Raw genomic sequence first — 1,153,433 nt, 5'->3', positions numbered from 1 at the left:
CATTTGCTCCAAACCTGAAAAATTTAGTCACCAAATTAAAATTTTTAGTCGCCAAATTTAAAATATATATAATTACGGTAAAAATACAAAAACAAATGTCTTAGACTACTTTCACACAAGCGGCAGGATGGATCCGACAGGCTGTTCACCCTGTCAGATCCGTCCTGCCGCTATTTTGCCGTGCCGCCGCTCCGTCCCCATGACTATAATGGGGACGGGGCGGAGCTCCGGTGCAGCACGGCAGTTCGAGGTGAGAGGCCGCCAGACTAAAAAGTCGGACATGCAGTACTTTTAGTCCGGCGGCCTTTTGCCGTGCACTGCCGGAGCTCCGCCCCCATCCCTATTATAGTCAATGGCGACGGAGCGGCGGTCTGGCGGCACGGCGAAATAGCGGCGGGACTTTTTCGGGCATGGTGATATGTAACTTTTTTTTATTGTTTATATATTTTATATGTAAAATTGGGCAAGGGGGTGATTTAAACTTAATATTTTGGTGTTTGTTTTAACTTTTTATTTAATAACTATTTCACCCCTTAGGGGCTAGAACCTGGGATCTTTCATCCCTTGTCCTATTTACCCTGATAGAGCTCTATCAGGGTGAATAGGACTTCACACTCTCCCTGTTGCCCTGTGCTTTGTGCACACAGCAGCAGGGAGACGACTATGGCAGCCAGGGCTTCAATAGCGTCCTGGCTGCCATGGTAACCGATCGGAGCCCCAGGGTTACACTGCCGAGGCTCCGATCGGAACTGCCACTGCACCACCAATGATAATACTAAGGGGGAGGGGGGCGCACAGCGCCACCAATGATTCTGCTTTATAACATGAATATGAATATGAGGGGTTAATAGCGGCGGATCGCAGCACGCAGTCATACAGACAGGGATATGGCTGGCACCCGCAGCACAGCCTGCGTTTGTATTAAGCATAAACGATATTCATTGGTGGCGCAGTGGCCACAGCCCTCCGCTCCTCCTTGCTTCTATCAGCACATTGGTGGCAGCGGCAGCAGCGGTGCAGGGGTGAGGGACTGCCTCCTTCTCCCCTGTGCTGCTGAGAAGAACATGGCACGCGCTGACAGCAGCGCATTCCATGTCAGTAATGTGAAAGCGGCAGAGCAGCGGCGAGTCTAGGCGCAAATGGCGACAAGTCTACAAAATCTTGTCGCCATTTAGCAATTTTAAGTCGCATTGGCGACCATTTTGGTCGCCATCTGGAGCCCTGACTATGACCTGATGCTGTGAGACGTCAGTGTAATGTCTAGACACAGTGCTGTGGAGAGAACAGAGGCGCAAGGATGAGAAAAGATTATTTTTATTTTATTTGATCCCATGTAAAATACATCACTCCCCCTGCTTTCATCCCCTTCAGCATACAGTACCATGTAAATTCATCACTCCCTTTGCCTTCTGCCCCTCCAGCATACAGTCCCATATAAATAAATCACTCCCCTGCCTTTAGCTCCATCCAGCATACAGTCCCATATAAGATACATCACAACCCTGCCTTCAACCTCTCCAGCATACAGTTCCATGTAAGATAGCTCACTCCCTCTGCCTTCAGCCCCTCCAGCATACAGTACCATGTAAAATACATCACTGCCCCATGCCTTTAGCCTCTCCAGCACACAATCCCATGTAAATTAATTACTCCGCCTGCCTTCAGCCCCGCCAGCATACAGTCCCATGTAAGATGCATCACAACCCTGCCTTCAGCCTCTCTAGCATACAGTTCTATGTAAATACATCACTTCCTCTGCCTTCAGCCCCTCCAGCATACAGTCTCATGTACATACATCACTCCCCTGCCTTTAGCACCATCCAGCATACAGTCCCATATAAGATACCTCACGCCTAGGGCTGAAACGATTACTCGATTGAATCAAGTAATTCGACACCAAAAAATCCTTGATGCAATTTTTTGCATCGAGGATCCGTTTGTGTCATGTGACCACGGAGCGGGAGTGAAGCGATTGCCATTACTCACCGCTCGGTGGTCACCCACCGGCCTGTACCGTGCTGCACTGGATCCTGACACATCGCGTCAGGTCATATTGCACGTAAGCGCGCACTATGACCCGATGCTGTCTGACACCCGGATCCAGTGTAGAGCGCAGAGAAGAAGAGGAGCTGTGGAGAGGCGCCTCTACAGGAAAACTGTAACGGTCACGTCCACACACACACACACACAGGGGGAGGGATAGTGACCACTGCGCTCCACCCTCACCCCTGGCCCTGCCTACTTGCCTCACGAGTCCTGATGACAGGGGACAACTGGACGACAGTCCCTAACTTAGGATACGTGCAGGGAAGACAGACAAGACAAAATACGGAACATGAACGGACCGGGTCAGAACCAACAGGTCTACGCAGTACAAAGGGTTAAGCAAAGAATGGTCAGGAGAAGCCGGGGTCAAATACCAGGAGAGCAGAGAAGTACAAGAGGAGTCCTAAGAGAGTAGTCAGGTGGGAGCCGAGGTCACAATACCAGGACGGATGCGCAGTACAGGAGGAGTAGGCAAAGGATCGTCAGGGAACGGAATCAGGTGAGTATTCAGTAGTCCAACAAATAGCCAGGAACCTAGAAATTAACAGGCAACCTGTGGCTAGCAGGCTGCCTGTATTTATAGTGGGGAGTGAGGGTCATGTGACGTGGCCAGCGTCACATGACCGACAGACCAACCAGCTGAGCACCGAGTGATCAGCTGAGCACCGAGTGATCAGCTCGGCGCTCAAGGCAGACTTAGGAGCAGGGAGCCACCCAGCAGTAAAGCCGCCCTGGGAATGAGGTCAAACACAGATCCTCATTCCCAAAGCTAAGCAACAGGTCTGCGGGTAATGGGGGACCGAGTGCACCTTCGGAACCCCTTTACAAAAACCAAATTACTTACCGGTAATTCCCTTGTCATGAATCCTCCATGATGGCATACCATGAGAGATGACCCGCCTCCTACCAGGTAGGGACAGGAAGTATAAATTAGACCCTCCTTCAGCTCTTCCTCAGTGTCTTTCTGGACCGACAGCCTAGAAAGTCTTATCCTCACATATAAAGGATTATTATATATCTACAAATATTATTATATATATATTTTTTTGCATTCAGACCCACACACTCCTTCACCTAATTATTGGTCTATATGTGGGCCTGTATGTACATATTCTTACATATATTTATTCATATACGTACTTTAGGGTGGGAAATACATGCCGTCATGGAGGATTCATGAAAAGGGAATTACTGGTAAGTAATTTGGTTTTTCCCTTTCATCCTCCATGACGGCATACCATGAGATATAACAGATTAATACTCTTATTAGGGGGGGGGGGACTATAGCCTGAAGCACCTTCCTGCCGAAAGCGAGCTCCTGACTAGCTGTAGTATCCACTCTATAATGTTTAATAAATGTATGAAGACTTGACCATGTCGCTGCTTTGCATATCTGTTCTAATGAGGCACTTGCCCTCTCTGCCCAGGATGCAGCCACAGATCTTGTGGAATGTGCTGTAAAGGACTTTGGTGGAGGAATATCTGACACTTTATATGACTCCGAAATTGCCATGTTTATCCATCTGGATAAGGAGTTTTTTGTGGCTTTCTGCCCTTTATGTGTTCCACTGAATTGGACAAATAGATAGTCTGTTTTCCTGAACGTTTTTGTAACCTCTAGATAGAGTAATACAGCCCTACGTACATCTAACTTGTGGAAATACATTTCCCCTTCTGTTTTTGGGTTTGAGCAAAATGATGGGACAATAATCTCCTCCTGTCTGTGGAAGTTTGATACCACTTTAGGAAGAAAAGAGTTGTCCAATCTGAATACAATTCTGTCCGGAAATACGATGCAAAAGGGTTCCACTACTTTTAGAGCTTGGATTTCACTCACTCTACACGCTGAGGTGATTGATACCAGGAATAAAGTCTCCTCGGATCCAGTCAGAAAACACACCGATACACAACAATGTCTGCACACTTAGCTGAAGGGGCTGCAGCCGCAGTGAAGACGGATCCAAAGACAGGCTGGCAATATCCGGAGTACTTGCTGCAGCAGAACACAGGTCCAGTGAAAGGATAGCATGCAAGGGAAGATACTCAAGCAAGAGCTACAACCCAAATGAGAAATATAATCCACACCTACAATAGGAGGAGGGGGAATATAAAGGCAGGGAAATCAAACGCAGCTGGGAGGAAGGAAACAGAAAACTCCTCCCAGCTCTAGTAGTGACATCATCACAGGGGTGGAGAAACAGAGCTGTGAGAACGTCCCAAAGCTCTGGTAGTGACAGATAGGCCCTTTGATCTCAAAATCATCCTTTCAGGTTCCAGGCCGTTAGGTGTAACTTTTCTATTTGGGGATGGTAGATCGGGCCCTGGGACAGTAGATCCTGTTGCCAAGGAAGGATACACGGGCTCTGGACTGAAAGAGTCTTCAGTAACGGAAACCATGTTTTTTTTGGCCATAGAGAGGCTATTAGTATCACATGAGCCCTGTCTAATCAAATCTTTTTTAGGACTCTGGGAATTAATTGAAAAGGGGGAAAGGCATAGGCTAGTTGAAAATCCCATTTTTGGGACAGCACGTCTACCCCTATGTTTCCGTCGAACGGATTCAGAAAAAAAAAACTTTTTTAGTTTTGTGTTTGTAGCTGAAGTGAAAAGATCTACTTGTGGAGTTCCCCACAATTCCGTGATTTGAAGAAAGACGTGTCTTTCTAGGCTCCATTCTGTTGTTTTTAAGGAAGTTCTGCTTAAAAAGTCTGCTTCTATGTTTAGGGGTCCTTTTAGATGAATCAATGATGGGGATCTTAAGTGAACCTCCGCCCAGGAGAATATTTAGGTTAAATTCTGAGATGGGCAAGGATTTGACTTTTTCCAATTTATCAGCCACACTGTTTGGTACAGTGTTTGGCAAGTCAGAATTGCCTACAATCAACAGGTCGTCTAAGTAGGGGAATATCAGGATGTTTCGTCTTCTTAAGTGGGCCACTACCTCCAGCATTACCTTGGTAAATACCCTTGGGGCAGAGGTAATTCCAAATGGGAGTACCTGAAATTGGAAATGACAGTCTTTTTCCTAAGAAAACCACTATGCGGAGAAACTTTTGAGATTCTTCGCAAACCGGGATATGGAAATAAGCATCTTTTAGGTCTAGTGATGCTAAAAATTTTCCCTCTTTTAACCACCTCAGGACTGCCGTACGCAGGATTGCGTCCTGGCGGCGGCCCTGTAGTTCTCGGTGGACGCGCCGGCGCGTCCACTCGCGAGAGGCGAGATTTCCTGTGAACGCGCGCACACAGGCGCGCGCGTTCACAGGAACCGAAGGTAAGCGAGTGGATCTACAGCCTGCCAGCGGCGATCGTTCGCTGGCAGGCTGTAGATGCGATTTTTTTAACCCCTAAAAGGTATATTAGACGCTGTTTGATAACAGCATCTAATATACCTGCTACCTGGTCCTCTGGTGGTCCCTTTTGCTTGGATCGACCACCAGAGGACACAGGCAGCTCTGTAATAAGTAGCACCAAACACTACACTACACCCCTCCCCTGACACTTATTAACCCCTGATCACCCCATAATAGACTCCCTGATCACCCCCCTGTCATTGATCACCCCCCCTGTAAGGCTCCATTCAGACGTCCGTATGTGTTTTGCGGATCTGATCCATGGATCCGCAAAACACATACGGACGTCTGAATGGAGCCTTACAGGGGGGTAATCAATGACATATAGCCCATATAGACTCCCTGATCACCCCCCTGTCATTGATCACCCACCTGTAAGGCTCCATTCAGACGTCCGTATGTGTTTTGGGGATCCGATCCATGGATCCGCAAAACACATACGGACGTCTGAATGGAGCCTTACAGGGGGGTGATCAATGACATATACCCCATATAGACTCCCTGATCACCCCATGTCATTGATCACCCCCTTGTAAGGCTGGCTCCATTCAGAGGTCTGTATGTGTTTTGCGGATCCACGGATCCATGGATCGGATCCGCAAAACACATACGGACGTCTGAATGGAGCCTTACAGGGGGGTGATCAATGACATATATCCCATATAGACTCCCTGATCACCCCCTTGTCATTGATCACCCCCCTGTCATTGATCACCCCCCTGTAAGGCTCCATTCAGACGTCCGTATTTGTTTTGCAGATCCGATCCGTGGATCCGCAAAACACATACGGACCTCTGAATGGAGCCTTACAGGGGGGTGATCAATGACAGGGGGGTGATCAATGACAGGGTGGTGATCACCCCATATAGACTCCCTGATCACCCCCCTATCATTGATCACCCCCCTGTAAGGCTCCATTCAGACATTTATTTGGCACAAGTTAGCGGAAATTTATATTTTTTATTTATTTTATTTTTTTCTTACAAAGTCTCATATTCCACTAACTTGTGACAAAAAATAAAATCTCACATGAACTCACCATACCCCTCACGGAATCCAAATGCGTAAATTTTTTTAGACATTTATATTCCAGACTTCTTCTCACGCTTTAGAGCCCATAAAATGCCAGGGCAGTATAAATACCCCACATGTGACCCCATTTTGGAAAGAAGACACCTCAAGGTATTTTGTGAGGGGTATGGCGAGTTCATGTAAAAAAAAAATTTTTGTCACAAGTTAGCGGAAAAGGAAACTTTGTGAGAAAAAACAAAAGAAAATCAATTTCCGCTAACTTGTGCCAAAAAAAAAAAAACTTCCATGAACTCGCCATGCCCCTCACGGAATACCTTGTGGTGTCTTCTTTCCTAAATGGGGTCACATGTGGGGTATTTATACTGCCCTGGCATTTTAGGGGCCCTAATGCGTGAGAAGTAGTTTGAAATCAAAATGTGTAAAAAATGCCCTGTGAAATCCTAAAGGTGCTCTTTGGAATGTGGGCCCCTAGAATTTTATTTTTTGTCAGAAGTTAGCGGAAAATGAGACTTTGTAAGGAAAAAAATAATAATAATAAATCATCATTTTCCGCTAACTTGTGACAAAAAATAAAAAGTTCTATGAACTCACTATGCCCATCAGCGAATACCTTAGGGTGTCTACTTTCCGAAATGGGGTCATTTGTGGGGTTTTTCTACTGTCTGGGCATTGTAGAATCTCAGGAAACATGACAGGTGCTCAGAAAGTCAGAGCTGCTTCAAAAAGCGGAAATTCACATTTTTGTACCATAGTTTGTAAACGCTATAACTTTTACCCAAACCATTTTTTTTTTACCCAAACATTTTTTTTTATCAAAGACATGTAGAACAATAAATTAAGAGAATTTTTTTTATAGAAATGTAGTTTTATTTGAAAAATTTTACAACTGAAAGTGAAAAATGTAATTTTTTTGCAAAAAAACGGTAAATTTCGATTAATAACAAAAAAAAGTTAAAATTTCAGCAGCAATGAAATACCACCAAATGAAAGCTCTATTAGTGAGAAGAAAAGGAGGTAAAATTCATTTGGGTGGTAAGTTGCATGACCGAGCAATAAACCGTGAAAGTAGTGTAGTGCAGAATTGTAAAAAGTGGTCTGGTCATTAAGGGTGTTTAAGCTAGGGGGACTGAGGTGGTTAACAGGTTTATTATAGATCTTATTGTTTCCATTTTGAACCGGACGTATTTTATGAATTTGTTTAATCTTTTAAAATTTATTATTAGTCGAGACTTTCCGTCTGTTTTTTTTACCAGAAAAATGGTCGAATAACCACCTTTCCTCTGTTGAGAGAGAGGAACCGGAATAATGGCCTTTTGGGCCAACAAATCACGAATCCCCTCTTCCAATTTTTTCTGTAGAACAGTCGATCTTTGGATGGGGGTTATTCTGAACACATTTGGGGGAGGAGAAAGGCGAAAGGTAATATTGTAACCTTTTGAAATGATGTTTAATACCCAGGGATTTACTGTGATATCTTTCCATTCTTTTAAGAAAAGCTTCAGTCTTCCTCCTACCTCCCTGGCGTCATTGTTTAGTAGAGTCTGTATTTCTTGGGGTAAATAAGAAACCTCTGTTACCACTTTTTTGATTTTTCCCAAGATGTTCTCTTGGCCTGGAAAGAACTCCCTTTTTTAATCCTGCGAAAAGGAAATTTCCTTTTGTTTGTATCTTTAAGGAATGACTTTTTTGAGTCCGAGGCCTTCACTAAAATGGATTCAAGGTTTTGGCCAAACAGTAGGTACCCATGAAAGGGTAAACTACAAAGTCTTGTTTTTGAACTGGTATCGCCGGACAGGATTTTAACCAGAGAGCTCTCCTAGCTGCTACTGCTAGGCCTGAGGTCTTAGCAGCCATTCTGACCGACTCTGCCGTGGAGTCTGACAGGAAATCGATGGCTTTCACTAGTAGGGGAAATGAGTCTTTTAGAGTATCATAAGAGGCTCCTTCTTTCAGGAGAACCTCTAACTGTAACAGCCACCTTTTTAAAGACCTCAATACGGATGTGGCCGCCAGATTTGGCTTAACTCCTTAAGGACTCAGCCCTATTTCACCTTAAAGCGAACCTGTCACCATGATTTTGCGCATAGAGCTGGGGACATGGGCTGCTAGATGGCCACTAGCTCATCTGCAATACCCAGGTCCCATAGCTCTCTGCGCTTTTATTGTGTTAAAAAACAGTTTTGAGTGATATGCAAATTACCTGATATGAGTCCTGTAGCCGGAGATGAGTCAAGCGTCAAGGAGCCCAGCACCGCCCCGCGTCCTCCGAATCTCCTCCTTGCCGGCTGACGTCACAGAGCTGGAGCGCCGAAATCTCGCGATGCGCGAGATAGCGCATGCGTAGTTCGTTCCCTGTGCTGATGCCAGCACAGGGAATGAACATGATGCCGACACTGCGCATGCGCTAGCTCGCGCAACGCGAGATTTCGGCGCTCCAGCTCTGTGACGTCAGCCGGCAAGGAGGAGATTCGGAGGACGCGGGGCGGTGCTGGGCTCCTTGACGCTTGACTCATCTCCGGCTACAGGACTCATATCAGGTAATTTGCATATCACTCAAAACGTTTTTTTAACACAATAAAAGCGCAGAGAGCTATGGGACCTGGGTATTGCAGATGTGCTAGTGGCCATCTAGCAGCCCATGTCCCCAGCTCTATGCGCAAAATCATGGTGACAGGTTCGCTTTAAGGACTTGGCCATTTTTTGCAAATCTGACCAGTGTCACTTTAAGTGCTCATAACTTTAAAACGCTTTGACTTACCCAGGCCGTTCTGAGATTGTTTTTTCGTCACATATTTTACTTCATGACACTGCTAAAATTGGGTCAAAAAAGTAAATTTTTTTGCATAAAAAATAAAAATTTTACCAAAAATTGTGAAAAATTTGAAAATTTCAGAGTTTTAGTTTCTCTACCGCTGTAATACATAGTAATACCCCCCAAAATTGTGATGACTTTACATTCCCCATATGTCTACTTCATGTTTGTAGCATTTTGGGAATGATATTTTATTTTTGGGGGATGTTACAAGGCTTAGAAGTTTAGAAGCAAATTTAGAAATTTTCAGAAATCTTCAAAATCCCACTTTTTATGGACCAGTTCAGGTTTCAAGTCATATTGTGAGGCTTAGATAATAGAAACCTCCCAAAAATGACCCCATTCTAGAAACTACACCCCTCAAGGTATTCAAAACTGTTTTTTTCAAACTTTATTAACCCTTTAGGTCTTCCACAAGAGTTAATGGCAGATTGAGAAACAATTTCTAAATTTCTATTTTTTTTTTAATTTTCCAATATAATCAATTTTTTCCAGGAGTAAAACAAGGGTTAACTGCCAAACAAAACTCAAAATGGGTTTCCCCGATTCTGTAGTTTGCAGAAACACCCCATATGTGGTCGTAAACTACTGTTTGGCCGAACGGGAGCACATAGAAGGAGGGGAACACCATATGGGTTTTGGAAGGCAGATTTTGCAGGACTGGTTTTGTTTATACCATGTGCCATTTGAAGCCCCCTGTTGCACCCCTAGAATAGAAATTTCAAAAAAGTGACTCCATCTAAGAAAGTACACCCCTCAAGCTATTCAAAACTGGGTTTACAAACTTTGTTAACCCTTTAGGTGTTCCACAAGAATTAATGGCAGATGGAGAAACAATTTTGAAATTTCTATTTTTTGGAAAACTTTCCAATATAATAAATTTTTTCCAGGAGTAAAACAAGGGTTAACTGCCAAACAAAACTCAAAATGGGTTGCCCTGATTCTGTAGTTTGCAGAAACACCCCATATGTGGTCGTAAACTGCTGTTTGGCCGAACGGGAGAACATAGAAGGAGGGGAACACCATATGGGTTTTGGAAGGCAGATTTTGCAGGACTGGTTTTGTTTATACCATGTCCCATTTGAAGCCCCCTGTTGCACCCCTAGAATAGAAATTTCAAAAAAGTGACTCCATCTAAGAAAGTACACCCCTCAAGGTATTCAAAACTGGGTTTACAAACTTTGTTAACCCTTTAGGTGTTCCACAAGAGTTAATGGCAGATGGAGAAACTATTTTGAAATTTCTATTTTTTGGAACATTTTCCAATTTAACCCTTACTTTATTACTGGAAAAAATGGGTTAACAGCCAAACAAAACTCAAAATGGGTTGCCCTGATTCTGTAGTTTTCAGAAACACCCCATATGTGGTCGTAAACTACTATTTGGCTAAACGGCAGGACATAGAAGAAGGGGAACGTCATATGGTTTTTGGAAGGCAGATTTTGCTGGACTGGTTTATTTACACCATGTACCCTTCTAAGCCCCCTGATGCACCCCTAGAGTAGAAACTCCATAAAAGTGACCCCATCTAGGAAACTACGGGATAAGGTGGTTGTTGTTTTGGGACTATTTTAGGGTAAATATGATTTTTGGTTGCTCTATATTACTCTTTTTTGAGGCAATGTAACAAAAAATTTAAATTCTAAAATTGTTTCTACATTCGCTATTTAGTTTTGTGGAACACCTAAAGGGTTAACATAATTTGTAAAGTAACTTTTGAATACCTTGAGGGGTGTAGTTTCTTAGATGGGGTCACTTTTTTGGAGTTTCTAGTCTAGGCTACATCAGGGGGGCTTCTAATGGGACATGGTGTCAAAAAAAAACCTGTCCATCAAAATCTGCCTTCCAGAAACAGTATGGAGTTCCCTTCGTTCTATGCCCTGGTGTGCGGCTATATAGCCATTTACAACCACATATGGGGTGTTTCTGAAAACTAAAGAATCGGGGCAATAAATATTTAGTTTTGTTTGGCTGTTAACCCTTGCTTTATTACCGGCAAAAAGGATTCAAATGGAAATTTTGCCCAAAAATGGGTGTTTTGGCACCGTTTTTATTTTATATTTTTAACACCGTTCATCCGAGGCGTTTGGTCAAAAGTTATTTTTATAGAGACGACTTTTACGCACGCGACGATGCCCAATATGTATGGTTCTCAGACTTTGGAGACACTAAGCAGGCATCCTAAAACTGCGGCCCTCCAGATGTTGTAAAACTACAATTCCCACCATGCCCTGTTGATGGCTGTAGGTTGTCTGGGCATGCTGGGAGTTATAGTTTTACAACATCTGGAGGGCCGCAGTTTGAGGATGCCTGCACTAAAACTAATATTTTTTTGGGAAAAAAAATTGTTTCCGTGTCTCCAAAGTCTGAGAGCCATAGTTTTTTATGTTCTCTAGTGGACTGTTGGGGATTATAAAAATTTAGTACTCCATGGAAGTGTGATACTCTCTGAAGCAATCGATAACGCAGAGGCCCGGATGATCGGGGCACGTGTCGCACTGAGTGGTGGTGTCCTTCCGTATCCCCCTCCTACGACACACTCTGCACTTTTTTTGGGTTCGTCCCTTCTTTCCAGTATGGGGGACCACACCTGGAAAGTGTTGGCCAGGGACGATCCGGGCGCCTCCAATTCCCGAGGTACTCAGACCTGCTCTTTCCCGGTCCGAAAAGATCAGGTCCTTGAGGACTGCCTCGTAGAATTGGAGGAATGTCCCTGTGCTGCCAGCGCTTCTGGATAGTACAAAAGAGTTGTACATGGCAACCTGCACCAAGTAGACTGCAACTTTTTTGTACCATGCCCGGGTTTTGCACATGGCGTTATATGGCGTGAGGACTTAATCAGAGAGATCAACTCCTCCCATATACCGATTGTAGTCGACGATACAATCGGGCTTGAGGACCGTTGCCGCGGTACCTCGCACAGGGACTGGGGTGGTGCTGTTACCGTGGATTGTGGACAGCATAAGGACATCCCTCTTGTCCTTATACCTGACCAGCAACAGGTTTCCACTGGTAAGGGCACGGGTCTCACCCCTGGGGATAGGTACCTGGAGGGGGTAGGCAGGGAGGCCGCGTTGATTTTTCTGCACGGTCCCACAAGCGAACGTGGATCTGGCGGCAAGGGACCTGAACAAGGGAATGCTGGTATAAAAGTTGTCCACGTACAAGTGGTAACCCTTATCCAGCAGTGGTTACATAAGGTCCCACATGAGTTTCCAGGTAACACCCAGAGTGGGGGACATTCTGGGGGTTGAATCCGGCAATCTCGCCCCTCGTACACACGAAATTTGTAAGTGTACCCTGAGGTACTCTCACAAATTTTGTATAGCTTCACGCCATACCTCGCCCGCTTTGTGGGAATATATTGGCGGAAACTGAGTCTCCCCTTGAACGCAACGAGAGACTCATCAACCGCGACCTCCCTCCCAGGTACGTAGGCCTGCTGAAATTTGGCCCCAAAATGATCGATGACTGGCCGTATCTTATACAGCCGGTCATAGGCAGGATCACCTTGGGGTGGACATGCTGTATTATCGGAATAATGCAGACATTTCCGGATGGCCTCAAACCGGGGACGTGTCATGACCATACTGTACAGTGGGGTCTGGTATAGGACGTCCCCACTCCAGTTTTGCCTGACACTGGGTTTTTGGACTAGACCCATATGCAGCACGAGGCCCCAAAATTTCCTCATCTCGGCTGCACTGACCGGCGTCCAGCCACCGGGTCTAGCCAAAAATGAGCCTGGGTTTTGAGCGACGAACTGTTGGGCGTACAGATTCGTCTGCTCCACCATCAGATTCACCAGTGGGTTACTGAAAAAAAAACTAAAATAGTCAATTTCAGTAAACCCCACTGTGGGAATCTGGATTCCAGGATTGCCAGCAAAATCCGGAATCTCAGGCTCAAAGTCCACTGGGGGACACCACCTAAGTTCATCGGCAGGGGGCTCCGGTGGGCTTATTTGGTGGGCCGGGAAACCAGTACGAACCCCAGGGCGGCTCGTACTAGGGTGGGCCACAGGATCCCTAGCATGGTGGGGGGGGGGGGGGGGGGCAAGTGGCAGGGGGGGGGTCTGGGGTTTGATAGATGGATCAAAGAAAGTTTTGAATAAAAGTGCTTTTTTTTTTTTTCCTAACTAACTTTTCCCTTCTTTCCCTGCCTAACGGTGCCTCTCCCTCACTGACCCTAACCTACCTGGGTGGCGACGGGTGCAGGAGGGTGATGGATATCGATTAGGGGGACTCAGGAGCTGGTGCTGGACGATGCTTCCGGGTGCTCGTGCAGAACAGGAAGAGGAGGGGAGAGAGGAGTCCAGGAAGTTTGAATCTCGCGCCTCTCTCCCCTGCACCAATCAGCACCCTGGACAGCAGTGTTCAGCACCAGGGCCAGCACCGCCTCTCCAAATCCTCGGACTGCGATAGGTGGTGTATAATTACGCCACCAATCGCAGTCTTTTTCCGGTTCATCGGGTCACAGGACACCCGAATGGACTGGAAACGCAGAAAACCGCAGGTCTGAATTGACCTGCGGTTTTCTGCGATCGTCGATACGGGGGGGTGGGGGGGTGTCAAATGACCCCCCCTGCATTGTTATGGGATGCCGGCTGAATGATTTCAGCCGGCATCCCGTTCCGATTAACCCCCGCGGCGCCGGAATCCCGATTTCAAGTTAGGACGTACCAGTACGCCCTGAGTCCTTAAGGACTCGGGAAATAGGGCGTACCGATACGCCTTGCATCCTTAAGGGGTTAAATAACGCTGTGCTAGCATCCCAGACCTTTTTAAGAACCTGATCAGCTTTTTGTCCATGGGATCTTTTAAAGTCCCCATATCTTCAAATGGGAGAGCATTAGCCCCTTTAACTAGTTTAGATAGAGATACATCAACTTTGGGGCAGGTTGTTAATAGGGTCTCGTCTTCTTCACAGAAGGAGAGGCGACGTTTCATCGTTTTTGGAATAAACTGTTTTTTATCTGGGGATTTCCATTCTCTTTTAATTAGTTCCATTATGTTTTTATGGACCGGAAACACCCTCTTTTTCTTTGTTCTAGACCACTATAACATTTGGTCCTGGACAGACCTCTGCACTTTTTCGTCTGAAAGCCCCATAGTAGCCCTAATGGCTTTTACTAACTCCTTTGTGTCCTCAGAGGAAAAAAGGAAGTTTTCATATTCTGAGTCAGACCCAGAAGAGATCTCGGAATCCTCATCCTCCGAATCCGACTCTGAGTTCTGAGTCAGAGGATGACGACCTGGAGATGCTCATTTTAGTATCTCTGTGTTTAGAGCTAGATGTCCCAGGGGTAACTACAGGACTTTCTGCCATGGCAGATCTCATTTCTTCCCTTATTACATCTCGCAGCTTCTCTCTAATTGACGGGACTAAGTCCTTCACCATATTAGAGGTACATTTCTTGCAAAGCTTTTTGTTATATGTGTCGGGCAATCTAGCTGAGCATATCACACATTTTTTTAGTTTTTGGACTAGCTTTTTTCTGAGCTACGCCCTTTTCAATCTGCATTCACACAGGGAGAGAAACCATAGAGAGAGAGAGAGATGGGCACATACTGGGGTTAGCAAAGGGTAATGTAACCAGCATTCCCCCCTCCCCAGGACCTTAACTTACGATAGAGGGTCCCTGAGAGCTTTCCATCTGACCAGCTTGCTCAGACATATTTGCACCATCCCCTCTACAAACCCCTCTTAAATACTCTCACCTGCAGACCTCAGATCAGTGGGTGACTTCCGCCATGATCCAGCGCGCCGACTTCTAGCTCTGCCCCCTCAGCGTGCGTTCCATAGAGCGGAAGTTCCGCTTGGAACGCACGTGAGCTGCATACGACTTCCGGTGGCGTTATCGCGATGCATCGTGATGAGGAGCCTTCCAACAGACTGAAGGGACTCACTGAGTGTCCGGTCGCACATGGACTTCCGCGCCCGACGCGCACAGTGGGAGGTAAGGAGCAGCAATCTCAGCCATCTTCACAGCACCTCAATACCCAACTAGGGCACAGGTGCTGTCGCTCCCTCATGTGCAGATAAGGCATGTCTTTCTTCTTACCGCTCTGCCTGCCTGAAACAGAACGGGCTCATAGCATGAGCCAGGAGGATGATCCTTCTCCTACCTGGAGGGACAGGAAGACACTGAGGAAGAGCTGAAGGAGGGTCTAATTTATACTTCCTGTCCCTACCTGATTGAAGGCGGGTCATCTCTCATGCTATGCAGTCATGGAGGATGAAAGGGAAAAGGTAAGTATTTTATTCCACTGGCGCTGGGGACATGGCACTGAAGGGGGACAGCCGGCAATGGATGGCATGGAGGGGCAGATGGGAATAGGGGACATGGAGGGGCTGACTGATGGCAGTGGGGGACATGGAAGGGCTTATCTGATGGCACTGGGGGAGTAGGGGACATGGAGGGGCTGATCTGATGGCACTGGGGTAGTAGGGGCTGATCTGATGGCACTGGGGGACATGGAGGGGCTGATCGTATGGCACTGGGGGACATGGTAATAGATGGCATGGAGGGGCTGATGGCACTGGGGTGGGGGAGAGCTAAAGGCACTGGGGGATAGTGGAGCTGATGGCACTGGGTGAACTGATGCACTTGGGCTGATCACACGGGGGGGGGGGGGGGGGACCAAGGGTGTTCGGGACTGATGGCAGGGGGTCTGATAAGTTTATATAAAGGAAAACAGTCTATTAATTCATTTTTTCTTATTAGATTACTCGATTAATCGTAAAAAATTATCGATAGAATACTAGATTACTGAAATAATCGTTTACTGCAGCCCTACTCATGCCCCCTGCCTTCAGCCCCTCCAGCACACAGTACCATGTAAAATACATCACTCCCACTGCCTTAAGCATACAGTCCCATGTAAATACATCACTCCCTCTGCCTTTAGTCCCACACAGCATACAGTCCCATATAAAATACCTCACGCCCCGTGCTTTCAGCCCCTCCAGCACACAGTACCATGTAAATACATCACTCCCTCTGCCTACAGATCCCTCCAGCATACAGTTCTATTTAAGATACAACATTCCCCTGCCTTCAGCCCCTCCAGCATACAGTACCATGTAAAACACATCACTCCCCCTGCCTTCTGCCCCTTCAGCATACAGTCCTATGTAAATTCATCACTCCGCCTGCCTTAAGCCACTCCAGCATACAGTTCCATGTAACAGTGGCGTAGCTAGAAATGACTGGGCCCCACATCAAATGTTTAAACGGGGCCCCCCCTTCACAACTCCCTCCTTCAATGCAACCCCCAATCTTGTGGCAGTCACAGGAAATCCAGCCATGTTGGATTTCTTGCGAGTGCCTCAGCGATAAAATGCATTTCTAAGGGATCACCACTACTCAGCGATCCTGGCTGTCATGCAATCAGTGTCGCCATGCAACGGGTGCCGCCCAGGGCTCTCTATCGCAATCCAAGTGTAATAGGAAATGCTGAGTGTTGTAACAGTGCGGCCTAAATATCTCTTTATGTTTCACAGTGCTCCTACCTGGATACTGCTGGACCCCAGGCTTTGGCACCGAAGCAATAAAAAGGGGGAATAATTGAGGGATTTGAAAGAGATAGATTGAGTCCAAACCTTGTATGTAGTTGAACAGCTTTACTTGAATAAATGTTCATCAAAACAATCTTCAAGCTTTGTCTTGGTCCCAGCAGGCTTTGGCATAAATTGGAAGGCTTCCTTAATATCTCTGCTTGCTTTCTCTCTCTCTCTCTCTCTCTGCTGTACTGACAGGCTTGGTTAAATAATTTGCTTTCTTTATTTAAGCTGCACTAAATTCTTCTCAAGTCTGGTTACTGTACTTTAGGACTGGTCTGGTGTCCTTGGATGGGGTGCCGTCGACTGTTATTCCCCTCCTGACACTCAGTAAAACTTATCTTCATCCGAAGTACTCTTCCTCTTGCTGATTTCTCTTGTGGCGGCCGAGCAGAGATTAGGGTGCTCACACTCCTCCTGTCTAGAACTAAGGGCTCATTCACACGACCATATATATTTTTTCCGTTTCCATTCTGTTTTTGTTTTTTTGCGGACTGTATACGGAACCATTCATTTCAATGGGTCCGCAAGAAAAACGGAATGTACTCCGTGAGCATTCCGTTTTCGTATGCCCATATTTCCGTTCCGCAAAAAGATAGAACATGTCCTATTATTGTCCGCATTACGGACAAGGATAGTACTGTTCTATGAAGGGCCAGCTGTTCCATTCCACAAAATATGAAATCATCCGTATTTTTTGCTGATCCATTTTTGCAGACCGCAAAAAACGTACGGTCGTGTGAACAAGCCCTAACTGTACCTTCTGCCCCATTCAGCAGGAAGCAGGACTGGCTCACTTTAGCCCTAAGGGGGAGAATGTAATGGTAAGTTCCATTCTATCTAAGTTTAGCTTTGCCACCTGCTGGTGAACCAGGCACATTACATGTAATAAAAAGTTGCATAAAGATATTATTATTGCACCATGTACAGGAGCTGGTCAGAAATTCACAGATGACATTTGGGTTAGACCATTACAGTTAGTAGCTGGTTGTAGGAATGGTAACACCACTCTGGGGTGTTACACTAACACAAACCTCTGTTCTCTCAGTTACCTTGCCCTCATGCCCTGAACCTGCAGGATGCCCTCTCTCTGCAATGAGGCATGGCACATATCTTCACAAGGCTGCCATGCCTTCTTCTCCTTCTGTTTGGTCTATGAAGCACCATATTAATCGGGCTGGTGGGCCCTTCCTTTCATGAATTAAGGAAGCCAGGTACCAATGTTACCACATGTTGAGGGGGCCTGGCAACAAAATAATTTAGTGCTGCTCCCGAGGCCTGTGGCAGGCGCAGCACTATGAAGTGCCTTTTGCTCTGTGGCATTAGAAGAATTTTGATATCTCTGACTTTTAGTCTAACCAGAATGTCTATTACTCTTTAATTCCTCTAGCGACGTTCTATGGAAAAAGTAGGTTTAAAGAGCACACCAAATGCTTAAAAATAACTTCTTTATTAACTTCAACTTTTCTTCATATACAACACTGCCACCTCCATAGCATATAGTCCATGTACAAAACACGTGTTGAAGGGATATCACAAAATGGCGGTATGCATAAGATAAGTTCAACTGTTCAATCTTTTCATTCAACATAAAATAGATATATTTCTCTCTTTAGTATCTGTACTTTTACTTTAAGTTATTTAAAGGGATTCTGTCACCTCGTTTTAGGTTATAGAGATGCGGACATGCACGGCTATATCGCCGCTAGCATGTCCGCAATATACCTGTCCTATAGGGCTGTATCCTTTTATTTGGTTTAAAAAATGATTTTAGAGATATGTAAATGAGCCTTGTAAGGTGCCCAAGGGGCTGTACTAACCTTCTTGATGCCCAGCCATGCCCCCCTGTAAAGGAGCCCAGCACCGCCTGCATCCTCCAAATCTCCTCCTTTCTTCACCGTTAGATTGCCGTAATCTCGCGATACGCAAGCTCGCGCATGAGCAGTGCCGGTATAGTGTTCCCTCCCTGTGCTGGCATCAGCCTCAGGGAAGGAACTGCGCATGCGCGAGCTAGCGCATCGCGAGGTTACGGCAATCTGTGAAGAAAGGAGGAGATTCAGAGGACGCAGGCGGTGCTGGGCTCCTTCACAGGGGGGCGTGGCTGGGCACGAAGAAGGTTAGTACAGCCTCTTTGGCACCTTACAAGGCTTATTTACATATCTCTAAAATAATTTTTTTAACTAATTAAAATGACACAGCTCTATGGGATAGGTATATTGCGGACATGCTAGCGGTGATCTAGCCGTGCATGCCCGCATCTCTATAACCTAAAAAGAGGTGACAGAATCCCTTTAAGCACTATATGATCTCTCTGAGAGGTATATCTGAGGTCTAATAGTTCTACTTGCTCAACTTGGTTTGCAGTTTGCAATTGCTTATGATCTGGTATGAGCAGTTTGCAGTTTGTATGCAATTTGTATGGAATCTGGTTTGTATGCTTGCAATTTGAATTTGCAATTAGTGGAACTGTAAGTAAACACACATATACACTCACCTAAAGAATTATTAGGAACACCATACTAATACGGTGTTGGACCCCCTTTTGCCTTCAGTACTGCCTTAATTCTACGTGGCATTGATTCAACAAGGTGCTGATAGCATTCTTTAGAAATGTTGGCCCATATTCATAGGATAGCATCTTGCAGTTGATGGAGATTTGAGGGATGCACATCCAGGGCACAAAGCTCCCATTCCACCACATCCCAAAGATGCTCTATTGGGTTGAGATCTGGTGACTGTGGGGGCCATTCTAGTACAGTGAACTCATTGTCATGTTCAAGAAACCAATTTGGAATGATTCGAGCTTTGTGACATGGTGCATTATCCTGCTGGAAGTAGCTATCAGAGGATGGATACATGTTCTCATTCTGTTTACGCCAAATTCGGACTCTACCATTTGAATGTCTCAACAGAAATCGAGACTCATCAGACCAGGCAACATTTTTCCAGTCTTCAACAGTCCAATTTTGGTGAGCTCGTGCAAATTGTAGCCTCTTTTTCCTATTTGTAGTGGAGATGAGTGGTACCTGGTGGGGTCTTCTGCTGTTGTAGCTCATCCGCCTCAAGGTTGAGCGTGTTGTGGCTTCACAAATGCTTTGCTGCATACCTCGGTTGTACCGAGTGGTTATTTCAGTCAACGTTGCTCTTCTATCAGCTTGAATCAGTCGGCCCATTCTCCTCTGACCTCTAGCATCAACAAGGCATTTTCGCCCACAGGACTGCCGCATACTGGATGTTTTTCCCTTTTCACACCATTCTTTGTAAACCCTAGAAATGGTTGTGCGTGAAAATCCCAGTAACTGAGCAGATTGTGAAATACTCAGACCGGCCCGTCTGGCACCAACAACCATGCCACGCTCAAAATTGCTTAAATCACCTTTCTTTCCCATTCTGACATTCAGTTTGGAGTTCAGGAGATTGTCTTGACCAGGACCACAACCCTACATGCATTGAAGCAACTGCCATGTGATTGGTTGACTAGATAATCACATTAATGAGAAATAGAACAGGTGTTCCTAATAATTCTTTAGGTGAGTGTATATATATATATATATATATATAGTTCAATATACAGTTCTAAACACAATACTAACAATATGAACTGTTTTAAATACCTATTTTGGCCTCTTGTTCCCATAAAACTCAGCTCTCAGTGGAGTGAATGTCTCTTCAGCTCCCGTCTCAGGTGAATAATGATTCTAGCAGCATGAGCTGGGGGAATTCCCAAACAGGCTGTCTGTGAGGCTGGCTGTGATTGGTCTAGACTTCTGCCCAGCAACAACAGATTAACACTATACTTTCTGTTGTTTCTGCTGGGTCAATGGGTTACATTACAAAATGAATCTTAAAGGCATATTATCTTTATTTGCTTCTGTGAACACAAAATATAACAGTTTCCAAAACATGATGTCACAGTAAATAACTCTGCTTTTGTCTTTAACACATAAACATACGAACTAGCAGGATTATTAGCAGGATTAAGTGTATACACATATAAGATATACTAGCAACCTAGGACAGGTCTTAGCTGGCCAGCTACAGCTGCTTCGCCTGCTTCCATGATAGATACCCCACTGATGCCAGTCTTAGGCCCAGTTCACACAACTGACTTTGAGAAACATGTTTAAAAATTCAGCGTGGAATATACAGTACTTTTTTTTTCAGCTTGAAAAAAAAAAAGCCTATTTTTTTTATGCATCTATTTTTTTTTTTATGGATGTTCACTTCAATACAAAGTTACATTTTCAGCTTGAGGATTTTAAAGATCTGTGCCAAAAACTGCACCAAAAATGCATGGACTGACATGGAATTTTTTTTCTGCTTTCCATTTATTTCAATCGGAGATTTAATGCCGATTCTGCCCCAAGATAGGGTGCTCCGATTCTTTTTTCCACACTTCTTTTTTATATGTGTAAAAAAGTGCTTCACATTGAAGTGAATAAAAGGTTGTTTTGAGATGTTTTCTGGATCTGACTTTGCGGCAGAAATGCTCCGAAATCAGCGCCAAAAATTCAATGTGAACTGACCCATAGGTTGTATTTACATCAGATTTTTACCCCAGGTTAAAGGGAACCTGTCATCTCCTAAATGCATGTAAACCCGCCAGCAGTACCTCAGGGTAGCCCGCAGTGTAATACTAATCATACTTGGGGGGGCGTGGCCTGCACGCTGATAGCGTCGGTCGCATAGCGCTTCTGCTCCGTGCTTAATCACTAACAAGCGGCTCACAGCTACTACTCCTGCACCCTAACACAGCGAATCGAAGCCCTGCATTGTGCTCCAGACATGGGGAAGGTCAGAAGGCGCCCTGCTCCAGCACAATTAACCGAATTCTTCGGTAAAACGACGCAAGCAGAGACTGGCCAGAGAGGGACTCCACCACCAGCGTGCACGTTGGCCTCTCCGGTGGGAACGCCATTACCACCTACGCATAGCTCTGCTGACAGACGCGGGACTGAGAGGGAAACCCTTGAGCCTACTCAGCTTACGGCGGACATTATGCGCTCCATGCTGGACAATCTGCGTACCTCTATGAAAGAGGACATGCTGGGGCTTCTGAAAGACCTCTGGAAAGATATCCAGAGTATCGGAGAACGCACGTCTCACTTGGAGATTAAAATGGCCGAGTTCGCCACCTCCCATAACACCCTTATTGATGCCCATGAGGTTATGGAGGAAGATATTGCTAAAATAACAGCCAAGCTGCAGGACCTGGAGGACAGACACAGACGGAATAACGTCAGAATACATGGGATCCCAGAGCCTGTAGAAGCAAACGGGCTGGAACCCCTCCTTCAACAGCTTATTAAAGCAGCGCTGCCTGAGTCCACAGAGAGAGACTTGATAATAGATCGCATGCATAGAGTGCCTAAACCTAAGGGGCTTGATACTTCTCTTCAATGCGATGTTATTGCCCGGATCCACTTCTATACCATCAAAGAAGCGTTCCTGAGGGTCCTAAGGCAAAATCCGACCCCATCGGAGGAATTTACAAGCATAACGGTCTACACAGACCTTTCCGCAGCAACGCTTGCGAAAAGAAAATAATTCGCTCCGATCACCGCTGCGTTAAGGCAGCAACAAATAAAGTATCGCTGGGGGTTCCCAGTGAAGCTTCTGGTCACTCACAACGGAGGACTGCAGGTCTTCAACTCACCACAAGTGGCGACTCGGCATCTGATCGAATGGAGCCTCATTTCTGAAGATTCTCATTGAGCGAAGGAAGCCGCCCCGTCCCCAGACAAGATTCCTCCAGAATGGGACGTTGCCTGATACGTGAGTCTGCCTCAGCCGGGAGTAGCTGATTGATTGCATTCATTAGTGTCGGTCCGTAGCAGGGAGCTTTTGTTCTCTGTCCCAACTGGACTTTTTTTTCTTTTTGGTCCTTTGACCGTTAATTACTTGGTCGTGCTTGTTACGCCTTGATGACCTTACTGCATTTAACTTTAAATTTCCTTTTTCATGTGTTCAGTTCTCTTTTTAGGTTGGTTCCTATGAATACTATGCGTGTACTAAGTGCTTTGTGTATTTTAGCTTTTAAGGGCTTCTTTATTGAAGTGTGGCGATGCGTATTGCAGGGAGAATCTATGTATAGGAAATGGGGTTAAAAATTCTCTCACTTAATGTTTGTGGGCTAAATTCTCCATATAGGTGCACCCAGCTTTGGTCAGAAGCCCTTAAATCTAAATGTGATGTGCTCTTCATACAAGAATCGCACCTGTTGGAAAAAGATGCTTTTAGATGAAAACATAAGAATTTCCCTGTCATACACCATTCCCACACAAGAAAAAAAGAGAAAGGCAGGGGTATTCATAGGTGTAAAATCTACGATCACCTTTTCCCTAAAAAAATGTATTACGGATTCAGCAGGGAGATATGTTATTTTAATATGCACTCTTGATGGCAAACCATTTACTTTAGTGTCTGTATACGCCCCCAATGTCGGACAGGTGGCCTTCTGTAGGAGGCTGTTCAACAAAGTGGAGAAATTAGCAGAGGGCAAGGTGGTAGTAGGTGGAGACTTTAACATTCCGATCAACTCAGAATTAGATTGTAATTCTGCGCAGGGGTGTCGCCGCACAGAATTGCAAACAACTCTGTATGAGTCCGCCTTTCATGACATCTGGCGTTATCAGCATAGTGATGAGCGAGACTATACGTTCATATCAACTGCACACCTATCTCAGTCTCGAATTGACTACATACTAATATCCAAAAGCCTTCTGCATAGGGTCACAAGGTCCGACATTGGGGGAGCGATGTGGTCAGACCACGCCCCAGTGAGCATTGTCATTGAAGATGATCTTCCTAACCTCCCACGCCCACAATGGAGAATGAATACTTACCTGCTCAAATGCCCTGAAAGAGTTTAGGGGATTACAGCTAAACTGCAAGAATTCCTGCATTTTAATGATCTACCCGACACTAGTGTAAACACACTATGGCTTTACACATAAAGCATTCATGAGAGGGATCCTGTTACAGTCAGCGGCGAGAATGAATAGATGCAGAAAAAAAGCTTTACAAGATGCCCTATCCAGTCTGCAAAATGCGGAAAAGAGTCACAAACTACTTAATAATCCTGTAACGTTAGCCTCTCTCCAAGAATGTAGAACTGCACTCAGAACCATTCTTTTATATCGCCAAGAACTAGGTTTGAAGCGATTGCAGACAAACTTTTACCACACAGGCGATAGAGCAGGTGCATTATTGGCGCGTAGACTGAAAAGCAGGAAAGCTGCAGCTAGAATAACCAGTTTAAAGCACGATAACAAAGTGTTTACACATCCCCAGGAAATAGCCGTTACTCCTCCTTTCACAACTTACGGTTAGATGGTAATACCACTCAGCCATCTGTGGAGGCAATCTCAGCATATCTGGATTCCCTTAAGCTCCCCAAAGTGTCTTCAGACGATTCTGAACAGGCCAATCACACCACAGAAATTCTCACCACCATTAAAGCTACTCCATCTAATAAGGCTCCAGGACCAGACGGCTTTCCAGTGGAATATTATAAAACATTTCACCCTACCTCATTTAACTAAGCTGTATAATACATTCCTGACCTCTGGGAAAATCCCCCCCTGAAATGTTAAAGGCCACTGAAGTTACTTTACCCAAACCTGGGAAAACTCCTGATGCCCCTGAAAATTTCAGGCCAATTTTCCTGTTGAATACTGACCTCAAGCTGTTTGCCAAAATACTAGCCTCCCGCCTTAATAAAGTACTACCTGCCCTGATAAATCCTGATCAAGTAGGCTTCGTGCCAGGAAGACAGTGTAGAGACGGCACAAGAAAGATGATAAACTTAATTCAGATTGCGGGGTGGTCCAGGATCCCCACGATCTTTGTCTCCTTAGACGCTGAAAAGGCGTTTGACAGAGTGCACTGGGGGTTCCTGGAACAGACTCTTAGGAAATTTGGGTTTAATGGGCATATTTTGCAGGCTATCCTAGGATTATACTCAGCACCAAGGGCGAATGGATTCTTGTCAGAACCTTTCTCGATTACTAATGGAACTAGGCAGGGGTGCTCATTATCGCCCCTGATCTTTGCATTGGTGATGGAGCCACTGGCAGAAAAAAAACGCAATTGTACTCAAATATCAGGGATTACGGTATGGAAATGCTCACACTGTATTGGTTTGTACGCTGATGATGTTATCCTGATACTCTATAACCCCTTAACATCACTTAGGGCAGTCAATGAGATACTTGACCAATACTCCTCGATATCGTATTATGAGCTAAATATCAGTAAGACCAATGTACTTCCCATCAATGTACCAGAAAGCTTGCAGCGTGACTTAAGCGAACGCCATCCCTTTAACTGGGCCACTGAATCAATAAGATATTTAGGGGTTGAGTTGACTAGCTCATTGTCTGGCATGATTCCCCTCAACTTTAAAAAATTAAGGGCTGAATTACAAGATGACTACTCTAAGTACAACAAAGCCCAGCTCTCGTGGATAGCAAAAATTAATACAGTTAAGATGCTAATACTCCCAAAAATCCTATATGTATTCAGATGTATACCCCTAAAAATTCCTAGAACTTGTATTAAACAACTACAAAATGACATGCTTAGTTTCATTTGGGGAGGCACCCACCATAGGATTAATAAAAATGTGCTATACCCTTCTCTCCGCAAAGGAGGACTAGGGGCCCCAGACTTATTCAGTTACTACTTGGCCAACTTGTTAGATCAGGCTATGGAGTGGTGGTCCCCAACTTCATCCCATAAGTGGCTCAGCATTGAAGAGAACTATGTTAGAAGAAGATCCCTAAAGTCACTACTGGCAGCTTATTTGTTAAAACCTTTTATTTTTTCCATGCCTCTAAGCACAATGCAAGTCTCCATATTTGCATGGGCACATGTATTCAAAACTAAATCACCTTTTCCCCTGGAGAAGAAGCATTTTCCTATTTCGGCCATAGAATACCATATTCCTACACTTCAAATCACAAAGTGGCTAAATTGTGGGATAGATACGATGGGGAGCCTATTTGAACAATCCACCCTAAAACCTTTTGAGACACTGCATTCCATATATAATCTGCCTAACTCTCTCTTTTACCAGTACTTGCAGATTCGCCACTTTCTTTCCTCCCTCGTATTGGATGTAGCAGTGAATGAGCGTGACACAATCAGCAGGATACTTAAAGCAGACACCTCCCCCCATTCCAGTCTCTCATTTTGGTACTCATCTCTGTTGTCAGCAGACAAAGAATGCAAAAAACCCTTTATGACTAGGTGGGAGGCTGAAATGGGGAAAGAATTCTCAATAGATAAATGGACAGACGCTATGTACTGGTCCATGAAATGTTCAAAATGCATAAACCATACAGAGCAGAACAGGAAAATTCAATTGAGGTGGTACCTAACGCCAAACAGGTTGGCACATACTATCCCGAAATATTCTCCACTGTGTTGGAGGGGATGCGGTCAAATAGGCTCTCCGTATCATATGTGGTGGGCGTGTCCTACACTAACTCGCTTTTGGGCGTCAGTATCGGGGGTATTAGAAGAGATAACTGGGATTAAAGGAATACTAAGCCCGGAGCTAGCAATTCTGAGCATAGGCCTGGTAGAAATTCCCTGCAACAGTAGAGGTATAGTAGCGCATATCCTTTCTGCATCTAAAAAAGTGATTGCTCGCCAATGGAAAGGATTAAAGCCCCCACTAATTTGTGAAGCCTTCAAATTGACGTTCTATTTGCGGAAGTACACTGCCAATGTATGTTGCATATGACTGCTGTAAGTTGTAAATTGCAATTGTTTAGCATATACTGCTTATGATCAATGTAACATCCTCAATTTGCCAAAACTATTGTATTTATGTATGGAACCCTTTATTATTTATTACTTTTCCTTTATGTCTACTATGTCTATTTTGTTAAATTTACTTAAGAACAAAATCCTTTTTCAATAAAAACTGTATTGCTAAAAAAAATAAATACTAATCATACTTTTCATCCTGCAGTCCGATGCTGCATAAGGGCACAAAAAATGATCTTTTATCCTCCGTCCGCGCTAATTTGCATGTCAGCTTGAAGTCAAGGGGGCAGCGGCCTCCTTGCTTCAAGTCAAGGTAACCACGCCCCCTTTTGCCTCTGAGTGACAAACCGCAATTCGGCTTCACTTTGCGAAGTCTTGTGCATGTGCGGTGCCCTCTGCTTTACTGCACAATCTAATGCCATACATGCATTTAGGAGGTGACAGGTTCCCTTTAGGCCTCTTTCACACTACCTTTTTCTTTTTCCGTTTTGCGGGCCGTTTTTGCGTTCCGTGTACGGAACCATTCATTTCAATGGGTCCGCAAAAAAAACTGAATGTACTCCGTATGCATTCCATTTCCGTATCTCCGTTCCATGCAAAGATAGAACATGTCCTATATTTGGCCGCAAATAACGTTCCGTGGCTCCATTAAAGTCAATAGGTCCGCAAAAAAAATTGAATGCATCCGGAAATGCATTCGTATGTCTTCCGTATCCGTTACGATTTTTGCGGAACCATCTATTGAAAATGTTATGCCCAGCCCAATTTGTTCTATGTAATTACTGTATACTGTATATGCCATATGGAAAAATGGAACGGAAACACAACGGAAACAAAAAACGGAACAACAGGTCCATGAAAAATGGACCGCAAAACACTGAAATAGCCATACGGTACTGTGAAAGAGGCCTTAGGCATATTACACATTACTTATACATTACACAGTTGCCTCAGACAGCGTCATACTGTTGCATTCGTCACCATAGGCTTCCATTGTATAAAAAAATATATATATATATATATATTTTAAACAGATCTGTATTTTCTTTCTATGTTTTTAGTGGACTATGCAGGATGGAAAAGGGTAGTATACTAGGCATTTGCATCCTTTTTTTCCACACATACATTGTATGTTACATGTGGGACAAAAATGTAATGTGATCTTGCAGCGCATTGTATAGTTGTTGAAAAAACCATACTTGCCTGCTCCCCGCCGCTCCACTCTGTGATCTTCCAGCCCCCATTCTGTAAATGTTTGGGTGGATGGGGGTCAGATGACCGGCCTCATAACGGTGTGTCCCCAAGATGGGTAGAGGGCCTAGAGCAGCGGTCCCAAACCGCCGGGCTCGGCCCAGGACCGGGCCCTGGAAGATTGTTTGCCGGCCTGCGGCAATCAGGGCAGTCTTTAACACTGTACTAATGAAGCGCTTACATTATGGGGATATGATGGCTGGCTGACATGAGGGATTGATCTGAGGTCTGATTAACATTGGGGGTCTCATTGCTGGTCTGACCTGAGGTGTAATGGAAAATATTTTTTTCTTATTGTTCTCCTCTAAAACCTAGGTGCGTCTTATAGGGCGAAAAATACCATGTGCAGAAGAGATCAGTGCAGAAGAGATCAGTGCAGCAGAGACTTTATATAGTCGTTATATATTTTAATATGCACCTTGTGTTTTGTTATGCACGTGAATCAGTCAGCGCCGACCAGAAGCTGCCACCCTGGGGCCACTTCCACCAATGATTTAATCGTGTGGAGGGGGAAACCGCAATTAATATAATACTTAGAAGAGGGGAAGTAGAAGGGAGGGGCTGAGGGGTTAATTGCGACGGATCAGTAATAGAGGCCAGATATGGGATATGGCCGCCACATGCAGGCTATGTTTGTATTCAGGCATATTAACTATATTCATTGGTGGCGCAGTGGCCACAGTCCCTCCCCTCCTCCTCTCTGTTCTCATTGGTGGTGGAGTGGCCACAGTCCCTCCTCTTAGTCTGTTCTCATTGGTGGTCAGCGGCAGCCGCACACAGTGGGGAGGGACTCCCTCATTCTTCACTGTGCCGGCTCAGGAGAACATGGTGCGTGCCGAGAGCGGCGCATGCCATGTTCTACTGCGATATAAACTAAATCTCTATCGTTGGCCAAATTTATATCGTTTATATTGCATATTGTCTATATCGCCCACCCCTACTACAAGGTAATACCATAATTAGCCTATGTCAAAACTGATGAAAAGTCCTCTTTAAGCAGCCAGTCTCCTCTTTTAATGATCCGTGCTGATGGGCGGGGCTTATCTCCCTGCTCTGCTCTGAGGACATTCTAGAGCAGTGAAGTGAGTGTAGGGGGGGGGGGGGGGGGTGGCCAGTCTGAGAATGTTTACTACTGCTTCGGGCCCATTGTCAGCTCAGATGCGGCATATAGAGAAGATAAAGTATCATGCGGTACTCACCGAAGTAGTGAACATGTATCTCTTTATTCTTCCTTCTTCAGGACATTAGTGGATGGAGTGCTGGGGCGGACAAACTATTGCAGGTGATTAGCGACTACGGCCGTTTCGCGCGTACTATCGCGCTTCTTCATAGTCATACTAACATACTCATATATTGCGTATCACTGTACAATAATATTACTAATTCATGTAGCATATAGAAGCAATTGCTATACAAGCCAGGGTCCATCTCTCAAGGGGTCCAAAAATCTTAACCTGACAAGGCTCAATACATAATACGGACATGTCATTTCTGTCGTTCAGCCCCGCTGGTCCGGTGGCTCTGGTGAGTAAGATCCACCTTGCTTCCCTCTGCAGGAGCAGCCGGTGTCGATCCCCTCCCCTAGGGATGGGTAGAACCTGTTCCACTCCCGCAAAGGAAAGACAACGCGGATGACCACCATGCGCAGCTCTGATATGGTCGATCAAGCGGGGACATCCCTTGCCTGAATGGATAGAGTTGACATGTTCCCGTATTCGCTCAAAAAGTGGACGAATTGTTTTGCCAATATAGAATCTCTTGCATGGACAAAAAACAACATAGGGTGTACGGCAAGTTATAAAATCCCGCACAATGTGTTTAACTCCTCCTATTTGTAGCCACTTGCTACACACATTTAATGCACAAAAAGAGCAATGCCCACACTTATAGTTTCCTCTTGATTTTTTACTCGTGAGCCAAGTCTCCACCTGTGATTTGTGGAGTACACTATTGACCAACTTATCTTTAAGAGTTGGACACTTTCTGAACGTGACCAATGGTCGCTGACTGGTGAGATTGCTCAAAGCTGGATCCCCTTTCAACAGATCCCAATTTTCATTTATGACCCGCTTAATAATATCTGCAGCGGGGCTGTATTTAAATGTGAAGGCAAAACGAGGTTGTTCAATACTCCTGTCCTTCTCAGCCAGCAATGAGTTCCGATCTAGTGCAGCTGCCCTCCGTAGGGCTGCTGAGACCACTCTCGGCGGGTAACCCCGGTCCATCAACCGGCTACTCAGCTCATTCGCCTGCCTATAAAGCTTCTTATTTAATCTCTTGTCAAAGTTGGTGAGTTGGGACTCCATTAATCTTTTCTGCAACTCCTCTCGCCCCTTGCTTAATTAATCTGTTACAGCCGCATATTCCTTTTCATGTCGAGCCAACACAAGATCCATAATTTGCATATTAAAGAGATAGTGCAGTATGATGATGATCTCACGTTCGTTGGAGCATGGAAAGATGTACATCAGCAATTCTCTATGCAAATTATGGATCTTGTGTTGGCTCAAGATGAAAAGGAATATGCGGCTGTAACAGATGAATTAAAGGGCTTCTGTCACCCCACTAAACAGTTTTTTTTTTTTTTTTGGTTACTTATAATGCCTATAATGCGATTTATGCATACATACTGTAATTAATCATTTTCGTTCAGCAGATTCTGTTAAAAACGTACTTTTAAAATATGCAAATTACCTTGCTACCAGCAAGTAGGGCGGCTACTTGCTGGTAGCAGCTGCATCCTCCTATCCTAAAGACGCCCCCTCCGCATGCTGATTGACAGGGCCAGCGGACGGGATCTTTCTCTGCTGGCCCTGTTTGCATTTAAAATCTGGCGCCTGCGCCATACCTGTCTTCAGTCGGCACAGGCGCACTGAGAGGCGGACGCTTGCTCGGTCGCTCCATCCTCAATGCGCCTGCGCCGATGACGTCACATCTACACCCGGCGCAGGCGCATTGAGGAAGGAGCGACCGAGCGAGCGTCCGCCTCTCAGTGCGCCTGCGCCGACTGAAGACAGGTACGGCGCAGGTGCCAGATTTTGAATGCAAACAGGGCCAGCAGAGAAAGATCCCGTCCGCTGGCCCTGTCAATCAGCATGCGGAGAGGGCGTCTTTAGGATAGGAGGATGCGGCTGCTACCAGCAAGTAGCAGCCCTACTTGCTGGTAGCAAGGTAATTTGCATATTTTAAAAGTAAGTTTTTAACAGAATCTGCTGAATGAAAATGATTAATTACAGTATGTATGCATAAATCGCATTATAGGCATTATAAGTAACCAAAAAAAAAAAAAAACTGTTTAGTGGGGTGACAGAAACCCTTTAAGCAAGGCGCGAGAGGAGTTGCAGAAAAGATTAATGGAGTCCCAACTCACCAACTTTGACAAGAGATTAAATAAGAAGCTTTTAGCCACACAAATGGAGATCAAGGAGAGAAAGAGGGACAAATTTATAAGGGACAAAAACGTTTATGAACTTGACAGAGTGTTCGATTGGGGCAAAAAGAGGATGCGCCCTAAACGTATACCACGACGAGGACGCAACGATTTTTGGACAACTGACTCGGATTCGAGCCTGTCAGAGGGAAATGGAGCCAATCCGTAGAATAATCCCACCCCTTTAGAAAAAGAACGAGAAGGGGGCGTGGCAGACGTGCAAGAAAAATCCAAAGAGACTCGCAAGTCGACAAGACGGAGACGCCAGGTCTCGTGGAGACAATAGAAAAAGATGATGAAGTCCCGAACACTAGTGCCATGAACATAGTGGTGAATCTTATGGGATCAGAACTGACCCCGGGCTGCATCCCCCTCCTCAATCGAGGGTTGGGATTCAGCCTAGCTGAGCAGTTCTGCCTAGTTGATTTTGAAATCGATTTATTCCTATCTGTTAACAAATTATTTTTGAAGAAAATGTTTGCTGAATCCCCCTCTAGTGATGTACCTCCGTTGCCAGGGGAAATCCCGGCGACAATTACGGAAACCGATTTTTATTTGAAGGGTCGCTTTAATGAGGAGATAGAATGTATTCAGTTTTTGGCCAATATGGAGGCAGAGGAAACAGTTAGCAGTGATAACCAGGTGGACAAATATGTAGGTGGCATCAGGTCCACCTTCCTTCCTCCCATGCCGGCCGGCTCAGCAATAAACCTGTTCCACAAACGGGTAATGAGGGAGATACGTGCGCTGATGTATCCAGCAGCACCCCCTAACATTACTGGGGAGGAGTATCAAGCACTTTTGTGGTTAAAACAACAGGAAAATATCATTATTAAACCGGCCGACAAGGGAGGGAATGTGGTCCTGATGACCAGGGAGTATTATATGGAGGAGGCAGTCAGACAACTGGGAGACGGCACAGTGTATCATAAGTTGAAGGGGGACCCCATCCAGGGGATAACCTCAAGACTTTGTGCACTAATAGAGAAATATATAGTGGCTGGGTTTTTACCCAGAGGTATGTTTGGAAGGCTCATTCCTGCCCATCCTAAAATTCACAAGTCACTGACCCGACCTCCAGGCCGCCCCATTGTGGCCGGGATCGGGTCAGTGACAGAGCCACTTTCTGGATATGTGGACTGGCTCCTCAGGCCACTTCTTGCTAGTACTCCGACGTATCTCAAGGACACGGGGGACTTCCTCCGGGCACTCCAGTTTTTGGAGTGGCGGAGGGAGTTCAGCCTGGTGTCCTTGGACGTTGAGAGTCTTTATACCAGGATTCCTCATGATTTAGGACTCCGGGCCATCAATCTCGTACTCAGTAAGAGCGATAAGGGAACAATGTTCAATAGCTTCATTCTTGAAGCACTTGACCTAGATCTCACCAGCAATGTGTTTCAGTTCGATGGTCAGTGGTACCGCAAGGTACTAGGTACTGCAATGGGCATGCCCGTGTCGTGCACATTTGCGAACCTGTACCTGGCAGTATTCGAAGAGACATATATATTATCGGTGGGTAACCCCTTCCTGCGGTTCATACATTTATTTTTACGCTATGTCGATGATATTTTCCTGGTCTGGTCGGGCGGCGAGGAGTCGTGTTGCGAATTCGTGGACTACCTTAACGCGCACAACCGAATGAACATGCGATTCACCCTCAATTTTGGGGGTGAGTCGCTTGACTTTCTGGATGTGCGCGTCATAGCTAAGGATGGTGTATTACACACCACAGGCTTTCGTAAGCCCACAGCGACTAACTCGCTGCTCCACCAGACCAGTTTTCATCCGCCATCGGTGAAGGGAGCCGTCCCATACGGAAAATTTGTCCGTTTGCGGAGGATCAACGACACTGACGCAGGGTTTTATAGGCAGGCGAATGAGGTGAGTAGCCGGTTGATGGATCGGGGTTACCCGCCGAGAGTGGTCTCAGCAGCCCTACGGAGGGCAGCTGCACTAGATCGGAACTCATTGCTGGCAGAGAAGGACAGGAGTATTGAACAACCTCGTTTTGCCTTCGCATTTAAATACAGCCCCGCTGCAGATATTATTAAGCAGGTCATAAATGAAAATTGGGATCTGTTGAAAGGGGATCCAGCTTTGAGCAATCTCACCAGTCAGCGACCATTGGTCACGTTCAGAAAGTGTCCAACTCTTAAAGATAAGTTGGTCAATATTGTACTCCACAAATCACAGGTGGAGACTTGGCTCACAAGTAAAAAATCAAGAGGAAACTATAAGTGTGGGCATTGCTCTTTTTGTTCATTAAATGTGTGTAGCAAGTGGCTACAAATAGGAGGAGTTAAACACGTTGTGCGGGATTTTATAACTTGCCGTACACCCTATGTTGTTTTTTGTCCATGCAAGAGATTTTATATTGGCAAAAAAAATTGTCCACTTTTTGAGCGAATACGGGAACATGTCAACTCTATCCGTTCAGGCAAGGGATGTCCCCGCTTGATCGACCATATCATCCGCATGGTGGTCATCCGCGTTGTCTTTCCTTTGCGGGAGTGGAACAGGTTCTACCCATCCCTAGGGGAGGGGATCGACACCGGCTGCTCCTGCAGAGGGAAGCAAGGTGGATCTTACTCACCAGAGCCCCCGGACCAGCGGGGCTGAACGACAGAAATGACATGTCCGTATTCCTTTAAGATTTGAAGTAGGACACCAGGTAACCCATATGTATTGAGCCTTGTCAGGTTAAGATTTTTGGACCCCTTGAGAGATGGACCCTCTCTTGTATAGCAATTGCTTCTATATGCTACATGAATTAGTAATATTATTGTACAGTGATACGCAATATATGAGTATGTTAGTATGACTATGAAGATTGAATTAACTATTGGTATTGATTTGCATGTGTTTGTCGTTTTCACATGTATGGTTTTAACGTCACTAACTTGCGGCGCACAGCTGTTGCTGATGGCTTCGGCTGCGGGGCGTCGCTTCTATAAAGCGCAACACTGCGCGATGACGTCTATAGCGGCCAGAAGAAGCGAGATAGTACGCGCGAAACGGCCGCAGTCGCTAATCATCTGCAATAGTTCGTCCGCCCCAGCACTCCATCCACTAATGTCCTGAAGAAGGAATAATAAAGAGATACATGTTCACTACTTCGGTGAGTGCCGCATGATACTTTGTTATCTTCTCTATATGCCGCATTCGATTTTGCTTGCTCTCTATATGCTGAGCACCACACATGAAGATTTAATTACTGCATTGTCGGCATTAGCCAGAGGACGTTGCTGGACTTGCTACCTGATATAGCAGCAGTGCCGCCGCACTTTGTTCTTATTTAACATTCCATTGTCAGCTCAGGCCACTAAGCAGCTGCTTCCCCTGCTTTCCTGGTAGCTACGCCACTGCCATGTAAGATATACCACAACCCTGCTGTGGCGAAACCAACCTCGCCACTGGGTTTTGGAGGGGCCTGGCTACTAGCCTCTTGCCCCAGGATTATGGGCCCTCTCATCAGCCAGGCCTCATTTGTTCACAAAGGACTTGGACTAACTTGAACTCTCACCCCCACGAATTAGACCAGGGTTCAAGTTAGTCCATTACGTTTGGTAATTGTATTTTGTGGATTGCGTCTCAGACAATGCTCATTGTATTTTGTTTATTGCGTTACAGACAGAGGGAAGGGGATTTTGTGTACAATTGCTGGGTGGTGGCCTTGTTGGAAGATGTGTATAAAATGCTTGTGTGTTAGAATAAAGTGGTGCTTTATACCTTCATGAAGTTTTGGGAATGCGATAACTACACTCTTGGGGATTGCTATATCACAATACTCCCCTGAGTATAAGCTCTTGTAAGAGCTTGTTCATGGTTCCTGCTCTCTGGATGTAGGAGAGGTTCACCCACTGGAGCCTGGAGCCTTGTCGTAGGTCCAGGGTGGGTAGGAGACGGCGAGACCTCCACCAAGCTTTGGCGGTTCTTGGGGTCTGCAGTGCTGACGGTGTCAAGTGGAGTGTTTGGAGTCCTCTGGAAGCACTAGGAGCAACTATCAACGGAGGTACCCAGTCGGGGTGCTAGGCGTTCCGTTACATTGGTGGCAAGCAGTGGGATGGCGTCCTAGTGTGAGGAGAAGCAGCTCAGAGACACCGTTCGTGGAGTATATTGAGGGCAACGCTAGTATCCGTACAGCGCCCCTGGCTACAGCAATATGGATGCCGTTGGTTCCTGCACAGCATTCCATGAGGAAGATCACCCGGATTACAGTGATGCCGAGCAGAAAGGCGTATGGCACCAGGCCCTGGAGGACGTGCAGCGTTGGAGGGGTGAGAGTCTTCCCAGTGAGGAGCAGAGATTGTGAATGCGATTGGAGCTGCGACTACCTCTACTTGGAGAGCAACCATTGATGGAGTGGGTGTCAGAGCTTTAGACACTGGTATGGCAGGAAACCTGGCTGGATGACGCTTACCAAGCACTATGGTGGGACACAGTACAACAGTCTCCATGGATGGAGGAGTACGCCAAGCCCGAAGGTGAGGAATATAATTGCCCTGGGTTATTGTGGGAGTCTTTTGAAGACATTGACTTTGGGAGCACAGAAGAGTCTAGATTTTGGGACATTACTGACTACAGGGGGGACTTGCACAATTGGCCTACAACTAGGGAGGTGAGGGCAGATCTGACCTTTCTGGTCCAAAGGGAGTGGGAGTTGGAGCAAGATTATCAACAGTTGTTTCGCTCCATTCAAGCCCAACGCAAGATACAAGACAGTTGGATACCAGGCCCAGACCTGCAGCCCTTCCCCTGGCAAGTCACAGCTGAGGTATCCCCTACTTCCTCACCAACTGTGGAGGTAGGGGACTTCATAGACTGGTACTGGGAGGAACCCCAGTCGGCAGGTGGAGATGGGACCGTAGTCACTCTACCGGCCCAACAGGGTGGCTGAGCAGGCGGCCCAGATCCCCAACTGCCACTGGGAGTACAGGGAGAGGAGATTGTCGGTCCCTCATCTCTGCAACAACCAGAATCACTGGTAGTGGAGACAGCCGGTTTCACTACCCAGCGGCAGTATACTCTACAGGTAGAGGAGACAGTTGGTCTCTCTGTCCAGCAGCAGATGGGGTATCCAGAGGAGGGGGTAAGTGATAGCCCCCCTCCACAGCTCTCTCCCAGCCCAATACTGAGGGTAGTGGGTAAGGCTTTAAACCCCACTGACCCCTCTCCAGCAGAAGAGCTGGCATCAGAGCAGAGCGCCGCTGGCCTCTGCCCTAACCATTCAGTTACTACCCAGCAGGAGTTGGCACCATGCACCCCAGCGGAAGCGCTGGCATCAGGGCAAAGCGCCACTGGCCTCTGCTCTCCCCTATCCTCTTCTCCAGAGCCGAACTTCCCACAGGCTACCCCAGCGGAAGAGCTGGCATCTGGGAAGAGCGCAGTCGGCCTCTGCCCTCCCCCATCCTCTTCTCCAGAGCCGGACTTCACACAGGCTACCCCAGCGGAAGAGCTGGCATCTGGGCAGAGCGCAGTCGGCCTCTGCCCTCCCCTATTCTCTTGTCCAGAGGCTGACTCCCCACTAGCTACCCCAGCGGAAGAGCTGGCATCTGTCCAGAGCGCAGTCGGCCTCTGCCCACCAAGTACCTACAGCTCCAAGGTAGAGAACCACAAGGAAGCAAGGAGTCGCAGATGCCCACTCAACAGCTGGGGACATACAGAACAGAGCTAGGCCCCAAAATTCAACAGGTCCAGTATTGGGTTGTGGTTGGACTGCCAGACTAACTCAGGTACTGACCCCTGGGAGGGGGAGATGTGTGGCGAAACCAACCTCGCCACTGGGTTTTGGAGGGGCCTGGCTACTAGCCTCTTGCCCCAGGATTATGGGCCCTCTCATCAGCCAGGCCTCATTTGTTCACAAAGGACTTGGACTAACTTGAACTCTCGCCCCTACGAATTAGACCAGGGTTCAAGTTAGTCCATTACGTTTGGTAATTGTATTTTGTGGATTGCGTCTCAGACAATGCTCATTGTATTTTGTTTATTGCGTTACAGACAGAGGGAAGGGGATTTTGTGTACAATTACTGGGGAGGTTTGAATACTGTAAATGCATGTGATTGGCTGTTTTTACAAAACCCTGTGGGTGGTGGCCTTGTTGGAAGATGTGTATAAAATGCTTGTGTGTTAGAATAAAGTGGTGCTTTATACCTTCATGAAGTTTTGGCTCATGTTTGGGGAATGCGATAACTACACTCTTGGGGATTGCTATATCACAATACTCCCCTGAGTATAAGCTCTTGTAAGAGCTTGTTCATGGTTCCTGCTCTCTGGATGTAGGAGAAGTTCACCCACTGGAGCCTGGAGCCTTGTCGTAGGTCCAGGGTGGGTAGGAGACGGCGAGACCTCCACCAAGCTTCGGCGGTTCGTGGGGTCTGCAGTGCTGACGGTGTCAAGTGGAGTGTTTGGAGTCCTCTGGAAGCACTAGGAGCAACTATCAACGGAGGTACCCGGTCGGGGTGCTAGGCGTTCCGTTACACCTGCCTTCAGCCTCTCCAGCATAGAGTCCCAAATAAGATACCTCAAGCCCTGTGCTTTTCAGCCCCTCCAGCATACAGTCCCATGTAAATACATCACTCCTTCTGCCTTCAGATCCCTCCAGCATACAGTCTCATTTTAGATACTTCATTCCCCTGCCTTCAGCCCCTCCAGCATACAGTCCCATGTAAATACATCACTCCCCTGCCTTTAGCTCCATCCAGCATACAGTCCCATATAAGATACCTCACGCCCCCTGCCTTCAGCACACAGTACCATGTAAAATACATCACTCCCTCTGCCTTCAGATCCCACCAGCATACAGTCCCATGTAAGATACATTACAACCCTGCCTTTAGCCTCTCCAGCATACAGTCCCATGTAAATACCTCACTCCCTCTACCTTCAGCCCCTCCAGCATACAGTCCTGTGTAAATACATCACTCCCTCTGCCTTCAGCCCCTCCAGCATACAGTCCTGTGTAAATACATCACTCCCTCTGCCTTCAGCCCCTCCAGCATACAGGCCCATGTAAATACATCACTCCCTCTGCCTTCAGCCCCTCCAGCATACAGGCCCATGTAAATACATCACTCCCTCTGCCTTCAGCCCCTCCAGCATACAGGCCCATGTAAATACCTCACTCCCTCTGCCTTCAGCCCCTCCAGCATACAGTCCCTCGTAAATACATCACTCCCTCTGCCTTCAGCCCCTACAGTATAAAGTACCATGTAAAATACATTACTCCCCCTGCCTTCAGCCCATCCAGCATACAGTCCTATGTAAATTCATCACTCTGCCTGCCTTCAGCATACAGTCCCATGTAAGATGCACCACAACCCTGCCTTCAGCCTCTCCAGCAAACAGTCCCATGTAAATACATCAAACCCTCTGTCTTCAGCCCCTCCAGCATACAGTCCCATGTAAATACATCACTCCCTCTGCCTTCAGCCCCTCCAGCATACAGTCCAGGGCCGGATTAAGAGCATCATGGGCCTGGTGCAGAAGATTTTAATGGGCCTTTTTATAGAAAATGAAAACGCAACGCAGAGCAACTTTTTATAGCACAAATAAAGTGTGAATTTACGCAAAATTACACATGTGAAAATACGCATGCATAAAGTTTGAAGTGTGAACGGGTCTACGTAATCCCATTCAAGTCTATTGGACTAAAGTTCATGCGTAATTTTGAAGCAGATTTACGCACGGGTTTGCGTGTGAAAAATCTGCTGTGTGAACTTAGCCTAAGTGTACATCTCTGGCCACAGTTTAAATATACAGCCATCTATATTATATATAGCCACCCCCCAAGGAGTTAACTAGCGCTGCTGGATATGTCATTCAGGAGCATGAAAAAGCTATTCACGTCTAGCTTTTCCGTGCTCCTGAATGGCATATGTGTTTATAAAAGCTAATCTATTATAAGCAGATCTGCCATTGAGGAGCTTGGAAAAGATAGGTAGGCAAGAAATAGTCACCCAGCTTTTCCATGCTCCTGAATGGCATATCTGCTTATATGCATACATGTTTATAATAGCCAAGCTATTATATGCAGATCTGCCATTCAGGAGCATGGAAAAGCTAGGTGAGAAACAGTCACCTAGCTTTTCCATGCTCCTGAATGGCAGATCTGCCTTTAGGTATATCTGTTTGTAATACCTGATCTATTATAAGCAGATATACCACTCAGGAGCATTGAAGAGCTAGGTGACTATTTCTCCTTAGCTTTTCCATGCTCCTGAATGGCATATCTGTTTATAATAGATCAGGCTCAGCTATTATAAAGATATATATGCCTATAAGCAGATATGCAATTCAGGAGCATGGAAAAGCTAGGTGAAAAAAATCATCACCCAGCTTTTCCATGCTCCTGAATGACATGTATAAATTATACAGTATACAGTATAATAGGTGAGGTGAGCCAATGCTGATTTACTTACCGCCTAGGAGTTGTTTTCTGGGCAGTACACTGAAGGCTGCTGAACGCGACTCACTGCTGGCAGCACCCCTGACTCCACGCAGGAAGAATTTTGAACTTCCAGCGCGCAGCAGCCGTCACGGTCTTTCACTTTACGGCATGGCCTAGGCCCCAGGGGAGGAGTCTGACGTGACAACGCAGCGCGGCGTGCACGGCTGACCTGTCACCTGATCTGTCAGCTGTCACTGTCCTGGTGAGTTCTGTAAAGGGCCGGCCTGGGAGATTTGCGCGCCGGCCCTGTCATCATCTGACAGTCGGCACGGTTCGGTCCTACTAAAGGGTTGCGGGGCGGCCGCCAGGCAACCTCAACGAGGCGGCCTATGCGGGCCTAGCTCCAGTTGGCCTATGCAGGCCTAGCTCCGGTTGGCCTATGCGGGCAGGGCCGGGCTGGGGATAAAAACCAGCCCTGGAAAAAGTTGCACACCAGCCCCACAGCATTGTGTCCTTATTTACTTGTTTATAAAAGGCGAAAGCATTCATTTTAAAACACGTGTTTAAACACGAATATGAATTTTGCCCCACGATAGCTCTTTTGTAGAACCCCCATGGTGGGGGGGGGGAGCATGTAGCAGAGCTAGTATAGCATGTAGCAGAGCTGTGTGTAGCATGTAGCAGAGCTAGTATAGCATGTAGCAGAGCTGTGTGTAGCATGTAGCAGAGCTGTGTGTAGCATGTAGCAGAGCTGTGTGTAGCATGTAGCAGAGCTAGTATAGCATGTAGCAGAGCTAGTATAGCATGTAGCAGAGCTGTGTGTAGCATGTAGCAGAGCTGTGTGTAGCATGTAGCAGAGCTGTGTGTAGCATGTAGCAGAGCTGTGTGTAGCATGTAGCAGAGCTGTGTGTAGCATGTAGCAGAGCTAGTATAGCATGTAGCAGAGCTGTGTGTAGCATGTAGCAGAGCTAGTATAGCATGTAGCAGAGCTAGTATAGCATGTAGCAGAGCTGTGTGTAGCATGTAGCAGAGCTAGTATAGCATGTAGCAGAGCTGTGTGTGTACAGGGTGCATGCAGCAGTGTAGCAGAGCAGGAAGCCTGGTAGGGACTCGGTGACACGATTCTTTTAACTAAAACTCTCAGACAATTATCTGAGTCCCTGCAATAACTATAGCCACTACATCACAGTCTGCTCCACGGCATTCACTGCAGCAGAGCTGTGTTTGCCAGGAGCGAGTCCCTCCTAACCTTCGGTTCACTTGAGAGCCGACTCAGGAAGTGAACCGAAGATTCGATGAGCTGAGCATGCGCTTTGATCTTCGGTTCACTTGCTTCTGCCGGCTCAGGAAGTGAACTGAAGATCCGATTCATGAATCGGTTCTTTTGAGTGAACTGATTCAAATGAACCGATTCATGAAAAAGATCCGAACTTCCCATCTCTAAGAGCAGTGACGCAGCCGCGGTGACAGAGTGGGAAGGGGGGGGGGGGGGGCGTGGTGTAGTGACAGCGTGGGGAAGAAGAAATTACAGAGCTGGAGGGGTGGAGCAATGAAAGGTTCTGGGGGAGGAGCAGTGACAGAGCCGTTACAGAGCCGGGGGCATTGATAGAACTCTCACCTCTGCCAGCATCCCTCAGTGGACCCCCTTTCTGCATGTGTTGTCAAACTGGGAAGGTGAGGGGGTCCTTTCCATGCCACATCAGCAGCTAGTTTGCCTAAACCACCTAGAGGCACGGGTAGTAATGTGCTAAGATTAGCAAGAGTGTGCACTAAACTAATTGCTGTAATCACATTAAGGCCTCGTTCACACCAGGCAGTGCGTTCCGGCCTGATTCTGTCCAGAATGCCCTGCACCGCGGCCGGCTAACTGTATTGTGGGGCAGGAGGGGGCGTAGTGGTCTGTTGAAGTGATTGGCACCATAACCATGCCCAACGGCTGCAATGCGATCGGCTGCACAGGATCGCAAGGCACATTATGCCTGCGGTCCAGTCCAAACAAAATGCTGCAAGCAGCCTTGTGACCGGACCTTAGGCATAATTGTGCCTTGCGATCCCGTGCATCCGATCGCCTGCGCCTGTGGCTACGGTGCCATTCACTTCAATGGATTGTCACGCCCCCTCCTGCCCCACAACATAGTGAGCCGACCGCCATGTAGGCATTCTGGACAGAATCATCTGGTGTGAACGAGGCCTAAACTTAGAGTCATTTCACACCACAAAGGCTGGAACGCAAGCCAGCCACCCATCCCTGCATAAGGAAGCATGGCGGTGCATTGAAATAAGGTTTTGATTTAAAATAATTTTTTGTATCAGGACAAGTAGGTTGTCATGAGGGACAAGTAGATCGAGCCCCTGCTTTAGTCCTTCGACAAGTAGGTTTTTTTTTAATTTCCACACCCCTGCACTGTTATGGGGGATCTGCGGATGGCACTGTTATACAGGATCTGTGGATGGCACGGTTATGAAGGATCTGTGGTTGGCACTGTTATGGGGGATCTGTGGATCACGCTGTTATGGAGGGGATCTATGGATGACACTGTTATGGGGATCTGTGGATGGCACTGTTATGGGGGATCTGTGGATGGCACTGTTATGGGGATCTGTGGTTGGCACTGTTATGGGGGACCTATGGATGATGCACTGTTATAGGGGATGTGTGCTATGACTGTACTCTGTACTCAGCCTCCGAGTCCTACCTGATACACAGCCCTGAACAGCCGGATGACAGCTCAAGCAGCAGCTAGCAGGCTAAAGGACCTTCCGTGATGTCATGATCATGTGATCAGTCACATGTGTGGGAGGAGTCAGGCTCCGGGCAATGTCCGTGCTGGAGCCTGCTGTTGGGGGCGGGGCCGGGGATGGCTCCTCTCTCTGTCAGTCCCTCTGTGTAATATACTGCACCAGCCAAGGAGCCTCCTCACTGTCGGCACGGCCGCGCAGCAGTCAAGGCTACCGGCCTAACGGCCGTGCCAGTCCGGCCCTGTATGCGGGCTGCTGGGCCTATTTTCATGCAGGGGCCTGGAGCTGCAGCTCCATCCGCCCCTACGTTAATCCGGCCCTGATACAGTCCCATGTAAATACATCACTCCCTCTGCCTTCAGCCCCTCCAGCATACAGTCCCATGTAAATACATCACTCCCTCTGCCTTCAGCCCCTCCAGCATACAGTCCCATGTAAATACATCACTCCCCTTTTATGGGTCCATACTTTATTAACTAAGTAGCAGGACATGTAGGGCATACATGGGGGATGTCCCTGCACTTACTATTATTTCTGGACGTCGTGCCGTTCGCCCGCTGTGGCCCTCGTTATGTTCTCCCGCGCTGTATGCTAAGTAATAGCATCAGAACACAGGGGAGGAGACATCAGCTTTTCTCCCTGGGCGTTCCTTCGCCCTGGCTGTAGCGCTGTCCAATAACTGCACAGAGCGTCACAGCCAGGAATAAGGTGATTTTATTTTTCTCCCTGGCTGTGACGCTCTGCGCAGTGATTGGACATACTTCATGTAAATACATCCAGACGTCCCAACCTGCAAAAACTCATTTCAGGGAGGTGCACTTCTCATTTCAGGGAGGTTTTCTTTTTTTTCTTTCACAAACTTTTTATTACATTTTCCAAACATATGCAGTATCTGCACACTTTGCTCTATGGTGTGGAGGACTGGGCTCATTACCCTGCCCCAAATTATCCTATTTATGTATATGATTAAAGGGATTCTGTCACTACCTATAAGCCCTGTGAGCTAAACATATGCTCAAGTCCAGGGCAGCATTCTGATTTCTAAGGTGGCCTTATAAAAGCTATTTGTGGCTTTATTCTGCGGAAAAACAGGTTTTACTAACCTGTCAATCATTGAATTAAGGTGCCCAAGCGGGGGAGGTCTGTGGATGCATGGTGCCCGGCCGTACGCATCGCCGTTCGTGCCCAGCACCACCTTCTACTCCTCAGTGCCGCCTCTCCCTCCCTCCCCCTCCTCCCGCTTTGAGATCCCGTGCGTGCGCACAGGCTCAGCCTGATGCGCCATTGCGGACTGCTGGCATCGGCTTCTTCTTGCACTGTGCGCACGCGCTGAGAAGGGGACACTGCTACAGGTTGCCGGAAAGGTTTACTGCGAGTAAACTAGAGATGGGAAGTTCGGATCTTTCACATGAATCGGTTTATTTGAATCAGTTCATTCAAATGAACCGATTCATGAATCGAATCTTCGGTTCGTTCGCTGAGCTGACAAGAAGCAAGTGAACCGAAGCTTAGGTTGCGCAATGCGCATATGCTTCGATTCACTTGCTGACTCGCTGAGTCAGGAAATTTATTCTTTAAAACCCTGTGTGTAATTATCTACCCCACTGTATGAAAAAAAAATCAAGCATCCAGGGGGTGTGGATTTAACACTGGGGTAAATAATATAATTAAAGTGGAGGGTTAAATGTGTAAATGTATTTAAAAAAAATACATCTCTCTCAATAGTTCTATAGCTACTGAATGAGACAGAAGAAGGGATGCCTTTAACATATATATCTCCTTGAGAAGCCAATTTGACCCTAAAGGGTTAATTCAACCTGTAATCTAATCTCTGTGTCCTGTCACTTCTCTTATCTCTCTACTCTGCTATCAGTAAACCTTTCGGGATATATTGTCTCACATGCGGGAGTCAGGGAGCCTCTATCTAATAGCGGGAGTCTCCCTGAACCTCCGGGAGACTTGAGATCCCTGTACATCACTCCTTCTGCCTTCAGATCCCTCCAGCATACAGTCCCATTTTAGATACTTCATTCCTCTGCCTTCAGCCCCTCCAGCATACAGTCCCATGTAAATACATCACTCCCCTGCCTTTAGCCCCATCCAGCATACAGTCCCATAAAAGATACCTCACGCCCCCTGCCTTCAGCCCCTCCAGCATACAGTCCCATATAAGATACCTCACGCCCCCTGCCTTCAGCCCCTCCAGCACACAGTACCATGTAAAATACATCACTCCCTCTGCCTTCAGATCCCTCCAGCATACAGTCCCATGTAAGATACATTACAACCCTGCCTTTAGCCTCTCCAGCATACAGTCCAATGTAAATACCTCACTCCCTCTGCCTTCAGCCCCCCAGCATACAGTCCTGTGTAAATACATCACTCCCTCTGCCCTCAGCCCCTCCAGCATACAGTCCCTCGTAAATACATCACTCCCTCTGCCTTCAGCCCCTCCAGCATACAGTTCTATGTAAATACATCACTCCCTCTGCCTTCAGCCCCTACAGCATAAAGTACCATGTAAAATACATTACTCCAACTGCCTTCAGCCCATCCAGCATACAGTCCTATGTAAATTCATCACTCTGCCTGCCTTCAGCATACAGTCCTATGTAAGATGCACCACAACCCTGCCTTCGGCCTCTCCAGGAAACAGTCCCAAGTAAATACATCAGTCCCTCTGTCTTCAGCCCCTCCAACATACAGTCCCATGTAAATACATCACTCCCTCTGCCTTCAGCCCCTCCAGCATACAGTCCCATGTAAATACATCACTCCCTCTGCCTTCAGCCCCTCCAGCATACAGTCCCATGTAAATACATCACTCCCCTTTTATGGGTCCATACTTTATTAACTAAGTAGCAGGACATGTAGGGCATAAATAGTAAGTGCAGGGACGTCCCCATGTATGCCCTACATGTCCTGCTACTTAGTTATGTATGGACCCATGAAAGGTCCTCTTACAGATAGAGGAGGCAGGTGCGGCACCTAAGGGGTTAACTGCAGCTGATCACAGCTCCCTGCCAGAGTTCGGGTGCCGGCTATGTGATTCTGCCGCACCCGCCTCCTGTATCTGTATTAACCTCTTGCGGACACAACACGTACGGGTATGTCACGTGTATTTCCGATCACCGCCGCCTGGCGGTGATCGGAACAAGGTGCCTGTTCAATGATTTGGGTCAATGCGCGGGGGGTCCCGTAACCCCCCCCGTGTCGGTGATCGCCGCAAACCACAGGTCAATTCAGACCTGCGGTTTGCGGCTTTTACATGTTGCGGTGGCGGTGCCATCAGGTCCCCATGTGGCTGTAGGGGGGACCGATGGCATGGAAGGCAGCGCGATGCCTTCCTTAGACATCGGCGCTGCCTTCCGGTGATGAGCCTGTGAGATCCAGCCCCCTGGATCTCACAGGCCGGAAGCTGTATGAGTCATACACACTGTATTACTCATACAGCCAATGCATTCAAATACAGAAGTATTGGAATGCATTGTAAAAGGGATTAGACCCCCAAAAGTTGAAGTCCCAAAGTGGGACAAAAAAAAAAAGTGAAAAAAAAAGTGAAAAAAAAAGTGAAAAAAATAAAGTCCCCCCCCAAAATTAAAAGTTTCAAGTAAAAATAAACAAAAACATCATTTCCCCCAAATAAAGTAAAAAAAAATTGGTAAATAATAGGGGAAAAAAAGTTTACATATTAGGTATCGCCGCGTCTGTATCGACCGGCTCTATAAAAATTTCACATGACCTAACCCCTTAGATGAACACCGTAAAAAATAAAAAATTAAAACTGCTAAATAAACTATTTTTCTTGTCACCTTACATCACAAAAAGTACAACGGCAAGCGATCAAAAAGGCGTATGCCCACCAAAATAGTACCAATCTAACCGTCACCTCATCCCGCAAAAAATGAGCCCCTACCTGAGACAATCGCCCAAAAAATTAAAAAATATGGCTCAGAATATGGAGACACTAAAACATAATTTTTTTTGTTTTAAAAAAAGCTGTTATTGAGTAAAACTTACATAAATATAAAAAAATATACATATTAGGTATCGCCGCGTCCGTATCGACCGGCTCTATAAAAATATCACATGACCTAACCCCTCAGATGAACACCGTAAAAAATAAAAAAAATTGCAAAATAAAAATTTTTGGGGTCACCTTACATCACAAAAAGTGTAATAGCAAGCGATCAAAAAGTCATATGCACCCCAAAATAGTGCCAATCAAAACGGCATCTCATCCTGCAAAAATCGTATCCTACCCAAGATAATCGCCCAAAAACTGAAAAAACTATGGCTCCCAGAATATGGAGACACTAAAACATGATTTTTTTTTTGTTTCAAAAATTATATTATTGTGTAAAACTTACATAAATAAAAAGAAATTATACATAGTAGGTATCTCCTTGTCCGTAATAACTTGCTCTATAAAAATATCACATGACCTAACCCCTCAGGTGAATACCGTAAAAAATAAAAATAAATAAAAATGGTGTAAAAAAAGCCATTTTTTGTCACCTTACATCACAAAGAGTGTAATAGCAAGCAATCAAAAAATCATACGCACCCAAAAATAGTGCCAATCAAACCGTCATCTCATCCCGCAAAAATCATACCCTACCCAAGATAATCGCCCAAAAACTAAAAAAAACTATGTCTCTCAGACTATGGAAACACTAAAACATGATTTATTTATTTTTGTTTAAAAAATGAAATCATTGTGTAAAACTTACATAAATAAAAAAAAAGTATACATATTAGGTATCGCCGAGTCCGTGACAACCTAGTCTATAAAAATACAACATGATCTAACCTGTCAGATGAATGTTGTAAATAACAAAAAATAAAAACCGTGCAAAACAGCTATTTCTTGTTACCTTGCCTCACAAAAAGTGTAACATAGAGCAACCAAAAATCATATGTACCCTAAATTAGTAGCAACAAAACTGCCATCCTATCCTGTAGTTTCTAAAATGGGGTCATTTTTTGGAGTTTCTTCTCTAGGGGTGCATCAGGGGGGCTTCAAATGGGACATGGTGTCAAAAAACCAGTCCAGCAAAATCTGCCTTCCAAAAACCGTATGCCATTCCTTTTCTTCTGCGCCCTGCCGTGTGCCCGTACAGTGGTTTACTACCACATATGGGGTGTTTCTGTAAACTACAGAATCAGAGCCATAAATATTGAGTTTTGTTTAGCAGTTAACCCTTGCTTTGTAACTGGAAAAAAATTATTAAAATAGAAAATCTGCCAAAAAAGTGAAAATTTAAAATTGTATCTCTATTTTCCATTAATTCTTGTGGAACACCTAAAGGGTTAAAAAAAGTTTGTAAAATCAGTTTTGAATACCTTGAGTGGTGTAGTTTCTAGAATGGAGTCACTTTTTTGGAGTTTCTACTCTAGGGGTGCATCAGGGGGGCTTCAAATGGGACATGGTGTAAAAAAAAACAGTCCAGCAAAATCTGCCTTCCAAAAAACGTATGGCATTCTTTTCCTTCTGCGCCCTGCCGCGTGCCCGTACAGTGGTTTACGACCACATATTGGGTGTTTCTGTAAACTACAGAATCAGAGCCATAAATATAGAGTTTTGTTTGGCTGTTAACCCTTGCTTTTTAACGGGAAAAAAATTATTAAAATGGAAAATCTGCCAAAAAAGTGAAATTCTGAAATTGTATCTCCATTTGCCATTAAAAAGGACCTTTCACCGATTATTACACTATGAACTAACAATACAGACATGTAGAGCGGCGCCCGGGGATCTCCATGCACTTACTATTATCCCTGGGCACCGCTCCGTTCTCCTGCTATGTCCTCTGGTATCTCCGTTCACTAAGTTATGGTAGGCGGAGTCTGCACTTGTTCTGCTCTAGCGCTGGCCAATCGCATTGCAGAGCTCACAGCCTGGGAGAAAATAACCTCCCAGGCTGTAAACTCTGCGCTGTGATTGGCCAGCGCTAGAGCAGAACAAGGGCAGACTCCGCCTACCATAATTTAGTGACTGGAATCTCCGCCTACTATAACTTAGTGAGCGGAGATACCGGAGGGCATAGCAGGAGAATGGAGCGGCGCCCGGGGATAATAGTAAGTGCAGTGAGATCCCCGGGTGCCGCTCTACATGTCTGTATAGTTAGTTCATAGTGTAATAATCGGTGAAAGGTCCTCTTTAACTCTTGTGGAACACCTAAAGGGTTAACGACGTTTGTAAAAATCAGTTTTGAATACCTTTAGGGGTGTAGCTTCTAGAATGGGGTCATTTTTGGATGGTTTCTATTATGTAAGCCTCACAAAGTGACTTCAGACCTGAACTGGTCCTGAAAAAGTGTGTTTTAGAAATTTTCTGAAAACAATCTCAGAATGGCTTGGATAAGTCAAAGCGTTTTAAAGTTATCATCACATAAAGTGACACTTGTCAGATTTGCAAAAAATGGCCTGGTCCTTAAGGTGAAAATGAGCCCGGTACCTAAGGGGTTAAGAGTATTTTTTGCCAACCCTTTCTGTAAGAATTCCAGGACTTGGGAAATAGGGACCGATGAAGGTTTTTTTTGGGGTTAAGATTACCAAAATCTATAAACTTCTTCCAAGTTGTAGCATAGATTGAAATAGTCACATGCTTTCTACTTTTAAGCAAAGTCGCAATGAGTTCCTGAGAGAACCCCTTCTTGATTAATAGGTTCCTCTCAAATTCCAAGCAGTCAGATGGAGACCACTTACTGCTGGATGAAAAACCGGACCCTGGGACAGCAGATCCGGGATCTCTGGTAGAATCCAGGGGTCTGATACCGACATAGTCTGGAGGAGAGTAAACCATGCCCTCTTGGGCCAAAAAGGGGCAATGAGGATAACCCTTGCTTTGTCCTCCCTGATCTTTTTGAGGACTGCTGGTAGCAACTGGAAGAGGGGAAAGGCATAGGCTAGAGTGAAGTCGCACTTCAGAAGAAAGGTGTCCACCCCATAGGGGAACTCCCTGGGATTTAGCGAGCAAAATTGGTCTACTTTCTTGTTCTGGCTTGAACCAAATAGATCTATCACCGGCATGCCCCAAGACTTTGTTATCATGGCAAATATAGAACTGTTCAGGGACCACTCCCCTTGCTTCAGGGGGTACATGCTTAGGAAGTCTGCCTGAACATTCTCCTTCCCTTTTATATGGAGAGCTGATACATGACTGATCTATTTTTCTAATATTCCTAGCAATCTCCTTGCTTCCCACCCCAGGGTTATCGATATCGTTCCCCCCCTGATGGTTCAAATATGCCACGGTCACCTGATTGTCTGAGAGAATCCTCACATGACCTGACCCTAGAAGGGACTGAGAAGCTTAAACGGCCAGGCCACTAATTCTTTCCGATTGGAAGAGAACATTCTCTGACTTGGGGACCATAGACCCTGAAAGCTGTATCCTTGAATATGGGCTCCCCACCCCCAAGGGCTTGCATCTGTGGTCAGGACAATAGGATATGGATAGGACCATGGAACTCCCTAACTTAGATTGTCCTTGTCCAGCCACCAAAATAGACTCTTTAATGTTGTATTTGAAATCTTTATTCTTACATCCAAAGCCCCCTTGGATTGAAGGCTGCTAAAATCTCTGACTGCAACTGACGGGAATGAAGTTGAGCCCACTCCACCGCAGGGATGCAAGAAACCAGAGACCCCAGAACAGACATTGCTTTCCAAAAAGACAAAGAGGTGGAGGAAAGCGACTTGATTTGACCCCAAATTTTTGAAATCTTCTCTTCTGGAAGATATACTTTCTCTGTTCCTGAATTCAGAACTAGGCCTAGAAACCTCTGTTTCTTTTCCGGTTTTAACCTATCCATCTTAGTTCTTGAAAAGTTTGCACCACCATCTGAACGGCCCTCTCTCAGTTGAACCGGGAATCTACGATGATCAAAAAATCGTCCAGGTATGGTACTATCAACACGTTCTTGATACTTATGAAAGAAACCATCTCTGCTACAACCTTTGTGAATATCCTTGGGGCCATGGACAGGCCAAAGGGCAATGCCTGAAACTGATATTGTTGAATGTGACCCTCCATCGGAATCGTCACCCTGAGGTATTTCTGAAATTCCTGGTGCATAGGAATATGAAAATATGCATCTTTTAAATCTATTACCGCCATGGAACAATGAGGGAAAAGAAGCTGGACTGTATTCCTCATTGTTTCCATTTTGAACTTTTTGTACACCAGAAATGTGTTCAAATTCCTCAGATTAAGGATTGTCCTGTTAGAGCCGTCCGGCTTTGGAACTAGAGATGGGAGAAATAGCCTTCGGATTGTTCTTCTAGGGGAACAGAAATCAGGACATCTTTCTCTATAAGGTGTAATACTTCCTTTATTATGGGAAAAGAGCCTTTTACACAAAAGTTTTTTGAAGTGACGAATCTTTGCGGCTGCAAGGAGAGAAATTCTGGTTTTAGACCTGAATGAATGACATCTAAGACCCAAGGCCCCGCAACCTTTTCCCAGGCTGAGGAAGAATTTTAGTCTTCCTCCCACTTTTGGTCTGGCGTCATTGTTGAGGTTGTTTTTTATTTGTAGAGGAAGAGTTCCCAAATAGGATCCCTCTCCCTCCCAAATTTTTGGCTTTGTATCTCTGACTGCTCTTCTACCTGCGTAATTTCTATAGGGACGAAAGGACTGCCTGTTCCTAGCACTAAATACTCCTGAAGGGTTAGGGGACGGAAATCTTCTTTTCTTATTAGCTGCTTTTTCTAACAGGTCATCTAGCTTGGGACTGAACAAAAACTCTCCCTGACAGGGGATGCCACATAATTTTTGCTTTGAGGCCACATCCCCCCCCCACTCCAACTCTTAAGCCAAAGTGCCCTCCGAGCGGAGTTGGTTAGGGATGCTGACTGATCACTGAGCTTGATCGTATCGACTGAAGCGTCTGTCAAAAAGTCAGCCACTTTTTGTAATGTGGGTAAGGAAGATAAAATCTGTTCCCTAGGGCAGCGGTCCGCAACCACCGGGCCGCGGCCCAGGACCTGGAAGATTGTTTGCCGGGCTGTGGCAATACAGAGGAGGGGAGACGCTAGGACAGGGGCGACAGGGCCCGCGGCCCCGCAAGTGCTTTTTTTCAGTGCGGCGGCCGGGCCCTCCTTATATTTTGAGTGCTTCTGCGCTGCGCTTCATAACCTGTTATAATCCCGCGAGACCCATGACCTCTTGCGGCGGGTCTCGCGTCGCGGGATCACTGCTGGAATGACACGGCGGTGCGCCGCAGGCAGAGCCACGGGATTGCGCACCGAACTGAAGCCCGCCACAGCCTGCAAGTACGGAGGGCAGATGATGATCAGTGCCACTAATGTTTGAATTCAGAAAGGGGTGAGCCCGCACCGGCCATATGAGGGCAGGGCAGGGACAGCAAATAATGAGGGGCAAAAACTGAAATATATAGAGAATGGGGGCAAAATGAAATATAGGTAGAGAGGGGGCCTCTGACAAAACATTGGCAATTATAACTGGGTTGTCAGTGGCCCCTCTCTACCTATATTTCATTTAGCCCCCATTCTTTATATATTTCCTTTTCATTTTGCCCCCTCATTATTTGCTGCCCCTGCCCTAATATCAGATCACATTATAATAACCGGCACTAATGTCTGAATTCAGAAAGGGGGCCCCACGCCGGCCATATGAGGGCAGGGGCAGCAAATAATGAGGGGGCAAAAAGAAAATGAAATATATACAGAGAGGGGCAAAAAATGAAATATATAGGAGTGGGGGCAAAATGAAATATAGTGAGAAAGGGGGCGACTGACAAAACTTTGGCAATAATAACCACGTCGGCCACATGAGGGGCACGGTGGTGCTCATGGTTATTATTGCCACAGGGGGGGCCCAAAATCAAAGGTTGCCCTGGGGCCCATAGAATTCTAGTTACGCCACTGCGCCAGACGCATGCGTGCCCGACGCGCATATCACACACAGCGTGCGGCTGTACAGCAGGTTGGAAGGAGAGTGTTCCTTCCTTCCAACTGTGATGCTGGCCTGCCACTGCCACCAATATGAAAGCTGAAAAGGGCTAGTGAGGGAGGGATTGGTTAGGTCTCATTGCCCCACCAATGGAAATGAACATGAAGGCGCGGGGGGTGGGGGTGATTTTGTTGGCATCCAGATAGTATCTGAGGGAGTGAGTGGGAGAATGACCTGCAGTTCCTTTTCCATGTCACCTTGAAAATATCAGCAGTGCAGCAGAGACCCTAGTCAGTTTTGAGTCACATTTAAATAATAAATGTAATAGTTATCTATTTTAACATGAACCTTGTGTTTTGTTATGCGCGTGAATCAGTCAGCGCCGACCAGCACACACTAAGACCCGCCCACCCCCTAAGCCCCGCCCAAGACCTACCCCCCCCCTCCCCCTGGGAAAATTGTCTGACATGAAACTGGTCCTTGGTGCAAAAAAGGTTGGGGACCACTGCCCTAGGGCATCTATCTTTTAACTGAACCTCCAGTTGCTGCAACCAAAGAGCTAATGTTCTGGCCGTAACCGTAGCCGCTATAGCCGGGCGAAAAGATAACGTGGAAGCCTCCCAAGCTCCCCTAAGGAAAGACTCCACTTTTTTTATCTAAGGGTTCTTTAAGCACACCAGTATTCTCAAAGGAAAGAGATGATCTTTTTGATACTTTAAAAATGGCAACATCAATTTTTGGGACTTTCCCACAAGAGGAAGAATTTTCCTCCTCAAAAGGATACTTGCGCCTAAAAAGCCTAGTGGCAAAGACCTTTCTACCTGGCTTTTTCCACTCCCTTTGAATCAAGGACATGATACTATTGTGTACTGGAAAACGCCCTTTCCTCTCCTGTAAACCTTCAAACAAAGAGTCCGCTACTAATTTGTCCTCTTTAACGTCTTCAATGTTCATGGTAGATCTTATGACCTTTAACCTCTTAACGACACATGACGTACCGGTACGTCATGATGTCCTGGTACTTAAGGACACATGACGTACCGGTACGTCATGTGTTGTTCCGATCACTGCTGCCCGGCCGGCAGTGATCGGAACAAGGTGCCTGCTCAAATCATTGAGCAGGCACCTAGGCTAAATGCGCGGGCCCAGACCCACATGGTGTAAATAAACCAGTCCAGCAAAATCTGTCTTCCAAAAACCAAACGGCGCACCTTTCCCTCTACGCCCCGCTGTGTGGCCGTACAGTAGTTTACGGCCACATATTGGGTGTTTATGTAAACGGCAGAGTCAGGGCAATAAAGATACAGTCTTGTTTGGCTGTTAACCCTTGCTTTGTTAGTGGAAAAAATGGGTTAAAATGGAAAATTAGGCAAAAAAATGAAATTCTCAAATTTCATCCCCATTTGCCAATAACTCTTGTGCAACACCTAAAGGGTTAACGAAGTTTGTAAAATCAGTTTTGAATACCTTGAGGGGTGTAGTTTCTTAGATGGGGTCATTTTTGGGTGGTTTCTATTATGTAAGCCTCGCAAAGTGACTTCAGACCTGAACTGGTCCCTAAAAATTAAGTTTTTGTAAATTTCTGAAAAATTTCAAGATTTGCTTCTAAACTTCTAAGCCTTATAACATCCCCCAAAAATAAAATATCATTCCCAAAACAATTCAAACATGAATTAGACATATGGGGAATGTAAAGTCATCACAATTTTTGGGGGTATTACTATGTATTACAGAAGTAGAGAAACTGAAACTTTGAAATTTGCTAATTTTTCCAATTTTTTGGTAAATTAGGTATTATTTTGTGCAAAAAAAATTTTTTTTTTTACTTCATTTTACCAGTGTCACGAAGTACAATATGTGACGAAAAAACAATCTCAGAACGGCCTGGATAAGTCAAAGCGTTTTAAAGTTATCAGCACTTAAAGTGACAGTGGTCAGATTTTCAAAAAATGGCCTGGTCCTTAAGGTGAAATAAGGCTGTTTCCCTATGGGGTTAATAATCTATCTGTATCCTCCGGGGGAAAAAAGGAACTTATAATTTCATCGTCCGAAGAAGAATCAGACTCTTGGGGGGAATTACTGTTGTCAGACAAGTAATTCTGGGATAGGCTATATCGAGAACTTTTATCCTTCTCCGATGTCTTAGCCCTTTTGCTTGGCTTCAAGTAATTTTTTACCTCCGTCTTAATAAGGGATCTTATATTTTCTAACAATGAAGGCGACTTGTTAAAGCGGCTTTTAATTAAAGCCTTCAAGATACACTCTGGTGCTCCAAATCAAAGTACCCCCCAGGGGTTAATATCCATGTGTGGCTGAGAGACTTGACGCTGACACATAGATGGTCAATGCAATCTCCAATTTATTACAGAAAGTAAGCGGTATGTGTATCTTCAGAAAAGGGCAGTACTTTCTGAGGCCCAGGCATTATTTAATTGGCTCAAAAGGGAGAAGAGATAAGAGAGAGGAGATAATACACTAGCATCTGCGCACTGGGCACTACTTTGGAATGTGAACTAATGTAAACATCTGGTTATCGTCGCCATGTTGTAATGGCGTCTATCCTAACAATAATACTGCACACGTCATATATGACACTTCAAAGAGGCGTTCTTCTATAGGCAGTGAGTAATATGTGTATATCATATTCATCCACCCAAGGGATTGGCTTAGTGTCCTTTCACAGTGCAAACATCTTCTTCAAAGCATCTGTGGGGAGATAGAAGACAAACGCTGCCCACAGGTCTCTGCCCCCCCCTTCTTCTCCTCATAGCATTGCATAGACAGAGCTCGACTAACAGCAGAAAGGGGATGGGGGAGGCTCTTGAAATAAGAAGTTTGTAACAACTTAAGATTAACCAGTTACAGTCCTAGAGATACAAAAAATATAGAATAAAATTCACACATCTCTAACAGACTCGTCCGATGTGGTCTTGTCAATACATCCCTGGTAGGGCTGCACGATATGGGAATTTTGTGCGATTGCGATTAGGGCCCTAAAAATTGCGATAAAGCGGCTGGGTATGACATAGTTATAGGGGATCTGTGGACGGCACTGTTGTGGGGGATCTGTGGATGACGCTGTGTTGTGGGGGATCTGTGGATGACGCTGTGTTGTGGGGGATCTGTGGATGACGCTGTGTTGTGGGGGATCTGTGGATGACGCTGTGTTGTGGGGGATCTGTGGATGACGCTGTGTTGTGGGGGATCTGTGGAGGACGCTGTTATGGGGGATCTGTGGAGGACGCTGTTATGGGGGATCTGTGGAGGACGCTGTTATGGGGGATCTGTGGAGGACGCTGTTATGGGGGATCTGTGGAGGACGCTGTTATAGGGGATGTGTGCTATGACACATAGGGCCATGAGGGGGGGCAGCATAAGACATATAGCATCTTATGCTGGTCCCCCTCATGGCCCTATGTGTCCCCTCATGTGTCCTAAACTGCGCACATAACTGGCTTTGTGTGTAAAGTATTTTACTAGTGTGTAAAACAAGCTCTCTCCTATTGATAACATGGCCAGCCTCTGTACTCACTGTCACTATGAATGCACTACAGCGAGCGGCAGTCAGGAAGCAGGAGCGTTACTAAGTGACGTCAGTCACGCGCCGGCCAGGCCGCTCGCTGCCGTGCATTCATCGTGAAAGTGAGTACAGAGGCTGCCATGTTATCAATAGGAGAGAGATTGTTTCACACACTAGTAAAATACTTTACACACAAAGCCAGTTATGTGCACGGGGCCCCTTCATATATAATCGCGGCATTTTCGGGTCGGCCAAATCGCCATATCGCATTTGCCGATTATCGCGATTCGATTATTTTTTCGATTTATCGTGCAGCCCTAATCGCTGGCATAATTTTTTCTCATAAAAAGAAGATAACGCTGTCTTAGGCCTCTTTCACACTTGCGTTGTTGGGATCCGGCATGCACTTCCGTTGCCGGAGGTGCCTGCCGGATCCGTAACAACGCAAGTGTACTGAAAGCATTTGAAGACGGAACCGTCTTCCAAATGCTTTCAGTGTTACTATGGCACCCAGGACGCTATTAAAGTCCTGGTTGCCATAGTAGTAGCGGGGAGCGGGGGAGCGGTATACTTACAGTCCGTGCGGCTCCCCGGGCGCTCCAGAATGACGTCAGAGCGCCCCATGCGCATGGATGACGTGATCCATGTGATCACGTGATCCATGCGCTTGGGGCGCCCTGACGTCACTCTGGAGCGCCCGGGGAGCCGCACGGACGGTAAGTATGCTGCTCCCCTGCTCCCCGCTACACTTACCATGGCTGTCAGGACTTTAGCGTCCCGGTAGCCATGGTAACTATTCAGAAAAAGCTAAACGTCGGGTCCGGCAATGCGCTGAAACGACGTTTAGCTTAAGGCCGGATCCGGATCAATGCCTTTCAATGGGCATTGATCCCGGATCCGGCCTTGCGGCAAGTCTTCAGGATTTTTGGCCGGAGCAAAAAGCGCAGCATGCTGCGGTATTTTCTCCGGCCAAAAAACGTTCCGTACCGGAACTGAAGACATCCTGATGCATCCTGAACGGATTTCTCTCCATTCAGAATGCATTAGGATAATCCTGATCAGGATTCTTCCGGCATAGAGTCCCGACGACGGAACTCTATGCCGGAAGACAATAACGCAAGTGTGAAAGAGCCCTTACACAATGCACATTTTCAGTTTTTTCTTTTTGCCTGCGTCTTCTTAGGTTTTGACTGGAAAAAAGATAATACAAAGGGCCAGAATGAGACGGAGTACCATATATGAGCCACTTACCCAAAGGAAGATTGCTCAACTACCAGGACTGGAGTCACCATTTCTCCCTCTGCAGATTCTTGTCTTTTTTATTCCTCCATGGTGAACAGAAGAACCAAGGAGCCTACTCTCTGAGAACGAATAGTTAAACATTTATACCCTATCTGTGTATTTCTGATAGGGTCAGGTGAAGAGAGAGAGAGCGGGAAAGGAACGTCCATTTACATCAGCCAAGCACAGACCAGTCTTCCCCAGCGCTAGCAGTAGTAGCCTCAGCGAAATGGTCCGGCTTGCTGCCTTACATACTGCGCTTATGCAGTGTTCTTGCTCACACCTGGAAGTGCGTCACCACGCGCACCGCCTCCCGGAAGACGCCGCTCTCCAGCTCTAAGAAAGGCCACGTGACAGAGCCCTTCCTCTCGGATGTCCACGTGCCCGTCGACCGGATCGACGTCCTCCCACGCACCCAAAAGTGCGTTACCACACGCACTGCCTCCCGGAAGACGCCATACTTCAGTCCACAGAAAACAGCGCGGCAGAGGATGCAAGGATGCCCGAGTGTCCTGCGTCTGGATCGGTACTCAGCTCTGGATCCTGGATGGAGCTTTCATGGGGCAGAGCTTTCCCAGAAAGGTAACCCACATGCCTTCCGCAAGATACGGAGGGCCCCTGGAGTACCTCCGCATTCTAGGGTCCTGTCAGCCTGCCCTGCAGTGCGATGGACCCCGGGAGTATACCGTCAGCCCTCCAGGGGCCCCCTAGGAATAACAGACCGACAGTAAGGAACCTAAAAGGAAAAACTTAAGGAACCTAAAAGGAAAAACTGTAGGTCTCCCACTCCAGGGACAGGAAACCACTGAAGGGGTAGAGAGGCTTCACCTTTTTTATTCTGTAGGTTTCCTGTCCCTGGGGGTGGATCCCTCTCTCTGTGATGCTGTCGTGGGGAGGGGAGGGGCTTTTTTGGTGTTTTATTTTTTTTGAGTGGCATCGAATGGTAGAGTATTGCAATACATTTTTATGGTATCGAGATCGAATCAAAATTTTGGTATCGTGACAACCCTAGTCTGCTACTGCCCATCCTGCTGTGCTCCAAATTAAGATATCATATTGATATTTATTGGGCATTGGGGGCACAGGGGCAGCATAGTGCTATCAGCGTTCATATTGAAATGTATTTTAATATTCAATGTCTGTTTCTCTTTAGAGGGTGTACAGTAAAAACTGAATACTGAGTAGACCTAAGGGATTAAAAAGTAGGGGTATAAGGATTGATTCACATATATCCGCTCTGTAGCGTGTTCTGTCTATTATATTTGGCATCATCTATAACACATGCAGCTTCATTGCCGCGTCTGTTGTGCAAAATGCCACAAGGGGGCCCACTGAGGCTTTATCGCCCAAGGTCCAAGTGAACCTGGAGCCGGCCTGCCACCAATGAAAATGTTGAAAAGGGCTTGTGAGGGAGGGATTGGTTAGGTCTCACTGCCCCACCAATGGAAATAAACATGACAGCCCTAGGGGGAGGGGGGTTGTTGGCATCCATTTTCAGCTAGTATCTGAGGGAGTGAGCCCAGTGCTCCCACTGATTCTGCATTATGGCGAGCTGAGTCATATTTAAATAATAAATGTAATCGTTATATAGTGGTATATATTTTAATATGCACCTTGTGTTTTGTTATGCGCATGAATCAGTCAGCGCCAAGCAGCACCCTGCTAAGCCCCACCCCAACCGGTCCCTGGGAAAATTGTCTTGCATGAAACTGGTCATTGGTGCAAAAAAGGTTGAGGACCACTGCCATATAAGATACCCCATGCCCCCGGCTTTCAGCCCCTCCAGCATACAGTCCCATGTAAATACATAACTCCCTCTGCCTTCAGATACCTCCAGCATACAGTCCCATTTAAGATACATCATTCCACTGCCTTCAGCCCCTCCAGAATACAGTCAGTCCCATGTAAATACATCACACCCCCTCCAGCATACAGTCCCATGTAAATACATCACTCCCCCTGCCTTCACCCCATCCAGCATACAGTCCCAAATACATCAGTCCCCCTGCCTTCAGCATTTCCAGCATACAGTCTCATGTAAATTCATCACTCCCCCTGCCTTCAGACCCTCTAGCATACAGTCCCAAATTCATCACTCCCCCTGCCTTCACCCCATCCAGCATACAGTCCCATGTCAAATACATCACTCCCCTGCCTTCAGACCCTCTAGCATACAGTCCCATGTCAAATACATCACTCCCCTGCCTTCAGACCCTCTAGCATACAGTCCCATGTCAAATACATCACTCCCCTGCCTTCAGACCCTCTAGCATACAGTCCCATGTCAAATACATCACTCCCCTGCCTTCAGACCCTCTAGCATACAGTCCCATGTCAAATACATCACTCCCCTGCCTTCAGACCCTCTAGCATACAGTCCTATGTAAAATTCATCACTCCCCCTGCCTTCACCCCATCCAGCATACAGTCCCAAATACATCACTCCCCTGCCTTTAGCCCATCCAGCATACAGTCCCAAATACATCACTCCCTCTGCCTTCACCCCATCCAGCATACAGTCCCAAATACATCAGTCCCCCTGCCTTCAGCATTTCCAGCATACAGTCTCATGTAAATTCATCACTCCCCCTGCCTTCACCCCATCCAGCATACAGTCCCAAATACATCAGTCCCCCTGCCTTCAGCATTTCCAGCATACAGTCTCATGTAAATTCATCACTCCCCCTGCCTTCAGACCCTCTAGCATACAGTCCCAAATTCATCACTCCCCCTGCCTTCACCCCCTCCAGCATACAGTCCCATGTCAAATACATCACTCCCTCTGCCTTCAGCCCCTCTAGCATACAGTCCCATGTCAAATACATCACTCCCTCTGCCTTCAGCCCCTCTAGCATACAGTCCCATGTCAAATACATCACTCCCTCTGCCTTCAGACCCTCTAGCATACAGTCCCATGTCAAATACATCACTCCCCTGCCTTCAGACCCTCTAGCATACAGTCCCATGTTAATAATATCACTCCCCTCTCTAACATATATTCTCCAGTACAAAGATCACTCATACTCCATTAAGCCCCTGCAAAAATGCCCCCAAGTAAAAAATAACAATGATTGTTCTCATTCACGCAGCGACCTGCAGCACCCGCTCCTCTCTCCAACAATGCGCTCTGTCGAGTCTCCTGCAAATCCTGAGGCCCCGCCCCATGGACGAGGAGACTCCGCCTCTTCCTATGACATCATATCTGCCAGGTGCAACTCCGTTCTAGTAGTCACTGCCGCGCAAGCATGGACTCTGGGCCTGAGGAGCTGATGCCACGGCTCCTTCCAGTAGGGAAGTGCGACCTGATGGAGGATTTCGATCCTGCAGTTCCCCCTCGCACACCGCAGGAATATCTGAGGCGGGTCCAGTAAGTAATAACGTCACGCATTACTGCTCCTACCTCTATGTGGAGTGTAGATTGGGGTTTGGAGTAGCGCTATTTTTTATATGGTAATGTGTGCTTTGCAAACTTTGTCAGCCGTCATTCAGAAGCAGTCTCTAGATTAGGTGTTGATTGGTATGCAGGGGGACAGGGGAAACTGCTGCTGGAAGGGGCCCAGGAGGAGGACAAATGGATTATTCAGGGTGCACTGGTCTTCTTCTCTGCATGCCTGCAGTGCACAGCTAGAGGACATGACATAGTGGTTTAGGTTTATCAACACTGGTGTAAGTGAAAACTGGGTTAGTTGCCCATGGCAACCAATCGGATTGCACCTTTCATTCTTCAGAGTTTATTTGGAAAATGAAAGATGGAATCTGGTTGCTATGGGCAACTAAGCCAGTTTTACTTTAAACCAGTTGGATAAATCTCCCCCAGTGTGCGTCGCAGGCAGCGCACTACTGTATAACCTGACCCTGTGTAATGTCAGCGTAATGCCTAGACATTGTGCTGTGGAAAGAGCAGAGGCGCCTGCAGGAGACGAAAAGTCGTTTTTATTTGGTCCAAAGTCTGCATTTTCGGCTAGTTTCACACTAAGGGTGTACTTTCACACTAGCGTTATTCTTTTCCGGCATTGAGTTCCGTCCTATGGGCTTAATACCGGAAAAGAACTGATCAGTTTTGTGCTAATGCATTCTGAATGGAGAGCAATCCGTTCAGGATGTCTTCAGTTCAGGCCTCCTGCACACGAACATGTGCTTCCTGTTGCCGTATTGCGGACCGCATTTGTGGATCCGCAATACACGGGCGCCATTCCGCATCACGGATGCGGATCTATTCACTTCAATGGGTCTGCAAATCCGGAGATGCGGAACAGAACCCTACGGAAGCACTACAGAGTACTTCCGTGGGGTTTCATCCCGTACTTCCGTTCCGCAAAAGTTAGGACGTGTTCTATCTTTTTGTGGAACTGCAGGATCGCGGACCCATTAAAGTAAAAGGGTCCATGATCTGCTGCGGCTGCCCCATGGATGGTGTTCGTGCATTGCGTCCTGCATATTGCTGGCTGCAACACGACCACGGGGCGCACACGTTCGTGTGCAGGAGGCCCCAGTCTTTTAGACTTTTCAGAACGGAGATAATACCGCAGCATGCTGCTGTTTTATCTCGTCCAAAATTCTGGAACACTTGCTGGAATGCCAGATCCGGCATTTTTTCCCATTGACATGCATTAATGCCGGATCCAGCCCAGAGTGTTCTGGCAAAATGGATCCGGCAAAAAAATGCTGGATTCATTTTTCCGGATGACACCGGAGAGATGGATCCGGCATTTCAATGCATTTGTCAGACTCCTCAGGATCCTGATCCGTCTGACAAATGCCACCAGTTGGCATGCGTTTTGATGGAGATTATCTCAGACAATGGGGGAATATTGCTAGGATATGCCCTCATTGTTTGATAGCCGTGACATATGCACCTATATCGAGAACGGACCCCCCGGAGTGGTGGAGGGTGCATGCGCAGCCGCCCTCCATTAATTTCTATTGGGGAAGGGGGGTGAAAATATGGGAGTGGTCATGCGTGGTGCTTTCCCATTCACTTCTATGGGTAGAGCGCTTGGTGGTGGCCAGACTGGACTCCTCCAGCTACCACTTTGTGTGGCTCTTCTTAGGATATAGGTGTGGGACCCACAACCAGAGGTCGCACTAAATTTATTTAATTTTTGTTCCAGAAGTGTAAAAATACTTCTCTTACCATTTTTGAGGAGTATTTTTAGCCAAGGAGAAGTACGAAAGTTGAAGTAATTTTGAAATACATATACTGCACTTGTTCACATCTGCGTTGAAGGCAGCGTTTGGAGAATCTGTCACAGATTTTGTTAAAAAGACCAGCCAAAAAAATCATTACATGCAGGGCTTTTTTTGTCTGGTAAAAAGACAGGATCCCAAACAGAAACTGAACAGTCATTGGAGTCTGTTCAGCTGTGTTACTGTCAGTTAGGCTGGGGTCACATCATGTTTCTGTCATGTGTTTAACATGCGTGAAAAAACATATAGTTTAACGGACGCCTCAGACAGATGCCATGCTGTGACGTCCATCACCATAGTGTTCCATTTTACATAACGTTTTTTAAAAATGTGCTGATTTAGATAGCATGAATATTGCACAGGTGTGCCTCAGATATGCCACACCTGTGAGTTGGGATGGATTATCTAGGCAAAGGAGAAGTACTCACTAACACAGATTTAGGCCTCTTTCACACTACCGGTTTTTTTTTTTCGTCTTGTGGCCCGTTTTTTGCGTTTGGTATATATATTTGTGAACAATATTTTATAGTAATGGGTCTTTTGTGCAAGTAGAAAATGTTTCAGATCTTTAAAGTTCAGCTCATGCAAAATGGGAGCAAAACTAGAAATGTTGCGTTTTATATATTTATATTTTTGTGACGTGGAACCAGGTACATACTGGGGTCTTGGTTCAACATTTAATTGGTGACATTAATACCCAATATTCTTCTTTCCAATGTGAATTTTTCTGGATTTCCTACATCTAGTCTTCAATGAAATTTTTTTTTTCTAGTGGGGATACCTACTATGCGTAACAGCGGGGGCCGCGATGGTCTCGAATGTGGCCCCACCCTAAGACGCTCCTCTTCAAACAGATTGGGACAGAATATTTTGGCACCTAGGAATAATGGCACTTTCCCGTGCCTCCATTGTATTCAATGTTCGCATATTATATAGGGATCAGAGTTTTATCATCCACATACAGGTAAACCCTTTAACCTGTTGGGGACACATGACGTACTGGTACGTCATGATGCCCTGGTACTTAAGGACGCGGTGATCGGAACAGAGTGCCTGCTGAAATGCCGAGTGGGGTCCTGCAAACCGCAGGTTAATTCAGACCTGCGGTTTTCTGCGTTTCCGGGTTATTCGAGTCTCTGGTGACCCGATAACCCGGAATAGGATGGCGATCGGTGGTGTGATAATACACAGGATCGCTTCCTATTTGCTGCACGGGCGGGCGGGGGTTAACTCCCCCCAGCTCTCCTCTACTCCTCCATTCTGCGTCCGGGAGCGAGGAGAGAGAGAAGCCTGCGTTGGATCTCCTGACCCAGCACCCAGCTTTTTGACCCTCCACAGTGCCAAATGGCACTAAAAGGTACTTTAGGGACAGGTTAGGGAAAGGTTAGGTTAGGCAGGGATATTCAGGGAAAGTTTTAGGGGGAAAAAAAAACAAAAGTTTGACTGTTGCATCACGCTGACTGTGGCCAGCACTCTAAGGCTGGGTTCACACTTGAGCGTTTTACAGCGCGTTCAAACGCGCTGTAAAACGCTCAACACATGAAAACCAATGCTTCCCTATGGCCCTGGTTCTCACTTGGGCGTTTTACAGCGCGTTTTACAGCGCTGAAAAACGCCCTACGCTCAAACAAGTTCTTGAGCTTCTTTGGGGCGTTTTGACGCGCGTTTGTGGCCATAGGACACTGCAGTCAATCACACAAACGCGCGTCAAACGCGCGTTTACTATTGCATAAAAACGTGCGTTAAACGCGCATATAAAATGCGCTCAAGTGTGAACCCAGCCTAAGCGTCTGGCAACTGTTAGCGAATCTCCCACCCCACCGCTGATCAGCTTCGGACGGCAAGTTTAGTGTGTGTGTGTGTGTGTGTGTGTTTTTTTTTTTTTTTTTTTTTTCTGTTCGGTTTATGGCAAAGTCCGCAAACACCCGTGCCCCCACAGACACACGCACACTAAATAAAGTTTTCCACACACGCGCACTCACACTCCCCTATGGCCCGCTAGATGTTCTCGGCCGAGGAGGTATACACCCAGCTTTCCTCCGACTCCGAGAGCCCCAGTAAGGAAGAGGATGACCCCACTTTCCTCTTGTCATCCGCGTCCTCCTTTTCATCTAGCGATGATGATGAGCCCCCAAGGCGGCGGAGCAAGGGGATCGCCATGCCAGCCACCCTGTGGCCCACACTAGTACGAGCAGCTTTGGGGCTCGTACTAGTTTTCCGGCCCACCAGATAAGTCCACCTGAGCCCCCTACCGGTGAACTTGTCTGGTGTACCCCACAGGATTTTGAGCCTGTGATTCCTGATTTTGTTGGCCAACCTGGAATCCAGATTCCCACAGTGGGCTTCACTGAATATTACTATTTGTCTTTTTTTCAGTGACCACTTTGTGAATCTGATGGTGGTGCAAACAAACTTGTACGCCCAATAGTTCATTGCTCAACACCCGGGCTCCTTTTTGGCTAGGGCCGGTGGCTGGACTCCGGTCAGTGCAGCCAAGATGAGGATGTTTTGGGGCCTCGTGCTGCACATGGGTTTAGTAAAAAAAAATACACAGTCAGGCTGTACTGGAGTGGGGATGTCCTCTACCAGGCCCCACTTTACAGTACGGCCATGACACGCTTCTGTTTTTAAAGCCATTCGGAAATGCCTGCATTGTGCAGATAATGCAGCATGTCGTCCCCCCCCCCCCCCCCAAAGTGATGCTGCCTATTACCGTCTGTACAAAATCAGGTCGGCCATCGATCACTTTGGGGTAGGGTTGAACGATATACCGCGATATAAAAAAATGGCGATATCTCAGTTTCCGAATAATCGCGGTATTTAATGACTTCATAGGAGTGGTCGCATGTGTGCTGACCACTTCTAAAATGTCTGATTCCTGCCACCTGCTTACGTTCCCTAGTCACTGGCCTCTGCCTCCTGCATTACTACTAGCACGTGGAGGGCTGAACCTGGCTGCAGGGACGAGCAGTTTTTCTTTTTTTTTTCTTCTTTTTTTTATTTTTCTTCACTTTTTATATAAACCTGTCATATACTGCCGCACAAGTCTTGTGCTTCGCAGCAGCTGCCGCCTTTCACCTTGCTATGCTCCTCCTCCCCCTCTCGTCTTGCTCTGCTCCTCCGCCTCTGGTCAGTGCCGTAGTTTGAGTGACATATGACTAGAACTCGGTGGGATCTAACCAATAGACTTTTCTCTGACCCATGGGGCAGCCAACATATAACGCAGTAAGTGATATTGCTGCCATCTGCTGCAACTTTACCAAGACTTTGTAAAAACATTAATATGTGTCACCTAGGGCTGCACGATAAATCAAAAAAATAATCGAATCGCGATAATCAGCAAATGCGATTTGGCCGACCCAAAAATGCCGCGATTATATATGAAGGGGCCCCGCGCACATAACTGGCTTTGTGTGTAAAGTATTTTACTAGTGTGTGAAACAATCTCTCTCCTATTGATAACAGGTCCAGCCTCTGTACTCACTGTCACTAGGAATGCACGGCAGCGAGCGGCCCGGCCGGCGCGTGACTGACATCACTTAGTAACGCTCCTGCTTCCTGAAGTGGGAGGAGCGTTACTAAGTGATGTCAGTCACGCGCCGGCCAGCTCGCTGCCGCTCGCTGTAGTGCATTCATAGTGACAGTGAGTACAGAGGCTGGACCTGTTATCAATAGGAGAGAGATTGTTTCACACACTAGTAAAATACTTTTCACACAAAGCCAGTTATGTGCGCAGTTTGGGACACATAGGGCCATGAGGGGGACCAGCATAAGATGCTATATGTCTTATGCTGCCCCCCCTCATGGCCCTATATATAATAGCACAGATCCACCCCACAACACGGCGTCCTCCACAGATCCACCCCACAACACGGCGTCCTCCACAGATCCACCCCACAACACGGCGTCCTCCACAGATCCACCCCACAACACGGCGTCCTCCACAGATCCACCCCACAACACGGCGTCCTCCACAGATCCACCCCACAACACGGCGTCCTCCACAGATCCACCCCACAACACGGCGTCATACCCAGCCGCGTCAGCGGCTCATATGGGAAAATCCAAGCAAATAGACCTCTAGCACAATTCCCTTAAAATATTGCATCGCATATCGTTATCGCAATTTTTAGGGCCCTAATCGCAATCGCACAAAATTCCCATATCGTGCAGCCCTAGTGTCACCTACTCATGTGTCTGCACTGTCCATTGGGGTGATTTATAGGGGTAGGAGAACTTCATATTTGAAGTCAGCTTCCTCATGTACTGCTATTTTGGGGGTGGAGTGACATCACCACAGAATGACACCCCCCACCCCCAATACCAGTTGTCAGTTCTAGCCCATGTGGAGCCCTGTCTTCTTTAAAATCTCCCAAAGAAGACTTCCTCCATGAATTATCCTAATAGGATTTCAGCCCAGTTAAATTGATCGTAAGAGACGTCCCTACACTACCACACACCGCCCCATACAGTGTAACGTCTTCTTGTGGCCCACTGCCCCATACAGTGTAACGTCTTCTTGTGGCTCCAAGTGCTAAATGGGTATTTATCGCGATAAATTTCTTATCGTTATCGTGGGAATATTTTTATCGCCCAACCCTACTTTGGGGCAAAATTTTTGGAGGCCTATGTACCTGGAAGGGAGGTCGCGGTTGACGAGTCTCTCATTGCTTTCAAGGGGAGACTGATTTTCTGCCAGTATGTTCCCTCTAAGCAGGCGAGGTATGGCGTGAAGCTGTACAAACTTTGTGAGAGTACCTTGGGGCTTCACTTATAAGTTTCGTGTGTACGAGGGGCGAGATTCCCGTATTCAACCCCCAGAATGTCCCACCACTGTTAGCGGGAAACTTGTGTGGGATCTTATGCACCCACTGCTAGATAAGGGTTACCACCTGTACGTGGATAACTTTTATACTAGTATCCCCCTGTTCCAGTCCCTCGCCGCCAGATCCACGTGCGCTTGTGGGACCGGCCTCCCTACCTACCCTTTCCAGGTACCTATCCCCAGGGGTGAGACCGGTGCCCTTACCAGTGGAAACCTGTTGCTGGTCAGATATAAGGACAAGAGGGATGTCCTTGTACTGTCAACAATTCACGGTAACGGCATCACCCCTGTCCTTGTGCGAGGTACCGCTGCAACGGTCCTCAAGCCCGATTGTATCGTCGACTACAATCGGTATATGGGAGGAGTTCATCTCTCTGATAAAGTCCTCAAGCCATATAACGCCATGCGCAAAACACGGGCATGGTACAAAAAAGTTGCGGTCTACTTGGTACAGGTTGCCTTGTACAACTCTTTTGTGCTGTCCCACAGCGCTGGCAACACAGGGACATTCCTTCAGTTCTCTGAGGCAGTCCTCAAGGACCTGATCTTTTCTGACCGGGAAAGAGCAGGCCGGAGTACCTCGGGAACTGGAGGCGCCCAGATAGTCCCTGGCCAACACTTTCCAGGTGTGGTCCCCCATACTGGAAAGAGGGGACTGACCCAAAAAAGTGCAGTGTGTCACAGGAGGGGGATACGGTAGGACACCACCAATCAGTGACACGTGCCCCGATCATCCGTGTCTCTGCATTATTGGTTGCTTCAGGGAGTACTACACTTCCATGGAGTACTAAATTTATAATCCTTTTGCCCAATTTTAATTCCATTTAGCCACTGTCAACCGAAAAAAAATGTGTGGTTCTAAGACTTGAGACACAAACATATTTTTTTTTTTTTTTTTTAAAAATCATATTTTGTAAAACTAAAATAAATAAAAAAGTTGACCTATTAGTTATCGCTGCGTCCAAAATAATCTGCTCTATAAAAATACCCCATGACCTAACCCCTCAGATGAACACGGTCAAAAAATAAAACCTGTGCCAAAACTGCATTTTTCTTTTTTTTTATTTCTTTTTTTTTTGCAAATTTTCAATTTTAATCTATTTTTTCCAGTAACAAAGCAAGGGTTAACCAGGGTAAGCCAAACAAAACTTTATATTTATTACCCTGATTCTGCAATTTACAGAAACACCCCATATGTGGTCATAAACTGCTGTATGACCAAACGGCAGGGTGCAGAAGGAAAGGAACGCCATATGGTTTCTGGAATGCAGATTTTGATGGCCTTTTTTTTATTTTATTTTTTGACACCATGTCCCATTTGAAGAACCCCTGATGCACCCCTGGAGTAGAAACTCCATAAAAGTGACCCATCTAAGAAACTACACCCCTCAAGGTATTCAAAACTGATTTTACAAACTTTATTAACCCTTTAGGTGTTCCTCAACAGTTTATGGCAAATGGAGAGGAAATTTCAGAATTTCTATTTTTGGTAACCTTGCCTCACAAAAATGTAATATAGAGCGACTAAAAATAGTCCCAACAAAACTGCCACCTTATCCCATAGTTTCCAAAATGGGGTCACTTTTATGGAGTTTCTACTCTAGGGGTGCATCAGGGGGGCTTCAAATGGGACATACAGTAAATAAACCAGTCCAGCAAAATCTGCCTTCTAAAAACCACACAGCGCTCCCTGACGTCAGAAAGCCAGAGCGCCGTAATCTTACGATGCGCGAGTGTCGTCATAGTGTTCCTTGCCTGTGCTGGCATCCGCCTCAGGGAAGGAACTGCGCATGCGCTAGCTTGCGCATCGCAAGATTACGGCGCTCTGGCTTTCTGACGTCGGGGAACAAGGAGGAGATTCTGAGGATGCGGGGCGGTGCTGGGCTCCTTCACGCTGGACTCGTCTCAGGGACAGGACTCATCTCAGGTTAACTTGCATATGTATGAAATCGTATTTTTTTTTTTTTTACACAATAAAAGCACACAGAGCTATGAGGACTGGGTATTGCGCATGTGGTATCGGCCATCTAGCAACCCATGTCTTCAGCTCTATACACAAAATCCCTTTAAGGACAGAGTATGCAAACATAAATCGATTCACACTGAAAATCTCCTGTTGCCCATACCCTATCATTTTCATGCTTCTAAACATTGTATTTCTCTATTGAGGTACCAAATAATTGAGCAGGTTAAATTGCCCAGAAGGGGAGGAGACCTCAAGAAGTTGCTTTTGAAAAGAGAAGCATATTGGATCCATACCCTGGGCACCTTGCATCCATGGTGCCTGAATAGAGATTTTGAGATTGGTTATATCAACGATTGACTAAATTATATTAAAATTAGGGGTGGGCGGTATAGGCGATATGCAATATAAATTTGTGCCATGATATGGATTTTGTGCATATCGCCTATGTCGCCGGAGTGCGATATGACCACGGAGCGGCAGTTCCGATCGGAGTCCCAGCAGTGTAATGCTGGGGCTCCGATCGGTTACCATGGCAGCCAGGATGCTACTGAAGTCCTGGCTGCCATGGTATGTCAGTGAGCAGCATTATACTCACGAGCGCTGTGGCCGCCGGGTGCTCCTTCTCATAGGTCTGTGTGGCGCATTGCTAATGCTAGAAGCATTAGCAATGCGCTGCACAGACCGAAGAAGGAGCGGCCACGGCACACGTGAGTATAATGCTGCTCACTGACATACCATGGCAGCCAGGACTTCAGTAGCATCCTGGCTGCCATGGTAACCGATCGGAGCCCCAGCATTACACTGCTGGGACTCCGATTGGAACTGCTGCTGCCACCAATGATGTGGGGATTAAGCTGTGGATTAATCCCCACAAAGTGAGAGGGCTGGAGCAGGGAACAGGTACCCCGGGGACGCATGGCCTCCCTTACTTGTTCCTCTGGAGTAAGCCCTGCATGCAGGCTTCCCCAGGCGCACGCAATTTCCCACATAAGGAAAACTCGTGGGGGATCCGGCATATGAATTCAACAGGCGAGATTCTCCTTGGGCAAGAGAATCTCGTGAGCATGTGGCGCTTAGTGGCGCGGCATTCCAGTTAAAAGGGAGTGAGGAAATTTCAGTTTCTACCCTCGCTCAATGCTTGCAAACATGCTTGCCCTGGGAGACGCGGACGCTGCAAAAAAGCCTGTGGAGCCCTCAGCCCGGTAAATCTCCACCCATGGGAGAGAGATCTTTTTCTTAACCCCTTAAGGACTTGGGGCGTACCGGTATGCCCTGTTTCCCGAGTCCTTAAGGACCCAGGGCGTACCGGTACGTCCTAAATTTAAATCGTGATTGCGGCGTGGTGGGGGTTAATCCGAACAGGATGTCCGCTGAAATCATTCAGCGGGCATCCTGTCACAACGCCCGGGGGGTGTCATGTGACCCCCCCCACATCGGCGATCGCAGCAAACCGCAGGTCAATTCAGACCTGCGGTTTGCTGCGTTTCTGGTCCATTCGGGTCTCTGGTGACCCGATGAAACGGAAAAAGACTGATCGGATCACAGTCCATGCATTTGGGAGAGGCGGTGCTGGCCGTGGTGCTGAATGCTGCTGTCCAGGGTGCTGATTGGTGCAAGGAGAGACGCGCGAGACTTCAGACTTCAGACTTCAGACTTCAGACTTCAGACTTCAGACTTCAGACTTCAGACTTCAGACTTCAGACTTCAGACTTCAGACTTCAGACTTCAGACTTCAGACTTCAGACTTCAGACTTCAGACTTCAGACTTCAGACTTCAGACTTCAGACTTCAGACTTCAGACTTCAGACTTCAGACTTCAGACTTCAGACTTCAGACTTCAGACTTCAGACTTCAGACTTCAGACTTCAGACTTCAGACTTCAGACTTCAGACTTCAGACTTCAGACTTCAGACTTCAGACTTCAGACTTCAGACTTCAGACTTCAGACTTCAGACTTCAGACTTCAGACTTCAGACTTCAGACTTCAGACTTCAGACTTCATCACCCTCCAGGTAGGTTAGGGTCAGTGAGGGAGAGGCACCGTTAGGCAGGGATAGAAGGGAAAAGTTAGTTAGGGGGAAAAAAAAACAACTTTTATCTAGATTTACAAATTTACTGTTTTCCAGCTTTGAGAACCTAGGAGCCCCACAACACCACTTTATTTATTTTTTTGCGTGCGCTGACTGGCCGGCACTCTTAGCGTCCGGCCACTGTTAGCGCATCGCCCGCCCACCCCACCGCTGATCAACGTTGTACCGCTGATCAGCAAGTTTGAACTTTTTTTTTTTTTTTACTTTTTAGTACGCGAACACCCGTGCCCCCACACACTAGGGACCCTGTGGCCCACCCTAGTACGGGCCGCCCTGGGGCTCGTACTGGTTTCCCGGCCCACCAAATAAGCCCACTGGAGCCCCCTGCCGGTGAACTTAGCTGGTGTCCCCGTTAGGCAGGGATAGAAGGCAAAAGTTAGTTAGGAAAAAAAAAGCACTTTTATTCTAAACTTTTTTTGTTTCAGCTTTCAGACCCTGAGCCCGAGATTCCGGATTTTGTTGGCAATCCAGGAATCCAGATTCCCACCGTGGGGTTTACTGAAATGGACTTTTTTTTTTTTTTTTTTTTTTCAGTGACCCATTTGTGAATCTGATGGTGGAGCAAACAAACCTGTACGCCCAACAGTTCGTTGCTGAGCACCCGGGCTCCTTTTTGGCTAGACCCGGTGGCTGGACGCCGGTCAGTGCAGCTGAGATGAGGACATTTTGGGGCCTCGTGCTGCACATGGGTCTAGTGCAAAAACCCAGTGTCGGGCAATACTGGAGTGGGGATGTCCTCTACCAGACCCCACTCTACAGTATGGCCATGACACGTCCCCGGTTTGATGCCATCCGGAAATGTCTGCATTATTCAGATAATGCAGCATGTCGTCGTCCCCTGAGGTGATCCTGCCCATGACCGTCTGTATAAGATACGGCCGGTCATCGATCACTTTGGTGCCAAATTTGCGCAGGCCTATGTACCTGGAAGGGAGGTCGCGGTTGATGAGTCTCTCGTTGCGTTCAAGAGGATACTCAGTTTCCGCCAATACATTCCCACTAAGCGGGCGAGGTATGGCATGAAAATGTACAAAATTTGTGAGTTCCTCAGGGTACACTTACAAATTTCGTGTGTACGAGGGGCGAGATTCCCGTATTGAACCCCCAGAATGTCACCCCCCCCCCCCCGCCCCACTCTGGGTGTTAGCGGGAAACCCGTGTGGGACCTTATGTACCCACTGCTAGATGAGGGTTACCACTTGTACGTGGATAACTTTTATACTAGCATTCCCTTGTTCAGGTCCCTTGCCGCCAGATCCACGTTCGCTTGTGGGACCGTGCGGGAAAAATCAACGCGGCCTCCCTACGTGCCCTCTCCAGGTACCTATCCCCAGGGGTGAGACCCGTGCCCTTACCAGTGGAAACCTGTTGCTGGTCAGGTATAAGGACAAGAGGGATGTCCTTATACTGTCCACAATCCACGGTAACAGAATCACCCCTGTCCCTGTGCGAGGTACCGCGGCAATGGTCCACAAGCCCGATTGTATCGTCGACTACAATCGGTATATGGGAGGAGTTGATCTCTCTGATCAAGTCCTCAAGCCATATAATGCCATGTGCAAAACCCGGGCATGGTACAAAAAAGTTGCGGTCTACTTGGTGCAGGTTGCCATGTACAACTCTCTTGTACTATCCCGAAGCGCTGGCAGCACAGGGAAATTCCTCCAATTCTATGAGGCAGTCCTCAAGGACCTGACCTTGTCGGACCGGGAAAGAGCAGGCTGGAGTACCTCGGGAACTGGAGGCGCCCGGATCGTCCCTGGCTAACATTTTCCAGGTGTGGTCCCCCTTACTGGAAAGAAGGACGAAACCCCAAAAAAGTGCAGAGTGACACTTGCCCCGATCATCCAGGCCTCTGCGTTATCGATTGCTTCAGGGAGTATCACACTTCCATGGAGTACAAAATTTTTATAATCCCGAACAGTCCCCTAGAGAACATAAAAAACTATGGCTCTCAGACTGTGGAGACACTGAAACAATTGCATGCATCCTCAAACTGCGGCCCTCCAGATGTTGTACAACTAACTCCCAGCATGCCCAGACAACCTACAGCCATCAGCAGGGCATGGTGGGAATTGTAGTTTTACAACATCTGGAGGGCCTCACTTTGAGGACGCCTGCTTAGTGTCTCCAAAGTCTGAGAGCCATACATATTGGGCATCGCCGCGTCCGTGAAAATCTTCTCTATAAAAATAACATTTAACCCAACCCCCCGGATGAACAGTGTTAAAAAAAAAAAAAAAAAGCCATTTTTTGTCACCTAACATCACAAAAAGTGTAATAGCGTGCGATCAAAATGTCATATGCACCCCCAATTAGTGCCAATAAAACCGCCATCTCATCCCGCAAAAAATGAGCCCCTACATTAGTCGCCCAAAAAAAAAAAAAAAAAACTGTAGCTCCCAGGCTATGGAGATACTAAAATAATTATTTTGGGTTCCTAAAATGATAATATAGTGTAAAATCTAAATACATTTTAAAATGTAGACATATTAAGTATCGCCACGTCTATAAGAATCTGCCCCATAAAAATAACATTTGACCAAACCCCTCGGATGAACAGCGTTAAAAATATTAAATAAAAACTGTGCCAAAACTTTTTTTTTTTTTGGGCAAAATTTCCATTTGAATCCTTTATTTTCCCGGTAATAAAGTAAGGGTTAACAGCCAAACAGAACTAAATATTTATTGCCCAGATTCTGTCGTTTTCAGAAACACCCCATATGTGGTCGTAAATGGCTATATAGCCACACGGCAGGGCATAGAACGAAGGGAACGCCGTATGGTTTCTGGAAGGCAGATTTTGATGGACTGGTTTTTTTACACAATGTCCCATTAGAAGCCCCCCTGATGTAGCCTAGACTAGAAACTCCAAAAAAGTGACCCCATCTAAGAAACTACACCCTCAAGGTATTCAAAAGTTGCTGTACAAATTTTGTTAACCCTTTAGGTGTTCCACAAAACTAAATGGCGAATGTAGAAACAATTTTAGAATTTTCATTTTTTTTGTTACCTTGCCTCAAAAAAGTGTAATATAGATCAACCAAAATCATATTTGCCCTAAAATAGTCCCAAAACAACAACCACCTTATCCCGTAGTTTCCTAGATGGGGTCACTTTTATGGAGTTTCTACTCTAGGGGTGCATCAGGGGGGCTTGAAAGGGTACATGGTGTAAATAAACCAGTCCAGCAAAATCTGCCTTCCAAAAACCATATGGCGTTCCGCTTCTATGTCCTGCCGTTTAGCCAGATAGTAGTTTACGACCACATATGGGGTGTTTCTGCACATTACAGAATCAGGGCAACCCATATTGAGTTTTGTTTGGCTGTTAACCCGTTTTTTTTCAAGTAATAAAGTAAGGGTTAAAATGGAAAACTTTCCAAAAAATAGAAATTTCAAAATTGTTTCTCCATCTGCCATTAACTCTTGTGGAACACCTAAAGGGTTAACAAAGTTTGTAAACCCAGTTTTGAATAACTTGAGGGGTGTACTTTCTTAGATGGAGTCACTTTTTTGAAATTTCTATTCTAGGGGTGCAACGGGGGGCTTGAATTGGGACATGGTATAAACAAAACCAGTCCTGCAAAATCTGCCTTTCAAAACATATATGGTGTACCCCTCCTTTATGTCCTCCTGTTTGGCCAAACAGTAGTTTAGGACCACATATGGGGTGTTTTTGCAAACTACAGAATCGGGGCAACCCATATTGAGTTTTGTTTGGCAGTTAACCCTTGCTTTGTCCCTGGAAAAAATTGATTATATTGGAAAATTTTCCCAAAAATCAAAATTCTTAAATTGTATGTCCATTTGCCATGAAGTCTTGTGGAAGACCTAAAGGGTTAACAAAGTTTGTATAATCAGTTTTGAATACCTTGAGGGGTGTAGTTTCTAAAATCGGGTCATTTTTGGGTGGTTTCTATTACGTAAGCCTCTCAAAGTAACTTCAGACCTGAACTGGTCCATAAAAAGTGAGATTTTGAAAATTTCAGAAAAATTTCAAAATTTGCTTCTAAACTTCTAAGCTATGTAACATCCCCAAAAAATAGAATATCATTCCCAAAATGATACAAACATGAAGTAGACATATGGGGAATGTAAAGTCATCACAATTTTTGGGGGTATTACTATGTATTACAGAAGTAGAGAAACTGAAACTTTTAAATTTGCTAATTTTTCCCAATTTTTGGTAAATTTGGTATTTTTTTTCATTCAAAAAAATTTACTTTTTTGACCCAATTTTAGCAGTGTCATGAAGTACAATAAGTGACGAAAAAACAATCTCAGAATGGCCTGGGTAAGTCAGTGCTCCAGACAAAAAAAAATATGAAGGAGCCATTGGCTCCTAACCTGAAAAATTTAGGAGCCAAATGAAATTTTTAGTCGCCAAATTTAAAATATATATAATATAGCTGGGTTGCTTAGGAGCATATAAGCCATCTAAGGCCTCATGCACACGAACGTGTATATTCTTTCCATGTCCATTCCGCTTGTTTTTTTTTTTTTTTTTTTTGCGGGCCGTATACGGAACCATTCATTTCAATGGGTCCGCAAAATAAACGTAAGTTACTCCGTGTGCATTCTGTTTCCGTATGTCCGTACTTCTGTTCCGCAAAAAAAAAATGGAACATGTCCTATTATTGTCCGCATTACGGACAAGGATAGGACTGTTCTATTAGGGGCCAGCTGTTCCGTTCCGCAAAATACAGAATGCACACGGACGTCATCCGTATTTTATGCAGAACCATTTTTTGCAGACCGCAAAATGCATACGGTCGTGTGCAAGAGGCCTAAGTCTGAGAGGACACAATAACCCCTTTAAGCAGTGCATGTTGATGAAGTCAGCTGATACATGCCCAATGAGGCAGGTCTGTGAACAGTACCGTACCATGAGCTTTTAATTTACTTTTTTTACTAGGCCATCAGCACCTGCAATGACTGAAAATAATCTAACACAGCAATCTAACTCCTGTTATAGGTGCCAGAAAAAAAAAAAAAAGTGTCAAGGCTGTCAATAATTAGTGCATGGACAGCTTAAACCAGGAACACACTAGAAATCAGACAGCAACTGTACATATGTCATTTAGTGCTGATTTGGAAAAATATTAAAAGGAGTTGACAGGGGAGGCAAAATTTTTAGTACAGTGCTCAGGGTGGTTTAAAAAGAATCAATACTCACCACCACTGATCCCCTGCCACTCCTATTTCAATGCTTAATGGATCTCCACTGGTCTCGGCAGCTCAGTCAATCACTGGCCGAGAAAAGTATAGCGCCATAGCTAGTGATTGGCTGAGCAGGCGTCTCCTGGCATTTCCTGCTTGTGGAGACTGGACCATTAAGTAGAGACCAGTGACCAGTGGGAACCCAAGGTCTGCTGGGAGCTTGACGGGATTTGCGATGCAGGAGTGCTGAATTCACAAGTCTGTGAGATCCCGGCCCGGAGTCCTGCTGAGTGCAGGAGCGCATGGCGTCATTGGTTGCTATGACGCCGTGCGCTTCCTGCTGCCGCCGCAGTACAGTAATACACTGGTATGATCTATACCAGTGTATCACTGTACTGCGGCGGCAGCAGGAAGCGCATGGCGTCATAGCAACCAATGACGCCGTGCGCTCCTGCACTCAGCAGGACTCCGGGCCGGGATCTCACAGACTTGTGAATTCAGAAGCAGACTGCTGGAAGCGGAAGCACAAGATGCGGGAACCCAAGCCACGCCCACCCTCTATGCCGAGTAGTGTGAGCGAGCGGATCTTCATCCAGCAGACGGCTGCAGCGTATCTCTGCTGGATGAAAGCCTTTTTTTCTTAGAGGCAGAGCAGCGGAGGGTTTAGGCGCAAATGGCGACGAGACTACAAAGTCTTGTCGCCATTTTGCAATTCCAAGTCGCTTTGGCGACCATTTTGGTCGCCATCTGGAGCCCTGTAAGTAAAAGCATTTTAAAGTTATCAGCGCTTAGTGACACTGGTCAGATTTGCAAAAAATGGCTAAGTCCTTATAGGGAACCTGTCACTGGGATTTTGTGTATAGAGCTGAGGACATGAGTTGCTAGATGGCCGCTAGCACATCCACAATACCCAGTCCCCATAGCTCTGTGTGCTTTTATTGTGTAAAAAAACCCGATTTGATACATATGCAAATTAACCTGAGATGAGTCCTGTACGTCAGATGAGTCAGGGACAGGACTCATCTCGGGTTAATTTGCATATGTATCAAATCGATTTTTTTTTTTACACAATAAAAGCACACAGAGCTATGGGGACTGGGTATTGCGGATGTGCTAGCGGCCATCTAGCAACCCATGTCCTCAGCTCTATACACAAAATCCCGGTGACAGGTTCCCTTTAGGGTGAAATAGGGCTGAGTCCTTAAGGGGTTAAATACTGTTTTCGGTTCCCTTCTCCTATCAGTGTTAAGGGGGCCTTTATCTTGGTGTCTCTTTGAAGGGTGTTGATAGTATGTCTCTTTACAAAATCCACACCTGGTGCAGGTGTTGGTCTCTATCTCTCCCTGGCCCTATAAAAAGTTTTTCCCCTCACCCATGACGGCACCCCATGCGACCAGGGACCTCCCATCCGGGACAGGAAACCTGAGAAGATAAAAGGTTCACACCCCCACCAAGCACCAGTTCAGGTTTCCTGTCCTCCGGATAGGAAGTCCCTGGGAAGCTCACGTTGGTTCTCACCTACAGCCGGGGGGAGGCCCAGGTTCTTATCCGGTGGGTGGCCTCCCCCAGGTGGCGTCATGCTCTCCGGGGCTGCTGCCTACAGTCTGGGCTTCTTCCCCCACATTCCGGTGCTGGCCTGAGGGAGCCGCTGTGGCCGTGTTCGGGCGGCTTCCCTCCTTGCTCCCGGGTTGCCCGTCTTCCTGTCGGCGTCGGAAGGGGCGTCTGCGCATGCGTGCGCCCCGACGCGGGGGGGGCAGGGCTTGACCCGGAAGTCGGGTTGAGCGCCGATGTGTGCCCTGGCGCGTCTTTTAAAATATAAATGGGGCAGAGGGGGAGAACCCAGCCGGCTGATGTGGCACACAGTGTGGTGCTGAAGAGGCTCTTTGTGGCAGCAAGATGTCAGAGCCGGCAGACGGACGCGCCGAACCCCTGGAACCCTCAAGGCCCGCGAGTCCGGTACCAGTCCTGAGGAGTGGGGGCTAAAAAAGGTGGTGAGATATATCCTTTTTTTATTAATGGGGTGTTATCTGCTTGATTTGTGTAGGTGGCAAAGCCCCCCAAAAAAGCGGCCTCAAAGACAAAGCAAAAGGAGTGTGCAGGATGTAAGGTCCCCCTAGCTTCCTCCTACTCTAAGCCGTTATGCTCCCCATGTATTGATAAATTGGTGGCGGAGGAGTCACGGAGCCTTTCCAGGAATATGCGATCTTTAATAAGATCTGAAGTGAAAGCCTCCCTAAAATCCTTAACTACGAATCGCCTGCGGTCTCCGGGAAGATCTCCGGATATGAGAGATTCGGATTTAGACCATTCTGACGTGGAGGAAAGAGAAGCAGGCCAGTTACTCTCTGATGATACTAATTCGTCAGCAGAAGAGGAAATAGGGGGATCCCTTTTTTCGCCTGAAGATACCCAAAACCTCCTTAAAGTGGTCAGAGCGACGATGCAGTTAGAAGAGGTGAAACAGGCTAAGTCGACAGCAGACGTTGCCTTTCAGGGGTTAGGTCCCAGAAAGCAGAGAGTTTTTTCCATTCATGAGAATGTGCAGGCATTAATTAAAAAGGTAAAAAAGAGATAGGGGACGGCTCACCTCTGGTTTATGATGGCAAGGTGCACCAGACAGATGTTGTACCCAATCACCAAAAAACAATAGTAGTAAAAATGGAATGGGCACTCTTATACCTAGTACACTATGTAGGCAATGCGACTCAAGCAATATAATATATAAATTTATTGATGGCGATAAATATATGCAGGTATATATCAATATACAGTTGATCATGAAAACCTAATAACTTAACCCTCTAAATAAAATGATAAAAACTCACATAAAATTAATAGATAAAATAAGCATAGATCTATCCACTGTTATGGCTAATGGAAGGCCAGAGGTCCAGTCCTGCGTTAATAGGAGGGACACAATATAGTCCGTTACCTACAACAGTGGCTAACAGCAAATATACCTCCAGGGAAAATCTGTGAGTGAATGAACAATCAAATAAATCAATAAATGATATGTGAAAAATCGGCAATGCGTGATATAACACAGTGACTAAAAGTGGCAAGATATATTGAATCAACAATATGGTGTAAATAAATAAAATTGTGAATATATAAATAAATATCTCTGGAGAGTAAATCCAATTGCTGTCCCCCACTGGTAGTATTGTTCCAAAAAAGTGTCTCTATTTAATGAAAAACGTGTGGCCTGGCTCGCTGCTTAACCCCTTAAGGACTCAGCCCTATTTCACCTTAAGGACTTGGCCATTTTTTGCAAATCTGACCAGTGTCACTTTAAGTACTGATAACTTTAAAACGCTTTGACTTATCCAGGCCGTTCTGAGATTGTTTTTTCGTCACATATTGTACTTCATGACACTGCTAAAATTGGGTCAAAAAAGTTAATTTTTTTGCATAAAAAAATACCATATTTACCAAAAAATTTGAAAAATTTGCAAATTTCAAAGTTTCAGTTTCTCTACTTCTGTAATACATAGTAATACCCCCAAAAATTTTGATGACTTTACATTCCCCATATGTCTACTTCATGTTTGTAGCATTTTGGGATTGATATTTTATTTTTTGGGGATGTTATAAGGCTTAGAATTTAGAAGCAAATCTTGAAATTTTTCAGAAATTTACAAAAACCAAATTTTTAGGGACCACTACAGGTCTGAAGTCACTTTGCGAGGCTTACATAATAGAAACCGCCCAAAAATGACCCCATTCTATAAACTACACTCCTCAAGGTATTCAAAACTGATTTTACAAGCTTTGTTAACCCTTTAGGTATTGCACAAGAGTTATTGGCAAATGGGGATGAAATTTGAGAATTTCATTTTTTTGCCTAATTTTCCATTTTAACCCATTTTTTCCACTAACAAAGCAAGGGTTAACAGCCAAACAAGACTGTATCTTTATTGCCCTGACTCTGCCGTTTACAGAAACACCCCATATGTGGCCGTAAACTACTGTATGGCCACACAGCGGGGCGTAGAGTGAAAGGTGCGCCGTATGGTTTTTGGAAGCCAGATTTTGCTGGACTGTTTTTTTGACACCATGTCCCATTTGAAGCCCCCCTGATGCACCCCTAGAGTAGAAACTCCATAAAAGTGACCCCATCTAAGAAACTACACCCCTCAAGGTATTCAATACTGATTTTACAAACTTTGTTAACCCTTTAGGTGTTGCACAAGATTTAATGGAAAATAGAGATACAATTTCAAAATTTCACTTTTTTGGCAGATTTTCCATTTTAATATTTTTTTTCCAGTAACAAAGCAAGGGTTAACAGCCAAACAAAACTCAGTATTTATTGCCCTGATTCTGTAGTTTACAGAAACACCCCATATGTGGTCGTAAACCGCTGTACGGGCACGCGGCAGGGCGCAGAAGGAAAGGAACGCCATACGGTTTTTGGAAGGCAGGTTTTGCTGGACTGTTTTTTTTGACACCATGTCCCATTTGAAGCCCCCCCTGATGCACCCCTAGAGTAGAAACTCCAAAAAAGTGACCCCATTTTAGAAAGTACGGAATAAGGTGGCAGCTTTGTTGGTACTAGTTTAGGGTACATATGATTTTTGGTTGCTCTATATTACACTTTTTGTGCGGCAAGGTAACAAGAAATAGCTTTTTTGGCACTTTTTTTTTTTTTTTTGTTATTTACAACATTCATCTGACAGGTTAGATCATGTGGTAATTTTATAGAGCAGGTTGTCACGGACGCGGCGATACCTAATATGTATACCTTTTTTTTTATTTATGTAAGTTTTATACAATAACTTCATTTTTAAAACCAAAAAAAGTTTTAGTGTCTCCATAGTCTAAGAGCCATAGTTTTTTCAGTTTTTGGGCGATTATCTTGAGTAGGGTCTCATTTTTTGCGGGATGAGATGACGGTTTAATTGGCACTATTTTGGGGTGCATATGACTTTTTGATCGCTTGTTATTACACTTTTTGTGACGTAAGATGACAAAAAATGGCTTTTTTTTACACCGTTTTTATTTTTTATTTTTTACGGTGGTCACCTGAGGGGTTAGATCATGTGATATTCTTATAGAGCCGGTCGATACGGACGCGGCGATACCTAATATGTATACTTTATTTTTATTTATGTAAGTTTTACACAATGATTTCATTTTTGAAACCAAAAAAATCATGTTTTAGTGTTTCTTTAGTCTGAGAGCCATAGTTTTTTCAGTTTTTGGGCGATTATCTTGGGTAAGGTATGATTTTTGCGGGATGAGATGACGGTTTTATTGGTACTATTTTGGCGTACATGTGACTTTTTTGATCACTTTTATTACCTTTTTTGGGAAGTAAGGTGGGCAAAATTTCAATTTTCTCATAGTTTTTATTTTTTTATTTTTATGGTGTTCACCGTGCGGGGAAAGTAACATGACCGTTTTATAGATCAGGTCGTTACGGACGCAGCGATACCTAATATGTGTAGTGTATTTTTATTTTTTTAATTTTTATTCAGTGATGAATGTGTTTTTTTTTATTATCTTTTTTAACTTTTTTTTAACTTTTTTTGACCCAGACCCACTTGGTTCTGGAAGATCCAGTGGGTCTGATGTCTGTATAATACAGTACAGTACAATATATATTGTTCTGTACTGTATTTTACTTACACTGAACAGATCTATGCTTTCAGCATAGATCTGTTCAGCACCATGGACAGCAGGACGCCTGAGCGGGCGTCCTGTTGCCATGGGAACCTTCCCCGTCTGCTCAGAACTTCGCAGACGGGGAAGGGTAAGCACAGGGCTGAGGGGGGCTCTCTGGGGGCTCTCTCCGTCTCCATCGGGGGGCTGCAAAGGCACAGCAGCCCCCCGATGGAGAGGGAGGGAGCTCCCTGACCGACGACAGTTAACTTTTCCCATACAGCGGTCCGTACGGACCGCGGTATGGAAAGGGTTAAACGGCTGACATCTGCACAGATGTCAGCCGTTTATACCAGGGTGCCAGCAATGTGCTGGCACCCTGGTATAACCACTAGAAGCCAACGATCGTTCATGGGGAGGCGGGCGGGGGATCGCAATCCCGCCTGCCGCACCGCCCGCCTCCCGCACCGCCCCCACCGCATGCGACACCCCCCCCCCCCCCCCGCACCACCCGCCGGCATAAAATCGTGCAGGGGAAGGTGAAAAATATTGATTATAGGCACTCAAAAGTTTCTGATCCCCGCGGTCAGGGACCGCGGGCATCAGAAACTGCAAAAAGCGCAGCAAACCGCAGGTCTGAATTGACCTGCGGTTTGCTGCGATCGCCGACACGGGGGGGTCACATGACCCCCCCTGGCGTTGTCACAGGATGCCGGCTGAAGGATTTCAGCCGAAATCCCGTTCCGTTTAACCCCTCGGGCGCCGGAATAGTCCTTAAGGACTCGGGAAATAGGGCGTACCGATACGCCCTGCGTCCTTAAGGGGTTAATCCACACAATTATCCGCAGGTAGACTCAGTTTGAATACATAGGCTGTATCATTGAACAGCCGCGGCAATAGTATAAGTATGTCCAATACTGTTGCGATTTGGTGAAGCAATAATGTAATTGGAGCAAACAATATATCAGAGTGATTAGGCAGCAGTACGCATATATCCAGCTATATTATGTCAGTTCGCAAATATCGGAGCTAGCAGCTCTTACTCACATACATTCCCACCGTGGCGTCCCACGTGGTGTAAGTTCAAGCGGCCTAGTCTCTCTGTAGCACAGCTACGCTGTATGCTACCGATACTGTCTCACCCCGACTGAACAAAAATGCTGGCTGTGTAACGCTGCTGCTCCGCATCCGGTTTCTTTAGTTAGGATCAATGTTCCTCCTGTTTGGGTCGATGTTGATACTTGAACATTTGAGCTATCAGTCTCTATATAAATCCAGAGTGATCCGTAGTTCGATTCTATTTAGAACCGCAATTCTGACATCCTTTGGAAAAGCGCTTTCTTAATCCAATCTAGTAGAAAATTGTTGCCGGTACGTTGTCAGATCCAATTGCTCCTTACCAGACGCGTTTCAAAGGCTTCCTGCCTTCTTCCTCAGTGGCTAATTTGGAACTGACTAACTAGCCGGCTTTTTATCCTCCATAGGGCTCTTTAATAGACCTGAAATGGACCCAAATGGATCTGGATTTCACAGATGCATTTGATTTGTATTGCGGTAAACTTGCGGTATATATGCGGTTTTTATATACCTATGCGTTTTTGTATATTCTGTATTCCTATGTCCACCAGCATCCTTCTACCTATCAAATTTTTGTTATATCTAATTGCAGTTAGATCTTATATGAATAATACCATCCTATATCATAAATTAATGTCACCATAATATTAACACATTTATCTTACTAAAATACAATACAATAGTTATACATCTTTATTATATTAAAAAAATATTAAATAGTTGAGAGCTTCTATATTAGGTCTAAAAATATTATATAAAAAAAATAAAAAATCTAAATATAAATGTAAATAGTTACTTCGGTAATATATTCAACAAATACATATATAAATATCCTTTTTAATTAATATGCAGCAAGCTTAACTTATGGGGCTCATCCTCTGCAATGGTTCGGGCAGAGTGTTTTTTGAGAGTAAACAAAAGGATGACAAACCCGTTGATGATAACAAATTCCGTATAATACTGCCTTTTAATGCACAACATAAAAAAATAGAGCAAAGCATTAAAAAGAATTGGCATCTTATCCAGAAGGATAAAATTATAGGCCCCCCTAATCCCACCATTACCGGTGATAGTGTACACAAAGGCCCCTAACTTGGGCCTGAAAATAGCACCATCTATTAAAAATCAGACAAGAGAAACTGGTTCTGTCAACAAATGGTTAAAAATGAGTGGGTTCCACAGATGTGGAGGCTGTATAAATTGTAGGAATACGTCATTTCCAAAAAAAACTATGCGAGTGACCTCAACACAAAATAATTTTTCAGTTGAGATAAAAGACCTTCTCACTTGCAATAGCTCAAACGTAATCTACATTATTGAATGCCCATGTGCTAAACAATATATTGGCAGGACTAAGAGACCCCTAAAAGTTAGGATAGCGGAACATATCAACAATATTAAGAAAGGGTACGATAAACATGTACTATCAAAACATTTTAAACTGATACATAATCAAGATCCCAAGTCTCTAACCTTTGCAGCATTCGAACAAATAGAACGCCATTGGAGGGGGGGCAATCATATTGCCCGAATGTCTAGGGCGGAGTCTAGGAAGATATTCGAATTCGGCAGTTTGGCTCCGGATGGACTCAACGCCGAGTTGGAAATATTTGGGTTTTTGTGATGGGTCGGGCGTCTTCGGCTCATGGGGGGTACTAGTCGGGCTGTTTAGCAGCACTATGACCCTCCCTGCGCTGGAGATCTCCGACCCCAGTCCATCCATCTGTACCCCATACACTCTGCCTGAACCATTGCAGAGGATGAGCCCCATAAGTTAAGCTTGCTGCATATTAATTAAAAAGGATATTTATATATGTATTTGTTGAATATATTACCGAAGTAACTATTTACATTTATATTTATATTTTTTATTTTTATTTATATTTTTAGATTATTATTATTTTTTTTTATATAATATTTTTAGACCTAATATAGAAGCTCTCAACTATTTAATATTTTTTTAATATAATAAAGATGTATAAGTATTGTATTTTAGTAAGATAAATGTGTTAATATTATGGTGACATTAATTTATGATATAGGATGGTATTATTCATATAAGATCTAACTGCAATTAGATATAACAAAAATTTGATAGGTAGAAGGATGCTGGTGGACATAGGAATACAGAATATACAAAAACGCATAGGTATATAAAAACCGCATATATAGCGCAAGTTTACCGCAATACAAATCAAATGCATCTGTGAAATCCAGATCCATTTGGGTCCATTTCAGGTCTATTAAAGAGCCCTATGGAGGATAAAAAGCCGGCTAGTTAGTCAGTTCCAAATTAGCCACTGAGGAAGAAGGCAGGAAGCCTTTGAAACGCGTCTGGTAAGGAGCAATTGGATCTGACAACGTACCGGCAACAATTTTCTACTAGATTGGATTAAGAAAGCGCTTTTCCAAAGGATGTCAGAATTGCGGTTCTAAATAGAATCGAACTACGGATCACTCTGGATTTATATAGAGACTGATAGCTCAAATGTTCAAGTATCAACATCGACCCAAACAGGAGGAACATTGATCCTAACTAAAGAAACCGGATGCGGAGCAGCAGCGTTACACAGCCAGCATTTTTGTTCACAGTCGGGGTGAGACAGTATCGGTAGCATACAGCGTAGCTGTGCTACAGAGAGACTAGGCCGCTTGAACTTACACCACGTGGGACGCCACGGTGGGAATGTATGTGAGTAAGAGCTGCTAGCTCCGATATTTGCGAACTGACATAATATAGCTGGATATATGCGTACTGCTGCCTAATCACTCTGATATATTGTTTGCTCCAATTACATTATTGCTTCACCAAATCGCAACAGTATTGGACATACTTATACTATTGCCGCGGCTGTTCAATGATACAGCCTATGTATTCAAACTGAGTCTACCTGCGGATAATTGTGTGGATTAAGCAGCGAGCCAGGCCACACGTTTTTCATTAAATAGAGACACTTTTTTGGAACAATACTACCAGTGGGGGACAGCAATTGGATTTACTCTCCAGAGATATTTATTTATTTATATATTCACAATTTTATTTATTTACACCATATTGTTGATTCAATATATCTTGCCACTTTTAGTCACTGTGTTATATCACGCATTGCCGATTTTTCACATATCATTTATTGATTTATTTGATTGTTCATTCACTCACAGATTTTCCCTGGAGGTATATTTGCTGTTAGCCACTGTTGTAGGTAACGGACTATATTGTGTCCCTCCTATTAACGCAGGACTGGACCTCTGGCCTTCCATTAGCCATAACAGTGGATAGATCTATGCTTATTTTATCTATTAATTTTATGTGAGTTTTTATCATTTTATTTAGAGGGTTAAGTTATTAGGTTTTCATCATCAACTGTATATTGATATATACCTGCATATATTTAGCGCTATCAATAAATTAATATATTATATTGCTTGAGTCGCATTGCCTACATAGTGTACTAGGTATAAGAGTGCCCATTCCATTTTTACTATTAATTAAAAAGGAATGGAAGAATCCTGATAGGAAGTTTTTTGTTCCAAGCTCTGTCAAAAGGAAATATCCCTTTGATGAGAAGGTAGCAGCCTGTTGGGACAAGGCCCCTATTGTTGATGCTCCGGTGGCGAAGATTGCCAAGAAGTCTGCTCTACCGTTCGATGACCTTTGTAACCTATCTGATCCTCTGGATAAAAAAGCGGATTTTTATTTGAAGAAGGCCTGGGAATCATCCTCTACCTGCTTGAGGCCGGCGGTTGCAGCGTCATGGGTCTCTAGGTCACTACATATCTGGCTGGAACAGTTAGAGCAGCATCTCAGTGAGAAGAAACCAAGAGAAGAAGTTTTGGCCTCTCTTCCCACCTTTTTTAAGGCTGTTGATTTTTTAGCCGATGCCTCCACAGATATAGTTAGGTTCTCAGCCAGATCATCCGCCTTATCCAATGCAGCTAGAAGAGCTATTTGGCTAAGGTCCTGGAAGGCGGATCAGGGTTCTAAGGCTAGGTTATGCTCTATCCCCTGTGAGGGTGATAGGCTCTTTGGATCTTTCCTAGATGATATACTTGAAAAGGCCTCAGATAAGCAGGGTTTTCCAGCTCCTCAACGCCCCCCCTTTTTTCGTAGATACCAAGGCAAAAGGCAAAAGGGTAGGCAGTATGATAAAAGGGAAAAGGATAGATTTCCTAAGAAATCCGGAGGTTTCCTCTTTAAACCCCAAGATCAAAAGCCCAAAGATGAGCAATGACGCCAAATCCCAGGTAGGGGGAAGATTATCTCTCTTTCTCCCAGCCTGGAAGAACATAACCAAAAACGGCTGGATCCTGGGTGGGGTTGGAGAAGGGTTCCGGCTGGAGCTTCTGACCCGTCCCCAGGACTCGTTCAGGCTGACAGATTACCCCAAGGATCTAGTCAAGAGACAGGCCTTAGAATCAGAGGTCTTGCTGCTTCTGCGAAAAGGGGTGGTTGTCCCGGTTCCGCAGGCAGAGAGGGGCTTGGGTTTTTACTCTCCTCTTTTTTTAGTAAAAAAACCCAATGGCTCCTTCCGGGTAATCCTAAACCTGAAGAAATTAAACAGATTCCTCAGCTACAAAAAATTTCGCATGGAGACCATAAGGTCGGCCATAGATCTCCTATCAAAGAACTGCTGGATGGCGACTCTGGACTTGGAGGACGCGTACTACCACGTGCCAATTCATGTGTCCTCCCAAAAATATTTGAGGACTGCAGTCTGGGTTCAGGGGGAATGTCTACACCTGCAATACAGAGCCCTCCCCTTTGGGGTTTCTCAAGCCCCCAGAATCTTCACCAAGGTGATTGCGGAAGTAGCCTCCTTCCTAAGGTTGTCATGGGTTCCGTTGCTGCCATACTTGGACGACTTCCTGTTTGTTTCCCAGACCAAGGAAGGCTTGATTCAAAACATCGGGGTTTCCTGCGCCCTGTTAAAGAGCCTGGGCTGGAAAATAAATTGGAAAAAGTCTTGCCTAACACCATCCCAGAGTTGTGTATTTTTAGGCATCCTCTTAGACTCCCGAGTAGAAAAGTCCTTCCTCCTTCCGCCCGCCCGCCAAGATATTTTCCATCAGGGAGCATGTTTTGGATCTTTTCAGATCCTACCTCTGCTCGTTCAGGAGGGCAATGGCAGTGCTAGGCCACCTGACAGCAACCTTTCCAGCGGTCCTATATGCACAGGCTCATACAAGGAAGCTACAGTCATGCATCCTGCGCCAATGGGACTGCTGCAAGCAGTCGTTGGACCGACCCTTCCACTTATCCGCAGAGGCGAGAGTGTTTCTTCTTTGGTGGACTGTGACAGAGAATCTCTCAGGAGGAGTACCATGGGCCTTTCGGGATCCGATGGTAATTACAACAGACGCCAGCCCGTGGGGTTGGGGGGCCCACTCGGAGAACAAGGGTTGGCAAGGGAGGTGGGATTTGAATACCAGGAAAGCCACCTCGAACTTCAAAGAACTGAAAGCAGTAGAGATGGCCTTAAAAGCGATAGCTCCAGACGTATCCTTCAGGAACATAGTCCTATACTCAGACAACTTGACTACAGTGGCATACATCAACCATCAAGGCGGAACAAGAGTACCTTCTCTGGCGATACTCTGTCACCAGATCTTTCAGCTAGCAGAGCAGAAACATCTATCCCTGTCGGCAGTCCACATAAAGGGGAAGGAGAACATAGTAGCCGATTTTCTGAGTCGCACCCAGCTAAAGCAGGGCGACTGGTGCCTAAACTCAGGTCTTCTCCCAGTTAACGCAGAAATTCGGCCTCCCTACGGTCGACCTGTTTGCCTCCAGAAAAAACAGGAAAGTGGAAAGGTTCTTCTCCCTAAGTCGTCTGGACGATCCAACAGCCTTAGACGGACTAGCACAGAACTGGACTCAGGAGGAGGGTTATGCCTTCCCTCCGTTTTCCCTAATTCCGCGGGTCCTGAAAAGTCCAGAGGGAGAAAGCAACGATTACCCTTGTGGCCCCAGTGTGGCCGAAAAGGTCCTGGTACTCCTGCCTCCTAGACCTAGCAATAGCCCCCCCTTGGATTCTGCCCCCTCGGGAGGATCTATTATATCAGGGCCCGATCCTGCATCCCAATCCAGGAATTTTGCATCTGGCAGCATGGAGGCTGAGAGGGAGATTTGGTTAGGTCGGGGTTTGTCCCAATCTGTAGTTTCCACCATTTTGGAAAGTAGGAAAGCCACCACGGCCAGAAAATATAATAAAATCTGGGAAGTCTTTTCCTCCTTTTTAGGGATCAATCCTGACCCCTTCTCTCCTCCAAATGTCTCTAGGGTCCTAGATTTTTTACAAGCTGGCTTGGATAAGGGGCTTAGGGCTTCCATCCTAAGAGTACATGTGGCAGCCTTGAGTTACTACTTCGATTCCCAGCTGGCCCTGCATCCTTGGGTTAAAAGGTTTCTGTCGGCAGCCTCCAGGATCCGCCCTTTGATAAGACCCTTGTCCCCTCCTTGGGACCTTAACACGGTCTTGACGGCTCTGTCACAGAAACCTTTTGAGCCCTTGTCAGACATACCCATAGATATGCTCTCTTTCAAGATGTCCTTTTTACTGGCCATTACTTCAGCTAGGAGGATCTCAGAAATTCAGGCCTTCTCGGCTTTTCCTCCTTATACTCAGGTCTTGGACGACAAAGTTATTATTAGGCCTCTCCCGTCCTTCCAGCCAAAGGTGGTTTCGGACTTCGATAGAAGTCAGGATGTGGTCCTTCCATCTTTTTGCCCTAATCCCTCTAATAGTTTAGAAATGGAGTATCATTGCCTGGACGTCAAAAGATGTCTGCTTGCTTATTCAGAGTCTACCTCTGCCTGGAGGTTGGAAGAAAACCTCCTTATTCAATTTTGGGGTAGAAATAAGGGGCGGAAAGTGTCCACGGCAGTTATTGCTAGATGGGTAAAAAGGGCCATTTCCGAAGCCTATTTAGCGCAGGGTCTCTCGCCCCCTTCAGGGTTTGGAGCCCACTCCACCCGAGCGGTAGCTACGTCCTGGGCCGAGAGGGCGGATGCCTCCCTGGCCCAGATTTGTAGAGCAGCAACTTGGAGCTCTCAACATACCTTTTTAAAACATTACAGGCTCCAACTTCACGCGGATTCCGCCTTTGGTAGGAAGGTGCTTCAGGCGGTTGTCACCCCCTAGTTTCTCATTAATAGTCTATCTCGCATGGGGTGCCGTCATGGGTGAGGGGAAAACAACATTGCTTACCGGTAATTGTTTTTCTCCATACCCATGACGGCACCCCCGAAATTTTCCCTTCCCTATAATAAAAGTATATTAAAAAAAAAAAAAAACTTTAGTTGTCCTTTATTAGGTTATAGGCCGAGTAGCCCGCTACTTCCTTATTGGTTTCTGAGAGTTTTCTCTCAAGTATTGAAGAGATATAATGTACCGTATTGGATCTCTCTCTCTCTCTTTTTCTTACGTGTATTCACCTCCGGAGTACTGTTTATTACTATCACTGGTGCTTGGTGGGGGTGTGAACCTTCTTTTATCTTCTCAGGTTTCCTGTCCCGGATGGGAGGTCCCTGGTCGCATGGGGTGCCGTCATGGGTATCGAGAAAAACAATTACCGGTAAGCAATGTTTTCTTAATCTTCTAGGGCAGGGAGACCTTGATGCCTAAACCAGCAAGTGGAGACCCGGCACGCAAAAAAATGTGCCATGTGTCGAAAGTCTTTTCTCCTCTAAATCCGAAGGTTTTTGTGCTGAAAATGCACTGAGAAGATAGTTACAGATGAGTCGAAACCATGAGGGCTATGATAAAGGAAGAGATTAATGCGGCGGTGGACTTAAAGATTATGCCACAGTCCCCTGGCCCATCTACCTCGCATAGATCCTTTTGCTTCTGATACAGCCTTTCATCTAGATGAAGGGGAATTGTTATCCTACTCAAACTCCTCCTCTGATGATGATGGTTCTGGAAAACCTCTGCTTAACCTCTGTTTCTTCCAGAAGAAACAGAGGGACTTCTATATTCATAGTGGCTCTTATGGTTTTTAGAAGATATTAAATAAACACATTCCATCCAGGGCCATATGTTTTGAAGGGCTGGTGGAAAGAAAGAAAAGAACCTTTCCCATCCATAACCATATTAAAGCCCTTATATCTAGGGAGTGTTGAGATCCGGAAAAGAGGTCGGCTGTATCACATGGGGTTACTGCAATATGATATGAACGGTTTTACAAATTTTTTTTAGAACATCCACTCGAAATCAACACTTCATGACAAAATTTACAGCAAAATATTGCAAGTATCCATGGAGACAAGATAAGGGAATCATTATCCAATAATTCTTATCGCTTGCCCATTGAATATGTTACCATTGAAGTAAATTAATAAGGGGGAAAAATAGAATCATGACCCTGTGAGCCCAAGATATAACACAGAACCCAGACATTGAGGGAAACAGAATAGTGTTTGTAGACAGACATGCTAATTTTTAACCTTTCTACTTTTTTACCTGATTTGTGTCACTAGCGTTTTATTACAGCAGCCCAAACATAATTAAAATACAAAAAAATCCAGTCCGGATTTTCAAGATTATGTAATTAAGCTACTAATTGGACAAATGTACCGCCTACCTCAAGAAAACAGTTTAACCCCCATCAGTTCCAGTACACTACTATAAGCCACTGAGGAAGGGGCAGTAACAGGCTCCGAAATGAATTTGGTAAAAGGAACTTGAGGGTTATACAAGTCAAGATTATTGGACCACCGCCACTAGAATTTACTTTATGCTGGATTCCATACAACACGAGACCTAAACTTAACCACGATCTCATACTCCCCAAGTGAACTTCCACCCTGAAATCAAGGACAAATCACAACTACCTTCGGGAGTGATCATTGGAGCCGGGTGAGTGCAGGAGCTGTGAGGTCTTTCAGAGACCTCGATCAGCCCTGCACAGAGGCTGTACAGCTTTTCTTGGGGGGGGGGGGGGGTGTATTTCTCCTGTAACTAGGGCTACTATGTCAGCCCCAATTACAGGAGGAATCAACAGTGAGGAAAAAATAAATAAAAGTGAAGTTAAATATCCCACATAGGTCTTGTATGACCTTATGGGGGCCGAAAAGTGTAAAATAAATAAAAAGGTTTCACATGTAAAAAAAAAAATAAAAAAAAAAATCCCTAAGTAAGGAATACTTTCTATAAAAAAAAAAGAAATAAAATAGACATATTTGGTATTGCCGCGTCCGTGACTGTCAGGTCTATAAATATATCACATGATCGACCCAGTCCGATAAACGCCATAAAAAACAAAACTGTCAAAAAAAGCTATTTTTGTCACCTAAATCACAAAGTGCAACACCAAGTGATCAATAAGGCGTATGTCACACAAAATGGTACCAATAAAACAGTTGCCTCATCCCGCAAAAAATGAGCCCCTACATAAAAAAAAAAAAACTATAGCTCTCAGAACATGGACACATTAAAACATAGTATTTTTTTGTTTCAAAAAATACTATTATTGTGTAAAACTTAAATAAATGAAAAAAGTATACCTAATATGTATCGCCACGTCCGTAACTTTCTGCACTATAAAAATGTCCCTTGACCGAACCCCTCAGACGAACGCTGTAAAAATAAACTGTGCTAAAACAACACATTTTTTTGGTCACCTTGCCCCATAAAGTGTTATAATGAATGATCAAAAAAATCATATGTACCTAAAAATAGTACCAATAAAACTGGCACCTTATCCCCTAGTTTCCAAAATGGGGTCACTTCTTGGGAGTTTCTACTGTAAGGGTGCATCAGGGGGGCTTTAAATGGGACATGGCATCTAAAAAATGTGGCGTTCCTTTTCTTCTGCGCCCTGCCGTGTGCCCATACAGCAGTTTGACATGTGGGGTTTTTCTGTAAACCGCAGAATCTGAGTGATAAATATTGAGTTTTTTGTTTGGCTGTTAACCATTGATGTGTTAAAGAAGAAAATTGGACTAAAATGGAAAATCTGCCAAAAAAGTGAAATTTAAAATTTTGATCTCCATTTTCCTTTTAATTCTTGTGGAACGCCTAAAGGGTTAGCAAAGTTTGTAAAATCAGTTTTAAGTAACTTGGGTCATTTATGGGGGGTATCCACTATGTAGGCCCCACAAAGTGACTTCAGACATGAACTGGTCCTTAAAAAGTGGGTTTTGGCAATTTTCTTAAAAATTTTAATAATTGCTTCTAAACTTCTAAGCCTTCTAACGTCCTAAAAAATAAAATGACATTTCCAAAATGATGTCAACATAAAGTAGACATATGGGGAATATTAAGTAATAAATATTTTGAGGTATCACTTTCTGTTTTATAAGCAGAGAAATTGAAATTTTGAAAATTGCTAATTTTTCAAAAGTTTTGGTAAATTTGGGATTTTTTCATAAATAAAGGGGAAATATACTGACTCAAATTTATGACTAAAAGCGGTCCAAAGTTATTACCACATAAAGTGATGTCAGATTTGCTAAATTAGGCCTGGTCTGGAAGGGGGGCAAATGGCCCAGATGTGAAGTGGTTAAAGAGGCTCTGTCACTAGGATCAAGCCTATTAAAGCAGGGCTCATGATGCTGATTAAAAATATACCTTTCTTTTGTCTGTTAAATAGCTGTAGAGAAAGCTGTGTTTTTATTCATATGCAAATGAGCGATTGGAGCATTAGGAGGTGGGGTTGAATCATCTGAGCACTGCTATGTAGCACCTAGGGTTGTTTCGGGTATCGAATTTTCGATATCCAATCAATACTTTTGTCTGGTATCAACCTCGATACCGGGATTTGCCTTTTTTCGATACTAGGCTTTGCTATTGTGCAGTCTAGTATCAGAACATGGAGCGCGCTGCTCTCAGTGCGCTCCGTGTTCTCCTCAGCAGCACAGGGGAGAAGGAAGCACTCTCTCCCTCCCCCTGTGCTGCTGCTGCCACCAATGAGGAGAGTGGGGCGGGCGCACTACGCTACCAACCAATGAAAGTAAACGTTTAATACAAATCCAGGAGGCGGGTGCTGGCGGGGAGCTGCGATCAGCAGCAGTTAAACCCTCAGGTGCCTCACCCGCCTCCTGTATTAAATGTTAATTATCATTGGTGGCAGTGGCCACAGCGTTCCCCCCCCCCCCCTCCCTCATTGGTGGTGCAGTGGCAGCTTCTGATCGGAGCCCCAGCTTTGTAATCCTGGGGCTCCAATCAGTTACCATGGCAGCCAGGACGCTACTGAAGCCCTGGCTGCCATGGTGAGCTCCCTGCTGCCATGTGCACAAAGCACAGGGCAGCAGCGAGAGTGTGAGATCCTATTCACCCTAATAGAGCTCTATTAGGGTGAATAGGACAAGGGAATAAAAGATCCCATGTTCTTTAATGGTTATTAAATAAAAAGTAAAAAAAAAACTCCAATATTAAATCACCCCCTTTCCCAATTTTATATATAAACAATAAATAACTAAACCTATTACATATTGCCACGTCTGAAAAGTTCCAACTATTAAAATATAGAAAAAAGTCCTATGCGGTGAACGCCCTAACAGAAGAAGAGTCACCTTGTCCCCCCAAAAAAATAGGATCGGACTGTTGGATTATGGGCCGGACGTTTCATGAAATGCACGTGGCTTTTTTTGGTGTTTTCATTTTTTTCCGCGTGGTAGAGTATCGCAATACTTTTTTTATAGTATCGAAACTGAATCAAAATTTTGGTATCAAAACTAACCTAGTAGCACCCCCTGTGCTCTGCACACGCCCCCTTGATTGACAGTGCTAGACACGCTGAGGGCAAGAGCTGTGTGCTAGCATGTAAATATCATATATTCCATACACTGTAGCTTCACCACACTGATATCTGCTCATAAATATAATCTACATATTACTGTTTTATACATAGGCACAATATATGATCATTATAGACTCCAGCAATGTGTTAGCTTAGGCTACTTTCACACTGGCGTTTCTGGGTCCCCTTGTGAGATCCGTTTCAGGGCTCTCACAAGCGGCCCAAAACAGATCAGTTTAGCCCCAATGCATTCTGAATGGATAAGGATCCGTTCAGAATGCATCAATTTGCCTCCGTTCAGCCTCCATTCCGCTCTGGAGGCGGACACCAAAACGCTGGTGTGAAAGTAGTTTTGATGTCCGCCTGACAATGCGGAGCCAAACTGTAAGTCAATGGGGACGGATCCATTTTCACTGACACAATATGGTGCAATTGAAAACTGATCCGCCTCCCATTGACTTTCAGTGTAAGTCCAAATGGATCCATTTGCATTATGAACAAAAAATAAATATATATATTTTTTTTGTTTATGGTAATTTTGAACGGATACAATCATTGCATTATAGGTGCGGATCCGTCTGTGCAGATACCAGACAGATCTGCACCTAACGCAGGTGTGAAAGTAGCCTTATAAGCATGGGAAAAACCATGCATCTCTGTGGTAATGCTATAGCTTAGTGGTATAGTGGTCTTCACTTTATGTAGAGATCCTAGGTTCTAATCCCAAACATGTTTTCTTTCTGTTCATTATTTAATTGAAATTTTTTTTTTTTCTTATTCCAAACCATTTTAAAAGGCTATACTATTATAAAATATGATCGTATAATAATAATAAGGCCTTGATATATTGAAGTGTTTTTGTTTTTTGCCCTTTTTTATTACCTATTTATTCACAATATGATGATAAAGAAACCAATAATATTAGCTTTCTAAAAAAAACAAAAACAAAAAAAACATTCTCAATATAATAAGGATATAGACTTTTCTTATGGGACAAATGTGGAAGAAAACATTTTTTTTGTCTCTCCGAATATTCAAACCTACATGTAAACTAATTCCTTAAAGGGTAACAGATTGATAGAGATAGATTGATATCATCTATCCTATCATCTATCCTATGCGTTAGGGTGCAAAATCAGGCCAACACGAACCGGCACAAAGGTCGCAAAATCAGGCCAACACGAACCGGCACAAAGGTCCAATTCAATAGAGAAAAGTACAAAAAGCCAGCAGCACTCCGATATAATCAAAAAGTGAACGTGGTTTATTCACCCAGTATCAAATAGCAGCGACGTTTCAACCGCTTGTTGCGGTCTTTCTCAAGCTTCACGTTCACTTTTTGATTATATCGGAGTGCTGCTGGCTTTTTTTACATATATATTATATTATTGGTGTGACTAAGTTTACCTTAGTTCCCTAGTTAATACTTTTGAATAGGTATTGAATTAACTAGTAATTGCTGCATATTTCCTGTCAGAAAAGTTACTGGTATGCTGTCTCCGATTAACAGTCTATATTATTTATGTGACTAAATTAGAATCTGTAAAGGAGGAGATTCTAACCCATTAGAAATACCAAGCCAAAGAGAGCTCGTGATCTGCGCTAAGACAACAAAAAGAAAGCAGTGGTAAATCAAAATATATATTTATTAAATAACAATAATACAGTGCAAACTAATATAAGAAAATTGGTGACAAATGAAATTCAATCAATGATATGCAAATTTTCAAGAAAGTAATCCAAAAAAAAAAAAAAAATATATATATATATATATATATATATATATATATATATATACATACACATACACTGCTCAAAAAAATAAAGGGAACACAAAAATAACACATCCTAGATCTGAATTAATTAAATATTCTTCTGAAATACTTTGTTCTTTACATAGTTGAATGTGCTGACAACAAAATCACACAAAAATAAAAAAATGGAAATCAAATTTTTCAACCCATGGAGGTCTGGATTTGGAGTCACACTCAAAATGAAAGTGGAAAAACACACTACAGGCTGATCCAACTTTGATGTAATGTCCTTAAAACAAGTCAAAATGAGGCTCAGTAGTGTGTGTGGCCTCCACGTGCCTGTATAGAAACATAGAAACATAGAATGTGTCGGCAGATAAGAACCATTTGGCCCATCTAGTCTGCCCAATATACTGAGTACTATGGATAGCCCCTGGCCCTATCTTATATGAAGGTTGGCCTTATGCCTATCCCATGCATGCTTAAACTCCGTATGACCTCCCTACAACGCCTGTGCATGATCCTGATGAGGTGGCGGATGGTCTCCTGAGGGATCTCCTCCCAGACCTGGACTAAAGCATCTGCCAACTCCTGGACAGTCTGTGGTGCAACATGACGTTGGTGGATAAAGTGAGACTTGATGTCCCAGATGTGCTCAATTGGATTTAGGTCTGGGGAACGGGCGGGCCAGTCCATAGCATCAATGCCTTCGTCTTGCAGGAACTGCTGACACACTCCAGCCACATGAGGTCTAGCATTGTCTTGCATTAGGAGGAAACCAGGGCCAACCGCACCAGCATATGGTCTCACAAGGGGTCTGAGGATCTCATCTCGGTACCTAATGGCAGTCAGGCTACCTCTGGCGAGCACATGGAGGGCTGTGCGGCCCTCCAAAGAAATGCCACCCCACACCATTACTGACCCAATGCCAAACCGGTCATGCTGGAGGATGTAGCAGGCAGCAGAACGTTCTACACGGCTTCTCCAGACTCTGTCACGTCTGTCACATGTGCTCAGTGTGAACCTGCTTTCATCTGTGAAGAGCACAGGGCGCCAGTGGCGAATTTGCCAATCTTGGTGTTCTTTGGCAAATGCCAAACGTCCTGCACGGTGTTGGGCTGTAAGCACAACCCCCAGCTGTGGACGTCGGGCCCCCATATCGCCCTCATGGAGTCTGTTTCTGACCGTTTGAGCAGACACATGCACATTTGTAGCCTGCTGGAGGTCATTTTGCAGGGCTCTGGCAGTGCTCCTCCTGTTCCTCCTTGCACAAATGCGGAGGTAGCGGTCCTGCTGCTGGGTTGTTGCCCTCCTACGGCCTCCTTCACATCTCCTGATGTACTGGCCTGTCTCCTGGTAGCGCCTCCATGCTCTGGACACTACGCTGACAGACACAGCAAACCTTCTTGCCACAGCTCGCATTGATGTGCCATCCTGGATAAGCTGCACTACCTGAGCCACTTGTGTGGGTTGTAGACTCCGTCTCATGCTACCACTAGAGTGAAAGCACCGCCAGCATTCAAAAGTGACCAAAACATCAGCCAGGAAGCATAGGAACTGAGAAGTGGTCTGTGGTCACCACTTGCAGAACCACTCCTTTATTGGGGGTGTCTTGCTAATTGCCTATAATTTCCACCTGTTGTCTATCCCCTTTGCACAACAGCATGTGAAATTGATTGTCACTCAGTGTTGCTTCCTAAGTGGACAGTTTGATTTCACAGAAGTGTGATTGACTTGGAGTTACATTGTGTTGTTTAAGTGTTCCCTTTATCCTTTATTTTTTTTAACAGTGTATGTGTATGTATATGTGTGTGTGTGTGTGTGTGTGTATATATGTATATATATATATATATATATTAGGACTGCACTCCTGAGTTAAAGTGAAATCGATAAAACCTTTATTCACCCATAATATGGCAAACTTGCGACGTTTCGGCTCACAAGAGCCTTCCTCAAGCATAGAAACAGTGAAACTGAGAGCATATAAAGGCATATCATAAGTGACCAACCAATCACAATGTGATTCCAATCATCATTAGATTAAATACATGTGCAAAAAGTAAACAAAGTGCATGTGCCAAAAGATCAACAATACATGAACTATATCTTTGTGCATAGATCAAATAACCATATAATATACAATACATCAGGTATATATGAACGTCTTTTTTAAGACTGTAATAGACAAAGTGACTTAATATCCCGGATGAAGATCATAAAGATCATACTTTTATAAGTCATGGGGCACGCAGAGACCATCGCGCTCCATTGAGCGTCTCCGATAACTCATTGCGCATGTCCAGACTAACGTCATCATGTGTGGCATAGCACATCGATGTAGCTCATACGCTTCTCACAATTATGCTAAAGCCACCATGTTGCTTGAAGGCAAACTGCCCCACCGTTCCATTAGTGTTTGTTATAGGTATATTCAATGTGCAGTGTGCCTCCTCGACAATTTATCAGGCCGCAGTAGGTAAATCCTACTTTATCCAGCGCGTAGGGAGAGCTCCAAATATACCGAGATGGACCCCAACCAAATAGGTTGACTATGTCAGAAGGGGACACATCAATGTACTCCGCTGGCACTGTCAACCTCACTGCCGGTAATAGCGCAGCCAAAAGGGGGATTCTCCCTCAGATTTTAAGGAAAGCACTACACATAAATTAAATATCTGGAATTGCGCAACAATTGAAGAAGTGGGTACTATTGCTGGGCGTCATCACTTTCAAAGAGGTTTAGTCCAAGGATCCTCATCCGGTCATGTGAAAAATTAAAGTTTCTAAAAGGCAAGAAAAAATTACAAATTAGTTTCAAATAAGGTAATCAGTTTTATGTAAGTTACAAATTGTACTTTCACCATTCCTTGGCACTATTATATGAAGCAGGACGACCACCAAAGCAAGGAAAATAAGGATCAACCCCAAATCGACATGAATAGGGGGTGGAACAATCAATCAACATGATTATAGTAAAAAATATATAAAAAGTGAATACAATTTGATGTGACATGATGGTGTACAGCAGTAATAATACAGGGTGGGCCATTTATATGGATACACCTTAATAAAATGGGAATAATTGGTGATATTAACTTCCTGTTTGTGGCACATTAGTATATGTGAGTGGGGAAACTTTTCAAGATGGGTGGTGACCATGGCGGCCATTTTGAATCCAACTTTTGTTTTTTAAATAGGAAGAGGGTCATGTGACACATCAAACTTATTGGGAATTTCACAAGAAAAACAATGGTGTGCTTGGTTTTAACATAACTTTATTCTTTCATGAGTTATTTACAAGTTTCTGACCACTTATAAAATGTGTTCAATGTGCTGCCCACTGTGTTGGATTGTCAATGCAACCCTCTTCTCCCACTCTTCACACACTGATAGCAACACCGCAGGAGAAATGCTAGCACAGGCTTCCTGTATCCGTAGTTTCAGGTGCTGCACATCTCGTATCTTCACAGCATAGACAATTGCCTTCAGATGACCCCAAAGATAAAAGTCTAAGGGGTCAGATCGGGAGACCTTGGGGGCCATTCAACTGGCCCACGACGACCAATCCACTTTCCAGGAAACTGTTCATCTAGGAATGCTCGGACCTGACACCCATAATGTGATGGTGCACCACCACATTATGGGTGTCCGGTCCGAGCATTCCTAGATGAACAGTTTAATGATACGTTCCGCATCCTCTGCGTGAAGACACAACCACCGGGTGTATCCAATTGCGACATGTTGGTGTAGCAAAACCAACCAAAAAAGTATAGAAAAAAACTAAAGTACAAGCTTGCAGGTGTGCTCAGCCAATATCACACAAGATAAAGGAAAAAAAAAACACTGGCAGCACCACCCTAGGAGAGTATAAGGAAAAACGGGTGCAATATCCAAGTATGGTAACAGGTGCTTACTCACTTATAGAAAGTAAAAAAATTGGACTGCACTCCAAGCGTATCTTCAATCAAAAAGTATGTTTTTTAATCACCCATATGGTGGCAAAAGCGACGTTTCGGCTCAAGCATGAGCCTTTTTCAAGCATTTGTGAACAGGTATATAAAGGTGTTCCAATACATACAATTAATCAAACAACCTAATTGATACTTTGAAAATGATCCATGTGTACAATATACAAATATGTGCAAAAACCGCATGATCATAATTAGTAGAGTGACGTGTGCATTACATAAAATAAACTCCATAATATAGCAAATTACATATAGAAACACCATAAGATATAAAATTGGTTACATCTGCAACACATCAATATATCATTAGTGCATCAACTGTAATAGTGCACATGTGCAAATAGGGAAGACTAATGAATTGCTACCTGGGGGAATGATGTCTCCCGCATATATCGGCGCGTCCTCAGGAAACCAGAGCGCATGTCCCGGTCGCGTCACGTCATCACTGGGGGACAGGCTGATGCATAACGGTGCCGCCCACTGATGACATCAACGGCGCACCTAATAGTGTGTCACCGCCTCCTCCCATCGATGACTGCACACAGCGGCGCATGCGCAATAGCAGCATCACGCTATTGGCCGCCATGTTAGAAGAGGGAATCTGATCAGAGAAGTAATCATTATCTCTGTAGCCAGCTGCCTTCTTCGTTCTACAAAATCAGTTACTGTGGTTAAATACCACTATATCGCAGGTTGGATGAGTAACCATCTTTTCCATTACGCCCCATGACAGCACCTGTGAGAGATCCTCCCCCTTCCGGACAGGAAACAGGAACTTCCCAGATCTTTAAATTGGTCCCATGCCTTCCACCGTTCAGTTCTTTCCTGTTTCCTGTCCAGGGACAGGAGGATTTCTTTCCAGGTCTATTTTTCGGCTGCAGGACCTCTAGGGTTAAAGAGAAACCTAGTGGAGGTACCTGTCAGCGTAAGTCTCCACTAGGAGCCGCTGAGAAGCCCGGCGTCTATTTTTTTTCCCCTTCTTCGGGAGCCATGGGGGGATGCCTGAGGCTGCCTTGTGTCCCTGCCTGCCGGCGAAGTCGCGGCATGAGGGGGGAGGTGCGTCTTCTCTCATTGAGGCTGGCTGTGCTGGACGTGCGCGTCGCACCGGAAGTGACGCGTGCGTTCCACCGGCCGGAAGGGGGAGGAGCTTAACATGGCGGGCGCTGCGCAGCCCATTTGAAAAAGGGAACGCCGGCCAGCCAGCGTGGAGGGAGTAGCAGCAGGCAGACATTGACCGGACGCCAAGAAGAAGGGGAAGTACAACAGCGCACCAACAGACAGGAGCAGCTTTCGGAATCCAGCATGGTACTCCTGGGGGTAAGAGGGGTTAACCCCCACCATCTCCCTTTGGGGAGTTATTATTATGGTCTGGTTAGACTGATTAGGCTGTTTTATTAAATGCAGGTTAAAGAAGCCCCAAGAAAAGCTTCCCACAAAAGAGCTAAGGAGTGTGGAATTTGCAAGCGGAAGTTGGATCAGTCTTACTCCAAAACATGTTGTCAACCATGTCTGGATAAGTTAGTGGCAGAGTCGTCGCCATCTTTATTGCAAAGTATCCAAAATTTAGTAAAAAATGAAGTCCGTTCATCTGTAGAGGAGCTTAAAAAATCCCTGTCTAGCTTCTCCAGACATAAGAGGGCCCAGGTGATAGTGGAGGATACTATGGACTCTGGGTCTGAGGAGGGCGCTATTGCAGACTCAGATTCCTCTTCTGAGGATTTGACAGGGAAGCCGTTGTTTAGAGCGGAAGATACGGACCTATTATTGAAGGCGGTTAGATCCACGATGGAGCTTGAGGAGGAAAAGGAGTCCAGGTCTAGACCAGAGCTAATGTTTGAGAGCCTAAAGCCTAAAAAGTCTAGGGTTTTCCCCATTCAGGACTGTATCAAGGACCTGATTAAACGTGAATGGGAGAAGCCCGATAAAAAATTCTTTATCCCTAGAGCTCTCAAGAGAAAGTACCCCTTTGACGATCAAGAAGTATCAGCTTGGCAGGAGGTACCGAGGGTAGACGCTCCCGTAGCTAAGATAAATAAGAAGTCAGCTCTCCCGTTTGAGGATTTAGGGTCCCTTAAAGATCCCATGGACAAAAGGGCTGATGCATACTTAAGGAAGAATTGGGAAGTTTCCACTTCTGCCTTTAAACCAAATATAGCGACTACCTCGGTGGTAAGGTCATTAAAGCTCTGGTTGGAGGAATTAGAGTCTCATATAGAGAACAAGACTCCTAGGGATCAGCTGCTGGAGGCTATACCAACTATGTCCAGTGCAGTGGACTTTATCTCTGATGCCTCCGCTGACGCATTGAGGCTTTCCGCTAGGGCGGCTGCACTGTACAATTCAGCCAGAAGGTTGTTATGGTTGAAGGGGTGGAAGGGCGATGTAGCTTCAAAATCAAAGCTTTGTGCCCTCTCTTGCCAAGGAGATTTTTTGTTTGGATCAGCCTTAGATGATATTTTAGATAAGGCATCTGATAAGAAAAAAGGATTTCCAGCACCGTCCTTTCCTAAACAGGGGAAGCCATTTCGGAGTAATGAAAGAAGGAAAGCTTTTGGGGATCAAAAGAAAAGGAGGGAGTGGAGATCTGATAAATCAAAGTGTGCTGTTTAAATCCAGACCTCAAACATCAAGTTCCACTCAACAATGACTCCAGACCCCAAGTGGGCGGTCGTCTTTCTTTATTTTTTCCAGCCTGGCGAAATATTACCGCAAGCGCCTGGGTAAAGGATATTATAAAGGAAGGCTATCGCCTAGACTTCAAGAGACTACCACCCAGGACATTCAAAATTGCTTCATTAAGCCAAAATTCTCCAAAACAGGTGGCACTTTCGGAGGAAATAAACAACCTCCTGGAAAAGGCAGTCCTTGTTCCAGTCCCAAAAGACTAACAAGGAGAGGGTTTTTATTCAACCCAATTTCTGGTCCCCAAGCCCAATCAGGCTGATTATAAATCTGAAGGGTCTCAACCAGTATCTGTCCTACCAGAAATTCAGGATGGAATCAATCTCCTCCACGGTCCTCCATCTGTTCCCCAACTGCGTGATGGCCTCAATAGACATAAAAGATGCCTACTATCACGTGCCCATTCATCCTTTGTCCCAAAGATACCTGAGGGTAGCAGTGAGGATGGGGGAATCAATCGTCCATTTGCAGTTCAGAGCACTTCCTTTTGGGATATCACAGGCGCCGAGGCTCTTCACAAAGCTGATGGCGGAAGTAATGGCAGAAGTAAGAAGGTCGGACATTATTATAGTCTCATACCTGGACGATCTTCTCTTGGTAGGGCAGTCCCCAGAGCAGTTGAAATCTCAGATACAGAAGGTCCTGATGAGCCTGGGCTGGTTAATAAATTGGGACAAATCATCCCTGATTCCAACATCCAAATGCGTTTTTCTAGGCATCCTATTGGACTCTCAGACTCAGAAATCTTATCTTCCGGCAGACAAGGAGGGTATTCAGCAGAAGATCAGGTCTTTCAGCAAAACCAAGGAAGTCTCCTTAAGGAAAGCTATGTCTATTCTGGGTCTGGTGACAGCTTGTATTCCGGCTGTGAGGTGGGCCCAATTCAGGTCCAGAATACTGCAGTGGCTCATTTTGTCCAAATGGGACGGGAGGTCGCTATCCCTGGATCACAAGATTGTGGTCCCGGGGTCAGTAACCCGGTCCCTAGCTTGGTGACTAAAAGCTTCAAACCTCGGTCAGGGGGTAGAGTGGGTGAGACACGACCCCTTGATGATAACCACCGACGCAAGCCCTTGGGGATGGGGGGCCCATTCAGTTTTGGGTTTTTTCCAAGGTCTTGTTAATACAGGGGAAAGCTCTTTCTCTCTCTCAGCGGTTCACTTGAAAGCCTCAGAGAATCACCAGGCGGACTATCTCAGCAGACACAGATTTGGTGAGGCGAATTGGTGTCTGAATCAGGAAGTGTTTCACCAAATACAGGCCCTATGGGGATCCCCTACGATAGATCTATTCGCCTCGGTGGAAAACAAAGTGCGAAAAGTTCTTTTCTCTCAGCAGGGAGGATCAGTCGATAGGCACGGATGCGCTCTCACAGACATGGGGGAAGGGCCTAGTCTATGCTTTCCCTCCCATCAGCCTATTGCCCAGAGTGATACAGAAGATCAGGGGGGAACAGGCAACAGTGATACTAATAGCACCATTCTGGCCAAGAAGAGTCTGGTTTGCTTGGTTGAGGAGACTATCAATAGCCGATCCCTGGGTGCTTCCAGAAAGACAGGACCTATTATATCAGGGCCCTCTACATCATCCGGAAGTCAAGAACCTCCACCTGACAGCTTGGATTTTGAGATGACATTCTTCAGGTCTAGAGGCCTATCAGAACAAGTCATCGGGACTCTCCTAGCTAGTAGGAAAAAAGTCACCTCTGAAGGTATGGAAAACCTTCCTTCGGTTTGCAGGTCCAGGCTTAGACTTGAACTCGCCCAACATCCCGTTAATTTTGAACTTTTTACAGGAAGGCCTTAACAAAAAGCTTAAACCCAGCACTCTCAAAGTACAGGTCTCGGCACTGAGTGTCCTGTTTGACTTTCGATTGGCTACTCATCCTTGGGTCAAAAGGTTCATTAAGGGATCCTCTAGACTATGTCCTATAGTTAAATCTAAGTCAGCCCCATGGGACCTTTAACCTGGTTCTTTCTGCTCTAACCAAGGCTCCGTTTGAGCCTCTGGGGGACATCCCCTTAAAGATGTTGTCCTATAAGACTGTATTTTTAGTGGCCATTACATCTGCCAGACGAGTAGGAGAGCTGTCCGCTTTGTCCTCTTCCCCACCATATACTCAGATTCTGGAGGATAGGATTGTTTTCAAATCGGATCCTGCATTCCTGCCCAAAGTAGTGTCGGTATTCCATAAGTCTCAGGAAATAGTTCTCCCTTCCTTTTGTCAGGACCCAAAGAATGGAGAAAGATCCTTTCATACTTTAGATGTTAGAAGGTGTGTCTGTGCATATTTAGAGTCTACGAAGGGCTTTAGAAAAACCCGGCAGCTCTTTGTTCAGTTTCAGGGTCAGAACAGGGGCTCAAAAGTTACAAGCCGTACCTTAGCCAGATGGATCAAGAGAGCAATGGGTTTGGCATATTCACTATCAGATTGTCAGGTCCCTTCAGATTTTTCAGCCCATTCCACTAGGGCAGTAGCCTCATCCTGGGCAGAAAAAGGGTGCGCTACCATCGAACAAATCTGTAGGGCTGCAGCGTGGAGTTCCCCCTCTACGTTTTACAAGCACTACAGGTTGGACCTTTCATCTGTGCACGATATGTCTTTTGGGAGAAAGGTGCTGCAGGCTGTAGTCCCTCCCTAATAGTTATCTACTCTAGTCTCTCTCACAGGTGCTGTCATGGGGCGTAATGGAAATACTTCAATTACTCTTACCGGTAATATGTTTTCCATGAGCCCATGACAGCACCTACATAATTCCCTCCCTAAATAAAAATCAATATAATACTCATAATTTTATGTTTACATTTTTTTTTGTCTTTTTTAACCAATAAATCTGTCATCTGCAGGAAGGCATATGGAACGCACATCAATGGAACACGGGGGGGGGGGGGGGGGGCAAACTAGCCTCCTCACATACCTCCACCATATCTATAATCAATATTTAAACCTCTAGGGTGCAGACTTTGTAACGTCTGGATCCAATGCATTTCTCTTTTTTTAAGTAGAGATACCCGATCTCCACCTCTCCGTGGCATTGGAACTTGATCTATGATCCAACATCTAAGGTCTTTTTCCTTTGTGCTTTAATGACCCAAAATGTCTCGGGACTGGCAGATCTTTGCGTCCCTTTCTGATAGTGTGGCGATGGTTATTAAGCCTAGTCTTCAAGTCCGTGCAAGTTTCGCCTACATATAGCAATTGGCATGGACAGGATAGGACATAGACTACAAATGAGGAGTCACATGTTAAATGAAACTTAATGGGATATATTTGTCCGGTACCAGAATGTGTAAATGTCCTAGACCTACGGATCAGGCTGCAGTTAACACAATGCAGACACTGGAAACAACCAGTGCCCGATGGTGCCAACGTTGTTTGTCTGGCAATGGATTTAGGTCCCACATCCGCTCTCACTAGTTGGTCTCTGATATTTTTACATCTACGGTAGGCACATAGGGGAGATGTTCTAAATTCTGGTACCGTTTTCAGGCAACTTTGTTTAAGTCGAAGAGGACAGGTTGTTACCCATGTCTGCGGTGTGTGAATTGCAAGTATCTGCAGAAGGGCAGGGAATTCACACATCCGCAGACTGGGGAACGTTTTGAGATTAAATAATATTTGACTTGTGATTCGTCGTGGGTAGTATTCGTTTTATGGTGCCCATGTCACTTACTCTATGTAGGGGAGACTACGTGTGATATCAAGGCGAATAAATAACCATCGACAGTCTATTAGAGATAAAAGGAAAGATCTGCCTGTGGCTAAACATTTTTCGGATAAACAGCATAAGGAAAAAGATCTGAAATTTTCAATCCTAGAAAGAATTAATGTGTTAAAAAGAGGGGGGGATAGAACTACTCTTTTTTTGAAAAAATGTCAATTAAAATGGATACATCGCCTTGGTACATTGAAACCGCACGGTTTAAATATAGATTATCGTGTTACAGTGGGTATGAGATAGGGGGTATTGGCTCCCGATTGCAGGATTTCCGGACACATTATTACATTGAATGTATAGACCAGTTATGAATTTTTGGCAAAAAAATGATATTTTTTTTTCTGTATTACAGATATGGAGTTTCATGGGATGAGAGAGGCATCCTGCAGGATGATGAATATGGGCAAAAAAATTTTTTATGCGACACTTGATTTAGACGGGATGTATATACAATGCCAGCATGCGGGTATTGACTGTAATTCACACCGACTCTCAAGCATGCGTTTGTTTGTGGGGAAGTGTTGTCTATGTGATGTCGATGAGTGACTGCACATGTATTAGTGCGTTGAGGTGTAGTGCAATAGAAAGATATAATTTATTAGAATATGAGAATAGAAGATGATTCCATATAACAATTTTTTTCCTGGGGGGAAATGGTCATTTAATGCGCCACGACTGATCCGCACCTCAAGAGATAACCTCGGCATGAGCGTTGATATAAAAAAAATAAAGATTATTTTTTTTTTTTTTTTTTTTTTTTGTACCCTGCAGTTGGGTGGTGTTTTTCAAAAAAACAAGTTGGATGAATTGCATTCAATTGCAGCACGCGTCTCTCTATCCTGATGAATTGATGAATTTATTATAGCCAAGGTGATTTTATTGTGATTTTAATGTGAGGCTACACCTTATTGGCAAAAGCACTTTAGGCTACTTTCACACCTGCGTTCAGGTGTCCGCTCGTGAGCTCCGTTTGAAGGGGCTCACAAGCAGCCCTGAACGCAGCCGTCCGGCCCTAATGCATTCTCAGTGGAGGCGGATCCACTCAGAATGCATCCGCCTGCCAGCGCTCAGCCTCCGCTCCGCTCAGTGAGCGGACACCTGAACGCTGCTTGCAGCGTTCGGGTGTCCGCCTGGCCGTGCGGAGGCGAGCGGATCCGTCCAGACTTACAATGTAAGTCAATGGGGACGGATCCGTTTGTAGATGACACTATATGGCTCAATCTTCAAACGGATCCGTCCCCCATTGACTTTCAATGTAAAGTCTGGACGGATCCGCTCAGGCTACTTTCACACTTAGAGATTTTTCTAAGTTATAATGGAGACGGATCCGTTCTGAACGGATGCAAACGTCTGCATTATAGGAGCGGATCCGTCTGATGAAACATCAGACGGACCCGCTCCGAACACTAGTGTGAAAGTAGCCATAGATAGATGTATGAGAATATATACCAAGATCACAATACAAGACGACACTGGAAATAGTGGAATGGATCGATTTTAAAAAATAAAATCAATTTTTAAAAATAAAATTTTTTATCAGCTGTCACTAATTGTAATCACTTGATTAAATGATGTTGTACACATGTATTGAAAAGCTGGATATGTATTTAGATGCCAGCATGTTGTTGGTCTGTGCACTTGGCTTGAGAAGGATCCCGGAAGGGGATTGAAACGTTGCCTATTTTGTGTCACATGTGTGAATAAAGACACTGCGTTTTTTACAAGAAGAGTGCTGCGTAGAGATAGATAGATAGATAAAATTATATATATATATATATATATATATATATATATATATATATATATATATATATATAATATAATTTTATCTTTTTATTTTCAAAAGTTCTGACACCTCGAACAGCGTTGCTAGGTGTCCTCCGTCTCCTATCTTCTATATACAGAAGACGGAGGACATAGTAGTGGGCAGTACCGAATGCTACGTGCATGCACCCGTCGGACCGGGATGGTGCCGATATTCGCGATTTAAAAATTCTAGATTAGAATATTCTCAATAAAATTTGCGATTACTCAGGAGGAAGAGGGCATGTTTAAGTTTGAGAGAGCCGATTGGTTGGGCTGAGGCTGCGTGTTCCCGAGATGAGCCGAATGAATTCTGGGTAGTTAGGTAGGGAGATCTTGGCCTCAGGTTAAGGGCATTGGCAGCCATCTTGAGAAAATGAAAGGTTCTCTTTAAACACGTGGTATGTGAACACAATAACTAGTGATTATGGATGATCACCACAGCAGCAACAACATATATGAAAATAGGATTTTGAGTGAAAATATGACAGTTATCCTTTAAAGGGGTTGTCTGGGTTCAGAGCTGAACCCAGACATATGCCCATTTTCACCCAGGCAATCCCCCTGACTTGAGCATCGGAGCAGTTCATGCTCCGATGCTCTCCTTTGCCCTGCACTAAATCGCGCAGGGCAAAGGCATTTTCTGGAGTTTCGGTGACTTAACGGGCTCTCCATTGGGGCTGCCAGGCGGAGGCTTCCACACAGCAGTGAGCCCAGTGACGTCACCGGCACTAATGGGCGGGCTTTAGCGGTACCCTAGCCTGTAAAACTGCTAGGGCAGAGCTAAAGCCTGCCCATCAGAGCCGGGGGCTGCCTTCGTGAAATTATGGGTGTGTCTGCATTCAGCTCTGAACCCGGACAACCCCTTTAACCAACAAACTATAGCATTAAGCTAACACATGTTACTGGTGTGTGTCTGTGTAATCATACATTGTCCCTGTGAATAAAGCAGTAATATGTAGATACATTTTTTACTGGGTAGATCTCTGGGTGGAAAAGCTATAGTTCAGTATATATGTAGATGCTAGGACACAGGTCTTGGACAGGGCTCTGCCCTCAGCCTAATGTCTAGCCAATCAATGGGAGGGGGGGGGGGCGGCGGGTGCACAGCACAGGGGGTGTTACAAAGCAGTACTCAGCAGATTCAGCCTCACCTCCGAGTGCTCGAAATCCTTAGATTTCGCTACAGACAAAAGAAAGAGGAGCTCTACCAGCCAGTATGTCTGGTTTTAATAGGGTTGATCCTAGTGACAGAGCCTCTTTAACCACCTCCGGACCGCCTAACGCAGATTCGCGTTCCGGAGGTGGCAGCGCTGCGCACAGTCACGCATATACGCGTCATCTCGCGAGACGCGAGATTTCGCTCCAAGCCGGCCCGCGCATGCGCATCGCGGGCCGGCAAAAGTTAAAGAACAAGTTAGTCACCAGCCTGCCAGCAACGATCATTGGCTGGCAGGCTGGCGATTTTTAAAAAATCCAATCACAAGCCATATAACAGATCATATTAGTAAATATGATCTGTTATATGACTTGTCTGCTCCTCTGCTGGTCCTTTTCATCGGTTGGATCCAGCAGAGGAGCAGACTGAACTGTGAGTAGAACCAACACTACACTGTAGCCCCAGATCACCCCCTGCACCCCAATTAACCCTTTGATCACCCCTTTGATCGCCCCTGTCAATCACCAGTGAAAGGAAAAAAAGTGATCAGTGTAAACTGTCACTTTTTTTTTTTCACTAGTATTGGCTGTTAGGTTTTAGGGATAGTTTAGGCCCCTTGGTTAGGTAGTTAGCGTCAGTTAGCGCCCACCCCACCGCACCGCAGTCACTTTTATTCGCTGAATAGCGTATCGCTAATCAGCATTTGTACTTTTATAGTATCTGTAAGTGATCAAAACTGATCACGGTCAGATCTATAATAGTATTAGTGTCACTTTAGTTCGCCCTCCACCCAAAACGCAGTGTTTGCCCGATCAGGCCTGATCGGTCGCCCACACGTGCGTTCACCCACGCCCGCCCCACCGCAGTGACAAAAAATATATATTTTTTGATCACTGCACATTCATTTTACACGCACTGCGGCGATAAAAAAATCAGTTTTGATATTTTTTATCAACCGCAGCGGCCTCCGGTACTTCGCTAGCCTCCCCTTTGTAAGACAGGTTTGCTTTTTTTCTTGGGTAGTCTCAGGGAATACCCCTAAATTTAGTAGTCCAAAATGTCAAACAGGGGGTATTCTTCTGAAGAGGCCTACAGGATTCTGACCCAGTCGGATGAGGAGTGGGAACCCTCATCTGATGAATCTAGCGGGTCAGAATATGAACCTGTGGAAAGCAGTGGCTCTCTGACCCAAAGTTCGGACGAGGAGGTGGAGGTCCCTGGCAGCACCAGGCGTACCCGGCCCCATGTCGCTAGACCACAGGTTATGCAGGATCCGCTTCAAGAGCAGCAGAGTGGGGCTGTCGCTGCCGGATCACGTGGTGAGGCATACACCAGCAGCGCAGCCCTCCCTGGACCTAGTACCAGCACTGCCGTACAACATGGTGACGTGGCGAGCACCAGAAGGGCAGTTGAAGCTGGTACGGTGGCACGTGCACTAGTTACCCCGTCGCAGCCACCGCAAAGACAGGCCCGTAGAGCCCCTAGAATCCCTGAGGTGCTGGCAAACCCTGATTGGCAGTCACCAACTTCAGCCGCACCTGTAGTTCCCCCTTTCACCGCCCAGTCTGGAGTTCGGGTTGAGACGGCTCAAATCGTTTCGGCCCTGGGATTTTTTGAGCTGTTCTTGACTGCGGAGCTCTTGGACTTAGTCGTGGCAGAGACCAACCAGTATGCCACACAATTTATATCCGCCAACCCGGGAAGCTTTTATGCCCAGCCTTTCCGGTGGAAACCAGTCCAAGTTTCCGAAATTAAAATTTTTTTGGGCCTTCTCCTCAACATGGGCCTGACAAAAAAGCATGAATTGCGGTCATATTGGTCAACGCACCCGATTCATCACATGCCCATGTTCTCTGCTGCTATGTCCAGGGCACGATTTGAGGCCATCCTCCGTTTCCTGCATTTTAGCGACAACACCACCTCCCGTCCCAGAGGCCACCCAGCTTTTGACCGGCTCCACAAAATTCGGCCCCTCATAGACCATTTCAACCAGAAATTTGCAGATTTGTATACCCCCGAGCAAAACATCTGCGTAGACGAGTCCCTAATACATTTTACCGGGCGCCTTGGCTTCAAACAGTACATCCCAAGCAAGCGTGCCCGGTATGGGGTCAAATTGTATAAGCTCTGTGAAAGGGCCACAGGCTATACCCACAAATTTCGTGTCTATGAGGGAAAAGATCAGACCCTGGAGCCGGTCGGTTGCCCTGACTACCTGGGGAGCAGTGGGAAGACAGTCTGGGACTTGGTGTCACCCTTATTCGGCAAGGGGTACCATCTTTATGTGGACAATTTTTACACAAGTGTGGCCCTCTTTAGGCATTTGTTTCTAGAACGGATTTGCGCCTGTGGCACCGCGCGAACTAGTCGCGTGGGCTTCCCCCAACGGCTTGTAACCACCCGTCTTGCAAGGGGGCAGAGGGCTGCCTTGTGTAACGAAGAACTGCTCGCGGTGAAATGGAGAGACAAGCGTGACGTTTACATGCTCTCCTCCATTCACGCAGACACGACAATCCAAATTGAGCGAGCAACCCGTGTCATTGAAAAGCCCCTCTGTGTCCACGACTATAATGCGCTCATGGGAGGGGTGGACTTCAATGACCAGATGTTGTCTCCGTATTTAGTTTCCCGCAGAACCAGACGCTGGTATAAGAAGGTGTCTGTATATTTAATTCAATTGGCGCTGTACAATAGTTTTGTTCTCTACAGTAAGGCTGGGAGAACACGATCTTTCCTCAAATTCCAGGAAGAGATCATCGAGAACCTCCTTTACCCAGGAGGTTCCGTGGCCCCATCCCCCAGTGTAGTTAGCCGTCTACACGAGCGACATTTCCCCAGTGTCGTTTCTGGTACCTCAACCCAACCGTCACCCCGAAAAAGATGTCGTGTCTGTAGCAGGAGTGGAATAAGGCGTGACACCCGCTATTTCTGTCCTGACTGTGCTGACCACCCTGCCCTATGCTATGGAGAGTGTTTCCGGAAGTACCACACACAGGTACACCTAGCATAGGGATTGCATCTCACAGGACAGGCACACAGGGCTATTAGGGCCCTTTTACTCTCAGCTGCTGCAAACCTCTCCTTTCACCTGGGATAAAGTGCATAACGTACTTCGCCACATCTTTGGGCGATTTGCGCTTTGCACATTGTCCCATGGGGAAGGAGAGGTTTGTTCTATAAAGGTAAAAAAAACTAAACAAAAAAAAAATTACCGGTAAGTAAAAAAGTTTAAAAAGTTTAAAAAAGTTAATATGTTCTGTTCTAAAGTTAATAAAGTTATTGCTTTGCGGCCTGGTTTTTTCTTTTTTGTTTTGTTTTTTTTACCTTCCAGGTGGACCAACCGATCGACCAGCTGCAGCACTGATGTGCATTCGGACAGAAGCATTGCGCTGCTGTCAGATTACACGCAAGTCGGTGTATGCGGCGCTGCAAGACGAGATTTCTCCTCTGCAGTAAAAGATATGTTTGCCGAGGCATATGAGCTGAGGAGGTGGCGGTGTTCATATACTTTGGCAAACACTTTGTATATATAAAAAAAAAAATCCCGGCAATGATTTATTCATCCACATCGATTGATGTGAATGGAGAAATCTGGTTTGCCAGGGCATACGAGCTAAGTGGGTATGGATGTTGGGCGGAGCTCCTATGTCCTGGCAGACGCCTTTCCCCTCCTTTTTCTTTTTTTGGCAGAGATTTTTTCATCCACATTGATCGATGCGAATGAAGAAATCTGTGCCGTTCATTTTTTTCTTTCAGCCCAGAGGCTGAACGGAAAAAAAAAATCTCATTACCCGTATGCTCAATATAAGGAGAATAGCAGAAACTCCTAATGCTGGGCATACATGTAATGATTGCGGAGACCCTCAAATGCCAGGGCAGTACAAACACCCCACAAATAACACCATTTTGGAAAGAAGACACCCCAAGGTATTTGCTGAGGGGCATATTGAGTCCATGAAAGATTGAAATTTTTGTCCCAAGTTAGCGGAAAGGGAGACTTTGTGAGAACAAAATCCAAAAAATCAATTTCCGCTAACTTGTGCCAAAATTTTTTTTTTTCAATGAACTCGCCATGCCCCTCATTGAATACCTTGGGGTGTCTTCTTTCCAAAATGGGGTCACATGTGGGGTATTTATACTGCCCTGGCATTTTAGGGGCCCCAAAGCGTGAGAAGAAGTCTGGTATCCAAATGTCTAAAAATGCCCTCCTAAAAGGAATTTGGGCCCCTTTGCCCACCTAGGCTGCAAAAGTGTCACACATGTGGTATCTCCGTATTCAGCAGAAGTTGGGGAATATGTTTTGGGGTGTCATTTTACATATACCCATGCTGGGTGAGATAAATATCTTGGTCAAATGCCAACTTTGTATAAAAAAAATGGGAAAAGTTGTCTTTTGCCAAGATATTTCTCTCACCCAGCATGGGTATATGTAAAATGACACCCCAAAACACATTCCTTACCTTCTTCTGAGTACGGAGATACCAGATGTGTGACACTTTTTTGCAGCCTAGCTGGGCAAAGGGGCCCACATTCCAAAGAGCACCTTTCAGATTTCACAGGTCATTTACCTACTTACCAGACATTAGGGCCCCTGGAAAATGCCAGGGCAGTATAACTGCCCCACAAGTGACCCCATTTTGGAAAGAAGACACCCCAAGGTATTCCGTGAGGGGCATGGCAAGTTCCTAGAATTTTTTATTTTTTGTCACAAGTTAGTGGAAAATGATGATTTTTTTTTTTTTTTTTTTTTTTTCATACAAAGTCTCCTATTCCACTAACTTGTGACAAAAAAAAAAAATTTCCATGAACTCACTATGCCCATCAGCGAATACCTTGGGGTCTCTTCTTTCCAAAATGGGGTCACTTGTGGGGTAGTTATACTGCCCTGGCATTCTAGGGGCCCAAATGTGTGGTAAGGAGTTTGAAATCAAATTCAGTAAAAAATGACCTGTGAAATCCAAAAGGTGCTCTTTGGAATATGGGCCCCTTTGCCCACCTAGGCTGCAAAAAAGTGTCACACATCTGGTATCTCCGTACTCAGGAGAAGGTGGGGAATGTGTTTTGGGGTGTCATTTTACATATACCCATGCTGGGTGAGAGAAATATCTTGGCAAAAGACAACTTTTCCCATTTTTTTATACAAAGTTGTCATTTGACCAAGATATTTATCTCACCCAGCATGGGTATATGTAAAAAGACACCCCAAAACACATTCCTCAACTTCTCCTGAGTACGGGGATACCAGATGTGTGACACTTTTTTGCAGCCTAGGTGGGCAAAGGGGCCCATATTCCAAAGAGCACCTTTCGGATTTCACTCGTCATTTTTTACAGAATTTGATTTCAAACTCCTTACCACACATTTGGGCCCCTAGAATGCCAGGGCAGTATAACTACCCCACAAGTGACCCCATTTTGGAAAGAAGAGACCCCAAGGTATTCGCTGATGGGCATAGTGAGTTCATGGAAGTTTTTATTTTTTGTCACAAGTTAGTGGAATATGAGACTTTTGTATGAAAAAAAAAAAAAATCATCATTTTCCACTAACTTGTGACAAAAAATAAAAAATTCTAGGAACTCGCCATGCCCCTCACGGAATAGCTTGGGGTGTCTTCTTTCCAAAATGGGGTCACTTGTGGGGTAGTTATACTGCCCTGGCATTCTAGGGGCCCAAATGTGTGGTAAGGAGTTAGAAATCAAATTCTGTAAAAAATGATGAGTGAAATCCGAAAGGTGCTCTTTGGAATATGGGCCCCTTTGCCCACCTAGGCTGCAAAAAAGTGTCACACATCTGGTATCTCCGTACTCAGGAGAAGGTGGGGAATGTGTTTTGGGGTGTCATTTTATATATACCCATGCTGGGTGAGAGAAATATCTTGGCAAAAGACAACTTTTCCCATTTTTTTATACAAAGTTGTCATTTGACCAAGATATTTATCTCACCCAGCATGGGTATATGTAAAAAGACACCCCAAAACACATTCCTCAACTTCTCCTGAGTACGGGGATACCAGATGTGTGACACTTTTTTGCAGCCTAGGTGGGCAAAGGGGCCCATATTCCAAAGAGCACCTTTCGGATTTCACTCGTCATTTTTTACTGAATTTGATTTCAAACTCCTTACCACACATTTGGGCCCCTAGAATGCCAGGGCAGTATAACTACCCCACAAGTGACCCCATTTTGGAAAGAAGAGACCCCAAGGTATTCGCTGATGGGCATAGTGAGTTCATAGAACTTTTTATTTTTTGTCACAAGTTAGTGGAATATGAGACTTTGTAAGAAAAAAAAAAAAAAAAAAAAAAATCATCATTTTCCGCTAACTTGTGACAAAAAATAAAAAGTTCTATGAACTCACTATGCCCATCAGCGAATACCTTAGGGTGTGTACTTTCAGAAATGGGGTCATTTGTGGGGTGTTTGTACTGTCTGGGCATTGTAGAACCTCAGGAAACATGACAGGTGCTCAGAAAGTCAGAGCTGCTTCAAAAAGCGGAAATTCACATTTTTGTACCATAGTTTGTAAACGCTATAACTTTTACCCAAACCATTTTTTTTTTACCCAAACATTTTTTTTTTATCAAAGACATGTAGAACTATAAACTTAGAGCAAAATTTCTATATGGATGTCGTTTTTTTTGCAAAATTTTACAACTGAAAGTGAAAAATGTCATTTTTTTGCAAAAAAATCGTTAAATTTCGATTAATAAAAAAAAAAGTAAAAATGTCAGCAGCAATGAAATACCACCAAATGAAAGCTTTATTAGTGAGAAGAAAAGGAGGTAAAATTCATTCGGGTGGTAAGTTGCATGACCGAGCAATAAATGGTGAAAGTAGTGTAGGTCAGAAGTGTAAAAAGTGGCCTGGTCTTTCAGGGTGTTTAAGCACTGGGGGCTGAGGTGGTTAATGGGAAAGAAAATGTTGCCTTCAGTAGAGACACAACCATTCTGATTGTCTTTATCTTGTTTTAGGATTGAGGCTGCACGATGTCCTGATGTAGTCATTGCTCAGATTGATCCTAAAAAACTGAGAAAGAAGCAAACAGTCGGTATTGCTGTAAGTAAAATGTTTTTTGTTTTTGAGAGCCCATTTGCGGACAGGAAATGGGAACCAGCAATATCTTTAAAAGGATGTGTGAATGGACCCTTACCCGCGGGGGATATCTCGGGAGTCCCCTTATAATTTATGTTGCAGCTGGGCGGTGTTCTCCTGGAAGAGTAGGTTTTCTCTTCCTTCTTGCAAAAACATGGCAGAGTGTCTGCAGCGTGAGGAAGCAGAGGTTCTGGGACGCAGCATCAAGGCCTGGTGGTGATGCACCGGAAGTGATTGTGTGCGTTCCACCGGATATGGGAAGGAGTGCGCGCCTTACAAAGAGAGGACACTGGCCACCCACCATGGGAAGTGGTGTTTTTCCTTGCCTAAACTTTTATCTCCTCAGCGAATCATGCAGGAAGAGGGTGAGAAGGGTCAGCACACTGAATGACAAACATGGCTCTAAATCCAGCACGGTATTCCTGGTGGGGTAAGAGGAGGTTATACACCAGTATCTCTCTTATGGGAGAGTTTTCCTTTTTAAAACAAATTCTGATGTATTGGGGATTATGTGTGTTTTAGGTAACTAGGGATATCCTCAGAAAAGCCACGCACAAGACAAAGGGCAGAGGATGGGGCATTCTATATAATAAAATCTATGTGTGCCGATTTTAAGTGTGCTGGCCAATCGGCACACATGCACTGACACCGCCTGCAGCGCCCATACAGTTGCGCCCGGCGGCAGTCTCTGTGAGTGGAGGTGAGAGGCCACAGCCATCCTCTGTCATCCCGAGCTTCAGGCAGCTGACGTGGGGAAACTTCCCCGCCCCCTTCCTCCCCCTATTACTCTGACTACATCTGCACACTCCGGCCATGACATTAGAGAGAGCTAGGGAGGGGGCTACAGGGGCTATATTATAGAGATGGAGGGGGATACAGGAGGAAATACATTGTACTGTATACATATTACACTCCAACCTCCATCATATTATCATTGTACACGTATTACACTCCAACCCCCATCGTTACACTACAGCCCTCATTGGAGTGTAATATCTCTATAATGATGGGGGTTGAAGTGTATAGTGATGGGGGTATAATGATGCTGATGGGTCCCTGCACCACGCATGCCCAGTATAACAAACGGCACACGGACGCAGGGCACTCGCACAGGGATTTTATGTGATGGGGGCTGAAGTGTAATCCTACATAATAAAATCTGTGTGAGTGCCCTGTGTCCGTGTGTGTATGCCGTTTGTTATACTGGGCATGCGTGGCGCGGGGACCCATCAACACACAGCGCTCCACACGCCCGCTTGCACCTGCACGCCGGCCCACTGCTGTGCCCAGCTCCACCATGCCTCCCTCTCCCCCTCCAGCATCCTCTGCAGCCTCCTCACACTCCAGGATCCCCATCATTATACACATATTACACTCCAATGAGGGCTGTAGTGTAATGATGGGGGTTGGAGTGTAATACATGTGTAATGCTCTCTGCCTGTGATAGCTTCCCTCACTTGCTACTGTGCGGCCATTTCCTGACTTTGGTGGGCGAAATAAGAGCGAGGAGGATGCGGACGCTGCAGGGACTAACATATGCCCTCTGTGCTGACAGATACCCGGATCGGAGGTCCCCAGTGCTCCCAGCTTTGTCCTCCCAGGCTCTTTTGGAGTTCTATGAACTCCAGGATGCGATGCTGCAGCAGGTACAGGGCCACTTTCTGCCCGGTGCGCAGGTGTGGGATGTGCGTAAGGGTGTCTGGTGAAGGATACGTTGTGGCAGGCAGCGGTTGCAGTGCCTGCATCCCGTGGTGTCAGTTGGCTATAGAGGAAGCTGGAGGGGGAGGCACGGTGGAGCTGGGCACAGCAGCGGGCCAATGCGCAGGGGTGGGTGGTGAGTGCGGAGCGCCGTGTGTTGATTGGCCGCCGTGCATGCGCACTTAACTAATTGGCAGACACACACGGACGCACACTGGGATTTTATTATTATATAGGATATATATCTACTATAATAAAAGCCCTGTGTGCGCGTGCTCAGGGCTGCGTGTCCGTGCTTGTGTGGCAATAATTGAACTGCGCATGTGCGGCGCTCCCTCCAGTCAACACACGATGCCCAATTCAGCGCTACACTCAATCAACACCGCCCCACACGCAACCGCGCCGCCCACACCAACGCGCACGGCGCCCCGACCAATCGTCACACAAAGCTCTGCACGCCAGCCAATCGCAGGTTATGGTGTGTTCTCCACATTGGAGCGCCGCCATTACTGTTCGTGCATCACACAGCCGCACAGTTCCAGCACACTCAGCCACAAACGACAGCCGCTGCCGGCAGTCCCAGTCACCAGTTGCTGCCAGCAGTCTCAGCCAGCAGTAATGGTGACACCAACCACAGCCACCGGCCACAGTGCCAGCAGTCTCTGCCACCAGCCACAGTGCCATTTAATATGGACTGTTCCTACTAATGTTATGCACTAATGTTCTAGCGCCTGTTATTGTAACAGGCTTAATGTCTAGTATGTGTGAATTTTTTTTATAAAATTGAGCCCATTATAACCTAAAGTGTGTTGTTAGACGTGTCTGGATAAAGTGGTTGTGAAGGAGTCCCCTTTATTCCAGAATAGACAGTATTTGATTAAATTCGAGGTTCGGTCACCTATGGAGCAGTTTAACCACCTCCGGACCGCTGTACGCAGATTCGCGTTCCGGAGGTGGCAGCCCTGCGCTCAGCGACGCATATACGCGTCATCTCGCGTGAGCCGGGATTTCCTGTGAACGCGCGCACACAGGCGCGCGCGCTCACAGGAACGGAAGGTAAGAGAGTTGATCTCCAGCCTGCCAGCGGCGATCGTTCGCTGGCAGGCTGGAGATGTGTTTTTTTTAACCCCTAACAGGTATATTAGACGCTGTTTTGATAACAGCGTCTAATATACCTGGTCCTCTGGTGGTCCCCTTTGTTTGGATCGACCACCAGAGGACACAGGTAGCTCAGTAAAGTCCCACCAAGCACCACTACACTACACTACACCCCCCCCCCGTCACTTATTAACCCCTTATTAGCCCCTGATCACCCCTGATCACCCCATATAGACTCCCTGATCACCCCCCTGTCATTGATTACACCCCTGTCATTGATCAACCCCCTGTAAAGCTCCATTCAGATGTCCGCATGATTTTTACGGATCCACTGATAGATGGATCGGATCCGCAAAACGCATCCGGACGTCTGAATGAAGCCTTACAGGGGCGTGATCAATGACTGTGGTTATCACCCCATATAGACTCCCTGATCACACCCCTGTCATTGATTACCCCCCTGTCATTGATCAACCCCCTGTAAAGCTCCATTCAGATGTCCGCATGATTTTTACGGATCCACTGATAGATGGATCGGATCCGCAAAACGCATCCGGACGTCTGAATGAAGCCTTACAGGGGCGTGATCAATGACTGTGGTGATCACCCCATATAGACTCCCTGATCACCCCCCTGTCATTGATTACCCCCCCTGTCATTGATTACCCCCCTGTAAAGCTCCATTCAGATGTCCGCATGATTTTTACGGATCCACTGATAGATGGATCGGATCCGCAAAACGCATCCGGACGTCTGAATGAAGCCTTACAGGGGCGTGATCAATGACTGTGGTTATCACCCCATATAGACTCCCTGATCACACCCCTGTCATTGATCAACCCCCTGTAAAGCTCCATTCAGATGTCCGCATGATTTTTACGGATCCACTGATAGATGGATCGGATCCGCAAAACGCATCCGGACGTCTGAATGAAGCCTTACAGGGGCATGATCAATGACTGTGGTTATCACCCCATATAGACTCCCTGATCACCCCCCTGTCATTGATTACACCCCTGTCATTGATTACCCCCCTGTAAAGCTCCATTCAGATGTCCGCATGATTTTTACGGATGCACTGATAGATGGATCGGATCCACAAAACGCATCCGGACGTCTGAATGAAGCCTTACAGGGGCGTGATCAATGACTGTGGTGATCACCCCATATAGACTCCCTGATCACCCCCCTGTCATTGATCAACCCCCCTGTCATTGATCACCCCCCCTGTCATTGATCACCCCCCCTGTCATTGATCACCCCCCCTGTCATTGATCACCCCCCCTGTCATTGATCACCCCCCCTGTCATTGATCACCCCCCCTGTCATTGATCACCCCCCCTGTCATTGATCACCCCCCCTGTCATTGATCACCCCCCCTGTCATTGATCACCCCCCCCTGTCATTGATCACCCCCCCCTGTCATTGATCACCCCCCCCCTGTCATTGATCACCCCCCCCTGTCATTGATCACCCCCCCCTGTCATTGATCACCCCCCCCTGTCATTGATCACCCCCCCTGTCATTGATCACCCCCCCTGTCATTGATCACCCCCCCTGTCATTGATCACCCCCCCTGTCATTGATCACCCCCCTGTCATTGATCACCCCCCTGTCATTGATCACCCCCCTGTCATTGATCACCCCCCCTGTCATTGATCACCCCCCTGTAAGGCTCCATTCAGACATTTTTTTGGCCCAAGTTAGCGGAATTTTTTTTTTTTTTTTCTTACAAAGTCTCATATTCCACTAACTTGTGTCAAAAAATAAAATCTCACATGAACTCACCATACCCCTCACGGAATCCAAATGCGTAAAATTTTTTAGACATTTATATTCCAGACTTCTTCTCACGCTTTAGGGCCCCTAGAATGCCAGGGCAGTATAAATACCCCACATGTGACCCCATTTCGGAAAGAAGACACCCCAAGGTATTCCGTGAGGGGCATATTGAGTCCATGAAAGATTGAAATTTTTGTCCAAAGTTAGCGGAACAGGAGACTTTGTGAGAAAAAAAATAAAAAATATCAATTTCCGCTAACTTGTGCCCAAAAAAAAAAATTTCTATGAACTCGCCATGCCCCTCATTGAATACCTTGGGGTGTCTTCTTTCCAAAATGGGGTCACATGTGGGGTATTTATACTGCCCTGGCATTCTAGGGGCCCCAAAGCGTGAGAAGAAGTCTGGTATCCAAATGTCTAAAAATGCCCTCCTAAAATGAATTTGGGCCCCTTTGCGCATCTAGGCTGCAAAAAAGTGTCACACATGTGGTATCGCCGTACTCAGGAGAAGTTGGGGAATGTGTTTTGGGGTGTCATTTTACATATACCCATGCTGGGTGAGATAAATATCTTGGTCAAATGCCAACTTTGTATAAAAAAATGGGAAAAGTTGTCTTTTGCCAAGATATTTCTCTCACCCAGCATGGGTATATGTAAAATGACACCCCAAAACACATTCCCCACCTTCTCCTGAGTACGGAGATACCAGATGTGTGACACTTTTTTGCAGCCTAGGTGGGCAAAGGGGCCCACATTCCAAAGAGCACCTTTAGGATTTCACAGGTCATTTACCTACTTACCACACATTAGGGCCCCTGGAAAATGCCAGGGCAGTATAACTACCCCACAAGTGACCCTATTTTGGAAAGAAGACACCCCAAGGTATTCCGTGAGGGGCATGGCGAGTTCCTAGAATTTTTTATTTTTTGTCACAAGTTAGTGGAAAATGATGATGATTTTTTTTTTTTTTTTTTCATACAAAGTCTCATATTCCACTAACTTGTGACAAAAAATAAAAACTTCCATGAACTCACTATGCCCATCAGCGAATACCTTGGGGTCTCTTCTTTCCAAAATGGGGTCACTTATGGGGTAGTTATACTGCCCTGGCATTCTAGGGGCCCAAATGTGTGGTAAGGAGTTTGAAATCAAATTCTGTAAAAATTGACCTGTGAAATCCGAAAGGTGCTCTTTGGAATATGGGCCCCTTTGCCCACCTAGGCTGCAAAAAAGTGTCACACATCTGGTATCTCCGTACTCAGGAGAAGGTGGGGAATGTGTTTTGGGGTGTCTTTTTACATATACCCATGCTGGGTGAGATAAATATCTTGGTCAAATGCCAACTTTGTATAAAAAAAATGGGAAAAGTTGTCTTTTGCCAAGATATTTCTCTCACCCAGCATGGGTATATGTAAAATGACACCCCAAAACACATTCCCCACCTTCTCCTGAGTACGGCAATACCAGATGTGTGACACTTTTTTGCAGCCTAGGTGGGCAAAGGGGCCCATATTCCAAAGAGCACCTTTCGGATTTCACAGGTCATTTTTTTACAGAATTTGATTTCAAACTCCTTACCACACATTTGGGCCCCTAGAATGCCAGGGCAGTATAACTACCCCACAAGTGACCCCATTTTGGAAAGAAGAGACCCCAAGGTATTCGCTGATGGGCATAGTGAGTTCATAGAACTTTTTATTTTTTGTCACAAGTTAGTGGAATATGAGACTTTGTAAGAAAAAAAAAAAAAAAAAAATCATCATTTTCCGCTAACTTGTGACAAAAAATAAAAAGTTCTATGAACTCACTATGCCCATCAGCGAATACCTTAGGGTGTGTACTTTCCGAAATGGGGTCATTTGTGGGGTGTTTGTACTGTCTGGCCATTGTAGAACCTCAGGAAACATGACAGGTGCTCAGAAAGTCAGAGCTGCTTCAAAAAGCGGAAATTCACATTTTTGTACCATAGTTTGTAAACGCTATAACTTTTACCCAAACCATTTTTTTTTTACCCAAACATTTTTTTTTTTTATCAAAGACATGTAGAACAATAAATTTAGAGCAAAATTTATATATGGATGTCGTTTTTTTTGCAAAATTTTACAACTGAAAGTGAAAAATGTCATTTTTTTGCAAAAAAAATCGTTAAATTTCGATTAATAACAAAAAAAGTAAAAATGTCAGCAGCAATGAAATACCACCAAATGAAAGCTCTATTAGTGAGAAGAAAAGGAGGTAAAATTCATTTGGGTGGTAAGTTGCATGACCGAGCAATAAACGGTGAAAGTAGTGTAGGTCAGAAGTGTAAAAAGTGGCCTGGTCTTTCAGGGTGTTTAAGCACTGGGGGCTGAGGTGGTTAAAAAAGAATTACCCTGTTCGTCTAAGCAGAAAATGTCCAGTTCATGGAAATGAGCTCCAGTGACTCCGACCCAAAGGAGAAAAGGCAAGTGGAGGACTCTGATTCATCCTCAGGTGACCAAACAGGGAGAACATTGTTTTGTGTGGACATTTGTACATGTGGGCTAGAGAGAATGCAAATCAAGAATGCAGCCATTTGCATAGGAAATATCTTACTAAGCCCTTCAGGACCTTGAAGTTTTTTCATTTCTGTTTTATTCCCTGCCTTCCCAGAGCCATAACTTTTAACTGTTTGTAGTTTTAATACCATTTTGGAGTTTGGCTTTTGGTTCGCTTTTTATAAAATTTTTGGAATTTGACTAGAATGGGGCTGAGCTGCAGCTAAGCCATGTGACCGATGTACAATGGTGTCACATGACCTAGGAAGAGGCTGCAGCACTTAGAGTGCCCAGCCTCTTCTAATAGCTGATTGGTGGGGGTCCTGGGTGTCTGACCCACGCCGATCCAATATTAAGGACCTCTCCCGAGGGTAGGTGTGAGAAATGGACAACCTTTGTCGTAACTTTTATCTGTGTGTGTTTTTATATCTGTCGTGTTACTCTGTTTTCATGCTATTTTGTATGATGCCGTTTAGTCAGAATTGGTAGGAGCTAAAACACATTCACCTTTGATGGGATTTAATTTAGCATCCTCCTGCTAACAAAGGTAGTGGTAACAAAGTTTCCTGGACCGGACACTAGAGCCTCATGGTAATGCCTGAGACATCAGACATATTGGCACCGGTGCACAGCAGACATCCAGAAGCTTTCAAATAGAGTACCAGAAGATGAAGAAAATATCTCATAAGCGATAACTAATCTCTGGTACAACTCGCATAATATTGTAATCATTTCATTCTGTATAATGTGGGTATTGTAGGGAGTCCAAACATCTCACCCCTGACAGCCAGCATTACTACATAACCAGTATCTCACCTTCTGGCACCCCTACACCGGTCATCGGCCTAATGTTTTAATAAAACATGTCGCGGCCGAATATTCATTAGTGTGGATGGGAAGCCATGTTTTATTTAATATTTCATGTCTGTCAGCGGAGTAAGAGGTCGAGCCTGCACAGCTAATGAGGAGCTTCCCAGAAGGCTGGGACTAGAATAGGAGGGAGACCCTCTGCCAAAAGGGGATAAAAATGAGATGATTGAGAGCATTTCATTGACACAATTTGGGGATCCGATCAACATTTGGTTGTGTTCCTCGTCCTCCTGTCTCCGGAACCAGAACGGACTCTGATCATGCAATCCGTTGAGTAGTAAGAACCTTTTTGTTTTTATCCTTTTTTATTTTTCTAACAGTTTTGTGAACGTTTATGTATGTCTCTTATTTGTTTTAATTTTTATAACTAAGTACTGTACATTTTTTAGTACAATAAAGCACAACTTTAATGGTTTTGCCTTGTGCCCAGAATGAGCCCAGTAACCTTCATTTTTAACTGTATAAGTGTGGTTTGCATTACCGTGTATTTTGCTATAGTGTGGCCAGTGATCCTGTGAGCCTGCTTGCTCTCTGTGGGCCCCTAATTAATTGGTGTATTAATTTTAAATGTCATAGATGGTGGTAGCGTGTTGAGGTGCATTAAAGGCTGTGTCGAGGTGTGATCTAGGTTCAATCTGAGGCCTGTGTGTAGGAGTGAGATTGAGCACATGAAATAGATCGACCTTTGGCAGTCTTCTCCAGGTCACGTGACAGGGCGGTTCCCGTACGTGACAATACGTCATCAGTATTTATTCCCAGATAACCACGTTAAATATATTCCAATGCAGTGCTGCTACCTGCAGGCCATCAATATACTGAAATCCTTGTACAGGCTCAAGCCCATAACTAGTGCAGACTGCCTTCCCCGATTTCAGCCAGGGAAAAGCGTCACAGGCCGGCAAGCTTTTGGTTATGGTGCTCTCAGATGTCATGGTCACATTTTACCACAGCATCTGAGGGGTTAAATGTCTTTGGCATGATCACTGATTGAAGACCTTAGCCATTGTTCTCTGCTTTGTATACAGCAGAAACTCAGAGGTTATGGCGTTGGCTGCACTCACGAACAGGTGCTGTCTTTAATGACCAGATTTTCCGACCTACGTGTATGGCAAAGGTACAGGAAAAATCTAAGAAACAACTGATTCAACTCTCATATAAAATAAGTTTTTTACTGAACAGACTGTTCTGGATCGTGTTTTTTTTTTTTTTTTTTGTTTTTGTGTGATGAGGCCTACTTTTCCGTGCGCCCTTCTTCTTCTTTTTTTTTTTTTATTTTTTTTTTTTTAGCTCACTTTGTTCCATTTTATCACGCCGTAGTAGTTTTTGTCACTGTTTTTTTCTTTATTTTATTCATTCGTTCATTTTCAGAACAGAAGCAGACATCTTTATTTTTTATTTTTTATTTTTTTTTATACAGTCCTTTACACCCTCCCTATGACAGAACCTAATAGGCCATTGTATCCCTTCTCCTGTCACTGATGTCATATGTGCAGTGACTGCACTCTCAAAATCGCCATGGTGAAAATGTATATCACTGTGTGAAAGTAGTCCTCAACTGCATCACACATTTTTTTTGTCATAAATTGGGAAGGGGTTAAATACTGGTGCAAAGTAGAACTGGCTTAGTTGCCCATAACAACCAGTCACATTCCTCCTTTCATTTTCCAAAAGGAGCTGTCCAAAAAGAAAGGTAGAATCTGGATGCCATGAGCAACAAAGCCACTTCTACTATACACCAACTTCAATAACCCCCATTGTAACTGCTGTAAACAGCCTCTTTAGTCAACAGCCTGTTTTGAGCCTTAATAACCAAGCGTTTTTCCCCCCTCTCCTATGACCGCACCCATGGAGAGACCGCGTCCTACTCCTCAGGACAGGAAACGGGAACCAGAAGCCGCTTTAAAAGAGAGACCACCCTCTCCACCTCCAGTTCTGTTTCCTGTCCTAAGGGGACAGGAGGGAATTTGGAAACCATCAGGATACAAAGAGCTGCGGGCACCCCAGCTGTTTTAATGTGTGTATGGAGGGCTTACCCGTGCGGCGTAAGTCTCTGTTAGGAGCGGCTGCTAAGTCTGGGCCTATTTCTCCCTCCTTCCCAGTCGAGGTTTGTGTGTGTTGGATGGGCGGCTGTTGGCACCTCGCCTGTTACCAGGGGGAGGGGCGTCTCAGCACGCAGAAGCCACTGAAACCACCAATGATACGCCGGTACCGCAGTGGGGTAAGAGGGGTTATCCCCCCCCTATGTGCAATATTGCTGATTTACTCATGGGGGTCATCTTCTGTTTCGAGTCTAGAAAGCTCTCCAGATCCAAAGACAAGGGTTGTGCAAGTTGCCAAGCAAGTTAATGGAGGATGAAGCTCCGTCCCTAATGGGCAGCATCAAGCAGATGATCCGGGAGGAGGCGGTCTGCTAAAGAACCGCCCTAGTACCTCTGCAGCTGCATCAAATCCCCCCTCTAGCGACAGTGATGTGCTTTCTGGATTGGAGGAAGAGGGAGAATGTATGGGCCCTAAATCATTGTGGTATTGTCACAACCAGACAGTTGAGAAGCTCTGACAGGAGCTTTCCAGATCCTCCTCCTTGAGTTTCTTTGTTTTGGTTAAGTTCCTCATCTCGTTAGTCTATCTCAGCTGTCATGCAGTTGGACTGATTGCTGCCCTTTAAGTTCTTCCCCAGAATGCAGTAGTGTGCGGCTTATACAACTTCCTGGAGTGTGTGTGCATGCTGTTCCTAGTTCTCAGTCCACAGTCCCCAGTCGTCTGCAAGATAAGTTCTGTTTATGTATTTATGATTTTCTGGATCCAGGTGACCCTGACTCCCTCCGTGTCTGTGTAGGGAGCCGGTGGTCGTGTCCCCTCACTATTGTAGGGTCATCAGGTGTAAGATAGTCGAGGTACGTGGATATGCGCCCATCCACCTTTGGGGTGGTCGCATAGGCTGAGCAATAAGGGAGAGCGGCAGGTCTCTTGCAGGGGTCTCCCTTTTGTTCCTTAGTTGTGGATCCAGTGAGTCATTGTTCATATTGTATTGTCTTGTTTCCTGTACACCATCCGTGACAGGTATACAAGAAGGGAACACATGGTGGCTTGGTTCCGTTCATTGTATTATGTGTTAATAAAGTTCTTACCTGGTAATAGGTGTCATCCATGAAGATTAACAGCAACTTCTTGTCGGTTAACTTGATATTCACAATCATTGGATGGCAGCCTAACGGTAAAGGCAGGTGGACACCTATAAAAGAAGAGAAATAACATTAAGTGCACGTTCTCTGCGCTGAAAATAAGCGGAAGTAGGTTAAGTTATTAATAGTATGAGTAAATAATGGAACATCGCGGCCTGTATAATACACTAATCTTATTTCATGAAGCAAAATAAAAGTTTTCAAATATTTTAATTCTTAATTAGTTAATTCTTAGTCTCAAGTTATTTTAAAGAAAAACTGGAACATATTCCACTATGTATTTCATCAAATGACTCCTCTGACGAGGGTGGGAAGCAGCTTTTTCATACAGAGGACATTAATTCCCTAGTAAAAGTAGTAAGAGCTACAATTGATTTAGATGACCAAAAGCCACCACAGTCTGTTCCGGACTCTGAAGGGCTGGGCCCTAAGAGAAGAAAAGTATTTGTGCATAAAAATATTCAGGCTGTTATTGATAAAGAATGGAAAAAGCCTGATAGGAAGTTTTTTTTTATACCCTCCTCTGTTAAGTGAAAATACCACTTTGAGGAAGTATCTACCTCTTAAGATAGAGCCCCAAAGCTAGATGCCCCGGTGGCCAAAATGGCTAAAAAAACAAAAACAAAGCTCCCCTTTTGAGGATATGGGTTCTCTAAAGAACCCAATGGATAGAAGGGCGGGCAGACATTTATTTAAAGACAAATTGGGAAGCCTCGGCGGCGGCCTATAAGCCGGCTATTGCCGCTACTTCAGTAGCTAGATCCCTTAAGGCATGGATGAAGGAGTTGGAGGATCACATTAAAGGTGGTACCCCTAGGAAGCAATTGTTATCTTCTTTCCCTACTTTTTATAATGCCCTAGATTTTATGGCTATGCTTCGGCGGACTCCCTAACATTATCGGCCAGGGCTTCTGCCTTATCCAACTCTGCTCGTAGAGCTATCTGGTTAAAAAACTGGAACGGGGATGCTAGCTCTAAAGCTAAGCTTTGTGGCATTCTTATTTGGCCCGGTCCTCGACTATCTTCTTGAGAAGGCCTCTGATAAGAAAAGGGTCTTTCTTTCCACCAGTCAGCAGCCCCCTAAAAAAAAATCTTACCACCCCAGGTTTAACAGAGATGTTTTTAGGGGAAGAGAAAGGTCTAGACAATATACAGGAGATAAACATAGAAAAGTCCAGTTTGCACCCAAGTCAAAAGTGCAGTTTTTTTGGGGGGATGATCCTAGATTCAAGATCCCAGAGGTGTCTGTTGCACTTACACAAGGCTCTGCTGATCTCTTCAAGGATTCAGAACCTTCTTTCTCGGCAGGTAGTTTCCCTGAGGGAGGCTATGTTGGTGCTGGGGCTCATGACTGCCGCAATTCCCGGAGTGGGCCCAGTACAACTCAAGGCCCCTACAGCTCAGTCTCTCTCTTTTCAGCTATCATCCCAGACGTTTTCTTCTCTGGAGTGGTGGATGAATCTACAGAGGTGTGTTCCCTGGCACAGAGATGCTGTCCTCTTTGACCATGGATGCCAGCCTCTTCCGTTGGGGAGCCCATGTAGAGTCTTTGCAGGGGACCCGGGACTTCGATTCCCGTGCCCAGTCTCAAAATTCCAGAGACCTGAATGCTATCAGATTTAGCTTTGACTCTTCTGATGATCAGGAGCAGAAATGTCAGGATCTATTCAGACAACATGACAGCAGTTCCCCATATCAACAAACAGGGTGGTACCAGAGCTCAGAGTCTGATGGCCCTGAGCCACCAGATTTTCAGACTAGCGGAAGATTCTCTTATCTTTCTGCTGTGCATCTAAAAGGGGTAAACAACGTAGAAGCAGATTTCCTCAGCCGTCATCTATGCCAGGGCGAATGGTCCCTAGATCAGGGGGTTTTCAACAAAATTTCGGCCTCGTGGGGCGTCCCGAAAATAGACCTCTTTGCCACCAGGTCAAACAGAAAGAGAAAAGAACCCGCCACCTTTCTCCAAAGGAACAGCCGAGGGCTGTAGACGCGTTAGCTCAGTCCTGGGAAGGGGTCTTCTTGATGCCTTCCCCCTTCTGAAGCGGTTGCCAAGAGTCCTCAAAAAGATCAGGGAGCATTGTTTTACGGTTATAGTGATAGCCCCCTTTTGGCCAAAAACGGTGTGGTTTTCAGAGCTCTGCAGAATATCAATTACCACTCCCTTGGTTCTTCCAGTGTTCTGGGGACTTCTAGCTCAGGGACCAATCTTTCACCCAGAAATGGAGTCTTCATATGACTGCCTGGCTATTGACAGGGAAATTTAAAAAAGGGGTCTCTCTGAGGAGGTTATCACTACTTTGTTGGCGAGTCGTAAGAAGGTCACTTGAGATTTTATTAGAGAATTTGGAGAGCTTTCTGCAGATTTGCCAATAGATCAGTGGATGTTTGAGGCTCCAGATATTCCTCTTGTGTTAGATTTCTTGCAGGAAGGTTGGAGGAAGAAACTTGGGCCTGGCACTTTAAAGGTGCAGATATCAGCCTTAAGTGGCTTATTTGAATTTAAATTGGTGGGGAATCCCTGGGTGAAGAGATTCATCACTGCAGTTTCTAAGTTCTCCCCAGTTTGCAGAAATGGGTTCCCTCCTTGGGACTTAAACTTTTGGTTCTTTCAGCCCCGACGTCAGATCCTTTTCAGCCGATAGCCAGCATTTCCTCTAAGATGCTGGCTTTTCTCCTAGTGATTACCTCTGCTATAAGAGTTAGTGAGATTGCTGCTCTTTCCATTGACCAACCGTACGTAACAATCTTAGAGGATAGGGTGGTCCTGATCCTTCTTTTTTTTTTTTTCCCCTAAGGAGTCTTCCTCTTTTCACCGTTCCCAGGAGAGAGTTCTTCCTTCCTTCTGTGCTTCTCCAAAAAAAATAGAGAATTGGAGTTCCATTGTTTAGATGTGAGGAGATGTTTAATTCAGTATCTGCAGGTCACACAGCCCTGGAGGTCGTCCTCCCGTTTGTTGATTTCCTTTCAGGGTGCTAAGAAGGGCTCTGCTGCATCTTCCCAGACTATTGCTAGATGAATAAGGCAAGCTATTTACTTAGCATACTCATCCAAGGGAGCTATTCCACAATCTGGGTTCAGGGCTCACTCTACCAGATCAGTCTCTAATTCCTGGGCAGAGAGGGCCTTCACTTCTATAGAGCAGATTCCTAGGGCTTCCACCTGGAGTTCCCCCACATACATACTTCTTTCCCCTCAAGCACTATAGGCTTCAGCTACCTTCTAATGAAGGCCTGAGTTTTGGCTGTAAGATACTTCAGGCTATTGTTCCACTTTAAATAAATCTCGTCTAAATCTCCATGGGTGCTGTCATGGGCAAGGGGGAAAAATGAGATTACACTTATCGGTAATCTGTTTTCTTTGAGCCTATGACAGCACCTGGCTAATTCCCTTCCCCCAAAAGAGGATTATGATATATAAAAAAAAAAAGTTATCTATCTTATGTGTCTCCACTGGAAGTGGAGAGGGTGGGTCATCTTAAGCGGTTTCTGAGTCTCAGTCTCTTTCCAAGAGCTATAACTTTATTTTTCCATCTGTGTAGCAGTTTTTTTTTTTTTATTCTTTTGTGGGAAAAGCTGTCGTTTTTAATGGTGCCATTTTGGGGTACACATATCAACTCTTTATGGGAGAGAGATGGGGGGGGGGGGGGGGGGGAACAAAAGTACCGCCACTGAGTTTTTATGTTATAACTTTTGCAGCCTTCGTTTTTTGGCATAAATAACATGATTATCCTATTCTCTGGGTCAATATGTTCACAGCAATACTTAATACACATAGGGAGTCATTTATTAAGACCGAGGTCTAAAAACCTTTTTATAGCTGGCAGTGTAGCCGGCCTCTGCATATCCAGCACCAGTCTAAATGTAAGACTGCTTCCTTGCGGTCTTCTATTTAGACTGTTTTCCACGCTTAAAACAGGCGTAGAAAATGACAGACAGGCCTACCGGGCCTTCCCCGCCTATGCCACACTCTGTTTTTTTTTTTTTTTTTTTTTCCATGTAGCAGGATTACAATGGGGCGCAAACTGGGTGGATTTAATTTAAATCAATGTAAAAACACCAAGTTGGAGCTAACCTCACCATACACCACCGAGGAGCACGGACACAGAACCGGAACCAAGGATGAGAAGTAGCAAAAAAATATTGTCCAGCTTCACCTCGCAGTGCGTGTTTTATTAGGAAACGTGCTTAAAAACCAAACATCAGGCTCATATCATCAACATGTTTCGGATCAACATATATTACAGATCCTTCCTCATGATACAGAGAATAAGACTGACAAATCTTATATACAGAGTAAAAGCAGTGATTCAGCTGTGAATTATTGATTGGCAATTGGACTGCTTTCACCCCACCCACAGCATATACCACTGAGACACAGGAACAGAACTGCATGAGAAGAAGGGGAAAAAAAAAAAAAAAAATTTTTATTTTCACCCCTCTCTTCCTCCCACGCAAGAACCGCCCCTAAAGGACAAGAGAAGAAGATACATCTAATAATGCAATATTAAATCTTGTCTTTGATTAAGGCCCAAAGGCATACAGGACTGAAATCTAAAAATCCAATAGGCTTCTCTATTGAGAAGAGCTTTCCTATGGTCTCCGCCCCGTTTAGGAAAATTAACTCGTTCAATGCCCTGAACTTTCATGCCAGCAATATTGCCCTGGTGGCAGGAGGCAAAATGCTGGCTGACTGCTGACACATTTTTTACAAAAGCATGAGATATATCTGAGATATGTCTGCATATCCGAACTTTGAGGGCATTGGACGTGCATCCCACATATTGCAATTGACATGTAGAACAAGACACACAATACACCACATGTGTGGTATTGCAGTTAATGTATTGTTGTATCTCAAATAACTGCTGGGCTGCAACAGAGGCCACATTCCGTCCTGTTTGTACGACACTGCAACACGTACAAATGCGGTGCCCGCATTTGAACATCCCTTTAGACCTAAGCCAACATTGTTATGGTACCGTACCATCTGAAAACCGACTCGGACTGAGTTTTTGAGAAAGTGTTGGCGCCTTGCGGGCAACACATTTTATTCCCTTGTCCACAATCGGCTTCCAGGCGGCATCTGTGCGCAAAACTGTCAGATTCTTTCTGACAATCTTGCAGACATCCAGATATTCAAGACTATAGTTAGTTATAAAGAATGGCATTGCAGTCTGGCCTCCTTGTTTTAAACCTTTGTTTTTTTTATATTTAGGAAAAACCAGGTCTCGCCTGGGTAATGCAAGAGCTGTTTTTTTAGCTGTGTCTATTAAAGACTGGCCGTAACCTCTGGTCTGCAGCCGAGCAGTCAACTTTTCTGCCTCTCTGAGGAAGCACGTTTCCTAATAAAACACGCACTGCGAGGTGAAGCTGGACAATATTTTTTTGCTAATTTAAATCAATAGTCAGTAAGGCTTGATTTAAATCCTAGTTTTCTACATAAAGACTAATTCTTGCTGGAATAACTTATAATATGCAAGTAGATGAAGATTTTTTAGAATAACAACTTTTCATATTAGTTTGATTTAGGTTGATTCTGCATTCATAGGTTTGTAGAAGTTAGGATTAAGGTATTTTTCTCTACTCTGTTCATGTTATAACATTTTTGCTGTGAAGAAGAGGCATGTGATCTCTGCTGAGTCAAATTCAGTTTTGAGAACTGCAAAAGTAAACCAAGCATCTGTGATAATATCTTGTAGGCAGAGAAACTGCCCAATAATCTTACGAAAACCTCTGGAAGAGCATGACATTGTGAATGGATTAATGGAATTTATTTACCAAAAAAATTACACAATTAGAAACATAGAATGTGTGATAAGAACCATTTGGCCCATCTAGTCTGCCCAATATACAGAATACTATGGATAGCCCCTGGCCCTATCTTATATGAAGGATGGTCTTATTCCTATCCCATGCATGCTTAAACTCCTCCACTGTATTTGCAGCTACCACTTCTGCAGGAAGGCTATTCCATGCATCCACTACTCTCTCAGTAAAGTAATACTTCCTGATATTACTTTTAAACCTTTGCCCCTCTAATTTAAAACTGTCCTCTTGTAGCAGTTTTTCTTCTTTTAAATATTCTCTCCTCTTTTACCTTGTTGATTCCCTTTATGTATTTAAAAGTTTCTATCATATCCCCTCTGTCTCGTCTTTCTTCCAAGCTATACATGTTAAGGTCCTTTAATCTTTCCTGGTAAGTTTTATCCTGCAATCCATGTACCAGTTTAGTAGCTCTTCTCTGAACTCTCTCCAAAGTATCAATATCCTTCTGGAGATATGGTCTCCAGTACTGCGCACAATACTCCAAATGAGGTCTCACTAGTGCTCTGTAGAGCGGCATGAGCACCTCCCTCTTTCTACTGGTAATGCCTCTCCCTATACACCCAAGCATTCTGCTAGCATTTCCTGCTGCTCTATGACATTGTCTGCCTACCTTTAAGTCTTCTGAAATAATGATCCCTAAATCCCTTTCCTCAGATACAGAGGTTAGGACTGTATCACTGATTTTTATATTCTGCTCTTGGGTTTTTACGCCCCAGGTGCATGATCTTGCACTTGCTTATCAACATTAAATTTTAGTTGCCAGATTTTTGACCATTCCTCTAGTTTTCCTAAATCCTTTTCCATTTTGGTGTATCCCTCCAGGAACATCAACCCTGTTACAAATCTGTGTCATCAGCAAAAAGACACACCTTACCATCAAGGCCTTCTGCAATTTCGCTGATAAAGATATTAAACAATATGGGTCCCAGAACAGATCCCTGAGGTACCTCACTGGTAACAAGACCATGGTCTGAATATACTCCATTGACTACAACCCTCTGTCCTGCAGCCACTGCCTAATCCATTCAACAATATGGGAGTCCACGTACAGCCTTAGGGCTCTTTCACACCTGCGTTGTCCGGATACGTTGCCGGAATTACACGCCGGATCCGGAAAAATGCAAGTGAACTGAAAGCATTTGAAGACGGATCCGTCTTCAAAATGCGTTCAGTGTTACTATGGCACCCAGGACGCTATTAAAGTCCTGGTTGCCATAGTAGAAGTGGGGAGCGGGGGAGCAGTATACTTACCGTCCGTGCGCCTCCCGGGGCGCTCCAGAATGACGTCAGAGCGCCCCATGCGCATGGATGACGTGTCCATGCGACACGTCATCCATGAGCGTGGGGCGCCCTGACGTCACTCTGGAGCGCCCGGGGAGCCGCACGGACGGTAAGTATACTGCTCCCCCGCTCTCCACTACACTTTACCATGGCTGCCAGGACTTTAGCGTCCTGGAAGCCATGCTAACCATTCAGAAAAAGCTAAACGTCGGATCCGTCAATGCGCCGAAACGACGTTTAGCTTGAGGCCGGATCCGGATTAATGCCTTTCAATGGGCATTAATTCCGGATCCGGCCTTGCGGCAAGTGTTCCGGATTTTTGGCCGGAGCAAAAAGCGCAGCATGCTGCGGTATTTTCTCCGGCCAAAAAACGTTCCGTTCCGGAACTGAAGGCATCCTGATGCATCCTGAACGGATTTCTCTCCATTCAGAATGCATGGGGATAATCCTGATCAGGATTCTTCCGGCATAGAGCCCCGGCGACGGAACTCTATGCCGGAAGAAAAGAACGCAAGTGTGAAAGAGCCCTTATTCTACATAACTAAAAAACTAATCTTTATTTCATGATGGATTAACCTTTGGATGGTAATATATTTTCCTCAAAAAGCATTTTATATAAAAAAATCCCCATTTATTTTATTTATTTTTAAATAAAAATCTTATTATTATTATTTATTTATTTTATTTATATATATATATATTTTTTTATCATTGGTTTTTATCCACCCTGGGCACAAACACCAACCAAGACACTTGTATAGATAAATGGATTCTACTTAATTTTAGGTGTTGGTGTTCATCAGATAAAACAACGTGTTTTGGGGACTCGGGCCCCCTTCATCAGGTTAGCAGTTTGATGTTAAAATGAGAGAGGTTCTGGATATTTCTACATAATAAAATAATCATATTTAAGACACCTGGGTCAGCCGCAGGGGAGTGGCAACATCCCCCAGATTCCAAATATGCATATTGGGGTTCAACCATGTAGTGTGTTAAAACCATAGTTATAATAAAATAGTGGCTAGATACATATTCAATCTCCCCATGGTTGTTTAATAGATAATGAAATAAAATAAGCTTTGAGAATAAAAAGATAAGAGCTCGTAAAGATTTGGGCTGTGTGGATCACGTGATTGCAACCTCAGCGATCACGTGACCTGTTGCTAGGAGACGGACATGTTCAGTGTCTTTCACTACTGAGGAAGGGCCGGCCGGTGTTTGCTGGGCTGTCACGTGACTGTCGCGTCACATGACCCATAATGGGAGGGGTAGTGTTTGCTGTTGTATTTTAGACCGGGAATAGCAAAGGCCACCAATTGGAATTGATAGGGAAAATTTAGATGAATAGAGTGGTGTGTGTGTGTGTGGTGAACTGTGTGTGACCAATCCGCTCAGTGCTTGAAATCACAATCCACATAGCATATGTGAACGAGCAGAGTATACAATCAGTGCGCATGAAACGGCACACTTAGCGGTGAATACCGCAGTAGCATTATACTGTGAGTCTCTCACCCCCATAGCACAACGTGTCAAACATTGCAAGTCTAAACAGGCTGCAAATGACAATACATTTAAAAGGCTGTATGTGCGGGTGTTGATATCACATAATAGTAACACATTGTTCATCCCTTGAAAACAGTGTTTATTAAAATGGTTCTATAAAATAAAGCACTGAACGGACTACTGTTATACTATCATAGTAGTGGATTACAAATGTGTAGCTGATAGTACATTAAACGATCAATATCGCAGGTGAATTACACTACTAATAACCACCCCCATAATAACCACCCCCAGAACGGTTATATATGGAGGTGTTGATATTTTAATATAAAAAAACTACACACCACTCAATTTTCAACAAGCAGCCTTTATTATCAAACAGTGTTACAACAAAAAGCACATATCTTAGTACTGCCATATACTGGTGTTTAAAACTGATACCCTCTGCTTAGTCCTGATAGTTTTAATCATACACATTTTTTCTTTTCTATAATAGCAGTTTTAAGTGAATATAATAAAAGATGTAGTTTTAGATACATATTAAGCTAGGACCCCTAATAGGATTTTTTTTGGTCAGAGGACTGTTTTGTTTGTGGTCATGACACATGATGGCTGCGTCATGGAGAGATGCTGGACTGGAATTGGGTAATGTCATGTGATCGCAAGTGGCGCGGTCACATGACTGGTTGCCTAGGAGAGAGAAAACATGTGTTCTGTGATCGTTGGCAGTGCGACCAGATGACCAAGTGTCCTCAGCGGACCATGTATTGCAGATGCAGGAACCCGATTGGGAGACGAGATCTTTTAAACAAAGGCAGAATGTGATTTTATATAAAGGGGTTTACGTTATATGGACTATATAGAATTAATAAGCCTACAACAATTAAAGAAAGGCAGGATAAAAATGGAATCACTCCGATCATAAAATTATAAATTATACATAGGTTATTGCAAAGTGAATGACAAACACATATGGCTTCATGACTTCAAGAATACACATGGGTTATTAAAAGGTAGAAAACTTTAGTATACTTATGTTATTGTGGAATTAGTGACATACCATATATAGTTTTAAAAAGAGGGGGGGGAGTAATATTAAAATATATATATATATATATATATATATATATATATATATATATATATATATATATATATATATATATTATATTTTATCTCTATCTATATATCCCTTAATTATGTCCTAAAAAGTCTTCAGAGTGTTTTAGAGAGTAATTTAAAATTCCTTGTTTAGACCATATGGATTAAGAGTATTTAGTTTGTACTCAATACCCACTGATAAAGTTGATGCATAAGATATGGTGGAAAACTAGGGAAAAAATGAATGTTACAGGATATAGCACTCACACATCTATATGGCCTAATTGCTTATATCCGGAAGTGAATAAGGTCAATGGTGTGCAGCAGTGGGAGCAATATGGGTTGGGGAGGATGGCTCAACTATTTTCGGATGGGTCCTTGAAGAGCTTTGAGGTATTAAGACAAGAATTTAATATTCCACATAAATATTTCTATGTGTATTTGCAATTAAGACATGCTATCCATACTCAAGAGAAGAAGGGGAAGATTCAACAGGCAGCTAGTTACATTATCATTGACTACACAGCAAGGTCAGGGATCACTAGTGGGGTGATATCCATTTATTACAACACACTTAGAGAGGAAATTGAGAAAGCCAACCCACTGAAATTATATGAGAAATGGAGTAAGGATATTGAGGATCTGACTGAGGAGAAGTGGAAGGAAATTCTCACTGATGTACCGAAGCTGTCAATGAGTGAGTCGTATAGGCTCTCACAGATATATCTCTTACACAAGGTTTACAGGACACCTACATTACTGTTTAAAATGGGTTACAGGGAGAATGATGTATGCCCACGTTGTAACATGAGTAGCGCAGATTTGATCCATCTGATGTGGAACTGCCCAAGGTTACGAAGGTATTGGGTTGAAATAGTGGAACTTATAAGTAAGATCTTTAAAATCAATCTGGAAATTAAACCGTTGACATGTTTGCTGGGTTATGTGACAGTGCCTAGAAACATGCTTAAAAAAAAGGTTGCTGTCATGAGGGTATTGTACCAAGCAAGAAAGTGTATAGCATTCCACTGGATTGATGAAACAGCTCCTACGATTCAGGAAGTGGTAGGGAGGGTGCATACATTGGTTAAATTAGAAGAATATGTTTACTTGAAAAGAAATTCGGGGAAAAATTTGAGGAAATATGGTCTTCGTGGATTATGCATTACAATCTGTCAGAAGATTTGTCAATAGGGTGTGCGAGAAATGGTAGGGGTGGATGAGGTGTGAATGGTCAGATATGTGTAAGTGAACTGTGATAGGATGTCGGTACTGATATAATACATGGCGGCTTATTTGGCAGTGCAGAAGCTCTGTGAAGCAACGGATTCGTTTAGAAGAGAACGGAATAAGACGTATCCAGATGGACTTTTCAATTGCAATTAGAGACTGGATACTGTTGCCTGCTGCTGGTCGTGCACTTGGGGGGGGGGGGGGGGTTGGGTGGGAATGGAGGGTTATATTGTAATTGTATTACAATTTTTCTTGAAAAATCAATAAAAATTATCTGAAATAAAAAAAAAAGCGTATTTAGTTTGTAGATCCAGTACATTTCACAGCGTCTTATTTAGGGTTCTTGCGTTGGTGGACTGGTATTTGTTCAATGGGGGTGATTTTAAACCCTGTAAACTCACCCCCCTGCTAGTTCGCAGTGTGCCTTGACAGTGTTTCTGAAATTCTATTTTTTATATTTGACCAATGTTTATTTAATCTATTTCACAGAGTTTGTATAGTGCGATCCACATATTGTAGGCCGCAGGGACATTCTAAAACATACATTACATGTGTGGAATTAGTCCAGTGTGCCAAGTATTTGGAATGATTCTCCGTCCCTTTATGTTTTCAGAAAGTTTTTTTTGGCAAATGGTCCCACAGCATAGACATCTCGGTTGGCCGGATTTTTTGCTGCCTTGTTTTTGAGAGATGGCATTATGTTTATATTGCGATATAATTTGAACTATGTGCGATAATGATAGATCGCAATATATTATTTTCTTCTGTATGTATACTTGCAATCATCCATGTCCCCCAGCCAGCGCCATCAGCCCCATGCCATAGCCATCCTCCAACCCAACCGCCCCCCTTCCTTTGGGTAGATTCGGGCCCCTGCTAATATACTTACCTTTCTTGCAGGGTGCACGGCTGGCTGATGGAGTCCGCAGGAGACGGACTGCGTCTTCCCAGCATGCACTGGGAGGGTTCTGACATGACACACAGCGTCAGCCAGTGCAGTGTGGTGCTGAGTCGGGAGGCCACAGAGCGGTGAGTCAGAAGCTTCTTCAATTCACTACCGCTCCGTGGTCCTCTATCACGATAGGGCGATTATAGACTAAATGTATATTGTTCTACAAATTTATATTGTTTATATCGCCTACTCCTATTTGTAATGGTGGGATTTTTTTTTTAGGTTGCTCGGGGCTAGAATCTTTTTTTTTTTTTTAAAGTACGAGCTCTTCTGTAAGTAAGAATAATTTGGCTTAAAACAGGGTCTTTTTTATTTTTTTTTTTTAGAAGGTGCCAATGTTCAAAGTTCAAAGAGTAGTTCCTTTCCCTGGTAGAAGTTCTTGATTTTAGGCAACAAGCATTCTGATTGCGAGTTCTGACGCTCGTTTTTTTGTTTCGGGCACGATTTGATTAGGGTATCCTTTTTCGCTGAACCGTGATGATAGGATCTTTGTCGTTCAAAGTCTTTCGCTAGGGTACAATTTCGTCTCACTGTACGGGATATTACATTTCCATTTTTTTGTAGTGGCTACTTCTAAAGTCAAGATAGCTGTTGCTATCTACTTAAAGAGTCTGTCAGGATTTAATTCCCCTGGGTAAATATTTCTAGATCAAGGTATTCTGTTCTAGTTTTATGGTAGGACCCTGTAAACGATACCCCCCCCCCCCCCCACTTGTTTTAGATGTGCGATGAAGTCTTCTATGCTAGTGCTTTCCCCTTTCCAGATAATGATCAAATCATTAAAATCATTAATATACCTTTTGAAAAAGATAATGTTGTTTGTCCAGAAAGTGGTGTGATAAATGTGAGCTTCTTCAAACATACCCATAAAAAGGTTGGCAAAACGAGTGCCCCGTACCTGTCTGTAAATCAGATTTTGAAATTGGAATGTGTTAGGCCTCTTTCACACAAGCGTGACCGATTTAGGTACGGATGCATTCAGGGTGCATTCAGTGAAACTCGCACCGTTTTGAAAGCAAGTTCAGTCAGTTTTGTCTGCGATTGCGTTCAGTTTTTTCTGCACGGGTGCAATGCGTTTTGATGCGTTTTTCACGCACGTTATAAAAAAAGGAAGGTTTACAAACAACATTTCTTAGCAACCATCAGTGAAAAATGCATTGCATCCGCACTTCCGGATGCAATGCGTTTTTCACTGAAGCTCAATTCACTTCTATGGGGCCAGGGCTGCGTGAAAAAACGCAGAATATAGAACATGCTGCGTTTTGCACGCAACGCAAAACTGTACACAGACCCATTGAAATGAATTGGTCAGGATTCAGTGCGGGTGCTATGTGTTCACATCACGCATTGCACCCGCGCGGAAAACTCGCTTGTGTGAAAGGGGCCTTAGTATGAATTTGATGCTTTTGATAATGAACTTTTTCTGTTGTGTTGGCATTTGCGAATCTTTGGTCAAAAAATCGGATACGCATTTTATCCCTAGTTAATGTGAAATATTGGAGTATAGAGCTGATACACCTAGAGTCAGCCAATAGTACGAGTCTTCCCATTTCATACCTTTTAGTTACATTATAAGGGAGTCTTTGATGTATAATTTCAAGTTAATTACGTATTTTTGTTAAAAAAAAAAAAATCAATAGAAGGGTCCATTCACACGTTCGTTTTTTCTTTCCTGATCTGTTCCGTTTTTTGCGGAACAGATCTGGACCCATTCATTTTCAATGGCTCCTGAAAAAAATCGGACAGCTCAATGTCTGATTTTTCTTTTTTCTTTTCAGGACCCATTGAAAATGAATGGGTCCAGATCTGTTCCGCAAAAAACGGAACAGATCAGGAAAGAAACAACGGACGTGTGAATGGACCCTAATGGGAAAGATTTCTAGTAAGTGATAATACCGTGGAAATGATTTATCTACCCGGGGGATTATCAAGACTCTTGAGTATTTTGAGAAGATGATAAAAGCTGGCAAGGAAGGATTCTGTAACCATAATGTATTCCTTTTTTGGTCTGCTGATTCGATTCTAATAGTAGTTGGAAATCCTCACTGTCCTGTTGGGAAGGATCATCTATGAGAGCAATGTAATATTCGGTATCGGAAAGTATCTTTAAAGGGACACTGACAGGCCAAATCAGCATATATAGTTAGATATATGACATTGCAGGTCTTATACAGTCTTTTAAAAGCATATAACTATCCCCCCTGTCCACCTTATAAAGAGCGAAATATAAAGTTTTATAACCTGCTTGTCCGGTCACTAATCTGCCCAAGGGGCGGCGTTTCATGTGAAAATGCGCCCAGCCAGCCTTCCCAACTGCCGTTCTGAAGCCCCCCCCAGCTCATCAATATTCACTTCGCTGGGCGGCGGCTAGAACTCTCCCCAGTCCCGATCCTGCGCATGGGCAATTCAATTGTCCGGGCATCGTTCATGCCCAATCTTCTGCGCCCCGCCGTGGTTAGATCGCGCCTGCGTACACACACAGCCTGCCTGCGTCTTCGAGGCAGCTGCAGCCTCAGCCTCAGCCATGCACTGTTCAGAGCAGTGCTTCAGAGCGCTGCTCACTCACATCGTCAAAGGGGTTAATTATAGACAATTGAATTGCCCATGCGCAGGATCGGGACTGGGGAGAGTTCTAGCCGCCGCCCAGCGAAGTAAATATTGATGAGCTAGGCGGGGCTTCAGAACGGCAGTTGGGAAGGCTGGCTGGGCGCATTTTCACATGAAACGCCGCCCCTTGGGCAGATTGGTGACCGGACAAGCAGGTTATAAAACTTTATATTTCGCTCTTTATAAGGTGGACAGGGGGGATACTTATATGCTTTTAAAAGACTGTATAAGACCTGTAATGTCATATATCTAACTATATATGCTGATTTGGCCTGTCAGTGTCCCTTTAATGCTTCTTTAATGTAGTCTTCTTGTTCTATATAACAATGCCTCCCCCCTTGTCCGCATTCTGAATAATTATAATTCTGTTAGTTTGAAGTTTCTTTAAAGCTGATTTTTCATGTGGTCCAAGATTGTTTTGACGCAGAATTTATATTTATTCGCTGGAATTCGTCTGATACGACTGCATAAAAAATTGGAAGTTGGCTTTAGACCAGATGGCAGACCAGTGGGGGAGATCTGGTTCTTTGTCATTTGACTGTAGCTTGTGTTTCCCTTATTGAGTGTTCCTGGATTTTAAGGTGTCTTTATTGTTTAGTTTTCTAATAAATTTACTTGGGCCCAAAAATAGATCAAATTAAGTTTATTTTGGATGTAGGGCAAAAAGATGATAAACTTCTTTCCTTGTAAGTTTTTATACGTGGATAAATTAAAGTGTAACTGCTGGTTCATTTTTTATTCTCTAATGGTATAGTACACCCTGCTGTATAAGGGTACTTTCACACTTGAGGCAGAGTGATCCGGCAAGCAGTTCCTTTGCCGGAACTGCCTGCCGGATCTGTCAAAATGTATGCCAACCGATGGCATTTGTAAGACTGATCAGGATCCTGATCGGTCTTACAAATGCATTGAAATCCCGGATCAGTTTTTCCGGTGTCATCCGGAAAAACGGATCCGGCACTTTTTTCCCCCACATTTTTTTTCGGTCTGTGCATGCTCGGGGCGGATCCGGTATTTTGAGTGCTAATACATTTCTATGGGAAAAAAATTCAGGTAAGGCCTCTTTCACACTTGCGTTGTCCGGATCCGGCGTGTACTCCACTTGCCGGAATTACACGCCGGATCCGGAAAAACGCAAGTGTACTGAAAGCATTTGAAGACGGAACCGTCTTCCAAATGCGTTCAGTGTTACTATGGCACCCAGGACGCTATTAAAGTCCTGGTTGCCATAGTAGGAGCGGGGAGCGGGGGAGCGGTATACTTACAGTCCGTGCGGCTCCCGGGGCGCTCCAGAATGACGTCAGAGCGCCCCATGCGCATGGATGATGTGATCACATGATCCATGCGCTTGGGGCGCCCTGACGTCACTCTGGAGCGCCCGGGGAGCCGCACGGACGGTAAGTACACTGCTCCCCCGCTCCCCGCTACACTTTACCATGGCTGCCAGGACTTTAGCGTCCCGGCAGCCATGGTAACCACTCTGAAAAAGCTAAATGTCGGCTCCAGCAATGCGCCGAAACGACGTTTAGCTTAAGGCCGGATCCGGATCAATGCCTTTCAATGGGCATTAATTCCGGATCCGGCCTTGCGGCAAGTGTTCCGGATTTTTAGCCGGAGCAAAAAGCGCAGCATGCTGCGGTATTTTCTCCGGCCAAAAAACGTTCCGTTCCGGAACTGAAGACATCCTGATGCATCCTGAACGGATTTCTCTCCATTCAGAATGCATTAGGATAATCCTGATCAGGATTCTTCCGGCATAGAGCCCCGACGACGGAACTCTATGCCGGAAGACAAGAACGCAAGTGTGAAAGAGCCCTAAGTGTTCAGTTTTTTTGGCCAGAGATAAAACCGTAGCATGCTGCGGTTTTATCGCTGTCCTGATCAGTCAAAAAGACTGAACTGAAGACATCCTGATGTATCCTGAACAGATTGGTCTCAATTCAGAATGCATGAGGATAAACCCGATCAGTTCTTTTCCGGTATAGAGCCCCTAGGACGGAACTCTATGCCAGAAAAGAAAAACGCTAGTGTGAAAGTACCCCAAGTGCTTTAAAATTTGATCATTTTCAGTTTTACCTGCTAATAACTCCCACAGATGCATGCTACTTTCCTATTCAGCAGCTCTTATCTCAGAGCGTTGCTATGTGCAGCCCGTCTTCTCAGTATTATAACAAGAGATGGAGTTGCTCAGCCCTGACAGCCTGGAGCTGTGCTGAGGCAGAAAGTGGAGAGGGTGGGCTGCTTTAGATGGTGATATCTTCTCAATGGTAGCTACAAAATATGCACTTGGTCTGGTTTGAAAGCTAAGCCCAGCTCTAGTCCAAGCAACGGAGGAGAAATCATTGTTAACCACCTCAGCCCCTATAGCTTAAACACCCTTAATGACCAGGCCACTGCTTACACTTCTGACCTACAGTACTTTCACCGTTTATTGCTCGGTCATACACCCAAATGAATTTTACCTCCTTTTCTTCTCACTAATAGAGCTTTCATTTGGTGGTATTTCATTGCTGCTGACATTTTTACTTTTTTTGTTATTAATCGAAATTTAACGATTTTCTTTGCAAAAAAATGACATTTTTCACTTTCAGTTGTAAAATTTAGCAAAAAAACGACATCCATATATAAATTTTTCTCTAAATTTATTGTTCTACATGTCTTTGATAAAAAAAAAATGTTTGGGTAAAAGTTATAGCGTTTACAAACTATGGTACAAAAATGTGAATTTCTGCTTTTTGAAGCAGCTCTGACTTTCTGAGCACCTGTCATGTTTCCTGAGGTTCTACAATGCCCAGACAGTACAAACACCCCACAAATGACCCCATTTCGGAAAGTAGACACCTTAAGGTATTCGCTGATGGGCGTAGTGAGTTCATAGAACTTTTTATTTTTTGTCACAAGTTAGTGAAAAATGATGATTGTAAGAAAAAACAAAAATAATTCATCATTTTCCACTAACTTGTGACAAAAAATAAAAAGTTCTATGAACTCACTATGCCCATCAGCGAATACCTTGGGGTGTCTTCTTTCCAAAATGGGGTCACTTGTGGGGTAGTTATACTTCCCTGGCATTCTAGGGGCCCAAATGTGTGGTAAGTAGTTTGAAATCAAAATCTGTAAAAAATGGCCGGTGAAATCCGAAAGGTGCTCTTTGGAATGTGGGCCCCTTTGCCCACCTAGGCTGCAAAAAAGTGTCACACATGTGGTATCTCCATACTCAGGAGAAGTTGGGCAATGTGTTTTGAGGTGTCATTTTACATATACCCATGCTGGGTGAGAGAAATATCTTGGCAAAGGACAACTTTTCCCCTTTGTATATAAAAAAAAAAAAAAAAAAAAAAAGGGGAAAAGTTGTCCTTTGCCAAGATATTTCTCTCACCCAGCATGGGTATATGTAAAATGACACCCCAAAACACATTGCCCAACTTCTCCTGAGTACGGAGATACCACATGTGTGACACTTTTTTGCAGCCTAGATGCGCAAAGGGGCCCACATTCCTTTTAGGAGGGCATTTTTAGACATTTGGATACCAGACTTCTTCTCACGCTTTGGGGCCCCTAAAATACCAAGGCAGTATAAATACCTCACATGTGACCCCATTTTGGAAAGAAGACACCCCAAGGTATTCAATGAGGGGCATGGCGAGTTCATAGAATTTTTTTAATTTTTTTTGGCACAAGTTAGCGGAAATTTATATTTTTTTGTTTTTTCTCACAAAGTCTCCCTTTCCGCTAACTTGGGACAAAAATTTCAATCTTTCATGGACTCAATATGCCCCTCAGTGAATACCTTGGGGTGTCTTCTTTCCAAAATGGGGTCATTTGTGGGGTGTTTGTACTGCCCTGGCATTTGAGGGTCTCCGCAATCATTACATGTATGGCCAGCATTAGGAGTTTCTGCTATTCTCCTTATATTGAGCATACAAGTAATGAGATTTTTTTTTTTCGTTCAGCCTCTGGGCTGAAAGAAAAAATGAACGGCACAGATTTCTTCATTCGCATCGATCAATGTGGATGAAAAAATCTCTGCCCAAAAAAAGAGGGGAAAGGCGTCTGCCAGGACATAGGAGCTCCGCCCAACATCCATACCCACTTAGCTCGTATGCCCTGGCAAACCAGATTTATCCATTCACATCAATCGATGTGGATGAATAAATCATTGCCGGGATTTATTTTTATTTTTTTTATATACAAAGTGTTTGCCAAAGCATATGAACACCGCCACCACCTCAGCTCATATGCCTCGGCAAACGTATCTTTTACTGCAGAGGAGAAATCTCGTCTTGCAGCGCCGCATACACCGACTTTTGTGTGATCTGACAGCAGCGCAATGCTTCTGTCAGAATGCACATCAGTGCTGCAGCTAGTCGATCGGTTGGTCCACCTGGAAGGTAAAAAAACAAACAAAAAAAAAACAGGCCGCAACGCAATAAATTTATTAACTTTATAATAAAATTTGAACGGAACATATAAACTTTAACTTTTTCAACTGAACGTTAACTTTTTACTTACCGGTAATTTTTTTTTTTTTTTTTTAACCTTTTTATAGAACAAACCTCTCCTTCCCCATGGGACAATGTGCAAAGCGCAAATCGCCCAAAGATGTGGCGAAGTACATTATGCACTTTATCCCAGGTGAAAGGAGAGGTTTGCAGCAGCTGTGAGAGAAAGGGCCCTAATAGCACTGTGTGCCTGTCCTGTGAGATGTGATCCCTATGCTAGGTGTACCTGTGTGTGGTACTTCCGGAAACACTCCCCTAAGCATAGGGCAGGGTGGTCAGGGCAGTCAGGACAGAAATAGCGGGTGTCACGCCTTATTCCACTCGTGCTACAGACACAACATTTTTTTCGGGGTGGCGGTTGGTTTGAGGTACCAGGAACGACACTGGGGAAATGTCGTTCGTGTAGACGGCTAACTACACTGGTGGTTGGGGCCGCGGAACCTCCTGGATACAGAAGGTTCTCGATCTCTTCCTGAAATTTGAGGAAGGATCGTGTTCTCCCAGCCTTACTGTAGAGAACAAAACTATTATAGGCAGCCAATTGAATTAAATATACAGACACCTTCTTATACCAGCGTCTGGAAACTAAATGGGGAGCCAACATCTGGTCATTGAAGTCCACCCCTCCCATGAGCGCATTATAGTCGTGGACACACAGGGGCTTTTCAATGACACGGGTTGCCCTTTCAATTTGGATTGTCGTGTCTGCGTGAATGGAGGAGAGCATGTAAACGTCACGCTTGTCTCTCCATTTCACCGCGAGCAGTTCTTCTTTACACAAGGCAGCCCTCTCCCCCCTTTCAAGACGGGTGGTAACGAGCCGTTGGGGGAAAGCCCCGGCGACTAGGTCACACGGTGCCACAGCAGCCAATCTGTTCTAGGAACAAATGCCTGAAGAGGGGCACACTTGTGTAGAAATTGTCCACAAAAAGATGGTACCCCTTGCCAAATAAGGGTGACACCAAGTCCCAGACTGTCTTCCCACTGCTCCCCAGGTAGTCAGGGCAACCGACCGGCTCCAGGGTCTGATCTTTTCCCTCATAGATCCGAAATTTGTGGGTATAGCCTGTGGCCCTTTCACAGAGCTTATACAATTTGACCCCATACCGGGCACGCTTGCTTGGGATGTATTGTTTGAAGCCAAGGCGCCCGGTAAAATGTATTAGGGACTCGTCTATGCAGATGTTTTGCTCGGGGGTATACAAATCTGCAAATTTCTGGTTGAAGTGGTCTATGAGGGGCCGAATTTTGTGGAGCCGGTCAAAAGCTGGGTGGCCTCTGGGACGAGAGGTGCTGTTGTCGCTAAAGTGCAGGAAACGCAGGATGGTCTCAAAACGTGTCCTGGACTTAGCAGCAGAGAACATGGGCATGTGATGAATCTGGTTCGTGGACCAATATGACCGCAATTCATGCTTTTTTTGTCAGGCCCATGTTGAGGAGAAGGCCCAGAAAAATTTTAATTTCGGAAACTTGGACTGGTTTCCACCGGAAAGGCTGGGCATAAAAGCTTCCCGGGTTGGCGGATATAAATTGAGTAGCATGTGTGAAAGATGAGGGGGCACACACACACGGGAAACACTGGATGGTTAGGTGAATATGATTTCATATTCTAAAAACAAACCCCTAAAATATACATAAAACATATACTGTAACAACCTATATATTTACATATATGTCAATACTGATGGCAAAATCATATAAGCGCTGGCGTGAACACTGCTGTGGGTATTGTGAAATCACAAACAGTCCATACAGGCAATATCCCAATTCAAATGGTAGTGCGTACACCCTCCAGTATGTAGATTCGTATATGCGCAGGCGTGCAAACTACTGTAGGTGTGGTAAAGTCACATATAGTCCATACACGCAATAGGGAAATAACCGCACAGTGTGTTCCAATAGCTATGGTGGTGTTGGATATCCAGAGAACACACCAGTGGTTCTATGGACTATGTCCAATTAACACACTGACGTCCAATGTTCATAGGTCAGTGGAGCGCAGTTGGATAAACTTCCCAGTTACTTACAGTATCCAGCCGCTTGCGCTCACCCGGTCTCTCCCCTCCTTGCTGCCTGGCCGCAGCGCTGATTTCCCAGGTGGCCGTACCTGGCCGACTGTGGCGTCCCACGTGACCTGGTGATCTGGGGTTCCGGGCGGACGCTTCGATGACGTCACTGCTATGCGGCGGCAATTTCAAATTCGGAAGTGAATCTCATGCGCTTACAGCTTGGTATCCAGTTTCTTTAATCTTTAGCTTGAATCCACGCTCACTCTGTAATGCCAGACGCGTTTCAGGGTCTTACACCCCTTCCTCAGTGGCCACCGAGTGAGTGGATTCTCACTCCTTTTAAATGGTATTGACCCTCCCACAATTGTGCTTTTTTTCAGCTTGTTTCAATATGTGGAGTGGATTTGGTTGCTATTTGCATCACTTTTGCAATTTATACTTAAAACATAAAACATAATTAAAAAGACATGGTAATAAATATTGTTCCCCACATAGTAACTACAATGTTAAAACATTAAAACAATGTGCTCAGAGTGGAGCTGCAAGGTCAGGGATACATTTCGTGGAAAAAACGCATCAAAACCGCAGCCATGTGAACTGCGTTTTACATGCGGTTTTTGTAATCCAATGTTCTATAGGGCAAAGTGATCCCTCCCAAGGGACTTGGACCAAAACCGCATCAATATATTTCAATCTTATCTGTGGCTACATGATTTGTTGATTTGTTCCTCAAAATTCATGTGTTGATGGGGTAATTGATAGTTGTGTAAGAGGAGCCGTCCCGTGGGGAGGGGAATCACGGTGTCAAATTATTGATCAAACTGTGATATCTCATCCCCACCGGACAGCCCCCCGCAATCACAGGAAACCGAAAACCTCCATCTCAGCATTTAGACCCTTCGGTATAATAGTATCATACTCGAAGATTCTGCGGGATTCCTGTCGTGACATGTGTGCAATATGGTTGCCTCCTCTCCACATTTTTTTGACCCTCTCTATGGCAGTGAATTTTAAGCCAGTTGGGTCACAATTGTGTTGAATTTTAAAATGTTTCGATAGGGAGTGTGTTTCTAAACCTTTCTTGATGTTTGCCACATGTTCAGCTACCCTTTTTTTGAGTGTCCTTTTGGACCTGCCTATATATTGTTTCCTACACCCACATTCCAACAGATATATAACATCGGTAGAATCACAGGTGAGGCATTCCTGTATCTCTACACTGAAGGAATTTGTTGTGGACTTTACGCAAGTTGTTTTTTTAGGGAAACTTGTAATCTTGCAATTTGTGCATCTGCCACATTTAAAAAATCCATTGGTCGTTAGCCAGTTGTTCTTTTGTTGCTGTTGCCTATCCTTTTTGCCTTTCACAGTTGGGGCTATCTTACCTGCCAAATTGATTGCCCTTGTGTACGTTATTTTTGGTACATCGCTCAAAAGTGGGCCAATTAGTTTATCATTTAGCAGATGTCCCCAATGTTTGCGAATGCTTCTTTCCATCACTCTATATTGTGAGCTAAATGGAAGAATAATTCTTAGTGTTTCGTCTCGTGGTTGTGATGCCCCTATCTCAAAGAACCCCTCTCGTTCCATCTTCTTGACTTTTTCCAATGATTTATCTATCAACTGGACTGGGTAGTCCCTTTCTAGCAATTGTTTCTTCAAGCTAGCAGCCTCTTCATCAAACTTGCTATCAACTGTACAGTTCCGCTTGAGTCTGCGGAACTGACTAGTTGGTATGTTGGTCAGCCACCGCGGAAGGTGGCAGCTAGCAAATCTGATGAAGCTGTTTTTGGCTACGGGCTTGAAAAACGTACTGCATTGCAGTCTGCAATCCCTAATCCATATCTCTAAGTCCAAGAACTCTACTTTTTCTTGACTGATAGTCGGACTAAATACAAGATTCTTGTCATTTTTGTTGATGTCACTAAGGAATACATCAAGAGATTCCACAGTGTTACACCAAATGAACAAGATATCATCAATGTACCGCCGCCACAGCACCAGATCCGTCCCCAGCCTGGGTAGGATGATCTCTCTCTCCCATTGAGCCAAAAAGAGGTTGGCATAGCTGGGGGCGAATCTGGTGCCCATGGCGGTACCGGTACACTGCAGATAAAACTCCTGCTCAAAGGAGAAATAATTATGGGCTAAAATGTATCTCACTCCATCTAATAGGAATTCTAACTGTTCCACAGGGAGCCCAGCATCTCCTGACAATTGCTCATATAGTGCCTGTGTCCCCCTGGTATGTTCAATGACTGTGTAGAGGGATCCAACATCCAATGTCCCCAAGATCCACCCATCTACCCAATTGACTTCTTCCAATGTTTTAATGTCAGTGGTGTCACGGATGTATGATGGCACCCGCTTGACATAAGGTTGAAGCCATTGATCAATGTACTTGGATAGATTACATGATATCGATTGAATCCCCGACACTATCGGGCGACCTGGAGGTGCTTCCAGGTTCTTGTGGATCTTGGGGACACAGTAGAACATTGGGATTCTCCTCTCAGTGTCCAGGATGAATTTGGCTTCCTGGTCAGAAAGAAACTCAGCTTTTACCCCCTTTGCACAGTACTCTTTCAAAATATTATAATATTCCTGTGTGGGGTCCCCCTTCAGTTTTTTGTAGGTATTTTCTGATCTTAGCTGTCTATAGCATTCCTCTACATAATCTGTCGTATTGAGAATGACTACGGCCCCACCTTTATCAGCTGGTCTGATTACAATATTGTTTTCTTCCTGTAAGGATTTGATAGCCCTAATCTCTTCTCTGCTTAAATTTGTGTTGATCTTGCGGCTTTTTATTCTTCTCAGGTCACGTTTAACATTGTTCCTGAAGGTGGCCATTTCACTGCTGATCTCCTGCCTCGGGAATTTTTTAGATCTAACTTTAAGATCTGTATGTGCGTATCTGTGTGTATTCCCTCCCATATCAATCTCCCTATTAATGGGGTTTTTGAGGAAGTATTTTTTGAGACATAGGCGTCTGATAAATTTCTCCACTCCTATGTATGTGGCGAATTTATCCATAGCATTAGTGGGAGCAAACTTGAGGCCCTTATTAAGAAGTTGCACCTGGATTTCTGTAAGTGCAACATCACTGATATTTATCACATTGGTGGTTGGTGTTTTTAATTCTTGTGTTTTCTCCTTTTGTGCATGTCGTCCTCTCCGAATTCTTCGTTGTGATCGTGCCTTTGTGATCTGCTGGTTGTTGGTGTGTGATGGTGTGCTGTGTTGTGATAGTGTCTGTGTTCCTGTCTGTGTGTCTGGTAGTGCCCCCTGCCCTGTGCATATTCCCTCGGACGTTCCCTCAAATTGTAATCGTGGACATACCCTTGTGCTTTGTGACTGTGTATTCTGGTCTCTTGACGTGGTGGAGTGGGAGTGCGTGTGTTCCTTATTCGTGCTTTGTGGTGTGGCGGTGTAAAATCGAAAAAATGTGGTGTTGCCAATGTTTCGTATCTGTTTGAGATTTTGACATTCTCAAACTGTGTATTTATGTGTTCAACCTCCCTTTGTCCATATGTCTCAGTGATCTCTTTTCTTTCCATGTGTTGTAATTTTCTGGATTTTTTGCCTATTATTTCCCTTTCTAATGTGTCTAGGTTTTTGCAGATTCTCTCATGCCATTTGTGGACTACATCGGTATTTGGGAAAGTTTCCATTTCCCTTTTCAGGGTATCAATTTGCCCTGTCATTTCCTCTGTCATTTGTATCCTCCTTTTAATAATCATTTGGACAAGGGCCTCCGACTGTGTTTTCAGAAAGCCATCCCATTCCTTTTTAAATTTGTCACTCACCAAATCAGACGCAGGTGTCTTGGCGAGTGTCAAACCTTTAGGGATGAAGCCCTTGTCCAAATATTGCGTAAGTGATCTTATCTCCCATTTATTACGCAATTGACGTTGCAGAGTCCTCTCTAGAGCTTTAAAAACATCATCCACTGATCTTGTACTTTCTGTTGATGCTTCTCCTTCCATATTGAAGGTAAAAGCCTCAATTTTTTTATATTATCTAAGTGTTCCCAGATGTCCATCTCGAGATGGGGGGAGCTCAGCTGTTGAGGGTAATTGGTAAAAAATCGTATATGAAATACAGCGGCTCACCCCTATCACGTATGGATAGGTGCTCACCCTCTGGTCCTACCCTCAAGACCTGAGAGAAAAGAAAAGTAAAATCAATTACCCCATCAACACATGAATTTTGAGGAACAAATCAACAAATCATATAGCCACAGATAAGATTGAAATATATTGATGCGGTTTTGGTCCAAGTCCCTTGGGAGGGATCACTTTGCCCTATAGAACATTGGATTACAAAAACCGCATGTAAAACGCAGTTCACATGGCTGCGGTTTTGATGCGTTTTTTCCACGAAATGTATCCCTGACCTTGCAGCTCCACTCTGAGCACATTGTTTTAATGTTTTAACATTGTAGTTACTATGTGGGGAACAATATTTATTACCATGTCTTTTTAATTATGTTTTATGTTTTAAGTATAAATTGCAAAAGTGATGCAAATAGCAACCAAATCCACTCCACATATTGAAACAAGCTGAAAAAAAGCACAATTGTGGGAGGGTCAATACCATTTAAAAGGAGTGAGAATCCACTCACTCGGTGGCCACTGAGGAAGGGGTGTAAGACCCTGAAACGCGTCTGGCATTACAGAGTGAGCGTGGATTCAAGCTAAAGATTAAAGAAACTGGATACCAAGCTGTAAGCGCATGAGATTCACTTCCGAATTTGAAATTGCCGCCGCATAGCAGTGACGTCATCGAAGCGTCCGCCCGGAACCCCAGATCACCAGGTCACGTGGGACGCCACAGTCGGCCAGGTACGGCCACCTGGGAAATCAGCGCTGCGGCCAGGCAGCAAGGAGGGGAGAGACCGGGTGAGCGCAAGCGGCTGGATACTGTAAGTAACTGGGAAGTTTATCCAACTGCGCTCCACTGACCTATGAACATTGGACGTCAGTGTGTTAATTGGACATAGTCCATAGAACCACTGGTGTGTTCTCTGGATATCCAACACCACCATAGCTATTGGAACACACTGTGCGGTTATTTCCCTATTGCGTGTATGGACTATATGTGACTTTACCACACCTACAGTAGTTTGCACGCCTGCGCATATACGAATCTACATACTGGAGGGTGTACGCACTACCATTTGAATTGGGATATTGCCTGTATGGACTGTTTGTGATTTCACAATACCCACAGCAGTGTTCACGCCAGCGCTTATATGATTTTGCCATCAGTATTGACATATATGTAAATATATAGGTTGTTACAGTATATGTTTTATGTATATTTTAGGGGTTTGTTTTTAGAATATTAAATCATATTCACCTAACCATCCAGTGTTTCCCGTGTGTGCCCCCTCATCTTTCACACATTTTATTTTTCTCTCAGGTCCTGAGGGTAGGACCAGAGGGTGAGCACCTATCCATACGTGATAGGGGTGAGCCGCTGTATTTCATATACGAAATTGAGTAGCATACCAATTTGTTTCTGCTACGACTAAGTCCAAGAGCTCCGCAGTCAAGAACAGCTCAAAAAATCCCAGGGCCGAACCGATCTGAGCTGTCTCAACCCGAACTCCAGACTGGGCGGTGAAAGGGGGAACTACAGGTGCGGCTGAAGTTGGTGACTGCCAATCAGGGTTTGCCAGCACCTCAGGGACTCTAGGGGCTCTACGGGCCTGTCTTTGCAATGGCTGCGACGGGGTAACTATTGCACGTGCCACCGTACCAGCTTCAACTGCCCTTCTGGTGCTCGCCACTTCACCATGTTGTACGGCAGTGCTGGTACTAGGTCCAGGATGGGCTGCGCTGCTGGTGTATGCCTCACCACGTAATCAGACAGCGCCAGCCCCACTCTGCTGCTCTTGAAACTGATCCTGCACAACCTGTGGTCTAGCGACACGGGGCCTGGTACGCCTGGTGCTATCAGGGACCTCAACCTCCTCGTCCGAACTTTGGGTCAGAGAGCCACTGCTTTCTACAGGTTCATATTCTGACCCGTTAGATTCGTCAGATGAGGGTTCCCATTCCTCATCCGACTGGGTCAGAATCCTGTAGGCCTCTTCAGAAGAATACCCCCTGTTTGCCATTTGGACTACAAAATTTAGGGGTATTCCCTGAGACTACCCAAGAAAAGGTAGGCCGCTGCGGTTGATAAAAAATATCAAAACTGATTTTTTTTTATCGCCGGAGTGCTTGTAAAGTGATTGTGCAGTGATTAAAAAATAATAATTTTTTTGTCACTGCGGTGGGGCGGGCGTGGGTGAACGTACGCGTGGGTGACTGATCGGGCAAACACTGCGTTTTGGGTGGAGGGCGAGCTAAGGTGACACTAATACAATTATAGATCTGACTGTGATCAGTTTTGATCACTTACAGATACTATAAAAGTACAAATGCTGATTAGCGATACGCTAATCAGCGAATAAGTGAGTGCGGTGGGCTGGGCGCTAACTGACGCTAACTACCTAACCAAGGGACCTAAACTATCCTAAAACTATAAGTCAATACCAGTGAAAAAAAGTGACAGTTTACACATCACTTTTTTCCCTTTCACTAGTTGATTGACAGGGGGCGATCAAGGGGTTAATTCGGGTGATGGAGGGTGATCTGGGGCTAAGTGTAGTGTTTGGTGGGTACTCACAGTTTTGTCTGCTCCTCTGCTGGAACCAACCGACGAAAAGGACCAGCAGAGGAGCAGACAAGCCATTTAACACCTTATATTTATAAATATAAGGTGTTAGATGGCTTCTCATTCGATTTTTATTTTTTTATTTTTTATTTTTTTTAAATCAGCAACCTGCCAGCAACGATCATTGGCTGGCAGGTTGCTGATGAAATACTCCTCCAACTTTTGCCGGCCCGCGATGCGCGGGCCGGCTGTGACCGAAATCTCGCGTCTCGCGAGAGGACGCATATATGCGTCCAGGTGGAAACAATCAACCACCTCCAGGACGCGCCGCTGCGTTCGGCGGTCCGGAAGGTGGTTAAAGGGCTTCTGTCAGCCCACTAAACCGTTTTGTTTATTTTTTATTTACTAATAATCCCTATACTGCGAGCTCTGCATACATAAGTTAAATAATCATTTTGGTTCAGTAGAATTTGATAAAAAGCTATTTTTAAAATATGCAAATTAAATGCTAACAGGCAGGGCCAGCATAGAACGATTCTGTTTCCTGGCCCTGTCGATCACAATGCGGAGGGGCCGTCATTGAGGGAAATACAGGATGGCCTCAAGGAAGGGCAAAGATCATCACAGTAGGAGCAGCAGAGGAAGTTGGTGAAATAGAGGCACAGAAATATGGTTGCTAAGGGCTAAATACAGACATCAGAAAGGTTAAATTAGCTGAAAAATGCAGCTTCATGAATATCTTCCCTTCAGCATCACATATATGTTAGGATTTTCATTTTTGGTAGTGAAATGGCAGTTACACTTTAAAGATACCTAGGGTTTGAAGAATTGAAAAATCTATTTCACAGAAAGTATTTACGTTTTTCTTTTTGTTCCTCCCCTCTTCTGTATTTTTCTCTTTTCATTTGTTTGTGTTCTAATGGTTGGAAGTAGTTGGTGATGGTTGTCGTGTTGGGGCTTTTCTTAATTGGGTATATTGCAGTTGGAGTGATCAAAGGAGGTAGGGGTAAAAAAGATAGGGATGTTGATGAACCCACTGTTGGAAACTGTTCTGAATTATAATTGGCTGTTTTATAATCTTCCAGATTAGTGATACCCGATCGATACTTTTCTCCCAGTATAGGCTCAGTATCGGGGTTTGCCTTTTTATCGATACTAGGCTACATTACTGCCAAAAAAAACTAAATATTAAGTATAAATCACCCCTTTTCCCAATTTTACATACAAAATATATAAACAATAAATAAACATATCACATATTGCCACTTCCGAAAAGTCCAAACTATTAAAATTTTTAAAAAAAACTTTTATGTGGTGAACGCTGTAACAGGAAAAAAAATAGGATGGGACTGTTCTATTATGTGCTGGACATTCCATAAAATGCGTAATGCACGCAGCTTTTTTTTTTTCACATGGTATCGAGTATCGGAATACTTTTTTTTTTTTTTATGGTATTGAAACCGAATCAAAATTTTAGCATCGCAACAAACCTATTCCAGATATGGATTCTTTGCTAGAGTGTACGTGTTCAGCTTGAAGTTGCTCAGAAACTGTTGGTCTGGCTTTCAGGACATGATGCGGGTACGAAAGGAGAGTATGGTTGTGTGTTATCACAAGTGAATCTGCTTCAAGATCTGATGATCTAGATGGAACTGGAAAGGTCAGTGTGGACTCTGATGGAGAGTTCAGGTAGATGGAGAACTGTGTCGGTGGTAGATTTAGTGGTGCACAGCCTGCCATAATATCTTCACCATAATATCTTCACTTTCTAAAGAGAGTAGAGGGAGTATTGGTTGAATGAATCTGTTGTGCAGTAGTACTGGTAGCGTTGGTGTTGTCAGGAGAAAATAGTGGAGTGTGACGTTCTAAGTTAGATGCTTCTGTTATGTTTTCTTTGGAATTTAGAGGTGTACGTGTTTTGTTGTTGAGTAATATTTTTATGAGCTTGTATTGGTGTCTGGTTGATATTGTCATTTGTACGCTGGGTACGAGAGTGTGTAGATGTGCTGTGTTTATATTTCTGGTAGTGTTGTTTTTGTTTTGTTTTTGTGGTCTTTGTGACCGTTGTTCTTGTGGGTTCCTTGATCTGTTGCCATTGATGTACACACAACCCCCTTTTCTGTGTTTGTAAAGTTCATTGTTGGTATTGGTGTTTGATTTGAATGGATGATGAGGTAATGAAATTGTAATGGTTTGTCCAGAGGTCTTCATTACCATTTGGTTGTTCAGTTTTGAGCCAATATTTGATATAATTTGGTCAGATTTTGCTACTATCTCTTGCTAGTTTGGCTTCTACTCCTGATGTTTTGGAACACTACGGCTGCACACCTGGTGACGGACTACTTATTTTCTACAAACCTACAATAGCGTTGTGCCTATCTCTAGCACAACCATCCAAGGTGAGCCTCCACTTCTTGTTCTATCAACTAGGTTTGAAATTTAGAACATACTACCCTATGGTGCGCTTTTCTTTTGTATGATTTCTCAGCTACTGAATGCCCAACTATACATACGCTCACTTTTTTAGACCTGGCGTGAGCGAGAAAAAGTCGCAGAGTGCGGCGCATATAAGGCTACTTTTACACTGCTGTTTCTGCGTCCGCTTGTGAGATCCGTTTCAGGGCTCTCACAAGCGGCCCAAAACGGATCAGTTTAGCCCCAATGCATTCTGAATGGATAAGGATCCGTTCAGAATGCACCAGTTTGGCTCCGTTCCGCCTCCATTCCGCTCTGGAGGCGATCACCAAATCACTGCTTGCAGAGTTTTGGTGTCCGCCTGACGATGCGGAGCCAAACTGATCCGTCTTGGCTTACAATGTAAATCAATTAGGACAGATCCATTTTTACTGACACCATATGGTGCAATAAAAAAACTGATACGTCCCCCATTGACTTTCAGTGGGGTATAGGACGGATCCGTTTTGACTTTGTTCATGCTAATGCACACGGATCTGTTCTTAACGGATACAAGCATTTGCATTATCGGTGCAGATCCGTCTGTGCAGATACAAGACGAATCCGCACCAAACGCATATGTGAAAGTAGCCTATCTATACCAGAAATATGCCTACTATAGGCATATTTCTGGATAGTAAATGACCCCCATATATATTTTTTTTCCTTTGGATTTTGCTCATAAAAAGGTTTTAAAGGTTTATGAGCAAAATTTGTAAAATCTTTTTCATCACTGCATCCCAAGACCCATAACTTTTTTTTATTTTACGGAGCAAAATGTGGGTGTATTTTTCATTGGTATAATTTTGTGGTACAACACTTTTTGATTGCTTTTTATTGGTTTCTTTTGGTGGCGGCTATGCAAAAAACATTTCTTAGTGTTCACTGTATGGAATAATTTACATGATATTTTGTACTTCGGATTGGTATTGACACAGCAATACCAAACGTGTGGAGAACATTTTATTTTTGCAATGGAAAATGTGTATTTTTATTGGAATCTGGTTTTTAATTATTTTTTAACCATTTAATAGTCCCACAAGGGATTATAACAGTTTATCTTTTGATCACTTCTAAAATACAATATGCTGTTCCTATAGTGCATTTTATTTTTAATTTCAGTGCTATACTGACAGTGACCAGCAGGCTGTGCCAAAGAGATGCAACAAGCTGCAAAATTCTAGATTTAGGCCTCAGGCCTGAACTATGTGTCAGCCTGCCTTTGCTGACATCAGCACCCCACAATCTCATTTGCGGGGTGCTGATGGGACACAGAGAGTCTGCTCCCTCTGTAACTGCTTACATGCGGCAGGCCCCATTACCTGCAGCATGTAAGAGGTTAAACAGTCGGGATTGGCGCTCCTGCGGGTTTGGGCTGTTAGAGCAGGAGCACTGTTCTCCACTGTACAGGAGACCGCGGTGAAAAGGCGGCAACCCAAGGCACCTTTGTGACTGCCGTAAAAAGGCATTTGGGTGTTTACCAAAAGGTTAACCCAGGTCCACATTTACCGTCGTGGCTGCATCTGAATTCTGGCATAACATACACACAAAAATTTGCACCTGATTTTCACATATTTACAGAGAATGTGAGCCAAAAAGAAAAATCCACTGTGCCTCGCCCACCAAGGGAGTGTGGCTTCATGGAAAAGGGTACATGGCTTAAAAAACACAATTATGAACTAATGTTTTGGCACGAAATTCTGTGGCGGAGTAAGTCAACTAATAGGTGATATAAACAGTCTAACGGAGCACCAGATTTATCATCAAGCTTCAATCACTATGATAAATCTGATTGTTATAAATTTATATTGTCTACATAAATCTGCCCCATAGTTTATACAAAGTTTTACTGCACAAAACAGTTTGTGTTGGCCCGATAGAAGGTTCAGACTATATTCGCCTTTTTTCTAAATGTACACTTTTGCTTTTGTCTCAGCTGTCTGGATGCCAGCCTGCTCCTGAAGGATATTCACCAAGTCTCCTATGGCAGCAACAGCAGGTAGCTCAATTTTCAGCTGTACGTCAGGTAAGCAAATGCCAAAGGCAATATGGAAGAAGTACTTTGTATCCCTGTGAAGGTTCTTATTTTTTCAGGTCATGGTACAGTCCTGATCAAAAGTTTAAGACCACTTGAAAAGTGGCAAAAAATCATATTTAGCATGGCTGGATCTTAACAAGGTTCCAAGTAGAGCTTCAACATGCAACAAGAAGAAATCAGAGTGAGACAAAACATTTTTTGAGAATTCAATTTAATGAAAACAACGAATAAACTGAAACCAGCAGTTTAGGACCACATGCCTTTAAAAGGCCAAATCTGTGCAAAGATGTGGATTCATTGTCATTTTCTGTCAGGTAGTCACGCGTTGTGATGGCAAAAGCAAAAAAACTCTCCCTTTTTGAACGTGGTCGGGTTGTTGAACTGCATAAGCAGGGTCTCTCACAGCGCGTCATCGCTGCTGAGGTGGGAAGCAGTAAGTCATTTGGAATTTCTTAAATGATCCTGAGGGTTATGGAACAAAAAAGTCAAGTGGAAGACCGAAAGAAATTTCATCAGCACTGAACCGGAGGATCCAATTTGCTGTCCATCAAGACACTGGACGATCCTCGACCCAAATTAAGGCCCTTACTGGTGTTGACTGCAGCCCCATAACCATCAGACGGCATCTGAGACTGAAAGGCTTCAAAAACAAAAAACGTCTTCAAAGACCTCGTCTCCTTGAACGCCAAAGAACTGCTCGTTTGGACTTGGCAAGAGAGCACCAAACATGGGACATTCAAAGGTGGAAGAAAGTTTTATTCTCTGATGAGAAAAAATGTAACCTTGATGGTTTCCAACGTTACTAGCATGACAAGCAGATCCCACCTGAGATGTTTTCTACGCGCCACAGTGGAGGGGGCGCCGTAATGGTCTGGGGTGCTTTTTCCTTCAGTGGAACAATGGAGCTTCAGGAAGTGCAGGGGCCAGATGTTGCAGAGAGCATTCCTCATGACTGAAGGCCCTCATCTGTGTGATAACGACTGGGATTTTCAAGAGGACAATGCTACAGTACACAATGCCCGCAGGATAAAGGACTTCTTCCAGGAGAATAACATCACTCTTTTGGCCCATCCTGCGTGTTCCCCTGATCTAAATCCAATTGAGAACCTTTGAATATGAATGGCAAGGGAAGTTTACAAAAATGGACAACAGTTCCAGTAGATGGCCTTCGTGCGGCAGTCTTCACCACTTGGAGAAATGTTCCCACTCACCTCATGGAAACGTTTGCATCAAGCATGCCGAAACTAATTTTGGATGTGATTTAAACAATAACGGTGGAGCTACTCATTACGGAACGGAGTTCATGTTCGGAAGCTGGATTTCTGTTTTGTGGGGGGGGGGGGGGGGGTGTTAGTTTTTTTTTTTTTTTTTTTTTTTGGAGGTGCGGTCCTAAACTTTTGTCTCGCTCCCATTTCTTCTTGTTGCATGTTGAAGCTCTACTTGGAACCTTTTGTTAAGATCCAGCCATGCTCAATATGATTTTCTTTGCCATTTTTCAAGTGGTTTTAAACTTTTGATCAGGACTGTATATCAGTAGCAATAAGTCGGTGTAGCTGGACTTGTATTTTTCTCTTTCTAGTTTCTTAATTACATTAACTTGTAGAAGAAATCTCTGGCATTAAATACTGGTTACTCATTCTAAGATCAGCATAATTTGTTAATCATAACCCCATACCTTACACTTTTTGCACTCCTCAAGACACTACATTGGGGAAACAAAACAGCAGCTAAACCAGTGTTTGGGCCAACACAGAAGCCTGCTAGTGGGCGCTGGTGTAGCTCTTATATTTTACAGGATTAATTGTAAATGGAGAGCATGTTGGTGTTCTAGATTCAGTGTGAGGGGTCCGGGCATATTGGGGGGGGGGGGGGGGTTACTCTCGGATAACCATTTTTAAGGAATAAGTTATGAACTTGAAATTTAAATGAGGCAACAGAATCTGATCACAAAAATTTTCACAGGAACCAGATTTCTTTGTTAAAGAAAAACAGATCACTATAGAAAGATTCCAATGCTGTTTGAAAGTTTGTACATTCATGACTAAATGTTTGAGATTAACTGCCTGAACAATAAATGTTTAAAAATACCTTTAGTTCTATTAAAAAAAACTTGTGGCTCCCCACATGTAATCAAATATCATGCTGGGCAGAGGACACTAAGGTTCTGTGGTAGCAAACATTTCAGATCCTAAGTATTGCTCTGCCCACAGATTGCAGATATCCTGCTTAATTTGTAATGTGTGTGAATTTATATGCAACTGTTTTGTACCAGAGCATTAGATTATACAGTCGTGGCCAAAAGTTTTGAGAATTACATAAATATTGGAAATTGGAGAAGTTGCTGCTTAAGTTTTTATAATAGCAATTTGCATATACTCCAGAATGTTATGAAGAGTGATCAGATGAATTGCATAGTCCTTCTTTGCCATGAAAATTAACTTAATCCCAAAAAAACCTTTCCACTGCATTTCATTGCGGTCATTAAAGGACCTGCTGAGATCATTTCAGTAATCGTCTTGTTAACTCAGGTAAGAATGTTGACGAGCACAAGGCTGGAGATCATTATGTCAGGCTGATTGTGTTAAAATGGCAGACTTGACATGTTAAAAGGAGGGTGATGCTTGAAATCATTGTTCTTGTGCCAGGATCGTCTCCTAAAGAGGATTCAGCTGCGGGATCGGAGTGCCACTAGTGCAGAGCTTGCTCAGGAATGGCAGCAGGCAGGTGTGAGCGTATCTGCACGCACAGTGAGGCGAAGACTTTTGGAAGATGACCTGGTGTCAAGAAGGGCAGCAAAGAAGCCACTTCTCTCCAAAAAAAACATCAGGGACAGATTGATCTTCTGCAGAAAGTATGGTGAATGGACTGCTGAGGACTGGGGCAAAGTCATATTCTCTGATGAAGCCTCTTTCCGATTGTTTGGGGCATCTGGAAAAAGGCTTGTCCGGAGAAGAAAAGGTGAACGCTACCATCAGTCCTGTGTCATGCCAACAGTAAAGCATCCTGAGACCATTCATGTGTGGGGTCGCTTCTCATCCAAGGGAGTGGGCTCACTCACAATTTTGCCCAAAAACACAGCCATGAATAAAGAATGGTACCAAAACACCCTCCAACAGCAACTTCTTCCAACAATCCAACAACAGGTTGGTGAAGAACAATGCATTTTCCAGCATAATGGAGCACCGTGCCATAAGGCAAAAGTGATAACTAAGTGGCTCGGGGACCAAAACGTTGACATTTTGGGTCCATGGCCTGGAGACTCCCCAGATCTTAATCCCATTGAGAACTTGTGGTCAATCCTCAAGAGGCGGGTGGACAAACAAAAACCCACAAATCCTGACAAACTCCAAGAAGTGATTATGAAAGAATGGGTTGCTATCAGTCAGGAATTGGCCCAGAAGTTGATTGAGAGCATGCCCAGTCGAATTGCAGAGGTCCTGAAAAAGAAGGGCCAACACTGCAAATACTGACTCTTTGCATAGATGTCATGTAATTGTCGATAAAAGCCTTTGAAACGTATGAAGTGCGTGTAATTATATTTCACTACATCACAGAAACAACTGAAACAAAGATCTAAAAGCAGTTTAGCAGCAAACTTTGTGAAAACTAATATTTGTGTCATCCTCAAAACTTTTGGCCACGACTGTATACTCCTAGAGGTTTGGTAGCACTTGCAAATCCCCCTTGTGCATACGTGGTAAGTACTGTCTTAACATACAGTTTACTAATATGCTGTGCCTGGGGTACATTCGGTACTAGAGTGTTTTCCATTACTAGGCTACGCAGTATCTTTTAGAGAACATGGCACGCCCTGCTCTCGGCGTGCACCATGCTCTCGTCAGCTGGCACAGTGGAGGAGGAAGTCCCCCCCACTGTGGCGCAGCTGCCACTGCCACCATTGAAAAGATTAAAGGGAGGGGCTTTGAATATGGAACTGGGCACCACTAAATATAATACTGGGGGGGCTGCTGTTGGCCACTGCGCCACCAATGAATATAATTAACCCCTAAATACAAATTTCTGCGGCGAGTGCCGGCTGTATCAAGCAGCCATTACCTGGCCTCAATGATGGGGAATGGCGATCCTGCCAAACTCCGTCGATTGTGGGATTCCGCAGCTTCGCAGTTTACGGTCCTTGAGGCCGGGTGACGTCTGTGTGATGCAGTCGGCATCCGCCACAGACATTTGTATTCAGGGGTTAATTATACTTATTGGTGGCGCAATGGTCAACAGGCTCCCCCTCCCAGTATTATATTCATTGGTGCTTCAGTGGCCACAGGCCCCCCCCCCTAAAGTATTTTTATTGGTGGCAGTGGCAGCTTTTGATCGGAGCCCCAGCAGTGAAATTGCGGGGCTCTGATCAGTTACCATAGCAGCCAGGACGCTACGAAAGCCATCCATGGCTGCCATAGTATTTCATTTAATGTTTGTGCGAGGTTAAAATATATCCACAGTGTTGCCCATAACTGTGATCTCTACAGCATCCCTTCCACTTAACTTTGACCTCTACAGCAGCCTGCCAATTTAACAGTGACCTGCACAGTGCCCCACCCTGTTGAGACCTTCACATCCCCCTGCCCACATAAGTGTTCTCCACAGTGGCCTACTCCTTTAACACTGACCCTTCACAGCACTCTTCCCCTTAACATTGACCTCCACAGCAGCCTGCCCCCTTAATGTTGGCCTCCACAGAACCCCGTCCCTTAACTGTTACCTCCACGGTGTTTCAAACCAGCAGTTCAGTATAACAAGATCTTTAGAGGTCTAGTATAAGCAAACGACTTCCAGCAAATTATTTAACCCATTAAAATTAATATATTTTAATAATATTCCTTAAAAATTTATACCGGACGATACTTACTGAGGGTACACTCGGATATATTGCTGCACAAAGCACCTGCAAGATATATAGGGAATGAGGGAAAGCTGTCCCTATCGTCTCACCCTAGTCTTGCTCAGCCCAGGGACAACCCCTGATGGTGGGGACTCCCTGTCCTCGAACCTAGGCTGATCTGCACCTCACGTAACCCTGATACAGTGATCCTGAGAGGGTAGAGAGGTAGGAAATTGTGCTGAAGTGTGGGCAGATACAAAAAGAAAGGACATAAAAAACAATACCACATACAGCTACCCTAATGGTATATAGGGCCTATTAATGGACTGTGTATACAACCCTTATGCTGCTGGTTAATGCAGCCAGCTAGGTACACAGTACATTATAGTTGTACAAAAACAAACATCAATCATACTCCAACGCGTTTCCCCCACTTTGTGGGATCATCAGGGGGTCAGTACATCAGAGATGCCTAGTATCCATCTAGTATTATGGTGTCATATATAATACAATTATTGTGGATGCGCGATATCCTTTAAATATTATGAAATCCTAGGTTTTGGATATCCATCCACCATTACAATATCCTATATTCAGATATAGAAAAAATGATAGGAGGACCACAAATTGATAGTGGAGGGAGAGAAGCTATAAGATATAAACAGATGGACCAGGTAAGGCATACAATAAGGCCATAAGTCAGTTTTGGATTCCCGTGTAGACACCTGTGGAGAAAAAGTATGTATGATGTAGGACAGAATATATATCAATGCCGCAACCTCCACCAAAATCTGCGATAAAGAGATTAAACTCGGTCACAGGACCAGCTCCAAATATCCAACAATCTCTTGAATGGCCCCATAGAAAAACAATTGCCTAGCCTGTAAAGGGTAAAGATTCCTGGTGACCAAATACAAAAAAGATGGTAAAAGCTAGACAGGGAAAGGATATCCTTACTCAGTTGTCAGCCTCCGGATATGGTTGCCCCCTTTCCTCCAAAGGCCCATGCATATCTGTGCCAGGTGCCCCAATATAAATACCCACGCTCATCAAAATTTCCCACCTGAATTATCCAGGTACGGTCGCGTCCGCTTGATTTAGCCACTTCCGGTCTGTGGATACATCCACTTCCGGCCGGTGGAACGCAAGACTGCGCTCCGCCCTGAACGTGCAGTTCCGTTCACGCGCTTCCGGTCCATGAAGCTCAGTGGAGCGCAAATAGCGCGGGATAGAGCCTACGTGCTTCTGATCACGTGCTTCCGGTCCATGAAGCGCAGTGGAACGCAACAGGCCAATAGAGTCAATGAGCTCAGCTCGGTCCCCCTCTGGTCGGCCCTATTGAGTCAGTCCGCTCAGGTCGATCCCCCACATATGGAGATCATTCAAGGGAGTACCGGAGGCAAACCTATGTTAATGAAAATACCTTAACCAAATAATTCAGCACAGTGGGAAAAAATAAGATATATTTATAAAATGAGGTGTTTTTAGTTCATGACACCCAGATACCATATCGCCCATCACATCCTGTAAATTATATACAGGGTGTGTTAAGTAATCCAATGAGAAGAAAATGCTCATTGACTGACTTGATGGTATTAGATTTGGATGCTTCCCGCACCCTGGCCAGTAAGAACCTAAAATTATTATTCCCGGCCCAGCAATTCCAGACAAGGGAAAAAGACAGGCATAACAGCGACAAAGAAAAGATCAGAGGAAAAAGAGGAAGGGGCATAAATTATATTCCTCATAGCAGCTAAAGAAAACAGGAGAATGTCAGTCTCTCGTTTATCCCGAGGGGGGACTGGGACTGGAACCGGTGGATCCATACACATTCCTTCTGAAGGATCTTCCTGTCCCAGTCACCCCCTGGGGCGATGGTGGTATCAATTCGAGAACTGAGAATCTCAGGCACTTAGGGTCCCCCCCATGACATTCATTGATATGTGAAACCACAGGTGTGACATTTTTCTTGACTGTCATTCACGTGTTCGCAGATCCTTCTCCTGAGTTCTCTAACCGTTTTGCTTATATAGTCCATAGGGCAAGGACAGTGGCAAACGTATATAGCCCCTTTGCTTCTACAATTGAAAAAGTCCCTGACCCTAAAGGTCTGCTTGGTTATGGAACACGTAACGGTCTTGGCGGTCGAGAGATATTCACATGCTTTTACAGGAGCCACATCGGAAAACCCCTATCTGTTTACGATCTAACCATGTCCCTTTCTTAGCCGGAGGTGTAAAGTGGCTGTGGACAAGACTGTCTTTAATGCTCCTTCCTCTACGGTATGTAACTGAGGGATGTTCCGTAAGGATGTCAGGTCGGAATCCATCTGTAAAATGGGCCAGTATCTCTTCAGGACAGCCATCACTTCATGATTGGCTACGTCAAAGGTGGAAATAATACGCAGTGGTTGATGTTTGTCTGTGGTCCTAGGTTTGGGGACCAAGAGGTCTGTTCAGTTTTTCTGTTGTGCATTTTTAAACGCCTCTTTTTAAGATAGTCTGTGGATACCCCATCCCCCTGAACCTGTCCTGAAGTTTCCTTGCCTCACTGAAAAAGGCACCACCCTCTGAGTAATTTCTTCTTACTCAGAGATATTGACACCTTGGGATACCCCGTTTAAGGGGGGTCGGGTGGTGGCTCTTCCAGTGAAGCAAGGAATTAGTGGCTGTGGCTTTTCTAAACAGGTCAGTCACGAGTCTATCATCCTCCTTAGTTACCCGTATATCTAAGAAAGTAATCGTATACGGGTCTGATTCATAGGTAAAGCGAAGGCCGATCTCGTTATCATTAAGTACAGCAATGAACCTTTTCAGCTCAACCGGCCCGCCCTTACATACCAAAAAGATGTCGTCAATATATTGTGTCCAAAATTTGACGTTTTCAACCCACCAGACTGGTCGATCGGGGAATACATGAGTATCCTCCCACCAGCCCAGGAGGAGGTTAGCGTATGTGGGGCCACAGGGGCTGCCCATTGCTGTCCCCCTGAGCTGGTGGTAGAAACGTGCATTAAAGAGAAAAAAGTTAATCGTCAGAGTAAATTCTAACAGCTGTAGAATAAACATAAGACGCTACGCCAGGACGCTACGGAAGCCATCCATGGCTGCCATAGTAAAGTCCTGATCAAAAGTTTAAGACCACTTAAAATGGCAAATTATCATATTTTACATTGTTGGATCTTAACAAGGTTCCAAGTAGAGCTTCAACATGCAACAAGAAGAAATGAGAGTGAGACAAAACATTTTTTGAGAATTCAATTTAATGAAAACGAATAAACCTGAAACCAGCAGTTTAGGACCACATGCCTTTAAAAGGCCAAATCTGTGCAAAGATGTGGATTCATTGTCATTTTCTGTCAGGTAGTCACGCGTTGTGATGGCAAAAGCAAAAAAACTCTCCCTTTTTGAACGTGGTCGGGTTGTTGAACTGCATAAGCAGGGTCTCTCACAGCGCGTCATCGCTGCTGAGGTGGGAAGCAGTAAGTCATTTGGAATTTCTTAAATGATCCTGAGGGTTATGGAACAAAAAAGTCAAGTGGAAGACCGAAAGAATTTTCATCAGCACTGAGCCGGAGGATCCAACATTTTTTGAGCATTAAATTAATTGAAAATATCGATTAAACTGAAACGGGCTGTTTTTCAGCTGATCTAAAGTTTAGGACCACATGCCTTTTTAAAAGGCCAAATCTGTGCAAAGATGTGGATTCATTGTCATTTTCTGTCAGGTAGTCGCACGTTGTGATGGCAAAGGCAAAAAAGTCAAGTGGAAGACCCCAAAAAATGTCATCAGCACTAAATCGGAGGATCCATTTGGCAGTCCGTCAAGACACTGGACGATCCTCGACCCAAATTAAGGCCCTTACAGGTGCTGACTGCAGCCTCATAACAATCAGACGGCATCTGAGACTAAAGGGCTTCAAAAACAAAAAAACGTCTTCAAAGACCTCATCTCCTTGAATGCCACAGAACTGCTCGTTTGGACTTTGCAAGAGAGCACCAAACATGGGACATTGAAAGGTGGAAGAAAGTTTTATTCTCTATAACGGATCTTCTTCCGTTAATGGACGCTTCCTTGCGCCGAGGACCACCAGCACCGCACTGGACACAGCAACCACCGCAGACTCCACAACTGCCGTAGCTTAACTGGAGCCGCGCCGTCTTCCTTCCACCCTGAATGAACCTCCAGCATTCAGGACCTTGTGGGATAGATCTCTCCTCCAGGGAATATGCAGAGCATAGCAATCCCCAGCGTGATACAGCAATTCCCTCCAATAACGAGACAAGGCTACGTTTGAGGGATCAAGAAGAACATGAACACTTTATTGAGGGCTACCCGCCCGTATTTATGCAAGTCCCCATCTGGTGTACACGCCCCTAGGGGACCAGAAGGAGGACTGTGACACAGGACAGACACGTAGCACTCAGGATACATAGACACAACACATCCCCACAATGCATCATGGTTTCCTCCTCTCTGCCCTGGAGACACCCGAAGAGCAATTCAATTATCTCAGGACAAAGGGAAATCACCAATACACATGTGGGAACAGGACAGGAATCACCACCCAACACACAATGTCACACAGTCACAGCAAACACAGACATTAAACCTATTCCCAGATAGCTCAAGTCTGAGGGCATATCATTAGGTGAATGCCACTCAGAGTACACAAATACAATAAAATTAGCTATCTGGGTGCCATTTTGTTTAATCCATACGGATGGGTCTGTCACAAATTCCAACCGCGTTCGGTCCTATTAACAGTCCAGACATGCGGCATAGTTCTGTTACACTGTTCGTGAAGGGTAATATGTCTCGGGGCCATAGTCGTAGGGCAGGAGGCTAGCCATAAGTTTTCTACAATGCCCAGTGGCAAATGGCAGTTTGTCACACATCTCCCCTTTGGGGGAAAAGACTAACCAGGCACCTGACCTTCTGTCGGTCAGTGCCTCCTTTAGTCGATCCACCAACCCACGGTAACCAAATGCCCGAGTAGCCCACCCACAACAAACAGGTACAAGGGTGACCCACCCACAAGAAACAGTTACTGCACCTGGGTATTTTGCTGTGGGGACTTGAGGGAGGGCAGAGGCCGACTGCACTCTGCCCAGCTGCCAGCTCTTCTGCTGGGGTGCGGAGACCATAGTCCGGCTCAGTAGCCAGAGGAACATGGGAGTCAGTAGGGGTTAACATCGCCTCTGTTAACCCTGAGGCCACGTTAGGAGTTAACTGGGGAGGGATATTTGTACTTACCCCCTCCTCCTGTTGTCCTGGTGAGGGTAGTGGGGGATCTGGACAGGCTGTCCAGCATCCCGGTAGGTCAGGCGCAGAGACCAGGTCCCATCTGCTCCGTCTGGGCGATTGGTGTCTCCCCTTGTTATGGTAAGCTGCAGCTGGGGAGAGAGGGTGCTGCGCTCCTCTCCCTGAAACACAGGCTGCCGCTGGGGAGGAAGAACGACACCTTCAGCTCCCTGGGGTACACACTGCCGCTGGGGGGGGAAGGAGGGCACCTTCAGCTCCCTGGGGTACACACTGCCGCTGGGGGGGGAAGGAGGGCACCTTCAGCTCCCTGTAACACACACTGCCGCTGGGGAGGAAGGACGACACCTTCTGCTCCCTGGGGTACACACTGCCGCTGGGAAGGAAGGAGGGCACCTTCAGCTCCCTGGGGTTCACACTGCCGCTGGGGGGGGGGAAGGACGACACCTTCGGCCCCCTGGGGTACACACTGCCGCTGGGGGGGGGGAAGGACGACACCTTCGGCCCCCTGGGGTACACACTGCCGCTGGGGGGGGGGAAGGACGACACCTTCGGCCCCCTGGGGTACACACTGCCGCTGGGGGGGGGGGAAGGACGACACCTTCGGCCCCCTGGGGTACACACTGCCGCTGGGGGGGGGGAAGGACGACACCTTCGGCCCCCTGGGGTACACACTGCCGCTGGGGGGGAAGGACGACACCTTCGGCCCCCTGGGGTACACACTGCCGCTGGGGGGGGAAGGACGACACCTTCGGCCCCCTGTAACTCACGCTTTTGCTGGGGCGCAGGGACGGAATACTTCGCTATCTCTGCCCGATATTCTGCTTCCTTCTGCAAATACTCCGCCAGTTCTCTCCTCACTTTCGGTACAAGTTCCTCTGTTAGGTGGGGCCCGTAGATAGCCAACCGCCTCTTCAGTATAACGTCAAACCGTACGTGACTATACCAATATTCCAGTTTTGCTTGGTGTTCCCAGGATGCTGCTCCTCGCACTAGGGAAGCCATCCCACCGCTTGCCACCAATGTAACGGATCTTCTTCCGTTAATGGACGCTTCCTTGCTTGCGCCGAGGACCACCAGCACCGCACTGGACACCGCAACCACCGCAGACTCAACAACCGCCGTAGCTTAACTGGAGCCGCGCCGTCTTCCTTCCACCCTGAATGAACCTCCAGCATTCAGGACCGTGTGGGAAAGATCTCTCCTCCAGGGAATATGCAGAGCATAGCAATCCCCAGCGTGATACAGCAATTTCCTCCAATAACGAGACAAGGCTACGTTTGAGGGCTCAAGAAGAACATGAACACTTTATTGAGTGCTACCCGCCCGTATTTATGCAGGTCCCCATCTGGTGTACACGCCCCTAGGGGACCAGAAGGACTTTGACACAGGACAGACACGTAGCACTCAGGATACATAGACACAACACATCCCCACAATGCAGCATGGTTTCCTCCTCTCTGCCCTGGAGACACCCGAAGAGCAATTCAATTATCTCTCAGGACAAAGGGAAATCACCAATACACATTTGGGAACAACAGGACAGGAATCGCCACCCAACACACAATGTCACACCCTCACACCAAACACAGACATTTAACCTATTCCCGGATAGCTCAAGTCTGAGGACATATGATTAGGTGAATGCCGCTCAGAGTACACAAATACAATAAAATTAGCTATCTGGGTGCCATTTTGTTTAATCCATACGGATGGGTCTGTCACAAATTCCAACCGCGTTCGGTCCTATTAACAGTCCAGACATGCGGCATAGTTCTGTTACACTGTTCGTGAAGGGTAATGTCCCGGGGCCGTAGTCGTAGGGCAGGAGGCTAGCCATAAGTTTTCTACAATGCCCAGTGGCAAATGGCAGTTTGTCACATTCTCTGATGAGAAAAAATGTAACCTTGATGGTTTTCAACGTTACTGGCATGACAGCAGATCCCACCTGAGTGTTTTTTAAGCGCCACAGTGGAGGGGGCGCCATAATGGTCTGGGGTGCTTTTTCCTTTAGTGGAACAATGGAGCTTCAGGAAGTGCAGGGGCGTCAAACGGCCGCTGGCTATGGCCAGATGTTGCAGAGAGCATTCCTCATGACTGAAGGCCCTCATCTGTGTGATAACGACTGGGATTTTCAAGAGGACAATGCTACAGTACACAATGCCCGCAGGATAAAGGACTTCTTCCAGGAGACTAACATCACTCTTTTGGCCCATCCTGCGTGTTCCCCTGATTTTAAATCCAATTGAGAACCTTTTGGGGATGGATGGCAAGGGAAGTTTACAAAAATGGACAACAGTTCCAGACAGTAGATGGCCTTCGTGCGGCCGTCTTCACCACTTGGAGAAATGTTCCCACTCACATCATGGAAACGCTTGCATCAAGCATGCCGAAACAAATTTTTGAAGTGATAAACAATAACTGCAGAGCTACTCATTACGGAGTTCATGTTTGGAAGTTGGATTTCTGTTTTGGGGGGGGGGGGGGGGGGGGGTTTGGGAGGTGTGGTTCTAAACTTTTGATCAGCTGAAAAACAGCCTGTTTCAGTTTGATTGTTTTTCATTAAATTGAATGCTCAAAAAAATGTTTTGTCTCACTCCCATTTCTTCTTGTTGCATGTTGAAGCTCTACTTGGAACCTTGTTGAGACCCAGCCATGATAAATATGATTTTTTTGCCATTTTTCAAGTGGTCTTAAACTTTTGATCAGGACTGTATTTCATTTAATGTTTGTGTGTGAGGTTAAAATATATATCCAGTGTTGCCCATAACGGTGATCTCTACAGCATCCCTTCCACTTAACTTTGACCTTCACAGCAGCCTGCCAATTTAACCGTGACCTGCACAGTGCCCCACCCTGTTAACTGAGACCTTCACATCCCCCTGCCCACATAAGTGTTCTCCACAGTGGCCTACTCCTTTAACACTCACCCTTCACAGCACTCTTCCCCTTAACATTGACCTCCACAGCAGCCTGCCCCCTTAATGGTGACCTCCACAGAACCCTGTCCCTTAACTGTGACCTCCACGGTGCCCTGCCCCTTTACACTGACAGTGGTCCACCCCTTAACAATCACGCCACATTGCCCTGCCCTCTTAAAAGTAACCTAGAGTGCCTCGCCCCCATTAAAGGGGTTGTCCAAGTTATGAAAAAAATTATATATACCACTGTAAATCTGATGGGCAGCAATATATAACTGAGCTAAGCAAGTTTTAGGTAAAATAAATTCTATTTCCTCATTTCCCTTGTTCTCTTCTGGCCCTTTGTTTACATGCAATAACAACAATCTCTACCCCTCCCTCTGCTCTGCAAAGGGAGTGAATAAGTCTGCCCTGAGTGACATGTCTGACTGCTGGGATACTCAGCAGCATGTTGTATGTGTAGGACTACAAGTCCCAGCTGTACAATGACACTGCTGATACACACAGGATCTTCTCCCTACCTGTTCTTGTGTAATGCTCTGCAGAACTTTTTTGTCAGCTTCTATGCCCAGCATTTGTCTCCCTATTGCCTGCAGCTACTCAGTAAAGGCTTCAGCCCTGAGTCTGTGCTCCTGAAGTATCCAGTGGGAGGGAGACACAGGGCAGACAGCAGCAGCTCAGCCACTGCAGGGGGCGTGGCCACCACTGTGACGTTTTGTGTACAGACTTATATCTGCTCTCAGGCTTGTGCACGAAACATTTTCAGAGCAGGAAGAGAAGCTGACATCACAGGTCATGTGACCCTCTGAAATCTGAGAGAGGAGCAACTACAGATGCAGTAAGTGCATGGTAAAGCTGTTACAATTGATTAGTTAGAAACATACAAAGAACAAAAAAATAACTCGGAAAACCCCTTTAACATTGACCTCTACAGTACCCCACCCCCTTAGCACTGACTTCCACAGTGTCCCGCACCCTAACAGTGACCCTCAACAGCGATCATCCCCTTAGTAGTGACCTCCACAGGGCTCCACCTCCTTAACATTGACCACCACAGCAGCCCATCTAGTGTTTGGCAATATACCGGTATGCGATTTAAAAAAAAGAGATATGGCAATATTGCAGATTCTTAATTACCGCAGTACTTTTGACACGCATGAGGCAGGGGTATAGCAGTTTGCTGCAGGGAGTGGGAGCTTCACGCTCCCGTCCCCACCTTCCATCCCTATAGGCCCCAGGCTAGGCCTGAAGCCTATGTGTCAGTAGAATGGTGCAGGCAGTCGCAATGACATCATTGCGACCTCTTGTGCCGGGTCACAAGCTGCATCACGTCTTGTTCATTTGCCTACGTCATTGCGCTGCCTGTGATCTCGCACAGTTAGTTGCGGTGATGTCATCGCGACCACCTGCATCGGGAAGAGGCAAATCAGACCCTGTGGCCTGCATTACAAACGGACACATGTGAGTATAATGTGTTTTTTTGTGTTTTAAATATATCCATGGCACTACCGGGGGAAGTACCAGGGAAGGGGGGGCTGCATTACATATTTGGCATATTATACAATTTTATATGAGGCCATTCTGCAGGAGGAGAGTTTTATATGTGGGGCCATCATTCTACAGGAGGAGAGCATTATATGTGGGGCCATTATTCTGCGTGGGGGGGAGCATTATATTTGGAGGTATTATACTAGGGGTGGAGCACATTATATAAATGGGGACACTAATGCCTTATGGGGGCATTAATAATATTGGGGGTACTGTGTGTGCATTATTATTGGGCACAATATGGAGGTCATTACTATTTTTGGGGGTACTGTAAGGGGCACTATTACTATTGAGGGCAGTCTTAGTCCCCCCCCCCCCCAATAGCTATCTGTGTGGCACTATTATCGCTACACTATAGAGGGTACCAGCAGGATTACAGTGTTGGGGCACCAGGAGGGGTAGGATGATGGGAAAAGTGAAGAATGTAAGATGTCTTTGTCAAACTCTGCAAAGATGATACACGGCTGGAAGAAATCATCATGGTGGTCTGATCTGAATGGATAATATGAGAAAGAACATCTGCATAAGAGGAGACATCATTTGATGTAACAGGTATGTGGCACTGTGTCACCCTGTATGTTTAGCCTATTCATTTATAAATCCCCGTACCCAGGCCTCACTACATGGTGTGGGACAGTCGGGCCACAAGGAGACTTATTGCAATGTATGGGGTCATCACAGAGATATTTTACTGTATGAGCCCCATACATATACTTATAAATTTCTCCTTGTTGTACCCATAAAATATCACCTTGTGGACCCCATACTATAGGGGCAACAAGGAGACATAATGCTGTTTGGGGACTATAAGTTGTAGCCCCCAAACAGTATAATGTCTCCTTGTGGCCAACCCCCCTATAGATTATAATGTCTTCCTGTGGTCCCATGTGGTTTTTCTTCTAAATAGGTATTTATCGCGATATACACTACTCACAAAAAGTTTGGGATATTTGGTTTCTTGGTGAAATTTTAGGATGAACCTAAATGCACTCTAACCTTTACAGATAACTTAATGTGACCTTCTCTAAACTTTTTAATGAGCATGTCCAATGTTTCAGTAATCTTTGCACAACTTGCAACAGGTTCAATTAGAATTGGTATTTAAGCAGTTCTCCTCATGCTGTTCACATTTTGACATCATGAGACCAAGATGACACCTAACAATTGATCAACAGTACTTAGCCATTGCAAGACTTCAAGTAGGATGTTCTCAGACGGAAGTGGCGACTGAGCTTTGCGTCTCAGAATGTCAGTAGGTTGCAACAGAGATGCAGAGACTGGAAGTTTCAGGCATAGAAGTGGACGTCGTTTGGCCACATCCCACACAGATTACCACTTTATTGTAAACAATGCCCTTCACATTTAAGGTAGGTGAGAGGCACCTAAGTGTCACATCAGATCCAAAACTGTTTACATCAGTGTGGTCTGCTTGCTCGACTACCTGCAAGAATACCTGACCAAACCTATGGGATCAGTTAAGTCGCCGTGTAGAGGCTCGTATCTTTGTACCCCAGAATCTCAATGACCTGAGAGCCGTCCTTCAAGAAGAGATGTCATGCCTCAGCAGACAATCAGTCGACTTGTGAACAGCATGAGATGTTGTCAAACTGTAATTGATGCTCAAGGCCATATGACAAGTTATTGAGACACGCTGCCCAAATCCCCTGAAGACGCCAGATTAGCTGTCAGTGTTTGGCACTTATTTTTAACCTTTACATGTACGGAGCTGGGCGGATGTTTAAGGATGGCGCCCACTGCGGGCATCATAGCCACGGGTGGCCGCCTGCTTCTTTGAGCAGACACCTGGGGCTCATGTCCACAACCGACATTTAACCCCTCAGATGCTGTGGTCAATCCTGACCACTGCATCTGAGCGCGCTGAAACCGAAAGTGCGCACCTTCAGTTGCTCTCCGGCTCCCCCGTGTGGCGATCGGAGGAGCCGGAGAGTGTATGCAGCAGCCCCTGTCTTTATGAATGACAGGAGGCTGCTGCATAGTATTTTCTATGGAGCCCTTGCCTGTAATAGGGCTACATAGGAAACTAGTAAAAGAATCATGGATTCCAATGCAAGTGCAAAAAAAATTAAAAAAAAAAAAATACAAAAAAAAAAAATTCTAATCACCCCCCTTTTTCCCCAAATAAAAACTAAAAAAATACACATCGATGTCGCAATGTGGGAAAACGCCCATATAATAAAAATTCCCCATACGGCAAACGGAAAAAAGTGTCCGATCCAAATGGGGATGTTGGGGGGGGAGATCTGTGGATGGCGCTGTTGGGGGAGGGGGGGGAGATCTGTGGATGGCGCTGTTGGGGGGAGGAGGGAGGAGATCTGTGGATGGCGCTGTTGGGGGGAGGAGGGAGGAGATCTGTGGATGGCGCTTTTGGAGGGAGGAGATCTGTGGATGGCGCTGTTGGGGGGAGGAGGGAGGAGATCTGTGGATGGCGCTGTTGGGGGGAGGAGGGATGAGATCTGTGGATGGCGCTGTTGGGGGGGGAGGAGGGAGGAGATCTGTGGATGGCGCTGTTGGGGGGAGGAGGGAGGAGATCTGTGGATGGCGCTGTTGGGGGGAGGAGGGAGGAGATCTGTGGATGGCGCTGTTGGGGGGAGGAGGGAGGAGATCTGTGGATGGCGCTGTTGGGGGGAGGAGGGAGGAGATCTGTGGATGGCGCTGTTGGGGGGGGGGGGAGGAGGGAGGAGATCTGTGGATGGTGCTGTTAGGGGGGGGGGGAATCTGAGGATGGCGCTGTTGGGGGGGGGGATCTGTGGATGGCGCTGTTGGGGGGGGGGGGGGGGAATCTGTGGATGGCACTATATAGCCTCCTTATGCTATACGTGCCATCCACAGATCTCCCCATCCCCATAACAGTGCCATCCACAGATCTCCCCCTCCCCATAACAGTGCCATCCACAGATCTCCCCCTCCCCATAACAGTGCCATCCCCAGATCTCCCAATACACCGGCCACATCAGTATTCAGACTATTCCTTAACTAGCAGTAACTTTTACTTGAACTTTAAATCGGCTCTATGATCTTTATTACCTTACAAATACAATGAAGCTCTGGTAACGGGCAGAGCGGGCAGCGGCGTAACGTCACTCACTCGCGTGACACGCCTGCTCCACCCACTTTATGAATGGAGCAGGCGCATCACGTGAGTGATGTACCTGCTCCACCCACTTTATGAATGGAGCAGGCGCATCACGTGAGTGATGTAAATCCGCCGCCCGCTCTGCCCGTTACGGAGCTTCATTGTAAGTTAAAGGGAACCTGTCATCAGTATTATGGTGTCCTAACTAAGGGCAACCTAAATAAGTGACTGGTTCTCTTAGCACAATGCTGGGTCACTTTCTTTAATTGACCCAGTCAATCTGCCAACATCTTGTATTGAAAAGCTCCAGCTGATAATGATGAGTCATGAATATTTGAGCTCCTGACTCTCCCCGCCCACCTGCTGCTGAGTGACAGTTTGTTTCCATAGGAATCAGCAGCAGGTGGGCAGGGGAGTGGCTATAGCTCTGAATTAAATATACACTGGACTGGTGAATAAAGCCTAATTTTATTTTACGCAGTGGAATTTTTATATATATATATATATATATATATATATATATATATATATATATATATATATATATATATATGTATGTATGTACAGACCAAAAGTTTGGACACACCTTCTCATTCAAAGAGTTTGCTTTATTTTCATGACTATGAAAATTGTAGATTCACACTGAAGGCATCAAAACTATGAATTAACACATGTTGAATTATATACATAACAAACAAGTGTGAAAAAACTTAAAATATGTCATATTCTAGGTTCTTCAAAGTAGCCACCTTTTGCTTTGATTACTGCTTTGCACACTCTTGGCATTCCCTTAATGAGCTTCAAGAGGTAGTCCCCTGAAATGGTCTTCCAACAGTCTTGAAGGAGTTCCCAGAGATGCTTAGCACTTGTTACCCCAAACAATCTCGATTGGGTTCATGTCCGGTGACTGTGGAGGCCAGGTCATCTGGCGCAGCACCCCATCACTCTTTCATGGTCAAATAGCCCTTACTTTCAAAGTTTTCCCAATTTTTCGGCTGACTGATTGACCTTAATTTCTTAAAGTAATGATGGCCACTTGTTTTTCTTTACTTAGCTGCTTTTTTTCTTGCCATAATACAAATTCAAACAGTCTATTCAGTAGGACTATCAGCTGTGTATCCACCTGACTTCTCCTCAACGCCACTGATGGTTTAATCCCACTTATTAAACCTGACAGGGCACACCTGTGAAGTGAAAACCATTTCAGGGGACTACCTCTTGAAGCTCATCAAGAGAATGCCAAGAGTGTGCAAAGCAGTTGTTTCACACTTGTTATGTATATAATTCCACATGTGTTAATTCATAGTTTTGATGCCTTCAGTGTGAATCTACAATTTTCATAGTCATGAAAATAAAGAAAACTCTTTGAATGAGAAGGTGTGTCCAAACTTTTGGTCTGTACTGTGTGTATGTGTGTGTGTGTGTGTATATATGTATGTGTGTGTGTGTATATATATATATATATATATATATATATATATATATATATATATATATATAATTTTAGCAGAAGGACCCTTTGCACGGGTATATTTCATTTTAGTATTTGTGTACTGTATGTCATTAAGATATCGACCGTATCCACCTTAAAGGGAGTCTTTCACCTAAAATCACCATTATAGAACACTAACATCAGGATCTCAATTAAGATTGCTGTCCATCGCCGATTTTCTCAGAAAAACACTTTTATACAATGTTAATTGGCTTCTGAAGGTGCTCATGGGCGGTGTTAATGCGGCCGGTGCCCAGGCCCCTCGGCGCTTTTCATACGAAACCCCTTTTAGGTGAGACTCCTTTTAACAGTGACCTCTACAGCACCCCGCCCCTTAACACTGACCTCCCTAGTAGTGACCTCCACAGTACCCCATCTACTTAACAGTGATTTCCACAACACCCCGTTCCCTTAACAGTGGTCTCTACAGCAATCTGCCCCTTAACCCTGACCTCCACAGCAGCCTGCCCCTAGGGTGGCCAGAGCTCCGGTTTTAGGCCAGACAGTCCGGCTTTCAGACTCACTGTCCTCCATCCGGCGCAGGGCCTGGACGGACACAGGAATGTCCTTTTGAACAGCTCACTCTCAGACAGCAGCACTGTGCTGTCTGAGCGTGAGCTGCAGGGAGAAAGTCACCATCCCTCCCACCCCTGCAGCTGACAGAAGTTGATTTTTACCTTTCATTTTTTTAAATCCCTGTCGGCTGCGGAGTGGGAGGGGGCAAGGCTAACTGGATTGGTGCGTGGACCTGGGTGTGGGGTTTTTAAGTTAGTCTTGTGAGGGTGGCCTGAATGGCCACCCTACCTGCTCCCTGAACTGTCACCTCCACAGCACTCTGCTCCCTTAACAGTGTCATCCACAGCTCTCTGCCCCTTTAAAGCTGCCCTGCAACAGTGAAGAAAAATGGCTGCGTTGTAATGGAAACCTGGTGTAAAACTGTATGTGTAGACAAAGGACCTGCAAGCTGCTATTGGCTGATAAGGGTCATTTGACCGTGTGTATGGCAGTTGGAGTATCTCAGGAACGGTATGTGCTAGAGAGCTGTGACACCCCCCCCCCCCCCCCCCCCCCCACAAGATTTATTTCCAGGTAGCAAGGGATGTGTATACCAAGTTTGAAATCGATGGTTGCGTTTCTTAAAGGGAACCTGTCACCAGTTTTATGGTGTCCTAACTAAGGGCAACATAAATAAGTGACTGATTCTCTTAGCAAAATGCTGGGTCACTTTCTTTAATTGACCAAGTCAATCTGCCAACATCTTGTATTGAAAAGCTCCAGCTGATAATGAGGAGTTATGTATATTCTTGAGCTCCTTACACTCCCCGCCCACCTGCTGCTGAATGACAGTTTTTTTCCATATGAATCAGCAGCAGGTGGGCAGGGGAGTGGCTATAGCTCTGAATTAAATATACGCTGGACTCAATGACATCACGTTGGACTCAAATCAGCTCATTAGCATGCAGCATCTTTGTGTGTATATTATGAGGTAACCATCTGTCACACCAGTAAGTGAATACATCTAAGGTACTTTCCCTTTTAATAGTGACCGTCACAGTGGCCGCACCTTTTATTAGTGACCTCCACAGTGCTGTCTGAACGTGAGCTGCAGGGAGAAAGTCACCCTTCCTCCAACCACTGCCGCTGACAGAAGTTTATTTTTACCTTCATTTTTTCAATCCCCTTTGACTGCGGAGTGGGGAGGAAGGGTGGCATAACCAGGTCATAGGCGTGGCTTACCGGGACCTGGGGGTGGGGGTTTTTAAGTCTATCTTAATGGCCACCCTATCTGAATGGCCACCCTATTTGTCCCCTTAACTGTGACCTCCACAGCACTCTGCTTCCTTAACAGTGTCATCCACAGTGCCCTGCCCCTTTAAAGCTAACCTACAGCAGTGAAGAAAAATGGCTGGGTTGTTATGGAAACCTCATGTAAAACTGTGTATGAAGACTAAGTGTCACGGTGGACAGGATCTCAGATACACGGATAAACCAACCAACAAGTTTCTAGGCGAGAAGCTGGGGATAAGGTCACCTCCTAGCAAATCCCTAACAGCTCTCCCTATACTGCTAAGCCCACATTCAGACCCTAAAGGTGGGAATAATGTGTCCTCGTGCCTGGGCTGCAAATACCATAGAATCCCTGAGATGGTGAAAGGGGAATAGGGGCAGCCTGCTCCCTCAGAACCTGGAGGGGACAGACGTCACACAAACAGCCTAGACAGCAATCCACAAAAAACAGAAACCAAACTTATCTTATCTGAGCCGGAACAGACAATCCTTCTCTCCTTGCTTCCAAGGCCAGACTGATTCTATAACCTGCACGGAAGACTGGGATTGAGTGTAATTTAAACCAATGACCCCACCCAGTGCACCTGAAGGAAGGTTGATCTAGCACGACTCCAAAACAAAAAACTAAACACGTGCTGCTAATCTGGCAGACCTCCGTACATAGTCTGAGCAGGGCATGACAGTACCCCCCCTTCTACGGGTGACCTCCGGACACCCCGGACCAACCTTATCCGGGTGGGATCTGTGAAAAGCCCTCACCAGTCGGCTGGCACTGACATCCAGCACTGGAACCCACATCCTCTCCTCAGGGCTGTATCCCCTCCAGTGTACCAGGTACTGAAAGGAACACCGAAGAACTCTAGAGTCGAGAACCCTGGAGATCTCGAACTCTAAATTTCCATTGACCAGAACAGGAGGAGGGGTCAATGGCGATGGTTCCACCGGTTTCACGTATTTTTCAGTAAAGACCTGTGGAACACATCATGGATCCTCCAAGTCTACGGAAGATCCAGCCGAAACGCTACTGGATTGATCACCGCAGATATTTTGTACGGACCAATAAATCTTGGACCCAGTTTCCAAGATGGCACTCTCGGTTTAATATTTTTAGTGGACAACCACACCAGATCACCCACACACAGGTCCGGACCAGTCACACGTCTCTTGTCAGCCATTCGCTTATACCTCTCACCCATCTTCTCCAAATTCACTTGGATCCTTCGCCAGATAGAAGACAAGGCAGAAGAAAATCTCTCCTCCTCTGGCATCCCAGAGGAACTAGTCCCAGAAAAGGTACCAAACTGAGGATGAAAACCGTATGCGCCAAAAAATGGCAACTTACCCGTGGACTCCTGCCTACGGTTATTCAAAGCAAATTCTGCTAGGGACAAGAATGAGGACCATGATTCTCAGCCACAAAGCACCTCAAGTAGGTCTCCAGGTTTTGATTAGTACGCTCTGTCTGTCCATTCGACTGTGGATGAAAAGCCGAAGAGAACGAAAGTTGAATGCCAAGCCGAGAGCAGAACGCCCTCCAAAACCTGGAGACAAACTGCGTACCCCTATCAGAGACTACATTCGAAGGAATACCATGCAACTTCACAATATTATCAACAAAAATCTGCGCAAGTCTTAGCGTTAGGCAGACTAGCTAATGATATAAAGTGAGCCATTTTACTAAAACGGTCAACTACCACCAAAATTGCTGTTCTCCCGGAGGAACTCTGCAGATCCGTAATAAAGTCCATAGACAAGTGCGTCCGAGGACGAGACGGAATAGACAAAGGAAGAAGTGAACTAGCCGGTCGAGTATAAGCAACCTTTGACCGTGCACAGGTTTCACAAGCTGCCACGTAATCCTCAATGCTCTTACGTAACCCTGGCCACCAGAACCTCCGGGACACCAGGTCACAGGTGGACTTACCACCAGGATGTCCAGTAAGGACAGTATCGTGATGTTCCTTGAATACCTTGTTTCGCCGACCTTCAGGAACAAACAACCTCCCTGGGGGACAAGAACCAGGAGCCCCCTCCTGGGCTCCCAACGCCTCTATCTCCAATTCGGGGTACAGAGCGGAGACCACCACCCCATCAGCCAAAATCGGAGCAGGATCCTCTGAATCACATCCCCCAGGAAAGCTGCGAGACAAGGCATCTGCCTTGACGTTCTTAACCCTCGGGCGAAAGGTGACCACAAAATTGAACCTGGTAAAAAACAGTGACCATCTGGCCTGTCTAGGGTTCAGACGCTTGGCAGATTGCAGGTAAGCCAAATTCTTATGATCTGTATATACTGTAACGGGGTGTGATGCCCCCTCCAACCAGTGACGCCATTCCTCAAAGGCCAACTTGATGGCCTGCAACTCTCTATCGCCTACATCATAATTCTTCTCGGCGACCGAGAGCTTCTTGGAGAAAAAAAGCACACGGGACCCATTTGCCAGGAGATGAACCCTGCGACAGCACCGCTCCAACCCCCACTTCTGATACATCAACCTCCACCACGAATGGCTGAGACACATCGGGCTGCACCAGAATGGGAGCAGACGCAAAACACTCCTTAATAGCCGAAAAGGCCTGCAATCCCTCATCCGACCAGACAGACGTCGGCGCCCTTCTTAGTCATATCAGTGAGGGGTCTTCCAATGGTAGAATAGTTAGAAATAAATTTTCTATAATAATTAGTAAACCCCAAAAACCTCAAAGCTTTCTGATTCTCTGGTCGGTCCCATTCCAGAACCGCCCGGACCTTTTCGGGGTCCATATGAATACCAGAACCAGAAAGCAGATATCCCAAAAACGGAAGCTCCTGCACCGAAAACACACATTTCTCCAATTTGGAATATAATTAATTCTCCCGAAGGATCGTCAAAACCTGTCACACATGATCCTGATGGGTCTTCAGATCAGGAGAGTAAATTAAAATGTCATCCAAGTAAACCACCACGAACCTCCCCATCAAATGATGGAAAATGTCATTGACGAATCGCTGAAATACCGCTGGTGCGTTCGTCAACCCAAAAGGCATAACCAGATTCTCAAAATGACCCTCGTGCGTATTGAAGGCCGTTTTCCACTCATCCCCTTCCTTGATTCTGATCAGATTGTAGGCCCCTCTCAAATCCAACTTGGAGAACACCTTGGCTCCAACAATCTGATCAAAAAGGTCAGAGATCAAAGGTAGGGGATACGGATCCCGGACTGTAATACGGTTCAATTCCTGGAAATCCAAACAAGGTGTCAGCGATCCATCCTTCTTTTTTACAAAGAACAAACCTACTGCCACCGGAGACTTAGATGGCCTAATATGACCTTTTGCCAAACTCTCGGCGATATACTTCCGCATGACCTCTCTTTCGGGTTGAGAAAGATTGTAAAGCCGAGACTTTGGCAACTTGGCCCCTGGGATGAGATTAACTGGACAATCATAGTCATGATGAGGGGGCAATTCCTGAGCCCCACCCTCCGAAAAGACATCCGCAAAATCGGAGAGATACTGAGGTAAAGCTGTAGTGGACACACCAGAGATAGATGTGCCAAGACAATTATCTGAACAAAATTCACTCCAACCAATGATTTGTCTTGCTTGCCAATCTATAATTGGGTTATGTTTAGTCAACCATGGTAACCCCAAAACTATAGGAGCCGGCAAATCCTTCATGACAAAACAAGACATAATCTCAACATGTGAATCACCCACCCTTAAGTGAATACCATGAGCAATATGAGTGAGACTCCTTTTGAGAAAGAGGGGAAGAATCAATTGCAAAAACCGGGATCTCTTTATAAAGTGCAAGTACTTAGACCCAGATTTTGAAGAAAAAGAAAGTCAATAAGGTTTACCCCAGCACCACAGTCAAGGAATACTTCAGCAAAAAATTCTCTCGAGTCTAGCGCCACCATAGCTGGAAGGAGAAAACGGTTATTACAGGGAGCTTGCATACCTGCTTGCTCCACCACACCATTCACGCTATCAAGAGTCAGGAAAGTTATTATTTTTTATTTTTCTCATCAACATTCGGTTTAACAAAAGGACAAGCAAAAACAAAATGACCACTTTTCCCACAGTAGTAACCTAGTTTATGCAATTTCCTAAAGTCTCTACTACCAGAACGGAAAGAAACCTGACCCAGCTGCATGGGTTCCTCCCCTACCCCAGAGTTACCTGTAACATCACCCAGGGAAGCAGTAGAGACGAAACCACTCACAGAAGGGATCCCTTGCGCGGAGGGAGCCTTACACCTCTCTCTAATACGTCTATCTAACCGTACTGCCAAAGACATTGCATTCTCCAAAGAATCAAGGGCATCTTTCAATCTCTCAGATAACCCCTGACAAAACTGACTACGTAACGCGGGGTCATTCCACTTTGACTCGGTAGCCCATCTCCTAAACTCAACACAGTAAGCCTCCTGCAGAATGTTCACCCTGTAATAAATTACGTAATTTCGATTCCGCCATCGAGACCCGATCTGGGTCATCGTAGATTAATCCCAGGGCCTTAAAAAATTCTTCCACCGACAGGACGGCTGGGCGGCAGAGAAAAGGCCCAGGATTGCGCGTCCCCTTTTAAGCAGAGAAATGATTATACCAATCCTCTGACTTTCATCACCTGATGACGATGGACGCAGCAGAAAATACAATTTGCATGACTCTCTAAAACGGACAAAGTCATCCGTACCCCCTGCAAATCTATCAGGAAGAGCGACTTTAGGCTCCCCACAAATTTGACCTGCACCTGATGCCAGAGCATTCTGACACCGTGTGACTGAATTACGCAGATCCGCAACCTCTAGGGATAATCCCTGCATGCGGTCAACTAGCGCATCAATTGACCCAATCACAAAACCGCTGAGCAATGACAGTCAAAGTATTGGCGTGTTATAATGTCACGGCGGACAGGATCTCAGATACACAGATAAACCAACCAACAAGTTTCTAGGCGAGAACCTGGGGATAAGGTCACCTCCTATCAAATCCCTAACAGCTCTCCCTATACTGCTAAGCCCACATTCAGACCCTAAAGGTGGAAATAATGTGTCCTCATGCCTGGGCTGCAAATACCCTAGAATCCTTGAGATGGTGAAAGGGGAATAGGGGCAGCCTGCTCCCTCAGAACCTGGAGGGGACAGATGTCACACAAACAGCCTAGACAGCAAACCACAAAAAACAGAAACCAAACTTATCTTATCTGAGCCGGAACAGACAATCCTTCTCTCCTTGCTTCCAAGGCCAGACTGATTCTATAACCCGCACGGAACACTGGGATTGAGTTTAATTTAAACCAATGACCCCACCCAGTGCACCTGAAGGGAGGCGGATCTAGCACGACTCCAAAACAAAATAAAAAACTAAACACTTGCTGCTAATCTGGCCGACCTCCGCACATAGTCAGAGCAGGGCATGACACTAAGGGCCTGCGAGATTCAATTGGCTGATAATGGTCATGTGACCAGGCTTCTATTGACTAAAGCATTTTTTGGGAATATCTCTGGAACGGTATGTGCTAGAGAGGCGGTCTAAAACCTTCCCGAACACCTCGTACCTGTGTACCAAATTTCGTGATTGTAAATGTAACTTTGCAGATTCCTTTAGTAGACATACACACATATGCTCAGCTTTATATATTAGATAAGAGAGAGAACCCAATTCTATATGTATTACAATTAAACAGTTGTTGGGGGAGGAGCTTTTGTGGGAGTGTGTGTGTATATATAGCCACGTAGTATTAGCTTGCCTAATTATAGCTTGCTTCTTTTTCCAAGTGCTGATTTTTATAAGTGCATTGGAGATACTCAGGGGGTAATCTGGAGGTGGATACAATCTAAACAAGTAAGATTTGTTTGTTTCTAATCTTTCGCCTCTTTAAAATAGCAGACCTGGTTATGTGCAGGAATTGTTGTGCTTTTATTTCAGGTTCCACTCTTCAGAGGTTTGGATGCTGTCTGATCTGTAGACAGCTCTCCATAATGCAGCAGGAAATCGCATTTTTGAAATCTGAGATTTGTAAATTAACCGTTAAACAAACTCTGGCTGAGAACGTTGCATTGCCACTGCCACAGAGGCCCCCTAGAAATGGAAGATGGGTTACTGCAGGTTCTGGTAGACTGAGTTGTTGATAGACATGTCCCACAGTCTGTGGTTCTCCATAATTCATTTGCAGCACTTTCAGAGTGTAAGAGCATCATAGAGGATGGCTCGAGCACAGTGGGTGAGAAACTATCATCTCCCATACCTAAAGTATGCAAGACTGCAGCCAAAGACAAAAAGGAGAAGGTGAGGACTGATGGTAAGCAGCTGTTGGTGGGTGATTCCATTATTAGAGGTGTGAAGTTTGAGGAAAATGGTGTGAGACGTCTCCCTGGTGCTACCGCTAGCAGGGATAGATGACGGATCCTTAATATTGTTAGGCAAGCAAAGCAGGAAAGGGAGATGGGTGTTATTGTCCATCTTGGGACAAATGATCTGGCTTGCAATGAGGTTTCAAAGGTGAAGGAAGCTTTTCACACACTTGGAAATGATATACGGGAGGTTGCATCAACTGTTTCATTCTCTGCAGTTTTGCCTGTGCATAACCTTCAGCATGACAGGAAGATGCACATTAAGGAATTAAATGTATGGCTTGGTGAATGGTGTCTGAACCAAGGGTTTGGCTTTGTGTCTCATGTTAGCTCTCGTTGGAATGGAAAAGAACTGTACAAGAAAGATGGTTTGCATCTTTCTCTCAAGGGAACGAATGTCCTCGGTGAACGGTTGCAAGTATTTGCTAAGGACCATTTAAACTAGGAAAGGGGGGCAAAAGAGTGATAATCCAGCAGTCCGACTGCCCCCCGGAACAATGCCAGAAGATGCCAGTAGCACAAAGGTTAAAAAATGGCAAGATCAGATCCTTGTCTACAAATGCTCGCAGTTTAGGGACTAAGATCAATGAACTTGAGGCTATAATGGCATCTGAGAATATAGATTTAGTGGCTTTTACTGAGACGTGATTCAATGGGAGTATTGACTAGGATATAACAATACCAGGGTTCTCTCTATACAGGAAAGACGGAGAGTTAGCGAGACCAATTTAGAGTCAGTTTGGGTCACCTTGCAGCTTGATAATCATAAGGTAACTTGTGTAGGTGTGATATATAGACCACCTAGCCAAGTCAAACATTTAGAGATCTACTAGTTGAGGAAATAACTTCCCCCTTCAATGTCATTTTAGTTATTATGTGAGACTTTAATCTTCCTGATGTAAACTGAATAACCAAAATAGCTAGTTCTGCCAGGAGTACAGATATTCTAAATTCCCTACTGGGATTACCACTACAGCAAGTAGTTGAGGAGCCACCCCGGTAGGAGGCCATTTTAGATTTGGTATTCACAAATGGGAATTTGGCATCTGATATTACTGTAGCAGAAAGCTTGGCATCTAGTGATCACGAGTCAGTGTGGTTTACTAGAAGTACAGTGACTGAGTCACACCACACAAAAAATAAAGTTTCTAGAGTTTAGAAAAACTGACTTTTCTAAAATTAGATTAGTGGTATAAGAGTCCCTATCAGATTGGAACAGTTTCAGTGGAGTCCAGGAGAAATGGGACTACTTAAAAGTGGCACTATTTAAGGCAACAGAAAATTGCATTAGGCTTGTCAGTAAAAGCAAAAAAAAGGAAGAGACCACTGTGGTACTCAGCAGAAGTTGCCAAAATCATTAAAAACAATAAGATGGCATTTAGTAATTATGAAAAAAAACAAAAAACAAGGATTACAGGCAAATTTATAAGATTAGGCAGAGAGGCCAAACAAGTTTATAAGAGCTTCTAAAGTACAGGCAGAAGAGAAATTAGCTCAGTCAGTGAAAAAAGGCGATAAGACATTCTTCAGATACATAAATGAAAAAAGGAAACTAAAACAATGAATTGCCAAATTAAAAACAAAAGGAAGGTATATGGAAGAAGATAAAGAACTAGCTGACTGCCTCAATGAATACTTCTGTTCAGTTTTTACAAAGGAAAATGAAGGAAAAGGACCTCAGGAAGGAAGACTAATGAATCTTTTGATGCATGTGTCTTTACAGAGGAAGAGGTTCTAAGTCAGCTGTCTAAAATTAATACAAATAAGTCACAGGGGCCTGATGGGATACACCCAAAGCTATTAAGAGCTCAGCGGTGAACTAGCAAAACCATTAACAGATTTATTTAACCGATCGCTGGTAACAGGAGTCGTCCCAGAAGATTGGAAATTAGCAAATGTTGTGCCCATTCACAAGAAAGGTAGTAGGGAGGAAGCGGGCAACTATAGGCCAGTAAGCCTGACATCAATAGTGGGGAAATTAATGGAAACCATACTTAAGGAGAGGATTGTGGAACATCTAAAATCCCATAGATTGAAAGATGAAAAACATCATGGGTTTACTTCAGGGAGATCATGTCAAACTAATCTTATTGATTTTTTTTTTTTGATTGGGTGACTAAAATAATAGATGGCGGAGGTGTAGTAGACATTGCTTATCTGGACCTTAGTAAGGCTTTTGATACTGTCCCACATAGAAGGCTTATCAATAAATTGCAGTCTTTGTGCGTGGACTCCCCATGTTGAATGGATTAGGCAGTGGCTGCGTGACAGACAACAGAGGGTTGTAGTCAATGGAGTATATTCAGACCATGGTCTTGTTACCAGTGGGGTACCTCAGGGATCTGTTCTGGGGCCCATATTGTTTAATATCTTTATCAGCGAAATTGCAGAAGGCCTCGATGGTAAGGTGTGTCTTTTTGCTGATGACACAAAGATTTGTAACAGGGTTGATGTTCCTGGAGGGATACACCAAATGGAAAAGGCTTTAGGAAAACTAAAGGAATGGTCAAAAATCTGGCAACTAAAATTTAATATTGATACGTGCAAGATCATGCACCTGGGTTGTAATAAACCCAAGAGCAGAATATAAAATCAGTGATACAGTCCTAACCTCAGTATCTGAGGAAAGGGATTTAGGGGTCATTTATTTCAGAAGACTTAAAGGTAGGCAGACAATGTCATAGATCAGCAGGAAATGCTAGCAGAATGCTTGGGTGTATAAGGAGAGGCATTACCAGTAGAAAGAGGGAGGTGCTCATGCCGCCCTACAGATCACTAGTGAGACCTCATTTGGAGTATTGTGCTCAGTGCTTGAGACCATATCTCCAGAAGGATATTGATACTTTGGAGAGAATTCAGAGAAGAGCTTCTAAACTAGTACATGGATTGCAGGATAAAACTTACCAGGAAAGATTTAAAGGACCTTAACTTGTATAGCTTGGAAGAAAGACGAGACAGAGGGGACATGATGGAAACCTTTAAATACATAAAGGGAATCGACAAGGTAAAAGAGAGAATATTTAAAAGAAGAGGACATACTTTTAAACCTTTGCCCCTCTCATTTAAAACTAATATCGGGAAGTATTACTTTACTGAGAGAGTAGTGGATGCATGGAATAGCCTTCCTGCAGAAGTGGTAGATGCAAATGCAGTGAAGGAGTTTAAGCATGCAGGGGATAGGCATAAGGCCATCCTTCATATAAGATAGGGCCAAGGGCTATTCATAGTATTCAGTATATTGGGCAGACTAGATGGGCCAAATGGTTCTTATCTGCCGACACATTCTATGTTTCTATATAACTTCAGAATGCAAGCCAGTGATGAAACAAGAATCAAATCAAATCCACCTTTTATTATAGCGATGTCACACTAATATACCCCAGATCATTTGAGGTTCAAAAAACAAACCTACCCCAAAATATCAGGATGTGTGACCATAGTGGTATATGGGCATCACCCCTGCCACCTTATGACAAGAGAATTGTATCATATTTACCACTGTACAGAAAACCAAGCGGGAGTTTAGGAGAAGAATAGGTGAACATCTAGCAGATATAAAGAAAAAATAAGATACTCCGGTCTTGCAGCATGTATGGACACGGCACCAAGAAAATGTGGCATGTATTCAGTTCCAAGGAACCTGCAGAAAGAGGCACAATGGACTTTTACCTTGCAGACGGTGAAGCTGCGAAGTTTGAATGATGTCATGTCATATATACATGCTTTAGTCTACTTTCACACTGGCATTTTGAATTCCGTTTGTGAGATCCGTTTCAGGGATCTCACAAACTGTTCAAAACGGATCTGTTCAGCCCCAATGCATTCTGAATGGATAAGGATCCGTTCAGAATGCATCAGTTTGGCTTCGTTCCTCCTCCATTCTGCTCTGGCGATGCGGAGCCAAACGGATCGTCCTGACTTACAATGTAAGTCAATGGGGGCGGATCCGTTTTCACTGACACAATATGGTGCAATTGAAAACTGATCTGATCTGTCCCCGTTGACTTTCAATGTAAGGACTGATCCGTTTTGACTTTGTTCTGAACGGATACAATCGTTTGCATTATAGTTGTGGATCCGTCTGTCCAGATACCAGACGGATCCGCACCTAACGCAGGTGTGAAAGTAGCCTTAGGCTTTGTCTACACGACGACACGCGACAGGGCGCAACTACACTGCAACATTTGTCGCGCAACATTTTGTTGCACCAATGTCGCGCAAATTTTTTTATAATGGTAGTCTATGGTGTCTCACTGCAACATGCAACATACTGCGACGCAACAGTTGTAGAAATATCTATCTCGAATGGATTTATTGCGACAGTCGCAGCTTGTCGCATGTTGCAGTGAGACACCATAGACTACCATTATAAAAATTGTCGTGCGACAAAATGTCGCCTGACAAATGTCGTCGTGTAGACCTAGCCTTATACTTGCAGGATAACAGGCTGAACTAGATGGATAGAGGTGTTTTTTGTTCAGCCTTGTAAACTGTTAGTATGTTTCTGTATGTTTCTATATGATTCATTCAATGGAGGATGTGAATAAGTATGGTTGGTAGCACATGGATGAAGGACGTTCTCCCACGTTACATATGTTATAATTTCTCCAAATTTAATCACAGGGCTGACCCTATTGTCCTCTCCCAGCCTGATATTTGATTTGATTACATGTTGGGAGCCACAAGTTTAACCCTTAGGAAAGAAAATAAAAACAAAAAAAAACTCCTGGTATCCTATCTTCATTGAGCCATAACTTTTAATATATTTCCGTTCACATAGCTGTATGAGGGCTTATTTTCTGCAAGACAAGTTGTACTTTCTAATGCCACCATTTATTAAGACATACAATGTAATGAGAAGCGGTAAAAAAAAAGTCCAAAGGGGGTGGAATTGGGGGGGGGGGGGGACGCAATTCATCCACCGTTTTACAGGTTTTGTTCCCACAGCTTTCAGTTTGCGGCAAAAACGACCCATGCCCTTCATTCTCTGGGTCAGTACGATTACAACTTTACCCCAAATGTATATATATATATTTTTTTTTGTGTGTAAATAGTGTAAAAATAAATTTTTCAACTTTTTTTTTTTTAACATCACCATATTCTGACCCCCATAACTTAGAACTTATTTTATAGTTATATCTATTGTGATGTGTGGGACAATCTGTAGTTTTTATTGATTCCATTTTGGAGTGTGTTTGTGTGACTTTTTGAACACATTTTATTACTTTTTTTTGGGTAAGAGAAGCAATGAAAAAAAATGGCTAATTGGCCATTTTGACCCTTGTTTCAGTTACGCTGCTCGCTGTATTGGAAAATTATTTTTATATTTTAATAGTTCGGGCGTTTTCTGTCGCGGTGATGCCCATGATGTTTATAATTTAATAATAATAATAATATCGAAAGGGTGGTGATTTAAACTTTTGCCCATTTCTCCTGCGCTGTACATGGTTAAAGGGTTAATAGAAATTATTATTAAAGGTATTTAATTAATTTAATTATTTTACTCTTTGACATCTGACTTTTGTTAACCTAAAAGTTTTAGTTTTTCACAAAGTTTGCTGCTTCTGTGTTTTTACATCCTTTTTGTCAGTAGTTTCTGTGGTATACTGAATTGCAGTTATAAGCATTTCACAAGTTAAAGGGGTTGTCCGGGTTCAGAGCTGAACCCGGACATGCCCTTATTTTCACCCAGGCAGCACCTCTGAGGCTAGCATCAGAGCATCTCATGCTCCGATGCACTCCCTTGCCCTGCGCTAGATTGCGCAGGGAACTGGCTCTTTTGTCTATCATAACACACTGCCGGGCAGAAGCTTCCGCCCGGCAGTGTGTTCGGTGAGGTCAACGGCTCTGATGGGCGAACATTACTGCTGCCCTAGCCGTTTTACTGGCTAGGGCAGCGCTAAAGCCCGCCCATCAGTGCCGGTGAGGTCACCGGGCTTCCTGGCAGCTTCATGGAAAGCCTGGTACGTCACCGGAACTCCAAAAAATGCGCTATTTGGCTCAGGGCAAAGGAGAGCATCGGAGCATGGGAGGCTGCCTGGGTGAAAATAGAGGTATTTTTCGGGTTCAGCTCTGAACCCAGACAACCCCCTTAAGTATAATCTATATGAGTGGCCCAGGCATTGGGTGGGGGGGGGCATTATAGGGGTTGGATAACTCCTTTAACTTTTATTGGCAAATAAATCAGTTTTATGGAAAGACTTAATATTTACAATGTTGACCCTAGTTTTTCAGTCATTTAGCCTTGCATGCTGGATATCGGTTTTCTGGGCCAAATTCTGACTGATGCAACCCATTTTTGCCTAATTAGTCCTATGTGTTTATTACAATTTGTGTTTTTGTCTTTGCATCTGCTTTTTGAGGATTGACCACATATTCTAAATAGGATTGAGATCTGAGCCATGAGTCCAACATTTTAATGTTTTTTTTTTCACAAAGCTATTTAGTTATCACTCTTGCCTTGTGACATTATGCTCCATCATGCTGGAAATTCATAATTAAATGCCACCTGGATAGTTGGGAGAAGTTGCTCTTGAAGAATGCTTTGATAACCTTCTTTATTCATGAAGTGTTCTTAGGCAAAATTGGGAGTGAGCCCACCCCCTTGGATAAGTAGCAACCCCACACATGAATGATTTTGGGATGCTTTACTGTTGGCATTACACAAGGCTCATGGTCTATTCTTCTACAGACAATAATTTTTCCAGATGTCCCACATGGTTTAAACAGAAAAAATAACTTTACTCTTCTGCAGTCCAATCCCTGTACCATACTTCCTGCAGCATGTCAGTTTGTCTTTAATGTTATTCTTGGCGAGATGTGACTTTTTTGCTGCCCTTCTTGACACCAGGCCTTTCTCCAAAAGCCTTTGATTCGCTGTGCATGCAGATGTACTCCCCACTGACTGCTGCCATTCCTGAACAAACGATCCGATCCCGTAGCTGAATTCAGCCAATCATTTGCCATTATGCTTAAACAGGGAGTCCGTTTAGTATGGCATGTTCAGAGTGTGATCATACATACGATTGATCCCATGGACAACTGCAGCTGATCATTGTCCCAAATATATGGCTAGCTTTTTGCTTCAAAATACTAATTATTCCTAAGCATTATGCATGCCATCAAGGGAGTCCACTAGTGGGACTAAAAAAGAAATCCAGTGTAGCACACTATGGTGGTTATTTATCAAGTCTCATTACCAGAAATCTGGCATAAAAGTAAAAAATTTGGCGTTTTTATGTCACTTCTACCACTTTCTAAAAAGGATGTGGTGTGGGTGGGGCCATCAGCTCCAGCAGATTTCATTTATGCCAGTAGTAAACTGGTCTCTGTGTCAAATTTTATTTCTCGCTCGTATCATTGGGGGACACAGGACCCTGGGGTATAGCTGCTGCTGCCACTAGGAGGTGACACTAGGCTAAAAAGTGTTAGCTCCTCGTCTGCCGGCTATACCCCCTCCAGCCAGGAGAGAGCATATAAGTTTTAAGCTTAGTGTTGTAAGAGGCAGACCTATCTGCACCCTTCATACCCCCCATGTTGTGCTCGGACACGTCCTCCCTACCAGAGGAAGTTTTGTCAGATGGGGAGATTGGTGATTCAGACTCTGATATGGATCTGGAACAATCTTCCAAGGTTGCTTCCATGGTGGACATCTTAGTTTCGGCTATCTGTGACCTTTCAGGTGCAGGATGACTCCCCCTCCACTAGTCACCAGGGAGTGTCCTTTCTTCGTACTAGGCAAACTCCTAAAGCCTTCCCCTTGCATAATGACCTTTCAGTTGTCATGGCTAAAGCGTGGGATCATCGGGGTTGTCTCTTTAGCAGGTCCAAGCGGCTTGATCTGCTTTATCCCTTTCCGGCAGACTGAGTGGCTAAATGGTCTTCACCCCCCTAAGGTGGATGCTCCAGTAGCACGCCTGGCCAAACACACACCGCCATTCCGGTGGCTGATGGCTCCAGCCCTTCAGGATCCGGTGGATCGCTGCATGGAATCTTGGACGAAGTCCATCTTCGCGGCTAGTGGCGCAGCGCTCCGACCCATTTTCGCCTCTGCTTGGGTGGCTAAGGCGGTCTCTGAGTGGCCACTCTGGTTAAACCAGGATTTTAAGGCAGCTATTCCATTCTCTGAGCTCCAGTCCTTGGCTCTGCAGATCTCACAGGAGGGGAAGTACCTCTGTGAAGCGTCCTTAGACGCAGGCTCTCTTGTCGCCCGCTCATCAGCTCTCGCGGTTACCTTGAGACGCGAGCTCTGGCTGAAAGTTTGGGCAGCGGACGCCTCGTCAAAGCGTTCCCTTACCAGTCTTCCGTTTGCCGGCTCCCGGTTGTTTGGGGCCCGGTTAGATGAAATTATCTCAGATGCTACGGGCGGTAAGAGTACCCACCTTCCACAGGGCAAATCCAGACGCACGTTTCACGCTAAGCGGACAAATGCCCGGGCGCAGTCCTTTCGTCGCTTCACCGGCACTCATCACGCAGCAGCAGCTCCCCCCAGATCCTCCACACAGGACTAGCGGAAAAGCCATTCTTCAGGCCTCAACCTGCCTGGTGTCTGCGAACACAGCCTGCCCATCCTTTTGTCTGGCAAGCAGTTCTCCGCATGAAGATGCGCCCCCACCCTCTCAGGTGGGGGGGTCACCTACTCCTTTTTCAGTAAGTTTGGCGGGCCCACATCTCAGACGTGTGGGCGCTCGAAATCGTAACCTCGGGTTACAAGATCAGGTTTGTGTCCCCTTTGCACCGTTTTGTCTCCTCCCAACCGCCCAGGGATCCGGGTCGGACGGCAGCCTTTTTCCATGCGATCCAGTCTTTCCTCGTGTGATTTCCACGGTTCTTCTGGTGGAGCAATTCACTGGGTTCTATTCCAATCTGTTTGTCGTCCCCAAAAAAGAAGGGTCAGTTCGCTTGGTTCTGGACCTCAAGTTGCTGAATCGGTTCCTCCGGGTACAGCACTTCAGAATGGAGTGCTCCGTGATTGCTTCACTGGACCGAGGCGAATTTCTCTCGCCTATAGACATTCGGGACGCCTACTCACACGCCCCACTTGCCTCAGCACTTCAGCGGTTCCTCCACTTTGCAGTGGGGCATCACCACTATCAGTTCATCGCCCTTCCTTTTGGCCTGGCGATGGTGCCGCAAGTTTTTACAAAGGTACTCGCTCCTCTCATGGCGCTTATTTGAACCAGGGGCATCACCCTGATCCCCTATCTGGACGGCGACCTTTGGACAGAACAACGACAGCCTGCGTATCACTCTGGATACCATGGCGCGGTTCGGGTGGTTGGTGAACTTTCAAAACTCTTTACTGCGTCCCGCCAGACGGATCACTGTTTTAGGAATGATCCTCGACACTGCGGTGGTGCACCTCCCTCTGGACAAGCGGCTGCCCCTTCGTCGGTCAATCTGTCTTCTCCTTCAACGCAGGGACCCTTCCATTCGGTTCTGCATGAAAGTCTTGGTGCAATGGTCGCTTCTTTCGAAGCAATTCCGTTTGCTCAATTTCACACCTGTACACTTCAGTGGACAATCTTGTAGTTTTGGGAAGAGTCGCCGGATTTCCTGGGCCGTCACTTTGGGGGTACGACAAAGGTGCGGTCGGCACTCGGGTGGTGGCTTTTGACCCCAACCCTGAAGTCGGGGAAATCCTTTCTCCCGATCTCATGGACAGTCATCACCACCGACGCCAGTCTCCAAGGTTGGGCTGAGTCTTCCCGCCCAGGACCGTCCAAGGTGTATGGTCTCGGTCTGAGTCCAAGCTACCCACCAACATACTGGAGCTTTGGGCCATTCACCTGTCCCTTCTATATTGGACCCCTCTCCTCCAGGGCCGGCCGATCAGGGTACAGTCCGACAACGCCACGGCTGTGGCCTATATCGACTATCAGGGAGGAACTAGCAGTCGAGCAGCGATGGCAGTGTCAGCCAAGATGCTGCGGTGGGCGGAGAAGCATGTGCCAGCTCTTTCGGTGGTCCACATTCCAGGAGTGGAAAACCTGGACAGCGGATTTCCTCAGTCTGACGACAGTGGACCCAGGGGAATGGTCTCTACACCCGGAGGTGTTTCAAGCGATCTGTCTTCGGTGGGTTCAACCAGAGGTGAACCTGATGGCTTCCGGACTCAATCACAAGCTCCCCGTTTTTTTCTCGAACAAGGGATCAAAGAGCACATTCGGTAGACTCACTGGTGGCTCCATGGGACGGGTTCTCACTAGTGTATGTGTCCAGGATTTATTACAGCACCTGAAAGTTTGCATTTGTGAGGAGCGTAGCCTCCCCCCGCTAATCTTCTCTCTCCCCGTCCTCCTTTCCTTTCTGCAATCAGGGCTGGATTTGGGTCTTGCCCTGAGTTCCTTGAAGGGGCAGGTAGCAGCGCTTTCAATTTTTTTCCAGCGCCCTCTGGTTCTACAGGCTCCAGTTAAGACCATCCTGCAAGGGGTGGCCCACACCGTCCCTCCTTATCGTTCCCCCTTGCCTTCTTGGGACTTGAACCTGGTGCTGGGTTCCCTCCATTCGGCTCCATTTGAGCCTTTAGACCCAGTTCCTCTCCGTATTCTCTCCTGGAAGGTGGCCTTCCTGGTAGCCATCACTTCCATCAGGTGGTCTCTGAGTTGACAGCGCTGTCCTGTAAGGAGCCCTTCCTTATTCTGCACCAAGACAAGGCAGTACTCCGTTCCATACCTTCTTTTCAGCCGAAGGTAGTCTGTCTTTCATGTCAACGAAGACATCGTTCTTCTGTCTTTCTGCCCTTCTCCTTCACATCCTAGGGAGTGGGCTCTAAGGATCTACTTAACTATCTCAAACATTCCGCTGTACGGAGTCTCTGTTCATTATTTCGCAAGGTCCTCGCCAAGATTTGCCAGCCTCCAAGTTGACAATTGCCAGGTGAATCCGTTTGGCAATTGCCGAGGCATACCGCTCCCGGGGCAAGGCACCGCCCCTCGGTGTCATGGCCCACTTGACCAGGGCGGTGGGCGCATCTTGGGCTCACTTCCACCAAGCTTCAGCTTCTCAGCTGTGCAAGGCAGCGAAATGGTCATCCTTGCACACTTTCACCAGGTGCATACTTTTGCATAGGCGGATGCTGCGCTGGGTCGCAAAGTATTGCAGACAGCAGTGTCTTGAACTTCCGCGAGGCAGTTTCATGGGGGTGTGTTTCCCCCCCCCCCCCCGCCCTGTGGACTGCTTTTGAAACGTCCCACAGTCCTGTATCCCCCCTATGATACGAGCAAGAAAACAAGATTTTTGTGAACTCAATCTTTTCTCGCTTATTTCATTGGGGGACACAGCACCCACCCATTATTTTCCATTATGGCCGCAGGTGTTAACGGTTTGTTGGCCGGTGGTGTCCTCAGTTCGGTTCGGCCCTTTGGACATTGCTGGTTTTCTGGTTGCTTTTATATATCTTTCTCCTACTGCTTGGGCACAAACTGATAGCTCCTCCTCTACCTGCTATACCCCTTCTAGCCAGGAGAGGGCATAACACTTTTTAGCCTAGTGTCGCCTCCTAGTGGCAACAGCAGCTATACCACATTACCCCACGGTCCTGTGTCCCCCAATGAACTAAGCGAGAGAGAGACTTTACAGGTGAGTTCACAAAAGTCTTGTTTTCGTTTTATGAAGACTTAACAGCAAAATTAATGTACTACATGAAGTAGATGTTGAAGTTTTCCTTGCTCAAATTGCATATTTTGGTTTTAACTTGTGTAAAAGTTTTTTCATGCATATATTTATTTTAAGAGTCTCAACAAGCACAGAAGCCATTGGAAAACGCAACCCCTTGACAGTAATGTAATGATGGTGAGTGTATTCCAGTTTGAATTAAAACGTTAATAATTGGTGATAGAAACATACCTTCTATAATAGAGGGCCAGCCAGCCAGCACCTACGATAATGGCAGCTTGGGAGCAGTATATTTGTTGCTGATTATTTACACGTTCTGCATTGATTAAACCTCTGCCATTTAACCCGTAGGATACCAGCAACACTGTAGCTGTACGGCACTGCAGACTGTGCCTTAAATCCCAGGAAAAAAAGAAAAGTAGACCTTATTGGGTATCGCCCAGCTCTATAAAAATATCACATGATCTACCCCATTAGGTGAACGCCGTTAGCCATTTTCTGGTCACCTTGCCTCACCAAAAGTGTAATACCAAGAGATCAAAAAGGGTGTATATACCCCCAAATGGTACCAATCAAACAGTCATCTCATCCCGCAAAACATGAGACCCTTTCAAAGACCATTGCTCAAAAAATAAAAATAAAATGGCTCTCAGACTATAGCAACACAAAAACAAGATTTTATTCTATTCAAAATGACATATTGCCGTGTCTGTAACAACCTGCTCTATAAAAATATCACATGATATACTCAGGTGAACGCTGTAAAAATTAAATAAAAACTATGCCAGAATAGTAGGTTGTTTTTTTTTGTCACCTCGCCTTATAAAATGCATAATATAAAGTGTCAAAAAGTCATAGATACCCCAAAATGTCACCTTATCCCACAAAAAATGAACCCCCACATAAGACAATCACTCAAAAAATAAAAATGGCACCAATCCATCAAAATCTGCTCTGCAAAAGCCATATGGCGCTCCTTCCTTTCGGAGTCCTACCATGTGCCCCTACAGCAGTTTACCACCACATATTGGATGTTGCCATATTCAGGAGAAAATGGGCAACAAATTATGGGGTCCATTTTCTCCTATTACTACTTGTGAAAATGAAAAATTTGGGGCTAAAGCAACATTTTATTGGACGAAATGAAACTTAATTTTCACAGCCATGTGTTTCCAAATTCCGTAAACCGCTTATGGGGTCAAAGTGCTCAGTATACATACCCCTTAATATATTCTTTGAGGGGTGTAGTTTCCAAAACTGGGTCACCTTTTGAGGGTTTCCACTGTAGGGCTCCAGGTTCAAAATGCTGCCCAAAAAACATTCCTGCAAAATCTGCCTCCAAAAAAAAAAGGCGCTCCTTTCCTTCTGACCACTGCCATGGGGACCCCCCCACCAACCAACACCAGAACTCAGTGGGGGAGAAAATGTGACATGGAGGGGGGGGGGGGGGGAAATAAATGTGACACAAAGGGGGTTATGTAAAACGGAGGGGGAGAAATGTCACTTTTCTCCCCCGCCATTAATTAAAGATACCAGGACCACACAGAGGAGAACAGCCTAACTCCAAGCATCTCTGCTATTCAGTTACGCAGATACAGCACCAGACATTAGGAGGCATGGTATCTATTGATAAGCGGAGGTGCTGGAAGTCGGAGCTCCACCAATTAAAGTTGATGGTCTAATTTGAGAGTAGGCTATGAAGATGTGAACTTTTACAAAACCCCTTTAGGTAGCTCCTTAGAGAACCAGACGTGATGTGGTATATTACTGCAGGTAATCTGCTTATTATATTTGAATACAGTCTAAAACTCTCTATAAAGATCTCCAGTTCAAGTATAATATTAATATGGCTTATACTGTACATTGAAAGCAATGCATCTTTATATCTGCAGCCAAGCACAGAGGATGAGGAAAGTTGGAAGAAGTTCTGTTTGGGTGAGAGGTTATATTCTGATCTGGCAGCCGCACTCAACACTGAAAATCTAAACACTGGGATTGATTATATAAAGGTAAAATCTCATAAAAGCTTCAGTTTCTCCGGACTTGAAAGTTGACATCGTGTCATGTTCTGTGCCATAAGAAATGTATTACACTAGGTATTGTTTACCCTGATAATCCTGCACTTCTAGCGAGTCTGAAAATAAATCTAGATTCTAAATAGAGGCTCTAACTTTATAAAAAGCAACCAGTTGCAACTACTAGTTAAAGGCTATGAATTCAGAAATGAAATAATTTTTTTTAATTTTTTTTTTTTAACAAATATTAGTGCAATCTTTATTAACTCTTGGTAACTGCTAAGTTTCAGGTTGCAATTTTAATGCCCAATCATTAATTTTTTAGACACACCATGCCCCCAAGTTTGCAGCCTGCTCCTTATTTCAAACTTCATTTGAAAAAGTGTTCTTCTCAGTAATAATGCTGGACAGCAGTCCTGTAGGTGGGACTGACCACAAATGGGAAGGGGAAAGTTGTACAAATGTGCAAAGTAGATGGAATATATATATATATATATATATATATATATATATATTGTGTGCCTTAGGGTGGTCTTGGGGGTATGGAGGGTATTCCCAGGTTGGGGCTTAAATGTCCCGGATCGGGTGGCAACTTCCTGTGTTGGTTTCTCCAAGCATAGTTCATGAGGTATCTCTTCTCCTTTGTGCTGATAGACACTGGAGAGGAGTATGTCATTTCTCCTTACATTTGTCCCCTAGACAGTTTGCCAGTGCTCTGCTTTGTATCTAAGCTTGTACACAGCCTGTGTGATTCACCACATCTCTCTACAAACGTCCATGTATGTGCACTGTCCTCCCTATCTATCTACAGCATGTGTGAAATGCATGTATATACGAGCCTTACAACTGCACATGTCAAAAGAGAAGTTCAACATGCCCAGTCTCTCACCTCTCCTGACATGTCTGTTTCAGTAACTGCTTGCATTCTGCATGTAATAGCAATTCTGGAACTAGTATTCTTGTTACTCTGTTGTGCAATTTCCATATTCTATCTGCTAGAAGTTTACAAATACATTACGGAAGAAAACGCTTCCGTTTTGTCCCCATTCATTGTCAATGGGGATAAAACTGAACGAAACGTCGTGCACCAGAATGCGTTCCGTTCCGCTTGGTTGTGTTCCCATCGTGTACAGAATAACGCTGCAAGCAGCATTTTTCTGTCCGCAATGTGGTGCGGAGCAAGATGGGATCAGTCATGACACGCAATGTAAGTCAGTGGGGACAGATCAGTTTTCTGACACAATAAAAAACAAATCCGTCCCCCATTGACTTTCAATGGGGTTTATGACGGATCCGTAAAGGCTATATAAAACATAATACAAGCGGATCCGTTCATGACCGATACATGCAGTTGTATTATTGTAACAGAAGCGTTTTTGCAGATCCATGACTGATCCGCAAAAATGCTAGTGTGAAAGTAGCCTTAGGGATGCGGGTTCGTCTCATAAATACATTGCAATACCTGAAAAAAAATAAAAAATACCGCATCCGAATGACAACCGGAAAGACGGATCCGGTATTTTTTATTTTTTTTCAGAGATTTAATTGTCTGCGCATGCGTGGACGAAAAGAACGGATACGTTTTGCTGGAACACTTGGGGTTGGATCCAGCATTAATGCATTTCAATGGAAGTATTCAGGATTTTTGGCCGGAGAGAGAACTGCAGGATGCTGCGGTATTTTCTCCGACCAAAAAACGTAAGAGGGACTGAACTGATGCATAATGAACGGAATGCTCTCCTTACAGAATGCATTAGGTTAAAACTGATCAGTTTTTTTCCGGTACTTAGCCCCTAGGACATACCTCGATGCCGGGAAACAAAACCGCTAGTGTGAAAGTACCCTTAACGGTTTTAACCACCTCAGCCCCCATAGCTTAAACACCCTTAATGACCAGGCCACTTTTTACACTTCTGCACTACACTACTTTCACCGTTTATTGCTCGGTCATGCAACTTACCACCCAAATGAATTTTACCTCCTTTTCTTCTCACTAATAGAGCTTTCATTTGGTGGTATTTCATTGCTGCTGACATTTTTCCTTTTTTTGTTATTAATCGAAATTTAACGATTTTTTTGCAAAAAAATGTCATTTTTCACTTTCAGTTGTAAAATTTTGCAAAAAAAACGACATCCATATATACATTTTTCTCTAAATTTATTGTTCTACATGTCTTTGATAAAAAAAAAAATGTTTGTGTAAAAAAAAAAATGGTTTGGGTAAAAGTTATAGCGTTTACAATCTATGGTACAAAAATGTGAATTTCCGCTTTTTGAAGCAGCTCTGACTTTCTGAGCACCTGTCATGTTTCCTGAGGTTCTACAATGCCCAGACAGTACAAACACCCCACAAATGACCCCATTTCGGAAAGTAGACACCCTAAGGTATTCGCTGATGGGCATAGTGAGTTCATAGAACTTTTTATTTTTTGTCACAAGTTAGCGGAAAATGATGATTTTTTTTTTTTCTTACAAAGTCTCATATTCCACTAACTTGTGACAAAAAATAAAAACTTCCATGAACTCACTATGCCCATCACGAAATACCTTGGGGTTTCTTCTTTCCAAAATGGGGTCACTTGTGGGGTAGTTATACTGCCCTGGCATTTTAGGGGCCCAAATGCGTGCGAAGTAGTTTGAAATCAAAATCTTTTTACATATACTCATGCTGGGTGAGAAATATCTCGGCAAAAGACAACTTTTCCCATTTTTTATACAAAGTTGGCATTTGACAAAGATATTTTTCTCACCCAGCATGGGTATATGTAAAATGTGTGACACTTTTTTGCAGCCTAGATGTGCAAAGGGGCCCACATTCCTTTTAGGAGGGCATTTTTAGACATTTGGATCCCAGACTTCTTCTCACACTTTAGGGCCCCTAAAATGCATGTGACCCCATTTTGGAAAGAAGACACCCCAAGGTATTCAATGAGGGGCATGGCGAGTTCATAGAATTATTTTTTTTTTTTTGGCACAAGTTAGCGGAAATAGATTTTTATTTTTTTTTCTCACAAAGTCTCCCTTTCCACTAACTTGGGACAAAAATTTCAATCTTTCATGGACTCAATATGCCCCTCACGGAATACCTTGGGGTGTCTTCTTTCCGAAATGGGGTCACATGTGGGGTATTTATACTGCCCTGGCATTCTAGGGGCCCTAAAGCGTGAGAAGAAGTCTGGAATATAAATGTCTAAAAAATTTTACGCATTTGGATTCCGTGAGGGGTATGGTGAGTTCATGTGAGATTTTATTTTTTGACACAAGTTAGTGGAATATGAGACTTTGTAAGAAAAAAAAAAAAAAATTCTGCTAACTTGGGCCAAAAAAATGTCTGAATGGAGCCTTACAGGGGGGTGATCAATGACAGGGGGGTGATCAGGGAGTCTATATGGGGTGATCAGGGGTTAATAAGGGGTTAATAAGTGACAGGGGGGGGTTTAGTGTAGTGGTGTTTGGTGCTACATATTACTGAGCTACCTGTGTCCAGGTAGCAGGTATATTAGATGCTGTTATCAAAACAGCGTCTAATATACCTGTTAGGGGTTAAAAAAAATCACATTTCCAGCCTGCCAGCGAATGACCGCCGCTGGCAGGCTGGAGATCCACTTACGCTTACCTTCCGATCCTGTGAACGCGTGCGCCTGTGTGCCGCCTCCGGAACGCGATCCTGCGTTAGGCGGTCTGGAGGCGGTTAAATAGGATTTTTGCTACTTAGCTACACTTGATACTGCAATGTATCCATGTTGTTGGGGGTCACTCACAGTACCAGTAATAGATCCTCTCATAACTTCTATTTTAAAGGGGATGTGTCATCAGAAAATGACCTGCTGTTTAAAACTCTTTTTCCATTACGCCCCATGACAGCACCTGTGAGAGATCCTCCCCCTTCCGGACAGGTAACAGGAACTTCCCAGATCTTTAAATTGGTCGATTGCCTTCCACCACTCAGTTCTTTCCTGTTTCCTGTCCAGAGACAGGAGGATTTCTTTCCAGGTCTATCTTTGGGCTGCAGGACCTCTAGGGTTAAAACGATCGAAACCTAGTGGAGGTACCTGTCGGCGTAAGTCTCCACTAGGAGCCTCTGGGAAGTCCGGCGTTTTTCTCTTCTTCAGAGCCATGGGGGGATGCCTGTAGCTGCCTCGTGATCCCTGCCTAGCCGCGAAGTTGCGGCGTGAGGGGGGAGGTGGATCTTCTCATCTCATTGAGGCAGGCCGAATCTGGGCGTGCGCGTCGCACCGGAAGTGACGCGTGCGTTCCAGCGGCCGGAAGGGGAGGAGCTTAACATGGCGGGCGTTGCGTGGCCCATTTGAAAAAGGGAACGCTGGCCAGCCAGCGTGGAGGGAGCAGCAGCAAGCAGATACCGACCGACGGCAGGCGGCACTTACGCCCCTCCATTTGCCCACTTGAAGCAGCATCATCATGCAGGAAGAAGGGAAAGTACAACCGCGCACTGACAGACAGGAGCAGCTTTCTGAATCCAGCATGGTACTCCTGGGGGTAAGAGGGGTTAACCCCCACAATCTCCCTTTGGGGAGCTGTTATGGTCAGTTTTAGGCTGATTTATTAAATGGAGGTTAAAGAAGCCCCAAGAAAAGCTTCCCACAAAACAAGAGCTAAGAAGTGTGGAATTTGCAAGCGAAAGTTGGACCCGTCTTACCCCAAAACATGTTGCCAACCATGTCTAGATAAGTTAGTGGCAGATGAGTCGCCATCTTTATTACAAAGTATCCAAGACTTAGTTAAAAATGAAGTCCATTCTTCTGTGGAAGATCTTAACCCCTTAAGGACACAGCCCTATTTCACCTTAAGGATCAGGCCATTTTTGGCAAATCTGACCAGTGTCACTTTAAGTGCTGATAACTTTAAAACGCTTTGACTTACCCAGGCAGTTCTGAGATTGTTTTTTAGTCACTGTTTTTGTACTTCTTCAAAGAAGAAGACCGGCACTTCGCAGATGTAGATCACAATGTAGATTTATTCAGTCACATATATTCAAGTGGCATAGTGACGCGTTTCAGACAGTCTGATGAAAGCACACTTGTGCTGAAACGCGTCACTATGCCACTTGAATATGTGACTGAATAAATCTACATTGTGATCTACATCTGCGAAGTGCCGGTCTTCTTCTTTGAAACGTTTGTCTGGACGCCATTCCACGGACACGTGCACCGCGAATTCAAGAAGGTAGTGCCGCCCTGCTTTTACTAGATGTTATTGTACTTCATGACACTGCTAAAATTGGGTCAAAAAAGTTAATTTTTTTGCATAAAAAAAACCATATTTACCAAAAACATTGAAAAATTAGCAAATTTCAAAGTTTGTTTCTCTACTTCTGTAATACATAGTAATACCCCCAAAAATTGTGATGACTTCACATTTCCCATATGTCTACTTCATGTTTGTAGCATTTTGGGAATGATATTTTATTTTTTGGGGATGTTACAAGGCTTAGAAGTTTAGAAGCAAATCTTGAAATTTTTAAGAAATCTTCAAAATCCCACTTTTTATGGACAAGTTCAGGTTTGAAGTCACTTTGTGAGGCTTACATAATACAAACCACCCAAAAATGACCCCATTCTAGAAACTACTAGTTTTTACAAACTTTGTTAACCCTTTAGGTCTTCCACAAGACTTCATGGCAAATGGACATAAATTTAAAGAATTTAGATTTTCTGGAAAATTTTCCAATATAATCAATTTTTTCCTGGGAAAAAAACAAGGGTTAACTGCCAAACAAAACTCAAAATGGGTTGCCCTGATTCTGTAGTTTGCAAAAACACCCCATATGTGGTCGTAAACTACTGTTTGGCCAAACGGGAGGACATAGGAGGGGAACACCATATGGGTTTTGGAAGGCAGATTTTGCAGGACTGGTTTTGTTTATACCATGTCCCATTGTAGCCCCCCCTTGCACCCCTAGAATAGAAATTCCAAAAAAGTGACTCCATCTAAGGCTACTTTCACACTTGCGTTAGGAGCGGATCCGTCTGGTGTCTGCACAGACGGATCCGCTCCTATAATGCAAACGCTTGCATCCGTTCAGAACGGATCCGTCTGCATAACTGTTTATTTCAGATCTGATTTTTCACTTCGGAAAACTCAGATCCGACAGTATATTCTAAACACAGAAGCGTTCCCATGGTGATGGGGATGCTTCAAGTTAGAATATACTGAGAGCTGTGTACATGACTGCCCCCTGCTGCCAGGCAGCAGGGGGCAGACCCCCCCCCCCCTCCTGTATTTAACTTATTGGTGGCCAGTGCGGCCCCCCCCCTCCCTCCCCAGTATTAATTGTAACCAGTGCGGCCCCCCTCCCTCTATATTCATCTGTGGCCAGTGCGGATCCCCAGTATTAAATATGACCAGTGCAGCCTCCCCCTCCCTCTATATTCATTGGTGGCCAGTGCGGATTCCAAGTATTGTAACCAGTGCGGCCTCCCCTCTTCCCCCCCCCCCCCCCCTAATTAAAATCACCCCCCCCCCCCCATCATTGGTGGCAGCGGAGAGTACCGATCGGAGTCCCAGTTTAAATCGCTGGGGCTCCGATCGGTTACCATGGCAGCCAAGACGCTATTGCAGTCTTGGCTGCCATGGTTACTTAGCAATAATTAGAAGCATTATACTTACCTGAAGAGCTGCGATGTCTGTGTCCGGCCGGGAGCTCCTCCTACTGGTAAGTGACAGGTCTGTGCTATAGGCAATGCGCCGCACAGACCTTTCACTTACCAGTTTTATTGGCACTTACCCAATATGTCTACATTTTAGATTTTACACTATCATTTTAGGAACCAAAAAAAAATCTTTTAGTATCCATAGCCTGGGAGCTAAATTTTTTAGTTTTTTTAGTCGGGCGCCTATCTAATGTGGGGGCACATTTTTTGCGGGATGAGATGGCGGTTTTATTGGCACTAATTGGGCGTGCAAATGACATTTTGTTTGCTCGCTATTACACTTTTTGTGATGTTCAGCATTATTTTTTTAACGCTGTTTATCCGGGGGGGTTGGGTTACATGTTACTTTTATAGAGAAGATTTTTACGGACGCAGCGATACCCAATATGTATAGCTCTCAGACTTTGGAAACAATAAGCAGTCATCCTAAAACTGCGGCCCTCCAGATGTTGTAAAACTACAATTCCCACCATGCCCTGCTGATGGCTGTAGGTTGTCTGGGCATGCTGGGAGTTATAGTTTTACAACATCTGGAGGGCCGCAGTTTGAGGATGCCTGCACTAAAACTAATTTTTTTGGGGAAAAAAAATTGTTTGTTTCTAAAGTCTGAGACAGTTTTTTATGTTCTCTAGGGGACTGTTGGGGATTATAAAAATGTAGTACTCCATGGAAGTGTGATACTCCCTGAAGCAATCGATAACGCAGAGGCCCGGATGATGGGGCAAGTGTCACATTGAGTAGTGGTGTCCTTCCGTATCCCCCTCTTGTGACACACTCTGCAACTTTTTGGGGTTCGTCCCTTCTTCCCAGTATGGGGGACCACACCTGAAAAATGTTGGCCAGGGACGATCCGGGCGCCTCCAGTTCCCGAGGTACTCTGGCCTGCTCTTTCCCGGTCTGAAAAGATCAGGTCCTTGAGGACTGCCTCATAGAATTGGAGGAATGTCCCTGTGCTGGGATAGTACAAAAGAGTTGTACTAGGCAACCTGTACCAAGTAGACCGCAACTTTTTTGTACCATGCCCGGGTTTTGCGCATGGCATTATATGGCTTGAGGACTTGATCAGAGAGATCAACTCCTCCCATATACCGATTGTAGTCGACGATACAATCGGGCTTGAGGACCGTTGCCGCGGTACCTCGCACAGAGACGGGGGTGGTGCCATTACTGTGGATTGTGGACAGCATAAGGACATCCCTCTTGTCCTTATACCTGACCAGCAACAGGTTTCCACTGGTAAGTGCACGGGTCTCACCCCTGGGGATAGGTACCTGGAGGGGGTGGGCAGGGAGGCCGCGCTGATTTTTTTGCACGGTCCCACAAGCGAATGTGGATCTGGCGGCAAGGGAATGCTAGTATAAAAGTTGTCCACGTACAAGTGGTAACCCTTATCTAGCAGTGGGTATATAAGGTCCCACACGAGTTTCCTGCTAACACCCAGAGTGGGGGGACATTCTGGGGGTTGAATACAGGAATCTCGCCCCTCGTACACACAAAATTTGTAAGTGTACCCTGAGGTACTCTCCCAAATTTTGTATAGCTTTACGCCATACCTCGCCCGCTTTGTGGGAATGTATTGGCGGAAACGGAGTCTCCCCTTGAACGCAACGAGAGACTCATCAACCCGCGACCTCCCTTCCAGGCACGTAGGCCTGCTCAAATTTGGCCCCAAAGTGATCGATGACCGGCCATATCTTATACAGACGGTCATAGGCAGGATCACCTCGGGGGGGGGGAAGGACATGCTGCATTATCAGAATAATGCAGACATTTCCGGATGGCATCAAACCGGGAGCGTGTCATGGCCATACTGTAGAGTGGGGTCTGGTAGAGGATGTCCCCACTCCAGTACAGCCTGACACTGGGTTTTTGCACTAGACCCATATGCAGCACGAGGCCCCAAAATGTCCTCATCTCGGCTGCACTGACTGGCGTCCAGCCACCGGGTCTAGCCAAAAATGAGTCCGGGTGCTGAGCAACGAACTGTTGGGCGTACAGGTTAGTCTGCTCCACCATCAGATTCACAAATGGGCTACTGGAAAAAAAAAGTCCATTTCAGTAAACCCCACTGTGGGAATCTGGATTCCTGGATTGCCAGCAAAATCCGGAATCTCGGGCTCAAAGTCCACTGTGGCAGGAGGGGGTCTAGGGTCTGAAAGCTGAAACAAAAAAGTTTAGAATAAAAGTGTTTTTTTTTATTTTTTTTGTTTTTTCCTAACTAACTTTTCCCTTCTATCCCTGCCTAACGGTGCCTCTCCCTCACTGACCCTAACTTACCTGGAGGGCAATGGGTGCAGGAGGGTGATGGATGATGATTAGGGGGACTCAGGAGCTGGTGCTGCAGGGTGCTCGTGCAGAACAGGAAGAGGAGGGGAGAGAGGAGCGCAGGAAGTTTGAATCTCGCGCCTCTCTCCCCTGCACCAATCCGCACCCTGGACAGCAGCAGCCAGCACCGCCTCTCCAAATCTTTGGACTGTGATTGGTAGTATATAATCACGCCACCGATCGCAGTCTTTTTCCGGTTCATCGGGTCACAGGAGACCCGAATGGACCGGAAACACAGCAAACCGCAGGTCTGAATTGACCTGCGGTTTTCTGCGATCGCCGATACGGGCGGGTCAAATGACCCCCCGGCGTTGTTACAGGATGGCGGCTGAAATCATCCTGTTCCGATTAACCCCCGCGGCGCCGGAATCCCGATTTAAAGCCATGACGTACCGGTACGTCATGTGTCCTTAAGGACTCGGGAAACATGCCGTACCGGTATGTCATGTCCTTAAGGGGTTAAAAAATCCCTGCCTAGCTCATCCAGACATGGGAAGGCTCAGACGGTAGTGAAGGATACTATGGATTCTGAGTCTGAGGAGGGCGCTATTGCAGACTCAGATTCCTCCTCTGAGGATTTGACAGGGAAGCCGTTATTCAGAGCGGAAGATACGGATCTACTATTAAAGGCGGTTAGAGCCACGATGGAGCTGGAGGAAGAAAAGGAGTCCAGGTCTAGGCCAGAACTTATGTTTGAGAGCCTAAAGCCTAAAAAGTCTAGGGTGTTCCTCATTCAGGACTGTATCAAAGACTTGATTAAACGTGAATGGGAGAAACCTGATAAATTCTTTATCCCTAGACAGGGCTCCAGATGGCGACCAAAACGGTTGCCAATGCGCCTTAAAATTTGCAGATGGCGACAAGACTTTTTAGTCTTGTCGCCATTTGCGACTGTACCGCCGCGATCCTGCGCAGCCTAAGTTCTCTTCAGTAGCACACTGCACAGTGGAGAAGGGAGGAGTCCCTCCCTCTCCACTGTGACGCGGCCGCCACTACCACCAATGGGGATAGAGCAGGGAGGAGGAGGGGAGGAGCTGTCGCCACTGCGCCACCAATGAATGTAAAACACAAGTATAGGCAGCGGTATCACAGACCCGGCACCCAGCCTCAATAACAGGGCATGCGATCTGCGGCAATTAACCCCTCAGGTGCCCCAGATCGCATGCCCTGTTATTGAGGCCGGGTCTGTGATACCGCTGCAGACAATTGTATGAAGGAGTTAAAGAGGACCTTTCGTGGGTCCAAAGAATATGAACTTATCAGCAGGCTGCATAGAGCGGCGCCCAGGGATCTAAATGCACTTACTATTATTCCTGGGCGCCGCTCCGTTCGTCCGCTGTGGCCCCCGGTATTTTCAGCATTCAGAGGAAGGAGGAGGAGACGCCAGTGTCTGTCGTCCTCCCTGACAGCAGCGCTGTCCAATCACAGCGCAGAGCTCAGAGCCAGGGAGAAAAAAAACCTCCCTGGCTCTGCGCTGTGATTGGACAGCGCTGCTGTCATGGAGACGGAGAGACACTGGCGTCTCCTCCTCCTTCCTCTGAATGCTGAAAATACCGGGGGCCACAGCGGACGTACGGAGCGGCGCCCAGGAATAATAGTAAGTGCACTTAGATCCCTGGGCGCCGCTCTATACAGCCTGCTGATAAGTTCATATTCTTTGGACCCACGAAAGGTCCTCTTTAAACATTCATTGGTGGTGCAGTGCGCTCTCCCAAAGCCTCCCCCCCCCCCCCCCCATTGTTATATGGTGGCCACAGGGTCCCATCCCCTTCATAAGTGGCAGTGGCAGATTACACTGCTGGGGCTCAGATCGTTACCATGGCAGCCAGGACGCTACTGAAGTCCTGGCTGCCATGTTCAGCTCCCTGCTGCTGTGTGCACAGAGCCCAGGGCAGCAGGGAGATGTGTGAGGTCCTTTTCACCCTGATAGAGCTCTATCAGGGTGAATAGGACAAGGGATGAAAAGATCCAGGTTCTAGTCCCTAAGGGAAGAAATGGTTATTAAATAAAAAGTAAAAAAAAACACTGAAATACTAAAAGTTTAAATGGCCCCCTTCCCAGTTTTACATATAAAATTTACAAACAATAAAGAATAAACATATTACATATCGCCACGTCCCAAAAAGTGTGAGCTATTAAAATATTAAATATTTCCGCTCGGTGAAGGCCGTAACAGAAAAAAAAACTCTAAACCACGCAATTCGCCATTTTTAGTCACCTTGTCCCCCAGAAAATGTCCCTGGATGTGAGAGGTATGTGGTGCTGTTTTATCCTATATGTAGTGCTGGCTCACTACTGGAACCTGCGTCTCATCTTCTCAAAGTCCTTTTTTTTTTTTATTTATATGCATTTTAAATTTGGCGACTAAAAAATTTAATTTGGCTCCTAAATTTTTCAGTTTAGGAGCCAATGGCTCCTGGTCATTTTTTTTGGTCTGGAGCACTGCTAGAGCGGTCAAGAGAAAGTACCCCTTCGACGATATAGAAGTATCAGCTTGGCAGGAGGTACCGAGGGTAGACGCTCCCGTAGCTAAGATAAATAAAAAATCAGCTCTCCGTTTGAGGATTTAGGGTCCCTTAAAGATCCCATGGACAAAAGGGCTGATGCCTACTTAAGGAAGAATTGGGACACATCCACTTCTGCCTTTTAAACCAAATATAGCGACTACTTCGGTGGCAAGGTCATTAAAGCTTTGGTTGGGGGAATTAGAGTCTCATATAGAGAACAAGACTCCCAGGGATCAGCTTCTGGAGGCTATGCCAACTATGTCCAGTGCAGTGGACTTTATCTCTGATGCCTCCGCTGATGCATTGAGGCTTTCCGCTAGAGCGGCCGCACGGTCTAATTCAGCCAGAAGGTCCTTGTGGTTGAAGGGGTGGAAGGGTGATGTGGCTTCAAAGTCTAAGCTTTGTGCCTTCTCTTGCCAAGGAGATTTTTTGTTTGGGTCGGCCTTAGATGATATTTTAGATAAGGCATCTGATAAGAAAAAAGGATTTCCAGCACCGTCCTTCTTTACACAGGGGAAGCCATTTCGGAGTAATGGGAGAAGGAAAGGTTTCAGGGATCAGAAGAAAAGAAGGGAATGGAAAAAAAGTGTGCTGTTTAAATCCAGACCTCAAACTTCTTCAAGTTCCACTCAACAATGATGCCAGACCCCAAGTAGGCGGTCGTCTTTCTTTGTTTTCTCCAGCCTGGCGAAATATTGCCGCAAGCGCCTGGGTAAGGGGTATTATAGAGGAAGGGTACCGCCTAGACTTCAAAAGGCTACCACCCAGGACATTCAAAATTACTAACTTAAACCAAAATTCTCCAAAACAGGCGGCACTTACAGAGGAAATAAACAACCTCCTGGAAAAGGCAGTCCTTGTTCCATTCCCAAAGAACAAACAAGGAGAGGGTTTTTATTCAACCCTATTTCTGGTTCCCAAGCCCAGGCTGATAATAAATTTGAAGGGTCTTAACCAATATCTGTCCTACCAGGAATTCAGGATGGAATCCATCTCCTCCACGGTCCTCCATCTGTTCCCCAACTGCGTGATGGCCTCAATAGATATAAAAGATGCCTACTATCACGTGCCCATTCATCCTTTGTCTCAGAGATACCTGAGGGTAGCAGTGAAGATGGGAGAATCAATCGTCCATTTGCAGTTCAGAGCACTTCCTTTTGGGGTATCACAGGCGCCGAGGCTCTTCACAAAGCTAATGGCGGAGGTAATGGCAGAAATAAGAAGGTCAGACATCATTATAATCTCATACCTGGACGACCTTCTCTTGGTAGGGCAGTCCCCAGAGCTGTTGAGATCTCAAATACAGAAGGTCCTGGGGATCCTGATGAGCCTGGGCTGGTTAATAAATTGGGACAAATCATCCCTGATTCCAACCTCCCATATTGCGTTTTCTTAGGCATCCTATTAGATTCACAGACACAGAAATCTTATCTTCCGGCAGACAAGAAGAAAGTTATTCAGCAGAAAATCAGGTCTTTCAGCAAAACCAAGAAAGTTTCCCTAAGAAAAGCTATGTCTATTCTGGGTCTGATGACGGCTTGCATTCCTGCTGTGAGGTGGGCCCAATTCAGGTCCAGAATACTTCAATGGCACATTTTGTCCAAATGGGACAGGAGGGTGCTATCCCTGGATCACAAGATTGTAGTCCCGGGGTCAGTAACCCGGTCCCTAGCCTGGTGGCTAAAAATTCAGAACCTCAGTCAGGGAGTAGAGTGGTTGAGACACGACCCCTTAATAATCAGACGCAAGCCCATTCAGTTTTGGGGTTTTTCCAAAATGCCAGGGAGTTAAGAGCAGTCCTGTGCGCATTAAAGGAAAGTCTCCCATCTTTGCCTCAAAAACATGTCAGGATCCTATCCGACAACGCCTCGGCGGTAGCTTATATAAACAAGCAAGGGGGAACAAGAGCTCCTCAACGAATGCAGCTAGCATCCCGGACTTCTTGCTCATTCGGGGGAAAGCTCTTTCTCTCTCAGCGGTTCATTTGAAAGGCTCAGAGGATCACCAGGCGGACTTTCTCAGCAGACACAGATTCAGTCAGGCGAATTGGTGTCTGAATCAGGAAGTATTTCACCAAATAGAGGCCCTATGGGGATCTCCCACGATATATCTATTCGCCTCGGTGGAGAACAAAAAGTGTGAAAGTTTCTTTTCTCTGAGCAGGGAGGATCAGTCGATAGGCACAGATGCGCTCTCACAGACATGGGGGAAGGGCCTAGTCTATGCTTTCCCTCCCATCAGCTTGTTGCCCAGAGTGATCCAGAAGATCAGGGGGGAGCAGGCAACAGTGATACTAATAGCACCGTTTTGGCCAAGAAGAGTCTGGTTTGCTTGGTTGAGGAGACTATCAATAGCCGATCCCTGGATACTTCCAGAAAGACAGGACCTAATTATATCAGGGCCCTCTACATCATCCGGAAGTCAAGAACCTCCACCTGACAGCCTGGATTTTGAGAGGACATTCTTCAGGTCTAGAGGTCTATCAGAACAAGTCATTGGGACTCTTCTAGCTAGTAGGAAAAAAGTCACCTCCGAAATCTGAGGGTATGGAAGACCTTCCTTCGGTTTGCAGGGCCAGGCCTAGACTTGAGCTCACCCAACATTCCGTTAATTTAAAAATTTTTTACAGGAAGGCCTTAACAAAAAGCTTTAAGCCCAGCACTCTCAAGGTCCAGGTCTCAGCACGAAGTGCCCTATTTGACTTTAGATTGGCTACTCATCCTTGGGTCAAAAGGTTCATTAAGGGAAAAGGTTCATTAATCCTCTAGACTATGTCCTATAGTTAAATCTAAATCAGCCCCATGGGACCTTAACCTGGTTCTATCTGCTCTAACCAAGCCTCCGTTCGAGCCTCTTGGGGACATCCCCTTAAAGATGCTGTCCTATAAGACTGTATTTTTAGTGGCCATTACATCCGTCAGACGAGTAGGAGAACTATCCGCTTTGTCCTCTTCCCCACCATATACTCAGATTCTGGAGGATAGAATTGTATTCAAACCGGATCCTGCATTCCTGCCCAAAGTAGTGTCCATAAATCTCAGGAAATAGTTCTCCCTTCTTTTTGTCAGGACCCAAAGAACGAAGGGGAAAAATCCTTTCATACTTTAGACGTCAGAAGGTGTGTCTGTGCATATTTAGAGTCTACGAAGGGCTTTAGAAAAACCCTGCAACTCTTTGTTCAGTTTCAGGGTCAGAACAGGGGCTCGAAAGTTACAAGCCGTACCTTGGCCAAATGGATCAAGAGAGCGATAGGTCTGGCATATTCACAATCTGTGTCGGGTCCCTTCAGATTTTTCAGCTCATTCCACCAGGGCAGTAGCCTCTTCCTGGGCAGAAAAAGGGTGTGCTACCATTGAACAAATCTGTAGGGCAGCAACGTGGAGTTCCCCCTCTACGTTTTACAAGCACTATAGGTTGGACCTTTCATCTGTGCAGGATATGTCTTTTGGGAGAAAGGTGCTGCAGGCTGTAGTCCCTCCCTAATAGTTATCTAGTCTAGTCTCTCACAGGTGCTGTCATGGGGCATAATGGAAATACTTAAATTACTCTTACCGGTAATGTTTTCCATGAGCCCATGACAGCACCTACATAATTCCCTCCCTAAAAAAAAAGAGTATGTGTGTATATATATATATATTCTCAGTACAGACCAAAAGTTTGGACACACCTTCTCATTCAGAGTTTTCTTTATTATCATGACTATGAAGGCATCAAAACTATGAATTAACACATGTGGAATTATATACATAACAAACAAGTGTGAAACAACTGAAAATATGTCATATTCTAGGTTCTTCAAAGTAGCCACCTTTTGCTTGGATTACTGCTTTGCACACTCTTGGCGTTCTCTTGATGAGCTTCAAGAGGTAGTCCCCTGAAATGGTCTTCCAACAGTCTTGAAGGAGTTCCCAGAGATGCTTAGCACTTGTTGGCCCTTTTGCCTTCACTCTGCGGTCCAGCTCACCCCAAACCATCTCGATTGGGTTCAGGTCCGGTGACTGTGGAGGCCAGGTCATCTGGTGCAGCACCCCATCACTCTCCTTCATGGTCAAATAGCCCTTACTTTCAAAGTTTTCCCAATTTTTCGGCTGACTGACTGACCTTCATTTCTTAAAGTAATGATGGCCACTCATTTTTCTATACTTAGCTGCTTTTTTCTTGCCATAATACAAATTCTTAGTCTATTCAGTAGGACTATCAGCTGTGTATCCACCTAACTTCTCCTCAACGCAACTGATGGTCCCAACCCCATTTATAAGGCAAGAAATCCCACTTATTAAACCTGACAGGGCACACCTGTGAAGTGAAAACCATTTCAGGGGACTACCTCTTGAAGCTCATCAAGAGAATGCCAAGAGTGTGCAAAGCAGTAATCCAAGCAAAAGGTGGCTACTTTGAAGAACCTAGAATATGACAGATTTTCAGTTGTTTCACATTCGTTTATGTATATAATTCCAGATGTGTTAATTCATAGTTTTGATGCCTTCAGTGTGAATCTACAATTTTCATAGTCATGAAAATAAAGAAAACTCTTTGATTGAGAAGGTGTCCAAGCTTTTGGTCTGTACTGTGTATATGTGTGTGTATATATGTATATGTGTGTGTGTGTGTATGTGTATATATATATATATATATATATATATATATATATATATATATATATATATATATATATATATATTAATGAAAAAAGAGAAATCTATATTTCAGTATTGTGCCAAAGAGATGCCTGGCATATATTTGGTGCAGTGTTTTTTTCTGGTTTGTTTTTTTGCTTTTTTTTTTTTTTTATGTACATTGATTGTTCCTCTCTTGCCGCCAATAGGTATCTAAGGTGGCTCAGAAAAGGCCAAAAAAGAGTTTCAAATGCATCTCATGTTTTAAGAAACTCCATGAGCAATAAACAAAAAAAAACTATGCAAGGAATGCATTTCAAGTATTGAGAGGGGAACAACAGTCTGTCATGTATGATGTTCCTTAATTCCTCCATCATAAAGTTAAATCCTCTCTGGCTTCATTAAAATAAATCAGTCTGGGTCCTCTTCCCCTTGAAAGGCAAAAAATGGCGGCCCCTTTCCTCTTCTGATTCTGAGGACGTAATTGATGAGGCAGTGCATTTTAAGCAATGGGAAGATGATGATCCTCTTTCGGAAGGAGAGATTGAGGATGCAAAAAAATTATATTTTTCCACTGAAGAAATGGGAGATCTCTTAAAAGCGGCTAGAGCCACTATGGGCATTGAAGAGGTCCAGAAACCGCACTCTATACCGAAGGAAATGTTTGGAGGTTTAAGAACCAAGCGTTCCAAAGTGTTTCCTATAAACAAAAATATTATTAAAGAGATGGTCCTTGATGAGTGGTCTGATCCAGAAAAACGTCTCGGTATATCAAGGGAGTTTAAAAATCAACCTTTTGTTTGATCCCTCTGAATCTCAAATGTTCAACAATATACCTAAAATTGATGTACCGGTAGCAAAGTTAAATAAAAATAAACCTCCTTTTCCATTTGAAGACTCTTCCCAGTTGTGAAATCCAATGTAAAGGATGACAGATGGTCTCCTGCACAAATCCTGGGAAGCTGCCATGTATAGTGTAATAACTAACATAGCTGCAACCAGTGATGGTCAGTTCGCAGTGTTCGCCCACGAACACATGCGGGCTGCCATCTTAAATAACAAGTCCAGCGATGCACAGGTAAGTCCTTAGCTGTGCCTGCGCCGCGAGCCGGTCTAAAATAAATGCGGTCACCGGAAGCAGGCAATTCTGAGAATTGTTGGAAAAAGTTGCTGTTGGAGGGTGTTTTGGTACCATTCTTTATTCATGGCTGTGTTTTTGGGCAAAATTGTTAGTGAGCCCACTCCCTTGGATGAGAAGCAACCCCACACATGAATGGTCTCAGGATGCTTTACTGTTGGCATGACACAGGACTGATGGTAGCGCTCACCTTTTCTTCTCTGGACAAGCCTTTTTCCAGATGCCCCAAACAATCGGAAAGAGGCTTCATCGGAGAATATGACTTTGCCCCAGTCCTCAGCAGTCCATTCACCAAACTTTCTGCAGAAGATCAATCTGTCCCTGATGTTTTTTTTGGAGAGAAGTGGCTTCTTTGCTGCCCTTCTTGACACCAGGCCATCTTCCAAAAGTCTTTGCCTCACTGTGCGCGCAGATGCGCTCACACCTGCCTGCTGCCATTCCTGAGCAAGCTCTGCACTGGTGGCACTCCGATCCCGCAGCTGAATCCTCTTTAGGAGACGATCCTGGTGCTTGCTGGACTTTTTTGGACGCCCTGAAGCCTTCTTAACAACAATTGAACCTCGTTCCTTGAAGTTCTTGATGATCCTATAAATTGTTGATTGAGGTGCAATCTTAGTAGCCACAATATCCTCTCCTGCGAAGCCATTTTTATGCAACGCAATGATGGCTGCACGCGTTTCTTTGCAGGTCACCATGGTTAACAATGGAAGAACAATGATTTCAAGCATCACCCTCCTTTTAACACGTCAAGTCTGCCATTTTAACCCAATCAGCCTGACTATGATCTCCAGCCTTGTGCTCGTCAACATTCTCACCTGAGTTAACAAGACGATTACTGAAATGATCTCAGCAGATCCTTTTAATGACAGCAATGAAATGCAGTGGAAAGGTTTTTTGGGATTAAGTTAATTTTCATGGCAAAGAAGGACTATGCAATTCATCTGATCACTCTTCATAACATTCTGGAGTATATGCAAATTGCTATTATAAAAACTTAAGCAGCAACTTTTCCAACTTCCAATATTTATGTAATTCTCTAAACTTTTGGCCACGACTGTAGATTTGTTACCCCTTCTCAGATAAGCCACCGCTTTCCTGGCTGATGCTTCAACGGAAACAGTAAGATTCTCTGCCAAGGATGCAGCCCTCTCTAATACTGCTAGGAGGGCTTTTTGGAAGAAGTCATGGTCAGAAGACAAAGCCCCATTGCTTTTTCAGGGGAGTATGTCTTTGGTCCGGTTTTGAACAAAATTCTGGAAAAAGCGATGTTTAAAAAAGGAGACCCCAGAGAAGGAGTTTTTCCTTTCATCCCTATGACGGGGCGAGATAGATCCTATAGAGGTAAAGTAAAAACAGGCCGTGGAGCTACCCAAAGTGCGGCCGAGGTAGGGGGTTCCTCCTTAATCCCCCAAAACAAAGCTAGTGATAAGCAATGATGCCAGGATCGGGGGAAGACTGAGAGGTTTCTCTTCTCAGTGGAAGGGAATTACATCAAATCCCTGAGTGCTAAACATAGTGGATAAAGGATATAAAATAGAGTTCTCCTCTCTTCCCCCAAACAAATACATGGTCACATCCCCCTCTTCAAAACAGTTGAGAGTTAGACTCTGGAAGGGTTTTCTAGATACGGTATGTTAAAACTAGGTGCAATTATGAAGGTTTCCCCAGCTCAAGAAAAGGAGTGGTTCTTGACTCTTTTAGTGGCCAAACCAGACGATCCATTCTGAACAATAATAAATCTAAAGCAACTAAACAAAAATATCCTATACAGGAAATTCCAGATGGAATCCCTCTAATAAAAAAGAGTGCACAATCGATTTGAAGGACGCGTATTACCACGTTCTGATTCAAACCTCAGAAGGTCCAGAGATTTGCTCTAAAAGATCAAAAAGGGAAACTATGTCCAGTTTACAGCCCTCCATTTTGGCATTTCTTCGGCCACCAGAGTTTTTACCAAGATCGTAGTTATTTAGACTATTTTTTTTTATTTTGGCAGATTCCAAAAAGAGTATAGGTTATTTTTTATATGCCTTTCTAGTCCTCCTAGAAGAATTAAGATGGATAGTAAACTTAAAGAAATCCTGTCTTCTTCCTCAGACAAGAATAAGGTTTTTAAAAAAACTTTCTAGACTCAGAGGTACAGTCTTCATTCCTTCCAGAGGGAAAAGTAACCGGCCTATGACAAAGGGTTTTTATCAGAGAGGCGATGAGCTTTTTGGGAGTGCTAATGTCATGCATAACATCAGTCCCTTGGTCCCAAATCCACTTCAGAACTTTTCAATTATGGCTACTGAGGTGTTGGGACAGAAAACAGGTGTCATTGGACCGGAAAGTTCTGATTCCAGAGCATGTAAAGTCAACACTCACATGGTGGACCCTGTCCTCAAATCTCGACAAGGGTGTGGTTTGGCAGAAGGCTCCATTTATCTAAATTCAGACAGAGGCGAGCAAATCAGGCTGGGGAGCAAACCTAAACAGGGTCTTTGGCCAAAGGCCATATCAGAACATACAGCTCTTCATTTTTTGTAATTTGATGTATGGGAGACTCTAAAAGCTGCATCAGATTTTTATAGAAGATCATCATATAAAAATACTATCTGACAACGTAACAACAGTATCTTATCTGAGACGCCAAGGTGGAACGAGATTGCAGGAGCTGATAAAGCTGTCAGACAATGTTCTTATGGGCCGAAAAAAATTTGAAATTTGTATTGGCAGTTCCCCTAAAAGGTTCCCAGAATCTAGTAGCGGATTTTCTGAGCAGGAAAAAGTCTGGACCAAGGCGAATGGTCTCTAAATCGAGAAACATTCAGCCTGATAGAAAAGAGATGGAGCTCTCCAGCTATAGATCTGTTTGCCTCAAAAGTAAACTCAAAGTTCAAAGATTCTGCTCCCTAAATCCAAGAAACAACCCTTAGGCAATAGATGCTTTCTCTCAAACTTGGAATTGGACCTAGGCTTACGCGTTACCTCCATTTCAATTGATCCCAAAAGTGATTCAGAAGATCATTCAGGAAAGACCAAATCTTTAACACCGTTTTGGCCAAAAAGAAGCTGGTTTTCGATTCTCAAAAAACTGTCTATACTGGATCCTTCGATCTTTCCTAACACGGGGTCCGTTGATACCCCGCCATCCAGAGTTCTTTAGGCGAACAGCCTGGATCCTTAGTTGGAAATCCTAAGACGACAAGGTCTGTCAGACAAAGTGATCTCCCCACTTAAAGCTTGTAAGAAGAAGGTCACATACGCAATCAACTTAAAAATCTGGAAGAAATTCTGCTCCTGGTGGAGAGAAACGGATATCCCAATCAGTCAGTTCCAAATATACAGAAAATCTTGGATTTCCCTTCAACAGGGGTTAGACATGGGTCTCTGCCCCTCGACCCTAAAGGTGAAGATTGCAGCCCTGAGTGTCTTACCATTTGAAACCCTTTATTACTTTATTAGACCTAGAATCCCGATCTGGGACTTAAACATAGTCCTACAAGGTCTAACAGGGAGCCCCATTCAGCCTCTGGGGGAGGCCTCAGTTAAAATTCTATCCCTTTAAGACTGCTTTCCTTATAGCAATTTCTTCTGCTAGGAGATTAGGGGAAATTCAGGCCTTATCTATCAGACATCCCTATTTAACTATTTTGGACGACAGAATTATTTTTTAACCGGATATGAGGTTTCCTTCCAAAAGTAGTTTCCGACTTCCATAAAAACCAGGAGATAGTGCTTCTTTCTTTCTGTAATAACCCGAAAAATCGAAAAGCAGAGTAATTCCATTCCTTTAGTTGTCAGGCGTGTGGTACTAAGGTACCTTGAAGTTTCCAACGGTTTCAGGAAGGTTGACAATCTTCTAGTCCAGTTTGGGGGGGGGGGGGATAGAGCGAAAGCTGCCTCTAAGGCCTCCAATGCTAGGTGGATAAAATAACTATCTGTGATTGTTACAGTGTTCAGAATCTTCCATGCCCAGTAATTATTAAGGCACATGCCACCAGGGCAGTCTCCTCCTCTTATCCAGAAAAAGCAGGTGCATCTTTGGAACAGATCTGCAAAGCTGCAACCTGGTCCAATGTGCATACCTTCATTAAAGGGGTTGTTCAGAGCTGAACCCGGACATACCCTTATTTTCACCCAGGTAGCACCCCTGAGGCTAGCATTGGAACATCTCATGCTCCGCTGCGCTCCCTTGCCCTGCGCTAGATCGCACAGGGCACAGGCTTTTTTGTTTATCATAACACACTGCCGTGCAGAACCTTCCGCCCGGCAGTGTGTTGAGTGACATTACTGGCTCTGATGGGCAGGCTTTAGCGCTGCCCTAGCCGTTTTATTGGCAGCCCTATGGAGAGCCCGGTTTGTCAGCTGAACTCCTAAAAATGGCTTTGCCTTAGAGTAGGACAAAGGAGAGCATCGGAGCATGAACTGCTCCGATGTTCAAGTCAGGGGGGCTGTCTGGGTAAAAATGGTGATATGTCCGGGTTCAGCTCTGAACCTGGACAACCCCTTTAAGCATTATAGGCTCGACTTGTCAGGATCTTCCGATCTATCCTTTGGTAGCAAGGTCCTCTAAGCCATAGCCCCCCCCCCCTTAATTGGTGATCTGGTAGGTCTCCTATATTATGCCGTCATGGTGATGAAAGGTGAAAATATAAATTGGGCTTACCGGTAATTCCTTTATTCCTTTTCCATGAATCTACCATGACGGCACGGAATTCCCACCCTATAATAAAAAAAGGAACCATATAGTTATATACTGCTTGAGATATCGTATTACTATTTCATTAGTATGGAGAAATAAATAAAAAAAAGCAATTTTTTTTTTTTACGGGCACTATAATAATCTGATAAACACTAAGTGGTGGGCGGGGGCAATTTAATCTTTCTCTGTTTTCCTGCCCCTACAGAGGTCAGGGGTCAATCTCCTGTATTATGCCGTCATGGCGGATTCATAGAAAAGGAATTACCGGTAAGCCTTTTTCAGATTATTTTATTTTTTTCATGTTTTTAATATATTTTTTACGATTTCTTTTTTTTTTTCCCCCTGTATTCCATATATTTAGGGGGGGAAAAAATTCCTGCAGTTTTTGCACTGGCCTCTGTTTGATAATTGGTGCCACTTCTTGGTTTATACAGATCCTTAATTCACAATAGGTGATTATCAAAGCTCATCTATTCTTCCCTTGTACAATGACCTCTGCACAGGTCACAGAGCATGCCTAGAAAACTCTCCAATGTAAGTCAACAGGGTCACTTCCTGACCATTGTTTCTATGGTCCATGGGGCTGCCGTAAAGCATTTTTTATTTAAGTATTTTTTATTTTTTTTGCCTTCCTCTGGATCAACTTACAGGACAATAGGCCGAACTGGAAGGACAAATGTCTTTTTTCAGCCTTATGTACTATGTTATTATGTAATGCTGGTTAAATGCCGCTAAGATCAGCTCAGGCAAGATGGCAGCCCCCATAGTCATGTTCAGGGAAGAGAATAGAAAAATCTACAGAAAATAAAAACAGATTAGATAAAATCAGATAGTAACACACCTTTTTCAACTGGCAGTTGACACATTTCCTTTAATTTAAACCTGTATTATTGTACTCAATCACACACACTCTGTTCCCTTTTTATTTTCCTTGTTTATTCCTTGCTGCTGCACTAACCCTTATTTGAACTTCCCATCCATACCTCTCTTTCTGTGGCATTACACATGTACTCTTGGCTGATTGTTATAGGGTTGATTAATTGAACATTGTTGTTTACCTTTTCTTGCATTATTCCAGGTGGGTTTCCCTCCTTTGCTGAGCATTGTCAGTCGAATGAGTCAGGTGAGATTACCAAAATGATAAACATTCCAAATTAACTGTAAGAGTGCATTCACATGACCATGAGGTGGCCATGCCCTTGTTGCGGACCACAGATCCGCTAGACATGGGAATCGGCCGAGTGCACCCTGCATCACAATGTGGATTTGTGGACCTCAATAGGTCCACAATCCGGAAGATAGGACTTGTTTTATCTTTTGCAGCATAGAGACACAGAGAAGGGCTTCTATGCTGCAAAAGATCAGACTGTTCCTGTCTTTTGATGCATCTTGCGGATCGTGGACCTATTGAAGTTAGTGGGTCTACACTTCGATGCTGGGTGCACACAACCATTCCACAGGAATGCACCCTAAGGCCTCTTTCAGTCGAGCCAATCCGCACTGAATCCTGACCCATTCATTTCAATGGGTCTGTGTACATGAGCGTGTTTTTTTCATGCATCAGTTCTGTGTTGAGTGAAAAATGCAGCATGTTCTATATTCTACGATTTTCACACTGCCCTGGCCCCATAGAAGTGAAAGGGGTTTCAGCGAAAAATGCATTGCATCCGCAAGCAAGTGCGGGTGCAATGCATTTTTCACTGATGGTTACTAAGAGATGTTTGTAAACCTTCAGTTTTTTTTATCACGCGCGTTAAAAACTCATCAAAACGCATTGCACCCGTGTGGAAAAAAAACTGAACGCAATGGCAGACAAAACTGACTGAACTTGCTTGCAAAACAGAGCCAATCCACCATGCTAGTGTGAAAGAGGCCTAAGGGTGCTTTACCATAACCATGACAACGATGTGTCTCTTGCAACCCCCATCCAACCATGGCAACTAATGGCCACATGATTTTGAAGGAAATGCCTTTTTTTTTTTTTTTATATCGCCATCACCTGCATTAATTTGTTGGTTAACTATTATGGTCTATGGGATTTTAATTATCTGCCTGCTAAGACATGCCTCATGTACGGCTTTACAGGCAGTTAACTAGGACAGCTATGACAACTTTAAGATGATCCCAGGCTGTCATGGTAACCGAATCTGAGCCCCGCAATTTCACTGCGGAGGCTCCAATTTAAAGGCCTCCTCCCTTCGCTTAAAGGGGTTGTCCACTTAAGTTACTGAATGAAACAGGGAAAGTAAAGTAGCTATCACCCACCGTCCACCTGCCTGGAGCACGGATGGCAACCTCCGGACTTGATTGCTGTGAAATATTTAAGACCAAGAAAAATCCAGCTTCCAAGATGCAAAAGGTGGAATCTTTATTGTGCGTTTAAAGGAAACCTGTCACCATGATTTTGCGCATAGAGCTGGGGACATGGGCTGCTAGATGGCCACTAGCTCATCTGCAATACCCAGGTCCCATAGCTCTCTGCGCTTTTATTGTGTTAAAAAACCGTTTTGAGTGATATGCAAATTACCTGATATGAGTCCTGTAGCCGGAGATGAGTCAAGCGGAAAGGAGCCCAGCACCGCCCCGCGTCCTCCGAATCTCCTCCTTGCCGGCTGATGTCACAGAGCTGGAGCGCCGAAATCTCGCAATGCGCGAGCTAGCGCATGCGTAGTTCGTTCCCTGTGCTGATGCCAGCACAGGGAATGAACATGATGCCGACACTGCGCAGGCGCTACCTCGCGCATCGCGAGATTTCGGCGCTCCAGCTCTGTGACATCAGCCGGCAAGGAGGAGATTCGGAGGACGCGGGGCGGTGCTGGGCTCCTTTCCGCTTGACTCATCTCCGGCTACAGGACTCATATCAGGTAATTTGCATATCACTCAAAACGGTTTTTTAACACAATAAAAGCGCAGAGAGCTATGGGACCTGGGTATTGCAGATGTGCTAGTGGTCATCTAGCAGCCCATGTCCCCAGCTCTATGCGCAAAATCATGGTGACAGGTTTCCTTTAAAATCCAATGCAAGACATCACAGGTTACAGTAACGCGTTTCAGACCGCAAGTAAATCAGGGTCCTTCATCATGACAAAAAAACTTGTGTACAAAACTCAGTTTAAAAAGGCTAATCCACACCTGACACCCCAATCATTGAGTCACGTGTCCTGATTAAACTGACTCAGAGCATGTGTCAACCAAGAAGGGAGGGGAGAGAGGAAAAGACACACTTGAAATACACATGAAAAGATACACATGAAATATATAGAAAAACATAATGGCAATGTTTAAAATTGGCAATGTGTAAAAAACATCAATGGCAGGCAAACATGAAATTAATATTGTAATATGAGATCATGTCTCTTGTTCAGACCTTCAGGATAGCGCATGGCTAGTAAAAAGCCTCTCTATTAAGCAGCTTTCTCCTCAGGTCGCCATCTCTGGCTGGAATAAAGACACTTTCTATACCTTGGGCTCTCGGATGGGTCACTTCACCACCATGTATAACTGCAAAATGTTCACTAACTGCAGATACGTTACCATTTCTGTAATGGGGAATATCCGATATATGCTTACGGATTCGTGATTTTATTTGGTTGGAAGTGCAACCTACATATTGCAACTTGCACATTTGGCAGATCACTAAGTAGATGCCATTTTTTGTGTTGCAATTCAAGTAGCTATTAATACAGAATTTTTTGCCATTAGCCATAGAAAAAAAAAACTGGTTTACTTAAAAATAATCACAACAAATGCACCTACTGTGCCCGCACTTATAGCTGCCCTTCGTTGAAAGCCAGGTCGGTGTCATATTGCTTTTCTCTTTGTATAAACTGGGACTGATGAGACTGCCTAATGTGGGAGCTTTTTTTGCAGCACATCTAATGCCTCCCGCTATTATTTCTGACCACTTTTCATCAAAGCTGAGGACTGGTAGATGTTTTTAATAATTTTGCATATTTCCCTGTATTCGCCACTGTACTGGGTGACAAACGTAATGGGACTGTGGCTATTCACTTTGCTGTTGCCCGCTGTATCCGTGGGGTTTGTATCAGGAAAGATCAAAGATTTGCGGTCCAAACTCTGAACCGTTTTTTTTGCTATTTAGCATATGATTCCGTGAATGGGCTCTAAGAGCCAATCTATTCACAATCTTAATACTTTCCTGTTCAAAGGACGGAATGTCCGAACAGTTACCCCTGGTACGGATCAGCTCGCCTTTTGGAATGTTGTATATTACATGTGGCGGGTGACATGATGATGCATGCAAAATAGTATTGCCAGCTAGCTCTTTTCTAAAAGTGGAGGTGTTCACACTAGAACTACCAGAATCACCGCTCAATTTTAGATCCAAAAAGGAAACCGACCTGGTGTCAAAATGCAACGTGAAAGAAATAGAGGGCCCCGCAATTTCACTGCGGAGGCTCCGATTTAAAGGCAGAGGGAGCCTCCTCCCTTCGCTTAAAGGGGTTTTCCACTTTAAAGTTACTGTAGACTAGTGTGTTTGCGGGTTGATTTATATGGTATCTACTAATATAGTCTCTGTTGAAATTCTGCACCATTTTCTATATTTTGTAAGATATGGCCCTTTGTTTACAAAGTCTTTTGTGCTGTCCTGTCCATGAGATGGCGGCTGATGGAGGGTCATGTGACCAGGCAGATTACCTCCATGTGACGTCTCCTCCGTTCAAAAAGACTTGCCATTCACTTATTCTGTTGGGAGTTTAGTGCAGGTGCAGTGTATGGAGAAGGCATTCACTGGTCAACAGTAAGTGGAAAGTGGACAACCCCTTTAAGCTCATGGAATGCCGCGATTGCTATTGACTGTGACATGTGGGGGGTTAAATGACTGGTTTCAGTGTCATCGGTGGTGTGATAATACACCACCAATCACCATCCTGCGATCCTGAGAGGTGATGGTGACATCACCTCTCACGATCGCTTCTGATTGGCTGCAGGATGGGCGGGCGGTTAAAATTATTGCAGCGCTCCTCTACCCCTCTTTTCTTTGTCGAGAAGAGGAGGAGGCTACATAAATCTCCAGAGCCAGCACCCCCATTTCTGCCCAGCACCCCCCTTCTGACCCTCCACAGTGCCCTCTGGCACTAAAAGGTATTTAGGGAAAGGTTAGGTTAGGCAGGGATACACGGGGAACGTTTAGTGGGGGGGGGGGTTTAACTGTTGCATCACCCTAATCGGGTGTCTGGGGTCCACAGCACAGCTGTGTGACCCTAGACCCCCCCAGGGGTGCTGCAGCTTGCCCCTAAGCTTCGGACGGCTGATCAGCGAGTTAAAAATGTTATTTTTTTTTACATTTTTTTTGGCCCTGGACACCCGTACCCCCACACACACACGCACACTAAATAAATATTTCCGCACACACACACTCCCCTATGGCCCGCGGGATGTTCTCAGCCGAGGTGGTATACGCCCAGCTTGACTCCGACTCCGAGTCCCAGTGAGGACGAGGATGACCCTACTTTCCTTTTGTCATCTGCATCCTCCTCATCTAGCGATGATGAGCCCCCAAGGCGGCGCAAGGGGACAGCCATGCCAGGGACCCTGTGGCCCACACTAGTACGAGCAGCTCTGGGGCTCGTACTAGTTTTACGGCCCAACAGATAAGTCCACCGGATGCCCCTATGCCAAAAAATCTGAACTTTTTTCTCCATTTGCCATTAATTCTTGTGGAACACCTAAAGTGTTAACGGCGTTTGTAAAATCGGTTTTGAATACCTTCAGTGGTGTAGTTTTTAGAATGGTTTAATTTTTGGGCGGTTTCTATTATGTAAGCTTCACAAAGTGACTATAGACCTGAACTGGTCCTTAAAAAGTGGGTTTTTGAAAATTTCTGAACAATTTCAAGATTTGCTTCTAAACTTTAAGCCTTGTAACGTAACGTCCCCAGAAAAAAGTAATTCCCAAAAAGAGCCAAACATAAAGTAGACATATGGGGAATGTAAAGTAATAACTATTTTTGGAGGTAGTAGTAGAAATTGAAAATTTTTTGTAAATTTGGTATTTTGTTTTATAAAAAAGTATAATTTTTTTTTTACTCCTTTTTACCAGTGTCATGAAGTACAATATGTGACGAAAAACAGGCTCCGAATAGCCTGGATAAGTAAAAGCGTTTTAACCTCTTGGGGACACATGACGTACCTGTACGTCATGATGTCCCGGTACTTAAGGACACCTGACTTACCGGTACCTCATGTGTAGTTCCCATCACCGCTGCGTGGCGGGGGGTGATCGGAACTGGGTGCCTGCTGAAATCAATCAGCAGGCACCCTGGGACAATGCGAGGTTTGCGGCGTTTACGGGTCTTTCCGGCTGGCGGTTGGCTGTGCCCTCAGGTCCCCGTGCTGCTGTAATGGAATCCCGATGGCATGGAAGGCAGCGCGATGCCTTCCTTAGGCATCGGCGATGCCTATCGGTGAAGAGCCTGTGAGATCCAGCCCCCTGGATCTCACAGGCAGGAAGCTGTATGAGTAATACACGCTGTATTACTCATACAGCCAATGCATTCCTATACAGACGTATTGCAATGCATTGTAAAGGGGATCAGACCCCCAAAAGTTTAAGTCCCAAAGTGGGACAAAAAATAAAGTCAAGTAAAAAAGAAAAGTTTACATATTGGGTATCGCAGTGTCTGTATCGACCGGCTCTATAAACTTATCACAAAACCTAACCCCTCATATGTGGCAAATGAACCATTTTTTGTTCACCTTAAATCTCAAAGTACAACAAGCAAGCGGTCAAAACTGCGTATGCCAACCAAAATAGTGCCAGTCTAACAGTCTCCTCATCCCGCAAAAAATTAGCCCCTACCTAAGACAATCACCCCGAAAATAAAAAAAACTAAGGCTCAGAATATGGAAACACTAAAACATCATTTTTTTTTTGTTGTTTTAAAAAAGCTGTTATTGTGTAAAACTTGCATAAATAAATAAAAAGTATACATATTGGGTATCGCTGCATCCGTAATAACCTGCTCTAAAAATATTACATGATCTAACACCTCAGGTGAATACCGTAAAAAAAAGCCATTTTTTTTGTCACCTTACATCTCAAAAAGTGTAATAGCAAGCGATCAAAAAGTCATACGCCCCCCAAAATAGTGCCAATCAAACCGTCATCTCATCCCGAAAAAAAAAATTAACCCCTACACAAGGCAGTCGCCCAAAAAAGAAATAAATCTATGTATAAAGAGATTCTAGATAAAAACAGGCACTCACCATCTGGTATAGTATGTAAATGGATACTTTACTCAATAATATTTTGCAGTTCACCACAAATTGATACAATATCTCACGATCTACATAGAAATATACATAAAATTATACACTATACTAAAACATTTAAAATGTCAGATAGGAAATACCCTATATTAGCCGATTCCTACTTGCTGGTTGGTATAGGTTTTTGGGATAGATATCTTGTAGTACACTCGTGTCTGAATAGTGCTATATTTCTTATTCACATACAACTACACATTTGTTAGTGTTTTTCCACCCCAATTGCGGTGTCACGTGAAATGAGTGGAGTGTCCGTAATAATCATACGAAAAAAAGTGACAGGTACAGTTTAAAAAGATTGGTACAAAAATTAGGTGAAATATGGTAAACGTCTCCTATAGTGTTCAGTCTCAAAAAAAAAATGTGTCATATAATTGTACCACAATTCTCCCAATGATATTCGGTACTTGTTTTGATGTTCACAAGCAGTAAGATTTTTCCTGAGGGTTAGGTATCAATTTCTAGGGTTTGCGTCTGGGGCGTCCCCCTGATGCGCTCCCTCTTACCTTGCCTTTAGCGGTGCACTTCTTATAGTGCTGTTCGTCTTCCACAGGATCGGTTTTCACTTTGGTGCCCGATGCCCCGTGCCGTATGGAGTCTCCACCCCGATTCGGTGTTACGTTTTCTTTACTCCAGGTTGTATATTACGGCTTCTCGGCGTCCCACGAGACCTTCCTCTGAGATCGTCCGGTCTTGCTTCGTTAGCGTGTCACCGTCCCGGCAACTCTTGCGGTGTTTCGCAATAGGGCAAATCAGGTACAAGTCAGGTGATCCTGCTTGCGCTTCAGTATATGTACTGATATGGAGAAGTCAGTCTTTGTAAAAAGCAATGTTATTCAAACATACTCTTTGTATGGGTTTAGGTGGGTAGTTTTGTCCTCTCCAACCAGCCAGATGCGTTTCGAGGGGTCGCCCTCTTCCTCAGTGGTTAGCCACTCCACTCATTTCATGTGACACCGCAATTGCGGTGGAAAAACACTAACAAATGTGTATTGTTGTATGTGAATAAGAAATACAGGGAGTGCAGAATTATTAGGCAAGTTGTATTTTTGAGGATTAATTTTATTATTGAACAACAACCATGTTCTCAATGAACCCAAAAAACTCATTAATATCAAAGCTGAATATTTTTGGAAGTAGTTTTTAGTTTGTCTTTAGTTTTAGCTATTTTAGGGGGATATCTGTGTGTGCAGGTGACTATTACTGTGCATAATTATTAGGCAACTTAACAAAAAACCAATATATACCCATTTCAATTATTTATTTTTACCAGTGAGACCAATATAACATCTCAACATTCACAAATATACATTTCTGACATTCAAAAACAAAACAAAAACAAATCAGTGACCAATATAGCCACCTTTCTTTGCAAGGACACTCAAAAGCCTGCCATCCATGGATTCTGTCAGTGTTTTGATCTGTTCACCATCAACATTGCGTGCAGCAGCAACCACAGCCTCCCAGACACTGTTCAGAGAGGTGTACTGTTTTCCCTCCTTGTAAATCTCACATTTGATGATGGACCACAGGTTCTCAATGGGGTTCAGATCAGGTGAACAAGGAGGCCATGTCATTAGATTTTCTTCTTTTATACCCTTTCTTGCCAGCCACGCTGTGGAGTACTTGGACGCGTGTGATGGAGCATTGTCCTGCATGAAAATCATGTTTTTCTTGAAGGATGCAGACTTCTTCCTGTACCACTGCTTGAAGAAGGTGTCTTCCAGAAACTGGCAGTAGGACTGGGAGTTGAGCTTGACTCCATCCTCAATTCGAAAAGGCCCCACAAGCTCATCTTTGATACCAGCCCAAACCAGTACTCCACCTCCACCTTGCTGGCGTCTGAGTCGGACTGGAGCTCTCTGCCCTTTACCAATCCAGCCACGGGCCCATCCATCTGGCCCATCAAGACTCACTCTCATTTCATCAGTCCATAAAACCTTAGAAAAATCAGTCTTGAGATATTTCTTGGCCCAGTCTTGACGTTTCAGCTTGTGTGTCTTGTTCAGTGGTGGTCGTCTTTCAGCCTTTCTTACCTTGGCCATGTCTCTGAGTATTGCACACCTTGTGCTTTTGGGCACTCCAGTGATGTTGCAGCTCTGAAATATGGCCAAACTGGTGGCAAGTGGCATCTTGGCAGCTGCACGCTTGACTTTTCTCAGTTCATTGGCAGTTATTTTGCGCCTTGGTTTTTCCACACGCTTCTTGCGACCCTGTTGACTATTTTGAATGAAACGCTTGATTGTTCGATGATCACGCTTCAGAAGCTTTGCAATTTTAAGAGTGCTGCATCCCTCTGCAAGATATCTCACTATTTTTGACTTTTCTGAGCCTGTCAAGTCCTTCTTTTGACCCATTTTGCCAAAGGAAAGGAAGTTGCCTAATAATTATGCACACCTAATATAGGGTGTTGATGTCATTAGACCACACCCCTTCTCATTACAGAGATGCACATCACCTAATATGCTTAATTGGTAGTAGGCTTTCGAGCCTATACAGCTTGGAGTAAGACAACATGCATAAAGAGGATGATGTGGTCAAAATACTAATTTGCCTAATAATTCTGCACTCCCTGTATAGCACTATTCAGACACGAGTGTACTACAAAATATCTATCCCAAAAACCTATACCAACCAGCAAGTAGGAATCGGCTAATATAGGGTATTTCCTATCTGACATTTTAATTGTTTTAGTATAGTGTATAATTTTATGTATATCGTGAGATATTGTATCAATTTGTGGTGAACTGCAATATATTATTAAGTAAAGTATCCATTTACATACTATACCAGATGGTGAGTGCCTGTTTTTATCTAGAATCTCTTTATACATATACCTTATATTGGATGAACAGGTGAATCATCCTAAAAACAGAGCACCTTAATCATAAATCAGATATATCTTAAATAAAACTATGGCTTTCAAAATTTGGAGCCACTAAAGAATCCTTAAAAAAATGTCATATTTGGTTTTGTCGCGTCTGTGACAACCTGCTCTATAAAAATACCACATGATCTAACCTGTCAGATGAATGTTGTAAATAAAAAAAAAACTGTGCCAAAACAGCTATTTCTTGTTACCTTGCCTCACAAAAAGTGTAATATAGAGCAACTAAAAATCATATGTACACTAAAATAGTACCAACAAAACTGCCACCCTATCCTGTAGTTTCTAAAATGGGGTCACTTTTTTGGAGTTTCTACTCTAGGGGTGCATCAGGGGGGCTTCAAATGGGACATGGTGTCAAAAAACCAGTCCAGCAAAATCTGCCTTCCAAAAACCGTATGGCATTCCTTTCCTTTTGCACCCTGCCGTGTGCCCATACAGCGGTTTACGACCACATATGATTTTGTGAACTACAGAATCAGAACCATAAATACTGAGTTTTGTTTGGCTGTTAACCCTTACTTTGTAACTGGAAAAAAAAATCTAAAATGGAAAATCTGCCAAAACAGTGAAATTTTGAAATTGTATAATTTTCCATTAATTCTTGTGGAACACCTAAAGGGTTAACTACGTTTGTAAAGTTTTGAATACCTAGAGGGGTTTAGTTTCCAGAATAGGGTAATTTGTGGGTGCTTTCTATTATGTAAGCCTCACAAAGTGACTTCAGACCTGAACTGGTCCCTGAAAAGTGGGTTTTTGAAAATTTCAGAAAAATTTTAAGATTTGCTTCTAAACTTCTAAGCCTTGTAACATCCCCAAAAAATAAAATGTCATTCCCAAAATGTTCCAAATATGAAGTAGACATATGGGGAATGTAAATTTTTAACTATTTTTGTAGGTTACCGTATTTTTCGCCCTATAAGATGCATCGGCCCATAAGACACACCTACCTTTTTGGGCAGGAAAATAAGAAAAAAAAATATTTTTAACCAAAAGGTGTGCTTTTGGTGGGTTTGGAACTAATGGTGGTCTGTCGATGGCACTATTAAAATAAAATAGACATATTTAGTATTGCCGCGTCCGTAAAAACCAGCTCTATAAAAATATCACATGACCTAACCCCTCGGGTGAACACCGTAAAAAAAAAAAAAAAAAAAACTGTGTCAAAACAAGCAATTTTTGTCACCTTGCATCACAAAAGGTGCAACACCAAGTGATCAAAAATGTGTATGTCCCACAAAATGGTACCAATAAAACCGTCACCTCATCCCGCAAAAAATGAGCCCCTACATAAGAAAATCTCTCAAAAAATAAAAAAACTATAGCTCTCAGAACATGGACACATTAAAACATAATTTTTTGGTTTCAAAAATGCTATTATTGTGTAAAACTTTAATAAATGAGAAAAAGTATACATATTGGGTATCGCCACGTCCGTAACAATCTGCTCTATAAAAATGTCACTTGACTGAACCCCTCAGGTGAACGCTGTAAAAATAAATAAATAGAAACTGTGCTAAAACAACCAATTTTTTGGTCACCTTGCCCCATAAAGTGTTATAATGAATGATCAAAAAATCATATGTACCCAAAAATAGTACTAATAAAACTGGCACCTTATCCCCTAGTTTCCAAAATGGGGTCACTTCTTGGGAGTTTCTACTGTAAGGGTGCATCAGGGGGCTTCAAATGGGACATGGCATCTAAAAACCATGTGGAGTTCCTTTCCTTCTGCGCCCTGCCGTGTGCCCATACAGCAGTTTACGACCACATGTGGGGTGTTTCTGTAAACCGCAGAATCTGGGTAATATATATTGAGTTTTGTTTGGCTGTTAACCATCGATGTGTTAAAGAAAAAAATTGATTAAAATGGAAAATCTGCCAAAAAAGTGAAATTTAAAAATTTGATCTCCATTTTCCTTTAATTCTTGTGGAACGCCTAAAGGGTTAACAAAGTTTGTAAAATCGGTTTTGAATACCTTGAGGGGTGTAGTTTCTACAATGGGGTCATTTATGGGGGTATCCACTATGTAGGCCCCACAAAGTGACTTCAGACCTGAACTGGTCCTTATAAAGTGGGTTTTGGCAATTTTCTTAAAAATTTGAAGAATTGCTTCTAAACTTCTAAGCCTTCTAACGTCCTAAAAAAATAAAATGACATTTCCAAAATGATGCCAACATAAAGTAGACATATGGGGAATGTTAAATAATAAATATTTTATGAGGTATCACTTTCTGTTTTAAAAGCAGAGAAATTGAAATTTAGAAAATTGCAAATTTTTCAAATTTTTGGGTAAATTTGGGATTTTTTCATAAAGGTGAAATATTTTGACTCAAATTTATGACTATCATGAAGTACAATGTGTCACGAGAAAACAATCTCTGAATGACTTGGATAAATAAAGGCGTTCCAAAGTTATTACCACATAAAGTGAGATATGTCAGTTTTGCAAAATTTGGCCTGGTCAGGAAGGGGGCAAAGGGCCCAGATGGGAAGTGGTTAATATAGAGCAATTAAAAATCATATGTACACCAAAATAGTACTAATAAAACTGGCACCTTATCCCCTAGTTTCCAAAATAAGGTCACTTTTTGGGAGTTTCTACTGTAAGGGTGCATCAGGGGGGCTTTAAATGGGACAAGGCATCTAAAACCAGTCCAGCAAAATCTGCCTTCCAAAAACCATACGGCGTTCCTTTCCTTCTGCGGCCTGCCGTGCGCACTTGCATCAGTTTACGACCACATGTGGGGTGTTTCTGTAAACCGCAGATTTGGGGTAATAAATATTGAGTTTTGTTTGGCTGTTAACCCTCAATGTGTTAAAGAAAAAAAAAAATGGAAAATCTGCCAAAAAAGTGAAATTTAGAAATGTCATCTCCATTTTCCTTTAGTTCTTGTGGAACACCTAAAGGGTTAACAAAGTTTGTAAAATCAGTTTTGAGTTACTTGAGGTGTGTAGTTTCTACAATGGGGTCATTTATGGGGGGTTTCCACTTTGTAAGCCTCACAAAGTGACTTTAGACCTGAACTGGTCCTTAATAAGTGGGTTTTGGACATTTTCTTAAAAATTTTAAGAACTGCTTCTAAACTTTTAAGCCTTCCAACGCCCTTAAAAAATAAAATAACATTTCCAAAATGATGCCAACATATAGTAGACATATGGGAAATGTTAAGTAATAAATATTTTTTTAGGTATGACTTTCTGTTTTAGAAGCAGAGAAATGTAAATTTAGAAAATTGTGAATTTTTCAAAATTTTGGGTAAATTTGGGATTTTTTTCCTAAATAAAGGTGAAATATATTGACTCAAATTTTTGACTATCATGAAGTACAATATGTCACGAGAAAACAATCTCAGAATGGCTTGGATAAATAAGTGTTCCAAAGCTATTACAACATAAAGTGACGCATGTCAGATTTGTAAATTTTGACCTGGACACTGGGGCATCAATGACCCTTGGTCATGAAAGGGTTAAGGAGTTAAATAATGCTATTATTTTCCATTATAACCATGTTATAATGGAAAATAATAAAGTAATTGTGGTCCCGGGTCACTCATCCCTTCTCTCCTTGGCAACCTTGCGTGAAAATCTCACCGCATCCGCATTTGCTTGCTGATACGATGTGATTTTCACGCTGCCCCATTCATTTCTATGGGGCTGCGTTGCGTGAAAAACGCCGAATATAGAACATGCTGCGATTTTCACGCAACGCACAAGTGATGCGAGAAAACATCGCTTATGTACACAGTCCCATTGAAATGAATGGGTCAGGATTAATTGCGGGTGCAATGCGTTCACCTCCCGCATTGCACCTGCACGGAATACTCGCCCGTGTGAAATGGGCCTTTCTCTTCCTTTCTTCCTCCCTCCTTTCTCTCTCTCCCTCCTTACGGGCATGAGTCGGGTCCCAGGGGAGAGAGGAGGGTTGTATACTTTGAGGGCTGTATAAAGAGTTTCATCCGAAACTAAGGCATCAGGAGATATGAGAACACATCCCAAAAAAAGTGGGGAAGAGGAAAAAGTCAGTCCACACAAATTCAGGGATTTTAGACAGGGCAGTGTTACTGGGGCAGCCATATTGCCTGTGCTGCTGCCTGTGAGATGGCTGCTGAAAAATGATCAGTGTATCATGAGGCTCAGTGGTTGCCGTGAAAACGGCAAGAGTTTTTAACAGTGATTTGGAAAAAACATCACCAACGATATAATAATAACTTGATAAAAAAAACAAATAGGTCACTGTACCCTAGATTCAATAATTTCAAATGAATGAATACATTTATCTTTTCTGTTTTATAAAGGCTACTGTTACAAGTGTATTGGAGTACCTGGTGAATTGGTTTGAAGAAACAGATTTTACTCCAGAACTGGTAAAGATTGATAAGTTTTATGTAGTTTGTCATAGTCTGCCCATCAGAAATCAAACTGTTTCTCTCTTTATTGCTAACAGGGTCGGTGGCTGTATGCCTTGCTTGCCAGTTTGGAGAAACCCTTGCTGCCAGAGGCCCATTCACTTATTAGACAGTTGGCACGCAGATGTTCGCAAGTCAGATCTGGAGTGGTATGGAGACTTTTTGGTGCAAATTCTGAAAACTAAAAAGCTGCATTTTGACTTTTCAGATCATTAGTATATAGTCCTATATAGCAATGTATTTTTGGTATTGCTTGTATTTTCATATTTATATTTTGCATATTTTCAGAAACACAGAGAAGATGAGCGAGTGTCTGCTTTAAACCTGTTAATATGTCTAGTTGGAAGGTAATGTTTCCTTCCTCCTATAAAGCAATCTGTGTATTAGCACAAGTGCAGTATTTACTTGTATGAAAAGATCTAATGAGTTCTTGTACTTGTAGGTTTATGGTGTAGCAAGCTTATATTTAGAGTTTTATACTTTAATAGTGATGATTTCGCTGAAAATATAGCTGCTTTTATAGGCTATGGGGAAATTTATATTAAAAAATTTTCCCCCCCCCTCGCCTATGACAGCACCCTTGGATAGTGTCCGCCCCCTCCTCAGGACAGGAAACAGGAAACACAACCACTTGATAAGGAGGTTCCGACCCCCTTCATACCAGTTCTGTTTCCTGTCCTAAGGGACAAGTCTTGGATTCACACCACACCACAAAGGAGAGCTGCGGGCGCCCCATGTGAGTAACTTAAGAGGAGGGCCTACCCGGCGGTGTAAGTCTTCTTTAAGAAGCCGCTGCAGAAGTCTGGACCTCTGTCTCTTCCCCCCTGCTCCGGTCCCTTCTCCGTCAAGAGGCTTGTTTCAGGTCTCCGGAGTGGTGAACCTCTGTGGCCGTGTTCCACATGTTCGGCTGCCAGCGTCTGACGTCACTTCTGGTTTCGGTGGTTTGCGCTGATGTCACATCCGGTTTCGGTGGTTGGTGCTGAAGTCCCTTTCGGACGCTGATATTGCTCAGGACAGTGGAAGGAAGCATGTGCTGCTGAAGACCGGAAGTGGGAGGAGCCGGTGCGCGCCCGGCAGAGTTAAAGTTCAGCCAGCTCACACTGCTAGCTGGAGAAGAAGCTAGCAGCATTTTGTCTCCATACTCTGCTATTCAAGCGTAAACATGGAACAGTCACAGCGCGCAGAACCCACTGAAACCACCAATGAGTCTTCGGTACCACGGTGGGGTAACAGGGGTTAATACCCCAGATTTCTAGAATTCTTATTTCTTATGGGGCTATTTTTATGTTTAGGTGTCCAAAGAGAGTAGAAGGGTCTCCAGATCTAGAGATAAGGGGTGTGCTATTTGTAAGAAAAAGCTACCCTCCGGCTGCGGGAAGCCTATTTGCCAAGTCTGCGTTGCCAAGCTATTCGAGGATGAGGCCCCATCTCTTATGACAAGTCTTAAACAGATGATCTGGGACAAAGTAAAAGAGTCAGTAAAGGAGTCTGTTAATAGCTTCCTGCAGAACCGCCCCAGCACCTCTGCAGCCGCGTCTATTCCCCCCTCCAGCGACCATGAATTATTATCAGGATTGGAGGAAGAGGGAGAAGGACCATCTTCGGATGAATCCTTTGATCATATAGCGGGAAGATCACTGTTTTAGACAGAAAATATTAGCTCCTTACTTAGAGTAGTTCGAGCTACCATATGAGGCTAGATGATTATAAAGAACCACAGCCTGTTAAAGACTCCATGTTTGAAGGTCTGGGCCCAAAAAAGATAAAAGGGTTTGACGTCCACGAAAATATTTCTGCAGTTATTAAAAAGAAGTGGAGCAGACCAGATAGAAAGTGTTTTATTCCCTCGGCCTTGAAACGTAAATACCCGTTTAATGAGGAAGTTTCGGCGGCGAGGGATAGAGCCCCAAAATTAGACGCCCCTGTGGCTAAAATTTCTAGAAAGGCAGCCCTTCCCTTTGAAGACTCTGGGAGTTTAAAGGATCCTATGGATAGAAGGGCTGAGATTTACTTAAAAAAGAGCTGGGAGGCAACGGTGGGTGCCTTTTAGACCTGCTATTGCTGCCACCTCTGTGGCTAGGTCACTTAAGATTTGGATAAAGGAGCTAGAGGAGCATATTAAAGAGGGAACCCCAAGGGAAGAGTTGCTTTCCTCCTTTCCAACCATATTTAACGCAATAGATTTCCTTGCGGATGCTTCTGCGGACTCTTTGAAGTTCTCGGCTAGAGCTTCCACCCGCTCTAATTCAGCTCGGAGAGCCATATGGTTGAAGGACTGGAGGGTGACTCTTCCTCTAAGGCTACATTATGCGCAATACCATGCCAGGGTGAATTCCTATTTGGCCCTGTGTTAGGTGACCTGCTTGAGAAGGCTTTAGATAAAAAGAAGGGCTTCCCATCAGGGAACAGGCCAGCAGTCTCATAAAAGACCTTTTTCGCCCTCAACCAAATAAAAATACCTATAGAAGGTGGGAGAAAAGGAGAAAAAAACAGGAGGCAGCGCCTCGTGTGTAGAACCATATGATAATATTAAAAACAATAATGCACTGATTGTGCTTACCGTATTGGGTTGTGATGAGTCACAACTCCTATGAATCGCTTGTGCTGGTAAAAGCCCGTCCAGCTTGCGGGGATGACTGCTGCTGCTGCCCAGGTTCTTACCCGTTTTCGTGGAGCACGATATCCGGGGTATGGAGAATAGTGGATAGGTATAAAAAATGAACCTTATAAAAAGCGGCGCTGCTGCAGAAGACAGGACTCAAATAGATAAAATAAAGTGGGTCTTTATTTATATAGGTCTACGCGTTTCAGGGGCGGACTGCCCCCTTCATCAGGACAATATGTCATTACATCTATGTAATGACATATTGTCCTGATGAAGGGGGCAGTCCGCCCCTTAAACGCGTAGACCTATATAAATAAAGACCCACTTTATTTTATCTATTTGAGTCCTGTCTTCTGCAGCAGCGCCATTTTTTATACCTATCCACTATAGAAGGTGGGAGGTATCCAAGCAGGTGCTGCCAGAAAGTCCAAGGGATATCTTTTTTTCTGGTGCAGAAGCCTCCAAAAAGCAGCAGCAATGACGCCAGAGCCCCGGTAGGAGGTCGGCTTTTACTTTTCGCAGAACATTGGAGGAGAATATCAAACAGCCCTTGGATAATCTCTATCCTTTCAGAAGGCTAAAAGATAAATTTTCTGAGACTGCCGCCAGAAAGATATGTTGTAACAGACTATCGTTCCAGTCCCCAAAAGTAAGTGGCCTTGGTTTCAGAAGTATCTTCCCTTCTAGCAAAAAATGTTCTGTCAGAAGTCCCAGTTCAGGAAAAAAAAGGGGGTTTTATGCAACTTTTTTTTTTTTGGTAAAAAAAAAAAACAAATGGCTCCTACCGTACAATTATAAACCTAAAATTGCTGAACAAGTTCCTAGTGTACGAGAAATTTTGTATGGAAACAATCAAGTCTATGTTACTAAATCTGTTTCCAGAGTGTTTCATGGCATCCCTAGATCTCAGGGATGCATACTACCACGTCCCCATACATCCTAGTCATCCGATACCTGAGAGTAGCAGTTCAGTTGGAGGACAGAATACTTCACTTACAATTTCGGGCTCTGCCCTTTTGACTATCTCAAGCCCCCAGGGTATTCACGAAAATTGTGGCGGAAATGATGCCCCATCTGAGAGAGGGAGATCTGGTGGTCATTCCATACATAGACGACTTCCTCCTTCTCTCTCAGACGTCGGAATAGCTAATGGGGCAGATTTCATGGTTCAGAGATGCATTAGACAGATTGGGTTGGGACCTGAACCTAGAGAAGTCCAATCTTGTGCCGAGTCAGTTGTGCACCTTTTTAGGGATGACCCTAGACTCAAGGCAGCAGATTTGTTCTCTTCCCCTTCACAAGGCTCGCCTAATCATATCCCAGGTTCAGGGACTTGCCTTTCGACAGTCAGTATCCCTAAGGAAAGCCATGTCAGTCTTGGGTCTCATGACGGCGGCTATCCCAGGAGTAGAGTGGGCGCAATTCCATTGCAGACCTCTACAGCTACAAATTCTGGAAGTCTGGGACAAAGATCCCTTATCCCTAGACTCTATTATCCATCTATCACCTCATACCCTGTCCTCCCTAGATTGGTGGACCAACCGGTCAAATCTTCAGGGAGGTGTCCCGTGGCAGAGACAGGAGGTCTTATTTCTCACCACGGATGCAAGCCCCTTCGGTTGGGGGGCTCATATACAGTCTCTTCTGCTACAGGGTCAGTGGGATCGAAAGAGTCGAGATCAGTCTCACAATTTCAGAGAATATAAAAAGCTATATTGATGGCCCTGAAGGGGAGTCTTCACTTAATAAGAGGCAGAAATGTTCAGATTTATTCAGACAACATGACAGCTGTGGCATACATCAACAGGCAGGGAGGTACCAGATCGCAGAGTCTTACAGAGTCCCTCAGTCAGGAAATATTTCAATTGGCAGAAGATTCTCATCAATTTCTGCAGTTCACTTGAGAGGAAAGTAGAATGTGACAGCAGACTTCCTAAGCTGACATCTAATCCAACAGGGAGAATGGTCTCTAGACCAGCAGATATTCGACAAGATAACTTCATTATGGGGCCGCCCTGTCATCAATCTTTTTGCCACAAGGGAAAACAGAAGGGTAAAGAGGTTCTTCTCTCCTTTTCTGGAGGAGCGTCCATCTGCTGTGGATGCCCTAGCCCAGTCTTGGAGAGAGGGACTTCTTTACGCCTTTCTCCCGTTAAAGCTACTGCCAAGGGTATTGAGAAAGAGAAGGGAAGAGAATGCCTTGGTTATTACAATAGCTCCCTTTTGGCCAAGGAGGGTTTGGTTCTCTTAGCTACGCAAAATGTCAATAGCCTCCCCGTGGGTCCTACCAGTCTTCCCAGGACGTCTAACTCAGGGGCCCCTCCTTCATCCAGAAGTGGAGAACATGCATTTGACTGCTTGGATGTTTTGCAGATTTTGAGGAATAAGGGGATTTCAGAAGAAGTAGTTAATACCCTTTTAGCCAGCTGTAAAACAGTCACATCAAAGATCTACTTGCGAGTTTGGAAAGCCTTTTGTGCCTTTGCAAACAGGCCGGTCAATATATTTGAAATATTTTAGATTTTCTACAGGAAGGGTGGAGAAAAAAGCTTAGACCCAGTACTCTAAAGGTGCAGGTCTCAGCCTTGAATGCTTTATTCGAGTTCAGGCTAGCCGACCATCCATGGATAAAAAGGTTTATTACAGCAGTCTCTAAATTAGCCCCAGTGCAGAAAATTAAAATTCCTCCTTGGGATCTAAATCTTGTCCTGTCTGCCCTTACGTCAGATCCCTTCGAGCCCATTGAACAGATCTCCATAAAAGTCCTAACATTGAAGTTGGCCTTTTTATTAGCTATTACATCGGCCAGGAGAGTTAGTGAGATCTCTGCCTTCTCTATGGAAAGACCATATTTGAATATTTTGGACGATAGAGTAATTATTTCACCGAACCTTTCCTTCCTTCCAAAAGTGTCCTCTTCCTTCCATCGCTCTCAGGAAGTCATCTTACCTTCTTTTTGCGCCTCTCCAAAAAATTAAAAATCTGAATTTCACTGTTTAGATGTGAGGCGGTGTCTTTTACAGTACTTAGAAGTCACCCAAGCTTGGAGAGCTTCCTCAAAGCTCCTTATTTCCTTTCAGGGCCGGACGAAGGGGTCAGCTGCTTCCTCACAAACTATAGCTAGATGGATAAGGCAGGCTATCCTTTTAGCCTATTCCTCTAAGGTGGCTCCCCCGCACTCCACCAGAGCTGTCTCTACCTCCTGGGCAAAGAGAGCCTCTGCCTCCATTGACAAAATATGTAGGGCAGCTACCTGGAGGCATTACAAATATAAGTTACCTTCTCAGGAGGGCCTGGTATTTGGAAGGGAAGTCCTTCAGGCAGTTGTCCCTCTGTAAAATCTTATTTCGCTGATAAATCCAAGGGTGCTGTCATAGGCGAGAGGGGAAATATGGGATTACACACGGTAATCTTTTTTCCTTAAGCCTATGACAGCACCTGCTTACTCCCCCCCCCCCCCCCCCCCCCCCCAAAAAAAAGTGTGTGTGTGTATATATATATATATATATATATAAGTTTGGACACACCTTCTCATTCAAAGAGTTTTCTTTATTTTCATGACTGAAAATTGTAGATTCACACTGAAGGCATCAAAACTATGAATTAACACATGTGGAATTATATACATAACAAACAAGTGTGAAACAACTGAAAATGTCCTATTCTAGGTTCTTCAAAGTAGCCACCTTTTGCTTTGATTACTGCTTTGCACACTCTTGGCATTCTCTTGATGAGCTTCAAGAGGTAGTCCACTGAAATGGTTTTCACAGGTGTGCCCTGTCAGGTTTAATAAGTGGGATTTCTTGCCTTATAAATGGGGTTGGGACCATCAGTTGCGTTGAGGAGAAGTCAGGTGGATACACAGCTGATAGTCCTACTGAATAGACTGTTAGAATTTGTATTATGGCAAGAAAAAAGCAGCTAAGTAAAGAAAAACGAGTGGTCATCGTTACTTTAAGAAATGAAGGTCAGTCAGTCAGCTGAAAAATTGGGAAAACTTTGAAAGTAAGGGCTATTTGACCATGAAGGAGAGTGATGGGGTGCTGCGCCAGATGACCTGGCCTCCACAGTCACCGGACCTGAACCCAATCGAGATGGTTTGGGGTGAGCTGGACCGCAGAGTGAAGGCAAAAGGGCCAACAAGTGCTAAGCATCTCTGGGAACTCCTTCAAGACTGTTGGAAGACCATTTCAGGTGACTACCTCTTGAAGCTCATCAAGAGAATGCCAAGAGTGTGCAAAGCAGTAATCGAAGCAAAAGGTGGCTACTTTGAAGAACCTAGAATATAACATATTTTCAGTTGTTTCACACTTGTTTGTTATGTATATAATTCCACATGTGTTAATTCATAGTTTTGATGCCTTCAGTGTGAATCTACAATTTTCATAGTCATGAAAATAAAGAAAACTCTTTAAATGAGAAGGTGTTGTTAGATAGAAAATTTCACTGATACAACTGGTATGAGGTATACGTTCCACCTATCAAAATTATATCACTGTCGTTTGGAACGCTATATTACTGTTAAAACTAATATTTTATTGATTCAACACAAGAAAAGGGAAAGGGAACTACCTATATTAAAATACTAGAGCACCATCTAACCAGTGTACGGTCGATGATATGGACCTATGGAGCCGCAGATTGTGGTACATGCGGCTATAGATGGGGTCACTAGAAGTGCCGCAACTAATGCTATACTACAAGCTGGATCATAAGGCCATGGGGCCGTGCTAGATCCAATCCACCAGAAGTAGGCACTGTGGCGCGGTCAAAAGTGCTCTGAACCAATCCCAGCTAATAGTGCCCTAAACTAAATTTAAGATGGACTAATCCATTGATAAACATCTGCCTGCAGAAGCCGACCTCACTGGAACCATCCGTTCAGAGTGAATCAGATGTCTGAGTGTCGGCTCTGCAGGCACGAATCAAGGGACACTAGGCTAAGCTGGGTGGAACAGAAAGCTTGATTGCATTTGCTCATCAGCTGCAGAGGGCTGAGAACCGCAGACCTCAACTGCAGTGTGAGCACAAACAAGCAGTAAGATCATTGATTTATCCCCACACCACGCTCGACGCGTTTCACCATATTTGGCTCGTCAGGAGCATAATTCTGTGGTTACATGGACAAATGGTCAAAGCTGCTAAGCCTCCGTGACAGAGGCTGCAGCTGTCAGTACGAGGTGGCCGAACGCGGCCGCTCAAGTGCACGGAATATAAGGAGAGTCCTCCTCCCCTCTGCTGAGTCACGCCTTCAGGGCGGCCAATGAGATTGCAGGAGGCGCGGCACCGCCGCATCATCCGTCCCGCCCCCATTGTACCGCCCCCTCTATGAGGCGGGCCCAGATGAATGTCACAACATTCATACATTAAAGATAGAGCTGATGCATACGGCGGCTCACTGATCCAGCGGCACAGTACAGCAGCGATCGGGATGAGGACTGCTGAGTGGTCATCAGTTCCTCCTGTTGAGGACATCAATCGGTAACGGACAACACAATGGCACAGGGTCACCTCTTAAAGGGACCATGCAGTCTTATTGATCTCAGTCAAATATTAATTTATTAATGATAAGCTGTCCAATGCATAATACTCCTGAGACACAGGGATCTACTTATACCCCTGCTGCACTCTCTTGTCATGTAGGTTATAGAAAACACGCAAAGGAGTTATATTCATTCAATCCATGAGGTTGGAGCGCATATAGGCGGTAGATCCACTGTGTCTCTTTTTGCAACAGACGCCTATCAAAGTCGCCTCCTCTTGGCGATCTTCTAACCACCTCCACAGCCTGAAATTTAATGGCATCCGCATCACCGTTATGTACAGTTGACATATGTCTGGCGATAGGGGTATCAGCCCCATTGCGGATGTCATTTAGGTGTTCTGCTACTCTTCTGCGGAATTCCCTTGTGGTTTTACCCACATATTGTTTTCCGCATACACAGGTGGCCAAGTATACCAGGCCTCTCGTCTTACAATTTACAAAAGATCTAATATTAAATCTCCGTTCAGTGACGCTGCAAATAAATGTCGCGCCAGTCCGAATTGCAGGGCAAGCCACGCACCCGCCACAACGGAAGGTCCCTTTGAGGCTGGTACTCAGCCAAGTAGATGTAATAGGACCCTGAAAGAAGCTGTGGACCAAGCGATCTCTCAAACTGCGTCCACGCCTGTATGTAATCAATGGCGCGTCGCCTATCATATCTCCAATATCTGGGTCTGATTTTAAAATACCCCAATAGGTCTTCAACAGCTCTCTCACTGTGTTATGTGCTTCATCATATGTGGCTATGATGCGCAACTGCTCTGTTCCCAATGATCCTGGCCTAGGGGTAAGAAGGGCATCCCCAAACATCCCCAGATCCCTTGCTTCTATGGGTTACCCAAGGTGCACAAGGGACTTTCCCCATTAAAGGGACGTCCCATTGTTTCAGGGACTGGGAGCTTGACGCATCCAATCAGTACATACGTGGACAGGATTTTACGACCCTTTGCGGTGTCCCTGTCCTCGTATGTACGTGATTCGATGGATGTGATCAAAAAACTGGAGGGAATTCATCTTGGTGAGAACGTTATGCTGGCCAGCTTGGATGTTGAGGCCCTCTACAGTTCCATACCCCATGATAGGGGGTGTGGAGTTGTGGCCTCATTTCTCAGTCAACGTGGCACCCATTGCTGGCAGCATAACGAATTTGTTCTTGAGCTAATGAAGTTTATCCTCGAACACAACTGTTTCATTTTTGACCATCGCATGTACCACCAGCTCAGGGGAGTGGCGATGGGGAGCCCTTGTGCACCGACCTTCGCCAATCTCTACCTGGGCTGGTGGGAACGGGAGGTTGTGTTCGCGGATAATCAGAGATGGGCTGACCACATTAATTTGTGGTTACGCTTTTTAGATGATGTGCTGATTTTATGGTCGGGGACTGTGGAGGACTTCAATCGGTTCGTTTCAGACCTGAATGTATATTCTATAGGACTATTCTTCACATCAGAAATCCAGGAATCGCAAATCAATTTTTTGGATTTGACCATCTTCAGGGACAGGATGGGTAATATTGGCACACGATTGTTCCGCAAGGAGACTGCGACCAACAGCCTCCTTAGATGGGACAGTTGCCACCCCCTGCCCCTGAGGAGGGGAATTCCAAAAGGGCAATACCTTCGGGTACGGCGCAACTGCTCTAGTATGTCGGATTTCAGAACGGCATCTAGTGAGCTACGAACCAGGTTTAGGAGTAGGGGGTACCCGCAACATGTATTAGCCAAGGCGTACCATCACTCGCTGGCCCAAAATCGGGATGCCCTTCTTACCCCTAGGCCAGGATCATTGGGAACAGAGCAGTTGCGCATCATAGCCACATATGATGAAGCACATAACACAGTGAGAGAGCTGTTGAAGACCTATTGGGGTATTTTAAAATCAGACCCAGATATTGGAGATATGATAGGCGACGCGCCATTGATTACATACAGGCGTGGACGCAGTTTGAGAGATCGCTTGGTCCACAGCTTCTTTCAGGGTCCTATTACATCTACTTGGCTGAGTACCAGCCTCAAAGGGACCTTCCGTTGTGGCGGGTGCGTGGCTTGCCCTGCAATTCGGACTGGCGCGACATTTATTTGCAGCGTCACTGAACGGAGATTTAATATTAGATCTTTTGTAAATTGTAAGACGAGAGGCCTGGTATACTTGGCCACCTGTGTATGCGGAAAACAATATGTGGGTAAAACCACAAGGGAATTCCGCAGAAGAGTAGCAGAACACCTAAATGACATCCGCAATGGGGCTGATACCCCTATCGCCAGACATATGTCAACTGTACATAACGGTGATGCGGATGCCATTAAATTTCAGGCTGTGGAGGTGGTTAGAAGATCGCCAAGAGGAGGCGACTTTGGGCGTCTGTTGCAAAAAGAGACACAGTGGATCTACCGCCTATATGCGCTCCAACCTCATGGATTGAATGAATATAACTCCTTTGCGTGTTTTCTATAACCTACATGACAAGAGAGTGCAGCAGGGGTATAAGTAGATCCCTGTGTCTCAGGAGTATTATGCATTGGACAGCTTATCATTAATAAATTAATATTTGACTCGCTTTTGTGTCACCACCTGAGATCAATAAGACTGCATGGTCCCTTTAAGAGGTGACCCTGTGCCATTGTGTTGTCCGTTACCGATTGATGTCCTCAACAGGAGGAACTGATGACCACTCAGCAGTCCTCATCCCGATCGCTGCTGTACTGTGCCGCTGGATCAGTGAGCCGCCGTATGCATCAGCTCTATCTTTAATGTATGAATGTTGTGACATTCATCTGGGCCCGCCTCATAGAGGGGGCGGTACAATGGGGGCGGGACGGATGATGCGGCGGTGCCGCGCCTCCTGCAATCTCATTGGCCGCCCTGAAGGCGTGACTCAGCAGAGGGGAGGAGGACTCCTTATATTCCGTGCACTTGAGCGGCCGCGTTCGGCCACCTCGTACTGACAGCTGCAGCCTCTGTCACGGAGGCTTAGCAGCTTTGACCATTTGTCCATGTAACCACAGAATTATGCTCCTGACGAGCCAAATATGGTGAAACGCGTCGAGCGTGGTGTGGGGATAAATCAATGATCTTACTGCTTGTTTGTGCTCACACTGCAGTTGAGGTCTGCGGTTCTCAGCCCTCTGCAGCTGATGAGCAAATGCAATCAAGCTTTCTGTTCCACCCAGCTTAGCCTAGTGTCCCTTGATTCGTGCCTGCAGAGCCGACACTCAGACATCTGATTCACCCTGAACGGATGGTTCCAGTGAGGTCGGCTTCTGCAGGCAGATGTTTATCAATGGATTAGTCCATCTTAAATTTAGTTTAGGGCACTATTAGCTGGGATTGGTTCAGAGCACTTTTGACCGCGCCACAGTGCCTACTTCTGGTGGATTGGATCTAGCACGGCCCCATGGCCTTATGATCCAGCTTGTAGTATAGCATTAGTTGCGGCACTTCTAGTGACCCCATCTATAGCCGCATGTACCACAATCTGCGGCTCCATAGGTCCATATCATCGACCGTACACTGGTTAGATGGTGCTCTAGTATTTTAATATAGGTAGTTCCCTTTCCCTTTTCTTGTGTTGAATCAATAAAATATTAGTTTTAACAGTAATATAGCGTTCCAAACGACAGTGATATAATATAAATGAGAAGGTGTCCAAACTTTTGGTCTGTACTGTGTGTATGTGTGTATGTATGTGTGTATATATGTATATGTATGTGTGTATATATATATATATATATATATATATATATATATATATATATATATATATATATATATATATATATATATATATATATATATATATATATTATATATAATTATAGGAATGGTTCAAGTTCAGCCATTCATATAATTTCACAGATAGCCGTTCTTGTGGTGGACAAATCTCTGCACCTCAGTGGTGTCCTGTCCCTGCAGCTGGGAACCTGCAGTTTTCTTTCAGGTACCACTAGTCTGCAAGTCCCAGAGGTTCTGGGGGGCTACTTGGTAACTAACCTCCTGGGGTCTTACGCCCATAGGTTGGGTTTGGCAGGAACCTAGGTGCCAGTGGAGGTCCGGGGCTTCTATCGAGCGCTTGCGTCAGGTGCGTGTGCCCCTCCAGGTTGGAGTAAGGCCACGCAACATCAATGGAGAAGGAATCAGCCCCATGCACAGGGCCGGATGACCCTTTCCGGCGTGTGGAATTTGAGGGCTTGACAGGAGACTCTTCTGAAGGACTTCTGGTAAGCACATGTGTTCCATGTGACGCACTTCCTGTGGCGTGCGTTCCACTGGGATGCCACCGGAAGGCGTGTGCGTTCCAGGTGACGCACTTCAGGTGGCGTGCATTCCACTGCCTTGCTTCCGGCTGGGATTGCGCCTGTGGGCCGGTCTTCCTGGTGGGACTTGTTTTAAATTAGGCAGTCCTAGTCTGCTTCCTCATGTAAGCTGTCTGCCCTCCTGCCAGGTACTTCTGTGCTTCTGGTAAAAATCTGAGTGTCGGGTTCTTCTTGTCTGGATGTTCGCTGCATGTACTCTATCATTTACTCTATCCAAAGAATTGGAGGGGAGGAGACCTGTCATCAAAACAACTCTTATGTGGTATCCCTTGTCAGGGAGAATTTGTTTGGTCCAGATTTAGACTCCTTTCTAGAAAAAGCAGTAGACTATAAAAAAAAATTCCAGGTGTCTTTACGGGTTTGTCCTCTAATTCCTTTTCCAGATCCAGGCGTTCCTTTTGCTCATCTGGTTTTAAAGGAAGAAGCCGTGGTAGCGAGAAAACCCAGAACTCTAGATCTAGAGGGTTTGGGAGCAGGGGTTTCCTCTTCGGAAATGCCTCATCTCAGCCTAAAAAGCCATCCCAACAACGACTACGCCAGAAGCTCTGTGTGAGGAAGACTAAGATTCTTCTTTTCTGCATGGGTAGAAGTTGGGGGAGGTTGGGTTCAGAGAATAATTAACGAAGGCCTGAAACTAGAATTTTGCTCTACTCCCTCAGAGATTCATAATCGCAAGTCCTCAGGCCTTGTCTTCGGGTCTATCTGCAATGGAAACAGAGGTTTTCAGAGGAAAAGCAAGTCCTAATACCGTTACCATTGGCGGAACAAGGAAAGGGGTACTATTCCCCCCTCTTATTGGTAAAGAATCCAGACAGAACCTTTTGCACGATTAGAAACCTCAAACAATTAAACAAGCACCTTGTCCTGAGAAAATTCAAGATGGAAACAGTAAAGTCCGCAATTCAACTACTATTCGCAGGTTGTTACATGGCTGTCCTCGACTTGAAAGACTCATATTATCACGTCCCGATTCACCTATCTCACCAGCAGTTCCCCAAAGTGGCTGTAAGAATCAGGTGTCAGATTCGCCATTTCCAATATCGGGCACTCCCATTTGGTCCTTCCATGGCCCCGAGAATTTTCACGAAGAATTTTCATGCATCCTTTATAAGTAAAGAGGACATTTTATTCCTGCTATACCTAGACGATTTCCTGATCATTGCAGACTCATCTAAATTGTGTAACAGCCGTACAGAAAGTGTCAGACATCTTGAAACGTTTAGGCTGGATGATAAATCTGGAAAAGTCCCGGTTAATACAAACGGATCCATTCCGAACGTATGCAGAGGTTTGTATTAACTGAACGGATCAGTCTGTGTAGGTCCATGACTGATCCGAACCAAATGCGAGTGTGAAAGTAGCCTTACAAGATGGCACCCCCTTTCATTGGTTCTTATGAGGTGTTGAGACAGTTGAATCTGGTCTGTTATAGGTTGCTCCTTCCTACCTCCTTTATTTTGGAGGTTCTGTACCTGTTAGTATTGATGATGTATATGAAGTCAAGAATATTGTAGACATGAAGAGAATCTGGTAAAATTCTGCTCTACTGGAAGGGTTATGGCCCAGAAGAAAGATCTTGGGAACCAGCTGGAAACATTTTAAAGGGCTTTTTTTGAGCCTTTTTAACTGATTGTGGTGGTCTGAGACCCAGGAAACCCACTGATTTGAGAAGGCACCAGTGCTACTGTAAGAGGATAGTTCATCAGTTAAAGTCTTGGAAAACCTCTTTTTGCCTCTTCTTCAGCCAATCGCTGGAAACCCTGTTGTGTTGAAGGTGTCTGAGCAATTAGTTTCCTAGCTTGCTAGCTTCTGCAAAGGTATGCTATATTCATTTGCCCGCTGCTTGGCCTGATCTAAGCCTGCTCTGATTACTCAACTTTTCTGGTAGCATACGATGTTCTTGACTGTCGCTGCCTGTCTTCCTTGCTCCTATAACAAGTCTTCAAATAAAAAACCTGCAGGACTCTTAACCCCTTAGTGACCAAGCCTTTATGACCAAGCGTTTTTCTTCCTTTTTTCATGGTCTCGTTCCAAGAGCTATAACTTTTTTTTTTTTTTTTCGTCCTATATAGCTTTATGAGGGCTTGTTTTTTACGGGACAAGTTGTAGTTTTTAATGGTGCCATTTTGGGGTACACATAACTTTCTGATTAACTTTTATTAACTCTTTCTGGGAGGAAGATGGGGAAAAATAGCAATACTGCCACTGCGTTTTTACATTATAAGATAGGCTCAGGGCCCTGATCGGAAGCGAGGTAAGCTTCCCAACACATCAGCACCCCGCAATCGCATTTTCGGGTGCTGATGGGACACAGATGAAGTCCGCTCCCTCTGTCACCACTTTACATGCAGCGGGCGCCATTGCGCCCGGCATGTGAAGGGTTAAACAGCCCGGATCGGCACTCCTGCCGGTCCGGGCTGTTAGAGCAGGGCCCCGCCTCTCATGTGAGAGCCAGGTCCGCGCTCCCCGCTGCACGGGGGAGCCGTAAAAACGCGCCGGCCCAGCCTAAGGCCCCTTAGTGACCGCCGTAAAAACACGTATGGGTGGTCACTAAGGGGTTAATACCCTTGCCTGTGTCCAATATCCCATTGCAACATATTGCTTAGGGCATGTGGTAATCTGAGGGGTACCTGACTGATTTTCAAAAAAGGATCACTTTGTACATCTGCCCGATATGCCAGTTTGCTGCCTGCCCTGACCTCAGACTGTTTATTTGATTACTTGTACTCTGCCTGCCCTGACCTCAACCTCTCCCTGACTACACTTTTGCCTGATCCCTCTGTGCTCCAGGATAATGCCGATAGTAATGGCCCAAAGCATAATCTGTTGGTTCAAAGAGGTTCCACATCCATTGGTGTTAAGAATCTCTACTTTCTCGCCCATATTCATTGGGGGACACAGAAACCGTTGTATAGCTATGTCCTCTAGGAGGCGTTGACACTAGTAAAAGCTGTTAGCTCCTCCCCTGGCAGCTATACCCCCTCCAGCCTGGATAGAGAGCTTCAGTTTTTTCTAGTGTCAATAGGAGGCAAGGGTAGCTCCAGAAGATTTTTTATTTTATTTTATTTTTTTTCTTCTTTCAGGTGGGAAACAGTGGTCGCCTCGCCTCCCTGTTCTCCCGGGGGGAGCACGCCAGTGTTGGTCTGCCACGCTTCCTCCTCCCCCCACAAGAAGACAAGGTGGACCAGGGCAGCCTCGCTCCCCTGCATCCCGCCAGCCAAGGGGTCACCTAGGTCCACCAAAGCGGAGACCCTCCCGCCATACCAGACTCCTGCCACTTCGGTGTGCCAGCTACTGAGGTGACACTGTTGGAAAAGGTACCTTATGGGCCCACTTAGGGGTGGGTAAAGAGAAGAGGATGAAGATAGGTGAGTAAGGGACTAGGTGAGTATGTTAACCCTCTCCTTCCCTCCCTCCTCCCTCCCTATTTGGCAAAGCACCGGGCTCTCTGCTTCCCCCTCCCTCCCCACGATTCCCTCCCTTTCCCTCTGTGCCGACACTACACGGGCACATAGGGGGTTAACGGCCCGGTATGGCGGTCTCCTGCAGGCACAGTTAGGCACAGCGGCCGGCCGAGCGCACTGCTGTGCTCTGAGTTTTTACCTCGCTACAGGAAGGGAGCGGAGGAGGCTCCCGCTCCCCATCGCCATAATCCCCTTCTAGGGAGGGGACGCCAAGCGCGCTTCTCCAGAGGAGAACCGCCAGCTCTGTGTCCGGGCGCTGTTAAATTTATTACAAGAAATAGTTGTTATAAGGTTTCCTACAGGATTCTTTCTACAGGACATCTTCAAAGGATATTTATTTCCTTCACAGGACATTGATTTTTTTTTTTTACAGGATATTTATTTTAGATATTTTTCACAGGACATTTATTTGCACATAATAACTTGCACTTTTGAATAAGTTTTTTCCGCACAGGATATATATTTTTATTTTTATTACTTTTATGCAAATTGGTTATATACACTCATTTTTGCACAGGACACTTGAAATGGGTTATTTAGGAATCCAGTAAGAAATACATCATATGATCCATCCTGATATTACAATATGCAGTGAGTGGGAATCGGCTAACATATATGTATCAATATTAGATATTACAGTGCAGTGTATTTTATCTTTTATTTTTACCTTTATTGTATTTTATGTATATTTTATGTGTAATTTTACCATTATATTGAGTAAAGATACCAACCACAAAAATACCAGGTGGTGAGTGCCTGTTTTTATTTAGAATTGGATTACATTTGTTATATAGGATGAATAGGTGAATCATCCGAAAAACAGAGCACCTTAACCATATTAGAGATACGGGTGAGCCGCAATACATATTTTAGCTGTTAAATTTAGGCCCCGGCTTCACTTTGGGCCTACTTCTTCCTCCGGCTCACGCGGGGTATTGATAGGGGCGCTTGCTCCATATGCCTTGCCCTTTCCGTAAGAGGTGTACTCTCTCTACTTGGATTCAGTTCCTGCTAGATGCATTACCACCCTTCATGGTGAAGTACTTGCACTACCATGGAGTGCAGTGCTTGCCGTAAGCATTACCCCCTTTCATTGGTGGGATAATTGCAACATTGCCCCTTCCACAAGTGATCCACTACAATGGGGAATGAGTACACATTTGGATGTTGCACTTCAACTACGCCACGGCTATAGATGACTTAGCTTGGTATTTCGGTGCCGCCAGTAGATACTGTGGCTGTTTCCATGTTGTGTCATTTTCCTTCGGTGCCAGTTTGGGGCATGAATATGACAACCTCTATCCTCACAGGGTTGCCTAGCGTCACTCATGTGTCCTAGCGTCCCCTATCTCCATGGTCCTCCACTGTTCCTCCACTGTTCCAATATGTGTCTTTAACAATATGTAGTGCGTACACCATGGCACGTAATATTGTGATTACGTTCCAGCAAGTCGAGTGTTACACTGACTCTATATTCTCTATCCACCATTCCTGATGTGGAAAGTGGTTGTGCTGACACTCTGGTTTAGCTTTGCAGCGTGTTCTCCTCCGCTGGTACTAGCGTTCTCAGTCGCTGCAGTGGGGCATTCCCTCAGGTAGGGGTTCTACCCTGATGCTGGCTTGGCGGTTGTTCCTGTTCAACGCCCTTCCCAGGTGGAGTTTTTAAGGTTAGCTCTCCTCCCCTTGGGCAGTATGGTACCATGGCCTCTACCGGATTCCTCTAGTCTGCCCCTCAGTTTGTGCTGGCGGGGCACGCTGTGGCTCCTACGGTACGGGGGTCCTGGAGCCATTACATACTCTGGCTTCTCCTGCACGGCTCCTTCGTCAGGTGACGGATTCTTCTAACGCCGAATTCAGTGGCGTACGCTGCATGGCCTCCTCCTTAGGCGGAGTATGGCGCCGCCACTATCATCCGGTGGCTACTTCTGTGTAGTGCCAGTCTCAGATGGGGAATGGGTGTCGCCCTGCCCCTTTTTTTCCTTCCATTTTTTCCTTCTCTGGCTCAGGGTTCACCGCCACTCCGCAAACCTTGGTAGCTCCTACGTTACTACTTCCTCTCATCTATGTTGATGCAGGGTATTGGTTCTGTGTTTTTGTTTTCTTCAGTCTCGTTCCAGACCGACTGTTGGGCTGTGACGTTTCCATATTCTCTTTCTACAGGTGAATCCTATCCGTTGGTCCTGGGTGTACTACCCGTATCCACAACTACCTTATCCAGACTTTACTAATGACTGCCATGTCAGTCCAATGGTAGTTCATGCCTTTTCACTGCACATTCCGTGGCTAGACTACAAGACTCGCCACGCCAGGCGGAGCTGGGGTGCTGTCACGACTCACCACCATTGATGGAGTTTCGTTCCTGAACGGAACACCCCTTCTATTCTTCCTCCTTGAGGCAGGAGTTTTTCTCTCATCTTGGTCTGGTCGACATTTCCGTCGAGCAGCGTTGCTACACAGTCACTACACGGTCGCTGACGGAACTCCACCGCCGGTGATTCTCATATCGTCTCTACTTCTACCTATCCAATGTATTGATTCCTTGGCTTGCGGTTGGCCATGCCTCATTCAGGCGTTTTTTTCTTGGTAGTTTATCAGCCAGCTTCTCAGTCTCCCCACAAGCCTCTTCGGCTCAGGGGACATCGGTGGACCACTTACCGTTTCCGTGGAGCGCTTCCCTTTAGCAGGGGTGGATCCTGCGGTCCTTGGTTTTTGGTTTAGCCCTTGGTTTCTTGATGGGTCAGGTTCGGCGCTTTCTAGTCTTTTCCAGCGTCCTCTGACTCACCCAGGGCCCATAATATCCTTCCTTCAGGGATTGGCACCTATGGTTCCTCCATACCGTCCTCCTTTACCGCCTTGGGATCTGAACTTGGTCCTTTCAGCGCTCCGGAATTCTCCCCTTGAACCCTTGCAGGAGATGTCACTCCAACTCCGGAGTTTTTTCTTGTGGCTATTACATCCATCAGACGGGTGTCCGGGTTGGGGTGCTCTCTTGCAGAGAACCTTCTTGGTTCTTAACAGGGATGAGCGGTTCTCCGGCCCGTTTATTCCTTTCTCCTGACTGTCTCTGATTTCCATTTCAATTAAGAAATTGTCCTTCCATCACTGTGTCCCTCCCCTTCACACCCTAGGGAAAGGGAGTTACACCATTTGAGCGTTGTCAGGGCTCTGACGATTTATTTGCCAGCCTCTAGTTCCTTCCGGTGTACGGACTCCTCATTTTTATTTTTATTTTTTTATTCCGGGTGGTCCTCGCAAGGCTTTGCCGGCCTCCAGGGTGGCAATTGCACATCTGCAATTGCTGAAGCATACTGCACCCGGGGCAGGGTTCCGCCCTTCGGTTTCACGACTCACTCCACCAGAGCGGTGGGCGCTCTTGGGCTCGGAGGATTCAAGGTTCAGCTGCGCAGTTGTGCAAGGTGGCTACTGTCCTCCTTACGCACATTCACAAAATTTTGCCAGGTGCATACTTATGCATCGGCGGGCGCTTCCTTGGGCTGCATGTTCTTGCAGGCGGCAGTTCTTAGTTGCCTGCAGGGACGCTTGCTCCATGGGTCTGTGGTTTTCCCCTCCCTGTGGACTGCTCTTGGACGTCCCACGGTTTCTGCGTCCCCCAATAAATATGGGCGAGAAAATTATATTTTTGTAAAACTTACCAGTAAAATCTTTTTCTCGCTCTTCATTGGGGGACACAGCACCCACCCAGTAATGTTGTTCGGCCACAGTTGTGGCTGTTGCTGGTTAGAACCTAGTTGGGTTCTTGGCATTGTTGGTGTTACACGTTATTTCGTTGGTTTACTTGCTTCTCCTACTGCTTCTACACAAACTGAAGCTCTCTCTCCAGGCTGGAGGGGGTATAGCTTCAAGGGGAGGAGCTAACAGCTTTTACTAGTGTCAACGCCTCCAAGAGGACATAGCAATGAAGAGCGAGTATTTTACTGGTAAGTTTTACAAAAATCTCGTTTTTACAGTGGGACAACAGATCAGTAATTTGTACACTGACCTGTCACAACAAATGCCCATGAGGGACATGGAGGATCGGTCATTCGGTGTAAGCCAGTGTTGGGCAGTTGTCCAGGACAGCTGCCATTACTGCTGTAATGCTGTGTGTCCAAACACTGTAAGCTTTTAATACAATGGTAATAGTGTATCATTTCACGTTAAGTCCTCCAACTTTGTGTGTGCCTTGGCAAGGCCTGGACCGTCATGGATATCGGTCATCCATTAAGGCTCGGGCCTCATTCCCTGGCCATACTGTCTGCAGCCAGCGCGATGCTGTTAAATCATCATGCCTGCTGGGTAGAAGAGGGCAGGGGCCAAGTGCTGAGGATTATTCGTTGGTTTATACACTTATCTACTCAGCAGTCAATATGACTGCATTGTGTCTGCTTGGGTGAGTGCGATGTGCTCTGTATATGGGAGGAAAGAGGCTAGGTGAGTATTAATGTTTTTTATTTTATTACAACGTCCACAGGGTCACTAAGGGGCATAACTACTGTGCAGGGAAACAGTTATTGAGTGGGTGGGAAGTGCTATAGCAAGCATGCGTGGTCTTGGTTGGAGGGGCATTCAAAAATTTGCTTTGGGGCCCAGCCTTTTTTGTTACACCCCTGCTCTCTCCCATGATGTAGTACATAATGGGGTACGAAGGGTAAAAGAGTCTATCAGCAGTTTTCACCATGCTAAACTGCTGAAACTAGGCTTGAGAGAGCAGTGTAAACATACTTTTTTTGTAAAGAGCTTATTATTGAGAATAGTGTGAATATGAAGTTTTATTCTGCCACATTCTACTTCAAGGAGCTTCACTGTGAAGTGCTCTACATTGAGTTGCTACACAACTCTGCTCTAAGGAACAACTGTAGCATGCAACCAGGAGACCGCTACATCTGTCATCCAGAGCGGAGAGGCTGTGAAGCAGTTCAGTGCATGGTGTACTTTCTAGTGAAGCCCCAAAAGGTACGTATCGCAACAGTTCAGTCCAAACACAGAAGCCTTTGAAAAACCTAGAATAAAATGAATGCATAAAGTATATCTCAAAAAGTCTTCATTGGGAGTTTCAAAGGCCAATACCACAATATGAGATACTAGTAACTAGAGTTGTTGTGATACCAAATTTTTGATTCGATTTTGAAACCATAAAAAAGTATTGCGATATTTGATACCACGCGAAAAAATAAAACAAAAAAGCCACATGCATTCCGCATTTAAAAAAATGACTAATCGCGCAGTTTTTATTTATTTTTTCTTTTCCGGCGTTAACCGCATAGATTTTTTAAAATATTTTAATAGTTTGGACTTTTCTGACTTGGCGATATGTTTATTTATTGTTTATATATTTTATGTGAAATTGGGGAAAGGGGGTGATTTATATGTAATATTTTGGTGTTTTAAAAAAAAAAAAACTTTATATATTTTTTTATTTAATAACTATTTCCCCCCTTAGGGGCCAGTACCTGAGATCTTTTAATCCCTTGTCCTATTCACCCTAATATAGCTCTATCAGGGTGAATAGGACTTTACACTCTCCCTGCTGCCCTGTGCATAGTACACACAGCAGCAGGGAGCCGACTATGGCAGCCAGGACTTCAGTAGTGTCCCGGCTGCCATGGTAACCGATCAGAGACCCAGGATTACACTGCTGGGGCTCCGATCAGAAGCTGCCACTGCACCACCAATGAAGAGGAGGGGACCCTGCGGCCACTGCCACCAATGATTTTAATACTGGGGGGTTGAGAGGGGCGGGCGCACTATGTCACCAATGATTTTAACTGGGGGGGGGGGGGCGCACTGCGCCACCAATGATAATTACCCCTTAATACAGGAGGCGGGTACTGGCAGCAGATCAGCGGCGTTTAACCCCGCAGGTGCCGCACCTGAGGGGTTAACGGCCGCTGATCGCAGTTCCCTGACAGTGGCAGGGTGCCAGCTATGCGATTCTGTTGCCGGCACCTGCCTCCTGTATTATGTGTTAACCACCTCAGCCCCCAGTGCTTAAACACCCTGAAAGACCAGGCCACTTTTTACACTTCTGACCTACACTACTTTCACCGTTTATTGCTCGGTCATGCAACTTACCACCCAAATGAATTTTACCTCCTTTTCTTCTCACTAATAGAGCTTTCATTTGGTGGTATTTCATTGCTGCTGACATTTTTACTTTTTTTTGTTATTAATCGAAAGTTAACGATTTTTTTGCAAAAAAATGACATTTTTCACTTTCAGTTGTAAAATTTTGCAAAAAAAACGACATCCATATAGAAATTTTGCTCTAAATTTATAGTTCTACATGTCTTTGATAAAAAAAAAAATGTTTGGGTAAAAAAAAAAATGGTTTGGGTAAAAGTTATAGCGTTTACAAACTATGGTACAAAAATGTGAATTTCCGCTTTTTGAAGCAGCTCTGACTTTCTGAGCACCTGTCATGTTTCCTGAGGTTCTACAATGCCCAGACAGTACAAACACCCCACAAATGACCCCATTTCTGAAAGTACACACCCTAAGGTATTCGCTGATGGGCATAGTGAGTTCATAGAACTTTTTATTTTTTGTCACAAGTTAGCGGAAAATGATGATTTTTTTTTTTTTTTTTTTTTCTTACAAAGTCTCATATTCCACTAACTTGTGACAAAAAATAAAAAGTTCTATGAACTCACTATGCCCATCAGCGAATACCTTGGGGTCTCTTCTTTCCAAAATGGGGTCACTTGTGGGGTAGTTATACTGCCCTGGCATTCTAGGGGCCCAAATGTGTGGTAAGGAGTTTGAAATCAAATTCTGTAAAAAATGACCTGTGAAATCCGAAAGGTGCTCTTTGGAATATGGGCCCCTTTGCCCACCTAGGCTGCAAAAAAGTGTCACACATCTGGTATCTCCGTACTCAGGAGAAGGTGGGGAATGTGTTTTGGGGTGTCATTTTATATATACCCATGCTGGGTGAGAGAAATATCTTGGCAAAAGACAACTTTTCCCATTTTTTTTATACAAAGTTGTCATTTGACCAAGATATTTATCTCACCCAGCATGGGTATATGTAAAAAGACACCCCAAAACACATTCCTCAACTTCTCCTGAGTACGGGGATACCAGATGTGTGACACTTTTTTGCAGCCTAGGTGGGCAAAGGGGCCCATATTCCAAAGAGCACCTTTCGGATTTCACTCCTCATTTTTTCCTGAATTTGATTTCAAACTCCTTACCACACATTTGGGCCCCTAGAATACCAGGGCAGTATAACTACCCCACAAGTGACCCCATTTTGGAAAGAAGACACCCCAAGGTATTCCGTGAGGGGCATGGCGAGTTCCTAGAATTTTTTATTTTTTGTCACAAGTTAGTGGAAAATGATGATTTTTTTTTTTTTTTTTTTTTTCATACAAAGTCTCATATTCCACAAACTTGTGACAAAAAATAAAAACTTCCATGAACTCACTATGCCCATCAGCGAATACCTTGGGGTCTCTTCTTTCCAAAATGGGGTCACTTGTGGGGTAGTTATACTGCCCTGGCATTCTAGGGGCCCAAATGTGTGGTAAGTAGGTAAATGACCTGTGAAATCCGAAAGGTGCTCTTTGGAATGTGGGCCCCTTTGCCCACCTAGTCTGCAAAAAAGTGTCACACATCTGGTATCTCTGTATTCGGGAGAAGTTGAGGAATGTGTTTTGGGGTGTCTTTTTACATATACCCATGCTGGGTGAGATAAATATCTTGGTCAAATGCCAACTTTGTATAAAAAAATGGGAAAAGTTGTCTTTTGCCAAGATATTTCTCTCACCCAGCATGGGTATATGTAAAATGACACCCCAAAACACATTCCCCAACTTCTCCCGATTACGGAGATACCAGATGTGTGACACTTTTTTGCAGCCGAGGTGGGCAAAGGGGCCCATATTCAAAAGAGCACCTTTCGGATTTCACAGGTCATTTTTTACAGAATTTGATTTCAAACTCCTTACCACACATTTGGGCCCCTAGAATGCCAGGGCAGTATAACTACCCCACAAGTGACCCCATTTTGGAAAGAAGAGACCCCAAGGTATTCGCTGATGGGCATAGGGAGTTCATGGAAGTTTTTATTTTTTGTCACAAGTTAGTGGAATATGAGACTTTGTATGAAAAAAAAAAAAAAAATAAGCATTTTCCACTAACTTGTGACAAAAAATAAAAAATTCTAGGAACTCGCCATGCCCCTCACGGAATACCTTGGGGTGTCTTCTTTCCAAAATGGGGTCACTTGTGGGGTAGTTATACTGCCCTGGCATTTTCCAGGGGCCCTAATGTGTGGTAAGTAGGTAAATGACCTGTGAAATCCTAAAGGTGCTCTTTGGAATATGGGCCCCTTTGCCCACCTAGGCTGCAAAAAAGTGTCACACATGTGATATCGCCGTATTCAGGAGAAGTTGGGGAATGTGTTTTGGGGTGTCATTTTACATATACCCATGCTGGGTGAGAGAAATATCTTGGCAAAAGACAACTTTTCCCATTTTTTTATACAAAGTTGGCATTTGACCAAGATATTTCTCTCACCCAGCATGGGTATATGTAAAATGACACCCCAAAACACATTCCCCAACTTCTCCTGAGTACGGCGATACCAGATGTGTGACACTTTTTTGCAGCCTAGATGCGCAAAGGGGCCCAAATTCCTTTTAGGAGGGCATTTTTAGACATTTGGATACCAGACTTCTTCTCACGCTTTGGGGCCCCTAGAATGCCAGGGCAGTATAAATACCCCACATGTGACCCCATTTTGGAAAGAAGACACCCCAAGGTATTCAATGAGGGGCATGGCGAGTTCATAGAAATTTTTTTTTTTTTGGCACAAGTTAGCGGAAATTGATATTTTTAATTTTTTTCTCACAAAGTCTCCCGTTCCGCTAACTTGGGACAAAAATTTCAATCTTTCATGGACTCAATATGCCCCTCACGGAATACCTGGGGGTGTCTTCTTTCCGAAATGGGGTCACATGTGGGGTATTTATACTGCCCTGGCATTCTAGGGGCCCTAAAGCGTGAGAAGAAGTCTGGAATATAAATGTCTAAAAAATTTTACGCATTTGGATTCCGTGAGGGGTATGGTGAGTTCATGTGAGATTTTATTTTTTGACACAAGTTAGTGGAATATGAGACTTTGTAAGAAAAAAAAATAAAAATTCCGCTAACTTGGGCCAAAAAAATATCTGAATGGAGCCTTACAGAGGGGTGATCAATGACAGGGGGGTGATCAATGACAGGGGTGGTGATCAATGACAGGGGTGGTGATCAATGACAGGGGGGTGATCAATGACAGGGGGGTGATCAATGACAGGGGGGGTGATCAATGACAGGGGGGGTGATCAATGACAGGGGGGGTGATCAATGACAGGTGTGGTGATCAATGACAGGGGGGTGATCAGGGAGTCTATATGGGGTGATAACCACAGTCATTGATCACGCCCGTGTAAGGCTTCATTCAGACGTCCGGATGCGTTTTGCGGATCCGATCCATCTATCAGTGCATCCGTAAAAATCATGCGGACATCTGAATGGAGCTTTACAGGGGGGTAATCAATGACAGGGGGGTGATCACCACAGTCATTGATCATGCCCCTGTAAGGCTTCATTCAGACGTCCGGATGCGTTTTGCGGATCCGATCCATCTATCAGTGCATCCGTAAAAATCATGCGGACATCTGAATGGAGCTTTACAGGGGGGTAATCAATGACAGGGGGGTAATCAATGACAGGGGGGTGATCAGGGAGTCTATATGGGGTGATCACCACAGTCATTGATCATGCCCCTGTAAGGCTTCATTCAGACGTCCGGATGCGTTTTGCGGATCCGATCCATCTATCAGTGCATCCGTAAAAATCATGCGGACATCTGAATGGAGCTTTACAGGGGGGTAATCAATGACAGGGGGGTGATCACCACAGTCATTGATCATGCCCCTGTAAGGCTTCATTCAGACGTCCGGATGCGTTTTGCGGATCCGATCCATCTATCAGTGCATCCGTAAAAATCATGCGGACATCTGAATGGAGCTTTACAGGGGGGTAATCAATGACAGGGGGGTGATCACCACAGTCATTGATCATGCCCCTGTAAGGCTTCATTCAGACGACCGGATGCGTTTTGCGGATCCGATCCATGTATCAGTGCATCCGTAAAAATCATGCGGACATCTGAATGGAGCTTTACAGGGGGGTAATCAATGACAGGGGGGTAATCAATGACAGGGGGGTGATCAGGGAGTCTATATGGGGTGATCACCACAGTCATTGATCACGCCCCTGTAAGGCTTCATTCAGACGTCCGGATGCGTTTTGCGGATCCGATCCATCTATCAGTGGATCCGTAAAAATCATGCGGACGTCTGAATGGAGCTTGACAGGGGGGTAATCAATGACAGGGGGGTGATCAGGGAGTCTATATGGGGTGATCAGGGGTGATTAGGGGTGATCAGGGGCTAATAAGGGGTTAATAAGTGACGGGGGGGGGGGGGGTGTAGTGTAGTGTAGTGGTGCTTGGTGCTACTTTACTGAGCTACCTGTGTCCTCTGGTGGTCGATCCAAACAAAGGGGACCACCAGAGGACCAGGTAGCAGGTATATTAGACGCTGTTATCAAAACAGCGTCTAATATACCTGTTAGGGGTTAAAAAAAACACATCTCCAGCCTGCCAGCGAACGATCGCCGCTGGCAGGCTGGAGATCAACTCTCTTACCTTCCGTTCCTGTGTGCGCGCGTTCACAGGAAGTCTCGCGTCTCGCAAGATGACGCGTATATGCGTGACTGTGCGCAGCGCTGCCACCTCCGGAACGCGATCCTGCGTTAGGCGGTCCGGAGGTGGTTAAAGACCACCTTATATGGGTCTGGACTTTAAGTAGCAGGCTACACAGAGCGGCTCCGTTCGCCCGCTGTGCCCCATTACTGTCTCCTGCTCCATATGCTAATTACTATCGGAGCAATGGGGAGGAGACATCAGCTTCTCTAGTGGGCGTTCCTTCTCCCTGGCTGTAGTGCTGTCCAATCGCAGCGCAGGGAGAAGGAATGCCCAGGAGAGAAGCTGATGTCTCCTCCCCATTGCTCCGATAGTAATTAGCATATGGGGCACAGCAGGCGACTGGAGCGGCGCCCAGGAATAATAGTAAGTGCTGGGACAACTCTGGGTGCCGCTATATGTAGCCTGCTACTTAAAGTCTGGACCCAGGAAAAGTCCTATCATTGGTGGCGCAGTGCGCCCGCCCCTCTCTCCGTTCATTGGTGGCAGCGGCAGCAGGGACAGACTGCTTCCTTCTCCCCTGTGCTGCTGAGGGATCCAGTTCGCTCATGTTCAGAGATACTAGACTGCGCAGCTCAGTATCGGGAAAAAATGGAAATCTCGGTATCGTATCGATACGGGACAAAAGTATTGATTTGGGTATCAAAATTTCGATACATAGTAACATAGTACATAAGGCCGAAAAAAGACATTTGTCCATCCAGTTCGGCCTGTCATCCTGCAAGTTGATCCAGAGAAGGGCAAAAAAAAACTGTGAGGTAGAAGCCAATTTTCCTCACTTTAGGGGAATACAAAATTCCTTCCCGACTCCAATCAGGCAATCGGAATAACTCCCTGGATCAACGACCCCTCTCTAGTAGCTATATCCTGTAATATTATTACACTCCAGAAATACATCCAGGCCCCTCTTGAACACTTTTATTGTACTCATATACCCGCAGCAACCCTACTAGTAACACATTTCCAAACAGGAAAGCTATTGATAAAAATGCTAAAATGTATGAAATGAACTGTAGGAGCGATAGGCCGATGGTTTTGGATTATGTGAAGTCTGGAAAAGTAGTATTGCAAGAAAATCATCTTGAATATGGATTGGATAGATTGTTGCTCTTTGATTTAATGTAAGAGATTAAAAGTGTATGCCAGGATTTTAATGCTGATGGCCTATTCTCAGGAAACACCATCAATATCTCAGGATAGGCCATCAATATCACAATCCTGAATAATAAAACTTGTGCTGATCATGAAATCACAAAGATGATTCCAAAAAGGATAAAACCAAGTCACTTTCCAATCCTGGATTTCACTTCCAAAGTTATTTAATCTCTTAATGCTGTCAATGCATCCACTTGGTTGCCAACGGTTATTTCACCTCCGTTTGATATCCTCAAGTCCTGCAGCAATTCCTTTGGTGGAAAACCCACAACACAAGACTAAGGGCTCATGCACACAAACCTATTTTTTATCCTGTGTCCGTTCCTATTTTTTGCATCTCATATGGGGAACTATTCACTTCAGTGGGGCCTTAAAAAAAAGATAAAATTTACTCCATGTGCATTCCATGTCCTCCTGACCAGCGCTGTACTGCTGATTGGGTGAGTGTAGGAGCTGCGCCCACCCCATCAGCAGGAGGGGTCTGGCAGTCACTGATAGCCTGGCCCCTGCTGTATGTGCCGGCATCAGGGAAACCACCAATGCTGACACATTACCCCTTGCTATGCCGTGGTCAGCGTTGACCGCGAGGTGTGTGGAGGGAACTCCCTCCCTTTTCCCATAGGTTCCCTTTGCTGCGGTGATGGGGACCTGATGGCTAGGAAGACAGCCTGATGCCTTCCATGAAAGCCTGTGAGACCTAGCCCCCTGGGTCTCAGACCAGCAGACTGTAAGTGTATTACACTGTGTAATACACTTACAGCCAATGCATTACAATACAGATGTATTGTAATTATCACATGATCTACCCCGTCAGGTGAACACCATAAAAAAAAAAGCTAAAACAACCATTTTTTGGTCACCTTGCCTCACAAAAAGTGTAATACCAAGCGATCATAAAGTCTTATATACCCCAAGACAATACTATAGGACAATCGCTCAAAAAATTAAAAAATATATGGCTCTTACTGTGTAAAACTTAAAGGATAACTGTCACACTTAGACCATAATTTCCATTTTCATATATGTAGTTACTAATAACATGATATTCCAGAATCAGTTACTATTAGACTGACTTACCCCATATTTAATAAGATTCAGCCCTTAGCAACCAGTTTGCATAAAACTGCAATTTCACTATTCAGTTAAGATGGCCGCCACTGCCCTCCCCCTGAGGCTAATCCTGCCTGCCCTCACTAGCCAGTAACAATAGCCCCCCAAAAGTGTCAGTAACCAGAGCCCTCCCCCTAAAGGGTTAATCTCCTGCAGCACAAAGGGGTCCTCTTACCACATGTTGCTTTCATTTATACACTGAGCAGATGGCAGATCTCCCTTCCCTGTTGTGCGCTGCTTCAACTCTGCATTCTCCAGCTCTGCTGAGTGAGGGAGCGTCTGCCAAGCGCAGGGACAGGGAGAAGTGCACACAGCCCAGGCACTGTTATCAGCTGCTGGGGAGGACCTGGCTTTAATCCTTTACTTACAGTCCCTGGCTGTCTGTAATCTGACCTTGCACGCTGCCTGCTTCTGCGTCCTCCGTCCTTCAACACGGACCATGCCTAGCAACCTGATTTTAAGCACAGGTAAAAGTAGGCAGTACAGGGAACAAAACTGTGGAATTAAGGGGTAATTGAATACACAGTGAAAAGTTGAAATAGGGCCACCAAGGAGATATTAATCACCACAATCCAATACTCCAAAAAAAAATGACAGTTATACTTTAATAAAAATAGAGATATTAGTTATTGCTGCATCTGGAGTAGACAGATGGGAATGATGACTGATAATTATTTTTTTGAGGCATTACTATCTGTCTTAAAAATAGAAATTAAAATTTAGAAATTTGTGAAAAATATCGACTCAAATTTACCAATGGTTTGGATAAGTAAAAGCGTTCCAAAGTTATTACCACATAAAGTGACACATGTCAGATTTGTGAAAACTGGCCTGGGGTAGAAGGGGTTAAAAACAGGCAGAATTTATTGTCATGAAATAAAAGCAATATCGAGCTAATGTCTGTAAAGTACTGCGGAACATAGTAATGGCCAGCATGCCAACAAACAATATAATGTCCCTTTAAAGGGGTTGTCTCACTTCAGCAAATGGCATTTATGATGTAGAGAAAGTTAATACAAGGCACTTACTAATGTATTGTGATTGTACATATTGCTTCCTTTACTTACTAGATTCCCTTTTTCATCACATTTCACTGTTTCCATGGTTATGACCATCCTGTAGTCCTGCACTTTTTTTCTACAGTGTGCAAGCACGGCACCCCTGCTGGATTGCAGGGTGGTCATAACCATGGAAACGAACATATTGCAAAGGAGGCAATATGGACAATCACAATACATTAGAAAGTGCCTTTATGAACTTTATCTACGTGATAAACGCTGAAGACTAAAGTGAGACAACCCCTTTAAAGAGTAATTCAACTTTTATAACAATTTTTAATATGATGACCCTAATAAAACTATTTCTAATGTACTTTATTAATCAATTTTGTATTTTTCTAACTCTTCGTCAAAGGGCACCATTCACTGTGCGCTTAAAACTCAGTTCTCCATATACCGCTGACAGCTCAGCGGTGTATGGAGTGAAATTTATGAATAGGCAGCAGCAGTGCTGTGAGTACGTGCAGGAGCGCACATTGCTGCTCCTGCCCGTGCTCCCCGGAGGATTACTAACTCCTGGCATAGCACATGGGTACTCTGTACCCATGCACTATGCCAGAATTAGCTGAGCGGAGCGGGCTTCTGCCTGCTCCACTAAGCTTCTTATGCATGTCCGCTCTCAGCGCAACTCGTTCATAAATTTCACACTCTGTATTCGGCTACTTTCACACTAGCGTTTTTGCTGGATCTGGCAGGGTTCACTAAAAACGCTACCGTTACTCAACCATCTGCATCCGTTCTAAACGGATCCGGTTGTATTATCTGTAATATTGCCAATACGGATCCATCATGAACTCCATTGAAAGTCAATGGGGGGGGGGGGGGGCGGATCCGTTTTCTATTGTCAGATTGTGTCAGAGAAAACTGATCCGTCACCATTGACTTGCATTGTGGGTCATGACAGATCAGTCTTGCTCCGCATCTCCGGTATGGGAATGCAACCGAACGGAATGCATTTTGGAGGCTTCTGTTGTGTTCAGTTACGTTTTGTCCCTATTGACAATCAATGGGGATAAAACGGAAGCGTTTTTTACGGTGTTGAGACCCTATGACGGAAAATATTAACTCTAGTGTGAAAGTAGTCTTGGGGACATCATATTAAAAATTGTTATAAAGGTTTAGTTAGTCTTTAAGGTTGAATAATAGATTTTTGGAGGCCTGAAATCCATAGATTAAAACATTTACTCAAATATATGTATATTGTGTTTTTATTTTTAATTTTTTTAAGTATATTAGTGGGTGAGGTAAGAAATTATCATGGTTTTTGTGTGTAAACGGATGAGTCTGTATGTACTGTATATGCATTGTAGTATTCTAGATCTATTGATTTTATGGATATATGTACATATATGAACTGTTGCTTATTCCTGATCCTTCCAGTGCCCTCCCACCAATGATTGATAGTTTTTTTTTTCCTGTGTAGTAAGTAATACAGGTCACTTCAGGATTAAGATTAGTTTCCAGACTCTTTTGTCAGAATAAAATAAAAAAATAACACCTACATTAAAGAAAAACTGTCACCACTCCTGACATGTCTGTTTCACATGAAATCATAATTCAGAGTCCTATTTTCTCTTATTCCTACTAGATGTTTATGAATGGATTGCCAGCTAGGTGTTATCAATTGTGGTGGTGGTCCCCTGCACAGTTGCAATCATTTACCAGTGTCGGACTATGCAAAGACATGTCAGATAACCACTAACATTCACTAAACCGTTCCCGGCTACACTTCTAGTAGGAATAAGAGGAATTGCACAACATAGTTATATGAAAAGATGCTCCAGAATTGTTATTGCATGGGGAATTCAAGCAGTTACTAAAACGGACATGTCAGAATAAGAGACTAGTTAATTTAATATTTTTTCCTTCTTTCCTCACACAGGTATTTTGAGCAACGAGATCTAGCTGATCCTAGTGACCCATCTTGATGTTATCCAACTACCCGACCCCCATTTTTTCCCTACACAGCAATACCTAAACCCAAGGATTAAATTGTGCACCAACGATCTTTTCTTTTGCAAATTTTGAGAGAAAAGTATTATCATAATCAATGTTTGCATGTTAATATCTTCCAAATCAGTAGTAATAATGAACTTGGCATCAAAGACTCAAAAAAATAAATCAATGCTGATCTACACTTTAATCATTATTGGCCAATAATAGAGAGTGTAAGTGCCTAAAAGGTTTTGGAAAACTTATGTTCATACCGTTTAACTCCCCTGCATCGAACCCAGTTCCTGCTAGAAGGACCTGCATGAATTCCTTGCTGGGACTGATGCGGTTGAAGCCGTTTGTAGCATGTAAAACTGTGAAACTTACAGATCCTTATTTGTATTGCTTCATTTTCTTACTGTTTGGTGCATGTGGATATTTGCCTCTGCCTTTTTTCATGAGATCTAAACATATATTTTGTATACATAAAATGACACAAATTACTATGTTATTGAATAACATACTGTTATGCAGAGGTCAGTCTTCCTCCCCTTTAAATGTTTAAGAAAATTTTACCGTATGTAATTTTATGTGCTAACTATACAGATAAATACTTTAAAGGGGTTCTCTGGAAATGACCATCAGCAACTTGTCCTAGCGTGGAGTAGGATTGGTTGCCTCTATTAGCAGAGCTGACTATGGGGGAGGGGGTTAGGGGATGAGGCCTCACTACAGTTCTCTACAATAGGTGGTGCAATTCTGCCTTTTGATATGCCATCATGGCTGAGCAACCTGACAGGAAAACTCACCAATATGTAGTATATGCAAGTGCTAGAGCAGTGATGGCGAACCTTTAAGAGACAGAGTGCCCAAACTGCAACCCAAAACCCATTTATTGATCGCAAAGTGCCAACACTGCAATTTAACCTTTATACCAATATAGTATATCTTCCATGTACTTTATCATTTAGCTATAGCCTGCCTACATTCAGTGCGCTGCTTTTGCTGTTCATAGTGCGCCCTGCGCTGATGAATGGCAGGAAAAGTCTAAGGCATTTTGGTATACCATAGACTTTTTCCAGGGTGCGGGTGCCCACAGAGAGGGCTCTGAGTGCCACCTGTCACCCGTGCCATAGGTTCGCCACCAGTGTGCTAGAGTTTAGTGAGGCCCCGCCCGCTAACCCATCTAGGCAGCAATGCAAGTAGAAGCAACCAGTCCTGCTCACATTCTAGGACAGGTTGTTGGCTACCATTTTAAATTATTCTCAGAGAACCCCTTTAAGATAACTTTCTTATTTGCATTAACCTTTTGTGAAGTAGTGGCAACTAACAATTGCCTTAAGTGTGATTAAAATTCATGTTTCCAAATACATTTGTTGCAGAAGCAATTGCAGAATTAATGTCAGTTTTATCATTTGTATTTTCAATTGTCAGTTTCTTTACATAAAAGTTGTTTTTTTACTATATGATTGCGTTTGATGCTATTAATACCTCTATTTTAATAATGCCGAAATCCATAGGAGAGAATTACTCAACTTGGTTTTGCTTGTGCATACTTTACCATTTCAAATTCTATCGTCTGGACTACAGATGAGCAAATGTCTTGAAATTCACCTTGTGTCCAATTCTGCACATTTTAAAAACAAGTTCAGTTCAGATCAATTCATCGACCTAAGCTGTAAGAGTGTGAAAATCCTCATGGATCCCTGCCTTGTTCATTTTCCAAAGAAGTGATGTGTTGTACACTGTTGGAGGACACCTGGGTGTTGCAACTATCCCTTCTGCACTGAAAACACTCTGAGATGACACTGGAGGCTGAGCAAGAGAGAACATACTCATACTGGGCCAGTGTGAGCCACTGTTCAGTACGTCTTCCCACAGGTCCTTGGGGTCAGGGAACACAATATATGCTGAAGAGTCCAGGTGGGACTGAACCAGGGTGTTGAAGCAGTACATGTCAGTTTGCTGATTTGCCTCAGCCTGGTATGGCGCATCAACAAATTGATCCATCATGTTGATGATACTGAACTGGCTGCTTGTGGTAGCAAAGACTGCATGAAGTGGGTGACTTTGTGGGGGGGTCAGAGAAGAAACCCAGATGGGCGTAGCAAATGTCTGCTTGCTGAAAGCTGTGGCAAGCTGCATACACTGTGTTTCCTGGTAATAAAGTCCTCCCATTCGGCAAGTAAAAAACATTCCCTATTTTGCTTTGATGGCAAAGATCTCATAGCATGGCTATCCAGTAATCAACAGACTTCTTCATGTGAATAATACGGCTGTCATTACACAAACGAGCATACAGCTTGCCATTATGGCCAGCGTGCCAGAGGACCCGGTTCTTTCTGGCACCGCCCCCCACTGAGATGCTTGGGTGTTTTGGCCGGTATTGGCATCATCCACCATCAACTCCTGTTCCTGGGGCAGCTTCTCATCCTCTTCCATGGGACTTTCTCCATGTGGGTCCCCAACAGCCACAGAGCGGCTAGCAAAATGTTTAAGCGTTCCGTTGATCAGCGTGATCATCTGCTCTGAGATAAATTTGAGGGGATGACCATTTATGCCATAGTTGTCCCTACTGGCAAATTTTGTGGCCTCTTCGAAGGGCTTTAGTGCATTTAGATGTCTGAGCTGCCACTGCCTGATTTTGAAACACATGCTCCCTGCTAAGGTGGTCTTGTGCATGCCAAAATCATTCCAGGGTTTACTAATATAGATGCTCTAGCATCTGCAGAGTCGAATTACAGAGAGTTGTAACATCGACGATTAAGCAGTCTAACAGACCTTTCTGTTGCTACAAGTCCAGGAGGGTGTTCCTTTCCACAAAATGTCTGAAGGGGTTAATAGTGAGCATATGCAGCAGTTTCAGGCATGGTAACTAAGGGCTTTGGAGCAGCATAAAGATGCCTAGTATAAGGGCCCTTGCACACGACCGTATGCTCTCCAAGATATACGGTCCGTGAGCGGCATTGATCGTGCGCACGGGAGTACACAGCATCATAGATTACAATGATGCTGTGGACGTTGGGACGCCCACGGGGCTATTTTCCAACACTCATATTATCTTATGAGTGCAGGACAATAGCACCGCGCGCAGCCCGACGTGCACAGAATCAATGCCGCTCCGGGACATATGGTCCGCTCACGGACCGTATATCTCGAAAGGCATATGGTTGTGTGCAAGGGCCCTAAGGGACAGGAGAGGTGAGAACTGATTATCACCGCTACAACACCCTGCTCTTTTTGATAAAAACAACCTTAGATTGATAGAACATGAAATATATTTGATTAACATTTCTAAATTTATGTGAAAGTTAATAAATTCATTTTTTTTTAAGCTAGAGATGGAACAATTCTGCCATCTCCGCCCAAAACTAGCACAGACTACACAGCCCCATCTAACATTGCATTGCAACACTTCACTTTGAAAGAAATATCAACAAAAAATGGCTATTGCATTTGTATTTTGCGTTTGTATATGTATTTCGCCATAGTGATGTGCACCTGCATACAGGGTTGTGCTGATTGAATCACCCACATTTTTTCTTTGTAGTATATATTGGAGGCGTGGCGATCTCCATGCAGTCATGCACACCTGACCAGTTAGTCTGCCCTGGAGGCTGGTTTTAAAGTCAGTATAAAACTGAGTCTGCTTATATAGCACCTACCAGTAGCCATTTGGCTCCAGGAGAAGTATATAGTGGGCTCAGCATGCATGTTGGTACTTTCATCCCTGGATCCGATGAAAGCTGTAATGGCACCGGACGGGGTTAAAAGCAGAGTGTGCTTGGCGTGCATGCTGCACCTGCATTCCCTGGACTTTGTGTGGCTGTCATGGCCCATAAACAGGTAGGAACTAGTGTTAGGGACCACTCCCTAGAGGCGACCTTGACGTGGTGAGTGGCTTATTACGCTTTGGCCAAAATGTACACCAATGCCTCATCCAGCATAGAGGCAGGGCAGAATGCTGGTTGCAGAGTGCTATTGCATTTGTATTTTGCGTTTGTATATGTATTTCGCCATAGCGATGTGCACCTGCATACAGGGTTGTGCTGATTGAATCACCCACAGAAAATGGCTATTGTTTAAATCAAGTTTTATCTTTAACATTTTTAATTCATTTTAATTTTTTAATTTTTCAATATCTATATTTAAACAGAAAATCCTACAGTTTTCACACTAGCCACTAAGCCTAATAATAGGTGCCACTTCTTGATCTGTACAGATCACTTTACTGCTGTTACTTGGTTATCTATATACAGAGGTGATATTTGTCATTCTAATCCTGCCTGTAATGATAGAAACATAGAATGTGTCAGCAGATAAGAACCATTTGGCCCATCTAGTCTGCCCAATATACTGAATACTATGAATAGCCCCCTGGCCCTATCTTATATGAAGGATGCCTATCCCATGCATGCTTAAACTCCTTCACTGTATTTGCAGCTACCACTTCTGCAGGAAGGCTATTCCATGCATCCACTACTCTCTCGGTAAAGTAATACTTCCTGATATTACTTTTAAACCTTTGCCCCTCTAATTCAAAACTATGTCCTCTTCTTTTAAATATTCTCTCTTTTACCTTGATTCCCTTTATGTATTTAAAAGTTTCTATCATATCCCCTCTGTCTCGTCTTAATTCCAAGCTATACATGTTAAGGTCCTTTAATCTTTCCTGGTAAGTTTTATCCTGCAATCCATGTACTAGTTTAGTAGATCTTCTCTGAACTCTCTCCAAAGTATCAATATCCTTCTGGAGATATGGTCTCCAGTACTGAGCACAATACTCCAAATGAGGTCTCACTAGTGCTTTGTAGAGCGGCATGAGCACCTCCCTCTTTCTACTGGTATTTCCTCTCCCTATACACCAAAGCAGTCTGCTAGCATTTCCTGCTGCTCTATGACAGTCTGCCTACCTTTAAGTCTTCTAAAATAATGACCCCTAAATCCCTTTCCTCAGATACGGAGGTTAGGACTGTATTGCTGATTTTATGATGAGACTGGATTTGCAATAGGTGATTGCCAGAGCTTAGCTGTTCTTTCCTTCTACAATGACCTCTGCACAGGTCACAATGTGTGCCCCAAACTCTCCCATAGAAGTCAATGAGGTCCCCTCCTGACCATTGTATCTGTGGCCCATGGGGCTGCTGTAAAGTTTTTTTTTTTTTTTTTTTTTTTTTTTTTTTTTACGGTGCCCTCAGGGAAGATGTTCAAGAAACAGAATTTAAAAAAATCTGCAATCTGAAAATAAAAATTAGTAAAAAGGATATGTTACTTCTGGCTGTAACAGGCAGATTTTTTTTTTTTTTTTTTAAAGGGAACCTGTTACATTTGAATATAGTCTGAGCTGCAGGCAGCATGGTATAGAGCACGAAGAGCTGAGCAGTTTGAGATATACTGAATCTTTTCCCATAAAACTATAACAAGTAATGTATACATTTCATGTCATGCTCATTCTGGCCTTTAAAGTCAATGAGGCGGACCTATCAGAAATTTGAGAATCGCAGTGAAGAGAAAGGAAATAGTAGCGGCACTCACCAGTGTGTTATTGCAAACAGGTTACTTTATTCCAAATAGGATACGGCAGTGGGCAGACAATTCTTAGACACTCATGTCTAAGAAAGCGCTTCCTCAGGCTCTGCGTCGGCGCATGTATTGCGCGTCACCCTTTTAAATAGTGGCATCGGTGGTTGTCAAAGCAATCAACCACACAGCTGTGATTTCATTAAAAGGTTAGTAAAAAATAAATAAAAATACAAACGATACATGCAACAAAAGGACAAATGTATGATACATGTCACAGTTGTTCACATATTATGTGGCTACAAAAAGGAACTTAAATCGTTCCCATCATTTAACCCTAGCTCACCCAGAGCCTGGGTCTGCAGAATCCATCTTGCTTCCCTTTGCAGGAGGAGACTGTGTCTATCTCCCCCCTGCACAGGAATGGGCACAGTTTACAGACCCGTGAAGGAAACACAATCAGTGTTACCTCCATGAGCACTTCTAATGTGTTCTATAAACCTCGGGCAACCTTTGCCTGTTTTTATAGAATAAAAGTGTTCCCTCACTCTCTCGAACATACACCTGATTGTTTTCCCAACATAGAATCGCCCGCAACTGCAGAGTAGCAAATATACTACGTATGTACTTCTGCAGTTGATAAAGCTGTCGATTCTATGTTGGGTGCCACCGAACTCGATGTATTTCTTCTGGGAATTGTGTGAACATAGAGAGCAGGTGCCACAACGAAAAGTGGGAGGGTGCCTAGAGGCCTCAGGGTTTACAAATACCCAATGCAGTACGGACATGATGAATTGTTCCTTAAGGAGTGGCAACAACTGCATGCAGATTTTTCCTTGCAAATTCTTGACACCGTTTTACAAAGAGTACAATATAGTGAAGGAGGAACTCGGCAAAGCTAAAGCTGAGTTAGACTCAAGGCTATCTGATAGCCTTTTGGAGGCGTTTGATAAAAAATTTAATAAAAAGCTCACTATCGTACAGGCTGAAGTGAAAGAAAGAAAGAAGGATAAGTTTGTGAGGGACAAACAAGATTATGAGTTGGGTCATATCTTTGATTGGAACATAGGAAAGAAGTTCAGGAAACAAAAGAAAAGACCCATCCGATACCAGAATAATGATTACTGGACCACACATTCCGACTCCAGCATATCAGATGAGACCAGCCAAATAACAGCGGGCACTGAAGGAGAGACTAGTGACCCTTTAGGAAAAAGATCAGATGGGGCTGCAGAAAGACCAAGAAAAAAAGGAGTAAGGAAATCTGAGGGGGAGAAGAAACAAGTTTCCTGGAGAAAATAACTACCTCCCCATCACCTGATGAGAACTTGGGGATTAACCTCACGGACCATGTGTTACCTCCTGGCTGTATCAAGGTCCTCAGCAAAGGACTGGGTTACAGCCTAACCGAGCAGTTTGATGTTGTCACATTTGAGTTAGACCTGTTTAACCACCTCCGGACCGCCTAACGCAGGATCGCGTTCCGGAGGTGGCAGCCCTGCGCACAGTCACGCATATACGCGTCATCTCGCGAGACTTCCTGTGAACGCGCGCACACAGGCGCGCGTGCTCACAGGAACGGAAGGTAAGAGAGTTGATCTCCAGCCTGCCAGCGGCGATCGTTCGCTGGCAGGCTGGAGATGTGTTTTTTTTAACCCCTAACAGGTATATTAGACGCTGTTTTGATAACAGCGTCTAATATACCTGCTACCTGGTCCTCTGGTGGTCCCCTTTGTTTGGATCGACCACCAGAGGACACAGGTAGCTCAGTAAAGTAGCACCAAGCACCACTACACTACACTACCCCCCCCCCCCCGTCACTTATTAACCCCTTATTAGCCCCTGATCACCCCATATAGACTCCCTGATCACCCCCCTGTCATTGATCAACCCCCTGTAAAGCTCCATTCAGACGTCCGCATGATTTTTACGGATCCACTGATAGATGGATCGGATCCGCAAAACGCATCCGGACGTCTGAATGAAGCCTTACAGGGGCGTGATCAATGACTGTGGTGATCACCCCATATAGACTCCCTGATCACCCCCCTGTCATTGATTACCCCCCTGTAAAGCTCCATTCAGACGTCCGCATGATTTTTACGGATCCACTGATAGATGGATCGGATCCGCAAAACGCATCCGGACGTCTGAATGAAGCCTTACAGGGGCATGATCAATGACTGTGGTGATCACCCCATATAGACCCCCTGATCACCCCCCTGTAAAGCTCCATTCAGATGTCCGCATGATTTTTACGGATGCACTGATACATGGATCGGATCCGCAAAACGCATCCGGTCGTCTGAATGAAGCCTTACAGGGGCATGATCAATGACTGTGGTGATCACCCCCCTGTCATTGATTACCCCCCTGTAAAGCTCCATTCAGATGTCCGCATGATTTTTACGGATGCACTGATAGATGGATCGGATCCGCAAAACGCATCCGGACGTCTGAATGAAGCCTTACAGGGGCATGATCAATGACTGTGGTGATCACCCCATATAGACTCCCTGATCACCCCCCTGTCATTGATTACCCCCCTGTAAAGCTCCATTCAGACGTCCGCATGATTTTTACGGATGCACTGATAGATGGATCGGATCCGCAAAACGCATCCGGACGTCTGAATGAAGCCTTACAGGGGCGTGATCAATGACTGTGGTGATCACCCCATATAGACTCCCTGATCACCCCCCTGTCATTGATTACCCCCCTGTAAAGCTCCATTCAGACGTCCGCATGATTTTTACGGATGCACTGATAGATGGATCGGATCCGCAAAACGCATCCGGACGTCTGAATGAAGCCTTACAGGGGCATGATCAATGACTGTGGTGATCACCCCATATAGACTCCCTGATCACCCCCCTGTCATTGATTACCCCCCTGTAAAGCTCCATTCAGATGTCCGCATGATTTTTACGGATGCACTGATAGATGGATCGGATCCGCAAAACGCATCCGGACGTCTGAATGAAGCCTTACACGGGCGTGATCAATGACTGTGGTTATCACCCCATATAGACTCCCTGATCACCCCCCTGTCATTGATCAACCCCCCTGTCATTGATCAACCCCCCTGTCATTGATCAACCCCCCTGTCATTGATCAACCCCCCTGTCATTGATCAACCCCCCTGTCATTGATCAACCCCCCTGTCATTGATCAACCCCCCTGTCATTGATCACCCCCCTGTCATTGATCACCCCTCTGTAAGGCTCCATTCAGATATTTCTTTGGCCCAAGTTAGCGGAATTTTTATTTTTTTTTCTTACAAAGTCTCATATTCCACTAACTTGTGTCAAAAAATAAAATCTCACATGAACTCACCATACCCCTCACGGAATCCAAATGCGTAAAATTTTTTAGACATTTATATTCCAGACTTCTTCTCACGCTTTAGGGCCCCTAGAATGCCAGGGCAGTATAAATACCCCACATGTGACCCCATTTCGGAAAGAAGACACCCCCAGGTATTCCGTGAGGGGCATATTGAGTCCATGAAAGATTGAAATTTTTGTCCCAAGTTAGCGGAACGGGAGACTTTGTGAGAAAAAAATTAAAAATATCAATTTCCGCTAACTTGTGCCAAAAAAAAAAAATTTCTATGAACTCGCCATGCCCCTCATTGAATACCTTGGGGTGTCTTCTTTCCAAAATGGGGTCACATGTGGGGTATTTATACTGCCCTGGCATTCTAGGGGCCCCAATGCGTGAGAAGAAGTCTGGTATCCAAATGTCTAAAAATGCCCTCCTAAAAGGAATTTGGGCACCTTTGCGCATCTAGGCTGCATAAGTGTCACACATCTGGTATCGCCGTACTCAGGAGAAGTTGGGGAATGTGTTTTGGGCTGTCATTTTACATATACCCATGCTGGGTGAGAGAAATATCTTGGTCAAATGCCAACTTTGTATAAAAAAAATGGGAAAAGTTGTCTTTTGCCAAGATATTTCTCTCACCCAGCATGGGTATATGTAAAATGACACCCCAAAACACATTCCCCAACTTCTCCTTAATACGGCGATACCACATGTGTGACACTTTTTTGCAGCCTAGGTGGGCAAAGGGGCCCATATTCCAAAGAGCACCTTTAGGATTTCACAGGTCATTTACCTACTTACCACACATTAGGGCCCCCTGGAAAATGCCAGGGCAGTATAACTACCCCACAAGTGACCCCATTTTGGAAAGAAGACACCCCAAGGTATTCCGTGAGGGGCATGGCGAGTTCCTAGAATTTTTTATTTTTTGTCACAAGTTAGTGGAAAATGCTTATTTTTTTTTTTATTTTTTTTTTTCACACAAAGTCTCATATTCCACTAACTTGTGACAAAAAATAAAAAGTTCCATGAACTCACTATGCCCATCAGCGAATACCTTGGGGTCTCTTCTTTCCAAAATGGGGTCACTTGTGGGGTAGTTATACTGCCCTGGCATTCTAGGGGCCCAAATGTGTGGTAAGGAGTTTGAAATCAAATTCTGTAAAAAATGACCTGTGAAATCAGAAAGGTGCTCTTTTGAATATGGGCCCCTTTGCCCACCTAGGCTGCAAAAAAGTGTCACACATCTGGTATCTCCGTAATCGGGAGAAGTTGGGGAATGTGTTTTGGGGTGTCATTTTACATATACCCATGCTGAGTGAGAGAAATATCTTGGCAAAAGACAACTTTTCCCATTTTTTTATACAAAGTTGGCATTTGACCAAGATATTTATCTCACCCAGCATGGGTATATGTAAAAAGACACCCCAAAACACATTCCTCAACTCCTCCTGAATACAGAGATACCAGATGTGTGACACTTTTTTGCAGCCTAGGTGGGCAAAGGGGCCCACATTCCAAAGAGCACCTTTCGGATTTCACAGGTCATTTACCTACTTACCACACATTTGGGCCCCTAGAATGCCAGGGCAGTATAACTACCCCACAAGTGACCCCATTTTGGAAAGAAGAGACCCCAAGGTATTCGCTGATGGGCATAGTGAGTTCATGGAAGTTTTTATTTTTTGTCACAAGTTTGTGGAATATGAGACTTTGTATGAAGAAAAAAAAAAAAAAAAAAATCATCATTTTCCACTAACTTGTGACAAAAAATAAAAAATTCTAGGAACTCGCCATGCCCCTCACGGAATACCTTGGGGTGTCTTCTTTCCAAAATGGGGTCACTTGTGGGGTAGTTATACTGCCCTGGTATTCTAGGGGCCCAAATGTGTGGTAAGGAGTTTGAAATCAAATTCAGGAAAAAATGAGGAGTGAAATCCGAAAGGTGCTCTTTGGAATATGGGCCCCTTTGCCCACCTAGGCTGCAAAAAAGTGTCACACATCTGGTATCCCCGTACTCAGGAGAAGTTGAGGAATGTGTTTTGGGGTGTCTTTTTACATATACCCATGCTGGGTGAGATAAATATCTTGGTCAAATGACAACTTTGTATAAAAAAATGGGAAAAGTTGTCTTTTGCCAAGATATTTCTCTCACCCAGCATGGGTATATATAAAATGACACCCCAAAACACATTCCCCACCTTCTCCTGAGTACGGAGATACCAGATGTGTGACACTTTTTTGCAGCCTAGGTGGGCAAAGGGGCCCATATTCCAAAGAGCACCTTTCGGATTTCACAGGTCATTTTTTACAGAATTTGATTTCAAACTCCTTACCACACATTTGGGCCCCTAGAATGCCAGGGCAGTATAACTACCCCACAAGTGACCCCATTTTGGAAAGAAGAGACCCCAAGGTATTCGCTGATGGGCATAGTGAGTTCATAGAACTTTTTATTTTTTGTCACAAGTTAGTGGAATATGAGACTTTGTAAGAAAAAAAAAAAATAAATCATCATTTTCCGCTAACTTGTGACAAAAAATAAAAAGTTCTATGAGCTCACTATGCCCATCAGCGAATACCTTAGGGTGTGTACTTTCAGAAATGGGGTCATTTGTGGGGTGTTTGTACTGTCTGGGCATTGTAGAACCTCAGGAAACATGACAGGTGCTCAGAAAGTCAGAGCTGCTTCAAAAAGCGGAAATTCACATTTTTGTACCATAGTTTGTAAACGCTATAACTTTTACCCAAACCATTTTTTTTTTACCCAAACATTTTTTTTTTATCAAAGACATGTAGAACTATAAATCTAGAGCAAAATTTCTATATGGATGTCGTTTTTTTTTGCAAAATTTTACAACTGAAAGTGAAAAATGTCATTTTTTTGCAAAAAAATCGTTAAATTTCGATTAATAACAAAAAAAGTAAAAATGTCAGCAGCAATGAAATACCACCAAATGAAAGCTCTATTAGTGAGAAGAAAAGGAGGTAAAATTCATTTGGGTGGTAAGTTGCATGACCGAGCAATAAACGGTGAAAGTAGTGTAGGTCAGAAGTGTAAAAAGTGGCCTGGTCTTTCAGGGTGTTTAAGCACTGGGGGCTGAGGTGGTTAAGGCCATCCGCAATCCCTATTTACATAAATTATTCAGGGACATACCACAGCAAGTAGTCCACAGACAGGGAGAGATCCCTCTTTCCCCCGATCCCTTAGGATTTCACATATCTACCAGATTTGATACAGATGAGGTAGCTTGCCTTGATTTTCTCGTGGGTAGGGATATTGCCCAGGCCCCTTTGGGTGATACCCCTCTGGATCCTTTCAAAGGTGGAGTCCAATCCACTTTTTGCCCCCCTATGCCCGCCGGCAGTAGCATCGACATATTTCAACATCAAGTCATGAGAGATATTCGAGCTGTCATATACCCTACAGCATAACTTAACATGAGTTCTGAGGAGAATAAAGCCCTTCAGTGGCTACGTTCAAGAAATGATGTGGTGGTAAAGCCGGCGGACAAGGGGGGGCAATGTAGTTCTCATGTCTAGAGTATTATATAGGGGAAGCCCTGAGACAATTAGGGGATTCTCTTGTTTATGAGAGGTTGCGGGGGGACCCAGTGCCCAGTGTCTGCTTAGGTCCCTTATTACCAAATATGTGGAGACTGATTTTTCTCCCTAAAAAAATGTTGGACAAGCTTGTCCCCTCATCTCCAGCAAAACCGTCTTGGTATTTTCTTCCCAAGGTCCACAAGTCACTGAGCCAGCCCCCTGGACGTCCCATTGTCGCGGGGATTGGCTCAGTGACTGAACCTTTGTCCAAATATGTGGATTGGCTGTTGAGGCTGGCCTTGGCAAGTGCTCCTGCCTATCTCAGAGACACCAATGACTTCTTATTGGCCCTAAAGGAACTGTATTGGCAGGAAGGGTACCAATTGGTATCCCTCTGTGGAAAGCCTCTACACCCGCATCCCACATGGTATGGGTGTGGAGGCGGTCCTTGACATCATAACTAATCTGGGTAAAAGTCCAATTTTTTTTGTGAATTCATTGGTGAGACACTTGAGTTCATTTTAACCAATAACGTGTTTCAGTTTGGAGGTGACTGGTACAAGCAAAGGCTGGGCACGGCTATGGGGACCCCCGTATCCTGTACGTTCGCAAACTTATATCTTGCTAGATTGGAGGATAGGTATGTCTACTCCACTATGAATCCATTTTTACCTAAGTTAAAATCGTATTTACGCTTTGTAGATGACGTATTCATAGTGTGGGAGGGTACTGAAACCCAATGCAAGGAGTTTGTTAAATATCTTAACACAAATGACATGGGAATGACCTTTACCCTCAACTTTGGTGGCGTGAGATTAGAATTCCTGGACGTGGCTGTCGTGGTTGAGGGCGACGAGTTGGTCACGGAGGGCTTCCGCAAGCCCACGGCGACCAACTCCTTGCTCCACTACGGCAGCTTCCATTCATGGAATGTAAAAAAGGCCATACCATATGGCCAGTTTATTAGACTAGGGCGCATAAATAGTAGGGACAGTGGATACTGTAAACAAGGATTAGATTTGAAACAACAACTATTAGACAGAGGGTACCCAGAGGATCTGCTCAATAGAGATATGAATAGGGTGGAGGAGTCGTTTTCCCAGGAGAACTTACTAAAAGGTAGTGTCAGTAAAAAAAGAGGTTGGTGACATCAGAGGGGATTCAAGATTTGCACTCTTTCAAATATAGCCCTATGGCGGAGCGCATTCGCTCAGTGATATATAAAAATTGGGACATTTTGAGGAGAGATGCAACATTGAGTGAACTCACAGAACAGAAGCCACTCATATCCTTTAGAAGAAGCCATAGTATCAATGATAGACTTGTGAGGAGTAGATTCCAGAATGTTAAAGGCAGCAATTGGCTTAGGAATAATATTCCAAAAGGCAATTTCCGTTGTGGCACCTGCTCTCTATGTTCACACAATTCCCAGAAGAAATACATCGAGTTCGGTGGCACCCAACATAGAATCGACAGCTTTATCAACTGCAGGAGTACATACGTAGTATATTTGCTACTCTGTTTTCCCAACATAGAATCGACAGCTTTATCAACTGCAGGAGTACATACGTAGTATATTTGCTACTCTGCAGTTGCGGGCGATTCTATGTTGGGAAAACAATCAGGTGTATGTTCGAGAGAGTGAGGGAACACTTTTATTCTGTAAAAACAGGCAAAGGTTGCCCGAGGTTTATAGAACACATTAGAAGTGCTCATGGAGGTAACACTGATTGTGTTTCCTTCACGGGTCTGTAAACTGTACCCATTCCTGTGCAGGGGGGAGATAGACACCGTCTCCTCCTGCAAAGGGAAGCAAGATGTATTCTGCGGACCCAGGCTCTGGGTGAGCTAGGGTTAAATGATGGGAACGATTTAAGTTCCTTTTTGTAGCCACATAATATGTGAACAACTGTGACATGTATCGTACATTTGTCCTTTTGTTGCATGTATCGTTTGTATTTTTTGTTTTTTACTAAACTTTTAATGAAGGCACAGCTGTGTGGTTGATTGCTTTGACAACCACCGGTGCCGCTATTTAAAAGGGTGACGCGCAATACATACGCAGAGCCTGAGGAAGCGCTTACTAGCGCGAAACGGCCGTCGCTCTTCTCAACATGCGTGTCTAAGAATTGTCTGCCCACTGCCGTATCTTATTTGGAATAAAGTAACCTGTTTGCAATAACACACTGGTGAGTGCCGCTACTATTTCCTTTCTCTTCACTGCGATTGTGACTACCTCCTCACTGTTTGTAGCCGTGCACCACCACGAGTGTGTAGATCCGCATCAGCCTACTACGAGTGTCAAGCTGTGTTACACTATTTCAGGTGGAATGCCCATGTAACTGTGCCGCCCTGGTTTCTACTATTGTTATAGAAATTTGAGAATGATTGACTGCCAGGCGCAAAAGGACCACATCAACTGTCATGCGATCAATGAATTCTTTTTATTGCGGAAAACATGTTTCAGAGATATAATTCTTCTCCTTTTTAAAGGAGAAGGGTGACACAATTTAAGGTGACTGATATTGTATTAGTTATCACAGGGATATGGACTGGTGGGTTGAGTGAAAACAGTCTAATAACAAGGACAGGTGCACTCTGCATTCTTCCTAAGTCCTCAAACTGATGTTAAAATTAAGAGATTAGCAAACCTGTCCTACGAGGAGGACATGTTTGAGCCCGAGCACCGCGCCAAGGTTTCTCAAGTAGCTCAGGTCCTAACACTCTCCTACCTGAGCCGTATGGACAATACCAGAGGCCAGTGGGCGAATTACAGGAGTGTGAGGACTGACTCACAGACAGCTCACCAGTTAACTCCAGAATCTACCATGCTAGAGATGGGAGGAGGGAGGAGTCTGCGAGTCCCACTCAAGACTGGCTGGCATGGCCCAGGCTTCCCAGAGAAACTTGAGAAACCTTGGCGCGGTGCTCGGGCTCAGACATGTCCTCCTGGTAGGACATGTTTGCTAATCTCTCAATTTTAACATCAGTTTGAGGGCTTAGGAAGATCGCAGAGTTTACCTGTCCTTGTTATTAGATTGTTATATTGGTTATCACATCCACATAATTGCTATCTTGTGTAGGATGTCGTTTGTGGTCCGCTGTGGGCATCCTTCACTGTATACATTTTTGTTGGGGATTGCCATTAGCAACGTTCCACAAGTGCAGGATTTTCTCATATGTATGTGTGTGTGTGTGTATATATAATGCACAACTGCATATGGGTTTGAGCACTTCCTGCTTGTTTAACACCACGCTATTCTTGTTAGTTTGAGTGAAAACGGGTAACTGTTTAACAGTGGACAGCATGACAGGAGGTTTATACAAGTATAAAATCATTTCAGGAATAAAAGCAGATAAATGTGGTAGATAAATATTGTTCACTTTGAAACAAGCAGCGTAATGGGGGTCTATTGGGTGCTACTGAGGCATATGTCATAATAAATGACATCAATGATGAAAACATAAAACTATAAATAGTACATGGGGCTATATTATAAAAGATATGTTAAAATATATAAATAGGAGAAGGTAAAATGTTGGTTAGTGGGTATACACATGATTTATAACGATAAAACTAATGGTCAGTCATATAGAGAAGTGTTGCATAAAACATAAACCATGACTGCAAATAAACAGTCAAGGTAAATGGTGATTCTGAATGGCCTCATTTAGGCTGTGTGGAATCAAGGTATTCAGTTTAAAAATCCAGAACATCACTCGTCTCTTGAGAGTAAGTATTCGATAGCAGAGATGTTCCCGTGTAGCTTCAATAGGTGCAATTCTAAAGCCATCGTAGCTGCATCCATGGTATTTCGCTGCATGGCGGGATACATTGTGTTTTATGTTTTTTTTTTTTCCTTATGTTATTTCATCTAGTTGTGTGGCCCACATATTGGAGTCCGCATGGGCATTTTAAAATGTATACTATGAAAGAGGACCCACCGTCCAGATGGCTAGTAATGGGAAAAACCTCACCAGACTGGTTATTACAAAAAGACTTGTGGAGTCATTTATCCAACTGTTGTAAGGTAGAACTGGCTTACATGCCCATAGCAACCAATCAGATTCCACCTTTCATTTTTGACAGCTCCTTTGGAAAATGAAAGGTGGAATCTGGTTGCTATGGGCAACTAAGCCAGTTCTACTTTACACCAGTTTGATAAATCTCCCCCTTAGTTTCCATGAGGGAGTTGTAGCATAAACATCTGGTATGTTTCCATTTGAATGTGCTGACACCAGTTCCAGAAAAAGAATATGATTTATCATTATGCCTGGAGAGTGGTTTTAATTTATTCAAAGTAACATAGTTTATAAAGCTGGAAAAAAAAAAGACATCTGTTATCCTGCAAGTTGATCCAGAGGAAGGCAACAAAAAAAATATTGTGAGGTAGAAGCCAATTTTCCTAACTTCAGGGGGAAAAAAATTCCTTCCCGACTCCAATCAGGCAGTCAGAGTAACTCCCTGGATCAATAACCCCTCTCTAGTAGGGATGAGCGAACCCGAACTGTATAGTTCGGGTTCGTACCGAATTTTGGGGTGTTCGTGACACGGACCCGAACCCAAACATTTTTGTAAAAGTTCGGGTTCGGCGCTTTCTTGGCGCCTTTTTGAAAGGCTGCAAAGCAGCCAATCAACAAGCGTCATACTACTTGCCCCAAGAGGCCATCACAGTCATGCCTACTATTGGCATGGCTGTGATTGGCCAGTGCAGCATGTGACCCAGCCTCTAATTAAGCTGGAGTCCCGTAGCGCCGCACGTCACTCTGCTCTGATCAGTGTAGGGATAGGATGCAGCTGCTACTGTTAGGGTGAGATTAGGCACTGATTTAGTCTTCAAAAACAATTACTGAAGTGATCGATGTACAGCTGTGTATCATTCAACCTCTGCTATTTAATTGCTCACTGTTTTAAGGCTGCCCAGAGCGTTTTTCTGTCACTTTTTTCTGGGGTGATCGGCGGCCATTTTGTGTCTTGTGGTGCGCAAGCACAAGTTGCCACCAAGTACATTTAACCATCAATAGTGTGTTTGTTTGTTTTTTGCTATATCCTACATCAGGGGCTTGGCTGTGCTTGCTATTTTATTGAGGGGTGAAATACAATTGCCAAAATAGCAGTACCCTAAATCTGGTGTTTCAGCTGTGGCTAGCCAATTGTAATACGGTCTGCTGTCTGGCAAAAGATATATATTTTTTTCTGGGTTGAAATACAATTCCCAACATCAGTGGTTTCTGCTGTATCAGGCTAAGTTTAAATCTATCCATAAAAGGGTATATTAGATTGAAGGTGTGGATAGGGTCATTCTCAATAACTTCAAATGCTACCGTGCATCTCCAAGTCTTATTCTGTCCGTAAACGTATACCTGTCATCCACCGCCTAAATACTAGGCCTACAATTTATATTCAGCTAAATCTGTGGTTACTGCTGTGCCTGTATTAGTGTAATACGGTACCTAAGTAGATAGCCAGATAGTGTTAGGTGGCTGTAAAAAAACGCCTGAATTTGAATGCAATACATTGGGCCAAATATTTTTTTTTCTTATTGTGGTGAACGGTAACAATGAGGAAAACATCTAGTAGCGGACGCAGACATGGTCGTGGTGGTGTTAGTGGACCCTCTGGTGCTGGGAGAGGACGTGGCCGTTCTGCCACAGCCACACGTCCTAGTGTACCAACTACCTCAGGTCCCAGTAGACGCCAGAATTTACAGCGATATTTGGTGGGGCCCAATGCCGTTCTAAGGATGGTAAGGCCTGAGTAGGTACAGGCATTAGTCAATTGGGTGGCCGACAGTGGATCCAGCACGTTCACATTATCTCCCACCCAGTCTTCTGCAGAAAGCGCACAGATGGCGCCTGAAAACCAAGCCCATCAGTCTGTCACATCACCCCCATGCATATCAGGGAAACTGTCTGAGCCTCAACTTATGCAGCAGTCTCTTATGCTGTTTGAAGACTCTGCTGGCAGGGTTTCCCAAGGGCATCCACCTAGCCCTTCCCCAGCGGTGGAAGACATAGAATGCACTGACGCACGACCACTTATGTTTCCTGATGATGAGGACATGGGAATACCACCTCAGCACGTCTCTGATGATGAAACACAGGTGCCAACTGCTGCGTCTTTCTGCAGTGTGCATACTGAACAGGAGGTCAGGGAGGAAGACGATGCAGGGGACGATGAGGTCCTAGACCCCACATGGAATGAAGGTCGTGCCACTGACTTTCAGAGTTCGGAGGAAGAGGCAGTGGTGAGACCGAGGAAAAGAGGGAGCAGTGGGCAAAAGCAGAACACCCGCCGCCAAGAGAGTCCGCCTGCTACTGGCCATCGCCATCTGGGACCGAGCACCCCAAAGGCAGCTTCAAGGAGTTCCCTGGCGTGGCAGTTCTTCAAACAATGTGCTGATGACAAGACCCGAGTGGTTTGCACGCTGTGCCATCAGAGCCTGAAGCGAGGCATTAATGTTCTGAACCTTAGCACAACCTGCATGACCAGGCACCTGCATGCAAAGCATGAACTGCAGTGGAGTAAACCCCTTAAAAACAAGGAACTCACTCAGGCTCCCCCTGCTACCTCTTCTGCTGCTGCTGCCTCGGCCTCTGCCTCTGGAGGAACGTTGGCACCTGCCGCCCAGCAAACAGAGGATGTACTACCAACAGCACCACCTCCGTCACCAAGCATCTCAACCATGTCACACGGCAGCGTTCAGCTCTCCATCTCACAAACATTTGAGAGAAAGCGTAAATTCCCACCTAGCCACCCTCGATCCCTGGCCCTGAATGCCAGCATTTCTAAACTACTGGCCTATGACATGCTGTCAAACAGCTCATGTCGCTTGCTGTCCCACAGTATGTTTTTCCCAGCCGCCACTACTTCTCCAAGAGAGCCGTGCCTTCCCTGCACAACCAAGTATCCGATAAAATCAAGTGTGCACTGCGGAACGCCATCTGTGGCAAGGTCCACCTAACCACAGATACGTGGACCCGTAAGCACGGCCAGGGACGCTATATCTCCCTAACTGCACACTGGGTAAATGTAGCGGCGGCTGGGCCCCAGGCGGAGAGCTGTTTGGCGCACGTCCTTCCGCTGCCAAGGATCGCAGGGCAACATTCTTTGCCTCCTCCTCCTACTCTGCTTCCACCTGCTCATCCAGTCAGCCACACACCTTCACCACCAACTTCAGCACAGCCCGGGGTAAACGTCAGCAGGCCATTCTGAAACTCATATGTTTGGGGGACAGGCCCCACACCGCGCAGGAGTTGTGGCGGGGTATTGAACAACAGACCGACGAGTGGTTGCTGCCAGTGAGCCTCAAGCCCGGCCTGGTGGTGTGCGATAATGGGCGAAATCTCGTCGCAGCTCTGGGACTAGCCAGTTTGACGCACATCCCTTGCCTGGCGCATGTGCTGAATTTGGTGGTGCAGAAGTTCATTCACAACTACCCTGCCATGTCAGAGCTGCTGCATAAAGTGCGGTCCGTCTGTGCGCGCTTCCGGCGTTCACATCCTGCCGCTGCTCGCCTGTCTGCGCTATAGTGTAACTTCGGCCTTCCCGCTCACCGCCTCATATGCGACGTGCCCACCAGGTGGAACTCCACCTCTCACATGCTGGACAGAGTGTGCGAGCATAGTGGAGTTTCAGCTGCAGCACGCATGGGTCAGTTGCACCACTTCACCACCAATGACTGGGCCTCCATGCGAGACCTGTGTGCCCTGTTGCGCTGTTTCGAGTACTCCACCAACATGGCCAGTAACGATGACGCCGTTATCAGCGTTACAATATCACTTCTATGTCTCCTTGAGAAAACACTTAGGGCGATGATGGAGGAGGAGGAAGAGGGGTCATTTTTAGCACTTTCAGGCCAGTCTCTTCGAAGTGACTCAGAGGGAGGTTTTTTGCAACAGCAGAGGCCAGGTACAAATGTGGCCAGACAGGGCCCACTACTGGAGGAGGAGGATGAGGATGAGGATGAAGCATGTTCACAGCGGGGTGGCATCCAACGCAGCTCGGGCATATCACTGGTGTGTGGCTGGGGGGGAAACGCAGGACGATGACGATATGCCTCCCACAGAGGACAGCTTGTCCTTACCTCTGGGCAGCCTGGCACACATGAGCGACTACATGCTGCAGTGCCTGCGCAACGACAGCATTGTTGCCCACATTTTAACGTGTGCGGACTACTGGGTTGCCACCCTGCTGGATCCCCGGTACAAAGACAATGTGCCACCTTACTTCCTGCACTGGAGCGTGATAGGAAGATGCGCGAGTACAAGCGCACATTGGTAGACGCGCTACTGAGAGCATTCCCAAATGTCACAGGGGAACAAATGGAAGCCCAAGGCAGAGGAGGAGCAAGAGGTCGCCAACGCAGCTGTGTCACGGCCAGCTCCCCTGAGGGCAGGGTTAGCATGGCAGAGATGTGGAAAAGTTTTGTCAACACGCCACAGCTAGCTGCACCACCACCTGATACGGAACGTGTTAGCAGGAGGCAACATTTCACTAACATGGTGGAACAGTACGTATGCACACCCCTCCACGTACTGACTGATGGTTCGGCCCCATTCAACTTCTGGGTCTCCAAATTGTCCACGTGGCCAGAGCTAGCCTTTCATGCCTTGGAGGTGCTGGCCTGCCCGGCAGCCAGCGTTTTGTCTGAACGTGTATTCAGCACGGCAGGGGGCGTCATTACAGACAAACGCAGCCGCCTGTCTACAGCCAATGTGGACAAGCTGACGTTCATAAAAATTAACCAGGCATGGATCCCACAGGACCTGTCCATCCCTTGTGCAGATTAGACATTTATAACTACCTCCCCTTAACCATATACACTGCTCAAAAAAATAAAGGGAACACTTAAACAACACAATGTAACTCCAAGTCAATCACACTTCTGTGAAATCAAACTGTCCACTTAGGAAGCAACACTGAGTGACAATCAATTTCACATGCTGTTGTGCAAATGGGATAGACAACAGGTGGAAATTATAGGCAATCAGCAAGACCCCCCCCCCCCCAATAAAGGAGTGGTTCTGCAGGTGGTGCCCACTGGCCACTTCTCAGTTCCTATGCTTCCTGGCTGATGTTTTGGTCACTTTTGAATGCTGGCGGTGCTTTCACTCTAGTGGTAGCATGAGACGGAGTCTACAACCCACACAAGTGGCTCAGGTAGTGCAGCTTATCCAGGATGGCACATCAATGCGAGCTGTGGCAAGAAGGTTTGCTGTGTCTGTCAGCGTAGTGTCCAGAGCATTGAGGCGCTACCAGGAGACAGGCCAGTACATCAGGAGACGTGGAGGAGGCCGTAGGAGGGCAACAACCCAGCAGCAGGACCGCTACCTCCTCCTTTGTGCAAGGAGGAGCACTGCCAGAGCCCTGCAAAATGACCTCCAGCAGGCCACAAATGTGCATGTGTCTGCTCAAACGGTCAGAAACAGACTCCATGAGGGTGATATGAGGGCCCGACGTCCACAGGTGGGGGTTCTGCTTACAGCCCAACACCGTGCAGGACGTTTGGCATTTGCCAGAGAACACCAAGATTGGCAAATTCGCCACTGGCGCCCTGTGCTCTTCACAGATGAAAGCAGGTTCACACTGAGCACATGTGACAGAGTCTGGAGACGCCGTGGAGAACGTTCTGCTGCCTGCAACATCCTCCAGCATGACCGGTTTGGCATTGGGTCAGTAATGGTGTGGGGTGGCATTTCTTTGGAGGGCCGCACAGCCCTCCATGTGCTCGCCAGAGGTAGCCTGACTGTCATTAGGTACCGAGATGAGATCCTCAGACCCCTTGTGAGACCATATGCTGGTGCGGTTGGCCCTGGGTTCCTCCTAATGCAAGACAATGCTAGACCTCATGTGGCTGGAGTGTGTCAGCAGTTCCTGCAAGACGAAGGCATTGATGCTATGGACTGGCCCGCCCGTTCCCCAGACCTGAATCCAATTGAGCACATCTGGGACATCATGTCTCGCTCTATCCACCAACGTCACGTTGCACCACAGACTGTCCAGGAGTTGGCAGATGCTTTAGTCCAGGTCTGGGAGGAGATCCCTCAGGAGACCGTCCGCCACCTCATCAGGAGCATGCACAGGCGTTGTAGGGAGGTCATACAGGCACGTGGAGGCCACACACTACTGAGCCTCATTTTGACTTGTTTTAAGGACATTACATCAAAGTTGGATCAGCCTGTAGTGTGTTTTTCCACTTTCATTTTGAGTGTGACTCCAAATCCAGACTTCCATGGGTTGAAAAATTTGATTTCCATTTTTTTATTTTTGTGTGATTTTGTTGTCAGCACATTCAACTATGTAAAGAACAAAGTATTTCAGAAGAATATTTAATTATCTCAGATCTAGGATGTGTTATTTTTGTGTTCCCTTTATTTTTTTGAGCAGTGTATTATTGTACTCCAGGGCACTTCCTCATTCAATCCTCTTTTTATTTTCATTTTACCATTATATTGCGGGGCAACCCAAAGTTGAATGAACCTCTCCTCTGTCTGGGTGCCTGGGCCTAAAAATATCTGACAGTGGCCTGTTCCAGTGTTGGGTGACATGAAGCCTGATTCTCTGCTATGGGACCTCTCTCCTCTGTCTGGGTGTCGGGGCCTAAAAATATCTGACAATGGCCTGTTCCAGTGGTGGGTGACATGAAGCCTGAATCTCTGCTATGGGAACTCTTTTTATTATAAAAATACAAAACTTTGCAGACAAAATTTCAAAACACCAAAACATCAAAATATAAAAACAGAACAGCATTCCAGCTGACCCAGACTCACTCATACTCACATTCATACCTATACTCTATAAAAACGATATACAAACTATATACAAAACTATATACAAATGCTAAAAAGAAATGAAAGAAAACTTAGCCGGTTTAGCTGTAAAACCCAAAACAAAAAGAAAACTTGACTACTCGTCAATAAAACGAAAACGCAAATAAGACTATTCTTGCCTATAAAACAAAATCAATAATAATAATAACAATAATAACAATTTTTTATTTTTTTTATATATATATATATTTTTTTTATACTAATATAACACATAAAGCAAAACCTATTTACCTCCCTAATCTAGCCCTAACCCCCACTACCTACTCCATCACCCATCACCCAAGGGTCCAGGGCTAGATGCAGGCCTCCCACTTCAATACACACATAAAACACATAAGACCCCTTCCCTCACCCACCCAACCTATCTAGCCCCAACTTATTCTATCCTAATAAATAACATAAACAACATAACTATTTAACACACACTGCAAACTATTCTAAAATACAGAACTACCCGAAGGCCCAAGCTCGGTCTCTGTAAGCCTTTCTTCAAAGCTCAACATCTCACAAAACAAAAATCTACGGTGAAAGCATCAGCCCACCACCAGGAAACGTATGACTAGGCTAGGGTACGCTAAAAGCAAAGCCTCTCCAGAGGAGAGAGGCCCTACTGGTACCCAGTCTCTCATACTCCAAAGAACGCACCTTCACCAGGTCACCCAGAATGTTCCTACATACCTCGTCCACTGAGAGGACTTTCTGCTGCGTTGAAACTAAGCACCGTGCATTCCATGTGTAGAACCTAACCACTATACTGACTAAAAAACATGTGCACAGGTCCCTTCTACCAATGTCTCTGAGCACTCCATAAGCCCACTCCGCGTAAGAGAGGCTGGCTAGCCTAGGCCAGCCAATGGAAGCTCCCACCCGTTGGTATACCTCTGTATTAAAGGGACACTGAAGCAGGAAGTGATCCATACTTTCCAGTATGGAGCCACACTCCTCCCGGGGACAACCCCTTTCATCAGAGTTCCTGTACTTCAAGTTGTCCCTCACATACAGCCTCCCGTGAAAGCAGCGCCAAGTCCCAAAACTTCAAGGGGATCCTTGCAGAATTTAGCAACTGTAACCCCCTGTCTAGATCCCGGCTTGGGCAATCCCTGAGGGCCAGGGGCTTCTGAAAGTGGGACAACAAGACCCTCTCGTCAAGGGACCTCCTTGACAGAGTCCTGATCTCCCTCACCCCCAAACCCCACCGGCGGATCACCTTCAGAATCGGGGTGACGTAAGTCGGAAGATATCCGTGAGGCGTACGCAAGTCCTTCACTTGCCCTCCTGTCTCCCATTCCTGGAAGAAAGGCCGAAACCACCCCCGGCAGGAGACTACCCACGGAGAAGCCCTCTCCATCCAGAGGTTTGCCAGATTCATTTTAAACAAAGGTGTTTACAAGAAACACCACGGGGTTGACCATAGATAACCCACCTAGTCTCCTCGTGCGGTAAGTCACTTCTCTCTTGATCAGGTTCAGTCTATTCCCCCATAAGAGCTGGAAGAACAGACTATAAGTCCGAGTCCAGAGAGGCTCTGGCAAGATACACACGCTACCCAAATAGATAAGCAAAGGGAGTAAGTAGGTCTTGATCAGGTTTACCCTTTCCCTAAGGGTCAAAGACCAACCCTTCCACTGGTTGACCTTCTGAGCGGCGATCTTAAGCCTGTCGTCCCAATTTTGAGTGGGATAATCCCCATGGCCAAAATAGATGCCTAGGACTTTGGCTGACGACTTGGGCCCTGGGAGGCAGCCAGAGACTCTCACACTTATCCCGATTGATCATGGACCCGGATGCCTCCGAGTAGCGATCCACTTCAGACATCACGTACTCCGCCTCCCCTCTCGAGGATACGAAAATGGTGACATCGTCAGCGTACGCTACTACCCTCAGAGTGGCTTCCGGCGCTGCCCGATCCATCCCGACTCCCGCCAACGGTCCACGATCGATCCGCTTAAGAAAGGGATCAATCGCGAACACGTATAAAAGCGGGCTCAAAGGACAACCCTGGCGGACGCCAGACCCAACCTCAAAAGAGCAGCCAGACCAACCGTTCACAAGCGGGAAACTCTCTGCCCCTGCATACAAGATCTTTAACCAATCGACAAACCCCCCCGGCAGGCCATACTTCAGAAGGACCGACCAGAGGTACTCATGGTTCACCCGATCAAACACCTTTGCTTGATCTACGGACAGCATGTACCCCCTCCAGTAGCCTGCTCTACTCTGCTCCACTGCCTCTCAGACACCGAGTACAGCACTAAAAGTGCTGCGGCCTGGAACCGAGCAATGCTGAGCCACTGAAAGGAGTTGGGGTGCAAATTTTACCAGCCTATTGAAAAGTATCTTGGCCAGAATCTTTCTGTCCGTATTAAGAAGTGCTATGGGACGCCAGTTTACCCTTTGATAGAAGGATCAGAGCTGACCTCATTGACAGAGGCAGAGTGCCCGAGGATAAACACTCATTGAATACCTCAGTCAAGAGGGGACATAAAGAGTCCTTAAAGGTCTTCTAAAACTCGGATGTTAAGCCATCCGGGCCTGGCGACTTCTTCAGAGCTAACCCTTCCACCGCCAGGATAACTTCCTCCTTCCTGATCTCTTCTACCAAACCGTCAAAAGAGAGGTGAGCTCCTGACTCAGGGGTGAGCCCAGCCAGGAAAGCCGACATCCTGTCCCGATCCAGATCCCTCCTCCCCAAGAGGCACGAGTAAAAGGATCTAACGACTTCCAGGATCCCTGATCTGGACCTGCTCAGAGATCCCATACTATCGACCAGTCCTGTTATTAACTTACTCTTTACTGACATCTTACAATTTCTGTAGGGGTCGGGCGAGCGGTACCTCCCGAAGTCCCTCTCAAAAACTAAAGATGTGTGCCTATCATACTAACACCTCTTGAGCAAAGATTTCACCCTGATACAGGTGGTACCTGTCCAGGGACCTGAGGCTCGAGAGCTGGCGGAAGAACTTTGGAGCCCGATCTTTGAATATCTCCCACCACTCTGACTTAGTATCACAGAGATCCAGTAAAGGTACCTGACTCTGAAGGAAGTCCTCAAAGGATTGTCTCACCTCTGCTTCCTCCAAGACACCCGAATTCAGCTTCCAATAACCCCTTCCCATTTGGGGGGATTCTGAAATATTCAGAGAAAACATAATCAAACAGTGATCGGAGAATTCCACCTCCACAACCCTTAAGGGTGAAAAGGTAGCCTCCTCCTTCAAATAAAACCTATCTATTCTAGACCTGATCTGACTACCTCTATAGAAAGCGAAACCCCGGTGGTCTGGGGTATGCCTAATGTGGACATCCTCCAGACGAGCCTCACTAGCTACTCTATTCAGAAAAATACTATCATAAGTCAGCCGGTTTCTGGTGCCTCCCCTGTCTTGGGGCCTTGTGACAGTATTAAAGTCCCCACCAAAAACCACCTGCCGGCCTGTAAAAAGGAAAGGCTTAATCCTCATAAAGAGACATTTCCTGTCCCACCTGGACTGGGGCCCGTAGATATTAATCAGGCGCAGTTCCTGTCTCTTCATGAGGACATCCAAGATCAAACACCTCCCCATTTCTAATTCAATTACTCGTCGGCATTCTACCAGTGCGGTAAAAAGGACCGCCACTCCGCTATACGGCTCAGCCGCCAGAGACCAGTAGGAGGGCCCTGGTCTCCACTCCCTCTTGGCTTTATAAATCGCTGCCAAATCTGGCAGCCTGGTCTCTTGCAAAAACAAAATGTCAGCTTCAACACGGCTGAGAAAATCGAAGGCTGTGAAACGAGCCGCATCCGACTTAATGTCGCCAGAGTCAGCAGAGCGGGTACCGCCATAAAGAGAAGTTAAATTAGACGGCCTTCTTCCCATCCTTCTCCCCCCTGCCGGGGCTGCCTTCTAGAGCAGCACAACCTCTCTTGAGGGAGATAGTGGTATCCATCTCTGTCACCACCACCTCCCTCTGCACACCACTCCTGGCTTTCTCAGTCTCAGGGCCCGGTTTTGCCACCCCTCCTGAGGACCTTGCATCCCCACCAGAGGGGGGCGCGGGGCCCCCTGAAGGCTCTCCCTCCTTCGCCCCCGGCCCCTCACCTTCAACCCCCTCCTCAGCAGAGGAGGCAGAGGTCTCATCCAAGATGAGGTACCGGTTGGAGAGCAGAGGGGAGCCGGTTACACCTTCCCTGGCAACTTTGGTCGGGCTAGATCTTTTTTTTAGTACGCCGTTTCCGTCTACTTTGGGACTCTGCCCCACTACCCTCTGCAGAACTTTCGTAGTGCGAGGACAGAGTCTCTTCGGCCCCATCCAGTCTCTCAATCTCCTCCTCCAGCTCGCTGCCCCCTAGGGTCTCGGATTCAGGAGGGGCAGTCGTTTGGGAAGGAGCGGGCATCACCCCCAGGACGGGATTCCTCCCCCTCCCTCTCCGCCTGACGCCTCTCTCTCCGCCTCTGCCGGGACGGGTTGTTCCGGTTCCTCACTGACCCCTTAACTCCACTGCCTTTGCCAGTACCCGCCTCAGCCGAAGGGACCTCCCGGCCCGCTCCTGCATGAGCTCGGGCCGCATTGGCCTCAGAGACAGGACAGCGACTGAAGGGGTGCCTGAGTTCCCCACACAGGTTGCATCTAATCTCCTCACAAGATGCAGCAAGATGACCTGTCCCCCCACACAACGCGCACTTCTGCACTTGGCAGCTGGCGCTGAAGTGTGTGGGGCTGCCGCACTTGTGACAGAGCTTAGGCTGCCCCCTGTAGAAAACCAAGATCCTGTCTCGGCCAATAAAGGCAGATGATGGAATGTGGGAAACTGTACTACCCAGACGCTTAAGCTTGATATTAAACGTCCAGGCACCCGACCAAATTCCAAACTCGTCCAGGTTTTTAGCTGGTATTCCCTGGACCTCTCCGTACCTTCCCAGCCAGGTCATGATGTCAATACAAGAGAGCGACTCGTTACAGGTCAGCACGGTCACTCTCTTGACCTCACTCTGGCGGGTTATCGCTTTTGCAACGAAACCACGCCAGTCCGGCATGTTCTTCACCAGCTCATATCCGGACCAGAAGAGCTCAAGCCCCTCCGGCCGGACAAAGCTGATGTCAAACTCCTTGGAGCCAAAAGGATGGATCAAGGCAAAGATGTCAGTTGCCCTGAAACCCATCCCAAGCAGGAGCTCCACTACAAACTTTCTAGTAGGGCAGGCTTCATCGCTACTCCACTTGAGACAGACTACATTCCGTCTGGCTCCAGGGCCGGTTGTGGGTGAAGACCAGGTGGTCTCGCCCCCGTTCTGTTCTCGGAAGGTCCGAACGCCATGTCTGTTGAACCAGAATGACAAGTCCACCTTCTTCCCCTCTACGGAAAAGGAGCTCTCCCCCTTTTTGAGGGCCTCCAGCAGTCGCCGCTGCAAGTCACCATTACCAGACCCTGAGAGCGAGGAAGCCAAAGAAGTCAGCCCCTCCCCCCCTACAGCCGCAGCCACACTGGCATAACTTCTGCCAGGCGCCACGGACGCAGGAGGGGCAGCAGAATCGGCTCCCCCCCCTACCTGTCACAAGTGTTGCACCAGATCCCCCCGAGGGGGGCACGCAGGGGGGAAGGGGCGCCACTTTTCCAGCAGCAGGACCAACCCCCGCATCCACCCCCCCCCACCAGGACCCCGAACGACCCCTGAATTTTCACCTGCCCCCAAACACACAGCTGGGGCAATGACATTAAGATTTCTCTTTTTATACACATGCGCCTCCGCCTCAATGGTCCCTACCACCACATCTTCGGCTTCATAGGCGTTTTCATGGTGGACCGCAACCTCTGCCACTATCCTCCCCATCCCCCCCTCTTCTGAGGAGGACAGAGAGGACGCGGCGACATCCATCGCCCTGTACACCCTATGTACAGTCTTTGCAACTTTTTTTGCTTTATTTACTTTAATGTCCACACAACGTCCTTCTGCATTGCTTGTATCTATAACAACTTCACTGGGGCTCCCTCTCCCCAGAGGATTTGGCTGGAGCAGGCGCCCTGTGGCACTACTGCCCCCAGCCATGCCAGCCCAACACAAGGTAGCAGCCATGGCCGCAGGAGCCTTGCCCCCCCCATCCCCGCCCATGGACACGCCCCCAGGCACTCCCAGGGGCATGTCCGCAGAATCCCCCACTGCCCAGGCCCCCGCCCCCCCCCCCCCGCCGCCGGCAAAATGACACCAGCAGGGGAAAGAGCAAAGAGCGCATGAGCAGCAGAAGAGGCAGGGGCAAAGAAGGAAGCAGCAGGACCCCCGGCACCCATCACCCCGCACATGGTGACGGACGTATGGACCCCGCCCCCCCGCCCACAGACACGCCTCCAGGTACACCCAGAGGCGCGACCGCAGATGTCCCCCCCCAGCCAGGAAAGCCGACATCCTGTCCCGATCCAGATCCCTCCTCCCCAAGAGGCACGAGTAAAAGGATCTAACGACTTCCAGGATCCCTGATCTGGACCTGCTCAGAGATCCCATACTATCGACCAGTCCTGTTATTAACTTACTCTTTACTGACATCTTACAATTTCTGTAGGGGTCGGGCGAGCGGTACCTCCCGAAGTCCCTCTCAAAAACTAAAGATGTGTGCCTATCATACTGGCACCTCTTGAGCAAAGATTTCATCCTGGAGATATCCTCGCGGCTACCACCAGTCGAGACCAGATGCTCGAGTTTCCTCCTCAGACCCTGATACAGGTGGTACCTGTCCAGGGACCTGAGGCTCGAGAGCTGGCGGAAGAACTTTGGAGCCCGATCTTTGAATATCTCCCACCACTCTGACTTAGTATCACAGAGATCCAGTAAAGGTACCTGACTCTGAAGGAAGTCCTCAAAGGATTGTCCAACCTCTGCTTCCTCCAAGACACCCGAATTCAGCTTCCAATAACCCCTTCCCATTTGGGGGGATTCTGAAATATTCAGAGAAAACATAATCAAACAGTGATCGGAGAATTCCACCTCCACAACCCTTAAGGGTGAAAAGGTAGCCTCCTCCTTCAAATAAAACCTATCTATTCTAGACCTGATCTGACTACCTCTATAGAAAGCGAAACCCCCGTGGTCTGGGGTATGCCTAATGTGGACATCCTCCAGACGAGCCTCACTAGCTACTCTATTCAGAAAAATACTATCATAAGTCAGCCGGTTTCTGGTGCCTCCCCTGTCTTGGGGCCTTGTGACAGTATTAAAGTCCCCACCAAAAACCACCTGCCGGCTTGTAAAAAGGAAAGGCTTAATCCTCATAAAGAGACATTTCCTGTCCCACCTGGACTGGGGCCCGTAGATATTAATCAGGCGCAGTTCCTGTCCCTTCATGAGGACATCCAAGATCAAACACCTCCCCATTTCTAATTCAATTACTCGTCGGCATTCTACCAGTGCGGTAAAAAGGACCGCCACTCCGCTATACGGCTCAGCCGCCAGAGACCAGTAGGAGGGCCCTGGTCTCCACTCCCTCTTGGCTTTATAAATCGCTGCCAAATCTGGCAGCCTGGTCTCTTGCAAAAACAAAATGTCAGCTTCAACACGGCTGAGAAAATCGAAGGCTGTGAAACGAGCCGCATCCGACTTAATGTCGCCAGAGTCAGCAGAGCGGGTACCGCCATAAAGAGAAGTTAAATTAGACGGCCTTCTTCCCATCCTTCTCCCCCCTGCCGGGGCTGCCTTCTAGAGCAGCACAACCTCTCTTGAGGGAGATAGTGGTATCCATCTCTGTCACCACCACCTCCCTCTGCACACCACTCCTGGCTTTCTCAGTCTCAGGGCCCGGTTTTGCCACCCCTCCTGAGGACCTTGCATCCCCACCAGAGGGGGGCGCGGGGCCCCCTGAAGGCTCTCCCTCCTTCTCCCCCGGCCCCTCACCTTCAACCCCCTCCTCAGCAGAGGAGGCAGAGGTCTCATCCAAGATGAGGTACCGGTTGGAGAGCAGAGGGGAGCCGGTTACACCTTCCCTGGCAACTTTGGTCGGGCTAGATCTTTTATTTAGTACGCCGTTTCCGTCTACTTTGGGACTCTGCCCCACTACCCTCTGCAGAACTTTCGTAGTGCGAGGACAGAGTCTCTTCGGCCCGATCCAGTCTCTCAATCTCCTCCTCCAGCTCGCTGCCCCCTAGGGTCTCGGATTCAGGAGGGGCAGTCGTTTGGGAAGGAGCGGGCATCACCCCCAAGACGGGATTCCTCCCCCTCCCTCTCCGCCTGACGCCTCTCTCTCCGCCTCTGCCGGGACGGGTAGTTCCGGTTCCTCACTGACCCCTTAACTCCACTGCCTTTGCCAGTACCCACCTCAGCCGAAGGGACCTCCCAGCCCGCTCCTGCATGAGCTCGGGCCGCATTGGCCTCAGAGAGAGGACAGCGACTGAAGGGGTGCCTGAGTTCCCCACACAGGTTGCATCTAATCTCCTCACAAGATGCAGCAAGATGACCTGTCCCCCCACACAACGCGCACTTCTGCACTTGGCAGCTGGCGCTGAAGTGTGTGGGGCTGCCGCACTTGTGACAGAGCTTAGGCTGCCCCCTGTAGAAAACCAAGATCCTGTCTCGGCCAATAAAGGCAGATGATGGAATGTGGGAAACTGTACTACCCAGACGCTTAAGCTTGATATTAAACGTCCAGGCACCCGACCAAATGCCAAACTCGTCCAGGTTTTTAGCTGGTATTCCCTGGACCTCTCCGTACCTTCCAAGCCAGGTCATGATGTCAATACAAGAGAGCGACTCGTTACAGGTCAGCACGGTCACTCTCTTGACCTCACTCTGGCGGGTTATCGCTTTTGCAACGAAACCACGCCAGTCCGGCATGTTCTTCACCAGCTCATATCCGGACCAGAAGAGCTCAAGCCCCTCCGGCCGGACAAAGCTGATGTCAAACTCCTTGGAGCCAAAAGGATGGATCAAGGCAAAGATGTCAGTTGCCCTAAAACCCATCCCAAGCAGGAGCTCCACTACCCTCTTTCTAGTAGGGCAGGCTTCATCGCTACTCCACTTGAGACAGACTACATTCCGTCTGGCTCCAGGGCCGGTTGTGGGTGAAGACCAGGTGGTCTCGCCCCCGTTCTGTTCTCGGAAGGTCCGAACGCCATGTCTGTTGAACCAGAATGACAAGTCCACCTTCTTCCCCTCTACGGAAAAGGAGCTCTCCCCCTTTTTGAGGGCCTCCAGCAGTCGCCGCTGCAAGTCACCATTACCAGACCCTGAGAGCGAGGAAGCCAAAGAAGTCAGCCCCTCCCCCCCTACAGCCGCAGCCACACTGGCATAACTTCTGCCAGGCGCCACGGACGCAGGAGGGGCAGCAGAACCGGCTCCCCCCCCCTACCTGTCACAAGTGTTCCACCAGATCCCCCCGAAGGGGGGCACGCAGGGGGGGGCCCGCCACTTTTCCAGCAGCAGGACCAACCCCCGCATCCACCCCCCCACCAGGACCCCGAACGACCCCTGAATTTTCACCTGCCCCCAAACACACAGCTGGGGCAATGACATTAAGATTTCTCTTTTTATACACATGCGCCTCCGCCTCAATGGTCCCTACCACCACATCTTCGGCTTCATAGGCGTTTTCATGGTGGACCGCAACCTCTGCCACTATCCTCCCCATCCCCCCCTCTTCTGAGGAGGACAGAGAGGACGCGGCGACATCCATCGCCCTGTACACCCTTTGTACAGTCTTTGCAACTTTTTTTGCTTTATTTACTTTAATGTCCACACAACGTCCTTCTGCATTGCTTGTATCTATAACAACTTCACTGGGGCTCCCTCTCCCCAGAGGATTTGGCTGGAGCAGGCGCCCTGTGGCACTACTGCCCCCAGCCATGACAGCCCAACACAAGGTAGCAGCCATGGCCGCAGGAGCCTTGCCCCCCCCATCCCCGCCCATGGACACGCCCCCAGGCACTCCCAGGGGCATGTCCGCAGAATCCCCCACTGCCCAGGCCCCGCCCCCCCCCCCCGCCGCCGGCAAAATGACACCAGCAGGGGAAAGAGCAAAGAGCGCATGAGCAGCAGAAGAGGCAGGGGCAGAGAAGGAAGCAGCAGGACCCCCGGCACCCATCACCCCGCACATGGTGACGGACGTATGGACCCCGCCCCCCCGCCCACAGACACGCCTCCAGGTACACCCAGAGGCGCGACCGCAGATGTCCCCCCCGCCCTGGCCCCACCCCCCTCCACCGCCGATGCACTAACACAGGCTGAGGGGGCGGCGGGAGACACAGGCGTACGGGGTCCAACGGGGGCAGAGGAAGCAAGGACCACACCACCATCCAAGGCAGGAGGGGCGGCGACCAAATCGTCACACCGCCGCACCCCCACCAAACATTTATCTAGCGTCCCGGTGGAGGCAGCGGCGGCGGGCGGGGCCACACCCGATGCAGCCACGCCCCCCCTTCACTCGCTATCGGCACCAGCTTGTGCGGCTTTTCAGCCACTCCCACCTTGCCGCCCCTGCTACTGCAAACAGGGTCGGCGTCCGACGCAATCTTTTTCTCACGGATTAAATTGCTTTTTGCTACATTCTCTCTATTCTCCCCACTCCCACACTCTGGTTCCACTGTAGAAACCAGGCTAGGGGGGATGGTGGGGTTAGCCCCCTGAGCCGACTTTGCAGCCGGTCCAGAGGGCAGTGGATAGGACACATACACCCAGTTCACTTTTTTGCTTGCCTCTTTTTGTTTCATCTTTGCTTCTTTTTGTTTCTGTCTATTTTTCTTTTTTGCAGGTTCATCCTCCAACAATTCATCCCCGAAAACAAGCCCGTCTACATGAGCCCAGGGGGACTCTAGGTAACGTATCTGTTCCATCAACTGTCCCCCTACCCCACTGCTCTCGCCGTTCTCTTCCTCATCTGAGCTAGTGGGGGGGAGACGGACCTGCTCGGGCCGGATCCCAGAATCCGCTGGCCCCGCAGACTGTCCCCCCAGGCTCACTATGGTCTCATCCTCATCTGAAGAAACCTTTTTCAGGTTCATCTCTGCGAATCTCTTTTCATTCTTCAATTTTTCCTCAAATGGGCCACTATTTCTCAGTATGTCAGCCCTCTTATCCTCCATCTCCCTTATGTCAACCTTCAGGGTCCTTATTTTCGCCGCTATTTCAGGCCTTTTCGCCTTAGAGGCCTTGTTAGCTTTTTGCCTTTCCTCCTTTATATCATGCTGGAGTTTGTTTAAGGCCTTACCAGCCTCTTCGTACTCCCTTAGGTGGGCTGCAATACGGGAGCTATACTGGACCACCGACTCCCTGGGCCTCATAGTACCCCAGTCAGCCTCCACCAAACCCGACCCACCTCCAGGAGCACTTCACATACCTTTAGGAGGGTTATCGTCCACCCTCCTGGACTTGCCGGCGATGTTCACGGCTTCACCCCTGGGGGCCACAGGGGACACTTCCACATGACCCCTGCTTGATCTTCTGACCCCCGGAGCGGAAGATGGAGCAGTGGCCAGTAACTCGCCTCCCCTACCTCCCGCCGGCCTACCCCGGGAAGCAGAATCCTGGGCCTTGCCTGAGCGCATAGCCCAGGCCCCTACCAGCTCCCTAGGGAGAGGCAGGGCCTGGGCTGGGGAGAAAGGTGGAAAATCTCCCCACAAGCCTGGTCCCTCCCAGGGGATTAAGGTGTTGAAAAATCTCCCTGGGGCCTTAACGAGGTGGAAGTTCTCAGGAGCTGCTGCACACACACCTTTCCGCTTCAGCTGCAGGAAACAGACACGCCCATGCCTGATTCTCTGCTATGGGACCTCTCTTCTCTGTCTGGGTGCCGGGGCCTAAACATATCTGACAATGGCCTGTTCCAGTGGTGGGTGACATGAAGCCTGATTCTCTGCTATGACATGAAGCCTGAATCTCTGCTATGGGACCTCTCTCCTCTGTCTGGGTGCCGGGGCCTAAACATATCTGACAATGGCCTGTTCCAGTGGTGGGTGACATGAAGCCTGATTCTCTGCTATGGGACCTCTCTCCAATTGATATTGGTTAATTTTTATTTATTTTATTTTTATTCATTTCCCTATCCACATTTGTTTGCAGGGGATTTACCTACATTTTGCTGCCTTTTGCAGCCCTCTAGCCCTTTCCTGGGCTGTTTTACAGCCTTTTTAGTGCCGAAAAGTTCGGGTCCCCATTGACTTCAATGGGGTTCGGATCCCGAACCTGAACATTTCTGGGAAGTTCGGGTGAACTTCTCGAACCCGAACATCCAGGTGTTCGCTCAACTCTACTCTCTAGTAACTATAACATGTCATATTATTATACTCCAGAAATACATCCAGGCCCCTCTTAAACTCTTTTAGTAAATCCACCAGCACCACCTCCTCAGGCAGAGAGTTCCATAGTCTCAATGCTCTTACCGTAAATAATCCTCTTCTACAGTTGCAAGAAAAAGTATGTGAACCCTTTGAAATTATATGGATTTCTGCACAAATTGGTCATAAGATATGATCTGATCTTCATATAAGTCACAACAATAGACAATCACAGTCTGCTTAAACTAATAACACACAAAGAATTAAATGTTAACATGTTTTTATTGAACACACCATGTAAACATTCACAGTGCAGGTGGAAAAAGTATGTGAACCCTTGGATTTAATAACTGGTTGAACCTCCTTTGGCAGCAATAACTTCAAACAAACGTTTCCTGTAGTTGCAGATCAGACGTGCACAACGGTCATGAGTAATTCTTGACCATTCCTCTTTACAGAACTGTTTCAGTTCAGCAATATTCTTGGGATGTCTGGTGTGAATCGCTTTCTTGAGGTCATGCCACAGCATCTCAATCGGGTTGAGGTCAGGACTCTGACTGGGCCACTCCAGAAGGCGCATTTTCTTCTGTTTAAGCCATTCTGTTGATTTACTTATATGCTTTGGGTCGTTGTCCTGTTGCAACACCCATCTTCTGTTGAGCTTCAGCTGGTGGACAGATGGCCTTAAGTTCTCCTGCAAAATGTCTTGATAAACTTGGGAATTAATTTTTCCTTCGATGATCGCAATCTGTCCAGGCCCTGATGCAGCAAAGTAGACCCAAACCATGATGCCCCCACCACAATACTTCACAGTTGGGATGAGGTTTTGATGTTGGCTGTGCCTCTTTTTCTCCACACATAGGTTTGTGTGCTTTTTCCCAACAACTCAACTTTGGTTTTATCTGTCCGCAGAATATTTTGCCAGTAATGCTGTGTAACATCCAGGTGCTCTTGTGAAACTGTAAACATGCAGCAATGTTTTTTTTGGACAACAGTGGCTTCCTCTGTGGTATCCTCCCATGAAATCCATTCTTGTTTAGTGTTTTACGTATCGTAGATTCGCTAACAGGGATGTTAGCATATGCCAGAAACTTTTGTAAATCTTTAGCTGACACTCTAGGATTCTTCTTCACCTCACTGAGCAGTCTGCGCTGTGCACTTGCAGTCATCTTTACAGGACGGCCACTCCTAGGGAGAGTAGCAGCAGTGCTGAACTTTTTCCATTTATAGACAATTTGTCTTACCGTGGACTGATAAACAGCAAGGCTTTTGGAGATACTTTTATAACCCTTTCCAGCTTTATGCAAGTCACCAATTCTTAATTGTAGGTCTTCTGAGAGCTCTCTTGTGTGAGGCATCATTCACATCAGGCAATGCTTCTTGTGAAAAGCAAACCCAGAAGTGGTGTGTTTCTTATAGGGCAGGGCAGCTGTAACCAACACCTCTGATCTCATCTCATTGATTGGACTCCAGTTGACTCCAATTAGCTCTTGGAGATGTCATTATTCTAGGGTTTCACATACTTTTTCCACCTGCACTGTGAATGTTTACATGGTGTGTTCAATAAAAACATGGTAACAAATTCTTTGTGTGTTATTAGTTTAAGCAGACTGTGATTGTCTATTGTTGTGACTTAGATGAAGATCAGATCACATTTTATGACCAATTTGTGCATAAATCCATATCATTCCAAAGGGTTCTCATATTTTTTTCTTGCAACTGTATGTTTGTGTACAAACCTTCTTTCCTCCAGATGCAGAGGATGTCCCCTCATCACAGTCCTGGGAATAAATAAATGATGGGAGTATTTCTGTATTGATATACCCTGCTCAAAAAAATAAAGGGAACACAAAAATAACACATCCTAGATCTGAATTAATTAAATATTTTTCTGAAATACTTTGTTCTTTACATACAGTAGTTGAATGTGCTGACAACAAAATCACACAAAAATAAAAAAAAGGGAAATCAAATTTTTTAACCCATGGAGGTCTGGATTTGGAGTCACACTCAAAATTAAAGTGGAAAAACACACTACAGGCTGATCCAACTTTGATGTAATGTCCTTAAAACAAGTCAAAATGAGGCTCAGTAGTGTGTGTGGCCTCCATGTGCCTGTATGACCTCCCTACAACGCCTGTGCATGCTCCTGATGAGGTGGCGGACGGTCTCCTGAGGGATCTCCTCCCAGACCTGGACTAAAGCATCTGCCAACTCCTGGACAGTCTGTGGTGCAACGTGACGTTGGTGGATAGAGCGAGACATGATGTCCCAGATGTGCTCAATTGGATTCAGGTCTGGGGAACGGGCGGGCCAGTCCATAGCATCAATGCCTTCGTCTTGCAGGAACTGCTGACACACTCCAGCCACATGAGGTCTAGCATTGTCTTGCATTAGGAGGAACCCAGGGCCAACCGCACCAGCATATGGTCTCACAAGGGGTCTGAGGATCTCATCTCGGTACCTAATGGCAGCCAGGCTACCTCTGGCGAGCACATGGAGGGCTGTGCGGCCCTCCAAAGAAATGCCACCCCACACCATTACTGACCCAATGCCAAACCGGTCATGCTGGAGGATGTTGCAGGCAGCAGAACGTTCTCCACGGCGTCTCCAGACTCTGTCACATCTGTCACATGTGCTCAGTGTGAACCTGCTTTCATCTGTGAAGAGCACAGGGCGCCAGTGGCGAATTTGCCAATCTTGGTGTTCTCTGGCAAATGCCAAACGTCCTGCACGGTGTTGGGCTGTAAGCAGAACCCCCACCTGTGGACGTCGGGCCCTCATATCACCCTCATGGACATTTGTGGCCTGCTGGAGGTCATTTTGCAGGGCTCTGGCAGTGCTCCTCCTGTTCCTCCTTGCACAAAGGCGGAGGTAGCGGTCCTGCTGCTGGGTTGTTGCCCTCCTACGGCCTCCTCCACGTCTCCTGATGTACTGGCCTGTCTCCTGGTAGCGCCTCAATGCTCTGGACACTATGCTGACAGACACAGCAAACCTTCTTGCCACAGCTCGCATTGATGTGCCATCCTGGATAAGCTGCACTACCTGAGCCACTTGTGTGGGTTGTAGACTCCGTCTCATGCTACCACTAGAGTGAAAGCACCGCCAGCATTCAAAAGTGACCAAAACATCAGCCAGGAAGCATAGGAATTGAGAAGTGGTCTGTGGTTACCACCTGCAGAACCACTCCTTTATTGGGGGTGTATTGCTAATTGCCTATAATTTCCACCTGTTGTCTATCCCATTTGCACAACAGCATGTGAAATTGATTGTCACTCAGTGTTGCTTCCTAAGTGGATAGTTTGATTTCACAGAAGTGTGATTGACTTGGAGTTACAGTGTGTTGTTTAAGTGTTCCCTTTATTTTTTTGAGCAGTGTATTTATACATAGTTATTAGAATTGCCCCTTAGTTGTGTTTTTTTCTAAAATGAATAACCCTAATTTTGATAATCTTTTAGGGTAGTGTAGTCCACCCATTCCAGTTATTACGTTAGTTGCCTATCTCTGAACCCTCTCCAGCTCTTCTATGTCTGCCTTGCTCATAGGAGCCCAGATCTGTACAAAATACTCCTTATGTGATCTGACTAGTGATTTGTAACGTATCGGGGTTAGCAAAAAAAAAAGAAGAGGGTTAATCCTGTACTCCTATGGAGGGAAATATAGGATATAGACGCAGGGCGCCAAGCGTAAAGGCCAGAGTGGATATAAATGTAATTAAAATAAGAGAACATGTCCTATAGTAGGGCATATAATAAAAGAATAGAAGCCGAAGAAGAGTAAGGCAGCCGAAAGTGTTAAACTACAGGGTGGGCCATTTATATGGATACACCTTAATAAAATGGGAATGGTTGGTGATATTAACTTCCTGTTTGTGGCACATTAGTATATGTGAGGGGGTAAACTTTTCAAGATGGGTGGTGACCATGGCGGCCATTTTGAAGTCGGCCATTTTGAATCCAACTGTGGATCTTGACTAGCCGACTGCAGGTTCCTTCCCTCCCAGGAAACTTGGGGGAGGGCAATGAGGCCCGTATGAAAACCCCTTTCGAATCCGGCGAGAAGGAACTGGACTGCTTGGAGATCGGGGTGGTTTTGCAACAGGACGCCCAGGAGTTCGATGTTAACGTCGGTCAGTCATAAGTTCTTGCGCTGTCTCTTCAGGGCCCATCCCCGCCCCAGCTGCCCGAAGCAGAGGGAGCAGATGTGCAATGCTCGGCAGCTATTAAAACCGCAACCCCCCGCGTTGAAGTTATTGCACACCTGACCCTGCCCCAGATATGTGATGGGCCTACCCAGCTTATCGGTAGAACCCTGGAACCGCTGGGCGCCAGAGGGGCCTGGCAAGGAACCCTCCCGGGCCGGGGAGGTTGGGACACCAGTCGGCCATATGCTGAATCGATTGGCATGCCGCGCACGTTGGAGCCTGTAACCCCGCGAAATGGCGACAAAACAGCTCCATGTCCAGATTTGCCCAGTCCGTGCTGAATTGAAATTGGGCGAGGGCCTTGGCTGCATTGGCCGAGAATGACCGGTGGTAGTCGTAGAAGTTGGTCCCGCCGTACTTGTACCCCAAGTCGGTGACCTGGTACAAGTACGAGTCCAACTCCTCACGCCTATGTGGCTGGACGCCGCAGATGGTGTCCCTATAGAGGCTAAATGCCAGGACGAACTCCGGGATCGATAGTTTTCGGTTCAGTCGGGCGTCCTTGGCCCTAAGAACTACCGAGACCTCCCCGCAACTGATCACCTTATTTTCTGACACGTCCTGAGACGCGATGAGAATGGACGCCAGGTTGACGTCCTTCCCTGCCAGAATGTCCCTCTTCAGATTTTCGGGGATGAAGTGCGAGGGGGCAATCTGGAGGCTGGCACGGACCGTACCTGGAGCCGCGTCCTGGGAAGTAGAAGGCAAGGCAGGAGGGGCTGGGGAAGGTGGTGCCGCCGGAGGCCGGGACTCCAATTCCCCCACCCTGGTCTGGATGTTCGCTACCGAACCTGCCAGGCTGCCAATGGTAGCCTGCAACTGCAGCATGGCCAGCTGTATTGATGACAGAGAGGGCTGGTGACGAGGGGCCCTCCGGTTCTGACATCAGGAGGCGGTACAGCTCCGCCTTCCTTGCAGAAGCGGGATGACGGATTCCCCTCCTGTTGAGCTCCGCGACGAGCTTCGGGATGGTCCAGCTTCGCAGAGAGGGGTTGCTAGCGCGCCCTGACACGGAAGTCCCGGGTAAAGACAGGCTATCGTCAGATTCTGGAGCCTGAGACATCTTTACACTGCCTGGAGAAGGTATGACAATGACAGATGAGTAAAATTACCCCCCTTCCCCCGGACGACAAGAGACGACACCCGCCAGAGGACGGGTTAGTACAGAAATGATTTTTAATCGCTTCTTACCCGAACGACTCACGCTACTAATTTCTGAGGTGAGCAGAAAACCTATGAACGGAAGCTCGTGAGGAAGCATACTTGATGCCGGGACAGGGTGCAACAGCAGCCTCTGGCTGGACCTACCTGCACAAGGAGGAGCCTGGCGACACGATAGAGGCTTGCTTGAAGCTCTGGAGGCCTGAGGCCCTGTTTACGTGGAGACATAAGCTGTGTTGGAACGAGACCCGGCGATGAGTGTGAATGACCGGCCCCTATGGCGCGAAGGGAACCTGCGAGACTCAGAAAAACTATCTTGTGGAAGACACTCTTATTGATTTTAGTAAAAGACGGTATCTGAGCGATCCAGGGGATACACTATACCTGAGTGATCCAGGGAACACATGGCACCTGAGCGAACCAGGGGCCTGAATCCTGAGCGAAACGGGGAATACATGCTACCCAAGCGGATCAAGGAACACGCGACCCTGAATGAATCAGGGAACACATGACCCCCGAGCGAATCCGTGAGAACATGACACCCGAGCGAATCAGGGAGCACATGACCCCTGAGTGAATCAGTGACCATATGATACCCGGCGGATCAGGGACAGATGATGCCTGCACGATTCAGGGGATCCACTAGTCTGAGCGATTCAGGGAACACACCATACCTGAGCGATTCAGGGAACACACAATACCTGAGCGATTCAGGGAACACGCAATACCTGAGCGATTCAGGGAACACGCAATACCTGAGCGATTCAGGGAACACGCAAGACCTGAGCGATTCAGGGAACACACAAGACCTGAGCGATTCAGGGAAGACATGACGCCTGAGCAATTCAGGGAACATACCACCTGAGCGATTCAGGGAACACCTAACACCTGAGTGATTCGGGGAAGCCAAAACCCCTGAGTAAATCAGGGAGGACATGACACATGCGATAACGGGAACATGACACCTGCGATTTGGAGAAAACATAACCCTGAGCGATTCAGGGAAGACATGACACATGCGATTTTGGGAACAATACACCTGTGATTTGGAGAAAACATAACCCTGAGCGATTCAGGGAAGACATGGCACATGCGTTTCCGGGAACATGACACCTGCGATTTGGAGAAAACATAACACCTGAGCGATTCAGGGGAGACAAAACCTGAGCGATTCAGGGAAACATGACACCTGCGACTCGGGGAAAACAAAACTACCTGAGCGATTCAGGGAAGACATGGCACATGAGTGCTTCAGGAAATACTACCAAACGCCTGAGCGATTCAGGGAACATATGACCCCTGAATGATTTCAGGAACCCACACACTGAATATAACCCTGGAATAAAAACATCACATTGCATAACATTTGACAGATTTGGCGAACCCATGGTGCCTTAGCGATGCCGGGAACAATTTGACCCGTGGATAACCGGCACCTGGCTGAACAGGGGATGACTGCCGTAAGCGGCAGACTCCAGCCTCCCCTGGTGAGGAACCCGGTATATCTATTTGTAATAATAAAAAAAAAAATTTATTTTTTTTAGTGCTGGGGTTAAGGGCAGCAGCACGGCATAACCCACCCACCGACCTGCAGGGGACAGGGAAGCTGCGCCCGCCGCGGGGGCGGCTGCCAGAGGTCCGTCGCTGGCCGCGCAGCCTGCCTGCCGCCCCAGGCTCCCCGGGGACAGCCCGACCCCCCATGCTGACCCCCGATGACAGGGACAGCTGGGGGGCGTGCAGGAGGTCCAGGAATGGCCGGCAGAAGATGCGCAAGCCCCAGGAACCCAGGGGGTGACCGGGACCCCGCCAGCCTGGACCGGTAAGCAAGGAGCCCAGATACGTGCCTAAAGCCACCAGGCCGTACGGGGAATTCAGTTCCCTACCTGAGGTCCCTGGTGCCGGAGCCGCCCCAGACTGCCGAACCGCCCCCCCCGGCAGCGCCACCCCCGTCAGTGGTGCCCAGCACCCGATGGTGGGGGAAAATGACTGGAGACGCTGCGCGGGCCTCGTGACCGGAACCGCTGTGCCAGGGCCGGGAGCCTGCCTTGGCTGCAGGGCGCGTCCGGACTGGAGGAAGCGAGGCGGGGGAGAAGCGTCCGCGCCGCCGGTAGGCATCGTCTACCCAGCCGTGCCCAAGCAGCAACTTACCGGAGGCGCCGCAGTCTGGGATCCACCAGAACGCGAAACCGGAAGTGGCGTCACGGAAGGTTATGAACCGGAAGTGGCGTCACGAACCAGCAGAAAACAGCAAAGAACGGGCGCCCTCCTGCTTGTAGCCGGGGGTTTAAATAGGGGAGGGCGCTCCCCCCACAATTACAGGCTGCACGCAGCCTTAACTATATATATATATATATATATATATATATATATATACACACATTTCCCTTCTCTTTTCTAGCCTTCTCCTTTCCCTCCTTTCTCTTTCCGCATACATTTTGTTATAGAGATAAATCTATATATATATATATATATATATATATATATAAAAAAAATAATACACAAATTTTTGGTGATTTAAAATATGAACTAAAATGGATACTGGGGGATCGTATACTCAATAGTATATGTATATAAAAGACAAAAAAAAGTATATAAAAAAAATATGTAAAGAGACTTCATGGGAACGGTTGTTTTAATACTTGGTGTACTCCAAACTTTCATTTAAGCCAAAGGGTGTCAGCGTGTTTAAACAATAAATCCAGTACATTTCCTTTCTGGCCAGGTTTTGATACGAAGACGGGACCCATTCCAGTGGGGTCACCCTCAGGGTATACGGATTTTGGGTTTCTGCAAAATGTCTGGATACACTATGGGTTAGTACCTTTTTTTTAATGTTTGACCGGTGTTCATTCATGCATTCTCTAAGCATCTGTGTTGTTCTGCCCACATATTTGAGTTGGCAGGGGCATCCTAAAAGATAAATGACATCTTTCGAGTTGCAACTCCAAAAATGTTTCAAAACAAAAGGTTCTTGTGCGTCGGGGATATTTACTTCCCATGTTCTATCATCCTACAACACTTGCACCTTTTATTATTACATTTGAAGACACCCAGGGGATCAACCTCTACTGTCATAGGTACCGACAGATGTTTAAGAATTTTTGTTTTGGGGGTTTTTATCTTTCAATTTTGGACATGAAGGAGCTAGCATGTTTTTTAAGGTTGGGGCTCTTCTGAATGTTAATGATGGAATGGAAGGAAGGATTTTACATAGTATCGGATCTTTCTGTAGGATAGTGGCAGTAAAGTGGCAGGACTATGCTCTCATCAATGGCAGCAGCTGTCTGACACTGGTTTCTGCAAATTAGTTTGCTGTCCACTAAGATTCCTAACTCCTTTTCCATGTTCAGTGTTACCCAGTGTTTTACCATTTAGTATGTACTGATGATATGCATGTTTCCTTCCCATATGTGCATAACCTTACATTTGCCAGTGTTAAACCTCATCTGCCACTTCTCTACCAAAGCCTTCAATCTATTCATACCCCTCTGTAGCAGTAAAATGTCCTTTTCTGTGTTAATTACTTTACACAGTTTAGTGTCATCTGCAAAAATTTATATTTTACTGTGCATGCCTTCTACAAGATCATTAATACATATATTGAAGAGACCAATAGAGCCCAATACTGACCCCTGTGGTACCAGTTACAGTGACCCAATCTGTGTACCTGTTAATACACACCCTCTGTTTTCTATCACTGAGCCAGTTACCCACATACAGACATTTTCTCCCAGTCCAAGCATTCTCATTTTATATACAAATTTTTATGTGGTACAGTGTCAAATGTTTTGGAGAAGTCCACATATACGACATCGATTGATTCACCACGGTCAAGTCTAGAACTTACCTCCTCATAGAGACGGATTAAATTTAGTTTGACATGACCGATCCCTCATGAAGCCATGCTAATATGGCGTTATTTGCTTATTTTCATTGAGGTACTCCAAGATGGCATCTCTTAGAAAACCTTTAAACAGTTTACCCACGACAGATATTAAACTTACCGGCCTATAGTTTCCTGGCTCTGTTTTTGGATCTTGTTTGAATATTGGCCCCACATTTGCTATGCGCCAATCCTGTGGAACACTCCTTATCATTATAGAGTTCTTAAATATCAGAAATAAGGGTCTGGCTATGACATTACTTAATTCTCTTAGGATACGGGGGGTGTATGCCATCTGGTCCCGGCGATTTGTCCATTTTCAACTTTTTAAGACGGAGCTCCACTTCTTCCTGGGTCAGACAGGGCACTTTTAATGGGGAATTTACTTTTACATTCTGCATTTCATCTGACAGTTATTTTCCTTAGTGACTACAGTGGAGAAAAAATATTTAATAGCTTTGCTTTCTCCTCATCACTCTGTAAAGGGCCGACACATTCAGATTTATACTTTTTACCATTTGTATAATTGAAGAACATTTTAGAGTTAGTTAGTTCTTTGGCAATGAATCTTCTCTGTCTCTAGTTTGGCTGCTTTTATTTGTCTTTTACATATTCAATTTTTTTCCTTATAGTTTTTCGATGCTTCCTCGCTACCCTCCTGTTTTAGTGATTTAAATGCTTTCTTTTTGTCATTTATTGCTTTCTTTACAATTCTATTTAGGCACAGTTTTTATTTTTTTTCTTCCTTACCCTTTTATTTCCATAAGGTATGTACCTCTCACAATTAGAGTTTAGGATGCCTTTTAAAAATATCCCAGTTTGTGGCTGTGTTTTTTTTTTTGGAGGACTTTGTCCCAGTTAGTTAGGCCAATGGCCTCTCTTAGTTGGCTAAATTTAACTTTATTGAAGTTTGGTATTTTTGTTCCTCCCTGAAGAAACACTCTTTTGAATGACCATTTGAAGGTTATTATTTTATGGTCACTGTTTCCAAGGTGTCCCTGAACCTGTTGTTCGGTCAGGTCTATTGGTTAGTACTAAGTCCAGTAAGGCCGCCCCTCTAGTCAGGTCCTGAACCAGTTGGGAAAGGTAATTTGTCTTTGGTTACTGTCAAGAACTTGTTTCCTTTATGAGATTTACAGGTTTCAGTTTCCAAGTCTATATCTGGGTAGTTGAAGTCCTTCATAATAACAACCTCCTGATTTGCAGCCTCATCTATCTCGTTTAGAAGTAGATTTTCTGTGGACTCTGGTATATTAGGTGGCTTATAATAAACTCCTCTTAGCAGGGGAGGACTGGACACTTAGTGACACTGATAAAAATACTGAAAGCGGCCCGTTTTGTAGTCGGGTCCAAATTGATGGAAGGCAGGACCAGAAATACCCTATTGTGGCACATTATACAACCCCAACAGAGCCAAATACCACAGTCCATCACAAAATACTGCCAGCAATACAAAATACATCCCCAAAAACTCCTTCGGCCATGAGGAGGGCCCAGGCAGGCCACTGGGCATTGGCCTACCAGGAAGTTACCCTGTAAGGTCTATGGCCAATCCAGCCCTGCCTATTAGTATTTTATTATTGTTTTTGGCTCCATGTATTTCTACACACAGTGACTCCACATGTTCATGTCCCTCACTTATATCTTCCTGGAGCGTGGGCTTTAGACTGGACTTTACATAAAGGTAAACCCCTCCCCCTCTCTGGATTTGACGATCCTTTCTAAACAGACTGTAAGCCTGTACATTAACTACCTAGTCATAGCTATTATTCAGCCATGTATGTTATTCATAGTCCTCCTCACACATAACTTATTCCAGTTCACCAGTTTTATTAGTCAGCCTTCTGGCATTGATAGGTTTATGTATTTTTTTTTACCCTATACCTTTCCTTATGAACTGTTCTAGTTCCTCTTTACATTCCTTCCCCAGTTCCATTACCTGGCCCCAGGTCTCTATCTGCACTATATTCCCTCCTATAATGTAATTAACCCCCCCCCCCCAGTCCCTAATTTAAACACTCCTCTAAGCTTCTAGCCATCTTTTTCCCTAAAATAGCTGCACCTTCCCCATTGAGGTGCAGCCCATCCCTACGATAGAGCCTGTAGTCAACAGTGAAGTTGGCCCAGTTCTCCAGGAACCCAAACCCTGCCTTCCTACACCAGTTCTTGAGCCATTTGTTAACCAGCCTATACTCCCACAGCCTTTCTTTAGTGGCTCGTGATGCATGTAGTATTTTGGAAAACATTACCTTTGAGGTCCTTGCCCTAAGCTTGTTATCTAAATCCCTAAAATAATTTTTATAATTTTGATAATACTTCCAATTGTGGCATAGACCTAATAATGGTTGTCAAAACAACAACATTAGTGTGAGCTTAAAAGGCTTCTGTCACCCCCCCAAACAGCAATTTTCAGTATTGGACTTAATATAATTGCTAATGTACGCAGAGTCCATATATACCCCTCTTACCTCTGACTGTGCTTTAAATTCTTTAAAAATAGTACTTTTGTGATATGCAAATTTCCTCACTACCAGCAAGTTGGGCGGTTACTTGCTGGTAGCCGCCGCATCCTCTGTCTAAAAAAAAACGCCCCCTCCTCCACTTGATTGACAGGGCCAGCGAGCGCCCTCCTCCTTCCGCTGGCCCTGTCTGCAGCTGAAATCCTGCGCCTGCGCCGGAGAAGGACGCTCGCTTGGCTGCTCCTTCCTCAGTGTGCCTAAGCCGATGACGTCAGCCCTACACCCGGAAGAGAAGACGCCGGCATTGCTGGTAAGGAGGCGGAGAGTCCAGTGATGTTGCTGGATGCTTGATTCAGGTAGATATTTGCCTAATAAGCATGCAGCCACTACAACCACCAACGAAATGGGGTGCCATTATTTTACAAAAAATATATTTAGACACACTATACCACCAACGCTTATAAATAATATACCCATAATTAATAAATATGTATGCCGCACATGCATTGCTGTGCTGCACTGCATCTGGCATTTATGGTATATGTATGCCGCACACGCATATTACACCGATATGGAAAATAGTAATAGTATATTAATTCTCATATACTGTAAGAGTGCTAGATATAGTTGTTAATTTCCCAGCTCAAAAGGGGGGGAAAGGGGGTTTTGTTATTCAGTATAGGTAACAAATGTCTCTGTGTTTGAAATCATTGAGAAACCATGATCTTTTGCTGCTGCCAGCCAGTAGCAATTTATTGACTAAACATGAGCTAACATGACCCTCTAATGATCTGCTATATTTTAGTGACCTATAATCAATTATTCACTCTGTTGCCAAATCTTAAAGGGAACCTCTCAACATGAAAATGCAATGTAAACTATAGTCAGCATGTTATAGAGCAGGAGGAGCTGTGCAGATTGATATACAGTTTGTGGGAAAAGATTCAATAAAACTTGTAATTCATAGATTTAAATGCCTGCACATTCTGGGCTTTGATGTCAAGGACGATGTCCTATCAGTGATTGACAGCCTTCAATCTATGACTGTGTATACAGAGATAGCTGTCCATCATGAATAAAATCGCCTCCTGGAGTTCAAAGCCCTGAATGAGCAGGAATTTACGTGACCGGTTACCTTTAAACGGCAATACATTTTTCTGCTGCAGCTCCCTATAACTGGCACAGCACTTAACAGTAGATAGGGATGTTGCCAGTTGAAGAATGGAACTGAGCATGTGCATCCACCTCAGCGATGTTACAGAAGTCAATGTAAAAACAAGGAAAAAAACTAACAGCAAGTGGGTCTATACAGATACATTTTATTCAATAACCCTTGATTAATCAAGGTGGAATACATTAGACAGGTCAGATCCCAAAGGCCAGACCCCAATGAATAGACAATCACAGTAGGTCTTGACTTTTCCAGGGAATGCTGATTCATCCTACTGCAAACTAAAATGGAGTTCATGACAGATATTGCAGAGCAGGAGTATAGTTTGCTTTTTCAAATGTTTACTTTTTTTTCTTTTTTTAATCTACTATTGGTCATTTTATTCCTTCGATCCAGGGCTACCTTGAGGACACTTTTAATCATTTTTTCATTGTTTAACACATTGTAACGATTCACTTCCACTAGTCTATTAAAATCATTTGGCTCATAGGTAAAACATTTTGTCCTGTAAGGAGAATCTTTGTCTTGAAGCAGAAAGTTCCCAAAAGCCTTCTCTTCATCTGTTTCGCGTAAAATTCCTGTAACATTTTGAAAAAAAAAAATGGTTAGCACTTCCCTGCCACAAAAAAAAAATGCTTTTTTTTAAAGAGTTTAATCATTTTAAAATTTCTGAAATAACATATGAAAGAGGGTTTCAAAAATATGGGGACACTGTCATATTCCGGGAACATATGAACATATTGTTAAAGATGTTCTCAATTAGAGCCAAATCCATTTGCTCTACTGTTCCAAATTGTCTTAATCCTAGGATTTTACATGCATGGAAGAACCACATACCTGAACCCAATGTGGAACTGGGTGCATGTCGGTCACAGATGAACATACAAAACATGAAGACATAGTAACATGCCTGGACCCCATGCGTAACTGGGTGCATGGCGATCACAAGCAGACATACCAAATACTAAGACAAAGTAACACAGTGCATACTCCCAGACAGACTAAGGACCTGGTGACATTGATGAAATATCAGGCTGACCACAGAAGTCCAGGTAGAATCACAAACACACTGATCAGTAGAATGCACCCTACACACAGGATTCCTGGAGACAAACTGATTTCAGGCACACATCTCACAGGTATAAATAGCAGGGTGATTACCTAACAACGACACCCAACGACCTGATATTCAGACACACAAATCATGGAAACATTAACACTACATGGACACAGACAGCATACAAGTCACAGGACACAGTTCACACACTAGAAGACTGCAGCCAGCATGCACCACCCAAACAACCAGCATACACTGGTAACGGCCCACAGCCAGCCTGCCCAGCAATAAGTGTCACAGTAAACTGCACTGTGATACAGACAAAGGAAGTAAACAACTTCACAGAACACAGTTCACATACTAGAAGGCCGGAGCCAGCATACACGGGTAACTGCCCCAGTCAGTACGCAACAGCGCATGCAGACAGCCTGCACGACAAGTGTCACAGTGAACCGTACTGTGGCACAAACCTTTTCACTCCCAAGTCTTTTATTACATTATATAGTAATATTCCATTTACAATATGTGTTATAAGTGGAGTACCCTAAGGTTCAATGCTGGGTCCTCTATTATTTATTTATTAATGATATTGACTTGAGGATGGGATTAATAGCACTGTTTCTATTTTTGTAGATGACACCAAGCTATGTAGTACTTTGCAGTCTATGGAAGATGTCCAAAAACTACAAGCTAACTTTGGACACAGTGTTTGGACATAAACTTGGCAAATGAAGTTCAATGTGAATAAATGTAAAGTAATAATAATCTACGGTCGTGGCCAAAAGTTTTGAGAATTACATAAATATTGGAAATTGGAAAAGTTGCTGCTTAAGTTTTTATAATGCAATTTGCATATACTCCAGAATGTTATGAAGAGTGATCAGATGAATTGCATAGTCCTTCTTTGCCATGAAAATTAACTTAATCCCCCCAAAAACTTTTCCACTGCATTTCATTGCTGTCATTAAAGGACCTGCTGAGATCATTTCAGTAATCGTCTTGTTAACTCAGGTGAGAATGTTGACGAGCACAAGGCTGGAGATCATTATGTCAGGCTGATTGGGTTAAAATGGCAGACTTGACATGTTAAAAGGAGGGTGATGCTTGAAATCATTGTTCTTCCATTGTTAACCATGGTGACCTGCAAAGAAACGCGTGCAGCCATCATTGCGTTGCATAAAAATGGCTTCACAGGCAATGATATTGTGGCTACTAAGATTACACCTCAATCAACAATTTATAGGATCATCAAGAACTTCAAGGAAAGAGGTTCAATTCTTGTTAAGAAGGCTTCAGGGCATCCAAGAAAGTCCAGCAAGCGCCAGGATAGTCTCCTAAAGAGGATTCAGCTGTGGGATCGGAGTGCCACCAGTGCAGAGCTTGCACAGGAATGGCAGCAGGCAGGTGTGAGCGCATCTGCACGTACAGTGAGGCGAAGACTTTTGGAAGATGGCCTGGTGTCAAGAAGGGCAGCAAAGAAGCCACTTCTCTCCAAAAAAAAACATCAGGGACAGATTGATCTGCAGAAAATATGATGAATGGACTGCTGAGGACTGGGGCAAAGTCATATTCTCAGATGAAGCCTCTTTCCGATTGTTTGGGGCATCAGGAAAAAGGCTTGTCCGGAGAAGTGAAAGGTGAGCGCTACCATCAGTCCTGTGTCATGCCAACAGTAAAGCATCCTGAGACCATTCATGTGTGGGGTTGCTTCTCATCCAAGGGAGTGGGCTCACTCACAATTTTGCCCCAAAACACAGCCATGAATAAAGAATGGTACCAAAACACCCTCCAACAGCAACTTCTTCCAACAATCCAACAACAGTTTGGTGAAGAACAATGCATTTTCCAGCACGATGGAGCACCGTGCCATAAGGCAAAAGTGATAACTAAGTGGCTCGGGGATAATATATAAATTCCCATTCTATAATCCTCTTTCATAGAACATTATAACTTTATGTTAGTTTGTATATCCGTGTGCGTTCTGTGTGTAAAATTATAATGTTCTATTAAAGAGGATATATAATGGGAATTATATACAGTACAGACCAAAAGTGTGGACACACCTTCTCATTCAAAGAGTTTTCTTTATTTTCATGATTATGAAAATTGTAGATTCACAATGAAGGCATCAAAACTATGAATTAACACATGTGGAATTATATACATAACAAACAAGTGTGAAACAACTGAAAATATGTCATATTGTAGGTTCTTCAAAGTAGCCACCTCTTGCTTTGATCACTGCTTTGCACACTCTTGGCATTTTCTTGATGAGCTTCAAGAGGTAGTCCCCTGAAATGGTTTTCACTTCACAGGTGTGCCCTGTCAGGTTTAATAAGTGGGATTTTTTGCCTTATAAATGGGGTTGGGACCATCAGTTGCATTGAGGAGAAGTCAGGTGGATACACAGTCCTACTGAATAGACTGTTAGAATTTGTATTATGGCAAGAAAAAAGCAGCTAAGTAAAGAAAAACGAGTGGCCATCATTACTTTAAGAAATGAAGGTCAGTCAGTCAGCCGAAAAATTGGGAAAACTTTGAAAGTAAGGGCTATTTGACCATGAAGGAGAGTGATGGGGTGCTGCGCCAGATGACCTGGCCTCCACAGTCACCGGACCTGAACCCAATCGAGATGGTTTGGGGTGAGCTGGACCGCAGAGTGAAGGCAAAAGGGCCAACAAGTGCTAAGCATCTCTGGGAACTCCTTCAAGACTGTTGGAAGACCATTTCAGGGGACTACCTCTTGAAGCTCATCAAGAGTGTGCAAAGCAGTAATCAAAGCAAAAAATGGCTACTTTGAAGAACCTAGCATATTACATATTTTCAGTTGTTTCACACTTGTTTGTTATGTATATAATTCCACATGTGTTAATTCATAGTTTTGATGCCTTCATAGTCATGAAAATAAAGAAAACTCTTTGAATGAGAAGGTGTGTCCAAACTTTTGGTCTGTACTGTATATAAAAAAAACAATTCTTATAGTGGAGCTATTGGAGAGCAGCGCGGTTTTAATATTGTGAAGAGTTGAACTAGGTGTGAACAGGACCCACCACACCCGTAACCTGGAGCGCTCAAAGTAGGATTGACAATTCGGAATCGACTTTTGGCTTCTAAAGCTAGCAGGATATTGTCATGTATTAAATGAGGCATAAACTAGCAGGACCGGGATCTCATATTACCACTTTACAAAGCTATGCTGCAGTCTCATCTGCAGTATGCAGTTCAGTTCTGGGCACCAGTCCATAGAGAGTATACCCTGGAGCTGGAAAAAGTATAAAGGAAAGTAACTAAACTGGTTAGTGGCATGAAGGGTCTTGGTTATCAGTAAAGATTAAAAGAATTACATTAATTTAGTCTTGAGAAGATACATTTAAAAAGGGGACATGATTAACCAATACAAATATATACAGTTGCAAGAAAAAGTATGTGAACCCTTTGGAATGATATGGATTTCTGCACAAATTGGTCATAAAATGTGATCTGATCTTCATCTAAGTCACAACAATAGACAATCACAGTCTGCTTAAACTAATAACACACAAATAATTAAATTCTACCATGTTTTTATTGAACACACCATGTAAACATTCAAAATTCAGGTGGAAAAAGTATGTGAACCCTTAGACTAATGACATCTCCAAGAGCTAATTGGAGTGAGGTGTCAGCCAACTGGAGTCCAATCAATGAGATGAGATTGGAGATGTTGCTTACAGCTGCCCTGCCCTATAAAAAACACATACCAGTTCTGGGTTTGCTTTTCACAAGAAGCATTGCCTGATGTGAATGATGCCTCGCACAAAAGAGCTCCCAGAAGACCTACGATTAAGAATTGTTGAATTGCATAAAGCTGGAAAGGGTTATAAAAGTATCTCCAAAAAGCCTTGCTGTTCATCAGTCCACGGTAAGACAAATTGTCTATAAATGGAGAAAGTTCAGCACTGCTGCTACTCTCCCTAGGAGTGGCCATCCTGTAAAGATGACTGCAAGAGCACAGCACAGACTGCTCAATGAGGTGAAGAAGAATCCTAGAGTGTCAGCTAAAGACTTACAAAAGTCTCTGGCATATGCTAAAATCCCTGTTAGCGAATCTACGATACGTAAAACACTAAACAAGAATGGATTTCATGGGAGGATACCACAGAGGAAGCCACTGCTGTCCAAAAAAAACATTGCTGCACATTTACAGTTTGCACAAGAGCACCTGGATGTTCCATAGCAGTACTGGCAAAATATTCTGTGGACAGATGAAACCAAAGTTGAGTTGTTTGGAAGAAACACACAACACTATGTGTGGAGAAAAAGAGGCACAGCACACCAACATCAAAACCTCATCCCAACTGTGAAGTATGGTGGTGGGGGCATCATGGTTTGGGGCTGCTTTGCTGCGTCAGGGCCTGGACGGATTGCTATCATCGAAGGAAAAATGAATTCCCAAGTTTATCAAGACATATTGCAGGAGAACTTAATGCCATCTGTCCACCAGCTGAAGATCAACAGAAGATGGGTGTTGCAACAGGACAACGACCCAAAGCATAGAAGTAAATCAACAATAGAATGGCTTAAACAGAAGGAAATACGCCTTCTGGAGTGGCCCAGTCAGAGTCCTGACCTGAACCCGATTGAGATGCTGTGGCATGACCTCAAGAAAGCGATTCACACCAGACATCCCAAGAATATTGCTGAACTGAAACAGTTCTGTAAAGAGGAATGGTCAAGAATTACTCCTGACCGTTGTGCACGTCTGATCAGCAACTACAGGAAACATTTGGGTTGAAGTTATTGCTGCCAAAGGAGGTTCAACCAGTTATTAAATCCAAGGGTTCACATACTTTTTCCACCTGCACTGTGAATATTTATATGGTGTGTTCAATAAAAACATGGTAACATTTAATTCTTTGTGTGTAATTAGTTTAAGCAGACTGTGATAGTCTATTGTTGTGACTTAGATGAAGATCAGATCACATTTTATGACCAATTTGTGCAGAGATCCATATCATTCCAAAGGGTTCACATACTTTTTCTTGCAACTGTATATACTCTTCTGAACACCAGATATTGATTTAATTGATTAGGTTAGGGGGTGGTTTGCAAAACTACATGGAAAGCCACATGGAAAGCTTGGACTGGATGTATTACAATACACCTATACCGTTTCAAAAGCCTACATAAAATGCAGTGATTTACATGGATACAATGTAAAAGCCACAAAAAAAATGAAATAAAATAAACGTGCTGACAAAATTGCATATATAGTCTGCACTCTAGTCTACATAAAGTGCAGTGTGCTAGAATCACAATATAAGAGTAGACTATAACATAGATGTAAAAATAAAAATCCTGATGTAGCAGTGTCCGGTGAGCGCAAAGGTTACTAGTAGGTAAAACATACATGTACTTGATATAGACTCAGGTTCAAAGTGTTCTATACCTCCTTGTGTGAGCAAAGGAGTCACATGGATACAAATGGTAATATCTCATAGAAATGAATGGGAGCGCACCACGTTCCCATTCATTTAGACGACTTCTGATTTGCTGAGTAGTGCGTCCGACATACTGGATGTAAATAAAAAACGCACTACTAAGCAAATCAGAAGTAGTCTAAAAAAGTATTGTTATAATATCAGGAAGGGACTATCCACACATATTGTATCAAGACATTTTGCCCAAATGCATGACAAAAACCCAGGCCCCTCGGGGTACTGGTAATGGATCACATTCCAGACACACAACAATCTAGGCCACGGGTCAGCAACTTTCAGCACTCCAGCTGCTGTGTTCTTCAAACTCCCACAGAAGTTAACTCATTAAGGACTGGGCTCATTTTCACCTTAAGGACCAGGCCATTTTTTGCAAATCTGACCAGTGTCACTTTATGTGGTGATAACTTTAAAACGCTTTGACTTATCCAGGCCATTCTGAGACTGTTTTTTCGTCACATATTGTACTTGGAAGGCCTTGTAGTCGGAGGGAACATTTTTCAGGACCAGTTCCTGGCTACCCACTGCCATGAGTCTCTTGGCGTCTGCATCCACTTCAGCAGAAACATATTCCATCTTCTCTGCCTCGGTCGGCACCGCAGCGCCACCATCTCCAGACCCCTTCTTAACAAGCTCTGGCTTAGACTTCTGGGCATCTTTTAGAGGACTCTTCTCTTCAGGTTTCTCATTTTCCTTTGATTGAGCCAACCTGTCATTTCGATAAGCTATTGCCTCTAACTCTTCAAGCTTAGTCCTCATTTCTTCAACCTGCTGCTTGAGAGCACGCTTAGAAGTCTCCAACTCACAGACGTTCTTCCCGCAGTCATCCTTTAAGCTCATGAGATCCTCCATCTCTGCTCTAAGTTGCTTGTTCAGCCTTGCCAATTCATCTCGAGCATCAAACGCTTCTTCAAGGGCCCTAGCCAGAGAAAGGACCTTGGTCTCCTTTTCCCGAGCATTAGCCTCCGCTCGGTCACGTTCTTCGGCATATCGGGCCGAGATGCATTTCTCTTAGCCAGGAGCCAGTCAAAATGTTTCTTCTCAGATTTTCACACCAGCTTGTTGGAAGCGCTCCGCTCTTTGGCCTCCTGTTCCAGCTGCTCCTCTCTCTGCTCTGTTGCAGCAGACGTAGGAGTACCCCCATTCTCTTTTGGACACCCTGTGGGGGTACCACCCATGGTCCCTTTAAGCACTTTGTCTGTGTCTACTGTAGTCTTTGGTGTCTTTCTGGAGTTTTTACTCTTCTCCTGAACATTAAGCAGTAGACCCTTCAGTTCACTCGTCTCTTTCTGGGTCTCCTCCTTTGACCCTTCTATAGCCTTCTTCAGTGGCTCTGTGAAGACCGTTAGTCCCTTCTCTAATGCATCCAGGGATGGCGTGGAGTAAGCAGAACCATCTTTAAGTTTGCAGCTGTACTGAACTTCCGGGTCAACTATAACTCTCTGAACGCCAGAAGTCACCATCCTTTACACACTATAAAAGCGATCGCCGTAGGAGAATATATCCGGGCCGCGAGAAATTGCAGTTTATCAATGTATCTAGAAGAGGAATTCAGTATAGTAGATAGGAGGTTAAAAGCGAGAAACTACCCTGACTGGCTGTTGTTGAGGGGTAGGAAAATTGCGCTGCAAAAAAACTGATTTGATATGCTCTTTGCACCGGGAAAGGAAGGGAGCAAATTTAAAAATCCAGGAAAGAAGGTGGGGATACATGGGGACGAAGACCAGGACGGGTTTCCGACTTTATCCATTAAATACAGTAAGGAATTTAATAAAATCTGTTCTGTAGTCAAAGGATGCTTGCCGATATTGTATGATGATGACATCCTTTATAATGCACTGAAATATGGCTGCAGAATAGTTCCTAGGAGGGCTGCGACCCTGTCCTGCTCTCTGTCCCCATCTCTCTTCACTTCTAATAGTCGACATATAAACAAAAAGCAAAACTGGCTCACCTATAAGGGGTTCACTAGGTGCGGAGGCAATCCATGCAAAACCTGCAACTATGTGACTCCCTCACAATCCTTTGAGAATTCTGATCACTCCTGTAGTTTTCCAATTAAAAGTTATATTAATTGTAACACTACAGGGGTAGTTTATATCATCTGCTGCACTGAATGTGACTTGCTGTATGTTGGGAGTACAGTGCGAAAATAAAAAAAATCGGCTGTTGGAACATCTGAATTATATCAGCAATCCAAACGCATTGAATGTCTCCAATGCAGCAAGACACTTTGTGCAGATGCACTCCCGCAGGGTTAAAAGCTTTAATGCATTTGCAATCGAAAAGGTAATTGCACCCCCAAGAGGTGGAGACCACCGCAAAAAACTGCTTCTGCGGGAGGCATTCTGGATATTTAGACTAAATACTCTAGTCTTGGCTGGATTAAACTTAAAAAGGGAGCTAATGTACATTAACAAAATTGCTGAAAGGAAGTAATGTTCTTATGTTTATATGTATCATTATTTGTATGTATATATATCTTCCCTCTAGAGACGATTAATAGATCCCTATGTTGAGAATCCATTGGCATGAATGTGGCCATTCTAGTAATGTCATTATATGTGTTTATATGTTTTTATATGTAGGACATCATTCAAATTGTGCGGCTTTTCTCCTTTCCACAGTCTAGCCAAATTCAACTAGGCACAACCCATAAGGGGTTAATGGGCTTGGGAGCTTCAGCACAATGTGAATGATATCTACTCTGTGATTAGCAGTGTGGAAGATGGGTGTTCACCACAGTGAAACCCAATGAAAAGGTGCTCTCCTCTCCAGATAGTTGGACTCTTGCACACATCCTCCACCATTTGTGGGGGATTAGCTCTTCTCCAGGGGTCATTCACACAAGTATCTTTGCCAGACACCAAGTTTAAGGTTCAAACATCACTTTTATTTGGCACCTCAGCAAAACAAACATAATACAAAACACACACCTGCCCGGCTGGGCTCTAACTAAACATATGGTAGAATCCCTGACTCACTTATAGATTGCTGTTCAGATACAGTGGCAGGTCCGGCTTTCTCAGCCAAGCGTATACCAGCCCCCCAGGCTGTAACATGCTCAGTCCAGGCTATGTCCCAGCCTGGTGGTTTCTCAGCCTAGCCCGGCTGGAACCACACACCCAGAGCCTCACCCGGCCTCTGTTTGCAACCACACCTCCGACTGACAGTCTGGGATGGTCTTTTACTCCCCAGTAATGATCCAAGGTGATTACACCTGTTGATCCCCCATGCTAGGGAAAATCTGCCCTGGAATGGGAGGGGTGGATTGGCAGCTCCCTCTACCAACCTAGCTCCCAATCCAAGTAAAATGTAGCCCTTAAATACTAAACAAAATAGCTCTAGCAACTACAGCCAGGTCCATAAATATTGGGACATCGACACAATTCTAACATTTTTGGCTCTATACACCACCACAATGGATTTGACATGAAATGAACAAGATGTGCTTTAACTGCAGACTGTCAGCTTTAATTTGAGGGTATTTACATCCAAATCAGGTGAACGGTGTAGGAATTACAACAGTTTGCATATGTGCCTCCCACTTGTTAAAGAACCAAAAGTAATGGGACAATTGGCTTCTCAGCTGTTCCATGGCCAGGTGTGTGTTATCCCCTCATTATCCCAATTAAAATGAGCAGATAAAATGTCCAGAGTTCATTTCAGAGTGCTTTTTGTATTTAGAATCTGTTGCTGTCAACTCTCAAGATGAGATCCAAAGAGCTGTCACTATCAGTGAAGCAAGCCATCATTAGGCTGAGAAATCAAAACAAACCCATCAGAGAGATAGCAAAAACATTAGGTGTGGCCAAAACAACTGTTTGGAACATTCTTAAAAAGAAGGAACCACCAAAAGACCCGGAAGACCACAGAAAACAACTGTGGTGGATGACTGGAGAATTCTTTCCCTGGTGAAGTAAACACCCTTCACAACAGTTGGCCAGATCATGAACACTCTCCAGTAGGTAGGTGTATGTGTGTCAAAGTCAACAATCAAGAGAAGACTTCACCAGAGTGAATACAGAGGGTTCACCACAAGATGTAAACCATTGTTGAGCCTCAAAAACAGGAAGGCCAGATTAGAGTTTGCCAAACGACATCTAAAAAAGCCTTCACAGTTCTGGAACAACATCCTATGGACAGATGAGACCAAGATCAACTTGTACCAGAGTGATGGGAAGAGAAGAGTATGGAGAAGGAAAGGAACTGCTCATGATCCTAAGCATACCACCCCATCAGTGAAGCATGATGGTGGTATCATGGCGTGGGCATGTATGGCTGCCAATGGAACTGGTTCTCTTGTATTTATTGATGATGTGACTGCTGACAAAACCAGCAGGATGAATTCTGAAGTGTTTTGGGCAATATTATCTGCTCATATTCAGCCAAATGCTTCAGAACTCATTGGACGGTGCTTCACAGTGCAGATGGACAATGACCCAAAGCATACTGCAAAAGCAACCAAAGAGTTTTTTAAGGGAAAGAAGTGGAATGTTATGCAATGGCCAAGTCAATCACCTGATTGAGCATGCATTTCACTTGCTGAAGACAAAACTGAAGGGAAAATGCCCCAAGAACAAGCAGGAACTGAAGACAGTTGCAGTAGAGGCTTGGAAGAGCCTCACCAGGGATGAAACCCAGCGTCTGGTGATGTCTATGCGTTCCAGACTTCAGGCTGTAATTGACTGCAAAGGATTTGCAAACAAGTATTAAAAAGTGAAAGTTTGATTTATGATTATTATTCTGTCCCATTACTTTTGGCCCCTTAACAAGTGGGAGGCACATATACAAATTGCTGTAATTCCTACACCGTTTACCTGATTTGGATGTAAATACCCTCAAATTAAAGCCGACAGTCTGCAGGTAAAGCACATCTTGTTCGTTTCATTTCAAATCCATTGTGGTGGTGTATAGAGCCAAAAATGTTAGAATTGTGTCAATGTTGTGTTTAGGAATCTGTGTGAGATATACCCCTCTTCAGGGATCCTTATTCACTTTAGCATTCACATCACCACACAAGTAAAATGTCCACTGTCACTTATTTTTTTATCACCCCTCAGCAAATGAATGGGCTGAGAGGGAATTCTATTCCATTCTGGCCCATGCCTCTGAAAAGGAACTTAATTGCTCATGTTAGCCACACCACTTCATCCAACTGGCAGATTTCACCCCTGTACTTAAAGGTGTTCAGGCCCAGATATGCTTTCATAATTAACGTTTCATCATACCAACTGTTTAGATACCAAATATGAAATATGTACAGTATGTATCCCAGAATGCCGTCAGGTATCGGGTATTTGGTCTTTCTGCGATACCCATGATATACCAAATTTGATTATGAAAATTATTAATTCTGGATTGGTAGTGGAAGGGAGGTATATCTCCTCAAGATTCCTCTCCTATGTAAGTAGCAGGTGAAAGACTCTCACCTGTGAGGTAATTAATGAAGCAGCACTGAGGGTGGGGATATAACAGAGCCAGGAGGTCAGTCTCTCTCTCTCTCTGCCTGGGGACACAGAAAGCATGTCTGTGTGAGTGAGCAAACTGCGAGTACTAGGTTGCTGAAGCCTTGTTTTGTGAGCTGGCTGGGAGAAGCCCTCCAGCGGATAGATAGGACCCTTTAATGTTTAGTAAGTGCCGAACAGGCAAGACTTTTCTTTTTGTAGTTTTATTTTATTTATGCAACCTGCTCAATAAACCTGGCTCCAGGCCAGCTGAAAACGTATACCTTGGTGGCTGGTCGGAATTGTGTGAAACAGACAAGTGTCTTTTGACCCCAGCAAAGGCGATCCCGAGCTTATCCCCCCAAAAGTGGTGGAGGATGCGGGCAACACGTTTAAAGTCTGAAAATGGATGACGTGGTAAAGGCCCTGATACAGTCTGCAGCAGCCCAGCAGGAGGCAACCAGAGAACAACAGCGTACAAATGCAGCCCAGCAAGAAGCAAACCGCTTACTGTCTGCACAGCTAACCACCCTGATAGAGGCCGCGAATAAAGACCGCCAAATCTTGCAGGAAGTGGTGTAGCGTGTGGCAAGTCTTCCAGTGGTACAGCCAGGAAAAGAGCAGACAACTTTCCATGTGGGTCATTTTTTGCAAAAGATGACAGCAGAGGATGATGTGGAAGCTTACCTGGCTACATTTGAGAGGACAGCAGTGCGGGAAGCATGGCCAAAGCCACGGTGGGCAGGACTGCTAGCCCCGTTTCTTGCAGGTGTAGCGCAAAAAGCTTATTTTGACCTGGAACCTGAGGCTGCCCAGGACTATGATAAACTTAAATCGGAGATCCTGGCTCGGCTAGGTGTTACCCTAGCAGTTAGAGCACAACGAGTACATCAGTGGACATATAAAATGGATAAACCTCCACGCTCGCAGATGTTCGATCTCATCCATTTGGCCCAAAAATGGCTACAACCCGAGATGCTATCAGCACCTGACGTCGTGCAGCGGGTGGTCCTCGACAAGTTCCTGAGGTCGCTACCCCCAACCCTAAGGAAGTGGGTGAGCCACGGGGACCCTAATACAGCAGACCAGCTTATTGACATGGTGGAGCGATTCTCTGCGGCTGAGGATCTTCTAAATAACTCTCAGCTCTCAACCCCACGGAGTCAAAGGGTTCCGGGTAAGACTGTTCCAGGGTTTAAGGGAACTGGGAGAAATGTAAAGACTTTAAGTGAAGAAGATAATGAGACTGTGGGCTCAGAAAAGCCCAAAGGGTATAATGTTGGACTAAACAAAGGTCCCATAAGATGTTTTTGGTGTAATGGGTTGGGACACATTGCAGTGAACTGTCCTATGACTACTGAACCTATGCAATGTGATGTTGCCTTTATGAAAAAACACATGTCTATGTTTGCGCAAGTGGTGTGTGCTGCGGCAGGTTCAGACAGTGCGGAAAAACATTTGTGTGAATTAAAAGTGGATAATAAGAGTGTGACTGCGCTGCTAGACTCAAGGAGTGTAGTAACACTGGTGAAAGCAGGCCTTATAGCCCCCTCTGACAGTCCATCAGACACGTTCACTGTGACTTGTGTGCATGGGGATACATGTGAATACCAGACTACTCTTGCTTATATTACCACCCCCTATGGGTCTGTGTGTCATAAAGTTGGAGTAGTCCCAGCACTACTGCATGAGGTTATTCTTGGGAGAGATTTTCCACATTTTTGGAAATCATGGGAATCCAAGTTGGAAACAAAAAAAAGTACACCGCAGATATTGACAGCATCTGATATAGGCCCAGAACTATTAGAGGATTCCCCACTAGGGGATGTAGTTGAGCTATCAGCAGATAGCTCCACCCCTTTTCCATTCTCTGTTATGGCAGGGGACCTAGATGAGTCCACATTAGAGACTGAGACTGAAGGGGTAACACTTCAGGGTATGCCTGACCTAGACGTTAGGAAAGACGACTTTCAAAGTGAGCAAATGAGGGACCCCACCCTTACACGAGCCAGAGAGAATATAAAAGTGATAAATGGGAATCCTGTGGAGTCCGGTGCTAGGCTGGCTTTTCCCTACATGGCTCTAGAGAATGAATTGTTGTATCAGATAGACAAGAAGGGAGAGGAGGTGGTACAGCAGTTAGTGGTCCCAAAGCCCTACCGGAGAACTGTTCTGGATCTGGCACATGGATACATTATGGGTGGCCATTTGGGGATCCATAAAACTACTGAAAGGATTTTAGAGAGGTTTTTCTGGCCTGGAATGCATGGAGACATTAAAGCATATTGTGAATCCTGCCCTCAGTGTCAGATTACAGCCCCTATGCCCCATTTCCGTAGCCCTTTGGTGCACCTGCTGATTATTGAAATACCCTTTGAGCGCATTGGGATGGATTTGGTGGGTCCCCTAATAAAGTCAGCTCGGGGTCACCAGCATATCTTAGTTACAATGGACTATGCTACCAGTTACCCCGAGGCCATACCTTTGCGCAATACCTCGTCAAAGACCATCGCAAAAGAACTGGTCCAGGTGTTTAGTCGGGTTGGTATTCCAAAAGAAATACTCACAGACCAAGGGACGCCCTTTATGTCTAATGTCATGAAGGAACTTTGCAGGCTTTTTAAAGTTACCCAGCTACGTACGTCAGTCTATCACCCCCAAACTGACGGATTGGTGGAAAGATTTAATAAAACCCTAAAACAAATGCTGAAAAAGGTGGTAGATAAAGATGGCAAAAATTGGGACTTTTTGCTCCCATATCTGCTGTTTGCTATAAGGGAGGTACCGCAGTCATCCACAGGGTTTTCACCTTTCGAACTTGTATATGGTAGACATCCACGTGGTTTATTAGATGTGGCTAAAGAAACGTGGGAAGGACAAGTCACATCGTACAAAAGTGTAATAGAGCATGTGTCCCAGATGCAGGACAGGATTTCATCAGTCATGCCAATTGTTAAGGAACATATGGAACGGGCTCAAGGAGTACAGAAAATGATTTATGATAGAGGAGCCAAGATTCGAACATTTGCACCAGGGGATCGAGTACTAGTTCTCGTCCCCACTGTGGAAAGTAAATTCATGGCTAAATGGCAAGGTCCGTTTGAAATAATTGAAAGAGTAGGTGAGGTGAACTACAAAGTATACCAACCAGGTAAAAGGAAGCCAGAACAGATTTACCATATAAATCTGTTAAAACCTTGGAAGGACCGGCCAGTCCTGGCAGCAGCACTTGCTCCACCCATCAATAATGGGCCAGCAATACCTGCTGTCAGAATAGCCGAAACTCTGTCCGATGTCCAAAAGAAGGAAGCTAGACAGTTGGTCGCTCAGAACAGAGAATTTTTTTCAGAGAAGCCGGGGCAAACATCACTCATAAAACATGAAATCATAACTGAACCTGGGGTTAAGGTCCATGTAAAACCTTATAGGATTCCTGACGCCAGACGAGAAGCAGTCTCAAAAGAAGTAAAAGATATGCTGGAGTTGGGAGTAATTGAGGAGTCTCATAGTGAATGGTCAAGCCCGATTGTGTTAATTCCAAAGCCTGATGGTACCATAAGGTTCTGTAATGATTTTAGGAGGTTAAATACTGTGTCCAAATTCGATGCATACCCTATGCCACGAGTGGACGAACTTATAGACCGACTTGGTACAGCCCTTTACATTACGACCTTAGACCTGACAAAGGGTTATTGGCAAATACCCCTGACGGACGCTGCCAAAGAGAAGACAGCATTTTCCACACCTGACGGCCTATTCCAATATGTAACTATGCCTTTTGGACTACATGGGGCTCCTGCAACATTTCAGTGGCTAATGGACAGAGTGTTGAGACCACATAGACAGTACGCGTCTGCTTATCTTGATGATATAGTGATACACAGTGCAGACTGGGAAACACACCTACTCAAAGTACAGGCAATGATTGATGATTTGAGGAGAGCAGGGTTGACTGCAAACCCCAAGAAATGTAGCATTGGCCTAGAAGAAGCCAGGTACTTGGGTTACATTATTGGTAGAGGGGTAGTCAAGCCCCAAGTTGACAAGATTGAAGCTATACAGAACTGGCCCCGGCCTGTAAATAAAAAACAAGTGAAGGCATTTCTGGGGATTACTGGCTATTATAGGCGGTTCATACCCAATTTTGCATCTATAGCAGTTCCCTTAACTGATCTAACCAAGGGAAACGGGTCGGTGATGGTAAAATGGAATTATGAGGCAGAAGAAGCGTTTCAGACTCTAAAACAGGCTCTTTGTTCCCAACCAGTATTGATGACCCCTGACTTTAGAAATGAATTTGTGGTACAGACAGATGCTTCCAGCTCAGGAATAGGGCCAGTGTTGTCACAGACTGTTAATGGAGAGGAGCATCCTAAATAAGTCGCAAACTAAATAAGCATGAGAAGAACTATGCAGTTGTAGATAAAGAGTGTTTGGCCATCAAGTGGGCCTTAGAATCACTCAAATACTACTTGCTGGGTCGGAAGTTTCGCCTGGTCACTGATCATGCCCTTCTGAAGTGGATGAACCTGAACAGAGAGAAAAATAGCAGAGTGACAAGATGGTTTTTGGCCCTGCAGGCTTACAGTTTTACAGTAGAGCACAGGCCAGGAAAGTGGCAAGGAAATGCGGATGCGTTGTCACGTGTGCATTGTCTGCTGGTTTCAGTTGCTCAGACCCACTTGCCTGAGCAGGGGGGGGGGGGGCTTTGTGATACCAATGCTGGATTGGTAGTGGAAGGGAGGTATATTTCCCCAAGATTCCTCTCCTATGTAAGTAGCAGGTGAAAGACTCTCACCTGTGAGGTAATTAATGAAGCAGCACTGAGGGTGGGGATATAACAGAGCCAGGAGGTCAGTCTCTCTCTCTCTCTGCCTGGGGACACAGAAAGCATGTCTGTGTGAGTGAGCAAACTGTGAGTACTAGGTTGCTGAAGCCTTGTTTTGCGAGCTGGCTGGGAGAAGCCCTCCAGCGGATAGATAGGACCCTTTAATGTTTAGTAAGTGCCGAACAGGCAAGACTTTTCTTTTTGTAGTTTTATTTTATTTATGCAACCTGCTCAATAAACCTGGCTCCAGGCCAGCTGAAAACTTATACCTTGGTGGCTGGTCGGAATTGTGTGAAACAGACAAGTGTCCTTTGACCCCAGCAAAGGCGATCCCGAGCTTATCCCCCCACAATATGTAGGTATTAACAGGAATGATTTACAGCTTATGATACATTTACTCATATTTCTGTATGCAGTCTAACAGCTTCTTGACCATATGCTGGGAATGGGGCTGCTGTATCTTGGGGCTTCATGCATTTCTATGGACTTGAATGTAAAGAACAGGGCACAACTCATTAACAGTTCTAAAAACCACATTCACTCACCACAAGGAAATAGCTTCTGACATGCAGATGCTAATTAGATTACAACAGGGGAAATATATCCCACTACAGACTTCTCGGAACCATAAGGGCTTCGTTATCATACCTAGTACTGCTAAGGTCAATATTATACATTGAGGTATAAGACATAAAACGTACAACATATTCATATCAACACATAACCGAGTATACGCTACTCAATGGGTCATCTATTCATCACGATTGTCTATGTAAATACAATTCTGAACAATTACCTGGTGCTTTGTATGTATGAAACGTGTCATTTACAAGAGGAAAGTGAAGCACTATGGGAACTCTTGCATTATCATCATCCATGAACACATAACATTCCTTAGGCTGTTTCTCATCTGCTTCTGACACTGTAATATTGGGAAATGGGATGCCTCTTTCCTTGCAGTATTTTGAGGTTAGGTGAAGGACCTTTTAAGACAAGAAAAGACAATGTTATTATTCAAATAAATAATGGTTTTCTACTTACAGAACTTTAAAGAATAGTAAAGATCTTCATTGTACATCTAATGAAACCAAATTGATTGTCACGCCAGCACTCCGTGAACGATGTTGTCTTGTTGTCCTAAGCAGGCTCCTCTCTCCTTGTGTCGATTCCTGAACTTCCTTTCAGCACTATGAGAGTTGATCCTTTCCTCCTGCCCCAGTTCCGCGGCTAAGTTGTTGATCAGTATCCCTATTTAGATGGGCTGTGGTTCCACCTCCTCACCTGAGATTTGAAGTTTTCTAGTCTCTAGTAACCAGCAAAGGTGTGATCTCTTGTCTGAATACCCCTGTACTGTACCTTGCCTATCGATTCTAGTCCTTGCTGCTTGCCCCCACCTTGAAATTGCTTCCTTGAATTGCTTTCTACGCATGACCCAACCTTGGAATTGCTATCTGGAATATGCATGTATTCAGGATGCTGATCTTGGACGGTGTTCAGACTGTGCCTTTTGCCTGAGTCCTTGGTGTTTAAAGGGCTATTTAACCGCCTCCGGACCGCCTAACGCAGGATCGCGTTCCAGAGGCGGCAGCTCCAGGCAGAGTCACGCATATACGCGTCATCTCGCGAGACGCGAGATTACGCTCAAAGCTGGCCCGCGCATCGCGGGACGGCAAAAGTTACAGGACAAGTTCGTCATCAACCTGCCAGCCAATGATCGTCGCTGGCAGGTTGATGATTTTCAAAAAATCAAATCACAAGCCATATAACACCTTATATTTATAAATATAAGGTGTTAAATGGCTTCTCTGCTCCTCTGCTGGTCCTTTTGGTCGGTTGGTTCCAGCAGAGGAGCAGACATCACAGTGAGTACACACCAAACAGCACACTTAGCCCCCAGATCACCCCCCATCACCCCAATTAACCACTTGATCACCCCTGTCAATCACTAGTGAAAGGGAAAAAAGTGATCAGTGTAAACTGTCACTTTTTTTTCCCACTGGTATTGACTGTTAGGTTTTAGGATAGTTTAGGCCCCTTGGTTAGGTAGTTAGCGATCGTTTAGCGCCCAGCCCACCGCAGTCACTGATTCGCTGATTAGCGTATCGCTAATCAGCATTTGTACTTTTATAGTATCTGTAAGTGATCAAAACTGATCACAGTCAGATCTATAATAGTATTAGTGTCACCTTAGTTCGCCCTCCACCCAAAACGCTGTGTTTGCCTGATCGGTCGCCCACACGTGCTTTCACCCACGCCCGCCCCGCCGCAGTGACAAAAAATAATTATTTTTTTGATCAGTGCACAATCACTTTACAAGCGCTGCGGCGATAAAAAAAATCAGTTTTGATATTTTTTATCAATCGCAGTGGCCTCCGGTACTTTGCTAGCCTCCCATTTGTAAGACAGGCTTGCTTTTTTTCTTGGGTAGTCTCAGGGAATACCCCCTAAATTTAGTAGTCCAAATGTCAAATGGGGTATTCTTCTGAAGAGGCCTACAGGATTCTGACCCAGTCGGATGAGGAATGGGAACCCTCATCTGACGACGATAACGGGCCAGAATATGAACCTGTAGAAAGCAGTGGCAGTCTGACCCAAAGTTCGGACGAGGAGGTTGAGGTCCCTGATAGCACCAGGCGTACCCGGCCCTGTGTTGCTAGACCACAGGTTGCGCAGGATCCGCTTCAAGGGCAGCAGAGTGGGGCTGGCGCTGTCGGATTACGTGGTGAGGCATACACCAGCAGCGCAGCCCACCCTGGACCTAGTACCAGCACTGCCGTACAACATGGTGAAGTGGCGAGCACCAGAAGGGCAGTTGAAGCTGGTACGGTGGCACGTGCAATAGTTACCCTGTCGCAGCCGCCGCACAGACAGGCCCTTAGAGCCCCTAGAGTAACTGAGGTGCTGGCAAACCCTGATTGGCAGTCCCCAACTTCAGCCGCACCATTAGTTCCCCCTTTCACCGCCCAGTCTGGAGTTCGGGTTGAGACAGCTCAGATCGGTTCGGCACTGGGATTTTTTGAGCTGTTCTTGACTGCGGAGCTCTTGGACTTAGTCATGGCAGAAACAAATCGGTATGCCACTCAATTTATAGCCGCCAACCCGAGAAGCTATTATGCCCAGCCTTTCCGGTGGAAACCCGTCCAAGTTTCCGAATTAAAAAAAATTCTGGGCCTTCTCAACATGGGTCTAACCAAAAAGCATGAATTGCGGTCATATTGGTCCACGAACCCAATTCATCACATGCCCATGTTCTCTGCTGCTATGTCCAGGGCACGATTTGAGGCCATCCCGCGTTTCCTGCACTTTAGCGACAACAGTACCTCTCGTCCCAGAGGCCACCCAGCTTTTGACCGGCTCCACAAAATTCGGCCCCACATAGACCACTTCAACAACAAATTTGCAGATTTGTATACCCCTGAGCAAAACATCTGCGTAGACGAGTCCCTTATACATTTTACCGGGCGCCTTGGCTTCAAACAATACATCCCAAGCAAGCGCGCCCGGTATGGGGTCAAATTGTATAAGCTCTGTGAAAGGGCCACAGGCTATACCCACAAATTTCGGATCTATGAGGGTAAAGATCAGACCCTGGAGCCGGTCGGTTGCCCTGACTACCTGGGGAGCATTGGGAAGACAGTCTGGGACTTGGTGTCACCCTTATTTGGCAAGGGGTACCATCTTTATGTGGACAATTTTTACACAAGTGTGCCCCTCTTCAGGCATTTGTTCCTAGAACAGATTGGCAGCTGTGGCACAGTGCGACCTAGTCGCCGGGGCTTCCCCCAAAGGCTCGTTACCACCCGTCTTGCAAGGGGGGAGAGGGCTGCCTTGTGTAACGAAGAACTGCTCGCGGTGAAATGGAGAGACAAGCGTGACGTTTACATGCTCTCCTCCATTCACGCAGACACGACAATACAAATAGAACGGGCAACCAGTGTCATTGAAAAGCCCCTCTCAGTCCACCACCATAACCTTCACATGGGAGAAGTGGACTTCAATGACCAGATGTTGGCTCCTTATTTAGTTTCCCGACGCACCAGACACTGGTATAAGAAGGTGTCTGTATATTTGATTCAATTGGCTGCATATAATAGTTTTGTTCTCTACAGTAAGGCTGGGAGAACAGGATCCTTCCTCAAATTTCAGGAAGAGATTATCGAGAACCTCCTGTATCCAGGAGGTTCTGTGGCCCCATCCACCAGTGTAGTGAGCCGTCTACACGAGCGAAATTTCCCCAATGTCGTTGCTGGTACCTCAACCCAACCGTCACCCCGAAAAAGATGTTGTGTCTGTAGCAGGAATGGAATAAGGCGTGACACCCGCTATTTCTGTCCTGACTGCCCTGACCACCCTGCCCTATGCTTTGGGGAGTGTTTCCCGGAAGTACCACACACAGGTACACTTAGCATAGGGATTGCATCTCACAGGACAGGCACACAGGGCTATTAGGGCCCTTTCACTCACAGCTGCTGCAAACCTCTCCTTTCATCTGGGACAAAGTGCATCGCCCACATCTCTGGGCGATTTGCGCTTTGCACATTGTCCCATGGGGAAGGAGAGGTTTGTCCTATAAAAGGTAAAAAAAAAAAAAATCACCGGTAAGCAAAAAAGTTAACTTTCTGTTCAAAAAATAAAATAAAGTTTATATGTTCCGTTCAAATGTTATTATAAAGTTAATAAATTAATTGCGTTGCGGCCTGTTTTTTTTTTTTTACCTTCCAGGTGGACCAACCGATCGACTAGCTGCAGCACTGATGTGCATTCTGACAGAAGCATTGCGCTGCTGTCAGATTACACAAAAGTCGGTGTATGCGGTGCTGAAAGACGAGATTTCTCCCCTGCAGTAAAAGATACGTTTGCCGAGGCATATGAGCTGAGGGGGTGGCGGTGTTCATATGCTTTGGCAAACACTTTGTATATATAAAAAAAAAAAAATCCTGGCAATGATTTATTCATCCACATCGATTGATGTGAATGGAGAAATCGGGTTTGCCAGGGCATACGGGCTAAGTGGGTTTGGATGTTGGGCGGAGCTCCTATGTCCTGGCAGACGCCTTTCCCCTCCTTTTTTCTTTTTGGCAGAGATTTTTTCATCCACATTGATCAATGCGAATGAAGAAATCTGTGCCGTTCATTTTTTCTTTCAGCCCAGAGGCTGAACGGAAAAAAAATCTCATTACCCGTATGCTCAATATAAGGAGAATAGCAGAAACTCCTAATGCTGGGCATACATGTAATGATTGCGTAGACCCTCAAATGCCAGTGCAGTACAAAGACCCCACAAATGACCCCATTTTGGAAAGAAGACACCCCAAGGTTCGCTGAGGGGCATATTGAGTCCATGAAAGATTGAAATTTTTGTCCCAAGTTAGCGGAAAGGGAGACTTTGTGAGAAAAAAAAAAAAAATCAATTTCCGCTAACTTGTGCTAAAAAAATTTTTTTATATGAACTCGCCATGCCCCTTATTGAATACCTTGGGGTGTCTTCTTTCCAAAATGGGGTCACATGTGGGGTATTTATACTGCCCTGGCATTTTAGGGGCCCTAAAGCGTGAGAAGAAGTCTGGGATCCAAATGTCTAAAAATGCCCTCCTAAGTCTGGGTTCACACGAGCGTGAACGGATTAGTTCCGGATGCGTCCCGGTGTGTTGCGGCAAACCCACGCGAGTAGGAATGCAATTGCAGTCAGTTTTGACTGCGATTGCGTTCCGATGTTCAGTTTTTATCGCGCGGGTGCAATGTGTTTTGCACGCGCGTGATAAAAAACCGACTGTGGTACCCAGACCCGAACTTCTTCACAGAAGTTCAGGTTTGGGTTCGGTGTTCTGTAGCTGTTATCATTTTCCCTTATAACATGGTTATAAGGGAAAATAATAGCATTCTGAAAACAGAATGCATAGTAAGTGATCAGTTGAGGGTTAAAAAAAATAAAAAAAATTAACTCACCTTCTCCGTTTGTTCGCGTAAGTCCCGGTCTCTTCTTTACTTCTCAAAAGATGAACTATGGGCTAAAGGACCTTTGGTGACGTCAGATCACATGCTCCAATCACATGGTCCATCACAGCGGTGATGGACCCTGTGATTGGAGCATGTGATCTGACGTCACCAAAGGTCCTTTAGCCCATAGTTCATCTTTTTAAAGAACTAAAGACCGGGAGAACTACGCGAACAAGAGGACAAGGTGAGTTAATTTTTTTTATTTTTTTAACCCTCAATTGATCACCTACTAAGCATTCTGTATTCAGAATGCTATTATTTTCCCTTATAACCATGTTATAAGGGAAAATATTACAGTGTATAGACAGTCACCTAGCAACCGTGCGTGAAAATCGCACCGCATCCGCACTTGCTTGCGGATGCATGCGATTTTCACGCAACCCCATTCACTTCTATGGGGCCTGCGTTGCGTGAAAAACGCAGAATATAGAGCATGCTGCGATTTTCACGCAACGCATAAGTGATGCGTGAAAATCATCGCTCATATGAACAGCCCCATTGAAATGAATGGGTCCAGATTCAGTGCGGGTGCAATGCGTTCACCTACCGCATTGCACCCGCGCGGAAATCTCGCCCGTGTGAACGCAGCCTAAAAGGGATTTGGGCCCCTTTGCGCATCTAGGCTGCAAAAAAGTGTCACACGTGGTATCGCCGTACTCAGGAGAAATTGGGGAATGTGTTTTGGGGTGTCATTTTACATATACCCATGCTGGGTGAGATAAATATCTTGGTCAAATGCCAACTTTGTATAAAAAAAAGGGAAAAGTTGTCATTTGCCGAGATATTTCTCTCACCCAGCATGGGTATATGTAAAAAGACACCCCAAAACACATTGCCCTACTTCTTCTGAGTACGGCGATACCAGATGTGTGACCCTTTTTTGCAGCCTAGGTGGGCAAATGGGCCCACATTCCAAAGAGCACCTTTCGGATTTCACAGGGCATTTTTTACACATTTTGATTTCAAACTACTTCTCACGCGTTAGGGCCCCTAAAATGCCAGGGCAGTATAACTACCCCACAAGTGACCCCATTTTGGAAAGAAGACACCCCAAGGTATTTCGTGATGGGCATAGTGAGTTCATGGAAGTTTTTATTTTTTGTCACAAGTTAGTGGAATATGAGACTTTGTAAGAAAAAAAAAAAATCATCATTTTCTGCTAACTTGTGACAAAAAATAAAAAGTTCTATTAACTCACTATGCCCATCAGCGAATACCTTAGGGTGTCTACTTTCCGAAATGGGGTTATTTGTGGGGTTTTTCTACTGTCTGGGCATTGTAGAACCTCAGGAAACATGACAGGTGCTCAGAAAGTCAGAGCTGCTTCAAAAAGCGGAAATTCACATTTTTGTACCATAGTTTGTAAACGCTATAACTTTTTTTTTTTTTATCAAAGACATGTAGAACAATAAATTTAGAGAAAAATTTATATATAGATGTCGTCTTTTTAAAAAAAAAATTACAACTGAAAATGAAAAAATTTCATTTTTTTGCAACAATTTCGTTAAATTTCGATTAATAACAAAAAAAAGTAAAAATGTCAGCAGCAATGAAATACCACCAAATGAAAGCTCTATTAGTGAGAAGAAAATTAGGTAAAATTCATTTGGGTGGTAAGTTGCATGACCGAGCAATAAACGGTGAAAGTAGTGTAGGTCAGAAGTGTAAAAAGTGGTCTGGTCATTAAGGGTGTTTAAGGTAGGGGGGCTGATGTAGTTAAAGGGCTTCTGTCACCCCCCAAAAGTCATATATTTTTTTTAGGCTAATTAAAATCCTTATACTGCGATTTTTCAATATATAGTGCTCTTACCCTTTTCTGTTGGCTAGTTTCTTTAAAAACCGCACTTATAATATGTAAATTACCTCTCTACCAGCAAGTAGGGCGGTTACTTGCTGGTAGCCGCGGCATCCTCCTTTAAAAAAAAAACGCCCCCTCCTCCTGCTGATTAACAGGGCCAGCGAGTGCTCTCCTCCTCCGGCTGGCCCTGTCTGCAATTCAAATCCCGCACCTGCACCTCATTCGGCTTAGCCGATGACGTCTTCTCTTTCGGGTTTAAAGGTGACGTCATCGGCGCAGGCGCACTGAGGAAGTGCTGAGGAAGCGAGCGTCCTTCTCTCAGAGCGCCTGCGCCGAATGAGGTGCAGGCGCGGGATTTGAATTGCAGACAGGGCCAGTCGGAGGAGGAGAGCACTCGCTGGCCCTGTCAATCAGCAGGAGGAGGGGGCGTTTTTTTGAAAGGAGGATGCGGCGGCTACCAGCAAGTAACCGCCCTACTTGCTGGAAGAGAGGTAATTTACATATTAGAAAAATGCGGTTTTTAAAGAAACTAGCCAACAGAAAAGGGTAAGAGCACTATATATTGAAAAATCGCAGTAAAAGGATTTTAATTAGCCTAAAAAAAAAAAGACTTTTGGGGGGTGACAGAAGCCCTTTAAGGCTCTATTCACACGTCCGCAAAATTGCGGAACGGGTGCGGACCCATTCATTCTCTATCGGGACGGAATGGATGCAACACAGTGTGCTGTCCGCATCCGCATTTGCGGTGCGCGGCCCCGATCTTTGGGTCCGCAACTCCGCAAAAAGATAGAGCATGTCCTATTCTTATCAGCAGCTTCCGGACAAGAATAGGCATTTCTATGGGGGTGCCGGGCTGGTGTATTGCGGACCCGCAATTTGCGGGTCCGCAACACACCACGGACATGTGAATGGAGCCTAACACTCACCTGCAGGCAGCTCAGCATTCACTTCCTGCTTCCCAGCTTCTAAGGCTGGGCGGGCTTAGCCAGTTCAAGTGAAGGCCAGCCACGCCTCCTTATGACATCACACTGAGAGCTCAGTCCTATGGGCTCGTTCATGTGAAATGTATGAGTCATCAGTGTAGCAGCCTGCAGAGTGTGAGGCCCCTCCCCCTGCTGGGGAATCGTCACTCAGAGAGCACTGGTCAGTTTATTTACACAGTAAAAGGTCACTGTCCTGCAGTCTAATACAGTTTTACACATAGAACCTGTCTTATCTTTTACAAACCTATTCTGTGCAGCAAAACAATAATTCACTACTATACATTAGCCCACAAGCATGTCAGCCAGTAGCGCTATGATCTGTTCTTTTGACTCCCATAAAACATGACCATACCCCACCGACCAGCACTGATGCAGATTTTTTCCAATGTGTATAAACCATAGACCTTTTATCAGTATAGATGCATATATAGCTCTGCTACATCTATCTTCTCCTCCCCAACCAGCACTGTGTCAGATCTGCGGCATATACAGCTCTTCTACATCAGTGTGTTTCTCTATTCCATCCAGCACTGTGTCAGATCTGTGGCATATTCAGCTCTGCTACATCAGTTGTGTTTCTCTATTCCAACAACACTTTGTCTGAACTGCCGCATATTCAGCTCTGCTACATCAGTGTGTTTCTCTATTCCATCCAGCATGTGTCAGATCTGCGGCATATTCAGCACTGCTACATCAGTTGTGTTTCTCTATTCCAACAACACTTTGTCTGAACTGCTGCATATTCAGCTCTGCTACATCTGTCTATTTATCTCTCCCCCAAGCACATACAGTTCTGCTACATCTGTCTTCCCCCTCCCCCCACAAGCACTGTCGCTGACCAGCTTTCAATACAGCTCTGCCACTAAATAAAATGTCCCCGTGTCCCTGCACTCTCCTCCGATCGCTCCAATGCACACCGCCTCTATGCGCAGCTGGATCCAGATTCCGCCCTGCATAAATTTTTCCCAGTATGGGATAACTGTTTGATTGGTACTAATTTGGGGGCATACGCCAATCGCTTGGTATTTTTTGTGATGTAAGGTGACAAAAAATGGCTTTTTTGGCACAGTTTTTTTTTTATGGTGTTCACCTGAGGGGTTAGGTCATGTGATATTTTTATAGAGCAGGTTGTTTTGGACACGGTGATACCTAATATGTATACTTTTTTTTTTTATTTCACTTTAACACAATAATAGCATTTTTGAAACAAAAAAATAAAATTTTAATATCTCCATGTTCTTTTTTTTTTTTTTTTTTTTAAGCGATTTTCTTATGTAGGGGCTAATTTTTTGCGGGATGAAGTGACTGCTTTATTGGTACCAAATTGTGGGACATACGCCTTTTTGATCACTTGGCGTTGCACTTTTTGTGATGTAAGGTGACAAAAATGTTTTTTTTTGGCATTGCTTTTATCTTTATTTTTTACAGTGTTCACCTGAGGGGTTAGTTCATGGGATATTTTTATAGAGCTTATTTTTACAGACGCGGTGATACCTAATATGTCTATTTTATTTATTTGTTTCTATTTTTTTTTACATTTTTAGTACTTGGGATTTTTTATTTTACAATGTGAAACTTTTTTTTTATTTTTTATAAAACACTTTATTTTTTATTTAATACTTTTTTCATAATTTTTTTTTTACTCAGACCAACTTGGTTCTTGAAGATCCAGTATAGTGTACTGCAGTGTATTTTCTATTACACTTAGCCTGGTCAGGCTCCTTTCTTCCCAGCAAGAGCCGGATCAGGCTTAGGCACATGGCCGTGTTCCGCGGCCGAGAGCGGTTCGTGGTATGCCGGGCTGGATTCCTGTTCAGAGCAGGAGCGCACAGCGTCATTGGTTGTGGGGGCGGGGAGGGGGCGGAGCTCCGGCGCAGTACGGCAGTGCGCTGTGAGAGGCTCTGCCCCCGTCCCCATTATAGTCAATACAGAAGGAGCGGTGGTCCGGCGAAACGAATCCGTCCTGCCGCAAGTGTGAAACTACGTTTTATGCCATGGCAAGCCGGATGCCTGTGAAGGCGTCCGGTTGCCATGGTAACCATCGGGGCTGACACAGCGCCCGGGAGGCAGCTCCATCCCTGTAAGGGGTTAACAGCTGACATCAGCTGCCAGCATGGGGTTCCACTCAGCCAACCATGAAACTGAAAGAGGGAAGGGGGGGGAGGTCGGCACAGTAACACAGAGCAGCGCAGCCCGTTCTCACCATTCACTGACCCTGGCTGCGCTGCTGAACGATGGCAGCTCCCCTCCTCTTCCTCCACCTGAAAGGGGGGGGGGGGGGGGCCCGGCACAGTTACACACAGTAGCGCAGCCCCGTTCTCCTCACTATTCACTGATCGGGGCTGCACTGCTGAAGGCTGACAGCTCACCTCCTCCACCATTCTCTGCCTCTACGACCGCTGCATACAGAGCATGCTCTGTTTGTGAAGCGGCAACACTCTGGGCATGCGTGGCATTGGGCGGTGTGCGCGCTCATGTGATGACTGAGCGGCAGGCAAGAAGAAAGAAGAGGAGCTTATGCGCAAGCGCGGCCCAGGGACTCGCTCCAGAGGAGGTGGACGTTTCTAGGGGAGACGAAATCAAACACTGGGGTACAATCCATAATATTTGACCTAGAAAGGTAGAAATGTAATAATAGTTTATATTGGCAAAAATGATCATTGGCACATACTTAATGAAATAAGGTATGAATACCCCTTTAATTCAGGTGTTTCTGACACCAGTGGGTCAGCTGTAAACTACACCAGGACTACTCCAGGAGGTAGCGGCCTGGTTGGTTCTCTGCGGCGAAGTCCAGATGCCTGTATAGGAGTTAAAGGAACCACCAACACCCTTAAGTTTAGCCTAAAGTCAAACTGGTTAGTTGGCACAGTGGCTCTACAACAACTTTTCTTTACAGTAAGCTCAGGCCATGGACCCCGCTGACCTATGGAAATGGCTCAGCAATGGGAATGGCAAGAGAAAATACTATCATACTTATACAATTTTAATGCTTGTCTGAATACAACTACAGCAGCGGTACCGCAGCCCTCTACAAAAGCTGCAGCACTACAGTACCACCAACACATACTGCCTCTGTCACAGGCTCTAGTCCTCATTTATTGGCTCCTTCTCGATATGATGGAGATCTGACGCAATGCCGTGGGTTCAAAAACCGATGTACCCTGCACTTCCAGCTGCTGTTTTATCAGTTCCTGCCTTTTGTGATGCTCACTCTATGGGAAGAAGCACAGGCCTGAATAAACCCGCTGTGGGAGATGATTGATCCCATCACTAACAACTTGAGAGACTTCTTGGACTCTTTCTGAAAAGTTTTTGATGAGCCCAGATGCACTACTTCTGCTGCTTCTTCTCTACTGCGACTACATCAAGGTAGTCTCTCTGTCGGTCAATATGTCATCCAGTTCTGAACACTGGCATCAGAAGTGAGCTGAAATAATGAGGTTCTGGCGGCAGCTTTTTGGGAGGGTTTGACAGGCAGAATTAGCTGGTTATTGATGTCCTAACTTCATTGGATGCTATGATATCCCTTGCTGCCCATATACAGTCAGGTCCATAAATATTGGGACAGGGACACGATTCTAACATTTTTGGCTCTATACACCACCACAATGGATTTAAAATGAAACAAACAAGATGTGCTTTAACTGCAGACTGTCAGCTTTAACCACCTCAGCCCCCAGTGCTTAAACACCCTGAAAGACCAGGCCACTTTTTACACTTCTGACCTACACTACTTTCACCATTTATTGCTCGGTCATGCAACTTACCACCCAAATGAATTTTACCTCCTTTTCTTCTCACTAATAGAGCTTTCATTTGGTGGTATTTCATTGCTGCTGACATTTTTACTTTTTTTGTTATTAATCGAAATTTAACAATTTTTTTGCAAAAAAATGACATTTTTCACTTTCAGTTGTAAAATTTTGCAAAAAAAACCGACATCCATATATAAATTTTGCTCTAAATTTATTGTTCTACATGTCTTTGATAAAAAAAAAATGTTTGGGTAAAAAAAAAATGGTTTGGGTAAAAGTTATAGCGTTTACAAACTATGGTACAAAAATGTGAATTTCCGCTTTTTGAAGCAGCTCTGACTTTCTGAGCACCTGTCATGTTTCCTGAGGTTCTACAATGCCCAGACAGTACAAACACCCCACAAATGACCCCATTTCGGAAAGTACACACCCTAAGGTATTCGCTGATGGGCATAGTGAGTTCATAGAACTTTTTATTTTTTGTCACAAGTTAGCGGAAAATGATGATTTTTTTTCTTTTTCTTACAAAGTCTCATATTCCACTAACTTGTGACAAAAAATAAAAAGTTCTATGAACTCACTATGCCCATCAGCGAATACGTTGGGGTCTCTTCTTTCCAAAATGGGGTCACTTGTGGGGTGGTTATACTGCCCTGGCATTCTAGGGGCCCAAATGTGTGGTAAGGAGTTTGAAATCAAATTCTGTAAAAAATGACCTGTGAAATCCGAAAGGTGCTCTTTGGAATATGGGCCCCTTTGCCCACCTAGGCTGCAAAAAAGTGTCACACATCTGGTATCTCCGTACTCAGGAGAAGGTGGTCAAAACATGGTTATACACAGATATAGATTATCAAAAATATTGAACAATATGTTAAAAAATTCTAATATACAAGACATTCTAAAATACAATTCAGGTGATCAATAATTTATAAATAAATAGGAGCTAGATGAAAGTTTGTAGTATACAATAATTCATAGAAACTTCTATATAACCAAGGGCCTCATCCTCTACATCTTATATTCTTATCCATCTTCCAATGATAATGTTTAAGATGGAGAATGGTGTATCTGGCGGCGTGCAATTTATAAATAAATAGGAGCTAGATGAAAGTTTGTAGTATACAATAATTCATAGAAACTTCTATATAACCAAGGGCCTCATCCTCTACATCTTATATTCTTATCCATCTTCCAATGATAATGTTTAAGATGGAAGATGGATAAGAATATAAGATGTAGAGGATGAGGCCCTTGGTTATATAGAAGTTTCTATGAATTATTGTATACTACAAACTTTCATCTAGCTCCTATTTATTTATAAATTATTGATCACCTGAATTGTATTTTAGAATGTCTTGTATATTAGAATTTTTTAACATATTGTTCAATATTTTTGATAATCTATATCTGTGTATAACCATGTTTTGACATATTAACACTAAGTAAGCGGTTGCGGTCTTGATGCCATAAAAAACGCACATGCGTTTTTCAAAACCGCACCAAAAACGCATCAAAAAAATCGCATTATAAGAAAAAGTGATTCCAGCCCAGATTTTGTGGACTGCACATGACGGTATAAAAGGAGGGGATTCAACACCAGGGGTATAGCTACTGAGGAAGAGGATTGAAGTCCTCGAAACGCGTTTAGCGTTATATCCCTGCCAACAACCAAGCTTCTGGATATGATGGATGTAATTTGAATTATTTCTTACAAAGTGGAGCGCTCCATTTCTTCATCTGACCTGCAGCTCTCATAAGAATATCGGACCAAGATTACCGGACTGAAATCCCCAAATCCCGCGATATCTCTGGTACATCACGTGGGACACGCCAGAGAGCGGGGAGTGTGAGAGCGAGCAGTGGAACAAGCGGCTGAATTAGACGGCCGGAGATCCGTTCATGTGGGTGAGCTAAAACTTCCCTGTGAATCTGTGGCATATCTTATTGTTGAAAGTCTTAATATCCAACAGTGCAAGAACTGCTGAAGATAATTATAAAGAGGGAGATTTTATCCCCCAGCAGCAACTAACACAGCTTGTGGACTTGGCTACATTTGTCTTATTTAAAGAGACAGGTTCCCTGTTTGATTGAATTGGATTCTCATTGTCAAACAGGTACAGGACTATCTCACTTTTCCAAGAGACCCTAATTGGGTGCATTGCGTTACCCTATCAGTGCAGTATATATTGAATTTTACTATTTATTTTTTAGGGGTTCTTTTAACAATGATGTTTTAATGTTCAAGTGTATGTATTTCTGCTTTTATTCGATTATTGAACTAGCGGTTTATTATTAATAAATGATTGTTTGATGTGCAACCACATAGTGAGTGCCAGCCGTTTTTTTTCCAGTTTTTGCACATTCCTTGGACTGATTGAGTGAGCAGTCCCTCGGCTAGAGCACCCCTACCGTATTGAGGCGGGTGGTGAGCTATCCACATACTTTCCAAGTTTTCATTTTATTTATACCCATGCTGGGTGAGAGAAATATCTTGGTCAAATGCCAACTTTGTATAACAAAATGGGAAAAGTTGTCTTTTGCCAAGATATTTCTCTCACCCAGCATGGGTATATGTAAAATGACACCCCAAAACACATTCCCCACCTTCTCCTGAGTACGGCGATACCAGATGTGTGACACTTTTTTGCAGCCTAGGTGGGCAAAGGGGCCCATATTCCAAAGAGCACCTTTCGGATTTCACAGGTCATTTTTTACAGAATTTGATTTCAAACTCCTTACCACACATTTGGGCCCCTAGAATGCCAGGGCAGTATAACTACCCCACAAGTGACCCCATTTTGGAAAGAAGAGACCCCAAGGTATTCGCTGATGGGCATAGTGAGTATAGGAAGTTTTTATTTTTTGTCACAAGTTAGTGGAATATGAGACTTTGTATGAAAAAAAAAAAAAAATCAGCATTTTCCACTAACTTGTGACAAAAAATAAAAAATTCTAGGAACTCGCCATGCCCCTCACGGAATACCTTGGGGTGTCTTTTTTCCAAAATGGGGTCACTTGTGGGGTAGTTATACTGCCCTGGCATTTTCCAGGGGCCCTAATGTGTGGTAAGTAGGTAAATGACCTGTGAAATCCTAAAGGTGCTCTTTGGAATATGGGCCCCTTTGCCCACCTAGGCTGCAAAAAAGTGTCACACATGTGGTATCGCCGTATTCAGGAGAAGTTGGGGAATGTGTTTTGGGGTGTCATTTTACATATACCCTTGCTGGGTGAGAGAAATATCTTGACAAAAGACAACTTTTCCCATTTTTTTATACAAAGTTGGCATTTGACCAAGATATTTCTCTCACCCAGCATGGGTGGTTGATTCATTCCGCCTGGACGCATATACGCGGACGTCTGAATGGAGCTTTACAGGGGGTAATCAATGACAGGGGGGTAATCAATGACAGGGGGGTGATCAGGGAGTCTATATGGGGTGATCACCACAGTCATTGATCACGCCCCTGTAAGGCTTCATTCAGACGTCCGGATGCGTTTTGCGGATCCGATCCATCTATCAGTGGATCCGTAAAAATCATGCGGACGTCTGAATGGAGCTTTACAGGGGGGTGATCAATGACAGGGGGGGTGATCAATGACAGGGGGGGTGATCAATGACAGGGGGGAGATCAGGGAGTCTATAAGGGGTGATCAGGGGCCTAATAAGGGGTTAATAAGTGACGGGGGGGGGGGGTGTAGTGTAGTGGTGCTTGGTGCTACTTTACTGAGCTACCTGTGTCCTCTGGTGGTCGATCCAAACAAAGGGGACCACCAGAGGACCAGGTAGCAGGTATATTAGACGCTGTTATCAAAACAGCGTCTAATATACCTGTTAGGGGTTAAAAAAAACACATCTCCAGCCTGCCAGCGAACGATCGCCGCTGGCAGGCTGGAGATCAACTCTCTTACCTTCCGTTCCTGTGAGCGCGCGCGCCTGTGTGCGCGCGTTCACAGGAAATCTCGCGTCTCGCGAGATGACGCGTATATGCGTCCAGGCGGAATGAATCAACCACCTCCAGGACGCGTCTGTGCGTACAGCGGTCCGGAGGTGGTTAATTTGAGGGTATTTACATCCAAATCAGGTGAACGGTGTATGAATTACAACAGTTTGCATATGTGCCTCCCACTTGTTAATAGACCAAAAGTAATGGGACGGAATAATAATCATAAATCAAACTTTCACTTTTTAATACTTGGTTGCAAATCCTTTGCAGTCAACTAAAGCCTGAAGTCTGGAACGCATAGACATCACCAGACGCTGGGTTTCATCCCTGGTGATGCTCTGCCAGGCCTCTACTGCAACTGTCTTCAGTTTCTGCTTGTTCTTGGGGCATTTTCCCTTCAGTTTTGTCTTCAGCAAGTGAAATGCATGCTCAATCGGATTCAGGTCAGGTGAATGACTTGGCCATTGCATAACATTCCACTTCTTTCCCTTAAAAAACTCTTTGGTTGCTTTTGCAGTATGCTTTGGGTCATTGTTCATCTGCACTGTGAATCGCCGTCCAATGAGTTCTGAAGCATTTGGCTGAATATGAGCAGATAATATTGCCCGAAACACTTCAGAATTCATCCTGCTGCTTTTGTCAGCAGTCACATCATCCATAAATACAAGAGAAGCATTTCCATTGGCAGCCATACATGTCCACGCCATGACACTACCACCACCATGCTTCACTGATGAAGTGGTATGCTTAGGATCATGAGCAGTTCCTTTCCTTCTCCATACTCTTCTCTTCCCATCACTCTGGTACGAGTTGATCTTGGTCTCATCTGTCCATAGGATGTTGTTCCAGAACTGTGAAGGCTTTTTTAGATGTCGTTTGGCAAACTCTAATCTGGCCTTCCTGTTTTTGAGGCTCACCAATGGTTTACATCTTGTGGTGAACCCTCTGTATTCACTCTGGTGAAGTCTTCTCTTGATTGTTGACTTTGACACACATACACCTACCTCCTGGAGAGTGTTCTTGATCTGGGCAACTGTTGTGAAGGGTGTTTTCTTCACCAGGGAAAGAATTCTTCGGTCATCCACCACAGTTGTTTTCCGTGGTCTTCTGGGTCTTTTGGTGTTGCTGAGCTCACCGGTGCGTTCCTTCTTTTTAAGAATGTTCCAAACAGTTGTTTTGGCCGCGCCTAATGTTTTTGCTATCTCTCTGATGGGTTTGTTCTGTTTTTTCAGGCTTGCTTCACTGATAGTGACAGCTCTTTGGATCTCATCTTGAGAGTGGACAGCAACAGATTCCAAATGCAAATAGCACACTTGAAATTAACTCTGGACCTTTTATCTGCTCATTGTAATTGGGATAATGAGGGAATAACACACACCTGGCCATGGAACAGCTGAGAAGCCAATTGTCCCATTACTTTTGGTTCCTTAACAAGTGGGAGGCACATGTGTTAAGGCTGGCCGCAGGCTAGCCTGGATTTGTGGGAGGGGCCGGTACCTGTCTTAAGCAGTCTGGCTCTCCCAGGCAGCACGTCGGCATTCGGACGTCTGCTACTTCCGGGTGTGACGTCATCAGCAAGCGTCCTGCACGAGTCGGATCTCAGAGAAGCCGGGTGTACCTTTCACTTCAATCTGCAAGCTGTTTAGATCGTTTTCCAAGATAACTGGTTTGTTTGGGGAGCGTGGCAACGTGGAGGAGGGTAGGAGGGTGTGTAGAGAGGGGGAAGTGTGCCGGAGGATCGCTTCTCCTCACTGCGTTCAGGCACATGCAATTCAAGTTTTGGCACCAATGGGCAGCATTGTCACATAGTTGGAGCTCATTGCCTGTCTCAGCATAACCTGTATCTAAGTTCATACAGGAGCTGCGAGTTATCTGGGCTCAGCAGGTTAAACTCTGGCAGCTGGGTCCTGGTGCCATTACTGAGTTGATTACTTACAAGGTTGCTGCTTGTGCACATGTTTGACACTCATCACATACACTACATACATACCTTAGACACATAGTTCGCACATCAGGCAGTTTGACGAAAAAAAAAAAAAAAAAAAAGGGTACAAGTGGATTGTTAAATAAAGTAAAAAAAAGAAAAAAAAAAGAAAAAAAAAAAAAAGAGTGGGTTGTTCAAATAAAGAAAAAAAAAAAAAAAAGGGTACAAGTGGATTGTTAAATAAAGTAAAAAAAAAAAGAGTGGGTTGTTCAAATAAAAAAAATAAAAATAAAAAAAAAAAGAATTTTTTGGGATTTAAAAAAACAAAAAACCTTTATCCACCAAGCTTCATCCATACACCTCTAGCATAGGTACATCCGCCAATACAGCTACACGCTCGCACGACATACACACCCCGTTTCATCTCGTAGACTAGTGTCATACGTCATACGGTCTGTTTTCCACAAATCCTATACTTACATACATCACCTACCACGTCTGTAGGTTCTTTAGCCCGCAGTATTCGTTTTTAATTAATCTGCCACATCACAGATTCACACAAACTCGGGCTCGCTTCATACGTCAGTGGAAACGACTATCATACTCCCTGTCAGCCTCGAAGGCTTTTCGTTCAATCGTTTCACGCTGCTGGGAAGGGGAAGGGGCTTAGATTCCGTCATCTTGTTTGTCAGCTTACGGGCAGCAGGGTAACAGGTTGTTTTTTTTTTCTCTTTTTTTCTTTCTTCGTTTATTTTTTTTGTTGTTGTTTTGTGGTGTTTGTTGTGTTGTTTGCAGTGGTCTACGCCATCAACAACTTCAGCCAGTGCCGGTCACGGTCTGCACATTGAAGCCGGCGTGACTGAGCCGGGTGAATGTGGAGGCACTAGACCAGCTGCTGCGGCTTCATCCGGTTCAGCCGTTCCGTACATTCCTGGTGGAAGGGTTTTCACGGGGGTTTCACACTGGGCTCATCACCTTGCCCCAGCAGACTCATGAATGCCCCAACTTGCAGTCGGCTTCTAAACATGCTGGTCTGGTGGATTCACTCTTGGCAGTTGAGCTGGACAAGGGTTTCATCATTGTCCTTTCCAGTCCTCTCCTTTCTGCACTTGGAGGGTGAGCCCGGTGGGGGTGGTGCAGGGAAAATATTCCAATAAATTTCGTTTGATTTATGATTTGTCTGCTCCACATTCTTCCCATGTTCCTAGTCTCAACTCGTTGATTCTGTCCGAGGAATTTCCTTGAAGTATACTTCCGTAGACCAGGCTATCCAGGTCGTTCTTCAGACAGGCATGGGGGCTTGGCTGTCCAAAGCAGATGTCTCTGATGCGTTCAAACTGCTGCCCATTAGCCCATCTCTCTGGCAGTGGCATGGCATCAAATGGAGAGAGGCATACTATTTTGCCACCAAGTTGACGTTTGGTTCCTAGAGCAGCCCCAGTCTGTTTGACAGGTTAGCGCAGGCACTGGAATGGATTTTGTTGGAACAGGGTTGCCAGAATGTCATTCACTACCTGGATGATTTTCTGTTGAACCCTCACAGGCACCTGTTGACTTGCAGGTTCTCTTGCAGGTCTTCAAGGAGTTAAACATTCCAGTGGCCGAACACAAAGCAGAAGGGCCTGCGCAGGTTGTCACGTTCTTGGGGATCTCTCTGGATTCACGTGCCATGTCAGCCAGTCTGCCACAAGACAAACTCGACAGAATCAAGTCAGGTGTCCGTTCCTTGCTCATGTCTCAGGTTTGCACCAAGAGAGAATTGCAGTCTCTGTTGGGCATGTTAAACTTTGCCATGAGGATCATTCCTCAGGGTAGATCATTCATTTCAAGATTGCTAGTCTTATTACAACAGACCAGTGATTTGGACGCATCAGTGCATCTTAATGCGAACGCCCGGGCAGATCTGTTCATGGGGGACAGATTTCTCAGTGGGTGGAACGGCATTTCCATGTTTATTCCGAGGGCCACTTCTGATTCTCCACACGTATTTTCAGACGCGGCTGCCTCGGTAGGTTTCGCGGCCATATTTGGCTCACATTGGTTCGCCGGCTCATGGCCCACACACGTGCTACAGTTGCCGGGGTTTTCTCAGACGTCGGCATTGTTCGAGATCTATCCTATCGTAGCAGCTGCTATAGTCTGGGGGCATAGGTGGTCGGGTCACACGGTGGTTTTCCACACTGACAACATGGCGACCGCAGAGATCATTAACAAGGGCAGATCTAAATCGTTACTCATCATGTCTTTCATGCGTAGATTGACCTGGATAGCTCTGAAACAGGGGTTTCATTTTCATGCCCTGTTTTTGGATGGGGTCAGCAACGTTGCAGCTGATGCTTTATCTAGTTTTGATTTTTCTCGCTTTTTCTTACAGAACCCAGAAGCAGACTCAGTGGGCACCCCGGTACCGGACTGGCGGCTGCTGGTCTTGGATTAGACTCTCTGATGGTGGTCGCCAGTTCACTCATTACCAAGTCTTTGTCGGCCAGTACGTTGCGGTCGTACCGCCGAGTGTGGGTGGTTTTTTCGAACTTTAAGTTGGCATATCCTAGAGGTGACACAGGTCAGGTCAAGTATATGGTGGCTTTCGTGTCTTATTGTCATTCGGTATTGGCTTTATCCTACAACACCATTAGGCTATATTTGGCTGGGGTGCAGCATTTTTTGGCACTTCAAGAGCCAGACAGACCCTCTATATTTTCAGCTCACCCGATCAAGGCCATCCTCAGAGGCATTCAAAAAAGCCAGGTCACGGTCAAGTCGGTCCGTCGACCTATTAAGGGGGACACGTTTCGTAGCCTGTCGGAAGTTCTCACATTGTCACCATTCGGAGTCCTTTCCAGCCTGGTGATCAAGGCGGCGATGTACTTGGCGTTTTACGGGTTTTTAAGACCAGGTGAAGTGACACAGGCCAGACAAGGGGCGGTGGCTCTCCACAAGGGAGATTTAGTCAGGATGGGCAGTAACTCATTTGCAGTTGCCTCACAACAAAACAAGGCAGGTAGGTCCCGGCCATGTAGTTAAGTTCTTCCAGACCACAAACGCATGGTGTCCAGTGACAGTCTTGGACAACCTCTTGCTGGCCCTTAGTCTTCACAGCCCCACGACCCATTACTTCCATTCCCTGTTGGTCCACTGACGTCCAGCCAGTTCATCAAACATATTCGCATCCTGTTGACCAGTGTAGGATTGAATCCGGCTCAATTCTCGGGGCATTCTTTCCGCATCGGTGCGGCATCCGCAGCGTCCAAGCATGGAGTCCCTGTGCATATCATTAAACACTTGGGGCGCTGGCGCTCGGGGGTGCTTTGTACGGTATATCCCGGAGCCACAAGCGGAGCTGGTCCAAGCATTCAGTACATTGGCAGAGTAGCACCTCAGGCCAATCCTTCCCTCACTGGTGGGTTTTGCCCCCTTTTTCAGGCATACCGACCTAGTGAGGCCAAGGCACACCTCAGGCCAATTAGGTAGGGGGGTGGTGGTTGGGCATCTTCCACTCGTTTAGGTCCTGACCACAAGTGTTAAGGCTGGCCGCAGGATTTGTGGGAGGGGCCGGTACCTGTCTTAAGCAGTCTGGCTCTCCCAGGCAGCACGTCGGCATTCGGACGTCCCCTGCCCACCCATTCCCATTCTTCATTCAGTCATTCAACCATCACATTCAGGGTATGCCCCCTTTTTCAGGCATACCGACCTAGTGAGGCACAAATGCAAACTGTTGTAATTCCTACACCGTTCACCTGATTTGGATGTAAATACCCTCAAATTAAAGCTGACAGTCTGCAGTTAAAGCACATCTTGTTCGTTTCATTTCAAATCCATTGCGGTGGTGTATAGAGCCAAAAATTTTAGAATTGTTTCAATGTCCCAATATTTATGGACCTGACTGTAGATCTGCAGTTCTGTAAGTGTGCCAAGGAGGTGGCATGTAAAAGAAGATCTCTTCACCTAGCACCGACTTTCCAGAGACCTCTGTCTCCTTTGCCTCCAACTCCCTCATCTACAACTTCTGAACCAATGTAGGTGGGCAGGCTTTGGTTGTCTGCTGAGGAGAAACCTTGAAAAGGTTCACCGTAGACTCTGGTTCGGCAGGTCATTTCCTGCATCGGGCCTTGATGGACTGATACCGAATTCTTGTTCAACATCTAGAGAAACCCTTAAAGGGGTTGTCCGGGTTCAGAGCTGAACCCGGACATACCCATAATTTCACCCAAGCATCCCCCCTGACTTGAGCATCGGAGTAATTCATGCTCTTTTATTTATCATAACACACTGCTGGGCAGAGGCTTATGCTCAGCAGTGTGTTCAGTGACGTCACCGGCTCTGATGGGCCTGGTTTAGCGCTGCCCTAGCCGTTTTACAGGCTAGGGCAGTGCTAAAGTCTGCCCATCAGTGCCGGTGATGTCACCGGGCTCACTGCTGGGTGGAAGCCTTTGCCTGGCAGTCCTAAGGAGAGCCTGCTTTGTCACCGGAACTCCACAAAATGCCTTTGCCCAGGGGAACTGCCTGGGTGACAATGAGGAGATGTCCGGGTTCAGCTCTGAACCCAGACAACCCCTTTAACTGTAACTTCCATTAAATTACCGAGACTGTAGAGTATGTCACATAACCTTTGTGTAGGTTTTCTCCATACGGAGAAAGTGATCCTTAATGCCCTGCCTGTCTCCACTAGTTTGTTGCTTCTGGGCCTTCCTTGGCTTCGTCAACACTGTCTTGTGCTGGATTGGAACTCTGAATAGGTGCTGCACTGGGGGGAGGCTTGCCATACCTGATGTCTAATGTGCTGTATTATTCCACCAAGTTTGCATGGGTTACCAACTGTGTACCATAGTTAAGTGCACATCTTTGATAAAAAGGAAGGAGAGATTTTGCCACTTCATGGACCTTATGACTGTCTGATTGATATGTTACCTGGAATCTCTCTGCCAAGAGGTCTAGTATAGCCCCTTTCAGTTGCAGAGACTCAAGATATGTCAAACTATATTAAGGGGGATGTTAAAAAAAAAGTACCTACAAAGAGACTTGTGTTTAATTTCTGTGTGCACCATAAGAAGATGACAATGGTGTGTAAGCTAAAACTATAGAAGGTATGTGTTAAGATAAGATAAGCTTTATACTGCTAAGTAGCCAGTATGCATTTCTTGCTAAAGAAGCATGGTCTCAGCAATTAACCCTTTAGTAGATTTGTGTACCAATCAGACGTCATTGTTGGAATATTTGTAAACCAATCATGTCAATATTTTAGGAGGTTACACCCTTGGAATGGGTATACATAAAGGGCCTAGGACACTCGCAATTTGGGATCCTGGCAGAGTTTTAACCTGTGTGCTGGCTTCTGTCATTTTCCTCCGTTGACATCATTCACCTTGAACACGTGGCTCGATCCTCACATGACTGACCCTAGGTCTGCCACAACAGGGATAAGGAGAAGGGTTTTATTCCCAAGTCTTCATCACCTGCAGGAGCCAGGTTCTTGATTATGAAGAAAAAAGATAGATCCCTCAGCTCATGTATTGACTACAAAGGATTAAATAAAATCATAGTAAAGAATAGATACCCTCTACCATTGATTACTCTATTATATCTACACAGTGCTTACAATATTATATGGATCCAGTATGGCAGTATGGTCATTATGAATATCTGATTATGGCATTGGGGATCAGCAAAGCCCCTGCGGACGTCCAGAAATTTGCAAATGAAATTTTCTGGGACCTCCTGTATTCTTGTGTCATCATCTATCTGGTTGATATTTTAATATACTCATCTGATCTAGAAAGTAGAAAACATATCTGCATGGTGATCCAGAGAAAAACTGTTGTATGCCAAATTATAGGAGTGCTTCTTTGAAAAAAACCTTCCTTCTGTTTCTGGGGTATGTTATTTCCAACCAAGTGGTACAGATGGAGCCTGAAAAATGATCTGCAGTACTGAATTGGCCACGACACACTGGCCTACGGGCTATTCAACGCTTTCTTGGATTTCCTACAGACAATTTATTCCACACTTCTCTACTTTAACTGCAACAACTTCAGCATTGACCCTGAAGAGAATGGACTACTGAAGCTGAAACCGCATTTTAGAATCTTAAACAGGCTATCGGTACAGCTCCTGGCCTTCATTGCCCTGTTGTGTCAAAATAATTATTCTTAGGCCTCTTTCACACGCATACGGTGGGTCCGCAATACACGAGGCACCGGCCATGTGCATTCCGCATCACGGATGCGGACCCATTCACTTGAATGGGTCTGCAAATCCGGAGATGCGGTGCGGAATGGAACCCCGGACCAGAAGAACTACGGAGTGCTTCTGTGGGGTTCTAATCCAAGCTTCTGCTCCGCAAGAAGATAGAACTTGTTTTTATCTTTTTGGGGAATGGACGGATCGCGGATGCCATTCAAGTGAATGGGTCCGCGATCCGCATGCAGCTTCCCCGCGGTCGGTGCCCGTGCATTGCAGACCGCAATTTGCAGTCCACAGAACGGCGGGGGACACACGTTCGTGTGAAAGAGGCCTTAGAAGTGGATGAGTCCTCCATTGGAGCCAGAGCTATTCCCGCTCAGCCACTACTGGCAAAATGGTCACTTGTGGTTTGTTCTCCAAGTCCTTCTCCACAGTCAAATTAACCACTTCAGCCCCCAGTGCTTAAACACCCTGAAAGACCAGGCCACTTTTTACACTTCTGACCTACACTACTTTCACCATTTATTGCTCGGTCATGCAACTTACCACCCAAATGAATTTTACCTCCTTTTCTTCTCACTAATAGAGCTTTCATTTGGTGGTATTTCATTGCTGCTGACATTTTTACTTTTTTTGTTATTAATCGAAATTTAACGTTTTTTTTGCAAAAAAATGACATTTTTCACTTTCAGTTGTAAAATTTTGCAAAAAAAACGACATCCATATATAAATTTTGCTCTAAATTTATTGTTCTACATGTCTTTGATAAAAAAAAAATGTTTGGGTAAAAAAAAAATGGTTTGGGTAAAAGTTATAGCGTTTACAAACTATGGTACAAAAATGTGAATTTCCGCTTTTTGAAGCAGCTCTGACTTTCTGAGCACCTGTCATGTTTCCTGAGGTTCTACAATGCCCAGAAAGTACAAACACCCCACAAATGACCCCATTTCGGAAAGTACACACCCTAAGGTATTCGCTGATGGGCATAGTGAGTTCATAGAACTTTTTATTTTTTGTCACAAGTTAGCGGAAAATGATGATTTTTTTTCTTTTTTTTTTTTCCTTACAAAGTCTCATATTCCACTAACTTGTGACAAAAAATAAAAACTTCTATGAACTCACTATGCCCATCACGAAATACCTTGGGGTCTCTTCTTTCCAAAATGGGGTGACTTGTGGGGTGGTTATACTGCCCTGGCATTCTAGGGGCCCAAATGTGTGGTAAGGAGTTCTGTAAAAAATGACGAGTGAAATCCAAAAGGTGCTCTTTGGAATATGGGCCCCTTTGCCCACCTAGGCTGCAAAAAAGTGTCACACATGTGGTATCGCCGTATTCAGGAGAAGTTGGGGAATGTGTTTTGGGGTGTCATTTTACATATACCCTTGCTGGGTGAGAGAAATATCTTGACAAAAGACAACTTTTCCCATTTTTTTATACAAAGTTAATGCCAGGGCAGTATAAATACCCCACATGTGACCCCATTTTGGAAAGAAGACACCCCAAGGTATTCAATGAGGGGCATGGCGAGTTCATCGAATTTTTTTTTTTTGGCACAAGTTAGCGGAAATTGATATTTTTAATTTTTTCTCACAAAGTCTCCCGTTCCGCTAACTTGGGACAAAAATTTCAATCTTTCATGGACTCAATATGCCCCTCACGGAATACCTGGGGGTGTCTTCTTTCCGAAATGGGGTCACATGTGGGGTATTTATACTGCCCTGGCATTCTAGGGGCCCTAAAGCGTGAGAAGTCGTCTGGAATATAAATGTCTAAAAATTTTTACGCATTTGGATTCCGTGAGGGGTATGGGGAGTTCATGTGAGATTTTATTTTTTGACACAAGTTAGTGGAATATGAGACTTTGTAAGAAAAAAAAAATAATAATTCCGCTAACTTGGGCCAAAAAAATGTCTGGAGCCTTACAGAGGGGTGATCAATGACAGGGGGGGTGATCAATGACAGGGGGGGTGATCAATGACAGGGGGGGTGATCAATGACAGGGGGGGTGATCAATGACAGGGGGGTGATCAGAGAGTCTATATGGGGTGATCACCACAGTCATTGATCACGCCCGTGTAAGGCTTCATTCAGACGTCCGGATGCGTTTTGCGGATCCGATCCATCTATCAGTGCATCCGTAAAAATCATGCGGACGTCTGAATGGAGCTTTACAGGGGGGTAATCAATGACAGGGGGGTAATCAATGACAGGGGGGTGATCAGGGAGTATATATGGGGTGATCACCACAGGCATTGATCATGCCCCTGTAAGGCTTCATTCAGACGTCCGGATGCAGTTTGCGGATCCGATCCATCTATCAGTGGATCCGTAAAAATCATGCGGACGTCTGAATGGAGCTTTACAGGGGGGTAATCAATGACAGGGGGGGTAATCAATGACAGGGGGGTGATCAGGGAGTCTATATGGGATGATCACCACAGTCATTGATCATGCCCCTGTAAGGCTTCATTCAGACGTCCGGATGCGTTTTGCGGATCCGATCCATCTATCAGTGCATCCGTAAAAATCATGCAGACATCTGAATGGAGCTTTACAGGGGGGTGATCAATGACAGGGGTGTAATCAATGACAGGGGGGTGATCAGGGAGTCTATATGGGGTGATGACCACAGTCATTGATCACGCCCCTGTAAGGCTTCATTCAGACGTCCGTATGCGTTTTGCGGATCCGATCCATCTATCAGTGGATCCATAAAAATCATGCGGACGTCTGAATGGAGCTTTACAGGGGGTTGATCAATGACAGGGGGGGGTAATCAATGACAGGGGGGTGATCAGGGAGTCTATATGGGGTGATCACCACAGTCATTGATCACGCCTCTGTAATGCTTCATTCAGACGTCCGGATGCGTTTTGCGGATCCGATCCATCTATCAGTGCATCCGTAAAAATCATGCAGACATCTGAATGGAGCTTTACAGGGGGGTAATCAATGACAGGGGGGTGATCAGGGAGTCTATATGGGGTGATAACCACAGTCATTGATCATGCCCCTGTAAGGCTTCATTCAGACGTCCGGATGCGTTTTGCGGATCCGATCCATCTATCAGTGCATCCGTAAAAATCATGCGGACATCTGAATGGAGCTTTACAGGGGGGTGATCAGGGAGTCTATATGGGGTGATCACCACAGTCATTGATCATGCCCCTGTAAGGCTTCATTCAGACGTCCGGATGCGTTTTGCGGATCGGATCCATCTATCAGTGCATCCGTAAAAATCATGCGGACATCTGAATGGAGCTTTACAGGGGGGTGATCAGGGAGTCTATATGGGGTGATCACCACAGTCATTGATCACGCCCCTGTAAGGCTTCATTCAGACGTCCGGATGCGTTTTGCGGATCCGATCCATCTATCAGTGGATCCGTAAAAATCATGCGGACGTCTGAATGGAGCTTTACAGGGGGGTGATCAATGACAGGGGGGTGATCAATGACAGGGGGGAAATCAATGACAGGGGGGTGATCAGGGAGTCTATATGGGGTGATCAGGGGCTAATAAGGGGTTAATAAGTGACGGGGGGGGGGGTGTAGTGTAGTGTAGTGGTGCTTGGTGCTACTTTACTGAGCTACCTGTGTCCTCTGGTGGTCGATCCAAACAAAGGGGACCACCAGAGGACCAGGTAGCAGGTATATTAGACGCTGTTATCAAAACAGCGTCTAATATACCTGTTAGGGGTTAAAAAAAACACATCTCCAGCCTGCCAGCGAACGATCGCCGCTGGCAGGCTGGAGATCAACTCTCTTACCTTCCGTTCCTGTGAGCGCGCGCGCCTGTGTGCGCGCGTTCACAGGAAATCTCGCGTCTCGCGAGAGGACGCGTATATGCGTCCAGGCGGAATGAATCAACCACCTCCAGGACGCGTCTGTGCGTACAGCGGTCCGGAGGTGGTTAATCTACTCTATAGGAGACAGAGAGCTGCTGGCCATAAAGCTTGCTTTGGAGGAGAGGCATCATCTACTTGAAGGTGCCAATCAACCAGGGCTGGTTTTAGACATAGTGTGCCCTGGGAAAAATTGAAAGTGGGGCCCCAAATCCTGAAATATTGGACTAGCAGTCTGACAGAACTTTGTAGCAACGGACAGGGTAGAATGCCACATCATCTCTCTTTAGTCTTTCCACTGTAAGGCCTTGTTTACACCTCAGTTATTTGGTCAGTTATTTCCATCAGTTATTGTGAGCCAAAACCAGGTGCGAGTCAAAAACACAGAACAGGTGCAGATCTTTTCATTATACCTTATGTATGTGTAGTGTCACGAACCAGCACCTGTTAGTGATGGACGAACATCGGCTGGGACATTTCGTGAACACGCGTTCGCGACGGGCCCCATTCACTTTAATTGCATGCGAACCTGAAAAACCTTCAGGTCATATTTGCAGCCAACAAATATTTACTAGAAGTGCACAAATAGTTCCACAACATGGACAGTGACATACCAGAGAGGGATCAATGGCAAAAATTCCCACAAAAATAAATGTATTTTAACAGGGACCATTTTTATGCGTCTTTTACTGTAGTCCAGTACAGGCACCCAAAGATCAGGCATTCACCTGACAGAAAAGAACAAGTGATTATGTGGCTGGAGGTACATTAGGCGGTCACTGGATAAGATTTTTACTGCAGGCTACTGGAGTAGAGGCCCCAAAAATTAGGCATTCACCCGAGAGAAAAGGCCTTTTATGCCGGTGTATATACATAAGACAAGGACCATCCTTTGTTCTGGGTAGTGGCGGATATGTGTGGGCTAGCATGAAGAAATTGAATTACACGTGGTCGTCACAGGTGTTGAATTCCTCCGAGATCCATGCCTCATTAATTTTTGGAAATGTGAGGTAGTCGTGAGCTAGGCGAGTGCGCTTATCAGTCATGATCCCCCCCCCCCTGCTGCGCTGAACGTCCTTTCGGACAGGACACCTTGACGAGGGGTAAGCCAAGAGTTCCATGGCATATTGTGCCAGCTCTGGCCACAGGTTAAGCCTGCACACCCAGTACTCCAAGGGTTCCTCACTTCTCAGAGCGTCCACATCGGCCGTTAACCCAATGTAGTCGGACACCTGTTGGTCTAGGTATTCCCTGAGGCTGGATCCGGAGGGAGGCTGTCGATGGGTTGGCTGCAAGAATGATCTCCTATCCGAAGTGACCAACACATCTTCAAACCGCCCTCTTCTTGCAGGCGCAGTAGGATTGGTAGCCGCACCTGTTTCGCTGTGGGTGGAAATTCCTCTGCCAGTGCCCGCAACAGCAGAATGCAGCATCTCTCGCATAGAAATGCTGCATTCTGCCAGCCCTCTGTGATGCTGGTAACATGTCTGCCATTTTCTGTTTATACCGGCGGTCTAAGTACTTGCCACCCAGTACTGGTCCTTGCCATTTATGCTTTTTATACGGGGGTCCCTCTTCAAACACTGGAGCATGAAGGCCCCCATCTGCATTAAATTGGAAGCGGTGGAGCGCCCTGGCTCCTGCTCATCGCCCAGGAAAATGTCGTTCTCGGTCTCCTCCCCCCAGCCACGGACAACATCAGGGATCCCCGAAAAGTTTAAAGTCCGCCTCAAAGCGTGCTCTTCTTGCTCCTCCTCCTCCCCCCAGCCACCATCCTCCTCTGACTCCTCTTCACACTTCTGCTGACTTGTCTCCCCTGGGAATTCATTCAGCTCCTCGACGGCTTGATCAATGACACGACACAATGCACGCTCCAGAAAAAAGGCGTAAGGTACACATCCCCGGCTGCGACTGACCAGTTTGGTGATCTCATCAAATAGCCGCAGAAGTCTGCATACGTCGCGCATGAGCACCCACTGGTACGGTGAAAAGAAACCAAGCTCCCCAGAACCTGTCCTGCTGCAGAGTTCGTACAGGTAGTCGTTAACGGCACATTGCTGCTGGAGCAGCCTATCAAGTATATACAAGATGGAGTTCCAGCGCGTCGGGCTGTCACAAATCAGATGTCTGACGGGCAGGTGGTGTTGCCGCTGAACGTCAGCAAGGCGAGCCATGGCCGTGTAAGATCTTCTAAAATAGCCCAAAACATGTAGGGATGCAGGCAAAGTTTTTTTTAGTGCATTTTATTAACAGTTTAACAAGTTTTTTTAGTGCATTGTATTAACAGTTTAACAAAATAAGTTATACATGTATAAAACTAAGTTTTCAACAATGAGTAAAAGTGCAGGAAATAGTGCAAATATATTTGTCTTAACCCCTTTAGGACACAGCCTTATTTCAACTTAAGGACCAGGCCATTTTTTGGGAATCTGACCAGTGTCACTTTAGGTGGTGACAACTTTAAAACGCTTTGACTTATCCAGGCTATTCTGAGAACGTGTTTTCGTCACATATTGTACTTCATGACAAAAAAAACAAACATTTTTATTTATAAAAAAAATACCAAATTTACCAAAAATGAAGTAAAAAATTGCACATTTCCAAGTTTCAATTTCTCTACTTCTACACTGCTCAAAAAAATAAAGGGAACACAAAAATAACACATCCTAGATCTGAGTTAATTAAATATTCTTCTGAAATACTTTGTTCTTTACATGTGCTGACAACAAAATCACACAAAAATAAAAAAATGGAAATCAAATTTTTCAACCCATGGAGGTCTGGATTTGAAGTCACACTCAAAATTAAAGTGGAAAAACACACTACAGGCTGATCCAACTTTGATGTAATGTCCTTAAAACAAGTCAAAATGAGGCTCAGTAGTGTGTGTGGCCTCCACGTGCCTGTATGACCTCCCTACAACGCCTGTGCATGCTCCTGATGAGGTGGCGGACGGTCTCCTGAGGGATCTCCTCCCAGACCTGGACTAAAGCATCTGCCAACTCCTGGACAGTCTGTGGTGCAACGTGACGTTGGTGGATAGAGCGAGACATGATGTCCCAGATGTGCTCAATTGGATTCAGGTCTGGGGAACGGGCGGGCCAGTCCATAGCATCAATGCCTTCGTCTTGCAGGAACTGCTGACACACTCCAGCCACATGAGGTCTAGCATTGTCTTGCATTAGGAGGAACCCAGGGCCAACCGCACCAGCATATGGTCTCACAAGGGGTCTGAGGATCTCATCTCGGTACCTAATGGCAGTCAGGCTACCTCTGGCGAGCACATGGAGGGCTGTGCGGCCCTCCAAAGAAATGCCACCCCACACCATTACTGACCCAATGCCAAACCGGTCATGCTAGAGGATGTTGCAGGCAGCAGAATGTTCTCCACGGCGTCTCCAGACTCTGTCACGTCTGCTCAGTGTGAACCTGCTTTCATCTGTGAAGAGCACAGGGCGCCAGTGGCGAATTTGCCAATCTTGGTGTTCTCTGGCAAATGCCAAACGTCCTGCACGGTGTTGGGCTGTAAGCACAACCCCCACCTGTGGACATCGGGCCCTCATATCACCCTCATGGAGTCTGTTTCTGACCGTTTGAGCAGACACGTGCACATTTGTGGCCTGCTGGAGCTCATTTTGCAGGGCTCTGGCAGTGCTCCTCCTGTTCCTCCTTGCACAAAGGCAGAGGTAGCGGTCCTGCTGCTGGGTTGTTGCCCTCCTACGGCCTTCTCCGCGTCTCCTGATGTGCTGGCCTGTCTCCTGGTAGCGCCTCCATGCTCTGGACACTACGCTGACAGACACAGCAAACCTTCTTGCCACAGCTGCACTACCTGAGCCACTTGTGTGGGTTGTAGACTCCGTCTCATGCTACCACTAGAGTGAAAGCACCGCCAGCATTCAAAAGTGACCAAAACATCAGCCAGGAAGCATAGGAACTGAGAAGTGGTCTGTTGTCACCACCTGCAGAACCACTCCTTTATTGGGGGGTGTCTTGCTAATTGCCTATAATTTCCACCTGTTGTCTATCCCATTTGCACAACAGCATGTGAAATTGATTGTCACTCAGTGTTGCTTCCTAAGTGGACAGTTTGATTTCACAGAAGTGTGATTGACTTGGAGTTACATTGTGTTGTTTAAGTGTTCCCTTTATTTTTTTGAGCAGTGTATAATACATAGTAATACCTCCAAAAATAGTTATTACTTTACATTCCCCATATGTCTACTTCATGTTTGGATCATTTTGGGAATGATATTACATTTTTTGGGGATGTTACAAGGCTTAGAAGTTTAGAAGCAAATCTTGAAATTTTTCAGAAATTTTCAAAAACCCAATTTTTAGGGATCAGTTCAGGTCTGAAGTCACTTAGCGAGGCTTACATAATAAAAACCACCCAAAAAACAAACGCCGTTAACCCTTTAGGTGTTCCACAAGAATTAATGGAAAATAGAGATATAATTAAAAAATTTCACTTTTTTGGCAGATTTTCCATTTTAATATTTTTTTTCCAGTTACAAAGCAAGGGTTAACAGACAAACAAAACAAAATATTTATGGCCCTGATTCTGTAGTTTACAGAAACACCCCATATGTGGTCGTAAACTACTGTACGGGCACACGGCAGGGCGCAGAAGCATTTAGCCAAGGTGCCTGCTCAATGATTTGAGCAGGCACCGGGTTCCGATCACCGCCCCGCCGGGGGGCGGTGATCGGAACTATACATGATGTACCGGTACGTCATGTGTCCTTAAGTACCAGGACAACATGTCGTACCGGTACGTCATGTGTCCTGAAGAGGTTAAAACAGAGTAAACACTACACACAAACAGTGCTACACTAAAACTGCCTGTTCAAGGCAAAATATTACCAGTTATTTGTCAAAAAGAAGTGCAATAAGGATCAGCGAGGTTTTAAACCAACACATTAATCCCATTTTTCCTTTCACATTATAAACATATTTTCAAACTATAACATAAGGGCTTAAGTTTCCTTCGAGTTACCCGAGTACAATTCAACTAAAGTGCTAGATAATACACACATTCAAAGTGAGCTCTATAAAATTTTAACTTTTCTTGCTTTTGCGCTCACAAAATCATAAAGCAAAGTCTAAAAATAAATGTCCTGTGCAATACGGTTTTCAATAGAAATCATTGCAAGTCCCACCAATCTCTCTTGTGACATTGTTGAACATAGATATTTTTTTATTAATTTGAGCTATGAAAAGCTTCGTTCACCAGATGCGACAGATATTGGCAATGTCAATAATATCCGCAGTGCTATGGAGACATTGGGAGCAAAGTCATTTTTAATTGCATATAAAATCTGTGTAGGGGTCATTGTCGGTTTCAAGATAGGAGCCAATATAGTGAGCTCTTCACACAGCTGTGCTCCACCCAGATCAGTATCTTCTGAGTTTTTATCAGTCAATACAGTTTGCAAATCTAAACAATACTTCATAAGTGTTTAATATGGTACGTTTTTAAGTTTCTGGATATCGTGAAAGTGCCTGCTGTGATGCTTAATTTGCTCAAATCTCTTATCAAGAGAATTAATACAAACATCCAAAATGCTAAAAAAAAGCACTCAACAAATTTTTGTTGTTGCAGGATCATCAATTGGATCATCCTGCGCTTCATAAGAAAACAGCCTTTTTCTTTATTTGCCGCACTAATGCGGGAAACACAGGCTCAATCTCCATTTCTGTGGCTAGCTCTTTAGCCTTGATCTGAACAATAATCAAATCCTTGTTCTTAACAATAATCCTTCAAAAAAGTTGTTGTAGATTCCAACATATCAATTACATCTGGAAGGTACATACTTTTACTTTGAAGCAGCTTGCTGACAAAGTTAATTCTGTTTAGAATGTTGTACTACATTACCATGAAACACAAAAATTTTAAGTTGTTTAGTTCTTTTGCAAGGGATTCCGCATCAGATTGCGCCATTGCTGTCTGTGACCTTGAAATATCAGACAAGGCATCATATATTTCTCCAACCTGGAAACTGAATGATCGAACAGCATCTATTCTGGAAGACCATCTGGTGTCAAAGGTTTCACTGTAAGTCTCCCAAAGTGCTTCTTCAAGATATTCCAACGAAGTGTGACCTGATCCTGACAAAAAAAAAAAACATATATTTTCTGCACAACAGAAAAGAAGGTTGCTCCTTCCCTGTATGACATGGCTGCATCATTCACCACAAGATTTAGGCCGTATAGTGTATTACTGTAGTGCAGCGGCGGCATGAAGCACACGGCGTCATAGCAACCAATGACGCCATGCACTCCTGCTCTCATCAGGAATCCAGGCCGTGTTACCATGGACCGCTCTAGGCCGCGGATCACGGCCGTGTGCATGAGGCCTTAAAGTATGAGCGCTATAGGCAACATAAAAGGCACACAAGTTTAAATCAAGGATCCTCTTCTGTACACCATGGTGTTTGCCCTTCATGTTGGAACCATTATCGTAGCCTTGACCTCTCATATCACAAAGGGGAATCTTTTGTTTTTCGAATTCAGTCAAAATTGCCTCGGTCAGACCTTCTCCAGTAGAGCTTTGGATTTGGAGAGAGCAAAAAAATATTTCTTCTATACACACCTCTGGTTCAGCAGTAGGAAGACCCCCCTTCTTTGATTAACACAAATCAAACAATTATAGTCAATCAAATATGATAGAATAATATTTTGCCGCTTTCAGTGCGTGCAGAATCTGTTTTGTAATTTCTTTGGTTATAAGGCCAATTAGCCTCCACTTGTCAAATTTGTTGTTATTTTAATTAGGGTTGTCCCGATACCACTTTTTTAGGACCGAGTACAAGTACCGATACTTTTTTTCAAGTAGTCACCGATACCGAATACCGATACTTTTTTTAAATGTCATGTGACCGTTTTGGGGGATCTGTGGATCTGTGGATGACGCACTGTCATGTGGGGGATCTGTGGATGGCACTGTTATGGGGGACCTGTGGATGGCACTGTTATGGGGGATCTGTGGATGGCACTGTTATGGGGGATCTGTGGATGGCACTGTTATGGGGGATCTGTGGATGGCGCTGTTATGGGGGATCTGTGGATGGCACTGTTATGGGGGATCTGTGGATGGCACTGTTATGGGGGATCTGTGGATGGCACTGTTATGGGGGATCTGTGGATGGCACTGTTATGGGGGATCTGTGGATGGCACTGTTATGGGGATCTGTGGATGGTGCTGTTATGGGGGATCTGTGGATGGCACTGTTATGGGGATCTGTGGATGGCACTGTTATGGGGGATCTGTGGATGGCACTGTTATGGGGGATCTGTGGATGGCACTGTTATGGGGATCTGTGGATGGCACTGTTATGGGGGATCTGTGGATGGCACTGTTATGGGGGATCTGTGGATGGCACTGTTATGGGGGATCTGTGGATGGCACTGTTATGGGGGATCTGTGGATGGCACTGTTATGGGGGATCTGTGGATGGCACTGTTATGGGGGATCTGTGGATGGCACTGTTATGGGGATCTGTGGATGGCGCTGTTATGGGAATCTGTGGATGGTGCTGTTATGGGGGATCTGTGGATGGCACTGTTATGGGGATCTGTGGATGGCACTGTTATGGGGATCTGTGGATGGCACTGTTATGGGGGATCTGTGGATGGCACTGTTATGGGGGATCTGTGGATGGCACTGTTATGGGGATTTGTGGATGGCACTGTTATGGGGATCTGTGGATGGTACTGCTATGGGGTGGGATATCTGTGGATGGCATTGTTATGGGGTGGGGGGATCTGAGGATGGCATTGTTATTTGGTGGGGGATCTGTGGATGGTGCTGTTATAGGGGATCTGTGGATGGAACTGTTATGGGGAGGATCTGTGGATGACACTGCTATATGTCATCCACAGATCCCCCTCATAACAGTGTCCCCCAATACACCGGGCCCCGCCGCTCACCGAAGTATTTATAAACGTGAATCCTTATCCTGTTATTAAGTTGAACTAACGCTGCCCTCTCCCATGTTCCCCTGTATCCCCCTGTATCCCCACAGCACTTACTTAAGCTTCCATAGCAGGCAGAGCGGACGGCACCAGTAACGTCACTCACTGACGTCGCGCGTCTGCTCCGCCTGCTTCATTCATAAAGTGGGCGGAGCAGGCGCTCTACGTCAGTGAGTGACGTTACTGCTGCCGTCTGCTCTGCCTGCTATTGAAGCTTACAGGGGGATACAGGGGAACATGGGAACATGGGAGAGGGCAGCGTTAGTTCAACTTAATAACAGGATAAGGATTCACGTTTATAAATACTTTGGTGAGCGGCGGGGCCCGGTGTAAGAGTACAGTGACTGCACCGGGCCCCGCCCCTAGTTACGGACTCCAGCCCCTCCTCTCTCCCGATGCTGCATCTTTGCCGGGCCGCAAAAATATTCATTGCGGGCCGCATGACACCCATGCAGTAAGTAATACCCAGTCACATACCAGCAATAATTATCGTTGCCGGCTCTCTCCACCCCTTCTCAGCTGCCGTTCACTGCCCCCTCTATGCACCGCTCACCAGCCCGCTTGATGTAAAAAAAAAAAAAAAAAGTATTCTATTTATGTATCGGGGCGGGGTATCGGCGGCTGAGTACCGCCGAGAAAACTCGGAATCGGTCCCGATACCGATACTAGTATCGGTATCGGGACAACCCTAATTTTAATTGCAAATAGCTTACAACAAAAACAAAACACTTTGTCCAGCTTAACAGAATAAACCAGCCAGTTTCTTTAGGTTTCTTCTCCGTTTGGAAATCGTCTCTAGTGAAACATCTATTAGATGCATATTTGGGAAAAACTAAATTAGCTTTTTGCTTTGCAGGACCTTTCCTGATAATAGCATCCCTTAGCCAGAATAGCGGGCCAATTAGCTAGATCAGACAAATCAAGAGTCTCCAAAGTAGAACACTGTTCCCTCTTGCATCATTTCTACATCACATGATCCTTCTGTATCAGTAGTCTTTTCAAGGTGAGGAGATGGTACATATGATGACATAGAAGGTTGATCGTCACCTACTTCTTGTCTTTCCTCCTCGCTTGAATCATCCACATTAGCAGCCTCTTAAGCTGTGATGGGCTGTTGGTCTGATGTTAAAGATTCCTCATCCATAGCTACGTGAACTGGATCATCTTCCACATTTGAAACTGGTTCTGATGCAGGAGCATCTTCCTTTCTGGTTTTGTGAGAGGTCAGGTACTTCTTTAAATCTCTAGACATCTGCTTCCCAGCTTTTTCTTTTTCTGCTCGCCTTTTTCTGCAACTTGCTCCTGATTATTTTCTTTAAATAGTTTCGGCATTTTGATCGTAGTTTTACAGCTATGTGAATAATAAAATATTTGTTGGATTTTTTATAAACAGGCTCCTTACTAACACCCGCTGTGTAGTGTGTTGCAGAAAATTATATCTACTATAATAATCAAATACACCAATTGCCAAGTAAGGGGAAAGCGCTAAAGAAGTTTTGACTATGTGAAACTACAGCTCCCAGTATCATATAAGCTGTGGTAAGGGTATGCTGGGAGTTGTAGTTTTACTAATCATAACTACAGAAGTGTGACTACAGCACTGCATAGTGAAGCAGAATACAAAATGATATCAGTAACTTACCAGTCACATCTTCTCTGTAGTCTTTATTTTTCTTCTTCATCTGGTCCAGACCACCATGACTTCTTCCAGCATTCACACTGTACCCTCTGAATATAATAATGCCACATACTGCACCTCCTAAATGCAATACCGGCACATACCATAGCCCCTAAAACCCTTCCACCCCAGATTTTCCTTATGATAGACACCATACTCCTAAAATTCAAAACATAATGTGCCCCACAAATAAACTAATTATACAGCAAAAGAGGCCAGAAGCGTGTTGTAGTACAAAACAGCCATTGTCTTGTATTGCCCCTGTGTAGTTCGTAATAACCCACCACTGTATGAAACCTTTGCATAATAAAGAAAGAAAATATTTGTCAACATATGGTGAGTGCCACAGCTTTATATTGAATTATACACTGTACTCCCATATTTTAATTATATACTGCTGTTCTCCCATGTTATATACTGTGCCCCGTATATTATATCCTGTGTCACCGTATATCATATACTGTGCATCTGTGACTGCCACATCAGACACCAATAGATGTACCTATGATAAAAATTACAGGCCTATACATTCTTTGTAAGTAGGAAAACCTGAAAATCGGCAGTGTATCAAATACTTGTTCTCCCCACTGTATAGGACAGTGCTACAGGTACATCTATGAAGGTAGTATATTGCTACAAATAATCTACTACGGTAATATATTGCTACAGGTACATATATGTTGTGCTCATATAAAAGATATATGACATATAGTACAGTGGTATATTGCTACAGGTACATATAGGATGGTAGTATATTGCTACAGGTACATAAAGTACAGTAGTATATTGCTACAGGTACATAAAGTACAGTAGTATATTGCTACAGGTACATATAGGATGGTAGTATATTGCTACAGGTACCTATATGAGGGTAGAATACTATATATTGCTATGGGCACCTCTAGGATGGTACTACTGTTATGAGCCATAACAATATACAGTACTGAGGTGCCCATAGCAATATACAGTACTGAATGGTAGCGTGTACTGTACTGTCTATTGCTTTCGGCACGCCTAACTGCAGTCCACAACAAATGCCAGGTAACAGGTCGCCATGGCGACCAACAATTTGGTACTAGTGACTGCGATCTCTTCAGCCTGTTTTTAAAGGAAACCTGTAATGTCCCCTACGTGCTATCGGCCCTTTCCAGTACCTTTTAGATCATTTGTGCGCTGTGCCCATAAGCTTCTCTGGATGTCGTAAGTTGTTAAAAAGAAATTTAATAGCTGCTGCTCACCGCAAGGTAAGTAGTCCCTTAGGTGGGGCCGCAGTGCATGTAGTCATGCTGCCTCCGCTCTCCTCCCAGATTCTCCAGCTTGATTGACACTCTGAGTGTCGGGAACTTCATGCAAAGCCCATCACTCAGAGTGTCAATTAAGCATGAGAGGCTGGGATGAGAGCGTAGGCAGCATGACTACATGCACTGCGGCCCCACCTAAGGGACTACTTACCTTGTGGTGAGCAGCGGCTATTAAAGTTGTTTTTAACAACTTGCAACATCTGAAACCGATTAATGGCACAGTGTCCAAACGCTGTGTCCTTTATCTAAAAGGTACTGGGGATGGCCAATAGCACTTAGGGGATGTCACAGTCCCGAATTCCGCCAACTACCAATTGGGATTGTCCCTTACGGTGTATGGCTGCTGATCTGCCATTCAGGAGTCTGGGAAAGCTGAATGACACACATGGTGATAGCCATATTGGTTGTCATCCAGCTTTCCTAGGAACAGATAGAACCAAAATATCTTTTGAAGAAACACTAATAACTGTGACACATGGACAAATGAATAAACTGTAAAAAATTATCATAGAATGTCATATAACCTCACATTGACCACATAACCTTAAGTTTTGTGACATGTAACATCCTGGCCACTAACTTATTTAGCTGTCTCCTAGATTCATAACAAATTTGTGAAGCTCTGCCTCACTGTTCCCCAATACAAATATTCTCCCGGGGGGAAGGGGAGGGACAGGCTGGACAGTGACTCACCATGCACCACGATGCAGCCACTGACCCACACGCGCCTCTCTCCTCTGTTGCTCCTCAGTCTGCAGTGCACTGAAGCAAAGTCATATTTATCAGATCTGTGTCACCAATATATACAGGGCCCCCATATAGTACCTGTACGGCTGCCCTCCTATATACAGCGCCCTCATATAGTGCCTGTGCCCCCATATAGTGCTCAATATATACAGTCCCCCATATATACAGTGCCCCACCCTACATATAGTGCCCAAATATACTAGGGCTGCACGATTTGGGAAAATGTGCAATCACGATTAGGGAGTAAATATTGCGATTTTGATATATGATTGCGATATAATAAACAAATGGTGAAATTCCACAATTTTGTCAACACCCCCCTTTTCACGTCAATCCCCCAATGTTACATTTCTCCCCCCCATGTCACATCAGCCCCCATGTCACATTTCTCCCCCTCCATGTCAAATCACCCCCCTATGTCACATCATCCCTCCATGTTACATTTCTCCCCCTCCTTTTTACATAATCCCCTCTGTCACATCACTCCCCACGTCAGATTTCTCCCCCTCCATGTCAGATTTCTCCCCCTCAATGTCACATCACATCACCCCATTTGTGTCACATTTCTCCACGTCACATAACCCCCATGTCACATTTCTCCCCCTCAATGTCACATTTCTACCCCTCAATAACACATCACATCACCCCATTTGTGTCACATTTCTTCCCCCCCCATGGCACATCATCCCCCCATGTCAGATTCCGCCCCCCATGTCAGATCACCCCCCCCCCCCCATGCACCATTTCTCCCACTCCATGGCACATTTTCCCACTCCCATGTCACCCCCCCTCCCAATTAATGTTATGCTCACCTACGGCAGTCCATCTGGCCATGTGAGTCACCAACTCCCTGCTGCCGCAGCACCAGTCACACACCCCCTGACGCCGTGCTGCTCTGTGAGTGAGGGCTGGGGTCGCATGACACACGCAGCACACAACACAGCTGTCAGAGCGCCCGCCCGCAGCTGGGCGGCAGAGAAAGTGATTTATAAAAAATATATAAATAAAATTTAAAATTTTTCCGCCCCTCCCCCTTGGCTCGGCGTCTCTGCACCCTAAGGCAGCCGCTTGGTCTGCCTTATTATAGCGCCGGGTCTGTACCTGCGGTATTTCAGCAGAACCGCACACAACTGCTGCACAATACAAGTGCACTATATACTTTCTATGTTAGAAAGTATTTTATAGGTATATCACAGCCCTCAATCAGTTTTTTGGGGGGCAACAGGTATATCACACCAGTTGCAATTAGTTGTTCCAATAGCGTTTGTCCCTCTATATAGCTGCGGTATCTCAGCAGAACTGCACACAACTGCTGCGCAATATAAATGCACTATAATATACTTTCTATGTTAGAAAGTATACCTCAGTATATTACACCTATTGATAGAACACCTATACCAGTCCTTAAAAGGACTTTTGTGGCCCTATTAGCTAGCGTTTGGTGTCTCTAACTGCCTGTTCCTGCTCCACAAAGCAACTTCTCCCTACACTGGCAAAACACAGAATGTAAAATGGCTGCCAGATCGGGTTCTGTTATAGGGTGGGGGTGTGTCCATGTGCTGAAACGTCTCAATTGGCTTCCCTGTCCCACCTGATGGATGTGTCATGGGTAAAAGTTTGGCGCAATGCAAAAGAATATGGCACATGCGAACATTGCACGTGCGAATATTGCGCATGGTGCATGGGAATATGGTGCATGCAAATCGCAAACGAGCAAAGTTCGCCACAAAACGACCGCTGGGCGAACCGCAAGGCCATCTCAACCCACTGTGCCACGTGTCCTACCTCCTCTAAGGGCGTTATCTATGTGAACCCCTCGATTTTCACAGTACCCCTGATGGTGGGGATAGACTTTCCCGAGGGGAACATCAGGTTGCTACCTCGTGAGGAGGATAGGCACACGAGGCAGCTGGACCTGGTGGACCAGGAGGTGTCTGAGAAAGGTACCAGAGGTGCAGGCGTTGTGAGCAGGCTGAGTCGTAACCAGGAGCAACAGTGCAGGACCGAAGGATGAGGCAGAGGCGAAGTCAGACAGGCAAAAGGTCAGGGCAGGTGGCACAGGTCAGGCAATCTGGGTCGGCAACAGGAGAGTCAAGGCAAGCAGGCAGGTATCTAACAGGTAGCAGAGTCCAGGAATACAGGTACGAGTCAGGAACACAAGAACCTTGACACTGAGGCATCTGGGAAGGTGGCTAAGCCAGTTATATATGCACAGGAGGGCTAGGATTGGTCAGCAAGGTCACATGACCTAACCCATAAAGCCCAGGAAGTGACGCTAAGGAAGTGCTGCAGGAAACAAGCAGCAAGCATGCTGTGGCCACGGCTGAGAGGAAACTGTGGGATGGATCCCAGAACAACAGTACCTACACAGACAGAGCCCCGTACTGCAGCGGTGACTGGGAAGCACTGGCCGCAGATCACCGCTGAACACGGCGCCTGGGACCGTGGTGGTAAGCAGGGGAACAGCAGCCGCTGTTACATGTAGCCTCCACTATTGGCTCACAATCACTGATGGAAATAACTGATCAAATAACTGACGTGTGAACAAACCCTAAGCTGCTGATCCTGCAGCCTCTTTGGATATGTTTACACAGAGTATTTTCTGTGCTTATAAAAACCTAATGCAGTATCCGCATCAGTTTTCTTTGGGGATGTGTTTTTTTTCTGACGCATTTTATAAAACAGTTTTTGATGCAATTTTGGCATGGATTTTCACTCCTTCCCATTTTCAATGAAAATTCTGGCCATGGACCCCGCATTATGAATGGCCAGGGCACTTCTTTCTTTTTTTCATGGTGCAGTTTATAAAAGCACAAGCTGAAAAAAAGGGCTGTCCCATTCGGGACCCTGAAGTGAAGGGAGAGCACAATGTGCATGCATGGTCATCCTCCATTATGCTATGAGTGCTCTTAAAATATAGCTGATCACTGGCAATTCCATAGCAGTGAAGTGAGATAATGCTGTGGATGACACTGTTATGAAGGATCTGTGGATGACACACTGTCATGAGGCACCCGTGGATGACACACTGTCATGGGGCACCCGTGGATGACACACTGTCATGGGGCACCCGTGGATGACACACTGTCATGGGGCACCCGTGGATGACACACTGTCATGGGGCACCCGTGGATGACACACTGTCATGGGGCACCCGTGGATGACACACTGTCATGGGGCACCCGTGGATGACACACTGTCATGGGGCACCCGTGGATGACACACTGTCATGGGGCACCCGTGGATGACACACTGTCATGGGGCACCCGTGGATGACACACTGTCATGGGGGACCCGTGGATGACACACTGTCATGGGGGACCCGTGGATGACACACTGTCATGGGGGACCCGTGGATGACACACTGTCATGGGGGACCCGTGGATGACACACTGTCATGGGGGACCCGTGGATGACACACTGTCATGGGGGACCCGTGGATGACACACTGTCATGAGATGCCTTTATTAGCAGCCCTGGTCTGCTCCCCCCAAGTACTGAAAAAAAATACGCTGCTAATTTGGGCTCAGATCCTTAATCTATACTCCAGTGCCCCCATAACAGTGTGTCATCCATGAGGGGGGGCACAGGAAGTACACACAGTGGGCACAGGGATAACACAGGGAGCACACAGAGAGGACAAAGGGAGCTTACACAGTGGGCACAGGGAGCGCACACTGGGAGCAACACAGTAGGGGGCACAGGGAGCAACACAGGAGGGGGCACATGGAGCATACAGGAGGGCCACAGGGTAAACACAGAGCCGACAGTGGGAATTCACAGGTCAGTGACCATCAGTACTTGAGGGCAGTGCAGGGCTGTTACAATGAGAGTGTGACCCCAGCGGCCCTGCAAGTGCAGACAAAGGACATCCTGATGCCAGTCTGTGGCATCACTCAGGATTGTTGATAATGCAGCATGCTGGGCTGTCACTGAGGTCTGGTGACCGCTGCATCATGGTAAAGAGACACTGGGGACCATGTGGAGTCGGAAAATAAAGGAATTGAATACAAAAAAAAACTCCCACACTCGGCGCACTTAAGTATCTAACAGCAGGGGGGAACCCTGGGCAATTGCCTGTCTGCCCTCCCCCCCCCCCAATGTTGGCCTTGCAATCAACCGATCATCATTTACACCGATCATAAAAACTTGATGTATCTTCAGTCAGCTCTTAGACTCAATCCCCACTAGGCACGTTGATCTTTGTTTTTCCCTTTCATCCTCCATGACGGCATACCATGAGAGAGATGATCCACCTCCATCCAGGTAGGGACAGGAAGAATAAATTAGACCCTCCTCCGGCTCCTCCTCAATGTCTTCCTGTCCCTCCAGGTGGGAGATGCGTTATTCCTCATGGCAGTTGCTATGGGTCCGCGTCTGTGAAGGAAGACAGAGGCGGCTGTTTTTTATTTTACTTATGCCTTAACCACGTGAGGGAAGCAGGCAGCACCCATTCCCTATTTGGGTTTCTAAAGGTGCTGGGGATTCTGTTGGGCGTGGAGGTCCATGTGGTGACCGGACACTTAGTGAGTTCCTCCGGTCTTGTGAGCGCTCCCCGTCGCTACCCGATACTTTCCGCGCTTGCGATGACGTCACAGGAAGTTGAATGCGTTCCACATGCATTCCAGCAAGAACGTCCGGCATGCGTGAAACGCTTAGAGGGGGCGGAGCTTAATTTGATGCGTGGATCAAGGCGGAAATCAATAATAGATATTTAAAGGGGACTGAGGTTACAGGGCCGGACAGTATGTCTGAACAGGGTACAAGCCAGATGGAGACCTTTCTGGGCCCTATTGTTGTAAGTTACTTTCGCTTGGGGGGGATGGTTACAACAGTTGGAATCCCTTATGAAAGAAGGTTCCTCTTATAACTCATTAAAAGACTCTTTCCCTCTTTTACTGAAGGCAGTGGATTTCTTTGAGAGGAAAAGAAATCCAGCACCTCGTTGTTCTTGCTTGACGGTGTTTTATTCCACAAACCAAATATACAGCGGTGAAAGAATCCTCAAAATACAAGCCCCAATACGGTCTACGCATTTCGAACCAGATGGTTCTTAATCATGACCTCCACAATAAATTTCTAACACAGTATATATATATACACTCACCTAAAGAATTATTAGGAACACCATACTAATACGGTGTTGGACCCCCTTTTGCCTTCAGAACTGCCTTTATTCTACGTGGCACTGATTCAACAAGGTGCTGATAGCATTCTTTAGAAATGTTGGCCCATATTGATAGGATAGCATCTTGCAGTTGATGGAGATTTGAGGGATGCACATCCAGGGCACGAAGCTCCCGTTCCACCACATCCCAAAGATGCTCTATTGGTTTGAGATCTGGTGACTGTGGGGGCCATTTTAGTACAGTGAACTCATTGTCATGTTCAAGAAACCAATTTGAAATGATTCGAGCTTTGTGACATGGTGCATTAACCTGCTGGAAGTAGCCATCAGAGGATGGATACATGTTCTCATTCTGTTTACGCCAAATTAGGACTCTACCATTTGAATGTCTCAACAGAAATCGAGACTCATCAGACCAGGCAACATTTTTCCAGTCTTCAACAGTCCAATTTTGGTGAGCTCGTGCAAATTGTAGCCTCTTTTTCCTATCTGTAGTGGAGATGAGTGGTACCCGGTGGGGTCTTCTGCTGTTGTAGCCCATCGGCCTCAAGGTTGTGCGTGTTGTGGCTTCACAAATGCTTTGCTGCATACCTCGATTGTAACGAGTGGTTATTTCAGTCAACGTTGCTCTTCTATCAGCTTGAATCAGTCGGCCCATTCTCCTCTGACCTCTAGCATCCACAAGGCATTTTTGCCCACAGGACTGCCGCATACTGGATGTTTTTCCCTTTTCACACCATTCTTTGTAAACCCTAGAAATGGTTGTGCGTGAAAATCCCAGTAACTGAGCAGATTGTGAAATACTCAGACCGGCCCGTCTGGCACCAACAACCATGCCACGCTCAAAATTGCTTAAATCACCTTTCTTTCCCATTCTGACATTCAGTTTGGAGTTCAGGATATTGTCTTGACCAGGACCACACCCCTAAATGCATTAAAGCAACTGCCATGTGATTGGTTGACTAGATAATTGCATTAATGAGAAATAGAACAGGTGTTCCTAATAATTCTTAAGGTGAGTGTATAGAGGTGAACACAGAAATCCCTCCCCCATTAAACTAGCAGGGCGGTGCTAATCATCCCAGGTGTTGTAATCAGAAGTGCTGACAGAAATTTGAGTGCACAGAAACACATTTAAATTTAAAATCCAAAATGAGCCATTATGAACAGACATCCCATACATTTAATCCAGCAGGTAGGGAGGAGAGAAAAGACAGTTGCGGGACATGAATAAATAAATGAATATAAATATAAAGAAACATCCAAAAAACCGCTCCGTCTGAACACTCCTCTGTACTCGCTGGCTGCAATCTAATCCAGTTCATTCAGGCCATGTAATATTTTTCTTCAAAGTTGCAACAAGGTGTAGTTGTTAATGCTATTAGTAGATATACATAAGTTCTTTTCTCAGATTTAATCCTGCAGGGCTTCTGGAATTTAGTTTTAGAGTCCAAAAAGCTTCTCTTTGGTATACAAGTTTTTTGAGATCTCCACCTCTTGTGGGCAAAAACTAACTCGTTCTATGGCATAAGCTGTAAATGAAGATAAGCTTCTATTATGAGCCATAATAAAATGTTTTGCCGCACTTGAGATATTTACATATGCAGGATTTAATATATAATTAATATGCTCCAATAACCTCACTTTAAATTTTCTGGTTGAACAACCCACATATATTAACAGACATTCTTCACATTCAATGATGTATACAATTCCCGATGTATTGCAATTAATGTAGGTTTTAATCTGATATTTATTATTGCCCTCGGGAACCTTGGAATTGTTTTTTTGGAGTTACATAATTGCAGGCTCTACATGGGGAACTGCCACATCGTGTAAAGCCTGTATATCGCAACCAGCATGTCCGTGATTGTCCCACTGTTTTTTGACTGAAAAGAGAAGGAGACAGAGAGGCGGCCAAAGACGCAGGTCTCTTGGATACCACCCTGTGTCCTCCCCTCAGTATTTTGTATAGCTGTGGATCCTCATACAAGATGGGAATACACTTGGAGACTGCTTTCTCTATTGTAGAAAACTGATTACTGAAAGTCAGTACGAGTGTTGGGATATTAGAGGATTTATCTTCATAATCTAGTTTAATTCTGTTTTCCCTCACCTGTCTATTTTTAGTAAATTTTTCTTTGTTACTTTCTTTTCTATTAGATTTTTTGGGGTTCAAGGGAGTTCCAAACAATAAATCTTGCCGTTCCTTTTTCTTTTAGCTATATTAGTTGCCCTTTTGGTCATCCACAGTGGGTATCCTCTATCCTGCAATCTATTGGCAATTATTTGTATCTCCTCATAAAAGTCAGGGTCTCTCCTGCAGTTGCGCCTGGCTCTGATCATCTCCCCCACTGGGATAGCTTTTATCGTATGGAGCGGATGATGGCTGTCAGCTCGCAGTACTGTATTTCCCGCTATGGGTTTACGGTAGGTCCGGGTGCATAGTGTCGGGCCCGGAATAACCATCAAAGTTACATCCAGAGAATTGATTTTGCAGCCATCATGTGCTCCAACAAATCGCAAACCATAAAGGTTACCATTCAGATATTCCAAGAAAGAGGGTATGGCAGATACATCGGCAGACCAAATAAATAACAGGTCATCGATGTATCTGCCATACCACTCTATACAATCACCAAAGGGATTGTCAGTGTCATAAATATAGCGCTCCTCCCAGTATGCCATGGTGACGTTTGCAAGTGACAGGGAAAATTTTGCTCCCATGCTCACACCCTGTATTTGTAAATACAATTTGTTATCAAAACGAAAGTAATTATGTGTGAGCAAAAAATCAGTTATCATGAAAACGTCACCATGCACACTGTAGCGATGTAAATGGTATTCTAACGCCATGAGCGCTATCTGATGGGGAATAGACGGATAGAGGCTGACTACATCTGTTGTCAACCATGTATAGTTTTGGGACCATTTTTTATCATAAAAGTTTCTAAGTATATCTCCTGTATCCTTAATATATCCCGGTGTTCTCTTGACTAGAGGCTGTAAGATTGTATCCAGCCATTGACCTAATTTCTCTGTCAGAGAACCGATTCCCGAGACTATAGGGCGGAGCGGTGGTGGGAAAAGACCTTTGTGAACCTTGGGTAAGGCATGTATAATAGGAGTGATCGGACATTGCACATTTAAATATTGAAAATCACTAGGGAAAGGATTCCCAAATTTCTACCTTCCTGTAGAATGTCCGTTAACTCCTTGCGGTAGGATTCCAAAGGATTGGAATCTAACCTACAATATGTAGTTGTATCCATCAAAATCTGTAACATTTGTTGTTGATACACTATTTTGTCTAGAACCACCACCGCGCCGCCCTTGTCCGCCATTTTGATGCTTGTCAGATTCCACTGCGGAGTCGGTAAAGATGGCGGCAAGAGCCACTGGGTTACTGGTTGTGGCCAGAAGGGCTCTATGGTTAAAATCTTGGTCAGGTGACATCAGTTCAAAGATGAAACTATGTAGTCTTCCTTTTCACAGTAACCTAATGTTTGGTCAGGATTTGAAGAGAATTTTAGAAAAAGTGTCGGATTCTAAAAAAATCCTTTCCCCGTGAAACAAATAAACGGAAGTTTCCCTTTCGGAGAGTTAAAAAAGGAGGTTCCTTCCAATCCAAAAGATCTGACAGAGAGGGACAGTGGTCCAGAGGAAATGGTTAGAAGATTGGTAGAGGCAGAGGGTTCTTGTTTAACCTCAAAATTTCTGAATCTTCAGAGCAATGATGCCAGGCTTCAGGTGGGAGGAAGACTAAAACTCTTTATAAAAGAATGGGAAGAAATTACCATGAACCCTTGGCTTCTAAATATTATATCAAAAGGTTACGATTAGGGTTGAGCGGACCCGAACTGTAAAGTTCGGGTTCGTACCGAACTTTAGGATTTTTGGACCCCGAACATTTTAGTAAAAGTTCGGGTTCGGGGTTCGGCGCTTTCTTGGTGCTTTTTGAAAGGCTGCAGAGCAGCCAATCAACAAGCGTTTACCTGTCTGTAACAGTGCCATCCACAGATCCCCCCTGTAACAGTGCAAGCCACAGATCCCCCCCCCGTAACAGTGTCAGTCATCCACAGATCCCCCCCCCCGTAACAGTGTCAGTCATCCACAGATCTCCCCATAACAGTGTCAGTCATCCACAGATCCCCCCATAACAGTGTCCGTCATCCACAGATCCCCCCATAACAGTGTCCGTCATCCACAGATCCCCCCATAACAGTGTCTGTCATCCACAGATCTCTCCAGTAATAGTGCCATCCACAGACCACCATTAGGTCCAAACCCACCAAACACACAGCCCATCTTTTGGTTAAAAATATTTTTTTTCTTATTTTCCTCCCCAAAAACCTAGGTGCGTCTTATGGGCCGGTGCGTCTTATAGGGCGAAAAATACGGTAGTCAGTGTGCAATTTAAGCTAGAAATACAGCCATCATTTTCTGGGTTTTTAAAAACACCCTTTTTTTTTGCCAAAATCCACTATTTTACAGATCTGCACGTGTGAAATTCAAGTTTAATATATACAGCTTTCATATTTGGTTACTAAAAAAACACACTTTTTTGGCAATATACAACATCTGGATTAGTCAGTGTACAATTTAAACTAGAAATACAGCCATAATTTTCTGGGTTTTTGAAAACACCCTTTTTTGGCAAAATCCACTATTTTACAGCCCTTGCAGCATCAGCACGTGTAAAAAAAATCAAGGGTTATATACTGCTGTCATATTCAGTTATTAAACAAACCCCCGTTTGGGGGGAAAAAATGTTTTTTGCAGCCTTTGCTGCATATGTCATTCTGAGATACAGCCTTTACATAGTGTGGTTCTATTCAGTTATTCGAAATACAGCAATTTTGGGCACAAATCTTTAATTGCGGCCTAGTGTGGGTCACGGCGTGTGATACACCCTTTTATATACTGGGGTTATATTCTTCTACTAATAAAACACCCTTTTTTGGGCAAAATACACAATTTTTCTGGCCTTGCACCATCAGCACATGTGAAATTCAAGGGTTATATACTGCTGTCATAATAAGCTTTTAAACAAACCCCCGTTCGGGGGGAAAAAAGTTTATTTTGCAGCCTTTACTGCATATATCATTGTGAGATACCACCTTTACATACTGTGGTTCTATTCAGTTATTTGAAAAACAGACATTTTTGGCCAAAAACTTTAATTGCGGCCTAGTCTGGATCAGGGTGTGTGAGATACACCCTTTAGATACTGTGGTTATATTCAGTAATTTGAAAAACATCCATTTTGGGCACAAATCTTTAATTGCGGCCTAGTCTGCATCTGTACATGTGAGATACACCCTTTAGATACTGTGATTATATTCTTCTATTAATAAAACACCCTGTCAAATTCAAGGGTTATATACTGCTGTCATATTCAGTTATTAAACAAAAACCAGTTTTGGGCAAAAAGTTAATTTTGCAGCCTTTGCTGCATATGTCATTGTGAGATACACACTTTAGATACTGTGGTTCTATTGAGGTATTTGAAATACAGCCATTTTGGGCAAACAAATTTAATTGCGGCCTAGTCTGGATCAGGGCGTGTGAGATACACCCTGTACATACTGTCGTTCTATTCTGCTATTAAACATCCATTTAGGACAAGATCCTAAATTTGAGAAATTTGAGAAATATGAGAGCGTCAAAAAAGGGACGTGGCCCAGGTCGTAGTGCTGCTGGTGGAGCTCCTGTTGCAGGGAGAGGACGTGGTCGATCTGTGCCAGCTACACGCACAAGTGAAACCCCTTCCTCAGGTGCGAGTAGGCGACAGAACCTGCAGCGGTATTTGGTCGGGCCTAATGCAGCTCTACGAATGGTGAGGCCTGAACAAGTACAGGCGATAGTAGATTGGGTTGCTGACAGTGCCTCCAGTTCCTTCACATTGTCTCCCACCCAGTCTCATGCTGAAAGATCAGAGTTGGCACCTGCAGCCGATGTCCATCAGTCTTTCACCTCACCCCCTTGCAAATCAGCCAAGCAGTCTGAGCCCCAAGTCATGCAGCAGTCTCTTCTGCTTTTTGATGACTCTGGCCATCCACCTATCCCTGCCCCAGAAGTGGAATAGATTCACCGCATCCCAGAGGCAACATGCTGTTTATAACTAAGGCCGTGAACAAGGTCCCGTGTTAGGACCGAAACGTTGGCCAGTTTTGCATTTACTATTCCTGGATGCTGATAAAAATGAAATGATAAATGAAAAATAATGATAAATGAAATTAAAATATAAAATTTCCAAAAACTACAAATACGAGTGCCGAGGTTTACTTCTTACTACATTACCTCCATTACCATTGAGCACCATTCCGAACGACACAAGAGGAGTGCCGTCCAACCCAAGCCATATCAAGAATAGATTCAGTGCACCGATGCCTAACCACTTATCTTTCAAGATGAGTACATGGGAGGACCATCGCAGCACGTCTCGGATGATGACAAAACACAGGTGCCAACTGCTGGGGCTTTCGAAAGTGTGCAGATCGACATGGAGGGCAGGGGTGAAGACTGGGTGGAAGATGATGTGGAGGACGATGAGGTCCTCGACCCCACATGGAATCAAGGTCATGCGAGTGACTTATGTAGTTCGGAGGAAGAGGTGGTGGTCGCACAGAGCCACCAGCACAGCAGAAGAGGGAGCAGGGTGCAAAAGCGGAGCGGCCGTCCTCTAGACAGTACGCCTGCTACTGCCCACCGCAGCAAGGGACCGAGCACACCAAAGCCAGCTCCAAGGAGTTCCCTGGCATGGCAGTTCTTCAGACAATGTGCTGATGACAAGACACGAGTGGTTTGCACGCAGTGCAATCAGAGCCTGAAGTGAGGCATAAACGTTCTCAACCTGAGCACAACCTGCATGATCAGGCATTTAAGTGCTAAGCACGAGCTGCAGTGGAGTAGACCCCTCAAAAACCAAGAAAGGTCTCTGGCTCCTCCTTGCTTCCTCTTCTGCTGCAGTCTCGGCCTCTTCATCCACCTCTGGAGTGACAGTGCCACCTGCCACCCCACAAACAGAGGATCTGCCAGCAACACCACCACCTGGGTCACCAAGCATCTCCACAATGTCTCACAGAAGCTTTCAGCTCTCCATCTCCCCTACACTAGAAAGGAAGAGGAAGTACCCCCCTACTCACCCACAATCCCTAGCCCAGAATTGCCAGCATTTTAAAATTACTGGCCTTTGAAATGCTGTCATTCCGTCTGGTGGAGACGGATAGTTTTAAAGGCCTTATGGCGGTGGCTGTCCCACAGTACGTCATTCCCAGTCGCCACTACTTTTCCAGGCGAGCCATCCCTTCCCTGGCCAACCAAGTAGGGGACAAAATCAGGTGTGCACTGCACAACACCATCTGTGCAAGGTGCACCTCACTACGGATACGTGGACCAGTAAGCACGGTCAGGGACGTTATATCTACTTAACAGCACACTGGGTAAATGCAGTGGTGACTGGGCCTGAGGCGGATAGCAGTTTGGCGCATGTCCTTCCACCACGAGAATTGCAGGGCGCTTCAGTTTGCCTCCTGTTGCTTCCTCCTCCTTCTCCGCTTCCTCATCCTCTACCGACTCCTCATCCGGTCAGCGTAACACCTTCACCACCAACTTCAGCACAGCCAGGGGTAAACGACAGCAGGCAGTTTTAAAACTCATCTGTTTGGGGGACAAACCCCACACCGCGCAGGAGCTGTGGACGGGCCTTGGACAACAGACCGATGAGTGGTTGGTGCCAGCGAGCCTTAAGCCTGGCCTGGTGGTGTGCGATAATGGGCGAAATCTCGTAGCAGCTCTGGGACTAGCCGGTTTGATGCACATCCCTTGCCTGGCGCATGTGCTGAATTTGGTGGTGCAGAGATTCCTTAAAAATTACCCCGATATGTCAGAACTGCTGCATAAAGTGTGGGCCGTCTGTGCGCGCTTTCAGCGTTCTCACCCTGCTGCTGCTCGCCTGTCATCGCTGCAGTGTAACTTTGGCCTTCCCGCTCACCGCCTCTTATACGACATGCCCACAAGGTGGAACTCCACCTTGCACATGCTGGCCCGACTGTGCGAGCAGCAGCAGGCGATAGTGGAGTTTCAGCTGCAGCACACACGGGTGAGTCGCTCTGCAGAAAAGCACCACTTCCCCACCAATGACTGGGCCTCCATGCGAGACTTGTGTTCCTTGTTGCGCTGTTTCGAGTACTCCACCAACATGGCCAGTGTCGATAACGCCGTTCTCAGCGTTACTATCCCACTTCTATGCCTCCTTGAAAAAACTGTACTGTCGATGATGGAAGAGGATGTGGCACAGGAGGAGTAGGAGGAAGAGGGATCTTTTCGTAGGGCTTCCGGCCAGTCATTCACAAGTGGCTCCGAGGGTGGGTTCCTGCACCCACAAATGCCAGGTACACTATTGTCCAGCCAGGGCACAGTTCTGGAGGATGACGAGGAGGAGATGGAGGAGGACGAACCATGTTCACAGCAGGGTGTCACCCAGACCAGCTCATGGCCATCACTGGTGCATGGCTGGGGGGATACAGAGGACACAGACGATACACCTCCCACAGAGGACAGCTTTTCGTTGCCTCTGGGCAGCCTGGCACACATGAGCAATTACATGCTGCAGTGTCTCCGCAATGACCGCCGAGTTGCCCACATTCTAACTTGTGCTGATTACTGGGTGGCCACGCTGCTGGATCCCCATTACAAGGACAACGTACCGTCCTTAATTCCGTCACTGGAGCATGATCGTAAGATGTGCAGGTACAAGCGCACACTGGTAGAGGCGCTGCTGGTGCCATTCCCAGCTGACTGCGGGGGCACAGTGGAAGCACAAGGCGAAGGAAGAGGTCGCCAACGCAGATGGTGCACCGCCAGCACCTCAGAAGGCAGGGTTAGCATGGCCGAAATGTGGAAAAGCTTTGTCAGCACGCCACAACAACCAGCACCACCAGCTGATATGGAATGTCTTAGCAGGAGGCAGCATTTCACCAACATGGTGGAGCAGTATATGTGCACACGCCTACACTTACTGAATGACGGGTCTGCCCCCTTCAACTTCTGGGTCTCCAAATTGGGCACATGGCCTGAGCTTGCCCTTTACACTTTGGAGGTGCTGGCCTGCCCTGCAGCCAGTGTATTATCTGAACGTGTGTTTAGCACGGCAGGGGGCGTCATCACAGACAAGCGCAGCCGCCTGTCCACAGCCAATGTGGACAAGCTCACGTTCATTAAAATGAACTAGGCATAGATCCCACAGGACTTGTCCGTACCTTGTGCTGAATAGATAATTATACCGGCCTTAACCAGCCATTGTTATACTGCAGCGCAATTGCTCATTCTTGTATTTTGGATATTTCACACTCTTTTGGAGTGTACCCTGTGGTAATGTGAACAGTGCTGGAAGGTGTGTTGTCCCACTTCAGGTAACTCAGATGGGTGAGACAGATAAAATCGAGAGAGTGGCAGTAGTCTCAGCAAAGCATAGTTTGCTGAGACATTTCTGTATACATTTTCTGGGCTGGATTTTACTTGGACTGGTGGCTAGGCTTGGTAGAAGGAGTTCCCAGTCCACACCCTTCCAGTATGGGTTTTTCTTTCTACCTGAGGTGATCGCAGGTGAGGCCTGCTGTAATCAGGCTTGCATAAAGCGCCTCAGAGTAGGTCAGTCTGAGGAGGGAGAGCGAGACTGTTTTGTGAAGCAGAGGCTCTGTGTGTGGTCTCAGTCAGGAGGACTGAGGGGCCACAAGGCTTTGAATAGCCTGAGGTTTGGAGGACCTAGTGACACCTAGAGAACGAGGGTTGCACGCCCAGCGTCTGGAGGACTACTGGGCCACACTTCCCCAAAAGGTACTGGAGTTGCCACAGCCTTGAGGCTGCAGTATTGATGTTGGCTGAGGAAAGCTGCATATGTTGTCCATGTGTGAACTGAGCTCTATGAGTGAGGTAGGGACGTATTTTGTTTAGGTAGCACCTAGACGGGCAGGAGTTTATTTGTGTTTTAAGTGTTGGCGGTGCAGGAACCTCACCCCACCCAGTGATGTATAATTGGACTATCTTTTATAAGAAGACTGCCAAAATAAATGCAGTTTGGACATGAAAATCCATTGTCTGGTGAGATATCTGTGAGTGTGACCCCCTGAAAAGAGACAATCCCTTACAACCCTAATAAAATAAAAATAATTAAAATTAAAGCCAAAAACCAGTGTTGGCTACCTCGTCCTCCTCCACCGCCGCTTTCACCTACACCGCTACATCCACCGCCTCCTCAAACTCCTACTCCATATGGAACTCCACCTCATAAATCAAATTTTATTTTTTATTTGTATGTATTTTATGTCATTTCACTACTTTGTCAGTAACATTTTTCGGGTGAAATTCACCAATTTTTAGGTGTGCTGTATCACTGCTATGCCTAGTAGACAGGTAAAAAAAAAAAATAAATTGTCAGTTCTGTAATTTTTCTGTTTCATTCTTGGGTTGACATTTTACAAATTTGGAAGTGAATAAACCCCTGCTCTGCATAGGTGAAAGGGAATAAAATTTCAGACACTCTTCTTTAATTGATGCGCGCCACCTTTCATTCAATGCTTAAACTTTAACAAGTTGTCCTACATTTGCACTTCAGTAATTTGTCCCACATTTGCGCCACAATAACTTTTCCCATATTTCCGCCCGATCCCCAAAAAAATGAATACATTTATCTCCCTTGGATGTGGTCACTCTTTCTCACGCTCCCTCTCCGGCGTGGAACCCTGATTCGCTGATAACCGTGATCAACATGGTAGGCTCAGAAAAGAACATCGAAAGTTGATAGAGAAGATATCCAAATGGATGGTGGATGTCACTGGGGCACCTCTGCATAGGTGACAGGAACATAAATTTAAAAAAATCGTCAGTTACATTGTCAGGTGACATTTTTCTAATTTTGACGGATAGAAATCCCTGCTCTGCATAGTTGACAGGGAATACAATTTTAGAAATTCTTCATTAATTGATTTGCAACACATCCTTTCATTCGGGTATTCATAATTAGGACCTAACCTGGGTAAGGTTATTTAACATATTTATTAGCAGATGCCTAAACAGGCGGTGAAACCTATCTTGACCCAGGTTGAAATTAATACTTCACTTTTATTACATAAACTAAAATTTTAATGTGAGCGAGTACAATTTTTTATTTTTTATTTATGAACCAAAAAGAATTAAAAATAGTCGCCACTCCACAGGTGGATATGAGTGTTGATCAGTGAGGGGGGTAAGGAGGTGTGCACCACCCTTTCACTTTAAATGCAAAGTGCTGCCGTGTCACGGTTTGCAGAGCTGTTGCTGTCTAAATGGAGTTGACAAAACAACTGTATTATGCAGTGGGAATCTGTGTGCGTTCAACCCACTGTCAGATTAGCACACCTAGCAATCGCATGTGCTTACAGACTAACATTGAGCCTGATGGCAATTAGCCCTGCAAACAGAGATAGCCACAGTATTGGTGCCATGTCTATCTTATGCACATTGACGATCTAAGCATTTGAGTATAGTCCAGCCGGACTATTAGTAATTAATTCGTAGTGGAGTGGAGAGCTGCGTTTAAAAGCTAAAACTGCCCCCCAAATTTTAGTTTATGTAATAATAAAAGTGAAGTATTAATTTCAACCTGGGTCAAGATAGGTTTCACCGCCTGTTTAGGCATCTGCTAATAAACATCCTTTCATTCAATGCGTAAACTTTAAAAAGTTGTCTCACATTTACACTTTAATACTTTGTCCCATATTTCAGATCTATCATTTTTAATCTGAGACAATTAATCCTCCCTTGGATGTGGTCTCTCTTTCTCATGCTCCCTCTCTGGCGTGGATCCCTGATTCGCCGATGACTGTGATCAACATGGTAGGCTCAGAAAAGAACATCGAAAGTTGATAGAGAAGATATCCAAATGGATGGTGGACGTCACAGGGACGTGCGATCAGGCAGAAGTTAGCTAGAGTCAACAAAGTGGCAGCAGGGCCTCTCCTGGCTAATGTTTACAAATCAAAAATACCACAGTGACATTCCCTATAATTTTTTATTAATCATTCCAATAACAGGGCATCTTAAGAGTCCTATATTGTTATTTATCGTCACTACCTCTCCGAGTCGGGAGTGGGTAATTGCCGCGTGCCCCCTCCTTAACTTGGAAGCTTATGTTTCAATACTTTGTCCCACATTTCTGCTCGATTACATTTAATTTCATCCATTGACCTCCCTTGCATGTGGTATCCTTTTCTCAGGCTCCCTCATCTAATAATCCCCTACCTAGATAATCTCCTAATTGTAGGAAACTCAAAAGAAGGTCTAGAAAGCAATCTGTTCCAAATCTGTCAGACTTTTTATCGAACAGGCTGGGTGATAAATTGGAAAGAAATTAAACCCCTGTCCATTCCAAAGTTTAACCTTTTTAGGGGTTTGCATAGATTTCACTCTTCAAAAATCCTTTCTTCCCGCTCAAAAAGTGGCAGGGGTAATGGAAAAAGTTTTAAGCTTCCAGGGGCATTCAGCTTGTACGATCAGGGAAGCTATGAAACAGCAGGGCACGCTAACATCATGCATCCCGGCGGTAAAATGGACCCAGTTCCATACTCGGGTACTTCAGCAGTGGTTACTAGGGAGTTGGAACAAGAGTCAGGACTCGTTAGAGCAAACAATTCAAATTCCCTTATTGGTAAATCAGTCTCTGCAGTGGTGGCTAAATCCAGATCATCTGAGGAGAGGGGTTTCCTGGAGTCCTAGGCACCTACAGATTGTCACAACAGATGCAAGCCTTTGGGGATTGGGAGCTCATTGCTCTTATCTCTCATTCCAAGGGCAATGGTCCAGGGATAAGATGACTATCTTCAAACCTGAGGGAATTATCAGCGGTTTGGGAATCTCTAAAAGTGCTATCTCAAAATATAGAGGGGAAAGACATTTTAACCCCTTCACGACTGCAATACGTTTATATACGTGATATTTGCACATGCCCCGTGCAGCTATCACGTCTATAAACGTCAAACCAGCTCTTTAATCCAAGCGCTGCAAAGCGCTTGGATTAAAGCTTCTGCCCAAGCACTGCTGCTGTCACGGACCAATCAGAGTGGCCCCTTGCCGGCAATAGATCCGATTGGTTAGTCTGTGCAGACTAACCAATCGGATCGCGGCAGTGAAAAAATGCCGGTTTCAGGCTCTGATTTGCGCTCTGCAGATCAGAGCCTGAAATCAGGTAGTGTCTCTGTGCCCCCCGATCTGTGCCCCCCAATCTGTGCACCTCCAACACCACCCTGTCCGCGCCTGCCCCTGATGCAGTTTCCCCGCCCCATCCATATTCATGTAGTCTGCCCCTGATGCGGTCCGCCCCCTCCCCGCCCCATACATTCATCCTGCCCCCATTTGCTCCTGCCCCTCAATGTTGGCCGTACCCTCCCCCCCGCCTTTCCAGCGCTGCCCCCTTTGCCCCCTTGCCGTGCGGTTCCCCTGCTGTGTGTGATGGCGGCGGCTCCATTCCTGAGCCGCCGCCATCAGCAGCGAGTGTCAGCTCTATGCTGACACGCTGCTGTAACCCCATAGATGCCGCGGTTGCGGAATCCATGGGGTTAATAGAGGGAGGGGGCTGCCTCTCTCAACCATCGGGGCTGCTGCCATGGCAACCGGACGCTTTGCAGGGCATCTAATAGTATTATAGTACAGCCATCAGCCCCACTGGATCTTCATGATCCAAGAGGGACTTGATAAAAAAAGAAAGTGAAAATAATAAAAAATTAAAAATAAAAAAATAAATAAAAATGTAAATTAAAAAAATAAATTGCCTTTTCCTATAAAAAAATGAAAAAATATAATAAAATACACATATTAGGTGTCACCGCGTCCGTAACGACCGTCTCTACAAATATATCACATGATAGACCCCGTCCGATAAACACCATTAAAAAAAAACCTTACAACCTCACCTTACCTCACAAAAAGTGCAACAGCAAGCGATCAAAAAGGCTTATGACCCCCAAAATAGTACCAATCAAACCGTCACCTCATCCCGCAAAGAATAATACCCTATTTAAGACAATCGCCCAAAAAATAAAAATGCTATGGCTCTCAGACTATGGAGACACTAAAACATCATTTTTTTTGTTTCAGAAATGCTATTATTGTGTAAAACTTAAATAAATAAGAAAAAGTATACATGTTAGGTGTTGCCACATCTGTAACGGTCTGCTCTATAAAACTATCACATGACCTAACTCCTCAGATGAACGCTGTAAAAATAAATAAATGAAAACTGTTCCAAAACAGCCAATTTTTTTGTCACCTTGCCCCATAACGTGTAATAACGAATGATCAAAAAATTCTATGTACCCAAAAATGGTACCAATAAAAACCTCAACACTTTCTGCAAAAAACGAGCCCCTGCACAAGATGATCGGCAGAAAAATAAAAAACATATGGCGTTCAGAAAACCAATCTAGCAAAATCTGCCTTCCAAAAACCGTATGGCATTCCTTTCCTTCTGCGCCCTGCCGTGTGCCCGTACAGCAGTTTACGACCACATGTGGGGTGTTTCTGTAAACCGCGGAATCAGGGTAATAGAGTTTTGTTTGGCTGTTAACCCTCAATGTGTTAAAGAAAAAAATTTAATAAAATGGAAAATCTGCCAAAAAAGTGAAATTTTGACATTTCATCTCCATTTTCCTTTAATTCTTGTGGAACACCTAATGGGTTAACAAAGTTTGTAAAATCAGTTTTTAATACCTTGAGGGGTGTAGTTTCTACAATGGGGTCATTTATGGGGATATCCACTATGTAGGCCCCACAAAGTGACTTCAGACCTGAACTGGTCCTTAAAAAGTGGGTTTTGGAAATTTTCTTAAGAATTTTAAGAATTGCTTCTAAACTTCTAAGCGTTCTAACGTCCTAAAAAATAAAATGACATTTCCAAAATGATGCCAACATAAAGTATACATATGGGAAATGTTAAGTAATAAATATTTTATTAGGTATCACTTTCTGTTTTAGAAGCAGAGAAATAGAAATTTGGAAAATTGAGAATTTTTCTAAATTTTAGGTACATTTTGAATTTTTTCATAAATAAAGGTGAAATATATTGACTCAAATTTATGACTATCATGAAGTACAATGTGTCACGAGAAAACAACCTCAGAATGGCTTGGATAAGTAAAAGTGTTCCAAAGTTATTACCACATAAAGTGACGCATGTCAGATTTGTAAATTTTGACCTGGACACTAGGGCATCAATGACCCTTGGTCATGAAAGGGTTAAATAAGATCAGACAACACAAAAGGTAGTAGCCTATCTAAACCGTCAAGAGGGAACAAGAAGTGTAAGCCTAAATCTGATGACAGAAAAAATATTTTCCTGGGCAGAGGTTCATCGGAAGTCCCTGTCGGCAGTACGCCTAAAAGGGTCCTTAAATACAAAGGCAGATTTCTTAAGCAGGGTATCTCTAAGGTCAACAGAATGGAGCCAAGAAGAACAAGTTTTTCTCCAGATAGCAGACTTATGGGGTACTCCCCAGGTGGATCTGTTCGCTTCCGCAAAAAACACGAAGTTCAAGAAGTTCTTTTCCCTAAACCCCTACATAGGGGTGCTATCCTAAAAATGGGACTTTCATCTGGCATATGCTTTTTCTCCCCTTCCGCTGATTCCCAGGGTGCTAAAAAAGATTTGTCAGGACAGAGCTAATGTTTTCTTAATAGCTCTGTTTTGGCTGAAAAATTTGTGATTCCCTCTTCTAAATCTTCTTTCAGTTCAGAGCCCATGGATTCTTCCCTGGAGGCAAGATCTGTTGTCCCAGGGACTGGTTCAGCATCCCAAGGTGGAAAAATTACATCTGGCTGCTTGGAACTTGAGAGGGTGACCTTGAGATACAATGGCTTATCGGACGCCATAATTAATACCATGGTGGCCAGCAGGAAAGAGGTTACCTCAAAGATTTATGCTAAAAGTCTGGAAAATGTTCTGCCCGAAAATGTACTCAAATCAGAAAATTCCTCACAGAAGTTTTCCATTCAAGCTATTTAAGGGTTTTTACAATCAGGATTTGAGAAAGGGTTGCGTCCAAATACCTTAAGAGTCCATATGTCGGCATTAAGTTCACTATTTGATTAAAAAAATTACGGATCACCCGTGGGTCATCCGTTTTTTGAAAAGGGCAAATAGATTAAGGCCTTTCCTAAGACCGAGGGTTCCTCCCTGGAATCTTAACTTCATCCTATCTGGTTTGACTGTAGCCCCCTTTGAACCTCGGAAGCCTCTCTAAAATACATTTAGTTAAAAACCTTATTTTTAGTGGCCATTACCTCGGCACGCAGGGTAGGCGAGATTCAGGCTCTAAAAATGATTGAACTATTTATTATGGTGTTTCCTTACAGAAGTCGTATCCAATTTCCACAGGCAAGAGGAAATTATAGTCCCCTCATTCTGTTCAGATCCAAAATCAGAGGGAGAAGAAAGTTTTCACAAGTTAGACGTGCATAGGGCCATCTTGTTCTATCTAGAGGCCACTAAATCTTTCAGGAAGTCAAATTACTTGTTTGTGCAATTTCTAGGGGCATATAAAGGTCATAAAGCCACAAAGAATTCCCTGTCTAGATGGATAAGAATGGCTATTTCTGAGACATATAAATCATTGGGAGTACCTCCACCAAAGACTCTGATGGCCCACTTTATGAGATCTGTCTCAACATCCTGGGCTGAGACCAAACACATCCATAGAACAAATCTGTAGGGCAGCAACATGGTCAAGCCCTCAAACGTTTACCAAACATTACAGGGTGAATACTAGGGCAAGTCAGGATCTTTCCTTTGGTAGAAAGGTCTTGCAGGCCATAGTCCCTCCCTAAAAAAATGTATCTGATATATCTCATGGTATTCCATCATGGAGAATGAAAGGGAAAAACCATATTACTTATTTCTAGTGTTAATCGAGCATGCTCGGCCGAACGACAGTTCAGCTCGAGCATCGCGATGTTCAGCCGAATACCGCGTGTGCTCGAGCGCAATGTTCGAGTCTCCTCCTCGCACGTTTGTTGGCTACTATGCAGCCAATAAACGTGCAGGTGACTACTGCCAATTACTGTAATGTCGTAGCCATGTTGGTTACTGACATTACAGTGATTGGCTGGCCGGAACACGTCATCGGGTGCTATAAAGCACCCGATAACAAGTGGTTCGGCTCAGTGTTAGTCAGCGAGGGCTGTGCTGAACAAGAGACAGGTAGTGTAGGGAATTGATTCAATTGAATTTTATTTTTTTGTTAGGCAGGGTTGGTGTTAGAGACCCAAAAGTCATTTTAAGGACTATTGTTGTGTCTGGCAGCAATATATATTTTTAGCGCAACCTGCGCTAAATTGCGTGCAATTGTAGAGACCCAAAAGTCCTTTTAAGGACTATTGTTGTATTTAGTAACAATATATATTTTTAGCGCAACTTGCACTAAATTGCGTGCAATTGTTTGGCCGCTGCATTACTGCCGTGACATTACCTGCGCTACATCTCCAGTATAACGGTAGCGCATCCGAAATATCAGTGACATTCAGTGTAATTTTTTCGCTGCTTGGTGGCATCCTAAATATCAGCGACATTCTAAATATCAGTAAAATATTAGTGAAATATTAGCGAATCCTAAATATCTGTGACATTCAGTCTAATTTATTTGCGCATACACTTACAAAACCTGCGCTACTGTACGTGTGACATACTTGCAAGCATATATACCATTTAATATGCAGAAGGCGAGCAGTAAGGGATGGAGAAGTGGTCTTGCTGCTGATGGTGCACGCAGAGGCCGTGGCCCTGTGCGCGGTGAAACTGTGCCTGCTGCCAGTGCAAAAGAAACACACTCATCCATGATACCTACACACAGCAGTTCCAACAGAGGCAGGGCAACACTCTCCAAGGCCTAGGACAGTTTCATGATACCCGCCAGCACCCTCACCCTGATGCACGGCCTAATGTCACAAGGAGGGAAACATTTTGGAAGATGGCGAAGGAGTAAGTAGCAGATCGTGTCTGCGTCCTCAATGATCCCTCTGTGCCTTACAACTACTGGGTGTCCAAGCTGGACATATGGCACGAGCTGGTTCTCTACGCCTTGGAGTTGCTGGCCTGCCCTGCCGCTAGCGGTTTGTCAGAGCGGGTATTTAGTGCTGCTGGGGGCATAATAACTGAGAAGCCCATCTGCCTGTCAACTGAAAATGCTGACCGGTTGACTCTTATCAAAATGAAAAAGGCCTGGATTGCCCCTGACTTCTCTACTCCACCAGAGGAAAGCGGCTGAATATAAACGCACTTTAAATGTAGCTTTTATGGTGTATTAAATACACCGTATTCCCATGCACCCCTTCCACCACAAAAAGGGTATATGGTTCAATCTTCCTTTTCTCGTACTCCATCATATTAACATGCTTATTAGGCTGCCCTCGCTCCTAATGTTTTAGAGGGTCAACTCAGCAGCAGGCCCTCGTCCATAATTTTTTCCATGGTCAGATCAGCAGCAGGCACTCGCCACTAAAGTTGCTGTATTTCTGGATAGTAAATGACCCCATAGTTTCTGATAGAGTACAGTTCACCTCTAAGTTCTGAATGTCTCTGTATATTGTTGGAGGTGAATTTGGATTTCTCGTCTGCATATCATCTGCAGTCTAATGGACAGGTAGAGAGAACTAACCAAATTCTTGAAAACTGTCTAAAGAAGTCACATTTCATTGTTTATGGTCAACATGCTAGTGTTCCTGTACCAATGAATTGACCACTGATGTGCCAGCTACAGATAGAGATGGCCCAGCGGTCGTTTTGCGGTGAACTTTGCGATTCACAGAACATGAAAACATATGGCGATGTCCACCGGCGCCATATTCTTTTGCATTGTGCCGAACTTTGATCCATGACACATCCATCAGGTGGGACAGGACAGCCAATTGAAAGATTTCAGCACATGGACACACCCCCACCCTATAACAGAACCCGATCTGGCAGTCATTTTACATTCTGTGTTTTGCCAGTGTAGGGAGAGGTTGCCTTGTGGAGCAGGGACAGGCTGTTAGAGACACCAAACGCTATCTAATAGGGCCACAGAAGTTCTTTCAAGGACTGGTGTAAGTGTTCTATCGATAAGTGTGATATACTGAGGGGTGTAATATACTTATAATATACTTTCTAACATAGAAAGTATATTATTGTGCAGCAGTTGTGTGCTGTTCTGCTGCAATGCCGCAGCTATATAGAGGGACAAGCACTATTGGAACAACTTTTTGCAATGGATGTGATATACCTGTTGCCCCCCAAAAAAAATGATTGAGGGGTGTGATATATCTGCTTCCACAAAATACTGATTGATGGCTGCGATATACCTGTTGCCCTAAATAAACAGGGTGGTCTGATATAACTGTTGTGGCAAAAAACATTGAGGGGTGTGATATACCTGCCTCGTACCTGCCTCCACAAAATACTGATTAAGGGGTTTGATATACCTGCTTCCACAAAATTGTCACGGACGTATTGTTGTTTGACCGTGACGCGGTTGCTGTGCCGTTTTTGGTTTGCAAGCGCTCTTCCCCTTTAAGGTGTATCTCCCTGCTGTTTGGTGAACGAGGGGTTAGTCTTCTTGCTGGTGGGGATTTAGGTGTGTCCTGGGTGTGGCCACTTTGTGGATATTTACCTGTGGCTCCCTGGCTGGAATTAGTGGTACTCCAGCCTTGTTTGGCGATTGAGCTCTGCTGCTTTCCTGGGTGAACCTGCCCAGTCCTTGAGGGCCACCTTGTTGGACATAGATTGTATCCCATATTTATTTAATCAGACATGCTAAAATACATAGCTAAAACTATTACTTTAAAATTCATAAAACACTTAAGATACAGTAGTATAATTTAGTATAATTTAGTAATTCTCTGTATTTTGACCAGAGCTTCAAGGTCTTTTATATGGAAAAAATATCGTCTCTCCAAAGGGTTAATTAACCCAATTGATGTCCCAATAAATGGAGTTTAAATAATGAAGATCGATCTAGTAGTCAGATACACTCTTTTAAAAGTCACTTGTATCTTTTGTAACTTACAAGTGACTTTTAAAAGAGTGTATCTGATTACTAGATCGATCTTCATTATTTAAACTCCAATTATTGGGACATCAATTGGGTTAATTAACGCTTTGGAGAGACTATATTTTTTCCATATAAAAGACCTTGAAGCTCTGGTCAAAATACAGAGAATTACTAAATTATACTAAATTATACTACTGTATCTTAAGTGTTTTATGAATTTTAAAGTAATAGTTTTAGCTATGTATTTTAGCATGTCTGATTAAATAAATATTGTATATCACAACTAATAAATATATTGTTATACTAACTCTCCTTGTGGAACCAAGTGGTGGTGTGCCCTACTACTCTATATTTTTGTTTTTAATAATCTTTAGAGGATTGGGTGAATCCTTTTTGTAAGAGCCCTCTCTAATATTTATTATAGATTGTATCCCATTTATCCTCTATGTACCCTCACCTCTTTTGTTGTATGTCTGGTGTGGGTTTATGTTCAGGGTGTGGTGTATGTCTAGTGCTTTGTTACATGTCTGGTCTGTTTATGTTTTGTCCAGCGTGTCTGCTAGACATTTCCCCTGTCTGTTGTTTCCTCCGAAAGGGGATCCCATTGGTTTCCCGGAGGGGTGAAGCAGAAGTCTAGGATGTGCAGTTGCTGGAGTGCTGGTTTCTGTGTGTCTGTACGTACTGCATCCTTATGTTGTTGGATTGCAGTGTGTTTGTATCCCCACTGTGATTACTAAAAGTGGATACAAAAGGGATCCGATCCATATTTTTATTAGTCAGTGTACTATGTAGCGTGGTCTCTCTGTCAACCAAAGAGACCCTATCACTCACACTACTCCGCGGATATCCTCTTCTAGCAAATTTATAACACATCTCATCTACCATATCCTGAAATCTGTCATCATCTGAAACCACTCTCCTCACCCTTAGTAGTTGTTGCCTCCAGGGGAGTGAGTTCAGCATGCATCGTGGATGGTTACTATCATGTCTCAACAAAAAAAAATTCTACAGTACTGTAGCGGTGTTTCTTGATAGGTTGCTTAGGGTCCATGCGTTCAATGCTCCCTCCTATATCAGGGATACAGGTCACTTCCTGATTAAACAGAGATTGATTTACCCACACAATTTTGGTTGGTCAGCTTTGATGTTACATTGCTATATACATCTATTGAGCACTATTATGGTTTAGGTGTTGTTGATGTGAATCTCACTGGCACAGGGCTCTCTCCTGATGCATGCCGGTTTGTTCTTCAACTATTGGAAGTGGTTCTGGGGAGGAATTAGAGCAGGGTGTGGCCATGGGGTCCAATGTGTCCCCAACCTACGCTAACTTCTTCATGGCGGACGTTGAGGACAAGCTGGTGTATGCATCTGCTTTCATGGAGGGAGTTCTGTGCTGGTGCGCTACATCAACAACATTTTTATGATTTGGAGGGGTACGAAAGATGAGTTGGATGATTTTCACCAACATTTGAATAGGGGAATGCCGCGCCTTCAGTTCACGATCACCACGTCACAAGAGGAAATGCAGTTCCTGGACGTTAGGATTTATGATGAGCAAGGGGAGATTAAGACGGACCTTTATCAAAAGCCTACTGATAGAAACAACTTGTTGAGACATGATAGTAACCATCCACGATGCATGCGGAACTCACTCCCCTGGAGCCAACTATTAAGGGTGAGGAGAGTGGTTTCAGATGATGAAAGATTTCAGGATAGGGTAGATGAGATGTGTTATAAATTTGCTAGAAGAGGATATTCGCGGCGATTGCTACGTAGTGTGAGTGATAGGGTCTCGTTGGTTGACAGAGAGACCACGCTACATAGTACACCGATTAATAAAAATATGGATCGGATCCCTTTTGTATCCACTTTTGGTAATCACAGTGGGGATATAGCCTGTATATTGAGAAATAAATGGCATATCTTACACAAGGGAGTTTAGTAATCCACCACTGATGTCTTACAAGAGAAATCAAAATTTGAGGGACAGGTTGGTGAAGACAGATATAGGAGGTACAGCCGATGAGAGATGGAGGTATTTAGCACCGAGGAAGAAGGGCAACTTTCCTTACCTTGGATGTTGCAATTGCGGTAATAGGCTAAAAGGAGATACTTTTGTCCATCCATACAGTGGAAGGAAATATGACATTAGGGATTTCTACACATGTAGATCTAGGCACGTTGTGTTTGATCTACATTAGGGAAACAACCATGGAAATTAGGGAGAGGATCAATAAACACGAGCACAATCTGTGAGAAAATGATGGATAAGCCAGTGGCGAAACACTTTGTGGAGTGTGGTCACTCTGTCACCAACTGAGATTCTGTGTGATTGACTCGGTGGGGATCTTGAGAAGAGGAGGGGATAGAGGATGTATCCTTAGAAAAAAGGAACTAAATTGGATTTTTACTTTGAGGTCATTACAACCCTTTGGCCTCAATATTGAATTCAATGTGAGTGGTATTGAGTGATATACACTCACCTAAAGAATTATTAGGAACACCTGTTCTATTTCTCATGAATGCAATTATCTAGTCAACCAATCACATGGCAGTTGCTTCAATGCATTTAGGGGTGTGGTCCTGGTCAAGACAATCTCCTGAACTCCAAAATGAATGTCAGAATGGGAAAGAAAGGTGATTTAAGCAATTTTGAGCGTGGCATGGTTGTTTGTGCCAGACGGGCCGGTCTGAGTATTTCACAATCTGCTCAGTTACTGGGATTTTCACGCACAACCATTTCTAAGGTTTACAAAGAATGGTGTGAAAAGAGAAAAACATCCAGTATGCGGCAGTCCTGTGGGCAAAAATGCCTTGTGGATGCTAGAGGTCAGAGGAGAATGGGCCGACTGATTCAAGCTGATAGAAGAGCAATGTTGACTGAAATAACCACTCGTTACAACCGAGGTATGCAGCAAAGCATTTGTGAAGCCACAACACGCACAACCTTGAGGCGGATGGGCTACAACAGCAGAAGACCCCACCGGGTACCACTCATCTCCACTACAAATAGGAAAAAGAGGCTACAATTTGCACGAGCTCACCAAAATTGGACTGTTGAAGACTGAAAAAAATGTTGCCTGGTCTGATGAGTCTCGATTTCTGTTGAGACATTCAAATGGTAGAGTCCGAATTTGGCGTAAACAGAATGAGAACATGTATCCATCCTCTGATGGCTACTTCCAGCAGGATAATGCACCATGCCACAAAGCTCAAATCATTTCAAATTGGTTTCTTGAACATGACAATAAGTTCACTGTACTAAAATGGCCCCCACAGTCACTAGATCTCAACCCAATAGAGCATCTTTGGGATGTGGTGGAACAGGAGCTTCAGGCCCTGGATGTGCATCCCTCAGATCTCCATCAACTGCAAGATGCTATCCTATCAATATGGGCCAACATTTCTAAAGAATGCTATCAGCACCTTGTTGAATCAATGCCACGTAGAATTAAGGCAGTTCTGAAGGCAAAAGGGGGTCCAACACAGTATTAGTATGGTGTTCCTAATAATTTTTTAGGTGAGTGTAGAGTCATATATTTAAAGTGTCCGATTCAGTATAGTATATATAACATGATTTTAATCAGTTTTTTACATGTCACTTTTTTATTACCGTATATCACTTTTTACAGATGGTGGATGACATCTGTTGATTGGTATATAGGTGGTAGGAATGATATATACATATATATGATAGTTTGTGATATGTCCTATATGCTCTAAGATATGTGTGTCGTTCCCATGGCTAAAATTGTTTGTGGGATTGTGCCCCTACACTAAGTAAGTGCCGGTGTACCTGCCCCGCATATTGAAGTGCGTTCCCATGGTGAGGCAGACGCATGAGAGCTGCTATCGCTGCAAGAGGGCCGGAGCTGGTATGCGATCATGTGATGCTCACATGATCGCAATGTGATGGTGTAGGACAAGCATGTCAAACTCAAAGGCTAACATGGGCCAAAAAAAATAAAATTTAAGTTTATGTGGGCCGCATCAAAAAAAAAAAAAATTTTTTACAATATAATGCAGACGGATCCGTTCTGAACGGATCCACCGTCTGCATTATATGAGCGGATCCGTCTCAGACGGATCCGCTCTGAACGCAAGTGTGAAAGTAGCCTTAGGGGCGAGAACCTGGGATCTTTCATCCCTTGTCCTATTCAGCTTTATTAGGGTGAATAGGACTTCACACTGTCCCTGCTGCTCTGTGCCTTGTGCACACAGCATCAGGGATGTTACCATGGCAACCAGGGCTTCTGTAGCGTCCTGGCTGCCATGGTAACTGATCGGAGCCCCAGGCTTACACAGCTGGGGCTCCGATCAGAAGCTGCCACTGCACCACCAATGAGGGGGAGGGGAGAGGTCCCTGTGGCCACTGCCACCAATGATTTTAATACTGGGGGGGTTGAGAGGGGCTGGCGCACTGTGCCACCAATGATTTTAATGGGATGGGGGGTTGAGGGGGGCACACTGCACCACCAATGATAAATTTCCCCTTTATACAGGAGGCTGGTACTGGCAGATCAGCAGTTAACCCCTCAGGTGCGGCACCTAAGGGGTTAACTGCCTCTGATCGCAGCTCCCTGTCAGCGGCAGGGTGCCGGCAATGCGATTCTGCTGCCGGCACCCGCCTCCTGTATTGTGTTAAAGACTGACTCTTACTATCAGGCCACACAGAGCGGCGCCCAGCGATGTCTCAGCACTCACCATTAGTTCTGTTCGCCGCTCCGTTCGCCTGCAGTGCTCCATTACTGTCTCCTCTCCTGCTCCACATGCTGCAGATTACTATCGGAGCGATGGGAGGAGACATCAGCTTCACTAGTGGGCGTTCCTTCTTCCTGGCTGTAGCGCTGTCCAATCGCAGCGCAGGGAGAAGGAACGCCCACTAGTGAAGCTGATGTCTCCTCCCATCACTCCGATAGTAATCAGCAGCATGTGGAGCAGGAGAGGAGACAGTAATGGGGCACTGCGGGCGAACGGAGCGGCGTCCAGGACTAATGGTGAGTGCTGAGACATCGCTGGGCGCCGCTCTGTGTGGGAAATGGGAATAGTCCTATCATTGGTGGCTCAGTGCGCCCGCCCCTCCTCCGCCCCTCTCTCCTCATTGGTGGCGCAGTGCGCCCGCCCCTCCCCCCCCCCCTCTCTTCTCATTGGTGGCAGCGGCAGCAGCACAGGGGGAGGGAGGACAGCTTCCTTCTCCCCGTGCTGCGGAGAGAACATGAGCGCGCCGATAGCAGCGCTCATGTTCAGAGATACTAGACTGCCGGGCCGCAAAGATATTCATTGCGGGCCGCATGCGGCCCGCGGGCCGCATGTTTGACACCCATGGTGTAGGATGACGTGAGCGGCGGGCGACTGTGGAGCGGTGCACACAGTGATGACCTACCAGACATGCGCAGTTGGGAGCAAAGAACGCCATGCTGCAGACTGGCTTGACTCACCCGTGCGTGCAGCAGCTGAAACTCCACTATCACCTGCTGCTGCTTGCACAGTCTCTCCAGCATGTGCAAGGGGGAGTCCCACCTTGTGGGTACGTCACATATGAAGCGGTGAGTGGGAAGCCATAAGTTACGCTGCAGATTAGACAGGCGAGCAGCAGCAGGGTGAGAACGCCGAAAGTGCGCACAGATGGCCAGCATTTTCTGCAGCAATTCTGACACTTCAGGGTAAATTTTCAGGAATCTCTGCACCACCAAATTCAGCAGCACATGTGCCAGGCAAGGGATGTGCTTCAAACCAGTTAGGATCATAGCTGCTACGAGATTTTGCCCATTGTCACACACCACCAGGCCGGGCTTGGGGCTCAGGGGCAACAACCACTCATCAGTCTGTTCTTCGATGCCCGTCCACAGCTCCTGCACAGTGTAAGGTTTCCCCCCCAAACATATGAGTTTCAGAACAGCCTGCTGTCGCTTCCCACTGGCTGTGCTTAAGTTGGTGATGCAAGTGTTGCGCTGACCAGATGAGGAGGCGGAAGAGGAGGAGCAGAAGGAGGAAGCGAAGTAGGAGGCAACAGAAGACACTGAGAAACATCCTGCAATCCTCGGTGGCGGTAGGACATGCGCCAAACTGCTTTCCGCCTCAGGCCCAGCCGCCACTTCATTTACCCAGTGGCCAGTAAGGGAGATATAACGTCCCTGCCCATGCTTACTGGTCAACGTATCGGTGGTTATGTGGACCTTGCCACTGATGGCGTTGCACAATGCAGATCAGATTTTTTTTCGCCACTTGTTCATGCAGGGCAGGGTTGGCCTGCCTGGAAAAGTAGTAGTGGCTGGGAACCACGTACCCTGGGACAGCCATCGTCATTACATTTTTGAAACTGTCCGTCTCCACCAGACAGAATGGCAGCATTTTAACCTCTTAAGGACACATGACGTACCGGTACGTCATGATGTCCTGGTACTTAAGGACACATGACGTACCGGTACGTCATGAATGGTTCCGATCACTGCCGCTCGGCCGGCGGTGATCGGAACCCGGTGCCTGCTCAAATCATCGAGCAGGCACCTGGGGCAAATGCGTCGGGGGGTCCTGTGACCCCCCCATGTCGGCGATCGCAGAAAACCGCAGGTCAATTCAGACCTGCGGTTTTCTGCGTTTCCGGGATATTCGGGTCTCTGAAGACCCGATAACCCGGAACAGGATGGTGATGGTGGTGTGATTTCACTCCACCAATCACCATCCAGCGATCCTGAGTGGTGATGGTGACATCACCACTCAGGATCGCTTTCTGATTGGTCTGTGGGCGGTCCGGCGGCAAATTCAAAAGAGGCAGGCGCTCCTCTCCTCCTCCTTTTGTGTTCCGGAGCCGGAGGAGAGAGGAGCTGCCTGCACGTGTCTCTGCCAGCACCCCAGGACCCGATCTGTGCCCCCAGGACCCGATCTGTGCCCCAGCACCCCCGATCAGGTACATAGGGACAGCACAGGGAAAGTTTGGTTTAGGCAGGGAAAAAAAAGGGAAAGTTAGTTTGTGAACTTTTATTGCATCACCCTAGTTAGGGTGTCTGGGGTCCACAGCACAGCTGTGTGACCCTAGACCCCCCAGGGGTGCTGCCACTTCCCCCCCCCACTCCCTGCCCCCCCCCCCCCCCCCCTTTTTGGGGTGCATTTTTTTCTTTTTTTTTTTCTTTTTTGGTGTACGCTGACTGTGGCCGGCACTTAGTGTCCGGCCGCTGTTAGCGCATCGCACACCTCACCGCTGATCAACTTCGGACGGTTGATCAGCGGTTTTGAATTTTTTTTTCCACATTTTTTGGCCTTTTTTTAGTTAGTTGTTTTTTTTTTTTTTCTGTTAGTTTTAGGGTTAAGTCCGCGAACACCCGTGCCCCCACACACACGCACACAAAATAAAGAGTTACACACACGCACATATACACGCAGACACACACTCCCCTATGGCCCGCCGGACGTTCTCGGCCGAGGAGGCATACGCCCAGCTTGCCTCTGACTCCGAGAGTCCCAGTGAGGATGAGGATGACCCCACATTCCTGTTGTCATCCGCGTCCTCCTCATCATCTAGCGATGATGATGAGCCCCCAAGGCGGCGGAGACGCCGCCAGGCGGAGCAAGGGGACCGCCATGTTAGGGACCCTGTGGCCCAGCCTGGTACGAGCAGCTCTGGGGCTCGTACTGGTTTCCCGGCCCACCAGTTAAATCCACCGGAGCCCCCTGCCGGTGAACTTGTCTGGTGTAGCCCAGAGCGATACGAGCCTGTGATTCCTGATTTTGTAGGCCAATCAGGAATCCAGATTTCCACAGTGGGCTACACTGAATATGACTTTTTTTGTCATTTTTTCAGTGACCCACTGGTAAATCTGATGGTGGAGCAGACGAATCTGTACGCCCAACAGTTCGTCGCTCAACACCCGGGCTCCTTTTTGGCCAGGCCCGGTGGCTGGACGCCGGTCAGTGCAGCCGAAATGAGGACATTTTGGGGCCTCGTGCTGCATATGGGCCTGGTCAAGAAACCCAGTGTCAGGCTGTACTGGAGTGGGGACGTCCTATACCAGACCCCACTTTACAGTACAGCCATGACACGCTCCCGGTTTGAGGCCATCCGGAAATGTCTGCATTATTCCGATAATGCAGCATGTCCACCCCGAGGTGATCCTGCCCATGACCGTCTGTATAAGATACGGCCGGTCATCGATCACTTTGGGGCCAAATTCATGGAGGCCTATGTACCTGGAAGGGAGGTCGCAGTTGATGAGTCTCTCATTGCGTTCAAGGGGAGACTCATTTTCCGCCAGTATGTGCCCTCCAAGCGGGCGAGGTATGGCGTAAAGCTATACAAAATTTGTGAGAGTACCTCAGGGTACACTTACAAATTTCGTATATACGAGGGGCGAGATTCCCGGATTCAACCACCAGAATGTCCCCCCACTCTGGGTGTTACCGGGAAACTTGTGTGGGACCTTATGTACCCACTGCTGGATAAGGGTTACCACCTGTACGTGGATAACTTTTATACCAGTATCCCCTTGTTCCAGTCCCTTGCCGCCAGATCCACGTTCGCTTGTGGGACCGTGCGGAAAAATCAACGCGGCCTCCCTGCCCTCCCCCTCCAGGTACCTATCCCCAGGGGTGAGACCCGTGCCCTTACCACTGGAAACCTGTTGCTGGTCAGGTATAAGGACAAGAGGGATGTCCTTATGCTGTCCACAATTCATGGTAACGGCATCACCCCTGTCCCTGTGCGAGGTACCGCGGCAACGGTCCTCAAGCCCGATTGTATCGTCGCCTACAATCGGTATATGGGAGGAGTTGATCTCTCGGATCAAGTCCTCAAGCCATATAACGCCATGCGCAAAACCCGGACATGGTACAAAAAAGTTGCGGTCTACTTGGTGCAGGTTGCCATGTACAACTCTTTTGTACTATCCCGAAGCGCTGGCAGCACAGGGACATTCCTGCAGTTCTATGAGGCAGTCCTCATGGCCCTGATCTTTTCGGACCGGGAAAGAGCAGGCCGGAGTACCTCGGGAACTGTAGGTGCCCGGATCGTCCCTGGCCAACACTTTCCAGGTGTGGTCCCCCATACTGGAAAGAAGGGACGAACCCAAAAAAGGTGCAGAGTGTGTCACAGGAGGGGGATACGGAAGGACACCACTACTCAATGTGACACGTGCCCCGATCATCCGGGCCTCTGCATTATTGGTTGCTTCAGGGAGTATCACACTTCCATGGAGTACTAAATTTATATCCCAATTTAGCACTGACATCGGAAAAAAAAACTGGTTCTCAAACTTGAGACACCCAAAAAAATGAAAATAATTTATTAAAAGTAGACATGTTAGGTATTGCCGCGTCGGTAATAATCTCCTCTATAAAAATACCCCATTACCTAACCCCCCAGATTAACACGGTCAAGAAAAAAAAAAAATAAAGGTGCAAAAAAAGATTTTTTTTTGTCACCTTACATAACAAAAAGTTTAATAGCAAGCGATCATAAAGTCATATAGCCCCCAAAATAGTGCCAATAAAACCGTCCGCTCGTCCCGCAAAAAATGAGCCCCCACATAAGATAATCAGATAAAAAAAAAAAAAAAAAATGACACCTAGACTTTAGAGATACAAAAATTTTTTTTTTGTATCAATAAGGATAATATAGTCTAAAACCTAAATAAATGTAAAAAAAGTTGACTTATTAGGTATCGCCGCGTTCGTAAGAATCTCCTCGATAAAAATACCCCATGATCCCACCCCCCAGATTAACACGGTCAAAAAAAAAAAAAAAAAGTGCAAAAAACGATTATTTTTTGTCACCAAACATAACAAAAAATTTAATAGCAAGCGATAAAAAAGTCATATAGCCCCCAAAATAGTGCCAATAAAACCGTCCGCTCGTCCTGCAAAAAATGAGCCCCCACATAAGATAATCGGATAAAAAATAAATAAAAAAATGACACCTAGACTTTAGAGATCCAAAAATTTTCTTTTTGTATCAAAAAGGATAATATAGTCAAAAACCTAAATAATTGTAAAAAAAAGTAGACTTATTAGGTATCGCCGCGTCCGTAAGAATCTCCTCTATAAAAATATCCCATGACCTAACCCCCCAGATTAACACGGTAAAAAAAAATTAAAAAAACGGTGCCAAAAACGCAATTTTTGGCACTTTTCCATTTCAATCCGTTTTTTCCGGTAACAAAACGAGGGTTAACAACCAAACAAAAGTTAAAATTTATTACCCTGATACTGCAGTTTACAGAAATGCCACATTTGTGGTCGTAAACTGCTGTATCAGTAAAAGGGAGGCCGCAAAAGGAAAGGACCGACATGGTTTCTGGAAGGCCGATTTTGATGGCCTTTTTTATTGACACCATGTCCCTTTTGAAGACCCCCTGATGCCCCCCTAGAGTAAAAACTCCCTAAAAGTGACCCCATCTAAGAAACTATACCCCTCAAGGTATTCAAAACTGATTATACAAACTTTATTAACCCTTTAGGTGTTTCTCAACAGTTAATGGCAAATGGAGATGAAATTTCAGAATTTCAATTTTTGGTAACCTTGCCTCACAAAAATGTAATATAGAGCAACCAAAAATCATATGTACCCTAAAAATAGTCCCCCAAAAAATGCCACCTTATCCCCTAGTTTCCAAAATGGGGTCACTTTTAGGGAGTTTCTACTCCAGGGGGGCATCAGGGGGGTTGAAACAGGACACGGTGTAAATAAACCGGTCCATAAAAATCAGCCCTCCAAAAACCAAACGGCGCACCTTTCACTCTACACCCCGCTGTGTGGCCGTACAGTAGTTTACGGCCACATATTGGGTGTTTCTGTAAACGGCAGAGTCAGGGCAATAAAGATACAGTCTTGTTTGGCTGTTAACCCTTGCTTTGTTAGTGGAAAAAATGGGTTAAAATGGAAAATTAGACAAAAAAATGAAATTCTCAAATTTCATCCCCATTTGCCAATAACTCTTGTGCAACACCTAAAGGGTTAACGACGTATGTAAAATCAGTTTTGAATACCTTGAGGGGTGTACTTTCTTAGATGGGGTCACTTTTAGGGAGTTTTTACTCCAGGGGGGCATCAGGGGGGTTGAAACAGGACACGGTGTAAATAAACCGGTCCATAAAAATCAGCCCTCCAAAAACCAAACGGCGCACCTTTCACTCTACGCCCCGCTGTGTGGCCGTACAGTAGTTTACGGCCACATATTGGGTGTTTCTGTAAACGGCAGAGTCAGGGCAATAAAGATACAGTCTTGTTTGGCTGTTAACCCTTGCTTTGTTAGTGGAAAAAATGGGTTAAAATGGAAAATTAGACAAAAAAATGAAATTCTCAAATTTCATCCCCATTTGCCAATAACTCTTGTGCAACACCTAAAGGGTTAACGACGTATGTAAAATCAGTTTTGAATACCTTGAGGGGTGTACTTTCTTAGATGGGGTTACTTTTAGGAAGTTTCTACTCCAGGGGGGCATCAGGGGGGTTGAAACAGGACACGGTGTAAATAAACCGGTCCATAAAAATCAGCCCTCCAAAAACCAAACGGCGCACCTTTCACTCTACGCCCTGCTGTGTGGCCGTACAGTAGTTTACGGCCACATATTGGGTGTTTCTGTAAACGGCAGAGTCAGGGCAATAAAGATACAGTCTTGTTTGGCTGTTAACCCTTGCTTTGTTAGTGGAAAAAATGGGTTAAAATGGAAAATTAGACAAAAAAATGAAATTCTCAAATTTCATCCCCATTTGCCAATAACTCTTGTGCAACACCTAAAGGGTTAACGACGTATGTAAAATCAGTTTTGAATACCTTGAGGGGTGTACTTTCTTAGATGGGGTCACTTTTAGGGAGTTTTTACTCTAGGGGTGCATCAGGGGGCTTCAAATGGGACATGGTGTAAATAAACCAGTCCATAAAAATCAGCCCTCCAAAAACCAAACGGCGCACCTTTCACTCTACGCCCCGCTGTGTGGCCGTACAGTAGTTTACGGCCACATATTGGGTGTTTCTGTAAACGGCAGAGTCAGGGCAATAAAGATACAGTCTTGTTTGGCTGTTAACCCTTGCTTTGTTAGTGGAAAAAATGGGTTAAAATGGAAATTTAGACAAAAAAATGAAATTCTCAAATTTCATCCCCATTTGCCAATAACTCTTGTGCAACACCTAAAGGGTTAACGACGTATGTAAAATCAGTTTTGAATACCTTGAGGGGTGTAGTTTCTTAGATGGGGTCACTTTTAGGGAGTTTCTACTTTAGGGGTGCATCAGGGGGCTTCAAATGGGACATGGTGTAAATAAACCAGTCCATAAAAATCAGCCCTCCAAAAACCAAACGGCGCACCTTTCACTCTACGCCCCGCTGTGTGGCCGTACAGTAGTTTACGGCCACATATTGGGTGTTTCTGTAAACGGCAGAGTAAGGGCAATAAAGATACAGTCTTGTTTGGCTGTTAACCCTTGCTTTGTTAGTGGAAAAAATGGGTTAAAATGGAAAATTAGACAAAAAAATGAAATTCACAAATTTCATCCCCATTTGCCAATAACTCTTGTGCAACACCTAAAGGGTTAACGACGTATGTAAAATCAGTTTTGAATACCTTGAGGGGTGTAGTTTCTTAGATGGGGTCATTTTTGGGTGGTTTCTATTATGTAAGCCTCGCAAAGTGACTTCAGACCTGAACTGGTCCCTAAAAATTTAGTTTTTGTAAATTTCTGAAAAATTTCAAGATTTGCTTCTAAACTTCTAAGCCTTATAACATCCCCAAAAAATAAAATATCATTCCCAAAACAATTCACACATGAAGTAGACATATGGGGAATGTAAAGTCATCACAATTTTTGGGGGTATTACTATGTATTACAGAAGTAGAGAAACTGAAACTTTGAAATTTGCTAAATTTTTCCAAATTTTTGTTAAATTAGGTATTTTTTGGTGCAAAAAAAAAATAATTTTTTGACTTCATTTTACCAGTGTCATGAAGTACAATATGTGACGAAAAAACAATCTCAGAACGGCCTGGATAAGTCAAAGCGTTTTAAAGTTATCAGCACTTAAAGGGACTCTGGTCAGATTTGCAAAAAATGGCCTGGTCCTAAGGTGTAAAAAGGCTGTGTCCTTAAGGGGTTAAAGATCAGGAATTTTGAAACGCTGGCATTCAGGGACAGGGCTCACGGTTGGGTAGGTGCGTACTTCCTCTTTCTCTCCAGAGTTTGGGGAATGGACAGCTGAACGCATCCACGGGACAGTGTGAAGATGGTCGCTGACACTTCTAGTGGTGTTGCTGTCACTTCCTCTCTTTGAGGGGTGTCAGGTCGCCTTGTTGCTCCAGAGGAAGAGGCCAAGATTGCAGAAGTAGAGGAAGCAGGAGGAGCCTCAGATCTTGCTTCAGGCTCTGACTGTACAGCGTGTAAACCACCCGTGTCTTGTCGTCAGCACACTGCCTGAATAACTGCCACTCCAAGGAACTCCTTCGAGATGGTTTTGGTGTGCTCTGTCCCTTGGTACGGTGGGCAGTTGCAGGAGTACTGGCAAGGGGCCGGCCGCTCTGCTTTTGTAACCTGCTCCCTCTTTTTTTTTATATTTTTTATTCAGGAAAACATTAATTAACAGCAGACATATATAAAAAGAAAGACACTTAGCAGATACATATGTCATTTCCAGATACACGTACAATAGAGTGTCATATTGCATAAGGTAACAATATTTTCCAATTTTCCATTTTCTCCCACCCACCTCCCCCCTCCCGTAAACTTTTATCACCCCAACTATGTGCCCCAACTTTCGGTCAAGTAAAAGAACTCTCCATCAAAGATGTCTGCCTCACGGTCTCTTGCCGGCCTCTATAACTATATCCTGAAGGAATCATGTCTACACCTCTAGTTAGCGGAAGCTACCATCACGGGGTATCTATCTCCAGTGCACCTAACGTCCCCTTTATCTGTTCTTCCAGATACCATTTAGTGTGGCAAAAGGGCTTCATAACCTCCTGAATTTCAATAGGAGTTAGAACATGGCTGATAAATTTCCTCCACTTACTGAAAAAGGATTTCGTGGACTTATCTTTATTGTTCTCAGCCTCCAGCCTATCCATATAAAGAATACGATTCATAATGCCCACTGTTTCATCTAAAGTTGGAATGGTGGGGAATATCCAGCGTCTCAATATCGTTTTTTTTACTGCTAATAAAAACAGATGAATACCTTGGACATGTGTGGAGTGAGTTATTTCCCCCTTAGTGTCCCAAGGTATATAGTGAAAAATACAATGTAGTGGATTCAATTGTACTTCCACTCCCCAAATCTGTTTCATGAGTTCTAGCGCACCCTTCCACAGGGGAGTTAAAGACGGGCAGTTCCACAACCCATGCAATAGATTGGCTTTCTGGAGTTGACATTTTGGGCACCATCTAAGATAGTGTGCTGGAGCATCCCTATAAGACAAGTCAAACGCATATGTTGCTTTGTGCAAAATCCTAAAATGCATTTCCCTCCAGGTCTCATTTCCTGTCGCCTGCCTCACACGTTCCAAGCCTTCCCTTAACTTTGGGGTCAATTCTTCTTCTTCCAGCTCAACTTCCCATTTCTGGAAAACTTTTGCTTCTATAGGAATCGAATGAGTATTTTGAATTTTCCGATACAGATCTGAAAGAGACTTGTTCTGAGTTCCCATTAGAGCATCGAACCAAACTCTCCTTTCCTGGTCACCCATGTCTAGTGACTGAGACCGGCAATAAGAATTCACTTGACTATATGGGAGAAAGTGTGAGGGAGGCAACCCGAACTGGGACCTGATATTCTGCCACGACAGTAACTCACTTTCCATAGGGTTAAGCAACTGTTTCAGGGTAGTAATTCCCTTCCCTTTCCAGAGTGTAAACATTACTGATTGTCTCCCTGCTGGGAAGGCTGGGAGGGTCCATAGTGGCATGTATGGGGATAGATACATAGGTAATCGAAAACGTTTACAATCCCTCTCCACGTAGCCAAAGTGTCCTTCAGAAGCGTATATTTCCTCAAAGCCAGAGGAATGTCTCGGATTCTGGTGTGTAGAATAGCACTCAATTCCCATGGAGCGGCTAATTCCTTCTCCAAGGGGGTATTAGAAAAGTTTGAGGAACCAGATATCCAATCTTTAATATGTCTCCAGAGAGAAGCTAGGTTATAATTCCTGATATTAGGCATCTGTATGCCCCCCCCCCCCCACTTCAATAGACATAACTTCGCGTATGCGATCCTCGGTCTCCTACCTCGCCATAAAAAGCGTGAGAAAGCCTTTTGGATCCTGGCAACATCCGTATGTGTTATCAGGAGAGGAATTGTTTGCATGGGATGAAGTAATCTAGCAAAGCTGACCATCTTCACTAGATGGGCTCTCCCGAATAAAGACAATGGCAAATTCATCCACTTATCAAGTTCTTCCTCTATTTTTCTGATTAGTGGACTATAGTTTAATTTATAAAGGGACAGCGCACTTCTACCTATTTTAATCCCCAGATAGGTCAAATATTGGGGGACTACCTCCACCTCCTGGAGTATAATTGGTGCGGTGCGATCTCTAGTAAATCCTTTTAAATATAGCAGTTGACTTTTGCTCACGTTCACCCGATAGCCTGTCACCTCCCCAAAATATTGTAGGGAATCTAATACTTTATTAAGATCTGTTTCTGGAGAGTTTAGGAAGACAAGTATGTCGTCTGCGAAACATATAAGTTTAGTTTCTTTAGTTCCCACCTTTATCCCTTGATACACATCAGAATGTATCAGGAATCTAACTAAAGGTTCCAGGGCTAAGTTAAAGAGGAGCGGGGACAGGGGGCAACCCTGTCTCGTGCCCCTGTGGAGGCGGAAAGGCGTCGACAGAAAGCCAGGTAGATGGACCTGGGCCATTGGGCCAGCATATAATTTATCTAGGAACGTCCGGAAAGGTCCTGTAAAGCCAAAGGCCTCCAGCGTTTTCCCAAGCCAGTTCCAATTAACATTGTCGAAAGCCTTTTCCGCGTCCACAGACAGCAGAGCAGGGCAACCATCTGGACTCTGATTATAGAAAAGGTGATCTTGTATCGTTAAGACTGTTCTGATATTGGTGACTGCTGCTCTCCCCTTTGTAAACCCGACCTGGTGTGGTCCGATCAGGGATGGCATGAGATCCGCTAGTCTATTGGTCATTAGCTTAGTCATAATTTTAAGGTCCTGGTTAATTAGCGATATTGGGCGGTAAGATCCCATCTGAGCAATATCTTTACCTGATTTAGGAATCAGTTTGATATGGGCCAGCTTACCTGTAGACATAATGTCCCCCCCATGTAGACATGAGTCAAAAAGCTCCTGTAGAACTGGTGAGACATCTGCCGCAAGGGCCTTGAAGAACTCCGCCGGGAATCCATCCGGACCCGGAGCTTTCCCGTTACCAAGTGATTTAATGGTACCCTGGACCTCCTCTACTGTAATTGGCTTATTAAGGCTATTTAACATATCTTCTGAAAGTTTGGGGAGAGAGACATTAGCTAGGAGTTCTTCCGCTCGTGTCTGGTCAAACTCGTCTTGGGAATAGAGTGCCTCATAATATTTTCTAAAACATTCAATTATGTCTTTCGGGTTAGTGAGCTTTTTCCCTTCTTCATCTAAAATTGATTTAATGGCAGGGTTATAGCGTTGTGTGTTAATTAAATTAGCTAGCATTTTACCTGCCTTATTGCCATATTTAAACAACTTGGCCGAGTGATAATCCATATGGAGTTTGACTTGTTGCTCTAGCTTGTAATCGTAATTGTGTTTTGCTGTCACCCACTTAGTCCTATTTATGTCGGTTGGACTCGCTAAGTATGAAGTGTAAGCAGAGCGGACCTCATCGGTGGCATGCTGGAGCCCTAGCCATATTTTCCTTTTTTTCGCTGCTGTATATGAAATGATATTACCGCGAATAACTGCTTTAGCCGTATCCCACAGGAGGCAAGGATTATCACGATGGCCCGAATTATTGTCCAGGAATTTCCACCACCATCCTTTCAATCTATCTAAAAAATCATCATCAGACATAAGGTAGCTAGGTAAACGCCAAACCCTATCAGTGCCTCTGGGGGTGCTTTCTGCAATAGTGATGCATACCGGGGCGTGGTCAGATATCACCATGTCCGTGATCTCAGCCTGAAGGGCTTTTTTCGAAAGTTGTGGCGAGGTCAAGGCAGATTCGATCCTGGACCACGACCGGTGAACATGCGAAAAATGGGTGAATTCCCTTTCTACTGGGTTTAGGAATCTCCAAATATCTATCAAACCTGTGGATTTAATAAGAGGTTCTAGAGAAAATCTTCCACCCCTGATAGGTTGCGTAGATTGGAGCGAAGAGTGCGTCTGTTTCCTATCTTCCTCTAGATTATGCACTGCGTTCAGATCTCCCATAACTAAAATCTGGTTTCCTGCCTCCTGTAGAATTTGGCTTTCCAAGACCCTAAAAAAAGGGGCCTGACCAGTGTTAGGTCCATATACATTGAATAGGTCTATAGGACCTGCGTCCGTGGACAGTTTAAGATGTATAATCCTGCCCTCTTCATCACATTCAGTAGCGATAACATTATGGCTTACTCGCTTATGTATGAGAATTATCACCCCCGCTTTCCTACCACATGATGGGGATCCCATGACATGTCCTACCCAAAGACGTTTCATGCGCCATAGGTCAGCCTCCCCCAGGTGCGTTTCCTGCAGTAATGCAATATCCGCTTTCAATTTCTTAAGGTGTTTTAGAACCATCATTCTTTTCTGCGGGGCCCTAAGGCCCTTTACGTTCCAAGTGACTATTTTCATACTTGATTCCGAATAAAGGGTTTGCAAAGGGTATCACCTGGTGGAGGCCGCCCCCAGTCGCTTATGCTAAATAAAGACAGTGCAGAACATCCATGGAGCATGACCGTAAAAATGGCAAAAAACATTTCCCCCAACCTGTAAACAACAGCATTAACAAAAAAAAAAACATTGAGTGAGTATAACCCACATAAATCCGCCATAAGGCACTTTAGACTTCACTTTTTTCGCACTGAACTGGCGAGTACATTCGGACTCTGTCCCGCCAGATTCCCTTCTGTGAAAATACATTTTACAAATAACTCCACAACCCATAGATGAATAACCGACAAGACCCTCCACTCTGTTCTCCCCTCCCTCCTCCACTCTGCTTTCACTTGAAGGTATACATCTAAATGACCATCTAGAAGGTAGCGGCATGGGAATAAACATAGTACCGGCAATATCAGGTTAATAACTCACAAATTATGCATATTCATTTTTCCGCCATAGCTGTTTGTTACAGCAGATATCAATCCCAGTCTGATCGGGATACCTGGCTAAAGGCTTCGCCAGGCCTATTCTGAGACATGTCACCAGGTCTCGGTGATAATTGATCCCCAGAGCGTCTTCCCCTGGGCCTCGTGCCGTCCGAGAAGTCGCCGTCTTCTAAGGCCTCTGTCGCATCTCTCGGCGTTAAGTAGGTGTCAGTTCCTCCATTTTGTTTAAATACACGCAATACAGCCGGATAAATGAGGGCAAAGCGGATTTTCCTCTTTACCAACTGTGTGCATATCTGGGAAAACGCTCTCCTTCTTTTAGCTACTTCCATAGAATAATCGCAGAATAAAAGGAGCTTATTCCCTTTAACTCTGAGAGGTTGAGTCAGGCGTCTGTATTTCCCCAGGATGGCCTCCTTGTCGGCATAGTTGAGAAATTTAACAATGACCGGTCTCGGCCTGGATGGCTGGTTATCAACGCGTGGTTCTCTGGGGGGGCCAATTCTGTGGGCCCTCTCTACAGTAAGCGGCGACTCAAATCCCAGCGCCTGTGGGAGTTCAGAGGAGCAAAAGCGCGCCAAATGATGTGCTGGGATATCCTCAGGGAGACCCACTATGCGAATATTGCTCCTGCGGGAGCGATTCTCCAGGTCCTCCACTTTATCTTGCAGGGCCTGGTTAATACGAACTATGTCTCTTACTTGAGACTGAGTTTTGCAAAGCTCGTCTTCCAGGGTGCCTGTCCTCTGCTCTAATTCCCTAATATGGGAAGAGTTCTGCGCAATGTCCAGCTGTAACTGTTTCATAGTCCCAGCAATAGTGGACTCCAAAGTGGCCTTAATATCTGGGGCCAGTATTTGCGCCACCGCCAATGCAATTTCCTTGCTGGGGAGCTCCAGCTCCTGAAGTTGCAGCGACTGCTGCGATTGCGGTGGCAATTCCCCTCTAGATGATTCATCTGCATCGGGGGGTAGGGGTGGCTGTGAAGAGGAGCGGGTTGTTCTCCGCTTACCCTCCGCCATCTTGTCGGATCGCGTCAGTGCCGATTCCAGCTGCAGGAGTGAAGAGGTCGTCAGTGGGGGGCCGTTGCAGACCAGGTATCTGTCCATGAGCCACCTGGTGCAAGGTAGGTAGCTGCGGTCCCGCTTCTGGTCCCGGCAAACCCCCGATATATAGCAGGGTGTACGGAGCTCCTCCACCGCACGTCCTTACATGTGCGTGCCGGAACCGGAAGTCGACCCTCCCTCTTTTATTGTGCGGCTGTCACTGCGTGTCCCCCACCTCTTTATCCGAACTGCACATGTCACTTGGATGACCTGGATGCCATGTAAGGTCTAGGACCTCATCATCCTCAACATTATCTTGCATCCACTTCTCACCCCTGCCCTCCTTGCAGGTCTGCATAGTGCAGAAAGCTGCAGCAGTTGACACCTGTGTTTTGTCATCATCATCAGAGAAGCACTGCGGTGGTCCTCCCACATCCTCATCCTCAAACATAAGTGGATGGGCATCAGTGCACTCCATGTTTTCCACTTCTGGGGCAGGGATAGCTGGATGACCGATGTAAACCCCGCCAGCAGAGCCATCAAAAAGTATAAGTGACTGTTGCATGACTTGGGGTTCAGACTGCTTGGCTGATGTGCAAAAGGTTGAGGTGGAAGACAGATGCCCATGGGCCACCGGTGCCAACTCTGTGCTTTCAGCAGGGGACCAGGTGGAAGACAATGTTAAGGAACTATAGGTACTGTCAGACATCCAATCTACCGCCTCTACTTGTTTTTGGCTACACCATTCGTACATCGGTATTTGGGCCTCCAAAATGACGCAGAATGTCCTGTTGCCTGCATGCACCAAAGGAAGGTGTTTCATTTGGGTATGTAGCTGGCACAGATCAATCTCTCCCTGCACCAGGAGCTCCACCAACACCAGCAGCACCATGACCATGGCCATGTCCCCTATTTGATGCTCTCCTCATTTTTTTACGCTCAACTAAAAAATTGGCTGACAGATGAATGATTGTATTTCTGTGTCACAGGTGCAAATGAGGTGTTTTGCACCCCAAAAATTGGCTATAGGTCACTGACAGAATAACTATTGTATTTTCATGTCACAGAAGCAAATGATGGGTATTTCCCCACCAAAAATGAATTTATGTCACCGACAGAAATAACAGATAGATTAGCTTTCGTATTTCCGTATCACGGATGCAAATGATGGTCATTTCCCCCACAAAAATGGCTTTATATCACCGACAGAAATAACAGACAGATTAGCTTTTGTATTTCCATGTCATGAATGCAAATGATGTTTATCTCCCCCCCCCCCCCAAAAAAAAAAGGTTTGACACCGACAGAATTAACAGAAAGATTAACTATTGTATTTCTGTGTCACGGATGCAAATGAGGGGTATCTCCCCCCAACAAATGGGCTTATGTAACCGATAGAATTAACAGAATGATTAACTCTCCTATTACAGTAAGACTGATGCAAATGCAGTGTTATGAATACCCAAAAATGGCCTTGTCAGAGACACAATTAACAGACTGATTAACTGTCCTATTACAGTAAGACAGATGCAAATGCAGGAGTTTGGAACCCCTAAAAATGGCTTTATGTCACCGACACAATTAACAGACTGATTAACTCTCCTATTACAGTAAAAGACTGATGCAAATGGAACCCCAAAAATGGCTATAGGTCACCCACAGAATTAACAGCCCGATTAAGTATTATATTTATGTGTATTGCACAAAAAAAAAATGCCTACTGGTCACCCACAGACTGAACAGCCACATTAAACGCCTAACACTGTCCCTCATTGCAGCAGTGTACTGTCCCTACACTAATTAGACGGTTATAAAACAAGTATGTGGGGCGCCACAATGTATTTTAAGAGATAGTAAAATATAGAGCACAATTCATATAAAATAGAACAATATTATCTCTCAACTAGGGATGAGCGAATAGACTTCGGGTGAAACATCTGAAGTCGATTTGCATAAAATTATGTTCTAATATTGTACGAAGCAGGAGCTCCATACAGTATTAGAATGTATTGGCTCCGATGTGCCGAATTATTGCTTATTTACTTCATAAATTAATTTGTACTGTAAAAAAACATTTTCCGAACTCCGGTTCGGTTCCAAGGTACCACTTGGAACCGAACCAGAGTTCGGGAAATGTTTTTTTACAGTACAAATTAATTTATGAAGTTATTGCGAGAAGTCCTTATTTCCTGAAGTCCTTTGGGTCATCATCTCTCTGGACGCTGTGCTTTTAACAGGCAATTTTGGAGATCTGCTAACACTTCTTATGAGTTGAGAGTAGGAATGAGCAAATAAAATAAAACCTAGTTCTAATACTGTATGGAACAGGAGCTTCGTACAGTATTAAAATGTATTGGCTCCGATGAGCCAAAGTTATTGCTTCACGAAGGGGAAGCAATAACTTCGGCTCATCGGAGCCAATACATTCTAAAACTGTACGAAGCTCCTGCTCCGTACAGTATTAGAACTAAGTTTTATGCAAATTGACTTCGGATGTTTCATCCGAAGTCGATTCGCTCATCCCTACTCTCAACTCATAAGAAGTGTTAGCAGATCGCCGAAATTGCCTGTTAAAAGCATAGCGTCCAGAGAGATGATGACCCAAAGGACTTCAGGAAATAAGGTACTTTATTAGAAAAAGCTCAACGTGTTTCGGGGAGAAACATAAAATCCCCTTTTTTTGGAGCATAGACAATAGACAAACACTGTGAAACACACGTTTAAATAGATGTGCAAGAGTAGCACATGGCAAGTCACATGACATTCACGTTTGTTTCCAGTCATGTTACCTCTAAACCGGAAGTGCGCTCCATTTCATTGGTGGAACGCATAATAAATATAAATATAACATGTAGAATAAATAGACATACACTCTAAAATATTAATCAGTAATATTGTGCCCAACCTATTATGCTATATTGCGCTGGCAGCATTAATAAATAGTTTCAATGTCATGCGGGAGACCAAGAGGTCCGATCCAGAAGGAAACAACCCTTTACTTCCAGCACTAAAATATATTGTACATCCTGAGGTGCAGCGCTCCACCGTGGAATGCACCGCCATGTTGAGGGCGACGCATGTTAGAGTGTAACGCGCCACCCCGTTGAGGAGCCCATTAATTTCAGGTGATGCGTGTCAGATTGGAACGCACCGCCCGGTTAAAGGGCGAAAAAAAACAGAATTATTATAGCAGTTATGGACAGCAATTATATCTTAAAAAGACCTGCTACCATAAACGAGGGGCACTACTAGTTGTCTTTTTTTTTTTTATAAATACTTAGTACTAAAAGAAATGATGTTTCTCATCTGGTTTACAATAAAAAAAAAAAATAAAAAAAAAAGGGTCAATAAATATCAAGGAGAGAATAAGAGTTATATCAGAAAAAAGAATAATATAAATATAAGAAAAATATAAATTCATAAAATCTACATTAAAAGATACATTTATAGAAAGTCATAAAGAGTCATTTTAATGAAGTCCATAGGGGGTTAATGTGTTAAAATGAAAAATCCAATACATCTCTTTTCTACATAGTTGTACATAGGAGTGTGGTATCCAGTCTATAGGATCACTGGGATCACAATTATGGTTATCCAAAAAGTGTTTAGATACTGTGTTTAGGCTACTGGCGGTTAATATTTGAACAATGTTGGTTTAGGCTACTTTCACACTCACGTTTTGGGTAGATCTGTCATGGATCTGCAAAAACGGATCCGTTAAAATAATACAACTGCATGCATCCATCATGAACGGATCCGTCTGTATTATCTGTAACATAGCCAAGACGGATCCGTCATGAACTCCATTGAAAGTCAATGGAAGACGGATCCGTTTTCTATTGTGCCAGATTGTGTCAGAAAAAAATGTTCCATCCCCATTGACTTACATTGTGTGCCAGGACGGATCAGTTTGGCTCAGTTTCGCTCAGTTTCGTCAAGCGGACAGCAAAATGCTGCAGGCAGTGTTTTAGTGTCCGCCTCTAGAGAGGAATGGAGACTGATCTGAGGCAAACTGATGATCCTTTTCCATTCAAAATTCATTAGGACAAAACTGATCCGTTTTGGACCACTTGTGAGAACCCATGATGGATCTCACAAACGGAAAGCCAAAACGCGAATGTGAAAGTAGCCTTAATCATTCTCTTAGTGTTTGGGTCATGCGGCAAATATATTAGAGACCGCAGGGGCATTGTAACATTTATATGATGTTACTTGAACCACAATTCATATGATGTTTCAATCCGATAGTTTCATCCGATATTTCTGACAACCAATGTTGTGAGAAATAGTTTCACAGCACTTGCAGCGTCTGGAGCCACAGCTATATGAACATTTTTTTTTTTAGGTCATTGCATTCATTAGAGGGGTTTGAAATTGATGCGTGCTCCATCTGCGTCCCTAAAATTCTTGGACATGATGGGGCTAACAGATTCTTTAATGTGCCAGTTCTATGGAAAGTAACAGTCGGTTGGTTTGGTAGATCTTTACCTATAATGGGATCCTTATGGAGGATGGGACAATGTTTTCTTAGGATTTCTTTGATTGAACTATGAACGGAGTTGTTTCTGGTAATGAAATTGGAGCGGTATGCTCCATTGTTTTCTTTATGTGCCCGTGGTTTTAGACATTCAGTCTAACTTTGCTGCATAATCTTGGATAAGGCCAGATGGATAGCCTTTATCCAAAAATCTATTTTGTATAGTGATGAGTTGGTTTTTAAGTGTATTATTGTAGAGGTTCAATGTGAATACAATTTTTTTCAGTCCCATACACCAGGGGACTCCTTGAAAACAAAAGACAGCTGTGTCTACACTTGCCGGAGAAGATGTTCACCACCAAGCGTTTGCTGGAAAAGATGTTTGCCAGCAAGTACAAAAGCCACTGGGAAAAATAGCCCCCAGTGGAACAAAGTGCACCGGTAGGTGCCAAAAAGAAAGGGAAGAAGGAAGGGGGACAGATGGAATACCCTCTCCCCTAGTTGCGGTACACAATTGGGGCCGCTGGCATAGATGTTACCTGGCTGTCTGCAAGGGCCCGCCGATATTTGAAGTGTCGTGTCCACCTGTGCGCACAGCGCGCGGTGTGAGGACGTCAACAATCGCGAGATATCGCGGGCGCATGCGCATTGTACGGCGCTCACTGCGCCTGCGGCAACAAACGAAAGTAAGTCACCATGCAGGCGCGCCACCTCCAGTACACACACTCTAACTTTTAGATACACTGCTGACATTGCTGGACATAACAGCCATAGTGTACAGAGTACAGACATAGAGATGCCCATATACAAACTGTGGAGGCATATTATGCATGAGGAGGACAAAGTATAGTTAGATAGATTGTCCATAGATATGGGCATCGATATGAAAGCACCATATGGGTGTGTCCTAATGGGCATCGGGATATATGCCCATATAGTCTACACCTAAACAGACCCTGATATGGGTATGTAATAAATGAAAGATGGTATTTGTGGTGGTTTGATGTTGCAATTTCCTGACTATGGCTAAAGATAGGACTCAAAGAGGATGGTGGGCACCATAAGAGGGAGAGTCTAGTGATGACATATGCAGGCTCGTCCCCGTCCCAGCTTGCCATTGGCTGCTCCCACCCGACACCAGATGTTTTCATCCTTGTACAGGGAGAAGCAGCAGCGGCCGTGCGGGGACCAGGAGCAGCGCCGAGAGCGGGGTAAATAACCTGTGAGCAGCCAGGCACATGGGGGGGGGGGGGGGGGGGCTGTTGGAGAACTTGGATAACCCCTTTAACAAATATACTTATGTATATCAAAAGGTGAGTACCCTAAAATCTGTTGTATCCAGCTACAATTTCACCTCAATTACACAATGAAGGATTAACGGATTAAATTATATATAAAAGAATGTGAACCCCTTCCCCAAATTCTGTAGTATCAGTCTGCAGTTTCACCCCAATAACAGAATCAAGGATTAACAGAATTACTTAGGGCTCTTTCACACTTGCGTTATTGTCTTCCGGCATAGAGTTCCGTCGTCGGGACTCTATGCCGGAAGAATACTGATCAGGATTATCCTAATGCATTCTGAATGGAGAGTAATCCGTTCAGGATGCATCAGGATGTCTTCAGTTCCGGTACGGAACGTTTTTTGGCCGGAGAAAATACCGCAGCATGCTGCGCTTTTTGCTCCGGCCAAAAATCCTGAAGACTTGCCGCAAGGCCGGATCCGGGATCAATGCCCATTGAAAGGCATTGATCCGGATCCGGCCTTAAGCTAAACGTCGTTTCGGCGCATTGCCGGACCCGACGTTTAGCTTTTTCTGAATAGTTACCATGGCTGCCGGGACGCTAAAGTCCTGACAGCCATGGTAAAGTGTAGTGGGGAGCGGGGAGCAGCATACTTACCGTCCGTGCGGCTCCCCGGGCGCTCCAGAGTGACGTCAGGGCGCCCCAAGCGCATGGATCACGTGATCACATGGATCACGTCATCCATGCGCATGGGGCGCTCTGACGTCATTCTGGAGCGCCCGGGGAGCCGCACGGACTGTAAGTATACCGCTCCCCCGCTCCCCGCTCCTACTATGGCAACCAGGACTTTAATAGCGTCCTGGGTGCCATAGTAACACTGAAAGCATTTGGAAGACGGTTCCGTCTTCAAATGCTTTCAGTACACTTGCGTTGTTACGGATCCGGCAGGCACCTCCGGCAACGGAAGTGCATGCCGGATCCCAACAACGCAAGTGTGAAAGAGGCCTTATGTATCAAATAATACAAACAACCTAAAATCTGTAGTATTAAAACACTTAATACTTCACGACTGAACTAGCGCCGAAGCTGTCACCACGCTGGTGAGACAGCCGATTCTCTCTATATTTTTAAGCAGCCAATATAGCTCCTGATGAATCTTGATTAGAGGAAACGTGTTGACCCAGGACGCGCTGCTGTAGTCAGTGGAAGATAAGATAAGATGCCTTTATTGTCACTGTACAATACAATGTAATACAATGTACAATACAATGAAGTGTTGTATGGAGCAATCCTAGATGCCATGGACAGAGGAACAAGAACTGACATTTAAACTAAAGTATTACACTAGAAAAAAAAACAGTATATATAGAAAGAGCAAAGTAGGAAGTGCTTATGAGTATATATACACACTGATCAGACACCACTGCAGACAAGAGATCATCATGGGTTCATGAATGCAGCAGTCACTTTCAGTCTGTGGTAGTTTCTATCCTTAGAAGGGGCAATAGTCTCTGAGCATTTAGGAGACTGATTGCTTTGGGGTAAAAGCTGTTCTTCAGCCTAGTGGTGCGGGCATGTAGGGCTCTAAGACTCCTACCAGAGGGTAGGGGAATGAAAAGGCTGTGGCCGGGGTGAGTTGGATCCCCGCAGATAATTTTTGCCCTGTTGCTGCAGCGAGCAGTGAAGATGTCCTCCAGTGATGGTAGCTGAGTACCAGTGATTCTGCCAGCCATTCTGATGATGCGCTTGAGGGTCTTCTTGTCCTCAGAAGAGCAGCCGGAGGACCACACTGTAATGCAGTATGTGATAACAGATTCTATGGTGCTCCTGTAAAAATTGACTAGCAGCTGTTTTGGGAGTTGTGCTTTCTTCAGACTCCTCAGAAAATAAAGCCTCTGAAGGCCTTTTTTGGTAATTTCTGTTGTGTTTTTTATCCATGACAGGTCCTGACTAATATGAACTCCCAAGAATCTGAAACTTTGAACTATCTCCACATTTCCACCATTAATGCTAATGGGATGGTGTCCATTTCGTTTCTTCTTCCTAAAATCCAGAATTAGCTCCTTTGTTTTCTTAGTATTGAGTATGAGGTTGTTGTTCTTACTCCATCTCTCTAGGTTCTCAACCTCTTTCCTATAGGCTGTTTCATCATTGTTGGAGATCAGGCCTATCACGGTCGTGTCATCTGCAAATTTTATAATGGTATTGGTATTGTGAATAGGTTTACAGTCATTTGTGAAGAGGGAGTAAAGGAGAGGGCTCAACACACAGCCTTGCGGTACCCCAGTGTTTAGTGTTAAGGATGAAGAGAAGTGCTTGCCCATGCGTACAACTTGTGGTCTTTTTGTAAGAAAGTCCAGTATCCAGTTGCACAGGTGTGAGCTGAGACCCAAGTTGTTCAGTTTCGTTGCCAACTTGTTGGGAGGGATGGTGTTGAAGGCCGAGCTGTAATCAATAAACAGCATCCGCACATAGCTGTCTCTCTGCTCCAGGTGTGACAGCACAGTGTGAAGGGTAAGTGAGACAGCATCCTCAGTTGACCTATGTGCTCTGTAAGCAAACTGGTATGGGTCCATGGAGGTGCAGATCTTGCTCTTCATGTGCCTGAGGACAAGTTGTTCAAAGCACTTCATAGCAATAGGAGTGAGAGCCACCGGGCGATAATCACTTAAGGTCTTCACCCCTGCCTGTTTTGGAATTGGGACAATTGTGGAGGACTTCAGGCAAGTGAGGACAATGGCCTGCTCTAGTGAGCTGTTAAACATACTGTTAAACACTGTTTTCAGCTGTTTAGCACAGTTTTTTAGGACTTTTCCAGGAACTTCATCAGGGCCAGCTGCTTTGTGGGGATTAATGTGGTTTAAGGCCCATTCTACCTCATGTGCTCTCAGCATCAGGGAACATGATGGAGCCTCTTGCTGGGCTAATTTGATGATAGGCAGCTCATTGTCTTTGTCAAATCGTGCAAAAAAATAATTTAGGTCATCAGGAGAGAAAGAATTTCCGGTGTTGATAGAACAGGTGTTGCTCTTGACTTGATACCCTGCCACATGCGTCGGGAATCAGAGCTTGTAAAATGATGTTGTATTTTTGTTTTGTAGCAGTGCTTTGCCTCCTTAATGCCCCTCTTCAGATTGGACCTGGCTGTTTTGTACTCCTCTGGGTCTCCCTTTCGGAAAGCAATGTCACGTGCCTTCAAAAGGTTTTGGACATTTCTGTTTATCCATGGTTTCCTATTTGGGAAGGTCAAAATGATTATGGTATCAGTGACATTGTCCATGCAAAATGTAATATCCTTTGTAGCTGCCTGTTTAAACAAATCCCAATCTGTGTCCTCAAAACATTCCTGTAGTCTCATTGTGGCTCCTTCAGGCCAAACTCTGATTGTATGCAAAGTAGGCTTAATCCTGGTGATAAGAGGTTTGTATGCTGGAGCTAAAAACAACGAAATGTGACCCGACCTGCCAAGATGGGGGGCAGGTGATGCTGTATAAGCATTTGCTATGTTGCAACAAACACGGTCCAATGTATTTCTCCCCCTAGTTGGAAATTTAACAAACTGGTAGAATTTGGGGAGCACAGTTTTGAGATTGGCTTGGTTAAAATCACCCGCTAAGATGAACACTCCATCTGGATGGATATTTTGCAGACTGTTCGTAATAATATGCAATTTGGACAGTGCCAGCTTAACAAGCAGAGCTTATCAAGTAGTTGTCAGCCCTGTTAGTACAGCAGAGTATTCCCTGTACAGATGAATTGGGGTCTCCTCTGCAATTTCCATATTTGGGGTCTGGGCAAATCCCCTAGTGGATACCCCTGTGGATTTAGACTAATAGGCTTGTGTCTCTCTTTGCACTGAAACCATAGGTGTGTGTTTGCATTTACACACCGTTGTTTGCCTCTCCTCCCCTGTATCTAAGGCCCCTTTCACACGGGCGAGTATTCCGCGCGGATGCGATGCGTGAGTTGAACGCATTGCACCCGCACTGAATCCCGACCTAATTTAACTCGCCTTAGTCCACTTGATCGCGCAGCCCGGCATCTCCTTCTGTCTCCTTTGCTGAACATGACCTGTGGTGACGTCACTCCGGTCATCACATGATCTTTTACAATGGTGATGGATCATGTGATGACTGGAGTGACGTCACCACAGGTCCTGTTCCTGTAATGAATGCTCACCACAGGTTCTGTTCAGCAGGAGACAGAAGGAGATGCCGGGCTGCGCGATCAAGTGGACTAAGGTGAGTTAAATTATTTTTTATTTTTTTTAACCCCTCCAGCGCTATTTTACTATGCATTCTGTATTCAGAATGCTATTATTTTCCCTTATAACTATGTTATAAGGGAAAATAATACAATCTACAGAACACCGATCCCAAGCCCGAACTTCTGTGAAGAAGTTCGGGTTTGGGTACCAAACATGCGCGATTTTCTCACGCGAGTGCAAAACGCATTACAATGTTTTGCACTCGCGCAGAAAAATCGCGGGTGTTCCGGTAACGCACCCGCACATTTTCCCGCAACGCCCGTGTGAAAGAGGCCTAAGGGGCTGTAATTGGCTTTGGTTTCAGCAAAGTGTGGCATCTGGCTGTCTATCATTTGACTCACTGGACCGGTATGTGGAGTGTTTTAAGTTTATAATACACTCCAGGCTCAATGTTTGGAAACATTAATAGCCCAAAATATATGTTCCCTCTGTGGTACCAACAGGAGGGTGGTGACGTAATAGGCACACATAGTTCACCTGATACACTCAAGACCTATGTATTAAAGTCCTCTGAGTGCGGTTTCTGTGTGCTCACCACACATGGGAATTTTTAAAGGATTCACAAATTCCCTTCTGTCCTTTTTTAGTGCAAAAACGTTTTTGTTTTCTTTTTTTTAAATATCCATTTTATTTCATTTTCTTCTCTATACAAAACAACACATATTGTGATAGAAAAAACAGGCAACACAGGATAGTTAGTATAAAACAGTAGCAAACTACCCTATCACATAACACAAAATCCTACAGAGATTATAAATATGACTGTAAATTCACCAATATTATAAAAAACAAACCTATATCCTCCCACCCGACCCTCCCAATTGGCCGTCGTCACTGCAGCTCTAGTACACGCAGACATAATTACACTAGTAACTATGTCTGAACAGTCAAACGTTCCGCTCTCCGTTTCCTTTCCATATCCTCATAGAGTTTAATTTGTTGGAGGTACAAAATGCATTAGTTTAACGAGGGTGGGGAGACAGAGCCCCAATATTTGACCAGAATAACTTTTGCCACCATTAGACCCCTCATCCAACACACATTAACAACCCCCCTACGTATCCAATATTCATAATCTGTGATTTTGAAGAATTCCACCAGATTCCTATTCTCCCACAGAGGGGTAAAAGCCAAAGGGTAGGAGACTTTCAGAATCCTCTTAAGCTTATTCCAAACCCTCTGTAAAGTCCAAGGGATCAACAGGGACTTCCTCTCTCCCAAATAACCCGATTCCAAACATGTAAAAATATTATCAATTGGTTTTTCCATAACGTACGACAAATATTGTGCTAATAGACTCTCTTTAAATTTACAACACCGTTGAACCTGTGCACATAAATAATAACCTTGAAAAAAAGTGATAATCCACCATCTGAGTCTGACAGCCATAAATAACTCTGTTTAATCCTCACCCTCTTCCTTCCCCATATTAGATTGTTAATGAGCGACTCCAATCTGTAAAAAAAAAAATATCATTGATCCAAACAGGGGAGGCACACATTAGGTACATCACAATAGGCAGAATAATCATTTTGACCAGCTCTATTCGATCCGTCTGAGCCAATATCAGTTTCTGCCAAGCGCATATTTTAGACTTAACTTTATTCAACACCGGGGCCAAATTAGGCTCATAAAACCTATTTATGGGAACCCCAATCTTCACCCCTAAGTAGTCCAAGGTTTCATTGGGGGCCAGGACCCGTACTCCACTCCCCTCATCTACGGCCTTGCGGTTCAGCGGGAGGAGCGATGACTTGGTCCAATTAATCAGATAACCCGATAGTTTACCAAAGTCCTCTATTGCTGCCATCACATAGGGGAGGATTTTCCATCCCTGGTCCAAAAACTAAATATCATCATCGGCATAGAGACTTATTTTATCGCTCACTCCTGCCACCCCAAAGCCGTCTATGCAGTTATCTGAACGGATCTTACAGGCCAGTGGTTCAATAAATAAAGCAAAAAGAAGGGGAGAGAGGACATCCCTGTCTCATCCCCCGCCGCATCATAATGGAAGAAGAGCCAATACCATTAATACTGATACGTGCTATAAATACCGTCCCCAAACCAAAATGAGACATAGTGGACCACAGAAAAGACCACTCCATCCTGTCAAACGCCTTTGCGGCATCTAAAGACAGGATGGAGTGGTCGATGCTACCCCCAACAGAAAGATTCAAATACACCCTAAAGAGACTCAACTGTATTTGCCGGCCCGGGATGAATCCCGTCTGATTGGAATGTACCAGAGAGGCAATGACCCTTTTCAAGCAATTAGCCCAAATTTTTGCAAAAATTTAGTAATCTGTATTTAAGAGCGATATGGGTCTATAAGATCCCATATCACATCTATCTTTATCCTTTTTCAACACCAAGATAATCATTTTTTTACCTCTCTGAATGATGGAGGCAAAGAACCAGATACACAGGATTCGTTCAAAACCCGCAAAAAGATTGGAAGAAGCGATTTAGCATGGTACCTATAGAGTTCAAACGGCAAACCATCAGGGCCAGGGGATGAATCATATTTCAGAAGTGGAAGTATCGATCGCAACTCCTCCAACCCAATAGGACGATCCAACATTCCCCTATCCTTTACATCTAACTGGGGAAGCCCCAGTTGTTGTAAGTATTGCTCCATATCATCCCATCTAGGAGTAGGGTCAGACTGATAAAGCGCATAGTAGTATTTCACAAATTCCTCCCTAATCATCTCCGGGGACCACAGCCTATTGCCTTTTGAATTCCTAATCTCACTTATAGTAGCAACCTCTCTTTGATTAGAAATCAACCGTGCCAAGAACTTACCTGTTTTACCCAATTCACAGAAGCGATTTTGACCTTGGAAAAGAAGCTTATGTTGAGCTTTACTGTACAAAAGTATCTTGAGCTGTAAGTTGGCCTCTTTTAACTGGGTTATATATTGCTCATTATAGTGAGTAACTAATACACCTTGTAATCTCCTAATTGTCTCTGTCAGCTGTTGTTCCCTTTGGCGGAGTTCAAATCTATAACGGTTGATCTTAGTAAAATATAAGCCCCTTATATGGGCCTTCAATGCGTCCCACACATAATGAATATGTGTCGAGCCTACATTAAAGCCCCAGAATTCCTGTATGTCCTGGTCAATTCGGCCTTGCTCCCCTATCACATCCAACCAGTGCGGGTTTAATTTGAAGGTTCTACCTGGTGGTGGGTCTATCTCTCTGAACGAGATCAGGACTGGGGAATGGTCCGAGATTCCATGAGGTTCATACTTCATTCTCACGATTTGATGACTCAAATCACGGCTTGCAAAAGCCAGATCAATAAGGGACATTGACCCGTAAGACTGGCTAAAGCAAGAATACATTTTTTTATTGCCACAGAGGTGGCGCCAGATATCGACCTGTGCCAGCTCCCGGCAAATAATACTCAAAAGAGATCCAGACCGACCCCGCCCAGGAGAGGCAGAGAAGCGATCCAACTCAGGGTCAGGAACAGCATTAAAATCTCCGGCTACTAATAATGGGCATTGATTTTTTGTGGCTAGGTATTTCGATAATAGGGAAAAGACAGTTGATTTATATGGTGGAGGGATATAAATGAACGCCAATATAATCTCCTGCCCTTTCCAAAACCCGTGCAGGAAGACAAATCTCCCTTCTTTATCAATCATGTTGTCTACCGGTAGAAATTCCATCCCTCTGTGAATATATACACTAACCCCTCTTGCATAAGCATGATATTTCAAGGAAGCCCATTTTCTTTTCAATGTGTACAGCCTATCTACTGTTACATGGGTTTCTAATAATACCACAATTGCCGGCAAATGACGAGCCACCAGATCAAATACCACCGTCCTCTTTACTCTGTCTCCCAACCCTCTCACGTTCCAGAATAGAATATTACGTAGCAAAAGCAGTATGTAAGTGACATTCCCAGTCCCCCATCTCGGAGAGAGAGAGAGACGTAGACCTAGAAAGCAAGTGACGACAGCCAATCCCACCCTTATAGCCACCCCCAAAACACCCCCTCCATGGTTGATAAGGAATATCGCATTACCCATCAACCTCTTCCAATCCACCAAACCTCCCCCCCGACCACTTCCCCCTTAACCTCCCACCTCCCCACATTTTAATTTTGTTTATAGCCCCATCGAGTCCAGCCATTGAACAACATCCACCTGTGTAGAAAAGAAGCGTACAGAATCATTATGTATCACCCTCAATTTGGCTGGGTATAACATTGAGTACTTAATGTTTGCTGCAGCCAATCTTTTTTTAACCTCAACATAGGATCTTCTTTTAATTTGGGTCTCTCGCGAAAAATCTGGGTATATTGATATCAGGTTACCATCAAAATATGTATTCAATACTTCTCTTTTACGTCTAAGTACCCAGTCCCGATCTTTTGAGCAAACTAGTTTCGCCAAGAATGCTCTAGGCGGGGCCCCTGGAGAAAGATTTTAGAGGGGATTCTGTGGGCCCTTTCCACGCAAAAGGTAGCTGCATAGTGATCTGGCCCTAAATTTTCAACCAGCCATTTTTGAACAAAGTTAGCAGGATTATCCTGTTCTGCCCCTTATGGGAAGCCTACCAGTCGCAGGTTGTATCTACGTGACCTATCCTCCAGATCTATCACTTTCCTTCTGAGCCAAGAGCGATATTCAGTCTCTTTTTTAATAGACTGTTCTCTAACGTAGCAGAGTTAACTGCAGATTCCAGTTCCTTCACCTTCAGTCTCAATTTAGTCATCTCATCTCTAATTATGTTGACATCTCCTTGCACTAATGAAAGGGACGAGGCCAACTCTGCCAAAGAAGTACTGGTAGAATTTACTACTCACAGTATATCCGAAAGTTTTTTATTAATACTCTCAAAACCTTCACTCTGGGACATGGTATCTTTTAAAGTACCGAGCTCTGGACGGTCCATATTGACCACTCCCTGCTCAACCTGTGGGGCAGATCTTTGCACACCTCCCCGGGTTTTGGGTGGTGGTGACTTCAGAAATTTATCTAATCGAGCCTGGGGGCTTCCACCCAGGCCACCTTTCGGCGAAGAGATCCCTCCTGATTTACGGTATTTAGGCGGCATTTTTAAGGAGCCTAATAGGAGACCATGGTATATAAAATTCACACAAAAAAAAAATCGTAATATTAGAACCGGGCAATATGCAACACAGGAGGGTTTCCAGTACCAGATACACTAGCAATCCGGATCTACATGGGAAGTACCCCGCGTTAACTGTAAGACCCCAACGGCCTATTTCGTGAGCATAGAGGCGTAAATGTTGCATTTATAGCGTATGTAGCATATGTAAATATAATCGCCTGTAACTATCAACGCTAAATACAGAAAGAACATAGAAGCTAGGTACATATAGAACGCAGAGAAAACAAAAGAAGAAAATATAAATATAAATATTCAGCTGTGCGCAAAATCATGCCCACATCTACATCAACTTAAGATCACAATATATAGGTGGAGGGCTCCTTTAACCCTGAATGTCACTCTGGGTTGAATAGCAATATGCCAAAAATGTCAATCTAGATCGGATAACAGAAGGGGATAGAAACAAAAGCCACTATATATCTGAGGGTCTTGCTAGATGCGCATGTCATATAGTTCACCAGTGCTATATCAGGCAAGAGCCTTCTCGGACATCACGGTCCTGCCCTCCAAATGGAGCCCCCAATATGCCCTTTCCACCCGATTTTGTCAAATCGCCCGGTTAAATGCCTCCCGGCACCTGATATTAATCCAACGGGCAAGTGCATCCAGACACGTGGACAGAGGCAGACAGAGGCACCTTCAATCACCGGTGGCACTGGACCTCCACTGGCATCCACAACCAAACGGGCTCTCCACCGATATCCCAGGGGAGAAACAAGCGCAGCAGCACCCCCACAAGGCCTCCACCGTCTCCCGTCACCCACCCGAAAATTATCTGAGCTTCGGCCGCACCAGGCCCCGGACTCCATCACCCTCCGGTCAGGCAAAAAAGCGGTCATACCGGTTAGGGCAGCGTCTCAGGGCACCTACTCCAGCCTACGAATCAGCGCTTCTACGCTTCACAAACGGCAGATCACGTCTCAGGCGCTAGGCTTCCGACAGGTCACAGCTGGGCTCAGCGTTCCACATCGCAGCCGAAGGCGGGGAGAGGGGGACGGGACGAAAGGAGGAGGAACGCGGCACGCACCCCTACGTCATGCCGCTTCGACCAACGTTTTTGTTTTAGCGTCTCCATTTATCCATCCGTGATTATTTTTTAAACACTTTTTAACCCTAATTGGTGCAGTAAGGTGTAATAGAATAGGTGTAATAGAATAGCTCCTATTAGCCAGACTTGGTTCAATTGTCCCTGCTCGCTCCCTATAGTGTGGATTCCTATTATATCTCTACATTTTCTCTTAGCTGTCCCTGAACTGCTTATGGGTCCATTCACACGTCCGCAATTTCGATCCGCAATTCCGATCCCGAAAAAATAGAACATGTCCTATTCTTGTCCACAATTGCGGACAAGAATAGGCATTTTCTATTAAGTGCGATGTCCGTGTTTTGCGGATCGGACATGTGAATGGACCCTAATAGTAATTTTTGATGAATAAAGGCTTTCCTAAACACTGTGCCTAGTGTCTGTAACGACTCTCCCTGCACTAAGTTCACTGGAAAATGGTGGAGACCAGGCAGGAGACTTTATAGGGCTGTGACATCACAGGGGCTGGCTATTTGCTGATTGGCTGTCTGCATGGCATTATGGGTGATCCCTCATTTCTGGGCTTCTTACTTCCTATTTCTAACATATGCAGCAACCATTTTAGAAAAAATACGATTTGTTACCACAAAGCGCTAGGAAATTCGACTTCGGGATGAATAAAATTTTTCCACTTCGATTCGCTGATCACTATTTATGTCTTTATGTCATTTTTTGGAACAAGTTACTATACATGTAAATAAATATACTAGAATGGAATTTGCAAAAAATAAAAATATATTTCTACTAACACTTCAGATCTGATTTACCTCAAAAGGAGCTTGCCAAGAGTAGTTGAAGGAGAATATGATATCAACATTCCTCTCTGACTCCAGCACCAGTGGAAAGGGAGAGTTTATAGAGAATCCTCCATCCACAAGATATAAATTCTCCTCCATTGGTGTTAAATGGTTGGGGAAAGCATCCAAGTGATTTCCTAAGAATGGTACAGTACATACATGCATGAAATGTACAGACACATAGAATGAGTATACAGTGTCTTGAGAAAGTATTGATACCACTTGAATTTTAAATGTATTTTATTGGGATTTTATGTGATAGACCAGGGATTCTCAACCTGCGGCCCTCCAGCTGTTGTAAAACTACAACTCCCACCATGCCCTTCTGTAGGCTGATAGCTGTAAGCTGTCCGGGAATGATGGGATTTGTAGTTTTGCAACAGCTAGAGGGCCGCAGGTTGAGCATGCCTGTGATAGACTAACACAAAGTAGCAAGTATGTGTGAAGGGAAAAAGATGCATGGTTTTCAAAATGCTTAATAAATAAAAATCTTACAAAGTGTGGCATGCATTTGTACTCAGCCCCCTGAATCAATACTTTGTAGGACCACTTTTCGCTGCAATTACAGCTAAAAGTATTTTGGGGGTATGTCTCTACAATCTAGAGGCTGACATTTTTGCCCTATCTGCAAAATAGCTCAAGTTCAGTCAAATTGGATGGAGAGCATCTGTAAACAGCAATTTTTAAGTTGTGCAACAGATTCTCAATGGGACTGTGACTGGACCATTCTAACACATGAATATGCTTTGATCTAAACCATTCCATTAGAGATATGGCTGTAATGGAATGCTGAAAGTTGAACCTCAGCCCCAGTCTCAAGTCTTTTGCAGCCTCTACTAGGTTTTTCTCCAGGATTGCCCTGTAATTAGCTGCATCCATCTTCCCATAAACTTCCCTCCTGTCTCTGCTGAATAAAAGCATCTCCACAACATGATGCTGCCATCACAATGCTTCACAGTGGGGATGGTGTGTTCAGGGTGATATTCAGTGTTAGCTTTCCACCACACATAACGTTTAGCATTTAGGCCAAAAAGTTCACCTTTGGTCTCATCTGATCAGTGCACCTTCTTCCACATATTTGCTGTGTCCTCTATATGGCTTATGGCAAAGTGCAAATGAGACTTGTTATGGCTTTCTTTCAAAAATGGCTTTCTTCTGTCCTTTATGGAAGAGAGGCAAGATTTGTGGCGTACACGACTAATGTGGATAGATTCCCACACCTGAACTGTGGATATCTGTGGCTCCTCCAGGGTGACCATGGGCCTCTTGTCTGCTTCTCTAATTAGTGCTCTCCTTACATGAGCTGTCAGTTTAGGTGGCTGGCCATGTCTTAGGCTACTTTCACACTCGCGTTTGGTGCGGATCTGCACAGACAGATCCGTTCAGATAATACAACCATCTGCATCCGTTCAGAACGGATCAGTTTGTATTATCTTTAACATATCCAAGACTGATCAGTTTTCTATTGTGCCAGATTGTGTAATAGAAAACGGATCCATCCCCATTGACTTACATTGTGTGTCAGAACGGATCAGTTTGGCTCAGTTTCGTCACACGGACACCTAAACGCTGCAAGCAGCATTTTGGTGTCTGCCTCCAAAGTGGAATGGAGACGGAACTGAGGCAAACTGATGCATTCTGAGCAGATCCTTTTTCATTCAGAATGCATTAGGGCATTAGGGTTTACAAACGGAAAGCCAAAACGCCAGTGTGAAAGTAGCCTAGTGGGTTTGCAGTTGTGCATTACCCCTTCCTTTTCAGATGATGGATTGAACTGCGCTCTATGACATGTTCAAAGCTTGGGATATATTTTTTTAGAACCTAACCCTGCTTTACATTTCTCTACAACTTTATCCCTGATCAGTCTGGTGTGTTCCTTGGTTTTCATGAAGCTATTTGATCACTAATGTTCTGTAACAAACCTCTGAGGCCTTCACAGAACAGGTGGACTCTATTTAATAATTAGGTGACTTCTGAAGGCAATTGGTCACACTGGATTTTATTTTGGGGCATCAGAGTTCAGGGGGCTGAATACAAATGCACACCACACTTTTCAGATTTTTATTTATTAAAAATCTTAAAAACCATGTATAATTTTCTTTTCACTTCACATAATTGATACTTTGTGTGGGTCTACCACATAAAATTCCAATAAAATATTTTTAAGTTTATGGGTGTAACATGAAAAAATGTGGAAAAGTTCAAGGGGTATGAATACTTTTTCAAGACACTGCAAGTGAGTACAACCATTTAATGTAATACCTTTCCATGCCACAAACTCCCTTTCTTCCATGTAGTCTTTGTAGAGGTAAAGGCCTCTGGTAAAGTTATATAGTTCTCCAGCAGTAAACCTTGACTTAAAGAAATCCTGGAAGATGTTTGAAACAATCCCTCCTGGCATGACCAAACGAGTCTGCAGTTGGGTCGGATCAGGAAAGTGTAATTTTCTGCAATCATCTAGAATGAAAGAGGAGGGAAAATAAATGTGTTTATGGGTGTATTTTTGTAACAGCTTTTATTTACACAGCCCAATTTAAGTTCCCAGGTGCACCTGGAATTTAAAGGTAATCTGTCATCATAAAATTACTTACTAAGGTGAAGCATGTAAGGCGTCTGACTTAAGACACTGCTGGGGCTGTCTCTCCTGACTGTTTGCTGATTTGACCCAATCTAAAATATGGAATGTAAAGGCACTTTTGTTGTTCATGCTGACATATCTTCACCCCTAACTAACTGCGCCTGGTGAACTTGCTATTCCGCTGTTGCCACTGAAGTGGATCCTATGGTGCAGTCTAGCAGTGGAAACTGTCTGCACGTTTCCGGCACTTCTGGGTCTCTGCTGACTGTAAGGTGAATGGAGCATTTTGGGGAGTTGGCGCTGATTGCCTGCCTGGCTGGTAATCACCAGATAAGAGAAAGGGATGTTATTTTCGGCTTCTAATATCCATCCCTATTGGTATTCACTTTGCGCTTCAGTGAGGAGATATGATTAATCCCTGCTCAACTCTTCTATGGCTACTGCTTGACTGATGGACAACAGGTCTCCTGCCCTTTTTCTCCTCAGACCACCACATTGTTTCAATGAAAAAACTCAAATTTAATTTTTGCACAAGAATGCACAATAACCAGTGAGGATATTACAAGTCATATCCAAGAGATACAGACTCCTAGGTATTTACATGTCACATATATTTCAAGTTTGATAGAATAGTCCATACACTTCATGTTCGCATCCTTGGATGATCCATTATGTCCAAATTGTCCACTCTTGCATTAATATGTAATAGAGTCCTAAATTAGTATGTAATGGAGTCCTCAATTTCACGTTCCTATACTTGCAATATTCCTCTCTTCCGTGAGATCCACCGAACAAGCAATCATTCGATTAGGACCCATATTGGGGCCCCCAGACATATGGCCAGAATATAAAGAAAATAAAAATAAAACAAAACGAAATAAGTAATCCCCCTTTTGCCCCCCCATCCCTCCCTTTGCAATCCCTACAAAACCCAATGCAGCTTCTCCCTCCAACTAAAAACTAGCACTCACACTCCCTGTTAATGTGTTTCTGATTTTTTCCTCCTGCCACGTATGATACTTTAATCTTCACTCTTATATAAGAAAACTGGAAGTACAATTAAAAAATTCTTGTGTAGCTGACATTATAAAAAAAAATGTGGCTAAACTGTGAATTATATAAAGCCAAAGTGTGTATAGCTGCACAAAGGTGATTAAATGTAAAGTAAAGCGGCAGTTAAAGAGGCTTTTGGGTCCTGTTGTATTGTTGGCTTATTGTCTTTCACAAAATATTTACTGTGTCTAATGTGCGAGCTATACAGATAAGGCTACCTTCACACTTGCGTTCGGGGTTCCGCTTACGAGTTCCGTTTGAAGGCTCTCACAAGCGGCCCCGAACGCATCCGTACAGCCCCAATGTATTCTGAGTGGATAAGGATCCGCTCAGAATGCATCAGTCTGGCTCCGTTTCGCCTCCGTTCCGCTCAGCAGGCAGCTTGCAGCGTTCGGGTGTCCGCCTGGCCGTGCGGAGCCAAACGGATCCGTCCAGACTTACAATGTAAGTCAATGGGGACAGATCCGTTTGATGTTGACACAATATGGTACAATTTCAAACGGATCCATCCCCTATTGACTTTCAATGCAAAGTCAGGAAGGATCCGTCTGAACAACTTTTAGACTTAGATTTTTTTCTGAAATATAATGCAGACGGATCCGTTCTGAACGGATACCATCGTTTGCATTATAGGAGCTGATCCGTCTGTGCAGATACCAGACGGATCCGCTCCGAACGCAAGTGTGAAAGTTACAGCAAATCCTAACAGCTATATTAAACTTAATATAGAGCCGCTCTTAATCACAATGTTGGATAAAATTAAGGCTTGGTGCAAGTTGCCGTTATCTGAAATTGGGAGGAGCAATCTTCTTAAAATGATTCTCATGCCCAAGCTCATGTATCTATTGCATAATTCCCCAGTATGGATTCCTCGTAGGGTATTCATAAAAATTGATAGGTTATTTAGGGATCTAATTTGGCGCCATAAAAAAGCACGGATTAAACTAGACACTCTGCAAAGAGGAAAAGAGGAGGGAGGGCTAGCAGTACCGAATGCATGGCTCTACTACATTTCATCACAGTTGCAACAGTTGAGGGGATGGGGGAGGACTCCTGGAGACGTTGCCTCAGCCAGATTGGTGGCGCACATTATCAGTCACAATTCTCCGGTGGTCTTGTTGGAAAATAGCGGAATTGTTGGTAAGCTGCCAGGGCATCCCACACTTTCCATGATATACAAAGTTTGGCAGAAATGTCGGGCGCTGTTATCAGTAAAAGGATTTACACAGTTTTCCCCTATCTGGAGGAATCCGCATCTTCCTGAACTATTCCAATTAGATGGCTTCTCACCCTGGGAGCGCAAAGGAGTGAGGTATCTACGTCAACTACAGAGTGCTGATGTTTTTAAGTCCTTTGAGCAGTTGAGAACTGAATTTGGTCTCCCACATACGGCCTTCTATCAATTTTTGCAACTACGGCATGCCTTTCAGAAACAGGCTAGCTCTATCTCATTGAAATGTACTACGGTCCCATTGTTTCAGCAACTTCTTACTAACAGTTCCTCGAGCGGTCTAATATCATCTACCTACAGGAACCTATATGTGAAGTCAATTAAACAAGAGGTTCTAGCAGTTAAATCTAAATGGGAAAGCGAGGTTGGGCCGAATTCAGAAGAGCAGTGGAAGATGATCCTAGCACTCACCCCGCAACTGTCAGTTTGTGAGGGGCAGCATATGTCCCAGTTGTTTTTATTGCACCGGGTGTATAGGACGCCAGAGTTTTTATGTCGGATAGGTGTTCGGGAGGATGCAGATTGTCCTAGATGTGGCATGAGCCCTGCTTCCTTGATACACATGTTCTGGGATTGTGCAGAGCTCCGGAATTTCTGGTCCTCAGTTCTGGCCTTAATAAAAGACGCATTTAATATCACGGTTCCGCCTGGTCCGAGAACATGTATAGTAGGAATATTAGACATCAAAAATCGCCATCACCTTTTGGGAGTGCAGCGTCTGTTATTCCAGGCTAGGAAATTGATAGCCAGATTCTGGCTTAGACCTCAACCACGATCTAGGGGAGAATTCCTTAATAGGATGTCAGATATAATACGCCTAGAAAAAGGTGTATATGTTAAAAGGCAATGTGTAACGAAATTTACCAAAATATGGGATAAGTGGGAGAAATTTAGGATACAGTGTCCGGATTAGCCTCTCTTCATAGTTGGACTATGGGAAGGTAGAGGCACAGTCCCTGATTTCTTTTGTTCTTCAGCTTAATCAGCTATAGACGTACGATGTATGAAAGTGTTCAGCACTACACAGGATGGGTGTGAAGAAGAATGTTAAACAGATAGGAGAAGTACACCAAAGGCTATGCTTAAGATACATTAATAAAATAACTGATGTTGGAGATCGGATCCGTTCCATCGCTCGGGTAAGGGGGGGGGAATTGGGTTATAGTTGGGCAGGGAGGGTTGGTCCTATGTTCATTAATTACAATGGATGGAAAGGTGGTTTGTACATGGTATACTGTGTAACTAGTTTACTTGATCTTAGGTGCATCTTATGATATGCCTGTTGACATATTTCATACTCATGGAAGTAACTCTTTGGTCGATCATGTAATACTATGATACTATTGTTATCAACTGATGCATGTATAATGTGCAGGCTATTTTCTTTCTTTGTATTTTTGTAATTTTCAAAAAATGTCAAATAAAAATTATCTGATTTAAAAAACAAAACAAAGGTAGAGGCTTATGTTTTTAGGTGATGTGCACACACTCACCGGATATTGTAGTAAGTTGATATACGATAGGTAAATGGTAGTTGAAGTAAAATCACAGTAGCGATAATAGACAAAATATAAAATTTTGGTATAAAATCAAAATTTTGGTATAAAATCAAAATTTTTGTGACTCACTTCACCCAGCATCTATATTATTCACTTTTTTGGAGTTTCTACTCTAGGGGTGCATCAGGGGGTGTTCAAATGTGACATGGCAACTTAAAATTATCCCAGTGAAATCTGCCCTTCAAAAACCACATGGCACTCCTTTCCTTCTGCGCCCTGCTCTGGGCCCGTACAGCAGTTATTTCTATATTTGCTTCTAAACTTCTAAGCCTTCTAACGTCGCCAAAAAATAAAATGGCATTCACAAAATCAAAACATTAAGTAGACATATGGAAAATGTAAAGTAATAACTATTATATGAGGTATCACTACCTGTTTTAAAAACAGAGAAATTGAAATTTGGAAAATTGCATATTTTTCTAATTTAGTAGTAAATTTGGGATTTTGCAAAAAAAAAAAAAAGAGAAATATTGACTAAAATTTCATACTATCATGAAGTACAATGTGTCACGAGAAAACAGTCTCAGAATGGCTTGGATAAGTAAAAGCGTTCCAAACTTATTACCACATAAAGTGACATGTCAAATTTCCAAAAAAAACAGCTGGGTCCTGAAGGGGTTAAAATATTGTTCACTAAAGGAAACGCAAGTGACAGGACAATTAATCATCCCTTACCTATTACCCTGATAACATCAGTCAAAGAATTAAGCCACCGTATGCCTGTGCCAGATGTACGAGCCCAAATCTCATCAAGGTTGGCTGCAAAAGCACTGCCCCAGACTCCTAAAAATATAAGAAAAGACATATAACCAGTAAGGCAGATGGTGATAGGCAAGTCTGTAACTATATATATATATATATATATGTTAAAGGGGTTGTCTGGGTTCAGAGCTGAACCCGGACATACCTTTATTTTCACCCAGGCAGCCACCCTGAGGCTAGCATCGGAGCATCTCATGCTCCGATGGGCTCCCTTGGCCTGCGCTAAATCGCGCAGGGCACGGGTTCTTTTGCTTTCAATAACACACTGCCGGGCGGAAACTTCTGCCCGGCAGTGTGTACGGTGACGTCACCGGCTCTGATGGGCGGGCTTTAGCGCTGCCCTAACCGTTTTACTTGCTAAGACAGCACTAAATTCCGCCCATCAGTGCCGGTGACGTCACCGGGCTTCCTGGCAGCCCCATGGAGAGCCTCGGTATGTCACCGGATCTCCAATAAATTGCGCAGGGCAAAGGAGAGCATCGGAGCAAGAACTGCTCCAATGCTCCTGTCAGGGGGATGCCGGGGTGAAAATAGAGTTATGTCCGGGTTCAGCTCTGAACCCGGACAACCCCTTTAAGTTCATGAGAACATGTTCGAATACAAAATTCTATATTTTACCAAAGATGCCAATGGGCAGTGGATAAGTAATCCATAGATTCTGTAATCATATAAACTATTCCCCAAACCTCAAGATTTGTGTACAATCTTTATTCATACAACTAGCAGAAAGACCCAGCTTCACAAGGGTATATTTCATCTATTTAATTTAAAGTTTGTGTGTGTCGTTAAAAGATATCAACAGTATCCCCATAACAGTGACCTCTACAGCACTCCATCCCTTTAACAGTGAACTCCACAGTCCCCCAGCCCTTAACACTGACCCGCCACAGTGCCCCGCCACTTTAAAATGGGACCTCCACAGCACCCCATCCCCTTAACTTTGACCTTCACAGCAGCTCGCCCCTTTAACAGTGAGTTTCACAGCACCCCACTCCCTTGAAAGTGACCTCCTCAGTGGCCCGCCCCCTTAACAGTGACCTCCACAGTACCCCGCTACCTTAACAGTGACCTCAAACTACCCTGCTACCTTAAAAGTGACCTCCACAGCAGTTGCCCCTTTAATAGTGGCCCCTGCCCCCTTAACAGTGACCTTCACAGTGGTCTGCCCCTAACAGAAACATCCACCGTGAACGCCTCTTTAACAGTGACCTCCACAGCGCCCAGCCCCTCTAATACTAGGGCTACACGATGACCTGTGTCGCGCGACATTTTGTCTCAACAATTTTTATAATGATAGGCTATGGTGTTATGCTGCGACTGCGACACAACAGTCGTGTCGCAGCATGTCACATGTGGGAGTGCAACACCATAGACTATCATTATAAAAATTGTCGCGTGACATTGGTGCAACATCAATGTCGTGCGACACATGTAGCAGTGTAGTTATGCCCTATGTGTTGTGCAACTTATTGTCAAACGACACATGTCGTCGTGTAGCCCTAGCCCAGTGATAGGCAAACTGCGGCTCTCCAGCTGTTGCAAAACTACAACTCCCACCATGCCCTGCTGTAGGCTGAAAGCTGTAGGCAGTCTTTGCATGCTGGGAGTTGTAGTTCTGCAACCGCTGGAGAGCCGCAGTTTGCCTATCACTGCCCTAGCCTAAAGCTGACCTACAGCAGTGAAGAAGAATGGCTGGGTTGTTATGGAAACCTGGAGAAAAACTGTGTGTATGAGGAGACTAAGGGCCTGCAAGCTTCTATTGGCTGATGTGACTATGTGTATGGCAGTTAGGATATGAAGAGAAAGACTTGCAAGGCTTGTATCGGCTAATGCAGGTCATTTTTTGGGAATATCTCAGGAACGGTCCTAGAGAGCTGTGACCAACACAAGATTTCTTTCCAGGTAGCAAGGGATGTGTATACCAAGTTTTGTTGAAATCGATGGTTGCGTTTTTGAGTGATCTCGGAACATACACACACACACACATATATATATACACTGCTCAAAAAAATAAAGGGAACACAAAAATAACACATCCTAGATCTGAATTAATTAAATATTCTTCTGAAATACTTTGTTCTTTACATAGTTGAATGTGCTGACAACAAAATCACACAAAAATTAAAAATGGAAATCAAATGTTTCAACCCATGGAGGTCTGGATTTGGAGTCACACTCAAAATTAAAGTGGAAAAACACACTACAGGCTGATCCAACTTTGATGTAATGTCCTTAAAACAAGTCAAAATGAGGCTCAGTAGTGTGTGTGGCCTCCACGTGCCTGTATGACCTCCCTACAACGCCTGTGCATGCTCCTGATGAGGTGGCGGACGGTCTCCTGAGGGATCTCCTCCCAGACCTGGACTAAAGCATCTGCCAACTCCTGGACAGTCTGTGGTGCAACGTGACGTTGGTGGATAGAGCGAGACATGATGTCCCAGATATGCTCAATTGTATTCAGGTCTGGGGAACGGGCGGGCCAGTCCATAGAATCAATGCCTTCGTCTTGCAGGAACTGCTGACACACTTCAGCCACATGAGGTCTAGCATTGTCTTGCATTAGGAGGAACCCAGGGCCAACCGCACCTCATATGGTCTCACAAGGGGTCTGAGGATCTCATCTCGGTACTTAATGGCAGTCAGGCTACCTCTGGCGAGCACATGGAGGGCTGTGCGGCCCTCCAAAGAAATGCCACCCCACACCATTACTGACCCAATGCCAAACCGGTCATGCTGGAGGATGTTGCAGGCAGCAGAACGTTCTCCACGGCGTCTCCAGACTCTGTCACGTCTGTCACATGTGCTCAGTGTGAACCTGCTTTCATCTGTGAAGAGCACAGGGCGCCAGTAGCGAATTTGCCAATCTTGGTGTTCTCTGTCAAATGCCAAACGTCCTGCACGGTGTTGGGCTGTAAGCACAACCCCCACCTGTGGACGTCGGGCCCTCATATCACCCTCATGGAGTCTGTTTCTGACCGTTTGAGCAGACACATGCACATTTGTGGCCTGCTGGAGGTCATTTTGCAGGGCTCTGGCAGTGCTCCTCCTGTTCCTCCTTGCACAAAGGCGGAGGTAGCGGTCCTGCTGCTGGGTTGTTGCCCTCCTACGGCCTCCTCCACGTCTTCTGATGTACTGGCCTGTCTCCTGGTAGCGCCTTCATGCTCTGGACACTACGCTGACAGACACAGCGAACCTTCTTGCCACAGCTCGCATTGATGTGCCATCCTGGATAAGCTGCACTACCTGAGCCACTTGTGTGGGTTGTAGACTCCGTCTCATGCTACCACTAGAGTGAAAGCACCGCCAGCATTCAAAAGTGACCAAAACATCAGCCAGGAAGCATAGGAACTGAGAAGTGGTCTGTGATTACCACCTGCAGAACCACTTCTTTATTAGGGGTGTCTTGCTAATTGCCTATAATTTCCACCTGTTGTCTATCCCATTTTCACAACAGCATGTGAAATTGATTGTCACTCAGTGTTGCTTCCTAAGTGGACAGTTTGATTTCACAGAAGTGTGATTGACTTGGAGTTACATTGTGTTGTTTAAGTGTTCCCTTTATTTTTTTGAGCAGTGTATGTATATATATATATATATATATATATATATATACACTGCTCAAAAAAATGCGGACGTGCACTCAGTATAAACAATAACACACCAACCAGGCTCTGGACGAGAGACAGGGGAAGGGTCACCTCCTAGTAAATCCCTGACCTCTTTCCCTGCACTGCTCAGCCCACAGGCAGACCTTGAAGGTAGGTGTGCTGTGTCCTCCAGCCTGGACTGACCAAACCCTGAACTCCCTGGGATGGTGAAGTGGGGAGAAAGGAGCAGCCTGCTCGCACAGAACCTGGATGGGCTAGATGACACAAACAACCAAACTAGAAATGCCACTTATCTCTGAGAGCAGGAACTGAAAGCCAACCTTTCCTCCAAACTTCCCAGACCAAAATGATCAGTATAATCCGCTCAGAGCACTTAGCTGGAGGCCATTTAAACTAATGACTGCACCCAGTGCACCTGATGAGAGGCGGATCCAGCACGACACAAAAACAAATACTAAACTCGTGCTGGCCGACCTCCGCACATCGTCAGAGTGGGGCATGACACCCACCCACAGAGATGGTCACACTCTGGATCTTATCTTTACCTGCCTCTCCCCCTATCTGACCACAACCTACTCACCTTCTCTTCACACCCCCCCCCCCCCCCCCCCGCAGGAACCTTAAACATCTGGACTTTCACTTGCTTTCTGACTCTCTTCTCCCGTGCATCCCCCATTCTCTGGAACTCGTTACCCCAACATATCAGACTCTTACCTACAGTGAAATCCTTCAAAAGAAACCTAAAAACCCACCTCTTCAGACAAGCCTACAACCAGTGACCCTGCTGCCACTATACCGTCTTGACCAGCTTCACCCTCACCTACTGTGTCCTTCTCCCATACCATGTAGATTATAAGCCCTCACGGGCAGGGCTCTCTCTTCTTCTGTACCAGTTTGTAACTCGTCTGGTTTATGCTTAGTGCAATTGTCTGTATTATGTATGTATACCCCTTTTCATATGTACAGCGCTATGGAATTAATGGCGCTTTAATAATAAATAATCATTTTTTTCATGATTGCATTTTACGGATTTCAATCTACAAGTCATTTTTTAATTAGTCTTTATTAAAATGTTCAGTGTTTTTTGAGATACAAGGGTTAAAAAAAATCTGTCTCTTTGCAGATAATCACTTCTCAGTTATTTCAGCCAATGGCTCATGTGAAGCTTTTGCTCTAATCTCTTGACCTCATGATAACTCATCTAAGCTATATTCTTACCAGTTTGATAAAAGTTTAGCTATATTGAGTGTTTATAAGGTCAGGAGACTGAGAATAAAACTCTACAAACGGACTAATTTTTAACCCTAGTGGCTGAACATTTTTAATAAAAAACAAATAAAAAAATAATTTTTAGCCCAAAATGAGTAAAAAGTCTTCAGCATTTAAATATTAAGGGCGTTTGATATTGTCCCACATAATGGGTAAATTGAGGTCTATTGGTTTAGAAAATATAATTTGGATTTGGATTGAAAGTTGGCTTCATGATCGTGTCTAAAAAGTTGTGGTCAATGATTCATACTCTGATTGGTCCCCGGTTATAAGTGGTGTACTCCAAGGTTCTGTGCTGGGTCAGCTATTATTTAAACTTATTCATTAATGACACAGAGGATGGGATTAATAGTCCGGTTTCTATTTTTGCAGATGACACCAAACTGTGTAATACGGTACAGTCTATGGAAGATGTTAATAAGTTACAAGCTGTCTTGGACAAACTTACTGTTTGGGCCTCCACTTGGCAAATGAGGTTCAATATAGATACTGTAAATATAAAGTTATGCACTTGGGGCTAATAATCTGCATGCAGCATATGTCCTAGGGGGAGTAAAACTGGGAGAGTCATTTGTTGAGAAGGATCTAGGTCAGGTATGCTCAACCTGCGGCCCTCCAGCTGTTTTAAAACTACAACTCCCAGCATGCTTGAAAAGCCTACAGCAGGGCATTGTGGGAGATCTAGTTTTACAACAGCTGGAGGGCCGCAGGTTGGCCATGCCTGATCTAGGTGTATTAGGGTACTTTCACACTTGCAGCAGAGGATTCCGGCAGGCAGTTCCGGATTTGTCAAAATGTATGCAAACTGATGGCATTTGTCAGTCGGATCAGGATCCTGATCCGTATGACAAATGCATTGAAATGCCGGATCAGGTGGCATTTTTTTTTACATTTTTTGCGGTCTGAGCATGCGCAGACCACAATGCCGGATCCATTTTGCCGAAACACTCGGGGCTGTATCCGGCATTTAATGCATTTCAATGGGATAAAATTCCAGATCAGTTATTCCAGCAAGTGTTCCGGAATTTTTGACAGAGATAAAACCGCAGCATGCTGCGGTATTATCTCCGTCCTGAAAAGGCAAAAAGACTGAACTGAAGACATCCTGATGCATCCTGAACGGATTGCTCTCCATTCAGAATGCATTAGGATAAAACTGATCAGTTATTTTCCGGTATTGAGCCCCTAGGACAGAACTCCATGCCGGAAAAGAATAACGCTAGTGTGAAAGTACCCTAAGTAGATCATAGACTAAATAACAGCATGCAATGCCCGTCAGCTGCCTGTAAGGCCAACATAATTTTGTCCTCTATTAAAAGAGGTATGGACTCGGGGGACAGGGATGTAATATTGACATTGCCTTTGTATAGACAAAGCGTTGCGGCCTCAACTGGAATAAGAAGTTCAGTTCTGGGCACCAGTCCATCAAAAGGATGCCCTGAGTTAGAAAAAGTACAGAGGAGATCATCTAAACTCATAAAGGGCCTCGAAGATATTAATTGTGAGCAAAGATTAAATAAACTGAATAAAGCTATTCTGTGTTAAACCCCCTCAAAAAACAAGGGACCACCCCCTACGACTGGAGAAAAAAAGATTCAGTCATAAGAGGCGACAAGCATTCTTTACAGTAAGATCTGTAAATCTCTGGAATAGTCTGCCGCAGAAGCTGGTGACAGCAAACAGTAGATGGCTTCAAAAAAGGTTTAGATGATTTTTTTAATTCAAAATAACATTGAGGCTTATGACAATGTATAGAAATCTTGTTCTACACACCCGTTTCCTTTGGCCCAACCCCTTTTTAAAAGGAAGATGGACATTGATCCAGGGATCGATCCGTGGATCGATATAGCAGGATTAGGCTACTTTCACACTCAGGTTTTGGCTTTCTGTTTGTGAGATCAGTTCAGGGCTCTCACAAGCAGTCCAAAACGGATCAGGTTTTGCCCTAATGCATTCTGAATAAAAAAGGATCTTCTCAGAATGCATCAGTTTGCCTCTGATCAGTCTCCATTCCGCTCTGGTGGCGGACACCAAAACGCTGGCTGCAGGGTTTTGCTGTCCGCTTGACGAAACTGAGCCAAACGGATCCATCCTGGCACACAATGTAAGTCAATGGGGACAGATCCATTTTCTCTGACACAATCTTGCACAATATGCATTGACTTTCAATCGAGTTCATGACGGATCCGTCTTGGCTATGTTACAGATAATACAAGCGGTTGTATTATTGTAACGGATCCGTTTTTGCAGATCCATAACCGATCCGCCAAAAACGCGAGCGTGAAAGTAGCCTTACAGGTTGGACTTGATGGGCTTTTGTCTTTTTCCAACTATGTAATTAATGCACATTATATCTGTATATGAACTGTAAAGGGGAACGTACATTCACACAGGCTTAAGCCCTTACCTTGCAAAAAGCAAATCTTGGGTTCTTTTCTCCTGTAAATGAGGTGTCCCATAAAGAACTCGCTGCCAAAATCTTCTGTGCGAATAAATGCTCCATATTTTGGAAATCCAACTTCATGGGGGGTAAATTCGCACCATTCTAACAAAGTACAAAACAGTGAATTACCGCTGCAGAAAATTTTATTTCAAAAAGGCAACAAATGATTATATCCTAGAGATGTGTAAATGGATTCTAATCTGACTTGTTCCAAATTTAATAAAAACTCTGCTTGCAAACAAATCCAAAATGTTGGCAATTAATTTCGGATAAATTGCGCAAAACAGTACCTGCCATTTTACATTTGAATTTCAGCACTCTAGTGGGGAAACCAGGGCAGGGAACATGAATATGGAGGATGACATGACCCTGGACAAGGCCCTGTCTGGTAGTTTTGGACACAATACTTTGAAGACAGCCTGACAGCCAATCAGGAGGGAGGATATTGGCTGGTCCAGAGATGCAATTCTGAGCTCAGCCACTGATGTGATAGTATTAGAGATAGAGAAGATTTATTTTGTTCGGTAGATTGAATAACTTCATTGAAAGGTTTTATCATTGGAGACAGGATAGGGGCAGTTATTGTAGGTCTGCAGGGCTAGAGTTGTTTATAACTGCATATGTGTTGCACTGCACAAGACAAATGCATACACTTTTAAACAGACCGTACTCTATTTTTAGGTGTAGAAGCTAGCCTTTTTTTGCAAAACCCTGTTGGAAAGCTTCTACAGTTAATAAGTGTGCACTAAAGTGTGCTGCTTACTATCAGGTGAGGACTGATAGTAAGCAGCTGTTGGTGGGCGATTCCATCATAAGAGGTGTGAAGTTTGAGGAGAATGGTGTTTGGTGCTACCGCTAGCAGGGATAGACGATGGATCCTTAATATTGTTAGGCAAGCAAAGCAGGAAAGGGAACTGGATGTTATTGTCCATCTTGGGACAAACGATCTGGCTTGCAATGAGGTTTCAAAGGTGAAAGAAGCTTTTCACACACTTGGAAAGGATATACGGGAGGTTGCATCAACTGTATCATTCTCTGCAGTTTTGCCTGTGCATAACGTTCAGCATGACAGGAAGATGCGCATTAAGGAATTCAATGTATGGCTTGGTGAATGGTGTCTGAACCAAGGGTTTGGCTTTGTGTCTCATGTTAGCTCTTGTTGGAATGGAAAAGAACTGTACAAGAAAGATGGTTTGCATCTTTCTCTCAAGGGAACGAATGTCCTCGGTGAACAGTTCCAAGTATTTGCTAAGGAGCATTTCAACTAGGAAAGGGGGGCAAAAGAGTGATAATCCAGCAGTCCCACTGCCCCCCGGAACAATGCCAGAAGATGCCAGTAGCACAAAGGTTAAGAAATGACAAGCTCAGATTCTTGTCTACAAATGCTCGCAGTTTAGGGAATAAGATCAATGAACTTGAGGCTATAATGGCATCTGAGAATATAGATGTAGTGGCTGTTACTGAGACGTGGTTCAAGGGGAGTAATGACCAATATATCAATACCAGGGTTCTCTCTATACAGGAAAGACAGAGAAGGCAAGAAGGGAAGAGGGGTGGCCCTGTATGTGAAAGATAACATAAAATCTAATTTGATACAAGTTAGCGAGAATTTAGAGTCATTTTCAGTTACCTTGCAGCTTGATAATCATAAGGTAACTCGTGTAGGTGTGATATATAGACCACCTAGCCAAGTCAAAGAATTAGATGATCTACTAGTTGAGGAAATAGCTAAAATGACAGTGAAGGGTGAAGTTATCATTATGGGAGACTTCAATCTTCCAGATGTAAAGTGGAAAACCAAAATAGCTAGTTCTGCCAGGAGTACAGATATTCTAAATTCCCTACTGGGATTATCTCTACAGCAAGTAGTTGAGGAGCCAAACCGGAAGGAGGCCATTTTAGATTTAGTATTCACAAATGGGAATTTGGTATATGATATTACTGTAGGGGAAAGCTTGGGATCTAGTGATCACCAGTCAGTGTGGTTTACTATAAGTACAGAGTCACACCACACGAAAACAAAAGTTTTAGATTTTAGAAAAACAGACTTTTCTAAAATTAGATTAATGGTATACGAGTCCCTATCAGATTGGAACAGTTTCATTGGAGTCCAGGAGAAATGGGACTACTTAAAAGTGGCACTATTGATGGCAACAGAAAATTGCATTAGGCTTGTCAGTAAAAGCAAAAAAAGGAAGAGACCACTGTGGTACTCAGCAGAAGTGGCCAAAATCATTAAAAACAAAAAGATAGCATTTAGGAATTATAAAAAAAACTCTGAGGATGACAGGCAAATTTATAAGATTAGGCAGAGAGAGGCCAAACCAGTTATAAGAGCTTCTAAAGCACAGGCAGAAGAGAAATTAGCTCAGTCAGGGAAAAAAGGTGAAGGAGTTTAAGCATGCATGGGATAGGCATAAGGCCATCCTTCATATAAGATAGGGCCAGGGGCTATCCATAGTATTCAGTATATTGGGCAGACTAGATGGGCCAAATGGTTCTTATCTGCCGACACATTCTATGTTTCTATATCATAGTGTCACCAGAAGCACATATTATGGCCACAGTGGCTCAACAGTTGTGCGTTTTCCCCCCAAAAAACCCTGTTGTAAAAATTCCATAGTTTATAAGTGTAGAAATAAGCATATTTTAGTACATAATCAGCCAGCAGCCCATAGTTTGGTTACAGAAATTGCACAGTTGTGAATTTCTTTTCCCAAGAACCTATTGCAAATTTCCACAGTTTATACCGTAAGTGCAGAAAAATGCAAATATTTTTGTCTCAGGGGTAGCACGACTGTGCCTTTTCCCCAATTTGTTGCATATTTTGTACAATTGTGTTCATTTAAGCATATTTTAATGCATCACTGACCATCAGCATATAAAACTACTCACAAAAAGTTATGGATATTTGGCTCTCGATTGAAATTTATGAAAATGTAAAAAGTTCACTCTACAGTGATGAAAGTAGGGCATTTAAGTAAAAACATGCAATGGTGATTTCCTCATCTCAAACAATTTATTCAAACAAAAGCCAACAACAGTGTTAGGCATACCCCTACAAAAAATCTCAATGTCCCAATAACTGATCATGTGCCCTTGAGCATCAATTACAGCTTGACAACAACGTCTTATGCTGTTCAGAAGTCGACTTATTGCCTACTGAGGCATGGCATCCCACTCTTCTTGAAGGGAGGCCCTGAAGTCATTCTGGTTCCGGGTAGAGATTAGCAAATTTAAAAAAATAAATAAAAGCCTTTCCCAAAAAGATTTGATTCGATCCAAATTTGTTTGTGACAAATTAAAAACAGTGTGACAGGACCAGGGGGAAAGTAGTAGAAGGATTCTACATTTCACCTAGGTTCCTGTCTTATATGTTCTAAATAGCAGTCAGGGAATAAAAGCAGCAAGGAAAACTAGGTTTTCTTTGTGTGATAGGTTTTTATCAAAAACCTGGTTAGAAAAGCCTGGCTGCTTTGAGCAGGGAGAGTTGGGTGGGTCCTTGCTCCAATTAGCCACTCTAGGTATTCATGGTGACTGTGGTTAATCACCTGAGCACCTGGGTGGACTATAAAAGGGCAGACAGCTCACTAGCTGAGGTCTCTGCTCCAGGGAAAAAGCTCTGATATGAGTACAAAGCAACCGTGTGTTTTGGTTTATGGTGCTGAGCATAAGGCTCAGTTTCCTGTAGTTAGGAACTGCTGTATGTATAGACGTAGCGGCCAGACGGCTAGGTATTTCTTTTATGTTGTACTATTTTGTTTAATATTTTTGCTGGCAAAAGCCAAATAAAACTGGCTGCGTCAGTTTCACCATACTTGCTTGGACTGGACTGTGTTTTGTGTGCCTACAGCACCCGTCTATCCCAGGAGACAGTGATCCCGTGAGGTAATCCCGTTACAACAGATTTTTCCTGACTGCTGAGAGCCTGTATATTGGTGTAGAACACTGTGCATTGCAGAAACATGCATAGTGAGTCCGCTTTGGTAGTGAAATAGTGTCAGTATAAGGCTACTTTCACACAAGCGTTTTTGATAGATCCGTCATGGATCAGCAAAAACGCTTACATCATGATAATACAACCGTCTGCATTCGTTTTGAACAGATCCGGTTGTATTATCTTTAACATAGAAAAGAAGGATTCGGCACTAAAACCATTGAAAGTCAATGGGGGATGGATCAGTTTTCTATTGTGTCCGAGAAAACAGATCTGTCCCCACTAACTTACATTGTGAGTCATGATGGATCCGTCTTGCTCCGCACGACATTATGGACAGAAAAACACTGCTTGCAGCGTTATTCTGTCCGCAATTGGGACGCAACCAAACGGAACGGAATGCATTCTGGTGCATTCTGTTTCACTCAGTTCAGTTTTATCCCCATTGACAATGAATGGGGACAAAACGAAAGGGAAAACGCAGATGCAAAAGTAGCCTAACACCCAGATGACAGGCATCACTCTTAGAATCACTTCACACTTCACTTATTTGGTCAATTACGGGGCCAAAACTGACCAAATAACTCAAGGGTGAACTTATCCTTACAGGTCAATGTTAGCACCAGGTATGAAGAACCGTGCAGAGGCCCAAGATTCTACTATAGAGTGAAAGAGTGCACTCCTTTTACACTGTCGTTAGCTAATTCTGTAATTTCTCCAGAAACTGTTCTGTTACACACGGAGAAAAGTAGTGTCCCACTGAAGGAGTAGAGAAGGTGTCAGCAGTAAGTTTGTGTTGACGTCACTGTTTATTTTGCCCTTCTCATCCGTCATAAGAACAACCCCAAAAAAATGGATCCTGTCTTTTGAGCATCCCCCTTCACACAGTCAGCATTTGCTCAGTAATCCATCAGTATTGCTAAGGCCAAAAGAAAACTGGAGTGGATCCAAAACAGAGATGACACGTGATTACAAAGTTTGCATGTTTTGTACCCAATCCTGCTTTTGGCTTCCAAATCATGAGCAAATCCTGATGCAAAATAGGGACTGTGTTATACAGGCCTTACGGATGCTCCAAAGCATTCATTGTGTTTCTCATTTTTCCATCCTACTGAAAGATCAGAAGAATGGTAAAATAAATATTGATCTCAACAAGGCCAAACAGGGACAATAGTGGCCCCACAAAGTAGTGAGGTGGCAACAGCATGAGGAGTCAACACAAAGGCCCAGTTACAGAGTGGTGATGGTGGCAAAGGCAATAGGAGTCAACACAGTGGCCAAGTCACAGAGTGGTGAGGGTGGGAACATAGGATGTCTCGATAGTAGTTCAGTTTATCCTCTCTCTCAGTGGGTGGAAAGACGGCCCCCATTTTGGAACAGTAGCGAGGGCCTAACATGGTGGAGAGCCAGTAGTCATCCCTCTCCTGAATGGTGATAATATGTCTGTCACTATGCAAAAAACTCAGCATGCACCTGGCCATTTGCACAAGGGACTCCGAGGGACTCCCCGCCTCCATCTCCAGACTGCCACAGTGTGTAGGGGGTCATCTTCCTGGTCTTCCTCATCTCCCTCTAGCTCCTCATGCTCCTCTCCTGTCACTTGTGCAGAAATACTGGCCATTTCTGTATACATTGCTTGTGCATGAATGTCCTCCTCCTCCAGTTCAGCCTCCACGGGTGGCAGTGAGATGTAGTGGCCACATCTCCTGTCTCCTGGTGACTGACAAATAAAATGGCCTCCTCAAAGGGCTTGAGCAAACGGCAGGTGTCACGCATGAGCTGCCGCTGGTTAACGTCAAAGTTACACGGGGAAGTGCTCCTGTCCGCCTGCATCATCAAGAAATCATATATGGCCTTCCTCTGCTCATATAGTTGGTCCAAAATGTGGATGAGGTGATGTGTTGGGGAATGCCATTCTGCCTTTGCGGCTCAAGAAGGGTGTGCTTTGCAGTGTATAAGTGGCTGAAGTGCATGCACAGTTTCCTGGCCATTTTCAGGATCTCTTGCAGATGGTTGGAAGACTTCAGGAACCGCTTTACAACCAGATTAAACAAGTGCGCTATGCAGGATGCATGGCTCAGCCCTCCTTGACGCAGCACCGACACAATGTTCTTCCCTGTGTCGGTGACCATGGTTCCGATTTTCAGTTGACGAGGAGACAGCCAGGATTCAATTTCTTGATGGAGGACGCGGAGCAGTTCTTCCTCTGTGTGACTCGGTTCGCCCAGGCAACCTAGGTGCAGAACAGCTATCTACGCTGTGCCCTGCACATGTGGTATGCTGAAACAGCACTCCGAATTGTGCCTATAGTGGAGGCTGAGGACAAGATGGTGGATGAGGAGGCAGTGGAAGACATTGGCGTAAGACCCACAGCTTGAGAATGTGAAGGTTGCAGTGCCTTCACTTGGCGAGGTGCTGGTGTGGCTGGGCAGGAACCACATTTACCCAGTGGGCCGAAAAGGACATATATTGTCCATAACCGTAGTGAATGACCCATCTTCTGTTTAAAATCGTGTGCAGGGCTTGTACTGCCTTTCTTAAGCAGTAATGACGGCTTGGGACTCTCCACCTTGGCTCGGCACTAGCCATCAGTTCTATGAAATGTGCAGAGTCCACCACATGGAAAGGGAGGGACTGTAGTACAAGCAGCTTGGCCAGGAGCATGTTCAGCTTCTGAGCCGTTGGATAAGTGTACGCATACTGTTGTCTTTTTGCAATTACCTCTATGATCGATTGCTGACTAAATGAGTGATGATGAGGAGCAGGAGCATCAGGACCAGTAGATGATGGGAAGGAAACAAAGCTCCCTTCTGCTGAGGTGGTGGAGCCTTGACTGCAAGAAAATAAGTGCAGGCCACCAGGTAATGCATTGGTTGCTAAAGCCCCTCTTCAACCGGCTCCCACGTGCGATCGGCCACATCATCGTCCATTGATGTCTGCACGTCACTGATGTCACCCTCACCAGTCTCAGGGCCACGTGCCCGACCACTCGCAACACTAGCTCCCACGCAACTCATCATCACTACTTGCCTTCCTACAAGAAGAAGCAGCAGATCTCACATCCAAGTCTGTGCTGGGCAGTAGCTGCTGACTGTCCTTAATAATATCTTCTTCGCTAAAAAGCGGAGCAGAGACGGAGGCATACATCACTTGCCTGGCAGAAGGACCAAAAAAGGAAAGAGGCAGGTTCAGGACAGGGGAGGACACAGAACTTGTTCCCGGGCCACGCCAGCTAAGTGTTGTGTCTAATGTCACTTGCGAAGAAGTAGAAGACAGAGTCAACCATTCAAGAACCGCTGGGTTGCTAGTCAGGACATGACCGCTAGATGACACTGGCAGCTCAGGCCTGTCGCTGCAACTGCTGCTGCTACTTCTGCCTGCTCCAAAAAATTGGGCCACTGCCTGTTCCCTTAGAAGGAAGGGCCTGTCACATGTCTGTCCGACATACTGTAAATTAACAGAAACTGCAAGGGTAAAAGAGCAATACTATCAGATTGAAATTTCACCACAGAAGCAAAGATGAATGGAAGCACTTATATATTTGAAATGAATACACCCCAAAACTGTTTTATCAGACTGCACTTTCAGTACAGAAGCAAGGGTGAATGGGAGTAGTGACCAAAGTTGCCGCACTCCCAGTCTGGAATTCAGGACTGGTGACGACTCTTCCCGCTTGTGACGAACCGCTCCGCCTCCGTCACGTGGGACGCCACGTTGAGGTGTGTTGACCACATGGGAAGCCACATAGGTCCCTTACAGGTTAGAGGAGCAACATACAACGCGGACGACTGCAGCTGCGTGGAGTGGTAAAGTACCGAACCTCCAGTTGTCATACAGTTTGATTTTATGTACCCAGCTTACTGATTTATGTACTCAGCACCGCATGATTGATTGCGTACTATAATAATACAAGTATGGGAGAGTTATAGTCTGATATGTGGAATGGCAAAGCATTGAACTATTGACTTTTGTGTATCCAGCTTGTGTCCAGCACGTCTATGCACTCAGCACTCAGCACCTTTTTTGCATCCAGCGCATTGATGTATTCAGCATATAAATCCCGCAACTTGCTGATTGTTACAACCATCTAAAATTAAAGGAGCACAATAGCCAGGTTAGGCTTCTGGTGACATAGGTCATATGTGATTAGTTTGGGACATATTGGATCATATTGGATCATCATATTGGATTATCTCATCTGGACCTTTGAATAGGTCCTCTCTCAAATCAAGAAACAAAAAAGTTCTAATTGCAGGAGTGGATGACTGAGCTTATTATATACTCTGCAATAATCAATTACATACAACTAGGATCAACTACCCAAGTAAAGGGGGCAATTGAACAATTACGGATATCATGCAAAATGGACCGCCGGTTTTTAGTATGATATTTTGATATTGCTATTCAAGGAATAAAGGTGTATTTTATTATTTATAAATTCAATACATCTCTGGGTGTAGGGTGCCCCTCACCTTTATTATATTTTGCTGGTATTAGGATACCAAGAGGTGAGCACCAGTCCATCTATTAGGATACAGGTTGAGCCACCTACTCCAACACGTATTTAAAAAAAAAACATATTCACCTTATCTATTTGATCACAGGTAGGTCGTCGTGGCCATCTTGATTGAAGAAAACGCTGTGTGGTGATGTCATCAGTGATGAGGTCACTGCACCTAGCCAGTATGACGTCCTCACATCAGCTTGAGAGAGATTTGGCGCGTTTTCTTCAATCAAGATGGCTGAGACGGCCTTGCCGCGATCAAAGGGATGAGGTGAATATGTATTTTTTTAACCCCTGATTAAACCTGAAAAGCCTCCATGTGACTCTCAGTTGTTGCGATCAGTGAGGGGTCAATGACGGAATGGTGCGATCACAGTTCCTCCTCATTGTGCCTGCTACATAGAATGGAATGCGATTTGGAACAAGTACTTAGTAACTAATCTGAATTTCTTGTCCAAGTTCGGTGAAGCAGCCGAATAGAATTTTTAAAACTTCACCCATCACTATTATTAGGTTACGCTCTATGCACAGCTTGCCACAGCTTTCGCTGGCAGATGCCTGCGCCCACATCTCTCACAACAAGGCTCCTCTCTATACCTTGCTTAGTCACCTAACTGCTGTTGTCTTGCTATGACAAGCAGCAGAAGTTACAGCAGCACCAGCAGTAGCCAATTCAATTGATGAACATGATGGAACAGTATTTACAACTGCTACACAAGCTGACGCACATCAGCAAAGACATATACACCACTTGAACAATCAGGTTCAGTCCTACCTGGACTGTGGCTTTTTCTCCTTTACATACCCCTGTTCCCTGGCCTCATGGACCTCAGGGAGGCACCCTGAAAGAGTAGCTGGGACTGGCCCAGGTTTTCTATTGATGTACTGCCATGACCAGCCTCCAATTACTGTCAGAAAAAGTATTCAGCGCTGTCACACCGAATCAGACCTACTGTGTGATAGAGGCCCACTTCTGCATATGATTTTCTGTATACAGTTGCAAGAAAAAGTATGTGAACCCTTTGGAATGATATGGATTTTTGCACAAATTGGTCATTAAATGTGATCTGATCTTCATCTAAGTCACAACAATAGACAATCACAGTCTGCTTAAACCAATAACACAAATAATTAAATGTTACCATGTTTTTATTGAACACACCATGTAAACATTCACAGTGCAGGTGGAAAAAGTATGTGAACCCTAGACTAATGACATCTCCAAGAGCTAATTGGAGTGAGGTGTCAGCCAACTGGAGTCCAATCAATGAGATGAGATTGGAGGTGTTGGTTACAGCTGCCCTATAAAAAACACACACAGATCTGGGTTTGCTTTTCACAAGAAGCATTGCTGATGTGAATGATGCCTCGCACAAATGAGCTCTTAGGCGACTACGATTAAGAATTTTTGGCTTGCATAAAGCTGAAAAGGGTTATAAAAGTATCTCCAAAAGCCTTGCTGTTCATCAGTCCACGGTAAGACAAATTGTCTATAAATGGAGAAAGTTCAGCACTGCTGCTACTCTCCCTAGGAGTGGCCGTCCTGTAAAGATGACTGCAAGAGCATAGCTCAATGAAGTGAAGAAGAATCATAGAGTGTCAGCTAAAGACTTACAAAAGTCTCTGGCATATGCTAACATTCCTGTTAGCGAATCTACGATACTATAGCACTAAACAAGAATGGATTAATGGGAGGATACCACAGAGGAAGCACTGCTGTCAAAAAACATTGCTGCACGTTTAGAGTTTGCACATAGCACCTAGATGTTCCACAGCAGTACTGGCAAAATATTCTGTGGACAGATGAAACAAAGTTGAGTTGTTTGGAAGAAACACACAACACAATGTGTTGAGAAAAAGATGCACAGCACACCAACATCAAAACCTCATCCCAACTGTGAAGTATGGTGGTGGGGGCATCATGGTTTGGGGCTGCCTCGCTGCGTCAGGGCCTGGACAGATTGCTATCATCGAAGGAAAATTGAATTCCCAAGTTTATCAAGACATTTTGCAGGAGAACTTAAGGCCATCTGTCCACCAGCTGAAGCTCAACAGAAGATGGATGTTGCAACAGGACAACGACCAAAGCATAGAAGTAAATCAACAACAGAATGCATAAACAGATGAAAATACACATTTCTGAAGTGGTCAGTCAGAGTCCTGATCTCAACCCGATTGAGATGCTGTGGCATGAACTCAAGAAAGCGATTCACACCAGACATCCTAAGAATATTGCTGAACTGAAACAGTTTCTGTAAAGAGGAAGGGTCAAGAATTACTCCTGACGTTGTGCACGTCTGATCTGCAACTACAGGAAACGTTTTGTTTGAAGTTATTGCTGCCAAAGGAGGTTCAACCAGTTATTAAATCCAAGGGTTCACATACTTTTTCCACCTGCACTGTGAATGTTTACATGGTGTGTTCAATAAAAACCATGGTAACATATAATTATTTGTGTGTTATTAATTTAAGCAGACTGTGATTGTCTATTGTTGTGACTTAGATGAAGATCAGATCACATTTTATGACCAATTGAGCAGAAATCCATATCATTCCAAAGGGTTCCAAACTTTTTCTTGCAACTGTATATTGTGTGATTCTGTATACTTTATGCCACATTCTCAATATCTTTTGCACATAGCCACTCAGTCTGGGCCTGTATGTGGAATATGCATTCCCTTGAAGGAAATAAGATTATCACTTGCTACTAGAAACTGGCCCTTTGCATGTGGTAATGAAGATGTTTCCTGGATTTTAAACCTTTCGGGGATCCGATCAACACTGGGTTGTGTTCCCATTCTCTATCCCCCGGAACCAGAATGGACCCTTCTCAAGCAATTTGTTAAGTATTAAGAACCTTTCTATTTTTATCCTTTTATTTTTGTAACTGTTTTTGCATGTCTATGTATGTCTGTTTTTTCCCTTTAATTTCTGTAAGTTTAGTACTGTACATTTCTAATACATTAAAGCACATATTTAATGGTTTTGCCTTGTGCCCTGAACAAGTTACTGTGTAACTTCTATTAGTGTGGCTAGTGCTACTGTGTGCCTTTCTATGAGCCCCTAATTAATTAGTATATTAATTTAAATATCATAGATGGTGGCAGCATGTTGGGGTGCATGAAAGGCTTGTCGGGGTGTGATCTATGCTTAATCTGTGGCCTGTGTAGGGGCGTGAACGGGGGTGCACCTAGCCTTTTTGCTGCCTGAGGTGAAAACTAAAATGCCCCCTTCCAATGCCAAATTCTTAAAGGGGTTCTTGCACTTTGTTTAAAGTGATGATCTATCCTCTGGATAGATCATCAGCTTCTGATCGGCGGGGGTCCGACACCCGGGACCCCCGCCGATCAGCTGTTTGAGAAGGCAGCGGCGCTCCAGCAGCACCGCGGCCTTCTCACTGTTTACAGCAGGCCCAGTGACGTCACGAATAGTATTACTGGCCTGGGCTAAGGACCCCCGCCGATCAAATGCTGATGATCTATCCAGAGGATAGATCATCACTTTAAACAAAGTGCAGAACCCTTTAATCTAACCCCTTCCCTCCATCCCTACTGTTAAAGACTTACTTGGAAAACATTACATACAGCTCTTCAAAACATACAGAGTAATACAGTGCAACATCTTACATCCAGTGAGGTCTCCTCTGATGTAGACATTTTCTTTCCTTATCTTCTCCATTCAGAGATGATTTCATGATGCTCACTGTGCTCCCCAATACTATACTGCAAAAACAGTCCCTGGAAAATACTAGTAACCACACAGATAGTGCCCTAAAAAATAACTGTGCTCGGGGACGTGGCCTGATGAGCAATGGAGTAGGATACTGTGCCCGCAGCTCCTAGTGCACATGATCCTGAACGCATCCTGATGTGCTGCACGCACCTGTAACATCACACAAAAGAACCCTAACTGGTACTACAACCCGGCTATACCTCGGCGACAGCAGACTCTCTGTCCACATGCCCAAAAAAAGGAAAGACGTCCCTTCGGCCTGAGAGGGAGGCCTCTTCCCAAGATGGCGCCAGTGAAGAGGGAGCCATGGAAAGCGCGCGGCGCGACATCACGGCATGGCTGGAGAAGGTTGGCCGGAAGGCTGAGGAACCAAGCACCATTTACATTGAGGAAGACCGCGATCAGGACGGCAGTAGTATGGACCCTAATGGGGACTCGTCTGAAGAGGAGGCTACACCCTCCCAAAACCGATCCTCACTGCAGCCACAGAGTCCCCAGTGCCACGTTTCTGTTAAAAGAACTGGTAAGGAGCCCACGCTTAAAGAGGTAATGGTGGCGCTGACTACATGTAATACCTCCTTGTCACTACTCACTACACAGATGGAGGTCTGAAGGCGGACTTGTCTTTTATCAGACAATATTTGCACAAGGTGGCAGAGCGCACCAAGGAGGTGGAGAAAAGGGTCTCAGACATGGAAGATGCGATTGCCCCACTAACTTACAAACCCGATTCCAAAAAAGTTGGGACACTATACAAATCGTGAATAAAAACTGAATGCAATGATGTGGAGGTGCCAACTTCTAATATTTTATTCAGAATAGAACATAAATCATGGAACAAAAGTTTAAACTGAGAAAATGTACCATTTTAAGGGAGAAATATGTTGAATCAGAATTTCATGGTGTCAACAAATCCCCAAAAAGTTGGGACAAGGCCATTTTCACCACTGTGTGGAATCTCCCCTTCTTCTTACAACACTCAACAGACGTCTGGGGACCAAGGAGACCAGTTTCTCAAGTTTAGAAATAGGAATGCTCTCCCATTCTTGTCTAATACAGGCCTCTAACTGTTCAATCGTCTTGGGCCTTCTTTGTTGCACCTTCCTCTTTATGATGCGCCAAATGTTCTCTATAGGTAAAAGATCTGGACTGCAGACTGGCCATTTCAGTACCCGGATCCTTCTCCTACGCAGCCATGATGTTGTGATTGATGCAGAATGTGGTCTGGCATTATCTTGTTGAAAAATGCAGGGTCTTCCCTGAAAGAGATGACGTCTGGATGGGAGCATATGTTGTTCTAGAACCTGAATATATTTTTCTGCATTGATGGCGCCTTTCCAGACATGCAAGCTGCCCATGCCACACGCACTCATGCAACCCCATACCATCAGAGATGCAGGCTTCTGAACTGAACATTGATAACAACTTGGGTTGTCCTTGTCCTCTTTGGTCCGGATGACATGGCGTCCTAGATTTCCAAAAAGAACTTCGAATCGTGACTCGTCTGACCACAGAACAGTCTTCCATTTTGCCACACTCCATTTTAAATGATCCCTGGTCCAGTGAAAACGCCTGAGCTTGTGGATCTTGCTTAGAAATGGCTTCTTCTTTGCACTGTAGAGTTTCAGCTGGCAACGGCGGATGGCACGGTGGATTGTGTTCACTGACAATGGTTTCTGGAAGTATTCCTGAGCCCATTCTGTGATTTCCTTTACAGTAGCATTCCTGTTTGTGGTGCAGTGTCGTTTAAGGGCCCGGAGATCACGGGCATCCAGTATGGTTTTACGGCCTTGACCCTTACGCACAGAGATTGTTCCAGATTCTCTGAATCTTCGGATGATGTTATGCACAGTTGATGATGATAGATGCAAAGTCTTTGCAATTTTTCGCTGGGTAACACCTTTCTGATATTGCTCCACTATCTTTCTGTGCAACATTGTGGGAATTGGTGATCCTCTACCCATCTTGGCTTCTGAGAGACACTGCCACTCTGAGAAGCTCTTTTTATACCCAATCATGTTGCCAATTGACCTAATTAGTGTTAATTGGTCTTCCAGCTCTTCAAATTTACTTTTTCCAGCCTCTTATTGCTACTTGTCCCAACTTTTTTGGGGTTTGTTGACACCGTGAAAATTGGAATCAACGTATTTTTCCTTTAAAATGATACATTTACTCGGATTAAACGTTTGATCTGTCATCTACGTTCTATTACAAATAAAATATTGACATTTGCCATCTCCACATCATTGCATTCAGTTTTTATTCACAATTTGTTTAGTGTCCCAACTTTTTTGGAATCCGGTTTGTACATAACAAAGAGAGCAGAGCAGGATATAGAGGCCTTATTCCTTAAAGTGGATGATTTAGAGAACCGCTAGTGCCATAACAATGTGTGCCTGGTGGGGCTACCAGAGCAAACTGAGGAGAATAATCCCACAGAGTTTATTGAAAAATGTTGAAGATAAATAGGTGGTTGGCTCTCACCTAGTGGCTATGACGGGTGCTGCAAACTCACGAATCGGGTGCCCGACCCCAAAGTAATTATAATAGTTAAAAAAGAAGGGGGTTGAGCACTCACAACATTTGGACCATAAGATGTAAGGATATATTTATTATGATAGGACCTGCTACATCCAATAAATAAATCGATAACAGTCACACACAATTCCTACACTAAAATACAATAACAGATACAATTGGTACACAATGCCCTATAAAATATACTGATATCGGGGTGAAAACCCTGTTGCCACAATCCTTAAATAATTAGTGTCTGAAAGTCTCTTTTGAGCACCTAATTTCTTACAGTGAGTAATCCACTATTGGTGCTTTCAGTACCGCAAACCGCCAAATCAAATGAAGGCGTCCCAAAGGTTCCTATAACAGGTCACCTATAGCACATAATTTGTCTCCAGTGCATACACGTACTGTAGTACAAAAGTCCCTCCAAAGTTGTCTTCCCTCTTCCAGCTATTAATGTAACCGCCCAGGAAGATAAGTTTTTAAAACACGCTGTATCGCGTCTTACGGTCCTTCCACGAGAGGCGAGCGGTGCCGGCTGCTTCGGCGTCTCGTGTCGCACGTCCTCGGGCGATGACGTCACAGTATCGCGGGACTCAAACAGGCAGGAGTGATGCCTTTTCAGCGGTGTCCGTTGCTGTCGCTGGAACAGTAGTTTTAGCTGGAGGTTTCGATCGCATGGCCATGCAATATTTTAATGGAGGTCCAATAAGTTAGGTGTGCGCCTTGTTCCCTTTCTTTTACCAGACGCGTTTCGGGGCGTCTACACCCCTTCCTCAGTGGTAAAAGCGCCAATCATCCCTCTCCCAACCATTTTATAGTCCATTTAGTAACTCCCAGAAATCTGGATTCTGGATTGTTTGAATGTAATTCCTCAATGCGGTTTTGGTGCGGTATAATTGCAGTTTCTTCAATTTTAATGCGTTTTTTCTAAAAATAGATCTATCACATTGCAGGATTGTGCCAATCTGAATACTTAAGTTAAAAGAACACTTTAATAAATATATGAAATATAAAAAGTATAAAAATCACAATATGCACATGCTAAAAATATAATACATAAACATACATCTCTGTCATACAGATCAACCCATTTCAAAATTCCTTTTAGTCCATAGGCTGAAAGACCTCTATTTTGTTGGGGGACACGTTCACATAGTTGCAAACTACCGAGGAGAGTCGGGAAGTAAATGGAAATCATGACAATAGATCGAGGTTCTGCCATAGAATAAATAAATTAATGGGGTTCAGAGGTTAGGGGTGGTGGTCCCTACTCCGAGGGGGGGTCCCAGTGCCGATAAACGGCCAACTATGGGACCCCCCCATCAGAGACGGGACCCCCACCCTACAGAAACGAAGATCTCCAGATCCTGTAGGGTTAGGGTGGGGTACCGTCTCTGATGGAGGGTCCCATAGTTGGCCTATATCGGCACTGGGACCCCCCCTCGGAGTAGGGACCACCACCCCTAACCTCTGAACCTCGATCTATTGTCATGATTTCCATTTACTTCCCGACTTTCATCATGTAGTTTGCAACTATGTGAAACGGTTGTCCCCCAACAAATAGAGATCTTTCAGCCTATGGACTATAAGGAATTTTGAAATGGGTTGATCTGTATGACAGAGATGTATGTTTATGTATTATATTTTTAGCATGTGCATATTGTGATTTTTATACTTTTTATATTTCTTATATTTATTAAAGTGTTATTTTTAACTTAAGTATTCAGTATGGCACAATCCTGCAATGTGATAGATCTATTTTTAGAAAAAAACGCTATAAAATTGAAGAAAACGCAATTATCCGCACCAAAACGCATTGGAAGGAATTACATTCAAACAATCCAGAATCCAGAATTTCTGGATTACTGAAAGGACTATAAATGGTGGATGAGGGATGATTGGCGCTTTTACCACTGAGGAAGGGGTGTAGACGCCCGAAACGCGTCTTGTGAAAGAAAAGGAAAAAGCGCCCACCTAACTTATTGGACATCCATATAAAATATTGCATGGCCATGCGATAGGAAACCTCAAGCTAACTACTGTTCCAGCGTACCAGCAACGGACACCGCTGATAGGGCATCACTCCTGCCTGTTGAGTCCCACGATACTGTGACGTCATCGGCCCGAGACGTGCGACGCGAGACGCCGAAGCAGCCGGCACCGCTCATCTCTCGTGGAAAGGACCGTAAGACTCGATACAGCGGGACGCGATACAGGAACCAGGTAGGAACCTGAATTGTCAGCCCGAACACGGAGTGTTTTAAAAACTTATCTTCCTGGGCGGTTACATTAATAGCTGGAAGAGGGAAGACAACTTTGGAGGGACTTTTGTACTACAGTAGTGTATGCACTGGAGACAAATTACTGCTATAGGTGACCTGTTATAGGAACCTTTGGGATGCATTCATTTGCTTTTCGCGGTACTGAAAGCACCACTAGTGATTATCACTGTAAGAAATTAGGTGCTCAAAAAGAGCTTTCAGAACACTAATTATTTAAGGATTGTGGCAACAGGGTTTTCACCCCGATATCAGTATATTTTTAGGCCATTGGTACCAATTGTATCTGTTATTGTATTTTAGTGTATGAATTGTGTGTGACTGTTATCGATTTATTTATTGGACGTAGCAGGTCCTATCATAATAAATATATCCTTACATCTTATGGTCCAAATGTTGTGAGTGCTCACTCCTCTTCTTTATTGAAAAATGGTTGGCACAAAGTTTAAGGACTGCGGCCTATCGGTCTTGTATGTGGTAGAAAGGGCCCACTGTATGCATATGTGCCCCCCCTACCGCCCTGGAAGGCCACATGGCCTATACATTACCGAGAACGGGACACTATCCTGCAGAAAGCCATGATCACCCTGATCTCACTAACAACGGCAGTAAAACGTGTATCCTTTTGGTGCTCACTGCTATATTTGAAACATGTTATCACATAGTTTGGGTTAGGGTTAACATATTAGTTTTAGTGTTGGCCTCACTTGAATTTTGTCTTTTCTATATATATATATATCTATATATATATATTTAATAATTTTAAGATTACAGTATGGTTTATCATGCATCTCACTTTTTTAGCACATTTTCATTGTCATTGCACTTGCATTTTTCACGTGTGTTGCACTTTATGACACTTTGTAGGATTTTTTTTTTTGAGATATGGTTTTTTTGCACAAGGGGGGTAGGTATTAATAACTATGTTTATTAAACCCCTGGGTATATAATTATGCAATGTAATTAATAATATTAGTTTGATGATGGCAATGTGATTATATATTAATTTGTATTCTCTTTTCACCTATGTTTTTATGATTATCATTTATTATTAATTGGGAGGAATGGTTATTCATTCACATAAAGGATAATAAGGTTACTGTATATGAAATCCATAGAGCCTGGCTTGTGTTATTGCAATTTAAGTTGAGGAGCGAGCGATGGCTCCAAAGTGGAACGCACGCAGGATATCCGGGAGTGCTGAGGTGCGTTACATGATGATAGCACAGTGCGCCTCCCTGTATTTGAGAGGCGGCGATGAGGTACGCTCCAGGCTGGAACGCATGCCGGATATCCGGGAGTGCTATGTGAGTCCCATAGAGAAGAACAACTGCTCCTAGTTTTACATATTTTAAAGGGAAGAAATATTTTCCTTTTTCTTTCATTATTTGGTTTTAGGTCTTCCCTTATTTGTAGGATAGATTAATATGTGGAGAAACCCAGCAGGGTTGTAGGTGGGAGGTCCCTAGTAAAGAATCAGGATGTGGAACGCATGCCATGAACATCTAGGAAGCACATATACTGGCACTTTGATAAGGTATTCCTCAGATTTTTTAATTTACATTAATGGCTAGGGTATATAAGGTTAGGGAGCACTCTGTGCATACAACCCCTGAGGAAGCGACATGCGGTAAACGCATATCGGGGTCAGAACCACACTGGTCGGTAATTACTTATTTCATTATGCACTAGGCAATTTTGTATATGATTTATGCACTAGGCCCTTTGCTTTGATATATTTAATGTAGGAATGTGACTTTCCTGTTAAATGTACTTGAGTTTTTTGCATGAAAGAGTTGCGCTTTGCAATTTTGGGCATTTTTTCCAACCCCTTTTAATGATGGTAATGGACACCCTGTAACAGGATTAGCTCACGGGATCACTGTCTCCTGGGATAGAAGGGCACTGTAGGCACCACAAAACACAGTCCAGTCCAAGCAAGGTATGGTGCAGCTGACGCAGTAAAATTAAGGAATAGTACATTATAAAAGAAATACCTAGCTGCCTGGCCGCTACGTCTATACATACAGCAACCACACACTCACGTTTTCCTTGCTGCTTTAATTCCCCTGGCTGCTATTTACAACATATAAGACAGGAACCTAGGTGAAATCTAAACTCCTTCTACTACTTTCCCCCTGGTCTTACAGATACAATACGCCACTCTTTGTCCCGCCAGCTAAGGATAGTGGATTGGGAGGAACACATTTTTTCGAGGATCCAGTGTTGGCGCTGCAATTGTTGGATCAATGAAAGGACAGAAACATATCCTTTTATGTTACTTTTGATGTTTTACATTATTGCTGGGGAGGTGTGCATGCACTACAACACCTATCGTTGCTAGCCCATTTAGTTTTGGAAGAGAATAGCCATGAGGAAGGAGCGGGGGGAGTGACAGTGCCTTATATAGTTCACTCTTGCAGTTTATTTTGGACTTCTAGGTTCCAGTTTATGGACTTGTGTTGCGCTACGAGTTAGGTATTTAGTACTCGCACATTGATGGATGGCGCATATCTAATTTTGTATGTTCTGTGAGTTGTTGGGGAGGGTGGGTGGGTGGGATTCTCATTCTGGTCTCGGGTTGTTGCGCTGGCTATGGGGAGGTGTGGGGTTGGGGCGAAACACTACATGGTACTGTTACTACATTATAGGACGTTATGGTACCTCAGGTATCGATTGTTAGTTGGAATGTCCAAGGGATGGCTTACCCAAGCAAGTGGATGGGAATTTTTCAATTCCTGCTGTGCTGCATTCCTGCAATATATTGTCTTCAGGAGACTCATATGCAACAGAGAGGGTACACTTAATGCACTAAAAACTGGCAGGGCTTTGCCCTTCATGCTATAAACACAAGTCATTCTAGAGGAGTCAGTGTGCTGGTGCACAAGATCTATACTGTTTAAAATGCTTGAGGGCAGAGGTCGTCTGGTGGGTCAGTTTATATGTATGCTATGTATTGTACAGGATGTGCAGATGATACTAGGCACATTTATATATTCCCCCATCGTATACTAGTGTGCTCTCATAGGGTGCTGGCATTCATAGGTCAATATTCAGAGGTACCCTGGTGTTTGTAGGAGACTTTAATAAATGTGATTAGTACCTCCTTGGATAGAAATGGCGGTATAGCGCAGTGGGGTCGGCATCGGGGCTAAACCTCATTTGGACACTTGGTAGCTGAAGTGGGTTTAATAGATGTCTGGAGAGCTAAGCATGGTGACAAACGCCAGTAGTCCTGTTGTTCATCTACATATTCTTCCTTGTCCCGCATCGACCTTGCCTTGTCCAATCAGCGCTTTCTACCTATGGTGCAGACTATGGAATACTTACCTGGGTCCCTGTCGGATCATACTCCTATGAGCTTGAGACTGTCGGCGGGAGAGCAGGGGCCCTGTGGTCCGTCAATATGGGGGCTGCATTCTTTATGGATAAAGGTGGTGCGGGGTGAGCATCGAATTAGGGAGGGCCTGGTGGAGTTTTTCCAAACCACAAGGGAACTGCCTCACCACATATGGTGTGGGATGCCATGAAGGCATATCTCAAGGGCTGTATATAGGCGCCATACATAAAGTAAAGTCCAGAGAAAAGATAGAGTGAGGCAGAAGAGGCCTTTGTTAAGCTCCCATCGTCTGATAATGAAAGATTAAAGGTGGCTCAAGATGACTGGAATGATCATTTACTTGAAATGGCAAATAGGAAGCGGCAGTTCTATAGGCAACAACAATTTGAAGAGGGAGAAAGGCGGGAATATGCTTGCTATGGTGGTAAGGGCGCAGCAGGAATCGAACTATATAACCTCGCTCCGGAGTCGGTATGGTGGTTCTAATCAGAAGGGCCTTGACAGTACTGGCAGATTTCTACTCCACACTATACACCTCTAAAGTTTCGCCCTCTCATGTGGAGATGTCTGTTTTTTTTTTTACTAAGGCACAACTTCCTACTCTCTCGATGGAAAGCAGAGATATGCTGGATGCCCCTAATACTATCGAAGAGGTAGAATTGGCAATACAAGGGATGGTTAATGATAAGGCTCCGGGGTTAGATGGGTTGCCCATAGAGCTCTACAAAACATATAGGGATTCTCTATCCTCTCATCTCCTGAAGTATTTAACTATTCTGGAGGTGGGCTCTTTGCCATCCTCAATGCAGGAGGCACTGATAGTGGTTCTCTCTAAGACAGGGAAAGACCCTCAGTTAGCAGACTCCTATAGGCCTATTCTCTCCTAACCACTTATATCAAGATCCTGGCCAATACCGCCAATAGATTCGCTAGAGTGATCCTGTCCATTATCCATGAAGACCAAATGGGCTTCATGCCCGGCAAATCTACCTCCATAAATATTAGACGGGTATTTATGAGTTTGCAAGTACAGTCGGATAATGTGGGGGACAGGGCAATCTTATCACTAGACGCCGCCAAGGCATTTGATAGTGTGGAGTGGAGGTACTTGTGGCAAGTGATGGGGTCTTTTGGCTTTGGAGACCGCTTTGTATCCTAAGGTTCTCTATTTTAGACCCTCGGCCCGAGTGAGAGCAAATGCAGGGATTTCAAGACTTTTTTTCTGGAAAGGGGAACGAGACAGGGATGCCCCCTGTCTCCCCTGTTGTTTGCCTTAGCCATAGAGCCTCTGGCTGCATATATCTGATGCTCTCAGAGTGTACAGGGGTTTTTATATAAGGGGGCTGGAGAGTAAGACAGCGCTGTATGCAGATGATACCCTGCTATTTCTGGGGGATACGGCGACTTCCTTGACATAATTAGGGAATTTGGTAACCTGTCTGGCCTCGACATTAACTGGGGTAAGTTCACCTTGATGTTCATAAATGGGCAGTCCACTGTCTCCACTCACCGAGAAGTGTCCATTCCATGCGTGCCCCAATTCAAATACCTCGGGATAGAGGTCCCTTTATCGGTATATGATTATGAAAAACTGAACCTTCTCCCTTTACTAACTACTGTTAAGGAGAATTTATCTGCCTGGTGTAAACTTTTTCTCTCTGTCATAGGCAGGGCAAACCTGGTAAAGATGCCCCAGCTACTTTATGTGCTGCACAATGCCCCCATATGGATTCCCCTGGATAGATTTCATAAGATTAATGCCATCTTTAGAGACTTAGTGTGGAAAAAGGGACAAGCCAGAATTTAACTGGAAACTTTGCAGTATAACAAGACAGAGGGGGGTGTAGCCCTGCCAAACCCCAGAATTTATATTTGGCAGCACAAAATCAACAAATGTAATATTGGAACAACCCCAGTAGACAAGATGTTTCCACTCAGATACTGTGTCATATCTTGGGATGCAAGGATCTAGTGGCGTGGCTGGAAGGGTGGGGGAAGGGGTTAGTTACTGGAGGTAGAAGTCCTGCAATTGTTGAGTTGTTAGGTAAGGTATGGGGGAAAATACGACAGCTTCAAGATATATAAATTGTAATAACCTAGAGGGGAGAATCGTGGATGGTCGGTACGTCTCAGTGAAGATGTATTCCTCAGTGATATAATACCCGGGAAGTAGTACGCTAGTAACAATAGGTTGCTGGGAGGTTTTGATTAAAGTGGATTTTGGGTCCAGGTTTTAGGAGTGACCAGAGAGTTTGGGTGGGACAGGTCACTCCCGTACTCCATCCAGTTTTTTCCCCCTAAAGGTGTGGTTAAAGAGGCTGGCGAGATCTCACCTAGGGAGATTAAGTGTGGATGGGCTATCTGAAAGCTGAACAAGCTGGGCTGGGAGTTGGTCTCAGAAAGATCCCAAAGAGTGGTGAGATTCTACTGTTTTGTTACCCTGCTTGGACAGAACCCAGAGTGTGGGACTTTATGGTATCAAATATGTGTGGGCTGAAAAAAGCTTAAAGCTAAAGCTTGGACATGTTTATTATTGTTTGCTGGAATAAACTCTGCCTGTGGTGAAGACTAAATTTACGCCTGTGTGTGTGAACAGTGACTGAGTTAAAACCCCCACACAATGTATACTACAGTATTTTCTCTCCTTTATGGAGGAATGATAAGCTCCCAGAATTTAAGGTACTGGAGTGGAGAGATTTGAGGCGTGGGAGAAAAGTGGAATAACTAGACTGGGCCACGTATTGGAGAATAATGTCCTTAAAGGGAGTCTGTACAGGATTGTAACGGTACCTATGTTCTTTTCTTTAGACTTGCACAAGCAGGAAAAACGAAGTTTAATTCATATGCAAATGAGCACTCGCAAGTGCCCAGGTGCGGCATTCAGTGTGTAGGAGCCCAGGCTGCTCTGCCTTCTTTTCACTTTACTCCTCCCCAGTCTCTGCCTTTGCCCTATCGATGAGGCATGAGACTTGGAGGGCGGGCAAAGGAAGAGGCTGGGGAGGAGTAAAGTGAAAAGAAGGCAGAGCAGTCTGGGCACCTACACACCTACACACTGAAGTGCTCATTTGCATATGAATTAAACTTCGTTTTTCCTGCTTGTGCAAGTCTAAAGAAAAGAACAAAGGTACCGTTACAATCCTGTATAGGTGTGCTACAGAGCCATGTACTTTTTTCAGATTTTTCCATTAACATATGTTGAGACACAATGCTGCGATTATTTACAATAAATAAATAGGTAAGATGTCGCACTAAGAACACCTAAACGACACCAAGTGCTCCTGTAAATTGAGACCACTCACTCAATATAAAGGAACATATAATATATAGGTGAACAGGGCACTCAAGGATAACCGTGACCATGTATTGGAAGCAATAATGAGCTTTATTAATAAAATAAATATAATTGATAAATAAAACAATGATTCACAATTATAAATGCAATGCAGTAAATTGCAGATAAAAAATAATCGACAGATAAAAAATATTCGATTGATCAAACCAGCAAATATTCGATAGTCCAATCTCAGATAGTCCAACGATTATGGACATCCGAAAAAAGGGAAATATGTAACAGGATTATAATATAACCAAATGACTACTTATAATAATAAATAAGTTAAGATGCACAAATACAATAAAAGCTGACAATTAAATATATGTCAATAAAATCTGTGTTGATAAAATGTATGTTGATTCGAGGGTTGTATTATGGTGGGCATGTATTATTATTATAAGTAGTCATTTGGTTATATTATAATCCTGTTACATATTTCCCTTTCAAAGTTGTAACACAGACTTTTTAGTGGTATTTCTTACTGTTTATTGTTTTAATTATAATATATATTGTTAGTGAGTAAAAATGGGCAATTTGTGCCTCTGTTTAAGCGAAAAAGCAAAAAACGCATGGATACCGCATCAAAAACGCAGAGTGCCTATATGCGTTTTTTGCACTAATGGATGCAGGTATTTGCAATATATAACTGGATGAAATTGCAGAAATATGATGAATTGCTAAAGATATAAAAAGCACTTTTTAGTTTCTTCATATAACATTTTTTTCCTGTGACTGAGTTATAATGAAGAACACCTGAGTAAATCGACAAACAGGATATGACGATCAAATTGGGACCAATCTAAGCATGGAACATTTAGTATAAAAGAGGGGTTTTGAATGGGGTGAAGCATGCCACTGAGGAAGGGGTTGGACCCCGAAACGCGTCTGGTGCTACACCCTATCTTTGTACCGAGAGACTTACCTTACCAACAAATCGACCATAACCGAACAGAGAGCCGTCTTTAACCTCCTGATTGAATATTGCTACAAACACCAAAGGGCATATCCTGGGAGTGAGTACATCTGAAGGCTTTTGTGATTATTTCGGACGAATATTTGGTCGACATAAAGGTAATGGACTCTTTTCGCTTGCAAGCTATTTAGTAGCGAGTTGCCGCTACCTACGTCGCTTTGGCGGGACGCCGCCGCGACAAATTGAACAATTGTAAAGTATATGACTGTGGTCTCGATAAAAACGAGTAGTTTTTTCGGATGTCCATAATCGTTGGACCGAAGATATATGAGATTGGACTATCGAATATTTGCTGGTTTGATCAATCGAATATTTTTTATCTGTCGATTATTTTTTATCTGCAATTTACTGCATTGCATTTATAATTGTGAATCATTGTTTTATTTATCAATTATATTTATTTTATTAATAAAGCTCATTATTGCTTCCAATACATGGTCACGGTTATCCTTGAGTGCCCTGTTCACCTATAGATTATTTACAATAGGTCACTAGGACCACAAATTGTCTCTGGGTTTACATATGTTACTAATTGACTATATAAAATATAACATTTATTCCTTGTCTCTAAAATTACTATCTGAAACTGACACTTAAAATTATCAGCTAGGTCTGCACTACTGTTAATGCCTAGCTATATCGAGCGGTGGTGCTGGCTAGGGGGCTGTACTTCATACTACTTTGCATACTAATTATGCGGTCCTCTCATGCTATGTTCATGTAGGTCTGTTTGTCTCACAGTGCGCTACTAAGGAGTGGATCAGTCCCCTACTAGCACTCTCTATTTAATTCTACTTTGCATACTGTTTATTTTACATGCGGTCCTCTCATGCTATGTTCATGTAGCTCTGTTTGTCTCACAGTACGCTACTTAGGAGTAAATTAGTCCCCTGCTAGCGCTCTCTATTCGCTCTATATTGTATCATACTCTTGGCTGATGCAGACATAAGCTGGTTAAAAAACATAGACGTTCACACTCTGCCCCCCGACATGTTTCGCCAAGCTCTTGGCGTCTTCAGGGGTTTGGGCAGTTTGCTCGTGAACGGGGGCGGAACCAAGCTTTTAATACCTCCCTCACAGCGTCATAGTTACGGCAGCTACTATGTAGCACTCTTGTTTTCAAGTGGCTTTCTTGGCCTATCAGTGATAGTATTGTAGCAATCACTACCATAGGGTGCCTCCCACAGGGCCCTTGTCCAATCCGGATTGGCCTCAGTTTGCGCATGTATCAGGACTTAGCTCCTGTTGGACCTGACAGGTTCCAATGCGCATGTCTTGATACATGCGCAAACCGAGGCCAATCCGGATTGTGGAACATTATGGTATAGTTACATAGTTAATACGGTTAAAAAAAGACATACGTCCATCAAGTTTAACCAAGGGATAGGTGCGAATCCCAAAAGGAATTGAGACTCAGATTTCTACACGTTTTCATAAGCATTAATGTTTTTTATTTTTAAGAATTCGTCTAAACCCTTTTTTAAACTGTCTACTGTTCCTGCTGTGACCACATCCTGAGAAAGCAAAGAAGCTTTGACGCTTCCGGAGAACAGAAGTTAAACTAACTGGTCTATAATTACTTGTGGAGGACCTAGATCCTTTTTTGAATATGGGCACCACGTTTGCCTTGCGCCAATCACTTGGCACTGCACCAGTACCTACAGAATCTTTAAAAATTATAAACAGGGGGACAGCAATGACTGCACTGTGCTCTTTAAAGGGAACCTGTCACCGGGATTTTGTGTATAGAGCTGAGGACATAAGTTGCTAGATCGCCACTAGCACATCCGCAATACCCAGTCCCCATAGCTCTGTGTGCTTTTATTGTGTAAAAAGAACGATTTGATACATATGCAAATTAACCTGAGATGAGTCAGAGCTAGAAAATATGACTCTTCTCTGGTCACACAAGTAAGATATGACTCTTTTATGATAATTTGCATAAAAGGCGGGAAGTACAAAAATGCATAATACTTATTGAATTCTCTGCAAATGAAATAAAAAATGTAATTTATATGTTTAGGGTAACACAATGAACATTTAGAAACGCTCAGTGAGGGTAGCATAGTAGAGGTGACAGGTTCCCTTTAAGCACTCTGGGGTGTAATCCATCTGGACCCGATTCACTTTTACCCTATTTAACTTCTCTTGGACCATATCTACAGTTAGCTAATTGAGTATATCACTGGATGTACTAACAGCCGCGGCGCCTCAAATATTAGCTCCTTTTTCTTTTTTTGTATATACAGAGCTAAAAAACCTGTTTAGGAACTCTGCCTTTTCCTTATCTTCAGTGACTACACCCCCCCCCCCCCCTTTACCTTTATTTAGGGGACATACCTGCTCAGACCTAGTTTTTTTTAGGATTTATATATTAAAAAACATTTTGGGATTTGTTTTGCTTTCTTTTGCTACCTGCTGTTCATTTTGTATGTTTACTCATTTTATCTCCTTTTTTTAGATTTTATTAAGCCCTTTGTAATCTTCAAACGCTACAGCTGACCCCTCAGATTAGTATTTTTTAAATGCCTTCTTTTTTTGTCTTTTATTGCCCTTTTTACAGTAGCTGTAAGCCATGGGGGGCTTAATTTTAGCCGGTTATACTTGTTACCTAAAGGGATACATTTTTTAGTGCAATTACTCAATGTGGATTTGAAGCTCTCCCATTTATCCTCAGTATTATTATGTGACAGTAGCTGCTCCCAGTCTATCCCCTTAAATGCTCCCCTTAACCCAGGGAAATTAACCTTTTTGAAATTCAGTGTCTTTGCTCTGCCTGACAGAGTTTGCTTTTTATAGTTTAGGGGGAATATAATATAATATCACTATTACCTAGTATTTCTCGAACAGTAAAATTGCTAGGAATCTCATTGCATACCACTGTATAGAAACACTTCCACCATTAACAGTTGAGTTTGTGAGGAAGGTGAACTCTATGCTCATACAAGAAAGGGTGGTATTCCAGAAGAGGGGAGTGGTGTCTAAATTTGACAAATGATGGTTGCCATGGATAACCAATAGCATTCTAACTACTCGTACTCTGAGAGTTACTTAGCTGTGGGACAGAGGAGACAGGGATGGACGCTTGCTCCTAAAACCAGAATGAGAAGGGGTGGGATATAAGTTGGAAAATATCTCTGATTGTGACTAATGGATATATGTCTGTATACTTTTGATTTGTATCTTGGTTGTACAATGGAAACACTCTGTATATAAGCAGATGTCACAATAGAAAAATCTGTTTTAAAAAAATAAAATAAAAATAACTGTGCTCTCCAAGTACTGGCCCTGAAGCTTATAGTGCCGTAAACAGAATCCTCCAAATATAATTGTGCCAAGCTGATACTGTGCCAGGCTCTTCCCACTGTAACAGTTCTCCCAAAAGTCTCACCAATAGAAATAATTCTCTGCCAGAGTGTACAAAGTGGTAACAGTGCCCCAATAGTAATAATGTCCCTCATTTTACTCCAGAAGTAATAATGCCTCTATAGTGCTAGTACTAGTGCCATACTAAAAATCAAGCCCCCCAGTGGAAATTAAGCCTTCTATAATAGTAGTAATATTTCCCCCTATAAAGTGAGACAGTACAAAAATGATCCCTTATAATGCCCCTAATTTCCCCATAGTGCTTACCATAGTTACAAAATAATTATCCCCTCTATTGTGGCCCAACAGCATGCTGCCACATAAAAATAATAAACTAAAATACTTACCTCCATTCTGCTGCCTGTAATGTGGTGCAGGACACAGACCTCTTCCAGCCCGTGCCCTGAGCTGTATGCTGCCCAGATCAGGCAATGCGATGATGACACAGCTAACAGGCACTAGGACTAAAGCCTAGAAGGGAGAATGGCAGGGCAGGGAGACATTGCTCCTATGCCTCACCACAGCATTCAATTGTTTTGCTGTCCTGAGAACGGCGATACAGCTGAATATGCAGAGATGAGCCTTTTCGCAGTGGAAGCCACTACCTGGTGCCGCCTGAAGCAATTGCCTCACCTCGCCTCATTGGCGGTGCACATCTCGGAGTGAGAGATTGAGTGCATTAAATAGATCTACGCTTGGCAGTTGCACCCGGGTCATGTGACAGGGCAGTCTCCGTACATGACAAAGTATTGCTGCTACCACTACTACTACCACCCCTACACAGCTCCTATCTATCCGTACTGTACTGCTGATACTGTGCTATTGCTGCCATTACTATCATCCCTACACAGCCAAACATCTCCTGTCTTGACTGTTAAGTTTTTGACTGTGCTTCTACTGCTGCCCCTACTATTACTTCTACACAGCTGTATGTCTCCTGCCTTGTCCATGAGATTCCATATCCACACTGTATTGCTGCGGTTTCCAAAAAAATAAAAAATTATTGCATTCTGGTTCAGAACATGTAACTGCTTTCGATACAGCCATGATTGTGTATAAGGTCTCGCGCCCAGGGCCGGTCATTCGCTTGCCACCATGTCTTCAGGTACGTCCAGTACTTAGCGCGGTTCCATGCTACGTGCGGGGTACCCCTGTATGTATCCACGCTGGGTCCCTTGTACTTAGGCGCACGTTAGTTATGGTTTGATTTCAGCCTAAGTGACTTTATATTTATCATATTATTGTTTTGGGCTGATTGTGATATCTACATCATACCGTGTATGCTAGCTACGACTCTGGGGTTACTATACCTGGCCTGTGGTACTTGTGTACCATACCCCTATTGGGGAGACCATATATGTGATATTCATTTGGTTTCCCAGAGTCTTAGCTTTTGCTTTATTGGTCGTACCTATTTGTGCTTTACATTGCGCACGAACTGTGCTTTATCTTGCGCAGTTCTACGGTGGCTCCTTTGAATTTACCTACCCTGTGCTTCTCCGTGTACTGTATTACATCCTGTTGCTCTCCATTATTTATATTTTATAATAAATGATACCTTTTGATATAAACATTCCACTTGTTTGGCTTTTAGTTTACTTTGGATGTGGTACAAGTGGTCATTATAGCTGTCTAAGTTGACAGAGCTGCCTTTTTGTAGGTTAATATGATTGTGTATAAACATGGGCAAGCATCTGTCAGCAGTTTTGTACCTATGACACTGGCTGACCTGTTACATGTGCGCTTGGCAGCTGAAGGCATCTCTGTTGGTCCCATGTTCATATGTGCCTGCAATAATGAGAAATATGATGTTTTGATATATGCTTTCAAACATGCAGACTTGTGTGTTCTTTTTACCTCATTGTGCCAATATTATATGTGAGTGAGCAATAGAAGTCATACTCACAAGTTGCTGGTAAAAAACCTTTTGTTTCTTTTTCTTTCTTTAATTCATTCCACTATAAAATGGTACATCATGAGGTATGCTGAGACAGACATAGTTCACACCTCCTTCCCTCCAAGTGATGTTTTCAGGAGAACACGGCCCCTTACTCACGCGTGCAGGTAGAGGAGGAGGTGAGACATACAAAATACATAGCCATCAGGGATGAGTGAACTTCAAGTTTTGAAGTTCAAGTTTGGGTTTGGTTAGATGCTGAATTGCGTTATGGATTCAGTTTCCACTGACCATAACGCAATTCCATGACAGAATGCATAACGGAATGCCTTTAGAGCCATTCCGTCATGATAGAAGTCTATGGCCAGCATTACGGATCCATCCAGTTTCCGCTATGCAAGAGAGAACTATCCTGCATAATGGAAACCGGACAGATCCATTATGTTGGCTATAGACCTCTATTATGAGGGAATGCATAATGGAATGCCTCTAAAAGACTTCTATGACTTCTAAGTCTGCATGTTTGAAAAACTATCACTGCTGGGTTAGGTAGAGCTCCCGGTGTAGACTTGCATTTGCTACAGGTGACTGAAGTGCTACATATTATACAGGTTTTCATATATGCAACTGCCACACCCTCTCTACTCTGACTAACAGGGGCAGGTGTGATGATGTTTTTGCTGGCTAACCCTGTCAATCAAAGTGATGAGGGCATGGCATTTGCACAGAGAGTTGAGCCTGTATGAGTAATGGAAAGGCCCCTGTTGAGCCAAGAGGCTCATATATATCAAAATATAATTTTTCTTCGCAATGTGGGCACATATGAACAAGGTATCAACACAGGATGCCTGCCAAGCACACAGGTACAAATCTACGACAGATGCCCTATAAGGTATACATTTTGGACCTCTTCAAACTAAGGCCCCATTCAGACGTCCGCACTTTGGGTCCAGATCCGTTCCGCAAAAATGCGGGACGGGTACATACGCATACATTTTCAATGGGGACGGAAAAGATGCGGACAGCACACAGTGTGCTGTCTGCATCCGCATTTCCGTTCCGCGGCTCCGCAAAAACATAGAACATTTCCTATTCTTGTCCGCAGCTGCAGACAAGAATAGGTATTTCTATTGTGGTGCCGACCCGGTGTTTTGCAGATCCACAAAACACTGCGGATGTGTGAATGAATGATATAAGCCACTGTTTTTTCAATACCACAATGTGTGTTTAAATGCCATCAGGTGTCTGCCTCCAATAAGAGGAAATATTTGGAGCATTTTTTTAATCTTAAAAAGCATAACAAATCCAACAGTGCAGTATGTTTTTAAACAGGTTGTCTGTTCACACCATCAACCATGTGTTTACTATTGCTGCCTTTGAAAGTTTGCATTTAGCCGCTTGCCGCACATGTAACGCCGAAAGGCGTCATTGTGGCGGCTCTCCCAGGCTACGCTAACACCGATTGGCGTCATCTCGCATGAGCCGAGATTTCCTGTGAACGGGCGCACACAGGCGCGCGCGTTCACAGGATCGGAGGGTAAGCGAGTGGATCTCCAGCCTGCCAGCGGCGATCGTTCGCTGGCAGGCTGGAGATGTGATTTTTTTTAACCCCTAACAGGTATATTAGACGCTGTTTTGATAACAGCGTCTAATATACCTGCTACCTGGTCCTCTGGTGGTCCCCTTTGTTTGGATCGACCACCAGAGGACACAGGTAGCTCAGTAAAGTAGCACCAAGCACCACTACACTACACTACACCCCCCCCCGTCACTTATTAACCCCTTATTAGCCCCTGATCACCCCATATAGACTCCCTGATCACCCCCCTGTCATTGATCACCCCCTGTCATTGATCACCCCCCTGTAAAGCTCCATTCAGACGTCCGCATGATTTTTACGGATCCACTGATAGATGGATCGGATCCGCAAAACGCATACGGACGTCTGAATGGAGCCTTACAGGGGCGTGATCAATGACGGGGGTGATCACCCCATATAGACTCCCTGATCACCCCCCTGTCATTGATCACCCCCCTGTCATTGATCACCCCCCTGTAAGGCTGCAATCAGATGTCCGTATGTTTTTTACTGATCCACGGATACATGGATCGGATCCGCAAAACACATACAGACGTCTGAATGGAGCCTTACAGGGGGGTGATCAATGACAGGGGGGTGATCACCCCATATAGACTCCCTGATCACCCCCCTGTCATTGATCACCCCCCTGTCATTGATCACCCCCTTGTAAGGCTCCATTCAGACGTCCGTATGATTTTTACGGATCCACGGATACATGGATCGGATCCGCAAAACACATACGGACATCTGAATGGAGCCTGACAGGGGGGTGATCAATGACAGGGGGGTGATCACCCCATATAGACTCCCTGATCACCCCCCTGTCATTGATCACCCCCCTGTCATTGATCACCCCCCTGTAAGGCTGCATTCAGATGTCTGTATATTTTTTACGGATCCACGGATACATGGATCTGATCCGCAAAACACATACGGACATCTGAATGGAGCCTGACAGGGGGGTGATCAATGACAGGGGGGTGATCACCCCATATAGACTTCCTGATCATCCCCCTGTCATTGATCACCCCCCTGTCATTGATCACCCCCCTGTCATTGATCACTCCCCTGTAAGGCTCCATTCAGACATTTTTTTGGCCCAAGTTAGCGGAAATTTATTAATTTTTCTTACAAAGTCTCATATTCCACTAACTTGTGTCAAAAAATAAAATCTCACATGAACTCACCATACCCCTCACGGAATCCAAATGCGTAAAATTTTTTAGACATTTATATTCCAGACTTCTTCTCACGCTTTAGGGCCCCTAGAATGCCAGGGCAGTATAAATACCCCACATGTGACCCCATTTCGGAAAGAAGACACCCCAAGGTATTCGCTGACGGGCATATTGAGTCCATGAAAGATTAAAATTTTTGTCCCAAGCTAGCGGAAAGGGAGACTTTGTGAGAAAAAAATAAATAAATCAATTTCCGCTAACTTGTGCCAAAAAAAAAAAAAAATTCTATAAACTCGCCGTGCCCCTCATTGAATACCTTGGGGTGTCTTCTTTCCAAAATGGGGTCACATGTGGGGTATTTATACTGCCCTGAAATTTTAGGGGCCCTAAAGCGTGAGAAGAAGTCTGGGATCCAAATGTCTAAAAATGCCCTCATAAAAGGAATGTGGGCCCCTTTGCGCATCTAGGCTGCTAAAAAGTGTCACACATCTGGTATCGCCGTACTCAGGAGAAGTTGGGCAATGTGTTTTGGGGTGCCATTTTACATATACCCATGCTGGGTGAGATAAATATCTTGGTCAAATGCCAACTTTGTATAAAAAATGGGAAAAGTTGTCTTTTGCCGAGATATTTATCTCACCCAGCATGGGTATATGTAAAAGGACACCCCAAAACACATTGCCCAACTTCTCCTGAATACGGAGATACCAGATGTGTGACACTTTTTTGCAGCCTAGGTGAGCAAAGGGGCCCACATTCCAAAGAGCACCTTTCGGATTTCACAGGTCATTTACCTACTTACCACACATTAGGGCCCCTAGAATGCCAGGGCAGTATAACTACCCCACAAGTGACCCCATTTTGAAAAGAAGACACCCCAAGGTATTCCGCGAGGGGCATGGCAAGTTCCTAGAATTTTTTATTTTTTGTCACAAGTTAGCGGAAAATGATGATTTTTATTTATTTTTTCTTACAAAGTCTCATATTCCACTAACTTGTGACAAAAAATAAAAACTTCCATGAACTCACTATGCCCATCACGAAATACCTGGGGGTGTCTTCTTTCCAAAATGGGGTCACTTGTGGGGTAGTTATACTGCCCTGGAATTTTAGGGGCCGAATGCGTGAGAAGTGGTTTGAAATCAAAATCTGTAAAAAATTGCCGGTGAAATCTGAAAGGTGCTCTTTGGAATGTGGGCCCCTTTGCCCACCTAGGCTGAAAAAAAGTGTCACACATCTGGTATCCCCGTACTCAGGAGAAGTTGGGCAATGTGTTTTGGGGTGTCTTTTTACATATACCCATGCTGGGTGAGAGAAATATCTTGGCAAAAGACAACTTTTCCCATTTTTTTTATACAAAGTTGGCATTTGACCGAGATATTTATCTCACCCAGCATGGGTTTATGTAAAATGACACCCCAAAACACATTGCCCAACTTCTCCTGAGTACGGCAATACCAGATGTGTGACACTTTTTTGCAGCCTAGGTGGGCAAAGGGGCCCACATTCCAAAGAGCACCTTTCGGATTTCACCGGCCATTTTTTACAGATTTTGATTTCAAACTACTTTGCACGCATTTGGGCCCCTAAAATGCCAGGGCAGTATAACTACCCCACAAGTGACCCCATTTTGGAAAGAAGACACCCCAAGGTATTTCGTGATGGGCATAGTGAGTTCATGGAAGTTTTTATTTTTTGTCACAAGTTAGTGGAATATGAGAATCTGTAAGAAAAAAAAAAAAATCATCATTTTCCGCTAACTTGTGACAAAAATAAAAAGTTCTTTGAACTCACTATGCCCATCAGCGAATACCTTAGGGTGTCTACTTTCCGAAATGGGGTCATTTGTGGGGTGTTTGTACTGTCTGGCCATTGTAGAACCTCAGGAAACATGACAGGTGCTCAGAAAGTCAGAGCTGCTTCAAAAAGCGGAAATTCACATTTTTGTACCATAGTTTGTAAACGCTATAACTTTTATCCAAACCATTTTTTTTTTACCCAAACATTTTTTTTTTTAGCAGACATGTAGAACAATAAATTTTGAGAAAAATGTATATATGGATGTCATTTTTTTTTGCAAAATTTTACAACTGAAAGTGAAAAATGTCTTTTTTTTGCAAAAAAAATCGTTAAATTTCGATTAATAACAAAAAAAGTAAAAATGTCAGCAGCAATGAAATACCACCTAATGAAAGCTCTATTAGTGAGAAGAAAAGGAGGTAAAATTCATTTGGGTGGTAAGTTGCATGACCGAGCAATAAACCGCTAAAGTTGTGGAGAGCCGATTTTCTAAAAAAGGGCCTGGTCACTAGGGGGGTATAAACCTGTGGTCCTTAAGTGGTTAAAGAGCTTGATAAGGGAGAACATTTTTTTAAATATTAAAAAGAAAGAAAGAAAAATACAATCCAATTTAGTAAATAAATGCATCCTCTATAAAATACCTATGCTGGAGTATCTTTTCTTAGAACTCTAAATATAAAGTATTATAAAAATGCTGATGATTTCTAAATACTTTAAGAAATAAACACTCTTTTGTATTCTTAATTAGGAAGAATGTGTAAGTAACTGAAAAATCCCATACCTGCAAAGTCTCCTCCATTAATATTCACTCTGACATTAACACCAGCATAGATGGGATAAGGATTTTGACCCCTTAACACAGAGTTTTGTTGGTCTGAAAGTCTAGCTGGATTATCCTGCAATACAATTGTGTATCTGGATATATTATTTCAAGCCTATTAATGTGAATTTTGCAAGACCTTTGCAGCAATAATTACTAAGCTATACCATGAGCCCTTGGAAACCCCTCTTTCATTTCACACAAAGTTGTAATTTGCCCATGTGCACAGAGCCTTATTTTAAAGGGGTTGTCCAAGATTAGAAAAACATGCCTTCTTCCAAAAACAGCACCACACCTGTCCATAGGTTGTGAATGGTATTGCAGCTAAGCCCTATTCAATTTAATGAAGCTATGATGCAATACTAGAAACAACCTATGGACAAGTTGGGCACAGTATTTGGAAGAAGGCAGTCGTGTTTTTTCTAACCCTGGACGACCCCTTTAAAGTAAAATTTAATCATCTTCCCTTTTGTATTAATCCTATACAGCCTCAATAGCTATCGACTAAACCTGCAGACACCTTCCAACACTTATGGTGGGGACATCTCCTGGGCTCAGGTAAAAAAAAATTGTTTTCCAGTGCTCACACATTAGACTCGCTGAACCCGCTGTTCTCGCCTTTTGGCCACAATATTCCATCAAAACAAATGAAGGAAACCTTCCCTAAAGGATTTGTTTGGGAAAAGCTCCCATAAGTTGCCATATTACATCCTAGTAAAGACTGAACAAAATAAGAGTTATTGTAGAGGAATGTTTATTAACATAAAACACTTATATTGTCGGCCAAACTCGCCAAGAACAGCAGGTTTAGCTGTCAATTTAATGTGTATATGGAGCTCCCAACTCTCCCGTTACAGATGATGTTACAGGAAAGAATAATAAGGCCTCTTTCACACGGGCGAGATTTCCACGCGGGTGCAATGCGTCAGGTGATCGCATTGCACCCGAACTGAATCCGGACCCTTTTATTTCTATGGGGCTGTGCACATGAGCAGTGATTTTCACGCATCACTTGTGCGTTGCGTGAAAATTGCAGCATTGCTCTATTTTGTGCGTTTTTCATGTGACGGACCATGTGATGAGCGCAATGATGTCACCACAGGTCCTTCTCCTCAAAGAAGAAGAAAGAAGAGAAGCCGGGCTGCGCGAACAAGTGGATTAAGGTGAGGTAAATTATAGAATTTTTTTTTTAACCCCTCCATCACTATTTTACTTAGGATTCTGTATTAAAGGGCTTCTGTCACCCCACTAAACAGTTTTTTGTTTTTTTGGTTACTTATAATGCCTATAATGCGATTTATGCATACATACTGTAATTAATCATTTTCGTTCAGCAGATTCTGTTAAAAACTTACTTTTAAAATATGCTAATTACCTTGCTACTAGCAAGTAGGGCGGCTACTTGCTGGTAGCAGCCGCATCCTCCTATCATAATGACGCCCCCTCCGCATGCTGATTGACAGGGCCAGCGAACGGGATCTTTCTCTGCTGGCCCTGTTTGCATTCAAAATCTGGCGCCTGCACTGTACCTGTCTTCAGTCGGCGCAGGCGCACTGAGAGGAGGACGCTCGCTCCATCCTCAATGCACCTGCGCCGATGACGTCACATCTACACCCGGCGCAGGCGCATTGAGGAAGGAGCGACCGAGCGAGCGTCCTCCTCTCAGTGCGCCTGCGCCAACTGAAGAAAGGTACGGCGCAGGCGCCAGATTTTGAATGCAAACAGGGCCAGCAGAGAAAGATCCTGTCCGCTGGCCCTGTCAATCAGCATGCGGAGGGGACGTCATTATGATAGGAGGATGCGGCTGCTACCAGCAAGTAGCCGCCCTACTTGCTAGTAGCAAGGTAATTAGCATATTTTAAAAGTAAGTTTTTAACAGAATCTGCTGAACGAAAATGATTAATTACAGTATGTATGCATAAATCGCTTTATAGGCATTATAAGTAATCAAAAAAAAAAAAAAACTGTTTAGTGGGGGGACAGAAGCCCTTAAAGAATGCTATTATTTTCCCTTATAACCATGTTATAACAGAAAATAATAAAATCTACACAACACCTAACCCAAACCCGAACTTCTGTGAAGAACTCCGGGTTCGGGTACCAAACATGCCAATTTTTCTCACGCATGTGCAAAACGCATTCAAATGTTTTGCACTCGTGCGGAAAAATCGTGCATTTTCCCGCGTCGCACCCGCATCTTATCCCGCCCAAATCCGTGACGCCCGTGTGAAAGAGTCCTAAGGTGAAGTGAATACTTTGCCTGATCCTTTTGTTCTCCCAGTGACAGCGATTTTTTCCTCTCTCCCCATCGACAAGACATAAACATTTACCTGAACTGAATGTGCATGTGAAGGGATATGGAATAGAAAGTTGTCTACAGAACAATTGTTCAACCAACAGCTACTGAATATGTATGTCCAAATTAAAGGACATCTGTTAGCCGATTTGTACCTATGAAACTGGCTAACCTGTTGCATGTACACTTGGCAGCTGAAGGCATCTGTGTTGGTCCCATGTTCATATGTGCCCACATTGCTGAGAAAATTGATGTTTTAATATATGTAAAGAAGCCTATATGAGCAAGGGGGCATTGCTGTTACACCTAGAGGCTCTGCTCTCTCTGCAACTGCCACACTGTATCCACTTTGATTGACAGGACCAGGCAATGTAAACGTCATCACACCTGGTACTGTCAAAGTACAGAGGGTGCGGTAGTTGCAGAGAGAGCTGAGCCTCTAGGTGTAATGACAACGCCCCCTTTGCTCCTAGAGGCTCATTTGCATATATTACAACATCATTTTTCTCAGCAATGCGGCACATATGAACATGGGACCAACACAGTTGTCTTCAGTTGCCAAGTGCACATGTAACAGGTCAGCCAGTTTTCGCATCCCCATCTATCTCTTGGTATAACTTGAAGGACTTACATCTTTTTTTTTCAACCGTATTAACTATGTAACTATAAGTAAAAATCTGCTGACTGATTTCCTTTAAAAACCAATTCACGTTGCTGCCTGTTTTCCAACATCTGTTAAATGTCTTTGAAGCACAATAGAAATAGCGAATTATATTTGATAAAATATTTCACATAATATTTCAGCAGCTTATCTTACCAGAAACTTTTTCTTTTAAGGGAACACACCGCTAAGGGGTCAGCCTTTTTTGACTTTTAAGGACCAAGCAATTTTTTTCAAGTTTTTATCAATATATAAATTGAAGCACGTTTATCAACCACCTTATGCCAGTTTTCTGGCATAAAAAATGTGTACATTTTGATAAACACTTCTAGTTAGTGTACATTTCAGAACTGGTGCACAGGCCTGCCAAGATGCACTACAATTATAAGGAGGGCGCCTCTTAAAGGGGTTTGCAATATTTTTGGCTTACTTACTGGTTTCCAGTCCCTACTCCTGTTATCTTCAATAAATTTCTACCATAGTGTTTTTAACCTGTTAGTTTAGGACAGGGATGCTGTTTCTGTAATCAGTGCCTGTCCACTGTTTTGGCAGCACAAGCCCCTCTAGATGATGTAATAGAAAATGGCTCAATTCATAAACCTCAACTTGCTGCCCATGTATGCTTCCCTTCTGCTTTCTACTGCACATCTACTGCAACTCCACATCCAGTGTTCAGCTTTTGTGAAGTAGAAAACAGTCATCAGCTCAGCCACTTGAGCAGACAACGCTAGTGTGCAAAGTTTCTATATATAACAAAAAAAATAAAAAATGTATATATATATATATATATAGAATCCAGAAGAAGGACGGCACTCCAGTAAGGTGAAAAAAATGACGATGTCTTTATTCAACCATCCGGTGCTCCGGATGGTTGAATAAAGACATCATCATTTTTTTCACCTTACTGGAGTGCCGTCCTTCTTCTGGATTCTATTTGTGGGGTGAGAAGTCTATACCCTAGGATCGTGCACCCTATTTTTTATGTATTTATAGCCAGTGCCGCCATTTTTCCTTTGCATATATATATATATATATATATATATATATATATATATATGTCAAAAAAGTGGGCAGCACTCCATGAGATAAAAATCTTTATTTACCCAAACAGGACATGCGACGTTTCGGCTCTATGCTGGAGCCTTTCTCAAGCAGTGCATACGGACAAAGTGCTAAGTATATATAGCAGTGTGCCAATTCATAGCAATTTACAAACAATCATATAATAATACAGTCAAACAAAAAATTTATAAAATGTGACCAATACTACCAATATCTCATGATCATATCATACATAACTGTTAGTGTCACAGTGCGCTTCCCTAGGATTAGTCAGTGCCCTCCTAGCGCTCCCTAGTGTTTGGCGAAACATATCGGGGGGCAGAGTGTGATCTATGCATGTTTTTTAGCCAGCTAGTGTACTGCAAAAGCAAGGGCCATGCAAAAACAATGAGCGAATAGGGAGCGCTTGGAGGGCACTGACTAATCCTAGGGAGCGCACTGTGACATTAACAGTGTGCACCGAACATAGCACGGTGGACACCGTGTGGAAACAGAGGAGTAAGCTAGGTAGCTAAAAATGAAGTGCAGTCCCCCACTGCTAAATTTAGGCCATTAATAGCAGTAGTGCAGACACAGCTGATAATTTTAATACACTGCTCAAAAAAATAAAGGGAACACTTAAACAACACAATGTAACTCCAAGTCAATCACACTTCTGTGAAATCAAACTGTCCACTTAGGAAGCAACACTGAGTGACAATCAATTTCACATGCTGTTGTGCAAATGGGATAGACAACAGGTGGAAATTATAGGCAATTAGCAAGACACCCCCAATAAAGGAGTGGTTCTGCAGGTGGTAACCACAGACCCCTTCTCAGTTCCTATGCTTCCTGGCTGATGTTTTGGTCACTTTTGAATGCTGCCGGTGCTTTCACTCTAGTGGTAGCATGAGACGGAGTCTACAACCCACACAAGTGGCTCAGGTAGTGCAGCTTATCCAGGATGGCACATCAATGCGAGCTGTGCCAAGAAGGTTTGCTGTGTCTGTCAGCGTAGTGTCCAGAGCATGGAGGCGCTACCAGGAGACAGGCCAGTACATCAGGAGACGTGGAGGAGGCCGTAGGAGGGCAACAACCCAGCAGCAGGACCGCTACCTCCACCTTTGTGCAAGGAGGAACAGGAGGAGCACTGCCAGAGCCCTGCAAAATGACCTCCAGCAGGCCACAAATGTGCATGTGTCTGCTCAAACGGTCAGAAACAGACTCCATGAGGGTGATATGAGGGCCCGACGTCCACAGGTGGAGGTTGTGCTTACAGCCCAACACCGTGCAGGACGTTTGGCATTTGCCAGAGAACACCAAGATTGGCAAATTCGCCACTGGCGCCCTGTGCTCTTCACAGATGAAAGCAGGTTCACACTGAGCACATGTGACAGAGTCTGGAGACGCCATGGAGAATGTTCTGCTGCCTGCAACATCCTCCAGCATGACCGGTTTGGCATTGGGTCAGTAATGGTGTGGGGTGGCATTTCTTTGGAGGGCCGCACAGCCCTCCATGTGCTCGCCAGAGTTAGCCTGACTGCCATTAGGTACCGAGATGAGATCCTCAGACCCCTTGTGAGACCATATGCTGGTGCGGTTGGCCCTGGGTTCCTCCTAATGCAAGACAATGCTAGACCTCATGTGGCTGGAGTGTGTCAGCAGTTCCTGCAAGACAAAGGCATTGATGCTATGGACTGGCCCGCCCGTTCCCCAGACCTGAATCCAATTGAGCACATCTGGGACATCATGTCTCGCTCTATCCACCAAAGTCACGTTGCACCACAGACTGTCCAGGAGTTGGCAGATGCTTTAGTCCAGGTCTGGGAGGAGATCCCTCAGGAGACCGTCCGCCACCTCATCAGGAGCATACACAGGCGTTGTAGGGAGGTCATACAGGCACGTGGAGGCCACACACACTACTGAGCCTCATTTTGACTTGTTTTAAGGACATTACATCAAAGTTGGATCAGCCTGTAGTGTGTTTTTCCACTTTAATTTTGAGGGTGACTCTAAATCCAGACCTCCATGGGTTGAAAAATTTGATTTCCATTTTTTTATTTTTGTGTGATTTTGTTGTCAGCACATTCAACTATGTAAAGAACAAAGTATTTCAGAAAAATATTTAATTAATTCAGACCTAGGATGTGTTATTTTTGTGTTCCCTTTATTTTTTTGAGCAGTGTATGTTAATTCTAGGTAGTAAGTTTTAGTGACAAGAAATAAATGTTATATTTTAGATATAAGGCAAAGTAACACGTAACATAGTAACATAGTACATAAGGCCGAAAAAAGACATTTGTCCATCCAGTTCGGCCTGTCATCCTACAAGTTGATCCAGAGGAAGGCAAAAAAACCCTGTGAGGTAGAAGCCAATTTTCCTCACTTTAGGGGAATAAAAAATTCCTTCCCGACTCCAATCAGGCAATCAGAATAACTCCCTGGATCAACGACCCCTCTCTAGTAGCTATAGCCTGTAATATTATTACACTCCAGAAATACATCCAGGCCCCTCTTGAATTCCTTTATTGTACTCACCATCACCACCTCCTCAGGCAGAGAGTTCCATAGTCTCACTGCTCTTACCGTAAAGAACCCTTTTCTATGTTTGTGTACAAACCTTCTTTCCTCCAAACGCAGAGGATGTCCCCTCGTCACAGTCACAGTCCTGGGGATAAATAGATGATGGGATAGATCTCTGTACTGCCCCCTGATATATTTATACATAGTAATTAGATCTCCCCTCAGTCGTCTTTTTTCTAACGTGAATAACCCTAATTTTGATAATCTTTCAGGGTACTGTAGTTGCCCCATTCCAGTTATTACTTTAGTTGCCCTCCTCTGGACCCTCTCCAGCTCTGCTATGTCTGCCTTGTTTACAGGAGCCCAGAACTGTACACAGTACTCCATGTGTGGTCTGACCAGTGATTTGTAAAGTAGTAGGAATATGTTCTCATCACGGGCATCTATGCCCCTTTTGATGCAACCCATTATCTTATTGGCCTTGGCAGCCGCTGCCTGACACTGTTTTTTGCAGCTTAGTTTGCTGTTTATTAAAATTCCTAGATCCTTTTCCATGTCAGTGTTACCGAGTGTTTTACCATTTAGTATGTACGGGTGACTTGCATTATTCCTTCCCATGTGCATAACTTTACATTTCTCAGTGTTAAACCTAGAGACAACCACTGGTCCTAGTTTCCAACTGTAAATAATGTGAAATCAGTGGTCGTCTCACCAACATACACCAGATTACATGGACATATAAGCACATAGATAACATAGCTGGAATCGCAAGTCAGATAATGTCATATCTGATATGCGATACCAGTCTGAGGGTGTACAAAAGTTTTGCCTTTAATGATGTATTTGCAATTGACACATGTCAGGCAAGGGAAACATCCTACACTAGTTGTGGTCAATGTTGTCTGCCTAGTTGTTTTCAGTGTCCCCACATCAGCCTTAATCAATTGGTCCCTTATGCTCCTGGACCTGCGATAAGACATCAATGGAGGAGAATGGAATTCCTCAATTGTATTGTGAAAACCTCCCAATATATTCCAATGGCGTCGAATAATATTATCTATATCTAAGAGTGCGTCGAGATAAAAGGAATCCTGACCGCTTTGGAATATGATGTCTTACTTATGAGAGTTTTATTCCTGTTTAGTTTTATAGTCATTTCCTTTTTTTCTTGTAATAATTTGGTTGGATAACCCCGCCTGTGGAATTTTTTTACAAGTGTGTCCAAAGTTTTATCGAACACACTAGGGTCTGAGACTATACATCTAGCCCTTAGAAACTGCGAATACGGTAAAGATCTGACCATTGGTCTGGGGTGATTACTACTGTATGTCAATAACGTGTTCCTATCAGTGGGCTTGGTAAAAAGCTCAGTCTGCAACCTGCCCTCTCTCAAGATCATGTTGGTATCTAGGAATTGCATTTCAGTATGGGAATGTACCAATGTGAATTGAAGAGCACTGTCAATCCCATTGAGAAACATATGAAAGCTGCAAAGTTGTTTAACTGTACCTGTCCAGATGAGGAAGATGACATCTATGTACCGCCACCACGCCCTGACATGCTGGAAATGGTGGCTTCTATAGACGACATCCTCCTCAAATCCACGCATAAAAATATTGGCGTAAGTTGGGGCCACATTGGACCCCATGGCCATGCCCTGTTTTTGCATGCAGTAGGAATCCTGAAATAGGAAGTAATTAAACCTCAAAATAAACTCCAAGAGGGATAATATAAATTGTTGAGCCTCACCAGTGAGTGATGATTTCTCCAACATGCACGAAACAGCAAGTAGCCCCTTTTTGATGATCAATCGAGGTATGAAGGGAGGTGACATCGAAAGATGCCAGTGTCACCCCCTGCATACCTTCCAAATCGATCCTCTGCAATATAAGCAAAAAATCTGTTGTGTCCTGTATGTAGGAGCTGCCTCCACATGAAAAACTTCGCAGTAATTTATCAAGGAAAATGGCAATGTGGCTAAAGATTGAGTCAGAGCCCGATACAATGGGACGTCCGGGTGGATCGATGAGGGACTTGTTGATCTTAGGCAACACATAGATCACCGGGGTGATCGGATGCATTACAGTAAGGTAATCCACAAGTCCCTCATCTATGACCCCAGCCCGCAAAGCCCCAACTAAAACATCCTTGATAAGCCTAGCAATCTTGAACTTAGGGTCAGAGTCAATGTGTCTGTAGATGGTGTTGTCACCCAATTGCCTTAAAATTTCGGCAATGTATTTATGGGTATCCAACACTACCACCGCGCCGCCTTTATCAGCGGCTTTAATTGTAAGTTCGGGGGTCGTGTTTTAATTCATTAAGGGCCACCATCTCATCAGCAGTCACATTGGGATGACCAAAAGGTTGTTCAGAGTATGTCGCTCTAAGTGTCTGAATATCAGACTTTACAGCAGCCATATATGCCTCAATTGCAGGTTCATTCATAACAGGATTGAAGTTACGTTTAAGGGAGAGATCGAACATGCCAAGAGACAACTCACTAGTCTTTCATGGTCGATCCGTTCCCTATTGTGAAACCAGACTTTCAACTTAATGGCTCGAAAAAAAGCATGTAAATCAAATTCAAGTTCAAACCAGTTAGCAGTTGTTTTAGGGCAAAAAGAAAGTCCTTTACTGAGCACACTAACTTGTGAATCGGATAAGTCCTTTGATGAAAGATGAATAACGGTCATTTCTTCCTGGACAGTACATTCCTGCTCGCAGGTAGTCGTGGCTTGTTGTTGCATAGCTTTTTGACCCCTTCTGTGTCTACGACCTCCACGCCTGATGCGTTGTTTTCTGATGACTCCACTTCCTTCACCCCTAAAAAAGACTGTTCAGTGGATGAAGTAACTTGAGTGGTTCTTTTCCTCCATTTCCATGTATCTTTATTGATCTGAGTGTTTTTGTCTTCAGATTACCAGGAATATATGTTGCTTTTTTATAGTCCTCTAGATCACGATTCCACTTAAAGTGTTTACCCTCCTCCATATCAATGCGAAAACTTTGCAGTTGGATAGAAAATGTGTCATGAAATTTCCCATACTCATTAGCTGGTGACAAATTTATCAATTGTTGCTCAACACTCGCCAGCTCCAATGTTACATTAGATAATTTACCATGTAGATATTCCACATTCAAGAGTATGAAGTCCAATGCATAACGATTTGATAGGTTCCTAAACCTCTTGCAGAAAATTTATTAGGACGCAAATTAGACCTCAACCCTCTCGGGATACGTTGTGCCTTGTAATATTCTCCTAAGGTGGTCATGTGTAAACGTAAAGAAATAGATCTTTTAGATAAAAATTCATATTTCCTTTTCAGCTCCTTAGCCGTTGGAGTAGTAAGGAAAGTGGCATCTCCCTCTATTCCATGCAGGATTCTGTCGGCTGCCTCCTGTGTATATGTGAAGCCTCCGGGTATGACTTGTTCATCAGTAGACATGGTAAAAAATTATAAAATATAGGAAGACGTGCAAAAAAGCCACATATGCTGTATGTAGAAAAAAAGAAAAAAGTGGCAGCACCGTCTCTAATGCAAACAAGGGGGTGCAACTAGCCCAATATGGATATAAGCAAATCCAATGCATAAAAGTCAAAAAAGTGGGCAGCACTCCATGAGATAAAAAAGTACAAAAAATCTTTATTTACCCAAACAGGACATGTAACGTTTCGGCTCTATGCTGGAGCCTTTCTCAAGCAGTGCATACAGACAAAGTGCTAAGTATATATAGCAGTGTGCCAATTCATAGCAATTTACATAACATGTGAAAACAATTGATATCAATTTACAAACAATCATATAATAATACAGTGAAACAAAAAAATAATAAAATGTGACCAAGACTACCAATATCTCATGATCATATCATACATAACAGTGATTGAAGTGCAATGAAGGAGTACATCCTATGTGCAAAAACTCCATATGTATATATAATTAATATCAATGCCATTATCAGTGCCATATGCAATCAATAATGTAAAGTGCTGAGTGCTTACTGGATGATATTGCAAACGGAGGGTGAAGGAGTGTAGCGTGCAGTCCAGCGTACCTAAAGCGCAACTGCGCATGTCAGGATGACGTATGTTTCTTATTTCCAAATTCCACCGCCCTCGTGCAGTTGCGCACTGTGACCCTGACGTAGAGTCAAAAATTTGGAAATGAGAAACATACGTCATCCTGAAACATACGTCAATGTATGATATGATCATGAGATATTGGTAGTCTTGGTCACATTTTATTATTTTTTTGTTTCACTGTATTATTATGATTGTTTGTAAATTGCTATGAATTGTTTTCACATGTTATGTAAATTGCTATGAATTGTCACACTGCTATATATACTTATCACTTTGTCTGTATGCACTGCTTGAGAAAGGCTCCAGCATAGAGCCGAAACGTTGCATGTCCTGTTTGGGTAAATAAAGATTTTTTGTACTTTTTTATCTCATGGAGTGCTGCCCACTTTTTTTTACTTTTATGCATTGGATTTGCTTATATCCATATTGGGCTAGTTGCACCAATGATGAACAAGTCATACCCGGAGGCTTCACATATACACAGGAGGCAGCCGACAGAATCTTGCGTGGAATAGAGGGAGATGCCACTTTCCTTACTACTCCAACAGCTAAGGAGCTGAAAAGGAAATATGAATTTTTATCTAAAAGATCTATTTCTTTGCGTTTACACATGACCACCTTGGGAGAATATTACAAGGCACAACGTATCCCGAGAAGGATTGCGTCCTAATTTATTTTCTGGTTGTCCGTCTTTTTGCAAAAGGTTTGAGAACCTACAGTTGCAAGAAGAAGTATGTGAACCCTTTCGAATGATATGGATTTCTGCTCAAATTGGTCATAAAATGTGATCCTATCTTCATCTAAGTCACAACAATAGATAATCACAGTCTGCCTAAACTTATAAACACACAAAGAATTAAATGTTACCATGTTTTTATTGATCACACCATGTAAACATTCACAGTGCAGGTGTAAAAAGTATGTGAACCCCTAGACTAATGCCATCTCCAAGAGCTAATTGGAGTGAGGTGTCAGCCAACTGGAGTCCAATCAATGAGATGAGATTGGAGGTGTTGGTTACAGCTACCCTGCCCTATAAAAAAACACACACCAGTTCTGGGTTTGCTTTTCACAAGAAGCATTGCCTGATGTGAATGATGCCTCGCACAAAAGAGGTCTCAGAAGACCTACAATTAAGAATTGTTGACTTGCATAAAGCTGGAAAGGTATCTCCAAAAGCCTTGCTGTTCATCAGTCCACGTTAAGACAAATTGTCTATAAATGGAGAAATTTCAGCACTGCTGCTACTCTCCCTAGGAGTGGTCGTCCTGTAAAGATGACTGCAAGACCACAGCGCAGACTGCTCAATGAGGTGAAGAAGAATCCTAGAGTGTCAGCTAAAGACTTACAAAAGTCTCTGGCATATGCTAACATCCCTGTTAGCGAATCTACGATACGTAAAACACTAAACAAGAATAGATTTCTCGGGAGGATACCACAGAGGAAGCCACTGCTGTCTAAAAAAAAACATTGCTGCACATTTACAGTTTGCACAAGAGCACCTGGATGTTCCACAGCAGTACTGGCAAAATATTCAGTGGACAGATGAAACCAAAGTTGAGTTGTTTGGAAGAAACACACAACACTATGTGTAGAGAAAAAGAGGCACAACACACCAACATCAAAACCTCATCCCAACCGTGAAGTATGGTGGTGGGGGCATCATGGTTTGGGGCTGCTTTGCTACGTCAGGGCCTGGACGGATTGCTACCATCGAAGGAAAAATGAATTCCTAATTTTATCAAGACATTTTGCAGGAGAACTTAAGGCCATCTGTTCACCAGCTGAAGCTCAACAGAAGATGGGAGTTGAAACAGGACAACGACCCAAAGCATAGAAGTAAATCAACAACAGAATGGCTTAAACAGAAGAAAATACGCCTTCTGGAGTGGCCCAGTCAGAGTCCTGATCAACCCGATTGAGATGCTGTGGCATGACCTCAAGAAAGCAATTCACACCAGACATCACAAGAATATTGCTGAACTGAAACAGTTCTGTAAAGAGGAATGGTCAAGAATTACTCCTGACCGTTGTGCACGTCTGATCTGCAACTACAGGAAACGTTTGGCAGAAATTATTGTTGCCAAAGGAGGTTCAACCAGTTATAAAATCTAAGGGTTCACATACTTTTTCCACCTGCACTGTGAATGTTTACATGGTGTGTTCAATAAAAACATGGTTACATTTAATTCTTTGTGGGTTATTAGTTTCAGCAAACTGTGATTGTCTATTGTTGTGACTTGGATGAAGATCAGATCACATTTTATCACAAATTTGTGCAGAAATCCATATCATTCCAAAGGGTTCACATACTTTTTCTTGCAACTGTATCAAATCGTTATGCATTGGACTTCATACTCTTGAATGTGGAATATCTACAGGGTGAATTATCTAATGAAACATTGGAGCTGGCGAGTGTTGAGCAACAATTGATCAATTTGTCACCAGCTGATGAGTATGGGAAATTTCATGACACATTTTCTATCCAACTGCAAAGTTTTCGCATTGATATGGAGGAGGGTAAACGCTTTAAGTGGAATCGTGATCTAGAGGACTATAAAAAAGGCAACATATATTCCTGGCAATCTGAAGACAAAAACACTCAGATCAATAAAGATACATGGAAACGGAGGAAAAGAACCACTCAAGTTACTTCATCCACTGAACAGTCTTTTTTAGGGGTGAAGGAAGTGGAGTCATCAGAAAACAACGCATCAGGCGTGGAGGTCGTAGACACAGAAGGGGTCAAAAAGCTACGCAACAACAAGCCGTGACTACCTGCGTGCAGGAATGTACCGTCCAGGAAGAAATGACCGTCATTAATCTTTCATCAAAGGACTTATCCGATTCACAAGTGAGTATGCTCAGTAAAGGACTTTCTTTTTGCCCTAAAACAACTGCTAACTGGTTTGAACTTGAATTTGATTTACATGCTTTTTTTCGAGCCATTAAGTTGAAAGTCTGGTTTCACAATAGGGAAAGGATCGACCATGCTAAGACTAGTGAGTTGTCTCTTGGCAAGTTCGATCTCTCCCTTGAAAGTAACTTCAATCCTGTTATGAATGAACCTGCAATTGAGGCATATATGGCTGCTGTAAAGTCTGATATTCAGACACTTAGAGTGACACACTCTGAACAACCTTTTGGTCATCCCAATGTGACTGCTGATGAGATGGTGGCCCTTAATGAATTAAAACACGACCCCGAGCTTACAATTAAAGCCGCTGATAAAGGCGGAGCGGTGGTCATGTTGGATACCCATAAATATATTGCCAAAATTTTAAGGCAATTGGGTGAAAACACCATCTACAGACACATTGACTCTGACCCTAAGTTCAAGATTGCTGGGCTTATCAAAGATGTTTTAGTTGGGGCTTTGAGGGCTGGGGTCATAGATGAGGGACTTGTGGATTACCTTGCTGTATCGCATCCGATCACCCCGGTGATCTATGTGTTGCCTAAGAGCCACAAGTCTCTCATTGACCCACCCGGACGCCCCATTGTATCGGGCTCTGACTTTTCCTTGATAAATTACTGCAAAGTTTTTCATGTGGAGGTAGCTCCTACATACAGGACACAACGGATTTTTTGCTTAAATTGCAGAGGATCGATTTGGACGGTATGCAGGGGGTGACACTGGCATCTTTCAATATCATCTACCTTTATACCTCGATTGATCATTAAAAGGGGCTACTTGCTGTTTCGTGCATGTTGGAGAAATCATCACTCACTGGTGAGGCTCAACAATTTATATTATCCCTCTTGGAGATTGTTTTGAGGTTGAATTACTTCCTATTTCAGGATTCCTACTACATGCAAAAACAGGGCGTAGCCATGGGGTCCAATGTGGCCCCAACTTACGCCAATATTTTTATGCGTCGATTTAAGGAGGATGTCGTCTATGGAAGCCACCATTTCTAGCATGTCAGGGATTGGTGGCGGTACATACAGGACATCTTCCTCATCTGGACAAGTACAGTTGAACAACTTTGCAGCTTTGATATGTTTCTCAATGGGATTGACAGTGCTCTTCAATTCACATTGGTACATTCCCATACTGAAATGCAATTCCTAGATACCAACATGATCTTGTTGCAGACTGAGCTGTTTACCAAGCCCACTGACAGGAACACGTTATTGACATACAGTAGTAATTACACCAGACCAATGGTCAGATCTTTACCGTATTCGCAGTTTCTAAGGGCTAGATCTATAGTCTCAGACCCTAGTGTGTTCGATAAAACTTTGGACACACCTGTGAATAAATTCCACAGGCGGGGTTATCCAACCAAATTATTACAAGAAAAAAAGGAAATGGCTATGAAACTAAACAGGAATGATACTCTCATAAGTAAGACATCATATTCCAAAGCGGTCAGGATTCCATTTATCTCGACGCACTCTGAACAGAGCGTAGATATAGGGAATATTATTTGACGCCATTGGAATATATTGGGAGGTTGTCACAATACAATTGAGGAATTCCATTCTCCTCCATTGATGTCTTATTGCAGGTCCAGGAGCATAAGGGACCAATTGATTAAGGCTGATGTGGGGACACTGAAAACAACTAGGCAGACAACATTGACCACAACTAGTGTAGGATGTTTCCCTTACCAGACATGTGTCAATTGCAAATACATCATTATAGGCAAAACTTTTGTACACCCTCAGACTGGTATCGCATATCAGATACGACATTATCTGACTTGCGATTCCAGCTATGTTATCTATGTGCTTATATGTCCATGTAATCTGGTGTATGTTGGTGAGACGACCACTGATTTCAAATTATTTACAGTTGGAAACAACAATCATCGATACACCATAAGGAAAAAATGAGTTTCAAAGCATTTTGTTGAGCTCAAACACACAGAGAGAGATATGAAGTGCTGCATTATCGATTTTGTACCAATGCCCAGGAGAGGTGGTAATAGAACCAATCTATTAAAAAAAGGGGAATTACAGTGGATTCATACACTGAATTCTCTAAAACCGCATGGTCTAAATGTTGACTACAAAATTGGAGTGACACAGGATTGTGGCTTGCCCTCGTTCCATCTTTGATTTGTTGTACTGTCCCTGTGTATTTTTGTGATTTTTTGTATTGGACAAAGTATATGTTTTTTTATGAATTTTCACTTTTTTAATACTTTTTATTTTTTATCACAGATGATATACCATGGAGTATGGAGAGAGGAAGTTCGAGGCTACACCAAGGGATGGCGTGCAGTCATTATTTACAATCTGTATAGGATGCTTGTCATTCAACGTTTATAATTTTTTTGGGGTCACATTCTGTTATACACATGGACGGTGGTTTTGAGTTGAGGAGAACCCTCTGTAAAGGTGGTGACAAGTGGGCTAGGATCATGAATACAGTGTGACCCTGCATTGACGTGTGGGCTCGCAACTGATCCGTGGTCACGGATGGAGGCTCCATCTCTAACATGTTGTGGTAGCCTACATCTGATCCCGCAGAGCCACCTGTTTCAATTTATTGCACGGATTTGTGTAACATTACCTTGATCCTGTGTCTATCAGATGGGACCGGCATTAAAGCGCATGCGCCCGGCATTAATGCGCATGCGCCCGATACTCTATGTGTTATTCCCGCACTCAAAATGGTTGACTCTACGTCAGGGTCACAGTGCGCAACTGCATGGTAACGAGGGCGGTGGAATTTGGAAATGAGAAACATATGTCATCCTGACATGCGCAGTTGCGCATTAGGTACGCCTGACTGCACGCTACACTACTGATGGCAGCCATTCGCCTCATTACTCCTCCTTCACCCTCCGTTTGCAATATCATCCAGTAAGCACTCAGCACTTATATGACTGATATTAATTATATATACATATGGAGTTTTTGCACATAGGATGTACTCCTTGATTGCACTTCAATCACTGTTATGTATGATATGATCATGAGATATTGGTAGTAGAGTTGAGCGAACACCTGGATGTTCGGGTTCGAGAAGTTCGGCCGAACTTCACAGAAATGTTCGGGTTCGGGATCCGAACCCGAACCGAACTTCGTCCCGAACCCGAACCCCATTGAAGTCAATGGGGACCCGAACTTTTGGGCACTAAAAAGGCTGTAAAACAGCCCAGGAAAGAGCTAGAGGGCTGCAAAAGGCAGCAACATGTAGGTAAATCCCCTGCAAACAAATGTGGATAGGGAAATGAATTAAAATAAAAATTAAAAAAATAAAAATTAACCAATATCAATTGGACAGAGGTCCCATAGCAGAGAATCTGGCTTCACGTCAGCAGAGAATCAGTCTCTTCATGCCATAGCACAGAATCTGGCTTCATGTCAGCACAGAATCAGTCTTCATGTCATAGCAGAGAATCAGGCTTCACGTCACCCACCACTGGAACAGGCCACTGTCACACATTTAGGCCCAGGCACCCAGGCAGAGGAGAGAGGTCCCGTAACAGAGAATCTGGCCTGATGTCAGCGCAGAATCTGTCTTCATGTCATAGCAGAGAATCAGGCTTCACGTCACCCACCACTGGAACAGGCCACTGTCACACATTTAGGCCCAGGCACCCAGGCAGAGGAGAGAGGTCCCGTAACAGAGAATCTGGCCTGATGTCAGCGCAGAATATGTCTTCATGTCATAGCAGAGAATCAGGCTTCACGTCACCCACCACTGGAACAGGCCACTGTCACACATTTAGGCCCAGGCACCCAGGCAGAGGAGAGAGGTCCCGTAACAGAGAATCTGGCCTTATGTCAGCGCAGAATCAGTCTTCATGTCATAGCAGAGAATCAGGCTTCACGTCACCCACCACTGGAACAGGCCACTGTCACACATTTAGGCCCAGGCACCGAGACAGAGGAGAGCGGTCCCGTAACAGAGAATCTGGCCTTATGTCAGCGCAGAATCTGTCTTCATGTCATAGCAGAGAATCAGGCTTCACGTCACCCACCACTGGAACAGGACACTGTCACACATTTAGGCCCCGGCACCCAGACAGAGTAGAGAGGTCCTGTAACAGAGAATCTGGCCTTATGTCAGCGCAGAATCAGTCTTCATGTCATAGCAGAGAATCAGGCTTCACGTCACCCACCACTGGAACAGGCCACTGTCACACATTTAGGCCCCGGCACCCAGACAGAGGAGAGCGGTCCCGTAACAGAGAATCTGGCCTTATGTCAGCGCAGAATCTGTCTTCATGTCATAGCAGAGAATCAGGCTTCACGTCACCCACCACTGGAACAGGCCACTGTCACACATTTAGGCCCCGGCACCCAGACAGAGGAGAGAGGTCCTGTAACAGAGAATCTGGCCTTATGTCAGTGCAGAATCAGTCTTCATGTCATAGCAGAGAATCAGGCTTCACGTCACCCACCACTGGAACAGGCCACTGTCACATATTTAGGCCCAGGCGCCCAGGCACCCAGGCAGAGGAGAGAGAGCGCGTAACAGAGAATCTGGCTTCATGTCAGCACAGAATAAGTCTTCATGTCATAGCAGAGAATCAGGCTTCACGTCACCCACCACTGGAACAGGCCACTGTCACACATTTAGGCCCTGGCACCCAGACAGAGGAGAGGTTTATTCAACTTTGGGTTGCCCCGCAATATAATGGTAAAATGAAATTAAAAATAGTATTGAATGCGGAAGTGCCCTGGAGTAGAATAATATATTGTTAAGGGGAGGTAGTTAATATCTAATCTGCACAAGGGATGGACAGGTCCCGTGGGATCCATGCCTGGTTCATTTTTATGAACGTCAGCTTGTCCACATTGGCTGTAGACAGGCGGCTGCGTTTGTCTGTAATGACGCCCCCTGCCGAGCTGCTTTGGGTGCCACCCCGCTGTGAACATGCTTCATCCTCATCCTCCTCCACCTCCTCCTCATCCTCATCCTCCTGTAGTGGGCTCTGTCTGGCCACATTTGTACCTGGCCTCTGGTGTTGCAAAAAACCTCCCTCTGAGTCACTTCGAAGAGACTGGCCTGAAAGTGCTCAAAATGACCCCTCTTCCACCTCGGCCACCTCCTCTTCCATCATCGCCCTAAGTGTTTTCTCAAGGAGACATAGAAGTGGTATTGTAACGCTGATAACGGCGTCATCGCCACTGGCCATGTTGGTGGAGTACTCGAAACAGCGCAACAGGGCACACAGGTCTCGCATGGAGGCCCAGTCATTGGTGGTGAAGTGTGTCTGATCCACAGTGCGACTGACCCGTGCGTGCTGCAGCTGAAACTCCACTATGGCCTGCTGCTGCTCGCACAGTCTGTCCAGCATATGCAAGGTGGCGTTCCACCTGGTGGGTACGTCGCATATGAGGCGGTGAGCGGGAAGGCCGAAGTTACGCTGTAGCGCAGACAGGCGAGCAGCGGCAGGGTGTGAACGCCGGAAGCGCGAACAGACGGCCCGCACTTTATGCAGCAGCTCTGACATGTCGGGGTAGTTGCGAATGAACTTCTGCACCACCAAATTCAGCACATGCGCCAGGCAAGGGATGTGCGTCAAACCGGCTAGTCCCAGAGCTGCAACGAGATTTCGCCCATTATCGCACACCACCAGGCCGGGCTTGAGGCTCACCGGCAGCAACCACTCGTCAGTCTGTTGTTCTATACCCCGCCACAACTCCTGTGCGGTGTGGGGCCTGTCCCCCAAACATATGAGTTTCAGAATGGCCTGCTGACGTTTAAACCGGGCTGTGCTGAAGTTGGTGGTGAAGGTGTGTGGCTGACTGGATGAGCAGGTGGAAGAAGAGGAGGAGGAAGCTGAGTAGGAGGAGGAGACAGGAGGCAAAGAATGTTGCCCTGCGATCCTTGGCGGCGGAAGGACGTGCGCCAAACAGCTCTCCGCCTGGGGCCCAGCCGCCACTACATTTACCCAGTGTGCAGTTAGGGAGATATAGCGTCCCTGGCCGTGCTTACTGGTCCACGTATCTGTGGTTAGGTGGACCTTGCCACAGATGGCGTTGCGCAGTGCACACTTGATTTTATCGGACACTTGTTTGTGCAGGGAAGGCACGGCTCTCTGTGGGACAGCAAGTGACATGAGCTGTTTGAAGCTGTGTGTGTCCACCAGCCTAAATGACAGCATTTCATAGGCCAGTAGTTTAGAAATGCTGGCATTCAGGGCCAGGGATCGAGGGTGGCTAGGTGGGAATTTACGCTTTCTCTCAAATGTTTGTGAGATGGAGAGCTGAACGCTGCCGTGTGACATGGTTGAGATGCTTGGTGACGCAGGTGGTGGTGTTGGTGGTACATCCCATGTTTGCTGGGCGGCAGGTGCCAACGTTCCTCCAGAGGCAGAGGAAGAGGCCGAGGCGGCGGCAGCAGCAGCAGAAGAGTCCGAGGCGGCGGCAGCAGCAGCAGAAGAGGCCGAGGCGGCGGCAGCAGCAGAAGAGGCCGAGGCGGCAGCAGCAGAAGAGGCAGCAGGGGGAGCCTGAGTGACTTCCTTGTTTTTAAGGTGTTTACTCCACTGCAGTTCATGCTTTGCATGCAGGTGCCTGGTCATGCAGGTTGTGCTAAGGTTCAGAACGTTAATGCCTCGCTTCAGGCTCTGATTGCACAGCGTGCAAACCACTCGGGTCTTGTCGTCAGCACATTGTTTGAAGAAGTGCCATGCCAGGGAACTCCTTGAACCTGCCTTTGGGGTGCTCGGTCCCAGATGGCAGCGGTCAGTAGCAGGCGGAGTCTCTTGGCGGCGGGTGTTCTGATTTTGCCCACTGCTCCCTCTTTTGCTACGCTGTTGGCTCGGTCTCACCACTGCCTCTTCCTCCGAACTCTGAAAGTCAGTGGCACGACCTACATTCCATGTGGGGTCTAGGACCTCATCATCCCCTGCATCGTCTTCCACCCAGTCTTGACCCCTGACCTCCTGTTCAGTCTGCACACTGCAGAAAGACGCAGCAGTTGGCACCTGTGTTTCGTCATCATCAGAGACGTGCTGAGGTGGTATTCCCATGTCCTCATCATCAGGAAACATAAGTGGTTGTGCGTTAGTGCATTCTATCTCTTCCACCCCTGGTGAAGGGCTAGGTGGATGGCCTTGGGAAACCCTGGCAGCCGAGTCTTCAAACAGCATAAGAGACTGCTGCATAACTTGAGGCTCAGACAGTTTCCCTGATATGCATGGGGGTGATGTGACAGACTGATGGGCTTGGTTTTCATGCGCCATCTGTGCGCTTTCTGCAGAAGACTGGGTGGGAGATAATGTGAACGTGCTGGATGCACTGTCGGCCACCCAATTGACTAATGCCTGTACCTGCTCAGGCCTTACCATCCTTAGAACGGCATTGGGCCCCACCAAATATCCCTGTAAATTCTGGCGGCTACTGGGACCTGAGGTAGTTGGTACACTAGGACGTGTGGATGTGGCAGAACGGCCACGTCCTCTCCCAGCACCAGAGGGTCCACTAACACCACCACGACCATGTCCACGTCCGCGTCCCTTATTAGATGTTTTCCTCATTGTTCCCGTTCACCACAATTTTGAGAATGGCAAATTTGGGAATAGTTTTTCAACCCAGAACAAAAAGTGTGCTTTTACGGTCACTACAAATAACTTGACCAGCTAAAACAGTACAGATTTGGTTGAATAGAAATGTGAGGCCTGTTTTTTTTTGCGCTGTGTGACAGGTATAGGTTTAATCACAGAATCAGACTTCTATCTGCACGCTAGCGTGTGTCTTAGGTTTTTCTGAATGACACTATCAGTACCTTCAATGTAAGATATCCTTTTTGGGATAAATTTCAAGTAGGCCTCAAATACCAGAAACTAGTTATTTTGAGAATGGCAAATTTGGGAATAGTTTTTCAATCCAGAAAATAAAAAGTGCTTTTACGGTCACTACAAATAACTTGACCAGCTAAAACAGTACAGATTTGGTTGAATAGAGATGTGAGGCCTGTTTTTTTTGCGCTGTGTGACAGGTATAGGTTTAATCACAGAATTAGACTTCTATCTGCACGGTAGCGTGTGTCTTAGGTTTTTCTGAATGACACTATCAGTACCTTCAATGTAAGATATCCTTTTTGGGATAGATTTCAAGTAGGCCTCAAATACCAGAAACTAGTTATTTTGAGAATGGCAAATTTGGGAATAGTTTTTCAATCCAGAAAATAAAAAGTGCTTTTACGGTCACTACAAATAACTTGACCAGCTAAAACAGTACAGATTTGGTTGAATAGAAATGTCAGGTCTATTTTTTAGGCGCTGGGTGACAGGCTCAACTTGCCCCTGATGTAGTATATGGCCAAAAAATAACCACACTGTTGATGGTTAAATGCACTTGGGTGACACAGGCTCAGCCTGCACCAGATGTAGTATATGGCCAAAAAATAATCAGACTGTTGATGGTTAAATGCACTTCGGTGACACAGGCTCAGCCTGCAGCTGATGTAGTATACGGCCAAAAAATAACCAGACTGTTGATGGTTAAATGCACTTCGGTGACACAGGCTCAGCCTGCAGCTGATGTAGGATATAGCACAAAACAACCACACTATTGATGGTTAAATACACTTGGTGATAGCTTGTGCTGGCGCACCACAAGTCACAAAATGGCCGCCGATCACCCCAGAAAAAAAGTGATCTAAAAACGCTCTGGGCAGCCTCAAAAAAGTGAGCAAGTCAATATTAGCACTTCAATGATCCACAGCTGCAGATCGATCACAGAATGAAGTCTTTTGGAGGAGTTAATCTGCCTAATCTCGCCCTAACGTCGCAGCTGCAACCTCTCCCTATGCTTGAATCAGCAGAGTGACGTGCAGCGCTACTTGACCCAAGCTTATATAGAGGCTGGGTCACATGCTGCACTGGCCAATCACAGCCATGCCAATAGAAGGCAAGGCTGTGATGGCCTCTTGGGGCAAGTAGTATGACGCTTGTTGATTGGCTGCTTTGCAGCCTTTCAAAAAGCGCCAAGAAAGCGCCAAACACCGAACCCGAACACGGACTTTTACGAAAAATGTTCGGGTTCGGGTCCGTGTCACGGACACCCCAAAATTCGGTACGAACCCGAACTATACAGTTCGGGTTCGCTCATCCCTAATTGGTAGTCTTGGTCACATTTTATTATTTTTTTGTTTCACTGTATTATTATATGATTGTTTGTAAATTGATATTAATTGTTTTCACATGTTATGTAAATTGCTATGAATTGGCACACTGCTATATATACTTAGCACTTTGTCTGTATGCACTGCTTGAGAAAGTCTCCAGCATAGAGCCGAAACGTTGCATGTCCTGTTTGGTTAAAGATTTTTTGTACTTTTTTATCTCATGGAGTGCTGCCCACTTTTTTGACTTTTATGCATTGGATTTGCTTATATCCATATTGGGCTAGTTGCACCCCCTTGTTTGCATTAGAGACGGTGCTGCAACTTTTTTATTTTTTATATATATATATATATATATATATATATATATATATATATATATAAAAAGAAAGTCCAGCGGGAGCACCAACCAGGATATGGGTGCAAGGTCCAACGTAGGGCGACGGCAATACCCGATAATATGGAGACGAAAAAAGTAGGACTGCACTCCAGAATAGTGGTGAAGTGAAGGATTTTATTCACCCATAATATGGCAAACTTGCGACGTTTCGGCTCACAAGAGCCTTCCTCAGGCATGGAGACAGTGAAAGTGAATGCATATAAAGGCGTATCATAAGTGACCAACCAATCACAATGTGGTTACAATCAAAGTTAAATTAGATACATCTGTTACAAATAAATAAACAAAGTGCATGTGCATAAAGTGACATGTGCCGTGCGATCCACAATCCCAGGATGATATCCCTTTATGTAGATCAAACAACATATACAAAACATCAAATTCATATAAATTTGCATCATAATTGAAATTATAATAAAGGTGATAAAGTATAAAAGATGCAGATCATAGAAACTAAACCTTAGGAAGCCATGGCGCCCACATAGACCATCGCGTTCATTGAGCGTCTCAATCTCTTCATTGCGCATGTCCAGATGAGCGTCATCATGTGTGTCATAGTATTTCGATGCGAAGCATGCGCTCTGCAGAACCAAACTGAAACCGCCATTTTGCTTAGAGGCAAATTGCCCTACGGTTCCATTCGTGTTTGTTACATAAATGTTGGCTGTACAGGATGTCTCCTGAACAAAGTACATAGCCGCGGTAGGGGTCTCCTACGTGGACCAGCATATGGATCGGGATCCCGCCCTGCCGAGATGGACACCAAACCATAGGGCCGTATGTGTCAGAGGGGGACACCTCAATGAACCCCGCTGGCACCAACAGCCCAATTGCTGGCAATAATGCAGCCATAGAGGGGTTCTCCCTCAAGATTACAGAGACAGCATCACACAAAAGAATAATTACATGTCTGGAATTGCGCATAAAAGAGAGAACGCTGATGCCACCGCCGGGCCGCATCGCTTTCAAAAAGGCACAGTTCAGGGGTCCACATCCAATATTGTGCAGGTTTAAAATTTCTAAAAGGCAAAGAGAAATTCATACGTTAGTTTCTAAATAAATGTTATATTATATATGAGTTACAAGTTGTACTTTCACAATTCTCCTGCACTATCATACATGTATGAGAAAGGTAAAAACCACATATACAAAGGAAATCAAAGTCAACCCCAGATCTAGGGACTCTCACCTAAACTCAACATTGAGACCTCTAGGGTGAAAGCTATCCAGAACATATATCCATCGCAATTCTCTTTTCTTTAAGGTTGCTAAACGGTCGCCACCTGGGAAGTGTAATCTGGTTAATGATCCAGCATTTTAGATCCCGTTCAGTATGTTGAAGGGATCTAAAGTGTCTGGAAACTGGTAAATCCGTACGCTTTTTCCTTATTGAGTTTCTATGATTATTCAACCTCAATTTCAGTTCTGTTGACGTTTCTCCAACATATATTAAATTGCAGGGACAAGCCAACACATAAATTACATATGATGAAGAACAGGTTAAATGAAATTTAATGGGATATTCTTTTCCTGTAGATAGATGTATGAAAGACCTGGATTTACAAATGTGGCGACAATTGACGCATGGAAAACATCCCAGCCCCGAGTGCGTCAATGTTCGCTGTATACTGCTTTTTTTAGGACCTACATCTGCTCTGACCAGATGGTCTTTGATGTTTCTATTTTTCCGATATGATAGAAGAGGAGGAAGTCTAAACTCAGGAACATCTTTAATGGATCTGCTCAAAATGCTCCAGTTATCTTTCAAGATCTGTCCTATCGCCATACTACAATCAGAGTATGTAGACATGAACTTTATCCTTTGGGTCTTTTGAGGAGCAGTTTGTACTTTTTCTATGTTTGTATGTAAGATTTAACTTTTTTCTTCATCTAACAATCTGCGAGGATACCCCCGTTCTTTGAATTTACCTGCCATCATCTCTAATGTAGTTACTAACTCAGCCTGATCTCATACAATGCGCTTTGTCCGCAAAAATTGCGAATGAGGGAGATGTTTAACCAAGCTGCGAGGGTGGTTGCTTTCGAACCGTAAAATCGTGTTCCTGTCTGTCGACTTGACAAACAAACCCGTACAAATTGAACCATCAACCAGTTTGACATTGGTATCCAAAAATGACAATTGTGTTTTGGAATAAGATACTGTATATTGAAGATCCGGATCAATACCATTAAGATATCCATGAAATTCACTTAGTTGCATTTCCATACCAGTCCACAGGAGGAAGACGTCATCTATGTATCTCCACCACCTAAGCACATGTTGAAAGTGGTGGGATACATAGATAAAGTCCTCCTCCATGTGGCGCATATATATATTTGCGTACGTTGGGGCCACATTTGACCCCATCGCAACGCCGCGTTTCTGATTAAAGAAAGTGTCTTGGAACAAGAAATAATTGTTCTCAAGAATCAATCTCAACAGGGTATTAATGAAATACTTTGTATTCTGAGTTATAGGTGAATCATCCAAATATTTGTTGACTGCAGCAATACCCTTCTCATGTCCTATTGATGTGTATAAAGATACAACATCAAAGGACACAAGAGTTAAAGACTGCACATCACTGACATCAACTGCTCTCAATTGTTGCAGAAAATCCCCTGTGTCTTTGATATATGATTTTCCAGCTGTCAAAAAATCACTGAGTATCTTGTCAAGGAAAATAGCTATTCTGCTAAAAACAGAGTCTGTGCCAGATACGATGGGGCGGCCGGGGGGTCCACAAGGCTTTTGTGGACTTTAGGCAATATGTATATAACTGGAGTAATGGGGGATGGTAACATCAAGTATTCCCTTAACCCCTCATCTATAATACCCCCGACCACCGCATCGGATAGGCTCTCTTTAATAGTATTCATGATATGAAATTTTGGATCACTATGTAACATACCATACACATTTGTATCACTCAATTGGCGTTCGATTTCCCTAACATAGTTGTGTGTATCAAGTACAACTACCCCTCCGCCCTTATCGGCCGGTTTGATCGTCAAATGGGGGTTATTCTTGAGTTGGGATAGCGCCTCAATTTCTGCAGTGGTCAAGTTAGGATTTCTTAATATATCTATATCCCCTGAAAGGGATTTTAACTCTCTTACATCTCTTTTGACTGCAGAAATATAGGCCTCTATCGCAGGCTCATCCACAATAGGAAAAAAAGCACTTTTGTTAGTTAAACCTAATTTTTTAAGTGATAATTCACTCGAATATATATGTGTATTAGCAGTGCGTCCCCTAAAAAACATCTTTAACTTAATAGAACGAAAAAAATCATTTAAATCCATTTCAAAATTAAACCAATTTACCTTGGAACTCGGGCAGAATGTAAGTCCCTTAGACAAGACACTATATTGGGCTTCAGTCAGTTCAACTAAGGACAAATTAAAAACTATGGTCTCTTTCTCTGTGATGACCCCTTCATCGACTGTAATCTGGTTCTGTTGTATCGCTGTTTTCCCTTTTCTTCTATACCTGTGGCCTCCTCTTCTGGTTCTTGTTCTTTTCTTTATGTCCGAGTTGTTCCCTAAAAAAGTTTTGTCTTCATCTGTAGATGACTGCGTATTTTTTCTTTTTTTTCTTGTTATCACGATTAAAGCCCATATATTGCGGATCTGATTGCCACGTGTAAATGTCGCCTCTTTTATAATCTTCCGCATCACGCACCCATTTGTTCCTTTTCCCCTCTTCCAAATCCGTCTGTAATTTACATAGCTGGTTTTTCATTTCATCTTTATAATGTGTAAATTCATCATCAGATAGTTGTGTCTGTAATATACGTTCCACCTCCATCAAATCATCAGTAAGTGCAACCACTTCCAATTGCAGGAATTCAATGTTAAGCAAGATGTAGTCCAATGAGTATCTATTGGATAATTTTTCAAAACGCTTGCAAAATAAATCATTATTAGGAAAAAGGTTTGGACGTAAGTTAGAACGCATTCCTCTAGGGATCTTTTTTTCTGTCCCCCTCTGACACATACAGCCCTATGGTTTGGTGTCCATCTCGGCAGGGCGGGATCCCGATCCATATGCTGATCCACGTAGAAGACCCCTACCGCGGCTATGTACTTTGTTCAGGAGACATCCTGTACAGCCAACATTTATGTAACAAACACGAATGGAACCGTAGGGCAATTTGCCTCTAAGCAAAATGGCGGTTTCAGTTTGGTTCTGCAGAGCGCATGCGTCGCATCGAAATACTATGACACACATGATGACGCTCGTCTGGACATGCGCAATGAAGAGATTGAGACGCTCAATGAACGCGATGGTCTATGTGGGCGCCATGGCTTCCTAAGGTTTAGTTTCTATGATCCGCATCTTTTAAACTTTATCATCTTTATTATAATTTCAATTATGATGCAAATTTATATGAATTTGATGTTTTGTATATGTTGTTTTATCTACATAAAGGGATATCATCCTGGGATTGTGGATCGCACGGCACATGTCACTTTATGCACATGCACTTTGTTTATTTATTTGTAACAGATGTATCTAATTTAACTTTGATTGTAACCACATTGTGATTGGTTGGTCACTTATGATACGCCTTTATATGCATTCACTTTCACTGTCTCCATGCCTGAGGAAGGCTCTTGTGAGCCGAAACGTCGCAAGTTTGCCATATTATGGGTGAATAAAATCCTTCACTTCACCACTATTCCGGAGTGCAGTCCTACTTTTTTCGTCTCTCTCTCTCTCTCTCTCTCTCTCTCTCTCTCTCTCTCTCTCTATATATATATATATATATATATATATATATATATATATATATATATAATTTTTTTTTAATGGGGTTGGGACTTTACACACAAGTCTTAATTATAGCACATTAGATGTACCACAATTATTGAGAGGTGCACGGCTCTTAATGTGGCGCATCTGTGGAGGTTTGTGCCCCGGAAAAGAAATCTGCACCAGCAAGGTTGCTGGTATAGATTTTAGGTATAATCCACAACCGTTTCCTGCCACAGAGTGCAATAAATGTGCTGATCTAGCTATATGTGGCCCCACATGACCTACTCACCTTTCCACTCCCCCCACTTTTTGGGAAATTAGCAAGCGGGGTTCCAAACAAAAATTTTGTACAAGTGGATGTGCACCAAATTTTGCGACTTTTTGACGTCAGTCTTCTGGCAAAAAGGTTTTCATAAATGCCCCTTATAATATTGACCACAGTACACTCACCTAAAGAATTATTAGGAACACCATACTAATACGATGTTGGACCCCCTTTTGCCTTCAGAACTGCCTTAATTCTACGTGGCATTGATTCAACAAGCTGCTGATAGCATTCTTTAGAAATGTTGGCCCATATTGATAGGATAGGATCTTGCAGTTGATGGAGATTTGAGGGATGCACATCCAGGGCATGAAGCTCCCGTTCCACCACATCCCAAAGATGCTCTATTGGGTTGAGATCTGGTGACTGTGGGGGCCATTTTAGTACAGTGAACTCATTGTCATGTTCAAGAAACCAATTTGAAATGATTCAAGCTTTGTGACATGGTGCATTATCCTGCTGGAAGTAGCCATCAGAGGATGGATACATGTTCTCATTCTGTTTACGCCAAATTCGGACTCTACCATTTAAATTTCTCAACAGAAATCGAGACTCATCAGACCAGGCAACATTTTTCCAGTCTTCAACAGTCCAATTTTGGTGAGCTCGTGCAAATTGTAGCCTCTTTTTCCTATTTGTAGTGGAGATGAGTGGTACCCGGTGGGGTCTTCTGCTGTTGTAGCCCATCCGCCTCAAGGTTGTGCGTGTTGTGGCTTCACAAATGCTTTGCTGCATACCTCGGTTGTAACGAGTGGTTATTTCAGTTAACGTTGCTCTTCTATCAGCTTGAATCAGTCGGCTCATTCTCCTCTGACCTCTAGCATCCACAAGGCATTTTTGCCCACAGGACTGCCGCATACTGGATGTTTTTCCTTTTTCTCACCATTCTTTGTAAACGCTAGAAATGGTTGTGCGTGAAAATCCCAGTAACTGAGCAGATTGTGAAATACTCAGACCGGCCCGTCTGGCACCAACAACCATGCCACGCTCAAAATTGCTTAAATCACCTTTCTTTCCCATTCTGACATTCAGTTTGGAGTTCAGGAGATTTTCTTGACCAGGACCACCCCCCTAAATGCTTGAAGCAACTGCCATGTGATTGGTTGACTAGATAATTGCATTAATGAGAAATAGAACAGGTGTTCCTAATAATTCTTTAGGTGAGTGTATATAAAGGGTTAACCAAACAGATCAGGTACTGTACAACCACCCGACTCACTCCCTTCCGCCCTTGCTACAGGAAGTGAGCTGGGTGAGATGAGTAGAGTGGCATTTTCTATCAGGTCATGAAAAGGCAGTGCTGTGAAGGAAAGCAGGAAGCAAGAATATTTAAAATATTTAAAACCAATGGAGATTTAAGTAGTGCAATTTGTTCCACATAAGCTTCTTAATTATGTTCAGAGTTATTTGCATTAAGTCAAATTATATGTCCAATAATTAAATTCAGCATACTGTACCTTCTGGTGTAGAAAATATTCTAACACAAGACCCCACAAATCACTGAAATTGACTTTGTATCCGTCCTGCTCCAAGGCCATTAGCTCTTGTGTGCAATGTTTTATCCTTTCTGCAGAAAATGCCCCAGACTTGCTGGATGTCATAGATATTTCTGCCCTGTTTATTTGCTCCTTAAGATCTTTATTTGACCAATCAGGATCTTCATAAAGCATAGACATACACCTAATGTAAACAGTGCCATTAAAGATTAGTAAAACACAACCAGCATAATAAAGTGCAATAACAAATATTCCACAGATTACATGTTCCAACTGTATAGCTTAAAGTTGTTTAATAAATAAATGGGGATCATTTATTATACTAAAATAAGCCTATATTAGGCGTATTTCAGGTGCAATCTATGACTTTTCCCTGTTCATGCCAGGTCTAAAATTGTGGGCATGGTATCGGCAGTGAAGGGGACGGACCAGAAAGCCCGTCTCATTCATCATTTTCTATGCCTGTTTTAGGCGTAGAAAAAAGTCCAAATGTAAGACAATAAGGAAGCTGTCTTACATTTAGAACTGGCGGAGGATTCTCAGAAGTTATGAAGTGGCCGGTGCCTCTACATAACTACGGCTGATCGAAGGCCAACTACAAGGCTTTATTAAGACCAGTGTCTAAAACGCCGGTCTTAATAAATGTGCCTCAATGTGTCAAAATTTTGTATTAAATCATTTGTGGTGGGGGAAGGGGACTTGGTAGGTGTTGATGCATTTGAGTGCAACCCCAATTCCCAAAAAGTTGGGATGCTTTGTAAACTTTAAGTACGTACAAATAAAAGAATGTGATGATGTGCAAATCTCATATAATCATATTTTATTCACAAAAGATCACAAAACACAGATTAGATGTTGAAAGTGAGACATTTTACCATTTCATAGAAGAAGAAAAAAACTCATATAGGGGCAGAGACAGGCCACTGTGTCAGATGGCCACACATTTCACCTGCTGTATATTGGGCTCCATAGCTGCTCTTTGTACCCCTGCAGAGTCCTACCCATATACCTGACATGGTAGAGGACACCCTGACATTACCGGACCTGATAGTGAAGTGAAAATCACAGAGAAGTCTTCTGGCCCAGCTCTTTCTCCATAGTCCACAGCCAACATTCAGACAGATCTTCTGCTCCATCCATGCGTGTATAGAGTACATCCTCCAGGGAGTCCCTTTCTCTGCAACCATCTCCAAACAGCAAATGACCAGCTAACAAGAAAAACCTGAGCCCGAATACAGCAAATTATCCCCACAGCGGGCATCTACCTCTCAAGTAGGCTACTTTTACATCTGTGCTTTCCCTTTTTGCTATTGAGATCCATCATAGATGCCTATGGACATTTTATTATTTTGGTCTGTCATATTAGCAATATTATGAATGCCTTTGTGAACATATACGGTACTTCCTGCATAAACGACAATATAGTTCTTCTCCGAAGTACTGAGACTCCAGCACAAATTTAAGAAAATTATGTTAATTCTGGGAAGGGATTTTAACTTGGTTCTAGACCTATCATTAGGCTCTTTGACTATAATTAGGTCCACCTCAGCTGTTCTCCCTCTATTACATAACAAGGAATTGCTTGATGTCTGGAGCGGCCTTCATGTTTTAAGACTAATTTAACTTTTTTTTCCCTCATTTATCTCATTCTAGGATAGATATGTTTTTGGTAGATCAGGGTGGGTTGTAAATGTGTCGAGAACAGAGATCGGAACCATAACATGGTCGGCTCATGTCCCTAAACTGATTGAAAAGACAGATTGGCATTCTCCTCTATCCCTGGGGTGACTAAATGGATATATATTGTCTAATCCTGAATATCAGTATGCCTTGGAGACGGAACTGAGACAAGATTTTGATATTAACCATCATTCTGTCTGTTATGTCTGCCTGGGTTACCCTGTGTCCAGGCCAAAAAGAAATGTGACAAAGAATTCACAGTTCTCATAATGAGTATTTAGACTCTAGAGGCTAATAACAAAGCAAATCCCTCCTCAAGTTTGGAATCCATCCTGTTTAAAGCTCAGACCTGAGATTTCATTTTGCTCAGAAATACGATTTTGTTTACAAGAACTTGCATATGAACTTTTATGCACATGATAATTATGCAGGGGCCCTACTGGCCGTGCAACTGTAGGGCTATAAGTCTAAAAGGAGGATACATTTTTACTTGGCAGGGAAGGGAACAAAATCTACCATCCTCAGAAAGTTGTAGCGGAATTTCAATTGTACTACTCCTCCCTCTACAATTTATGGACTGACTGTTCTATTTACCAACCAACGGACACAGATATTTTGGTCTCTCTCAAAAACGTCAGGTTGACATGGTTGAATTAGTGCAATCTGGAGTCTTTATGGCTCTCTATTTCTACTGATGAAGTCTCCCGAGCATCGTTGGCTTTGAAGCCCTTTAAATCCCCTGGCCCAGAATGATTTTCAAATAGATATTATTAAAAATAATTCTTAGGGCTCTTTCATATGATTGTGTCCCCTTGCAGGAAGCCTGCTCCGTGTGAGAGAGGGATCATGCATTCTGGACTCTGCGTGACCTTTCTATAATGGAATCATACTGACAGCATGCAAAGGCATTATCAATCATGATAATGCCATGTGCTTCCTAAGTCCAGAACGCACAATCCCTCTCTCACATGGAGACCGATTTCCGCAAGGCACACGCTTGTGTGAAAGATCCCTTATACAGCCCTTGACTTCCATGTTCAACAAGGCTATGGAATTGGGCTCATTTCCTCCAGAAATGTTAGAAGCTCTTATAGTTACCTTACCTAAGCCTGGTACATATGCGGCCAATTTTTGTCCTCTCTCACATTTGAACATAGACATCAAATTGTACATCAAAGTGTTATCTAACCTTATCTATAAAATACCCGTACTGTAATATCTCCTGAACAAGTATTATTTGTATCACAGATACATGCCCCTGATGGCACCAGGAGATTCTTAGACATCATCTGAATCATTGAGGCCAGTTGGACACCTTCTTTGCTGCTTTCTTTGTATGTGGTGAAGGCGTTTGACTGGGTTCATGGGGGAGGGGGGAGGTTACATGCAGGCAATTCTAGATAAATTTGGCTTCCAGGGCCCCATAAAGTCAGCTATCTTAGCTCTCTAATTGTCTCCCTTGGTGAGGGTATGTACCCCTGATTGTTACTTATTACCCTTTAAAATCACAAATGGGACTTACCAGGGGTGTGCTCTGTCACCCCTTATGTTCACCCTGGTAATGGAGCCTTTGGCAAAGATGATTTTGGCAGGTCCGCAAGACTACAGGATTGGCTTAATTATAGCACTGTTCCTCCCGCTAAACTCTTTACTAGCTGTACAAAAGAATCTTACAGATTTTGGGAAGGTCTCTTATTATAAAATAAACTGCTCAAAGTCCCAAACATTGAGGACAAATACAGACTGCTCCACCAGAATAAATATTGAAAGATTGTTTCAATTCCACTTGAATTCATTGTTTAGCAATTACTTTGTTAAAGGGTTTCTACCACCAGAAATACTGTTATGTAGCTGGCTGACATTAGCGATGCGCTAATGTCAGCACTACATAACAGTATGTTTTTTACCTTTCTCCCTGCAGCAGTTTTGATAAAATAAGCACTTTTATAATATGCTAATGAGCCTCTAGGTGCTATGTGGGCATAAAATCAGCACCTAGAGGCTCCATCTACACACCCTTTATCCCGTCCAGGTCCCCTGTTCTGCCCACCCCGCTCCTCTTGATTGATGCCACGGTTCGTAGCATCGCTTACGAAATCCTGCGCCTTTCACTTCTGTATTCGGCGCAGGCACAGTGAGTGAAGGCCGCTCTCCTGATGCCAGCTTCCTCACTGTGACGTAGTCGGTACAGGCGCAGTGAGGAATCCGGCACCAGGAGCGCATCATTTACTCACTGCGCCTGCGCCGAATACAGAAGTTAACGGCGTGGGATTTCGTCAGCGATGCTGCGAACCGTGGCATCAATCAAGCGGGGCGGGCAGAACAGAGGACCTGGGCGGGATAAAGGGTGAGTAGACGGAGCCTCTAGGTGCTGATTTTACGCCCACATAGCACCTAGAGGCTCATTAGCATATTATAAAAGTGCTTATTTTATCAAAACGGCTGCAGGGACAAAGGTAAAAAACATACTGTTATGTAGTTGCGCAGTAAGTAGAAGAAATAACGATAGCAGCACTCACCCAAATGTTGCAAGTTGTGTCGTTTATTCTATAAAGACGAATACAGAGTTCAACAGGCTAGGGCGGACAGATGCGTGTGTTTGCTGAGTGATACGCATATGTCCGCCCCAGCCTGTTGAACTCTGTATTCGTCTTTATAGAATAAACGACACAACTTGCAACATTTGGGTGAGTGCCGCTATCGTTATTTCTTCTACTTACTGCATGATTATTGTGGACCTTCTTGTGATAGCAGAGCACCACTGAATAATGTCGATAGACTGAGCCGCACAGTTCCCCGTCTCTGAGAGTGCTGGACGGATCGGCAGTGCCGCCTCATACCCCTACGTATCCTGATACTGTTATGTAGTGCTGACATGAGTGCATCGCTAATGTCAGTCAGCTACATAACAGTATTTCTGGTGGTAGAAACCCTTTAAGCCTGAGCTCTCAAACCTTTTAAAAAAAATGTAGCTCCACTACTTAGCTCTATCCCAAAACTACTTTATAGCTTTTGCAAACCTTTCACTTCATAGGCGGATCATATAGCCACTATGAAAATGATGGTCTACTATGTACACTGCTCAAAAAAATAAAGGGAACACTTAAACAACACAATGTAACTCCAAGTCAATCACACTTCTGTGAAATCAAACTTAGGAAGCAACACTAAGTGATAATGAATTTCACATGCTGTTGTGCAAATGGGATAGACAACAGGTGGAAATTATAGGCAATTAGCAAGACACCCCCAATAAAGGAGTGGTTCTGCAGGTGGTGACCTGACCACTTCTCAGTTCCTATGCTTCCTGGCTGATGTTTTGGTCACTTTTGAATGCTGCCGGTGCTTTCACTCTAGTGGTAGCATGAGACTGAGTCTACAACCCACACAAGTGGCTCAGGTAGTGCAGCTTATCCAGGATGGCACATCAATGCGAGCTGTGGCAAGAAGGTTTGCTGTGTCTGTCAGCGTAGTGTCCAGAGCATGAAGGCGCTACCAGGAGACAGGCCAGTACATCAGGAGACGTGGAGGAGGCCGTAGGAGGGCAACAACCCAGCAGCAGGACCGCTACCTCCGCCTTTGTGCAAGGAGGAACAGGAGGAGCACTGCCAGAGCCCTGCAAAATGACCTCCAGCAGGCCACAAATGTGCATGTGTCTGCTCAAACGGTCAGAAACAGACTCCATGAGGGTGATATGAGGGCCCGACGTGCACAGGTGGGAGTTGTGCTTACAGCCCAACACCGTGAAGGACGTTTGGCATTTGCCAGAAAACACAAAGATTGGCAAGTTCGCCACTGGCGCCCTGTGCTCTTCACAGATGAAAGCAGGTTCACACTGAGCACATGTGACAGCCGTGACAGAGTCTGGAGACGCCGTGGAGAACGTTCTGCTGCCTGCAACATCCTCCAGCATGACCGGTTTGGGGTGGCTTTTCTTTGGAGGGCCGCACAGCCCTCCATGTGCTCGCCAGAGGTAGCCTGACTGCCATTAGGTACCGAGATGAGATCCTCAGACCCCTTGTGAGACCAGATGCTGGTGCGGTTGGCCCTGGGTTCCTCCTAATGCAAGACAATGCTAGACCTCATGTGGCTGGAGTGTGTCAGCAGTTCCTGCAAGACGAAGGCATTGATGCTATGGACTGGCCCGCCCATTCCCCAGACCTAAATCCAATTGAGCACATCTGGGACATCACGTCTCGCTCTATCCACCAACGTCACGTTGCACCACAGACTGTCCAGGAGTTGGCAGATGCTTTAGTCCAGGTCTAGGAGGAGATCCCTCAGGAGACCGTCCGCCACCTCATCAGGAGCATGCACAGGCATTGTAGGGAGGTCATACAGGCACGTGGAGGCCACACACACTACTGAGCCTCATTTTGACTTGTTTTAAGGACATTACATCAAAGTTGGATCAGCCTGTAGTGTGTTTTTCCACTTTAATTTTGAGGCTGACTCCAAATCCAGACCTCCATGGGTTAAAAAATTTGATTTCCATATTTTTTTTGGTGTGAATTTGTTGTCAGCACATTCAACTATGTAAAGAACAAAGTATTTCAGAAGAATATTTAATTAATTCAGATCTAGGATGTGTTATTTTTGTGTTCCCTTTATTTTTTTGAGCAGTGTATATTTGATCTTTTCTGGGCTATCATCACTATCAATCCCTAAAACATTACTTAATAAACTCCAAGCTCTCATCAATCGATATATTTGGGGAGACTTCAGCACCAGAATTTACTTCTCACATTGACTAAGCCGGTCGAGCCTAGGGGAATGGGAATCCTAAACCTTATATATTATGACCATGTGACCATAGTAGATTCCATTCGATAATGATGGACAGCCACACATAAAAAAAATATACTGCCATAGAACAGGTCAATTATAGATTTCCACTTATATCTCTGCTTCATTTGCTCAGCAATAAATCTACTCCATCTCCAACAAAATTGCCTAGCATTAAAGCTTCCATGCAGACCTTGGCCAGAATTTCCATCACATATGTTCAACGATGCTACTAATTTGGTTCCAATCTTGGCTCTACCTACGAGATAAACTCATTCATCTCTGAAGTCAACGTGTCCCTGTGAGAATCTCAGGGTATCATAGAAGTGGTAGACTTGTTTAATGGTAAGGTGCTGAGGGAATTTTCAGATCTTCAGTGTCAATATTATATTCCAGATAATTATTTTTTCAAATATATTAGGCTGCAACATTCCCTTAGATCTATAGGCATTCATGCTACCTCTTTCCCGAAGGTGGCATATAATTTTTACTCTCTGTCTCTTGGGGTGATGGGGGTATCTCTGTCTTCTTCATACATTATCCCAAAATCTCCACTAGGAGACTTCAAGAAAAGATCTTTCTGCAGTGGTACTCGCTGCCCATCTAGCCATTAGCAGAAAATGGAAACTATCATTCCCCCAACCTTTCAGAATGTTATACAGTCCTTATCTACACACACGTTGGAACTTCTTTACTCTGCCAGGTAAAGCAGGAAATGAGTCACATCAACATGGCTCCCATGGGCTCTTTTTAAAGGTCTTGCCTGTCCTTGACATGGACTAAAACACTACATTATAGCGATCTGATAAGGCTCTTCTCTGTAGGCTTTGAGCCTACAGATTCTGAGTAGTACAGTGGCTATACATTTAAAGGATACCTACCTACATGTCTTCTGTTTGTTTTCATTTCTACTAGTTACTAGTAACCTGATATGTATCTTAATTAAGATGTATCAATTGTACTTCTATAGTAATTACCTTGTTTCGGCTGTCGTGTTGTATTTCTAGCTATTGATATTTTGCATTGAAATTAATAAAAATCTATTTAAAAAAAACTTAAGAAAAAACTTGGGTGGCAGCAATGCATCAAAACAAAGTTGGGACAGGGCCATGACTACCATTATGTAGCATCCTCTCATCTTTTAACAACAGTCTGTTAACATCTGCTAAGTGAGGAGACCAATTGCTGGAGAGTGTTTTCCCATTCTTGTCTGATGTAGGATTCTAGTGGGTCAATAGTCCTGGGTCTTCTTTCACAGATTTTTCCATTGACATGGACAGCACATGGACATGAATCACTAGTGTGAATAAGTCGTTTTTGCAACTCTTTCACTGATTCTATAAACTATATTTAGAGAGCACCCATTTAAATAAAAATATGTTCAGAATTACCAAGTTGATCCAGACACCCCAGATAAGTAAGTGATGCTATCCAGTAACTTCAGATCTTGAAGGCCTTGTAGACTACCGTAGAATGAAGTCATTGCTCTCGCTCCTCCACCAGAACCTAGAACTGCAGCTACAGGAACCTGTCAAAAAAAAAGCAAAATTGTTTATGAATGATTCTGCTCTATACGCTCTCCTGCAGTTTTGCATGTGTGGATTGTAAAAGTAAATTAATATAATAAAATATTTTAAGATTATGTGAACTAATTTCTGTGTTGGCCAATAGTTAGTACTGTAGTTGTATTTTAATTGCAGCCACAGAAAGTAGTGTTTTTAAAAACCTAATATTCATGGAAACCATATTTTTTTTTAAAAATTGGCTGTTCAGTAGTACAAATTAAATACAAAATATTGTCCTTCAGGAGGCAGCACACAAGATTAAAATGCTTGAATGAGGGGATAGGCTAATCTGATAGGTGAGCTCATATCAAAAGTGTGTAAATGGTTGACAAGACAGAATGGCAGCTCTGTACTTTGCTGGATTGGACTAAATAAAGATGGGACAGGCAGATGGGGCAAGAACAAAAAACCCATATAACTGATTAAAATATCTGCAGGGTTAAATAGCAGTGCATTGCTGATAAAGCAGTGCATAATTCGGCAGATATTTGGGAGAGCTAGGTGTAAAACAATGTAGCCACTTTCCTCTTTGTCTTTTCTTCCTCAATCTCCACTTTAGGACCACCCACCTAGTATCACTGTTTAATTTTGTCCCTATTCATTAACAAATTGCTTAGACACCTTAGCTACCGTAGTTTTCTATTTTATTTTATTTTGTTTTTTTACATTCCATAGGAGGGTTTCCTATTAAAATTCAAGAAGTCAACCAGGTGTCCCTGGTGAAGGTATGAGTATTGAACACTTCTTTGGAGGTGTGGAGTATATGACATATTTATATACATCATGTTATAAAGGTAGGCGTCCCTCTTTTTCATGCAAGCCATTTAGTTCTAGTAGGAAGTGTCCCTGTTCTAGTAACAGTCAAGGTATATTGTATAGTTGTTTATATATAATACTTGTTCTGCAGATGACCTACATTCTTTCATGGTGTTCAGAATACTGCTGCTGGTTTGGCATGACAGGAAGTTATTCTGTTATGGATTGTGCATCACATCCTGTCTCGCTTGCTACAATTTTTTTTTCAAAGATAACCGCAGATAAACAAGGTATTCTCTGTGTTTTTCTTTTCTTTTGTTTTCAAATAGAAGCAAAGTAAAATACGGCAGTACGTGTGAACGTTTTCGGCTATGCAAAGCCTTCCTCAGACACTGTGCCTAAGTAGATGTAGTTGTAGTAAAGAAGGTAGTGATAATGCATTTTATATCACTTTGAACTATCTTGGATCCCTATTTTTGACATTGATGACACCATCTGCATCTCTTCTGAATCAGATTATGGTACTCTTTGTTTATGTGAAAAAATTTCATCCTCTTGAGAGATGAGGGAATCCATTCTAAACAAATTGGATTAGTCACAAAGTTTACAAAAATTCTTCTTCCCTACAAATCCAAAGCTCGCCCATTTCCTTCAGACAAATTGTGCAAAATGGTGCTCGCCATTTTACATTTAAAATTCAGCGCACTAGCGAGAGAAACAGGGCAGAGAGGATGAAGATAGAAGACAGGTGCGCAAATATTGTATTACAGTGCGTCAATAGAAGTGTACAGTTCAGTCGCACTCAGTTGACATCCAATTAGAGTAGGCCTCTAACCCCCCCCCCAAAAAAATAAATAAAAATTGATTGCAATTTTTCTACCTCTTACAAGGGAGAAATAAGGGTATTTTAGTCAATAGCAGTGTATAGTTTGGTCGTACTCCGGAAACGTCAAATTGGGCCTTCAAAATTTTGAACATTTTCAAAATTAACTTTAAAAAGTGTAAACTTTGTAATAGTTTTAAAAATAGTTGTAATAAAACTAATAGTTTTAAAAATTTTAAATGTCTATTGCTATCAAAAATAAAAGTAGTCATATGCAGACATACATTCCATAACACAATAGTTACATGTACATAAATGTATGATATATTCATGCTAAAAATGGGAAAAATTATTTATTTTTTAAATATGTTTTGTATTTTTCATTAAAGGGAATGTTTCACTTCAGCAAGTGGCATTATCATGTAGAGAACAATAATATAAGTCATTTACTAATAAAAAGTAATCGTCCATATTGCCTCCTTTGCTGGAATGATTCATTTTTCCATCACGTAATACACTGCTCCTTTCCATGGTTAGGACTACCCTGCAATCCAGCAGTGGTGGTCGTTGTGAGAGATGGATTTATTATTCTATGCATATATAATGCAAACATTCTGTAGTACACATTTCTGTCCACTAGATGGCTGAAAACCATATGTATGAGAAGGTCAATAAGGGAGGGGGAAGAGGGGATTACATTACAGTTTTCAAATACACCTATAAACTCAGTTGAAGTTGCAGAAACCACTCCTATCAGGTTAAGGAGCGAATAGTCTCTTCTTAAGGAACACCCCTTTTGTGATGTCATGTCTGCTATTTAAGTCAAATGTACTGTGAATAAAGGCTCTCTTCTACCATGGCTCAGGGAAGATGAGAAGATGCTTTCATGAAACCACCTAGTGTGTCTGGTCTCATTATAAAGCTGTATTGCATGCACATACTTATACTTCTAATTAATTTGGCACCACACAAAGAAGAAGGAGAAGCGCATGAATTGCGCTAAAAAATGGCGCCCATGAGTGGGGCAGACAGCTTGCGTAACTTCCGATTCAAGCGCCACGAGAGCGACTTAAACGGAACCATCAGACGAGATCACATGCCGGCAAGGTAAGAAAGCTTTATTTCTCACGAATCTCCTCTGAAACTTCCGCTTTTGTGGGTTCTCAAGAGTTGAATTGGTGTTATCGCGATAGAAGGGTTCAAATTATAGCTGATCTGTCCGTTAGAAAGAACCTGTTGAAATATTCCTTCTTTGTGTGGTAGAACATGCTGGAACTAAACGGAAGTTGTTAGACAGCTGAGTCGGATATCCTGTGACGTAGAATTGGATCCCAGCCAAGTTTCTGACGAGAATCTTGAGGAAAGGGTTAACACCAATTGTCATAGGCAATTGGAAGTTATTAAGATTTTGTATCCCGGTGAATTGACTAGGGGTCTTCACCAAGAGAGATTGTGGGCTCAATACTATTATATTGTTTGATCTTTGTGCAACTGCGCTTGAGTTTGTGGGATTCGATAGCGATTACTAATAGTAATCGGATACCGTTTGATCTTTGTGCAACTACGCTTAAGTTAGCGGGCTCGATAAATAGCAATTGTTTGATCTTTGTGTAACTACAATAATGGGAAATTCTAATGTTACAGGACAGAGTGAAGAGATGTTAACAGCAGCTCAGTTAATGCAAGAAAAAGAAAGGAAAAGTTTCAGTTAGGAATAAAAGTTGAAAGCATTCTGTCATACTAAGTAGCAGCGATTTCCGGTATTATCCAGAAATATGCAGTTTTGTGTAAAAGTTCCCCCTAGAGGTTGCAAATGCAGTAGGAGATAGATTAAATTAAAGTTTGTGGAAAGGTGTATATGGAAGTGACTGAGAAGAATGGACAATATTGGTATAGTAAAATGGAGGATTTGGGTGTGGTAGGGAACAAAGAACAGGAGAGTTTGCCATGTGGCATCCCTTCCCCCACCACATCTGTTGTAACTTTAAAAAAGTAATCCTCTGTCTTGTGGTCCATCAAACAATACTATTGCTTTTTCTGTCAGCCCCTCCTCTACACCATGTACTGGAATGTGCTAATCAGCACCACCCACTGTGCCTTCTGCTCCCTCTAGCCCTTCCCCACCCCCCAAAACCTCTTTCCTTAGAACATCAACCCCCTCCTTATGGGGGATGGGAGTGTGTGTGCAGGCACAGAAATGCTGTTGTTTGTGGATCTCAAAGACAGGACACAATTACTATCATAATTCCCAACACTGGATTATATCCAGTGATGTCTGCAAATAACCCTTTCCAATTGTATGTCCCATCAGTTAAAAATGTACTTGCAGTAATTGCGCCTATGATGCCTACTAGAAATATTCCAGACCAGTCTACTCAATCTAAGGTTGCACCCATTCTAAGTCCTTATTCAGATATGAGTGGAAGTGTAGGGATATCTGCATCATTATATGATGTATGACATATACTACACCCAGTAGTAACATCAATTTTGCCATGATGAATAGAATTCCCAATTCAGAGAACTTACTTATGCTGCTTTATAGAAAATTAGTTAAAATATGGAGAGTTTTCTCATATTCAAATGAGATTTGGAAAATTTAGTCCAATGTAGAGCTGGGGATTTAATGCATAGTGAAGATCATTGAGTCTGGGAGGAAGTGTTTAGATCATCAGTCAGTCACATTGTCATCAGGACACAGAGTGTGGATAAAGTTTTCACTAGACTCCAGGAAAGTTGGGTGGATTTAGATTTTTGAGATTACCTTAGCTATGCATGAGAAAATCCTAAGTGCTGCCTTTGTGGATGGTCTTAAGGATCATCTGCGGCCGTCTAGTGTTGGCTAGGCTTTGTATGTACTTGCCCACTTCCTCGCCCGTGGGAGGAGCTACAAATGTTCAGCCCCTTCAAATGAAACACCCATAGGGAATTAACAACCAAGAATCAAATACTGGATCCCTATTATTTATATAATCCTTAGGATCTAATTCCATTGCCTCATAGCAAACATGTTCCATGATCTCTCATGGCTGAGGGTAGTATCACATGTGTAGGAGCATATAGTAATGCAATTCCTACTCCTCTCACCAATTAATCACCGTCTTAAGGGTGTGCAAAATTAGATCCAATTAATCTGCTGCATCTGGAGGGGGGGGAGGCTGGGAGTAGTAAATACAAATACTTTTTCCCACCTCTGAAAATAAAAAGTGCTTTCTGGGAGTAGTAAATAAAAATATAAAAATTCTAATTCTAATTTACATGAATGTCTCCAATTAATAACCACATTTTTGAGTTTCTGGTAGATCATTTCAGGTTCCTGGAAGATGGATCATTTCGGACAGGATATGCTGTTCCTACTTAATCTGATGTTGTCAAGAAAGAACCACTCCGTCCAGCAATGGTAGTGCAGGAGACAGAGCTGAAGACACTCGCTGAGGTTGGTAAGATGGCTGAGGTTAAGACTACTAACATCCAGGTATGCCTTTGGTATCACTCATTATTATGGTCTAATCTAGTGAAGCAGAGATTTAGTTTGATCCATGGGTAAGCCCATCAATAATGAATGCTGAGTGTATGAAAGATGTTTGATGCCCTGATGCTGCCTGAGAAGGTAGAGGCTAACCTATTACCTGAAGTCTATGTGATATAGGATAGCTTAGGGCCAGTGGACTTCCAAAAAGTTTGCCTTTTTCAGATACAGGCTACAGAGGCTGAAAGTAAACACCAAAGGATAAAGGTAGAAGTGATGATAGGACTCTGGAGAGTTGGTAATAAACTCTTCCTTCAGAGGGCACTCTACCTAAAGAGGATGGATTTAGAACATGGGCAAATCGAGAGAGAGAAGGTGTGATTGGGTTCTGTGGTGGATGGCTCCTGGGTTCAACAATGCTGCCACTAGGTTAGTTGAAGGTGAATGCTGTAATAATGATGGGAGAACTATGGGAGTTCCAGGAAGGCATATTGCCAGGTCATCTTACCCATTTCAGAGACTGCGGATTGACTACATTCAGAACAAAGGTGGAACAGTGTGAATATGTCTGTGTCTATATTGATCTCTTTCCAGGATATTCAGAGATTTGGCCTGTAGCAAAGGCTACAGCTAAAAGATACTGACTGAGGTGAGAGTACCTATCCCTGGGGTTTTTCTCCCTCCGATATACATCTAACCGGAAGATAGGTCTAAGTCCTTATGAAGTACTCTTTGGGAATGCTCCTGGATTAGGTGTCTATTTCCCCAATAGTTCCAGATGCAGCATAGTAGTTTTCCAAATTATGTTGTCTGTTGCACAAGTTATTGTCTAATTTGTATTTCCAAGTTTTAGTTGTTTCCAAGAATCCAGACTGTATAGAAGCAATTCATTCTTTACAATCAGGAGATTGGGTAGTGGTGAAACGAGAGACGTGTGGAAAGTCCTAGAGCTACGGTTTGAAGATCTACATCAAGTCCTGATAACCACCGCCACTGCTGTCGAATTGGAAGGAGAGTCTGATCGTATTGCAATCAAGTGCCCGGACTATAAGAGCCATAATGTTGTTTCATGCCTTATTGTTTGTTCCATATTGTACAAAGGGGAAATCACAGTCAAATCAAATTCCAACGGTGATATATTATCAAGATGAGTCAGGAACAACTAAGTTGACTTTTGCAGTATAGTGGACTGTAAGACAGATGACAGGACACTTGGTTTTGGTCTGAGAAGTACATCTGTGTGACTGGAAGTGACCCAGTCTATGGTAATTGTGTTTAAATATGACCATACCAACTGTGGATATTGGAGATTAACAGAATGGAGTACTAGTCTAAAGTGTTGGGAATATAAACCAGTGGAAACCACCTCTAGAGTCAGTAAAGCTGAAGGTTTGTCGCAAAGGATGACTATTCTGAAGGGAACCCCACCAAACAGCTGTAAACATGATGAATGTAATCCTCTGTTCCTGTCCATTAGAAATCCTATCCAACAGGATTCGGGGATATATGTTTTAGGAGCATGTGTAAAGTGACAAAGATCCCCTAGGCAAATCTAGAATGTTGGTAAGAGAGAAACCTCAAAGTTCAGTAGCATCTGTGGCTCCTACATCCTTACCTACAGTTGGCATTAAATATTTGGCCAGTTTAAAAAAATAATATGACAAACTGGCCTTAGAGACAGGATTTATACAGGAAAGCCCTTTGGTGTTTTCCCTCCAGGATATTGTTCTTACATAATTCAGCTGAAGAAGACAAGTAGTGACTCTAACGTTTACTCTGACAGTTGGTTTATCAACCAAAATTATCAAAACGCAGATATCTGGTGATTGTGTGGAGATTTGAAACTCCGACCCATGATGCAGGTGGAATGAAGTGGTCAATGTACCCTGATCAAGTCCTGATCGGGTACTGATGCCATTTGTTCTATTCTCACCTCCTGAGTGGGATCAAATCAAAAAACAATGTCCGGTCACGACTAAGGAGGTCACTGCCTACATCCTTTGACTCACATGTATACATTGATGCCATAGGAGTCTGTAGAAGAGTTTCTGATTAATTTAAAGCTAAAAGTCAGATAGTTGCAGGATTCGAGTCATTAACTCCCATGAGTAGTAAAAATAAAAAATATATTTTTTTTTGATTGGATTAACATATCTATTGTCATCAACAGAGATTTGTGAATTATATCTGTGATGCTGTGCAGGGAATGGTGGAACAACTGAGCTCTTTTCCAGTGATGACTCTACAGAACCGACTGGTCCTTGACAGCAGAAAAAGGAGGGGTCTACAGGAACTGCTGCATCTACATTCCGGACAACACTGCCCCTGATGGAAGGATCACCAAGGATCTGAAGAAACTGATGGACTTTATCAAATGAACTGATGGGAAAAATTCTGAAATTAATATCATGGCCAGAATAATGTTTTGGGAACTGGTTCAGCGACTACAATGTTATTAGAATTTGGTTTTAACAGGCTGTCATATAGTTCTACATTTTAGGAAAATTGTTTTGGAAAATGTATAATACATCCATGCCCACACTATGTATATGTGCTGTGCCCCTGTCAAAGACAAAGATTATTCCATCCTTAAGTAAATAAAACCTTGTTGATGGTTGCGGGGTAAATAGGACAAGGTGAAGGCAAACCCGAAAGGGAGTTGAGGGGACCTGGTGAAGCAATAAGGAAAGTCCAGCTCTTCGCTGTTTAGGGCGTTGGGAGAGTACCTCACTTTGCCTGTTCACCTCTGGTCTATTTCCGGCAAAAGGAGGGATTTGTACTTCTAATTGGAAAACTCACGGACGGTGTCCTGGTACTAGGGGGGACCTTAACCTTACTTTAGATTCCGCTATTGACTCCTCTAAGGATCAATCATAACTACCTCATTCCACACAGTCCAGACTAAGGGAACTCCTTCATGCCCACCAAATAGTGGATTCATGGCATATTTTACATCCGACGGACCGAGACTACACATTTTACTCTAAACCCCATAACTCATATTCCAGATTGGATTACGTCCTCGTATACCACTCAAGGTTGGAACAGCTAACTGGGGCACAGATTGATCCCATTACCTTTTCCGATCATGCCTTAATATCAATGACCAACCTTTCACGCCAGAGCGTGGCACTGCCATTTGAATGACTCACTATTGTAGGACTCGCAGGTCACAACGGAGATTCGGAAAGACTTGACTGACGACTTCTCACTCAACACCACTCCAGACTATGATCCCCTTACCATATGGGAGGCACAAAAATTTTATATTAGGGGCACATGCATTAGGCTAGAAACCCGAATTAAAAAAAGAGTGGGCAGCAGTGTTAACTGGACTCATCTGCAGAATACACAACCTGGAAAAACTCCACAAGTCTACCCTGGACAGACACCTGGGAGCTGAACTGACAATTAAGAGAACAGGTCCGCTTCTTGTGCATGTCTAGAGTGAAAGCGACCTTAGTTAAATGCTGCTGACACTTATGAATACGGGAATAAACCTGTCAGGACCCTAGCAAGGGCACTGCGTAAGACCAGGGTACACGTGTAACATTGCCCCAAAAGATAACTGAAGCCTTTAGATCGTATAGGGCCTTGCAAAAGTATTCACCCCCTTGACTTTTTTCGTATTTTGGTGCCTCACAACCTGGAATTAACATGGATTGTTTGAGGATTTTCCTCATTTAACTTATAGAACATACCCACAACTTTGAAGATTTTTTTTTATTTTTTATTGTGAAGCAAATAACAAATAGGACAAAATAACAGAAAATGTCAATATGCATAATTATTCACCCCACCTTAAGTCAATACTTTGTAGAGCCACCTTTTGCGGCAATTACAGCTCCAAGTCGCTTTGGATAAGTCTCTATGAGCTTGCCACATCTTACCACTGGGATTTTTGCCCATTCCTCCTTGCAAAACTGCTCCAGCAGCTTCAAGTTGGATGGGTTGAGCTTGTGAACAGCAATCTTTACGTCTGACCACAGATTTTCTATTGGATTGAGATATGGGCTTTGACTAGGCCATTCCAACACATCTACATGTTTCCTCTTAAAGAGGACCTTTCACCGATTCTTACCCTATGAACTAACTATACAGATATGTAGAGCGGCGCCCGGGGATCTCACTGCACTTACTGTTATCCCCGGGCGCCGCTCCGTTCTGCCGTTATGCCCTCCGGTATCTCCGCTCAGTAAGTTATAGTAGACGGAGATACCAGTCCCTAAGTTATGGTAGGCGGAGTCTGCCCTAGCGCTGGCCAATCGCAGCGCAGAGCTCACAGCCTGGGAGGTTATTTTCTCCCAGGCTGTGAGCTCTGCAATGCGATTGGCCAGCACTACAGAAGAACAAGGGCAGACTCCGCCTACCATAACTTAAGGAACGGAGATACCGGAGGGCATAGCAGGAGAACGGAGCGGCGCCCGGGGATAATAGTAAGTGCAGTGAGATCCCCGGGCGCCGCTCCACATGTCTGTATACTTAGTTCATAGGGTAAGAATCAGTGAAAGGTCCTCTTTAAACCAGTCAAGTGTTGCTTTAGCAGTGTTTTGGGTCATTGTCCTGCTGGAAGGTGAACCTGCATCCTAGCCTCAAATCACGCACAGAGTGCTACAGGTTTTGCTCAAGAATATCCCTGTATTTAGCACCATCCATTTTTCCCTCAATTCTGACCAGTTTCCCAGTCCCGGCTGCTGAAAAACATCCTCACAGTATGATGCTGCCACCACCATGTTTCACTGTGGGGATGGTGTTCTTTGGGTGATGTGATGTGTTGGGTTTGCTCCAGACATAGCATCTTCTTTGATGGCTGAAAAGTTTAATTTTATTCCCATCAGACCAGAGCACCTTCCTCCATACATTTTGGGAGTCTCCCACATGCCTTTTTGCAAACTCACAACGTGCCTTTTTGTTTTTAGCAGAAAGTAATGGCTTTCTTCTGGCCACTCTGCCATAAAGCCCAACTCTATGGAGCATACGGCTTATTGTCGTCCTATGTACAGATACTCCAGTCTCTGCTATGGAACTCTGCAGCTCCTCCAGGGTTATGTTAGGTCTTTGTGCTGCCTCTCTGATTAATGCCCTCCTTGCTCGGTCCATGAGTTTTGGTGGGCAGCCGTCTTTTGGCAGGTTTGCTGTTGTGCCATGTTCTTTCCATTTGGTTATGATAGATTTGATGGTGATCCTGGGCATCATCAAAGATTTGGCTGTTTCTTTATAACCTAACTCTGACTTGTACTTCTCAACAAAATTGTCCCTTACTTGTTTGGAGAGTTCTTTGGTCTTCATGGCAGTGTTTTGTTAGTGATGCCTCTTGCTTATGTGTTGCAGCCTATGGGGCCTTTCATAAAAGGTGTGTATATGTAATGACAGATCATGTAACACTTAGATTGCACACAGGTGGACATCATTTCACTAATTATGTGACTAATTGGTGGTAACTGGTTGAGCCAGAGCTTTTTATGGTCTTCCTAACAAAGGGGGTGAATATATACGCACGTGTCAATTTTCTGGTTTCTTTTTCTAAACAATAGTTTTATTTAGATATTTTTCTTATTTCACTTCACCAAATTAGACTATTGTGTTCTGATCCATCACATAAAATTCAGATTTAAAAAAACATTGACCTTAAGGTAATGTAATGTAACAAAACACAAAAAAAGTCAAGGGGGTGAATACTTTTGCAAGGCACTGTACTATCAATTATTGTATAACTTACAATCCCGCCCCCGACCCAGAACTCTCCATCTATCCGCTCATATCTGTCATCCTCGGGCCTTGGCTGCTTGTTGGCATAGGCAATCACCGCATTAGAATGCCCCCCGTCTCTTGCTGAACTAGCCCTAGCTATCAAGAACTCAAAGATGGGCAAAGCCCCTGGACTGGATGGCCTGCCCTTAACCTATTATAAAACATTTGCCGACATCCTGTCCTCGCAGTTTCTGTCCACCTTCAACTCCTTCGCCTCAGTCCGCTCCTTACCCCCCCGATACACTCCGTGCCCACATCACAGTTATCCCCAAGGAAGGAAAGGACCCATTTCAATGTCAAAGCTACCGACCTATTTCTCTTATAGATGTCGATTGAAAACTATTCTCCAAGATTCTAGCTACCCGCCTCATCCCACACATGCAACAACTCATTCACTTAGACCAGACTGGCTTCATGCCCTTGAGGGAGGCATGGGACAATACCACAGGGGCTATAAATATGATATACCATGTGATTATATCCAAAACCTCCAAGTTCCTTCTCTCCACCGACACCAACAAGGCGTTTGACAGAGTTGACTGGGCCTTTATGTTTGAAGCACTGGGTCATGAGGGACTGGGGAAGGCAATGATGACCCGTATTCACAACTTATACTCAAACCCCTCAGCATCAGTCAAGTAGAACGGTCAATTTTCAGCACCCTTTTCTATACAAAACGAGACAGAGTTGCCCCCTCTCCCCGTTGATTTTAATTCTTTGTAGAACCACTACTAGGTCACATCAGAGCCAATCACGACATAACTGGGATCCAGGTCGTCTCTTATAAGCTGCCTATGAGGACAACCTTCTTTTCTTTCTAATATGGCCCCGCATATCCCTACCAAATCTTCTGAAAGAACTCAAAAACTAATCATTATTATCTAATTTTAAAATAAACTTCCAAAAATCTAAAGCCATGAACATCACTCTCTTATCATGCCTAGTTGCAGAGTTGGCACATAACTTCCTCACTAAAATATTTAAGCATACAATTCTCCACAAACCTATCAGTGAATTACCCCCCCCCCCCTTAAGGGCAATAAAAGGTATTGATCAATTTTCAAAATGAATATCCTCCCCAGAATATTATATTCTTACAAGCCATGCCCATACATATCCCCAGATAGTTTTTTCATACTTTATTATCCATCCTCACACATGGGCAGGAAAACCCCACGAATAACCCGTTCAGTACTGTTCCGACCCAAACATTGTGGAGGGCTAAGAACACCGGATAGAATTTCTTACCACCGAGCCACACACCTGTTTAGGCTGGTAGATTGGTGTCGACATCACCCAAATAAACAATGGATAGCGGTGGAAAAATCCTTTCTGCCCGCTCCATTGGCCACAACGCCCTGGTTGGGATCCCATATACCACTGGCGTGTTGTGCCTTTTTAATGAGTGTAAACAGTTATAACTACTTATTCTAAATATAATGGGTATTCATTGCCTTTAAGAGCAATGTTGATTTATATTCACTATTTTGTATGGATTTTTGTGTAGGCCAAAGTCAGTCCATGGGAAGATTACTGTGCCGTTTAAAGAGCTATTGTTATTGTAACAATATATTATACATTTAGACAGTTAGAAGATACACGACACCTGCAGATTTAGAGCCTTCATTGTATTTTTTATCTGAACATGAATTCCACAGTGTGATAATTGTCTAGAATGATGTTATCAAAGTATACATTCATGTATCAAAGTTTGTCCCTCGGCTCTAAGACAAGGCCTCCAGATGTCAGAGGTGTGTAATATAAAAAATATCAGGCATGTATGAGTTAACCCTTAATGGTATGATGCTTATAGCTTATACAACAGTGTCACCTAGATATGAGAAGTTAATACTACACCAGCAGCAAAAGTGCATTCTGGGTAGTATTATGATATCACATTCCTTATCAATGCACACGCCCATCCAACAAGGATTGGAAAGTTCCAAACTAGGAAAGTGTGTTCCTCCTGATAAGTTTTGGGTTAAGAAACCAGATTCCAAAAAGAAAAAAAAAAGAAAGACAGACAGAAAGAAAGAAAGAAAGAAAGAAAGAAAGAAAGAAAGAAAAAAAACAAGGAAATGGAGATCTCTAGAGAAAGATTTGGATTATCGGAAAAACTCTTGAGAGCTGACTGCCCCAAGACTCTGCACATCACTTGACCCTTGGGTAACGTATATTTTTGTTATATTGTATATTGATATAAATTAATTGGCTTGATACTTAGCCAAACCCCGCTTATTGCGGATGTATAGTGCTAATATTACATCAGTATGAACGGCATTCAGTGAAAATGCATATCACTGAATACAAGATCTGATAGTGATAACAAGATAGCTTCTCTGTTGGGAATCTTTATATTCCCTAGTTTGATATACAGCCAATAATTTATAAGCTTTGTTGCAATACTACCTTCATCAGAGATTGGTCATCATTTTGGGCAGAGCAAGGGCTCGTATCTGTCATTTCCTTGATTGAGTTTTTGCGCATAATCCATTGATTTTATATCTCTCACAATTTTAAAGCCATATTGCATAATATTCTAGTGTTGGTTGAGTAGTGTTTTTTGGCACCATATAGTGGCGAATTCTGGGTATTGCATATCATTGTATATTATTGAAATTTACGTTGATTAATTTTTGAGTGTATTTTAAACTATTGTATAATAAACCATTTATATTTTTGCATAGACGATTGTACCCTGTTCTACTGATTGCACAAAATATTCAGGTAACATAGTAACATAGTTTGTCCATCCAGTTCGGCCCGTCATCCTGCAAGTTGATCCAGAGGAAGGCAAAAAAAAAAACTATGAGGTAGAAGCTAATTTTCCTCACTTTAGGGGAATAAAAAATTCCTTCCCGACTACAATCAGGCAATCAGAATATCTCCCTGGATCAACGACCCCTCTCTAGTAGCTATATCCTGTAATATTATTACACTCCAGAAATACATCCAGACCCCTCTTGAATTCCTTTATTGTACTCACCATCACCACCTCCTCAGGCAGAGAGTTCCAGTCTCACTGCTCTTACCGTAAAGAATCCTTTTCTATGTTTGTGTACAAACCTTCTTTCCTCCAAACGCAGAGGATGTCCCCTCGTCACAGTGACAGTCCTGGGGATAAATAGATGATGGAATAGATCTCTATACTGACCCCTGATATATTTATACATAGTAATTAAATCTCCCCTCAGTCGTCTTTTTTCTAACGTGAATAACCCTAATTTTGATAATCTTTCAGGGTACTGTAGTTGCCCCATTCCAGTTATTACTTTAGTTGCCCTCCTCTGGACCCTCTCCAGCTATGCTATGTCTGCCTTGCTCACTGGAGCCCAGAACTGTACACAGTACTCCCTGTGTGGTCTGACTAATGATTTGTAAAGTAGTAGGAATAGGTTCTCATCACGGGCATCTATGCCCCTTTTGATGCAACCCATTATCTTATTGGCCTTGGCAGCAGCTGCCTGACACTGTTTTTTGCAGCTTAGTTTGCTGTTTATTAAAATTCCTAGATCCTTTTCCATGTCAGTGTTACCGAGTGTTTTACCATTTAGTATGTACGGGTGACTTGCATTATTCCTTCCCATGTGCATAAGTTTACATTTGTCAGTGTTAAACCTCACCTGCCACTTATCTGCCCAAGCCTGCAATCTATCCAGATCCCTCTGTAGCAGTATACTGTCCTCTTCAGTGTTAATTACTTTACACAGTTTAGTGTCATCTGCGAAAATTAATATTTTACTATGCAAGCCTTCTACAAGATCATTAATAAATATATTGAAGAGAATAGGGCCCAATACTGACCCCTGAGGTACTCCACTAGTGACAGTGACCCAATCTGAGTATGTACCGTTAATAACCACCCTCTGTTTTCTATCATTGAGCCAGTTACTTACCCACTTACAGACGTTTTATCCCAGTCCGAGCATTCTCATTTTATATACTAACCTTTTATGTGGTACAGTTTCAAATGCTTTGGAGAAGTCCAGATACATGACATCCATTGATTTGCCGCTGTCAAGTCTAGAACTTACCTGCTCATAGAAACTGATTAAATTAGTTTGGCATGACCGATCCCTCATGAAGCCATGCTGATATGGCGTTATTTGCTTATTTCCGTTGAGGTACTCCAAGATAGCATCTCTCAGAAAACCTTCAAACAGTTTACCCACAACAGATGTTAAACTTACCGGCCTATAGTTTCCAGGCTCTGTTTTTGGACCCTTTTTGAATATTGGCACCACATTTGCCATGCGCCAATCCTGTGGGACATTCCCTGTCAGTATAGAGTCCGCAAATATCAGAAATAAGGGTCTAGCTATGACATTACTTAATTCCCTTAGGATACGGGGGTGTATGCCATCCGGTCCTGGCAATTTGTCTATTTTAATCTTTTTAAGTCGCTGTTGTACTTCTTCCTAAGTCAGACAGGACACTTTTAATGAGGAATTTATTTCAACATTCAGCATTTTATCTGACAGTTTATTTTCCTCAGTGAATACATTGGAGAAAAAAATATTTAACAGCTTTGCTTTCTCCTCGTCGCTCTCTGCGACTCCCCCCTCATTACTCTTTAAAGGGCCGACACCGATTTATACTTTTTAACATTTATATAATTGAAGAACATTTTAGGGTTAGTTTTACTCTCTTTGGCAATTAATCTCTCGGTCTCTAGTTTGGCCGCTTTTATTTGTTTTTTACATGTTCTATTTTTTTCCTTATAGTTTTTCAGTGCTTCTATGCTACCCTCCTGTTTTATTGTTTTATATGCTTCCTTTTTCTCATTTATTGCTTTCTTTACAGTTCTGTTTATCCACATTGGTTTCTTTTTGTTCCTTAACCTTTTATTCCCATACGGTATGTACCTCTCACAATGAGCTTTTAGGATGCTTTTAAAGATATCCCATTTTGTGGCTGTATTTTTATTTGTGAGGACTTTATCCCATTTAGTTGGCTAAATTTAGCTTTTTTGAAGTTTGGTATTTTTGTTCCTCCCTGTAGAAACGCTCTTTTGAATGATTATTGGAAGGTTATTACTTTATGGTCACTATTTCCCAGGTGTCCCCCAACCTGCACGTCTGTTGTTCTGTCAGGTCTATTGGTTAATATTAAGTCCAGTATGGCCGTCCCTCTAGTCGGGTCCTGAACCAGTTGGGAGAGCTAATTGTCTTTGGTTATTGCCAAGAACCTGTTTCCTTTATGAGATATACAAGTTTCATAATAACCACCTCATTATGATTTGCTGCCTTGTCTATCTCATTTAGTAGTAGATTTTCTGTGGACTCTGGTATATTAGGTGGTTTATAGTAAACTCCTATTAGTAATTTATTGTTCTTTTTAGCTCCATATATCTCTACCCACAGTGACTCCACATGTTCATGTCCCTCACTTATATCTTCACAGAGTGTGGGCTTTAGACAGGACTTTACATAAAGGCAGACCCCTACCCCTCTCCAGTTTTGACGATCCTTTCTAAACAGACTGTAACCTTGTACATTAACTGCCCAGTCATAGCTATCATCCAGCCATGTCTCAGTTATTCCCACTATGTCATAGTCCTCCTCACACATCACTAATTCCAGTTCACCAGTTTTATTAGTCAGGCTTCTGGCATTAGTATGCATACATTTGAGAGCTTTATGTATATTTTTTACCCTACACCTTTCCTTCTGAACTGTTCTAGTCCCTCCTTCCATTCCTCCCCCGGTCCCACTACCTTGCCCCCGGTCTCTATCTGGACTATCTTCCCATCCTGTAACGTAATTACCCTCCCCCCAGTCCCTAGTTTAAACACTCCTCCAACCTTCTAGCCATCTTCTTACCCAACACAGCTGCCCCTTCCCCATTGAGGTGCAGCCCGTCCCTACGATAGAGCCTGTAGCCAATAGAGAAGTCGGCCCAGTTCTCCAGGAACCCAAACCCCTCCTTCCTACACCAGTTCTTGAGCCACTTGTTAATCTCCCTAATCTCCCGCTGCCTTTCTTGTGTGGCCCGTGGTACAGGTAGTATTTCGGAAAATACTACCTTTGAGGTCCTTGCCCTAAGCTTTTGACCTAAATCCCTGAAATCATTTTTAAGGACTCTCCACCTACTCCTAACTTTGTCATTGGTTCCGATATGGACCATGACCGCTGGATCTTCTCCAGCCCCTCCCAGTAATCTGTCAACCCGATCCGCGATGTGTCGAACTCTAGCGCCAGGAAGACAGCACACTGTTCGGCGATCACGGTTTTTGTGACAGATTTCCCTATCTGTTCCCCTAATAATTGAGTCTCCCACTACCAGCACCTGTCTGGCCTGCCCTGCTCTCCTGGTCCCCTGCTTACCGGAGCTGACATTCCCCTGACTGGCAGAGGAAGTGTCCGGCTGCGGCAGTGCCGTCCCTGGACTGATATCCCCCTCATCTGCCAAACGTGCAAATTTGTTGGGGTGTGTCAGATCAGGGCTAGCCTCCCTGGCACTCTTCCCTCTACCCCGCTTTATAACTGTTACCCAGCTAGCTACCTCACTTTCCTCAGCCTCCTCTCTGTCACCCTCCCCCTCATCTACCCCATAGAGTGCTTGCTCGGTGAGAAGCAAACTCTTTTGAAAATTGTCAATGCCTCTCAGTGTTGCAACTTGCCCATTTAGAGACTCGATTTGCGATTCCAAACGGGTAATTTGCTCACATCTTGAACAAAGATATACACCCTTGAACGGCTGTTCCAGGACTGCATACATCATGCAAGAGGTGCACTGGACTGCGTTGTCAATTGTGCAACACATACTAAATGGGGATTACACCACAAAAGCGAAAAATATAATATAATGTAGTACTAAGAAACTGCCTAATTGCAGTCTCCCACTGAAGTCCCTGAATCTAAAGTCACTTAATCTTAAGTCACACACTTACGCAACCACACTTAATCAACCACGCGTCGCGGTTAAACTCACGTTATATATCTCCTTATATAAATATAAATGCAGCTCACTACACCAGCCTGGTTTGTTTCCCCTCTGGACTCAAAAAGGCTGTGCTGCTCTCACTGCTGAGTTTTTATAGTCTCCTAATTAGACAGCCACACCCTAATTAGACAGATACACACTAATTGCTCACCTGTGCAACCCCTAAAGAAGGGGAAAAAAAAAAAGTGTTATCACAGCACACAATACAGTCAAACACAGCCACTCATCAATGTCCACAAATAATTTAGCTCTCAGATACTCCCTCACTTAATCTTAAGTCACACACTTACGCAACCACACTTAATCAACCACGCATCGCGGTCAAACTCGCGTTATATATCTCCTTATATAAATACACTGCTCAAAAAAATAAAGGGAACACAAAAATAACACATCCTAGATCTGAGTTAACCACTTAAGGACCACAGGTTTATACCCCCCTAAAGACCAGGCCCTTTTTTACAAATCGGCACTCCACAACTTTAGCGGTTTATTGCTCGGTCATGCAACTTACCACCCAAATGGATTTTACCTCCTTTTCTTCTCACTAATAGAGCTTTCATTTGGTGGTATTTCATTGCTGCTGACGTTTTTACTTTTTTTGTTATTAATCGAAATTTAACGATTTTTTTGCAAAAAAATGACATTTTTCACTTTCAGTTGTAAAATTTTGCAAAAAAAACGAGATCCATATATAAATTTTGCTCTAAATTTATTGTTCTACATGTCTTTGATAAAAAAAAAGTTTGGGTAAAAAAAAAAATGGTTTGGGTAAAAGTTATAGCGTTTACAAACTATGGTACAAAAATGTGAATTTCCGCTTTTTGAAGCAGCTCTGACTTTCTGAGCACCTGTCATGATTCCTGAGGTTCTACAATGGCCAGACAGTACAAACACCCCACAAATGACCCCATTTCGGAAAGTAGACACTCTAAGGTATTCGCTGATGGGCATAGTGAGTTCATAGAACTTTTTATTTTTTGTCACAAGTTAGCGGAAAATGATGATTTTTTTTTTTCTTACAAAGTCTCATATTCCACTAACTTCTGACAAAAAATAAAAGCTTCCATGAACTCACTATGCCCATCAGCGAATACCTTGGGATGTCTTCTTTCCAAAATGGGGTCACTTGTGGGGTAGTTATACTGCCCTGGCATTCCAGGGGCCCAAATGTGTGGTAAGGAGTTTGAAATCAAATTCTGTAAAAAATGGCTGGTGAAATCCGAAAGGTGCTCTTTGGAATGTGGGCCCCTTTGCCCACCTAGGCTGCAAAAAAGTGTCACACATGTGGTATCTCCGTATTCAGGAGAAGTTGGGGAATGTGTTTTGGGGTGTCATTTTACATACAGGGAGTGCAGAATTATTAGGCAAGTTGTATTTTTGAGGATTAATTTTATTATTGAACAACAACCATGTTCTCAATGAACCCAAAAAACTCATTAATATCAAAGCTGAATATTTTTGGAAGTAGCTTTTAGTTTGTTTTTAGTTTTAGCTATTTTAGGGGGATATCTGTGTGTGCAGGTGACTATTACTGTGCATAATTATTAGGCAACTTAACAAAAAACAAATATATACCCATTTCAATTATTTATTTTTACCAGTGAAACCAATATAACATCTCAACATTCACAAATATGCATTTCTGACATTCAAAAACAAAACAAAAACAAATCAGTGACCAATATAGCCACCTTTCTTTGCAAGGACACTCAAAAGCCTGCCATCCATGGATTCTGTCAGTGTTTTGATCTGTTCACCATCAACATTGCGTGCAGCAGCAACCACAGCCTCCCAGACACTGTTCAGAGAGGTGTACTGTTTTCCCTCCTTGTAAATCTCACATTTGACGATGGACCACAGGTTCTCAATGGGGTTCAGATCAGGTGAACAAGGAGGCCATGTCATTAGATTTTCTTCTTTTATACCCTTTCTTGCCAGCCACGCTGTGGAGTACTTGGACGCGTGTGATGGAGCATTGTCCTGCATGAAAATCATGTTTTTCTTGAAGGATGCAGACTTCTTCCTGTACCACTGCTTGAAGAAGGTGTCTTCCAGAAACTGGCAGTAGGACTAGGAGTTGAGCTTGACTCCATCCTCAACCCGAAAAGGCCCCACAAGCTCATCTTTGATGATACCAGCCCAAACCAGTACTCCACCTCCACCTTGCTGGCGTCTGAGTCGGACTGGAGCTCTCTGCCCTTTACCAATCCAGCCACGGGCCCATCCATCTGGCCCATCAAGACTCACTCTCATTTCATCAGTCCATAAAACCTTAGAAAAATCAGTCTTGAGATATTTCTTGGCCCAGTCTTGACGTTTCAGCTTGTGTGTCTTGTTCAGTGGTGGTCGTCTTTCAGCCTTTCTTACCTTGGCCATGTCTCTGAGTATTGCACACCTTGTGCTTTTGGGCACTCCAGTGATGTTGCAGCTCTGAAATATGGCCAAACTGGTGGCAAGTGGCATCTTGGCAGCTGTACGCTTGACTTTTCTCAGTTCATGGGCAGTTATTTTGCGCCTTGGTTTTTCCACACGCTTCTTGCGACCCTTTTGACTATTTTGAATGAAACGCTTGATTGTTCGATGATCACGCTTCAGAAGCTTTGCAATTTTAAGAGTGCTGCATCCCTCTGCAAGATATCTCACTATTTTTGACTTTTCTGAGCCTGTCAAGTCCTTCTTTTGACCCATTTTGCCAAAGGAAAGGAAGTTGCCTAATAATTATGCACACCTAATATAGGGTGTTGATGTCATTAGACCACACCCCTTCTCATTACAGAGATGCACATCACCTAATATGCTTAATTGGTAGTAGGCTTTCGAGCCTATACAGCTTGGAGTAAGACAACATGCATAAAGAGGATGATGCGGTCAAAATACTCATTTGCCTAATAATTCTGCACGCAGTGTATACCCATGCTGGGTGAGAGAAATATCTTGGCAAAAGACAACTTTGTATAAAAAAATGGTAAAAGTTGTCTTTTGCCAAGATATTTCTCTCACCCAGCATGGGAATATGTAAAATGACACCCCAAAACACATTCCCCAACTTCTCCTGAATACGGAGATACCACATGTGTGACACTTTTTTGCAGCCTAGGTGGGCAAAGGGGCCCATATTCCAAAGAGCACCTTTCGGATTTCACTGGTCATTTTTTACAGAATTTGATTTCAAACTCCTTACCACACATTTGGGCCCCTAGAATGCCAGGGCAGTATAACTACCCCACAAGTGACCCCATTTTGGAAAGAAGACACCCCAAGGTATTCGCTGATGGGCATAGTGAGTTCATGGAAGTTTTTATTTTTTGTCACAAGTTAGTGAATATGAGACTTTGTAAGAAAAAAATAAAATAAAAAAAAATCATCATTTTCCACTAACTTGTGACAAAAAATAAAAACTTCCATGAACTCACTATGCCCATCAGCGAATACCTTGGGATGTCTTCTTTCCAAAATGGGGTCACTTGTGGGGTAGTTATACTGCCCTGGCATTCTAGGGGCCCAAATGTGTGGTAAGGAGTTTGAAATCAAATTCTGTAAAAAATGGCCAGTGAAATCTGAAAGGTGCTCTTTGGAATATGGGCCCCTTTGCCCACCTAGGCTGCAAAAAAGTGTCACACATGTGGTATCTCCGTATTCAGGAGAAGTTGGGGAATGTGTTTTGAGGTGTCATTTTATATATACCCATGCTGGGTGAGAGAAATATCTTGGCAAAAGACAACTTTGTATAAAAAAATGGTAAAAGTTGTCTTTTGCCAAGATATTTCTCTCACCCAGCATGGGTATATGTAAAATGACACCCCAAAACACATTCCCCAACTTCTCCTGAGTACGGCGATACCAGATGTGTGACACTTTTTTTGCAGCCTAGATGCGCAAAGGTGCCCAAATTCCTTTTAGGAGGGCATTTTGAGACATTTGGATACCAGACTTCTTCTCACGCTTTGGGGCCCCTAGAATGCCAGGGCAGTATAAATACCCCACATGTGACCCCATTTTGGAAAGAAGACACCCCAAGGTATTCAATGAGGGGCATGGCGAGTTCATAGAAATTTTTTTTTTTTGGCACAAGTTAGCGGAAATTGATATTTTTTATTTTTTTCTCACAAAGTCTCCCTTTCCGCTAACTTGGGACAAAAATTTCAATCTTTCATGGACTCAATATGCCCCTCACGGAATACCTGGGGGTGTCTTCTTTCCGAAATGGGGTCACATGTGGGGTATTTATACTGCCCTGGCATTCTAGGGGCCCTAAAGCGTGAGAAGAAGTCTGGAATATAAATGTCTAAAAATTTTTACGCATTTGGATTCCGTGAGGGGTATGGTGAGTTCATGTGAGATTTAATTTTTTGACACAATATAGTGGAATATGAGACTTTGTAAGAAAAAAATAATAATTTACGCTAACTTGGGCCAAAAAAATATCTGAATGGAGCCTGACAGGGGGGTCATCAATGACCTGGGGGGTGATCAATGACAGGGGGGTGATCAGGGAGTCTATATCGGGTGATCACCCCCCTGTCATTGATCACCCCCCTATAAGGCTCCATTCAGATGTCCGTATGTGTTTTGCGGATCCGATCCATGTATCCGTGGATCCGTAAAAATCATACGGACATCTGAATGCAGCCTGACAGGGGGGGTGATCAATGACAAGGGGGTAATCAATGACAGGGGGGTGATCAGGGAGTCTATATGGGGTGATCACCACAGTGATTGATCATGCCCCTGTAAGGCTCCATTCAGACGTCCGTATGCGTTTTGCGGATCCGATCCATCTCTCAGTGGATCCGTAAAAATCATGCGGACGTCTGAATGGAGCTTTACAGGGGGTTATCAATGACAGGGGGGTAATCAATGACAGGGGGGTGATCAGGGAGTCTATATGGGGTGATCACCACAGTCATTGATCACGCCCCTGTAAGGCTCCATTCAGACGTCCGTATGCGTTTTGCGGATCTGATCCATCTATCAGTGGATCCGTAAAAATCATGCGGACGTCTGAATGGAGCTTTACAGGGGTGTGATCAATGACAGGGGGGGTGATCAATGACAGGGGGGGTGATCAATGACAGGGGGGGTGATCAATGACAGGGGGGTGATCAGGGAGTCTATATGGGGTGATCACCCCCCTGTCATTGATCACCCCCCTATAAGGCTCTATTCAGATGTCCGTATGTGTTTTGCGGATCCGATCCATCTATCAGTGGATCCGTAAAAATCATGCGGACGTCTGAATGGAGCTTTACAGGGGTGTGATCAATGACAGGGGGGTGATGAGGGAGTCTATTTGGGGTGATCACCACAGTCATTGATCACGCCCCTGTAAGGCTCCATTCAGACGTCCGTGTGCGTTTTGCGGATCCGATCCATCTATCAGTGGATCCGTAAAAATCATGCGGACGTCTGAATGGAGCTTTACAGGGGTGTGATCAATGACAGGGGGGTAATCAATGACAGGGGGTGATCAGGGAGTCTATATGGGGTGATCAGGGCTGATCAGGGGCTAATAAGGGGTTAATAAGTGATGGGGGGGGGTGTAGTGTAGTGTAGTGGTGCTTGGTGCTACTTTACTGAGCTACCTGTGTCCTCTGGTGGTCGATCCAAACAAAGGGGACCACCAGAGGACCAGGTAGCAGGTATATTAGACGCTGTTATCAAAACAGCGTCTAATATACCTGTTAGGGGTTAAAAAAATCACATCTCCAGCCTGCCAGCGAACGATCGCCGCTGGCAGGCTGGAGATCAACTCTCTTACCTTCCGTTCCTGTGAACGCGCGCGCCTGTGTGCACGCGTTCACAGGAAATCTCGGCTCACGCGAGATGACGCCAATTGGCGTTAGCGTAGCCTGGGGGAGCCGCCGCAATGACGCCTTTCGGCATTAGCGCGGCGGCAAGTGGTTAATTAAATATTCTTCTGAAATACTTTGTTCTTTACATAGTTGAATGTGCTGACAACAAAATCACACAAAAATAAAAAAAAATGGAAATCCAATTTTTCAACCCATGGAGGTCTGGATTTGGAGTCACACTCAAAATTAAAGTGGAAAAACACACTACAGGCTGATCCAACTTTGATGTAATGTCCTTAAAACAAGTCAAAATGAGGCTCAGTAGTGTGTGTGGCCTCTACGTGCCTGTATGACCTCCCTACAACGCCTGTGCATGCTCCTGATGAGGTGGCGGACGATCTCCTGAGGGATCTCCTCCCAGACCTGGACTAAAGCATCTGCCAACTCCTGGACAGTCTGTGGTGCAACGTGACGTTGGTGGATAGAGCGAGACATGATGTCCCAGATGTGCTCAATAGGATTCAGATCTGGGGAATGCCTTCGTCTTGCAGGAACTGCTGACACACTCCAGCCACATGAGGTCTAGCATTGTCTTGGATTAGGAGGAACCCAGGGCCAACCGCACCAGCATATGGTCTCACAAGGGGTCTGAGGATCTCATCTTGGTACCTAATGGCAGTCAGGCTACCTCTGGCGAGCACATGGAGGGCTGTGCGGCCCTCCAAAGAAATGCCTCCCCACACGATTACTGACCCAATGCCAAACCGGTCATGCTGGAGGATGTTGCAGACAGCAGAACATTCTCCACGGCGTCTCCAGACTCTGTCACGTCTGTCACATGTGCTCAGTGTGAACCTGCTTTCATCTGTGAAGAGCACAGGGCGCCAGTGGCGAATTTGCCAATCTTGGTGTTCTCTGGCAAATGCCAAACGTCCTGCACGGTGTTGGGCTGTAAGCACAACCCCCACCTGTGGACGTCGGGCCCTCATATCACCCTCATGGAGTCTGTTTCTGACCATTTGAGCAGACACATGCACATTTGTGGCCTGCTGGAGGTCATTTTGCAGGGCTCTGGCAGTGCTCCTCCTGTTCCTACTTGCACAAAGGCGGAGGTAGCGGTCCTGCTGCTGGGTTGTTGCCCTCCTACGGCCTCCTCCACGTCTCCTGATGTACTGACCTGTCTCCTGGTAGCGCCTCCATGCTTTGGACACTAAGCTGACAGACACAGCAAACCTTCTTGCCACAGCTCGCATTGATGTGCCATCCTGGATAAGCTGCACTACCTGAGCCACTTGTGTGGGTTGTAGACTCCGTCTCATGCTACCACTAGAGTGAAAGCACCGCCAGCATTCAAAAGTGACCAAAGCATCAGCCAGGAAGCGCAGGAACTGAGAAGTGGTCTGTGGTAACCACCTGCAGAACCACTCCTTTATTGGGGGTGTCTTGCTAATTGCCTATAATTTCCACCTGTTGTCTATCCCATTTGCACAACAGCATGTGAAATTGATTGTCACTCAGTGTTGCTTGTTAAGTGGACAGTTTGATTTCACAGAAGTGTGATTGACTTGGAGTTACATTGTGTTGTTTAAGTGTTCCCTTTATTTTTTTGAGCAGTGTATAAATGCAGCTCACTACACCAGCCTACCCGATTGAACTTTTTTTGAGATGTTTATGTCCATCTTGCGGATCAATATCATTTGCTAAATTTTTCTTTTGATCCGTAAATATATATATTACCTTTTCACACGAACAGAAAAAACGCCTATATACATTAAGACATAAGACCTCCATTGGCAGCAACATCCAGGAAACAGGTTTTAAGGTCCTCTCTACATGGTACAGTCCAAGCTGCATTCTCTTTTCCCTATAGTCTTCCCGCTTTTTTGGCGTTGCGGGAGAACTAGAGGATCGATTTTACATGTCTTTTGGGAGTGTCCCGTGCTAGCTGGCTTTTGGCATGAGGTATGGCGCATCACAACTAAGTTTACTTCTCACGCTCTTCCTAAGACACCTGTATTCTTCCTGTTCCATCATAGCGAGATTCCCTTGTGTACATATAGGAGGTCGGTGGTGCGACATATGGTTAACATCTGCTCCCACAATAGCAATGTGAATTAACAATATTCAGGAGGTCATGAGAATGGGGGACCTGAAAGCATCTTTGAGAGGTACATATACGAAATTCTATAAAATGTGGCGACATTGGATCATGTTTCAAAGCTCCCAGGAATATAAACTGTTGTTGACAGCATAGCTAGGATATAGACCCATGAATAGGAATAACGTCCCCTTTTTTTAAAAAATTTCTCTCACTTTCCCTTCCACTTTTCCCTCCTCTCTCCTCAGATTCCATATTTTCCCACCTACACTTTATGTTTTTGTTTAAGAACATTGTTTTATATTTCGAACATTAGACATTATCTGATTGTCTGTGCCTTTTGTTCATCTATTGAGTCCAGATGTTTATCTATGCAACATTTACAAAAAAGAACATCTCTCATATTCGCGCCTTCCTCAACTCTCACTGGATGACTGTCCATTCAGAGGATCGAATCGCGGCAACAGGTTCTGATCCCCACAGTTTGTGACTGTGGGGATCGGAGCCTTGTAAAATGTTTAAATTACGAAGTCCGCCCCCCCCAAAATCCACAATCTGTCGCCTGTTCCCCCCTCCCCATTCAGGATGGCCGGCAGCACTCATCTCCCTCCCGCCTTTCCTACCCCGCAATCTTTTTCAGGATAGGCGAGCAGTGAAGAGTGTCAGCTGTAACAGGAGCCTTATCAGGCTGTGTAAATGAAAATACACTGCAGTGCAGTATACTGCAGTGTATTGAAGAGCCATCAGGCCCACTGGATCTTCAAGAACCAAGTGGGCCTGAGTCCAAAAAGTAAACAAACAAAAAAAATACAACTTCTTCATATATCTGCATATTTATAATTGGTTAAAAAAGTTAAAAATAAAAAAACGACATGTCTGGTATCACCACGTCTATAACAACCATGTTACTTTTACCACATGGTGAACGCCATAAAAAAAAAAGAAAAACTGTGATAGAATTGCAATTTTTGCCCACCTCAGCTCCCCAAAAAAAAAGGTATAAAGAGTGATCAAAAAAGTACACAAAATTAGTACCAGACACTTCATCCTGCAAAAAATGAGCCCCTACATGAGAATCACCCCCAAAAAATAAGGCTTTCACAAAACATCATTATTCTTTTTCAAAAATGCTTTTATTGCTTTTATTGTGTAAAACCGAAAAAAAAAAGAAAAAGAAACATGTTAGGTAACGCCGCATCTGTAACAATTTGCTGTTTAAAAATATCACATGATCTAACCTGTCAGGTAAACATAGTAAAAAAAAACAAAACAGCCATTTTGTGGTTACCTTGCCTCACAAAAAGTGTAATATTGAGCGTTCAAAAATCATATGTACTAAAAATAGTAACAATAAAACTTCTTATTCATCTTATTCCATGGTTTCTAAAAGGAGGTCACTTTTTGGGAGTTTTCCACTGTAGGGGTCCATCAAATGGGACATGATGTCTAAAAACCAGTTCACCAAAATCTGCCCTCCAAAAACCATTTGGCGCTCCTTTCCTTCTGCGTCCTGCTGTGCACCTAATCTGCAGAATGAGGGTAATTAAGTTTTGTTTCAGGAAACAATGGACTAAAAAGGAAAATCTGCCAAAAATTTTAAATTTTGAATTTTCATCTCCATATTCCTTTATTTCTTGTGGAACACCTAAAAGATTAACAAAGTTTGTAACATCAGTTTTGAATAACTTGAGGGGTTTATACCAAGGGCAATGCTAGGCTAAAACATTTGGGGCCTGGGCCCCGAGTGTTTTGCCCCAGGCCCCAAATGTACTGCCTGCCTGCTAGATACAACTGTATTGCCATCCTCAGGACAGCAATAGAATTAAATCTAATGCACTGCAAGAGCTGAAGGACCTGTGATGACATCACAGGTCATGTGATCGGGTTGAGAAGGACGTGTGATGATGTCACCATCATGTGACTAGTGCAGGAGAGAAGGGCTTTCAGCAGTGAGGAATAAAAGGCCTGGAGAAGAAGCTGTGGTGATGTCTGCTACATGAGGAGAGTCAGGGATAAAAAAAAATATCAAAAAAGGGTTAATCAGAGACCCTCCTGGATTGGACTTCGGAGGGGTCAAGGAGTAACTGCAGAGCGCCAAAGGATGGACGGATAAAATTGAGAGGAAAAGAGAAAGGCTGCCAGTGGTGGTCATGTATGTAAGGATAACCATTACATAGATAATGGTAAAGTAAGAAGGGGGAGGGGGGGAGAAAATGTATATAACCACAGGGGTGGCGCCAATCTACTAGTTGTGAATGTGGATGGTTAGGGTGTTTATAAGAGGATTAAGAAGGTAAGTATTGAAAAGTATGAAGCCTAGCTGTTGGGCCCCTAGCTGCTTTTTTCTACCCACCTGTAAGTGCCACGGCTATCAAAGTAAAGAGCATAAAAAATCATAACATCCATATAGAGAAGGATAGAAATAACATAAGGAAATGTGACCCAGAAAAAGACTCACTTCACCAGGTAGGTGTTTTGTGGGATAAAGCTCAGTACACCCACTAAACTAACCTCCCTCGCCTGGATCGCTCGTAGAATCTTTGGAAGAAACTGCAGTTCCACAGTAGGTACTTGTCACGATACTAGTGGAATACTGCTGAAATCCAATGGCAGGGACAAGGCCTAAACACAGGAGCCACTGGAGTCTTGAACAGGAGGTAGCAGAAATGCAGATGAAGGCAGGGTCCCAGACGAGAGGTCAGGGGGAAACCCAGTGAGCAGTCGGCAGGTGTCCAGGAGTAGCAGGGTAAACCGCAAGGAGAATGAACAAACCAGAGAGCAAGTTCCAGTTGAGAGCACTGCACAAGTAGGAGCTAAAACACAATACTCAAGCAATGAGTAACAGGCTTGACAGGTTTATATATGAAACAGGAAGTAAGATGGCACCCAGCTGAGACACAATCCACCATCTTAACTGAGGGCAAGACAGTCTGAACTAAACAGACATAACAGGATGACTCCTGACATTACTCCCACCTCAACAGCGGCCTCTGGACGAGACCTGGCTTGGTCTCCCAGGATGTCTTTGATGAAACTGTTTGATCAGTCGGGAAGCATTAATATTACGGTTCCCAAGAATTCTCTTCAGACCCATAACCTTTCCACTTAATCAGGTATTGTAGATGGTTCCTGAAAATTCTGGAGTCCAATATTTTCTCTACAACAAACTGTTCTTGCCCATCTATCTCCACAGCATCGGGAGGAGGAGGGACACGTTCCGGAAAAGGGTTGGGCATGGCAGGCTTTAGTAGAGACACATGATAAACAGGATGAATCTTCATAGATCGTGGAAGCTTAAGCCGAACAGCTACTGGACAAATTATCCCGTTAATGTTATAAGGCCCAAAAAACTTCTGTCCTAGTTTTGGTGAAGGAACCTTAAATTTCAAATTTCTAGTGGAAAGCCATACTTTATCCCCCATTTTAAATATTGGTGCTGGTCTACGAAATTTATCTGCGCCTTCTTGCAATTTTCTTGAGCCCTTTCTAATGTTCCTTTTAGTAGCTCTAAATTTTGCTGTAATGCAGAGATCCTTTCCGCAACTGCTGGAATAGGTGAAACAGCAGGGAATTTGGGAAGAATATTTGGATGATACCCCAAATTTGCAAAAAAAGGAGTTTGCTTGGTGGAGGCATTTTGGGAGTCATTGTAAGAGAACTCAGCCACAGGAAGCAGATCGACCCAATCATCTTGTAAATGACAGATATAGCATTGAAGATACTGTTCCAGAGTCTGATTTGTGCGTTTAGTTTGTCCATTAGATTGTGGGTGGAAGGCGGTTGATAGATAATATCAATCTCAAGTACTGTGCAAAAACTACGCCAAAATTTTGATGTAAACTGCACCCCACAATCCGAGATAACTTCTTCAGAAACTCCATGAAAATGAAACACATTCTAAACTACAAGGTCAGTGGTATCTTTGGCAGAAGGTAGGCCGGTACATGGAATGAAATGTGCAGCCTTCATGAGCCGGTCAACTACTACCAAAATTGTATTTTTTCCCTTAGAGATAGGTAGATTTATGATAAAGTCCATGGAAATATAACCCCAGGGACGAGAGGAGACCGACAAAGGCTGTAATAAACCCATGGGTGAAGAACGTGAAGTCTTGCATTTAGCACAAACGTCACATGACATGACATATTTCCTTACATCCTGTTGATAATTGGGCCACCAAAAGAAATGGGATAAAATTCCTGTGTCTTCTGCACTCCTTTGTGAACCGCAATCTTAGAATCATGGACTAACTTTAGAATTTTCAGTCTTATTGTTTCGGGTATATATAGCTGCTGCCCATGCGTCCACACTTTGTTCTTAAAGGGACACCGACAGGCCAAAACAGCATATATAGTTAGATATATCACATTACAGGTCTTATACAGTCTTTTAAAAGCATATAAGTATCCCCCCTGTCCACCTTATATAGAGCGAAATATAAAGTTTTATAACCTGCTTCTCCGGTCAGCAATCTGCCCAAGGGGCGGCGTTTCATGTGAAAATGCGCCCAGCCAGCCTTCCCAACTGCCGTTTGAAGCCCCGCCCAGCTCATCAATATTCACTTCACTGGGCGGCGGCTAGAACTCTCCCCAGTCCCGATCCTGCGCCTGCGCAATTCAATCCTCCGGGCATCGTTCATGCCCAATCTTCTGCGCCTGCGCCCCGCCGTTAAACGGCAGTTGGGAAGGCTGGCTGGGCGCATTTTCACATGAAACGCCGCCCCTTGGGCAGATTGCTGACCGGAGAAGCAGGTTATAAAACTTTATATTTCGCTCTTTATAAGGTGGACAGGGGGGATACTTATATGCTTTTAAAAGACTGTATAAGACCTGTAATGTGATATATCTAACTATATATGCTGTTTTGGCCTGTCAGTGTCCCTTTAAGCATTAAATGCACATCATCAGGTGGTCGAGACAGCAAGGAGTCAGTGTCATAGGTCTTTTTCATCTCTTCAAGCAAGTCCTTATTATGGATTAATCCCACAAAATTCGACTCAGGAACAATAGTCTTGAGCGGAATCGTAGAAGTGGAATCATTGGAAATTATTCTAGATAGAGCATCTGCCTTGCCGTTACGGGAACTGGGCCTGTACGAGATTACAAAGTTGAATTGATTGACGAAGAGCTTCCAACGAGCTTGGCGAGGAGATAAACATTTGGCAGATCTAACGAATTCCAAATTACGGTGATCAGTCAGAACTATTATTTGCTGTGAGGTTCCTTGAAGATGATGTCTCTATTTCTTAAAAGCTGCAATGATAGCTAACAGTTCTTTATTCCCCACATCATAATTCTTCTCAGCAGGGGATAAACGTTGGGAGAAAAATGCACAAGGATGCAATAAACCCTTGTCTCCTGTTCTCTGAGACAGAATAGGCCCTACAGCACAGTCTGAAGCATCTACTTCCACAATGAAGGCGAGTTCTGGACGGGATGAACTAATACAGGGGCTGTAGTGAACTTGGACTTTAGGAGACAAAAGGATTCCTGTGCTTGGGGAGACCAGGCAAAAATTTTTTTTTTTCTTAGTCAACTGTGTAATAGGAGTAATTATTTCAGAGAAATTATTAATGAAGAGTCTATAAAAATTGGCAAAACCTATGAAACGTTGAACATCTTTTATGCTCCTGGGAGTAGGCCAGTCTAGTATTGCTTTAATCTTGCTAGAGTCCATGTGTAGACCATGAGGTGAAATTATATAGCCAAGGAATTGGATCTCAGTTTGGTGAAATTCACATTTTTCAATCTTAATGTAAAGTTGATTCTTTCTTAGACATTCCAAAATGAGTCTCACATGTCTCTGATGTTCTTCAATAAAGTTGGAGAAGATCAAGATATCGTCCAAATGGATGACTACGAACTGGTCCAGAAGATCTATGAAGACATAATTGACAAGATGTTGAAAGGTGGCCTGGGCATTGCAAAGACCAAAAGGCTTAACAAGATATTCAAAATGTCCGTAACGTGACCTAAAATCTGTCTTCCATTTGTCTCCAGATCCGATACGGACCAGGTTATAGGCGCCTCGCAGGTCTAACTTGGTAAAAAAAATGTGCAGGTCGCACTCTCTCCAAAAGCTCGGGGATCAATGGTAGAGGATAACGTTTTTTGATTGAAATTTTGTTACGTTCTCGGTAATCAATGCAAGGTCTTAGAGAACCGTTCTTCTTCTCAACAAAGAATATAGGAGTCCCCACCAGTGAGAAAGATGGGCGGATAAACCGCTTAGCCCGATTTTCTTCTATGTAGTCCTTGAGGGCTTTTAGTTCAGGGCCTGCCAAAGGTTAAATGTTTCCAAAAGGTATAGATGCACCAGGAAGCAATTCTATAGGACAATCATAGGGTCGGTGTGGGGGGAGCTTGTCTGCATTTTGTTTATCGCAAACGTCTGCAAATTCCTTATATACAGAGGGTAACTATTACCTTATTATTTTGAGCCGGATTTTCTGAACCTTGTTCAGACTGAGTTGTCGAAAGAACATCCTCCGCTGGGAAGCTTATTTCTTTGGTTTCCCAGTTGATAACAGGGTTCTGTGCTTGCAACCAGGGTAGGCCTAGAATAACAGGGAAATATGGAGAAGAAATCAATAGAAACAATAGGACTTCATGGTGATAATGATTTCAAGTGGTTCCGTCTCTTGATCCACTGGCCCTGAGCTCAGTGGAGATCCATCTACGGTCTCCATTACAACGGGTGAGAGTTTTTTCTGAACTTTAACACCATGCCTTTGAGAAAAAGAAAGGTCCATGTAATTGCCACTAGCCCCGGAGTCCACCATAGCAGAGGTGGATATCCACTGAGAGATAATCAAGAACTTAATGGGAAGGTAGCAATGGGAGTATTTGTTCTCTTTCTTAATATGAGGGGCCACCGATGGAAAAGATGATTGCTGTCTCAGATAATTCTGTTTCCGAAGCAAATGATTCTCCATTTGAAAAGTTAAGATCTGTAATAGCTGCCACCAACCTCCACGGACGGCTAGGGCAGTTGATAAGGAAGTGGTCAGACTTTCCACAGTAAAAGCATAGACTTTCCCGGAGCCTGTGCTCCCTTCGATCAACGCTTTCATGTCTTAGTATGGAATCTACTTGCATAGGCTCACTTCCTAATTCTCTGTAAATCTTTCCTTGGGGTTCCTTGGAAATGGAGACAGGAAAAGAGGGGGACTGCTTAGTATCATAATTCAGTCGGGTATAGATTCGAATGCAATGGTTAATAAAAGCATCCAAACCTAAAGGAGCCTCCGCACGGGCAAGTTCATCTTTTAATGCGCTGCATAGTCCTTTCCTAAAAAAAGACAATTTCGCTGCGTCGTTCCAATCAGTGTCGACAGCCCACCTCTTGAACTCCATTGCATACTCTGTGACAGGGCGTCTGCCCTGGTGCAATGCTAGTAATGCTGCTTTAGCTGTAGCACCTCGATTGGGGTCGTCAAACATTTGACTCATGGCATCGATAAAGTCCTCTAAATGATTTAGCTGGGCGTCTTGAGTCTCAATCAATGGACTAGCTCAGGCAATGGCTTTATGTGTCAGCAGCATAATAATACATAATAATACATAAGACTTTAGATCTATAAGTAGGAAACTGAGTTGAATTCGCATCAAAGTATAGCCTACATTGATTGAGGAATCCCGCGGTCTCCGCCAAATCTGAATGGTGGCAACTTAGGGGTCATTACAGGCACTGTAGCGTGTGGTACAGAAACTCGATTCTCCAAGTGGACTATCAGATAATGTCTGCACGGTACCACGTATCTCTTGAATCGCTTGTCCATAAATTTGGATGTTGTTGGAAGTCTGTCCTTCAAAGGCGTCATATTTATTTTTTAACCCCTTCAACCCCGGGCTTGTTTTGACCTTCCTGAAAAGGCCATTTTTTGCAAATCTGTCATGTCACTTTATGTGTTTATAACTTTTACTTATCCAAGCCATTCTGAGATTGTTTTCTCGTGACACATTGTACTTCATGATAGTCATAAATTTGAGTCAATATATTTCACTTTTATTTTTGAAAAAATCCCAAATTTACCCAAAATTTTGAAAAATTCACAAAATTTTCAAATTTTAATGACTCCACTTTTATAATAGTGATACCTCATATAATAGTTATTACTTTACATTTCCCATATGTCTACTTCATGTTTGGATCATTTTGAAAGTTACATTTTATTTTTTGGGGACATTTTTCAGAAAATTTCCAAAACCAACTTTTTAACCCCTTAAGGACTCAGCCCTATTTCACCTAAGGACTTGGCCATTTTTTGCAAATCTGACCAGTGTCACTTTAAGTGCTGATAACTTTAAAATGCTTTGACTTATCCAGGCCGTTCTGAGATTGTTTTTTCGTCACATATTGTACTTCATGACACTGCTAAAATTGGGTCAAAAAAGTAAATTTTTTTGCATAAAAAATACCATATTTACCAAAAATTTAGAAAAATTTGCAAATTTCAAAGTTTCAGTTTCTCTACTTTTTTTTATTTATTTTTTATTCTTTATTTATAAGTTTCAAGAATATAACAAAGCTTGTAACATGTTAAATCACATATCACAAAATAGCACAGCCGAAACCAGTCCGGCATACAGACATGAGTAACATATTGATATTCAGACAATAGAATCCGAATATATATAGCATATGATAACCATGATATTGACTGAGCAAAATAATAATGTTCATTACAGACATAAAGAAAAGCTATTCTCTAATAGTGGCCAATCACAAAAAATCTTATCAAGAAACTTGATAACAATAATAAAACTGACAGGGGAAAAAGAAACATCACAGAGGGGGAGGGGGACAAATCCAGTTAGCAAAGACTTATTAGGAAGGTTAGGCGCAAGGGACACTTCAGGTAAGCAAGGATTGATACTCTGTTGAATCTTGGAAGGTGAACCAAGGGGTCCAAGTCGTGACAAAAGTTTTGTTGTTGCACTTCAAAGATGCCGTTAGTTCCTCCATTCTCCGGATCTCTTCCACTTTTTGAATCCACAATTCAGTGGATGGTGGAACAGGGGATTTCCACTTCATAGGAATGCAAGACCTAGCCGCAATGACCAGATGACACAAACAGGAGCGTCGGAGTAGGCCCTTGGGCAAATCCGAGTGAAGCAATAAGAAAAAACCTGGCGAATTTGGAAAAGGCGAAAGGGAAAATGGACGATAAAGCCCTATGAATTGAGTCCCAAAAATGCCTGATTTTGTCACATTGCCAGAAAATATGGAGAAGCGAACCCTGAGACGATTCACATCGCCAGCACAGAGGGGACGCTGTCGGAAACATTCTCTAGAGACGGGTTGGAACATAGTACCATCTGGACAATATTTTGTAACTAGCCTCCTGATACTTACTGGCAATGGAAGACTTATGGACTAATTGGAATATATTAAGCCATTGGTCAGAGGAGATATCCAGTCGTAGATCCTGAGTCCACTTGCTTACGTAAGAAGGGTAAAAATCTTTGTCAGGTGTTACCAGTGTTTTATATAGCTCTGAGAGAGAATGGCGATATACACCTGAACCTATGCACATTTTTTCAAAGGGAGTGAGGGCTCTATCAAAACCTGGGGAAGAGGGAATAGAGGAAAGGAAGTGATGCAGTTGACTAGTTCTCCATGGACCGAAAGTACAGGGCTCAGACTGCTCTAGTAGTTCGGCGTGAGTAAGACACCGTCCTGCTGTTCTAAAGAGTTTCTCTACTTCTGTAATACATAGTAATACCCCCAAAAATTGTGATGACTTTACATTCCCCATATGTCTACTTCATGTTTGTAGCATTTTGGGAATGATATTTTATTTTTTGGGGATGTTACAAGGCTTAGAAGTTTAGAAGCAAATCTTGAAAATTTTCAGAAATTTACAAAAAAACTATTTTTAGGGACCACTACAGGTCTGAAGTCACTTTGCGAGGCTTACATAATAGAAACCGCTCAAAAATGACCCCATTCTATAAACTACACCCCTCAAGGTATTCAAAACTGATTTTACAAACTTTGTTAACCCTTTAGGTGTTGCACAAGGATTATTGGCAAATGGGGATGAAATTTGAGAATTTCATTTTTTTGCCTAATTTTCAATTTTAACCCATTTTTTCCACTAACAAAGCAAGGGTTAACAGCCAAACAAGACTGTATCTTTATTGCCCTGACTCTGCCGTTTACAGAAACACCCCATATGTGGCCGTAAACTACTGTACAGGCACACAGTAGGGCGTAGAGGGAAAGGAATGCCGTATGGTTTTTGGAAGCCAGATTTTGCTGGACTGGTTTTTTGACACTATGTCCCATTTGAAGCCCCCCTGATGCACCCCTAGAGTAGAAACTCCATAAAAGTGACCCCATCTAAGAAACTACAACCCTCAAGGTATTCAAAACTGATTTTACAAACTTTGTTAACCGTTCAGGTGTTGCACAAGATTTAATGGAAAATAGAGATACAATTTCAAAATTTCACTTTTTTGGCAGATTTTCCATTTTAATATTTTTTTTCCAGTTACAAAGCAAGGGTTAACAGCCAAACAAAACTCATTATTTATGGCCCTGATTCTGTAGTTTACAGAAACACCCCATATGTGGTCGTAAACTGCTGTACGGGCACACGGCAGGGCACAGAAGGAAAGGAATGCCATACGGTTTTTGGAAGGCAGATTTTGCTGGACTGGTTTTTTTGACACCATGTCCCATTTGAAGCCCCCCTGATGCACCCCTAGAGTAGAAACTCCAAAACAGTGACCCCATTTTAGAAACTACGGGATAGGGTGGCAGTTTTGTTGGTACTAGTTTAGGGTACATATGATTTTTGGTTGCTCTATAATACACTTTTTTGTGCGGCAAGGTAACAAGAAATAGATTTTTTGGCACGTTTTTTGTTATTTACAACATTCATCTGACAGGTTAGATCATGTGGTAATTTTATAGAGCAGGTTGTCATGGACGCAGCGATACCTAATATGTATACAATTTTTTTTATTTATGTAAGTTTTACACAATGATTTCATTTTTAACACAAAAAAAATGTTTTAGTGTCTCCATAGTCTAAGAGCCATAGTTTTTTCAGTTTTTAGGCGATTGTCTTAAGTAGGGTCTCATTTTTTGCGGGATGAGATGACGGTTTGATTGGCACTATTTTGGGGTGCATATGACTTTTTGATCGCTTGCTATTACACTTTTTGTGACGTAAGATGACAAAAAATTGCTTTTTTTACACCGTTTTTATTTTTTTACGGTGGGCACCTGAGGGGTTAGGTCATGTGATATTTTTATAGAGCCGATCAATACGGACGCGTCGATACCTAATATGTATACTTTTTTTTTATTTATTTAAGTTTTACACAATGATTTCATTTTTGAAACAAAAAAAATCATGTTTTAGTGTTTCCATAGTCTAAGAGCCATAGTTTTTTCAGTTTTTGGGCGATTATCTTGGGTAGGGTATGATTTTCGCGGGATGAGATGACGGTTTGATTGGTACTATTTTGGCGTACATGCAACTTTTTTGATCACTTTTATTACCTTTTTTGGGAAGTAAGGTGGGCAAAATTTCAATTTTCTCATAGTTTTTATTTTTTTATTTTTATGGCGTTCACCGTGCGGGGAAAGTAACATGACTGTTTTATAGATCAGGTCTTTACGGACGCGGCGATACCTAATATGTGTAGTGTATTTTTATTTTTATTTTTTTATTCAGTGATAAGTGTTTTTTTTAATCTTAACTTTTTTCAATTTTTTTTGACCCAGACCCACTTGGTTCTTGAAGATCCAGTGGGTCTGATGTCTGTTTAATACAGTACAGTACAATATATATTGTACTGTACTGTATTTTACTTACACTTTGTCTGAACAGATCTCTGCCTTTAGCACAGATCTGTTCAGCACCATGGACAGCAGGATGCCTGAGACGGCGTCCTGTTGCCATGGGAACCTTCCCCGTCTGCTCAGTACTGGTCAGAACTTCGCAGACGGGGAAGGGTAAGGACGGGGCTGTCGGGGGGCTGTCTGGGGGCTCTCTCCCTCTCCCATCGGGGGGCTGCAAAGGCACAGCAGCCCCCTAATGGGAGAGGGAGCTCCCTGAGCTGTTAACCTTTTCCATACAGCGGTCCGTACGGACCGCGGTATGGAAAGGGTTAAACGGCTGACATCGCATCACCGATGTCAGCCGTTTATACCAGGGTGTCAGCAATGTGCTGACACCCTGGTATAACCACTTACCACCAACGATTATTCAAGGGGAGGCGGGCGGGGGATCACGATGATTTCAGCCGGCATCCCGTTCCGATTAACCCCCGCGGCGCCGGAATCTCGAATTAAAGCCATGACGTACCGGTACGTCATGGGTCCTTAAGGATTCGGGACCCATGCCGTACCGATACGTCCTAAGTCCTTAAGGGGTTAAGGACCAGTTCAGGTCTGAAGTCACTTTGTGAGGCTTAAAGAATAGAAACTACCCAAAAATGACCCCATTTTAGAAATTACACCCCTCAAGGTATACAAAACTGATTTAACAAACTTTGTTAACCCTTTAGGTGTTCCACAAGAATTTATGGAAAATTTCACTTTTTTGGTAGATTTTACATTTTAATCAATTTTTTCGCAAAGCAAGGGTTAACAGCCAAATAAAACTTAATATTTATTACCCTGATTCTGCGGTTTATAGAAACACCCAACATGTGATTGTAAACTGCTGTACGGGCACATGGCAGGGCGCAGTAGGAAAGGAACGCCATATGGTTTTTGGAAGGCAGATTTAGCTGAACTGGTTTTTAGATGCCATGTCCCATTTGAAGCCCCCTGATGCACCCCTTAGTAGAAACTCAAAAAAGTGACCACATTTTGGAAACTACAAGATAAGGTGCCAGTTTTATTTGTACTATTTTGGGGTACATATGATTTTTAATTGCTCTATATTCAATTTTTTTGTGTGGCAAGGTAACCAAAAAATTGATGTTTTGGCACCGTTTTAATATATATTTTTTAACAACATTCATCCTGACAGGTTAGATCATGCGCTTTTTTTATAGAGCAGGTTGTTGTTGGACGCAATGATATTGTCACCGCCAGTTCTGTGAGAAGATCTGGCAGACGTTTTTCTCTACCTCTTGTATGATGTTCTTTGTTTTGGTTTCACTTTCTCATCTCATTTCCTTCTGCCAGGTGTCACTTATTTCGACTAATCGTCTTCCTTTATAATCCCTCCCATACTGCCTCACTTTGCGGTTTATACTACTTCCTGGATGAGGTGTTCACTGCTGGAGGCTGCTTCTGCTGTTTGTACAGATAAGTCTTTTACTTTATTGTGTTTCCTTGCTGGCTTGAATCTAGGTGACCCTGACTCCGTCCGGTATTAAGTGCAGGGAGCTGGTGGTCGTGTCCCCTCACTATTATAGGGTTTTCAGGTGTTGCACAGTATTAGGTACGCGGGCATGCAATCGTCTACCATACAGACCCTTGCATGTGCATAGCAGTCAGGGAGAGCTCTTAGGGTTTTATAGGGCTCACCTATAAGCTCCTTAGTTTGGGATCAAGCCAGTCGCTCGTTTATTTATATGTTCCAGCTTTCTGCTAACTTCATCCGTGACATTATAAACCGCCATAACAGTCTTAAGCATGGATCCGGTTTCAGCCTTGATTGACCGCATGCAAGGTCTTTCGCTGGAGGTAGCAGATCTCCGTAAAACTGTGTCTCAGTTTCAGGTGACCGATTCTGCTGGCGTTCATGGAGTTTGTTCCGAGCCTAAGATCTCGCTCCCGGATACATTCTCCAGGGGTAGTGAGAATTTTGTTCGCTTTAGAGAGGCTTGCAAACTCCATTTTTGCCTACTTCCCCATTCCTCTGGTGATGAGGAACAAGGTGTGGGGATCATCATCTCGAAGCTCAGGGATAACGCTCAGTCTTGGGCCTTTTCGCTGCCGGTGGGGGCACGGCCCCTCCAATCGGTGGATTAATTTTTTGTAGCCCTGGGACAGATATATGATGACCCGGATCGTATTGCTCTGGCTGAATCTAAACTGCGTCTTTTATGCCAGGTTAAACAGTCCGCAGAGATATATTGTTCTGAATTTCGGAGATGGGCAGCTGATACTGGTTGGAATGATGCTGCACTCCGATGTCAATTTTACCATGGTCTTTCGGAAAGATTGAAAGATGCATTCGCTTTTCATGAGAGACCAGCGTCGTTAGAGTCAGCCATGTCTCTAGCTGTTCGTATTGACAGGCGTCTTAGAGAGAGAGAGGAGACTACCCTTTCCTGTCATATTCAGCCCAAGGACAGTGGGGCTGTCTCATTCAGTGCGCAGGGGTCTCACTCTGTCTCAATCCCCTCTGAGGAGGAGGCCATGCAGCTGGGTTTGCTTGCCTCTGATAGTAGAGGATTCAGCTCTCAGAGGAGGGTTTGTTTCTGTTGTGGGGGTATAAATTATTTGGTTAAGGTTTGCCCCTCTAGGAGATTCATGGCGTTTTCTGAGGGTAATAAAAACAAAACAAAAAAAACCTCTAAAAACTTTCCATTTGTTACTATTGGCAAGGTTGATGCGGAAATTGAAGGTTTGCCGTTTGCTTGTAGTTCCCATTTTCTCCTACCTGCCAGGGTGGCGCTAGACAGCAAGAACATTGTTTGTGAGATTTTTGTAGATCGTGGAGCAGCTGTCAATCTCATTGATAATCAATTTGCAACAACACATGGTTTCCAGGTATGCACTTTGGAAAAGGATATACCTGTTTTTGCCATCGATTCCACTCCACTTTCTCAAAGATCGTTAAAGGGCATAGTTCACAATATCCGTTTGACTGAGGGTTACGCTCATGTTGAGGATATGTCATGTTTCGTCTTAAGCGGATTACCTACTCCTCTAGTGTTGGGGCTACCCTGGCTCACTAAACATAACCCCACCATTGATTGGCAAGTAAGGCAAATAAATGGTTGGAGTGAGTTTTGCAGAGAGAATTGCCTCACGGCGTCTCTTTCAGAGGTTTCTACCAAGACTGTGCCATCTTTTCTCTCTGAATTTTCGGATGTGTTTTCCGAGAGTGGTGTCCAGGAGTTGCCCCCTCACCGGGAGTACGACTGCCCTATTAATCTGATCCCAGGCACCAAGCTGCCAAAATCACGACTATACAATCTCTCCCAACCTGAAAGAGTCGCTATGCGCACTTATATCTCTGAGTGCTGTTCTTTGTTTTGGTTTCACTTATTTCGACTAATCGTCTTCCTTTATAATCCCTCCCATACTGCCTCACTTTGCGGTTTATACTACTTCCTGGATGAGGTGTTCACTGCTGGAGGCTGCTTCTGCTGTTTGTACAGATAAGTCTTTTACTTTATTGTGTTTCCTTGCTGGCTTGATTCTAGGTGACCGGGCTGCGTCCGTATTAAGTGCAGGGAGCCGGTGGTCGTGTCCCCTCACTATTATAGGGTTTTCAGGTGTCACACAGTATTAAGTACGCGGGCATGCAATCGTCTACCATACAGACCCTTGCATGTGCATAGCAGTCAGGGAGAGCTATTAGGGTTTTATAGGGCTCACCTATAATCTCCTTAGTTTGGGATAAAGCCAGTCGCTCGTTTATTTATATGTTCCAGCTATCTGCTAACTTAATCTGTGACAGATATCAAATATGTCTACTTTCTATGTTGTTTGTTTCAGTTTTACATAATAAAGCATTTTTGAAAACAAAAATTTGGTTTCTGTATCTCCATTTTCTGAACGCCCTATTTTTTAAATTCTTCTGCCGATCGTCCTGTGCAGGGGCTTGTTTTTTTGTAGGAAGAGTTGAAATTTTTATTGGTACCATTTTTGGGTACATATGATTTTTTTTGATTATTCATTATTACACTTTATGGGGCAAGGTGACCAAAAAATTGGTTGTTTTGGCACAGTTTTTATTCATTTATTTTTACAGTGTTTACCTGAGGGATTAGGTTGTGTCACTTTTTTATAGAGAAGATCGTTACAGACGTGGCAATACCCAATATGTCTACTTTTTCTTATTTAAGATTTACATAATAGCATTTTTGAAACCGAAATAATGATATTTTAGTGTATCCATAGTCTGAGAGCCATAGCTTTTTTATTTTTTGACCGATTCTTTTAGGTAGGGTCTCATTTTTTGCGGGATGTGGTGAACGTCTGGTTGGTATTATTTTGGGGGGCATAAGCCTTTTTGATCACTTGCTGTTGCAATTTTTGTGATTTAATGTGCCAAAAATGGCTTTTTTTACACTTATTTTTTTTAATGGTATTCACCTGAGGGGTTAGGTCATGTGATATATTTATAGAGCTGGTTGTTACGGATGTGGCGATACCTAATATGTATATTACTTTTTATGTATTTCACTTTAGCACAATAATAGCAGTTTTGAAACATAAAAATTATGTTTTAGTGTCTCCATGTTCTGAGAGCTTATGTTTTTTTATTTTTTGGTAGGAGCGGCGATACCTAATATGTGTGGTTTTTTTTTCAGTTTTTTATTATAAAATAAGGGGAAAGGGGCGTTTTTTTTCTTTTTTAGTTTATTAATTTTATTACTTTATAACTTTTATTAAAAACACTTTTTTTTTACTTTTTTTTCTTTACTTTATTTCTGATGTTCACTTTTGGGGGTCTGATCCCTTCTGCAATGCATTACAATACATCTGTATTGTAATGCATTGCCTGTTAGTGTATGACATTGAGTCATACACTAACAGGTTGCCTAGGAGACCCAGCCTGAGACTGGATCTCCTCGGCACCCGTGTAAAGCATTGGGCAGCCTCTGCACGGCATCGGGCTGCCTTGTCACGCATCGGGTCCAGGCCACAGCAGCGCGGGGACTCGATGCGCTCACTCACCCGACACAAACCCCTACTATGTCGCGGTCAGACCAAACCACGGCATAGAAGGGGTTAATCCGCCGGCATCGGCTTTTACAGCGATGACGGCGCATACAGCAGGGGCCCGGCTACCAGGGACTGCCGGGCCCCTGCAGTGATCACAACGGCACCGCTACGGTGCCCGCGCGATCACCATGACATACTATTACGTCAAATTGCAGGAACGTAGTAGTACATCATGTGTCGGGAAGGGGTTAAAGTGTGCATCTCGGTGAGCATATTAGCCATAGCAGTCTGCAGTTGATTAATGCGAACCTCTGAACTCCCAGTCCCGGCGGACTCCATTTTAGGCTTGAGTATTCTGTCACAATACTAGTGGAATACTGCTGGAAAACAATGGCAGGGACAAGGCCTAAACACAGGAGGCATCGGGGTCTTGAACAGGAGGTAGCAGGAATGCAGATGAAGGCAGGGATCCAGACGAGAGGTCAGGGGGAAACCTAGCTAGCGGTGGAGAAAATTGGAAAATAAATCATTCCCCGGAGTCGGTGGAACGCATAGTGGCCAAGTGAGTTCCACAGTGGAACGCACCACTTTCTGGACACCCGGAACCAGAAATGACGCCAAATGTCACCTACCTGGCGGTACTTGTATACCTCTATATATACCCTGTGCTCTTTGTCATTCATGTATGATTGTTTCATAACTGTTCCTGTTGAAGGGAACTAATGTGACCCCAAAACGCATTGAGCCAGACCGGTTTTTACCATTAAAAGGAATTAACAAGAAGTACCTAGAGTGGAACTGCCGTTTCTTCCAAAGATTCTACGAGCGATCCAGGCGATGGTGGTTAGTTTTGTGGGCGTCTTGAGCTTTATCCTACAAAACACCTCCCTGGTGAAGTAAGTCTTTTTCTGGGTCACATTTCCTTTTGTCATTTCTATCCTTCTCTATATGGATGTTATGATTTCATGCTCTTTACTTTGATAGCTGTGGCACTTACAGGTGGGTAGAAAAAAAGCAGCTAGGGGCCCAACAGCTAGACTTCATAATTTCCAATGCTTACCATCTTGATCCACTTATAAACACCCTAACCATCCACATAAGGAGAGATAAGTGAAGGGAGAGGCAGAGCAATGCTGGGAGTTGTGGTTATTTAACTGGAACTGTATGTTAGGGCTGAAGGGAGGGATGTTATAATGGGACTAAATGTTCTGGGGTGATGCTATTTACATGGGACTGTATGTTGGAGGTGGCTGTGGGAGGGAGTGATGTTTACATGCGACTATGTTGATGGCGGCTGTGGGAGGGAGTGATGTTATTTACACGAGGCTGCATGTTGGAGGAGGCTGGGAACAGATGTTTACATGGGACTGAATATTGATGGCAGCTGTGGGAGGGAGGGATGTTATTTACATGGGACTGTATTTTGGAGGAGGTGATGTTATTTACATGGGACTGTATGTTGGAGGAAGCTGAGGAGGGGGCGATATTATTTACATGAGGCCACATGTTGGAGAAAGCTGGAGAGGGGGTGATGTTGCTTACATGGGACTGTTTGTTGGAGGAGGCTGGGGAGGGGGCAAATTTATTTACATGGGACTGTATGTTGATGGCAGCTGTGGGAGAGAGTGGTGTTATTTACATGGGACTGTATGTTGGAGGAGGCTGGGGAGGGGGTGATGTTATTTACATGAGGCTGCATGTTGAAGGCGGCTGTTGGAGGGAGTTATGTTATTTACATGGGACTGTACACTGCGTGCAGAATTATTAGGCAAATGAGTATTTTGACCACATCATCCTCCTTATGCATGTTGTCTTACTCCAAGCTGTATAGGCTCGAAAGCCTACTACCAATTAAGCATATTAGGTGATGTGCATCTCTGTAATGAGAAGGGGTGTGGTCTAATGACATCAACACCCTATATCAGGTGTGCATAATTATTAGGCAACTTCCTTTCCTTTGGCAAAATGGGTCAAAAGAAGGACTTGACAGGCTCAGAAAAGTCAAAAATAGTGAGATATCTTGCAGAGGGATGCAGCACTCTTAAAATTGCAAAGCTTCTGAAGCGTGATCATCGAACAATCAAGCGTTTCATTCAAAATAGTCAACAGGGTCGCAAGAAGCGTGTGGAAAAACCAAGGCGCAAAATAACTGCCCATGAACTGAGAAAAGTCAAGCGTGCAGCTGCCAAGATGCCACTTGCCACCAGTTTGGCCATATTTCAGAGCTGCAACATCACTGGAGTGCCCAAAAGCACAAGGTGTGCAATACTCAGAGACATGGCCAAGGTAAGAAAGGCTGAAAGACGACCACCACTGAACAAGACACACAAGCTGAAATGTCAAGACTGGGCCAAGAAATATCTCAAGACTGATTTTTCTAAGGTTTGATGGACTGATGAAATGAGAGTGAGTCTTGATGGGCCAGATGGATGGGCCGGTGGCTGGATTGGTAAAGGGCAGAGAGCTCCAGTCCGACTCTGACGCCAGCAAGGTGGAGGTGGAGTAATGGTTTGGGCTGGTATCATCAAAGATGAGCTTGTGGGGCCTTTTCGGGTTGAGGATGGAGTCAAGCTCAACTCCCAGTCCTACTGCCAGTTTCTGGAAGACACCTTCTTCAAGCAGTGGTACAGGAAGAAGTCTGCATCCTTCAAGAAAAACATGATTTTCATGCAGGACAATGCTCCATCACACACGTCCAAGTACTCCACAGCGTGGCTGGCAAGAAAGGGTATAAAAGAAGAAAATCTAATGACATGGCCTCCTTGTTCACCTGATCTGAACCCTATTGAGAACCTGTGGTCCATCATCAAATGTGAGATTTACAAGGAGGGAAAACAGTACACCTCTCTGAACAGTGTCTGGGAGGCTGTGGTTGCTGCTGCACGCAATGTTGATGGTGAACAGATCAAAACACTGACAGAATCCATGGATGGCAGGCTTTTGAGTGTCCTTGCAAAGAAAGGTGGCTATATTGGTCACTGATTTGTTTTTGTTTTGTTTTTGAATGTCAGAAATGTATATTTGTGAATGTTGAGATGTTATATTGGTTTCACTGGTAAAAATAAATAATTGAAATGGGTATATATTTGTTTTTTGTTAAGTTGCCTAATAATTATGCACAGTAATAGTCACCTGCACACACAGATATCCCCCTAAAATAGCTAAAACTAAAAACAAACTAAAAACTACTTCCAAAAATATTCAGCTTTGATATTAATGAGTTTTTTGGGTTCATTGAGAACATGGTTGTTGTTCAATAATAAAATTAATCCTCAAAAATACAACTTGCCTAATAATTCTGCACTCCCTGTATATTGATGGTGGCTGGGGGAGGGAGTGATGTTATTTACATGGGACTAAATGTTGAGGGGGTGATATTGTTTACATGGGACTGCATGTTGGAGGCGGCTGGGGAGTTGGCAATATTATTTACATGGGACTGTATATTGGATGGGGCTGGAGAGATGGTGTGATGTTATTTACATGGGACTGTATATTGGATGGGGCTGGAGAGATGGTGTGATGTTATTTACATGGGACTCTAAGTGGAAGAGAGGGAAATAGTGTTATTTACATGGGACAGTATGGTGGAGGGGCTGAGGAATTATAATTTGTGAGGACATAAATGGGATAAATATAACTACAGGGGGCACTGCAGGGGAGAGCATTATAACAGGAGGGGCAATATAAATACTGGGGCCACTGCGGGGGCATTTTAAATCCAGGGGACATTAGGCATTCTTATTACTACTGGGGGCTCTATAGGAGGGTCTTATAGATCCACATTTCTACTAAGAGCACTATGTGGGTCCTTATTACTACTGAGGGGTCTGTAGAGAGCTTTATTACCACTGGGGGAACAATAGGGGGTCCTTATTTCTACTGGGGGCTCTGTGAGGGAATTATTAATAAAGGAGGGTTCTTGTACTAATGGATTTAAATTTACTAACTGGTGGTCACTCAGGACCTATTTACGTTTTTGGATCATGTACTGTTTATTAAATTAAAACTTCACTTTTATTTCATATTTTTAATATATATGTAGTATTTTTACACTTAGAACATAACTACTAAACTATAGACCAGGGCTGGCCAACGTGTGGCTCTCCAGCTGTTGTAAAACTACAATTCCCATCATGCCCTGCTGTAGGCTGATAGCTGTAGGCGGTCTGGGAATACTGGGAGTTGCAGTTTTGCAACATCTGGAGAGCCTCAGGTTGGCCATCCCTGCTATAGACGTTAAAACTCTCAGTGATGCGGTCTTACTCAATTTATTCCTACCTATATGCTCAATGATTCGCTGTTGTAGCTGGCTTGTATCAATGGACTAGACAGCAGAGGGGAAGGTAAGTGGAAACAGGGGGGGAGGGGAGGGAGAGGGTGAGGGGTAGGGATATGTGACGGATAGTGAAGATAAGTGAGGTACTTTCTGAATAGGTTAGAGGTGGTGTTGCTGTGTACATGCCAGAGTGAACTCCGGCGGAATGGTGTGCTAGCGGTAGCACGGATCCGGACAGGCTGTTCTCCCGCCGGAACAGCCTGTCGGAAAAGGCTACCGCTAATGTGAAAGTAGTCTTAGAGGACTGGGCGATATTCATTGGGACTTGGGACCCAGACCTTTTGGGACCCTAGCAAAGCCCCTGGTTTATACTATGTACCTGTATTTTTCGCCCTATAAGACGCGTCAGTCTATAAGACGTTTTAGAGGAGGACAGTAAGAAAAATATATTTTTCATTAGACCTCAGGTCAGACCAGCAATCAGACCTCCAATGTTAATCAGACCTCAGATGACAGCCCCAATCAGACTCCAATGTTAATAAGACTCCAATAACACCTCATATCAAACCCCCAATCAGATCCCAGCTCAGACCCCAAAGTGAATGACCCCCAGACCTCAGATCCCCAATATAAATGAGACCCCCATTTAGAACTCATATCAGCCCCCATGCCTCTCATCAGCCCCCAGCCTCTTATCAGCCCCCTAGCCTCTCATCAGTCCTGCTTTGTACATAGGAGCAGGCATGTGTGTCAGGAAAGCCTGCTCCGCCCCTCATCTGCCTGCTCCTGCGCTCCCACCAACCTTCTCACTGCGAATCTGCGAGTCGGCCCCATCAACCAGCACAAGACAGGGCCGGATGGTCTCTATCACGCTGCACTAGCCGCAGCAGACCTGACCCCACCACCCAGCTCCTGCCGCAGCAGACCTTTCTCTACCACCCAGCACACGGTGCGGCCGGTTCCCATGAATAAGCACGCAATGTGGCCGCTGGGCTCTTCCTCTTCAGGTAACACGGATGTCTGGTACATCGCAGGCTGCTGTTCCTATGCAGCGCAGCATGCGATGTACTGAGCATAAGCAGTGCGCTGCACATTTTACATTTCTTTGCCCTGTATTCACCCCATAAGACGCACTAGCGTTTTCCCCCCATTTAGGCCCCACAAAGTGACTTCAGAACTGAACTGGTCTATAAAAAAAAGTGGGTTTTGGAAATTTTCTTAAACTGTTTAAGAATTGCTTCTAAAATTCTAAGCCTTCTAATGTCTTTAAAAAAATGTTTTTGTGAGGTATCAAAAGCAGAGAATTTATTTTTTGGGGAAAATTGAGAAGTATTCCAAATTATCAGGAAATTTTGTATTTTTTTTATAAATAAAAGGTGATTTATATTAACAAAAATTTACCAGTACTATGTGTCACAAGAAAACAATCTCAGAATGGCTTGGATAAGTAAAAGTTTTCAAGTGACATTCCAAAATTTGGCCTGGTACTCGGTACTGAAAGGGTTAAAGTTGGCACCTGCTCACAAGTGCAGAAGGGTGCATAGCCACCAGGTTTCTGTTTTTTCTGTTTTTTTAAACATAAGACACCTGGGGCTAATATCTGCAATTGGCGATAATGCCAATTGCAGAAGTTTAACGCCTCAGATTATGACCACGGCAGCTTAGGTAGCTTTCCCTAGGAGCACTGTGCTCCCGGGGCCTGAATGGCTTCCCCGTGCTGAGATTGGATATGCTGTTAGTTGATGTTGGGGTCTTAAAGGCCTGCAGGTGACTGTACTCCATAGGAATATATTAAATTTCACATAGACTGCCTTCTTAAATGGGTTATCCAGGAATTAAAGTTGTCCAGCGCTTAATATTTATGACCTATCCTCAGGATAGGTAATCAATATCTGATTGGAGGGATTCCGACACCCAACACCACTGCTGATCAGCTGAGAGAGGAGGAGGTCGTGCGTCATGTGAGCACCGCTTCCGCTTCATTACACTACGTCTCGTCTCAGTGGAGCGGCGGCATTGGTAATTACAAGCACTCGCTCCATTCACTTGAATGGACCAGCTGCTTGTATTACAGTGCACTTCCAAGACAAAGTGCAGTGTAATGAAGAGGAAGCGTCGCTCACATATAGAGGCAGCGCCATCTCCTCTTCAAACAGCTGATCGGCAGGAGTGCAGGGTGTCGGACCACTGCAGATCTGATATTGATGACCTATCCTGAGATTAGATCATTAATATTAAGCCCTGGACAACCCCTTTAATATTGATGACCTATCCTCTGATTGGCAAGAAATCTGGCTCCCGGGACCCCCAACGAATAGCTGTTAGAACGGGCCAGACATTCTGGGAGTGCAGCAGCCTCTTCCTAGGCCATGTAATGTCACTGTACATCAGTCACATGGCCAAGTTGCAGCTCAGCTCCTTTAACCCCTTAAGGACTCAGCCCTATTTCACCTTAAGGACTTGGCCATTTTTTGCAAATGTGACCAGTGTCACTTTAAGTGCTGATAACTTTAAAACGCTTTGACTTACCCAGGCCGTTCTGAGATTGTTTTTTCGTCACATATTGTACTTCATGACACTGCTAAAATTGGGTCAAAAAAGTAAATTTTTTTGCATACAAAAATACCATATTTACCAAATATTTTGAAAAATTGTGATGACTTTACATTCCCCATATATCTATTTCATGTTTGTAGCATTTTGGGAATGATATTTTATTTTTTGGGGATGTTACAAGGCTTAGAAGTTTAGAAGCAAATCTTGAAAATTTTCAGAAATTTACAAAAAAACTATTTTTAGGGACCACTACAGGTCTGAAGTCACTTTGCGAGGCTTACATAATAGAAACCGCTCAAAAATGACCCCATTCTATAAACTACACCCCTCAAGGTATTCAAAACTGATTTTACAAACTTTGTTAACCCTTTAGGTGTTGCACAAGGATTATTGGCAAATGGGGATGAAATTTAAGAATTTCATTTTTTTGCCTAATTTTCCATTTTAACCCATTTTTTCCACTAACAAAGCAAGGGTTAACAGCCAAACAAGACTGTATCTTTATTGCCCTGACTCTGCCGTTTACAGAAACACCCCATATGTGGCCGTAAACTACTGTACAGGCACACAGTAGGGCGTAGAGGGAAAGGAATACCGTATGGTTTTTGGAAGCCAGATTTTGCTGGACTGGTTTTTTGACACCATGTCCCATTTGAAGCCCCCCTGATGCACCCCTAGAGTAGAAACTCCATAAAAGTGACCCCATCTAAGAAACTACAACCCTCAAGGTATTCAAAACTGATTTTACAAACTTTGTTAACCCTTCAGGTGTTGCACAAGATTTAATGGAAAATAGAGATACAATTTCAAAATTTCCCTTTTTTGGCAGATTTTCCATTTTAATATTTTTTTTCCAGTTACAAAGCAAGGGTTAACAGCCAAACAAAACTCATTATTTATGGCCCTGATTCTTTAGTTTACAGAAACATCCCATATGTGGTCGTAAACTGCTGTACGGGCACACGGCAGGGCGCAGAAGGAAAGGAATGCCATACGGTTTTTGGAAGGCAGATTTTGCTGGACTGGTTTTTTTGACACCATGTCCCATTTGAAGCCCCCCTGATGCACCCCTAGAGTAGAAACTCCAAAACAGTGACCCCATTTTAGAAACTACGGGATAGGGTGGCAGTTTTGTTGGTACTAGTTTAGGGTACATATGATTTTTGGTTGCTCTATATTACACTTTTTTGTGCGGCAAGGTAACAAGAAATAGATTTTTTGGCACTTTCTTTGTTATTTACAACATTCATCTGACAGGTTAGATCATGTGGTAATTTTATAGAGCAGGTTGTCACGAACGCGGTGATACCTAATATGTATACAATTTTTTTTATTTATGTAAGTTTTACACAATAAATGTTTTAGTGTCTCCATAGTCTAAGAGCCATAGTTTTTTCAGTTTTTAGGCGATTGTCTTAAGTAGGGTCTCATTTTTTGCGGGATGAGATGACGGTTTGATTGGCACTATTTTGGGGTGCATATGACTTTTTGATCGCTTGCTATTACACTCTTTGTGACATAAGATGACAAAAAATGGCTTTTTTTACACCGTTTTTATTTTTATTTTTTTACGGTGATCACCTGAGGGGTTAGGTCATGTGATATTTTTATAGAGCCAGTCGATACGGACGCTGCGATACCTAATATGTATACTTTTTTTAAAATCATGTTTTAGTGTTTCCATAGTCTAAGAGCCATAGTTTTTTCAGTTTTTGGGCGATTATCTTGGGTAGGGTATGATTTTTGCGGGATGAGATGACGGTTTGATTGGTACTATTTTGGCGTACATGCGACTTTTTTTGATCACTTTTATTACCTTTTTTGGGAAGTAAGGTGGGCAAAATTTTAATTTCCTAATAGTTTTTATTTTTTTATTTTTTTTTGGCGTTCACCGTGCGGGGAAAGTAACATGACCGTTTTATAGATCAGGTCGTTACGGACGTGGCGATACCAAACATGTGTAGGGAATTTTTTTTTTTTCATTTTTAATCAGTGATAAATGTGTTTTTTGATTTTTTCTTTTTTTTTTCACTTTTTTTCACTTTTTTTTTTTGACCCAGACCCACTTGGTTCTTTAAGATCCAGTGGGTCTGATGTCTGTATAATACAGTACAGTACACTATATAGTGTTTTGTACTGTATTTTACTTACACTTTGTCTGAACAGATCTCTGCCTTTAGCACAGATCTGTTCAGCACCATGGACAGCAGGATGCCTGAGACGGCGTCCTGTTGCCATGGGAACCTTCCCTGTCTGCTCAGTAGCGGTCAGAACTTCGCAGACAGGAAGGGTAAGGAGGGGAGCTGTCTGGGGGCTCTCTCCCTATCCATCGGGGGGCTGTAAAGGCACAGCAGCCCCCCGATGGGGGAGGGAGCTCCCTCTTACTGTTAACTTTTTCCATACAGCGGTCCGTACGGACCGCGGTATGGAAAGGGTTAAACGGCTGACATCTGCACATTGCTAACACCCTGGTATACCCACTGAACACCAACGAATTTTCAAGAGGAGGCGGGCGGGGGATCGCGATCCCGCCTGCCGCACCGCCCCCACAACTCCCCCCCCTGCACCACCCGCCGGCAAAAAAACATGCAGGGGGGGTGCAAAATCTTTATTTTAGGGACAGTAAAATGCAGCAATTGAATTGAATTGACCTGCGGTTTGTGGCGATCGCCGATACAGGGGGGTCACATGACCCCCTCTGGCGTTGTGACAGGATGGCGGCTGAATGATTTCAGCCGGCATCCTGTTCCGATTAACCCCCGGGGTGCCGGAATCGCGATTTAAAGTTAGGACGTACCGGTACGTCCTAAGTCCTTAAGGAATCGGGATATAGAGCGTACCGGTACGCCCGGCGTCCTTAAGGGGTTAAAGTGAATAGGGCTGAGCTCCATTACCAAGTACAACTGCTATAAAATGTACGGCACTGTGCGTTGTAAGCATCGGAGGCTGCTGCACTCCGCTGCAGCTTCTCAAAACAGCCTTCCTGTGGATAGGTCATCAATATTATTACCCGGTAACCACTTTTTAAAGAAAATGCAGTCTATGGCAGAAGCAATCTAATGAGCCCTAGGAAGACTTAAAAAAAAAAAAAAAAAATGATAAAAAATTTTAAAAAACAAACCAAAAAATATAAAAAATATAAAAATTCTAATCAATCCCCTTTCCCTATAATAAAAAAAATAAAAAAAATTATCATTTGAAAAAATACCTGTGATAATAAAATATGAATGCTGTAACGGAAATAGAAAAATTGGATGATTTGATATTTTTTGTTGCTTCACCGTCCCCAAAAAAATAGACTACAAAGTGATCAAAAAAGTCAAACACACTCCAAAATGGTATTAATAAAAAGTACAAATACCTAAGACCTTACACAGCATCGTAAAAGTGAAAGAAAAAAGAAAAATGTTATAGCTCCAGAAAGGCAGGGAGTGAAAAACCAAAAGGCAGAAAGGGTTAAACCACTGTTTACCCATATATCAATGCATAACTAGAAATATCTTAGAACATTCCTGCACCAAAAGGCAATTTGCAAGTTGGAAGTGAAAAATTATACTTTTCATTGCCTGAATGGCAACTCTTCATACTACTACAGCAATAGTGATTGGCATGAGGGACATCTTTGGACATTGGTGCTCAGGCTGCAGTTTTCAGCATGCAGTGTACTGTCAGAAGACCCTCCCAGACCAAGTCTGGGTGGCTGAAATTGCTTTATAAAGGTGGTAAATTAACATTATTTCCAACTATTTTGTATAGCACAATGAATGTTGTGATTTTTTTTACAATCATTATGAGGGGAAGTAAACCCTGTCATCAAATACTAGTCACATTCCAAAATGCCAGCTGGAGAACTCCTATTAACAGTGCTAGGAGAGTGCACTCAAATAGTGCCAGCCAACAGTGCAATTCCTAGAGTGTCTGTGCTGTGGTCACTCATCTTGTTTTTGCTCCGGATGCTGCACACAGCCACATCCATGCAGCCTTTGGGCTCATGAATACGGCCTTATTTTGCATCCATGTCCAATCCACATTTTTTTGATTGCATATGGACTTATTTAATTTCCATGGGTCCGCAAAAACAAAGGACAAGCTGGGCCATTAACATGAATTCCGGGCTGATTTTCATTCCCCATTTTCTTTTTCTACTTTTAATCATATCATACATATTTTTGGGTAGTTCGCCCAAATCAAAACTGAAGCTGATGATCAGAGTGACGATGAAAGCCAAAATATGTGCATAGCTGCTCATTTCTCATTCATATAAATTATTTTTATGTACTAAATATCTCACCTCATCAGGGACTGTATTCAGATCAAGGGCATTTTTGAGAGATTGTGCAATAATGTCCTTTCGCTTCTTCAGGAAGTCTCTCTCCCCATGAGACAGTTCAAATTCAAGTCGGATGTCCAGTTCCTGATAGCTAATTTCAGATAAATTAAGTGCAAAGAATGAAAAATACATACATTTTGTACATGAATAATAGTTCGATTTTCTGAGCAAATATGTCAATCTGTACACAGTTTACAATTTGCAAGCCAAACTAAAGATTTGTCATGGTGATCACACTTTATGTAATATTCCCAGGCAAAGGTACTAGGGCACCTAGAATCCAACTTGCTACAGCCATCAGCTGTAATCTGTGAGGGAAGCAGCAAGAATTATATTTTACTGCAGCACCAGCACAGTAGAAATGGTGCATTACAATGGTGCTTATATTTCTGTGTCATGTCATGTCATCTAGAGCAGTGCTCATCAAACTGTGAGTGTGTCATCATTGGAGAAGAGCCCCCTAGATGCTGGTGAGGCACACAAGCGAGCATGTATGCCACAGAGATTTCAATGGTTGCCTCAATCTCTTTTTTAGTAACATAGTTGACTTCTAGCATGCTTATTTTAAATTCTACTGGGTTCATGAGACACATTTTAAGATAAACAGATAATTTTAACAAATTTGGGTATAGACTAGGCATCACCATATTCTACCTGGTAAGGCTGCACCCACTAAATTTGATCACCGGGTTATAATGAATATATAGTGCTGACAGCAGCCCAAACAATTTAATGTACTAAACACACCAAAAATTAGCACCAAACACATGTATATATAAACATGAAAGAGTCTTTATTTAACATACATTAATTTAACATGTATAAAAATATACTTTGTAAAAAACAGCAGCAAGGAAGGGGGAACCTTCAGTGAGGAAAAAACAACCCTAGAGGAGGCTGAGGGGTCCACACACAAGGGTATATAGATTGCAGAGAGAGGCCACACACAAGCAGGCCAATAAGACAATAGAAGCCATCAGACATAAAAATCCTAAGTAAGGCATAAACAGACCTATGTGTTGAAAGGATAAGCAAATAACTACCCAGGAGTGCGTGTGGAACCCTCAGCTGCCTCCTCCCAACGTCGTTTAGCCAGTAACACCAGGCTTCTTCCGGTAGCAGAGTGCTGATTAAACCTGTTTTAGGACTCTGATTAGGATAATCGGTGGCAGTATTACACTGCCAGATCATCACTAACGAGCATTCATATAAACACTTGTTAGCAATGATCTTAGCGATTATCTGTAGGTGTACCTTAAGAATAAAAGCTCTTTGTTGCCACACACTGCTGTTTAATAGCATATTTGAAAATGGATTTCCCGTCACATACCACCATTTTGTGGTTCTGTTAGCTACTCTGATTTGTCTGTTTTTGTGAATTAAATTCTAGTGTTTTCCATTTTTTTGGAACTTATGTTGTGCCATTTTGACAACAGAGCATTGTCTTACACATTTTGACAGTGGCAAACCAGTGTTCACAGTTATTTAGCATGGTCTTTTAAAGGGCAATATACGTAGGTATTCAATTGAATACCCATCAGGAGAGCCGAGAGGCCGTTTATCATTTTTAAGAGGGGATAAGAAGGATGATCATTGTTGGAGCAAAATGCAAGATTACTTTGGTGAACCTCAATAGCAGCAGGTTTTGTTGGTCCAGAGTGACAATATTCTTAATGGAAAACAAAAAGGAAGAAGAGACCTGTACCTAATACAGTATTGTACACATGGCTGTCCAAAAATAGTGATTGCACCTAGAAAATCCAGTACAGAAACAGGCACATCACAAGTAGGGGGTCACTTGGAAGCCTTGAAGTCTCTTTGAAATGAGATGGTCCACGGATCCCAAGATAAAATTGACAACTTTTTTTTTATATTGTCTCATGGGTGTTTTTACTTCTACTTTACATATTTAACATTAAAAACAAGTATAAAATGAACTCAACATTTTTCAATATTACTTATTGCTTCCTCAGTAGATCTTCGGATCTGTGGAGCTACTCATTTGAAAAAAAGATATGATGCACATTCACACCTCTTGTCTGTTTGTGGTACATATGAATCAATGCTGTGTATAGAGACAATCTGTATAGTTCTCTATTTCATTGCACCTATGTCTTTCCAGTTTAGGCCTAAAGTTCCTCCCCGCTTTTGTTCACACCTGGCATCATTCATTAGCATTCCTTAGTTCTATATAGTTCTAGATATTTGAGATATATGATCATTTGTGAACTTGGTAAAGTCTGTGTATAGAATACATTTTATCAGAAATTGAAGTGCGAAGAAGGTAACCCACTTTTCCTTACACATTCTGTCCTCTACATATATAACAACTAAACAGGTTTCCTTTTGTAGTCACCATTGTCGCTTCCATATCCCACTAAATATTTCATTAGCTCATTATTCCTACACCAGGCAAGGAGCTATTTATCTCATTGTCCCTTTTATCCTCTCACTTGGCTACCTCCACTGAGCTCCTCCTAAGGATGCTGGCCAGGGCCGGCGCCACCTGTAAGGCGAACCTAGGCAGCCGTGCGGTCTAAAAAAAAAAAAACGTTGCCGCAAGTTTTTTTTTTTTTTTTAAGTACGACGGCGGGCCCTCCCCTGCACCGGGCAGCTTCTACACTGCCCAGGCTGGTGCGTCTATGATTGTGCACCGCCAGGGAGCAGCATGAAGAGAGGGACTCACAGTCGGGAAGCGCCTCTAATGTAGCGTGGCCGAGCTCTGTTTGGTCCACGGTACAGTAGCTTTTGTTTCCTGTTCCCGGCCGGACTGACAGGAAGTGCTCACTTAGTGTGCACTTCCTGTCAGTCCGGCCGGGTACAGGAAACAAATGCTCCTGTACCGCGGACCGAACAGAGCTCGGCGACGCTACACTAGAGGTGGGGGGAGTAAATGAGAGTGACAAGGGAGGGGGGATTAAATGAGAGTGACAAGGGGGGGGTGTAAATGAGAGTGACAAGGGGGGGGAGTAAATGAGAGTGAAAAGGGGGGGGAGTAAATGAGAGTGACAACGGAGGGGGGGGGAGTAAATGAGAGTGACAAGGGAGTGGGGGAATAAATGAGAGTGACAAGGGGGGGAATAAATGAGAGTGACAAGGGAGGGGGAGTAAATGAGAGTGACAAGGGAGGGGGAGTAAATGAGAGTGACAAGAGAGGGGGGGGAGTAAATGAGAGTGACAAGGAAGGGGGGGAGTAAATGAGAGTGACAAGGGAGGGGGGGAGTAAATGAGAGTGACAAGGGAGGGGGGGAGTAAATGAGAGTGACAAGGGAGGGGGGGAGTAAATGAGAGTGACAAGGGAGGGGGGGAGTAAATGAGAGTGACAAGGGAGGGGGGGAGTAAATGAGAGTGACAAGGGGGGAGTAAATGAGAGTGACAATGGAGGGGGGGAGTAAATGAGAGTGACAAGAGAGGGGGGGGGGAGTAAATGAGAGTGACAAGGAAGGGGGGGAGTAAATGAGAGTGACAAGGGAGGGGGGGAGTAAATGAGAGTGACAAGGGAGGGGGGGAGTAAATGAGAGAGACAAGGGAGGGGGGGAGTAAATGAGAGTGACAAGGGAGGGGGGGGGAGTAAATGAGAGTGACAAGGGGGGAGTAAATGAGAGTGACAAGGGGGGAGTAAATGAGAGTGACAATGGAGGGGGGGAGTAAATGAGAGTGACAATGGAGGGGGGGAGTAAATGAGAGTGACAAGGGAGGGGGAGAGTAATATGAGAGTGACAAGGGAGTGGGGGGGATGAGAGTGACAAGGGAGTGGGGGGGGAATGAGAGTGACAAGGGAGTGGGGGGGGGATGAGAGTGACAAGGGAGGGGGGGAGTAAATGAGAGTGACAAGGGAGGGGGGAGTAAATAAGAGTGACAAGGGGGGGGAGTAAATGAGAGTGACAAGGGGGGGAGTAAATGAGAGTGACAATGGAGGGGGAGAGTAATATGAGAGTGACAAGGGAGTGGGGGGGGAATGAGAGTGACAAGGGAGGGGGGGAGTAAATGAGAGTGACAAGGGAGGGGGGAGTAAATGAGAGTGACAAGGGGGGGGAGTAAATGAGAGTGACAAGGGGGGGAGTAAATGAGAGTGACAATGGAGGGGGAGAGTAATATGAGAGTGACAAGGGAGTGGGGGGGGGGGTGAGAGTGACAAGGGAGAGGGGGAGTAAATGAGAGTGACAAGGGAGGGGGGAGTAAATGAGAGTGACAAGGGGGGGAGTAAATGAGAGTGACAAGGGAGTGGGAGGAGTAAATGAGAGTGACAAGGGAGTGGGGGGGAAATGAGAGTGACAAGGGAGGGGGGGAGATGAGAGTGACCAGGGAGGGGGGGGAGAAGAGAGTGACAAGGGAGGGAGGGGGGAGAAGAGAGTGACAAGGGAGGGAGGGGGGAGAAGAGAGTGACAAGGGAGTCCCCAGAGCCAGACTGCAGCCAGAGACCAGATCATCTTATTGTCCTAGTTGTAAGTAGACAATGCAATATGTTTATTATGTAATTGTTTAGTTATTAATACTATATTGGAAACTAATTTACCTCACATTAAGGCTCCATTCACACGTCCGCAACGTGTTTTGTGGATACACGGAGCCGCGGATCCGCAAAACACGGAAAGCGGCAATGTGAGTTCCGCATTTTGCGGACCGCACATTGCCGGCACTAATAGAATATGCCTGTTCTTGTCCGCAATTGCGGACAAGAATAGGACATGTTCTATTTTTTTGCGGAATGGAAGTGCGGACCCGGAAATGCACATCATGCTGCCCCATAGGAATGAATGGGTCCGCAATTCCGTTCCGCAAAATGCAGAACGAAATTGCGGACGTGTGAATGGAGCCTAAAAGGACACTATAGTCCCAGAACCACTACAGTTTAATGTAGTGGTACTGGTGCCTATAGCCTGTTCCTGCAGAAAAAAGACACTGTGTAGTACTGGTGTTAAAGGAGCACTATAGTGCCAGGAAAACAAACTCATTTTCCTGGCACTATATAGTTGTTAGGAGTGGGGCACCCTCGTGTCCCCCTCCCACTGGGCTGAAGGGGTTAAAACCCCTTCAGCCACTTAACTTTCTCCAGCGCCGGCACTGGGAACTCTTCTCCCCGATCCTCCTCTCAGCTGCGAATGCACACGCATTCAAAACTATGCTCCGCGTCTTCCCACTGTAATTTTCACTGTGAGAATCGCAGAAGCACCTCTAGCTGCTGTCAGGGAGACAGCTACAAGAAGCTTGATTAACCACAAGGGAAACATAGCAGTTCTTTTAATTTAAATGCTGAGAAAGGGGTGGAACATACAGTACAGACCAAAAGTTTGGACACACCTTCTCATTCAAAGAGTTTTCTTTCTTTTCATGACTATGAAGGCATCAAAACTATGAATTAACACATGTGGAATTATATACATAACAAACAAGTGTGAAACAACTGAAAATATGTCATATTCTAGGTTCTTCAAAGTAGCCACCTTTTGATTTGATTACTGCTTTGCACACTCTTGGCATTCTCTTGATGAGCTTCAAGAGGTAGTCCCCTGAAATGGTCTTCCAACAGTCTTGAAGGAGTTCCCAGAGATACTTAGCACTTGTTGGCCCTTTTGCCTTCACTCTGCGGTCCAGCTCACCCCAAACCATCTCGATTGGGTTCAGGTCTGGTGACTGTGGAGGCCAGGTCATCTGGCGCAGCACCCCATCACTCTTCTTCATGGTCAAATAGCCCTTACTTTCAAAGTTTTCCCAATTTTTCGGCTGACTGACTGACCTTCATTTCTTAAAGTAATGATGGCCACTCGTTTTTTTTTACTTAGCTGCTTTTTTCTTGCCATAATACAAATTCTAACAGTCTATTCAGTAGGACTATCAGCTGTGTATCCACCTGACTTCTCCTCAATGCAACTGATGGTCCCAACCCCATTTATAAGGCAAGAAATCCCACTTATTAAACCTGACAGGGCACACCTGTGAAGTGAAAACCATTTCAGGGGACTACCTCTTGAAGCTCATCAAGAGAATGCCAAGAGTGTGCAAAGCAGTAATCAAAGCAAAAGGTGGCTAATTTGAAGAACCTAGAATATGACATATTTTCCGTTGTTTCACACTTGTTTGTTATGAATATAATTCCACATGTGTTAATTCATAGTTTTGATGCCTTCAGTGTGAATCTACAATTTTCATAGTCATGAAAATAAAGAAAACTCTTTGAATGAGAAGGTGTGTCCAAACTTTTGGTCTGTACTGTATGTGATGTCATGATATGGGCAGATCATCTGATAAGGAAGGGGGGGGGGCGGCAATTTTTATCTTGCCTAGGGCGGCAAAAATCCTTGCACCGGCCCTGATGCTGGCACACAGTGCAGTTCTGACATGCATTCAGGATGCAGTTTTTTATTGTAGCTAGCTGAAATTGATTCAATCATTTCCACTATGCAGAACAACAAGGTTTAATTAGGCTGCTAAACTGGCTAAATTGAAAACTGCATCCTGAAAGCATGTCAGAATTGCATTATGCGCCATCACTCTAAGGCTAGGGATACATGGTGAAACGTCGTAGCTAGGATTGCAAAGTAGCCGTGATCCTATCGAAAGTATTGTGATTTTTTGCGACTTAATTTCTATGAGATCACTGCTACTCTGAGATCCTGGCCGTGACATCTGTCACACGACCAGTGTCTCCATGTAGCCATAGCCTAAAACCTTCTCCTCCAACATACATATCCCATGCCCTATCCTACTTTCACCTGCTATCATTCCCTCTACTACTTCTGACTGCTGGAGACATATCTCCTAAACGTGGGGCTCCTTGTCTAATTCCCACTATTCAACCTTCTATTGCCAACCCCCTACCACTAACTGATCTCACTCCTCTAACCTCATATCCATTCACTTGGCCCTGCTCCTCCAGTGTCTCTATCCAGAGATTTATGGAAATAGAAGTTTGCAATAAACTTTCCTACAGCCACAACATCGTAATTTCCCATAAATTGACCTTCCTTGGCCAAACAGAAATATGGCTGAGGTTGACTTGCACCAACACCGCCTCCCTTGCCGCATTATCCTATAAAAAAAACTCCAGTTTACCTACACTTCCTGCCCAGTCAGACATGGTGATGTTGTTGGCCTCCTCCTATCAGCTAATTGAGCCTTCAACTCATCACCACCATTTCTCTACTTCCCCTATTTCTAAATTCACTCTGCCTGCAGCTTCTCTCCCTCCAACCTCCAAATAGCCATTGCCTACTATCCACCAGGCCCTGCTACAACCTTTTTTGATCGCTTCAGTACCTGACTACACTTCCTCTCCGCTGAAATCCCCACCATCATTATCAGGGATTTCAACATCCTTATTAACACGTGCCACTCAGTTGCCTCCCTATTTCCCATCTCTTACTTTCTCCTTTGGCCTCATAAACTGGTCCTCCACTGCCACCCACAGAAATGGACACACACTAGACCTGGTCTTCATCCACCTCTGCTCCCAATCTGACCTCTCAAACTCTCCTCTCTTTTTTAACCAATCTTTTTACATTCTCAACCACTCTCTCTTAAACGGTCCCTCCAGTCGATACACTAGGATACCCTCATAGAAACCTCAAACATCTATCTAGTCACAAACTCTGACTCTCTAAATCGCTGTCCATCCTTCCCTTCACAATGGTGACACAGCCGCTTTATACAACACCACAATTAAATCAGCCTTGACTCAGTAGCCCCCTCACACACCAGAACCCGGCAAATCAATCGACAGCCTTGGCACACTCATGAGACAAAAAAAATGAAAAACATCTCCACAACTGCTCAGTGCACATCCTACATAACTCAGTTTACCACCATCAATGAAGAAAAGCTCTCCACTTTAATCTCCAAATCACACTTCACCACCTGTGTCCTTGACCCAATCCAATTCCATCTCATCTCTAACCTCTGTACCACTATAGTAATCCCTACCCTAACCCACCTCTTCAACCTATCACTAACCATTGGTGTCTTTCCTTCCTTTTTTTTGCAACCATCACGCTCATACTCAAAAAGCCTTCCTTGGAACCCATCCTCTTTATCCAGCTATCGCCACATCTCACTACTCCCATTCGCTTCAAAACTCCTAGAACATGTCCATCTTGAACTGAATTATCTTCTCACCTCTAATCTAATTCACTTTTTGATCCACTACCTCAGACCTAATCACTTCACTGAAACAGTCCTAACCAAAGTCGCCAACGATCTGCTAACTGCCAAAGCTAAACGTCATTACTCTGTGCTCTTCCTTCTTTACCTGCCCTCTGCCTTTGACGTTGTTGGGCACTCTCTCCTTTTACGAAGCATCAAATACCTGACCCTCTCTAGGATCTCCTCTTACCTCACCAACAGAACCTTCAGTATTTCCTATTCATACACCATCTCCTCATCACGTCCCCTCTCTGTTGATGTCCCTAAAGGCTCTGCCCTGGGTCCCCTACTCTTCTACATTTATACATTTGGCCTGGGACAGCTCCGTATCTCATGGCTTCCAATACCACCTCTATACTGATGACACTCCACTCTGCTGCCTCGCTAATCCACCACTCCCCTTGTCTCTACTGGGTCTCTCCCCTCTCTGTCAATCCCTTCACTGGCTTCCCATTTTAAACTCAGTTTAAAATAGTAACTACATATAAGCTCGTCCACAATCTGTGCGATTCTTACAGTTCTGACCTGTTTTCCAGATACATCCCCACACAATATTTGATTCTCACAGGACTTCCTTCTTTGTTTTACTTTCATCTGTTCTTCACACAATGATCTACAACATTTCTCAGGTGCCTCTCCTCTACTGTGGAAGTCGCTACCCCAGCACATCATATTCCCCCCCCCCCACATCCAAACTTTCAAAAGCAACCTAAAAACTAACCTCTTTAGGAAAGTCTACCACCTGCAATGAGCATGCTGCCACCACATAGCCAAATGAGCAGCTTTTACTATCACTTACTGGGTCCTTTGCCCTTTCCCTGTAGACTGTAAACTCTTGTAGGCCATTAAATTTATGGCATGTATAAATAAATAATATGATGAGACTTCCAGATGCCTGGAAAGTGCCTGTTTCCAGCCTGATTTTTGTAGGTGCAATCCATATATTTGATTAGGGAGGCTAACAAGTGGCTCAAGAACTGATGTAGGAAGGATAGGTTTAAGTTTCTGGAGAACTCGGTCGGCTTCTCTGTCAGTAACAGGCTCTATTGTAGGTATGGGCTGCACCTCAATGGGACAGATGTAGCTGTTTTGAGGGAGAAGATAGCTTGAAGGTTGGAGGAGGAGTGTTTACACTAGGGACTGGGGGGTAATTACATTATAGGATAGTGCAGATAGAGACTTGGGGTGAGGTAATGAAGCTGGAGAAGGAATAGAGGGAGGGACTGGAACAGTTCATAAGGAAAGGTGTAGGGTAAAAAATATCCAAAAACCTTTTAATTGTATGTATTACTGGTGAACTGTAGGAGTACGATATAGCAGTAATAACAGATACTGTATCTCTGCATGATAGCTATGACTGGGTGGTTAACGTACAGGGTTACAGTCTGTTAAAAAAGGATCCTGAAAACCAGAGAGGAGGAGGGGTTTGCCTTTATGTAAAGTCATGTCTAAAGCTCACACTTCCGAAAGATATAAGTGAGGAAAATGAACGTGTGGAATTTAATCAGTTTCTATGAGGAGTTAAAGAGGTATTCCCATCACAGACAATGGGGGCATATTGCTAGGATATGCCCCCATTGTCTGATAGGTGCGGGTCTCACCTCTTTCTATGGGGCAGACGCAAATAGCCAAGCCAGCGTTTGGCTATTTTTGGCGGCCCCATAGAAATGAATGGAGGGCGGCAGCGCATGTGCAGTGCGCCCTCCATTCATTTCCCCGCTCCGTTCTCATTGTAGGTGCGAGTCCCAGAGGTGGGACCCACATCTATCAGACAATGGGGGCACATCCTAGCGATATGCCCCCATTGTCTGTGATGGAAATACCGCTTTAAGTTCTAGGCATGACCAACCTCAATCAATGAATGTCAGATATCTAATATATAAAGCTGAGTGTATGTATGTACAGTGCTGCCCATAATTATTCATACCCCTGGCAAATTTTGACTTAAAGTTACTTTTATTCAACCAGCAAGTAATTTTTTGACGGGAAATGACATAGGTGTCTCACAAAAGATAATAAGACGATGTACGAGAGGCATTATTGTGGGAAAAAAAACATTTCTCAGCTTTTATTTACATTTGAGCAAAAAGTGCCCAGTCCAAAATTATTCATACCCTTCTCAATAATCAATAGAAAAGCCTTTATTGGCTATTACAGCAATCAAACACTTCCTATAATTGCAGACCAGCTTTTTGCATGTCTCCACAGGTATTTTTGCCCATTCATCTTTAGCAATGAGCTCCAATTCTTCTTGCCATCACCCTGATCTTTAACTCCCTCCACAGATTCTCAATTGGATTCAAGTCTGGACTCTGGCTGGGCCACTAAAACGTTAATGTTGTTGTCTGCTAACCATTTCTTCACCACTTTTGCTGTGTGTTTTGGGTCATTGTCATGCTGAAATGTCCACTGGTGCTCTTTTTTCATGGTGCCGTTTACTGTGATTAGGTTTCCTGGTCCATTGGCTGAAAAACACCCCCAAAGCATTAGGTTCCCACCACCATGTTTGATAGTGGGGATGGTGTTCTCCTTTTTTACACCAAATGAAGGAAACATCATTGTGACTAAACAATTCAATTTTTGTTTCATCTGACCATAACACAGAAGACCAGAAGTCTTCTTCTTTGTCCAGATGAGCTTTTGCAAAGGCCAAGCGAGCTTTTGTATGCCTTTGGAAAAAATTGTATTACAGATTGCTGAAACCACATCAGGAAACATTGTATTGCAGATTTCAATGCTCTGGGCCCTCTATAGTGTCTTTAATCTGTGGTGTTCTGTAGACAGCAGTGTGCTAAGTCAGAAAATAGTGTGTGTATGGCAGATTCCAGCAATCTGGGCCTAAGATAGTGTCTAGACACTATCTTAGGCCCAGATTGCTGGAATCTGAAGAAGTGGCATCCTCCTTGGTCTGCATTGTGCAGTGTCTGTTGGATTGTCTGCTTTGAGACATTGCCACCAGCAGAGCCCAGATTCACCAGGATGGCCTTGGTGGTGATCCTTGGATTCTTTTCACCTCTCTATCCTCCTAGCCAGCACAGTTGTCACTTTTGGCTTCCGACCATGTCCTCTGAGATTTTCCACAGTGCGGAACGTATTTTTTGCTCAAATGTAAATAAAAGCTGAGAAATGTTTTTTTTTCCACAATAATGCCTCTTGTACATTGTCTTATTATCTTTTGGGAGACACCTACATCATTTCCCGTCAAAAAATTACTTGCTGTTTGAATAAAAGTAACTAAGTCAAAATTTGGGTATGTTCGCTAAAGGAATCCACACCATTGCATTTACAATCACAACATTTTGCACAGCCACCTCCTGTGACTCGGGGAACGTCATAGACTATGTTTTGAGTGGAAATTTTCACCCCACGCTTTCCAATCATTTGCCAAAAAATACGCTTAGTAACCTAACCTCCAAACTACAGGAGCCATTTTCTGTTGGCTGTTGTGGCAGTTATCCTGGATATTCATCAGGTTGCATATAGCAACCAATCACAGCTCATCTTCTATTTTGCTACAAGTCATTAATATGAGCTCTGATTGGTTGCTATAGGCAACGTAAGACATTCTTAGTATAAGACAGCTTATGTGTGAGTTAATATGATTTTGATTGCGATGCTTAGCCAACGTTGTTGTAGAGGCTGATGTAACTCAAGTGACCTTAAGTGTATACTAATTCTGTGGGGTTTTATATACTGTCAATTAAAGACAATAATGCCCCGTAAGAAAAGGAATTTGATTGGACAATTGTCGTCAGGCGCTAAGAGAAAAGCCATATTACGGTCCAATGATCAATTTGAAGAAAGGGAAGCAAGGCTGACAGACATGAGAACAAGAGCCGCTTCCTCAAGGGCCACTGAAACATCTCAGCAGAGAGAAGCAAGACTCACAGACAAGAGAACAAGAGCTGCTTCCTCAAGGGCCACTGAAACATCTCAGCAGAAAGAAGACTGACTTATCAACATGAGAGTCGGAATTGCTTCCACCAGGACACAGGAAAAGGTTGGAAATTTAAAACACACTGTCTTTTGCTACCACTCAGACATCAACTATCAGGATAATAAAATAGTTAACATAGGAAAAAATGGATGTGGTCTGCATGTACTGCAATTCCCTGAAGTGGAAAGATGAACCACCAGGTTTATGCTGTGCAAATGGCAAAGTTAAACTTCCACCTCTCCTGTCACCACCAGATCCCCTGAAGTATCTGATGACAGGCACCACTGCAACATCAAAGCATTTCCTGTACAACATCAGGAAGTACAACTCATGCTTCCAAATGACATCATTTGGAGCAACAAGAGACATTTTTACAACAGGATTTATACCAACGTTCAAGGACAGATTTACCGCTCATTTGGCTCACTGCTTCCATTACAAGGAGAAGAACCTAAAATTTCTTCAAATCTACTTCATGGGAAATGCAGAAGCAGAGGCTCAACAGAGATGCTCTTTAAATTCCAAACACTTGCCTTGATATTGTCACTAACTTGCAACAGTTCCTTCACTTAAACAATCCATATGTTCAACTTTTCAATACTGTACTTCAATGCATGCCAAGTGACGATTACAAAGTTGTAATTAGAGCTGGCAAAACACCACAAGGTGAGCATCAGCAGTGTTTCAATGCCCCCACATTTGATGAGCTAGCTATTTTGATTGTGGGTAATGAGTTTCAAAGCCGTGACATTTTGCTTCAGAAAAGGAACAACACTTTGCAACGGGTGGCAGAAACTCACAGGTCCTTTGATGCACTGCAATACCCAATTATCGTTTTCCAGGGACAGGATGACTATCACTTTGAAATACCTCAGACAGATCCTACAACAGGCAACCCTTCAGGGAAAAAAGTGTCTGCCATGGACTTCTATGCCTATAGGATCATGACCAGAGTTGCTGAAGAAAATCACATCCTAAAAGGCAGACACATCTTCCACCAATTCATCATTAACATGTATGCAAAGATCGAGAGTGAGCATCTTCTGTATATCCGACTAAATCAAAAGACGCTCAGAGCCGAGAAATACATTCACCTTAGAGATGCTGTGGCAAATGATGCTGATCCAAACGAGTTGGGTAAAATGGTCATTCTTCCATGAACTGTCACTGGAAGCTCACGACACATGCATGAATACACGCAGGATGCAATAACTTACGTGAGGAAGTATGGCCATCCAGATCTTTTTAATACCTTCACTTGCAATCGTGCTTGGGAGTAAATCAGAGGGCATATATTGGGAGGCCAGAAAACAGTCAATCGCCATGACATCATTGCTCGGGTTTTCAAAAGGAAACTAACAAAAATTATTCATGTGATCACAAAAGCACATATTTATGGTGAGACACAGTGCTCGATTTATTCAGTCAAATGGCAAAAAAGAGACCTTCCTCATGCCCATATCTTGATCTGGCTGAAGCAAAAAATACAAACCACCGGAACTGACAATATAATCAGTGCCAAATTGCCAGACCCGCAGAATGACCTGTTGCTGTTTGACACAATTACCAAGAACATGATCCATGGTCCCTGCGGGAACCTCAACAAAAATTCTTCCTGCATGGTTTATGGCAGGTGTTCAAAGAATTACCCACGAAACCTGGTCCAAGAAACACAAACAGGACAAGATGGATATCCAGTAAACCGAAGAAGAAAGGCAGGGGATGGTGGTTTCACAGCAAAGCTCATTATGCGTATTAGAACATTACTCCAAGAGATAGAAATTGACAACAAGTGGGTGGTGCCTTGCAACCCTTTGCTCTCAAAAATTTTCCAGGCCCACATCCATGTCGAATCTTGCCACACTGTAGTGATCAAGTAGTTTTTGAACTCCAGAAAAATGAAGTGCAGGCATTCCAGGCAAGTACATCAGCAGCAATGAAGCTGTTTGGAGAATACTAGGGTTCTCCATTCACAAGAGCTACCCACCAGTTGTGTATCTCAGTGTTCACTTGGAAAATGGACAGAGGATTTACTTTGAGACAGCAAACCTGCGCCAGCAGCTCCTAACACCATTTAAGACCAACCTCTTGGCATTTTTCGAACCGTGTCAACAAGATCCATTTGCAAAAACAATTCTCTACTGTGATCTACCGAAGTACTACACTTGGAACACATCGAGAAAAACACTGGAATAGAGGAAACAGGGGCATGATGTTGAAGGCCATCCAGGGGTCAAAGCAAATGATACTCTTGGTCGTGTCTACACTGTTCGTCTGGCAATGCAGAGTGCTTCTCCCTGCACATGTTACTTTATGTTGTCAAGGGCCCAACATTATTTTCTCACCTGAATATTGTCGGAGGCCATGTCTGTGAAACACTCCGGAAAGCTTGCCAAAGACAAGGACGGACACTGGGACATGAACCTCAGTAAAGCAGCAGCCACACAAACCCCAAATGAACTAAGACACATCTTTGCTATTCTTCTAAAAACCTGTAACATTTCAAATCCCCTTGAGATTATGACAAAGTACAAAACTGATCTCAGTGAGGACATCCTCATGCAGGATAGAAGGGAAAGTCCTCAGCAACTTATCAACTTCACTGAAGAAATTTTTCAAAAAGCCTTAATTCTCCTTGAAGACCAGAGCATGGCAATGTCCGGAAAAAGATTACAGCTTCTTGGATTGCCTACTCCATCAAGAGATCATGAAGCTAACCAAATGTGCAGGGGGTTTTACATAGAAACAAACTACACTGCTCAAAAAAATAAAGGGAACACAAAAATAACACATCCTAGATCTGAATTAATTAAATATTTTTCTGAAATACTTTGTTCTTTACATAGTTGAATGTGCTGACAACAAAATCACACAAAAATAAAAAAATGGAAATCAAATTTTTTAACCCGTGGAGGTCTGGATTTGGAGTCACACTCAAAATTAAAGTGGAAAAACACACTACAGGCTGATCCAACTTTGATGTAATGTCCTTAAAACAAGTCAAAATGAGGCTCAGTAGTGTGTGTGGCCTCCACGTGCCTGTATGACCTCCCTACAACGCCTGTGCATGCTCCTGATGAGGTGGCGGACGGTCTCCTGAGGGATCTCCTCCCAGACCTGGACTAAAGCATCTGCCAACTCCTGGACAGTCTGTGGTGCAACGTGACGTTGGTGGATAGAGCGAGACATGATGTCCCAGATGTGCTCAATTGGATTCAGGTCTGGGGAACGAGCGGGCCAGTCCATAGCATCAATGCCTTCGTCTTGCAGGAACTGCTGACACACTCCAGCCACATGAGGTCTAGCATTGTCTTGCATTAGGAGGAACCCAGGGCCAACCGCACCAGCATATGGTCTCACAAGGGGTCTGAGGATCTCATCTCGGTACCTAATGGCAGTCAGGCTACCTCTGGCGAGCACATGGTGGGCTGTGCGGCCCTCCAAAGAAATGCCACCCCACACCATTACTGACCCAATGCCAAACCGGTCATGCTGGAGGATGTTGCAGGCAGCAGAACGTTCTCCACGGCGTCTCCAGACTCTGTCACATCTGTCACATGTGTTCAGTGTGAACCTGCTTTCATCTGTGAAGAGTACAGGGCGCCAGTGGCGAATTTGCCAATCTTGGTGTTCTCTGGCAAATGCCAAACGTCCTGCACGGTGTTGGGCTGTAAGCACAACCCCCACCTGTGGACGTCGGGCCCTCATATCACCCTTATGGAGTCTGTTTCTGACTGTTTGAGTAGACACATGCACATTTGTGGCCTGCTGGAGGTCATTTTGCAGGGCTCTGGCAGTGCTCCTCCTGTTCCTCCTTGCACAAAGGCGGACGTAGCGGTCCTGCTGCTGGGTTGTTGCCCTCCTACGGCCTCCTCCTCGTCTCCTGATGTACTGGCCTGTCACCTGGTAGCGCCTCCATGCTCTGGACACTACGCTGACAGACACAGCAAACCTTCTTGCCACAGCTCGCATTGATGTGCCATCCTGGATAAGCTGCACTACCTGAGACACTTGTGTGGGTTGTAGACTCCGTCTCATGCTACCACTAGAGTGAAAGCACCGCCAGCATTCAAAAGTGACCAAAACATCAGCCAGGAAGCATAGGAACTGAGAAGTGGTCTGTGGTTACCACCTGCAGAACCACTCCTTTATTGGGGGTGTCTTGCTAATTGCCTATAATTTCCACCTGTTGTCTATCCCATTTGCACAGCAGCATGTGAAATTGATTGTCACTCAGTGTTGCTTCCTAAGTGGACAGTTTGATTTCACAGAAGTGTGATTGACTTGGAGTTACATTGTGTTGTTTAAGTGTTCCCTTTATTTTTTTGAGCAGTGTACAATTGATGAATTGACAGCATTTGTCTCTTACAACGAGCCACTGTTGGTACCAGACCAAAGAAGCCTACAACCAAATTTAAAGTTTCAATGGAACCAACAAAGGTGGCATTGTCTTCCTTGAAGCTCCAGGTGGAACAGGAAAAACATTTGTAAACAATTTGCCCCTGGCAAAATCTTGGCAACAACAGAAGATTGCACTTGCAGGGGCATCTTCTGGAGTTGCAGCTACACTTTTAACTGGTGGCAGGATAGCACATTCCACATTCAAACTACTGCTTAACCTGGCTCACAGTGACAGCCCAGTGTGTAACATTGCCAAGGGATCAGGACAGGCCAAACTGCTTCAAAAGTGCAGTGCCATCATATGGGTTGAATGCACCATGTCACACAAGAGGGCTCTGGAAGCAGTGTACAAACTGCTACAAGATATGCGTGGCAACACAGTCCAGGGAGTGATGCGCTCCGCCCTTAGGGCAGTGAAACCAGACACCAGCAACAAGCATACTGTGGCCAGGGCTGAAAGGAACCCATGGAGCGGAACCCTCAGCACCACAGCACACTGAGCATGGCGCCCAGGTCCGCGGCGGCAAGCGGGGGGACAGCGGCGCACAGCAGATGCTGTTACAGTACCCCCTTCCCCTTATGCTCCCTCTTCTTGAGGCCCTGAGCGTGAATATTCTCCTCCGGCTCCCAAGACCTCTCTTGCGGACCGAAGCCCTTCCAATCCACCAGGTAATAGGTCTTCTTACCACGTTTCCTGAAGTCCAAGATGTCTTTGACCTCGAAGGTCTCCTCAAAAGGTCTCTTCCGAGTTTGCAGATACCGGAGCCGCCGTAGATGGAGCTGTAGAGAAGCGATTAAGGACTACCGGTTTGAGCAGGGATACATGGAAGGCATTGGGGACAGGAAGGGAGAGAGGCAGTCAAAGCTTATAGGTCACCTCATTGACCCTCTTCAAGAATACGAAGGGTCCGAGGAACCTAGGGGCAAACTTGAAGCTAGGAACCCTTAATCGGATGTTTCTGGAGGAGAGCCATACCATATCTCCTGGCGAGAACTGAGCCGGTTTTCTTCTTTTCTTGCCCTACCGATGCAAGTCTTGGTATCTTGCTGGGGATTGTCGTCGTCTGCGGACAGCATGCAGAGGAATTGCTCCCCCAGTTATAGACACGCTACAGCGTCTGGGTTTGGAGCATTTTCACCCGTTGAGGCCACTTTTTTCTGTGAGTTTTTGTCTTTATGTGTATGGAATGTTCCACTTTATTTTGTTAGTAACATTCTTTTGCACCTGGTAGCTTCTGTGTCACATGGTCTGTTGTGGGTGCGGCTCACAGCTTTATCCTACCTCACAGTGCATTGGTGATACCACTATGGAGGCATGTGAGAGTCTGGCTGTGAGTTGGTTTCTAGCACTGATTCAGACTAGTGATGGGAAGTTCGGATCTTTTAGGTGAATCGGTTCATTTGAATCAGCTCATTCAAATGAACCGATTCATGAATCGGATCTTCGGTTCATTTGGTGAGTCAGACTGCTGAGCTGACTCGCAAGTGCTAGTCCCACCCCTCCCCGCCCACCAACCAATCACAGACCAGAGGGGGCAAGGCAAGCACAGCACAGTCTAGCAGCTCTGACTCGAGTCCTCTTAGTAGTACAGTCTCACAAGTGCCAGCCCCACCCCTCCCCGCCCACCAACCAATCACCGACCAGAGCTGAGGGGGCGAGGCCAGCACAGCACACTAGCAGCTCTGACTCGAGTCCTCGGAGTAGTGCAGGGTCAGGGAGTCTAAATGAATCGAATGAGTCACAAGAATCTAAAGATCCGACTCAGTTAGTGACTCATTCGATTCATTGAGTTGAAAGAGCCGTGAGTCAGACTGTAGAACAGGTTACACTGAGGCTGTCGGCTCTTGTTGCAGCAGAGAGATAAGAGAAGGGACAGGAGCAGAGAGATAAGAGAAGGGACAGATGAGACAGAGTTTAGATTACAGGTTAGATTAGAATCAAATTGGCTTCTCATGAGATACTGTATATATGACATATATATCTCCTGAGAAGCCAATTTGATTCTAAAGGGTTAATTTAATTCAACCTGTAATCTAACTCTGTGTGTCACCTGTCCTTTCTCTTATCTCTCTGCTGCAACAAGAGCCACAGCCTCAGTGTAACCTGTTCTACAGTCTGACTCCCGGCTCTTTCAACTCAATGAATCGAATGAGTCACTAACTGAGTCGGATCTTTAGATTCTTTTGACTCATTCGATTCATTTAGACTCCCTGACCCTGTACTACCCCGAGGACTCGAGTCAGAGCTGCTAGTGTGCTGTGCTGGCCTCGCCCCCTCAGCTCTGGTCGGTGATTGGTTGGTGGGCGGGGAGGGGAGGGGCTGGCAGAACCAGCTTCCACTCTAAGATCATATTACTGACTCCTCCCGAGTCCCTCCCTCAGGCTCCTGCTGCCAGCGTGAGCTGAGCTGTATTGTCTGTGCTGGGACTGAGAAGAGCCGTTTCAAACGGATCGGATCATTCAAGTGAATCGACTCCTCCGGTTCACTGAACTGAATCGATTCAAATGAACGATTCGTTCATGAACCGGACATCACTAATTCAGACCCTGTTCACACACCACGGGCAGTTGAGTGGTAGGACCCCATGCGTGCTGAGACACAGTGACGTGGTGCATGAGGGGCTCCGATATGTTACCGATTGGAAGATATTAGCAAAGTTCTCAGCTTTTAACATCGGCCTGATATTGTCAGTTGCGTATCATTTTGGTGCATTTTTTGCAGTGATTTTTGTATGTATATTTTTTCATCTGCACAATGTATTATTTTGTGTAAGATGTTCTTGTGGTGCATGCAGTGCGTCCCGGCAACCTCCACTGTACGCATTTTTTGCTGGGGATTGCCGTTGTCTGCGGACCGCATGCGGAGGAATTGCTCCCCCGGTTATAGACACGCTACAGTGTCTGGGTTTGGAGCATTTTCACCCGTTTAGGCCACTTTTTTCGGTGAGTTTAAGTCTTGGTATCTTGATAGATCTTCAAAAAATCCCTGAAAGAGGAACACGCCACAGGTACCACCAAAGACACAGGAAATGGAAGAGGGGTACGAGGATGCTGTCCAAAAACGACAAAGAAAGGAGATGACCCTGTAGACTCACTAGCATGATTATTGTAGGAGAACTCCGCCAAAGGTAACAGTTGTATCCAGTTGTCGTGTTGGGCCGAAAAAAGTGCTGAAGGTAATTCTCCAATATCTGATAGACCCTTGTCCATTGGTTTGGGGGTGATAACCGGAGGAGAAGTCCAGGTCAACCTCTAGTAGTCGGCAAAGAGCTCTCCAGAGCTTGGGAGTAAACTGAACTCCCCAATCAGAAACAATATGCCCAGGTAAGGCTACTTTCACACTTGCGTTCAGAGCGGATCCGTCTGGGGTCTGCCCAGACTGATCCGCTCATATAATGCAGACTTGGGATCCGTTCAGAACGGATCCGTCTGCATTATATTGTAGAAAAAATTCTAAGTGTGAAAGTAGCTTCAGACGGATCCATCCAGACTTTACATTGAAAGTCAATGGGGGACGGATCCGTTTGAAAATTGAGCCATATAGTGTCAAATTCAAACGGATCCGTCCCCATTGACTTACATTGTAAGTCTGGACGGATCCGTTTGCCTCCGCGCGGCCAGGCGGACACCCGAACGATGCAAGCAGCGTTCAGGTGTCCGCCTGCTGAGCGGAGCGGAGGCTGAACGCTGCCAGACTGATGCATTCTGAGTGGATCCGCATCCACTCAGAATGCATTGGTAGCTGGACGGATGTGTTCGGGGCCGCTTGTGAGACTCTTCAAACGGAGCTCACAAGCGGAACCCCGACGCTAGTGTGAAAGTAGCCTAAGCCGTGCAAACAAAATACACTGCTCAAAAAAATAAAGGGAACACAAAAATAACACATCCTAGATCTGAGTTAATTAAATATTCTTCTGAAATACTTTGTTCTTTACATAGTTGTATGTGCTGACAACAAAATCACACAAAAATAAAAAAATGGAAATCAAATTTTTCAACCCATGGAGGTCTGGATTTGGAGTCACACTCAAAATTAAAGTGGAAAAACACACTACAGGTTGATCCAACTTTGATGTAATGTCCTTAAAACAAGTCAAAATGAGGCTCAGTAGTGTGTGTGGCCTCCACGTGCCTGTATGACCTCCCTACAACGCCTGTGCATGCTCCTGATGAGGTGGCGGACGGTCTCCTGAGGGATCTCCTCCCAGACCTTGACTAAAGCATCTGCCAACTCCTGGACAGTCTGTGGTGCAACGTGACGGTGGATAGAGCGAGACATGATGTCCCAGATGTGCTCAATTGGATTCAGGTCTGGGGAACGGGCGGGCTAGTCCATAGCATCAATGCCTTCGTCTTGCAGGAACTGCTGACACACTCCAGCCACATGAGGTCTAGCATTATCTTGCCTTAGGAAGAACCCAGGGCCAACCGCACCAGCATATGGTCTCACAAGGGGTCTGAGGATCTCATCTCGGTACCTAATGGCAGTCAGGCTACCTCTGGCGAGCACATGGAGGGCTGTGCGGCCCTCCAAAGAAATGCCACCCCACACCATTACTGACCCAATGCCAAACCGGTCATGCTGGAGGATGTTGCAGGCAGCAGAACGTTCTCCATGGCGTCTCCAGACTCTGTCACGTCTGTCACATGTGCTCAGTGTGAACCTGCTTTCATCTGTGAAGAGCACAGGGCGCAAGTGGCGAATTTGCCAATCTTGGTGTTCTCTGGCAAATGCCAAACGTCCTGCACGGTGTTGGGCTGTAAGCACAACCCCCACCTGTGGACGTCGGGCCCTCATATCACCCTCATGGAGTCTATTTCTGACCGTTTGAGCAGACACATGCACACTTGTGGCCTGCTAGAGGTCATTTTGCAGGGCTCTGGCATTGCTCCTCCTGTTCCTCCTTGCACAAAGGCGGAGGTAGCGGTCCTGCTGCTGGGTTGTTGCCCTCCTACGGCCTCCTCCACGTCTCCTGATGTACTGGCCTGTCTCCTGTTAGCGCCTTCATGCTCTGGACACTACGCTGACAGACACAGCAAACCTTCTTGCCACAGCTCGCATTGATGTGCCATCCTGGATAAGCTGCACTACCTGAGACACTTGTGTGGGTTGTAGACTCCGTATCATGCTACCACTAGAGTGAAAGCACCGCCAGCATTCAAAAGTGACCAAAACATCAGCCAGGAAGCATAGGAACTGCGAAGTGGTCTGTGTCACCACCTGCAGAACCACTCCTTTATTGGGGGTGTCTTGCTAATTGCCTATAATTTCCACCTGTTGTCTATCCCATTTGCACAACAGCATGTGAAATTGATTGTCACTCAGTGTTGCTTCCTAAGTGGACAGTTTGATTTCACAGAAGTGTGATTGACTTGGAGTTACATTGTGTTGTTTAAGTGTTCCCTTTATTTTTTTGAGTAGTGTATATGTTGTACAAACAATTTGGCAAGCTGAGCTGCCAAGGGCAGTCCAGTCAAAGGGACGAAGTGCGCCATCTTGAAGAAGCGGTCCACAACTACCCAAATCACGGTACATCAAGCCGTTGAGGGTAGATCTGTAATAAAGTCCATAGCAATGTGTTGCCATGGAGCATCAGGAACAGATAGCGGTAGCAACAGACCAGGTGGTTTGCTCATGGAGATTTTATTTTGAGCACAGACAGTGCAGGCAGAGACATAATCATACAAGTCTTTGGACAATGTGGGCCACCAGTAGTAGCGAGACATTAGTTCTATGGTCTTGCGAATACCTGGATGACCGGCCAGTTTGGAGTTGTAGCCCCAGGTTAGGCTACATCTTCTTTTGGCCAAAGGCACAAACGTCCTCACGGAAGGAATGTCTCTTACCAGGACAGGAGCCACTGTGATCACGCGAGCAGGATCTATAATGAATTGGGGCTCCTTCTGCTGGTCTGCAAAGTCAAAAGACCTAGACAGAGCATCCGCCTTGATGTTTTTCTCCGCTGGGCCAAAGTGCAACTCGAAATTAAAGCGAGAGTAGCAGAAAGCCCACCTGGCTTGGCAAGGGTTCAAATGCTAAGCTGTCTGCATATAAGTGAGATTTTTGTAATTCGTGAATATTATCACCGGATGCTGAGCCCCCTCCAGCAGATATCGCCATTCCTACAAGTCAAGTTTTACGGCTAAAAGTTCTCTGTCTCCAATACGGTAGTTCCTCTCAGCCAGTAAGAAGAATTTGGAAGAGAACCCACAGGTAACTATCTTACCCTTGGAAACTCTCTGAAGGAGAACGGCACAGGCTCCAGTGGAAGAGGCATCCACCTCTAAGAAGAATTAACAGGATACATCGGGGTGACTCAAAACTGGTGCGGAATCAAAAGGACTCATTTAATTGAACGAAGGCAGCCTCTGCCTCAGAGGAGTCCAGTCCTTGGCATCACCCCCATCATAGGAGATGGAAATTCTGAATCAATTGGCAATAGAAATTAGCGAATCCCAGGAAGTGCTGTATGACTGTATGGCCCGAAGGCCCTGTGGACGGGGCAAGTTCATTACCGCCTTTAGCTTTTCGGGATCCATCTGCAATCCGGCATCCATGACGACGTATCTGAGAAACAGTACAGTATTTTTCCCGAAGAGGCACTTCTCAGGTTTGGCGAAAAGGCTATTTTCTCTCAACCGTTGTAATATTAAACGTACATGTCTCCGGTGAGTGGTTAAATCCAGGAAGAAAAATCTGGATATTGTCCAGGTACACAATTACACAGACATAAAGCAGATCCCGGAAGATGTCGTTAACTAACTCTTGGAATACCGCGGGAGCATTACACAGACCGAAGGGCATGACGAGATACTCGAAGTGTCCGTCACGAGTGTTAAAAGCAGTCTTCCACTCATCGCCCTTTCGAATGCGGATAACATTATATGCGCCATGTAGGTCCAACTTGGTGAACACCTTACGTCCCCGGATCCTGTCGAAGAGCTCTGAGATCAGCGGTAGAAGGTATTGGTTCTTTATTGTGACCTTATTCAGACCACGATAGTCGATACAGGGCCGCAAGGATCCATCTTTTTTTTGCACAAAGAAGAAACCAGGAACGGCAGGTGACACCGATTTTCGGATAAACCCTCTCTCAAGATTTTCCTTAATGTTTTCAGACATTGCTTGGGTCTCGGAAAGTCAGAGAGGTAGACTCGACCACGAGGAGGAGTGGCACCAGGCAGAAGATAAATCGGACAGTCATATGGACGATGAGGAGGCAGGGTGTCCACCTCCTTCTTGCTGAAAACATCAACATCAACAACTAGCGTACTGCTGCGGGAGTCCAGGCAGCTCTACTGATACAGGAGGCGAGGAAGCCAGTCGGACAGGTGGAATGATAGGATGATCCCCAATGAAGAATGTGACCGGAGTCCCAGTCCAGAACTGGGGAGTGCTGACGCAGCCACGGAAGACCGAGGATCACCGGATTCACAGACACTGGCAGCACGTAAAAGGAAATCATCTCGGAATGCAGAACCCCAATTTGCAGCTTAAGGGGCTTAGTCACAGAGATCACTAGTTCAGGAAGTGGCAGTCCATTAACGGAAGCCACTGACAGAGGCCTTTCGAGACAGCAGGTAGGAAGCTGGAATTGCAGGACCAGAGCTTGCTGGATGAAGTTACCGGCTGACCCAAAGTCCAGGAATGCAGGCACAGTGTGACTCAATTGTGTGAGAGTCACCGGAACTAAAAGTTTCGGAGAGGACTTCTCCTTGTCTAGGACCACCTCTCCAACTGATCCTAGACATTGGTGTTTCCCGGCTTCTGTGGGAAATTACGCACAAAGTGAGCCTTGCCTCCACAATACAAACACAGGTTCTCTGCCTTACGGCGTAAACATTCCTGTTCAGACAATCGAAGGTGCTCAATCTGCAAGGGCTCTTTAAGAGGAACGGATGCTTTTGGAAGGACCGGCCTCTTAAATGAAGGAGCCAGATGAGGTGCATGCGACCTGCTTAGAGCGTTCCCCGAAACGCACATCAATCCGTGTAGCCAATGTAATTAGGTCATTCAATGACGACATGCGGTCGCGCCCAGCCAACTCGTCCTTAATACAGTCAGAAAGACGCTCCCAGAACACTGCCAGTTGAGCCACATCATTCCACGCAAGTTCGGCCACCATGGTACGGAACTGGATGGCGTACTGACCCACAGACGCAGAACCTTGACGTAGATGTAGCAGGGCTGAGGGAGCGGAGGACTCAAAGACTATCCGGAAGGAGTCAGGAAGGACTGCAGATTAGTCGTCTCTGGACCTTCACGTTCCCAAATAGGGTTTGCACAGGCAAGGGCCTCATCAGACAGCAGGGATATGATGAAGGCAACCTTGGACTACTCCGTAGGGAACCTCTGCCCATGTAACTCGAAGTGGATCAGGCACTGATTAAGGAATCTTCAACATTTTTTTGAATTACCACAATACCGGATTGGCAGCAAAAGTTGCACTGCGGCGGCACTCTGTTACGGAATCACCAGTGGCATCATAGCAGGTGGAGGAGTGACTGGCAACCCTGCTGTGCCCGGAGGAGAGACTGTATCCAAGCGAGCAGCAACATTTTGCATGAACTACATCAATACGTCTAGTCGTTCACTCTGGCACTTTAATTCCTGTAAAAGATCATGAACGGTGGTCTTGGGATGACCAGCAGAGTCCATGGCCTCAGAGTACTGTCACGGATCAGTGGATGTGAACCCACTGTGCCACTGACTAGCAATTTTACTATGTTAATGATAAATGTAAGGTTATAAACATGGGAAGGAATAATGCAAATCACCTGTACATAGTAAATGGTAAAACACTAGGTAACACTGACATGGAAAAGGACTTAATAATTTTAGTGGACAGCAAACTAAACTGTAGAAACCATTGTCAGTCAGCCGCTGCCAAGGCCAGTAAGAATATGGGGTGTATTTTGGTACATTACAGCCTTAAGTTCAATGTTTTGTGAATCTGAATTTTATGTGATGGATCAGAACACAATAGTCTAAGTTGGTGAAGTGAAATGAGAAAAATATATAAATAAAACTATTGTTTAGAAATAGAAAACAGAAAATTGGCATGTGAGTATGTATTCAAGCCCTTTGTTAGGAAGCACATAAAAAGCCCTGGTGCAACAAATTACCTTCAGAAGTCACAGAATTAGTGAAATGATGTCCACCTGTGTGCAATCTAAGTGTCACATGATCTGTCATTACATATACACACCTTTTTTGAAAGGCCCCAGAGGCTGCAACACCTAAGCAAGAGACATCACTAACCAAACACTGCTATGAAGACCAAGGAAAACTCCAAACAAGTAAGGGACAATGTTGTTGGGAAGTCAGGGTTAGGTTATAAAAAAATATCCAAATATTTGATGATCCCTAGAAGCACCATAAAATCTATCATAACCAAATGGAAAGAACATGGCACAACAGCAAACCTGCCAAGAGACAGCCGCCCACCAAAACTCACGGACCGGGCAATGAGTGCATTAATCAGAGAGGCAGCACAGAGACCTAAGGTAACCCTGGAGAAGCTACAGAGTTCCACAGCAGAGATTGGAGTCTGGATCTGTACATAGGACGACAATAAGCCGTACTCTCTATTGAGTTGGGCTTTCTGGCAGAGTGACCAGAAGAAAGTCATTACTTTCAGCTAAAAACAAAAAGGCACGTTGTGAGTTTGCGAAAAGGCATGTGGGAGACTCCCAAAATGTATGGAGGAAGGTGCTCAGGTCTGAGGGGACTAAAATTGAACTTTTCGGCCAAAGAAAACGCTATGTTTGGTGCAAACCCAACACATCACATAACCCAAAGAACACCATGTTTTTCAGCAGCCGGGACTGGGGAACTGGTCAGAGTTGAGGGAAAGATGGATGGTGCTAAATACAGGGATATTCTTGAGATAAACCTGTAGCACTCTGTACGTGATTTGAGGCTAGGATGCAGGTTCACCTTCCAGCAGGACAATGACCCCAAAGACACTGCTAAAGCAACACTTGACTTGTTTAAGGGGAAACATGTAGATGTGTTGGAATGGCCTAGTCAAAGCCCAGATCTCAATCCAATAGAAAATCTTTGGTCAGACTTAAAGATTGCTGTTCACAAGCGCAAACCATCCAACTGAGCTGGAGCAGTTTTGCAAGGAGGAATGGGCAAAAAGTGATAAGATTTGGCAAGCTCATAGAGACTTATCCAAAGCGACTTGGAGCTGTGATTGCCGCAAAAGGTGGCTCTACAAAGTATTGACTTTAGGGGGGGTGAATCGTTATGCACATTGACTTTTTCTGTTATTTTGTCCTATTTGTTGTTTGCTTCACAATAAAAAAATAAAAAAACATCTTCAAAGTTGTGGGCATGTTCTGTAAATTAAATGATGCAAATCCTGAAATAATCCATGTTAATTCCAGGTTGTGAGGCACCAAAATTCGAAAAAAGTCAATACTTTTGAACACAGTCCTGCCACTTTACAAATTACTAGTCAGACACACATGGGAGTATTGTGTACAGTTCTGGGCTCCTGTGAACAAGACTGGAATGGGTGGACTACAGTACCCTGAAAGATTATCAAAATTAGGGTTGTTCAGTTTAGAAAAAGACAACTGAGGGGAAATCTAATGACCATGTAAATATATCAGGTGTCATTACATAGATCTCTCCCATGATCTATTTATACCCAGGACAGGACTGTGATGAGGGGACATCCTCTGCGTCTGGAGGAAAGAAGGTTTGTACACAAACATAGAAGGGGATTCTTTATGGTAAGAGCAGTGAGACTATGGAACTCTCTGCCTGAGGAGGTGGTGATGGTGAATTCATTAAAAGAGTTTCTGGAGTGTAATAATATTACAGGTTATAGTTACTAGATTTCTGCAAAAGGGTCTTTAATCCAGGGAGTTATTCGGATTCCCTGATTGGATTTGGGGAGGATTTTTCCCCCTAAAATTAGGAAAATAGGCTTCTAACAGTTTTTTTTTTTTGCTTTCCTCTGGATCAACTTGGAGGATAAGGGTACTTTCACATTAGCAGCAGGGGAGTCCGGCAGGCTGTTCCAGCGGGTAAACAGCCTGTCAGATCCGTCCTGCCGCTAGTTCACATGTGCCCCCGTGTGACGGCAGTGCACGGCGAGAAGCAGCTGGACTAAAAGTACTGCATTAATGGGGACGGAGCGGGGGTCCGGGGGCACACGTGAACTAGCGGCAAGACGGATCCGACAGGCTGTTCACCCGCCGAAACAGCCTGCTGGACTCCCCTGCCGCTAGTGTGAAACTAGCCTAACACACTAAACTGAATGGACAGATGACTTTTTTCAGCCTTGCAAACTATAATACTATGTACTTTTTGTATGTTTAAAATACTACACTATTAAGTGTGGGGGTCTCTTTTTGTTTCTCTTGAAAGGGGCTTTACAAAATTTGTAAAAACTTAACCCAGAGCATGGAGCTGTGTAAAGTTAATAAAACAAAAAAAAGTAATCATCTTTTAAATGTCCTTTGCTGCTGCTCTGATCCTTGCTGGACTTGCTGGACCTGCTTTCATCAATTCCATGACCACTGTCCTTACTAGTCATATTCCATTCATGCACACATGATCAGTAGGCCATTGACTAACTGCAGGAATTATGTAAACAGTGACGACAAACACTGCAGACCAAGTGGTAATGGAGTGAAGACATATTTAAAAGAAAAGTTGTTTAATTAATTGTTTAATTAAGTTGCTTTTCATCAGTGATTGTTAGAAAAAAAACAGCTGTTCTACAGCTGGTTTTGGCTCACAATCACTGATGAAACACTGACCAAATCACTGAAGTGTGAACTAGGCCTTAACTAAGTTTTTACAAAATTTAGAAAACCCCTTTAATTTTTGCATGATGTCACACATTAATGGAGGTATATAAATGTGCTGCTATGCTGCATAATTGTATGAATCTGCTGCTAATAAAAATACTACTATGATTGTGGATTATTTTTTGTTGTTCTTTTAGTAAAATTATTTTTTTAATTATTATTTCGTGACCAGACTGATCTGGGTCTTACTGACCAAGCTATTTTTTTCATTGTCACCTTCAAAGAGCTATACGTTTTTTCATTCTTCCATCTATGTAGCCGTCTGAGGGCAAGTTGTAGTTTTCAATGTTGTCATTTTGGGGTACACATAACTTACTGATTAACTTTTACAAACTCTTTATGGCAGGGGAATAGGAAAAAACAACAATACTGCCACTGAGTTTTTAAAGTTATACATTTTGTGGCGTTCTTTTTTCGACATAAATAACAAGATAACTTTATTCTCTGAGTCAGTACGATTCAAATACATATAAGTTTTACTACATTTGCACAATAAAAACCCTTTCAAAAATGTGAACGAATGTGAGGGCTTTTATTTTTGTGGGACATAATACTTTTTGATCGCTTTCATTCTGTTTTTTTTTTTGCTGGCGACTAAGCAAAAAGACAAAAAAACTCACTGAAAAAAAGTGGCCTAAATGGGTGAAAATGCTCCAAACCCAGACACTGTAGCGTGTCTATAACCGGGGGAGCAATTCCTCCACAGACAACAACATGCGTGACGTGGTGCATGAGGGGCTCCGATATGTTCCTGACTGGAAGATATTGGCAAAGTTCTCAGCTTTTAACATCGGCCTGAGGAATTAGCTAGTATTGTCAGTTGCGTATCATTTTGGTGCATTTTTTGCATTGATTTTCGACTAAGCAAAAAGAAACAATTCTGTGTAGATTTTATTTTTGCAATTCTATTCAATTGGAAAGTATTTTTTCATCTGAAAAAAGCATATTTTCATTGCAATTTTGAGGCCTAAACTAGGCTCTGGCCTGCTGCAGAGGCATCGGCACCCAGCTATCTCATTTGCGGGGTGCCGATGTAAGTCCACTCCCTCTGTAACTGCTTACATGCGGCTGGCACCATTAATCGTAGCATGTAAAGGGTTAAAGGGATTCTGTCACCAGGTTTCACCCCTGTCAGCTAAACATATGCTGATGTTCAGGGCCTCATCAGGATTCCTAATGTGGGTTTCTAAATGTGATCCGTAGCCTTATTTTGCTAAAAAACAGGTTTTACTAACCTGTCACTCAAAGAAATAAGGTGCCCAAGGGATGCAAGGTGCCGGCCGCACACACCGCCGTTCGTGCCCAGCGCCACCTTTCCAGACTTCTGCACCGCCTCCTAATCCTCTGTGCCGCCTCTCGCTCTCCCTCCATCCATCCCCCCTCCTCCCTCTGTAAGATCTCGCGCGTGCGCACAGGGCTCTGCCTGGTGCGCCCGTGCGGACTTCTCGATTTGGCTTCTTAAAGCGAAGTGTGCATGCGCCGGCACTTTGCTCAACCCAGGTATGACCTGCACTCTGGCGCCAGCCTCTCAGAGCCCTGTGCGCACGCGCTATATCTTACAGCAGGAGGAGGGGGGATGGAGGGAGAGCGAGAGGCGGCACAGAGGATTAGGAGGCGGTGCAGAAATCTGGAAAGGCGGCGCTGGGCACGAACGGCGGTGGGTGCGGCCGGCACCTTGCATCCCTTGACATCCCCTTGGGCACCTTATTTCTTTGAGCGACAGGTTAGTAAAACCTGTTTTTTAGCAAAATAAGGCTACGGATCACATTTAGAAGCCCACATTAGGAATCCTGATGAGGCCCTGAACATCAGCATATGTTTAGCTGACAGGGGTGAAACCTGGTGACAGAATCCCTTTAAACAGTTTAGATCGGTGCTACTGCTGCACCAAGCTGTTACAGTAGGAGAGCGGCTCTAACGTCAGAGCTGAGCTCCCGCTCTCCGCTGCACAGGAGACCCGTGCAGTGCTTTCACTGGGCTGCCATTAATAGGCGGTGGTGCAGCCTAAGGCCCCTTATTGACCGATTTAAAAAGGAGTATTGGTGGTCACTAAGAGGTTAAATAAATTAAGTCATAACAAAATGTAATCATTTTGGTAGAAGCATTCTGTTCAGGAATTTAAAGAACTGACCATTCTTCTTTTGTCATACTCATATTGACGATGTGATTCTAGAAAAAAAATAAACAGAATAATAGTGCCATGCATTTATGATACATAAACATATTGAAGATAGAAAATATTTTAAAAAATGATCTCACCTTGGACAAAAGTAGATCAATGTCAGTCTCCGGCCCGTTAGGAAGTGATGACAACTGAACAGATCCTTTACCCAAAAATAGTGTCTGCTTGTCAAGTTCAGGTGCCATGTCATTCTTAACAAAATGTGACATACACATATGGAACATAAATACATATTCATTGTAAAAAATAAACTTTAATAGAAGTTAGACAGCACTTTTTATGAGTAACATACCTGTGCTATTCTCATAGTCTTTAAAAGGGAGACATCTAGATGTGGACTCATATAACTGTCAGCATGGAAAACAAATTTGCCCACTTCTTCAGTTTGAAATTGATTTAATGGAGCACTTATCTGTTTTTCATAAGACCCAGGTACAGACAATTTTAATATGCAGTTCCCTGAACAATGAAAAATGTTAAAATTTAGGCTTCATTTGCAGTGTATTAATAATACCACCACATACAATCACTCTTGTCTCCGTCACAGTTTTTTGGAAAGTAAATTAGATGATAGTATGGCCCATACTATTTTTGTTTGTGTGATATATATATATATATATAAAAAAAGAAAAACAATGGCGGCACCGGAAGAACAACACAAAAGGGTGCTATGTCCAGGGATGTAGCAGCTTACCCCGTCAATAGTAGATGAAAAACGGACAGCACTCCAAGTAAAAGTAGATGGTGTTTATTCACCCATGTGGATGGCAACGTTTCAGCTCATACAAGAGCCTTTGTCAAGCAATGAACACAATACAAAAGGGGGTATATATAGGCCAACCCCTATGACATCACAATGTGATCAATTATCAGCCAAATACAATAAAGTGCAAATAGTGCATATGTGATACATAAAAACATAAGTATATCAGTGTACAATATATCAATAAATCAGTGGTGTATGTCAAATACATTATAAAATCAATGCGTAATCGCAATAAAGTGCATAAAGGTAAATTGATGAATCAATAAACAACAGGTGTATCCTGGAATATATAATAAGTGGGAAGGACAAAACGATGCTGCCAAAGGGAGGAGGAGCAATGACATACCCGATGTCGCTCGATGCCACACATGTCGATAGCCGCCACGTCCAGCGTTCAGGTGGATGCAATGCGCAGGCGCCAAGTCGCGTGAGGAATAAGATGTAACTTCCTCAAATGACGTAGCCGGCGCATGCGCATGAGTATCAAAAGCTGTGTCGGCCATCTTGAAAGTGGTAAAAACCTCACATGGGAAGAAACGCAGACAATAGACCGCAACAAGAACGCGATATAGTGTGATCTCCCCACAAGTCACAGTGGGGGTATGCACAGAATAACACTACTTAAATCAAACAGAAAAAAGGTTACTAATGATGATCACTGTGTGTGCGCATAGCCTGACAATGAACAGAGTAGCGCAAAACGGAAACAGTGCCGTTCACCTAATTGTGTATCCATAAGGAACAAAGAGAAACAAGTGCATGAGAAAATGCAACATGCTTCCCCAAGTGAGCCATCTGAAGCAATACACCCAGCAGCAATCATGCTGCGGGCATGCCACAAAAAAGCCCACGGTTCCCCATGGACACACATGTCATATAGGACACACAGTAAACAACGCAATATACCAATTATATAAAAATCTGAAAAAAGTATGACCACAGCAAAAAACAACAAAAACTCTATATGGAAACATGTAGGCAAATACAGAGCATCTCGAGTACGTCTCACTTCTCCAACCTGCAGCATCATTCTTGTCTGTGTAAAAGAAAAAAGAAGAATAGAAATAAGAAACTGGCTTAATGGTGTTCAAAATACACTAAATACCCTCAAAAAATAGACACATATCGCATATATAACAATTGTGGGGGCAAACTACTCCACTAAACATATAACCCCGGGTTGTAATCTGCATTGAGACCATTTGATTTAAGTAGTGTTATTCTGTGCATACCCCCACTGTGACTTGTGGGGAGATCACACTATATCGCGTTCTTGTTGCGGTCTATTATCTGCGTTTCTTCCCATGTGAGGTTTTTACCACTTTCAAGATGGCCGACACAGCTTTTGATACTCATGCGCATGCGCCGGCTACGTCATTTGAGGAAGTTACATCTTATTCCTCACGCGACTTGGCGCCTGCGCATTGCATCCACCTGAACGCCGGACGTGGCGGCTATCGACATGTGTGGCATCGAGCGACATCGGGTATGTCATTGCTCCTCCTCCCTTTGGCAGCATCGTTTTGTCCTTCCCACTTATTATATATTCCAGGATACACCTGTTGTTTATTGATTCATCAATTTACCTTTATGCACTTTATTGCGATTACGCATTGATTTTATAATGTATTTGACATACACCACTGATTTATTGATATATTGTACACTGATATACTTATGTTTTTATGTATCACATATGCACTATTTGCACTTTATTGTATTTGGCTGATAATTGATCACATTGTGATGTCATAGGGGTTGGCCTATATATACCCCCTTTTGTATTGTGTTCATTGCTTGACAAAGGCTCTTGTATGAGCTGAAACGTTGCCATCCACATGGGTGAATAAATACCATCTACTTTTACTTGGAGTGCTGTCCGTTTTTCATCTACTATTGACGGGGTAAGCTGCTACATCCCTGGACATAGCACCCTTTTGTGTTGTTCTTCCGGTGCCGCCATTGTTTTTCTTTTTTTCATATCGCTTGGGTGGCTGAGCACGGATTTTTTATTCATATGTTGTGATTATTGTCCGTTGACATTTCACTATGACGGACATTGATTTCCCATGTGGCTCTATGTACTCCCAGGAGGAGACCGATCGCATATTGCATGACATTGGGGGAGATGCTGCTTTTTTGAACACCCCCTCTATTCATGAGCTCAAAAAGAAGTTCGAGTTCCTGTCCAAAAAGACGGCTTCACTACGGCTACACATGACCACGCTTGGTGAATATTTCAAAATGCAGAGAATTCCACGTGGCATGCGGTCCAATCTGAGACCTAATTTATTCTCACACAATGCATCATTTTGCAAGAAGTTTAAAATGCTATCCAATCGGTATTCACTTGATTTTATCCTGCTAAATATCCAGTATTTGCAACAGGAATTATCCACCATTGCCAATGATACGGCTGAGATTGACCTCACATTACGGTCATCCTTGTCCAGTGAGGAATATGCATTGTTCAGCGACAACGTATTGGCTCATGTGGCACGTGCTAAAACCGAATTGGAGGAAGGCAAAAGATCTAAATGGAATCGTGACTCCGATGACTATAAAAAGGATGCGGTGTATACTTGGCAGGCTGACACCATGAATTCCAATTTTAAAGATCCAAGAAAGAGAAAAAGGAATACACCAGCTACTGTTGCAGCGTCTACTCTTTTTTTAGGGAACAATGTGGACACACAAAGGAAAAACGTGGTCGGACCAGGAGAGGAGGTCGTAGACACCGTAGAACCAACTGTGTCCAGAATCAACAAAACCAGAGCTCAGACCAGCAAATCTCTGGTGAACAAGAGGAAGTGACTGTCATCAACTTATCCAGTAGGATGCTCACCCCAGCACAAGTGAGTGTTCTTAATAGAGGACTTTCTTTCTGTCCCATTTCTTCCCCTAACTGGTTTGATCTGGACTCTGATCTATCTGCATTTTTTCGCAGAATCAAGTTAAAAGTATGGTTCAACACTAGGGCACGGATCGCGGCGCCTCAGGCTAGCGAGTTCTCCCTGAGACGCCTCGATCTGTCCATTAAGAGCCATTTTTCCCCCATTGTCAATGAGGCCTCTGTTGATGCATTTATTTCTGCTGTCACTGCTGACATAAACGTGTATAAATTGAGTTGTAAGGATCATGTTTTTAAACATCCTAATGTTTCTAAGGTGGAGATTGAAGCACTTGACCAACTCAGACAGGACCCTTCTTTGACAATTAAACCTGCGGATAAGGGTGGCGCTGTCGTCGTCATGGACACCAGTAAATATATCAGTGAGATTCTACGTCAGCTGGATGACAAGGATGTTTATTCGGTCCTTCAGGCTGACCCCAAATTTGGCATAGCTAGACTTATCAAGGAATGTTTGGCTGAGGCCAGATTGGCTGGCACTATTGATGAGGACTTGTGCACTTTTCTTACTGTTGACCATCCGGTCACACCTGTTTTATATATTCTTCCTAAAGTGCACAAGTCGCTTGTTGATCCACCCGGACGCCCGATTGTGTCCGGTTCGGACTCCATCTTTAGTTGCATTGCCAACTTCCTTGATAAGGTCTTGCATGATTTTGCTACAGGGGCGGAGTCGTATATACAGGATACGACTGATTTCCTGTGTAGGCTGGATAAGATTGATCTTACTGGTGTCCATGAGGTCCACCTGGCATCTTTCGATGTCACCTCATTATATACCTCGATTGATCATGATTTGGGTATTGGTGCCATTGAACGTATGTTAGGTTCTTCATCTTATTCCACGGCGGCTAGACAGTTTATCATTGATCTACTACAGATCATCTTAAGATACAACTATTTCCTTTTCCAGGACACGTTTTTTCAACAACAAAGGGGCGTGGCTATGGGATCTAACGTAGCACCTACGTATGCTAATATCTTTATGAGGTGCTTTGAGGAGGATGTCGTCCTTGTATCACACCACCGCAGCCATTTGCTGCGGTGGTGGAGATACATCGACGACATTTTCCTCATATGGACAGGTAGTGTTGCCCAACTTGATGATTTTCATCTATTTCTCAATAGTGTCAATAGGGACCTTCAATTCACCTTGGTACATTCTGAGACTGAATTGCAGTTCCTGGATACCACGGTCATTTTCAATCAGGGCAAGCTGCATACACGGTTATACACCAAGCCCACAGATAAAAACACCCTTCTTTGTTTTAACAGTGGGCATCCCCGGAGTATGCTTAAAAGTTTGCCTTTTTCTCAATTTCTTAGAGTTAAACGCATTGTCTCTGAACCTGAACAGGTTGATCTGGCCTTGGACAACATGTCCAAGAAATTTCAGAATAGGGGATATCCCACCCAGCTCCTGGAGTCTCACATACAAAAAGTCTGTGGTGTAGACAGGAGCAGCACTTTGGAGAGGAGGGTGTCCGATAGGTCCGTCTGTCGGATACCCTTCATCTCCAAATATACAGAGCAAAGTGAGGCCATCAATCGCATTATCAAGCGTCATTGGGGTATTCTGGGTGGGTGTCACAGTGAGATCTTAGAATTTAGATCCCCTCCCCTCTTCTCTTTCTGTCGATCTAGGAATCTACGTGATCAACTTGTCAGAGCGGACATTGGGCCTAGGTCCAAGTCTGTTCAAACTTCTTTAACTACACATGGCAAGGGTAGTTTCCCTTGCTTGTGTTGCATTGATTGCAAATACATGGGTAGGGGTTCTACCTTTGTCCATCCTACCACTGGAGTTTCTTACCCTATCCGATTCCACCTTACATGCAATTCAAACTATGTAATTTACGTTTTAATCTGTCCGTGTAAATTATTATATGTGGGTGAAACGTCGACGGATCTCAGAACGCGGTTGAACAATCATCGATTGTCAATACGCAAAAAAAGAAAGGACCTCCCTGTTGCCAAACATTTTACGGAGCTTCAACACTCCGAAAGAGATCTTAAATGTTGGGTCATTGACCATATTCCCATGCCCAGACGTGGGGGTAACAGGGTGTTGATCCTGAGAAAAAGAGAGCTTTTTTGGATTTATACCCTCAACAGCTTGAGACCCAATGGTCTCAATGCAGATTACAACCCGGGGTTATATGTTTAGTGGAGTAGTTTGCCCCCACAATTGTTATATATGCGATATGTGTCTATTTTTTGAGGGTATTTAGTGTATTTTGAACACCATTAAGCCAGTTTCTTATTTCTATTCTTCTTTTTTCTTTTACACAGACAAGAATGATGCTGCAGGTTGGAGAAGTGAGACGTACTCGAGATGCTCTGTATTTGCCTACATGTTTCCATATAGAGTTTTTGTTGTTTTTTGCTGTGGTCATACTTTTTTCAGATTTTTATATAATTGGTATATTGCATTGTTTACTGCGTGTCCTATATGACATGTGTGTCCATGGGGAACCGTGGGCTTTTTTGTGGCATGCCCGCAGCATGATTGCTGCTGGGTGTATTGCTTCAGATGGCTCACTTGGGGAAGCATGTTGCATTTTCTCATGCACTTGTTTCTCTTTGTTCCTTATGGATACACAATTAGGTGAACGGCACTGTTTCCGTTTTGCGCTACTCTGTTCATTGTCAGGCTATGCGCACACACAGTGATCATCATTAGTAACCTTTTTTCTGTTTGATTTAAGTAGTGTTATTCTGTGCATACCCCCACTGTGACTTGTGGGGAGATCACACTATATCGCGTTCTTGTTGCGGTCTATTGTCTGCGTTTCTTCCCATGTGAGGTTTTTACCACTTTCAAGATGGCCGACACAGCTTTTGATACTCATGCGCATGCGCCGGCTACGTCATTTGAGGAAGTTACATCTTATTCCTCACGCGACTTGGCGCCTGCGCATTGCATCCACCTGAACGCTGGACGTGGCGGCTATCGACATGTGTGGCATCGAGCGACATCGGGTATGTCATTGCTCCTCCTCCCTTTGGCAGCATCGTTTTGTCCTTCCCACTTATTATATATTCCAGGATACACCTGTTGTTTATTGATTCATCAATTTACCTTTATGCACTTTATTGCGATTACGCATTGATTTTATAATGTATTTGACATACACCACTGATTTATTGATATATTGTACACTGATATACTTATGTTTTTATGTATCACATATGCACTATTTGCACTTTATTGTATTTGGCTGATAATTGATCACATTGTGATGTCATAGGGGTTGGCCTATATATACCCCCTTTTGTATTGTGTTCATTGCTTGACAAAGGCTCTTGTATGAGCTGAAACGTTGCCATCCACATGGGTGAATAAACACCATCTACTTTTACTTGGAGTGCTGTCCGTTTTTCATCTACTATATATATATATATATATATATATATATATATATATATAAACTTCAAGAATGGGGATAACATAGGATGGGCCATCCTATGTTATCCCCATTCCTGAAGTTTATATATATATATATATCACACAAACAAAAATTCAAACAGCAGCACTAGTCCAATAGACCACAGGTGCAAAATCCTCCAAGCCGCTGGCTCAACAGCTAAATAGATGATATATATCCAAAAGATGAGGCAGCACTCCAATAGATAAAGTCAAAAACGGTGGACCCTTTATTGACCCCTCTGCAACGTTTCAACTGCTCAATGCAGTCTTTATCAAGACTATACAGTCAGGTCCATAAATATTGGGATATCGACACATCTCTAACATTTTTGGCTCTATACACCACCACAATGGATTTGAAATGAAACAAACAGACTGTCAGCTTTAATTTGAGGGTATTTACATCCAAATCAGGTGAACGGTGTAGGAATTACAACAGTTTGCATATGTGCCTACCACTTGTTAAGGGTCCAAAAGTAATGGGACAAATGGCTTCTCAGCTGTTCCATGGCCAGGTGTGTGTTATTCCCTCATTATACCAATTACAATGAGTAGATAAAAGGTCCAGAGCTCATTTCAAGTGTGCTGTTTGCATTTGGAATCTGTTGCTGTCAACTCTCAAGATGAGATCCAAAGAGCTGTCACTATCAGCATTGCAAGCCATCATTAGGCTGAAAATACAAAACAAACCCATCAGAGAGATAGCAAAAACATTAGGCATGGCCAAAACAACTGTTTAGAACTTTCCTAAAAAGAAGGAACGCACCGGTGAGCTCAGCAACACCAAAAGACGGTGGATGACCGAAGAATTCTTTCCCTGGTGAAGAAAACACCCTTCTCAACAGTTGGCCAGATCAAGAACACTCTCCAGGAGGTAGGTGTATGTGTGTCAAAGTCAACAATCAAGAGAAGACTTCACCAGAGTAAATACAGAGGGTTCACCACAAGATGTAAACCATTGGTGAGCCTCAAAAACAGGAAGGCCAGATTACAGTTTGCCAAACGACATCTAAAAAAGCCTTCACAGTTCTGGAACAACATCCTATAGACAGATGAGACCAAGATCAACTTGTACCAGAGTGATGGGAAGAGAAGAGTATGGAGAAGGAAATGAGCTGCTCATGATCCTAAGCATGCCACCTCATCAGCGAAGCATGGTGGTGGTAGTGTCATGGCATGGGCATGAATGGCTGCCAATAGAACTGGTTCTTTTGTATTTATGGATGATGTGACTGCTGATGAAAGAATCAGGATGAATTCTGAAGTGTTTCGGGCAATATTATCTGCTCATATTTCAGCCAAATGCTTCAGAACTCATTGAACAGCGCTTCACAGTGCAGATGGACAATGACGAAAGCATACTGCAAAAGCAACCAAAGAGGGAAAGAAGTGAAAAGTTATACAATGGCCAAGTCAATCACCTGACCTGAATCCGATTGAGCATGCATTTCACTTGCTGAAGACAAAACTGAAGGGAAAATGCCCCAATAACAAGCAATGGCAGTAGAGGCCTGGCAGAGCATCACCAGGGATGAAACCCAGCGTCTGGTGATGTCTATGCGTTCCAGACTTCAGGCTGTAATTCACTGCAAAGAATTTGCAACCAAGTATTAAAAAGTGAAAGTTTGATTTATGATTATTATTCTGTCCCATTACTTTTGGTTCCTTAACAAGTGGGAGGCACATATGCAAACTGTTGTCATTCCTACACCGTTCACCTGATTTGGATGTAAATACCCTAAAATTAAAGCTGACAGTCTGCAGTTGAAGCACATCTTGTTAGTTTCATTTCAAATTCATTGTGGTGGTGTATAGAGCCAAAAATGTTAGAATTGTTTCAATGTCCCAATATTTATAGACCTGACTGTATATATCTCATATATATAAAAATGAGTTTCTGTCTGTCTGTCTAGACGTTCTTTATGCGCGACCAAACAACTGGGCCGATCTTCACCAAATTTGGCACACAGGTACATCAGGTGTCCGGGAAGATTTTAGACCGGGTCTTAGCTCTCTAGGACGTACCGTTCCTGAGATAGTCCCCAAAAATAACCCACATTAGCCAATACAAGCCTGCAAGTCTTTCTCTTAAAAGCCCAACTGTTACAAACACAGTTTTACTCCAGGTTTCCATAACAACCCAGCCATTTTTCTTTACTGCTTAAAGGGGCGGGCAATATGGAGGTCACTGTTATTAAAGGGGTGGGCACAGTGGAGGTCACTTATTAAATGGGCGGGTGCTATGAAGGTCCCTGTTAAAGGGGCGGTCACTGTAAAAGTCACTGTTAAAGGGGCGGTCACTGTGAAAGTCACTGTTAAAGGGGCGGTCACAGGGAAAGTCACTTTTAAATGGCGCGGTCACTGTGGAGGTCTCCGTTAAAGGGGCGGCCACTATGAAGGTCACTGTTAAAGGGGTGGTCAATGCTAAAGGGGCGGGCACTGTGGAGGTAACTGTTAAAGGTGCATGCACTGTTAAAGGGTGGCCACTCTGAAGGTCATTGTTAAAAGGGAGCACTGTGGAGGTCAATGTTAAAGGGGTGGCCACTGTGGAAGTCAATGTTAAAGGGGCAGGCACTTTGGAGGTCATTGTTAAAGTGGCGGGTACTGTAGAGGTAGGATAGAAAAATAGCCAGGACCGGATGGCATACACCCCGTATCCTAAGGGAATTAAGTAATGTCATAGCCAGACCCTTATTTCTGATATTTGCAGACTCTATACTGACAGGGAATGTCCCACAGGATTGGCGCATGTCAAATGTGGTGCAAATATTCAAAAAGGGTCCAAAAACAGAGCCTGGAAACGATAGGCCGGTAAGTTTAACATCTGTTGTGGGTAAACTGTTTGAAGGTTTTCTGAAAGATGCTATCTTAGAGCATCTCAACGAAAATAAGCAAATAACGCCATATCAGCATGGCTTCATGAGGGATCGGTCATGCCAAACTAATTTAACCAGTTTCTATGAGGAGGAAAGTTCTAGACTTGACAGCGGCGAATCAATGGATGTCGTATATCTGGACTTCTCCAAAGCATTTGACACTGTACCACATAAAAGGTTAGTATATAAAATGAGAATGCTCGGACTGGGAGAAAACGTCTGTATGTGGGTAAGTAACTGGATCAATGATAGAAAACAGAGGGTGGTTATTAACGGTACACACTCAGATTGGGTCACTGTCACTAGTGGGGTACCTCAGGGGGCAGTATTGGGCCCTATTCTCTTCAATATATTTATTAATGATCTTGTAGAAGGCTTGAATAGTAAAGTATAAATTTCAACAGATGACACTAAACTGTGTAAAGTAATTAACACTAAAGAGGACAGTATACTGCTACAGAGGGATCTGGATAGATTGGAGGCTTGGGCAGATAAGTGGCAGATGAGGTTTAACACTGACAAATGTAAAGTTATGCACATGGGAAGGAATAATGCAAGTCACCCGTACATACTAAATGGTAAAACACTCGGTAACACTGACATGGAAAAGGATCTAGGAATTTTAATAAACAGCAAACTAAGCTGCAAAAACCAGTGTCAGGCAGCTGCTGCCAAGGCCAATAAGATAATGGGTTGCATCAGAAGGGGCATAGATGCCCGTGATAAGAACATAGTCCTACCACTTTACAAATCGCTAGTCAGACCACACATGGAGTACTGTGTATAGTTCTGGGCTCCTGTAAACAAGGCAGACATAGCAGAGCTGGAGAAGGTCCAGAGGAGGGCAACTAAAGTAATAACTGGAATGGGGCAACTACAGTACCCTGAAAGATTATCAAAATTAGGGTTATTCACTTTAGAAAAAAGATGACTGAGGGGAGATCTAATTAATATGTATAAATATATCAGGGGTCAGTACAGAGATCTATCCCATCATCTATTTATCCCCAGGACTGTGACTGTGACGAGGGGACATCCTCTGCATCTGGAGGAAAGAAGGTTTGTACACAAACATAGAAAAGGATTCTTTACGGTAAGAGCAGTGAGACTATGGAACTCTCTGCCTGAGGAGGTGGTGATGGTGAGTACAATAAAGGAATTCAAGAGGGGCCTGGATATATTTCTGGAGCGTAATATTACAGACTATAGCTTCTAGAGAGGGGTAGTTGATCCAGGGAGTTATTCTGATTGCCTGATTGGAGTCGGGAAGGAATTTTTTATTCCCCTAAAGTGGGGAAAATTGGCTTCTACCTAACAGTTTTTTTTTTGCCTTCCTCTGGATCAACTTGCAGGATAACAGGCCAAACTGGATGGACAAATGTTTTTTTTTTTTGACTCATGTACTATGTTACCATGTTATAGGGGAAACTGTTGATATCTTTTTACGACACACGGAAACCTAAAATGAAATAGATTAAATATACCCGTGCGTAGCTGGGTCCTTCTGCTATATATATATATATATATATATATATATATATATATATATAAAAAGGAAAAAAATTACCAGCAGCACCACCAAGCCAGAAAACAAGTAAAGAGGGTGCACTGTCCGAGTATGGTAACTGGTGCTTACCCACTGATACGGAACAAAGAAATCGGACTGCACTCCAGTTGTATCTTCAATGAAAAAAGGTTTATTCACCCATAGGTGGCACAAGCGACGTTTCGGCTCACAAGCGACGTTTCGGCTTGAGAAAGGCATATTGCGAGCCGAAACGTCGCTTGTGCCACCTATGGGTGAATAAACCTTTTTTCATTGAAGATACAACTGGAGTGCAGTCCGATTTCTTTGTTCTATATATATATATATATATATATATATATATATATATAGACAACGTAGGATCAGGGCAGCACACCTGGTGGTAGATCAATGGGTGCCAGCGGTGAAAACACCTTACCAAGGTGTATAATGCAGAAAAAGTAAAGACACCGCAGCACATCCGTAGGTGAAAAAATGTGGATCTTTATTCACCCTTGCGACGTTTCAGTCCACTTGCTGGGACTATTATCAAGCAATGCATCATATAAAACTGTGGGTATTTATGTGGTCATATCGAATTAACATACATAAGTGACAATTGATAAATTATACAAGAAAATGTGCAAAAAAATATCTCATATATAAATGAGAAAAACACTGTGCCTGGAAGACAGTATAATCAGTACAGATATTCATGTAAAAAACATCCAGGTATTGTGGTTATTCAATAACATAGTATAATATACAAGTGGCAATCAACTATATATAATAATCATCACCTGTGTCAGTGCAAGTGTAAACAGAGAGAGAATTATTAGGAACACCTGTTCTATTTCTCAATAATGCAATTATCTAGTCAACCAATCACATGGCAGTTGCTTCAATGCATGTAGGGTTGTGGTCCTGGTCAAGACAATCTCCTGAACTCCAAACTGAATGGCAGAATGGGAAAGAAAGGTGATTTAAGAAATTTTGAGCGTGGCATGGTTGTTGGTGCCAGACGGGCCGGTCTGAGTATTTCACAATCTGCTCAGTTACTGGGATTTTCACGCACAACCATTTCTAGGGTTTACAAAGAATGGTGTGAAAAGGGAAAAACATCCAGTATGCGGCAGTCCTGTGGGCGAAAATGCCTTGTGGATGCTAGAGGTCAGAGGAGAATGGGCCGACTGATTCAAGCTGATAGAAGAGCAACGTTGACTGAAATAACCACTCGTTACAACCGAGGTATGCAGCAAAGCATTTGTGAAGCCATAACACGCACAACCTTGAGGCGGATGGGCTACAACAGCAGAAGACCCCACCGGGTACCACTCATCTCCACTACAAATAGAAAAAAGAGGCTACAATTTGCACGAGCTCAACAAAATTGGACTGTTGAAGACTGGAAAAATGTTGCCTGGTCTGATGAGTCTCGATTTCTGTTGAGACATTCAAATGGTAGAGTTCCGAATTTGGCGTAAACAGAATGAGAACATGTATCCATCATGCCTTGTTACCACTGTGCAGGCTGGTGGTGGTGGTGTAATGGTGTGGGGGATGTTTTCTGGGCACACTTTAGGCCCCTTCGTGCGAATTGGGCATCGTTTAAATGCCACGGGCTACCTGAGCATTGTTTCTGACCATGTCCATCCCTTCATGACCACCATGTACCCATCCTCTGATGGCTACTTCCAGCAGGATAATGCACCATGTCACAAAGCTCGAATCATTTCAAATTGGTTTCTTGAACATGACAATGAGTTCACTCTACTAAAATGGCCCCCACAGTCACTAGATCTCAACCCAATAGAGCATCTTTGGGATGTGGTGGAACGGGAGCTTCGTGCCCTGGATGTGCATCCCTCAAATCTCCATCAACTGCAAGATGCTATCCTATCAATATGGGCCAACATTTCTAAAGAATGCTATCAGCACCTTGTTGAATCAATGCCACGTAGAATTAAGGCAGTTCTGAAGGCAAAAGGGGGTCCAACACCGTATTAGTATGGTGTTCCTAATAATTCTTTAGGTGAGTGTGTATATACATATATATATATATATATATATATAGTGGGGATTTGCTCTGGTAGTAAGGACTAGCGGATGCAGTATAGAGTGGAGCTCAGGAGTCTGTGTAATGTGAACTGAGGGTTGGGCTGGGATTTGAGATTTGAGCCGGGCTGGAGGACTCAGGCTCCTCTAAAGGCGAACAGGCCGCCTTTGGACTTGATGAGGCTGAACTGCTAACAGGGTGTGAATTAACACCCAGGAGAAAAGGTGACTTTTATTGTTTATGGACTTCCCTTGTGTGTGAACAAACACCAAGCCACCTGTGTTTTGTGATACACCTTATCTGCATTTTATTATACACCAATGTGTGAATAAACACCGCTGTTTGATTCAAGAACCAAACCAAAGTACACAGTGGTGACAGGTCAGGGCCAATTTCTTATCGCCTCTATTTTGTTTACTTGGGGTTTGATCACTCCGCGCCCAATGACATACCCCAGGTATTTTGTCTCTAACCCTATTGCACATTTTTTTGGTTAGCGGTTAGTCCAGCTTTTCGAAGGGAGTCTTCTACAGCCTGCACTCTGGGCAGGTGACTTTCCCAGTCGGTAATGTGGATAACAATATCGTAAGGTAAGCCGAAGCATACCGACGATGTGGTCGCAGCACAATGCACAATGTCTATTAGTCTTTGGAAAGTGGGGGGGGGGGCATGCAGGCCAAAGGGATATCACCTTATACTGTTACAACCCCTCCAGTGTGATTAAGGCCGTTTTCTCTTTGGCAGCCTCCGTTAAGGGTACCTGCCAGTACCCTTTGGTGAGGTCCAAAACAGAAAATACCGGGCTTGTCCTTACCTCTCAATCAGCTCGTCTACCCAGGGCATGGGATACCCATCAAACATACATACCCTGTTTAATTTTTGAAAATTTTTACAAAACCACAACGTCCCGTCCGGTCAGTACTATAGGGCTGGCCCACTCACTTCTACACTCCTCGATGACGTCTAGTGGCAGCATTAGTGGTACTTCCTCAGAGATGGCCTGTAGCCGAGCCTCGGGTACTCGGTATGGTTTCAACTGGATTTAGGCATGAGGCTCAGTGACAATGTCATGCTGGATTATGGAAGTGTGTCCAGGGAGGTCTGAGAACACATTTGTGTTCCTGCTGATGAACTCCCTGGCCTCCTGGGTCTGCATAGAGTAGTGGCTGTCAGCAATATTTACTGTGGCAACCGCTTCCCTTACATCAGACTTAGGGGACGGAACCTCTCCCCCTAGAAATCTCGGCCACGGGCTATCGTCAGTACTGGTCTCCCTATCCTTCCACGGTTTGAGTAAATTCACATGGTACACCTGCTCCGGCTTCCGTCGCCCTGGCTGGTGTACCTTGTAGTTTACTTCTCCAACCTTTTTGAGTACCTTGTAGGGTCCCTGCCACATAGCCAGTAACTTACTGTCCACTGTCGGTACCAGAACCAAAACCCGATCTCCCGGGTTAAAGATCCGGACCCGAGCCTGCCGATTATACACCCGACTTTGAGCTCACTGAGCTGCCGCCATATCTTTCTTTACCAGCGGCAACACGGTTTCCATATGTTCCTGCATCTGGGTAACGTATTCAACAACACTTTTATATGGTGTGGGTTGTTGCTCCGTCTCTTTGGCTATGTCCAACAGACCACGTGGATGTCTGCCATATAGTAGTTCGAAGGGAGAGAACCCAGTAGTGGCCTTGGGCACTTCTAGCACTGCGAACATAAGATAGGGCAGAAGGAGGTCCCAGTCCTTTCCATCCTTAGCTACTACTCATTTTAACATTTGATTAAACCTTTCTACTAGGTCGTCAGTTTGCGGGTGATAGACAGATGTCCGTATCCATTTGATATTCAGCAACTTACAGAGCTCCCGCATGACCTTGGACATAAAAGGAGTCCCTTGGTCAGTCAGAACCTCTTTGGGTATCCCCACTTGGGAAAACATCTCCATTAACTCTTTTGCTATGAGTTTAGCCAATGTATGTTGCAGTGGCACAGCCTCCAGGTACCGAGTGGCGTAGTCCAGGACAACCAAGATGTGTTGGTGCCCCCTAGCGGACTTCGGTACTGGGCCTAGGAGATCCATAGCGATTCTCTCAAATGGTACCTCGATAATCAGGAGGGGCACTAAGGGACTGCGGAACAGGTGCTGGGGGCTAGTGGTTTGGCAGGTCGGTCAAGTTATCCTACTCTCTAAAGACACTGGGCCAGTAAAACCATTGTAGTATCCGGTTCTGTGTCTTCTGCAGTCCCAGATGACCCCTGAGAACATGTTGGTGCGCTAACTCGAACACGAGTTTTCAATAGGCCCCGGGCACCACCAACTGTTCAACAAATTCACCCCACAGCTGGTTTACCAGATATAGCATATTCTGGTGGACCACAAAATGGGGAAACATCGACTCGGCCCCAGGTTTTTGGGGTACACCATCAAGTATTACCACATTCTCCTAGACCTGGGATAAGGTTGGGTCTGGGCGTTGGGCTGTACCGAAATTAAACCCAGAGACGTTGAGGTCTGCCAACCCAGGACCCGGTGGCAACTCCTCCACATCTAACACCATTTCCAGGAGATACATGGCCAATTCAGTGATGTGGAGGGGTTGGCAGCGCCCTCCAGAATAGGTCAGCCAATAGTCTGTCCAGCATAGCCGTGGGACTCCGCACATCAGGCTGTAGCCACTTTTTCAAAAGGTGGAGTAAGTCATAATACTAGGGTCTCGCGGGCTCAGCCGGCTTAAACCCCCACTGATGTACCCGCTGGGCCCGGACCAACACATTCACCCCCAGTTTTGCCAAAATCTCACCCTTTACCTTCGGGTAGTCGACTGCTTAATCGTCCGGCAACTCGAAATACACCTGCTGGGACTCTGATGCCAGGAAAGGAGTGACAACCTCAGCCCACTGGTCTTGGGGCAGTTTTTCCCTGGTGGCCACTTTCTCGTACATCGCCAGGTAGGTTTCGATGTCGTCTGCGGGTGTCATCTTAGGGATCGCTGCACGGACTGCTTTCCGGGCATCGTGGACGCTTGGGGTTGCTCCTGCTGTCTGCAAAGCCATCACGTGTAGTAGTAGCAACTGGTTGGTCTCTTGCTGCTGCATATTAGTCTCCCGATGGTGCAGGTTGGTCTCCCGCTGCTGAAAATTAGCCTCCATGATGGCCTTCACAACAGCCTCCATTTTGTCGTGCAGCAAGGGTTGAAATACAGCTGGTTTGATGTACGACATACAACTGTGCCCAAAAATGCAAACCCAAAAATATATCGGCATTCACGCCAGCCTCACTGCGTTTGCGTTCATCCTCCACCAATTGTGGGGATTCGCTCTGGTAGTTAGGACTAGCGGATGCAGCATAGAGGCAAAGTAGACAGTTCTTGAATCAAACAGTGGTGTTTATTCACACAGTGTATAACAAAATGCAGATAGGGTGTAGGGATCGACCGATATTTATTTTTTTAGAACCAATACTGATAATCTGAACTTTCAGGCCGATAGCCGATAGATTATACCAATATTCTGTACATTTGTATTTTTGGAAAAAATTAATGTAATTCCTACACAAATCTGCTGAAAATAAACATGTTTATTGTTAACGTTTAGCTTTTTTTGCAAATCTTTCTTTTTTATTTATACTTTAATATATATATATATTTTGGTAACCGATCAGAGCCGCAGACTTACACTGCTGGGGCTCCGATCAGAAGCTGCCACTGCACCACCAATGAGGAGGAGGGGAGGGGGCCACTGCCATTAATGACTAATACAGGGCGGTGCAATGCGCCCTTAATGTTTTTAATACTGGGGTTGGGGAGGGGGCGCACTGCACCACCAATGATAATAACTCGCCCATTAATTCAAATACAGGAGGCGGGTTCTGGCTGCAGAATCATATAGCCGCACCCAACCTCTATGAGTGGTAGCTGCGATCAGGGGCAGTTAACCCCTCAGCTGCGGATCACAGCTACATGTCATAGAGATCGGGTGCGGCTATATGATTCTGCAGCCAGCTCCCGCCTCCTGTTGAATTTGAATGAATGAGTGAGTTAACATCATTGGTGACGCAGTGGCCACAGCCCCTCCCCTCCTCTTCTCCTCTCATTGGTGGCAGCAGCGGCACAGGGGGGAGGAGGACACTGCTTCTTTCTCCCGTGTGCTGCTGAGGGAACATTGATGGCACTGACAGCAGCGCGATCCATGTTCGAGATTCGTTATCGGCATATCGGCAAGGTTAGATGCCGATAACTTTGAAAATCCTGAATATCGGCCGATAATATCGGTAAAACCGATAATCAGTTGATCCCTAATAAGTTGTATCACAAAACGGAGGTGGCTTAGTGTTTGTTCACACACAAGGAAAGTCCATAAACAATAAAAGTCACCTTTTCTCCTGGGTGTTAATTCACACCGTGTTAGCAGTTCAGCCTAATCAAGTCCATAGGCGGCCTGTTCACCTTTAGAGGGGACTGAGTCTTCCAGCCCGGCTCAATCCCAGCACAGCCCTCAGTTCACAGCACACAGACTCCAGAGCTTCGCTGTCAGAGGGAGGTACGCAAATCCACGACACCTGGCAGTGCTGGCTGGTTTTTATGCCTAGCAAAACCCGGCATGGAACATGGGGAGTAGTCACCCACCCAGCACTTTGACTACTCCCAGTAAGAGGCGTCCCGGATCAGCTATGACAGCCATGTTAAATCTCACGGTGTCAATTAGCAATAGCTGCTGCTGACACATAAAATACTGGCTCTTACTTTACCAGGCCAGGAACCTCGGTGACACATACCTTCCACCACAATTATTCCAGGAACCTTCTTACAATATATACATATATATATATATACATACACAGTACAGACCAAAAGTTTGGACACACCTTCTCATTCAAAGAGTTTTCTTTATTTTCATGACTATGAAAATTGTAGATTCACACTGAAGGCATCAAAACTATGAATTAACACATGTGGAATTATATACATAACAAAAAAGTGTGAAACAACTGAAAATATGTTGTATTCTAGGTTCTTCAAAGTAGCCACCTTTTGCTTTGATTACTGCTTTGCACACTCTTGGTATTCTCTTGATGAGCTTCAAGAGGTAGTCACCTGAAATGGTTTTCACTTCACAGGTGTGCCCTGTCAGGTTTAATAAGTGGGATTTCTTGCCTTATAAATGGGGTTGGGACCATCAGTTGCGTTGAGGAGAAGTCAGGTGGATACACAGCTGACTTTGTTTTATGGCAAGAAAAAAGCAGCTAAGTAAAGAAAAACAAGTGGCCATCATTACTTTAAGAAATGAAGGTCAGTCAGTCAGCCGGAAAATTGGGAAAACTTTGAAAGTAAGGGCTATTTGACCATGAAGGAGAGTGATGGGGTGCTGTGCCAGATGACCTGGCCTCCACAGTCACCGGACCTGAACCCAATCGAGATGGTTTGGGGTGAGCTGGACCGCAGAGTGAAGGCAAAAGGACCAACAAGTGCTAAGCATCTCTGGGAACTCCTTCAAGACTGTTGGAAGACCATTTCAGGTGACTACCTCTTGAAGCTCATCAAGAGAATGCCAAGAGTGTGCAAAGCAGTAATCAAAGCAAAAGGTGGCTACTTTGAAGAACCTAGAATATGACATATTTTCAGTTGTTTCACACTTGTTTGTTATGTATATAATTCCACATGTGTTAATTCATAGTTTTGATGCCTTCATAGTCATGAAAATAAAGAAAACTCTTTGAATGAGAAGGTGTGTCCAAACTTTTGGTCTGTACTGTATATATATATATATATATATATATATATATAGATTCATAGATAAATGGTGTGCCTGCAGATACGATCAAATATCCAGAAAAATGAGGAAAAAATTCCATGGCACTCCCAGATAAAATTCTTAGCCAATATTGTCATGGCTTCCAGAACCAGTGCTTGTTCCACTTCGAGTGGCTCAGGCAGACATTTCCTACTGAATGGTCTAAGGTCGTCTTCTGTCATGTTCCGGTGGCCCTGTCAGACCACGGGAACGCCTTGCAAACAGGACACAGGCAGATACAGACCAAGAACCAACAGAATACTTTATTGCACATGTAATAAATGAACATGACAATAATGGATAAGCAGGTTAAGCAATAGTGGTAGCACTACCACTGTATCACTGAATTCTGCCCTCTGGAAGGCTAGACCCAGAGGGCGGAGATCCAGTGAGCCCCGTTCTTTACAGAGCCCTTGGTGGTGGTTATGAACTTGGCCGAGGGCTCACTGGTCGCACCTCCAGGCAGGTCCCGGTACACTTGGCCGCTATCTGCAGAGAACTACAGACAACAACAGGAATGGAACCCCGCACAAAATGGATCAAACGACAAACGGGAACCAGCACAGAAGCAGATGCCTGGACCCCATGCAGAACGGAAGCTTGGTGGTCACAGGCAGAGCTGCAGACAGACTACATATCCTCCATTTGGAGAACCCAGGAACCCTCTTACGAATGCAGGACACCCCCTTGACTTTTTTCGTATTTTGGTACATTACAGCCTTAAGTTTAATGTATTGCTAATCTGAATTTTATGTGATGGAACGGAAAAAAGAGAAGTTGAGGCTTAATAAGATCTTATGGAAATATGGTCCAGAAGATGAGATAAATCTAGAGGCGCCAATGGATTAGGATCAGCTTCACGTGGTACTTTATTGGATCCGGATGAACCACTATATGTGACTGATCTACCTCTACTCTTTCTAATGGGAATCCATTATCAACCCCTTATCTCAAAAGACCACCTTTTATCAATTACCACCTATATTTATACTTATATTTACATAATCTTTGTATCTTATAACACATACAACTTATGCTTTATTTTCCAATTTTAACTTTTTAGAAGATATGTATATATATATATATATACACTGCTAAAAAAAAATAAAGGGAACACTTAAACAACACAATGTAACTCCAAGTCAATCACACTTCTGTGAAATCAAACTGTCCACTTAGGAAGCAACACTGAGTGACAATCAATTTCACATGCTGTTATGCAAATGGTATAGACAACAGGTGGAAATTATAGGCAATTAGCAAGACACCCCCAATAAAGGAGTGGTTCTGCAGCTGATGTTTTGGTCACTTTTGAATGCTGGCGGTGCTTTTACTCTAGTGGTAGCATGAGACGGAGTCTACAACCCACACAAGTGGCTCAGGTAGTGCAGCTTATCCAGGATGGCACATCAATGCGAGCTGTGGCAAGAAAGTTTGCTGTGTCTGTCAGCGTAGTGTCCAGAGCATGGAGGCGCTACCAGGAGACAGGCCAGTACATCAGGAGACGTGGAGGAGGCCGTAGGAGGGCAACAACCCAGCAGCAGGACCGCTACCTCCGCCTTTGTGCAAGGAGGAACAGGAGGAGCACTGCCAGAGCCCTGCAAAATTACCTCCAGCAGGCCACAAATGTGCATGTGTCTGCTCAAACGGTCAGAAACAGACTCCATGAGGGTGATATGAGGGCCCGACGTCCACAGGTGGGGGTTGTGCTTACAGCTTACAGAGAACACCAAGATTGGCAAATTCGCCACTGGCGCCCTGTGCTCTTCACAGATGAAAGCAGGTTCACACTGAGCACATGTGACAGAGTCTGGAGACGCCGTGGAGAACGTTCTGCTGCCTGCAACATCCTCCAGCATGACCGGTTTGGCATTGGGACAGTAATGGTGTGGGGTGGCATTTCTTTGAAGGGCCGCACAGCCCTCCATGTGCTCGCCAGAGGTAGCCTGACTGCCATTAGGTACAGAGATGAGATCCTCAGACCCCTTGTGAGACCATATGCTGGTGGGGTCCTCCTAATGCAAGACAATGCTAGACCTCATGTGGCTGGAGTTTGTCAGCAGTTCCTGCAAGACGAAGGCACTGATGCTATGGACTGGCCCGCCCGTTCCCCAGACCTGAATCCAATTGAGCACATCTGGGACATCATGTCTCGCTCTATCCACCAACGTCACGTTGCACCACAGACTGTCCAGAAGTTGGCAGATGCTTTAGTCCAGGTCTGGGAGGAGATCCCTCAGGAGACCGTCCGCCACCTCATCAGGAGCATGCACAGGCAGTGTAGGGAGGTTATACAGGCACGTGGAGGCCACACACACTACTGAGCCTCATTTTGACTTGTTTTAAGGACATTACATCAAAGTAGGATCAGCCTGTAGTGTGTTTTTCCACTTTAATTTTGAGTGTGACTCCAAATCCAGACCGCCATGGGTTGAAAAATTTGATTTCCATTTTTTTATTTTTGTGTGATTTTGTTGTCAGCACATTCAACTATGTAAAGGATAAAGTATTTCAGCAGAATATTTAATTAACTCAGATCTAGGATGTGTTATTTTTGTGTTCCCTTTATTTTTTTGAGCAGTGTATATAAATATATATACAGTCAGGTCCATAAATATTGGAACATCGACACAATTCTAACATTGTTGGCTCTATACACCACAACAATGGATTTGAAATGAAACGAACAAGATGTCCTTTAACTGCAGACTGTCAGCTTTAATTTGAGGGTATTTACATCCAAATCAGGTGAACGGTGTAGGAATTACAACAGTTTGCATATGTGCCTCCCACTTGTTAAGGGACCAAAAGTAATGGGAAAGAATAATAATCATAAATCAAACTTTCACTTTTTAATACTTGCTTGCAAATCCTTTGCAGTCAATTACAGCCTGAAGTCTGGAACGCATAGACATCACCAGACGCTGGGTTTCATCCCTGGTGATGCTCTGTCATGCCTCTACTGCAACTCTCTTCAGTTCCTGCTTGTTCTTGGGGGCATTTTCCCTTCAGTTTTGTCTTCAGAAAGTGAAATGCATGCTCAATGGGATTCAGGTCAGGTGATTGATTTGGCCAATGCATAACATTCCACTTCTTTCCCTTAAAAAACTCTTTGGTTGCTTTTGCAGTATGCTTTTGGTCATTGTCCATCTGCACTGTGAAGCGCCGTCCAATGAGTTCTAAAGCATTTGGCTGAATATGAGCAGATAATATTGCCCGAAACACTTCAGAATTCATCCTGCTGCTTTTGTCAGCAGTCACATCATCAATAAATACAAGAGAACCAGTTCCATTGGCAGCCATACATGCCCACGCCATGACACTACCACCACCATGCTTCACTGATGAGGTGGTATGCTTAGCATACTCTTCTTTTCCCATCACTCTTGTACAAGTTGATCTTGGTCTCATCTGTCCATAGGATGTTGTTCCAGAACTGTGAAGGCTTTTTTAGATGTCGTTTGGCAAACTGTAATCTGGCCTTCCTGTTTTTGAGGCTCACCAATGGTTTACATCTTGTAATGAACCCTCTGTATTTACTCTGGTGAAGTCTTCTCTTGATTGTTGACTTTGACACACATACACCTACCTCCTGGAGAGTGTTCTTGATCTGGCCAACTGTTGTGAAGGGTGTTTTCTTCACCAGGGAAAGAATTCTTTGGTCATCCACCACAGTTGTTTTCCGTGGTCTTCTGGGTCTTTTGGTGTTGCTGAGCTCACCGGTGTGTTCCTACTTTTTAAGAATGTTCCAAACAGTTGTTTTGGCCACGCCTAATGTTTTTGCTATCTCTCTGATGGGTTTTTTTTTTTTTTTTTCAGCCTAATGATGGCTTGCTTCACTGATAGTGACAGCTCTTTGGATCTCATCTTGAGAGTTGCAAATGCAAATAGCACACTTGAAATGAACTCTGGACCTGTTATCTGCTCATTGTAATTGGGATAATGAGAGAAAAACACACACCTGGCCATGGAATAGCTGAGAAGCCAGTTGTCCCATTACTTTTGGTCCCCTAACAAGTGGGAGGCACATATGCAAACTGTTGTAATTCCTACACCGTTCACCTGATTTGGATGTAAATACCCTCAAATTAAACCGGACAGTCTGCAGTTAAAGCACATCTTATTCGTTTCATTTCAAATCCATTGTGGTGGTGTATAGAGCCAAAAATGTTAGAATTGTGTCAATGTCCCAATATTTATGGACCTGACTGTATATATATATATATATATATATATATATATATATATATATATACACACACACACATACATACATAAGTCTATAAATATCATTTTTACCCCTTTTGGCATACACCATTCCTTTTATAGATATAGAATATTGCTTTTATGTTTTGTGTAGTGAGTTTTGTCATTTTTCTATATTTATATACACCAGTGAATCTATTTATCATTATTACTACTATCAATATTTATTATTTTATATATCTTAGGATGTTCCCCATCGAGCATCACCTTGTTTAGGGATATCTTTTTAAAATTATCCAACCATACCTCTAATTTTACTTGGGATATACCATTGCCACGGTTATGTGACAATTGATTTTAGATACCATATTTTATATTATATCAGACTTATATATTTGTCGGTATCTGTCCATATAGGCAAATGTATGTATGTATGTATGTATATCTGCTCATCCCTGGTTTTAGACAAACATACAACCAACAATAGGAACTATTCTCATACCTTGACAGGTCCCTATATATATTGTAATACGGAGGAAGATCGCTCCAATAAACCAGGTGCATGAGCCAGCCCAGGGTTAAAGAAAACAGTGCCATGAAGACCAAGGAACTCTCCAAACAAGTAAGGGACAATGTTGTTGAGAAGTATAAGTCAGGGTTAGGTTATAAAAAAATATCCAAATCTTTGATGAACCCCAGGAGCACCATGAAATCTATCATAACCAAATGGAAAGAACATGGCACAACAGCAAACCTGCCAAGAGACGGCCACCCACCAAAACTCACGGACCGGGCAAGGAGGGCATTAATCAGAGATGCAGCACAGAGACCTAAGGTATCAATGGAGGACCTGCAGAGTTCCACAGCAGAAACTGGAGTATCTGTACATAGGATGACAATAAGCTGTACGCGCCATAGAGTTAAGCAATATGGCAGAGTGGCCAGAAGAAAGCCATTACTTTCAGCTAAAAACAAAAAAGGCACGTTGTGAGTTTGCAAAAAGGCATGTGGGAGACTCCCAAAATGTATGGAGGAAGGTGCTCTGGTCTGATGAGACTAAAATTGAACTTTTCAGCCATCAAAGAAAATGCTGTGTCTGGCACAAACTGAAGACATCACATCACCCAAAGAACACCATCCCAGAGTGAAACATGGTGGTGGCAGCATTATGCTGTAGGGGTGTTTTTCAGCAGCTGGGACTGGGAAACTAGTCAGAGTTGAGGGAAAGATGGATGGTGCTAAATACAGGGATATTCTTGAGCAAAACCTGTACCACTCTGTGCGTGATTTGAGGCTTGAGTGGTTTGAGGGGAAACATGTAGATGTGTTGGAATGGCCTAGTCAAAGTCCAGATCTCAATCCAATAGAAAATCTGTGGTCAGACTAGGGGTGGGCGATATAGGCGATATGCGATATAAATTTGTGCCACGATATGGATTTTGTGCATATCACCTATATCGCCGGACCGCGATATGACCACGGAGTGGTAGTGAAGATCGGTTACCATGGCAGCCAGGAGTCACGCTACTGAAGTCCTGGCTGCCATGGTATGTTAGTGAGCAGCATTATACTCACGTGCGCCGTGGCCGCTGGTCGCTCCTACGTCTGTCTGTGCGGCGCATTGCTAATGCTTACAGCATTAGCAATGCGCCGCACAGACCTATGAGAAGTAGCGCCCGGCGGCCACGGCGCACGTGAGTATAATGCTGCTCACTAACATACCACGGCAGCCAGGACTTCAGTAGTGTCCTGGCTACCATGGTAACCGATCGGAGCCCCAGCATTACACTGCTGGGACTCCGATCGGAACTGTCCACTGCCATCAATGATGGGGAGGAGGAGGGGGACCCTGTGGCCACTGCCACCAATGATTAATACAGGGGAGGGAGGGGGGTGAGTTTGAGTTACCAGAGGGAGAGGCTGGGGGGCACATGAGAGGCTGGGGGCGGATCAGGGGCTGGGGGGCTGATCAGAGCCTGGGGGGCACATGAGAGGCTGGGGGCTGATCCGAGGCTGGGGGGGCACATGAGAGGCTGGGGGGCGGATCAGGGGAAGCGGGCACATGAGAGGCTGGGGGCGGATCAGGGGCTGGGGGGCACATGAGAGGCTGGGGGGCTGATCAGAGGCTGGGGGGCTGATCAGAGGCTGGGGGGCACATGAGAAGCTGGCTGCCATGGTCAGCTCCTTGCACAAAGCACAGGGCAGCAGGGAGAGTGTAAAGTCCTATTCACCCTAATAGAGCTCTATTAGGGTGAATATGACAAGGGTTCTAGCCCTTAAGGAGGCTAATAGTTATTAAATAAAAAGTAAAAAAAATAAAAAAGTTCAACCCCCCCAAATATAGAAAACAATATATCACAATATATATCGCATATCGCACATGCTTAAAATTATATTGCAATATAGATTTCAGGCCATATCGCCCACCCCTAGGTCAGACTTAAAGGGAGCCTGTCACCTGGATTTTGGGTATAGAGCTGAGGACATGGGCTGCACATCCACAATATCCAGTCCCCATAGCTCTCCCCGCTTTTTTTGTGTCAAAAAAACGATTTTATAGATATGTAAATTAACCTTAGATGAGTCCTGTCTCCTCCATGCTTGAGAGAGGAGTCCAGCGTTCTCTAACTCTGAGCCCAGCCACGCCCACTGTGAAGGAGCCCAGCACCGCCCCGCATCCTCTGAATCTCCTCCTTGCTCCCTTACGTCACAAAGCTAGAGCGCCATAATCTCGCGATGCGCGAGCTATCGCATGTGCAGTTCTTTCCCTGAGGCTGATGCCAGCACAGAGAAGGAACATTATGCCGACACTGCGCATGCGCTAGCTTGCACATAGCGAGATTACGGCGCTCTAGCTTTGTGACGTCGGGGAGCAAGGACGAGATTCGGAGGATGCGGTCCTGGGCTCCTTCACAGTCGGCGTGGCTGGGCTCCGGAAACATTTACATATATATATATATATATATAATCGTTTTTTTTGACACAATAAAAGCACAGAGAGCTATGGGGAATGGATATTGCGGATGTGCTAGCGGCAATCTAGCAGCCCATGTCCTCATCTCAATACCTAAAATCCAGGTGACAGGTTCCCTTTAAAGATTGCTGTTCACAAGCACAAACCATCCAGCTTAAAGAAGCTGGAGTAGTTTTGCAAGGAGGAATGGGCAAAAATCCCAGTGGTAAGATGTGGCAAGCTCATAGAGACTTATCCAAAGCGACTTGGAGCTGTGATTGCCGCAAAAGGTGGCTCTACAAAGTATTGACTTTAGGGGGTTGAGTAGTTATGCACATTGACTTTTTCTGTTATTTTGTCCTATTTGTTGTTTGCATCTCAATAAAAAACAAAAACAAACATCTTCAAAGTTGTGGGCATGTTCTATAAATTAAATGATGCAAATCCTCAAACAATCTATGTTAATTCCAGGTTGTGAGGCACCAAAATACAAAAAAGTCAAGAGGGGTGAATACTTTTGCAAGGCACTGTACACATGACAGGAACAGAAGCAGTAAGGCACTGCAGGCTAGACATGGAACAGACAAGATCAAAAGCAGTTTAGCACTGCCAAGCTATACATGGAACAGACAGGATCAGAAGCAGTTGAGCACTGCCAAGCTATACATGGAACAGACAGGATCAGAAGCAGTTGAGCACTGCCAGGCTATACATGGAACAGACAGGATCAGAAGCAGTTGAGCACTGCCAGGCTATACATGGAACAGACAGGATCAGAAGCAGTTGAGCACTGCCAGGCTATACATGGAACAGACAGGATCAGAAGGAGTTGAGCTCTGCAAAGCTATACATGGAACAGACAGGATCAAAAGCAGTAGCACTGCCAGACAAAACTTGGAACAGACAGGATAAAATGACACAGAACAGGTACAGAAAATCAGGCAAGGCATGGACAAGGATACAACATCAACAACACTTTACCACGCGACACCACACAGAAGGGAAGATGGCAAAATCCCATGGGTCAACAGCAAGGGGCTACACCCAGCAAGGCACAAGACAGACTGACCCCAAGCCCCACAGCACACAGATAGAAAATGATTGGCACCTGATAAGTCACACCCAGAAACAGACCAGGGAATGTTAACCCCACCAGAACCATGAGTACAAAGAACCATAGAAAAAAACAATCACAAGTGTCAGTTGAAATAGTCACAGAATGCTGCAGCAAGCATGCCCAAACAACAACCAGTATACAGAGAATAACTGTAGTAAAAGGTTACAGGCAGCCAGACTGAACCGCACACTGCATCCATACTCAGACCTTGTTCACACTCAAGGCCACAGCCAGCATACATAGGAATGCCACAGCCAGTACACAAAGTGCATGCAGCCAGTCTGCAGGGCACCAGAGACAGGAGCCACAGAGATATGGAAGTGGAGAGACACAAACACAAGAGACAGTTCACACACAACACCGCAGCCAGCACGCAGCCCCAAGCAACCAGCATACACAGGAGTCAGCCTGCAGCCAGTACGCAAGATAGCATGCAGCCAGCCTGCATGGCCACAACTGTCACAGGGAACCGCAATGTGACACCTTCATTGTATCCCTGCTGTCTAAAGCTTGCTTGGGCAAATACTATTTAGGAACACTAATCTGCAGTCTTTACTGGCTAGCTTCCAGCTGGTCTTTGAACAGCCTGGCTGCACATTATCATCTGCTTCCATTCTGCTGTGTCTATGTCAAGGTTCTCTGACTGTGGGTTGATGTATCGATTATCAAGGGCTAATCAAGAACAGTTACCCTCTACCGCTGATTTCTGAACTTTTTGACAGGATCCCGGGAGCTAAGGTCTTCACCAAATCGGAACTGTGTGGGGCATACAATATGATCCATATTCATGAGGGTGATGAGTGGAAAACTGCTTTCAACACCCGTGATGGACATTACGAGTATCTCGTCATGCCTTTTGTACTATGCAATGGTCCTGCAGTGTTCCAAGAGTTCTTCCTCATAGAAACTGCCTTAAATGTATTTTATTGGAATTTTAAGTGATAGACCAACACAAAGTAGCAACTAGGTGTGAAGTAGAAAGAAAATGATAAATGGTTTCAAGATGTAAAAAAATAAAAAATCAGAAAAGTGTGGCGTGCATTTGTATTCAGCCCCCTGTACCCTGATAACCTTAAATAATATCCAGTGTGATCAAGTGCCTTCAGAAGTCACCTAATTAGTAAATAGAGTCCACCTGTATATACTTTATTCTCAGTATAACTACAGAGGTTCTGTGAAGGCCTCAGAGGTTTGTTGGAGAACATTAGTGATCAAAACAGAAGCATAAAAACCAAGGGACAAACGAGACTGGTCAAGGATAAAGTTGTGGAGAAATCTAAAGCAGGGTCAAGTTATAAAAAATATCCCAAGCTCTAAACATCAATCCATCATCCAAAAATGGAAGGAGTATGGCACAACTGCAAACCTACCAAGACATGGCTGTCCACCTAAATGGACAGCCCAGGCAAGGAGAGCACTAATTAGAGAAGCAGCCAAGAGGCCCATGGTCACTCTGGAGGAGCTGTGGAGAATATATTGCATCACCCAATGTCTTCAATGCAAGTCTAAGTTTATTAAATAAACTTGCATTGAATACATCGGGTGATTCAGTATTTTCTCCACATTTTCTGTCTACTAGGGCTGGGCTAGGGCCTGACACCACTGGCACAGCCACTGCATGGACTGTCTGACTAGGACCTAATAGTAGGGTGGTTTTAATCTGAATACCACTCTGGAGGAGCTGCAAAGATCCACAGCTCAGGTGGGAGAATCTGTCCACAGGACAACTATTAGTCATATAGTCCACAAATCTGGTTACAAGAGTGGCAAGAAGAAAGCAGTTTTTGAAAGCAAGCCATAAGAAGTCCTATTTGCAGTTTGCCACAAGCCATATAGGTGACACAGCAAACATGTGGAAGAAGGTGCTCTGGTCAGATGAGACCAAAGTTGAACTTTTTAGCTTAAATGCAAAGCACTATGTGTGGTGGAAAACTAACATTGAACATCACCCTGAACACACCATCTCCCCTGTGAAACATGGTGGTGGCAGCATCATGCTGTAGGGATGCTTTTCTTCAGAAGGGACATAGAAGCTGGTCAGAGTTGATGGGAAGATGAAAGGAGCTAAATACAGGTTAATCAAGGAGGAAAACCTGCTACAGGCCGCAAAAGACTTGAGACTAGGGCGAGGGTTCACCTTACAGCAGGACAACGACCCTAGACATACAGCCAGAGCTACAATGGAATGGTTTAGAACAAAACATATTCATGTGTTAGAATGGTTTGTGGGTGTAACGTGAAAAAATTTGTAAAAGTTCAAGGGGTTTTTTGAATACTTTTTCAAGGCACTGTATATGCTTATTTTCATTGAGATACTCCAAGGCAGCATCTCTTAGAAAACCTTCAAACAGTTTACCCACAACAGATGTTAGACTTACCAGTCTATAGTCTCGGGGCTCAGTTTTTGACCCCTTTTTGAATATTGGCACCCCATTTGCTAAGTACCAATCGTGGGGAATGCTCCCTGTCAATATAGAGTCTTTAAATGTCAGAAATAAGGTTCTGTCTATGACATTACTTAATTCACTTAGAACACGCGGGTATATGTTATGTGAACCCAGTGATTTGTCTATTTTAATATTTTTAAGACGCTGCTGCACTTCTACAGGCCACTTTTAATGGGAATTTACTTTACACTTGGCATTTCATTTGACAGTTTATTTTCCTCAGTGAATACAGTGATGAAAAAATACTTAATAGATTAGCTTTCTCCTCGTTGCTCTCTATAGTGCCTCCTCATTACTCTGTAAAGGGCCAAACTTTTTATCATTTATACAATTGAAGAACATTTTAGGATTAATTTTACTCTCTTTGGCAATAAGTCTGTCTCCAGCTTGACTGCTTTTATCTGTCTTTTACATATTCTATTTTCCTTTTTAATACTTTTTTAATGCTTACACGCTACATTCCTGTTTTAGTGATTTAAATGCTTTATTTTTGTCATTTATTGCTCCCTTTACATTTCTTGTTCCTTACCCTCTTATTCTCATAAGCTATGTACCTCTCACAATTAGGATGCTTTTAAAGATATCTCATTTTGTGGCTGCATTTTTATTTTTAAGGAAATTGTCCCAAGTAGTGAGGCTAATGATCTCTCATAGCTGGTCAAATTTTGTCTGGTACTTCTGTGCCTTTCTGAAGAAATACACTTTTAAATGACAATTGTAATTATTACTTTATGGTCACAATTTCCTAGGTGTTCCCCAACCTGCACATCTGTTGTTCTTTCAGGTCTATTGGTTAGTACTAAGTCCAGTATGGTCATCCTTCTAGTTGAATCGTGAACCAGTTGGGAAATGTAATTGTCAAAAACCTGTTTCCTTTATGAGATCCACAGGTTTCAGTCTATATTTGGGTAGTTGACGTCCCCCAAAATAATGACTTCATTATTATCATTATCTTCCGCCTCATCTGTTTCCGTTAGTAGTAGATGATCTTCTGTGGACTCTGTTATGCTAGGTGGCTTACCTTATAACAAACGTCTATCATAATTTTTTGTTTTTGCCTCCATTTATTTCTACCCACAGTGACTCCATGTGTGCATTTCCCTCACTTATATCTTTCTGAAGTGTTGGCTTTAGACAGGACTTAATATAAAGGCAAACCCCTCCCCCTCTCTGGTTTTCACAATCCTTTATAAACAGAGTGTAACCCTGTAAGTTAACTGCCCAGTCATAGCTATCATCCAGCCATGTCTCAGTTATTCCAGCTATGTAATAGTTCTCCTCACATATTACTAATTATAGTTCACCAGTTTTATTAGTCAGGCTTCTGCACTTCCCACTAAGATGTGGCGCATCCCTATGATGGATCTTGTAGCCGACAGAGAAGTTTGCCCAGTTCCCCAGTTCTTTTTTTTTATTTTTTTTTATGCATTTGGGTGTAAAAGGAGGAGGTGTTGACTGTGGTTCCTTATCCCTGGAAGAAGCCTTAGGGCGAAACAGCGTTGGGAAGAGGACGCTGCAGAGTCGGTCTGTAATCCTTATGTATCTGTTATATACTATGTAAGGACATTATCCCTATATCACTATTTTCAAGTTAACTAATTGGCTCCTTTTGAGCTTTCTTATATGATTTTTGTTAGTATTGGATGCACAGTAATTTTACTTGATCTTTGATTTATGTGGATTTGTGGTGACTGACCCTGCAGCGCCCTTTATGTCCTCTTTTGGAGTATCGACTGCTGCTATATTTATGTCTATGTATTTCTTTGTATTGAATAAAGCTTATTTTTGGTAAATTTATGTAGAGGTATTTTTATATTGGGGGCAATTTAAGGCAGTAGGTATACGTACCTCCTTAATATTCATAATAGTATATCCCGGTTAGTGGATTAGGTGTGTACTGACAGTTCTCCAGGAGCCCAAACCTATCCAGCCGAAAGTTGGCATATATGCCGGAAAGTGGCCGGATCACCACCGAATCCTATTATAATGAATGGGGATTTAACGGTGCACGGTGGTATCTGGAACAGACTTCCAGAGTTCATAGCGCAGATGTAAACCCAGCATTAGTCTGTTTATATAAAGCTGCTGCTTCCAGACAACTTCAAACGAGACTGCTGATTTTTTTTCCCCTCTGGATGCAAATGTTCTGTTATAGCATCTTACCATTCTCCTTATGTTCATCATGCTTAATTCTTCCTTCCACACATATACAAGGATGAACCTGAGTAAAACACCACATAAAATAAATTAAATGCTTTCAGTCACCATGTAACAGAATAAAAATTACAGCAATAAAATCCAATGGACATTTATAAAGAGTGAAACTGAAATTAGAGAAAAAATACACATGGCGATCTCATAGCACATCAAAGTGGCAACACGCTGGGATGAAAGGAGACAAATGGTGCTCACCTATTGGCGAGGTCCAAATCGGACACAAATCTGCACATTGGATCTGCATTTGTTAATCCTATTGCGTAGTCGCTACATGGTATATTCCACATATTGAAGACCACACTGGCACTGTAATAAGTAGATCACACGGCAAGCATAGCTTTCTGTAGCTCTCATGCATAGCAATGTGAGCCACTGAGACAGTGAGGGCCGGAGTGGTCTGCTTTTTTCACGGTCTGCTGGTGGTTGCGACTGTATCTCATCTCGCCTTAGTAGCAGAGAGATGAGACAACCCCTTTAATCTCACGTTAAAATTGGAAAAACCCTTCCAAAAATGTCACAATTTTTATTGTAGATTTTTAGTGTGTCTGCATTAAATGTTGTTGGCGCAGAACTCAGGGGACACTATTGCATTTTTAAACCCTCAGTGACAATTAATTTCAGCCTTAATTACCAATAATATTTCCCCCCTTTGTGTTCTAGAAGTCATAACACATTTTTTCTTCAATTTTTTATTTTTATTTTGCAGGATTAGTTGTAGGTTTTTTTAGGAACCATTTTAGGGTATATATAGTATGTTAAATAACGTTTATTATTTTATTTGTAGGTTGAAAGATTAAAAAACTGCAATTTTTACATTTGCATGCCAGCTTTCAAACAACTTGCAGGCTTCTAGCTGCTACCATTCAGGGGATATCAGTAGCTAAAGCAGCCCTCCCCCTTCCAAAGTTCTGCCCGAGCTCAGCTTGGGCAGAACAGTTAGGCCTCTTTCAGACGGGCAAAATTTCCGCGCGGGTGCAATGCGTGAGGTGAACGCATTGCACCCGCAGTGAATCCTGACCTATTCATTTCTATGGGGCTGTTCACACGAGCGGTAATTTTCATGCATCACTTGTGCGTTGCGTGAAAATCGCAGCATGCTCTATTTTGTGCGTTTTTCACGCAACACAGGCCCCATAGAAGTGAATGGGGCTGCGTGAAAATCGCAAGCATCCGCAAGCAAGTGCGGATGCGGTGTGATATTCACACATGGCTGCTAGGAGATGATCGGGATGGGAACCCAATCATTATATTATTTTCCCTTATAATATGGGTTAAATCTTTTTTTTAAATTTAACTCACCTTAATCCACTTGTTCGCGCAGCCCTGCTTCTCTTCTGCCTTCATCTGTGAGGAAAAGGACCTGTGGTGACGTCACTGCGCTCATCACATGATCCATCACCATGGTGGATTAAGGTGAGTTAAGTTATATATATATTTTTTTAACCCCTCCAGCCCTATTTTACTAAGCATTCTGTTTTAAGAATGCTATTATTTTCCCTTATATCCATGTTATAAGGGAAAATAATTACATCTACACAACCATGAACCCAAACCTGAACTTCAGTGAAGAAGTTTGGGTCTGGGTACCACATTCAGTTTTTTATCACACGCATGCAAAACGCATTGCACCCGCACGATAAAAACTGAACGATGGAATGCAAATCGCAGTCAAAACTAACTGCAATTGCGTACCTACTCGCGCAGGTTTGCCGCAATGCACCCGGGACGCACCCTGAGCCAAAACCTGTGTGAAAGAGGCCTTAAGTACTTTTTCCACAGCCCGAGCAGAGCTCAGGCAGAACAGTTGGGTGGTTAAGGAAACCAATAATGTCAAAGTTCTCTTTTGTTACTGTAGATGAGAAAGAGCTGCTTCTCTGGGAAATATTATTACAACAAACACAGTTTGAGTTCCTACATTTAAAGGAACCTTTTATATGGGGAGAAAAGATCACAGGTGTCACCTGAGGTTTCTTGAGCCTACTAGGGGCCAAAATATAACGCAGCACGGTAGGTCTCCTAAAAGTGATGCTAGTTTTGCAGGGCAGCCTATCCTTTAAAAGGGGGTCATTCAACAGAAGGTGCCAATGCGTTGGAGAATTTTCATGATCTTCCTATGTCCTCGATAAAAGGTGGTAATGAAGCTATGTCCAAAGGGTGTATTAGATCGCCAGATTTTCTGGCAGATGATCGCTAACAAGCGTTCCTATGAACGTTTGTTAGTGATCATCTGGCAGTCTAATACTGCCTCCAAATGCCCCAGGCAATTGTGATTTTAAAGCATGCTTCCCTCCTGACAATCATCTGTGGCATTGGGGTGTCTAATGCACCCTTAAACCAGTCTTGTTGTGGGACTGGCTTCTTGGAGGGTTGAAGGCAATTGGCTTGGGTCAGACCGGAGACCCGCCTGAGGGCCTCTGATATTAATTCCCTGGGGTAATACTTGGCAGGAAAATCTCCATCTAAGGACTCATCTACACAACTGTATCTTTATTTATTTTTGTGTTTCTGTTCCACTAAAATGGGTCTGCAAAAAAAACGGAAATTACTCCATGTGCATTCCATTTCTATATGTCTGTTCCAGAAAAAATACAGAACGTGTCCCATTTTTGTCTGTTTTGCAGACAGGATATGATAGGCCATTCACTCACTTGAATATGCAACTAGCCTGATGAAGGGCATGCTTTTTGCCCGAAACGTTGCCTCAGTTCTAAAAAGGACCACTATGTCCGGCTAATAAAAAGCATTTAATCAAATACTGGTGTGCTGTCTAAATTGTTAAAGGCATTGTTACAATGGATCCGCCAAAAGGAATTGACACAATACGGATGGCACACAGACGTCATCTGTATTTTTTGCGGATCCATGTTTTGCAGGCCTCAAAATACACACAGTTGTATGCATAAGCCCTAAGAACAATTGCTTGTTGGGAAATTCCCCTGGATCAGAGCAATTATTTCTGACCCTTTTAAATTGCCAGAATGTAATGTTTTTCAGCCATGGTGCATAACAGGTACAAGTAAACTCCAGATATCTATTAATGTCCACCGACTTGAAATGGGTCTTAGTCTGAATCTGCCCATTAGAATTGTTATAGAGAAGGCATGCTCAACCTGCAGCTCTCCAGCTATTGTAAAAATACAACTCCCACTATGCCATGCTGTAGGCTGATAGCAGTAAGCTGTCTGGGCATGCTGGGAGTTATAGTTTTGCAACAGCTGGGGGGCCGTAGGTTGGGCATCCCTGTTACACAGGGTTAAATCAAGGAAATCAAGAGAAAGGTCAGGAAACTGATGGAACAGCTATACTCCAAAGCCATTATCATTGAGACTCTTGATAAACAAATCAGTGCTTGTAGCATCACCACTCCACAGGAAAAACAAAATCATCTATAAATCTCCTGTAGAGAACAATGTTGGCACTGTAGGGATGAGATGATAAAATGTGTGTCTGCTCGAATATGACCATATAAAGGCTGGCATATGAATGTGTGAAACACACATATAAACTGTATGGACCGTTCGCTGGAAAGATATTTCTGTATTGCCCTAATGACTTCTGAATGTTGTAGTACAGGGATAAAATTAGCAGTAATAAAAGAAATTTGTTAAGATCAAGTAATGAATTTAGCTGTAACAGTTCATATATGAGTGTGCTGTAGCTGTATGATGTGCCTAGGCATTTTGGGGGGGCATTAGAGGGGTTAGATAACCCCTTTTAAAGAGGACCTGTCAACACTCCTGACATGCCTGTTTTATTAGCTACTTACCCTTTGTGATAACAATTCTGGAGCATCTTTTCTTTTAACTCTATAATGTGCCATTCCTTTATTATTTTTTACTAGACGTTATGAATTGAATGAATTGCTATCAGTCTGTATGAGTGTAGAGAGGGGTGTTAACCAGTTGGGGCGGTGTACCTGCAGTCTGAGAATGGAAGCACTGACTGAATAAAGTGAGACTGTGCAGGGACACATCGCCAACTGGTTAACACCCCTCTGTACCCTTACTGCAGACTGGTAGCAATTCAGTCATAACTTCTAGTAGAAATAATAAAGAAACTGCACATCATAGAGTCATAAGAATAGATGCTCCAGAATTGTTATCACAGGGGGAATGCAAGTAGATATTAAAACAGGCATGTCAGGAGTGGTGACAGGTCCTCTTCAACACCCCATCCTTTATAACTCCCTCAATTAACTTAGTACTGTTTGCTGTAATCAGTGGATGGGCTGGATGATAATACTTCATGAAATCCCCTATCCGACAGAATTTTATTAGCTTCATCAATATAGTCCTGGCAGTTTGGCACCAAATTTTCACCCCTCCCTTATTAGTGGACCTAATAACTAAATCATTATTAGGAGGACAAACCCCTCAAGGCATTTCTTAAGCAGGTAGTTAAATTGTGCTTGGATTTGCCAGGACATGGTAGTGTCCTAAATTCATTATTTAAGATGGTGAAAAAAGTGTCAACAAAAGGTCCCCTATGATGCAGGGGGTAAAAGTCTGATTTGGGGTGTACTTCGACTGTGATAGGTTCCATGGGTGATGACACCATCTGTCATACCTCACAAGTGGGATTATAAACAATAACGGAAGATGGTGAAAACAAAACAAGGACAAATGGCAAAATGTCTAGTGAGGGTGAGTTTGTGAATAAAAGTGTTTAGGTTTAGAAAAAGTTGAAAACCAGAAGGATTAGCTGTTGGACAAAATGACAGACCTTTGGACAATAATTCCATCTCATCACTAGTAAGAATGCAGGTCTATAGATTGAAAAGGTTTATTGTTTTTCCCTCAACATCCCTGCACTCCTTTATGGAAGGCTTTCTTCATTTTCCTCCTTTTGCACCCTCTTAGTCGATTTTTCTTTTTGTTCATTTCCTTACTGTACTTTTTTCTAACGGTGGGAAGAGGCAGTGATCATCTGGCCCTTGGGACTGGTCCCAAGGTGTGACAGCTGCCGTCCGAGGGTTCAACCTTCCACCGAACCTACGATGCAGGATATGTATCAGTGGGTAAAGACCTATGTTGATGGATCCATCAAAGGGGTCATAAGCCTGCTGGATGAGAGGCTTCCTACTCAGACTCCTATGGAGTCTTCGGCTCCAGTAGAGAGACCGTCCGTAGTCTCCTTGAGTTCCTCCTCCTCGGATGAGGAGGAGGAAAAGTTACTTAACCTCTTGCCGCACACCTAACGCCGAAAGGCGTCATTGCGGCGGCTCTCCCAGGCTACACTAACGCCGATTGGCGTCATCTCGCGTGAGCCGAGATTTCCTGTGAACGCGCGCACACAGGCGCGCGCGTTCACAGGATCGGAAGGTAAGTGAGTGGATCTTCAGCCTACCAGCGGCGATCGTTCGCTGGCAGGCTGGAGATGCGATTTTTTTAACCCCTAACAGGTATATTAGATGCTGTTTTGATAACAGCGTCTAATATACCTGCTACCTGGTCCTCTGGTGGTCCCTTTTGTTTGGATCGACCACCAGAGGACACAGGTAGCTCAGTAATATGTAGCACCAAACACCACACTACACTACACCCCCCCCTGTCACTTATTAACCCCTTATTCACCCCTGATCACCCCATATAGACTCCCTGATCACCCCCCTGTCATTGATCACCCCCCTGTCATTGATCACCCAATTGTAAGGCTCCATTCAGACGTCCGTATGATTTTTACGGATCCACTGATATATGGATCGGATCCGCAAAACACATACGGACGTCTGAATGGAGCCTTACAGGGGGGTGATCAATGATGGGGGTGATCACCCCATATAGACTCCCTGATCACCCCCCTGTAAGGCTCCATTCAGACGTCCGTATGATTTTTACGGATCCACTGATACATGGATCGGATCCGCAAAACACATACGGACGTCTGAATGGAGCCTTACAGGGGGGTGATCACCCCATATAGACTTCCTGATCACCCCCCTGTCATTGATCACCCCCCTGTAAGGCTGCATTCAGACGTCCGTATGTTTTTTACGGATCCGATCCATGTATCAGTGGATCCGTAAAAATCATACGGACGTCTGAATGGAGCCTTACAGGGGAGTGATCAATGACAGGGGGGTGATCAATGACAGGGGGGTGATCACCCCATATAGACTCCCTGATCACCCCCCTGTCATTGATCACCCCCCTGTCATTGATCACCCCCCTGTAAGGCTCCATTCAGATGTCCGTATGTGTTTTGCGGATCCGATCCATGTACCCGTGGATCCGTAAAAAACATACGGACGTCTGAATGGAGCCTTACAGGGGGGTGATCAATGACAGGGGGGTGATCACCCCATATAGACTCCCTGATCACCCCCCTGTCATTGATCACCCCCCTGTCATTGATCACCCCATATAGACTCCCTGATCACCCCCCTGTCATTGATCACCCCCCTGTAAGGCTCCATTCAGAATTTTTTTTGTCCCAAGTTAGCGAAAAAAAATTCTTTATTTTTTTTCTTACAAAGTCTCATATTCCACTAACTTGTGTCAAAAAATAAAATCTCACATGAACTCACCATACCCCTTAGACATTTATATTCCAGACTTCTTCTCACGCTTTAGGGCCCCTAAAATGCCAGGGCAGTATAACTACCCCACAAGTGACCCCATTTTGGAAAGAAGACACCCCCAGGTATTTCGTGATGGGCATAGTGAGTTCATGGAAGTTTTAATTTTTTGTCACAAGTTAGTGGAATATGAGACTTTGTAAGGAAAAAAAAATAAAAAATAAATCATCATTTTCCGCTAACTTGTGACAAAAAATAAAAAGTTCTATGAACTCACTATGCCTATCAGCGAATACCTTAGGGTGTCTACTTTCCGAAAGGGGGTCATTTGTGGGGTGTTTGTTCTGTCTGGCCATTGTAGAACCTCAGGAAACATGACAGGTGCTCAGAAAGTCAGAACTGCTTCAAAAAGCGGAAATTCACATTTTTGTACCATAGTTTGTAAACGCTATAGCTTTTACCCAAACCATTTTTTTTTTACCCAAACTTTATTTTTTTATCAAAGACATGTAGAACAATAAATTTAGAGAAAAATTTATATATGGATGTCGCTTTTTTTGCAAAATTTTACAACTGAAAGTGAAAAATGTCATTTTTTTGCAAAAAAAATCGTTAAATTTCGATTAATAACAAAAAAAGTAAAAATGTCAGCAGCAATGAAATACCACCAAATGAAAGCTCTATTAGTGAGAAGAAAAGGAGGTAAAATTCATTTGGGTGGTAAGTTGCATGACCGAGCAATAAACCGCTAAAGTTGTGGAGTGCGGATTTGTAAAAAAGGGCCTGGTCACTAGGGGGGTATAAACCTGTGGTCCTTAAGTGGTTAAGTCCATCAGGTCGGGGGACCATAATGTTGACCTGGGGGAGCCCTCTGATCCCGTTAGTCGGGCACTTTATGTCTTTAAAGCGGATGAGACTCTCCTCTCTGTCATGCGCACAGAGTGGAAGAAACCCGAAAGGGGTCCGATTCTAACTAAAGATTCAGAACCATGTTTCCGATGGCTAAACCCTTGGTGGAATCGTGGGGTTCCATTCCCAAGGTGGACATGGCGATTGCCAAACTGTCCAAGCGCACTCTGGTTCCCGTCGGACGATGGGTCGAGTCTGCAGGATCCAGTTGACAGGAGAGCAGAGTGCACACTCAGGAGAGGTTATACGGCAGCTGCAGCTTCCGCGTCTACGGCCATCGCTGCTACAGAAGTTTCTACCTTCCTCCGGTCTCGATTAAACCAGATCCAGATGGATGTGGATCAGAAGGTGTCTCGTGACGACATTCTGGCGGCTTTCAAGACTGTCAACCTGGCGATGAATTTACTGTCTGATACAGCGCAACAACAGCTGAAGTTGGCGGCCAAAACCATAACCCTGGTGTCAGCGGCCCGCAAGCCTTTGTGGCTTAAGCCTTGGGTCGCTGACAATTCCATGTAGCCTTCCCTTTGAGCCCAACTGTTTGTTCGACTCAGAGTTGGATAAGATTATAGAAGACCTGTCAGATTAAAAGGGGAAGAGTCTTCCCCAACAGTCCTTTCAGGGGCGGGGCAGACAAAACCGTGGTGGTAGGTCTGACCAGCAGTCAAGAGCCCGGAGGGACTGGGGAGCGCAGCGAAGAGGTTCGAGGCGCTCTTGTGAAGGAGCCAAGGATAAAAAATCCACCTCCTGACTACGGGCCTCCTCAAGGCTCTTGGATGACTCCCGTGACTCCTGCCATCCTGCCAGAAGACTTCCCCACTCCTCTGCCTCATCTTCCCATCGGAGGTCACTTCAAGGACATCTGGATCCGAGAGATTTCGGATCCCCTGGTCCTGAATGTCATATATTAGAGGGGTACTCAATCAATCTTCTTTCTCTGTCTCCAGACAGGTTCATCAGAACCAAACTTCCCCAGGCCGCATGGCAGTCGGTTCTGGAGGCTTACATTCAGGATTACATCCACAAGGGGGCTCTGGAGGAGGTTCCGGCAGGGGAACGGGGCTTAGGGATTTACTCACCAGTGTTTCTGGTTCCCAAGGCGTCAGGGAATCTCCGGATGATTATCGATTTGAGATTCTTCAATCGATACGTAAGGAAAGTAAGGTTCCGTATGGAAACCATCAGGTCAGTGGTTCACGTTCTCAATCCTGTTTGCCGGTAAGTTTAAAGGCCGTAAGGCGTCTAAACCATCCATCAGTCGATGGATTAAGGAGGCTAATGGGGAATCCTTTTGTTTCCCAATCTCTAGACCCTCCGGGGTTTGTAAAAGCCCATTCTACGAGGGCTGTAGCTACTTCTTTTGCCGAGAGGAGTCTTCTTCCGCTCTACATGATTTGTAAATCTGCCTCCTGGAGCTATGAATCAACATTAATCTCCCATCATAGACTAGATGCTGGTAGGACGTAAGGGAATCGTTAATTTCTAACGATAATTTGTTTTCCCTTAGTCCTAACAGCAGCACACAAATTTCCCACCCTAGTAAGACTAGTTTTTTCTTGCTATAACACAATGGGCTGGAGGTGATTCCCTCCTATATAGGGGAGGTTTAAGTGTTTAATTATTACTTGGGCTCATTAAAATTCCGCCGGTCCTACCAGTCCATGGGGGGTGGTTAACCCCATCTGTGCTGCTGTTAGGACTAATAGTGGATAGGTTTAAAAAAGTGAACCTTATAAAAAGCGGCGCTGCTGCAGAAGACAGGACTCAGGTAGATAAAATAAAGTGGGTCTTTATTTATATTGGTCTACGCGTTTCAGGGGCGGACTGCCCCCTTCATCAGGACAATATGTCATTACAGTTAGGACTAAGGGAAAACAAATTATCGTTAGAAATTAACAATACAAAAACATTTTTTTTGTATCAAAAAGGATAATATAGTCTAAAGCCTAAATAATTGTAAAAAAGTAGACTTATTAGGTATCGCCGCGTCCGTAAGAATCTCCTCTATAAAAATACCCCATGACCTAACCCCCCAGATTAACACGGTCAAAAAAAAAAAAAAAACGGTGCCAAAACAGCTATTTTTGGCACTTTTCCATTTCAATCCGTTTTTTCCAGTAACAAAGCAAGGGTTAACAACCAAACAAAACTTAATATTTATTACCCTGATACTGCAGTTTACAGAAACGCCACATTTGTGGTCGTAAACTGCTGTATCAGTAAAAGTGAGACCGACATAGTTTCTGGAAGGCCGATTTTGATGGCCGTTTTTATTGACACCATGTCCCTTTTGAAGCCCCCCTAGAGTAAAAATTCCATAAAAGTGATCCCATCTAAGAAACTACACCCCTCAAGGTATTCAAAACTGATTTTACAAACTTTATTATCCCTTTAGGTGTTCCTTAACAGTTAATGGCAAATGGAGATGAAATTTCAGAATTTCAATTTTTGGTAACCTTGCCTCACAAAAATGTAATATAGAGCAACCAAAAATCTTATGTACCCTAAAAATAATTCCAACAAAACTGCCACCTTATCCTGTAGTTTCCAAAATGGGGTCACTTTTAGGGAGTTTCTACTCCAGGGGTGCATCAGGGGGGTTGAAACAGGACACGGTGTAAATAAACCGGTCCATAAAAATCAGCCCTCCAAAAACCAAACGGCGCACCTTTCCCTCTACGCCCCGCTGTGTGGCCGTACAGTAGTGTACGGCCACATATGGGGTGTTTCTGTAAACGGCAGAGTCAGGGCAATATAGATACAGTCTTGTTTGGCTGTTAACCCTTGCTTTGTTAGTGGAAAAAATGGGTTAAAATGGAAAATTAGGCAAAAAAAAGAAATTTTCAAATTTCATCCCCATTTGCCAATAACTCTTGTGGAACACCTAAAGGGTTAAAAAAGTTAGTAAAATCAGTTTTAAATACCTTGAGGGGACGTAGTTTCTAGAATGGGGTTATTTTTGGGTGGTTTCTATTATGTAAGCCTCACAAAGGGACTTCAGATCTGAACTGGTCCTTGAAAAGTGGGTTTTTGAAAATATCTGAAAAATTTCAAGATTTGCTTCTAAACTTCTAAGCCTTGTAACATCCCCAAAAAATAAAATGTCATTCCCAAAATTATCCAAACATGAAGAAGACATATGGGGAATGTAAAGTAATAACTATTTTGTAGGTATTACTATGTATTTTAGAAGTAGAGAAATTGAAACTTGGAAATTTGCTAATTTTTCCAAATTTTTGGCAAATTTGGTATTTTTTTTATAAATAAATCCATTTTGTTTACTCCATTTTACCAGTGTCATGAAGTACAATATGTGACGAAAAAACAATTTCAGAATGGCCTGAATAAGTCAAAGCGTTTTAAAGTTATCACCACATAAAGTGACACTGGTCAGATTTGCAAAAAATGGCCTGGTCCTTAAGGTGAAATATGGCTATGTCCTTAAGGAGTTAACAGTGACCTCCACAGTGCCTGCCCCTTTAACACTGACCGCCCCTTTAACACTGACCACCCCTTTAACACTTACCATCATAGTGGCTGCCCCTTTACAGTGAACTCCACAGCGCCCGTCCTTTTAATAGTGGCCCCTGCTGCCCATGCATGTAGCAGTGTAGTTGTGCCGTCATACGACTACATTTTTAAGGACCTGCTGAAACCTGTGATCAATTGTTATGGCAACCTGGAGTGGGACATGTGACCGTGTGTATGGCAGTTGGGATATGAGTGAAAGACTTGCAGGCTTCTATTGGCTAATGCAGGTTGTTTTTTGGGAATATCTCAGGAACGGTAAGTCCTAGAGGGCTGAGACCCTGTTTAGACACTCCCCGGACACCTGATGTACCTGTGTGCCAAATTTAGTGAAAATCGGTCCAGTTGTTTGGTAGCACATAAAGAACATCCAGACAGACGTCTAGACAGACAGAAACTAATATATATATATATATATATATATATATATATATATATATATATATATATATATAGTGGGATGCGAAAGTTTGGGCAACCTTGTTAATCGTCATGATTTTCTTGTATAAATCCTTGGTTGTTACGATAAAAAATGTCAGTTAAATATATCATATAGGATATTTGAGAAGTGAAATTAAGTTTATTGAATTTACAGAAAGTGTGCTATAATTGTTTAAACAAAATTAGGCAGGTGCATAAATTTGGGCACCACAAAAAAGAAATGAAATCAATATTTAGTAGATCCTCCTTTTGCAGAAATTACAGCCTCTAAACGCTTCCTGTAGGTTCCAATGAGAGTCTGGATTCTGGTTGAATGTATTTTGGACCATTCCTCTTTACAAAACATCTTTAGTTCATTTAGGTTTGATGGCTTCCGAGCATGGACAGCTCTCTTTGAGCACTGTTTAGGGTCGTTGTCTTGTTGAAAGATCCAGCCCCGGCGCAGCTTCAGCTTTGTCACTGATTCCTGGACATTGGTCTCCAGAATCTGCTGATACTGAGTAGAATCCATGCGTCCCTCAACTTTGACAAGATTCCCAGTCCCTGCACTGGCCACACAGCCCCACAGCATGATGGAACCACCACCATATTTTACTGTAGGTAGAAGGTGTTTTTCTTGGAATGCTGTGTTCTTTTTCCTCCATGCATAACGCCCCTTGTTATGGCCAAATAACTCAATTTTAGTTTCATCAATCCACAGCACCTTATTCCAAAATGAAGCTGGCTTGTCCAAATGTGCTTTAGCCCACCTCAAGCGGCACTTTTTGTGCTGTGGGCGAAGAAAAGGCTTCCTCTGCATCACTCTCGCATACAGCATCTCCTTGTGTAAAGTGCGCCGAATGGTTGAATGATGCACAGTGACTCCATCTGCAGCAAGATGATGTTGTAGGTCTTTGGTGCTGGTCTGTGGGTTGACTCTGACTGTTCTCACCATTCGTCGCTTCTGTCTATCCAAGATTTTTCTTGGTCTGCCACTTCGAGCCTTAACTTGAACTGAGCCTGTGGTCTTCCATTTCCTCAATATGTTCCTAACTGTGGAAACAGACAGCTGAAATCTCTGAGACAGCTTTCTGTATCCTTCCCCTAAACCATGATGGTGAACAATCTTTGTCTTCAGGTCATTTGAGAGTTGTTTTGAGACCCCCATGTTGCTACTCTTCAGAGAAAATTAAAAGAGGAGGGAAACTTACAATTGACCCCCTTAAATACTCTTTCTCATAATTGGATTCACCTGTGTATGTAGGTCAGGGGTCACTGAGCTTACCAAGCCAATTTGAGTTCCAATAATTAGTTCTAAAGGTTTTGGAATCAATAAAATGACAACAGTTCCCAAATTTATGCACCTGCCTAATTTTGTTTAAACAATTATAGCACACTTTCTGTAAATCCAATAAACTTCATTTCACTTCTCAAATATTACTGTGTGTGTCTCCTATATGATATATTTAACTGACATTTTTTATCGTAACAACCAACGATTTATACAGGAAAATCATGACGATTAACAAGGTTGCCCAAACTTTCGCATCCCACTGTGTATATATATATATATATATATATATATGAATTATGTTTCGCTTTATAAGATGCACCCTAGATTTAGAGTAGGAAAATAAGAAAAAAATATTTTTCATCAGACCTCATATCAGCCCACTCAGACCCCCACCAGACCTCATATCAGCCCACTCAGAGCCTTATTAGACCTCAGATTAGCCCATCAGACTTCAGGTTAGCCCATCAGACCCCTATCAGGCCTCAGATTAGCCCATCGGTCCTCAGATTAGTCCATCAGACCCCAGATTAGCCCATTAGACCCCAGATTAGCCCATCAGTACCCCTAATCAGACCTCATATTAGCCCATCAGTACCCCAATCAGACTTCATATTAGCCCATCAGTACCCCCAATCAGACCTCAGATTAGCCCATCAGTACTCCCAATCAGACCTAAGATTAGCCCATCAGGACCCCCAGACCTCACATTAGCCCATCAGTACCCCCAGACCTCAGATTATCCCATCAGTACCCCCAGACCTCAAATTAGCCCATCAGTATCCCCAGACCTCAAATTAGCCCATCAGTATCCCCAGACCTCAGAATAGCCCATCATTACTCCATCAGATTAAAATAAAAAATCAATTTACCTGTCCTGCGCCGCAGCTCCTCTTCAGCTGTCGCGCTCCCATCTTCCCGGCCTGCGCTGCACTGTCACATGACTGCGTGAAGAGTCAGGTCATATTGCACGCACTACGTCCTGACTCTGTACGGCGTCAGGAAAGTGCAGCACAGGCCGGGAGGATGGGAGCGTGATAGCTAAAGAGGAGCTGCGGCGCAGGACAGGTAAGATGATTTTTTATTTTAATCTGATGGGGTAATGATGGGCTATTCTGAGGTCTGGGGATACTGATGGGCTAATCTGAGGTCTGGGGATACTGATGGGCTAATCTGAGGTCTGGGGGTCCTGATGGGCTAATCTGAGATCTGATTGGGGGTACTATATGTTTTACCTTTATTATTATTTTTTTACATCGCAAATCTACAGAAAATTTAGAAAAATTAGGAATTTTCTAAACTAGAATTTCATTGTTCTTTTAAGGCAGATCGTTATACCTCACACAAAAGTTATTAATTAACATTCCTTATATGTCTACTATATGTAGGCATCATTTTGTAAATGCCATTTTATTTTTTAGGACGTTACAAGGCTTACAATTTTAGAAGCACTTTTAAAATTTGCAAGAAAATTTCCATAACCCCAACTTTTTAAAGACCATCGTTTTACTTTCCGGTATTGAGATCCTTCAGTTTTGTCCCCATTCATTGTCAATGGGGACAAAACTGAACGGAATGGAGTGCACCAGAATGAATTCCATTCTGTTTGGTTGCGTTCTCATGCCGGACAAAAAAATGCTGCAAGCAGATTTTTTGTGTGCATCATGGGATACTTTTAGGGCTGGATCAGTTTTATTCATTTTAGAGATAAGACAACCGGATTCGTTCAGAACGGATGTAGTCGGTTGTATTATCATAAACGTTTTTGCTGACCCCTGCTGCATCCAACAAAAACAATGATGTCAAAGTAGCCCAATTCTGCTGAAGTTACTTTCAAGGGCTTACATAATAGAAATAACCATTAAATGACTCAATTTTAGAAACTGCAGCCCTCATTTTATTCAAAACAGATTTTGATATTTTTTTTACAAGAATTAAAGGAAAATGGAGGTGAAATTTCAAAAGACAGCTGAGCATCCAACCTACATTCCCTACTGCCTGGCCATACTGTTCACTTATTTTGTTGTTAGAAATCAGAACCACTAAGGCTAATTTCAGACGAGCTTGTCCAGTGTGGAATACACACTCCATGTGGGAGTGTGATTTCCCATTATGGACACTGCTCCGCATGACAATGATCTATAATGTTATGTGTCTCTGCCAGACCTTGCATCTACTATATTATACTGACAGCACTATGTCATCACCCATCATTTATTCCGGTGGATGACTACATTAATTAAAAATGCAAATGTAGATAGAGATTTTAACAGTCATGGTTCAGTGCAAGTTCCAAAATTTACTCTAAATAAAACATATTAACAAGTTGCCATCAATAACTCTTACAATATATTAATATATATAGTGCACTCACCACTAAGACACCATTAGTGATTATTTCACTGGGAGGATCCTGGCTGATGAAAGAGATTGAATTTCACATGCACAGCCTCTATAATTTGTGTAAAAACCTTTACAAATATCATACAGTACCTTTCCTCAATGTGAAATTCAACTTCCAAGACTGCCTTATCCTAAAGAAAAAAAAGGAAGAATACTCATATAATTTATTATGTTAAGTGTCAGCTTTTAAAAAGGGCTAGATGTTTGGCACTGATGGTAATAATTAATCTAACAATAAATTTATAATTGATCAAAGAAAGATATCATACTGTGCCAAGAAATATCTAATATGTTTGATTCTGTTACTATTCCAAAAATTATTACCCAATATTACCCACAAAAATAATAATTGTTCGTATTTCTGAAAAAGGTTTCCATCTTTTTTTTTGAATAGGAGTTAAAAGGGTTTTCCAAGATTTTTATATTGATGACCTATCCTCTGGATAGGTCTTCAGTATGTGATCAGTGGGAGTCCGACATGGGGGACTGCTGCCGATCAGCTATTTGAGAAGGCACTGGCGCTCCTGTAAGAGTCGCGGCCTTGTCATAGGTTAACAAGCGTATATTGTATAGCGGCTGTCCTTGGTATTTGCCTCAGACCCATTTACTTCTATGGGGCTGAGCTGCTCCTAGGCCACGTGACTGATGATAGTGTCGTCACTGGCCTAGGAAAAGCTGAGAGAAGGCCACAGTGCTCACAAGAGCACTGGTGACTTCTCAAACAGCTGATGGGCAGGTGTCCTAATCAGATACTGAAGACCCATCCAGAGAATAGGTCATCAGTATGAAAATCTCGGAAAACCCCAATAATGATGTTCAATAAACATACCTTTGGGTTGATAAAATATGAGGATGAAAGACGGCACTCACCTTTTACTGGTGAGTGCCGTCTTTCATCTTCATATTTTATATTCGTTTGATCTAACCGAGACTGAGCACCATTAAAGTCTGCTGTGAGCCCCGGTGTCACCATTGCAGAGAATGTTCCCTTAATGTAAAAACCGTGGAGGAGAGTTGGAGTTGTGCCGTTCTGTCGATCTACCTGTGTGCATACCTTTGGGTTGAGTTTAAAGACTCGCTTAGTAGTTTGCCCAGGTTTAATGTTTTCTATATCAAATACAACAGAAGAAAGCTTGTCATCCAGCATTAGGTCTCTGTCATAGAGGGTAAGCTCCAGAATGTTCTACAAGACAGGAGAAATAATATTGACACACCATTATCAGTTATTTTGCATATAATATATTAACAAAAATGTAATTGACTTGAGTACACATTAAACTAATTTTGCACTTTTTGTATTCCATGCACTGATTTACTCATGTGCCACCATTGTGCTAGTTCACAGCAGCCAACAACTGCTTCAGACCTGCAATTTGAAACACTGAGCGGTATGGAGATAGGGACTCAGAGGACAGTACTCTAAGCATAATATGGGGGGTGCCATCTCTCCTTGGGGAAAGAGTGCCTTAATCAGCATGAGGAGACTTACAGGCCATACATGCTCCTCATTTGCAGACAGCTGTTTCAGGGTGATTGCCCTTCATCAGTGCAGATCAGAGAGTACTGGCTTAACTAAGCCTAAGTTAGGATTTTCCTTGTGGAGAGAGCACCTTAATTGGCTTCAAGAGACTTACAGGACATTCATGCACCTCTGGAATACTGATAAAAAAAGGGATGCAAATGAGCTCTTAACTCCCATCATGCCCTGCTGTAGGCTGCTAGCTGTAGGCTGTCTGGGCATGCTGGGAGTTGTAGTTTTGCAACAGCTGGAGGGCCACAGGTTGGGCATCCCTGCTATGAGTCAATGTTTACCGCTTTAGATAAGCCAGCACCTCATCTGCAGACAGCTGTTTGCCCGAGTCATGTCTCAAGGCCTATTTAAAGGGTCAACCACTGACTTATAGGATAGCTGCCTTACATCTGGTGGGATTAGAGGGAGAGCTTGTTAAGAGCTCATCTGCATCCCTTTTTTTAATCAGAATTCCAGAGGTGCATGAATGACTTGTAAGTCTCTTCAAGCCAATTAAGGCGCTCTCTCCACAAGGAAAGATAGTACCCCCCCCAAATCCTGACTTAGACCTAGTTAAGCCAGTACTCTCTGATCTGCACTGATGAAGGGCAATCACCCTGAAAAAGCTGTCTGTAGATGAGGAGCTGGCTTATTTAAAATCCAAGTCATGTCTCAAGACCTATTTAAAGGGTTGAGCATTGACTTATAGGACAGCTGATTTACTTTTCGTGGCATTAAGGGTACTTTCACACTTGCGGCAGAAGATTCCGGCAGGCAGTTCCGACGCCGGAACTGCCTGCTGGATCCGGCAATCCGGACGCAAACTGATGTGGATCTGTTTGATAAATGCATTGAAATACCGGATCTGTCTCTCCAGTGTCATCTGGAAAAACAGATAAGATATTATATATATTGTTTAGCATTTTTAAAGGTCTGCGCATGTGCAGACCGGAAAGCTGGATCCGTTTTGATGGAACACTTAATGCCGTATCCGGCACTAATACACTTCAATGTAAATTAATGCCGGTTCCGGAATTCCGGCAAATGTTCAGTATTTTTGGCAGCATGCTGCGGTATTTTCTCCGTCCAAAAACGTAAGAGGGACTGAACTGATGCATCCTGAACGGAATGCTCTCCATTCAGAATACATTAGGAAAAAACTGATCAGTTTTTTTCTGGTATTGAGCTCCTGTGATGGAACTCAATACCGGAAAACAAAAACACTAGTGTGAAAGTACGCTAAAGGCATAGATTATTAAAAGCTCATTTGAGGCCCTTTCTTCTAAGCATAATAGAAATGGAACAGGTGAAGGATCCTACTTAAAAACACCATAGTGAACAATGTAGCCAAAATAGACTTACTCACTAATACAGCAAATATAAAGTAACATGGGGATTCGCTCTGGTAGTTAGTAGAGTTGAGCGAACACCTGGATGTTCGGGTTCGAGAAGTTCGGCCGAACTTCCCAGAAATGTTCGGGTTCGGGATCCGAACCCGACCCGAACTTCGTCCCGAACCCCATTGAAGTCAATGGGGACCCGAACTTTTCGGCACTAAAAAGGCTGTAAAACAGCCCAGGAAAGAGCTAGAGGGCTGCAAAATGCAGCAACATGTAGGTAAATCCCCTGCAAACAAATGTGGATAGGGAAATGAATAAAAATAAAAAAAAATAAAAAAAAAATTAACCAATATCAATTGGACAGAGGTCCCATAGCAGAGAATCGGGCTTCACGTCAGCAGAGAATCAGTCTCTTCATGCCATAGCAGAGAATCTGGCTTCATGTCAGCAGAGAATAAGTCTCTTCAAGCCATAGCAGAGAATCTGGCTTCATATCAGCAGAGAATCAGTCTTCATGTCATAGCAGAGAATCAGGCTTCACGTCACCCACCACTGGAACAGGCCACTGTCACACATTTAGGCCCTGGCACCCAGACAGAGGAGAGAGGTCACGTAACAGAGAATCTGGCTTCATGTCAGCACAGAATCAGTCTTCATGTCATAGCAGAGAATCAGGCTTCACGTCACCCACCACTGGAACAGGCCACTGTCACACATTTAGGCCCTGGCACCCAGACAGAGGAGAGAGGTCACGTAACAGAGAATCTGGCTTCATGTCAGCACAGAATCAGTCTTCATGTTCTAGCAGAGAATCAGGCTTCACGTCACCCACCACTGGAACAGGCCACTGTCACATATTTAGGCCCCGGCACCCAGACAGAGGAGAGAGGTCCCGTAACAGAAAATCTGGCTTCATGTCAGCACAGAATCAGTCTTCATGTCATAGCAGAGAATCAGGCTTCACGTCACCCACCACTGGAACAGGCCACTGTCACATATTTAGGCCCCGGCACCCAGACAGAGGAGAGAGGTCCCGTAACAGAGAATCTGGCTTCATGTCAGCACAGAATTAGTCTTCATGTCATAGCAGAGAATCAGGCTTCACGTCACCCACCACTGGAAGAGGCCACTGTCACACATTTAGGCCCTGGCACCCAGACAGAGGAGAGAGGTCCCGTAACAGAGAATCTGGCTTCATGTCAGCACAGAATCAGTCTTCATGTCATAGCAGAGAATCAGGCTTCACGTCACCCACCACTGGAACAGGCCACTGTCACATATTTAGGCCCAGGCAGCCAGGCAGAGGAGAGAGGTCCCGTAACAGAGAATCTGGCTTCATGTCAGCACAGAATCAGTCTTCATGTTATAGCAGAGAATCAGGCTTCACGTCACCCACCACTGAAACAGGCCACTGTCACATATTTAGGCCCCGGCACCCAGACAGAGGAGAGGTTCATTCAACTTTGGGTTGCCCCGCAATATAATGGTAAAATGAAAATAAAAATAGGATTGAATGAGGAAGTGCCCTGGAGTACAATAATATATGGTTAAGGGGAGGTAGTTAATGTCTAATCTGCACAAGGGATGGACAGGTCCTGTGGGATCCATGCCTGGTTCATTTTTATGAACGTCAGCTTGTCCACATTGGCTGTAGACAGGCGGCTGCGTTTGTCTGTAATGACGCCCCCTGCCGTGCTGAATACACGTTCAGACAAAACGCTGGCCACCGGGCAGGCCAGCACCTCCAAGGCATAAAAGGCTAGCTCTGGCCACGTGGACAATTTGGAGACCCAGAAGTTGAATGGGGCCGAACCATCAGTCAGTACGTGGAGGGGTGTGCACAGGTACTGTTCCACCATGTTAGTGAAATGTTGCCTCCTGCTAACACGTTCCGTATCAGGTGGTGGTGCAGTTAGCTGTGGCGTGGTGACAAAGCTTTTCCACATCTCTGCCATGCTAACCCTGCCCTCAGAGGAGCTGGCCGTGACACAGCTGCGTTGGCGACCTCTTGCTCCTCCTCTGCCTTCGCCTTGGGCTTCCACTGGTTCCCCTGTGACATTTGGGAATGCTCTCAGTAGCGCGTCTACCAACGTGCGCTTGTACTCGCGCATCTTCCTATCACGCTCCAGTGTAGGAAGTAAGGTGGGCACATTGTCTTTGTACCGGGGATCCAGCAGGGTGGCAACCCAGTAGTCCGCACACGTTAAAATGTGGGCAACTCTGCTGTCGTTGCGCAGGCACTGCAGCATGTAGTCGATCATGTGTGCCAGGCTGCCCAGAGGTAAGGACAAGCTGTCCTCTGTGGGAGGCGTATCGTCATCGTCCTGTGTTTCCCCCCAGCCACGCACCAGTGATGGGCCCGAGCTGCTTTGGGTGCCACCCCGCTGTGAACATGCTTCATCCTCATCCTCCTCCACCTCCTCCTCATCCTCGTCCTCCAGTAGTGGGCCCTGTCTGGCCACATTTGTACCTGGCCTCTGCTGTTGCAAAAAACCTCCCTCTGAGTCACTTCAAAGAGACTGGCCTGAAAGTGCTAAAAATGACCCCTCTTCCTCCTGGGCCACCTCCTCTTCCATCATCGCCCTAAGTGTTTTCTCAAGGAGACATAGAAGTGGTATTGTAACGCTGATAACGGCGTCATCGCCACTGGCCATGTTGGTGGAGTACTCGAAACAGCGCAACAGGGCACACAGGTCTCGCATGGAGGCCCAGTCATTGGTGGTGAAGTGGTGCTGTTCCGCAGTGCGACTGACCCGTGCGTGCTGCAGCTGAAACTCCACTATGGCCTGCTGCTGCTCGCACAGTCTGTCCAGCATGTGCAAGGTGGAGTTCCACCTGGTGGGCACGTCGCATATGAGGCGGTGACTGGGAAGGCCGAAGTTACGCTGTAGCGCAGACAGGCGAGCAGCGGCAGGGTGTGAACGCCGGAAGCGCGAACAGACAGCCCGCACTTTATGCAGCAGCTCTGACATGTCGGGGTAGTTGCAAATGAACTTCTGCACCACCAAATTCATGCGCCAGGCAAGGGATGTGCGTCAAACCGGCTAGTCCCAGAGCTGCAACGAGATTTCGCCCATTATCACACACCACCAGGCCGGGCTTGAGGCTCACCGGCAGCAACCACTCGTCGGTCTGTTGTTCTATACCCCGCCACAACTCCTGTGCGGTGTGGGGCCTGTCCCCCAAACATATGAGTTTCAGAACGGCCTGCTGAAGTTGGTGGTGAAGGTGTGTGGCTGACTGGATGAGCAGGTGGAAGAAGAGGAGGAGGAAGCTGAGTAGGAGAAGGAGACAGGAGGCAAAGAATGTTGCCCTGCGATCCTTGGCGGCGGAAGGACGTGCGCCAAACAGCTCTCCGCCTGGGGCCCAGCCGCCACTACATTTACCCAGTGTGCAGTTAGGGAGATATAGCGTCCCTGGCCGTGCTTACTGGTCCACGTATCTGTGGTTAGGTGGATCTTGCCACAGATGGCGTTGCGCAGTGCACACTTGATTTTATCAGACACTTGGTTGTGCAGGGAAGGCACGGCTCTCTAAATGACAGCTCCCTCTTTTGCTACGCTGTTGGCTCGGTCTCACCACTGCCTCTTCCTCCGAACTGTGAAAGTCAGTGGCACGACCTTCATTCCATGTGGGGTCTAGGACCTCATCGTCCCCTGCATCGTCTTCCACCCAGTCTTGATCCCTGACCTCCTGTTCAGTCTGCACACTGCAGAAAGACGCAGCATTTGGCACCTGTGTTTCGTCATCATCAGAGAAGTGCTGAGGTGGTATTCCCATGTCCTCATCATCAGGAAACATAAGTGGTTATGCGTTAGTGCATTCTATCTCTTCCACCCCTGGGGAAGGGCTAGGTGGATGCCCTTGGGAAACCCTGGCAGCAGAGTCTTCAAACAGCATAAGAGACTGCTGCATAACTTGAGGCTCAGACAGTTTCCCTGATATGCATGGGGGTGATGTGACAGACTGATGGGCTTGGTTTTCATGCGCCATCTGTGCGCTTTCTGCAGAAGACTGGGTGGGAGATAATGTGAACGTGCTGGATGCACTGTCGGCCACCCAATTGACTAATGCCTGTACCTGCTCAGGCCTTACCATCCTTAGAACGGCATTGGGCCCCACCAAATATCTCTGTAAATTCTGACGGCTACTGGGACCTGAGGTAGTTGGTACACTAGGACGTGTGGCTGTGGCAGAACGGCCACGTCCTCTCCCAGCACCAGAGGGTCCACTAACACCACCACGACCATGTCCACGTCCGCGTCCCTTACTAGATGTTTTCCTCATTGTTCCCGTTCACCACAATAAGAAAAATATTATTCGGGCCAATGTATTGAATTAAAATTCAGGCCTTTTTTTACAGACACCTAACACTGTCTGGCTATCTATTTAGGTACCGTATTACACTAATACAGGCACACCAGTAATGACAGATTTAGCTGAATAGAAATGTCAGGCCTATTTTTTAGGCGCTGTGTGACAGGTATACCTTTAATCACAGAATTAGACTTGTATCTGCACTTGTACCCTTTTTGGGATAGATTTAAAGTAGGCCTGATATAGCAGCAACTACTAATTTTGAGAATGGCAAATTTGGGAATAGTTTTTCAACCCAGAACAAAAACTGTGCTTTTACGGTCACTACAAATAATTTGACCAGCTAAAACAGTACTGATTTGGAGGAATATAAATGTCAGGCCTATTTTTTAGGCGCTGTGTGACAGGTATACCTTTTATCACAGAATTAGACTTGTATCTGCACTGTAGCGTGTGTGTTAAGTTTTTCAGAATGACACTATCAGCACCTTGAATCTAATATACCCTTTTTGGGATAGATTTAAAGTAGGCCTGATATAGCAGAAACTACTAATTTTGAGAATGGCAAATTTGGGAATTGTTTTTCAACCCAGAACAAAAACTGTGCTTTTACAGTCACTAAAAATAACTTGACCAGCTAAAACAGTACTGATTTGGAGGAATAGAAATGTCAGGCCTATTTTTTAGGCGCTGGGTGACAGGCTCAACTTGCCCCTGATGTAGTATATGGCCAAAAAATAACCACACTATTGATGGTTAAATGCACTTGGGTGACACAGGGTCAGCCTGCACCTGATGTAGTATATGGCCAAAAAATAACCACACTATTGATGGTTAAATGCACTTGGTGGTAGCTTGTGCTGGTGCACCACAAGCCACAAAATGGCCGCCGATCACCCCAGAAAAAAGTGATATAAAAACGCTCTGGGCAGCCTAAAAAAAGTGAGCAATTCAATATCAGCACTTCAATGATCCACAGCTGGAGATCGATCACTGAATTAAGTCTTTTGGAGGAGTTAATCTGCCTAATCTCGCCCCAACGTCGCAGCAGCAACCTCTCCCTACGCTTGTATCAGCAGAGTGACGTGCAGCGCTACGTGACCCAAGCTTATATAGAGGCTGGGTCACATGCTGCACTGGCCAATCACAGCCATGCCAATAGTAGGCAAGGCTGTGATGGCCTCTTGGGGCCGAACACCGAACCCGGACTTTTACGAAAATGTTCGGGTTCGGGTCCGTGTCACGGACACCCCAAAATTCGGTACGAACCCGAACTATACAGTTCGGGTTCGCTCATCCCTAGTAGTTAGGACTAGCGGATGCAGTATAGAGACAAAGTACACAGTTCTTGAATCAAACAGCGGTGTTTATTCACACATTGGTGTATAACAAAATGCAGATAAGGTGTATCACAAAACGCAGGAGGCTTGGTGTTTGTTCACACACAAGGAAAGTCCATAAACAATAAAAGTCACCTTTTCTCCTGGGTGTTAATTCACACCCTGTTAGCAGTTCAGCCTCATCAAGTCCATAGGTGGCCTGTTAGCCGTTAGAGGGGCCTGAGTCCTTCAGACCGGCTCAAACCTTGTCACGACCGCTATCCCAGCAGCAGTCGTGTCGCACCAGACGGAGGGGAAGGGGGACCCTTATCTACGGATGGGAATAGTATGGCCACCCCTGACTAACCCTAAGCTGGCACCTGTCTGCCCTGATACCCTAGACGGGGTGTGAACCCGTGCGGCGAGCAGGATGCCTAAACCCTCAGTCACCCTGACAAGCCTAGAGTGGGGAAAGGCCGATGGGAGCACTAGTCACCATCATTTATGTCTAGGAGAACAGCAGGGGAAGACAGCAACAAACAAACTATAGCAGAGATAGACTTATCCAGTCACGAGCAGAGAAGGCGATCCCAATCACGACAGTCCACGCCGGACAAGAGCTCCACAGCAACACCATCAAACGATCTCCTTCAAAGGTCAGAAAAGAACTGGAAGTAAGGACTATATCTGGCAATGACTGCAAGTGAAACTGAAACTAATATAGTAGCTGGGAGTGTCAGACAGGACTCACCTGAGAAGGATGCCTACAAACTCCCAGTCAGGACAAAAAGGTTCACAAGGCAAAACCCGGATGACATACCCTGAACCATGGAGCAAACTCACAAGCTATCGCGAGTAGCAAGTCGCTGCGACCTTCTCCTCCCAGACCTGTCTGGATCAGTCACAGTCGTGACAGTACCCCCCTTTCTACGAGGGGCCCCCGGACCCTCAAGACCAGGCCTATCCGGATGGGAGCTATGAAAAGCCCGAATGAGTCTGTCTGCTTTTATCTCTGAAGCTGGAACCCACATTCTCTCTTCGGAACCATAACCTCTCCAGTGCACCAGGTACCGAAGAGAGCGGCGAACATATCGTGAGTCAACAATCTTTTCTACCTGAAACTCAAGACTGCCATCAACAACCACCGGTGGAGGCGGTAGTGGCAATGGTTCAGGAGGTTCTACATATCTCTTAAGCAGAGATCTGTGGAAGACATTATGGATCCTTAGAGTCTGAGGTAGCTCCAGACGAAAAGCCACCGGGTTAATGATCTTAATTACCCTATAAAGGACCAATAAATCTCGGACCTAATTTCCATGAGGTAACCTTCAACTTGATATTTCTGGTAGACAACCACACCAAGTCATTCACCCCAAGGTCCGGACCTTCAGAGCGCCTCCTATCAGCCACACGTTTGTATCTACCACCCATTCTCTTCAAACTTTCTTGCACACTCTGCCACACTGAAGAAAGTGAAGACGCAAATCGTTCCTCCTCGGGAATCCCAGACGGCCCAACCTCACTAAACGTACAAAACTGAGGATGGAAACCATACGCACCAAAAAATGGTGACTTATCGGTGGATTCTTGACGACGATTATTAATGGCAAATTCGGCTAACGGTAAATAAGATGACCATTCCTCCTGATTTTCGGAAACAAAGCATCTCAAATAGGTCTCTAGGTTTTGATTGGTACGTTCGGTCTGACCGTTGGACTGTGGATGGAAAGATGAAGAAAACGACAGATTAACCCCTAAACTAGAACAAAAAGCTTTCCAAAATTTAGAAACGAATTGGGTACCACGATCCGAAACAATATCGGAAGGGACCCCGTGAAACTTCACGATGTGGTCAATAAAAACCTGAGCCAGTGTGTTAGCATTAGGCAATGCGGCAAGAGCAATAAAGTGCACCATTTTACTGAATCTGTCAACAACTACAAGAATAACAGTTTTCCCCGCTGATACTGGTAGATCCGTAATGAAATCCATTGATAGGTGCGTCCAAGGCCTGTTGGGGATGGCTAGAGGTAAAAGACGCCCTGCCGGACGAGTATGATCTACCTTAGAACGAGCACAGGTAGTACATGCAGACACAAAATTCAACACCTCCTGGCGCCACTTAGGCCACCAGAACCGACGAGACACTAATTCAGAGGTTGCCCTACTACCTGGGTGTCCTGCCAGTGTGGAGTTATGGTGTTCTTTTAGTATCTCCAGGCGTAAATTTTCTGGCACAAACAGTTCACCCGAGGGGCAGGAGGCCGGGGCGTCCCCCTGAGCTTCCAACACCCTCCCCTCTAAACCTGAGTGTAATGCAGAGACCACCACCCCCTTTTGCAAAATGGGCTCTGGTACCTCAACATCACCCCCTCCAGGAAAACTTAGAGACAATGCATCCGCCTTAGTATTTTTTGCCCCCGGGTGATAGGTTATTACAAAATTAAACCTAGTAAAAAATAACGACAACCGAGCCTGTCTAGGGGTGAGACGTTTAGCAGACTCCAGATATAATAAGTTTTTGTGATCAGTAATCACCGTGACGGGATGAACCGCCCCCTCCAAAAAATGACGCCACTCCTCAAAAGCCAACTTAATAGCCAAAAGTTCCCTGTTGCCAATATCATAGTTCCTTTCTGCAGTAGACAATTTCTTTGAAAAGAAAGCACACGGACGCCATTCACCAGGGGACGGGCCCTGAGATAGTACCGCTCCCACCCCCACCTCTGATGCGTCAACCTCTACAATAAAAGGAAGCGAGACATCTGGCTGTACGAGAATAGGGGCCGAGGTGAATCTCTCCTTCAGAGATGCAAAGGCAGTTTTGGCTGCATGTGACCATTTGGAAAAATCGGATCCCTTTCGGGTCATGTCAGTCAGTGGTTTGACCACCAAGGAATAGTTCTTTATAAATTTTCTATAAAAATTGGCAAACCCCAGGAAGCGTTGCAATTCCTTCAGGTTCTCAGGCAGATCCCAGTCTATAATCGCCCGGACTTTCTCTGGATCCATGCGGAAACCTGAATCTGACAACACATACCCCAGAAATGGCAGTTCTTTTACGGCGAACACACATTTTTCTAACTTAGCAAACAATTTGTTGGCCCTTAATATCTGCAGCACTTGTCTCACATGGATCTTATGTGTATCCAGATCCGGGGAATAGACCAGGATGTCATCAAGATATATCACAACAAATCTCCCGATAAGGTGACTAAAAATATCGTTGACAAAATGTTGGAATACCGCAGGCGCATTAGTAAGACCAAATGGCATGACCAGATTTTCATAATGCCCTTCCGGAGTATTAAAAGCCGTCTTCCACTCATCCCCCTCTTTGATGCGAACCAGGTTATAGGCTCCTCTGAGATCCATTTTGGAGAACCATTTAGCACCAGCAACCTGATTAAAGAGGTCGGGAATGAGAGGAAGAGGATAGGGATCTCGGATAGTTATCCGGTTTAATTCCCAGAAATCCAGGCAAGGACGTAGGCCCCCATCTTTCTTTTTAACGAAAAAGAACCCTGCAGCCACAGGTGAAGAAGAGGGTCTGATGTGTCCCTTAGCCAAACTCTCCGAAATATAATCTTTCATAGCCTTCCTCTCCGGGCCGGAAAGATTGTATAACCGGGTTTTAGGTAGTTTGGCCCCAGGTAGTAGATTAATCGGGCAATCATATGGACGATGAGGTGGTAACCCCTGACAACCCTTCTCAGAGAACACATCCATAAAATCTGACAGAAAGGCAGGTAAAGATGTTACAGAGAGTGTAGAGCACCTACTACTCAAGCAGTTGTCCTTACAATGTTCACTCCACTCCACAATCTCCCCGGCCTGCCAATCCACCACTGGATTGTGAGTCACCAGCAAGGGAAGCCCCAATACCATAGGAGCCAGAAGACCGTCCAGGACATAACAAGAGATATGCTCTTTATGGAGGTCCCCTACCTGCAGATGGATATTATGGATGATCTGAGTTAACTCTTTCTGAGTAAGAGGGGAGGAGTCGATGGCAAAAACAGGAATAGTTCTGCGTATCGGTTCCGGAGTAAAACCCAGAGCCTGAGCAAACCGTGAATCCACCAAGTTGACCCCCGCCCCACTGTCCAAAAAGTCTTATTGCCCGCCTCAACGGTAGCGGACAACAAAAACTGAGACATGCGTATGGAGGAAACGAATACGCCCAGACTGTTATCCTCCGCACAATCTGGGGACTCTAGTTTTCCGGCGGCTCCTTTGTTTGTGGTCTCTTGGGTTCTGAGGGACAAACCTTTACAAAATGACCCCTCCCCCCACAACGAAAACAAACCTCTGACCTACGGCGGAACTTAGGAGGATTCACCCGTCTAGTGGCCCCCCCTATTTGCATTGGTTCGACTGGATCATAACAAACCGATCCCTGCCCTATAGAGGCCTCCATAAAATGTAATAGTCTCTCCCTGAGTCATCTGTCGATTCTTATGGACAGAGACATAGCAGTCTCCAGAGACCCAGGGACCTCGTATACCGCCAGCGCGTCTTTTAATTTTTCAGACAACCCCTGGCAGAACTGACTCCTAAGGGCCGAGTCGTTCCATAACGTATCAGTAGCCCACCTACGGAATTCGGAACAATATAGTTCAGCAGACCGGTTCTCTTGCCGAAGTCTACGTAGCTTAGACTCAGCCAGTGAGACCCTGTCCGGGTCATCATATACGAGACCCAGGGCTTCAAAAAACTCCTCCACTGATCGTAAGGCCAGAGAGTCTGATGGCAGGGAGAAAGCCCAAGCCTGCGGATCTCTTTGCAGGAGAGAAATTACAATGCCCACCCTTTGTTCCTCACCGCCGGAGGATCTAGGGCGTAACCTGAAGAACAATTTGCAAGCTTCTCTGAAGGTTACAAATTGGTCTCTCCCTCCTGAGAACCTATCAGGTAAAGCCACTTTTGGCTCAGGAGTACATTGGTTTCCCGTAGCAACGGTGGAACCCAAGGATGGCTGCTGCTGCTGCAGCACTGTTGCTTTTAATCCTGCCACTTCAAGGGATAATCCCTGAAATTGTTTCGCCAAAACCGTAACCGGATCCATAGTGGAACAGAAAAATACAAAGCAAAACAGCAAGCAAAAAAAAAGAAATGTCATTTTTTTTTTTAAAAGGCCAGATATACTGTCACGACCGCTATCCCAGCAGCAGTCGTGTCGCACCAGACGGAGGGGAAGGGGGACCCTTATCTACGGATGGGAATAGTATGGCCACCCCTGACTAACCCTAAGCTGGCACCTGTCTGCCCTGATACCCTAGATGGGGTGTGAACCCGTGCGGCGAGCAGGATGCCTAAACCCTCAGTCACCCTGACAAGCCTAGAGTGGGGAAAGGCCGATGGGAGCACTAGTCACCATCACTCATGTCTAGGAGAACAGCAGGGGAAGACAGCAACAAACAAACTATAGCAGAGATAGACTTATCCAGTCACGAGCAGAGAAGGCGATCCCAATCACGACAGTCCACGCCGGACAAGAGCTCCACAGCAACACCATCAAACGATCTCCTTCAAAGGTCAGAATAGAACTGGAAGTAAGGACTATATCTGGCAATGACTGCAAGTGAAACTGAAACTAATATAGTAGCTGGGAGTGGCAGACAGGACTCACCTGAGAAGGATGCCTACAAACTCCCAGTCAGGACAAAAAGGTTCACAAGGCAAAACCCGGATGACATACCCTGAACCATGGAGCAAACTCACAAGCTATCGCGAGTAGCAAGTCGCTGCGACCTTCTCCTCCCAGACCTGTCTGGATCAGTCACAGTCGTGACAAACCTCAAATCCAAGCACAGCCCTCAGTTCACAGCACACAGAAAGACTCCTGAGATCCACTGTCAGAGGGAGGTAAATTCACACCTGGCAGTGCTGGCTGGTTTTCATGCCTGGCAAAACCAGGCCTGGAACATGGGGAGTAGTCACCCACACAGCACTTTGACTACTCCCAGTAAGAGCCGTCCCGGATTAGCTACGACAGCCATGCTAAATCTCAAGGTGTCAATTAGCAATAGCTTCTGCTAACACATAAAATACTGTCTCTTACTTCACCGAGGCCAGGAACCTCGGTGACACATACCTTCCATCCACGATGATTCCAGGTACCTTCTTACTGTAACAGTCGCGTACACACCACACACAGGGGAAGGGTAGTGACCACTGTGCCCCACCGTCACCCCTGGCCCTGCCTACTTGCCTCCTGACAGGGGACAACTGGACGGCAATCCCTAGCTTGGAATAAGTGCAGGGAGGACAGACCAGACAAACAGAACTTGAACGGACCGAGTCAATACCAGGAGAGCAACGAAGTACAAATGGAGCAAGCAGAGAATAGTCAGGAGAAGCCGGAGTCATAAATACCAGGAGAGTCGTGAAGTACCAAAGGAGTCAGCAGAAACTCGTCAGGAGAAAGCCGGGTCAGAATACCAGGAGAGCAGCAAAAGCACACAAGGGGCAGGCAGAGGATCGTCAGGAATTCAGCAGAAGGTATGTACGCCAGGTAAGACAAAAATCGCAGGTAGAACCTAAACAGGCAACCTGTGACCAGCAGGCTGCCTATTTAAATACTGACTAGCAGGGGTCATGTGAAGTGGCCAGGTTCACATGACTCACCCTGCTGCATAGGGCTGAGCACGGAGTACCCAACTCGGTGCTCAGGCTTATCCTGGTTTCTGGGGGAACCGAGGACGCTGGCCGCGCTGAGGAGACAGCGCGGCCGAGTCCGTCCCGCCCCCTATCACCTAGGAGATGAGGACGCTGCACGCGTCCTCACTCCTGCACAAAGGTGGGGCGCCGTCGGCTCTGCGAGGAGCGAGCACATCGCCGGCGCCCTGTGACACTTACAGTAAGTAATACCCGTGTAAGTATTTGCACATCCACTTCAGCACTTTACCACAGCAGTCAAATTTGACCATGATATGTGTTAACTTTGGAATGCTTTCACTTATTCAAGTGATTGTGAGACTGCTAGGTTGTGACACAGTACATTGTGTTAGTGGTAAATTATGGTAGTTATATTTTGCATTTATGAAAAAATCCAAAATGTGCATAAAAAGTGTAAAAATTAGCAATTTTCAAAATTTTTATCTTTATGCTTCTAATCAAAACACAAAACAATTAATAATTAATTTCTTCAATCCTGGAGGATTTTTCATTTTTGCGACTTTTTCTTTTTTTTTCCCTGGCCTTCCCAAAGCCACTTGAACAATTAGGCTAGGGCTACATGTGTCTATCTATATGACTTTAACCCCTGTACAGGAATCTGGACTTCGCCTCAAGGATCCAACCAGGCCGCTACCTCCTGGAGTAGTCTTGGTGTAGTTCGGTGCTCGCCCATGGGGGTCAGAGACACCGATGCGAAGCACCAAGGACACAGGCAAAAGTGTAGTCTGAATACAGCCCTATAGTCAGTGTGGACTAAGTGTTTGTGTATTCCAAATAGCGATTCCAAGGTCAAGGCAGGCTGAGTACGAGCATAATCCAGGTCACAGTTCCAAATTCAGGGCAGGGAGCAAGGAGCGGAATTAGCAGACAATGTCACATTCACTGGTTACTAGCAAGAATAACACAAAAAAAAAAAAGAGTTCACAGAGCACTAGTCCCAGTACAGACAGGGAGAATGGAGCGGTGCCTGCACTTACCCAGAACAGCAGGACAACGGCAGACATGAGCCGCCAGCCTAACACTAACCCCTATATCTTTATTACTTTTGCGAGAGTGCTCATTTTTTGTGGGGTGATTGGTACTTTTCAATAATATCATTTTGGGGTGTGCATAACATTTTGATCATCTTTTATTTAATTATTTTTTGGAGTTGAAGCAACGAAAAAATTGTGAATCAGCCTTTTTATGTTTTTTCCATTATACTGTTTGATCTATGGGCTAAATACTTTTTTATTTTAATAGTACCAACGTTTTCATACAAGGTTATGCCCATGATGTTTATTTTTTATATTGCTAATTTATTTTTGAAGGAAAGGGGGTGATATGAATTTTTAGATACTTTTTAAAACTTTCCCTTTTTTTACTTGTTTTAAGTCACCCAAGGAGACTAATATTTAATCATTAGATTTACATCTGCAAGTCAGCATCAGAATATACCAATTATAGGTGTGGAAGTCTTGTACAGACACAGGCCTATTACTACTATAGAACAACTTCCCCAATCACAGTCTGGGAAAGGCATCCTGGCCTGGGAAGTGCTCAGCTTTTGGTTTTAGTGCTCTCAGATACCATGGCCACCTTTGACCACAGCATCTTTGGGGTATAATCGCAGATTGCAGGCAATAGACCCAGGTGTCTGCTGTCTAAAACAGAAGGCACCCAGTTGCTATTGTTCCCACTGCGGTCAGGAGCGGGCGCCATCTTTAAACACCACATTTCCACTATAAATGTAAAGCGCTGCTAGTGAAAGGGTTAACATTTATCTTGTGTTTACTTTATTTTGGTATCATATATAATCTATGCACACAATACTGAGCAGAGGTTTTAGGCAGGTGTGGAAAAAAAATATCCTTTCAAAAATAGAAACGCTACTAGTTTATTTTTATCTATAAAAAAAGGCAAAGTGGATTAACACAATTCTAACTCAAATATTTCGTATGTTCACCATTTATCTTTAACCCCTTCAGGAACCTGCAATTTTTAACCTTAACCACCTCAGCCCCCATAGCTTAAACACCCTTAATGACCAGGCCACTTTTTACACTTCTGCACTACACTACTTTCACCGTTTATTGCTCGGTCATGCAACTTACCACCCAAATGAATTTTACCTCCTTTTCTTCTCACTAATAGAGCTTTCATTTGGTGGTATTTCATTGCTGCTGACATTTTTACTTTTTTTGTTATTAATCGAAATTTAACGATTTTCTTGCAAAAAAATGCAATTTTTCACTTTCAGTTGTACAATTTAAAAAAAAAACGACATCCATATATAAAAAATTTTCAATTTATTGTTCTACATGTCTTTGATAAAAAAAAAATGGTTTGGGTAAAAGTTATAGCGTTTACAAACTATGGTACAAAAATGTGAATTTCCGCTTTTTGAAGCAGCTCTGACTTTCTGAGCACCTGTCATGTTTCCTGAGGTTCTACAATGCCCAGACAGTAGAAAAACCCCACAAATAACCCCATTTCGGAAAGTAGACGCCCTTTGCCCACCTAGACTGCAAAAAAGTGTCACACATGTGGTATTGCCGTACTCAGGAGAAGTTGGGCAATGTGTTTTGGGGTGTCATTTTACATATACCCATGCTGGGTGAGATAAATATCTCGGTCAAATGCAAACTTTGTATAAAAAAAATGGGAAAAGTTGTCTTTTGCCAAGATATTTCTCTCACCCAGCATGGGTATATGTAAAAAGACACCCCAAAACACATTGCCCAACTTTTCCTGAGTACGGTGATACCAGATGTGTGACACTTTTTTGCAGCCTAGGTGGGCAAAGGGGCCCATATTCCAAAGAGCATCTTTCGGATTTCACCGGCCATTTTTTACAGATTTTGATTTCAAACCACTTCTCACGCATTCGGGCCCTTAAAATGCCAGGGCAGTATAACTACCCCACAAGTGACCCCATTTTGGAAAGAAGACACCCCAAGGTATTTCGTGATGGGCATAGTGAGTTCATGGAAGTTTTTATTTTTTGTCACAAGTTAGTGGAATATGAGACTTTGTAAGAAAAAATAAATAAAATCATCATTTTCCGCTAACTTGTAACAAAAAATAAAAAATTCTAGGAACTCGCCATGCCCCTCACGGAATACCTTGGGGTGTCTTCTTTCCAAAATGGGGTCACTTGTGGGGTAGTTATACTGCCCTGGCATTCTAGGGGCCCTAATGTGTAGTAAGTAGTTTGAAATCAAAATGTGTAAAAAATGACCTGTGAAATCCTAAAGGTGCTCTTTGGAATGTGGGCCCCTTTGCCCACCTAGGCTGAAAAAAAGTGTCACACATCTGGTATCGCCGTACTCAGAAGTTGGGCAATGTGTTTTGGGGTGTCTTTTTACATATACTCATGCTGGGTGAGAGAAATATCTCGGCAAAAGACAACTTTTCCCATTTTTTATACAAAGTTGGCATTTGACCAAGATATTTATCTCACCCAGCATGGGTATATGTAAAAAGACACCCCAAAACACATTGCCCAACTTCTCCTGAGTACGGCAATACCAGATGTGTGACACTTTTTTGCAGCCTAGATGCGCAAAGGGGCCCACATTCCTTTTATTAGGGCATTTTTAGACATTTGGATCCAAGACTTCTTCTCACGCTTTAGGGCCCCTAAAATGCCAGGGCAGTATAAATACCCCACATGTGACCCCATTTTGGAAAGAAGACACCCCAAGGTATTCAATGAGGGGCATGGCGAGTTCCTAGAATTTTTTATTTTTTGTCACAAGTTAGTGGAAAATGATGATTTTTTTTTTTTTTTTTTTTTTCATAGTCTCATATTCCACTAACTTGTGACAAAAAATAAAAACTTCCATGAACTCACTATGCCCATCAGCGAATACCTTGGGGTCTCTTCTTTCCAAAATGGGGTCACTTGTGGGGTAGTTATACTGCCCTGGCATTCTAGGGGCCCAAATGTGTGGTAAGGAGTTTGAAATCAAATTCTGTAAAAAATGACGAGTAAAATCCGAAAGGTGCTCTTTGGAATATGGGCCCCTTTGCCCACCTAGGCTGCAAAAAAGTGTCACACATGTGGTATTGCCGTACTCAGGAGAAGTTGAGGAATGTGTTTTGGGGTGTCTTTTTACATATACCCATGCTGGGTGAGATAAATATCTTGGTCAAATGACAACTTTGTATAAAAAAATGGGAAAAGTTGTCTTTTGCCAAGATATTTCTCTCACCCAGCATGGGTATATATAAAATGACACCCCAAAACACATTCCCCACCTTCTCCTGAGTACGGAGATACCAGATGTGTGACACTTTTTTGCAGCCTAGGTGGGCAAAGGGGCCCATATTCCAAAGAGCACCTTTTGGATTTCACAGGTCATTTTTTACTGAATTTGATTTCAAACTCCTTACCACACATTTGGGCCCCTAGAATGCCAGGGCAGTATAACTACCCCACAAGTGACCCCATTTTGGAAAGAAGAGACCCCAAGGTATTCGCTGATGGGCATAGTGAGTTCATGGAAATTTTTTTTTTTTGTCACAAGTTAGTGGAATAGGAGACTTTGTATGAAAAAAAAAAAAAAAAAAAAAATCATCATTTTCCACTAACTTGTGACAAAAAATAAAAAATTCTAGGAACTTGCCATGCCCCTCACGGAATACCTTGGGGTGTCTTCTTTCCAAAATGGGGTCACTTGTGGGGCAGTTATACTGCCCTGGCATTTTCCAGGGGCCCTAATGTCTGGTAAGTAGGTAAATGACCTGTGAAATCTGAAAGGTGCTCTTTGGAATGTGGGCCCCTTTGCCCAGCTAGGCTGCAAAAAAGTGTCACACATCTGGTATCTCCGTACTCAGAAGAAGGTAAGGAATGTGTTTTGGGGTGTCATTTTACATATACCCATGCTGGGTGAGAGAAATATCTTGGCAAAAGACAACTTTTCCCATTTTTTTATACAAAGTTGGCATTTGACCAAGATATTTATCTCACCCAGCATGGGTATATGTAAAATGACACCCCAAAACATATTCCCCAACTTCTGCTGAATACGGAGATACCACATGTGTGACACTTTTTTGCAGCCTAGGTGGGCAAAGGGGCCCAAATTCCTTTTAGGAGGGCATTTTTAGACATTTGGATACCAGACTTCTTCTCACGCTTTGGGGCCCCTAAAATGCCAGGGCAGTATAAATACCCCACATGTGACCCCATTTTGGAAAGAAGACACCCCAAGGTATTCAATGAGGGGCATGGCGAGTTCATTGAAAAAAAAAAATTTTGGCACAAGTTAGCGGAAATTGATTTTTTGGATTTTGTTCTCACAAGTCTCCCTTTCCGCTAACTTGGGACAAAAATTTCAATCTTTCATGGACTCAATATGCCCCTCAGCAAATACCTTGGGGTGTCTTCTTTCCAAAATGGTGTTATTTGTGGGGTGTTTGTACTGCCCTGGCATTTGAGGGTCTCCGCAATCATTACATGTATGCCCAGCATTAGGAGTTTCTGCTATTCTCCTTATATTGAGCATACGGGTAATGAGATTTTTTTTTTCCGTTCAGCCTCTGGGCTGAAAGAAAAAAATGAACGGCACAGATTTCTTCATTCGCATCGATCAATGTGGATGAAAAAATCTCTGCCAAAAAAAGAAAAAGGAGGGGAAAGGCGTCTGCCAGGACATAGGAGCTCCGCCCAACATCCATACCCACTTCAGCTCGTATGCCCTGGCAAACCAGATTTCTCCATTCACATCAATCGATGTGGATGAATAAATCATTGCCGGGATTTTTTTTTTTTATATATACAAAGTGTTTGCCAAAGTATATGAACACCGCCACCTCCTCAGCTCATATGCCTCGGCAAACATATCTTTTACTGCAGAGGAGAAATCTCGTCTTGCAGCGCCGCATACACCGACTTGCGTGTAATCTGACAGCAGCACAATGCTTCTGTCCGAATGCACATCAGTGCTGCAGCTGGTCGATCGGTTGGTCCACCTGGAAGGTAAAAAAAACAAAACAAAAAAGAAAAAACCAGGCCGCAAAGCAATAACTTTATTAACTTTAGAACAGAACATATTAACTTTTTTAAACTTTTTTAACTTTTTTACTTACCGGTAATTTTTTTTTTGTTTAGTTTTTTTTACCTTTATAGAACAAACCTCTCCTTCCCCATGGGACAATGTGCAAAGCGCAAATCGCCCAAAGATGTGGCGAAGTACGTTATGCACTTTATCCCAGGTGAAAGGAGAGGTTTGCAGCAGCTGAGAGTAAAAGGGCCCTAATAGCCCTGTGTGCCTGTCCTGTGAGATGCAATCCCTATGCTAGGTGTACCTGTGTGTGGTACTTCCGGAAACACTCTCCATAGCATAGGGCAGGGTGGTCAGCACAGTCAGGACAGAAATAGCGGGTGTCACGCCTTATTCCACTCCTGCTACAGACACGACATCTTTTTCGGGGTGACGGTTGGGTTGAGGTACCAGGAACGACACTGGGGAAATGTCGCTCGTGTAGACGGCTAACTACACTGGGGGATGGGGCCACGGAACCTCCTGGGTAAAGGAGGTTCTCGATGATCTCTTCCTGGAATTTGAGGAAAGATCGTGTTCTCCCAGCCTTACTGTAGAGAACAAAACTATTGTACAGCGCCAATTGAATTAAATATACAGACACCTTCTTATACCAGCGTCTGGTTCTGCGGGAAACTAAATACGGAGACAACATCTGGTCATTGAAGTCCACCCCTCCCATGAGCGCATTATAGTCGTGGACACAGAGGGGCTTTTCAATGACACGGGTTGCTCGCTCAATTTGGATTGTCGTGTCTGCGTGAATGGAGGAGAGCATGTAAACGTCACGCTTGTCTCTCCATTTCACCGCGAGCAGTTCTTCGTTACACAAGGCAGCCCTCTGCCCCCTTGCAAGACGGGTGGTTACAAGCCGTTGGGGGAAGCCCACGCGACTAGTTCGCGCGGTGCCACAGGCGCAAATCCGTTCTAGAAACAAATGCCTAAAGAGGGCCACACTTGTGTAAAAATTGTCCACATAAAGATGGTACCCCTTGCCGAATAAGGGTGACACCAAGTCCCAGACTGTCTTCCCACTGCTCCCCAGGTAGTCAGGGCAACCGACCGGCTCCAGGGTCTGATCTTTTCCCTCATAGACACGAAATTTGTGGGTATAGCCTGTGGCCCTTTCACAGAGCTTATACAATTTGACCCCATACCGGGCACGCTTGCTTGGGATGTACTGTTTGAAGCCAAGGCGCCCGGTAAAATGTATTAGGGACTCGTCTACGCAGATGTTTTGCTCGGGGGTATACAAATCTGCAAATTTCTGGTTGAAATGGTCTATGAGGGGCCGAATTTTGTGGAGCCGGTCAAAAGCTGGGTGGCCTCTGGGACGGGAGGTGGTGTTGTCGCTAAAATGCAGGAAACGGAGGATGGCCTCAAATCGTGCCCTGGACATAGCAGCAGAGAACATGGGCATGTGATGAATCGGGTGCGTTGACCAATATGACCGCAATTCATGCTTTTTTGTCAGGCCCATGTTGAGGAGAAGGCCCAAAAAAATTTTAATTTCGGAAACTTGGACTGGTTTCCACCGGAAAGGCTGGGCATAAAAGCTTCCCGGGTTGGCGGATATAAATTGTGTGGCATACTGGTTGGTCTCTGCCACGACTAAGTCCAAGAGCTCCGCAGTCAAGAACAGCTCAAAAAATCCCAGGGCCGAACCGATTTGAGCCGTCTCAACCCGAACTCCAGACTGGGCGGTGAAAGGGGGAACTACAGGTGCGGCTGAAGTTGGTGACTGCCAATCAGGGTTTGCCAGCACCTCAGGGATTCTAGGGGCTCTACGGGCCTGTCTTTGCGGTGGCTGCGACGGGGTAACTAGTGCACGTGCCACCGTACCAGCTTCAACTGCCCTTCTGGTGCTCGCCACGTCACCATGTTGTACGGCAGTGCTGGTACTAGGTCCAGGGAGGGCTGCGCTGCTGGTGTATGCCTCACCACGTGATCCGGCAGCGACAGCCCCACTCTGCTGCTCTTGAAGCGGATCCTGCATAACCTGTGGTCTAGCGACATGGGGCCGGGTACGCCTGGTGCTGCCAGGGACCTCCACCTCCTCGTCCGAACTTTGGGTCAGAGAGCCACTGCTTTCCACAGGTTCATATTCTGACCCGCTAGATTCATCAGATGAGGGTTCCCACTCCTCATCCGACTGGGTCAGAATCCTGTAGGCCTCTTCAGAAGAATACCCCCTGTTTGACATTTTGGACTACTAAATTTAGGGGTATTCCCTGAGACTACCCAAGAAAAAAAGCAAACCTGTCTTACAAAGGGGAGGCTAGCGAAGTACCGGAGGCCGCTGCGGTTGATAAAAAATATCAAAACTGATTTTTTTATCGCCGCAGTGCGTGTAAAATGAATGTGCAGTGATCAAAAAATATATATTTTTTGTCACTGCGGTGGGGCGGGCGTGGGTGAACGCACGTGTGGGCGACCGATCAGGCCTGATCGGGCAAACACTGCGTTTTGGGTGGAGGGCGAACTAAAGTGACACTAATACTATTATAGATCTGACCGTGATCAGTTTTGATCACTTACAGATACTATAAAAGTACAAATGCTGATTAGCGATACGCTATTCAGCGAATAAAAGTGACTGCGGTGCGGTGGGGTGGGCGCTAACTGACGCTAACTACCTAACCAAGGGGCCTAAACTATCCCTAAAACCTAACAGCCAATACTAGTGAAAAAAAAAAAGTGACAGTTTACACTGATCACTTTTTTTCCTTTCACTGGTGATTGACAGGGGCGATCAAAGGGGTGATCAAAGGGTTAATTGGGGTGCAGGGGGGTGATCTGGGGCTAAGGTGTAGTGTTGGTGCTACTCACTGTGAAGTCTGCTCCTGTGCTGGATCCAACCGACGAAAAGGACCAGCACAGGAGCAGACAAGCCATATAACAGATCATATTTACTAATATGATCTGTTATATGGCTTGTGATTGGATTTTTTAAAAATCGCCAGCCTGCCAGCCAATGATCGTTGCTGGCAGGCTGGTGACTAACTTGTTCTTTAACTTTTGCCGGCCCGCGATGCGCATGCGCGGGCCGGCTTGGAGCGAAATCTCGCGTCTCGCGAGATGACGCGTATATGCGTGACTGTGCGCAGCGCTGCCACCTCCGGAACGCGAATCTGCGTTAGGCGGTCCGGAGGTGGTTAAAAAAAAAACGACATCCATATATAAAAATTTTTCTAAATTTATTGTTCTACATGTCTTTGATAAAAAAAAAATGGTTTGGGTAAAAGTTATAGCGTTTACAAACTATGGTACAAAAATGTGAATTTCCGCTTTTTGAAGCAGCTCTGACTTTCTGAGCACCTGTCATGTTTCCTGAGGTTCTACAATGCCCAGACAGTAGAAAAACCCCACAAATAACCCCATTTCGGAAAGTAGACACCCTTTGCCCACCTAGACTGCAAAAAAGTGTCACACATGTGGTATTGCCGTACTCAGGAGAAGTTGGGCAATGTGTTTTGGGGTGTCATTTTACATATACCCATGCTGGGTGAGATAAATATCTCGGTCAAATGCAAACTTTGTATAAAAAAAATGGGAAAAGTTGTCTTTTGCCAAGATATTTCTCTCACCCAGCATGGGTATATGTAAAAAGACACCCCAAAACACATTGCCCAACTTTTCCTGAGTACGGTGATACCAGATGTGTGACACTTTTTTGCAGCCTAGGTGGGCAAAGGGGCCCATATTCCAAAGAGCATCTTTCGGATTTCACCGGCCATTTTTTACAGATTTTGATTTCAAACCACTTCTCACGCATTCGGGCCCTTAAAATGCCAGGGCAGTATAACTACCCCACAAGTGACCCCATTTTGGAAAGAAGACACCCCAAGGTATTTCGTGATGGGCATAGTGAGTTCATGGAAGTTTTTATTTTTTGTCACAAGTTAGTGGAATATGAGACTTTGTAAGAAAAAATAAATAAAATCATCATTTTCCGCTAACTTGTAACAAAAAATAAAAAATTCTAGGAACTCGCCATGCCCCTCACGGAATACCTTGGGGTGTCTTCTTTCCAAAATGGGGTCACTTGTGGGGTAGTTATACTGCCCTGGCATTCTAGGGGCCCTAATGTGTAGTAAGTAGTTTGAAATCAAAATGTGTAAAAAATGACCTGTGAAATCCTAAAGGTGCTCTTTGGAATGTGGGCCCCTTTGCCCACCTAGGCTGAAAAAAAGTGTCACACATCTGGTATCGCCGTACTCAGAAGTTGGGCAATGTGTTTTGGGGTGTCTTTTTACATATACTCATGCTGGGTGAGAGAAATATCTCGGCAAAAGACAACTTTTCCCATTTTTTATACAAAGTTGGCATTTGACCAAGATATTTATCTCACCCAGCATGGGTATATGTAAAATGACACCCCAAAACACATTGCCCAACTTCTCCTGAGTACGGCAATACCAGATGTGTGACACTTTTTTGCAGCCTAGATGCGCAAAGGGGCCCACATTCCTTTTATTAGGGCATTTTTAGACATTTGGATCCAAGACTTCTTCTCACGCTTTAGGGCCCCTAAAATGCCAGGGCAGTATAAATACCCCACATGTGACCCAATTTTGGAAAGAAGACACCCCAAGGTATTCAATGAGGGGCATGGCGAGTTCATAGAATTTTTTTTTTTTGGCACAAGTTAGCGGAAATTGATTTTTTTTTGTTTTTTCTCACAAAGTCTCCCTTTCCGCTAACTTGGGACAAAAATTTCAATCTTTCATGGACTCAATATGCCCCTCACGGAATACCTTGGGGTGTCTTCTTTCCGAAATGGGGTCACATGTGGGGTATTTATACTGCCCTGGCATTTTAGGGGCCCTAAAGCGTGATAAGAAGTCTGGAATATAAATGTCTAAAAAATTTTACGCATTTGGATTCCGTGAGGGGTATGGTGAGTTCATGTGAGATTTGATTTTTTGACACAAGTTAGTGGAATATGAGACTTTGTAAGAAAAAAAGAAAAAGAAAAAGTTTCTGCTAACTTGGGCCAAAAAAATGTCTGAATGGAGCCTTACAGGGGGGTGATCAATGACAGGGGGGTGATCAATGACAGGGGGGTGATCAGGGAGTCTATATGGGGTGATCACCCCCCCTGTCATTGATCACCCCCCTATAAGGCTCCATTCAGACGTCCGTATGTGTTTTGCGGATCCGATCCATGTATCCGTGGATCCGTAAAAAACATACGGACGTCTGAATGGAGCCTTACAGGGGGGTGATCAACGACAGGGGGTGATCAGGGAGTCTATATGGGGTGATCACCCCCCTGTAAGGCTCCATTCAGACGTCTGTATGTGTTTTGCGGATCCGATCCATGTATCCGTGGATCCGTAAAAAACATACGAACGTCTGAATTGAGCCTTACAAGGGGGTGATCAATGACAGGGGGGTGATCAATGACAGGGGGGTGATCAGGGAGTCTATATGGGGTGATCAGGGGTTTATAAGTGACAGGGGGGGTGTAGTGTAGTGTGGTGCTTGGTGCTACTTATTACAGAGCTGCCTGTGTCCTCTGGTGGTCGATCCAAGCAAAAGGGACCACCAGAGGACCAGGTAGCAGGTATATTAGACGCTATTATCAAAACAGCGTCTAATATACCTGTTAGGGGTTAAAAAAATCGCATCTCCAGCCTGCCAGCGAACGATCGCCGCTGGCAGGCTGGAGATCCACTCGCTTACCTTCCGATCCTGTGAACGCACGCACCTGTGTGCGCGCGTTCACAGGAAATCTCGCGTCTCGCAAGATGACGCATAGATGTGTGACTCTGCGCTGAGCTGCCGCCTCCGGAACGCGATCCTGCGTTAGGCGGTCCGGAGGCGGTTAAGGACCAGGCCATTTTTAGCAAATCTGACGTGCCACTTTATGTGGTGATAACTTTAAAACGCTTATTCTTATCCAGGCCATTCTGAGATCGTTTTCTCGTCACATATTGTACTTCATGAGAGTGGTAAATTTGAGTCAAAATATTTTATGTTTATTTATATTTGCAAAGACAGGTGCACTCTGCGGTCTTACTAAACCCTCAATCTGATGTTAAAATTGAAAGATTAGCCAACATATCCTACTATGGAGGACATGTCTGGGCCCGAGCACTGTGCCAAGGTTTCTCAAGTAGCTCGGGTCCTAATACTCACCTACCTGTGCCGTATGGGCAATACCAGGGGCCAGTGGGCAAATTACAGGAGCATGAGGTCCGACTCACAGACAACTCACCAGTTACCTCCAGCATGTAGCCATGCTAGCAATGGGAGGAAGGAGGAGTCTGCGAGTCCCACTCAAGACTGGCTGATATGGCCCAGCCTTCGCAGCTGCACCTAAATGTAGCCTGTGGATGGAAAACAGGCCCATTTAAATTGGAGTTTATACACCTTCAGGCATCTCTATATGCAAACAAACTGAAAAAATTGCATGGTGTTAAACAGGCAGGAAGTGCTAAAACCCACACACCTACACACCTCAAGCTATTCGAAACAGATTTTACAAACTTTGTTAATGCTTTAGGTGTCCCATGAGAATTAAAGGAAAATGTGAAAGAAATTTCTAAATTTCCCTTTTTTTAGCAGATTTTAAATTTTAATCCATTTTTTCTGCAACACATCAAGGGTTAACAGCCAAGCAAAAAACTCAAAATCTATTACTCTGATTCTGGAGTTCACAGAAACACCCCATATGTGCTCAAAAACTGATGTATGGGCGCACAGCAGGCTTCAGAGTGGAAGAAGCACCATATGGCTTTTGGAGAGCGGATTTAGCTGGAATGGTAATTGGGAGCTATGTCGCATATGAAGACACCGTGAGGTAGCCCTACAGTGGAAACCCCCCAAAAGTGACCACATTTTGGAAACTACACCCCTCAAGGAATCTTTCAAGGAATGTAGTGAGCACTTTCTATCTAAGTTAAACGTGCTCAGTTAAATACCTTTAATTTCATAGATGAGTAATAGGCTGAAACAGCCCTAGTGAGATTCACTTACACAGACTAATACGGTGCCAGATACTTCCACAGAAAAACAAAAAATACTGACGTTTTTTCAAGGGCCAAAATGCAAAGGGAGGTATCTAGGCAATTCTGGTGGGGGTATATGGGTCATTGATGTAAAAGGGGTCAAGAATATGTCTCTAGTTATGACCCTATGGCTTACTCAGCCCAGGGACACCTCCTAATGGTGGGGGTGCCCTGTCCCCGTACCTAAACCTATTGCACCCCTAAAATTGCCCTATATCCAATGTAGTGAGCACTTTGACTTCAAAGGTGTTTACTAGAATTAGGAAACACTTGGCAGTGAAAATGAAAAATTTTATTTTTTTCTAGAAAAAGTTGCTTTACACATTTTTTACTTTCCTAAAGGGTAACAGGACAAAATGCGCCCCACATTTTGTTCCCCATTTACCCCCGAATACGGCAACACCCAACATGTGCTCAAAAAATGATGTATGGGCGCACAGCAGGTCTCTAGAGTCAAACAGCAAAATATGGATTTTGCTGACCTGAATTGGCAGACATTGATTTTAGGTGCCATATCGCATTTAAAAAATTTGAGGTCCCCAGAAATTAAAAACCCAGAGAAGTGACCCCATTGTGGGAAGTGCACCCCCGTACGAACATTTTAAGGGGTGGAAAGGGTACTTTTGACCTAAAAGTGTCACGAGTTGGAGGTCCCAGGAGAGACCACCGCGTCGTCAAGCAATAAACGGAAATCAGGTACAGACACATAAGAGTTTATTGCACAAACAAAAACATGAAAGGCAGCACAGAGAAAACATGAGCTCTATGTACCGTCAGCACAGTGGGAGAAAACCCCCACTGCACCACTGTCTAGTAATACTCCAGAGGGGCGTGACTAAGCAACTCCTGGTATTCACTAGAGCCCTAGATGGTAGGGTTAGACTTTGCCGCAGGAAGTTGCCAGGGTCCACTCTGGAGCGTGAACTAGACAGTGCCAGCAGGAACAAATGGACAACAGGTACCAGAAGGTACCGACGGCACATAGGCAAACATAACATACAGGCAAATACAAAACAGGGGAACTAATAATACAAGCAGGAGTTCACGCAAGGGAGCAGGAGTGGCAATGAGCAGAGAAGGACTTGCTCCACCAGTAGTAAACTGCATGGCCTTGTCATGCCACTCTGCTGCAAAGGCTTGCTGAACACAGACATCAGAATAAACACAAAGTAACTAAAACATAACTGGCAGAAAAGATAACAGAAAGACAGGAAAGAGGACATCAAAGAAGACGGGAGAGAACGTAAATTAACAAGTAGGGAAACCCCCAGAGCACAGGCAGACAGACACGGATCCCATGGGTCAGCAGCATGGGAGAGAGAGTACAAACCAGGAGCAGGACAAGACAACACACACCAGGAGAGCTGACCCAGAACTGAGGAAACCTCCGCCTTATATACAGGTTCCATGGGTGCAGCAGAGAGACAACACCCATGGAGCAGACAGAGGATTAACTCCTAATAGGCACACAGGGGAGTTAACCCCTAAAGAACCACAAATGACACAGGAACGGAACTTCAGCGAGGAGCGCCGAACAAGCAATGACGGAAGGTCACAGCCAGAGATAGTGGCTGTGACAAAAAGGTGTTTCACAGAAATAATTATGTAGTGGTTGGTGAAAAGTGGATATGTAAGCTATGTGAACTAAGGCCTCATGCACACCAACGTATTTTGTTTCCGTGTCAGTTCCGTTTTTTTTTTTTGCGGATAGGATGCAGACCCATTCATTTCAAAGGGTCGGCAAAAAATGCGGATAGCACACCGTGTGCTATCCGCATCAGTATGTCCGTTCAGTAGCCCCACAATAAAAATAGAACATGTCCTATTCTTGAGTTGAAAGTTATAGTGGCTCACCCCACTTATCACCGTGGTAATGGTGCCCTGCTGTAAGTGATTCACCTGGTCTCTTAGTTTAAACAAATATAAATTAATCAGCAGGCACTCACCATCTGAATTTCACATATATAACACATTTATTTAAAAAATTCATTGATAAAATTTGTTATGGATAATACTGTAAAATATATATCTTAAAACTTAACTATACATATAACATATCAAATTATGCACTATAACCATATAACCAATTACAAAGGGATAAGAATATCGGATGTTATATAGAATCTAATGAAAAAAATCGGATAAAAAAAAAAAAACGAATAAAATATACCATGGAATTTTTGATGGGATTTTTTCGAATAGAATTTCAAGCATCCATTAATCATCCAAGGTATGTTTGTCTATATGTCCTTGTTGAGGATTCATATTAAGTCAATACAGAATTGAGTCAATACAAAATTCCTTACAGAAAGTACGTAATTGCAATGTATAATAGACCAAAATTGGATTAGTCTTTTATCGCTGATATCTTTGGTTGGTGCACTGAAGTATTATTTTCAATTGAGACACTAAGACTGTGCAGTTATAATCAATGAGTAACTTTCGAATTAATAATACGATTTGTCTTGCATAAGATCAAATAGTCAATTGTTCGTATAAAATTCGATAGTGCTTACTGTAGAGGCGTCCCTCTCACAGTTCAGCTACTCACCCAAACCCAGAACTTTTGTCTTTTCTTTTCATATGGCGTAATTATAGCGCTCAGCTGTCGGCGCCCCACGTGGTAGTATGTAGATACGTGGTGTTCTTCTATGGATCACTAAAGAAAAGACGAAGTTGTGGACTTTGTCTTGGATGGTTCCAGCTTTTTCGAATGTGCACTTCTTGGTCCTGCAGGATATATTTGTTTGATAGTTTGGTTCCTTTAGTCCGCCAGGCGCATTTTGAGGTGACCTCACCTCTTCCTCAGTGGCTTAAATGGAAACCAAACTATTTTTTCTTTATATATAGTGTCAATGGTTACATCGAAGACCTGGATTTTCGGGATGTTGGAAACTTTGATAGGAATATATCCTTTTACATATATAAAAGATGAATTGCCAAATGTATAATATATAACTTAAGTAACATTCAACTTTATATTCAGTAGTTTTTTCAAAGAGAGAAAAAGAAGAAATTAAAATAACCATAAAACGCATATGTGTTTATATTGCGTTTTTTGGCTTGTTTCATTCCTAAGTATACCATGACTCCATTCAATGCATTTCTATATTGTTTTATATATAAAATGTACAATATATGGCTTGAATAGCGTTCAACTTTATACACAATAGTTATTTCAAAGAAAAGAATGAAATTATCCGAAAAACGCATATGCGTTTGTATTACGTTTTTCTTGCGGTTTTTCTCCAAATTGCGTTTTTTGGCTTATTTCATTCCTAAATATATGATGACTCCATTCTATACATTTCTATATTGTTTTATATATGCATGTCGATTACATATGACCTAATTAAATGGTCATTCATCAAATACAATAGTATAGTCATTTTCTATATTTCACAATAATATAATAAAATAATCTAAACATATATTAAATAAGGATAAAATACTTCTTTATTATTTAAAATTCTTTGTTTTCATTCTTTTCTTTGAAATAACTATTGTGTATAAAGTTGAACGCTATTCAAGCCATATATTGTACATTTTATATATAAAACAATATAGAAATGCATTGAATGGAGTCATGGTATACTTAGGAATGAAACAAGGCAAAAAACTACTGAATATAAAGTTGAATGTTACTTAAGTTATATATTCTACATTTGGCAATTCATCTTTTATATATGTAAAAGGATATATTCCTACCAGAGTTTCCAACATCCCGAAAATCCAGGTCTTCGATGTAACCATCGACACTATATATATATATATATATATTTATATATATATATATATATATATATATATAAATAAATAAATAAAGAGAAAATAGTTTGGTTTCCATTTAAGCCACTGAGGAAGAGGTGAGGTCACCTCGAAACGCGTCTGGCGGACTAAAGGAACCAAACTATCAAACAAATATATCCTGCAGGACCAAGAAGTGCACATTCGAAAAAGCTGGAAGCATCCAAGACAAACTCCACAACTTCGTCTTTTCTCTAGCCATTCATCCATAGAAGAACACCACATATATACATACTACCACTTGGGACGCCGACAGCTGAGCGCTATAATTACGCCATATGAAAAGAAAAGACAAAAGTTCTGGGTTTGGGTGAGTAGCTGAACTGTGAGAGGGACGCATCTACAGTAAGCACTATCGAATTTTATACAAACAATTGACTATTTGATCTTATGCAAGACAAATCGTATTATGAATTTGAATGTTACTCATTGATTATAACTGCACAGTCTTAGTGTCTCAATTGAAAATAATAGACACTTCAGTGCACCAACCAAAGATATCAGCGATAAAAGACTAATCCAATCTTGGTCTATTATACATTGCAATTACGTACTTTCTGTAAGGAATTTTGTATTGACTCAATTCTGTATTGACTTAATAAGAATCCTCAACAAGGACATATAGACAAACATACCTTGGATAATTAATGGACGCTTGAAATTCTATTTGAATTCTATTCGAAAAAATCCCATCAAAAAATTCCATGCAATATTTTATTTGATTTTTTACATTCGATTCTATATAACATCCGATATTCTTATCCATTTGTAATTGGTTATATGGTTATAGTGCATAATTTGATATGTTATATGTATAGTTAAGTTTTACGATAAATATTTTACAGTATTATCCATAACTAATTTTACCAATTAATTATTTTAATAAATGTGTTATATATGTGAAATTCAGATGGTGAGTGCCTGCTGATTAATTTATATTTGTTTAAACTAAGAGACCAGGTGAATCACTTACAGCAGGGCACCATTACCACGGTGATAAGTGGGGTGAGCCACTATAACTTACAACTCTAGTACACATTATTTCACCTATATATAGTTGAGCTCCTCTTATCTTATCACTATGGACATCTGGAATTTCATTGACAAAGAAAAGTCAAGGGTTGAATTATATACTTTTGATGAACCAAATCAACCAACTATAGAAACTAAGTCTATAACTGAGACTTTTAGAGAGCTGGAGACACTCCTAACTAAACAACTAAAACAACAATGGGAAATTAAATCCCTTAATAGGTATCTTAAAAAAGGCAATATACCAAAAGGTCTCCAGTTAACTAAAGTCCCGGCATATGACTTATGTGATGAAGCGTTCAAACAGGAGTGGGACAATTTACTAATGGTACAATCAATAGCATTAGTCCAACTAATCATTAAAAAAAGAATACAAATGTTGGAAACAATTACAGAGCAAATTAATCAAATTAAAGAAACAGTTAATCAATTTCCAAACAATAAAGAAACAAAAAAATGGCATGAAAGAATTTGTAAAAGTAGAAGAGATCATCTTGAATAAAAGTATTATTATATATTCTTGTCCGTTTTAGGCGTTACAATAGATCCGTAAAAAAAAAAAACGGATGGCATACGGATGTCATCCGTTTTTTTTTTTTGCGGACCGCAAAACACATACGGTCTTGTGCATGTAGCCTTAATCAGAGATAAAATGGGTAAAACTAAAGGGTACATCAAGGATGAAATTAAATTAATACTCCATGGATGAGTGGTAGATTTTAAAACACTCATGCATGCACAGGCCAGGTTTTTCAGGGCAGGTTTCGCAGTGGTAAATGGTGTCTTACCTTATCCCCCTTTTGGAACACACCCTAAATCTTTTTTGGGTCCTTCCCTTCCTTGCTGTCTGGGGGACTTGACCTGGAAAATGTTGCCCTGCTACAACATGGGCACCATGACTTCCTGAAGTACTGGGACCCTCCCCGGCCTAGTTTTGAAAAATTAGGGCTTTGATAACCTCCTCTTGGTACTGAAGAAAAGTTCCTGTGTGGCCTGTGGATTAAAATAGCAAGTACGAATTGCACATTGGCTTCTGTACAATGTGTACAGCCAGCTTTTTGTACCACACTTTGGTTTTTCGTGTGGCACTGTAGAGCTTCAAAAGTTGATCTGAAAGATCCACTCCTCCCATGTACCTCATATAGGAGCAGGGGAGCTGGTGTTAGTGTGAATGGTGGTCAGTACAAGGACGTGCCTCTTGTATTTAACCACCAGCATGTTCTCATGGAGGAGAGCCCTACTTTCACCCATTCTCAGTAGTTGACCTACCAGGGATCTAGGGAGGCCTCTCTGATTTTTGCACACTGTGCCGCAATACACGGTACCTCTGGCAGTTAGGGACATGGATAGGGGTATGCTGGTATAATAGTTATCCACATAGAGGTGGTAACACTTATCCAGCAGTGGGTGCAGTAAGTCCCACTATCTTCCCACTAACTCCTAAGACGGGGGGACGGGGGGGGGGGGGATTTCTATCCCGGAATCTTTCCCTTCATAAATGTGGAACTTGTGGGTGTACCCGGAGCTAGTCTCACAAAGTTTGTAAATCTTTATGCCATACCTTGACAGTTTGTTGAATCTAATCCTCCCTTTGAAAAGTAATAGTAATAGGGACTCATCTACTAAGACATTTTTATTAGGGTGGTACACCTCAGCAAACTTGATGTTAACGTGGTCATTGACTGGCCTAACCTTGAACAGACAGTCAAATGTCAATGTCGGTTTGTTTTGTAGTGGGCACTGTGCATTGTCGTTGTAGTGTAGGAATTTTCGAATTGACTCAAATCGCTTCCGGGTCATGGTCTTACTGTAAATTGGAGTCTGGTAAAAAATGTCCAAACTCCAATATTGTCTAACGTTTGTTTTGTATTTTACAATGCCCATATGCAGCACGAGTCCCCAAAACTTCATCATCTTTGCTGCACTTACTGGGGTCCAACCTAGGGGTCTAGCGTATGCCAATGTAGGGTTCTGAGCAATGAATTTTTGGGCATATAAATTGGTTTGGGCCACCAAAAAATCTATTTCATTGAAGCCCACACAGTCTATCTGTATTCCGGAGCTGCCCTTAAAATCCGGAATTTGGCGCTGATAATCATCAGGGGGTGGGGTCCGTATGGGCTTACTCTGCAGGGCTGCCTCAGCTGATGTTCTGGGGTGCCTTCTAGAGGGTCCATCATCAGTAGAGGATGATGATGAGGGGGTAGAGGAGTAGAGGAAAGTGGCATCCTCTTCTCCTTCACTGGCAGACTCAGTATCAGAGGCAAGATAGGCATATGCCTCTTTAGCTGAGACTAAATGTATTTTTTACACAAAAACAAAAACAAAAAAGAAAACTTTGGCAATAACTAAAGACAATTACCTCTCCTAACTAGTTCAGGACCCGACTAGACGGACGGCCATACTAGACTTAGTATTTACCAATAGGCCTGACAGAACAACAGAGGTGGAGGTTGGGGGACACCTGGAAAATAGTGACCATAAAGTAATAACCTTCGAATTATCATTCAAAAGAGTGTTTCCACAGGAGGAACAAAAATACCAAACTTCAAAAAAGCTAAATTTAGCCAACTAAGAGAGCCCATAGGCCTAACTAACTGGGACAAAGTCCTCAAAAATAAAAAAAAGAGCCACAAAATGGGATATCTTTAAAAGCATCCTAAAATCTAATTGTGAGAGGTACATACCGTATGGAAATAAAAGGTTAAGGAACAAAAAGAAACCAATGTGGATAAATAGAACTGTAAAGAAAGCAATAAATGACAAAAAGAAAGCATATTAAATCCCTAAAACAGGAGGGTAGCACGGAAGCACTGAAAAACTATAAGGAAAAAATAGAACATGTAAAAAAACAAATAAAAGCGGCCAAACTAGAGACCGAGAGATTAATTGCCAAAGAGAGTAAAACTAACCCTAAAATGTTCTTCAAATATATAAATGTTAAAAAGTATAAATCTGAAAGTGTCGGGTCTTTAAAGAGTAATGAGGGGGAGTCGCAGAGAGCAAAGAGGAGAAAGCAAAGCTGTTACCGTATTTTTCTTGGTTAAAAAATATTTTTAACCAAAAGGTGTGCTTTTGGTGGGTTTTGAATTAATGGTGGTCTGTGCATTACACTATTATGGGGAACTGTGGATGACGTACTGTCATGTGGGGGATCTGTGGATGGCACTGTTATGGGGGATCTGTGGATGGCACTGTTATGGGGGACCTGTGGATGGCACTGTTATGGGGGATCTCTGGATGGCACTGTTATGGGGGATCTCTGGATGGCACTGTTATGGGGATCTGTGGATGGCGCTGTTATGGGGGATCTGTGGATGGTACTGCTATGGGGTGGGAGATCTGTGGGTGGCATTGTTATGGGGTGGGGGATCTGTGGATGGCATTGTTATGGGGTGGGGGATCTGTGGATGGCATTGAATGGGGTGGGGGATCTGTGGATGGCATTGTTATGGGGTGGGGGGTCTGTGGATGGCATTGTTATGGGGTGGGGGGATCTGTGGATGGCATTGTTATGGGGTGGGGGATCTGTGGATGGCATTGAATGGGGTGGGGGATCTGTGGATGGCATTGTTATGGAGTGGGGGATCTGTGGATGGAACTGTTATGGGGGGATCTGTGGATGACACTGCTATATGTCATCCACAGATCCCCCTCATAACAGTGTACCCCAAAATACACCGGCCCTCTGCTCACCGAATTATTTATAAACATGAATCCTCATCCTGTTATTAAGTTGAACTAATGCTGTGCTCTCCCATGTTCCCATGTCCCCTGTGTCCCCACAGCACTTACGAACAAGCTCCTATAGCAGGCAGAGCGGACGGCAGCAGTAACGTCACTCACTGACCTCGCACGCCTGCTCCGCCTGCTTCATTCATAAAGTGGGCGGAGCAGGCGCTCAACGTCAGTGAGTGACGTTACTGCTGCCGTCCGCTCTGCCTGCTATGGGAGCTTGTTCGTAAGTGCTGTGGGGATACAGGGGACATGGGAACATGGGAGAGCGCAGCGTTAGTTACAGGATAAGGATTCATGTTTATAAATACTGCGGTGAGCGGCGGGGCCCGGTGTAAGAGTACAGTGACTGCACCGGGCCCCGCCCCTAGTTCCGGACTCCAGCCCCTCCTCTCTCCCCACTCATACATTGCAGTCCGCGATGCTGCAGCGTCGCAGACTGCGATGTAAAATGGAAGCATTCGCCCCATAAGACGCAGGGGCATTTTCCCCCCACTTTTGGGGGGGGGAAAGTGCGTCTTATGGGGCGAAAAATACGGTAAATTTTTTTTCTCCAATGTATTGACTGAAGAAAATAAACTGTCAGATGAAATGCTGAATGTAAAAATAAATTACCCATTAAAAGTGTCCTGTCTGACCCAGGAAGAAGTACAACAGCGACTTAAAAAGATTAAAATAGACAAATCGCCAGGACCGGATGGCATACATCCCTGTATCCTAAGGGAATTAAGTAATGTCAGAGCCAGACCCTTATTTCTGATATTTGCAGACTCTATACTGACAGGGAATGTCCCACAGGATTGGCGCATAGCAAATGTGGTGCCAATATTCAAAAAGGGTCCAAAAACAGAGCCTGGAAACTATAGGCTGGTAAGTTTAACATCTGTTATGGTTTTCTAAGAGATGCTATCTTAGAGCATCTCAACGGAAATAAGCAAATAGCGCCATATCAGCATGGCTTCATGAGGGATCGGTCATGCCAAACTAATTGAATCCGTTTTATATGAGGAGGTAAGTTCTAGACTTGACAGCGGCGAATCAATGAATGTCGTATATATGGACTTCTCCAAAGCATTTGACAATGTACCACATAAAAGGTTAGTATATAAAATGAGAATGCTCGGACTGGGAGAAAATGTAACTGGCTGAGTGATAGAAAACAGAGGGTGGTTATTAATGGTACACACTCCGATTGGGTCACTGTCACTAGTGGGGTACCTCAGGGGTCAGTATTGTGCCTTATTCTCTTCAATATATTTATTAATGATCTTGTAGAAGGCTTGCATAGTAAAATATCAATTTTCGCAGATGACACTAAACTGTGTAAAGTAATTAACACTGAAGAGGACAGTATACTACTACAGAGGGATCTGGATAGATTGGAGGCTTGGGCAGATAAGTGGCAGATGAGGTTTAACACTGACAAATGTAAAGTTATGCACATGGGAAGGAATAATGCAAGTCACCCATACATACTAAATCGTAAAACGGTAACATTGACATGGAAAAGGATCTAGGACTAAGCTGCAAAAAACAGGGTCAGGCACCTGCTGCCAAGGCCAATAAGATAATAGGTTGCATCAAAAGAGGCATAGATGCCCGTGATAAGAACATAGTCCTACCACTTTACAAATCGCTAGTCAGACCACACATGGAGTACTGTGTACAGTTCTGGGCTCCTGTGAACAAGGCAGACATAGCAGAGCTGGAGAGGGTCTAGTGGAGGGCAACTAAAGTAATAACTGGAATGGGGCAACTACAGTACCCTGAAAGATTATCAAAATTAGGGTTATTCACTTTAGAAAAAAGACGACTGAGGGGAGATCTAGTTACTATGTATAAATATATCAGGGGTCAGTACAGAGATCTATCCCATCATCTATTTATCCCCAGGACTGTGACTGTGACGAGGGGACATCCTCTGCGTCTGGAGGAAAGAAGATTTGTACACACACATAGAAGGGGATTCTTTACGGCAAGAGCAGTGAAACTATGGAACTTTGTGCCTGAGGAGGTGGTGATGGTGAGTACAATAAAGGAATTCAAGAGGGGCCTGGATGTATTTCTATAGCTACTAGCTACTAGAGAGGGGTCGTTGATCCAGGGAGTTATTCTGATTGCCTGAATGGAGTCGGGAAGGAATCTTTTATTCCCCTAAAGTGGGGAAAATTGGCTTCTACCTCAGTTTTTTTTTGCCTTCCTCTGGATCAACTTGCAGGATGACAGGCCGAACTGGATGGACAAATGTCTTTTTTCGGCCTTATGTACTATGTTACTATAAGCACAAAAGCAACAAGTAAAAATAATTTTACTTATTGGTGCTCAGGGCTGCAGAATGCACGCAAGCTGACGTTTGGTGCATCCGTGCAGACACTGCAGAATAAAAATTTACTGCAGATACAAAAAAAGAACACTACCTAAAAATGAACACACATATACAGTACAGACCAAAAGTTTGGACACACCTTCTCATTCAAAGAGTTTTCTTTATTTTCATGGCTATGAAGGCATCAAAACTATGAATTAACACATGTGGAATTATATACATAACAAACAAGTGTGAAACAACTGAAAATATGTCATATTCTAGGTTCTTCAAAGTAGCCACCTTTTGCTTTGATTACTGCTTTGCACACTCTTGGCTTTCTCTTGATGAGCTTCAAGAGGTAGTCCCCTGAAATGGTCTTCCAACAGTCTTGAAGGAGTTCCCAGAGATGCTTAGCACTTGTTGGCCCTTTTGCCTTACTCTGCGGTCCTGCTCACCCCAAACCATCTCGATTGGGTTCAGGTCCGGTGACTGTGGAGGCCAGGTCATTTGGCGCAGCACCCCATCACTCTCCTTCATGGTCAAATAGCCCTTACTTTCAAAGTTTTCCCAATTTTTCGGGCTGACTGACTGACCTTCATTTCTTAAAGTAATGATGGCCACTCGTTTTTCTTTACTTAGCTGCTTTTTTCTTGCCATAATACAAATTCTAACAGTCTATTCAGTAGGACTATCAGCTGTGTATCCACCTGACTTCTCCTCAACGCAACTGATGGTCCCAACCCCATTTATAAGGCAAGAAATCCCACTTATTAAACCTGACAGGGCACACCTGTGAAGTGAAAACCATTTCAGGGGACTACCTCTTGAAGCTCATCAAGAGAATGCCAAGAGTGTGCAAAGCAGTAATCAAAGCAAAAGGTGGCTACTTTGAAGAACCTAGAATATGACATATTTTCAGTTGTTTCACACTTGTTTGTTATGTATATAATTCCACATGTGTTAATTCATAGTTTTGATGCCTTCAGTGTGAATCTACAATTTTCATAGTCATGAAAATAAAGAAAACTCTTTGAATGAGAAGGTGTGTCCAAACTTTTGGTCTGTACTGTGCATATATATATATATATATATATATATATATTAGCAGAAGGACCCGACTTCGCATGGGTATATTTCATGTATTTAATTTAATGTTTGTGTGTCATTAAAAGATAGACAGTATCCACCATAACAGTGAACTCTACAGCACCCCGCCTCTTTAGCAGTAAACTCCACAGTTCCCCACCCCTTAACACCGACCCCCCGTCACTTTAAAATGGGACCTCCACAGCAGCTCATGCCCTTAAAGAGGACCTTTCACCGATCCTGACATTGTGAACTAAGTATACAGACATGGAGAGCGGCACCCGGGGATCTCACTGCACTTACTATTATCACTGGGCGCCGCTCCGTTCTCTCGCTATGCCCTCCGGTATCTTTGGTCACTAAGTTATGGTAGGCGGAGATTTCGGTCACTAAGTTATGGTAGGCGGAGTCTGCCCTTGTTCTGCTGAAGCGCTGGCCAATCGCAGCGCAGAGCTCGCAGCCTGGGAGAAAATAACTCCGCCTACCATAACTTAGTGACCGAAATCTCCGCCTACCATAACTTAGTGACCGAAGGTACCGGAGGGCATAGCGAGAGAACGGAGCAGTGCCCAGGGATAATAGTAGGTGCAGTGAGATCCCCGGGCGCCGCTCTCCATGTCTGTATACTTCGTTCACAATGTCAGGATCGGTGAAAGGTCCTCTTTAACTTCCAACTTTACAGCAGCCCGTCTCTTTAAGGCTACTTTCACACTTGCGGCAGAGTGATTCGGAAAGCAGCTCCGTCGTCGGAATTGCCTGACGGATCTGGCAAAACGCATGCCAACAGTCTTAAAAATGCCTGATCAGTCAGAAAAATGCATTGAAATGCTGGATCCGTCTTTCCGGCAAAACGGATCCGGCATTTATTTTTTTCCGGCAAAACGGATCCGGCATTCCGGTATTTTGAATGCCGGATCCGGCACCAATATATTTTTATTTTATGGAAAAAAATTGCGGCATTCAGGCAAGTCTTCAGTTTTTTTGGCTGGAGATAAGGGTACTTTCACACTAGCGGCAGGACGGATCCGACAGGCTGTTCACCCTGTCGGATCCGTCCTGCCGCTATTTCGCCGTGCTGCCGGACCGCCGCTCCGTCCCCACTGACTATAATGGGGACGTGGTTGGAGCTCCGGCGCAGCACGGCAGTTCACGGTGAGAGGCCGCCGGACTAAAAAGTCGGACATGCAGTACTTTTAGTCCGGCGGCGTTTCGCCGTGCACTGCCGTGCTGCACCGGAGCTCCGCCCCTGTCCCCATTATAGTCAACGGGGATAGAGCGGCGATTTGGCGGCAGGGCGAAATAGCGGCAGGAAGGATCCGACAGGGTGAACAGCCTGTCGGATCCGTCCTGCCGCTAGTGTGAAAGTATCCTAGAACTGTAGCATGCTGCGGTTTTATCTTTTGCCTGATCAGTCAAAATGACTGAACTGAAGACATCCTGATGCATCCTGAACGGATTACTCTCCATTCAGAATGCATGGGGATATACCTGATCAGTTATTTTTCAGCATTGGGCCCTTTTGACGGAACTCAGTGCTGGAAAAGAAAATTGCAAGTATGAAAGTACCCTAATAATTAGTTTCACAGCACACTACTCCCTTGACAGTTAAACTCCTCAGGGGCCCGCTCCCTTAACAGTGACCTCTACAGTACCCTGCTGCCTTAACAGTGACCTCCACAGCAGTTTCTCCTTGAATAGTGGCCCCTGTCCCCTTAACAGTGACCTCCACAGTGCCCGCCCCTTTAACAGTGAACTCCACAGTGTCGGCCATTTTAACAGTGACCTCCACAGTGCCCGCCCCTTTAACAGTGACCTGCACAGTGCCCGCCCCTTTAACAGTGACACAGCACCGCAATGCCTTAACAGTGACCTCACAGTACCCTGCTGCCTTAACAGTGACCTCCACAGCAGTTGCCCCTGTAATAGTGGCCCCTGCCCCCTTAGCAGTGACCTCCACAGTGCTTTCCCCTTTAACAGTGACCTCCACAGCGCCCACCTCTTCAATACTATGGCTACACGACGACATGTGTCGCGCAACAATTTTTATAATGATAGTCTATGGTGTTGCACTGCGACATGTGACATGCTGTGACTGCGACACTACAGTTACAAAAAAATCCTTTCAAGATGGATGCATGTAGCAGCATAGGTGTGTAGTGCGACATATTGTCGTCCTGTAGCCCTAGCCTAAAGCTGATCTATAGCAGTGAAGAAAAATGGCTGGGTTGTTATGGAAACCTGGAGTAAAAAACTGTGTGTATGTGGAGACTTCTATTGGCTGATAAGGGACATGCGACTGTTGGGATTTGAAGAGAAAGACTTGCAGGCTTGTATTGGTTAATGCAGGTAATTTTTTGGGGAATATCTCAGGAACGGTACATCCTAGAGAGCTTAAACTCGGTCTAAAACCTTCCCGGACACCTGATGTACTGTCACGGAGTAGGTATAGGAGGAAACACCAAACTGACAACCAGGAGGGAAAGGGAAAGCCACTAGGCTTCAAGGCTGGGGACAGGAAAAGGTCACCTCCTAGTAACCCTACTCCTGGCCCTGACTCCTAACCGTATGGGCACCCCTTGAATATAGAAATGCCCATATCCTGGAACCTCGGACCCTGGAGACCCTAGAGATCCCTAAGAATATTGTCAGGGCTGAGGCAACACGTTCCTTCCCCGATGAAGGGACAGGCGTCTCCCTGAGGCCTAGTAACAACAAGCATGGAAGGGAAAATAAAACACAAACAAATGCGACACTTAACTTCTGTAGTGATGGATGAGCGGAACACCATAGACAACCTCACACCAGCTCAGCCAAACCCAAATGAAGCTATCTACCACCCAGTCAGAAGGGTGGGGCAACAGTAAATAGGGTACAGTAATGAGTACTAAGCTACACCTGAAACAGGAGATGAGGTCACAAACAAACACTGAATAAAGAGTAATCAAAGAGGCTGTTAGATTCCTCCATGCTCTGCCAGTCTCCTTGATCCCCTGACATCTGTTACAGAAGGGACCGTGACAGTACCCCCCCCCCCCCTTCTACGGGTGACCTCCGGGTACCCAGGACCGACCTCATCAGGATGAGCTCTGTGAAAGGCATTCACAAGACGATTAGCATTAACATCGGCCGCTGGAACCCACATCCACTCCTCTGGTCCGTACCCTTTCCAGTGGACGAGATACTGGAGGGATCTAAGGAGAACTCGGGAGTCCACAATCCTGTTGATCTGAAATTCTAAAATACCGTCCACCATGACAGGAGCGGGAGGCAAGGAGGATGGCTCAACAGGTTCGACACATTTTTTCAAAAATTACATGAAATACAGTATGAATTTTCAAAGCCTGAGGAAGTTCAAGACGGAAGGCTACAGGGCTAACCATGGCAATGATCTAATATGGACCAATAAATCTTGGACCCAACTTCCAAGAAAGTACCTTAAGCTTAATGTTTCTTGTGGACAGCCAAACAGAATCACCCACTCTCAGCTCCGGACCATTCACAGATCTCCTGTCAGCCACACACTTATACTTGTTGCCCATCTTTTTCAGGTTATTTTGAATTTTCCTTCAAATAGAAGACAAAGAAGAGGAAAATCTTTCCTCCACAGGAATACCGGAAGTTTGGGAACCCAAATTTTTACCAAACTGCTGATGGAACCCATATGCCCCAAAAAACAGCGACTTATCAGTGGACTCCTGTCTATGGTTATTAATGGCGAACTCAGCTAACGACAAGAATGAAGACCACTCCTACTGATTCTCAAACATCTCAAGTAAGTCTTCAGATTCTGATTAGTGCGCTCAGTCTGTCCATTCGACTGAGGATGAAAAGCAGAAGAAAAGGATAATTGTACCTCCAGTCGAGTACAGAACGCCTTCCAGAAATCTGGACACAAACTGAGTCCCCCGATCAGACACCACATCAGAGGGAATGCCATGTAGTTTCACAATGTTATCAATGAACACCTGTGCAACAGTTTTGGCATTAGGTAGAGCAGATAATGCTATAAAATGCGCCATCTTACTAAAACGATCAACTACCACCAGAATCACGTTTTTTCCTGCAGAATTCTGTAAATCCATGATAAAATTCATGGACAAATGAGTCCAAGGTTTGGACGGGATGGGTAACGGAAGAAGGGATCCGGAAGGCCGAGTATGTGTCACCTTAGCATGAGCACAGATACAACAGGCTGACACATAGTCCTTAACACACTTAAGCAGCCCCGACCACCAAAATATACAAGAGATGAGATCGACAGTGGATCTGCTCCCAGGGTGTTGTAACAATGGCAGTTGGCAGCCGCCAGCGTGCAGCGCATCCTGCTACGTACCTCAGTCGAACTGCACACAAGGCTCCTCCTCTCTGCTGCAGGATCCGGACCAGCTTTCCTGCACTGTCGCAGGCGCCGACAGCTTCAGTTGCACCATGTAGGAGCCGCATGTGTCCTGTTTCTTTAAGGGTTCATGCACGCCCTTGATTTTGCCTTCTCTCCAATCCCGGCCAGGCACCACCTTTATAAGCGTGCTTCCCTTTCCTGTGATGCCTGAGCAATATTGTAGTTTTGTACAGCGAAGGTTCCAGCTCGTAGTTCCTGTGTTGTTATCCTGCTTCCAACCTTAGCCTGTATCCTGACCTAGTCTCTGCCCGATCCTCCTGTACCTCGCTGCTCTAAAGTGTATGATTGGGATTGTCGACCACGCCTCTGTCTGCTGTTCAGCTTGTTGCACCCTGCTGCACCTGAGCTAACTGAGCTCTGCTGTTCTAACAGCTCTGCTTCATCTGACTCTGCTGCTGGGCTTCTTCCATCCAGCGACAGCTTGCTCCACCTGCCTGTATCCCCAGTGCTTGCACCAGGGCGTTCTGGCCTGCTCAGCCAGCTGCCACTTAACCGGGACCACTCTTGCGGTAGCGACCTGGTGTCTCCCCTGCAGCTAAGACCAGCTTCCGCATCTTGGAGCCAGGGAAACACTTAGATTCCGCTCCCAAGTTTGGCCCAAAGCCAAACCGGTAAGTGGCACAGCGGGTCCACACCCGTTAGAGGGCTACAGGTGTCCAGCAAGCACCGTACAGTGAAGTTCCTCAAACACATTGCGACATAATTCGGAGGGAACAAACAATTTCCCCAGAGGACAAGAGTCTAATACATCCTCCTGGACACCTTTGCCTCAAGATCAGGATATAGGGCAGAAATGACTACCCCTTCAGACAAAATAGGACTATGATCTTTAGAATCACCCCCCCCCCCCCACCCACCCCCAGAAAAGCTGCGTGACAAAGCATCCGCCTTGACATTCTTAACCCCAGGGCGGTAAGTGACAATGAAGTTAAATCTGGTGATAAACAATGACCATCTGGCCTGCCTTAGTTTCAGTCGTTTAGCTTACTCCAGGTAAGCCAGATTCTTATGATCAGTAATCACCGTAATAGGATGAATTGCTCCTTCTAACCAATGACGCCATTCCTCAAAAGCCAACTTAATGGCCAGAAATTCTTTATTACCCACATCATAATTTATTTCAGCAGTCAACAGTTTTTTGGAGAAAAAAGCACATGGGCGCCATTTACTAGGTGATGGACCCTGCGATAAAACTGCTCCCACCCCTAACTCGCACGCATCAACCTCTACAATGAATGGCTTTGACACGTCCGGTTGCACCAGAATAGGGACTGAAGCAAAACATTTCTTCACTGCAGAAAAGGCTTGTAATGCCGCATCAGACCAAACAGCAACATCGGCACCTTTCCTAATCATGTCTGTTAAAGGTTTAACCACAGTCGAATAGTTCAAGATGAGTTTACGGTAGTAGTTGGTGAACCCCAAAAACCACATAAGCGCTTTCAGATTTTCGGGTCAATCCCAGTCCAACACGGCATAGACTTTCTCGGGATCCATAAGAAAACCTGAGGATGAAAGCAGGTAACGCAGGAATTGCACTTCCTGCACTACAAATACACACTTTTCCATCTTAGCATACAACTTATTCTCCCTTAGTATCTGTAACACCTGTCTCATAGATCCTGACGAGTCTCCATGTCGAGAATAAATTAGTATGTCATCCAGATATACAACAACGAACCTCCCCACCAGATGATGAAAGATGTAATTGAAAAAGTGTTGAAAAACTGCTGGAGCATTGGTTAACCTAAAGGGCATGACCAGATTCTCAAAATGACCCTAAGGGGTATTAAAAGCCGTCTTCCATTCATCCCCCTCCTAGACCCTTACCAAATTATATGCCCCCCCTCATATCCAATTTAGAGAACACCTTGGCACCGACAATCTGATTAAAGGGTTTCTGTCACCTTAAAAATGGGCATTAAGCTGGCTGACATTAGCGATGTGCTAATGTCAGCTGGACATAACTATATTTAGTGCCATCTCCCTGCCTGCCGCCGTTATTGAGAAAAATGAACTTTTATAATATGCTAATTAGCCTCTAGGAGCAGGGGGGCGTTGCCCCTGCTCATAGAGGCTTCATTCTCCCACCTCTGGCCACGCCCTGCTACACTAGATTGACAGGGCCAGGCAGCGTTTGTCTCCTACCTTCGGCCCTGTCTGCAGTGTAAATCTCGCGCCTGCGCTGTCCCTTTCAGTTTATGGCTCAGGCGCAGTGAGTGAAGGGCGCTCGCCGGCTGCCCGTTTCCTCACTTCGCCTGCGCCAAATACTGAATGATGCGAGGTCTCCCCAGCGCACGGGGCCGGCAGGAGGAGGTGAACGCTGCCTGGCCCTGTCAATCTAGTGTAGCAGCACGTACACAGGCTTTGTTTACTGTATGAATAAAAAAAAAGAGAGGCGCACCATAGCGTGAAAGACAAACATACAAGGTTCCAAATAATACTCCAATTGGAGGCTCATCTTAGGGTGTTGTGCAAAAACATAGGCACAACACTATTGTAGGTGTGTCGGGAATAGCTTTACGTTCCCCGGATGCGGTTGGAATGCAGCCACGGATGTGAATATCCTCAAGTGGGGTTGCCTGAAGTCTCACAAAGGATTATTATGCGAATACAGAAAGGATCATTCCTCGGGGCAAAACGGACCGGCCAGTTGGAGTTAGTAGCAATCTTCAAGGTTTATTGATTATAAAATCACTCCACAACGCGTTTCGGGGAAACAACTCCGCTTCAGGTGAAAAAAGGTTGCTTAAAATAACATTATAAGGGCTAGTTTGATACATACACACACACACATATACAAATGGAAAAAAACACCTAAAACGAAAGGTCAAAGGGGAGGGAGGAGGGGGTGATCCCTGGGTTCAGGGGTGATCAGAAAAATCCCTATAAAAATACATAAAAAACTTTCTCAATGAAAAGATTTGGGCATATTTAATCTGAGGCTTCTCATATATTGTAAAAGTATGCTTATTTATAAAGGAAATCATGCTGGTAGCCTGATTAAATCGAACTGCAAAGGTCACATGACCGCAACTAGCAGGTCACGTGCCATATTTCCATGGGAGCCAGAAGCCCAGGTGCTGAGTGTCTACCCCCAGCAAACCACGTGTCTGCCGCACTGCTGCCTAGGTAACCAGATCCCGGAAGAACCGAGTTCTCCGGTGTCTGGGCGGGGTGAAGGTCCATGGCCACCAACGCCGGTCACGTGTGCCGATCACGTGTCGGAAAAATGGACCACGACGCTGGTGTTGCCAGGAAACAGACGGCTGCCGATTATAATTCATAATGAGAACGCTACAGGCTGGTTAGGAAAGGAATGTTGGGGGAATTTAGAATGCTAAAATATAACATTACTAAAATGGAATTTTTAAAAAGGTATAAATAGAAATAAATCTATAGTTGTATAAAACCATCAATTGTGTAGTATTACCATATATAAAAGAACATTGTACACAAAATATGGGTTTCATTTTCGGACCCAATATTGCAATACATAAAATTATTTCTGTTAGTTAAACCAATTATACAGTGGATGTGAAATAGGGGGCCATCAGGACCAGAGGTGCGGGCCTTATTATAAAATGGGCTATTTCACAATGCCTCCTTTGGAACTGTAATTATAGTCTTAGGCTAGATATTACTCTATACCAGATTATAAATTCAATTCAGGGATCAAATGACACGGTCGAAACTATGGGATAGAAAGTGCCGGTGCTTAATAAGAGCGCCCAGAAATAGTCCTTATCCCCATTCTCAATATGCCTGAAGGGTCTTTTTAATATAGCTATAGAAAAAAAATGGGGATCTTATTGTTCATGGGCTTTATTTGAATCATCAGCCTGGAATCAGTATTTGTGATATAGAGCTTTTTCGAGGCCAGTTTTCATTTTCACAGATTTATTTCAAAGGCTTTGTTTAGACCGTTTGGATTCAAGCATGTTTTGAGATCCGCAGTCTAGGTGGTCCTTGATCAGAAAGCAGTCCCGTGTGGAATTGCTACAGAAAGTGGGGAAACCCTTATGGTGGAGCAGCAAAGGCATCTAGATAGATTACACCTAAAACTGCTAAAGGCAGTCCTAAATATATTATATATATATATATATATATATATATATATATATATTTATATAGTTTTTTTTCCAATGGGGATCTTTTTGCAATATGTGCCAGTGTTTAGTCAGTATATTTCTGATCATATTATGATTATCACCATATGTAATTAGTGCTAAAACTTTTTTTGTTGGTATTTTGTTGGTTTTTTGGGCTCTTTTTAAGACACTCTTCTGGAGATAGACAGCCGGCTTTCTTATATGCAGCCTCTATTAACCATCCCTTTTGAAGAAACCTAGTACGAATAATTTCGCTTTGGGATACAAAGTCCATATCTGAAGTGCAATTACGCCTAATCCTTTTAAACTGACTAGACTGAATATTTATCTTCCATTTCTTGTAGTGTGTACTAGAATAGGCCAAGTAGCTATTGCTGTCTACTTTTTTGAAAAAGGTCAGTGTTGTTATTTTCTGGCCCACTGAACTCCGTTCTAGATCAAGATATTCTATTGCTTGTATATTATAAGTACCAGATAGTTTGATGCCCAAATTCATTTTGTTCAGCTCTTCAATAAAGGAGGTGGACGCATCATCACCCTTCCATATAAATATCAAATCATCGATGTATCTTCGGTAAAAGATAATATTTTCTGTCCAACACTTTGATCCGTACATACATTCCTCCCCATAAACAGATTCGCCAGGCTAAGTGAAATTTCGTCCCCATAGAGGTGCCCTTCTTTTGTATATACAGTGTGTTCTCGGGCCAGTACATCAGGAGACGTGGAGGAGGCCGTAGGAGGGCAACAACCCAGCAGCAGGACCGCTACCTCCACCTTTGTGCAAGGAGGAACAGGAGGAGCACTGCCAGAGCCCTGCAAAATTACCTCCAGCAGGCCACAAATGTGCATGTGTCTGCTCAAACGGTCAGAAACAGACTCCATGAGGGTGATATGAGGGCCCGACGTCCACAGGTGGGGGTTGTGCTTACAGCCCAACACCGTGCAGGACGTTTGGAATTTGCCAGAGAACACCAAGATTGGCAAATTCGCCACTGGCGCTCTGTGCTCTTCACAGATGAAAGCAGGTTCACACTGAGCACATGTGACAGACGTGACAGAGTCTGGAGACGCCATGGAGAACGTTCTGCTGCCTGCAACATCCTCCAGCATGACCGGTTTGGCATTGGGTCAGTAATGGTGTGGGGTGGCATTTCTTTGGAGGGCCGCACAGCCCTCCATGTGCTCGCCAGAGGTAGCCTGACTGCCATTAGGTACCGAGATGAGATCCTCAGACCCCTTGCTGTTGGCCCTGGGTTCCTCCTAATGCAAGACAATGCTAGACCTCATGTGGCTGGAGTGTGTCAGCAGTTCCTGCAAGACGAAGGCATTGATGCTATGGACTGGCCCGCCCGTTCCCCAGGCCTGAATCCAATTGAGCACATCTGGGACATCATGTCTCGCTCTATCCACCAACGTCACGTTGCACCACAGACTGTCCAGGAGTTGGCAGATGCTTTAGTCCAGGTCTGGGAGGAGATCCCTCAGGAGACCGTCCGCCACCTCATCAGGAGCATGCACAGGTGTTGTAGGGAGGTCATACAGGCACGTGGAGGCTACACACACTACTGAGCCTCATTTTGACTTGTTTTAAGGACATTACATCAAAGTTGGATCAGCCTGTAGTGCGTTTTTCCACTTTAATTTTGAGTGTGACTCCAAATCCAGACCTCCATGGGTTGAAAAATTTGATTTCCATTTTTTTATTTTTGTGTGATTTTGTTGTCAGCACATTCAACTATGTAAAGAACAAAGTATTTCAGAAGAATATTTAATTAATTCAGATCTAGTATGTGTTATTTTTGTGTTCCCTTTATTTTTTGAGCAGTGTATAATGCTCTTACTTACTTTCCTTCAGCAGTTTCTTCTAAAAACGAACTTTTACAATATGTAAATGAGGTCTCTACCAGCAAGTAGGGCGTCTACTTGCTGATAGCCGCCGCAAAAAAACCGCCCCCTCATCCTGTTGATTGACAGGGCCAGCAGTGCTCTCCTCCTCCGGCTGGCCCTGTCAGCATTTAAAAAATTGCGCGCCTGTCTTCATTCGGCGCTGGCGCTCTGAGATAAGGAGGCTCGCCTCCTCAGCACTCCCTCAGTGCGCCTGCGCAGATGACGTCTTCTCTTTCGGTGATGTCATCCGGAGGAGGAGAGCACTGCTGGCCCTGTCAATCAACAGGACGAGGGGGCGGTTTTTTGCGGCGGCTAACAGCAAGTAGACGCCCTACTTGCTGGTAGAGACCTCATTTACATATTATAAAAGTTCGTTTTTAGAAGAAACTGCTGAAGGAAAGTAAGTAAGAGCATTATATATTCATAAATCGCAGTATAAGGAATTTGACTAGCCCCCCCCAAAAAAATGACTTTAGTGGGGTGACAGAAGCCCTTTAAGGATGTGACAGAGGAAAACTTAAGCCAGTTATCCATCCACAGACAGCTGTTTCGGGGTGTTGCCTTTCATCAGTGTTGAGTAGGATTCTGTTGCCAACCAGGAGCAACAGGGTTATTATCACACTGGTGACAGGTTTTAGAAGGTCTGAAAGATCATCTGCAGCCGATTTTGGTTTTGGTTTCACTTTGTCTGTGTGTTTCTTGTATGTCCACACCTCCTGTTCAGGTGTGGATCATGTGACCTTTACCTCCCCCTATTTAGTCTGACTCTACCCATCACTCCTTGCTATGGATAGCTTCATTTGGTTTTTGGAAGAGCTGGAGTGTGGTTCTAGTTGAAGTCCTGTTCATTCATCATCCTCAGAAGTTAAGTGTTCAGTTTGTTGTATTTTGTATTTCCCCCCACCTTTGTTGTTTACTAGGCCTCAACGAGACGCTGGTTCCTTCACCAGGGAAGGAGGAGGTAGTCTCTGCCCTGTCATCAACATTGGGGCATCCGAGGGCCACCAGGGTTTTCTAGGTTCCTGTGTATGGGCATCTCTACAATCGAGAGGTGCCCATACGGATAGGAGTTAGGGCCAGGAGCAGGGTTTTATAGGTGGTGACCCTTTTCCTTCTTTAGCGGTGAGGCCTAGTGTCTTTTCTCTTCCTTCTTGTTGTCTTTTGGTGTTCTCCCCTACTACATCTGTGACATTATCCAGAGCCCATAGCACCATTTTTTGTTCTGATCTGTGCAGCTATGGATGCTATGACTGCACTGGTCGAACAGCTAAAGAATCTGTCTTTGGAGGTGGCAGGATTGAAGGCGTCGGTCCTCCAGCAACAGAAGCAATTGCTACAGACCGCAAGCCCAGCGGTTGCTACAGGTAACCAGGTTGTTGCGGAACCCAAGGTTGCTCTTCCTGCCAGATTTTCTGGGGGAATGGACAAATTTGTGACGTTCCGTGAGGCCTGTAAATTATATTTTAAACTGCGCCCTTACTCCTCTGGTAATGAAGAACAGCGGGTGGGGGTTGTTATTTCCCTGCTTCAGGGGGACCCGCAATCCTGGGCGTTCTCTTTACCCACTGATTCCCAGGCTCTCCGGTCAGTGGATGAATTTTTTGGGGCCTTGGGTCTCATATGATGACCCTGACCGAGTCGCACTGGCTGAATCAAAATTACGGAGACTCCTACAGGGAAAGCGGCCAGTAGAGGAGTATTGCTCAGAGTTCCGTAGGTGGGCTACGGATACCCAGTGGAACGACCCGGCTCTCAGGAGTCAGTTCTGCTCTGGGTTATCCGAAAGGATTAAGGATGTGCTTGCGCTGTATGAGACTCCCTTTTCCCTTGATGCGGTTATGTCCCTTTCTATCAGAATAGATAGACGTCTTAGGGACAGATTGAAAAATCCGGAGCAATTGGTAACCCCTCCCAAGCAGCAGTTAATCTGTACGGACTTAGACGAGCCTATGCAGCTAGGAGGAACTACTCGTCAGGTCCGTCCTCCTGAGGCTCGCCGTAGGCGTGGGGTTTGTTTTTTCTGTGGGGAGAGGGGTCATTTTATTAATGTCTGTCCTTCCTTTCTCAAAAACAAAAGACCGTCGGAAAACTACTAACCCCAGGCTGTGTGGAGGATGTCAGCCGGGGGGTATACGTTTCCTCCATACGAACATCGCAATTTGTGTTGCCAGCGGTTGTTGTTTTTGGAGTTAAGACGGAGACTATTTCTTTTTTTCTAGACAGTGGAGCAGGAGTAAATTTGATAGATGCTCATTTTGCCCACACTATGGGTTTGTCTCTGTGTACGCTACAGAGACCTATTCCCTTATTCGCTATTGATTCTGCTCCTCTGTCTCAGAGAAACCTCACTCATATTGTCCATAACTTTCACCTTCGGGTAGGGGACCACCATAACGAGTGGCTTTCATGTTATGTTCTGGAGGGGCTTCCCACTCCTGTGGTGTTGGGTCTTCCCTGGTTGGTAGCGCACAATCCAGTGGTGGATTGGCAGGCCAGGGAGATATTGGAGTGGAGTGAGCATTGCAGAGAAAATTGCTTAAATAGCAATTGCTTAGTCGCCTCCATAGCTACCCTACCTACATTTGTTTCGGACTTTGAGGACGTTTTTTCTGAAAAGGGTTGCCAGAAGTTACCACCTCACCGTCCTTATGATTGCCCGGTTAACCTGATTCCTGGTGCAAAATTACCCAAGACCAGGTTATATAATCTTTCGGGTCCGGAGAGACAAGCCATGAAAGATTATATCTCCGAGAGCTTGGCTAAGGGACACATCAGACCCTCTTCTTCACCCGTGGCTGCAGGGTTTTTCTTCATTAAAAAGAAAGATGGGGGCCTGCGTCCTTGCCTAGATTTTCGCGAATTAAACCGGATAACCATCCGAGACCCATACCCTCTTCCTCTCATTCCTGACCTGTTTAATCAGATTGCGGGTGCTAGGTGGTTCTCCAAACTTGATCTTAGGGGGGCCTACAATCTGATTCGCATCAAGGAAGGGGATGAGTGGAAGACAGCTTTTAACACCTGTGAGGGGCATTATGAAAATCTAGTCATGCCTTTCGGTCTGACCAATGCTCCTGCTGTCTTCCAACATTTCGTTAATTACATTTTTAGTCATCTTATCGGCAGGTTTGTGGTGATATACCTAGATGATATTTTAATTTATTCGTCTGATCTGAAAACACATGAGGTGCATGTCAGACAGGTACTGCAGGTCCTACGGACGAATAAATTACATGCTAAAATTGAAAAGTGTGTCTTCGCCGTTTAGGAAATACACTGCGTGCAGAATTATTAGGCAAATGAGTATTTTGACCACATCATCCTCTTTATGCATGTTGTCTTACTCCAAGCTGTATAGGCTCGAAAGCCTACTACCAATTAAGCATATTAGGTGATGTGCATCTCTGTAATGAGAAGGGGTGTGGTCTAATGACATCAACACCCTATATTAGGTCTGCATAATTATTAGGCAACTTCCTTTCCTTTGGCAAAATGGGTCAAAAGAAGGACTTGACAGGCTCAGAAAAGTCAAAAATAGTGAGATATCTTGCAGAGGGATGCAGCACTCTTAAAATTGCAAAGCTTCTGAAGCATGATCATCGAACAATCAAGCGTTTCATTCAAAATAGTCAACAGGGTCGCAAGAAGTGCGTGGAAAAACCAAGGCGCAAAATAACTGCCCATGAACTGAGAAAAGTCAAGAGTGCAGCTGCCAAGATGCCACTTGCCACCAGTTTGGCCATATTTCAGAGCTGCAACATCACTGGAGTGCCCAAAAGCACAAGGTGTGCAATACTCAGAGACATGGCCAAGGTAAGAAAGGCTGAAAGACGACCACCACTGAACAAGACACACAAGCTGAAACGTCAAGACTGGGCCAAGAAATATCTCAAGACTGATTTTTCTAAGGTTTTATGGACTGATGAAATGAGAGTGAGTCTTGATGGGCCAGATGGATGGGCCCGTGGCTGGATTGGTAAAGGGCAGAGAGCTCCAGTCCGACTCAGACGCCAGCAAGGTACACCTCTCTGAACAGTGTCTGGGAGGCTGTGGTTGCTGCTGCACGCAATGTTGATGGTGAACAGATGAAAACACTGACGGAATCCATGGATGGCAGGCTTTTGAGTGTCCTTGCAAAGAAAGGTGGCTATATTGGTCACTGATTTGTTTTTGTTTTGTTTTTGAATGTCAGAAATGTATATTTGTGAATGTTGAGATGTTATATTGGTTTCACTGGTAAAAATAAATAATTGAAATGGGTATATATTTGTTTTTTGTTAAGTTGCCTAATAATTATGCACAGTAATAGTCACCTGCACACACAGATATCCCCCTAAAATAGCTAAAACTAAAAACAAACTAAAAACTACTTCCAAAAATATTCAGCTTTGATATTAATGAGTTTTTTGGGTTCATTGAGAACATGGTTGTTGTTCAATAATAAAATTAATCCTCAAAAATACAACTTGCCTAATAATTCTGCACTCCCTGTACAGTTCCTAGGTTATTTATTATCTGCTTCAGGTTTCCGTATGGATCCTAGGAAGGTCCAGGCAATTTTAGATTGGGATCTTCCTGAGAACCTCAAAGCACTGCAACGGTTCTTGGGCTTCGCAAATTTCTATAGAAAGTTCATAAAAAATTATTCAGTGATTGTAAAACCCCTTACTGACATGACTAGGAAAGGGACTGATTTTTCTAAATGGTCCGACGCCGCTAAAATTGCTTTTTCCTCTCTAAAAGAGAGGTTTACCTCGGCACCTGTACTAATCCAACCTGATGTCTCCCAGCCTTTTATTGTTGAAGTAGATGCGTCAGAGGTGGGAGTGGGGGCTGTGCTGTCTCAGGGTCCGTCTCCTGGCAAATGGCGTCCTTGTGCTTTCTTTTCTAAAAAACTATCTGCAGCAGAGAAGAACTATGATATTGGCAATAGGGAACTATTAGCTATTAAACTAGCGTTTGAAGAATGGCGTCACTTTTTAGAGGGGGCAATCCACCCCGTCACTGTGATTACGGACCACAAAAACCTTCTGTACCTCGAATCAGCTAAGCGTCTCACCCCTAGACAAGCTAGGTGGTCGCTAGGTTTAACTTTGTTATTACCTATCGCACCTACCTGGGGCAAAAAATACCAAGGCAGATGCATTATCTCGTTGTTTCCCTGGAGGGGGTAATGTGAGTGATCCAGTACCCATTCTACAAAGAGGAGTGGTTGTCTCTGCGGTACACTCTGTTCTGGAGGGGAAGGTGTTAGAGGGCCAGGGGGACGCCGTGGTCTCTTGCCCCTCAGAGAAATTGTGTGTACCGTTAAACCTGCGTCTCGAATTATTAAAGGAACATCATAATTCGGCACTTGCTGGGCACCCGGGTAGTAAAGCAACCTTGGAGCTATTGTCTCGTCGTTTTTGGTGGCCAAGGTTGCGTCAGGATGTAATGGAATTTGTATCTTCCTGTTCTACTTGTGCGCGCGCGAAAGTCTCTCATACATGTCCTGCAGGGTCTTTATTGCCACTTGTCATCCCCAATAGGCCATGGACACATCTGTCAATGGATTTTATCACTGACTTACCCTTGTCTGCGGGTAAAACAGTTATCTTGGTAGTAGTGGACAGGTTTAGCAAAATGGTACACTTCATTGCGTTACCCGCACTACCTAATGCTAAGACTCTTGCTCAGGTATTCATCAGTGAAATCGTGAAGGGGTCCCTTCCGATGTTGTTTCGGATCGGGGAACCCAGTTTATTTCTAAATTTTGGAAAGCTTTTTGTTCCCGTTTGGGGGTACACTTGTCCTTTTCCTCAGCTTTCCATCCTCAGTCGAATGGACAGACTGAGCGTACCAACCAAAACCTTGAGACATATCTAAGATGTTTTGTGTCTGAAAAGTTTGCCATAAATAATCGCCGTCAGGAATCTACTGGCAAGTCACCATTTCTTGGTGCATATGGTTTTCATCCCCAATTCTGTACTTTCAAAGAGGGGGGGGGGGGGGGGGGGTCTTCTGGGGTTCCCGAAGAGGAACGGTTTTCGTCATCTCTTTCATCTGTATGGCAGAAAGTGCAAGCTAATTTGAAAAATATGGGAGGTAAATATAAATGCATGGCTGATAAAAAACGGTCGCTAGGTCCGGACCTAGGAGTGAATGACTATGTGTGGTTATCTACTAGGAATATTAAATTAAAGGTTCCCTCTTGGAAACTGGGTCCTAGGTTTATTGGTCCTTACAAAATAGTAGCCATCATTAACCCCGTGGCTTTTCACCTGGAGCTACCTCAGACTTTTAAAATTCATAACGTCTTCCATAAGTCGTTACTCAAAAAGTATGTTCCACCTCTAGAACCATCACCGCTGCCACCCCCTCCTGTTATTGTGGATGGTAATCTAGAGTTTCAAATATCCAAAATTGTTGATTCTCGTCGGGTCCGCCGCTCTCTTCAATATCTGGTGCATTGCAGGGGTTACGGTCCTGAGGAAAGAATGTGGGTTCCAGCGTCTGAGGTAAACGCTGACCGGTTAGTTCGGGTTTTTCATGCCTCTCATCCTGAGAGACCTAGTCCTGAGGCCCCTCGTGGAAGGGGGGTACTGTCACAAGGGTGTCAAGAGCCACGTCTGACTCAGTTATACCCGGGGTCAGGAAGTCGCAGCGGGTGGCTGCGCGCTCTATGTCTAAAGACAGTGCTGTTTCTTAATGGTAGCTTTTTGGGTTTGCCTTGCAATCCTTTTTGGCTCACTCAGGGATCCGTAGCTTCTCCTCCTCAGCTGTTTCTTGTCCAGCAATCCCAACCTCCTTATATTCCCATCTCTCACTTCTCTGGTTGCCAGATATAGAGCTTCCTGCCTGGACTTCTATACTGACCCACTGGAGCTGTGTAGCTGTATTCCCTGGTTGTTGTTCCAGAACGTTACCCTCCGGATCCCTGTTGGGCTTTTGTTGTCTGCTGTGGTCGCCCACCTGGGATTATATGTTTTGTCTGTGGAAACGCCTTGTTAAAGGAAAGCGCAGTTTAAATCGTATCCCACGCTGAAACTTCCCACAGGCACAAGCCACACTGCCGACCGAAACTTCACAGGACAGCGGTAACCCTTCAAAAGATCAGCAACATAGTGCAGTACCCGTGAATATGTCAAAGAATAAAGGCTTTATTATACTCACAACAGCACCGCTAGAAATCAGCATATAAAATCATCTGAAATATCGCTGCCCGACCCGGGTTTCGCCCAAAGGCTTCGTCAGGGTCTGTACATAGGTAAGTGCTGGTGTCTATTTAGGCATCCAGGCAAGTGCTTCCTTGTCAGGAATTAACCCTATCATGTCCAGCAAAGCACCTTATCAGGTCATTAACATCAGCAGTGATCCCATATTATTTCAAAGTATCCCACATAACAATGAAGGTACATACATATATAAAATACATATAAAAAAACACATCTATATAAAAGTTCATAAATACATTCATAATAATACATCACTTCTATAAAAACCTTAACATATAAAATTCCATATCCAGGATAAAACGAGTATAATAATCCTGCAAAAAAGACATTCTCATGGTAATCACAAACATAGAAAGTCACAAACATAGAAAAATCACAAGCACAAGAAAAAGAACCAGGATATCTAATATATAAAAAAAAAAAATCGCATAAATTTACAAAAATAAATAAATAAATCCCTGAAATATTCTCATAGAGACCAAAAAAGGCTACATTGCTGCCCTAATATCCCACTCTATATTAAGCCCCTTGGGCTGGAGACAATCAATGTCAAAAATCCATTGCGTCCTCTTTTTTTTAAATCTGTTTGACTGGGTCGCCTCCTCTCCAGAATCTTGTCACTTTTTCCACCCCTAAAAATTTTAGACCTGTCGGGTTCTTTTGGTGAACATTTTAAAAATGTGCAGAAACACTATGGGTTTCTAAACCTTTTTTAATATTTCTAATGTGTTCACCAATCCTAATTTTTAATTTACGCAGTGTCCTCCCCACATAATATAAGCCACAGGGACACTCCAGAACATATATGACCCCTGCTGTTTCACAGGACATATTCCCTTTGATTCTGAACTCATTTTTATCTGTCCCCACTATAACTTTATTGGCATTCCTGGTCTTTTTGTCCGCACTACTGTAGTTCTATTCTTACACCCACTGCAAAAACCGCACCATGTGAACCGGTCTGTAACAACATTGGGTTTGGACCATTTTCCAATATAGCTGTGCACCATTTTATTCCTCAAACTAGGTGCGGTTTTTGCAGTTGGTGTAAGAATAGAACTACAGTAGTGCGGACAAAAAGACCAGGAATGCCAATAAAGTTATAGTGGGGACAGATAAAAATGAGTTCAGAATCAAAGGGAATATGTCCTGTGAAACAGCGGGGGTCATATATGTTCTGGAGTGTCCCTGTGGCTATTATGTGGGGAGGACCCTGCGTAAATAAAAAAATTAGTATTGGTGAACACATTAGAAATATTAAAAAAGGTTTAGAAACCCATAGTGTCTCATTTTAAAAATGTTCACCAAAAGAACCCAACAGGTCTAAAATTTTTAGGGGTGGAAAAAGTGACAAGATTCTGGAGAGGAGGCGACCCAGTCAAACAGATTAATAAAAAAGAGGCGCAATGGATTCTTGACATTGATTGTCTCCAGCCCAAGGGGCTTAATATAGAGTGGGATATAAGGGCAGCAATATAGCCTTTTTTAGTCTCTATGAGAATATTTCAGGGATTTTTTTTATTTTTTTTAATTTATGCGATTTTTTATATATTAGATATCCTGGTTTTTTTTCTTGTGCTTGTGATTTTTCTATGTTTGTGATTTTCTATGTTTGTGATTACCATGAGAATGTCTTTTTTGCAGGATTATTATACTCGTTTTATCCAGGATATGGAATTTTATATGTTAAGGTTTTTATAGAAGTGATGTATTATTATGAATTTATTTATGAACTTTTATATAAATGTGTTTTTTTATATGTATTTTATATATGTATGTACCTTCATTGTTATGTGGGATACTTTGAAATAATATGGGATCACTGCTGATGTTAATGACCTGATAAGGTGCTTTGCTGGACATGATAGGGTTAATTCCTGACAAGGAAGCACTTGCCTGGATGCCTAAATAGACACCAGCACTTACCTATGTACAGACCCTGACGAAGCCTTTGGGCGAAACCCGGGTCGGGCAGAGATATTTCAGATGGTTTTATATGCTGATTTCTAGCCAGAGGCGTAACTAGAAGTGACTGGGCCCCACAGCAAATTTTTGTACGGGGCCCCCCACACACACTTACACGCTTCTTCACAAACCGCCTCCTCCTGTGCAAACCCCTCTTATATGGCTATTTTGTGACTTTTTATTTACTGTATTTACTGTCATTTTTAGCACGAATTTGAATTTTAACATTTCCAGTTGCTGACAGAGTTTATATTCAACTCAACCCCTTTAAAACCTGCGCTGCAATTGTAATAGACCCGTCTGATTTACCTCTACATATCCACAAGTATTTCAGCCTCTGTACCTTTCATACTGCAGCCATGGATGCAGTCATACACGCACTCTCCACATACATGGACGCAGTCATGCACACACTCTACACATACATGAACGCAGTCATACACGCACTCTCCACATACATGGACGCAGTCATACACGCACTCTCCACATACATGAACGCATGTCATACACACACTCTCCACATACATGGACGCAGTCATACACGCACTCTCCACATACATGGACGCAGTCATACACGCACTCTCCACATACATGGACGCAGTCATACACGCACTCTCCACATACATGAACGCAGTCATACACGCACTCTCCACATACATGGACGCAGTCATGCACACACTCTCCACATACATGGACGCAGTCATGCACGCATTCTCCACATATATGGACGCACTCTCCACATACATGAACGCAGTCTCCACATACATGGACACACTCATACACACACTCACCATATACATAGATGCATTCATACATGCACTCACCATATGCATGGACGCAGTCATACACACACTCTCCACATATACATGGACGCAGTCATACACACACTCTCCACATATACATGGACGCAGTCATACACACACTCTCCACATACATGGACGCAGTCATACACACACTCTCCACATATACATGGACGCACTCATACACACACTCTCCACATATACATGGACGCACTCATACACACACTCTCCACATATACATGGACGCAGTCATACACGCACTCTCCACATACACGGACGCAGTCATACACACACTCTCCACATACATGGACGCAGTCATGCACGCATTCTCCACATATATGGACGCACTCTCCACATACATGAACGCAGTCTCCACATACATGGACGCAGTCATACACACACTCTCCACATACATGAACGCAGTCTCCACATACATGGACGCAGTCATACACACACTCTCCACACTCATACACACACTCAACATATACATGGACACACTCATACACACACTCACCATATACATAGATGCATTCATACATGCACTCACCATATGCATGGACGCAGTCATACACACACTCTCCACATACATGGACGCAGTCATACACGCACTCTCCACATACATGGACGCAGTCATACACACACTCTCCACATACATGGACGCAGTCATACACGCACTCTCCACATACATGGACGCAGTCATACACGCACTCTCCACATACATGGAGGCAGTCATACACGCACTCTCCACATACATGGACGCAGTCATGCACACCATCTCCACATACATGAACGCAGTCATACACGCACTCTCTACATACATGAACGCAGTCATACACACACTCTCCACATACATGGACGCAGTCATGCACGCATTCTCCACATATATGGACGCACTCTCCACATACATGAACGCAGTCTCCACATACATGGACGCAGTCATACACACACTCTCCACATACATGAACTCAGTCTCCACATACATGGACGCAGTCATACACACACTCTCCACACACTCAACATATACATGGACACACTCATACACACACTCACCATATACATAGATGCATTCATACATGCACTCACCATATGCATGGACGCAGTCATACACACACTCTCCACATATACATGGACGCAGTCATACACACACTCTCCACATATACATGGACGCAGTCATACACACACTCTCCACATATACATGGACGCAGTCATACACACACTCTCCACATATACATGGACGCAGTCATACACACACTCTCCACATATACATGGACGCAGTCATACACACACTCTCCACATACATGGACGCAGTCATACACACACTCTCCACATACATGGACGCAGTCATACACACACTCTCCACATATACATGGATGCACTCATACACACACTCTCCACATATACATAGATGCAGTCATACACGCACTCTCCACATACACGGACGCAGTCATACACACACTCTCCACATACATGGACGCACTCATACACATACTCTTCACATACAGGGGCGCACTCATACACACAGTCACCACATACATGGACGCACACATATACAATACACATATATAGACACCCAGCTTTCCTGCTGTGCCTCTCCCCCATACTCTAATGCCTCTGCACTTGTGCCATGCAGGATAGCAGGGAAGCTGGATGACATTTTATGATACAATTCACCCAGCTTTCCCACTGTACTGCATGTCACATGTGCACAGTCTGGGAAAGCTGAATATAACCCCAGTTCCCCTGCCACTTACATCACTGGTGCAGTTGTGGCAATGCAACTGATGTTCAGCTTGCCGGGCATGGAAGGTTCAAGCTGCAGGAATCGTGGGTAGATAAGGGGGCGTGGCTATTATAGCTCCGCCCACATCAGGCTGTTGCTGGTCAGTGTCCATCAAAAGAACTGAGGAGCGGGAGAGGCGGAGCGATGTCCCTGATGTCAGGTCAGAGGTGCAAGTGCAGGAGAAGTCAGCTGCTCTGACAGGGGCCCGGGGTGACGAAGTACAGTGACTGCTCCCGGGCCCCTTCTGAGCTCGGGCCCCGAAGCAGCTGCTTCCCCTGCTTCCCTGATAGTTACGCCACTGTTTCTAGCGGTGCTGTTGTGAGTATAATAAAGCCTTTATTCTTTGACATATTCACGGGTACTGCACTATGTTGCTGATCTTTTGAAGGGTTACCGCTGTCCTGTGAAGTTTCGGTCGGCAGTGTGGCTTGTGCCTGTGGGAAGTTTCAGCGTGGGATATGATTTAAACTGCGCTTTCCTTTAACAAGGCGTTTCCAAACTATATCTCCTTTGAAGCGCGAACCTGGACTCTGGTTTATTGATTACCTGAAGGACAAACACCACGCTGCTGCTCCCGCTCACGTGGGACGCCACGTCACGGGCAGGTAGAGCTCGGCCGGCCAGTACTTCACCTTCCCACAGACATCAGGATGGGTAACGTAATTGACAGCCTGTTATCTGCATAAGTTACTTGCTCTAATCAACTAAATACAAGTTCTTGCCCCTGGAGAGGCATATCGCTATCACAGTGGACATTATTAATTACTTTTATTATACATAAGATAGCACTAGAAATATCTTTTCAATACAACTGAATTATAGGACAAGGAGTACATCTAACGTGTCACTGTTATTATTTAACAACAAGATATATCGAAACATTCTCTCTCCTGTCATAGAGAGATGCATATAGCCATCATTTAGTAATCATTTTTTTTAAATCGAAGGTAGGCTCTCTGTTGTACCAGCACATACAGAGCCCATGCACTGCAGGGGAGACTTTTACAACATCGTACTGCCTCTTACTAGGCTATTCATTTATAAATTACATGAATGAATCTGGATTACTAACAACTTCAATGTAACTGTTCCCCCTACTGGACATTAACGAGAATTACTCCTTTGAAGACTTACTAACGGTGAATAATAATTTTTATATACGGTGACTTTATTTTATCATTTTTAAACTTTTTTCTTTCTTTTTTAGTGTCTTCTCTATACATTTTTGTAAATTTTTGTTGATCAACTACAATAATTTATATATTTTTTACATTTTTATTAATAGTATCAATAAATTGTTAATAATATTATATATATTGTGGTTATTAAGCAAATAATGTGGGAATAGGCGCTAAAACAAAATAATAATAACTTTATTATATGTACGGTTAAAATAAAGGGTATCACCCGTCAGTGTAACAGTCAGCACTGACTAATACTAAGTATGTGAGAAGGAAATAATGTCTCCAAACAGCGCCACCATCTGGAGCACTAGAACAGTCTCACAGACTAACCAACACGTCAAGGGGCTCGATACACCACAGGGTACAAGGTATGTAACCCAGGGTGAGGACTATAATCAAGGGGATGTCTGGTGTCAGGAATTCACCAAACAACACTCCAAACAGCGAGAGCCAGCGGGCAGACTCTCACTGCACTAAGATAGTCCCAGGTGCAGGACTATGGCAGAGCATAAGCCGTCACTCCAATGTTGAATTACGGAGCAAGGATTGCCCTGACATACCCCTAAATGGTAACAGCTCAACGCGTTTCTATGCATTGGGAATGCATTTCATCAGGAGCTATGTGCACCAAACTTAAAACAGAGCCCAAAGCCTCAGCTATGATTTTTAGACCGAGGTAATGGACGGACAGGCAGCAGTAGAATAACCTGCCTAACACCGCATTCCTCTAGTATGAGGTACGGAGCTGTAACTAACAGACTACTGTCTTGCCTGAGCTAGCAGCCTCTAGTTTGAGGCGCAGTGTGCTAGTATGCATATGAATCGGCGCTGTAATGGCCGCAAAGCGGCCCACAGAACGCCGAAATTTACAGGGTGAAACCCCGCCCTGCTAGACACGCCTCCGTCTCACAGCCAATACGGCCAGGAGGCTCGGTCCAAGGAAAACCAATAGCTAACAGAAGGAGGAACTCAGTGGGTCTTAGGGGAAGCGCAGAAGCGCCGCATTTATATGTAAGGGAATTAACAAGGCGGCTTAAAATACCATCACCGCAGCATGGAAACCTTTTCATTAGTATACAGTGGGGTAAGATCAAAAAGGAGAGATGTATGTGAACGAGCAGCCGCATATGCTCACATGCATAAATGGATCAATATGAATCTCTTAATTCAATACAGTGCACGAAATGGTAAAACAGTCTTGTCATTATATAAAGGGGACAAATGAGATCGCATCATTGAGGTCAGATGGTTTAATGGTGTTTAAAGAAAAAATCCATCTCGCCTCTTTTTGTAACAACATGCGATCACAGTCGCCACCCCTAGGTGACAGCTTCACAGAGTCGATCACTTGAAACTTGACCGACGATGTGTTCCCTCTGTGATGATCAAGAACATGGCGTGCAATTGGAGTGTCTTTGAGATTCGTGATGTGAAGAATATGCTCCCCGATCTGTCTTCTTAGCTCTCTGATGGTTTTGCCAACGTATTTGATGTTGCATACACATGTCATTAGATAAACAACACCAACCGACTTGCAATTATGGAAAGACTTGGTGAAAAACGTTTTATCTGCAGTACTGTTGGTAAAGCTTTTGGACTTGTTAATGAAACCACAAAATTTACAGGATCCACAAGGAAATGTCCCTGTAAGCGGGTTTCGTAACCATGATTGCGGTCGGGGGCTAGTGTATAAGCTATGCGTCAACATGTCCCGCAAATTGTTGCTGCGCCGATATGTGACTGAGGGTTTGGCTGGAATCAAACACCCAATATCTGGGTCAGATTTGAGTATGTCCCAGTGTTCAGCAAGAACATGGCGCACCCTCTCATGGGCACTATCAAACGTCCCGATAATCCTCACGATGTTGTCACCAGTGTCTCTCTTTTTGGGAGACAACAAGAGATCCCTGTTGGTGCTCATTGAGTGCTGATAGGCCTGTTTTAAACACTGCTGAGGATAACCACGACGCTGAAACCTCTGCTGAAGATCTTTCGCAGCCACCCTAAAGTCACTGAGATGGGAACAATTCCTCCTCACCCTTAAATATTGGCCCTTCGGAATTCCTCTCTTAAGGGCCAAAGGGTGCCCACTCTCCCATTTCAACAGATTATTAGTGGCTGTGGGCTTTCTAAAAACGTTGATACTAATACGCCCATCAGCAGACAGTGAAATGGCGAGGTCCAGGAAGGAAATAGTGTTCAGATCAATTTCTGACGTGAAGAACAATCCCAGAGTATTCCTATTAAGGACTGCAACAAATTCTAGGAACAGCTCACTGTCGCCCCCCCACAGGATCAGCACATCATCGATGTATCTGATCCAGAGGGGGACCACATCCGTGAACCGCTCCATATCCTCACAAAACACCACCTCTCTTTCCCACCAGCCCAGGTAAAGGTTCGCAAAAGTCGGGGCACAGGGACTGCCCATTGCGACCCCCCTGAGCTGGTGGAAAATGCAGCCATCAAACAAAAACACATTGTGTCTGAGTATGAAACTCAACAGTTCCATGACAAAGGTGTTATGATCCCTGTATTGTTCACCTCTCTGCTGGAGGAACGTGAGGATCGCTCCACAGCCCAACTCATGAGGAATCGAGCTGTAGAGCGCCTCCACGTCCAAGCTGGCCAAAAAAGGACCCTTGTCACATTGGACACCATCCAAACGTCCCAACACATCCATAGTATCCCTAACATGTGAGGGCAAACTATTGACAAATGGACGCAGGATGGTGTCCACATAGGTGCTGATATTGGCTGTAAGGCTACTTTCACACTAGCGTTCGGGTGTCCGCTCGTGCGCTCCGTTTGAAGGGGCTCACGAGCGGTCCCGAACGCATCCGTCTGGCCCTAATGCATTCTCAGTGGAGGCGGATCCACTGAGAATGCATCCGCCTGCCAGCGTTCAGCCTCCGCTCCGCTCAGTGAGCGGACACCTGAACGCTGCTTGCAGCGTTCGGGTGTCCGCCTGGCCGTGCGGAGGCGAGCGGATCCGTCCAGACTTACAATGTAAGTCAATGGGGGCGGATCCGCTTAAAGATGACACCATATGGCTCAATCTTCAAGCAGATCCGTTCCCCATTGACTTACAATGTAAAGTCTGAACGGATCCGCTCAGACAACTTTCACACTTAGAAAATTTTCTAAGTTTTAATGCAGACGGATCCGTTCTGAACGGATGCGAACGTCTGCATTATCGGAGCGGATCCGTCTGATGAAACATCAGACGGATCCGCTCCGAACGCAAGTGTGAAAGTAGCCTAAGACAGTTATTCCCAGACACTATCGGCCTCCCCTTTAAAGGCTCATACCCCTTGTGAACTTTGGGGAGACAGTAGAAGGCCGCAGTGACTGGGTGTGCAGGTAAAAGAAAGACCAATTCAGTCTTGTCGATGAGTTTCTTCTCTAGGGCTTGGTTCAGGATACAGGACAATTCCATCCATAGACTGGAGTGGGGTCAGACGGGAGCTGTTTGGAGACATTATTTCCTTCTCACATACTTAGTATTAGTCAGTGCTGACTGTTACACTGATGGGTGATACCCTTTATTTTAACCGTACATATAATAAAGTTATTATTATTTTGTTTTAGCGCCTATTCCCACATTATTTGCTTATATATAGGCGTATATCCAGTACACCACTCTAGTTTTTGATTTTATATTTAGTTTAATTGCATTACAGGGAATGGCAGGCTTTTTGTCTAGCAGCATTGACACCGCTCAGTGGATGGGAGATCCTAGTGAGGTGTTCTCTGAACGAGACATATCCTTTTCCTCCCAGACTATTACCATCTCATCTGCTTTCAAACAAGTTACCAAGATCTATAAAAATTTTGTTAGATCCTGGTGGGAGGTGCAGTCTTTGGAAACTTACATTGGGAATAAAATTGTCCCACGTGGTCTGAGGAATCCCATTACACCAGCAGTCCGACTGAGATCTACGGATTTTCTCAAAAAGTGGGAGAGGGAATCCGTAGATTCATCTCTGAGATTAATGAAACTCCTACTAGAGGAGGAAAAGAGTGTTGTGGCATCTCTGGAGAGTGAATTGAAGGAAGCGATTGAGGCAACCAAAAAATTCAGTAGTCATACTGACTTCAATAAAAAAGAATCGCTCCTTCAAATCTCCGTAGAAAAATATACTGCCCAGTTGAAAGAAAAGAAACACTCCCTCTTCAATAGGGACATTAGAGACTTCAAAGAGGGCAAAATCTTTGACTATAGTATTAAACACTCAGATGCCCTTGAGTTAGATACTGAAGTTTCTTCCTCAGAGGGTGAACCAGACTCAGAGGCTATTGGTGGGAAGCGAACAGGGCCCCAATCTGCCAGAAGACCTTATGGTGGTAGAAATAGGGGTCAGGGCAGCAGAAGAGGACGAGGGGGTAGAGGTCAATACGGTAGGGGGGGGTTTTTAGACGATACCCCGCCGATGTCCCAATACTTACTGAGGAACAAACAATGACATCCCCCCTTGTTTCCCAGACAGCATCTCAATTCTCACCCAGATCAGCGAGGGATGAGTTACAAGTTATTAACTTGTCCCCTCGTATTCTCACTACCATGGAGACTCAAGTTTTACAAAAGGGCCTCTCATTTGTCCCGATGCGTAGATTTGATTGTTTTGGATGGGTGAAGGATTTAAATCTATTTGCGCGCAAACTCAAATGGCGCAAATTTTTTGTCACCCATGACCGCAGGAAATGCGAGGAATTGGGAATTGAGATGTCAGATCTGCCAGATGTCCAAATTTTGTCAGATCTGTTTGCTGAAGGACAAAGAAATCCAGGTGATGGTCCATTTACCAAGCTCAGATCACCATCAACCAAAATGCCTCCCATTGGTGACTGCACCCCTATTGACACTTTTGTGTCTATAGTGTCCAGTAAGCTGAGTCAAATTGATTCGCATGGACTTAGCAGTGATGATCTGAATGAACAAGAAAGAGGGTCTCTTTGGTTGTTGCAGCAGGATAAGGAGTTGGTGATTAAATCGTCAGATAAGGGCGGGAATATTGTTATTCTTGGGCACGAACAATACCGGAATATGTGTATGAGTGTGCTCAAGGATAAACTCACATACGAACAATGGAATTGTCCTGTATCCTGAACCAAGCCCTAGAGAAGAAACTCATCGACAAGACTGAATTGGCCTTTCTTTTACCTGCACACCCAGTCACTGCGGCCTTCTACTGTCTCCCCAAAGTTCACAAGGGGTATGAGCCTTTAAAGGGGAGGCCGATAGTGTCTGGGAATAACTGTCTTACAGCCAATATCAGCACCTATGTGGACACCATCCTGCGTCCATTTGTCAATAGTTTGCCCTCACATGTTAGGGATACTATGGATGTGTTGGGACGTTTGGATGGTGTCCAATGTGACAAGGGTACCTTTTTGGCCAGCTTGGACGTGGAGGCGCTCTACAGCTCGATTCCTCATGAGTTGGGCTGTGGAGCGATCCTCACGTTCCTCCAGCAGAGAGGTGAACAATACAGGGATCATAACACCTTTGTCATGGAACTGTTGAGTTTCATACTCAGACACAATGTGTTTTTGTTTGATGGCTGCATTTTCCACCAGCTCAGGGGGGGTCGCAATGGGCAGTCCCTGTGCCCCGACTTTTGCGAACCTTTACCTGGGCTGGTGGGAAAGAGAGGTGGTGTTTTGTGAGGATATGGAGCGGTTCACGGATGTGGTCCCCCACTGGATCAGATACATCGATGATGTGCTGATCCTGTGGGGGGGCGACAGTGAGCTGTTCCTAGAATTTGTTGCAGTCCTTAATAGGAATACTCTGGGATTGTTCTTCACGTCAGAAATTGATCTGAACACTATTTCCTTCCTGGACCTCGCCATTTCACTGTCTGCTGATGGGCGTATTAGTACCAACGTTTTTAGAAAGCCCACAGCCACTAATAATCTGTTGAAATGGGAGAGTGGGCACCCTTTGGCCCTTAAGAGAGGAATTCCGAAGGGCCAATATTTAAGGGTGAGGAGGAATTGTTCCCATCTCAGTGACTTTAGGGTGGCTGCGAAAGATCTTCAGCAGAGGTTTCAGCGTCGTGGTTATCCTCAGCAGTATTTAAAACAGGCCTATCAGCACTCAATGAGCACCAACAGGGATCTCTTGTTGTCTCCCAAAAAGAGAGACATTGGTGACCACATCGTGAGGATTATCGGGACGTTTGATAGTGCCCATGAGAGGGTGCGCCATGTTCTTGCTGAACACTGGGACATACTCAAATCTGACCCAGATATTGGGTGTTTGATTCCAGCCAAACCCTCAGTCACATATCGGCACAGCAACAATTTGCGGGACATGTTGACGCATAGCTTATACACTAGCCCCCGACCGCAATCATGGTTACGAAACCCGCTTACAGGGACATTTCCTTGTGGATCCTGTAAATTTTGTGGTTTCATTAACAAGTCCAAAAGCTTTACCAACAGTACTGCAGATAAAACGTTTTTCACCAAGTCTTTCCATAATTGCAAGTCGGTTGGTGTTGTTTATCTAATGACATGTGTATGCAACATCAAATACGTTGGCAAAACCATCAGAGAGCTAAGAAGACGGATCGGGGAGCATATTCTTCACATCACGAATCTCAAAGACACTCCAATTGCACGCCATGTTCTTGATCATCACAGAGGGAACACATCGTCGGTCAAGTTTCAAGTGATCGACTCTGTGAAGCTGTCACCTAGGGGTGGCGACTGTGATCGCATGTTGTTACAAAAAGAGGCGAGATGGATTTTTTCTTTAAACACCATTAAACCATCTGGCCTCAATGATGCGATCTCATTTGTCCCCTTTATATAATGACAAGACTGTTTTACCATTTCGTGCACTGTATTGAATTAAGAGATTCATATTGATCCATTTATGCATGTGAGCATATGCGGCTGCTCGTTCACATACATCTCTCCTTTTTGATCTTACCCCACTGTATACTAATGAAAAGGTTTCCATGCTGCGGTGATGGTATTTTAAGCCGCCTTGTTAATTCCCTTACATATAAATGCGGCGCTTCTGCGCTTCCCCTAAGACCCACTGAGTTCCTCCTTCTGTTAGCTATTGGTTTACCTTGGACCGAGCCTCCTGGCCGGATTGGCTGTGAGACGGAGGCGTGTCTAGCAGGGCGGGGTTTCACCCTGTAAATTTCGGCGTTCTGTGGGCCGCTTTGCGGCCATTACAGCGCCGATTCATATGCATACTAGCACACTGCGCCTCAAACTAGAGGCTGCTAGCTCAGGCAGGACAGTAGTCTGTTAGTTACAGCTCCGTACCTCATACTAGAGGAATGCGGTGTTAGGCAGGTTATTCTACTGCTGCCTGTCCGTCCATTACCTCGGTCTAAAAATCATAGCTGAGGCTTTGGGCTCTGTTTTAAGTTTGGTGCACATAGCTCCTGATGAAATGCATTCCCAATGCATAGAAACGCGTTGAGCTGTTACCATTTAGGGGTATGTCAGGGCAATCCTTGCTCCGTAATTCAACATTGGAGTGACGGCTTATGCTCTGCCATAGTCCTGCACCTGTGACTATCTTAGTGCAGTGAGAGTCTGCCCGCTGGCTCTCGCTGTTTGGAGTGTTGTTTGGTGAATTCCTGACACCAGACATCCCCTTGATTATAGTCCTCACCCTGGGTTACATACCTTGTACCCTGTGGTGTATCGAGCCCCTTGACGTGTTGGTTAGTCTATGAGACTGTTCTAGTGCTCCAGATGGTGGCGCTGTTTGGAGACATTATTTCCTTCTCACATACTTAGTATTAGTCAGTGCTGACTGTTACACTGACGGGTGATACCCTTTATTTTAACCGTACATATAATAAAGTTATTATTATTTTGTTTTAGCGCCTATTCCCACATTATTTGCTTGATTGTATATATAGGCGTTTATCCAGTACACCACTCTAGTTTTTTATTTCATATTGTGGTTATTATACACAACCCTGCCTCCCACATTTATAATTTACTATATTTCTTTTGCGACAGGGGTGAGTAGCTGGGTAGAGCACCTATCCAGAGGTCTCTTAGTTTGGTGTAGCCACTGATTCAGTTCCAATTTTTTTTTCATAGTAACATAGTTTATAAGGCCGAAAAAAATCTGTCCACCCAGTTATCCTGCAAGTTGATCCAGAGCAGGAGCTCCGTACAGTATTAGAATGCATTGGCTCCAATGAGCCGAAGTTATTGCTTCACGAAGTCTCGCGAGATTTCGCGCAATAACTTCATTAATTAATTTGTACTGTAAAAAAAACATTTCCCGAACTCGGGTTCGGTTCCAAGGAAGCAATAACTTTGGCTCATCTGAGCCAATACATTCTAATACTGTACGGAGCTCATCCCTAGTTGCGACCACCAGGAAAAAGAACTAGCCTATGTGTGTTCCTATGGTGCAGACATGCCGGCCCTTATTCCTATACTGTGCAAGCACCACCACCACTGATGGGTGCCTGATGGTCGTAACCATGGAAACAAGCAGTGTATAATGTGATGGAAAAGAGAATCCAGGCAGCCAAGGAAGCAATATGGACAATAACAAGTGGCACAGCGGACTAAGAAGGTGGAGGGGAGGGGTCTACGTTGGAAGAGGACATTAGCTCTCTAAGGACTGCGGTTAAAAACATGCAGCAGGACATTGCTGTATTACATGCAAAGGCAAACAGCCTGGACTATCAGTTGTGCTGTAATAACATTTGGATAGTGGGGGGATACCATAAAACGTGGAAGGGGCTAACCCCACTGACTTTATATAGCATTGGCTGATGCAGAAATTCAAGGATAAAGTTTTATCCTTGTTATATGCAGTGTAAAGAGCTCATCGTGTGTCCACAAGAACTCTACCACATGTTAGACCGCCTAGACCCATCCTGGCTAAGATCTTACACTTTAGGCTACTTCGACATCTGCATTTTTTGCTGGATCGATCATGGATGAGCAAAAACTCTTCTGTCATGATAATACAACCATCTGCATCCGTTCAGAAAGGATTCGGTTGTATTATGTCTAAAATAGCCATGACGGATCAGTCTTTTGTGTCGGAGACAACGGATCTGTCTCCTGTAGGAAGTGCAGGCATGCAGGCCGCCTGGAAGCCTACCAGTGAACTATTCTGTGGCTGAGCATTCAGCCAGGTGTGAACCAACACCTAGGATTCCAGGTGAACATTGCTTTGTTTTTGCTGTGTGTGAACAAGCACAAAGACTGATTTGTTTTGCAGAGTGTGAATAAAACACTGAAGTTTGATTTACAACCTGGTTCCTTGCCTCTATACTGCGTCCGCTAACCTGTCTACCAGAGCCAATCCCCACAATTGGTGGCTTGGAGCAGACACACACAGTGAGGCTGGCCTGAAGGCCGAAAAGTTTTCAGGTTTTTTTCTGGGCACGTGTGTATGTCCTATATCAAGCCAGCAAGGTTACGACTAGTGTCCCCTCATGGAGGCTAACTTGCAGCAGCGGGAGGCTAACAAGCAGCAGCAGGAAACTAACAAGCTGCTATTACAGCATGTGATGACGTTGCAAGCAGCAGGAGCGTCCCAGAACGTTCACGATGCCCGGAAAGCTGTCCATGCGGCGATCCCTAAGATGACCCCCTCGGACAACGCCGAGGCCTATCTGGCGGTATTCGGAAAGGTGGCTGTGAGGGAGAAGTTACCCCGAGACCAATGGGCTGAGGTCGTCGCTCCGTTCCTGGCATCTGGACCCCAGCAGGTGTTTTTCGACTTACCAGATGGTCAAGCGGCTGACTACCCAACCGTAAAGGATGAGATTCTGGCCAGACTGAAGGTCAATGTATTGGTCCGGGCCTAGCAGGTGCGTCAGTGGGAATTTAACCCGGCTGAACCCGCCAGACCGCAGTATTAGGATCTGCTAGACCCAGTTGCAAAAATGGCTGCAGCCTGACGTACTGAGTCCCACTGCTATGCTAGACTGTCTGTTGGCTGATATGCTCTGGAGGGCTTTGCCGTACCCTCTCCAGCACTGGATAGGCCAGGTGTCTCCTGGTAATGCCCTAGAGATGGTCAACCTGGTGGAGTGCTATGAAGCCACCAGAAATCTACAAGGGGGTTCTGTTGGGGAGGGGCCAGTTAAACCCCAGAAATCTCCACCCTCGACCAGACGGCTGGTGCCAGCAAGGCCCGCTCGAGATGTACTCCCTGCAGATCTAGCTCCGGTGGTCTGTTGGCGGTGTCAAGAGCCTGGTCACATAAGGGCTGACTGTCCCCATCGGGGAGAACCCATGAACACTAACTATGGCTACCAGCCCTCGATGTATGCCAGGAGGCTGTGTGCAACCGGTACCCCCGAGACAATAGACAATAGTCACCTGTGCCAGGTGAAAGTGGGAGATACCCTGGCGGTGGCGATGCTGGACTCAGGGAGCCTGGTGTCCCTGGTAAAAGCTGCCCTGGTGTGGCCCGCCGAGTATACTGGCCAAAAAGTCGGCATCGTGTACATCCATGGAGACTATCCCACCGCTCTGGTGTCTCTATCCACGGTGGCCGGCATTTGGACTCATGAGGTGGCCGTCGCCACAAAGTTACATTATAAACTAATAATTGGGAAAGACTTCCCCGTTTTTCCTGTCACTGTGGCCTGAGGTGAGATTCACCGATACCCATGGGGCAGGAGCAGCCCCAATAGAATGGCCTTGCTCAGGGGGGAAACCGAAACCTGGGAACCTGAGACCGAAGGGCCAGCAGTAGGGGTGGCCGCCACTGCAGGGGAAGGGGGGAGCCAACCCCACTGAATGTAATGGTGGGAGACGTGGAGGATTTGCCGCCGGGTCCGGAATTGGCAGACCTCAACGTCTCTGGAGACCATTTTGGTACAGCACAGCACCAGGACCCGACTCTATCTCGGTCCTGGGAAAATGTGATAGTAGTTGAGCGTGAGCCGCAACAACCAGGGGCTGAGGCCATGTTTTCCCGTTTTGTGGTTCAACAAGAGATGCTGTAAATCAACTACGGGATGAGCATATTGAACAGTTGGCAGTGCCCATGGTGTATCGCAAGCTTGTGTTGGAATTAGCCCACCAATATGTTCTTGGGGGACACCTGGGCCAGCAGAGAATGCAGGACCGGATACTACAGCAGTTTTACTGGCCCAGTGTGTTCAGAGAGGTGGAAAACCAAGTCTTGCAAGTCTTGCCCAACCTGCCAGATAACCAGCCCCCAGCCACATTTTCGTAGGCCCCTGGTCCCTCTCCCGATTATTGAGGTTCCATTCGAGCGGATCGCTATGGATCTCATAGGCCCAGTACCGAAGTCTGCTAGAGGGCACCAACACATCTTGGTAGTCCTGGACTATGCCACTCTGTACCCAGAGGCGGTGCCGCTGCGACATACCTCGGCCAAACTCATAGCCAAAGAGTTAGTGGAGATGTTTTCCCGAGTGGGCCTACCGAGAGAGATTCTGACCGACCAGGGGACCCCTTTTATGTCAAAAGTCATAAGGGAACTACTACAGATTAAACAGTTACGGACGTCCATCTATCACCGACAAACGGACGGCCTAGTAGAAAGGTTTAATCAAACCTTGAAAAACACGTTAAAGCAGGTGGTGTCTAAGGATGGGAGGGATTGGGATCTTCTACTTCCCTATCTCATGTTTGCAGTGCGAGAGGTACCCTAGGCCTCTACTGGGTTCTCGCCCTTCGAACTGCTGTATGGCCGACATCCATGTGGTTTGTTGGACATAGCCAAAGAGGCGTAAAAGTGTGATTGAGTATGTCACTCGAATGCTAGAGCGGATAAGACAGTATTGCCGCTGGTTAAGAAACATATGGAGCCTGTCTTTAATAGACAGGCTCGGGTTTGGAATTTTAACCCGGGAGATTGGGTTTTGGTTCTGGTGCAGACGGTGGACTGTAAGTTCCTGGCTAGGTGGCAGGGTCCCTATGAAGTGCTTGAAAAAGTTAGGGAGGTAACCTACAAGGTACTCCAGCCCAGGCGGGGAAAGCCAGAGCAGGTGTACCATGTAAACTTACTGAAACCGTGGAAAAATAGGGAGATCACCACAGCCTGAGATGAGGGATGCAGTTGCCACAGTAAAGATCGCTGACAACCTTTCCTCTAAACAGACTCAGGAGGCCAGGGAGTTCGTCAGCAGGAACACGGATGTGTTTTCGGACCTCCCTGGACGCACTTCTATCATCTGACATGACATTGTCACTGAGCCTCAGGCCAGAATCTGGTTGAAACCATACCGGGTACCCGAGTTCCGGCGACAAGTCATCTTGGAAGAAGTTACAGCTGGGTGTCATCGGAGTCAAAAAATGAATGGGCCAGTCAGATAGTCTTAATACCCAAGCCGGATGGGACGTTACGATTCTGTAACGACTTATGCAAACTTAATGAGGTTTCCAAGTTTGACGCATATCCCATGCCCCGAGTGGATGAGCTTATTGATAAGTTAGGCCAAGCCCGGTATTTTTCGGTTTTGGACCTCACCAAACGGTACTGGCAGGTACCCTTGATGGAGGCTGCCAAGGAGAAAACAGATTTCATCACACCAGAAGGGCTGTATCAGTACAAGGTATTACCCTTTGGTCTACATGGACCTCCCTACCATGTTTCAAAGGCTAATGGACATTGTACTCCGTCCACATCATCGATACGCTTTGACGTACCTGGATGATATCATTATACACAGTACCGACTGGGAAAGTCACCTACCTAAAGTACAGAATGTAGTGGACTCCCTTAGGGAGGCTGGCTAAACAGCTAACCCAAAAAAGTGCGCTATAAGGTTAGAACAGACCAAGTACCTAGGGTATGTAATTGGGCGCAGAGTTATTAAACCTCAGGTGAACAAAATTGAGGCAATTCGGAATTGGCCCCGACCTGTCACTACTCGGCAAGTAAAGTCATTCCTGGGAATGGTGGGATACTATATGAGGTTTGTCCCCCACTTTGCCACAATGGCCGCACCATTGACAGGCCTTTTGAAGGGACGCAAGTCAGTGACGGTCCACTGGAATGAGCAGGCGGAAAAGGCTTTCTCAGCTTTGAAGTCGGCCCTGTGTGGGTCCACGGTTTTGGTGATGCCCGACTTCAAAAGGGAGTTTATAGTACAGACCGATGCCACCGAGGTGGGTCTCAGTGCTGTACTGTCTCAGAAGGTCAACGGGGAGGAGCATCCAGTTGTCTTCCTCAGCCGGAAGCTTACCCCAGCCGAGACCAGGTACAGTATAGTGGAGAGAGAGTGCCTGGCTATCAAGTGGGCACTCAAGTCTCTCCGCTATTCTTTGTTGGGGAAAATATTAGATTACACTTACCGGTAATCGTTTTTCTTTGAGCCTATGACAGTACCCCTGGAGAGACCGCCTCCTCCTCTGGACAGGAACCAGAACGCCTTTTAAAAAGAGGGGTCCTCCCCTCCACTTCCAGTCCTTTCTCAAGAACTAAGAAACATAACATCTTAACTTTTTTTTTTTTGTGTAAATACTTGATCCAGGGATGAACTGCTAGTCTAAACTCAAACAAGGCACTTTAAGGGGTTGTCCAAGTTATATTTATTGATGAACTATCCTCAGGATAGGTCATCAATATCAGATCGGCTGGGGTCCGACACCCGGCAACACCGCCGATCAGCTGTTTGAAGAGAAGGCGCGTGCCAGCGCTTCCTCCTCTTCATTGTTTACCTGCTCGCCATTGCATCTGCAGCGTTGAGCAGGTGTAATTACACCCAAGCCATCCCATTCATTTCAATGGTACGGATCGTTTCTATACACTTGTATAGGAGCGATCCGTACCATTGAAATGAATGGGATGTCTTGGGTGTAATTACACCTGCTCACCGCTGCAGATGCAACGGCGAGCAGGTAAACAATGAAGAGGAGGCAGCGCTGGCACATCGCGCTCCTTCTCTTCAAACAGCTGATCGGCGGTGTTGCCGGCTGTCGGACCCCAGCCGATCTGATATTGATGACCTATCCTGAGGATATTTCAATAAGAAACAAAACCGTTACTCCTTGCAATGCAATGATATGTTCTTTATTCGCCACTCATGAAAAAAGTGACGCTAATTTCGGCACGTGCAAGTGCCTTTATCAAACACAATATATGTGAGCAGCTAAGTACATGAATATGAACATAGGCGTGTGTTTTAAATAGCCCGCCGTCGGTCACATGACCAGAACCATTCTGGTCATGTGATTATGACATGGTGGCAAGGTAACTGGGATAGTTTGCAAACGCTATCACCAGTCTTGCTCGAAAAATACAAGTCATGGCCATGATCCTCGCATCTCCTCGATGATCGCGGTAAGTGAATTCTCAATTACACTGCAGAAACACATTTGCAGAGTATGTATTACATAAGTCAAGCAGCTAGGATAAATACATGAAGCAATGATGCAATTACAAAAAACTGGTCACCGCATACTGTCGATTTAACCCTTTGGGTGTCATCGTCTGTAAGCGGTGAATCCAGTAAGCCTCACGTTTAAGCAACATCTCAACTCTATTGCCTCCCTTTCTAGGTGGCAAGACCTCTTCCATAATTTGAAAACGAAGTTGAGACATGTTGTGTCTCTGTTGATGGAAGTGTAGTGGGATGGGCAATAGAAGGTTTTCATTGCAAATTGTTGATTTGTGCTTTGCAAAGCGGTCTTTCATGCGCATCGTAGTCTCACCTACATAGCAGAGGCCGCATGGACACTTCAACAAGTATACAATGAATGTACTGTTACAAGTAAAATACCCCTTAATTGGGATTTGTTCCCCAGTGTGTGGATGTGAAATTATTGAAGAGGTCTTACCACCTAGAAGGGGAGGCAATAGAGTTTAGATGTTGCTTAAACGTGAGGCTTACTGGATTCACCACTTACAGACGATGACACCAAAAGGGTTAAATCGAGAGTATGCGGTGACCAATTTTTTGTAATTGTATCATTGCTTCATGTATTTATCCCAGCTGCCTGACTTATGTAATACATACTCTGTAAATGTGTTTCCGCAGCGTAATTGAGAATTCACTTACCGCGATCATCGAGGAGATGCGAGGATCATGCCCATGACTTGTATTTTTCGAGCAAGACTGGTGATAGCGTTTGCAAACTATCCCAGTTACCTTGCCAACATGATGTCATAATCACATGACCCGAATGGTTCTGGTCACGTGACTGACGGCGGGCTATTTAAACACACGCCTATGTTCATATTCATGTAATTAGCTGCTCACATACAGTACAGACCAAAAGTTTGGACACACCTTCTCATTCAAAGAGTTTTCTTTATTTTCATGACTATGAAGGCATCAAAACTATGAATTAACACATGTGGAATTATATACATAAGAAACAAGTGTGAAACAACTGAAAATATGTCATATTCTAGGTTCTTCAAAGTAGCCACCTTTTGCTTTGATTACTGCTTTGCACACTCTTGATGAGCTTCAAGAGGTAGTCCCCTGAAATGGTTTTCACTTCACAGGTGTGCCCCGTCAGGTTTAATAAGTGGGATTTCTTGCCTTATAAATGGGTTTGGGACCATCAGTTGCGTTGAGGAGAAGTCAGGTGGATACACAGATGATAGTCCTACTGAATAGACTGTTAGAATTTGTATTATGGCAAGAAAAAAGCAGCTAAGTAAAGAAAAACGAGTGGCCATCATTACTGTAAGAAATTAAGGTCAGTCAGTCAGCTGAAAAATTGGGAAAACTTTGAAAGTAAGGGCTATTTGACCATGAAGGAGAGTGATGGGGTGCTGCGCCAGATGACCTGGCCTCCACAGTCACCGGACCTGAACCCAATCGAGATGGTTTGGGGTGAGCTGGACCGCAGAGTAAGGCAAAAGGGCCAACAAGTGCTAAGCATCTCTGGGAACTCCTTCAAGACTGTTGGAAGACCATTTCAGGGGACTACCTCTTGAAGCTCATCAAGAGAATGCCAAGAGTGTGAGAATACCTAGAATATGACATATTTTCAGTTGTTTCACACCTGTTTGTTATGTATATAATTCCACATGTGTTAATTCATAGTTTTGATGCCTTCATAGTCATGAAAATAAAGAAAACTCTTTGAATGAGAAGGTGTGTCCAAACTTTTGGTCTGTACTGTATATTGTGTTTGATAAAGGCACTTGCACGTGCCGAAACGAGCGTCACTTTTTTCATGATTGGCGAATAAAGAACATATCATTGCATCGCAAGGAGTGCCGGTTTTGTTTCTTATTGAAGTATCTGGGGGCGACGCCCGTTGACCGTGCACCCATATCTCCGTGCAGTGCCGCCCGATTATCTACAACAAACTATCCTGAGGATATGTCAGCAATAAATATAACTTGGACAACCCCTTTAATGCAGATATCTGGACTTTTAAAGTACTAGGCCTGAGTTTTTTCTTCCAAACTTCCTGCAAGAATTCTAGCACTAGCGGAATGTGAGGAACCTTAGACAGTGGTAGTGGAGGTTGTAACCTGTACAAGTATATAAATGGGCCATACAAAAAATACGGCGAAAAGATGTTCCATGTAAAATTTGCTCAAAAGACAAGGGGGCACTGCCTCTGACTGAAGAAGAAAAAGTTCAGTCTCCAGAAGCGTCAAGGCTTCTTTACTGTAAGAACTGTGAATCTGTGGAATAGACTTCCTCAGGACACGGTGACAGCAGGAACAGTGGACAGTTTCAAAAAGGGTTTAGATGAATTCTTAAAAGTAAAAAACATAAATGCTTATGAAAACTGAGTCTCACTTGCTTCTGGGATTCGCATCCCCACCTATCCCTTGGTTGAACTTAATGGACGTTTGTCTTTTTTCAACCGTATTAACTATGTAACTATTAAATATGTAACTATACACAGTCAGTAGCAGAATAATCAGTTCCATTTAGTGAATTACAGGTGACGTCTCCTCCTGAGTTCTTCCTAATCTGGTTCAAGCCACCATGATGACATCTCCCGGCCACAATTCAGCTCTGCTGATTTTTCCGAGAAGATGTCTTCAGCTTCCCATTTTACGAACACATTGGCACCCTGCATATTAATACAAACTCCTCTTAGTGCCACATGCTGTGTCCTGAATATAACAGAAGCATTAGCGCTACACAGAGCTCCCAATGGTAGTGCCACATACTGTGTGCCCTCTGGATGTAGTGCCATATGCTCTGCGCCCTCTGTATATAGTACCACACACTCTGTGGCTTTTGTTTATAGTACCACACGCAGTGCCCCTAATGCTAGGGCCACATGCTCTGTGCCCCCTGCATATAGTGCCACATGCTTGGGGCCCCTTATAAATAGTGCCACTAATATGTGACCCTTTTATGTATAGCACCTCTTTTATGTGCCCCCTGTATGTATATGTGCCAGGTTTATGTAGAGCACCTCTTTTATGTGTCCCCTGTATGTATAGTGCCTCTTATATGTGCCTGCTATATGTATAGTACCTCTTTTATGTATAGTGCCTATTATATATGCCTACTTTATGTATAGTGCCTCTTATATTCGCCCATTTTATGTACAGTGCCTCTTATATTTGCCACCATAATGCATAGTGCCTCTTATATGTGCCCCCTTTATGTATAGTGTCTATTTGTTGTGCCCCTCGAATACAGTGTACACAAACTGTATTATAATACTCGGTAGAAGTATTACAGTATATACAGCAGTGTTCCGATATGTGCGGTACAAGGTATAAATTACACCTTGTATATCACATATAAGTACACTGCTGTATTTACCATGCATACTATGTACAGACATAGTACATCTATTATACCTCATATCAGTACACTTCAGTGTACACTATACATCTGTAACCACAGCATCTATCATACATGCAGTGTACAGATATATAGTATATACAGCAGTGTACTGATGTGAGGTAAGAGGTATAAAGTACACCTCGTATCTCACATAATTACACTGCTTTGTATACTATATATCTATACACACTGCATCTATTATACCTCGTATCTCACATACAGCTGTATACACAATTTTTATTTTTTTTTTTTTTTTTTTTATTTTAAACAATTTTTATTGTTTTTTCATATATATATAAACAATAGGGTGACAATCACAGTACATCGCTGAGAGTAAGTCTAAACCTCTGACGCAGCAGAGGAATGAAGCCAAAAAGAAACATCAAAAAGTACAAGCGAAATAGCTTACATGGAGGTCAATATATATAGGAGTTATATATAAATGGTCAAACCACTAAATTAACGCTCGCGTATAATAAAGCTGAAAAATTACTATCTGAAAGCTTCAGCTTAATAGCAAAACAACGAACCCACAAAGGGAAGGGCCTATAAACATAAAAAGGAAAAGCAGATCTGATAGGACTACGAAAAACCTCTATAACTCCTCCAAGCGGACCAAGTTGCAAGAAATTTCTTTCTTGTCCTTAGTTCCCAGTTAGACAATTCTTCCAGACGGTATATTTGAACAACCCTAGATGTCCATTGGTCCAGGGAAGGGACTTCAGAAGTACGCCACATGGCGGGAACCAGTAGGCGAGCAGCCGCGAGCAAAAACTTTAATAAACCATGACCTTTATCAAACCTAAATAGGCCTAAAGATAGCAGAGCAAGTTCAGGAGAACAGGGCACGCTCGAGTCGCAGATAGTGTTACAGGTTCGGAAGATTTGGTTCCACCATATTGAAATATGGGAGCATTCCCACCATATGTGAAAGAAGGTGCCTTTTTCTGATCCGCACCGCCAACACCTATCTGAGACGTCAGGGTAAAGGATAGAAATTTTGTCAGGGGTTTTGTACCATCTCGACAGGATTTTGTAACCGTTCTCCTGAACTCGAACACATCTAGAGACCTTATGAGGAGCGATGAGTAATGAATCGATCTCTTTCTCCGAGAATTGCTTATCTAGGTCCTTCTCCCAATAACCTATAAAGGAGGGTTTGACCTTAGTAGGTGGGTCAATAATCTTTTTGTAGAGGAGAGAAATCAATTTGGGAGGGTATTTGACAGAGGAAAGTAAACTCTCAAACCAAGAGGGAGAGTGATCCTTGGGTAGGGAACGGGAGAGGTTAAGTAGTTCTTTTTTGAAATATTGAAGAGTAAGGAAATTAGGAGAGGCATCCAGAGCAGATATCAGGGCCGGCTCCGGGAGGACACACCCATCTTTATCTATTAAATCTGATATGGGAGTGTTTGAGTTCCTGAGCTGGGAGGGAGTGGAGGATCTTATCACAGATGGAGCCAAGGAAAAAAGATCTTTAGTTTCAAGGAGGGCCGTCAAGGGGAGTTGGTCACTATATTTGGACGAAAACCAGTTCCATACTTTAATAGATGAGCGAGTACAGCTGTATACACTATTGTCACGGTGGGGAGTGGGGGGGGGAAACTCCCCACTGAACACCGATAGGAAGCGGGAATAAAGACTAAGCCAGGACACCGAGGTAAGGGAGCAGGTCACCTCCTAATGCCACCCTAATCCTAGCCCTGACTCCTAACCGTATGAGCGAACCCAGATGGTAGGAGGGCTCATACACAGGAACCTCGGGCCCTACTAACCCTAATGATCCCTGGAAGTAATGTCAGGACTAGGGATGACCTTTTCCTTCCCAGGAGAACGAACAAGTATCTCCCTAAGGCCTAGTTACTAGCAACAATGGGAAAACAACAAAACTTACTGTTATGTCCTAGAGCGGGACCTCCTGACCCCTAGAACATTACACCACAACAGTAAGAAACCACACTCACATAGAAAGATGACAATGAGAAGCAAACTGGATCAGCAGGTAAGAGTCCAGTGGCAAGAATAACCACTGACCCAAGAACACCAGAATATTTGATCACTTACCTGCCGCAGTTGCTGGAAGGCACATGAGCAGTCTACACCACAACAAACTGGAACCCATGCATACGTAATTGGTACCGGAACACCGTACCGGACTCAGTACAAAACAACAAACATAGGAACCAACTCACAAGCAACTGCCTGAACCCCCAAGCGGACAGGGTGCCTGGCGGTCCCAGGTGGAGCTGCTCACTGACTCGTTGCTCGCCCTCCGGGGAACCCAGGAGCCCTCTTACTGAAGGCACAGACAAACAGGGGGATGTCTAGCATCCATGAGGGACTATACACACCATAGACAGACCTGACATGCAACAACAACTAGACATACAACACCAACCCTGAACATAACCCACACCACACATAGAATAGGGAAGGTAGGGTGGAAGACAGAGGAGGCCCTCAATGACTGGGCAGGTGGAATACCCAGGACAGGAGCATAGCTCCAGCACCAACAGAAGCTGGAGTACAGCTAACTCCAGGATACCAGCCACAGGCGAAATAGCACCAAGAGACCACACCCGGCCAGGTAGTTAACCCCCCACACACCACAGAAGAGAAACAAACCTTAAAAGGAGAAAAGTACACACATGCTGACAACTACACATTGCCCCAGGCAACCAACATGCACGGCAAAGTGTAACAACAAAACTGTGACGCAGCTGTGACAACTATATATCTGTACACACTGCATCTATTATACCTCGTACCTCACATGTCAGTACACTGCTGTTTATACTATATACCTGTACAAACTGCATGTATTACAATATAATACATGCAGTGTGTACAGATATATAGTATACACAGAAGCGTACTGATATACCTGTACCCACTTCATCTTTTATACCTTGTACCTGGTATATTTATACACTGCTTTATATGCTATATTGATTAAATGGCCAAAAAGAAAAGGGGAGAAGGCGCTCATAGGTGGTGGTGAACAAGATATGTTGTTACTTACTCCTAACCAGGGTGAGTGATTGCTACTCCCTTGGTTTAGTTGCACTGTGTGCAGTGCATTTCCGGTAGAGATAAAATAGTAGGGGTAATCTGGGTTGTGCAGCCGAATATCGTCCAAGTTGACCATGGGTGGGAGCCAAGCCGCCGCTTTGGTGCGTATTGTGATATATAAAGGGGAGCTCGTCTGCACTTGGTTCGTGCGGTGAGCGGATGGACACATGGCGCAATTCACAACCGAATTGAGGATACAAAGTATTTTTTATTTTTTGTTTAGCAAAGACGACGCGTTTCGGGGTACGCAGGACCCCTTTATCAAGTAAAAAACAACACAAAGGTCGATAATATAATTTATATACAAATAAACAAATCCATGAGTAAAAATCTGTGTATCTGTGTGTATGACAAAATGAATAAAAATGTGTTATCTTTTGGAGGAGTCTTGGTTCTGAGAAGTTTCACAAATGTGAGCAGGTATATGTATATGTATACGTAATAGCAGGTCAATATACATAATTTAATTTAAAGAGATATAATTGTTTGGTCTGGATGAGACAGGAACTAACCGAATAAATGCATAAAAAATAGTAATAATAATAAATAATAAAAATAAATATAAAAGATACGTGCATGTATAGTTTTGTCGGAGGGTGCTGTCACCTCTTGGGTAAACAGACGGTTAATATCATTATCCAAGAGATACTGTATACAGGTAACTTAGTAAGAGGGTGCATTGTTGGTACCTGTATCCTTGTCACCGTAGGCTTAATGGGGGGCACTCCTGTTGAAATCCCTTTTAAAGGGTATTGGATGGTTTGTGTGCTGGCACACGGTAGGGTACTTCTTTGGCGCACAAAAGACGACCTCAATCGGGGAATGTTTGGTTTAATAGCTGTTTATTGTGCAGTAGACAACGCGTTTCAGAGTTTATAACTCCTTTCTCAAGTCTTAGGGGCGTCGGCAGCAAGAGTGGCCAGAAGGCTGGGAGCCTCTTCTGGTGCGTGCTTGCTGTGCAGGGCTCCCAGCCTTCTGGCCACTCTTGCTGCCGACGCCCCTAAGACTTGAGAAAGGAGTTATAAACTCCGAAACGCGTTGTCTACTGCACAATAAACAGCTATTAAACCAAACGTTCCCCGATTGAGGAGCGCCAAAGAAGTACCCTACCGTGTGCCAGCACACAAACCACCCACTACTTCCTCCACAGTCCCTAGGAGTTTTTGGCAACTCCATCCAAAGGGACCGAACGGGTACTGGCGGCACCGACCCCCCCCCCCCCTCCCTCTCTCTGTGGACCTGCCCCTACGGACGTTGTGCGCACACACGCACAACACCAAAAGGTGAGCACACGCCATCCATTTCTTTAAACCGTATTATCAATACCCACCACCCTATGAGCGCCTCTCCCCATTTTTTGTCTCTCGCCACAACTGCTGTTTTAAAGGGTATGGCAGTCTGCACAGCTGTGGTAAACGATGAAGTGATATTTAAAGGGATTCTGTCACCTGCTTTTACCATTTTAAGCTGGCACCATCGCTATGTTGACTAAAGTACCTTATTTCCAGCAGTCTTCTTTTTACTTTATTTCATTTTGTAGTTTTGATATAAAAGTTTTTTTCCCTCTCCGGAGCACAGTGACGCCCCCCTGCAGTGCCCAAGAACGCCTCCTGATCATCAAATAACCTCCCACAGCCCCGGCAAACGGTTCCGCCCCCTCCCCACGTCATAGTCTACCTTATAGAAATGCCCCATCCTTCTTCCTGTCTGCCAGCGGCCTGCGCGATCATCAACGTCCTGAGGGCAACAGCCTCAAAAGTCTCACTGGGCATGCGCCGAGCCCAGTGATGTGACCTGAGCGCTGTTGCCCTCAGGAGGTTGATGATCGCGCAGGCGCAGGCCGCTGGCAGTACTGTGCCTGCGCGAGTTTTCTGGCCGCAGACAGGAAGAAGGACGGGCATTTCTATAAGGTAGACTATGACGTGGGGAGGGGGCGGAACCGTTTGCCGGGGCTGTGGGAGGTTATTTGATGATCAGGAGGCGTTCTTGGGCACTGCAGGGGGGCGTCACTGGGCTCCGGAGAGTGAAAAAAACGCCCCTCTGGGCACCATGGACCCTAATTAGCATAACAGAAAAAGCGCTTTTTATATCAAAACTACAAAACGAAATAAAGTAAAAAGAAGACTGCTGGAAATAAAGTACTTTAGTCAACATAGCAATGGTGCCAGCTTAAAATGGTAAAAGCAGGTGACAGAATCCCTTTAATTGGGTGTTTGGGGTATGAGTATTGTATGGTTGTATAAAAGCATCATGAGATTTATCCAATCAAAAGTGATGGGTGGATGCTAATCCACTGGTTAAATTGTGCCTAATGGTGGATGTGGGAGTTTTGGTGGGTGCTGTTTGCTGGGGGGCTGATCAGGTAGATGGTGTAGAGGACGCAATAGTTTGTAATGCTGAGGATAGATCCGGGCATGTGGCAATAGACAGTGGTTGTTTATCTGGGCTGGATCCGGGCATGTAGGAATGGTGGTTATTACCTTGAAGATGCGGCCGGTGGGTGTCCTCATATGGTAGCGCTTCTGCACGTGCAGCCTGCGGTGTGCAGAAGCGTGCTCAATCCAGCCACTATTTGTCAAAAAGCCATCCCTGTTCTAATAGTAGGGGACAGTGAAGTCCTGTACTCCACCTGTACTACTGTCCCTACATACGATCCATCCTAAGTGTTGGCTCAGAACTGGATAACAGTCCGTTTTTAGTCAAATAGAAAGAAGTCAGAACCAGTCAGGCAAACCAGGACTGGATCAGAATCCAAAAGCAAAGTCGAAGAAGTCAGGCCACAGTCCAAATTAGAGATATATCAGAACCAAGACAAAATACTAATACAGAGGCAAATACCAGATCGGGTCAGTGCCAGGTGATCACTTCAGGAGCAAGGTCAAGAACAATCTAAAAGTCAGAATACCAGAGATCCAAACAACAGTACAATACACTCTAGTGAGGCTAAGGAAACCAATCACAGGCACATGTTGTCAGCAGATGCTTGTTTAAATCTCCCTCTGGCAGAGAGCATGTGATGCCAGAGCTGCAACTGATTTGCCAGACGCTAAAGTTTCGATAGGCCGAGCAGCTCCCATGACAGCAGGCAGGGGTGTAGCTAAAGTCTCATGGGCCCTGGTGCAACAGTTCAGCTTGGGTCCCCTTCCATCAGTGCTTTGTGGCAAGGGTCAGTGGAACATATAGCCTTCCTGCTACTTGAGTCAAAATTGAAACGGCACCCTCTCATGCTAAAATATTGACCTAACCCCTTCCCTCCAGCCAGAAGTGTAACTTGAAGATTGTGGGCCACAGTGCAAAATCTATGACAGAGCCCTCCCAGTGTGCACTTTCTATAATTCAGGCGTCTTCTTATATGGAACAAGGGTCTTTGGGCCCCCCTCCCCCCCGGGGTTCCTGGGCCTGGTAGTGACTGCTACCTCTGCCATGGCAACAGAACAATGCTGGCAGCGCTGTCATGAAGGTGCGGGACCTGCCATGGGAACGCTGCCATGTGAATCCATGACGCCTGCCTTGTACTCTCAAGTGGTGGAGAATGTGGTCCACTCCTTGGAATTGTTGCTGTGCCGCAGGGTGCATGTCGAGAGAGCGATTTTGACTAGTCACAGGAGTGGGGGTTACAAAGAAGCTGCTTTGGGGGCTCACTCAAAACTTTGCTATGGGGCCCAGTCATTTCTAGTCACACCAATGTGTAAACTGAAACGTTGCCACAACTGTTGATCCTGGTCGAAAGAACCCACACAGTGGATCAATTGCCAACTTCCACTGGTTGTCTCCCTACTAAGTAGAACTGTGCAATATTGTCAGCAACAATGGCAGGAACACCGATTCCTCTGCATTTGGGGAGTATAACACCTACTCCCTGCATGGCAAGTCATAAATTTGGCGGTGCAAAACTTTTTAACCACCTCTCGTCCGCCCATAGACTAAAAACGTCCGGGAGGTGGTTCTCTATTTCTGAATGGACGTTCCAGAACGTCCATTCAGAAACTGCAGCTGCATGCTGGGCAACCCAGGAAGAAGGCAGGGACAGTGCCCAGGTGTCCCTGCCTTCTGGATCGCTGCATACACAGCACTCACCGAGCTATGCGCTTCCTGTTCCGGCCCGGCGGTCATGTGATCGCCGGGACCGGAGAGTGCAGGAGCTGTGTGAGGTCTTTCAGAGACCTCGATCAGCCCTGCACTGAGGCTGTACAGCGCTGTATTGCTGCTGTACAGCCTCTCTGGGGGGGTGTATTTCTCCTGTAACTGGGGCTACTATGTCAGCCCCAGTTACAGGAGAAATCAACAATGGAAAAAAAAAAAAAAAAGTGAAGTAAATGTCCCCCAGAGGTCTTGTATGACCTTATGGGGGACGAAAAGTGTAAAATAAAAAATAAAGTGTTAAAAAAAAATAAAAAAAAAATAAAAAAAGGTTTCACATGTAAAAAAAAATTCCCCAAGTAAGGAATAAAAAAAAAGTTAAAAATAGAAAAAATAAAATAAAATAGACATATTTGGTATTGCCGCGTCCGTGACGGTCGGCTCTATAAATATATCACATGATCGACCCAGTCCGATAAACACCATAAAAAAATAAAAATAAATAACTGTCAAAAAAGCCATTTTTGTCACCTTACATCACAAAAAGTGCAACACCAAGTGATTAAAAAGGCGTATGTCCCACAAAATGGTACTAATAAAACCTCACCTCATCCCGCAAAAAATGAGCCCCTACATAAGAAAATCTCTCAAAAAAATATATATATAACTCTGAGAACATGGACACATTAAAACATAATTTTTTTGTTTCAAAAATGCTATTATTGTGTAAAACTTAAATAAATAAGAAAAAGTATACATATTAGGCTACTTTCACACTTGCGTTGTTCTTTTCCGGCATAGAGTTCCGTCACAGGGGCTCTATACCGGAAAATAACTGATCAGGTATGTCCCCATGCATTCTGAATGGAGAGTAATCCGTTCAGTTTGCATCAGGATGTCTTCAGTTCAGTCGTTTTGACTGATCAGGCAAAAGAGAAAACCGTAGCATGCTACGGTTTTATCTCCGGCTAAAAAAACTGAAGACTTGCCTGAATGCCTGATCAGGCATTTTTTCCCATAGGAATGTATTAGTGCCGGATCCGGCATTCAGAATACCGGAATGCCGGATCCGTCCTTCCGGTATGCGCATGCGCAGACTGAAAAAAAGGTGAAAAAATAAATGCCGGATCCGTTTTTGCCGGATGCCACCGGAAAGACGGATCCGGCATTTCAATGCATTTTTTCGACTGATCAGGCATTTTTAAGACTGATCAGGATCCTGATCAGTCTTACTAATGCCATCAGTTAGCATACATTTTGCCTGATCCGGCAGGCAGTTCCGGCGACGGAACTGCTTGCCGGATCTCTCTGCCGCAAGTGTGAAAGTAGCCTTAGATATATTGCCACATCCGTAACAATCTGCTCTATAAACTTGACTGAACCCCTCAGGTGAACGCTGTAAAAATAAATAAATAAAAACTGTGCTAAAATAACCATTTTTTTGGTCACCTTGCCCCATAAAGTGTTATAATGAATGATCAAAAAATCATATGTACCCAAAAATAGTACCAATAAAACTGGCACCTCATCCCCTAGTTTCCAAAATGGGGTCAATTCTTGGGAGTTTCTACTGTAAGGGTGCATCAGGGGGCTTCAAATGGGACATGGCATCTAAAAACCATGTGGAGTTCCTTTTCTTCTGTGCCCTGCCGTGTGCCCATACAGCAGTTTATAACCACATGTGGGGTGTTTCTGTAAACCGCAGAATCTGGGTAATAAATATTGAGTTTTGTTTGGCTGTTAACCATCGATGAAAAAAAATGGATTAAAATGGAAAATCTGCCAAAAAAGTGAAATTTAAAAATTTGATCTTTATTTTCCTTTAATTCTTGTGGAACGCCTAAAGGGTTAACAAAGTTTGTAAAATCGGTTTTGAGTAACTTGAGGGGTGTAGTTTCTACAATGGGGACATTTATGGGGGTATCCACTATGTAGGCCCCACAAAGTGACTTCAGAGCTGAACTGGTCGTAAAAAAGTGGGTTTTGGCAATTTTCTTAAAACTTCTAAGCCTTCTAACGTCCTAAAAAAATAAAATGACATTTCCAAAATGATGCCAACATAAAGTAGACATAAAAAGCAGAGAAATTGAAATTTAGAAAATTGTCCATGCCCTCTTAGACTTGTAGCGACCGTTATAGATTTTGCGCCACCTGGTCCGCTGTATTGCAATCCCACTTTGGATATGCTGGATCGTTTGCACAAGCAGTGTGAAGCAGTTAATGATTATATCCTTCAACAGGCCATCATGGCAGACAGCATGTTATAGGTAGTGTCAGCTCATCAGGTACGCATGTCATGTACTCAAGCCCTATGAAAAGGCCACCAGATTTGTGAAAAGGGACGACAACGGCATCATTGATGGCATCCCTGATATTTATATTGGATCAAATGCTCACGCTAATGCAACAAAAGGATCATATAAGAAAAACAGCTTCCACATCTTTCTCACCGTCCTGTGGCTGTTGGTGACCTGCAAGGACAAAGTGGAGGACGATAAGGAGCTATGACTCGAGGTGGAGGAAGACTTGGGGCTGCAGGGGCACATGTAGTTTTCCCAGGCACAGCTAGGGGAGGAAGCTGGTACTCCTTATGGCAGACAGGCTGATGATGACAACACTGGCTGTGACCAAACATCACAGTGTGGAGCAGAGCCTGAGGCCCCTTTCAGACTAGCGAGTGTCTCACATAATGCTGTCAGTGTCATCTAATACATTCCAGAACTGTAAGGGTTACATAGCATCATAAATCAATGTAATGCTATGTTACTCCGGCAGTGTTGGGAATTCAGTCCGGGTGCCTCGCTTGTCTGAAAGGGGCCTGAAACAACTGGGTCCTTGGAAACTCTAGTGCTAATGGCAAGCTGCACACTTGGTTGTTTATGTGCTGACAAGTATATCGTTGGCATCAAGAAAAGTGACTAGTGGATAGCCATGCTTTTAGACCCTTGCTATAAAAGCAAAATGTGGAATGTTTTCCATATACTGAAAATTGGCAAAAATTGCACACTCTATCCTGCTTGGCACAACTTTCGCCAGGCAGATGCCTGCTGCCCACATGTCTGACCATGAGACCCCTCTCCACTCACCACTGACTTGCCACTCTCCCACCATCTCTGCCAGCATTACCACTACAAAATGTAGCAGAAGACACAGCAGCACTGTTCCATCTGAACATGATGGAACTGTTTGTTTTTTTTTCAAATTCTGTGCCAGTTTCAAGCACATCAGCAAACAGATATGAGCTCCCTGAACAGCCAGGTTCAATTGTACCTGGACTGTGCTCTTAGTGGAGCATGTGTACAATATAAAGCAGAGATATGTAAGTGTAATGGGCATGTAGCAGAGCTGTGTGTGCAATGGACATGTAACAGAGCTGTGTGTACAATGGACACGTAGCAGGGCTGTGTGCAATGAACATGTAGTCAATTTGGGTGGGCTGCTGGGCCATTTGCTGCACTCTGGAGGACGCCTGTACAGTGGCACCACCATCTTCACCAATACTGCTAGTGGAGTGGCGGCTTGGTGTGGTAAGCAGCCTCTTGGTAAGAGGCGCTGTGGGCAATGTGGGCACTAGTAGATCTATAAGCCCTTAGGTGGGGTGACTGGGTCACAGGTGAATACACAGTAGGAACTGGGCAGTTACATAGTAACATAGTTTATAAGCCTGAAAAAAGACATTTGTCCATCCAGTTCAGTTATAGCCAAATAATTACAAAACAGTCTTGGGAGTGCCGTTTATGGCTACGTTATGGGGGCACTACATACAGAACAACATCTGACTCTGTAATGGGGCAACTGCATGTGGAAGCACTGTGTCTGGCAGTGTTATGTGGGCACTGTGTATTTAGCTCTGTTTAGTGTACGATGTTGGATACATTTAAAATGGTCTACATTTCCTATTTCTGCATGTAAGACATCATAGAGGAGACTAGTAATGGTTTCCCTGCAGAAATAGCAAAGGCATAATCATATGTATAAGAATTACTTCAAATTTTGTATTACGCTTTGAATAGAAATACTCCACAAAATTGCTAAGAGGAGTATTTTTACTCTTCTTGAAAAAATGTAGTGCGACCTCTGCCTACAAATTATTAGAGGTGGGACGACGAATCCCTCGAATCTTGCTGGATTTGTGGACTCGATTCCCGACGTAATTTACCTGATACGAATCCGATGAATCCCGGTGGGGCCCAGACTGGTGGTGGCGGCGGTGGCATGGCACAGCAGGAGATCAGCGCTTCACTGCTACGGCAGGGGAGGGAGAGGCGTCTCCCTTCCCTGTTACTCTGATAGGTGCAGGTGGCGCAATGACATCATCGCGCCGCCTGAGCCGTACAGTGCGGGACTCAGGCCGGAAGAGGCCTGCACCGCAGCGGAGGTAAGTAAAAGTGTTTTTTTTTGTTTGTTTTTTTTTTTTTTATCTGTTACTGGCACATTGTGGGGGGGGGGCACTATGATACTGGCACATTGGGGGGGAGATGGCACTATGATACTGGCACATTGGGGGAGAGATGGCACTATGATACTGGCACATTGGGGGGAGATGGCACTATGATACTGGCACATTGGGGGGAGATGGCACTATGATACTGGCAAATTATAGGGGGAGATGGCACTATGATACTGGCACATTGGGGGGGATGGCACTATGATACTGGCACATTGGGGGGGGAGATGGCACTATGATACTGGCACATTGGGGGGGAGATGGCACTATGATACTGGCACATTATAGGGGGAGATGGCACTATGATACTGGCACATTGGGGGGGGAGATGACACTGATACTGGCACATTGGGGGGGAGATGGCACTATGATACTGGCACATTATAGGGGGAGATGGCACTATGATACTGGCACATTGGGGGGGAGATGGCACTATGATACTGGCACATTGGGGGGAGATGGCACTATGATACTGGCACTATAGGGGGAGATGGCACTATGATACTGGCACATTGGGGGGAGATGGCACTATGATACTGGCACATTATAGGGGGAGATGGCACTATGATACTGGCACATTATGGGGGGAGATGGCACTATGATACTGGCACATTGGGGAGGAAATAGCACTATGATACTGGCACATGGGGGGAGGAAAGAGGCACTTGATACTGGCACATTGGGGGGATGGCACTATGATACTGGCACATTGGGGGAGAGATGGCACTATGATACTGGCACATTGGGGGGAGATAGCACTATGATACTGGCACATTGGGGGGGAGATGGCACTATGATACTGGCACATTGGGGGGGGGGGGAGATGGCACTATGATACTGGCACATTATGGGAGGAGATGGCACTATGATACTGGCACATTATGGGGGGAGATGGCACTATGATACTGGCACACTGGGGGGGAAATAGCACTATGAGACTGGCACATGGGGGGGAGAGAGGCACTTGATCCTGGCACATGATTGGGGGGACATCTATGGGGACACTTACTGGCACATTATTGGGGGGCACTATGGGGGTCCTTTTTTACTGGCACATTATTGGGTGGCACTGTGGGGCCACTTCTTACTGGCACATTATTGGGGGGCATTATGGTGGTCTTTTTTTACTGGCACATTATTGGGTGGCACTGTGGAGCCACTTTTTATTGGCACATTATTGGGGGGCACTTTGGGGGCATCTACTGACGCCATAAAGAAGGGGTATTTTATATGGGGGGGCTCTGTGTGGTACTATTATTATCAGGGGTATTATCTGTTTCTGCAGTATAGCATTGGGGAGTACAGCCGTAAAGTATTGGGGGTGGTAGGATGATTTGTCCATAAGATGCGAGGATGATGGAAAAGTAGTAAACTAAGATTTTTTTTTTGTCAAACTGCAGAGACGAAAAATGGCTGAAAAATGGTGGTCTGGTCTTAAGGTCTGAAAGGAGAAGATGAGGAACATCTACATCAAAGGAGACGTCACTGGATGTAAGAGGTATGTTTGCTGTATTACCCTGTATTTCTGTAGTGATAGGAGCAGGGGCGTAACGATCACGGTCAGAGGGTGCGACAGTGACTGGGGGGTGGAGGCGGAGGTTCAGACAAAGTGACGCGGTCTGACTGTTTCTTACAACGTTCACACAATTCTTATGTACAGGATTCGTCGGATTCGAGATTCGAAAGATTCAATATATTCGAGAACCTTTTTGGATTCGTCCCACCTCTACAAATTATATATCAGGTCAATAACACAAAAATAAGGAACACCAAGTATACTTTATTAAGTCCTATAATAATTAGATACAAATAACCATCTCAGTAAAAAGTTAAAAAATATTAAAAATTAACTCACGTAAGTGGTCATTGAGATGAAAAAGTATCTGAACAAAATATTAGGACAGTATGCCCCCAACTTGTTTAGATTAAAGGGACACTGACAGGCCCAATAATCATATTTAGGTATATATATGACAGTACAGGTCTTATCAAGTGTATTAAAATCATCTAAGTATCCCCCCTGTCCACCTTATAAATACTGAAAACTAAAGTTTTATAACCTGCTTGTCTCGTCTCCAATCTGCCTGAGGGGCGGTGTTTCATCTCAAAATGCGCCCAGCCAGCCGCTCCCAACTGCCGTTCTGAAGCCCCGCCCAGCTCATCAATATTCACTTCGCTGGGCGGCGGCTACAACTCTGCCCGACTCAAGTGCACGGCGCATGCGCATAAAGCAGAGGCTGCAGCGGCCTCTAAGACGCAGACTGTCTGTACGCAGGCGCGATGTGACCCCGGCCAGGCGCATGCGCTGAAGATTAGACGGAGGACAAGCCCAGAGGATTGAATTGGCCATGCGCAGGATCTTGAGTCTGGGAGAGTTGTAGCCGCCGCCCAGCGAAGTGAATATTGATGAGCCTGCGGGGCTTCAGAACGGCAGTTGGGAGCGGCTGGCTGGGCGCATTTTGAGATGAAACACCGCCCCTCGGGCAGATTGGAGACGAGACAAGCAGGTTATAAAACTTTAGTTTTCAGTATTTATAAGGTGGACAGGGGGGATACTTAGATTACTTTAATACACTTGATAAGACCTGTGCAGTCTTATATATACTTAAATATGCTTATTGGGCCTGTCAGTGTCCCTTTAAGTTAAATTTAAAATAAAAAATAAAAATGAGAATCCAGGGCACTCACTGGATGGACTAAAGTTTTAAAGACAATAAAATACAAGGGAACAAGGTAACGCATTTCAAAGAGGGTCTCCCTTCTTCATCAGACCCATTTGGACTATTTCCTGGGTAATCCCAATGACATTCTTGTAGCCAAGGTTTCCACAATGGTGAGCAGCCTCTCATTGGTAAAGTAAGTGCTAGGGCCTATCAAAGTCATTTGGCAAATTAACAAAGTTTGTTATAAGCTATGTTTGCCTCCATATTTCTGCATTCCCAACTCCTTCCACATGTCCCTCCTTAGACCTACAGTAGTATGCTGAACCGCTGCTCCAAATCCTCTGTATCCAAATTTGTTCCTGCTGATGTTGAGACAATAAATGGGTGTGGGAAGAAAATGGGGTCCACAGTTTTCAATACCTTCTGGTGCAATAACACGACCTCAAGCTGTTGAAGATGATTACTTTTATTTAAATATAGATGACAACGCGTTTCATAGTTGAAAACACTCCTTTTTCAAGTCTGTGCTGGGGATCTGTGCCTCCTGGTCCACAGGTACTTTAGGAACCTTACCCAGTGGGAGAGAAGGCCTGAGCAATAGGTCTGTTTAGCTTGTTAGTACTGCAGGGTTGTGTGCTCTTCAATTTGTCTACCCATGCACTGACCCTTGCCCCTTGACTGATTTTCCACTGCCTAACCAGACCTATTTTTTATTGTCATATTGATGCCTTGCTATCTGCCTTCACCTCAGACTGTTTCATGGTTTTGCGAGTAGTCTGCCTGCTCTGCCCTTGTCCTGTTACTGACTGCTAGTTTTGCCCATCTCAGTGCTACTACGCACCTGTTTATTTTGACCTCTATGGGTCAGCACACAGATATTACACCAAGCAGTAGTGAACTGGTGTGTTCCCTGCAGCAAAGTCCAATACCCTGGATAAGGATTAAAGCATGAAAACCAGGGAACCACCAGAATAACTCCCTTAGGTTTAGCCCCAAGTCAAATCTGTTGGTTGCCACAATGGTTACCACACCCAGTTCCACAACAATAGCGAAAAGGAACTAAACCCGTCCCGTTCACCCAAACTGCTGGGTTTGTAATCTCATGCTGGTGCACACAGCCCGTCTCTAGCCAAAGATGATGGTGACAGGGAGAAAAGATTTCCTCTCTGCCTTCAAAATTTCAGAAAAAACGGCTTGCTATGGCAGCTTGCTGGAAGTCTTGGAGGCATTGACTTGGACATTTTTACACATGTATTTGGTTATTCTTTATGTGTTTAGAGGTTTAGTGTCCTTTTAAGGAATAATTTTAGGACTATTTGTTTCAGAACATGCCACTGCTTTTTCCAGTACTACTGTGTGTGTTTAAAATGGACTTCTGCCCCCATTAAGGAAACATTTTTGGACCACTTGTTCTGAAAAAGCCCTTGCTCCTTTCAATACAGGAAGGCATCTGTCCTATTACAGAATCATTTTTGGACCAATTTTTTCAGAAAAAGCCATTGCTTTTTTAAATACTAATATATATATATATATATTAGGGATCGACCAATATTGATTTTTTAGGGCCGATACCGATAATTTGTGAACTTTCAGGCCGATAGCCGATAATTTATACCGATATTCTGTGAATATCGGTATAAAAAAAATTCCTACACAAATCTGTTGAAAATTAATATGTTTATTGTTAATGTGTATTTTTCTTGTTTATTGTTAATGTGTATTTTTTTTATAAATCTTTTTCATTTATACTTAATATTTTTGTGGGTTTTTTTTACTAACTTTTAGCCCCCTTAGGGACTAGAACCCTTGTCCTATTCCCCCTGATAGATCTCTATCAGGGTGAATAGGAGCTCACACTGTCCCTGCTGCCCTGTGCTTTGTGCACACAGCAGCATGGAGCTTACCATGGCAGCCAGGGTTTCAATAGCGTCCTGGCTGCCATGGTAACCGATTGGAGCCCCAGGCTTACACAGCTGGGGCTCCGATCGGAGGAGCAGGGGAGAGGGGATCCTGTGGCCACTGCCACCAATGAGTAATACTGTGTGGGGGGGGGGGGCGCACTGCGCCACCAATGTTTTTTCTATTGGCCGGGATGGGGGTGGGGGGCGTATTGCGCCACCAATGATTAATACTGGGGGGCTTGGGGGGGGGCGCACTGCGCCACCAATGAAGATAAGTCTCTCAATCATTCATATACAGGAGGCGGGAGCTGGCTGCAGAATCACATAGCCGGCTCCCGACCTCTATGAGCGGTAGCTGCGGTCCGCGGCACCTGAGGAGTTAACTACCGCAGATCGCAGCTACCGCTCATAGAGGTCGGGAGCTGGCTATGTGATTCTGCAGCCAGCTCTCGCCTCCTGTATATGAATGAAAGGCTTATCTTCATTGGTGGCGCAGTGGCCACAGCCCCTCCCCTCCTCTTATCTTCTCTCCTCTCATTGGCGGTAGCGGCAGCAGCAGCACAGGGGGAGGAGACACTGCTTCCTTCTCCCCTGTGCTGCGGAGGGAACACAGAGAGCGCTGAGAGCAGCGCGTTCTGTGTTCCCAATACGTTATCGGTATATCGGCAAAATAGATGCCGATACCGATAACTGTCAAAATCCTCAATATCGGCCAAACCGATAATCGGTCGATCCCTAATATATATGGGGATCGGTCCTGAAATGAATTTCAAGAAATTTGCTCATCTCTATCACTGATTGGTGGCTGCAAAAGTTTTTACAAACCAGTATGTGAACACTTTGCCACAATTAGATTGGTACTAGCTGAGCTTCATCCTTTAACCTCTGTATGTCTCTAAAGTTGTTGCCTGTATGCACCCAAAACTTTCAATCAGTAGAGGCTGCACAGGCAAAGGTATTATTGGGCAGTCACAGAATTCAGCACAGAGACTCTAGGCTGTAACAAGGATGACTAGCAGACAAGCATTTCATTTTCAACCCATATCTGTAAAATGCATGCCAAAATTAAAAGTGAAACACAATTACTCCATTTGAATTTTCATTTCCAACTCCAGTGTGGGTAATATGTGCCAAAAAATATTAAATTAAATAGCCTTTTGTCAACTTTGTCAATTAATTATCATCTCCCCATAGTGGTATTTTCCTGTCAACATTATAAATGAAATGAAAAAAACTAAAATAAAACCTTAAAAGGTAGTTTGAGATTTCAATTTAATCTCTTGTAGGCATTTTCCCTGCCAAAATTCAAATCAAAATGAAAAATGCTACTTACCAAATAACATTTTAATACTGTCCAACATTCAAATTCATACAAATGAGTAGTAGTGAGCATGGCTCAAGAACCAAATTATGTTATTTAATTCTTGACTGAACAGACAGTGACTCTGTATGTCCAAAAGAAGGCGCTCTGCTTCTACACAATTCTAACAGGTCACCCACAGCTGCAGATCAGAACGAGTTTAGACTTCCAATAGATGACGCTGTGCATGAGAGGAAAATTATGCTAGTCTGCAGAATGTATGACATAAGACCAGGGGCGGATTAAGTGCATGATAGGCCCGGGGCTGTCTACCCAACTCAGCCCCCTCACTCCATTTTAATTTATTTTCTGTATGAAGAGGATTCGGTGCTTCATGAGTGCCACAGTCTTTTCCTAGGCCATATGACATGATATTCATCGTTCACATGCCCTAGGTGCAGCTCTGTCTCATCTGAGTGATTGGGGCTGAGCTGCAATACCAAGCACAGTGCTATCAAATGGACAGAGCTGTGCTTGGTAAGGCGCAAAAAGGCTGTGGCGCTCCCTGGAACAACGCAGTCTCCTCAAACAGCTGATTGGTGGGGGTGCCAGGAGTCGGAACCCCACCATCTCATAACTCTGAGTACAGATGTCATAGATGTTACCTGCAGTCCTATGTAACACCCCACATAACACACATTTATTAATTATTGTGTTATGTGGGGTGTTACATAGGACTGTAGGGAACATCTACTACATTATCTGCACACAGAAAGTTATCACTGTTATCTGGGATGTTACATAGGACTGCAGGTGATATCTACAAATTACATCTTTAGTTGCCATATTTAAAACACATATGATTACAATAAAAAAGACTTGGAGGAGAAGATGAGACGCAGGTCACAGTAGTGAGCCAGCTCTACATATAGGAGAATACAGCACCACATATCTCTTACTTCCAGTGACATCTCCTGTTATGTAGCTCTCTCTCCCCTTCTCCTCTGTTTGATCCAGACCACCATGACTAATTCTTTCAGCCACATCTCGTCTCTGCAGAGTTTGTTACACAGACACGTTAGATTTCTAAATTTTTCTATCAACCTCCCCATCCCGGTGTCCCGACAATGTCATCCTGCTGCCACTCCAATACTGTGCCCGTGGTGCTCCCCAATGCCCCAGGTACTGTACTGCTGAAAAAATATTAACCCCAGTAGACATAATTGAGGTCATTTATCAAATTAGTTCAAAGTAGATATAAAAATGAAAGAAGCACTCCAGTACGTTGCCTGTATTATCAGCGTCGCTGGTCCAAAATGTGAAGTGGGCAATGTTCACACAGACAGTCAATGCGTTTTCAGGGTAGGACCGCACTGCTATCTCAGCAATGCAGGATTCTTCACTCTAGCGGATGGTTCTGTGCTAGAGTGAAGAATCCTGCATTGCTAAAATAGCAACCAATCAGATTCCACCTTTCATTTTCCAAAGGAGCTGTCAAAAATGAAAGGTGGAATCTGATTCGTTGCTATGGGCAACTAAGCCAGTTCTACTTTTTCACCAGTTTGATAAATTATCCCTTAGAGTGCCCCCCGTAAAAATAAAAACCTATATTGTGCTCCAGGTAATAATGCCTGTATAGTGTCCCCCAAAACAATGTCCCCTAATATGTCCCTGTAATAGCAACATCCCCCACACTGCCCCCATATAGTAATTTCCCCCCAGTAGTAATTTTCCCCCACATTGCCCACACATAGTAATGCCTCCCAAAGTAATTTACCCCCACACTGCCCCCCATTTATTAGTTTGCCCCCACACTGCCCCCATGTAGTAGTTTGCCCCATGTAAGTTTACCCCCACACTGCCTCCCATGTAGTAGTTTACCCCCACACTGCCCCCCATGTAGTAGTTTACCCCCACCCTCCCCCCCATTTATTAGTTTGCCCCCACACTGCCCCCCATGTAGTAGTTTACCCCCACACTGCCCCCCCATGTAGTAGTTTACCCCCACACTGCCCCCCCATGTAGTAGTTTACCCCCACACTGCCCCCCCATGTAGTAGTTTACCCCCACACTGCCCCCCCATGTAGTAGTTTACCCCCACACTGCCCCCATGAATTAATTTGCCCCCACACTGCCCCCATGAAGTAATTTTCCCCACACAGCCACCTATGAAGTAATTTTCCTCCACACTGCCCCCCTGGAAGTAATTTGCCCCCACACTGCCCCCCCTGGAAGTAATTTGCCCCCACACTGCCCGCCCCATGAAGTACAGTAGTTTGCCCCATGTAATCATTTGCCCCCACTGTCCCTGCAGTAATATGTCCTCCTGTGCCCCCAAAAGTTGGCAAAAATAAATAAAAAGCAACTAAAAACTAATACTTACTTGTGTCCAGGATAGTGAGGCAGGCGCGCATACATCACTGCCCTGCGCCCCGCCACATATGGCCAGCTTCTTGACAGTTAGGCTCCATTCACACGTCTGCAATTCCGTTCCGCGGAATTGCGGACTCATTCATTTCTAAGGGGGCCGCACGATGTGCGACCCGAATCCGGACCCGCACTTCTGGGTCCGCAATTCCAATCCCGAAAAAAATAGAACTTGTCCTATTGTCCGCAATTGCGGATACGAATAGGCATTTTCTATTAAGTGCCGGCAATGTGCGGTTTGCAAAATGCAGAACGCACTCTGCCGGTGTCCGAACGTCTGAATGGAGTCTTAGTCTATGTAGCTTACTTAGTAGAGCTACAGACATCAAAGTGAAAAGCAAAGGCCCCGTTGCTTTTTCTTTTTTTGTCTCATTTTTTAAAAAAAATTGTTTTTCTTTTTAACCCCGTCCCGCATTTGGACGTAACTGTACGTTCAGATTGAATGTAATTTCAGTAGCCAACTGTGGCATCCTGAGTATCTTCTGTATATAATTATATATGTACAGCTGGTATAAGTTATACACCTTCTTGTACATAGTGATATAGTCCATGCTGGTATAACCTAGGTATCTTCTCTATATGCACAGCTGGTATAAGATATACATCTTTTTGTATATAGTGAATAATATGGATGACCATAACCTGGGCATCTCCTGTATAACAAAGGAGATACCCAGGTTATACCAGCATGCTCCATATTACTATAAGAAGATGTATAACTTATAACAGATGCCCAGGTTATACCAGCATGGTCGACCATATCATTATATACAAGAGGATGCGCAGCATAACTTAGACCAGTGCTGTGCTCACGGTCTAAGATGGCTCTGCCGTCTCCTTGTTCTTACTGCGCTGCTGCAGTGTCCTCTTCCGGAAGGAAAAAAAGAGAAGGCAGCAGCAGCATGGCATTATGGAGTAGCTGGCGCCCGCTTTGAGCCCTGCACATAACATTTTGACACAAGCGTCAGGACATTCTGAAGTGTAGTTGTCTGAAGCCTGGATGTCTTTGTGAGGTGTCTGGCTGCCATGGGATTCTGTCATCACAGCATGGTGGCGGGGAGGGAGCCACCTCCCTCTGTTAACCCGATGGATGCCGCAGGAGTCTACTGACTGTGGCAAGGGATCAAATGGTCAGGATCAGTGCAAGCAGCAATGTCAGCCGTTGCAGCAGAGCGTCAGCTGTATGTTATAGCTGACATTTGTTGCTGATGGCAGCAGATCCATTTCAGAGCCGCCGCCATCACATACAATACCGGGGGGACTGCTACGAAGGGCTGGAGGTGGCCATAGTGGGCAGAATTGGTGCTCAGGGGCATAAAGGGGGCAATGCCTGATTTCAGGCTCTGAGCTCCAGAGTGGAGATCAGAGCCTGAAACTAGCATTTTTACACTGCCTACGCTCCAATTGGTCATTCTGTACAGACTAACCAATCAGAGCGATTGCCAGCAAGGGACCACTCTTATCGGTCCCTTACCGGCGTCTCCGTGTATCTGCTCTTGATGAGAGCAGAGACTCAGGGGCTGTGATACTTTATAGTGTCACAGCCCCAGTTAACAGTTCGGGTGTAACTGTATGCCTAATTGCATTAAATTACATGCAATCTAGATGTTCAGTTGGCTTCAAATGCAAGAAGATATTAAAAAGAAAAAATTGAAAAAGCAACCTGGGGCCTTGAACCCTTGAGTTTCACTTTGATGCCTGTAGCTCTACTAAGTAAGCTACATAGGCTAACCATATCATAGTGTTATTTAATGTGTTGTGTCCCTTTGTGCCATTTTCCTCTCATGCACAGCTCTATCTATTGGAATTATAATCTTATGCCATACATTCTGCAGTCTAGCGTAATTTTTATCTCATGCACAGCGCCATCTATTGGATTCATAGTCTTATGCCATACATTCTGAGGACTAGCATCATTTTCCTCTCATGCACAGCGCCATCTAGTGGAAATCTAAACTCGTTCTGATCTGCAACTGTGTGGGAGCTGTTAGAATTGTGAAGAAGCAGAGCGCCCTCTTTAGAACTGTCTGTTCAGTTAAGAATTAAAAGATAAAAGAAAGACAGGAGGCAGCGCCTCATGTGTGGTGTTGTACAATAAATTGATAAGAGATATGTAGAAACTCTCACCAGATTGTGTTGTGAAAAGTCACAACACCATTAGAAGCTTCTGCCGATTTGCCCGATCGGCATGCGGGGTGCCTGCGCTGCTGCCTAGGTTCCAGCCCGTGCTTGTGATAGCATTCGTCGGGTAGAGGTATCCGTGCAGAAGGAAAAAATAAATGAACCCTTTCGATGGCGCTGTCAGCAGGAATCAGATAACAGGTAGGTATTGATAAACACAATACTTTTTATTTTCAGTCTACGCGTTTCAGGGGCGGAGAGCCCCCTTCATCAGGACAATATACAGCATAAAGAGGCATTCACATGTAGCGATTATTTAAACACAGAAATGGCGCGTAAGAGACAACAGAGGTGGAGAATGGGGAGGGGAGGGGGCGGGCGGTGGGCATGTGTGCCAGGCAATGGGGAACACATCTTCTAGTGTTTAATTCCATACAGACCTATTTGCTAGTAGAATATGTTACTTTTTCCTATACAGCAAATGTGTGGTTATATTCTAGTATACATTGGAAAATGACAGGGCTGGAGTGGTCGGAATGACAATGTTGTTGGATGTTTTCGGGTGGATGGATCCCATACTCCTGCTTTATTGTCAGGGACCGGCAGCAGGTAGTGTAAAGCATGGTGGTTTATTTGGTTTTGTATTCAGAATGGTACAGGAGGTTGGCAAGAGGAATATTAAATTGTTGACAACTAGTATATAAGGGATAATCGATGATCACAATAAATACTAAAATAGGGATAAAGATAATAATAATAATAATAATAGTAGATAAGACCAAAAAATAGGGGGTAGGAGTGTATATAATTATACAGTGTAAAATTACTGTGTAGTCTTTTTATTATCATTATTAGGTGCATTCCTTGCCTCATTGCACATCTTTGGAGTACCCCAAAATGACGGGTGCAGTGGGAGTTTGCAGATGTTATTTTGTTTTACTTTGTATTATTTTATATGTAGATGTTATTTTATTTTATTTTATAGTTTCTCATATTGATAGGGGATGGGGGTAGAGGAAATACCAAGACAAATATCCTCCTGAGATCGAAAGATCAAGAGTATTCATATAATGTGATGGTGTATTGTAACTTTTATTGAAACTGTATCCATTTTTATCATGGACACAGTTTCATGTGTGTAAACTAGCAGAGATATTTAAGCAGTGTTGTTGACCTGCCAGCATATATTGCATAAAGATAGTGTTTGTACTTGCACAGTAGGGCAAGACAAAACAAAAAAAGGGGAGGAAGGAAGGGGTTAAGCTAAAAAATGGTCTCATTTATTTCATTTAATCCTTGTGGATCAAGGGTATCTAATTGGTACATCCAGTAGACTTCTCGTCGCTGCAGGGTACTAAACCGATTGTATGGGTTTTCTGGTATGTAGTCTATTAGTGTAATCTTGATTGGGTGATTTTTTCCTTCTGGTGTAGAGGCACAATGTCTGGAGAGGCTATGTTTTTGGTAGAGTTTTTGGATATTGTGCCTATGCTGGTTTAGCCTACAGTGTAGCTCCTGAGTTGTGCGGCCTACATATTGAAGGCCGCAGCTACACTCGATTAGATAGATTACATAGCTGGATTGGCACGTTAGGTAATGCTTTATCGCAAAGGTGGGAAAAGTCAGTGCCTATGTTGTAAGGTAATAACCAATAAATGTGCACATTTCTCGTCAAATAAAAATGGGACCACCTTTGCGATAAAGCATTACCTAACGTGCCAATCCAGCTATGTAATCTATCTAATCGAGTGTAGCTGCGGCCTTCAATATGTAGGCCGCACAACTCAGGAGCTACACTGTAGGCTAAACCAGCATAGGCACAATATCCAAAAACTCTACCAAAAACATAGCCTCTCCAGACATTGTGCCTCTACACCAGAAGGAAAAAATCACCCAATCAAGATTACACTAATAGACTACATACCAGAAAACCCATACAATCGGTTTAGTACCCTGCAGCGACGAGAAGTCTACTGGATGTACCAATTAGATACCCTTGATCCACAAGGATTAAATGAAATAAATGAGACCATTTTTTAGCTTAACCCCTTCCTTCCTCCCCTTTTTTTGTTTTGTCTTGCCCTACTGTGCAAGTACAAACACTATCTTTATGCAATATATGCTGGCAGGTCAACAACACTGCTTAAATATCTCTGCTAGTTTACACACATGAAACTGTGTCCATGATAAAAATGGATACAGTTTCAATAAAAGTAACAATACACCATCACATTATATGAATACTCTTGATCTTTCGATCTCAGGAGGATATTTGTCTTGGTATTTCCTCTACCCCCATCCCCTATCAATATGAGAAACTATAAAATAAAATAAAATAACATCTACATATAAAATAATACAAAGTAAAACAAAATAACATCTGCAAACTCCCACTGCACCCGTCATTTTGGGGTACTCCAAAGATGTGCAATGAGGCAAGGAATGCACCTAATAATGATAATAAAAAGACTACACAGTAATTTTACACTGTATAATTATATACACTCCTACCCCCTATTTTTTGGTCTTATCTACTATTATTATTATTATTATTATCTTTATCCCTATTTTAGTATTTATTGTGATCATCGATTATCCCTTATATACTAGTTGTCAACAATTTAATATTCCTCTTGCCAACCTCCTGTACCATTCTGAATACAAAACAAAATAAACCACCATGCTTTACACTACCTGCTGCCGGTCCCTGACAATAAAGCAGGAGTATGAGATCCATCCACCCGAAAACATCCAACAACATTGTCATTCCGACCACTCCAGCCCTGTCATTTTCCAATGTATACTAGAATATAACCACACATTTGCTGTATAGGAAAAAGTAACATATTCTACTAGCAAATAGGTCTGTATGGAATTAAACACTAGAAGACGTGTTCCCCATTGCCTGGCACACACGCCCACCGCCCGCCCCCTCCCCTCCCCATTCTCCACCTCTGTTGTCTCTTACGCGCCATTTCTGTGTTTAAATAATCGCTACATGTGAATGCCTCTTTATGCTGTATATTGTCCTGATGAAGGGGGCTCTCCGCCCCTGAAACGCGTAGACTGAAAATAAAAAAGTATTGTGTTTATCAATACCTACCTGTTATCTGATTCCTGCTGACAGCGCCATCGAAAAGGTTCATTTATTTTTTCCTTCTGCACAGTTAAGATTTAAACAACATAATTTTGTATACTGACCCAGTCCCACTACTGCTCATTTGCATGAATTTGAATGTTGGACAATTTTAAAATGAAAATGCTATACGGCAAGTGCTGTTTTTCATTTTGATTAGAATTTTGGCAAACTACCTTTTTAAGTTTCATTTTAGTTTTTTCATTTGATTTATATTTTGACAGTAAAATACCACTATGGGGAGATGATAATTGACAAAGTTGAAATTTAAAAGGCAAAGGCTATTTAATTTTACATTTATTTTTGGCATATATTACCCACGCTGGAGTTGGGAATGAAAATTCAAAAGGAGGAATTGCATTTTACTTTTAATTTTGGTATGCATTTTGCAGACATAGGTTGAAAATGAAATGTCAAATTGGGATTTGCATTTGAAGTTTTTCTTTTTTCATTTTATATTTGGCAGGTTTCACCTCCTATGCATGTGTTACAAAGCAACAGAGAAGAGCAACTGGAAATAAGGATACATTACTTGGCTACATCAACAGGGTGTGATTGTGCAGCAGGGGAGAGAATGTATGATGCTGGGTAGCCATGTAACACAAGTTTGTGTAAGAGGAGCCGGTTATCGGAAAATAACCTACTGCTCAAATCAAGTTTTAATGTAAGACATATACGTTTTATTAAGACCTTACGGACCTTGTTATTTTTCACCTTAAGTACCACGCCGTTTTTTGGAAACTTGACATGTGTCACTTTAAGTGGTGATAACTTTGGAATGCTTTTACTTATCCAAGCCATTCTGAGACAGTTTTCTCGCAACACGTACTTCATAATAGTGAAAAATTTTCGATATATTTCACCAATACAAAAAAAATCCAAAATTTACAGAAAATTTTGAAAAATGTGCAATTTTATTTCTCTGCTTTTAAGGCAGATAGTGATACATCATAAGAGAGTTATTAGCTTACATTACCCATATGTCCACTTTCATGTTTGCATCATTTTGTAAATGTCCTTTTATTTTTTTGAATCTTATAAGGCTTAGAATTTTTGAAGGAAATTTTTTTCATTATTCTTTTTAAAAATAGAATAAATAAAAATAAAAGAGACATATTTAGTATTGCCGCGTCCGTAATGACCGGCTCTATAAATATATCACACGATCCACCCCGTCCGATAAACACAATAATTTTATTTTTTTTAAAGTGTAAAAAAAAAGCAATTTTTGTCACCTTCTTACATCACAAAAAGTGCAACCCCAAGGGATCAAAAAAGTGTATGTCCCACAAAATGGTACCAATAAAACGTCATCTTACGCCCCCAAAAAATGAGCCCCTACATAGGAAAATCACTTAAAAAAAAAAAAAATATGTAGCTCTGGGAACATGGAGACATTAAAATTTTTGGTCACCTAGCATCACATAAAGTGCAACACCAAGCGATCAAAAAGGCGTATGCCCCCCAAAATAGAAGCAATCAAACAGTCACCTAATCCTGCAAAAAATTAGACCCTAAGACAATCGGTCAAAAAATTAAAAAGCTATGGCTCTCAGACTATGTAGACACTAAAACATCATTTTTGTGTTTCAAAAATGCTATTATTGTGTAAAACTTAAATAAATAAGAAAACGTATACATATTAGGTATTGCCATGTCCGTAACGATCTGCTCTATAAAAAGGTCACATGACCTAACCCCTCAGGTGAACGCTATAAAAATAAATAAAATAAAAAACTGTGCTAAAACAACCAATTTTTTGGTCACCTTGCCCCATAAAGTGAAATAATGAACAAAAAAAAAATCATTTGTACCCAAAAATGGTACCAATAAAAACATCAACTCATCCTGCAAAAAACGAGCCCCTTCACCAGACGATTGACAGAAAAATAAAATAAATATGGCGTTCAGAAAATGGAGACACAAAAACATTTTTTTTTTCAAAAATGCTTTATTATGTAAAACTGAAACAAACAAAGAAAGTAGACATATTTGATATCATTGCGTCCGTAACTACTTGGTCTATAAAAATAGCACATGATCTACCCTGTCAGATGAATGTTGTAAAAAATAAAAAACAGTGCCAAAACCTTGCCTCACATAAAATGTAATATAGAGCAATTAAGGGAAGGGGTCGTTCCTGATTATCTGGACGATTATTGGTGCGACTAAATGCACCTTATAAATAGGAGTTATCACCTGAATACAGTTAGGTGAAAAGAGTAACACAATGAAAGCAACCCACAACAGATCCTGATCTCATGGAAATCCCACAAAAATTTCAGTTGCGAACAATTAAATTGACATTTTGTGAGTGCGAGAGGGGCAGTTGTGAGAAATCCAGGTCTATATATAGACAGGGTTCTCCCACAGACATTACCGTAAATGAACATCTTCAGTTTTCAGGTTGCTATAAAGCATCTCCCTGGATGCTGTTAACATCGGCTAAAACAAGACTGCAGCCCCCAAATCAGGTACAAAATATAAAAATGTGAAAAATAAATCTAGCATCAGGAAAAAAAAAAAAAGCTGTGTTTTTATTATTAAAGAAATATGGGGGATACCTTCCTTTACATAATATGATCTTACCTTGACAGCACTATGAATTCGATAATGAAATGATTCATTCCATTCAGGGTCTCTGGAGTTATATACAACTTTTGTCCTGGAAGGTAGTGGGGATGCAGTAGGAAGGCTTAATTGAACATAGCAATCTGCTTGGGACACTATGAACAGTGAAAAGGAATGAAAAAAAATTAATAAAAGATTCAGAAGTAAAAATAAAAGTTGTTATCATCAACATTTGAATAATTGAATATGTGTAGCTATGTTTATCCGAAGAAAGCCTTGTGTTTGATACAGGCAGAGAAAGCATGGATGAAGGATTAAGGCCTCATGCACGCGACCGTTGTGTGTTTTGCGGTCATCAAACCACGGATGGCGTCCGTGTGCGTTCCGCAATTTTGCGGAACGGCACAGACGGTCTTTAATATAACTGCCTACTCTTGTCCGCAAAGTGCGGACAAGAATAGGACATGTTATATATTTTTTGCGGGGCCACAGAACGGAGCAACGGATGCGGACAGCACACGGAGTGCTGTCCGCATCTTTTGTGGCCCCATTGAAGTGAATGGGTCTGCATCCGAGCCACAAAAAATGTGGCTCGGATGCGGACCAGAACAACGGTCGTGTGCATGAGGCCTAAAGGAGACAATTTTGACTGGACATGTAGAATGGTGCTCAGTTTTTGCAGGGCAATCTTTACTTTTCATTGATACCATCTTGGGGTGTGTATAACCTTTTGATCACTTTTATAGAATTTTTTTGTGGGAGGTGAAGGTGACCATTTTCCTTTTTCCCATTTTCCTTTTTCCCATTTTCCTTTTTTTTTTTTTTTTAACAGTTCCCCAAAGGAACTTGAGCAAGCAATGATTGCTTCTCTCATAGACCCCAATGCATTAGCATTGGTGTCTATAAGACTTACACTATGTTTCTATGTAGCGTACATGTGCGCCGGCCTCAGATCATTCAGAAGAACCAAGGCTGCCGCACACACAATCTGGCTCCCCTGACCCCCACTAGGATAGCCACATGTGAGCTTATTTTTGCGGGACAAGTTTTACTTTCTAATAGTACCATTTAATATTGCATACAGTATAAAGGGAAGCTAAAAAAAATAATTGTTTTGTTTTTTTACGGCATTCCCTGTGTGGTAAAACTGACCTGTTTTCTTCATTCTCTAGCTCAATACAATTACAGCGATACCACACTTATATAGTTTTTCTTGTGTTTTAACCCCTTCCCGACCAGTGCCTTACATGCCGTACGGCGCTGGCCGGGACTTTAACCACCTCAGCCCCCAGTGCTTAAACACCCTGAAAGACCAGGCCACTTTTTACACTTCTGACCTACACTACTTTCACCGTTTATTGCTCGGTCATGCAACTTACCACCCAAATGAATTTTACCTCCTTTTCTTCTCACTAATAGAGCTTTCATTTGGTGGTATTTCATTGCTGCTGACATTTTTACTTTTTTTGTTATTAATCGAAATTTAACGATTTTTTTTGCAAAAAAATGACATTTTTCACTTTCAGTTGTAAAATTTTGCAAAAAAAACGAGATCCATATATAAATTTTGCTCTAAATTTATTGTTCTACATGTCTTTGATAAAAAAAAAATGTTTGGGTAAAAAAAAAATGCTTTGGGTAAAAGTTATAGCGTTTACAAACTATGGTACAAAAATGTGAATTTCCGCTTTTTGAAGCAGCTCTGACTTTCTGAGCACCTGTCATGTTTCCTGAGGTTCTACAATGGCCAGACAGTACAAACACCCCACAAATGACCCCATTTCGGAAAGTACACACCCTAAGGTATTCGCTGATGGGCATAGTGAGTTCATAGAACTTTTTATTTTTTGTCACAAGTTAGCGGAAAATGATGATTTTTTTTTTTTTTTTTCTTACAAAGTCTCATATTCCACTAACTTGTGACAAAAAAAAAAAACTTCTATGAACTCACTATGCCCATCACGAAATACCTTGGGGTCTCTTCTTTCCAAAATGGGGTCACTTGTGGGGTAGTTATACTGCCCTGGCATTCTAGGGGCCCAAATGTGTGGTAAGGAGTTTGAAATCAAATTCTGTAAAAAATGACCTGTGAAATCCGAAAGGTGCTCTTTGGAATATGGGCCCCTTTGCCCACCTAGGCTGCAAAAAAGTGTCACACATCTGGTATCTCTGTATTCAGGAGAAGTTGAGGAATGTGTTTTGGGGTGTCATTTTACATATACCCATGCTGGGTGAGATAAATATCTTGGTCAAATGCCAACTTTGTATAAAAAAAAATGGGAAAAGTTGTCTTTTGCCAAGATATTTCTCTCACCCAGCATGGGTATATGTAAAATGACACCCCAAAACACATTCCCCAACTTCTCCTGAGTACGGGGATACCAGATGTGTGACACTTTTTTGCAGCCTAGGTGGGCAAAGGGGCCCACATTCCAAAGAGCACCTTTCGGATTTCACAGGTCATTTTTTACAGAATTTGATTTCAAACTCCTTACCACACATTTGGGCCCCTAGAATGCCAGGGCAGTATAACTACCCCACAAGTGACCCCATTTTGGAAAGAAGAGACCCCAAGGTATTCGCTGATGGGCATAGTGAGTTCATGGAAGTTTTTATTTTTTGTCACAAGTTAGTGGAATATGAGACTTTGTATGAAAAAAAAAATAATAATAATAATAAGCATTTTCCACTAACTTGTGACAAAAAATAAAAGATTCTAGGAACTCGCCATGCCCCTCACGGAATACCTTGGGGTGTCTTCTTTCCAAAATGGGGTCACTTGTGGGGTAGTTATACTGCCCTGGCATTTTCCAGGGGCCCTAATGTGTGGTAAGTAGGTAAATGACCTGTGAAATCCTAAAAGGTGCTCTTTGGAATATGGGCCCCTTTGCCCACCTAGGCTGCAAAAAAAGTGTCACACATGTGGTATCGCCGTATTCAGGAGAAGTTGGGGAATGTGTTTTGGGGTGTCATTTTTCATATACCCTTGCTGGGTGAGAGAAATATCTTGGCAAAAGACAACTTTTCCCATTTTTTTATACAAAGTTGGCATTTGACCAAGATATTTCGCTCACCCAGCATGGGTATATGTAAAATGACACCCCAAAACACATTCCCCAACTTCTCCTGAGTACAGCGATACCAGATGTGTGACACTTTTTTGCAGCCTAGATGCGCAAAGGTGCCCAAATTCCTTTTAGGAGGGCATTTTTAGACATTTGGATACCAGACTTCTTCTCACGCTTTGGGGCCCCTAGAATGCCAGGGCAGTATAAATACCCCACATGTGACCCCATTTTGGAAAGAAGACACCCCAAGGTATTCAATGAGGGGCATGGCGAGTTCATAGATTTTATTTTTTTTTGGCACAAGTTAGCGGAAATTTATATTTTTAATTTTTTTCTCACAAAGTCTCCCGTTCCGCTAACTTGGGACAAAAATTTCAATCTTTCATGGACTCAATATGCCCCTCATGGAATACCTGGGGGTGTCTTCTTTCCGAAATTGGGTCACATGTGGGGTATTTATACTGCCCTGGCATTCTAGGGGCCCTAAAGCGTGAGAAGAAGTCTGGAATATAAATGTCTAAAAAATTTTACGCATTTGGATTCCGTGAGGGGTATGGTGAGTTCATGTGAGATTTTATTTTTTGACACAAGTTAGTGGAATATGAGACTTTGTAAGAAAAAATAATAATAATTCCGCTAACTTGGGCCCAAAAAATGTCTGAATGGAGCATTACAGAGGGTGATCAATGACAGGGGGGTGATCAATGACAGGGGGAGTGATCAATGACAGGGGGGTGATCAATGACAGGGGGGGTAATCAGGGAGTCTGAATGGGGTGATCACCCCCCCTGGAAGGCTCCAGGGAGACGCCTGTATGTGTTTTGCGGATCCGATCCATCTATCAGTGGATCCGTAAAAATCATGCAGACTTCTGAATGGAGCTTTACAGGGGGTTGATCAATGACAGGGGTGTAATCAATGACAGGGGGGTGATCAGGGAGTCTATATGGGGTGATAACCACAGTCATTGATCATGCCCCTGTAAGGCTTCATTCAGACGTCCGTATGCGTTTTGCGGATCCAATCCATCTATCAGTGGATCCGTAAAAATCATGCGGACATCTGAATGGAGCTTTACAGGGGGTTGATCAATGACAGGGGGTGATCAGGGAGTCTATATGGGGTGATAACCACAGTCATTGATCACGCCCCTGTAAGGCTTCATTCAGACGTCCGTATGCGTTTTGCGGATCCGATCCATCTATCAGTGCATCCGTAAAAATCATGCGGACATCTGAATGGAGCTTTACAGGGGGGTAATCAATGACAGGGGGGTGATCAGGGAGTCTATATGGGGTGATAACCACAGTCATTGATCACGCCCCTGTAAGGCTTCATTCAGACGTCCGGATGCGTTTTGCGGATCCGATCCATCTATCAGTGGATCCGTAAAAATCATGCGGACGTCTGAATGGAGCTTTACAGGGGGTTGATCAATGACAGGGGGGTAATCAATGACAGGGGGGTGATCAGGGAGTCTATATGGGGTGATCAGGGGTGATCAGGGGCTAATAAGGGGTTAATAAGTGACGGGGGGGGGGGTGTAGTGTAGTGTAGTGGTGCTTGGTGCTACTTTACTGAGCTACCTGTGTCCTCTGGTGGTCGATCCAAACAAAGGGGACCACCAGAGGACCAGGTAGCAGGTATATTAGACGCTGTTATCAAAACAGCGTCTAATATACCTGTTAGGGGTTAAAAAAAACACATCTCCAGCCTGCCAGCGAACGATCGCCGCTGGCAGGCTGGAGATCAACTCTCCTACCTTCCGTTCCTGTGAGCGCGCGCGCCTGTGTGCGCGCGTTCACAGGAAGTCTCGCGTCTCGCGAGATGACGCATATATGCGTGACTGTGCGCAGCGCTGCCACATCCGGAACGCGATCCTGCGTTAGGCGGTCCGGAGGTGGTTAAAGACTGGACGCCATAGTTGCAGGGTGCCTGCTGTTTTTAAACTGAACAAGCAAAAACAAAGCGCTCACTTCTGAGTGTACTTTCGCTCTTCACGGCAAGGATCAGGGGAGCCGGATGCAATGTGTGGCAGCTTCTGTCCTCCTGAATGAACAGATGCTGCCTTACGTAAGTTCTGTGGCAGGGCTCTATAGGAACATAGTGTATTTTTCATACATTCCAATGCTAATGCATTTGAGTGTATGAGAGAAGCAATAATATGTAAACGATAAAAAAATACACATCATACACACCATACACATGCGAAAAGGCCTGTACTATTAAAATATAAAAATATTTATCCCATATGGCAAACGGCAAAACAAAGTAAAAATGGCCAATACATCATTTTTGGTCGCTTCACAAACCTCAAAAAATTTAATTAAAAGTGATCGAAAAGTCATACACATACATTTTTGTTTAGTCTGTAGTATATACTTGAAGGAGTGGCACCTTCAAGTGTAAACATGCACAGGCGACCTTGATATAGCTGTGCGTGCTCTTCCTCTCATTGGTTGCTTGATGCATACAGAGGTAACCAGGAGCAGCACAATATATGTGTAGGGTTTGCTTTCCTGAATGTAGATGGCATTGATAGGTTTAGAGTAGGTTTCTAGGATTCACGTCCCCACCTATCTCTTGGTTGAACTTGATGGGCTAATGTCTTTTTTCAACCGTATTAACTATGTAACTATGTAAGAGTAGGTCCTGAATGACTGAGATCACCTTGGGGCTGGTAGAAAGGCACAGATGTGTTTTGATTTAAATATATTGGCTGAGAGTCTCAAATTTTATCATATCAGAGTAAGGGCTTACTCTATAAATAATGTTTGCACCTATTGTGTTAGTGCATTATTTTCTGCAATTTTTCTATTAAAAAGGCCTTTACACTTCAAAATGGTATCACTGAAAAGAACAGATCGCCCCACAAAAAATGAGCTCTCATACAGCTCTGTATATATAACTACAAAAAAGTTCTAGGCAATGAAATAAAAAAAAATCTTTTTTTTCAAGGTTTTTATTTTTTTTCAGTATTAAAACGCAAGAAAACCATACATACAGTATGTGGTATCAATGTAATCCTACTGACCTGGAGAATGAAAATAACAGGTCAGCTTTACCATATAGGGAACGTCGTAAAAACAAAACCCATAAAATTGTGGTGGAATTGCATTTTTTCCAATTTCATCCCATTAGGAATTTTTTTCAGCTCCTCACTACGTATGCAATATTAAAAGGTGGAATTGGAAAGTGCAACTTGTCCCGCAAAAAAAGAAGCCCTCATATGGCTATGTGAACGGAAAAATAAAATACATCATGGCCCCTAGAAAGGCAGGGAGTGAAAACAAAAAACCCTCCGGGGCTGAAAGGATTAAAAGTTTTGGCCAATAACTGCGCCACTTGAAGTGAATATTCTCCTGCAGATGATACAATGTAGTAAAACAGTCTAAGAACAAACCAGAGTCCTTTGACAGAGGATTCTGGAGAAAAATTATGATATACAGGTCCTTCTCAAAAAATTAGCATATTGTGATAAAGTTCATTATTTTCTGTAATGTACTGATAAACATTAGACTTCATATATTTTAGATTCATTACACACAACTGAAGTAGTTCAAGCCTTTTCTTGTTTTAATATTGATGATTTTGGCATACAGCTCATGAAAACCCAAAATTCCTATCTCCAAAAAATAGCATATTTCATCCGACCAATAAAAGAAAAGTGTTTTTAATACAAAAAAAGTCAACCTTCAAATAATTAAGTTCAGTTATGCACTCAATACTTGGTCGGGAATCGTTTTGCAGAAATGACTGCTTCAATGCGGCGTGGCATGGAGGCAATCAGCCTGTGGCACTGCTGAGGTGTTATGGAGGCCCAGGATGCTTCGATAGCGGCCTTAAGCTCATCCAGAGTGTTGGGTCTTGCGTCTCTCAATTTTCTCTTCCCAATATCCCACAGATTCTCTATGGGGTTCAGGTCAGGAGAGTTGGCAGGCCAATTGAGCACAGTAATACCATGGTCAGTAAACCATTTACCAGTGGTTTTGGCACTGTGAGCAGGTGCCAGGTCGTGCTGAAAAATGAAATCTTCATCTCCATGACACTGGGTTCAGACCTGAGCGTATTTGATATGCGCGTTTAAAATGCGCGTTTTTGTTGCACGTTTTTGTGCGCGTTTTTGTCCATAGTCAACGCGCGTATTACGCGTGTTTGTGTGATTGACAGCAGTGTCCTATGGCCGTAAACGCGCGACAAAACGCCCCAAAGAAGCTCAAGAACTTGTTTATGCGTCGGGCGTTTTTCAGCGCGTTCGAAAGCGCTGTAAAACACAAAAATGTGAACCAGTCCCATAGGGAAGCATTGGTTTGCATCGGTTATGCGTTTTACAGCGCGTTCGAACGCGCTGTAAAACGCGCAAGTGTGAACTTAGGGTAAAGCTTTTCAGCAGATGGAAGCATGAAGTGCTCCAAAATCTCCTGATAGCTAGCTGCATTGACCCTGCCCTTGATAAAACACAGTGGACCAACACCAGCAGCTGACATGGCACCCAAGACCATCACTGACTGTGGGTACTTGACACTGGACTTCAGGCATTTTGGCATTTCCCTCTCCCCAGTCTTCCTCCAGACTCAGTCCAATGCTTCCGCAGGTCCCCCAAGGTCTGGAATCGGTCCTTCTCCACAATCTTCCTCAGGGTCCGGTCACCTCTTCTCGTTGTGCAGCGTTTTCTGCCACACTTTTTCCTTCCAACAGACTTCCCACTGAGGTGCCTTGATACAGAACTCTGGGAACAGCCTATTCGTTCAGAAATTTCTTTCTGTGTCTTATCCTCTTGCTTGAGGGTGTCAATGATGGCCTTCTGGACAGCAGTCAGGTCGGCAGTCTTACCCATGATTGTGGTTTTGAGTAATGAACCAGGCTGGGAGTTTTTAAAAGCCTCAGGAATCTTTTGCAGGTGTTTAGAGTTAATTAGTTGATTCAGATGATTAGGTTAATAGCTCGTTTAGAGAACCTTTTCATGATATGCTAATTTTTGGAGATAGGAATTTGGGGTTTTCATGAGCTGTATGCCAAAATCATCAATATTAAAACAAGAAAAGGCTTGAACTACTTCAGTTGTGTGTAATGAATCTAAAATATATGAAAGTCTAATGTTTATCAGTACATTACAGAAAATAATGAACTTTATCACAATATGCTAATTTTTTGAGAAGGACCTGTAACTGACCATCAATTATCCAAATGCCAAGCACGTTCGAACTGTCTCGGTTCCATCCTCTGTGGCTACAGCAATTAAGTGTGACACTTCCGAAACTCATTTGGCATGTGACTAAGACCTCATGCACATGGTCGTTGTGCGGTCGTTCCGTGAATTGGCGACCACAATTTGGTGGTCTCCAATGCACAGGCAACATCCGTGTGGCGGGCCAGGATGGATCGAGACCCATTCAACTTGAACATGTTCTATTTTTTTGGGGTGCAGGGTCATGGACAGAAACACCACGGAAGCACTCCGTAGTAACATATACATAGTAACATAGTATATAAGGCCGAAAAAAGACATTTGTCCATCCAGTTCGGCCTGTTATCCTGCAAGTTGATCCAGAGGAAGGCAAAAAAAACAAACTGAGGTAGAATTCCTTCCCGACTCCATTCAGGCAACCAGATAACTCCCTGGATCAACGACCCCTCTCTAGTAGCTATAGCTTATAATACTATTACACTACAGAAATACATCCAGGCCCCTCGAACTCTTTTAGTGAACTCACCATCACCACTTCCTCATAGAGTTCCATAGGCTCACTGCTCTTACCGTAAAGAATCCTCTTCTATGTTTGTGTACTAACCTTCTTTCCTCCAGGCGCAGAGTATGTCCCTTTGTCACAGTCACAGTTCTGGAGATAAATAGATGATGGGAGATATATCTGTACTGACCCCTGATATATTTATACACAGTAATTAAATCTCCACTCAGATGTCTTTTTTCTAAAGTGAATAACCCTAATTTTGATAATCTTTCAGGGTACTGTAGTTCCCTCATTCCAGTTATTACTTTAGTTGCCCTCCTCCGAACCCTCTCCAGCTCTGCCATGTCTGTCTTGTTAACATCAGACCAGAACTGTACACAGTACTCCATGTGTGGTCTGACCAGTGATTTGTAAAGTGGTAGGACTATGTTCTCATCACGGGCATCTATACCTCTTTTGATGCAACCCATTGTCTTATTGGCCTTGGCAGCAGCTGCCTGACACTGGTTTTTACAGCTCAGTTTGCTGTTCACTAAAATTCCTAGGTCCTTTTCCATGTCAGGGTTACCCAGTGTTTTACCATTTAGTATGTACGGGCGATTTGCATTATTCCTACCCATGTGCATAACCTTACATTTGTTAGTTTTAAACCTCATCTGCCACTTGTCTGCCCAAGCCTCCAATCTATCCAGATCCATCTGTAGCAGTATACTGTCCTCTTCTGTGTCAATTACTTTACACAGTTTAGTGTAATCTGCAAAAATAGATATTTTACTGTGTAAGCCTTCTACAAGATCATTAATAAATATATTGAAGAGGGTAGGGCCCAGTACTGACCCCTGAGGTACTCCACTAGGGACAGTGACCCAATCTGAGTGTGTACCATTAATAACCACCCTGTTTTCTATTACTGAGCGAGTTACTTATCCGCATACAGACATTTTATCTCAGTCCGAGCATTCTCATTTTATATAATAACCTTTTATGCAGTACAGTGTCCAATGCTTTGGAGAAGTTCAGATATACGACATCCATTTATTCGCCACTGTCAAGTCTAGCTGATTAAATTAGTTTGACATGACCGATCCCTCATGAAGCCATGCTGTTTGGCGTTATTTGCTTATTTCATTGAGGTACTCCAAGATAGCATCTCTTAGAAAAGCTTCAAACAGTTTACCAACGACTGATGTTAAACTTACCGGCCTATAGTTTCCTGTCTCTGTTTTTAGACCCTTTTTGAATATTGGCACCACATTTTCTATGCGCCAACCCTGAGGAACAATCCTGTCAGTATAGAGTCCGTAAATATCAGAAATAAGGATCTGGCTATGACATTACAGAATTTTCTTAGAATATGGGGGTGTATGCCATCTGGTCCTGGTGATTTGTCTATTGTAATCGTTTTAAGATGCTACTGTACTTCTTCCTTGGTAAGACAGGGCACTTTTAATGGGGAATTTACTTTTACATTCTGCATTTCATTTGACAGTTTATTTTCTTCAGTGAATACAGTGGAGAAAAAAATATTTAATAGCTTTGCTTTCTCCTCATCACTCTCTGCAACTCCCCCCTCATCACTCTGTAAAGGGCCAACACCTTATGATTTATACTTTTTACCATTTATATAATTGAAGAACATTTTAGGGTTAGTTTTGCTCTCTTTGGCAATTCATCTCTCGGCCTCTAGTTTGGCCGCTTTTATTAGTTTTTTACATAGTCTATTTTTTTCCTTATAGTTTTTCAGTGCTTCCGTGCTACCCTCCTGTTTTAGTGTTTTAAATGCTTTCTTTTTGTCATTTATTGCTTTCTTTACAGTTCTATTTATCTACATTGGTTTCTTCTTGTTTCTTAGCCTTTTATTCCCATAACGTATGAGAGCGATGAGGAGAAAGCAAAGCTATTAAATATTTTTTTCTCCAATGTATTCACTGAGGAAAATAAACTGTCAGATGACATGCAGAATGTAAAAATAAATTCCCCATTAAAAGTGTCCTGTCTGACCCAGGAAGAAGTACATCAGCGACTTAAAAAGATTAAAATAGACAAATCGCCAGGACCGGATGGCATACACCCCCGTATCCTAAAGGGAATTAAGTAATGTCAGAGCCAGACCCTTATTTCTGATATTTGCGGACTCTATACTGACAGGGAATGTCCCACAGGATTGGCGCATAGCAAATGTGGTGCCAATATTCAAAAAGGGTCCAAAAACAGAGCCTGGAAACTATAGGCCGGTAAGTTTAACATCTGTTGTGGGTAAACTGTTTGAAGGTTTTCTGAGAGATGCTATCTTAGAGCATCTCAACGGAAATAAGCAAATAAAGCCATATCAGCATGGCTTCATGAGGGATCGGTCATGCCAAACTAATTTAATCAGTTTCTATGAGGAGGTAAGTTCTAGACTTAACAGCGTCGTATATATGGACTTCTCCAAAGCATTTGACACTGTACGACATAAAAGGTTAGTATATAAAAATGTGATTGCTCGGACTGGGAGAAAATGTCTGTATGCGGGTAAGTAACTGGCTGAGGGATAGAAAACAGAGGGTGGTATTAACACACTCAGATTGGGTCACTGTCCCTAGTGGAGTACCTCAGGGGTCAGTATTGGGCCCTATACTCTTCAATATATTTATTAATGATCTTGTAGAAGGCTTGCATAGTAAAGTATAAATTTTCGCAGATGACACTTAACTGTGTAAAGTAATTAACACTGAAGAGGACAGTATACTACTACAGAGGGATCTGGATAGATTGGAGGCTTGGGCAGATAAGTGGCAGATGAGGTTTAACACTGACAAATGTAAAGTTATGTACATGGGAAGGAATAATGCAAGTCACCCGTACATACTAAATAGTAAAACACTCGGTAAGGGCTCTTTCACACTTGCGTTGTCCGGATCCGGCGTGTACTCCATTTGCCGGAATTACACGCTGGATCCGGAAAAACGCAAGTGAACTGAAAGCATTTGAAGACGGATCCGTCTTCAAAATGCGTTCAGTGTTACTATGGCAGCCAGGACGCTATTAAAGTCCTGGTTGCCATAGTAGTAGTGGGAAGCGGGGGAGCAGTATACTTACAGTCCGTGCGGCTCCCGGGGCGCTCCAGAATGACGTCAGAGCGCCCCATGCGCATGGATGACGTGTCCATGCGATCATGTCATCCATGCGCGTGGGGCGCCCTGACGTCACTCTGGAGCGCCCGGGGAGCCGCACGGACGGTAAGTATACTGCTCCCCCGCTCCCCACTACACTTTACCATGGCTGCCAGGACTTTAGCGTCTTGGCAGCCATGGTAACCATTCAGAAAAAGCTAAACGTCGGATCCGGCATGGCGCCAAAACAACGTTTAGCTTAAGGCCGGATCCGGATTAATGCCTTTCAATGGGCATTAATTCCGGATCCGGCCTTGCGGCAAGTGTTCAGGATTTTTGGCCGGAGCAAAAAGTGCAGCATGCTGCGGTATTTTCTCCGGCCAAAAAACGTTCCGGTCCGGAACTGAAGACATCTTGATGCATCCTGAATGGATTTCTCTCCATTCAGAATGCATTAGGATAAAACTGATCAGGATTCTTCCGGCATAGAGCCCCGACGACGGAACTCTATGCCGAAAGAAAAGAACGCAAGTGTGAAAGAGCCCTAACACGGACATGGAAAAGGATCTAGGAATTTTAATAAACAGCAAACTAAGCTGAAAAAAAAACAGTGTCAGGCAGCTGCTGCCAAGGCCAATAAGATAATGGGTTGCATCAAAAGGGGTATAGATGCCCGTGATAAGAACATAGTCCTACCACTTTACAAATCGCTAGTCAGACCACACATGGAGTACTGTGTACAGTTCTGGGCTCCTGTAAACAACAAAGACATAGCAAAGCTGGAGAGGGTCCAGAGGAGGGCAACTAAATTAATACCTGGAATGGGGCAACTACAGTACCCTGAAAGATTATCAAAATTAGGGTTATTCACCTTAGAAAAAAGACAACTGAGGGGAGATCTAATTAATATGTATAAATATATCAGGGGTCAGTACAGAGATCTAGACCATCATCTATTTATCCCCAGGAGTGTGACGAGGGGACATCCTCTGCGTCTGGAGGAAAGAAGGTTTGTACACAAACATAGAAAAGGATTCTTTATGGTAGGAGCAGTGAGACTATGGAACTCTCTGCCTGAGGAGGTCGTGATGCTGAGTACAATAAAAGGAATTCAAGAGGGGCCTGGATGTATTTCTGGAGTGTAATAATATTACAGGCTATAGCTACTAGAGAGGGGTCGTTGATCCAGAGAGTTAGTCTGATTGCCTGATTGGAGTCGGGAAGTTTTATTTTTGCCTTCCTCTGGATCAACTTGCAGGATAACAGGCCAAACTGGATGGACAAATGTCTTTCTTCGGCCTTATGTACTATGTTACTATGTTACTAAGGTATGTACCTCTCACAATTATATTTTAGGATGCTTTTAAAAATATCTAATTTTGTGGCTGTATTTTTATTTTTGAGGACTTTGTCCCAGTTAGTTAGGCCTACGGCCTCTCTTAGTTGGCTAAATTTAGCTTTTTTGAAGTTTGGTATTTTTGTTCCTCCCTGAAGAAACACTCTTTTTAATGATAATTGGAAGGTTATTACTTTATGGTCACTATTTCCCAGGTGTCCCCCAACCTGCACATCTGTTGTTCTGTCAGGTTTATTGGTTAATATTAAGTCTAGTATGGCCGTCCCTCTAGTCGGGTCCTGAACCAGTTGGGAGAGCTAATTGTCTTTTGTTATTGCCAAGAACCTGTTTCCTTTATGAGATATACAGGTTTCAGTTTCCCAGTCTATATCTGGGTAGTTGAAGTCCCCCATAATAACGACCTCATTATGATTTGCCGCCTCGTCAATCTCGTTAAGTAGTAGATTTTCTGTGGACTCTGGTATATTAGGTGGTTTATAGTAAACTCCTAGTAGTAATTTATTATTGTTTTTGCCTCCATGTATTTCTACCCACAGTGACTTCACATGTTCATGTCCCTCACTTATATCTTCCGTGGGCTTTAGACAGGACTTTACATAAAGGCAGACCCCTCCCCCTCTCAAGTTTTGGCAATCCTTTCTAAACAGACTGCAACCCTGTACATTAACTGCCCAGTCATAGCTATCATCCAGCCATGTCTCAGTTATTCCCACTATGTCATAGTCCTCCTCACACATCACTAATTCCAGTTCCCCAGTTTTATTAGTCAGGCTTCTGGCATTAGTGTACATACATTTAAGAGGTTTATGTATATTTTTTACCCTACAACTTTCCTTCTGAACTGTTCTTGCGCTAGGTCTCTATCTGCACTATCTTCCCCTCCTATAACGTAATTACTTTCCCCCCCCCCCCCACCCCAAGTCCCTAGTTTAAAGAGGACCTTTCACTACTGTACAAACTAAAAACTAAACTATATCAGTGGGCAGAGCGGCGCCCAGGGGTCCCCCTGCACTTACTAGTATGTCATATACCGTTCGCCCGGTATATGAGCTGTGCGCTGCGATTGGCCAACGCTGCAGCAAGGGACACGCCTCATACAAAAAAATCAGTCCAGTACAACAGAGGGAGCGCAGACACCGGAGCCTATACCGGGCGAACGGAGCGGCGCCCAGACATACTAGTAAGTACAGGGGGACCCCTGGGCACCGCTCTGCCCACTGATATAGTTTAGTTTTTAGTTTGTACAGTAGTGAAAGGTCCTCTTTAAACACTCCTCCAACCTTCTAGCCATCCTCTGCCCCAACACAGCTGCCCCTTCCCCATTGAGGTGCAGCCCATCCCTACGATAGAGCCTGTAGCCGAAAGAGAAGTCGGACCAGTTCTCCAGGAACCCAAACCCCTCCTTCCTACACCAGTTCTTGAGCCACTTGTTAACCTCCCTAATCCTCCGCTGCCTTTCTTGGGTGGCTCGTGGTACAGGCAGTATTTTGGAAAAAAATACCTTTGACGTCCTTGCCATAAGCTTTTGACCTAAATCCTACCTCTAAGTTTGTCATTGGTTCCGATATGGACCATGGCCGCTGGATCTTCTCCAGCCCCTCCCAGTAATCTGTCATCCAGATCCGCGATGTGTCGAACTCGAGCGCCAGGAAGACAACACACCATTCGACGATCCCGATCTTTGTGACAGATCCCCCTATCTGTAGCCCTAATAATGGAGTCTCCCACTACCAGCACCTGTCTGGCCTGCCCTGCTCTCCTGGTTCCCTGCTTACTGGAGCTGACATTCCCCTGACTGGCAGAGGAAGTGTTCGGCTGCAGCAGTGCTCTCCCTTCACTGACATCCCCTCATCTGCCAAACGTGCAAACTTGTTGTGGTGTGTCAGATCAGGGCTAGCCTCCCTGGCACTCTTCCCTCTACCCCGCTTTCTAACTGTTACCCAGCTAGCTACCTCACTTTCCTCAGCCTCCTCGCTACCACCTCTACCCCATAGAGTGCTTGCTCAGTGAGCAGTAAACTCTTTTCCAAATTGTCAACTCCTCTCAGTGTTGAAACTCGCCCTTTTAGATACTCAATGTGCGATTCCAAACGAGCAATTTGATCACATTTTGAACAAAGATATGCACCCTCAAACGGCTGTTCCAGGACTGCATACATTAGACAAGATGTGCACTGGACTGCGCTGTTAATAATGGAACACATACTAAGTGGGGATTACGCAAGAAAAGAGAAAAATACAATATAAGGACTCATGCACACGATCGTTGTTTCATTCCGTGTCCGTTGTTCCGTTTTTCGTGATTTTCTGCGCACCTATTGACTTTCAATGGGTTCGTTGAAAACTCGGCTAATGCACCGTTTGTCATCCACGTCTGTGATCCGTGGTTCCAGTCAGTCAAAAAAATATAACCTGTCCTATTTTTAAACGGTTCGCGGACCCTTTCAAGTCAATGGGTCCGTGAAAAAACGCAGAAGCACACAAGATTGTCGTCCGCGTCCGTTTTTTTTCCTATCATTTGCATGGCAAACTTGACTTAGACTTTTTTTTACTTTCCTTCATGTCTGGTGATCCTCCAAAAATAAAGGAAGACACACGGAAACAAAAACGGAAACGGATCACGGAACAACGGAACCCCATTTTGCGGAACGGAACAGGCCTAATGCAGTGATAAGAAACTGATTTACTGCAGACCCCCACTAAAGTCCTTGAATCTAAAGTCACACACTTAATACAAACACACAATAAAAATGAAACACGCGAACGCTAACAAACTCGCGTTATTTGCCTGCTTGTATAAATGGAGCTCTCAAAACAGCCTGCTTTTTTTCCTCTGGATTTAAAGGACCGAGCTGCCCTTAGACAGCCACACCCTAATTACTCCCCTGTGCAAGACCCTCTGGATTCAGAGTGCTTCTGTGGGGTTCCATAACGCATCTCCGGATTGCGGACCCATTCAAGTAAATGGGTCCGCCTCCATGATGCGGGGAGCACACAACCGGTGCCCGCATATTGCAGACCCGCTGTTTGCGGGCCGCAATACGGCCACGGCCGGGCAATGGCCGTGTGCATGAGGCCTAATAGGTGGTCTTTTATATCATTTTTCTCCAGAATCCTCGTTCAATTTTCTACACACCTGCAGAAGGCCAGTGGTTTATATTAACCAAGACACTGTCGAACTACAGGGCACAGCGCATCAGGAGAATTGTGATGGAAGTGAGCACAAAGTCTAAGCGTTGCAGACAGCGGCCACATCTGCAAAGCCTGCTGGGCATACTAACCTGGAGACTGTTGGACTATGGGAAGCAGCGCATTCAGAACATTTGTGAAAAAGGTTAAGATGTGCTATTAGCGCAGTCACTCCTGTTTAGGGGAGATGTTAGGCCTCTAAATAGTACCTCCTTGAATATGCATATGTGGATTCACAGTTAGTGGAGTATAAGAGGAAAGTATTTAGTCTCCTATGCCAATTTAATACAGTATTTATATGGTTACATGTGAGAAAGATTTAGAATAAGCATTTATTCATTTGCATTCTTGTCATTCTGGGCTCTGGAGCCAAGGACGATTTCTTAGTGCTGTAAGAACTTCAGGTTTTAAGTTCAAACAGCAGAGTTTTATAGTAGTTTCAGAAAAACTGACATTTTGGAGTGGAGGTACCATAAAAATCAGAAGAGAATTAAAAATGTCACTCCTATAAAAATTGTGCACTCTGTAAACTTATATTCTCTACCAGATTTCTTCCAGAATAGCAAATCTTTACTACTTACACATGTCCGCGCCGTCAATGTTCCTAGCTCTTAACACAGTCACATTTAGATTATAATATGGATGAATTTCTTTCTGCAAATATAAATGTATCAAGAGTCAGTGATACTGTAAATGTACAACATGTCACAGCCTTGGATAGAGAGAACATGATTACACAATCCATGTCAAATTTTCTAACTCTCAGATCCTTGTATCAAGGACTTACGCTACTTTAATTCACATCTGTGTTTTTGCTGGATCTGTCAGGGGATCAGCAAATACGAATCCGTTCAATAATACAGCCGACTGCATCAGTTCAGAACGGATCAGGTTGAATTATCAGAGATCTATCAGGGTGAATAGGACAAGGGTTCTAGTCCCTAAGGGGGCTAAAAGTTAGTAAAAAAAAAAAAACACCACAAAAATATTAAGTATAAATGAAAAAGAAAGATTTACAAAAAAATAAAAATACACGTTAACAATAAACATATTAATTTTCAGCAGATTTGTGTAGGAATTTTTTTTTTCCAAAAATGAAAATTCCCAGAATATCGGTATAAATTATCGGCTATCGGCCTGAAAGTTCACAAATTATCGGTATCGGCCCTAAAAAATCAATATCGGTCGATCCCTAGTATTATCTCAAAAATGAACAAGACGGACCCTGCACTAAAACCATTTTAAGTCAATGGGTGCCAGATCAATTTTTCTCATGTCCAAAAAGAACAGATCTGGCACCATTGACTTACATTGTGTTTAACGCCAGATCCGTCTTGATCAGTAGCCCAGCGTTTTTGTGTCCGGCATGGGAACCCAACCAAACGGAACGGAATGCTTTCTTTTTGACAATAAATGGGGACAAAACTGAAGTGTTTTTACCTCTGGTTTTAAGATCCTATCACAGATCTCAATACCGGAAAGGAAAAGGAAGATGGTAGCCTTATAGAAGGAAAACTGCTCATTAGATCCTTATTTTTTTTTTACATTACTCAGTTGTCATGCAGCACCATTTTCATCGTACAATATAGTATTACATGGAGCCCATTCAAATGAATGCATGGATGCAATTTCTTCACAGCTTTACGGGTTTTATTTTTATGGAGTTCACTATGAGGTAAAACTAACTTATGCTCCAAATTCTCCAAGTCAGTATGATTACGGCAATATCACATATGCATAGTCTTTCTCCCGATTTAATACTGGAAAAAAAAAACTTTTGAAATTTTTTTTTTTTTTTCTAGTTATTGCCATATTTTGACTCCCATAACTTTTTTGTAATTAATTCTACAGAGATGTGTAAGGGCTCTTTTTTTGCGGGATGATTTGTAGTTTTTCCTAATACCATTTTGGGGTGTGTATGACCTTTTGACCAGTTTTTATTCCAATTTTCTGTGAAGTAAAGTGATGAAAAAAGGGCGAACCTGCCACTCCCCGTATGGGATTTTTAAAAATATTTTAATAGTATGGGAGTTTTCACACGCAGCAATGCCCATGATGTTATTTTTTTTTAATTGTTCATTTGTTTTGATTTTGGGGAAAGGGGAGTGATTTGAATTTTTATATTTTTCAAAACTTTTTTTTTTTACATTTTTTTTTATGTCCCCAAGTGGACCACAATTTGCAATCATCAGATTGCAACTTGTATAGAATAATGGAATTTGCTCCAATATGCTGTACAAAAATCGCTATATCCCAGTTCAGTGCTTCCACCTGCTGTCCTGAACTAAAATATACTAATAATGAGCCTGGAAGTCTAGTACAAGCTGCCGGAGAAGAGTGCTCCTGACCTGGAGTGTGCACTTCTCGGTTTTAGCACTCTCAGACGCTGTGATCGCGGACCTTAGCTGCAGGTGTCTGCTGTATGAAACAGGAAGCACCCGGCTATGGTGCCCACTACACTCCAGAGAGGCACCATCTTTAAAGACCCAATATCCACTATAAATGTACTAATCTTGTGCCTAGACATACACCAGGGCTCAGGAGTAAATGAGCACTATGCACATTTGAGGCCCAGTGTGCCGATTTACACATCTTCCGCCGACAACTGTAGGGGCTCTGAAGCTAAATAAAAAATAGAATCTCCAAGAAGTGAACCCATTTTGAAAAGTGCCCCTCAAGGTATTTATTAAAAGGTGGAATGAGCATTTTGACGCCAAGGGTACAGAAATACCATAAATGCGGAGGTAAACTACTTTATGGTTACACTGCAGGGTGCGGGAAAGGGATGCAGCAAACTTTAATACTAAGCGACGCCTCTAACTCCGCCCCAATGCATAATTATACTCATTTAATCCCACCCAGTCTCCTTAGGGTTATGGATGAATAGCTTAAAACGTAACTAATATTTACTAATATTCTTATGAAAAATGTTATACGCTTGCTTTAGGTGTAAAAATCGTCACATTCCCCCTTTTTGCACCTATTTAGGAGTGTCGAGTGCCTGATATTGGCCGGCCCCAACACAATTACTATCTTTTACGCCTGAAAACAGGGGTAAGAAAAGGAATATAAACTACTCCAGTCATGGCCCCAAGTAATTTTGAATCCAGGTGCACGGGCTGCCAGAGGTGCACCTATTTCATAAATTAGGCTAATTCTCCTGAAGTGCAGAGGGGGAACAAAGACTGGCGCAAAAAGCCAGTCTTTGTAAATGACCCCCAATATGTACACCTGATCTTTCATAGGGTACATGGCGCTACCAATACACCTTGCAATAAATTAAAGAACCAACTTGTCCTACCCCATCCAGGGTTTCGCTGATGTCTGCTAGAACCAAGAATAACCACATACACAAGGGATTGTAACTGTCAGTGTTAACCACTTGCCTACAGCCGCACGACTTTATATGTTGCAGTGGTAGGCTCCTATCTGTAACCTGATGCATAAAAGTGTCAGGTTACATCGTGATCTGCCAGTGGCCCGTGCTGCCACAGATCGCTGTGACTGCACTGTCATTAGACAGCTATGGTCACAGGGAAAAGTGACATGCAGGAGCGTTCAGGCAGTAATAGACGCTTGTAGCTCTGTGCTACAAGAGTCTATCAAATTGTAAACTCTAAAAGCTGGCAGAGAGCGCTTTTTGTTATGCAAGAGCACCACCTGCTGGCTATAAAATGATTTGTCAGCAGACTGGTAATTACCGTAAATAAAAAAAATAATAATGAGAAATATAGAAAATTAATAAACGCACGCATATTTTTTCATTTATAAACAAATGTAAAAAGAAAAAGCCTCAAAATGTCCAGATTTCACCAATATTAATACCTTTGGGGAAATAACATAAAAAAGTAACTTTGAAAGGGCTTGTAACATTTAGCAAAAAATGTTTATGGCAGTATGGTGCCATAGAACCAGCAATAGAAAAATAGGCCACCAAAATCCAAAACGCGCTACAGTCTTTTGAAGTCTTGCGGCGGGCCCAGCCAGTAGATAAATTACATAAATAAGAAGTGAATAGGCACTCTTATAGATGGAATCACATAGACTGGATCTAAGATATAAAAATCAATGAGGTTTTTAATAGATAAAATACTTTACAGTAATCTGGAATAAAGATATAAAAAAAGGTGTATAGAAAATATATGAAAAACTAAATCTAAAAAAGCTGAGCCGTAAATACTCAAAATGTTCCAAAAGGATGGAGTTAATATTCTTGATCGATGCAATGCTGTACAAATATCAAGTCAGCTGATAAACTGTAGAAGAACCTACAGTATGATGATGTTAGTCCAGGTATTATATCACACCTCTAATGGTATATAGGGAGATCCATACAGCAAATTGCTGTAATATTACAACCGGCTTTCCTGGTAAAGTTGGTGAGTAAGGCTACTTTCACACTAGCGTTCGGGGCTCCGCTTGTGAGTTCCGTTTGAAGGGGCTCATAAGCGGCCCCGAACTGATCCGTCCAGCCCTAATGCATTTTGAATGGATGCGGATCCGCTCAGAATGCATCAGTCTGGCACAGTTTGTCCTCCGCTCCGCTCAGCAGGCGGACACCCGAACGCAGCTTGCAGCGTTCAGGTGTCCGCCTGGCCGTGCGGAGGCAAACGGATCCGTCCAGACTTACAATGTAAGTCAATGGGGACGGATCCGTTTGAAGTTGACACAGTATGGCTCAATTTTTAAACGGATCCGTCTCCCATTGACTTTCAATGTAAAGTCAAAACGGATCCGTTTGCATTATCATGAACAAAAAAAAAAAAAAGTTTTTTTTTTTTTTGTTCATGGTAATGCAAACGGATCCGTTCTGAACGGATCTAAGCATTTGCATTATAGGTGCGGATCCGTCTGGGCACATACCAGACGGATCCGACCTAAACGCAGGTGTGAAAGTAGCCTAAGTTGGATGATACACAAGTCAAGTATGTATTCTTTAAAAGGTGGTAAGTAAAATTGATATATTCAAAAAGCAAGTGCAAAAAAAGGAAAAAATGAGGAAAAAATGCAAAAGAAAAAAGAAAACAGGTGAAAAAGGATATATATCTCTATAAAAAGTGAACTGGTTATGACGTATGAAATAATCAGAACATGGGTGATCAAAAAAAAGGTAGCGATATACAGGACACCACCACTTGTATAAATTGTATCCACAGTGATGATATCATTTCAGTTAAAGTCTCTCTGGAGAGTGTAGCTTTTTGATTAAGTGTTACTAATTGCCGCATAACATACTGAACTATTCTTGATGACTGATATTCATATACTTCTGCAATATTAATTCATAGATCAGAGTTCAATATCAAAAGTGCAGTTGCAGAAAGAGTCTCTGGTACTCACATTTTCAAGGAGAGTATCCGTTCGTGGCGTCCCACATGGAGTGAGTGGACGGTAAGCCTTACCTAGAAGGCCTCATGCACACGACAGTTGTTTTTCTCGGCCTCCGTTCCGTTTTTTTTGCAGATAGGATGGGGACCCATTGATTTCAATGGGTCAGCAAAAAAATGCTGATAGTTCATCAGTTTGTGTTCTGCGTCCGTTGTCAGTGTTTCCCTTCAGCAAAAAAAATAGTGCATGTCCTACTTTTTTCACATTTGCGGACAAGGATAGGCATGTATTACAAGGGATCTGTGTAAAAAAATGGATCCTCCAAAAAAAAAAAACGGATGCCGCATCCATTTTTTTTAGCGGACGCACAATTTGCGGAGCGAAAAAAAAATGTCTTGTGCATGAGGCCTAACTTGTATCTTCAGTGGTATCAGAAGAAGGGCTGCGATGGTACCTTGCTTAAATTAAATGTAGAGCAGATGCAGTCCGCTGTGACTTTTGATCGGAGCACTGCTGTACCTCACTGTTTCTCTTTAGCGATCTCAGACTCTGGGCTTGTAGTGCTGGCCTCTCTGTGTCTTTGGCGTCCCTCATGTCTCCGGTAGCGCCTGCACAGGTAGTAAAGCTGGGCTGGCTTACTGCTATTTCCTGTAGCGTGCCGATCGCTGCAATTCTTACTGTGTGTCTTTCTTGGAAGCGCTTCACTTAGTATCAACTTGAGCGATATTAAATATCGTATTGCCGGTTATTGTGACATCAGATCAAATGTATCCTCTACGCCAAACGATATTTGTACAGCATTGCACCGATCAAGAATATTATTAACTCCATCCTTTTGGAACATTTTATTGAGTATTTACTGCTCCGATTTTTTAAATTTTTTTATATATTTTCTATACACCTTTTTTTATATCTTTTTTCCAGATTACTGTACAGTATTTTATCTATTAAAAACCTCATTGATTTTTATATCTTAGATCCAGTCTATGTGATTCTATCTATAAGAGTGCCCATTCACTTCTTCTTCATTGACTTTACTTGGTGAACAGGGTGCAACATCAGTTTGGAGCACCTTGCCATCACCAATCAGAGGGAGAGCCGTCCTTTACATTCCTTACTAAATTACATAAATATCTTCTATTTTCATTGTTTTTATCCTTACTACTACCTCACAGTAGTTATGCCCACGCTGTGCCCCCCTCACAGTAGTTATGCCCACGCTGTGCCCCCCTCACAGTAGTTATGCCCACGCTGTGCCCCCCTCACAGTAGTTATGCCCACGCTGTGCCCGCCTCACAGTAGTTATGCCCACGCTGTGCCCGCCTCACAGTAGTTATGCCCACGCTGTGCCCCCCTCACAGTAGTTATGCCCACGCTGTGCCCCCCTCACAGTAGTTATGCCCACTCTGTGCCCCCTCACAGTAGTTATGCCCACACTGTGCCCCCCTCACAGTAGTTATGCCCACATTGTGCCCCCCACAATAGTTATGCCAACATTGTCCCCAGTCAAAGTAGTAATATCCACATTGTGCCCCGTCACAGTAGTAATATCCACATTGTGCGAGAAAAACGCAGAATATAGAACATGCTGCGATTTTCACGCAACGCACAAATGATACGTGAAAAAACAACGCTCATATACACAAACCTATTGAAATGAATGGGTCCGGATTCCAGGCGGGCGCAATGTGCTGGCCCAATCAGCACCTCATATTTGTACGGCACTTTGCGGGAAGTCACTTCCATTGGTAAAGGTTTAATACTTAAATTTTTTCTTAACTTTTTATATTTATGTCTACGGAGCTGTGTGAGGGCAAATTTTTTGTGCGACGATATGCAGTTTTCAGCGATTACATTTTGGGTGGTGTATGACAATTTGATCACTTTTTATTAAATTTTTTTTAGGGATTTAAAGCGTCGTTTAGGATATTATTTTTTTATTTATATAGAATATTATTTTTATAGTGTTATGATTTATTATTATTTATGATATATTATAATAATATTAATACATCTATATTTGTCATTATCAATTATAATTTATATTAATGTATTATTTATATATAATTTTTTTCCGTATAGGATAAATATATATATATATATATATATATATATATATATATATATATATATATATAAAATGAAAAGAGGCCAGCAGCACACCAAGAAAAAGGTTTCAAAGGAAAAACGTGCGGTTTATTCACCCAAAGTCAGTAGCAGCGACGTTTCAACCGATTGTTGCGGTCTTTCACAAGCTGTGTGCACATGTGTTACTATCACATAATATATAGGTGTGTCAATAAATAGTGTGATCAAAACAATTTGTACATAAAAGTAGCAAAATTCATAGTAACAGCAGTTGAAGCATATAGGCAAATATATAGGCAAACCCTGTACTATATACCTTGCCTAAAATTCACAAGAAACTGGATTCCCCCCCCCCCCGGGGACGACCCATTGTGTCCGGGAGGGGGTCTCTATTTTGCAATGTGGCTATCTTTTTGGACAAAGTGTTGCGTCAATATGCTATATCCTCGAAATCTTACATCAGAGACACAGGTGATTTTTTTGTCCAAAATAGATGACCTTGACATCCCTGCGGGTGCGACTCTGGTATCATTCGACGTGTGTAGCCTATACACGTCGATTGACCATGAGCTGGGGCTCCAGGCGGTAGAAGCTTGTTTAAAATGTTCGGAGTATACTGAAGGTTGCCAAACTTTCTTGTTGACATTGTTGAGATTTGTCTTAACCAAAAACAATTTTTTGTTCCAGGACAATTTCTATGTGCAGATGCGTGGGACAGTGATGGGGTCCAACGTGGCGCCCACTTACGCAAACATCTACATAGCCCACCTCGAGGAGTCGTTCGTGTATGGCAGCCGCCACTTCAGACATGTTCTGGGGTGGTGCCGCTATATAGACGATATCTTCTTGGTGTGGACGGGCGACACGTTGGGCCTCCTCGCGTTCCACGCATTTCTCAATAGCATCGATCCAACGGTAAAATTCACTGTGGTCCACTCCACCGATAAGTTGCAGTTTCTGGACACGGAGGTCCGGATCATGGGACGGGGATTGATGACTGATCCGTTTGTGAAGACCACCGACAAAAACACGCTGTTGCGTTACGATAGCCATCATCCCCGGTCCATGATTCGATCACTGCCATTTAGTCAATTCCTGCGAGTACAGAGGATCGTGAGGGATAAACAGACCAGAGATATACGGTTTCATGAAATGGGTCAGAAATTTGCTACCCGAGGATACCCCAAGAAATTGATTAGGGGAAGTATCTCGCGAGTGGACAGTAATTCCACTACAGTCAGTCCCAAAGAGGGCTCTCATAAAAAACCCTGTATTCCCTTTGTCTCCCAATTTTCTGCTGACAGTCCGCAAATAGCGGCTGTCATCAGGAAACATTGAAAGATGATAGGGAGTAGTTTCCCTCAGGTTGAGGAGTTCCATGCACCCCCTTTATTTTCCTACCGAAGAGGACGCAATTTGGGAGATAGGCTGGTGAGGTCCGATGTGGGTAGCGCCAAGACTAGCGTAAGAGCACTATGTGGCTCCACGCGGACTGGCTGCTACCCCTGTTACCATTGTGTAAATTGTAACCTTATGTTGAAGGAGGATACATTTCTCAATCCGACCACCAATAAAATGATCAAAATTACCCAGTATTTGACGTGTGATTCGTCCTACTTGGTCTACCAGCTGTCATGTCCCTGTGGGAAGTGGTATGTTGGTGAGACCATGTGGGACGTTAAGACACAGTTAAATCAACACCGATACTCCATTAGAAAAGAGAAAATGGATTTGCCCATGTCCAAGCACTTCAAAGAGGCAGGACACACACAAAAAGATCTGAGGTTCCGCATACTAGAACAGATACAAATGGGAAGGCGGGGGGGGGGTAGATAGACAAGCTCTCCTCAAAAAGCGAGAGCTATTCTGGATTTTTACTTTGAAAACCTTGAGGCCCAATGGGCTGAATGTTGACTTCAGAGTGGATTAGTGGTGTCTCTCTCCAGATACCGTGCTGTCCGTATTCCCTACTTTGGGTTTAGTGAAACATGTGTACATGATAATCAAGTTGAACTGTTTTTAAAAAATTCTAAAAAATCTTTTTTTGTTCTTTTAGATTTGTTTATCTATCACAGTCATGACTGACATCCTGCACAGGGAGAAGAGCATCTTGAGTCTTGCCAGCTACCCAAGTTTTTTTTATTGTATTACATGCAAGCAAGATGGCCCGGTCAGAGTTCTGTCTCAGATGTGGAGTGTGATCCATGACAGTTGGGAGCCTACCCACACAGTATATATCTTTAATATTTTAATAAGAAGCTGTTGATGCAGTTAGAGTTATATCCAGGTCTGACACTAGCCATTCAGTGCACCAGGTGGACGGTGAGGTCACTCACTGGGGACAGGGGGCGGTTCGCAGCGATGACCCGCGGCGGCGTCGCCGTCTCCTTATCCCGGCGGTGACTTGATCGTAGACACGGTTGGTCCCCGCTGTGGGACACCAGCCTTCCCTGTTTAGTGCACGTCAGAGTGGATTTAGATTCAGACCACAGGGTTGACAGGATGTTGGAGCCTAGATCCCCTTATGTGCGTGACCCGCATACTTTTGGGAGTCCTGGTGTCTATGCGATCCAGACCCATACTTTAACATTAATTACTTAAACCTATTTGTTTATCTGCCGTTGTTTGATCATGTGGCAATGATCACATGACTACTGGTGGGAGGCCAATGCTTCTGCATGGACATGCGCACACTTGTGAGTGAACGGACCGAGCCATCTTTGATATGGGTTCTACTCAGTCTCTCTGCGTCAGAGGGATCGCGGGATTTGGTGTTCCCGCGCATGCGCAGAGACTGAATGGGGACGCAGCCGAGACCGCGATGCTCCATATGTGCAGCTTATCAGCTGAGTGTGAGTTTAAGTTTATGTTTAGTAATGGGATACACCTGCACTGAATTATAAGTAATTACAGTACATTATGTATGTTTAGGACACATCATTTAATTAATTATGACACTTTGTAAATGCACTGTATCTATGAATTTTTGGACACTGTTTATGATATTTGCCTATATGCTTCAACTGCTGTTACTATGAATTTTGCTACTTTTATGTATAATTTTTTTTATCACACTATTTATTGACACACCTATATATTATGTGATAGTAACACATGTGCACACAGCTTGTGAAAGACCGCAACAAGCGGTTGAAACGTCGCTGCTACTGACTTTGGGTGAATAAAGAGCACGTTTTTCCTTTGAAACCCTTGGTGTGCTGCTGGCCTCTTCATTTCTACTGAATTGGACCGCGGTGCTGGTCCACACCGGCTTGACTTGCACCCGAACAAGATAGTGTGCTGCATCCTCGCTTTCCAAGTGTATGTATATATATATATATATATATATATATATATACACATACACACATATACATACATACATATACATACATATACACACACACACACACACTGCTCAAAAAAATAAAGGGAACACAAAAATAACACATCCTAGATCTGAATTAATTAAATATTTTTCTGAAATTCTTTGTTCTTTACATAGTTGAATGTGCTGACAACAAAATCACACAAAAATTAAAAAATGGAAATCAATTTTTTTAACCCATGGAGGTCTGGATTTGGAGTCACACTCAAAATTAAAGTGGAAAAACACACTACAGGCTGATCCAACTTTGATGTACTGTCCTTAAAACAAGTCAAAATGAGGCTCAGTAGTGTTTGTGGCCTCCACGTGCCTGTATGACCTCCCTACAACACCTGTGCATGCTCCTGATGAGGTGGCGGATGGTCTCCTGAGGGATCTCCTCCCAGACCTGGACTAAAGCATCTGCCAACTCCTGGACAGTCTGTGGTGCAACGTGACGTTGGTGGATAGAGCGAGACATGATGTCCCAGATGTGCTCAATTGGATTCAGGTCTGGGGAACGGGCGGGCCAGTCCATAGCATCAATGCCTTCGTCTTGCAGGAACTGCTGACACACTCCAGCCACATGAGGTCTAGCATTGTCTTGCATTAGGAGGAACCCAGGGCCAACCGCACCAGCATATGGTCTCACAAGGGGTCTGAGGATCTCATCTCGGTACCTAATGGCAGTCAGGCTACCTCTGGCGAGCACATGGAGGGCTGTGCGGCCCTCCAAAGAAATGCCTCCCGACACCATTACTGACCCAATGCCAAACCGGTCATGCTGGAGGAAGTTGCAGGCAGCAGAACGTTCTCCATGGCGTCTCCAGACTCTGTCACGTCTGTCACATGTGCTCAGTGTGAACCTGCTTTCATCTGTGAAGAGCACAGGGCGCCAGTGGCGAATTTGCCAATCTTGGTGTTCTCTGGCAAATGCCAAACGTCCTGCACGGTGTTGGGCTGTAAGCACAACCCCCACCTGTGGACGTCGGGCCCTCATATCACCCTCATGGAGTCTGTTTCTGACCGTTTGAGCAGACACGTGCACATTTGTGGCCTGCTGGAGGTCATTTTGCAGGGCTCTGGCAGTGCTCCTCCTGTTCCTCCTTGCACAAAGGCGGACGTAGAGGTCCTGCTGCTGGGTTGTTGCCCTCCTACGGCCTACTCCACGTCTCCTGATGTACTAGCCTGTCTCCTGGTAGCGCCTCCATGCTCTGGACACTACGCTGACAGACACGGCAAACCTTCTTGCCACAGCTCGCACTGATGTGCCATCCTGGATAAGCTGCACTACCTGAACCACTTGTGTGGGTTGTAGACTCCGTCTCATGCTATGACTAGAGTGAAAGCACCGCCAGCATTCAAAAGTGACCAAAACATCATCCAGGAAGCATAGGAACTGAGAAGTGGTCTGTGGTTACCACCTGCAGAACCACTCCTTTATTGTCGGTGTCTTGCTAATTGTCTATAATTTCCACCTGTTGTCTATCCCATTTGCACAACAGCATGTGAAATTGATTGTCACTCAGTGTTGCTTCCTAAGTGGACAGTTTGATTTCACAGAAGTGTGATTGACTTAGAGTTACATTGTGTTGTTTAAGTGTATTTTTTTGAGCAGTGTATATATGAAAAAAGAATGGCGGCACCGTCCTAAAATAAACAGATGGGTGCAAAAAGCCCAATTGGGGATGAAACAACCCCGTATATTTTTTTTAAAACCTTTTTTTTTCTTTTTTCATCAGATCCCTTCTGTCTAAGACCCCAATGCATTAGCATTGAATTGTATGAGAAATTTCCTATGGGAACATAACTCTGGTAGGACTTGGGTCCTACAGAGGGACCAAGTCTACCACTGGGAATGAAGGTCTCTGCTGATCACTGCTAGGGGAGGCTATTCCAGCCCCAGGAGCAGGGCCGTTTCTACAGCCGGGCGAGGGGTGCGACCGCACGGGGAGTAAATTGCCCCCCCTTCCCCCAAGAATATAGTGAGAGTCAGGGCAGAGAGCAGATCGGGGGAGATGAGCGCTTCCATTGTGGAAGCGCTCATCTCCATAGTCATCTGTATCGCCGTCCTCAGGACAAAGATACAGATGGCAGTGCTGCGGCGGGGCAGGGGAGGGAGAGGCGTCTCCCTTACTTGTTCCTGTGATAGGCTTCCGACCACAAGGCCTGCAGCCTATCAGAGGCCGTCGCCGTACAGCGTGGGACACAGGCCGGAAGAGGCCTGCATCACATCACTGCCATGGAGGTAAGTATAAGTGTTTTTTTTTTATACGGGACAATACTGGTGGCACATCATTTGGGGGGGTATGGAGACGCACTTGTTACTGGCACATGATTGTGGGGGGGGGCATGGAGAGGCACTTGTTACTGGCACATGATGGGGGGGCATGGAGAGGCACTTGTTACTGGCACATGATGGGGGGGCATGGAGAGGCACTTGTTACTGGCACATGATGGGGGGGCATGGAGAGGCACTTGTTACTGGCACATGATGGGGGGCATAGAGAGGCACTTGTTACTGGCACATGATGGGGGGCATGGAGAGGCACTTTTTACTGGCACATTATTGGGGGGAATCTATGGGGGCACTTTTTACTGGCACATTATTGGGGGCACTATGGGGGCATTACTGGGGCAACAAAGAAGGGGTATTTTATATGGGGGAAGGGGGAGAGGAACACTATGGGGGCTTCTACTGAGGCCACAAAGAAGTGGTATTTTTGATGGGGTGGTACTAGTACAAACCGGATTCCAAAAAAGTTGGGACACTATACAAATCGTGAATAAAAACTGAATGCAATGATGTGGAGGTGCCAACTTCTAATATTTTATTCAGAATAGAACATAAATCACGGAACAAAAGTTTAAACTGAGAAAATGTACCATTCTAAGGGAAAAATATGTTGAATCAGAATTTCATGGTGTCAACAAATCCCCAAAAAGTTGGGACAAGGCCATTTTCACCACTGTGTGGCATCTCCCATTCTTCTTACAACACTCAACAGACGTCTGGGGACCGAGGAGACCAGTTTCTCAAGTTTAGATATAGGAATGCTCTCCCATTCTTGTCTAATACAGGCCTCTAACTGTTCAATCGTCTTGGGCCTTCTTTGTTGCACCTTCCTCTTTATGATGCGCCAAATGTTCTCTATAGGTGAAAGATCTGGACTGCAGACTGGCCATTTCAGTACCCGGATCCTTCTCCTACGCAGCCATAATGTTGTGATTGATGCAGAATGTGGTCTGGCATTATCTTGTTGAAAAATGCAGGGTCTTCCCTGAAAGAGATGACGTCTGGATGGGAGCATATGTTGTTCTAGAACCTGAATATATTTTTCTGCATTGATGGTGCCTTTCCAGACATGCAAGCTGCCCATGCCACACGCACTCATGCAACCCCATACCATCAGAGATGCAGGCTTCTGAACTGAGCGTTGATAACAACTTGGGTTGTCCTTGTCCTCTTTGGTCCGGATGACATGGCGTCGCAGATTTCCAAAAAGAACTTCGAATCGTGACTCGTCTGACCACAGAACAGTCTTCCGTTTTGCCACACTCCATTTTAAATGATCCCTGGCCCAGTGAAAACGCCCGAGCTTGTGGATCTTGCTTAGAAATGGCTTCTTCTTTGCACTGTAGAGTTTCAGCTGGCAACGGCGGATGGTGTTCCCTGACAATGGTTTCTGGAAGTATTGCTGAGCCCATTCTGTGATTTCCTTTACAGTAGCATTCCTGTTTGTGGTGCAGTGTCGTTTAAGGGCCCGGAGATCACGGGCATCCAGTATGGTTTTACGGCCTTGACCCTTACGCACAGAGATTGTTCCAGATTCTCTGAATCTTCGGATGATGTTATGCACAGTTGATGATGATAGATGCAAAGTCTTTGCAATTTTTCGCTGGGTAACACCTTTCTGATATTGCTCCACTATCTTTCTGCGCAACATTGTGGGAATTGGTGATCCTCTACCCATCTTGGCTTCTGAGAGACACTGCCACTCTGAGAAGCTCTTTTTATACCCAATCATGTTGCCAATTGACCTAATTAGTGTTAATTGGTCTTCCAGCTCTTCGTTATGCTCAAATTTACTTTTTCCAGCCTCTTATTGCTACTTGTCCCAACTTTTTGGGGATTTGTTGACACCGTGAAAATTGGAATCAACGTATTTTTCCTTTAAAATGATACATTTACTCGGATTAAACGTTTGATCTGTCATCTACGTTCTATTACAAATAAAATATTGACATTTGCCATCTCCACATCATTGCATTCAGTTTTTATTCACAATTTGTTTAGTGTCCCAACTTTTTTGGAATCCGGTTTGTATTATCCGGGGCTTTATCGGTTTCTACAGTATAATATTGGGGAGCACAGCGGCACAGTATTGGGGGTAATAGGATGATTTGTCCAGAAAATGGAAGGATGATGAAAAAGTAGTAAACTAAGATTTCTTTTGTCAAACTGCAGAGACGAAAAATGGCAGAAAAATTATGGTCTGGTCTGAAAGGAGAAGATGAGGAAAGAGAACATCTACATCAAAGGAGACGTCACTGGATGTAAGAGGTATGTGGGGCTGTATAACAAGTACAGCAAAATGCTGTGTGGGTGGAGGGGGCAGACTTAGAGAATTGGGCATATTCATTGGGGCTTGGGTCCCGGATCTTTTTCAACCCTAGCAACACCGCTGACCTCCACCCATTTCACTACGCCCCGCCCACGTCGTGACTGGCATCTCATGTTCTAGGTGGTTGATAGACACTCGCCTTTTGGCTTTCCATTTGCGAGATCCATTCAGGGCTCTAACAAGCGGTCGAAAACCGACCAGTTTTGCCCTAATGCATTCTGAATGGAAAAAGGATCCGCTAAGAATGCATCAGTTTGCCTCCGTTCCATCTCCATTCCGCTTTGGAGGCGGACACCAAAACGCTGCTTGCAGGGTGGATACAAATCAATGATTTAAAAATAAAAATAAATTTTTTTTTTTGTTTTAAATCTGATTTTTTTAATTTAAATCAGATTTTTTTTACATAAAATGCTTTTTGAGGAAAATATATTACCATCCAAAGGTTATTCCATCATGAAATAAAGATTTGTTTTTTAACCCTTTCATGACCAAGGGTCATTGATGCCCCAGTGTCCAGGTCAAAATTTACAAATCTGACATGCGTCACTTTATGTTGTAATAGCTTTGGAACACTTATTTATCCAAGCCATTCTGAGATTGTTTTCTCGTGACATATTGTACTTTATGATAGTCAAAAATTTGAGTCAATATATTTCACCTTTATTTATGAAAAAAAATCCCAAATTTACCAAAAATTTAGAAAAATTCTCAATTTTCTAAATCAGAAAGTCATAACTAATAAAATATTTATTACTTAACATTTCCCATATGTCTACTTTATGTTGGCATCATCTTGGAAATGTCATTTAATTTTTTTAGGACATTAGAAGGCTTAGAAGCAGTTCTTCAAATTTTTAAGAAAATTTCCAAAACCCACTTTTTAAAGGACCAGTTCAGGTCTAAAGTCACTTTTTTCTGGGGCTTACAAAGTGGAAACCCCCCATAAATGACCCCATTGTAGAAACTACACCCCTCAAGTAACTTAAAACTGATTTTACAAACTTTGTTAACCCTTTAGGTGTTCCACAAGAATTAAAGGAAAATGGAGATGAAATTTCTAAATTTCACTTTTTTGGCAGATTTTCCATTTTATTACATTTTTTTCTTTAACACATTGAGAGTTAACAGCCAAACAAAACTCAATATTTATTACCCCGATTCTGCGATTTACAGAAACATCCCACATGTGGTCGTAAACTGATGTAAGGGCGCACTGCAGGGCGCAGAAGGAAAGGAACGGTTTTTGGAAGGCAGATTTTGCTGGACTGGTTTTAGATGCCTTGTCCCATTTAAAGCCCCCCTGATGCACCCATACAGTAGAAACTCCTAAAAAGTGACTGTATTTTGGAAACTAGGGGATAAGGTGCCAGTTTTATTGGTACTATTTGGGGGTACATATGATTTTTAATTGCTCTATGTATGGCTGTTTTGGCTGACTCCTGGCAGCGGCTTCGTTGAGCGAAGTGCGCATGCGCCGGATCTAGCAGAGGGACGGGAGGATTGCGGAGGCGGCGCTGGGCACCAGACGGCAAGGGGTGCGGGCGGGCACCCTAGGTTAATGTAAAACCCCTTGGGCACCTTAGGTAGGTGAGTGACAGCTTATAAAAAACAGTTTTTTGGGCTAATAAGAGCCACAAGCAGGTTTAATAAGGGCAGTTTAGGATTCATGTTATTAGTACGGACCTGGCCATATGTTTAGCTTATAGGGCTCAAATCTCATGACAGAATCCCTTTAAATAGGGTATCATTTTTTGCGGGATGAGATGACGGTTTGATTGGCACTATTTTGGGGTGCATATGACTTTTTTATCACTTGCTATTACACTTTTTGTGACGTAAGATGACAAAAAAAATGGCTTTTTTTACACCGTTTTTATTTTTATTTATTTACGGTGGTCACCTGAGGGGTTAGGTCATGTGATATTTTTATAGAGCCGGTCGATACGGACGCGGCGATACCTAATATGTATACTTTTTTTTATTGATGTAAGTTTTACACAATGATTTCATTTTTGAAACCAAAAAAATCATGTTTTAGTGTTTCCATAGTCTAAGAGCCATAGTTTTTTCAGTTTTTGGGCGATTATCTTGGTTAGGGTATGATTTTTGCGGGATGAGATGACGGTTTGATTGTTACAATTTTGGCGTACATGCGACTTTTTTGATCACTTTTATTACCTTTTTTGGGAAGTAAGGTGGGCAAAATTTCAATTTCATCATAGTTTTTTATTTTTTATTTTTATAGCGTTCACCGTTCGGGTAAAGTAACATGACCGTTTTATAGATCAGGTCGTTACGAACGCGGCGATACCAAACATGTGTAGGGAATTTTTTTTTGTTTCATTTTTAATCAGTGATAAATGTGTTTTTTGATTTTTACTTTTTTTTTCACTTTAACTTTTTTTTTTTTTACACAGACCCCCTTGGTTCTTGAAGATCTAGTGGGTCTGATGTCTGTATAATACAGTACAGTACACCATATAGTGTTTTGTACTGTATTTTACTTACACTTTGTCTGAACAGATCTATGCCTTTAGCACAAATCTGTTCAGCACCATGGACAGCAGGATGCCTGAGAAGGCGTCCTGTTGCCATGGGAACCTTCCCCGTCTGCTCAGTTGTGGCCACAACTGCGCAGACGGGGAAGGGTAAGGAGGGGGGCTGTCTGGGGGCTCTCTCCCTCTCCATCGGGGGGCTGCAAAGGCACAGCAGCCCCCCGATGGGAGAGGGAGGGAGCTCCCTGAGCTGTTAACCTTTTCCATACAGCGGTCCGTACGGACCGCGGTATGGAAAGGGTTAAACGACTGACATCGCATCACAGATGTCAGCCGTTTATACCAGGGTGTCAGCAATGTGCTGACACCCTGGTATACCCACTGTACACCAACGATTATTCAAGGGGAGGCGGGCTGCCGCACCGCCCGCCTCCCGCAACACCCCCCCTGCACCTCCCATCGGGATAAAATCATTCAGGGGTGAAACATATGTATTTTAGGAATACTAAAGTTTCTGATCTCCGCGGTCAGGGACCGCGGGGATCAGAAACTACAGAAAGCGCAGCAAACCGCAGGTCTGAATTGACCTGCGGTTTGTTGCGATCGCCGACATGGGGGGGGGGCTCACGGGACCCCCCCGCGCATTTAGCCGAGGTGCCTGCTCAATGATTTGAGCAGGCACCTTGTTCCGATCAGAGCCGGCCGGGCGGCAGTGATCGGAACAACACATGACGTACCGGTATGTCATGGGTCCTTAAGGGTTTAAATCAAATCCACCCTGGATGAAACTGAGCCAAACGGATCTGTTCTGACACACAATGTAAGTCATTGGGGACGGATTCGTTTTCACTGACACAATCTGGCACAATAGAAAACGGATCCGCATCGACTTTCAATGATGTTTAAGACGGATCTGTCTTGGCTATGTTAAAGATAATACAAACGTATCCATTCATGACGGATGTAGACGGATGTATTATCTGAACGGATCTGTCCATGACAGATCCGCACAAAACGCGAGTGTGAAAGTAGCCTTAGCGGCTACTTCCTGCCAAGCTAAACTTCTCTGCAAAGATCCTCCATGATGAGAAGGTCAAAATAGCATATCTGTGTGATGTCATTGTGTCCTGGGAAGGCCGTTACTGGAAATGCAGTGGTAGATTAAAAGGAAAATATTACTGATAACAGCCAAAAGCTGTGTATGATACCGCCGGCTGAACCACTGTATCTTAGCTTATCATGTGTAATACTGATACATGATAAATGCAACTTACTTAACCACCTCCCGACCGCCTAACGCACGGATGCGTCCTGGAGGCGGTCGATTCATTCCTCCTGGACGCATCCGTGCGTCATCTCGCGAGACGCGAGATTTCGGTCAGAGCCGGCCCGCGCATGCGCATCGCGGGCCGGCAAAAGTTCAAGGAGTATTTCGTCAGCAACCTGCCAGCCAATGATAGTCGCTGGCAGGTTGCTGATTTTTTTAAAAAATTGAATCAGAAGCCATCTAACACCTTATATTTATAAATATAAGGTGTTAAATGGCTTCTCTGCTCCTCTGCTGGTCCTTTTCGTCGGTTGGGTCCAGCAGAGGAGCAGACATCACAGTGAGTAGCACCAAACACTTCACTTAGCCCCCAGATCCCCCCCCCCCCCATCACCCCAATTAACCCCTTGATCACCCCTTGCTCGCCCCTGTCAATCATCTAGTGAAATTTTTTTTTCACTAGTATTGGCTGTTAGGTTTTAGGGATAGTTTAGGCCCCTTGGTTAGGTAGTTAGCGTCGGTTAGCGCCCAGCCCACCGCACCGCAGTCTCTAATTCGCTGATTAGCGTATCGTTAATCAGCATTTGTACTTTTATAGTATCTGTAAGTGATCAGAACTGATCACAGTCAGATCTATAATTGTATTAGTGTCACCTTAGTTCGCCTTCCACCCAAAAAGCAGTGTTTACCCGATCAGGCCTGATCGGTCGCCCACACGTGCGTTCATCCACGCCCGCCCCGCCGCAGTGACAAAAAAAATATATAATTTTTATCACTGCACAATCACTTTACAAGCGCTGCGGCGATAAAAAAATCAGTTTTGATGTTTTTTATCAATCGCAGCGGCCTCCGGTACTTCCGCTAGCCTCCCATTTGTAAGACAGGCTTGCTTTTTTTCTTGGGTAGTCTCAGGGAATACCCCTAAATTTAGTAGTAAAAATGTCAAACAGGGGGTATTCTTCTGAAGAGGCCTACAGGCTTCTGACCCAGTCGGATGAGGAATGGGAACCCTCATCTGACGAATCTAGCGGGTCAGAATATGAACCTGTAGAGAGCAGTGGCAGTCTGACCCAAAGTTCGGACGAGGAGGTTGAGGTCCCTGATAGCACCAGGCGTACCCTGCCCCGTGTCACTAGACCACAGGTTGTGCAGGATCCGTTTCAAGGGCAGCAGAGTGGGGCTGGCGCTGTCGGATTACGTGGTGAGGCATACACCAGCAACGCAGCCCATCCTGGACCTAGTACCAGCACTGCCGTACAACATGGTGAAGTGGCGAGCACCAGAAGGGCAGTTGAAGCTGGTACGGTGGCACGTGCAATAGTATTAGTTACCCTGTCTCAGCCACCGCACAGACAGGCCCGTAGAGCCCCTAGAGTCCCTGAGGTGCTGGCAAACCCTGATTGGCAGTCACCAACTTCAGCCGCACCTGTAGTTCCCCCTTTCACCGCCCAGTCTGGAGTTCGGGTTGAGACAGCTCAGATCGGTTCGGCCCTGGGATTTTTTGAGCTGTTCTTGACTGCGGAGTTCTTGGACTTAGTCGTGGCAGAAACAAATCGGTATGCCACTCAATTTATAGCCGCCAACCCGGGAAGCTTTTATGCCCAGCCTTTCCGGTGGAAACCAGTCCAAGTTTCCGAAATTAAAATTTTTCTGAGCCTTCTCCTGAACATGGGTCTAACCAAAAAGCATGAATTGCGGTCATATTGGTCCACGAACCCGATTCATTACATGCCCATGTTCTCTGCTGCTATGTCCAGGACACGTTTTGAGACCATCCTGCGTTTCCTGCACTTTAGCGACACCACCACCTCCCGTCCCAGAGGCCACCCAGCTTTTGACCGGCTCCACAAAATTCGGCCCCTCATAGACGACTTCTGCAAATTTCTGGTTTATTTGTATACCCCTGAGCAAAACATCTGCATAGACGAGTCCCTTATACATTTTACCGGGCGCCTTGGCTTCAAACAATACATCCCAAGCAAGCGCGCCCGGTATGGGGTCAAATTGTATAAGCTCTGTGAAAGGGCCACAGGCTATACCCACAAATTTCGGATCTATGAGGGAAAAGATCAGACCCTGGAGCCGGTCGGTTGCCCTGACTACCTGGGGAGCAGTGGGAAGACAGTCTGGGACTTGGTGTCACCCTTATTTGGCAAGGGGTACCATCTTTATGTGGACAATTTTTACACAAGTGTGCCTCTCTTCAGGAATTTGTTCCTAGAACAGATTGGCTGCTGTGGCACCGTGCGACCTCGTCGCCGGGGCTTCCCCCAACGGCTCGTTACCACCCGTCTTGCAAGGGGGAGAGGGCTGCCTTGTGTAACGAAGAACTGCTTGCGGTGAAATGGAGAGACAAGCGTGACGTTTACATGTTCTCCTCCATTCACACAGACACGACAATACAAATAGAACGGGCAACCCGTGTCATTGAAAAGCCCCTCTCAGTCCACGACTATAATGCGCTCATGGGAGGGGTGGACTTCAATGACCAGATGTTGGCTACTTATTTAGTTTCCCGACACACCAGACGCTGGTATAAGAAGGTGTCTGTATATTTGATTCAATTGGTTGCCTATAATAGTTTTGTTCTCTACAATAAGGCTGGGAGAACAGGATCCTTCCTCAAATTTCAGGAAGAGATCATCAAGAACCTCCTGTATCCAGAAGGTTCCGTGGCCCCATCCACCAGTGTAGTGAGCCGTCTACACGAGCGACATTTCCCCAATGTCGTTGCTGGTACTTCAACCCAACCGTCACCCCGAAAAAGATGTTGTGTCTGTAGCAGGAGTGGAATAAGGCGTGACACCCGCTATTTCTGTCCTGACTGCCCTGACCACCCTGCCCTATGCTTAGGGGAGTGTTTCCGGAAGTACCACACACAGGTACACTTAGTATAGGGATTAGGGTTGTTGCGGGTATCGAAATTTCGATACCCAATCGATACTTTTGTCCCGGTATCGATACGATACCGGGATTTCCGTTTTTTCGATACTGGGCTGCGCTTCTGCGCAGTCTAGTATCTCTGAACATGAGCGCGCTGCTATCGGCGCGCTCATGTTCTCTCTCAGCAGCACGGGGAGAAGGAAGCTGTCCTCCCTCCCCCTGTGCTGCTGCCGCTGCCACCAATGAGAAGAGAGGGGCGGAGGAGGGGCGGCAATGAGAAGAGAGGGGGTGGAGGAGGGGCGGCAATGAGAAGAGAGGGGCGGAGGAGGGGCGGGCGCACTGCGCCACCAATGATAGGATTACTATCGGAGCGATGGGAGGAGACATCAGCTTCACTAGTGGGCGTTCCTTTTCCCTGCGCTGCGATTGGACAGCGCTACAGCCAGGGAGAAGGAACGCCCACTAGTGAAGCTGATGTCTCCTCCCATCGCTCCGATAGTAATCAGCAGCATGTGGAGCAGGAGAGGAGACAGTAATGGGGCACTGCGGGCGAACGGAGCGGCGCCCAGGACTAAATGGTGAGTGCTGAGACATCGCTGGGCGCCGCTCTGTGTGGCCTAATAGTGAAAGTCTGGACTCATATACAGTAGTCAGTCTTTAACACATACAGGAGGCGGGTGCCGGCAGCAGAATCGCATTGCCGGCACCCTGCCCCTGACAGGGAGCTGCGATCAGCGGCAGTTAACTGCCGCTGATCTGCTAGTACCCGCCTCCTGTATAAAGGGGTAAAATCATTGGTGGTGCAGTGTGCCCCCCCCTCAATCCCCCCATCCCATTAAAATCATTGGTGGCACAGTGCGCCGGCCCCTCTCAACCCTCCAGTATTAAAATCATTGGTGGCAGTGGCCACAGGGACCTCTCCACTCCCCCTCATTGGTGGTGCAGTGGCAGCTTCTGATCGGAGCCCCAGCTGTGTAAGCCTGGGGCTCCGATCGGTTACCATGGCAGCCAGGACGCTACAGAAGACCTGGTTGCCATGGTAACATCCCTGATGCTGTGTGCACAAAGCACAGAGCAGCAGGGACAGTGTGGAGTCCTATTCACCCTGATAGAGATCTATCAGGGTGAATAGGAAAAGGGATGAAAGATCCCAGGTTCTAGCCCCTAAGGGGGGAAATAGTTATTAAATAAAAAGTGAAAAAAAAACAAAACACTAAAATATGAAGTATAAATCACCCCCCTTTTCCCAATTTCACATATAAAATATATAAATAAACATATTACATCGCCACGTCAGAAAAGTCCAAACTATTAAAATATAAAAAAAAAATCTAGGTGGTGAATGCCGGAACAGAAAAAATAAAATAAAAACTGCGCGATTCGCCATTTTTAAAAATGAGGAATGCACGTGGCTTTTTTTGTTTATTTTTTTCGCGTGGTATCGAATGGTATCGAGTATCGCAATACTTTTTCATGGTATCGAAACCGAATCAAAAATTTGGTATCGCAACAACTCTAATAGGGATTGCATCTCACAGGACAGGCACACAGGGCTATTAGGGCCCTTACACTCACAGCTACTGCAAACCTCTCCTTTCACCTGGGATAAAGTGCATAATGTACTTCGCCACATCTTTGGGCGATTTGCGCTTTGCACATTGTCCCATGGGGACGGAGAGGTTTGTCCTATAAAAGGTAAAAAAATAAAAATAAAAAATCACCGGTAAGCAAAAAAGTTAAATAAAGTTTATATGTTCCGTTCAAATTTTATTATAAAGTTAATAAATTTATTGCGTTGCGGCCTGTTTTTTTCTTTTTTTTTTTACCTTCCAGGTGGACCAACCGATGAACCAGCTGCAGCACTGATGTGCATTCTGACAGAAGCATTGCGCTGCTGTCAGATTACACAAAAGTCGGTGTATGCGGCGCTGCAAGGCGAGATTTCTCCTCTGCAGTAAAAGATACGTTTGCCGAGGCATATGAGCTGAGGAGGCGGCGGTGTTCATATACTTTGGCAAACACTTTGTATATATAAAAAAAAAAATCCCGGCAATGATTTATTCATCCACATCGATTGATGTGAATGGAGAAATCTGGTTTGCCAGGGCATACGAGCTAAGTGGGTATGGATGTTGGGCGGAGCTCCTATGTCCTGGCAGACGCCTTTCCCCTCCTTTTTTTTTTTTGGCAGAGATTTTTTCATCCACATTGATCGATGCGAATGAAGAAATCTGTGCCGTTCATTTTTTCTTTCAGCCCATATACCCGTATGCTCAATATAAGGAGAATAGCAGAAACTCCTAATGCTGGGCATACATGTAATGATTGCGGAGACCCTCAAATGCCAGGGCAGTACAAACACCCCACAAATGACCCCATTTTGGAAAGAAGACACCCCAAGGTATTCGCTGAGGGGCATATTGAGTCCATGAAAGATAGAAATTTTTGTCCCAAGTTAGCGGAAAGGGAGACTTTGTGAGAAAAAAAATAAAATTTCCGCTAACTTGTGGCAAAAAAAATACAATTCTATGAACTCGCCATGCCCCTCATTGAATACCTTGGGGTGTCTTCTTTCCAAAATGGGGTCACATGTGGGGTATTTATACTGCCCTGGCATTTTAGGGGCCCTAAAGCGTCAGAAGAAGTCTGGGATCCAAATGTCTAAAAATGCCCTCCTAAAAGGAATTTGGGCCCCTTTGCGCATCTAGGCTGCAAAAAAGTGTCACACATGTGGTATTGCCGTACTCAGGAGAAGTTGGGCAATGTGTTTTGGGGTGTCATTTTACATATACCCATGCTGGGTGAGATAAATATCTCGGTCAAATGCCAACTTTGTATAAAAAAATGGGAAAAGTTGTCGTTTGCCAAGATATTTCTCTCACCCAGCATGGGTATATGTAAAAAGACACCCCAAAACACATTGCCCAACTTCTCCTGAGTACGGCAATACCACATGTGTGACACTTTTTTGCAGCCTAGGTGGGCAAAGGGGCCCACATTCCAAAGAGCACCTTTCGGATTTCACCGGGCATTTTTTACAGATTTTGATTCCAGACTTCTTCTCACGCATTCGGGCCCCTAAAATGCCAGGGCAGTATAACTACCCCACAAGTGACCCCATTTTGGAAAGAAGACACCCCAAGGTATTTTGTGATGGGCATAGTGAGTTCATGGAAGTTTTTATTTTTTGTCACAAGTTAGCGGAATATGAGACTTTGTAAGAAAAAAAAAAGAAAAGATCATCATTTTCCGCTAACTTGTGACAAAAAAATAAAAAAATTCTAGGAACTCGCAATGCCCCTCACGGAATACCTTGGGGTGTCTTCTTTCCAAAATGGGGTCACTTGTGGGGTAGTTATACTGCCCTGGCAATTTAGGGGCCCTAATGTGTGGTAAGTAGTTTGAAATCAAAATCTGTAAAAAATGGCCGGTGAAATCCTAAAGGTCCTCTTTGGAATGTGGGCCCCTTTGCCCACCTAGGCTGCAAAAAAGTGTCACACATGTGATATTGTCGTACTCAGGAGAAGTTGGGCAATGTGTTTTGGGGTGTCATTTTACATATACCCATGCTGGGTGAGAGAAATATCTTGGCAAAAGACAACTTTTCCCATTTTTTTATACAAAGTTGGCATTTGACCAATATATTTATCTCACCCAGCATGGGTATATGTAAAATGACACCCCAAAACACATTCCCCAACTTCTCCCGAATACGAAGATACCAGATGTGTGACACTTTTTTGCAGCCTAGGTGGGCAAAGGGGCCCACATTCCAAAGAGCACCTTTCGGATTTCACTGGCCATTTTTTACAGAATTTGATTTCAAACTCCTTACCACACATTTGGGCCCCTAGAATGCCAGGGCAGTATAACTACCCCAAAAGTGACCCCATTTTGGAAAGAAGACACCCCAAGGTATTTCGTGATGGGCATAGTGAGTTCATGGAAGTTTTTATTTTTTGTCACAAGTTAGTGGAATATGAGACTTTGTAAGGAAAAAAAAATAAAAAATCATCATTTTCCGCTAACTTGTGACAAAAAATAAAAAGTTCTATGAACTCACTATGCCCATCAGCGAATACCTTAGGGCAGTGATGGTGAACCTTTTACAGACCGAGTGCCCAAACTGCAACATAAACCCACTTATTTATCGCAAAGTGCCAACACAGCAATTTACCTGAATACTACAGTCCAATATAGAATATCTTCCATGTACTTTATCATTTATTTACAATAGCTTGCCTACATTCAGTGCGCTGCCTGTGCTGTTCATAGTGCTCCCTGCGCTGCTGAATGGCAGGAAAAGTCTAAGGCATATTGGTACACCATAGACTTTTTCCAGGGTGTGGGTGCCCACAGAGAGGGCTCTGAGTGCCGCCTCTTGCACCCGTGCCATAGGTTCGCCATCACTGCCTTAGGGTGTCTACTTTCCGAAATGGGGTCATTTGTGGGGTGTTTGTACTGTCTGGGCATTGTAGAACCTCAGGAAACATGACAGGTGCTCAGAAAGTCAGAGCTGCTTCAAAAAGCGGAAATTCACATTTTTGTACCATAGTTTGTAAACGCTATAACTTTTACCCAAACCATTTTTTTTTTTTACCCAAACATTTTTTTTTATCAAAGGCATGTAGAACAATAAATTTAGAGAAAAATTTATATATGGATGTCGTTTTTTTGCAAAATTTTACAACTGAAAGTGAAAAATGTCATTTTTTTGCAAAAAAATCGTTAAATTTCGATTAATAACAAAAAAAAAAGTAAAAATGTCAGCAGCAATGAAATACCACCAAATGAAAGCTCTATTAGTGAGAAGAAAAGGAGGTACAATTCATTTGGGTGGTAAGTTACATGACTGAGCAATAAACGGTGAAAAAAGTGTAGGTCAGAAGTGTAAAAAGTGGCCTGGTCATTAAGGGTGTTTAATGTAGGGGAGACAACCCCTTTAAAGGAAGGGGGGGGGGGGTCTTTTTTGATGTTCGCCCTGTTGGTAAAGTTGGTCCTGGAGCACAGTGTTTCTGGCTTCTCTGCTCTCAGGGGTGAAATATCTGCGATTGGCGTTATGGACGATCCCAGACATGAGCACTAGGGGTCTGCTGTTGAGCCCGAGTGGGCACCGTTTGTAAGGCCTGTACTTTCATTGTGTATGTACAGCAACACTGCTGAAGAGGTTAAATAAGTTTATGTGACGAAACATTTAGATGACAAAAAAAAAGAAGGGACATTTAACGATCAAAGAGGGACTTGGGTCAAAAAGAGGGACTGTCCCTCCAAATGAGGGACACTTGGAAGTTGGGAGGCATGCCACAGAACAGTCACCTTCAGAAACAATGGCTGCACAATATCAGAGATCGCCCAGAATTAATGAAATCCAGTAAAGTGAAAGTGAAAGCTGCTGGTTACGTTACCCTGCAGCTTCTGGACCTCGGTCTCTCTCTCTGCTGCTTGTCTTTCTTCCACAGGAATGCGGCGGCCAGGGCTGGCAGCATCCGGCCAGGTAGTCTCACCACCGCTGCTTGAAACATCGTCCGCCTTCTCCAAGAAGGCCGCTTGCTGAGAGTAGACCGAACCAGGGAGAGGGGAAGGAAGCCTGGGTGAGACGAGGGCGTCGTCTGCTAAAAAGTCACTGAACAGGTACAGGAGAAGAAGGGCGCGACCCGCAGCCACTCAGCAAGAAAATGGGCGTTCCCTCTACTCATTCTTCACTGCCACCAGCCCAGGGGAAGAGGTATTAGAAAACCTCCACTACTGCAAATCATACCCATGACACTGGCTGTATGGCGTAGAGTTATGGTTTATGTAAAGTACTACCTTCACATCTTTGGGACCTCCCTCCCAGCATTCCTTAAAGGGCTTCTGTCACCCCCCAAATGTCATATTTATTTTTAGGCTAATTAAAATCCTTATACTGCGATTTTTCAATATATAGTGCTCTTACCCTTTTCTGTTGGCTAGTTTCTTTAAAAAACACACTTTTATAATATGTAAATTACCTCTCTACCAGCAAGTAGGGCGGTTACTTGCTGGTAGCCGCGGCATCCTCCTTTAAAAAAAAAACGCCCCCTCCTCCTGCTGATTGACAGGGCCAGCGAGTGCTCTCCTCCTCCGGCTGGCCCTGTCTGCAATTCAGATCCCGCGCCTGCACCTCATTCGGCGCAGGCGCTCTGAGAGAAGGACTCTCGCTTCCTCAGCACTTCCTCAGTGCGCCTGCGCCGATGACGTCACCTCTAAACCCGAAAGAGAAGACGTCATCGGCGCAGGCGCATTGTGGAAGCGAACGTCCTTCTCTCAGAGCGCCTGCGCCGAATGAGGTGCAGGCGCGGGATCTGAATTGCAGACAGGGCCAGCCGGAGGAGGAGAGCACTCGCTGGCCCTGTCAATCAGCAGGAGGAGGGGGCGTTTTTTTGAAAGGAGGATGCGGCGGCTACCAGCAAGTAACCGCCCTACTTGCTGGAAGAGAGGTAATTTACATATTATAAAAGTGTGGTTTTTAAAGAAACTAGCCAACAGAAAAGGGTAAGAGCACTATATATTGAAAAATCGTAGTATAAGGATTTTAATTAGCCTAAAAAAATATATATATGACTTTTGGGGGGTGACAGAAGCCCTTTAATAATAGAGAAGAAAAAAGTCCTGTCAAAGTCCTGCCTGCACAAAGTCCGTTTGCTTCAATTTTAATGGAGCAGAATAAGGCCTCATGCAGACAACCAAATTTATTTTGCCATCTGAAAATTGTGGATAATGTCTGTGTTGGGCCTGCATTTTTTGCAAACCCATTGGCTTCAATGTGCCCATGGTCCGCAATTTCCGGCCAAGTAATGTTATGTCTTTTAGCGTAACAAACGGACTGATTCAGAAAGCAATCGGATCATCCAGTACATTTCACAAAAAAATATAAAACATGCCCTATACATTGCCTGGAAAATATGGACCGCATAAAGTCCGCATAAAAAAATCGGATGCAACACAAACATCATCCATATTTTCCATATTGTATAGGGCACATTTCTGCAGTAGTGTTTGCTGCATTTCCGTATCAAAAACCCAAGCAAAAATGCCTGTATTTCATGCAGTTTTTGCCTCAGAAATGGCTGTGGATTTTACACTCTTCATTGGAAAGGATGAAAGCCATTGTAGAGATCCACATCATAAATGGACACGTTGAATATTTGTCAATTAAGGCTATTATCACACTAGCGGCAGGGGAGTCCGGCAGGCTGTTCTGGCGGGTGAACGGCCTGTCAGATCGGCCCTGCCGCTAGCTCACGTGTGCCCCCGGACTGCCGCTGCATGCAGTACTTTTAGGCCTCTTTCACACGGGCGTTGCGGGAACACGCACGATTTTTCAGCGCGAGTGCAAAACATTGTAATGCGTTTTGCACTCACATGAGAAAAATCACGCATGTTTGTTCTGTAGATTGTATTACTTTCCCTTATAACATGGTTATAAGGGAAAAATAATAGCATTCTGAATACAGAATTCATAGTAAAATAGCGCTGGAGGGGTTAAAAAAAATAAAAAAATTTAACTCACCTTAATCCACTTGATCGCGCAGTCGACATCACCTTCTGTCTTCATCTTAGCTCTGTGCAGCAACAGGACCTGTGGTGACGTCACTTCGGTCATCACATGATCCATCACATGATCTTTTACTATGGTGATGGATCATGTGATGACCGAAGTGACGTCACCACAGGTCCTGTTGCTGCACACAGCTAAGATGAAGACAGAAGGAGATGCCGACTGCGCGATCAAGTGGATTAAGGTGAGTTAAATTATTTTTAATTTTTTTTTAACCCCTCCAGCCCTATTCTACTATGCATTCTGTATTCAGAATGCTATTATTTTCCCTTATAACCATGTTATAAGGGAAAATTATAATGATCGGGTCTCCTAGCAACCGTGTGTGAAAATCGCACCGCATCCGCACTTGCTTGCGGATGCTTGCGATTTTCACGCAACCCCATTCATTTCTATGGGGCCTGCGTTACGTGAAAAACGCAGAATATAGAGCATGCTGCGATTTTCACGCAACGCACAAGTGATGCGTAAAAATCAGCGCTCATGTGAACAGCCCCATAATTATGAATGGGTCGGTATTCAGTGCGGGTGCAATGCGTTCAACTCACGCATCGCATCCGCTCGGAATACTCGCCCGTGTGAAAGGGGCCTTAGTCCGGCTGCCTCTAGGCGTGTGCAGCTGTGCTGCCGCCGGAACTCCGCCCCCACTCCCATTATAGTCAATAGGGACGGAGCAGCATTCCGGGGGCACACGTGAACTAGCGGCAGGACCCATCCGACACCCACCGGAACAGCCTACCGGAGTCCCCTGCCGCTGGTGTGAAAGTACCCTTACACTGAGGTCTTCTTTATGCAGCACATGGATAGATTTGTTGCAGTGGAGTTGCTGCTAGGAACAAGCGAACTTCAAGTTTTGAAGTTCGAGTTTGGGTATATGCTGAATTGCGTTATGGATTCCGTTACCTCTCCTGCATAACATAAATTGGACAGGTCCGTTATGCTGGCCATAGACTTCTATTATGATATAATGCCTCTAAAGGCGTTCCGTTATGCATTCTTCATGGAATTGCGTTATGGTCCATGGTAACGGAATCCATAACGCAATTCAGCATATACCCAAACTGAAACTTCAAAACTTGAAGGTCACTCATCTCTAGTTGCTGCACAAAAATCCATGGCATTAAATCTGCAGCATTTCAGTGAAATTAGATGGGGACTTTTTTTTATATTTCCTTCCATATTTTTTTTGGCATCAAAATGTTACAAAATTTTGTGCAAGGGGGGCTTGCTCAAAAAATGTATTAATTTTTTGCTGGGTTTGTGCCGAGTTTGCCACATGTGCCACAACCATTAAAAGGTGTGTCCCTCTTAATAAGGACTCGTGCACACAACCATTGGCTGTTTTGAGGTCTGCAAATTATGGATCCGCAAAACACAGCTACCGGCCGTGTGCATTTCATGTTTTGCGGAATGGCCAGCCCCTAATAGAACAGTCCTATCCTTGTCCGTAATGTGGCCAAGTATAGAACATATTATATAATTTTGTGATAGAAAAGAAATTCAAATGCGGACACCACACAGTGTGTTGTCTGCATCTTTTGCGGCCCCATTGAAGTCAATGGGTCCACATCCGATCCGCAAAAAATGCAGACCAAAAATATGTTCATGTGCATGAGCCCTAATTGTGATGCATGTGAAGCCATCAAGGAAGAGATTCATATAAAATGTCAGTCACAATAAGAGTACCTTTACACGTGGCAGATTCTTGCATAAACATATGTAACATAAAATCAGTTCCATTCATCTAATGGGGTCTGCAGAAATCAATGTGTATGACACCAAGACAGAAAATCTGCCATGTGTAAAGGCACCCTTAGGCCTCTTTCACACGGGCGTCATGGATTTGGGCCTGATAAGATGCGGGTGCGTCGCAGGAAAATGTATGATTTTTCCGCGCAAGTGCAAAACATATTAATGCGTTTTGCAATGCAGTACAGTACCAGCAAAGTGTATGAGGTTACACAAATCTCATGTACCCTTTACAGATTTTTTTCTATGTGGTAATTGACGTGCTGTGTGGTTTTGATCATCCACAGCATAATTTGCAGTTTTAACACTTTTCCAAGGAACGGTGATCTGCATCAAAACTGCATCTAATCTGCACCAAAAAAAACACTGTTAGAAATTGCAGATTTTCGTGCGGATATGGTGCAGAAACGCACAGAAATCTGCACAGAAATTCATGCGGCTCTTACAGTGCCTTGAAAAAGTTTTCATGCCCATTGGGCTTTTATGTCACAGATCAACACAAAGTAGTATGTGTGAAGTGAAAAGAAATTGATACATGTTTTTTTTTAATTTTTAATAAATAAAAATCTGGAAGTGTGGCGTGAATTTTATTTAGCCCCTCTGAGTTTATACTTTGTAGGATTACCTAGTTTTTGGGGTAAGTCACTACCAGCTTTGCACATCTGGAAGCTAAAATTTTTGCCACTTTTTCTTTCCAAAATAGCTCAAGCTCAGTCAGATTGGATGGAGAGCATCTGTGAATAGCAATTTTCAAGCCTTGCCACAGAGTCTCGATGGGATTTAGGTCTGGACTGTGACTGGGCCATTCTAACACATGAATATGCTTTGATCTAAACCATTACATTGTAGCTCTGGCTGTATGTTTAGGGTAGTTGTCCTTCTGGGAGGTAATCCTCCACCCCAGTCTCAACTATTTTACAGCTTCTACCAGGTTTTCCTCCAGGATTGCACTGTATCTACCAGGATTTCCTCCAGGATTGCATCAACTCTGACCAGCTTCCTCCCTGCCCCTGCTGAAGTAATGCATCCCCACAGCATGATTCTGCCACTACCATGTTTCTCAGTGGGGACGGTGTGTCCAGGGTGATGTGCCGTGTTAGTTTTCCGCACACATAAGGGCACATTTACTAATGTTCTGTCTTCATACACGTTCCCACAGTGTGCAGTGTGACATTCAGCATAAACCATTCCAGTCTTCCAAATAAGAGGACTGTTCTTTGTAGTCTAACTTGTTTATTGGTGAACACGTTGTACTCTTTGCGCGATGCGCGTAAATGAGAGATTGTACAAGTGTGATTGATTGGTAAAACAGGATTGTTTGGTAAGGCTCCTTTCACACTTGCGGCAGAGTGATCCGGCAAGCAGTTCCGTCGCCGGAATTGCCTGCCGGATCCGTCAAAATCAACATTACCGGACATTTTTCATGCAACGGATCTGTCGTTCCGTCGACAGAAATTCAAGCCGCATCCGTCAATCCGTTGCATACCGTAGACACTTTTTGACGGATCCGTCGTAATAGCGGATCCGTCTGTTCCGTTTTCTTCAGTTTTTAAACGGAAACACGGATCCGGTATTCAAATTTTTGAGATAAAAAGATGCAATCTGTTTAAGCAAATACTACAAGTGGCTATAAAAGAAAACCGAAGGTCACTTACCACTCAGAAGTTCCTTCTGCAGATTGCAAAGATGATGCCGGACCATATTCGTTTTGGATTTCAGGCTCTAATTCTTGTTTTGCGCTGTAGAAGACGTCTTCGAGCCAGACGGCGTAGAAAACGTCGCTATTGGGTGCATCCAATAACCTCTGCAAGAATAAGAAGGGGAGTTTTTGAAACTCTGTTTCCCGAATTGAGGAATTATCCAGAAAAATTCTTTAACTACTTACGGATGACGGTAGAAAGTTTTGATGATCTTTTACAACAGGTGTCACCTCACATTCAAAGACAAGACACCACTTTCCGCCGCTGTGCTTCCCCAGCAGAACGCCTATTGTTGACCATAAGGTAAAGTACATACTTATTATATATAGTACCAATTAATTTCTGTCTAAATTTTTTAAAGCTGCTCTTTGGTAGTGTGAAACTATAAAAGTTTTTGAACCAAAATTTTTTACATTTTTATGTGATCACTGTACAAAGTGTCTAATTTTGGCCACAATTGATGCTCAGCGTTATTATTTTTAATTCTACATCTTGTATGTTAAAGTTTTATTCCATATAATGGTCAAACCATGTAGAATGAACTGTGATCAATATCAGTCACCATGGAGAAGAAACCTTTATCATTATTTATTTACAAAGAAATTTATTGGCCACATTTAAAATCTTGTCCAAAGAAAAATATTGATAAAAGTTCCCATAGAATTGTGTCTGATTGATATACCTTGTATATTATGTTTTTTTTTAATCTGATACCAAAATATATATATTTTTTTTTAGGTTTCTTGCAAGTGGAGAAAGTTTCAGCTCACTCCATTTTCAATTTTGCCTTGGTATATCGACTGTTTCCATAATTGTGAAGGAGACATGCCGTGTTTTTTGGGATCAACTTCATGATGAATTTATTCCACATCCAACTAGACATCATTGGACAGAAATTGCTGAAAATTTTTGGGACATTTGTCAGTTTCCCAACTGCATAGGTGCGGTAGACGGGAAACATATTAGAATAATCAAGCCCCAAGGAACCGGATCAGAGTTCTACAACTACAAGAAATATTTTTCAATAATCCTAATGGCCATCGCAGATGCCATCGACGTAGGGGCCTATGGACGCACCAACGATTCCATGGTATTTAAAAATTCTTATATGGGCCGTAGTCTATATAACAGACAATTTGATTTCCCTCTGCCTCAACCACTGCCAGGTACTGATGCCCCACCCATGCCATTTGTATTGGTTGGTGATGAGGCCTTCCACATGTGTGGAAATCTTCTGAAACCGTATTCAAGCCGCGGATTAGATTTTAAAAAACGCACATACAACTACCGCTTGACCAGGGCTCGAAGAATGGTTGAATGTACATTTGGAATTTTGGTCGCAAAATAGAGGATTTTTACCAAACCAATTCATATGAATGTTGAATCGGTGGACGAGGTTGTAAAGTCTGCTGTTGTGCTGTTGTGTTACACAACTACCGCCTTAATAAAGAACCACTCAATTTGGAACAGATACCGGAGGACAGCGAGATGCCAAGCATTGAAAGTTTTGGACCTCGGTCAAGTGTTGCGGTTTCACGGATGAGAGACTGTTTTGCGGATTATTTTTGCTCAGAAGCAGGAAGTGTGGACTGGCAGGACCGATTTGTATAAACATTTTGAGATTAATTTTCAAATAACCGTTAATTTCTGTTTATTTGGTGGTTTATACAGTTTGTTGTATTTGTTTTCAATTGGATTTGTGGTTCAATAAATATTGTTTTTCAACGTACTTGAAATTTTTATTAAATATATTTTTTTCCCACGATAGAGGAGAAACACATTATTGCGTTGCTACACTGACGATGTTATATTCTGTGAGGCATGTTTTTAGATACTCATTTTCAATCTTCCCACGAGAGAAGCGACACATACTTGTGTCGCTTCACTGGCGCAGGTAAATTTTATCAGGCCTGTTATGTAGTGAGGTTTAATCTGCCCACGCTAGAAGAGCGACACATACTTGTGTCGCTCCACTGGCGCAGGTAGATTTTATCAGGCCTGTTATGTAGTAATCTGCCCACGCTAGAGGAGCGACACATACTTGTGTCGCTCCACTGTCACAGGTAGATTATATCAGGCCTGTTATGTAGTAATAATCTGCCCACGCTAGAGGAGCGACACATACTTGTGTCGCTCCACTGCCGCAGGTAGATTTAATCAGGCCTGTTATGTAGTAATAATCTGCCCACGCTAGAGGAGCGACACATACTTGTGTCGTTCCATTGGCGCAGGTAGATTTTATCAGGCCTGTTATGTAGTAATCTGCCCACGCTAGAGGAGCGACACATACTTGTGTCGCTCCACTGGCGATCGGACAGTTTTAAAGACCTGTTCTACATACACTAAAGTAATCTCACATCGCTGGTGGAGCGAACCAAGTATAGTTCGCTTCAAAAGCGATGTGAGATGTTCACTTTTATTTAAAAAAAAATTAAATAAATGCAAAACGAATCAAATTTTGAAACAAAAAATATTTTATTTTAAAAATAAATATTTTTAAATAATATAAATAATTTTTTTTAAATAACAAAAAAAAGGCTACAAATGCCTGTAGGTAGGACCGGTGGGAGTAGAAGGTTGGGTGGTGGAGGGGCGAACACTGGTTGGTCCCCCTCGTTCCTGTTCCTGTGCCCCTGTGGACATATAAGTGTGTGTTGGGGCAAGCACAACAGAAGGAGTATTCAATCTGGATGGGGGAGCAGGAGAAGGAGTTGACCGAGCAATAGTAGAAGGAGTGGTGAAACTGTTAGCAGGGAAGTAATGAGGAGGAGAAGGAGAAAAGTGTTGAGAAAAGTGCTCGGTGGATTGGGAATGGGGATGGGGAGGTTGGAAAGGGGGGTAGGTAGTTTGGGAAGGGGGTTGTTGAGGTTGTGATGGGGGATAGGGCATGGACGGGGGATAGGATGTGGGGTGGTGCTGAACTTGCCACAAGACACTGTCCACCTGTCTTCGCGCCTCAAACAGCCGGTCGGGCGTGAATCGTTCCATCACGGGGAGCAACGATAACCAATAGTGATGCACAGGACCCAATTGCGACGTATGCACCGCCCCCTCCTGCAGACGTCACACTGTGTCCTCCAAAGCGGCAACTCTATTGGTGAATCCCATCAAGGACTCGTAAACGAGCCTTGTGAGATCCTCGTAGTCCGCCTGACGGCTCCTACTGGTCCTCTGGCGACGCATCAATGCCTCAAAAAGTGGTGCCATTGTGGCCATTGTTGAGTCGCCAGAGGGCACAGGAAGGGGAACATTGAGGTCCCGACCAGCTGTTGGAGTAGAACGAGAGGGACCCGCGGTGGGCGGCTCTTCGGGGACCGCCTCTGGTGCTCTAGCCTCTGGAAGGACTTCACGAGGAGGTTCGTGCGCCCGAGTACTGCTAGATGTGCTGTAAAGGAAACAAAAAAAAAATTTATGAAGAAATAGGGAACTATATGTGGATGTCCCAGACAGAGTGTCAAATCACAGTCTGCCTGGGCCACACACATAGATTGAAGATTAACATTCATAATTATTTTAAACATTAGAGCTTACCTTCGCAGCTGTAGAGTTCGACGCAGAAAACCTAGTGCGGCCGCATACCAGTACGGACGCTTTTGGCTCGATCTTGAACCGCTTTGGCGCTTGACCTCCTCGTTATAGTCCTTCTTATAGCGGTCCCTCATTGACCGCCACCGCACCAGGATAGTCGTCCCTGTCCACAAAAAATAAATAAATAAATAAAATTCATATTATAATTTTTTTCTAACATACATCAAAAATGGTTTAGTATTTGATTGAACCTGCCACAACAACAATAAAAAAAATATTGATGTTCACTATAGGTAGCTGTGACCAACTTCAACCAGACACAAAACCAATTTTGAATGAAAAGTACACATGTGCATTATACTACTGTATACTTTCGGCACTCCTCCCGTTGACTGTCATTGAGGTCGTATCACGGTCGGCGTGACTATCACATACGTGACGCAGAGGGAGGGAACAAGGAAGGCCCTGCCCAAGTGAGAGGGAAGGTGGTGACCCCTGACTCACCTAGCGGCTGGCACCTGGCTGCCCTGATGTCCCTAGACGGGTTCCTCACCCGTACGCCGATCACGTGCCTAAAGCCCTGGCTTTCCCTAAGCTGAGCCCTAGATAGTGAACAGGGCGGTGGGAACACTAGTCCGCACCACTAGCTCTAAAGGAAAACACCAAGGGAAGGACAGACAATACAAACTCAACATATAATCCCAGGTGGGCGACAACAGGAGACAACAAGAAGCCCAACAGGGATCCGGAGGGTAGCACTCTGGAACGACAACCAGGATTCACAACTCCAGTGGGTCAGTATAGATGTCCAGGCAGGAAGCTCTATAACTGGCAACTAGAGAAGTGTGAGGGGAGAATATAAGGAGGTTGGGAGTGGCAGACAAGAAACAGCTGAGGAGGAGAAGCTACGGATCCCTGATTGAGACAAAAAGGATAGCAAGGCAAACACAGAAAACAATCACTAAGAAACAACGTGATCTTTAGATATAGAGCGCGCAGCCACCCGCTGCGACCTCCTGACCCCGGGTATAACGGAGTCAGACGTGGCTCTTGATACCCTCGTGACAGTACCCCCCCTTTCACGAGGGGCCTCCGGACACTCAGGACCAGGTCTCTCCGGATGAGAGGTATGGAAAGCCTGAATTAACCTGTTGGCGTTTACCTCTGACGCTGGAACCCACATTCTTTCCTCGGGACCGTAACCCCTCCAATGCACCAGATACTGAAGAGAGCGGCGGACCCGACGAGAATCAACAATTCTGGCTATTTGAAACTCCAGATTACCATCCACAATAACAGGAGGAGGTGGCAGTGGTGATGGTTCTAGAGGTGGAACATACTTCTTGAGTAACGATTTATGGAAGACGTTATGGATCTTAAAAGTCTGAGGTAGCTCCAGGCGAAAAGCCACAGGGTTAATAACGGCTACTATTTTATAAGGACCAATGAACCTAGGGCCCAGTTTCCAAGAGGGAACCTTCAACTTAATATTCCTAGTAGACAACCACACATAGTCATTCACTCCTAGGTCCGGACCTGGCGACCGTTTCTTATCGGCCATGCATTTATATTTACCACTCATCTTTTTCAAGTTAACTTGCACCTTCTGCCATACCGATGAAAGAGATGAAGAAAACCTTTCCTCTTCGGGAACCCCAGAAGACCCCCCCTCTTTGAAAGTACAAAATTGGGGATGAAAACCGTATGCACCAAGGAATGGTGACTTGCCAGTGGACTCCTGATAATGATTATTTATGGCAAACTCAGCTAACGGTAAATATGATGACCACAACTCTTTGTTTTCAGACACAAAACACCTTAAATATGTTTCTAGGTTTTGGTTGGTACGCTCAGTCTGTCCATTCGACTGAGGATGGAAAGCTGAGGAAAAGGACAAGTGTACCCCCAAACGGGAACAAAAAGCTTTCCAAAACTTAGAAATAAACTGGGTTCCCCGATCCGAAACCACGAGTTCACTGATAAACACCTGAGCAAGAGTTTTAGCATTAGGAAGTGCGGGTAGCGCAATAAAGTGTACCATTTTGCTAAACCTGTCTACTACTACCAAAATAACTGTTTTACCCGCAGACAACGGTAAGTCAGTGATGAAATCCATTGACAGATGTGTCCATGGCCTATTGGGGATAAAAAGTGGCAATAAAGACCCTGCTGGACGTGTATGAGAGACTTTCGCGCGTGCACAAGTAGAGCAAGTAGACACGAAATCCATTACATCCTGACGCAACCTTGGCCACCAAAAACGACGAGATAATAGCTCCAAGGTTGCTTTACTACCCGGGTGCCCAGCAAGTGCCGAATTATGATGTTCTTTTAATAATTCAAGACGCAGGTTTAACGGTACAAACTATTTCTCTGAGGGGCAAGAGGCCGGGGCGTCCCCCTGGGCCTCTAACACCTTTCCCTCTAGAACAGAGTGTACAGCAGAGACAACCACTCCTCTTTGTAAAATAGGTACCAGATCACTAACATTACCCCCTCCAGGGAAACTACGAGATAACGCGTCTGCCTTGGTATTTTTTGCCCCAGGACGATAGGTGATTACAAAGTTAAATCTGTTAAAGAATAGCAACCACCTAGCTTGTCTAGGGGTGAGACGCTTAGCCAATTCTAGGTACAGAAGGTTTTTGTGATCCGTAATCACCGTGACGGGGTGGATTGCTCCCTCTAAGAAGTGACGCCACTCTTCAAGCGCCAGTTTAATCGCCAACAGTTCCCTATTTCCAACATCATAGTTCTTCTCTGCAGAAGATAATTTTTTGGAAAAGAAAGCGCAAGGGCGCCATTTGCTAGGAGACGGACCCTGAGACAATACAGCCCCCACTCCCACCTCTGACGCATCTACCTCAACAATAAAAGGCTGGGAGACATCAGGTTGAATTAGAACAGGTGCCGAGGTAAACCTCTCTTTTAGAGAGGAAAATGCATTTTTAGCGGCGTCAGACCATTTGGAAAAATCAGTCCCCTTCCTAGTCATGTCGGTAAGGGGTTTAACGATCACTGAATAATTTTTAATGAACTTTCTATAGAAATTTGCGAAACCCAAAAACCGTTGTAGGGCTTTAAGGTTCTCAGGAAGATCCCAATCTAAAATTGCCTGGACCTTCCCAGGATCCATACGGAAACCTGAAGCAGATAATAGATATCCCAGGAACTGTATTTCCTGAACGGCGAAGACACATTTTTCAATTTTCGCATATAATTTATTCGTCCGTAGGACCTGCAGTACTTGCCTGACATGCACCTCATGTGTTTTCAGATCAGCCGAATAAATTAAGATATCATCTAGGTATATGACTACAAACCTGCCGATGAGATGACTAAAAATATCATTAACGAAATGTTGGAAGACAGCGGGGGCATTGGTCAGACCGAAAGGCATAACTAGATTTTCATAATGCCCCTCAGGGGTGTTAAAAGCTGTCTTTCACTCATCCCCTTCCCTGATACGAATCAGATTGTAGGCCCCCCTAAGATCAAGTTTGGAGAACCACCTAGCACCCGCAATCTGATTAAAAAGGTCAGGAATGAGAGGAAGAGGGTATGGGTCTCGGATGGTTATCTGGTTTAGCTCATGGAAATCTAGGCAAGGACGCAGGCCCCCATCTTTCTTTTTAACAAAGAAAAACCCTGCAGCCACGGGTGAAGAAGAGGGTCTGATGTGTCCCTTAGCCAGACTCTCGGAGATATAATCTTTCATGGCTTGTCTCTCGGGACCCGAAAGATTATACAACCTGGACTTGGGTAATTTTGCACCGGGAATCAGGTTAACCGGGCAATCATAAGGACGATGAGGTGGTAGCTTCTGACAACCCTTTTCAGAAAAAACATCCTCAAAGTCCGAAATAAATGTAGGTAGGGAAGCTATGGAGGCGATTGAGCAATTGTTATTTAAGCAATTCTCTCTGCAATGCTCACTCCACTCCAATATCTCCCTGGCCTGCCAATCCACCACTGGATTGTGCGCTACCAACCAGGGAAGACCCAATACCACAGGAGAGGGAAGGCCCTCCAGAACGTAACATGAAAGACACTCATTATGGTGGTCCCCTACCCGAAGGTGTAAATTATGAACAATGTGGGTGAGGTTTCTCTGAGACAGAGGAGCCGAATCTATAGCGAATACGGGAATAGGTCTCTGCAGCGTGCAGAGAGACAAACCCATAGTGCGGGCAAAATGGGCATCTATCAAATTTACCCCTGCTCCACTGTCTAGAAAAAAAGAAATAGACTCCGTCTTAACACCAAAAACAATAACCGCTGGTAACACAAATTGAGATGTTCGTATGGAGGAAACGTATACCCCCCGGCTGACATCCTCCTCACAGCCTGGGGTTAGTAGTTTTCCGACGGTCTTTTGTTTTTGAGAAAGGAGGGACAGACATTAATGAAATGACCCTTCCCCCCACAGAAAAAACAAGCCCCCCCCCCCTGCGGCGAACCTCAGGAGGACGGACCTGACGAGAATTTCCGCCTAGCTGCATAGGCTCATCTAAGTCAGTACAGACTAATTGTTGTTTGGGAGAGGTAACCAATTGCTCATGAATTTTCGATCTCTCCCTAAGACGCCTATCTATTCTGATAGAGAGGGACATAACAGCATCAAGGGAAAGGGGGGTCTCATACAGCGCCAGTGCATCCTTAACCCTTTCAGATAACCCAGAGCAGAACTGACTCCTGAGAGCCGGGTCGTTCCACTGAGTATCCGTAGCCCACCTACGGAACTCTGAGCAATATTCCTCTGCTGACCGATCTCCCTGTAGGAGTCTCCGTAACTTCGACTCAGCCAGGGCGACTCGGTCAGGATCATCATATATGAGACCCAAAGCCCCAAAAAATCCCTCCACTGACCGGAGAGCCTGGGAACCAGGGGGTAACGAGAACGCCCAGGATTGTGGGTCCCCCTGAAGCAGGGAAATGACAATCCCTACCCGCTGTTCTTCATTACCTGAGAAGTAAGGGCGCAACTTAAAGTATAATTTGCAGGCCTCACGGAACGTCGCAAATTTGTCCCTTCCCCCAGAAAATCTGTCAGGAAGAACAACCTTGGGTTCTGTAACTACCTGGTTACCCATAGCAACCGCAGGGGGTGCGGTCTGCTGCATTTGCTGCTGTTGTTGGAGGACAGACGACTTTAATCCTGCCACCTCCAAAGACAGGCCTTGAAGCTGTTTTGCCAAGGCAGCAATAGGATCATTATTGGATTCTAAGTAGAGAAAAAAAAACAAAAAAAATTTTTTTATTTATTTATTTTCTCAAAAAGTAAAGGCCAGTTATAATATCACGGTCGGCGTGACTATCACATACGTGACGCAGAGGGAGGGAACAAGGAAGGCCCTGCCCAAGTGAGAGGGAAGGTGGTGACCCCTGACTCACCTAGCGGCTGGCACCTGGCTGCCCTGACGTCCCTAGACGGGTTCCTCACCCGTACGCCGATCACGTGCCTAAAGCCCTGGCTTTCCCTAAGCTGAGCCCTAGATAGTGAACAGGGCGGTGGGAACACTAGTCCGCACCACTAGCTCTAAAGGAAAACACCAAGGGAAGGACAGACAATACAAACTCAACATATAATCCCAGGTGGGCGACAACAGGAGACAACAAGAAGCCCAACAGGGATCCGGAGGGTAGCACTCTGGAACGACAACCAGGATTCACAACTCCAGTGGGTCAGTATAGATGTCCAGGCAGGAAGCTCTATAACTGGCAACTAGAGAAGTGTGAGGGGAGAATATAAGGAGGTTGGGAGTGGCAGACAAGAAACAGCTGAGGAGGAGAAGCTACGGATCCCTGATTGAGACAAAAAGGATAGCAAGGCAAACACAGAAAACAATCACTAAGAAACAACTTGATCTTTAGATATAGAGCGCGCAGCCACCCGCTGCGACCTCCTGACCCCAGGTATAACGGAGTCAGACGTGGCTCTTGATACCCTCGTGACAGGTCGTCCCAATTAGGCACTAAAACTTTGCATATCTCAAGCCAGAGGAGCCGGGTAGCATGATGGTCTGCGTGGCGGCGGTCCGTGTGGTCCCACAGTGGTGGTCTGTCCTCCACCATCTGGATGAGGAGTTCATTATCGATAATACAACCGCCAAATTCCTCCTCATCCGTTCTGGTGGAGCCTCTGGAACCCTAAAAATAGAAAAAATAAATAAATTATAACCTCATGTTTGACCGATTTGCAATTAAAAAGACTCATTGAGGAAATGCTCACACGAACACGACCGCCGCGTGCTCCCTGACTTCCTCTGGCTTTTGATTGACGACCTCTATTGGAGTCAACGGGACGAGCGGCCTGTAATAGAAATAACAATAATAAAAAAATTCTAATATACAGATCATAATATTGACCCTAAAAAAATAAATAATATATATATAAAAAATTTACCGCTTGCTGTCCTCCACCACCGACTTCCTCCTCTCCAGCGGTCTCTGGGCCAGGAGGCCTCTCCTCCGCAGATGATGACTGTGAAATAAAAAAATGTAATATTTATAATGCGTTCATAATGTTATAATGCTGAATGCTTCCAAAAATTTTTTACTGTATCATGTCTACGACGACGTCTTGGAGGAGAGGTCCTGGCCTCAGTAGAAGATGATGAGCCTGTAGAAAAAAAAATATTAAATTAGATTTGAACTTTTATTAATACAAAAAACCCACACAAATAATACTTACTTGACATTCTAGTTGAATTTTTTTTTATTTGAACTTCTGGCTGGCCTGTTTCTGTTTCCCTTTCCCTGATCTTGCGAGCAAGGCAAATTATTTCTCTTTTTTTTTTTTCTTCCACAAAAAAATATTTGTCTATATTTTTGGGATTACATGAGAAAAAAAATAAAATAAGAGAGTTAAAATGTTGTAGGACTACCACCCCTAGCATCCACTATGTACTTGCTCCACATGCATTGCCTATGCAAAACTACATAGGCACTGCATGTGGAGCAAGTACATAGTGGATGCTAGGGGTGGTAGTCATCAGGACTACCACCCCTAGCATCCACTATGTACTTGCACCACATGCATTGCCTATGCAAAACTACATAGGCACCGCATGTGGATGCTAGGGGTGGTAATCATCAGGACTACTACCCCTAGCATCCACTATGTACTTGCACCACATGCATTGCCATGCAAAACTACATAGGCACTGCATGTGGAGCAAGTACATAGTGGATGCTAGGGGTGGTAGTCAACAGGACTACCACCCCTAGCATCCACTATGTACTTGCACCACATGCATTGCCTATGCAAAACTACATAGGCACTGCATGTGGAGCAAGTACAGTACAGACCAAAAGTTTGGACACACCTTCTCATTCAAAGAGTTTTCTTTATTTTCATGACTATGAAAATTGTAGATTCACACTGAAGGCATCAAAACTATTTTTTAACACATGTGGAATTATATACATAACAAACAAGTGTGAAACAACTGAAAATATGTCATATTCTAGGTTCTTCAAAGTAGCCACCTTTTGCTTTGATTACTTCTTTGCACACTCTTGGCATTCTCTTGATGAGCTTCAAGAGGTAGTCCCCTGAAATGGTTTTCACTTCACAGATGTGCCCTGTCAGGTTTAATAAGTGGGACTTCTTGCCTTATAAATGGGGTTGGGACCATCAGTTGCGTTGAGGAGAAGTCAGGTGGATACACAGCTGATAGTCCTACTGAATAGACTGTTAGAATTTGTATTATGGCAAGAAAAAAGCAGCTAAGTAAAGAAAAACCAGTGGCCATCATTACTTTAAGAAATGAAGGTCAGTCAGTCAGCCGAAAAATTGGGAAAACTTTGAAAGTAAGGGCTATTTGACCATGAAGGAGAGTGATGGGGTGCTGCGCCAGATAACCTGGCCTCCACAGTCACCGGACCTGAACCCAGTCGAGATGGTTTGGGGTGAGCTGGACCGCAGAGTGAAGGCAAAAGGGTCAACAAGTGCTAAGCATCTCTGGGAACTCATTCAAGACTGTTGGAAGACCATTTCAGGGGACTACCTCTTGAAGCTCATCAAGAGAATGCCAAGAGTGTGCAAAGCAGTAATCAAAGCAAAAGGTGGCTACTTTGAAGAACCTAGAATATGACATATTTTCAGTTGTTTCACACTTGTTTGTTATGTATATAATTCCACATGTGTTAATTAATAGTTTTGATGCCTTCATAGTCATGAAAATAAAGAAAACTCTTTGAATGAGAAGGTGTGTCCAAACTTTTGGTCTGTACTGTACATAGTGGATGCTAGGGGTGGTAGTCAACAGGACTACCACCCCTAGCATCCACTATGTACTTGCACCACATGCATTGCCTATGCAAAACTACAGGGATCTGGAGCGACGCTAGTGCTGGGGAGCACGTAAGTATAATCCATACAAGGAATCCGGGCATTGGGGGGTATATTTTAGATATCGGATAGCCCCTTTAAGTACTTTTCCAACAGCTGGAGCTGAGCTGTGGCAAAACAGTTAGGTGGTTAAAGATGCCCATGCGCAGCGGGTGACATAACTGGCAGGTTTCTGCTGTTTTACACAGCAGAGACCCAGGGGTAATGTCTGCAATTGGCAGTAAGGCCGATTGCAAACATTTAACCCTTCAGATTCCGTGGTCAAATGTGACCACTCATCTGGGAGCACTAAAACTGAAAGCCGCATACTTCCCGGCCCAGGCCGCCTTACCTTGACTGAGTTCAGGGAAGGTGGCCTATGCTAGTAATTGGCCTAAGCCAGCACAAGGCTTACAGGTTGATTACTAGTATATTCCAATGCAGGCCTGTAGATGGCAGCACTGCATTGCAATATAGTGAATTCAGTATTCTGTATTGAATAGATATGAAATGCAGAATACAAGATGCAATCCAATGATTGCATGTTATAGTCACCTAGGGTGACAAAAAGTTTTTAAAAAGTATAAAAAAAAGTTTCAAAAATATAAACATTTAAATCAACCCCCTTTCCCTAGAATAAAAAATAAAATAAATAAACAATTTTAAAAAACTAAACATCAGGGGGCATCACCGCGTCTGCGTACTATTAAAATATAAAAATATTTATCCCTTACTGTGAGCAGTGTAAAAGAAAAAAACATATCAAAATGGCCGAATGACTTTTTTTGTCACTTCTTCTCGCCAACAAAAGTTGAATAAAAAGTGTCTTACACACTCTAAAACGGTATTAATGAAAAGTAAAGATTGTCCCGCAAAACATGAGCCCTCATACAGCTCCGTAAACATAACTATAAAAAAAATTACAGTCAGAATATGGCAAATAGAGAGGAGTGAATCGAAGCTGACAAAGTGGAATTTGTTCAGAATTTCAGGAAAAATTCGATTCGCACTGAATGAGAATTTCCTTGCGCTTCATGGTAACAAATCTTTTTTTTTTTACTAAAATGGCTGTTGCACATGTAAGAACATGGGGCAAGGAACTCTGGGAAGGCAGGATCACCCACAATGCCATGCATGCAGCCAATCAGCAGCCAGCCCTGTGATGTCACAGCCTTATAAATAGCGGCAGCCATCTTAGATTCTGCCATTTACCAGTGTACTTAGTACAGAGAGAGAGGTCTGCAGGTGATAGAAAAAAGTCACTGTGCTTAAAAATACGATTTACAAGTGCAGGGAAAGATTATTCAAGGTGTAGGGAAAGATAGGGAGGAATCAATACAGAGCATTTCTGTTGAACAGGGTTCATTCGGGGAGGTGACAGCCTGGGTAATAGGAACATTCCTATTACACCTTGCAGCACTGATTGGGAATCTAAATTGACATTATACAGCTCTGTATTTCCATCAAACCATTCTTATTAGGGTGCATGTGCTGTTTGATACAGGCATTAACAGTGGTTATTACAAGAAAATATTTATAGGTTTTATTTGCCCTAGTGCGGTGCAGTTATATGTTCTAAAGCATTGTTTGGCTTATATTAGTGGGAAAAAAGGTCTTATTAGCCGTTGTGTGGTGAAGTGCGAAAATTACAGCCCTATTTGTCGTGTATTAGTGGAAAAAGAAAAAATATATTTGCCGCTCAGCGGTGCAGTTATCTGTTTTCAAGCTCTTTTGTGCGTGTATTAGTGGAAAAAGGAAAAATATTGTTGCCGCTCAGCGGTGCAGTTATTTGTTTTAAATCCCTTTTTTGCGTGTATTAGTGGAAAAAGGAAAAATATATTTGCCGCTCAGCGGTACAGTTATCTGTTTTAGGGCTCATGCACACGACTGTATGCCCCATATGTCCCGGAGCGGCATACATCGTGCGCACGGAAGCGCACAGCATCATAGTTACTATGATACTGTGCACATCGGGCCGCCTGCGGGACTACTGTCCTGCACTCATATGAGCATATGAGTGCAGGACAATAGTCCCGCAGGCTGCCCGATGCACACTGTATCATAGTAACCAATGATGCTGTGTGCTCCCGTGCGCACGATGTATGCCACTCCAGGACATATGGCCGCTCACAGACCTTATGTCTCGGAGGGCATACGGTCGTGTGCATGAGCCCTTAATGCCCCTTTGTTGCATGTATTAGTGGAAAAAGGAAAAATATCTTTGCCGCTCAACTGTGCAGTGATATATTCTAAAGCCCAGTTTGCCATGTATTATTGGCAAAATAAAAATATATTCACCGTTCAGCACTGCACTTATCTGTTGAAAAGCCTTTTGTTTAAAAGTAGAAAAAACTTAGGGCGCAATTGCTGTTCAGCGATGCAGTAAGATATTTTACAGCCCAGTTTGCCGTGTATTACTGGCGAAATAAAAATATATTTGCCGTTCACCGTTGCACTTATCTGTTGAAAAAGCCTTTTGTGTAAAAATGGAAAAAAAAATTGTACCTAATTGCCCTAGTGCGGTGTAGTGAGATATTTTACAGCCCAGTTTGCCGTGTATTACTTGTGAAATAAAAATATATTCACTGTTCATCGTTGCACTTATCTGTTGAACAGCCTTTTGTGTAAAACTAGAAAAAAAACTAGGGCCTAATTGCCGTTCTGCAGTGCAGTGATACATTTTAAAGCCCAGTTTGCCATGTTAGGCGTAGAAAAGCTGTGAGAATATGCGAAAGAAAGCGCACAAGAGGATAGTACGTCCTTAAAAGTAAAATTGGTTCGCAGAACACAAAATTGGAGGCTCACCTTAAGCGGTTGTGCTTTGGGCGTTTCATCCGGTCTCAAGCCACCCTCCAACTTCTACCCTCTGCACCACAAGGGCAATTTTATCGATACCTTCTATTCAGAGTTAGCAGTCGAGCTTCGCCAGATAAACTCAATCACCGTCCCGAAACATAACCTTAAGGCCTCATGCACGCGACCGTTGTGTGCATCCGTAGCCGTTGTTCAGTTTTCCGTGATTTTCTGCGGACCCATGGACTTTCAATGGGTCCTTTGAAAACTCGGAAAATGCACCGTTGTTCATCCGCGGCCGTGATCCGTGTTTCCTGTTCGTCAAAAAAATAGGACCTGTCCTATTTTTTTGACGGACAATGGTTCACGGACCCATTCAAGTCAATGGGTCCGTGAAAAAACACGGATGCACACAAGATTGGCATCCGCGTCCGTGATCCGTGGCCGTAGACTACTTTCACACAGACGGATCCGCAGATCCGTCTGCATAAAAGCTTTTTCAGAGCTGAGTTTTCACAAAGTGTCTGTGCTCTAAGCAATGCGCCGCACAGACCTTTCACTTACCAGTAGGAGGAGCGCCCGGCCGGTCACAGACATCAAAGGTAAGTATAATGCTTCTAAAAATTCCTAAGTAACCATGGCAACCAGGACTGCAGTAGCATCCTGGTTGCCATGGTTACCGACCAGGGCCCCAGCGATTAAACTGGGACTCCGATCGGAACTCTCCGCTGCCACCAATGATGGGGGAGGGTGATTTTAATTAGGGGGGGGAGAGGGGAGGCCGCACTGGCCACCAATGATGGGGGGTGATTTTAATTAGGGGGGGAGAGGGGAGGCCGCACTGGCCACCAATGATGGGGGGGGTGATTTTAATTAGGGGGAGAGAGGGGAGGCCGCACTGGCCACCAATGATGGGGGGCTGATTTTTAATTAGGGGGGGAGAGGGGAGGCCGCACTGGCCACCAATGATGGGGGGGGGTGATTTTAATTGGGGGGGAGGGGAGGCCGCACTGGCCACCAATGATGGAGGGGTGATTTTAATTAGGGAGGGGGGGAGAGGGGAGGCCGCACTCGCCACCAATGATGGAGGGGTGATTTTAATTAGGGAGGGGGGAAGAGGGGAGGCCGCACTGGCCACCAATGAGTTAAATACAGGGGAGAGGGATCTGCCCCCTGCTGCCTGGCAGCACCTGATCTCTTACAGGGGGCTATGATACGCACAATTAACCCCTCAGGTGCGGCACCTGAGGGGTTAATTGTGCTGATCACAGCCCCCTGTAAGAGATCGGGTGCTGCCAGGCAGCAGGGGGCAGTCATGTACACAGTCCGTAGTATATTCTAACTTGAAGCGTCCCCATCACTATGGGAACGCCTCTGTGTTAGAATATACTGTCGGATCTGAGTTTTGACGATCTAACTCAAATCCGATGGTATATTCTAACATAGAGGCGTTCCCATGGTGATGGGGACGCTTCAAGTTAAAATATACCATCGGATTGGAGAAAACTCCGATCCTATGGTATATTAACTCCTGACTTTACATTGAAAGTCAATGGGGGACGGATCCGTTTGCAATTGCACCATATTGTGTCAACGTCAAACGGATCCGTCCCCATTGACTTGCATTGTAAGTCAGGACGGATCCGTTTGGCTCCGCACGGCCAGGTGGACACCAAAACGACTTTTTCTTCATGTCCGTGGATCCTTCAAAAATCAAGGAAGACCCATGGAAGAAAAAACAGACACGGATCACGGACCTACAAACCCCGTTTTTGCGGACCTTAAAAAAAAAAACGGTCGTGTGCATGAGGCCTAAACCTCACGAAAAATCAGCTCCGAAGAAACTTCAGTCTAATCTAGATATAATAATCCGAAATGCGGACAAAAAGGGAGGCATAGTCATACAAAACAGAGATGATTATATTAATGAAGCACTCAGGATTCTATCTGATACTGACTATTACATACCCCTGAAAGAAGACCCATCCAACAGGATAAAGAAGAATTTCAGACATGAATTAAGTCAGCAGATGAGATCCTAGACAAAAAGGAAAGAGAAAATCTAATGCTCACAGACTCAAACCTAGCCACTTTTTATTACCTTCCTAAAATACACAAGAACCTCCAAAACCCACCAGGAAGACCTATTATTTCTGAAGTACTCTCACTCACGAGGAACCTGTCACAATACATTGATATATTTTTACAGAAACACATAGTGAACCTGAAATCACGTATAAAATATTCCACTTCCCTCATAACAGAACAGAAAAATATCAAATGGGAGGATGAATTCCAATGGCTAACCTTAGATGTGTCAGCCCTATATTCTAATATTCCCCATGGGCTAGGGATAAAATGCACAGAAGACTTTTTAAGAAATGACGAATCGAAGCCAACACAACAAAAGGTATTAATCACTAAAAGTATAGAATTCATTATGAAAGACAACACATTCAATTTTCAAGATCAAATCTATAAACAAATACGGGGGACCGCTATGGGTACTAGATTTGCGCCGAGTTTCGCAAATCTGATTATGGGCAAATTCGAGGAAACCCACATTTATCAAACGAAATGTTGGATCGACAATATTATCTTTTTTAAAAGGCACATAACGACCTAATCATCATATGGAAGGGAGACGGCGAAACAATCAAGGAATTCATCACACACCTGAAAGACATTGAGTGGGGGATTTAATTTACGGGGTCTCATCACAATACCAAAACAGAGTTCTTAGACTTGGAAATTTTTATACAAGGGGGCGAGATTTTATCGAGAACATTTTTTAACCCCTTATGGACCGGGCTCATCTTCAACTTAAGGACCAGGCCATTTTTTGCAAATCTGACCAGTGTCGCTTTATGTGTGAATAACTTTAAAACGCTTTTACTTATCCAGGCCAAAATTAGGAAAAATTAGCTAATTTACAAATTTTTATTTCTCTACTTTTATAATAAATAGTAATACCTCCAAAAATAGTTATTATTTTACATTCCCCATATGTCTTCCTGTTTGGATCATTTTGTGAATGCCATTTAAATTTTTTTGGGGCGTTAGAAGGCTTAGAAGTTTAGAAGCAAATCTTGAAATTTTTCAGTAAATTTCTAAAACCCACTTTTTTAGGACCAGTTCAGGTCTGAAGTCACTTTGTGAGGCTTACATAATAGAAACCACCCTAAAATGACCCAATTTTACAAACTACACTCCTCAAGGTATTCAAAACTGATTTTACAAACTTTGTTAACCCTTTGGGTGTTCCACAAGAATTAATGGAAAATAGAGATAAAATTTCACTTTTTTGGCAGATTTTCCATTTGAATCCATTTTTTCCAGTTACAAAGCAAGGGTTAACAGCCAAACAAAACTCAATATTTATGGCCCCGATTCTGTAGTTTACAGAAACACCCCATATGTGGTCGTAAACTACTGTACGGGCACATGGCAGGGCGCAGAAGGAAAGGAATGCCATACGGTTTTTGGAAGGCAGATTTTGCTGGACTGGTTTGTGACACCATGTCCATTTGAAGCCCTCCTGATGCACACCTAGAGTAGAAACTCCAAAAAAGTGACCCTATTTTAGAAACTACGGGATAGGGTGCCAGTTTTTTTGGTACTATTTTAGGGTACATATGATTTTTGGTTGCTCTATATTACACTTTTTGTGAGGCAAGGTAACAATAAATAGCTGTTTTGGCACAGTTTTTATTTTTTTGTTATTTACAACATTCATCTGACAGGTTAGGTCATGTGGTATTTTTATAGAGCAGATTGTCACAGACGCGACAATACCAAATATGACCTTTTTTTGGTTGCTTGTTTCAGTTTTATATAACAAGGCATAAAAAAACGATTCTTTAGTGTCTCCACATTCTCAAAGCCATAGTTTTATTTATTTTTTGAGCGACTGTCCTGTGTAGGAGCTCATTTTTTTCGGGATGAGATGACAGTTTGATTGGCACTATTTTGGGGTGCGTATGACTTTTTGATCGCTTGCTGTTACACTTTTTGTGATGTAAGTTGACAAAAAATAGCTTTTTTTACACCGTTTAGGGGTTAGGTCATGTTATATCTTTATAGAGCATGTTATTACGAATAGGGCGATACCTAAAATGTCAGCTTTTTTTTTATTTATGTACGTTTTACACAATGATTTCATTTTTGAAACCAAAACAATCATGTTTTAGTGTCTCTATAGTCTGAGAGCCATAGTTTTTTCAGTTTTTGGGCGATTATCTTGGGTAGGGTATGATTTTTGATGAGATGGATTGATTGGCACTATTTTGGGGTGTGCATGACTTTTTGATTGCTTGCTATTACACTTTTTGTGATGTAAGGTGACAAAAAATTTCTTTTTTTAAACCGTTTTTTTTTTTTTTTTACGGTATTCACCCGAGGGGTTAGGTCATGTGATAATTTTATAGAGCAGGTTATTACGGATGCGGCGATACCTAATATGAATATGAATAGTTTGTTTTAATTTATTTTACTTTAAAGCAATAACAGCATTTAAGAAAAAAATAATCATGTTTTAGTGTCTCCATAGTCTGAGAGCCATATGTTTTTTACTTTTTGGGCGATTATCTCATGTTGGGGCTCATTTTTTGCGGGATGAGATGCCGATTTGATTGGTACCATTTTGGCGTACATATATTACCTTTTTTGTGAAGTAAGGTAGGCAAAATTTTTATTTCATCATAGTTTTTACTTAATTTTTTTTATGGCGTTCCCCGTGCGGGGAAAGTAACATGACCTTTTTATAGATCAGGTCATTGACGGACGCGGTAATATCAAACATGTGTAGTGCATTTTATTTTTAAAATTTTTAATCAGTTATAAATGTCTTTTTTTTTTACATTTTTAAAAAAAAAAATTGACCCATACCCCTTTGGTTCTTGAAGATCCAGTGGGTCTGATGTCTGTATAATACAATACAGTACACTATATAGTGTACTGTACTGTATTTTCACTTTACACTTAGTCTGATCAGACTTCGCCTTACCATGGCAAGACGGAAGCCTGTGAAGGCGTCCGGTTGCCATGGTAACCACAACAGAGCAGCGGGTGATGGGGGGGCTCCCTCTGTGATCCCATCAAGAATAGGGGGCTGAAACGGCACAGCAGCCCCCGATGGGAGCTCCCTCCCTGTTAACCCCTAACATACAGCGGTCCCTACTTACCGCAGCATCAGAGGGGTTAAGCGTCTGACATCTGTGTGCACAGATGTCAGCCGTTTCAAGCAGAGTGTCAGCAATGACACTCTGCTAACCGCTCGGCCATCCTGAGAGAGGGGGCGGGCGGATGACCGCGCGCCCGCCCGCACCCTTTCTTCCCCCCCGCACAGCCTGCCGGCACATAAGAATGAGGGCTGCAGGGGGGGGGTTAAAAATGAAAAGTTCTGTCATTTTGAAGTTTCTGATCCCCACGGTCTTGGACCGCGGGGATCAGAAACTTCCGAAAGCGCTGCAAACCGCAGGTCTGAAAATATTAACACTATCCACTATAACAGTGACATCTTCAGCACCCCGCCCTCAAAACAGTGACCTCCACAGACCCCCACTCCTTAAGGCCTCCTGCACACGACCGTTGTGTGCACCCGTGGCCGTTGTGCCGTTTTCCGTTTTTTTTCGCGGACCCATTGACTTTCAATGGGTCCGTGGAAAAAACGGAAAATGCACCGTTTTGCAGCCGCATCCGTGATCCGTGCTTCCTGGCCGTGAAAAAAATATGACCTGTCCTATTTTTTTCACGGCCAACGGTTCACGGACCCATTCAAGTCAATGGGTCCGTGAAAGAACACGGATGCACACAAGATTGGCATCCGTGTCCGTGATCCGTGGCCGTAGGTTACTTTTTATACAGACGGATCCGAAGATCCGTCTGCATAAAAGCTTTTTCATAGCTGAGTTTTCACTTCGTGAAAACTCAGAACCGACAGTATATTCTAACACAGAGGCGTCCCCATGGTGATGGGGACGCTTCAGGTTAGAATATACTAAAAGAACTGTGTACATGACTGCCCCCTGCTGCCTGGCAGGTGCTGCCAGGCAGCAGGGGGCAGCCCCCCCCTGTAGTTAACACATTAGTGGCCAGTGGGCCCCCCCCTGTAGTTATTGGTGGCCAGTGCGGCCGGCCCCCCCCTCCCTCCCTTGTAGTTAACACATTAGTGGCCAGTGGGCCCCCCCCCGTAGTTAACACATTGGTGGCCAGTGCGACCGCCCCCCCCCCCTCCCCTGTAGTTAACTCGTTGGTGGCCAGTGGGCCCCCTCTCCCTCCCCTGTAGTTAACTCGTTGGTGGCCAGTGGGCCCCCCTCCCTCCCCTGTAGTTAACTCGTTGGTGGCCAGTGGGCCCTCTCCCCTCCCTCCCCCTCCTAATTAAAATCTCCCCCCTATCATTGGTGGCAGCGGAGAGTACCGATCGGAGTCCCAGTTTAATCGCTGGGGCTCCGATCGGTAACCATGGCAACCAGGACGCTACTGCTGTCCCGGTTGCCATGGTTACTTAGCAATTTGTAGAACCATTATACTTACCTGCGAGCTGCGATCTCTGCGTCCGGCCGGGAGCTCCTCCTACTGGTAAGTGACAGGTCATGTCACTTACCAGTAGGAGGAGCTCCCGGCCGGATGCAGACATCGCAGACTTTTAGTATATTCTAACCTGAAGCGTCCCCATCACCATGGGAACGCCTCTGTGTTAGAATATACTGTCGGATTTGAGTTCCACAATGTAACTCAAATCCGACGGTATATTCTAACATAGAGGCGTTCCCATGGTGATGGGGACGCTTCAAGTTAAAATATACCATCGGATTGGAGAAAACTCTGATCCTATGGTATATTAACTCCTGACTTTACATTGAAAGTCAATGGGGGACGGATCCGTTTGAAATTGCACCATATTGTGTCAACGTCAAACGGATCCGTCCCCATTGACTTGCATTGTAATTCAGGACGGATCCGTTTGGCTCCGCACGGCCAGGCGGACACCAAAACGACTTTTTTTTCATGTCCGTGGATCCTCCAAAAATCAAGGAAGACCCACGGATGAAAAAACGGTCACGGATCACGGAAAAACGGGACCCGTTTTTGCGGACCCCAAAAAAATAAGTTTGTGTGCAGGAGGCCTAACACTGACCCCCCCACCCAACAGTGCCCCGTCACTTAACTCCTCAGCAGCCCACCCTCTTAACTTTTACCTTTACAGCAGCCTTCCCCTTTAACAGTTACTTTCACAGCATACCACCCACTTGACAGTGACCTCCACAGGGGCCCATCCATTCCCTAACTGTGGCCTTTACTGGATCGGGGCATGTCCTTTTGAACAGCTCACTCTAAGACAGCTGCACTGTGCTGTCTGAGTGTGAGCTGCAGGAAGAAAGTCACCGTCCCACCTCTGCAGCTGACAGAAGTTGATTTTTGCCTTAATTTTTCAATCCCTGTCGGCTAAGGAGTGGAGGGGGCGTGGCCTAATCAGATCAGGGCGTGGCTTAGCGGACCTAAAAGTTGATTTTTAACTTCATTTTTTCAATCTCAGTCGGCTGAGGAGTGGTTAGGGGCGTGGGCTAACATGATCGGGGGCGTGTCCTTTTGAACAGCTCACTCTAAGACAGCAGCACTGTGCTGCCTGAGTGTAAGCTGCAGGGAGAAAGTCAACCTCCCTCACACCCCTGCAGCTGACAGAAGTTTATTTTTACTTCATTTATTCAATTCCCCTTCAGCTCAGGAGTGGGAGGGGGCGTGACTTAACCAGATAAGGGGCGTTGATTAGCGGGACCTGGTTTTAAGTCTTTTGATGGTGGACACATTGTGGCAGGGGGCGTGTCTGGGCTCCTTCCTGCAAGAGTGACGCCCCTCTGGGCACCTTACTAGCTCATTTGCATACCAAATAAACTGGATTTTCAGAGGATAAAAACATCTATTGCTTAGTATTGAAATTCTTTATGTGACACTGGCTTTTTTTTTTGGAAAATGTATGGGTGAATGTACACCTCATTTTGCGGTATGGACCGACTTACTTAGTGGTCAAATTTTTTATGTGACACTCGCTTTTTTTCGGAAAATATATGGGTGAATGTACACCTCCATTTGCAGCATGGAACGACTTACTTAGTGGTGAAATTCTTTATGTGACACAGGTTTTTTTAATTTTTATTTATGGGTGATTGTACACCTCCTTTTGCGGTATGGGTCGAATTACGTAGTGATGAAATGTGTTATGTGAAACTGGCTTTTTTTTTTTGAAAATTGATTGGTGACTGTACACTTCCTTTTGCTGTATGGGCTGAATTGTGTTGAAATTTTTAATTTCAAAGTAAACTCAGCTGCTTTGTATCTCTTGTGAAGTCAATGTCTCTAAATTCGCGATTTACACCAAATACATTATTTTCATGTAGAGATCCAAGAATTATGTTGGAGGCATGTAGTTTATGCAAGCCATGTGCGACCCCTCTCATCACTCTCACGCTGTTCTGCACCTGGTTTGCCTGGGTCCAGAGACTGGTCTCGGGAGGGGCACTTCCAGATTATTTTCTGTCCGCCGCCACAAAACAACGGTGCTTATAGAACAGACTACACAGTGTAGAGGTATACTGTATATTGTGTGGCACAGTGTATGCTATATGTGTATAACAAACATATTTCACATGAAAACTTACAATTACTTGGCTTGGCCCTTGGAGATCTCGGGCACTACTTCAACACTTGGCTGGGGGGCTCGGTGGAGCTGATGTTGTGTTTTATCCTCATGAGAAAGATTTCATAATAAGGATTTGGATTTCAAAGGATTTGGATTTCAAAGGAAAACTATATAAATGTAGTATCACTGTAATTATGCTGACCTGGAGAATGAAGGTAAGAGGTCATTTTTACCAGAGCGTTGTAAAAACGAAACCTATAAAACTGTGGCAGAATTGTGTGTTTTTTTACCTATTCCACCCCTTTGAAATTTTTTTCCAGCTTCCCATTACATTGTATGTAGTAGTAAATAGTGCCATTAGAAAGTACAACTTGTCCCACAAAAACAAGCCCTTATATGGCTATGTGTTTTAATTTAATTAAAACGTAACTTTTACTTATTACGAATAAAAATGGAAAAGAACATACCAGAACGTGTTCAAATAATGCAGTGATAAAAACACTAAAAATATACAATATAATCTCTTATACACCTGGATCCCTGGAAAGTAATTGTAAAGGTCTTACCCAACCCAGGAGAGCAAATAGCAGTTCCCTTACGTCCTACCAGCAGCACAGATGGGGTTAACTGCCCCTGTGGACTGGTAGGACCGTGTAATTTTAATGAGCCCAAGAACCAATAAACGATCTTCAGCTCCCTGAAAGGGAGGAGATCACCCCCCAGCCCACCGTGTTTTTTTCTGTCCTCTGGACAGGTGGACTGGCGTGTCGCTCCCCCTCAGGGAGCTGAAGAGTGCTTGTGGGGCTCTTTTTTTCCTTAAGCTAAAGCATCGCTTTTTCTTGGTCCCAGTGCCTTTATTTTAGGCCTGTTCGCAGCGATTTTTGTCTCTGGGGTACCGTCGGGGAGGGGGGTATCCCCTCCCCTCTTCTTTCATCTCAGTATGCGGTGTCCGTCTCTCTACTACCGCATGTGTGCGGCGCTATGGGCGCCGCCATCTTCCGGAAGTGACGCGCACTAGGTGCGCTACGTCACTTCCGGTTTTCCGGAGCGATGCGGTGAGGTTTAAAAACTCACCATTTCTATTAAACTGTCTCCCTATAAAGACATCCTGGGATCCAGGATTAATCTGGGGAGACATTTAGGACAAGCTGAGCCAGTATAGGCTCTGTTATCTCTCTGGGCCAATTACGATTAAGGACCCGCCCAGGGGGCGGGGCTTCCTCCTTTTAAGCGCCCAGAGCCTATCAGTTAGTGCTCTGGTTGCGTCGCTTTCACAAGTTAGCTCCAGAGTTCCCTGTGCCTTGAGATATTCTTGTAGTATTGCTTGGCTTGGGTTTTGTTGTTCCTCTTTCACAGCTCTAATTTCTTCTAGTGCTGGTGGGCCCCCTTAAGGTCTTGTTTCTCCACCTCCAGGTATTGTAGGTGTTATGACCTGTTTTTTTTTCTTTCCAATTACAGACTATGGCTTCCCCTAAGGATCCGGATCAGCGGAAGGCTGGGGCCAAGAGGAAGCATTTGGCATGTTACGAATGTAACACACCCTTAGACGACAGCTGTCCTTACTCCAGATGTGAGAGTTGTCGCCCGGCATCCACGGAACCCACGATGCAGGAAATGTTCCAGTGGACAAAGACATACGTGGATGATTCCATTAAGGGAGTGGTACGGCTGCTTAATGAGAGGCTACCAGGTCCCTCTCAGACTCCCATGGAGGTGGTCGCACCGGTCGAAAGACCTACCCCCTGTTCTGTGGGGTCTTCTTCCGAGGAAGAAGTTCTTGCTTTTTCCCTCCAGAAAAGACGCAGAAGTTACTCAAGTCCATCAGGTCGGGGGACCAGGATGTTGACATGGGAGAGTCTTCCGATCCCGCCGGACGGACACAGGGTGTCTTTAGAGCGGATGAGACCCTCCTCTCTGTGATGCGCACAGAGTGGAGAAAGCCTGAGAAAGGTCCAGTGCTCACCAGAAAATTCAAACTCATGTACCTGATGGCTAAACCCTTGGTGGAATCGTGGGGTTCCGTTCCCAAGGTGGACATGGCTATAGCCAAGTTGTCCCGGCGCACTCTAGTCCCTGCAGACGATGGGTCTAGTCTGCAGGACCCTCTAGACCGGAGGGCAGAGTGCACCCTTAGAAGGAGTTACGCGGCGGCTGCTGCCTCCGCATCAACTTCAATTGCGGCCACGGAGGTAGCCGCCTATTTACGCTCCAAGCTCAACCAAATCCAGACGGACGTGGATCAGAGCGTATCAAGAGATGACATCCTGGCAGCCTTCAAGTCAGCCAATCTGGCTATGGACTTTCTGGTCGATTCCACCCAGATGCAGCTGAAGCTGGCCGCCAAAACTATGGCCCTAGTGGATCGCGGACAACGCGTCCAAGTTCAACCTTTGTGGGCTCCCCTTCGAACCGGATAGGCTATTCGGGTCCGAATTGGACAAGATAATGGAGGGGCTCTCTGATAAAAAGGGGAAGAGCCTCCCCCAGCAGCCCTTTCGGGGACGCCCCAGACAGGAGAAGAAAGGCGGAGGTCGACCAGGGCAGCAATCTAGGCGCAGAGATTGGGGGGGGCCGTCTCGTAAATATTCGAGACACTCCCGCAAACCCACCAGGGAGGCAAAACCCTCCTGACTATGGGCCTCCTCGAGGCTCTTGGATAAGCCCTGCTGCCCCTGCAGTGTCTCCTCTAGATTTTCCCATACCCCTCCCCCAGATTCCCGTGGGGGGCCGTCTTACCCATTTCAAAGACTCTTGGAGCCGGTTGATTGCAGACCCCTGGGTCCAGGACATAGTTTCCGTCGGGTACCGGGTAGATCTTATCTCTCTCCCCCCAGAGAGATTCATCGCCACACGAAACTTCGGGTCTGCCAAACAAGTGGTCCTAGAATCTTACATTCAGGACTACATCTCCAAGGGAGCCCTAGAGGAGGTGCCGGCAGGGGAGAAGGGCCTAGGGATTTATTCACCAGTGTTCCTGGTTCCCAAAAAGACGGGAGATCTCCGGATGATCATCGACTTGAGATTTCTCAATCGATTTATAAGGAAAACAAGGTTTCGCATGGAAACCATAAGGTCAGTCAGCCATATCCTCAACCTCGGGGATGTCATGGCTACTCTGGACCTCAAGGATGCGTATCTTCACATTCCGATCCATTCCGCGTCCCGGAAACTCCTCAGGATCGCGGTCCAGATTTCAGGGGTTCGCAGGCACTTTCAGTTCGCCGCGCTTCCCTTCGGAATCTCTTCTGCCCCCCTTATCTTCACCAAGGTGGTGGTGTCGGTGGTGGCAGCTTTGAGACTTCAAGGACTGACTATTATTCCTTATCTGGACGATTGGCTTTTCATAGCCTCTTCAGTTCCGATCCTTACCCACCATCTTCAGATCGCAATTTCCTTTCTCCTCCGCCTGGGCTGGATTATCAACTGGCAGAAGTCGAATGTGAGCCCATCGACTTCAATCCATTATTTAGGATTCGTGGTCGACTCTGTGGAGATGTCCCTCTGGTTAACTCTAGAAAGGAAAGCGCGGATTCAGGACCTGGCAAAGGTCCTTTATGTCCCTCGTCGAGTCTCTATCCGGACTCTCATGAAGATGCTGGGGCTCATGTCAGCGGCTGCGGACGCAGTCCCTTGGGCACTATGGCACCTCCGTCCTCTTCAGTCGGAGGTCTTACACTTATGGAACGGCAGCCCTGCGGGGCTAGATTCCCTATGCTCCCTGTCCGGTCAAACCCGGAATTCCCTCAGATGGTGGTTTCAGCTACCAGCAGGGAAGTCTATGACCCAACCTATATTGACTACAGACGCGTCCCTTGTAGGCTGGGGCGCTCACCTGGACGGATCCCCAGTACAGGGATCTTGGTCCCCCCTGGAGCGGCGTCTTTCTTCCAATCTTCGCGAGATGCGAGCTATCCGGCTAGCACTCCTTCACTTCGCCCCTCAGATTCGGGGCAAAGCAGTGAAAGTCCAGTCAGACAATATGACTGCGGTTCTCTATATAAACAAACAGGGAGGCACAAGATCATTGCCCCTTCTGTCAGATATCGGGGTGATTCTCCGGTGGGCAGAGACGAACCTTTCCCATCTATCTGCCGTTCATATTCGAGGCTCCCTCAATATGATAGCGGACCGCTTAAGTCGAGGATTACCGACCATGGAGTGGTCTCTGCATCCGGAGATCTTCAGGCAGCTAGTTCACAGATGGGGTATGCCAGAGGTGGATCTCATGGCGACCAGGTTCAACGCCAAGGTGCTGAGGTTCTGTTCCCTGTACAGGGAAGACAACCCCCTGGCGATAGAAGCTCTGTCGATACCGTGGAGGTTCAGGCTGGCTTACATCTTCCCTCCGTTTTCCATGATACCGAGGGTATTGATGAAAATCCGTCAGGATCAGGCCTCGGTAATAGCCATCATACCGTTCTGGCCCAGGAGATCCTGGTTTACCCAGCTCATTCAGATGAGTCGGGGACAATACTGGAGACTCCCCCCGGAGCAGACCCTGGTGTCGTGGGACACTCACCTCTGCCCAGATCTGCACAGGTTCAACCTGACAGCCTGGAGGTTGATCAGTCCCTTCCCAACATAGAGTCGGTCCTGAGAACTTTATTGCATTCCCGAGCAGAGTCTACAAAGAAGGCCTACTCCAGGATCATGAGAATCTTCGTGGCATGGTGTGATTCCAGACAGGTGGCGTCCGCAGATCCGCCCCTTCCTGCGATACTTCAATTTCTTCAAGATGGCATAGATAGAGGCCTATCTCCAGCTACCTTGAAGGTACAGGTTTGTGCCATCTCGGCCTGTCTCAACAGACCACATTCTCGGGACCCACTTATTAAACGCTTCCTGAAGGGAGCTGAAAGACTAAAGCCTACTATACTGAAATCTATCCCCCAGTGGGATCTTTCAGTAGTGCTCAGGGGGCTAGCATCTCCCCCCTTCGAGCCCTTGGAGGAGGTAAATTTCAAATTTTTGACTTTAAAGATGGTCTTTCTTCTGGCTATAGCTTCAGCCAAAAGAATTTCTGAATTGCAGGCTTTCTCTGCAGTTCACCCGTACATTATTTTCCTACAGGATAGAGTACTCCTGAAGTTTTTACCATACTTCAGGCCTAAGGTGCCTACTTTCCAGAATATCAATCAGGTAATCTCTTTACCAGTTTTGTTTACAGCCTCCTCCTCTGATACTCCAGCTAGAGACCCGCTGGATATTTCAAGATGCCTCCAGATCTATGTGGATAGATCTAGAGAGTTCAGGATAGATTAGAATCTCCTTATCCTGTTTGCCGGTAAGTCTAAAGGCGTAAAGCGTCTAAAGCTACCATTAGTCGCTGGATCAAGGAGGCCATTATGGAAGCTTTCGTCTCCCAATCCTTAGATCCTCCTGAGTTTGTGAGAGCCCATTCTACCAGGGCGGTCTCCACCTCGGTTGCGGAGAGAAAACTTCTCCCCTTAGAGTTGATCTGTAAGGCGGCCTCCTGGAGCTCTGAGTCAACCTTCATCTCCCATTATAGGATAGATGCTAGGATGGCAGAGTTTTCGGCTTTTGGGCAGACTGTTCTTAGTTCTGCCAGGCATGAGGTCCCTCCCTAGGGGATTCTTCTTGCTATCTCCCCATCTGTGCTGCTGGTAGGACGTAAGGGAATCGTTAATTTCAAACGATAATTTGTTTTCCCTTAGTCCTAACAGCAGCACACAAATATCCCACCCTAGATACATTATGCTTGTTAAAAACACGGTGGGCTGGGGGGTGATCTCCTCCCTTTAAGGGAGCGGAAGATCGTTAATTGGTTCTTGGGCTCATTAAAATTCCGCCGGTCCTACCAGTCCACAGTGGCAGTTAACCCCATCTGTGCTGCTGTTAGGACTAAGGGAAAACAAATTATCGTTAGAAATTAACGATTTTTCTTCCAGGTGCCCGTCCTTCAATTTGGTGACTGTAAATTTGAGGCAGCTGGAGCCCGTGATGCAACTGGCAGTATAGGGACTAGAAACTAGCTTACCCTAAACCTGTGTCCCTACCTGAAGGAGGGATGGGGGCTAGTTGCCCCTGAATAACGCACATAGAGCACCCTCGCCGATAGGGGCGACCCTGTCAGGAACCTGTCCCTGATTGGGGCCTATTACCTAATGCCGCGAGGATTTAAAAAGGGAGGTATACTGTGGATTTACCATTATTGCCAAGTCTGGCTTGTGTAATTCACATATTGTTTGTATAATCACATCCACAGTCGAGTTATATCTGGCCAGTTTACCTGTATGTGAGTTTTTTCCTGTCATGGCACTTTATGTATTTGCTGCTATATTTTAATATGATGTTTAATTTGTGTTGTGTGTATTTCTACCAATACAATTTTATCATATCATATGTGTGTTTTTGTTCTGTTGATGATTTCTTGTATAGTACCACACATATTTAATAATTTGCAACTTGTCAGTATCGGATGTTCTAATTTTTACTGTATTTTTACAGAAATTCTGATTATATCAAATAATATGGATTTTCAGTCAAGGGACCAGTCCTGGCTTTCCCAGGTGGATGCAGTTTTTGCAGGAGGTGCTATGGCAGGTGAGGATCCAGGTCAGAGAAGCACCATGGAGCTACAGTTGTGTTCAAAATTATTCAACCCCCACTGAAATTGAGTGTTTTGGCCAGTTTGACATTGATTTTGATCATTTCAGTCATCTTGTTTACAATTAAATCAAAGAGGCACTTGTAAGTCAGACAAATATAACATAACATTTATAATGAAATAACCACAAATGTCTTTTCTGTGCTCACATCATTATCAGTTTTATTCAACCCCCAAGTGACATTCAATCTTAGTACTTAGTACAACATCCTTTTCCAGTTATAACAGCTTTTAAATGTGAAGCATAGCTTGACACAAGTGTCTTGCAGCGATCTACGGGTATCTTCGCCCATTCTTCATGGGCAAAAGCCTCCAGTTCAGTCACATTCTTAGGCTTGCGCGCTGCAACTGCTTTCTTTAAGTCCCACCAGAGGTTCTCAATCGGATTTAAGTCTGGTGACTGCGATGGCCACTTCAAAATGTTCCAGCCTTTAATCTGCAACCATGCTCTAGTGGACTTGGAGGTATGCTTGGGATCATTGTCCTGTTGAAAGGTCCAACGTCTCCCAAGCCTCAGGTTTGTGACGGACTGCATCACATTTTCATCCAATATCTCCTGGTACTGAAGAGAATTCATGGTACCTTGCACACGCTGAAGCTTCCCTGTACCTGTAGAAGCAAAACAGCCCCAAAGCATGATTGACCCCCCGCCATGATTCACAGTAGGCAAGGTGTTCTTTTCTTCATAGGCCTTGTTCTTCCTCCTCCAAACATAGCGTTGATCCATGGGCCCAAACAGTTCTAATTTTGTTTCATCAGTCCACAGAACACTATCCCAAAACTTTTGTGGTTTGTCCACATGACTTTTGGCATACTGCAGTCGACTCTTCTTATTCTTTGGAGACAGCAAGGGGGTGCGCCTGGGAGTTCTGACATGGAGGCCTTCATTACGCAGTGTGCGCCTTATTGTCTGAGCTGAAACTTCAGTACCCACATCTGACAAATCTTTTTTCAGTTCCTCAGCAGTCACACGGGGACTTTTCTCCACTTTGCACTTCAGGTAGCGCACAGCAGTCGAAGTCAGCATCTTCTTTCTGCCACGACCAGGTAGCGTTTCAACAGTGCCCTTTGCCTTGAATTTGCGAATGATGCTTCCTACGGTGTCTCTTGGTATGTTTAACATCTTTGCAATCTTCTTATAGCCATTGCCCTTCCTGTGAAGAGAAATCACCTCTTCTCTTGTCTTCCTGGACCATTCTCTTGACTTCACCATGTTTGTAAACACACCAGTAAATGTCTAGAAGGAGCTGAGTATCACAGTCCTTTTAAATCTGCCTAATTGCTGCTTATTATGCTTGATTGCTGCTCCTTGACATCCACAGGCGTTTTCAATACCTGATCGAAAACACTTGAATGAACCTCTGTTCTTAAGAGTGGTAGTCTTTAAGGGGTTGAATAATTGTGTCAATGAAGAAATCACAAAAAAAAACATTTAATACTGTATTACAAAAACAATTGATGTCATTTTAGTTGCATTTGGTTCTTTAAAAAGTCCTTGTAAGATTTCATTCTGAACACAATTACAAATGTACCCTAAATTCCTTAAAACCCTTTACAGCATTGGGGGTTTAATAATTTTGAACACAACTGTAAGAGCACAATTAAAAAATGCATTGCATATGAGGATGAAATTATTGTGGAATAAAGCGACCTTAGAAAAATACATTGCAAAAATCTGATACCAAGAGAATTACGTGTGCAGATGTTCCCATCCTATAAGAGGGAGGATGAAGACTTTTGTAAAAAATGGGAGGCTGTCTGTAGAACTTGCTCGGCTGCCCTCATGCGTCTTACAATTAAGTTAAATACAAAGTCCGTGACGCAATTGGAATCGTTAATTTCTAATGATAATTTGTTTTCCCTTAGTTCTAACAGCAGCACAACTGGGGGGTATTACTGCCCCTGTGGACAATCAGGACAGGTAACTCTTTTATTAATTAAATCAAAATAAAGTAATAATTTACCAATTAGGCCCCTATAAAGATCTCCCCAAACACACAACCCGTGGAAATATTAAGTAATAAACCCACAAAAAATTAGAGGGAGGGATATACTGTATGTGTGCTGCTGTTAGGACTAAGGGAAAATAAATTATCGTTAGAAATTAACGATTCCCTTACATCCCAACAGCAGCACAACTGGGAACTTAGCAAGAAGAGAACCTATGAGAGAGGGTCTTCCAGCTGAACTGAATTCAAGACAGACCTGCCTTAAGTCAAGCCTATAATGGCTTACAAATGTAGAGTGGGCACTCCATGAGGCAGCAACACAAATGTTCTCCAAAGGTACTAGGCTCCTCTCAGCCGTAGATGCAGCTACTGCTCGGGTAAAATAAGCGTGGATAAAAGCAGGGGGCGCCAATCCCTGAGCGACAAAAGCTTCTCTGATGGCTTCTTTGATCTAACGGCTTAATGTCGGTTTAGAAGTTTTAAGACCTTTGTTCCTTCCGGCAAAAAGAATGAAAAAATTCTCGGATCTACGAAAGTCTTTAGTTTTTTCTAGGTATATTCTCATACTTCTGGCAACATCTAGGGTCTGTAAGACCTGCTCTTCTTCCGACACTGGAGACGGATAAAAAACAGGTAAAGAAATTACCTGGTTTAAATTGCGGAAGGAAGGTACCTTAGGAACAAAGGTAGGGAGAAACCGCAGGGGGACTCTATCTGGTAAAAAATACAGTATATGGCTCCACAGCAGCGAAGGCTTGCAATTCACTGATTCTCTTTGCTGAAGTAATGGCGAGCAAAAACTGGTTTTACAAAATAAGAATTTTAAAACCACGCTCTGAAGGGACTCAAAGGGGTGAGAGCATAACCCCCTGAGCACGACTAACAGATCCCACTGAGGTATAGGGCTCAGGATCCTAGGTTGCAGTCTTTCAGCTCCTTTAAGAAACCTTTTGATTAGAGGGTCCTGAGAAAAGGGCTTGCCCAAAACTGCAGACAAAGCTGAGGTATGTACCCTTAAGGTTCCCCAGCACACCCAGCTCTGCTACATCTAATACACATGACAGCTGCACCAGCACACTCAGCTCTACTATATCTCTATATATGACAGCTGCCCCAGCAAACCCAGCCCTGCTACATCTATACACATGACAGCTGCCCAAACACACCCAGCTCTGCTACATCTATACACATGACAGCTGCCCCAGCACACTCAGCTTTGCTATATCTCTATATATCTATCTACTGTATAGCAATACTTAGAGATATATAGATGTAGCAGAGCTGGGTTTGCTGGGGCAGCTGTCATATATAGAGATATAGTAGAGCTGAGTGTGCTGGTGCAGCTGTCATGTGTATTAGATGTAGCAGAGCTGGGTGTGCTGGGGCAGCTATCATATATAGAGATATAGCAGAGCTGAGTGTGCTGGGACAGCTGTCATATAGAGATATAGCAGTGCTGGGTGTGTTGGGGCAGCTGTCATGTGTATAGATGTACACTTAGCCTGCTATAACAGTAGAAGTCTCATATTTTTTCAGTCAGCAGCAAGGCAGCTCTTATGGCTGTGTGGTTAGGTGCTTTGCCTCTGATACAGAAGGTCGTGGGTTCGAATCCCAGCAGAAACTTTTCTGAAATACAAGCACTGACTCCATATATGGACATACAGGGTGGGACACAGGAAGAGGCTGCATCGCATCGCTAACATGGAGGTAAGTATAAGTGTTTATTATTATTTTTTAATACCCGACTGTTACTGCCATGGGGGGAGCGGGAGGCACTTGATACTGGCACATGGGAGGGGGATTGGCACCTGATACTGGCACATGGGGGGGGAGCGGGGTTGGCACTTGATACTGGCACATGGGGGGAGAGAGGCACCTAATACTGGCACATGGGGGGGAGGGGTTGGCACCTGATACTGGCACATAGGGGGGGAGAGAGGCACTTGATACTGTCACTTTTTTTTGGGGGGGAGATGGCACTATGATACTGGGACATGGGGGGGGAGGAGAGAGGCACTTGATACTGGCACGTGGGGGGGGTTTGGCACTTGATACTGGCACATGGGTTGGTTTGGCACTATGATACTGGCACATGGGGAGGAGAGAGGCACTTGATACTGGCACTTTTTTTGGGGGGAGATGGCACTATGATACTGGGACATGGGGGGGAAGAGAGAGGCACTTGATACTGGCACGTGGGAGGGGGGTTTGGCACTTGATACTGGCACATGGGTGGGTTTGGCACTATGATACTGGCACATGGGGGGGAGAGGCACTTGACACTGCCACTTTTTTGGGGGGGGAGATGGCACTATGATACTGGGACATGGGGGAGAGAGAGGCACTTGATACTGGCACATTGGGGGGTTTGGCACTATGATACTGGCACATGGGTGGGAAGGAGAGAGGCACTTGATACTGGCACATTGGGGGGGGAGATGGCACTATGATACTAAGACATGTGGGGGAGAGGAGAGAGGCACTTGATACTGGCACATGATGGGGGGCATCTATGGGGACACTTACTGGCACATTATTGGGGGGCATTATGGGGGGACACTAGGCCGGCAGCCTATCAGAGGCCGGACACTGAGGGGCATCTACTGGGGCACTATATATGGGGCATTTTATACTGGTACATTATGGGGGGCACCAGCAGGAAGGGGGAGAGGAGCACTATGGGGGAATTTACTGGGGGCACTATATAGGGGTATTTTATACTGGGACATTATGGGGGCACTATGGGGACATTAGCTCAACTGGGGGCATTACAAGGGGGTATTTTTGCACTGTCACATTATAAGGAGAATTATTTCTACTGGGGGGGCATTATGGTGGGCTTTATTACTCCCCCATGGTATGACCCCCTAGTAGCAGCACCAGCCTCTCCCTGCTCTGCTATCCCTCTGCCCCTTCTCCAAATCCTTATTATGAAATCTTTCTCATTAGGATAAAACACAACATTAGCTCCGCCGAGCCGACCGGCCAAAGTGTGGAAGTGGCGTCCGAGATCCCAAGGGCCAAGCCAAGTAACTGTAAGTTTTCATATGAAATATGTTTATGTTATACACATATAGCATACACTGTGCCACACAATATACAGTATACCGCTACACTGTGCCAAAGGAGTGGGGTTTACACAGGAGGAGGGAGGTGCGAAGCGTGCTGGGGGGCCCTTGCACTTCTAGTTACCCCCCTGGAGAGGATGCTGCTGGACTGGTGATTTCAGGGAGAGAATAGGAAAGAATCTAACTCAGCGATCTACATAGAAATAGTTGTGTGGGTGCAGGGCACAATTATTTTTACCCGGCCCAGAGCCCATAACCTTTATCCATCTGTTAGTTAGGTGGGCGGTGGCGGCCATTTTATGCAAGCTCAGTGCACCAGCACTGCATCTGAGCTTTTGGGACATTGAAAATCACAATTTTTTTGGCAATATACAACATCTGGATTAGTCAGTGTGCAATTTAAGCTAGAAATACAGCCATCATTTTCTGGGGTTTTAAAAACACACTTTTTTGCCAAAAACCACTATTTTTAGGCATTGCAGCATCAGCACGTGTGAAATTACAGGCTTACAGTATATACTGCTGTCAAATTCAGTTGTTAAACAAACACTCGTTTGGGCAAAAAATTTTTAGTTGGCAGCCTTTGATGCAGATGTGTGATACACCCTTAATACCTTTGGGTTAGATTCAGAGATTTGAAATACCGCCATTTGGTGCACCAATATTTAATTCAGGCCTACAGTGGTTCAGGCCGTGTGAGATGCACCCTTTAAATACAGGGGTTTGATTCAGGCATTTGAAATACAGCCATTTTGGGCAAACAAATCTTTAATTCAGGCCTACACTGGTTCAGGCCGTGTGAGATACACCCTTTGATTCAGGCATTTGAAATACAGCCATTTTGGGCAAATAAATCTTTAATTCAGGCCTACACTGGTTTAGGCCGTGTGAGATACACCCTCTACATACAGGGGTTTGATTCAGGCATTTTAAATACAGCCATTTTGGGCAAAGAAATCTATAATTCAGGCCTACACTGGTTCAGGCCGTGTGAGATACACCCTTTACATACAGGGATTTGATTCAGTCATTTGAAATACAGCCATTTTGGGCAAAGAAATCTTTAATTCAGGCCTACAGTGGGTCAGGCCGTGTGAGATACACCCTTTACATACAGGGGTTTGATTCAGGCATTTGAAATACAGCCATTTTGGGCAAAGAAATCTTTAATTCAGGCCTACACTGGGTCAGGCAGTGTGAGATACACCCTCTACATACAGAGGTTTGATTCAGGCATTTGAAATACAGCCATTTTGGGCAAAGAAATCTTTAATTCAGGCCTTGACTGGTTCAGGCTGTGTGAGATACACCCTTTACATACAGGGGTTTGATTCAGGTATTTGAAATACAGCCATTTTGGGCAAAGAAATCTTTAATTCAGGCCTACACTGGTTCAGGCCGTGTGAGATACACCCTCTACATACAGGGGTTTGATTCAGGCTTTTTAAATACAGCCATTTTGGGCATAGAAATCATTAATTCAGGCCTACACTGGTTCAGGCCGTGTGAGATACACCCTTTGCATACAGGGGTTTGATTCAGGTATTTGAAATACAGCCATTTTGGCCAAACAAATCATTAATTGAGGCCTAGTCTGGTTCAGGCCGTGTGAGATACACCCTTTAAAAACAGGGCTTTGATTCAGGTATTTGAAATACAGCCATTTTGGGCAAACAAATCTTTAATTGAGGCCTACACTGGTTCAGGCCGTGTGAGATACACTCTTTACATACTGTCGTTCTATTCTACTATTAATTAAACACCCATTTAGGGCAAGATCCTAAATTCGAGAAATATGAAAGCAGCGTCGTGGTGCTGCTGGTGGAGCTGCTGTTACAGGGAGAGGACTTGGTCGATCTGTGCCAGCTACATGCACAAGTGAAAGACCTTCCTCAGGTGCGAGTAGGTGACAGAACCTGCAGCGGTATTTGGTCGGGCCTAATGCGGCTCTACGAATGGTGAGGCCTGAACAAGTACAGGCGATAGTAGATTGGGTTGCTGACAGTGGATCCAGTTCCTTCACATTGTCTCCCACCCAGTCTCCTGCTGAAAGACCACAGTTGGCACCTGCAGCAGATGTCCATCAGTCTTTCACCTCACCCCCTTGCAAATCAGCCAAGCAGTCTGAGCCCCAAGTCATGCAGCAGTCCCTTCTGCTTTTTGATGACTCTGTTAGCAGGGTTTCCCAGGGCTAGCCCTGCCCCAAAAGTGGAAGAGATTGAGTGCACAGATGCCCAACCACTTATCTTTCAAGATGAGTACATGGGAGGACCATCGCAGCACATCTCGGATGATGACGAAACACAGGTTCTGGGGCTTTTAAAAGTGTGCAGACCGACAAGGAAGGCAGGGGTGAAGACTGGGTGGAAGATGATGTGAAGGACGATGAGGTCCTCAACCCCACATGGAATCAAGGTCATGCGAGTGACCTATGTAGTTCGGAGGAAGAGACGATGGTCGCACAGAGCCACCAGCACAGCAGAAGAGGGAGCAGGGTGCAAAAGCGGAGCGGCCGTCCTCTAGACAGTACGCCTGCTACTGCCCACTGCAGCAAGGGACCGAGCACACCAAAGCCAGCTCCAAGGAGTTCCCTGGCGTGGCAGTTCTTCAGACAATGTGCTGACGACAAGACACGAGTGGTTTGCACGCTGTGCAATCAGAGCCTGAAGCGAGGCATAAACGTTCTCAACCTGAGCACAACCTGCATGACCAGGCATTTAAGTGCAAAGCACGAGCTGCAGTGGAGTAGACACCTCAAAAACCAAGAAAGGTCTCTGGCTCCTCCTGCTTCCTCTTCTGCTGCAGTCTTGGCCTCTTCATCCACCTCTGGAGTGACAGTGCCACCTGCCACCCTGCAAACAGAGGATCTGCCAGCAACACCAACACCTGGGTTACCAAGCATCTCCACAAGGTCCCACGGAAGCGTTCAGCTCTCCATCTCCCAAACGCTGGAGAGGAAGTACCCCCCTACCCACCTGCGATCCCTAGCCCTGAATGCCAGCATTTCAAAATTACTGGCTTTTGAAATGTTGTCATTCCGTCTGGTGGAGACGGATAGTTTTAAAGGCCATATGGCGGTGGCTGTCCCACAGTACGTCGTGCACAACCAAGTAAGGGACAAAATCAGGTGTGCACTGCGCAACGCCATCTGTGGCAAGGTGCACCTAACTACGGATACGTGGACCAGTAAGCACGGTCAGGGCCGTTATATCTCCATCACAGCACACTGGGTAAATGCAGTGGCGGCTGCGCCTGAGGCGGATAGCAGTTTGGCGCATGTCCTTCCACCACCGAGGATTGCAGGGCACTTCAGTTTGCCTCCTGTTGCTTCCTCCTCCTACTCTGCTTCCTCATCCTCTACCAGCTCCTCATCCGGTCAGCGTAACACCTTCACCACCAACTTCAGCTCAGCCAGGGGTAAACGACAGCAGGCAGTTTTAAAACGTATCTGTTTGGGGGACAAACCGCACACCGCGCAGGAGCTGTGGACAGGCCTTGAACAACAGACCGATGAGTGGTTTGTGCCAGTCAGCCTCAAGCCCGGCCTGGTGGTGTGCGATAATGGGCGAAATCTCGTAGCACTGGGACTAGCCGATTTGACGCACATCCCGTGCTTGGCGCATGTGCTGAATTTGGTGGTGCAGAGATTCCTTAAAACTTACCCCGATATGTCAGGGTTGCATCATGAAGTGCGGGCCGTCTGTTTGCGCTTTCGGCGTTCTCACCCTACTGCTGCTCGCCTGTCAGCACTGCAGCGTAACTTCGGCCTTCCCGCTCACCGCCTTATATGTGACGTGCCCACAAGGTGGAACTCCACCTTGCACATGCTGTTCAGACTGTGCGAGCAGCAGCAGGCGATAGTGGAGTTTCAGCTGCAGCACGCACGGGTGAGTCGCTCGGCGGAACAGCACCACTTCACCACCAATGACCGGGCCTACATGCAAGACCTGTGTTCCTTGTTGCGCTGTTTCGAGTACTCCACCAACATGACCAGTGCCGATAACGCTGTTCTCAGCGTTACTATCCCACTTCTATGCCTCCTTGAAAAAACGCTTGTGGCGATGATGGAAGAGGATGTGGCACAGGAGGAGGAGGAGGAAGAGGGATCATTTCGTCGGGTTTCCGGCCAGTCATTCCCAAGTGACAACTTTTCAAAGTTTAAGCATTGAATCTTCATTCAATGCTTAAACTTTGAAAAGTTGTCACTTGGGAATGACTGGCCGGAAACCCGACGAAATGATTCCTATTCCTCCTCCTCCTCCATTAATTACAGAATAATTTATTAAATTTTATTCCCTGTCACCTATGCATAGCAGGTGTTTATTCACGTCTGAAATTGTATAATGTCAACCCAAGAATGTAACAGAAAAATTATTGAATTTGAATTTTACCAAAAAATGTAACTGACAATTTTTTTTTTTAAACCTGTCTACTAGGTATAGCAGTGGTACATCACACCCAAAAATTTGTGAATTTCACCAGTGCAACATGCTGGGCTTGCAAATGCTGACCTCAAATGTATGCACAAGTTTGGCCAGTATCTGAAGCCGTTTGGTTGCCTTGTTCAATACTGTCCGTTTGTTAACAGAGTTTGTCATAACTACAATCCTGTGCTAACAAATCAGACCACAGCATTTCTGCTGACTTGTAAGTGGTGGGGAGAATGGGGTTAAATGTGCTGTATTTAGGTAAGTGTAGTAGTGTTGAGAAGTCCATACTCATGTTTTGTTGAGAAACCATCTTCTCTGGTGCTGTCTTTTCCTGTCCTTAGTTTGCTGCTTGGAGGAGGTCCTCTAGTACCCGAACACCTTCTCCCATCCAGCCGGACTTCTTTTAACCACCTCCGGACCGCCTAACGCAGGATTGCGTTCCGGAGGTGGCAGCGCTGCGCAGAGTCACGCATATACGCGTCATCTCGCGAGACGCGAGATTTCGCTCAAAGCCGGCCCGCGCATGCGCATCGCGGGCCGGCAAAATTAAAAGAAGTATTTCGTCACCAGCCTGCCAGCAACGATCATTGGCTGGCAGGCTGGCGATTTTCAAAAAATCCAATCCAAAGTCATATAACAGATCATATTAGTAAATATGATCTGTTATATGGCTTGTCTGCTCCTGTGCTGGTCCTTTTCGTCGGTTGGATCCAGCACAGGAGCAGACTGAACTGTGAGTAGCACCAACACTACACCTTAGCCCCAGATCACCCACCTGCACCCCAATTAACCCTTTGATCACCCCTTTGATCGCCCCTGTCAATCACTAGTGAAAGAAAAAAAAGTGATCAGTGTAAACTGTCACTTTTTTTTTTTCACTGGTATTGGCTGTTAGGTTTTAGGGATAGTTTAGGCCCCTTGGTTAGGTAGTTAGCGTCAGTTAGCGCCCACCCCACCGCACCGCAGTCACTTTTATTCGCTGTTTAGCGTATCGCTAATCAGCATTTGTACTTTTATAGTATCTGTAAGTGATCAAAACTGATCACGGTCAGATCTATAATAGTATTAGTGTCACCTTAGCTCGCCCTCCACCCAAAACGCAGTGTTTGCCCGATCAGGCCTGATCGGTCGCCCACACGTGCGTTCACCCACGCCCGCCCCACCGCAGTGACAAAAAATATATATTTTTTGATCACTGCACATTCATTTTACACGCACTGCGGCGATAAAAAAATCAGTTTTGATATTTTTTATCAACCGCAGCAGCCTCCGGTACTTCGCTAGCCTCCCCTTTGTAAGACAGGTTTGCTTTTTTTCTTGGGTAGTCTCAGGGAATACCCCTAAATTTAGTAGTCCAAAATGTCAAACAGGGGGTATTCTTCTGAAGAGGCCTACAGGATTCTGACCCAGTCGGATGAGGAGTGGGAACCCTCATCTGACGAATCTAGCGGGTCAGAATATGAACCTGTGGAAAGCAGTGGCTCTCTGACCCAAAGTTCGGACGAGGAGGTGGAGGTCCCTGGCAGCACCAGGCGTACCCGGCCCCATGTCGCTAGACCACAGGTTACGCAGGATCCGCTTCAAGAGCAGCAGAGTGGGGCTGTCGCTGCCGGATCACGTGGTGAGGCATACACCAGCAGCGCAGCCCTTCCTGGACCTAGTACCAGCACTGCCGTACAACATGGTGAAGTAGCGAGCACCAGAAGGGCAGTTGAAGCTGGTACGGTGGCACGTGCAATAGTTACCCCGTCGCAGCCACCGCAAAGACAGGCCCGTAGAGCCCCTAGAGTCCCTGAGGTGCTGGCAAATCCTGATTGGCAGTCACCAACTTCAGCCGCACCAGTAGTTCCCCCTTTCACCGCCCAGTCTGGAGTTCGGGTTGAGACGGCTCAAATCGGTTCGGCCCTGGGATTTTTTGAGCTGTTCTTGACTGCGGAGCTCTTGGACTTAGTCGTGGCAGAGACCAACCAGTATGCCACACAATTTATAACCGCTAACCCGGGAAGCTATTATGCCCAGCCTTTCCGGTGGAAACCAGTCCAAGTTTCCGAACTTAAAATTTTTTTGGGCCTTCTCCTCAACATGGGCCTGACAAAAAAGCATGAATTGCGGTCATATTGGTCAACGCACCCAATTCATCACATGCCCATGTTCTCTGCTGCTATGTCCAGGATACGATTTGAGACCATCCTACGTTTTCTGCATTTTAGCGACAATACCACCTCCCGTCCCAGAGGCCACCCTGCTTTTGACCGGCTCCACAAAATTCGGCCCCTCATAGACCATTTCAACCTGAAATTTGCAGATTTGTATACCCCTGAGCAAAACATCTGCGTAGACGAGTCCCTAATACATTTTACCGGGCGCCTTGGCTTCAAACAATACATCCCAAGCAAGCGTGCCCGGTATGGGGTCAAATTGTATAAGCTCTGTGAAAGGGCCACAGGCTATACCCACAAATTTCGGATCTATGAGGGAAAAGATCAGACCCTGGAGCCGGTCGGTTGCCCTGACTACCTGGGGAGCAGTGGGAAGACAGTCTGGGACTTGGTGTCACCCTTATTCGGCAAGGGGTACCATCTTTATGTGGACAATTTCTACACAAGTGTGGCCCTCTTTAGGCATTTGTTTCTAGAACGGATTTGCGCCTGTGGCACCGCGCGAACTAGTCGCGTGGGCTTCCCCCAACGGCTTGTAACCACCCGTCTTGCAAGGGGGCAGAGGGCTGCCTTGTGTAACGAAGAACTGCTCGCGGTGAAATGGAGAGACAAGCGTGACGTTTACATGCTCTCCTCCATTCACGCAGACACGACAATCCAAATTGAGCGAGCAACCCGTGTCATTGAAAAGCCCCTCTGTGTCCACGACTATAATGCGCTCATGGGAGGGGTGGACTTCAATGACCAGATGTTGTCTCCGTATTTAGTTTCCCGCAGAACCAGACGCTGGTATAAGAAGGTGTCTGTATATTTAATTCAATTGGCGCTCTACAATAGTTTTGTTCTCTACAGTAAGGCTGGGAGAACAGGATCCTTCCTCAAATTCCAGGAAGAGATCATCGAGAACCTCCTTTACCCAGGAGGTTCCGTGGCCCCATCCACCAGTGTAGTTAGCCGTCTACACGAGCGACATTTCCCCAGTGTCGTTCCTGGTACCTCAACCCAACTGTCACCCCGAAAAAGATGTCGTGTCTGTAGCAGGAGTGGAATAAGGCGTGACACCCGCTATTTCTGTCCTGACTGTGCTGACCACCCTGCCCTATGCTATGGAGAGTGTTTCCGGAAGTACCACACACAGGTACACCTAGCATAGGGATCACATCTCACCAGGACAGGCACACAGGGCTATTAGGGCCCATTCACTCACAGCTGCTGCAAACCTCTCCTTTCACCTGGGATAAAGTGCATAACGTACTTCGCCACATCTTTGGGCGATTTGCGCTTTGCACATTGTCCCATGGGGAAGGAGAGGTTTGTTCTATAAAAGGTAAAAAAAACTAAACAAAAAAAAAAATACCGGTAAGTAAAAAAGTTAAATGTTCAGTTAAAAAAGTTTAAAAAAAGTTTCTATGTTCTGTTCAACAGTTAATAAAGTTATTGCTTTGCGGCCTGGTTTTTTCTTTTTTGTTTTGTTTTTTTTACCTTTCAGGTGGACCAACCGATCGACTAGCTGCAGCACTGATGTGCATTCGGACAGAAGCATTGCGCTGCTGTCAGATTACACGCAAGTCGGTGTATGCGGCGCTGCAAGACGAGATTTCTCCTCTGCAGTAAAAGATACGTTTGCCGAGGCATATGAGCTGAGGAGGTGGCGGTGTTCATATACTTTGGCAAACACTTTGTATATATAAAAAAAAAAATCCCGGCAATGATTTATTCATCCACATCGATTGATGTGAATGGAGAAATCTGGTTTGCCAGGGCATACGAGCTGAAGTGGGTATGGATGTTGGGCGGAGCTCCTATGTCCTGGCAGACGCCTTTCCCCTCCTTTTTCTTTTTTTGGCAGAGATTTTTTCATCCACATTGATCGATGCGAATGAAGAAATCTGTGCCGTTCATTTTTTTCTTTCAGCCCAGAGGCTGAACGGAAAAAAAAAATCTCATTACCCGTATGCTCAATATAAGGAGAATAGCAGAAACTCCTAATGCTGGGCATACATGTAATGATTGCGGAGACCCTCAAATGCCAGGGCAGTACAAACACCCCACAAATAACACCATTTTGGAAAGAAGACACCCCAAGGTATTCGCTGAGGGGCATATTGAGTCCATGAAAGATTGAAATTTTTGTCCCAAGTTAGCGGAAAGAGAGACTTTGTGAGAACAAAATCAAAAAAATCTATTTCCGCTAACTTGTGCCAAAAATTTTTTTTTCAATGAACTCGCCATGCCCCTCATTGAATACCTTGGGGTGTCTTCTTTCCAAAATGGGGTCACATGTGGGGTATTTATACTGCCCTGGCATTTTAGGGGCCCCAAAGCGTGAGAAGAAGTCTGGTATCCAAATGTCTAAAAATGCCCTCCTAAAAGGAATTTGGGCACCTTTGCCCACCTAGGCTGCAAAAAAGTGTCACACATGTGGTATCTCCGTATTCAGCAGAAGTTGGGGAATATGTTTTGGGGTGTCATTTTACATATACCCATGCTGGGTGAGATAAATATCTTGGTCAAATGCCAACTTTGTATAAAAAAAATGGGAAAAGTTGTCTTTTGCCAAGATATTTATCTCACCCAGCATGGGTATATGTAAAATGACACCCCAAAACACATTCCCCACCTTCTCCTGAGTACGGAGATACCAGATGTGTGACACTTTTTTGCAGCCTAGGTGGGCAAAGGGGCCCACATTCCAAAGAGCACCTTTCGGATTTCACAGGTCATTTACCTACTTACCAGACATTAGGGCCCCTGGAAAATGCCAGGGCAGTATAACTACCCCACAAGTGACCCCATTTTGGAAAGAAGACACCCCAAGGTATTCCGTGAGGGGCATGGCAAGTTCCTAGAATTTTTTCTTTTTTGTCACAAGTTAGTGGAAAATGATGATTTTTTTTTTTTTTTTTTTTTGTGACAAAAAATAAAAATTTCCATGAACTCACTATGCCCATCAGCGAATACCTTGGGGTCTCTTCTTTCCAAAATGGGGTCACTTGTGGGTTAGTTATACTGCCCTGGCATTCTAGGGGCCCAAATTATCAGTTAAATTGTTTGGTGAAATTCATTGGTGTAATATACCCCTCCTCTACCTAGTTGACAGCTTAATAAATTTAAATAATTTTTATGTTACATTCTTGGGTTGACATTATACAATTTTAGACATGAATAAACACCTGCTATGCATAGGTGACAGGGAATAAAATTTTATAAATTATTCAGTAATTAATGCGCGCCACATCCTTTCACTCAATGCTTAAACTTTGAAAAGTTGTCACACTTTTATGCATATTTCTCCCATATTTCAACTCTATAATTTTAAATTTGATAAAATGAATCCTCCCTTGGATGTGGTCTCTCTTTCTCACACTCCCTCTCTAGCCTGGAACCCTGATTCCCCGCCACCCATTATCACCATGGTAGGTGCATAAAATAACATCGAAAGTTGATAGCGCAGATATTAAATTAGATCGTGAACATCACGGGGACGTGCGACATGGTGGGGCAGTAAGTGTGCACACGCCTACACGAACTGACTGACAGGGGTCAGCCCTTGCAATTTCTGGGTCTCCAAATTGGGCACATGGCCTGAGCTTGCCCTTTAACCTTTGGAGGTGCTGGCCTGCCCTGCAGCCAGTGTATTGTCTGAACGTGTGTTTAGCATGACTGGAGGGGGTTATCACAGGGTATATTTCCCAATGTTTTGGGGTGTACCCTAATTTTAAAAATAAAATTTAAAACCAAAAAGCAGTGTAGGCTACCTCCTCCTCCTCCACCGCCACTGCCACGTACACCGCCACATCCACCGCCTCCTCAACCTCCTACTCCATATTGACCTCGTCCTCCTAGATCAAGATTATTATTTTTAATTTTTACCTATTTTATGTTATTTAAAGTCATTTCCCTATCCACATTTGTTTGCAGAGCACTTGCCATGCTCTTAACCACATTTTGATGCCATTTGCAGCCCTCTAGCCCTTTCCATGACATTTTTACAGCCATTTTAGTGCTCAAAAGTTCGGGTCCCCATTGACTTTAATGGGGTTCGGGTTCGGGGTCAAGTTCGGATTCCGAACTCAAACTTTTTTCTCAAGTTCAGCCGAACCCGTTGAACTCAAACATCCAGATGTCCACTCAACTCTAGTAATAATCCATCGCACGTAGTTCAGGAAAGAATAGAGCAACAAGGTAGTTAGTATTTATAGTATAAATAGGCAGAGTCATCAATAGACGACTCACGCCTATTTATGATTCATTGTTGATATCAACCAAAATATTAATTATTAATATTTCCTTTTACATTGGCAAGGCAGGCCCACTGCTAGAAAGTTGTTTTAGTGTTTGGCTTTGGTGAAGAAAACAGAGCAATATCTACAGAAAAGAACCTAAAATCCTTTTGATTTTTGTATTTTAACGATTTGTCGTTGCCTTACACAAACCCTAAATACGTGCGAGCGTCTACGGAAGAAGTCACATACCGTCGCTTTGAGAAAACCATCACCGTTGGAGCTGCTCAAAAGAAGTCCGGCTGGATGGGAGAAGGCGTTCCGGATACTAGAGGACCTCCTCCAAGCAGCAAACCAAGGACAGGAAAAGACAGCACCAGAGAAGATGGTTTCTCAACAAAACGTAAGTATGGACTTCTCAACACTACTACACTTACCTAAACACAGCACATTTAACCCCATTCTCCCCACCACTTACAAGTCAGCAGAAATGCTGTGGTCCGATTTGTTAGCACAGGCTTGTAGTTATGACAAACTCTGCTAACAAACAGACAGTATTGAACAAGGCAACCAAACGGCTTCAGATACTGGCCAAACTTGTGCATAAATTTGAGGTCAGCATTTGCAAGCCCAGAGTGTTGCACTGGTGTCTTGGTCAACAGAGACAATTCCTCTGACCTTTCATTGCCAGTGCTGTGCCAGTAATTCGAACCACATTTCGGCATTGCAGGCACAGCTGGTGGAGAATGTACAGTCTACGGTTGACCGAGACACGCAGGTGGCTAGAATAGAGTCACAGAAAGTAGAGCTGCAGAGGCAGAAGGAGGTAATAGAGGCTCAGTTGACTCAGTCGTACGCTGAGATCAAGACCTTCAAGGAACGGGCTGCCTCTACTGACGTGATAGTAGCCAAACTGAATGATGAGGTTGCTGTAAGATCCCAGCTAATGACTGGCATCCAACAGGTCATCAAAATTTTTCCAAAATGGTGCCGGCCCTTTCTTTTTCCTTAAAGTCAGGGCCAGAATCTCTAAAAATGTTGCCCTGTCCAGGGCAAAAAGGGTGGAGATCAGTCTGTGATAGGCCAAATCTCCCAAAATTTGAGCCTGTCCAGAATAACAGAGATTGTTCCCCGACTTTGGGAAAAAGAAATATTGCGAAGAGTGCATCCCTGAGGGTAGAATAATTCAGGAGAAGGAAGCATGACGGCAGTGTAGACAGACATAAGCCATGCAGGGCAAACATCAGATGTTTTGCATGTGCTGGCTTAGGTCATATAGCAAAACATTGCGAATGAGGTAAGCACAAAACACACAGGACAGGAAGCCAAGTCAGTAGGGTTGAGAGTGGCAATTTCGGGCCCCATCAGAGCGCTCCATGCCTCCATTACATGTATAATATGGGGGGGGGGGGGTGGGGGGTCAAGGGGGGGCGGAGCGCACACTCACTCACACCCGGCTAGGCAGTTCCGTTTCTATAGTGAAGCAGGGAAACCTCTCTGCTCCCTGCTTCACTGATCTTCAGAGCTCAGCCCCCTGCTGGCCCCAGACCGCGCTGCTGGCTGTGGGAGGAGAGCTGAAAGCCCGGCAATCTGCCTCCTCTCATCAGGGAAGAAGGTAAGTATGTGTATTTTTTTTTTTTAACGCTGCAGACTGGGGGCAGGGGGGGGGGGTGTTTGATGGGCACAACTAGAGTGAGGGGGCACAAAAGTTGGCATCTCTACTGAGGGGCACGTAATCTACCATAACTAATTTGAGGGGGCACCTAATCTGCCATGACTAATTTGAGGGGGCACCTAATCTGGCGTAACTACTGTGAGGGGGCAAATATAAAGGCATAACTATGAGAGGGCACATATGAAGGCATAACTACTGTGACAGGGCATGTAATCTGGCATAACCACTGTGAGGGGCACATATGTGGGCATATCTAATGTGAGGGGCACATAATCTGGCATAACCACTTTGAGGGGGCACATATCTGGGCATATTTACTTTGAGGGGGCACATAACCGGGCATAAATACTGTGAAGGGGTACATAATCTGGCATTATTACTGTGAGGGGACAGATAATCTGGCATAACCACTCTGAGGGGGCACATATTTGGGCATATCTACTTTGAGGGGGCACATAACTGGGCATTAATACTGTGAAGGGGCACATAATCTGCCATAATTACTGTGAGGGGCACATAATCTGCCATAACTACTGTGAGGGGCACATAATCTGGCATTACTACTGTTAGGGGCACATAATCTGGCGTTACTAGGTGAGGGGCACATAGTCTGGCATTACTACTGTGAGGGGGCACATAATCTGGCATTACTACTGTGAGGGGACACATAATCTGGCATAACCACTCTGAGGGGACACATATATGGGCATAACTACTGTAAGGGGACACATATTTGGCATAACTACTATGAGGGGGCACATATCTGGGCACAACTTCTGTGACAGGAACAAAGGTGGGCATAACTACTGTGAGGGGCCACAAGGTGGGCATTAGTACTGTGTGGTTGCACTTAGGGGAAATGTCCTAGATTACCCTGCTATACATTGGCATGGCTCAGTCTTACAGGCCAGCACAGCGCCCCCTGCTGGTGATTTCACAGGGGCAGTCACTATCCCTTCCTTATGTGATTATTCTTTTTTTCTCACCACAGGGACCTTGGTCTGGATCCAGTGGACACCCTGGATGAGGTAGGACCAGATTTTATTAGGACTGGGTGAGTGTAGTCATGCATTGGGCTTAGGGCTCTTTAACACGAACGGATCCCGTGTGGGTAATCCGCTGTGTGAAAGACAGCCAAGCCCCGTTCTGGACAGCAGAGACACGGAGCATTAACATGATTGGTAATGCTCTGTGCCTCTCTGTGATCTTTTTACTACAAAATCACAGAGACATAAAGTTGTCACCGTGATTTTGTAGTAAAAAGATCACAGTCAATCATGTTACTGCTCCATGTCCCTGCTGTCCAGAATGGGGCTTGGCACTCAGTCACGCCGCAGATTACCCGCACGGAAAGAGCCCTTAGTAAGAAAATCTGCCGGTTCTTTGTAAAAATGTTTGCACTGTGGCCCATAACACTATAGTTACAACACTAGTAGGGGAGGTAGTGGGGGGGGCTTGGAAGCAGGTTGGGGGGGGGGGGCGACGGGGAGGGGGCCCCATAGATCAGTTTCGCACCGGGGCCCCATGGATTGTGTGTACGCCACTGATTTTCGGCAAAAATATTAATTTTGCAGCCTTTGCTGCATCTGTCAGTGTGATATACACGCATTAGATACTGGTGTTCTATTCCGTTATAAAAAAAACACACATTTTGGGCACAAAACTAAATTTGCGGCCTTTGCTGCATCTGTCAGTGTAATATACACGCATTAGATACTGCTGTTCTATTCTGCTATTAAAAAAAACACCCATTTGGGCAAGATCCTAAATTTGAGAAATATGAGGAGAGCCCCGGTCGTGGTGCTACTTGTGGAGCTCCTGTTGCAGGGAGAGGATGTGGTCGATCTGTGCCAGCTACACTGCGCAACGCCACCTAACTACGGATATGTGGACCAGTAAGCACGGTCGGGGATGTTATATCTCCATAACAGCACACTGGGTAAATGCAGTGGCGGCTGGGCCTGAGGCGGATAGCAATTTGGCGCATGTCCTTCATCCACCGAGGATTGCAGGGCGCTTCAGTTTGCCTTCTGTTGCTTCCTCCTCCTACTCCACTTCCTCATCCTCTACCGGCTCCTCATGCGGTCAGCATAACACCTTCCCTACCAACTTCAGCACAGCCAGGGATAAATGACAGCAGGCAGTTTTAAAACTTATCTGTTTGGGGGACAAATCCCACACCGCGCGGGAGCTGTGAATGGGCCTTGAACAACAAACCGATTAGTGGTTGGTGCCAGTGAGCCTTAAGCCCGTCCTAGTGGTGTGTGATAATGGGCGAAATCTCGTAGCAGGTCTGGGACTAGCCGGTTTGATGTACATGCCTTGCCTGGTGCATGTTCTGAATTTGGTGGTGCAGATGTTTCTTAAAAATGACCTCGATATGTCCGAGCTGCTGCATAGAGTGCGGGCCGTCTGTGCGCGCTTTCAGCATTCTCACCCAGCTGCTGCTCGCCTGTGGCCTGCAGCGTAACTTCGGCCTTCCCGTTAACCGCCTCATATGCAACGTGCCTACAAGCTGGAACACCACCTTGCACATGCTGGCCAGACTGTGCGAGCAGATGCAGGTGATAGTGGCGTTTCAGCTGCAGCACAAATGGATGAGTCGCTCTGCGGAACAGCACTACTTCACCACCAATGACTGGGCCTTCATGCGAGAACTGTGTTCCTTTTTGGGCTGTTCCGAGTACTCCACCAACATGGCGAGTGCCGATAACGCCGTTCTCAGCGTTACTATCCCACTTCTATGCCTCCTTGAAAAAACGCCTCTGGCGATGATGGAAGATGATGTGGCACAGGAGGAGGAAGAGGGATCATTTCATAGGGTTTCCGGCCAGTCATTCACAAGTGGCTCCGAGGGTGCCTGCACCCACAAACCCAAGGTACATAATTGTCCAGCCAGGGCACAGTTCTGGAGGATGACGAGGTGGATGATGAGGAGGAGGAGATGGAGGAGGAGGAACCGTGTTCACAGCAGGGTGGCACCCATACCAGCTCATGGTCATCACTGGTGCGTGGCTGGGGGGATACAGAGGACACAGACGACACACCTCCCACAGAGGACAGCTTTTCGTTGCCTCTGGGCAGCCTGACACACATGAGCGATTACATGCTGCAGTGTAACGACCGCCGAGTTGCCCACATTCTAACTTGTGCTGATTACTGGGTGGCCACACTGCTGGATCTCCGTTACAAGGACAACATACCGTCCTTAATTCCGTCACTGGAGTGTGATCGTAAGATGCGGGAGTACAAGCGCACGCTGGTAGATGCGCTGCTGGTGGCATTCCCTCCTGACAGCGGGGGCACAGTGGAAGCACAAGGCGAAGGCAGAGGAGGAGGAAGAGGTCGCCAACGCAGCTGGGGCACAGCCAGCACCTGAGAAGTCAAGGGTTAGCATGGCCGAAATGTGGAAAAGCTTTGTCAGCACGCCACAACAACCAGCACCACCAGCTGATATGAAACGTCTTAGCCGGAGGCAGCATTTCAGCAACATGGTGGAGCAGTAAGTGTGCACATGCCTACATGTACTGAATAACGGGTCTGCCTCCTTCAAATTCTGGGTCTCCAAATTGGGCACATAGCCTGAACTTGCCCTTTACGCCTTGGAGCTGCTGGCCTGCCCTGCAGCCAGTGTATTATCTGAACGTGTGTTTAGCACTGCAGGGGGTGTTATCACAGACAAGCGTAGCCGCCTGTCCACAGCCAATGTGGACAAGCTTACGTTCATTAAAATGAACCAGGCATGCATCCCACAGGACTTGTCCGTACCTTGTGCAGAATAGACATGTATACCGGCCTTACCCAGCCATTGTTATACTACAGCGCAATTGCTCGTTGTTGTATTTTGGATATTTCCCACTCTTTTGGAGTGTACCCTAATTTAAAAAATAAAAATTAAAACCAAAAACCAGTGTTGGCTACCTCATCCTCCTCCACCGCCGCTTCCACCTACACCGCTACGTCCACCGCCTCCTCAAACTCCTACTCCATATGGACCTCCACCTTATAAATCAAGTTAATTTTTTTTTAATTTGTACGTATTTTATTTTATGTCATTTCACTAATTTGTCAGTTACATTTTCGGGTGAAATTCACCAGTTTTTGGCTTTGATATGCTACACCTAGTAGACAGGTAAAAACATTTCACTTGGAACCCTGATTCGTCGCTAACCGTGATCAACATGGTAGGCGCTGAAAAAAACATTGAAAGTTGATAGAGAAGATAACCAATTGGATCGTGGACATCACGGGGACGTGCGACATGGTGGAGCAGTATATGTGCACACGCCTACATGTACTGACTGATGGGTCTGCCCCCTTCAACTTCTGGGTCGACAAATTGGGCACATGGCCTGAGCTTGCCCTTTACGCCTTGGAGGTGCTGGCCTGCCCTGCAGCCAGTGTATTGTCTGAACGTTTGTTTAGCACGGCTGGAGGGGGTTATCACAGGTTACATTTCCCAATGTTTTGGGGTGTACCCTAATAAAAATAAAAAAAACTGTGTAGGCTACCTCCTCCTCCTCCTCCACCGCCGCTTCCAACTACACTGCCACATCCACTGCCTCCTCAACCTTCTACTCCATATGGACCTTGTCCTCCTAGATCAAGATTATTATTATTTTTTTTTTACGTATTTGAAGTCATTTCCCTATCCACATTTGTTTGCAGAGCACTTGCCATGCTCTTAACCACATTATGCTGGCATTTGCAGCCCTCTAGCCTTTTCCCTGACATTTTTAGAGCCATTTTAGTGCTCAAAAGTTCGGGTCCCCATTGACTTCAATGGGGTTCGGGGTCAAGTTCAGGTCCTGAACTCGAACTTTTTTGTGAAGTTCGGCCGAGCCTGTCGAACCTGAACATCCAGGTGTCCGCTCAACTCTACAAGTCAGGTGTTTCAGGTGTGGGAACAAAGGACACATTGTTCAAGTAACTGCAATGTGTCCAGTAGCAGTAGCCAGGTAACAAATCGTACAGTGGGGTTTAGTCAGCTTGGCCATAAATAGGTTACCTCTCAGCAGCATACACCACACCAGGTGCTAAGGGGTCAGAATGGCGAATCTAGGCTAGGAAAGAATATTTGACACCCCTTACTATTTGTTACACCGTTTGTTCTCCGTGTATGTCTATGATATGTGTTTTTGTTATCTGTTTGTATGTTGATGGCGGTAGTCCTTGTTTACGAATGTGTTTCGCCCTGCTGATGTTTGTAGTTTGCATTCCCCACTGTGAGTCCAGTCGCTGCTGTTTTTTATTTATTCTTGTATCCCCTTTGAGTAAGAACGGTGTTATACTGTGGACAGAGGAAGGTGTTGGTTTGCGGACGGGTGACATTGGTACACGGTATAGTGGAATGTTACATATTTCAACCAAGGTCTCAGATCGATACGGGTTAGGCTACTTTCACACCTGCGTTTAGGTGCGGATCCGTCTGGTATGAACAGACGGATCCGCACCTATAATGCAAACGCTTGTATCCATTCAGAACGGATCCGTTTGCATTACCATGAACATGATAATGCAAACGGATCCGTTTTGACTTACATTGAAAGTCAATGGGAGGCGGATCCGTTTTCAATTGCACCATATTGTGTAAACACAAAGATGGTGCTTTGTCCACAGCTCCCCTCGGATATCTTAACCTATTAGGGTGGCCATCCTTATTTGTTAGTGCAGAGGGATGTAAAGAAGAGGACGCGGCCCTCTGATAGTCAGGTGTTCACACACCAGTTCTCTTCACTAGGGTCAAAGGTATTGGCTCTGGGATTCAGCAACCAATTGCAATGTGAGGGTAGAATTCCCCCCCCCCCCCCCCCAGGAGCGCAGGGTATTTTCTTTTGTTCTAGGAATGGGTACAATAAAGCAGAAGGAAAAATCCCGATGACGCCAGAGAAGAGACCTGATAGCTGCCCTGACACTCCCGTGAGACTTCAGAAGATTCCCCTTGGTTTTGGTAAAGAAGTCAAGCATCTCCTGCTAGACTTCAGCAAAGAAGACAAAATACTTCTGAATCTTTGAGAGACTGAGAATCGGGACACCAATCAACTAACCCATGACAAGACCAAAATCCAAGGTTTCATGGTGGGAGTGTCTATTCGGCTACAGTTCAATGATAGTTCTTCTAGTTCTGGTTATACATGGGACTGTGCCTAAATTACTGGAGGGTCAAGGGACTTGCTGACCTGCTGAAGAACCAGACAGAACTTCACAAAGCTAACTGGAGAAGGAGGCTCAGGACATAACTCCAGTAAAATCTTGAAGCTATGTGCCTCATAGACATGAGAAAAAAAAACAGTGCCGTGGTTTATCTATATTATATTTCATAGACATGAGAGACAGCAAAGGAGAAGGTTCAGGGTCTAACTTCTAAGAAGTCTGGACATCTTAGGACTTATATGTATGGTTATGGGTGTAACGGATCTCCTGGCACCCCGACCGGGTACCTCCGTCGATGGATGCTCCTATCGCTTCCCGAGGACTCCAATCACTCCACTCGACACCGTAAGCACTGCAGACCACACGAACCGCCGAAGCTTGGTTGAGGTCTCGCCGTCTCCTACCCACCCTGGACCTACGACAAGGCTCCAGGCTCCAGTGGGTGAACCTCTCTTCCTCCAGAGAGCGATACAGGAACAAGTAACTGGAACAAGCTGTTACAAGAGCTAGTAGTTATAACCAGGGGAGTATAGCAAATCTTCAGCGTATAGCAATCCCCAGTGTCAATCAGTTACCCAAACACCAGCCTCAACATGATGAAGGGTAAAAAAGGAACCCTCTTTATTGAAGATCAACTCAGTATATATACAGTTCAAGAAGTCTAAAAACATAACGCAATCAACCATTAACAACATGCAGACAGACATCTTCACCCCCTCCATAATGAATGAATAGGAAGAGAAGAGACACATGTGATGGGATTACCTCCGGAGTGTATCATACATCTTCACCCCCTCCATAATGAATGAAAAGGGACAGTGGAGACACATGTGATGGGATTATCTCCTGAGTGTATCATATGGTGATCTACTCATCTAGGAGTCGGCTGCTATTATAATCAACTATCTTAATCCCATCACTAATACAATCAGTGGGAGTCTCAGTGCAGAGTTAACCCTTTTTGTGTTGCTGAATCCACACCATGCCTTTTTAATGGGCAATAGGAAATATGTGGTATATAAATTACACACATAAATCAGGGTTCATAGTTCCTTGTAACCCCAAAAGGTCTTAGGGGGGTCTCCATAGTTCTCGGTCCATAGTCTGTAGGAAGGAGGCTGGCCCTTAGGCTTCTCCAGCAGCCCCAGTGACGGCTCAGTCCGTCACATTGGGTGTCCGGGACAGGATTTCAAACTAGTCCTGAAACCCCATAATGTTGTATTTGTATTGATTATATCACTGTCATATTGGTTTGGCAGTGTTGGGTGGGGGAGGGATGAGTATCTGTTTTTGTGTGAATTGGGAAAAAGAGTAGATCCCCTAGGGACAGGATATTTTCCACTTTAACCCCAAGAACAGTCAAGTTCGTAAGGGAGGGACTGAAGGTCAGTAAGTGCGGTGTTCTTTCCCGCAATTAGAATTTAGGTACTATGACATCACCTTTTACTCAATAAATTCTGACCTGCCTTGTAAAGACCTACGTATCTGTGCATGGGAGAACCTCCTCAGCGATAGATTCATCAATCAAGATAAAAGAAGAAGTGTCAGAAGAAAGCCGTGCCTTTGCTGAAAGGAGGCCAGTCCACGGTTGGCAGAGACTAGGAGGGTGAAGCCATTCCAGAGTCAGACCAGTAAAAGACAACAGTGGGAGCGGCTTATACCTGAAGATTGACACTAACAGATGAAAGGAGAAGTGTTGGATGAAAGTCGTGCCTATGCTACGTGGATCGACCTAAAGACTGTGAGGGTGAAGCCATTCCAGAGTCAGAAAAAGACTACATTGGGAGTGGCTGATACCTGAAGATCAACACTGACAGACCGCAGAAATGAAAGAAACCTAGAAAGCTCCAGAGAAAAAGACTGTGTATTCTGTGGATGGAGACGTTTGGTTACGTTGAAGGGCACGTCGGATGGGCACGTCGGATGGGCAATGTCTAAGTACCTAAGGGCCAGATTTAAACTTCAGTCCTTCCTGAACTGTTGCCAACGGTGAATGGGTTGAGGAAGCAAATATATCCCAACCCTTCCATCTAACTTTATTGTTGTGTACTCGACAACAGGAGGATTGTAGAGGGACGGGGTAGATTTAAATATATACAGTACAGACCAAAAGTTTGGACACACCTTCTCATTCAAAGAGTTTTCTTTATTTTCCTGACTATGAAGACATCAAAACTATGAATTAACACATGTGGAATTATATACATAACAAACAAGTGTGAAACAACTGAAAATATGTCATATTCTAGGTTCTTCAAAGTAGCCACCTTTTGCTTTGATTACTGCTTTGCACACTCTTGGCATTCTCTTGATGAGCTTCAAGAGGTAGTCCCCTGAAAAGGTCTTCCAACAGTCTTGAAGGAGTTCCCAGAGATGCTTAGCACTTGTTGGCCCTTTTGCCTTCACTCTGTGGTCCAGCTCACCCCAAACCATCTCGATTGGGTTCAGGTCCGGTGACTATGGAGGCCAGTTCATCTGGCGCAGCACCCCATCACTCTCCTTCATGGTCAAATAGCCCTTACTTTCAAAGTTTTCCCAATTTTTCAGCTGACTGACTGACCTTCATTTCTTAAAGTAATGATGGCCACTCGTTTTACTTTACTTAGCTGCTTTTTTCTTGCCATAATACAAATTCTAACAGTCTATTCAGTAGGACTATCAGCTGTGTATCCACCTGACTTCTCCTCAACGCCACTGATGGTCCCAACCCCATTTATAAGGCAATGAATCCCACTTATTAAACCTGACAGGGCACACCTGTGAAGTGAAAACCATTTCAGGGGACTACCTCTTGAAGCTCATCAAGAGAATGCCAAGAGTGTGCAAAGCAGTAATCAAAGCAAAAGTTGGCTACTTTGAAGAACCTAGAATATGACATATTTTCAGTTGTTTCACACTTGTTTGTTATGTATATAATTCCACATGTGTTAATTCATAATTTTGATGCCTTCAGTGTGAATCTACAATTTTCATAGTCATGAAAAAAAAGAAAACTCTTTGAATGAGAAGGTATGTCCAAACTTTTGGTCTGTACTGTATATATAATGAATAAAATATTGGGCAGCACTGCAGACAAAATTGAAAGACGGAGTGCCAGTGGCCACGGAAGCGATCCAGATCAAATATAAAAATAAGAAAATCCACGGCACTTCCAAAAAAACAGTTGATGTGTTTATTACACCAGGTGCGACGTTTTGGTCCTCTCAATTGCTTGAAAAAGGTTCCATTGAGAGGACCGAAACGTCGCACCTGGTGTAATAAACACATAAACAGTTTTTCAGAAGTGCCGTGGATTTCCTTATTTATATATACAGTACAGACCAAAAGTTTGGACACACCTCATTCAAAGAGTTTTCTTTTTTTTCATGACTATGAAAATTGTAGATTCACACTGAAGGCATCAAAACTATGAATTAACACATGTGGAATTATATACATAACAAACAAGTGTGAAACAACTGAAAATATGTCATCTTCTAGGTTCTTCAAGGTAGCCACCTTTTGCTTTGATTACTGCTTTGCACACTCTTGGCATTCTCTTGATGAGCTTCAAGAGGTAGTCCTCTGAAATGGTTTTCACTTCACAGGTGTGCCCTGTCAGGTTTAATAAGTGGGATTTCTTGTCTTATAAATGGGGTTGGGACCATCAGTGGAGTTGAGGAGAAGTCAGGTGGATACACAGCTGATAGTCCTACTGAATAGACTGTTAGAATTTGTATTATGGCAAGGAAAAAGCAGCTAAGTAAAGAAAAACGAGTGGCCATCATTACTTTAAGAAATGAAGGTCAGTCAGTCAGCCGAAAAATTGGGAAAACTTTGAAAGTAAGGGCTATTTGACCATGAAGGAGAGTGATGGGGTGCTGCGCCAGATGACCTGGCCTCCACAGTCACCGGACCTGAACCCAATCGAGATGGTTTGGGGTGAGCTGGACCACAGAGTGAAGGCAAAAGGGCCAACAAGTGCTAAGCATCTCTGGGAACTCCTTCAAGACTGTTGGAAGACCATTTCAGGGGACTACCTCTTGAAGCTCATCAAGAGAATGCCAAGAGTGTGCAAAGCAGTAATCAAAGCAAAAGGTGGCTACTTTGAAGAACCTAGAATATGACATATTTTCAGTTGTTTCACACTTGTTTTTTATGTATATAATTCCACATGTGTTAATTCATAGTTTTGATGCCTTCATAGTCATGAAAATAAAGAAAACTCTTTGAATGAGAAGGTGTGTCCAAACCTTTGGTCTGTACTGTATATATATATATATATATATATATATAAATATCTATATACTCACCTACAGAATTATTAGGAACACCATACTAATACGGTGTTGGACACCCTTTTGCCTTCAGAACTGCCTTAATTCTACGTGGCATTATTTCAACAAGGTGCTGATAGCATTCTTTAGAAATGTTGGCCCATATTGATAGGATAGCATCTTGCAGTTAATGGAGATTTGAGGGATGCACATCCAGGGCACGAAGCTCCCATTACACCACATCCCAAAGATGCTCTATTGGGTTGAGATCTGGTGACTGTGGGGGCCATTTAGTACAGTGAACTCATTGTCATGTTCAAGAAACCAATTTGAAATTATTCGAGCTTTGTGACATGGTGCATTATCCTGCTGGAAGTTGCCATCAGAGGATGGATACATGTTCTCATTCTGTTTACGGCAAATTCGGACTCTACCATTTGAATGTCTCAACAGAAATCGAGACTCATCAGACCAGGCAACATTTTTCCAGTCTTCAACAGTCCAATTTTGGTGAGCTCGTGCAAATTGTAGCCTCTTTTTCCAATTTGTACTGGAGATGAGTGGTACCCGGTGGGGTCTTCTGTGTTGTAGCCCATCCGCCTCAAGGTTGTGCGTGTTGTGGCTTCACAAATGCTTTGCTGCATACCTCGGTTGTAACGAGTGGTTATTTCAGTCAACATTGCTCTTCTATCAGCTTGAATCAGTCGGCCCATTATCCTCTGACCTCTAGCATCCACAAGGCATTTTTGCCCACAGGACTGCCGCATACTGGATATTTTTCCCTTTTCACACCCTTCTTTGTAAACCCTAGAAATGGTTGTGCGTGAAAATCCCAGTAACTGAGCAGATTGTGAAATACTCAGACCGGCCCGTCTGGCACCAACAACCATGCCACGCTCAAAATTGCTTAAATCACCTTTCTTTCCCATTCTGACATTCAGTTTGGAGTTCAGGAGATTGTCTTGACCAGGACCACACCCCTAAATGCATTAAAGCAACTGCCATGTGATTGGTTGACTAGATAATTGCATTAATGAGAAATAGAACAGGTGTTCCTAATAATTCTTTAGGTGAGTGTATATATATAGTGGCGATGTGAGCTGTAAAATGCAGGAGAAAGTCCCGGAAGGGAGGTATATGTCTCCCAGGTTCCTCAACTGGCTGAGGTGGGTGAAATCCAGAATGACGCTGGCTTTAGTAAATATAGTTGCTGAAGCTATTTTCTTTATTTATTCAGGGCTGGATTTTACTTGAATTGGGATGGTAGGTTTTGGCAGTGGGACCTCCCAATACTACCCCCCCCCCCCCAGTCCAGGGCAGATTTTTACTAGCAGGAAGGGATCCCCAGGTGAGGCCTGCTCTAATCAGGCTGGGATAAAGCACCTCCCAGTGTGTCAGTCTGGGGAGAGAGAGAGAAGACTTTTGAACAGAGTGATGCTGAGGATCTGTGAGTGTAGTCTCAGCTGGGCTAGGCTAAGGGGCCACGAGGCTGGTAGATAGCCTGGAATTTGGGGGACTCGTATTTGCTACAGCCTGGAGGCTGCTGGACTATTGGGCTGAAGTGAGAAAGCCGCTCCTGAAACAGTGTGTGAACTGTGGTGTATAGGTGAGTCAGAGAGACACGTCATATTTGTTTAGTTAGTGCCTAGACAGGCAGGTGTTTCTTTTGCTTTGTTTGTGCTACTGTGTGAAGACTGCCAAATAAATGCACCATTTGGACCTTAAACCTGGTGTCCATGAAGAAGTCTGAGTACGACCCCCTGAGAGAAAGCGATCCCTGACAATTGGTGGAGGATGTGGGCACCAGCAAGTGTTGTCCATGCTGAAGACTGCTGAATTGCTGGGCAGTGTCCATGTTAAAAGGGCACAAAATGTTGCTAGGGGCAATGGAAGATGAAAAAGACAGAGTGTTGCTAGGAGAAACGACAAGGCAGAAATAGAAGGTGCTGCTGACTACTGCTGAATTGCTGTGTGGAGTTTTAGGGGGCGGAACCCCAAGTAAAAGACTGACCTGATTTTTATTTTTTTTACTGTGTTTCTAGAGGACTGTTTGTTTTGACGGGCTGAACCGTCACTGGTGCTGCTGGAGAGGCCTGATGGCTAGACTCCTTCCTATGGACTATGGACTCCCCCCCCCCCCCCCCTTTCCCGGCTCATTCTACAAATGGAAAAATGGGTAGTTTCTGCCTGTGAGTGATTACATTATGCCAGTGTGTTGATTAATTGTATCACATGTGTGTGTTTTCTTCCTGTAACTGCATGTGATTGGTTTATGTAAAAACTGTCTCAGCCTTCCACTAGGTCCCCAAGAGTGTCTCTTGCTGGAAGACCTGCACAAAAGGCTGGCATGTAGCCTCATTAAATGTCCTGTTCTACCCTTCATGAAGTCTGGGCTCATGTTTGGGGGATTGGAGAACTACACTCTGGGGATTGCTATAATCATTATACTCTCCAGAGTATAATCCCTAGCTCTAGTAAGAGCTTTTTCCTGCATCGTTCTCTGAAGGAAGAGAGGGTCACCCACTGAAACCTGGAAACCTTGTCGTAGGTCCAGGGTTGGTAGAAGACATCGAGATCCCAACCAAGCTGCGGTGGTTTGTGGGGTCGGCAGTGCTTACGGTGTCAAGTGGAGTGCTTGGAGTCCTCGGGAAGCACTAGGAGCAACTATCAATGGAGGTACCCAGTCAGGGTGCTAGGAGATCCATTACACTGTTGCTATGGGGTGGATGGAGGATTTCACCAAGAAGCTTATGCAGGCCAATCTGAAAGCTAGCCAAAGGCAAGTGATGTGGCAACAGGAGCAGGAAAAGCTCATGGGCGGGTTGGACAGATAAAGACGTCCTAACCCAAGGTGTTTTCCATGGTAACCACTGTGCTTAGGAACTGGACAGTGACCTCGTGACCAGGAACCAAGAACTGTAGGTTCTCAGGATCCAGAGGGGGAAGCTTTGAGGACGCAACTGCAGTTGGCCCTGGAGACTAAATCTTCAACGCTGAGGGGACACTTTGTAAAATTCCAAGGTGTCGGTGATGTACCTGGAGTTCCAGAGAAGGTGGTGCGTGCCGTTGCCAAGGGCAACCGACGGTAGGAGAGTGAGCTGGATACGGCCAGTGTGTAAAGAGTCCTAGAGAGGAAGTGCGGAGGTGCCATAAGGCTGTTGCAGCTGTCCCGCACAGAGAGTGCTGCTGGAGATGTCGTCAAGTCAAAAAGTGTGCACCTGATTGTCCTATGCCATCCCAACCATCGAAAACTCATTTCAGGGAGGTGCACTTATCATTTCAGGGAGGTTTTCATTTTTTTTTCTTTCACAAACTTTTTATTACATTTTTCAAACATATGCAGTATCTGCACACTTTGCTCTATGGTGTGGAGGACTGGGTTCATTACCCTGCCCCAAATTATCATATTTATGTATATGATTAAAGGGATTCTGTCACCACCTATAAGCCCTGTGAGCTAAACATATGCTCATGTCCAGGGTAGCATTCTGATTTCTAAGGTGACCTTATAAAAGCTATTTGTGGCTTTATTCTGCAGAAAAACAGGTTTTACTAACCTGTCAATCATTGAATTAAGGTGCCCAATCAGGGGAGGTCTGTGGATGCATGGTGCCCGGCCGCACGCATCGCCGTTCGTGCCCAGCGCCGCCTTCTACTCCTCAGCGCCGCCTCTCCCTTCCTCTCCCTCCTCCTGCTTTGAGATCCCGCGTGTGCGCACAGGCTTAGCCTGATGCGCCGTTGCGGACTGCTGGCATCGGCTTCTTCTTGCACTGTGTGCACACGCCGAGAAGGGGACACTGCTACAGGTTGCCGGAAAGGTTTACTGCGAGTAAACTAGAGATGGGAAGTTCGGATCTTTCACATGAATCGGTTTATTTGAATCAGTTCATTGAAATTAACCGATTCATGAATCGAATCTTCGGTTTATTCGCTGAGCTGACAAGAAGAAAGTGAACCGAAGCTTAGGTTGCACAATGCGCATGATTCGATTTACTTGCTGACTCGCTGAGTCGGCTCTTGGTCTGAGTCAGGAAGTTTATTCTTTAAAACCCTGTGTGTAATAATATAATTAAAATGGAAGGTTAAATGTGTAAATGTATTTAAAAAAAATACATCTCTCTCAATAGTTATATAGCTACTGAATGAGACAGAAGAAGGGATGCCTTTAACATATATATCTCCTTGAGAAGCCAATTTGACCCTAAAGGGTTAATTCAACCTGTAATCTAAACTCTGTCCTGTCACTTCTCTTATCTCTCTGCTCTGCTATCTGACTGAGCTAAACCTTTCAGGGATATATTGTCTCACATGCGGGCGTCAGGGAGCCGCTATCTAATAGCGGGAGACTCCCTAAACGTCCAGGAGACTTGAGATTCCTGCTATGGCCAAGAGTCAGGTGACCAGGAGTCAAAGATGGGAGGTTCCTAGTGTCAGGAAGAAGGATGGTGACCTCAAGGGAGATGTTCCTGGAGCTCCCTCATCGCCTGGGACTGATGAAAACGTGACGTCTGTGGGTAAGACTGTTCCTATTATTGCTTGTGTAGCTGGGGACTATGTGTAGGACGTTCATACGGGTAGCAAGGTCTATCCTGTGGCTCTCACTGAGGGTGAGACGCCAGTGAGAACTGGGACTTGTGAACTTGATGTTGGAAAAGGGCTCTTGCATGAGGGAATGTTTGGCCGGGATCTCCCCTTGTTTTGGGACTTGTGGCAAAATGGAAACACTGCTGCAGAAAGTGACGTTACTTCTGCACAATCTGTACCTATCCATTTAAATTAGAGTGTAAGTGAAAAACACATTGAAAACAATGGTGTTGATAAGGTAAAAAGTGGTTGTAACAAGTTTGCGGAAATGCATAATGAAAATGTGATATCATGTGAAATATGTGATGATGATGACATGCCTCTTCCATTGTAGGTTGTGGTCAGGGGAGAAGCACCCCCTGGGGGGTAAAAATGTAAATTATGCAGAATTGCTGATAAATGTGGAGAGAACGCAGCTGGGGGAACCCACTGTGAAAAATGTGCAGGAAAATGTGATAGGGCCAGAGGGTGTACCACACGTACCAGAGGTGAATGTGCAGTCTCCATGGTGTTCTATGGTTAATAAAGAAATGTCCAAGCTGGGGATTAGCTCAAGTGTGGACCCAGAGGTCAAAATTAATAATGACATGAGTGGTATATGTGAGATATGTGCTGTGACTAATAGCAACTCAGAGAGTGAGGCTGCCATATCAAGGTCCGCTGAAACTAAGGTGGTTACTAGTAGCGACCAGACGACAGTTATACCTGACGAGACAAGAGTTAAGTGGGGAGACGTCAGCCTAGTGTCTGAGACCCATGCCCAGGCAGTGATAGATGACCTGGCAGGTCAGTAGGGCTGCAAATTTGAAGATGTTTTCGCCCGCTCTGCACAGTCCCTAGACACACTAGAGAATCGACTAGCTGTTCTCGCAGAGCAACTGGAGAAAGCTCCAGAAGAGTCAAAGGAGGAGACTCAGAAAGAGATGAATGAACTAAAGGTTCTAGAGTCACAAATAGAAGTGGAAATTCTCCAACTTCAAGAGGAACTCCTGAGCTCCTGAGCGATCCAGACGTCATGCGGAACAGGAAAGAGATGAGCTGGCTGATGAGGTCTCAAATAGAGACAAATGGAGACAAGAACAAGCTATTCTAACAGCTCCAGCTCTGCTTAATCACTAACTCAGCTCTGCTTTATCTGACTCTGCTGCTGCGCTTCTTCCATTCAGCGACAGCTCGCTCCACCTGCCTGTATCCCCAGTGCTTGCACCACGGTGTTCTGGCCTGCTCGGCCAGCTGCCACTTAACCGGGACCACTCTTGCAGTAGCCACCTGGTGTCTCCCCTGCAGCTAAGACCAGCTTCCGCATCTTGGAGCGGGATAAAGGGTGAAGACCAGGGGAACACTTAGATTCTGCACCCAAGTTTGGCCCAAAGCCAAACCGGTAAGTGGCACAGCGGGTCCACACCCATTGGAGAGTTACATAAGGTATGAACATATACAATATATATTAGAGTATAAAATGCCACTCAGTGAGTGTATTAGATGCAGGTCAAGGCTGGTGTGCGCCAACACGGTTTGTATAAGGGGATCTGAAATTTGTCCCCATTTTCAGAATATGAGGTTAAATCAAAGTTTAAGAGCATAAAAAAGCTATGTACAGGCTCTGTTAACTTACTTCATAAGGGGGGTGGTTACCAGGATAAGCCTAAGACACCAGGGAACCTGAAACCCCCCCCAGCCTGGATGGCCTGTAGAGTATCAGAAGATGAAAGCCTCTTTTCAAGTTCTTTATTAGGAGTAAAACATCCAACTCAACACATTTCGGGACTATACACAGTCCCTTCCTCAGGAGCACTACAAGAAAATAATATACAGGCTTAGCATACAGATCCCTACCTTAATATAGTCAAAAAGCCAGCCAAAAATGGTGGGAGGGTGTTGATTGTCTCGTTCCTAACGCTGAGCGCACTGTGGTGCGCATGTTTGGAAGTGTGAGAGTCCGGTATGTGAGAATCCGATGCGAATGTTATGCGCCCCAGCGTGGAACGCACCAGGGCGACATCACCTCTCTGCGCATGTCACTAGAATAGGGGTGCGCTAATGTCTGGAAGTCATCAATATCAGATCGACTGGGGTCCGACACCCGGCACCCCCACCGATCAGCTGTTTAAAGAGGAGGCGCGAGCGCCATGCCAGCGCTGCCTCCCCTTCACTGTTTACCTTCTAGCCGTTGCATCTTCAACGGTGAGCAGATGTAATTACACCCAAGTGTCGGACCCCAGCCGATCTGATATTGATGACCTATCCTGAGGATAGGTCATCAATAATTATAACTCTGACAGCCCCTTTAAATAGGGGATGTAGCATGGATGTTCAACAGAAAGCTTTAACGGAAAGTCCTCTCCTAGAACACATCTCCTCGTTCAACAAGTTAGGACACCGGGGGACCTCAACTTTTTCTTCACAACCCCCACCTCGTCTAAATCTCTCCAGCACACAAATCCTCAACACATTAATCTCGACACCAGAACCCATCCATCTGACCACTCCAAAACCAACACAACCATTGAAAATCACCAATTTCTACAGCCCGATCATAAACCCCCAAAAGGAGGCCCAAGGAGGCCGTAAACGAAACACCAATAAACAAAAAACACAAATTAGCCCCTTCAACCCCGTGCCTGTTTTCACCTTCCTGCCCAGGCCATTTTTTGCAAATCTGACATGTCACTTTATGTGGTAATAACTTTAAAACGCTTTTACTTATACAGGCTATTCTGAGATTGTTTTCTTGTCACATATCGTACTTCATGACAGTGGTAGAAATGAGTAAAAAAAACTATTTTTATTCATAAAAAATTCCAAATTTACCAAACATTTTGAAAAATTAGCAAATTTCCAAATTTCAATTTCTCTACTTTTATAATAAATAGTAATACCTCCAAAAAATAGTAATTACTTCCCTATATGTCTACTTCTTTTCTTCTCTATACATTGTGAATCGTTTTTGGTCTAACTTCTTTCACGCTGAGCACCACAAAACGAAATTTACTATACCACAGATCCGGCTTCCTGCAATCCAGGGCTGCAAATCAAGTGTGGGCAGTGCCGCCGCATTCATCTTCTCACTCCCATTATATTCTTCCCTATATGTCTACTTCATGTTTGGATCATTTTGAAAATTACATTTTATTTTTTTGGGGATTTTTTAAACCGAAAAAATGATATTTTAGTGTATCCATAGTCTGAGAGCCATAGATTTTTTATTTTTTGACCGATTCTCTTAGGTAGAGTCTCTTTTTTTGCGGGATGAGGTGACGGTCTGATTGGTACTATTTTGAGGGGCATACGCCTTTTTGATCACTTGCTGTTGTAATTTTTGTTATGTAATGTGACAAAAATGTCTTTTTTTTTAACTTTTTTTTTTTACGGTGTTCATCTGAGTGGTTAGGTCATGTGATATTTTTATAGAGCTGGTTGTTACGGACGTGGCAATACCTAATACGTATTTATTTTATTTTTTTCACTTTGGCACAATAATAATTTTACAGTTTTTATTTTTTTTACGGTGTTCACCTGAGTGGTTAGGTCATGTAATATTTTTATAGAGCTGGTTGTTACTGACGTGGCTATACCTAATATGTATACTTTTTTTTAATTTTTTTTCACTTTAGCACAATAATAGCAGTTTTGAAGCAAAAAATAATCATATTTTAGTGTCTCCATTGTCTGAGAGTGAAAGCTTTTTTTATTTTTAACCGATTCTCTTAGATAGGATCTCATTTTTTCCAGGATACACCTTTTTGATCACTTGCTGTTGCAGGTAATGTGACAAAAATTGCTTATTTTTTTTTTTTTTTATGTGAGGTGTTAGGTCATGTGATATTTTTATAGAGCTGGTTGTTACGGATGTGGCGATACCTAATATGTATATTTTTTTTATGTATTTCACTTTAGCACAATAATAGCAGTTTTGAAACCAAAAAAATGATGTTTTAGTGTCTCTATGTTCTGAGAGCTATGTTTTTTTTATTTTTTGGGCGATTGTCTTAGGTAGTAACTCATTTTTTATGGGATGAGGTGACGGTTTTATTGATACCATTTTGTGGGACATATGACTTTTTGATCGCTTGGTGTTGCACTTTTTGTGATGTAAGGTGACAAAAATGGCTTTTTTTTACACCCTATTATTTTATTTTATTTTTTTATGGTGTTTATCGGACAGGGTGTATATTTATAGAGACGGCCATTATGGATGCGGCGATACCTAATATGTGTGGGTTTTGTTTGTTTTTTCTGTTTTTTATTATAAAATAAGGTGATAGGTGATTTTTTTTTCTTTTTTACTTTATTAATTTTATTAAAAACACTTTTTTTTACTTTTTTTTCTTTACTTTATTTATGATGTTCACTTTTGGTGGTCTGATCCCCTCTGCAATGCATTACAATACATCTGTATTGTATTGCATTGCCTGTTAGTGTATGACACTGAGTCATACTGTCACGGATTTAGTAGGGGAGAACACCAAAAGACAACAAGAATAAAGGGGAAAGACACTAGGCCTCACCGCTAGGGAAGGAAAAGGGTCACCACCTATAAAACCCTCCTCCTGGCCCTAACTCCTATCCGTATGGGCACCTCTCGATGGTAGAGATACCCATACACAGGAACCTAGAAAACCCTGGTGACCCTCAGATACCCTAAAGATAATGACAGAGCAGAGACCACCCGTTCCTTCCCTGGTGAAGGAACTAGCGTCTCACTGAGGCCTAGTAAACAACCAAGGGGGGGGGGGAATACAAAACACAACAAGCAGAACACTTAACTTCAGAGGATGATGGATGAACAGGACTTCGACACGAACCACACTCCAGCTCTTCCAAGACCAAATGAAGCTATCCCAAGCAGGGAGTGATGGGAAAAGTCAGACTAAATAGGGCGAGGTAAAGGTCACATGAGCCACACCTGAACAGGAGGTGTGGACATTCCAGCAACACACAGACAAAGTAAAACCGAAAGAGGCTGTCATATCACTAATGCGTAGATAATCTTTCAGACCTTCTGAGACCTGTCATAGATGTGACAGTACCCCCCCCCCCCATCCTTCTACGGGTGACCTTCAGGCACCCAGGACCGACCTTATCAGGAGGAGCTCTGTAGAATGCTCTCACCAGACGACTAGCATTAACATCGGTCGCTGGAACCCACATCCTCTCCTCTGGTCCGTACCCTCTCCAATGAACGAGATACTGGAGGTATCTCCGGAGAACTCGGGAGTCCACAATCCTGCTGATCTGAAATTCTAAATTGCCGTCCACCATGACAGGCAAGGAGGATGGCTCAACAGGTTCGACACATTTCTTTAGCAACGATTTATGAAATATTTTATGGATTTTCAATGCTTGAGGAAGTTCAAGACGGAAGGCTACAGGGTTAACAATGGCAGTGATCTTATATGGACCAATAAATCTTGGGCCCAACTTCCAAGAAGGTACCTTAAGTTTAATGTTTCTTGTAGACAACCACACAGAATCACCCACTCTCAGGTCCGGACCACTTATACGTCTCCTGTCAGCCACACACATATACCTGTTGCCCATCTTTTTCAGGTTATTTTGGATTTTCCGCCAAATAGAAGACAAAGAAGAGGAAAATCGTTCCTCCTCAGGAATGCCGGAATTTTGAGCACCAGAAAATGTACCAAACTGTGGATGGAACCCATATGCCCCAAAAAATGGCGACTTATCAGTGGATTCCTGTCTATAGTTACTTATAGCAAACTCCGCTAACGACAAAAATGAAGACCACTCTTCCTGATTCTCTGAAACAAAACATCTCAAATAAGTCTCCAGATTCTGATTAGTACGCTCCGTCTGTCCGTTCGACTGAGGATGAAAAGCCGAAGAGAAGGACAATTGTACACCCAGACGAGTACAGAACGCTTTCCAGAATCTGGAAACAAACTGAGTCCCTCTATCAGACACCACATCAGAGGGAATGCCATGTAGTTTCACGATGTTGTCGACAAACACCTGTGCAAGAGTTTTAGCATTGGGTAGACTAGGTAATGCAATAAAGTGTGCCATTTTACTAAAACGATCTACAACCACCAGAATCACAGTTTTTCCAAAAGAATTCGGTAAATCCGTGATAAAATCCATGGACAAATGGGTCCAAGGTCTGGACAGGATGGGCAATGGAAGCAGAGATGTGTCACCTTAGCACGTGCACAGGTACCACAGGCTGACACATAGTCCTCAACACACTTACGCAACCCCGGCCACCAAAATCTGCGGGGGAAGAGATTGACAGTCGATCTGCTCCCAGGGTGCCCAGCAAGCACCGTACAGTGATGTTCCTCAAACACCTTGTGACGTAATTCGGAGGGAACAAACAACTTCCCCGGAGGACAAGAGTCCGGAGCATCCTCCTGTGCCTCCAACACCCTGGCCCCATGATCAGGATAAAGAGCGGATATGATTACCCCTTCAGATAAAATGGGACTAGGGTCATTAGACTCACCCCCCTTCCAGGAAAGCTACGCGACAAAGCGGCCGCCTTGATGTTCTTAACCCCAGGGCGGTAAGTGACGATGAAGTTAAATCTGGTGAAAAACAATGACCATCTGGCATGCCTTGGGTTCAGTCGCTTAGCCGACTCCACTTTCAGATTTTCGGGTCGATCCCAGTCCAACACGGCACGGACCTCTCGGGATCCATACGAAAACCTGAGGATGAGAGCAGGTAATCCAGAAATTGCACTTCCTGTACAGCAAATACACACTTTTCCATCTTAGCATACAACTTATTCTCTCTTAGGATCTGTAACACCTGTCTCACATGATCCTGATAAGTCTTCATATTAGTCGAATAAATTAGTATGTCATCAAGGTATACAACGACAAACCTCCCCACCAGATGATGAAAGATGTCATTGACAAAGTGTTGAAAAACCGCAGGAGCATTGGTTAACCCAAAGGGCATGATCAGGTTTTCAAAATAATCCTCAGGGGTATTAAATGCAGTCTTCCACTCATCCCCCTCAGATCCAATTTAGAGAACACCTTGGCACCGACAATCTGACTAAACAAATCCGGAATCAAAGGAAGGGGGTAAGGATCACGGACGGTAATATGATTGAGCTCACTGAAGTCCAGACATGGTCTCAGGGTACGATCTTTTTTCTTTACAAAGAAAAACCCAGCAGCCACTGGGGACTTGGATGGTCTAATATGTCCCTTTGCCAAACTCTCGGTAATAGACTCTCGCATGGCCTTTCTTTCGGGTTCCGAAAGATTATACAACTGAGATTTGGGCAATTTAGCTTCGGGAATAAGATTGACGGGACAGTCATACTCCGGATGCGGAGGCAACTCCTGATTACCACTCTCAGAGAAAACATCAGAAAATTCTGAAATGAACGAGGGTAAAGTTTTAGTGGTCACCATAGAGAATGATGCATTAAGACAGTTGTCAATGCAAAAATCACTCCAATCCAGAATCTGTCTCGCTTGCCAGTCGATGTTAGGGTTATGTTTGCTTAACCATGGTAAGCCCAACACCAACGGAGCAGGCAGACCCTCCAATACATAACAGGAGATAGATTCCTGATGCAAATCACCCACTCTTAAAGGGGTTATCCAAGTTATATTTATTGATGACCTATCCTCAGGATAGGTCATCAATATCAGATCGGCGGGGGTCCGACACCCGGCACCCCCTCCGATCAGCTGTTTGAAGAGAAGGCATGTGCGGTGTCAGCGCTGCCTCCTCCTCACTGTTTACCTTCTAGCCGTTGCATCTGCAGTGGTGAGCAGGTGTAATTACACCCAAGCCGTCCCATTCATTTCAATAGGAAGGCTTGGGTGTAATTACACCTGCTCACCACTGCAGATGCAACGGCTAGAAGGTAAACAGTGAAGAGGAGGCAGCGCTGACACCGCACATGCCTTCTCTTCAAACAGCTGATCGGAGGGGGTGCCGGGTGTCGGACCCCCGCCGATCTGATATTGATGACCTATCCTGAGGATAGGTCATCAATAAATATAACTTGGATAACCCCTTTAAATGAATGTCATTCACTACCTGCGACAGGCATTTTTGGGTGAGAGGTGCTGAGTCAATTGCAAAGACAGAAATACTTTTCTCTAATGCATTAGTAATCAAGTTAACTCCTGCCCCACTGTCGATAAATGCTACGATTTTCACAGTTTTGGACTCTAGCGCCACCTCGGCAGACAAGAGAAAACGGGTATTACCAGTAAAAGACAAAAGTAGGTTTTCTTGCTCCCCATCCACACCACCAATAGTAATTTAAGGATTAAAAGTTTTTTCCTTTTTGTTTACACCTTGATGCTGCAAGTACGGACAAATGTTCACAAAATGTCCCTTTTTGCCACAATAAAAGCAGACTCCTTTCACATAACCCAAGCTTTTGCCAGGAGTAGCCCCTCCTAACTGCATAGGCTCATCACAAGGCGCAACTACCAGTGTCTCTCCACCATAAGTGTCAAAGGAAGCAGTACTCTTATTGGACAGTACGTCCTGAAGGTGTGGACCCCTAGATCTCTCCCTCAGGCGTCTATCTAGACGTACAGCAAGGGACATAGCTGCCTCCAATGACACAGGATTTTCATGAAAAGCCAACCCGTTCTGCAGTCTCTCAGAGAGACCCTGACAGAATTGGCTACGGAGAGCAGGATCATTCCACTCAGTATCGGCAGCCTATCTCCTAAATTCAGAGCAATAGGTCTCAGCGGAAGGTTCTCCCTGCCGCAAACTCCGTAACTTGGTCTCGGCCTGAGAGATCTGTTCCGTGTCATCGTAGATGAGACCCAAGGCTCTAAAGAATTTATCTACCGACCGGAGGGACGGAGATCAGGTCGGCAGAGAAAAAGCTAAGATTTGGCGTCCTCTTTAAGCAATGAAATAATCATAACTACACATTGACACTCATCCCCAGAAGAGTATGGACGCAGCTTAAAGTATAATTTACATGACTCCCTGAACCGGATGAAATTGTCACTACTCCCGGAAAACCTGTCCGGGAGAGCCACCTTCGGTTCAGGACAGGCCTGGGACCCACCACCGGAACCAGCAGGCTGTGGACTCTGAATCTGCAAGACAGTTGCACGGAGGTCTGCTACCTCCAAAGTCAGATTCTGCAGCAGTTTGACCAGTGCAGACATAGTATCCATAGCTGCACAGATCAGAACAAAAATGATGGTAATGGCTTGGGATAATGTCACGGATGTAGTAGGGGATAACACCAAAAGACAACAAGAATGAAGGGTGAAAGACACTAGGCCTCACTGCTAGGGAAGGAAAAGGGTTACCACCTATAAAAGCCTCCTTCTGGCCCTAACTCCTATCCGTATGGGCACCTCTCGATGGTTGAGATACCCATACACAGGAACCTAGAAAACCCTGGTGACCCTCAGATGCCGTAAAGATAATGACAGGGCAGAGACCACCCGTTCCTTCCCTGGTGAAGGAACTAGCGTCTCACTGAGGCCTAGTAAACAACCAAGGGGGGGGGGGGATACAAAACACAACAAGCGGAACACTTAACTTCAGAGGATAATGGATGAACAGGACTTCAACACGAACCACACTCCAGCTCTTCCAAGACAAAATGAAGCTATCCTAAGCAAGGAGTGATGGGAAAAGTCAGACTAAATACAGGGAGTGCAGAATTATTAGGCAAGTTGTATTTTTGAGGATTAATTTTATTATTGAACAACAACCATGTTCTCAATGAACCCCAAAAACTCATTAATATCAAAGCTGAATATTTTTGGAAGTAGTTTTTAGTTTGGGGGGGATATCTGTGTGTGCAGGTGACTATTACTGTGCATAATTATTAGGCAACTTAACAAAAAACAAATATATACCCATTTCAATTATTTATTTTTACCAGTGAAACCAATATAACATCTCAACATTCACAAATATACATTTCTGACATTCAAAAACAAAACAAAAACAAATCAGTGACCAATATAGCCACCTTTCTTTGCAAGGACACTCAAAAGCCTGCCATCCATGGATTCCGTCAGTGTTTTCATCTGTTCACCATCAACATTGCGTGCAGCAGCAACCACAGCCTCCCAGACACTGTTCAGAGAGGTGTACTGTTTTCCCTCCTTGTAAATATCACATTTGATGATGGACCACAGGTTCTCAATGGGGTTCAGATCAGGTGAACAAGGAGGCCATGTCATTAGATTTTCTTCTTTTATACCCTTTCTTGCCAGCCACGCTGTGGAGTACTTGGACGCGTGTGATGGAGCATTGTCCTGCATGAAAATCATGTTTTTCTTGAAGGATGCAGACTTCTTCCTGTACCACTGCTTGAAGAAGGTGTCTTCCAGAAACTGGCAGTAGGACTGGGAGTTGAGCTTGACTCCATCCTCAACCCGAAAAGGCCCCACAAGCTCATCTTTGATGATACCAGCCCAAACCAGTACTCCACCTCCACCTTGCTGGCGTCTGAGTCGGACTGGAGCTCTCTGCCCTTTACCAATCCAGCCACGGGCCCATCCATCTGGCCCATCAAGACTCACTCTCATTTCATCAGTCCATAAAACCTTAGAAAAATCAGTCTTGAGATATTTCTTGGCCCAGTCTTGACGTTTCAGCTTGTGTGTCTTGTTCAGTGGTGGTCGTCTTTCAGCCTTTCTTACCTTGGCCATGTCTCTGAGTATTGCACACCTTGTGCTTTTGGGCACTCCAGTGATGTTGCAGCTCTGAAATATGGCCAAACTGGTGGCAAGTGGCATCTTGCCAGCTGCACGCTTGACTTTTCTCAGTTCATGGGCAGTTATTTTGCGCCTTGGTTTTTCCACACGCTTCTTGCGACCCTGTTGACTATTTTGAATGAAACGCTTGATTGTTCGATGATCACGCTTCAGAAGCTTTGCCATTTTAAAAGTGCTGCATCCCTCTGCAAGATATCTCACTATTTTTGACTTTTCTGAGCCTGTCAAGTCCTTCTTTTGACCCATTTTGCCAAAGGAAAGGAAGTTGCCTAATAATTATGCACACCTAATATAGGGTGTTGATGTCATTAGACCACACCCCTTCTCATTACAGAGATGCACATCACCTAATATGCTTAATTGGTAGTAGGCTTTCGAGCCTATACAGCTTGGAGTAAGACAACATGCATAAAGAGGATGATGTGGTCAAAATACTCATTTGCCTAATAATTCTGCACTCCCTGTAGGGCGAGGTAAAGGTCACATGATCCACACCTGAACAGGAGGTGTGGACATACCAGCAACACACAGACAAAGTAAAACCGAAAGAGGCTGTCAGATCACTAATGCGTAGATAATCTTTCAGACCTTCTGAGACCTGTCACAGTTGTGGCACATACACTAACAGGTTGCCTAGGAGACCCAGCCTCAGGCTGGATCTCCTCGGCATCCGTAGAAGGCAGTTCCCGATGCCGTGCATCGTGCTGCCTTGTGATGCATTGGGTCCCCGCCACAGCAGCGCGGGGACTCGATGCGATCACTCACCCGACACAAACCCCTTCTATGTTGCGGTCAGTGCGGACTGCGGCATAGAAGGGGTTAATCCACCGGCATCGGCTTTTACAGCGATGCCGGCGGATACCGCAGGGGCCTAGCTACCATGGACTGCCGGGCCCCTGCAGTGATCGCGCATGCGTGCACCGCTCCGGTGCCCGCGCGATCACTATGATGTACTATTACATCAAATTGTGGGAACGCAGTGGTTCCCATGACATAGTAGTACGTCATAGGCAGGGAAGGGGTTAAAGGTAACTTCATCCCGGAATCAGAAACAGACGGATTAAGAGAGAAAGGCATATTTAATCTATCCAGCTATATTCTGAAGCATAACAATATTGAATTATTGAGTAAGGGTCTATCCTTCTGTCCCATCAATGAACCAGATCTATTTGAGCTTTTTGTAGATGTAAACCAATTTATGAGAAGACTCACATTGCAGCGCCATTTTAGTATTAAAAATGCTCTGGTAAATAAGAACCCCCTACCCAAAATCCTGCCACCAGATGTTCCTACCGACTCTATCTCATCTACACCAATTTCCAGTATTCCAACTACCATAGACCCACCCAATATCATAAAGCCACCGATTAATAACAAATTATCCTTCTACTCCCTTGAAAGTAGGGGCCCCCATATTGAAAGCTACTACAATATGGTAATGGGGGGACCTCGAAGAGGCCTTTTCCACTATGAATCAGCATAACTACTCCCTAGATAACAAAAAAAGGCCTATAATTTACAAAGCAGAAACAAATAATCTTAACTGGAACCTAACAAAAGCACTAAAGAATCTCAAAAAAACAAAAGCATAGTTATAAAAAAATGCGGACAAAGGAGGTGGGATAGTGTTAATGGACGCTAGCTATTATGAAACTGAAGCTTTAAGAATCCTTTCCGATACTGACTATTATAGATTACTCACCAATGACCCCACAAAGTCCATTAAGAAACAGCTCCACGACCTAATAGACTATGGGTCCAGTACAGGGATTTTGGACAAAAAAAACTACATTAAAATACCACATCCCACAACTACACGATTTTATTTTCTCCCTAAAATTCACAAGTCTTTAGTCAACCCCCCTGGATGACTGATATTTTCAGGAATAGACTCACTTACTTCAAATCTGTCAGAACATATCAATGGTATCCTTCAAAGATACATTAATACATTACCATGTTGCTTAAGGGACTCAGCACATTTGATCCAACAAGTGGAGGATGTAGCTTGGCAAGACAACTACATATGGGCAACTTTGGATGTTACATCACTATACAGTAACATAGTTCATGCATTAGGTTTGAAAGCCACCCAAGATTTTTTAGAGACTGACACAACTATGCCGTTAACACAAAGAAAATTTGTTCTTAAATCGATTGATTACATTTTAACACATAATTATTTTGCTTATAATGTGAGATTTTATATTCAGGTCAAGGGAACAGCAATGGGCACCGAATTCGCTCCATCTTATGCCAATCTTTTAATGGGTGCATTTGAAAAACACATCGGTCTATTTGCCCATCCCAATATTGTCTTTTATAAGAGATATATTGATGATGTGATTCTGATCTGGCACGAGAAGAACAGAAAAAATAGAATAGGACAGCACTACTTACTAGAACAAATAGTCCATGATATGGCGGCGGTGCTCGTGGCGTCAGGTCCCGGCCTCAGGGACCCCTCAAACATAGAAAAAACTTCAGGAAAGTCACGGCACTCTTAGTCTTGAATCAAAACTTAATGTTTAAACACACCGAAAAAATACAGCTGTATTTTTTCGGTGTGTTTAAACACTAAGTTTGAAATTCAAGACTAAGAGTGCCGTGACTTTCCTGAAGTTTTTTCTGATCTGGCACGGGCACACTGACGAACTAGAATTGCACATTAAACTATTAATGACAACAATTGGAACCTACACTTCACATTAGAATCTCACCCCAGGGAAGCAATTTTCCTGGACCTCCATCTCAATAGTAATAACAATCTAATTTCCACTAGTACACATTTCAAAAGTGTAGATGCAAACAGCTTTCTGGACTTCAAGAGTTTCCATTATCATAAATGGAAAACTAATGTACTGTTTAGCCAAATGAAAAGGATCAGACGCAATTTCACAGACGATGATACCATGAGAAAACAGATAGATATCCTTCGGTCAAGATTTAGAGATAAAGGATATCCCTCACAACTTATTATCACAAAACAGAACCTTTCTAATGAGTCAGAAACAAAGTCTTCAACCAAAAACTAACAATAACAAAAAAACTGTACCAAACCCTTTTAGACCAGGCCTTATAATGAGATTTAACTGTAATCATGAACTGATCCCACACATTCTCATCAAATATTGGTCAGTCCTGTTGAAGGACCCCATTTTAGGCAAAGACTTACCCAAACAGCCTAAACTTACTTTCCGTAGGGACAAAACTCTTAAAAACATGTTAGCCCCATCCTGTCCGAAGATAACAAATCCCCAAATATCAAAACAAATCCATAAAAAACCAATGGAGATTAAGGGCTCCTTCAAATGTGGTGCACGTAAGTGCAAGTGCTGTGAAATGATAACCATAGCCAAGGGAGAAGTTCAACTATCACATCCGAAAGGCAAAATCCAGTTCCAACAACATATGACTAGAGTTGAGCGAACACCTGGATGTTCGGGTTCGAGAAGTTCGGCCGAACTTCACGGAAATGTTCGGGTTCGGGATCCGAACCCGAACCGAACTTCGTCCCAAACCCGAACCCCATTGAAGTCAATAGGGACCCGAACTTTTGGGCACTAAAAAGGCTGTAAAACAGCCCAGGAAAGAGCTAGAGGGCTGCAAAAGGAAGCAACATGTAGGTAAATCCCCTGCAAACAAATGTGGATAGGGAAATGAATTAAAATAAAAATTAAAAAAATAAAAATGACCCAATATCAATTGGACAGAGGTCCCATAGCAGAGAATCTGGCTTCACGTCAGCAGAGAATCAGTCTCTTCATGCCATAGCAAAGAATCTGGCTTCATGTCAGCACAGAATCAGTCTCTTCATGCCATAGCAGAGAATCTGGCTTCATGTCAGCACAGAATCAGTCTTCATGTCATAGCAGAGAATCAGGCTTCACGTCACCCACCACTGGAACAGGCCACTGTCACACATTTAGGCCCAGGCACCCAGGCAGAGGAGAGCGGTCCGTAACAGAGAATCTGGCCTGATGTCAGCGCAGAATCAGTCTTCATGTCATAGCAGAGAATCAGGCTTCACGTCACCCACCACTGGAACAGGCCACTGTCACACATTTAGGCCCAGGCACCCAGGCAGAGGAGAGAGGTCCCGTAACAGAGAATCTGGCCTGATGTCAGCGCAGAATCAGTCTTCATGTCATAGCAGAGAATCAGGCTTCACGTCACCCACCACTGGAACAGGCCACTGTCACACATTTAGGCCCAGGCACCCAGACAGCGGAGAGTGGTCCCGTAACAGAGAATCTGGCCTTATGTCAGCGCAGAATCTGTCTTCATGTCATAGCAGAGAATCAGGCTTCACGTCACCCACCACTGGAACAGGCCACTGTCACACATTTAGGCCCCGGCACCCAGACAGAGGAGAGAGGTCCTGTAACAGAGAATCTGGCCTTATGTCAGCACAGAATCTGTCTTAATGTCATAGCAGAGAATCAGGCATCACGTCACCCACCACTGGAACAGGCCACTGTCACACATTTAGGCCCAGGCACCCAGGCAGAGGAGAGAGGTCCCGTAACAGAGAATCTGGCCTTATGTCAGCGCAGAATCAGTCTTCATGTTATAGCAGAGAATCAGTCTTCACGTCACCCACCACTGGAACAGGCCACTGTCACACATTTAGGCCCAAGCACCCAGACAGAGGAGAGCGGTCCCGTAACAGAGAATCTGGCCTTATGTCAGCGCAGAATCTGTCTTCATGTCATAGCAGAGAATCAGGCTTCACGTCACCCACCACTGGAACAGGCCACTGTCACACATTTAGGCCCCGGCACCCAGGCAGAGGAGAGAGGTCCCGTAACAGAGAATCTGGCCTTATGTCAGCGCAGAATCAGTCTTCATGTCATAGCAGAGAATCAGGCTTCACGTCACCCACCACTGGAACAGGCCACTGTCACACATTTAGGCCCCGGCACCCAGACAGAGGAGAGCGGTCCCGTAACTGAGAATCTGACCTTATGTCAGCACAGAATCTGTCTTCATGTCATAGCAGAGAATCAGGCTTCACGTCACCCACCACTGGAACAGGCCACTGTCACACATTTAGGCCCCGGCACCCAGACAGAGGAGAGAGGTCCTGTAACAGAGAATCTGGCCTTATGTCAGCACAGAATCTGTCTTCATGTCATAGCAGAGAATCAGGCATCACGTCAACCACCACTGGAAAAGGCCACTGTCACACATTTAGGCCCCGGCACCCAGACAGAGGAGAGAGGTCCTGTAACAGAGAATCTGGCCTTATGTCAGCACAGAATCTGTCTTCATGTCATAGCAGAGAATCAGGCATCACGTCACCCACCACTGGAACAGGCCACTGTCACACATTTAGGCCCAGGCACCCAGGCAGAGGAGAGAGGTCCCGTAACAGAGAATCTGGCCTTATGTCAGCGCAGAATCAGTCTTCATGTCATAGCAGAGAATCAGGCTTCACATCACCCACCACTGGAACAGGCTACTGTCATACATTTAGGCCCCGGCACCCAGACAGAGGAGAGCGGTCCCGTAACAGAGAATCTGGCCTTATGTCAGCGCAGAATCTGTCTTCATGTCATAGCAGAGAATCAGGCTTCACGTCACCCACCACTGGAACAGGCCACTGTCACACATTTAGGCCCCGGCACCCATACAGAGGAGAGAGGTCCTGTAACAGAGAATCTGGCCTTATGTCAGCGCAGAATCAGTCTTCATGTCATAGCAGAGAATCAGGCTTCACGTCACCCACCACTGGAACAGGCCACTGTCACATATTTAGGCCCAGGCACCCAGGCAGAGGAGAGAGGTCGCGTAACAGAGAATCTGGCTTCATGTCAGCACAGAATAAGTCTTCATGTCATAGCAGAGAATCAGGCTTCACGTCACCCACCACTGGAACAGGCCACTGTCACATATTTAGGCCAAGGCACCCAGGCAGAGGAGAGAGGTCGCGTAACAGAGAATCTGGCTTCATGTTAGCACAGAATAAGTCTTCATGTCATAGCAGAGAATCAGGCTTCACGTCACCCACCACTGGAACAGGCCACTGTCACACATTTAGGCCCCGGCACCCAGACAGAGGAGAGAGGTCCTGTAACAGAGAATCTGGCCTTATGTCAGCACAGAATCTGTCTTCATGTCATAGCAGAGAATCAGGCATCACGTCAACCACCACTGGAAAAGGCCACTGTCACACATTTAGGCCCCGGCACCCAGACAGAGGAGAGAGGTCCTGTAACAGAGAATCTGGCCTTATGTCAGCACAGAATCTGTCTTCATGTCATAGCAGAGAATCAGGCATCACGTCACCCACCACTGGAACAGGCCACTGTCACACATTTAGGCCCAGGCACCCAGGCAGAGGAGAGAGGTCCCATAACAGAGAATCTGGCCTTATGTCAGCGCAGAATCAGTCCTTATGTCATAGCAGAGAATCAGGCTTCACATCACCCACCACTGGAACAGGCTACTGTCATACATTTAGGCCCCGGCACCCAGACAGAGGAGAGCGGTCCCGTAACAGAGAATCTGGCCTTATGTCAGCGCAGAATCTGTCTTCATGTCATAGCAGAGAATCAGGCTTCACGTCACCCACCACTGGAACAGGCCACTGTCACACATTTAGGCCCCGGCACCCATACAGAGGAGAGAGGTCCTGTAACAGAGAATCTGGCCTTATGTCAGCGCAGAATCAGTCTTCATGTCATAGCAGAGAATCAGGCTTCACGTCACCCACCACTGGAACAGGCCACTGTCACATATTTAGGCCCAGGCACCCAGGCAGAGGAGAGAGGTCGCGTAACAGAGAATCTGGCTTCATGTCAGCACAGAATAAGTCTTCATGTCATAGCAGAGAATCAGGCTTCACGTCACCCACCACTGGAACAGGCCACTGTCACATATTTAGGCCAAGGCACCCAGGCAGAGGAGAGAGGTCGCGTAACAGAGAATCTGGCTTCATGTTAGCACAGAATAAGTCTTCATGTCATAGCAGAGAATCAGGCTTCACGTCACCCACCACTGGAACAGGCCACTGTCACACATTTAGGCCCCGGCACCCAGACAGAGGAGAGGTTCATTCAACTTTGGGTTGCCCCGCAATATAATGGTAAAATGAAATTAAAAATAGTATTGAATGAGGAAGTGCCCTGGAGTAGAATAATATATTGTTAAGGGGAGGTAGTTAATATCTAATCTGCACAAGGGATGGACAGGTCCTGTGGGATCCATGCCTGGTTCATTTTTATGAACGTCAGCTTGTCCACATTGGCTGTAGACAGGCGGCTGCGTTTGTCTGTAATGACGCCCCCTGCCGTGCTGAATACACGTTCAGACAAAACGCTGGCCGCCGGGCAGGCCAGCACCTCCAAGGCATAAAAGGCTAGCTCTGGCCACGTGGACAATTTGGAGACCCAGAAGTTGAATGGGGCCGAACCATCAGTCAGTACGTGGAGGGGTGTGCACAGGTACTGTTCCACCATGTTAGTGAAATGTTGCCTCCTGCTAACACGTTCCGTATCAGGTGGTGGTGCACTTAGCTGTGGCGTGTTGACAAAACTTTTCCACATCTCTGCCATGCTAACCCTGCCCTCAGAGGAGCTGGGCGTGACACAGCTGCGTTGGCGACCTCTTGCTCCTCCTCTGCCTTCGCCTTGGGCTTCCACTGGTTCCCCTGTGACATTTGGGAATGCTCTCAGTAGCGCGTCTACCAACGTGCGCTTGTACTCGCGCATCTTCCTATCACGCTCCAGTGTAGGAAGTAAGGTGGGCACATTGTCTTTGTACCGGGGATCCAGCAGGGTGGCAACCCAGTAGTCCGCACACTTTAAAATGTGGGCAACTCTGCTGTCGTTGCGCAGGCACTGCAGCATGTAGTCGCTCATGTGTGCCAGGCTGCCCAGAGGTAAGGACAAGCTGTCCTCTGTGGAAGGGCGTATTGTCATCGTCCTGTGTTTCCCCCCAGCCACGCACCAGTGATGGGCCCGAGCTGCTTTGGGTGCCACCCAGCTGTGAACATGTTTCATCCTCATCCTCCTCCACCTCCTCCTCATCCTCGTCCTCCTCGTCCTCCAGTAGTGGGCCCTGTCTGGCCACATTTGTACCTGGCCTCTGGTGTTGCAAAAAACCTCCCTCTGAGTCACTTCGAAGAGACTGGCCTGAAAGTGCTAAAAATGACCCCTCTTCCTCCTCTTCCTCCTGGGCCACCTCCTCTTCCATCATCGCCCTAAGTGTTTTCTCAAGGAGACATAGAAGTGGTATTGTAACGCTGATAACGGCGTCATCGCCACTGGCCATGTTGGTGGAGTACTCGAAACAGCGCAACAGGGCACACAGGTCTCGCATGGAGGCCCAGTCATTGGTGGTGAAGTGTGTCTGATCCACAGTGCGACTGACCCGTGCGTGCTGCAGCTGAAACTCCACTATGGCCTGCTGCTGCTCGCACAGTCTGTCCAGCATATGCAAGGTGGAGTTCCACCTGGTGGGTACGTCGCATATGAGGCGGTGAGCGGGAAGGCCGAAGTTACGCTGTAGCGCAGACAGGCGAGCAGCGGCAGGGTGTGAACGCCAGAAGCGCGAACAGACGGCCCGCACTTTATGCAGCAGCTCTGACATGTCGGGGTAGTTGCGAATGAACTTCTGCACCACCAAATTCAGCACATGCGCCAGGCAAGGGATGTGCGTCAAACCGGCTAGTCCCAGAGCTGCAACGAGATTTCGCCCATTATCGCACACCACCAGGCCGGGCTTGAGGCTCACCGGCAGCAACCACTCGTCGGTCTGTTGTTCTATACCCCGCCACAACTCCTGTGCGGTGTGGGGCCTGTCCCCCAAACATATGAGTTTCAGAATGGCCTGCTAACGTTTACCCCGTGCTGTGCTGAAGTTGGTGGTGAAGGTGTGTGGCTGACTGGATGAGCAGGTGGAAGAAGAGGAGGAGGAAGCTGAGTAGGAGGAGACAGGAGGCAAAGAATGTTGCCCTGCGATCCTTGGCGGCGGAAGGACGTGCGCCAAACAGCTCTCCGCCTGGGGCCCAGCCGCCACTACATTTACCCAGTGTGCAGTTAGGGAGATATAGCGTCCCTGGCCGTGCTTACTGGTCCACGTATCTGTGGTTAGGTGGACCTTGCCACAGATGGCGTTGCGCAGTGCACACTTGATTTTATCGGACACTTGTTTGTGCAGGGAAGGCACGGCTCTCTTGGAGAAGTAGTGGCGGCTGGGAACAACATACTGTGGGACAGCAAGTGACATGCGCTGTTTGAAGCTGTGTGTGTCCACCAGCCTAAATGACAGCATTTCATAGGCCAGTAGTTTAGAAATGCTGGCATTCAGGGCCAGGGATCGAGGGTGGCTAGGTGGGAATTTACGCTTTCTCTCAAATGTTTGTGAGATGGAGAGCTGAACGCTGCCGTGTGACATGGTTGAGATTCTTGGTGACGCAGGTGGTGGTGTTGGTGGTACATCCCATGTTTGCTGGGCGGCAGGTGCCAACGTTCCTCCAGAGGCAGAGGAAGAGGCCGAGGCGGCGGCAGCAGCAGCAGAAGAGGCCGAGGCGGCGGCAGCAGCAGAAGAGGCCGAGGCGGCAGCAGCAGAAGAGGCAGCAGGGGGAGCCTGAGTGACTTCCTTGTTTTTAAGGTGTTTACTCCACTGCAGTTCATGCTTTGCATGCAGGTGCCTGGTCATGCAGGTTGTGCTAAGGTTCAGAATGTTAATGCCTCGCTTCATGCTCTGATGGCACAGCGTGCAAACCACTCGGGTCTTGTCGTCAGCACATTGTTTGAAGAAGTGCCATGCCAGGGAACTCCTTGAAGCTGCCTTTGGGGTGCTTGGTCCCAGATGGCGGCGGTCAGTAGCAGGCGGAGTCTCTTGGCGGCGGGTGTTCTGATTTTGCCCACTGCTCCCTCTTTTGCTACGCTGTTGGCTCGGTCTCACCACTGCCTCTTCCTCCGAACTCTGAAAGTCAGTGGCACAACCTTCATTCCATGTGGGGTCTAGGACCTCATCGTCCCCTGCATCGTCTTCCACCCAGTCTTGACCCCTGACCTCCTGTTCAGTCTGCACACTGCAGAAAGACGCAGCAGTTGGCACCTGTGTTTCGTCATCATCAGAGACGTGCTGAGGTGGTATTCCCATGTCCTCATCATCAGGAAACATAAGTGGTTGTGCGTTAGTGCATTCTATCTCTTCCACCGCTGGTGAAGGGCTAGGTGGATGCCCTTGGGAAACCCTGGCAGCAGAGTCTTCAAACAGCATAAGAGACTGCTGCATAACTTGAGGCTCAGACAGTTTCCCTGATATGCATGGGGGTGATGTGACAGACTGATGGGCTTGGTTTTCATGCGCCATCTGTGCGCTTTCTGCAGAAGACTGGGTGGGAGATAATGTGAACGTGCTGGATGCACTGTCGGCCACCCAATTGACTAATGCCTGTACCTGCTCAGGCCTTACCATCCTTAGAACGGCATTGGGCCCCACCAAATATCCCTATAAATTCTGGCGGCTACTGGGACCTGAGGTAGTTGGTACACTAGGACGTGTGGCTGTGGCAGAATGGCCACGTCCTCTCCCAGCACCAGAGGGTCCACTAACACCACCACGACCATGTCCACGTCCGCGTCCCTTATTAGATGTTTTCCTCATTGTTCCCGTTCACCACAATTTTGAGAATTGTAAATTTGGGAATAGTTTTTCAACCCAGAACAAAAAGTCTGCTTTTACGGTCACTACAAATAACTTGACCAGAATAACTTGGTTGAATAGAGATGTGAGGCCTGTTTTTTTTTGCGCTGTGTGACAGGTATAGGTTTAATCACAGAATCAGACTTCTATCTGCACGCTAGCGTGTGTCTTAGGTTTTTCTGAATGACACTATCAGTACCTTCAATGTAAGATATCCTTTTTGGGATAGATTTCAAGTAGGCCTCAAATACCAGAAACTAGTTATTTTGAGAATGGCAAATTTGGGAATAGTTTTTCAATCCAGAAAATAAAAAGTGCTTTTACGGTCACTACAAATAACTTGACCAGCTAAAACAGTACAGATTTGGTTGACTAGAGATGTGAGGCCTGTTTTTTTTTGCGCTGTGTGACAGGTATAGGTTTAATCACAGAATCAGACTTCTATCTGCACGCTAGCGTGTGTCTTAGGTTTTTCTGAATGACACTATAAGTACCTTCAATGTAAGATATCCTTTTTGGGATAGATTTCAAGTAGGCCTCAAATACCAGAAACTAGTTATTTTGAGAATGGCAAATTTGGGAATAGTTTTTCAACCCAGAACAAAAAGTGTGCTTTTACGGTCACTACAAATCACTTGACCAGCTAAAACAGTACAGATTTGGTTGAATAGAGATGTGAGGCCTGTTTTTTTTTGCGCTGTGTGACAGGTATAGGTTTAATCACAGAATCAGACTTCTATCTGCACGCTAGCGTGTGTCTTAGGTTTTTCTGAATGACACTATCACTACCTTCAATGTAAGATATCCTTTTTGGGATAGATTTCAAGTAGGCCTCAAATACCAGAAACTAGTTATTTTGAGAATGGCAAATTTGGGAATAGTTTTTCAATCCAGAAAATAAAAAGTGCTTTTACAGTCACTACAAATAACTTGACCAGCTAAAACAGTACAGATTTGGTTGAATAGAGATGTGAGGCCTGTTTTTTTTTTGCGCTGTGTGACAGGTATAGGTTTAATCACAGAATCAGACTTCTATCTGCACGCTAGCGTGTGTCTTAGGTTTTTCTGAATGACACTATCAGTACCTTCAATGTAAGATATCCTTTTTGGGATAGATTTCAAGTAGGCCTCAAATACCAGAAACTAGTTATTTTGAGAATGGCAAATTTGGGAATAGTTTTTCAACCCAGAACAAAAAGTGTGCTTTTACGGTCACTACAAATAACTTGACCAGCTAAAACAGTACAGATTTGGTTGAATAGAGATGTGAGGCCTGTTTTTTTTTGCGCTGTGTGACAGGTATAGGTTTAATCACAGAATCAGACTTCTATCTGCACGCTAGGGTGTGTCTTAGGTTTTTCTGAATGATATTATCACTACCTTTAATGTAAGATATCCTTTTTGGGATAGATTTCAAGTAGGCCTCAAATACCAGAAACTAGTTATTTTGAGAATGGCAAATTTGGGAATAGTTTTTCAATCCAGAAAATAAAAAGTGCTTTTACGGTCACTACAAATAACTTGACCAGCTAAAACAGTACAGATTTGGTTGAATAGAAATGTCAGGTCTATTTTTTAGGCGCTGGGTGACAGGCTCAACTTGCCCCTGATGTAGTATATGGCCAAAAAATAACCACACTGTTGATGGTTAAATGCACTTGGGTGACACAGGCTCAGCCTGCACCAGATGTAGTATATGGCCAAAAAATAATCAGACTGTTCATGGTTAAATGCACTTCGGTGACACAGGCTCAGCCTGCAGCTGATGTAGTATATGGCCAAAAAATAACCAGACTGTTGATGGTTAAATGCACTTCGGTGACACAGGCTCAGCCTGCAGCTGATGTAGGATATAGCACAAAAAACCACACTATTGATGGTTAAATACACTTGGTGATAGCTTGTGCTGGCGCACCACAAGTCGCAAAATGGCCGCCGATCACTCCAGAAAAAAAGTGATCTAAAAACGCTCTGGGCAGCCTCAAAAAAGTGAGCAGGTCAATATTAGCACTTCAATGATCCACAGCTGCAGATCGATCACAGAATGAAGTCTTTTGGAGGAGTTAATCTGCCTAATTTTGCCCTAACGTCGCAGCTGCAACCTCTCCCTATGCTTGAATCAGCAGAGTGACGTGCAGCGCTACGTGACCCAAGCTTATATAGAGGCTGGGTCACATGCTGCACTGGCCAATCACAGCCATGCCAATAGTAGGCAAGGCTGTGATGGCCTCTTGGGGCAAGTAGTATGACGCTTGTTGATTGGCTGCTTTGCAGCCTTTCAAAAAGCGCCAAGAAAGCGCCGAACACCGAACCCGAACACAGCCTTTTACGAAAATGTTCGGGTTCGGGTCCGTGTCACGGACACCCCAAAATTCGGTACGAACCCGAACTATACAGTTCGGGTTCGCTCATCCCTACATATGACATGTGGAAGTACTAATTTAGTCTATTTACTACAATGCCCTTGCAACCTCTACTATGTGGGCCTTACTACACAAATACTTAGGGTACGTATGAACGAACATTGTTCTAATAACATAGTACATATAGTACATAAGGCCGAAAAAAAACATTTGTCCATCCAGTTCGGCCTGTCATCCTGCAAGTTGATCCAGAGGAAGGCAAAAAAAAACTGTGAGGTAGAAGCCAATTTTCCTCACTTTAGGGGAATAAAAAATTCCTTCCCGACTCCAATCAGGCAATCAGAATATCTCCCTGGATCAACGACCCCTCTCTAGTAGCTATATCCTGTAATATTATTACACTCCAGAAATACATCCAGGCCCCTCTTGAATTCCTTTATTGTACTCACCATCACCACCTCCTCAGGCAGAGAGTTCCATAGTCTCACTGCTCTTACTGTAAAGAATCCTTTTCTATGTTTGTGTACAAACCTTCTTTCCTCCAGACGCAGAGGATGTCCCCTCGTCACAGTCACAGTCCTGGGGATAAATAGATGATGGGATAGATAATATAAACAGAAAGGTCATCACCCACAGCGTGTCAGCCCACTTCACTTTAACACATGATGGCAACCCAGAAGGCCTCAAAGTTACTCCCCTAGAACAGATTTCATCCTTTTTCCGACAGTTATGCCGGAAGGAGATGTTCTGGATTTACCGGATGAACACTCTTACACCTTACGGTCTGAATGAAACCTTGGAACACACCAATTATTAGATCCCACCATTGTTCAATATTTCATGCCAGAACACCACATCACGCCTAGTCGTATCGAAGTCAAGAAATATTGCTCATGTGATTCATAAGTTGTAAAACAGTTTCATTATATCATTTGCTGGAAAATTTTCGTATATATATTTTATACATATTTTATATGATATTTTATAATATATCTTTTACAATATTTAATTTATAATCGTTTATATTTCATTATTTAACTGCCTAGGATATATTCCAGCACAATCATTTACGTCTTTTAATTGCCAATTAACGAGACCCCTCTCATTGAATATTGAGGGGGCTTATTTATATTACTCTCTACTGAAATAATAAGAAAAAAACCTTTTTTATTTTATTTTATTTATTTGTTTTATTTTATTCGTTATTTATATTTTTTATGTCTATTTCACTTTTTAACTTGTTTGTTATTTTTGTTATATCTCTTATATATATACAAATGAGTTTCTGTCTGTCTGTCTGTCTGTCTAGACCAGGGGTGCACAACCCGCGGCCCGCGGGCCGCATGCGGCGCGCACAGCCATTTTTTGCGGCCCCGTACTTCTGCACAGAGACACAGCTGATCGTCTGCCTCTGCGATCAGCGCGTCTCTGTGAAAAATAAAGCTGGCTCTGAAGGCCCCGCCCCCTGCAGCTGCCCTCACTTGATTCAGCTCCAGCCCGGAGCACTCGGAATGCCCCGCCCCCTGCAGCTGCGCTCACTACTCACCGCCTCCCAGAGCCCACACACAGATCCCCCGCCTCCCCCCGACGTCGCACTGACTGGGCGCTCCCTCGTGTGCCTGCACCGCATCACATACTGGGCCAATCAGCATTAGCAGTGTGCAAATATCCTGCTGCTGATTGGCCCAGTGTATTGCTGGCAGGCAGCAGGCGCGCATCCTCCAGGCTGGAAGAAGTTATTGATTTGTGCTGCCCGCACGCCTCACCAGTGCCACCCAAAACATTAATACCACAGCCATTCTGGACCTGTGCCACTGCCAGCCCGTCCACACAGTAAGACACCGCCCCAGCCACAATCTTTACATACAACCAGGGATTCTATAAAAAAAAACTTAAAGGGGTATTCCCATCATGGACAATGGGGGCATATCACTAGCAGCATATGCCCCCATTGTCTGATAGGTGCGGGTCCCACCACTGGGACCAGCACCTATATCGAGAATGGAGCGGGGAGCGCTGTGTCTGGAGGACCCCAGATTTCCCAGGGTCCGTCCACCACCAAGCGCTTCTCCCCGCCTATCCCATAGAAGTGAATGGGAGCGTACCACGCATGCGCGGCCCATGCTCCCATTCATTTCTATGAGGCCGACGGAAATAGCTGAGCCATCACTCGGTTATTTTTGGCGGCCCCATAGAAATGAATGGAGGGAGGCTGTGCATGCGCAGTGCGCCCTCCTTTACTTTTGGGGCTCCATTCTCTATATAGGTGCGGACCAGCACCTATAAGACATTGGGGGCATATGCTGCTAGCGATATGCCCCCATTGTCCATGATGGGACTACCAAAAGTCATTGAAAAACCTTACCCCACGTGACTTCCAGGGGTGTGCGCCTCCGCGCAAGTGCAGTACCAGTGCATGGGTAAGCTAAAATTACAGTGAGCATTGACTCATGGATGCGCCCACGGACACCGCGCATGCGCTCTCAGGGGTAAGGAGATCTGACAGTATTTTTTCTTGTTAAATCTCCTTACCCTCACACTGCGCACACGCGGATTGTAAAATCTCCTTACCCTCACTACACAGCACGCTTCAGATTCATTACTGGCTGGCTTCGATCAGGATCAGGTCGGTCTCTATGTGCAGTGAGGGTAAGGAGATTTTACAATCCGCGCGTGCGCAGTGTGAGGGTAAGGAGAATTAACAAGACAAAAGACCGTCAGATCTCCTTACCTCTGAGAGCGCACGCGCAGTGTCCATGTGCGCGTCCATGAGTCAACGCTCACTGTAATTTTAGCTTATCCATGCCCTGGTACTGTGCTTGCGCAGAGGCGCACACCCCCGGAAGTCACGTGGGGTTGTGTTTTTTAACAACGTAAGGTTTTTTGATAGATCACTGGATCATTAATGAAAAAAAATTCTGTACTAATAACAGTCTCTCTTAGCACTTGCGTAATTAAAATTTTTTGAATGGACCCCCCAGCTGTCTGGCACCTCTGACCAGCAGAGACACTTGACTTCTTCCATAATACAGTCCAAATTCCAATTATTGTCCAATAGACAAGTCATGGAAATATACAGTACAGACCAAAAGTTTGGACACACCTTCTCATTCAAAGAGTTTTCTTTATTTTCATGACTATGAAAATTGTAGATTCACACTGAAGGCATCAAAACTATGAATTAACACATGTGGAATTATATACATAACAAACAAGTGTGAAACAACTGAAAATATGTCATGTTCTAGGTTCTTCAAAGTAGCCACCTTTTGCTTTGATTACTGCTTTGCACACTCTTGGCATTCTCTTGATGAACTTCAAGAGGTAGTCCCCTGAAATGGTTTTCACTTCACAGGTGTGCCCTGTCAGGTTTAATAAGTGGGATTTCTTGCCTTATAAATGGGGTTGGGACCATCAGCTGCGTTGCGGAGAAGTCAGGTGGATACACAGCTGATAGTCCTACTGAATAGACTGTTAGAAGTTGTATTATGGCAAGAAATTGGGAAAACTTTGAAAGTAAGGGCTATTTGACCTTGAAAGAGAGTGATGGGTTGCTGCGCCAGATGACCTGGCCTCCACAGTCACCGGACGTGAACCCAATCGAGATGGTTTGTGGTGAGCTGGACTACAGAGTGAAGGCAAAAGGGCCAACAAGTGCTAAGCATCTCTGGGAACTTCTTCAAGACTGTTGGAAGACCATTTCAGGGGACTACCTCTTGAAGCTCATCAAGAGAATGCCAAGAGTGTGCAAAGCAGTAATCAAAGCAAAAGGTGGCTACTTTGAAGAACCTAGAATATGACATATTTTCAGTTGTTTCACACTTGTTTGTTATGTATATAATTCCACATGAGTTATTTCATAGTTTTGATGCCTTCATAGTCATGAAAATAAAGAAAACTTTTTGAATGAGAAGGTGTGTCCAAACTTTTGGTCTGTACTGTATGTACACTGTACATATGAATGGAAATTTAAGTTGTGGCTATTGTAAAGTGGCGAGAAAAAATTAAAAAATTAAAATGGGCTGGTACTTAAAGGGGCTATCCAGGAAAAGATATTAATGAATTATCCTCATGATGGGTCATCAGTATCAGATCTGTAGGGGTGCGACACCTCAGACCCCCGCCTATCAGCTGTTAGAAAAGGCATTTAAAGGGGTTTTGCCATCTCAGACAATGGGGGCATATTGCTAGGATATGCCCCATTGTCTGATAGGTGAGGGTCCCACCTCTAAAACCTGCATCTACAATGAGACCGGAGCGGGTAAATGAACGGAGGGAGCACTGCGCATCTGCAGCCGCCCTCCATTCATTTCTATGGGGCCACCAAAAATAGCCGAGCACTGGCTCGGCTATTTCCGTCTGCCCCATAGAAATGAATAGGAACAGGGGCCGTGCGTGCGCGGTACGCTCCCATTCACTTCTATGGGAGCAGCGGAGAGCAGCACTTGGTGGTGGATGGACCCGGGAAATCTGGGGTCCTCTAGGCATAGCTCTCCCCGCTCCGTTCTCGTTGTAGGTGCGGGTCCCAATGGTGGGACCCACACCTATCAGACAATGGCATTGTATGTAATGGGAATACCCCTTTTAAGCGCTGCAGCCTCTTCCTAGGTAATGTGACATCACTGTACATCAGTTGCATGGATTAGTAGCGTCTCAGCCCCATTCAAATCAATAAAGGCTGAGCTGCAATACCAAGTACTGCCACTATAAGACTTTACAGGTTTTAGAAGAGGGGAAAAAAATAAAATATATTTTTAATTAGACTGCAGATCAGACCCGTATATCAAAGACCCCCCATGTCAGACCTCAGCTCAGACCCCCATACCAGATCAGACCTCCGATCAGATCCCCCATATCAGAGGCCCATCAGAAATAAAATAAATAAATTCACTTACCTCTCCTCCTCCGCTGCTACTCTCCAGGTCCAGCGATCTCTCCTGCAGTCACACTCCCTGATCTTCTCTGGGCTCATGCCGCATGCAGCCTCAGGTCATAGCGCGCACACTACTTTCTGGCGATGTACGCAGTCAGGACACAGCAGCGCAGCCCAGAAAAGACCAAGGAGGAGGGGGAGTACAGCGCTTCACTGACTGCTCCCCGCGACTCCTGCATACTAGTGAGCTCTTCTATAATGAAGCACTCACTAGTATTCGCTTTATAAGATGCACATACATTTTCACTGACAAGTTTGGTGAAAAAAGTGCATCTGATAAAGCAGAAAATATGCTATAAATTTGGTATCGCCAAGATTGTACTGATCCGAGTAAGGCTACTTTCACACCAGCATTTTTGCTGGATCCGTCATGGATCAGTAAAAACACTTTTGTCATGATAATACAACCATCTGCATCTGTTATGAACGGATCCGGTTGTATTATCTTTAAAATAGCCATGACGGGTCCGTCATGAACTCCATTGAAAGTAAATGGGGGACGGATCAATTTTATATTGTCTCTGAGAAAACAGATCCATCCCCATTGACTTACATCCGTCTTGCTTTGCATCCCAAGACGCACTCAAAAACGCTGCTTGCTGAACGCAATGAAACAGAACGGAAGGCATTCTGGTGCACTCAAATCCCTTCAATTCAGTTTTGTCCCCATTAACAATGAATGGGGACAAAACTGAAGTGTTTTCCTCCGGTATTGAGATGTGCGAAAGTAGGCTATTAAAGAGAATCTGTCACCTAGTTTGAGCATATTAAACTGTTAACATAGCAATGTTCAATAAACTACCTTCATTCCAGCAAGGGTCTTCTTTCTTTTATTTTTTCCGATATGCTAATGAACCTTCAAGGTGCCCAGAGGGGCGTTATTCCTCTCCTTTCTAGAGCCCAGTAAGGCCCCCCTGCAGTGCCCAGCCCGCCTTTATTTCAAGCCCAGCACGCCTCCTCAGAAATAAATGTACTCCCACATCTGAGACGAACGGCGTCGCCCCCTCCGCTACGTCATGTAATTTATTCACCCCACTGTTACAAAACTGTTATTTACCCTGTTAGTCTAAATGGATGAAACACATGGTGAGTACAATGGATGGCGGCCATTTTAACTCACAGACACTGTTTGGACTTTTATACACGGTGCCATCTCACCGGTATTTGGTGCACAAAGACATCGGGCAGTAGTTTTAAACTATACAGCAGGGGACACATTATACAGTAATTATTTTTTATATAGCCTGTATATGTTCTGCGGAATCTGCATTAAACTGTATCTTCCAGACTACTGAACGGATCTGGGTGAATTTTGGATATGTGGTTCACCCAGATCCCGTGGTTCTGAGGATATACTTGTTATGGGGTTATTGCATGTTTTGGGGTTCCTGTGGTATGTTTTATAAAACTGTATTTCTCTGCCTGTGATAATTATATTAGCCATTGTGTTCAGTAATCTTATCACAGGCAGAGAGGAGGATTTTGTGTGGGAGTGTCTGTGTTTATTGTACGGATTGATTGGTTGTATTTCAAACCCCTGTGGGCAGTACTAGGTTTGTGGATTGTAAATAAAAGAGGCTGTATGCCCCAGGACAGTCAGTCCTAACTTGACCCTCAAATCGCAGCCTCGACTTGTTTTGTGGGGGAAAGATTATCCTAGCTGTAAAATAGCTAGTGGGATTGTTCTACATTTACAGGATCCTTCTGGATATCGAGACGAAGCGGCTCCTCTCTCTCTCCCTAAACACAGATCCAGACTATCCAAGTGGTACAGCTTCCAGCTAGCCTGGGAGTAACCGTAACATTTGGTGGCACCAGAGGGATTGTCCTGCATTTCCTAGGAGAGGTACTGAACGGATGGAGAGCGCTTACGAAAAATTGAAACGTGCGACCCTGAAGGATTTACTCGAAAGCAGAGGGGGGAACGCCAGCAACCGTCCGAGAAGGGAACTGATCGCAGAATTAACCGAACTGGATCAGGGCTTCACGATGGCAGAAACCCCGACCACGAGTAGTGACGAAAAGTACCGGGAACGAGCAGAGACCGGAGGGAGCGGGTCAGATAACGAAACCTTTTTATGGGAAAAGGGAAAGCTATATCGCTTGACAGAGAAAAGGAGGCAGCATAGGCGACAGCTGGTAGTGCCCCACAAATACCGTCGAGAAATACTCAAGATAGGACACAACATTCCCTTGGCAGGCCACCTAGCTGTAACCCGCACACTACACCACATTACTCACACGTTCTTTTGGCCAGGGGTACATGCTGATGTTAGGACTTATTGTAATACCTGCGATGTGTGTCAACGAGTAGGGAGGAGAGGCGATCACCCTAAAGCTCATCTAGTAAATATGCCCATTGTGGAGGAACCCTTCAGCAGGGTTGCTATTGACCTAGTGGGACCCCTGGCTACCCCTAGTCCCTCCGGTAAGCGCTACATTCTTACCGTAGTGGACTACGCTACCAGGTACCTGGAAGCTGTCGCCCTATCCAACATCCAAGCGGATACGGTAGCGAATGCGCTGGTGCAGGTGTTCTCCCGGGTAGGATTTCCGAAAGAAATCCTGTCCGACCAAGGCACCCAATTTACTGCCGAATTGACTCAGCAACTCTGGCAGGTTTGCAAAATTAAGTCCTTCCTGAGCTCTCCATACCACCCCCAGACGAACGGACTTTGTGAGAGGTTTAATGGGACCCTCAAACAAATGCTCAAGACGTTTACTCAGGAATACCGAGACTGGGAGCGTTTTCTGCCGCACCTCCTATTTGCTTATCGGGAGGTGCCCCAGGAAATGACCGGGTTCTCTCCCTTCGAGTTGCTCTACGGAAGAAAGGTACGGGGACCCCTAAACCTGATCCGGGAGCACTGGGAGGGAGAGATGGAGACTGACGGTGTCCCCATTGTGCCGTACGTGCTGGAACTCAGGGACCGAATAGAGCAATTAGCCGAATCAGTGCAGGCTAACCTACAATCGGTTGTAAAAAATAAAGATATGGCACTCAATATCTGGAGGACTGCTCAAAGCAAATTGCTTTATTATTACTACTACTATAACAGTTCTCAATTGTTAAAAGATTTAAAATATCATACAAGATACGTAAGTTGTACAGAAATTAAATAACAAAAGGATAAAACATCACAAATGACGATAAGATAAAAATCACTTGAGGTATAAATGTGTATGTCAGACAGCTTATAGGTGCTTTCTGAATTTCTGATTAGTCCACCACAGAAAAATTGGTTATCAGCACTATAGGCTGTTTGTTAGTAATTCTCTGAGATTTTCGATAGTCACCAATTCTTCAGTTACCTAGGGATGATGATTATGAGTTGTGGCAACAAAGACTAATTAAAAGTCTTGATAAAACAGAGAAAGACATTATAAGTAGGAAATCCCAAAAAATAATAAAGAAATATTCGGGCAATAAACAAGATTTAAATAGACATCTGATAACACAATATAACAATAAAGGTCCAACAAGGGATAGACAAGAAAAAGATGATCAAGGCAATAGATACAATATTCCAGTCAGCAACAAATTTGATTTACTAACAGAGGAGCATTTTTTACATGTGACCCCTTCACATCACAGGGTACGTACACGAGAGAGATCACAACAGTCAACGGTATGAAATCACCAACAGAACTCACCAGGCACACATCATTACAATCTACGACACAGACAGGTAGAACAAACTCACAATCACGTGGAAAGGACACAGAATCACATGAGACACAGGACACCAACACGTCACGAAATACAGAACAAGATGAGATACAGATCACCAGGCCAACAGGAATCACAGATCACGAGACACAGATCTCCAGCACGAGAACAGAGAGACACACATTGGGAGGGAAAAAGAAGGGGATACGAAGGGGAAGAGGAACACGAAGACACAGATAGATGATATATCACAAAATTTAGTGGTCAATCTAAGTAACACAGATGCGACTACTAAATAAGGGGTTAAAATTTGCACCCACGCAAAAACTAAATCATTTTCACGCATATATTGGCGTAGAGAAATTTGTTAGGAAACTATGCCTTAAGAAATACCATCTCAGAAATCCTGTGGAGAGACCTATGGTGGTCACACAGGAATACATACATACAGATTTAAAAAAGAAATCTAAGAAGTATCCCTTACAAGAATTAAGTCAGGAAATTATCACTTTCCGTCAATCGGTCGAGTACGATCTTAGAAAAATAAAAAATAATAGGGGATGCAATATCACGAATCAGGAAATAAAAGCCATAAAGGAACTACAAATGAAAGAAAAAATAATAATTAGACCAGCTGATAAAGGAGGAGCCATTGTTATCTGGGATGAGGAAGAATATAATATGGAGTGTCTAAAACAATTGGAGGATGAGACCACATATATGAAAGTAAAAATAGATCCAACTAAGGTCTATCAAGAGGAGTTAAAACAACTATGTGAAAAAGGAATCTCCCAAAATAAAATAAATAGACAAGAATGCAAATTTATATGTGATACACAGGCAAGAATGCATAAGAAGTTACATAAGAACCCGACACAACCACCCGGTCGACCTATAATATCCGGGATAGGTTCGATTACAAGCAATTTGTCAAAATATATTGACACTCATCTTCAGCCGACAGTAAAAAATACGAAAACTTACATCCGGAACACGACACAAATTATAGATATTCTATAAAAATTAAAATTCAACCCCGAATGGACAATGTGTACACTGGATGTACGGTCATTATATACAATCATTGACCATCAACAAGGGACGACAGCCATGAGGGATCAATTAATAAAGGAGGGTAGATTAAAAAAAGAACAGATAGGCTTCCTAGAGGAAAGTGTTAACTTCATTTTGTCTCACAATTATTTCTGTTTTGGCTCAAAATTTTTTGTGCAAAAGTGCGGTACCGCCATGGGCGCCAGGTTCGCCCCCAGCTACGCGAACCTCTTTATGGCCGATTGGGAAGAGGGGTCCGTTTTGCCACGGCTGGGGACGGACCTGGTGCTATGGTATAGGTACATTGACGATATTATTTTGGTGTGGAATGGAGATATAGGCTCGTTAACTTCCTTCATAGACGTATTGAATGGTAATGACAGAAACATACACCTCTCATCCAAGATATATGATGGGAATATTGAATTTTTGGATTTAAATATCCGAATTGAGGGTGAAAAAGTAATCTGCAATACCTTTCTGAAGGATGTTGCTAAAAATAGCCTGATCCCCTATACCAGCGGACATCTACCTAGATGGCTGTTAAATATCCCGTATGGACAATTCCGACGCCTAAAACGAAATTGCACTGAAGACGAACAATTTGAAGAGGAGGCCTATAAAATTAAAGAACAATTTGTAACTAGAGAATACCCTGAATCCCTAGTAGACTCATCTTTAAGTAAAGTAAGAGAATTGGATAGAAAAGTATTTTTTAATCCAATTCAAGTGAGGAAGAAGAAAAATAAAGATGAGGGGACTATAAGAATGGTCTTACCCTTCAATGCCCAATATCGTAAAATTCAACAGATAGTTAAAAAACACTGGCATTTTCTGAAGGAAGATAAAGTGATAGGCTCACTGATCCCGACAATACCACAGATTGTATATAATAAGGCCCCCAATTTAGGCTTGAAAGTAGCCCCAACAATAAAAAAGAAAAAAACTAATAAACCCACGATACAGACAATGCTGGATATAAAAGGCTTTTACAGATGCGGCACCTGCATCAATTGCCGATCAACAAATTTCCCGCGGAAAACACACAAAATAATATCCCCGACTAATCAACTTAGATATAAAATAAAAGAATACCTCACTTGTAATTCTACGAGTGTTATCTACATAATAAGCTGCCCATGCAACAAAATATATGTGGGAAGGACAAAACGAACATTAAAGAAAAGGATTGCGGAGCACCTTAACAATATTAGGAAAGGCCACATGGATCACCCACTCTCAAAACACTTTAAGGAACAACATGGTCAACAAACAAACTTAAGCTTTGCAGCAATAGAGAAAGTTGGGACAGACTGGAGAGGAGAGAACCATGTGGAAAAAATGTCCAGAATAGAATCGAGATGGATTTTTGAACTGGCATTATACCACACGGCCTAAATGCCGAATTAGAAATTTTTGGCTTTCTGTGAAATATGAATGCTCTGGGGTGGATGCCTCCCACCGATGCGTGGTCAGGTGGTATATTAGCTACCTACGTCCGACTGCGCCTCAGTGGAAGGCACCCATTTTTATTCAACCACAACCTCACATCCATCCAACCTTACAAGTTTCTCCTTTTAGACTTATCTACTTCGTCTCATCTACTGCTATATGTCTATAAATAAACTAAAGTGTAGTGATTATCACTTTTTAAGAAGTAATTTTTATATTCATTTATATATTTTAACTTAAGTGAATTTTAATGGTATAAGGAAAGCAAATAATATCAAATCCTTCACCCAAAAGATTAAGGGTGAATTTTCAGCAGCTTTTCTGAAAAAAACGCATAGGTACACAAAAAACACATGAAAACCGCACCTTTTTTTTTTTTTTTTAGAAACAGTAAGATTTTTGATGTAGTATACCTATGGAAGAAACGGAAGTGCCATTTTCTGATTAATTTCATATTAATTCCATTTTTTATTAATTTTATTGATTATACCACATTGTTATACTCCAGACCAGATCTTGGACACTGTGAAATTTGAATCCCAGTCCAGGATTGGTTTTTGGGACATCTGGAACCAATTAGGAAAGAGGATAAAAAAAGGTGGTTTAGTGGGTGCCAGGTCACCACTGAGGAAGAAGTCAGTACCTTTCGGGACTTCGAAACGCGTCTGGTAGGAATCTGGACCCCACATTACCACCATTCTGGCGTACGCAAGGACACTTACAACTCTACCTCCGTTTTAACCTCTCAAGTGACTGATCCGTCCTACATAAAGACTTATGCTTGATAGCTTCCTGGAATGACACAGTTCCACTCTTCACCTAATTGAAGCTAAGGAGAAGCTGAACACGTGGGACGCTGAAGGAACGGCTACCAAAAGCCGCACTCAGAGGTTAGAGGTAAGGGAATAAGGCAGCTCGATAATAGGTGGGACGCCAGAGCTAATAATTCCCGAATTTCTACAATTTGACAAACTTAAGAACTGTGTTATAAGAATAATATGACTCTTTCATAAAGTCTAACATTGCGTTATAACATCAAGAATCGCTTATTATTTTACTAACTGAAGAATTGGTGACTATCGAAAATCTCAGAGAATTACTAACAAACAGCCTATAGTGCTGATAACCAATTTTTCTGTGGTGGACTAATCAGAAATTCAGAAAGCACCTATAAGCTGTCTGACATACACATTTATACCTCAAGTGATTTTTATCTTATCGTCATTTGTGATGTTTTATCCTTTTGTTATTTAATTTCTGTACAACTTACGTATCTTGTATGATATTTTAAATCTTTTAACAATTGAGAACTGTTATAGTAGTAGTAATAATAAAGTAATTTGCTTTGAGCAGTCCTCCAGATATTGAGTGCCATATCTTTATTTTTTACAATTTATTAACCTCTTGGTGTTTTTGGAGTAAACACTTAGATAGTGAGCACCTTTTCTATCCTACGGATTGGTAGAGCCACCCCATTCTGTGAACATAACCTACAATCGGCCCAGAGAAGACAGAAGGTATGGTACGATCGGGGGGCCCGAAAGAGAATCTTTACCATAGGGCAAAAGGTGTTAGTGCTTAAGCCAGTTAAGACAGACAAATTGCAGGCGTCCTGGCAGGGCCCCTACCAGATAGTGGAGAAAAGGGGAGACACCACTTACATAATAGCTAGCTGCCATGACAGCAATCTTAGAAAGACATTCCATGTGAACATGCTCAAGGAATATCTTGAGTGGCCGGAGAACATGACGGCCGTATGCTGTCCCCCTCAGGAAGACCCCGACAGTCTACCCATTCCAGATCTGTTAGAAAAGAGTCCCCACGCAGATATAGTAGCTCAGGTCAAGATAGGGGACCGACTTAGCCCCACTGAAAGGGAGCAGCTTAACCAACTCCTGCAGTCCAAAAGCCCCACTTTCTCCCAGAAGCCAGGGTACACTACCTTAACCACCCACCAGGTAGATACCCCGGAACAAGCTCCTTTACGCCAGGCTCCTTACCGAATCCCTGAGGCAGTTATTACAGGGATGAAGAAAGAGATCGATGAGATGCTCCAACTCAGGGTAATTGATACCTACGATAGTCCCTGGGCTTCCCCAGTGGTCCTGGTGCCCAAGAAAGATGGTACAACCCGGTTTTGCGTAGACTATCAGAGGCTCAATGAAAAGACAGTGACGGACGCTTACCCTATGCCCAGGGTAGACGAGCTACTCGATCGTATAGCCAGGGGAAATTATTTGACCACCATCGACCTCTGCAAGGGTTACTGGCAGATTCCCCTGGCCCAGGAGGCTATCCCCAAGTCGGCATTCGTCACCCCGTTCGGCTTATATCATTTTAAGGTAATGCCGTTTGGGATGAAGAATGCCCCAGCGACATTCCAGCGCTTGGTCGATAGGCTCCTGGATGGCTTCCAGAGTTTTGCTTGCGCATACCTGGACGACATAGCGATCCACAGTGAGTCCTGGGAGGACCACTTAGCTCACGTAGGAATGGTTCTGGATCAGATCCAGGCTGCTGGCTTGACTCTGAAGCCAGAAAAATGCCACTTTGGGATGGCCGAGGTACAGTACCTGGGTCACCGGGTGGGGTGTGGGCAACAGCGACCAGAGCCGGCCAAGATAGAAGCTGTCACCAATTGGCCCACCCCGACCACTAAGACTTAGGTCCTAGCATTCCTGGGCACAGCAGGGTACTACAGACGGTTTGTACCAGACTACAGCACACTTGCCAAACCCCTGACTGACCTGACCAAGAAAAACTTACCTCGACAGGTCCTGTGGTCTCCCCACTGTGAAACGGCTTTCCAAGCTCTAAAAAATGCTCTCGTTAACGCTCCTGTCTTGGCAGCCCCAGCCCTTAACAAACATTTTATCGTCCATACAGACGCTTCCATGTTCGGGCTGGGAGCTGTCCTCAGCCAAGTAGGCGAAGATGGAGGGGAGCACCCAGTTGCCTACATCAGCCGTAAGCTCCTGCCACGCAAAGTCAACTATGCAGCGGTAGAAAAAGAGTGTTTGGCTTTGGTGTGGGCACTAAAGAAATGGACTCCCTATTTGTATAGACAAGAGTTCACTCTGGTTACCGACCATAACCCGTTGGTGTGGCTAAACCGGGTCTCTGGGGATAACGGCAGACTTTTACGTTGGAGTTTATCGTTACAACCCTTCAACTTCACCATTACCTACAGACCTGGGAAACAGAATGGCAACGCCGACGGGTTGTCCAGACAAGCAGACCTCAGCCCAGCATAACCAGCGGTCTGGACAGCCTTAGTCTGCCCCGAAAAGGGGTCAGACAGTGTCTGCCAGAGTGTTCCACAAAAAGGGAGCACTGTTACAAAACTGTTATTTACCCTGTTAGTCTGAATGGATGAAGCTCATGGTGAGAACAATGGATGGCGGCCATTTTAACTCACAGACACTGTTTGGACTTTTCTACATGGTGCTCCTCTCTCTCTCCCTAAACAGAGATCCAGACTATCCAAGCAGTCCAGCGTCCAGCTAGCCTGGGAGTAACCGTAACACCCACGATCCTTGCATCCTCCTTCCATGCCCATGAAATCTCGCGCAGCCGCAGTATCGCCGACTGCCTGCGCCTGTCTGTGAGGGCAACAGCCTAAATAGTGTCACTGGGCATGCGCAGAGCCCAGTGACGTAATCAGAGGGCTGTTGCCTCTGCGGCTGCGCGAGATTTCATGGGCATGGAAGGAGGACGCAAGGATCGTGGGGTGAATAAATTACATGACGTAGCAGAGGGGGCGGCGCGTTCGACTCGGCTGTGGGAGTACATTTATTTATGAGGAGGCGTGCTGGGCTTGAACTAAAGGCGGGCTGGGCACTGCAGGGGGGCCTTACTGGGCACTAGAGGAGAGGAATAACACCCCTCTGGGCACCTTGAAGGTTAATTAGCATATCTGAAAAATCGCTTTTTTATCAAAATGACAACTTGAATAAAAGAAAAGACACATGCTGGAATGAAGGTAGTTTATTGAACATTGCTATGTTAACAGTTTAATATGCTCAAACTAGGTGACAGATTCCCTAGTTTAAGGTTATCATGTCATTAATTAGTGCACAGTTAAACCTTATCTGAAAGTTTAAAATGTAACTCATTTTATTTTTGTAATGTATCGGGGCAGTGATACTGACCATTTTTGTAATATACTTTAAATTGTACATTTCTATTAGAAAATTAGCTCTAAAGTGGCCCTTTCTCAGCCTTAGCAACGCTCCTCTGTCTTCTGCTTACATAACACAGTCAGTGTTGAGCGTGTCTCCACAGTTATATAAACAGAAGACAAAGGAGCGCTGCTAAGGCTCAAAAATCGGCCACTTTAGAGCTATTTTTCTAATAGACAATTTCAGTAATTAAAGTATATTATAAAAATGGTCAATATTACTGCCCTGATACATTACAAAAAAAATAAAAAATGACAGTTACTTTATAAATTTTCCTGTTCCTCAACCTATATGTGATATGTTTTTCACAGATCTGAGACAGCTAAGGGTCTTTGCTGCACATACCTAAAATGGATGCTGCAGGCAGTGCAAAGAAGAGAAATATTGCAGATGAGAACAGGACAGAAAAATTCTTCTTTATTGAAGAAAGAGGAAAGCTAGTTTGCTTAATTTGCAAAAGTGTAGTTGCAGTGCCGAAGGAATTCAATGTTAAGCGGCACTACGAAACCAAACATTCCAATTTAGAGCAATGTAAGGGAGAATTGCGCAAACAGAAGATCTTATCTTTACAGCGCAGCCTAATTGTACAGCAGACTATGTTCACCAAGATATCTAATGAAATGGCTATGGAAGTTAGTTATGAAATATCAGAATTGATTGCAAAGTCTTCCAGACCATTCACAGATGGGGACTTTGTAAAAAAGTGCCTCATTGTTTCTTCACAGAAACTATGCCCAGAGTCTGTTAAAAAATTTGAATCTATTAGCCTCAGTCGTATGACTGTTCAATGCAGGATTGCTGATATGGCTACAGATGTTTCAGGACAGACAGAAGAAAAGGCAAAAAAAAATATTTTCTTTTCTCTGGCAGCAGATGAGTCAACAGATATCAGTTCCACTCCTCAACTACTGGTTTTTATTCGGGGGATCACCACAGATTTTCATATTTTTGAGGGATTACTTGGAATGATCTCATTTCAAGGGCAAACAAAGGGAAGTGATTTGTTAAGCGGTATATTGGAATTATGTGCCAAGATAGATCTAGATTTAAGTAAGGTAGTTGGAATTGTTACTGATGGAGCTCCAGCCATGATAGGCTCCAAAAGTGGTATGGTTTCTCTTTTAAGGCAACACCTTGGAGAGCACAAGCACCAACTGATTCAGTTTCATTGCATCATTCACCAACAATCCCTGTGTGGAAAAGAGCTTGGATTTGAAAATGTAATGAAAGTTGTTGTCAGTGTTGTCAACTTCATAAAATCGCGAGGACTTAACCATCGGCAGTTTAAATCTTTTCTAGAAGAGATTGATGCTGAATATCAGGACCTAGTTTTTTATACAGAAGTAAGGTGGATGAGCCGGGGGGAAACCTTGCAACGTTTTTTTGAATTGTTGGAAGAAATAAAATTATTTCTTGTTCGGAAGGATAAAATAGTTGAAGAACTACAAGATGACAAGTGGCTGTGTGACCTTGCTTTCTTGGTAGATCTCACACAACATCTGAATGCACTGAATGCAAAACTACAAGGGAAAAATCAGTTTGTTAGTAATCTTTGTAACTATATCTTTGCATTTCAATCCAAACTAAAATTGTTCCAATCTCCCCTTGAAAATGGCAATCTTGTGCATTTCCCAGCATGCAGACAAAAATTTGTCAGTGGCGCAAACATGTCTGAGTATGTCGCAAAACTTGCACATCTCCAGTCCATATTTGAGCACCGCTTCACTGATTTTAAAAATGAGAAAAAGGGTTTTGAGATGTTTGCAGACCCATTTTCAGTTATTCCTGATGAAGCACCCCCAGAATTCCAACTGGAACTCATTGATCTTCAGTCATGTGACAGTCTACGAAACAAGTTTAAGGAAGGGGATTTACTTAACTTCTATAAATGTGTGCCAGGAGATGAATATCCAAAATTGTGTGAAAGAGCAGCTATTTATGCCTGCCTGTTTGGGTCAACATACTCTTGCGAGCAGGCATTTTCTATTATGAACATTAGCAAATCAAAATTTAGGAGCAGACTTACTAATGAGAATCTTCAGTCAATTCTGCAACTAGGCACAACGGAGCTTAGACCTAACATCCAAAAACTTGCGAAAAATATGCAACCCCAGAAATCACACTAAGGCCTCTTTCACACGGGCGTTGCAGGAAAATGTGCGGGTGCGTTGCGGGAACACCCGCGATTTTTCCGCACGAGTGCAAAACATTGTATTGCGTTTTGCACTCGCGTGAGAAAAATCGTGCGTGTTTGGTACCCAAACCCGAACTTCTTCACAGTGAATCACCATGGTAAAAGATCATGTGACGTACCATGTGATGGCCGGAGTGACGTCATCACAGGTCATTGAACTATAATTAATGCTCTCCACAGGTCCTTCAACAAAGGAGACAGAAGGAGATGCCGGCTACGCGAGCAAGTGGATTAAGGTGAGTTAAATTATTTTTTATTTTTTTTAACCCCTCCAGTGCTATTTTACTTTGCATTCTGTATTCAGAATGCTATTATTTTCCCTTATAACCATGTTATAAGGGAAAATAATAATGATCGGGTCTCCATCCTGATCGTCTCCTAGCAGCCGTGTGTGAAAATCGCACCGCATCCGCACTTGCTTGCGGATGCTTGCGATTTACACGCAACCCCATTCACTTCTATGGGGCCTGCGTTGCGTGAAAAACGCAGAATATAGAACAAGCTGCGATTTTCACGCAACGCATAAGTGATGCGTGAAAATCACCGCTCATGTGAACAGCCCCATAGAAATGAATGGGTCGGTATTCAGTGCGGGTGCAATGCGTTCACCTACCGCATCGCATCCGCGCGGAATACTCGCTCGTGTGAAAGGGGCCTAACTCCTCTTTCACAAACGAAAAATTTGCTGAAATCAACACCCAGTTGCTTTTATATTTGCAGTTCTAAAGTTTATTTTACTAATCTCTAATTAACATTTAATTAGTACTGTACTGTGCAGTATATGTTATTTAACTGTTACTGGTATGTAAACCTTGTTCTGTTTATTGTGAGCAGGATACATAAATAAACTGCATAACACAGCATGTATTTGTACTCCCAATCCTGTTATGAGGAATTTTCTCATATTTTTCATGGCTTTTTAGTAGGCCTCTGTGCCATTCAAAACATGCAGTGGTGCATGAACATTGTAGTATGAATTAATTGGCAATCCAATGGCGGGTTTACACAGCCTGATTGTAGGTTATCAGGTACGAATGTTACTATGAATGCTTGTTCCTGATAATCGGCCTATGTAAGTGTGCTGCCAATTGGGTGAATTGATCTGTCATGCAGCACATTAAATCTGTGAACAAAGCTCTGCTGTCCAGAAACAATGAATCTATATGAGGATGAGAGAAGGTAGTAGCAATGTAAATGAAGCTTTTCACCTCAACTGATGAGCGGGCAGTTATTGGGAAGGAACCGTTCATAATCAACTGCTCCATCTGCTCCTGTGTGGTATTGCTCTATGAATGCATCAATGTATACTAAATATTAATGATGCAAAACAAGTTATAGTTTTCATGCAGTAAACTTTTACCGTTTAAGCAGCTCAATTTTTTTTGGTGGCCCCAGGAGACAGAACAATGCGACAATACGGCCCTCAGACCAAAATAGGTTGTGCACCCCTGGTCTAGACGTTCTTTATGCGCGACCAAACGACTGGACCGATCTTCACCAAATTTGGCACACAGGTATATCAGGTGTCCTGGCTCTCTAGGACGTACCGTTACTGAGATAGTCCCAAAAAATTAGCCCCCCCCAAATACAAGCCTGCAAGTCTTTCTCTTCAAAGCCCAACTGCCATAAACACAGTTTTACTCCAGGTTTTCATAACAACCCAGCCATATTTCTTTACTGCTTAAAGGGGCGGTCATTGTGAAAGTCACAGTTAAAGGGGCGGTCACAGTGAAAGTCACAGTTAAAGGGGCGGTCACAGTGAAAGTCACAGTTAAAGGGGCAGTCACAGTGAAAGTCACAGTTAAAGGGGCGGTCACTGTGAAAGTCACTGTTAAAGGGGCAGTCTCTGTCAAAGTCACAGTTAAAAGGGTGGTTACAGTGAAAGTCACAGTTAAAGGGGCGGTCACAGTTAAAGGGGCAGTCACTGTGAAAGTCACAGTTAAAGGGGCGATCACTGTGACAGTCACTGTTAAAGGGGCGGGCACTGTAGAGGTCACTGTTAAAGGGGTGGTCACTGTTAACCGCCTCCGGACCGCCTAACGCAGGATTGCGGTCCGGAGGCGGCAGGCCTGCGCTCAGCGACGCATATACGCGTCATCTCGCGTGAGCCGAGATGTCCTGTGAACGCGCGCACACAGGCGCGCGCGTTCACAGGATCGGAAGGTAAGAGAGTGGATCTCCAGCCTGCCAGCGGCGATCGTTCGCTGGCAGGCTGGAGATGCGATTTTTTTTTCATATACACTCCCTGATCACCCCCTATCATTGATCACCCCCCTGTCATTGATCACCCCCTGTAAGGCTCCATTCAGACGTCCGTATGATTTTTACGGATCCACGGATACATGGATCGGATCCGCAAAACACATACGGACGTCTGAATGGAGCCTTACAGGGGGGTGATCAATGACAGGGGGGTGATCACCTCATATACACTCCCTGATCACCCCCTGTCATTGATCACCCCCCTGTCATTGATCACCCCCCTGTAAGGCTCCATTCAGACGTCCGTATGATTTTTACGGATCCACGGATACATGGATCTTATCCGCAAAACACATACGGACGTCTGAATGGAGCCTTACAGGGGGGTGATCAATGACAGGGGGGTTATCACCCCATATAGACTCCCTGATCACCCCCCTGTCATTGATCACCCCCCTATAAGGCTCCATTCAGACGTCTGTATGTGTTTTACGGATCCGATCCACGTATCCGTGGATGCGTAAAAAATCATACGGACGTCTGAATGGAGCTTACAGGGGGGTGATCAATGACAGGGGGGTGATCAGGGAGTCTATATGGGTGATCACCCCCCTGTCATTGATCACCCCCCTGTAAGGCTCCATTCAGACATTTTTTTGGCCCAAGTTAGCGGAAATTGTTTTTTTTTTTTTTTTTTTTTCTTACAAAGTCTCATATTCCACTAACTTGTGTCAAAAAATAAAATCTCACATGAACTCACCATACCCCTCACGGAATCCAAATGCGTAAATTTTTTTAGACATTTATATTCCAGACTTCTTCTCACGCTTTAGGGCCCCTAAAATGCCAGGGCAGTATAAATACCCCACATGTGACCCCATTTCGGAAAGAAGACACCCCAAGGTATTCCGTGAGGGGCATATTGAGTCCATGAAAAATTTACATTTTTGTCCCAAGTTAGCGGAAAGGGAGACTTTGTGAGAAAATACAAAAAAAAATCAATTTCTGCTAACTTGTGCCAAAAAAAAAATAATTTGATGAACTCGCCATGCCCCTCATTGAATACCTTGGGGTGTCTTCTTTCCAAAATGGGGTCACATGTGGGGTATTTATACTGCCCTGGCATTTTAGGGGCCCGAAAGCGTGAGAAGAAGTCTGGGATCCAAATGTCTAAAAATGCCCTCCTAAAAGGAATTTGGGCCGCTTTGCGCATCTAGGCTGCAAAAAAGTGTCACACATCTGGTATCGCCGTACTCAGGAGAAGTTGGGGAATGTGTTTTGGGGTGTCATTTTACATATACCCATGCTGGGTGAGATAAATATCTTGGTCAAATGCCAACTTTGTATAAAAAAATGGGAAAAGTTGTCTTTTGCCAAGATATTTCTCTCACCCAGCATGGGTATATGTATATATATTTTTTTTCTTACAAAGTCTCATATTCCACTAACTTGTGACAAAAAATAAAAAATTCTAGGAACTCGCCATGCCCCTCACGGAATACCTTGGGGTGTCTTCTTTCCAAAATGGGGTCACTTGTGGGGTAGTTATACTGCCCTGGCAATTTAGGGGCCCTAATGTGTGCGAAGTAGTTTGAAATAAAAATCTGTAAAAAATGGTCGGTGAAATCCTAAAGGTGCTCTATGGAATGTGGGCCCCTTTGCCCACCTAGGCTGCAAAAAAGTGTCACACATCTGCTATCGCCGTACTCAGGAGAAGTTGGGGAATGTGTTTTGGGGTGTCATTTTACATATACCCATGCTGGGTGAGATAAATATCATCATTTCCGCTAACTTGTGACAAAAAATAAAAAGTTCTATGAACTCACTATGCCCATCAGTGAATACCTTAGGGTGTCTACTTTCAGAAATGGGGTCATTTGTGGGGTGTTTGTACTGTCTGGGCATTGTAGAACCTCAGGAAACATGACAGGTGCTCAGAAAGTCAGAGCTGCTTCAAAAAGCGGAAATTCACATTTTTGTACCATAGTTTGTAAACGCTATAACTTTTACCCAAACCATTTTTTTTTTTACCCAAACATTTTTTTTTATCAAAGACATGTAGAACAATAAATTTTGATAAAAATGTATATATGGATGTCGTTTTTTTTGCAAAATTTTACAACTGAAAGTGAAAAATTTTATTTTTTTGCAAAAAAATCGTTAAATTTCGATTAATAACAAAAAAAGTAAAAATGTCAGCAGCAATGAAATACCACCAAATGAAAGCTCTATTAGTGAGAAGAAAAGGAGGTAAAATTCATTTGGGTGGTAAGTTGCATGACCGAGCAATAAACGGTGAAAGCAGTGTAGGTCAGAAGTGTAAAAAGTGGCCTGGTCATTAAGGGTGTTTCAGCTAGGGGGCTGAGGTGGTTAAAGGGGCGGCCTCTGTGAAAGTCACAGTTAAAGGGGTGGTCATAGTGAAAGTCACAGTTAAAGGGGCGGTCACAGTTAAAGTGGCAATCACTGTGAAAGTTACAGTTAAAGTCACTGTTAAAGGGGCGGTCACTGTGACAGTCACTGTTAAACGGGCGGTCACTGTGAAAGTCACAGTTAAAAGGGCGGTCACAGTGAAAGTCACAGTTAAAGGGGCGGTCACAGTGTAAGTCACAGTTAAAGGGGCGGTCACAGTGAAAGTCACAGTTAAAGGGGCGGTCACAGTGAAAGTCACAGTTAAAGGGGCAGTCACAGTGAAAGTCACAGTTAGAGGGGCGGTCACTGTGAAAGTCACTGTTAAAGGGGCGGTCACTGTTAAAGGGGCAGTCTCTGTGAAAGTCATATTTAAAGGGGCAGTCACAGTGAAAGTCACAGTTAAAGGGGCGGTCACAGTTAAAGGGGCAGTCACTGTGAAAGTCACTGTTAAAGGGGCGGGCACTGTAGAGGTCACTGTTAAAGGGGCGGTCTCTGTGAAAGTCACAGTTAAAGGGGCGGTGACAGTAAAAGGGGCGGTCACAGTTAAAGGGGCAGTCACTGTGAAAGTCACAGTTAAAGGAGCGGTGACAGTGAAAGTCACTGTTAAAGGGGCGGTCACTGTGAAAGTCACTGTGAAAGTCACTGTTAAAGGGGCGGTCTCTGTGAAAGTCACAGTTAAAGTGGCGGTCACAGTGAAAGTCACATTTAATGGGGCGGTCACAGTTAAAGGGGCAGTCACAGTGAAAGTCACAGTTAAAGGGGCAGTCACAGTGAAAGTCACAGTTAAAGGGGCGGGCACTGTAGAGGTCACTGTTATGGGGGAAACTGTTGATATTTTTTTACGACACACGGAAACATAAAATGAAATAGATTAAATATACCCGTGCAAAGCCGGATCCTTCTGCTAGTATTTTTATAAGTTTTGAAAATTAATATATTTTATTCATTGTGTGCATCATTTACCATCAATGTCTATATATGTATTTTATATATATTAACAGAAAGGTTATCATGTATTAGTATATACCATTCATCATCAAGGTCTATATAAATATATATACATATATATACACTCAAGAATAATTAGGAACACCTGTTCTATTTCTCATTAATGCAATTATCTAGTCAACCAATCACATGGCAGTTGCTTCAATGCATTTAGGGGGGTGGTCCTGGTCAAGACAATCTCCTGAACTCCAAACTGAATGTCAGAATGGGAAAGAAAGGTGGTTTAAGCAATTTTGAGTGTGGCATGGTTGTTGGTGCCAGACGGGCCGGTCTGAGTATTTCACAATCTGCTCAGTTACTGGGATTTTCACGCACAACCATTTCTAGGGTTTACAAAGAATGGTGTGAAAAGGGAAAAACATCCAGTATGCGGCAGTCCTGTGGGCAAAAATGCCTTGTGGATGCTAGAGGTCAGAGGAGAATGGGCTGACTGATTCAAGCTGATAGAAGAGCAACGTTGACTGAAATAACCACTCGTTACAACCGAGGTATGCAGCAAAGCATTTGGGAAGCCACAACACGCACAACCTTGAGGCGGATGGGCTACAACAGCAGAAGACCCCACCGGGTACCACTCATCTCCACTACAAATAGAAAAAAGAGGCTACAATTTGCACGAGCTCACCAAAATTGGACTGTTGAAGACTGGAAAAATGTTGCCTGGTCTGATGAGTCTCGATTTCTGTTGAGACATTCAAATGGTAGAGTCCGAATTTGGCGTAAACAGAATGAGAACATGTATCCATCCTCTGATGGCTACTTCCAGCAGGATAATGCACCATGTCACAAAGCTCAAATCATTTCAAATTGGTTTCTTGAACATGACAATGAGTTCACTGTACTAAAATGGCCCCCACAGTCACCAGATCTCAACCCAATAGAGCATCTTTGGGATGTGGTGAACATGACAATGAGTTCACTGTACTAAAATGGCCCCCACAGTCACCAGATCTCAACCCTTTGGGATGTGGTGGAACGGGAGCTTCGTGCCCTGGATGTGCATCCCTCAAATCTCCATCAACTGCAAGATGCTATCCTATCAATATGGGCCAACATTTCTAAAGAATGCTATCAGCACCTTGCTGAATCAATGCCACGTATAATTAAGGCAGTTCTGAAGGCAAAAGGGTGTCCAACACCGTATTAGTATGGTGTTCCTAATAATTCTTTAGGTGAGTGTAAATATATATATATGTATTTTATCTGTGTATTTGCGTAGCTTGGAATCCAAACTATAGAAACTAAGACTACAACCTAAGAAGCCCTGTTAGAGAAATATATACTCTAGACTAAAAACTACCATTTGGTAGGTGTCTTGGAAATAGCTGGAAGGAGCTAAATTTCCACTTGGGTGAAAAAAGAGAGGTAGAACCTTGGTAGGTGTCTTGGAAATAGGTGGAAGGAGCAAAATTTCCACTTGGGTGAAAAAAGAAAAATTTCCACTTGGGCGAAAGTTTCACCCCGGAAAGACTTGAACCCCGAACGGACAGTGCACTGTTAAATCCAAAGGACATCGAGGATTCAAACAAGACGCTCTATATTAACCTGCCTTTAATCAGCTGAAAGTCATCATTGGGGATATACCCCATGCGAAATACAGAGTATTAAGACGCTGACACAGTAAAGACCGGGACGCCGGCCTAAAGTCGGAAGCGACAACTACTCCGAAAAACCAGCTGAACAAAAAGGACAGGTAAGCCCGCAAGCGTGGGTTATTGGTACTGATTTCAAACTTACATCTTACAAAGAGATAACAATACAGTGCCTATATAGAGAACTATTGCATGTGATTATCGCATAAAGACTTTCGTAACGTTGTTTTCTGAATGCGAATATAATCGGAACTTTGTGTGGAAAAATCTTTCCGAAGATCCTTCCGAAAATAATTTTTTCGGCAATCCTTGAAAAATTGGAACATAGATGTATGCAAAGATTCTCATGAAAAATTGAGTATACAATAACCAGGAAACGCATGGACTGTAGTGATTAAAAGTGTAAAGAGATAGCAATACAGTGCCTATATAGAGAACTATTGCATGCGATTTCGCATAAAGACTTTCCTAGTGTTTTTCGAATGTGAATATAATCGGAACTTTGTGTGGAAAAATCTTTCTGAAAATTTTTCCGAAAAATTATTTTCGGCAACCTTCGGAAATTTTTATAGGTTTTTCCGAAAAATTATTTTCGGTAATTCTCGAAAAACTTGAACATAGATTTATGCGAAGATATTCATGAGAAATTGAGTACACAACAGTCAGGAAATGCATGAATTGTAGTGATAAAGAGTGCGATTAATTTGCACGTTGATATTCTGTTGTTAAGATCTGCAATTGAATATACACAGACTATACTGTATATCATTGCAGGTCCACACGCTATTGAAAACACTCAGAGCATTTTACTTGTTTAGGATACTTACTAGTATCTGTAATAAGTTGATCTGAACAATATAGGAGCAACTACAACTATTGTTTAATTCAATTTTATTCACAATTGCATTTTATTATATTTGTATTTTATTGTATTTTATTATATTTTATCAAACGTAGTTATAATAAATTGTTTCAACTCCGTGGGGCTCCGCATGCTTGAGTGTGCCAATCCCATATTGACAGTAAAAACTACCATTCTATCGAGTCAACACTGAGAAATATCCCGCTGACCATCCATGCTACATCCCCTTTAAGCTGCCGTAGCGATGTTAGTTAGCTATGACTGCATTTTAGAATTTAGCGCACCCCTATTCCAGTGACATGCGCAGTGAGGTGATGTCGCTCTGGTGCATTCTATGCTGGGGCGCATCACATCAGCGCAGCATTTCCGGACATGCGCACAGGAAACCAGGGCTCTTGCCGATGCGTTTTAGGGTGGAACGCATCGGATTTCCGCATACTAAACTCTCACACTTCTGAACATGCGCATGACAGTGCGCTCAGCGTTCGGAATCAATCAACACCCTTCCACCATTTTTGGCTGGCTTTTTGACTATATTAAGGTAGGAATCTGTATGCTATGCTTGTATATTATTTTCGTGTACTGCTCCCGAGGAAGTGACTGTGTATAGTCCCGAAACGCTTTGAGACAGATGTTTTACTCCTAATAAAGAACTTGAAAAGAGGCCTGAGATTGATGTTGGCTGCTTTCATCTTCTGATACTCTACAGGCCATCCAGGCTGGGGGAGTTTCAGGTTCCCTTATGCTTATCCAGGTAACCACCCCCCTCGTGAAGTAAGTTAACAGAGCATGTACATATCTTTTTTATGTTCTTAAACTTTGATTTTAACCTCATATTCTAAAAATGGGGACAAATTTCAGATCCCCCTATACAAACCGTGTCGGCGCACACCAGCCTTGACTGCATCTAATACACTCACTGAGTGGTATTTTATACTCTTATATATATTGTTTATCTACATACCTTATACATTGATTTGTATTGATTGGCATTTTATACTCATATATATATTGTTTATCTACATACCTTATGCATTAATTTCTATTGAGGACACTTCCCAGTAAGGGTCCCGCTACCACTATCTGTAACGGGGTGCCGAAGGCACACTCGGTCTCCCATCAGCCGCAGACCTGCTGCTTAGCTTCGGGAGCGAGGATCTGTGTTTGACCTCGTTCCCAGGGCGGCTTTGCTAGCTGGGAGGCTCCTAGGTCTGCCTTGAGCGCAGAGTTGATCACTCGGTGCTCGACTGGTCGGTCTGTCGGTCATGTGACGCTGACCACGTCACATGACCCTCACTCCCCATTATAAATACAGGCAGCCTGCTGGCCACAGGTTGCCGGTTAATTTAGGTTCCTGGCAGTTGTTGGATACCTAACTAGGGATGTCAAGTCCTACGTGTCAGCCTGTGAGGTTTGTGCCAGGTCCAAGACACCTAGGACTCGCCCTGCTGGTAACCTACGACCACTAGTAGACCCTGGTCCCATATCTCGATGGACTTTATAACTGACCTACTGCCGGTGGAGGTTAAGACTGTAGTTTGGGTAGTGGTTGATAGGTTTAGCAAGATGGTCCATTTCATTCCCCTGTCTAAACTCCCGAATGCCAAAACCCTGGCGTCTATTTTTGTGAAAGAAATTGTTCGATTGCATGGAATCCCGGAAAATATTGTTTCTGACAGGGGTGTGCAGTTTGTGTCCAAATTCTGGAGGCCCTTCTGTCAAAAATGTCAAATTTCATTGTCTTTTTCCTCTGCCTACCACCCTGAGAGTAATGGGCAGACTGAACACCTTAATCAGTTTGTGGAACAATTCTTGAGGTTGTATGTTGCTGATGACCAGCAATTATGGGTGAAATTTCTTCCATTGGCTGAATTTGCTTTGAATAACCGTGTCAATTCTTCTGCTGGGGTTTCACCTTTCTTTTGTAACCATTGTTTCCATCCCCGTTTTCATTCTGGGTCATCCGTCTCCTCCTCTAACCCTGAGGCGGATTGGCTCTCCTCTGAACTGTGCACAGTTTGGGCCCGGGTTCAATCGAACTTAGAAAAGGCTCAAAGTTCTCAGAAACTCAAGGCTGATAGGAGACGTTCAAGGGGGGTGAATTTTCAGGTTGGGGATAAGGTATGGTTGTCCTCCAAGAATCTCTCTCTTAAGGTAGATTCTAAAAAGTTTGCTCCTCGTTTTATTGGACCATATAAGATCACGGAGGTGATTAACCCGGTATCATTTAGGTTGGAGCTGCCCGAGTCATTCCACATTCATAATGTGTTCCATAAATCTCTACTTAAAAAATATTTTGAACCGGTAGTACCATCGAAAGCCTCGCCTGTTCTTGTTAATGATGCTGTCGAGTATGTGGTGTCTAAAATAGTGGATGTCAGGAAGGTGCTTAATTCCTTGCAGTACCTGATTCACTGGAAGGGGTATGGACCTGAAGAGAGATCTTGGGTACCTGCCAGGGAGGTTCATGCTCCTAGACTTGTTCGAAAATTTCATTTAGAACACCCTGAAAGGCCATCGCCTGAAGTCTTGGGTCCGGTGGCCCCTCGTAAAAGGGGGGGTACTGTAACAGGGTGCCGAAGGCACACTCGGTCTCCCATCAGCCGCAGACCTGCTGCTTAGCTTCGGGAGCGAGGATCTGTGTTTGACCTCGTTCCCAGGGCGGCTTTGCTAGCTGGGAGGCTCCCTGCTCCTAGGTCTGCCTTGAGCGCCGAGTTGATCACTCGGTGCTCGACTGGTCGGTCTGTCGGTCATGTGACGCTGGCCACGTCACATGACCCTCACTCCCCACTTTAAATACAGGCAGCCTGCTGGCCACAGGTTGCCTGTTAATTTAGGTTCCTGGCAGTTGTTGGATACCTGTGTACTTACCTGATCCTGTTCCCTGACGATCCTTTGCCTGCTCCTCCTGTACTGCGCATCCTTCCTGGTATATTGACCTCGGCTTCCACCTGACTATTCTTTGCGGACTCCTTTGGTACTTCTCGACTCTCCTGGTATTTATGACCCCGGCTTCTCCTGACCTTTCTTTGCTTATCCCTCTGTACTGCGTTGTCCTCTTGGTTTTGACCCAGTCCGTTCACTATCCGTTATTTGTTTTGTCTGTCCTCCCAGCACATATTCTAAGTTAGGGACTGCCGTCCAGTTGTCCCCTGTCATCAGGACTCGTGAGGCAAGTAGGCAGGGCCAGGGGTGTGGGTGGAGCGCAGTGGTCACTATCCTCCCCCCTGTGTGTGTGTGTACGTGACCGTTACACTATCTTTTTTTTTTTACTTTTAAATTTTATTGATTTTTCCAAATTAATTAAAGGAAATACAGTAATCATTAAAGTCGTCACTTATAAAAGTAAATGTAAATAATAGCACATGTAACTGACATCTATGATATATATCATATTCTTACATAGTCACTACAATAACATAGTAATTTTGCCAAATCCAGAACTTGTGATCCTTCTATGAGGCGTAGTTTATCTTAACCACTCAAAACCAAAGCATGAGTAGCATTATAACCTAAAAGTCGTGTCATTATATAGCCGTTCATTCACCGCTTCTCCCGACTGCTTTTAATATATTACCGATCACTACAAAGCCATCAATGGGATTTTAGATGCAAACGAGGAAGAATTCCATATTTCCCATCTTGTAAGTGTTTGTGAGCGTTCTATATAAGAGCTTGCATATATATATTCATGTTGCATATATTGGTTCACTAAAGGGATCAAATCTGTTAGCTTTGGAATGATCGGCATTTTCCATGAGGTAGCATAAGCTTCCTTGCTGCTGATAAAATTCCCATTATGACCGGACTGTGACTGTAAGGCAGTTCACCTATCCCGATGGATAAAACAGCCAGTGAAATGTTGAGAGGAATTGGGAAACTCGCCACTGATGAAAGAAGATTAAAGACCTTTTCCCAAAATTGGAGAATAATAGGGCATGACCACCACATATGCATTAAAGTTCCCCTTTCCCCACAAGCCCTCCAGCAGCTTGGGCTATAGTTAGGATCTATGTGGGCTATACGGGCTGGAGTTAGATACCATCTAAGCTGTATTTTCCTATTTTGTTCAATGTGGTTGATACACTATCGTCCAATGAAATGCATCCTTCCATTCCTCAACTGTCCAGGAACACCCCAATTTTTCCTCCCACTTCTCCATAAAGCTCAATTTGGTTTCTAAAGCAGGGTCCAAAGCTTGGTATGCAATCAAAAGTCCTTTCCCTTGACACTTTCGGTTATTGAAATAACTACTAAAGGGGGTGCTCCTAGACAGCTGACCAAAAGATGGCCCCGTCTTGCTCAACATATGTTTAATTTGAAGGTATTGGTAAAAACAGGAGTTAGGGATACCATATGTCTGGTGCAAAGTTTCTAATGATTTTATGCTAGTGCCATCATATATCTGTTCCAAACACAGTATACCAGCTCTCTCCCATTTATCCAGCAAGAGGCCCGGAATTCCATAAGAAAGAGCAACCAATGGGATTTCGGATCTCATAGGAGAGAAAAGCTTCCCTTCTTCTATACAATGGCTCGCATAGTTAAGAGGGAGGGTGAAAACCTAGGTGCTACCAAGGAATGAGCAGCAAGGAAACTTGGGAGAGAGCCCTTTTTTGTATAAGTAGACTCCAACTCTGTCCACCTCTGCCGTGAGGAAGGTGACCACCACTCTTTAGTTTGCTCAATGAGGTTCGCCTTATAATATCGAGCCAGATCTGGGACACCCAATCCCCCATCTTTTGAATTTGGGTACAAAGCTCGTCGGTCCACTCTAGGAGATTTATTGCCCCATATAAATCTTAGGAGGTCTGCCTGTAATAAACATAGTGTTTTAGAGGGTATAATAAGAGGTATACATCTAAACTTATAAAGAATTTTAGGTAATATCATAATTTTGACCACTTTAATTCTGGCTATCTAGGACATAAAGTGCCGAGAGTACTCAGTATAGTCCGCAAACAATTCTGTTCTCAGGTTGTTGAAGTTACTTGTGACTAAGTTTTGCAGTCGAGACGTTAATGTGATACCCAAGTATGGTATGCCATCTACTGCCCATTGAAACGGATATTTCTCCAAGAGATTCCTTTTAAGAAAATCTCGAATCGCGAAGGGGAATACATGCGATTTAGTGATATTCAGTTTATATAGGGAGGCTTGTGTATATTCCTGAAAAAATGTTATGACATTTGGAAGAGAGATTTCCGGACGTGTGAGAGATAGCATAACATTGTCTGCATATAGGTAAATTTTATGTGATATGTCCCCTATTTGTAGTCCTGAAATATCTTGGTCTGCATGGATTCTCTCTGCCAGGGGTTCCATTACCAGAGCAAACACTAATGGTGATTAAGGCCCAGCCTTGTCTGGTTCCATTTGTTCCATCAAAACTTTTGGAATAAAAGCCAGATGCCAGTACCCGGGCAGTTGGAAAGGAATAAAGGTTTAGGATAGCGAACAGGATAGGTCGATGTAACCCAAAGCGATTCAGTACCTCTCCCCCAATGCACCCTATCGAAAGCTTTTTCCGCATCTAGAGAAACAAAAATCGTGGGTGCACCTGAGGCCTCCGACAGCTGAAGTAGATCGATCATTCTACGAGTTCCGTCTCTACATTGATGACCTGGAATGAAACCAACCTGGTCTGGGGATATTAATTTAGGGAGCAGAGGTTGTATCCTTAAGGCCAACAGCTTAGAAAATAATTTTAAGTAATTATTTAATAAAGAAATGGGATGGAAGTTCGATGGGCTATTATGAGACTTCCCTGGTTTAGGGATTGTTGTAATAATAGCACCTAACGTTTCTTTAGGTGTGCTACCGGGAAGTAGAAAGGCATTAAAGACCAGGGTGAGATATGGTAGCAAGTTTACTTTGAAGGTTTTGTAATAATCTCCGGAGAAACCATCTGGGCCTGGGGTTTTATGCAATTTCAGGGTCTTTATGGCAGTATCTACTTCCAGTTCCATAAAGGGGTTATTAAGCAACCTCAGATCTTGAGGGGTAATACTTGGGAGAGACACTGAGTGTAGGAAGTTTGATATGATTTGTAATTTAGGTTGTGGAGTGGCGTTATCATTTTGTAGGTTGTAGAGGGAGCTATAATAGTCCGCAAAAGCGTCCGCAATATCAATTGGGTGATGTAGTCATCACTCCATTGCTTTGCTTCATTGTATCAATACGGGAAGAAACCTCCCTTTTTTTCAATCTACGTGCCAGCATAGCTCCAGCTCTATCTCCCAAATGATATAGTTTTGCCTTTGAACGGGTTAGGCCCTTTCATATCTGCAGAGTAGGAAAGAGCGAAGTTGAAAGCGTAAGTCTGTAAGTTGGGCAGATAATGTATCAGTAGGAGTTGCCTTGTGTTGTGATTCCACAGCCGCTATCTGAGCTAAAATATCTTTCATTTGATTTTCTCTTTGTTTCTTAACCTTAGAAGCGGTCTGAATGAATAACCCTCTCATATAGCTTTTATGGGCGCACCATAATGTGGAAATGTTAATATCTGAAGTGTCGTTGAGTTCAAAATTTTCATCTAATGCTTTAGAAAATAGACTATATTGTTCTTCATTTCTCAGCAAATAAGACTTAAGACGCCAAAGCGGCGGGTTAGGATTAGGGAAGTTATCGAAGAGATGTAGGGAAATTGGAGCGTGATCAGACCACGTAATATTGCCTATTGTGGTGTATGTGGTTTTATGTAATAAATATTTGGAAATGAGAAAGTAGTCTATCCTAGTCAGGGAGACATGAACCTGAGACGCAAAGGTGAAATCCCTTTCCGTTGCATGCTGATACCTCCACACATCATGCAGGGGGGTAGTTTTGAGCAGCTTACCCAATTCAGGCTGATAACCCACCGTTTTCTTGGAACAATCCAGAGAGGCATCAATGGGCAGATTAAAATCTCGGCCTAATATGATGGAACCCCTGGCAGAATCCAGCAGTTTCTAGAAAAAATGTGTAAGAAAAGAGAGTTGATGAGAGTTAGGTACATATACATTAGCTATGGTATAATCAGAATGATTTATGGAGCAAAGGAGAATAATACAGCATCCCGCTTGATAATGCTTTGATGTAATTTAAATTGGAACGAGCGTCTAATCCCTATGAGAACACTGGATTTCTTAACCTCTGAGGATGCGAAATAAAGGTGTGGATATTGCTTATTAGTACATCTGCCATTATCCTTGGCTAGCAAATGAGTTTCTTGAGCTAGTAATATATCACATTTACCCTTATTTGCATCATTCCATAGTGCAGAGCGCTTATAGGGGGAATTTAATCACCCTCACTTTTATAGACATTAGGTGTAATACCATTGTGAGTTTTTGGGAATAAACAGATACATAATGTTACCCAGGGGCGAGCAGTGAATTACAGCCAACACGATAAAATCAGGATCACAGTGAAGCTGGAAAATATAACAGTTAAAAGAATTAACAAAACCACAAAGTGAAACTAGGCAAACAAGCCCATAATGGTACAATAACCATTGATTAGCGCCCATGATTCTCAGGGGCGCAAAGGTATAAAAGTAAGAAGACAGGACCCTGAAAGGGCCACCTTTACATTTTAAAAGGCAGAAGGATATTTGAGGATACAGATAAGTAGAGAGAGAGCGAGCATAGTTTGCGCACATATGAGGGCATTACGCTCCCCTCCTCCCTCCAGAGACAGAAGAGCAAAGATGTTAGTTAGTCTAGAGAAGAAAGTAGTGAGGGAACAGGTAAAGAACAAGAGATCAAAACCTTCTTAATAGAGATATATGAAATGTCCTAAAACATAAGACAGATTGTATATTGGCATAACATTCAGGTTATCTCATCGTCTGTATTCTTGGAGGACATCTGTCTGTTCCTTCTCTTATTGCTTTTCCCATGTCTACCAGTTTGGGCAGTGGTCCACAGGATCGGAGCTGGTAGTACTGGGAAGGCCTGGAGATTCTGGACATTGCACCAATCTTCAATGGAGATCATGGGGTCTCCTAGTGCTGATAAGAGTTCCGTAAGGTCCTCATGTCGCCGGATAATTAATTTTTTTTGGCATGTCCGAATGGAAACATCCAGCGGTACATTATTTTTCTCCCCCGTAGCAGGTCCGTAAGAGGTTTCAATTGCTTCCTTTTATATAGAGTCATGGGAGCTAGGTCCTGGAATAGTATAAGTTGATGATCTTCAAAGGCCCAATTGGGATTTTCTCTAGCTTTCCCCAGCATATCTTCCTTAACTCTGAAGTCCAGGAATTTGCAAATGATATCTCTGGGGGCGATCAGCATGGCCAGGTCTCGGTCTCAGCGCCCTATGTGCTCTCTCTATTTCAATAGAAAGGGGGTAGCGATCACCTAGTAGTACTATAGCAATCTGTTTTACTGTAGGGAGTAGTGATTCTGATGCATACGTTTCAGGTAGACCACGAATTCTTAAATTATTGTGTCTCTTACGATTGTCCTGGTCTTCTATATGGGTATAAAGTTGGTTCAGATGATTTTGACAGGTTTGGAAGTGGGTGGCAACCTCTCTAGAATGATTACATAGCTCTGCTGTGGTATCTTCTAAACCATCCACAGGATAACCAATATGACGTAGATCCTGTTTAATTTCCTGCAGAATCTGTGCTAAGGGTGACAGTGCATTAGTGAGGGTTTGTTGAAAAAGGTCCCTTGATAAAGGGAGGTCAGCTGACGCTGCAGCTTGTACCTCAATTTGCATTGTATCATCCAGGATTAAAGGCACAACCACATGGGTGGAAGGGTCTGCACATGCAGGCGTTTTTGTGACAAATCTTTCCATATTACCTCTGACTTGATTATTTTTTTTTGGAGGTATAGCAGGATCTTTCGCTGCAGGTTGACCATATTTGACCATCTCAAAACAGGTGAATTATGTCCCTTGATTGAAGAACAGGACACTGTTTAATGATCGCTATGAGACCTCAGCACACGTTTTGTCAAGTGGCTTTTGTGGGTGCACGTCTCTTGACAAGCTCCTTCCACCCGCGGAGTAAAATAAGTAGCTTATATTAGTGGTTTGGACACAGCACACCACAGTCAGCAAGTAGCTTTGTATTTGTAACGGATCTCCTAGCACCCCGACCGGGTACCTCCGTTGAATAATGCTCCTAGTGCTTCCCGAGGACTCCAAGCACTTGACACCGTAAGCGCTGCAGACCCCACGAACCGCCAAAGCTTGGTTGAGGTCTCACCATCTCCTACCCACCCTGGACCTACAACAAGGCTCCAGGCTCCAGTGGGTGAACCTCTCCTAAATCCAGGGAGCAGGAACAGCTCTTACAAGAGCTAGTAGTTATGCCAGGGGAGTATAGCAAATCTTCAGCGTATAGCAATCCCCTATTGTTGATCAGTTACCCAAACACCAGCCTCAACATGGTAAAGGGTAAAAACAGGAACTGTTTATTGAACACACAGCATTGACTTATATACACATGACATAATGAGGACATGACATAGAAGCCAATCCTGTACAGTTTAAACACAAAACTAACCCTATTCAACAAACACACTGGCATTGTCTGAGACGCATTTAACTAACACACTGGCATTGTCTGAGATGCAATTAACTAACACACTGGCATTGTCTGAGACGCAATCAACAAAATACAATTACCAAACGTAATGGGCTAACTTAATCACTCACAGACAGAAAACACAAATTTTTCCCAAAACACAGAAAACACCTAAAAACCCCACATATCCCCATAATGTATACATCCAGATAGTTCTGATCTGGGTGAACAACATATCCAAAAATCACCCAGATCCGAGCAGGGGTTTCCAAATTCCATGGAAGTCACATTTGGCCGGCCGCAAGCATGGCTTTCCTGCCCAAAACAGTTCCACAGATTTAAGCTGTGCGGCCGGTCTGTCTTCTCCTTCAAAGTTAGTATGGGCCATAATCCTGGGGCAAGAGGCTGGCAACCAGGCCCCTCCAAAACCCAGTGGCGAGGTTGGTTTCGCCACAGTATTCAATCTTTATTTTACCAGTGGTATAATCTCATGACATTTATTGCTGGTAGCAACGTTTCGGGCCCAGTTCGGTGCCCTTTGTCAAGCTGTGTGGCCGGTGGAGGTATCATGACCGGCCACACAGCTTGACAAGGGGAACCCAACTGGGCCCGAAACGTTGCTATAAGCAATAAATGTTACAAGATTATACCACTGGTAAAATAAAGATTGAATACAAAGCTACTTGCTGACTCTGGTGTGCTGTCTCCAAACCACTAATATAGGACACTCTTTAATGCTACAATACACGTGTGTATTAAGTATCCTCAAGAAAGGTTAGTAAGGTGCCCAATCAGGCTGTGATCTTATTCAAAGTTCCAGAAACATTGAGCCTGTGGCTCTAACAAGTGAAGAAAATGTTCAATTGAGAGACCCCCTTTAGAAAAAGGAGGGACATTTAAAAAATTAGGACATAGTCCTCCAGATAGAGCATAGGCAGGAGAAGTATCCAGATGTGGCACACAATAATACTTCTTCCCTCTGGTTGGGGAGAGTAGGACACACTATGAGGCTTTCTATGAGGGGGTACAGGGTAACAGTACCTCAACTGGGAGAACGGGTTGCAGAGTTGATGATCTCTTTAAGAAGCAGGTCGGCTCCCCTTCAGTCCGGAAGAGTCAGAACCCGACGGCTGGATGGTGTTCTCTGCTGTCAGCTACTGGCACTTTTGGTGTGAGGGGTGATTTCCAAGATGGCGCCCTCGCCTCAGAGGATTCGCACGCACCCCAGAGGAAACGGTCGAAATGGACCCCGCTCACTAAGCTCCTTAGCTTCCCCTTTACACCAGCCCACAGTCCGGGATCCTCCGGATCGCTGAGTCTCCCTCAAGCTGTCGGATGGAAGGTCCGTTGCGCGCCCGCGGGTTAAAACGGAGCCCGAGGCCCTCTGACTGTGACTAGGCAGCAAACAGATCTCGGGTCTGCATACTCCTAGAGAGCTCCAGGTGGGCTCTATCTCTAGTGGGTGGTTTATAGAGTCCAGATATGGCGGGTTTGGGGATTCAGGAAATGGATTTCAGGGAGGATGGTGCTGGATTTGATCTAAGCATACGGAGCTACTCCAGAGCACGTCCTTCCTGTTCCGTAGCAAACCACGCCCCCCCACAACCGCTATCTTTTATTAGTTAACAGTAACTTGGCGCTTCATAGTGGGCATGAACAGGTTGTACCCAGCGGGTTAATTCCCCACACCTGCTGACCTCAACCATCTTTTTCTTGTCTCTATTTGTTTCTATTTGTATCTACAGTTCATGCTGATTGTATCTGCATAGTAACCCACTAGCAGCCTTTTCACCTTTTCATCCTACTGCATACTATCCCTTACAACAGCTCCCTTTCCATTGGCGCCTCTAGTTTGTTCTGATCCTCTGGATTTATTCCACAGGATCTAACTAACCCTCAATCTCTTTCTTTTGATGAGGTCTCAAACAGAATCTCAGGAAAATCTGCTCTCTTGGAGGAGAAAAGACAGCTGGAAGCCAGGATTTCTCAACTTGATCAAGAGGTGTGTGATCGGATGGTGGACCTGGACCACGAGAGACAAATTGTGTCTAAGTTGGAGAAGGAGTTTTACCAGCCCCTGGCCCAGTATGCCAAAGAATGTGACCAAGCGGGGACTGATGCTCGGGAGAAGGAGACCAAGGCCCTCTCCTTGGCTAGAGCCCTTGAAGAAGCGCTTGAAGAGCGAGATGAATTTGAGAGGCTGAACAGGAAACTCAGAGCAGAGATGGAAGATCTCATGAGCTCAAAGGATGATGTCGGGAAGAACGTCTATGAGCTGGAGAAGTCTAAGCGTGCTCTCGAGCAGCAGGTGGAAGAAATGAGGACTAAACTTAAAGAGTTAGAGGCAAGAGCTTTTTGAGATGACAGGTTATCTCAATCAAAGGAAAATGAGAAACCTGAAGAGGAGAGTCCTCTGAAGGATGCTAAGAAGTCTAAGCCAGAGCCTGGTAAGAATGGGTCTGGAGATGGTGGCGCCGTGGTGCCGAACAAGGCAGAGAAGATTAAACATGGTTCTGCGGAACCAGGTAATGTGACTGATATGGAGGCTGAATCCAAGAGACTCGTGGTAGTGAGTAGCCAGGACCTGGTAGTGAAAGAGCCCCCTCTGCAATCAATGCCGTCCAGAAAGCCAGCGGTCTGCTGGGGAAGAAATATGAGGAGACAGACGACCAGCAGGTCAATGTTATCTACTACTGTGAGATGGCTCTATTAGAGCCTGCACAAATGGAGAACGATATCTTGGGTGACTCTCTGGAGGGAATGCCAGAAGATGAAGAGTCTGATAAGGACCCCAGTATCCTCAGTGCCTTGACAAAGAAAAGGAAAAGGAGACTCAAAGGCTGAAGAAGCTAAGGCTGATGAGTTGGAGTGGGAGAAATCCTTGGATGTTCCAGAGACCAAAGATAAGGCTGAAGAAGAGTCTGCTGAAGTGAAGAGAGCCACTGAAGAAGCAGAAGACTCTGAAACGGACGCCAAACATGAGGTAACCCCCAAACATGAGGTAAAAAAGAGAGGTGCTATCTGTTGATAGAATAAAGAAACAAAGCGAGTGTGAACACCAGGTGACATCAGAGTTGGTGAAGGGTGGTATAAAACTGACCTGCTGGATCTCTAACAAAAAGAGGAGGTGGGAGCTCCCCGTGGAAAACTCGGCTGTAAAGGTTGCAGAAGTTTGAAGTCGTAGGCCTAGGAAGAAATCTGGAAAATGAGCAAGCCAGAAAGCTAAGAAGAAGTTCTCCAGCGAAGAGGAGAAGGAGGAGTCCCTTAGACACTGTCTGCTAAGTAGAAAGTCAGTGTTTATGAAAAACCAAGCTCTGCTAGCCTGGGGGTGGCAGAATAGAGGGAAATATGTGACACTGGCCACATCTCCCAAAGGGCATGGTACGATGTTGGAAAATCCCCAGACCTCCGGTCTGAAGAAGAGGAAGGGGGGGATATGTGGCGGTGTGAACTATAAAATGCATGAGAAAGTCCCGGAAGGGGGGTATATGTCTCCCAGGTAACTCAACTGGCTAAGGTGGGTGAAATCCAGAATGACTCTGGCTTCAGTAAATATAGTTGCTGAAACTATTTTATTTATTTATTTAGGGCTGGATTTTACTTGGACTGGGATGGTAGGTTTTGGCAGTGGGACCTTCCAATCCACCCCCCCCCCCCAGTCCGACACAGGATTTCCCTAACAGGAAGAGATCCCCAGGTGAGGCCTGCTCTAATTAGGCTGGGATAAAGCACCTCCCAGTGTGTCAGTCTGGGGAGAGAGAGAGAAGACTTTTAAACAGAGTGCTGCTGAGGCTCTGTGAGTGTGGTCTCAGCCAGGCTAGGCTGGGAGATAGCCCGGAATTAGGGGGACTTGTATTTGCTACAGCCTGGAGGCGGCTGGACTATTGGGCTGAAGTGAGAAAGCTGCACCTGAAACAGTGTGTGAACTGTGATGTATAGGTGAGTCAGAGAGACACGTCATATTTGTTTAGTTAGTGCCTGGATGAGCAGGTGTTTCTTTTGCTTTGTTTGTGCTGGTGTCTGCCAAATAAATGCACTGTTTGGACCTTAAACCTCGTGTCCATGAAGAAGTCTGTGAGTATGACCCCCTGAGAGAGAGAGATCCCTGTAAATATATACTTATATCCTCCCAAATGCTGTCCATATATGCCCCAAGTTATATACAGTTATGTTCAAAATAATAGAAGTCAGACATCACTAACCTGATCAATCACTGTTTTTGGTAGAAATGATATTTCTACATGGCAAATAATTTGCTAGCAGGTATAGTAGAGTAATAGAAATCCAACAGACCCAACAGTCATGACATGCATGCTGCTGATTCTCTGCAATTCAATTACTTATTGAAAGGGGCATGTTCAAAATAATAGCGTGTGGAGTTCAATGAGTGAGGTAATTTATTCTTTGAAAAATAGGTGGCAATTATTGCCCTTATTTAAGGAAGGAAGGCAGTACATGCTGGTTACAATGCATTTCTCTCTGAAATTCTGAGGAAAATGGGTTGTTCCAGACATTATTCAGAAGAACAGCGTACCTTGATTAAAAAGTTGATTGAAGAGGGGAAAACGAAGTGCAGAAAATGATAGGCTGCTCAGCTAAAATGACCACAAATGCTTTAAAATGGCAACCAAAACCTGAAAGACGTGGAAGAAAGCGAAAAACTACCATTTGAATGGATAGAAGAATAGCCAAAATTGCAAGGACTCAGCTAACAATCAGCTCCAGGAAGATCAAAGAGGGTCTAAAGTTACCTGTGAGTACTGTTACAATTAGAAGAGGCATATGTGAAGCCAAGCTATCTGCAAGAAACCCCCGCAAAGTCCCACTGTTGAAAAAAAGACATGTGCTGAAGAGGTTACAATTTGCCAAAGAGCACATTGCCCGGCCTAAAGAGACATTTTGTGGACTGATGAAAATAAGATTGTTCTTTTTGGGTCTAGTGGCCGGAGACAGTTTGTCAGATGACCCCCAAACACTGAATTCAAGCCACAGTACACTGTGAAGACAGTGAAGCATAGTGGTGCAAGCATCATGATATGGGGATGTTTCTAATACTACGGTGTTGGGCCTATTTATCGCATACCAGGGATTATGGATCAGTTTGAATACATCAGAATACTTGAAGAGGTCATGCTGCCTTATGCTGAAGAGTAAATGCCCTTGAAATGGGTGTTCCAACAAGACAACAACCCCAAACACACCAGTAAACGTGCAACATCTAGGTTCCTGACCAACAAGATTGAAAAGATCTTAATCCAATAGAAAACTTGTGGGGTGACATCGAAAATGCAGTTTCTGAGGCAAAACCAAGAAATAGAGAAGAACTGTGGAATGTAGTCCAATCATCCTGGGCTGGAATACCTGTTCACAGGTGCCAGAAGTTGGTTGACTCCATGCAACACAGATGTACAGCAGTTCTCAGAAACAGTGGTTTTACAACTAAATATTAGGTAAGTGATTCAAAAGAAAGCAAAATCTTCAAAAAAAATTCAGTTTATATAGTGAATGTTTGAGTTTGTAAAGAAGAATACAAACACTGCTACTTTTTTTGAACAGTGATTTACTTTTCTTCATTTTTTTTAACTGTTCCCAATGCATTTGTGTGTATGGAAATAAAAGCTATTGGAAGGATTTTCAGCTTTATTCACCTTTTTAAACACACTGTTATTATTTTGAACACAACTGTATATGTGTGTATATATATATATATATATATATATACACTGCTCATAAAAATAAAGGGAACACAAAAATAACACATCCTAGATCTGAGTTAATTAAATATTCTTCTGAAATACTTTGTTCTTTAGTTGAATGGACAACAAAATCACACAAAAATAAAATAATGGAAATCAAATTTTTCAACCCATGGAGGTCTGGATTTGGAGTCACACTCAAAATTAAAGTGGAAAAACACACTACAGGCTGATCCAACTTTGATGTAATGTCCTTAAAACAAGTCAAAATGAGGCTCAGTAGTGTGTGTGGCCTCCACGTGCCTGTATGACCTCCATACAACGCCTGTGTATGCTCCTGATGAGGTGGCGGACGGTCTCCTGAAGGGATCTCCTCCCAGACCTGGACTAAAGCATCTGCCAACTCCTGGACAGTCTGTGGTGCAACGTGACGTTGGTGGATTGAGCGAGACATGATGTCCCAGATGTGCTCAATTGGATTCAGGTCTGGGGAACGGGCGGGCCAGTCCATAGCATCAATGCCTTCGTCTTGCAGGAACTGCTGACACACTCCAGCCACATGAGGTCTAGCATTGTCTTGCATTAGGAGGAACCCAGGGCCAACCGCACCAGCATATGGTCTCACAAGGGGTCTGAGGATCTCATCTCGGTACCTAATGGCAGTCAGGCTACCTCAGGCGAGCACATGGAGGGCTGTGCGGCCCTCCAAAGAAATGCAACCCCACACCATTACTGACCCAATGCCAAACCGGTCATGCTGGAGGATGTTGCAGGCAGCAGAACGTTCTCCACGGCGTCTCCAGACTCTGTCACCTCTGTCACATGTGCTCAGTGTGAGCCTGCCTTCATCTGTGAAGAGCACAGGGCGCCAGTGGCGAATTTGCCAATCTTGGTGTTCTCTGGCAAATGCCAAACGTCCTGCACGGTGTTGGGCTGTAAGCACAACCCCCACCTGTGGACGTCGGGCCCTCATATCACCCTCATGGAGTCTGTTTCTGACCGTTTGAGCAGACACATGCACATTTGTGGCCTGCTGGAGGTCATTTTGCAGGGTTCTGGCAGTGCTCCTCCTGTTCCTCCTTGCACAAAGGCGGAGGTAGCGGTTCTGCTGCTGGGTTGTTGCCCTCCACGGCCCCCTCCACGTCTCCTGATGTATTGGCCTGTCTCCTGGTAGCGCCTCCATGCTCTGGACACTACGCTGACGGACACAGCAAGCCTTCTTGCCACAGCTTGCATTGATGTGCCATCCTGGATAAGCTGCACTACCTGAGCCACTTGTGTGGGTTGTAGACTCCGTCTCATGCTACCACTAGAGTGAAAGCACCGCCAGCATTCAAAAGTGGCCAAAACATCAGCCAGGAAGCATAGGAACTGAGAAGTGGTCTGTGGTCACCACCTGCAGAACCACTCCTTTATTGGGGGTGTCTTGCTAATTGCCTATAATTTCCACCTGTTGTCTATCCCATTTGCACAACAGCATGTGAAATTGATGGTCACTCAGTGTTGCTTCCTAAGTGGACAGTTTGATTTCACAGAAGTGTGATTGACTTCGAGTTACATTGTGTTGTTTAAGTGTTCCCTTTATTTTTTTGAGCAGTGTATATATATACACACACACACACACACACACATACATATACACACAGGTATGTGTATATATATATATATATATATATATATATACACAGTACAGACCAAAAGTTTGGACACACCTTCTGATTCAAAGAGTTTTCTTTATTTTCATGACTATGAAGGCATCAAAACTATGAATTAATACATGTGGAATTATATACATAACAAACAAGTGTGAAACAACTGAAAATATGTCATATTCTAGGTTCTTCAAAGTAGCCACCTTTTGCTTTATTACTGCTTTGCACACTCTTGGCATTCTCTTGATGAGCTTCAAGAGGTAGTCCCCTGAAATGGTCTTCCAACAGTCTTGAAGGAGTTCCCAGAGATGCTTGGCACTTGTTGGCCCTTTTGCCTTCACTCTGCAGTCCAGCTCACCCCAAACCATCTCGATTGGGTTCAGGTCCGGTGACTGTGGAGGCCAGGTCATCTGGCGCAGCACCCCATCACTCTCCTTCATGGTCAAATAGCCCTTACTTTCAAAGTTTTCCCAATTTTTCGGCTGACTGACTGACCTTCATTTCTTAAAGTAATGATGGTCACTCGTTTTTCTTTACTTAGCTGCTTTTTTCTTGCCATAATACCAATTCTAACAGTCTATTCAGTAGGACTATCAGCTGTGTATCCACCTGACTTCTCCTCAACGCAACTGATGGTCCCAACCCCATTTATAAGGCAAGAAATCCCACTTATTAAACCTGACAGGGCACACCTGTGAAGTGAAAACCATTTCAGGGGACTACCTCTTGAAGCTCATCAAGAGAATGCCAAGAGTGTGCAAAGCAGTAATCAAAGCAAAAGGTGGCTGCTTTGAAGAACCTAGAATATGACATATTTTCAGTTGTTTCACACTTGTTTGTTATGTATATAATTCCACATGTGTTAATTCATAGTTTTGATGCCTTCAGTGTGAATTTACAATTTTCATAGTCATGAAAATAAAGAAAACTCTTTGAATGAGAAGGTCCAAACTTTTGGTCTGTACTGTATATACATATATATATATATATATATATATATATATATATATATATATATATGTATAGTACAGTGAGGAACAGAACTATTTGAATACCCTACGATTTTGCAAGTTCTCCCACTCAGAAATCATGGAGGGGTCTGAAATTCACATTGTAGGTGCATTCCCACTCTAAGAGACAGAATAAAAAATAAAAAATAAAAAAAAGGAAATCACATTGTAAAATTTGTAAAGAATTTATTTGTCTTGCACTGCTGAACATAAGTATTTGAACAGGGTTAATATTTGGTACAGAAGCCTTTGTTTGCAAATACAGAGGTCAGACGTTTCTTGTAGCTCTTGACCAGGTTTGCACACACTGCAACAGGGATTTTGGCCCACTCCTCCACACGGATCTCCTCTAGATCTGTCAGGTTTCGGGGCTGTCACTGAGCAACATGGCGTTTCAGCTCCCTCCAAATATGTACTATTGGATTTAGGTCTGGAGACTGGCTAGGCCACTCCAGAACCTTGATATGCTTCTTACAGAGCCACTCCTTGGTTATCCTAGCTGTGTGCTTCTGGTCATTGTCATGTTGGAAGACCCAGCTACGACCCATCTTCAATGCTCTGACTGAGGGAAGGAGGTTGTTGCTCAAAATCTAACAATAAATTGCCCCATTCATCCTCTCCTTAATACAGTACAGTCATCCTGTCCCCTTTGCAGAAAAGCACCCCCAAAGCATGATGTTACCACCCCATGCTTCACAGTAGGGATGGTGTTCTTGGGAATGCAACTCATCCTTTTCTTTCCTCCAAACACAACGAGTGAAGTTTAGACCAAAAAGTTCTACTTTGGTCTCATCTGACCACATGACTTTCTCCCATGCCTCCTCTGGATCATCCAGATGGTCCAGATGGTCATTGGCAAACTTCAGACGGGCCTGAACATGTGATGACTTAAGCAGGGGAACCTTCCGTGCAATGCATGATTTGAAACCATGATGGCGTAGTGTTCTACCGACAGTGACTTTTAAAACTGTGGTCCCAGCTCTCTTCATGTCATTGACCAGCTCCTCCCTTGTAGTTATTTGCTGATTCCTCACCGTTCTTATCATCAGCAATACTCCACGAGGTGAGATCTTGCATGGAGTCGCAGTCCAAGGGAGACTGACAGTCGTCTTTAACCTCTTTCATTTTCTAACAATTGCTCCAACAGTTGATCTATTTTCACCAAGCTGCTTGGCAATTGCCCAGTAGCCCTTTCCAGCCTTGTGGAGGTCCACAATTTTGTCTCTGGTGTCTTCTGACAGCTCTTAGGTCTTACCCATGGTAGTAGTTGGAGTCTGACTGACTGTGGGGTGGACAGGTGTCTTTAAAGAGCTTAGACAGGTGCTGTCACATCTGTGACAGGTCCCAGAAGGTCTGAAAGATTATCTATGCATTAGTAATCTGACAGCCTAATTTGGTTTCACTTTGTCTGTGTGTTGCTGGTATGTCCACACCTCCTGTTTAGGTGTGGATCATGTGACCTCTACCACACCCTATTTAGTCGGACTTTTCCCATCACTCCTTACTTGGGATAGCTTCATTTGGTCTTGGAAGAGCTGGAGTGTGGTTCGTGTTGAAGTCCTGTTCATCCTTCATCCCCTGAAGTTAAGTGTTCTGCTTGTCGTGTTTTGTATTCCCCCCCCCCCCCCCGCCGGTTGTTTACTAGGCCTCAGTGAGACGCTAGTTCCTTCAACAGGGAAGGAACAGGTGGTCTCTGCCCAGTCATTATCTTTAGGGCATCTGAGGGTCACCAGGGTTATCTAGGTTCCCGTGTATGGGTATCTCTACCATCGAGAGGTGCCCATACGGATAGGAGTTAGGGCCAGGAGCAGGGTTTTATAGGTGGTGACTCTTTTCCTTCCCTAGCGGTGAGGCCTAGTATCTTTCTCCTTCATTCTTGATTGTCTTTTGGTGTTCTCCCCTACTTCATCCGTGACATTATCCCAAGCCAATACAGCCATTTTTTGTTCTGATCTGTGCAGCTATGGATGCTATGACTGCACTGGTCGAACAGATGCAGAATCTGACTTTGGAGGTAGCAGACCTCCGCGCAACTGTCTTGCAGATTCAGAGTCCACAGGTTGCTGGTTCCGGTGGTGGGTCCCAGGCCTGTCCTGAACCGAAGGTGGCTCTCCCGTACAGGTTTTCCGGGGGTAGTGACAATTTCATCCGGTTCAGGGAGAAATGGAAATGATACTTTAAGCTGCGTCCATACTCTTCTGGGGATGAGTGTCGTGTGGGTATGATTATTTCTTTGCTTAACCCTTTCATGACCAAAGGTCATTGATGCCCCAGTGTCCAGGTCAAAATTTACAAATCTGACATGCGTCACTTTAAGTGGTAATAGCTTTGGAACACTTTTACTTATCCACGTCATTCTGAGATTGTTTTCTCGTGACACATTGTACTTCATGACAGTCATAAATTTGAGTCAATATATATCTCCTTTTTTTTAAAAAAATCCCAAATTTACCAAAAAAAAGTAAAAATATGCAATTTTCTAAATTTCAATTTCTCTGCTTCTAAAACAGAAAGTGATACCTCATAAAATATTTATTACATAACATTCCCCATATGTCTACTTTATGTTGGCATAATTTTGGAAATGTTATTTTATTTTTTTAGGACGTTAGAAGGCTTAGAAGTTTAGAAGCAATTCTTAAAATTTTTAAGAAAATTTCCAAAACCCACTTTTTAAGAACTAGTTCAGGTCTGAAGTCACTTTGTGGGGCCTACATAGTGGATAACCCCATAAATGACCCCATTGTAGAAACTACACCCCTCAAGGTATTCAAAACCAATTTTACAAACATTATTAACCCTTTAGGTGTTCCACAAGAATTAAAGGAAAATGGAGATGAAATTTCTCAATTTCACTTTTTTAGCAGATTTTCTATTTTATTACATTTTTTTCTTTAACACATTAAGGGTTAACAGCCAAAAAAAACTCAATATTTATTACTCTGATTCTGCGGTTTACAGAAACACCCCACATGTGGTCGTAAACTGATGTAAGGGCGCACGGCAGGGCGCAGAATGGAAGGAGCGCCGCATGGTTTTTGGAAGGCAGATTTTGCTGGATTGATTTTCTGAACGCCATATGTTTTTTATTTTTCTACCGATCGTCTTGTGCAGGGGCTCATTTTTTGCAGAAAGAGTTGAGGTTTTTATTGGTACCATTTTTGGGTACATAGGATTTTTTGATCATTCATTATTACACTTTATGGGACAAGGTGGCCAAAAAATTGGCTGTTTTGGAACAGTTTCTTTTTTTTTTTTTTTTACAGCGTTCATCTGAGGGGTTAGGTCATGTGACAGTTTTATAGAGCAGATCGTTACGGATGTGGCAATACCTAATATGTATACTTTTTCTTATTTATTTAAGTTTTACACAATAATAGCTTTTCTGAAACCAAAAAAATGATGTTTTAGTGTCTCCATAGTCTGAGAGCCATAGCTTATTTATTTTTTGGGCGATTGTCTTAAATATGGGCTCATTTTTTGCGGGATGAGGTAACGGTTTGATTGGTACTATTTTGGGGTATATTCGCCTTTTTTGATCGCTTGGTGTTGCACTTTTTGTGATGTAAGGTGACAAAAATGGCTTATTTTTTTACACCGTTTTTATTTTTTATTTTTTATGGTGTTTATTGGACGGGGTTGATGATGTGATATATTTATAGAGATGGTCGTTACGGACGCAGTGACACCTAATATGTGTGGTTTTCTGTTTGTTTGGTTTTTTTTTTATAGGAAAAGGAAATTTATTTTTTACATTTTTATTTATTTATTTTTACTTTTATTATTTTCACATTTTTTTTTATCAGTTCCCTCTTGGATCTTGAAGATCCAGTGGGGCTGATGGTTGTACTATACTTTGCAATGCTCTTGCATTGCAAAGTATAATACAATCAGATGCCTGTAGGTGGCAGCACTGGACGCCTATACCATGGCAACCGGACGCCTTTGCAAAGCGTCCGGTTGCCATGGCAACCATCGGGCGCTGCGATCGCAGCAGCCCTGATGGTTGAGAGAGAGGGGGCCCCCTCCCTCTATTACCCCCATGGATGCCGCTACTGCGGCATCTATGGGGTTACAGCAGTGTCAGCTTAGAGCTGACACACGCTGCTGATGGCGGCGGCTCAGGAATGGAGCCGCCGCCATCACACACACACAAGGGGGACCGCATCGGGGGCAGGGGGCAGCGCTGGAAACGGGGGAGGGGGGGGGCAGCATTTTACTTACAGATCGGGGCAGGAGGGGGCGGACCGCTTCGGGGGGGCAGGATAAGATGATCGACACGAAGGAGGCACAGATCGGTGCAGGAGGGGGCGGACCGCATCGGGGGCAAGACAAGAACAAGGAGGGGGCACAGATCGGGGCAGGACCGCATCGGGGGCAGGACATGAACAAGGAGGGGGCACAGAGGGGGCTTCAGGACACATTACCGATTTCAGGCTGTGATCTGCAGAGCGCAGATCAGAGCCTGAAACCGGCATTTTAACACTGCCGCGATCCGATTGGTTAGTCTGCACAGACTAACCAATCGGATCGATTGCCGGCAAGGGGCCACTCTGATTGGCCCCTTGCCGGCATTACCGCACTGTATGCTGTCCGTGACAGCAGCAGGACAGGGGCAGAAGCTTAAATCCAAGCGCTTTGCAGCGCTTGGATTAAAGAGCTGCCAGAACGTGTATATACGTGGTAGCTGCACGGGGCATGTGCAGCTATCACGTATATATACAGATTGCAGTCGTGAAAGGGTTAAAGAGGACGCCCAATCTTGGGCTTTTTCTCTGCCGACCGAATTACTGTCCCTCCGGTCGGTAGATGAATTCTTCAGAGCCTTGGGTCTGATCTATGATGACCCGGATGGGATCTCTCAGGCCGAGACCAAGTTACAGTGTTTGTGGCAGGGAGATCGTTCCGCGGAGACCTATTGCTCTGAATTTAGGAGATGGGCTACCGATACTGAGTGGAACGATCCTGCTCTCCGCAGCCAAATCTGTCAGGGTCTCTCTGAAAGACTGCTGGACGCGTTGGCCTTTCATGAAAATCCTGTGTCATTGGAGGCAGCTATGTCCCTTGCTGTACGTCTAGATAGACGCCTGAGGGAGAGATCTAGGGGTCCTAACCTTCAGGATGTACTGGCCAATAAGGGTACTGCTTCCTTTGACACTTATGGTGGAGAGACACTGGTAGTTGCGCCTTGTGATGAGCCTATGCAGTTAGGAGGAGCTACTCCTGGCAAAAGCTTGAGTCATGTGAAAGGAGTCTGCTTTTATTGTGGCAAGAAGGGACATTTTGTGAACATTTGTCCGTACTTGCAGCATCAAGGTGTAAACAAAAAGAAAAAACCTTTTAATCCTCAAATTACTATTGGTGGTGTGGAGCAGGAAAACCTACATTTGTCTTTTACTGGTAGTACCCTTTTTCTCCTGACTGCCGAGGTGGCGCTAGAGTCCAAAACTGTGAAAATCGAAGCATTTATCGACAGTGGGGCAGGAGTTAACTTGATTGATGAAGAGTTTGTACGCATTCATGGGTTGACTACTAATGCATTAGAGAAAAGTATTTCTGTCTTTGCAATTGACTCAGCACCTCTCACCCAAAAATGTCTGTCACAGGTAGTGAATGACATTCATTTAAGAGTGGGTGATTTGCATCAGGAATCTATCTCCTGTTATGTATTGGAGGATCTGCCTGCTCCGTTGGTGTTGGGCTTACCATGGTTAAGCAAACATAACCCTAACATCGACTGGCAAGCCAGACAGATTCTCGATTGGAGTGATTTTTGCATGGATAACTGTCTTAATGCATCATTCTCTATGGTGACCACTAAAACTGTACCCTCGTTCATTTCAGAATTTTCTGATGTTTTCTCCGAGAGTGGTAATCAGGAGTTGCTTCCGCACCGGGAGTATGACTGTCCCGTCAATCTTATTCCCGGAGCTAAATTGCCCAAATCTCGGTTGTATAATCTTTCGGAATCCGAAAGAAAGGCCATGCGAGAGTATATTACCGAGAGTTTGGCAAAGGGACATATTAGACCACCCAAGTCCCCAGTGGCTGCTGGGTTTTTCTTTATAAAGAAAAAAGATGGTACCCTGAGACCATGTCTGGACTTCTGTGAGCTCAATCGTATTACCGTCCGTGATCCTTACCCCCTTCCTTTGATTCCGGATTTGTTTAGTCAGATTGTCGGTGCCAAAGTGTTCTCTAAGTTGGATCTGAGGGGGGCATATAATCTGGTAAGGATCAAGGAGGGGGATGAGTGGAAGACCGCATTTAAAGGGCTTCTGTCACCCCACTAAAGTCTTTTTTTTTTTGGGCTAGTTAAATTCCTTATACTGCGATATATGAAAATATAATGGTCTTACTTACTTTCCTTCAGCAGTTTCTTATAAAAACGAACTTTTATAATATGTAAATTAGGTCACTACCAGCAAGTAGGGCGTCTACTTGCTGGTAGCCGCGGCAAAAAACCGCCCCCCTCGTCGTGTTGATTGACAGGGCCAGCCGCGATCTCCTCCTCCGGCCGGCCCTGTCAGCATTTCAAAAATCGCGCGCCTGTGTTGATTCGGCGCAGGCGCTCTGAGATGAGGAGGCTCGCCTCCTCAGAACTCCCTCAGTGCGCCTGCGCCGATGACATCACCGAAAGAGAAGGCGAGCCTCATCATCTCAGAGCGCCTGCGCCGAATGAACACAGGCGCGCGATTTTTGAAATGCTGACAGGGCCGGCCGGAGGAGGAGATCGCGGCTGGCCCTGTCAATCAACACGACGAGGGGGCGGTTTTTTGCGGCGGCTACCAGCAAGTAGACGCCCTACTTGCTGGTAGAGACCTAATTTACATATTATAAAAGTTTGTTTTTATAAGAAACTGCTGAAGGAAAGTAAGTAAGGCCATTATATTTTCATATATCGCAGTATAAGGAATTTAACTAGCCCAAAAAAAAAAAATTACTTTAGTGGGGTGACAGAAGCACTTTAATACCCCTGAAGGTCATTTTGAAAACCTGGTCATGCCCTTTGGGTTAACCAATGCTCCTGCGGTTTTTCAACACTTTGTCAATGACATCTTTCATCATCTGGTGGGGAGGTTTGTCGTTGTATACCTTGATGACATACTAATTTATTCGCCTGATATAGAGACTTATCAGGATCATGTGAGACAGGTGTTACAGATCCTAAGAGAGAATAAGTTTTATGCTAATATGGAAAAGTGTGTATTTGCTGTACAGGTGTCACGAGGGTGTCAAGAGCCACGCCTGACTCCGTTATACCCGGGGTCAGGAAGTCGCAGCGGGTGGCTGCGCGCTCTATGTAGAAACATAGTGCTGTTTCTTTATGGTAGCTTTCTGGGTTTGCCTTGCAACCCTTTTTGGCTCACTCAGGGATCCGTAGCTCCTTCTCCTCAGCTGTTTCTTGTCCAGCACTCCCAACCTCCTTATATTCCCCTCTCACACTTCTCTGGTTGCCAGATATAGAGCTTCCTGCCTGGACTTCTATACTGACCCACTGGAGCTGTGTAAACTGTGTTCCCTGGTTGTTGTTCCAGAGTGTTACCCCCCGGATCCCTGTGGGCCTTGGTGGTCTGCTGTTGTCACCCACCTGGGATTATATGTTTTGTCTGTATTGTCTGTCCTCTCCTTGGTGTTTTCCTTTAGAGTCAGTGGTACAGACTAGTGATCCCACCGCCCCGTTCACTACACAGGGCTCATCTTAGGGAAAGCCAGGGTTTAGGCACGTGATCGGCGTACGGGTGAGGAACCCGTCTAGGGACGTCAGGGCAGTCAGGTGCCAGCCGCAAGGTGAGTCAGGGGTCACCACCTTTCCCTCTCCCTTAGACAGGGCCTTCCCATTTCACTCCCTTTGCGTGATGCCGGTCATTACATTATATCTGGCCCTTATTTTGTGTAGGTAAAAAAAAATCTAAAAAAAATTTCTTTCTACCTACTTAGAATCCAGTATGGATCCAATTGCTGCTTTGGCAAAGCAACTTCAAGGCCTGTCTTTGGAGGTGGCAGGATTGAAGGCTTCGGTCCTCCAGCAACAGCAGTAATTGCAACAGACCGCAAGCCCAGCGGTTGCTACAGGTAACCAGGTTGTTGCGGAACCCAAGGTTGTTCTTCCTGACAGATTTTCTGGGGGAAGGGACAAATTTGTGACGTTCCATAAGGCCTGTAAATTATATTTTAAGTTGCGCCCTTACTCCTCTTGTAATGAAGAACAGCGGGTGGGGGTTGTTATTTCCCTGCTGCAGGGGGACCCGCAATCCTGGGCGTTCTCTTTACCCGCTGATTCCCAGGCTCTACGGTCAGTGGATGAATTTTTTGGGGCCTTAGGTCTCATATATGACGACCCTGACCGAGTCGCACTGGCTGAATCAAAATTATGGAGACTCCTACAGGGAGAGCGGCCAGTAGAGGAGTATTGCTCAGAGTTCCGTAGGTGGGCTACGGATACCCAGTGGAACGACCCGGCTCTCAGGAGTCAGTTCTGCACTGGGTTATCCGAAAGGATTAAGGATGCGCTTGCGCTGTATGAAACTCCCTTTTCCCTTGATGCGGTTATGTCCCTTGCTATCAGAATAGATAGACGTCTTAGGGACAGATTGAAAAAAACGGAGCAATTGGTAACCCCTCCCAAGCAGCAGTTAGTCTGTACGGACTTAGACGAGCCTTTGCAGCTAGGAGGAACTACTCGTCAGGTCCGTCCTCCTGAGGCTCGCCGTAGGCGTGGGGTTTGTTTTTTCTGTGGGGAGAGGGGTCATTTTATTAATGTCTGTCCTTCCTTCCTCAAAAACAAAAGACCGTCGGAAAACTACTAACCCCAGGCTGTGTGGAGGATGTCAGCCGGGGGGGTATACGTTTCCTCCATACGAACATCGCAATTTGTGTTGCCAGCGGTTGTTGTTTTTGGCGTTAAGATGGAGACTATTTCTTTTTTTCTAGACAGTGGAGCAGGAGTAAATTTGATAGATGCCCATTTTGCCCACACTATGGGTTTGTCTCTCTGTACGCTACAGAGACCTATTCCCATATTCGCTATTGATTCTGCTCCTCTGTCTCAGAGAAACCTCACTCACATTGTCCATAACTTACACCTTCGGGTAGTTGACCACCATAACGAGTTGCTTTCATGTTATGTTCTGGAGGGGCTTCCCACTCCGGTGGTGTTGGGTCTTCCCTGGTTGGTAGCGCACAATCCAGTGGTGGATTGGCAGGCCAGGGAGATATTGGAGTGGAGTGAGCATTGCAGAGAAAATTGCTTAAATAGCAATTGCTTAGTCGCCTCCATAGCTACCCTACCTACATTTATTTCGGACTTTGAGGACGTTTTTTCTGAAAAGGGTTGTCAGAAGTTACCACCTCACCGTCCTTATGATTGCCCGGTTAACCTGATTCCCGGTGCAAAATTACCCAAGACCAGGTTATATAATCTTTCGGGTCCGGAGAGACAAGCCATGAAAGATTATATCTCCGAGAGCTTGGCTAAGGGACACATCAGACCCTCTTCTTCACCTGTGGCTGCAGGGTTTTTGTTTGTTAAAAAGAAAGATGGGGGCCTGCGTCCTTGCCTAGATTTCCGCAAACTAAACCGGATAACCATTCGAGACCCTCCAGGAATGTCTTCCTCTCATTCCTGACCTGTTTAATCAGATTGCGGGTGCTAGGTGGTTCTCCAAACTTGATCTTAGGGGGGCCTACAATCTGATTCGTATTAAGGAAGGGGATGAGTGGAAGACAGCTTTTAACACCCCTGAGGGGCATTATGAAAATCTAGTCATGCCTTTCGGTCTGACTAATGCTCCTGCTGTCTTCCAACATTTCGTTAATGACATTTTTAGTCATCTTATCGGCAGGTTTGTGGTGATATACCTAGATGATATTTTAATTTATTCGTCTGATCTGAAAACACATGAGGTGCATGTCAGACAGGTACTGCAGGTCCTACGGACGAATAAATTATATGCTAAAATGGAAAAGTGTGTCTTCGCCGTTCAGGAAATACAGTTCCTAGGTTATTTATTATCTGCTTCAGGTTTCCGTATGGGTCCTAGGAAGGTCCAGGCAATTTTAGATTGGGATCTTCCTGAGAACCTCAAAGCACTGCAACGGTTCTTGGGCTTCGCTAATTTCTATAGAAAATTCATTAAAGATTATTCGGTGATTGTAAAACCCCTTACTGACATGACTAGGAAAGGGACTGATTTTTCTAAATGGTCTGACGCCGCTTAAATTGCTTTTTCCTCTCTAAAAGAGAGGTTTACCTCGGCACCTGTACTAATCCAACCTGATGTCTCCCAGCCTTTTATTGTTGAAGTCGATGCGTCGGAGGTGGGAGTGGGGGCTGTGCTGTCTCAGGGTCCGTCTCCTGGCAAATGGCGTCCTTGTGCTTTCTTTTCTAAAAAACTATCTGCAGCAGAAAAGAACTATGAATTTGGCAATAGGGAACTATTAGCTATTAAACTAGCTTTTCAAGAATGGCGTCACTTTTTAGAGGGGGCAATCCACCCCGTCACTGTGATTACGGACCACAAAAACCTTCTGTACCTTGAATCAGCTAAGCGTCTCACCCCTAGACAAGCTAGGTGGTCGCTATTTTTTACCAGGTTTAACTTTGTTATTACCTATCGTCCTGGTGCAAAAAATACCAAGGCAGATGCACTATCTCGTTGTTTCCCTGGAGGGGGTAATGTGAGTGATCCGGTACCCATTCTACAAAGAGGAGTGGTTGTCTCTGTGGTACACTCTGTTCTGGAGGGGAAGGTGTTAGAGGCCCAGGGGGACGCCCCGGTCTCTTGCCCCTCAGAGAAATTGTTTGTACCGTTGAACCTGCGTATCGAATTATTAAAGGAACATCATAATTCGGCACTTGCTGAGCACCCGGGTAGTAAAGCAACCTTGGAGCTATTGTCTCGTCGTTTTTGGTGGCCAAGGTTGCGTCAGGATGTAATGGATTTTGTGTCTTCCTGTTCTACTTGTGCGCGCGCGAAAGTCTCTCATACACGTCCTGCAGGGTCTTTATTGCCACTTGTCATTCCCAATAGACCATGGACACATCTGTCAATGGATTTTATCACTGACTTACCTTTGTCTGCGGGTAAAACAGTTATCTTTGTAGTAGTGGACAGGTTTAGCAAAATGGTACACTTCATTGCGTTACCCGCACTACCTAATGCTAAGACTCTTGCTCAGGTATTCATCAGTGAAATCGTGAAGCTTCACGGGGTCCCTTCCGATGTTGTTTCGGATCGGGGAACCCAGTTTATTTCTAAGTTTTGGAAAGCTTTTTGTTCCCGTTTGGGGGTACACTTGTCCTTTTTCTCAGCTTTCCATCCTCAGTCGAATGGACAGACTGAGTGTACCAACCAAAACATTGAGACATATCTGAGATGTTTTGTGTCTGAAAACCAAGAGGTGTGGTCATCATATTTACCGTTAGCCGAGTTTGCCATAAATAATCGCCGTCAGGAATCTACTGGCAAGTCACCATTTCTTGGTGCATATGGTTTTCATCCCCAATTCTGTACTTTCAAAGAGGGGGGTCTTCTGGGGTTCCCGAAGAGGAACGGTTTTCATCATCTCTTTCATCGGTATGGCAGAAGGTGCAAGCTAACTTGAAAAATATGGGAGGTAAATATAAATGCATGGCTGATAAGAGACGGTCGCCAGGTCTGGACCTAGGAGTGAATGACTGTGTGGTTGTCTACTAGGAATATTAAATTAAAGGTTCCCTCTTGGAAACTGGGTCCTAGGTTGATTGGCCCTTACAAAATAGTAGCCATCATTAACCCCGTGGCTTTTCGCCTGGAGCTACCTCAGACTTTTAAAATCCATAACGTCTTCCATAACTCGTTACTCAAGAAATATGTTCCACCTCTAGAACCGTCACCGCTGCCACCCCCTCCTGTTGTTGTGGATGGTAATCTAGAGTTTCAAATATCCAAAATTGTTGATTCTCGTCGGGTCCGCCGCTCTCTTCAATATCTGGTGCATTGGAGGGGTTACGGTCCCGAGGAAAGAATGTGGGTTCCAGCGTCTGAGGTAAATGCCGACAGGTTAGTTCAGGCTTTTCATGCCTCTCATCCTGAGAGACCTAGTCCTGAGTGTCCGGAGGCCCCTCGTAGAGAGGGGGGTACTGTCACGAGGGTGTCAAGAGCCACGCCTGACTCCGTTATACCCGGGGTCAGGAAGTCGCAGCGGGTGGCTGCGTGCTCTATGTAGAAACATAGTGCTGTTTCTTTATGGTAGCTTTCTGGGTTTGCCTTGCAACCCTTTTTGGCTCACTCAGGGATCCGTAGCTCCTTCTCCTCAGCTGTTTCTTGTCCAGCACTCCCAACCTCCTTATATTCCTCTCTCACACTTCTCTGGTTGCCAGATATAGAGCTTCCTGCCTGGACTTCTATACTGACCCACTGGAGCTGTGTAAACTGTGTTCCCTGGTTGTTGTTCCAGAGTGTTACCCTCCGGATCCCTGTGGGCCTTGGTGGTCTGCTGTTGTCACCCACCTGGGATTATATGTTTTGTCTGTATTGTCTGTCCTCTCCTTGGTGTTTTCCTTTAGTGTCAGTGGTGCGGACTAGTGATCCCACCGCCCCGTTTACTACACAGGGCTCATCTTAGGGAAAGCCAGGGTTTAGGCACGTGATCGGCGTACGGGTGAGGAACCCGTCTAGGGACGTCAGAGCAGTCAGGTGCCAGCCGCAAGGTGAGTCAGGGGTCACCACCTTTCCCTCTCCCTTAGACAGGGCCTTCCCATTTCACTCCCTTTGCGTGATGCCGGTCATTACATTATATCTGGCCCTTATTTTGTGTAGGTAAAAAAAAATCTAAAAAAAATTTCTTTCTACCTACTTAGAATCCAGTATGGATCCAATTGCTGCTTTGGCAAAGCAACTTCAAGGCCTGTCTTTGGAGGTGGCAGGATTGAAGGCTTCGGTCCTCCAGCAACAGCAGTAATTGCAACAGACCGCAAGCCCAGCGGTTGCTACAGGTAACCAGGTTGTTGCGGAACCCAAGGTTGTTCTTCCTGACAGATTTTCTGGGGGAAGGGACAAATTTGTGACGTTCCATGAGGCCTGTAAATTATATTTTAAGTTGCGCCCTTACTCCTCTGGTAATGAAGAACAGCGGGTGGGGGTTGTTATTTCCCTGCTGCAGGGGGACCCGCAATCCTGGGCGTTCTCTTTACCCGCTGATTCCCAGGCTCTACGGTCAGTGGATGAATTTTTTGGGGCCTTAGGTCTCATATATGACGACCCTGACCGAGTCGCACTGGCTGAATCAAAATTATGGAGACTCCTACAGGGAGAGCGGCCAGTAGAGGAGTATTGCTCAGAGTTCCGTAGGTGGGCTACGGATACCCAGTGGAACGACCCGGCTCTCAGGAGTCAGTTCTGCACTGGGTTATCCGAAAGGATTAAGGATGCGCTTGCGCTGTATGAGACTCCCTTTTCCCTTGATGCGGTTATGTCCCTTGCTATCAGAATAGATAGACGTCTTAGGGACAGATTGAAAAAAACTGAGCAATTGGTAACCCCTCCCAAGCAGCAGTTAGTCTGTACGGACTTAGACGAGCCTTTGCAGCTAGGAGGAACTACTCGTCAGGTCCGTCCTCCTGAGGCTCGCCGTAGGCGTGGGGTTTGTTTTTTCTGTGGGGAGAGGGGTCATTTTATTAATGTCTGTCCTTCCTTCCTCAAAAACAAAAGACCGTCGGAAAACTACTAACCCCAGGCTGTGTGGAGGATGTCAGCCGGGGGGGTATACGTTTCCTCCATACGAACATCGCAATTTGTGTTGCCAGCGGTTGTTGTTTTTGGCGTTAAGATGGAGACTATTTCTTTTTTTCTAGACAGTGGAGCAGGAGTAAATTTGATAGATGCCCATTTTGCCCACACTATGGGTTTGTCTCTCTGTACGCTACAGAGACCTATTCCCATATTCGCTATTGATTCTGCTCCTCTGTCTCAGAGAAACCTCACTCACATTGTCCATAACTTACACCTTCGGGTAGTTGACCACCATAACGAGTTGCTTTCATGTTATGTTCTGGAGGGGCTTCCCACTCCGGTGGTGTTGGGTCTTCCCTGGTTGGTAGCGCACAATCCAGTGGTGGATTGGCAGGCCAGGGAGATATTGGAGTGGAGTGAGCATTGCAGAGAAAATTGCTTAAATAGCAATTGCTTAGTCGCCTCCATAGCTACCCTACCTACATTTATTTCGGACTTTGAGGACGTTTTTTCTGAAAAGGGTTGTCAGAAGTTACCACCTCACCGTCCTTATGATTGCCCGGTTAACCTGATTCCCGGTGCAAAATTACCCAAGACCAGGTTATATAATCTTTCGGGTCCGGAGAGACAAGCCATGAAAGATTATATCTCCGAGAGCTTGGCTAAGGGACACATCAGACCCTCTTCTTCACCTGTGGCTGCAGGGTTTTTGTTTGTTAAAAAGAAAGATGGGGGCCTGCATCCTTGCCTAGATTTCCGCAAACTAAACCGGATAACCATTCGAGACCCTCCAGGAATGTCTTCCTCTCATTCCTGACCTGTTTAATCAGATTGCGGGTGCTAGGTGGTTCTCCAAACTTGATCTTAGGGGGGCCTACAATCTGATTCGTATTAAGGAAGGGGATGAGTGGAAGACAGCTTTTAACACCCCTGAGGGGCATTATGAAAATCTAGTCATGCCTTTCGGTCTGACTAATGCTCCTGCTGTCTTCCAACATTTCGTTAATGACATTTTTAGTCATCTTATCGGCAGGTTTGTGGTGATATACCTAGATGATATTTTAATTTATTCGTCTGATCTGAAAACACATGAGGTGCATGTCAGACAGGTACTGCAGGTCCTACGGACGAATAAATTATATGCTAAAATGGAAAAGTGTGTCTTCGCCGTTCAGGAAATACAGTTCCTAGGTTATTTATTATCTGCTTCAGGTTTCCGTATGGGTCCTAGGAAGGTCCAGGCAATTTTAGATTGGGATCTTCCTGAGAACCTCAAAGCACTGCAACAGTTCTTGGGCTTCGCTAATTTCTATAGAAAATTCATTAAAGATTATTCGGTGATTGTAAAACCCCTTACTGACATGACTAGGAAAGGGACTGATTTTTCTAAATGGTCTGACGCCGCTTAAATTGCTTTTTCCTCTCTAAAAGAGAGGTTTACCTCGGCACCTGTACTAATCCAACCTGATGTCTCCCAGCCTTTTATTGTTGAAGTCGATGCGTCGGAGGTGGGAGTGGGGGCTGTGCTGTCTCAGGGTCCGTCTCCTGGCAAATGGCGTCCTTGTGCTTTCTTTTCTAAAAAACTATCTGCAGCAGAAAAGAACTATGAATTTGGCAATAGGGAACTATTAGCTATTAAACTAGCTTTTCAAGAATGGCGTCACTTTTTAGAGGGGGCAATCCACCCCGTCACTGTGATTACGGACCACAAAAACCTTCTGTACCTTGAATCAGCTAAGCGTCTCACCCCTAGACAAGCTAGGTGGTCGCTATTTTTTACCAGGTTTAACTTTGTTATTACCTATCGTCCTGGTGCAAAAAATACCAAGGCAGATGCACTATCTCGTTGTTTCCCTGGAGGGGGTAATGTGAGTGATCCGGTACCCATTCTACAAAGAGGAGTGGTTGTCTCTGTGGTACACTCTGTTCTGGAGGGGAAGGTGTTAGAGGCCCAGGGGGACGCCCCGGTCTCTTGCCCCTCAGAGAAATTGTTTGTACCGTTGAACCTGCGTATCGAATTATTAAAGGAACATCATAATTCGGCACTTGCTGAGCACCCGGGTAGTAAAGCAACCTTGGAGCTATTGTCTCGTCGTTTTTGGTGGCCAAGGTTGCGTCAGGATGTAATGGATTTTGTGTCTTCCTGTTCTACTTGTGCGCGCGCGAAAGTCTCTCATACACGTCCTGCAGGGTCTTTATTGCCACTTGTCATTCCCAATAGACCATGGACACATCTGTCAATGGATTTTATCACTGACTTACCTTTGTCTGCGGGTAAAACAGTTATCTTTGTAGTAGTGGACAGGTTTAGCAAAATGGTACACTTCATTGCGTTACCCGCACTACCTAATGCTAAGACTCTTGCTCAGGTATTCATCAGTGAAATCGTGAAGCTTCACGGGGTCCCTTCCGATGTTGTTTCGGATCGGGGAACCCAGTTTATTTCTAAGTTTTGGAAAGCTTTTTGTTCCCGTTTGGGGGTACACTTGTCCTTTTTCTCAGCTTTCCATCCTCAGTCGAATGGACAGACTGAGTGTACCAACCAAAACATTGAGACATATCTGAGATGTTTTGTGTCTGAAAACCAAGAGGTGTGGTCATCATATTTACCGTTAGCCGAGTTTGCCATAAATAATCGCCGTCAGGAATCTACTGGCAAGTCACCATTTCTTGGTGCATATGGTTTTCATCCCCAATTCTGTACTTTCAAAGAGGGGGGTCTTCTGGGGTTCCCGAAGAGGAACGGTTTTCATCATCTCTTTCATCGGTATGGCAGAAGGTGCAAGCTAACTTGAAAAATATGGGAGGTAAATATAAATGCATGGCTGATAAGAGACGGTCGCCAGGTCTGGACCTAGGAGTGAATGACTGTGTGGTTGTCTACTAGGAATATTAAATTAAAGGTTCCCTCTTGGAAACTGGGTCCTAGGTTGATTGGCCCTTACAAAATAGTAGCCATCATTAACCCCGTGGCTTTTCGCCTGGAGCTACCTCAGACTTTTAAAATCCATAACGTCTTCCATAACTCGTTACTCAAGAAATATGTTCCACCTCTAGAACCGTCACCGCTGCCACCCCCTCCTGTTGTTGTGGATGGTAATCTAGAGTTTCAAATATCCAAAATTGTTGATTCTCGTCGGGTCCGCCGCTCTCTTCAATATCTGGTGCATTGGAGGGGTTACGGTCCCGAGGAAAGAATGTGGGTTCCAGCGTCTGAGGTAAATGCCGACAGGTTAGTTCAGGCTTTTCATGCCTCTCATCCTGAGAGACCTAGTCCTGAGTGTCCGGAGGCCCCTCGTAGAGAGGGGGGTACTGTCACGAGGGTGTCAAGAGCCACGCCTGACTCCGTTATACCCGGGGTCAGGAAGTCGCAGCGGGTGGCTGCGTGCTCTATGTAGAAACATAGTGCTGTTTCTTTATGGTAGCTTTCTGGGTTTGCCTTGCAACCCTTTTTGGCTCACTCAGGGATCCGTAGCTCCTTCTCCTCAGCTGTTTCTTGTCCAGCACTCCCAACCTCCTTATATTCCTCTCTCACACTTCTCTGGTTGCCAGATATAGAGCTTCCTGCCTGGACTTCTATACTGACCCACTGGAGCTGTGTAAACTGTGTTCCCTGGTTGTTGTTCCAGAGTGTTACCCTCCGGATCCCTGTGGGCCTTGGTGGTCTGCTGTTGTCACCCACCTGGGATTATATGTTTTGTCTGTATTGTCTGTCCTCTCCTTGGTGTTTTCCTTTAGTGTCAGTGGTGCGGACTAGTGATCCCACCGCCCCGTTTACTACACAGGGCTCATCTTAGGGAAAGCCAGGGTTTAGGCACGTGATCGGCGTACGGGTGAGGAACCCGTCTAGGGATGTCAGGGCAGTCAGGTGCCAGCCGCAAGGTGAGTCAGGGGTCACCACCTTTCCCTCTCCCTTAGACAGGGCCTTCCCATTTCACTCCCTTTGCGTGATGCCGGTCATTACATTATATCTGGCCCTTATTTTGTGTAGGTAAAAAAAAATCTAAAAAAAATTTCTTTCTACCTACTTAGAATCCAGTATGGATCCAATTGCTGCTTTGGCAAAGCAACTTCAAGGCCTGTCTTTGGAGGTGGCAGGATTGAAGGCTTCGGTCCTCCAGCAACAGCAGTAATTGCAACAGACCGCAAGCCCAGCGGTTGCTACAGGTAACCAGGTTGTTGCGGAACCCAAGGTTGTTCTTCCTGACAGATTTTCTGGGGGAAGGGACAAATTTGTGACGTTCCATGAGGCCTGTAAATTATATTTTAAGTTGCGCCCTTACTCCTCTGGTAATGAAGAACAGCGGGTGGGGGTTGTTATTTCCCTGCTGCAGGGGGACCCGCAATCCTGGGCGTTCTCTTTACCCGCTGATTCCCAGGCTCTACGGTCAGTGGATGAATTTTTTGGGGCCTTAGGTCTCATATATGACGACCCTGACCGAGTCGCACTGGCTGAATCAAAATTATGGAGACTCCTACAGGGAGAGCGGCCAGTAGAGGAGTATTGCTCAGAGTTCCGTAGGTGGGCTACGGATACCCAGTGGAACGACCCGGCTCTCAGGAGTCAGTTCTGCACTGGGTTATCCGAAAGGATTAAGGATGCGCTTGCGCTGTATGAGACTCCCTTTTCCCTTGATGCGGTTATGTCCCTTGCTATCAGAATAGATAGACGTCTTAGGGACAGATTGAAAAAAACTGAGCAATTGGTAACCCCTCCCAAGCAGCAGTTAGTCTGTACGGACTTAGACGAGCCTTTGCAGCTAGGAGGAACTACTCGTCAGGTCCGTCCTCCTGAGGCTCGCCGTAGGCGTGGGGTTTGTTTTTTCTGTGGGGAGAGGGGTCATTTTATTAATGTCTGTCCTTCCTTCCTCAAAAACAAAAGACCGTCGGAAAACTACTAACCCCAGGCTGTGTGGAGGATGTCAGCCGGGGGGGTATACGTTTCCTCCATACGAACATCGCAATTTGTGTTGCCAGCGGTTGTTGTTTTTGGCGTTAAGATGGAGACTATTTCTTTTTTTCTAGACAGTGGAGCAGGAGTAAATTTGATAGATGCCCATTTTGCCCACACTATGGGTTTGTCTCTCTGTACGCTACAGAGACCTATTCCCATATTCGCTATTGATTCTGCTCCTCTGTCTCAGAGAAACCTCACTCACATTGTCCATAACTTACACCTTCGGGTAGTTGACCACCATAACGAGTTGCTTTCATGTTATGTTCTGGAGGGGCTTCCCACTCCGGTGGTGTTGGGTCTTCCCTGGTTGGTAGCGCACAATCCAGTGGTGGATTGGCAGGCCAGGGAGATATTGGAGTGGAGTTAGCATTGCAGAGAAAATTGCTTAAATAGCAATTGCTTAGTCGCCTCCATAGCTACCCTACCTACATTTATTTCGGACTTTGAGGACGTTTTTTCTGAAAAGGGTTGTCAGAAGTTACCACCTCACCGTCCTTATGATTGCCCGGTTAACCTGATTCCCGGTGCAAAATTACCCAAGACCAGGTTATATAATCTTTCGGGTCCGGAGAGACAAGCCATGAAAGATTATATCTCCGAGAGCTTGGCTAAGGGACACATCAGACCCTCTTCTTCACCTGTGGCTGCAGGGTTTTTCTTTGTTAAAAAGAAAGATGGGGGCCTGCGTCCTTGCCTAGATTTCCACGAACTAAACCGGATAACCATTCGAGACCCTCCAGGAATGTCTTCCTCTCATTCCTGACCTGTTTAATCAGATTGCGGGTGCTAGGTGGTTCTCCAAACTTGATCTTAGGGGGGCCTACAATCTGATTCGTATTAAGGAAGGGGATGAGTGGAAGACAGCTTTTAACACCCCTGAGGGGCATTATGAAAATCTAGTCATGCCTTTCGGTCTGACTAATGCTCCTGCTGTCTTCCAACATTTCGTTAATGACATTTTTAGTCATCTTATCGGCAGGTTTGTGGTGATATACCTAGATGATATTTTAATTTATTCGTCTGATCTGAAAACACATGAGGTGCATGTCAGACAGGTACTGCAGGTCCTACGGACGAATAAATTATATGCTAAAATGGAAAAGTGTGTCTTCGCCGTTCAGGAAATACAGTTCCTAGGTTATTTATTATCTGCTTCAGGTTTCCGTATGGGTCCTAGGAAGGTCCAGGCAATTTTAGATTGGGATCTTCCTGAGAACCTCAAAGCACTGCAACGGTTCTTGGGCTTCGCTAATTTCTATAGAAAATTCATTAAAGATTATTCGGTGATTGTAAAACCCCTTACTGACATGACTAGGAAAGGGACTGATTTTTCTAAATGGTCTGACGCCGCTTAAATTGCTTTTTCCTCTCTAAAAGAGAGGTTTACCTCGGCACCTGTACTAATCCAACCTGATGTCTCCCAGCCTTTTATTGTTGAAGTCGATGCGTCGGAGGTGGGAGTGGGGGCTGTGCTGTCTCAGGGTCCGTCTCCTGGCAAATGGCGTCCTTGTGCTTTCTTTTCTAAAAAACTATCTGCAGCAGAAAAGAACTATGAATTTGGCAATAGGGAACTATTAGCTATTAAACTAGCTTTTCAAGAATGGCGTCACTTTTTAGAGGGGGCAATCCACCCCGTCACTGTGATTACGGACCACAAAAACCTTCTGTACCTTGAATCAGCTAAGCGTCTCACCCCTAGACAAGCTAGGTGGTCGCTATTTTTTACCAGGTTTAACTTTGTTATTACCTATCGTCCTGGTGCAAAAAATACCAAGGCAGATGCACTATCTCGTTGTTTCCCTGGAGGGGGTAATGTGAGTGATCCGGTACCCATTCTACAAAGAGGAGTGGTTGTCTCTGTGGTACACTCTGTTCTGGAGGGGAAGGTGTTAGAGGCCCAGGGGGACGCCCCGGTCTCTTGCCCCTCAGAGAAATTGTTTGTACCGTTGAACCTGCGTATCGAATTATTAAAGGAACATCATAATTCGGCACTTGCTGAGCACCCGGGTAGTAAAGCAACCTTGGAGCTATTGTCTCGTCGTTTTTGGTGGCCAAGGTTGCGTCAGGATGTAATGGATTTTGTGTCTTCCTGTTCTACTTGTGCGCGCGCGAAAGTCTCTCATACACGTCCTGCAGGGTCTTTATTGCCACTTGTCATTCCCAATAGACCATGGACACATCTGTCAATGGATTTTATCACTGACTTACCTTTGTCTGCGGGTAAAACAGTTATCTTTGTAGTAGTGGACAGGTTTAGCAAAATGGTACACTTCATTGCGTTACCCGCACTACCTAATGCTAAGACTCTTGCTCAGGTATTCATCAGTGAAATCGTGAAGCTTCACGGGGTCCCTTCCGATGTTGTTTCGGATCGGGGAACCCAGTTTATTTCTAAGTTTTGGAAAGCTTTTTGTTCCCGTTTGGGGGTACACTTGTCCTTTTTCTCAGCTTTCCATCCTCAGTCGAATGGACAGACTGAGTGTACCAACCAAAACATTGAGACATATCTGAGATGTTTTGTGTCTGAAAACCAAGAGGTGTGGTCATCATATTTACCGTTAGCCGAGTTTGCCATAAATAATCGCCGTCAGGAATCTACTGGCAAGTCACCATTTCTTGGTGCATATGGTTTTCATCCCCAATTCTGTACTTTCAAAGAGGGGGGTCTTCTGGGGTTCCCGAAGAGGAACGGTTTTCATCATCTCTTTCATCGGTATGGCAGAAGGTGCAAGCTAACTTGAAAAATATGGGAGGTAAATATAAATGCATGGCTGATAAGAGACGGTCGCCAGGTCTGGACCTAGGAGTGAATGACTGTGTGGTTGTCTACTAGGAATATTAAATTAAAGGTTCCCTCTTGGAAACTGGGTCCTAGGTTGATTGGCCCTTACAAAATAGTAGCCATCATTAACCCCGTGGCTTTTCGCCTGGAGCTACCTCAGACTTTTAAAATCCATAACATCTTCCATAACTCGTTACTCAAGAAATATGTTCCACCTCTAGAACCGTCACCGCTGCCACCCCCTCCTGTTGTTGTGGATGGTAATCTAGAGTTTCAAATATCCAAAATTGTTGATTCTCGTCGGGTCCGCCGCTCTCTTCAATATCTGGTGCATTGGAGGGGTTACGGTCCCGAGGAAAGAATGTGGGTTCCAGCGTCTGAGGTAAATGCCGACAGGTTAGTTCAGGCTTTTCATGCCTCTCATCCTGAGAGACCTAGTCCTGAGTGTCCGGAGGCCCCTCGTAGAGAGGGGGGTACTGTCACGAGGGTGTCAAGAGCCACGCCTGACTCCGTTATACCCGGGGTCAGGAAGTCGCAGCGGGTGGCTGCGCGCTCTATGTAGAAACATAGTGCTGTTTCTTTATGGTAGCTTTCTGGGTTTGCCTTGCAACCCTTTTTGGCTCACTCAGGGATCCGTAGCTCCTTCTCCTCAGCTGTTTCTTGTCCAGCACTCCCAACCTCCTTATATTCCTCTCTCACACTTCTCTGGTTGCCAGATATAGAGCTTCCTGCCTGGACTTCTATACTGACCCACTGGAGCTGTGTAAACTGTGTTCCCTGGTTGTTGTTCCAGAGTGTTACCCTCCGGATCCCTGTGGGCCTTGGTGGTCTGCTGTTGTCACCCACCTGGGATTATATGTTTTGTCTGTATTGTCTGTCCTCTCCTTGGTGTTTTCCTTTAGTGTCAGTGGTGCGGACTAGTGATCCCACCGCCCCGTTTACTACACAGGGGTCATCTTAGGGAAAGCCAGGGTTTAGGCACCTGATCGGCGTACGGGTGAGGAACCCGTCTAGGGACGTCAGGGCAGTCAGGTGCCAGCCACAAGGTGATTTAGGGGTCACCACCTTTCCCTCTCCCTTGGACAGGGCCTTCCCATTTCCCTCCCTTTGCGTGACACCGATCATTACAACAGGAAGTGCAATTTCTGGGTTACCTGCTCTCATCCTCAGGTTTTCGTATGGATCCCGAGAAGGTCCGTGCCGTGTTGGACTGGGTTCGACCCGAAAATCTGAAAGCACTTATGCGGTTTTTGGGGTTTACCAACTACTACCGTAAATTTATCTTGAACTATTCATCGGTGGTTAAACCTTTAACAGACATGACTAGGAAGGGTGCGGATATTTCTGTCTGGTCTGATGCGGCATTACAGGCCTTTTCTGCTGTGAAAGAATGTTTTGCTTCGGCCCCTATTCTGATGCAACCGGACTTGACTCAGCCATTTATTGTTGAGGTTGACGCTTCCGAGGTAGGGGTAGGAGCAATCTTGTCGCAAGGTCCTTCACCTAGTAAATGGCTCCCATGTGCATTTTTCTCTAAAAAATTCTCTACTGCTGAAAGGAATTATGATGTGGGGAATAGGGAATTACTAGCCATTAAGTTGGCGTTCGAGGAATGGCGGCATCGGTTGGAAGGAGCAATTTACCCTATTACAGTAATTACAGATTACAAGAATCTGGCCTACCTGGAGTCGGTTAAGCGACTAAACCCAAGGCAGGCCAGATGTTCATTGTTTTTCACCAGATTTAACTTCATCATCACTTACCGCCCTGGGGTTAAGAATGTCAAGGCGGATGCTTTGTCGCGTAGCTTTCCTGGGGGGGGGGGTGAGTCTAATGACCCTAGTCCCATTTTATCTGAAGGGGTTGTCATATCCGCTCTTTATCCTGATCTTGAGGCCAGGGTGTTGGAGGCACAGGAGGATGCTCTGGACTCTTGTCCTCCGGGGAAGTTGTTTGTTCCCTCCGAATTACGTCACAAGTTGTTCGAGGAACATCACTGTACGGTGCTTGCTGGGCACCCTGGGAGCAGATCGTCTGTCGATCTTATCTCTCGCAGATTTTCGTGGCCGGGGTTGCGTAAGTGTGTTGAGGACTATGTCTCAGCCTGTGGTACCTGTGCACGTGCTAAGGTGACACATACTAGGCCTTCCGGATCTCTGCTTCCCTTGCCCATCCCGTCCAGACCTTGGACACATTTGTCCATGGATTTTATCATGGATTTACCGAATTCTTCGGGAAAAACTGTGATTCTGGTGGTTGTAGATCGTTTTAGTAAAATGGCACACTTTATTGCATTACCTAGTCTACCCAATGCTAAAACTCTTGCACAGGTGTTTGTCGACAACATCATGAAACTACATGGCATTCCCTCTGATGTGGTGTCCAATAGAGGGACTCAGTTTGTTTTCAGATTCTGGAAAGCGTTCTGTACTCGTCTGGGTGTACAATTGTACTTCTCTTCGGCTTTTCATCCTCAGTCGAACGGACAGACGGAGTGCACTAATCAGAATCTGGAGACTTACTTGAGATGTTTTGTTTCAGAGAATCAGGAAGAGTGGTCTTCATTTTTGTCGTTAGCTGAGTTTGCTATAATTAACCGTAGACAGGAATCCACTGATAAGTCGCCGTTTTTTGGGGCATATGGGTTCCATCCACAGTTTGATAAATTTTCTGGTGCTCAAAATTCCAGCATTCCTGAGGAGGAACGTTTTTCCTCTTCTTTGTCTTCTATTTGGCGGAAAATCCAAGATAACCTGAAAAATATGGGCAACAGGTATAAGCGTGTGGCTGACAGGAGACGTATGAGTGGTCCGGACCTGAGAGTGGGTGATTCTGTGTGGTTGTCTACAAGAAACATTTAACTTAAGGTACCTTCTTGGAAGTTGGGCCCAAGATTTATTGGTCCATATAAGATCACTGCCATTGTTAACCCTGTAGCCTTCCGTCTTGAACTTCCTCAGGCATTGAAAATCCATAACGTATTTCATAAATCATTGCTAAAGAAATGTGTCGAACCTGTTGAGCCGTCCTCCTTGCCTCCCACTCCTGTCATGGTGGACGGCAATTTAGAATTTCAGATCAGCAGGATTGTGGACTCCCGAGTTCTCCGGAGATACCTCCAGTATCTCGTTCATTGGAGAGGGTACGGACCAGAGGAGAGGATGTGGGTTCCAGCGACGGATGTTAATGCTAGTCGTCTGGTGAGAGCATTCCACAGAGCTCATCCTGATAAGGTCGGTCCTGGGTTGCCCGGAGGTCACCCGTAGAAGGGGGGGGGGTACTGTCACCAGGGAAGGAACAGGTGGTCTCTGCCCAGTCATTATCTTTAGGGCATCTGAGGGTCACCAGGGTTATCTAGGTTCCCGTGTATGGGTATCTCTACCATCGAGAGGTGCCCATACGGATAGGAGTTAGGGCCAGGAGCAGGGTTTCCCCTAGCGGTGAGGCCTAGAGTCTTTCCCATTCCTTCTTGATTGTCTTTTGGTGTTCTCCCCTACTTCATCCGTGACAGGTGCTACTAAGTTAGATTAATGAGTGGAGTAGAGGTGGACTTTTTAAAGGCACAGTAACAGGTCTTTGAGAGCCAGAATTCTTGCTGTTTCTCAGGTGTTCAAATACTTATGCTCAGCAGTGCAGAACAAATACATTCTTTAACCGCTTGCCGCACACGTAACGCCGGTAGGCGTCCGGGCGGCAGCGCTCTCAGGTCTCAGCGACGCCTATTAGCGTCATCTCGTAAGACCTGAGATTTCCTGTGAATGCGCGCTCACAGGAGCGCGCGTGTTCACAGGATCGCGCAGTTCACAAGTTCAACTACAGCCTGCCAGCAGTGATCATTGGCTGGCAGGCTGTATTTGAACTTGTGAACATAACCAATGAAATGGGTATGTCAGACACTATTTTGTAAATAGCGTCTGATATACCTGCTACCTGCTCCTCTGGTGGTCCCTTTTGCTTGGATCAACCACCAGAGGACACAGGCAGCTCTGTAAGTAGCACCAATCACCACACACACACACATTACACCCCCCCTGTCGCTTATTAACCCCATATTAACCCCTGATCACCCCATATAGACTCCCTGATCACCCCCGTCACCCCCCTGTCATTGATCACCCCCCTGTAAGGGTCCCTTATCACCGCCATTTACTTAGCTACTTGTTAGGTAGTTAGCGCCCAGCCCACCGCACCGCAGTCACTGATTAGTCGCTGATTAGCATCATCGCTGTCGCTAATCAGCACTAGTACTATATAGTATCTGTAAGTGATCAAGACAGATCGCAAATAGATCTACACTCACCTAAAGAATTATTAGGAACACCTGTTGTATTTCTCATTAATGCAATTATCTAGTCAACCAATCACATGGCAGTTGCTTCAATGCATTTAGGGGTGTGGTCCTGGTCAAGACAATCTCCTGAACTCCAAACTGAATGTCAGAATGGGAAAGAAAGGTGATTTAAGCAATTTTGAGCATGTCAGGTTGTTGGTGCCAGACGGGCCGGTCTGAGTATTTCACAATCTGCTCAGTTACTGGGATTTTCACTCACAACCATTTCTAGGGTTTACAAAGAATGGTGTGAAAAGGGAAAAACATCCAGTATGCGGCAGTCCTGTGGGCAAAAATGCCTTGTGGATGCTAGAGGTCAGAGGAGAATGGGCCGACTGATTCAAGCTGATAGAAGAGCAACGTTGACTGAAATAACCACTTGTTACAACCGAGGTATGCAGCAAAGCATTTGTGAAGCCACAACACGCACAACCTTAAGGCGGATGGGCTACAACAGCAGAAGACCCCACCGGGTTCCACTCATCTCCACTACAAATAGGAAAAAAAGGCTACAATTTGCACGAGCTCACCAAAATTGGACTGTTGAAGACTGGAAAAATGTTGCCTGGTCTGATGAATCTCGATTTCTGTTGAGACATTCAAATGGTAGAGTCCGAATTTGGCGTAAACAGAATGAGAACATGTATCCATCCTCTGATGGCTACTTCCAGCAGGATAATGCACCATGTCACAAAGCTCGAATCATTTCAAATTGGTTGATTGAACATGACAATGAGTTCACTGTACTAAAATGGCCCCCCCAGTCACCAGATCTCAACCCAATAGAGCATCTTTGGGATGTGGTGGAACGGGAGCTTCGTGCCCTGGATGTGCATCCCTCAAATCTCCATCAACTGCAAGATGCTATCCTATCAATATGGGCCAACATTTCTAAAGAATGCTATCAGCACCTTGTTGAATCAATGCCACGTAGAATTAAGGCAGTTCTGAAGGCAAAAGGGGGTCCAACACCGTATTAGTATGGTGTTCCTAATAATTCTCTAGGTGAGTGTATATCAGTACATTAGGGTCACCTTAGGCTCTACAAAAAACGCAGTGTTCGCCCGATCAGGCCTGATCTTGTGCGCACACTTGCGTTCAGTCCGCCCCACCGCAGTGACAGATTTTATTTTTTCTGATCACTGCAAAAACACTGTAAAATCGCTGCGGCGCTATAAAGATCACTTTTGAGCTTTCTGGATCTTTATTAGCGCTCGCAGCTTTACTTCGCAAGCACTCCTTTTTACTAGGCAGGTTTGCTCTTTTTCCTGGGTAGTCTCAGAGGAATACCCCCTAAATTTAGTTAGCCCAAAATGTCAAACAAGGGGTATTCCGCTGAAGAGGCTTACAGGATTCTGGCTGTGATGGATGAAAGCGATGAGGACGCCTCACCCGCTGAATCCAGTGGTTCAGAATATGAACCTGTAGACAGCAGTGGCACTCTAACCGCTAGTGAAGATGACGAGGTTGAGGTCCCTGCTATGGTCAGGCGTACCCGATCCCATGTCAGTGTTCTGCATACCCCAAGTGATGAGCTTCATTTGCAGCAGAGTGGTGCTAGCGCTGATCTTTTTTATGGTGCGCATTCACCAGCAGCGCAGCACATCCTGGACCTTCTACCAGCACTGCCGTATTCCCTGGTGAAGTGGCGAGCATCAGAAGGGCAGTTTAAGCTGGTACGGTGGCACGTGCAGTAACTCCCCTGTCGCAGCCACCATGTTCACATGCCCGTAGAGCCCTTAGTCTCCCAGAGGTGCTGGCAAACCCAAATTGGCAATCCCCTGCTTCCGCCGCACCCGTATTGCCCCCTTTCACTGCCCAGTCTGGAGTTCGTGTGGAGGCAGCTCATTTAGGATCAGCCCTCGAGTTTTTTGAGCTGTTCTTCACCACGGATCTCTATGACTTTGTTGTGGCAGAAACCAATTGCTATGCCGCACAGTATATAACCGCCAATCCGGAAAGCTTCTATGCCCAGCCTTTCCGGTGGAAATCAGTCACAGTTTCCAAATTTAAAATATTTTTAGGGCCTCAGCATGGGTCTAACTAAAAAAAATGTATTGTGGTCCTATTGGTCTAAAGACCCAATACATTACATGCCCATGTTCTCTGCTGCTATGTCCAGGGCACGTTTTGAGGCCATCATGCGCTTTATGCATTTTACTGACAATAAAACCTGTCATCCAAGAGGCCACCCTGTTTATGACCGGCTCCACAAAATTCGGCCCCTCATAGACCGTTTGTCATCCAGGTTTGCAGACGTGTATACCCCCAATCAGAACATCTGCATAGACAAGTCCCTTGTACATTTTACCAGGCGCCTTGGCATCAAACAGTACATCCCCAGCAAGCGTGCCCGGTATGGGGTCAAACTGTATAAGCTCTGTGAAAGGGCCACAGGCTATACATATCGTTTTAGGGTCTATGAGGGAAAAGACTCAAAACTGGAGCCGGTCGGATGTCCTGACTACCTGGGGAGCAGTGGCAAGATTGTCTGGGGCTTGGTGTCACCCTTACTCCACAAGGGGTGCCACTTATACGTGGACAATTTTTACACAAGCGTGGCCCTCTTTCGGCACTTACATCTAGGAATTCAATGCTGTGGCACCGCGCGACCTAGTCGCTGGGGCTTCCCCCAACGGCTCGTGAATACCCGACTTGCACGGGGGGAGAGGGCTGCCTTGTGTGACAAAGAACTGCTCGCGGTGAAGTGAAGGGACAAGAGGGAATTTTACCTTCTGTCCACCATTCACGCAGACACGACAGTGCAAATTGAAAGGGCAACTGGAGTCATTGAGAAACCCCTCTGTGTCCACGACTATAACTTTCACATGGGAGGGGTGGACTTCAATGACCAGATGTTGGCTCCCTATTTAGTGTCCCGCCGCACCAGACGCTGGTATAAGAAGGTGTCTGTTTATTTAATTCAATTGGCTGTCTATAATAGTTTTGTTCTCTACAGTATGACTGGGAGAACGGGATCCTTCCTAAAATTCCAGGAAGAGATCATTTCGGAACTCCTGTATCCAGGAGGGTCCGTGCCCCAAGTCCCTGATGTAGTTAGCCGGCTACATGACAGACACTTCCCGAGTGTCTATCCTGGTACCCCAACCTCACCGTTCCCCAAGAAAAAGATGTCATGTCTGTAGCAGGGCTGGAATGAGGCGTGACACCACCGTTTTTTGTCCTGACTGTCCTGACCAGCCTGCCCTATGCATAGGGGAGTGTTTCCGCAAGTACCACACACAGGTACACTATTAGTGTAGGGATCGCGTGACACAGGACAGCCATACAGGGGTCTTAGGGCCCTTTCACACAGAGCTGCCACAAACCTCTCCTTTCACCTGGGACAAAGTGCACAATGTACTTCGCCACATCTCTGGGCGATTTGCTCTTTGCACATTGTCCCATGGGGAAGGTAAAAAAAAAAATCACAGGTAAGCAAAAAAGTTAATGTTCTGTTTCAAATGTTATATAAAGTTTATAAAAGTTGATGTTAATAAATTGATTGCGTTGCGGCCTGTTTTTTTTTTTTTTTTTTTTACCTTCTAGGTGGACCTAGCGATCAACCAGCTGCAGCACTGATGTGCATTCTGACAGAAGCATTGAGCTGCTGTCAGATTACACAAAGTCGGTGTATGCGGCGCTGCAAGACGAGATTTCTCCTCTGCAGTAATAAAGATACGTTTGCCGAGGCTTATGAGCTGAGGGGCGGTGTTCATATGCTTTGGCAAGCATTTTTTATAAAAAAAAAAATTCTGGAAATGATTTATTCATCCACATCGATTGATGTGAATGGAGAAATCGGGTTTGCCAGGGCATACGAGCTGAGTGGGTTTGGATGTTGGGCGGAGCTCCTATGTCCTGGCAGACGCCTTTCCCCTCTTTTTTTTTTTTTTGCACATTTTTTGGCAGAGATTTTTTCATCCACATTGATCGATGCGAATGAAGAAATCTGTGCCGTTCATTTTTTCTTTCAGCCCAGAGGCTGAACGAAAAAAAAAATATCTCATTACCCGTATGCTCAATATAAGGAGAATAGCAGAAACTCCTAATGCTGGCCATACATGTAATGATTGCGGAGACCCTCAAATACCAGGGCAGTACAAACACCCCACAAATGACCCCATTTTGGAAAGAAGACAGCCCAAGGTATTCGCTGAGGGGCATATTGAGTCCATGAAAGATTGAACTTTTTGTCACAAGTTAGTGTAAAGGGAGACTGTGAGAAAAAAAAAAAATCAATTTCCGCTAAATTGTGCCAAAAAAAAAATCTTCTATGAACTCGCCATGCCCCTCACGGAATACATTGGGGTGTCTTCTTTCCAAAATGGGGTCACATGTGGGGTATTTATACTGCCCTGGCATTTTAGGGGCCCTAAAGCGTGAGAAGAAGTCTGGAATCCAAATGTCTAAAAATGCCATCCTAAAAGGTACTCATTGAAATTTGGGCCCCTTTGCGCACCTAGGCTGCAAAAAAGTGTCACACATGTGGTATCGCCGTACTCAGGAGAAGTAGGGCAATGTGTTTTGGGGTGTATTTTTACATATACCCATGCTGGGTGAGATTAATATCTCTGTAAATTGACAACTTTGTATAAAAAAAATGTAAAAAATTGTCATTTACAGAAATATTTCTCACACACAGTATGGGTATATGTAAAAATACACCCCAAAACACATTGCCCTACTTCTTCTGAGTACGGCGATACCACATGTGTGACACTTTTTTGCCACCTAGGTGCACAAAGGGGCCCAAATTCCAATGAGTACTTTTAGGATTTCACAGGGCATTTTTGACGCATTTGGATTCCAAACTACTTCTCACACTTTAGGGCCCCTAAAATGCCAGGGCTGTATAATTACCCCACAAGTGACCCCATTTTGGAAAGAAGACACCCCAAGGTATTCCGTGAGGGGCATGGCGAGTTCATCCAAGATTTTTTTTTTTGGCACAAGTTAGCGGAAAATGATCTATATATTTTTTTTTACTTACCAAGTCTCATATTCCACTAACTTGTGACAAAAATTAAAATTTTACATGAACTCGCCATGCCCTTTACGGAATACCTTGGGTTGTCTTCTTTCCAAAATGGGGTCACTTGTGGGGTATTTATATTGCCCTGGCATTTTAGGGGCCTTAAAGCGTGAGAAGTAGTTTGGAATCCAAATGCGTAAAAAATACCCTGTGAAATCCTAAAGGTACTCATTGGAATTTGGGCCCCTTTGTGCACCTAGGCTGCAAAAAAGTGTCACACATGTGGTATCGCCGTACTCAGAAGAAGTAGAGCAATGTGTTTTGGGGTGTATTTTTACATATACCCATACTGTGTGTGAGAAATATCTCTGTAAATGACAACTTTTTACATTTTATTATACAAAGTTGTCAATTTACAGAGATATTTCTCTCACCCAGCATGGGTATATGTAAAAATACACCCCAAAACACATTGCCCTACTTCTTCTGAGTACGGCGATACCACATGTGTGACACTTTTTTGCAGCCTAGGTGCGTAAAGGGGCCGAAAGTCCAATGAGTACCTTTAGGCTTTACAGGGTTGCTCACAATTTAGCCCCGCCCAAAATGCCAGAACAGTAAATACACCCCACAAATGACCCCATTTCGGAAAGTAGACACCCCAAGGTATTCACTGAGGGGCATAGTGAGTCCGTGGGAGATTTTTTATTTTTTTTTGCCAGAAGTTAGCAGAAATGGAAACTTAATTTATTTATTTTTTCCTCAGAAAGTGTAATTTTCCGCTAACTTGTGAAAAAAAATTAAATCATGCATGAACTCACCATGCCCCTCCGTGAATACTTTGGGGTGTCTTCTTTCTAAAATGGGGTCATTTGGGGGGTATTTATACTATCCTGGCATTCTAGCACCTCAAGAAACATGACAGGTTGTCACGAGGGTGTCAAGAACCACGCCTGACTCCGTTATACCCGAGGTCAGGAAGTCGCAGCGGTTGGCTGCACGCTCTATGTAAGATAGGGCTGTTTCCTTATGGTAGCTTTCTGGGTTTGCTTTGCAAACCCTTTTGGCTCACTCAGGGATCCGTAGCTCCTTCTCCTCAGCTGTTCCTTGTCCAGCACTCCCAAACTTCCTTATATTCCCCTCTCACACTTCTATGGTTGCCAGATATAGAGCTTCCTGCCTGGACATCTATTCTGACCCTCTGGAGCTGTGTTGCTGCGTTCTCTGGTAGTTGGTCCAGAACGCTACCCTCCGGATCCCTGTTGGACCTTTGTGGTTTATTGTGGTCGCCCACCTGGGTGTATGTGTTTGTCTGTTTTGTCTGTCCTCTCCCTGGTGTTTCCCTCTTAGTGACAGTGGTGCGGACTAGGGCTCATTTTAGGGAAAGCCAGGGTTTAGGCACGTGATCGCCGCACGGGTGAGGAACCCGTCTAGGGACGTCAGGGCAGTCAGGTGCCAGCCGCAAGGTGAGTTAGGGGTCACCACCTTTCCCTCTCCCTTGGGCAGGGCTTTCCCTTTTTCCTCCCTGTGCGTGACGCCGGTCATTACATTATATCTGGCCCTTATTTTGTGTAGGTAAAAAAAAAAAACATTTTTTTTTTTACCTACTTAGAATCCAGTATGGATCAATTTGCTGCTCTGTCCAAACAATTTCATGGCCTGTCTTTGGAGGTGGCAGGATTGAAGGCGTCTGTCCTCCAGCAACAGCAGCAATTACAACTGACCGCAAGCCCAGCGGTTGCTACTGGTAACCAGGTTGTTGCGGAACCCAAGGTCCCTCTCCCTGATAGATTTTCTGGGGGAAGGGACAAGTTTTTGACATTCCGTGAGGCCTGACTGCAAGCCCAGCGGTTGCTACTGGTAACCAGGTTGTTGCGGAACCCAAGGTCCCTCTCCCTGATAGATTTTCTGGGGGAAGGGACAAGTTTTTGACATTCCGTGAGGCCTGTAAATTATATTTTAAACTGCGCCCTTACTCCTCTGGTAATGAAGAACAGCGGGTGGGGGTTGTTATTTCCCTGCTGCAGGGGGACCCGCAGTCCTGGGCGTTCTCTTTACCTACTGATTCCCAGGCTCTTCGTTCAGTGGATGCGTTTTTTGGGGCCTTGGGTCTCATATATGACGACCCTGACCGAGTCGCACTGGCTGAATCAAGATTACGGAGACTCTTACAAGGAGAGCGGCCGGTAGACGAGTATTGCTCTGAATTCCGTAGGTGGGCTACGGATACCCAATGGAACAACCCGGCTCTCAGGAGTCAGTTCTGCTCTGGGTTATCCGAAAGGGTTAAGGATGCGCTTGCATTATATGAGACCCCCTTTTCCCTTGATGCGGTTATTTCCCTTTCTATCCGAATAGATAGACGCCTTAGGGACAGGTTGTAAAAACCGGAGCAATTGGTTACCCCTCCCAAGCAGCAGTTAGTCTGTACGGACTTAGACGAGCCTATGCAGCTAGGAGGAACTACTCGTCAGGTCCGTCCTCCTGAGGCTCGCCGTAGGCGTGTTTTTTTTTTATTTTGTGGGGAGAGGGGTCATTTCATTAATGTCTGTCCTTCTTTCCTCAGAAACAAAAGACCGTCGGAAAACTACTAACCCCAGGCTGTGTGGAGGATGTCAGCCGGGGGGTATACGTTTCCTCCATACGCACATCGCAATTTGTGTTGCCAGCGGTTATTGTTTTTGGTGATAAGACAGAGACTATTTCTTTCTTTCTAGACAGTGGAGCAGGGGTAAATTTGAAAGATGCCCATTTTGCCCGCACTATGGGTTTGTCTCTCTGTACGCTACAGAGTCCTATTCCCATATTCGCTATTTGATTCTGCTCCTCTGTCACAGAGAAACCTCACCCACATTGTTCATAATTTACACCTTCGGGTATGGGACCACCATAACGAGATGCTTTCATGTTATGTTCTGGAGGGGCTTCCCACTCCGGTAGTGCTGGGTCTTCCCTGGTTGGTAGCGCACAATCCAGTGGTGGATTGGCAGGCCAGGGAGATATTGGAGTGGAGTGAGCAGTGCAGAGAAAATTGCTTAAATAGCAATTGATTAGTCGCCTCCATAACTATCCTACCTACATTTATTTCAGATTTTGAGGATGTTTTTTCTGAAAAGGGTTGTCAGAAGTTACCACCTCATCGTCCTTATGATTGCCCGGTTAACCTTATTCCCGGCGCAAAATTACCCAAGACCAGGTTATATAGTCTTTCGGGTCCCGAGAGACAAGCCATGAAAGATTATATCTCCGAGAGCTTGGCTAAGGGACACATCAGACCCTCTTCTTCACCCGTGGCTGCAGGGTTTTTCTTCGTTAAAAAGAAAGATGGGGGCCTGCGTCCTTGCCTAGATTTTCGCGAATTAAATCGGATAACCATCTGAGACCCATACCCTCTTCCTCTCATTCCTGACCTGTTTAACCAGATTGCGGGTGCTAGGTGGTTCTCCAAACTTGATCTTAGGGGGGCCTACAATCTGATTCGTATCAAGGAAGGGGATGAGTGGAAGACAGCCTTTAACACCCCTGAGGGGCATTATGAAAATCTAGTTATGCCTTTCGGTCTGACCAATGCTCCTGCCGTCTTTCAACATTTCGTTAATGACATTTTTAGTCATCTAATCGGCAGGTTTGTGGTAATATACCTAGATGATATTTAAATTTATTCGTCTGATCTGAGAACACATGAGGTGCATGTCAGACAAGTACTGCAGGTCCTATGGACGAATAAATGATATGCTAAAATTGAAAAATGTGTCTTCGCTGTTCAGGAGATACAATTCCTAGGTTATTTTTTATCTGCTTCAGGTTTCCGTATGGATCCTAGGAAGGTCCAGGCAATTTTAGATTGGGATCTTCCTGAGAACCTCAAAGCACTACAACGGTTCTTGGGCTTCGCAAATTTCTATAGGAAATTCATAAAAAATTATTCGGTGATTGTAAAACCCCTTACTGACATGACTAGGAAGGGGACTGATTTTTCTAAATGGTCTGACGCCGCTAAAGTTGCTTTTTCCTCTCTAAAAGAGAGGTTTACCTCGGCACCTGTACTAGTCCAACCTGATGTCTCTCAGCCTTTTATTGTTGAAGTCGATGCGTCAGAGGTGGGAGTGGGGGCGGTGCTGTCTCAGGGTCCGTCTCCTGGCAAATGGCGTTCTTGTGCTTTCTTTTCTAAAAAACTATCTGCAGCAGAAAAGAACTACGATATTGGCAATAGGGAACTATTAGCTATTAAACTTGCGTTTGAGGAGTGGCGTCACTTTTTAGAGGGGGCAGTCCACCCCGTCACTGTGATTACGGACCACAAAAATCTTCTGTACCTCGAATCAGCTAAGCGTCTCACCCCTAGACAGGGTAGGTGGTCGCTATTTTTTACCAGGTTTAACTTTGTGATTACCTATCGTCCTGGGGCAAAGAATACCAAGGCTGATGCACTATCTCGTTGTTTCCCTGGAGGGGGTAATGTGAGTGATCCGGTGCCCATTCTTCAAAGAGGAGTGGTTGTTTCTGCGGTACACTCTGTTCTGGAGGGGAAGGTGTTAGAGGCCCAGGGGGACGCCCCGGTCTCTTACCCCTCAGAGAAATTGTTTGTACCGTTGAACCTACGTTTCGAATTATTAAAGGAACATCATAATTCGGCACTTGCTGGGCACCCGGGTAGTAAAGCAACCTTGGAGCTATTGTCTAGTCGTTTTTGGTGGCCAAAGTTGCGTCAGGATGTATTGGATTTTGTGTCTTCTTCTTCTACCTGTGCGCGCGCAAAAGTTTCACATACACGTCCTGCAGGGTCTCTATTACCACTCGTCATTTCCAATAGACCGTGGACACATCTGTCAATAGATTTTATCACTGACATACCTTTGTCTGCGGGTAAAACAGCTATTTTGGTAGTAGTGGACAGGTTTAGCAAAATGGTACACTTCATTGCGTTACCCGCACTACCTAATGCTAAGACTCTTGCTCAGGTATTCGTCAGTGAAATCGTGAAGCTTCACGGGGTCCCCTCCGATGTTGTTTCGGATCGGGGTACTCAGTTTATTTCTAAATTTTGGAAAGCTTTTTGTTCCCGTTTGGGGGTACACTTGTCGTTTTCCTCAACTTTCCATCCTCAGTCGAATGGACAGACTGAGCGTACCAACCAAAACCTTGAGACATATCTAAGATGTTTTGTGTCTGAGTTGTGGTCATCATATTTACCGTTAGCTGAGTTTGCCATAAATAATCGTTGTCAGGAATCCACTGGCAAGTCACCATTTCTTGGTGCATATGGTTTTCATCCCCAATTCTGTACTTTCAAAGAGGGGGGTCTTCTGGGGTTCCCGAAGAGGAACGGTTTTCGTCATCTCTTTCATCGGTATGGCAGAAGGTGCAAGCTAACTTGAAAAATATGGGAGGTAAATACAAATGCATGGCTGATAAGAGATGGTCGCCAGGTCCGGACCTAGGAGTGAATGACTATGTGTGGTTGTCTACTAGGAATATTAAATTGAAGGTTCCCTCTTGGAAACTTTGTCCTAGGTTTATTTGCCCTTACAAAATTGTAGCCATCATCAACCCCGTGGCTTTTCGCCTGGAGTTACCTCAGACTTTTAAAATCCATAATGTTTTTTATAAGTCGTTACTGAAAAAATATGTTCCACCTCTAGAACCGTCACCGCTGCCACCCCCTCCTGTTGTCGTGGATGGTAATCTAGAATTTCAGATATCCAAAATTGTTAATTCTCGTCGGGTCCGCCGCTCTCTTCAATATCTGGTGCATTGGAGAGGTTACGGTCCCGAGGAAAGAATGTGGGTTCCTGCGTCTGAGGTAAACGCCGACAGGCTAGTTCGGGTTTTTCATGCCTCTCATCCTGAGAGACCTGGTCCTGAGTGTCCAGAGGCCCCTCGTAGAGAGGGGGGTACTGTCACGAGGGTGTCAAGAACCACGCCTGACTCCGTTATACCCGAGGTCAGGAAGTCGCAGCGGTTGGCTGCACGCTCTATGTAAGATAGGGCTGTTTCCTTATGGTAGCTTTCTGGGTTTGCTTTGCAAACCCTTTTGGCTCACTCAGGGATCCGTAGCTCCTTCTCCTCAGCTGTTCCTTGTCCAGCACTCCCAAACTTCCTTATATTCCCCTCTCACACTTCTATGGTTGCCAGATATAGAGCTTCCTGCCTGGACATCTATTCTGACCCTCTGGAGCTGTGTTGCTGCGTTCTCTGGTAGTTGGTCCAGAACGCTACCCTCCGGATCCCTGTTGGACCTTTGTGGTTTATTGTGGTCGCCCACCTGGGTGTATGTGTTTGTCTGTTTTGTCTGTCCTCTCCCTGGTGTTTCCCTCTTAGTGACAGTGGTGCGGACTAGCAATCCCACCGGCCCGTTCAGTATCTAGGGCTCATTTTAGGGAAAGCCAGGGTTTAGGCACGTGATCGCCACACGGGTGAGGAACCCGTCTAGGGACGTCAGGGCAGTCAGGTGCCAGACGCAAGGTGAGTTAGGGGTCACCATCTTTCCCTCTCCCTTGGGCAGGGCTTTCCCTTTTTCCTCCCTGTGCGTGACGCCGGTCATTACACAGGTGCTCAGAAAGTCAGAGCTGCTTCAAAATGCGGAAATTCACATTTTTGTACCATAGTTTGTAAACACTATAACTTTTGCGCAAACCAATAAATATACACTTATTGGATTTTTGCTTTATGAAAGACATGTAGCACAATAAATTCTGACACAAACTTGTATAGAAATTTAATTATATTTGAACAATTTAACCAGAGAAAGTTAAAAATACACTTTTTTTGAGAAAATTGCGGTCTATTTTGATTAATATCAGAAAAATGAAAAATGTCAGCAGCAATCAAATACCACCAAAAGAAAGCTGTATTTGTGAGAAGAAAAGGAGGTAAAATTAATTTGGGTGCCAAGTTGCATGACCGAGCAATAAACCGTTAAAGTTGTGAAGTGCCGATTTGTAAAAAAGGGCCTGGTCACTAGGGGGGTATAAACCTATGGTCCTTAAATGGTTAAAAATCATACAATGTGATTTCCTGATTTTTTTTATTTTTATTTTTTCTCTCAGAGTGGGAATACACCTACAATGTGAATTTCAGACCCCTCCATGATTTCTAAGTGGAAGAACTTGCAAAATCGCAAGGTGTTCAAATACTTCTGTTCCTCACTGTATATATATATATTTATACCTAAATGTGGCCCAATAATACCCCCCAATCGTGAGTGACCCCCCCCCAGCCACCTAGATGACTGTTTTGCACTACAAAGACAGGGGAACAAAGGGCTCCCTTGCCCATGGAACTTGTAAGGTAAACCAGCTCACCTGCCACATGTATTGCAGTCCTTGGATGCACAGGAAACCATGGTAAGACCTCATGAGGCAAGGAAAAAATGAGAAAAACGATCGAGCACTCCTGAAATTTTTGAGCCGTTGGTTCTTTTATTGCGGTGATAAAAATTCGTATAGTGGTACAACCTCCATATGTGTCATTCGCAGTCATGTATGCCGCGGACCTCTGGCGCTGAAATTACAGCGCTGGAGATGCGCGGGCACTTCATAGGCGGAAGGATCAAATCATCCCCCACCTGGAAGCTCGCTAGGACGTGCGGGCTGGTGCAGTGATGTCATATCAACGCGCCAGTCCATGTGCACTTGCCTGCAGCGAGCACCACCGAGTTTAAATAACCTGCCAGCGCTACTCTCAGGGAGAAGATGGAGCGAGCAGAAAAAGGTTGAGCCCTACAGCCCCACTGAAGCCAGAATCTACCCTAGGACAACAAGCAAGTGGAAATTACCCCTGGAGGACAAGCATAGAAGCGAGGATCATCCCCTGGAAACAAGCTGGTTGAGTAACCCTACCGTATACCACCAACGAATTAACCCCTGCTGTACCCTGAATAGCATTAACCCCTAGAGACGAGCATATACCATTTAACCCCTGCAATCTCTGCCTTGCATTGCCCTGCATTAACTCCTGCATTACCTTATTAACCCTTTCATTGTGCCTACCCCAAATCCCTGCATTGTCCTGCTTCCATCCATATCCCATTAACCCCTGCCTATATCCCTGGACTGCATCATTCTATATTAACCCTTGCAGTGTAACCCTTTATACCCAGCATAGAGCCAGGTGGTTGGGTGCCGCTTCTACTGTGTGTATGTAAGTGTATGTTTAGATAGTTTGTGGGGTGGAATTGGGATTGTGTCGTGTTAGTGTAGTTTAGGTGTATTGTAGTGTTGTTAATGTATTGCGGTGTGTGTGTATATATATATATATATATATATATATATAGGATTATATGAGGTTCATTCCCCATTTTTCTACTTTAGCAGCTCCATTGACAGGGCTCTTAAAGGGACGGAAGTCTGTGATTGTCCGCTGGAATGACTAGGCGGAAGAGGCTTTCTCCACTTTGACGTTGGCCCTGTGTGGGTCCCCGGTTTTGATGATGCCCAATGATGATGAAGGGAGTTTATAGTACAGACCGATGCCTCCGAATTAGGTGACTGTTTTGTGCTTGTTTTTTCCTCCTGTGTGAATAAACACTGAAGTTGTATTTTTTTGCCTCTGTTCTGCATCCGCTTACCCTGCCTACCAGAGCGAATCCTCACAATATTTATTTATATATATATATATATATATATATATATATATACACTGCTCAAAAAAATAAAGGGAACACTTAAACAACACAATGTAACTCCAAGTCAATCACACTTCTGTGAAATCAAACTGTCCACTTGGGAAGCAACACTGAGTGACAATCAATTTCACATGCTGTTGTGCAAATGGGATAGACAACAGGTGGAAATTATAGGCAATTAGCAAGACACCCCCAATAAAGGAGTGGTTCTGCAGGTGGTGAGCACAGACCACTTCTCAGTTCCTATGCTTCCTGGCTGATGTTTTGGTCACTTTTGAATGCTGGCGGTGCTTTCACTCTAGTGGTAGCATGAGACAGAGTCTACAACCCACACAAGTGGCTCAGGTAGTGCAGCTTATCTAGGATGGCACATCAATGCGAGCTGTGGCAAGAAGGTTTGCTGTGTCTGTCAGCGTAGTGTCCAGAGCATAGAGGCGCTACCAGTACATCAGGAGACGTGGAGGAGGCCGTAGGAGGGCAAAAACCCAGCAGCAGGACCGCTACCTCCGCCTTTGTGCAAGGAGGAACAGGAGGAGCACTGCCAGAGCCCTGCAAAATGACCTCCAGCAGGCCACAAATGTGCATGTGTCTGCTCAAACGGTCAGAAACAGACTCCATGAGGGTGATATGAGGGCCCGACATCAACAGGTGGGGGTTGTGCTTACAGCCCAACACCGTGCAGGACGTTTGGCATTTGCCAGAGAACACCAAGATTGGCAAATTCGCCACTGGCGCCCTGTGCTCTTCACAGATGAAAGCAGGTTCACACTGAGCACATGTGACAGAGGTGACAGAGTCTGGAGACGCCGTGGAGAACATTCTGCTGCCTGCACCATCCTCCAGCATGACCGGTTTGGCATTGGGTCAGTAATGGTGTGGGGTGGCATTTCTTTGGAGAGCCGCACAGCCCTCTATGTGCTTGCCAGAGGTAGCCTGACTGCCATTAGGTACCGAGATGAGATCCTCAGACCCCTTGTGAGACCATATGCTGGTGCGGTTGGCCCTGGGTTCCTCCTAATGCAAGACAATGCTAGACCTCATGTGGCTGGAGTGTGTCAGCAGTTCCTGCAAGACGAAGGCATTGATGCTATGGACTGGCCCGCCCCTTCCCCAGACCTGAATCCAATTGAGCACATCTGGGACATCATGTCTCGCTCAATCCACCAACGTCACGTTGCACCACAGACTGTCCAGGAGTTGGCAGATGCTTTAGTCCAGGTCTGGGAGGAGATCCCTCAGGAGACCGTCCGCCACCTCATCAGGAGCATGCACAGGCGTTGTAGGGAGGTCATACAGGCACGTGGAGGCCACACACACTACTGAGCCTCATTTTGACTTGTTTTAAGGACATTACATCAAAGTTGGATCAGCCTGTAGTGTGTTTTTCCACTTTAATTTTGAGTGTGACTCCAAATCCAGACCTCCATGGGTTAAAAAATTTGATTTCCATTCTTAAATTTTTGTGTGATTTTGTTTTCAGCACATTCAACTATGTAAAGAACAAAGAATTTCAGAAGAATATTTAATTAATTCAGATCTAGGATGTGTTATTTTTGTGTTCCCTTTATTTTTTTGAGCAGTGTATTTATATAACCTTTGATATAAATATATATAGATATAGTAGAATTAATGGACTGTAAACTTGTATTGTTTTAATAAATTCCTTTATTATTCAAAACACACTTTATAGTCTTTTGTAGTCACTGTAATAATCCATTGCACGTAGTTCAGGAAAGGGTAGAGCAACAATGTAGTTAGTATTTATAGTATAAATAGGCAGAGCCATCAAAAGATGACTCATGCCTATTTATGAATATTAATTATTGATAACCAAAATCTTAATAATTAATATTTTCTTTTACAACCTCCAAGGTAGTGTTTTCAGAAATACTACCAGTGCCACAAGCGTCACCAGAGAGACAACGGGAGCTTAGGGAGGTAAATAAGTGCCTCAGAAGCTGGTGCAGGAAGAAAGGGTTTGGGTTCATGGAGAACTGGGCTGACTTCTCTGTCAGCTACATGCTCTACAGAAGGGCTAGGATGCACCTTCATGGGGAGGGTGCAGTTGCTCTGCGGGAAAGAATGGTTAGATGGGTGGAGGAGCTGGGGGGAAGGAGAGGGGTCATACTAATAACGTGGTAGATAGTGTATATAGAGAGTATGATATAAGAGGGGACAGTATGCATTTAGTGGAGGCTGGGGTTAGTGAGGAAAGTAGGGAGAAGACTGGGCAGAACTGTACATTAATGAAAAATAGAGCTGCTGGTAACATGGACCAGTTACATACCAACAATATCAACTAAGGTACCCCCAAAAAATCACAGACATTCACTTTACGGGTAACAGTAATTAAATTTTTTTCCCCGCAAATGCCAGAAGTCTAGCAAGCAAAATGGGGGAGCTGGAGGCTATAGTACTAGAGGAACACATAGATGTAGTTGGTGTGAGACATGGTTGGACTCTTCGCATGACTGGGCTGTTAATATTCAGGGTTTTACACTATTTAGGAAAGACAGGGTCAATAAAAAAAGGCGATGGTGTGTGCCTGTATGGGAGGAGAGAAATTAAGCCGAGTGTGAAAGAGACAATTGTGGGCGAGGATGGTAAGGATGTTGAAACCTTATGAGTGGAATTACAAAGGGATAGAAACACTGAAAAAATAATACTTGGTGTAATCTATAGACCCCCTAACATCACAGAGGAGATAGAAGGTCAACTGTATAACCAAATAGAGCGGGCTGCGCAGGCTGGTACAGTGGTCATAATGGGAGATTTTAACTTACCAGACATTGACTGGGGTCATGGTTCTGCCTCAACTGCAAAGGGGAGAAGATTCCTCAACTTGCTGCAGGACCATTTTATGGGACACTTTGTAAAAGATCACACTAGGTTGCGATGATCTGTTGGATCTAGTAATTTCTAACGATGCAGAGCTTGTTGGAAATATTACTGTTCGAGAAACACTAGGTAATAGTGACATATGATTATATTTCCCCTAAACTATAAGAAGCAAACTCTGGCTGGTAGAGCAAAAGCACTGAATTTTAAAAGGCCAATTTCCCCAGGTTGAGGGCAACATTTCAGGACATAGACTGGGAGCAGTTACTGTTATATAATAATATTGAGGATAAATAGGAGAGCTTTAAATCCACATTGAGTAATTTTAAAACATGACAGGAGGCGAGTATTTTGCATTAACTCTCTTTACTAACTCCACAGCAGTAAAGAAAAAAATGTAAAGAGTAACAAGTAGATCACTCCGCCGCATAGTATATAAGGGTCATGCTGCCTGTACACTTCCTCTTTCTTTACTGCTCCATCAGCAGACAGGTCAGACTTTTTGCTCCCCTGGAGCTATATTACTTCTTGTGCATTTATTTCTTACTATATCGTATTATTATCATTTACCTCGGGTTCCTCAGGTCCCCCTCTAGCCTGGAGTGCCTCCTGGCTCCCTCATTTTCGCGGCCGTTTTCCCGCCATTTTCGCAGCCGTTTTCCCGCCATTTTCGTGCCGGCCCGCTTCCAAATCACGGCTGGCCCCAAAAAATTTAGTCCCCGGCTTACGGCCTACACTCGTGGCCGCCATTTTGGATTGCGGACATCGCGGGATTTTGCAGCCATCTTAATTTTACATCATAACATCTCATTGGGGATTCAGTGTGACTGTACTAATTAGCTGTTACTCCCTCATTAGTGGTTTTCACCCCTGTGCCTATCTCAGACTACTATTCAGTTCTCTCTGTGCCTCATGTGGCTGGGTCAGTCAGGTCAGTGCTGCTGCCTGTTTATTATTGTGACCTGCACTTAAGGGTTTCAACCCTGTGCGACCGGGGTGAGCCCCCACTATTAATACGCTGCTTATTGGGAGACTAGCTGTTGCAGTTCTCTCTAACTGGGTGAGCCCCAGTTTATAAGGTCACTACTTTACCCTGCTGGGGTTTATACTGGGCTTTGTTCCCATACTATTAAAACTGACCATACGCCTGTTCTCAAGACCTGGGTGCCCGTTTATTACTGTGCCTTTCAGTGACATACCAGCCGACCCTTATCATGGAGAATTCCCAGAATGTCCCTGTAGACTTCCAGGCTATGATTAACGCAGCTGTCGCTGCCTCTGTGGAGAAGGCACTCTCCAAGGCCCGAGCTTCGGCTCCTGACGTACCTAAAACTCGCAGACGTCCACGACACGAGTCGGACTCCGACCTGTCCGACTATCAGACAGGGGATGAATCCCGCCCTACGAAACGCCATGACAAAGGTGAGGACTATACACCCAAACCACCCAAGGGTAAGGCACCTGCCAAACGTAAAACTGCCAAACTTCACACTCCAGCCCCGCGTCAGGAGTACTCTTCAGAAGAAGAACAGGACCCTACCCACTCCATGGCAGTGCTAGATGAGTGGCAAGCTGACGCTTCAGAGTCAGATTACGACGCATGGGGCTCGGACGAGAAGTCTGTTTCCGCTTTCATGCAGGAGACCCTCCTGGGTGCGGCCCAGGCAAGAGGTATCGAAGACACTGCTGACGCAGAACCTCCTCTTGACTCAGACACCATTATGGACCCCTCAGGTCAGGCGATGTTCGATCCTCGCAACATACGACACCCCAGATCGGGTGAATGGTCGCCTCCGGAACACCTTTCCAGGTTCATGCACCTGTGGCTCCGCAAACCTCTGGAGAAAGAGGTCCGCAACCGACTCAGGTCTGAATGCCCACGCCCTTCCCTGCCGGATAAGCTCGCTCAGACCCCAGAATTTGACAAAGTTATGACGAGCTTTATGATGCGCAGTGGCAGAGACCCTCGACGGGGGGTAGAGAAAGGCCTATGGGGCGCCCAAGATAACCTACTGGATTCCGTAGGCCCCCTGGCTCGCATTATGTATCTGGCGGATGATGCCTACGCCAAAGCCGATTCCTTATCCACCGAGGACTTCAGGGAATGGGCACATGACATTCGTGAGTGGGCACAACGTTGTTTTTGTTTCATCGGAAACGCCAATGTTACGCTCTCTTCGGAGAGACGAAAAGCAGCGTTATTCCGTATTAACGGTAAATTGGCAGACCTTGGCACAAAAGAGATTGGGCCCCAGGCACAAGGGAAACTTTTCGGTGAACCATTCCTCAAGGAATTAAACAAACATGTCAACGTGTTAACCTCCCTTAATAAGGCGCAATCCTCAATGCGCAGTGTCTTCAGGAGCAACCCTACCAGAGGGGTTTTTGGAAGGGCTGGCCGGCAACGGGGCCGTGCCGCCAGCCGATTTTGGCCTTCAGGCCCCCGTACTCAACCAACACCATTTTATCCGACAAGGGATTATCAGCAACGACTCTTTTCCAGAGGCTCGGATAGAGGCCGTGGAATCCGCGGACGTTCCCGCTTTACTGCAGGTAAGGACCCATATTCCTCCGTTGTTACCATGTACCCGCACTGCGGGCCGTATTTCCCTTTCTTTCCACAATTGGGCCGCCCTTTGCTCAGACGCTTGGATTCTACAAACAATGCAGGGATATATCATAGACCTAGTGGGAACCCCCTTTCAGGTTCAGCCCCCTCACCCCATCCACATGTCGTCTTTCGACCACAACCTCGTCAACGCGGAGCTACGCGAGCTTCGGGACAAAGGGGCTATTCAACCAGTCCACGAACAGGGAGGTTATTTCAGCAACATCTTCCTCGTGCGGAAGAAGTCGGGAGAATACCGCCCAGTTATCAATCTTCGCGCCCTCAACGCGTACGTGGTCTATCGCCACTTCAAGATGGAGGGCATCCACCTCCTGCGGGACCTTCTTCGCAGCAATGACTGGTTCGCCAGGCTCGATCTAAAAGATGCATACCTGTCAGTCCCGGTGCACCCGGACTGTCGAGCACTCCTACGTTTCCTCTGGCATGGTCGCCCTTGGCAATTCACTTGCCTCCCTTTCGGGCTCAGCTCAGCCCCATGGTGTTTCACCAAACTCCTAAAACCGGTGGTGGCCCACCTGAGGTCCAGGGGCATTCGATGCATCATCTACTTGGACGACCTCCTCCTGTTCTGCTCCGACGAACACAGACTACGCCAACACATTCACCTGGCAGTATCCCTACTGGAATCTCTGGGCTTCGTGGTAAACCAACAGAAATCGGAGCTGACCCCTACCCAGACGATACAATTCCTCGGCTTCGAGATCGACTCGACGACGTGCACTCTGAGGCTACCAACCTCAAAGATCGCAACCATTCGCAAGGAGATTCGCAGAGTTCTCTGACTCGATTCCATCCCTCTACGCAACCTGGCCAGGATTGTGGGACTCCTCTCAGTTTCCGATCAAGCCATATTTCCGGGTCCTCTCCACTACAGGGCCATGCAACGACTCAAGGCAAAATACCTTCGCCACAGACCTACCTACGATCAACCCGTCCCGGTGACGACAGAAGTTCGCGAAGAGCTGTCATGGTGGCTGGACAGCATGCAAGCCTGGAACGGCAAGGCCATATTCGGAGACACTCCAGATTTCGTTTTAGAATCAGACGCCAGCTTGTGGGGATGGGGTGCCACCAACGGAACCATCTCCACGGGAGGAGCATGGACGACGCAGGAGCTCTCCATGCACATCAATTGCCTCGAACTCCTAGCAGGATCCTTCGCGATTCGCGTCCTGGCTCGGGAGAGCTCCAATTGTTGCATCCTCCTTCGCATGGACAACATCTCCGCAGTCCAGTACATCAACCGCCTAGGAGGCGCTCGCTCACGCCTACTGTCGGATATCACGAGGAACATCTTCGACTACTGCCTCCCTCGCAACATCACGTTACAAGCGGAATACTTGCCAGGAGAAATCAACCTCACAGCCGACTGGTTCTCTCGCCACTGGAGAGACGTCAGCGACTGGAAGCTGAACACGAGAATCTTCAGGGCCCTGGCAGCCCGGAGGGGTCCCTTTCACCTGGATCTGTTCGCCTCTCGCAACAATCACCAGACCCCGGAGTTCTTCAGCTGGCTTCCGGACCCGGAGAGCAAGGCGACAGACGCTTTTCTCCAACAATGGCCGGCGACAGGAGCCTACGCTTTTCCCCCATTCTCCATGATTGCGAGAACACTACACCAGATGCGGACACAGCAAATCAAACTGGTTCTCATAACGCCCTTGTGGCAGAGTCAACCATGGTTCCCGGACCTCCTGGCCTCCTCCTACATGGATCCTCTCCTCTTTCCATCCTTCCAGAACCTGCTCATGGATCCCAAAGGATGTCTCCACCCGCTCATCCTGGAAGATCGACTACCCCTGGTGGCTTGGTCTCTTTCCGGGGTTCCTGGCGAGTCAGCGGACTATCGCAGACTGCTAGGGACCTCTTATGGGACTCATGGGCCCCGGGAACTAGACGCTGCTTCCTTTCAGCTTGGGCCTCCTGGTCTACTTGGTGCATGGAACGGGACTCCGATCCATTTACGGCACCTGTTCCCATGATTCTCAATTTTCTTTCCTCCTTGTTTTCTTCTAGCCGCTCTTATCGCTCTATCAACGTCGTTCGCTCCGCGATTTCGGCAGCCCATACTCCCGTCGGGGACCTCCCGGTCGGCAAAGATCCTCTGGTCTGTCGCCTACTTTGCGGCATGCGGCTCCGCCGCCCCCCAGCCCCCAAATACCATCACCTATGGGACGTGGGACTGGTTCTCCGTTTTTTCAGGGATTGGCCTCCGAATGACCGCCTCTCCCTTCGCCAACTATCCGCTAAGTGCGCTTTTCTCCTCTGTCTTGTGTCTTTCCGACGGGTGTCGGACGTTCGGGCCTTCGATGTCGATGCCTTTGAGGTGACCCCTGAAGGAGTCACTTTCCATATCTCTCGTCGCACTAAATCAGGTTCGACGTCGGTCTCTTATCCCTTTTTTCCAGACGACCCGCAGCTCTGTGTTGTGTCCACCCTTCGCAGTTATGTTTCGGTTACCTCCTCACTCCGTTCCTCTACGTCGGGTCAACTCCTAGTTTCCTACGTGCGCCCTTACGCCCCAGTCTCTGTCACCACGCTGGCCCATTGGATCCGCTGGATCCTTTCCCTCACAGGTATAGACCCCGCTTTCGGCGCCCACTTCGTTCGCGGAGCGGCGGCTTCAGCAGCCCTAATGGCAGGAGCGTCCCTTTCGGATATTCTCCGAACGGCGGACTGGTCTAGGGAATCTACTTTCCGTACCTTTTATTTTCGCACTCCCCCTTCTGCTGGGACATCTCTTCTTCAGCGTTAAAATTGCAAAATAGGAAGCCTCCTGTCATGTTTTAAAATTGAAGATTATGCTAGCTTTAGTGTACTAATAATCTTAATTTTAATAAAGACAGGAGGCGAGTATTTTCCCTCCCTTCTATTCCCTACCCTGACTCTTTGGGGGAGTGAATCTCAAGGTGTCGGATATGGGGCTCGATTTTAATAATCTCTCTGTTTTGGGACATATTCAGAATTTCTCACCCTAAGTATTGCCTCCCTGACGGGCAGTTCTTAGTTGTATTACATACTTACACCTACCATACATTTAGCCACTAGATAATTTGCACGCTATTTGTAATGATTTAATTTTACACTATTCCGTTAAAGCCCATAAGCGTGAATAGTTACGATTCTATACCTAACCTATTTTATACTCTCCTTTCAGCGTAACCCTCTTCAGGTCCTCCACTGGTCGCTGGTTTGTTAATCTTACGACCCCATAGGATGAGATGAGAGCTTCGTTCGGTCTTACCTCCAACCTCGTTTACCAGAAGTCTCCTCAAGTTCTGCTCGCCAGAAACCGCTGTTACAGTTTTCGTTGAATCTTTGGATGTTCGAGCTCAACCTGGACTTTGATGTCGCTTTTAGAAAGAGGAAGTGTACAGGCAGCATGACCCTTATATACTATGCGGCGGAGTGATCTACTTGTTACTCTTTACATTTTTTTCTTTACTGCTGTGGAGTTAGTAAAGAGAGTTAATGAAAAATACTCGCCTCCTGTCTTTATTAAAATTAAGATTATTAGTACACTAAAGCTAGCATAATCTTCAATTACACTACATAATTTATTCCTGTAGGTGACAAGTATAAACGGTTCAAAATTCAACCCCCATGGCTTACAACTACTGTAAAAAGGGCAATAAATGACAAAGGCATTTAAAAATAAAAATCTGGGGGCGGAGCTAGCTGCTGAGCATAGCGGTTGCATAGTCTGAGAGCTCCGGCTGTAATAGCTGATTTAGTTGATTTAACCGCCTCCGGACCGCCTAACGCAGGATCGCGTTCCGGAGGCGGCAGCCCTGCGCAGAGTCACGCATATATGCGTCATCTAGCGAGACGCGAGATTTCCTGTGAACGCGCGCACACAGGCGCGCGCGATCACAGGAACGGAAGGTAATAGAGTGGATCTCCAGCCTGCCAGCGGCGATCGTTCGCTGGCAGGCTGGAGATGTGATTTTTTTAACCCCTAACAGGTATATTAGACGCTGTTTTGATAACAGCGTCTAAAATACCTGCTACCTGGTCCTCTGGTGGTCCCCTTTGTTTGGATCGACCACCAGAGGACACAGGTAGCTCAGTAATATGTTGCACCAAGCACCACTACACTACACCCCCCCCTGTCACTTATTAACCCCTTATTCACCCTTGATCACCCTTGATCACCCCTGATCACCCCATATAGACTCCCTGATCACCCCCCTGTCATTGATTACCCCCCTGTCATTGATCACCCCCCTGTAAAGCTCCATTCAGATGTCCGCATGATTTTTACGGATCCACTGATAGATGGATCGGATCCGCAAAACGCATACGGACGTCTGAATGGAGCCTTACAGGGGCGTGATCAATGACTGTGGTGATCACCCCATATAGAGTCCCTGATCACCCCCCTGTCATTGATTACCCCCCTGTCATTGATCACCCCCCTGTAAAGCTCCATTCAGATGTCCGCATGATTTTTACGGATCCACTGATAGATGGATCGGATCCGCAAAACACATACAGGCGTCTCCCTGGAGCCTTCCGGGGGGGTGATCACCCCATAAAGACTCCCTGATCACCCCCCCTGTCATTGATCACCCCCCCTGTCAGGCTGCATTCAGATGTCCGTATGATTTTTACGGATCCACTGATACATGGATCGGATCCGCAAAACACATACGGACATCTGAATGGAGCCTTATAGGGGGGTGATAAATGACAGGGGGGTGATCACCCCATATAGACTCCCTGATCACCCCCCTGTCATTGTTCACCCCCCTGTCATTGATCACCCCCCTGTCATTGATCACCCCTCTGTAAGGCTCCATTCAGACATTTTTTTGGCCCAAGTTAGCGGAAATTATTATTTTTTTCTTACAAAGTCTCATATTCCACTAACCTGTGTCAAAAAATAAAATCTCACATGAACTCACCATACCCCTCACGGAATCCAAATGCGTAAAATTTTTTAGACATTTATATTCCAGACTTCTTCTCACGCTTTAGGGCCCCTAGAATGCCAGGGCAGTATAAATACCCCACATGTGACCCCATTTCGGAAAGAAGACACCCCCAGGTATTCCGTGAGGGGCATATTGAGTCCATGAAAGATTGAAATTTCTGTCCCAAGTTAGCGGAAAGGGAGACTTTGTGAGAAAAAAATAAATAAAATCAATTTCCGCTAACTTGTGCCAAATTTTTTTTTTTTTCTATGAACTCGCCATGCCCCTCATTGAATACCTTGGGGTGTCTTCTTTCCAAAATGGGGTCACAGGTGGGGTATTTATACTGCCCTGGCATTTTAGGGGCCCTAAAGCGTGAGAAGAAGTCTGGGATCCAAATGTCTAAAAATGCCCACATAAATGGAATGTGGGCCCCTTTGCGCATCTAGGCTGCAAAAAAGTGTCACACATCTGGTATCGCCGTACTCAGGAGAAGTTGGGCAATGTGTTTTGGGGTGTCATTTTACATATACCCATGCTGGGTGAGATAAATATCTTGGTCAAATGCCAACTTTGTATAAAAAAATGGGAAAAGTTGTCTTTTGCCGAGATATTTCTCTCACCCAGCATGAGTATATGTAAAAAGACACCCCAAAACACATTGCCCAACTTCTCTTGAATACGGCGATACCACATGTGTGACACTTTTTTGCAGCCTAGGTGGGCAAAGGGGCCCACATTCCAAAGAGCACCTTTAGGATTTCACAGGTCATTTACCTACTTACCACACATTAGGGCCCCTGGAAAATGCAAGGGCAGTATAACTACCCCACAAGTGACCCCATTTTGGAAAGAAGACACCCCAAGGTATTCCGTGAGGGGCATGGCGAGTTCCTAGAATTTTAGATTTTTTGTCACAAGTTAGCGGAAAATGATGATTTATTTTTTATTTATTTTTTTCCTTACAAAGTTTCATATTCCACTAACTTGTGACAAAAAATAAAAACTTCCATGAACTCACTATGCCCATCACGAAATACCTTGGGGTGTCTTCTTTCCAAAATGGGGTCACTTGTGGGGTAGTTATACTGCCCTGGCATTTTAGGGGCCGAATGCGTGAGAAGTGGTTTGAAATCAAAATCTGTAAAAAATGGCCGGTGAAATCCGAAAGGTGCTCTTTGGAATGTGGGCCCCTTTGCGCACCTAGGCTGCAAAAAAGTGTCACACATGTGGTATCTCCGTACTCAGGAGAAGTTGGGGAATGTGTTTTGGGGTGTCATTTTACATATACCCATGCTGGGTGAGAGAAATATCTTGGCAAAAGACAACTTTTCCCATTTTTTTATACAAAGTTGGCATTTGACCAAGATATTTATCTCACACAGCATGGGTATATGTAAAATGACACCCCAAAACACATTCCCCAACTTCTCCTGAATACGGCGATACCACATGTGTGGCACTTTTTTGCAGCCTAGGTGGGCAAAGGGGCCCACATTCCAAAGAGCACCTTTCGGATTTCACAGGTCATTTACCTACTTACCACACATTTGGGCCCCTAGAATGCCAGGGCAGTATAACTACCCCACAAGTGACCCCATTTTGGAAAGAAGACACCCCAAGGTATTCGCTGATGGGCATAGTGAGTTCATAGAAGTTTTTATTTTTTGTCACAAGTTAGTGGAATATGAGACTTTGTAAGAAAAAAAAAATCAAAAAAAAAAATCATCATTTTCCACTAACTTGTGACAAAAAATAAAAAGTTCTATGAACTCACTATGCCCATCAGCGAATACCTCAGGGTGTCTACTTTCCGAAATGGGGTCATTTGTGGGGTGTTTGTACTGTCTGGGCATTGTAGAACCTCAGGAAACATGACAGGTGCTCAGAAAGTCAGAGCTGCTTCAAAAATCGGAAATTCACATTTTTGTACCATAGTTTGTAAACGCTATAACTTTTACCCAAACCATTTTTTTTTTTACCCAAACATTTTTTTTTTATCAAAGACATGTAGAACAATAAATTTAGAGCAAAATTTATATATGGATGTCGTTTTTTTTGCACTGAAAGTGAAAAATGTCATTTTTTTGCAAAAAAATCGTTAAATTTCGATTAATAACAAAAAAAGTAAAAATGTCAGCAGCAATAAAATACCACCAAATGAAAGCTCTATTAGTGAGAAGAAAAGGAGGCAAAATTCATTTGGGTGGTAAGTTGCATGACCGAGCAATAAACGGTGAAAGTAGGGTAGGTCAGAAGTGTAAAAAGTGGCCTGGTCTTTAAGGGTGTTTAAGCTATAGGGGCTGAGGTGGTTAAATAACATTTTTTTGTGGATTCCTGGCCACCATTGGTATTGACAAGTGGCGCTGACACTAAGGCTCTTCCACACCAGCTTTTTTGGTGCATGTGCCAGCGCCGTACTTATGGGGGCCTGAACTGCGGCTGAGGCCAGGGACTGAACTTCCGGTCTGGTGCTGCATCTGGCCGGAGAAGGGCTGTTGTACTGCATCTGCGGAGCCCTGCAGACAGCTAGGGACTATCATTGTCACCTGTAGCGGTGGAGGACTGCTTTTTCACCACCCGTGACCCACTGTGATTGCCGCTGGGTGCTTGAACTTGAGTGGGCGTCTACCTGGATCAGTCGCCTGAGAGGCAGAACAGAACCGAATTTAAGGTATTTAAGTGGGTGATCAGAAGAGACAACAGTTTCTACCCCAGCACCACCTCTGAATACCCCCCCCCCGGACTATATTATAGTGCGGCCTAAAAGCGCAGCAGAAACCAGAAGCTGGAGCTTCATTTTGAGGTTCTGACACACTGGGGAAGATCTGACTTTGGAGCTGCTGGGAAGCATTGTTAGCAGCGGAGACATCCATTATCCCTCTGCCTAACCATTGGAACATATCTGCTCTGAGCAGGACTGAATAATCATACACTGTGATTAATGTGATAGCACAATCTGAGACATACAAGAAACTGCATTTATATCTGAAGCTTTAGTTAAGCAAAAAATAGAGTACGATGGAAGGGAAGTCATCATTTTTCAGGATATCTCAAAATTCACCTTGGACAGGAGAAGGCAGCTACTTCCTTTTACTAAGGCTCTGAGGGAGCAAAATATAAAATACAGGTGGCTGTACCCATTTGGAATACTTGTCACCCACAACAACAGACCGTTCACCATCAAGACACCAAATGACCTATCCCAGGTTCTGACGAAGCTTAGCCTGGGACAAATTGAAATACCAGATTGGACTATTGGTGACCCATCAGAGGCCTTTCCTAGACTTCCAGTGATGGATAAATGGGAGAAAATTTCCACCCCAAAACAGAGGAAGGGCAGTATACAAGATCCACCGCCCCCAAGAGCCCCTCGGAAACACGTGAGAGGTTTTCCACCAGACTGATGCTAGCTCTAAATCCTTTTTTGTGCTATAATTTAATTCAGGAATATACACTGACTCAAATAGAGTGTATGAAGTCTGAAGGTCATTATGTTCACATTATTCTTTTGGCTAGATCAGTGGTCTTTTAGGTCTAAGATCTGAGACTTTTCATCTATTCAAACACTTCTATGTGTTATTGTACTACACATAATAAGCTGTAGTAATCTGTTACACTGTTTAGGCGCAAGCCTACATTGCTTTGTCAATTATACTTATTTACATATTGTTCGGCTACTCATCCCCCCCTCTAAGAAGTGCACTTATTTATGCACTCTAAACTCTGCTTCACAGAGAACTCTGTGTTTTCTTCCTTCTCTGGTTGACCAGATGCTTTCTTCTTTCCCCTTCAGTACTATACTAGTTTTTTTAGGTGTACTGTATGTTAACAGTTATAGTTCTTTTCTACCTTACCAGTCATAGCCTACTGAGCGTACTACTTTTGTATAACATGTAAGATGGCATATTTCACCTTTATAACCTTCAATGTCAATGGCCTAAATATACCTTCAAAGAGGGGACATATCCTACAGTTATTCCAAAAAAGGAAAGTTGACATTGTCTTTCTGCAAGAGATGCATTTTAAAAAGACCTACACCCCAGTTACAAAACATAAATACTTCACACAATGGTATAATGCTTGTACCCCTACACAAAAGAGAAAGGGAGTATCTATTGTGCTTAGCAAACATATAAACTTCACCAAAATTGACAGTATAACAGATCCTGATGGGAGATTTATTTTCCGTAAAGGCAAAATAGGTGACCACCTGTTCACATTTGTTAACCCTTTCATGACCAAGGGTCATTGATGCCCCAGTGTCCAGGTCAAAATTTACAAATCTGACATGCGTCATTTTATGTGGTAATTGCTTCGGAACACTTTTATTTATCCAAGCCATTCTGTGATTGTTTTCTCGTGACATATTGTACTTCATGATAGTCATGAATTTGAGTCAATATATTTCACCTTTATTTATGAAAAAGTACTAAATTTATCCAAAAAATTTAAAAATTCACAAGTTTTAAATTTTCAATTTCTCTGCTTCTAGAACAGAAAGTCATACCTAATAAAATATTTACTACTTAACATTTCCCATATGTCTACTTTATGTTGGCATCGTTTTGGAAATGTCATTTTATTTTTTTTAGGATGTTAGAAGGCTTAGAAGTTTAGAAGCAATTCTTCAAATTTTTAAGAAAATTTCCAAAACCCACTTTTTAAGGACCAGGTTCAGGTCTGAAGTCACTTTGTGGGGCTTACATAGTGGAAACCCCCCATAAATGACCCCATTGTAGAAACGACACCCCTCAAGTTACTCAAAAATGATTTTACTAACTTTGTTAACCCTTTAGGTGTTCCACAAGAATTCGAGGAAAATGGAGATGACATTTCTAAATGTCACTTTTTTGGCAGATTTTCCATTTTATTACATTTTTTTCTTTAACACATTGAGGGTTAACAGCCAAACAAAACTCAATATTTATTACCCCGATTCTGCGGTTTACAGAAACACCCCACATGTGGTCGTAAACTGATGTAAGTGCGCACAGCAGGGCGCAGAAGGAAAGGAACGCCGTATGGTTTTTGGAAGGAAGATTTTGCTAAACTGGTTTTAGATGCCATGTCCCATTTAAAGCCCCCCTGATGCACCCATACAGTAGAAACTCACAAAAAGTGACCCTATTTTGGAAACTAGGGGATAAGGTGCCAGTTTTATTGGTACTATTTTGGGGTACATATGATTTTTAATTGCTCTATATTAAGTTTTTTGTGAGGCAAGGTAACTGAAAAATGGCTGTTTTGGCACAATTTATTTTTTATTTTTTACAAGATTCATCTGACAGGGTAGATCATGTTCTATTTTTATAGAGCAGGTTGTTACGGACGCAATGATATCAAATATGTCAACTTTCTTTGTTTGTTTGTTTCAGTTTTACATAATAAAGCAATTTTGAAAAAGAAATTATGTTTTTGTGTCTCCATTTTCTGAACGCCATATGTTTTTTATTTTTCTGCCAATCGTCTTGTGCAGGGGCTCGTTTTTTGCAGAAAGAGTTGAGGTTTTTATTGGTACCATTTTTGGGTACATAGGATTTTTTGATCATTCATTGTTACACTTTATGGGGCAAGGTGACCAAAAAATTGGCTGTTTTGGAACAGTTTTTATTTATTTTTACAGAGTTTATCTGAGGGGTTAGGTCATGTGACAGTTTTATAGAGCAGATTGTTACGGACGTGGCAATACCTAATATGTATACTTTTTCTTATTTATTTAAGTTTTACACAATAATAGCATTTCTGAAACAAAAAAAATGATGTTTAAGTGTCTCCATAGTCTGAGAGCCATCGATTTTTTATTTTTTGGGCAATTGTCTTAAATAGGGTATCATTTTTTGCAGGATGGGGTAACGGTTTGATTGGTACTATTTTGGGGGTCATAAGCCTTTTTGATCGCTTGCTGTTGCACTTTTTGTGATGTAAGGTGACAAAAATGGCTTTGTGTATTTATTTAAAAAAAAAATTTTTATGGTGTTTATCGGACGGGGTCTATCATGTGATATATTTATAGAGACGGTTGTTACGGACGCGGTGATACCTAATATGTGTATTTTTTTTTTCATTTTTTATAGGAAAAAGCAATTTCTTTTTTTAATTTTACATTTTTATTTATTTATTTATTTTTACTTTTATTATTTTCACTTTTTTTTTATCAAGTCCTTCTTGGATCTTGAAGATCCAGTGGGGCTGATGGCTGTACTATACTTTGCAATGCTCTTGCATTGCAAAGTATAATACAATCAGATGCCCTGTAGGTGGCAACAGCGGACCCTTTTGCAAAGCGTCCGGTTGCCATGGCAACCATGGGCGCTGCAATCGCAGCGCAGCAGCCCCGATGGTGGAAAGAGGGAGCCCCCTCCCTCTATTAACCCCATGGATGCCGCTGCCGCGGCATCTATAGGGTTACAGCAGAGTGTCAGCATAGAGCTGACACTCTCTGCTGATGGCGGCGGCTCAGGAATGGAGCCGCCGCCATCACACACAGCAGGGGGACCGCACGGCATGGGGGCAGCACTGGAAAGGGGGGGTGTCATGGCCAGCATTGAGGGGGCAGGAGGAATGTATGGGGCGGGGAGGGGGCGGACCGCAGGAGACAGGAGATAAGCAGCGAATAGATTCAGGGGCAGGCGGACACAAGGGGGGCTTGAAGGGGCACAGATGGGGGCACACATGGGGGCACAGATCGGGGAGGGGGGGGCACGAGGACACATTACCTGATTTCAGGCTCTGATCTGCAGAGTGCAGATCAGAGCCTGAAACCGGCATTTTTTCACTGCCGCGATCCGATTGGTTAGTCTGCACAGACTAACCAATCGGATCGATTGTCGGCAAGGGGCCACTCTGATTGGTCCCTTGCCGGCAATACTGAACTGTATGCTGTCCGTGACAGCAGCAGGACAGGGGCAGAAGCTTTAATCCAAGCGCTTTGCTGCTGCAAATTGATGTGGTAGCTGCACGGGGTATGTGCAGCTATCACGTATATATACAGATTGCGGTCAGGAAGGGGTTAATGTTTATGCTCCCAATCACAAACAATCCACCTTTTTTAAACTTGTTTTTGATAGGTTGGAGCCATTCCTGGAGGAGACCCTGATATTTGGAGGAGACTTTAATATAACTTTAGAACCTGGTATAGACACTTCTCATGGAAAGTCATGCATCTCATTTAGTAGACTCAAAACAATTAGGAAATTGTTTCAACAATTTCAATTAGTCGATGTCTGGAGGGTACTACACCCAACAGTTAAAAACATTTCTTTCTATTCCAAAGTACATAAAACGTATTCAAGAATAGATTATATACTAGTAATCCAAAGGGATATCAACACAGTTAAGAGCATTAAATATGACTCCATACTCCTTTCGGATCATGCTCCCCTCCAGGTCCATCTTTATTTTGGCTTACAACCGAGAAAACATAAGTCTTGGAGGTTAAATGAAAGTCTTTTGTCCAAAAAAAGAAATGTAGATCTACTTAGCTTCCAATTACAATTTTTTTTTCAAAGTAAACATTGCAAAAAATGGATGTGATCCCTTGACTTGGGAAGCTCATAAAGCGGTCCTTAGGGGAGTACTCATCCAACTAGGTTCTATAGAGAAAAAAGCCAGAAATAAGGAAATTGACGAGGTGCTGACAAAAAATTGGAAGCTAGAAAGATTACATGAGGCTTCTTTATTTTAAAAAAATGGAAAATGAGTTAGTGCAACTTAGATCACAATTAAAAGAACTGCTTGATATAAATTCTCAGAGGTATCGCTTTATGGCTAAGCAGGGCTTTTTTTCTCAGAGAAAAGGTGGTGGAACTCAGCCCCCCTCCCCTGGCCACGCCCCTACCCACCCCTAGGACCGCCCCCTAAAACCGCCCCTTTAGAGAACAGGGATACAAGTAAAATTTGGGGGGACTATAAAAGTCCAGCCCAGCAAAGAAACCCCCCAGATGGGGATGGCACTGTTAATGGGGGATCTGGGGATGGCACTGTTAATGGGGGATCTGGGGATGGCATCCGCAGATTCCCCATCCTATAACAGTGCCATCCACAGACCCCCCCCATCCTATAACAGTGCCATCCACAGACCCCCCCACCCCATAACAGTGCCATCCACAGACCCCCCCCATCCTATAACAGTGCAATCCACAGACCCCCCCACCCCATAACAGTGCCATCCACAGACCCCCCCTTAACAGTGCCATCCACAGACCCCCCCTTAACAGTGCTATCCACAGACCCCCCCACCCCATAACAGTGCCATCCACAGACCCCCCCACCCCATAACAGTGCCATCCACAGACCCCCCATCCTATAACAGTGCAATCCACAGACCCCCCACCCCATAAGAGTGCCATCCACAGACCCCCCCACCCCATAACAGTGCCATCCACAGACCCCCCCTTAACAGTGCCACCCACAGACCCCCCCTTAACAGTGCTATCCACAGACCCCCCCCCCACCCCATAACAGTGCCATCCACAGACCCCCCCCTTAACAGTGCCATCCACAGCCCCCCCACCCCATAACAGTGCCATCCACAGACACCCCCCCACCCCATAACAGTGCCATCCACAGACCCCCCCACCCCATAACAGTGCCATCCACAGACCCCCCCACCCCATAACAGTGCCATCCACAGACACCCCCCCACCCCATAACAGTGCCATCCACAGACCCCCCCTTAACAGTGCCATCCACAGCCCCCCCACCCCATAACAGTCCCATCCACAGACCCCCTCCATAACACTGCCATCCACAGACCCCCCCATTGCCGCTCCAGTACAGTTATAAAATGTGTAAAATTAATAATGATTCTATTCATGAGGCCCCCTCAGTAGTAGAACATTCAATATATCCATCCTACTCACAGGGCTGTTATCGTAATCCAGGCCGGCCGGGCAGACGAGCGGCAGCGGCACTGACTGACGTCACGTGCCTGCCCGGCCTACTTTATGAATGAAGCAGGCGGCGCAGGCACGTGACGTCAGTCAGTGACGCTGCCGCTCGTCTGCCCGGCCGGCCTGGATTACGATAACAGCCCTGTGAGTAGGATGGATATATTGAATGTTCTACTACAGAGGGGGCCTCATGAATAGAATCATTATTAATTTTACACATTCTATAACTGTACTGGAACTGGGGGCCAGAGCACAGTGAACGCACCGGCCTCCAGCTCCTCCTCCCAGTCCCTCCCCGCTGATACATCGCAGCCTGCGCTGCTGGAGCATGGCAGGCTGCGATGTCAAAAGGTGGCGGAATGCCGTTCCGGTGCGTTCCGCCAGAAAAAAAGCCCTGTGGCTAAGTTCAAACACTACCTACATGCGAATAAATGTGGTAAAGCCCTGGCCAGGGTGGTACGTAAAAATAGAATAACAACATGTGTTTCCAAAATTAAGTCTGAAAATAATTTAGAATTTTATGACACTTTTAAAGAATTCTATGCCAAATTGTATAACCTTCACCCAGATAAGAGAAATGACCCCCCCCCTTAAAACATTTAATTGATGAATATCTCAGTAAAGTAGAGACCCCCAAAATAACTCAGGAACAAGCAGAGGAACTGGCTGCTCCTTTCTCTACTGAAGAGGTATCTAAAACGATTGACTTGATGGCTAATTGTAAAAGTCCAGGCCCAGACGGATTTGCCATTTGTTATTATAATTTTTTTTTAAATATCCTTGCCCCCCATCTAGCCAGTTATTTTTACATTATTTCAACCAATAACCCCCTTAGGAAAGAATCCATATTAGCACATATCTCTGTGATCACTAAAGAAGGGAAAGCTAGAACTTGCTAAACAACTATATTAAAATATATGCTAAACTACCAACTAGACTACAGAAACTGATGAGTTTCCTAGTAAGAGAAGATCAGGTTGGATTTGTGCCATGAAGGGAGGCAAAAGACAATACCGCAAAAGTCTTGCAAATTATCCAAGCAGCGAAACTGAAAAACATCCCTCTATGACTGGTTGCTTTAGACGCAGAGAAAGCCTTCGTATATTGGCTGCTGACTGGCTCATGTGGCTTTATATCTGCTCCCCTATTCTCCCAAGATAGTTGGACTATCGTACAAAACAAGCACTTCTACCTTTTGTGTCACCCCTATCCCCTCATAGATTGTAAGCTCTTGTGAGCAGGGCCCTCATTCCTCTTGTTGTAATAATCGACTTGTCTGTTGCTATGTTATTTATGCCTGTTTGTACATGAACCCCTGAATTGTAAGGCGCTGCGGAATATGTTGGTGCTATATAAATAAAGATTATTATTATTATTAAAAAGCCTTTGACAGGCTAAATTGGGTTTTGTTTATGTTCGGTCTTGAGCAAATTTGCTTTCCCTTCAGTTTTCATAGAGAAAATCATGGCACTCTACACCACTCTCTCTGCACAAGTACGGGTTAATGGGACTCTCTCTGAGGCTTTTAATATATACAATGGGATGAGGCAAGGCTGCCCACTATCCCCCCTCCTTTTTGTTTTATCCTTAGAACCCTTTCTTTCTAGGATCAGAAACAACCAAAATATTAAAGGATTAGCTACTAAATTAGGTAATCATAAAATAGCTGCCTTTGCAGATGATACTTTATTCGCATTAACTGACCCTTTAAACTCTCTCCCAGAACTTATCAGAGAATTTGAGGCCTTTATTAAAGCCTCAAAATTTTAAATAAACTTAAACAAATCAGAGATATTTAATGTTTCTCTAGACACTGAAACCTGGGATAAAGTAAGGAACTTAAGTGATCTAAAACCAGCTCCCAAATCCTTCAAATATCTAGGAGTAAATATTTGTTTAGACCAAACAAACTTATACAAATACAACTACGTCCCCCTTTTAAAAAACATAGGTCAATTAAAAGACTGGGAACCCCAGTTTTTCTCATGGTTTGGGAAAATTTATGTCATTAAAATGATGATCTTACCTAAAATCTTATATCTATTTCAAACCCTCCCAACTGAAGTCCCTAAGGACTTTTTCGGCAAGGTTAAACGTCTTCTACTGAAGTTTGTATGGCAAAACAAACATAATAGACTATCATAATATACAATGACGAAAAGTAAGAGGGAGGGAGGTTTGGGCTCCCGGATATAGAAGGGTATTATAAGGCTGCTTTAGTGTCAAGATTGCTGGAATGGGGTGTTTCCCCAGCCAAGAAACTACGGGTTGACATAGAAACTGAATGTTAAGAGATTATTTTTTTTTCTATGTTATGGAAGACAACCATTTACAGCAAGAACCTGAGAAGGATTAAAAACTCAATAACCAAGCATTCCCTTAAAAAATGGCATGCTCTAAATAAAATACTGAACTTTCTCGGTACAATAAGCTCAGAGACGCCATTTATTAGTCTTTTGCCCAACATATGGCACATATGGTATAAAGTATTTAAAAGTAATAAACTCTTGGGGGAAACTCCAATCAATCCATTTACATTAACAAAAAAATTATACCTCACTCTGGGACATCTTTGTGGGCAGGTTATAATTCCTAAAGCCCAATATCAAAAGCTTTCAGATTTACTAGATAAAATATACCCTGATTCTGTCATTACAACTAAAGAGACTGTGGTCTCATCTCTCCTCCATAGTTGCACAACAAGAGATCACCTGATCTCTAAATGCTACAAATTAATAACTGAATCTACAAAACCCCTTGCATATATTGAGAAATGGTGCAAAGATCTGAACTTTCAATTTAATGCAATACAAACAAATTATATATTGAGAAATGCTCACTCAATTTCAAAATGCTATTTCTATCAAGAGCATAGAGTAAATCCGGAGATCCCCGATCACTGTTGGAGATGTGGAGGAGAGATTGGGACATACACTCAAATATGGTATGATTGCCCCTTAATTGTTCCTTTTTGGAAAGAGATTAATAGAATTGTTAATGAGATTTTTCAAGTCAAAGTTACTTTCTCACTACATTTGATTGTAATTGGTTTGAGGTCTCTAATGCATCCATAAAGTCAGAGCTATGTATGTTTCTCCTTAATGCTGCCAAGATATTAATACCAAGGAAGTGGCTGCAGAAAGAATCCCCACACTTAAAGAATGGTTTTTAGAAGTCAGGAAAATACAAAGCTATGAAAAGATGCGATGGACTTTGGCTCCTAATTTACAGAGATATGAGGACATTTGGAAGAAATGGACTACATATTTGACTCCAGAAAAAGTGACAAAGTTGTTAATGTGACCTGATGTTTACCTAAATGTTTGAATATCTTCCAATGTATGTTCAAGAGGTCTGTATTTAGACCAACCACTAAATTGCTAACTTGACTGGTAATCCTTTTTCTCATTTATCCTTTTTCCCCCTAAGGAAAGGAGAGATGGGAATCTCTCCTTTCCTTTCCCTCCTTCTCCCTTCCCCCCTCCCCTATCCTTTCCTTGTTTGTCTTACTTTATTTGTTCTTGTATCAATGACATTTTGATATATATGTTTGGATATATATATACAGGGAGTGCAGAATTATTAGGCAAATGAGTATTTTGACCACATCATCCTCTTTATGCATGTTGTCTTACTCCAAGCTGTATAGGCTCGAAAGCCTACTACCAATTAAGCATATTAGGTGATGTGCATCTCTGTAATGAGAAGGGGTGTGGTCTAATGACATCAACACCCTATATTAGGTGTGCATAATTATTAGGCAACTTCCTTTCCTTTGGCAAAATGGGTCAAAAGAAGGACTTGACAGGCTCAGAAAAGTCAAAAATAGTGAGATATCTTGCAGAGGGATGCAGCACTCTTAAAATTGCAAAGCTTCTGAAGCGTGATCATCGAACAATCAAGCGTTTCATTCAAAATAGTCAACAGGGTCGCAAGAAGCGTGTGGAAAAACCAAGGCGCAAAATAACTGCCCATGAACTGAGAAAAGTCAAGCGTGCAGCTGCCAAGATGCCACTTGCCACCAGTTTGGCCATATTTCAGAGCTGCAACATCACTGGAGTGCCCAAAAGCACAAGGTGTGCAATACTCAGAGACATGGCCAAGGTAAGAAAGGCTGAAAGACGACCACCACTGAACAAGACACACAAGCTGAAACGTCAAGACTGGGCCAAGAAATATCTCAAGACTGATTTTTCTAAGGTTTTATGGACTGATGAAATGAGAGTGAGTCTTGATGGGCCAGATGGATGGGCCCGTGGCTGGATTGGTAAAGGGCAGAGAGCTCCAGTCCGACTCAGATGCCAGCAAGGTGGAGGTGGAGTACTGGTTTGAGCTGGTATCATCAAAGATGAGCTTGTGGGGCCTTTTCGGGTTGAGGATGGAGTCAAGCTCAACTCCCAGTCCTACTGCCAGTTTCTGGAAGACACCTTCTTCAAGCAGTGGTACAGGAAGAAGTCTGCATCCTTCAAGAAAAACATGATTTTCATGCAGGACAATGCTCCATCACACGCGTACAAGTACTCCACAGCGTGGCTGGCAAGAAAGGGTATAAAAGAAGAAAATCTAATGACATGGCCTCCTTGTTCACCTGATCTGAACCCCATTGAGAACCTGTGGTCCATCATCAAATGTGAGATTTACAAGGAGGGAAAACAGTACACCTCTCTGAACAGTGTCTGGGAGGCTGTGGTTGCTGCTGCACGCAATGTTGATGGTGAACAGATCAAAACACTGACAGAATCCATGGATGGCAGGCTTTTGAGTGTCCTTGCAAAGAAAGGTGGCTATATTGGTCACTGATTTGTTTTTGTTTTGTTTTTGAATGTCAGAAATGTATATTTGTGAATGTTGAGATGTTATATTGGTTTCACTGGTAAAAATAAATAATTGAAATGGGTATATATTTGTTTTTTGTTAAGTTGCCTAATAATTATGCTCAGTAATAGTCACCTGCACACACAGATATCCCCCTAAAATAGCTAAAACTAAAAGCAAACTAAAAACTACTTCCAAAAATATTCAGCTTTGATATTAATGAGTTTTTGGGGTTCATTGAGAACATGGTTGTTGTTCAATAATAAAATTAATCCTCAAAAATACAACTTGCCTAATAATTCTGCACTCCCTGTATATATATATATATATATATATATATATACAGTACAGACCAAAAGTTTGGACACACCTTCTCATTCAAAGAGTTTTCTTTATTTTCATGACTATGAAGGCATCAAAACTATGAATTAACACATGTGGAATTATATACATAACAAACAAGTGTGAAACAACTGAAAATATGTCATATTCTAGGTTCTTCAAAATAGCCACCTTTTGCTTTGATTACTGCTTTGCACACTCTTGGCATTCTCTTGATGAGCTTCAAGAGGTAGTCCCCTGAAATGGTCTTCCAACAGTCTTGAAGGAGTTCCCAGAGATGCTTAGCACTTGTTGGCCCTTTTGCCTTCATTCTGCGGTCCAGCTCAGCCCAAACCATCTCGATTGGGTTCAGGTCCGGTGACTGTGGAGGTCAGGTCATCTGGCGCAGCACCCCATCACTCTCCTTCATGGTCAAATAGCCCTTACTTTCAAAGTTTTCCCAATTTTTCGGCTGACAGACTGACCTTCATTTCTTAAAGTAATGATGGTCACTCGTTTTTCTTTACTTAGCTGCTTTTTTCTTGCCATAATACAAATTCTATTCAGTAGGACTATCAGCTGTGTATCCACCTGACTTCTCCTCAACGCCCCTGATGGTCCCAACCCCATTTATAAGGCAAGAAATACCACTTATTAAACTTGACAGGGCACACCTGTGAAGTGAAAACCATTTCAGGGGACTACCTCTTGAAGCTCATCAAGAGTGTGCAAATCAGTAATCAAAGCAAAAGGTGGCTACTTTTAAGAACCTAGAATATGACATATTTTCAGTTGTTTCACACTTGTTTGTTATGTATATAATTCCACATGTGTTAATTCATAGTTTTGATGCCTTCAGTGTGAATCTCCAATTTTCATAGTCATGAAAATAAAGAAAACTCTTTGAATGAGAAGGTGTGTCCAAACTTTTGGTCTGTACTGTATATATATATATATATATATATATATATATATATATATATTATTTTCTTTTATGTAACAAAATGGTTATAATTTTATCTATTTGGAGTGCTGTAACTCCAAAATATATATCCTGTAAATACCTTTATAAATATAAAGTTTACATATAAAAATAAAAATCTGAGGGGTGAGCTGTAGAATTTTACAGTTATTGAAGTTTACAAAGGGCTTAATAAAATTTGTAAAAAGGAGATATAATCTGCAAAAATACTAAACAAACAGCAGGTGGCAAAAGAGAGCAAACCAAATCCCTAAAAATTCTTTAACCACTTAAGGACCACAGGTTTATACCCCCCTAAAGACCAGGCCCTTTTTTACAAATCGGCACTACACTACTTTCACCGTTTATTGCTCGGTCATGCAACTTACCACCCAAATGAATTTTACCTCCTTTTCTTCTCACTAATAGAGCTTTCATTTGGTGGTATTTCATTGCTGCTGACATTTTTACTTTTTTTGTTATTAATCGAAATTTAACGATTTTTTTTGCAAAAAAATGACATTTTTCACTTTCAGTTGTAAAATTTTGCAAAAAAAACGAGATCCATATAGAAATTTTGCTCTAAATTTATAGTTCTACATGTCTTTGATAAAAAAAAAATGTTTGGGTAAAAAAAAAAAATGGTTTGGGTAAAAGTTATAGCGTTTACAAACTATGGTACAAAAATGTGAATTTCCGCTTTTTGAAGCAGCTCTGACTTTCTGAGCACCTGTCATGATTCCTGAGGTTCTACAATGGCCAGACAGTACAAACACCCCACAAATGACCCCATTTCGGAAAGTACACACCCTAAGGTATTCGCTGATGGGCATAGTGAGTTCATAGAACTTTTTATTTTTTGTCACAAGTTAGCGGAAAATGATGATTTTTTTTTATTTTATTTTTTTTCTTACAAAGTCTCATATTCCACTAACTTGTGACAAAAAATAAAAACTTCTATGAACTCACTATGCCCATCACGAAATACCTTGGGGTCTCTTCTTTCCAAAATGGGGTCACTTGTGGGGTAGTTATACTGCCCTGGCATTCTAGGGGCCCAAATGTGTGGTAAGGAGTTTGAAATCAAATTCTGTAAAAAATGACCAGTGAAATCCGAAAGGTGCTCTTTGGAATGTGGGCCCCTTAGCCCACCTAGGCTGCAAAAAAGTGTCACACATCTGGTATCTACGTACTCAGGAGAAGTTGAGGAATGTGTTTTGGGGTGTCATTTTACATATACCCATGCTGGGTGAGATAAATATCTTGGTCAAATGCCAACTTTGTATAAAAAAATGGGAAAAGTTGTCTTTTGCCAAGATATTTCTCTCACCCAGCATGGGTATATGTAAAATGACACCCCAAAACACATTCCCCACCTTCTCCTGAGTACGGCAATACCAGATGTGTGACACTTTTTTGCAGCCTAGGTGGGCAAAGGGGCCCATATTCCAAAGAGCACCTTTCGGATTTCACAGGTCATTTTTTACAGAATTTGATTTCAAACTCCTTACCACACATTCGGGCCCCTAGAATGCCAGGGCAGTATAACTACCCCACAAGTGACCCCATTTTGGAAAGAAGACACCCCAAGGTATTCCGTGAGGGGCATGGCAAGTTCCTAGAATTTTTTATTTTTTGTCACAAGTTAGTGGAAAATGATGATTTTTTTTTTTCATACAAAGTCTCATATTCCACTAACTTGTGACAAAAAATAAAAACTTCCATGAACTCACTATGCCCATCAGCGAATACCTTGGGGTCTCTTCTTTCCAAAATGGGGTCACTTGTGGGGTAGTTATACTGCCCTGGCATTCTAGGGGCCCGAATGTGTGGTAAGGAGTTTGAAATAAAATTCTGTAAAAAATGACCTGTGAAATCCGAAAGGTGCTCTTTGGAATATGGGCCCCTTTGCCCACCTAGGCTGCAAAAAAGTGTCACACATCTGGTATCTCCGTACTCAGGAGAAGTTGGGGAATGTGTTTTGGGGTGTCATTTTACATATACCCATGCTGGGTGAGATAAATATCTTGGTCAAATGCCAACTTTGTATAAAAAAATGGGAAAAGTTGTCTTTTGCCAAGATATTTCTCTCACCCAGCAGGGGTATATGTAAAATGACACCCCAAAACACATTCCCCACCTTCTCCTGAGTACGGGGATACCAGATGTGTGACACTTTTTTGCAGCCTAGGTGGGCAAAGGGGCCCATATTCCAAAGAGCACCTTTCGGATTTCACAGGTCATTTTTTACAGAATTTGATTTCAAACTCCTTACCACACATTTGGGCCCCTAGAATGCCAGGGCAGTATAACTACCCCAAAAGTGACCCCATTTTGGAAAGAAGAGACCCCAAGGTATTCGCTGATGGGCATAGTGAGTTCATGGAAGTTTTTATTTTTTGTCACAAGTTAGTGGAATATGAGACTTTGTATGAAAAAAAAAAAAAAAAAAAAAATCAGCATTTTCCACTAACTTGTGACAAAAAATAAAAAATTCTAGGAACTTGCCATGCCCCTCACGGAATACCTTGGGGTGTCTTCTTTCCAAAATGGGGTCACTTGTGGGGTAGTTATACTGCCCTGGCATTTTCCAGGGGCCCTAATGTGTGGTAAGTAGGTAAATGACCTGTGAAATCCTAAAGGTGCTCTTTGGAATATGGGCCCCTTTGCCCACCTAGGCTGCAAAAAAGTGTCACACATGTGGTATCGCCGTATTCAGGAGAAGTTGGGGAATGTGTTTTGGGGTGTCATTTTACATATACCCTTGCTGGGTGAGAGAAATATCTTGGCAAAAGACAACTTTTCCCATTTTTTTTATACAAAGTTGGCATTTGACCAAGATATTTCTCTCACCCAGCATGGGTATATGTAAAATGACACCCCAAAACACATTCCCCAACTTCTCCTGAGTACGGCGATACCAGACGTGTGACACGTTATTGCAGCCTAGATGCGCAAAGGTGCCCAAATTCCTTTTAGGAGGGCATTTTTAGACATTTGGATACCAGACTTCTTCTCACGCTTTGGGGCCCCTAGAATGCCAGGGCAGTATAAATACCCCACATGTGACCCCATTTTGGAAAGAAGACACCCCAAGGTATTCAATGAGGGGCATGGCGAGTTCATAGAAATTTTTTTTTTTTGGCACAAGTTAGCGGAAATTGATATTTTTAATTTTTTTCTCACAAAGTCTCCCGTTCCGCTAACTTGGGACAAAAATTTCAATCTTTCATGGACTCAATATGCCCCTCACGGAATACATGGGGGTGTCTTCTTTCCGAAATGGGGTCACATGTGGGGTATTTATACTGCCCTGGCATTCTAGGGGCCCTAAAGCGTGAGAAGAAGTCTGGAATATAAATGTCTAAAAAATTTTACGCATTTGGTTTCCGTGAGGGGTATGGTGAGTTCATGTGAGATTTTATTTTTTGACACAAGTTAGTGGAATATGAGACTTTGTAAGAAAAAAAAAATAATAATTCCGCTAACTTGGGCCAAAAAAATGTCTGAATGGAGCCTTACAGAGGGGTGATCAATGACAGGGGGGGTGATCAATGACAGGGGGGTGATCAGGGAGTCTATATGGGGTGATAACCACAGTCATTGATCACGCCCGTGTAAGGCTTCATTCAGACGTCCGTATGCGTTTTGCGGATCCGATCCATCTATCAGTGCATCCGTAAAAATCATGCGGACATCTGAATGGAGCTTTACAGGGGGGTAATCAATGACAGGGGGGTGATCAGGGAGTCTATATGGGGTGATCACCACAGTCATTGATCATGCCCCTGTAAGGCTTCATTCAGACGTCCGGATGCGTTTTGCGGATCCGATCCATCTATCAGTGGATCCGTAAAAATCATGCGGACGTCTGAATGGAGCTTTACAGGGGGGTAATCAATGACAGGGGGGTAATCAATGACAGGGGGGTGATCAGGGAGTCTATATGGGGTGATCACCACAGTCATTGATCACGCCCCTGTAAGGCTTCATTCAGACGTCCGGATGCGTTTTGCGGATCCGATCCATCTATCAGTGGATCTGTAAAAATCATGCGGACATCTGAATGGAGCTTTACAGGGGGGTGATCAATGACAGGGGTGTAATCAATGACAGGGGGGTGATCAGGGAGTCTATATGGGGTGATAACCACAGTCATTGATCACGCCCCTGTAAGGCTTCATTCAGACGTCCGGATGCGTTTTGCGGATCCGATCCATCTATCAGTGCATCCGTAAAAATCATGCGGACATCTAAATGGAGCTTTACAGGGGGGTAATCAATGACAGGGGGGTGATCACCACAGTCATTGATCATGCCCCTGTAAGGCTTCATTCAGACGTCCGGATGCGTTTTGCGGATCCGATCCATCTATCAGTGCATCCGTAAAAATCATGCGGACATCTGAATGGAGCTTTACAGGGGGGTAATCAATGACAGGGGGGTGATCACCACAGTCATTGATCATGCCCCTGTAAGGCTTCATTCAGACGTCCGTATGCGTTTTGCGGATCCGATCCATCTATCAGTGCATCCGTAAAAATCATGCGGACATCTGAATGGAGCTTTACAGGGGGGTGATCAATGACAGGGGTGTAATCAATGACAGGGGGGTGATCAGGGAGTCTATATGGGGTGATCACCACAATCATTGATCATGCCCCTGTAAGGCTTCATTCAGACGTCCGGATGCGTTTTGCGGATCCGATCCATCTATCAGTGGATCCGTAAAAATCATGCGGACGTCTGAATGGAGCTTTACAGGGGGGTAATCAATGACAGGGGGGTGATCAGGGAGTCTATATGGGGTGATCACCACAGTCATTGATCACGCCCCTGTAAGGCTTCATTCAGACGTCCGGATGCGTTTTGCGGATCCGATCCATCTATCAGTGGATCCGTAAAAATCATGCGGACGTCTGAATGGAGCTTTACAGGGGGGTGATCAATGACAGGGGGGTGATCAATGACAGGGGGGTGATCAGGGAGTCTATATGGGGTGATCAGGGGTGATCAGGGGCTAATAAGGGGTTAATAAGTGACGGGGGGGGGGTGTAGTGTAGTGTAGTGGTGCTTGGTGCTACTTTACTGAGCTACCTGTGTCCTCTGGTGGTCGATCCAAACAAAGGGGACCACCAGAGGACCAGGTAGCAGGTATATTAGACGCTGTTATCAAAACAGCATTAATCCACGTGAGACACAGCATTAGTCTGAAGTTTCAGCAGGTATTGGCAATGTGTGGCAGGAATCTGTCTTCTGCTCTATCATGTAACTGGAGCTCTTTGCAGGATAAGGACGTCTTCTTAGGAGCTCTGTAATGTAGCAGGGATTTATCTTCTGCACTGACTATCTTCTGCTGTATTGGGGACTGACTAGCTGAGGAGGAATTTGGCTTCTCCTGGTCTCTGGACGGTACTCACAGTTGTGCTCACAGGGTATGCTTCTTCCTGGAATACTGGAGGTGGCTGCTTGCTTCTACCAGCTGAGGCTGCAAGGCTCAGGCTGGAGATGATGATCAATTGTCTCATCCGAGACAAGATCCTGGATTGGATCCCTAAATCTGGGAGCTCCTACTTGCACAGCCTTCCCCTAGCCGGGGTGGCTGGCACACTAACTGAATTTCCTTCCCCACCCATGAGGCAGGATGTGGGAACATTCCACACCTCCTCTCCTCACAGAGGGGGGAGCTAAACTGGAATGTACTATTCCAGTCTAGAAACACTAAACTGAACTAAGTCCCTGCTAAACACATTGCTGCCACCTGCTGGTGAACAAAGAAATTACAGCAAATACATTTAACAAGGATTTCAATGCACATTTGTGAGGAAATTAGATAAAATCACATTAGATGACCGTATAAATACACTTAACAGGTTGTACCGGGGTAAAAGAGTTTCGTAACCCAACTCTGGGGTGTTACATATCTCGGCTAAGAAAATTGCCAAACTGCATCATATGTGTGCCATGAAGTCCATCCATTCATTCCAAAGCCAAAAGGAGGATGTCCAGGCAAAATATCGGAGTCAGCAAGTCGGCTCATCACAAGGTCTATCGGTTCTGGCACAACAAACACAGGTTGCCATAATAGTAAAATCACAGACGTCCATGCAAGCACTGTGTGACATGCATTACATAAGTCTGAAATGGTGGACCGAAAAAAGGTGAAGAAGCCTTGACTTCAATATCGCCATAAGAAGTGGCACCTCGAGCTTACAAAAAAGTACGAACAGTGGACAGTAGAAGATTGGAAACAGATGATTTGGAACAATGAGACGAAAGTCAATAGAGGGTGCAAATGGGTCTGGAAGAAACAAGGGAAAAAGGGGCTAACGGATTGAGAAATTGAAGGAACTGTCAAGTTTGGTGGAGGAAACCTGATGATATGGGGTTCAGAATAAAACACAAGCAAGGAAAACATTTTTTGTCCTTATCTGTGCAACGTGGATAATCGGTATAGCAGAATGTTCCCACTGTCCAACAAAATATAAATATCGGTTCTGCGTTGATACTTTGAAACAACTGAAGTATCTGGTGTGAACTGTTTCCTCCTAGCAAGAGGTTTTGCCCCTGACAAAGCGGAGCGAAACCCGGGTTGGGCTTTTTAGTGAAATTTTATGTCAATGTGTGGAAGCTTCTATTGTGCGGTTTAAAGTGGCGTTTTATATGCGATCTGTTGACAGTGATCTTGTAAGTAAATAAATGTCTATTTTTCATCTGCGCAATCAGTGTTTGTGGAACTTCACTATTCGTGCTACGATTGTACACTAAGACCAGAACACAGAAGCAGCATTGCTGGAAATCTGTGACCCTGGAGAAGGAAACAAGGAGGAGGGTGTGAATCGAGACACTAATCCTGCTAGGAGTCCACTTGGATTGGGAACGGTTCACACCAGAGAGTTCAGTTGTTCCAAGGTATCAGTGCAGATCCGGTATTTATATTTTGATGATATGGGGTTGTTTCACAGCCAAATGTGTTGGATACTTTAGCAGGATAGATGGTGGTCTCAATGCTGATCTATATGTCAGTATCCTACAAGACAAGTTACTTCATACACTCAAGTACTATGGGTATGAAATGGACAACATACTGTTCCAGCAGGACAACGACCCGAAGCATAAGTCGAGATCAGTGGCTTAGATAGTGAAGTAAGGGCCCCATAGCAAGGCAACCAGGCTCTCCACACTGGACAGGTTTTCCGCCTAAACCCCTTTTAATGACCCTTGGGCCATTTCTTCCACTGCCTTGTTTGCTAAAAGTTGTTTCTTTAAAGGGTAGAGTCCTGACCAAGTTTTCACCCCCAGTAGAAGAGAAGAGATGATCCCAACTTGGCCCCCTCTTTCCCTGGGCCCCATAGCAGTCGCATGGTTTGCCACTCTGGTAGTTACACACCCCTGGTCGAGATTGCCAAAGAAATGGTTCAATGACAATGAAGTAAAGGTGCTGGATTGGTCCCCAGACCTCAACCCGATCAAACACTTGTGGGTAGAGTTAAAGAAAAAACTGTATTCATACCCAAGTGAGTCGACCAGTATGCATCAACATTGAAAATGTGTAGAAGAGACCTGGGAACAGATTTAGGTTGAGGCATGCTTGAATCTGAGCGAGAGCATGCCCAGAACAATGCAGTTACATGACTAATCATATGCTAAATAGATGCAAGTCCAATTTATGTATGACATATCCAAGATTGTCTATAAAATTATAGTAGTCTCATGTTCGAGACTGTAATGGATGGTGAGAGATAGAGCCTGAAAGTTAAAAGTTTAAAACATTTTTACCTTTTTGCTCATGCGTCAGTGCATTTATTAATGATATTGAGGATGGGATTAATAGCACCATTTCTATTTTTACAGAGGACACTAAGCTATGTAGTACTGTACAGTCTATGGAAGATATCTATAAAATACAAGCTGACTTGAACACTCTGAGTGATTGGGCATCAACTTGGCAAATGAGGTTCAATGTGGATAAATGTAAAGTTACGCATCTTGGTAGTAATAATCTCAGTGCATCATATGTCCTCATGGTTGTAACACTGGGAGATTCTCTTGTAGAGAAGGACTTGGGTGTCCTTGTAGATCATAGATTAAATAACAGCATACAATGTCAATCAGCTGCTTCTAACGCTACCAGGATATTGTCATGCATTAAACGAGACATGGACTCACGGGGAAGGGATGTAATATTAACATTTTACAAAGTTTTGGTGTGGCTTCATCTGGAATATACAGTTCAGTTCTGGGCACCAGTCCATAGAAAGGATGCTTTGTAAGTGGAAAAAGTACAGAGGAGAGAGACTAAACTGATAAGGGGCATGAAGAGTCTTAGTTCTGAAAAAAGATTAAAATATTTAAATGTATTTAGTTTAGAGAAGAGATGTCTAAGGGTGGAAATGATTAACCTATACAAATATATAAATGGGCCATACAAAAAATATGGTGAAAAGCTATTCCATGGAAAATGCCCTAAATCCAAAAGGGGGGTGCTGCCTCTGACTGGAGAAGAAAAAGTTGAGTCTCCAGAAGTGTCAAAGTTTCTTTACTGTAAGAACTGTGAATTTGTGGAATAGACTACCTCCAGACGTCGTCCCTTGGTTATCTTTTTTTCAAAAGTATTAACTATGTAAATATATCTGTTAATCCCTAATTGTGTAATTGGGGTGAAATTGCAGCCTGATACTGCAGATTTTAGGATGCTCACGTTCTCTTATACATGTCTGGCCATCCTCCTTCCCTCCCTTATGTCAGGAGATGTGGCTGCTGTAGAGAAGGACTCCTCTGCAGTGCTGGGCTGATTTCACAGGTCTGTGACTGTATAGAGAAAAAAAATGGCCACGGGGAGAGAAAGGCGCTCATAGGGTGAGTATGTCAAATACACAGTATCCTCCAAGCACAGGTGGATGTAGTTAAACTCACCTGTTCAGGTTGCACCAATATTGGGCGCAACCACAATGAAGGACAACTGGAAGAAAGTGACTGGTTGGTGCTGCCGATTTTAGTCCGAGATCTCCTTAGACGGGGGCCAGACCGCCAACGGAGTGAACAATAGTACTGGGGCTCCACTGGACCTTGGAAGTCAAGTAAGCGTGTGGACATAAGGCGCAGGATCACAACCAGAAGTTGAATGTCATGAAGTTTATTTGAAGACAACGCGTTTCGGGGTTCTGCGGACCCCTTTATTAAGTCCAAAAAAAAGTCTAAACTAGAGTAATATGCTAGTAAAAAATATATATACTAGTAAAAAATAATAATATATATAATAATAATAATAATAAAAAATACATATTTACATATAATTGGAATGAAAAGAGACAATGCGTAGTAAAAATAATAATGAATAATGGTGATAATATTAAAAATAATAATAATAACATTAAACAAATTTAGAAAGTCAAAATGATATAATATTAAATGGATATATATAGATATTAAAATTCCTTGTAATCCCAATATATCAATATAAGTGGACCATATCTAAATAAATACATGAGTAGATAAATCAATAAATAAATGAGTAAATTGATATATAGTTAATATATAAATAAAAAAAATTGCACATCAAAATATGGGTAATTGGTTAAATAAATAAATATTTGTTATGAAAAAATTTGATAAAACTGATAAGTAAGTGAATAAAAATGGATATGCACTTCAACCGATAAATATGTGTAATTTCAATAAAGGTGCATACAGGATACAGTTGTGGTGGCTTGCTGGATCCTATATCTGAACGGTACAATTATATGTGCTAACCTAAATGGAGGGGGGATGTAATGAAATTGAATAAAAGAATAACAGGTGACCAAACATATGAGTGTGAAAAATGATGAGTGAAATGATGAGCTCATAATGTGCGCCGAGGCTGGAGTGTGAAGAAATTACCTGTGTGGCTGCAGAGGGAGAGACCAAAAACACGGCCGAACGCTGCCGGCACGTGGGACGTCTACTTCACTGTGCGCTCACAGAGCGCGCTCATAGCAACGATTTGAAGGTGCAGGAGGGGCGGGACTCAGAAGCGCTAGATGGGCGGCGTCACAGACTGGGCGGAGCTAGTAAAATGCTGGCTGTAGCGCTCACTGAATGGAGCGGTGCAGCAAGTGGCTGGACAAGCCACAGTATTCAAGAATGTTGGAATATATTAGATGTGTGAGTGGGCAGGGAATATATAAGAGTGATGCTGTATAACCCTCGCAAGAGGGGAGGGAAGCGTATCGCGACATTTCTCCGCCTTTCACAACAAAGACCCCACCAGGATGTCTATCACATCTATTGAATATACAGGGTGGGCCATTTATATGGATACACCTTAATAAAATGGGAATGGTTGGTGATATTAACTTCCTGTTTGTGGCACATTAGTATATGTGAGGGGGGAAACTTTTCAAGATGGGTGGTGACCATGGCGGCCATTTTGAAGTCAGCCATTTTGAATCCAACTTTTGTTTTTTCCATAGGAAACTTATTGGGAATTTCACAAGAAAAACAATGGTGTGCTTGGTTTTAACGTAACTTTTTTTCTTTCATGAGTTATTTACAAGTTTCTGACCACTTACAAAATGTGTTCAATGTGCTGCCCATTGTGTTGGATTGTCAATACAACCCTTTTCTCCCACTCTTCACACACTGATAGCAACACTGCAGGAGAAATGTTAGCACAGGCTTCCAGTATCCGTAGTTTCAGGTGCTGCACATCTCGTATCATCTGAAGGCAATCGTCTATGCTGTGAAGATACAAGATGTGCAGCACCTGAAACTACGGATACTGGAAGCCTGTGCTAGCATTTCTCCTGTGGTGTTGCTATCAGTGTGTGAAGAGTGGGAGAAGAGGGTTGCATTGACAATCCAACACAATGGGCAGCACATTGAACACCTTTAGTAAGTGGTCAGAAACTTGTAAATAACTCATGAAAGAATAAAGTTACGTTAAAACCAAGCACACCATTGTTTTTCTTGTGAAATTCCCAATAAGTTTGATGTGTCACATGACCCTCTTCCTATTGAAAAAACAAAAGTTGGATTCAAAATGGCTGACTTCAAAATGGCCGCCATGGTCACCACCCATCTTGAAAAGTTTCCCCCCTCACATATACTGATGTGCCACAAACAGGAAGTTAATATCACCAACCATTCCCATTTTATTAAGGTGTATCCATATAAATGGCCCACCCTGTATTTCTAATAGTTGTTCAGATAGATTTAGAACACTCTAACGGAGAGAAATGTTCTGGATCTTTAAATTACAAACACTCGAACCATATGGTCTTAACGAGAGCTTGGAAAGCAAGTGTTTTTAACCAATGCACTAAATGGATCCCTCTGATGTTATTGAGGCCAGATCATTTGGCCAATTCCAATATTCAGCTTTCATTTCAGGGTCCCAAGTTATACAAAGCCATTCTCATTCACTCATTCACTTTCTACTATACATTGCATCTGCATTATGTTTCATCCATATAGTACCTTTAATTATTCATTACTAGTCCCTCTTGGTCCTTGTCATATCCTTCAGGCCGATCATTGTCATTTTCCATTTCTCATATTCATTTCTATAAATAATTTATATATTGCATATATTTATTTCAAACATACCCAGCATCATGTCCCATCCACCCCATCTCCTCCCCTCCCCTCTTGCGAGGGTTATACAGCATCACTCATATATTCCCTGCCCACTCACACATCTAATATACATCCAACATTCTTGAATACTGTGGCTTGTCCAGTCACTTGCTGCACCGCTCCATTCAGTGAGCGCTACAGCCAGCATTTTACTAGTTCCGCCCGGTCTGTGACGCCGCCCATCTAGCGCTTCTGAGTCCCGCCCCTCCTGCACCTTCAAATTCTTGCTATGAGCGCGCGATATGAGCGCACAGTGAAGTAGACGTCCCACGTGCCGGCAGCGTTCGGCCGTGTTTTTGGTCTCTCCCTCTGCAGCCACACAGGTAATTTCTTCACACTCCGGCCTCGGCGCACATTATGAGCTCATCATTTCACTCATCATTTTTCACACTCATATGTTCGGTCACCTCTTATTCTTTTATTCAATTTCATTACATTCCCCCTCCATTTAGGTTAGCACATATAATTGTACCGTTCAGATATAGGATCCAGCAAGCCACCACAACTGTATCCTGTATGCACCTTTATTGAAATTACACATATTTATCGGTTGAAGTGCATATCCATTGTTTTTATTTACTTACTTATCAGTTTTATTCCATTTTTTCATAACAAATATTTATTTATTTAACCAATTACCCATATTTTGATGTGGATTTTTTTTTTAATTTACTCATTTATTTATTGATTTATCCACTCCACATGTATTGATTTAGATATGGTGCACTTATATTGATATATTGGGATTACAAGGAATTTCAATATCTATATGTTTCCATTTAATATTATATCATTTTGACTTTCTAAATTTGTTTAATTGTATTATTATTTTTAATATTATCACCATTATTCATTATTATTTTTACTACGCATTGTCTCTTTTCATTCCCATTATATGTAAATATTTATTTTTTATTATTATTATTATATATTATTATTTTTTACTAGTATATATTTTTTACTAGCATATTACTCTAGTTTATACTTTTTTTAGACTTGATAAAGGGGTCCGCAGAGCCCCGAAACGCGTTGTCTTCAAATAAACTTCATGACATTCAACTTCTGGTTGCGATCCTGTGCCTTATGTCCACACGCTCACTTGACTTCCATGGTCCAGTGGAGCCCCAGTACTACTGTATAGAGAAGTGAGCTCTAGTAGACTGTAAGAGGGTAATATTAAATTAGTTTCTAGTAGAGTCAGGCCTCTACTCTAAATGCATTCCCAGTTTTGCCCACTCTCCAGGTGCCCCCTAATGCCTCTTCTCCAGGTACCCCCTAATTCCTCTATTGCAGATGGCCCCCACTGGGGTCCCTTCTCCAGTTGCTTCCCCTAATACCTCTGCTCCAGGATCCCCACTATTACCCTTCAGGTGACCCCTAATTTCTATGCTTCACGTATTATCCTCCTTTTGTGTCTTTGCTCCTGTTACTCTTATATCACCTTTGCTTGGGCTTTGTTAAAGTGGTATTCCGGTTATATTCAGTTATCCCCTATCCTCTGGATTGAGGATAACTATTCGATTGGTGGCGGTCCTACCACTGAGACCATCACCGTTCATAAGAACGGGGGCCGTGTACCCTCTGCAGCCCCCCTCAAATGAATGGAGCAGCCAGGTCAGGCATGCATGCGGTCGCTCCATTAATTTCTATGGGGGTTCCAGAGATCGCCGAGTACATTGCTCATCAATCTTCGGAACTACTATAGAAATGAATGGAGCCACTGCATACATGCCTGACCGGCCACACCGTTCATGTCATGGGGGCTTCAAGGGGACACGGGGCCCTTATCCTGTGGATAAGGGATAACTTGAAGCACATGGAATACCTCTTTAAGGGTGAGACTTATGCCCCCAAAAATTCTACACAGTGCATCACATTCTCCAGTTTTGACAAGTATAGTTTACATGGCAGCAGTGATGATATTCCATATTGACAGGCTTTACTGCTGCCTTGTAAACAGAGACTGGTGGTGGAGGATTTAAAGGGGTTGTTTCAGGTTTTCAAGTTCTGCACAGCATAGCACATAACTATCTGATTAGGGGGGTGCGATTTTGCAACCCCCACTTAACCCAAAAACAGGGGCCCTGTTCTCCTTTTTGATGGTGTGACAGGCCACACATGCCCTGCTGCTCTATTCATTCTCTTTGAGACCAATGGAAGTAGCCAACGCTGTACTAAGCCATCTCCGATGCCCCCATAGAGAATGGAAAGAGAGGTAGGGCATATGCAGTGGCGTACACACAATCCATGGGGCCCCGGTGCGAAACTAATCTATGGGGCCCCCTCCCCGTCGCCCCCCCAACCTGCCTCCAAGCCCCCCCCCACTACCTCCCCTACTAGTGTTGTAACTATAGTGTTATGGGCCACAGTGCAAACATTTTTACAAAGAGCCGGCAGATTTTCTTACTAAGGGCTCTTTCCGTGCGGGTAATCCGCGGCGTGACTGAGTGCCAAGCCCCATTCTGGACAGCAGGGACACGGAGCAGTAACATGATTGACTGTGATCTTTTTACTACAAAATCACGGTGACAACTTTATGTCTCTGTGATTTTGTAGTAAAAAGATCACAGAGAGGCACAGAGCATTACCAATCATGTTAATGCTCCGTGTCTCTGCTGTCCGGAACGGGGCTTGGCTGTCTTTCACGCAGCGGATTACCCGCACGGGATCCGCTCGTGTTAAAGAGCCCTAAGCCCAATGCATGGCTACACTCACACAGTCCTAATAAAATCTGGTCCTACCTCATCCAGGGTGTCGCTGGCATCGGCGTGATGTCCACTGGATCCAGACCAAGGTCCCTGTGGTGAGAAAAAAAGAATAATCACATAAGGAAGGGATGGTAACTGCCCCTGTGAAATCAGCAGAAGGGGCGCTGTGCTGGCCTGTAAGACTGAGCCATGCCAATGTATAGCAGGGTAATCTAGGACATTTCCCCTAAGTGCAACCACACAGTACTAATGCCCACCTTGTGGCCCCTCACAGTAGTTATGCCCACCTTTGCTCCTGTCACAGAAGTTGTGCCCAGATATGTGCCCCCTCATAGTAGTTATGCCAAATATGTGTCCCCTTACAGTAGTTATGCCCATATATTTGCCCCCTCAGAGTGGTTATGCCAGATTATGTGTCTCCTCACAGTAGTAATGCCAGATTATGTGTCCTCTCACAGTAGTAATGCCAGATTATGTGCCCCCTCACAGTAGTAATGCCAGACTATGTGCCCCTCACCTAGTAACACCAGATTATGTGCCCCTCACAGTAGTAATGCCAGATTATGTGCCCCTCACAGTAGTTATGGCAGATTATGTGGCCCTCACAGTAGTTATGGCAGATTACAGTATGTGCCCCTTCACAGTATTTATGCCCAGTTATGTGCCTCCTCAAAGTAGATATGCCCAGATATGTGCCCCCTCAGAGTGGTTATGCCAGATTATCTGTCCCCTCACAGTAGTAATGCCAGATTATGTGCCCCTTCACAGTATTTATGCCTGGTTATGTGCCCCCTCAAAGTAAATATGCCCAGATATGTGCCCCCTCAAAGTGGTTATGCCAGATTATGTGTCCCCTCACAGTAGTAATGCCAGATTATGTGCCCCTTCACAGTATTTATGCCCGGTTATGTGCCCCCTCAAAGTAAATATGCCCAGATATGTGCCCCCTCAGAGTAGTTATGCGAGATTATGTGCCCTTCAAATTAGATATGCCCACATATGTGCCCCTCACAGTGGTTATGCCAGATTACATGCCCCGTCACAGTAGTTATGCCTTCATATGTGCCCTCTCATAGTTATGCCTTTATATTTGCCCCCCTCACAGTAGTTATGCCAGATTAGGTGCCCCCTCAAATTAGTTATGGCAGATTAGGTGCCACCTCAAATTAGTTATGGTAGATTAGGTGCCCCTCAGTAGAGATGCCAACTTTTGTGCCCCCACACTCTAGTTGTGCCCATCAAACACCCCCCCCCCTGCCCCCAGTCTGCAGCGTTAGAAAAAAAAAAAAATACACATACTTACCTTCTTCCCTGATGAGAGGAGGCAGATTGCCGGGCTTTCAGCTCTCCTCCCACAGCCAGCAGCGCGATCTGGGGCCAGCAGGGGGAGCTCCTGAGCTCTGAAGATCAGTGAAGCAGGGAGCAGAGAGGTTTCCCTGCTTCACTATAGAAACGGAACTGCCTCCAGCCCTCCCCCATATTATACATGTAATGGAGGCATGGAGCGCTCTGATGGGGCCCGAAATTGCCACTGTACTTCATGCCAGGCCCCATCAGAGCGCTCCATTACATGTGAGTAAAGAGGGGCCCCTGCCAGCGGCCGGGCCCCCTGGAGTGCCGGGCCCGGTCGCAACTCCGACCCCTGCGACCCTGGTATGTACGCCACTGGGCATATGCTCAACCTGCCACTCCATCCAGAAGATCTAGATCAGTGGGGGTCTCCCATTCAGACCCCTACGGATCCCTTAGGGGTCCCCAGTGGCCTACTGCCAATATAGGCAGACCAAGCAGCTGCTATGGGGCCAGTGGCACGGGGGGGCCCGGAGCGTATGGTAGGCCCCGCCCACTACATATGCAGGCTCAGTCAGTTTATAGTACATAACTGCTGTAAAGTTATCCTTATCTTGCTTCCCCTATGCTCAGTCAGGGCCCCCATCCGAACCGCTGTCCTCCCATTGTGTGCACCTAGGCAGCACACACCTCCAATGTCCCGACCTTCCCTGTCTTTGAGGGTGCGGGTGCGGCAGTTGTATGCAGTCCTCCACTCACACACTGCCTGTCTGCCTGATCTCAGACACCCACCGGGACCGGACAAGAGAAGTTGGAGAATGGTCAGGTTGGTCACTGACTGAACACAGTCAGCCAGGCCGCCCCCAGCATCACCGCCACCAGCCCAGAAACACTACTTGCCGGCTGCCCCTGTTGTAAGCTACACCTGCCCACAGCTGAGCCACCCAGTGGCAGTGACTTGAGGTAAAAAAAAATTCATGAGGGGATTCTTGATGGGGGTGAGGGCAGCAGCAAGCAGAGTTCCTGCCTGCAGGTTTGTAGGCTCAGAGGACTCAGGACAGTGTGCTTTCCCTCATGAACTGTGCTTTCTGATATACGACAGTGTGCCCAGCAGCACATACCCACTCAGTCACCTTGCTGTTTTTGGGGGGAGGGTTGAGTGGTGGATAGGCAGCAAGGAGCTGCCTATAAGGACCCCCAAAATGCCCAGCCACCTCATACAGGTAATACTTAGCTCCACTCCCCGTCACCTGCATCGCTGATGCCCGCACAGCCACCACTGCATCCCCCCATTGCGCGAATGAAAACATCCGGCAATGTGGGGGGCAGTCAATAGCAGGCCACGATGGGAACGAGCCTCCCTAGCATTGCATTGGGTGACGCCAGCAAGGCTAATTTCCTTCGCGGCCTGCTATTGGCTGCACCCCTTCCACCATGCATAAGTATTACCTGTATGCGGTGCTGGGCATTTTGGGGGGCATAATATGGGGTGGAATTGGGAAAAAACACAATTCCTCCACCGTTTCACAGGTTTTGTTCCTATGGCATTCCACTTACGGCAAAACTGACCCATTCTCTGGGTCAGTAGAAATACAAAGGGGGTGTGGCAGGGGAGGATCCAGGGCAGTTGGTGGGATGGGCCAGGGGTCGGTATTTAGGGGGCTCAATTCAGATTCTTGCTATGGGGCCCAATGATTTATATGTACGCCCCTGGGTGTCCCCTATCCCATGCATAGAGGATAACTGGAAAGTTGGAAACAAACCCTTTAACAGGCAAGCAATTATATTTTATTTTAACACAGATGAGCCAGTTTTTTTATTAAAAATATTTAAAGATATGGAATGTGAAAAGGTGCACAAGGACAATACAGGTCAAACTGTCTGATTGGTGGGTGTCTTACTTCTGGGACCCCTTATGATCAAGGTAACATGAATCCAAGACCTTTTCTGCACATGGATTGGCAGTAAAGTGTAATTTAATTGATTGTCTCAGGGCTCCTGTTTTCATGTTTGGTTGGGGTTCCAGCAGTGAGACCCCCAGCAATCCAGCATGTATCCCCTGCAGCCCCACTGAGATGAACGGTGCGGCCAGTGAGGCATGTATGCGGCACTCCATTCATTTCTATAGGAGTTCCAGAGATAGGTAGTTATAAATCAGAGATAGGTAGTTATAAATCATATGCAATATGTGGTGGTTATGATTTAGCAAGTTCCATGCCAGACATTTATGCTTCACCCCTTTAAGTGTGCTATACTTAAGGTTAGGCATACATGTCTTGGTGTGTACATTGCATGTTTCCTATGTGAATGGTGTGTGCTTTGTATCAGCAGTGTATGTGCAGCATGTGACATACTTTTGTCTTATATGCCTCATGTGTCCCATGTGTGATTGGTATGTGCTGTATGTGTCTTGTGTCTGACTTCAATGGTCAAAAATCTGGCAACTAAAATTTAATGTTGATAAGTGCAAAATAATGCACCTGGGGCGTAAAAACCCAAGAGCAGAATATAAAATCAGTGATACTGTCCTAACCTCAGTATCTGAGGAAAAGGGATTTAGGGGTCATTATTTCAGAAGACTTAAAGGTAGGCAGACAATGTCATAGAGCAGCAGGAAATGCTAGCAGAATGCTTGGGTGCATAGGGAGAGGAATTACCAGTAGAAAGAGGGAGGTGCTCATGCCGCTCTACAGAGCACTAGTGAGACCTCATTTGGAGTATTGTGCGCAGTACTGGAGACCATATCTCCAGAAGGATATTGATACTTTGGAGAGAGTTCAGAGAAGAGCTACTAAACTAGTACATGGATTGCAGGATAAAACTTACCAGGAAAGATTAAAGGACCTTAACATGTATAGCTTGAAGAAAGACGAGACAGAGGGGATATGAAAGAAACTTTTAAATACATAAAGGGAATCAACAATGTAAAAGAAGAGAGAATATTTAAAAAAAGAAAAACTGCTACAAGAGGACACAGTTTTAAATTAGAGGGGCAAAGGTTTAAAAGTAATATCAGGAAGTATTACTTTACTGAGAGAGTAGTGGATGCATGGAATAGCCTTCCTGCAGAAGTGGTAGCTACAAATACAGTGAAGGAGTTTAAGCATGCATGGGATAGGCATAAGGCCATCCTTCATATAAGATAGGGCCAGGGGCTATCCATAGTATTCAGTATATTGGGCAGACTAGATGGGCCAAATGGTTCTTATCTGCCGACACATTCTATGTTTCTATGTTTCTATGTTGGCACCAGAGACCTGCGTCAACACATGAAGCATCATCCTAAAGTGGCCTGGGAAAACCGTGGCGCTAATGTAGTGGTACAGCCTGACGCAGCAACTTTTGCATTACCCAGTGGCACGCACCCCTTCTCCAGCAGCCAAGGTTCCACCAACTCAGCAGAAGGGAGCAGTGTTTTCTTCCCATCATCTACTGGTCCTGATACTCCTGCTCCTCCTAGTCACTCAGTTAGTCAGCACCAATCGATCACCGAGGTGATTGCAAAAAGACAACAGTATGTGTGCACTCATCCAACGGCGCAGAAGCTGAAAGTGCTTCTGGCCAAGTTGCTGGTACTATAGTCCCTCCCTTTCCATGTGGCTGACTCTGCACCTTTCAGAGAACTGATGGCTCGCGCCAAGCCAAGGTGGAGAGTCCCAAGCTGTTATTACTTCTTCAAAAAGGCTGTATCAGCCCTGCTCAAGGTGGGCCAGTCCTTGAGGCTGTTGGTGTATGCTAAAGTTCAAGGCAGCGCCGACGTGTGAAGCTGTAACCACAGTCAAGGACAATATATGTCCTTTATGGCCCACTGGGATAATGTAGTTCCCGCCCAGCCACTCCAGCAACTTAGCCAGGTGATGTCACTGCCACCTCCGCATTCTCAAGCTGTGAATCCTTCGCCAATGTCCTCTTCATTCTCCACTGCAGGCACAATTAGTAGTGCTCCTCCAGCATACCACCTATGCAGAGCAGGGCGGTGTCAAGCTGTTCTACTCCTGGTTTGTCTGGAAAAAAGGAGTCACACCGGGGAGGAACTGCTCCATGTCCTTTAAGAGGAAATCTAATCTGGGCTCTTGTCGCCAACTGAAAATCGGAGCCATGGTCACTGTTGAGGGAAGTGTTAGATTTAAATATATATATGTATATATGCCCTTGCATAGGCCTATCCAGGTGGTGTAGGTATATACATAGAAATGTATGTATGCTGCCTTGTCAGCATACATCTCTATGTATATAATATATATGTGTAAGCGGGCCTTTTGCCGCTCATTCAGACCCCCAGTTTTATATATACATATATATATATATATATATATATATATATATATACAGTACAGACCAAAAGTTTGGACACACCTTCTCATTCAAAGAGTTTTTTTTTATTTTCATGACTATGAAGGCATCAAAACTATGAATTAACACTTGTGGAATTATATACATAACAAACAAGTGTGAAGCAACTGAAAATATGTCATATTCTAGGTTCTTCAAAGTAGCCACCTTTTGCTTTGATTACTGCTTTGCACACTCTTGGCATTCTCTTGATGAGCTTCAAGAGGTAGTCCCCTGAAATGGTCTTTCAACAGTCTTGAAGGAGTTCTCAGAGATGCTTAGCACTTGTTGGCCCTTTTGCCTTCACTCTGCGGTCCAGCTCACCCCAAACCATCTCGATTGGGTTCAGGTCCGGTGACTGTGGAGGCCAGGTCATCTGGCGCAGCACCCCATCACTCTCCTTCATGGTCAAATAGCCCTTACTTTCAAAGTTTTCCCAATTTTTCGGCTGACTGACTGACCTTCAAAGTAATGATGGCCACTCGTTTTTCTTTACTTAGCTGCTTTTTTCTTGCCATAATACCAATTCTAACAGTCTATTCAGTAGGACTATCAGCTGTGTATCCACCTGACTTCTCCTCAACGCAACTGATGGTCCCAACCCCATTTATAAGGCAAGAAATCCCACTTATTAAATCTGACAGGGCACACCTGTTAAGTGAAAACCATTTCAGGGGACTACCTCTTGAAGCTCATCAAGAGAATGCCAAGAGTGAGCAAAGCAGTAATCAAAGCAAAAGGTGGCTACTTTGAAAAACCTAGAATATGACATATTTTCAGTTGTTTCACACTTGTTTGTTATGTATATAATTCCACATGTGTTAATTCATAGTTTTGATGCCTTCAGTGTGAATCTACAATTTTCATAGTCATGAAAATAAAGAAAACTCTTTGAATGAGAAGGTCCAAACTTTTGGTCTGTACTGTATATATATATATATATATACATATATATATATATATATATAGTACAGTGAGGAACAGAAGTATTTGAATACCCTACGATTTTGCAAGTTCTCCCACTCAGAAATCATGGAGGGGTCTGAAATTCACATTGTAGGTGCATTCCCACTCTAAGAGACAGAATAAAAAAAAAAAGGAAATCACATTGTAAAATTTGTAAAGAATTTATTTGTCTTGCACTGCTGAACATAAGTATTTGAACAGGGTTAATATATAATTCCACATGTGTTAATTCATAGTTTTGATGCCTTCAGTGTGAATCTACAATTTTCATAGTCATGAAAATAAAGAAAACTCTTTGAATGAGAAGGTGTGTCCAAACTTTTGGTCTGTACTGTATATATATATTTGTGGATGTGCCCCAAGCATCTATAAATATATATGTACGGTGGGGCAAAAAAGTATTTAGTCAGCCACCAATTGTGCACGTTCTCCCACTTAAAAAGATGAGAGAGGCCTGTAATTTAGGTATACCTCAACTATAAGAGACATAATGAGAAAAAAAAGAAAAAAAAATCCATAAAATCACATTGTTTGATTTTTAAAGAATTTATTTGGAAATTATGGTGGAAAATAAGTATTTGGTCAATAACAAACGTTCATCTCAATACTTTGTTATATACCCTTTGTTGGCAATGACAGAGGTTAAAGTCTTCACAAGGTTTTCACACACTGCTGCTGGTATTTTAGCCCATTCCTCCATGCAGATCTCCTCTAAAGCAGTGATGTTTTGGGGCTGTCGCTGGGCAACACTGACTTTCAACTCCCTCCAAAGGTTTTCTATGGGGTTGAGATGTGGAGACTGGCTAGGCCACTGCAGGACCTTAAAATGCTTCTTACGAAGCCACTCCTTCGTTGCCCGGGCGGTGTGTTTGGGATCATTGTCATGCTGAAAGACCAAGCCACGTTTCATCTTCAATGCCCTTACTGATGGAAGGAGGTTTTCACTCAAAATCTCACGATACATGGCCCCATTCATTCTTTCCTTTACATGGATCAGTCGTCCTGGTCCCTTTGCAGAAAAACAGCCCCAAAGCATGATGTTTCCACCCCCATGCTTCACAGTAGGTATGGTGTTCTTTGGATGCAACTCAGCATTCTTTTTCCTCCAAACACGACGAGTTGAGTTTTTGCCAAAAAGTTCTACTTTGGTTTCATATGACCATATGACATTCTCACAATCCTGTTCTGGATCATCCAAATGCTCTCTAGCAAACTTCAGACATGCCCAGACATGTACTGGCTTAAGCAGGGGGACACGTCTGTGATCATTTTGACCCCATAGGGTGAGATCTTGCGTGGAGCCCCAGATCGAGGGAGATTATCAGTGGTCTTGTATGTTTCCATTTTCTAATAATTGCTCCCACAGTTGATTTATTCACACCAATCTGCTTGCATATTGCAGATTCAGCCTTCCCAGCCAATTTTGTTTCTGTGTCCTTCGACAGCTCTTTGGTCTTGGTCATAGTGGAGTTTGGATTGTGACTGTTTGAGGTTGTGGACAGGTGTCTTTTATACTGATAAGTTCAAACAGGTTTCATTAATACAGGTAACGAGTGAAGGACAGAGGAGCCTCTTAAAGAAGTTGCAGGTCTGTGAGAGCCAGAAATCTTGCTTGTTTGTAGGTGACCAAATACTTATTTTACCGAGGAATTTACCAATTAATTCATTAGAAATCCTACAATGTGATTTCCTGTACTCTTTCCCCCCATTTTGTCTCCCCCATTGAAGTCAACCTATGATGAAAATTACAGGCCTCTCATCTTTTTAAGTGGGAGTACTTGCACAATTGGTGGCTGACTAAATACTTTTTTGCCCCACTGTATATGTAGGGTTAAAATGTGGCCAGAAGATCCCCCATGGGTGCCCCACCCCCCCCCCCGGAATGTGCCTGCAGGAGGGAGAGACCGACAACTGGACAATTATGTCCAGTTTCAGCCTCTTCAAAGGACAGAGGATCAATAAAGATCCTCTGCCTTTTGCTAACATCTCAGGCAGCGCCGAAGCCCCATGTGTGCCGCTTACCTCCGGTGCTGTAATTACAGAGCCAGAGGTGTGCATTATCTTCACAGGTGGGCGGATCAAAGAATGCCCCCCGCCTGAAAGAGCGCTCCAGGATGCGTGGGCTGGCGCGGTGACGTCATATAACGTGGGCTGGCACGGGAAGATGGGAGCGAGCACGGCCGGGTTTAAATACCCTGGCTTTGCGGCGTTCAGGAGGTCAGGATCCCTACCACCCTCCCGGAAGAAGCAGAGCACTGTGCTGCGCTCAGGAGAAGAAAGGAGAGTGCAGCCGGTGCTCAGGAGTGACCCCCCCGACCCTCACACCCACCTCCCAGTAGAAGAGAGCGCAGGAGCGATGCGCTGAGCTAGAGGGTCCCGACCGCCACCTGTCTCCAGCAAGCTGCTAAGCCAGAAGTGAAAGCGCAGCCAGGGCTAAGAGTCTCCCAGACCAGAGGAGTTGAGCCCCGAGCAGCCAGAGGGATGGAGCAGGAGGAAGTTCAGCCCTGCAGAACATTCTTGGCTGAGTATCATAACCCCTATACCACCAACGATTAACCACTGCATTGCCCTGTGCCCTGCATTACCACTGCCACCAGTCCCTGCCTCCATTAACCCCTGCATTCCCACTGCCACCAGTCCCTGCCTCCATTAACTCCTGCATTCCCACTGCCCCTTGCCATTTTGCCCATGTACTTAACATATACTGGCCCCCTGCAATAGCCCCAATACCCCTGATGTCCAACCCTCGGTTAACTCCTTTATGGCCATCATCCCCTGCACTGTATTTACCCCTACATTGCAGTGATTGTGTGGTTTACAGCCCCTGTTTTAACCCTTGCATTGCTGGGCTGTATTAACCCTGTATTCCCTGGATCTGTAACCCATGGCTATATCCCTGGCCTGCAAGTATTAACCCTTGCAGTGCCACCATTTGTGTTGTACCCCATAGGGAGAATGTGTAGCTAGGCGGGTGGGTTGCTGATATAAATGTGTGTGAGTGTAATGTATAGATATGTGTGGGGTGGAATTGGGAATTGTACATTGTGTGGTTAGGACCGTATAGTGCTGTGTTATAGTGTGATTATACTGTGTGCTGCTATAAATATAGATATCTATTCTATTGATATAGATATATATAATTATAAGCAATAATTATACTGTAGACGTGTAGTGTGTTAATAAATACCTTTTATTTAATCACAGCGTGTAGTCTTTTTGTTGTATTAGGCACCGCAGCAATAGCCGCAGGTAGGTCAGTGTAGAGTAAGGCAATTGAGAAAATTGTATTCAGTATTTAAGGTATAAATAGGCGGAGTCATCACTAGACAACTCACGCCTATTTATGAATATAAATTATTGGTATTATCCAAAATTTCAATAATTAATATCAGAGAATGTACAGTCTACCGTTGACTGAGATGCGCATGTGGCTAGGATAAAGTCACAGTTGGTAGAGCTGCAGAGGCAGAAGGAGGAAACTGAGGCTAAGTTGACTCAGTCTTATGCTGAGGTCAAGGCCTTCAAGGAGCGGACTGCATCTACTGACATGACGGTAGCTAAATTGAAAGATGAGGTTGCTGTAAGATCCCAGTTAATGACTGGCATGCAACAGGTCATCACCAATTTTGCCAAGATGGTGCCGGCCCTTTCTTTTTCCTCAAAGTCAGGGCCAGACTCTCCCAACATTTTGCTGTGTGCAGGGCAATAAGGGGGAGAGTAGTCTGTGACCGGTCAAATCATCAGACCAAGCTTGTCCAGACTAACAGGGATTTTACCATGAAGAGTGCGTCCCTGAGGATGGAACAATTCAGGAGAAGGGAGCACGTGTAGGCAGACCTAAGCCATGCAGGGCAAACATTAGATGTTTTGCATGTGCTGGCTTAGGTCATATAGCGAAACACTGCAAAGCAGGTAAAAACAAGACACACAGGACAGGAAACCAAGTCAGATGTTTCAGGTGTGGGAACAAAGGACACATTGCAAGGAATTGCCCTTGTGCAAATAATTGCAATGTGTCTGGTAGAAATTGCCAGGTAACAAATTGTGCAGTGGGGTCTAGTCAGCTTGGCTATAAAGGAGTTACATCTCAGCGGCATCACTAGCTGCTGAGCGGTCAGAATGGCCAAGCTAGGCAACATTTGACACCCCTGTACTATTTGTTACACCTTTTGTTCCTTGTGTATGTCCATGTTGTGTGTTTTTGTTATCTGTATGGTTTTGTTGATGTTGATGGTGGTAGTCCTTGTCTATGAATGTGTTTCACCCTGATGATTTTTGTAGTTTATATTCCTTGCTGTGAGTCCAGACGCTGCTGTGTTTGATTCATTCTTGTGTCCCCTTTGAGTAAAACTGTGTTATACTGTGGATCGAGATAATAGTTGGTTTGCGGTACGGGTGACATTGTAACACGGTTAAGTGGGATGTCATGATGAGCAACCAAGGTCTCTGATCAATACAGATGGCGCTATTTTGCTCAAGGTTTTCAGTAGGGCTGTGTTATACTGGGGACTGGGGCGGACATACAACATTGCTGTAATGTTGTTCTGCACACTTAATTCTAGTCCGATCAAGGTAACACAGCTCTGATTGGGATTTGACACAGAATGATTGGCAGCGGAGTGTGGACTGTGTTTTTGTGTTGTGGAGTCGTGAAGAGCCAATGCATGACCCATGCCATGGATTCTGCAGGCCTCCACAAGACAGGATGACAGGGGGAAATCAGCCTGAGTACACATGAATGGACAGGGATACAGTGCCATCAATAACAAGATGGTGTTTTGTCCACAGCTCCCCTCAGTTATCCTAACCTAGTAGGGTGGTCATCCTTATCTGTTGGTACAGATGGATGTGAAACAGAGGACGCGATCCTCTGAAGGTATGGTGTTCAGACACCAGTGTTAGGATAACGAGGAGTCCTGTGAGATGAAGGGCAGCCCAATAACTTTCAATACTCATGGGTCAAAGGTATTGGTGCTGGTGTAGGACAATTAACTGCACCGTGAGGGGAAAAATCCCCCAGGAGCACCTGGTATTTTCTTGTGTCATAGGTATGTTTGATATGGAGCAGAGAAAAAACCCAGATGACACCACAGAAGAGACTAGCTATCGGCCCTGACACTCTTGTGAGGCTCCAGAGGATCCCACTGGATTTTGGCAGTCAAGCGCAAGAGACAGAGAACTGCGCCACAATCCAGCGGGAGCATTACTGTATCTCATGCTCTGGAGATAGACTTGAAGATGTTCGGGTGGAAGAGTTTATTCAGCTACAATCTCTTGTTTCACCCAGTGAAAGTTCTTCTGGTTCTGGTCATCATCATCTATATGGGACTGTGTATCGGAGGGTCAAGGGACTTGCTGACCAGTTACACCAGAACCAGAAGGAACTTCACAAACTTAACTGTAGGAGGCTCAGGACATAACGCTCACAAAGTCCTGAAGCCAGGGATCTCATGGACATTTGTATATATATTGTTCATTTGTAGGTTTTTCTACTTGGTTTCCTTTGAGGGTTCAGGATGTATAACTTATACAATCCTAAAACCCCATAGTACTATGTACATATATTGATTTTATATGTTTGTCGATTGTGTACCCATAGACATTCTAGGTACAAATGTGTGACAGCTTATACCCAGGGAAACTCGCCCAACGCACTGGGGTGAGTTATAATTTGGCTGTACACATTTGCATCCTATAGTCATTTCCCATTGACACGGGGGTCTGTGACCTCCCTGTGTCTTTGGAGGTGTAGAGAGAGATATGCCAGGTTGCATGAGTCTCTATGGGTACACACACTAAATCTAATTTGGCGGTGTTGGGAGGGATGTGACCTGTTTTTGTGTGAATGGGGAAGAGTAGATTCCCTAGGGACACTTTAACCCCAACAACGGTGACTTTTGTAAGGGTTGGACTGAATGTTAGTAGTGCGGTGTTCTTTCCCGCAGTTAGAATTTAGGTACTACGACATCACCTGTTACCAGAATTTCTGACCTGCCTTGTAAATACTTACGTATATGTCCATGGGAGAACCTCCCCAACAACTGATTCTTCAATCAAGATGGAAGTCGTACTTATGTTGAAAAGAAGCCAGCCTACGGTTGACCGCACCCCAGAAGGAGGTGCTACATATAGAGGGTAAAGTCATTCCAGAATCATTGGGAGTGACTGACGCCGGAATATTGGCACTGACATTGCGGGTGGCTAATGCCAGAAGAGCAACACTGACAAAAAGAAAGAAATAAAGAAAGAAAGAAAGAAGGCCAGTCCAGGGTTGCTGCGTGGATTGACCTAGAGACTGCAAGGGTGAAGCCATTTCCCTATAATACATTGGGAGTGGCTCATACCTGAAGATCATAAGGAAAGATACCAAGAAGGTTCCAGACCAAGATCCAGAAAGAAGACGGTGTATTCTGTGGATACAGACGGCTGGTTACGGTGAAGGGAAGGTCGGAGGTGTCAATCGCGATGGGTGATGTCTAAGTACCTAAGGGGCAGATTATACTTCAGTTATCCTGAACTGTCACCAACAGTGAGTGCGGTTGAGGAGGAAAATACATCCCAACCCTTCCCCTTAACGTTTATTATCGTGTTCCCGACAACAGGGGGATTGTTGAGGGAAGTGTTAGATTTAAATATATATATATATACAGTACAGACCAAAAGTTTGGACACACCTTCTCATTCAAAGAGTTTTCTTTATTTTCATGACTATGAAAGCATCAAAACTATGAATTAACACATGTGGAATTATAAACATAACAAACAAGTGTGAAACAACTGAAAATATGTCATATTCTAGGTTCTTCAAAGTAGCCACCTTTTGCTTTGATTACTGCTTTGCAAACTCTTGTCATTTTCTTGATGAGCTTCAAGAGGTAGTCCCCTGAAATGGTCTTCCAACAGTCTTGAAGGAGTTCCCAGAGATGCTTAGCACTTGTTGGCCCTTTTGCCTTCACTCTGCGGTCCAGCTCACCCCAAACCATCTCGATTGGGTTCAGGTCCGGTGACTGTGGAGGCCAGGTCATCTGGCGCAGCACCCCATCACTCTCCTTCATGGTCAAATAGCCCTTACTTTCAAAGTTTTCCCAATTTTTCGGCTGACTGACTGACCTTCATTTCTTAAAGTAATGATGGCCACTCGTTTTTCTTTACTTAGCTGTTTTTTTTCTTGCCATAATACCAATTCTAACAGTCTATTCAGTAGGACTATCAGCTGTGTATCCACCTGACTTCTCCTCAACGCCACTGATGGTCCCAACCCCATTTATAAGGCAATAAATCCCACTTATTAAACCTGACAGGGCACACCTGTGAAGTGAAAACCATTTCAGGGGACTACCTCTTGAAGCTCATCAAGAGAATGCCAAGAGTGTGCAAAGCAGTAATCAAAGCAAAAGGTGGCTACTTTGAAGAACCTAGAATATGACATATTTTCAGTTGTTTCACACTTGTTTGTTATGTATATAATTCCACATGTGTTAATTCATAGTTTTGATGCCTTCAGTGTGAATCTAAAATTTTCATAGTCATGAATACATCTCTATGTATATAATATATATGTGTAAGTGGGCTTATTGCCGCCAATTCAGACCCCCAGTTATATATATATATATATATATATATATATATATACAGTATATCCAGAAAATCACAGGGCAGCACTCCTAGCTTCAAGCAGTTCAGGTGCCAGCGTTATCACCTTGGTCCTGGGGTCCAAACACAATCCAAATAAATATAACACAGCACTCCTTGGATAAAAAAGTGAAAAAATTTGATATTTATTCAACACATGTTGATACAGGCAACGTTTCAGCTCTCTCACAGAGCCATTATCAAGCCAAGTGAAACATACAATAAAGTGACTGTGCATATATAGAGACATTGCAGGAAGTAATCAGTGCTAATTTCCTGATTAGTTACACACTGGTGCATATAAAAACTCAGTAAAAAGACAATTCATTCTCATGACGCTCTCAGGTAAAGTGCATCACATATCCGTGATTATCTTCAATTTCTTAGTGGTTCGTGTAAAGTGCAATCGTGCTTCACCCAATAATGATAGTAGTTAAAACATCCATGGCTTGCTCAATCACAATTCACACCTGTAAGAAAACCGCAGATCACAGGAATCCATAAGCTTCAGTTACCTTGTGCTCTCGCTGCGCTATATCAAAGATGGAGCATCGCTCCATCTCGGCATGTCACTCTGCTTACTGCGCCTGCGTTACCCTCATGGCGTAGTGCATCATGAACCCGGCGCTCGGGGCGGTTCAGTAGCGCAACATGCGAATGTTTGACTCCGCCTCCCACCCTGTGTATTTCTGTATATCACAGGACGAATCATTAGAGAGGCATTATAGTCGCCGCATGTGGACATCTGGCCAATTGCCAGTGTCCCATCATGTAGCGACTCCATGCCATCCATCACTATCTACATTAAATCTATGCAGCCAGGCGCTACTTGCACTGAAGACAACAGTAACTACTTTGCAAAGACACAAGCCTAGGGTATGAAATCATTGTAATCGTTACCTATATTTTATTGAGGACTAAAAATAATATTAATCACTATCTATATCACCCACCCGGAATATTTCCCAGTGTATTTAGCAAATAGGCAATTGCATCCATATACTCACACATTAAAGTCTCTCTGTAATAATGGTAACGATTAATATTATAAGGTAACTGAAAATAATAAAACCTGGATAAGCGATCTCTCCTGTAGGTGTCCACAACTCACAATGAGTAACTGCGGAATATAAAAAATACCAAAATTAAGTAACACAATCCTAATGTATCTGTGCAACTTGTCTGGAACTCACAAAGTTATTTTGGGAATCACGCATGTATTTAATTTTACCCCTTTATGGTATAATGTGCACTTTAGTGAATTTAATAAGATTGATGACATTGAATTCTGGGAAAGGAAGGGAATAATTAGGGTTGAACAAATGATACATAATGGTGACCTCAGGACTCTAGTGGATATACTTGGGCACAGAGATATTAAAACATTAGATAAATATAAATATTTTCAGGTTAAACATGCCTTTATGTGCACTAAAGACAAAGAGGTTTTTATGATTAAATCACATGACTTTATGGATGGTGCTTTAATTCATATCAGAATAGTATGTCTATTTCACTAATTTATAGTAAATTGAGATTGGAAATGGGTAAAATGAATAAGTTTAGAAGTGAAGTGAAATGCTGTCAAGATATAGGGAATAATAAAACAATAAAATGGGAAGTAATTTATAGAAATATTCAGAAAATCTCTATATCTGGGAATCACAGGTTAATTCAGTTTAGGATTCTACACCGTTTATATTACACGCCCCTTTCTCTTTCCCGGTTCTATAATAATGTTTCAGATAGATGTCGTAGATGTCAGGCTCAACGAGCGGATTTTATACATCTTATCTGGTTATGTCCTGTGATTCAGGGTTTCTGGACCAATGTTTTTTCTGAGCTTCAGAGATGCTCCTCATTTAATTATGACGTAGATATAACCACTGCTGTCTTAGGTGCCTCTTTATTTGATGGGCAGGGACGAGAAAATATGCTTTGGATGAAGTCATTGATGTTGGCCAGGGTAGTAATTGCTAGAAACTTTGGCTGTATCTGTATGGCATCAACTTGTTGATAAAGTGAAGAAATACGAGAAACTTGCTATTTATAATAAGAGTCAGAAATTAGATGGGATAGAACTTGGTTGACATGGTCATAAGGTCCTGTTCGCCATGGATGTGCTCCGAGACAATGAGGGTGGGTGGTGGGATGGGGGAGAAGGATTAAATAAGTTTTTCTTTTGGATACTAATTTTGTATTCATGATGGATAAGTTGAGTAAATTTGTGGATATTTATTGTATTTGTGTAACATCATGTTATTTAAATTCTTATGTTTTGGATATAAAATAAAGATAATTCAATAAAAATAAAAAAATAGTAACACAATCCTTATATCATAAGTATCCTATACACTAACTCTAATGTCGCCAGAAGCCTGGGTCGCGGCATATTGCGGGCCACCTCCTGCATCCCTCAATTTATCATTCCAGAGGTCACCCTAAATTCTATATTTAACCCTTTGGGTTTGAGTGTTTCCAAACGATGGATCCACCTAAGTTTGCATTTCTTTAGGAGGGACACTCTATCTCCCCCCCTCCTCGGCATGGCAACATGATCAAGTATCATAAACCTCAGTTCTTGTTCTTTATGTTTATACTCACTAAAATGTTTGGATACCGGAAGGTCTTTCCTCTCATTTGTAATACTGAATCTGTGGTTGTTCAAACGCGTCTTTACGTCTGTGGTTGTCTCCCCCACATACAGCAGCTTGCAGGGGCACCACAAGACGTAGATCACCCATGAAGAATCACAGGTGAGGTAATGTCTAATTGTACATTTTTCTCCTGTTACTGGGTGTACAAATTCCTTCCCTTTTTGCATCAGTTTACAATTTACACAATTAAGGCAGGGATAACTGACGTTATTTTTGGTCTTAAAGAAAGTCTGTCGTATGCGTGCTTGTTCTGGAACACTAGTCCTCACCACTCTATCTTTAATGTTACGCGTCCTTCTATAGGACATCAATGGGGTCTCTTTAAAAGCTGACAAATTAGGGTAACCACTCTGTAATATACCCCAATGTCTCCTGATGATTTGTTCCACCTTAGAGCTATCTTCATTGTATGTGGATACAAAAGGTATCCGGTTGGAGCTTTGCTTAGGTCATGATTTTTTCACCTCCTCATGAAGGATTGATTTTACTTTATTAATGTGTCCCTTTACTAATGCTGTGGGATATCCCCTTTCCAGGAAGGAGTCCCCCATTTTTTCCAAGGCTCTATTTAAATGTTCTTCCTCATCCACAATCCTTTTAACTCGTAGCATCTGACTATATGGGAGCGAATTAATCATCCTAGTCGGGTGACAACTTGCAAATTGTAGCAAAGTATTTTTATCGGTTTCCTTGACATGCAAATCTGTATGTAGCTGCCCATCCTTTATGTATACCTGTGTGTCCAGAAATTGTACTCTTTCACTGGATGCCACCAATGTGAACTTGATATGCTCATCCATACCATTAAGGAACGAATGGAACTTTACCAGAGCATCCTGGGCTCCTGTCCAGATGAGGAACACGTCATCTATGTACCTCCACCACATAAGAACATGTCTATAGTGGGGAGATACATAGATAAGGTGCTCCTCAAGAGAACGGACAAAGATATTTGCATAAGTGGGCGTGACATTTGAGCCCATGGCCGCGCCCACCCGCTGCAGATAAAATCTGTCCTGGAACCCAAAATAATTGCACCTTAGTGTAAGTTCCGAAAGATCCAAAACAAAACGTTTGGTCTGCACAGAATACTTAGATCCTTCTAGTGCCCTACCCACAGCTCGCAATCCCTCTCTATGAGCTATGGACGTATAGAGGGACACTATATCAAATGACGCCAAAATGCTATCATCTGGTACTCTAACTGCTGATATCTTCTCCAAAAAATCGCCTGTGTCCCTGAGATATGATTTAGCCCCAATAGTAAATTCCCTCAAAGCTCTGTCCAAAAATATAGCAATATTGGACAGGATAGAATCCCTCCCCGAAATAATCGGGCGTCCTGGAGGGTTGTCTAAACTTTTATGTATTTTGGGCAATACATATATTAATGGGACAACAGGCAATTTGACAATCAGATACTCTTTCAGCTGTTTGTCTATAATACCCTCCTTTTCAGCTTTTGTTAGTATCACCTCTATCCTCTTAGCAATGTCAAATTTGGGGTCCCTGTTCAGTAATTCGTATGTATCACCAGTCTGTAATTGACGCTCTATCTCCTGAACGTATTTGGCTGTGTCCATCACAGCAGAGTGACACGCCGAGATGGAGCGATGCTCCATCTTTGATATAGCGCAGCGAGAGCACAAGGTAACTGAAACTTATGGATTCCTGTGATCTGCGGTTTTCTTACAGGTGTGAATTGTGATTGAGCAAGCCATGGATGTTTTAACTACTATCACTATTGGGTGAAGCACGATTGCACTTTACATGAAGCACTAAGAAATTGAAGATAATCACGGATATGTGATGCACTTTACCTGAGAACGTCAGAAGGCTGCTACACCATGAATTGTCAGAAACTCTTTCAGCTGTTTGTCTATAATACCTTCCTTTTTAGCTTTTGTTAGTATCACCTCTATCCTCTTAGCAATGTCGAACTTGGGGTCCCTGTTCAGTAATTCGTATGTATCACCAGTCTGTAATTGACGCTCTAGCTCCTAAACGTATTTGGCTGTGCCCATCACCAGGATCCAACCCCCCTTGTCAGTGGGTTTTATGGTGAGATCGTGGTTATTGGACAACCCCTCCAACGCACGCATTTCTTCAGTACTGATATTTGGTTTAGTTAATGGTGTACCACATAACCTATCCTTGAGGTCTGTGATATCCCTCTTAACACACTCCATAAAGGACTCCATAACATGTGAACTAATCAGAGGTGTAAAATCACTTTTAGCATATAAATCAAATTGTTTTAAAGTCAGTGGATTTCCTTGTGTGCAGGGTACACCACTTACTATGGTTCCAGAGGAGCTGGAGTCGAACCACACCCTCAGCTTCAAGGATCTGAAGAAGCGGTTCAAGTCCAGCTCCAACTGGAACCAATCCATAGACTGCGGACAAAATGACAAACCCTTATTTAACACTTTCATCTCTATAGAATTCAACTCATATGATGATATATTTACCACCGCGTTATGTGAACTTATTTCTTTTTCTGCATTTTGGAAGTCATTTGTCTCTGTGGACGTTGTGGCTTGTTTCTTCCGGGATCGATGGCGACGACATCCTCCCCTCATTGTGCGATTTCCGTGGGGGGACAACTGTCCCCTAAAAAAGGAACATCTACCCTTTTGTTGGTAGACGGCTCATTTTCCTCCTGCTGACACCTTGTATCTCTCCTGGATCCCTGGAACCTCTTATAGGTCTTTTTTAGATATGTCTTTGCATTATTCTTTGCCTCCTCCCATATATATACTTGTCCGCTCTTTTAATCCTGTTCGTCCCGATACCATTTTGCACGTTTTGTATCCTCCACTTCATTACGCATCTTAGACAGAAAAGACTGTTGCTTTTGCAGAAAGGCCACCCACTCAACTGATGTCATATTGGTCCTCAATGAGTTTTCAAGGTCTTGCATCCTGTCTTTAGATGCCGACACATCTTTCTGCAGGTATTCAATATTATGGAGAATAATGTCAAGTGCATATTTATTTGATATAGCTTCAAATTTAGCACAAAATTCAGCATCTTGCGTAAACATATTAGGTTTCAACCGAGTGCTTATCTCCCTCGGGATCCGGTTATGCTTATGGTACTGTGCCAATGTTAGTAAATGTAGTTCAAGCAAAAGGTTCTTTTTTGTTACATTTTCATAGTCCCTTTTGAGATTGGTCACCGAGGGTACATTCAAAAAGATGGCCTCACCTCTACCGCTCCCATAATCCTTTCAACATCAGAGTCATTGTATGAAAAAACATGCGTTTCATGATTAACTGAAGAGTTCTCCATACCTTGTTGCAATAAACTTGTGGGTCCACACCAGGCCCTTCCTTTTTCCGCGGGTGCAAAGCCTTGAAGACCACAGATATATCCAGAAAATCACAGGGCAGCACTCCTAGCTTCAAGCAGTTCAGGTGCCAGCGTTATCCCCTTGGTCCTGGGGTTCAAACACAATCCAAATAAATCTAACGCAGCACTCCTTGGATAAAAAAGTTATTCAACACATGTTGATACAGGCGCTCTCTCACAGAGCCATTATCAAGCCAAGTGAAACATACAATAAAGTGACTGTGCAGATATAGAGACAATGCAGGAAGTAATCAGTGCTAATTTCCTGATTAGTTACACATAGCGATGTCCCGAACTATTCGCCGGCGAACAGTTCCCGGCGAACATCGCTTGTTCGCGTTTGCCGCGGCGGGCGAGCATATACGATGTTCAGTCCGCCCCCTATTTGTCATCATTGAGCAAACTTTGACCCTGTACATCACAGTCAGCAGACACATTCCAGCCAATCAGCAGCATACCCTCCCTCCCAGACCCTCCCACCTCCTAGCAAAAAGCAAGGACAGTATCCATCTTAGATTCATTCGGAAGCTGCAGTCTTAGTGAGAGGAGGGACAGTGCAGCTGCTGCTGATTTAATAGGGAAATCGATAGCTAGGCTAGTGTATTCAGTGTCCACTCGAGTCCTGAAAGACTCATCTGATCTGCTGTAAGGACAGCGTCCTGACAACACCCCAAAAAGTCCTTTTTAGGGCTAGTACATCAGTCTGCTTTTATTTATTTTTTCCTCTGTAATCTAACTGCAGTTGCCTGCCAGCGTGTGTGTCAGGCCCACAGCGTATACTGTGCCCCCTTGCCCAGCGCCACCACTCATATCTGGTGTCACAGTAGCTTGCATTTAAAAAAAAAACAGCAATTTTGACTGTAATATAATTGCAGTTAGTTGCCTGCAAGTGTGTGTGTCAGGCCTACAGCGTGTACTGTGCCAACTACTGCCAGTGCACAGTGCCACTCATATCTGGTGTCACAGTAGATTACATAAAAAAATAATAATGCAATTTTGACTGTAATATAATTGCAGTTACTTGGCTGCAAGCGTGTGTGTCAGGCCTACAGCGTTAGCGTGTACTGTGCCAATTACTGCCAGTGCACAGTGCCACCACTCATATCTGGTGTCACAGTAGATTACATTTAAAAAAAACAAAACAATTATGACTGTAATATAATTGCAGTTAGTTGCCTGCAAGCGTGTGTGTCAGGCCTACAGCGTGTACTGTGCCAACTACTGCCAGTACACAGTGCCACCAGTGCCACTCATATCTGGTGTCACAGTAGATTACATTTAAAAAAAAACAGCAATTTTGACACTAATATAATTGCAGTTACTTGGCTGCAAGCGTGTGTGTCAGGCCTACAGCTTCAGCGTGTACTGTGCCAACTACTGCCAGTGCACAGTGACACCACTCATATCTGGTGTCACAGTAGATTACATTTAAAAAAAAACAGCAATTTTGACTGTAATATAATTGCAGTTACTTGGCTGAAAGCGTGTGTGTCAGGCCTACAGCGTCAGCGTGTACTGTGCCAACTACTGCCAGTGCACAGTGACACCACTCATATCTGGTGTCACAGTAGATTACATAAAAAAAAAAAAGCAATTTTGACTGTAATATAATTGCAGTTACTTGGCTGAAAGCGCGTGTGTCAGGCCTACAGCGTCAGCGTGTCGTGGTCGTGGTGTTGTGATTTCCTTTGGCCCTAGAATAATGCCCAGTGTTTAGAGGCCACGTACCCTGAACTCGAAAAGTTCTGAGGACATAGTTGACTGGCTAACACAGGACACCCAATCTTCTACAGCTTCCGCTCGGAACCTTGACGCACCATCTTCCTCCAGCTCAGCTTAGGGCACCTCTCAAGTTACCACTCGCCCGCCCGCCGCCACCACCAACACTAGCACCACAGCTGCTTATCTTGATCCCTCAGAGGAGTTATTTACACATCAGTTGGAAGAAATGAGTGATGCGCAACCATTATTGCCAGAGGATGTAGATAACAGGGATATGTCTCAGTCAGGCAGCATTACACACATGGATGTACGGTGTGATGATGATGATGTTGTACTCGCTGCTGCTTTCTTTGCTGAGTTGTCAGATACAAGTGAAGCGGTTGATGATGACGATGTGTCCGTGGATGTCACGTGGGTGCATGGGCGTCCGCAGGGGGGGGCAAGGGGGGGCAAGTGGCGCCGCAACTAACCCAGTACTATTAAGTAGGAAAGTTACTACTAATTAGATGCGGGGCGGGGGGGGCCACCGGCCGGCTAACAACAGCTGACAGCACACTGACTGAGCGCACGCCCGGCCTGAAAGAGTGAGCCGCTCTGAGCTCCGCTGCCTGGCCTGCCTGTCTAGACTCTAGACTCAGACAGTGGCTGCTGGAGCAGCTACCGCACAGCACAGGCACTGAACGTGATGTTGCCAGTGAGCTCCGCCCCCAGAGTAGATATTGCCTGTCACTGACCCTGAGCCAAGTTCGGGAACGGCTCCAACAAGTTCCAAGTGAAGAAGTTTCCTATTCCAACTGTCCAACAGTCACAGAAGTAGTAAGTTAACATTATTACAGCCTTTATATTGTACAAAGAAAAAGAAAGATAAATCAGATTCACAACATAAGTACATCATAACAACAAGTGGATGGATGATGGATCATGATGACATGGTGAATGATGGCAGTGTCAGCAGCACATCTCTCCACCCCCCCCCCCCCCCCCCGGCACATTTCTCCCACTCCATCTCATGGGCCAGACCAGTGGCAGACATGGGATCCATGATGGATCCCATGTCTGCCACTGGTCTGGCCCATGTGATGGAGTGTGGGAGAAATGTGCCTGGGGGGGGGGGAGAGATGTGCTGCTGACACTGGCCCATGGAGGGGCCCGAGCCTGAGGGGGAGAAATGTGCCATTCAGGGGAGGGGGGGGGGTGGAGGGTCACGGGTGGGAAGTGTGCTGCCATGATGGAGAGGGGGAGAAATAATGTGACGTGACATGGAGGGGGATAAATGTGACATTAAGGCCGGGGCCCGGGGGGCAGGGGCGGATTAAGTGCATGATAGGCCCGGGGCTGTCTACCCAACTTGGGCCCCCCCCCCCTCCATTTTTTATTTTATTTTATTTTTTTTGTATGAAGAGGCTGCAGTGCTTCATGAGCGCCACAGTCTCTTCTTAGGCCATATGACATCTTCAGACAAAAAAAAAAATACCCCAAATTGGGTCCTAAACTGAAAAATTTGGTCACCAAATTTAAAATACATATAATTGTAATAAAAAAGACATGGAGGAGAATACAGCACCACATACCTCTTACATCCAGTGACATCTCCTGTCATGTAGACCTTCTCTTTCCTCTTCTCCTCCATTTGACCCAGACCACCATGGCAAATTCTTTCAGCCGCATCTCGTCTCCACAGTTTGTAACACAGACACGTTAGATTTCAAAATTTTTCCATCAACCTCCCCATCCTGGTGTCCCCACAGTGTCATCCTGCCACCCCCAATACTGTGCCCGTTGTGCCCCCCAATGCTCCAGGAACTATACTGCTGAAAAAATAGTGACCCTAATAGACATAAGTGGGGTAATTTATCAAACTGGTGTAAAGTAGAACTGGATTTCCAAAAGAGCTGTCAAATATGAAAGGTGGAATCTGATTGGCTGCTATGGGCAACTAAGCCAGTTCTGCTTTACACCAGTTAGATAAATTACCCCAAATGTTCCTATAGTGTCCACAGAAGCTATAATGTCCCCCAGAGTGCCTCCAGTAATAATAACACCCTCTATTGTGCTCCAGGTAATAATCCCTGTATAGTGTCCCCAGAAATAATAGAATTGCCCCTACAGTGCCTCCCCAATAGCAACACCCCCATATAGTAATTTCCACCACACTGCCCCCACATAGTAATCCCCCATAGTAATTTGCCCCCACACAGTAATTTCCCCCAAACTGCCCCCATATAGTAGTTTGCCCCCACACAGTAATTTGCCCTACACTGCCCCCACATAGTAATTTCCACCACACTTCCCCCACATAGTAATTTGCCCCCACATAGTAATTTGCCCCCACATAGCAATTTCCCCACACTGTTCCCACATAGCAATTTCCCCACACTGCCCACACACAATAGTTTTCCCCACAAAGTAATTTGCCCCCACCTAGCAATTACCCCACACTGTCCCCACATAGAAATTACCCCACACTGTCCCCACATAGAAATTACCCCACACTGTCCCCACATAGAAATTACCCCACACTGTCCCCACATAGAAATTACCCCACACTGTCCCCACATAGAAATTACCCCACACTGTCCCCACATGGCAATTTCCCCCACACTGCCCCCACACAATAGTTTCCCCCACACTGCCCCATATAGTAATTTGCCCCCACACTGCCCCCACATAGTAATTTGCCCCCACACTGCCCCCACATAGTAATTTGCCCCCACACAGCCCCATATAGTAATTTGTCCCCACACTGCCCCATATAGTTAATTGCCCCCACACTGCCCCATATAGTAATTTGTCCCCACACTGCCCCCACATAGTAATTTGCCCCCACATTGTAATTTGCCCCCACACTGCCTCCACATAGTAATTTGCCCCCACACTGCACCATATAGTAATGTGTCCCCACACTGCCCCCACATAGTAATTTTCCCCCACACTGCCCCCACATAGTAATTTGCCCCCACACTGCCCCCACATAGTAATTTGCCCCCACACTGCCCCATATAGTAATTTGTCCCCACACTGCCCCACATAGTAATTTGCCCCCACACTGCCCCATATAGTAATTTGTCCCCACACTGCCCCATATAGTAATTTGTCCCCACACTGCCCCATATAGTAATTTGTCCCCACACTGCCCCATATAGTAATTTGTCCCCACACTGCCCCCACATAGTAATTTGCCCCCACACTGCCCCATATAGTAATTTGTCCCCACACTGCCCCATATAGTAATTTGTCCCCAAACTGCCGCATATAGTAATTTGCCCCCACACTGCCCCACATAGTAATTTGCCCCCACACTGCCCCATATAGTAATTTGCCCCCACACTGCCCCATATAGTAATTTGTCCCCACACTGCCCCCCCCAAGTAGGCACATGAAATAAAAAAAATAAAAATGAACAAAAAAATGAAAAGATAAATACTCACCTATGTCCAGGGCCAGGCGCTTGCTCACAGAGGAAGGCGGGATGAGTCAGGCGAGTCACAGTGCTGCGTCCCAGGCACAGGCGCGCGATGACGTCATCACGCACGCCTGCGCCGGGATTTCTCTACCGCATAGGCCTCAGGCCTACAAGGCCTGAAGCCTATGGCGGTGATCGCGGACGGGACAGGGAGCTATGCGCTCCCGTGCTCCGCCGCAGTTTGTGGGCGTTCGGGTCAGCGTTGGGCCCCCCAGCGGTGCTGGGCCCGGGGCTGCCGACCCGAACGTCCCTATTGTAATCCGCCACTGCCGGGGGGCATCATTGGGGGCACATTATTAGGTTGCACTATGGGGTCACTTCTTACTGGCACATTATTGGGGGGCACTATGGGGGCACTTCTTGCCAACACATTATTGGTGGGCACTATAGGGGCATCTACTGAGGGCGAAGCTACAAAGAAGTGGTATGTTATATGGAGGGCTCTGTACAGTAGTATTTTATACTGGGACACATTATGGTGGGTACTATGGGGAAGGGGGAGAGGAATACTATGGGGTCATCTCCGGGGGGCACTAAGAAGGGGTATTTCATGCTTGCCAATTATGGGGGACACTGAGGGGCATCTACTGGGGCACTATATATGGGGCATTTTATACTGGTACATTATGGGGGCACTAGGAAGAAGGGGGAGAGGAGCACTATGCAGCATTTACTGGGGGCACTATATAGGGGTATTTTATACTGGTACATTATGGGGGCACTATGGGGACATTAGCTCAACTGGGGGCATTACAAGGGGGTATTTTTGCACTGTCTAATATAAGGAGAATTATTACTACTGGGGGGGAGCATTATGGTGGGCTTTATTACAGCCCCATGGTATGACCCCCTAGTAGCAGCACTAGCCTCCCCCTGCTCTGCTATCCCTCTGCCCCTTCTCCAAATCCTTATTATGAAATCTTTCTCATTAGGATAAAACACATCAGCTCCGCCGAGCCCCCGACCAAAGTGGTGAAGAGGTGTCCGAGATCCCCAAGGGCCAAGCCAAGTAACTGTAAGTTTTCATGTAAAATATATTTATGTTATACACATATAGCCTACACTGTGCCACACAATATACAGTTTCTTCTGTATGAACGTCCACAAATTAAATCTCCAGACTGATTGATGAACCAGATGTGTGGGCCAGCCACGATTAAACCTATTATTGTTTTTATTGATGACAGTACTCCCTGAGTGTTAGGTGTGGGGTGACTAGGCGGTATATGAAGGGGCAATACTGGTATTATATGGACAGCAGATATGGCATCCTCTGGGCAGTACTGTCTATGGTCAATTCATCCTTCAGAAGCTCCCTGACTGCCACCTGCTTGGCTATCAGTGAGTGACAGTCAGTCAGTGTCACAGTGTGACTACGGAGTCACTCCCTGACCCTGAGTATTAGGTGTGGGGTGAGTCACTGATAGCCATGCAGCAGGCAGTGAAGTGCCATGAGAGCCAGGCCAAGCAGGTGGCAGTCAGGGTGCTGGTGAAGGATGACCATAGACAGTACTGCCCAGAGGATGCCATCTCTGCTGTCCATATACCAGGCAGTATTGCCCCTTCAATCATATACCGCCTGCCCGCCTGGTCAGGGTGACCAGGCAGGCAGGCGGTAATACTGGTGGTAGGCCTGGTATTCTGCAGACCATCTGCTTGTAAGTTACATATGACAAAAGCCTGGAAGCGTTCAGGTGCAGAACATAACATTTCATTTGTTGGCGACAAAATGCAAATTAACATATTGCTGAGACTATAACAAAGGGGTGCAAAAATAATATAGAATTAATAGACATTCAAGTGAAATAAGAAGAATTGGTCTTTCCTTTTGTGGTGGCTTCCTATTTTAAAGTTTAGTCCCTGTACACAAACGGGGTTCCGTTCCACCCTCTTATATCTGCAGTTAGGCTTCATACACAAGCCCGTTTCAATGTCAATAAAATTATGCCCCCCCCTGGAAAAATTTCTGCGGACGCCCATGCGTGGGTGCCTGCTCGAAGAGAAGAAGAACAGGGGGAAAGTTCAGATGGGGAGACGGAGAGGAGGCAGAGACGAGTTGGAAGCAGGGGGAGGTCGTCGCAAGGAGCTAGTGTCACAGTCAGACAGCATGTATCGGCACCCGGGGTCAGCCAGACAGCACGGCAATCAACGCATGCTGTTGCCACCACCAGAATGCCGTCATTGCAGAGCTCAGCAGTGTGGCATTTTTTTTTGTGTGTCTGCCTCTGATAACAGCGATGCCATTTGCAACCTGTGCCAAAAGAAACTGAGTCGTGGGAAGTCCAACACCCACCTAGGTACAACTGCTTTGTGAAGGCACATGATCTCACATCACAAACTCCTATAGGATCAACACATGATGACGAGTACAAGCAGCACACAAACTCAAAGCCACCATCCTCCTCCTGGTCCAGCATCTTCAGCCACGTCAACCACTGCTGTCCTCCTTGCCCCCTCTCAACCACCCGCCACTCCGCCTCTCGCCTTGAGCAGTTCCTGCTCATCTGCCCACAATCAGGTGTCTGTCAAGGAAATGTTTGAGCATAAGAAGCCAATATCACAGAGTCACCCCCTTGCCCGGTGTCTGACAGCTGGCTTATCGGAACTCTTAGCCCGCCAGCTTTTACCATACAAGCTGGTGGAGTCTGAGGCCTTCAAAAAATTTGTAGCTACTGGACACCGCAGTGGAGGGCACCAGGCCAAATTTTTTTTCACAAAAGGCAATCCCCAACCTGTACTCTATTGTGGAAAAGGAAGTCATGGCATGTCTGGCACACAGTGTTGGGGCAAGGGTCCATCTGACCACTTATACCTGGTCTGCAAAGCACGGTCAGAGCAGGTATATCACGTACACTGCGCATTGGGTAAACCTGCTGATGGGTGGCAAGCATGGAATGCGTGGCTCTGCAGAGGAGTTGGTGACACCGCCACGACTTGCAGGCAGGCCTGCTGCCACCTCCTCTACTCCTCCTACTCCATCCTCTTCCATAACCTCCTCGGCTGAGTCCTCTTCTGCTGCTGCGTCTTGCTCCACATCAACAGCATCCCCCCAGCGGCTATTCCACATCCCGGATACGACAGTGTCACGCCGTCTTGGGGTTGACTTGCCTGAAAACAGAGAGTCACACCGGACCAGCACTCCTGTCCGCCCTGAACGCACAGGTGGATCGGCAAAGTGGTGTGTGACAACGGAAGCAATTTGTTGGCGGCATTGAATTTGGGCAAGTTGACACATGTGCCGTGCATGGCACATGTGTGTAATCTGATCGTACAACGCTTTGTGCATAAGTACCCAGGCTTACAGGACGTCCTCAAGCAGGCCAGGAAGGTGTGTGGCCATTTCAGGCGTTCCTACACGGCCATGGCACATTTTTCAGATGTTTAGCGGCAAAACAACATGCCAGTGAGGCGCTTGATTTGCAACAGCCCGACACGTTGGAATTCAACACTCCTAATGTTCGACCGCCTGCTCCAACAAGAAAAAGCCGTCAACGAGTATTTGTATGACCGGGGTGCTAGGACAGGCTCTGCGGAGCTGGGTATTTTTTTGCCACGTTACTGGACACTCATGCGCAATGCCTGTAGGCTCATGCGTCCTTTTGAGGAGGTGACAAACCTAGTCAGTCGCACCGAAGGCACCATCAGTGACATCATCCCATTTGTTTTCTTCCTGGAGTGCGCCCTGCGAAGAGTGCTGGATCAGGCCGTAGATGAGCGTGAAGAGGAAGAACAAAAGTTGTGGTCACCATCACCACCAGAAACAGCCTTATCAGCATCGCTTGCTGGACCTGCGGCAACGCTGGAAGAGGAGTCTGAGGAAGAGGAGTCAGAGGAGGAATGTGGCTTTGAGGAGGAGGAAGACCAACCACAGCAGGCATCCCAGGGTGCTCGTTGTCACCTATCTGGTACCCGTGGTGTTGTACGTGGCTGGGGGGAACAACAGACCTTCAGTGAGATCAGTGAGTTCGAGGAACGGGACATAGGTAGCTCGGCATCCAACCTTGTGCAAATGGGGTCTTTCATGCTGTCGTGCCTGTTGAGGGACCCTCGAATAAAAAGGCTGAAGGAGAACAACCTGTACTGGGTGGCCACGCTACTAGACCCCCGGTATAAGCAGAAAGTGGCTGAAATGTTACCGAATTACCAGAAGTTGGAAAGGATGCAGCAGTTCCAAAACAAGTCAGTGTGGTTTACTATAAGTACAGTGACTGAGTCACACCACACAAAAACAAAAGTTTTAGATTTTAGAAAAACAGACTTTTCTAAAATTAGATTAGTGGTATACGAGTCCCTATCAGATTGGAACAGTTTCATTGGAGTCCAGGAGAAATGGGACTACTTAAAAGTGGCACTATTGAAGGCAACAGAAAATTGCATTAGGCTTGTCAGTAAAAGCAAAAAAAGGAAGAGACCACTGTGGTACTCAGCAGAAGTGGCCAAAATCATTAAAAACAAAAAGATAGCATTTAGGAATTATAAAAAAAAACAAAACGAGGATGACAGACAAATTTATAAGATTAGGCAGAGAGAGGCCAAACAAGTTATAAGAGCTTCCAAAGCACAGGCAGAAGAGAAATTAGCTCAGTCAGGAAAAAAAGGCCAGAAGGCATTCTTCAGATACATAAATGAAAAAAGGAAACTAAAACAAGGAATTACCAAATTAAAAACAAAAGAAGGAATGTATATAGAAGAAGATAAAGAACTAGCTGACTGCCTCAATGAATATTTCTGTTCAGTTTTTACAAAGGAAAATGAAGGAGAAGGACCTCAGTTAGGAAAGAAGACTAATGAATCTTTTGATGCATGTGTCTTTACAGAGGAAGAGGTTCTAAGTCAGCTGTCTAAAATTAATACAAATAAGTCACAGGGGCCTGATGGGATACACCCAAAGCTATTAAAAGAGCTCAGCGTTGAACTAGCAAAACCATTAACCGATTTATTTAACCAATCGCTGGCAACAGGAGTCGTCCCAGAAGATTGGAAATTAGCAAATGTTGTGCCCATTCATAAGAAAGGTAGTAGGGAGGAATCGGGCAACTATAGGCCAGTAAGCCTGACATCAATAGTGGGGAAATTAATGGAAACCATACTTAAGGAGAGGATTGTGGAACATCTAAAATCCCATGGATTGAAAGATGAAAAACAGCATGGGTTTACTTCAGGGAGATCATGTCAAACTAATCTTATTGATTTTTTCGATTGGGTGACTAAAATAATAGATGGAGGAGGTGCAGTAGACATCGCTTATCTAGACTTTAGTAAGGCTTTTGATACTGTCCCACATAGAAAGCTTATCAATAAAGTGCAGTCTTTGGGCTTGGACTCCCATATTGTTGAATGGATTAGGCAGTGGCTGAGGGACAGGCAACAGAGGGTTGTAGTCAATGGAGTATATTCAGACCAAGGTCTTGTTACCAGTGGGGTACCTCAGGGATCTGTTCTGGGACCCATATTGTTTAATATCTTTATCAGCGAAATTGCAGAAGGCCTCGATGGTAAGGTGTGTCTTTTTGCTGATGACACAAAGATTTGTAACAGGGTTGATGTTCCTGGAGGGATACACCAAATGGAAAAGGACTTAGGAAAACTAGAGGAATGGTCAAAAATATGGCAACTAAAATTTAATGTTGATAAGTGCAAGATAATGCACCTGGGCCGTAAAAACCCAAGAGCAGAATATACAATCAGTGATACAGTCCTAACCTCAGTATCTGAGGAAAGGGATTTAGGGGTCATTATTTCAGAAGACTTAAAGGCAGGCAGACAATGTCATAGAGCAGCAGGAAATGCTAGCAGAATGCTTGGGTGTATAGGGAGAGGCATTACTAGTAGAAAGAGGGAGGTGCTCATGCCGCTCTACAGAGCACTAGTGAGACCTCATTTGGAGTATTGTGCTCAGTACTGGAGACCATATCTCCAGAAGGATATTGATACTTTGGAGAGAGTTCAGAGAAGAGCTACTAAACTGGTACATGGATTGCAGGATAAAACTTACCAGGAAAGATTAAAGGACCTTAACATGTATAGCTTGGAAGAAAGACGAGACAGAGGGGATATGATAGAAACTTTTAAATACATAAAGGGAATCAACAAAGTAAAAGAGGAGAGAATATTTAAAAGAAGAAAAACTGCTACAAGAGGACATAGTTTTAAATTAGAGGGGCAAAGGTTTAAAAGTAATATCAGGAAGTATTACTTTACTGAGAGAGTAGTGGATGCATGGAATAGCCTTCCTGCAGAAGTGGTAGCTGCAAATACAGTGGAGGAGTTTAAGCATGCATGGGATAGGCATAAGGCCATCCTTCATATAAGATAGGGCCAGGGGCTATCCATAGTATTTAGTATATTGGGCAGACTGGATGGGCCAAATGGTTCTTATCTGCCGACACATTCTATGTTTCTATGTTTCTAAGTTAAAAAGTATGCTTTACACAGCATATAAGGGTGATGTCACAGCACAACGGGAATCTAACAGGGGAAGAGGTGAAAGTAATCCTCCTCCTACCACGACCAGGCCGGCAAGGACAGGACACTTTACAGAGGTGTTGTTGATGGAGGACATGCAGAGCTTTTTAAGTCCTACGCATCGCCACAGCCCTTCGGGGTCCACCCTCAGAGAACGACTCGACCGACAGGTAGCAGACTACCTCGCCTTAACTGCAGATATCGACACTCTGAGGAGCGATGAACCCCTTGACTACTGGGTGTGCAGGCTTGACCTGTGGCCTGAGCTATCCCAATTTGCGATAGAACTTCTGGCCTGCCCCGCTTCAAGTGTCCTGTCAGAAAGGACCTTCAGTGCAGAAGGAGGTATTGTCACTGAGAAGAGAAGTCACCTAGGTCAAAATAGTCTAGATTACCTCACCTTTATTAAGATGAATGAGGCATGGATCCCGAAGGGACTGACAGTGGGCGATACATTTGACTAAAAAAGGCCTGATGAGATGAGCTGCCTTGGGCTAAAAATGGTCCACACGCTGCTGTATTTTATCTCTGCATGGCGGATGACTTGCGTGACTTCTCCGCCAGGAACTAGGGTTCAAGCCGCAATGTTTTATTGCACTTTCTGCCTGGAAAACATCAATTTGCGGTTGCAACAATCCCTGATATTTCAGGCATGTGTACATGCCTAATTTTTCTGGCTCTGGTGCTGCATTGTGGCTGCAAAAAAAAAAAAGGCACATACATGTGTCAATTCCCCTTCGTGATTGTTACCTTGTTGTGGTGAAGGGGCTTGCGTATCACAATGAAGCGATCACCTCTATGAGTGTATTGGCAGTGGCAATGTTGGCACACCCCAGATGATAAGGTCGTTGCTTCATTGTGAACAGATCAAAAGCGATCGGCTGGATAATTTTGCATAGAAAAAACATTAATTTTCTTTGTGATCATCTAAGGTGATCATTAAAGCCTACAAGGCCAACAATGGGCCCACACTGCAGAATCATTGTTTTCTGGGTCACTTAACTGTCACTGAACTACCTCAGCACGACCATAGGCTTTGAAAAACCGCCATCGCCTGCAATCTCCCAAACGTGCGCACGAGCCCATTCATCACTACACCAAGATTGACGCATAGAGGAATAAAATTTATGTCATGAGTGTGTCAACTATTGACAACTCTTTGCAGTTGTCTAAAATCTATTTGATACACGTCCCCTGATAGGGAACGTAACAGGGATTAAACTGATAGGAATAGTACTACTTAACACACCACTCATATTTGGTGGCACAGTACATTGCACGGCGCAAGCGCAGTCCCCCAAATTGGAAGTAGCAGGACCAACCAAGCATCTTTTTCCATCTCCTGGTTCCTAAAAGCTATTCCATACACCGGCTCCTGATAGGGGACGTAACAGGGATTAAACTGATAGGAATAGTATTACTTAACACACCACTCATATCTGGTGGCACAGTACACTGCAAAGCGCACGCGCAGTGCCCCAAATTGGAAGTAGGGGGACCAACGAAGCATCTTTTTCCATCTCCCGGTTCCTAAAATCTATTCCATACACGTCCCCTGATAGGGGACATAACAGGGCTTAAACTGATAGGAATAGTACTACTTAACATTACCACTCATATTGGGATTGCACAGTATATTGCACGGCGCACGCGCAGTGCCCCAAATTGGAAGTAGGAGGAACGACCAAGCATCTTTTTCCATCTCCCAGTTCCGAAAATCTATTCCATACACCGGCCCCTGATAGGGGACAAAACAGAGATTAAACTGGTAAGAACAGATTTTTTTTTATTTAAAAAAAAGAGGACAGCCTCTGCGGAGCTGGGTATTTTTTGGCCGCGTTACTGAACGCTCATGCACAATGGCTGTAGGCTCATGCATCCTTTTGCGGAGGTGACAAACCTGGTCAGTCAAACCCAAGGCAACATCATTGACCTCATCCCATAAGCGTTTTTTCTGGAGCGTGCCCTGCGAAGAGTGCTGGATCAGGCCGTAGATGAGCATGAAGAGGAAGAGTTGTGGTCACCATCACCACCAGAAGCAGACTTGTCGTCGTCGATTGCTGGACCTGCGGCAATGCAGAGAGAGGAGTCTGAAGAAGAGGAGTCAGAGTAGGAAGGTGGCTTTGAGGAGGTGGAAGACAAACCACAGCAGGCATCCCAGGGGGCTTGTTGTCACCTTTCGGGGACCCTTGGTGTTGTACGTGGCTGGGTGGAGGAAGAGACCTTCAATGACGTCAGTGAGGACAAGGAACGGGACTTGGCTAGCTTGGTATCCAACCTTGTCCAAATGGGGAGTTTGCTGTTGTGCAAATGGACTGTTTGCGGTTGTTTGCGGTGCGTTAAACGGGGAGTTTGGTCTGTCAGAGTTTGGTCTGTCACTGTGAAGCGGGTGTAACCCTTGCACTACCGATCGATACAACATCATACCTGATCGTATCCACACACTGGATGTTTTAAAGCACGTTATGCCAAACAATTTAGAAATGTTAGGTGATTTATGCCCTTTATGGATTAAAACCCGACTCTGCGTCAACTACGTAATTTTCCATGGGAGTTTTGCCATGGATCCCCCTCCGGCATGCCACAGTCCAGGTGTTAGTCCCCTTGAAACAACTTTTCCATCACTATTGTGGCCAGAAAGAGTCCCTGTGGGTTTTAAAATTCGCCTGCCTATTGAAGTCTATGGCGGTTCGCCCGTTCGCAAACATTTGGGGAAATTCGCGTTCGCTGTTCGTGAACGGAAAATGTTATGTTAGAGACATCTCTATGAAATATCTGGTATGAGTGATCGAATTTTTAGGATATTAAGACTTAACTTTTAATTATAGCTTTTAGAAAAATAGCCCTTACATAAATAAATAGAACCTCAAACAAATAGATGTGTAGCTTCAGTCGTGTCACATCACATATGACATTAGAGTGTTGGTGACTCCAAACAAAAATTTAAGCATACACATCATGAACTTAGATAGAACATAAAAGGGATGAAGTGGTGCACGGCGGCACCAGTATGATGATAACCAGTTTGTCCTACCGCGTAGTTGGGCGACTCCAGTTGTGCCGCAGTTACCTCTCGGATCAATGATAGGTCCTTGGTATTGATGGTGCTGCACACGAGAAAGGGTCCGGCCTATGGGTCCCTAGTGTTGCCCTAATGGGGTTCTACACTAGCCCTAAAGTTTAACAATGGTACACCCACTAGAACAAGGGTGTCCCGTCCGGAACCTAACCCTGGAATTGGAGACCCTAAATAGCCCTCTCCTGGAAGATCCCTACATGCATGTTTCACTTACGGGTGAGCGTAAGACTCATCAGGGGAAACAGCAGGGAGCTGGGCGGTAAAAAATGGAAGGATTCACAGATGATGTGCCATGTGCTTCCTTATTGCACAGGTTGCAGGCTTTGAGGACTGATACTGCTCAAAAAGGAAAAGCCTGACAAGCTGTTGCACAGGGTGGAAAAATAGATGGTGTCCACCCTGTTCTGGGCTCGATGTGGTCAGCAATGATATCGGTGCCTGTTCGAGTTTAAATCTAGTACCTGCCCCCAAAACGAGGCTTGATTTCCGGATATACCTCCATTGTGCGGCGCTTAATTCAACCGCGCATGCGCACAGAGGATCTCCGGAACCAGCCTTGAGAACGAGGCTTAGCTCTAAAACCACGCCTCTGGAGCGCAGCGCTAGACGTACTTGCCCATGCGCTGTAGGGGGCTGGTTTGTCAACTTGGAGCGCACGGACGTAGGGTGACGTCAGTGCGCTGCATCCCGCAGATAGATGCGAGATACTATTCAGACCTGGTTGCCGGGCGACGGGGACGCATCCCGGCTCCGGTCGGATGCGCATCTCCGGATATGAAGTTGCGTATGTTTGGTGTGGCATTTATAGCATAGATTCCACACAGGGAAAGGATTACTTGAATATGGTGCCCTCAATACACATACAGAGCACATGCCTGGAAAGGAGCTTAAACGGGCACCAGAGAGCTAAGTCTGCTCGTTGATAGTTGGTGATCTTGAAATCGAGACATTTTAGGCAATAACAGAAACAAATAGTAGGGGAGTAACAAAAGGATAATAGCAAGTATATTATGGCGGGGTTTAACATTGATTCAAAGGTCCCTTACTGTTCGGGGCCCAGATATAGTGATGTGGAGATGTTAAATAAAACAACTAAAATTGAGCTGTTCATTAAGGCCCAGAGGTGAGACCGTTCGCAATACAAATCTCCAGCGCGCTTCACACTGCAGTAAAACCCTATCCCAGTCTTGTTGGGGCCCTCACATGTTCAATGTCCATGGCCTTAATACATCTTGGATCACCCCCTTGACATTCTTGAACATGCCTGGACACAGCCGTGTCCCTTTTGTTGGCAATGTCACCGAGGTGTTCGCCCAGGCGTCTACGCAATTCCCGTTTTGTCTACCCGATGTACTCCTTGCCGCATTCACAGGTGATTTTATAAATCACCCCCTTTGTGCGGCAATTGATGAAGTCCTTAATTGGGAATGCACGTTGTAGGTTATTGCTAAAGAAAGACTTCCCTGGTTGGATGATATTACAGGCTACACAGCCACTACATTTAAAGCTGCCAATAGGTCTGCGATCCAACCATGTTCCTGGTTGGGCAGGTGGTACGTAGTGGCTGTGTACCAAAAGATCCCTGAGACTACTGCCCTTCCGTGATCTGTGGATAATCATGTATGACCTCACTGATATCTGGGTCCATGAGTAAGATAGGCCAGTGTTTCTCAAGGATCTTTCTCGTACGGTCAACAGTACCATCAAAAGTTGCAATTAGACGGATTTTACGGTTTTCCACTTTTTTCTCCCTAGGCACCAGTAGTTCTGTACGTACAGTTGAAATGGCCCTACGATACGCCTTCCTCAGGACATTGTCAGGATATCCTCTCTCCGAGAACCTGATCCTGAGGATGTCTGCTTGTTTTTTAAACTCGGCTGCATCTGAGCAGTTACGTCGAAGGCGCAGATATTGGCCACCCGGGATCCCTTTTTTAAGGGGTACAGGGTGGCTACTGCTCCAATGCAGAACCGAGTTTGTCGAGGTTGGTTTCCTAAAGATGGTAGTGGAAATTTCCTCAGTTTCTCTCCAAGAAATTTATATATCTAGGAAAGGGAGGGTATCTGTACTGGATTCATGGGTAAATCTGAGCCCAATACTGTTATTATTCAGACTGTTTGCAAATTCTGAAAAGGTGGATTTTGTGCCATTCCAGATAATGAAAATGTCGTCGATATACCTAGCCCACATAATTATGGGGGCGGGGTCCGACGACACATTGTCTGCAAAGACCATAGTTGATTCCCACCAGCCCAGGAGCAAATTTGCGTAGGTTGGCGCACAAGAACAACCCATCGCTGTGCCCCTGAGCTGGTGGTAGAGCCTGTTACAGAACAAGCAAGAGGTTGGTGGCCATCCCTGGTAGGCTGCATCCTCGGGCCTAGTAAAATCAATCCCTCATGAGGAGGTGAAAAAAATCACGACCTAAGCAAAGCTCCAACCGGATACCTTTTGTATCCAGATACAATGAAGATAGCTCTAAGGTGGAACAAATCATCAGGAGACGTTGGGGTATATTACAGAGTGGTTACCCTAATTTGTCAGCTTTTAAAGAGGCCCCATTGATGTCCTATAGAAGGACGCGTAACATTAAAGAGTGGTGAGGACTAGTGTTCCAGAACAAGCACCCATACGAAAGACTTTCTTTAAGACCAAAAATAACGGCAGTTATCCCTGTTTCAATTGTGTAAATTGTAAACTGATGCAAAAAGGGAAGGAATTTGTACACCCAGTAACAGGAGAAAAATTTACAATTAGACATTACCTCACCTGTGATTCTTCATTAGTGATCTATATCTTGTGGTGCCCCTGCAAGCTGCTGTATGTGGGGGAGACAACCACAGACGTAAAGACGCGTTTGCACAACCACAGATTCAGTATTAGAAATGAGAGGAAAGACCTTCCTGTATCCAAACATTTTAGTGAGTATAAACATAAAGAACAAGAACTGAGGTTTGGAAACACTTAAACCCAAAGGGTTAAATATAGAATTTAGGGTGACCTCTGGAATGATAAATTGAGGGATGCAGGAGGTGGCCCGCAATATGCTGCGACCCAGGCTTCTGGCGACATTAGCGTTAGTGTATAGGATACTTATGATATAAGGATTGTGTTACTTAATTTTGGTATTTTTTATATTCCGCAGTTACTCATTGTGAGTTGTGAACACCTACAGGAGAGATCGCTTATCCAGGTTTTATCCTTTTCAGTTACCTTATAATATTAATCGTTACCATTATTACAGAGAGACTTTAATGTGTGAATATATGGATGCAATTGCCTATTTGCTAAATACACTGGGAAATATTCTGGGTGGGTGATATAGATAGTGATTCATATTATTTTTAGTCCTCAATATAATATAGGTAACGATTACAATGATTTCATACCCTAGGCTTGTGTATTTGCAAAGTAGTTACTGTTATCTTCAGTGAAAGTAGCGCCTGGCTGCGTAGATTTAATGTAGATAGTGATGGATGGCATGGAGTCGCTACATGATGGGACACTGGCAATTGGCCAGATGTCCACATGCGGCGACTATAATACCTCTCTAATGATTCGTCCTGTGATATACAGAAACACACAGGGTGGGAGGCGGAGTCAAACATTTGCAATGGTGCGATACTGACCCGCCCCGAGCGCCGGGTTCATGATGCACTACGCCATGAGGGTAACGCAGGCGCAGTAAGCAGAGTGACACGCCGAGATGGAGCAATGCTCCATCTTTGATATAGCACGGCGAGAGCACAAGGTAACTGAAGCTCATGGATTCCTGTGATCTGAGGTTTTCTTACAGGTGTGAATTGTGATTGAGCAAGCCATGGATGTTTTAACTACTATCACTATTGGGTGAAGCACGATTGCACTTTACATGAAGCACTAAGAAATTGAAGATAATCACGGATATGTGATGCACTTTACCTGAGAGCGTCAGAAGGCTGCAACACCATGAATTGTCACATGAGAATGGATTGTATTTTTACTAAGTTTTTATATGCACTAGTGTGTAACTAATCAGGAAATTAGCACTGATTACTTCCTGCAATGTCTCTATATATGCACAGTCACTTTATTGTATGCTTCACTTGGCTTCATAATGGCTCTGTGAGAGAGCTGAAACGTTGCCTGTATCAACATGTGTTGAATAAATATCACATTTTTTCACTTTTCTATCCAAGGACGGCTGCGTTATATTTATTTGGAATATATATTTATATATATATATATATATATATATATATATAGATGTATATGTTTGTGGATGTGCCCCAAGCATCTATAAATATATATGTATATGTATATGTAGGGTCAAAATGTGGCCAGAAGATCCCCCATGGATCCCCCCCCCCGGAATGTGCTTGCAGGAGGGAGAAACCGACAACTGGACGTCCAGTTTCGGCCTCTTCAAAGTACAGAGGATCAATAAATATCCTCTGCCCTTTGTTAACATCTCTGGCAGCGCCGAAGATGGTGTGCCTAACAGGGACATGGCAACAAAGAGTTCCCATGCCCCATGTGTGCCGCTTACCTCCGGCGCTGTAATTACAGCGCCAGAGGTATGCATTATCTTCACAGGCGGGAGGATCAAAGGATCCCCCCGACCTGGAAGCGTGCTCCAGGATGCACGGGCTGGCGCAGTGACGTCATATCACCGCACCAGCCCACGTGGACTGGGCTGAGCGCGGGAAGACGGGAGCGGGCACAGCCGGGTTTAAATACCCCGGCCGTGCGGCGTTCAGTAGGTCAGGATCCCTACCACCCTCCCGGAAGAAGCAGAGCGCTGTGCTGTGCTCAGGAGAAGAAAGGAGAGAGCAGCCGGCGCTCAGGAGTGACCCTTCGACCCTCTCACCAACCTCGCAGAAGAAGAAAGCGCAGGAGCGATGCGCTGAGCTAGAGGGTCCCGACCGGCACCTGTCTCTAGCAAGCTGCTGAGCCAGAAGTGAAAGTGCAGACAGGGCTCAGAAACACTCTCCCAAACCATAGGAGCAGGGCCGTCTTTGACAAGGGGCGTCTTTAACTCCTGGGGGGCCCAAGGCAGCTGCCTCTTGAGCCCTGCTTGCCACTGCCCCGGGTGTCATGCTGTCAGCTACATGGGGGTGCTGCCATGCCATGCCTGCCGGCACTCCAGGCAGCGTACTGTGAGAGCTGTGATTCTCTAGGACCTTAGATGACATCATCATTATGTGACCAGTAACCTAGCAATATTACTCGTCACATGGCTATGAGGTTATCAAGGTCCTTTCTACCAGGAGTGTTGCTGTAGAAGTTTGCCTTAACTGTGGAGCTTTTTTGTGAAGATTACATCAGAAAAAGGTGACAGGGGCTGTTATGCTAATATACTGTAAACTACTGTATAGTGGGGTGCTGTATAGTGGGGTCCTGTATAGTGTGGGGGCCTGTATAGTGTGGGGGCCTGTATAGTGTGGGGGCCTGTATAGTGTGGGGGGCTGTATACTGTGGGTCCTGTATACTGTGGGGGGCTGTATACTGTATACTGTGGGTGCTGTATATTGTTGAGTGCTATACTGCTGTATTGTAAAGTGTGGGGGGCTGTATACTGTGGGTGCTGTATATTGTCGAATGCTATACTGCTGTACTGTAAACTGTGGGGGGCTGTATACTGTATACTGTGGGTGCTGTATATTGTGGAGTGCTATACTGCTGTACTGTATAGTGTGGGGGGCTGTATAGTGTGGGGTGCTGTATCGTGTATAGTTTGGGGTGCTGTATACGTTGAGGTGCTATACTGCTCTACTGTATACTGTGAGGTGTAGTATACTGCGGGGTGCTGTATACTGTGGGCTGCTATACTGCTCTTCTATATACTGTGGGGTACTGTATAGTGTGGGGTGCTATACTGCATACTGTGTGGTGCTGTATACTATAGGGTGCTATACTGCATACTGTGGGGTGCTGTATACTATAGGCTTCTATACTGCATACTGTGGGGTGCTGGGGTGCACTGTAACACTAGGTTGAGCCGAGCCCCGGTCTCCTTCCTGCAGAGCAGTGCCCACTTCCAGCCTGAGCCCAGCTGCCCAGAGCACTGATCCTGAGCCGCTGGAGTCTTCAGAACTGTATTCACAGTCATTCACTGTACTCTACCAGATGTGTGGATTTTTTGTGTGTGTGTTGTGGTGGAGGGCGTGATTGCCTGCTAAGGTGTGGGAAGGCGGGATCCAGGGGGCCCAAGTAAATTTTTGCCCAGGGTCCAATCAATATTAAAGGCGGCCCTGCATAGGAGTTGAGCCCCGAGCAGCCAGAGGGATGGAGCAGGAGGAAGTTCAGCCCTGCAGAGCATTCTTGGCTGAGTATCATAACCCCTATACCACCAATGATTAACCTTTGCATTGCCCTGTGCCCTGCATTCCCACTGCCACCAGTCCCTGCCTCCATTAACCCCTGCATTCCCACTGCACCAGTCCCTGCCTCCATTAACCCCTGCATTCCCACTGCCCCCTGCCATTCTGCCCATGTCCTTAACATATCCTGGTCCCCTGCAATAGCCCCAATACCCCTGATGTCCAACCCTTGGTTAACCCCTTTATGTCCATTATCCCCAGCACTGTATTTACCCTTACATTGCAGTGATTTTGTGATTTACAACCCCTTCTTTAACCATTGCATTGCTGGGCTGTATTAACCCTGTATTCCCTTGACCTGTAACCCATGGCTATATCCCTGGCCTGCAAGTATTAACCCTTGCAGTGCCACCATTTGTGTTTTACCCCTTGTACCCCGTAGGGAGAGTGTGTAGCTAGGCGAGTGGGTTGCTGATATAAATGTGTGTGAGCGTAATGTATAGATAGTGTGTGGGGTGGAATTAGGAATTGTACATTGTGTAGTGTAGTTAGGACCGTATAGTGCTGTGTTATAGTGTGATTATATATATTACTGTGTGCTATAGTAGACCAGTGTGGCACACTCGGTGGTGGAGCGTGGAGTCGGGATCCCACCCCGTATATATGATAGAAAAAACAACTCCAGCAAGATTTGCTTTGGTGTTGTTGTTGTTTATTGTAATGCGGCAAAGTAACACTTTGTGTGACGTTTCGGCACAATAGCCTTTTTCAAACTGTGTAAGTACAGAAAAATGCAAAAAATTACAATCAGTGGTTGTATGATAAAACAACAAAAATGACAAAATGACATGATTCACGAACAGTGAGTATACATAGATATACATATAAATACAGTAGATATATACAAGGTGTACATCAAGGAGAGGAGTCTCAGGATCCTGATGAGAAGCCCCTGGTGTAGGCTGAAGAACAATTTCTTATGGAGCATATTTAAGGAAAAACAGTCAGAAACCACAGATATATCACTCTTAATCATATAATACAGCCGGGAATGAATTTAACAGAACACAAGTCCAGAGAAGGTGTAGAAAATGGGAGCCTTGATGAAAAAAAAATTTGGGAGAAAAGAGGAAAAAGTCCAGGAGCGGCCCCCAAGCTTATGTCATTATACAAACCGGATTCCAAAAAAGTTGGGACACTAAACAAATTGTGAATAAAAACTGAATGCAATGATGTGGAGATGGCAAATGTCAATATTTTATTTGTAATAGAACGTAGATGACAGATCAAACGTTTAATCCGAGTAAATGTATCATTTTAAAGGAAAAATACGTTGATTCAAAATTTCATGGTGTCAACAAATCCCAAAAAAGTTGGGACAAGTAGCAATAAGAGGCTGGAAAAAGTAAATTTGAGCATAACGAAGAGCTGGAAGACCAATTAACACTAATTAGGTCAATTGGCAACATGATTGGGTATAAAAAGAGCTTCTCAGAGTGGCAGTGTCTCTCAGAAGCCAAGATGGGTAGAGGATCACCAATTCCCACAATGTTGCGCAGAAAGATAGTGGAGCAATATCAGAAAGGTGTTACCCAGCGAAAAATTGCAAAGACTTTGCATCTATCATCATCAACTGTGCATAACATCATCCGAAGATTCAGAGAATCTGGAACAATCTCTGTGAGTAAGGGTCAAGGCCGTAAAACCATACTGGATCCCCGTGATCTCCGGGCCCTTAAACGACACTGCACCACAAACAGGAATGCTACTGTAAAGGAAATCACAGAATGGGCTCAGGAATACTTCCAGAAACCATTGTCAGTGAACACAATCCACCGTGCCATCCGCCGTTGCCAGCTGAAACTCTACAGTGCAAAGAAGAAGCCATTTCTAAGCAAGATCCACAAGCTCGGGCGTTTTCACTGGGCCAGGGATCATTTAAAATGGAGTGTGGCAAAATGGAAGACTGTTCTGTGGTCAGACGAGTCACGATTCGAAGTTCTTTTTGGAAATCTGGGATGCCATGTCATCCGGACCAAAGAGGACAAGGACAACCCAAGTTGTTATCAACGCTCAGTTCAGAAGCCTGCATCTCTGATGGTATAGGGTTGCATGAGTGCGTGTGGCATGGGCAGCTTGCATGTCTGGAAAGGCACCATCAATGCAGAAAAATATATTCAGGTTCTAGAACAACATATGCTCCCATCCAGACGTCATCTCTTTCAGGGAAGACCCTGCATTTTTCAACAAGATAATGCCAGACCACATTCTGCATCAATCACAACATCATGGCTGCGTAGGAGAAGGATCCGGGTCCTGAAATGGCCAGTCTGCAGTCCAGATCTTTCAACTATAGAGAACATTTGGCGCATCATAAAGAGGAAGGTGCAACAAAGAAGGCCCAAGACGATTGAACAGTTAGAGGCCTGTATTAGACAAGAATGGGAGAGCATTTCTATTTCTAAACTTGAGAAACTGGTCTCCTCGGTCCCCAGACGTCTGTTGAGTGTTGTAAGAAGAATGGGAGATGCCACACAGTAGTGAAAATGGCCTTGTCCCAACTTTTTGGGGATTTGTTGACACCATGAAATTCTGATTCAACATATTTTCCCCTTAAAATGGTACATTTTCTCAGTTTAAACTTTTTTTTCCGTGATTTATGTCCTATTCTGAATAAAATATTAGAAGTTGGCAGCTCCACATCATTGCATTCAGTTTTTATTCACGATTTGTATAGTGTCCCAACTTTTTTGGAATCCGGTTTGTACATTATACAAAAAATTTTTTTCATCAAGGCTCTCATTTTCTACACCTTCTCTGGACTTGTGTTCAATTCATTCCCGGCTGTATTATATGATTAAGAGTGATATATCTGTGGTTTCTGACTGTTTTTCCTTAAATATGCTCCATAAGAAATTGTTCTTCAACCTACACCAGGGGCTTCTCATCAGGATCCTGAGACTCCTCTCCTTGATGTACACCTTGTATATATCTATTTATATGTATATCTATGCATACTCACTGTTCGTGAATCATGTCATTTTGTCATTTTTGTTGTTTTATCATATACAGGGAGTGCAGAATTATTAGGCAAGTTGTATTTTTGAGGATTAATTTTATTATTGAACAACAACCATGTTCTCAATGAACCCAAAAAACTCATTAATATCAAAGCTGAATATTTTTGGAAGTAGTTTTTAGTTTGTTTTTAGTTTTAGCTATTTTAGGGGGATATCTGTGTGTGCAGGTGACTATTACTGTGCATAATTATTAGGCAACTTAACAAAAAACAAATATATACCCATTTCAATTATTTATTTTTACCAGTGAAACCAATATAACATCTCAACATTCACAAATATACATTTCTGACATTCAAAAACAAAACAAAAACAAATCAGTGACCAATATAGCCACCTTTCTTTGCAAGGACACTCAAAAGCCTGCCATCCATGGATTCTGTCAGTGTTTTGATCTGTTCACCATCAACATTGCGTGCAGCAGCAACCACAGCCTCCCAGACACTGTTCAGAGAGGTGTACTGTTTTCCCTCCTTGTAAATCTCACATTTGATGATGGACCACAGGTTCTCAATGGGGTTCAGATCAGGTGAACAAGGAGGCATGTCATTAGATTTTCTTCTTCTTTTATACCCTTTCTTGCCAGCCACGCTGTGGAGTACTTGGACGCGTGTGATGGAGCATTGTCCTGCATGAAAATCATGTTTTTCTTGAAGGATGCAGACTTCTTCCTGTACCACTGCTTGAAGAAGGTGTCTATCAGAAACTGGCAGTAGGACTGGGAGTTGAGCTTGACTCCATCCTCAACCCGAAAAGGCCCCACAAGCTCATCTTTGATGATACCAGCCCAAACCAGTACTCCACCTCCACCTTGCTGGCGTCTGAGTCGGACTGGAGCTCTCTGCCCTTTACCAATCCAGCCACGGGCCCATCCATCTGGCCCATCAAGACTCACTCTCATTTCATCAGTCCATAAAACCTTAGAAAAATCAGTCTTGAGATATTTCTTGGCCCAGTCTTGACGTTTCAGCTTGTGTGTCTTGTTCAGTAGTGGTCGTCTTTCAGCCTTTCTTACCTTGGCCATGAGTATTGCACACCTTGTGCTTTTGGGCACTCCAGTGATGTTGCAGCTCTGAAATATGGCCAAACTGGTGGCAAGTGGCATCTTGGCAGCTGCACGCTTGACTTTTCTCAGTTCATGGGCAGTTATTTTGCGCCTTGGTTTTTCCACACGCTTCTTGCGACCCTGTTGACTATTTTGAATGAAACGCTTGATTGTTCGATGATCACGCTTCAGAAGCTTTGCAATTTTAAGAGTGCTGCATCCCTCTGCAAGATATCTCACTATTTTTGACTTTTCTGAGCCTGTCAAGTCCATCTTTTGACCCATTTTGCCAAAGGAAATGAAGTTGCCTAATAATTATGCACACCTAATATAGGGTGTTGATGTCATTAGACCACACCCCTTCTCATTACAGAGATGCACATCACCTAATATGCTTAATTGGTAGTAGGCTTTCGAGCCTATACAGCTTGGAGTAAGACAACATGCATAAAGAGGATGATGTGGTCAAAATACTCATTTGCCTAATAATTCTGCACTCCCTGTACAACCACTGATTGTAATTTTCTGCATTTTCTGTACTTACACAGTTTGAAAAAGGCTATTGTGCCGAAACTTCACACAAAGTGTTACTTTGCCACTTTACAATAAACAACAACAACAACACCAAAGCAAATCTTGCTGGAGTTTTTTCTATCATATTACTGTGTGCTGCCATAAATATATATATCTATTCCATTGATATAGCTATATATAATTATAAGCAATAATTAGACTGTAGACGTGTAGTGTGTTAATAAATACCTTTTATTTAAGCACAGCTTGTAGTCTTTTTGTTGTATTAGGCGCCGCAGCAATAGCGCAGCAATAGCCGCAGGTAGTTCAGTATAGAGTAAGGCATTTGAGAAAAGTGTATTCAGTATTTAAGGTATAAATAGGCGGAGTCATCACTAGATGACTCACGCTTATTTATGAATATTAATTATTGGTATTATCCAAAATATCAATAATGAATATCTCCCTTAACAGTCACCGACCTCGGGAAGAACATTGTGTCGACGCTGCATTAAGAAGGGCTTACCCATGTGTTAAAGAAGTATACAGCTTTTTTGTGACTTCCATATTTCATAAAACTTTTGTGTTTACATTTCTGTGTGCCTATAAGAAGAAGATGGTGATGACATAAGAAGTTAGCAAGTGTGTGTTGAGATAAGATAAGCTGTGTATGTGCTAAGCGAGCAGTGCATTTTTTTGCTAAAAATCATAAGTCTCAGCAATGTAATCTTTCTTCTTTATTACTGGTATCAGCACTCCTCTAATTCAGCACAGGTGGTTTTAATTTCGCAGAAGTCTGTATATAAGTGATAATTGACCTGCAGTTCCTGATAGCAATGAACATGTGTTAGGCAACTGTTCACATGGTGCAGTACTGCCTGGTGGCCTTTGTTTATGTGGCGCTGTGCTAGTGGGTTGGTGGGACCCAGTGTCATGGGGGGCTTTGTCAGATAGCAGGTTTGCTGTTTGACTCCTGGGTCCTGCCGCCTACTAGGGCAGTGCCGCTTTGTCACCACATTGTGCTGCGCCTTTTTGTCAGAGTAGGTCCCACTCAAAGAGGCAACCTTGGCATGGTGCAGGGGCGTCGCTAGGTTAAAACATTCGGGGCCTGGGCCCCGGATGTTTTGTCCCATGCCCCGAATGTCCTGCCTGCCTGCTAGATACAACTGTATTGCCGTACACAAAACGGCAATACAATTGAATCTAATACACTGGGAAGAGATGAAGGACCTGTGGTGACATCACAGGTCATGTGATCAGCAAAACAGGCTGTGATAGGATGACCTGGATGATGTCACCATCATGTGACCAGTGCAGGATTGGACCGGAGTGAAGAGGAGAAGGAGCCTAATGGTGATGTCTGTACATGAGAAAATGTAAGTGAAGGGAGAGGCAGAGCAGTGCTGGGAGTTGTAGTTATTTAACTGGGATGTATGTTAGGGCTGAAGGCAGGGATGTTATTGACATGGAACTGTGTGCTTGAGGTGGCTGGGGAAGGGAGTGATGTTATTTACATGGGACTGTATGTTGAAAGTGGATGGTGGGGGGAATGATGTTTATGTACATGGGACTTAATGTTTAGGCTACGTTCACACTTGAGTTTGGGGATCCGCTTGTGAGATCCGTTTCAAGGCTCTCACAAGCAGCCCCAAATGCATCAGTTTAACCCCAATGCATTCTGAATGGATGCGGATCCATTCAGAATGCATTCGTTCGGCTCCGTACGGCCCCCCGTTCCGTTTTGGAGGCGGACCCTAAAATGCTGCAAGCAGCATTTTTTGTGTCTGCATGGCCTTGCGGAGCCAAACGGATCCGTCCTGACTTACAATGTTCCCTTTGCATTGACACAAAATGGTGCAATTGTAAACTGATCCGTTCCCCATTGACTTTCAGGACGGATCCGTATTGGGACTTAGAAATTCAAATCTAATACAAACGAATCAGTCCTGAATGGATGCATTCGTTTGTATTATTGGTGCTAATCCGTCCTGTACAACCAGGACAGATCCGCACTAACGCAAGTGTGAAAGTAGCCTTAGGGGGTGATGTTTACATGGGATTGTGCGTTGGAGGCGGCTGGGGAGGAGGTCATGTTATTTACATGGGACTGTATGGTGGAGGGAGGATTATAACTGCAGGGGGCACTGCAGATCCAGGGGACATTATAGGTGGTCTTATTACTACTGGGGGCTCTATAGGAGGGTCTTATAGATCCGCCTTATTTCTACTAAGCGCACTATGAGGGCCTTATTACTACTGAGGGGTCTGTAGGGAGCTTTATTACCACTGGGGGAACAATAGGGGGCTTTATTTCTACTGGGGACTCTGTGAGGGTATTATTAATATGGGAGGGCTCTTCTAATAATGGGGGCATGGTTGAGGAGCACACTCGGTCTCCCATCAGCCGCAGACCTGCTGCTTAGTTTCGGGAGCGAGGATCTGTGTTTGACCTCGTTCCCAGGGCGGCTGTCATGACCGGTGTGCCGATCACCTACGTGACGCAAGGGGAGGGAAAAGGGAAGGCCCTGTCCAAGGGAGAGGGAAAGGTGGTGACCCCTAACTCACCTTGAGGCTGGCACCTGACTGCCCTGACGTCCCTAGACGGGTTCCTCACCCGTACGACGATCACGTGCCTAAACCCTGGCTTTCCCTAAGATGAGCCCTACGTAGTGAATAGGGCGGTGGAAACACTAGTCCGCACCACTAACACTAAAGGAAAACACCAAGGAGAGGACAGACAATACAGACAAAACATATAATCCCAGGAGGGCGACAACAGCAGACAACAAAAGCCCAACAGGGATCCGGAGGGTAACGCTCTGGAACAACAACCAGGAATCTCAGCTACACAGCTCCAGTGGGTCAGTATAGAAGTCTAGGCAGGAAGCTCTATATCTGGCAACCAGAGAAGTGGGAGAGGGGAATATAAGGAGGTTGGGAGTGCTGGACAAGAAACAGCTGAGGAGAAGAAGCTACGGATCCCTGAGTGAGCCAAAAAGGGTTGCAAGGCAAACCCAGAAAGCTACCATTAAGAAACAGCACTATCTTTATACATAGAGCGTGCAGCCACCCGCTGCGACTTCCTGACCCCGGGTATAACAGAGTCAGGCGTGGCTCTTGACACCCTCGTGACACTACCCCCCTCTCTACGAGGGGCCTCCGGACACTCAGAACTAGGTCTCTCAGGATGAGAGGCATGAAAAGCCCGAACTAACCTGTCGGCGTTTACCTCAGACGCTGGAACCCACATTCTTTCCTCGGGACCGTAACCCCTCCAATGCACCAGATATTGAAGAGAGCGGCGGACCCGACGAGAATCAACAATTTTGGATATTTGAAACTCTAGATTACCATCCACAACAACAGGAGGGGGTGGCAGCGGTGACGGTTCTAGAGGTGGAACATACTTCTTGAGTAACGACTTATGGAAGACGTTATGGATTTTAAAAGTCTGAGGTAGCTCCAGGCGAAAAGCCACGGGGTTAATGATGGCTACTATTTTGTAAGGGCCAATGAACCTAGGACCCAGTTTCCAAGAGTGAACCTTTAATTTAATATTCCTAGTAGACAACCACACATAGTCATTCACTCCTAGGTCCGGACCTGGCGACCGTTTCTTATCAGCCATGCATTTATATTTACCTCCCATATTTTTCAAGTTAGCTTGCACCTTCTGCCATACAGATGAAAGAGATGACGAAAACAGTTCCTCTTCAGGAACCCCAGAAGACCCCCCCTCTTTGAAAGTACAGAATTGGGGATGAAAACCATATGCACCAAGAAATGGTGACTTGCCAGTGGATTCCTGACGGCGATTATTTATGGCAAACTCGGCTAATGGTAAATATGATGACCACACCTCCTGGTTCTCAGACACAAAACACCTTAGATATTTCTCAAGGTTTTGGTTGGTACGCTCAGTCTGTCCATTCGACTGAGGATGGAAAGCCGAGGAAAATGACAAGTGTACCCCCAAACGGGAACAAAAAGCTTTCCAAAACTTAGAAATAAACTGGGTTCCCCGATCCGAAACAACATCGGAAGGGACCCCGTGAAGCTTCACGATTTCACTGATGAATACCTGAGCAAGAGTCTTAGCATTAGGTAGTGCGGGTAACGCAATGAAGTGTACCATTTTGCTAAACCTGTCTACTACTACCAAGATAACTGTTTTACCCGCAGACAAAGGTAAGTCAGTGATAAAATCCATTGACAGATGTGTCCATAGCCTATTGGGAATGACAAGTGGCAATAAAGACCCTGCAGGACGTGTATGAGAGACTTTCGCGCGTGCACAAGTAGAACAAGTAGACACAAAATCCATTACATCCTGACGCAACCTTGGCCACCAAAAACGTCGAGACAATAGCTCCAAGGTTGCTTTACTACCCGGGTGCCCAGCAAGTGCCGAATTATGATGTTCCTTTAATAATTCGAGACGCAGGTTTAACGGTACAAACAATTTCTCTGAGGGGCAAGAGACCGGGGCGTCCCCCTGGGCCTCTAACACCCTCCCCTCCAGAACAGAGTGTACAGCAGAGACAACCACTCCTCTTTGTAGAATGGGTACCGGATCACTCACATTACCCCCTCCAGGGAAACTACGAGATAATGCATCCGCCTTAGTATTTTTTGCCCCAGGACGATAGGTAATAAAAAAGTTAAACCTGGTAAAAAATAGCGACCACCTAGCTTGTCTAGGGGTGAGACGCTTAGCTGATTCGAGATACAGAAGGTTTTTGTGGTCTGTAATCCCCGTGACGGGGTGGACTGCCCCCTCTAAAAAGTGACGCCATTCTTCAAACGCTAGTTTAATAGCTAATAGTTCCCTATTGCCAAATTCATAGTTCTTCTCCGCTGCAGATAGTTTTTTAGAAAAGAAAGCACAAGGACGCCATTTGCCAGGAGACAGACCCTGAGACAGTACAGCCCCCACTCCCACCTCTGACGCATCTACTTCAACAATAAAAGGCTGGGAGACATCAGGTTGGATTAGTACAGGTGCCGAGGTAAACCTCTCTTTTAGAGAGGAAAAAGCAATTTTAGCGGCGTCAGACCATTTAGAAAAATCAGTCCCCTTCCTAGTCATGTCAGTAAGGGGTTTGACAATCACTGAATAATTTTTAATGAACTTTCTATAGAAATTTGCGAAGCCCAAGAACCGTTGCAGTGCTTTGAGGTTCTCAGGAAGATCCCAATCTAAAATTGCCTGGACCTTCCCAGGATCCATACGGAAACCTGAAGCAGATAATAAATAACCTAGGAACTGTATTTCCTGAACAGCGAAGACACACTTTTTAATTTTCGCATATAATTTATTCGTCCGTAGGACCTGCAGTACCTGTCTGACATGCACCTCATGTGTTTTCAGATCAGACGAATAAATTAAAATATCATCTAGGTATATCACCACAAACCTGCCGATAAGATGACTAAAAATGTAATTAACGAAATGTTGGAATACAGCAGGAGCATTGGTCAGACCGAAAGGCATGACTAGTTTTTCATAATGCCCCTCAGGGGTGTTAAAAGCTGTCTTCCACTCATCCCCTTTCTTGATACGAATCAGATTGTAGGCCCACCTAAGATCAAGTTTGGAGAACCACCTAGCACCCGCAATCTGATTAAACAAGTCAGGAATGAGAGGAAGAGGGTATGGGTCTCGAATGGTTATCCGGTTTAGTTCGCGGAAATCTAGGCAAGGACGCAGGCCCCCATCTTTCTTTTTAACAATGAAAAACCCTGCAGCCACGGGTGAAGAAGAGGGTCTGATGTGTCCCTTAGCCAAGCTCTCGGAGACATAATCTTTCATGGCTTGTCTCTCGGGACCCGAAAGATTATATAACCTGGTCTTGGGTAATTTTGCACCGGGAATCAGGTTAACCGGGCAATCATAAGGACGGTGAGGTGGTAACTTCTGGCAACCCTTTTCAGAAAAAACGTCCTCAAAGTCCGAAACAAATGTAGGTAGAGTAGCTATGGAAGCGACTAAGCAATTTTCTCTGCAATGCTCACTCCACTCCAATATCTCCCTGGCCTGCCAATCCACCACTGGATTGTGCGCTACCAACCAGGGAAGACCCAATACCACAGGAGTGGGAAGCCCCTCAAGAACATAACATGAAAGACACTCGTTATGGTGGTCCCCTACCCGAAAGTGTAAGTTATGGACAATGTGAGTGAGGTTTCTCTGAGACAGAGGAGCAGAATCAATAGCGAATATGGGAATAGGTCTCTGTAGCGGACAGAGAGACAAACCCATAGTGCGAGCAAAATAAGCATCTATCAAATTTACTCCTGCTCCACTGTCTAGAAAGAAAGAAATAGTCTCCTTCTTAACACCAAAAACAACAGCTGCTGGCAACACAAATTGAGATGTACGAATGGAGGAAACGTATACCCCCCGGCTGACATCCTCCACACAGCCTGGGGTTAGTAGTTCTGACGGTCTTTTGTTTTTTAGAAAGGAAGGACAGACATTAATGAAATGACCCCTCCCCCCACAGAAAAAACAAACCTCACGCCTACGGCGAGCCTCAGGAGGACGGACCTGACGAGTAGTTCCTCCTAGCTGCATAGGCTCTTCTAGGTCCGTACAGACTAACTGCTGCTTCGGAGGGGTTACCAATTGCTCAGGATTTTTCAATCTGTCCCTAAGACGTCTATCTATTCTGATAGAAAGGGACATAACAGCATCAAGGGAAAAGGGGGTCTCATACAGCGCAAGCGCATTCTTAACCCTTTCGGATAACCCAGAGCAGAACTGACTCCTGAGATCCGGGTCGTTCCACTGGGTATCCGTAGCCCACCTACGAAACTCTGAGCAATACTCCTCTGCTGGCCGCTCTCCCTGTAGTAGTCTCCGTAATTTCGACTCAGCCAGGGCGACTCGGTCAGGGTCATCATATATGAGACCCAAGGCCCCAAAAAATTCATCCACTGACCGGAGAGCCTGGGAATCAGTGGGTAAAGAGAACGCCCAGGATTGCGGGTCCCCCTGAAGCAGGGAAGTAACAATCCCCACCCGCTGTTCCTCATTACCAGAGGAGTGTGGGCGCAGCTTAAAAAATAACTTACAGGCCTCACGGAATGTCACAAATTTGTCCCTTCCCCCAGAAAATCTGTCAGGAAGAACAACCTTGGGTTCCGCAGCAACCTGGTTACCCATAGCAACCGCTGGGCTTGCGGTCTGCTGCAATTGCTGCTGTTGCTGGAGGACCGACGCCTTCAATCCTGCCACCTCCAAAGACAGGCTGTCATGCCCCACTCTGACGATGTGCGGAGGTCAGCCAGGATTGCAGCACGAGTTTAGTGTTTGTTTTGGAGTCGTGCTGGATCCGCCCCTCATCAGGTGCACTGGGTGGAGTCATTAGTTTAAATAGCTCCTCTGCCCAGTGCCCTGAGCGGATTATACTCATCATTGTGATCTTGGAAGCTAGGAAGGAAGGTTGGCTGTCTGCTCCAGCTCAGGAAGATAAGTGTTGTTTCTAGTTGGTTGTTTTGTGTCATCTATCCCATCCAGGTTCTGTGCGAGCAGGCTGCTCCTATTTCCCACTTCACCATCTCAGGGAATTCAGGGTTTTGTCAGCCCAGGCACGGGGACATCTCAGATCTACCTTCAAGGTCTGTAGATGGGCTGAGCAGTGCAGAGAAAGAGGTCAGGGATTAGCTAGGAGGTGACCCTTCCCCTGTCTCTCGCCCAGAGCCTGGTTGGTTCGTTATCTGTTATACTGAGTGCACGCCCGCCGTGACACAGGCCTTGAAGTTGTTTTGTCAAAGCAGCAATAGGATCCATGCTGGATTCTAGATAGGCAGAAAGAAAAAGTAAATTTATAAATTTTTTATTTTTTTTCTCTCTACCTACACAAAATAATGGCCAGATATAATGTCATGACCGGCGTGCCGATCACCTATGTGACGCAAGGGGAGGGAAAAGGGAAGGCCCTGTCCAAGGGAGAGGGAAAGGTGGTGACCCCTAACTCACCTTGAGGCTGGCACCTGACTGCCCTGACGTCCCTAGACGGGTTCCTCACCCGTACGCCGATCACGTGCCTAAACCCTGGCTTTCCCTAAGGTGAGCCCTACGTAGTGAATAGGGCGATGGGAACACTAGTCCGCACCACTAACACTAAAGGAAAACACCAAGGAGAGGACAGACAATACAGACAAAACATATAATTCCAGGTGGGCGACAACAGCAGACAACAAAAGCCCAACAGGGATCCGGAGGGTAACGCTCTGGAACAACAACCAGGAATCTCAGCTACACAGCTCCAGTGGGTCAGTATAGAAGTCCAGGCAGGAAGCTCTATATCTGGCAACCAGAGAAGTGGGAGAGGGGAATATAAGGAGGTTGGAAGTGCTGGACAAGAAACAGCTGAAGAGAAGAAGGTACGGATCCCTGAGTGAGCCAAAAAGGGTTGCAAGGCAAACCCAGAAAGCTACCATTAAGAAACAGCACTATCTTTATACATAGAGCGCGCAGCCACCCGCTGCGACTTCCTGACCCCGGCTATAACGGAGTCAGGCGTGGCTCTTGACACCCTCGTGACAGCGGCTTTGCTAGCTGGGAGGCTCCCTGCTCCTAGGTCTGCCTTGAGCGCCGAGCTGATCACTCGGTGCTCGACTGGTCGGTCTGTCGGTCATGTGACGCTGGCCACGTCACATGACCCTCACTCCCCACTATAAATACAGGCAGCCTGCTGGCCACAGGTTGCCTGTTAATTTAGGTTCCTGGCAGTTGTTGGATACCTGTGTACTTACCTGATCCTGTTCCCTGACGATCTTTTGCCTGCTCCTCCTGTACTGCGCATCCTTCCTGGTATATTGACCTTGGATTCCACCTGACTATTCTTTGCGGACTCCTTTGGTACTTCTCGACTCTCCTGGTATTTATGACCCTGGCTTCTCCTGACCTTTCTTTGCTTATCCCTCTGTACTGCGTTGTCCTCTTGGTTTTGACCCGGTCCGTTCACTATCCGTTATTTGTCTTGTCTGTCCTTCCCGCACGTATACTAAGTTAGGGACTGCCATCCAGTTGTCCCTGTCATCAGGACTCGTGAGGCAAGTAGGCAGGGCCAGGGGTGAGGGTGGAGCGCAGTGGTCACTATCCTCCCCCTGTGTGTGTGTGTACGTGACCGTTACACCTTTGTGTACCAATCAGAAGCCAATGTTGGAATACTTGTAAACCAATCATGTCAATGCTTTAAGAGGTTACACCCTTGGAATGAGTATAAATAAAGGGAGTAGGACATTCCCAATTTGAGATCCTGGCAGAATTTTAACCTGTGTGCTGACTTCTGTCAATTTCCTCCGTCTACGTCATTCACCTTGAACACGTGGCTCGATCCTCATGTGACTGACCCTTGGTCTGCCACAAAATTTTCGGGTGCAGAATGCGGGCACCACAACAATGCTCATAGCTGCAGACCCCGATACGGAGATCAGGACCCAGGTAGACCGCGGTAAGTAACCCATTGTGTTACTGCCTGTCTCCTGAGCTCTGATCGCTGTTCTGCAGTGTGGTATGTGAGTGTGGTGCCTGCACCGTGTTCTTCGTGAATGTTTGCTTAATTCCTCTATATGTGTATGAATTCCTCTAGGTGTATGAATGCATGAATGTGTGAGTGGCTGAGATAAGCTGAATCTAGGAAGGGGCTGACCTTGCTCCTCCTGAGCCAAGCTGAAAGTCTGGAGCTCGCTGACTGGCTTGTCCGGCCCCTGTCTCTGGAGGCCTCTGGTTCTGGGGGTAAAAAGGTTGACGGACCTATCCTGGAGGAGGCTGTAAAAAGTGGCAGTGTATAAAACTGTCCAGTAAGATTGGATAGGGGCCCTGCAGTTCCTTGTCAGTACCTGAAAAGGCGCCAGAGGTCAGGGATTGTTCCGATGTTATGTCATGTTGTAAGATTTCACATGTACAAAGTGCCTGCTAATATTGTATGAGGAAGAATTACTGCGTTACTGCTAACTCCTGTGCTGCATATTGTATACATGCGTGGATATTATAATACCAGTTTGAATTGGCTGGTTGCAGTTATAATAATTTGCATAGAAGTGTTTGTGTGCTTCCTGTGCCATAGAAAGAACGTAGAGGGGTTTCCAGCACGTAACCCCAGATAGGACGTGCGAGTTACTCTGTGTATGGGCAAGACTATAGCTGTAGTGTTGCCACCAGTGGATAGTGCTGCCTGGGAAGTGTGTCCACAGCACCACTGGTAGTTGAGGAAAGTGGTGCTGCCTCAGAAGTGTGTCCACGGCACCACGGGTAGTGCTGGCTCAAAAGTGTGTCAACAGCACTGTTGTAATTCACCAGGTGTGTGAATACCTGAATAAATGAATTACAAGGAGCCACCCACGGGATGGAGGCTACGCAGAGTAAGCGTTCTTCTGAGAAGAAAGCAGAGAAATGGGTCTCTGCAATTGAAATTATGCAATGCGTAAAGGGCACTGAAGCAACCAAAGACTATAGACAAATTTTAAAGAAATTAGGAGCAGGTGTGAATGGAACATTGAATGAATCAGTATGGCAGAAATTTCTTACTAATTTTAAGGGGTAGTTGGAGGACCATAAGAAATATGACCAGGCCACAATGTGGTATGATGTAGCCCAGGAAATGACTATGACTGCCCACAAGGCAAAAAAAAATTGACAAAGGGACCATGTATGAAATATGGGATGTGATTAAATTGCCAAAATAATTAACCATCCTTCATGAAGTACGGTCTATTAGCCCCCATATCCCACAAAAATCTCTCTCTCCATATAATGGCCCGGAGGGGTGGATATGTCCTAAGTGTGGACAACGAAACCCAGACTCGAGAGAGAAATGCTCAGCCTGTGGTGGGCCCAAGCCACACCCCCATGTGGGCTTATACCCACTGGTCAATAAGATCCTCCCCACAGTCAGAGCTGGGCAAGTGGAAACACATAATTATAATGTTTATCAGCCATGGACCCCTAGTGAGTTGCTGGTCATGTGTAACACTTTGCCAGACCCCCGTACTGTCCCCAGTACTTTCCTTCGTAAATTGAAGAGTATCCAGACCACATATAAAGCCACTTGGGTGGATCTGGAGAGTCTTCTAGAGACAAAAGGTGGGGAGGTACTTAAGAATCAAATGCTGGCAAAGGTCCCTGGTATTGTCCCCATAGATAAAAGTCACAGACTTGTCGGACCAGAAGTTTATCATGCCCCTCAAACCCTGGGTGAAAGAGCAACAGGACAATCAGACTGATACCTTTATGACCCAAACACAAGACTCTAAGCAGACTGTAGCTGACTACGCCACAGCTTTAGAACAGCTCTGGCTTGACTATGGGTGTGAGCCAGGAGACAGTAAGGACATGAGACTACTAAAACATACATTCATGTTTGGATTAAAAGCACCTATACAGGATGCTGTAAAAAAAAGGCTCGCCATGATTGGCGGACCTGCAGGTTCCCTGACTTAGTGGCCATAGCAAAGGGAGCTGAGCTAGACTGTCACGAGGGTGTCAAGAGCCACGCCTGACTCCGTTATACCCGGGGTCAGGAAGTCGCAGCGGGTGTCTGCGCGCTCTATGTAGAAACATAGTGCTGTTTCTTTATGGTAGCTTTCTGGGTTTGCCTTGCAACCCTTTTTGGCTCACTCAGGGATCCGTAGCTCCTTCTCCTCAGCTGTTTCTTGTCCAGCACTCCCAACCTCCTTATATTCCCCTCTCACACTTCTCTGGTTGCCAGATATAGAGCTTCCTGCCTGGACTTCTATACTGACCCACTGGAGCTGTGTAACTGTGTTCCCTGGTTGTTGTTCCAGAGTGTTACCCTCCGGATCCCTGTGGGCCTTGGTGGTCTGCTGTTGTCGCCCACCTGGGATTATATGTTTTGTCTGTATTGTCTGTCCTCTCCTTGGTCTTTAGTGTCAGTGGTGCGGACACCACCACTAGTGTTCACTACACAGGGCTCATCTTCGGGAAAGCCAGGGTTTAGGCACGTGATCGGCGTACGGGTGAGGAACCCGTCTAGGGACGTCAGGGCAGTCAGGTGCCAGCCACAAAGTGAGTCAGGGGTCGCCACCTTTCCCTCTCCCTTGGACAGGGCCTTCCCATTTCCCTCCCTTTGCGTGACGCCGGTCATTTCATAGACTTACAAAATAAAAAGAAGCCAATAATGGCTAACCAACCCTTCAAACCAAAGGGTGAGTTCCAGAAAAAGGTAAGTTACTGGGACCAGGTAACTTGTTGGAATTGAGGGAAAAAGGGGCATTACTCAGTCTAATGTCTCCAGTTCCCTCAACATTAACTACCCCTTTGACACATCCGCAGGTCCACAACTAATCATCACATCCACATGTGAGGACAAGGGGAATTCAATTGACTTTTTGCTAGACACAGGAGCAGCCCATACCGTAATACAAGAAAAATATTTGCCTGAGGAGCTTATCTCCTCAGATTACATCTATTGTCAAGGGGTTGAGGGAACGTCTGTTAAACTCCAGCTAACAAAGCCTGTTGAACTTAACATTCATGATGCTTTATCTATTGTCACACGTGTGTTGGTAAGCTCAGATAGTTCATAAAATTTACTTGGGACTGACGTGCTTAGTGCCATGAAAGCATTTGTAGATTTCTCTTCAGGAAAACCTCAAATCACAGCCCCTGTGCCTGAAGACACTTTGTGTGCACTTATGTCCTTAATGACACTTAGTGCCTCCTCTACCTCTAAATTTACACCCCCAGACTGGCTGTCTCAAGTCCTACTTCTAAGGGTACTTTCACACTAGAGTTAGAAGAATCCGGCCGACAGTTGTGTTGCCAAAAATTCCTGCCATATCCGGAAATCCGTATACAAACGGATATAATTTGTTTCCGGATCTGGATGCGGATTTGTCTAACAAATGCATTGCAATACTGGATCCTTCTCTCCAGTGTCATCTGGAAAACCGGATCCGATATTTATTTTTTTCACAGATTTAAAGGTCTGCGCATGCGCACACCGGGAAACTGGATCAGTTTTTCCGGAACACTTGGTACCGGATCGCATTAATAAATTTCAATGGAAATTAATGCCGGATACGGCATTCCAGAAAGTGTTCCGGAATTTTGGCCAGAGAAAATACTATTTTCTCCGGCCAAATACCGTAAAAGGGACAGAACGGAAGACATCCTGATGCATACTGAACGGATTGCTTTCCATTCAGAATGCATTAGGATAAAACTGATGCGTTTTTTCCATAGCATCATCACGACGGCATACAAGGAGATTGACCTCTGACCTCTGTAGGGGCAGGAACAGAGAAAGGTCAAATACCCCCCTCCCACCACCAACACCAGTGTTTCCTGTCCCTACAGAGGACAGGGCAGAGAAAGGTCTCCCTGTAGCCAGGAACATGAAGCTAAGGAAATTGAATCTTCTTTTTTCTTTTGTGTGTTTACCTTGGAAAATCGCCAGCATTCTGCATGGCGTCCCCCGGCCCTCCCGCGGTCTTGTACTAACGCTGGGCAGGGGGTATGGGGTATATTCTCGTCCCGGTTAATCTGGGGCCTGATCCTTCGGCGTCGACTCCCTCCTGGCCTACAGAGGCTTCAGCTGGGTTGCGCGCCGACGCCCGCGGCGCATAGTTATGACTTCACTTCCGGCGTTCCGGAAGTGACGTGGACGACGTTCGGCGTCCGGCCCGGCTTAATGCTGAGGCCTGGACTCCAGGAGGATGCTTCTGTGGATCGGTTCCCACAGCCTGCGGAGCCCTTACCTTTCCCTGGAAAAAGGACGAAGCATCCGACCACAATGTCTGGGAGAGAGCGGTCCCCTAGAGAACCCGAACCGACACTGCCACCATCCGTGAGTCCCCTTCGGGGGTATTATTGCTTGGTCAGGGAGTCTATTGATCCCCCTCTCCTGCTGTAAGAGAAAATGGGGGAGAGGGAGAGTTTGTTCTCCCAGTTTTACTGTGGGCATATCTCTCTTCCTGGTACAAGGAGCTCTCCTCAGCTCGACCCCCCCTTTTTTTTGTTAGTTTGTCCATTCCCTTATAGCTACCTTCTCCTTCCTTTAGGTGTCCAAAGAAACCCCCAAAAAGATCAAGAGATCCCTCAAATGTATCTCCTGTAGTGGAAAGCTTCCTGACAATTATCTCAAGAAACTGTGCAAAAATTGTATATCAAATATTGTACGGGAAGAAGCACTCTCTTTGAAGGAGGAATTAAAATCTATGATACAGGAGGAGATCCGTTCATCTTTAGCCCACCTATCTACTAATCCCCCTGATTTACCGCAACCTAAGAAAAAGCTGGTTAGATCGCCGTCCCCTTTGGACTATGAAGCTATAGCGGACGAGAGCGTCCACCCCGCCAGGTCATGAGAAGAGGGGGAAAGAGTCTCTGATTCAGACTCAGTAGATAGTGGTCGCAGATACTATTTTTCTACTGAAGATATGTCCAACTTATTAAGAGCGGTTAGATCTACTATGGGAGTGGAGGAAGTACAACGTACCCATTCCGTACAGGAAGAGATGTTTGGGGGATTGAGAGTTAAAAAAACACGTGTGTTTCCCATAAACGAGAGTATTAAAGATATGGTTCTAGAAGAATGGGCAGATCTGGAAAGACGCCTGGGAGTCTCCGCTTCGTTTAAGAATAGATTACTTTTTGATCCTGAGGAGTCCAAAATTTTCAACGAGATCCCCAAGATTGATGTTCAAGTTGCTAAAGTGAACAAAAAAATCCCTTCCTTTTGAGGATACCTCCCAACTCAAGGATTCTATGGATCGTAAAGCTGACAGCCTCCTCAGGAAGTCCTGGGAGGCTGCCATGTTTAATATTAAAACAAATATTGCTGCTACCTCAGTCGCTAGATCCATGTATCTCTGGTTGGGAGAATTAGAAGACCATATAAAAAATAAAACATCTAGAGAAGAAATCCTCAATTCTCTCCCTCTTTTAAGATCTGCCACGGCCTTCCTGGCGGATGCCTCGGCTGAGTCGGTCCGATTCTCCGCCAGAGATGCGGCACTTTCTAACTCGGCCAGACGAGCACTTTGGATGAAGTGCTGGTCTGGGGACAAGACGTCTAAATTAAAACTTTGCTCCATACCCTTTTCTGGAGAATATGTTTTCGGCCCGGTCCTAGATAAGATCTTAGAGAAGGCCGCGGACAAAAAGAAAGGGTTTCCGGAAGATCGTCCCTTCAGGCGCCGATTTCCCTTTCGCTCTTCCTCGAATCAAGAGAAAAGCTACAGGGGGAAAGGGAAGTCGGGGCGCTGGAGTTATCCAAAAGGGGGAAGAGGAAGAGGTCAATCCTCCTCCCACCAGAAATCCTCCGATAAGCAATGACACCGGAGTGGGGGGAAGACTCTCAGAATTCCTGGAGACATGGGAATCTATTTCCCAAAATCCCTGGATCTCCAAAATAGTCAGTACAGGCTATCAAATAGAGTGGTCTTCAAAACCCCCAAACAAATTTTCACTGACACGGTTTCAACCCAACCTTTGGCAGGAAGTCCAGAAGCTTCATCAAATGAATGTAATCTCCCCAGTTACACCTCCAGAAAGAGGCAGGGGTTACTATTCAACATTATTTCTAATCAAGAAAAAAGAAGGCACATTTCGAACGATCATAAACCTGAAGCCATTAAACAAGTTTATTCTTTACCGAAAATTCAGGATGGAAACCCTTGCATCTACAATACCACTTTTAAGCAAAGACGTCTTCATGTGTACAATAGACCTGCGAGACGCTTATTACCACATTCCCATTCACACCGATTCACAGAGTTTTCTTCCATTCGCAATCCAGGATATATCAGGGAAAATTCATCACTACCAGTTCAGAGCCCTTCCCTTCGGGATTTCATCGGCCCCGAGAATCTTTACCAAGGTGGTGGTAGAGATGGTCGCTTTCGTCAGGAGAAAGGGACTTATGATAATTCCCTATTTGGACGACTTTCTTCTGATCAGCGAAGATCTCAATCAAATCAACTCGAATCTGAGATATTGTCTCTCCATTCTAAATGACCTCGGGTGGATTGTGAACAAAGAAAAGTCCATCCTCACCCCCTTGAGGAAAGTTCGTTTTTTAGGCATGATCCTGGACTCCCGAAAGCAAGCGGTATTCCTACCCCTAGACAAGATATCAGTTCTTTTTTAATAATTCTCTTTTTATTAATATATTATCAACAAAATAAATCATACATTACAAATATTTAAGTACTTTTGAGAAAGAGGCATACCAGAACAACTGGTCAGTAAAGTATTACAACGCATGTCACACATATAACCTGTATCATATTTAAGCAATGGTCTTCCAACCTGACTCATCACGCATTGTGAGACATACGGTTCACATACATTGTTAATTCAAAAGTTCTGTAGTGAAAATCTTTTCACAAGTAAGAAAACATAGAACACATAGAACACTGAATCGATGCATGAAAATAAAATAAATTGAAATGTTGAGTAGGTTCACTCCAATAGAAGCTATATCTTTATAGCTTTTAGTCAAGATCGCTATATTATATTTTAATCTGGATACACAATCCTTCCACTCAAATTTATACTTATCCCTGTAAATGATATGTTGTTTGACTTTCAACTCCATCTTCCCTTGTTAACCCCTAGAAGATCTCCTAATTCACCCACTCCAACCCCCTCAGAAGGAGGGAAGAAGAGTAGGGGAAGAACGAGAACCCCAGTACATACATCTAGGTTGTATTTACTCTCATTGTTGAGCTTCCATATGCAACTTCCATGGTCCCCAAGTGTCCAGAAAACCTTGTCTATTATGGTTTTCCCAGCTCGCTAGCTCCTCCATTCTATATATGTAATTCATTTTTTCATACCACATTGTTATACTAGGTGGTTCGGGGTTTCTCCATAGTGTTGGGATGAGTAATTTGGCCGCTGCAATCATATGTGTCTGAAGGTTATTTTTATGGGGAATAAGTTTGCCTTCTGGTTTCCATAGTAAAACTAGGGAAGCAGTGAGTGATAAATGTCCTGGGCAGATCTTATTCATGGTGTCCTCCACTAATTTCCAGAACTGCTTAATTTTCGGGCAATACCACCATATGTGGGAAAGGCTACCTAGACCTTCCAAGCATCTCCAGCATTCACTCGAGTTACTGATGTGAATTTTATATAGAAATTCAGGTGTACGATACCATCTACTGAGGGTTTTAAGTGAGTTCTCTTGCACCTTGACACATCTAGAGAATCCATGCGAATGTGACATAATGAAGGATCTGCTCGAGTTATCTAAACTGATACCTAATTATTTTTCCCAAGATATCGGTTCTTCAACAAAAGATCAAATCCTTTCAGAAAAAAAGATCTTGCTCCATCAGAGAGGCAATGAGTATGCTAGGTCTCTTAACATCCTATATTCCAGCAGTTCCCTGGTGTCAGATTCACTTCAGACCTCTTCAGTCCTGGATCCTGAGTGTGGAAAAACCACGAAAACCTATCCAAGGGAACTCCCTGGCAGAAAACTCCCCTATTGCAAGTAGTAACAGACGCAAGTCTGTCCGGCTGGGGCGCAAAGGTGGGGGATCATCTATTTCAGGGCACTTGGCCGCAATCAATCAGATCCCAGTCATCAAATTTCAGGGAACTGAGAGCAGTCTGGGAAGCATTGAAGGCAGCAGAGGAAATGCTATGTCGTCATCACATAAAAGTGCTATCAGACAACACTACGGCCATCGCCTATCTTTCCCATCAAGGGGGAACACGGTCAACTACTCTCCAAACGCTGACAACAAAAAAAATTTCATGGGCGGAGCAGAAGGTAGCCTCCATATCTGCAGTTCATCTGAGAGGAACACTGAATCGGGAAGCGGATTTTCTCAGCCGCCACAGGATCGATCATACGGAATGGTCCCTAAGCCCAGAAACATTCGGGTTAGTGGTAGGAAAGTGGGGGATGCCCGACGTGGACCTATTTGCCACCAGGGCAAACTCAAAGGTGGAGACATTCTGTTCTTTAAACCCCAGGGACAGACCTCATGCCTTGGACGCCTTCGCCATCCGTTGGCATTCGAAACTATGCTATGCCTTCCCTCCACTTCCCTTAATTCTGAAAGTAATCCAAAAAATTTGCCAGGACAAGGCTACGGTAATTGTGATCGCTCCCCTATGGCCAAAGAGAAGTTGGTTCACATCTCTCCAGAAATACTCCCTTCAGGATCCCTGGCCCCTTCCTATGCGGGGGGATCTACTCCATCAGGGTCCGGTTCTGCACCCAAACCCACAGTTTTTGAAATTAGCAGCATGGATCCTGAGTCCCAAACCCTAAGACTTCAGGGCTTGTCAGATAAAGTTATTACTACTTTGAAAGCCTCCAGAAAGAATGTAACATCAGCAATCTACCTTAAAATCTGGAAGCGCTTCTGTTCCTGGAGCGGTGACAAGTCTCCACACTTGCATAGACCCAACTTTCAAAGAATCCTGGATTTCCTGCAACAGCGTCTCGACCTGGGGCTTAGACCCTCTACCCTGAATGTCCAAATCTCAGCCCTAAGTTGTTTTTTTGATCAGGATATAGCTAGTCACCGTTGGATCAGAAGATTCATTAGGGCAGCTACCAGACTCCGCCGAACAATCATCTCCCGTGTCCCCTCCTGGGACTTAAATATCGTCCTTAAGGGTCTCACTCTACCACCATTTTAACCCATTTCTGATTGTTCAATAAAATTATTGTCCCTAAAGACTGCCTTCCTAATTGCTATAACCTCAGCCCGCAGATTAGGCGAGTTACAAGCTCTATCCGTCAGGGAACCCTACCTCCGCGTCCTTGATGATAGGATCATTCTCCGACTTGACCCTGGGTTTCTCCCTAAAGTTGTATCCAGTTTTCATCAGAGCCAGGAAATTACCCTACCTTCCTTTTGTCAACACCCTTCTAATGACAAAGAATCCTCCTTCCACTCTCTGGACGTTAGACGGGCAGTCCTAAACTATATTGCTGCGACTGGAAAGTTTAGGAAATCCGACAACTTGTTAGTTCTATTTGGAGGAAGGTTTAAGGGCCAAAAAGCCTCCCGGTCCTCTATAGCTAGATGGCTCAAAGAAACCATTTGTCTGTGTTATCAAATACAAAGTCTTCCGTGTCCAGTCAACATTAGGGCCCATTCCACTAGGGCCATGTCTTCCTCTCAGGCAGAGAGAGCTGGGGCATCCCTGGAAGAAATCTGTCGTGCTGCCACTTGGTCCAGCATTCATACGTTTATAAAGCACTACCGCCTGGATCTTTCCAGATCCTCTGACCTGTCCTTTGGACGGAAAGTCCTCCAGGCCGTAGCTCCCCCTTAACTGATATATTTTTTATATCTCCTTGTATGCCGTCGTGATGATGCTATGGAAAAACCGGAATTAGTCTTACCGGTAATTCTGTTTCCATGAGACCATCACGACGGCACGTTATTCCCTCCCTACTGTTCTAAATTTTTACTTTGGAGGGTCTCCAGAAGGTATGAAGTAATACCTTTTTTCACTGTTTGTCACCACCGGGTACTCTGTGTGATTTTGGAAACACTGGTGTTGGTGGTGGGAGGGGGGTATTTAACCTTTCTCTGTTCCTGCCCTTACAGAGGTCAGGGGTCAATCTCCTTGTATGCCGTCGTGATGATCTCATGGAAACAGAATTACCGTTAAGACTAATTCCGGTTTTTCCGGTATTGAGCCCCTATGACAGAACTCAATACCGGAAAACATTAACGCTAGTGTGAAAGTACCCCAAGACAGACGTTGGTAGACTGCCAGTGACTCCGGTAGTCGTGCAACTGAAACCTGGCACTAAGCCACCATGTGTACGTCAGTAACCACTAAATTCGTCACAGGAAGATGCTATTGCAAATGATGTAAAAGATCTGTTGGGGAAAGGGTTAATAATTCCTATAAAAAGCCCCTTCAATACACTCTATTTCCTGTGAAGAAGAGACAGACTGTGAAGGGTCCGTTTCCAGTCTATCATATGGTTACATGATTTAAGGGCAGTAAATGCTGTAACTGTCATAAATAAACCAAGTACCTTTTTTGAATTCAGAGGGAAAAGAAACCAGGCTGGTGTAGTGAGCTTCATTTATATTTATACAACGGAGAATACAAATGTGATCGCACTCTATATCCAGCATTCTGCCCTGCCTCCATGCTGGATGAGACATTGGTGTACATTTTGGCCAAAGCGTAATAAGCCACTCACCGCGTCAAGGTTGCCTCCATTTGAGTGGTCCCTATCACTAGTTCCTACCTGTTCATGGGCCATGACAGCCACACAAAATCCAGGGAATGCAGGTCAGCGTGCACGCCAAGCACACTCTGCTTTTAACACCGTCCGGTGCCATTACAGCTTTCATCGGATCCAGGGATGCAAGTACCAACATGCACGCTGAGCCCACCATATACTTCTCCTGGAGCCAAATGGCCACTGGTAGGTTCTATATAAGCAGACTCAGTTTTATACTGACTTTAAAACCAGACTCGAGGACAGATTAACTGGTCAGGTGTGCATGACTCAAAGGAGATCGCCACGCCTCCAATACATACTACAAAGAAAAAATTTTGGGAATTGAGTCAGCACAACCTGTATATAGGTGCAGATCACTATGGCGAAATACATATACAACGGAGAATACAAATGTGATCGCACTCATTTATATTTATATAAGCAGATATATAACGTGAGTTTGACCACGACGCGTGGTTAATTAAGTGTGTGGTTGTGTAAGAGTGTGACTTAAGATTAAGTGACTTTAGATTCAGTGACTTCAGTGGGGGACTGCAATTATCCAGTTTCTTATTACTACATTATATTGTATTTTTCGCTTTTGTGGTGTAATCCCCATTTAGTATGTGTTGCACAATTGACAACGCAGTCCAGTGCACATCTTGCATGATGTATGCAGTACTGGAACAGCCGTTCGAGGGTGTATATCTTTGTTCAAGATGTGAGCAAATTACCCGTTTGGAATCGCAAATCGAATCTCTAAACGGGCAAGTTGCAACACTGAGAGGCATTGACAATTTGCAAAAGAGTATGCGTCTCACTGAGCAAGCACTCTTTGGGGTAGATGAGGGGGAGGGTGACAGAGAGGAGGCTAAGGAAAGTGAGGAAGCTAGCTTGGTAACAGTTAGAAAGCGGGGTAGAGGGAAGAGTGCCAGGAAGGCTAGCCCTGATCTGACACACGCCAACAAGTTTGCACGTTTGGCAGATGAGGGGGATGTCAGTCCAGGGATGGCACTGCTGCAGCTGAACACTTCCTCTGCCAGTCAGGGGAATGTCAGCTCCAGTAAGCAGGGAACCAGAAGAGCAGGGAAGGCCAGACAGATGCTGGTATTGGGAGATTCCATTATTAGGGGAACAAATAGGGCAATCTGCCACAAAGACCGTGATCGCCGAACAGTGTGCTGTCTTCCTGGTGCTAGAGTTTGACATATTGCGGATCGGGTTGACAGATTACTGGGAGGGGCTGGAGAAGATCCAGCGGTCATGGTCCATATCGGAGTTAGAGGTAGGTGGAGAGTCCTTAAAAATGATTTCAGGGATTTAGGTCAAAAGCTTAGGGCAAGGACCCCAAAGCTAGTATTTTCCGAAATACTGCCTGTACCACGGGCCACACAAGAAAGGCAGCGGGAGATTAGGGAGGTTAACAAGTGGCTCAAGAACTGGTGTAGGGTTTGGGTTCCTGGAGAACTGGGCCAACTTCTCTATCGGCTACAGGCTCTATCGTAGGGACAGGCTGCATCGCAATGGGGAGAAAGATGGCTAGAAGGTTGGAGGATTGTTTAAACTAGGGACTGGGGGAGGGAAATTACATTATAGGAAGGGAAGATAGTGCAGATAGAGACTGGGGGCAAGGTAGTGGGACTGGGGGAGGAATGGAAGGAGGGACTAGAACAGTTCAGAAGGAAAGGTGTAGGGTAAAAAAGTAAAGTGTAGGGTAAAGTCCTGTCTAAAGCCCACACTCCGGGAATATATGTGAGGGGCATGAACATGTGGAGTCACTGTGGATAGACATACATGGAGCTAAAAACAATAATAAATTACTAATAGGAGTTTACTATAAACCACCTAATATACCAGAGTCCACAGAAAATATACTACTAAACGAGATAGACAAGGCGGCAAATCATAATGAGGTGGCTATTATGGGGGACTTCAACTACCCAGATATTGACTGGGAAACTGAAACTTGGTTCTTGGCAATAACCAAAGACAATTACCTCTCCCAACTGGTTCAGGACCCGACTAGAGGGGCGGCCATACTGGATTTAGTATTAACCACTAGGCCTGACAGAACACCAGACGTGCAGGTTGGGGGACACCAGGGAAATAGTGACCATAAAGTAATAACCTTCCAATTATCATTCAAAAGAGCGTTTCTACAGGGAGTAACAAAAATACCAAACTTCAAAAAAGCTAAATTTAGCCAACTAAGAGAGGCCATAGGCCTAACTAACTGAGACAAAGTCCTCAAAAATAAAAATACAGCCACAAAATGGGATATCTTTAAAAGCATCCTAAAATCTCATTGGGGGGGGGGGGGGGGAGCCTAGCAACAGAGCCGCATGCAAGCACCTGTGTGAGCTCTGCAGAGGATCGCCGGTATGCAGGCATAATTAGCGACTTCCAAAGTATCAACATGGGTAAAATCACCAAAGACAAGTCCAAAGATACCCCAGAGACCGGCAGGTTGACAACTGGGCAAGGAGATCTGAACCGGTTTGTCAAAAAAGCGAGAGTAAAGCATGTGAGACGAGCTTACAAGATGGCACTGAATGCAGAGACACTACATCAGGATGCCTCCGAATCGGAGGACGGGGAGGGCAGTGAAGCGGCTGCTCCCACCGTGAGAGATGACCTACCAGTCTCTAGAGCTTTTATGAGACAACTGCTAGCGGAGGCACTGGATCCATTGGTCCTGGAGCTCAAGGAGTTCAAGCAGGACTTGAAGCAACAGAGTGACTGAGTGGAGGTGCTGGAAACCGCGCAAGTTTCTATAGAGAACTTTAATACCGCTATATTCCATAACATGGATTATGCCCAAGCCCACTTGAACTCTCTTAATAATCAACTTGAAGATCAAGATAACCGGGGGAGGCGAAATAACTTAAGACTCAGAGGCTTCCCGGAATCCATACAAGCTGACGCCATTATGCCAACGCTGATTGATTTTTTTAAAAAGACCTCCTGCATGAAGAGTCACATATGGACATCACATTGGAGAGAGCCCATAGAGCCCTGCGTCCCCCTCCGGGTCCATCAGATCCCCCAAGGGACATCATATGTAAGTTGAACAGCTTCCAAACTAAAGAAAGCATATTAAAAGCAGCCAGATCCACGCCACATATTGCCTTTGCTGGCTCTAACATTCTGATCTACCAAGATTTATCCCCACTGACCTTGAAAAAGAGGAAAGCACTCAAACCATTACTGGATATATTAAGGGATCGCAAGATTACTTACCGATGGCTATACCCTTTCGGTCTGCTGATTAACTTCCTGGAGAGGAAGGCAATAGTTAGAGCACTAGCGAATTTAAAAAGAGTATACGAAAAGCTGGACATTGCGGACCTGCAGATCGAGGACTGGAACCCGGTCCAGGAATTGACGCAGCTATCTGCATTGCCTCTAATCACCCCCTGGACACCGGTGCGCACAGGGCGGCCACAGTGACAGGGAAGAAGATTGGAGAAATTTAACTCCCGCAGTCCCATATGAGACAAGGAACCGAGTGTTATTCAGTTGCTGATATTTTCTTATGTTATCTTCATAGGAATTTGCCTAGATTGAGTAGGATTCAGGTATGATACCATTACCATTTGTGCTTTTTATTATACCAGTCTCGCAAAATACAAGATGCTAGCTCCCTAGTTTTCCCAAAAGAGCCTCACTCTCTAGTGAGAGTAAATCTACGTAAATACGTATCACCTCACTCCTAGTCCCTTTGGTAGAGGACATCCATTTAACCCAAAGTTTTACCTGTGTTGAAGTAGCTGCCTGCCCACCCTCCTTGATCCTCTAGGTGGCAGCCTACGCCCACGATTCTCACACTCTTGTTTGAGACTCACCCATTGCTCCTTAGAGGAGACAAGTTCATGTTCATAGAGGTTTTAGATCCTTATGTTATTTCAGCCTCATACAAGAAGCTAACGTCAGATAATGTGATAGCAAGAGTAGCTATGATGTGTGTGACATACCAGCTTCTCACAATGTTCTGTTACCTAGAGTATGACAGAGATGATTTCAGGTTGTGCAAGTCGTATATGTGCACTAGTTTTACTAGCGGGACCCTATATGCCCCCGAAAGTTAATGGCTGTAACTACAGTATGCTCTTTTAATGCACGAGGAATGAACGCACGCGCTAAGAGAGGCCAAATTAGCCCTATGATGAAAAAGCAGAAAGTGGATATCTTGTTACTGCAAGAGACCCATTTCAGATCAAAACATGTGCCTAGACTTGGTCACTTGACTTATAATCAATGGTTCCACAGTACTTTGCCTAACTCTGCCTCAAATGGAATCAGTATCGCAATCCACAGGCAGATACCTCTTGAGGTGCGTTCATCCCTCGTAGACAGAGAAGGCAGGTATGTCTTCATTAAGGGTGTAATAGGACGACAAATGTATACATTTGGGAGTATATACTCGCCGAATATATCACAAGCGCCCTGGTTGGGGGACACTCTTGCATTGCCCCACAGGTTCGCGGAAGGACTAATAGTTTTGGGTGGGGATCTAAATGTGGCATTGCATCCCGACATAGATACTTCCTTAGGGAAAACATTGTTATCGCACACAGCACTGCGGTTTATCAGGGGAAAACTAGCCGATTCCGGACTAGTAGATAGTTGGAGATCCCTACATCCTAGACATAAAAACTATACATATATTATTCTCCGGCACATAAGTCGTATCAAAGATTAGACTATGTCCTAATGTCCCCTTCACTCCTGCCTTATTGTGTTAAAGCTTCTATAGGGTCCATACTGTTGTCAGATCATGCTCTGGTTTTTATGAGTTTCCAACTGCGGGATATCCCAAAAAAGGAAATGATCTGGAGACTCAATGAAACTCCCCTACATAACCCAACCCATCAGAAACATATGGAGGGGAAAATTGAGGAATACTTTGAACTTAATGACTCAAATGAGATTTCTCCTAGCATCATATGGGAAGCACATAAGGCAGTAGTGAGAGGACACTTCATCTCCCTAGGGTCCCACCTTAGGAAATGGAGAAGTAGAAATTTTTGATACACAGAGCAAGATACAGGCCATGGAATCCATGCATAAAAAGCTTCAGACACCAGATGTGTTACAGAAACTAGACCTTCTCAGGTCACAGATGAACAACATTTTAAATGCCAATTCAACAAAATTATTCCTGTCAGCCAAGTTTAAATACTATGCCCATGACGACAAAGCCTCTAAATTTATCTTGTCCCAATTGAAAAAACACAAGGTTCATTCATATAGTCAAAAAATACAGTCCTCCTCAACCCAGACTTTCTATCATACTGAGTAAATTGCGGCCAGCTTTACAAAATATTACACCCAATTATATAACCTAAACCCAACGTCTTCTCCCCACGATCGACAAATAAAAATTGCCAATACAAAGCAATGGGTCTCATCACTTGATCTACAGAAGGCGATTTCCAGCCTATTCACAATTACAGAACTGAGGAAAGCCCTCAAGGAATCTCCCCTCCATAAAAGCCCAGGCCCAGATGGATTACCTATGGAGTACTATGACTCTTTTCAAAACATTCTTCTACCTAAACTCCTTCAAGTTTGTAACTCAATCTGGGAGGGGAAACCCTTACACCCACATATGCTTGCTGCCCAAATAACCATTATTCCCAAGGAGGGAAAAGACCCTTCCTTGTGCGCCAGTTACAGACCGATATCTTTGCTCAACACTGACCTGAAACTGTTGGCAAAGATGCTGGCTTCCCGTCTTCAGCCCCTCTTGCCTCAATTGATCCACATGGAGCAAGTGGGCTTTGTGGGAGGGCGTGAAGGAAGAATGAACATAAGCCGCTTGATAAACATAATCCATCATGCACATTCCACCTCTACTCCATTAGTTCTTCTTGGCACTGATGCCGAGAAAGCTTTTGATAGAGTGGACTGTGAATAAATGGGTGAAGCCCTGAAAAGTTTTTGCATCCCAGAAGGCTTTATAGATGTGGTAATGGCCATGTATATCAATCCTAGTGCAAGAGTCTTAGTCAACAATAAACTATCCCCAGCTTTTAAAATTAGCAATGGTACCAGGCAGGGCTGTCCTCTCTCCCCACTTCTCTTTATCCTATCCATTGAGTCTCTGTTACAAGCTGTACGGCAGGATCAAAATATACAGGGCATAACCATTAGAGGAACTACCCACTCGCAAGCTGCATTTGCAGACGACCTCCTTCTCATTATCACCAATCCCATTGAGGCCTTTCCTGCAGTCCACAAATTGCTAGAACGCTTTGGAGCACTCTCCAACTTTAAAGTAAACCTGTCCAAGTCACAAGTATTAAATGCTTCACTTAACTCACAATTACAAAATAACCTAGAGCTGAGTACACCTTTTACTTGGTCAACACATAGCATCCCCTTCCTAGGTGTGAACATCACTTTTCATCCTTCAGCTTTGTACTGGGAAAATTACAAAAACATACCACGTATAGTTAACGATCTTATGGCATCCTGGGATTTGCCTTTTACCTCCTGGTTTGGTCGTAGGACTCGAATTAAAACGATTGTACTCCCAAAGGCACTTTACTATTTACAGGCACTGCCAATCTCATTGTGAGAGGTACATACTGTATGGGAATAAAAGGTTAAGGAACAAAAAGAAACCAATGTGGATAAATAGAACTGTAAAGAAAGCAATAAATGACAAAAAGAAAGCATATAAATCACTAAAACAGGAGGGTGGCAACGAAGCACTGAAAAACTATAAGGAAAAAAATAGAACATGTAAAAAACAAATAAAAGTGGCCAAACTAGAGACCGAGAGATTAATTGCCAAAGAGAGTAAAACTAACCAAAAATGTTCTTCAATTATATAAATGTTAAAAAGTATAAATCTGAAGGACACCTTTAAAGAGTAATGAGGGGAGAGTCGCAGAGAGCGACGAGGAGAAAGCAAAGCTGTTAAATATTTTTTTCTCCAATGTATTCACTGAGGAAAATAAACTGTCAGATGAAATACTGAATGTAAAAATTAATTCCCCACTAAAAGTGTCCTGTCTGACCCAGGAAGAAGTACAACAGCGACTTAAAAAGATTAAAATAGACAAATTGCCAGGACCGGATGGCATACACCCCTGTCTTTGCTATTATTTTGTTATATTGCTATATTGATTATCACATCCACATAATTGCTATCTTGTGTAGGATGTCTATTGTGGTACTTGTGGTTCGCTGCGGGCATCCTCCACTGTATGCATTTTTGCTGGGGATCGTCATTAGCAACGGGCCACAAGTGCAGGACTTGCTTCCCTATATATATGCACAAGTGCATGTGGGTTTGAGCAATTCCTGCTCGTTTAATACCACACCATTCTTTTCAGTTTGTATTTATAGAGATGCTTGGAGGTGTATAAACTCCAATTTAAATGTGCCTGTTTTCCATCTACAGGCTACATTTAGGTGCACCTGTGAGGCCTGGGCCATATCAGCCAGTCTTGAGTGGGACTCGCAGACTCCTCCCTCCTCCCATTGCAAGCATGGCTACATGCTGGAGGTAACTGGCGAGTTGTTTGTGAGTCGGCCTCATGCTCCTCTAATTTGCCCACTGGCTCCTGGTATAGCCCATACGGCTCAGGTAGGTGAGTGTTAGGTCCCGAGCTACTTGAGAAACCTTGGCGCGGTGCTCGGGCTCAGACATGTCCTACACCGTAGGATATGTTGGCTAATCTCTCAATTTTAAAATCAGTTTAAGGGTTTAGTAAGACCGCAGAGTGCACCTATCTTTGCTATTATTTTGTTATATTGCTATATTGATTATCACATCAACATAATTGCTATCTTGTGTAGGATGTCTATTGTGGTACTTGTGGTTCGCTGCGGGCATCCTCCACTGTATGCATTTTTGCTGGGTATCGTCATTAGCAACGGGCCACAAATGCAGGACTTGCTCCCCTATATATATGCACAACTGCATGTGGGTTTGAGCAATTCCTGCTTGTTTAATACCACGCCATTCTTTTCAGTTTGCATACACCCCCGTATCCTAAGGGAATTAAGTAATGTCATAGCCAGACCCTTATTTCTGATATTTGCAGACTCTATACTGACAGGGAATGTCCTACAGGATTGGCGCATAGCAAATGTGGTGCCAATATTCAAAAAGGGTCCAAAAACAGAGCCTGGAAACTATAGGCTGGTAAGTTTCACATCTGTTGTGGGTAAACTGTTTGAAGGTTTTCTAAGAGATGCTATCTTAGAGCATCTCAACGGAAATAAGCAAATAAAGCCATATCAGCATGGCTTCATGAGGGATCGGTCATGCCAAACTAATTTAATCAGTTTCTATGAGGAGGTAAGTTCTAGACTTAACCACCTCCGGACCGCCTAACGCAGGATCGCGTTCCGGAGGTGGCAGCGCTGCGCACAGTCACGCATATACGCGTCATCTCGCGAGACGCGAGACTTCCTGTGAACGCGCGCACACAGGCGCGCGCGCTCACAGGAACGGAAGGTAAGAGAGTTGATCTCCAGCCTGCCAGCGGCGATCGTTCGCTGGCAGGCTGGAGATGTGTTTTTTTTAACCCCTAACAGGTATATTAGACGCTGTTTTGATAACAGCGTCTAATATACCTGCTACCTGGTCCTCTGGTGGTCCCCTTTGTTTGGATCGACCACCAGAGGACACAGGTAGCTCAGTAAAGTAGCACCAAGCACCACTACACTACACTACACCCCCCCCCGTCACTTATTAACCCCTTATTAGCCCCTGATCACCCCTAATCACCCCTGATCACCCCTGATCACCCCATATAGACTCCCTGATCACCCCCCTGTCATTGATTACCCCCCTGTCATTGATCAACCCCCTGTAAAGCTCCATTCAGACGTCCGCATGATTTTTACGGATCCACTGATACATGGATCGGATCCGCAAAACGCATCCGGTCGTCTGAATGAAGCCTTACAGGGGCATGATCAATGACTGTGGTGATCACCCCCCTGTCATTGATTACCCCCCTGTAAAGCTCCATTCAGATGTCCGCATGATTTTTACGGATGCACTGATAGATGGATCGGATCCGCAAAACGCATCCGGACGTCTGAATGAAGCCTTACAGGGGCATGATCAATGACTGTGGTGATCACCCCATATAGACTCCCTGATCACCCCCCTGTCATTGATTACCCCCCTGTCATTGATTACCCCCCTGTAAAGCTCCATTCAGATGTCCGCATGATTTTTACGGATGCACTGATAGATGGATCGGATCCGCAAAACGCATCCGGACGTCTGAATGAAGCCTTACAGGGGCATGATCAATGACTGTGGTGATCACCCCATATAGACTCCCTGATTACCCCCCTGTCATTGATTACCCCCCCTGTAAAGCTCCATTCAGATGTCCGCATGATTTTTACGGATGCACTGATAGATGGATCGGATCCGCAAAACGCATCCGGACGTCTGAATGAAGCCTTACACGGGCGTGATCAATGACTGTGGTTATCACCCCATATGGACTCCCTGATCACCCCCCTGTCATTGATCACCCCCCTGTCATTGATCACCCCCCTGTCATTGATCACCCCCCTGTCATTGATCACCCCTCTGTAAGGCTCCATTCAGATATTTTTTTGGCCCAAGTTAGCGGAATTTATTTTTTTTTTTCTTACAAAGTCTCATATTCCACTAACTTGTGTCAAAAAATAAAATCTCACATGAACTCACCATACCCCTCACGGAATCCAAATGCGTAAAATTTTTTAGACATTTATATTCCAGACTTCTTCTCACGCTTTAGGGCCCCTAGAATGCCAGGGCAGTATAAATACCACACATGTGACCCCATTTCGGAAAGAAGACACCCCAAGGTATTCCGTGAGGGCCATATTGAGTCCATGAAAGATTGAAATTTTTGTCCCAAGTTAGCGGAACGGGAGACTTTGTGAGAAAAAAATTAAAAATATCAATTTCCGCTAACTTGTGCCAAAAAAAAAAAATTTCTATGAACTCGCCATGCCCCTCATTGAATACCTTGGGGTGTCTTCTTTCCAAAATGGGGTCACATGTGGGGTATTTATACTGCCCTGGCATTCTAGGGGCCCCAAAGCGTGAGAAGAAGTCTGGTATCCAAATGTCTAAAAATGCCCTCCTAAAAGGAATTTGGGCACCTTTGCGCATCTAGGCTGCAAAAAAGTGTCACACATCTGGTATCGCCGTACTCAGGAGAAGTTGGGGAATGTGTTTTGGGGTGTCATTTTACATATACCCATGCTGGGTGAGAGAAATATCTTGGTCAAATGCCAACTTTGTATAAAAAAATGGGAAAAGTTGTCTTTTGCCAAGATATTTCTCTCACCCAGCATGGGTATATGTAAAATGACACCCCAAAACACATTCCCCAACTTCTCCTGAATACGGCGATACCACATGTGTGACACTTTTTTGCAGCCTAGGTGGGCAAAGGGGCCCATATTCCAAAGAGCACCTTTAGGATTTCACAGGTCATTTACCTACTTACCACACATTAGGGCCCCTGGAAAATGCCAGGGCAGTATAACTACCCCACAAGTGACCCCATTTTTGAAAGAAGACACCCCAAGGTATTCCGTGAGGGGCATGGCGAGTTCCTAGAATTTTTTATTTTTTGTCACAAGTTAGTGGAAAATGCTTATTTATTTATTTTTTTTTTTTTCATACAAAGTCTCATATTCCACTAACTTGTGACAAAAAATAAAAACTTCCATGAACTCACTATGCCCATCAGCGAATACCTTGGGGTCTCTTCTTTCCAAAATGGGGTCACTTGTGGGGTAGTTATACTGCCCTGGCATTCTAGGGGCCCAAATGTGTGGTAAGGAGTTTGAAATCAAATTCTGTAAAAAATGACCTGTGAAATCCGAAAGGTGCTCTTTTGAATATGGGCCCCTTTGCCCACCTCGGCTGCAAAAAAGTGTCACACATCTGGTATCTCCGTAATCGGGAGAAGTTGGGGAATGTGTTTTGGGGTGTCATTTTACATATACCCATGCTGGGTGAGAGAAATATCTTGGCAAAAGACAACTTTTCCCATTTTTTTATACAAAGTTGGCATTTGACCAAGATATTTATCTCACCCAGCATGGGTATATGTAAAAAGACACCCCAAAACACATTCCTCAACTTCTCCTGAATACAGAGATACCAGATGTGTGACACTTTTTTGCAGCCTAGGTGGGCAAAGGGGCCCACATTCCAAAGAGCACCTTTCGGATTTCACAGGTCATTTACCTACTTACCACACATTTGGGCCCCTAGAATGCCAGGGCAGTATAACTACCCCACAAGTGACCCCATTTTGGAAAGAAGAGACCCCAAGGTATTCGCTGATGGGCATAGTGAGTTCATGGAAGTTTTTATTTTTTGTCACAAGTTTGTGGAATATGAGACTTTGTATGAAAAAAAAAAAAAAAAATCATCATTTTCCACTAACTTGTGACAAAAAATAAAAAATTCTAGGAACTCGCCATGCCCCTCACGGAATACCTTGGGGTGTCTTCTTTCCAAAATGGGGTCACTTGTGGGGTAGTTATACTGCCCTGGTATTCTAGGGGCCCAAATGTGTGGTAAGGAGTTTGAAATCAAATTCAGGAAAAAATGAGGAGTGAAATCCGAAAGGTGCTCTTTGGAATATGGGCCCCTTTGCCCACCTAGGCTGCAAAAAAGTGTCACACATCTGGTATCCCCGTACTCAGGAGAAGTTGAGGAATGTGTTTTGGGGTGTCTTTTTACATATACCCATGCTGGGTGAGATAAATATCTTGGTCAAATGACAACTTTGTATAAAAAAATGGGAAAAGTTGTCTTTTGCCAAGATATTTCTCTCACCCAGCATGGGTATATATAAAATGACACCCCAAAACACATTCCCCACCTTCTCCTGAGTACGGAGATACCAGATGTGTGACACTTTTTTGCAGCCTAGGTGGGCAAAGGGGCCCATATTCCAAAGAGCACCTTTCGGATTTCACAGGTCATTTTTTACAGAATTTGATTTCAAACTCCTTACCACACATTTGGGCCCCTAGAATGCCAGGGCAGTATAACTACCCCACAAGTGACCCCATTTTGGAAAGAAGAGACCCCAAGGTATTCGCTCATGGGCATAGTGAGTTCATAGAACTTTTTATTTTTTGTCACAAGTTAGTGGAATATGAGACTTTGTAAGAAAAAAAAAAAAATCATCATTTTCCGCTAACTTGTGACAAAAAAAAAAAAGTTCTATGAACTCACTATGCCCATCAGCGAATACCTTAGGGTGTGTACTTTCAGAAATGGGGTCATTTGTGGGGTGTTTGTACTGTCTGGGCATTGTAGAACCTCAGGAAACATGACAGGTGCTCAGAAAGTCAGAGCTGCTTCAAAAAGCGGAAATTCACATTTTTGTACCATAGTTTGTAAACGCTATAACTTTTACCCAAACCATTTTTTTTTTTACCCAAACATTTTTTTTTTATCAAAGACATGTAGAACTATAAATTTAGAGCAAAATTTCTATATGGATGTCGTTTTTTTTGCAAAATTTTACAACTGAAAGTGAAAAATGTCATTTTTTTGCAAAAAAATCGTTAAATTTCGATTAATAACAAAAAAAGTAAAAATGTCAGCAGCAATGAAATACCACCAAATGAAAGCTCTATTAGTGAGAAGAAAAGGAGGTAAAATTCATTTGGGTGGTAAGTTGCATGACCGAGCAATAAACGGTGAAAGTAGTGTAGGTCAGAAGTGTAAAAAGTGGCCTGGTCTTTCAGGGTGTTTAAGCACTGGGGGCTGAGGTGGTTAACAGCGTCGTATATATGGACTTCTCCAAAGCATTTGACACTGTACGACATAAAAGGTTAGTATATAAAATGTGATTGCTCGGACTGGGAGAAAATGTCTGTATGTGGGTAAGTAACTGGCTGAGTGATAGAAAACAGAGGGTGGTATTAACACACTCAGATTGGGTCACTGTCACTAGTGGGGTACCTCAGGAGTCAGTATTGGGCCCTATTCTCTTCAATATATTTATTAATGATCTTGTAAAAGGCTTGCATAGTAAAATATCAATTTTCGCAGATGACACTAAACTGTGTAAAGTAATTTACACTGAAGAGGACCGTATACTACTACAGAGGGATCTGGATAGATTGCAGGCTTTGGAAGCTAGGTGGCAGATGAGGTTTAACACTGAGAAATGTAAAGTTATGCACATGGGAAGGAATAATGCAAGTCATCCGTACATACTAAATGGTAAAACACTCGGTAACGCTGACATGGAAAAGGATCTAGGAATTTTAATAAACAGCAAACTAAGCTGCAAAAAACAATGTCAGGCAGCTGCCAATAAGATAATGGGTTGCATCAAAAGGGAATCCCGTGATAAGAACATAGTCCTACCACTTTACAAATCGCTAGTCAGACCACACATGGAGTACTATGTACAGCTCCTGTGAACAAGGCAGACATAGCAGAGCTGGAGAGGGTCCAGAGGAGGGCAACTAAAGTAATAACTGAAATGGGGCAACTACAGTACCCTGAAAGATTATCAAAATTAGGGTTATTCACTTTAGAAAAAAGACGACTGAGGGGAGATCTAATTACTATATATAAATATTTCAGGGATCAGTACAGAGATCTATCCCATCATCTATTTATCCCCAGGACTGTGACTGTGACGAGGGGACATCCTCTGCGTCTGGAGGAAAGAAGGTTTGTACACAAAAATAGAAGAGGATTCTTTATGGTAAGAGCAGTAAGACTATGGAACTCTCTGCCTGAGGAGGTGGTGATGGTGAGTACAATAAAGGAATTCAAGAGGGGCCTGGATGTATTTCTGGAGTGTAATATTACAGGCTATAGCTACTAGAGTGGGGTTGTTGATCCAGGGAGTTATTCTGATTGCCTGATTTCCCCACTTTTATTCCCCTAAAGTGGGGAAAATTGGCTTCTACTTCACCGTTTTTTTTTTTTTTTTGCCTTCCTCTGGATCAACTTGCAGGATGACAGACCAAACTGGATGGACAAATGTCTTTTTCGGCCTTATGTACTATGTTACCTATAGATGCCACATTTTTTATTAAGTGTTCTTGCATGGCAAGACCACTTAATGTTATCTCACATATATATTCTTATTATTATAGCCAAATTTACCACCCTAAGTCCTCCCACAGTTTTTACACTACATAGACAGTAATATATTGAATAATGGGGATTGTTCCCGATTGGTGTGCTATTACTTTGTGGGACGTTTCACCGAATGGTTCACAAAATATCAGTTTTTGTGGCGAAATTTGTCCCATAGGAATGAATGGCGGAATGTTCTGTAAGCCATGTACCGGGGTGGGCTCCCCAGGATACAGCGAAGTCACAGACAAGAAAAGCGACACAAACTCCAGCTTTTAGTAACCAATAAAACTTTACTAAACATTGACAACCAACATAACGATATAGGAATACACAAGGTAATATTTCCAACCCCTGAGTCCTGTCCTAGTCCGGCTAGCCGAGCTTAACTCGGTGGCGTGCACAGCAGAGCCTGAAAAGTCGATACTGTGCCGCGGAATAGAACAACCTTGACCGATGGCGCCCACAGCAGAGCATGAAATGTCGATACTGTACCGCTAACAATCCCGGGCAGCCTGCCGAATACAAATCCTACCTATCTAACTAATGGCAGGTACAAGCTCAGCCTCAGATTCTTCAGGTACCACTAAAACAGTGCGATGAACGTGACAAAACCCGGGTTCACTGACCTGATCACATCTGGTAACAGAGGATGTCCCTCATCAGGATGGTTCCAGGCCTGTAAGCACACCTGCGGCCTTGCTGAGTAGATCTCCTTTTCTTCCAAAGCTCCAATCAGCTCTGCTGAAGACAATCCCTTCTCCTGAGGATAGAGTCTGGGTACAGAAGGGATGACAGTCCCTGTTACAATCCTACAGGCTCACCTGAGTCAGAGGATAGCTGGCTGGAGGTGGAGCCCAGTGGCAAGGACCGCAGGCAGGTTGTAGTTGCAGCGTAATCAGACAGAGGCGTAATCGGTTAGCAGGCGGTGGGTCAGGGCAGGCGGCAGTGTGCGTGGTCAGACAATCCGGATCGGGAACGGTGGAAGCAGGTCAGTTGGTAGGGACAAGCAGAAGAGTAGTCGGGAACAATTCCAAGGTCGGCAGCAGTCAAGTTGGTAGCAGTAGCAGCAGAGGAACAGCAGTAGATGCAGCAGGATCAAGTCCAGAAGAACAATAACCAGCAGGGATCTGGTGCAAGAGGCTGGGCTTATAAAGAGGAAGTAGCAGGTGCAAGGAATCACAGAGATTAACAAGGCAAGGCTGGAACAAGGTAGATCAAAGAGTTCAGTAGAAGGAAATGTCCAGAAGGGTTGGTAGTCTAGTGGCTAGAGCTACTGCCTGGGACATGGCTGGTCACTGGTTCGAATCCCGACAGTACTCCCCCCCTTCCAAGGTGACCTCCGGGCGCTGCAGATGATGGTTTATCGGGATGTCTTTGGTGGAAAGATTTTACCAGTCTGGGGGCATGGACATTTTCCTCTGGCTCCCAGGAGTTATCCTCGGGGGAATAGCCTTTCCACCCAACTAAATACTGCAGCCTTCCACGGTGGAGTCTGGAGTCAAGGATCTTGGCCACAGTGTATTCCTCCTGGTCTTGTACTCTTACCGGAGGAGGAGGAGGGGGGTGGCGGCCTGGGAAAGTGTTCTCAACATGTGGTTTCAGGAGAGAGCAGTGGAAAACCGGGTGCACTCGGATGGAGTCGGGAAGGTCGAGTCGGAAGGTGACTTCGTTGATTCGAGCCATGATCCGGAAAGGACCCATGTATTTTTGGCCCAACTTCCGGGAGGGAACCTTTGGGCTTAGGTTTCTGGTGGAGAGCCACACCTTGTCCCCTACCTGGAATTCCGGAGCGGGTTTGCGGTGTTTATCCGCTGCCTGCTTGAAGCGGCTCTGGGCTCGATGTAGATTGTCCCGAATATTTTCCTGTGCCTGTTGTAGACTTGCAAGACGTTCGGCCACAGCTGGGATTGTGGTGGAAATGGGCAAGTGAGGGATGAAGGTTGGGTGTAGGCCGGTGTTAGCGTAGAACGGGCTGTATTGGGTAGAACTGTGCTCCGCATTGTTATAGGCGAACTCGGCCGTAGAGAGGTGGTCCAGCCAGTCGTCCTGCAGATGGGTGACGAAACAGCGCAAATACTGCTCGAGGGTTTGATTCGTTCTCTCGGTCTGCCCATTGGATTGGGGGTGGAACGCAGAAGACAGGTTCACCTTGATCCCAAGGGCTTGACAGAAGTTTCTCCAGAACCTGGAAGTGAACTGTACTCCCCGATCCGAAACAACATCGTCCGGGGCCCCATGTAGCCTAAAAACCTCTCGGAGTACGAGATCGGCCGTCTGTTTGGCGGTAGGTAGGCCCTTGCAGGGGATGAAGTGGGCCATTTTGGTGAGACGGTCGACGACGACCAGAACGGTGTTCATGCCTTTGGAGGGAGGAAGTTCCACAATAAAGTCCATGGAGATTGAACCCCAGGGGCGGGAGGGAACCGGGAGTGGACATAGCAAGCCCACGGGGGAGGAGCGGGGGGTCTTGTTGCGGGCGCACGTCGTGCATGAGGAGACAAACCTCTCGGTATCTTTTCTGTAAGTTGGCCACCAGAAGAAACGGGAGAGGAGCTCCTGGGTCCTTCTGATACCCAGATGGCCGGCCGGTTTGGAATCGTGGTTGAGTTTAAGTACGTCAAGTCGTGCAGATTCTGGTACGTACAACTGCTGATCCCGGTACAACCAGTAGCCACCCTTGAGAGTAAGGTTTACAGCTCCAGGTGGGTAGGTGAGGAGGTGATCGTTCTCATACCCTTCCTTGAGGGAACCCAAAAGTTCCCTCAAGTAGGTGGCTCCTATGATGCTTCTGTCGGGAAGGATACCGGCCGGAGCCTCATTGATCTGAGAGGTTTCAGAGAACATCCTTGAGAGAGCATCCGCTTTGCCGTTCTTCGACCCAGGGCGATAGGAGATAACAAAATTGAATCTGGAGAAAAACAGACTCCACCTGGCCTGTCTGGCGGTGAGTCTCTTGGCGCTGCGGATAAACTCTAGGTTCCGGTGGTCAGTGTATACAGAGATGGGATTATGGGCCCCCTCCAGCAAGTGTCTCCACTCGGTGAAAGCGTCCTTGATTGCCAGCAGTTCCTTATTCCCGATGTCGTAATTCCGTTCAGCGGGGGACATCTGGCGGGAGAAGAAAGCGCAAGGGTGTAGGAGCATCTTTTCCCCTGAACGTTGAGACAGAATTGCGCCCACCGCAGCGTCGGAGGCGTCCACCTCGACCGTAAATGGTAATTCAGGGTTTGGGTGGGCCAGGATCGGGGCAGAGGTGAAGAGGGACTTCAGTTTAGCAAAGGCCTCCTGTGCCTCCGGAGTCCACCCGAAGGGGACAGTCTTTTTTGTTAGTTGAGTGATTGGGGCGATGATTTTTGAAAAGTTCCTGATGAACTTCCGATAAAAGTTTGCAAAACCCACAAACCTCTGGACCTCCTTTTCGTTCTTCGGGGCAGGCCACTCAGTCACGGCCTGGATTTTCCGGGGATCCATACTTAAGCCCTCCGGTGAAATAATATAGCCGAGGAATTGGGTGGAAGTCTGTTCAAATTCGCACTTCTCCAGCTTAATATAGAGAGACTGTTCACGGAGTTTCTGTAGCACCCTGCGGACATGCCCACGATGTTGTTCAGGGTCTTCTGAGAAAATCAAAATATCGTCCAGATATGCTACCACAAATTGGTCAAGCATGTCCCTGAGGACGTCGTTGATAAAATGTTGGAAGGTAGCAGGGGCATTGCAGAGGCCGAAAGGCATGACCAGATACTCAAAGTGACCATAGCGGGTTCGGAAGGCGGTTTTCCACTCGTCCCCCGGGCGAATTCGGACCAGGTTGTAGGCTCCTCGGAGATCGAGCTTAGTGAAGACTTTTGCCGCCCGAAGTCTCTCAAGGAGTTCAGAAATCAGGGGGAGAGGGTACCGGTTCTTCACAGTAACATTGTTGAGCTTTCGATAATCTATGCAAGGGCGTAGAGAAGAGTCTTTTTTCTCCACGAAGAAGAAAGGGGCCCCTGCAGGGGATGTGGAAGGTCGGATAAAACCTTTTTTTAGATTTTCGTCTAAGTACTCCTTCAGGGCCTTTAGTTCCGGCTCGGAGAGGGAGTATATACTGCCGAAGGGTATTTCGGCTCCAGGTAGCAGCTCAATCGGGCAGTCATAAGGCCGATGCGGGGGCAGTTTGTCTGCATTTCTTTTGTCACAGACATCCTGGAACTCCAGATATTGAGGGGGTAAAAGCTCCTTGGTGGATAGTCCAAATATGGTAGGTTCTTCGGGCGGAGAAGGGACGGATTTACGTAAACAGTTCTGAGAACAAAAGTCCGAGCGGAACCGTATGCAGCGGGCATCCCAGTCCACCGAGGGGTTGTGAGTTTCCAACCAAGGGATGCCTAGGATCACCGGAAACTTAGGGGAGGTGATCAGGGAGAAGTGAATGGTTTCCTGATGATCGGGTTCGACGAGAAGTTGAAGAACATCGGTCTGGTGCGTAACCGGCCCAGAAGAGAGCGGGGTCCCATCGACGGTTTCCAGATCGATGGGGGCTGCCCTGGTTACCAGTGGTATGTTGTTCTCATGGGCGAAGGTCAAGTCCATGAAATTTCCGCCGGCCCCCGAGTCAAGCATTGCGGAGCAGGGAAGCTGTCGTTCCCCAATGGTGATAAGGATGGGAACAATGAAGTGGGACCCGGTACCTGTAGTGTCCATGGTTTCAGAGGCCAAGGGTGAAATTGTAGCTTGTTGTAATTCCCGTAATTCAGTGACAGCAATGGTTCGGCAAGTCTTATTGGGGCACCTAATAGCGAAGTGCCCTGGCTCGCCACAGTAAAGGCAGAGTCCCGCGGCCAGTCGTCTCTCCTTTTCAGCAGCCGATAGAGTCTTGCGCAGTGTGTCGACCTGCATCGGTTCGGTGGAGGGTTGGTGAGCCGGCTGAGTCATTGGAGTGAAAGGGTACGCGGGCCTGTTATCTAAGGACCAGAGTCTTTCTCTCCTTCTTTCCGCGAGTCTCCGGTCAATTCGGATGCACAGTTGGACGAAGTCATCCAGATCGTCTGGGGCGTCTACCCTGGCGAGCTCATCCTTTATAAGTTCGGAGAGTCCGCGGCGAAATTGACTTTTCTGAGCAGCGGGGTTCCAGGTGGTGTCCGTGACCCAGCGGCGGAACTCGGAGGAATACTCGGCTACAGAGCGTCTTCCCTGCCGTAGACTGTGCAGCCTAGCCTCGGCAGTCGCGCAGCGGTTAGGGTCGTCGAAGACTTGGCTCATGGCTGCGGTGAAGTTGTCTAGATTATTTAATAAGAGACTGTGGGACTCCACATATGGGGATGCCCATGCCAGGGCCTCGTCAGTTAGAAGGTTAATGATGAACAGGATCTTCTTTCTGTCCGAGGAAAAGGAGCCCGGCTGCATCTGAAAGTAGATACGGCACTGGTTGAGGAACCCCCGAAACTGGCTCCGATCGCCGTTAAACTTTGACGGGAGAGGCATGCGGGAGTCTGTGACCGCGCTGCGTACGTCCAGTAGTTGACGCTGTAAATCGATAATTTCTCTCTGTTGGCTCTGGATTGCGCCTTGAAGTTGAGTCATTTCCTTTTGGGCAGAGGTGCCAAACTCCTGAAGTTCGGAGACTTGTTTGCGCAGGGTGGCCATCGCGGACTCCATTTTCGTGCTGGTTATTCTGTTACAATCCTACAGGCTCACCTGAGTCAGAGGATAGCTGGCTGGAGGTGGAGCCCAGTGGCAAGGACCGCAGGCAGGTTGTAGTTGCAGCGTAATCAGACAGAGGCGTAATCGGTTAGCAGGCGGTGGGTCAGGGCAGGCGGCAGTGTGCGTGGTCAGACAATCCGGATCGGGAACGGTGGAAGCAGGTCAGTTGGTAGGGACAAGCAGAAGAGTAGTCGGGAACAATTCCAAGGTCGGCAGCAGTCAAGTTGGTAGCAGTAGCAGCAGAGGAACAGCAGTAGATGCAGCAGGATCAAGTCCAGAAGAACAATAACCAGCAGGGATCTGGTGCAAGAGGCTGGGCTTATAAAGAGGAAGTAGCAGGTGCAAGGAATCACAGAGATTAACAAGGCAAGGCTGGAACAAGGTAGATCAAAGAGTTCAGTAGAAGGAAATGTCCAGAAGGGTTGGTAGTCTAGTGGCTAGAGCTACTGCCTGGGACATGGCTGGTCACTGGTTCGAATCCCGACAGTCCCTCTCTCCTGGAGTGGCATGCCAGATCCGCAGGGGCGACATGTGAGGTGCACGGTGGGCCGATGAGGGGCCAGTAATAATACAGTTCATCGGTTTACTCACGGTCAGCAGAAAGCCTCCCTGGGCCCGCAGCACAGTGATGAGGAAGACAGCACGAAATCCTCCAGGGCACACTCTGTGGTAGGGAAGCACCAGCCTAGATGGGGGTTGAGGTGCCCTTGATGACGGTGGTGTTTAGGGTGCTTGTGGCGGCTGGGTCCCTTGGTGGTATTTGTCGTGACGCCAATACCGTTTATGGTATTACAACCAGTTGTAGTAATATTGAAGAATGAAGTAGACAGTGGTAGGATACAACTCACAACTTTTACTGTAGCTGGTTTTAGTTGCGGAATATAAATCCAGACAGAATACAGTCTCTTGACATTTAGAGGAATTCTGTTGATCCACTGTTAATAGGTTTTGCTAGGTTCTGACTCAGGCTGTGGTTCTGTAGTACTCTTTTCTAGTATGCTTAGTCCTATTATTTCTGTATCTTCCAAGCCCTTGAACAGGTAGCTAATCTGTCTTCTATAATTTATGGTGAGGCTGCCTGTAGCTAGATTGTCCTCCACCATGTGCAAAGGTGCCCATTAAGCCTTAGGTAGTGGCTTTTATCACCAATGTCTCTCTTTGCTTGGGTTTCTTCCAGGGACGCAACTCTATCCTCTGGTTGTAGGATGTAAGGAACTAAGAGGATCACAGGAGGAAAAAGCTCTCCCGCTCCTCATACCTCGGCACTACCTCATTGCTGCTTCTGACTTCACCCACTACTCTGTGATGTGTAGTCTTAGCTTAACAACTGACTCTACTCCTCTCTTCTCTCCTCTCTCTACCCTCTTCACCACACTAGGCCTGACTAGTAACATAGTAACATAGTACATAAGGCCGAAAAAAGACATTTGTCCATCCAGTTCGGCCTGTTATCCTGCAAGTTGATCCAGAGGAAGGCAAAAAAAGCCTGTGAGGTAGAAGCCAATTTTCCTCACTTTAGGGGAATAAAAAAATCCTTCCCGACTCTAATCAGGCAATCAGAATATCTCCCTGGATCAACGACCCCTCTCTAGTAGCCATATCCTGTAATATTATTACACTCCAGAAATACATCCAGGCCCCTCTTGAATTCCTTTATTGTACTCACCATCACCACCTCCTCAGGCAGAGAGTTCCATAGTCTCACTGCTCTTACCGTAAAGAATCCTTTTCTATGTTTGTGTACAAACCTTCTTTCCTCCAGACGCAGAGGATGTCCCCTCGTCACAGTCACAGTCCTGGGGATAAATAGATGATGGGATAGATCTCTGTACTGACCCCTGATATATTTATACATATTAATTAGATCTCCCCTCAGTCGTCTTTTTTCTAAAGTGAATAACCCTAATTTTGATAATCTTTCAGGGTACTGTAGTTGCCCCATTCCAGTTATTACTTTAGTTGCCCTCCTCTGGACCCTCTCCAGCTCTGCTATGTCTGCCTTGTTTACGGGAGCCCAGAACTGTACACAGTATAGCAGCTTAGTTTGCTGTTTATTAAAAATCCTAGATCCTTTTCCATGTCAGTGTTACCGAGTGTTTTACCATTTAGTATGTACGGGTGACTTGCATTATTCCTTCCCATGTGCATAACTTTACATTTGTCAGTGTTAAACCTCATCTGCCACTTATCTGCCCAAGCCTGCAATCTATCCAGATCCCTCTGTAGCAGTATACTGTCCTCTTCAGTGTTAATTACTTTACACAGTTTAGTGTCATCTGCGAAAATTGATATTTTACTATGCAAGCCTTCTACAAGATCATTAATAAATATATTGAAGAGAATAGGGCCCAATACTGACCCCTGAGGTACTCCACTAGTGACAGTGACCCAATCTGAGTATGTACCGTTAATAACCACCCTCTGTTTTCTATCATTGAGCCAGTTACTTACCCACTTACAGACGTTTTCTCCCAGTCCGAGCATTCTCATTTTATATACTAACCTTTTATGAGGTACAGTGTCAAATGCTTTGGAGAAGTCCAGATACACGACATCCATTGATTCGCCGCTGTCAAGTCTAGAACTTACCTCCTCATAGAAACTGATTAAATTAGTTTGACATGACCGATCCCTCACGAAGCCATGCTGATATGGCGTTATTTGCTTATTTCCGTTAAGATGCTCTAAGATAGCATCTCTCAGAAAACCTTCAAACAGTTTACCCACAACAGATGTTAAGCTTACCGGCCTATAGTTTCCAGGCTCTGTTTTTGGACCCTTTTTGAATATTTGCACCACATTTGCCATGCGCCAATCCTGTGGGACATTCCCTGTCAGTATAGAGTCCGCAAATATCAGAAAAGGGGGGCCTGGCTATGACATTACTTAATTCCCTTAGGATACGGGGGTGTATGCCATCCGATCCTGGCGATTTGTCTATTTTGATCTTTTTAAGTCGCTGTTGTACTTCTTCCTGGGTCAGACAGGACACTTTTAATGGGGAATTTATTTCAACATTCAGCATTTCCTCTGACAGTTTATTTTCCTCAGCGAATACACTGGAGAAAAAAATATTTAACAGCTTTGCTTTCTCCTCTTCGCTCTCTGCGAATCCCCCCTCATTACTCTTTAAAGGGCTGACACCTTCAGATTTATACTTTTTAACATTTATATAATTGAAGAACATTTTAGGGTTAGTTTTACTCTCTTTGGCAATTAATCTCTCGGTCTCTAGTTTGGCCGCTTTTATTTGTTTTTTACATGTTCTATTTTTTTCCTTATAGTTTTTCAGTGCTTCCGTGCTACCCTCCTGTTTTAGTGTTTTATATGCTTTCTTTTTGTCATTTATTGCTTTCTTTACAGTTCTATTTATCCACATTGGTTTCTTTTTGTTCCTTAACCTTTTATTCCCATACGGTATGTACCTCCCACAATGAGCTTTTAGGATGCTTTTAAAGATATCCCATTTTGTGGCTGTATTTTTATTTGTGAGGACTTTATCCCATTTAGTTAGGCCTAAGCTTTTTTGAAGTTTGGTATTTTTGTTCCTCCCTGTAGAAACGCTCTTTTGAATGATAATTGGAAGGTTATTACTTAATGGTCACTATTTCTCAGGTGTCCCCCAACCTGCACGTCTGTTGTTCTGTCAGGTCTATTGGTTAATACTAAGTCCAGTATGGCCGTCCCTCTAGTCGGGTCCTGAACCAGTTGGGAGAGGTAATTGTCTTTGGTTAAAGCCAAGAATCTAAGTGCTATCCCCCTCTAGTGGTGGGATGTATAAAATACACCTAACCAGCCTATGAACAGGGATACAACAGGTGATGTAATGCAGAATGACATGCAATACAGTAATGCAGTTTTACAGTAATTTTGCAGTTCCCACATGTCCTGAGTGGGACGCTGCATACCCCCATGGTAAAACATAAGTCGCCCTCGACGTTGATATCTGAAGCTGTGGATCTCTAAGCCGTTTCCTGTAATACACCAAATACACACCACCAAATATGCACATATGGATATAGACATTGCAATGCATTATCATGACTCTTCGATAACCTCCTGTAGTTAAAGGGTTATGCACAAAAAGACATTCTAGGCAAATATATAATATATCACATACACATTTTTTTTCTTGGTTGATGCTTTACGGCCAAAAATGGTAATTAAGTAGCGATCTCACATAAGGGCAGTAAAGTCCATAATACGGTTTTAAAGACAAAGTCAATACCTAAATTGGGGTATAAAACATGTATAAACTTTTTAAATTGCAAATTTTTTTTTTGGGTAAAAAGGATGAACACAGAAAATTCTTTCTGGGTATTGTACTTTAAACGTTTCATCAACATAGTCCCTTGATAAACTGAAAATGGGGTAAGAAGGGGTTAAATAGCACAAAACACGCAAATAAAGTGCAACTGTGATTTTTCTTTTTCTGGATTCAAGTGGAGTCCATGATGGAGTCCTTGCTAATAAAACACAGAGAGGGGCTCAAAACAAAAACAAGAAGAGAAGTCCTCTCAAAACAATGACAGCTCCTGTTCCATATAAGTGTTTGGCATACGGCCTACTTAATTGTAGGGATCTGAACTGGACGACACATCTGTAGGGATTGGACTTCTAGAATCCCATGAATCAGGGGAAGATCCTTCTGGTTTTCCCTCCATTATCCGCTGCTTAGGAGTGGATGGCAAGTTCAACTTCTTTTTCATCCCTTCAAAAATAGGAGATTGCTCTTTTTTTATGTTATAATCCAGCCCAATTGCAGGGTCAATCCTGGTTACAGGGTTTGATTCCTCTGAAGGATTTCTCATTAAAGATGGACTCACTGGTTTACCTTTGTAGGTTGGAATAGTGAATTCCTGATGCTGTTGTACAGCCAGCTGTTGGAACAAAACTGCACAGTCCTCCGCAGCTGCACTTAGGCCTTTTGGCTCTGGCCTTTTTCTCCTAACATGTTCCCTCTGGGGTTTGGGTTCACTTGCAGGATCTTTAGTAACAATGGCAGGTTGCCAGAGTATGTTAGTGCCCGCAAATCCAGTGGCATATTGATTTTGGGTGCTAGGTGGCACATATTTTGCAGCAGTAGCGTATGGGCCATGTGTACCTTCTGCAGGGGTGAACTCGACCGTCTCATTGACGTACAAGCTATGAAGCCAACTAGGGAGCTCCTTCCTCTTTACAGACCGGCGATTAACGTAATAGTCTCTGTCTGTTTCCATATCTCGGATAAACCCGAATCCTCGCTGCTTACAAAAGCTAAGAACTTGGCCCAATCTCTGTACCAGAACCGGGAAGTCCTTTACGGGTTCCTCCAGCAACTTGCGAGTCAGACCCTCATTATGCTTCTTACAGGCGTGTGTGCGTGGGAGTCGGGCCGACTTGATCTCTGCTGACAACTTGGCCCAAAGTTCTGTCTGCTCAGTAGTAGGCCACGCTATGGTGGGGAAATATGTAGCCAGACCGGACCTTTCGGCATATTTCTGAGGCCGGTTTTGCGGCATCGCGGCTACATGCTGACCTGTACTGTAATCAGCCAATTCAGCAGTGCGATCCACACTGCACTCTCTCCAGTGGCGATCCCATAGGTCCTGGACACGGACCTGCAGTTCAGGAGTAATGGGCGTAGGGGTCCACGACGGTGACACACGATAATGAAGTCAATGCCAGTGAGGGTTTAGCAGTCTCATGTGCATTAGGATATTCATGAGTGGCTGGGTTTTTGTTGAAACATCCAACAGGTGGGCACATCGATAGTCCACACATGGTTCCACCCATTTTGTTTTTATGGCAGAACTTTTTATAAAACAGAGGAGACGGTGCTGCGTTTGCATATAGGTTTGGCCTCCTAGAATTGACAAAACAAAAGGTAGGAAGAACTGGCCGGACAATTTTGCATAAATGGGCGGCACTAGGTTTTCCCGCTCTTCAGGGGGTGTCACTAACTTATCCACAGTGATGGCGCAGTATTTTTTCAAACAAGAAGGCCTCCGGTGGCCATTTTAAGTGCATAGAAACAGTCCATTCAATGACAGCAAGCCGTTTTAGTAACACGCAAATATCTGATTTTCTCACTTTTGACACTGCGATTTTTATGCCGAAGACTGGTATAACACTTCCATGCAACTTCCAAATACTTTAAACAGTTCTGTGGCCCAATACAGCATGCAATAAGTAAAAGTCTCTCAATAAAGCAAAGGGGCTTATTCTCATGCGACAGTCTTTCAAATAAGGAGCAGGGGTTAATATCCTGTTCGTGACGCCAAAATTTAAGATGTGGCGTGCCAGAACCGCAGGGGCGACATGTGAGGTGCACGGTGGGCCGATGAGGGGCCAGTAATAATACAGTTCATCGGTTTACTCACGGTCAGCAGAAAGCCTCTCTGGGCAAGCAGCACAGTGATGAGGAAGACAGCACAAAATCCTCCGGGGCACACTCTGTGGTAGGGAAGCACCAACCTAGATGGGGGTTGAGATGCCCTTGATGATGGTGGTGTTTAGGGTGCTTGTGGCAGCTGGGTCCCTTGGTGGTATTTGTCGTGATGCCAGTACCGTTTATGGTGGTACAACCAGTTGTAGTAATATTGAAGAATGAAGTAGACAGTGGTAGGATACAACTCACAACTTTTACTGTAGCTGGTTTTAGTTGCGGCATATACATCCAGACAGAATACAGTCTCTTGATATTTAGAGGAATTCTGTTGATCCACTGTTAATAGGTTTTGCTAGGTTCTGACTCAGGCTGTGGTTCTGTTGTACTCTTTTCTAGTATGCTTAGTCCTATTATTTCTGTATCTTCCAAGCCCTTGAACAGGTAGCTAATCTGTCTTCTATAATTTATGGTGAGGCTGACTGTAGCTAGATTGTCCTCCACCATGTGCAAGGGTGCCCATTAAGCCTTAGGTAGTGGCTATTATCACCAATGTTTCTCTTTGCTTGGGTTTCTTCCAGGGACGCAACTCTATCCTCTGGTTGTAGGATGTAAGGAACTAAGAGGATCACAGGAGGAAAATGCTCTCCCGCTCCTCATACCTCGGCACTACCTCATTGCTGCTTCTGACTTCACCCACTACTCTGTGATGTGTAGTCTTAGCTTAACAACTGACTCTACTCCTCTCTTCTCTCCTCTCTCCACCCTCTTCACCACACTAGGCCTGACTAAAGTATTTATATAAACTAAGTGCTATCCCCCTCTAGTGGTGGGATGTATAAAATACACCTAACCAGCCTATGAACAGGGATAGAACAGGTGATGTAATGCAGAATGACATTCAATACAGTAATGCAGTTTTACAGTAATTTTGCAGTTCTCACGTGTCCTGAGTGGGACGCTGCACTATCACCCCGATCACTGCAGGACACTCCAATGCCGTGATGAGACCGTCTTGTGTCTCACACAGACACTCCTTCCAAAATGTCTGAGTCTCTGCTTCTTGTTCTTCTCAGAGAGAGCTAGCCTGCATGAGTCATAAGCATGAGTCATCAGCTCGTTTGCATATTCAAATTCCAGAGTGTGCTGGCTGTAGCTGCAAAACAGTGGCCTCTAGTGCCCAAAATGCCAAATGACATTTTCAATACAATTAGTAACAAACATCAGACAGGAAGAGCTGTTCCACAATCTCACATTCCACCCCACTAGAGGTTGGCATCCTCGGCAACCCTCCCATACAAACTCATCCTGTGCATAGCGCTGTGGAGGCACACCAGCATTGGGCCTTGCTAACCTTCTCAGATTGAGGTGTTCAGAAATTCTGGGGATGTCAGGCATATTTGTGTACACTTGGGCAGGGACAACCCACCATTCTTCCTCTTCCTCATCAGAGGGACTTTCCTCCATACCCTGAGCGTGAGGAAGCACCCCCTCCACGCACACCGGCTCATCAAAGTTGCAGCGTCTCAACATATTACGATGCAAGATTCGTGAGGGTCCCCCTGTCCCTACTGGCTCTACCTCATAGACCGGAATATTAGGGCCTCCTCTTCACTGTATATGGAACTGCCTCCCACCGTTCATCCAACTTCCTAGACGGCCATTTGGCTTTGACCATCACTCGATCACCCGGGACATACCCATCTTTCTGCACTGGTCTTGGGTTAGGGTGTACCACCTGTCCCAGGCGATCCTCCACAACCTTGTGAACCGCTCTAAGCCGGCGGCAGTGCTCCTGCACCCAAGCGGTGGTACTTCTCGTGGAGGCTCCATCGGGTTAGGCATGTGGAGATCTTCAATATCCCGTCCGTCTCTTCCAAACATGAGCATATGTGGAAAGTATCCGGTGGTACTGTGTACTTTATTGTTATAGGTCCACATCAACTTGGGTAGGTACACGGGCCACTGGACTTTTTGACTGTCTTCCAGAGTCCACAGCATCTGAAGCAAGGTGCGATTGAAGCGTTCCTATGCCCCGTTTCCTTGTGGGTGATACGGAGTAGTGCTGGAACGTTCAATCCCATACAGCTGGTACAGTTTATTCATTATAGTACCCTGAAAGCATGCTCCCTGGTCAGAATGTATCCTCCGTGGACACCAGAACATCTGTATAAAGTGTTTACAGACAGCTTCGGCGCCCGACTCTGCGGTTTGGTCTCTGGTGGGTACAGCCACCGCATACTTGGTAAAGTAATCTGTCATGACTAGACAGTACGAGTGTCCCGAGGTAGAGTATCCAATCTGTACATAATCGATCATCAGAAGTTCTAGGGGCGCTGAGGTGCGGATGGTCTGCACAGGAGCCTACTGTTCAGTACTCTTACTCAGCCCGCAGGATCGACACTTAAGACATGCCGCGGCCACCATGTCGGCCAGATCTGGACAGTATTCCAGCCGTTGGAGCCACTTGAACGTTTTGTCGCTCCCAAAATGAGCTCCCTTTTCATGAGCTTCCCTGGCGGCCTTCAGTCCCAACGACATGGGAATGACAATCTGTTGCCAATACTGCAGCTCTGACTGTAAGTATATGATCCGGCACAGGAGGCCCTGGGTAATTGTCAGCTTGTCCCACTGCCTTAACAACTTTTTACCCTCTGGGGTCAGACGGGCTCGTTCTTCTGGCCGAGGCCAGATCTTGCTCTGAACCCATTCTTTCACTTTCCACAAATGCTGTCAGCCATTCTGGACTCTCTCCCAATCAGTCAACGTTTTCCCCAGCACCAGGGTCATTCCAGATGGCACCCCACTTGAATGTGCCACATCCGGGAACATAGGTAAGCGACCAAGGTCAGGAGTTTCAGTGTCCTCTAACTCCTCATCAGCTCTCTGAGTCGACTGTCCTACTGGAACTTGAGAGAGTGCAACGGTATTGCCGTTCTTCCTACCGGACCGGACCTTGATGCGGTATTGGTACTTAGAAAGGCGGGCCAACCATCTTTGCTCGAGTGCACCGAGCTTGGCATTCTCCAGGTGTTGCCCGTCATCACGGTCACTTCTGCACCAGTCAGGTATTCTGCAAACCTTTCGGTCATGGCCCACACCAGTGCCAGTAGTTCCAGTTTAAAGGAGCTATAGTTATCAGGGTTGCATTCTGACTCTTTTAGGGACCGGCTCCCATAGGCGATGACTCTCTCTGTCCATCCTGGACTTGGGATAGTACGGCCCCCAGACCATGTATGCTTCCGTCAGTGTACATCAGGAATGGGGTTGCAAACCGCACGTAAGCCAGGATCGGGGCATTGGTCAGTGCCTCTTTCACCGCTTCAAAGGCCTCTTGTTGTCGGGGCCCCCAGTCGATGGGACGTTTCTTCGGGCCCCCGGCTGTGCCTCTTAGCAACTCGTTAAACGGGCGCACCAGATGAGCGAATTTGGGTATAAACCTCCTGTAGTAGCCGGCCAGTCCCACGAACGCCCGTACCTCCCGTAGTGTACTTGGCCGGCGGCCATTTTGAACAGCCTCCACCTTGCTGGGGGGCGGTTTTACCCCCTCCTGGGTGACCACATGTCCTAAGTACTCTATCTGCTGTCGGAACAGCTGGCATTTTTTTGGCTTGAGCCCATGGTCTCGTAGCCATCCCAAGACTTGTCGCAGCTTCCGAAGGTGATCTTCAAAGATAGCCCCGTACACTACTATGTCATCCAGGTATATTAATACTGATTCAAAGTTGCTGGAATGTCCCCGGAGTATTGGAGAGGCCGAAGGGCATCCAGTTGATCTCGTAGAGTCCCATAGGTAGAATGAAGGCCGTCTTGGCTTTGTCCTTCTTGGCCACCGGCATCTGAAAGTATCCACTAGCCAGGTCAAGAGTCGAAAAGAACTTTGCTTGGCTTAGGGCTGACAATGACTCCTCAATCCGCAGAAGGGGGTAGGCATCCTGGACAGTCTGAGCATTCAGCTTCTGATAATCCACGCAGAACCGGAGACTCCCATCTTTCTTCCGCACGAAGACAACCGGAGCAGCCCATGGACTTTGACTCTCCTGGATCACCCGGTTCTCCAACATGCTGGCCACCATATCTTTCACCTCCTGATACATCTTAGGTGGGATCTGCCAGTAACGTTCCCTAATCGGTGCAGCATTGCCAGTTGAGATTTCGTGTTCGATGGCAGTAGCACACCCAAAGTCCTCATGATGTCTCGAGAAGGCCTCCTGAAATTCCCAAAGGGTGTCTTCCAGCAGCTTTTGTTCCCCCGGGGTCAGGGTTCTGCAGTCCACCCCTATATGGTCCATGATCACTTGACCGTTCCACTCCGCTGTCGGAGCTTCCCTTGAATGGATCTCCACAGCATAGGTCCAGGCTGATTTCCTATCCGGCTGTAGCGTGAAGCCCCTTCGTCGAGCGATACCCCCTTCGGACACATAAACTTTGGCCAGCAGGGTATTTTCAGGGACGGTTATCTCGCAATCCTCAACATTACAGCAGCGTATAGGCACACATCTGTCCTTCACAATGACAAGGGCCCGGGCTACCAGTGGGCGAATCTGTGTTTCTTCTTGATAAGCGGGCTCGATCAGGTGTCCAGTTCATTCAGTCGTTGTCCCGCCCCCACCGGCAGCATCAATATTCGCTCTTGTCGAGGTGGGATCTTCAACGGAGTCCTCCGTAGCACCCTCGCGTTCCCAGTGGCCCGACTGGACAGGTTACTCTTTCTTAGGCTATAGCGCTTCACCATTTGTTGTAAGACCTTCTGGGTAGGCCGGTGTGTGGTGACCCGTTGCCAGTACTTTGGCCCTTCCCTGGCATAGAGTTAATAGTCTAGGTCTCTCAGTAAATTCATGCCCAGGGTCACGTCCATTCCTTTCTGGGACGAATGGTCCACCAGCACAACCCCTTTCTTGCCAATGTCTTGCCCAAACAGTCGGACCCGCATCCAGACTATACCTCGAACATCCATCTCTCTGTTAGCGGCAGCCGTCAGTGTGATGACGCTCCCGTCTTCAGGTTCCATCATATACCTGAAGTGCCTCTCGAAGAACTCCAGAGGCATAAGGGTGCATTCTGACCTTCCGGCCTTCCAACTCGGCTTCTAATACAGTGCTGCTGGAATACAGATCATGTTCTTCACGCAGAGGGCTTAACTTCTGGTGCACCACCGCAGGACGCCCAGCTACTGCAGTGGTCGGAAGTATAATGTCGGCTCAGACGCTACCTTTTCTGGGCACTCTCTAGCCATATGGCCGTACTTTCGGCAAGCCCAATAGAGGGGCCCTCTTCTGACTGGCCCCCTCACCTGAGTGTCACGGATGGTGTACAGGGAAACAAGACAATACAATATAATCTATGAGTCACTGGATCCACAACTAAGGAACAAAAGGGAGACCCCTGCATGAGACCTGCCACTCTCCCTGACTGCTCAGCCTATGCGAACACCCCAAAGGTGGATGGGCGCATATCCACGTACCTCGACTATCTTACAGCTGAAGACCCTACAATAGTGAGGGGACAAGACCACCGGCCCCCTACACAGACACGGAGGGAGCCAGGGTCACCTGGATCCAGCAAACAGAAAATCACAAATACATAAACAGTACTTATCTTGCAGACGACTGGGAACTAGGAAAGGCATGCACACACACTCCAGGAAGTTGTATAAGCCGCAACCTAATGCATTATGGGGAGGAACTTAAAGGGAAGCAATCAGTCCAACTGCATGACAGCTGAGATAGGCTAACGAGATGAGGAACTGAAATCAAAACAAAGAAACTCAAGGAGGAGGTTCTGGACGGCTCCTGTCAGAGCATCTCAGCTGTCTGGTTGTGACAGTACCCCTCCCTCTACGAGTGGACTCCGGACACTCAGAGCCCACCTTCTCAGGATGGGACCTATGGAAAGCCCTGATGAGACGAGTGGCCTTAATGTCCGTCACTGGAACCCACATCCTCTCCTCAGGACCATAACCCTCCCAATGAACGAGGTACTGGAGGGAACCGCGGACAAGACGAGAATCCACAATCCTAGAGACCTGAAATTCAAGATTTCCATCAACCATAATCGGAGGAGGAGGCAAAGGCGAGGGTACAATAGGTTGAACATAAGGTTTCAATAAGGACTTATGAAAAACATTATGGATCTTCCAAGTCTGAGGAAGATCAAGACGGTAGGCAACAGGATTGATGACAGACAGGATCTTGTAAGGCCCAATAAACCTAGGACCCAACTTCCAGGAGGGAACCTTCAATTTGATATTCTTGGTAGACAACCACACCAGATCACCAACATTCAGGTCCGGACCAGGCACACGTCTCTTATCCGCCACACGCTTATATCTCTCACTCATGCTCTTTAGATTATCCTGAATCTTTTGCCAAATAGATGACAAAGACGAGGAGAATCTGTCCTCCTCAGGTAAACCAGAAGACCCCTCTCCCGAGAAAGTCCCAAACTGCGGATGAAACCCATATGCACCAAAAAATGGTGACTTATCAGAGGACTCCTGACAACGGTTATTTAAAGCAAACTCAGCAAGGGACAAAAACGAACACCAATCCTCCTGATTCTCCGCCACAAAACAGCGCAGATATGTCTCCAGATTCTGATTGACGCGCTCCGTCTGGCCATTCGACTGCGGGTGGAAAGCAGAAGAGAATGACAACCGAACCCCCAAGCGAGAACAGAAAGCCTTCCAGAATCTGGAAACAAACTGCTTGCCCCTATCAGAGACTATGTCTGAAGGGATACCATGCAATTTGACAATGTGGTCAATAAATGCCTGCGCCAGCGTCTTAGCATTGGGCAAACCAGGAAAAGGGGTGAAATGCACCATTTTGCTAAAACGGTCCACCACCACCAGAATCACAGTCTTCCCCGAGGAACGAGGCAGGTCCGTTATGAAGTCCATGGACAGATGTGTCCAAGGACGGGAAGGAATGGGTAAGGGAAGGAGAGGACCTGATGGCCGTGAATGAGGGACTTTGGCACGAGCGCAAGTCTCGCAGGCTGCCACAAAACCCTCAACCGACTTACGAAGCGCAGGCCACCAGAATCTCCGAGCGATGAGATCCAGTGTGGCTCTTGCCCCCGGGTGCCCAGCAAGGACCGTATCGTGGTGTTCCTTAAAAATCTTGTGTCTTAAAGTGAGAGGCACAAACAACCTCCCAGGAGGACAAAGATCAGGAGCCTCCGACTGGGCTGCCTGCACCTCTGCCTCCAATTCAGGAAAAAGAGCAGAGACTACCACACCTTCAGCCAAAATGGGACCCGGGTCTTCAAAATTCCCACCTCCCGGAAAACAACGTGACAGGGCATCTGCCTTCACATTCTTAACCCCAGGGCGGAACGTGACAACAAAATTAAACCTTGAAAAGAACAAAGACCATCTGGCCTGTCTCGGGTTTAGACGCTTGGCTGACTTCAAGTAGGCCAGATTCTTATGGTCAGTAAACACGGTAATAGGGTGTCTGGCTCCCTCTAGCCAATGGCGCCATTCCTCAAAAGCTAACTTGATGGCCAACAACTCCCTATCTCCCACATCGTAATTTCTCTCTGCGGAGGAGAGTTTCTTCGAGAAAAAGGCACACGGTCGCCATTTGGCAGGAGAGGAACCCTGAGACAAGACCGCACCCACACCCACCTCAGAAGCATCAACCTCAACTATGAAGGGTAAAGAAATATCAGGTTGTACCAGGATGGGAGCGGAAGCGAAACTCTCCTTGATATTAGAAAAGGCCTTACGCGCCTCTACCGACCAGGAAGAAAAATCTACCCCCTTTCTGGTCATATCAGTGAGTGGTTTAACAACAGAGGAATAATTCAAAATAAATTTCCTGTAATAATTGGCAAAGCCCAAAAAACGCATCAGCGCCTTCTGATTCTCAGGAAGCTCCCACTCAAGCACAGCGCGGACCTTCTCGGGGTCCATGCGAAAACCAGGAGCGGAGAGAAGAAACCCCAGAAATTGAATTTCTGGAACCGCAAACACACATTTTTCCAGTTTCGCGTATAATTTATTCTCCCGCAGGATGAGCAAGACCTGACGTAAGTGTTCCTTATGAGTCTTGAAATCAGGAGAAAAAATCAAAATGTCATCCAAATACACTAATACAAATTTTCCCATTAAATGATAAAAAATGCTGTTCACGAAATGCTGAAAAACGGCTGGGGCATTCATCAAACCAAAAGGCATAACCAAATTCTCAAAATGGCCCTCAGGGGTATCTTCCATTCGTCTCCTTCTCTGACCCTGACCAGGTTGTATGCCCCTCTTAGGTCTAATTTGGAAAAGACTTTAGCCCCAACAACCTGGTTAAACAGGTCCGGAATCAGAGGAAGCGGATAAGGGTCACGAATAGTGATACTGTTCAGCTCCCTGAAATCCAGACAAGGTCTTAAAGAACCATCTTTTTTCTTAACAAAGAAAAAACCAGCGGCAACAGGTGACTTCGAGGGTCGTATGTGTCCTTTTCTCAGACTCTCAGAGATATAAGCACGCATAGCGACCCTCTCAGGTTGGGAAAGATTGTATAAACGAGATTTAGGCAGCTTGGCGCCTGGGATGAGATTAATAGGGCAATCGTACTCCCTGTGCGGAGGCAAATCCTGAACTCCACTCTCAGAGAAGACATCCGAAAATTCACAGAGGAAAGGTGGAACAGTCTTAGTAGAAACCTCAGAAACAGATGTCATGAGGCAATTCTCTCTGCAAAAGTCACTCCAACCATTTATTTGCCTCGCTTGCCAATCAATGGTGGGGTTATGTTTAGTGAGCCAGGGTAGCCCCAACACTAGAGGAGTAGGCAAACCGCTAAGGACAAAACATGACACATCCTCAACATGAGCATCACTCACAATTAAACGGATATTGTGAACTATGCCCTTTAATGATTTCTGAGAAAGTGGAGCGGAATCAATAGCAAAAACAGGAATATCCTTTCCCAAAGTGCATACCTGGAAACCATGAGTTATTGCAAATTGATTATCAATGAGATTGACAGCTGCTCCACTATCCACAAAAATCTCACAAAAAATGCTCTTGCTCTCTAGCGCCACCCTAGCAGGCAGGACAAAACGGGAACTACAAGCAAACGGAAAACCTTCAATTTCCGCCTCAACCCTGCCAATAGTAACAGACGGAACATTTTTAAAAGATTTTTTCCTTTTTGTTTCTTTATTACTCTCAGAAAACTGCCTGAATCTCCTAGAGGGACACACATTTGCCAAATGATTTATACCTCCACAACAAAAACAAACCCTCCCATGCGGGCTGAATCTTCTATTGTCTGAGGCAATCAACCCCAGCTGCATGGGCTCCTGCTCAGAAGGGGCTGACAGCGACTGAGACCCCTGCGCACAGAATGGGACCGCTGCACTGTCCCGGGACTGAGTATGACAGGAAGGAGAGATCTCTCCTCTCTCTCTAAGACGCCTGTCAATACGAACGGCCTGAGACATAGCAGAATCCAAGGAGGTAGGTCTCTCATGAAAGGCAAATGCATCTTTCAATCCCTCTGAAAGACCATGGCAAAATTGACTTCGGAGTGCAGCATCATTCCAACCAGTATCCGCTGCCCATCTCCGAAATTCTGAGCAGTATATCTCTGCGGATTGTTTACCCTGGCATAACAGACGTAGTCTAGACTCAGCCAGAGCAATACGATCCGGATCATCATATATCTGACCCAGGGCTAAAAAGAATTCATCCACTGAACGGAGGGGCCGTGCCCCCTCCGGCAGCGAAAAGGCCCAGGACTGAGCGTTACCCCTGAGCAGCGATATAATGATCCCCACCCTCCGTTCCTCATCACCAGAGGAATGGGGAAGAAGGCGAAAATGGAGTTTGCAAACCTCTCTAAAACGCACAAAATTCTCACTACCCCCGGGAGCGAGATCTTAGGCTCAGAACAAACTCCATGAACGCAAGCTGAACCGGTCACTTGAAACTGAGAAAAAATCTTACGGAGATCAGCTACCTCCAATGAAAGACCCTGGAAGCGTTCAGCCAAAAGTGAAACCGGATCCATGCTTGAGACGGTTTTGGCGGCTTATAATGTCACGGATGGTGTACAGGGAAACAAGACAATACAATATAATCTATGAGTCACTGGATCCACAACTAAGGAACAAAAGGGAGACCCCTGCATGAGACCTGCCACTCTCCCTGACTGCTCAGCCTATGCGAACACCCCAAAGGTGGATGGGCGCATATCCACGTACCTCGACTATCTTACAGCTGAAGACCCTACAATAGTGAGGGGACAAGACCACCGGCCCCCTACACAGACACGGAGGGAGCCAGGGTCACCTGGATCCAGCAAACAGAAAATCACAAATACATAAACAGTACTTATCTTGCAGACGACTGGGAACAAGGAAAGGCATGCACACACACTCCAGGAAGTTGTATAAGCCGCAACCTAATGCATCATGGGGAGGAACTTAAAGGGAAGCAATCAGTCAAACTGCATGACAGCTGAGATAGGCTAACGAGATGAGAAACTGAAATCAAAACAAAGAAACTCAAGGAGGAGGTTCTGGACGGCTCCTGTCAGAGCTTCTCAGCTGTCTGGTTGTGACACGGAGTTGTTCTGGATAGAGTAGCACGAGGTGCGGGGGCCGTTTCCGGAGGCGGGGATTGCGCTGCCTTCATCTGGGACACTTCCAGCCAAAGTTCTTTCAATTCTGCCCGCAGGGCCTGAACCACATCCTTTAAGGACTCCGATTCTTCAGACCCCGGCCGAACCCTTGTAACATGCGTGCTATTCACTACTCTCGCTGCCGCAGGTATGGGCTCTTCCTCTCTCTCTATGGCAGCTAAGTAGACGCTGTCGAATATTATGTCGGACATTGTTCGGGTCATCTCCTGTAATTTGTCTTGTAAGAATTTATTGGAGAGCCCCACTATGATCTGATCTCGTAGAAGCAGGTTTAGGAGGTGACCTGCTCCCTAATCCTGTCTTCATGGCCAAGCAGCCGTAACATCACCGGGCTTCACACGGCTGAGGATTTCCCCCATCCTCAGCCGTGACAATCGTCCCCCGACTCCCGGAAGGTGCCCATGGCCTCAGGATCTCGTTGTTGTATCTCATTCAGCGTCTCCTGTAGAGCATTGGAATATTGCATCAGGGTCTCGCCCTCTCGCTGGGGTTGGTTAAAGAAGTGACTCTGTAACTGTTCCAATTTGGCACAGCCTCCTTGGGCTCTCTCTAGCAGGGAGAATATCTTCTCTAGGGTATCTCTTTAGGAGTCAGGCCTTACCATCACTGTCCGCCTGACGTCACCCTCTAGGGCTCCCAACGCAACCTCTGCCCACAGTTCAGGGGTCAGGTTACACATTTTAACCGCACTTCGCACCCTTTCAGTCCAGTCCTGCAATGTCATATTTCTACTATCATACTTTGGCAGATGACGCAGCAGTGCCCCTACGGGGAATTATCCTACTAGAGTAGCCATATTGTTGGGGGCAAGCTGGACTTGCGCCTGTGCACCCTGGGCTGGTGTCACAGCCAGACAGCTGAGAAGCGCTCACAGGAGCTTCTCAGATCCTCCTCCTTGAATTTCTTTGTTTTGGTTTAGTTTCTCATCTCGTTAGTCTATCTCAGCTGTCATGCAGTTAGACTGATCGCTACCCTTTAAGTTCCTCCCCATAATGCAGTAGTGTGCGGCTGATACAACTTCCTGGAGTGTGTGTGCATGCTGTTCCCAGTTCCCTGTTCCCAGTCGTCAGTCGTCATTCGTTTGCAAGATAAGTGCTGTTTATGTATTTATGATTTTGTCTTTTCTGGATCCAGGTGACCCTGACTCCCTCCGTGTCAGTGTAGGGAGCCGGTGGTCGTGTCCCTTCACTATTGTAGGGTCTTCAGGTAATAGATAGCCGAGGAACGTGGATATGCGGCCATCCACCTTTGGGGTGTTCGCATAGGCTGAGCAGTGAGGGAGAGCGGCAGGTCTATTGCAGGGGTCTCCCTTTGTTCCTTAGTTGTGGATCCAGAGAGACATTGTTTATATGGTATTGTCTTGTTTCCTGTACACCATCCGTGACAGCTGGGTCCTGATCCGGCACCACTGGCGTCGGGGGACGATTGTCACGGCTGAGGATGGGGGAAATCCTCAGCCGTGTGAAGCCCGGTGATGTTACGGCTGCTTGGCCATGAAGACAGGATTAGGGAGCAGGTCACCTCCTAAACGCATCCCTAACCTGACCCTGGCTCCTAGCTACATGAGCCAACCTTGATGGTAGGAGGGCCCATGCTCCGGAACCTAAAAGTCCCTGCTAGCCCTCAAGATGACCCTCACCTAGGAGCTGAGTAAGACAAGCCCACTCCTCCTAGACACGGAGGAGCAGGAGTCTCAACGGCCAAGCTGCAGGAAAAGGGGAGACATAAACAGCTCTATGGATATGGCAGGTGAACAAAGAGTTCCACCTACCTGCCACAGCCTTGCTGACTGGATCCCTGTGTTAGCAGGGTGCAGATCACAAACGCATCCCCACACAGGGACCCAGATCCATAGCTGCACAAAATCACATATAAAACATCACACGGACATCACACATAACTAGAAATAACTTAAAGCGACATTATGGTTATGACCACAGGGGTGGCTCTTACTGGCAGGTAATAAAGACATGAGGCTGCTCTCAGCTAAGCATGGCTGAAGCAACCTGCAGGCCTGCAAAAGCAGTGAGGCTTTATAGGCCAAGAAGCCACACCCCACAGTCGGACACACCCAGTGCACACACACACTAGGAAGGAGATTAACCCTTCCAACACCAGGGAAGGGAAAACACCACTTAAAGGAGATGTGCACACAATAACATAAAAAGGAAGTGCACACATACACACATAACACAAAACCGCATGCACAACGTAGCGAGCTGCAATGGCACAGCTCAGCCTGCTACGCTGCCACATACACACTGTTGCCAGCGGCAACCACAGGTGAGGCAAATACCACAGCCCTCACCTGTGATTGAACACCAAAGAAAACCGCTGACAACCGCATGCGGTTCAGGAGTCACGGTCATAGCCATGGCCGTGACACTCCCACCCCTCAAAGCCCCCCCACCAAAAAAAAGACACGTGAGGGACTCACACAAGGGGATGAGAGAAGGGGACGTCCACTCTCAGGACATGGTTCCCAGAAAGTCGCTGTCAGCTGCATCCTCTCCCAGCACACAACACAGCCAGTCCGACGAGGCCTGCAGCCCGCACCAGCGACACGGAAATGGAACCACTGAGAGTGGACGAGGGGACTCTCCACTCACGTCCCCACTCCAGTCGCTGCCAGCAGACACTCCTAACCAGCACGCAGCCGGACCACTTACGGAGTGCTGCCAGCAGACGACCAGAGATGGGAACATGGAGAGGGACGAGGGATCCCCAACACGGACACGGAAGGTAAGGTGGCGGGGAATAAGCCACCAACCGTGCCGTTAACGGAGAACCCCCAGGAACGCTCTCCCTCCGGAGAACGCGCATGCAGGCCACAAGGATATGGCACTGCATGCTGCACCCTCTTTCGAAGGTTTGCAACTCGCACACCAAACAAACACCCTAGTGCTATAAAATCAGGGGGACGCCAAACGAGGCAACGGTGAAGGGAAGGCGGGGAAACGCCACTCACCGCGCCGTCAGAGGCGAAACCCCCAGAACGCTCTCCCTCCGAAGAGCGCGCATGTAACCCTTCCGCAGAGGGCGGTACATGCTTCACCCTCTTTCGAGGGATGCATACTCCCACCCCTCAAAGCCCCTCCCAACAACAAAAGGGGAAAGTTGGTGAGGCATAAGAAACAATGGGAGGGGGGGAGGGGAAAGACAAACAAAAAGGGGACACCAACACGGACAACGGTGAGCTGGGAATGCCACTCACCGCGCCGTAAATGGTGAAAGCCCCATAACGCTCTCCCTCCGGAGAACGCGCATACACCCCATCCGTAGACAGCAGTGCATGCTTTACCCTCTTTCGAGGGAGCGCCACGTAAGAAGCGACTGTGGTCATACTGTCACGGCTGAGGATGGGGGAAATCCTCAGCCGTGTGAAGCCCGGTGATGTTACGGCTGCTTGGCCATGAAGACAGGATTAGGGAGCAGGTCACCTCCTAAACGCATCCCTAACCTGACCCTGGCTCCTAGCTACATGAGCCAACCTTGATGGTAGGAGGGCCCATGCTCCGGAACCTAAAAGTCCCTGCTAGCCCTCAAGATGACCCTCACCTAGGAGCTGAGTAAGACAAGCCCACTCCTCCTAGACACGGAGGAGCAGGAGTCTCAACGGCCAAGCTGCAGGAAAAGGGGAGACATAAACAGCTCTATGGATATGGCAGGTGAACAAAGAGTTCCACCTACCTGCCACAGCCTTGCTGACTGGATCCCTGTGTTAGCAGGGTGCAGATCACAAACGCATCCCCACACAGGGACCCAGATCCATAGCTGCACAAAATCACATATAAAACATCACACGGACATCACACATAACTAGAAATAACTTAAAGCGACATTATGGTTATGACCACAGGGGTGGCTCTTACTGGCAGGTAATAAAGACATGAGGCTGCTCTCAGCTGAGCATGGCTGAAGCAACCTGCAGGCCTGCAAAAGCAGTGAGGCTTTATAGGCCAAGAAGCCACACCCCACAGTCGGACACACCCAGTGCACACACACACTAGGAAGGAGATTAACTCTTCCAACACCAGGGAAGGGAAAACACCACTTAAAGGAGATGTGCACACAATAACATAAAAAGGAAGTGCACACATACACACATAACACAAAACCGCATGCACAACGTAGCGAGCTGCAATGGCACAGCTCAGCCTGCTACGCTGCCACATACACACTGTTGCCAGCGGCAACCACAGGTGAGGCAAATACCACAGCCCTCACCTGTGATTGAACACCAAAGAAAACCGCTGACAACCGCATGCGGTTCAGGAGTCACGGTCATAGCCATGGCCGTGACAACGATCTCCCGCCGCGTTCCTATCCATAAAGGTAACTGTATCCCTGGTGACAACGCCAAGTTGTAAGCCGTGTACCGGGGTGGGCTCCCCAGGATACAGCGAAGTCACAGACAAGAAAAGCGACACAAACTCCAGATTTTTAGTAACCAATAAAACTTTACCAAACATTGACAACCAACATAACGATATAGGAATACACAAGGTAATATTTCCCACCTCTGAGTCCTGTCCTAGTCCGGCTAGCCAACCCTAACTCGGTGGCGTGCACAGCAGAGCCTGAAAAGTCTATACTGTGCGAAGGAATAGAACAACCCTGACCGATGGCACCCTAAGCAGAGCATGAAAAGTCGATACTGCGCCGCTAACAATTCCGGGCAGCCTGCCGAATACAAATCCTACCTATCTAACTAATGGCAGGTACAAGCTCAGCCTCAGATTCTTCAGGTACCACTAAAACGTGCAATGAACATGACAAAACCCGGGTTCACTGACCTGATCACATCTGGTAACAGAGGATTTCCCTCATCAGGATGGTTCCAGGCCTGTAAGCACACCTGCGGCCTTGCTGAGTAGATGTCCTTTTCTTCCAAAGCTCCAATCAGCTCTGCTGGAGACAATCCCTTCTCCTGAGGATAGGGTCTGGGTACAGAACGGATGACAGTCCCTCTCTCCTATCACCCTGATCACTGCAGGACACTCCAACGCCGTGATGAGACCAGCTAGTGTCTCTCACACACACACTCCTTCCAAGATGTCTGAGTCTCTGCTTCTTGTTCTTCTCAGAGAGAGCCAGCCTGCATGAGTCATAAGCATGAGTCATCAGCTCCTTTGCATATTCAAATTCCAGAGTGTGCTGGCTGTAGCTGCAAAACAGTGGCCTCTAGTGCCCAAAATGCCAAATGACAGTTTCAATACAATTAGTCACAAACATCAGACAGGTAGAGCTATTCCACAATCTCACAGTTCAAAACTAGAGTAGCTTAGTAACATAGTACATAGGGCCGAAAAAAAGACATTTGTCCATCCAGTTCGGCCTATTATCCTACAAGTTGATCCAGAGGAAGGCAAAAAAAAAAAAACCCTGTGAGAGGTAGAAGCCAATTTTCCCTACTTTAGGGCAATAAAAAATTCCTCCCCGACTCCAATCAGGCAATCAGACTAACTCCCTGGATCAACGACCCCTCTCTAGTAGCTTTAGCCTGTAATATTATTACGCTCCAGAAATACATCTAGGCCCCTCTTGAATTCCTTTATTGTACTCACCATCACCACCTCCTCAGGCAGAGATTTCCATAGTCTCACTGCTCTTACCGTAAAGAATCCTTTTCTATGTTTGTGTACAAATCTTCTTTCCTCCAGACGCAGAGGATGTCCCCTCGTCACAGTCACAGTCCTGGGGATAAATAGATGATGGGATAGATCTCTGTACTGACCCCTGATATATTTATACATATTAATTAGATCTCCCCTCAGTCGTCTTTTTTCTAAAGTGAATAACCCTAATTTTGATAATCTTTCAGGGTACTGTAGTTGCCCCATTCCAGTTATTACTTTAGTTGCCCTCCTCTGGACCCTCTCCAGCTCTGCTATGTCTGCCTTGTTTACGGGAGCCCAGAACTGTACACAGTACAGCAGCTTAGTTTGCTGTTTATTAAAATTCCTAGATCCTTTTCCATGTCAGTGTTACCGAGTGTTTTACCATTTAGTATGTACAGGTGACTTGCATTATTCCTTCCCATGTGCATAACTTTACATTTGTCAGTGTTAAACGTCATCTGCCACTTATCTGCCCAAGCCTCCAATCTATCCAGATCCCTCTGCAGTAGTATACTGTCCTCTTCAGTGTGGGAGCTGAAAAATCAGGACATGATTTCTAAACTGCCAATACTCCCTCATTTTCAAGCCCACCTACACAAATCTTATATCAAAACGTTCAGCTATCCCTGCTGCCACTAAGCCATAGTCCTGATAGTTTTCACAATATGACCATTTGTTTGCAACTCACACCGCCAATTGACATTCATTGAAACTCCACTCTAGCCACCTCAAATTTGAAAGGGCAATTTCTAAACTGCGACTGTGCCTTCATTTTTAATATTCCAGAGACAAACTATGCATCAAAATGTATGTGAAGTTACTCTGCCCATTCCAAAAGTTACTCTGCCCAGTCCAACCTTTCCACAGTTACTCCAGCCACTCCAACCACACAACAGTTACTCAAGCCACTCCACCCAGTTACTCCGCCCACTCCAGTTGTAGACTACTGGTGGAGGCAAGAACACGTCACACAATTCCCAAGAAATTTTAGCTTTTCTAGTTGTCATTGATCTTGCAAATGCTTTCTTCTCTGTTCCTTTACATGAAGAATGCTGGCCATATTTTGCTTTCACTTTCCATCACAACCAATATATTTTCTCTACTGCTCTACACTCTGTGTTGCAGTCCTGGCAGCCGGCCTATCGGGACACTGTTCTTTTGCAATATATTGATGATCTGTTACTTTGTTGTCACAGTCCTGAACAGTGTAAAGAGGAAACTTTATCTTTGCTTATTTTCCTTGCTAAAAATGGTTGCAAAGCCTCCAAAGAGAAGCTGCAACTTTGTAAATCTACTGTGACTTTCTTAGGTCTTTCCCCAGGCACTTGCGTTTTTGTTTTCCGGCATAGAGTTATGTCCTAGGGGCTCTATACCGGAAAAGAACTGATCATTTTTTTTCCCCATGCATTCTGAATGGAGAGCATTCCGTTCAGGATGCATCAGGATGTCTTCAGTTCAATCTATTTGACTGATCAGGCAAAAGATAAAACCGCAGCATGCTACGGTTTTATCTCTGGCCCAAAAAACTGAAGACTTGCCCGAATGCCAGATCCAGCATTTTTTTTCGAAAGGAATGTATTAGTGCCAGATCCAGCATTCAAAATACCGGAATGCCAGATCCATCCTTCCGGTCTGCGAAAAAAAGGTGAAAAAAATAAATGCCGGATCCGTTTTTCCGGATGACACCGGAAAGACGGATCCGGCATTTCAATACATTTTTCTGAATGATCAGGCATTTTTCAGACTGATCAGTATCCTGATCAGTCTTACAAATGCCATCAGTTGGCATACGTTTTGCCAGGTCTGCCGGATCACTCTGTCGCAAGTGTGAAAGTAGCCTTAGGCCCCTTTCACACGGGTGTTTGCAGATTGGGGCCGGATGCGTTCAGTGAAAATGGTGCAATTTTAACACTAAAACAAGTCAGTTTTCACTGCGATTGCGTTCCATGTTTGCGTTTTTTCTGCGCAGGTGCAAAACATTGTAATGCATTTTGCACGCGAGTGAGAAAAATCAGCATGTTTGGTACCCAGACTCGAACCCGGACTTCACAGAAGTTCGGGTTAGGTGTTATGTAGATTTTATTATTTTCCCTTATATCATGGTTATAAGGGGAAATAATAGCATTCTTAATACAGAAAGCATAGTACAATAGGGCTGGAGGGGTTAAAAAAAATAAAAAATAATTTAACTCACCTTAATCCACTTGATCGCGCAGCCCGGCTTCTCTTCTGTCTTTATTCTTTGAGGAATAGGACCTTTGATGATGTCACTGCGCTTATCACATGGTCCATCACATGATCTTTTACCATGGTGATGGATCATGTGACGGACCATGTGATGAGCGCAGTGACGTCATCAAAGGTCCTTTTCCTGAAGACAGAAAAGAAGCCGGGCAGCGCAATCAAGTGGATTAAGGTGAGTTACATTTATTTTTTTAATTTTTTTTAACCCCTCCAGCCCTATTGTACTATGCATTCTGTATTAAGAATGCTATTATTTTCATAAGGGAAAATAATAATGATCGGGTCCCCATCCCGATCGTCTCCTAGCAACCGTGCGTGAAAATCGCACCGCATCCGCACTTGCTTGTGGATGCTTGCGATTTTCACGCAGCCCCATTCACTTCTATGGGGCCTGCGTTGCGTGAAAAACACAGAATATAGAACATTCTGCGATTTTTACGCAACGCACAAGTGATGCGTTAAAATCACCGCTCGTGTGCACAGCCCCATAGAAATTAATGGGTCCGGATTCAGTGCGGGTGCAATGCGTTGACATGACGCATTGCACCCGTGCGGAAAACTCGCTCGTGTGAAAGGGGCCCTAGAGAGTTAGTGCTATTCAGCAACACCCCCTGCCAAGAATTCCAAAGGCTCTGCGTGCCTTTATTGGCCCCTGGATTAAGGATTGCTCTCAGATGATGCAACCACTATATGACTGCCTCAAAGTAGAGACTTTTGAACTAACACCAGAAGCTGTGAGTGCATTTCATGCATTAAAACTTACTCTCACTACAATACTAGCATTGGGCATCCCCAATTGCAAACAAAATTTCACATTGTATTGTCATGAGCAAGGAGGATTTGCCTCAGGGGTACTGACACAAAAAAACGGGGACCGTATGCGGCCCATAGCATACTATTCTACCAGCCTAGATAGTATTACTAGAGCACTGCCCACTTGTTTCAGAGTGGTTGCTACAGCCTCTGAGTTAGTGCTAAAAACAGAAGACTTGGTACTACAGTCGTGGCCAAAAGTTTTGAGAATTACATAAATATTGGAAATTGGAAAAGTTGCTGCTTAAGTTTTTATAATAGCAATTTGCATATACTCCAGAATGTTATGAAGAGTGATCAGATGAATTGCATAGTCCTTCTTTGCCAAGAAAATTAACTTAATCCCAAAAAAAACTTTCCACTGCATTTCATTGCTGTCATTAAAGGACTTGCTGAGATCATTTCAGTAATCGTCTTGTTAACTCAGGTGAGAATGTTGACGAGCACAAGGCTGGAGATCATTACGTCAGGCTGATTGGGTTAAAATGGCAGACTTGACGTGTTAAAAGGAGGGTGATGCTTGAAATCATTGTTCTTCCATTGTTAACCATGGTGTCCTGCAAAGAAACGCGTGCAGCCATCATTGCGTTGCATAAAAATGGATCATCAAGAACTTCAAGGAAAGAGGTTCAATTCTTGTTAAGAAGGCTTCAGGGCATCCAAGAAAGTCCAGCAAGCGCCAGGATCGTCTCCTAAAGAGGATTCAGCTGCGGGATCAGAGTGCCACCAGTGCAGAGCTTGCTCAGGAATGGCAGCAGGCAGGTGTGAGCGCATGTGCATGCACAGTGAGGCGAAGACTTTTGGAAGATGGCCTGGTGTCAAGAAGGGCAGCAAATAAGCCACTTCTCTCCAAAAAAAACCCCACCAGGGACAGATTGATCTTCTGCAGAAAGTTTGGTGAATGGATGGCTGAGGATTGGGGCAAAGTCATATTCTCCGATGAAGCCTCTTTCCAATTGTTTGGGGCATCTGGAAAAAGGCTTGTCCAGAGAAGAAAAGGTGAGCGCTACCATCAGTCCTGTGTCATGCCAACAGTAAAGCATCCTGAGACCATTCATGTGTGGGGTTGCTTCTCATCCAAGGGAGTGGGCTCACTCACAATTTTGCCCAAAAACACAGCCATGAATAAAGAATGGTACCAAAACACCCTCCAACAGCAACTTCTTCCAACAATCCAACAACAGTTTGGTGAAGAACAATGCATTTTCCAGCACGATGGAGCACCGTGCCATAAGGCAAAAGTGATAACTAAGTGGCTCGGGGACCAAAATGTTGACATTTTGGGTCCATGGCCTGGAAACTCCCCAGATCTTAATCCCATTGAGAACTTGTGGTCAATCCTCAAGAGGCGGGAGGACAAACAAAAACCCACTAATTCTGACAAACTCCAAGAAGTGATTATGAAAGAATGGGTTGCTATCAGTCAGGAATGACCCAGAAGTTGATTTGAGAGCATGCCCAGTCGAATTGCAGAGGTCCTGAAAAAGAAGGACCAACACTGCAAATACTGACTCTTTGCATAAATGTCATGTAATTGTCGATAAAAGCCTTTGAAACGTATGAAGTGCGTGTAATTATATTTCACTACATCACAGAAACAACTGAAACAAAGATCTAAAAGCAGTTTAGTAGCAAACTTTGTGAAAACTAATATTTGTGTCATTCTCAAAACTTTTGGCCACGACTGTACAATACCCTCTTACATTACAAGTACCACATTCAGTTGCTGAACTACTACACACCACCCAGCTGAAACATTTGTCTCAAGCCAGAATCACAAAATATGAGATGACACTACTCAGTCCCCACATTACCTTACAGCAATCTACAGTTCTAAATCCAGCTATGTTGTTGCCAGTGGATTTAGAAGAGGAGGGGGAAGTGGGAGTAGTATAAATGTCTGATCCAATTGCAAATCATAACTGTAATGAATTGATGATTGCGGAAACAAAAGGGTTACCAAATGTTACTGAAACACCATTAACTAACCCTGATTCGGAGTATTTTGCAGATGGTTCCAGATGATGGAATGATGAAGAAGGACACTTCGTCACCGGGAATGTGGTAATCCAAGATGGTAAGGTAATTATACAAAAACCACTCCCATCCTGTGATTCTGCACAGGAGGCAGAATTGAAGGCACTCACTGATGCATGTACATTGGGTAAGGGACTGAGAATAAATTGTTACACAGATTCTAAATATGCCTTCTAGGTGGCTTGACTTTGGTGTTATCTGGAAAACTAGGGGATTTCTGACTTCATCTGGCAAACCAATTAAGAATTCATAAGCAGTACAGAGCCTCATAGAAGCCCTACAGCTGCCCACAGAGGTAGCCATTATTAAAGTACGAGTCCACGTGAAAAAAGATGATCCACAAGCCGTGGGAAATGCTCAAGCAGACCAAGCAGCCAAACAAGTATCCGGTCTGCCACTCCTAACAATGTATTTGTTAACTACGCCAGACTTATCGCTCTTGCAAGAACTACAGGCTCAGATATCGCCTCAAGACAAAAAGGCATGGATGGAGGCAGGGGCCACAAAGGCAGGAGAGCTCTGGCAGGTAAATGGCAGAACATGTTTGCCTCAGAGTTTGTAACCGATGATGGTCAATTTTGCACATGGCCCTACACATTTGTCGAAAGGAGCTGTGAGCGAACTAGTGTTAGAACATTAGTTTTCCCCTGGAATTTAGACCCTCTTTCAAAAGTTTGTTTAGGGTTGTCTTACAAGTGCCACTGCCAGACATAACCCTGGGAGGTTCGTAAAAACGCTGAAGAAACACACTCCCAAACCTTTGTACCCATTTCAAAGAGGGCAGGTGCCCAAGGTGGGCACATATGAGTATGTCCTTGTAGCCACTGATGTATTCTCATTCTGGCCAGTAACTACGGCTACGACCAAAAACACTGCAAAATATTGTCAGAAGTAATCTGCAGATATGGGATTCCAGAGGTGATAGAGTATGACAGAGGAACTCACTTCACTGGGGAGATAATGGGTCATATACTGAAGACCCTAGGGATCACACATGCTCTGTACACTCCCAATAGCATGGAGACACTATAGTGGTGGTCCCAGATGGAATCACCCAGGTGGCACTGGTACTGCATTTATCGCTTTCTGTTCTGTATTAAGTAGCTCCGGGACCTAAGCGGAAGTTCGGGTGGCAGTGCATCTTTGGCAGGAAGGTGGTGTCCATGCCACCTGAGCCCTGTGTGGGATGAAATGGAGGAGGAGGATGGGGGGGCAGGAGAAGCACCAGCTCCAGCTCCATCAGCGGCAACTTAAGTCTGGAGTCTCTAATGAGCACTTTTTTTCACACGCCTACTGATAAAAACCTTCCACCGGCAGCAGCAGAACCTGAACCAGCAGGTGATGGCATACTTGTACTGCACCCTGCCATCCCATATCGAAGATCCCCTGGACTACTGGGCATCCAACCTTGATTTGTGGCTGCAATTGACCGAAATTGCCCGGCCAGTAGTGTGGTATAAGAGTGGGTGTTTAGTGGGAGGCACAGTTACCAAAAGGAGAACTGGCCTTTCCCCCCAAAATGTGGAAAGATTGACTTTTGTAAAGATGAATCAGGCATGGATCAGCCAGGATTTCCATACGCCAGTGCCTGATGCATCAGACTGGATCATTCTGGGTGCCACACACAAACTTTGTAAAAAAGACCAGTTTCTTCTGGCCATCTGCTTCAGCCACTATTCTGATGCTGCCACCCGCCTGAAGCCACACACCTGCCACCACTGCTGCCATCTTCTCCTACTGCCATCCAGCATCTTGTGCTTTTACTGTCACTGCTGTTGCCCCCCCACCTCGTGACTGGGTCACTATGTTGACTCCTCATGCTGTTGCCATCCTCCTCACACTGTAACTGGGTCATTGTGTTGACTCCTCATGTGGTTGCCACCCTCCCCACTCTGTGACCGAGCCACTATGTTAACTCCTCATGCAGTTCCCACCTCCCAACTCTGTGACTGACCACTATGTTGACTCTTCATGTGGTTGCCGCCTTACAACTCTGTGACTAGGCAACTATGTTGACTACTCATGCGTTTGCCATCCCCCCACACTATAACTTGGCCACTGTGTTGACTCCTCATGCTGTTGCCACCTCACCACTCTGTGACTGGGCCACTATGTTTACTCCTTATGCGGTTGCCATCCATCCCAAACTCACTAGTGTCCCTGTTTGGCCTTGTTGACATCACCATTTGTTTTACCCGTCTTCTGATCTGTCAGAAGGACGGCAAAATGAAAAACACAACGGATCCTGTCTTTGAGCATCCGTAAGGCCTGTATAACACGGTCCCTATTTTACATCAGGATGTGCTCATGATTTGGGAGCCAAAAACAGGAGGGGGTACAAAACACAGAAGACAGGAAATATTCCAATAACTTATCATCTCTGTTTTGGATCCTCTCCTTTTGGCATTAGCAATACTGATGGATTACTAACCAAATTCTGGCCGTGTGAAGGCGGAGGCTCCAAAGACAGGATTTGCATTTTTGGGGTTGTTCTTGTGATGGATCAGAAGAAGGGAAAAATAAACACAAACTTACTGCTGACGCCCTCTCTACTTTGTCATGGGGCCACTACTTGTGTCAGCGTGTAACAGAACAGGTTTCTGTAGAAATCTATGTGGAATCAGCTGACGGTGTAAAAGGAGTTTGCTCTTTCACTTTATAGTACAATCTTGGGCCACTGCATAGTTCTTTATACACGACACTAACATTGACCTATAAGGATAAGTTCACACTTGAGTTATTTGGTCAGTTTTGGCCCCATAACTGACCAAATAAGTGAAGTGATTCTAGGAGTGATGCCTGTCAACTGCTTGTCATACTGACACAAAGTAACTATTCCACTACCACAGCGGACTACCTATGCATGTTTCTGCAATGGACAGTGTCCTACACCAACAGGCCCTCTGCAGCCGTGAAATAGCAGATTTTTAACGTGCTTCATCACAAGTAAATTCGGATTGAATCAAAGTTTTTGGAAAAATTCATCGAAGTGTCTGAATCGTATTTTTGAAAAATTTGCTCATCTCTAATCACTACGAAAATCTCTACATCCCCTTTGGCTTTGGTAACACTCCTGCAGTTTTTCGTGAATTAATTAATGATGTTGTTCATGATCTCCTCTATTTTTGTGTATTGATCTATTTGGATGACATCTTGATCTTCTTTTCTAATTTGATTTCACACCAGAGACATGTATACACTATCCTTCATCCTCACTGCACTCCTGGTCCTTTATATAAGGCAGTAATTATATATTTGGTAGCACACTATGCATGAAGGGGGTAGAGTAACAAAGGGCATGGAGCTTAATGGAGAGGATTGATGTTATGACTGTAGGTAGAGACATACAAGGACAGTGAGCCCTAAGGCTAGAACCCAGACCACTTTTTCTACCTACTTGTTGTACAAGATCTAGATAGCCAGACTGGTTGACGGTCCCTAAGCTATTTAAGTGCAAAGACTAACAAACAAAGACAGACAAATACAATACGAGAGTCGTACGTAAATTGATCAGAACCAGACAAGTTATGCAGTACCAGACGAGAGACAAAGTGGCCAGAAGACAAGCTGGGGTCAGAGGAATGAGTAATTCAATTAGCACAGGAACAAGAAACCAGGAACACAGCTAGAGAGTCAGACTATTACTGGCACCGGTGTATGGCCAGGAAGGGGTTTAAATAGAGCACTGAATCCCTGGATCAGAACCTGATAGGTCCATACCTTGGCGCTCCATTAGTCAGAAACACTAGCACACAGAAATAGAGCAGCTGAGCAATCAGTCCATTGCCAATCACCCCCATCACACACTAGCATGGCCCTGCTTAGGCTGAGGATCACACTGCTGAAGCCTGGACAGGTAACTTTCTTACAGTTGGTGTCTGACAGATTGTCAGGAGAGATTTAATAGATGTTGATGTACCAACAATTATATCTCCAGCAGCATTGCATGAGGGGGATATACACTATCTCACAATTTTGTAAATATTGTATTATATCTTTACATGAGATATGACACTTTGATACAGTGTAAAATAGTCAGTCTACAGCTTGTATAACAGTGTAAATTTGATATGGACTTTCGATAGGTTGATGGAAATAGCTCACTAACCTCACACACACGGAAAAGGTGCACAATCTAAGTGGGTTCACCCTTCAAATTAAGCTTAGGACAATAGAAGATTGGTACATTAATACATACAGAGCAACACGGAAACAAGCTTCACAATTTATTACAACTGTATATACTAATTAAAATACAATACAATAAAAATACACATGAGGATAAAAATAAAATAAAATTAAAATAATATACGATACAGTATTCCCAATGGCTTCAATTGGTGGCTCTCAATATCCTTGGTCACCTGTTGTTAATGTGAAATCAGCCACTGGTGAATGTCCACAAACAAGTTGCAAATACCCTAGGTATTTCTTTGGTAAATGTCCTGCTCTGCTAGTATGCAGAAAATTGCTGTGGCAAGGAATTGTGCGTGGATTGTGGATCCTATTTTAATAAATGGCACAATGTTCATAAAGCTGTGTGACACGTGTCTCAATGGTTTGAGCTGTAATAGGAATGCCCTCAATTTACAGGTATCACAAGGTAGTGGTTGGAACTATTTTTGGTGGACAATGATATGTCTCAGCAGCAAACAGGTGCGTTCCTCCACTTCTAAATGCAGCCCACACACTTTCCAAACCCTCTAAATTCAATATTTTGGAGAGTGAGAGTATTCACAAAATTTCGCACAAAATTTTGCATAAAAAATCTGCATGAAAAATCGTATGAAACAATCATGTGAAGGATCGTATAAGAAATCGATGCTGACGGAGTTCACAAGATATGCATCAAAGTCAATACCGGTGACCCACGTTCGTGGGCTTACCTTCTCTTGTACCCAGCTGGTTTTTTGTATTGTTGGTTATATCCGGCTGCAGGTGGGCGTCCCGGCTTCTGTTACGTCGGCGCCCTACCATAGAGACGCCGACGTAACAGACTGGTGGAGACTTCAGCTATAACTTACGCAACTTTCGGGTGAAAGTTCTAGTAAATCCAATGTGTGATGTGAAGCTCCTCCCCCTGCTGCCAAACCCTGCCCTTTTCACACTTTGGAAAAATACAGAGAAGCTTAAAAAGGTCACAAATTATTGCACAAATATGGCATGAGCCATGTTTTGCAACTTTTTTTACGCCACAATATTGGCCTTAAACCATTAGTAAATGTCTCCCACTGTGTGTGACACCTATTGTATTAATTGTAGGGCTAGCGTCCCCCAGACGCTAGCCCTACAATTAATACCTAGCCCTCATTGAATTGGTACTGACTATTACCGGGGTACTTTTCTTCAATTCTGTGACATTTTTTAAAATTTTTTATCATTTTTTCATTATCTTATATCTTTGTGGATTTTTACTTTATTAACTACTCACGAAGTGTGGCGACTACACTTTTGAAGCACTATCTATGATATGTTTTTTTCACAGTTATATACAATTCTTAAGGAGCACATAGCAACCATTTACATATAAGTTTTATCTATTGATTGTATTACTTATTGTATTACTTATTGTATCACATAAGTCCATCTAATTGAATACTCTAAACGTAATATACCAGTAAACCAGCAAGCAAGAAGTTAGAGGTTTATACGATTTTTATTATTTACGGTTTTTATTATCTACAGTGTATTGACATTTTAATACATATATATTGTATAGACAATTCTAATTCTATCCTATTGAGTAAACCAGCTATTTATACATCGTACCAGATGGTGAGTGTTTTTATTTTTATTTTAGAATTCATAACATGACCTGTAGAATGTTATAATAAGTTATTGTCAGTTATATTTGCATCTAAATATTATTACAATGAACTAGTGTTCAAGGTGCAAATTGCAAACTATATGAGATGGGTAGGGCATTGCTGATTGCCACACCTGATCATTGGATTTCTCACATTTACAAGTTTCTCTCTCTCTCATAGTTCAGACTGTACGTGATGAGAAGCAGATATCTGTAAAACCGCTCCCATACAGCACATGTACTTAAGCTTCCTTTGTTAACCCCATGTAAACTATATTGAACCACAAAGTTTTCTTCCGTGGTTTTGCTAAAGGAAGATGTTCAGTTAAAAAATATATATATTAGGCCTCATGCACATGACCGTATTTTGTTTCTGTGTCCGATCCGTTTTTTTTGCGGATAGGATGCAGACCTATTAATTTCAATGGGTCCGCAAAAAACGCGGACAGCACACCGTGTGCTGTCTGCATCAGTATGTCCGTTCCGTTGCTCCGCAAAAAAAATAGTGCATGTCCTATTTTTCTCTAGTTTGTGGACAAGGATAGGCATTATTACAATGTATCCGCAAAAAAAAACGGATGCCATACGGAACGTCATCCGTTTTTTTTGCGGATCTGCAATTTGCAGACCGCAAAACACATACGGTCGTGTGCATGTAGCCTTAATCTGTAAAACCACACTGACAGTATAATGTCATCACCATAATATTTCCGTTCTGTTACATATCTAGCTAAATATTCTAGGATTTGTTCCCATTTTGCAGTATTTTAATTATGATCATTATTTATTTTAAAGTGCTACTAATTCCAGAGCACAAATTATATATAAAGGGGTTTAAGTTCCCACCTTATTAGGGAGCATTCACACGAACGTGTTTTTCTTCCGTGTGCGTTCCGCGTCCGTTCCGCAATTTTGACGGACAATGCACGGACCCATTCATTTCTATGGGTCCGTGAAAATTGCGGTATGCCTTTTATTCTCATCCGTGTGCTGTCCGTTCCGTGTCCGTTCTGTGTGTCCGTTCCTTTTTTTTTAGAACATGTCCTATACTTGGCCGCAAATCACGGTCCGTGGCCCCATAGAAAGTCATTGGGTCCGTGAAAAACGGATAGCACACGGAAATGCATCCGTGTGTCATCCGTTTTTAACGGACCCCTGGACTGATAACATTCTAGGAAACCCCATTTCAGTCCCATTTCAGTTTTTTGCGGACCGTGAAAAACGGATGACACACGGAAGCACCACACCGTATTATACGGACTTGCGTAACGGAAAAGGAAAGATAACTGAAGACATACAGAACACACGGATCCGTGATTTACGGACCGCAAAACCAACACGGTCGTGTGAATGCTCCCTTACTACAGACGAACCCATGAAAAATGACATCTTAAAGGGGTATTTTGGATTTCCCATATTGATCACTTAAGCCTCATTCACACGTCTGTGTCAGTGCTCAAATCTGATAGAAGGTGGTCAGTAATGCATCTGTGAAGTTATCAGTTTTTTGCTGTCCGTGTGCCATCCGTGTTTCACTGACCCTGCACAGCTGAAAAATTAATTTTCAAAGCATCTCTTCCTAATGATCTGTGAAACACAGATGCAACATGGATGGCTTTCACGGACTCATAGACTATAATGGATGTGATGGATCAGTGAACACAGACAAAATAGAGCATGCATCCATGCTAAAAACATGGACCCAGGGACGGTGCTAGAACACTAATGTCTGAATACACACATTCTCCACGTGTGCTGTCCGTGGAGAACACATACAGCATATGTCCATGAAACAGTGACATGTGAATGAGGCTTTAATCTCAGGGTAAGTCATCACCATCAGATCGGTGGGGATTCTGTAAGTCAGACAGCTGTTTGAAAAGATGGCGGTGCTCCTGTCAGCGCTGTGTTCTCTTTCTTGTTTACCTGCTCACTGTCGACATTGCAGCAGCAGTGCAGGATATAGCTACATGGCAACATTTGTTAAACTTTTTCTGCAATGATAGTCAATGGTGTCGCAATGTAATATGCTGCAACTGTGATGCGACTAGAGTTGAGCGAACCTGCCTTTTAGCAAGTTCGAGTTTAGAGATTAAGTGAATTACTGTCACGCTCTAGTGTGGTGGGGACGACGACCCTACACCGAATATAGGAGGGAAAGGGGATAGGAAATAAGGACTGGAAAACTAGGGAAGGAAGATGGACACCTCCTAGTAAAAACCCTAACTGACTACCAGTATGAACAGACCCCAGAGGTAGGAGAGTTCATACACAGGAATACCCAATGTCCTATCTAACCCTAAAGGATAGAGTTGAGCGGACACCTGGATGTTCGGTTTCGACTGGTTCGGCCGAACTTCACAAAAAAGTTTGAGTTCGGGACCCGAACTTGACCCCGAACCCCATTGAAGTCAATGGGGACCCGAACTTTGGAGCACTAAAATGGCTCTTAAAAAAGTCATGAAAAGGGCTAGAGGGCTGCAAATGGCATAAAAATGTGGTTAAGAGCCTACCATGTTGATCACGGTTAGCGGAAAATCAGGGTTCCACGCCGGAGAGGGAGCGTGAGAAAGGGATACCACATCCAAGGGAGGTCAATGGCTGCAATGTGATCGAGCTGAAATGTGGGACAAGTTATTAAAGCGGAAGGATCGAATGAAAGGGCCAATTAAAGACGAATTTTTTAAATTTAAGTCCCTGTCACATATGTAGAGCAGGGGTTTTTTATCGGCAAAATGGGTTAATGTCAATCACCAATGGAACAGACGATTTTAAAAAATTTTGGGCCCTGTCAACTATGTAGAGCAGGGGTTTATTCATGGCAAAACTGTGTACATGTCACCCACCAACTGAACAGACGATTTTACTAAAATTAGGTCTCTGTCACCTATGCAGAGCAGGGGTTTTTATACAGCAAAATTGGTAAAATGACACCTGACAATGTAACAGACGATTTTTTGAAATTTAGGTCCCTGTCACCTATGCAGAGCAGGGGTTTAGTCACGGCAAAAATGGCAAAATGGCACCCAAGAATGTAACAGACGAATTAGTGAAATGTATTTACTTGTCCACTAGGTAGAGCAGGGGTATTTCACAGCCAAAAATTGGTGAATGTCACCCAACTATGTAACAGACAAATTAGTGAAATGCATTAACCTGTCTACTAGGTAGAGCAGGGGTATATCACAGCCAAAAAGTGGTGAATTTCACCTGACAATGTAACAGACAAATTAGTGAAATGTATTAACATGTCCACTAGGTGGAGCAGGGGTATATCACAGCCAAAAATTGGTGAATGTCACCCAACTATGTAACAGAGAAATTAGTGAAATGTATTAACCTGTCCACTAGGTAGAGCAGGGGTATATCACAGCCAAAAATTTGGCATACGTAGCATACAAGGTTTGTATTGTATAAGGAACAAGCACTGCATGTCATTGCTGTATGCCTAGTATATTGTATGGTCACTAGATGGCAGTGTTACATTTGTGTAAGTTTCTGTTTTTGCTATGTCTTTAACAATTAAAAGAGTTTAGTGCTCATTCTGCCACAGAGCAGAGGTCAGCCAAACTGCACAGACTGTCTGCCTGTCCTTTGTTTAGCCTCAGAAAGTATTTCTAACACGTTATGGGCCCAGGACATGCAGCAGAAGCCCAGAATATAACACAGATTACCCCTGGATATAACCAGATACAGCAAGCTAAAGCAATTGAGTGCAGGAGACAGCAACAGAAAGACAAACAGCAGAAATGGCTGCCACCATCCCCTGAGCAAAGTTCGCCATCGCAAATCTGACAAATCAGAACTACCAATCCTGGAAATTCAAGATGAAAATGCTGCTTATAAGAGAAGGTACTTGGAAATGTATAAATGAACCCAGACCTGCACAGCCCACAGAGGAGTGGTTAGACAAAGATCAGAAAGCCCAGAGCACAATCTGCCTGTGCATAGACGATTATCAAATCATACATATACTGTATGTAACTGTCAGACTTCTAAATACATGTGGGAAGGATTACAAAAAGTGCATGAAAGAGTTAATCTCAGCAATAAACTGTATTTAATCAGAAAGCTCTATCAGACTAAGCTGCAGAAAGACCAGGACATGCAGGACTATATAAGACAGACCTTAGAAATGGTGGAGAGACTGAGAGGGATTGGAGAAGAAATAAAAGACTTCCATGTTGCAACACTATTATTAAGTGGACTTCCTGAAAGTTATGAGACACTTGTCACAGCACTAGATGCATGTCCTAATGATGAGCTGACACTGGAGTATGTTAAAGGCAAGCTTGTGGATGAATACAAGTGCAAAACAGAAAGCATGAGTAATGCAAGTGTTTGTTCAGAGACTGCTTTAACCCCTTCCCGACACATGAGGTACTAGTACGTCATGAAAGTCGGTGACTTACCACATTGTGACGTAATAGTACGTCATAGATAACTCCGGTCACCGCGGCGAATCGCGCGGTGACCGGAGTAAGCTGACTGCAATAATCGGCAGTCAGCCATCTTAGATGAAGGTGAGGAGTTTTTCCGCCCCCCTGCAGCCCCGATCGCTGCGATTGGCTGGCTAGTAAAGACCAGCCCATCGCAGCACCGGCAATGAATGGAGCTGCAGGGGGCTCGGTTAGAGGTGGGAGGGGGCTGATGACATCAGCCCATGTCTCCTCCTAGGTCAGGGAGGGGACACCAGACACAGGTATCCCTTCCTAGCGCTGCGATTGGCTGGAGCAACGCTCCAGCCTATGGCAGCGCTATACTTCTATTATCCAATCTATGGTGCTGCTGGTGGCTGGGACTGAGGTGATTGGGGCTGAATACATCAGCCCATGTCACCTCCGAGGTCAGGGATGGGACGTCAGACACTGATGTCCCTCCCAGCGCTGCGATTGGCTGGAACAAAGCTCCAGCCAATAGCAGCGCTATGCAGCAGAAAGAACCGTTGGTGCCTCTCTGCAGGCAGCCATTCTAGCTTGGTGACTGCTTGCAGAGAGGACCTGTGCCCTTCTGTGCTGCTCGTTGTCGGCTGGGACTTGTGGTACTACCACATAAATCAGTGCTTTCCATTCAGTGCTTTGAAGAAGAACAGCTGTAGTGATCTTTGGCTCATCTGCAGCTGTTTCAGATCCCCATTCCCTGTCCCTGTCCCCCCCTCCCCCCTCCCCCTTCACCCCCCTCTCTGTCCTTTTTTTTGGGGGGGTTGGCATTTTTTGGCTTTTTTTTGGCTCTGCACCACTTTTTCAGTGTGCGAGCTGTGACTGGCAAGTGCTGATCAGCAATTGTGTTTTTTTGGTGCTAGCTATATATATATATGTCACTGTTAGTTAGTAGTATTTTTGAATTTTGAACCCGCACACGTGCCGTCTGCATGCGTGGGTCCTGCACCTGCTGAGCGCCGGTCAGTACTGTCAATTACTGACTGCGTCTGCTCAGGTTTAGCGTCTTTTTTTTATATATATTTTTTTTTTTAGCCTTTTTTTCTACATTTTTATCTAATTCTTTCACTTATCTTTTTCTCTTTTCTTCAATTCTCTTTTTTTCTTTATCATAAATTTTATTTTAAATAATTCATTACAAGTCCCCTCACGTGTTAAATCACTACATACACCTGCCTGACACTTTTCACTTTACATACACCAATAAAAATAAAAATGTACAATTCATCCCAGAGAATGTACTCCGCTGAAGAGTCATACGCCATCCTTGCCACTGAAACAGAGTCTGCAAGTGAGGGAGAAGAGGATGCCACATTCCTCTACTCCTCAACTCCTTCATCATCATCGTCATCCGGTGATGAGGGACGCTCAAGGAGACGCCCCAGGAGAGATGACGTACCCCCCCCCCCAGTGATCCCCTATGGTCCACACCGCCTGAGGATTATGAGCCCCAAATTCCAGAGTTTGTGGGAAACTCTGGAATCCAGATTGACTGCACGGGCTTCACAGAAATAGATTTTTTACTGTGGCTTCCGGCACAGTGTGAAAAAATCAGAGAGGGCTCCCTAGATCCCTGGTAGAACTACTCCGAAAAGGTGACAGTAAGGTGACATGATAACATGCTGGCGGTTAAGTACAAGGACAAGAGGGATGTCCTTGTACTAACCACCATTCACACAAACACCAGTTCTCCTGCCCAAGTGCGAGATACCACTACCCCTGTCAACAAGCCTGACTGCATCCTTTATTACAACAGGCACATGGGAGGGGTTGATCTGTCCAATCAAGTTCTGAAGCCCTACAGTGCCATGCGTAAAACTAAGGTGTTGTACAAAAAGCTTGCCGTATACATTGTACAGATGGCAATGTACAATGCATACATTTTACATAGAACTGCAGGCCAGACAGGAACTTTCCTTCAGTTCCAAGAGGCGGTAATCAAGGCCCTAATTTTCCAAAGTCAGGAAGGGGAGGGCCCGAGTACTTCAGAAGGTCATGGTCCCGTGTTGTACTAGGACAACATTTCCCTGGTCAAGTCCCACAAACAACAAAGAGGGGAAAGACCCCAAAAAGATGTCGGGTTTGTTACAAAAGGGGAATACGAAAGGACACCATTTATCAGTGCGACACCTGCCCTGATAAACCTGGCCTCTGCATGAAAGAATGCCTCCAAACCTACCACTCATCCATTGATTTTTTATTTCATCCTTTATGCTCCCTGTAATATTTCCATATCTCTGACTTAGTCCACCTCACTTGCATACCCACTTTCCAACAACCACTACATAATCTATTCTGTGAGACACCTGTTTGGTAAAAAAAAAAGTACCCTTTCCACCACTTAAAATGTCCGTACGGGGGTGCTCTTTCCAAAATGGGGTCACTTCTTGGGGTTTTTGATTTCTGGGGTCCTCTGGAAATGTTTTAAATGCGACATGGCAGCTAAAATCCATGTCTGCCCATTCAGGCCTGCAAATTGTACTTTGCCTGTAGCGGCCTGCTGTGCGCTAACAGGCTACGAGCACATATGGGGTGTTTGCAAAATGGGGAGAAAATGGGCAACATATCCTGGGGTGCATTTTCTCCTTTAACCCCTTGTGAAAGTAAAAAATTGGGGTCTGCTAGTAATTTTTCATTTTTACAAATGTGTGCTTTGAAATCCTCTCTCGAGTATTTCTGCTTTCTGTGAGACACCTGTTTAGTGAAAAGTACCCTTTCCACCACTTAAAATGTCTGTACGGGGGTGCTATTTCCAAAATGGGGTCACTTCTTGGGGTTTTTCATTTCTGGGGACCTCTGAAATTTTTTTAAATGCGACATGGCAGCTAAGATCCATGTCTGCCAATTCAGGCCTGCAAAAAACATATTTTGTACTTTGCCTGTAGCGGCCTGTTGTGCCAATACAGCAGGCTACGAGCACATATGGGGTGTTTTCAAAATGGGGAGAAAATGGCGAACATATACTGGGGTGCATCTTCTCCTTTAACCCCTTGTGAAAGTGAAAAATTGGGGTCTGCTAGTAATTTTTACAAATGTGTGCTATAAAATGTTCGTACAGGGGTGCTCTTTCCGAAATGGGGTCACTTTTTGGGATTTTTCATTTCTGGGGACCTCTGGAAATTTTTTAAATGTGACATGGCAGCTAAAATCCATGTCTGCCAATTCAGGTCAGCAAAATCCATATTTAGCTGTTTGACTCTAGAACCCTGCCATGCGTCCATACATCATTTTATGAGCACATATTGGGTGTTGACGTATTCGGGGGGAAATTGGGAACAAAATGTGGGGTGCATTTTGTCCTGTTACCCCTTGTGAAATTGAAAAATGTGGGTGTAAAGCAACTTTGTTAGGAAAAAATAGTAATTTTTCATTTTCACAGCCAAGCGTTTCCTAATTCTGTGAAATGCTCGATGGGTCAAAGTGCTCACTACACACCTTGAAATATTATTCCTTGAGGGGTGTAGTTTCCAGAATGGGGTCACTTTTTGGGGATTTCCACTCTAGGGGTACCTCAGGGTGTCTTTATATGCGACATAGTTCCCAAAAGCCAATCCTGCAAAATCTGTCCTCCAAAAGCCCTATGGCGCTACTTCCCTTTTGGACCCTGCCATGCACCCATACATAATTTTATGAGTACATATTGGGTTTTCGCGTATTCGGGGGGAAATGGGGAACAAAATGTGGGGTGCATTTTGTCCTGCTTCCCCTTGTGAAATTGAAAAATGTGGGTGTAAAGCAACTTTTTTTTAGGAAAAAATAGTCATTTTTCATTTTCACAGCCAAGCGTTTCCTAATTCTGTGAAACGCTCAATGGGTCAAAGTGCTCACTACACACCTTGGAATATTCCTTGAGGGGTGTAGTTTCCAGAATTGGGTGACTTTTTGGGGGTTTCCACTGTAGGGCCACCTCAGAGTGTCTTCACATGGGACATTGCTCCCAATTACCATTCCAGCTAAATCCGCTCTACAAAAGCCATATGATGCTCCTCCCACTATGAAGCCTGCTGTGCGCACATACATCAGTTTTTAAGCACACATGGGGTGTTTCTGTAAACCCCAGATTCAGGGTAATATATTTTGAGTTTTGTTTGGCTGTTAACCCTTGCTTTGCTACTGGAACAAATGGATTAAAATGAAAAATCTGCCAAAAAAGTGAAATTCTGAAATTTCATCTCCATTTGCCATTCACTCTTGTGGAACACCTAAAGGGTTAACAAAGTTTGTAAAATCAGTTTTGAATACCTTGAGGGGTTTAGTTTCTAAAATGGGGTGATTTATGGGTGGTTTCTAATATGTAAGCCCCAGAAAGTGACTTCATAACTGAACAGATCCTGAAAAATTGGGTTTTGGAAATATTGTTAAAAATGTTAAGATTTGCTTCTAAACTTCTAAGCCTTCTAACGTCCCAAAAATATAAAATGTCATTTTCAAAATGATCCAAACATGAAGTAGACATATGGGGAATGTCACCTTGGCACCGACAATCTGACTAAGCAAATCCGGAATTAAAGGAAGGAGGTAAGGATCACGGAAGTCCAGACATGGTCTCAGGGTTCCATCCTTTTTCTTTACAAAGAAAAATCCAGCAGCCACTGGGGACTTGGATGGTCTAATATGTCCCTTTGCCAAACTCTCGGTGATATACTCTCGCATAGCCTTTCTTTCGGGTTCCGAAAGATTATACAACCGAGATTTGGGCAATTTAGCTCCGGGAATTGACGGGACAGTCATACTCCTGCTGCTGAGGCAACTCCTGAATACCACTCTCAGAAAACACATCAGAAAATTCAGAAATGAACAAGGGTACAGTTTTAGTAGTAACCATAGAGAGCGATGCATTAAGACAGTTGTCCATGCAAAAATTACTCCAATCGAGAATCTGTCTCGCTTGCCAATCGATGTTAGGGTTATGTTTGTTTAACCATGGTAAGCCCAACACCAACGGAGCAGGCAGACCCTCCAACACATAAGAGGAGATAGATTCCTGATGCAAATCACCCACTCTTAAATGAATGTCATTCACTACCTGCGACAGGCATTTTTGGGTGAAAGGTGCTGAGTCAATTGCAAAGACAGAAATACTATTCTCTAATGCATTAGTAGTCAACCCGTGAATGGGTACAAACTGACCATCAATCAAGTTAACTCCTGCCCCACTGTCGATAAATGCTTCAATTTTCGCAGACAGGAGAAAACGGGTACTACTAGTAAAAGACAAAAGTAGGTTTTCTTGCTCCCCACCCACACTACCAATAGTAATTTGGGGATTAAACTTTTTTTTCTTTTTGTTTACACCTTGATGCTGCAAGTACGGACAAATGTTCACAAAATGTCCCTTCTTGCCACAACAAAAGCAGACTCCTTTCACATGACCCAAGCTTTTGCCAGTAGTTCCAGGAGTAGCTCCTCCTAACTGCATAGGCTCATCACAAGGCACAACCACTCGTGTCTCTCCACCATAAGTGTCAAAGGAAGCAGTACCCTTATTGGACAGTACGTCCTGAAGGTGAGGACCCCTAGATCTCTCCCTCAGGCGTCTATCAAGACGTACAGCAAGGGACATAGCTGCTTCCAATAACTCAGGATTTTCATGAAAAGCCAATGCGTCCTGCAGTCCTGGCAGAATTGGCTACGGAGAGCAGAATCGTTCCACTCTGTATCCGTAGCCCATCTCCTAAATTCAGAGCAATAGGTCTCCGCAGAACGTTCTCCCTGCTGGAGATCCTGTAACTTGGTCTCGGCCTGAGAGATCCGATCCGGGTCATCATAGATAAGACCCAAGGCTCTAAAGAATTAATCTACCGACCGGAGGGACGGTGATCCGGTCGGCAGAGAAAAAGCCCAAGATTGGGCATCCTCTTTAAGCAATGAAATAATCATACCCACACATTGACACTCATCACCAGAAGAGTATGGACGCAGCCTAAAGTATAATTTACATGACTCCCTGAACCGGATGAAATTGTCACTACCCCCGGAAAACCTGTCCGGGAGAGCTAACTTCGGTTCAGGGCAGGCCTGGAACCCACCACCAGAACCAGCAGCCTGTGGACTCTGAATCTGCAAAACCATCGCACGGAGGTCTGCTACCTCCAAAGTCAGATTCTGCAGCTGTTCGACAGATCAGGACAAAAAATGGCAGTATGGGCTCTGGATAATGTCACGGATGTAGTAGCGGAGAACACCAAAAGACAACAAGAAGGAATGGAAAAGACAATAAGCCCCACCGCTAGGGAAGGAAAAGGGTCACCACCTATAAAACCCTGCTCCTGGCCCTAACTCCTATCCGTATGGGCACCTCCCGATGGTAGAGATGCCCATACACAGGAACCTAGAAAACCCTTGTGGCCCGCGGATGCCCTAATGGTAATGACAGGGCAGAGACAACCCGCTCCTTCCCTGGTGAAGGAACCAGCGTCTCGCTGAGGTCTAGCAAACAACAAAGATGGGGGGAATACAAAATACAACAAGCAGAACACTTAACTTCTGAGGCTGATGGATGATGGATGAACAGGACTTCAACTAGAACCACACTCCAGCTCCTCCAAAAACCAAATGAAGCTATCCAGAGCAAGGAGTGATGGGTAAAGTCAGACTAAATAGGGGGAGGTAAAGGTCACATGATCCACACCTGAACAGGAGGTGTGGACATACAAGCGACACACAAAGTGAAACCAAAACCAAAAGAGGCTGTCAGATCACTAATGTGCAGGTAATCTTTCAGACCTTCTAAAACCTGTCACCGGTGTGACACCTGAGTGCTTCAATCCCATATATTGGGAAAAAGTGAAAATCAATATATATAAAAATTTCACTTAATCTGCGCACAGTTTTCTTGTCTGCGCTAGAAACCATTTATCGCAGCGCATTGCATTTCTATACCGTCTGAGTGCTTCAATCCCATATATTGGGAAAAAGTGAAAATCAATATATATATACAAATTTCACTGATTCTACACACAGTTTTCTTGTCTGCGCTAGAAACCGTTTATTGCAGCGCATTGCATTTCTATACCGTCTGAGTGCTTCAATCCCATATATTGGGAAAAAGTGAAAATCAATATATATATAAATTTCACTGAATTTGCACCCAGTTTTCTTGTCTGCGGCAGAAACTGTTTATCGCAGCGCATTGCATTTCTATTGAGACG

General features: G+C 44.7%; 2 protein-coding genes across 7 annotated transcripts; one reads left to right on the top strand and one right to left on the bottom strand.

Annotated features, from left to right (window-relative positions):
* Window positions 1-60,320: 60,320 nt before the first annotated feature.
* GEMIN2 (gem nuclear organelle associated protein 2) lies at window positions 60,321-270,511 on the top strand. 4 transcript variants are annotated; one of them, XM_040410955.1, is made up of 10 exons: window positions 60,321-60,477; window positions 116,819-116,903; window positions 160,161-160,250; window positions 199,276-199,335; window positions 201,051-201,167; window positions 224,196-224,240; window positions 237,593-237,661; window positions 237,742-237,852; window positions 237,992-238,050; window positions 269,592-270,511. In XM_040410955.1, exons 1-10 carry the CDS (start codon window positions 60,356-60,358, stop codon window positions 269,635-269,637), a joined length of 804 nt encoding a protein of 267 aa, XP_040266889.1. In that variant the 5' UTR covers window positions 60,321-60,355; the 3' UTR covers window positions 269,638-270,511. The 4 variants fall into 4 exon arrangements, with proteins under 4 accessions (XP_040266889.1, XP_040266890.1, XP_040266892.1 ...); XM_040410956.1 differs by lacking the exon at window positions 269,592-270,511 and adding an exon at window positions 242,682-242,692 and having other exon boundaries at window positions 237,992-238,055; XM_040410958.1 differs by lacking the exon at window positions 199,276-199,335.
* A 47,605-nt stretch (window positions 270,512-318,116) lies between these two features.
* PLA2G4F (phospholipase A2 group IVF) lies at window positions 318,117-808,311 on the bottom strand. 3 transcript variants are annotated; one of them, XM_040410952.1, is made up of 20 exons: window positions 808,121-808,311; window positions 781,244-781,316; window positions 764,280-764,416; window positions 656,357-656,485; window positions 655,393-655,433; window positions 655,274-655,316; window positions 640,181-640,238; window positions 608,233-608,399; window positions 608,018-608,131; window positions 607,890-607,927; window positions 577,411-577,540; window positions 523,656-523,792; window positions 515,761-515,983; window positions 486,133-486,247; window positions 450,871-451,008; window positions 443,500-443,607; window positions 438,666-438,860; window positions 436,374-436,540; window positions 335,578-335,764; window positions 318,117-318,550 (listed from the first exon to the last, which is right to left on the bottom strand). In XM_040410952.1, exons 1-20 carry the CDS (start codon window positions 808,235-808,237, stop codon window positions 318,306-318,308), a joined length of 2,562 nt encoding a protein of 853 aa, XP_040266886.1. In that variant the 5' UTR covers window positions 808,238-808,311; the 3' UTR covers window positions 318,117-318,305. The 3 variants fall into 3 exon arrangements, with proteins under 3 accessions (XP_040266886.1, XP_040266887.1, XP_040266888.1); XM_040410953.1 differs by lacking the exon at window positions 450,871-451,008; XM_040410954.1 differs by lacking the exons at window positions 443,500-443,607; window positions 450,871-451,008.
* Between the last annotated feature and the right edge of the window lie 345,122 nt (window positions 808,312-1,153,433).

This window comes from Bufo bufo, chromosome 11 (assembly GCF_905171765.1).
Source record: "Bufo bufo chromosome 11, aBufBuf1.1, whole genome shotgun sequence".
Taxonomy (NCBI): domain Eukaryota; kingdom Metazoa; phylum Chordata; class Amphibia; order Anura; family Bufonidae; genus Bufo; species Bufo bufo.
Note: the sequence above shows the minus strand (reverse complement) of the source record. Positions and strands in the feature narration are given on the sequence as shown.

Excerpts from the sequence above, each read along its gene's own strand:
- GEMIN2 (XM_040410955.1), top strand. The coding sequence starts at position 60,356 with ATGGACTCTGGGCCTGAGGAGCTGATGCCACGGCTCCTTCCAGTAGGG. Across the intron at positions 199,336-201,050 it reads TTGACAGTAATGTAATGATG|CCAAGCACAGAGGATGAGGA; the intron begins GTGAGTGTATTC and ends TTATATCTGCAG. Across the intron at positions 238,051-269,591 it reads TTAATATGTCTAGTTGGAAG|GTATTTTGAGCAACGAGATC; the intron begins GTAATGTTTCCT and ends TTCCTCACACAG.
- PLA2G4F (XM_040410952.1), bottom strand. The coding sequence starts at position 808,237 with ATGTTTCAAGCAGCGGTGGTGAGACTACCTGGCCGGATGCTGCCAGCC. Across the intron at positions 451,009-486,132 it reads TAATGGAGGAGACTTTGCAG|AATGGTGCGAATTTACCCCC; the intron begins GTATGGGATTTT and ends GTACTTTGTTAG. Across the intron at positions 335,765-436,373 it reads CTTGGCAAGCTCCTTTTGAG|GTCCTTCACCTAACCTCAAA; the intron begins GTAAATCAGATC and ends TTGTCTTAAAAG.